General features: G+C 39.6%; 3 protein-coding genes, 1 long non-coding RNA gene and 1 other non-coding gene across 15 annotated transcripts; 3 read left to right on the forward strand and 2 right to left on the reverse strand.

Moving 5' to 3' along the window:
* Positions 1-212,566: 212,566 nt before the first annotated feature.
* On the forward strand, positions 212,567-214,018 carry LOC103562041 (putative MAGE domain-containing protein MAGEA13P). The gene is given in 1 exon segment (XM_008536946.2): positions 212,567-214,018. A coding segment is annotated over 1 exon segment (1,452 nt).
* Positions 214,019-263,926: 49,908 nt separating this feature from the next.
* On the reverse strand, positions 263,927-264,051 carry LOC139081255 (U6atac minor spliceosomal RNA). The gene has a single exon (XR_011536376.1). It is a non-coding gene; the product is annotated as a U6atac minor spliceosomal RNA (small nuclear RNA).
* A 16,319-nt stretch (positions 264,052-280,370) lies between these two features.
* Positions 280,371-280,685, forward strand: LOC103562039 (histone H2A-like 3). The gene has a single exon (XM_008536944.1). It carries the CDS (start codon positions 280,371-280,373, stop codon positions 280,683-280,685), a length of 315 nt encoding a protein of 104 aa, XP_008535166.1.
* A 51,657-nt stretch (positions 280,686-332,342) lies between these two features.
* FGF13 (fibroblast growth factor 13) lies at positions 332,343-820,952 on the reverse strand. 11 transcript variants are annotated; one of them, XM_070606354.1, is made up of 8 exons: positions 820,637-820,937; positions 797,460-797,672; positions 701,166-701,295; positions 517,422-517,589; positions 397,412-397,522; positions 391,452-391,555; positions 335,042-335,240; positions 332,343-333,741 (listed from the first exon to the last, which is right to left on the reverse strand). In XM_070606354.1, exons 3-8 carry the CDS (start codon positions 701,275-701,277, stop codon positions 333,605-333,607), a joined length of 831 nt encoding a protein of 276 aa, XP_070462455.1. In that variant the 5' UTR covers positions 701,278-701,295; positions 797,460-797,672; positions 820,637-820,937; the 3' UTR covers positions 332,343-333,604. The 11 variants fall into 11 exon arrangements, with proteins under 11 accessions (XP_070462455.1, XP_070462456.1, XP_070462457.1 ...); XM_070606355.1 differs by lacking the exon at positions 820,637-820,937 and adding an exon at positions 798,322-798,459; XM_070606356.1 differs by lacking the exon at positions 701,166-701,295 and having other exon boundaries at positions 820,637-820,952.
* Positions 400,094-409,011, forward strand: LOC139081175 (uncharacterized). The gene is made up of 3 exons (XR_011536269.1): positions 400,094-400,230; positions 402,289-402,514; positions 404,281-409,011. It is a non-coding gene; the product is annotated as an uncharacterized lncRNA (long non-coding RNA).
* Positions 820,953-1,082,006: the final 261,054 nt, after the last annotated feature.

Genomic DNA, 1,082,006 nt, shown 5'->3' on the forward strand with positions numbered 1-1,082,006 from the left:
GGGACAAGATGGCTTTATCATGCAGTAGCAGGGAGGACTGGCTGAGAGGAAAGCCAAAGCCTCCCTTGGAGCTGCCTAGCTCCACGCTACAAATCTCAGCCAGAGCATGGAAATCCAAGTCTTATTTGGTTCTAAATAGCATTCCACTTCGGTGTGGGGAGAGTGGAAACACTCCACATGTTGAATAATGATGACATATTAATTACTCTCTTTTGAAAAAATGACTGAAGGTACAGAGGGACTGCAGAAGAGCTTCTTGGACTACTTTAAATATACTCCTACAGTGATAAAACGTATATGACATTGAAACAGGGTGCATTTTACGTTTCTGTGATTCTTGTTTGCCTACATCCATCAAATGCTGATAGGCAAAGATTATTCAGTTTAGAAATGCATCCAAAGCCATGTTCAAAGACCAGTGCAGTCAGCTCACATATGCAGGGCTCTGCCATTTTGGAAGTCATGTGACATTAATGCCTTGATTAATGGTTTTGCTACTATGCAGAAGTGGTACAGAATGGCTTTTGTGACTTTATAAGCAGCAGCTCTGTTAAGTTGCTTCCTGTCTAGGCGCTTTAGCTTCCTGGGCGACCATCACTGTCATTTAGACTCTGTGAATTTTGCAATCTGTGGATTTAGGATGACTTACAGCTAACAGAACTGTGATTCTTTGTACTTGAAAAACACCCAGGCTCCTTCTTTACTTATTTATGTGATGCTTGGAGGGCAACCTTCTTTATTCTGCTCTTAGAATTCAATCAGATAGCACCTCAGAGGCATTGGGGACCAGGAACCTTTTTTATTCTATCACAGTTTCAGCAGAGGAAGGCAGAATAACTGTGGTGTACTGAAAGGCACACTGCAGTGGGAGTTGAGAAAGCTGCTTTAGCAGTAGTACTAACTTGCTCTCTGACCGAGGGTTATCACTTCACTCTCTAGGATGTGGTTTTTCAGTTTACAAGGTGACAGGCCCAGGGGCATGGGAAGAGAAGGAGATTCCCTTTTATTCAGTTTTCCATGTATTAGACACTATGCAAATGCTTTAATATATTATCTCACATGGTCTTCACAACTACCCTGGGAGGTAGACGTTAGCGTTCTTGCTATTTTACAAAGGAGGGAGCTGAGGCTCAGAGAAATTGAAAGTTTCAAATATTATTCAACAGAACCCTAAGAGTCCATGACGGTGCCTCTGGAACTCTCAAGATAATAAGAAGGTAGATGCCTTGACCCCTGGTTTCAATCTAATCTACTTTGCTTTTATATGTTGTGTATATTGAGCTTCCATGTAAATCTTTCTTTGTATTCTAGATTTTGCCACTAGAAAGACACTTGAAAGTGTTTAGTAATCTTAAAGGTCCCATTGGTCTCAAACATTCCACACAAAATCCAGTACTACAAGGTAATACTAAAAGATAGGCATCTACTGGGCCCTCACATTAGAAAGAATCAATTTCTCACATGAGTTTGAAATAGTCCATGTTGTTCTTGTTCTTACTATAGAAAGAGACATTCCTGGGCTTCCCATGACTTATGATGTTTTGACTTCTACACAGATAGCCAGGTTAATCTGAACAGGGCCAGGGTGAAATGCACATGTGGAGTGGCTGGGTAAGTTTATGTGTTAGACTCAGTTATCCCGGGCAAAGCAAAGCAAAAGTTCAGGGTGAAATCAAGACTGTCCTCAATTCTCAATTCTCTAAGTCACTTGAGGCAGAGGTGAACTATTAGGCTTGTCCCACTTAGATGAGGCCTGGACAATCTCCAATTCCCCAGCTAATTAGGCATCCCCTACTGCCCTGTGGAAGTTTCCAATACCGCATTCTGTCATAAATATAAGTAAAGCGCCCCATCTTGGCTGTGAAATCACCTGAAATTACAGTTTGTTTTCATTTTAGCACTCTTTACCATTCAACTCTAAGTTTATTCCTAAACACGGTGTAAAAAGAAAATCTCATAAACGAATGAGATTTAAAGCCACCCCATCAGTTCTAAAATGCATTCCTGATCAATAAGGCATTTTTGAAAAGAATTAGGCAAACAAAACAACCCAACATTATAAGTCAGAATTTGTACTAAGCTGGGAACATGACCTGGACCCCCATCAGTGTATTATTTCCTTCAAACAGGCAAGGCACTCTGCCATCAGGAGCACCATTATCTTTGTGACCCAAAAACCCATCATGGCCCAGGGTTCCTTTGCCTTTTCTCTCTCCCACGGCCCTGCACTGTAGACATAGGGGTGAGAAATACAAGTCTCCTCATTGGGCTTTAGCAATAATCCCTTGGTATTGGTGTTCTGTTGTCTCCAGAGCAATATGACAGCCATACTTTTTCTCTAACAAATATTTATTGATGAGGAAACTTTTGGGAATGATGGATATGTTCACTATATCTTGATCGTGGTGATGGCTTCATGAGTGCCTACATATCAAAACTTATCAGATTATATAATTAAGACACAGGCAATTTATTATGTCACTTACACTGAAATAAATCTGATAAAACATTTATTGGATGCTTCCCCCGTGCCAGACACTACACTCGATGCTGGGAGTACAGAGATAAATAAGACCTCACAAGTTTGCATTCTGCTTGGTTGAACCATAAGAATTTGCTGTTTGAAAACATGAAAAATGAAGAAATATTGCCAACTGTTCAACCTAACACAACTTAATAATTATATGTGCGTATATAGTCACCATGAGACAGGCAGTGTGAGTATTAATACCATTCTATAGATGGTAAGATGGTATATTGGTATAAGAAAATTTGGGTTCATACAGGTCAGGTGACTTGCCAGAGGATGCTTCCTTTGGAATTCCCAAACCTTAGCCACCCCTTATCTGGGTTGTCTGGCTGAGTGTACTGAGAAAGCCAGCTCATCCAGGGTTGGACATATGGATTTCTGATCACAGATATAGAAGAATAAACTCTGGGTATCAGATTATTGTGATTTATATGTTCCAAATGGCTTTCAGAGGTGCTACTCTTAAGGTAACTCTAAGGAGCCACTGGGCACCAAGGACTTGGTCTTGTTCTCCATGTTGACATAGAGCTCTTTGCTGAGCTTGTCTCATGTGCTTGATGTTTGTCTGTAGGTTTCAGGTACTTGCCTCCATTTGTTGTGACCTCACCTATCTCTTGGTGCTTTGGTTTATACTCATCACCTGCTTTTTTTCTCTACTTCCAAATGAACTTCCTTGGCCTCTGACTTTCATCTTTCAATGACTTGGCTGTAGTTTTCCTGCCCAATAGTGAATCTCACCCTCTAATTATAAACAGTGCCTTTAGAGGGCCCTCAGGACATCACAGTATACTAATTTTTGTTAAATATTTTTTTGAGCTCATGAAATGATTTTTTCCTTCGGTGGATGTTTATTTATTATGATTATTGATGAGTTACTTTCTGTCAAATGGTGACAATGATAGCCCCTAAATCATGGATCTTTTATAAGCATCAAACAAGATACTCCATGCAGACAACTTAGAACAGTGCCTGGTACATAGTTAGCAGTCAATAATGTTAGCTATTATTATGATACCACAGCATTATATTTAATGGTCAGTACATGGGTAGGGGTTGGGATGGGATAGTATTAGGAACAAAATGGAGATGGATAACACAAAGCTAATACCTATAAGGAGCTTGAAATCAATCATCTAATTTTAGCATAAGGGATAATATCATTATTAGAACTAAAAAAGGCAAAATATACTAGAGAAAAGGTGAAATTCCAAGTTTGGAATGGGAGATTTGGAAAAACTTCATGGAGAAGGTGGCATTTAAATTGGTCCCTGAAGGACGAGTCAGATTTTGACATGAGAGATTGGCAGCAATGGAGTGGGTATTAAGGGCAAAGGGAACCACATGGGCAAAGGCAGAGGTGAGAATGTTCCCAGACATTTGGGGTGAAAGACAAGTTGTGGGGTGTACCTTGGGGGCTATAGGTATCATAGAAGGTGAAGCTATAAAGGCAGGCTAAGACCATACTTCCTGCAGATTTTAGCGTAGAGGCACCACAAGTACCAGTCATGATCACTTTGTGCATACTGAGCCCAGTGTTAAGTGCAACTGAATGTTTGTCACAACTGGTGATGAAACTTATTCAGAAGCTAACTGGGGCGGGTAGCCCTGGAACTGGCTTGTTCTTGAACCACCTGATAGGATGCAGTGATTAGAACATAGCGTCGCTTGTGTGGTATTACTACCAAAGATGCACAACCTGAATCAAATAATGAGGAAACATCAGACAAACTCAAATGGAAGGACATTCTATAAAGTAACTAGCCTGAAATATTCAAAAGTGTCAAGATCTTGAAAGTCAAGGAGAGGCTGAGAGACTCTATAGGAAGGAGACTAGAAAGACATAACAACTAACTATAACACATCGTTCTGAACTGGATCCTTTTACTATAAAGGACATTATTGGGACGATTTGTGAAGCTTGGGTGGGATATAAGGATTAGATTATAGCTATGTATTAGATTATAATATTAATGAGCTGATTTTGATGGTCACATTAGTTATATGGTAGGATGCCCTTGGTTGTCGGAAATATTCATTAAAGTGTTTGAGGGAAATGGCATCAGGATGGCAGCTTGCTCTCAAATGATTCAGGGGAGAAAAAAGCTCTTTATATTGTATTTACTATATTTGAAACTTTTCTGTAAGCTTTAGATTGTTGCAAAAGGATGTATCAAATCACTAAAATAAGTTTCTTAGGGTAAAAAAAGGATTAAAATAAAGTTAGCAAGTTATCTTTTAAAAAAATGTTGTGGACTGGCTCCCATGGTTTCCTGGAGAGGCCCTTTAGATTGCCAGTCATTTGTGTGCAGGATGTGGTCCAGGAAGCCAGCGTATCAGAGGCTGTCATGCCTTTTGTGGGACAACGCAGAGATAAGCAGTATCTGGGAATGGTCTTCTGCTTTGGACCCTTTAGTCATATATTGTGAGCTTTGGTTCCCTCATCTTGCTGTAAGAAGCAGAGGGCAGAGAGAAATAAAAGTGTGGCCAAATAACAATATGCTAATTAACACACAAGCTGCTCCTTTGTAAGAGACATTAGCAGCTGCATTTATGCCCTATATGATATATTTTTGATAAGCCCTATTGGAACTTAGAAAATAATTCATCACGCCTCTCCTCTTTAACCCAGTGTAATCAGAAATGAACTCTGGATCAGTAGCTGAAATGTGCAAGGACCACCTACTTAAAAGTGAGGTTTCAGCAGGCTAATTCCTCCTTCAGCATGGTTAGGGACCGTCCGTGTTTTCAAAACCTTTCACAAAGGAAATAAACTTTAGAACATAGTCAATCCCCACCCCACATCCCAATCACTGCCACAGTTTTTGCCACCACCACCACTACCACAACTGCAACTAGCCATCCAAACTGGGACAATATCTTTCTACAAAGCCCAAGAGGTGCTCTACCTTGCCCAGTTGGCTGAACCACCTCCAGATATCCAGTCTATGTAGTTTAAAGGGCCAATGATTAAATCCCTCAGCCGGTTTCCTAGTAAGTACTTTGAGTAATTGGTGCTAACATTTATTTCTGCTTATTGTATGCCACACACCATGCTATATGCTTTGCATGCATTAGTTCATTTGATTGTCATAAAACCCTATTAGGTGGGTACCACTTTTATTCGTAATTTTATAGATGAGGATGCTGAGATGGGGGAAGGAAAGTTACTTGCTGAAGGTCACACATCTCTTAAATTGCAGAGCTGGGATTTGATCCCAGATCGATTTGACTCCACAGTCAATCTCTTGGCCAATTTGCTGTACGGTCTCTCAGGCCATTTGGCTTTATCAACTAAATTATATACAAATCCCAACACCTTATTCTAGCTCAGACTTTAGAGTCAAACTGTCATCTGCTAGTGAGAACTTGGGCAAGTTCTTTCAAGTCTCTGGGCCTCGATGTCCTCACCTGTAAAATGGGGATAACATTACCCACCTCATAGATGGTGGCAAGGATTAAATGAGTTTATGGATATAAAGCCTGCCACATGGTAAATGCTGAGTACATAATAACTAGTACTATTATAGAAATCAGAATGTACCATAGGGAATACTGTGCCCCCTGAAACAGTATCCAGATAATGCTGGCCTATCAGACTATGGTTATCCCAGTAGGCAGAGATTACTTTTTGCTCTCAACATCAGCATAATAAATTCAGGAGTTCTGCTCTAGTCACTCTTTGTTTAGTATAAAAATAGAGAAACTTTGTTTTTCTCTGTAAATCATTTAATCCACAAGCATTATGGAGAAACTACTACCTGTTTCAGCACTGTACTGAGTGAGACCATTACAAAAGAAGTATTAAATAGGAGCCCTGCCTGCAAGGAGCCAACAGTCCAGTGGAAGAGACCAGCATGGGAGAAATAACAATGAGGGATGCTAAGCAGTACATAGTTAAGTTCTCAGTGGCGTGGTGTTTATTTGAAGAGACACAAGAGTTCAGCAGACAGAAAAAAGGTGAATTGGAATCAATATTCACATCTAAGCCAATTAATGAGACTATTCACTCCTAATGCATGCAGCAGAGCTGTCTGTTTTGGTGTTCACCAAAGCCCAAGTCAGCCTAGCCCAGTGGGCACTGGGGCAAATGTCACCTAGTCAGTCCCTTGTGCTTCTCAACAATACCCTATTCCCTCTCAGGACTGTTTTCTAGCCAGCCACTTTCACTGTTGATTCCCTTACCCCATGTTCTTTTTCTTCATAGCATTTATCACTATCTGACTTGATCATATATATTTACTCATTTTGTATCTGCTCTATCTCTCCCACTGGATTGTCAGCTCCTTGACTGTAGGAACTTTGTTGTCTTCACTGCTGAATCCCCAGGCCCCACAAGAGTGCCTACCTCAAAAAATATTCTTTTGGACAAAGGAATGAACCCTTGCCAGACCTGCTCTCTTCAGCTTTCTCCTTTGTTCTACTGCCAAGGCTGTCCTCAGTGGTGAAACCATAGTTAGCTGCTGCTGATGATTATAATAGTTACCGTTTATTGAGCCTTTCTATGGGCCAGGCTGTGTAATGTGGTCCACACAACCATCCCGTGAAATCAAGACATCCCAGCTTACCAATGCAGCAACTGAGGCCTAAAGACATTATATAACTTGTCCAGGTTCACATACCTAAGACGTGACTGACTTCCAATAAGGGTTGACTACATACCTTATGCTTTCTGGCTTTAGTCTTACGACAACCTCCAGTGGTATTGGGACATACCCAGAATTTGAGGGCGAGAAGTAGAACCCTGAAGAGGTAGGAGTGTAGGAAGGGTGGATGAGAGAGTTGGTGAGTATGTGTTATGGGTTGAATTGTGCTCCACCCCATCCCCCAAATTCATATGTTGAAGTCCAAACACCAGTATTTCAGAATACGGCCTTATGTGTAAATAGGGTCATTGTAAATGTAATCACTTATGATGAGGTCATACTGGAGTAAAGTGGAACCTAAATGCAATAGGACTGGTGTCCTTACAAAAAGAGGAAATTTGGACACAGACACACACACACACACACACACACACACACACACACAGGGAGAATGCCATGTGAAGATATTGGAGTGATTGCCAGTATACCTCCATAAACTAGGAGAGAGGTGTGGAATAGATTTCTCCCTCGCAGCCCTCAGAAGGTACCAACCCTGCTGATACCTTGATCTGAGTCATCTAGCCTCCAGAACTGCGAAGCAATGAGCTTCTGTTGTTTAAGCCACCCACTTTGTGGTATTTTGTTATGGCAGCCCTAGCAAGTTAATACAAAAGGAGTAGGCAAGGAGAGGGCTGCGGGAGAGAAAAACCTAACAGCTCCTTGTGGACATTCTTACTGGTATTCCATTGTAGCCTCTTCTACCTTCTCCCAAAGCCTTATCTGGCATTTTGAAGATACAGCTTCTTTCTGCCAGGACCCTGTCAATCCTTTCTGAAGGAACAGGTGATTTCCTAGGAGAGGAAAGTGAGCTTCCTGGTTCTTCTTGTTAAGTCTGATATCCAGGCCCAGGAAATGGATCATAGTGCTCAGAAGAGCCACTTAGTGACCACTGTCCCTTACAAAGAAATATACAGAGACTGCAGACTCTGTGGTCTCTCCAAGGCCAATGTTGCCCTGAACTGTCCCAGATCTTTGTATGTGAATAAACTTCAAAAAGTCGCATGAAGCTAGATCCCTCACATATCCTGTGTTGGTGGCCCTGCTTGATGGAGCAAGTTAGAAACAGGATGCTTAAGGGGAAGACACATCCCTGATCTCTACAGTGTCTGCTGCAAAATATTGATTCCATTATCCTTTAACCCTCTGGCACTGGGTTGATATTATATTACCGGTAATGAAGAGAGAATCCTGCCAGGAATTGTTAAATGGTCGGAAGTCACTGTAATAGATCTTTTCACAGTAAAAATAATGAGGGCTCAAGACTGATTTCATAAAGAATGGCAAGAAAAAATGTTTATGCCTATCCCAAGCCCAATACCTATCCCCACAAACCCACCCAAGAATTTTCAGCAGTGTGTAGTCTCCTTCCAAGCTGCAGCAATTTCTGTTCTGAACAGAACTTTCCTGTCATGACAAAAGGAGCCTTTCCTCGTGAGTGGAGTTAGTGTTCAATTTCTCTAACACAGGGGTCAGTAATTGTTTTCTGCAAGGGGCCAAATGGTAAATAATTTAGGCTTTGAGGGCCATCTCTGTTGCAACTACTCAGTTGTGCTGTTGTTTTGTGAAAGTGGCCATAGATCATGCATGAATGAATGGCTGTGGCTGTGTGCCAGTGAAACGTTATTTAAAAAATAGGCAGTGGCCACATTTGGCCTATAGGCCACAGTTTGCCAAACCCTGGTGTGTAGCATAAAACGACTAGAACTTTGTTGCCTACAGAAACAATGTTCCTGTTTCCAAAGCATTGGTGTCCAGATCTTTCCTGGGAAGTGTCATCTCAGGGCCCACATTACTTTGTGTCACCAACGGAAGAGAGAAATGAATAAATCTATCTCATTATTCCTTTTAGGGCTCCATATTGCTAACACTGAACTAAAGCAATGCCAACCTGTGACCCTTTAATTTCTTCCTCTAGAATATATCGGCTCATAAATTTTGTGATAAAGAACGAAGAAGAAATTGCCTTACAGAATGTCTCCTTCAGTGGTGAAATGGCATTGATAGAAAAGGACTAGACTCTGTGTCTGGAGCTTCGGATTTTGTCCCTGTCTCTGACTCTGACAAGCCCAGTGACCCCACACAAGTCATTTCATCTTTCTGGTGTGACAACTCTTTCTCTACCTACTTTATGGGATTGTCATGAGAATAAACCAAAAAGACCACGATAAGAGACATGAAAGCATTTTGTAAAAAAAAATTGTCACAAATCTATTTCTCCAAGGAAGCCAGGAAGATGAGAGGGATGCTTTTCTGCATAGATGAAAATGTTACAACTAAAATAGAACACTGAACTCTCATGATGTAGAGGGAGCAGCACAGGAGAGGGCAGAGGGCCACACATGAAGCTGGGGCAGTTTCAAGCCTCCCCATTAGACTGGCCGGTTGTTGTGTCATAAATATCTAAATTGATTCCTTTCACTTTTTGTTGTTTCTCACAAGTTTATTAGAAAGAGCAGGTGCTCATTATTGAATTTCCTTGTTTATTTTTCCCTAAATCTATTAAATCAATACTAAACAGTCAGAATTCTCTGACTAGAGCAAGTGATTTATTTATCTATAGTTGTCTAGTGCATCTGGCTTTGATAGGCTTCATTTTAATGTGTTAAAAACACAAAGCCCAGGGCTGGCCCAGTGGCATAGTGGTTAAGTTTGCACGCTCCACTTTGGCAGCCCGGGGTTTGCATGTTCAGATCCTGGGTGCAGACCTGCCTACCACTTATCAAACCATGCTATGGAGGCATCCCACAAGAAAACAGAGGAAGATTGGCAACAGGTGTTAGCTCAGGGCCAACCTTCCTCACCAAAAAAAAAAAAAAAATAGTACACACATAAAGCCCTTTAAAATTCTTTTATTGCAAAAGGAAAAAGTTAGCTGTATAGGGAAATGCGGATGAGAGTGAAGGGGAGAAACTCTCTGACTCACAAGTGTAAATGTCAGTGCTTTTTAAAAAGATATCAAATCGTATAGAATATGAATATGGACTAAGAGGCCAGACTTTCCTAAAGCTTCATAGGAAATTCTTGTTTGGGGTTAAGCCTGGGGTGGGAGATTTGGTGCAAGGGAAAGAGCAGTGGGATCAGGAAGGCTGATTTGAGTCCAGGCTCTGCCATTAACTTGCTGTGTGATTTTAGCTAAGTTACTCAGTCACTCTTGACCTGTGTCTTCTCATTTGTAAAATGAAGAGATTTAATTTGATGCACTTTAAGACTCCTTTTCCCACCCACTTTCTATGAATTAAGAATTTAGTCACCATGAGGCATAAACTAATAGTGTCTACTGTGGATCTCATCATTCACTTGTTCAGGAAACACTTATCGAGATGCTACTATGAGCTAGACTCTGGGAGTACAACAATAGACAGACACAGACTCATATCCTTCACCTTTTGTATACAACGAAGTAGAGTTGATCTCTCTCTTCCCTCCCTAGAATGAGAGAAGTAGAAGGTCTTTGAAACTATCATTGTTCAATTGCTATTTTAGCTCATTCTTTTGACTAGTACTAATTTTACTCAAATCTTAAGACAATATTGACCTGACCTAGAAACAGCTTTTGTTGTGGTAGTGAACATATAGTTTGAGTGTGCATGTGGAGGATGGTTTTTGACTTAGAGATTATTGGAGGCTGGAGGTTCCAGTTTGGGGCAAGAGTTGCCAAGCTTTTAGACTTTGTCTGTTCAAGGACTGTGGTTAAGCCTGTAACCTCACCAGAGGATTTGAACCCAATTGGCTCTACCTGTAGGCTGGGTCGCCAGGGGCAGAATGGGTAACAATTTGCCTGGAGAGAGGAGAGAGCAGCTTGAAGTGGGCTCTCCAGAGAAAGGGACAGAGCCCAGAGCTCCGGAAAGCATAGGATGTGAAAGAAATGTATAGGATAGTGCGTAAGTGTCCAAAAGAGCTGGAATAACTGGGAGGAATATGTAAGGGATGGGAAAAAAGAAAGGTTGAACACAGTTTTCTGGGTTCATAATAGAAGAGCAGAGCCATACTGGGGCTACCACAGTTGTGAAAGTTGAATATTCCTCCCTTGACATATACTTGCTGAGTGCCTAATATGTACCAGGTATTTTGCCAGATTCTGGAGATACAGAAGTAAATTAGACTTGGTCCATGCTTTCAACAAGCTTATGGTCATTGAAAGAGGCAAATGAATAAATTGCCAATTAGGATACACATCTGAACTTGGTGAGGACAGTGTTCTAGTCTGCTTCATTCACTGCTGTTTCCCCTGTTTAGTACATGACCTGGTACAAGATGTTGTTATAGACCAGATGGTGTCTCAGAGAAAGAGGGGAGTGGAAGAATCAAAGAGCTATTAAAGAGAGAGCCTAGATCACATTGATGATGGATTGGAGGGAAGTGCAGAGGGAAGAATCAATGACTTTCAGCCCTGTGACTTGGGGAACTGAGTGGACGGTGATGCCATTCACTGGGAGGAGGAACCCAGGAGTCTGAGCCAAGTACAGAGACTGCTAAATAAGGAGTGGGAGCCTGGTAAGGCATGACTTACTGTGAAGATCCAGGGACAGCCAAAGGAGATGCCTGATCTTTCTGTTTCTAGCTTTGTTTCTGTCCCAGGATGCCTGGTTGTGTGTCACACCCTGAGAAAAAAAGAAATTGGGTCTTTTTGAAGAGTGACTAGAAACTTACAATGTTCTGCAGTCTAACATGGTGAGAGTTAAACTAGGTATGTGTGCAGTAAGTAGTGTCTAGTCCCTCTGTCTTCAGGAATTTCAATGCTTGAGTAATGTCCTGAGGTTTCTAAAGGGATAAAAGAGAAAATCTACTTGGGGGTATTTCACCTAATGTCAGTCCTGTATCTCAGCTCACAGATGTGGGCATAGAATTTGCCTTTTATCTACAGAGTCCTACTTCATCTGTGACTCCTTGAAATTTTGAGATTGTCATTCTTAAAGACTCTTTCTTAGCACCATTATGGCAATTAAGTTCAGGCAGAATGGAGCCACATCCCCAAACATTATATCAGGCAGCAAGATGGAAAACTGAGCACATTACCGAAGAAAAGTGCTTCTGTCTGGAATTTCTTCTTGATGGTTCTCTTAGGGACATAAGTTTGGGATTTAGTTAGTTGAAACTGGTCATAACACAATACTTGGTATGTGTTTGTGTGTATGTGAGGCAGGGCAGATTTGTTGGCATGCTTTGGTCTAGAAGTTTTAGTAACAGAATTTAAATTTTGTACAAAGGCACTCTTCATGAGGGAGTCGAGTTTGGAAGGAGCAATGCACTGGGAGTCAGAAAACCTCTATTCTATCTCTGTTGTTAACTAGCTATGCAACCCTAAGCAAGTCCCCTTTCCCTTCAATAGATCTCAGTTTCTCCAGCTATAAAATGAGAAAGTTGGACTTAAGGGGCTCTGTCCCTCTCAGGTCTGCCGTTCTAAGAAAATGAACAGAAAATAAAACCACTATGACATAACTACTATGAAATGACTGAGAGTAAATAACTACTCTGGTCAACAGCTATGCTGCAGAGCTCTTTGAAAAGACAGTAACTGGTAGATGAAAAGATAATTAAAACAGCTTATTATTTTCATTAATCATGTTCTTATCCTAGAGATTAATCTGAATCCTTTCTCCCGAAGGAGCTGGCCTAAGGAGCCAAATTACAGTTCTGAGAAGTGAAGAGCTCTATGTTCTTTTAAAAGAACACCTATTGGCCTTAGTTTAGCCCAAGGGTGCTGGCTTGGGGTCCTCTGCTAATACAGAAAGTGGCTTTAGACTGGGATAAAGGTAATCAAAGGTACCAATACTGAGAGTTAGGTGAGGGCTGTGGGACCCCCTGATACACACACTATCCCTGAGTGTTCTTTCCCCTCCCCCTAAATAAAATGGAGTGCCCCCATAATGCACTGGGGAACAGGGGCTGCCACTCAAACAGCAAGCACATCCTTTCCAATTTCATAAAGAAGCTGAGGTAGCTAACATGGCTGCAGTTTGGCTAGGGATTGTAGTAACAAATCACCTCCACTAGAATTGTGATGGGAGTCCACACTCTGAACACTGAGTCTCTCTGTCACTGTCAACCCAGAGCTTACAGGATGAACACAATCAAGTCATGTTCTCTTAAAAGCAAAGGGTAGGAGGTGTGAAGCCGATTATGTGTGGTGGGAGACTTTAAAGTACTTGATGAGTGGCTCCAGATGTTGGGTTTAAGCCCCTGAAGTGCCCCCTTGGTGGTCTCCTTTGGAAATGGACCCATTTCATAACAGTATCATTCACTGCCTGTGCTGACTGCAGCAGTGCAAGAGAAAGAACATGAGTATTTACACCCTGTCTGTGTACTCCACCAGTGCCTCCTGAACTACAAGACAATTCCTTTTCTCAGATTTAGAAAGGCAGCTGAGATCGTCCCAAGAGATCTTTCTGACCCTCCCCTGCAATGGTGTAGTTGAAGAAACAGAGGTGCAGAGCCTTAGCCGTTTGGCCAGGAACATGCCTCAGGTCACAGTAAATTAACGGAAAAATTAAAACTCAAAATCAGACTTCTTTGATGAATAATCAAGTATAGCTCCTTTCTCTACCAGTAATTCTTAACTGGAGGCAGCACTGTCTCCCCACCACCACCAAGGGACATTTGGAAATGTGTGCAGGCACTTTGGGTTATCAGAATGATTCAGGGTAGGGGTGCTACTGGCATTAACATTCAGGGGCCTGCAGTGCATTAGACAATCTCACATTACAAAACGCCAACATTTCCCGTTGAGAACCACTGCAGGCCTTCACCAGGCTGTATCCGCTGAGAACAATACAAAAGAATACAGAGTCATGGCTTCGCCTTATCTCCTCCTTCTCCTCAGAAGAAAGCAAGAGCGGGGTAAGACTGGAAACCTTGGTTCTAGTTCTAGCTCTGACATTACATCATTGTGTGACCTCAAAGAAGCCTTCCTCTCTGGACTTCAGTTATCTTGTCTGTAAAATTGTGGTTTTGCCAAGATAGTCATCAAGAACTCTTCCAATTCAACATTCTGGGCCTTCTTTCAGAGTATGGGCAGCACCTTGTTAAGAACCTAGATTCCTGGACCCCACCACAGACTTGCTAAATCAGAATTTATGAAGGTGGAACACTGGAATCTATATTCACTCCCCCGCCCAATGATTCTGAAGTTCAATAAGTTTGAGGACCAAGGTTCTCATGTTCTAAATGGTGGAGCTGTATTTGGTCAACTAGCATTCACAGATTATAAAGAGATCATCCCCACCTCCAGTTAGGAGCTAAAGCAGTATTTGTATGATCGCAGGCCTGTCCCGACTGAAGCCCCAACACTGAGCTCAAGGCCCTTTGTGGGGTCTCTGTAAGCTTGCTGAGGTATATGAGCAGGGGGAGAGAGTCAGCTCAGAGTTTGCCACTGGTTGAGTCAAAGGGTTTCAGAGGGAGCAGTCTGACTTTTTAAGACTGTAGGGTTCGCTTATCTGACAACTGAGAGGAGACAGCCTGTGCCTGTTACAGCTGCCTACCTAGCACCTGCCTTATCAAGTAGCTGCCCTGACAGGGCTGCAAATTCAGGCTCCATGTCCTGATTGCTGCCAACCATGGAACTTCGTTACTTGGTCTAAGCACTGCGTCTGCAGCCTGTCTCCTCCCACAACTCCAGCAGCTGTCTCCTCAACTCCAGCACAGTAGATGTAGCTTGCAGCAAACATATTCTGTACAACACACCCAGAGTGAATCGATGGCTTCTCCCTGTTAGTTCATAGAGTGCTTTGCTTTCCCATCCAACAACCCAAAGTTGAAGGCTTCCATCAGCTTTCAAAGTCAAAAGGCTAAGACATAGAGTTCACCTTTGGCTAGTTTGGTGGAGGAAAGGTTGGCTCATTGAGTTTGGAAATGAAGTGTCAAACAGACTGCTTTTATTCATCATGTGAAACATGTAAGAGTTGTGTCCCAGGGAAGCTTTGAAGACTTATTACCTGGCATTCCAGATGACCTTCAGGCTGACAGACCATCGGTAATAACCTTACTAAATAATGCAAAACATGTTGGCCGCAGTTTCCTCAGGGAGTCTCAGGGATTTTGAGTCTTTCTCAAGAGAATGGAGGAAGAGAAGAAGTTAATTGCCAAACAAGCTAGTATCCCAATTTAGGACTCACCCCTTCTAATATCAAGAGCAATCTTTCTGAGTTTATTTTGCCCAAAGTCATGACATATAAGATGAAGGGTTACAAATAAAATTTAAAATATCAAATTTCTAACATACCCTCCTATGATATTTCTTAGAAATTAACAGTGTGTTTCCCCATCTACTGCCCTCTCTCTGAGAGGAAAAATCGGCATTAAAGTAGTATTTACAGTTCCTGAGCAGAAGGCACCAGTTTCTGCTCAGAGAAAATGCCAAAGAATGCACATGTCCATCTCTCAACGGCTGGATGTGAAGATCTAATTACAAATAATTAATTTATTGAGAGTAAAAAAATAAGTCGAAACAAAGGCCAAAAGACAATGCATTGTCAGTGAGGTAGGGCCCATTTTACACCTGTTAGAAAGCTTGCTGGTTATTAATCTGCCCTGACAGGAAGAAAGCATTTCTGTACCTGACAGAGTTGATAAATGTGGCAAACACTGGCCCTACATTTTAAAATCAATGTGGAATGTTTTTCAGAGCAAACCCGGATCAAGCCAGCATACCAAACATAAACGGCTAACACTGGCATGGAGACTAATTGTTTAAATGAGTTCCAGGGGACAAATACAAATTACAAGAGGGAAAGACAGAAGAAGACAAAGCTGATAAAAGGGAAATGGGCTCGGCTTGGTTCAGGGAAACTACTCTCTAACAAAAAGGATCTTTGGAATGTGAAAAGGACTTGTTTTGGTAGAGATCAGTGAAATGCAGGCAAGAAATGAGCAGGCATTCAGTGAGAGCTCTTCATAGCTGGTATGCAATTTGGGACTAAAACTATGAACTACGAGTCAGAATCATACACAGCTATAGTGCAGAAGCCCTAACACAGCTACAGAATCTTCTAGGTTGGAAACATCCCACTGCAGCTTATAATTTGCCTAGATCCTTTCATTTATTCAACAAGCATTTATAAAGGATTCTGGAGAGTCATTGGTGAATAGACCAGTGTCTCTGCCCTCAAGGGGTTCACAGTAGAGTGAAATAGAGATATGGATGGAAAATTACAGTACCATGCAACAAGTGCTGTGGTTGAAGGAAGTGCAGGGGTGTTGTGGGAGCACAGAGAAGGGGAACAAAGTCTAACCTGGCAGGAGGAGAATCTGGGCAAATTTTCCTAGAGGAAGACTATGGAGTCAGACAGGCCTGAGTTCATATCCAGGTTATACCTCTTACTAGTTATGTGTGACTCTGAGCAAGTCACTAATTTCTATGAGCCCCATCTGTAAAAATGTAAAACAAAATCTCACCTGTAAAATGGGTACAATTTTACAACCTACCTCATAGGGATGTGGTGATTAAATGAACAATCCATGGAAAGTGCTCAGCACATTTCTGTCATCCAAAAAGTGCTTAGAAAAGAAAAGAGTATATATTCATTTCCTTCTTTTTAAAGCAGTGGGTACTATTGACAGTAAGGAGGTATTCTTCCATTACAAAAGTTCTAGGGTTTCTGCCATCCTATTTCCATAAGGAGATTAAAAAAAGAATGGTGTTTCTGGAAGTCTTCACTGAATTTGCTCTACGAGCTCTGAAGAACCAACCCCACAACTGCTATTGACATCTGCTGCTCTTTGTTTTACTGAAGCAGGTTACTACACCTGAACCTTAGAGAAAGCTGGTAATTAAACACACATGCATGTACACACACGCATATCCACACACTATACACACACACACACACACATCTATCATGTACCAGGTTTTACGTCATGTTCTTTCACAAGTTTTCTCTCATTACATCATCACATCGACTCTGAGAGAAAATTGTTACAGATGAAGATTAAGAGGCTCAGAGAGTTCCACTAACTTGTTGTGATGGTTAATTTTATGTATCAGCTTGACTGGGCCATGGAGGTGGCCAGATATTTGGTCAAACTTTTTTCTAAATGTGTCTGTGACAGTGTTTCTGAATGAGATTAACATTTGAATCAGTAGACAGAGTAAAGCAGATTGCCCTCCATAATGTGGGTGGGCCTCATGCAATCCACTGAAGGCCTGACTAGAACACAAAGGCTGAATAAGAGGGAACGCTTCCTGTTTGGCTGCCTTCCAGCTGAGATACAGTTTTTTTCCTGCCTTCAGATTTGAACTGAAACATTGGCTCTTCTTGATTCTCAAGCCTGTTGGCTTTCAAACTGGAATAACACCATTAGCTCTCCTGCGTCCCAGGCTTTCACACTCAGACTGGAACTACACCAAGGGCTCTTCAGGGTCTCCAGCTTGCTGACTGCAGATCTTGAGGCTTATCAGCCTCTATAATCATATAATATAATATATCATATATATGTATATATATATGTATACGCACACAATCTTAATGGCTCTGTTTCTCTGGAGAACTCTGACTGATACATTTGTTCAAGTTTACACTGCTGGAAAATGACAGAACTGAAATTTCGAATTTGGTCAAATATTATTTTGGGTGTTTTTGAGGATGATTCCAGATAAAATTTACATTTAAATTGGTGGGCTCTGAGCAAAGCAGAGTGTCCTCCGTAATATGGGTGGGCCTCATCCAATTAGTTGAAGACCTGAATAGAACAAAATGACTGACCCTCTACTGAGTATGAGAGAATTCTCTAGCTGTCAGCCTTTGGACTTCATCTACACCATCGACATTCCTGGGTCTCCAGCCAGCGAGCCCACACTGAAGATTTGCCCATTCCTTATAACAAATCTCTGTCTATATATGTGTATACACATCCTATTGGTTCTTTTTCTCTGGAGAACCCTACTAATACAGTCATATATTGTATTTGATTTAGTTCTTTAAAAATTTCTGTGAGATTTAAATATTATTGTACACATTTAACAGACAAAACAGTGAGGCACAGAAAGACAAGCAACATGCCTGAGACTAAAGAGTTAACCCATGCATTTGCTTTCTCCAGACTGATTCAAGATCTGTTTAAACTCCCCATCTGCACAAAGCAAAATGTTACCAGTGGCTTAGAAATGTTACCAGTGACACCAGTGTTACTAGTGGTTCTAGGTTGTAGCTGCACCCAGTCCAAGCCCTAACACCCTTTGAAGGACATGCGCAGCACACACACACATACAGATCAGGCTATTGAATGCAAATAGAGCCATCCAGATAGGAGTGTACTCCAGTGTTCACAAAAGTTACTTCCTTATCCAGTATGCATTTCTCCAATCTGAAAGGCTGCTCTGCATAGCAAAGACAGACCTCCAGCAAATTAGATTTTTCTCTAATAATGAAAAACTCTGAGTTTAGAAAATTCTTTCTCATTTTTTGTCAAGGTGCTAGATGTCATGGGTTAAGTTTGGTCCCTTATGAAACTACTAAAGGAAAAGGGCATCACAGAACACTGGACAGCAAAGTGGAGTCTGGAAGAACAGGGAGAGAGGATTAAGTGGTAGACAGGGATAGATTTAGTTGAAGAGTGGGCTGGCCTTGGATTTTCTGACAAAAGTTTTTTCATCCAGCATTTATTAAGAACCTATGCTGTGCTAGGCATGGGAAATCCAAAGACAAATACGACATTGGCTCTGTCTTCAAGGAGCTCATAATCTAATATATCTCATAATATGACAGGGAATTCTTTCATCTGTGGAACAAATACTTATCAACTGCCAACTGTGTACCAGGCCCATGTGTTAAGTGCTGGGCATAGAGTAGTATATAAATCCATGTATTATAGACTCCCAGCCCTAATGCAGCTCACAGTCTAAAGGGCCATTACACCTGCCCTCAAAATCACCAGAGTGGGGAGAGAACCCTGTAGACCCCCCAGATCTCCTTGAGTTGGTCTCTTTTCCAATAATGTAATGTTTCTCTCTTTGTACATTCTGAATTCATTCCCTTTCTCAGGAACATAACCCTGTGACTGGGGAGAGATTACTGTATTTTCAATTATACAAAGCCTAATGCTTAGGGGAAAAAACAAGACAGACAGACTCTATATTCAGACATGCAATCTCCTCAGCCAGGAAGCAAGGCAGCCAGAAGGAGCAGTGACAACCATCCGTCTTCCCTAACCCAGCCCAAGAACAAACAATCTTCTCTGAATTTTAAAGGCCCGGGAACAATTTAGAGAGAAAGTCTGCACTTGCTTTCTCTCCCCTACCATATTCAATGAAATGCAATTCTGACGTTCAGAGAGACTCCGACTAAGTAGATAATACAGCCACATTTTTCAAAGGGCCTGCCATGGCTTTTTATCCTCCATAGCATCTAATACCTGTCAAACATTTTAGATTAAAATGAATATGAAAAAAACAGCCTCATTCAGCACTTCCTTTCCGCTGCAGACCAGGGACTGGGATGAAAATCAACCTTGGGGTTTAAAGTCCATACTGGGATGTCAGCCCCTTCACCTTTTATTAAGCATCTACTATGTCCAGAAGTAGTATAGTAGAAATAGCGTTGGCTTTGGAGTTGAGCATACCACTGACCTGCTATTAACCTTGGAAAGTCACTTCAGCTCTATGAATTTCAATTTCCTCATTTTGAGACTGGGAAGAATAATCTTTATTCCCCGCCCCATAGGATTATGAGGAGAATCAAATAAGATCACATATATAAGGGATCTGATACATGTTAGACGCTCAACTGATAGTTGTCCATCTTCTTCATGTCCCTCATCTTGCTCTAAGGAGAGCCTGAGAGCAGTTTCCTTCTTGGCTTATACCTCTGTTTTTGCCTGGGCTTTCTTTTTGTATTTTTATTCCATTCATGTAACCAGGAAATTCCAGAATTCCTCTTGACCTTCCTTCAGGTTTTTACTGCTTCATTCTGGTCTCCATTTTGCTGCCAATTAGGAGGTAAGGCCTCAATGCAGTATTTGTACAGCCTAATTGATTGAGCACGTTCTATCATCATTGAAAACCTGTATAATTTAGATGATGCAAATCCTCTGATAATGAGAAGGTTTCATGTTCCATATGAAAACAAATCTCCAGTAATTAGCACCCTCTTGTCATCAGTGTGTTCCAGCAGGTTGGCTGAATGGCCTGGGCCAGAGATTGGCAGCACTTCAAAGCCTCAGTCAGTCAGGAGTTCAGGTCCCTCAGTAGGCTGAAAGGAAATAACTTAGGAAAGAGGGAGAACTCTCAGCACTTCTCATTTTATAACATGGGAGTAGCCTGACACTCGGCACCCTCTATGTAGAAAGCCCAAAAATATTTTCCTATCATTATCTCTCCCCCATTCAACCTTCTTTGGTTCATTTATTAAGCTGGTGTGTCTATCGTGAAGTCAATGTATGACTTGGGAAAGTCACCTCCCTTCTCTTTGTCTCAATCTTCTCTGTTAATTGAGTAATCTAGAGGAGGACCAGTAGTAAGTCTGGAATCCACTAGATTTGTGCTGTTGATTGTCTTCACCCTAAACCCCTACCACTACTACCACCAACAAAAAACTCTCTAGGCAACTGAAAGGGGTTCTACACCCAATCCCAATGTGGGGAGAGGTGATTCCCCACACCAACAAGCAATTCTCAGACACCATCTGGATGTCCGACAATTCAACTCAATTCTGACACTACCTACCCAGAGATAGCATCATATTCCACAGGTTGAGTTCAATCCTACAAGACTGCCTCTCCTTCAGACATCAGTCACAGGCCCAAGTTGTTATCTGTGCTTCTGACCCATGAACTATAGATTGGAGGTTCCAATGACTCCATCCTTGGGTTTGATTCATTTGCTAGAGCAGCTCAAAGAACTCAGAGAAACATTTTGCTTACTAGATCACCGGTTTGTCATAAAAGAATATAACTCAGGAATAGCCCAGTGGAAAAGATGAATAGGGCAAGGTATGGTGGAGGGGTGCAGAGCTTCCATGCCCTCTCCAGGCATACCACTCTCCTAGAACCTCCACATGTTCACCAACCTGGAAGCTCTCCCAATCCAGTTCTTTTAGGTTTTTATGGAGGCACGATTGATTAAATCATTGGCCGTTGGTGACTGATTCAATTTCCAGCCCCTCTCTTCTACCTGGAATTCAGAGGGTGGGACTGAAATTTCCAACCCTTTGTTCATGATTGGTTCCCCTGGCAACTAACCCCCATCTTTAGGAGCTTTCCGAAAGTCATCTCATTAACATAAATCCAGTTGTGGTGAAAAGGGGCTTGTTATGAATAGCAAGACACCAATTTCACCTTTATGCATTGAAGCAATTTCAGGAACTGAGGACAGGAAACCAAATATTATGACAAAAGATGCTCCTGCAGCTGGGTACCTAAGGGTTACTGTAGGTATTCAATAGGAACATGATTGCCTTTCAACCTTGTTCCCAACACAGACATGGATGGATCTTTTCAATTTGCAATTTCTTCTTTAACTTGAGGGGTAACTCAGGAGTCTTGAGGACTTGTGAGCTTGTTTTGCAAAAGAAAGAGAACACCTTTGGGGAGGTTGCAATCACTGGATGGCCAGCCCCCAGCTGCTGTTGAGGCCCAGAAGTCAGATTGCCCAGGGGCTTATCAGGAGTGACCCCTTTGTTTCTCTGAAAAAAACAGCCAAGCCCCTTAGCTCTATAAACCCCCCTGCGTTATGCTCTTGTTAAGGCAGATGTGAGCAAACCCATGCTCCCACCTTCTCATTTTGGCCAATTCGAACTGATGTCTCAGTGTTTGGCTTACTGTGCAATGGGCACATGAACTTGACATTAAGAGGTTAAGTATCACTCCAATTGCTCTTATTGCTCAGGAAATTCCAAGGGTTTTGAGATCTGTGACCCAGGAACTGTGGATGAAGATCAAATATATATGAGAAATATATTTTGGTCATCTGAATAACCAAATATATACTTCTTATAAATCACAATATTCCAGTAACTTAACAACAGTCTTTATTGGCAGGATATTGGGAAGCTTATAGATGCAATGGGAACCTGGAGACAACGCTAGGAAAAGAGAGGACCCAAGGCAGAAGCAATTGAGCTTAGAGTGTTGCTGCTTGCATGGATGAAACCCAATCATGTCTATTTTGTCCTTGCATCACTCTGCTTAAGATTGAAAGTGCTGGGATTTAGAGCCCAGTTGTCTCCATTTAGGTCACTTGCTGGCCTCTTGGGTTTGGAACAAAGGTAGGGCAGAAGAAACCTCCAGGAACCCTTTTGACGTCCATAGCGGGAAGGCAGGCTTCCCTGATCACCTTTACAACTTCAAATAGCATGACTATTCTATTTATTGACCCATTAACAGCAAACAAACCTCTTGTCTTCCTACTTTGTAGCCTGAGAAGATTAAGTTACACTTTTCCCTTTACATCTCCTTACCACCTTCCTCCAGCTTTTATCAGTTTTTTCCTTTACTTTTTCTATTGTCAAGGTTGATAAGGTGAATGCTTTGTTCTGTAACCATGCTTAAGTTTTCCATGTTTTTTCCATAGATTGATCTTTCAATTTCATTTTTAATTTTTAACATAAAGTTTAACATTTATTACTTATTTTTATTTATTAACTATTTTGTTTACAAACAATCTAGTTGATGTCTCTCTAGTTATTTTGGTTGTCGAAAGCTCATTCTCTAGTAGATCCCTCGGAAAGAGCTCATGGGAATAATATCCTCTGATCTCTCACATGCCGATAACAATTTGTGGCCCTTTATACTTGAAAGTCAGTTTTGCTGGATAGAGTCTCCTCGGCTCCCACTTTTCTTTCTTAGATGTCTTAAATATATTATTCCATTTCCTTCTGGCATAAAGTCTGATGATAATGTAATTTTCTTTCCTTTATAAAATACTTTTTTCCATAGATGTCCAAAGGATTTTTCTTTTTCTTTAAAGTCCATTAGTTTTACTAGAATGTGCCTTGGTGTTGTTGGTTTGGGATCAATATATTAAGATGTGTGGTGTGCACTTTCAAAAAAATTTTTTATTCAAAGAAGTTTTTTCAATTGTAATTTCTAGTATTCTGTTCCTTTGAACTTCTTCAGGAACTCTTATTATCTATACCTTCAGTATACTTTGCCTATAATCAATATTTCTCATGTTTTCTTTCAAGCCCATTTTATCTCCATTTCTTTCTAAGCTATTAAAAATGTTTTTTTCTTATATTTTAAAAGGCATTATTGTGTTTCTTTACTCCTTTATTGCTTCTAGTTGGTCTTTGTTCTTTAAATGTTTCTTTCTTATTTATAATTCTTTCCTGACTTCTGCCACCTCCTTTCTGAGTGTTTTAAATTCTGATATGTGTTGTTCTTTCACATACTGTATCATTTCCTTAATATCTTGTAGCTTGTTTGAAATAATAAGTTTGATTTTTATCTGTTTTGTGGGTAGGTTTTTCCAGGCCTTTCATCATCTATGGAATGTTATGACTCATTTTCCTTTTTCTTATAATAACTGTGTATGAGATTCGGCCTTGATAAACTTTGGTTGTCCATTTTTAAGGGAAATTAATTTTATGTTGTTTGGCGTAGTGTTCACAAATATGGTGGCCGGCTTTCTGAGGTTCCCTGGCTTTCTCCTCTCCCCTACTTTATTCTGGAGCTTCTCTTTGCTTTGTCTCTGTTTTCTCTCTCCTGAATCAATTTTGATTGTATTACCATTAGCTTCTCTTCATTGTGGAGTTCAAAGGAAGCCATGACCATAAGTTTTTAGTTTTGAGGGTTCATAGAGGCTAGACTTCTTCAGTCCCTTTAGCTGTCCTTTTAACTTTTCAGTCATATGAGTTCATCTGTGGAGACTATTTTTCTTTTTAGTCTCTAGAAAATACTCCATCCTTCTACTCTAACTCAAACTGGCCACCTTTCAGGCCTACAGTGATAGCCTAGGAATTTTTTCAATACTTTTCTAGGATAGATCCAACATCTGCTTCCTTTATGATTTCCTCTCTTATTTTGCTGGATTGCATCTGTAGGGAATGCTTTAAGAAAGGGAGTTAGGAAGATGAACTTCTTGAGTCCTTACATGTTTGAAAAACTCTTCATTCTACTATGAGGTTTGACTAATACTGTCAGTGAGATAAAATTCTAGTTTTCCTTATAACTTTGCATATATTTCTTCATTGTAATCTAGTTTTCAATGTTGTTCATGGGAAGTCTGATGGCAGTTTGATTCCTATTCCTTTATTGTTGACCTAATTTTGTATCTCTGGAAGTCTTTAGGATTTTCTCTTTATCTGGGCTATTCTGAAATTTCTTGGTAATGTATGTGTGTATTACAGAGAAAGTGAGTCATTTTTAATTATTTTTTTGAGCACTAAATAGACCCTTTCATCTGAAGACTTATGTCCTTCCACTTTGGGAAATTGTCATATACCGTATCCAGGAATAATTTCCTTCCTTCCATTTTCTTTGTTTTCTTATTCTGGAGTTCTTATTTGTGAGCCTCTGGATCTCCTGGTGTGAGTTTTTAAAAATCAACTTTATTGAACTATTGTTCAGTTACAATGATATGCGCTTATTTTAAGTGTGCATATACCCACGTAACCACCACCACAATCATGCTATAGCATAGTTTCTTCATCACAAGAATTTTTTTCACACTTCTTTGCAGTTATTCCCCCACCTCCGGCTGCAGTCAACAATTGCTCTGTTTCCTGTCACTATAGATTACTTTGGCCTGTTCTAGAACATCATATAAATAGAATAATACAATGTGTATCTGACTTTTTTGTACCTAGCTTCTTTTGCTCAGTCTAGTATTTTTTGAAATTCATCCATTTTGTTGCACTGATCAATAGTTCCTTGTTATTTCTGAGTAAATATTCTACTGTATGGATATACCAAAAGTTATTTATTTGGGTTGATTTTTTATATCAGTGTTTACAGTTCAGAGTATATGCTCTGCAGCCCATGACATTTGCTCTCTGGTGTCATCCTTGTGGTTATCTTATGTTACTTGGCAAAAGGGTCTTTGAAGTATTACGAATCAGCTGACCTTAAGATAAGATGAATATTCTGTATTATGCAGTGGGCCCAACGTAATCTCATGAGCCCTCAAAAGCATAAAAGGGATCAGAATGATGTGGCAGAGGGGGACACCAGAGAAATTTGAAGCATAAGACTGACTTGTGCCTTTACTGGCTTTGAAGGTAGAGGAGATCATGGGCCAAGGAATGTGAGCAGCTTCTAGAAGTTGAAAATGATCCTAGGCTGACAGCTTGCAAGATAATGGGGACTTCAGTCCTACAACTTCAAGGAACTGGATTCTGTCAATAATCTGAATGATCCTGGAAACAGATTATTCCTAGAGCTTCCCAATAATAACCCAGCTGCCGAACAACTTGATTTCAGTCTTGTGAGACCCTAAGCAGTGGACTCAGTTGAGCCTGCCTGGACTTCTGACCTACACAACTGTGAGATAATACATAAGTGTTGTTTAAAGCCACTAAGTTTGTGGTAATTTATTATGGCATCGATATAAGACTAGTATGGAGCAGTCTGCCTAGATTCAAATCCTGGCCTTACAACCTTGTAGCTATGTGACCCGAGGCCTTTCCATGACTCCCTTTTCTCAGCTATAAAATTGGGTACTAGTAGTATGTACCTCTTACAATCGTTATGAGGACCATGTTAGTTGATCTATGTAAAACACTTTCTCACTCTGTGGCCAGAAGTACTTGCTACAGAGCAAACACTATATTAAATGTTGTTATTATCATCTTTGTTCTTTTGCATTCAGCTTTCTGGAAAATTATATAATTTTGCCTTCTAATCTTTCTATTAAATACAATCATTTTATTTTGTAGAGTGCTTTTTGTCTGACCATTTCTTTTCAATAGCACCCTGTAAGTTTTTTGTTTCCTGAATTATTGTTTGCTGGTCTTTTTGTCTTTTTAATCTACTTATCTTGGTTTTTCTTATTCATATTGCATGCTTTTCTCAAAAGCCAGTGATCTTTGGTTTTCCATTTATATTAAAGAATTAAGCAACTGGAAAGCTGACTAGAAACTCTAGGCACGTGGGATGTGGGGTTTATCACCTGGCTAGCTTTGCTTTTGGTAAGTGAGAAGAGAGTTGTCATTAGACAAGGGTCCCTTGGCATCTCCCAGTCCAGAGACTTTCTATGGTCCTGGCAGGCAGATCAGTTCCCTCCTAAGCTGCAGCTGCCTCTGCACAAATTCTAAGCTGTATTTTCCTCTGTCCTACGCCAACAGCCACCACTTTTCTATCTGCTGTCAATCCTCCAGAAATTTGTTGCTATTTCTCATCCAGTGATGGTCCCTCTGCTAGTCTCCTTGTTGTTGGACATTCATACCTGTTGAATTATTGATAATTTTGCTATCATTTTCATGAGATTTCCAGATTCCCAGCCTACCATACTGAGCCAGAAGCCCCCTGCCTGCCTCAATCGTTCTTAACATGTGACCTTGCTTTTTCCCTCCCTGAGAAAATCAAAGCTTTCTGACTTGATATTCTCAACTTCTTGCCCTTACTCTTATAAATTTGTAGCCACACCTCTACTCAGCTCCTCTTCTCAGAAGGACAGATGTCTCTTATTTGTCCAAGGGTCATCCTCTACCTTGTTATTTTGCTTATGAGAAAGTTCGTATTTGATGACTTTTTCCTTTGGCATATCTTAGAAAACAGACAAAAATAAGCTGTGGGGGCCGGCCCGGTGGCGCAGCGGTCAAGTGCGCACGTTTTGCTTCTTGGCGGCCTGGTGTTTGCCAGTTTGGATCCCGGGTGCAGACATGGCACCGCTTGGCACGCCATGCTGTGGTAGGCGTCCCACATATAAAGTAGAGGAAGATGGGCACAGATGTTAGCTCAGCGCCAGGCTTCCTCAGCAAAGAGAGGAGGACCGGCAGTAGTTAGCTCAGGGCTAATCTTCCTCAAAAAAAAAAAAAAAAAGCTGTGGAAGAGAATGGTGCACTCACTAAATGACACAAACTTCTTAACAGATCAAGAGGTTCTGAGGGAACCTGCTCTCACCTGAGAGATTATTCATGTCTCTTGCCAGTGATTTCAAGTATTTCCGCCTGCCAGGTTGACAAAATAGAAGAAAGGGTAGGGAGTTGCTTATGATTTATTAGGGGTAAAACACAGAAGGGAGTTAATTGTATTCATGAATGATGTGTCTATATATTGCTAGGTTTAGTCAAGCACAAAGCTCACTGCCGCATTTTCCAAGGCTACTATTAAAATTATATTAAAAATAAGGATCTTTCTTCTATCCCAGTTTTGATCTTCTATCTTAGATTTGCAATTTCCTCACATGGTTATATCTCCTCATTATCACCTCTCTTCCTCACTCTATATTTGAGATTTTTTGAAGTAGTCTTAGGAAGAATGGAAGGAATCAAGATAAAAGGGAAGAGGGTGTTCAAAGAAAGAGTAAGGGATCAACAACACCAAAATAGTCAGAGGCTGAAGAGGATGGAACTGAGAAAAATAGTATCGAATTTGGTGATGTGAGATCATTGTGGGATCTCAGTGATTTTGTTTCTAGAAGTTGCTTAGATCAGAAATCCATAATGCAGGAGACTGAGGAGTAAATGACATATGGAGAGGCTGAGGAGAGGTACATAGGTGAAAGAGGAAGGAAATGGGAGGAGGGATAAAGAAGAAGGTTACCTCAAAAATGGGGATGAGCATGTTTGTTAGCAGAAGAGAAAAAGTCAGTAGAGAGAGGGATAGGGTGTGTGTGGAAGAATAATTGAAAAACTGAGCAGGAGAAAAACAGTCTCCCACATTTCTGTCTTCAGCCTTCTTTTTTGTACCTACACACTCTATCTCAATTATTTCAGTTATTCTCACAGTTTTAATCCCCATGTCTCTATTAACAAACTTCACATCTCCAGCTCCAGCTCGTACCTCATTCATGAGCTTTAGTTCAACACTTTGGATTCCTTGTTGAGTATGGATTTCTTGCCAGCCCTCAAACTCAGTCTCAAAATACATTCCCCTGTGCCTCCAATCAGTCTTTTCCCTTGACTTCCCTCTTTCTTTTTGTGAAATATTTATTTTCCTGGTCTCACTGAGAGAAATTCTGGCATCATTTTTGCCTCATCTCTTTCCTTCATTTCCCATATCCCATAATACACCAGACCCTGCTAAGTCTCCTCTCACAGTGATTCTTAAAAATATCCCATTCTTTTATCTTTATCCCCTCTGCCCCTGCCGTATAACAACCTCTCATAACCTCTCACATGGATAATTGGTGCCTCTGCCTATAATCTCATCCTCCTTAATTCTACCCTCCATACAGCCACGAGTGCCTTCTTGTCTAAATACCACTCTCATCATGCAACTGCTTTATTTAAAACCATCCAACTAACCAACTAATCAACCACCTTCTATGGTTTCCAAAACATTCAGTACAAGTAAAAGTCAATTATTTATCCTTCCAATCGAAGTCCTCCACAATATACTCTCTGCCTTCCTTTAAAACTTCATATTGTGTTTTTCTGCAAAAAAAACCTCTTCATTACAACCAAGTGATTAATTTACCACTCCTCTACGCATGCGTCTGAACTGAAATGCAATTTTTTCACTCATTCTTACCATTTACTAATATTCTTTCTATCTGTTAAGGCCCAACTTGACTTCCACTTGCTCCATCCACGTTTCTTCCCGGAAATGATGCTGAGAATTCTATGCTGAAATCAATAAGCCTTTTCATTCATCTCCATCAAAAATGGTCTATCTCATCTTGTAGAATCCCATAATGCTGACACTGAAAAATCCCTCAAATATTCTCTAGCTCAACTTTCTCACTGTTTAGAAAAGTGAGCCTCAGTGAGGAGAAGTGGCCTGCAATGGTGACACAGCAAGTTGATGACTCAGAGGTGTGGCTAGAATCCAGATCTCTGGTATCTCAAGCCAAGGCATTGACAGCTGCCCCCGCTGATTGCCTTATCATTTATCCTATGATTCTCGTACACTGCTGTCTTAGAATACAGGTATGCAGTTGGTTTCCACATCCATGATTAGTCTTGAGTTCCAAGAGGGCAGGTGATATTTTTCCTACTTCCCTGAATTCCCCGCAGCACATAATCCATTGCTTTGGACAGAACAGACATTAAGCAAATATGTATTGATTGAACAAGAGATGATACATCACAACCTGACATAAACCATCAATTTTCATTGTCTTATTAGCATATTCTATCAATTACAATTAGTAGTGCACTTGGGTCCCTGAGCAGCTGCAATGACAAAGCATGATATTCCAATATAGTCAGGCAAACTCAAAGCCCTGATGTATATTTCGTAAAGTCTCTGAAGGGCAGAGCTGGAATTGCCTTTGAAGGTGAAATCACATCATGGTCCTCTCTCTTCCCCCCATTTTATTTATGGAAAAATTGAGATTCACAGAAAAACAAACAGGACTTGCTAAATGTACATATTAAATGAATGGCATAGTCAGGACTAGAAACTAAATCTCCAAATTCATGAGCCAAAGTTTTCCATAACCCAAGAGACCAAGTGACATATTCCTATGGTTAAGCAGTTAAGCATGTAGGGTTTGGAATCTGACTGATTTGACTTCGTCACTTTAGCAAGTCAATTAACCCCAGCGGGCCTCAGTTTCTTCATTTGCAGTAGTAAGCCTGGTTGGGGAATTCTGAGGCCAGCCAAGGAGTCAGTACTCTCCATAGGTTGTGATACCTCCTGCATTGGATGGAAAAGATTCAACCGCCAGCTTAGATCCAAGGCCACACAGGCCTCTGAAGACACTAAAGGGAGGCCATGGCCCAGCACACCCACAGACGTGCCATAGATTTTGCCCATAGGCCTGAGATCAAGCAGAGTGCTCCAGTGCCTGCCTGGCATAGGGGAGACTTGGAAGACTAATTACATGCTTTAAGACATCAGGGAGTAGGCACTGAAGTAATAGGACAATGCCCTCAGGAGCTGTCACTCCTCCATGACAGGCCCGTTATGAAACTGTCAACAATGACAGCTGAAAGTCACCGAGTAGAAGAGGACATCTTGTCCCCAAGGCACTCAGTTGGAGCTGCTTAGTTCTAGGACAGCGAGAAAGACTCTGAGGTCTCACCAAAGGTTGCCAACCAAAATAAGAACCAGGAAATGTAGAGAAGAGTCTTCCAAGGATAAGTAGCTCCAGCCCCTTGAGTAGCCGTGGCTACAGGGACAGAGATGCTGGGGGAATGCTATGACTTCCAGGTAGACTTCAGACACGGCAAGTTGGGTGTATGGACACCAGGGACACTTAAGAAAAGTCATAGGAGATCAGGTCTGATGAGAAGCATGGGAGGCAAGAGAAGAAACTCATGACATAGAATCCAGAACTAGTAAGTATCAAGTGCTCAGATATCCAAATAAGTGGTAGAAGAAAACTATCATTTATTGGGGACCTGTGATGCATAACAAATTACCACAAACTTAGGGGCTTAAAAACAACACCCATTTATTATCCCACAATTTTATGAATTGAGTCTAGGAATAGCTTAACTGGGTGCTTTGCTCAGAGTCTCACAGGCTGCAGTCAGGGTGTCACCAGGGCTACACTCTTATCTGAGGCTTGGAGTCCTCTTCCAAGCTTATATGTAGTTACTGGCAGAATTCATTTCCTTGCGTCTTGCTTCTTCAAGGCCAGCAAGAGAGAGACTTCCATCTCTGACCTCTACACTCTTCTTTAAAAAGCTTCCCTGATTATACCAGACCCACCTAGAATAATCTTCCTTTTGATAAACTCAAAATTGAACTGATTAGGGACCTTTATTACATCTTCAAAGTCCCTTCATATTTACCATACAGCATAACCTAATCACAGATGTGACGTCCATCATATTCACAGATTCTACCCACTTTCAAGGGAAGGGATTATACACCAGGGGGTGGGAATATTGGAGGCCATTTAGAATTTTGCCTACCAAAGACTGTTCTCTGGCCTCCAATGACTCATATCCCTTCTAAGTGCAAAATGCATTCAAAATGTTCCCAAGAGTCTCATCCCATTATAGCATCAGCTCAAAGTCCAAAGTCACACCATCTAAGTCGAAATCTGACCATCTCATCAGCTCAAAATCCAAACTCTCATTTCAATCTCATCAACTAAAAGATCCAAATCTCATCATCTAAATTATCTATGTCAGGTAGAGATGAGGCTTCCTCTCCATCTGTTAAGCTCTTTTCCCCACTATTATATTTAATTCTGAGGACAATCCTGTGAATAAATTTTCTTCATCCCCATTTCATAGATGAGGAAACTGAGGCATTGAGAAGTTGACTAACTTGCCTAGGGTCATTTAGAGATTAAGTTTCACAGTTAAAACTTGAACCCAGGTATGTGGAAATTTGTTAACTACACTCATTGTCTCTAGAGGAGCATGTTCTGATGCCCTCTTGGCAAGTAGGGGGTCATAATCATCCACATCCCCAGTAGCCAAGCTTTGGAGGCTATTAAGATTCTCAGATTGGAGAGCTAAATGTCAAATAGCATCACGAACATCTTAGTATGGATGCAATTTCCTATGTATGTTCCCACGGTGGAGGTTGGAATTGGGTTGAGAGAGGAATATAAATTAATGACAGGAATGAAACGCGAGGCCGGCCTGGTGGCACAGTGGTTAAGTTTGCGCATTCTCCTTCAGTGGCCCAGGGTTCTCCGGTTCAGATCATCGGTGTGGACCTATGCACCATTTGTCAAGCCATGCTGTGGCAGGTGTCCCACATATAAAGTAGAGGAATATGGGCACAGATGTTAGCTCAGGGCCAGTCTTCCTCAGCAAAAAGAGGAGGATTGGCAGCGGATGTTAGCTAAGGGCTAATCTTCCTCAAAAAAAAGAAAAATAAAAAATTTTTTTAAAAAAAGAAGAAGAAAACAAATGTTAGTAATTCCAATTACATGATACAAGAACCAAAAAAAGGAGGGAGGATATATGGGTGCTAACCCCCCTTATGCCTTAACTTGATAGTTCATGACTTTGGGCAAATAGCTTGTTACTTTGTTGAGCCTCAGTATCTTTCTTTGTAAAATGAAGAATATATGATTGAATGCTGGATGATTTCTAGGCCAGCTTCAAAAGCTTGTAATTTGAACAAGAAGAACAACAAACAATGCAGACAAATGTCACGATTTGGCATTTGGTGGAGAAAAGAGACTTGGTTATTTGAATTCTATGATATGGTTTGTTCTTAAACAGAAAATGTTTAAGCATATGTATGTAGCCTTGACCTCAGAACATGTGATGGAACCTTACAAAATGTTGTCAGGGATAAGCCTGGGACCTTTGAGAAACAAAGGTGATGTTTAAGTCATTGATGACCTTTATTCGGGCCACTATATTTCTAAAATGCAGGGTCCTAAGGAGTGTCAAAGTGAATGAAGCCCCATGAAAATTGGATATATCCTGGAATGCCTGGTTGGGGAGCAGCAGAGGCCCTGATTGCCTGGGAAGAGGAGATGGAGTTGTGTGCACATGGAGGTAAGATTAAACAGGAGGAAAAACCTCCCCCTCATCACTCTACCTATCCAAAGTAACCACTCACATCCTGCAATTCCTTTCCCTCCACTCACAAGGCCCTGCAACTTGTTTTCATTCATTCTACAAATACCGATTACATAACTACTATGTGCTAGACACTATGGGGGATATAACGATGATATAACGATATAGTCTAGAGCCTTCCCCCTCACTCTTTATTCATAATGTCTATCCCTTGATCTTCTGCAAAAAGTCAGAGACAATTATTCATCTTTCAAGGCTCAGGTCCACAACTGCATCTACTGTGAAATTTTCCCCGATGAGTGATGCCCACTGCCCTTACTCTTCTCTTCTTTTCCCTTCCCTTCCCTTTTCTTCTATCTTCACTACCTCCCTTGGTAGTCTGTGAGAAACTTGAGAACAGAATATGCTTTGTTATCATAGAATAGTTGTTCAGTGCTGCAAAGTCTTCCTGAGCCTTCCTTTAGTGGCATGATTCAGAATAATTGCTGTTATTACTGTTCTAGTTACTGTACTGAACACTTTACACTCATTATCTAATTTATCCTCACAATAATTCTACAAAGGAAATTAGCTATTAAAATAGTACAGTTCCAAACCTTCAGTTATAAGATAAATAAGTGCTAGGGATGTAATGTATAACACGATGACTGTAGTTAACACTGCCTTATGATATATCGGAAAGTTGTTGAGAGTTTTTATTTTCTTTTCTTTTTACTTTTTCTATAAGAGATGATGGATCTTAACTAAACCTATAGTGGTAATCATTTCACAATCTATGTAAGTCAAACGTCATGCTGTACATCTTAAACTTATACAGTAATGTATGTCAATTATTTCTCAGTAAAACTGGGAAAAAATAATATAATTCCTATGAGAACCCAGGTCTGCTTGATTCTTAAACTTGTTAAAGTACCATGATAATCCACCTCCCAGAGTAGCCAGTAATGCACTGCCGTATTTCTATGGCTCCTATAAACGTAGTTTTAGTTAGAAACTAGCTTTTTACAGCTTTGTTTAGTTCAGGTCAATACTGAAGTGAATTTGCATTTGCTAGGCCCACACCAACTGCTGGTTTGGGTATGGAAGAAGGGAAATAGAGGAAAACAGGAGGAAGGCAACCCTGGAGCTACCAAGCCAGGGGAGCTGATCCTTCAGGATCCCCCATGTCATTGGAATATGATGAAAAAGAATCTTGAGGTAAGGGAAAGAAAGAAAATAGCCAGAGACAAAATGATTACTTGGCCTAGCCACAGGTTTAGGCTTGCCAGGTGCTTACTTGGAAATTGTTTTCAGGGAAGAACAGAAGAGGGAAAAACCCTTAACTGATATATTCAGTTTCCTTGACTACAAAGGGAGTGTCAGAGGTGTCCCATTCCTTGAACCGCCCCCCCCCAACATCCCCATTACTTGCAGTAGGAGCCAGCCAAGGCCAGTATTGGCTTCTCTAGTGTCACCTCAATGCCCTTTGCAGTGACAGACTTCATTTGACACTTGAAGGCTTTTATCAAGGCCCATGATACATAGAGGAATTTTTGTCTGAAAATGTAGAAAATAAACCCACCATTATTTGTTAACAAAAAGCACAAAGCAGCTTTTTGAGCAAACATCATAGTGACCCTTCCATCTGAGCCCTTCTTTTTTTACACAAGAAGATGAATTATTTCTCTCTATATTTACAACCAGGTGCAGTAAATTCTGGGCTTTACAAAATTCATTTATAAATCACATTTTTAATGCTGCACTTCAGATATAAAATAGGTCCTCTTCCAGTTTTCTTAATAGTTTATATTCCAATCACTTTTCCTTACTCATGTTTTATATTAAAAAATTTTAATTTCTCTCTAGGGTGGTTTTTAATAAATCATTTTGTGGTGCTCAGCTTGCATACTCCAGCATTCTCTGTGTTCACATGCTCAACCAGTTCTGGAGCCACCAAAGATCATTGTTCACATCAGGCACTTGGAAGATTTCAAGGAGCATCCTTTTCAAATGCATTTTATCAGCTGCAAATAGAGAAGCCACCATATAATGCATTGTTAATAAGTAAAAATATATGTGCACAGATCTGTGCAAGAATATAGATAGATAGATAGAGATAGATACATAGATAGATAGATAGATAGATAGATAGATAGATAGATAGATAAACTGTGGGATGCAAAGTTTAAACCTTGGGTAAAGCACTGCTGCCATTTGTCAGAGATGCTGAAAGATTGCAGGTGCTGATGTAGTTTGAGCTTTACCAAGGGCTTCAGAAATTTACATTCTAAATATGAAGCGTGCGAATTAGAGAGCTAGTAAGAGAAAGGGGCATCATCCTTTCCAAATGGGTCTGCTGGCTTTCCAGTGGTAAGAGCAAATTGAACTTCCCAGAGGGGCAACAAGAGATGCTACTACAAAAAATGAAGATGTCCTGCTGATACACCCTCAAACTTAACTGTTCTAGAAGAAAGCAAACTTCCTGGAAACGTAGTCAGATTCACCCCCACTCCAAAGGACAGGTACCCAGAAACCAGATACAGCCCTTTCTTTGAAACTGGAGCAAAAAAAGCCTGAGCACATCAAATAGGCTTGGAATTCAGGGCAGTGGAAGCAGAGAAAAACTGCTCATGTGGAAGGACAGACAGGAGGCAGGAAGGTCAAGGTGTTTGTCAGAAGGTTCCAGGTCTTACCTGAAGGCTGGTTCTAGAAGGACAGACAGTTAAGTGATTAAAAGCACACAATGTTTGGAGTCATACAGAGCTAGATTTAAATCTTGACTTTGACACTTAGAGTGTGGCTTTGGGCAATTTACTTAACTCTCTGATTTTCAGTTATATCATCTGTTGAACAGGTATAATTATAGCAGTCACTGCCTAGGGTTGTGGTGAGGATTGAATTCATTAACATAACGTGCTTAGAACAGTGTTTAGTTAAACACCCAGAGCGAGTGTTTAATAAATCATGCCCATTATTAAAATTAGACTATGGAGGAAGGACAGGTGAAGATGGACCCAGAGCTGGAGAAACTAGGTAACCAGATATCAGGCAGACTAGTGTTTGATCACAGAGCTTTGGTTTAATCTGTATTGGGGGACAAAGCCACAGGAAAAAGAGAAGCTTAGTTTCTAGAATTTTGTCATTGCGTTAGAGAAGGATTTTACACTGACGTCCCTGAAATGTTTAACTAAGACTCCCCAAATCCCCTTTATTGGTTGGGAATGATTCTCTGGGCCTGTAAGGCTGGAGGGGGGCAGTTGGTCCAGCCATAGAGAGAGAAATGCTGAAGGGACAGAGCACTAGATACCTTACTATCTTTCCAACAGCAAGATGTTGACAGGGACACTCAGAGCCACTCATGCTCCTCCCATTCTCAAATCACTCTAATCCAAACCATCATCATCCTTTCCTGGATTATTGCAATAGCTTCCCAACTGGTGTTCCTGCTTCCACACTTGCTTCCTCTGCCCGAAATCTGTTCTCAAAATGCAGACATAGTAATCCTGCTAAGTAATGATTCTCAGCCCATAATGCACATTAAAATCACTTGAGTAACTTTTAAAGATAGCCTATTCCAAAAAATTAAATCGGATCCACTGGTGTAACATTTTATTCTACTGCCCAAACCCTTTAGTGTCTTCTCTCATCTGGAGTAAAGACAACTTATTCCCATAGTCTATATGATTAGGTGGCTGCCTGTTTTTCTGACTTGATCTCCTACCACTTTCCTTCTTGCTCACTATGTTCCAGACACATGGTCCTTTTTGCTCTTTTTTGAATGTGCCAGGCAAGCTTCTCCTTCAGATACTTTTCACTTCCTCTTCCCTCTGCCTGGAGCACTCTCCCCCAGACACATGCATGTTCAATCCATCACTTCTTTCAGGTCTCTGCTTAAATATCATTTCATCAGAAAGGCCTTCCATGCCTAGGCTATCTGGAGTGCCACTCCAGTCACACTCTGTCCCTGTTTATTTTTTTCCTGCACTATCACTACATTAGCGCACTACCTTATATTTTAGATCAATTTGTTTCTATTTCACCCACTCGAATCTAAGACTTATGAAGACAGAAATTTTTGTCTGTCTTGTTCGTGTCTATATCTCCAGCCCCTAGAGCTGTGTCTGGCACATTATTGATGCTCAATAAATATTTGCTGTTGGTTGATTGAATGAATGAATGAGTGAGTGAATCTTTGTTTCCGCCTTACGAGACTCTGAGTGTATGGGAAAAGCCAGTGGAAGTTCCCAGAGTGTGACAGTGCATACTCAGCATATGGCTGGGTAGAATTGGTGTGCAAAGTCTAAAGTCAAGACTACATTAATTAATTGAAAATCTATTAATAATCATTATGTCTAGATGGTTTTTGATTCAATGGCCATAGGACAGATTCCCAGCCATCCTAAAAGCCTGTTGGTGGTACATAACCTAATAGGTACTGCAATGCCTTATCTAGAGTCTTAGAGTGGAAAGATTTCTGAGCTTAGCTCTGAAAATGTAGCAGATGGCTATGCAAATGTGGTAACTGATAGTAATACCACATTTGCATAAGTACTGTATTTTCAAAGCAATTTATTGTTTTACAAAAAGCTGGACTAGAAATGGTACATTATGTGTTTCCCATTAGCCCTTGAATATGACTCCAGTTCAGATAAGGGCTGGGTGGCTCTGCATTGCTCAAGCTTGCCCAGTAAAGCCTTGTGGAGCCACCAAGTGGATCTTGAAGTAGCATAAAGCTTCCCCAAACTGGTCAGGCCCCACTTGTCATCACTGAGAAGTGACAGAATTGACCCTCTTTGCTGCCTTTTTGCCTTATTTCCACTCTACCCAGCATGGAACAGCTGTCACAGGAACAGTCCTGCCTTGAGCATTGCCATTTCTACAGCTGTGCTTCTGGAATCTTCCCTGACTAGAAAACTGTCTACTGTCTTCTCTGCCTGTTTGAATTCTAGCCCCCCTGCAGGGCCAGATCAAGTATTGCCTGCCCAGCAAGGTCTTCTCTGACCATTCCAGATCGAACTGATGGCCCCTCTGAACTCCAGTAGGAGCCGCTGCTCATGCCATCAACTGAGCCCTTCAGTCGCTTTATCTCTGGACATCATATGGTTAGGAGCACAGGCTCTTGTCAAGACATGCCTGGGCTTCACTCTTGGCTCTGCATGCCTTTAGGCAAGTGAATTTACTTCCAAAAAGATCACATCTTAGTTGCAGAACTAAAATAGCCCTAGAATTAAAAGTACTCTAGACCCCATTTAACAAAGTGTTTAAAAAGCCATAAAATGATCAAGCTGATCCACAAGTAAAATAACTGCTTGCCAAAACAAGTTCCTCAATAAAGGAAGACAATTAAATGTGGATAATCAACAGGTAACTTTTACAATATCCATTAACCAATCAAAAATTAATAGGCCTACAAAGAATCAGGAAAATGGTATATAAACAGGGAGAAAGTTAGTAAAAAAATTAGACTCAGAAATAACATAGATGGAATTAGCATACAAAGATTTAAAAATGGTTATTATAAATATGTTAAAGAACCTAAGGAAAAACATATACACAAGGAGAAGAGATCGAATCTCTAAAAAAGAACTAAGTGTTACTTCTGCAAGAGCTGAAAAATACAATAGCTGTAAAGAAATGTTCACTAGATAGTTTTAGGGGCATATTAAACACTGCAGAAGAAAATATCGTTTAAATTGAAGATGTAGCAATAGAAACTATATAAACTGAAGCACAGAGAAAAATGACTGAAAAGAACAGAACTTCAATGATCTGTGGAACAATATCAAGAGATAAAGCAAATATACACATTTCCGGAAGGGGGAAGAGAGTGCAGACAAATACTGAAGAAATAACAGCCAAATATTTTCCGGATTTGATGGAGTATAAACATACAGATATGAAAAGATCAGTGTAGCAGAGGCAAAAAAACCCAAAAACACACATACAAACTAAGCCACACCAAGGCACATCATAACCAAATTGCTGAAAACCAGCAATAAATAGAAAATATTAAAAGTAATTTAAAAATAAACATTACATACAAAGGAAGAAAGATAAAAGTAAACACTGATCCTCCATCAAAAACAATACTGAAAGAAAAAAACCCTGTCAATCTAGACTGTTTTTTTCAGATAAACACAAGTTGAAAAAATTTGTCACCAAAAGACCTGCACTACAAGAAATGTTCTTCAGGCTGAAAGAAAATAGCATCTGCGAAAACTAAGATCTACACAAAGGAATAAAGAATACTGGAAATTGTAGAACTTCTCATTATTTTTAAAAAATAAATGAGCATTTAAAGAATTAAAAATAACAATGTTTTGTGAGTTGGATAACATGTAGAAAAGTAAAGTGTATAAAAACAATGGCATAAAGTTGGGGGCATGTTGCGAGGTTCTTACATTATACATTAAGTGATATATTAATGTTCAAAGTAGACTAAGTTAAAAACACATATTGCAAATTCTAGAGTAACAGTTAAAGAGAGAAATGTGAAATAAAACTGATAAGCCTACATGGAAGCAAAAATCTATCCTAAAACAAAACAAAACAACAACAAAAACTTTCAATCCAAAAGAAAGCAGAAAAAGAAGGAAAAGGGGGAAAATGAACAGATGAGGTAAATAGAAAAAATAGTGATATGACAAAGCTGAACTCACTCATACAGATAATTACATCAAATGTTAGTAGTCTAAGCATACCAATTAAAAAGCAAACTTTGTCAAATTAATAAAAAAGTTAGACTCAACCATATGTTACCTATAAGAGACACACTTTAAATATGCCCACATAGATTAAAAGTAAAAGATTGGAAAAACGTATATCATGCAAACACTAATCATAAGAAAGCTTGAGTAGCTATATTAACATCACACAAAGTAGATTTCAGAACAAGGAATACTGCCAGTGATAAAGAGGGGCATTATGTAATGATGAAAGGATTGCTTTATCAGGAGGACATAACAATCATAAATGTTTATGTATCTGATTACACAGCAAACTTCACAGAACTGAAATGAGAATTAGACAAGAACACAATCTTAGTTGGATTTTTCAACATTGCTCTCTCATAACTGGTTAAACAAGTAGAAAGAAATCAGTGAGGATATAGAAAACTTGAACACCATCAAAAAACTTGACCTTGCTGAAATTTATAGACCACTACTCCCATTAGCAGCAGCATACACATTCCTTTCAAGAACACATGGAACATTCAGAAATAGACTATATTCTAGGTCATGAAGCAAGTCTAAATAGCTTTAAAAATATTGAAACAATACAGAGTATGCTTTCTGTCTACAGCAATGTTAAGTTAGAAATCAATAAAAAATTACTTGAAAAATCTTCAAATATTTGGAAACAAAATACTTCCAAACAACTGTGGGTCAAAGAAGAAATCACAAGGGAAATTAGAAAATATTTGAACTGAACATATCACTATTTGTGGGACGCAGCTAAAGCAGTGCCTAGAAAGAAATTTATAACATTGCATGTATACATTAGAAAACAGTAAAGTTTCAAAATCAATGATCTGAGATTCCATCTTAAGAAGCTAGAAAAGTAAAACATATTAAACTCAAAATAAGTAGAAGGAAGGAAATAATAAAGACAAGGGAGGAGGCAATGAAATAGAAAAGCTGACAAATGATGGAGAAAATTAATTAAACCAAAAGTTGTTTCTCTGAAAAGATTAGTAAAAGTGATAAACCTCTACTTAGACCAATAAAAAAAGGAGAGAGACCACATATTTCCAATACGGTCATGTGCCATATAACAACATTTTAGTCAATGACAGACTGCATATTTGACAGTGGTTCTATAATTATCTAGGTTATAGATATATAATCTATAATCTATATATAAATATAGATTATAATCTATAATTATAAAGTATAATGGAGCTGAAAAATTACTATTGCCAAGAGATGTCACAGATGTCAAAGTCATAGCGCAATGCATTACTCACGTGTTTGTGGTGATGCTGGTGTAAACAAACCTACTGCACTGCCGGTTGTATGAAAGTATATCACATACAATTAGTACAGTACATGATACTTGATAATGATAATAAACAACTATATTACTAGCTTATGTATTTACTGTGCTATACTTTTTATCCTTATTTTAGAATATATTCTTTCTACTTATAAAAAGAGTTTAAAACTGTTTAAACGGTTTGCTGTGTTACACTAGCAAAAGCCTCATATATCTTGTGTTTACCGTGTCTCCTGATTACATCATTTTCTCTTATGCTTGATTTAATCTTCTGTTGTTTTTTTCACCATGGCCCTTAAGCATACAAAATCTACTGCTAATGTTGCCAGTAAGAAGCAGTGTCCAGTGATTGAACTGGAAAGAACTTAAAAGTGATTAAGGACTATGAAGATAGAAAATCAGCAATAGTTATTGCTTACCAGTCAGGCATCTCTCATTCTACCATAGCTACGATCTTGAAGAATAAGAAGAAAGTGATGAAAGCTGTTAAAGAATATGCTTCATTGAAGACAATGAGCCAACAAAAATTTGAGAAGGGTCACAATCAGACATGGAGAAACTTCTAATGACCTGGATTGAAGACCAGACACAGACGCATCCCTCTCAGCACCATGAAGATCACGACCAAAGCAAAAAGTTTGTTTGCGATGTTGAAAGAAAAGGCTGGACCCGACTACAGTGTGGAATTTGCTGCTAGCTCTGGGTGGTTTAAATGATTCAAAAATTGTTATTTATTACATTGTGTGAAAGTGAGTGGTGAATCTGTAAGTGCTGATGTGAAGGCAGCTGAAGAATTTTTGGAAACTCCAGATAAGCTGAGGAAAATTGTGGAGGAAAATTACTTGCCAGAGCAAATATTCAGTATGGATGAAACCTCCCTATTCTAGAAACAGATGCCTGAAAGAACTTTTATCCATAAGGAGACCAAGTCAATGCCAGGTTTCAAGACTTTTAAGGACAGGATAACAGTCTTGCATAGGAGCAGTGGTGCAGGCTATAAAGTGAAACCCTTTGTGATCTGGCACAGTGAGAACCCCAGGGCCTTCAGTATATCAGTAAGCACACACTGCCAGTGTACTACAGGAGCAATAAGAAGACATGGATGACCCAGCTCTTCTTCCAGGATGCCCTTCTGAATTGCTATGCCAGTGCAATGAAGAAGCACTGTTTGGAAAATAACATACATTTCAAGATTTTGCTTATTGTTTATAGCATTCCTGGGCATCTTCCTGTTCTTGGTGATCTTCATCCCAGTATCAAAGCAGTGTTTCTCCCTCTAAATACTAGGTCTTTGATCCAACCAATAGATCACTGAGTTAAAGCAGTTTTTAGGGCCTACTACCTGAGGAAGACCTTTGCCGAGGCTATTGCTGCAACTGAGAAGACACTGCTGCAATTCTGGAAGGATTACAATATCTATGACTGCATCAAGAACCTTTCTTGGGTTTGGGGTGATGTCACCAGGTAGCGAATGAATGTTATCTGGAAGAAGACGCTCAAGAGGTTCATACACGACTTCAAAGGATTTGCCAAGGATGAGGAGGAGGTTGCAAAAATCAACAAGGCTGTTGATGAAATGGCAAACTTTAACCTGGGTGTAGATGAGGGTGACATTGAGGAGCTCCTAGAGGTGGTTCTGGAGGAATTGACTAATGAGGAGTTGCTGGAACTGGAAAAGGAAAGCATAGTGGAAGAACAGGCAAGAGAACTGCAAGGGAAGGAAAAGAAGAATCCCCAAGAAAATTTACAGTGAAGGATTGAGCAGAAGCTTTGCAGATTTCAACAGGCTCCTTAAAAATTTGACAACATGGACCCCAACACCAAAAGGTTTTCATTAATAGAAATGTTCACGGTGCATTATCTGCTTGTAAGCAAATCTATGATTTTTAAAAAACAAGCAAACCACCGTGGACATACTCCTGGAAAGAGTGACACCTCCTCAAGAAGAGCCTCATGGGGGCCAGCCCAGCAGCATAGTGGTTAAGTTCATGCACTCTGCTTCAGCAGACTGGGGTTTGCTGGTTCAGATCCTGGACATGGACCTACATACCACTCATCAAACCAAGCTGTGGCGGCATCCCACGTACAAAAATAGAGGGAGATTGGCTCAGATGTTAGCTCAGGGCCAATCTTCCTCACCAAAAAGAAGAGCCTCAGGCAGTTCCTTCAGGAGGTGTTGCAGAAGAAGGCATTGTTATCATAGGACATGACAACTCCATGCGTGTTATTGTCCCTGAAGACCTTTCAATGTGACAAGACATGGAAGTAGAAGACAGTGGTATTGATAATCCTGACCCTGTGTAGGCCTAGAGTAACGTGTGTGTTTGTGTGCTAGTTTTTAACAAAAAAGTTTAAAAAGTAAAAAAAAAAAAGTAAAAATTAAAAGTAAAGAAGCTTACAGTATAAGGATATAAAGGAAAAATATTTTTGTACAGTTGTACAATGTGTTTGTGGTTTACGTGTTATTCTAAAGGGTCAAAAAGTTAAAAATATTAAAAGCTTTATAAAGTAAAAAAGTTGCAGTCAGCTAAGGTTAATTTATTATTGAAGAAAGAAAAATATTTTTCATAAATTTAGAGTGACCTAAGTGTACAGTGTTTTTAAAGTCTACAGTAGTATACGGTGATGTCCTAGGCCTTGACATTTACTCAGTACTTGTTCACTGACTCACCTAGAACAACTTCCAGTCCTGCAAGCTCCATTCACGGTAAGTGCTGTAAACAAGTGTACCATTTTTTATCTTTTATACCATATTTTTGCTATGCCTTTTCTATGTTTAGGCACAAAAATACTTGCCATTGTGTTACAATTGCCTATAGCATTCAGTAAAGTACCGTGCTCTACAGGTTTCTAGCCTAGGAGCAAGAGGCTATAGGTGTGTAGTAGGCTATACCATCTAGGTTTGTGTAAGCACACTCTAGGATGTTTGCACAATGACAAAATCGCCTAATGACTCATTTCTCATAATGTATCCACATTGTTAAGCAACAGTTGACTGTATCAGAAATAAATGCAGAGACTCACTGGAGATCACATAGATATAAAAAGGAAAACAAAAGTATTCCAGGAACAAATATATACCAAAAATTTTAACTTAGGTGAGATGGACAAGCTCCCTAAAAGATACAAATTACCAAATCTGACCCAAGAAGAAATACAAAACCTGAATATCACTATATCCATAAAAGGAATTGAACTTGTAATATAAAACCTTCCAACAAAGAAGTTATAGCCTACTTGCTTCATTGATGAATGAAATCAAACTTTTAAGGAAGAAATAATACCAATGGCACAAATTCTTTCAGAAAATACAAAAGGAGAGAACACATCTCAACTCATTTTTTTTACTTTATTTTATTTTTACTTTTTATTAAGATTATGATAGTTTACAACCTTGTGAAATTTCTGTTGTACATTATTGTCAGTCATGTTGTAGGTGCACCACTTCACCCTTTGTGCCCACCCCCACCCCCCATTTCCCCTGGTAACCACCAATCAGTTCTCTTTGTCTACATGTTTAACTTCCACATATGAGTGGAGTTATACAGAGTTCGTCTTCCTCTATATGTCTTATTTCACTTAACATAATCCCCTCAAGGTCCATCCATGTTGTTGCCAATGGGATGATTTTATCCATTTTTATGGCTGAGTAGGATTCCATTGTATATATGTACCATATCTTCCTTATCCAATCATCAGTTGATGGGCATTTAGGTTGCTTCCACATCTTGGCTATTGTAAGTAATGCTGCAATGAACATAGGGGTGCATGGGACTTTTGGAACTGCTGATTTCAAGTTCTTTGTATAGATGCCCAGTAGTGGGATGGCTGGGTCATATGGTATTTCTATTTTTAATTTTTTGAGAAATCTCCATACTGTTTTCCATAGTGACTGCACCAGTTTGCATTCCCACCAACAGTGTGGGAGGGTTCCTTTTACTCCACAACCTCTCCAACATTTGTCACTTTTTGTTTTGGTTATTTTTGCCATTCTAACAGGTGTAAGGTGATATCTTAGTGTAGTTTTGATTTGCATTTCCCTGATGATTAGTGATGAAGATCATCTTTTCATGTGTGTATTGGCTATCCGTATATCTTCTTTGGAGAAATGTCTGTTCATGTCCCCCACACATTTTTGACTGGGTTGTTTGATTTTTTGTTGTTGAGCTGTGTGGGTTCTTTACATATTATGGAGAGTAACCCTTTGTCGGATATATAACTTGTAAATATTTTGTCCCAATTAGTGCGTTGTTTTTTTGTTTCAATACTGTTTTCCCTTTCCTTGAAGAAGCTCTTTAGTCTGATGAAGTCTCATTTGTTTATTCTTTCTATTGTTTCCCTTGTCTGAGAAGACATGGGGTCCGAAAAGATCCTTTTGATACTGATGTCAAAGAATGTACTGTCTATATTTTCTTCTAGAAGCCTTATGGTTTCAGGTCTAATCTTTAGGTCTTTGATGCATTTTGAGTTTATTTTTGTGAATGGTGAATAAGAATGGTCAATTTTCATTCTTTTACATGTGGCTTTCCAGTTTTCCCAGCACCGTATGTTGAAGAGACTTTCTTTTCTCCATTGTATGCCCTCAGCTCCTTTGTTGAAGATTAGCTGTCCATAGATGTGTGGTTTTATTTCTGGGCTTTCAATTCTGTTCCATTGATATATGCACCTGTTTTTGTACCAGTACCATGCTGTTTTGATTACTGTAGCTTTGTAGTACATTTTGAAGTCAGGGATTGTGATGCCTCCAGCTGTGTTCTTTTTTCTCAGGATTGCTTTAGCAATTCAGTGTCTTTTGTTGCCCCATATGAATTTTAGGATTCTTTGTTCTATTTCTGTAAAGAATGTCATTGGGATTCTGATTGGGATAGCATTGAATCTGTAGATTGCTTTAGGTAGTATGGACATTTAAACTATGTTTATTCTTCCAATCCATGTGCATGGAATGTCTTTCCATCTCTTTATGTTGTCATCAATTTCTTTCAGGAATTAGAAATTCTACTGATTTTTGTAGGTTGATTTTATACCCTTCAACTTTGCTGTAGTTGTTGATTATTTCTAATAGTTTTCCAAAGGATTCTTTGGGGTTTTCTATATATAAGATCATGTCGTCTGCAAACAGCGAGAGTTTCATTTCTTCATTGCCTACTTGGATTCCTTTTATTTCTTTTCCCTGCCGAATTGCTCTGGCCAAAATTTCCAGTACTATCTTGAATAAGAGTGGTGAGAGTGTATACACTTCTCTTGTTCCTATTCTCAGAGGGATGGCTTTCAGTTTTTGTCCATTGAGTATGATGTTGGCTGTGGGTTTGTCATATATGGCCTTTATTATGTTGAGGTACTTTCCTTCTATACCTATTTTATTGAGGGTTTTTATCATAAATGGATGTTGGATCTTGTCGAATGCTTTCTCTGCATCTATTGAGATGATCATGTGGTTTTTGTTTCTCATTTTGTTAATGTAGTGTATAACATTGATTGACTTGCGGATGTTGAACCATTCCTGTGTCCCTGGTATAAATCCCACTTGATCATGGTGTATATTCTTTTTGATGTATTGCTGAATTTGGGTTGCCAAAATTTTGTTGAGGATTTTTGCATCTATGTTCATCAGTGATATTGGCCTGTAGTTTTCCTTCTTTGTGATGTCTTTGTCTGGTTTGGGGATCAGGGTGATGCTTGCTTCATAGAATGTGTCAGGAAGTGCTCCAGATTCCTCAATTTTCTGGAATAGTTTGAGAAGGATAGGTATTAAATCTTCTTTGAATGTTTGGTAGAATTCTCCAGAGAAGCCGTCTGGTCCTGAACTTTTATTTTTGGGGAGGTTTTTGATTACTGTTTCAATTTCTTTACTTGTGATTGGTCAATTCAGATTCTCTATTTCTTCCTGCTTCAGTTTTGGGAGGTTGTAAGAGTCTAAGAATTTGTCCATTTCTTCTAGGTTGTCCAATTTGTTGGCATATACTTTTTCATAGTATTCTCTTATGATCTTTTGTATTTCTGTGGTATCCGTTGTGATTTCTCCTCTCTCATTTCTAATTTTATTTATTTGAGTCTTCTTTCTTTTTTTCTTAGTGGGCCTGGCTAAGGGTTCGTCAATTTTGTTTATTTTTTCAAAGAACCAACTCTTTGTTTCATTGATCCTTTCTAATGTCTTTTTTGTTTCAATTTCATTTATGTCTGCTCTAATTTTTATTATTTCCCTCCTTCTACTGACTTTGGGTTTTGTTTGTTCATATTTTTCTAATTCTGTTAGGTATCATTTGAGATTGCTTATCTGAGATTTTTCTTGTTTTTTGATGTGAGCCTGTATTGCAATGAATTTCCCTCTTAAGATCAATTTTGCTGGGTCCCAAATGAGTTGGTATAGTGTGTTTTCATTTTCATTTGTCTCCAGATAACACTTGATTTCTTCTTTAATTTCTTCAATGATCCAGTGTTTGTTCAGTAGCATGTTGTCTAGTCTCCACATTTTTGCCCCTTTCCCAGCTTTATTCTTGTAGTTGATTTCTAGTTTCATAACATTATGGTTGGAAAACATGCTTGGTATTATTTCAACCCTCTTGAATTTCTTGAGGCTTGCTTTGTTTCCTAAGATATGGTCTATCCTTGAGAATGTTCCATGTGCACTTCAGAAGAATGTGTAACCTGCTGTTTTGGGATGGAGTGTTCTATATATATCTATTAAGTCCATCTGGTCTAGTTTTCCATTTAATTCTATAATTTCCTTGTTGACTTTCTGTCTGGATGATCTATCCATTGGTGTTAGTGGGGTGTTGAGGTCCCCTACTATTATTGTATTGTTGTTGATATCTCCTTTTAGTTTTGTTACTAGTTGCTTTACATACTTTGGTGCTCCTGTGTTGGGTGCGTATATATTTATAAGTGTTATGTCTTCTTGGTGGAGTGTCCCTTTAACATTATAAACTGTCCCTCTTTGTCTCTCTTTATCTGTTTTGCTTTGAAGTCTACTTTGTCTGATGTAAGTATGGCGACACCTTCTTTCTTAGTTCATTATTAGCTTGGAGTATCGTCTTCCATCCCTTCACTCTGAGTCTGTGTTTGTCTTTGGGGCTGAGGTGTGTTTCCTGGAGGCAGCGTATTGTTGGATCTTGCTTTTTAATCCATCCTGCCACTCTATGTATTTTGATTGGAGAGTTCAATCCATTTACATTTAGAGTGATTATTGAAATGTGGGGGGCCTAATGCTTCCATTTTATTGCTTGTTTTCTGGTTCTCTTGCATTCCCTTTGTTTCCCGTCTCATGATTTTTGGACTACCCATTCAGGTAGTTAGTTTTCTATACTGGCTTTCTTCTTATTTGTAATTTGTGTATTTATTCTTGTTATTTGTTTAGTGGTTACCATGTGGTTTGTATAAAACATCTCATAGATGAGATAGTCCATTTCTGATAGTCTCTTATTTTCTTAGCTTAAGCCATTCCATCCCTTTCCTCTTCCCTTTCTAGGTTGTTATTGTCAGATTTTTTTCCCTTCCTTCTTGTGTTGTGAGTTTGTGGTTTAAATGACAAGATTATATTTATTCTTGGTGTTTCCCTTCCTTTTATCTTTAATATTATACTTAGACTTTGCTAACCTGTTCTGATGGAGAACTGCAACTTTCTGATTTTGTCTTTCTACTTATCTCCTTTGTTCTGGTTTTTGTAACCCCTTTCCTTTTTTTGATTTTTCAGGTATGAGAGTCTTCCTGAGCATTTCTTGTAGGGGAGGTCTTGTGGTGATGAACTCCCTTAACTTTTGTTTATATGGGAAAGTTTTTATTTCTCCATCATATTTGAAGTATATTTTCGCTGGATAGAGTATTCTTGGCTGCAAGTTTTTGTCCTTCAGAGTTTTGAATATATCATTCCACTCTCTTCTAGCCTGTAAGGTATTTGTTGAGAAATCTGCTGACAGCCTTATGGGGTTCCTTTGTAGGTTATTTTCTTCTGCCTTCTGCCCTTAGTATTTTCTCTTTGTCATTGTCTTTTGCAAGCTTCACTACTATATGCCTTGGGGTTTGTCTTTTTACATTGATAAAGTTTGGAGATCTATTAGCTTCTCGCACATGGAGTTCCATTTCTCTCCCCAGGTTTTGGAAGTTCTCAGCAATTATTTCTTTGGACAGACTTTCTGCCCCCTTCTCCTTCTCTTCTCCCTCTGGGATACCTATAATCCTTAATGTTACATTTCCTAATTGAGGCAGATATTTCTTGGAGTGTTTCTTCATTTCTTTTTAGTCTTAGTTGTCTCTCCTTCTCTATCTGCAGCATTTCTATATTCCTATCCTCCAAATTGCTAATTCTGTCTTCCATATTATCACCCCTACTGTTCGGAGAGTCCAGATTTTTATTAATCTCTTCCATTGTGTTCTTCACCTGCAACATTTCTGATTGGTTCTTCTTTATAGTGTCAAGCTCTTTTGTGACATAGCTCCTGAACTCATTGAGCTGTCTATCTGTATTCTCTTTTAACTCAATGAGTTTTTTTAATGATGGCTATTTTGAATTCATTGTCCTTTAGGTTATAGATTTCAGTGTCTTCAGGATTGTTTTCTGGGTACTTGTCATTTTCCTTCTGTTCTGGAGATTTAATATATTTTTTCATACTGCTTGATGGAGCATATTTGTGCCTCCACATAGAGATAGAGTTTAGTTACTGCTTCCACTTGCTTCTACTGGGTGTGTGTGTGTGGGGGGGGCAGCAGTTGTGTAATCTACACTGACCAGGATCCTTGTCAGCTGTTGCTGACCAGACCTGGGCCCCAACTCGTGATCACAGTGGCCCTATGGGGTGTCTCATCAGCTTTGAGGACAATTGCAAGGGAGCCTTGGGTTTCTGGTGCCTACTGTCACAGACCACCTAGACACACTCCCTCCTTAGGGTCCGCAGTGGTGTTATGGGCTTTCACAGTGGCCAGGAGCAGGTTCACCTAGACTTGCAGCTCTGCCACCATCAGTGCTCACAAGATCTAACTTGTCCACTATGGGTCACAGCAGAGCTAAGGGTATCTACTGCAGTCTGTGATTAGCTCACCCAGCTGTGCTACTTCTGCCCCAGGGCCTTACAGCCTTGTGAATGCCGGGCGAGGCTTCTCCGCTAATGCCAAGTAGAGGCTTGTGGCTCTGCTAATGCCAAGTAGAGGCAATGTGGCTGCTGTGGGACTGTGGATTTCCCCCTGGACCATGAAGCAGTCTCACTGGGCTCCAACTTGCCACCACCCACTCACACGGTCTGTCTGGATCTCCCTTGCCCCCTCAGAGCCACAGTAGAACTTTGTGTGTTAGAAATGGCTGGCAGGTTGCTGTGCCAGCCAGGCTCCTTTTGTCCTAGGGCCTCTCATGGTTCTGAATGCTGGGTGGGGCCTCTCCACTAATGCCGAGTAGAGGCTTTCCCTGCAGCTGCTGTGGGACCATGGATTTTCCCACTGGGCTAAGAAGCAATCACAGGAGGCTTAGGTAGGGTTGTAGTCACCTGTTTCCACCATTGTTCCACTGATGCATGAGCACGCTTGCCCTTGGTGCCGTGGCAATGCTATGAGCATGTCAGCCAGTAGAAAGATGCTTTCAGGTACTAGGCTGTCTGGGGGTCAGAGAGTTTTCACCTATCTCCACCTCCTCCTGGGCAGAAGTACATCCATCTTCCGATGTATATATTGCAGCACAGGTCTCTCAGGTGTCCTGAGATGCTGTGTGGATATCCTTTGTTGACCGATGAATGTCCAATTAGTTGTAGTTCGAAGGGGGAGAGACAAAGAAAACTGCTCACTCTGCCATGTTGCTGACGTCACTCTCGACTCATTTTATGAAACCAGAATTACTCGAATAACAAAGCCAGATAAAGACATGGTAAGAAGAGGAAGCTACAGACCAATATCTGCTCTATATAGATGGCACCGTGCCTTCGCTTAAGAAGCTTCGATACAGTAGTGGTTGAAAATGTGCCCAAGTGAGAATGTCATAAGGTAAGTATGATTAACATTGTAGAAGGCTCCCTGAACAAGGTCAAGTTGTTTGATGGTGTTCAAGTTTTCTATATCCTCACTTGTTTCAAACAAGCACATAGAGGAGGGGGCTAGGAGATCTTCCAATCCAAGGTCTGGAGAATTGGGAAATTATGTCCACATATGAGCTATCTCATTATAATCTAGTCTTCTCAAAAAGAAAGAAAATTTCTCATTCATCTCTGTCTACCTAGTGTCCATCATAAGGTTGACACATAGCAGGTACTATAATAAATACTTTAGAGGAGGAATCAGCAAATTTTTCCTGAAAAAGGCCAGGTAGTAATTATTTTAGGTTCCTGCTGATCACATGGTTTTTCTGGAAATAACTTAACTCTGCCACTGCAGAGCAAAAGCAGCCATAGAGGATATGTAAATGAATGAGCTTAGGTGTGTTCCAATGAAACTTTATTTACAAGAACAGCTGGAGGACCAAATTGGGTCCACACATCATAGTTTGCCAACCACTAATTTAAGGCATATTACAGAATATGCCCAAGACTGATCCTGTGTGGTGAAGCTAGTAGCACAAGTCAGAATAATATCTCCCAATTATTGCTGTAACTGGTGTTCATCCTATTATAGTAGCAAAATTTTGGAAATAGCCCATATGTCCAACAATAGAGTAATAATTGACTAAATTTTATTGTAGACTTACAATGGAATGTAGTGCACCCATTCAAAACAGTAAAAGATTTACAGTGTTTGACATGAAAAGATATTTTGTACACATTAAGTGGAAAAGCAGAATATAAAAGTGTTGCCTGTATTATTGCCATAGGCTAAAACTGGTCTCCTTACTGCAAATCATCATACATTACCCAGTAGCTAGAGTGATATTTTAAAAATGAAAATCAAAACATGTCACCCTCCTTTGTGAAACCCTTAAGTGGTTTTCCATCATATTTGCTCACAAAGCTTTATGTGATCTACCCTTCACTTATCTCTTTGATCTCATCTCTTACTACTCTTTCCACTCACTCCCTATACTCTAGGTAGTTCTGTCAACTTCATTTATGTTTCTTTATATCTTATTCCAGCTCAGGAGTTTTGTGTTTTCAATTTTCTCTGCCTAGAATATCCTCATTCTCATTCTTCAGATCTCAGTTGAAATGGCACATTCTTATAGGTAACTTCCCTATCCATTTTTTCTCAAGTTAGCCTCCTTCAATTACTTGCTTATTTCTTTTGGAGTTTTTCTAAAATTCTTTAATTATTCTGTTTATTCATTTGTTTTTTAATTTGAAGCATAATTGACATACAATATTATATTAATTTGGAGTGTACATTATAGTGATTCAATATCTATATACACTATGAAATGCTTACTACGATAAGTCTAGTTACTACCTGGCACCATACAAACTTACTACAATATTATTGACTATATTCCCTATGCTGTAATTATATCCCCATGACTTTTATAAGAGGAAGTCTGTACCTCTTAATTCCCTTCACCTACTTTGCCGACCCTGCAAACCTTCCCTCCTCTGGTGACCACCAGTTTGCTCTCTGTATCTATAAGTCTGTTTCTGTTTTGTTTTGTTTGTGCATTTGCTTTGTTTTTTATATTCCAAACATAAATGAAATCATTTGGTATTTGACTTTCTCTGTCTAAATTATTTCATTTAGCATAATACCCTCTAAGTCCATCCATATTGAACATGGAAGATTTCATTCTTTTTTATGGCTGAGTAATATTCCATTATAAATATGTTAGCTCTCACAAGCTGGTAAAAGCTTATTCCATGCATACAAACATAATAACTACCCAAACGACTTTTTGTAATTAGCCAGATATTTATATCATAAGTAGCTTTTAAAATACACCTGTAGGGGAGTGTGCATTTGTGTATGTGTATACTAATCTATGTGATTTCATTCAGTCTCATTATCACAATAATATGTTGATGAATATTAATCAAAGTTTTCACTATCAAATACTTAGAGGTTAAAATGTTCTAGCCAACTCTAGTAAGGATGTTCTAATATGATTCATTCACTCCGTAGTTTGAAATTGCAGTGAAATTGACTTCACCCCTAAACATATGATATCCTCCGCCCTTGTCTCCTCCACTAAGAATCTCTGTTTCTCTTTTCTAATGTGCAGACTTCTCCAACAACTAATTCCGATGTCCCTTCTGATTTCAGAGAAAGATCTTGTTTCAGAAACGTTCCCAACATTGCATGGAATACAGATACAGTGTCCATCAAGAATAAATGGGTCGATACTGAGATTATCCCAAGTTTTGAGAATGTTCATCCACCCTAATAACAAGTCAAAGGACTATTTGTCTAATTTTAAAGCTTTTGTGTTTGAAATGACTTAAAATAATTGACTAGATATCTGTCATTACCAGGAAAGAAGTGGTCTCCAAGAAGCCATGACCTTTTGTCATAAAACACACTAACTACTCAGTGAAAGAATAAAGTGATGAGATAGGGGGTTTTATCTGTAGTTAGGAAATCAGCTTAGAGATAGGAAATGAAGGGGACAATTAAATAGAGACTACTTTGTATGCAAAAAAGGGAGATTTTTCCTACTGTCTTTTTTCACATAGCCAGCTTTCATTTGCCCTTAAGGTCCCAGCTTAACCATCACTTTTTAGGGAAGTCTTCCCTGACATTCCTGGGTCCTCCAAGTATTAGGTCAAACCATATGAAATTGTGGTTTATAAAAATGGTAAAACATTGGCAATATAATATGTTCAACCTAATACTTTCCCCATCATACTGGATTACAAAGAAACTGTTGACTTGTCAGTGTCCTGTCTTTGACGGTTATCTCTGTGACTTGTCATTGTATATCTAGCTAGTAATCTTTACTAGGAATTTGTTGAATGAAGGAATGAACAAACAAATATTAGAGTCTCTTTAAGAGTAAATCCTAGCATCAGTATTTTTTATTAAAATATTAATTTGGAGATAAAGTACCTGGAAAAATTTCTAAGTTTGCACTGATACCAAACCATTTCAGGTAACAAAATTCTAAGCCAATGGGGAGCAAATGTAGGAATCTCACTTGAGGTGAATGGGCAGTATTGACTTCAACTGGGTAAGAGAGAGGCAAAAATTTGGATGGAAATCAGTCAAGCTTAGCAGAAGATGGCCTATAAGGTGTATTTACTCTCCAGAAAGGGGTTCTGGTATTCACAGCATAGTGTTCTCTATTAAGTACAGATGACCTAAAAATACTAGATGTTATCAGTATGATTGAGACACCTATGTAGACATTCCCTGGATTAAACCAGTGTAGCAATTCTTAATTTGTGTTTTCTTTTAATTGCCTTTAATTAAGTCTAGATAATGCTTCTCAAACTTTAGTGTGTATACCAATCACCTGTGAAAATGTTCAATGTTAAAATTCAGGATCTGATGTAGTATATGTGCTAAAATCGTGCATACTTAACAAGCTCCCAAATGATGTCCATGCTTCTGATCCCTGAACCACACTTTGAGTAGAAAAATAGTAGAGACTATACTTATGGAAGCAGAAGAAGATGACTCTTTTGGTCCTATTTCCTTAATGTCTAAGTTCTTCAGACTCAGGCTTAACAAAACTTTGTTGGGCACCTATAAGGATATACAGGCTTGGAATTATACTTAAAATTTTCATTTACATATTATGTGTAACAAGTACATGTCCGAAGTGCTTATGACTATTGCGTTTTCCATTTGAAAGTGCCATTACAGTCTGGCCTGGATATTGTTAATCTTTCCCCTCATTTGCTTGGCACATTTATATTAAGTTCTTAATATGTTAAATGAGGTACACCAAACAGTGATTTGAAATTAAATCCAGACCCATGGGCTTGTAATAGGTAAAGATTGAAACCATGGAGGTGATTTGCAAATATAGATAATGAGCTTGGGTTTTGTGATTCTTCAGAGTTCATCAAAATTGGGGTAGGTGGAAAATGGGTTAGGTGAAGTTGGTCAAAAGGCCCTGCTACATGAACAACAAATTCAGACTGAGCACAGAAGCACAGTGTTTTGTAAATCATTGGAACTTACATCAGAATTAATTGGTCATATGTGGTATGAATGCAAAATTGTTATTGTGCTAAGTCGTAATTAGGTTTCACTGATAAAGCCATTTGCCCTACTGACAGTAATGATCCTTTCTGGGTTCACTCTAGGTGATGAGTTGTCTGAGGGAAACATCTGGTACCCTGTGCCACAAACAGTGAGCTGTCTCCATGGCAATTATTTGGCAAGACCGTTAGCCTCAGAGAATTGCACAGCATGACAGAGAAGTAGATTAGAGAGACCTCCATCAGGCCAGTTGACCTTTGATATCCCGCATATTTGAGATCCAATCATTGATGTTGCTGAAATGGTTTGAATCAGTTTTGAAACTTCTGCAATCTCCTTTCTATACCTTCTAAAAATCCTCAGGATAGTCATCTTCTTCAACTATCCTCCCTGGTCAGGTTTTGGGCTGGACAGTCGAGCAGCCAATAGTTTGACTGGTTAATGAAGCTTTTTTTATTAGACCTGCAAAGGGTGCTAGTATGGTGTAATCCCCACAAAGTCCTCCCTTGTTCCCTTCCCAGGCCCTAACCAGCTCTTTATACTCTCTTGAAATGAATATTTCTAGGTTGTTTCTGAGCCAATCAGTGTAAAGATTGTTATGATGCTTTGTTTCCCATTATTACTAGAGGGTCATTTTAAGAAAAGAATGAGAAAAATTTATGGATTTGACAGGATAAAAATTAAGCTGTATAACAAATTAATTATAAAGAAAATTAAAGGTCAAATGATAAAATAGGAAAAACTTTTAGGGGCCAGCCCCATCGTGTATTGTTTAAGTTTGGCACACTCTGCTTCTATGGCTGGGGCTTTGCAGGTTTGTATCCTGGGCACAGACTTACATCACTCATCAGCCATGCTGTGGCAGCAACTCACATGAAAAATAGAGAAAGTTTGGCACAGATGTTAGCTCAGGGCTAATCTTCCTCAAGCAAAAAACAGAGGAAGATTGGCAACAGATGTTAGTATAGGGAAAATCCTCCTCAGCAAAAAAAAAAAAAGAAAGAAAAAAGGGGAAAACTTTGTTAACCACACATGATAGAAGATACAGCCTTCATATATAAAGACCACTTAAAAATCAATAAGAAAGAAAGTAACCATGCCAGGAAAGAAGAAGATAAATAATATAGCCCGGGAAGTAAAAGGTTATAAAGTACACATAGCAAAAACAATGTGAAAAATGTTCAATCTCAAAATAATCAATGAAAGGCAAATTAAAACGAGTTACTACTTTTTTACATAAAGTGGCAAAAAAATGACAGCATATAGTTTTGCCAATGTTACATGGAAACAAATGAGATAAATAACTACTATCACATATATTTAGCAGAACTGTAAGTAAATAAATCTTTCAAGAAGGAAATTCAGCATTTGTTAATAAACATCATAAAATTGTGATAATCCTTTGACTTGAAAATAATATTGGCTGAAATTTATTCTTAAGAAATAATCAGAAATGTGTATAAGTAATGGATGACATGGATGCCTATCTCAGTATTATTAGTAATGACAAAAATGTGGGAAAATCCTAGATGTCCTTACATAGGGGATTGAATAAATACATCATGGTACATCCATGTTAGAATTCTATTCAACCATTAAAAACCATACCAGGCAAAAATATTGACAGGGGAAATTTTTTAAAATCAAAAAAAAATTATAAATAGAAAGTTTCAGATAAAACTTTAAAATTTATAAATCTGAATAGAGAACATTTTTGGAAGGACATATACCAAAATATTAATAGTGGCTCACTCTGGAAAAAAGATTAATATTTTTCCTTCTTTTTGCTTTTCAGTATGCTCTTCAATTAACAATATGACTTTGAAATTAGAGGCAAAATGTGCATTAAAAGTGCAGAATATGTATACCAGTATTATCACTGATCCTACTTGGAAGAAAAGGGCTTTAGAAATTCATTATTTTGATCATAATTTGTGAAAATTATTAAAAGCATTCATGAACAATTCTGATGCAAAATTTTTTTAAATTGTGGTATAATTTACATAAATGCACAGATATTGAGTGTACAGTTTGATGAATTTTGACAAATGTATATATACAAGTAACTGCTAGCCAATCAAGATACAGAAAACTTCTATAAGCTGTGAAAATTCCCATGTACCCCTTCTAAATCAATTCCCACCACCCAGAGGCAACCATTCTTTTGATATCAATCACAGCAGATTAATTTTGTTTGTTATAGAATTTCATATACATGGAAATATCCAGTATTTACTCTCTTGTGTGTGTCTTCTTCCACTTTTCATAATGGTTTTGAGATTCATCCATGTTGTTGCATATATTAACAATTCACTCTTTTTTAATGCTAAGTAGCATTGTATTGGATGAATATACTACAAATTGCTTTCCATCCACTTGCTGGTGAATTTTTGAGTTGTCATTTTTTGATATTAAGAATAAGGCCTCTGTGAAGGCTATTGTCCAAGTCTTTATGTAGACACGTTTTTCATCTCTTGGATAAATACCTAAGAGTGGAATTGCTGGATCATAAGGAAGATATATGTCTACCTTTACAAGAAATTGTGTAAGAGTTTTTAAGAGTAGTTGTAAATTTTTACACCTCCACCATCAGTGTATTAGCATTCCAGTTGCTCCACATCCTTGTCAACATTTGTTGTCTTCCTCACATGTGAGATGGTATCTCATTATGATTTTGCCTCTTGATTATTGATGTTGAGCACTTTTTCAACTGCTTATTGGCTGTTCATGTATATTCTTTTGTCAGGTATCTTTTCAAGTCTTTTGTCTTTTTTTATTGGGTTATTTGATTTCTCATTTTTGAGTTGTAGGAGTTCTTTATACATTCTTGGTACAAGTCTTTTATCAGATATATATATTGCAAATATTTTTTTCCCATTTTGAGGCTTGCCATTTTCTTAATGGTATCTTTTGATGGGCAAAAATTTTAACTTTGATAAACTCCACATTATCAACTCATCTTAAAATGTCCACATTTTGCATTCAACACTAATATATAGTAGTATCCTTCCCCAATATAGGCAGCTCCTTCACTCAACTAGCAGCTCAGCTAGTTTACTCCTATGAAGGCATACTGACCTTTGCTGCTCAAAATAACATAAGAACATGTTAAAAATGCATAATTTGTGGACTGATGTCAGTATCATGGGACAATGTGTTGTCCCTTTGTCTCTCCTCTCCAAGTTAAACCAAACAGAAATCACTTGACCAACAGAGGATACCTTACAAAGCACAACAGGAGGCCCAAGAGTTCCATACAGCTAAACATCTGAAGATGGGTGGACTGGACCCCCAGGAAACAGTGGACCTAAGGGAGCAGCCTCTTTGCCTTTTTCCAGTGGCATTGGTCCAGGTTGTGGATCCTCACACAGCGGTCAGTGCAACTGTGAGTGGAGGCAAGGGCAGCCTGGCCCACATGAAAATGCCCATGGTTTGGTGGTGGCCCTGCCAGTGCATTGTTCATGGAGTGACAGCAGTGGTGGCAGCCCGACCCACATAACTATGAGAAGATAGCAGGAGCAGAAAAAACTGCCCCTGTCCCCCCAGCAGTGGCAGGTGGAAACTGCGAAGAGAAACATCAAGAACCACAACAGAACCAGTGACCCAGCCCCTAGCGAAGGCACCCCTAACACCAGTACAACCAGCTGTGGGGCTGCATACCAGTCTCCGGGTCCCCAGACTCCTGCCAGTGACAGCAACACTTGTAAACTCAGCATCCTTGGCATTGTTTCAACCAGCACTCCCAGACAACTTGGAAACAGTAGCACAGGTGGTGCATGGGACAGCAGAATCCAAGCCTGTGTAGAGCCAGTGGAGAAACACAAGGCCCAGCTGTTCTTGGAAGCAGCAGAAGTGCTCATCCCAGAGACTCCAGTGGTGTCACCAGAGACTGTGGCAACATCTAAGCAGTAGGACACCAACAAACCCAGAGGCACACGTGGAACCAGGAAGGTACTGACAATGCTTCTGGCAGAGGCAGCAGAGGGTGGAAGTTGCAGGCTCTCAAATACAGTCAAGAGCAGCTCAAAAGCAAAGAAATGAAAATTGGACCTAAATAAGAAAAGGTGATTACTACCACAAATGTGCTGGCAGAGGATCAATTCATGAAAGACCATGAAGAACTACAGCAGGACAGCAGAACAGAAGGAAAATGACAACTCTCCAGAAACCAAACCTTAAGTCACAGAGGATTACAAGCTAACTGACAGAGAATTCAAAATAGCTGTCATAAGGAAACTCAATGAGTTACAAGAAAACGCAGAAAGACAGTTCATTGAGTTCAAGAGTAAAACTAATGAACAGAAGGAATAATTCACCAAAGAGATTGAAGCTCGGGAAAAAAAACCAAACAGAAATTCTAGATATGAAGAATACAATTAATGAGATTAAAAAATAATGTAGAGGCCTGCCCCATGACCAAATGGTTAAGATTGTGTGCTCTGCTTTGGGGGCCCAGGGTTTCACTGGTTCAGATCCTGGGCATGGACATGGCATCACTTGTCAGGCCACACTGAAGTGGCATCCCACATGCCACAACTAGAAGGACGCACAACTAAAATATACAACTATGTACTGGGGGGATTTCGGGAGAAAAAGCAGGAAAAAAAAGAAGATTGGCAACTGTTGTTAGCTCAGGTGCCAATCTTTAAAAAAAATATATAGAAAGCATTAAAAATAAAGAAGACCTTATGGAGGAGAGAATTAGTGGGCTCGAAGGTAGAAACCTAGAAATGATTCAGGTGGAGAGATAAGTAAGATTTTTGAAAAATCAAGAAATTCTTCAAGAAATATCCAACTCAATCAGGAAGAGCAAAATAAGCATTATAGGTATGTCAGAGGGAGAAGAGAGGGGGAGAGGAGCAAAGAGCTTATTCAAAGAAATAATAGCTGAGAACTTCCTAAACCTTGGGAAGGAACTAGACATGCAAGTGCATGAAGCTAATAGTACTCCTAATTAAATTAATGCAAAAAGACCTTCTCCAAGACATATAATATTAAAAATGTCAAAAGTCAATGACAAAGAAAAAATATTAAGGGCAGCAAGAGAGAAGAAAACAAACTACAAAGGAACTCCCATCAGGCTTTCTGCAGATTTCTCTGCAGGAACCTTACAGGATAGGAGAGAAAGGAATGATATATTCAAAATGCTGAAAGACAAAAAGTATCAGCCAAGAATACTCTGTCCGGTGAAATTGTCCTTCAGTGGTGATAAAGAAATAAAAGATTTCCCAGATAAACAAACTTGAGGAGGTTCATCACAACCAGATTTGCTTTAGAAACTGAAGGGAGCACTCCTACCTGAAAGAAAAGGCAAAGCTTTACATAGCTTTGAGCAAGGAGATAAACAGACAGAGAAAATCAGAAAATTGCAGCTCTATATAAGAATAGGTTAGCAAACAATTATAACAAAGGATAAAGTGAAAGAAAGCATAAAAAATAACTATAAACACTTCAATTTGGTCACAAACTTAAAATACAAAAAGAATAATTTGTGATAACAAAAACATAGAAGGGGAAGAGGAAAGGTATGGAACATGCATAGGCTAGTGGAGAAAAGAGGCTGTCAGAAAATGAACTATGTCATCTACGACACCTTTTATACAAACCTCATGGTAACCACAAAATAAAAAAGGAGAGCAGAACCATAATTCACAGATAAAGAGAAAACTGAGAAAACCTTTACGTAGAACCACCAAACTCAAACGGCAGATAGAAAGAATAGAGAAAGAAACCATGGAAATATAGAACAACTGGGGAAAAAAAGATAAAATGTCAATGTTAAGCCCTCATACATCAATGATCACTCTAAATGTAAATAGATTGAGTTCACCAATCAAAAGACACAGAGTGGCTGGATGGATTAAAAAACAAGACCCAACAATATGCCACCTCCAGGAAGCACATCTCAGCTCTAAAGACAAACATAGGTTCAGAGGGAAGGGATGGAAGATGATACTCTAAGCAAATAGCAAGCAAAGGAAAGTGGGTGTAGCCATACTTATATCAGACAAAGCAGACTTCAAGATAAAAAAGATAGAGTGATGTCAGCAACATGGCAGAATGATTATTCCTTTTTTCTCTCCCCCATTGAACTAGAACTAAATGGACATTCATTAACCAATGGAGGATACCCACACAGCACAACAGGACACCTGAGAGACCCACACAGCTATACATCTGAAGGTGGATGGACTCACTCCCTGGGAAGTGATGGAGAGAGGTACCACTCCCCTGCCTTCCACAGCAGCTCTGTGCATGTGCCTGAACACTTTCCTGGCCAGCACAAATGCCCATAGAACTGCTGCAGCCCTAAAATGGGAACATGCCTTGATGCAACTGTTGGAAGGTGCAGCAGCAGCCTGGGCCAGGCACGAATGCTTTCCCAACTGGTGGGAGAGCCCACCCTGCTGCTGTGGTCCCAGTAAGTGTCCCAGGCTTTGACCCATGGAGGACCCCCACCCACCAAGCACAGTGGCTGGCACTAGCATGAGAAAAGGCAGTGGCAGATAATACACACATGCACACGTGCAAACACTGTCCTGGCCTGTGTGAGCACCCATAGTACCACTGCAGCCCCACAAGTGGCAATGTGCCTCAAAGCAGTGACAGCACTGAGCCTGCATGCAAACTTTTTGTCAGCCAGTGGGACCATCCACCATACCTGGATAACTTACAGCATACAGGATGGGATCAGAAACAACTGCTTCCCCCTAGAAGTTGCAGGTGTAATCTATGACCTGAGACTACCACAAATGCACCACCAAAAGATTAGTTCATGGAACATCATGAGAAACTACAGCAACAATTCACAGCAGAAGGAGAATGACAAATCTCCAGAAACAAAGCATGAACTCACAGAAATTTATAAATTAAATGACAGAGAATTCAAAGTAGCTGTCGTAAAGAAACTCAACAAGTTACAAGAAAACCCAGAAAGACGGTTCAAAGAGCTCAGGAATAAAATTAATGAGAAGAAGGAATACTTTGCCAAAGAGATTGAAACTATAAAGTATAAAAAAAACAAGCAGAATTAATGAGAAAAAAATAGTCTAAAATCTTTAAAAAATAGAGTGCACATTATGGAAGAAAGAATTAGTGAGTTAGAGGATAGAGATATAGAAATGCTTCAGGTGGAGGAGGAGAGAGAACTAAGATCTTTTAAAAATGAAGTTATTCTTTGAGAAATATCTGACTCAATTAGGAAAAGAAACATAAGGATTATAGGTATTCAAGAGGGAGAAAAGAGGGAGAAAGGAGAAGAGAGTTTGTTCAAAGAAATAACAGGTGAGAACTTCCCAAACCTGGAGAAGAAACCAGACTAACAAATACATGAAGCCAACAGAACTCCTAATTACATAAATTCTAAAAGACTTTCTCCAAGGCATATAATAGTAAAACAGGCAAAAGTCAATGACAAAGAAAAAATATTAAAGGCAGCAACACAGAAGAAAATAATCTACAAAGGTACCCCTACCAGACTTTCATTAGATTTCTTGTTAGAAACCTTATAAGATAGGAGAGAATGGAATGATATTTTCAAAATACTGAAAGATAAATACTTTCAGCAAAGAATACTCTATCCAACAAAACTATCCTTCAGGTACAATGGAGCAATAAAAGTTTTCCCAGATAAAATCTCAAAGGCATACAAAGCTTTGAGCAAGGAGATAAACAGATGGACAAAATCGTAAAACTGCAGCTCTCTTTCAGAATAGGGTAGCAAATACTTAATTATAACATAAACAATCAAGGGAAGTAAAGTATCAAAAGTAACCATAAATAATTCAAACTTAGTCACAACCTCACAACACAGAACAGAATAATTTGTGACAACAGTAAGTCAGAAGAGGAGAGGAAAAGGGTGGAACCTGCTTAGGGTAATGGAGATAAGAGTCTATCAGGAAATGGACTATCTCATCTATGAGATCTTTTATACAAACCTCTCAGTAATCATGAAGCAAAACTTAGAGCAGAGCCACAATTCATAAAAAAAGAAAAAACTGAGAAACCCTCTACAGAAAACCACCAACATGAAATGGCAGCCAGAAATACAAAGGAAGAGAAACAATGGAAATACAGAACAACTGGAAGCAAAGAGAAAATGGCAATATTAAGCCCTCATATACCAATAATCACTCTAAATGTAAATAGATTGAATTCTCCAATCAAAAGACACAGAGTAGCTGGATGGATTAGAAAACAAGACCCAATTATATGCTACCTCCAGGAAACACATCTTTGCTCTAAAGACAAACACAGACTCAGATGTAAGGGATGGAAGACGATATTCCAAGCAAATGGCAAACAAAAGAAAGCAAGTATTGCCATACTTATATTAAACAAAGCAGACTTCAACACAAAAAAGACAATGAGAAACAAAGAGAGGCAATATATAATGATGAAGGGACTTTCCACCAAGAGGACATAACACTTATATATGCATCTAACACAGGAGCACCCAAGTATATGAAGCAACTATTAACAGACCGAAAGGGAGAAATTAACAGCAACACAATAATAGTACAAGACCTCAACACCCCACTTACATCAATGGATAGATCATCCAGACAGAAAGTCAACAAGGGAATAGTGGATATAAATGAAACACTTGATCAGATGGACTTAAGAGATATATACATAGAACATTCCATCAAAAACAGCAGAATACACATTCTTCTAAATTGCACATGGAACATTCTCAAAAATGGGGAAAGGATCTGAACAGAGTTTTCTCCAAAGAAGATGTACAGATGGCCAAGAGACACATGAAAGGATGTTGAACATGACTAATTATTAGGGAAATGCAAATGAAACTACAATCAGATATCACCTTACACCTATCAGAATGTCTATAATTATGAAGACAAAAAATAACAAATGTTGGAGAGGATGTGGGGAAAAGGGAACCCTCATACACTGCTGGTGGGAATGCAAACTGGTGCAGCCACTATGGAAAACAGTGTAGAGATTTATCAAAAAATTAAAAATATAAATACCATGTGATCCAGCTATTCCACTGGAATCCACCTGTTCCACTAGTGGGTATTTATCCAAAGAATACAAAATCAGCAATTCAAAATGATTTATGCACTCCTATGTTTGTCTCAGCTTTACTCACAATAGTGAAGATGTGGAAGCAACCCAAGTGTCCTTCAACTGATGAATGGATAAAGAAGATGTTGTATGTATATATACACATATATATACAATGGAATACTACTCAGCCATATAAAAGACAAAATAGTGCCATTTGCAACAACATGGATGGACCTTGAGGTTATTATGCTAAGTGAAATAAGTCAGACAGAGAAAGACAAATACCATATGATTTCAATTATATGCGGAAGATAAACAAACACCTAGATAAGGAGAACAGATTAGTGGTTACCAGAGGAGAAGGGGGTGGGGAGAGGGCAAAAGGGGTAAAGGGGCACATATGTATGGTGATGGATAAAAACTAGACTACTGGGGGCTGGCCTGGTGGCGCAGTGGTTACTTTCTTGTGTTCTGCTTTGTCTGCCCAGGGTTCCCAGGTTCAGATTCCACGCATGGACCTAGCACTGCTCATCAGGCAACACTGTGGAGGCGTCCCACACAAAATAGAGGAAGATTGGCACAGATGTTAGCTCAGTGACAATCTGCCTCAAGCAAAAATAGGAAGATTGGCAACAGAAGTTAGCTCAGGGCCAATCTTCCTCACAACAACAAAAAAACTAGACTATTGGTGGTGAACATGATGCAATTTATAAAGAAACTGAAATATAATAATGTACATCTGAGATTTACACAATGTTATAAGCCAATATGACCTCATTTAAAAATATTTAATTTCAGGTTCCACTAACTGGGGTAGAATCTATATTTTAACAAGATCCCAGGTGATTGGTAAGCACATTAAAGTTGCAGGGGCACTAGTCTATGCAAAAGTTCAACATCTTAAATTAGCTTATAATCCCATCATGAGTTTCTTCCCCATCAATTTGTTGAATGTAGACATTCAACAAAATACGCAGTGTTCATATGACTTTTTAACCTCTAACATTTTTAACATTAGGGCAAAAGAATTTATGTCAGCATGTGGGTGGGTGGCTTTTCATGTTCATTTGTTCTTAGTCATCAGTATTTTGTTCAACGCCAGATACTCTACTGCAGCCAGGGAGCCTAAGTAGAACAGCTGGATTAGTTTATATATTTTAGAAAACCTGTTTCCTTGCCTCTCTTGAGAGACCATTGAGTCAAGCAATGCCTTTTTCTCAGCATCTGATTAGTTTCTGTGCTTAACTCATTTTTTTCCTGCTCTGAAAAAGCTTCATTCAAAACTCATCATCTGGTGGGGCAATTGCTTTCTTTCCCTCTGTGTTCTTGGCTGTCCTCAGAGGGACTTACTGAAAAATATATTTTTTTCCCATTAATTTGTGCAACTGTCTTTAAGACATGTCAGTGTAGGTGAACAACTAATTTATTCAACGCCATAGTCTGCACAGAAAAGAATTCTAATTGCGCCATATTAAACTACACAGACATCAGCAATAGAAGACATCCAAATAGATAGTTCTTCGTGAGGTAGCTATCCTACTAGAGCATTTGTTGATCACTGCACAGACCTGCACTTGCATTTATCTGTTCCATTGTGCTACCCAAATGAGGGTTGACAGAGCCTTGAGTAAGTCTCCAAATCCTAAACAGGGTTGCCATATTTACTGTAACCAGTGAAATTAGTTACTAAAGAATGTTCACAGTGGTTCAGGGAAACCTGGGTTGCAGGCCAACTTCTTTTGCTTACTAGCTGTGTGAACTTGGGCAAATTACTTAGATTCTCTGAGTGTCAATTTCCCTCATATATGAAATGGTGATAAATAAAATGTGAGGATCAAATTCAATAACGTTAGGAAAACATTTCGGCAGTTTGCCTGGCCCACAGGATGTCTTCAAAAAATGCATGCTCTAATCATTGTTTCATATAGAACAACTAGCCTGGTGTGATGCTTAGAATCCATACCTTCTCCCAGCCAGGAAGTGAAGGTTGTCTTTCATGTAGTAGGTATGCACGTGTGCGTGCTCGTACGTATGTATGAATTTGGAATTTGGGCTATCAAAGAGAGACTTCCAAAGCTGTAGATGACTGATGAGAATTAGAATAGGCAAACAGATGATTCTTAATCATTGCACATTCGGCTTTTGTTTTGCTTTAAGTATTTGAGCATGGACTGTGAGCAGAGATGCTCAGGGATGGGACAGTTGTTTCAAATGCCCCCGCTCCTTAGGCCAGCTGAGGGACTAAGGATGGACTCAGGACTTGCCATCTCTGCCTACTAAAAGAAAATGTCACATCGTTTTTTGAATGTGCTGTATCAGAAATCCTGGGAGATCTCTGGACATAAGGTTAGAAAGGTCATAATTAAGCATGTGAATTTTCTCCTTGCTAGGAAAAGATTTTTAAAACTGAGAGTGGTTGTTGGGTCCGATAATATTCTGCATGAAGAATTAATTGGTAGAAGCACAGAAGAGTTTTCATTTTCTGATATCAGCTTTCTGAGCTGGGCTTATTTGTAAGGTTCCTCAAGTTTGGTTGACTCCTGGTAGGAACCAAAAGGTCTGTGGCAGACTGCTTCATTTGGAATAATGAGCAAGCACATAAATGCAGAAACACAGAAAGGCAACAGGCATTTTGCTGCTGTTTATTATAACAGCGAAAAATGAGAGACTGAAGTTCTTTACGGTGTGTTTCCTGAGTTACAACACCCCAAACCCTCCCTACCTATATGCTCCTCCCTCTTCTCTTAGCAGCTAGTTTAGGTTGTGTTACGTGATGTAACTGCCCGTTGGAATTTTATGTGAGTGTGAATTAGTGAGCTTATATTGCAAAGGTAACAGCTTGATAGGCAATCAGCTTAATAGCTAAAGGTTACTCTTAAGTATTACATTGCACATTTATTTTTATGTCCACCTTGCAAAAGTGCTTACCAAGAAGGTGTGTGCCAGAAAGCACTATTGATTCAAGAGCCTTTTGCTGCATTGTGGTGCATTCTTTTATTAGGCCAGCATCTGAGATGTGAAGGACTCTCTTCCTGCAGCAGGAACTATGTGAAAATGGTCAGGAAAATACTGTGCTAATGACATCACATCCTTGCTCCTGCTTTTCCAGTATTGAGTGCAGACTCCCTTGGCCTTTGCCTGTGTTGTTCCTGGGAATTCTGAGGCCTCACTTGGCAAGTGAGGGGATGCTTATCAGCACGAGTTCTCTCAGCATTCTGTAGCTACCCTGCCTTCCTTATCCCCCCTCTCTCCTACTGTCCATGTTTGCCTCTTGCTCTCTCATGGGTGACTATGTGACTCTGGGTAGAGTCGTGCTTGCTTCAGTGCTTTTAGCGCCCTTTTTTTTCTGAGGAAGATTCACCCTGAGCCAACATCTGTTGCCAATCTTCCTCTTTTTGCTTGAGGAAGATTCACCTTGAGCTAACATCTGTGCCCGTCTTCCTCTATTTTGTATGTGAGTCGTTGCCACAGCATGGCCACCAAAGAGCGGTGTAGGTCCATGCCCAGAAACTGAACTTGGGCCTGCTGAAGCAGAGTGTGCTGAACTCAACCACTAGGTCATGAGGTCGGCCCCTAGCACCCTTTCTTAAAGGCAGCTGATACAGTGAAAAGAACTATAAAGTGAGACAGACTGGGTTCCACTGTGGATTCTGCCACTTACTAGCTGTGTACCCTTGAGCTAATGGCTTCCTGTCTCTCAGCCTCAGTTTTCTGATCTACAAAATCAAGATAATAAGAGCTCACTCATAGAGTGGACAGGAGAATTAAATGAAAGAACACATCTAACATTTGGCACAGTGCCTGGTAGCTACTTTGCCAATATTACCTTTCACCTGATACTTCTCTAAGCATGAAGCAGTCCCCATGCCCCTCCAGGATCCTTCAGAGGCTCCAGGTCCTGCTCCCTGGACCCACTCAAGGACCATAGTATGTACGTGTCATCTGTCTTCCTTCCCTGACTCTGCTCAGGGACTTCCTGCTAAGATCTGCCCTCTCAGTCATGACTACCTTACTCCTCCTCTATCAATATTCCAAGGGCTTACAGAAATTAAAAGTAGCCCCTGTTCTCACATTGTGAAGGACCATTGGCCTATAGCATCTAGAGCTTAATTTCTTCTACCTTGAGCCTTCTTTAATGGGACTGATGCCTTTGTATCGTGGCAACTGGTTTAAGCCCTGGCTTTTTCTTGAATCAGCAGATCCTTAATCCTAGTTGAACTGCTAAGGGAGAGAAGGGGGACACCGTAACTTACAGCTTCCACCAAATCTCTGACCAAATGGTACAAGGACTAGTCATGGCCAAGACCCAGCTTCAAGGCAGGCAGAGGCATTGGCTTTATTTCACTCACTCCACAGCTTTATGAGCTTGGACTTGGCTAATCCATAGCTAGGGTCAATGTTAGCCTCATGGGAGGAAGAACAGAGCTCCTAGTAGCAGTTGCCAGTTTTCTGATGCCTAAGCTCATGGGGGCCTTGTGCTTAAACTGCAGTTTGGGCCCCTTGTGCTTGACCAATCTAAAGGCCTCCAAGCTTCACAGAGCTAGGCAGGGGCAAAAACATTCATTTGACGCTATTACATTGCCTAACTGTGTCTACAGAAACCTAAAGCAACTGATAAAAAGAAAGGTCAATCCAGTCAAACTAGCTCTTTGGAAGTCAATCCAAATGGTTTAGGTAGGGACTAGAGAGACTTCCTCAGAGGTAGGTTTTCGAAGCAACAGGCTAAAATATCATTCACTCTTACGAAGCAGAGTGGCGCACTGGAAGACACACGCGTATGGAACTACCTACCAGATCACTCAAAGCAGTGACAGGTCGTCAAACTCCAAATGACTTTGTCCTCTTACTTAGTATACTTATAGAACTTTTCCTGTAATGACATCATTTCTTTTGCCTTTTTTACTACAATCTGTGTTATAACTTTCAGAAGATAAGGAAAAAAGCTGCTTTACCCTTCTTATCCCCAATGGCATACTATTAATATTCTCATTTCAGCAGAGAATGGGGCAAACAGGAAAGGGTACTAGCTCTGTGCCCTCCAGCAAGTCTCTCCACCTCTCAGGCTCAACTTCCTCATCAGAGGGGGTATGCAATGATATGTGTTGACTGAATGGATGAATAAATGAATGCAAAATAGGGATAATAATAACACAGCTTATAGCAGTTTTGCAGAGAGTAAATGAGAAGATACATGCATTTAGCACTGTTCTTGGCACATAGCAGCAAGAGTTTCAGCGAATGTTAGCTCCCTCCCTCTCTCCTACTCCTTCTCCCTGGCACACACACAGCCCCACCACCTTCCAGGCAGCCCTGTTCAGATTGCTGTAGCAAATATTTCATTTCAGGCTGTCTTCCCTCGGCACCTCTAGAGACTGCCTCCCACGCAGCTGGTGTGCGCATTCAGACAGCAAGTGACTCAGGGACAGTGTCAACAGGGTGATGGAAACCACGACAAGAGAAGAGGGTAGTCTGAAGGCAGAAATAACTACTGTGAGCCCAAGTGCTCATTGATCATTGCTCTTAGCAAGCTGAAAAGGTGCACTTGGGTGAATGGAGGTTTTGCTGAAACTGAATTTGTTAGAATAGTTCAAGATTCTTACTCATTTGGCTAAATTAGAGAAATACCAGCAGAAAGCAAACCTGATAATTTATACACAGTACCAGACGTGGTGAACTAGGTTTCAGAAATCCTTGAGTGCTGATGCATGCTCAGTGATGTAAGAAAATGGGCGATTTGGGAGTAGGTGCAACTGTCACTGAGGACACTCATGGCCCATCCCATGTCAATGAAATGTAGCCTTGGTTTTGGTCTGATCCTCCTGGCCTTAGTGGCTTCTTTATGACATAGTTCTTCCCCACATTTCTCTTGTTTTTTTGACTCTCTGTATCGTACCTGATATTTCTGTCCTCTTATTCCCTTTCCCTTTTGTGAACTCACTTCTTTCAGGGTTGTTGATTTTTCCCCATCTACCACCTTGTCCATTCTCCTGTACCTGACACGGCCTCTAATTTGATCTGCCAGATTACCCCAATTACATCCAATTTCAAGGATTTGCAGCTGGAAAGAACATAGATTGAGAAACTAAGACGGCCCGAGAAATAGAGTTGCATGAAAATGAATGGGCTTCCTAGATAGGTTGTGAGATCTCCTTCACAGAAGGTGTAAAAGAAGCAGCTCAACGGCCTGTTGATGTAGACGTTGGAGGGAAGATTTTAGTCTGAGTTTTGCCTTTGTGGAGCTGACATTCTTGTTCGGAAGATAGGATGTATGTGAGAAAATGACTTGAGAACAACTACAAGTAACATGGCAGCAAGTACACAATCATTTACTTTAAACTGAAACTGTGGGTAAGAGCTTAGGGTACATTAAGGTAAAATATTAGGGCTATTTGTCCATCAATTTTTTGTCACAATAATTGTTCTACCATCATCATCATCACATCAAACATTGATGTGTGCCTTCCTTGCTGGGTGGGAAAAAGAAGAGGCATCCATGTCAGGATGAAGGTCAAATTCATGCATCAGGCAGGAATTGCTCAGGACCAAGAAGGTTCAGGTATGCCGATATGCAGAGGAGGTGGTGAAAGTAGAGATCCCAAGGGTCTGAAAAGAAAGGGAGGGCTTTCCTTCAGAATTCTGGTCTCATGCTGCTCCTTGAAGAACAGCTAAGAAACAGACAAGTAGAAGGTATGCCAAGCAGGGGAAACAATAAAGAAAGGAGGTTTAGTTTACTATGAGGTTACATAAGGTAACATTGAAGAAAGAGGAGCTCAGCTGTGAAAGAAGATGGATGACAGATTAAACGAGGAGTTTGTGCTTTATCCTATAGCCACATGGGTACAACTAAGGACTTTTGAAAGGGAGAGGAGAGGGATAAATTTTACAAAAAGTTTTTTGTAAGTATTCGTTTTACTTCCATGTGTGGGTTGCTAGTGGTAGTGCTGGTGGAGGAATGATCACATAGACGTGCATGTGGAGTCAAATGTGCATATGGAGATTTGGATTTCAGGAAGAAGAAATGGGTAAAACTGGGGCCCTTGTTTTGGTGTGGGTATTTATGGAAAACAGTGCACTACATTTTAAAAGTAAAGATCAGAGGCTGTTGTTTACTTAAAATCAATAGGCAAGTCTTCGGTGATTTGGGGCATTTGACCTCTTCTTCCAATTTCATGTTTTAAAGGAAATACAAGAACAAGGTGAATATTGATTTCTTCTTTTAATTATGCATGAGTAAAAGTGTCTTATGTTCCTGTGAATATCTTTCCTTCTTTAAACATAAATATACCTAAAATACTATGTATTGCTAAATTAACAATTCTACAACATTAAAGTGAATTTTAAAAAACAAGCTCTTGTCCTTAACAGTACCACCCTTTTTATTTTCCATGTTCCCTTCCAGACTCAATCTCTCTATATAATTTATTTCACATGATTGTCATTACAGTTATTTATGTAACTGTCATTTAAACCTATGTAGTAAGTGAATGTGTTTTGATTGAAAATTCACAAAAATGTTTAAAATAGAGTTTAAAATAAAATTCTGCATTGATACAATTTAATTATGAGTCCCCATACGCTTTCTAAACTACATCTAAAGTCGTGCAAGCTGTAGGAAGGCCCACTCATATTTTATAAGCCTGAGATTTGACATCCCAAGTACATAAAGTGTTGATATTTTTAGGATCATTATACTGCTCATGAGGAAACAAAATAGGCTTTAAGATCTGGCCCTAATAGTAGCAACACTTATTTAATTCTTCCAATGATAACAGCAGTTGCATTTATTGTATGCCTACCAATTGCCAGACACCATGCTAAGTAATTTACATACATTAATGATCTCATTTATTCCTTACAACATCCTAATGGGATAGGAATTATCCTCATTTTACATGGAAGGAAATCCATGACTAGTGACTTAGCCAAGATCACAAAGTTCATTAGTAGAGAGGAGTTTCAAATTTAGGTTGGCCTTATTCCTGTGCCTGAACTCTTAACTGACTCGCAGGATACTATTTTCAATTTTAACTGGAAGGGAGCTATTTTTGTTCCTCCTATTTAGTGCCTCACTCCCAGGTCCCTTGTAATTTTTGTTTCAGCACAGCAACCCTCCAGAATCCTTGATCATAGCCATCAGTAGGGGATGGCCAACCCTGTGACTGACACTAAATGCGTGAATCCCAGAGGAAGTGGGCATAGTTGAGAAACTACCCTGGCTAAGCCTTTGGAGGAGTCCACCTAGTAGGAAATTGCTTCTTCCTCCAATGATATTGACACAAGTTTGTGAACTGCTGGGAATTACTCACTTGCATAATCCACATCTTCTCATATTCCCATATTAGAATACCTGCTGGGGTGAGGGGATAAGGATGGATATGTGATAAGCACAGCTTCCATCCCGTTAGTCCTTTGACAAAAACTCTTTTAGTACCTTGTATATGTCTAGCATCATATTTGCTCAACTCTTGTCACTCTCATTTGTGTTTGCACAGATGTCTTCTGTTTCTTTCATTGGAGCTTCAATTATTTTTTCATCTTACTTGTTGCTTACTTTTCTCTGCTGTATATTTTAGGAAACAGAAACTTCTTAGCAGTTTCTCTTAGGCACTCTCAGCCAGCCATGTCAGGCACTCTCTGGTCACTTTCCTGATAGAGTAGTGCCTGAGAAGAAGTCTTCTAAACTCTCACAACCAGTGCTCTGGGCAGGGCCAGAGCCAGCCTCCTGGGCATGCAACATGTGTAGTCATAAAAGACCTGTGCTTAGAAGGGCCCTGAATGCTCTGCTGTTACAGTCTTGAAATTTCTAATGATTTTTGATCAAGAAGCCCCGCATTTTCATTTTTCACTTGGCCTCACAAATTATGTAGCTGGTCCTGGATGGGGCCACATCCCACTGCAGCCAGTGGGGAACTATGCTCACAAAAGTGGTCCTTCCCATACTCACCTAGATCCCCTATATTGGATTGAAGGAGAATGGGAAGATACATAGTCAATTTACCTCACTCAGTGGAAGTCTGCTCTCCAATAACCAGTGGTAAACATCTTTGAGTTATCTTCTATTTTACAAATTGCTCTGCAGTCAGACATATTCCAGGTGTAGTTTGGTAGAGTCGAAAGACGTGGCTTACATTGAGCTCTACCACTTAGTCACAAGGTGATCTTAGTCCATCACTTAATGTCTTGGGGCCTCAGTTTTCTATCTGTAAAATGGAAATAACAGTGTCTGCTTTACATACCTGAAAGGGTGTTGGTGAGACTCAGATGAGCTAACGTATTTGAATACTGCTGAATGCTATTCAAGCTTTTGGTATCAGCATAACTGTTTATTCTTTCCAAGGTTTATGTACAACAGCTTAAAAGTTTCCCTATTTAACAGAATAAGCAGTAGTGACTTTTTTTAAAAAACTGTAAGAATTAGGAAATGCACAAAGAAATAGATCAAAAGAAACATAGAACCTTGCACAGAATGTATGACATTTCTTGTGTTGAAAGCTATCAAGATGATCAACCACAATCATCTTCTCAAGTTCCTGATGCAGTTCTCATTATTTGAAATAACAATTAAGATCTCAGGAGCATCATTTCTCAGCTACAAATCTATCGTTTTTCTGCACGTTAGCCTAATACTTCAAAAAGTAGAACTAGAAATATTTGGGAGGAATTTGTGCCTACTTGTCTAACTTCCAAATTCCTTGTACTCATCTTTCTTCTGTCCTTCTATTTATTGACAGCTGATATTAAATTCTTGTTGTTGTTGTTTTTAAAAAAGAAAGAAAAAATGTTTAAAATAGTACTTTTCCTGTATGTCAGAAGCCACTGTCAATCTCCCAAACTCCCCTCCATTTCAAGCCAGCTATGGGCAGTTACCCTCGTATAACTTTTAGTGGAAGTTTTTTTTTTTTAAACCAGAAGAGCCTGCACCCGCCAGAACTGCCAGTCTTCTGTCCTGTTAGCTGGTATGAGGTGAGGCTTAGCCATTTTTGAAGTCTGTATTCTTAAATAAGCTTCCTCTTCTCCTCCATGGCTGTTCTGACAGTTTTCTGGAAAGTTGGCTCACCCACTGATTTATATAGTGAGTTCATTTTTGGGCTCATTTGCCAGATTTCCAGGGTAAAATGTATAATGTGCATTCCTGATTTACAAGTTGGGCTTTTATCTATTTCTTCCAAGCCTAGAATTTGCTTCTTGGTTAAAAACATATTTCCAAGTTAGTAGACAACTCGATGGGCCATATGCTGCTCCAAAAATTTAGGGGGGGGGGGTAATCTCACAACCACTGCTAGGGCTGCTTCATCCCCAGGCAGCTCATTTTTGAGGTGGGCAGCCTTGCCTAATTCATGCATAAATGATTTCACCATCTGAACAGTCCATACAATTTGGCCATTAAGATGACCGAAAGCATTGATCAACCATTTGCAGTCCTGTTTTGCTTATCATATACACATGGCTACACAGCATAAAATTTAAAGTTAAAAAGCAATTTTATAGCTCCTCATACTTCATTTCATTTTGCCATATCACCAAGAGCCATTCATAAATGAATCTTCATATTCCTATGGCTTAGCCTCCAGTCTTATCACACATCCTGACTTAGCACTTTGGCTATTTTTTAAAAAAAATAGGCAATAACCCTCCTGGATTAGTGTCCTCTGAGGTGTTTCACTAGATTTGTCAAACTCACTTTCCCCCTAATACCGCAAGGCTGATAGATTGGAGTTCTTTGAAAGGTGCATATGTGCACAGCCTCGAGCAAAATAGACCCCCATTCACAACACTGATGATAAAAGGGAAACAAAATGGAATGATTCCATTTGCCTTCAAACCAGTAAAGGGACTCTGTTCCTGACCAACTGTGCTCAAGCCCCTGAAATAAAGGCTGCGAATGGCAGCAGATCCAGAATTGTATATGGTGCTCATGGAGTAGATGCCTCCCGCGAGGAGGCTGGCTGCAGAACATCAAGGAAAGAGCAGGATATGTGTAAACAACGTGCCTACCAATGACCACTTGGGCCCAAAGCAAGCTGCTTCTCTCTTGGCTTCCATTTCCTCATCTGTAAAAGGGGAGGGTTGGGGTCCTCAGAATAAATGGTCTTTGATAGGGTGCTGACAGATAAGAGACTGTGAAGAATAGCAGCAAAGAGCATGGGCTATGTGGCCGGGTTGCCTGGGTTCAAATCCTGACTCTGCCATTTACTAGTTGAGTGGCCTTGGGGAAGTTACTTAAATACATTGTGCTTCAGTTTCCTCATTCACAGAAACTGGTCATTAACAGTGCCTACTTCACAGCATTGCTATAAGAATAAAATGAACTCGTGCATGGAAAGAGTTAAGCACAGTACTCAGTACACGGTGAATGCTCAACAAATTGTAGCTATTATTATTATCGGTGGTCTGCAAGGAAGAAAGGTCCAGAATTTCTGATTAGGATGATTTCTGGTCCTAGAATCCCAGAAAGCCCGAAACCTCACACCCCACAGTGTCCCTCAGCCATCCCACTACTGAATACTAGGTCACGCTCCTCTTCACCTATCTGAACCATTGGTGAATAGAATGTTCTCCTTTCTGCCCACCTCATACACACCACACACACTTTATAGCTCCCATCCCTCCACAATGCTCTATCCAAACAAAAGACATCCACAGACACACAACACATGCAAGCCCACAACATCACACTTCCACACATGATTCAAAGCACACTCTCACACACACCTTCCACACCACACACGTATACACACAGTCTCTCTATTTCTCTTGTTTGTTCCAGGACTATTCCATGCAATGATGGTATTTACAACATGTAGGTTTAGAATAGTGGCCCAGGCCCACGTTGTGCCCCAAGATGCCACCTCCTCCACAGCGCTATGTGCCTCGTGTCTCTTAATGGAAGCAATGTGCTTTGGCTGGCCTTGCACAGCCCCTGTCCAGCTGGCTGACAAGTAAATGAGAATGCCTCGGATTAACTGACTGAGAGAGACCTTCATTACCTGAAGTTCAAAGCTCTTCTCTTTCCAACTCTGTATGGGTGCCAAATAACAGAAAGAGTGCCTTCATGCATCACAATCACTGCAATAATTGCTGCTTCAGTGGCCAATGCAAAATTACAGCATGAAACACGAGTGATCTGTATTCCCCTTCTAGAGCTTCTTGGTTGCTTTGTGGCCTGTGTAAACTGAGTCATTCTAATAAATATACCATGTTCTTCCATAGTTTGGGGTCCGGGTACTAATTATCGGGCCAGAAGAACATAGCATATTTGGAGCTCTAACTTATTTGGATGTCTCGAATTCTCTGCAACACTGGCTCAGGTCTCAGACCAGTCAATGAGAGCAGTAGGAAGCAGGAAAAGCTGCTATTTGATGGAAATTCAATTTAAGAAAATGAGTACCCCCTCTTCCACCTACCACCTTACACAATGACCATCCCTTCAGGGCTATTGAACCTCTATGGAGCACCCACTAGTCTCAAATTTTCTTTCACTCTTTAAAAATTCTTCCTCTCCACTGCCTGGTCAGTTGATGTGCTAGAGCAATCATACAGGCTACAATGTGCTACAGAGAAAGCACCGGCCTCCACTACACCACAATCCTGCTGTGAGACCTTGTGCAAGACACTTCACTTCTCCTCTCTGGGTGGCAGTTTCTCTACTGGCTATGTAAAGATTATAGGCCATGTGCTTTTTTTTGTTTAATCTTTGTTTTCTTCTTCTTCCCAAACCCCCCAGTATATAGTTGTATATTCTAGTTGTGAGTGCCTCTGGTTGTGCTAGGCCATGTTCTTGAACTTCCTCTTTGCTGAATTACTTAAAATTATCACTTGAGGTGTACACTTATTTCTAAAATCAGAAAAGGTTATGTCCTGGATCTGAAAAGTACCCCTGACCCAGGAGCTGTCCGTATACCTATAATCATTCCCTAAAACAAACAGGATTCAATGATCAGGGCATTGAGTAAGGAAGTGTGGCTTAAAAGCTTCTACTACTTATAATTGGAAAGCCACTCTGATGGAATCAGATCTCACCTTCTACAACTGGAGACACCTGAAGGCTTGAATCCAGGACTCAAGGGCCCAGAGACAGCACAATGGGGTGGGAGGGGACTGGCCTTGCAGTTGGTGGACCCAGCTTCTGGTCCTGCTATTGCCATGCACCTATTGGGTGACCCGTTCATGTCTCCTCTCAGGATCCTTGTTTTTCCATTTTTAAAAAGAGAGAGTTGGACTAGATGATCTCTAAGGTCTCTTCTAGTTTTGATATTTAGTTTTTCTCCTTAAGGCTTTTACAGAGAATATAACCCATTTTAGAGTCACACACTCTGTCCCCAGTCTTGGACCAGTGTTTGGTTGCCAGGGGAAACAGGTAAGGAGATGTATATGACAATCCTTAATGCCCTCACCAATCGTCAAATGAACATCCATCCTGCTGACGGTGTCAGCAGCGTCACCTTTGTGCCTGGATGACAGCATATTCATATTATTGCTTGACTTGAATAGGAGCACCATTGACTACATGACAGACAAAAAGGCAGTGGGTCCTTGCTGACTGCATTCTGTGCTCCCACTGTCAAGGAAACTGATTATCTGATCATGTGAGCTGATAGATGTGGAGGGGCTGTGTAAAATATAAAGTATGGTAGAAACTAGGGCTGTTATTAAAATAGTAAAACATTTATCCAGATGGTAGTACTCATGTAACACTATGGTTAGTTCGTGCCTTTTTTGATGAAATAGATAACTGATCTTAACATCCACCTAACCATAGGAAGATTACCCAGCATGTTGTCTTTATAAGCTCCTCCCTACCTGAGGCGAGAGAAAAAAATAATTAGCTATCTAGCCTTTTTTTCCTGGGGCACCTAATTCAGTTTCAAGGTTTTAGACCTTCCTTAATAAGAAAATGCCAGCTTTTCTAGCCTGTAATCTGGTTATCTAATACCTTGCTAAAGTGATTAAAATTGATTAAAATGAGGAGAGAATGCTCTTCTAAAAAAAGAAAGAAAAAAGTGATTGGATTTCTGTGCTTTAGGTTATACTTAAGCAAAGATTGAATTAACTTGATCTTGATCGAATAAAGGACACTCTAAACAATTCTAAACTTATTCAAAGTCTGAATATTGTTTTCTGGAATGCTTCAGCACAAAATGTCACTGTCTCTTTTGTTTCATAAGCACAGATATTTTTTAATGAATAGATAATGTACTTTATAGAGGCTCTTAAAGCATTTGCACACGCATAGATATTTATTTACAACTGTTTTTGCTAAACCAAAATAGAAAAGGTTTAGTTGACTTTTAAGCACTTGCATTTTCCAATTTGAATACAGAGAATTATGACTGCAGAGCGCCTCATTTACGTAACCAAGAGGTGGCAGTATTACATCCATTATGTATTGAACCATGTATCATTTAACAATAAAAAAGTGAAATGTGTAAATAAAAATAGGTAACAAGTATTTCTGTCCTTTCTAAATGGCTGCATCAGTGCTAGCCATTAAAAAGCATTCATTAAAGTGTGATGTTTCCTTGTAAACAAGAATCATCCCCCCAAAAAAAATCAAAGCTAGGAACCACAATTTATTACCACCAGTGAGTTTATTGCAGCTCTGGGAATCCATACACATCCCCTTCAGTAATCACTTGTTTTCTGGTAAAACAGTCACCTCCTTCCCAAATATAGATGAAAATCAATTTTAAAAAAAACAATCACGAGACTCTCCAAAGTAAGAACCTCTGTTTCTATATAGAAAGCAATTTAGAAAAAAATAAGTCAAAGAGTTGATTATAAACAGCATCTTACAAATTGATTATTACCACTAAATAATAACTATTTGAAATCAAATCCTTTTGATTACCTCCCAAGATTGTTTTGAGCATCTGCTAAGTTATGACTTGTGACTTGATTTATGGTCCGCTTACATTTTACCTAAGCTACCTCAATCTGTTTCATTTTATTTTTGGTTTTCGATTTCTAACCAGTCTAGGAGATCAGAAAACCATAACAGCAGAGGCAAAAACCATTTAAAAACTGGAACCTGTTGGGTCACCAGTTTCCTATAAAACTGCTTTTAGTAAGAATCAATACCATAAATACATGTGAGCAGTTAGCAATGGGTATTTGAAATAGAAGTTCTTAGAAAAATAGTTTAGATAGAAATTGAGTATTTTGCATCTGGTCTTATAGAAAGATAAGCAGATCAAACTTTTCGTCACTCTTCAGAAAATAAGTTATTTTAAACCATGAACTACATTATGCAAAATTTCTCAAGGCCCACCATGCCTAAAATTAAGCCATTTGAGTATTTAGAAATATGTTTATGTTATTTAAATACTTATCCTACTGATTAGAATCAACACACAGTCTGTCTAGAGCATTTGTTGTACAAGTTCTAAAAGTTATCTTAATATAATTAAAGGGCATTTAGAGCATTAATATTTGACACATATGAAAATATTACCAGGCTTCAATTTCTAAAAAAAAATATTCTATAGAAGAGTCGTGAGATTGACAGCTCTGATTGGTTGTGGGCATTTGACTATTTCAGATCTGTTCTTTCTATTTCTTTTTCTATATTTCATTTCAAATCAGAAATTATGATTGTGATGGAGAGTACTGAATATTTTTTTCATATATGGTACAAACAGCAAACACTTTTTCGATGTGTCTACACTGAATACCTAGCTTGGAAAAATTTGATCTATGGATTCAAAGAGTACTTGTAAAGATTATGTAGTAGAATGATAGAGAAGAGTGGCACTGTGCCACTGGCAACATGAGGAGATCAAATGCAAGGGTTTCAACTCCTGAAACGGGCTAGAGGGGTTAATTTAATTATTCTAATCCCCCCTAAGAAATCTTCCAGTTTCATCACTTTGTGGAATAATTTTTCCTGTCAATTTCATTCTTAATCAAATTCGATGCATTATGTTGTCATTTCCCATGTGAAAATAAAAATATGTTTTCATGTTTTAATTGGGTTTATAGTATCTTCCTATGTATGAATTATGTGGTTGTGTCGTGATAGTTGATGCTTCAACAATCCCTCACTTTCTTCTGTAAACAGACATTCCTGTCACACTCTCAGATTCTACCCCCATGCTCTATTTTCCCTCCTCATTAGGAGATTTCTTATTCCAGAGAAAGATATCTATTGGTCAAAAAGAGAAGAATGCAACAAGAATAGTATCAACAGTGTTTATTTACAACATGCCAGGTACTTTTCTAAGAGTTTTATACTGATGATCCCATGTAATCCTCACAACAGCTATTTCAGGTAGGTACTGTTATTATCCCTGTTTGTAAAATGAGGAGACTGGGACTCAGAGAGGTGACATGTCTTTCCTAAAGTCACACAGCTGGTAAGTGCCAAATATACAACACAATTCCACTTAAAGGAGGCAACAACAATAGCTCCCACTTACTGAATCGCATTATGCATCAGGCACCATGCCAAGCACTTTACAAACACCAGTTCATTTAATCCTCACAAACCCTATGAGACAGAGACTAATATTCCATTTCACAGGTAAGCAAATGGAGACACAAAAGTTAGGTAGCCTGCATAAGGGCAAAGAACCAGTAACCTGGGATTCAAACTCGGGTTTCTCCTGACTCCAAACTCTTAAATGTCCTGCTCTAAAATAGAAGACAGAACTGAAGATGGGCTCCAAGGATAATTCAGCTTGTGAAAGCAGTTTCAAATAATCCTGGAGCTGACCAAAGATGTGAAATTTGACTTTATGCTTCTGGTTGGTAGCTCCCCTTCAAAAAAAGGGCCTAGGGCTCTCTCCACACACAAGTTCACATTTCCCCATCACTCGGTATAGTGTTTGTCTCTGTCGTGTAAATAAGGGTCAATCCAGGATGAAACATGCTAATGTCAACCCTTTGACTTAGAAAAATTAACTAACAAGTTTCATCAAAAGAGTTGAAGATCTTGTCCATATAAATACCACTCACACATACAAGTGATTCCTGGCCAACGTTCATACCATCAAAGCACAATGAATAGAATAGATCCCTTTGCATTTTACAGACCCCTTAAAGAGTGGTGCTGATTGAGGAGGGAGGGGACTCTGGCCCTGGATATTTGCATTCAAAGGGACAAAATATTGAAGGCTAAGATCTAAGAGATCCAGATAAATGAATCAGCAACAGTAGAATTTCATACACATTGAGAGACAGAAACTATTTGCAAATACCTTTCATTTTATGGACTATAGTTCAGACCTAGGACTACAGAACATTCTTTTTCTCAGAATAAAAGCTTTTTGGCACTAATGCACCATGAGGCAGATCTATCTACAAAAGGCCACAATTAAAGAAAACTTTCTTTTACTTTGTACCAAAGAAATGATTTCTATCCTAGTCTCCAAAGATTAAAAAAGCTCATGTGCAAAGATAGAGACATCTATGCCTTGAATTATTAAAGTTGTCAGTCCCTATTTTTAAAAAGTCAAATTAATGTGCAGTCTTGGATGTCTGAGCCTCACTTTCATTTGCAGGAGGAAGCAGCAAGGATGCAGGCTTCATCTCTCCATTTCTTTGTTAAGTAATGAGCAATCTGAAAAGATGAGTTATTTGTAATCAACTCATCCGTTAAAAAAAGGACATGTCTAAGGAGAAATTCAATCATCATCAGTTGAAGTTTGGGTTCAGTGGCAGGCCTGTCTTTGGAAAGCTAAGTATTAAATCTCCTCTATTGGTTTGTGTGCATTAGAAATTTATTGCAGGCTAGTCTGCTTGGCTTTGGCTTGTGCAATGCACTATATTGCTGGTATTTATAAAGAAAGCTTGGTGATATGGTCTTACTTCGGAGGTTTTCTGTTCAAGCATTGTGTTAGTATGGGTCCTTTCAACCAGAGTAAATACCATGGAGATATGACTTCAAGTCAAAGCTCTGTCTCTGTGACCTTGGACAAGTTGCTTAACCTCTTGTGCCTTAATTTTCCCTCACGTAAAAGAGGATGCTTGATTCGCTCATCCCACAAGTGTTCATTGGGTACCTATTATATGCTTAGCACTAAGGGTTTCAGGGCGAACAAGATAAAGCCCTTGCCTTCATGTTGCTTATAGTCTAAGTGAAGAGACAGCCCATATATATGCAAGCAAATAATATCATGTATAATTTTAAAGAGTAGTACGTTGTATGAAAAAAATAAAGGAGAATAAGGCCATAGAGAGGGATGGATGGGCTATCTTTTCGATAGAATGTTCCACAAAGAATTCTTTGAGATGGGAACTTCTGAGCAGAGACCCAAATCAAATAAGGAGTCCAGCCATGCAAATATCTGGGGGAAGAGCACTCCAGGCAGAAGGAGACAGCACAAAGACTCCAAGGTGAGCGTGCTAAATATGTTGGCGGTACGGGCTGGAACAGAATAAGGAAAATTGAAGCAGTGGGAGACACGGCGAGATCATAGGGGGCCCTTAGACCATGGTAAGGGCTTTAGCTTTTATTCTAAGTGTGATGGGAAGCTTCTGGTACTTTAAGCAAGGAAGTGATTTGATGTGACCTACATTTTTTAAAGGATAACTCTGGCTGCTATGCAAGAATGGACTATAAGAGGGGCAAGGGTAGACACAGAGCAGTTAGGAAGCTATTACAATAACCCAGGCAAGAAATGATGTTGGCTTAGACCCTGATTGTTTTCATCAGAGGTAGTGAGAAACAGTCAGACTGGGAACATATTTTGGAGGCAGAGCCAATACAATTTCTTTTTTTCTTTTCTTCTGTAAATCATTTATTACCATCAGAGCACTTTTTAGACAATAGACTGCCCTTGGTTGGAAGTGGGACCCAGAAGCCAGAGTGGTCTTTCTGAAACTCAAACTGACTATGTCTTTCACATACTTAAAACCCTTCTGTAGCTCACAATTACATACAGAGGTATTGTTCAATATTTTGATTTCAAGTTAAACCTTACTCTGGAATTGAATATATATAAAATGAGTCACTCAGATTGAGGGTGACCAGACCCTAGTCCTACTCTCAGGCCCACAGAGGAGCCCTGGAGTTCCGGGAAACTATGATTGAGAACCACCGCAGGATGAAGCTTAGGGCCTTTAATATGGTGTAGAGGGCCCTCCGCCATCTGAAACCTACCTACTACTCCAGCTGATCACTTGCCACTCATAGCTTTGTACTTGACCCTCAGCTTCCACAATCTACTGAGTTTCCCGGCACATTACCCTGATTCTTGTCCCATGCCTTTGACCATGCTGTCCCCTCTACTCTGAACCTCCCTCCCCCAACTCTGACTTGTCCATCAAGGCTCAGTTTGGGCTTTACCTTCTCCAGTAATTCTTCTCTGATCCTATCATTGGATTTTAATAGTTCGTTTATGGCCAATACAACTTCTTGGTAGATTAGATATGGTGTCAGAGGGAAAGAGAGGTTTTAGGCCTGGTCAAGTGAAAAGTTTAAATTGACATCAACTGAGATAAGGAAGATGAATGATTTAGTTTGGGGGAAAGAATCCTAAGTTCTTGTGGTCATGTGAGATTTGACATTCTTATTAGATATGTAAATTGAAATATCAAGTCAGCAGTTGAATATATGTGTCTGGAACTTAGAGAGTGCTTAGGTATGGAGAGATTGATTTGGGAATTTTCAGTGTCTAGATGGTTTTTGAAGCCATGGAAATGGAAAAGCACCTCCTAAAGGAGAAAGTGTAGATGAAGGAAACAAGATGTCCAAGGATTAAACCTGAGTCACTCCTACATTAAAACATTAAGTAAATTAGGTGGAATCAACAAAGGAAACCCGCAAAGGAACAGCTAGTGAGGTAGGAGGAGAATTAAGAGAGAGTGGTGCTTCAGAAGGAAGTGTTTCAAGGAAGGAAGTATTAAACCATATCAAATTTTGCTGAGAGATTACGTAAAATGAAACTGAGAATTAGTCAATAGACCTAGCCACATGGAGGTTACTGAGAAATATAGTAAGAGTGGTTGCTGAAGAATGCTTGCTGAAAGCCTGTTGGAGTTGGTTGAGGAAACAATGGAAGGTGAAGAAGGAGAGACAATGAGTATAAACAACTATTTTTAGGAATATGTTATGAATAGGAGCAGAGAAATGGTACAATAGCAGTGCTGATCTTACTGATTATAATGAAGGTGCTTTGCAAACTGTTAAGTTTATATACAAATAATTAGGCTGTGAAAAAGATAATCACTTCCTAATATCCGTAGCTAGCAAGTTCACTTTACATGTTTTTATGCATTCGCACTTTACAAAGTTTTATTAATAGTTTCTTTGGCCACATTCATTTGTATTGTAAGCACATGACAGTCTTGATTGGGTAAGGAATCCCATGATATGAAGAACAAACTTTTTGTCACATGCTGATTGGATTCCTTTGTTCACTGATAGCCAGAATCTAAGATGTCTATAATTTTCCCATCACCCTATCTCCCTGACCCATACTACCCACAGGGATTACACTTTCTCTTCAGTCTTCAATAGAAGCATAATATCTGTGAGGAAAATAAAACAGGATAAGTCAAAGTTCTGGAGACCGGCTTGAGGTCAGTGTCATAGTAATACAAAGAGATCCATCAGATTAGAAAACAAAACATCTTGATTTCTTTTTTTTTTATGAGACAACCAAGGAAAGGAAAGGGGAAGAAAACTTGTTTTGGAATGAAACTTTCAAAAAGACCTTGAGGGTTAGACATGTGATTGTCAGATTTTTTTTTTTTCATTCCAGGGTATCTAAGGAGTTCTTATTCATTTAAAAAAGGAGATAGAGGGGGAGTTTATGCCAATAAGTGGCTGACAATTCTGGAGGTTCTGACCATTGCCAATAATCTCTGTAATCTCAAATGATACCTAGAGTAAAAGAGAAACAGAATTTGACCTAAGGCAAAGTAATTATGGATTGCCACTTCAAAGGTTTACCTGGCAGGCTTGGTAGCAGCAAAGAATCCCCAGTGTGCCAAGGAGAAAAAGGAATCCTGTCTCCAGGTACAGAGTCTATAATCGTCACTCACAGTCATTTAGGCCAGGAAAGGGAGCTTCTCAGCTTGGAAAACAACCTACATGGAGGATTTCCGCTCACACACACACACACACACAAAACATTTGTGCCACCTAATAGCTAAAAAACAACTCTGGATAATGTTCTTCATGGGGAGAGCAGTCAGCAGATGCATAAACTCTGTTGACGTATTTATTCCCAAAGCTGATTTTGTTAATTTCCAAAAACTCTTGCCTTGATAAGAGCGAGTGGGGAGGAAAAAGAAACAAACTCTGGCATTGTATAATTATATCCACATTTAAAATTTTCTTTTTCTTTCTCATCAAGATGCAAGGCTTACCATATATCACTGTGCACAGACAGCTCTAATAGAAGAAAAAATAAAGCAAACAATTAGCCTTGGGGAAAAGATATAAACTAATGAAGAATTCATGCATTTGCTACTCATTCATACCTGCTGTGATTCTAACAGAATTGATGAAATACAACAGTGAGTGATTTTGAACAATTTAGATTTAATCTTCTGAAAAAACACTTGGTGTTAGGATTATTTAAAATATGACTTCTTCTTATGGATTGTATGTAGAATAGGCTTTCTCTGACAGAGATTAAGTTTAATGATACAATTTGGTACAACCTTCCTAAGTAGGCCTGGGATGAGAATCAGGGCAGCTTCATTACTGCCAGAAAAGCACTCTTTGATGGGATATAGTTTCACAGACACAGGTTCCATCTGCAGTAGTCAGAAATTTGGGTAGATTCCAACTCCAGCCAGCTTATGCAAAAATAAGAATTTATTGGTTTAGGCTACCAAGTATAGAAGTAGGAGGGTTATAGCTGGTTGTCAACAATGCCTGGAACCAAGAAATTCATCACCCCCTAAATATGTTCTTTTTCTTCATTGCCAGTCAGTCTCTGTATCAGTTTTATTCTCTTGGATTAGCTTCTAAAATACTAGGGAAGAGATCCTATTGGTCCAGCCTGGGTATGGTTCCCACACTTATACCAATGAATGATTTTTTGAGTGCTACCTCTGGGAAATGTAAGACTATCCGCGCTCCCATGAAGCTTGCAGTAGCCCTAGAAAATTGGTTTCTTGGAGTATCAGTCACAGCATTACCTGGACTAAATCCAACAGAAGTAGTGACTGCCTGCATGAAGGTTGGAGCTACTCATATCTCAAACAAGATTAATGAAAGAAAAAATTAAAACCATGTTTCTCTCCCCAATAAATCAAATGGGTTTAATTTTGCTGAATTCCCTTCTAGGCACACAGGCACCTGTGTTGGAGTTGGGGGGAGCTCATTACTCAGCCTTTCTTCATTCTTTCTGAAAGCAGTCAAGAAATAGACATCAGAACCAGGTGAAAATTAATTATTTGTTTATAGTTGGTAAAGGTGGATTGGAAGAAGCTTCGGTCTAGTTGCCGGGTGGAGGTTTCATATTACCTCCTTTCAAGTTCATATCATGAAACTTACATATGGGGAGAGTTGGGTCTGTAGACCAGGCTTTTACCTAGTTAGCTACATGGAAAGTCATGACTTGACACATACCCTGGATGAGCAGGAGCCAGAGGAACAAAAACGATAGGGACTTCCAGTCCTATCTGTAGACACTAGATCCTGAGCCCTGATTTAGCTGTCCTTACCATATACGGAAGCAGAGGTAAAGAGAAGAACAAATTCGCCCAAAGAGAGCAAGTAAGAAACATATGTATGCACATATCCAGTGATCTTTTCCCTATCTTGTTAATCATATAAATCATTTTCCTCCCTAGGAGAGGAAAAAGTGAGAGATAAAGAGGAGGCCTTGAAATGTCTGTCTGATACTACTTCTTCCTGGGGAGTGGATCAGAAACTTTCTTATGAAAATACGAGAGCAGGGGAATAGGGTCCACACTGACAAAATATTTTTACATAACCATGATTATACTATACTAGTCACATGCTCACTTTATCTTTTTTTTCAATTTTTATGTCATAAACATTTTCTGTGTCATTTATAATCTTCCAAATCATAATTATAATGACTCCATAATGTCTCATCATCTAGATGATTACTGCTTCATCAGCTGATTTACCTTTATTAAATATTTAGATGGTTTCTTATTTTTCTGCCCTAAATAATACTTAAAGGGACATTTTTATGACTATAGTTTATTTTGTCCTTTTGGATTATTTCCTCAGGTTGAATTCTCAGAAGCAAGATTAGTATGCCAAAGGCTATACATATGCAAACCCCAAATGTTAATGACAACCTACACTGTCACTAGTGAAATAAGCATGTGCCAATTTTACCACAATGTTGAGAACATTGTTGATAATAACATTTTGGTTTTGACTAATTTAATAGCTATAAAAAGCACTTTCATTAATGTTCTCTGTTTATTTCTTTGATTGCTAGGTTTAAATATTTTCCCATATGCTTGTTCACTAATAGCACTTCTTTTTATAAATTATCTCCCTTGCTCACTTATCTGTTGAGTGTCTTAATATTTTTCTTCACAATTTGTTTGAGCTTCTTAGATTATATAGATATTTATCCTTTGTCATATTTACTGGTAACTTTTTTCCTTGCCTGTTGTTTGCCTTATTATTTTAACCACTTTTTTGTGTTCGTAGAGGTTTAGTTTTTATGGAGTCTACATCAGGCATTTCTCCCTTTAAATTCTTAAATAGCTTCAAAGCTAATGTTATCAATCTCTTATTGTGATATCTTTGGGGGGATAGAGTTATAAAAAAACAGACATGTCACACTTCCAAAAAAGTTTCATGAGGATCAAAGCAACCTTGAACTCAACCACAGTTTGTAAAAAAATTAGTTAAGCTTCAAGCTGATTTTTCCTTATTCATGCTGAAAAAGACTTTTTCTCTTTAAGCAATCAAATATGGATCACAGTGGGAAGTCCTAACTTCTAACACTGCTCAAAGAGCACAAACCTTCTGTTATTCCATTCAAATAAAATACCAGTTGACAGATGGTATTTGCCAGAAAACAGGGGAGAAAATCATTTGAACACAGACTTATAAGTTGAAAATTCTTTAAAGAAAAGTACCTATTTGGTTGGATATTTAAGAGATAATAAGTCTAGGGTTAGTGTAAGAAAATGGAAAGACAGGGAGGAAAGGAATTTTGATCCTAAGCTTGGTTCAATTTTTAACTAGCTATGTGACTTTCATCGCTATTTACCCTCTCTGGGCCTACGTTTTCTCATAGATTTAATAAAGAAACTGGATTGGCTAATTTATTAAATCCCTTTCAGTGCCAGCATCCTATCATTCTTCATTCATTCATTCATTTAATAAACAGATTTTGAGCTCATAATATATGGCAGGTACTCTACTAGCTGATGGGGATACAATGTTAAATAAGAAACAGTCCTTATCTTCATTGACCTTTAGTAGGAAAGACAGAAACATAAGTAGAACACTGCATTATATGTGGTCAGTTGTATAATGGTGGTGGAAAGGTAGAGTTATGCACTGGGGGCTAAGGAAACACAGCAGCAGAGTACCCTATCCTCATGCCTTGCTCAGCACAAGCAGGGTTGTCAAAGAAGAAGATTTCTAGACCTCAACACCCCACTCACATCAATTGACAGATCATCCAGACAGAAAATCAACAAGGAAATAGTGGAGCTAAATGAAAAACTAAAACAATTGGACTTAATAGACATATATAGATCACTTCACCCTGAAAGAGCTGAATACACATTCTTCTCAAGTGCACATGGAACATTCTCAAGGATAGACCATATGTTGGGAAACAAGGCAAGCCTCTACAAATTTTAAAAAATTGAAATAATAACAAGCATCTTCTCCAATCATAGTGCTATAAGGCTAGAAATTAATTACAAGAAAAAAGCTGAGAAAGGCACAAAGATGTGGAGACTAAACAACACACTACTGAACAAGCAATGGATCATTGAAGAAATTAAAGAAGAAATAAAAAAATACCTGGAAACAAATGAAAATGATAGCATGCCATACCAACTCATATGGGATACAGCAAAAGCTGTATTAAGAGGAAAATTCATCGCAATACAGGCACATCTTAACAAACAAGAAAAATCCCAAATAAGCAACCTTAAAGCACACCTAACTGAACTAGAGAAAAAAAGAACAAATGAAGCCCAAAGTCAGCAGAAGGAGAGAAATAATAAAAATCAGAGCAGAAATAAATACTATTGAAACGAAAAAGGCAGTAGAAAGGATCAATGAAACAAAGAGCTGGTTTTTTGAGAAGATAAATAAAATTGGCAAACCACTAGCCAGACTTACAAAGAAAAAAAGGGAGAAAGCTCAAATAATCAAAATCAGAAATGAACGAGGAGAAATAACAACAGACTCTGCAGAAATACAACAGATTATAAGAGAATACTACAAAAAACTATATGCCAGCAGAATGGATAACCTAGAGGAAATGGATAAATTCTTGGACTCCTACAATCTCCCAAAGCTCACTCAAGAAGAGGCAGACAATTTGAACAGACCGATCAAAAGGAAAGAGATTGAAACAGCAATCAAAAACATCCCAAAGAATAAAACCCCAGGACCAGATGGCTTTCCTGGGGAATTCTACCAAACTTTCAGAGAGGATTTAATACCTATCCTTTTCAAGCTATTCCAAAAAATTAGGGAAGATGGAACACTTCCTAACACATTCTATGAGGCCAACATCACGCTGATACCAAAACCTGACAAGGACACCACGAAAAAAGAGAACTACAGGCCAATATCACCGATGAACATAGATGCAAAAATTCTAAACAAAATTTTGGCAACCAGAATTCATCAAAAGGATCATACATCATGATCATATGGGATTCATACCAGGGACACAGGGATGGTTCAACATCCGCAAATCAATCAACGTGATACACCACAACAACAAATTGAGGAATAAAAACCACATGATCATCTCAATAGATGCAGAGAAGGCATTTGACAAGATCCAACAGCCATTTATGATAAAAACTCTAAACAAAATGGGCATAGAAGGAAACTACCTCAACATAATAAAGGCCATATATGACAAACCCATAGCCAACATCATACTCAATGGGCAAAAACTGAACACCATCCCCCTGAAAACAGGAATGAGACAAGGATGCCCTCTATCACCACTCTTATTTAACATAGTACTGGAGGTCCTGGCCAGAGCAATCAGGCAAGAAAAAGGAATAAAAGGAATCCAAATAGGGAGGGAAGAAGTGAAACTCTCACTGTTTGCAGACGACATGATCTTATATATAGAAAACCCCAAAGAATCCATTGGAAAACTGTTAGAAGTAATCAACAACTACAGCAAAGTTGCAGGGTATAAAATCAATTTGCATAAATTAGCAGCATTTCTATACTCCAGTAATGAACCAACAGAAAAAGAACTCAAGAACACAATACCATTCACAATCGCAACAAAAAGAATAAAATACCTTGGGGTAAATTTAACTAAGGAAGTGAAGGACCTATCTAATGAAAATTATAAGGCCTTTCTGAGAGAATTGGATGACGACATAAGGAGATGGAAAGACATCCCATGTACATGGATTGGAAGAATAAACATAGTTAAAATGTCCGTTCTACCTAAAGCAATCTACAGATTCAACACCATCCCAATCAGAATCCCAATGACATTCTTTACAGAATTAGAACAAAGAATCCTAAAATTCATATGGGGCAACAAAAGACCCCGAAATTCTAAAGCAATCCTGAGAAAAAAGAACAAAACGGGAGGCATCACAATCCCTGACTTCAAAACATACTACAAAGCTACAGTAATCAAAACAGCATGGTACTGGTACAAAAACAGGTGCACAGATCAATGGAACAGAATTGAAAGCCCAGAAATAAAACCACACATCTGTGGACAGCTTATCTTTGACAAAGGAGCTGAGGGCATACAATGGAGAAAAGAAAGTCTTTTCAACAAATGGTGCTGGGAAAACTGGAAAGCCACATGTAAAAGAATGAAAATTGACCATTCTTTTTCACCATTCACCAAAATAAACTCAAAATGGATCAAAGACCTAAAGGTGAGACCTGAAACCATAAGACTTCTGGAAGAAAATGTAGGCAGTACACTCTTTGACATCAGTATTAAAAGGATCTTTTCGGACACCATGCCTTCTCAGAGAAGGGAAACAATAGAAAGAATAGACAAATGGGACTTCATCAGACTAAAGAGCTTCTTCAAGGCAAATGAAAACAGGATTGAAACAAAAAAACAACCCACTAACTGGGAAAAATATTTGCAAGTCATATATCTGACAAAGGCTTAATATCCATAATATATAAAGAACTCTCGCAACTCAACAACAAAACATCAAACAACCCAATCAAAAAATGGGCTGGAGACATGAACAGACATTTCTCCAAAGAAGATATACTGATGGCCAATAGACACATGAAAAGATGTCCCTCATCACTGATCATCAGGGAAATGCAAATCAAAACTACACTAAGATATCACCTTACACCCGTTAGAATGACAAAAACATCTACAACTAATAGTAACAAATGTTGGAGAGGTTGTGGAGAAAAAGAAACCCTCATACACTGCTGGTGGGAATCCAAACTGGTGCAGCCACTATGGAAAACAGTATGGAGATTCCTCAAAAAATTAAAAATAGAACTACCATACAATCCAGCCATCCCACTACTGGGTATTTATCCAAAGAGCTTGAAGTCAGCAATCCCAAAAGTCCTATGCACCCCAATGTTTATTGCAGCATTATTTACAATAGCCAAGACATGGAAGCAACCTAAGTGCCCAGCAACAGACGAATGGATAAAGAAGATGTGGTACATATATACAATGGAATACTACTCAACTGTAAAACAGAACAAAATCATTCCATTTGCAATAACATGGATGGACCTTGAGGGAATTATGCTAAGTGAAATAAACCAGCGAGAGAAGGATAATCTGTGTATGACTCCACTCATATGAGGAATTTAAAATTATGGACTAGGAACAGTTTAGTGGATACCAGGGGAAAGGTGGGGTGGGGGGTGGGCACAAAGGGTGAAGTGGTGCACCTACAACACGAATGACAAACATTAATGTACAACTGAAATTTCACAAGATTGTAACCTATCATTAACTCAATAAAAAAAAAAAGAAGAAGATTTCTGGGGGAGGTGACACCAAACTGAACCTGAAAGTTGAAGAGATTTACTTAAAAGAAAACAGTGATGTGGGCCTAAGAAGCAGTCTATGTGGAGGAATCAGTAGGAGCAAAAGCTGAGAAGCGAAAAAACAGCAGGAAGCAGGTAGAAAGCTACAAGTTTTGATGTTACAGAAACTTTGAGTGTGAGGCACAGAGACAAGGCTAGAAGATAGAGCTCAGCTCATGGAGGATCCCTTGCATTAGGCTAAGGAATCGGGAATTCATTCTCTAAGAAATGGAGAGCCATCATAGGATTTCAGGCATGAGAATGCCATGGTGAGATTTGTATTTTGGCAGAAGCATGTAGGGTGAGTTAAAGGCAAGTACAAGTGGAGGTAGGATCAGGTAGTATACCGAAAAGGTATTGTCATAATCTATGTGTGATCCCATGAGCTTAAATGAGGACAGTAAGGGAGGCTGCATATGGTTGTTCAGGTCATTCACTGCACAAGAGTACCTGACTGAAGAAGCAAATGGGAACTGAAATCTAGTCTGTACTTCAATCCCCAAGTCTGTGCCTTGGTAAAAGACTTTACACTTCTAGAGAAAGAGACGTTGTGCTTTAATTCACACAAAAATTCATAAGCGCTACCCAAGGGTAGTAGTCATAGGCATGGAAATAGATTTGAGAAATATTTAGGAAAGATGAAGGTAGGACTTTTAAAACATTACTGTTAGTATTGAAGAATTTAACTATTTAGGTATTTTTTAAAATATCATATTAGGTGGCGTTGATCTTTCCCCTCATTTAATTTGCATGCATAAGTTTGCACTATATCAAAATGAAATTCATTTATTTAAAGAAAAACTACCAGAGCTAACAGAAATTGTTAGTCCCAGCATTACGCCCACCATGTGTGGCAGACAACTGCTGTCAGATGGGTTGGGCTACGAAAGATAGAGACCAGGATCTCCTATGGCCACAGTGCTTCATGGTGATTTGGTATATTCACTTTCTTTGTTGCTTTTGATTTTCACATAAACCTTCTAAGGAAGGCAGAACAAATGGCCTAGCCTTTTTGTATTTAAATTAACCTAGGATCAGAAAAGCTAAGGACCTTGACCATGGTCACACACATAGACTCAGGTACAAGTTGAGAACCCAGGTTCCCAGGCTCTGAGGCCAGTGATAACCATTCCCTCACACCAACTGTCCTCCGTGACTACCCTGCCTATTATAATCCCCCTACTAAACTAGTCTGAGAAACACCATAGCTGAACATCCCTATATTAATTTTTAGCAATCATCATGTAGAATTTATATTGATACTTCATTAGTTAAGACAGTTCATTCAACTAGAAAAAAATACTAAGTATCAGTCCCATTAAATTAACAAAGCTGACTGAATCTGAGGAGGCAACATTTATCTGGCTTTCATTCCAGCATCTGTGCTTTTGGCTCCTGTATTGTTTAGTGCTGCACAACAAATTACCCCAAATTTCAGTGACTTAAAACAACAAATAATCATTTATTATCTCTCATCGTTTCTGTGGGTCAAGAAATTTAGACAGGACACAGTGAGAATAACTTATCTTTGCTTCACAATGCCTGAGGCCTCAGCTGGAAGACTGGTGAGTGGAATTATCTGAAGCCTTGCTCACTCACCTACATGGCTGGTAGTTGATGCTGGTTGTAGGTTGACAGCCAAGCTGGGATACTCAACCAGAACACAGTCATGTAGCTTGGGCTTCCTCACAACATAGCATCTGAGTTCTTGAGGTGGGGGGGGTGGGGGGAAGAGACAGGGAGACAGAGAGAGAGGTAGAGAGAGACAGAGAGCCAGGGAGACAGATAAGCAGAGAGAAAAAGAGAGAGTCAAAAATTATATTATTTTTATAACCTAGCCAAGGAAGTCATGTATTATCACTTCCCCCATATTGTATTGGTCATGGCAGTCACAAACCCCCATCCAGATTCAAGAGAAAGAAACCTCTTAGTGGGAGGAGTGTTGGTCACATTGTAAGATTATGTAGAATGGGATAAATATATTGATGCTGGAAAATACAATCTGTCATCATCCTTTATGCCATTTCTCTTCCCACATTTTCCCTCTGTGTTCTAAGGACCGAGTAGTTAACCTACTAGAGCTAAAGTCTTTAGTGGTCTATCAGTTGGTATCCTGGGGCTGTGTCAAGGGGTGATTTGGGTCACTGATGTTCAAAAGATAAGCCTTGGTTTCCAGAATTTGCTGCAACAATGTCAATTCTACAAGTTAAGCAGGCTGTGCAATTCCCCATGCCGCCTTCAATTTCCCCCAAATCCCAAACAAAGACCATTCCAAAGCCTGCGCTAAACCAAAGCATTATATGCAAGTTTCACCTTGTTTTGTCCTGAAATAAGATGTGAGAATGTCCTCGAAGACTAAGCAGACTGTATTTGTAACTGAATCAGTTGACTTTGAACGGTTTCATGATGACAGATTGCTTAGCCCTGCCTGGATAGCTTAAGCATGGTGAATGACAAGAGGATCTAAGAGTGAATAACTAGCATGGGGCAACTCTTCCATACCCCTAGAGGAACAGCTCTTGGCTTATTGTATTAATGTTAGTATCTTCCTCCTCATAAAAGTAGGAACAATTTAACAAGTGCACACAGCTGGATGGCCAACAGGTTCCTACAATCTATATCACCTTCTAAATTGAGAGCTCCTTGACACAGGTTAAAACTCATCAGGATGATGATGATGATGTTAATAATAGTAAAAATGCCTTATATTTACACTAACTCATCTTAATATCCACAGGAACTGACATAAGCTAGCATTTAGTAGGTGTATTAGTTGGGGTTCTCCAGAGAAATAGAACCAACAAGAGACTCTCTCTCTCTCTCTATATATATACATATATATATATAGTTATAGTTATAGTTATAGTTATAGTTATTATAAGAAATTGGCTTATACAATTATGGAGGCTGACAAGTCCCAAGATATGCAGTTAACAAGCTGGAGACCCAGGAGAGCCAATGATGCAGTTTTAGTCCAAGTCTGAAAACCTGAGAACCAGGACTACCAATAGTGTAAGTTTCAGTCCAAAAACCAGTGGCTTAAGACTCAAGATGAATTAATGTTTAAGTTCAAGTCTGGAGACAGGAAAAGACTGACGTCCCAGCTCAGCAGTCAGGCAAGAGGAGTTCCCATTTACTCATGAAAGCGTCAGTTTTTTTGTTCTATTCAAGCTTTCAACTGATTAAATGAGGCCCACCCACATTATGGAGAACAATCTACTTTACTCAGTTTACTGATACAAATTTTAATCTCATCCACAAATACCCTTGCAGACACACTCAGAACGATGTTTGACCAAATATCTGTGTGCCCCGTTGCCCACTCAAGTTGACACATAAAAATTGACCATCACAGTAAGTAAACCACAAAAATTTATGAAATAGATGAATGGATTCAACAAATTGTCCTCAATATCTACCATGTGCCAAGCTCTATACTAAGTGTTGGGGACACAGTCCCTGCCCTCACGGGTCTCGCAATTTAGTGGGAAAAGCAAACAGGTCAGAATAATGGACTATGATGAGGGCTTTGGTGGGGGTAAGCCCAGGGTGCTTTGGAAGTACAAGGAATGTGAACTCCTATCTAAAACTCTGTAATGCCAGGAGAAAGAAGAAAGTTGTCAAAGAGGAGGTAACATATGATCAGAAACCTTAAATATAAGTTATTAAACCAATGGGAACAGGGACAAGGAGGAGGAAATAACATTGCTGGTAGCCAGGAAAGGAAGTGCAAAGTTCTAATAACAAAGTGTGTTTGGGTTACTGTATTCATGAGGGTTCCCCAGAGAAAGAGAATCAATAGTGTGTGTGTGTGTGTGTGTATTCACACATGTATACATATATAGAGAATGAGTGATTTCAAGGAATTGGCTCACACAATTGTGGAAGCTGGCAAGTCCAAATCTGCAGAGTAGGCCAGTGGGCTGCAGACCCAGGGAAGAGTTGGTGTTGCAGTTTAAGTCTGAAGGCAGTCTGCTGGCAGAATTCTTTCTTCTTTAAGGGAGGTCAGTTTTTTCTATTAAGGCCTTCAATTGATTGGATGAGGTCCACCCATGCTATGGAGGGTAATCTGCTTTACTCAAATCCTACTGATTTAAATGTTATAATCTCATAAAAAATATCTTCACAGAAACATCTAGAATAATGTTTGACCAAATATCTGTGTATGGTAGCCTAGCCAAGTTGACACAAAAAATTAACCATCACACTTGCTAAACGTGGTTGAGTGTGCCTAGAGAACAGAACACATGTGGAGAGAGAGGTTTTTCAAGAGTTGGAACTACAGAGGCAAATAGGATCCAAATCCCTAAGGATCCTATAAGTCAAGAAAGGAACTGAAGACTTTAACCTGAGGGCAATGAAGAGCTATGGAAGGACCAGATTTTCATTTTAGAATAATTCTTCTGACTGCAGAGTAGAAACTTAGTTGGGGAGGGTGGGATGTGGAGAACTAGCAACAGGAAGACCAGAGAGGAGAAAATTACTGTAGCTCAAGCAAGAGGTGATGATAACTTGGACTAGGGAGGTGGTGGTGGAGATGGAGATTAAGTGATTGTAATCCAGAGATAATTTGGAGATAGAAGTTCCAAGGATTGGTCATGGATTTGGTATGTTAGGGAAGGAGAAGGAACCTAGGATGACACCCAGTTTCCTGGTTGGGGCCCTGGGTAGAAAAGATTTAATTTATTAAGATGAAGAAATAAGAGGAGGAGGTTTGAGGGAAATGACGAGGAGTTCATTCTGTACATGTTGAGTTTGAGATACTGTGAGATCCTAGTTAGAGTGGTGACAGAATAGAGACAGGCATACAACCCTATCCTTCCTAAAGCTGTGAAAAGTGTTTTTCCCCTACCGTGATTCATCTGCCTTTTTCTGTTCATCAGAAAAGTACATTTCTTGTGAATTCCTTTTAATGTTTCTGTGATCTAATGATTGTCAGCCCTCTTCCCTGGATTCATTATGGATGCAATCTAGAATGATACAATGGACCTGCACACACTAGTAACAACACCAAAAATTTCCTGAATCTTCCTGAGATTTTTAGATTAAAATAATAGAACATGGATTTTTTTTTTTTTGGACTAGATTCCAGGCCATTCCCATTGTCTCCAGAATCCTGACAAATTATTTGACTTAGGCAATGTCAAGTGGACTCCCACATTACCCTCCTAAATTGTCTGCCTACATTTTTATCTCTACAGAAGCCAGTGGCTCCTTTTCAAATGCAAATAAGATCATTTTTCTCCTCTGCTCAAAACCCTCCCATGGCTTCCCATTTCATTCTGAGTAAAAGCCAAGCGCTAATAATGACCCAGAAAAATTACCCAGAAAGTCCTACAAGATCTGTCCCCTGCTCTTTTTCTGATCTCATGCCATTCTTCCCCTCACTCCTTCTACTCTAGCCACAGCGGTCTCCTTGCTGTGTCACAAATGCACTACGTTCACTTCTATCTTTGGGTCTTTGTACTTGCTGTCCTTCAGCCTGGGATGTTCTTCTGCCAAATATCAACATAAATACTTTCAGTCTGTACTCCAACATCACTTCTTCTAAGAGGCCCTCACTGATCACTCTAAATAAATCTTGCATAAGTGTGCCAAACTCAACACCTGCCTCTCTCCCCCACCTCACAATCATGCAGATTCAGTCATTTCTCTCTGAAAGGAGAGTTAGTTGGCTGAAACAATTGTTATTTTACAAAAGGTGTTGTGGGATAAGGCAGTGTGGTGTGATGGGAACAGGGATAAACAATGGAAGAAGGATGAAGTCAGCCTTTTTTGGGGCAGAGGTGGCCTGGTCCAGCCTAAGCCTTACATCCACTTCTAAAATAGCTTTTTCTTCTTTTTCTAACACCTCACTGTGCTTGCCTAACATAGTTCCCTTTGTTAAAGTGGCATGTCTCTAGTTCTGCCCCAAGCTCTGGGTTCTCTGTGCTGATTACATACCTTCAGAAGAAAGGAGGCCTGACCTAGTTATAAGAGTAGAAGGCAGCATCCTAGAGGTAGTCAGGGCCATGGGACTTCCAGTCCCTCCTCTCTCTCCCTGAAGCCTAGAGTCTTATCATCTCTCTCCTCTGCACTGCAATAATCAAGTTTTTGTCCATTTATAGCTCTTCCTCAAACAGAGTAGGACATAAGCACTCCTTCAAGAGAGGGGCCTAAAATCTCCCTGGAATGATGAATCGTTGTCTTGGCTCAGAAGCCATTTGAGGGCTGTCACGGCAGAGAGCACTATCTCTGATCTGGCTGTCACTCAGCATCTCAGGAGTCTATGTCTTATTTCCAATTTGGGCCTCTGAAAGTAAATGTTCTACTCTCACCTCCTAGAGAATATAGTTCTGTTCTTTACCTGATGCCTATGTTCCCTGCCAACAACTCATTAGACACACTAGGGGAAAGAAAAAGGAGTGGGGGTGGGATGCTGAGGGGCGTAGGCCAAAGGGACAGGATATCCTGGAACATTTCATTTGCTTTAAGCTCTATTCTCATCATGTCTGCTCCCCCACCGTATCCCCAATCCCATTATGATCCCTGCAACATCAGTCTAACAAATGCACCATTATGATTGAGGAGCTTTTTACTATTGTTTGAAGGCATTAGGAGTTGGCTTAACAGCTTGGCTATTATATTCAACAGAGACTATTCAAATTATAAATAATGCTTCATCATTAGCTCTTTCCATTTTAATTTCTCACACATGTACAGTATCTCTGCTTGCCAGAATGACAGCTCACTATCAGTGAGCAAACACAGGTAGAAGAAGAAAATACCTAAAAGAGAAAATGAAACTAGTTGAGAAGTTCAACATGCATCCCTCTATGCTGAGTCTGATCTTGGAAGAGAGGAGAACATTTTCAGTTAGAGTTGGAAATCTAGGACAACGTGTCTCTAAAGAATGGAAATTCCAAATCCTGCAGTTAGTTTGTTTCTCCAAACGGTTAGGTATTTTATACTCCTGCAGCTTTCCCAAGGGGCTCACTGTACCTAGGTTGTCCTCCCGGAGTGGCATCCCTTTCCTTGTCTACCGAGAAAATGTCTATTTTTTCTTTCAAGACTCAACTCAAGCCCCACCTTCTCTGGAAAAACCTCCAGTAATATTCAAAGACTGGGTTTATTTTCATGCACCTGTAACGTTTTTAGACTTTTTATTTTGAAATACTTTTATATTTACAGAAGAGTTGCAAAGATAGTACTGTTCCCATTAACCCTTCACTCAGCTTCTTCCAATGTTAACATCTTACAAAGTGATTGTACATTCATCAAAACTAAAAAAAAAAAAAAGAAAATATTGTTACAATACTACTAACTAAACTATAGAGCTTATTTAGGTTCACGAGTTTTTCCACCGATATCCTTTTTCTGTTCCAGGATCCAATCCAAGATCCCACACTGCATTTAGCAGTCACGTCTCCTTCGTTTTCTACAATCTACGACAGTTTCCCGATATTTCCTTGTTTTTCATAACCTTGACACTTCTGAAGAGTACTGGTCATATATTTTCCAAAATGTCATATTTCTCCACTGTAAAGTTAATATCTTTCCCTTTCCATGCTATATTCATGAGAAGTGAGTCACTAATTCCAGCTCACACTCAAGAAAAGAGGCATGAAGTTCCACTTCCTGGAAGAAGGCACAGCAAAGAATTTGTGGACGTTTGTTAAAACCACCACAGTAAATATAATATAAATACATGGGGGGATACTTTGCAGCTATAGAAACATCTCATTTCACCTTAAAATTTCACCTATTAATTTTAGTACTTATCACTATAGTGCTCTAATAGTGATTTTATATTTCTCTCATTCCTCCCACAGTTTTAATTGGAATTCTTCTGTAACAAAGATTTGTGCCTTCTCTCCATTTATTTATTTATATCTACATGGAGTTATGGGTATTTATTTTATGCTTTGTGTTATAATCCAATACTATTGCAGTTTACTTTGCTCAAATTTTCAAGTGTTAGACTTAGGAGCTATTTTAGTTTGGTTTTTGTGCCATTTTAACATCACCTGTAACATTTTATTACACTTGCCTGGGTATGTGTCCATCTTGTTCAATTAGATTGTAAGTCCTTGAAGACAAAAATGTTGTCTCATTTATCTTTGTGTTCCTAGAACTAAACACAGAGCCAGACACACAGCATGTCCTTGATAAAAGTCTGTTGAATGAATTAGAAGAGTAGAGAAAAGAGAGTGGAAGATTTTTTCTATTAATAAAAAGAATCCATCACTTCAGTCCCACACAAGCCCATATGAAGCCGCAGAAAACTTGGATCCAGAGTTGTTTATAAAGAGTTCATCGTTTTTATTTGGATATCTTCTAACACTGTTGTAGACCAATTTGTGAACAGAATTGCTGCAGCCAAAGAAGAAGGGGTGTTGTTGAATGACTGAGCAGAGCTAGGATGTCTGAAATAGTAAGAATGCTTCCGGAACCACGGCCTCCCGGGTTGGAAATGTGCTTTGTGAATAGCACTTGGAAGAAGCCTATACAACTTCCCTGAATGCGGGGCCCTCACAAACTCCTTCAGACTGGGAAGTTGTCACTGACACCTTAGACAGCCACACTCCATCCAGGATCAAGAAAGAGGGATAGATTTTAAAGTAAGATTATTCAGCCAGTCAGAACGTTTGGCCAGGCAATTTAACGCTTTAAGGTAATATCTCCTATATCTCAGTGTTTCTGACATTTATTTTCATTTTTGGCTTACATTATCCTGGGAGAAAAAGTAAGCAAGTGGCATAATTTTAGAAAATCTCTGATTCTCCTCCATTTTTGTCTTCTGTTGAGGACCATCGATCCACGTTTCTTGATAGAAAGTCTAAAGCTCCTGAAGGTAAAGCTGTATGAAACTGGGCCAGGATGTTCTTGGTCTCTGCCCAGGTATTAAAGAGCCAGAAGAAGCTTCACTGAGGCCAACCCGCAACTACTCTGGTCTTTCAGTGTCCAAAAGAGGAAGACAACCAATAATCTTTGGGGCAGTGTGGAAACCTTTCTAGAAGAGTAGCAGAGTAGGCTAAAGAGTCAGTCAGACTTGAGTTGGAATCTTCTCAACCTCTTTCTTGCTGTATGATCTTGGACAAATTACTTACCTCTCCAAGCCTCAGTTTCTTCATCTGCAAAATGGTGATAATAATAGTGCCAACCTGATAGGTGGCTATAATGAGATCACGGATGTAAAGCCCCTAATGGAGTGTTTGATTCATAGTAGAGCTCAAGAATGTCACCTATCACTAATGTGTCCCAGAGGCTCCAAACACACACTCCCCAAGCTCTTCCTCTTGTGATTTTGAGCTCCTGTCTGGCCTGCAGTAATACCTGGTGCTGCTCTACTCAATACCAAATGTGAAAACAATTAGCAAGCCTTTGTGCATACAGCCCCTGTGCCCCCTGGCCTGCAACCTTTCCTTCTAGTCTGGGAGCATGTTTATAGCGCTCCTCAAAATGACTCCAAAAATGTTTCAAATTGTTACCAACTGTAAAAGCCTCCAAAATCAACCTCCTGCTTGTATTTATTGTCCTCTTCAGCCCATCCTGTGGCTCTTTGGACAATACACCATGTTGCAACAGCTTGTTCTAGTAGAACGGGATGAAGTCTGTTGTGTTTATCACTAGGAAGCCATGTTGCTTCCTGATGAAGTGTTACAAGTGTTTTTCAGCAAAAGGAGAAATAAGGAAAAAAAGATCACTCCTCATCAGCCAGATTCCCAAGAAGAAAAGTCCCCACATGCGGAATTTATCATCACCTGGAAGCCCTGATTAGAATACAGTGATTAGTTCAGTTAGTTCAGATTGTTGCTTGACTTCTGAGTAGCATGCATGTAAAAAAACAGAGCTCTTGCATGCATTTCAGCTTCCTCTGTATCCACGCTCCTCCCCAGTCAGGCTGACAGAGACGAATCTTTGAGAGCAAGCCTTTAGGTCAGACTCTGGCTAGCACAGCACTGAACATCCTATAAACTGACAATAAATAATAAAAACATATCATAAGCACCTATAAAAATTATATGACCTGACCTCTGGCAGTGCAAGATCTAACTCCTGTAATCAGGACCTAATTGACCATGTTTAGGACACTAGTTCCCTGCCATCAATCTCCTGCCTCCGGGACTGTGATTTGATCTGTGTGGCTGAGAAGAAAGTTGGTAACTGGGTAGGATATTTTTCTCTACACATCTGAGGAGGAACCATAAAAAGAAGAGCTGAAAATTATTCGATGTGGTCAGTGGGGCAAGAAAGAGATTACAGAGCTTAAATTGTGTTTTTCCAAGCATCAGGCTAGCTGCATCATTAACGAAAACAGCATGTAACAAAAGGTGAAACAGAGGGCATTCTTGAGACTCATCATTAAAATAATCTCACTACCTTATATGTGTAGGCAAGTTAGTCAAGGATAGAAGACTACAAGTCTCCTTGTAAGATGAGTCTCCAGAATTGGGGGACAAGGTCAGGCAGTGTCACTCTGATTGGAATAATAAGAGTTGAAAACGAAATAGATGGGATTAGCCATCTGTGGAAATCTTTTCAGAAGTGACCAACCCTAAGAGATGACTTGAAAATGTGCTGCTAATGAAATGAAGGCAAGTCCCTAAAATTTCCTCAGGAAGATGCCATTTAGGATCCGCTGTGATCTCAGAATTGTTAATTAGATTGGGAGTCAGCAAGAGCTGGAATGGAACACGTACTGGCTGAGTGACCTTGGGGAAGGTCTTTGACCTCTCTGAGACTCAGTTTCTTCATCTGCAACAAGTGAAAGGCTAATGCCTACCTGATAGAATTGCTGTATTATATGAAAACATTCATTAGAAAGAGTTTTGTAAACGATAAGAGCCCTAAAATATTAGTTTCATGAGGAGGAAGAGGTGGAGGAAAGTGACAAAAATGCAAGTGGGCATGGGCTGTAGGAAAAAATGAATTGTGGTGTACATTCCTTTTAACTAATTGGAACTAGGCCTCCCTGCCTGGTTTAGCAATGTCTTAGGTGGCTACTGTCTCCTGCCTACCTCCTTTAAACCTCTTGGCCACAATTACCAGTGACTTGTTATCCGAAGTCCCCACTCATCTCAAAGTCATTCTTTCTACCTGGAGACAAGTATCTTCCCTTACTTTGTCAAACTTTTTCCTTTCCTATTTTCTTCCCCCCCCCCCTTCCTACTTTCAAACACCTTCCATTTCACCTTGAAACCAATTCTATGTAACGGAAGGGGGAAGGGTCATGGTTCACTCTCCCCCCAACATCTTTCTCATTTTCCTACCACTTGTCTTTTGTTTCTTACTCCCCAAAATACACATGTATGTAAAATAAGTCAAGTCAAAAGTATGTGCCTTTGATTAGGTCAATAGCCTTAGCCTTGATCTAGGTTCCCCTCATCCCCTAGTGGAGTAGGGACCATATTAGTTCATTTTTCTGTTTAGGGTCTAGCCCAGAACCCCTGTAGTATGAGCAGTCCTAAATGTTTGGGGCCTGATAGTGCTACAATCCTAAGAGATCACCAAGTCTCTATTGAATGTGATATTTTATCATGTGATTCTGCAACTGATTTCAAGTAGACGTGTGTCTTCTACTCAAGCTTCCACCCCCACCAGTTCTTTTGTAAGTCCCACTCTAGAACTCCTGAAGTGTCAAGATTGTGTTCTACATTGGCTATGCATTGTCAATACATATAATTCACTTTGATTGTTTTGGAAAACACTTGAGATAAGGTTCTGTACTGGAAAGAACATTACACCAAGGAATTTGGGGAACTGGGTTCAAGTTCTCAGGCTACCGTTAACTAGCTGTGTGACCTTGGGCAAATTACGTTATTTGTTGAATCTTAGTTTCCTCATCTGTAAAACTGAGATGATCATTGCATCTCCACTTGTCTCACAGAGCTGTTGCAAGGATTTCGTAGCATCCTACACTTATGCTTCTTATAGCATTTATTATATTGTGTTTTGTTTACTTATCTGTGTTCTTCACTACAGTTAGCAGTTTCCTGAGGGCAGGAGCCTCTGTATCCCCAGAATCTAGCAGAAAACCAGACACACAGTAGGTTGTCAATGATATTTGTTGAAAGAATCAGCACATGAGTGAATAATGTAATGGTTGTGAAAGTGCTCTGTAAATATGAAAACATTCAAAATTATTTCAAAATGTTCTAGTGGGGAAAGTATTATAGGTACTTGCATGCGCATTTTACAGATGGAGAAATATACTCAGAGGATAAAGTACATTATCAAAGGTGATACAATGAGTTGATCAAAGAGAAAGGAAGAGCTCTCTGTCTCTTGACACGTTGTCCAGCTAATTTTCCACTACAGTATACTGTCTTTAATTTTGCTATCAGTATCGTTATTCTTATTGGTCAGAGTTTTCAGGTATCTTACCTTGGACCATGTGGGATGAGGTTGTGTTAGTGCCCAATTTGGCCTGGGACTTTTGCAGACATTACAGAGTATAGAAACTGGTTGTTTGTACGTAAGTCCCATTCTATAGCTTTTTTCTTATCAGTTTGATTGTAAAGTAATCCAACAGGCCAATAAAATCAGTGCAAAAGGACACAACTTTTGAGCAGAGTCGAGCTCAATAAGAAACTGGTACCAAAGCCCTGAAGTTTAAAATATTTTCTGAGTAGTCTTCCATTGTGTATACATACCACATCTTCACTGTCCATTCCTCCCTTGATGGGCGCTAGGTTGCTTCCAAGTCTTGGCTATCGTGAATAATGCTGCAATGAACACAAGGGTGCATAGGGTGCACCTTTGTGTTTTCATGTTCTTTGGATAAATACTCAGCAGTAAAAAATGTTTGAATCTGGCCATGTATGACAACATGGATGGACCTTGAGGGTATTATGCTAAGCAAAATAAGTCAGAAGGAGAAAGTCAAATGCCATATGATATCACTTACAAATAGAAAATAAAAACAACAACAAACAATCACATAGACACAGAGATTGGAGTGTTGGTTATGGGGGGGAAGAGGGGAGGGAAGAGGATGAAAGGGGTGATTAGACACATGTGTATGGTGACAAATTGTAACTAGTCTTAGGGTGGTGAACATGATGTAATCTACACAGAAATCGAAATATAATGATGTACACCTGAAATTTATATAATGTTATAAACCAATGTCACTGCAATAAAAAATTTAAAAAATTATTTGCAACAGTGACAATTTGCAGATAATCAGACAATTGCCAGGAAGCCAGACTCTCCTAAAGCTCTTTAAACCATTTTTTTTTTTTCCTCAGGAAACCAAGTAACTTGCCTGTATTTTATTAAGAAACTGTTACCCTAGGATATTTTACACCTCGAATGGATGCTAAAGAAGCAGCAATCACCTTTATAAAACAAGTGTAGGACAGGTTTCAGGAGCCCTGCAATTGCAATGTGACGTCTCAATCAATTACGTTGAAATAGCAGCAGCTGCAGAGGCATTGTTACCATAGAAACACAAAAAGCATAGCTTATAGAAGTGGACAACAGGACCTAAGCACCCCACGCACTTCTATGTGAAATAGTTCAGAGCATAATTATGCCAACTCATGCCACACACAAATATCCATTTTTTTTTAAAGATTTTATTTTTTCCTTTTTCTCCCCAAAGCCCCCCGGTACATAGTTGTATATTCTTTGTTGTGGGTCCTTCTAGTTGTGGCATGTGGGACGCTGCCTCAGCGTGGTTTGATGAGCAGTGTCATGTCCGCGCCCAGGATTCGAACCAATGAAACACTGGGCCACCTGCAGCGGAGCGCGCAAACTTAACCGCTCGGCCATGGGGCCAGCCCCAGCACAAATATCCATTTTAATACACAGCGCACATCCTCGACATCTTCCTTAAAGTTCCCTTTGGGCACTGTATTATAGCAAATATACTGAATAACCAAACCTAGATGCGCTCCCAGAAAACCCTATATTGAATTCAGTTCCATACTAGAACAGGTCATCCTTTCTGTTCCACCGTCATCCTCCTGCCCTAAGCATCTTTTTTCATCTTTTCTCATCTGGGCTCTTGAAATAAGCCCTTAGGTGGTACCTCTGCCCTATTTTTGGAACTCCTACAACTTTTCCTTTACATTGTTCTCAGAGTGATCTTTCTAAAATTCAAATATTTGATCATGTTACTATCCTATGAAAAGCCTTTCCAGTGGTTCCCCATAACCTCAGCTGTGTTTCCAAAACTGTATTCTGGGGTTCCATTGTCAAATAAGTTTGAGAAGTGCTTCTTAAAATGTTCTCACTTCTGGGCATTCACCATGAATTCTGGTGTATTAAGAGCTCTGAGAAGAGTACTCTGGAAATATTATTTTTTTACAGCCCAGTGCTTCCATACTTATTTGCCCACAGAATCCCTTTTCATACTACCTTTATCAACATGGCCAGAGCGCTGATATACCAATTTATTAGTCTCTTTGGCATCAAAGCCAGGTACCACCTTCCAAAAAATGTTTGAGTAAGATGTCAAAAGCTGAAAGCTGATTCATTTCTTAGACCCATGTTCTTTTCTAGTTACAACTTACCTAGAAAACGTTGAGTTCTTTTTTTTAGCTCGTTGACTTGAATTTTGTGTTAATTAATAAACTTTATTTTATAGAGAAGTTTCAGATTCACAGACAAATTGAGCGGTAAGTACAGAGAGTTTCCACATACTCCTGCCCCCACACATGCACAACCTCTCCCACTATCGACATCCTGCACCAGAGTGGCACATTTGTTACAATCGATGAAACTACACTGACATATCATTACCACTCAAACTCCATGGTTTACGTTAGAGTTCTCTCTTGGGTATACCTTAAGTATTCACTATGAGTTAAAGTTGTTTGTCAATTCCTAATATCTACTGGGATTGCTCTTTTATTTAAAGTAGCAGCACCAAGCAATCTATTTTTAAGAATCAGGTTTTCAAGACTCAATAAAGGTCCTTTATAAAGAACTTTGCTATACCATAAACTTGTTTATACATCAACACCTTAGGGAATCAGTTGTTTTCATTAGCAGCGTTTCCCACAGAGCTGAAGGCTAAGCCCTACCTACCATCAAGGGCATGACATCAAGGAACAATACACAAACAGAAAAGATGTGAGCTGAATTTCAAAGAGGGGAATAGACGTTTGCCAGTTGAGAAGTGGAGGAATGGCAAATGCTATGGACTGACTTGTGTTTCCCCTAAATTCATATGTTGAAGCCCTAACCCCCATGTGACACATTGGAAATAGGATCTTTATGAAGTGATTAAGATTAAATAAGGTCATAAGAATGGAGCCCTGATCCAATATAATGGGTATCCTAATAAAAGAAGAGTCGCCAGCACACTATCTCCCACAGGGGAAAGATGACTGTCTTCAGGACAGGAAGAGATTCCTCACCAGAACCCAAGCCTGCTGCACCATGATCTCAAACTTCCAGGCTCCAGAGCTCTAAGACATAAATTTCTGTTGTTTAAGGCACCCAATCTACGATATTTTGTTATGGCAGCCCAAGCCGACTAATACAGCATCCCAGCAGAGAGATTAGCCTATGCAAAGGTAAAGCGTCAAAAGAAAAGAGTTTAGCAAGAGTAGTAGGTGATGAGGCCAGATGTAAAAGCCCTTTATTTCATGCTAAGGGTTTTCAAAAACACTAGGCCTATAGGATTAAGTCCAATGTGTGTTCTTTTCAGCAACTTTTAGGAAAAAAATTACAAGAAAAGAGAAACCAGTCAGGAAATATGGCTGGAGCCAGTGAAAGCTCCAGGAACTAATGAAAAGAACGCTGCAAGATTGATAAAGGATGGTTTAATTTTCAGAAGTGGAATCTTCAGCACCTACATCATCTCTGAACTGAGTTATCATAACAGCCTCTTAACTGTTCTCCCCACATCCGCCCTTGTCCCCTCCCACCCCTGACAACCCATTTTTTCTATTGCAGCTAGATTCGTAGATGAATGGTTCTCAAAATTGAGCATGCATCAGAATTGCCTGGAGGGCTTATTAAAACACAGATTGCTGGGCTCACTCCCAAGGACTCTTCATCAGTAGGTCTGGGGTCTGGGCCTGAAAATTTGCACTTATAACAGCTCCCAAGTGATGCTTTTGTTGCCAGACCTTGGACCATCCTTTGAAGACCACTAATATAAAGACAAATCTGATCAGTCTCCTGCTAAAAACTCAATAACTCCTGAGTGCCTCAGGATAAAGTCCTTAATTTCGCTAACAAGGTTCTAGATTATCTGGTCCTTGCTCTTTCCTTCTGCCTCATATCTCATCCCTTGTTGAACTGCTCGAAGATCTTTATTCTTGCTTTCCATTTAACGCTTCTATGAGTTTGCATATATTGTCCATCTGTCAGGAACTCCCAATAGAACCCTTTCTCCACCCAACAACTTCTTACTTATCTTTAAAAACTCAACATACCTATAACCTACACGAATTCTCCTCTCAACAACTAATCTGAGATGCCCTTTATCTGTACTGCTAAAGCATCCTGTACTAACACTTGTTGTTGTACTTAACATGTGGTATTGAATGCATCTATCTGCATGTTTGTTTTCTCCTTTAGAACATGAGCATGTTGAAGGAGGGGATCTTGTATTGTATTTCATTCATTTATCTATTTTCCCAAGCCTAGCACAGTGCCTCTACATAGGGTAAGTTCAATTATAGTAGGGTAAACAAGAATATGAATGAGGGCATAGGCTCTGGCTTTGGTAAAGACCAAAAGCCACTGATCCAATTCATCTCTTCAACAACTTATGAGGTAGGTACTATTAGAACACTCATTGTACAGATGAGGAAACTGAGTCTCAGAAGTTAAGTAGTTTGCCCACAGTTGCACAGCTAGCGAGTTATGAGCAATGACTGGAACCCACATACGTTTGACTCCAAAGCTTGCTCTTTTAACCACTATCCTATACTGTCCAAATGACTGCCTATATAGAAATGAAACATTCTGTGAGCTACATCCACTTTCACACACGTAGGCAGTAGAAAGTGACATTCCCGAAGCCATATATGAGATATCATTTTACTAATAGGCCTTGGCAGGCCTGAGAAATCTTCCTTTCCATCATCCCTTAATGTAGCGTTTGGGAAATATGTGTCCATCCATGAGACTCCACAGAAATCAAGAGGAAGAGACTCTTAGCTTAGCCTTGTAGGACATCAAAATCCAACGCACAAACACACACACACATGCACACACACACAATGGAAATGTCCCTCACACTTCCCTTGGGTCAGAATCGGAAGCTTGCGGATAATTGTAGGTAATCTGTTCTCAGACGTTTGATTATTGCATTCAGACAAACCCAGTTTGCAGATGCATTGCTGTTTATATTTGTAAACACCAAATCTATAAAAGTGGGCATAAATTTAATCAGTCAACAAGATTTTGGCTGGGAAATAAATCAGATCTCTGGCTTGTTAAATCAATTAAAATATTTCAACTGTAGCTTATAGCCCCTGGATATGTGTGTGCATTTTTAGCAATGCTGAAACGCAGCTATTTTAGAAAATAAATTTTATAGATAGTGTTAAGGACCGACAATGAAAACCTAATACCACATATCTGAGGAATCCACCAATTTCTGTTTTGGTATCATGAGCCATTCGTTGAGGACTAGGGGATCACCATGTCAATTTGTCTCTTGTTGCCCTCCCATTGCCACCCAACTAAGTTGTGCAGCCAAGTCAAAAATACAGGTGAGGGTCAGATCAGGAAGTCCAAATGTTTGGTCTGCCCATATTTTGTTTTTCAATATTGCCCCTAACCATAGCAACAGCAATTCCAGAATATGTTGAGTAGGAAACGGAAGCACTAAAACCCTAGTTATGGTAAGCACTATATCATAATGGTCCCAATTGTCACTCCCTTACCTGGCATCATTGGTCTGTGGGAAAGTATTCATCCGGGCAGTGGAAAAAGGTAAAATATGTATATGCACGCACATACACACACACACACACACACACACACACATACACTGTTAAGACAGCTCTCCAGAAGCATACTTCTGACAATATATTGTGAGGGATATTTAGGCTTAGCACTTTTACGAGGAAAGGGGAGAAAGTGAGATTATGCAGAGGGAAAAGTTGAACAGTGATGCAGGTCCAGCACAGCCTCAGCCAACCGTATGGAGAGCTCTGTAGTGAATACTGCCTGATAGGGGTTTCTCTGGTTGGGCTAGAATGTCCAGGCTCTTAAATGCTCACCTTTTTCAGTCATCAGATGTGTGCCACCAAAGAAATACATCATCATGGGTGAGGTGGCTCAGCTGAAGCAGGCCCAGAAGGAGCAGTCTGTTGGAGGCAGTCTGCCTACTGCACTCTCAACAGTTGGGCAGCAAGTCCCTCCTTGAAGGGGGATTTAAGCTGAGCATTTCTGTGTCCACCATAGTCCACCCCTTCTGCCACTGAGACCTACTTCATATGAGTGAGGAAGAGCTCTCTCAACTATTTGTTGTGGGTTTTTTTCTGAGGAGAAAATCAGAGAAAGGAAGTTAGTGTAGCCAACTATAGCACCTGCCACTGCAAATAGTCTCCGTGTTGCAACTGATATTCATTCTCTCTTCTCCAGTATCCAATCTAGTTTCCTGTCATCTTCAGCTGCCGCATATGCTGGTCTTGGTGGCTTCCTTGATGGTGTAACCTTGACCCTCATCCTTGAGTGATCTTGAACCTCTGGTTGCCATATCTTTCTCAGGCTGGAACTGCTACACTTATACATTGAGAGTCATAATGGGCAAGTGAGGGTATCAAGAGATGCCTGAGTTGATCACCTCTGTTCCGTAAGTATTCACCCTGTGGCCATTGCGTAGTAAGAGCCCTATCTCTTCCTGCTCATTAGGGTCAATGACTCCTGCCAAGATGGGGACTCCTTTTGTCTCTTGTGATCCAAGAAGACAAGGAGCCCCAAGTGCTTTATTGGTAGTTGTAGCTTGTAATTCAATATTACCTCTACTGTGCCCCCTGGTAAAAGTGTCCTTCTGCTTTTATAGCTATTGTTTCCTAGACTGTGTACTCATCTTATTGGGTCACAGAACCATATGTAAGTCTTTGATTTTGTTTATACACTGCATCTTAAAAAAGAGATCCCATCTTTTCAGAATATCGCCTTCAAGATGGCACTTTAGCTGTGCCATCAGCAGGCCTACTGACACTCTACCAGGCTGGCAATTTCTGGATGATGCAAAATGTGGAACAACTAGTAGAACTCATGGTTTTGGGCCTACTCCAATACTCCTTTTCCTGTAAATTGGGCTCCCTTTTCAGATGATATGTTATGCGGGATTCAATTTTGATGGGTCCCTTCATAAGTCTTCAGATAGTGGTGCTAGCTGAGGCCCTAGCAGCAAGAAAGCTAAACTCATGCTTGGGATATCTATGTATTTCTGCAAACAAACCACTGGGGGACTAATTTGCCATGCTCATGGCCAATTGTTCAAGGAATGGTTCCATATTGCAAGCTCAGTGTTGACCTCTATTGTTGGCCAGTTGGACTTTTGCCACTAGAAGTTAGATCAGCCTTCATTAATGGAAGCCCATGCTTTTGGGTCCATATGTAGCCTCAGTTTCGGTCTCTATGCATTAATCATGCTACTTTTGGAGTGGCTGATGTCAAACGCTAGCTAATATCAACCAATCAAGTCATTTTATCAATTTGGTTGTTCAGTGCCTCTCCCATAGTAGATGCTCTCTGGTGAATGTTAAAATGTGAAACAAAGACCTTCACACATTATACCCACACAAATATGTCTATCCACACGGCTCTACTCCAGAATTCCTCCTCCGAGACTTTTCGACCTTTTTTCTTTTTGGGCCCCTACCAGCGAGACAGTCATTTGCCACTGCTCATGAGTCTGTATACATATTCTAACCTCTGACTCCTTCTTCCACAAAAGGTGAACAACCAAGTGTACTACCTGAAACTCCACCCACTGGGAGAATTTTCCCTCACTATTGTCTTCCCCGGTCACCCCTGAATGAGATTTTAATGCAGCTGCCATCCATTTTGGGTTTACACTCATCTACCAAGCTGACTCATCTTTAAAATAAACTTGAGATTTTTAAAAACTCCAGCACCAGTTGAACATGGGACTCCCAGTATGGCCATAGGTATGGCTGAGGGAGAGGTGATGGTGCAAATATGATAGATGACATTGGGATCTGGCCTAATATTCTATGCAGCTTGCTGGTACCTTCTGGTCCTCGTTACATTTGATCTCAGATGTAGCATTTCCATCTTATGATGGGTTGTTTCTGGGCTCACCAGACCTTATGACAGATGGATCTGACAGAACCCACCTCAGGATAGAAAATTCCAGATGCTTGATGACTTGGTGTCCTAGGGTTAGATAATTTATCTTTACTAAGGTCCAGTACCATTACAAGAGGTGTTTTTCAAAAGGCTTTTAATTCTCAAATGCATATGACATGTCCTTACTCCAGAACTCCAGAGATGTGCCCACTAAACTTTCCACAAACTCCACATAGCATCTTTTCCCTCCACTGATATCTGCAAAACCATAGGATCTTCAGAGTCATGTGGCTCAAGCAGTAAGGCTGCTTACACCTTGACCTGCTGCAGAGATCTTTCCTACTCTGTGCCACACTCAAAGCTGGTAGCTTTACTTTTCACCTGGTATATGGGCTGCAGCAGTACTCCAAGATGTGAAATATGCTACCTGCCGAACCTGAAGAGGCCTTCCAGGCACAGTGCTTCCTTCTTTATGGTAGGTGGAACAAGTGCAAAAATTCATCTTTTTCTTTGATGAGAAGGTCCCAGCACATTCCTCACAGCTGGACCCCTAAAAAGTATAATGATACAGTAGACTTATGCATCTTTTTGTATTTATCTCCTACCTCTTGGAGTGGAGTGCCTGTGTCTTACTAAGGTCTCCAGCATGCTAACTAACCATCTCTTGCTGCTATGGCCCGATTAACTACAAGTCATTGATTTAAAGGATCGATGTGATATTCTGCATGATATACAGATTGTCGAGATCTCTTCAGGCTACTTTATGTCAAAGGATCAGAGATTTTACATAACCCAAGGGCAAAATTGTAAATGTATATTGATTTTCATCCTTGAGAAGGTGAACTATTTTTGATCCTTTTTGATTGGGATAGAAGAATCTGCCAAATCTGTGGCCACATGTCACATATCCTAGACCATATTAATCTCCTCTAACAGGCATATCTGGCACTGTGGCTGTAATTTAAGCTACCATTAGTTTAAGTCTATGGTAGTCTACGATCATCATCCAGGATCTATTCCTTTCCTGTAGGGACCAGACTAGTGAATTAAATGGAAATATGATGGAAACTACAACCTCTGCCTCTTTCAGATCCTTACTCGTAGTACTAATTTGTGCCACCCCCAGGATGCAATATTGGTTTGAACTTACTGTCTTCATCTGTGGCGGGGGTGGGAGCAGTTCCTACCCTGCATGCCAAGGTCCCAGTGTGTGCGTTATTCCAACTGCCAAGTATGCCAATCCAATTATACATTGGGGACCAGAGAAATGACCGTTGGGTGGGTTCATGGGCCCAGTAGACCCACAGTAAGCAAATCTTGGTCATGACCTTGCTTATTATCTGGCCTCTAATACTCCTTCACCCTAACAGAGGAGTCGTGATTTTTTTTAATTACATCTCGTTTTCCAGAACTGGGTCACATAGCCATTCACTCCTAGCTGCAAGAGAAGCTAGGAAGATGAGTATTTTTAGTATTCTTAATGGCTTGGAAAATTGTGAATCCAAAGAAAATCTGAGTTCTCTAAGTAAGGAAGAAGTGGAAATGGATATTGAGCAAGAAACTAACTAGCTGTGTCTGCAACAGCAATCCCTATTGGATCCAAGAAGTTTAACTTTTTTGACATGCCACATTCCTTATATACTTGAAGCTTATATAACCAGTCTAGAAGAATTACAATAATGTTCAGTATTATTCCATTTAAGGTAATGTTTATAAAATACTGGGGTCTCCTGGTGTCAGTGAGGCCATATCCTCAGTGCCCACATGACTCTGAACAATAGCTCTATCTCTAGCTTTCCAACTTTCCAGAATCACATATTCCCCAAATTAATAGAAATTGTTGAAAACATTTTGTATTTTGTGCTGTCTGTAAGGGAGATAGGGCCAGTTTTTCATTAGTCTGGGATTATATCCTTCCTGTTTTTTTGGTGATAAAATTACCTCTTTTATGAAGTAAAGATGATAGTAGTTGGTAATTAGATAAGAATTAATTTACTTAATATTCTTATTTGGAAAAATAAATTTGTCAAACATATGTAGTATCATAGTTTAACCCTTAAGAGTAAAAAATGGAGAGTGTTGCAAACCTTAACCAAATTGTCTTACTGTCAGATCATACACAAATTCCTGAGTCCAAAAGAATATAAAAGTGTTCTCTACTTTTGCTTTAACTATATGTTCAAATCATTTGAAGTCCACAGAATAAAGACTGTCTCCCCTATGACATTCAACTCATGTCATGTTTCCTAATGGACATGAGGTCTTTATTCTACTCTTTCAGCTTACCCAATTTGACCAACCCTTTTCCATTGGAGAGAAATCTCTTCCTTTTGAAACCACTCTGTCTCATTTCTCTTTTATGTGGCCACTTAGACTTACTGATTTTTCCTCTTGCCCTATGAAAAGGGTTATCAAGCATTCTGATCCTTGGGCACTTGACGGATTGCTTGGCGTATTAGAAAAAGGCACAATCTAGATTCTGAGGGATAAAAAGGGGAAGTGTGAAAGAAGCTTTTACCTTCGTCTTCCTTCAGGGAGGAGTATCTACAAAACAATCAGATATTTAACATGCCCAAGATCAAACTACTCTTAGCACTTTCACTCTGCATTATTCAGCTAAAAGAATTTCTAGTTTTTTCTTAGCATGGAGTTTCAGGATCAGAGAACAATTCTAGGTATACTGGCCTAGATATGCTTGTATACCAATAAGGAAAGCGTAAATAAAGAAAAGAAATTTGCATCTCATTGCACCTATATCACTCCCTACCTCAAACTGATTTCTGAAATTTGGCAGGTATGATAGTTATATCATAGCAGACTTGTACCACGTAGTTATAATAATCTCTTACATCTAAATACCACTTTAAAGTTACAAAATACCTGCTGTTATCCATTACCTCATTTGATTTTCCTTGGACCCCTATGATGGTGCCTGAATGTGGTAGTCATTAGCACTAAGCACAAATGTTTAAGCTCTCTCTCCTTTTTGGCACATGAAAGACTACACTACCATGACCTCTTGAAGTTAGATATAGTCATGTAACTTCTTTTGTGCAATAAAATTAGAGCAGACGTGTCACTTCCAGGTGGAAGTTTTTACAGCCTGTCCATGCTTTGACACACTCTGTTCCCTCTGTCAGAGCAACCAATCTCTATCTCTGTCTCTCTCTATCTCTATCTCACTCATTCTCTTGCTCTTACTCTCTCTCTTAGTCACACACATACACACATCATATATGTTTCTCCCTATGCCTCTGCTTCATTCTTTTCTCTTGCCTATCTATTTGCATATGGCTCAGCATGCCTGCCTACAGCAAATGGCAGCCTTGGGCACCAAGTCTACATGAGCAAATTTCCAGAAAAGAGAAGCTGACTGCCCAAGCTTAAGAAAGATTTTCGTCCATGGATCATTTAGCTGTGGCCACAGGCTCAGGGTCATATGGGAAGTAGGCTGCTCACTTTATGCTATAGGCAAGGCAGAGTCTCTAAGAAAAGGGAACAGGCACAGTGAAACGATGGGCATTTCTAGTATACCAATCAAAGCTAGTAGGCTTCAGAGCAAGAAATAGAACTTAGGTGTTCTGATTTATAGTTCAGGGTTTTTTCCACTACACTATCTGCTGCAGCTTCAAACTCTTTTTTTTTTTCTTTTAAAGATTGGCACATTAGCTAACATCTGTTGTCAATTTTCTTTTTCTTTTTTCTTCTTCTCCTCCTCAAAATCCCCCAGGACATAGTTGTATATTCTATTTGTAGGTCCTTCTGGTCATTCTATGTGGGACGCCGCCTCAGCATGGCCTGATGAGCAGTGCCATGTCCGTAATCAGAATCCGAACAAGCGAAACCCTGACAGCCGAAGCAGAGTGCATGAACTTAACTACTCACCCAGGGGGCCGGCCCCCAAACTCTTGTATTCAGAAGAAATGATTGGGCCTAAACTCTATCTAAATCCATGTAATGATAATACTTTTTATAATAGGACATACTGTACTTTCTAAAAATAAGCATATACAGCAACACAAAAATAAATTGATATCTGGCAGAAGACGTTCATTTTTCATTGGACAACAAATCACACCCTCCTTGGATTTAGAGCTGTAGAATATTTATTTTAAGTGCTCTTTTCTCTTGTCTTATCCCAATGTTTCTGTATTGAACGATCTGTTTTTGTCCTAAATCCATCTAAAAAAATCTTGTCTTTGATTCTCTTCTTCAACTTTCACAGTCATATCTATTTTCTATCCAGATAGTTTTGGCTCGATTTATATTTTCCCTAAATTAACAGTAACTCTTTAACTGTTAGTGTTCCTGAAAGAATTTGTAACAGCATTAAGGTGAACTTAGTAACTTGTATTTCCCCCGAATTAATAAATATGTTATTTTTATGACTGATATTACTATCACTACATGCATAGTGTACAAGTTCAACATGCAAAACTCAATTTCCTCTGAAGGATTTTTGTGTAATTTGGGTAAGCTACCATACACCAGATGAGCAGTGGCAACTTAGTCATGGTTCTGTGAATACAACTTCCCCTCCTAGGGTTAGTTCATCCAGATGAAAGATATGGTAATTCTTCTATCCTCTCCAAAGAAGGAAGAGATTTATCTTCTCCATTCACCCTTCCCCATCTTACCTATCAAACGTATTTCTGTACCTGACTGTGGTGTAAAATATTTTTATCACATGTTCTCCTTAGCAACCAATCATTGGGCTATGTTTCTTAAATCCAGAGCTTAAAGTTATTCAATCATCTGCTTGATCTAGACTTTCCCTTTGAGGCAGCATGATGTGGTAGAAAGAGCTCAATTCAGGATTGAGAAACTTGCATTCTAGTCCTAGTTTTGTTCCTTTATTAACAGTGGTCAATCTGTTAATCAAGCCATCCAACCTGTAACAAGCCATTCAAACTCTGAGCCTCCATTTCTTCAATTGGAAAATACACGTTATAATGCTCATTTAATGCTTCATTTCTCAGCCTCACTGAAGGCTAAAAGGAGATGCATGTAAAAATTGTTTTGGGAACTGAGACACAATATACAAATGTAATATACCATTAATATTCTTTTGCATAGGAGTCTTTCTCTTAAGAAACCCTTCAAAATCCACATTCAAAGAGAAAATTTAAGAATAATCTCAAACAAAGATAAGCAATCCCTGACTTAGCAGTATGTGGGTCATAAACGATTCACATATGCAGTTTGCCACAGTTATCCCAACTGTTGCTGTCAATGTAAAAACAATTGAGGGGGCCGGCTCCGTGGCTGAGTGGTTAAGTTCGCGTGCTCTGCTGCGGTGGCCCAGGATTCGTATCCTGGGCGCAAACATGGCACCGCTCGAAGGTCACGTTGAGGTGGCGTCCCACATCCCACAACTAGAAGGACCTGCAACTAAGATATACAACTATGTACAGCGGGGTTTGGGGAGATAAAGCAGAAAAAAAAAAAAAGATTGGCAACGGTTGTTAGATCAGGTGCCAATCTTAAAGGAAAAAAAAAAAACGATTGGAACTTTTAGATAAACTGTAGGTTCATAAATGGAAGGATGGAAGACTCTGTTTAATAAAGAAATCACTGAAAAAGAGACCCAATGGCAGATTCATAGTCACATCCTGTAGCTGATGCCTAAATCCTAAATTTCACATGCCCCCTCAAATTTTTCACTGCAAAAAATCCTACCAATTATAGACTCCATTGAGTTACTGTGCATCTTCTTTGAAAATGTGATAACTTCCTTTTAACCTCTGCTCTGTAAGGATGGAGATTTTGGTTAAGATGGGGAAGAAGGTAGTTTTTTGGTCTGTAATACTTTGTGGGAGTATCAACCTGGGTGATTTTTCCCCAGTGGAGGACTAGGGAAGCATGAAGGTATTGGTCTCCTAGCATAAAGAACAGGAGAAAAAAGGTAAGAATATCATAAAGACAAACTTCATTTTCTTGATCAAAGCACCTAATGATAGCTCTGTCACCTCAAATGGAAGAAACTCTCCCTCCACTTTACCCTTCCCCTCCTCTTCCTCCTTCCCCTTTTTTTGTTCTTTTTCTTCTTCCTCTTTCCCTTTCCCTTCTCCTTCTTTTCATTCTCCTTCTCCTTCTTCTTCTTCCAACACATGAGCCCTATGTTAGGGCCACAGAGAGTACACGGTTTCCAATATCTAGGAGTTTCAACACATCAACCCTACATTTCAGGAACATAGTTCTCAGAATCCAAAGATCAGACCAGTAGCATTAGATCTAGAGTTCCATTTCCAATCATTGTTTGCTCTATTTTCTGTCTTTTAGATCAATACCCTCAGATTGGTCAATCTGCTACCTCTTCTATCAATCTGCTTTTCTTATCACTCCCCAAGTATGTATATGACAAGGATGAAAGTGGGAGAAGGAAAGGATTGGGTTATGCCAATTGTTATGTGTATGTGAGGCAACTGAAGGAAATGAGTGCTTTTACATTTAGGATTTCATTTTTATTGAGGGCAAATCAGATTGCTTATCTTCAGCTATATGCAAAAGGTTAATCCCTCCAACATACATTTATTGAGTGCCTGCCATGTACCAAGCACTGTGGTAGATAATGTGGTATATTGAGAGATGAATAAGTCACTATCAACATCCTCAGGAAGCTTACTGTCTAATGAAAAAGCAAACATCAAATTGTAATACAATATGATGAATACTGTGTTGGGAAACACACAGAGTTCTATGAGAGATCAGGAAACACTTTCTAGAGGACAAGTTTTCAGATAAGTGAGGAGGAAGTTGGAAGAGTATTCCAGACAGAATGAATAGAATGTGCAAAGTTCAGCATTGAGATAAGGCATGACATATTTGAAGAAGTGCAAATAGTTCAGTGTGGCTAGAAGATAGAGTCAGGGGAGAAGGTGGGACTGTTAGCAAGAGACAAGGCTGTGGCAGGAAGCTTTATACGTTTTATTAACATATCACTTTGGTTTTCCAATTATGTGATGGGAATTCTGGGATATCTTGGAGCTGAATGAGGTCAATAAAGAATACCCTTCCATCACATCTGAGAGCAGAACCAACTGAGGGAGAAAACATGAGTCAGACAAGTGGGGATAAGAATATCATCTTTATGTTAAAGATCATGGCTTTACATATGTTAGCCAAGTAGACTTGTTGATACTGCACCCCTAATTTGAATTTATTCCCCCAACCCCAGGCACTACTGAAAAACAATAGGCTTCTTCTATAGCAGGTCATCCCCTACAAACCTTACAACATTGAGGAGCACAGAATGCATGCTTCCTGAAGGCAAACTGACTCCCAAAGAAAGAGCCCAGTAACTAAAGGACATGAGTTGTCAGATGCCTTGTAATGAATAACCACAACCACAACAACAACAATAAAACTCATCCAGACGTATGATAGTAAAATACAAGAAAGCCACCATAGAAGATCTTAGAACTTCCAAAAGGAAGAGCAAGGAAAAAAAGTTATACTACAAAGGAATCGAGATCAAATTGGCATCAGACTATTTACCAACAATTTGTGCCTGTCTGCATCTACTACTCAACAGTGAACATCCTGTCACTGAAGATAATGAACACTGAATGATGAATACATCATCACTGAATGTCCTGTCACTACCTTCTTGGGTTATCCACTGTTTCCTGGATACTTTGTATTCTTGCTTCTTAGGGTATTACCCCATTTTGCTGGATCAAGCAAATAAAATTCCTAAGGAAGGATGAGTGAGGGAATATTCGAGTCCTTGCATATTTGAAAAGATCTTTATTCTGTCCTCAAACATGACTGGTAATTTGTGAAAATAATTCTAGGATGAAAATTATTTTCCCTTAGAATTTTGAAGTCACATCATTGTGTCTTCTAGCATCCAATTTTTTTCTCTATAATCTTCCAATGTCTTTCTGAAACTCCCAATAGTCAAATAATGGATCTCTGGGGTTAATTCTCCATGTCTCTCATTACTCTCATGTATTTGTTTCTTTGTCTACTTGTTCTAAATTGTAAGAAATCTCCACAACTTTCTCGTCTATCATTTTCTAAGAGCTTTGTTTGGTTCTTTGATTGTTAGTGCTTTTCCTGAGCCTCCTTTTTTTATGTTGCTGACTGTCCTCAAATATCTAGTTATTGTTTGCCCTTCCTATTTTCAGATTTAGCAATATAAAAGGTACCCAGAAGCTTCGTACATACAAGAAGCTTATTCACTCACAGATTTTGCTTTAAAGAGAGAAGACTATTTCCCAAAGTGACTCGTAGAAGCCAAATCATTTCTGAGGTGATAATTGCTATACTAGCTGCCCTAGTACCTCGAAACACATCATTTGACTTCTTTAGGAAAGACTCTTACAATTTTGTTTGCTTGTTTGTTTCCTTGGGTGATAAATTTCTGGTGGTTGGTAGTACAGATTTAATAAGCTTCAGTTTTTTGAGGTCTCATTTCTCTTTACTGACTCAGTACTGAAAGAATCTCTCAATGATCCTGCAAACTCCTCCACACCTATGGACTACAGCTTCCTCTGTCTCATCCATCAGTCACTAGTCTCCCATCCACTCTAGAACATCCTCTAGAAATTTTTTGCAATCTCTTTTTGCTAGTGGACTCCTCTAGTTATCTTTATGATTCTGGATTAAATGGAGCCTCAGGAGAAAGAGGGGTTAAAAGTCTGTGTTCTTCATACAACTCAAAAGCAAAAAAACTCCCAAACAATCTGATTACAAAAATGGGCAGAGAACATGGATAGGCATTTTTCCAAAGAAGACATACAAATGGAGAACAAATACGTGAAAAAGTGCTCATTACTAATCATCAGGGAAATGCAAATCAAAATCACAATGAGATACCACCTCACAACTGTTAAAATAGCTATAATTAAAAAGACAAGAGATAACAAAGGTTTGTGAAGTTATGGAGAAAAGGGACCCCTCATACACTGTTGGTAGAAATGTAAACTGGTGCAGCTACTATGGAAAACAGTACGGAGGTTGTTCACAAAATTAAAGATAGAACTACTATATGATCCAGAAATTGACTTCTGTGTATATATTCTAAGGAAATGGAATCAGTTTCTCAAAGCCATATCTATACTTCTATGTTCATTGCAGCACAATAGCCAAGACATGGAAACATCCTAAATGTCCATTGATGGAAGAAACATGTTGAGTGAAACAGCAAGTTGCAGAAGAATGTATGTGTACTAGTCCATTTATATTAAAGTAAAGAACAGGAAAAACTATATAATATGTTGTTAAGAAATACATACTTGAGACCGGTCCTGTGACCTAGTGGTTAAGTTCGGCATGCTCTACTTTGGTGGCCTGGGTTTGGTTCCTGGGCACAGAGCTACACCACTCATTGGCAGCCATGCTGTGGCAGTGACCCACATACAAAATAGAGGGAGATTGTCACAGATGTTAGCTCAGGGACAATCTTCCTCAAGTAAAAAGAGGAAGATTGGCAACAGATGTTAGCTCAGGGCAAATCTTACTCAGCAAAAAAATAGAAAGAAAGAAATACATACCTATGTGATAAACTGTAAGAAACACAAGAAGAGAGTGATTTTTAAAAAAATCAGAAAAGCAAGTCTTCTGAGGAGATGAAGGTGGATGCCATGCAGTTGGAGCACACTGGAGACATCTGAGGGATTGGTAATTTTCTCAGTAGTCTTTAAGCTGCACCTAACATAATATAGGCTCTTTGTGTAGATGGTATAGTTCATAATTTTAAAATGTAATGCAGTAAATTTATTACTTTATTTAGAAAATGTCGGTAAATGCCTGCCATATGCTAGGTGCTGGGGATCTGGTAGTGAGAAAATAAACAAAAATCCCTGTTCTTATGATGCTTACATTCTAGTGGGGGAAGACAAACAGAGCATAAAATTAATTAGTAAAATCGTTTGTATTTTAGAGAGTGATAAGTACTATCGATGAAACATAAATCAGGAAAGGAGTTATGAAATATTGTGGAGAGCGAATGGCAGGGAAACCCTTACCAAAGAGTGAGGGGTCAAAGATGAGGTCTGAGAAGCAATGGGGATGTCAGATCACGTAAGGTCTTATAGCGAGGACTTTGATCTTCGCTCTAAGTGAGAAGGGAAGCCATTGGAGGATGTTGAGTAGCGGAGTGGATATGACCTGACTTATATTTTAACAGGATCACTGTTATTAATGCCACACAATTTGCATAAAAAATAAAATGAGTGTCAGAATTGCTCCCCTGCAGTGTTACCATGACGATTAGAAGTAAAGCATTAAATATAACAAGGTCAATGCCCTAAAACATGGTAACTATCGCTTTTGAAAGTTTTTGAGCATAGAGGTAATATAAGAGAAACAATAAAATATTTAAGAAAGACATACCGGAGTGGGGGCTAAAGTCAAGGATATCAGTTTGGCCGCTATTAAAACAGTCCACATGTGAGATGGTGCTGACCCTGTGATCAGTGTGACAGCCAGGCTTCAAGGCATTTGCTGTTTGAGCCTATCTTTATGTATGCTTCAGGTTCTGCAGCCACCCTTTCCTGTAAAGCTTTCCTTTCACCTCAAAATAATTCCAAAAAGAAATGACTGTCAAAATTCCAGGTAGGAGCTACATATTGTCGTGTACAGATCATAGTTTCTAAAGTGACATAATCTGACAAACCACATAACTCTTCATTACTCAGAGCCTGAGAATTCTTTCTATAGCTGAAACACTAAAAAAAGAACATACCTGAAAAGTATGAACCAAACAAAGATGTCCTTGCAGGGAAGTTTGAAAAATAAGTGCAAATATAATGGTACGGTTGTCTGCTCAGGTTTCAGTCATGGTGCCTTATCACTTTCACAGGCCCGTTGAGGTAGGGAGTCTGCAAGGAGATACTGAGATTTATATGCTTAAATATTTATTTACTTCCATTTTAGAAGACACAAATATGTGAAATTTTATAAGTGAGAAATTTTGGAAAAATAAAATATTAGAAGTGTGAGTTCTCAAAATAGAATAATTTGTATTAAGAGAATACACTTTGCTATGCATAATAGCTGTACCCTCGACCCTATTTATTTTCCTTTAGAAAGTTTTATAAACTTTATCATTAAATGTAGACAACACAGTAATTTAGCATTTTCAAAGTCAAGTCTGATTCAGATAAATGATAAGATGCCATGAAATGACACATGGGAAATATCAAATATGTCGAGGGAAATTTAAAGAGTCATTTTCATTGATTTGTTTTCCACATATCAAAAGTCAGGTACTGGATTCTGAAAGCATAGGGAAGATACTGATATTAATTCAACACTGAGATATTAGGGAAAATAAATATAAATGGGATATCTATTCATGCCACAAGAAATTGCTACCTACATAAAGGGACATTTTGTCTCTGGGCCATTGGTTAAAATCAGGCTGGTGCCGATCAGTGCTGTTACAATGCCTTCTGGGCCACTGGCCACATTTCTTTCTTGTACAAGAATTTGAGTGCACTTAATATTGCTTAGAATACATGAGACAGAATCTGGGCTTTGCAATCTTTGTTACAGAAGGGTTTATATTCAGTGTGTATGGGGGCGGGCGGGGGGTGATAAAAATAAAACCTGAGTATTCAGTTTTTTACTTGTTGTATGGATTAATTGGGTTGAACACGTTTCAATATAGACTGACTTTTTTCCAAAAAAGAATAATTCACTCAGAAGTGAGTCAATCAGAAGCACTTTATGAGAGACAATCCTTCAGCATACAAAAGTAGAAAAAGAGCCAGGAAAAGTGGATTACTATTGGGTCTATGCTAGGGCCAGTCCTCTTCCTTAAAGGAGCCCACCCCCTGACACCTCAAGCCATGATTCTCCCAATGATAGGAAAGTTTCAGGTAGGGAAAATTCAGCAAAAGGAGGCTCTTAGTAAATGAATGAGCAATGAAATAAAGTAACTCTGACACTGAACCCTGCTGAGACTTAGAGTGTTTAAATTGGCCAAGAATTAGCTGAGGGAGAAGGTCAAGGCCACCTTATGTCAAGAAAGTTAGAAAAGAAATTACTATTCATTTTTTGTATGTATTTTGGATTTTGAGTTGGCTACTTTATCATTTTAAACACATAGCACATTTTATTTGCTCATTCCACAAATATTTATTGAGCAACTATTACCTGGCAGGTACTTTGCTCAGTGCAGGTATAAAATGATGAACAAGATAGATATAGTCCCCATTCTCATCAATTTAACAATCTGGTAGGATAGACAAATATTAAGCAAGTTAATCTATAAATATATGAATGAATATATGCCTATAAATTGAGATAAGTGCTCTAAAGGAAAATAATTGTGTGCAGTAACAGAAAATAGGAGTACTTACAGTTGATTGTGTGTTAGGGCAGGCTTCTCGGAGAAAGTGACTCATTTGACTTAAAACTAGACATAACTGAAAATGAAAGGTGTTTATTATTATCCTTATTTTACAAACAAGAAAAGAGAAATTCATGGTGAGTAAGGAAATTGCCAGTAGGTACCTCAGCTAGTAATTAGAAGAAACAGAATCAAACCAGGTCTGCTCGACACTATCCCATGCTCTTAACTACTAGCCTACACTGAGCATCAGGTTGAGGAGCAGGTGTCTCTACCTTCTGACAGTAAGCAGGGGACATGGTGTGGTTCCAAATAACAAAGAGGTAACAAGACCTAACAATAAAGCGATGGTCATGGATTCACAGGAGGATGCATTGTAACAGCATTTGATTGGTGTGAAACAGTCACTCCATATTTTGAGTTAAGCTGGTTGTTTTCTACATATATCTGTTTTCAAATTGAAGTTCCACTCCAGTTGAATAGTTGTGGAACTCTCTCCACCTTTTCCAGAAAATTGGTTTAGTCTCAGGCTAGGCAACTCAGAGAACTGTTGTTGTTAATGCACCTAGCTGTATACAGATCAAGTATTTGATTCAAATACTAAAAAGAACGAAGAGTAAAATCAAATGACAGAAAAAAATAATAGAAGGACAAGAGCAAAAATGAATAAACTAAGACCAAAATCATAGAAAATATTAACAAAAGAAAAGCTGATTCTCTGGAGGGGAAAGAAAAGACAAATAGCAAGAGCTAGTGTCAGGTCCAGGAAACATTTCTTTATATTCTTCATTGTCAAATGTACCACCTTAGCCTAATTTCATTTCTTCCATCACAAGCAAAAGGTAGCAATGCTGTTATTCCACACAATGCCATGACTTTTCTGTTTATACTGAAACAATATATTTTCTTTCCTCTGCAGTTTCCTAATACAATTCATGTGGTGCTGGTTACGTCATCACTGTGGGCCCTGACCCTGTGGCTGGGGACTCATCTTGGCCAGGTGGAATGGTGGTACCACACATGAGCTGAGGTTCCATTGTCATATCTGAATTCACTTACAAAACATAATTTAAAGGATAAAATTAAGAATTTCAAGATCGCAACCACAGAACTTCAACCTCCAAGTGTGAGACCTTTCTGACCACAAGGCCTTGTATGACTGCACTGATAATATGTTCCTGAAGCTAGCCCTGGTGGCTGAAAGCTAAGTCCATTACACAGGGACTTTTGCCAATAAGCTCTTATAGCTTTAATAAGCAGACATACCAAGCTAATTCCACCAGATGATACATTCTTGAGGCTATAACAGTAGAATGACTCTTCCAACTAAAGGTTATTTGTTTCACTTTTAAAAATGGAGGCGTGGAACAATCAAATCAGTCAACAAATACTTGAGCTCCCACTGTGCTATGGGGGAAATCGAAGAAGGTAGAGACAAGCTTCCTGTCCTCCAAGAGCTCACAGTCTAGTTGGAGAGGCAGAAACACAGGATGATCAATAGATGTATATCTAACATTTTTAACAGCTGCATAATTCTCCATAACATGCCACTACTTTTTCAAGTATTCCCCTGTTGATGGGCAATCATATTATTGCCAGTTATATCAGCTGCCTTTTTTTTTTAATGTCAGTTAGCTTTTTTTTTTTTAAATATGAGTTAGCTTTTGCTGTTACTAACCACTCCCAAATTTAGCTGTTTAAACAGCAATCATTGAATAATTCCTATGATTCTATGGGTTGTCTGGGAAGTTTTTCTCGTCTGGGTCAACTCAGTTCATCTCTGCTGGGCTCACTCTTGTTTCTATGATGTACTGGCAAATTCATAGAAAGTTGGATGTCCAAGAAGGCCTCAATCATACTGCTGACAGTTGACTAGCTGTTAACCATAGGTACAAGACTGACAGGTACAGATGTCTCTTGTCATCCAGCATTCTGGCTAGGTTCATTCACATGGTGGCCTTAAGCTTCCAAGAAAGCAAATGATCAAGCTCCAATGCACAGGCACTTTTGGAGCCTCTGTTTGGATCATAGAGGCTAATGTCCTATTGGCCAAACAAGTTATATGGTCAACCCAGCTTAAAGGGATAGAGAAATAGAATCTATCTCTTAATGGAAAAATAATTTGATCACTTTTACAATATATCACACCAGTTTTTTTGACACCACATAATATGCTATAATAAATATATAAGTATGGTGGTTTTGTTCTATAAGATAGATTTCCTGAAATGGAATGATCAGGCTAAAGGGTATGTGAATTTTTAATTTTAATAGGTATTATAAAATTGTTTCCAGAAAGACTCGTAGTAATTTATATTTGAACAGCAATTTATCAGACTATTCTTTCTCCTGCATCCTCACCAGGAAAGGATGTTATCATTATTATATTCTTTTAACAATCAAATGGGTGAAAACAGTATCTCACTGTTGCTTTAATTTGTATTACCTTGAATACTACTGTGTAGTAAATTTCATAATACACTCATGATATATTTGTTGAAAGGTGATGTATGAAGATGATTGGGAACAAGTAAGGAGGAATGCTCAAGTGATTTAGAGATGGAACCTATTGATAATTTAGTTGTTGAGGTAAGATACGCATATAAGCCCAACATTTGGACTTGTGAAACACTATAACAGAAGTACAGATAGAGTATATGTAATAGAAATACCGAGGGAGTTTTGTCTGACTGGGGAGATCAGGAAGGGTTCCTGAATGAGGTGGGATATGAAGTGTTATTTCTTGAATCATGGGCATACTTTATCACATGTTTTGCATTTGAGTCTTACCTTTATAGCTCTATTTTGCATAGGTTATTGGAGCCAGGAATGAGAGGGTATAATATATGCCAGGGGGGTGGCTGGACAAAGCTACACATGATGAAAATTTCACCAGAAAAAAGTGCACATAGATGACAGAGATGATTAGGTGTTTCATTAGTATAAGAATTAGTCTTTTGGGATTGAGTCTGGAAAATCCAATTCTGTCATTTCTTATTTTTACGCTAAGTACCGAATGCTTTTTGGCGAAGATGGTGGCATGATCACTTGTTTATGAGTTTCCTCTCATTTGCAACATTGTGGTTGAGTTGTTGGTGCCAAATTTTGTTATAGTCACAGAACACCAAATTGTCCAACGACTAGCTTTGTTAAATTTGTAATCCTAGATAGTTTATGAAATATCAGAATAGACAAAAGCTAAAAATCAAAACTACATCAAAGACAGCTATGTCTGAGCCTAAGTACTTATGTTTTCAAAACTTATAATGAGCCGGTTGACGTTTGGAATTTCTTCCTGTATATCTTATTTGGGGTTAAATCCTTTGGCTAAAATTCCTTAATGATTCATTAATACATCAAAAAAAATCACTCAATACTTAGTTTACACTTTTACACATTTAAAAACTACAATAATGGGGTCAGCCTGATGGCTCAGTGGTTAAGTTTGCACACTCTGCTTCAGCGGCTGCGGGTTCGCTGGTTGGGATCCTACGCACCGCTTATCAAGCCATGCTGTGGTAGGCATCCCACGTACAAAGTAGAGGAAGATGGACACGGATGTTAGCTCAGGGCCAGTCTTCCTCAGGAAAAAGAGGAGGATTGGTGGCAGATGTTAGCTTAGGGCGAATCTTCCTCAAAAAAAAAAAAAAAAACTCAAAACTACAATAAGCCTCTTCACTGTAGAATCAACTAAAAATCACTCACTCTATACAGAGATAATTTTCACATGATAAAGGAAATGAAAATGGCAATAGCCTTATCTCCATTCCTCCAGGAAAGGAAATTGAATAGAACATTTTGACCTTAAAAAAAGACACATAGATTGAAAACTTATAACAAAGTCAATGATAGCTTTGGATAGTTGTGATCTGCTGCCCAAATCAACCAGTAGGACATTCAGCAGAATCCTGTCTTCCTCTATTTTCACTAATTGATTAAACTATAAAATCTTAAGATCACTAGAGTCTTCTGAGTTCCGAAAAACAAGCTGTCCAATGTCAGAAATGTTTGGCAAAAACAAATTGAGTAAAGATAAAATCCAATCCACAAACATATCCTGAGCACTTACATTATAGACAATGAAGTGAGTATCAAGAACAGGCACATAGCTGTTTTCCCTCATGTTATTCACAATCTAGTTTGAGAGACAAGATATGTATGTATACGGGGGATCATGATTAACAATATCATAGGGTAAATAAGTGGTGAATTTGTGAAATGGACAACATACAGTGAAGTGGAAAAAGCTAGAACCCTAGGTTCCAATCCTATGATTCCACAAATAACTATTTGACATTGAGCAAGTCACTTCAGCTCTCTGGTTGTCAACGTACTTATCCATAAAAGAGGAGTTGGATCCCAACTCTGGTTGCACATTGGAATCATCTGAGAGATATTTTTAAAATCTCAATGCCTCTGTCCCAAAGATTCTGTTTAGTTGTTCAGAGGTGGGTTCTGGGTATTGAATGTATTTTGAAATATCTCCCTGAGTTATTCTATGTGTGGCTGATGTTGAGCAACACTAGAACAGATGATCTTTGAGGTCCTTTCTGTTCAAACAGTACAATCATAGAACTTCTATGAATGTCCAGAAGATGAAGGGGTCACTTTCATCCAGGGGTAATGAGAAAGCCTAAATTTGTGTAACTTTGGGTAATTAGAATCTTAACAGCTAGAATTGAGAAGAAAGTGGGCATGAGAAGCCCTGCAGGCAGGAAAGCACAACATGGTTCAGGTAATATTGTATACATTATTTTTTTCTTGAATAGTGGAATATCATTTGTAAAAGTGAGTTAAAGTTCAATCTAAGGATTTTTGCACCATAGCCTATAGATAATGGGGAACTGTAGGACGTGCCTAGCCAGGGGAGAGGTATGATGTTTTTGTATTTCTTTTTCAAAGAGAAGTATGGCAGGGAGAGCCAGCTACATAATTTGTGGGGCCCTTTGTTCAAAATGAAAGAAAACGTGCCACTAAGGGTACATATAAAGATATTTTCCTTTTTTCTGCAGCCTCTTAGCTTGCCATTGTATTTTATACTTGTTATTCTGACATTTTAAGTAAAGAAAAATTAAAATTTTAAATTATTTACATGAATTTTACCATTCAGCTTTATATTGTGCAATGCCTGTTTTAAATGCAAATATCAGGGCATTTAACTTATATGCAAAATGGGTAACATTACACAATCAGTACTATGTGGCTTATCCCTGAAGGATTCCTAGAGCTGGCCAGAAGAGGAAAACACAAGTCAGGTTCAGGAAGGCTGGAAGGAGCAAGAGAGACTACTGCCAGGGCTGGAGCTGGCTGAAGGAGCACTCCTGGGTACTGGGATACTAGCGAGGTGAGTGCATACCCTCACAGGTGCCCAGAAGGCTTGCCCTACAACACAGGGCATGCTCATACACTCTCTCAGGCTTAACTGTTGCTGGATTGCCGCCCCCACCAGCCATTGGACCTATGCGCTGCACCCTGGATGGGGGAGTGGTTTGGGGAAGTTCACCTAGGCATCTTACCAACCCACAGCAGACAAGTGACTCTCAAAGATCTTTAAAACCTCTGCATTGGGCCATGCTTAGTACTTGGATTGGAGGTGCATGGGCAAGAGGCTTGCTCCTACCATGATGCAGACCCAGGCTGGCCACCCACTGGACATGCCATGGTGCTGCCAGCCCAGAGTGGGGATGGCTGCCACCATTCCCTGCCCTGAGATGCTGTGGGGCATGCATGGCCATCTCCAACTCTCCCCACACCTATGCCCAGGTTCCTGCTCAGGGCAGAGGGTAGCAGGGCCCAGGAAGAGAGGAGAGACCAGGCAGGGCCCAGGGTGCCAGAGGGTCGGCGAGTGGGTGGCCAAGAACCTGTCTTGGGGAGGTGGCAGGAGGTGAGATCACATGTGAGTCAGGACTCCAAGCCTCTGCTGCATACTCCATTGTCCCATCTGACTTAACCTAGAAAACACAATTTTAAAGATAAAATCATTTTTAAAATTTGACAGAAACTGCAGAGCATTTCTGAACATGGAGCCCTCTGCATCTGCACTGATCACATGGTTATGAAGCAGGTCCTGTGGCAGGAATGTGGAAGACAGATGCCAAGGATGGGTGAGGTTAAAGAACAGATACAGTTGTGAGGCTATTCTAATAGTTTGAGTTTACACCTGACCCTTCATATTCCTACTTTACACGTCTCACTTAACACCTGCCACTTCCCTCTTCACACTTCACAAATCGGATAATCTCACGATGATTTAATCCCATTCACTTGCCTCTTATCAGTTGTTCTCTTGGTGGCATATTTCTTAATTCTACATACGTTATAAACCTCTTTTTACGGTGTGATTACTTTTACTTTAATTAGTCAGCTGTCTTTTGATTACATATGAGAAAAAAATAAAACCAAGCATTTTATATCTACTTGCTTATTTGTAATTTCTGATATTCTTTTTTCTTTTTTTAGATGCTGTTTTCCATCTGGTGTCATTTTCCTTTAGTTTGATGAGAATCCTTTAGTGTTTCTTGTATTAAAAATCAGCTGATGACAAATTTTATCAGTTTTTATTTATCTGAAAATGTCCTATTTTACCCTCAATCTTGAAGAATATGCTTTTTGGATATAGATCAGTTGACAGGTTTTAATTTTTCCCTTTAAGTACTTTATTTTTTTTTTGCATTTTATTTTTTATTGAGGTACCACTGATTTATAACATTACTTTAGTTTCAGGTGTACATCATTATATTTCCATTTCTGCATAGACTACATCATGTTCACCACTCAAAGACTAATTACCATCCATCACCACACACATGTGCCTGTTACTCCTTTTGCCCTCCTCCCTCTCTCTTCCCCTCTAGTAATCACCAATCTAATCTCTACATCTATGTGTTTGTTTGTTTGTTTGTTGTTTTATCTTCCACATATGAGTGAAATCATATGGGGTTTGACTTTCTCCATCTGACTTGTATCACTTAGCATAATACCCTCAAGGTCCATCCATGTTGTCACAAATGGCAAAATTTCATCTTTTTTATGAATAGTATTCCATTGTATATATACACCACATCTTCTTTACCCATTCATCTGTTAATGGGCACTTAGGTTGTTTGCAAATCTTGGCTACTATGAATAATGCTTCAATGAATATAGAGATGCAAATATCTTTTTGAATTGTTTTTTGTGTTCTTTAGATAAATACCCAAAAGTGGGTTAGCTGGATCATGTGGTAGTTCTATTCTTAACTTTTTGAGGAACCTCCATACTGTTTTCCATAGTGGCTGCACCAGTTTACATTCCCACTAGCAATGTATTAGTGTTCCCTTTTCTCTATATCCTCTCCAAGACTTGGTATTTCTTTTATTTTTAATATCAGCCAATCTGATGGGTATGAGGTGATATCTCATTGTAATTTTGATTTCCATTTCTCTAATAATTATTGATATTGAACATCTTTTCATGTGCCTGTTGGCCATCTGTATATCTCCTTTCGAAAAATGTCTGCTCAGATCCTTTGCCCATTTTTTAATGCATTCCTTGTTTTTTCTGTTGTTGAGCTGTATAAGTTCTTTATATATTTTGGATATTAACTCTTTATCAGATATATGATTTGCAAACACAGTCTCCCAGTTGTTAGGTTGCCTTTTTGTTTTGTTGATGGTATCCTTTGCTGTGCAGAAGCTTTTTAGTTTGATGTAGTCCCATTGTTTATTTTTTCTTTTGTTTCCCTTGCCAGTGGAGACATGATATTCAAAAAGATACTGATAAGACTGATGAAGATCATACTACCTACGTTTTCTTCTAGGAGTTTTATGGTTTCAGTTACATTCAAGTCTTTAATCCATTTTGAGTTCATTTTTGTGTATGGTGTAAGACAATGGTCTACTTTCATTCTTTTGCATGTGACTATCCAGTTTTCCCAACACCATTTATTGAAGAGACTTTCCCTTCTCCATTGTGTGTTCTTGGTTCCTCTGTCGAAAATCAGCTCTCCATAGATGTGTGGGTTTATTTCTGAGCTCTTGATTCTGTTCCATTGATCTGTGTGTCTGTTTTTCTGCCAGTACAATCTTGTTCTGGTCACTATAGCTTTTTAGTATATTTTGAAATCAGGGAGTGTGATAACTCCAGCTTTGTTCTTTTTTCTCAGGATTTCCTTGGATATCCGGCGTCATTTGTCGTTCGGTATAAATTTTAGGATTCTTTGTTCTACTTCCTAAAGCAATCTACAGATTCAGAGCAATCCCTACCAAAGTCCCAATAAAATTTTTTCATGGAAATAGAACAAAGAATCCCCTTAAGTACCTTAAAAATGCTGTTTCACATTCTTCTGGTCTACACTGTTTTGATGGGAAGCCAGTAGCCATTCTTATCATTGTTCACTTTAGTAATGTGAACATTACATATTTGGATATTAAGTCTTTATTTATTTATATATATATTTATATACTAATACCATTTTATTGCTGCCTTCAAGATTTTCTTTATTTTTGATTCAGTATTTGACTATGCTGTGACAATTTTGATTTACTTTTAGTGGCTTTACTTGGGGTTTTTGGAGCTATTTGGATGCATAAGTCAATAATTTATATCTTATTTGGGAGATTTTTGACCATTAATTTTCAATTTATTTTGCCATATTACTACTCTCTTCCATTTGGGGATTCCAACTACAATTATGGTGTATTTTTCAATATTATTTCACAAGTCTGTGAGGCTCTTCTCATTTTGTCAGCCTTTTTTCTCCATCTTTCAGGTCAAATAATATCTATTGTTTTGTCTTTAAGATCACTGATTCACTATTCTGCCATCTTCAATCTGCAATCTGATATTAAGCTCATTTAGTGAATTATTCATTTCAGTTATTGTACTTTTCACACCTAGAAATGTCATTTTTATACTTTCACTTTATCTGCTTAGATTCCCTATCTCTTCACTTCTTAAAGTCATGCTTTCTTTTAGTTTTTTAAACACCTTTACTTCTTTGAACATTTTTTTTAAAGATTTTATTTATTTATTTTTTTCCTTTTTCTCCCCAAAGCCCCCCGGTACATAGTTGTATATTCTTAGTTGTGGGTCCTTCTAGTTGTGGCATGTGGGATGCTGCCTCAGCGTGCCATGTCCTCGCCCAGGATTCAAACTGAGGAAACGCTGGGCCGACTGCAGTGGAGCGCGCGAACTTAACCACTCGGCCTTGGGGCCAGCCTCTGAACATTTTTTAATAGCTGCTTTAAAGTCTTTATCTGTTGAACGTAAAGTCTGAACCACCAATGAGTCAGTTTCTATAGACCTTTTTTCCTTGACCATGAGTCATATTTTCCTATTTCTTTGCATGTCTACTAATTAATTTCTTTTTAATTCTGTTCTGGATATTGTTGATGACACATTTTAAATACTTTAGATTCTTCTATCTTCATCTGGAGAATGTTGATTTCTTTTTCATTACTAGCCCATCATCTTAAACTATGTCAGCTTAGGTGTATACTTTGATAAGTAAGATCTATGGAAATTCTTCAGTGTTTCCCAAGCTCCTCTTACTTGGTGGAACTCAACTTCCAAATTTTGTATCCCCTGAAAATCTTTCAGAGTTTGGTTTTAGTCTTTGTTAGGGTAGATCTAGAGTGAGCCGTGGTGTACTTCTTAATCCTAAGGCACAGCCTTTCTGGTGTCGCAGCTCAGGATGTGACCGAAGTGTTAATGAGGACTTTATACTCTGGCTATGTCAGACTTCCAATTTTTCCAAGCACCAATTGATCTCTAGTATCTCTGCTGCCTTTTCAACTCATGGCAGCTGCTCTCTAGTAAGCATCATGAACTCTCACCCAGACTTCCACAGGTCAGTCAAGAATTCACGGAATACTCATGACTCAGACTCCTGGACATCCTCCCTCTGTGCAACAGCTTTCTCTTCAGTGCTCTGCCCTGAAGATTCAAGCCATTTCAGCTTCCTTGAACTCTGATTTCTTCCTTCTCAGTTCAGTGGGAGCACTATGCTCAGTTGGATTCAAGTCCTCTGCACCATGTTTTGGAAATTGTCCTTGGGCAGAGAGCCATCTGTTGTCCAAAGTCTGAAAACTGTTGCCTTACACATTTTATCCAGTTTTATGATTGCTTATGGTGGTAAGGCTAATCTGGTACCAGTTACTCCATCATAGTTGGAAATCATATGATTTTTGATTCAACTCCTTTCCTACCGACAGTTGCTTGCAATCACCATGCTTCTGGCCAGAGACATGGAATGTAACTCTAAATCTTAAATGTTCTACTTTTAAGATACTTATTATCACTTTATAAAATTACATTTACAAGGCCAGAATTAGAGTTGATGCTAAAGAGACAGTGTTAGTTATGCTAAATATAGCACCATGAAAGGTCCATCATTTGTGTTGCTGTTTAATACTTCATTGCTCAGCAGTTATTTTTAAGATGGGTTAAATGTTATTCATTATGCCTCCCATTTCCCTTCACATTAATAAGTGTTCTAGTTTTTCATACAATTAATTTATTGAACCTTTACTATGTAACACACACACACACACACACACACACACACACACACTATGCTGTGTGCTGTGGATACAGAGATTAAACGCAGTCCTTCAAGAAAATTACTGTCTAGTGAAGGAGGCAGACAAGTAAATAGATTATTAACATAATGCCCAAGTTGTTGGAATATTTAGTATAATATCTTGAAGCTGACAAATAGGGAAGTGTCGATAACTTTCTCACTGATCTGATATAAATGATCCATTAATTTCATTATTCTTTGTCAGCTTATTTTTCTATCAGCCCATGCTCAAACTTGTGTGTTAGTCAAAATCTTCCTGGGTATTTATTATAATCCACAAAGTTAGTCCCCTTCATTCTTGCTACATTGACTAACACAATCTAACCTTTTTCAGATATAGCATTTTAGACACAAATATAAATTAACTAAGTTTTAAAAAGATGTTTTGATCAAACTTTATAAATATGCAATGACATTAGTAGAAAACATGAAATATAATTTTATTGACCCTTTCCCTATGTAGGAAAAATACTAAAGCCATTCATTAAATATACAGTACTTTTTATGATTAATCCATAATTGAAGATACTATAGTTGGCTTCTCCAAATGTATAGTGAGACAGAAGGAATTGAGAGGAAGCACATAAAACACTAGTCCCTCTTTACTGAAAGGCTAAAGGTTGGAATAGTTCTATTTGATGGCTTAAGTACTGACCTATAAAAATGGAGAAAGTAGGCCAGGGAAGAAGGGGTAAGCCTGGTGGAAAGAAGTTGAAGTGTGGTTGCTATAGAGTTATAAAACTCCTAGACCTGATCAAAGACAGCAAAGCCAAAGGGGTTCTTTCATGTGCTGGAATAGGAAGTTTCAGAACATTCTTATGAAAAATAAGCAATGATCTTGCTTAACTGCTAACCGAGCTTTCTGGAGACTTTTTCTGTCCTTTTATTCCAACATCAGCAGTTTAATCAGGTTTATGAAGAGAAAGAAGAGCTTGTTAAAACTCCTGCTTTGACTTTTCTTTTTTTCCCTCTTTCCTGCAAACTGTTCAAAATCAACCAATAAATGAAAAACCTACATGGTAATAATGTCTCAGCTCATTAATGTGAAGGGAAATGGGAGGCATATTGAATAACAAATAAGTAACCAATCTTAAAAATAACTGCTAATTGATGAAGTGCAAATGATGGACCGTTCATGCTGCTATATTTAGTAAAATTGTCATTCATCCATAAAAACTTCATTTTAGAGGAGATGGGAAAATTGAGCATTAGGAGAGCAAAAAGTGGTTTTTCAAAAATGAAGAGGAAATGGATGCAGAATATCCAAATGCCTTGGAAGATGGTAGGACTATAATCTCAGTGATAATCTATTTGTTTCTCTTATTTCTCTGAATTTTTATCTTAGAGCACCCAGGTTTTCAATACATTGAACACAAAAGTTGCATTAGATCAGTAGAAAATATTTAGTATCAGAGAAAGAAAAACAATGACTTACTGTTTCCTGCTTTGTGGCATTGGGTAACAGAAGAAGGAAGAAAATGAATATCTTCTCTATTTTGATTGCTAAATTTCAATAGAAACTACAAGACTAGTATATATCTTTGTGGACAGAAACGCAAACATTTTTAGAAATACAGTGAGTGACTGCTTAATCAAAAGATCAAAGTAGAATTTTCAGATATAGTTTTCTGCATGGTCTTCTGTTTTAAGATTGATTCTGTGTTAAAATTTGTGATCTGAGGATCCAAACTACTTGGGTTCACATCACATCTCTCCCATTTATTAATTTAATCTCTCTGTGCCTGAGTTTATTTATTTGTTTATTAAAGATTGGCACCTGAGCTAACATCTGTTGCCAATCTTCTTCTTCTTTCTTTCTTCTTCTTCTCCCAAAAGCCCCTCAGTACACAGTTGTATATTCTAGTTGTGGGTCTTTCTGGTTCTGCAATGAAGGAAACCACCTCAGCATGGCTTGATGAGTGGTGCTAGGTCCGTGCCCAGGATCTTAACTGGCAAAACCCTGGGCCCCCGAAGCAGAGCACATGAACTTAACCACTGTGCCATGGGGCCGGCCCTACTTGTTGTTTTTTTTAATGTTTAAGGAATAATATCTTCCTTTTAGGGTTGTAAGGATTTAATGAAATTATGTATGCAAAGTGCCTAAAATAAATTTTTCCATAAAAGTAGATGGCAAATAAATGCAAGTTATGTTATTCACCAAAACAGAAACTCCATGAGGGTATAAACTATGCATTAATCATAATTGTATTCCCAATACTTTCATAAGTGCTGGGCACATAATAAACACACAATGTGTGCTGAATGAATGGATGAACCCCAATCCCCCACTGCATAAAATCACACTGAAATTGGTTCTATCAAGGTTGGTGTTGGCTGTTATTCGCGTGTTCTCATTTAAAGCAAGCAGTGTAGTCAACAAGAGGGTCCCAAGGAGGAAAAGGTTACTATGGCTCTGCTTCTACATAATGCAGGTGCTTGAACTACAATACCTGACCACTAGAGGGCAGAGAGCTAGCAACTGGCTCTCTGACAACATACTAGCACAAATAAAGGGTTTATGGTTTTGCTTTTAACTCCTGGGTGTTTCTTTTTTAAGCTATTTCATCTTGTCAGTGATACAGAATAATGTCTCCAATAGTTAGAATGTCTCTGGAAACATTCTTCCTGGATACGATGATTTGGCCTATGTTGGTTTAAGACTATTGGATACAGAAGAAATATTCACTGAATTAATTTATTCTTTTTCTTTCATTAAAGTGTTCACATGTCCATTTGATTCTCATTGATTTGATTAAAAAGTAGCCATAAGTATATTGATACTGCTTCACTCCCTTGCACTTTTTAAAACCTTTCTTAGTTGAAACAAATCCTCTTGAAGAATACAAACATAAATGAAAATTCATAGTTTATCAGTAGACAAATAAACAAGAAAATGAAGGGAGAAAGAGCAAGTGTAAGCTGGTAGTGAATTCTAATTGAATAAAACTACAGCAAAGACCTCATTTGAACGGGAGCAGAGATAATCAGCAACCCTCCAACACGGACACATTGTGTGGGCAAGTGAACTCTGGTCTATGTAATAAGGAGAGTCAGCCGGCTCTGAGCTTTTGAAGATTACCATGGTGATAACATTTGGATTTTATCTGAAATTCATGGCATTCTTACCAGAGTTATGAAAGGGTTTACTTCTTCAGTATGCTTTAAGCCCAGTGACAAGATAAATGTTTTAGTATTTCCATTATACAGGCATATCTGTAACTTATTAATAAAAACGTGTGGTTAGCTTTCTGATTATGAAATTAACTTAATTGGGAGGCTATATATTGCAGTGGATAGAAAGACAGGTGTCAGAATCAGGAAGACCCAGAATCAGAATCCATATCTGTCATATATGAACTTCAGCAAATCCCTTTGTCTTTCTGTACCTCAGTTTCTTCATCCGTGAAATAAGAAGGAATAATACCAAGATAACACAAGTTTAAAGTGTTATCTTGATTGTTAAATCCCCTTTTTATTCATTTTAAACCAATTACATAAAGTAAGAGACAGAGAGGTGAAGATTAAAGATATTTTTGAGTTTTAGATACCTGAACTTTTAGATTCTTTGGTTGGTTGCTCGTTAGTATAATTAATTACATTCACTACATACAAGAGATTTTTCTAAAATAGCAGAAAAAGTACTGAACATTGTCACTGCATTTCAGGAGAAAAGCAATACACTTACTATACAAAATATTTGCCAAAATAATGAAATGTTCTTTTTGATTGCAATATAAGTAATATACTCAAGTAGCTCTCAGTGAGTAGAAAATCTGGCTGTGTCACTTGACTTAAAGAATTGTAGCTATCTTATTTTAGATTAAAAGTTTGGTGGCTAGGACTTTATCCTGTCTTTCAAAACTATACTGTCTATGCGTGAGGGAAATGGGAATGACTTAAGCTCATTTAGATAGGCACAGAGATGCTTGTCAATCAGTGGCCCCAGTCTTCCTTCAGAACCAGTGCAATTGGAGAAACTGACCTCTTTCATTTTAGGCTGCGCTAAGAATGAGAAGCAAATATGGAACTATTAAATGTACAAGTGAGTTTGGGCCAAATTCAGGGGGAAAAGGCAAAAAGTGAAAAGTTAAAAAAAAAGCCTGTCTAGAAAACTGCTATTCCCTTATAGAAGCAAGGCTAACACAAATAACTTAATTTATAACAGTTTTATTAAAGTATAATTCACATATCATAAAATTCACCAATATAAAGGAGAGAATTCAATGGGTTTTGGAATATTCAGTGTTGTGCTGTGCAATCATCATCATTATCCAATCTCAGAACTTTTTCATCCTCCCAAAGAGAAACCCTCTATTCATTAAGCTGTCAATCCTCCTCCTCCCTTCCCCCTCCCAGCCCCTGGAAACCACTAATCTACTTTCTGTCTCTATAAATTTGCCTATTCTGGACATTTCATAAAAGTGGGATCATACAATATGTGGCCTTTTATATCTGGTTTATTTCATTTAGCATAATACTTTTGTCACCCAAGAAAGTCCCTAAAACATTTTCCATGTCTAATGCTTTGTTTTTAAATTGTGCTTGCTTATAGGAACCAAAGCAGAACAATGCCAGGTGGCCAAATGGCAGAACCAGTCCAAAGCAGAAAGGTCCAAGATGGCGATGGAGTGCCATGCGCAAAAGGAAACGTGTGCAAAAGGTGCCATGTGCAAGAAGGGAATATCTGCACATGCCCCCAATGCCCCTGCCTCTAGTGATGATGCAGAAACCCCTCCCACTTTACATCCCATAAGAATCCTGCTCGCCTTCCTTGGGGGGAAGCAGGTAGATGTTTTAGAGCACAAGCTCTGCCTCCTCCATTCATTGATCACTGAATAACGTTTCTGCTATTCTATTCCAAACCTCGTCTCCTTCTATTGGCTCAGGCGGCTCCAGGCAAAAGGGCCCACTTGTGGGTCACCCGTCCCTTGGGGCTCGGTAACACTTTCAAGGTTATGTCAAAGCATACATCAATACACATTCCATTTTATTGTGTAATATTATTTATTTATATAGATATACCAAGTTTTATGTATCATTCATTATGTGATGGACATTTGGGTGGTTCCACTTTTAGACTTTTATGAATAATGCTGCCTGAACATTCATGTACAAGTTTTTGCGTGGCCATACATTTTCATTCCATTTTGATACATACCTAGGAGTAGAATTCCTGGGTCATATGATTCCCATATTAACCTTTTAAGGAACTGTCAGACCATTTTCCAAAGCAGCTGCATCATTTTACATTCCCATGAGCAGCACTTGAGGTTTCTAACTTCTCCACATCCTTGCCAACACTTACCATTATGTCTTTTTGATTCTAGCTATCCTAATGGGCGTGAAGTGATACCTCATTGTGGTTTTGATTTGCATTTCCCTGATGAATAATGATGTTGAGCATCTTTTCATGTACTTATTGGTCATCTGTGTATCTTCTTTGAAGAAATGTTTATTAAGACCCTTCACCAATTTTTATTTGGGTTGTTTGTCATTATATTGTTACCTTATGAATTCTTTATATGTTCTGGAAATAAGTCTCTTATCAGATGTATGATTTGCAAATACTTTATCCTATTCTGTGGGTTATTTTTCACTTTCTTGATAATATCCCTTGATATACAATTTAAAAATTTTGGTGAAGTCCAATTTATCTATTTTTTCTTTTGTTGTTTGTACTTTTGGAGTCATATCTAAGAAACTGTTGCCTGATCCAAGGTCATATGATTTATTTCTGTTTTCTTCTAAGGGTTGTATAGTTTTAGCTGTTACATTTAGTTCGTTGATCCATTTTGAGTTCATTTTTGTATATGGTGTAAGGTAGGTGTCCAACTAAATTCTTTTTTTTTTTTTGAGAAAGGTTAGTCCTGAGCTAACATCTGCCACCAATCCTCTTCTTTTTGCTGAGGAAGACTGGCTGTGACATAACATCCGTGCCCATCTTCCTCTACTGTATATGTGGGATGCCTGCCACAGCATGGCTTGACAAGTGGTGCATAGGTCTGCACCTGGGATCCAAACCAGCAAACTCTGGGCCCCCAAAGTGGGACGTGAGAACTTAACCTCTGCACCACTGGGCCGGACCCCAACTAAATTCGTTTGCATGTGAGTATCCAGTTGTCTCAGTGCCATTTGTTGAAATTATTTTCCCATTGAGTGATCTTGACACCACTGAAAAAATCAATTGCTCATAGATGTATGGGTTTATTTCTAGATTCTCAATTCTGTTCCACTGAGCTATATGTGTGCTTTCAGGCCACAACTACACTATCTTGATTACTGTAGCTTTGTAGTAAGTTTTTCCAGACTGTTTCACCTATCCCGGGTCCCTTGAATTTCCACATGAATTTTAAGATCAACTTGCTAATCTCTACAAAAATATCAGCTGGAATTTTAATAGAGATTACATTGAACCTGTAGATCAATTTGGGGATTATTTCCATTTTAACAATATGAAGTCTTCCAACCCATGAACGTGAGATGTCTTTCCATTTATTTAGCTCTTCTTTAATTTCTTTCAATTTAATAACCTTTAATAACTGAATTTTGTAGAAAGAAAGTTTTTATGGGATGGTCTTTGGCAGTCATCCATCTCATTCACACTATGACACCTCTTGCTGGTATCCATATTGTCCCAAGCTTTGTTTTCCTGGAAAATATAATAGATTTGATACTCTAATGGACCTGGGTTTAATACTATCTCTGTCACTTAAGAACTGTGGGATTGTGGGAAAATTAAATCATTTTTCTGCGCTCCAATATCCTCTTATTTAAAATGGAGATAATGCCCACTTCAGGATTATGTAAGGAATCAATAAGTATTAGAAAATGCTGCATGGCTTCTGGAATGTGGTGGTCGTTTAATAAATGCTACTCTCCTTTACCCTTTGTTCACATAAAGAATAAATCTTTCCTTGAGATGAGTGCCAATGCTTAATGGGAAAACCAATCACTGATACTGTGCTACCCTTGTAGGTAGTAGATATAACCTCCTTAAAATTATAGTCATCTCAAGAATTATTTGGGGGAGATTTTAGGACATGTGCCTTTTAAACTACACACTATAGGCTACTCCCCCACAAGTGTATTAAGTGTTTACTACACACAAAATTTTGTTAGGAATTACAGTCATGTGTAAGGTTTAAATAACTTTTTGTCTAAAGATACCGACATTTGAAGTAGGGAGACAAGAAATAGAAAGCAAATAATTTGTAGCTGTCATAAAGATAGTAACTGTCAGTATCTTCTCAAGGGAATTATACAAAATAAGTGGTATGAGGTTTCAGAGGAAGAAAAGATCAAATATGGACTGGATTGATCCACAAGGCTTCAAGCAAATAAGGTAAATTTAGCCTTGGATTTGGGTATCCTTACATAGGAAGAGAAATGGGGGAGAAAAGAAAGGCATGAGTACAAAACTGTGTGACTTTTCAGGCCCAACCATAGGCAGTTACAAAGGCTTTACCTGTCCTCATGGGAAAAAGCTGTCCTCCCCACATTAGGCTTGGTGCAGTCAGAGCACTGCAGTCTCTGAAGGGAGTTGCATCAAGGACTCCAATCCCTCTGGCCAGTCACCCACTTCACATATTTGCCTTCCTAGCCACTGTGCCTTCATTCCTAGGTCTCTTTATCTGAGGCCTTGGGCAGAGGTCCTCTTTGGAGGCCTCTGCTGAGGTCAACTTATCATGAGAGGAGGGGAAAACCTTAAAGACACTTCCCCAATCTGACTTAGTACCCAGTACTTTTCCACTCTGAGACCTTCTCCCTTGTGCCTCTCCCTCAGACCTTGGGGTCTGTAAAAATGCTGAAGCCTTTTGTTCCAGACTCTGTCAACAGTGAGATGGCCCTCACACTGCACTGATCACCCGACCCTCAACTGCTGCACAGTTCCATGGAGGGAAATGGAACAGAGGGAGTCAGCATTTGCTTCCGTTTTAGCCTCTTGCTTATACTATCACAGAGAGTATTTTACTTTTGGCTTGTGGCTTTAATTGGCTACTCCAACACCTGACAGCTTAGCGATTTCTCCAAGTTCAGCTGAGCTCTTGGTGGTAGGTAAGAACAACTTGCTCTGACTAAATATGCAAAAGAGAACATTTCTTAGAAGGATATGAGTGCTTAGAAAATTGAAGGAAAAGCCAAGGAACCAAACTTCAGAAAGGACAGAGGGAAGGGAATCCCAGGGAGTAAGATCTAATTAACAATATTTCAGGGACCACTTTCTGGATGAATCAGCCCAACCTTTGTGTTTCATATTTATATAACTCCATTCTGAGTAAAAATTCCAGACAGAGGGAGTGTGGCCCAACTGTAGCCCACAATAGAGGACACATTCCCACTTGGGGTACCTCGTTTGATGGTCCACTAAAATTGTATCCAGTATGGGTTGGGCTGTTCCCCACAGCAAAATTTATTACCAGAAGATGACTGGATGCTGGTAGGAATAAAAAAGGGGACATGCGTATTGTATGAAACCACTTGAAGAAACAGTAAGGATCCCAGTTTCCCGGGACCATGGGTTCATGCAAAGGAATAGTAGAGGCCAGACAAGGAATATCATGGGTATATGGTGGGGAAACTTCAAAGTCAGACTAAGGAGTTTGTTATTTATCCTAAAGCCATAGGGAGCCATTAAAAATATTTTCTCAGTGAAGCAACATGATAAAAGTGATCATTGCCCTGGTAACATGAGGATGAATTGGGAAGGAAAAATGAGCAAGCTAGGAGGTTACTTAAGAGTGTAGGCTTGAAGTATTAACTCCCTGAAGGAGGATGAATGGAAAGAAATTGCTAGCCATTACAAAGGTAGATTTTGGTAACTGACTGGTTGGATGAAAGTTGGGAGAGTCAAAGACGAAGCCTGACCAAAAGATATACTGGGAAGTGAGGAAGAAAACTTTGTTTTTGGAGAGAAGACAAGCTCAGTTTCTCCATCTGTAAAATAAAGAGGTTGGACTAGATAAATCTGTAAGGTGACATATAGCTCTCAATTTTTTTATTATATGAGTTTTGTTTCAGACACATGTGTCTGTATACCAGGCCTGTGCATTGTTTAAACATAGAGGCCTGTAGTCTGGGGATTAGGGCTGCAGCTATTATTAAGCCACTCACTTTAGTTTATGTCCCTAGATAATTATTGGTCAGGAAATGGTTGTGCTGTTCCCTACCATTCCACAGGAATAGAGACACAGTTCTTTATATTTGCACACTCCTCTGCAAATAGAGTACTGTTCACATCTGTAATCTACCATGCATTTCACTCTATGAAGTAAGCAGTACAGTAATATATCCATTTTATTGATGAAGAAATCGAGGCCTAATAAGATTAAGTGACTTGACCAGAGCCACACAGCTAAGAGGTGGAGTTAGGACTAGGATTGAGTTGTTCTGATTCTTACTCCAGGACTCTGATACTATACTAGCCCTGAAAAGTCATGGCCTTTGCAGAAATTGAGATTGCATATAAAGGACCTAGCTGAGAGCATGCTATAGCAGATGAACATGTTATAAGCATTTGGGTCCCTGAAGATGATATCTGCTAGCTTTCTTTCCAAAAGTCAGAATAGGAATTAAACAGAAGAAGGAGATGTATGTGTCGCAGACTGATTTCTGTGGGCTAGTTTCAATAATTTACCTCATATTCCACCTCTCCCTAACACAACCTCATAGTTCAGTGAAATTAAGCACCCTTCCAAATTGGGCATTTAAAAAGATGTTTATTTGTTGAAAGGATTGATAAAAATGGAAAGATAGAAATGAAACCAACCACTTAACATTTCCACCTCTCACTCCTTGTCCCTTGGCTGTGGCATGGAACACTTTTATGGTTTGTGCACGCTCTACCTTAGGGATGGATGTTGCTTGTGGTGGAAAATGTTAATGGCTCCTATTGGACCACTGCTCAGCTGCAATAGGACCCTGATAGCCTCCATCTCTCCTTTTTTTCCCATCCCAGGGAGTACCAGTGGATAGTGGAGCTGGCTTTCAGGGCATCATCCTGAGAGACATGGATTTTGCAATGCCTTTTGCAATTCTTGCCTATCAGAGCAGAACCAACTTCCCCCTGGAGATCCTCCCCCAAGCCTGGAACACTAGAAGTGGGGAGAGGCACTTATGACTCATTGATTTACTGCTTCCTTAATTACAGACAAAGGAGAGGGAGGTCTGGCAATATTGGCTCAGCTACATTATCTTCTTTAAGGAGAAAATTTTTAAAACTCAAAACATTCCTCTGACTGGGTCATGCTGACCAGTACAGAGTTATCTTTTGAACTTTGAGGTATTTTGAAAGGACAAACGAAAAAACACTAGTTTAAATGTGAACATCAGTTTGGTCTTTATTTGGCTTTATTTGTTACAAAAAAGAGGAAAACTCATATACGGAGTCTAAAATCTGCTTCACCATTCTTTAGTCCAACCCTTGAGATCAGATAATCACAAACAGACCTTTCAGCAATGTCCTCTACTGTCCATCAGTCCATCTATCTCATCGAGACAGAGACATAGCAATCTTCCTTTTGAGCCACTGCTTTTATTTTAAAACCTCACAAATTCTGGCTAAGAAAAAAAGGCCGACATAACAAACCAGGTTTCACAGAATACTGATTATACATGTAGTTGCCATTACGTTGTCGGTCTTTTTGTCTGTACGGGGGTTGAATTAAGTCAATACATATAATATTTTTTCAATTTTAATTATTTATTCCCATGAATATTTTTTTAAACCTCTGGCGCTTGCCACAATATGTCTACTAGTGAATATTCATAGATTAACCAAAATAAATTAGCAAATGGAAAGTAGATACTAACAGAAAAAAGCTAACAAAAATCTTATCCACCCTCTGTCAAATTAGTGTAGCTTTAAAGTATTTGGTAAAATGTTTCAAGTTCATTTTTCAGGCAAGTTTTCCCTCAACATACGCAGTTGTGATCACTCTCAGCTTGGAACCATCTTGAGGACTTTCATTTAAGTCAGTGATTTATCTTCTGCTGAAGCTCTACCCTCAAAGAAAATACTGAATGTCTTGTCCCAAATATTAGCAGTTTGAATCTTATGGACTAATTTGAGGAGTAGAAATGACACTTCAGTTAAACTAGGCTTCTGTATTTCTTTTTGGACTATATCTACACCTATCCCCAGAACTTGAATTCCAATTAACTGAGCCCACACGAAGTGCCAGGCACTTTGCTAGTTGATGGAGATAGAAACCCCTATAGGACATGGCCCTTACCCTCAAGACCCTCAGAATCTACTGAGAAATAAAGAAATAGAAGCAAATCATTCTGATACAGTGCAGAATAATACCAGTGATAACAGAGATATGTTCCAAGCACCAGATGTACCAAACAGAGGAGGTACAAATCTACTTAGGTGGCAGTAAAGAGGGACTTTCCTGAGGAGGGGATATTCACTTTGGGTGTTGAAATATGATTAGGAGCTCTTCAGACAAAGCAAAATGGGTAAGGGCAATGTGAAAGTGTAAAAACCGATATGAGGTTAAGATGACTGGTACAGCCAAATATATGGGGCCAAATAAAAAATTCAAAAAAGCCCACTGGCTTTTTCTATTGATTTACTGCTTAATCATATGAGCACAATGAATATTTAGAGACTGTATGATATAAAAAGAACAATCAGAATAAGCTATTATGTCTTCCTGAATCTCATTTAAAACCTAATTAGATCTGGCGGGAAGCTGGCAGAGTCCCGTCAGGGTGGAAAGAGATAGATGTGTCACTGCAAAAAAATTTTGAAAAGTCAGCTTATTTCTCTACAAGTTCAGCATTTATCTTTAAAATCCACTTAGCAATGCTAGAAGAGTGGATACTTGTGTTAGAAGAGACATTTCGGTTTATAAAGTGTTTTATTGATATGTTTTCTTCTGATCCATACAACCAACCTTTGAGACACGGACAAATGGAACATGTATTATTATCCATTTTACCCATATATAAACCAAGCTCAAAGAAGTAAAGCAACTTGTCCAAAGTTACACAGCATGTCAGTTCGCAGAGTCAAGACCCAAATCCAGATCTTCTGGTTCTAAATTCTTCGCTCTCTACTATGTTGCACACTTTATTTACCAAAATCTGCAACACATTTACAGAGCCAATTATACCATTAAATTGTAATTGCACTTAAATTGTTCTATGGTGATCTTCAATTATATTGATTTCTTCACAATAAACCTATTTATAATCATATCCAGTTTGAGAGACATGCAGGCGTATGGTAACTTTTTTCCAGAAATCCTTACAGTGGAAAACTCTGCCTTCTTCTGCACCTTGCTCATTTCCCTGGGAGCTTGACTTGTGTAGACTTACATCAACAAGCTCCCTTGCCTTCAACTTCCTGTTGGGTTTGGCCAGTGGGACATAATGGCAGGTGAGAGAAAAAGGTGAAAGTGAGATTAGGATATGCATTCCCTTGCCTCCCACCCTGTTGACCTACAGTGGGATGGCAGTGTCCTTCTGCTAAAGGCCACAACTCCTGTCATGTGGCCCCCTGTATATAACTATCCCCTCTGGGTTCCAATAATCATTCCCTCTTTTGTCCCTTCAAGCCTAGAGTTGGTAACAGCTCCTGTTGTTACCCTGGGGTACTTCACAATTCCTTGGTGCTCTTCCTAAACAGTATCTATGCTTTTGGAAATAGTCCCTGTGTTAATTTCTCCTCAAATTATCGAAGGTGAGTGTACCATCTATTTCCTGCTTGGAGCCTGACTGATAAGCCCCTAACTTTTCTTTTTTGTTTATTTGTATCCGTTCTTGATAATCTTCTCATACAAGCTCCTAGTTTTCTAAGAACCAGTGTATATTCACTGAGGCATTCTCACTCTCAGTTCCCCCAAATCCTCATTGTCCAGTGCCAGCTCTCAGTCATGAAATCATTCACATGAATTTATCTCTGTTAGACATGTTTAGTGGTTAAGGATGTAACCCTTTAGTCTCTAAAGAGCTATGGAATTGTTGGTGCTTAAATGTAACCACACTAGTTTCACGGCAAGGCTCATGACACATCTCACAAATATAGGAGATACATTATATGTATATATCTATATAAGCTGGGTTTAGGTTTGTTAAAAATTTTCAGCTGTAAGTGGTCGATAGTGCACTAGTAATCCAAGCTGTACTCTTAAATTATGATGATCATGAATCCTAGAAACTGTTTTTGTCATTTGGACACAGTACCTTTCTCTGCACTATTTATTTTGTTAAAGGGAAAGTAAGAAAACTGACAATGGATTCTTATGCAATGAATATTTACTAATGGGAAGAGAGCTGTTATTTTAAGTACTAACATTCCCATAGACTGTCAACATAAATTGGCTTCTCCGTGACTACAGTTTTGCCTACATTTAAAACGAGAACCCTTTGAAAATGGGTCACTGTGTTGCAGGTTAGCACCTGCAGCTCAGGCAAAAGAGTGTCTACGAAAATCAGAGAGCTCCTGGGAACAATTATCCATATGTCAGAGCAAAGCCTATGTAAATACCTATTGAATAGCTCAAATAAGCATGACCATTTGAAGAATGAGATTCTGCAGAGCTGTACACTCTGAGTAGTATTTAACACTGAGTAGTATTTCTGAAGTCCTACCTCACAATACTATAACACAGAGAAAGAAGAGCAAATACGTCAACAACAGACATGCTTGTTTGGTGTTAGAAAACCACATCAGTTCTTTTTGATGGATTTACTGATTGGCTCCATGAAACAAACTCACAGCTGATTCAAATAACTCATGTAGTTCTCTTGTTGTCCACTAAATTGACACATTTGAGCAAATTACTAGTTGCTGTGGTTTTCTGTAGCAGGGGGTAAGTTCTGACAAGCTCTAGTGGATGGATGAAAACAATGCAGTTAACTTCGTAATGAGCACCCACAAATGATCATCAGAAACAAAGCATCTAGTATGGGATGGCAAAGATTCCTAAATCAGCATCAGAACCTGATTTCTTTAAAAACAGCACAACAACGCAAACACTTTAGTGATAACTTCTAAACTTTTACCTGAACCAGGGCAACTTCCATGCACAGAAATGGAGAATTTTTTGCCAGGATGTTTCTAGTGTCTGTGGATTTTAAAAATAAGTCCCAGTTTTACTCTCGATCTGAAACATCTCATTATCATCATCAAAAGGAATATTTGGTTCTGATGTCTTACATATTTACTATCTTTAAAATATAGCCAGGGGATTGCAGTCCTTGACGTTTACATGTATCTAATTTATTGTCCACAGGCTTTGAATTGCTTATTTAATTTAAATTAATGGGCCATGTTCAAATCAAAGAAAGCTAAACTAATTAAGGCAGAATAGTCTAATCTGGTACTTTAAACTCTAAGATTTATTGCAGACATTCAAGACTTAAATTTGATTGCATTTACTGAATCAAGCCAGGAAGCTATTTGACTCTAACGGTTGGGCTAGGTCAATCTGGAACGAAGTCCAACCTAAGATGAGAGGTGGTAGTTCAATTTAGTTCAACATTTGAGCACTGTGTGCCATATAGGTGCTGGGTACTGGGGATAGAGAGATGGCGAGACCTCATACCCTACCTTCGAGGAGCCCACAGTCTATTGAGAGGAATCAAAGAGGAGAGGGAATGTCACAAGAGATGAATCTTCCTATCTTCTCTCAGTCTGAAGCTCACTCTTCTGAAGAGGATATGACTTCCAATGATATATTCAGTTCAAAAAACTTTTCCTGAGTACTTACTACTATGTGTCGAAAACTGGTACTAGAGCTAGTGACTGGGAATTCACAGAAGAAGTTGCTAGTGACTGGGGAATCATAGGTGAAGTCTTTGTTTCTGTTGTTGAGATGTACCTGGATAAGACAGAGAAGAGAAATAAACATTTACAATAGAGAGGACTAAAGAGATATATGAGCACCGTGAAGAGAAGCATAACTTGTTCTGAAAGAGTTAGGGATTATGACATGTTGCCAACTGATGCATTCAATAAACATTTAATAACAGCCCACTAAGTGCCAGGTCATGGGGATCAAAGATGAATAAGACATGGTTCCTTCCCTGGAGAAACTTAGGATTCAGTGGAGCTGTGCAAAGTTCTGAACATGTTGGCATCAAATGAGTCATTATAACAAAAAATGTTTTAAAAATTGGAATCTTCAACTTTCTGAAAGACATATTACAGGCTTAAGGTACAAAAGCAAATAGAAAATTCCGTGGAGAGAATAATGAACAACGCACATTTAAAGACTCAGAACTGTCCATTAGATGAAGATTAATAAACAATTTATTTGAGTTGAAGAGCTAAAGTTCAAAAATGATTCACAATGAAATTATGATTCCCATAAATTAAATTATGTTAATTTGCCTCAAATATTTTCCTTGGATTAAATTCCAATTTATGACATTAAATTGTTTACACAATATAAAAATCACTGGTTGAAAAGTGTAAGATTTAGCCAACTAGTTTTTATCTATTTTATGCTAAATGATTTAAATATAACAACAATAATTTTCTATAAATATAACAATGTTCAAACACTGAGTCACAAAATTGTTGCCTTAGTACATTTCTGTACAATGGGGATTTGTTGAATTGGTTAGGTGCAGAACTTCTTACAGTTACATAAAGCAATTTGTTTGCATTTACACAGGCCATATTCAAGTTCCAAAATTCACAAATATTAAGATTGCAAATAATTTCTCACCTAAACCTTCTGCTTTATGGCTAAGAATCTTTTTTGGGGGGAATTTTCTTACATGCATCAACAGCACTTGACTTATGGGGGCTATTTCTCCCCATGTAAGTTTGTATCACTCAGAATTATGTGAGGTTGAGTAGAGAACAACCATGCCACTTGCATAGGAAGTGCTCGTCTGTCCACTGGCTTTACTAAGTGGCCATCTAAGTGAATCCTGAGGGCTGCTGGCAGTGTGGGAGAGAGACAAATTTTTACATCATCAGCCTTCAGGGTCACTTGAAATTATTTAAGTGTTCTTTTTTTTTAAAGATTGGCATCTGAGCTAACATCTGTTGCCAATCTTCTTTTATTTTCTTCTCCTCCCCCAAACCCCCAGTACATAGTTGTATATTCTAGTTGTAGATCCTTCTGGCTCTGCTATGTGGGATGCCACCTCAGCATGGCTTGATGGGTGGTGCTAGGTCTGTGCCCAGGATCCAAACCAGCAAAACCCTGGGCCACCAAAGCAGAGCGCGTGAACTTAACCACTTGGCCACGGGGCCAGTCCCTATTTTAAGCCTTCAATAAGAAACCTAAGAATGCTGTACTGTAGTATATAGAAAATTATATCTTTATATTTTGACATAAATACCTGGCAATATCTGTCTTTCCAGGCAATAGAAGGATTTTAGAAATAATTCCAATCATCCCTCCTATTTTCCAGTATTCTAGTCCCACCTTCTTTTTGATCACACTACCTCAAAATTAGGCATTAACATGATTGTTTATACCAAAATTAGTCATTAATATGATTCATCATTAATATGAAGTTAGCAAACTTGTTCTGTAAGGATGAAATAGTAAATATTTTCAGCTTTGCAGGCCATACAGTCCCTGTCACAACTACTTAATTCTGCTGATGTAGCACAAAAGTGGCCACAGACAATAGGTAAATGTACAGGAATGGCTGTCTTCCAATAAAATTGTATGCACAAAAATAGGCAGTGGGCTGCATTTGGCCCACAGCCCATATTTTGCCACATCTTGGCTTATATAGTCAGATCTTTGTTCAGCTTTACTTTTTTAGTACTTTTTTCCTTTTTTTTTAACTTTTGCACCCCACTCCTTATATGTTTGATTTCCTTCTTTCTGAAATGCATCCTCTTGTAGATCTTTCAGAAAGGGTCTCTAAAGTGTAATCACTCTTGGACATCAAGTAATTCCTGAAGCCCTTCAGTCTAGAGCTCATAATTTCATTTGATTGGTAAGGATTTCAGGCTTTATGTAAAAAAAAATTCCAAGTTCTGATTATTTTCTTCTAAAGGTCCTGCTCTAATACAAAATTGTATCTACCCTATATTTAAAACTATTTAATCATGATATAAATATGGACGAGGACTGAAAAGGAATGTGATAAAATAAAAATAGTTGATTTCTTAGAATGGTAGGATTGTAGGTGATTTTTTTTCCCGATATGTTTGCTCAATAAATAAACTTTTTAAAGTTCTTGTTTCAACTGATTCAACTTTTTTTTCCCTTAGAGAAAAAAGATATTTCTGGCTTTCAAGCAAATTGGTATAATACCGATATGTAAATAGATGACATTGCCTCCCCTTTGTAAGTTCCCAGTTTCTCAAAGAATACCTTAGGGAAAGCTTTTGACAACTCTCTGTAGTTATCCTGTCTGGATGAAACAAATGCTGTGAACACTGATTCCCAGAAGTATACACTGGTTCCTTCCCAAGAGTCCTGTGTGCCCACTTTATGAGCTGACAATTGGCGTCCTTTGGCATAGGAGATGTATGCATAGTCACAGCCTAGCTTCCATCACTATCATCTGTTTTGCTGATTTAATCCCAAGCATATGTCGATCTTAAAGTCCTTGGCAATGGCTGTTCCAAAAAAGAACAACAAAAAACTGTTCCTACACTACAACTAGAATCACCTTAACCTTATACTCATGGCCTTTAACGATTACTGTCGTAACCTAATATTCTGTATCAGTTATCACTACATAATAAACTGCCTCAAAAATTAATGGTTTAAGTAAGCAACTGTTTCTTACCTCTCAAAACTCTGTGGGTCTCCTAGGATATTTTTCTGGTCTAGGCTGGTTTGATTTATCTCTGCTATGCTCACTAGTATGTCTGTGGTCAGCTAGTAGGTTGAGTGGAACCTGGGTGATCTAGGATGGCCTCACTCACGTGCCTGGCACTTGGCAGGCTATTGAATGGAACACCTGCTTCACCTCTGAAGTGACTGCTATGACACGCAACCCGGGTCCCTCTCTTCAGGGCCAAGACATGTTTCCCACAATGCCTAGAAGTGTTGCCTGCTGACAACTTATTGCTGAATGTCTACCCCAATAATTGTCAAAAGTAGCTGCCTAGCCCAAGATTGTACTTCCTCCTCGAGGGTAACCCTCATCAAATGACTGGTTGATGCAGTCATTAAAATGCTTTGCCCCTTTGCCTCAACTTGAAACAACTTTTAAGGGCCATCTCAGCTCCAGAACTTCTCAAGGGTTGAACTGAGACCTCTGTTTTAACTGTGTTGCAGCCTAACTTTCCCCTATGACCAATCCTACATTTATTACTGCCTCACAGTTGTTGTTGCTAACATTCCCCAATAAACTTCCTGCATAAAAATCTCCATCCAAGAATCTGTCTTCTGGGAAACATGACCTAAGACGTCCTCCATGTGGTCTCTCATCCTCCAAGTTTTCTTGGGTTCACTCACCTGAAGATGGTTTATAGTGTCCCAAAGAGCATAATAGTAAACTGCAGTCTTTTAAGGTCTGGGCTCCGAACTTGCACAATTTCTCTTCTGTCACATTATTTTGGTCAAACATATCAGTTATTAAAATAATTTTATTTATTTATTTATTTTAAGGAAGATTAGCCCTCAGCTAACTACTGCCAGTCCTCCTCTTTTTGCTGAGGAAGCCTGGCCCTGAGCTAACATCCGTGCCCATCTTCCTCTACTTTATATGTGGGACGCCTGCAACAGCATGGCGTGCCAAGCGGTGCCATATCTGCACCCGGGATCTGAACCAGCGAACCCCGGGCCTCGGAGAAGCAGAATGTGCGAACTTAACCGCTGCGCCACCAGGCCGGCCCCTAAAATAATTTTAAATGGGATAAATAATCTTAATAGCAGTTGATGAGGACGATGCCTTCTCAATGCTTAGTTCGTGCCAAGCACTTCTCTAAGCACTATATCTATATATATCTATATATATAGATATATAGATATATATAGATATACACACACAATATATATATACAATACATATACAATATATACAATACAATACAATATATACAATAACTTACTTAATACCATAAGCTTATGAGGTAGGTACTGTTGTTATATTTTTTTACAGCTGAAGAAATGGTGGAGTTTCATCAAATATTTCGCCAAACAAGCTAAATCTACCACATGAAATCTATGAAGTACCTCTGATCCTAAAGCGGAGATGGGTGACACAGCTCTTTGATGTAGAGAGCAGTCATTCCAATTGGGTGATTTCTCATTGGGGCTTTAAATCATTTAACAGTGCTGATGCTAGTGAGAAGTTTCACTAATTTGAGAATTTCATCAAATGATTGAGACTTAGGTAAAGCAGGAACAATGGGAGTCCTCACACATTCTGAAATATTTTGGACTCTGCAAAGGTTGTGGCCTTCCGTGAACTCGTGCTCATGGACCTTTACCATGTTTTATTCACTAAGGGATTCCTATGCTGAAAGAATTTCAGTTGAAGGATTAGTCTAATGCAGTCAAATTCCCAGTCGTGCATCAGAGTAGACATTTTAAGCATCAAGCCAGCTCATATTTGAATAGAGGTGGATTTAGTTACTGATCCCATGTATTATGCTGTCTGCCTTTTATTTTAATGATTGCTTTTCTCCAACCTCCCTTGATAATCAGAAACTTTATTTTTGGCTATCCAAATGCTACAGAGGCAGCATGGATTTAGCATCGAACTTTATACAGCTAAGAACTAACTAACCGTCCCCTCATTCCTCTAACTTAAACATTTCTAAGGGAAGGTGAGAGCAATGTTTTTGCACCATTTTCACCCCACTGCTTGGCAGGATGGACTTTTGGTCTGCTTGGCTGGGTGGGTATTCCCTTTCTCCTGCACATACTTGACAAAGAGGCTGACTTGGTCATGGGAATACAAGTTGCTATCCTCTCATGCTAGAATTTCCAACCAAGCTTCTAGAGAACAAAAAGGACAACTTAAATCCACTTCAACTACCAACATACGCATTTTTCACCATTTTGATACTGTAAGTGGCCTACAGTTGTCTTTTTGGATTGTATTTTTTTGGGGTTTCTTTTTTTTTTTTTTTTTTTGAGGAAGATTAGCCCTGAGCTGACATCTGCCGCCAATCCTCCCCTTTTTGCTGAGGAAGGCTGGCCCTGAGCTAACATCCACGCCCATCTTCCTCTACTTTATATGTGGGACGCCTGCCACAGCATGGCTTGCCAAACGTTGCCATGTCCGCACCCAGGATCCGAGCCGGTGAGCCCCGGGCCGCCGAAGCAGAACGTGCACACTTAACCACTGTGCCACCAGGCCAGCCCCACTTTTTGGATTCTTAACCTACAGCTCTCACACTTTGCTGTCACTTGTACTGTAGCCGGAACACTACAGATATGATTCATGATATAAACACATGTACCTTTCCCCTTTAATACAATAAAATAAAAAGTCATCTTACAAAGTGGGGTTCCGTTCAGTTGTATTCTTTAAAAACTGGTCTACAATGCATTATCAGAAAATTTTGGCTGAGAAGGAAGGATGTGACCTAACCACTTCCTCTAAAATATACTCATTGACTTAAAAAAATCATAGCCATGCCCTTGGGATAGTTACTAAAATCATTAATAAAGTTTGAAAGGTTCCCCAACGAACAGCATCTAGCCAAATCAGAATATTAACTTTAATTTTATTGTATTTATCACTGTTGAGCAAATTAAATTAACAGAGCTCAATGTTAGGCTTCTTGACCTCAGTATTATTATTGATATTACTCACAGAGTAAGATTTTCACCCAGGGAAATTATTTTGATTAATTTCTCAGTGGACTAAGGAAACATTCCATCTCATTTCTGACTCATAAACTTGCTATTTCATTCACTTCAGTCGGCACTGGAAAAGATAATTCTCTAAAATTGCCCAGGCCCCTCATGCCCTCTTTTATATTATATTATATTATATTTGAGTTTGTCTACTTCTGTAAGTAGGACAGGACCATAACCTTGGTGACAGAGCTCCTGGAGTCCCTGACTAGTCCTCTCCACAGGCTGCTGGGTATTGTGTGCACCTGACTCAGGGAAAATTCCGCCTCACTAAATAGGGCCAAACTTTTCAAACTGAGAGATTACCAGCATTTTCATTCATAGAGAAATGTGCTAAAAATGTCTTCAGCAAATGATTTGTTATAACTGAGTTAAAAATGTGTAGAACTTCCTGGTTTTTCAGCTAGATCTCTATTCGTTTTTACCTTATATGACTGAGATATCAAATAAAAGGCAGAAAGATGATTTTTTTAATTGCCCCAAATAAGGACAAATAAAGCCCTTAAGAAAGTTTATTTTCTCTTCTTAAGTCTTTCCAATTCCACAGATGACATCTTGTTCCAAGAGAATTAAAATCAAATCATCAGTTAATTGTATCTATATACACAGATATTTTTTTCAATGTTCAAATTCCTTTGAAATTGTCTTCCCTTTAGCTCTTAATTTCTTATTAAGTGTGTTTTTGGTACAAGCCTGAAATCATCATTAAATTGCCACAGATGGTTCTGCCTTGAGCATATTTTTCCTCAGTCAGTCTCTCATTTGATGTAGCTAGGAGCTATCTTTCTGCTTTGATTTGCCTGAGATTTTGAAAACCAGAAATGCAAATGTCATTTTACACCATAAACTGGACTAAATTTCTTTTCCTCCTTAGAATTCCTTGAAGGATCTTTGTTAATACTGGTTTAAGCTGTCTGGCTATTTCTAGCCACGTGGCATGTGGATTATTTCCCTGAAATTTGTTTGAACTGATTTAGTCTTCAACTAAAGGCATTTTTCAAAATCATTAAAATAAACCCGTTTTTCATTCATTCATCTATCTAGATGTTTTGGATAGACATGTTTTAGGACCAACATTTCAAGCCACTTTCCCTAGCTTTCCTCTTTTTTATGACACTGTAAATCTTAGCACCAGTAGTCCCTAATAATAGCCATATGCACAGAAAAAGAATTTGCAGATGCTAATGCTGATGTTTGTAATCAGTTTTTCCAAGTTCATGTGCAAAATTTTATTTCCTTTGTGTGCCTGATAGATAGTGGAATTCTGTCCCAAATATCTGTAGAGAAGAGCCACCTATTGATTCAAGTTGTGAGTTCTTTAAGGATGGAGACCTCCTTGATTATGGACTTTCAAGGGCCAGCCTAGTCCTGGGGGTTCTGAGCAAATTCTTGGTGAATTACAGACTGACTACCTAAAAATCACAGGCTGTGAAGAGACTGTAATTAGGAATTAAATTGTAGAATAGATTAAATATTTTTAACACATTCCATGAAAATAAATTTACTCTAAAAGATACGAACCCTTTAAAAATGATGAACACTATAGAAACTGTAATTGGAGGTAAACACAAATGCAAACAGTCCAGAAAAAAAGGGCAGCATTGTATTGTGACCAATAAAAGGCTTGGATCCCCCTGCCCCAACACACACACCTAACATGTGCCCCTACTTCTTTCTCCTTTCCCATTATCTGGAGAAGAGTAAAATTAAAGAAAGGAAATCATATGGGAGGTCATGTTGTGCTTCTCTTTCTTGTTTACTTAACATGCTTATTATTCTTGGTCATTTCTGGTTTACCTTGTTCCATATAAGTACCTGTATTTGTATATATGGGAAGTAAATAGTAGTAACAACATAGAACTCAGTTACAGCTTAAAACAACACAACTAATTCAGTTTCTGTCTATTACTGTGACCCCAAACAATTGCAGAATGTGGGTGGGTCTTGTTAACGTGTAAGTTGGATCTCCTCCTGAATATCCAAGTACTAATGATGTTAAAATAAAGGAAGTAGTTAACTTTAATTACCTCATCTCTTTAGCAACTCACGTGAAGCAAGAAGAAATGGTGTCCAATAACAGTGCAGTGTTTTTGTTCCCTCTTTCCCTACAGGTCACCTCCAGGTTAGGATTGGCAAAAACTGCCTTTAGTGGCTTCCTAGAGTCTGGTACCCCAAATGCATGTGCTTCTTTGTACCCCTCTACTAAAGCCCTGGTGAAATATTTAATTGATTTTGTCAAAATATTATAGATAGAATATTAGCACTAGATCTCTTCATTCTACAAATGAGGAAACCAAGGTTCAAGGAGGTAAAGTGACTTGCCTGATATTCTCCAGCTAGCTGATTACACTCAACGCAAATACAATTATGCCATAATCCAGGATCTGTAGAAACTGTTTTACATTACTTTCAAATGCAGTTATACTGTTATACAGTCGTATGTCACTTAATGACGGGGATATGTTCTGAGAGGTGCATTGTTAGACAATGTCGTCATTGTGTGAACATCATAGAGTGTACTTACACAAAGCTAGATGGTATAGTCTGTTACATAGCTAGGTTATATGGTACTAATCTTATGGGACCACTGGTGTATGTGAGGTCTGTCATTGGCCAAAACAGTGTTATGTGGGACATGACTGTATTACTATGCAGGAACCATTTGTAATGGGGGAACTGATGAAATGAGAATTTTGTTAAGATGAAGGATGGAAGAAATCCCTACATGGAATTGATAACTTTCTTCATTTTTTGTGCATGTCATGAAGACAAATGGTGCTTAGGTTATAATTTCAGCACTAGGAGACAATAATAATAATTATACTGCCAATAATAATAATTCCTCATTTATTTTTTGTCCTTTTTTTGTTATTGTGAAATTTACATACAGTGAATACACATATTTTAAGTGTACCATTGGATTAGTTTTGACAGTTACATATACCTGTGTAAATACTACCTAATCAAGAATATAGAATATTTCCATCACCTCAGAAAGTATCCTTGTGCCCCTTTCCAGTCAATTCCCACCCAACCTTAATGTAAACATGTTTGGATAGATTTATTCTGCCTATTTTTGTACTTCATATAAATGAAATCATAAAGCATTTACTTTTTTATTTTTCTGGCTTATTTAGGTCAACATACTGTGAGATTCATTCAAATTATTTCATTTTTAAAAATCTCTGTCTAGTATTCCATTGTATGACTATAATATAATTTGTTTATCCATTCTCTCTTTGATGGACATTTAGGTTGTTTCCAGTTTTAGACACTTATGAGTAAAGCTACTATAAATATCCATGTACACGTCTTAGTAAGAACATATGTTTTCATTTCTTTTGGGTAAATACCTAGGAATGGAATCTCTGAGTCATAGGGTAGGTGTATATTTGACTTTATAAGAAACTATTAGACTATATTCCAAAATAGTTGTATCATTTTACACCTCCAACTACAAAATATGAGAATTCCAGTTGCTCCATATCCTGACCAACATTTGGTGTTGTCAGATAAGATATTTCAATTTTAGCCATTTGAGGGGTATGTAGTGATATCTCGTGGTTTTAATTTGCATCCCCTTGCTGCCTAATGATGCCGAGCAAACCTTCCTGTGCTTATTGGTTACTTGCAGATCTTTGTTGATAAAATTTCTGTTCAAGTATTTTGCACATTTTTAGTAGGTTGTTTGTGTTTTTAGTTTTGATTTGAGGAGTTCTTTGTATATTCTGCTTTCAAGTCCTCTGTCAGTCTGTGCCTTTGCCCTTTGCTGCTTCTTTCTTTCTTTCTTTATATGTACTTAATTATTCTAGCACTATGTGTTGGAAACATCTTATCTTCCCATTCAATTCCTTGTTGTGTATGCTAAAGACTTCTTGTATATGTTTAAATTAATTTCTGTAATCTCTGCTGTTTTCCATTAATTTATATGTCTATGCTTACATCAATACCATACTGTCTTGCTTACCATAGTGTTATACTAAGTATTGAAATCAGACACTAAGAGTGTTCCATCTCTTTTTCTTTTTCAAAATTGTTTTGTCTGTTATAGATATTTTACATTTCCATAATAATTATATAATCACCTTGTTAATTCTACAAATAACTTTCCTAAAATGGGATTTTTATTGGAATTGTATTGAATCTCTAGATAAATTGGGGGAGAATTAATATCTTAACAATATTGGGCCTTCCAACTCATTTACTTAAGGCTTCTTTATTTCTCTCAGTAATATTTTTTTGATTTTCAGTGTAAAGGTCTTAGCTTTCTTTTGTTAAATTAAGTCCTAAGTATTTTTGATGCTGCTGTAAATGGTATAATTTCTAAATTTTATTTTCCAAATGTTTTCTGCTAGTATATAGGAATGTAATTGATTTTTATAGATTGAACCTTGTATTCTTTAATGTTACTAAGTTTACTTATAAGTTTCAGTGGTTTTTCTGTAGATTCCTTACACGTTTTACGTCAACAATCATATCATCTGTTAAACAAAGTAAGTTTACTTATTATTTTTCTAGCAATATCTTTCATTCATTTTTCTTGCCTTACTGCATGGGCTAGGTCCTCTAGATCACTATCAAATAGAACTGGTGAGAGTTGACGTTCTTGCCTTGTTCTTGATCTTAAGGGGTAAGCATTCTTTATTTCACTAGTAAGTGTGATGGTACCTACTACTGTTTAACCAACCAACACAAAACTTAGTGGCTAAAAACCACACTGGTTTATTATTTCTCACAAATCTGTGGATGTGCTAGGGGCTTCCTCTGCTATTCTTTCCTGGGCTAACTCTCGTGGATGCATTCAGCATGAGGTGGAGCTTGGCTCAACTGGGGTGCTACAGCAGCTAGGCCTTTCTCCATGAAATCTCGGGGCCTTTCTCTCCATATGGTCTTTCATCTTTTGATAGTTTGGTGGGGCTTCCTTACATGTCTGCAAAAGCATTTCAAACAAGCAAAAATGGAAGCTGTGAGGCCTCTTAAAGACTAGGCCAAGAAGTCACAAAGGGACAATTCTGGCACATTTATTGGTCAACAGAAGCCACAATGCCAGCCTAAATTCAAGGAGACAGAAAACAGGTCCCACTGCTTTCTGGAAGGAGTGATATGTATTTAAATGGATATGAGGAATTGTTGGTGACCATCTTTGCAGAAAATCTGCTACATTAGCTGTAGGGTTTTTTGTAGATGTCATTTATCTAATAGGAAAATTCCCTTAAATTTCTGGTTTGCTGAGAATTTTTTACCATGAGAGAGTGCTGAGTTTTATCAAATTTTACTACATCTATTGAAACGATCATATAGTTTCTCTCCTTTATCCTGTTAGTGTCTTGATTTATGTTGATTGATTTTCAAATACTAAAGCAACCTTAATAGCTGCCATTTATTAAGGACCTACTATGTATCAAGAACTTCATGTGCATTATTAACTCATTTTTCCTGAAAAGTGGGCATTATTTTCCCCATTCTATAAATAAAAAAATTGAGTTTCAGTGTTGAAGTTACTCACACAGGGTCATTCAGCTAGTAAGAGGCAAATCCAGTACTCAAATATAGGTCAGCTGACTCCAAAATCAGTCTTCCTTCTACATCCTGGTAGTGGAGTACTTAATAAGGAGATAGAAAACCTCCTGAGGCCAATTTTTCTAGTTTCGTAATTTTGATACCTAACTATAGGTAGGTCTAGCCTTTGAACTTCTTGAAAGTTCTTCATTATGTATGGACCTGGTGTCACCCACTATAGCATTTGACAGTTCACATTTTCTTTTATGAAATAATGAAACAAAATATTAAGAAAATTCGGAAATGATTGAAGCTGAAAGACTTCAGCTTCCCTTTCAGACTCAAGTCACATTACAGTGGCTAAGTTCAGAAATGTATAAACAAAAATTACATTACAGAGCATTCAACCCCAAATTCTGTTGCCACTGACTCCCTAATGTGATTAGACAGAAGAAGAACACGCAAAATAATGTATTATATTTCTATCAAACACAAGAAATGATCTTAGCTATGACAAAAATGTTGAATTATAGTGAACCTGTGACTCAAAAATTGCAGCTCTTCCTACACTACTAATATACTTAAAAATATATCCATGAAAATTGTCCTTTGTGATAGAGCACTAGAGGGAATAATATTCTGTTTTTAGTCATATTGAATTAATTTAGTCATATCGAGCCATACTGAGAAGTTATCTGTATTCAATCAGAATTTTCCCACTGCAAAAGATACAATATATTTTTGTAAGTCACAATACAGTAATCCTTTCTGGTGTAATAGTTATAAAGCTCTGTCTCTATCACCATGTTAGTCTGTGTCTATAAATAACAGATCCATGAATATAAGCCTCTACCATGAATCATACTTAAAAATAATGCTCAGATACCTAAAACTGAGGTTCACGTTCAATGGTCTCTCACTGTGCAATAGATATCTCTCAAAGTATTTTCATATATTGCACCTCTATAACACTCTGAATTTGTAGTTCCAAAGAAAGAAACTGGGCCAATATCAAGAAGCTGCCTTATTTAACACAGACATCACTGGTGGTATAATGTGAGGAACACTAGGTATGTTCCTCTGCCCACAATTATTTCTGCCACAAATCCCTCACTGCTTATAATTCACCATTTGGATTGGCAATCTCCTTTAAAATATAAACAACTGGGGCAGGCCAGGTGGTGTAGTGGTTAAGTTTGTGTGCTCAACTTTGGTGGCCCAGGGTTCCCGGGTTCGGATCCTGGGCACAGACCTACACACCACTTGTCAAGGCATACTGTGGCAGTGTCCAACATACAAAATAGAGGGATACTGGCACAGATGTTAGCTCAGGGACAATCTTCCTCAAGCAAAAAACAAAAATAAAAAAATAAACAACCTAAGAGTCAACACATTAATCCAATGATAAACCCAAGTAACAATCTCTAAGATGTGCACAGTGTTCTATATTTTGTAAAAAATAATTATAGTTTGGAAATTATAGTTGGGAAATTATTTCCACCTCCTTTAACTTATTTGATCTTCATCAATACCATATGATTTAGGTGGTTGTAGTAGTAGTAGTAGTAGTAGTAGTACTAGTAGTAGTAGTCGTCATAGTAGCAGCAGAAATACTAGTAGTGATAATAATGATAAAACCATTACATGGCACATATTATCTACCAGACACTGTCTTAAGTTCTTTATATATCTTAATTCATTTGATCATCATATCAACCTTACACACTAGCTTCTATTTATATTACCATTTTGAAAGATCATAAAGCTAAGTCAAGGAAAAGTTAAGCATCTTGCCCAAGGGCAGAGGACTAGTAATCAATGAGTCAGGATTCAAATCCTGGCAGTTTGGTTCTAAGGGTCAATGCTCCTGACCACTTGCCCAAGATCATTTACTTGTTCATTTATTCAAGAATTATTTACTGAATGTATACTGTATACCAGACACTCTTTAAGGCCTTGAAGATACAGCCATGAATAAACAGATTTGGTCTCTCCTCACAAGGAGCTTTCATTCTAGAAGGTAGAGATACAGTAAATAGAAAGGGAAATTTCACTTAGTAATAACTTATATAAGAAAAATCAAGAATGTTGTGTGAAAGACAGTGATAAGGATAACCTACTTTTGATTGGGATCTAGGAAGGCCATTTTGAGGAGAAGACATTGAGGCTGAGATATGAATAAGAGGAAAGAAGCAGCCATGTATAAGATTTTAGGATAGAATTTATCAGGAATTAAGAATAGCAATAGCTCTAAGGTGGAATGACTTTGAAAAGAGAGGAAGTGAGTGGGGCTAGAATGTAGAGAATTTGGGGGGAGTATCAGAACATGAGAATGGAGATGTCAAGGGGTTTGGTTAGGTAGAAGGATTTTAGATTTTGCTCTGAGTGAAATGGAAAGTCGTGGAAAGCTTTTAGCAGGGGAACATCATGATCTAATTTAAATTTTAAATGGCTATTTCTGGCTAATTTGTGGACAAAGAACTTTATAGGGTTAAAAATGGAAGCAGAAAAACCAATTAGGAGAATACTGCAGTAGTTCACATGAGAAATGATGAAGGCATGGTCTAGAGTGGTAGCGAGAGAGATGATGAGAAGTAAATGGCTTGGGGGCATGTCTTGGACTCACAGTAAGGAGAGAAACTGGAAAAACTCAGTTTGTTCTAACTCTAAATTTATGCACTTATTGTCCACTCCTAAAAAGCTGGTTTCAATTCTAGCAGCGATGAAGTGAATATTTTAATTGTAGGAGGAGAGAAGAGGAGAGAAATGTGAAGGGCAAAGGAGGCAGAGAGGAGAGAGAAATTTTGGAGTGTGGAGCTCTGAGGAGTATCCTCCAAGTGGATTGCCAGAGTTAGGATTTTAGGCAGTAGAAAGTCTCTAGATTTGAGGGGCATGTATTTAGTTTCACATAACAGTAGAGGTCAATTTAGCCTAGAAATTTGTTCATTATAGAACAAGGCCAGACAGACTTTACATGGCTTCTAGGGTGAGAGACAGAATATCAGTGTTTATATTCATGAACATGGCTTCCCCTTTCTCCTCTCAACTTACACACCCCCCTCAAATTCAGAAGCATTATGGAACTCAGTCAACTGAACTTCATTTTTCTTTTGCTTCTTTATAGAGAGTAATTTAGTAGAGTTCTGCCATTTTCCTTCATCTGGGGCTGTGTATAAGCAAAGCATATGTCTCCTGTGCATCCTAGCCAGTCTAGTGTGCTGCAAAAGTCTGATAAATGTTCAATCACTCTAATGACCTAAGACTTCTTCCTGGATGTCCTTAGGCTTTTCTCTGGGGTGTAAAGACTACATTATTCTGGGAAGCAGTAACGGTAATGGTTTGGTCAATTAGTATAAGTATTAGCTGTGACTAGGTCCAAATGATGAAACTGTAGTTTTAAGCATTTTGGATGTAAGGCACAATATATCTAAAACCTCTCCTGTAGATTAAATCAAGTTACAGCCAATATTTCATCAAACTCCATTTAACAGCACTTGGCAAGACTTGGAGGATCATCTCTCTCAACCTTGTTTCTCCTTTACTTCCCATCTCTTGTCAAAATTCATTCTAAGGAAAAGATTTGAAAGTCATTTGCAGGAGTATAAATGTCTAATAAGGCTTCCGGTATTTGCTCCCCTCCAGAGACATTCTCATTTTAACAGAAAAACAAGAAATCCAGATCCAAAAGAATGAAACCCCAGTTATGGAATTTGGCCATCAATAAAACGGGCAAAGCAAATACATTAAATGCCCACTGTATTAGTCAGGGTTCTCCAGGGAAACAGAACCAATAAGATGTGTGTCTGTATACATACACAGAAAGAGATTTATTTTAAGGAATTGGCTTTGTGATTATGGAGGCTGGCAAGTCTAAATCTGCAGTGTGGGCTGGCAGTGTAAAGACCCAGGAGAGCCGATGCTGCAGTTCCAGTCTAAAGGCAGTCTGCTGGAGAATTCCCTCTTGCTCAGGGAAGCTGGTCTTTTTGTCGTATTCAGACCTTCAAATAACTGGACGAGGCCCACTTACGTTAGGGAGGGCAATCTGCTTTATCCAAAGTTCACCGATTTAAACGTTAATCTCATCCAAAAACATCCTCCAAGTTGAAATAAAACTAACCATCACACTGCTCTTTTATAAGAACTGTTAAAAATATGATTCTTTTTTTTTTCTGCTTTATTTCCCAACCCCCCCCCCGCCCCGGTACCTAGTTGTATATCTTAATTGCAGGTCCTTCTAGTTGTGGAGTCTGGGACGCCACCTCAACGTGGCCTGACGAGCGGTGTCCACGCCCAGGATCCGAACCCTGGGCCACCACAGCAGAGCACGCAAACTTAACCACTAGGCCACGGAGCTGGCCCCTAAAAATATGATTCTATTTGTTTACTTCTTATATGGTTTATGTTCCCCATTTGAGCTTCTTTCGTTTGCAGTTCTGTACAAACTGAAGACAGTCGCGTACATATCCTCATACTTGAAATGTTATTTTATCTTCAATTTGTATATAGATATGCTAAAGAACCTAGGAATGATTGATCACGCTCAATTTGACAAATGTATATATCGAGCCCTTATTATATGGTAGGGATTGCAGAAGAAATCCAAAATAACTAAGACACAGTCTTTACTATCAAATGCAAGGCAGAATATTAGTACTCTTATAAAAGAAGTATAAGCACAATGAAGGGGGGTTCAGGGAAGGGAGACATCACATTTCATTGAGAGAATATATCCATTCCTTCCTTCTTTCCTTCAAAAAACATTTACAAAGTTTTACTATAGGTCAATCACTATTTTAGATTCTGGAGATACAGAAATAAAAAAATAAATAAACTCCCTGCCCTCATGGAATTTAGTTTCTAGTGGGGGAGACAGACGCCAAACATGAAAACAAGTAAGTAGGGTGGTTTCAGGTCCTGATAGAATTTCAGATAGTGATAAGTGAAATAAAAGAAATACAATGGGGTAATGGGAGAGAAGGTGACGAGGGTTGCTATTCAGGTTAGGGTAGTAAGGCCTTTCTTTCTACAGAGTGGCATTGGAGCTTACACCTGAATGAATGGAAGGAGTTATCTATGCCTATGTTTAAGTGAAGAGCATTCTAGTCATAGGGAATAACAAACATAAACCTTCTGAGGAAGAAATGAGTTTGGGGTGTTCAGGAAAATCTTCACGAGAGGTAGCATTTGTGAAGGAACTGAAAGAAGAGGTGAGATTTTTACAAGTAAAGATTGGGGAGAGATAAAGATGTGTTGATATAGAAACACAAAACTTTCTATGGAGAGTATTAGTTTTATATTAACATGGCTTTATAGTATTGAGTCAGATGAGTCCAAATATATTGCAATATTTTATACCCTAAGTGCTTTCATTTCTTTTCCATTTTGCACAAGTAGTGAACAATCAAATACATTATGAAGTACCTGTCTGAGTGTTAGCCTCATCTTTCTGGAACCATGAATAAAAGGAGTGAGGTGGTCAGGGGTGCTATCCAGAGTACATACAAAGTAATGGAAAGTTCTCTTTCCTCAAAGACCTGTGCTCTCTAATTTCACAATGGGATTAATACAAAGAAAATAGCTCTTTTTATGTGCCTCAGTAGAGGGTTAAATCTACCTGCCATTCACATGAAAGTGAGAACAATTTTGATGAGGTAACTGAATACTTTCTATGTATACTAGTACAATCTCAGGTAATCAGAAGGAGACTTAAAAATTGTCTCATTTAAGCACCTCCTGATGCTTTTGTCCCCACCAAGTGATTGTCCACCTTATAATTGAGCACAGCGAATCATCTTTCTGAGGCATCCCATTCCATCATTGGTCAGCTTGGATGAAATTATTAACCTTGCAGCACCTATCCATTGGTCTGAGATCTATACCTGTATCAGTAAGAGTTGTTAGTTACAGATAATAGAATCCACTCTAGCTAGCTTAAGCAGAAAGGAATTCTTTACAGGTTGCTCGATAACTTACAGACTATCTGGGAGTGTAAGGGACCCAACCTTGGATATTGCACAGCCAGTAATAACACAGCCAGCCAAACCACACCTTGAGGCTGCTCTAGCAGGAACTCCACTAACACCACTGCCTATCACTCAGCACCTATAATTTTGGACAACAAAGAGTAGAACCTCTGACATCGATTTCCTAGAAGATTCTCTCTCTTTATTCACAGCCCCCACCACCCTCTCGAATTTAACAGGCAAGTACATCTGATTGGTGAAACCCAGATCACTTGCAGAAGCTTAGATGCAAAGGAATCAGGGAAATGCAGTTCTGTGATCACAAGACTCTTAGTAGAGGATAGTATGGTAGAGGAGTACTGGAACGGGTATTGAGTGAGCCAGATTGCAACATTTTTCATATTTACTCTCTGAGCTTTCTTGAGATTAAACATTTCTAGTTCCTTTAAATGTTGAAGGATGCTGAGGATTTGAGTCTGTTCACCATCCTGGTACTTCTCCTCTGAGCCCATCCTAGTATAGGTCCTTCAAAAGGTCAAAACAAGAACACAGTAAATTTTTCAGATATCTTTTGACCTGTGCAAAATGGAGCAGGCCTATCACCTATTGTAGATACTGAACATCTGCTAATATAGCCTCATAACACTATTGACTCATGGAACCTACTGAGTCAGCAAGTCTTTTAAAATATCCCTTATTTTTTTAAAGCAAGTCACCCCTAAACTGTATTACAGTACTTACACAACTTATTTTACACATAAAATCAGGATATTGAAATGTGTCACTATTAAATTTCACCTCGTTAAAATCAGAATCCAAAACCCAATATCAAGAGGCTAAAGAGATGGGCAAAATCTAATTTCCAATATAAGTCATTATCCCCACTGGTTTTGTATCTACTAATGGTTGGATAAGCATGTCAACTATGTTCTCACTCAATTTGTTAATATAAATGATTAATATGACAAGGCATAAGATAGATACCCATTACAGATGGGTTAGTATTGATCTATTAATTAGTACAAAGATAATTTAACCCGATATGTATCAATACAATTGTCTGCTCCCAATTTATCCATCTTATGCACAGGATACTAGGAAAGGGTTTGTAACATGTCACATAGAAATCCAGTTACACCATTTTCACAGAATACCTTTTATCTGTCAGTCCGACAAAATTCAACATAATCCATCTCATCACCGTATCCCCATAACAAATCTGCCCCTTAATTTCCCTATTTCCACCAAAGAGGCCCTTTCTCCTTCAGGCAACCCAGGAGTGAAAGTTAAACTATCTCTGATATCTTCAACTCTCTCTCCCCAGGATGAATTAATCACTAAGCCAGTTGTTTGTTCTTCTTTATAATGCTCTGGGACTCCATGTCTCCATTTTCCACTTTCACCACCCTAATCCAGACCCTTATCTTCAGACATGGACCACTGCAAAAGCTTAACTGATTTCCCTCATTCTTTTAGGTAGTGACAGTGTTGAAGAATGGCTCCCTTGTTCCTGTCACTCCCATCTAAAATACTCTCACCCATTACCTCTGTACATATTTATTAGACATTTGGGAGACTTGTTTCTTGTCTCTTCCAACCTTTTTGTAAACAACTTGAAGGCAAAGATTATAGCATCAACCCCCTCCCAATAATTGTTCACAAAAATATTATACACATACTGTTTAATACCTATACAGTACACAGGTACAATAAATAGCTGTTAACTAGAGATTGAATCATTGAATCAATTCATTTATCAAAGGTAGATATGGGATATTTTTGTAGTACTATAGTTATGTGAAGATAATTATTTGCAGTTTTTTAGAACCAAGAATGCCACATTGAATTCATCTGAGTGGTCTTGTGGTAAAGTATTAGGAATTTGTCATTTGAGAATCTTCCAAAAGTATATGATGCTACTCCAAGCAGAAATCTATTGGCTAAGAAAATGCCTTGAGTTCAGTGCTTCACATGCAGTGTTAAGGTGAATCATATTTGGCAGCAAAATCCATCCAGAGACCTCCAGAGACTCATTAAAACCATATAATGCTGAAACATAGCAAAATGGTTTCCATTTGGACCATGGTGCCAACTTAATAAATGTATGAAAAATAAAATGATTAAGTAGTTTCTTGTAAGAACATTCATCTAACTAGGCAGTTCCTGAAAGCAGTCAATATGTGCACACTTATTAGGTCAATGTAGTCGACCTAACTTTGAACCATATGACCTAAACACAAGTGACAAGAGAGATGGCCCAATATCACACCATGTGTGTGCTAGAATAGTAAAAATAAATTAGATAACTTTAAAGTTGGAGTATTAGTACATAAATATGCCTCAATTGTACGACATTAAAAAACTAGAATAGTCATTTATGGGAAAACCACTTACTGATGGGCACATAGCTCAGTGGTTTCCAATCCTGCACATGATATACATTTATCTCAAGTCTCAAAGCAATTAAAAATGTTTTTCTAGTCACTAGAGTAATTCATTGCCATTGTAGAACATTTGGAAAATACATAAGCACAAAAGGAAAAGGAAATTCACCTGGATCCTACTTCTCAGATATTACTCCTGTTACCACTTGCTAAAACTGTATAATTTTAGCATATTTTTTTGTAAATAGGAATTTCACTGTGCATATCATCAAAAGAAATATTTTCTCTAATCAGAAAAAATTGTTCTTAATTTTCTTATGTCATTGATGCTTCCTAATTAACACTCATACATCTGTTCTTATCAATTTTAATCTTTTTGTTGATTTTTATTAGTGCTCTAAGAGGGAAAATCAAGAGTATATGCATTGTCAAGATAACTCTATGATGTTTGTTTTAGCAATTTTGCCAGTTATTGTGAAGCTCCCTTTTAAAAGACCTCACTGAAGGCATGGTAACTTCCAACAAAGTATGAATCACTTTGGTAGCTGTCAACAAGTGTCAAATAAGCTCCTTGCAGGGAAGACTGAGCATATGTCTTACTGTTTTGAGCCTCTATGATTAAAAACCACCAAAAATTGGGACTACTGCTTGTCTGGGAATTAGGAGATCTGCACTCGAATTTTGACTCTGCTACTAAATCGTTACTAACTTCATTTTCTTATCTAGGAATGGAATGAGGGAGATGTTAGGAGAGGGAGAATATTTGAAATGATCTGAAAACTCATCAAAAACATATTCTGATCTAGATGGAAGGTACAGGTGATCAAGGTATTATACACTGGATGTTGAATGAACAGCATATCCAGTTCAAAAAGGTCATGATACTAAGCAGTTATAGCTATAGCATTAAATTAACTGGAGATGCGGGAAAGGGTAAAGGAAAAAAATTGTGTCAGCCCTTCTAAAAATGCTTTTCAGTGAAAAACAGAATAAAAAGGTCTCCTTTACAACTATAGATATTTGTAAATAGTCATTAGATAATGCTAGGTCACTGATTTGCTGAGGTTAGAGTCTTGACCCCCTATTGTCCTCTTCCTATCATAACATTCTTTTTTCTTCAGTTATTTTTCATTCATTCTAGTCCCATAGTAGTGGGTTGATAGAGGCCCATGGTAAACACCAAGGGAAGTCTCAAGCTTGGTAGTTCATTATATTAAGATTTTGAATTATAATATCATATTCCCTATTCATATATTCATAGTCTTATTAAAGTAGTTATGCTTAATATTTCCTGAACTGTATCTGCAGTTAAATCCTTTTAAAAAGTAATAAAACAATTGTATATGTATATCAATAAGAGTTATTAACGAGACAGCCTGTTTTTGTTTTTTGAGGCTCAATTTTAGTGAGTCAAGTTTGGAGAATGTCATTAACTATGTGGCTCTTCAAGACCTCACAGCTGACAGAGTAGATTATGAATGATATAAAGGAGCAGAGCTCTGACAAGCTCCCACAGTGATAAAGCACTGGGACCAGAGACAGGAAAAACCTAGAAATCTCAGATTTCTGTCATCGGAATCTCTAAGTTTTTAACACTAATCACAGCCACACTTCCTGAATAAGAGTGAGAAGCCCCACTTTCCTAGCCATCTGCCCCTTTCCTCTGCACTGCTCCCATGTTTACCTGCCTTAGACCTGGTTTCTCTTCAATTCAAATTGTTTCTTGGTTTGCTTTGACCACCAAGAGCACAAAGCCAGCAAGAAGTCTTTGAGAGGTGGAGAGAGACAAGAAAACTGGAGGAATCAAAGATTTTGTCTGTGAAGTACACTACCCTACTATTCCCTGTTACTAGCCATAGGAAACCGGGAAAAAAGGATGCTTCCTGAAGGACAGGAAGTATCAAGTACCTTTCTTTTGTTCTCACAGATCTATGGGGGTGTCTCTCTGAAAGACATCAGGAAATATAAGGGGAAGTGACAAAGCACTGTCACAAGTAATTTGAAGTTTGGCAGCAGGAAAACAGACTGAATGATATATAAACCTTCCTTATTGATACTTGGATCCACATGCCACTAGTTCCCAGCAGCACAGCCATAAATACCAGTTGAGGACTTTACAGAAATGAACAGGGAACAAAGGATTTTGCATGGAATCAGCAGCCAGTTTACAGCATCTCAAGAGAATAAAGGAGTGATAAGGCAGAAAGGCATTCAGAGAAGCAGCCAAAAGCTCCATTTTCTTTTGTTAAGTTTTCTGCTCACATCCTTGAAAGTTCCTCCAAGACAGCTTTTGGCAGAGCCTTGGAGAAATGAAAATTCAAGTTTCTACCTAATAATGGAAAGCAAAGGGTTAACTAGATGACCACTAAAGCATGTCTCTAATCTTTCTTGGTCATACATCCCTATCAGTAAAATAAGAATAATTCCTAACATGGCTGACATTCAGCTAGTACATTACTCTACAAACCTACCTATTGTTTGCATCTGTTCTAATTGGCCAGTGCCCAATTAGGCTATAGTACTGTTTCAGGAGATTTTTGCAACATAGAGTTTCCAGTCATGATTTTACCTGAGATGCACTATTCATGGATTGGAAGGCCTCTTCTAGAGAGTCACTGGAGAGAGGTCAGGGGAGTTCTCATGAAGCAAACTTTCCTATTTTACATTTGACAGCCCAATGCTGCCAGCTATTTAAGGAATGACAAAATTAATAAGACAAAGAAGACTTGGGGAAGGGGTACACATAGCTAAAAGAACTAATAGATACCAGATGGTTTAGCAGTCCAAGGAGGAACCTATTCAACCTCCCCATATCACCTCTGCCTTCCTCTATTGCTGGTTGAAGGAAATTCTCATAGCTGCTCATCTCTACCAAAAACCAGGAGACCCCAGGAGTTCTAGCTACTTCAAAAGCCACACGGCCAAAAGAAGTCTAGGAAACTTCAAGAAGCAGCAGGGATACTCTTGGTAGGCTCCCCTGAACAGCACCTATAATAGGTGGAGCAGCTGAAGCAACAGTAGTATGAAGTGGTTATCAGTGGCATCACTAAGCTTTACAAACCACAGGGTAAGACCCACATCCTACCTGGGTCCTTGAGATGTGGAAGCATTTAGTGTCTCTGGTCACATGTCTATGCTAGTTTCCTGCTGCCTTTTCAGTCTACTTTGTGGTTATTGGGTGAGAAGGAGAAGTACCACAGAACAATACCAACACCAGTCATTTAACTGTTCAATCTGAGGGCTGAGTGTGAGAAAGGCTGTGAGTGTGAAAAAAGTAGCATTAAAATGCAAACATTATGATTCTAAAATAGAAGATTAAGTCCACTCCTATAAGCAAGCATAGGAGGATCTTGGAGGTTCACAATTCCTGCACATCATCTCATAGTGTAGATGCAGCCCTACCAAGAGGCAGAGAGATGAGTTGTAATAGCAAAACACCTCTTTTAGTTTGATATAATGCTGTAAGGGATATTGTCCAGCCATGAAGACCTAGTTCAAAATGTATAGGAAACTCAGAGAGACAGATGCCTTACATCAGGGTATGATGAAAATTGCTCAGATTTTGGAGCCCGATAAACCTGGATTCAGATCCCAGGCCTATCATTGAATGTGACTTCAATCAACATGGTCTCAGCTTTCTCATTTGTCCAATGAGACTAATAATAACACCTACTTACTAAAGTTTAATGAAGATTAACTGAAACACTATGTATAAAGCCCCTAGCACAAGGGGCACATAATAGGTACTCTATGAATGGTTGTTCACTTCCCCTATACTTTGACCTCATTTTTTCTTCACTTTTTGGAGTACATGGGATTAAATCACACACACAAAGATGGGCCTAGGAAGGCCAGAAAGTAAAAGGTGACTAAGCATGACCATTGTTGCCTTGTGGGCTCTGAAAGGCTCTTCCATAACAATCTGGGGTATATAGAAGAGAGATTAAAATAAACAATTCATTAAACCAGAACATTAAATATGCTAGTAAAAGAGGCAGGAGGAAAAATTTAATGACCTCTCAAGGTTCTTTGGTCTGCTCTGTGCATCTTTGCTCTGAAGACTTCAGCCAGATGGGCCTGATAGAGCATGGGCTTGTCAGGGAGACTGCAAGCCTCCAGCTTCACCCCAAATACCTGATAATCATCTGCACTCATGAAGATCTCATATTGACTGATCAAAGAAGTCTAGGAATTGGAGAGCTTAACTGAAAATCTTTATAGGTAGCCTTTTTTGAGAACAGAGAAGGGGAAGACCAACAAAGAAGGAGGCAAGTAGCAGTGTTGCCAAGTAGGCTTCCCTACTTGCCTTGCCTAGGATCAGCCACAAAGTTTTCTCTCAGACAAACCTAATGGAGTAGTGGCCTAAAACCCAGACGTTATAAAGAATTTACTTTGAGCAACTAGCAGAAAGTTACAAATGCCTATCAGAGGCAAGTTGTTTCCTTAGCTAGACTCTGCAGGTGCTTTAAGAAATGCTGGCAAAAAGCAAACATGTTACAAATGTGTCATATTTTATATGTAAAATTGAAATTTCCCGTGTTGAATTTGATTGAGGGTAAATTAGAAGCTATTTCTTTATAAAAAAGATTCACACCAGGATTTCTTTCAATAGTGCATTTTCGAATGGCTTTTCTCCATATGCAACTCCTCAAGAATGTACCTCTTGGGCAAAGGCAAAGTGCTGCACAAAGATGGAAAGAAGTGATGATTTATGAATAGCCAAGGAAAGCAAGCATGAACTGGACACAACTCTTTATGTTTGTTCAACTGCCTTCTCATTGGTCATCTAGTGCTAAAACCCAATCACTAGGAACAGCTGAAAAAGTTACTTAAGGAGCTGAAATTATAAGTGTGGCTCCTGATTGTCTGCTTGGAATCAAACATTGTCACAAAGTTGCTACATGCACTAGAATCTCTTATAATAAGTATTACGAACTGTAGCTATGCATTATTGTTAAATCTATTAAATATTGATTCTAGGCACCCAGGCAGTCCACATGTGTCAGCTATAGCCCTTTTGGTGATAGAGGAGAAATTATAATTTAGAAAGGCAAGAAGGAAATAAAATTAGTTTCTATTAAAATTAAAGAAAAGCATTAGCTGACTTCATTAAGACAAGTCAGAACCATTAGGAAATCAAATTACATGTCTAAAACCATGAAGCCCACAGATAGAGCAATAAGTATGGAATGGATCTATTTCTCTTCTAAATTTATCCAATATTACTTCAAAACTCTGCCAGAAACAGAATTTATTTTCTCATGTCCTTTTCCTAGTTAGAGTTATAGAACTTTATATTATAGGCTAAAATTATCCTATATTGTAAGACACCTACAAGGTTGTTATTCTCTGTTCACTCCTGGAGTTGTATCCTATACAAAAACAGTATATACAATCAAGAGTAATTTCAGAATAAGCCAAATCTTTACTTGTATTTTTTAAACATTGCTGTACAATCAGAGTCCGAGCAGGACATAGATGGCCATACTCAAATGGGTATAAATGAAGAAAGTTTAATATAGGAGCCATTTTTACAATGATGCAGGCAGGGTAAGAGAAACCAACAAAGATGATAAAGTGCCTGGGGACTAAGAACAGAGGGAAGCTGCTATCATACCTGGGATTGAAGGACCCAGGGGAGAGAAGTGGTGTTACTAGAACTCAATGAGAGCTGTAGCCATGGGAGAAGGCTCCTCAACAGGAATTCTGGCTCTTAGTAAAGGACTGCAGCCACTGTCAAAAGCATAGTCCTGTTAGGTGTGGGGTAAAGAATCAATATCCTACCCAACTTCTCTCTCTTCTTATCCTTTGATCTTATGCTAGTGTCTCCTATTGACTGAATCTTACCCTAGCCCTAGCTAGAGACCCAGGAGATGCAGTACCTAGAGCATCTGTGGGTACAAAGCAGAGCAGAGAAAGGTAGAGAACAACTCTGCAGAACAAATGGAGAATTATTGTGCATAGGGATTCATAAGCCACATCAACATTTCCTTAAAATGTCCCATTTCTCTTTCACCTACTTCCTTCATAAATCACAGCTCTTCTCCTCATAACCTATAAAAAGCCCCTCCAGCTCGCCACTCTATATGCCTCTTATTAATGTATTATCCTCCTGCTCTCCCTCTTACTCTTGATTCATTCTATGTCACAAACCTCCAAGACTGAAACTGAGAAGGCAGAACTCTCTTTCCAGGGTGCAGGAAAAGAAGAGATTGACACATACCAAGCTAGAATTCTCTTTAGCAAGCAGGAGGAGGGAAACACTAGAGGACTTCATTTAGTAATCATCTTTATCTCTTTACAATATGACTTTCTAAAATTCTAACCTCACCACTCATTCCTTACCATCAGCACCACCACTACTATTACCATCACTCAACTATTACTCTGCTAAGGCCATACCTGCTAATCCCCAAGGTTTTCAGTTTTGTGTATTGACTCCTCCAATAGCCAATACCACCATGGTTTCTGCAACCTCTTGCCTTATTTCTCAAGAAATTAGAGTATTCTGGAAAGACATATCATGATTTTTTTAATTTTTAAAAATTAGAGCAATATAGTAATGAGCCTGCAATTAGTGGAGCTTATCATCATCTGCATGTAGTCAGGAAAGAGACAGTCAAAGAGAGCCCTATTAAAACCACTGTTATCCATCCCTGGATGACTGTGTGCATGCCCAGTCTGTACCCTCCAAGGAGCAACATAGGGAGCTTCACACTACAGGGGAAAATAGACTTCACTGAAGTAATCCAGCCAATTACAAAAAAAAAAATGAGCAGGCAAACAATAATAACAAGCCCAAGAGGTGAGAGTGGGGCCAGTATCCAGAATTTCTACAATATATTACCTAAAATGTCTAGTTTCCAAAATAATGTATGTGAAGACAAAGGAAGATATGTGAAGAAACAGGAAAGACTGACAACATAAGGGGGGAAAATAAGACAACAGAAAACAACCTGTAAGATGGAACAGATGTCATATTTAACAAAGACTTCAAAGTAGTCATTAAAAGTGTGTTCAAAGAAGTAAAGGAAGTTATGATGACAATGTCTCATCAAATAGAGAATAACTATAAAGAGATAGAAGTTATTGAAAAGCACCAAATGGAAATTCTCGTGCAGAAAAGTACAATAACTAAAATGAAAATTTCACTAGAGGGGCTGAACAGTAGATTGAACATAGCAGAAGAAAGAATTAGTGAACTTGAAGATAGATAAATGGAGATTATGCAATCTGAAGAACAGAGAAGAGAAAGAAAAAAATGAAGAGAGCCTCATGCAAGTGTAGGATACCATTAAGGGCACCGACACACGTGTAATGGAACTGACAGAAGGAGAAAAGAGAGAGAAAGGGAAAGAAAAAGTATTTGAAGAAATAATGGCTCAAAATTTCCCAAATTTCTTGAAAAACATTAATCTACACATACAAAAATCTCAATGAACTCCAAATAGGATAAAAGCAGAAATCACAAAATAGGCACATCATAGTAAAAGTGCTGAAAGACAAAGAAAAGAGTAAATCTTGAAAGCAGTAAGAGAAAAATGATTCATCACTTATAAGGGAGACCCAATAAGATAAATATCTGACTTCTCATCAGAAGCATTGGAAGCCAGAAAGCAGTCTAACAACATATTCAAAATGTTAAAAGAAAAATTGTCAATCAAGAATCCTATATCCAGCAAAACTATATTTTGAAAATGAAGAGGAAATAAATTCATTCCCACATAAACAAAAACTGAGAGAATTCACTGCTAGCAGACCTGCCTTACAAAAAACATTCAAGGAAGTCTTTCAGGCTGAAAATAATTAATCCCAGAGAGTAATTTGAGTACACACACATGTTAAGGTAATTATGTATAATTATATAATTATAAAATTATAAAAGATAGTATATATTAAAGATATATAATTATATATATGCATAGAAATACATAATTATAAAAGATAGTGTGGATGAGTGATATCAGCAAAATGGTGGAGTAGGCAGCTCCAGGCTTCCATCCATCCCTGTCCCCAAAGAAACATCAAAAAGCAAGCAGAAACTGTCAGACCAACTTTGTCATAGGTTTGTAAACAGTCAAAAGTTGACAGCTATCAAGCAAACACTGAATCAAGGAAAAGGCAACTTAAAAATTGTACATAAGTTTTGAGGCGTTTTTACCTGCCTTTGTCCCATCTTCTCCCCTGTGTGTCGGTGGTTTTGGTCTCCAGCAGTCGGAACCTGTATTCCAATATGAGATTGTGGTCCATGGTTCTGGAGGGAGCAGAGCAGATGTTACTTGAAAACTATTGTATATGTCTGTTCTAACCTCTCTGGGGCTACCTGAAAGACTGACACAAGGACCTCATCTCTGTTTATCCAAACTCAGGTCTCAGGCTAGAAAAGTGGTAGACTTTGCTCGAAAACACTGCAAGCTGGACTAACAACCCTCAGACACTGAGGGTAAAAAGTTATAGTTGAAACATACAATAGACCACCTAAGGCATGGGAATAAGACCTGGGAAAAGCTTCATTGTGACTCTAGGATATTCGAAAGCAACCATGTGTCTGTGGTAATTTAGAAAGCCACATGCATGCCCCGGGCAAGACTTATGCTAAAAAGAGACCTAAGAATACCCTAAGCTGTCACCTTGGGGTGGTTTCTACATTCAGTGCAAGCTTAAATGTTGAAGGAGTGCCCTGGCATAGAGCTAATCTGCAATAACTGAGAGAGGTGTCATTTATTTGTTTGTTTGTTTTAGCTCCTGAAGCTCAAGGAAATCTCTTTCAGAACACTAGCTGAACACAAGCTAAAGAACAGAGATACCAGTGACCATACATGACAAGGAATACAGTTTTTGCAAAAAATAGTTTGGATTAGTCACTAAACAGACTAATATAGTTCTTAACAATCAAAAAACAGAAAATCCTGGGGAAGGGGGAGAATTTCAGGGAAAGTAATAGTTGAGGAGGACCTTAAGGAATGAGAAGATTTACCTTTAACTATGCAATGAAGAGTAAGGAGAGGAAAGCTTTTACCATGGAGAAAAACAGGGAGGCCACACTATGGAAAATAACAATATCAAGTCACAGACTTAGGACAAATCAGCCTCCAAGATAAAAAGTCCTGATTGTCCTTTGGGGAAGAAGAACAGGGAAAAATTATACCACTCAGTATTTCCTGATGAAGCTTCAGGAAAATAAGTTACTTTTCCAATTAGAAGATTATCATTTGCATTAGGTTGGCAAAGGTTGAAACTAGTTCAGCAGCTCTTGTTGAAGTGGATTAATAGAAATGTTGGGAGTTGAGAGATAGTTACCATCTCATGGTGGAAATAAGAACCTTGTCCAATACCTTAGTTTACAGATGGGGTATATAAGGCCAAGGGATAGAATGTGACTTTACCACCAAGATGTTAAGGATCTCGATTTTGAGCTAGGCCTTAAGGAATGGTTTGCATTCTAGCTTTTCTATTCTTTTTTTTTCATTATACATTAGTGTCTTTTGGCAACAAGAGAAACAAGCTATGTGATACTGAAAATACTTCATCAATATCTCCTTTTAGATACCTTTACATATTGAGGAAAGAAGATACAGATATCATTAGTTGATCTTCACTGTACATGGATCTATAAATATCTGTCAGTACCCCCTTGAGATATAGTATTTTTAATGAGGTAAATAAAGTCTGACTTTTATGCAGTACCTTAGAATTGACAAAGCATTGTTATATAATCAATCTAATTCACACAACAGCCTTACAAAGTAGGTATTAATATCCTCAATTTTGCAATAGGTGAAACAAAACCAAAGACCATTTAAACAAATCCCCAAGTGGCCAAAATCACACAACTAAAAATGGACTAAAATTCAAACCTAAATTTCCTGACTTCAAGTCAACTTTAGGAATTATCCTTGACTGCTTCTTCCTACTGATCGAATCCTGCATACATTCTGTTAATAAAATTTGCCTTCTAAACAGGCCTCAAATCTGTCCCCTCTACTCCATGCCTACTAGCACTGGCCTGTGTAATCCAGGCTCTTGTTGTGTCTCCCCTACACTGCTGCAATAGTATCTTAACTTTTCTCTTTCTCCATTCTTATCCCCATTAAATTTAAATTTATGCAACAATCTAGGTGTTACCTAAATGCAAACCTGAACACATGTTTATGATATAGCAAATGAAAATGGAAGAGCAAATCAAAAATCGGCAATATTTTAGTCCAAATTCATTAACACAATGTTATGGGGACTCCAACCATGTAGTGCCATGTAGTGCCATGTACTGTCTCTCTCTCTCTCTCTCTCTCTCTCTCTCTCTCTCTGTGTGTGTGTGTGTGTGTATGCCTTTAAAAGTTTTTAAAACCTTACTTGGGAGACAGGATTAACATTATCAACACAAATACACACCCAAAAATGGGAGTATACAATAAAGAGCTAAACTTCATATAATTAAAAGCTGGAATGTATGATAAAAATATCACAGAATTTATTCTCTTGGTTTGAAAAGCTGCTTTGAAAAAATTCCTTTTTTTTCAAATTAAATAATTAGTATAACTTTAAACTCTCTGTAGTCTTTTGTTTTTCTTTTCATCCTTAAAACACATGCATACAATCAAACACATAAAATGTTGAACAATTTCATTAAGGTTTCAAGCTCATTAATGAGAATGATACCTCTGATGGAAACTGTGATTGCTTTCCACTAACACTTTCACACTGAGTGGTACCATCTCTATCCTCAGACCAAATGGCTTTTCAAGTTGCTGAAGGGAGATTTTCCTCATCATCAAAGTGAACTGCCAGGCTTATAATAACCACTGCCTGGAGACAGGAGCTAACAATCTATTACACCAAACCCTGAGAATCAATTAAACTACTTTATTGAATCAATGAGTCAAACTTTCATCAAGCTTGCTCTCTAAGGCCCTAAAGCATAGCCATCCTTTCCTTGGATATCCATTCATCTTGGTGTTTTCCCTCCTTTTTAATTATCCTATGTATCTATTTCAGCAAAATATGCATAGTATATTTATTTGGTAGACAAGGGAAGTGGCTGTTAGCATAAGACCACTAAATAAAATTTTTAGTGAAGCAGAAAACCATCCGGTGAGGGTGGGAGGGGGAAGAAATAAAATACCTAAGAACTTTATTTTTCTAAGAATAAATTATTAAGAAATATTTAAAATATACCAAAACATCACAAAACTTTATTTAAGGAAAACAAAACTGCACAAGAATAAGTGAAGTCTCATGCCATGTTACTGAATATAAGACTCGATATTATACAAATGTTCATTTTTTCCAAATTACTCTGTACACTGAACACAGTTAAAAAAACAGTGAAATTTATTGTGGAACTTAAAATTAATCTTGTGCTCATCAGGAAGAATAAACATATGTGATCCACCAAAAAAATTGTATGAAAGAAAAAATTAGAAGATACTTGTATTACAAAATAATTTTAAAAGCATAATGTTACCATAGAAAGAGTCAGCTCAGTGAAACAGAATAGAAACTCTTCAGAGATATTGAAGACTATATCAGATATAAATATATGATTAAAATGTCATGTCAATTTAATAGAGAAAGGAAAGTTGTCATGCATGATGCAACAAAACCCAGCAAACCAACAAAACCTTATGTAAGGAAAAAATAGTATGAAGAAAATTGAAGTCAAATGACAAATCAGGAAAAAAAGCTGTCCTATGTAAGCCGCTATTACAAATCAAAAAGAACCGTAACATTTTCCCCAAATTGATAACTATATGAATTCAAAGAGGAAATACAGAAGGCAAACAAACATGAAGACAAGATAAAAAATGAAAAAGTTCAATCTCACAAATAATAACGTGATATAAATAAAGATACAATTTTTACCTATTAAAATGACAGAACTTTACAAAATTATAATTCTTGTTGGCAATGAAATGAGCAATGGGAATGTTGATAGGCTGAAATTGGGAGAGCAAGCTGGCGAGTTTCTGGAGGCATTTTGGCAGCATGTACCAAAAAACCTTAAAAACATACATCAACTGGGGCACAGCAATTCTGCTTCTAGGAAATAATCATGGAAATATACAGAGAGTTAGCTACTAGAATGCTCATTTTAGTGTTATATGTGATACGAAAAATTAGTTCTTTCTCTTCTTTTTATTCTCCTTTTTTCCCCCTAATTTTCTACGAGGAACAGTTACTTTTGTTATAGGAAAAAAATAATTGTTTATGAGCAGAGCTGAATAAATAAGAAGAAAGCCATAATTATTTAATGGAAAGCACACTGGGCTAGTCACCAGAGATTGTGGATCCCCAAAGCAGATGTGCATCAGAATCACCTGAGTACCTCTTTTTAAAAATCATCTTTCTTGGAGAATGTGTCAGTTCTGGCTTCTAGACTCTATTACTCAATTACTTAAAACCCTCATGGCTGTTAACAAGGCATGCTCTGTGATCGCCCCTTCTGCTATCATCCCTAGCCTGTAGAAGAGTGTACCATTTATCTTTTTTTTTTATTCTTCTCCCCGAAGCCCCCCAGTACATAGTTGTAGATTGTAGTTGTGAGTGCCGCTGGTTGTGCTATGTGGGACATTGCCTCAGCATGGCCTGACGAGCGGTGCTGCCATGTCTGCGCCCAGGATTGGAACCAGAGAAACCCTGGGCCGCCAAAGCAGAGTGCTCGAACTCTACCACTCGGCCACGGGGCATGGCCCCTTTGTTTTTCTTTTTTTTTTTCTTTATTTAACTTCTTCGTAACGCTAGTGCCCCTCTCGCTAGCACATTCCTGAGGACCTTGGTGAAGGGTGAGTCTTTTGGGTTCCCCTGTGGAACATAATTCTCTGGTGGGTTTTGTGGCCCCACAAAATCTATCCCTTACAGTATTTCCCCTTTCCTGAGCCTTTTTCTTCCTTCCTCTGCCATCCGCCAGGGCAACTATGAAATTTTCACTTCTCACAACGTGAGATCTAGCTTTCTCCAGGTTTCTAAGAAACACACTAAGTAAAGTTGTACCACCCAGAGGGGTCTTTGTCAGGGTGTTAAATCCTGTGCCCTGAGAAAATGCTCAGAGTCAATTAACTCTTGATAACCCAATCTTCTATTCTGGATCCCTTGTAGAAGCATCCTCAAAATCCAATCCCAAGGAGTACTATGGCTTCTACAGGACACGCTAGCAAATTCTTGCAGCTCCTTCACGGTGTGCTTTCTTTACTCCTTATCAGACCCATCACACCCTGAACTAGGTTACACAAGGATTTAACTGTAGTTATTGGCTTGGCAACCAGGAGAGGAGGTGAGGCATCTCTGAGGGCTGAGGGGTACCTATTGCCTTGTATTGGAGAAGACTGCAGTTTCCTCCCTCAAGGGAGAAGTGTCAGTTTTCATTCCAGAATGGTGGGCCATCTCTGCAAGCTCTGGGGGGGTTAGGGGGAATCTACAGAGCCCAAATCTCCAAGAGCATCTCAGACATCCCCATCTCATGTTTCAGGGACCCTCTCAACAACAGTCTTGACTTTGGCTGACAATTTAATCATCTCTGGAGCTCTAGGATCCTAACTAGCAGATCCTGAATTTGCTCCTCAGCTGTGCCTGTTCTCCCACTGGAGGAGAGACAGGCTTCTTTGTGAGCTCTCTCATGTGGCATTTAGCTGGTTGTTAACCATCCTTAGTTTCTTATACTCTCTCTGAAGGGCATTAGTTCAACTTAATAACAACCAGCAACCCCTGCTGGACTACATCAGAATTTAAACCTTTAGCTCTTAAAGAGGCATTGTTAAGAAAAGTGCACAAGTGACATTCACAAAGATAGAACATCTTCTGGGTCATAAAACAAAGCTTAACACATTTAAAATACTTCAAACTATACATACCATACTCTCTGATCCCCATAGGTCAAAGTGAAAATCACAAGGGAAATGGGAAGATATTCTGAGTTAAAGTATAACATAAACACAACATACCAGAATTTGTGGGACACAGCTAAAGCAGTGCTGAAAGGAAAATTTATAACACCTTAAGTTTATACCATAAAAGAAGAATGTTCTCATATCAGTGACCTAAGATTTCACCAAAGAAACTAGCTAAAGAGGAGCAAATTTAAGAAGAAGTAAAGAGAAGGAAAAATATAAAGATAAATGTAAGAGCAGTGAAAATAAGAAGTAAAAACAGTAGAGAGAATCAAGGAAACCAGAATCAGACTCTTGAAAAAGTCAATGAAATTGATAACCCAGCTGAACTGATCAAGAAAAAATAGACATCAATTACAAATATAAGAAATGAAAGAGGGGAAATTACTATAGACAATATGGATAGTAAGAGCATTATAAAGGATACTACAAACAACAGTATGGCAATAAATTTTACAACTTAGATGAAATGGGTGAATTCCTCAAAAGATATGAGCTTCCAAAGCTCACTGAAGGAAGCATAGATAACTTGAATAGTGCTATGTTATTCAAAGAAATTGAATTTGTACATTAAAAACTTCCAACAGGGGGCCAGCCCCATGGCTGAGTCGTTAAGTTCTCGCACTCCGCTTCGGCGGCCCAGGGTTTTGCTGGTTCAAATCCTGGGTGCCGACATGGCACTGCTCATCAGGCAATGCTGAGGTGACATCCCACATGCCACAACTAGAAGGACCCACAACTAAAAGTACAAAACTATGTACTGGGGGGCTTTGGGGAGAAAAAGGAAAAAGTAAAATCTTAAAAAAAAAAAAACTTACAACAACAACAACAAAAACCTGGTTCAGATAGCTTCTCTGGCAAATTTTATCACACGTTTGAGGAAAGAATAATAACAATTCCATACAAATTCTTCCAGAATATAAAATAGGAGGAAACCTTTTCTAACTCAGTTTATGAGACCAGCATTACACTGATAAGGAAACCAGACAAAGACATTGCAACAAAAGAAAATCACACAACAATATCCTTCATAAACATAAATGCAAAAATCCTCAACCAAACACAAAATAGACACAAAACAGAAAAATAGAATCCAACAGTATATAAAAAGAATAATGTATCATGACCAAGCGGATTTATCTCAAAAATATAAGGCTAGTTCAACATTCAAATATCAGAGGAATTCACCATATCAACTGACAAAAGAAGAAAACCAAGTGATCATTTGAATAGATGAAGAAAAAGTCTTTAACAAAATTTTACATCCATTCCTGATAAAAAAAAGAAAAAGACTCCCAGAAATCTAGTAGTAAAAAGGAACTTCTTCAATCTGAGAAAGGTTATCTGCAAAAAAAATTCACATTTCTCTACTGATGATCGACTCTCACTATTTATTCGGTCACAGATAAAGTTTATTTTTCAGTTTATACTGAACAGTGACTTTTATTCACAGCGTAAAAATGCACCATAAGCTTTTGACACATTGCATTAATGGGGAATATTCTAAGCTTACCAATGATTAGACATCACACTAGGCAGTCTAGAACCTCTATAGTATGTACTATTTCTCCAAAAAATCAACCTCATGTCTCTTAATCTTTTGGGATAGACATGTGGCTACATGCATTGGTATTGGGGACCAGGAAATCTAACATCATTTTATTTAGATTTTTAACCAGTCTTTATGCTTTCATATCCCCTCAAGTTCACCCATGCTTTCTGGGGTACTTGGGGCCTTCAATCAAAGCCTCGTTCAAGTTTGACAAAGAAAGTTGAGCTCATTTCCTGTTATTCCCATCAGTAGCTACTTAGGCTTCAGTTCTGCTACCACACCGTCCTTACCGATGTAGTCTTATAGGAACTTTTGAATTGGGAAGTCTGAGCCCTCCAATGTTGTTCTTTTTCACTATCATTTTGTTTATTCTGGGTCCCTTGCATTTCCACATGGATTTTAGGAATAGCTTGTAAATTTTTGCAAAAAGTCAGCCAAGAATTTGATTGTGATGAATCTATAGGTTAATTTGCTATCCTAATCATATTAAAATTTATAATCCATGAATATGAAATGTCTCTCATTTATTTAAATCTTCACTAATTTCTTTCAACAATGTTTTATAGTTTTTAGTGTACAAGACTTGACTTCTTTTGTCAAATTTGTTCCTAAGCATTTTTTTCTTTTTGATGATATTGTGAATGAAATTGTTTTCTTAATTTTATTTTCAGATTATTCGTTGCCTTACATAAAATCCTATATGATGGCCGTTCCCGGTCCCTTCATGTAAAATACTACCTGTATGTTAGTGTGTGAAAGTGAACATAAATATGGTTTCCAGGACCATTTGGAATAACTCCATGGACTCTCTCCCTCAGAAATCCAAGGCCCAATGTTTAAGAATTACTTTTATATAAATATAAACAACTGGGTACCTGGAAGTGTGATTTTTAAAAAAGAGTAAATATTTCTTTCTGAATTGAAATTTTCTTAGTTGGTTTAACTCCTGACAATCAACTTTCATTAGAGAATATAGTTAGGTTTTAGAATTATGATAAGTAGACAGGCTAAGAGAAGGAAATAAAATCATTTTGATAGGATACATCTGTGTAATATTCTATAAATCTGTTTGGTCTTCACCCATGATAAACAGAGTTCTTGTTATGACACAATATTATAAAACATTTTACATATGTGTACACAACTTATCAGTTAAGTATGGCCACAATAACACTATATGGCAAACAACCACGAAGTCTCAGTGGCATAATTGGCAAGCATGTTTTTAGCACACAACACTGTGAGTCAACTAATCTAGACTGGTCTCCACTGGGCAGATCTGCCAATCTCCATTTTGCTTGCTCATACATCTAGGAGTTGGTTTATCTAGGTTAGGGTCAGCTGGGCAGCTCTCCTTATCTCAGATGTGTGTGCTTGCTCACACATTTGGGGATTGGTTGATCTCGTCTGGGATAGACTAGGCAGCTCTACCAATCTCAGATATGCTTGCTGGCACACCTAGGGTTTGCCTGATCTAGGCTGGGCTCTGCTGTGGTAGCAATTCTGCTCCTCTTTTCTCTCATCCTCCCTTGAAGTCCAGTGAGCTATCCTAAGCTCACCATGTTCTTCTTCTGGCAACAACAGAGGTCCAAGGACAAATGAAACATGCAAGTCTATTGAGGCCTAGGTTTGGAATTGGCTCACTGTCACTTACATCTTATTCTACTGTCCAAGGCAAATCACACAGTCCTACTCAAATTTGTGTTTGGGAGGACACTACTGAACACAAACATATCGAAGGATGAGGAATTTGAAGCAAATAACGTAATCTACAATAAAACTTTAGTAACAATTGATTATTAAAATTCTGAAATCAATATGAATCAGTCATGATTATTCAAACCATATTTGAGAGTCTCACCCTTAGACCTTCTTGAAATGAACTTCAAGAATGCCAACTCAGTATCAGAGTCAGAGACTGCTGAAAATGTCTTAGTACCTGTACCTTTGTTCTACATTATGCGATTTAAATAAATATATACATTTCTAATACAGGGCTATATTGGTGTGCTGACCTGCACAGTATGCCCTGAGCTACAGATATTTATCTAACAATGCTTTGGAATATCACAACTAATATATTGAATTTGATAAGAAAAATAAATGGCTTTGTGCTTTTGAAACTGTGCTCTAGGCATTTGTTAGCCATTTGTACACTGCTCCCTGATTGTTATCCAGCTCTAATGGGTGTATGCTTTAACACTCCCTAAGCCTCTTGTGTTGAGGAGACTCTGAATGGGATGTTCAGCAGTTGCTATATGATTCCTAGTTGGAAAGGTTCCAAATAATCACTAAGTGTTAGAAAAATATCTTACTGTATCACAATAAATATTTGACATGTAATTAGATTGTACTTATTTAGTAAATTATATTGGGAACAGAGGGGAATTGCATTTTGAACAAATATATCAAGAAGCTAGTATTTTATTCTAATTTGTAGTTTGACTACGGGTTTCCATTCAACTGTGACTAGGAAATTATTTCACTCAGTGAACTCTAAACATAGAAAAAATGAAAAACAAGAACTAATTAATGTAAATTTGAAATTTTCTACAAATCTTTTGTTAGTCAAAATCCTAACAATATTTCATAATCTGAAACCCCATAAGAAGTCACATGACACCCAGATAACACCATGTCTACAGAATGCTACGAAATCTAAGAGAATCGTAAGTTTTGGTTATAGTTAGACATATGTTTGGATAAGAAGAAACAATTGGCTCAGTACAAGTTCTCATCTATTCACAAATGTGTTGATACACTAGAGAGCTATCCATAGCTCCTTTTGAATCAATCCATGTTAACAACTTTTTACTGGGTCCTCATTATTTACAACACCCAAGATAAGTGCTGTTTGCATCCAGACATGGTTTTGGAAAACCCAAGTCTAAAAAAGGAGAGAGACATCTATAAAAATACTAACAAAAGAGCTAACATTTACTGAGTATTTACTTTGTGCCAGGCACTGTGTTGTGTGTTATGGTAATTATGACATTTAACCTCCAGCACAACCCTATGACAAAAGTATTATCATTATTCCCACTTTACAGATGTGGGGACAGAAGCTTAAATGGTTAATTAACTGGTGCATGGTTTCTTCGCTAGTAAAAAAGGCAGAGCTTCAATTTGAACACAGTTCTGTTGGACTCAGTATTAATCACCATTGTCCAATAGATGATAAGTGTTCCTACTAGAAATAAAGCCCAATAGTTTCAAAAAGAAGTAATATATTACATATTAAGGAAGGGAGCCATAAAGAGGTGGGGTGCAGTGAGGAAGGGAATTCCAAGCAGAGGGATGCATGAGCAAAGCTAAAACTCTATAGAACATATTCAGGCAATGGCAAGGAATTCTGACATGGCTGGTGCATTCAGGGTATGAAGAAGAGGGAAAATGCAGGAAAGGAGCCTGCAATAATAGTTTGGGCTGAGTTTGTTCCAATTTTTGAATGCTTTTCATAGGAAGTTGGGCTGTATTTTTGAAGGCAGTGGGCTACCATAGAAGGTGTTTTAGAAGAGTGATGATGAGTTTAAAATTATGAGATCTCTACACTTACCTAAGTGGTGCTGCCATGTGCTATTATTCAGAAAGCTGCAAGTTTCCATTATTATGGCATGCTGGCCCCAGGGTGGATGGGTAAGAGAATGAGCTTGAAAAGCCCAGGGTTGGGCCAATTTCAGGACTGAACATGTAGTGAAGCTATCACATCTATTCTATATTAATCCCCATATGTAGATATTTATAAAAGCTGAGCCATTTGAAATTTATTTCTCAAATGGATAAAATTGATAGTGAACACTCAAGGATCAGAAGATTCTTCTGGGAAATGTATGAGTCACAGAGTGAAAGAAATATACCATTGATATAGAGGTGACTTCTGAAATGAATTGTTTAATGAGATGATGAGATATCACACTAGGACTAAAAATGAACTTTTTTATCCTATTGAATTTCTTGCTTGTTTTGTTACTTCCAGAATTCCCATCCTGACTCTCTTAGTCTTAGCTCAATGTTTTGCATGTACTGATCACTCTGTCTGGAATGCTTTTCCCCTCTTTGCTTGATTCACTCTTCATCGTCATGTAAGACTTGGTTTGGTCATCACCACCTTCTCCAGTAAGATAGCCTAGCACATTTTCCCTACTCTATTCTTAATTAGGTATACATTTTGTGGGCAACCAAAGCTCCTTGTTCTCACTGCCAGCTTTTCTCATAGTCACTCTTATACTGGATTGCAGTATTCTGTTTACTTTTCCATGTCCCAGTGACTGTGAGCTCCATGAATGCAAAAACAGTCTTATTCACCTTCGGGTCCCTAACTTTTGTATAATTTTTCCGCATAACTACATATGCAATAAAAAGTATGTTGAATGTGACTTCAAATTATATTAGAAAGTGAACACAATTGAGACAGTATGGTACTGGCATAAAACAGACACATACACATGGAAGAGAATAGAGAACTCAGAAATAAACTCATGAATTTACAGTCAATTGATATTCAAAAACAGTGCCAAAAACACACAATGGGTAAAAGATAGTCTTTTCAACAAATGTTGTTGGGAAAACTGGATATCTACATGCAAAAGAATGATAATGGACCACTCTCTCACACAATACACAAAAATAAACTCAAACTGGATTAAGGACTTGAACACAGAGCTTGAAATAGTAAAACTCCTAGAAGAAAACATAGGGAAAAACCTTCCTGACATTGATCCTGGCAATAATTTTTTGGATATAACACCAAAAGCAGAGGCAACAAAAGCAAAAATAGACAAGCGGGGTTACATCAAACTAAAAAGCTTTTGCACATCAAAGGAAACAGTCAACAATATGAAAAGCCAACCTATAGAATGAGAAAAGAATATTTGCAAACCACATATCTAATAAGAGATTAATATCCAAAATATACGAAGAACTCATAAAACTCAATACCAAAAATACAAATAACCCAACTAAAAAATAGGCAAAGAACCTAAGTTGACACTTCTCAAAAGAAGAAATTCAAATGGCCAACTGACATATGAAAATATGCTCAACATCTCTAATCATCAGGGAAATGCAAATGAAAACCACAATGAGATATCACCTCGAATCTGTTAGAATAGTTATTATCAGAGAGACAAAATGTAAGTGTTGGAGAGGATGTGGAGAAAAGGGAACCCTTGTATACTGTTGATGGAAATGTAAATTGGTGCAGCCACTATGGAAAACAGCATGGATTTTCCTCAAAAAATTAAAAATAGAACTACTGTATGATCCAGCATTCCTACTTCTGGGTATACATCCAAAGAAATTGACAACAGGATTGAGAAGAGGTATCTGCACTCCCACGTTCACTGCAGCATTATTCACAATAGCCAACGTAGAGGAAACAACCTAAATGTCCTTTGACGAATGAATGGATAAAGAAATTGTGGTATATATACACAATCGGATATTATACAGCCTTTAAAAAGAAGGAAATTCAGCCATTTGCAACAACATAAATGAACCTGGAGGACATTATGCTAAGTGAAATAAGCCAGATACAAAAAGAGAAATACTGCATGATCTCACTTGTATGTGGAGTCTAAAATAGTCAAACTCATAGAAACAGAGAGTAAGATGGTGTTTGCCAAGGCCTGAGGAGAAATGGAAATGGAGTGATGCTGGTCAAAGCATACTAACTTTCAGTTACATAAGATGACTAAATTCTCAAGATATAATTTACAGCATGGTGACTACAGTTAATAATACTGTATTGTATACTTGAAATTTGCTAAGAGGATATATCTTAAATTAAATCTTATCAACACAGACAGAGGTAGAGGTGACAGATATGTTAACTAGCTGGATTTGGGTGATGATTTAACAATGTATATGTATATCGAAACATCAAGTTGTATACCTTAAATATGTTCAATTTTTATATGTCAATGATATCTCAATAAAATTGTTTAAAAAGTTTGCCAAATGAATGAATGCATAAGTAATTGTACAGCTAATACCTCTGGAGAAGCAATTTGACTGCTTAAGAGCCATCATTTTAATCTTAAATGCTATAAAATGAGGTGAGATATCCTATCTTTCTTTCTTTTAAATGAATGTTTTCTTTTATTTAATGGCTATATATTTAAAAGAGAGAACAAATGTTGAAGCTAAAAATTGGGGGAAAATGAACCATTGGAACAGCCCTTACTCTGAGAAGGACTATAAAGATATTCAGAGGATACTATAGAAATGATTAACTCTAAGACCAATTTGAGGTAATTTTATTCCCTCATCACATTAAACCCAACGCAAAGTTGACTCAACTTCTGAGATTTTTGCATTTGTTCTTTAGTTCTTATTTCCTTTACTATTAAATTTTGGACATTTCCTGTGTTTGGACCAAGACATAGGATTCATTTTCTACTTTCAACTTATTGAAAGGAATCTTTTGATAGCTACTTGAGCTACTGGCTTGATATTCATAGCAAGAGTAAAGGAAAGCCGTCTTTTAAGTACGACAAGTTGACACCCAACTATTTATCTGGTTTGATCAGTTTGATTTGCTGAATTTGAGTATTATAAATTCAAAACAAATAATTGTTTTTCCTTCCATAGTGTTTATAATACAAAAGTAGCTTCCAGTCCTTTTCATGAACTCCGTAAACAAATACCCAGAAACTGACTGGTTTTCCCATTGGCATATGGGCCTCTTGAAAATGTAGAACTCTTGAAAATGGCACATATTTCTCTTCTACAAGGTGTCCTCCCTATTATATGAAATTTCAGAGGATTTTTTTCTTCGTCTTGGAGGAATTTAAGACCCAAGACTCCTCTCCTGGCAGGAGTGAAGCTCTTATCTACAGTCACCAGTTCAGGTCATGGTTGGAATATACAGGGCCTAGAGGGCTGTGATACACTGCTGGTCATGCCATGAGCACGCTAGGCAAGGAGCTGAGCCAAGACCAGCCTAATGCCTACCACCCTGAAGGGCGGAAGATTTGGGCCAGGTCCAGCGTGGTTCCTGCCTCTACAATCTGGTAATGACTGTACATACTAGGAGCTTAATATATATTTGTTAAACTAGAAAGTCCATCTGCTGGGCCACTTTTTAGGTTAATTTGGTTCTTGCATGCCCAGTGATATCAATTATTAAGTGATTAATTTGATTACTCCTGCTTAAATTGCATTTTATTTTCTGAATATATCATATCTTTGTAATTTCATTTCTTCACTTGGAAATTAGAATTTAGATGTCCATCTACATTTTAGCAAAATCATTGCCTCTTATCAAGTATGCTCTCAATTAACACAGTCCAGAAATTTCATTCATGTGCATAACTTTTTAAAAGTTTCTTGCGTTAGATTTCTCTTAAGGAAGACATTACCAACACAGTTTCACTTCATTTTGTATTAGTGTTCTCTTAAAATCCAAGGATTTCTTTTGAAGACATCCTCAAGGATAAACATAGTTTAATTATAAGGAGAGAAGCCAACAGAAATATTTCTGGCACAGAAAATTTGTACTCTGCCAGAGTATAATTTATTCCTGGATTCACACACATAAGAATATATTCTCCTTTCAGAGCATATTGTTTACTACATACCCGTAAAGATGATGGGAGAAAAGGTTAAATAACACATAAAGCCCATGATTTTCACATTCAGCAGCAGAAATAAGATGAGCATTCACTCATTCATTCTTTTAACTAATCTTTTGACTACCTACTAAATGCCACAATTGTGGGTTGGATTCCCTAGAAAGTCAGTTCTGAGATGGACTTCAATGTGCAGGATGTTTACTCAGGAGTACCCCTGAGATAAACACCTAGAGAAGGGAGAGGAAAGGAGCAGGAGTGGGCAGTGGGAGAAGTCAAGTTAAGATGCAGCCCAATGATAGCCTTGTCCAACCCAAAAGGGATCTCTGAAGCTTTAGTTGCCCTTCAGAGTTGCCCTCCTCATGGGTGGATATTTCCAGGCCTTTAGGCCTTTTATGGGAAGGGAGGTGATCTTGAGCAAGGCAGCTCTGTGTAGCTGAGGTGATCCCTGAAGGAGCTAACAACTGAAGGCTGTGTGCCAACGGTTCTCCCAACAGCTGGGGCAGCAAGTCCTTCACTGAGAGGGATCTGGGTGGCACATCATCTTATCCACCATAGCTACGCACTATGCTAGGGCCTGGAAACAAAAATAGGCACAATTCTCACCCTTGGAAAGGTCAAAGTCTAGTAAGGTAGATTTTCTTGGAAACACACAAACAAAAATAATATTCTTATTTGTTTTGTGCTTATGGTATTCAAAACAATGTTAGATTTTACATACATTATCTCTTTTAATCCCCACCAGGCCTCAATGCGGGTGGCACTATTTATATCCCCATTTAACAGAAGGGGAAAAAGAATCAGTGGTAAAATTATTTGCCCAAGGTCCAATGGTAAGTGCCTGATGGATCCAGGATGCAAATCCTTTCAGTCTGACTCAAGTGTGGTTAGTGATAAAAGAGTACATACTGTAGAAATACACAAAAAAGCACATGATCAACTTTGTTTGCAGAACGCTGTTTCAAAGAGCATGATCTTTTCTAAAACACAGTTCAGACCACGTCACTTCTTCGTTTTAAAGCTTTCAATGCTTACTCTTAGGACAAGGCCAAACTCACCAGCATGTGGTTTTCCAAAGCCCTTTATGAGCTAGTCATTCTAGCCCTTCCTCCTTATTTTTTATTAATTGCTTATGGCCTCTCTCATCTTTCACCTTCTCATTCACCCACACTGTCAGGTTGAACAACCGGAAGCTTCATTAACCAAATAAGGTTACGTTGTTTTAAACTTATAAGCCTTTGCACACACAGCTCCCTCTTCCGGGAATGATTTTACCAGGATGATCCATGATCATGCAATCAACTTCTATATGTTCTTCAAGACTCTGCTTCAAGACTCTTGTCTCCTCTCTAAAGCCTTCCTCAAATTTTCCAGGTAGAGTAAATCACTTGCTCCTCTTCATTTCCCACTGTAGCTCGTACATCATTTTACTGTAGTTCCATCATGCTGTCTTTTAATTATTGATATGCAGTTCTACTTCTTTTACGTGAAGACAGGAATTATGTTTTACTTATATTTGGATTTCTAGGCTATAGCAGTTTCGGTAAAAAGCAGGAGATCAATATATTTTTGGAATGAATGGATGAATGTCTTTCTAGGCTCATACCTCCACTACATCCCCCACACCCAATCAGTCACCAAGTCTTGTGGCATCTGCCTCTTTAAAAAGATTTGAATCTCTTATGTCCTCTTCATTCCTGCAAGCATTGAGTAGTTCAATACCTCATCATTTCATACCTAGACTATGTCAGCAGCCTCCTAAGTGGTTTTCTTGCCTTTAATCGTACTTCCTCCTCTCCCTGCTCAGGCTAGCTTCTGCATGGCTAGCAGAGCGATTTGCCTGAAATATAAATGGGATCACACCAATCTCTTAGCTAAATCCTTTCCGTGGATCCCAATGACACATAAGATAAATTTCACATTTTACCTTGCTTATATGGTCTGCTAGTTATTTGTCCCCTGCTGATCTCTGCAGCCTCATCTCTCATTACTCCTCACATTCAGACCAAGAATGATAAAAAGTAGTATAGTAATTCCAGGATGGCTAGTAATTTGGCACCCAATCAAGTCAATATTCTTTAAATATTTATTCTGCCATTTTTAATAGCAAGAGTGGCAAGAAATGAATTTCCTAATAATAAAATTTTGCGCTTCTTTATGTTTAAGGTAAAGGATTTATGACATTAATTTATTCCATACAGTTTCTAAATCCTAACAACTTCTTGGGATGCATAGTGAACAATTTAAAATGTAGCTACTAGATGAAATTTCTTACTCCAAATAAATAGTCTTACACTTTGCTGCTGAATTTAGGTGACTGTCCTCTAACTGGTCTTGGGTTTAGCTATGCCACCTGTAATTGGAACCTGCAACTTGCATATGTGTGTTGCAAAAACCATTCAACAATGAGAAGTCAGCATCATTAAGAATCTTTTTATTACTACTCAAAGTACTGAATATTTCAGTCAAAAGGAGTCTGACTTTTGTTTTGCCATTTATATAATAATTTGCAGATAGAAACATGAATTAACTGGTGTCGTTTACCATTTAACACTTTAAAGTTTTTGCTCCCATAATAGATTGACAGCCTGTGGAGTTGCCTGCCTGCCCTCCTCCTAAATCTGATTCTGCCCCTACCCACCTTGCTTAACCATACGATATATCTGCAAGTCTCCAACATGCCATAGTTTCCTAAATGCATGTATTTTGGGTACACTGTTCTCTCTTTCTTCAACACCCCTCATTTTATTTTTTATCCACTAGGTTTCTTTTCAGTGTCATCTCCTCTGTGAAGCTTTCCCTAATTCCCATTCTCTAGCCACCACATGCAGAATTAGGGTATTCCTTCTTCTTTGCTTCTATAGGGCTCTATGTGTGACTCCTAGGTTTATCTTCAGTCATTGGGTAAGAAGTGAATGCTACCAGAATAGATTATGAATATATTCGAGAGAAAAAGAACTCAATTTGAATACGTTTAATTTGAGGTTTCTTTTAGGACATCCAGGTAGAGATGTCCAGTATGCATTTGGATATGTATGAGTCTACAGTTCAGACGACAAGTGTTGGAAGACAGTTCTCTACGGTTTCTCACATTTCTGCATGTCTTGAGAGCAAAGCATTCTATGTAGAAGTTCTAGATTTAGGAGAATTTATTTACTATGGAATGAAGATTCCTAAAAGTATAGTGATATAGGCCAAGAAAGGAGTCAATAGTGGAAGGGCAATTTAATGCTGAGCACTAACAGGTGAGAGCAACAATACCCTTCACTTAAAACATAATCTGCACTTAAGGACCCTTGTCTGCCCAGAAAACTCCTAGGAATCTTTTTATTCTCAACCTAAGAGTCACCACCTCTATGAAGCCTTCCCAAATTCCCCAGAAGATTTAGGTTTTGCTTTTCTATTATATATTTATATAATTATCTACTTTAGTCTATCACTTATCACACAGTATTGTTACTGGTGGCTTATATGTTTGTCTTTTCCGCTAGGACAAATATGTCAATAAAATACAAAGAACACACTCATTTTCTTAAGGTATATTGTAAGTGGGTTTCATGAGAAAGGAGAAGAGGGATATTTGAAATTGGGCTGATATAGGAGAACTGTAAGTATCCATATCCAGAATAATCTTATACAGGGTAGAAGTATGATCGAGTTGTAGGATAGGGTTAAGAGGCTAAATTAATTCAATTATGGAATTCCTTTTTTCACAGACCAACCATTGCCATCTCTCATGACACTAGTATCAGATTAGTTTGACAAATGCTACACTCCACCACAATAGCAAATGTCACCTATGTAAAAATCTTATTGGTGTTTACACAGGAAATGTGATCACAACAAAACTTCTATGACTTTCACCCACTCACTGTCAGTCTTAAGTTATAAATAAGTGGACTATATGACTCAGAGTTCCTATGAACCAGTTCACATTGTTAGTTGCTAACCTATCATTCCACTGCAGAGGTACAAAAATGGACTTATTCCATACAAAGGCACTGGCATTCCACTTATGATCGACTCTAGGCAGGAAAATGCCTCTCCCTACCTTAAAAATACTACTCAAGTATAATCACATATGAACAAAAAGACATGCCAGTTATCTCACATCAATTTTGGAAACACCAGTGTCAGTCTTCTTAAACTAACCAGACTTTGTATGTAAAGTCGTGATTACAAACTCTTTAGGGAAAGACAGTATTCATGATTACACACAGCTAAACAGTCTACTTATTATTCTTTGATCATTGTTCTGCTTTAGGTGGCCATTTGGTATTTAATTGCTCACCTTATTTGAGAACCCAGTTCACATTGAGCGCATGTGACTATATAGACAAAGGAAGATGGAGATAATAACTAGCTAGTGGAGACTTCATATTTCCATTTAGGTATAATTTAAGATGGTTTGCATTTCTCTCACAATCTCAAAATAAATGTAATCTATACTAACTGCTATTTTATTATAGGCAAGCGACATTACGATTCCATCTGCTATTTAAAGTAAATACATGAAAATAAAATTTTAATTCAGTTTGGCATAGTAGTTAAAAGGATGGACTCTAGAACTACGCCATGTGGACTCCATCCCTCACTAACCATGTGACATGGAATAAGTAACATATTCTCCCTGTGCCTTTGATTCTTCAACAGCAGAATAAAGATAATACTAGTCCCTGCCTCACAGAATTTTAGGTGGATTTAATGAGCTAACGTAAACTGCATATAGCAGTTAGTATAGATTACATTTATTTTGAGATTGTGAGAGAAATGCAAACCATCTTAAATTATACCTAAATGGAAATATAAAAAGTAGTCTCCACTAGCTAGTTATTATCTCCATTTTCCTTTGGCTATATAGTCACATGTGCTCAATGTGAACTGGGTTCTCCAATAAGGTGAACTGTTGTACCTGAAACATACTAATGCTATATAACTGGTAGCAGGTTGATTAACTGCAGGGCTTCATCATACCTTTAATATGCATATGTTCATTGTGAAATCTCTAAGAGCCTAGCTGACAAGAAACGGACCAGCATCCTATCTATTCAACACTCTACTAGAGTTCCTAGCACTGTAAGACAAGAACAAGAAACAGAAGGTGTTAGGTTTGGAAAGGAAGAAAAGAGGACTGATAATAATCACAAAGTTTATCCACATAGAAAACCAAGAGGACATACAGAAAAAATTTGGGAAACTAACAAGAGGGTTCAGCTACATTGCTGAAAATGATATCAGTATACAAAAATCAATTTCAATTCTACACACTAGCAATGAAGAGTTAAAAATTGCAATTAAAATATTTAAATATCATTTATCCTAACAACAAAAATACTAGGTACCTAGAAATAAATCCAATGAAATATGTCAAAACTAATATATACAAAATTAAAAATTTTTAATTGAAAAGTATTTAAAAAATCTAAATAAATGGAGAGCAGTGGTCACGGAAGACTCAGTAAAGATATCAATTCTTGCCAAATTAATCTATAAAGTCAATGTAATTCCAATGAGGGGAGTAAGTGTGGATACAAACTCCCATGGCTCACATTCCAATGAAGCCACTTGCTATGACCTTGCGCAAGTTATTTCATCATTTTGTACTTCAGTTTTTTGGTGAGATAAATGAAGATAATGTACTATTTTCCCCTTTGAGTTCTTGTGTCACAATAAATAAAATAATAAATGTAAAGTGCTTAAAATATTCCTGGTACACAGTTAGGTACTCTAAAAATGTTACTCATCTTTGTTGTTATATTAAGAACTACAAATCCAGAAAGAAAAGAAACAAACAACCTAATAGAAAATAGGCAAGCAAATGAAAAGGAATTCGTGAAATAAGAAATAAAACTGTTCAATATGCATTTAAAACAATCTTTACTAATCACTGTAAAAGTCAAATTAAAACTCTAAGATATCATTCCTCCAGTGATATTGGCAAAGATTAAAATGTGTTGGCAAGAATGTAAGAGAAACAAGTATTTTTGAACACTGTGAAAGTATATATTGGCACAATTTTGTAGGAAAATATGACAGTAACTAACAAATTACAAAGTGTGCATACATTTTTGATCGACCAATTCCATTTATGGAAACTTATCCTACAAAAACTGTCATGTAAGTATACCAAGATGGAAAGATGTGTATTGCCACATTGCTTGTAATATCAGAAACTTGGAAAATCCTAAAGATCCATATTATTCAGTCAATGTAAATAAAGAGACAGATAGCCATACATTAACATGGAAAAATGTCCAAGATATAACGTTAAGTGAAAGAGCAAGACGCAGAATAGTAAGTTCAATAAAGTACTATAATTTAATTTTTTAATATAAATATTAGTATACACATAAAAATATTCTGGAAGAATATACAGAAATTATTCACAGTGGTAAACTCTGGGGGTTGAGTGGGAGGGGAATGCATGTAACTTTTTTATTGTCTATTATACGCATATCTCAATTGTCTAAAAACATTACAAAATGAGCACACTATTTTTATGGTAAAATAGATGTACTCATGCTCAGCTTTATTTAATTAACATGATTCCCACTGTTAAGCATATTTCTTAGCTTGATATATATGTTAAACTATTTATCTTAAATTATTTGAAGAAATACTAAAGACTTCCCCAATTCAATGGGATTGGATGTTTAGTTTTTAAACTTACCAAAACTTTGCAATGATGATTCATTAAGTGTTAGTTCTACCTTTTCAGATGCATGCTAAAACTCATTATATATTTCACCAGAGCCAAATGACAAAGGTTTCAGTTCTCTGAATGTTTGAACAATTTTTGTCATTTCCCTATATGTATTCTTCCCCAGGACAATAAAGAACCATACCCATAGGCTTTGTTTGGTCACCAAGGAATTTCCCCAGCAATGGTAACTCTGGGGTGGCTTGGATATTAAAAAGAACCACTCCTGATAAGTTGGGGGGGTGGTATTTTGGAGAAAGGGAGTAATTTATTAGCACTCTCTAAAAATTCTTCCCAAAATGACCTTCCATCTTTCCTCATCTCCCCATGTTCAATTCTGACAGCCCACAGGGCAGAGAGAGGGTGTTCCCTCCCATGTTTTCACCACCCTATTCAGTGGTTCATACTGTTCTCGCCCACCCTTCTCCATGCATGACCTTCTATTTTGGATGTCATATCCAAAATCCTTCCAAGGTAATGTGACTATATTTAATATTTAAGTCTTGGAGAACATGTGAATCATCTCGCTTCCTTCCTACAAATTTCCCTTATGTGCCTTGAAGATGATTTACTTCTTGGCTATTACCAGGTAACATTTCCATCCCTCCTCATTTTCTCAATTTCCATGTAGCTCTTCTCAGTTTTCTGTTTCCAGTCTGAAATCCCTGCCTTCTGAAATCCCTGCCTTCATTCTGTCAAGATTTTAGTGAATTAAACTTTCCCTACTGGGTATCCTAGTTTTGTTTTATTTTATTTATTTTATTTTTTATTTTTTCAATTGCAGTAACATTGGATTATAACATTATATAGCTTTCGGATATACATTGTAATATATTTCGAATTCTGTGTAGATTACATCATGTTCACTACCCAAAAACTAATTATAGTCCATCCCCTCACACGTGAGCCTAACCACCCCTTTTGCCCTACCCCCCTTCCCCTATGGTAACCACCAATCCAGTCTCCATTGCTATGTGATTGTTTGTCATTGTTTTTATCTTCTACTTATGAGTGAGATCATACAGTATTTGACTTTCTCCCTCTGACTAATTTCACTCAGCATAATACCCTCAAGGACCATCCATGTTGTCACAAATGGCCAGATTTCATCATTTCTTATGGCTGAGTAGTATTTCATCGTGTACAAATACCACATCTTCTTTATCCATTCGTCCCTTGATGGGCACCTAGGTCGCTTCCAAGTCTTGGCTATTATGTATAATGCTGAAATGAACATAGGGGTGCAAGTATCTTTATGTCTTTGTGTCTTCAAGTTCTTTGGATAGATACCCAGCAGTGGGACAGCTGGATCATATGGTAGATCTATTCTTAATTTTCTGAGGATACTCCATACTGCTTTCCATAGTGGCTGCACCAGTTTGCACTGCCATCAGCAGTGCACGAGGGTTCCCTTCTCTCCACATCCTCTCCAACATTTGGTCCTGTCTTGTTAATTATAGCCATTCTGACCGGAGTGAGGTGATACCTCATTGTAATTTTGATTTGCATTTCCCTGATAGCTAATGATGTTGAGCATCTTTTCATATGCCTGTTGGCCATCAGTATATCTTCTTTGGAGAAGTCTCTGTTCAGATCTTTTGCCCATTTTTTAATTGGGTTATTGGGTTTTTGGTTGTTGAGCTGTATGAGTTCTTTGCATATTTTTTATATTAACCCCTTATCTGATACATGGTTTGCAAATATCTTCTCCCAATTGTTAGGTTGTCTTTTTGTTTTGTTGATGGTTTCCTTTGCCGTGCAGAAGGTTTTTAGTTTGATGTAGTCCCCTTTGTTCATTTTTTCTTTTGTTTCCCTTTCCCAGTCAGACATGGTACTTGAAAATGCTGCTAAGACTGATGTCAAAGAGCATACTGCCTATGTTTTCTTCTAGAGGTTTCATGGTTTCGGGTCTTGCATTCAAGTCTTTAATTCATTTTGAGTTGATTTTTGTGATGGTGCAAGGTAATGGTCTCCTTTCATTCTTTTGCATGTGGCTGTCCAGTCCTCCCAACACCATTTATTGAAGAGACTCTCCTTTCTCCATCACATGCTCTTGGCTCCCTTGTCGAATATTAGCTGTCCATAAATGTGTGGGTCTATTTCTGGGCTCTCGATTCTGTTCCATTGACCTGTGTTTCTGATTTTGTGCCAGTACCATGCTGTTTTGGTTACTATGGCTTTGTAGTATATTTTGAAATCAGGGAGTGTGATACCTCCAGCTTTGTTCTTTTTTCTCAAGAATCCTTTGGCTATTTGGTGTCTTTTGTTGTTCCATATACACTTTAGGATTCTTTGTTCTATTTCTGTGAAAAATGTTGTTGGAACTTTGATAGGGATTGCATTGAATCTATAGATTGCTTTAGGAAGTATGGACATTTTAACGATGTTAATTCTCCCAATCCAAGATCACGGAATATCTTTCTATTTCTTTGTGTCTTCTTCGATTTCTTTCAACAATTTTTTATAGTTTTTGATGTACAAATCTTTCAGCTCTTTGGTTAAGTTTATTCCTAGGTATTTTATTCTTTATGTTGCAATTGTAAATGGGACTGTATTCTTAATTTCTCTTTCTGATACTTCATTGTTAGTGGATAAAAATGCAACTGATTTTTGTACGTTGATTTTGCATCCCATGACTTGACTGTATTCCTTTATTGTTTCTAAAAGTTTTTTAGTGGATTCTTTAGGGTTTTCTAGATATAAAATCATGTCACCTGAAAAAAGTGACAGTTTCACTTCTTCTTTTCCAATGTGGCAATATGGATCCCTTTTATTTCTTTTTCTTGCCTGATTGCTCTGGCTAGGACTTCCAATACTATGTTAAATAAGAGTGGGGACAGTGGACATCCTTGTCTGGTTTCTGTTCTTAGAAGGATACTTTCAGTTTTTCTCCATTGAGAATGATATTTGCTGTGGGTTTGTCATATATGCCCTTTATTATGTTGAAGTATTTTCCTTCTATACCCATTTTATTTAGAGTTTTTATCATAAATGGATGCTGTATCTTGTCAAATGCATTCTCTGCATCTATTGAGATGATCATGTGATTTTTATTCTTCATTTTGTTAATGTGGTGTGTCAGGTTGATAGATTTGCAGATCGTGAACTATCCCTGCATCCCTGGAATGAAACCCACTTGATCATGATGTATGTCTTTTTAATGTGTTGTTGTATTTGATTTACTAATATTTTGTTGAGGATTTTTGCATGGATGTTCATCAGTGATATTGGCCTGTAATTTTCTTTTTTTGTGTTGTCCTTGTCTTGTTTTGGTTTCAGGATGATGTCAGCTTCATAGAATGAGTTAGGAAGCCTCCCCTCCTCTTCAATTTTTTGGAAGAGTTGGAGAAGGATAAGTATTAAGTCTTCTTTGGATGTTTATGGTTTTGTTTTAAATCTGAGATTTATGTTCATCTCAGAAAGAGTATTACCCAGATTTAGATATTTTTGAGTGTAGATGGAGAGGAGGCAGATATTCACATGCTGAAAGTTGTTCCGGGTGTTTACATCCAGGAAACTACAATCTAAAACTGATGAGCTCACCTGGAGGTGGGAGGGGGTTGTTCAACTTTGCACTGAAGGTTCTATCCAGTGCAAGACGAGAAAAAAATAAAGCCTTCCAGATTGTAAAGTGAGACATAAAACTGCCTTTATTCAAATTGCAAGGTAGTGTATGTAAAATATCAATCTAAAAAAATGCTGTAAAAATTAATAGCTGAGTTTAGCAAGGTTGCAGTATTCAGGATTTATATACAAAAATTCAATTGTATTTTTACATACTAGCAATAAACAACTAGAAACTGAAATTAAAATCAGTTCATTTTAAAATACATACTGATGATTTTCTTAAAATCAGAAAATATGAAACACATTGCGATAAATCTGACAAAAGATGTAGAGAAACTGTACACCAGAAACTACAAATCACTGCAGATATAAACTAAAGAAGACCTAAATAAATGATGATGTGGGAGGGGGAACACCTCATCTATAGAAAAAGAGCTTTTAGTGGATTGAATTGTGGTCCCCCAAAAGATATGTATAAATTCTAACCCCCAGGAGCTGTGAATGTGACTTTACTTGGAAAAAAACCACATTTCTTTGCATTATGTAATTACATGAAGAATCTTGAGATGAGATTATCCTGAGTTATCTGGAAGGGCCCTAAATCCAATGACAAATGTCCTTATAAGAATAGAAAAGATACAGTATACACAAAGGAGAGACACAGGGGAGAAGGTCATGAGAAAATGGAGGCAGAGATTAGAATTATGCAGCTCCAAGTCAAGGAATGTCTGGGGCCACCAGAAGATGGAGAAAGCAAGTAAGGATTCTTCCCTAGAGCCTTGGGAGAGAGTGTGGTCCTGCCAACACCTTGATTTCAGACTTCAGGCCTCCAGAATTGTGAAAGAATAAATTTCTGTTTTAAGACAGCCAATTTATGGTAATTTGTTATGGCAGCCCTAGGAAACTAATACCCAGATATAAGAATTACAGTGGACTTCTCATCAGAAACTAGGCAGAAAAAAAAGGGTGAAGTGAAATATTTAAAGTATTGAAAGAAAAAAAAAATCCATCAACCTAGAATTCTATATCCAGCAAAATTGTTCTTCAGAACTGAAGAGAAAATAAAGACTTTCTCAGATAAATAAAACCTGAGTGAGGGACGGCCTGGTGGCACAGTGGTTAAGTTCGCACATTCAACTTCTCAGCAGCCCGGGGTTCGCCGGTTCGGATCCCAGGTGCAGACATGGCACCGCTTGGCATGCCATGCTGTCGTAGGCGTCCCACATATAAAGTAGAGGAAGATGAGCACAGATGTTAGCTCAGGGCCAGGCTTCCTCAGAAAAAAAAAAGGAGGACTGGCAGTAGTTAGCTCAGAGCTAATCTTCCTCAAAAAAAAAAAAAAGAGAAAAAAACTGAGGGAATCCATTGCCCATAGATGCACCTTGTAAGAAATGTTAAAAAGAAGTTCTTCATGCAGAAGGAAAATATATAGGTCAAAACTTTGGCTGTACATAAAAAAGGAAGAGCATCAGAGAAGGAATAAATGAAGAAGAAATAAAATGATTTATTTTTCTTATTCTTAATTGATCTAACTGGGGGTAGAAATGGGTGTAGGTAGTCAAAGGTTACAAACTTGCAGTTAGTTATAAGATGACTAAGTTCTGGAGATGTAATGCACAGCATGGTAACTCTAGTTAAGAATACTGTATTATATACTTGAAAGTTGCTAAGAGAGTAGATTTTAAAAGTTCTCACCACAAAAACAAATTGTAACTATATGAGATGATGGCTGTGTTAAACTTACCTTATTGTGGTAATCATTTTGCAATATATATATATATATCAAATTATTATATTGTATACCTTAAACTTACACAATGTTATACATCCATGATATTTCATTAAAGCTGGAAAAATAAGTATATTTGATAGACTATGAGATTGATAGATTAAGAGAGGAGATGAAATGGAATCACATTACTCAATCAAAATCAGAGAAGGCAAAAAAAGAGGAGAGAAAAAGAAATGTAGAATAAATGAAACAAATAGAAAACAGTTATAAATCTGGTAAATATTAATCCAACTATATCAACAATCACTTTAAATGTGAATGGTTCATGTACACACATTAAAAAACAGAGATACTCAAAGTGATAGAAAACAATATACAATCATATTTTATCTACAAGAAATTAATTTTAAATACAAGGATTAAGATATGCTAAAAGTAAAGGGATGGAAAAAATTGTACCATATTAACAATAATCAAAAGAAATCTGGGGGCCGGCCAGGTGGTGCAGCGGTTAAGTGCGCACGTCCTGCTTCAGCAGTCCAGGGGTTGCCAGTTCGGCTCCCGGGTGTGGACATGGCACGACTTGGCAAGCCATGCTGTGGTAGGCGTCCGACATATAAAGTAGGGGAAGATTGGCATGGATGTTAGCTCAGGGCCAGTCTTCCTCAGCAAAAAGAGGAGGATTGGCAGCAGTTAGCTCAGGGCTAATCTTCCTCAAAAAAAAAAAAACAACAAAGAAATCTGTTGTCGCTATATTAATTTCATAGAAGCAGACTTTAGAAAAGGGAAATCATCATGGATACAGAGGGACATTGCATAATTAAAAAGGAGTCAATTCTTCAAGAAGATATAGCAATATTATATGCAACTAAAAACAGTGTCAGAATGTGCAAAGCAAAATCTGATAGAGGTGGAAGGCGAAATAGACAAATAACACTTATATTTGGAGACTTCAATACCACTCTGTCAGTAATTGGTAGATCAAATAGGCAAAAAATCAGTAGGGATACAGGTGACCTAAACAGCATTATCAATCAATTTGATCTTCTTGACATTTATAAAATACTCCATCCAACAACAACAGAATACATATTATTCTAAAGTGACATAGAAAATGTATCAAAATAGAACAAATTCACAGCATTACACACATTAATAAATTTAAAAGAATAGAAATCATGCAAAGTATGTTTACAAACCACAATGGAATTAAACTGAAAATCAATAACAAGAAGGTAGAGTATCCCACAAATATTTGGAAATTAAACAACACACTTCTAAATAATTCATGGGTCAAAGAAAAAAGCCCAAAGAGAGATTAAAAATACAAATTTTGATCTAAGTGAAAATGAAACTACAACTTAACAAAATTTTACAGAAAGCAGAGAGAAAAATGATTAGAGTAAAAATCAATGAAGTTGAAAATAGGAAAATAATAGAGAAAATCAATGAAACCCAAAGCTGGTTCTTTGGAAAGATCCATAAAATTGATAAACTTCTTGAATTACTGATTTCATGTTCTTTGGATAAAAACCCAGTAGCAGAATAACTGGATCATACGGTGTTTCTATTTTTAATTTTTTGAGGAATCTCCATGTTGTTTTCCATAGCACTTGCACAAGTTTGCATTCCCATCAACCCAGGTGTCCATCAATAGATGAATGGATAAAGAAGATGTCGTGTGTGTGTATATATATATATATATACACACACACAATGGAATACTACTCAGCTATAAGAAAAGACGAAATTGTGCCATTTGTGACAACATAGATGCACTCTGAGGGTATTATGCTAAGTGAAATAAGTCAGACAGAGGAAGACAAATACCATATGATTTCACTCATATGTGAAAGATAAACAAATGAATATATAGATACAGAGAACAGACTGGTGGTTACCAGAGAGGAGGGGAGTAGGAGGAATGTGAAAGGCATAAAGGGGCACATATGTATGGTGATGGATAAAAACTAGACTATTGGTGGTGAACACAATGCAATCTATACAGAAACTGAAATATAATAATGTATAGCTGAAATTTACACAATTTTATAAACCAATGTGACCTCCATAAAATATTTTTTTAATAAAAGAATAAATATAACCAAAGAGGTGAAAGACTTGTACACTGAAAATTAAAAAACATCAGTGAAGGAAATTAAAGATCACACAGATAAATGGAAAGACTTCCATGTTCATGGTATGGAAGAATTAATGTTGCTAAAATGTCCTTACTACCCAAAGTGGTCTAAAGATTCAACACAATCCTTATCAAAATTCCAACGGCATTCTTTGTAGAAAGAGGAAAAAACAGTCCTAAATTTCATGCAGAACCACACAAGACCCTGAATAGGCAAAGCAAACTTGAGCAAGAAGAACAAACTGGAGGCATCACACTTCTTGATTTCAAAATAGAAAGCTACAGTAATCAAACAGTGTGGTACTGGCATAAAAACAGACATATAAACCAATGAAACAGAATAAAGAGCTCAGAAATAAGTCAACACATCTATAGTCAACTGATCTTGGACAAGAGTGCCAAGAACACACAATGAGGAAAGGACAGTCTTTTCAATAAGTGATTGGGAAAAGTGAATATCCACATACAGAAGGCTGAAACTGGACCTGTATCACACACAATACATAGAAATCAGCTCCAAATAGATTAAAAACTTAAATTTAAGACCTGAAATTTTAAAACTATTAGAAGAAAACAGAGACACTCATCTTAGCACTGATATTTTGGATATGACATCAAAAGCACAGACAACAAAAGCAAAAATAAACAAGTGGGACTGCATCAAACTAAAAAGCTTCTGCATAGCAAAGGAAACAATCAACAGAGTGAAAAAGCAACCTACAGAATGGGAGAAAATATTTGCAAATCATATATCTGATTAGAGGAGAATATCCAAAATGTATAAGGAACTCAAACAACTCAATAGCAAAAAGCAAATAACTTGAATTAAAAAATGTGCTAAGAACTAGAATAGACATTTCTCAAAAGAAGGTACTCAGCATCATTAATCATCAGGGAAATGCAAGTGAAAACCATAATGAGATTATCATCTCACACCTGTGAAGATGGCTATTATCAAGACAAGTTTTAGAGAGGATGTGGAGAAGAGGGAACCCTTGTGTACTCAGTTGGAATGTAAATTGGTACAACTGCTATGGAAGACAGTATGGAGGATTTTCAAAAAATTATAAAAGAACTACCATATGATCCAGCAATCTCACTTCTGGGTATACATCCAAAGGAAATGAAATCAGTATCTGAAAGAGATATCTGCACTCCCATATTCATCTCAGCATCATGCACAATAGCGAAGATATGGAAATAACCTAAGTGTCAGTTGACAGATGAATGGATAAAGAAAATGTGATATGTAAGTATATATATATATATATACACACACACATATATATATTTCCATTGTTTGTGTATATATATATATATATATATATAATATTTCTCAATGTGTGTGTGTGTATATATATATATACTTGAATACTATATTATTATTCAACTTTTAAAAAGAAAGAAATGCTGTTATTTGTGACAACATTGATGAGCCTGGAAGCTATTATTCTAAATGAAGTAAGTCAGACAGGAAAGGACAAATGCTGCATGATCTCACTTATATGTGGAATCTTAAAAAGTTGAATTCATAAAAGCAGAGTGAGATGGTGGTTGCCAGGGTCTGAGATGCGGCGGAAATGGGGAGATGGTGGTCAAGGGGTACAAAGGTTCAGTTATGAGGGATGGATAAGTTCTGGGGATCTGATACACAGCATGGTGACTATAGTTAATCATACACTATAGTATACTTGAAATTTGCTAAGAGGGTAGAACTTATGTGTTCTCATCACACGCAAAAAAAAAAGGTAAGTATGTGAGGTAATGAATATGCTAATTAGCTTGATTATCATAATCATTTCACAATGTATATGTATAGCTAAACATCACATTGTACACACAATTTTTATTTGTCAAATATAATTCAACAAAACTTGAAGTAAAATAAAATTAAATTTTATAAAGGGATATTGCCCTTTCTCTCCTTGACAATATAAACTTTTACTGATTTGTCTCTAGGAAAAAGTGTAGGATAATAAATGTGTTATGAAATTTTTTAAAATATCCCGTTCACAACAGCATGAAAATCCAAAACTTATCTAAGAAACAGCTTCACAAAAAACGTTCAAGATCTTTATGGAGGCAACTATAAAATATTCCTGATTGATTCAGAATATTGGAAATATGTCAATTGTCCTTAAATTATTTACAGATTTATTGCCTTACCTGTATACGCCAAGATGACAAGCTTGGGTTACTTGCTGTCTTACACTTTTGTTTTGAGGTGGATGGACTCAGCGCTACAAAAGGAGAAGGCCAACTCAGTGCCAGGTGTCAGTGTGATGATCCTGAGGGAGGACTAAGAAGAATTCCTACCACAGAAGAGACTGGTCCCCACGTCCATCCTACCCCAGCTGTTAGCCTTGAAAGACCTTCGGGTATGATGGCCACATGTGGCAGACCTTGACTTCCACCAGGAGACCGGGTACATTTTCAGGGAGGTGAGAGCTTTGATCCGAGGGGGCTGGACTCCAGTCAGAGGGAGGAATCCCAAGCCCTACCAGGCATCAAAGCAAGGACCCTTATGAAGGGCTGAATTAGCCACCCACCTAGCCCAGACAGAGGAGCCTCACAGAAGTGCACCCCTGCTTTCAGCCCTGGGAGGACCCAGGCGGGACTATCAAGAACAGGCGCCACTACCCACACCATCTTCATTTCTGTGGTGGGCATCTCAGAGATATGGACCTTGTGAAGGCAGGGGGTGCAGGCCCTGTTAGGAGAAAACACAATACCTTGGGGAGGACTGAGGGTAAACCCCAACCCAGAACACACAGAGAGCCACACAGAAACCCACTCTACCCTTGCTTTCACTTCTGGTAGACCTCACACAAGCCTGTCAGGCTGAGGCCTGGTCTCACTCCTATCTTGGTAGTCTTGGTAAGGTAAGGGCTTTGATCTGATGGGTGAAGCCTCAGGTTGACAGAGGGGGGAGCCCAGGCAGTGCCAGAAGTCAAGGTGAGGACTGAGGGGTTTTCTCATCCCAAGTAAAGTGGAATGCAACCCACTCTGCCCGTGCTGTCAGCCCTGGGAAAATGCCAGGCAGGATACTCCGACATGTTATATCCTGACTTCCACCTCAGGAATCCGAGGGAAGCGAGATCTTCCCTGAGGGGGCTGGACTTGGGTCAGCAGAGAGAGGAGTCTCAGGCCCTGCCCAGCTTCAAGGTGAGGATCCAGAGGGAGGAGTGAGGGGACCTCTCACCACAGGTAGAAGGGCCTTCAGTCACGCTCAGCCCCTGCAGTCATTCCTGAGGGAGGTCCCAGGCAGGGTTCCTGGGTGTGATGTATCCCGAACTTCCACATTGGGATTCTGAGGGACCGGAGGCTTCATCAATTGGAGGCGTCCCAGAACCTGCCGGGGATTAAGGTGAGGAGTCAAAGGACTGAGGAGCGCTCTCACCACAGAGTATGCCCCAGCCCCTTCTCCGCCGACCCTGCCCCCGCAGTCATTCCTGGGAGGCCCCTGGCAAGCCGGATGTATTGTATCTGCTCCTCCATCTTGGGAGTCTGAGAGAACTGAGGGCTTTTTCTGAGGGGCGGCGCGGCCTCGGGTCCTCAGAGATAGGAGTCCCAGGCTCTGCCAGGCTGTTAGGTGAGGACCCTTATGGAGGGCTGAGGGGAGCTCACCAGACAGAAGAGGGCCACAGACCCCCATCCCTGCTGTCAGCCTTGGGAGGCCCAGGGCGGGGCAGTTAGGCAGAGGCACTTCCGCCAGTCATCTGTACTTGTGTGTGGGCGGTTTCCGGGACTTGGGACCCTTGGCTTGAGGGCTGCGTTTTCAGGTCTGCTGAAGGGAGACCCTGCAGGCCCTGTCGGGAGTAAAAATGAATCATTTGGGAAGGACTAGGGCTATGCCCTTCCACAGAACCCAGAGAAATCTCCACAGAAATTCACCCTGATCCCTTCGGTCAGCCCTGAGGACTCTGGAGATAAAGCAGTGAACTTCCCCCTTTTACCCCCCATTTCCAAATCCGGGGTCTTAGGGTGGTGAGGGCCTTGGTCTGAAGGGTCCAACCTCTGGTGATCAGAGGGAGGAGTCCCAGGCCCTACCAGGCATAAAGGTGAGGACCTTTAGGTAGGGCTGAAAGGATAAAGAGGGCACCACAGAAACCTCTGAGAGGCCCCAGGCAGGGCTGTCAGGCACTGATGTCCCCTCCATCCTCCTCACTTCCTTGCCTGGTGTCTAGGGGAGATGGGGGACTTTGCCTGAGGGAAGCATCCTCAAGTTAGCAAAAAGAAGGGGTTTCAGACCCTATAGGGAATAGATATGAATTCCCTGAGGAGGACTGACGGTAACTGTCAAGCCAGAACACAGAGGGAGTTGTGCAGCCTCTGCCTCATCCTTGGTAGACCCTGGGCAGGCCTGTAGGCTGAGGCCCAGCCTCACTCCCTTCTTGGCAGTCTTAGTGAGATGACAGCCTGGGTCTGAGGGGTGGAACTTCAGCTTGCGGAGGGAGAAGCCCCAGCCCCACCAGGAGTCAGATCGAGGGGTCTCCAGACCTGTCCTGCTCCTTCTCTCAGCCCTGGGAGACCCCAATTGGGGCTGTTAGGCAGAGGCATCCTCCTCCCGTCCCCTGTGCTTCTCTCACTTCCTCATCTGGCATCTCTGGGAGACACTGCCCTGGCATGAGGGATGCATCCTCAGGACAGAAGAAGGGAAAGAATGCAGACCCTGTAGGAGTAAATATGAATAGCTTCTGAAGGGCTGAGGGTGACTCGCACTCCGTACAAAGAAGTTCCCACAGAAACCTGCCCAACCCCTGTTATCAGCCTTGGGAGTCCCTAGGCAGGTCAGTCTGAGTCTCATCTCATTTCCAGTTGGCATGAGGAGTCCCAGGGAGGTGAGGATCTTTGTCTGAGGAAGCCAGACTCCCGTCACCAGAGGGAGAAGTCCCAGCCCGTGCTGGGCACTGAGGTGAATACCCTGAGGGAATGACTAAGTGTACACACCACCCCAAAACATACTAGGTCCAGGCCCTGCTGGCCTGGGGAATCTGAGGCAGGGGTGGCTGGATGTGGCATCTCCTCACTTTTGTCTCATTGGTCTCAGGGAGGTGCAGGCCTTGTTTTGATAGGGCAACTTCACATCAGCAGAGGGAGTCACATTGGTCAGCCCAGGGAGCAGCCCCAGGCGCTGCCAGAAGTTAAAGTGAGGACCCTGGATAAGGATTGAGGGCCCCCCCAGCCCTTGGAGAGATAAGACCCATTCTCTGCCCTGCTTCTACCCTGGGAGGCCCTGGTGCATGGTGTCCAGATGTAGGACACCCTCACTCCCACCTGGTGGTCTCAAGGCGCTGGACTCAGTTCAGCAGAGGGATAAATCTAAGGATGGGGTGGACCCCCTACTCAAGAACAGATGGGGCCCAGCCCCTCCCTGCCCTGCTGTCAGCCGTGATAGGACCCAGGGCTTGGTGGTTGAATGCAGCACCCCCTCACTTCCTCCTCTGCTGTATCAGGAAAGTGAGGCCTTGGTTTAAGGAGGGTGACCTCAAGTCAAATAGAAGGAAGAATCCCAAGATGAAGATTGATGATGATCCCCTATTTTAGGAGAGAGGGATCCCCACAGAGATCATCCAGCCCTTGCTTTCACCCTAGGGAGGCCCTAGAGAGGTGTGGCCAGATGTCTCAGGATTGTGAGCTCTTGTTCTGAGACTTTTGTCTCAAGCCAGCAGAGGGGTGGAGTCCAGGTCCTGTCAAGAGAAAGATGAGGACCTGAGTGAGCAGTGAGGGGACCACCCACCCCAGGACAGTGGGGACATAACAAAGTCTGGCCCTCCCCCTCCTCTTAGCACTGGGAGAGCCAGGGTTGTAATTGCAGTCTGCAGCCTGAGGTGCCCCCTCAACTTCTCTTACAGGGGCTCAAGTAACCCTGGGAGGGAGGGCCTTGGTCTGAGGCATATGTCCTTGGGTGAGCGGAGCAGAGGAGGCCAGGCAGTGCCAGGAGTCAGTCAAGGTAAGGACCCTGAATATCTACCAAGGGCCCCTACCCACACCAGAACAGAAGGGACAGCACAGTGGCCAACCTCACACACCCTACTGTTTGACCTGGAATCTGCAGGCCGTGCCAGCTGGCTACACCCTGAGGAAATTTCTCAGGTCTTCCAACAGGTTCTTAGGGGACAGATGAATCAGGAAGACAGGAGACCCCTTGAGCACTATCTAAGGGAAGACCTGTTAAGATGGCCTTTGTCAGAACTGACAAGGTTGAGTTTCTCACACTCTTCCTCTCTCCCTCAGGCCAATTGGCACCCATCACCCACCTTCTGCCCACACTCCTGCCTGCTGCCCCCAACACAAGTCATCATACCTCACGGTCAGAAGAATCAGTGCTGCAAGCTTGAACTAGACCTTCAGGCCCAAAGAGAGGTTCAGGGCCTGATGGGTGCAGAGGTTCCTGTAGCTGAGGGGAAGGAGGTCGCCTCCTCCTCTGTCTCTCCTTTGATCCAGGGCACCCCAGAGGTGGTGCCTGCTGCTGGAACAACAAGTCTTCCCCAGAGTTCTCAGAAAACCTGCTCCTCCCCCACTGCCATCAAAGCCACTCCATTGAGCAAATCAAATGAGGGCTCCAGCAGCTGAGAAGAGGGTCCGAGCACTTCTCAGTCTCCAACAGATCCTAAGTACTTGCTCAGTGATGAGCTAAACAAGAAGGTGGCTGAAGCGGTGCAGTTCCTGAGTGTTAAGTATATAACAAAGGAGCCCGTCACAAAGGCAGAGATGCTGAAGAGTATCATCAGAGAGCACCAGGGCCACTTCCCTGCAATCTTCAGGAAAGTCTGTGAGTGCATGGAGGTTGTCTTTGGCATTGAAGTGAAGGAAGTGGATCCTACCAGCCACTCCTATGTGCTCATCAAAACACTAGACCTCACCTATGATGGGATGCTGACTGATGACCAGGGCATGCCCAAGACAGGCCTCCTGATACTTATCCTGGGTGTGATCTTCATCGAAGGCAACCGTGGCCCTGAGAAGAGGATCTGGGAGGTGCTGAATATGATTGAGGTGTATGCTGGGAGGAAGGATTTCATCTATGGGGAGCCCAGGAAGCTCATCACCAAAGATTTAGTGCAGGAAAAGTACCTGGAGTACTGGCAGATGCCCAACAGCAATACTCCATGCTACAAATTCCTGTGGGGTCCAAGGGCCCATGCTGAAACCAGCAAGAGGAAAGTCCTGGAGTTTTTCGCCAAGGTCAGTGGGGCTGACCCCACTTCCTTCCAATCCTGGTATGAGGAAGCTTTGAGAGATGAGAAAGAGAGAGCCCAGACGAAAGTTGCCACCACCGATGGTACTACTGCTATAGCCAGTGAAAGTTCCAGTGTCACATCTAGCGGCTTCTCCTGCCTTGAGTGAATTCTGAGGGAGATTCTCCACTCTGTGTTTGAAGAGGTCAATTAAGGTTCTAAGCAGTGGAGGGTTGAGTTGAAGATTTTATCTTTTTTTGCTTTTTGGTATTTTTCAAATGTTCTTCCTTGTAAAAGGATTATTAGTTTCAGAGTCTAGGTGTATTAATGACATTGGTTACATATTTATTGCTGCTTATCAGATTTAAGAATAAGAATTTTGCCATTCCGTAAAACAAATTCAGAAGCCTTCCATCTTATTTTGTGGCCTGATGCAGGATAGCATGGCATTGGAATAGGAATTTCCTTAAAAATGTGAAAGAGCCCAGCAGTAAAATAGATGGGATCAAGAAATAGGGAAAAATATGAAAGATGATTATCCCAGGATTCCCGTATCCCATTTAGTCTTTTGTTTTGTAAAATTAAAGCTATGTGCCTGGATTTGCTTGGCTAATTCAAGAATGTATGTGAAATTAAATCTTAATAAATGAGAGCCCTGGCTCACTGGCTCATTTATTCCTATAGGTGTGTCTTACAGATGAGAGCAAAACCTAGAATGGAAAACTTCTTTTAGCAGTTCCTTTGGGATGTGGGTAAACCAGAGAGAAATCTCCACCTGGAGCAGGTGTGGAAAGTGTCCTGCAGTCTTGTCCCCATGCCACTCAATGCAGTGTGTAAAGTGTTCTATACACATTGTCTGCAAGGATTTCCTGATGATAGGGTGATAATCCTTTGAAGTGGTGCCCAGAGGCTGGCACTTTTTCCATAGTCTGGCAGAGCCAGAGCCCACTCCCTTGAAAGGATGTTTTAATTAGGTTATCTTGAGTGTAATTTGGACAACTCTAAGCAATAGCATATTTTCAAAGAGGATGAAATGAATGAAAATAGTGGTTTGAACGGAAGGGCACTGGGAGGGAGGAAAGGAGTTAGTCCTTGATTCAGATTCAAGGAGCTTTGAGTTGCGTTCAGCTGGAGAAGACTTCCTCATATCCAAATTAAAAATACATCCACTAATGGGGAAAATTTACTGTTATCTACAAAGTAGCATTTTTGACTCACTTGATGTTTTGTGTCCCAGAATGCTGCATATTCTCTGAGATGTCATGGAATGCACACACACACATACACACACACACAGTCCCAGAGGAAAGAGAGATAAAGTTTTAGAAATTACTGCCATTCATTAATGATCCAACAAATGCCAGGAGGCACTGTGCCAGTTGCTTTACTTAATTACATTACATTCCAGCAGTCCTACAAGATCGGGCTTATCAAACCTACTTCACAGACGAAGAACCTAAGGCTTATAGCACTTGGCAGTTGGCCCAAGATCACTTGTATAATAAGTGACAGGACTAGCACTAGATCCCTGATCTGAACTCACCTAGGCCCAGGCTGTTCCCACTCCTCTCAGCCCAAGGCAGACCTTCTGTCTCTTAGTTTATCTCACCTCTCAGTACTCCATAACGTCTTTCAGGCAACAAAAAGAAGGGCCCTGTGGCCGAGGTACTAAAAGCAGGGCTAATGAAGGAAGGTGACAGTGAGAATCAAACACGATTTGGGGATTATCTGTGGGCTTTATTTACCTAGTGTCCTCTCAGAGCTCCAGGGTTCCTTGAGAGCTGACTTTACCCAGGTGCTAGCATTTTTGTCTGGTCTAAGCACTTTCCTACTTTATAGACCTCCCCCTGGTCTTCCCCTGTGTGTCTTCTGGAACCTGGCCTGCTGACTAACTCGTCACTTCCTCTTTGTCTGACACTGTGTGCTGCTCCCGGTGGAACAACCCAAAATCACCTGCCTCAGCCCTGACATAGAGCATTCCTACTCCCTGCAGAAGCCATCTGGCTGTTCCATTCTCCTTTCTAGAACCTCCGTAGCAACAGCCCCTTTGAAGTAAAAGCGCACTTTGGAGAATGTTTACGACACCTGGGTATCCCTCCTGGCATCTTCAACACACTCTCAAATTATTTTTCAAAGGAGCTAGTGAATAGAGCCTGATTTGCACATAATCTACTGGTTCTTGGGATATAACCCTGAAGTTAGGGGTTTTGAAATGTCACTGATATTTGCAGTAGGATTCTAATAAGATGTATAATTTGAAACAAGCCACTGGTCACATCGACAGATGGATGAGATTACATAAATGGTCAAAAACTAAAGCCTCCCTCATAAGCGGAAGGTGAGGAAACACCATGGAAATCTCTATATAAGCGAACATCTGCAGGGGCTGAATTCCTCAAACCCTGGAGTCCTCCTAGGAGGTGAACCATTGTTCCTTAGTGGACACGTTAGCTCTGATTAAATAAGAAAAAAATAATTAATCATCCTTCCACTGCCTCTTGTCTGTGTATCTGCCCCGCGGGAAACTCCTGGTTTGTGGTATGCCTAACAGCACCTGTACAGGTGCTTGAGAATGTTTGCTCATGTGGAGGGTAGCAAGACTCACAAGTTAAGACTTTATGCCCTTTAAGAACAGAGAAAATTCTCAGCCTACTGAGATTATAGAGGCTATTGCAAAGGGAAGTGCAGAGCTCCCTGCTAATATTTACAGGATCCTTTGAAAACTACATGTGATCCTGTATTTAAAAGCACCTATCCCATAGCAGGCTCATGAAAATGTTGGTGAATTTCCAGGCAAATTTGGTCTTCCCAGGAACTCCTTCAAGAAATGAAGAAGATTGTCGTCATAACAAATTATGGTAGTTACTTTTATTGAGCACCTATATGTGACAGTTTATGGGAGAGACTCCAAGTGCTCATCCACTTCTTGTCTTTCTCTCCTTCCTTGGCGGTCCACTTGGAGTTGGGCAGGAGCCAGTATGCCATTTCCATGTCGCCTCTGCCACTCAGCAGCAAACATGGAGACCTTGTGTTGAGATAGCGGAGCTACAAGATGGAAGCGGCCTGGGCCCCTTGGTCACCTGAGAGTGGAGAATCCCTGCCAACCCACATTGGAATTTATGTGCACAACAACAACAACAACTTGGTTGTATTAAGCCATTCAAATTTCAGGATTTGTTTGTTGCATAAGTTAGCAGTTGCTTTAACTGATTAATGCCCAGTGCTTATTTCTGTTGTTAGGCTTATGTAAATATTTTAATTACAAAGGTAATTGTGTATATATACCTATTTGCAAAACATTCTGAAAAGACAGATCAATCACAATTCTTTCCTTTACAAAGTACCCCCCAAATTCAGCCCTCTCCTCAGGGTTAACTGCAGTTAGTAATCTGATGTGTATTATGTTAAACCTGATTCCAGGCTTTTTTTTATAGATATACTATAAAAATATATTGTGTTTTGTCAACATGCATGGGTAATGAGCACATATTCCTCTGACATTTGCCTTCGCCGCTTAATAAAATGGATGCAGAATCTTCCCACGGCAGCACATATGGATCCACCTCGCTTTAGTAAATACTCTCTAGAATCCTGAAGTATGTATATGCCATAATTAATTAAACACTTCTTCTCCTGATCAATGCATAAGTTGTTTCCTATTTTTTGTATAATTAATAGAACTTAAATCTACATCTTTGAGCATGAATTCTTAGGCAAATGTGTGTGTTTTCTCATAAAAAGACATTTTAATGTGGAAAATTGGATTAAAGTGGAAAGGGTGTGAATATCTTAAGTTTTTATAAATATTGCTGAAACTTTATTCCAAAAATGCTGTAACAATTTGTTTTCTCATAAATTAATGTACTTTAATAACCTACATGCTCAGAACCATTTTATACTATCAATCTTTCAAATTAGGGGCAAAATTATGGGAGAAAAAATATTGTCTCACTATTGTTTTATTTGTGTCTTCCATTTCCTCACTAGATTAAGAAGCAAATTAACTTACTCCCTCACCCATAAAAAGCTGGGTTTCTGCAGCGATGGCCTGAGTAAAAATATTCCTCTGGGCACAATTTAAAATTCTAAAATGTCAGCAGGACAGTTCTCCTTTACTTGAGCAAGGATTTGGCCAGAATGACCAGGAGCCAGGGAAGTGGACCAGACAAGACGTCCTCAGTCAGGGAAAGGCATTAAGAGCATCCGGAGAACAGCAATTGCCAGAGTCCGTGAGAGAGACCACATGCAAAACCAAGTCCAGAGAGCCCCAGGCAGGCTGGCAGTCAGGGCTCTGAGTCCAGAGTTCAATTTAGGGATGAGAAGAGTCCAGAAGGAGAGATGATGGGGAAACTGGGTGGATGGTACTGGACAATTTACATGAATAGGCTTGGGAAAGCTCAGAATCATCATTACCAGCTGGAAGTCTCAGTGTGGTCTGAGTAGAAGGCGAACTGGAAGAGAGGCCCAGTGACATGCGAGACACTACCTCCTCCCTTAGAGTCTCCCCTGTGTCCTATCAGGAAGAGCATAGCTGCTCCCCTGCATTATTTGGGTGAGCAACACTCTTGAGTACTCTAGTGGTCCAGTGCAACCTTGCCAGTGTCCTAGGGCTGGGAGCTGTCTTGATGCCTGCTGGAGGTGGGATGCTCCCTCTGCGTACAGTGGACCCTCCATAGAGACTGGGGCTACGTGAGTGAGTGGGGTTGGGGACTGATGTCTGACAGTTGAGACAGGCCAGGGACACCAATGAGCAGTGGAAGGGAGTGTGCAGCTGCAGGGAGGGAGGAATTGGAGGGGCAATGCCCTGGGACTAATCACCTCAGTGACTGTGCAGGTAAAGGGCTGGGTGTGGACGTGCCTTGAAATAGTTCCAGCTAGTGTCCCTGGCTCAGGCTGCTTTCTGCGGATTCTGAGCTGTTGACACAGTAGAGGGCAGGTTCCCTGTGGCTATGACTGCTGGTCTACGCTGCCACCAGATACTGTCTGGGATAGAAGATTGGCCCACGGTGCAGACATTTGCAGGGCGGATGGAAACCTGTAGAGATGGTGCTCTTCATTGTTAAACTGAATGGAGGCGAGGGGATGCGGGAAGTCCGATGCAGAAAGCATCATGTACTATCCTGTTGAGAGCATCTAAGACGGTGTCTGCTCATAGGGAGGAGATGTCCAGAATGACACTCTCAGTGAGAGTTTCCCATGGGAATTCTGAAGTTACATGAGCAGCTGTAGCACTCTGCGTTTTTTCTCCACAGAGGCAGAAGGCCCAGGCATGTGGTAGGCTCCACATTTTGAACCAGCAAATGTGAACTTCTGGTACTTAGATTCATTCATTCAATCATTCATTCATTTATCCAGCAAACATTTCTTGAAAATATGCTCAAGAAAATGACAAAGCACTTAATTCAGGCTGGAGATTAGGTTAGGCTGCATCAATAGAGGTCATTTGAGGCCATAGGTTTAGGTAAAATTGAGGTTTGAATATATGGCAGTCATCTCCTCTCCTGCAAAAACAATTGGCAGCCAAAATCACACAAAATTTGATATATCCAAGGGAAAAAATTAAAGGGAGAAAGTACTCACTCAGAAAAATGCATCAATCTAAAGAAAATTTTCTGTTTCTATATACATATACTCATGTATATATGCATATATATATATATACACACACATACATGCAAACACAACACAGATATATGTGAGTATCTCAGGTCCCTTTTAAGAATCTACTCTTGGCATCCTTTGTCCAAGTCCAAGCTTATACCCACCAGTACCCAGGCACTTATTTCCTCTAAACTAGTGTGTCTGTTTTAGGCACCTGGCAGCCATGTAGTAACTAAAATTTCTCAGAACAAGAGGCTGGAAGTCCAAGGTAAGTAGAGGCTGAAATTCCATAACGCACCTATATCTAATTGGTGGACAGCAATTGTCAAAATTTTAAATGTGGGACCTTGCATTCCAACTGAAACCTTCAAAAGAAGTCCAACCCATGAACAAGAGGAAGGCAGAGCAGTCTGGTTGAAGTGAGGACCACAAGCCCAGAGTCCTGCCTACCCAGTACCTTTCTCCCTGGGGGGTAGTGGGCCCTGTCACCCAGCCACAGAACTCTAGCCTTCCCTCTGAGCACTGCTGGGAGAGCTCTGTGCTAGAAGACCCCTCCTCGGGCTGTGGACTTCGTCGTGTCCCTGCACGGGCATCTATCTGTGTGGACTCCATTCTGCCCAACACATTGAATCCCAATTTTGCTGCCTGGCTTTCCAGCACTGCCAAAAACTTGTGAGCCCCCAACCTCTGCATCCCCAGCTTGCTTTACCATCCCATTTCTCATTCCCCAACTCTTCACTGCCCCACCCCTGACGTAGACGCACACAGGAACACACTGTCCTCCTACCCACACATCTAGTCTCCGTTCTCAGCAGGTTTTTCCTTCCTGCTGACCCCAATCTCAGTCTCTACCTTCCTTCCTAGGCTTGCTTCGAACTCTCTTCTGCAGATAGGCCTCTGTTAGTGTCTTTACCTCACAGCTTCTCAGCATAAAATTATACAGAGGGCCTTCTCTGACTTTTTACCCATGTTTCACTATGAAGGCAAAACCCTTCCAAGTACTCTAACTAATGCCACATGAATTAGGAGGATTTTGACTCTGACTAATGGGAACAGGAACTATTTCTAGCCCCATATTAGTGCCAGAGTTCTCTGTCTGTGCAGCAATCTCCTCTCTAGTATTCTTTCATGAAAATTTTAGCCACCTTTGCCTTGCTAGACTCCCAGCTTCATCTCCTCAACTCAAGGAGACTGTCCGGTCTCTGCCTCTGTGCACTGTGGCCTGCATTATCTTCTCAAGAAATAAACTGTGCTACATAGGACTTATCTCGTTTGTTTTCCATTTTTAGACATCACTGTCCTTCATGGTCTGTAAATTGTCCAATAAGTTCAAAATTGTTGTTTCATATATTTCATCTGGATTGTTCGATATATCAGGTAGGAGTTTACTTCCTGGTACTCCATTGTGGCCAGAAGCAGAAATCCTATAATCCAAATTTAAAATCTAAGTTATCTAGGCATGACAAATGTCCCAAAATTTCAATCTTACTCAAATTAAAATCGGGATTGAAAGGCTGTGGGACACACTTATGTTAATATAGACATACTTACATATAATTGGGAGGATATGCAACAAAATACCAACAATGCTTTTCTCTGCTAGTAGAAATATAAATGATTTTTTCTTATTTTCTTATTTACATTCTTAAAATTTTCCAACATTTCTGAAACACACATGAATTACCTTTATAATTATAAAATATAAATACTTTAAAATGTGATTTTGACTACCAAAAATAAATACACATTCTCTAGATGGTTTGTTTGCGATATTGATCAACCTCTTGATGGATTCTACCGAACCTATAGCGTGCCTACTGCTTGTTTGACAAGAAGGAAAAAAAAATACAATCCAATTAGTAAGCGATGTGTAGTCATACAACTTCCCTCACACTTTCAAAGACGATGCTGCCCAGATAAGAATCCATCTTCTTTTTAAAGCCTCTCTCCAGAAAAAGTATTAACTTACATTTTAGAAGAAAAAATCATATTTACATCTAAATCATGTTCCCCATGATATAATTAGATCCAATATTTATATGAAGGACTGAATACAAGCAATTTTGGGAGAAGGAATTATAATTATCACATTCATTATTATGAATGTTGTTTATACATCTCTTGTCAAAGCTCATAATAAATAAATCATGTTATTTCAAAATATGTTCTTCAGTCATTACTGCATTAATTCCAGGTTGCGCCTGAAAACGCACTTTTATTTTCCTATGATTGATGCAACATTTTCATAAGAATGTTTATCACTTTCTTTCATAGACTATTATTAACACACAGCTTCTTAACACATGATTATTTTTCACAAAGTAAACATCACGTACAAAGTGCTGTGATTCATAATTTTGATAGTGCTTCTCTACTGTATGTATTATGTGCTTTGTTGTTAGCTACATCTCACATACTCATTTTCAGCCCTCAACAATTCCACCGTTTCAATGGCTACAGTCACACACTGCCCTAACAAAGCTTAAATGGTCATTGATAGGACTCCATATTAATTGTGTGCCTTAGGATTTTCTCATCACTGTATTGCTTGTTCCTTGTTCTTTTCTTTTCTTTTAGAAGACCACACAGCCTCTTTCCTCATGTGAGCATTTTCTCTTTATTTGTTAGACCATAGCCCTCTGTGTGAAACTAATCAATCCCTGAGTTTTACCAAATGAGGTTGATGCAAAGATGTTTCTATAGATTTTCAGTTATAAAATACATACACGTTATTTATTTCTTTGCAATGGAACAATCTTATAATGCTTTTATTTTTCCCTTTTTACAATATGTGTTCACATTCTCCAAAAAAAAGATGCAAATGAATTAATAAGGACCAGTATCTTTGCCAATACCATTTATTTAACCAACACCATTTAATAGTTAGATAGAATTTTCAAAATTAAAACTTAATTTGTAAAATGCAAAATTAAAAGTGCTCCTTAGTTTCCCACATTATCACCTTATTTCCTTTATATGCATTTTCTGTAAATCTAAATAATTTGATGACTATTCCACTTTTAAAGAATTCCAACCTACTACTATAAGATACTTATTCATTTAGATGATTACCATAAGTGTCCTTTCATTTTTACCCTTTCTGCAAACTCCTTTATCATATTTCCTTTTCTCTATACGCACAGTTTCACATACTTTAGGCTGTGTCTGCAATGGACTCAATCCTCAAATAACACTATTTCCCACAAATGCATATGTGTTTGCAGGTGGGACGTTTGGGAGCTAACTAGGTCATGAAAGTGGAGTCCTCATGAATGGGATTGGTACCCTTATAAAAAGAAGCCAGAGAGCTGGCTAGTTCTCCCCCTGCCATGTGAGGATACTGAGGAGTTGGCAGTGTGCAGTCTGGAAGAGGGTTCTCATGTGAACCCAACCATGCTAGCACCATGATCTCACACTTCTAGCCTTCAGAACTGTGAGAAATGAATTCTGTTGTTGATAAGCCACCCGGTTTATGGTATTTTGTTATAGGACCCTAAGCTGACTAAAACAGTGTGCAAAACCATTGCTTTATTATACTCTGTTTTTGGTGATGATGACTCGCCCTGAGCTAACATATGTCACCCATCTTCCTCTTTTTTTCTCTCTCGCTTGAGGGAGATTAGCCCTGAGCTAACATTCGTGCCAATCTTCCTCTACTTTGTATGTGGGATGCCTTCATAGCACAACCTGTGAGTTGAGCAGGTCCACGCCCAGGATCCAAAGCAGTGAACCTGGGGTGCCAAAGCAGAGTGGGCGGAAGTTCAACCACTCGGCCAGCGGGCGGCCCCCATAATGCTCTTTTAAAAAAATTCTTGAATATTTCAGCTTCTCTGATCTTTTCAAAGAACCAGATTTTGATCCACTCATATTATTTATTGTTTTTCTAATTTCAATTTCATTGATTTCTGCTCTTATTTATATTATTACTCTCCTTATGTTTGCCTTGGGTTTAATTTAGTTTTCCTTTTTATAGCTTCTTAAAGTGGAAGCTGATAGCTGATATTTATTGAACTCAGTCTTTTCTCCCTTTCTAATATAAGCATTTAATGATATAAATTTCCCACTAAGCACTACTCTAGCTAAGTCGCATAAATTCTGATATGTTGTATTTAGATTTTCTTTCAGTTCAAAATATTTTCTAATTTCTCTTAATAATTTCTCTTGAAATATGGGTTAATAAAAATGTATTGTTTAATTTCCAAACATCTAGGGACCTTGCTGACACAAAATAAATAAATCTGGGGGCCTTAAATGGCAGAGTGAGGAGTTTGTACCTAATGTGTCGAGCAATAGGGAGCTATTGATGATCTTTGAAAGTATACTGACGTGATCAGACCTATGTTTGAGAAAAGACAATCTATCTTGACGGATAGAATAAACTTGAGTCAGGAAGTAGGTAGGTAGCTAGGAGTCAGCTTTTCATTCTAGCCAAATATGCCATATCATGCACTTATATCCACTGAATTTTTCTCCGTTTCTTTTTTTATCTTTTTTTATTGATTTTCATTTTTTTTAAAGATTGGCACCTGAGCTAACAACTGTTGCCAATCTTCGTTTTTTTTTTCTTTCTGATTTTTTGTCCCCAAGTCCCCCCAGTACATAGTTGTATATTTTAGTTGTGGGTCCTTCTAGTTGTGGCATGTGGGACGCCGCCTCAGCATGGCCTGACCAGCAGTGCCATGTCCGCACCCAGAATCCGAACCAGCAAAACCCTGGGCTGCGGCAGCGGAGCAGGCAAACTTAACCACTCGGCCATGGGGCCAGTCCCCAATTTTCATTTTTTTATTGCAGTAACGTTGGTTTATGACATTATATAAATTTCAAGTGTACATCATTGTATTTTGATTTCTGTGTAGAATACATCATGTTCACCACCCAAAGACTAATTACAATCCATCACCATTGCATGTGCCTAATCACCCATTTTGCCTTCCTCTCTGGTAACCACCAATCCAATCTCTGTCTCTATGTGTTTGTTTGTTGTTTTTATCTTCTATGTATGATATTTGACTTCCTCCTTCTGACTTATTTTGCTTAGCATAATACCTTCAAGGTCCATCTGTGTTGTCACAAATGGTCAGATTTCATCCTTGTTGTGGCTGAGTAGTGTTCCATTGTGTATATATACCACATCTTCTTTATCCATTCATCCCTTAATGGGCACCTAGATTGCTTCCAAGTCTTGGCTATTATAATATTAATTAATAATATTATTTTAATTATTAATATTATTATAACATTATATTATATATTATATAATATATTATAATTAATATTAATATAACATTAAATAATAATGCTGCAATGAACATAGGAGTGCATATGTCTCTACACATTCATGTTTTCACATTCTTTGGAAAAATACTCAGCAGTGGAATGGCTGAATCGTATGGTATTTGTATTCTTAATTTTGTTAGGAATCTCCATACTGGTTTCCATAGTGGCTGCACCAGTTTGCACTCCCACCAGCAGTGTATGAGGGTTTCCTTTTCTCCACATCCTCTCCAACACTTGTTATTTCTTGTCTTGTTAATTATAGCTATTCTGACGGGCATGAGGTGATATCTCATTGTAGTTTTGATTTGCATTTCCCTGATAATTAGTGATTTTGAACATCTTTTCATGTGCCTGTTGGCCATCTGTCTATCTTCTTTGGAGAAATGTCTGTTCAGATCTTTTGCCCATTTTTTAATTGGGTCATTAGTTTTTTTTGTTTTTGAGCCGTGTGAGTTCTTTATATATTTTGGATATTAACCCCCTGTCAGATATATGGTTTGCAAGCATATTTTCCCAATTGTTATGCTGTCTTTTTGTTTTGTTGATGGTTTCCTTTGCTGTGCAGAAGTTTTTTAGTTTGGTGTAGTCCCATTTGTTTACTTTTTCTATTGTTTCCCTTGCCTGGTCAGGCATGGTATTTGAAAAAGTGCTGCTAAGACTGATGTCACAGAGCGTACTGCCTATATTTTCCTCTAGGTGCTTTATGGTCTCAGGTCTTGCCTTCAAGTCTTTGATCCATTTTGAGTTGATTTTTGTGTACGGCAAAAGATAATGGTCTATTTTCATTCTTTTGCATGTGGCTGTCCACTTTTCCAAACACCATTTATTGATGAGACTTTCCTTTCGCCATTCTATTTTCTTGGCTCTCTTGTCGAAAATTAGCTGTCCCTAGATGTGTGGGTTTATTTCTGGGCTCTCAATTCTGTTCCATTGATCTGTGTGTCTGTTTTTGTGCCAGTACCATGCTGTTTTGATTACTATAATTTTGTAGTATATTTTGAAATCCGGGAGTGTGATACCTCTGGCTTTATTCCTTTTCCTCAGGATTCCTTTGGCTATTTGGGGTCTTTTGTTGTTCCATATAAATTTTCATATTCTTTGTTCTATTTCTGTGAAAAATGTTGTTGGAACTTTGATAAGGATTGCATCGAAGCTGTAGATTGCTTTAGGAAATATGGATATTTTAAGTATGTTAATTATTCCAATCCAAGAGCACAGAATATCTTTCCATTTCTTTGTCTTCTTTAATTTCTTTCAACAATGTTTTATAGTTTTCAGTGTACAGATCCTTCACCTCTTGGGTTAAGTTTATTCCTAGATATTCTGTTTGTTGTTGTTGCATTTGTAATTGGGATTGTATTCTTTTTTGTTTTTGTGTGAGGAAGATTGGCCCTGAGCTAACATCTATTGTGCATCTTCCTCTTTTTGCTTGAGGAAGATTGTTGCTGAGCTAACATCTGTGCCAATCTTCCTCTATTTTATGTGGGATGCTGCCACAGCATGGCTTGACAAGTAGTGCTAGGTCCATGTCCAGGATCCAAACCTGAGAACCCCAGGCCACCAAAGTGGAGTGCACGAACTTAACCACCGTGCCACAGTGCCAGTCCTGGGGATTGTATTCTTCATTTCTCTTTCTGCTACTTCATTGTTAGTGTATAGAAATGCAACTTATTTTTGTATGTTGATTTTGTATCCTGCAACTTTACTGTATTCATTTATTTTTTCTAAAAGTTTTTTGGTGGATTCTTTAGAGTTTTCTATATATAAAATCATGTCAACCACAAATAGTGACAGTTTCACTTCTTCCTTTCCAATTTGGACCCCTTTATTTCTTTTCCTTTTTTTTTTTTTTTTTTTGCCTGATTTCTCTGGCTGAGTCTTCCAATACCATGTTAAATAAGAGTGATAAAAGTGGGCATCCTTGTCTGGTTCCTGTTCTTAAAAGAATATCTTCCAGTTTTTCTCCATTGATAATGAGATTAGCTGTGAGTTTGTCATATATGGCCTTTATTATGTTGAGGTACTTTCCTTCTATATCCATTTTATTGAGAGTTTTCTCATAAATGGATGTTGAATCTTGTCAAGTGCTTTCTTGCCTCTTGAGATGATTGTATGATTTTCATTCTTCATTTTGTTAATGTGGTGTATCACATTAATTGATTTGGGATATTGAACCATCCCTGCATCCCTGGAATAAATCTCACTTGATCATGGTGTATTATCTTTTCAATGTATTGTTGTATTTGATTTGCTAGTATTTGTTGAGGATTTTTGCATCGATGTTAATCAGTGATATTGGTCTGTAATTTTTTTTGTGATGTCCTTTCCTGGTTTTGGTGTCAGGGTAACATTGGTTTTGTAGAATGAGTTAGAAGCTTCCCCTCTTCAATATTTTGGAAGAGTTTGAGAATGATAGGTATTAAGTCTTCTTTGAATGTTTGGTAGAATTCACCAGGGAATCTGTCTGGTCCTGCACTTTTATTTTTGGGGAGGTTTTTGATTACTCTATTGATCTCCTTACCTTGTGATTGGTCTATTCAAATTCTCTATTTCTTCTTGATTCAGTTTTGGAACCTTGTATGATTCTAAAAATTTACCCATTTCTTCTAAATTATCCAATTTGTTGGTGTGTAGCTTTTTGTAGTACTCTCTTATAATTCTCTGTGTTTCTAAAAGAGCATTTCTCTAACTATTCAGGTCACTTGAATTTAAATTCCAATTTAAATGTACTAGCAAATTCACTAGTTAGTATCCTCTGCAAACCTAATTAGCACATACTTTATCTACATGAATGATTGATTTAACCATTATTATGGCCAAGCCAGTTAAGTTGCTCAAATTAGGCTAAAATTGTTGCTAGTGGAATAGATATTTACATTTAATATATGCACTTCAAACTATAAGTAATTGCTACTTAGCTCCTTAGAACCTAAAATGTAATTGTCATGGGACATAATTAGTGTGAAATCAAAAACGTAAATCTCTGCCTAATTATTCTGAATCATATACCTAGAAGTCTGATTGCTATATATTTCTACAAGGTTTCATGCTCTTTTAAATCAAAACATTTATTTTAACAAATCTCTTGGAACTTACAAATACTGTGGAACTAGAACAATTGTCACCCAACATGTGTGACCAAGTTAGCCTAGGTTCATAAAATAACTTTACATTTTATTCAGCAAAGATTCTGCAAATTTAAAGATTTTTATTTTTTCAATACATCTAAGTCCAACAATACCCATATTATATAGGCAGGAAGTTAGCATATTCTGTTGAATATATATGGAAATAGGAATAATTACTTTTCATGAATGGGAGAAAGGCAAAGCATATTAAGCCACAGCCTGCAGTTAAAAGAATCTGGTAGGGCTGTCACTTTCCCTTACTTGGCTCTTCATAGACAGTCAACATAAGAGAGACTCTTGAATCATGAATTGGATATACAACACTCATTCTGAAGTCACATAGTAGTTTTCAAAGAACACTCCAGAACTTTGCTAAGGACACACTTTTTGACAATCCCTTCAATGTTGCTTTCATTAAGACTGTGGCTCTTAATGTTTTTGAGTATGGATCCCTTTCAGAATCTGATGAAAGCAGGGGAAACAGGAACTTTTGCCAAGAAAATTTCCTTATATGTGCGTAAATCTCATAATTTTGTCTATAATTTCAGAGGGTTGATAAATTCCTCCCTCCCCAATAATTTAATTGTGTCTCTCAAAAAGATATGTTGGAGTCCTAACTCCAAATACCTCTGAAGGTAACCCTCTTTAGAAATAAAGTCTTTCCAGATGTAATCAAGACATTAGGATGGGCACTAACCAAATATGATTGGTGTTCCTACAAGAAGAGGGAAAATAATGTGAAGACACAGACATACAGGCAGAATGCCACGTGAAGACAGAGACAGAGATTAGAGTGATGTGCTTATAACTCATGGAACACCAAAGACTGCAAGTTGTCACCAGAAGCTAGAACAGAGGCATGGAAGACATTCTCCCCTAGAACACTCAGAAGGAACCAACAATGCTGGCTCCTTGATTTCAGGCTTCTGGCCTCCAGAATTGTAGAACAATATACTTCTGTTGATTGAAGCAACTCAGTTTGTAGTACTTTCTTTTGGCAGCCCTAGGAAACTAATACAGATTTTCGTACCAGGAAGTGGGTTTGCTGCTGTAGCAAATAGCTAAAATAGAGAAATGGCTTTGGAATTGGGTAATGGGTAGAGTTTGGAAGAATTCTGAGGTATTGATAGAAAAAGCCTAGATTGCCTTTTAAGAGAGGTTGGTATAAATATGAACATTAAAGGTGCTTCTGGAGACACCTTAGAAGGAAATGATGAATATGCTATTGAACACGGAAGGAAAAGCAATCCTTGTTATAAAGTGGCAGGAAACTTGTTTGAATTGTGTTCTTCTGTTGGGTAGAATGTAGAACTTGTAAGCTATAAACTTGGATATTTAACGGAGAAATTTTTGAAGCAAAGTGTGTAAAATGCAGCCTGATTTCTCATTTCTGCTTGTACTAAAATAGAAGAGTGAAGAAGATTAAGGAATAAGTTATGAAGTGAAAAGCAACAAGCACTTAATATTTTGGAAAATTCTCAGGCTACCCAGGTATCATGATCTGGAAACAAGGCCAAGAGTGCGGCTGAACAACTGTTTGCTAAATAGATTAAGTATGCACCTTATGGATCCAATCAATCATCTCAGCAAAAGCCAGGAATACAAATGTGGTTATCCAGGAAGGATCTGGGAGAACTCCCATGCCTAATGGTGTGGATTCCCTTGACATTCACAGAAGCCCAAAAAGGTTTCTGAGAAATATACCAACAAAGCATTGCCAGCCTGAATTGAAAGGGACAGAGGTAAGACAAAATGAAGGAAGAATGCAGTATGAAGATTTCTCAAAAAATTAAAGATAGAAATACCATATGATCCAACTATCCCATTATTGGGTATTTATCCAAAGAACATGAAATTAACAATTCAAAGAGATTTATGCATCTCTATGTTCATTGCAGCATTACTCACAATAGCCAACATGTGGAAGCAACCCAAGCGCCCATCAATGGATGAATGGATCAAGAAGATGTGGTATATATACACGATGGAATACTACTCAGCCATACAAAAGACAAAACTTTGTCATTTGCAACAACATGGATGGACCTTGAGGGTATTATTCTTAGCGAAATAAACCAGACAGAGAAAGACAAACAGCATATGATTTCACTTATATGTGGAAGATAAACAAACACATGGATAAGGAGAACAGATTGATGGTTACTAGAGGGGAAGGAGGCTTGGAGTAGGGTGAAAGGAGTAAAGGGGGATATATGGATAATGACAGATTAAAAACTAGACTATTGGTGGTGAACACGATGCCATCTATACAGAAACTGAAATATAATAATTTATACCTGAAATTTACACCATGTTATAAACCAATGTGACCACAATAAAATAATTTTTAAAAAATGAAGGAGGAATGACTCCAAGGGCAGAGCCATGGATGCAAAGGACAGAGAGAGCACAGGTACAAGGGGCGGAGTTGCTACCTCCTTGTTACCAGAGGGTGGGGCTGCTGCCCAGGGCTAAGAGGACAAAGCATCAAGTCACAGAATTAGTCTTAGCCCTTGAAATCTAATGGAATTTGTCCTGCTGTGTTGTGAACTTACTTTAGAGCAATGACCCCTTTTTTTCCTTCCAATTTCTCTCTTTGGAACTAGGATATCTATCTTATGTCTGTCCGATAATTGTATCTTAGAAGCAGATATTTCTTTTGTAGGTTTCATTGGTCTCCAGATGGAAAGGAATTTTGCCCCAGGACAGACCATACTCAAACTATCACCCATAATTTATTTAAACGATGAAGATGATAAGATTTGGAACTTTTTGAGTTGATTATATTTAGGTGATATTTCGGACTTAAAATTGATGCTGGAATGGGTTAAGATTTTTGGGGATGTTGGGATGGAGTTAATGTATTTTGTATCTGGAAAAGACAAGGATTTTTGGGGTGCACAGAGGGAAGATTGTTATGGGTTGAATTGTGTCCCCGCAGAAGATATGTTGAAGTTCTAATTCCCAGTACCTGTGAAAGTTACTTTATTTGGAAATGGGTTCTTTGCAGATGTAATCAAGCCATTATTGTGGGCTCTAATCCAATATGACCACTGTCCTTATAAAAAAAGGAAGATGGCATGAAGACACAAACACAGAAGAATGCCATGGAAAGATGCTGTCAGAGACTGGAGTGATGCATCTACAAGCTAAGGAACGCAAAGGATATTTGGCTGTCAGCGGAAGCTAGGAGAGAGGAGAGAAACAGATTTTCCTTCAGAGCCCTCAGAAGGAACCAACTCTGCTGACACCATGATTTCAGACTTCTAGTCTCTAGAACAGTGAGGCAATGAATTTCTATTGTTTCAAAACACTCAATTTGTGGTACTTTATTTTGGCATCCCTAGCAAACTAATACACTCACTTTCAAGTCTCATCCATAATTTTTTCTTTAGCAAACTGTAAAACCCAGGATCTTTCCATTTTCAGGTATTTGTTCAGCAGCTAGAACTATGACTAAGACTAGATAATATTATACCTTTTAAAAATCATAGCATAATTTAATGAACTCCTAAAGAGTGTGCTTTGAAAACAGGATACACTGGTAGCACAAATTTCATTCCAGTATTCAGATTCTCCATATGACTAACCTTTGCTTACTCATTGATGAATGTGTTTACCTGTCTCCTCCATGAGCATAGACTTGAATATCAAATTTGTAGCTGACTCATTTCTTAATGGATATTCAAACACAGTCTTTTTCAAATGCTAAGTAAAAACTTATCCTTAGTGAAATAAAATGTAGGCGATGGGCAAATAAACTTGTACCTGCTGAATTGTTAGTGTGAGTTCCTTCTCAGGTTATTAATGGGGATTTATATGAGTTTCCCATGCCCTTAGATCTGTGAAATATGGAAAATATAGGAGTTTAAAGTTGTATGGCAGCATATATCAAAAATCAAAATTATGATCCAGTGCGTCATGTTGTTTTGAGGTCAAAGAAGCTGCTGAAAATTCATGAAGTAGAATTGGTTTCACAATGTTAAAAAACAAAGAAAAATTGTTTCCATTAAATTTACTTTAATTTTTTAATCTCTAGGGAAAAATATATTGTCCTATCAAATTTGAATTTGGGGTTCCATTTTAGGAAGGGTTTTCTTTTTATTTTATTTTGTGTAGTGGTAAAAATATTCTTCCTGTTGGATATAAAGAGAAAATATAAACATTGGTATCAGTGGAATCATTTATTTGTTAAATATTTACTGTTTCCTATATATTCGGCACCATGCTGGACAATGGCAATACAGAGACAAATAAGATACGGCCCCTGCCCTTAAGGAATCTCACTGATAGGAGATGGCAGAAAAAATAACAATTATGGTATGTGATGATAAGAGAGTCATCTCATTCATTCAGGATTGGTGAGAGAGAGTGTGAAGGATGGGTGTCTTATGAGAGATAGTAAATGAGCTGAATCTCAAAACTGGCAAATGCATTCCAGGAAGATGTGATAGCATGAACTAAAAGCAAAGGCAAGAAACAACATGTTACATGGTACATACTTATACTAAAAAAATATTAATTGTTTATTTGAAAAGTCATTGTAGACTCTCTCTTTTATTGAAGAGTTTTATTGAAAAGACTCCCTTTTATTGAAAAGTTTTTAGCAGAAGAGTAATACAATCAGACTTCTCTTTTAGATGGGATATTCTGACACTACGTGGAGCATACATGGAAGTAAATAAGACTAGGGACAGGGAAATTATTATATAGACTAAGGTTGATCCACGAGAGATGATGGTAATTTAAACTAGCACAGTTGTTGGGAGAGATGGAGATAAGATGATGGAAGAAACTTTTAGGAGTAAAATCCAGAAGTTTGGGTAGTTGACTAAATGGAGCGATAAGGGAGAGAGGGAGTCTACAATGACTCCAAAGATCCTATCCTAGTGACTGGGTATATGACACAGGAAATGTAGAAGAGCAAGATTTTTAGGGAAGATAACAAGTTATATTTTAGGCATGTTGAGCTGGTAGTGCTAGTGGACTAGCCAAATGGAAAGGACCAACAGGTATCAGGGGAGCATTCTATGTTGACAATATAGACTTGGGAATCATCTGGATACGGTCAAAACTATAAAAGCCATAGAACCAATTAAGATCACTCATTCTTGAAGTTGGTATAACTAAAAATCTTCTTGAAGGAAAATTGCTACTCAATGTAGTTCTAATTTTTGCTCATCAATATACCATAAAAAGATTCAATACAATGAAAATATAATTATGGAAGGGCACTGTACTTACTGTAAACCATGTGGTGGAGTTCCTTTTTATCTTATTTGTAGAATTGTCTCATATTGAATATTCCTGAATATAATGTGAGAAATTGCAGCTAGGAATAGGTCAACTTGTAGAAAAAACTATCAATCAATATTCTTGTGGAATGCATATGTCATTCTCATAATAAGGTATGACCTAACATGAACAGCAAGATGACTTATCCGGGCCAATGTCAGCATTTATAAAAGGGAACTTCTGACCTTTAATTCAGTTTAAAACTTCTACTCGGTAACGTTGGTTATAGCTTCAGGTAGCAAAGGATCTTGTTCAATTAAATGCCAATATATAGAATAATGTAGGTGCAAATGTGAGGTTCATATGAAGAGCAGTTTAACTTGGAGAGAAAGAACATTTATATGTTAAATAAAAATGGGTCTTACATTGCCTATCAAAGCTCTAACATATGTACATAAATAATAAGCATATGGGTGGATCATGGAGAGCTTGGCATGCCGAGCATAGAACTAAACAATGCACATAGTATCTCATAATTTTCATAGAAGCTCTGTGAGTTAGGTATATGGTCATTACCATTTTATCATTGAGGAAATTGAAACTCAGAGATGTTGCTTAACATTTACAGAGAGATAGTTATTTCCAAACTCTACATTTAAAAATATTACGTATATAATTTCTATAGAGAGATAAGACATATACATACATACACATGCATATATATGTGTGCGTATATACATAAGATGCACATATCTTTATGAAAATGTATAGCTTAGTTACTTTTTATCACTGTTAAAGTAACCATTTCTAATTTCACTGCTTGGTTCACAGTTCACTTCTTCAAATGGAATAGTATAACATAGATTCCTCTCTCTCTAGACAGCTATGAAATTAAATAATCAACATATTGCTTTGTTATATGTCAGTTTACCTTCCTTGATTTCAGTCATAGAATCTCAAACTATTTTAAAGTTTGTCAAATCCAACCTCCCTTTCTGTAGAGGCATCTCTCTTTGGCATTCTGGACATATGGTTTTTTAGGCCCTGCTCAAATATCTACTGTGACTAGGAGGACAAAGGTACCAATTCCATTGTTGGACAGATGAGGTACGTCCTAAATCTGTCTTCTAAAGATTTAACGTTCCATGCATGTTGTCACAAATGGCAAGATTTCATTCTTTTTTATGGCTGAATACCATTCCATTGTGTGTGTGTATGTGTGTATACATATTCTTTATCCATTCAGCTATTGGTGGACGTTAGGTTGTTTCCATGTCTTGGCTATTGTGAATAGTGTTGCAATGAACATGAGGGTGCAGATATTTTTTCAAATTAATGTTTTCATTTTCTTCAGATACATACCCAGAAGTGGAATTGCTGTATCATATAATAGTTCTATTTTTAATTTTCTGAGGAACTTTCATACTGTTTTCCATAACAGCTGCACCAATTTACATTCCCACCAACAGTACACAAGGGTTCCCTTTTGTCCACATCTTCACCAACTCTTGTTACTTCTTGTGCTTTTGATAATAGCCATTCTAACAGGTGTGAGATGATATTTCATTGTGGTTTTGATTTGCATTTCTCTGATGATTAGCAATGTTGAGCATCTTTTCTTGTGCCTGTTGGCCATCTGTATGCCTTCTTTGGAAAAATGTCTGTTCAGATCATTTTTTATATATATATACTTTGTCTTCTGGCTCCTCCACAGTACTTCATAACTTTTGTTTGACCCCATTTTTTACTTCACTTTATTTTAGGAAACTAGGAGGTTTTTTTTAAGGTCTTACTATTTCAAAGAGAACCATAAGGGCGAAAAACCACTTTCTCCTATCATATTTGTTTGTTTTTATCTAATGCATCAGGAAAAGTGCGTTACTGTTAATGATAGGGGTGGAGGGGAAGGATACAGTATGATGATCTGTGCTTGTTTCAATTCTAACAAAATTTATCTTTTAAACTAATCTGAAAATGAGGCAAACCTAACTTTCACATTGGAAAATCATGAGAGGAGAAAATTCCTCAGAGATCTATAGGCAAAAGCAAATCAACTCATCTTTGTAGATAATATCTTTTATATGGCAAATCCTAAAGAATACACACAAAACATTAGTGATATTGAAGCCAGGTAGCTGATGGTTACTGTAAATATTCAATAAGAATATGGATACCCTCTGATCTTGTTCCCAACACAGACACACATGAAAAGAAGTTAACCCGCACATTATTATAAGCTTGTTAATTTGTGTTTTCTCATTTAACCTGAGGGAGGGCTCAAGGGTCACACGGATTTATGAGCTTGTTTTGCAGTAGAAAAAGAATGCTTTTAAGGAAGTTTTGGCCACCAGATAACCAGCCCCCAGCTGCCACTGATGCCAAGAATTCTGGTTGCCGAAGGTCTTATCTGGAGTGAAAAAAACACAGACTTCCCTTTTGTTTCTCTGAAACTCCACCTCCCCAGCCATTTAGCTCTATAAAGACCCCTTTCTTCCTTCTTTTGCTAAGGCAGATTTGTGATAACCTATCCTTCTGCCTTCTCATTTTGGTCAATTCAAATAAACCTTTCTCTACCCCCAAGCACTGGTGTCTCAGTGATTGGCTTACTGTGCATTGGGCACATGAACTTGAGATTAAGAGGTTCAGTATCACTATTAAAAGAAAATCAGCCAAATTGCAGGATATGAAATCAACACACAAAATTCAGTTGTAATTCTATACACCAGCAATGAGCAATTTGAAAAGTAAATTTTAAAAATTCCATTTATAATAGCATCCAAAAGAATGAAATACCTATGAATAAATTTAACCAAAGAGGTGAAAGTCTTATACACTGAAAACTATAAAATATTACTGAAAGAAATTAAAGCAGACTTAAATAAATGGAAATATATGCCATATTCATGGATTGGAAGATACAATATTGTTAAGATAATAGTTAAATACTACCAAAATCAATCTACAGATTCGATGTGATCCTACTAAAATTACAACATCCTTTTTTACAGAAATGGAAAAGCTGATCCTAAAATTTGTGTAAAATTGAAGGTCACCCTGAATAGCCAGTACAATCTTTGAAAAAAGAACAAAGTTGCAGGACTCCCACTTTCCAATTTCAAACTGACTACAAAGTTACAATGATCAAAACAGTGTGGTATTGGAATAAAGATAGACTTACAGACCAGTAGAATAAAATTGAGAGTCCAGAAGCAAACACAAACATCTATGGCCAATTGATTTTCAACAAGGGTGCCAAGCCCATTCAATGGGGAAAAGAACAGTCTCTCTAACGAATGGTGTTTAAACAACTGTATATCCACAAGCAAAAAGATAAATTTGGACCCCTACCTCACACCACACATAAAAATCAACATAAAATGGATCAGCAACCTAAATGAAAGAACTAAAAATATAAATCTCTTAGAAGAAAACATGAATGTAAATCTTCATGACCATAGATTTGGCAATTCAGTCTTAGATATCGTATCAAATCACAAGCAACAAAAGAAAAAAATAGGTAAATTGGACTTCATTGAAATTTTTTAAAAAACAAACTTTTGTGCATCAAAGGGCATTACCACAACAGGGAAAAACAGCCTACAGAATAGGAGAAACTATTTGAAAACTACATATCTGATAATGATCCAGCGTCCAGAATATGTAAAAACTCTTACAACTCAACAACAACAAAAAATCCAAACAAGCTAATTGAAAATGGGTTAAAGACTTCAATAGCCATTTATCCAAAGATATCCTAATGACAAACAAGCACATGAAAAGATGCTCAACATCATTAGTCATTAGGGAAATGCAAATCAAAACCACAATGAGATATCACTTGACACTTACTAGGATGTCCAAAATATTTTAAAAAAGCAAAATAAAAAGTGCTGGCATGGATCTTGAGAAATTGTTAGTCGGAATGCAAAATGGTACAGCTGCTATGGAAAGGAGTTTGGCAATTCCTCAAGTTAAACATAGAATTACCATATGACCTAGCAATTCCACTCCTGAGTATATGCTCAAGAGATCTGAAAACATTCAAACAAAAACTTGAACACAAATGTTCTTAGCAGCACTATTCACAATGACCAAAAAGTAGAAACAACTCGAATGTCCATCAATAGGTGAGTGAATAAACAACAGTGGTATGCCCATACAATAGGATATTACTAAGCCAGAAAAAGGAATGAAGTACTGAAACATGCCACAATGTGGATGAGTCTTGAAAACATTATGCTGAGTGAAAGAAGCCAGACATAAAAGGTCGTACGTCATAGGAGTCCATTTGTATGAAACACCCAGAATTGGTAAACCCTTAGAGACTAAAGGCAGATTGGTTTTGTCAGGGACTGGGAGAAGGGTTGAATGGAGAGTGACTGATAAATGGGTATGGGATTTCCTTTTGGGGTGATAAAAAAAATTTGGAAGTTGATAAAGGTGGTAGTTGCACAACATTGCAGGTGTCCTGAATGCTACTGAAATGCACACTCTAAAATGGTTAATTTTATGTTATGTGAATTTCATCTCAAAAATTAAAGCTATATAAATGCAATCATATAGCATGTAACCTTTTGAGATCAGCTGTTTTCATTCAGCATAATTCCCTTGAGACTCATCTAAGCCATCTGCCTTCCATGTCTTTAGAGAAACTGATAAAAGGGCCAAGGCAAAACACAAAGCCAGCTAGCATGTCAGTGGCATTTTCTACCCATATTAACATTGCTCCATTCATATTTGTGTACGTTTCCATCAGGTTTGATGCCACTTACCTATCCTATCATTTTGTCCATGTTTCTCCCTCTTGTTTCTAAGGCTATAGTGAAATTCTTTGCTGAATTTAATGAATATCTGTATTAGTTACTATTGCTTCTGTAACAAATTGCTACAAACTTAAAGGCTTAAAATAATATGAATTTATCATCTTATAATGCTGAAGGTCAGAAGTCTGAACTGGGGTTGACATGGTCAAAATCAAGGCATTGGCAGGGCTGCATTCCTTTTGGAGATGCCAAGAGAGAATATATCTCCTTACCTTTTCCACCTTTCAGAGAATATTTACATTCCTTGCCTTGTACTCCCTTCATCAATGTTGAAAGCATCATTCTAACTTCTGCTTCCATCATCACCGCTCCTCTCTCTCTGACCCTAATTCTACTGCCTTGCTTTTATAAGACTGATTACATTGGGTCCACCTGGATATTTCACGTTAGTCTCCCCATCTCAGGACCTTAATTTAGTCATATCTGTATTTTACTATGTAAATTATCATAGTCACAGATTCTAGGGTTTAGGATGTGAACATATTTGATGGGCTATTGTTTAGCTGTATTTTTTGCTGAATTCCAGACCTGTAGGTTCAATAGCATTCCCTTGATTTACTAGCCTAGTTAGTCTTTCAAGGCTCATCAACTGAATCCATTAATTTAACTGCAATGCATTGAATGAATTGAGTGGAAAGTACCATAGTAAACTGGACATGCCAATTATTCTGCACCAAAGTCTGCACACACACAAAATGGCTTCTCTAGAGGTATAACTTTTATTAAAGTACAAGCTTCCTTACTGCTATTCACACTCTGCCTGTCTGGGACCAATGCTACGGATATTTTGCAGACTTAGTAAGCACTGATCAATGATTCTTTTCACTTATTTTCACGAAGGTATTATTTTGATGGTATGTGTTATTACTTCACATTCTCCCACAGTAAAATCACAATGATAATTTGTATTGGTAAATAAAACAAACTGATGCTTAAATATTCATTTGAGCTATAATATGACCAGTACTTTCAGAGGCACAAGGTAATAGAGAAAAGGTAAATAATCTCACAATAGCTAAGGACTTCTTCTAAATATATGTAAAATACAAAAAAGCAATGTATATATATCTACACAATATATAATATTACATATAATATAAATATGAATATATATTTCCCACATCGAAATGTGAAGGCCTAGCCAGGCATATCCAAATAGCAGTATTTTTTCCTAATCCCTACCATACTGGGTCTTCAAAAGGAAGTTTCTCACTACCAAACTAAAGTTGATTCTAATATATAAAAGTAAATCACTTTTTTAGTAGTTCAGACTCAAAGTTCCATTAGTACCTATGACAATTGCTAGTTGTGCATGTAAAAAATATACAAAATCCCACCATACCTTCTGGGTCAATTGACAACGAGTGTGCTGGGACATTTGTTCCGTCAGTCTGAGATTCTGAATGAATGTTAAAGGTCTTCTGGCCTAAACTCTAGCTTCTAGATTTGTGGCATCTGTCCATTTAATAAACATACCTCTGTGTATTCATTGAATATATTGACGATAATAGGGCCAAAGAGAGGCTAAAGCAGGAAGGCCCCTTTAGGACATTCTTGGCAGGTAGGGCTTCAATCTTTGTTTGGACCCTTCGTAAGACTGCTGTGGTGTTTTCTAAGTTACCTCTACCCTCCCTCTTCTCTCCTTCCACTCCCACCCCATGCCAACTGCTTTGCTGATCATGGTCTTTCCTGTATTTACGTGTGTATCTGGTTGGACTGTTTTAATATGAGGAGTTACTGACGGTCTGTCTTTAAGTTTCAATTTTCTTCTGTGCCACTAAGTCAGTCTAGAGGACAGAAGTCTCTTTTTACAGACTGTGGTCTCTGTTAATGTTCCTATGACATCTTTACTGTGGTCTGTAGCACCTGGGGATTTGAATTACCTTACATTTTCCCTTTGTATCAAGACACATGATTTATTAACTTTTTAATGAAATGGTATGTATTGATATTCCATTGTTTCTGTGTTTTTCCTTGTTTCCATTTGTCTCTCTAAGCTGTGAGCTGAGAGGTTTGAGAGCCAGACTTTGAAATGAGTCAGCTGTTTAGAGCCCAGACACTGAAAGAGGTTTCCGTAGCAACGGGCGATGTGTGGGAAAGCCTTATGCACACTATAGCTTAAGAAGCAGGATTTGCTGGCTGAGGCGCAAAGCTTCTCCTCCATCCTGGAGTTATTTTCTCAGTACAAGGATACTTGGTTTATGTTAGTTTTAGCTAACATTCAAACGTGGTAAATTTCTTCTCAAGATAAACTTTGCATTTTGTGGAAATAAATTAAATACTGATATTAAACACATATCGTTTCAAAAATAACCATAAAATCAATAAAGCTAAACTTTAGTCACTGGTAGATAGCAAAAGTATCTCACTGATCTCATCACAAACACATTCACTGCTACAGTGAATACAATCTGGCAAATGTCTTGCTTCCATCCTTATCTATAAAGTGGTCTTTAAACATATAGAAAATATCTCACACCTAGCAGGTTTCCTAGAAGAGATTTCATCTTTCAGACAACCAATCGTTATTTGATCTATGGTCAGCTAACTTGATTGGTTAAAAATTGTACTAAGCAAGCTAAGGCTTCTGGTCTGAGTCAATAATCCACTCAACCCTAGGTAGTTGCATTGTGATGCAGCCATTGGGTAGAAGTGAAAAAATCAGTGTATTACCACACCCACTGTTGGAGCAGCAACTCCAAGGGCACTCCAGGAAACTCATCTTTCTGTAACAAAAAGGTCACATATTGCCTGGAGTTTTGAAAATCACAACAAAAGGAGTTGTGATCTAAGAAATATTGCAATTGGACCACGAGGGTAGCTTTAAACAAATTCTGCAACATGGAAAATTTTGCAAAATACTATATCTCAACCTAGAGCTAAACATGGTAATTTGCTAGGCTACGGTTCTCCTCCTGTAGTCTTTGGGGCTATGGTGAGAACCTGGTTTATGAAGAACCACTCCCTTCTCTTTATTTCTGTTGATGTCCTCTACATTCTTCGGTCCTCTGTACTCTTGTTACCATTCTCCTGAAAGTAAGCTTTATCTCCTCTACAGAATCATTTTGTTGATTTCTAAAATAACCTCATAATTTTTAGTTAAAAACTGCCTCCAATTTCTGGTCATGATAATTAAAATATTGAAAGGTCTTTTAAAAGTGGCTATCACTAAAAGCTATGTGGGAGTGCATTCAAACTAACACAATGTTTTGTAACTTCAAGATATTCCATGATTCTAGACTCATGTCACAGTAAGGATTGCTTTAGTGATCAAGCAAGTAGTCCAACCTCCTCATTTTATGGATGGTAAAACTAAGGCTTTTATTGACACGAGAGTGTTTCTCCTTCAATTAAATAAAGTGAAGTTTGGTGATGACTTAATTTGAAATATATTTGTTTTCAATTCTCTGATAATATATATTTTAGTAACCAATAATGTTTGGTTAACATGTCTGTTTTTCTTCAAAAAGATCTTATATGTCTGTAAGGTATTTAATGGAATTGGAAATAAAACAATCTTCTGTGTCTACATTCTATAACTTTTCTTAGACAATTAAAATGGTCTTCTCTCGGGGCTGGCCCAGTGGTGCAGCGGTTAAGTTCGCACATTCCGCACATTCTGCTTTGGAGGACCGGGGTTCACCGGTTTGGATCCCGGGTGCAGACATGGCACCACTTGGCAAGCCATGCTGTGGTAGGCATCCCACATGTAAACTAAAGGAAGATGGGCATAGATGTTAGCTCAGGGCCAGTCTTCCCCAGCAAAAAGAGGAGGATTGGCAGCTGATGTTAGCTCAGGGCTGATCTTCCTCAAAAAAAAAAAAAAAACACGGTCTTCTCTCTTTATTGACAATAAAGAGGAAAATGTTGAAAATGTCTAATATCATTCAGACTGCTATGTGATGTTCATAAATACTAAGAATGTAAGTGGCACACGATCTCTTATTTCTGTATTTATATAACAATATGAAAGTGATAGCTATAGACTCAGCAAGCTACTTCATTCAAGACAAATAGTGTTTTATGGCTCAAAGGAAGGAGTTTTTGTGTTGGTGGTCTTTTACTAGGCAGGCTCTAGACAGAAAGAATGCCTGTAAAACAACTTTTCAAATATTTGTATCAATTTTACTGTTGTTCCTGCTTTCCATTTTAGAAGTGCTGAGAGAGTAAAATTAACCCAAATCTCAATTATCAGTGTGTTGAGTACTTAATGTATTTTAACAAATACATGACGCATAGTTTACACTTAGTAAATGCTTGTTGAATGAATGAGTGAATGAATGAATAAATATTCCCAATTGGTTTTTACCAGTCTCTCTCATGGACTCCTTTTCCTCCATCTCATCTTCTCAAGTTGGGAGTACTAACCAATGCATCCTACTATGGCTTCACATATCATATACATTTCCAATCTGATCTTTTCATTTGAGTCCCAGTGCTAATAGCTCTGCCTGAATACTGGATACGTCTTCTTGAATTGTGAGCTCTTCCCCACAAACCCATTATATCCATAAGTGAACTCTCTTTTCCACTGCAACCTCCTCCAATCAAATTCAGTTTTATTCCAAATAATTTTGTCTCTGTCGATAACACTTTTATTCTCTTAAGCTATTCAGGCTTAAAACTTTGAATCATCTTTGGCAATTTCTACTCACGTAGCTCTCATTCCAATTAGTCACAGATCCTGTCCTTTTTCTTTCAAAATGACTGTCCTTTTCACCCATATTATTTTCCTTCTTTATGCACATTTCCAAATATTTATCCCTTCGCCCTCTGAATACTGCAACAGCCTCCTAGCCAAGCCCCCAGGTTCCAAGTTCTCCCTCACCCAAATTATCTCTATTGAGCTCCCTCTCTGCTATCTCCTATAGTACTTATAATTTGTGTCTCTCAATTTAGCACTGAATTACATAGTTTTACACTGGTCCTCATTGCTGTGTGTAAAGCTCATTTCCACAATGTATTGTAAACTCCTTAAAGGCATGCATAATATCTTAAACTTCTCTGTATTTCTTACAGCCCTGAGCACAGAGTAGCCACTCAAAAAATTAAGAAAGGCATATGAGTAAAAAATAAATAGAAGGCAGAGTAATAGGAAGCAGACAAGAAGAGAAAATAAAGAGAAAATGAAAGGGAGTTTTTCAATGGAAAAATACCCTTACAGGAGGGATATATCCCAATCCTGTCCCACCCTGCCCCTGTTCCACTGGCCCTAGTGGAGCAGTTACCAGGCCTCTATTCTTTACCTTAGTCGTCATTCTTCTCTTTGGTCCGAATAATCTGAAAGACAAGAGGCAATGGCAGATGGGAGCTCTTAGCCTTAGCATCAAAATAGGATCCACAGCAGAGCTGATACCATTGATGGAGTACTGAGTTTTGAGATGGTTTGGAAAGATGTTGGGAAATGAAGTATCTTTGCTAAAGAAACAATATGGCCTCTAAATTTTCTTTCTGGGACCACCCCCAAAAGCTTTTTAGAGCTCCATATCTCTAGTTTTCCACAGACTTGCACAGAAAACCTCAAATAACAATGCCTTATTGCTTATAACACTGTGTCAACCAGAGGAGTCGTAGATGTGTTTCAGTAACATGTAGCCCCAAAATCTCAGAGATTTAAGATACGAAAATTTATTTTTCACTCATGAAAAGTCAACTGGGGGCCATTTGGGAGGCGAGGTTTTTCTCCGTTTAGTGACTCAAAGATTGATGCTCCTTCTGTTTTACAATGTCGCTATCTTAACATATTGTTTCCATGGTTACTAAAGAAGAAGAATAGAGAGCTTTGGAGATGGCATATGAACTCTTAATGCTTTAACTTAGCAGTGACACATGTCGCAGTGTCACACCTACTTACAGCCCATTAGCCAGAGTACTTACACGGTCCCAACATAACCAAAAAGATTCTGTGCACTATAGAAGAACACATGAAAAATTGCGTGAGCACGAGTGTCTTCCACAAACTCCTTATGTTATTCAAGCAATTTTACATCTATTTCTCACTTGATTCCCACAACAATTCTGTGAGGTCTCTGGGGCAGATAGTAGTTCCTTTGTGAAGATGTAGCAAGCAAGGCCCAGAGGGCAAGAATGACTTTTCTAAGGTTACAAATTTACTGACGGAGGTAGAATTAAAAACTAAGAAGCCTCAGGCCTGGCCCCGTGGTGGAGTGGTTAAGTTCAAGCGCTCTGCTGCAGGTGGCCCAGTGTTTCGTTGGTTCGAATCCTGGGCGCGGACATGGCACTGCTCATCAAACCACGCTGAGGCAGCGTCCCACATGCCACAACTAGAAGGACCCACAACGAAGAATATACAATTATGTACCTGGGGGCTTTGGGGAGAAAAAGGAAAAAGATAAAATCTTAAAAAAAAAAAAAAACTAAGAAGCCTCTTTTCACTCCTGAGTTCTGTGTGCTTTAACATATTTCCTCCTAAAAGGAAAAAGTATCAAGGGCCAGGAGCAAGCCAACAAGATGAAGGTGATCAAGTCACTTCATACTCAGCCACTTTCAGCTTTAAAATAAAAATAGCTCTCTTCAGAATGTATTAATAATAATATATTTAAAAGCATTCATTCAGAATATATTTTAAAGAAATTATCAGATATTTAACCGTTTTTAACTAGACTCATGGATTTCCTTCACTGGCGGAAAAAAAAAAATCTCTCTACTGACCAAAAGCAGTTAGCACCACAAAGCAGTTTAAAAGAAATAGTAGAGAAAAAAAATCTTACTTAATAGGTAAAAGAGATTCTGAAAGAAAATCCAATCAGAGGACGTTTCATATTAAATATGTGGTCTTATGTCATGGTCATTTGACATTACACACACACCTCTGAATATACGATGCCAAACAGATAACTGGTCAACTAGACTTCGAAAAATGGATGTGTCTGTCCCATCTATTACGATGCCTCTCCTTACAGTGGTTTCTCCTACACTAGCATACCCCTGAAGTAATAGTTGTCACATTGTGTTACAATCATTTATGTGCTTGTCTCTCCCTTTCCCCAACTTTTGAAGACAAAGATCATGTGTTATTGGTTGTTACAGTCACAAAGCATATTGAAATGTTCTTACCTCTCTTGCTCCCCCTTTCAAGGTTCCGCAGCTTTGGTTGATCACTTCTGTGTTCCTCAATGCTCTGTCCTAGGTTCTATTCTCTTCTCAATCTATACTCCTTTTGGGAGATTTCATCTGCTTCCCTGGACTAAAGTACTGTCAATATTGTGATGATACCTAATCTCTGACTCTGACTGAGATTTAGACCCATCACTCACTGTCTACAGGATCTGTCCGCTCATCCGGGAACTTAACATATTTCCAGCTGACCCAATTATCTCCCTTACCACTCCCAAGCCAGATATTTGGGAGTCATTTATCCTCCTCCCTATCCATTATCCACAATCACCAATCTGTTACTAAATGCTATCTATTTCCTTAAACATATCTCAAGTCTATAAAATTTCTCTCTATCTCCACTTCCACTACATTAAGCAAGACAATATCACCTCCCAAACAGAATACTCCAGTCTTTCCTCTTTTATTCCATTTTTCATATGTCAAAGAGAGTGATCTTTTTAAAATACCAGTATGATCTTTTCACTGCCATACTTAAAAGTAACTAATTATCTGTTATTGCTAGGTGCTTTGAGTATACAAAGATAAAAATATACATCATTCTTATTTTTAAGGAGCTTCAAATCTAGATGAAGGTGGCATTATGTGCTGAATGTGTCCCCTCAAAACTCACGTGTTAAAATCCTAATCCTAATGTGATGGTATTAGGAGGTGGAGCCTTTGGGAGGCAATTAGGTAATGAACGTGGAACCCTCATGAATGAGATTAGTACCCTTATAAGAAGCCAGAGAGCTAGCTAGCTCTCTTTCCACCGTGTGAAGATACAACCAGAAATCAGTAGTCTACAACCTGAAAGAGTCCTCATCAGAAGCTGTCCATGCTGGCACCCTGATGTCAAACTTTCAATCACCAGAACTATGAGAAATAAATTCACATTGTGTTTATAAGCTACCCAATCTATGGTACTTTGTTATAGAAGCTTGAACTGACTAAGATAGGTGAAGATGGAAAGAATATACAGTCGTGTCACTTAATGAATAACAGGGATATCTTCTAAGAACTGCATTGTCTGGTGATTTTGTCACTGTGCAAACATCATAGAGTGAACTTACACAAACCTAGATGGCATAGCCTACTACACACTGAGGTTATGTGGCACTCATTTTACGGTACCACTGTCATATATGTAGTTGGTCATTGACTGAAACATTGTTATGCAGCACATGACTCTGTATTCTATAATCACTTGAAGCTTTTGGGTACAAATAACAGAAACTAACTCTGGCTAACTTAAGGAAAAAAGTGTATTGAAAGAATATTGGAGAGTTCACAGAACCAACAGGAAGTATGGCAAAGTTCTGAAACAGTCAAGAACCAAAGGTAACTAGGCAGTGAGAAATACAGCCAAAGTCACTCCACAGGAACAGCTGGTGTTGGCTAAACCACTGCCACTAGCCACTGACTCTACTCCCTCAGTGAATAATCTCTAACTTTCCCTGTTTTTTTTGCATCATTCCCTCAGAATTCAAAGTCCTAGGAAGGAGCATTCAATTGGTAAGGCCTAGGTTATGTATCTATGACCAGGCGCGAGGGAGGAAGAGGATGAAGTACCTGGCCACTTCAAAGTCCATGATGGAGATGAAGCCCTAATTCCCACCAATACTCACACAATGGCAGATTCTCTCAGAATAGGATAGCTGTTTAGATATTCAACAGCTAAAAAAAAATGACAACTGTATATAAATATAATCAAGTTTACAGTTCATATCCAAAAACCTTGGAAACAGATGTATTTAAGTATTCATAAATTTTCAGACTTAGAACAGTAATAAAACCCTCATACTGCATATTAAATACCACTGAGTTGGATTTTAGGCAGTAGCCCATTATCAAACACATATTTCTGACTTGAAATATATGACTATTAACATCGAACTGAGATAAATAAAGACTAGAGAGAGTCTCACATCACTTCAGGTTAGATTTTATTACCAAATAAGTTCAGGTCAGTTCTTAATGAATTTTGAAACATTTTCTATTTTCACAGCTTTGGAGATTTGAGAATGGCAATAAATAGATGGTTGGCCTGTGTTAGTGCTATAAAAACTCATCACTTTCTGGGAAAGAAGAATGTGATTATTCTGAAAGGATCAAGGATAATTCACTGAAGAAGGGAACATTTGAACCCAGTTTAAAATAAAGGATGCATAGGATTTGAATGGATCTCAATGTAAGGGAGAACATACACCTTGGGAGGCATGCCATGAGAAAAAAACCCTGGATGGAAAAACAAGAAAACATGTTTAGAATAGCATATTAGGTAAAGTTTTATGGTCTGTGAAGGGGAAGAGAAGGATATAACCATGAAAGGTAGGATAAATCATAGAGAGCCATATTAAGGGATTAATTTTATTCACCAGCCAGTGGGGAGCCATTGAAGGTTTTTGAGTGTGGAATTGTAAGATCAGAGCTATGCTTTTGGAAGTTTCATCTGGCATATTGTGTCAGTTTCAAATAATCTATATAGATAAGTTTTATCTGACGTCACAGGAGGTGTTTAATTTATACTATTGAAACCCATTTTCTCTTGTCCTTGTCTCAGTAAAGATAAACAGCTGCTCAACACCGCCAGGTCAATATTCCTATACTTGCAGAACATTCCTACTCAATTGCCTACTAAAAAGTATTGAAGAATTGTCAGAAGACTTGTGAGGAACCAGGTTATTGGTGTAAGATAAACCACAAACACACAATGTAATGCAGAACACTGGGCTTAAATGTTAATATTTAACCACTTCTTCAGTTATTACTTGTTTTGTTCAATAACCTGATATCAGTATGCCAGATGCTGATCAGAATGAGTTAGTTATAATTATTCCACGTGAGAGAAATAGGTAAAAAGAAGATCAACCCCAGAAAACATTTATTAAGTATTCAGTGGGAGCCAGACATTATCCTAGACAATTTCTGTACATGATACTCATATCAGGAGGGAACTATTACTTGGCCATGCACCAGGAACCAATCTCTCTCTCTTCCCTCCTCCCCCCAAATTCTGCCCTCCTTTCTTGGATACAAAACAAAACTTCCATTTTGGGCACAGCTTTGTCCTTAGGAAAAGGAACTGGTAGTTTTCTTTATTTCAAAGTATCTCTAGTCTTAGCTACCACAGAGATCAGAGTGGCTATACATCAAAGACCCTTGGCTGACTTAGCTGATTAGCAGCCAAAAGCACAAAAGAAATGCATTCTCAGCAATTTTTATATTAGCCCATTACTTCCCACTAAGTGTGAGATATAAAAGCATCTTCACTGCCTCCATCCCCACTACTGCATTTGGCTCAGTAGTGCTGTCCTCACTACAAGCTGTTACCTGCAGACTGTGCCATGACACATATTGGCCAATTACAGTTGAGATTAAACTGCAGAATATTTTTGCTCTGTGGGCTAGAACATTTCCAGGAATTAAGGGATTTAAGAATAAGTTATAAAACAGTTTGTTTTTCACGCACTTCACCAATATCATTAAAATGCTATATAGTTCATCCCTTTAAATCCCGTAATCCCTCTCACCATCAACTCCTTTGCCAAAGTTACTCTCTTTAACTTGGAAAAACATTTTTGTCTCAATAGTCTTGAAATTTCCTGGCTGTAGTTAAAAAGGGATTAAAAAAAAAAGACCTCATATTCATCTCACTATTGTTACTGGAAAGATAATGTGATAAATGTGACTCAATGCGGCAGTTCTCAACTTTATTCTCCCATGGCACATGGAATGGAAGCATGAATACGCTTACGCCACTCCTTTGAGAAAGTCTCAGTGCACCAGTCATAACTCATCCCTTTTACTCTCATTCAAGAAAGCAAATCAGAATGTAAAGGACTGAGAGCGACCACACATATTCTTGGTTTTCTTTCCATTCCACTCAGTGTCATTTGTTGGCCCTTCCTCCACAACCTGACTTCCATATAATAGATGCTTTGGTATTCAGTCATGGGGACAACTCTTCTCATTCTATACTTTATTTTAAGGGACTTCCCTTAATATCCAAAGATCCATTTAATATCTATATGCTGATGACTCCAAAAATTTATATTTCCAAGGCAAATCTCTCCTCCGACCTCCAGAAACGCTTCTGTTGCTCAGTTTACCCAATATTCCGTTTTTCAAAGGCATTTCAAACTCGTTTTCCTTATAATCTTCCCCCACCAACTGGGTCTTCTTTCATATGCCATGCCTCAGTGAACAGCTCTACATTCTGTTCAGTTTGGTAAGTCAGAACCAAGGAAGTCAGCTATAATGTCTTCTTTTCCCTCAACATCTGTCTCTAATCTATCCCCAAGTCCTGTCTACATCCCCAGCTAAATGTTTCTCAAATCTGTCCGTATTTCTCCCTTTCTACAGCTTTTCCCCTAGTCTAAGCCATCATCCTATTTCACCTAGACTACTATAATTTACTTTCTAAACAGCAGACATAGAATATAATGTTAATGGTGCCCTAAGGAGTTGCTCAACTCAGCAGTTCCCAAGCCACTGGAAAGGAGTAAAACCAGGGCATCATGGACAGAAGTCAGTTACCGGAACTGTAGAAGAAGAGACGCTCATCTTTAAGAAAACTATTGTGAAAGGCAAACATCTTTCTGTGGAACAGTCTAAGGTCGCAGGTGATGGGAACATATTAAGAGAGACTATAGGAGGTAAGATTCAAGAACTGAGAAGCATGGATTCATTTTCTGGGGAGAAGTTAGCTTGTACCTATGACTCTTATGACAATCCTGAACCTGCCTTTGTGGCTGCAACTCGGCCATCTTAAAAGTTCAGTACTCAGAACTGGCATTTGTTTTCCACAAAGATCTGCTCTAGCTTCTGGACTTATTCAGCTATGTCTGCTAAATTCAGTTCTCTAGGAGAAGAAGAAAAGAGAAGAACAGAGAGATGTAGATGAAGACAGGGATAAAGGGAACAGCGATTGAGTACTGGGAAAGAAAGGAATACATAAGATAACATAAAACAATGAGAAAATGTTTCACCCATAGCCACCCCTGTGCTCTTACAGAAGCACAAAATCAGTCTCATCATACATTTCTAATTAGACATGAGCCTATGGTAATGGTAGAGTTCCTAATCTCTTACCATTCTCCACTCCCTTATTCCCTTCCAGCAACATTGTCTCTTTGCTATTCCTGGAATATACTAGGCTTGTCCCAGCCTTAGCAATTTATACTTGCTGTTGCCTTATCCTGGACCCATCTTCCCCCAGATATGCTCATCACCTTCTCCCTCACTTCCTTCAAGTGTCTGCTCAGACAATATTTTATCAGGCAAAATTTCCCTAACTTCTCCCACCTGCTCTTGCTATCCCCCTTTCTGTCTATAGACCCCCAGTCAGAGGGTTAACTTGAGAAGAGTAAAGTCTTCTCTCTCTGTCTCTTCTTGCTTCCCTGTGGAATCTATAGCATTATTTTTAAATTGAGGTATAATTGACATATAACATTATATTAGTTCCAGGTGTACAAATGATGATTTAATATTTGCATATATTGCGAAATCATCACCACAATGAGTCTAGGTAACATCCATCACCATACATAGTTATAGAATTTTTTTTCTTGTGATGAGAGCTTTTAGGGTCTACTCTCTTAGCAACTTTCAAATATGCAAAACCGTATTATTAACTATAGTCACCATGGTGTACATTACATTTCCAGGATTCGTTTATTTTATAGATGGAAGTTTGTACCTTTTGACTCCCTTCACCCATTTCTCCCACCCCTCCACCGCCGGCCTCTGGCCATTACCAATCTGTTCTCTGTATCAATGAGTTTTGTTTTTCTTTTTGTAGAGTCCACATGTAAGTGAGATCATACGTTGTCTCTCTCACTACAGCATTTTAGAACAATGCCGGACTTATAGTAGGTACTCAATAAATATTTGTTATGTAAAGAAATGAATAAATAATCTAATGCAACTTAGCAATGAAATACTCTAGTGAAAATTCTTCCTATTAATTACTAACAAATGCTAGCAAAGAAAGTCTTACATACTTAAGCAGCATCAATCTGGCTGGATAGAATCCAAGAACTATGACAATCTCTGCCAACACCCGCTCAGAATTCCCTTTGCCCCATCCATCTGCTAAATGTTTCTATTCATGTATTTGCCTTGTGGCTTTGTTTTCAGTCCCATCTAAACTTCTCTTGTCCAGATGAAAAGGCATAATCTCAATGTCTGGTACATATTTAGCCTTTTCCTGTTCAAGACTTGGTGGCATTTCTTTTGCCAGGCATTCTGAACCACAGCCTCATCTCCTCAGTTGTTACTCTAAAGCCAGGCCACTTGCCTGCTCCCCTCATTGCTGATCAGAAGCAGGTTCAGACCTTGTACAGGTTAAGCACCTGCCTCATACTGGGAATGTACGGTAAACTGAGTTGTGTGTGGACAGTACAACTGTGGGAACTAATTTTCAAGCTGCTTTTATGAGCTGTTTGAGTAGTTATGTTTATGACAGTAAGCAACATAAGATTGTATTCATGCTCACTAAACTCTAGAAAAAAATTACTAAGAACTGAGTTCTTCAGGATTTAAAAATAGAAATGTATGCATATTTATACAGAACCAAAATAAAACACTAATTATTCTACTGAGGTTATATTGGGTCTTTTTCCTGTGAAGGTTTTGCATGGAGCACTTTATAAACATGGCTAAGTTAGTCTCGCAGAGAGACTAACAGGAAACGCAACTCTCATGCAATGGTTAAATGGCTATAGAATGTCCATGAAATTTGTACTAGAGTTGTAATCAGAACCTCCACCTCTTAGTTTCTTCAGGGTAATTTTTCCAACAGATGATATTAATTTAGGACACAAGAAATAAAAGTATCTCCTAGTTTATTTTACATTTTAATTATAGTTGGAATATTTTCATGTCCAATCTCAGATAAAGTATGGTACAGTTAAAAGATAAGTGAAATGAGAACCAGGGTTTAGTCACAGTTCTGTTAAAAAAGAATAGTGTTCAGGGGCCAGCCAGGTGGTGCAGGGGTTAAGTTTGCACATTCCGCTTCGGCGGCCCGGGATTTGCTGGTTCGGATCCTGGGTGCAGACATGGCGCCGCTTGGCAGTCCATGTTGTGGCAGGCGTCCCACATATAGAAAAGTAGAGGAAGATGGGCATGGATGTTAGCTCAGGGCCAGTCTTCCTCAGCAGAAAGTGGAGGATTGGCAGCAGATGTTAGCTCAGGGCTAATCTTCCTCAACAAAACAAAAAATGGTGTTCAACTTTAACCAAGTTACCTATCCTCTCTGAATCTCAGTTTCTCCATCTGGACAATAAGCTGATTTAGTAACAACGGTTCCTAACTGAGGGCTGTACAATGCCCCCAGTTGGGACTTTGGAAATGTATGGTGGCATTTTTGACATTTAGCAGGCAGGTACCAGTGATATTAAAAATCCTTCAGTGTGCATGACAATCCTGCACAATCAACAATTGTCTCCCTCAAAATGCCAATAGCGTCCCTCTGGGGAAACACCAGTCTGGATGATATTTAAGATACCTTTCAGTTCTGACATTCTATGATCCTGTGATACTGCCTCGTTTAAATTCACTATGTTAATATGTAAACTACTAACACTTGGAACCAATAAAATCGCTCTTCAGAGATTTTCAAATGATTTTTCTTTTGGAAACGATATGAAATTTCAACATTTGTTACAGCCAATAAATTGTCTTGAGTAGAAATATACACCAGAGATGACAAAAATAGCATAAAGGATGAGAAAAGGAGAAAATGGACCTATACACTTCAAAGTTTCTATATATTCTGTGAAGCAACAAAATATTAACTCTAAGTAGACTGTTAAAAGTTAAGGAAGTATACTGTAATATCTAGAGTAAAAACTAAAATAAAAATAGGAAAGAGGTATAGCTACAAAGCCAAAACATAAAATAGAATGGATTTCTAGAAATATATATTCAATTAATCCAAAAGGAGGATTAGTAGAATAAAGAACAAAGGAGACTTCAGAAAACAAATGGTAAAATGGTAGACCTAAATCTATCAAATTCTAAAATAAATGTTGATGGTAAACAAACGCTCCAATTAAAATGCAAAAGTTATCAGAAGGGATACAAACTTAGACTCCAGTATGCACTATCAACAAGAGATACACTTTAAATATACAGATACAAATTGATTGACAGAATATGTATGGAAAAAAAGATATATGATATAAAAGTATGCATAGGAAGGCAGGGGTCTCTATATTAATGTCAGATAAGATAGTCTTCAATAAAAGAGTATTACCAAGGATAAAAAGGGGCACTTCATAATGAACGAGGAGGGTCAATTCATCAGGAAGATATAACAATAATAAATGTTTATGTGTCATAACAGAGCTTCAAAATAATGAACAAATTTGACAAAGTGAAAGGAAAATTTCACACTTCCACAATCGTGGCTGGAGATTTTAACATCCCTCTTTCAGTCATTGAAGAATCAGACAAAAATCAATATGGATATGGAAGATTTGAACAACTTTTATCAACCACTTTAAGTTAGTGGGTATTTATAGAACACTGCACCTTACAGTTGGAGAGTACATATTCCTTTCGAGTGTAGATGAACCAATGTCTGGGCCAAAAGAAAAAGTCCAATGCATTTAATAAGACCAAAATCATACAGAGTATGTTCTCTGATTACGAGGGAGTTAAATTATAAATCAACAACAATAACATATCTAGAAAAAAGAAATAAATGTTTGGGAATTGAACAACTTACAACTAAATGACCAGGAGAGGAAAGAAAAAATCACAAGGGAAATTAGAAAATATTTTGAACTTTTGAATATTATCAACGGAAGTGATAAATGCCTAGTTAGATTGATCAAGGGAAAAAGAAGGAGAACACAAATTACCAATATAAGTAATGAAAGAGATGTTATCACTAGAAATCTTACAGGTGTTAAATTATAATAAAGGAATATTATGAACAATTTTATAACAGCAAAGTAGATAACTTAGATGAAGTCAGCTAATTCACTGAAGAATACAACTTACCAAAAATGACAAAAAATAAAACAGAAAATCTAAATTACACAATAAATATTAAGGAAATTGATTTTGTTATTTTAAAAAACTGTCTGAAAAGAAAACTTCAGGCTTTTATAGTTTCACTGGTTAATTTTTATCAAACATTTAAGGAGGAAATAACATGAATCTTAAACTCTTTTAGAAAATAGAGAAAGAGAGGTCAATTCACAACTTATTTTATAAGGCAAAGCACAAACCTAATTTTAAAACCCGAAGAAGTCATTACAAAAAGAAACTAAGAGATCAGTATCCCTCATGAATACAGGGACAAAACTCTTAACACAATTTGAGCAAATAAAATTCTGAAACATAGAAAGATATATCATAACTGTGCAACAATTAGCCCAGGAATATAGGATTGGTTTAATTTGAGAAAAAATCTGTGTAATTTGCCATATTTATTAAATAAAGGAAAAACCACATATGACAAAATTCAACACCCACTCATCATAAGAACCTTCAGCAAACGAGGTATAGAAGGGAACTTCTTTGTTCAGATAAAAGCCATTTGCAAAAAACCTAGAGTCAACATCACACTTGATGAAATATTGAATGCTTTTTCCCTTAGAACAAAGGAAAAACAGACTCTTCCACCATATCTATTCAGCACTTTACTAGAGGTATTAGCCATTGCAATAAGGTGAGAAAAAAATGAAAGGCATAAAGATCATCAAGGAAAAAACAAAAATCTTTTTATGTTTAGATCTCATGAAGATATATGTAGAATATCACAAGGAATCTACAAGCAAAATTACTAGAACTAATTTATGTCATTTTATCAAGGTTGTGGGATACAAGTTTAACGTATAAAATCAATTATATTTTCATATAAAACAGCTCCAATTGGAAATTAAAATTAAAGCTATGGAAGTTACAACAGTAACAAAAAACATGATATTCCTAGGAGCAAATCTAACAACAGATATGCAAGACATCTACACTAAAAACTATAAACCATTGCTGAGAAAAATTAACACCTAAATAAACGGAGACATTTGCTATGTTCATGAATTGGAAGACTTAATATTTTTAAGATGTCAGTTATCCCCAAATTGAACTATAGATTCAATGCAATCTCAAATATAATCCCATCATGTTTTTTGTAGAAACTGACAACCTGATTCCCTAAGTGTACATGGCATTAAAAGATCCAGAACAGTGAAAGAAAGCAGTTAGAAAAAGAACAATAAGTTTAGAGAAAAATACTACCTTATTTCAAGGATTACTGTAAAGTTACACTATTCAAAGCAGTATACTAGCTTAAAGATTAATGGAGTCCAGAAAAAAACCCACACTTATAACAGTTACTTAATTTTTGAAAAAGTCACTAAAGCAATCCAATGTTCAAAGGAATATCTTTTCAACAAATGGCAGTGGTAAACTGGTTATCCATATAGAAAAATAACAAAACTCAACCCTTGGCTCACATCATAAACAAAAATTAATTTGAGATGGATCATTGACATAAATGTAAAATAATGTATATTGCATATTTATACAATGGAATACAAGTTACTGATAAAAAGGAACAAACACATTACAATATGAATGAATCCCAAAAATATTATGCTGAGTGAAAGAAGGCTTACACAAGAGAGTACATACTGTATGATTCCACTTACATGGAGTTCTAGAACAGGCAAAACTTATCTACTGTGGAAAAAAATCAGAACATTGCCTCTGGTGAGGAACCTATAGTTTCTTGTATTCTATGCATAAAATATTTTAGAATGATAGACAAGAGTTTGTTAATGGTGGTTGTATTGTGGCTGCCTCAGTGGGAAGGTACTGGGTTTAAAGGAAGACACATTTCATTATCTGCCATTCTATATTGGATGAAATTTTCTCATGATAATGCATTACTTTCTCAAAAAAGAGCTACGTATTTAAAGCTTAAGTTATTTAAATTCTCTGAGCCTTTATTGCTCATCTGTAAAACAGAAATAATAATATAAAACTGCAAATTTTAGTTAAATGACACGTCCAAATACATGGGTGGAGCAAGGCCCACTCAAATCTCTTAGGCCCCAAGATAATACGCCCCAAAATAGAGGGATAAAAGAAATTGATTGAAGATCATTTGAATTGCTGGATTTCAATGAAACAAGGTACATTTCTTCAATAGAGCCACCATAGGAGCCGAAATACTCAGGATGCCATTGATAAACTGCCAAAATAAATGTATTAGCTTGAGGGACTGCTGTATCCTACACATGCTCATAACCGGGCTTTAGTTCATCCTTAAGGAATCCCTGATGTCTGAATGCCTGGGAATCTTTGCTCAGGTGAACCCAAGTCATAAGCCAAGTTCCCTGCCCTTAATACCTTTATTAAGGCCAAGAAGTACTCTTTTCGTGTTCTGAGAATCAATTTCCAAAGTGTGGTGTGGGGAGTTCCTCCCACACCAATAAACAATTCTTACACAGTAGGGTGTCCAAGAATTCACCTCAATTCTGACGCTGTCTACCCGATAGCATCCGATCCCCCAGATTAAGGGCTCAGTCCTACAAGATTCCCCCTGCCCACTCCCCCTACTACAGATGCCAGTCTCAAGTCCAGGGTGTTACTTGTACTTCTGACCAACTGGCTATAAATCAGAGGTTCCGAAGACCGCTTCCTCGTGTTCTATTAATTTTCTAGAGTGTCTCACAGAACCCAAAGAAACGTTTTACTTACTAGATCACTGGTATATTATAAAAGGATTTAACTCACAAACAGCCAGATGGAAGAGATGCATAGAGCAAGGTATGGGGAAAGGGCACGAAGCTTCCATGTCCTCTCTGAGTATGCCACTCTCCTCAAATCTCCATGTATTCACCAGCTGGAAGCTCTCCAAACCCCATCCTTTTGGGTTTTTGTGGAGGCTTCATTACATAGGCATGATTAATTAAATCGTTGGCATTGGTGATTGAACTCACCCTCCAGCCCCTCTCCCCTCCCCGAGGTCTGGGGGCAGGACTGAAAGTTCCAAGCCTCTAATCACATACTTGGCTCCACTGCAACCAGCCCCCATTCTTAGGTGCTTTCCAACAGTCACTTATTAACATAGCAAAAGACACCTTCAATCTCTAATCACTTAGGAAATTTCCAGGGTTTTGGGAGCATTGAGCCAGGATCTTGGAGAAAGACCAAATACATATGAGAAATATATTTTGGTCATCTGAATGACCAAATATATTATTTCTTATAAATCATAATATCTCAAGTACATAAAAAATTATAGAAAGAATTCCATTAAGGTATTAATAGTTTTCTAGCACTTAAGGGTTAATCTTCATCTGTGTAGAAAAATTATTTATCCAAACAACTACTTCTCCAAAAATTTCAGTTTTATAAGGGTTATTCAACTGCTGGAAGGTTGTAGGCCTACAACACACCCATAGTGGCATATTCAAAATGCACGTACGTATCTGGTTCAGATTTAATTTTACATATTTCCACATTTGGCTTTATACAAAGGAGAAAGGAAGGTCATTCCTAAGGTAGGAGAAGGCAAGTCGCTTCTCTATGTTCTCACTGACCTAATACACAGTGATGTTCCGGGGAATCTGGATGTTGCCATTAGATCAGTGTTTGATTAATTCAGCAAGTATTTATTGAGAACCTACCTATTATTTGCCAGGCAATACCACAGGCACAGTGAAGAAAGTTCTATGAAAGAAAGACCAGACTTGCTTTTGTGGAGTTTGCATTCTCATTGGGAAAGATCGACAATACACAAGTAAAAATATATCCAATAAGAGCATTTTAGATAGTGTTAACTACTGTAAAGAAAATAAAAGAGGAGGATGTGACAATGACTTAAAGTGGGGGCAGTGCATTTTTCTCTAGAGAGGCTTGGGAAAGCCTCTATGAGGGGGTGACATATGAGCTGAGATCTGAATGATAAGGAAAAATCACCTACATGTGGATTTGGGGGATGACACTTCTAACAACAAGCAACAAGGACTGGTTTTTATTTATGTATATTAAAATCTGCCAGAGTACTGACTTAAATGATGATTTCTGGGCTCCAACTCCATTATTTTGGTTCAGTAAATCTGAACTGAGCCCCTATATGCATTTTAGCAAGTCTCATGCTCACCCTGAGGCATTTCTGATTCTGGTAGTCTATGAACCACATTTTGAGAAACGTGGATCTAGGGCCTGCTTCTTGGTGTGTGGGGTGTATTTTCATACTGAAACCCATGATGGATTGGGGAATCCAGAGCTTTGGGCCTAAAGAAAGGATCCATGGACTCTTGTAACCCTAGAGGTATGGGTGGCAGTGGAACAGGCAGGCCAGGAAGAACCATGTAGGTTTGTAAATCAAGGCAGGAGAAGGAATGGAGGTAGGGAGATCAGCTAAGGGTAGGGTAGTGTAGGCCACAGGTCTTGTCAGACAATGTTCCAGTTAGCAGAAATCAGTAAATGGCTGAGATCTGTAAGCGTTGAAGCCTATTCCTAAGGCAGGCTGCTCTCTGCCTTGCTTCACATTTCTTGCTGCATGGAGGTGGTCCTGAGCTCACAGGTGTTGACTGAAGACAGGAGGACTTCAGAAGCCCGCGGATGCACTCTGTCTCTAAGGGAGAAAAGGGTAGAGATGCTACATTTTACCTCTCTCGTTGCTTTATCTCACTAGTAGAATACCTAAATATTGTTGGCTGAGAGAAACTTGAGTAGGGAGGAGATGCAATCCACTTTTTCTTTCCAACCCGGATGATGATAATAAGCTTCACCACATTCTAATTACTGATTTCTGCCTGGAGGAACATCTTGGCTTTTCCAATTAACAATAATTTAATATGTTATTGCTTATCCTTTGTTCTTTTTCTTTGAGCTCATCCAATTACTGCATACTGCTTTTGTTTTCTTAGCCCTAAACACTAGTTTCATTATTTTTTCTTATGAGATTTTTCTTAGATCTTGTCCTAATTATAAATTATGTCCAGTTGTATTTAAAATCATGGTTAAATGCTTTATATTTTTGGCATGTATTGAGAGAATGAATAAAGTATCATCTCTTTGTTCCTTGGGGAATAATGCAAGTTACAAAATATTGTTTTGAAATTTTTTGAACAAACCATTTTTATCTGTTTATTCTCAGTTCAAGGTATATGCAATTTTAAACTAAATTGCATCTTTGCAAATCAATGCCTTTGGAAGCAACCTCCTTGGTTGATTGAATCATCAGTCCAGGAGCCATTCGTCACTTTCCTGCCTTTCACATAGTATGGAACTCCAACCATCCAAGAAACACAGTTGTTTCACCATATTCCTAAAATATTTTAGAAAGAAATCAACCACTGGCACAAAATTTCCCAAGATGCCACTCCACCTATTTTTATTGAGTAATCACTATCTGCTACGCATTGTAATTAGTGTCTTCCAAACAGTGCTTGCAGTCGATACTTCATAATTTACTGTCTCAATGTTTTATAGTTTCCGAATGTAACTCTAAACTTCCTGAAAGCAGAAAAATTATATCATGCCTTTGTTTGCCTCTATAATAGCAAGCAAAAACTGAGAGTCAGAGTGGGTTTCCAAAGGTAAATTGATATGTTTCAGTGCCATTTCTCCTTCAATGTACTGACTCCATTTGTACTATGTGGCTCGCTCTGAGTATAAAATCCAACAAAATTAATCTTTTTAACCCAGTTGGTCATCTACAACTGCACTGAGATCATGCTTTGTCCCCTCTGTGGGCTCTTAGATATGCTCACTGATCTGCTGATGGTAGAAAAAAAGAAATGTTGATGACACGTTTCTATCAGTTTTTCCAGGCTGCATTAAAAAATTCTATAGCCTAGAGGCCAAAGGACAATTGTCATGATGACTCTATTAACAGAACTCATCAGCTTTATTTCATTGATTTGATTTATAGAATTTCTGGTCTAATAGAAAAAAAAAATATAAGTCCTGAACCATTTGTTACTAGAGGACTACACTTTTAATCAGGTTGTTTACTTTGAGAAAGGTTATACTTATTGGAATATCCCAATTACTTACCAACCCACCCTTCCCAAGAGATTGGGCAGTTCACCCCACTGCAATAAATCAATGCCTTGTAGAAATAAATTATTAACAATTTGTCTGTTAGCCCTCTCATTCTATTCAAATATGCTAAAGAGCTCTTCAGTTGATTTGTGCTTATGTAAGAGAATGTGTTCTAAATGTTGATCTAACCTCAGCTGTGAAAGTGTGGAATAGGCAGAGCGTAGTAGAATAAATTTTGAACTTGTAATTGGAAGAAATGGTTCTAGGCCTGACCCCATCACTTCTTAGTCATGCAACCTTGGGCAAGTCATTGTACCTCAATAAGACTTTGACTTGTCCCCTGTAAATGGAGAAAATGCTGCCTGCCCTTCCAGCTCTCAGGGCTGTGAGGGTTCACAAGCTTTGTAAGCAGCAGAGCATGATATACATATAAAGAATGAAAGCCATACTGTAACCAAACAAATTTCCCATACCTTCAGCTGTTCTTTATTGATCGAGTTAAATTTTCCTGGGTGAAATTCTAGCTTCTAAATGAGTAAAACTTAAAACCCTGTTGGCTAGGCCTTGTTTCTATTTTTCTTTCCTTCTTTCTTTCTTTCTTTCTTTTTTTTGCTGAGGAAGATTCTCCCTGAGCTAACATCTGTTGCCAGTCTTCCTCCTCTTTTATTTGGCTTGAGGAAGATTAGCCCTGAGTTAACATCTGTGCCAATCCTCCTCCACTTTATACGTGGGTTGCCGCTGCCACAGCATGGCTGAAGAGTGATGTAGGTCATGCCCAGGATCCAAACCCAAACCCATGAACCTGGGCCACCAAAGCAGGGCATGCTGAACTTAACCACTGCGTGCCACATGTCTGGCCCCTAAGCCTTCTTTCTTGAATGGAAACATCGTCCAGCTCTCTCTAGAAATATGCCTTTGCCCCCTCTCTCTGACTAAGCTACCTTATTTCTAACTACTGCTCTCCCCATTCTTTAAGGACTGTTTCAAGTCTAGTTTCTAAATGATGTATCCGTACCACACTGATTTCTTCCTACACCGAACTCCCAGAGATTTTATGATGGCTTAACCCATTTGGTTAATGCTCGCTTCTCTAGCAATCCTTCACTGACCTCCTCCACTAGGTCTAGGTTATGAGCCCTTCCTCTGTGTTCCCAGAGGCCCCTGGGAATACCTCTTTTCTAGCACATGTCACACTTCAGGTTTGAAAGAGCATTATGAAATATATCCAACATAAAATGGAATAAAATAATATTTTGATCACTTATTTACTCACCACCAGGTTAGGAAATAGTGACATCATCAATCTATTGAAGCCTAGTAGGCACCCCCCACCCCTTAGCCTTCAGAGGTAGCTGCTATTCTGAACTGATGTCCATTATTCCACGTAATTCTATATCACATAACTACACATAGATATCGTACTACACATCATGTAGTATGATTTGGTATGTTTTAAAAAACCTCATATGGAATTATACTGGAAGTATCCTTCTGTTATGTACACTTTTACTCAATATTGTTTGTAAGATTCCGCCATGTTGTATCCTTGAGTACACCACAATCCCCAGCCTTGAGATACTACAATGGAGTCATCAGTTCTTCTAATTCATGGATTATTTTTTCAAGAAATATTTTAAGGTAATTATGCTATGAACTTTTTTATACTTGTCTTTTGCTGCAAGTGTATATATTTTTCTGTAAAGCATAGACATAGAAGTGAAATTGTTGAGTCATATATTATGTATGAGCTAAACTTTAATAAATATTGCCAAATTGCTCTTTAAGTAGTTCTAGGAAACTACACTCCCATCATAATTGTGTGGGATCTGCCCTTGGTCTACACACTCTCCAACACTTAGCATGTTTAAAAGTATTTTAATCTTTTAAAATCTAATGGGTCTTGTACCGCTCCAGATCCACACTTCATTCTTTCCTAGCCTACTATGTGCTCCAGGAGGTTGAACTACATGCCGGACAGCAAAGGGTTCCCTTGTCTGTGACTTCTATTTGGTTTCACACGGGGAGCATCAGAAAGAAATTGAATGGAGGGCAGAATTTTCGTTTCTTCAGCCCCCTCTCTGTGGGGTCACCACATTATGAGCTAGAATCATATTTTTATCATTTCTATTGGAGTGACCTTTTCCTTATTGATTTGTAGGAGTCGTTTGCATATTCTGGGTACTAATCCTTTTTTCGGCTAAGTGCTTGCAAATATTTTCTCCCAATGTGTGGTGTGTCTTTTTATGTAAAAATTATTCTTGTATTAAATTTTTTTTAAAGTACAGTGGTTCTACTTATCAAGTTGTTCTTTTTACAGTGTATGTTTTCTTTGTCTTATTAAAGAACTGTTTCTCTACTGTGAAGTTATAAAGATATTTTCCTGAATTTTCTTCTAGAAAATTAATAAAATTTTACTTTTCACATTAGACTTTTAAGCCACCTAGAACTGATTTTTGCATGTAATGTGAAATAGAAGTCTATGCTTGCTTAATTTTCATATGGTAGCCAATTTTCTAGAACAAATTATTGAACTGTTAGCCTTTCCCTACTATGAAACACTTCATGTTTCTGTTGAATGCTCCTCTTCTCTTTATCATTTCAGGTCTAGCATATGTGCTGACAAGGTGAGCACTCACACTTCACTCTACTATCTGGATACGTGGGTGTCTCCTTGTAATCATTTCCTGTTGCTTCTATAAGAAATTACCCCAAACTGGAAGGCTTAAAACAACACAGATGTATTCTCTGAACTGTAAGTTCTGGAGGCCAGAAGTCTAAAATCAGTTTCCCTGGACTGAAACCAAGATGTCAGCAGGGCCAAGCTCCCTCTGGAGGCTCTAGGGGAAAACTCATTTCCTTTCCTTTTCCAGCTTCTAGAGGGCTTTTGAATTCCTTGTATTCGTTGGCTCCTGACCCCTTCCTTCATGTTCAAAGCCTAGCAACTTCAAATCTCTCTCTTTGCTGAAGTTGTCACATCGTCTTCTCTCTTCTTTAGTAGAATCTGCATCTGCCTCCCTCTCATAAGGGCACTTGCAATTATGTTTAGGGCCCATCTGAATAATCCAGGATAATCTCCCCATCTCAAACTCCTTAACTTAATCACATCTGCAAAGCTCCTGTTACTATATAAAGTAGCATTCACAGGTTCCAGGGACTAGAACCTGGATATCTTTGGGAGCCATTGTTCAGCCTATCACACTCCCCATTAGTCCTGTGAACTTCTTAAGGGCCTACGGTGTTATTAGCCTTTACATTTCTACTGCATCAAAAGTAGCAAACGTTCAGCCAACATTCCTTGAATAAACAGTTTTGTTTCATCTCTGTGCTATGATTGTAAACTCCTCCAAGGAAGACTTTGTATCTTTAGCTTCTTTCATACCTTCCAATGAGTCTGCAACAGCATGGATCCCTAGTAAATGCAATACTCTTGAGGCAACATGGTAGAGGAGAAAGAGATCTAGAATCCAGTCTTGGTTGTATCACTCATTAACAAGGAATTTTAGGGCAAATTCATTTTTACTTCTCTGGAATTCTCATTCTTCATTGACAAAATGGAGAGGAGGAGAGAATAAGCCTAGCTGGTAAGATCCCAAGTCCCCCACTTCAGAATCATCCAGAGAATTTCTACTTTTTATCTGTTCTATATAACTATATAACTACATATATATATATATATATGTAGTTATATATATGTATATGTAGTTATATATATATATATATCTCTGAGATTTTTTTAGATAAAAATTTGTTTGAAAAAATAAAAGGGTCTGCTCCTTTAAAAACTTTTGAAAATTACTGTTTTCGTCACAATCCACCATGGGGATACTGAAACTCAGAGAGATGTAATGCTTTGCCTCCTGAATTTACTTTGTGAAACCATTGCCTTCAAACTACTTTGTCGAAACGACTGCCTTGAAATCATTGTGTTGAAAAGGCCACTAGGACCACTTGCATCCTTATCCGGGGGGTTGCTAACATTCTCTCTTGTCTTACCACACAAAGGACAACTATGGAAGCTCTAACATACAATAAAAATACGTGATTAGTGGCATATTTCCCACAGGCAGACCAAGATCCAAACCTGATGCACAGTCCCACCAAATTGCAAACCACACCAATCTTTTGGGAAGATGTGACAGAGGAACAGCAAGTGATTCAGTAAGCCAGGAAACTTACTATGTTCAGGTGGTGGGGTGTACAAAATGCTCCTTGAAAGTAAGAACAGTGTCTTATTCATATTCATATGCACATATTTATATTGAATAGATGACACAGTATCTGCCTCAAAGGGACTTATATCTTAGTATATTATACTGCATGTACAACTTTAATCTATCTCCATCAGTATGATAGCCAAGCCGATCAGACTGATTGTAGGCCAATATCTGCGGTTGCTCAGATATGACTTGCCTTGTCTCTCTCCAAATTTCGTCACAGAGCTCCTAGCTCTCACTGTCATCTATCCCAGAGATGGTCAGTAAAATTACTGATAAGGAAGATTTTAGCTTTCTTTTTCACGTATTTCCATAACTTTTCTGAAAAATAAAATAAACTCCCACCCTCATTTTGTTATATAAGAAAGAATCATGATTACGTATTCTGATCACTTACTGTCTGTGTGAACTTAAGTGGTCCCTTTCTACCCCTGTGCATCATTTTTCCCATCTGTAAAATGAGAAGATTCAGACTAAATGATCTCTGAATTCTTCCTCGGATTCAAGCGTCTATTCAAGATTCAAAGATCTATTATTATGAGTAAATGTATCACTTTAACCCACTGAATTGGTTTTCTTAGCTGTCTGCACCATTCGATAACTGTTTATTTAATGCTTACTAGCTGCAAGAATTTCACTCAGAAAGAAAAAAGCAGCAAGAGGAAAGTGTTGATTCTGTTCATGATAGATAATATTATTCGTTGGCACAAATTGTGTTTTCTGGATTTTTTTTCTAGTCAACCAAGAGTAACCATGGCAACATAGGTTAAGTTGACTATTGCCCCATAGTAAAGTGTCAAATTCTTAACAAATTCCTCCTCTGCATCAGTGATAGGGGAGTAAGAAACATGCTACTCATTTCTGAAGCTCCGTTAGTTAAAATTAATGCCGTAAGCTGGGTAATTTCAACAGACTCTTCAGAAATTCTGTGACAGATCTTTTAAGGGTAGAAGAGCAATCTACTACCAAAAAATGAGATTACCATTTTTTAATGTCCTTTTCCATCCATACAACTTAAAATCAATAAACTGGGTTCTTGAGGAATGTGGTAATCAAGAGGAGATTAATATTATAAAGATTTTGTTATAAATGTGAAGTCTAGGGGCCGACCCCAGGCCCAGTGGTTGAGTTCGAGTGCTCTTCGGTGGCTCAGGGTTTCCCCAGTTTGGATCCTGGGCACAGACGTGGCACGGCTCGTTGGGCCATGCTAGAGCAGCATCTCACATAGCACAACCAGAGGCACTCACAATTAGAATATACAACTATGTACTCGGGGGCTTTGGGAAGAAAAAGAAATGTGAAGTCTGGTCAATTTTTTAAATGATTAAAATCAGGAAAGAATTTATTTGTTTTTTTAAAGATTGGCACCTGAGCTAACATCTGTTGCCAATCTTCTTTTTGGTTTTTTTTCTTCTTCTTCTTCTCCCCAAAGCCCCCCAGTACATAGTTGTATATTCTAGTGGCAGGTCCTTCTGGTTGTGCTATGTGGGATGCCACTTCAGCATGGCCTCACAGGCGGTGCCATGTCCATGTCCCTGCCAGGGATGTGAACTGGCAAAATCCTGGGCCACCAAAGCAGAGCACATGAACTTAACCACTCAGCCCTGGGGCAGGCACCAGAATTTATTTTTTTAATTGTCTCCTAAGTAGCGTAAGAAAAGATCGATGGAAAAATCACATCATGTATGGGAAAAAATGAGAAATAAAACAGGCATCATGAAAAAAATGTTTTTAAGGTAGAAAACTTGAGAAATACCACTCAAAGAAATCACTTGAGATGTAGATGAAATTAATTACATTTGAACTGATGTTTATTTCATCTTAATTTCATCATTGTGTTACAGTGACTTTAACTATAGTGCCTAAGTTAACAAACAGGCAGTGTTCGTTAAGTTGAACTATCTCCGAGATACAGATATTTGAACATTTCTTATCATTTCCTTAGTATGACATGTTGGAAGTCATGCCTCTCTGCCTGCCTTTCATGTAAAGATTCTTCTGAACACTTTCCACATATGCCAAGTTTTTAATCCTTCCTTACCTCCTCTTACTCTCACCTCAAATTTTACAGGAAGACCCAAAAAGATCAAAGCCATCTTCTGTGAGTTCCCTCAAGTTCCTTTCCTTCCACTTCCGAAGTCCTCTCTATTCACTCATTTCCTCATTTTCTTTTTGTATTTTAGTGAAAGAAATGTCTCCTCACAATTTTAAGCCAAATTCATCCCTACCACCACTTTGATTCCATTACTCTCCTTTGCCTCTTCCCCTCAAGCATACTCATCTCTCCTTTTCTGTATTCACTTCCTGTACTTCCATCTCTAGCACATGTCCTTCATCTAGGCTCCAGATCAAACCTCACCAACTGTTGGGTGGATATTTTCAGGTAAATGTTTCCTAGACTCCTTAAACTCAATGTTTTTTTTTTTTTTAAATAAAACTCACCATTGCCTTGTAAATTCCTATCCAACACGTTGACTCTCCTCATTTCCTCATTTTGTTTAACGGTCCTATGCAGTTACTCTGTGTCATCTTGAATCATATCTTGAACCATCCCTGCCCCTCACCATCCCCTACATCCAAGTAGTCACCAAATCCTATTGATTGTAACACTGTAATATTGATGACATCTGACTTCTGCTTTGTGGTCAAGTTAACCCAAGTCAAGCCCTCATTCTTTCCCAATCTTGCTACAAAAGCCTCCTGAGTCATCTTTCTGTCTCTATTGTCATTTCCGTCCTTCCATCCTTCATACTATCACCAGGGTGATTTCTTAATATACAGCTCTAATCATGTTTAATCATGTACCTGCTCAAACGCCGTTGCTGGAATCACAGAATAAAACCTACAAAATAAAACCTAAACTAATTATCATGTTATTCCATATCCTCAGCAACATGGCCTGAATCATCCTATGAACCTTGCTTTTTAGACTTATTCAACAGCTCTCTCTGTTCTAGAGATAATCACAGTACATGCCTGTCTTTGTAGACCTTGCCCAATTTATCTGCAGCCCTGTTCTCATGTCTCTTTATCAAAACCCAAGGCCAGTCCAACTCTCAACTCTTCCATGAGGACTTTTTTTTATCCCTCTATTTGAAATCACTTTTCCCACTTTGTGTTCCCTTCATTCTCCACTTGTTTGTACGAGGTTTTCCTTATATTTGCTATGTTCCTACAAATTCTGGCACAATATAGACACTTGTAGTTGTGATGTGAATTGAATCAATGCATAACTGATGCAATACACTGAAGTATCGTTGTGGTGATATTGTGTTGTACCATGCGAAATCACAGTTTCTCTTGGTAAACAATGGTTGAATACCAAATGGTTATTTCATATGATTTACTTATAACCTAATACTTAGCTCTATAGTTGAATTTTCTACTATTACTTTTTTTCTGGAAGTGAATTTTCATGGTCTAGCTGGGTCATGATTTAGTTAGAGTGCCATGGTTTTCATAGTTAGAACAGAGAATGTCAAACATTCTTATTTGTATTCCTACCTTTTCAGCAGTCTCATTTTATTCCCTGGATAATGTCATCTAAATCACAACACTAAGGTCACGTATGCTTGAGGCTAACACCGAAACACAGTGCATCACTGAAAAAACGTTAGCACATGCACTTAACGGAAACCAGTAATTTTGGCCAAAAACAGTATGGCCAAACATCCTGATTCAGTGGAAAACTTTAATTTTGGTTCAGCTGATCTGGTTCCACTGAAAGGATACTACCACATTCTTGCTGCACTTTAGAAATGATCCGAATTCTAATTTCCTTCTTTAAATTCACATAGCCTGTTCACAGGAATTACTAAGGAGTTTTCACACATGCAAATTGAATACACTTGTAACCTCTCTATAATGCACTCCACTCCACTGAGCACACAGAGGTAAACGATTTCCTGGATATGGTGGATTACCCGGACGCCAGTCAGTGTATTTGAGTCACACCTTGCATTTCTTCAAATACCAAATAAGTTCTTTGGAAGTCGAAAATCACCAGTTTTAAAATATGATTTTATTGTCCTAAATTTAAAATGTCCTTTTTGATTATCCTGGTCAATTAATCTTCTTAATGGTCATAATCCATTATCAACTGTGTCTCAGATGTTATATTATTCTGGTAATTTTACATAAAAGCATATTATGGGAAGGATAAAACGATTCTTTAAACTTGACTGGCTAATGTACAATTAATTATACACAAACTTTCAATAAATAATAATTTGGAAATACGTCAAGTTTTTTTTAATCATATGTTCTTAAACAAAATCAAGCATCTATTCATTCCTCCTTTGGATTCTGAAAGGAAAGAAATAGGTGCCTTACCAGCTCACATTCTGAAATAATTTCCAGGCTCAACCTATGTATCTGAGCCAGTGTGACACCCTTAAAAACTCTTTTTCACTGATTGCCAAAGCTGCAGGTGTACTAAAAAGAGGCTCAGTAAATTCCTCTAAGTTCCATCTTCAACTCTCCATCATCCATTTTGCTCTGGCCCTATATTTCAGATCTCTATCCTACTTTATCATTCACAGATTCTGCCCATCTGCCTTACTGTCTTGTTTGGAATCCTTGGTTGGATTGTATGTTTATCTGGCTTCAATTTTTGTTTTCGCCCTGGATCCTCTCACTTAACACTCTGTAGACCAAGGGCCAGATCCCTCAACCCTTGGGATTACAACCAGGCACAATACCCCAGGCTTCAGCTTGTCCAAGAACAGAGTCAGATACTCTACCTGATCTAATAGTCACCATTCTGTAATCACAAAACCAAACCCACATACCAAATACTTTTGAAAGTTTTCAAAACACAGGAATCAGGGCAAATTCATTTTGACAACTAGATTAAAAATGTTAAAAAATAACGAGGGGGAGAGCGGCAGTTCTACAAAGTGATTTGGAGTCAGAGGATGTAAGTTTGAGTCCCTGCTCAACCACATACTAGCTGACGACGCTGGACAAGTTCTTGATTTCTAGGAGCTTCTATTCCTCATGTTTAAAATAGGATAAGACCTTTTCTGCCAATTTCTTAGGGCTATTATGGAACTAAACAAGATAACAAAGACAAAACACCTTTTTTTTCCCTGAGGAAGATTAGCCCTGAGTTAACATCTGTTGCCAATCTTATTTTTTTTGCTTGAGGAAGATTAGCCCTGAGCTAACATCTGTCCCAATCTTCCTCCACTTTATATTTAGGCTGCTGCTGCAGCATGGCTAACAAGTAGTGCAGGTTCACGCCCAGGATCCGAACCCACGAACTCAGGCCACCAAAGCAGAGTGCACCGAACCTAATCACTGTGCCACGGGACTGGCCGCACAAAAACACCTTTTAAGCAAAGGAAAGTTATTCTTATTGAAACAATAAGGACAAATAAGATAAATAGCATTTTGAAAGGAATGAAGCCTTTGACACTTTACACGGTGGCTAAGGAAATAACTGGTTAGAACATAAAGATACCCCAGCATATCCTAGTTTCCTGTGGCTCCCGGAGCCTTCTAGCAAAGTTAATTATTCATGCTAACTGGCTGTTGCCATTTTTTACTTACAATTTCTCCCATTACACCATCACTCTGATTTTTTACATGCAGAAATGACTGCCTTTATATTTCATGTCTTCTTTCCAATATCGAGACTAATACAGCATAGTGACATGAGTAATAGCCAATCTGCCACAGCATACGCTACACCTCATAACATGATTCATCGAGGTAGTTTTGGTAGTGCAATGTTCCTAGATTTGAAGTTCTGGAGGTCTATAGTTTCCCTCTATATTAACTTTGAACATTTTTTGTCAGTATTCTAAAGCACAGTGGCTTTGGCCTGAAGAGATGCTGTATTTTGAGGGACAAAGACTCTAACGTTTAGTATCGAGCCATGTTTTGAGATTAATTCAATCCTTTTCTTAGTTTTCATGCCCTTGTTTACATAAGAAATAACTGTCATGCCACAGTTTACATAATTATTGGTTTCACGAGGTATTCCATTGCTTTGCCTTGATATTCTTTTTGTAAAGAGCAAGGCTGAGTTAGTACAGCTACCACCAAAAGCTTTCTAATTGAATGAGCAGTCTATAAAGTAATCAGTGCTCCTGCTGAGGGCAATCCCATTGATGGTTTGTCTGCTTACTTGTAGCTTTAAAAAACATCCCGCAGCACTTTCTGGGAGATTCTTTCTTCAAGTCTGTGAGATATACTCTTTGTTCTAGGACATCAACCATTTTCACGTCCCTCTACCTCTAAAGTCATGTATCTATAGAAGAGTCAGTTCTCTATTTTTAACTGTGCTAATGGCCAATTTTCACACAACAGAGGAACCTGACCAAACAGTGACCTGAAACAGCATGTTAAGACAGATGACATGTAGGCTTGCGGTTATAATCCAAATTACTGCCTGTTAAAAGCTATATGTGGTAACAGTTAAATCTGGAGCTGTTTAAAGATGGCATGCACAGCATAACTTTGGGGGAATTATTTTCAACTCAGTTTCAGATAGACGCTGAATTCGTGCTCTAGGACAATGGAGCGAGCCTTTTTATGGGCTAAGGTTGACATTTCAACTGATTGATAATATTTCTTGAGCCCTTGCCATGTGTCCAAGGCTGTCAAAGTGACCGAATTGTTTGAGTTAGAAAGCAAAAGCTGAGTTTTAAAGCTCAGATCAAATTTATGAAGTAAAAAACTAAAATGAAAATGCCTAGGTGAAAGAGGCTGAGATACTTTAAATATTCCCCCAAATAGTGTGTCCGAAGAGCAGGCTGGAGGACAGTCACAGCAAGGGGTAGCAAGAGCCATGGTGTATATGGCCTCAGAAAGGGATGAGGACATAAGAATGGATGATCAGTCATCCCGTCCATTTCCTCCCATAGCCACTATCTCCCTTAGGAGGGAACGCTGGATGCCTCTATTCTCTTTGACATGCAGGCAAATTAATCAGTGGTAAATATGAACTCCCTACTGTGTAAACTCTTTAGGTACTGTAAGAGGAGGATACAAAGAAATATGTAATATGGGCTCCAGACTCTAGTTTCTTCTAATCTAGTTAGGGAGTGAAGATATATATGCATAACAATCCTACACTAAAAGTTTGCGCCATGAGCCAAATGAGAGGCAGAGGTTATAAAGTTTATGGGAGTTCATAAATCCCCATCTGTTTGGACCAATTCCCACCTTCATTCCCTCACTTCACAAGCTGGGTTAAGTTCTTTCAGCATAGGCTCTCGTAGAATCTCCACTTTCTTTCCTAGTCCTTTTACAGAGTCTGTAACTCTCTGTGATTATTTTATTTCTAGCCACTTCCCCTGGATAACACTACATGAAGAGACCAAAAGCATGTCTCTTGTCATCACTGTATCTCCAGCACCGAACACAGTGCTTAGTTTCTCTCTCATGTATTCAATTGAGTATATTTTCTAATATTTATTTTTAGTTAACTTTAATTAAATATGATTTACATACAAAAAACTGAATTCATTGAAAATGTTCAAGTTTTGGTAGATGCATACAGCCATGGAACCACCACCACAACCAAGATACAGACCACTTCCATTACCCCAAAAAGTTCTCTTGAGCCCCCTTGCAATCCATCCCTGTCTCTGATCCTGGCCCCAGCAACCACTAATGTTTCTGTCTGCATTTTCTAAAATTTCTACAAAATTTCATTTTCTAGAGTTTTATATACATGGAATTATACAGTATATACCTCTGTCTTTAGCTTCTTTCATTCAGCATAATGATTTTTAGAATGCTTCATGTTATTGGGTTGCTACAACAACTTTTCTGCATTCTCCAACAGTGTTTTCTGACAAAGGGTGCATTTCTGTTTTGTTATCATATTTTCCCATATATTATTTCAGTCATTTTATCATGACAAATGAACAAATGTGTTCCAACTAGCATGTTCAATTTCGTATTTTGTTAATAATTGGGAATCCTTAGCAGAAGCTTCAAAACTTTCATCATTGTTAAATGAACTTGGGTAGAGTATTGGAATGAGTATCACATCATTTTATACGTTTAAAACTCTGGAGTTTGGGGCCAGACTGGTGGCATAGTGGTGAAGTTCACTCGCTCTGCTTTGGAGGCCTAAGGTTGGTGGGTTGAGATCCTTGGCATGGACCTATGCACTGCTTGTCAAGCCACACTGTGGCAGTATCCCACATACAAAATAGAGGAAGATTGGCATGGGTGTCAGCTCAACGACAATCTTCCTCAAGCAAAAAGAGGAAGATTGGCAACAGATGTTAGCTCAGGGCCAATCTTCCTTAAGCAAAAAGAGGAAGATTGGCAACAGATGTTAGCTCAGGGCCAGTCTTCCTCACCAAAAAATAATAAATAAATAAATAAATAAATAAATAAAACTCTAGAGTTATCTTCTCTTTTTTTCCCCTTTTGGCTAACTCTTTGTCAGATCTATTAGATAGTCACTGTTTTTACCTTGTCATACAGCTGACTAAGAGCTTGTGCCAGGAGTAGGGAATGTGTCAGATCTGCCATTTACTCGTCATTAATTTGTATTTATGTTATTTGTATTAGCCTCAAAGCTGAGTTTCTTTGGAGGAATATTTTTAAGTTACTTGCCAATTTTGTAAAGGTTTCTTTATTCCAAGCTAGATTTTTGAAAACCCACAAGTCAACTTACCTTTCTGGGCTTACAGAAAATGTAATCAGTTATAATGAAGGGAAAGTAAGAGGATGAGTGAGGGCACCACCATAAGTCTGTCTGTGTGGTGGAGCTCCCACCCTTTCCTTAGGATGCCCTGCCTCCCTTATACAATAGGTGGTCACGTAAATACTGAGTGAGGGTGCCAGTGTATATCCATCTATTCAATATTAATAGAGTTTTTTTCTTCTTACTATTTGAGCTAAAATATATACATAGAACATACCTCACTTTGAAGACCATTGCCAGGCAGTAGAGAGTTATTGAGACTTGGTGAGCAGAGAATTAACAAAATAAAAAAGAGTATTATAGTTAGATTGCTGTGGAGATACTATACAGCATATGTTACAAGGAGTAGTGACTGGAAGGAGGGGGCATAATTAGAGGTTGTGTTTGTTTTTACTTCCATTTATCTTTCAATTAGTATATTTAAGTAATATACACTCAATGCAAAATATTTAAAGGAATAAATGGCATAAAGTCCTCTTCCTCTCCTCAACTTTCAGCCCAACATCATAGCTAACTACTGTTAACAGTTTCTTGTGCATCTTTCTGGATAGTTTCTACGTGCGTACAACATACACATGTATGCCTATACTTGTCTATCTGCATAAATGTGGTTAACTGTTCACCCTGTCCTGGACATGGCTTTTTAACTTAACAATAAACCTAAGACATCTTTCCACATATGTAAATAGAGAATCACCTGATTCCTTTTCAGTGCTACTGAGTATTCCATTACATGGATATACTATAATTTTTTTAACCAGTCCTTTTTTTTTCTAGTTTGATCCATATTAGAAACACTGTAGTGGCCAAATGTGTTTATATGTCTTGCACAGGGTTATTTTGAGAAGCAAAATTTGCTGGATAAGAGCACATATTGGTTTCTGTTGTTGCATAGCAAACTGCCCTGTAAAACAACAGCCATTTATTTGTTCATGCTTTTGCGGGTTGGCAATTTGGGGAGGATTCATCTCTGCTCCACATGATACCAGTTGGACCCACTTGTGCATTTTCAGTCTGTTGATGGGTTAGCTGGTTCTAGATGTCCTTCCTCTCCCTATCAGGGGCTCCAACTCTAAGGGCTGCTACAGCTGGCATGGATGAGCCTCTCTTTCTCACCACATGATCTCTTTCTTCTTCTGTGTAGTGTTTATACTCAAGGAGGTTAACCCAGGCCTGTTCACAAGGTTATAGTGATACGAGTAAGAACAGAAGCTGAAAAGTTTCTTAAGGCCTAGACTTGTAAGTCACACTATGTTAATTCTGCCATATTCTATTAGTCAAAGAAAACCTATAGCATCCCAGGTTAAAGGAATGGGAAGATAAGCCACCTCTTGATGGCATTTGTGACAAAGTTACATTGCAAAGACGTGTGTATAGAGATGGAAAAAATGTTGTGGCAATATTTGTAAACAATCCTCCACAAAGAATGTTCACATTTTTATTTCGATAGATCTTTCTAATTAAGAGATTATTGTAATACTCAAGTCACTGTAGAATAATAATACAAGAATGAAGCAAGATGCATTGTAAAGGAAGAGCCAAGAGAAACTGTTAGCTGATTAGATATGAGGTGATAGGCAAGAATAGATAATTATTTTAATGTTCAAAACCAGGTCTCTTATGCCATTGCCAAAGTTTAGAATATTAGAAGTGGAAGAGGTCAGAGAACTAATCAGCCTCAACCCCATCTAATACTCAGAATCCCTCTACAAACCCATTCCTAAGGTGCTCGAGCACATCCAGTAATAAGAGACATCTCTGTCTCCTGTGATAGTCTGCCACATTTCTGGAGAGTTCTGCTGTGTGGGTCTCTTCTGAATTGAGCCAAACTTTGCCTCCCTGAAGCTTCAACTCCTCAGTCCTACTTTTGATCTGTAGATTCCAGAGAATGATTGCATTCCTTTTTTGCCATAAGGCCTTCAACAACTGATGTTGACTACCATATCTTTCCTTAGTCTTTTCTTCTCTGGATTAAACATCTCCAGGTCCTTCATCTGCTCTCCATATCACATCTCTTCTAGAAGATTCATCCTTTCTATGGATAGCAATATTTGGATATATTTCTGTTTGTCAATCTCTCTCAAAATATGTTGTCCAGAACAGAACAAAATACACAAGGATGGCCTGACTAGTATATAGCAAAGCAAAACTATTACCTCTTTTCTTTAGACATTCCATTTTGGTTGATAAAATCAAAGCTACACTAGCTTTTTTGGAAGCTACATTTTATACTTTACTCATTTCTACTTTTAGTAAATGAAAAACCTATGTGTTTTTTTTTCAAGTATGCTTCTTTTAGTACTGTGCAAGGAGACATTTGAAAAATCCTGGCCTTCCAAGCCAGGAGCTTTTTGCCATTTTTCATGTGACAATCCATTATCTATTTTAAAAAATAGGCTTAATAAACTCTTTCGTATTCCTAGAGAGCAGTGTTACTCTACTTGACCATTCTATTCCCTAATGATAATTTATGCATTTCATGCTTTACAAGGGAAGGGAATAAAACATGAGATGCTCTGCAAAAATGTTATAACTTGCTTTCTGTCCTGAAACAATATGTATGTTGGTTACTTTGTAATTTTTTAAGTACAGAAGTCCGCTTCTCCAAGTCTCAAATGAGAAAGGAACATTTGTAATTAGACATTAAGACTATCAATCTTCTTGCTTATAAAAGTCAGGTGTACTCTCCCCGAAACGTAATAAACAGACGATGCTCAAAGAGCTTGGTTTTCTTGAGAAGGGGAAGAGGGGCAGAGTTTACACTTTTCAGACTTTTTTTTTTTAAAAAAAGAAAGAAACACTATCAGCATAGGCTTGAAAAACCATTAGAAATAAAGTCTAACTGTTCTTTAATATTATCTTTATTACCTTTTGTTGCAAAGCTCTTCTAACTTTCTTTTGGAGCTCAAAATCTTTCACTTGCTACCCTTATGAAAATAATACATTAGTCAGTTTAGGGCCTGAAAAGGAAAAGTGTCCCCTGGTCTTTGACTAAGAATCCCCCTAGGGGCCGGCCCAGTGGCACAGCGGTTAAGTTTGCATGTTACGCTTTGGCGGCCCGGGAGTTCGCCGGTTCGGATCCCGGGTGTGGACATGGCACCGCATGGCAAGCCATGCTGTGGTAGGCGTCCCACATATAAAGTACAGGAAGATGGGCATGGATGTTAGCTCAGAGCCAGTCTTCCTCAGGAAAAAGAGGAGGATTGGCAGCAGTTAGCCCAGGGCTAATCTTCCTCAAAAAAAAAAAAAAAAAAAAAAAGGATTCCCCTAAAATAAGAAGTGACATTTTTCAACAGAAATGAAAAACTTTATATTTGTTTATATCAATCAAGTTTCATCTTTTAGATTCAGATGAGGAGTCTGAGTTGGAGAGCTCTTTAAGGTTCCTGATTATGTCATAACAATACATTCACTGTCCCTACCAAATTCTTGTGAGAAGCAGATTTTATATATATGTTGTGAATGTCCTCCTCCAAGTCATTAAAAATTTGTTGAGCGTGGGGGATGGCAAAAGAGGTAAAGGAGCACATGTGTACAGTGACAGATGGAAACTAGACTTTTGGTAGTGAGCACGATGTAGTCTGTACAGAAGCCGAAATATAATGATGTACACTTGAAATTTACATAATGTTATAAACCAATGTGATCTCAGTGAAATTAAAAAAAAATTGTGGAACAAGACAAGCCCAAATTTCCAGCTCTGCAGTATAATACTAGAAAGTTCTTTCCAGGATTGCAGTAAGCCATAATCAGCACCTTCTGGCTACAGTAAATCGACCAGGGCTGAATCCACCAAGCTCTACTGGGCATCCAGCCCATGCTTCTCCAGCTGATCCAAAAGGACATCATGAAATACACTAATATCTTCTTTCACGTTGCCCTCTTTTTCTTCCTCCCTGAATTCCTAGTTTTAAACCCAGCAAATTTAAAGTTGTCCACAGACTAGTGTTTACTGTATTTAACCTTCATAAGAAAAGACATTTCTAATGCAGAGGTATTTTTAAATGTCCTTAAAGTACTTTAATTAAAAAATGCCAAATTCATCTATACACCAAATAAAGTGAAATAACCCAATGCACACCATTCTTAGCTCAATCTGCCAGAGCATATTTGCATAATATCGCAATGTACTGAGTTCAGCTGTTTGTAATATCAGGACCAGAAGGAACAAGGCCAGGAAACAGAGTGGAAGTGGCGAAAGATGCTACAGTACTGCTTTTCATTAATGAGAAGCTTAAAGAATGGCCTCTAAAAAATAACACTTGTCAGAGCCTTAAATGGGTACTGTCTAAGGAGTATTGATTGATCTCGACAAGCCAGGAAATGGAAAGGGAAGAGTCATAGTGGAATAATTCATCTTTGTCAATAAAAGGAATCTCCGTTTCTATTGGAAACTCTCTCTCTCCTGGTTCATAGGATGTAGTCTTCAAGAACCGTATATTCTATAGCAATTTTCCTGTGTTATCTTGGAAAGTCCTGCCTTTGCAATAATTGTGTGTGCTTATACTTGTCACCTTAAACCACTTTTAGTCACATTCAGCTACCAACTCGTAGTGCCATAGAAGTGAAATGTTGACTCAATGCACCTGGGAGTTGCTTAGTATTGTAACATTTAAAATGAAGGAAAGTTGTCACTTATGTCAATGAAAATTAAAAATTATATTCTGTTATGTTGTCTAGATGGTAATTTTGTCATTAGAATGTAAGTCCCATGGGAGCAAGGATGTTACTTTGTTCAATGCCATGTCCACAGCACCTAGAAGAGTACCTGGCACATAGCAGACGCTTAATAATATTCATGCGATGAAGAAATGAATTAATGGATAACTACTTCAATATGTATCTCCTGAATTTCTACTATGGGCAAGGCACCAGACAACATGCTATTGGAAACAGCCATTCTTTCATTCAGCAAATATTGAGTGCCTACTATGTCTCAGGCACTGAAGTAGGTTCTTAGGGTGTAACTATAAAGAAGAGAGTATGCTCTCTTAGAGCTTACGGCCCAACGACAAGAAGCTAGAAGCAAAAGATAGATTCTCTGCTCTTGAGACCTAGCTATTTTAAAATCAAGTTGGGGAGGCAAGACATAACCACAAGAAATTAAATAATGAGACTTTCACATATGTAATACAAAAGTTATCATATGTTTTTCGTGTATAGCTCTAAGGCTTACAGATTCCACCTGCAATTAAGCTCATGTCCAATTTTTCGTTCTGTTTTATGAGGGCTTAGATGCCCTTACCACAAACGCTTACTCCTGTCCTTTCCTTTCTCCTTCACGCTATTTTATTTTCACGTATCATTTTTTCTTTCCTGTATACTATAAACCCCCAACCAAATAGGAAACAAAATAAAGTGTAATACATCTTGTTTACTTTAAAACATCCCAACCATTCTGCCTACACCACTAAAAGCAATCATACTTCAAAGTCTGTTGGCTGTATCATCTCAGCACTTTTAATTTAGATGTAGTTACATTTGCATAACAGTTTAGCTGTGAATTTGGCAGGAAATTTCCGAAGAGTTATTTTGGTTCTACAGAGAGCGTGCCCAATGTCTAATAAGCAGATCTCCTGTGCAGTATTGCATTTTTATCTTTACAAAAAAAGTACCCTGGAGGATCATACCTTGGCAAAAGCTTTTTTGCTAACAAATAATACGATTAGCAGCGTTGCCTTTCCTGAGAATGATAATGTGGAAAAGCCTGTTGAATTTTTGAAACCATAACAACAATACAGGAGAGACTCAATGAAAATGATATTTAAAATTTTTGTATAGAGTGCTTTTTATATTATAAAAGAAATGCATATTCAAAATTATATATTTGGAAGATGGAGAAAAATATAGAAAGGGTAAAAATCACTCATAATCCTACCATGTGAAGCTAAGCACTTTAATATATTGGAGTAAGTCGTTTTAGTCATTTTTTTCTGTGTGTGTGCCTGTTTAACAAATTCAGGAGTATATGCTACAGGCTAAGGTTGGAAAATAGATGTTATCACACGAATGGACCGAAGAGGATTCTTAGACAAGGATACTGTGATGGATTAATAATGGCTGCCTTCTTTCTTTCATTCTTTTGTCCTTTGTTTCTTTCTTTTTTCCCACCTTTTATTACAGAAGTTTTCAAGCATAAAAAATGAGCAAAATAATATAATGAAACCCCATGTACCCATCGCAAAGTTTCAACAACTATCAACATTCTACCATTCTTTTTTTTTTTTTTTTGAGGAAGATTAGCCCTGAGCTAACTACTGCCAGTCCTCCTCTTTTCTGCTGAGGAAGCCTGGCCCTGAGCTAACATCCGTGCCCATCTTCCTCTACTTTATATGTGGGACGCCTGCAACAGCATGGCGTGCCAAGCGGTGCCATGTCCGCACCTGGGATCCGGGCCAGCGAACCCCAGGCCACCAGGAAGCGGAAGGTGCAAACTTAACCAGTGCACCACTGGACCGGGCCATTCTACCATTCTTGTTTCATCTATATCTCCCTCCTACTTCCAAAGCTATTTGCTTATTACATTTGTACATTTCTTTTATAGGTAAAAATGGCATATGTTAAAAAGTACGCATTTCAACTGCACAGTTTCGATAAATGGATACATCCATGTAATCCACACCCATATCCAGAAAGTTCCCTTCACAATCAATCCTGCCCCTCCTCCACCTTGGAGGGAACCAGAATTCTGACTCTCCTAGAACTTACACACACATGCACATACACATAAATATACATACATAGTATGTACTGTTTTAGGTCTGGCTGCTTCACTCAGCATAGTACCTGTGCGATGCATCCATATTGTTGTGTGCATCAGTAGTTCATTTTCTTTATTGCTGAAGGAATATACCATAGTTTGATTATCCATTTTCCTGTTGATGAACTCCCGAGCTATTTCCAGTTTTGGCTATCATGAATAAAAGTGATATAAACATTATGGTGCACATTTTGTGTGTGTGTGTTTGTGTAAATATATTTGTATATTTCCTGAATAAATACCCAGAAGAAAAATGGCTGTGCCATAGAGTAGGTGTATGTTTAGTTTTATAGAAAAGTGTTAGACTTTTTCCAAAGTTGTTGTAAGCTTTTTCCACTCCACTAACCACATATGAGTTCTAGTTGCTATACATCCTCATTCACATTAGGTGTTATCAGCCATTCCAGCAGGTATATCGGTGTCACATTCTGGTCTAGTCATTAGGATAAACAAGTTCCTAACACACACATTTCTAGGCTGAGGCCTGATTAGGACCCAGTGGACACCAATGACATCCCAATATCTATGGTGTCACAAAGGCTGCCCCTGCTGACCAATGAGTGGCTGCTGTATGGGGATACAATGAGTGCAAATGTGTACTAGTATCTGGTGTCTTGAGAGGCTTAGGCCAGCTGGACAATCAAGCTAGGCCAATCAGACCAAAACACCATGTCTGGAAAAAGAAGCTGTCAGAACTATAAGCTTATGAAGCAGACATTCTCCTGCTCCGCAAAAACCAAGCTGCAGTTCCCTGTGAGCCATGTGGACCGCCTCCAGCAAGAAAACCACTCTGCCCAGCACCTGAGCTTGTCCACCCAGGTTTTCCTCCCTGCCATCCTCAAATATGTGACCAACAACATTCTGGAGTGGGTAGGCAACGAAGCCCACAACAGCTGCAGGATTCGGAAGGCAGTAGCTAACAACCAGCAGCTTAGCCACCTCTTTGAGGATGACACTGATTCTCAAGTTAATGAAATGTTCTAATCCAGAAAGAACTGCTGATGACTGGGTTCCAGAGCATGGAGGGAGTCTACACAGCTTCACCCGGCGCCAAAACCTCTCACAGCAGAAAGAGCCCTGTGCTGCTAACACCTGCGCATGCTATTAAAGATTTTAAATCTATGAGAGTTCTTCTGGCTCCTTCCTCTCAATTTTAGTCAAATTGAGCTGAAGGTGTCTGTGAGACATCCAAGAGAAGAATTTCCACAAAGAGTTGGAGGGAAAGAGGATGTGGTCAGTGTAGGGTGCTTGAATCAGTGATTTCAGAGGAGCAGTTTCTAATGGTAATAGTGTGGAGTGGCCCTGGTGGGTGTACCTGATTGAGGTGGCGGGAGAAAGAAGACTTTCTCATTGACTCTGAGGAAGTAAAGCCTTGTGAGGTCAGAAGTTTGGATGGGGTCTTCTTGGGTATGTTGAATTCCCAGAATGATGGTAGTAGTTGAGGTGGAGCTGAAGATGATGACTGAGGTACAGAAAGCTTCATTTGTGATGGGGAAAGCCTAAAGGTCAAAAGGTGACAACAATGGGGATGGAGTGGAGAGGGCTGCGTGGCGATTGGCATGAACTTAATAGGGCCAGGGGCTTTTATGTGAAGATTGAGGAGTAATGAAGGAAATATTAAAGTCTACAAAAGAGAAATCATGGTCATGTTGATTTCATTTATTATTTATTTATACCCTGCCTCATTCCAAAAAAAGACTTGAGGGAGGGATTGTTAGCTATCTAGTGCTGTGGTTCTTCCTGTGCGATATATTCTTCAGTCCTCTTTTGTTGACACACAAATAAGAATCCAGTCACGCGCTGCATAACAACATTTAGGTCAACGATGGACTGCATACACAACAATGGTCCCATAACATTAGTACCATATAGCCTAGGTGTGTAGTAGGCTACACGTGTAGGTATGTGTAAGTACACTCTATGTGACATTTGCACAACGACAGTTTCTTAGAACATATCCCCGTCATTAAGCAAAGCATGACTATTTTATATAAAAGCTACTCTCTGGCATAAGGCATGCAATTTAAGCAGTTCTTAATGGTTATTAAATATTAATAAATGGATTTATTTGTTAATGTATTCCATTGTAAATACAGTTATCAATCTCATTCTTAGATGAAACACCAATGAGTCTAATGATCATATATTTGCCAGAACCCCATAGAGTTGTAAGTGCTTGAATAAGTGTTTTAAAAGGTATAAGTATATTCTATGTAAATTCTGTTCCAAGTGATGAACTCAAAAGAAAATACAATTCTTGTAAACACTTTCATGCGTGATATTAACTTAAAATAGGTGTTATATTGCATGTTGTAGAAATCTGAAATTAATTTTTATGAGCAGTAACTATTCGTAGACGGCTGGAGACAGGCTGTCCAGATAGCCCAAGTAACAGAATTAGATGAACTGGAATCAAGATAGCAGTTCACCACTTACTGGCCAAGTGATCTTGGGCATTCATTTATTCCCTCTGAGCATCGGTTTCCTCATCTATAAAATGGGAATAATAAGAGTTCCTCTGTCTTTGGGTTTTCACAAGGATTAAGTTAATTTATACTTTTAAACTGCAGTTAAGTACAGTGCCTAGCACAGCGTACCCTTAATGAGTAACTGCAAATATCTGCTTCCATATATACCAGATATTTAGGCATGCTTCCCCAAGGTCCAGCTGGCCCTGGTTCTCACTTGATTGCCAGTTCTTGGGCCACTGCTCTGAAAACCATACCCTGCTAAACCTCATGGAGAGACAAAAGAGTGCTATGAAGATAAGAAGTCAGAGTTAGAACAGAGAACTAGACAGTCCATACACTGGTTTCCTCTTGCCTCCCCACTGCCTGGTGACCCACCCTTTCTCTGCTTTGCACCATTTGTCAAAGCAGAAGGACCTAGCTTGGCCTTTGCCTGCTACACAGGAATACTCTAAGAATGAAAATAATAGTATTGGGATTGGGTTTACAGCTCTTTGGAATACGTGCTTGTATAAATCCAAGAAACCTTTCTTGCCACATAATGCTCATTAAACATCATATTTACAGATCACTCATTGTCAGAATGTTCACCCCACAAATTTGTGGATTTGTCGTAAAGTGCCATGAAGCCCTCCTAGCACTAGCCAAGCCCAAATCTTACTCTTCCATTCATCGGAATTCACAAGCAAGCCCCTTCCGGATAACTGTCGGTAACGATAACACCAGCATGGCTACTGCCGCCCCACTCCAAAATGAAGTATGTTTGTCCATGGCTCTGGTTTCTCACATTACAGTGCCCTTCAGCCTACAGCAAATGCCTCTATGGTGGGTAATGCCAGGGAAATTATCATTATACTAAGATCATACTATGTTGCTTAAATAGCTAATGTTTTAAAACTGCTTTCTTTTTTTTACTTATAACTGTTGCTTGTAGCATAAAACCTAGTCTCCTGGATACTTCACTGAACAGCAGAACAAAGAAATTCATTAAAGGTATCAAGAAGCCATAGCAGGTGGGTGAACTACGTCGTGGTCAGCAATTCCTTCCGGCCACATCGTCAGACTGTACAGTCCACGCAGTAGCCAACAAGTAATGGTCAATCATGACTCCTGTACAGAGGCAGGCTTCTGAGGATCTTTCGGACACTCTTTTTGATTTCTGTGGTGAAATTTGGAGACTGAGCATTTAGGAGTTCATGTTGGCAAGCCTTTTGGGAGTCGCATAGGTGTGGAAGAATCAGGCAGAGCAATACTACCATGCCTTTAAAGAATTGAGCTTTGGCTATGCTTGTGGCTTTTACAGGAAACATGGGGACCATGACAAACAGCATCTGGCCTATAGCTTGCCTATTCATTTCCATAATGGTATCTTGTGAGGAGGAGAAATTTTTATGAAATATAATTTTTCAAAATTTAATCTTATTTTTTGTTAATACAGTAGACTACATGGAATATTTTTACCTTGTATTGCTAGGATAATTCTACTAAGTCATAATGTATTTTCTACTTTATATATTACTCTATACAAATTGCTAATATTTGATGCAATATTTTTGGATTTGTATTTCTCTTGTTGGAATGCTTTTGACAAGTTTTGTTATCAGAGTTATTCTGTTTTCTGAAAGAGCTTGTGTAAAATTGTTATTTCTTTTGGAAATGTTTGATAGAATTAACCAGTGAACTAATCTGAGCCTGGGTTTTATTTGGGTGTGTAGATGTTTCTAATAATAACTTCAATTACTTTGACAGATATAAGGCTATTTAGACTTTCTATTTCATCTTGTGTTAGTTTTGATTGTTTTGTTTCTCAAGTACATTTTCTCTCATTTGTCTAATGTATTGGCATACTGTATCTCTTTTGATAGCTGTAGAATCTATAGGGATATCTGCTCCTTCATTCTTATTATTGGTTATTTAGCTTTTCTCTCTTTTTTTTTCAGTCAGTCTTGCTAGGGTTTTATTAATTTTATTAAACTCTTCAAAACCCAACATTTTATTTAGTACCCTTTTTATGTTGTCTTTATGTTTTCGTTTCATTGATGTCTGCTCTGATCTTTATAATTCCCTTTCGTTCTACTTAGTTTGGATTCAATTTGGTATTATTTTTCTAGGATTGTAAGAGAGGAAATTAACAATTATTTTTACTCATACTTTTTCCGTAATATAAGCTTTTATAGCTATGAATTTCCTTTAAGCACGCTTTAGCTGCCAATCGCAAAGTTTGCTATGTTGTATTTTCATTTTCTTTCTATTTGAAATACTGTCCATCTTCCCTTTTGATTTCTTATTTGTACCATGAATTATATGGAAATATGCTGTTTTATTTCCAAGCAATTGGGGCCTTTCTAGCTTTATTATTGTAATTGATATCTAGTATAATTTCTTTGCAATCAGAAATGTGCTAAGATTTCAAATTTTTGAAATTTTTGAAACTTCTGCCCCTGTATATGGTCTATCTTGGTGTACATTCCTGATGTGTGTAAAAGGTATATATCTTCTGCAGCTGTTTGAATTCTATCAATTCCATTTAGGTTAAGGTGGTTGATAGTGTTCAGATCTTTTATATGTTTGCTTTTTTTGTCTACTTCTATCAGTTATTGAGACAAAATATTAAAAATCTGTGATTATGTCTGTGGGTTTATCTTCTTTTCTCTTTAATATAGTCAAATTTGTTTCATTGACTTTTTTGGCTGTGTTTTGTCACATGCAGAGTTAGAATTCTTATATCCTCTTTATGTATTGTTTACTATGATTGAGAAATGCCCCGCTTTCTCTCTAGTAAAACTCTATTTTTTTTTTCCGAAGATTGGCCCTGAGCTGATATCTGTTGCATATCTTCCTCTTTTTTTTTCTACTGAAAGCCCCAGTACATAGTTGTATACCCTAGTTGAGGGCCCTTCTAGTTCCTCTCTGTGGGTCATCGCCTCTGCACGGCTTGATGAGTGGTGTGTACGTCTGTGCCCAGGATCTGAACTGGTGAACCCTGGGCCCCTGAAGCAGAGTGCATGACCTTAACCACTACACCACCCAGCCGGCCCCCTAAAACTCTCTTTTAAATTGTGTTTTGTACAGTCACTCCAGACTTCTTACATGTTGTTTACATATTATTTTCCATCTTCTAGCTTTAAATTTATTTGTGAATGTTCATTTAAAGTTCATCCTTTGTAGAAAGCATATAGGTGCATCTTGTTTTAACTATGTTTTTTTACATTTTCCCCCAGCTTTATTGAGATATTATTGACATATAACATGCGTAAGTTTAAGATTTACAGTATGATAATTTGATACAAATATATATTACAAAAAGATTACCATAATAAGGGAACACTTCCATCCCCTCACATGATTACCATTTCATTTTTGTGTTGAGAACATTTAAGATCTACTCTCTTAGCAACATGCAAGTACACAATACAGTGTCATTAATTATAGTCCTCATGCTGTACAGTGGATCCCCAGAACTGATTCATATTTTAACTGAGAGTTTGTGCCCTTTGACCAACAGCTCCCCATGTCCCTCAGCCCTCAGCCCCTGCAGTCACCGTTCTACTCTCCATTTCTGAGTTCAGCTTTTTTAGATTCCATATAAGAGTGAGAACATACAGCATTTGTCTTTCTCTGTCTACTTATTTTATTTGACATAATGCACTCAAAGTCCCTCTATGTTGTCACAAAAGACAGGATTTCCTTCTTTTTCATAGCTGAATAATATTATATATATATTCATTTGCCCATGGACCCTTAGGTTGCTTCTATGTCTTGGCTATTGTGAATAATGCTGTGATGAACATGTGGGTATGGATATCTCTTTGAGAAAGTGTTTTCATTTCTTTCATATATATATATTCAGAAGTGACATTGCTGGACCATATGGTAGTTCCATTTTTAATTTTGTGAGGAACTTCCACACTGTTTTTCATAGTGGCTGCACCAATTTACATTCCCACCAACAGTGTACAAGAATTCCCTTTTCTCTGCAGCCTGACCAACATTTGTTGTCTCTTGTCGTTTTGATGATAGCCATTCTAACAGGTGTGAGGTGATATCTCATTTGTGGCTTTGATTTGTATCTGTCTCATGATTAGTGATGTTGAGTATCTTTTCATGTACCTGTTGGCCCTTTTTATATCTTCTTTGGAAAAAATGTCTATTCAAGTTCTTTGTCCATTTTCAAATTGGACTTGTTTTTGCTGTTGAGTGTTATGAGTTCCTTACATATTTTGACTATTAATCCTTTACCAGATAGATTGTTTGCAAATATCTTCTCCCATTCCATAGGTTGCCTTTTTATTTTGTTGCTTATTTCTCGTTGTACAGAAGCTTTCTAGTTTGATGTAATCCCATTTGTTTATTGTTGCATTTGTTGCTTGCCCTTTTGATGTTATATCCACAAAATCTTTGCCAAGACCAATGTTAAGGAGCCTTTAAGCCTTCTTAAGGTGTCCTTTACCCAAGATCTAATATATCTCCTTTACTAGGGTGCTATCCTTCTGACAGCTCTACCCTATGCTCTGTGTGTTATGAAGTTTTTCCATTCTGGCTAGTGGGAACACAAAATATTTTCAGCCCCATGGGACCTTTGGAAATTGTTCAGCCTAGTGCTGTTTACAGTGATTCTATTTCCTGTGTCTGGTCGTTTCCTCTCATGCATGCACAGGAGTAATAAGGCAAAGACTCAAGGGAACACCTCTGCACATCTCTGGAGTTTTCTCTCTGCAGATTTTTCTTCTCTAGTACTCTGCCCCATGATTACTAGCTGTGTTGACCTCCCTGAATTTTTATCTTTGACTCCTCAATTCAGCAATACCATCAGGCTGTGTTTGGGTGTCCCTCTGCATTTTAGCTTAGAAACATCTCCTGGCAGTAAGTTGGGACAACTGGAGTGTTCACCTTATTCATTTCTCTTCTCTTTGTGATAATAGTCCTATGCTGCCTGTTGTCCAGCCTGAAAACAATTAATTCATCTATTTTATCCAGTTTTTTGGTTGCTTAAGCAGGAGAGTAAATCTGATGCCTATTACTCTATCTTGGATGACTGCAGAAGTCTGTGACAATTTTCTTGGTTTCTCGCCCCCTGCTGATCTTTCAAAGCTTTTCTTTTATTTCTTTAAGCACAGTAAGCATAGCTATTTTATAGTTGATTACAGATCATTGCAATTTCTCAGGTCTTTGTTGATTATTATTTTTCTATTGTTGCATAACAAATTGCTACAAATTTAGTCACTTAAATCAAAACCCAATTATTAGCTCACAATTCTGTCTGTCAGAAATTCAGGCGGAATTCTTTGCTTGGGGTTTCACAGGGCTAAAATCAGGGCATTTGGCAAGCTGTATTCTCATCTGCAGCTGAGTTTTCTTCCAAGTTGACATTGTTGTGGCAAAATTAAATTTCTTCGAGTTGTGGGACTGAGTTCACTGTTTCCTTGTTGGCTGTCAGCTGGAGGGCACTCTCTGTTCCAAGATCCTGTCTGTATTCCTTGCCATATAGCTCTCTCCATCTTCAAAGCAAGCAACAGACATTCTCCCTTTGCCAAATCCCTCTCATGCTTCAAATCTCTTCATCAGAGAGAGCCCAGTAAATTATCCTCTGTGGGCCTGATTAAGTCAGGCCCACTGAGAATAATCTCCCTATCTTAAAGTCAACTGATTTGAAACCTTAATTACATCTGCAAAATCCCTCTACAGCAGCACCTAGATTAATGTTTGATTGAATAACTGAGGTGAGGATCTTGGGGATTACAAGGGGCTGCATCTTAGAATACTGCCTACCACAGTTGGTATCTTTCTGTTGCCTGTGGTTTCTGTTGATTCTTCCTCCTGCTGTCCTGTTTCCTTGTGTATTTAGTTACAGTTGCCTGTTTTCTTGGTATTTTATCAGAAATTTTATTAATAGGAATGACATGAGGCCTAGAATGATAGTTTCCTCCTCCAGAGGACTTTCTGTTTGCTTACAGCAGGTGCCTGTGGGCATTGCTCTTCTTGGAACACCTTAATACAAATTTAAGGTTTGTGTTTGTGGGGACCACCAGAGACCATTTACGGTCTGGTTCACTTCTGGTTCATCTTTACCCTGAGGATACAGCATTTTGTATGCCAGCTTAGAGTGACTGGTAATTTATTCAATCTTTCCACCCTAGCAAGACCCTAGAATTTGATCATTGTCCTCCTCATCCTAGATTGTTGCCAGAAGTGCAGGTCGTTTTTGCAGTTGTTCCTTTCAGAGTGGAAAATACCCTCAGAGCCAAAGTGGCTTGGAGTGTTGGGATTCCCTCTTTCATTCTCACCTCCCCCTAGATTTTGGCCATTTCTCTAGTTCTTTTGTGCTTTGCTCATGTATTATAGTCCATCCAACTTGTTTTAGCTGTGCTCTTCAGAAGATTATTCTAATTATCTAGCTTCCAGTTTTAGAAGTGGATGCCATCTCCATTGTTTTCTAAGTTTAATGCTATTTTTGAGGAACCTGATGCCATTTTAATTCCTGTTCCCTTGTATGCGACCAGTTATTTTTTTCTCTGTGGAATAGTTTAGGATCCAATCTTTAGCTCTGGTTTTGTATAATTTCATGATGATGTGCCTAGTATGGGTAGGTTTTTCCCATTTTTTTTGTTCTGGGTGCTATTTGGGCTCTTTTGATCTGGAAACTCAAATCCTTCGGTTCTAGGAAGTTGTCTCATACACTTTATAATTTCCTCATGTATGATTTTACTGTTCTCCCTTTCTAGAACTTTAATTAGTTAGATGTTTGGCTTCTTGTAATGATCTTCTAATTTTCTTGTCCTTATTCTCTTGTATTCCTTTTTGGCCTTTTTCCTCTATTTCCCAGAGATTTGCTCAAACTTATCTTTCAAACTTTCATGAAATTTTTTCATCAGCAATTGCATATTTAATTTCCAAGAGCTATACCTTGTTTTCAGAATATTCCTTTAAAATATCATCCTATTCATATTTAGTGATTTTTTTTTCTGACTATCAGGGGATACAAATTATGATGTCATTTAAGGTTTTCTTCCATTCCCTGCATTATCTCTATTTCCTCCAAGTCTTTACCTTTGTTCATTTTGAACTCTGTCTTTAATATTAGAAGCTTTGCTTAAATGTGCAGTGATTATTGGCTATCCATTCATGTTTTATTGTGAGTTACTAAAAAGCTCATTGGAATTTCTACATTTGGGAAGCAGGACTTTCTGTATGTGAAGAACACCATGAATCAGGAACCTGACTCTTTCAGTGGGAGACACCTAAATGTGTGTGTGTATGTGCACGCGTGTGTGTAGCATTTTGTTTGGGGCCAGTTTCCACAGAGATGATATATCTGATCGCTAATATTTTGGGCCCCTGTTTTGGGAGACAACAGAGAGAAGGGGACTGTTGATTCTCAATGCTCAATATGAAAACTTGCAACTAATTCCCTTATTTTCAGTATAGAACTTTACTTCATGCCTCATCTGGTATCCCAAGTCCAAAATCTGTCATTTCACTGTCTTTTTTCTCTTCTTTTCTCTATATATCTGCTTCATTTTTATAGCTACAAAGTGGCTTTTTCTGAAATCTCTTAGATTCCCCTCTTCCATATCATTGACTTGCGTAAAACTGTAGCATACCATGGAGGCAACTCTGGGCCAGCATTCTATTGTATTTCATTTTAAGTGCTTTCCTCAGTCATGTAAGTGACCCTGTGTCTCAATGTTTCAAATTCAACTTCTCAGGAAAAAGAACTAAATTAACCCAACTTGGGTCAAGGGTTCCAATTTCGTCGTATCAGCTGCAGGGGACAAAAGCAAGTCATGCACAGCTTACATAAACATTTTAAAACTTTTTCATATTTTAGAAAAAATCATAAACAAAATTAAAAGGTAAATTACAAACTGTGAAAAATTTTACAATCCATAAACAAAGGGTTAATATACACATGTATGAGGCAATCATACATACTGACAGGACTAAAATAAACACCTGATAGCAGAAAAATGGGCAAAGGGCTTGAAAACGCAATTCACAACAGTGACAAATAAATATACAGGAAGACGTTCAACACCAACTAGTAATGAAAGCAATACAATTTAAACAGAAAAGTTTTTACCCATGAGATAAAAAGGAATGATGGTATTCAGGATTAGTGGTAGCCAGTGTAAGCAGGCACTCTCAGACACTGCTGATAAATTTCTAAATTGGTATAATCTTTCTTGAAGCTCTTTAGTATTATGTTTCAAAGGAATTTTTAAAAAGCGTTCCTGGGTGAATAGAATGTTTAGTGTGCTGGGTGCTTAGGCAGCAGGTGGGGATTGGCCACAGGGAGCTGGGGGCGTGGGATGCGGGAGGTAGGCAGCTCTGAGGCACTGTGTGGGGTTCCAGGAACCTGATGGAGGCCCCAAGCCGACGGAGGCAGGGCAGCAGCACCAGGACTCTCGGTGGGCTTGGAACAACTTTTCACCTTGTCTGAGAGTGTCCCTGAGGAGTCTGAGGACCCCCACAACCAAGGCCTTGCCATTGGGGTGTGCAAAGCCAAAGGTCCCATTGATTGCGTTGGCCATCATGCTGGGCGCTGCACTGGGATTATAACATTTAACTCGCACAAGTCCAAACAGAGGGTGCTGCTAATACCCTGGTCCCTATAAAAGATGGTAATTTACTTTCAAAGATCAACAAGAGACAATAAATTTGCACGGACTAAGAATAGAATAACAAAGGTAAAGGAAGAAATATAAGTACAAAAAAAAACCTCCAAAATTTAGAAGATTCTTGCAATGACGTCATGCTGGCAGACGCCTGCTTAATGAAAATTTATCAAATTGGTGATGACACTCTCAAGAGGAAGCACAATAAATGTTAGAAGAAGGAAACAAAAATTTGCAAGAGGAAATTGACGCCTCAGAATTCATGATGGAGTTTATTCAGCAAGTGTTAGCCAATCTGAAAGTTCAATTATATGCAAAAATTAGGAGCAGCATAAACCTTGAAACTGATGAACACTAAATATTGTATAATACTTTTAGCATTTTGTTTGATACGTGTGAATATTGTTTGAAATTAAAAAATGAAAATGTTCCTTTTGACCCAGCAATTTTGCTTCTAAAAATTTTATCCTAAGAAAATAAACATGGATGTATATTAAAAACTATACATATATTCAACAGAAAATTATTGACAATAGGGAAAAATAGTAAACAACCCTAATGCCCAACAATATGAGGCCGGTTAAAGATATGTATCGTACATGCATGTAATGGAGTAATGGAATATAATAAATATATATATATAGAATAAGGAATATATATATTTACTATGTATATACATACTTATTAACATTCATGTTCTAAACATATTTGATGACATGAATTACGTCACTTTAAAAACATTACAAAATTATATATATATAACGCTCTTATTTTTGTAAAATATAGAATAATGAATATAAACAAATGGATATATATTTTCAAGTTAATAGTAGTCATCTATAGGTAGTGGGATTGGGAGTAACTATTCTTTTTCTTTGTATTTTTCTAAATTTTAAAAGTTTCTAAATTTTTGACAGGCAAGGACTGGGTTCTGGGAGCAGCAAAACTTGTCATTTCCAAAAGATTACCTCCGGAGGCAGAGGGCACTTTGGTTCTGGTTTTCCAAATCATGAGTCTGAGGACCTTCATGAAAAGAGAACATTAATTGGAGCCCAAATAGAAGGCCCTAGAATCAGTTCTGCCCTCTTGGTTTGCAGGAACTTCAGATACCTTGTAGCCGGTAATGTGCTTGGGGTGAAATCACCCTGAAAGTTTGATTACACCTACATAGAAATTAAGGTCAACGTAAGAAGATCTAATTGAACATAGATCCCACTTCTAATAGATTATGTATTAGTAAAACCACTGTAACTTTTTCTGCCAAAGTCCTATCTATTAAAATGTGTGAGCAGGTATGTCTAATTACATGTAGCTTTTTATATAGATGGGAAATGAAGCTGTCTTAGAAGGTCGTTGCAATTTTCTCCTAATATAATTTGCTTTGACATCTCAAAATAAAACTTTTTTTGAAGTGCATAGTTGCTTTTGATTCCGATGCCTTATACGTGTTTCCCCACACATTCGTCATTAAGGTGCACATGCTAAGTTACACAAGTTAAAAATGGAGTGAATTTAGAAATATGAAAATCATCATTCAAAAATAATGATGTGGCTCTAGAGAGGGATTGTGATTCAGTTTTCTATGTGTCTATGAATTATTCTCTCCCAAATTAACAAGCCTGAAAAATCCTGAAATCCAGTATCAGATTTTGTTTTTAGCTTGAAGAAAGCTTGGAGATCATCTAAACCTAATTCCTTATTTTATAGAAGAGAAAACGAAGATTAAGATTAAATATGTAACCTGGAATCAGAGTTTTAAAATCACTCTTTCCAGTGCTTTTATGTGATAATTAAATGTACCATACACAACCTGCAGAGGACACCACTGCAGTTGGCCTATAATAACAAAAGCTGTACTCATTTGTGGAGCAACTATTTTCTTTCTGTGAAGAGAGAGGAATGAGAGGATCGACTACTTCTGTTATCCCTTAACTGTAAATTTAGCCCAGATTTTTTTTTCAAAAGCCTCTCTGGTAATTGCATAAAATCACAACCATCACGGATGAGTCACTCTAGGCTCAAGCAAATTTTTATTGAGATCAGTTTATGCTAATCGAGGATAATGAGCTGACCATGAGCAATGATATCAGCTAATGTAAATACATGAACAAGTTATAAGAGTGGCGCTTTCACTAATAAGCCAGTTTGTAATGAAGCAGACCCCCTCAACCGCTGGGCTACCGCTATAGACCTGTCAATCCTTCAAACTCCCTAAGGCCTGTACTTCCTAAGCTTTGACGGTAGTTGGCAGAAACTAAAAACGATGTCGTAATTCTTTCACAAAAATCCCTCTGGCATTTAGTGTCTTGTGAGGCACCTAAGCAGCAGACAAATCTCGGCTTCACGAAATCTGACTGTTTGGCTCTGCCTCTAATGGAGACAAAACTAAAGAAAAAGACCATCGATTTCTGACACCATGACGATTTCCTGCAAAATTATGTGAATATATTATTATCATTCTAAGATGGACATCTCTAGCTGTTTCTTTTTTGGGCTTTTAGAGAATAGTTACTAATAGACATCTCTGGGCATACAATGGTTGTCTAATGATAACTCATTTTTCCGTATAATCTCTGCTTTTCAGAATGTGTTTATTGCCCCCAATTCTATCAGCACTGCCACCGCATCTCTTCCATAAGAAGTGGTCTCAACCTAAAAATCCAACAATGACCTCAAACCAATATACAATTCCATTTGATTTCATCTTGAATATATGTATGCATACTTGAAATAGTTGAGGCCAGTTTGGATTCATGAAAATTCGACATTTCTGAGTCGTGTAAATGAAGAGTAATAAAACATTTTGTATGTGAAGCACCTTTTGCTTCCAGAAGAATTTCAAATCTATCGATTCATTTGATCCTTAAAGCAGCACTGTGAAGTTCATAGCACAGGTGTCAGCACCCTCGTTTTACGTGTGAGGAAACTGAGGCTCAGAAGGGTGGAATGACTTTTCCCAGCTTGCTCATGAAGTAAGTCTCACAGTTGAGACTAGTACCTATACATCTTGACTCCTACTTAAATGACTTTTCTTCTACATGCAGCTGAAATGTTTCACTTTTTAGGCAAACTGTCATCATTGGTATTGGTATTAGGCAATTCGCACTAATGAATTTAACGATATTATTTAAATGAACTTTGCTATGACATAACTAAATAAACGTTTCTAGAGTGTTTGAAAGAGTTAATGAAAATCATTTTATTACAAAATTATTGTGGAGATATTTGGAATTCTGAATGAAAATGTCAAGAAGTCAGAGGACTCTAGGTAGTACATGAAATGGTAGAAAATGGTCCATCATTTTCTAATCAAAAGTTTATCTTTTAAAAATGACAGCATATGGTTAACAAAGTTACCATTTCCATTTAGCATACTCAAGCTGGTGTTTCTAGTGGTGAGTACAAATCCATGAAAGTTGAAGAATAAGGCATTTTCAGTCTTTTATAAGACACTCTGTACCCTCTTTGCTTCTACCTCACCTAATTGCAAGTCTCGTACCTAGTAAGTTGACTCTATTTGGAAGCTTTTCTTTTCTGACACTGAACTCCAGGGAAACACATCCTATCCACTACTGCTGGTACTGAGCTTGTAACCTTCTCTTTTTCTCTTATGTATTAGTCATATCTCTCACTCCTCACATTTATCATGCTACTTTCAATATGGGGGCAGTATAGTGTACTCATCAAAAACATGGATTTAGAGTCAGATCGAATGAGGTTTGATCTTATCACTTACTGCCCTCACCACTTTCTTGCCATGTGACCTTGGACTCCTTACTCAGGGTCACTGATTCCTCATCTCTAAAACAGTTTTCCTGTATTAATCTTCAGGTGGTTAGATGAAGATTGTATATAGCAGGTATACGGTTGAGACAATGCAGGGATTAACACTAAAAGTAGCTCAATTGATCATTAAATCAGATTGTTTAGATTGAGGAATATGGTGTCCCTTAATTTCATTGCTACAGCTACTGACTTATCGATAGATAGGTAGATAGATAGATAGATAGACAGACATAGATATTGATAGATAAAATGTATATTCCTCCATGGCTAAGTAATTATGCTACTACCCAACTACAAAAGTATCTCCTGTAGATATGTATTTATCACATAGTTTCTACAGTTCACTCAACCTAAAATCTTCTGGGACCCTATTTGTTAGGATATTTAGGTTGCAAATAACAAAATACCTGACTAAAAGATGACTTAAACAACAGGGATTTATTATCTCACTTGAGAAGAACTCCATAGTCAGCCTCCTGGGCTCTATAATGGCAGAACTCTGAGTCGATGTCTCTGCAATTATTTTGGCTTCCCACTCATGGTTGCAAGATACCTGTCACAGCTCAACATATCACATCATCAGAGGACTCATCAAAAAGTGGGAAGAGGGAACTTTCTCCTACTGCATCCTCTGCTATTCATCAGGGAGGAAACCTTTCACAGAAGCTCTCTTTCCCCTGGAAGATTTCGCCTTACATTTGTTTAAATGAAACTGGGTCACATGCCTGCCCCTGAACGGATCACTGGCAAGGGAGCAATGGGGTTACCATGCTTGGTTTATATTACAGGGGTACCCACCTTGCCTGAGCACATTGATGCCTATTCTGAACAAAATTAGGTTTCTGTTAGCAAAGTAGCAGTGGAACATGGCTGTTGGACAGGTAGTAACCAGCAGTGCCTGCCATGGGGACGCAGAGACTGGCATCTGGCATTAGGTTTCTATCTGATGTAACCTAATACAAAAATCAACCTTCCCTTTCACCTAATACTGAAAAGGAAAGCCCAAGAGACTTGCTAAAAAGTGATGTTAATTATGGAACACTCCTTTGTGTTTTTTCTTTCTTTTTTGATATAGAAGTGAAGTTTGATATACAAAAACCACGCATGCTGAAGCTGAAGTTGGGAAGGAGGGTAATATGGAATATTAACTATTCATAGAACTTTTCAAGGTTGGAAGGAAAATTAGAAAATATCTATATTTACATCTCAGAATCCTCTATACAGTGCTTAAGTTTTCAATAGAGCATCCGTGTCAAATAATTGCTCCTCTCGAATGCTTTCAACGATGCACACCTTACTATCTCATGATGACGTCCAGTGCTACTTTAAGCAGTTCTACTAGAAATTTCAACTTTATGCTGATCCAAAATCTATCTTCCTCAACCATTTATCCTAGTGCTAGAATCTAGGGCCACAGAGAGCTGAGACAATCTCTCTTCTAAGTTCTAGACGCACAGAAATTGTTCGGTCCTTTTTCTATGTAACAACTCTGCAAATATTTGAAGAAAGTTATTGGATACGTTTACGTCTCCACTTCTTGAAGTTATTTGTCCCCAGATTCCGCATTGATGTCCCATCACCATCCTGGTCCCTTGCTTGTAGCCCATCCTCATCTTAAACTTGGTACCCAGAGAAGAATGAAGTCCTTTGCAATGGTCTGACAAGTGCAGAGTAGAGGGGGACTCAACTCCCTCATTCAAGATATTAAATATCTATTAAGGCAGTCCACATGGGTGCTATTTTTATGATATTTAAACTGTGGACTTATAGTGAGATACATTTTTACTATACCTAAGTCTTTTTTGTTTCTTTTTCATGTGATAATGTTGAGCCCCGTCGCCCATATCCTGTGAAGGTACTGTGTTTATTATTGGTGGGATTTTTAGGGAAGGTGCGTAATTTGAGAGAAGGATTTTAAATTGATTCTCCTTAAATTCATCACATTAGATTGATTCCTTTTTTAAAAAAGATTTATGGTCTTTTTTGACGCATCCAAGTTGTGATAATTGCTGATGTTTATAAGAAAAAGGGCTTTCAGAATTTGTCTAGATTGGTGATCTCAACCCTGGCTACAAAGCAGTATCACCTGGAAAATTGAAAACAAAACAAATCAAAACAAATATCACAAACAAAGCCCCTGATGTTCAGACCCAACTCTAAATCAATTCAATCAGAGCCTCTGGAGATTGGCCAGGACATCACCATTTCTTTTTTAATTCCCCAGATAATTCTTCTGAACAGCCAGGACTGAAAATAACTCCTTTAAAGTGACACAGGCTGGAAGTTATGGATAACTTAGGAAATGGTCCTCTAACTTTAAAATTATAGCCTGCTATCATAGAAACAAGATAGTCCTCTCAGGTTCAGCTGTGTTTTCAAATCTGTATATGTTTTGGACAAAAGTTAGAAACCCCTTATGTTTATTCATGTAAATATATAATTCCTTTTCCACTCTAATATAACTACTAACATTTTTGTATCTTTTCTTACAGCTTCCCATGAATCTCTTTTTTATAGTTGTAATCATGTTAGTATAAAGCCAAAATATTTTCAGGTATTGCTCTCTATTCTTTACTCTTATCATTTTAGTGAATGTATAATATTCTAATGAAAAGAGGTAACATACTTTCTATACCCATTTCTCTGTTATTAGACATTTAGGATGGCTATTTTAGGTAATGCTGTCTTGAGCACTTTCATCCACATAACGTTTACTACATTTTGAATAATTTCCTAAGCATAAATCCCAGAAGTAAAATTACTTAGTCAAAAGGTATGAATATTTTATTGCATATTTTTAAATTGCTTTGCAAGAGATCTCTAAAATTTGCGATAAAATTTTCTACATATGAGGATACTGGTCCTGCCATGCTGCTGCCAACATTAGGACGTATTTAATTTTTTAAAACTTAATGGACAAAAATGAATTTATACTGCTTTTTTTTTTAAAAAAGCCTTTCTTTGATTATCAACAGGATTAAATGTAAAAAACAATGTAAGTATTCTCCCAATCTACTATTTACCTTTTTATATTAGAGTGAAGGAGTAGGAATGAGGGGAAGTAATAATAATAATATTTTTGCAAGTGGCCATAAAACGTCCAATAATAATGTGATATGATCTGAAGATTATTATCAATACAGTTCTGTGCACTTAAGGCTTTGTATTTATATACACAAAACAAAATAAATGGCAGCAACTGAATGCTTACCTGGGCCAAGGGAAACCACACTTGCAGGACAAAAAGCCCTGGCTATCCTGGAGTAGGGGTGAGAAGGGGAAGGGGAGGGGAGCAGGGAATTATCTTTCATTCTCTTCTTTGAAAATATGTGCAAAATAAAAAGAAATATGACATGACATATTTTGCGGTCAGATTATACATACTATACCACACAGAAAAAAAATACCTGGAAATAATATAAATTATAGGAACACACTATTGCCTATTTAAAGTGGATCTTTTCAATCTACCTCACAGAACTTTATGTATATAAGCATGCACAATAATATATAATTGTGCCATTACATTTACATGAATAATGTTGTTATACATCTTATTCTTTTCGTTTCATTTTCTTTTCACTCAACATTATGTTGTTGAGATCTACTCCAATCAATTTCGTTTGTTTTTACTCCTGTATAATATTCCACCGTTTGTCTATACCTCACTTTATCTATGCATTCCTCTACTTGCAAACATTTAGGTTGCTTCCAATGCTTTCCTATTACTAGCACTGCTGCAATGAGCATACTCCTATGTATGTGTGTGTGCCTGTGCAGTAATTTCTCTGGGCTCTATACTGAAGAGTGGAATTGCTTGGTTCTGGGAAATTCACGTTTTTGTTTTCTCTAAAAACTCTCAAATGACTTTTCATCATACTTGGTCAGTTTACACTTCTACCAAGCATACCTGATGAATCCTGATTATGCATATCCTTCTAGCACTGAATATTATGCATGTTTTAAATATTATTATGCTGTTTCATCTTTCATATTTCTAATTACTAATGAAGTTGGTCATTTCTTCATACGTTTACTATTCATTCAAACTGCCTTCTGTCAACTATCTTTTCTTAATCTTTATCCACTTTGCTATTCTGCAGAGTCTATTTATCTTGCCAATTTGCATGAGTTTCTTGTATATCCAGACCAACTGTTCTCAGGGGAGATAGCACTCCTCCCAAGAGGACATTTTGGAAGTTTGTGGGGCATGTTTAGTTGTATAGATGATTGGAGGGTATTATTGGGATTTAGCGAGTGAAGACAAGGAAAATTAGACATCCTACACACAGGCAAAATATGTTGTTATCCCTCCTAACTTTCAAATGTCTGGTCAGAAATTCACGTAAATGACAAATCTGTTTGTATATAAAACATATTAGGTTCTGAGTTCAGACACTTTTAAGCACAAAATGGTCTTTCATTTTGTTTAGGAATGCAACTCCCTGTTATTCAAAATATTGCCTAGGTTTGTTGATCATTTGGTCGCCAGTGGTAACAAGACTCCAGAATCTGTGACTTCAATAAACATGCCTACATTAGTTTACATGTGTAGCTGTCCCATTCCTAGTGATTTTATGCATAGATGCAATTCTCTCTCTACTTAGTCATGTCTTCTAGTGTATTTGACCCTAACATTTACATTTTGAAATACATGTATTATTATTATAAACTATTCTCCTTTTATTTGCTCTGATATAACGATTAGGACATTTTAATGATTATTTCTAATTATTTGTATTGGTAGGTAATATTATGTGTAAATTTTATTTCAGGGTAATGTGAGGTGGTTACAAAACAATAAAAAAGGGAAAACTAGATCTGATAGGATTGAGATCCACTGTTCCAGATATTACTGTGTTTGTGTTTTTGACATTGCAAATGATCTTCCCCCAATATGTCCCTCATCGTTCTTTGTCTATGGTATCTTCTAATGAACAGAGCCTTGATTTCTGGTGTGGTCAAAACTAACTTTTTCAATTCTATTTTGTGCTTGTTGCATCTTTCTTAAGAAATCCTTCTGAAACGCAACAATAAACGGATCTTTTCTTATATTTTCTTCTAATACAGTTACAGCTTTGCCTTTCATCAGTCTAATTTTTTGTACATAGTGACAGCTACAGATTTCATTTTCTCAACATAAGTCAGTTTTTCCAATACCATTAATTAAATAACTTGTCCTTGATTTCTGATACAGCTTTGTAATAAGTTTTAAAACTTGGTAGGGCAAGACCCTTCTTTGGTCTTCCTTTTTAGAATTGTCTTAGCCATTTATGGACATTTGCTTTTTCCTATAAATTTTAGAAACTGTATGCCCAATTATTCCCAAAATACTGCTTGATTTTTGCTATAATTGAATTAAGCCTATAGATTACTTTGAGTAGAAATGTTTACAAAAACATGTTATATATTTCTATTTATTCAGGTATTCTTTAAAGTCTTTTGTAAATATTTAAATATTCTTCATTAGGTTTTGTGCTTTTATGATTAGATTAACCACACTTTATAGTGTTGCCTACTATTATAAATTGTATCTTGTTTTCTATTATATTTCCTAATTTGTTATTATTGACCTAGAGAAATGCTATTGATTTTTTACGTTGACTTGTGTTAAGCAACCTTTTTGAACTCTTCAGTTAGTTCTAATGGTTTGGCAATTCTCTTCTGCTTGCTTTGCTAATTATCATACCACCTGCAAATAGCAATAGTCTTACCCCTTCTCTCGCAGTATTAATACCTCTTATTTCCTTTGCTTTTCTTGTTGCATTAAGCAGGATCTCTAGGACAGTCTATCATGTTATAACAGAGCAAATGAATTTCTTAAAAGTACCACACTATGCAAAATCATGCAATAAAACCCACAGGGCTTATGGGGAAAATAGGGTTAGGAGCACAACACTCAAAAACTTTATCAGTGACACACACAAAAAATAGGAACCTAATGAAAATGGTATTAAAGGTTTACTCATGTTAAATGGTTCAGAAATAAACACTTCAATAAATATGAAAAAGATCTTCAGTTTGTTTGTGGACATGGGCAGTGGAAGCATTGCAGCTTGTGAGTTCTTGTGAAGTGGTAGGAAAAAGTTGATCTGAAATCAGGCAGAAAGCTGTAACACCAGGTGTGGACAAGTGTGGCTCATAACATAGGTGGTGAACTGAGGGATGTTTCGGGTATGTGTGTGTGTGTGTGTGTGCACACACGTGTGCGAATGCATATTTTGGATACTCCTGTGTGACTCAGTTCAGCTTGGTGCGGTTTCCTGTGTTCACCTAGTGTTTCTCGTGGAAGAAATCAGGCATAAGGAAATGCGAAATTCATATGATGCCCAAATTTATCTCATATATTAATCATATTTGAACAAAATTGTGTTTTGAAAATTAACATCATGTCAGAATCAAGGTACTATATAGTAAGATGTAGTGATGACAGCATCCTTGTCTAATTTCCAATTTTATAGGAAATATGTATATGGTTTCTCCATTAAAAAAATGCTTGCTCTAGATTTTTGATTAGATAACTGTTGTGAAGTTAAGGAACTTTCATTTTGTTCTTAATTTTGTAAGCACTTTTACCATAAAGAGATCCTCCTGGGGCTGGCCCGTGGTCGAGTGGTTAAGTTCGCGCGCTCCGCTGCAGGCGGCCCAGTGTTTTGTTGGTTCGAATCCTGGGCACGGACATGGCACTGCTCATCAAACCACGCTGAGGCAGCGTCCCACATGCCACAACTAGAAGGACCCACAACAAAGAATATACAACTATGTACTGGGGGGCTTTGGGAAGAAAAAGGAAAAAAAATAAAATCTTTAAAAAAAAAAGTGATCCTCCTTTTGGTCTATTAAAATGGAAAATTACATTGACAGATTTTTCTGGCACTAGACTAATATTTTATAGAGTAGACCTGCAGTGGCCACTCTTTGGTCATGATGTACGGTTTCGTCTTGTATTAATTTCTCTTGAACTTGGGTTCAGCTAGCTAATGTTATGTTAAGAATTTTTATATCAATCGTTTTCTAATTTTTTAAACTTTTTTCTTGTAATATACTTAACTGTTTTTGGTATCAAGGATATGAGAGGCCTGTAATATGAGTTTCTCTGCAAAAATCTGTAGAAGATAGAGGTTACCTGCTCTTTGAAAGTTGGTATAACACAGGTATGAAACCATTTGGGCCTGGGGCTCATTTGAAGGGAAGCTTTGTGATTACCATTTAATTTCTTTTTTTTTAATTGAAGGAAAATTTAATTTTCAATCAAAGTTGGAGAAAATCCATATATATTGTTTTCCCCTTCTACCTGAATATAGTGATTTCCACGAGTTTTGCTCATATATCCCTATCAGAGAATGCTCATTTTCCATTTAAAAAATATATATCATAAATCATATGATTTTGAAATCATATGCATTTTGCATTTGTATTCTACACGTATACTACTGCATTTTGTATTCTAAACATGTACACGTAAAATGAGACAAAGATGAAGTTAATTAAGATAATTTGACTTTATTTGATTTATTCATAGTCTTATTACTATTAAAAATACTATATGAGACTTCTGGTCCAGAAAAGATTGCATAACCATGTTTCTCCCCACCCTTCTCCACCAAGAGCAGCTGTAAACCCTGGAAATAACGCAAAAGGCAATCATGCAAAAGAGAACTCGGAAAGGTGGACCATTTCATTTCTTTAATGTGATTAGCTTAAGCAAGTTTCCTAATTTTTGTGGCAATCCTGGCATTTTATTTTCCAGAAACTGATTCAACTTGTGTAGGTTTTAAAATGTTCTCTGTTGGTGAATGGTTCTCCTAATATGTATCCAATGGATAGTTCCAATTTCCTTCATACATTTTTTCCACTGGTAGTGTCAAGGTTTTACATTTTATTTTTATTCCTTTCCGATGTCTCCAGATTCACATAGATATAAGCAGCTGTTCAATACAGGGAAGTGTTTAAGAGCTGGATTTCCCAGTGCTGAAGGGATGGAAGGTTCATACACTCTGTGAATGTTGGAACTATGCAGCATCCTCACGCACCAGTTAGCAGTTCTCAGACTTTTTCACAGGGGTACTTGTGTGTCTGCAAGGGGCTGATCTCTAAGCATTGCAGCTTTCCAAGCAACAGTGGATATCCTGGTGGCCAAACTTATCTCAGAAGGAATGTAGGCTATGAGCAGAAGAACTAGCCGTCTTTGAATATATCATACGGCTTAGTTATTTTCTCAGCGACCACACTGGATTAAAAATCAAACAGCCTTCCCCAAGTTTCCTGGATTATATGAGTTGCAGCAATTTTCTGGTAACAAAGTGATGGTGTGTAAACTCAGAATAATGCCAGAGACTGAATTTCCCACTAATCTTGATGGCAAGGGCTAAGCTAGTTTTAATTTGATTTTTAAAAACATAAATAAATGCACTGTTACTTTCACCAAGTGCCATGGAGCAAACTCATATGATGTTATTGATATGTACATATAAAATAGATACATACATACATAGTAGATATAGATGACAGATAGATGATAGATAGATCTGTCCCTTTCTTCTATGGGCTCCCATTGCATTAACAGCCTGTATCAGTGTATTCATTATTTATGTGCTTATATTCTCCTCTTACTTGCCCAACTAGGTTGTAAGTACTTCAGTCACTAACATTTACTCCTTTTTCTGCCGTTGATTACAGCCTTAAGCCTTTCCTTCTTCGATCATAAGTCATTTATAATGATCATTCTCACGGTCATCTGTAAAATGAAGGAGGAGTGCAGAAGCTCCCTGTAGTATCTTCCAAATCTAATGTCCTGGAAATACGTGGCTACACTGATGAAGAACAGGTGTTCAAAAAATCATGTTGATTTCGTTATTGCTTAGTGGCAGGGTAAGCTGGATGTGAAAGATCATTAGTGTCCTCTTCATACAAATGTCGTGCTCTTCACAGTAAGCTGGGAATCATAGAAATATATAGGCTTTCACGCTGACAGTAATCCATGCCAATGAGCTGAGAGACTCCTCAGAGAATGAAACTGATCCTCAGATCTGAAAGTCCCTTCGTGATTAAATGTTATCTATGTGGTACTATGTTCAGTGCTATGAGTTGTACAAGATACTAGTCAGAACAGGCTTAGTTATGCTGCAGAAACAAACCCCCAAATCTGAGACGATTAAAACAACCAAAATGTGTTTTTCATTCATGCTACATGCCTATCACATGTTGGCCAGGGGAAATCTTCTGCATACCATCCTCATTCATAGGCCCATGCCAAAGGAAGTGCCACCTCTGTGCTTTCCTTATTTCTGAACCAGAAAAAGAGAATGTGGTGGATCATATCCTAGTTCTAAAGCTTTCACTTGGAAGTGACAAGCATACTTTCCACTCACATTTAATTGACCAACAAATAATGAGGCTGGACTTAACTTCAAGGGAACAGGCAAATGTCATCTACCTCCTACCATTTCTGGAAGGAAAGTCAGAAATATTTCATCAATGGCTATAATGACTAACATATTTGATGCTGAATATAAGATAATATATACCTTGAAGGAGCCCTAAGTTTATTACTCATATCCACAAATAACTGCTAGGCAAGGCAAAAAGTAACAAATGCCAAAAGAGAGATGACATAAAATATTGTGGGACTTTAGAAGAGGAAGAAATCTATTTACCCATGGTGGTCTAAGAGCACACCATTCCTTTCTATAAAGATACTCCTTTCACTTTCAGTTTATGGGACCAAAGTAATCTTTATGGGGATCATTACATATGGATTTCAGATATTTCAAGCTATATATAAGCACAAAGATTTCCAGGTGCATAGTACAGAAAAGGTAAAAATAAATGTGACATAAAGTTAGAAGATCCATCAGCCATTGGGCTTGAGCTATGATTTAGCTTAGGACAGAGAATAAATTTTGGATTCATGTGTGGAAGTCAGTTCAACTGCTCTTAATGTGATTATTCTGGAGTTTCCATCTATTTCAAACTTTCTTCCAAGTATGCACACTCACATGTGAAATGTTTCCTACCAACACTGGCAAAATGAAAGTGAGTCTCACACTAAACTTCTCAGGAATAGTAGTTAGACCTTGTGCATCAAAACTGATTACACTTTGAAGCTTTCTATTTGCAGTGCAAGTTCACTGAATTACTGCTCAATTCCTTTTAATCATGCTCTGAGAACTTCGCAGTGGATTTGAATTAAGGCGTGTTTTATTTATTCATTTATCAACAATGGGGCTATTAGAATGTCAATTCCAAGCTTCATTATATGTGTAGCTTGTGAGATGGTTTTGTATTTATGGATTTCTAATTCTTTCATTATTTTGTAACCCTTAATAATCCTTAGCTGAGCACCCAGCCAATTCCTGTTCTCCAGTTCTGATTGAGGCCAGTTTACTTAGTTAAAATTACCCTGAGCAGACATGAGTGGACCCAGTTCCAGTGTTCACCTCAATAGCGTGATCTCTAAATGCCAAAAGTCCTCTATGACACCCTCAAATGCATATTCTTCTCAGTACAATTTGCCTGTGTATATGGTCCTCACAGATAGATGCTACCAAGGAAACTTCCTGGGAATTTCTAAAGCCATTCTATTTGGCTGTGGAAAAGTTTATATTTATTAGATTTTTATGTAGTTTAGGAAGAGGGATAGGAGATATAAAAGCTTAAAAGAGCATTTTGACAACAGCTGAGAGAAATCATAGTTACGTTGGGCTGGCAACAGTTTTATTGTTCTCAAATTCTATGAACTGTCTTTATACTGTAGGTTTATTGTTATAAAAAATTCATTATCACTAATCTTGTTTCATTGTCTCTCCTCATTCTTAGGAGATGACCTTCCTTCTTTTACTGAGAAAATAGAAGCAATCAGAAGAGAATTTACCACATCCTCCCACCGTCAAATCTACTAACCCAACTACATTATGCACAAACACACTACCTCATCCTTTTTTTCAATCTAACAGCAACCCTTTCCTCTTAGGACAGGACCTCTATACAAAGATTACACCTAGCATCCCTCTCCAATGCATCATTGTATGCTGATAAGAATGATCTATGCCAAACAGAAAAAACAGACATGCTATAAAATCTCCCCATTAAAAAAAGAAACCCCTCCTAGACTGTACAATCACCTTCCCCAGTCCTCCACCCCTGTATTAGTTATCTATTGCAGTGCAACAAATTCCCCAAAACTTAGCCACTGAAAACAATATGGGTTATCTCCTAGTTCATGTGGATCAGGAAGTTGGGAGCAACTTAGTTGGTGGCTCTAGCTCAGGTTCCTTCGTGAGGCTGTAATAAAGCTATCAGCCAGTGCTGCACTCCCGACTCCACTGGAGCCAAAAGAGTCACCTCCATGCCCACTTACCAATTTGCTCGTAAGCCTTGGTTTCTCGTGGCTATTGGACTGAGGTCCTTAGCAGCTCACCACACCACTTGGTCCTCTCCATAGAGTTGGAATGGCAGCTTGCTTCTCCCAGCGCCAGTGTTCAAAGAGAGAGAGAAAGAAAAAGGAGCCAAGAAAGAAGCGACAGTCTTTACGTAAATTAATCTCCCAGAAGTGACACCCTATCACTTCTGCCGAATTCTATTCTTAGGAGTGAGTCACTAAATCCAGCCGGAACTCAAGGGGAGAGGATTACACAGGGGTGTGAATACCAGGAGGCCAACTACCATACTCTCCTAGATCCTGCCACAGGCCTCTGCTTCCCTTTCTAGCTAAACACCTCAAAATGTATGCTATATTTCCTATATTCATTTTCTCACCTCCTACACCTATAAGGTTTTTACCTCCTCTACTCCACTGAAACAACCTTCACCGTGTCAAATCTAATGATCCATTCTCAGTCCTTATATTAAGCATTTATCAACAATATTTGACACAGTTAATCATAGTCTCCTTCTTGAAACAGTTTCTTCACTTGGCTTTTAGGATTCCATAGTTCCTTGCTGCTCCTGATACCCCACTGGCTTTTCCTTATCAACATCCATTGTTGGTTTTCCCTCCTCTTTTATGCAATCTCTAAATGTTGGAGTCCACAAGGATTTACTCCATGGCTTTCTTATCTTATCTAGAGTAGAGCGTTCAGACTCACATCTAATAAGCATCTAAATCTTAAAATGTCCTAAATAAGACCCTTGTTTCTATCCACAAAACTGAGTTCCCCAGTGTTTCTCATCTCATTGAACAGCACCACTACAAACCAGATTGCTTAGGTAAAGATCCTAAGTGCCTTCATGGCTTAGCTCTTTGTCTTCATACTCAGATTCAGTGTTTCACTAAATTCAGTGTACTCCACCTTCAAATATATCCCAAACTCAACCGCTCCTCACCAATTGCACCACTAGTATTTTGGTGCAACATACCAAAACTTATGAGATGAACCTAAAGCATTGTCTGGAGGGAAATTTATAGCTGTGTATGCCTAATTCCTATCTCTTTATTGATATTCTCTGTTTGGTGATACACATTTCTCTTGGTTTCTTTTTGTTCTTCGTCCATACTTTTCTTTAGACCTTGAGCATATTTAAGATGGTTAAAGTCTACTAAAGTGCAACATCTGTGTTTCCTCAGGGACAGTTTCTATTGACTACTTTTCTTACCGTTTGGGGGCCATACTTTCTTGTTTCTTTGCATATTTCATAACTTTTTGTTGAAAACTGGGAATTTCATATAATATAATGCGTCAATGTTGGAAATAAGAGTCCTCCTCCTCCCTGGAGTTTATTTTTGCTATTTGTTGTTGTTTGCTTATTTAGTCGCTTTCCTGAACTAATTCTCAAAGGTCCGTGTTTATTATAAGTAAATTATTTGTTGTGTGTGGGCACTGAAGGCTCGGCTCAGTTAGATTATTGGTCAACTAATGATTAGACAGAGATTTTCTAAATGCTTGGAATTAAAAGTCTCCCAGTGTTAGGTGAGGGTCTCTGTTTTCATGTTCATGCACACCGTCCACACTCAAGCGCGTAGTTTACAAGTCTACTTTAGTCTTTACTTCCTGCTTGTGATGAGCCTTAAGCTCAGCTCAAGGTGAGGGCTTAAGATGCTCTCAAGTCTTTCCTGAGCCTTTATACCACCCTGGGAATGCACACAGCCCTACACATGTGCATAGCCTTCTAGATTTCCAGGAATATGTCAGAGCTTTTCAAAGCTCCCTATGGATGTCTCATTCCCAAGCTTTCCTTTTAAGCTTTTTGGTTAGCCTATTCTTTGCCCCAACTGTTATCCATTGCCTCAACCAGCTATGATTTTAAACAACTGACCCAATTGTTTCAACAAGTACCTTCAATAAAAGGTAGTTAGCACTGGGTGAGTTTTGAGTCAGGCGGAATAAAGACAAACCTTGGGAATGGTGTCTTCCAGGGAACCACCAGACTAAATGATGATGAGAAGGAGGCTTTCACAGAGCTCCAATGCCATTCTGTCCCCTCCCGTGGCTACCAGGCTTTTGAGGTTACTCTACCGTGGAGCAGGGAAGAAGGGCTTGGGAATGGGGCAAATTAAAATGCCACAAAGCTCCCTGTCCCTACCAAGCTTCAACTATTTGTCTTGAATAAATGTTCCCAGATTGTTCCATGCCTTTGGTCATCTTCTAGAGTTCTGAAAAAGTTGATTCTGATCATTTGTGCTAGTGTTTTCATTGCTTTTATGGAAGAGAAGCTATTCAAATTTCCTTATTCCACCATTTCCATTGATGTCACCTGATTGCTATTTTGACTAGAACATTTCTTCTCTGAATCTCTGCATAGTTGGCTACCTCACTTTAGTCAGGTCTTTGTGCACATTGTAGCTCTTCAGAGTGATCTTTCTCTCTCAGTCACTCTTTCTAAAATACCCTCCATTACCTTACCTTTCTATATTGTCTTCATAGCCCCTGGCATTGCACTACATATTTAATCATTGTCTTCCCCTGCAGAAAGTCATTCTATAAGAATGAGGACTTTGTAAATTTTGTTTACAGTTTTAACTTCCTTATATAGCATGCCTTTGGCACATAATATAAGCTCAATAATTATTTGTTGAATGAATAAACAAACTGAACTATTTAATTTATTCTTCCCCAAAATAAAATGTCTGGCTTAATGAAATCTGTTTTTGTTTTGTGTTTTTTTGAGGAAGATTAGCCCAGAGCTAACATCTGCTGCCAATCCTCCTCTTTTTGCTGAGGAAAGCTGGCCCTGAGCTAACATCCGTGCCCATCTTCCTCTACTTTGTATGTGGGATGCCTGCCACAGCATGACTTGCCAAGCGGTGCCATGTCCACACCCTGGATCCGAACTGGCAAACCCCGGACCACTGAATTGGAACGTGTGCACTTAACCACTGTGCCACCAGACCGGTCCCATGAAATCTGGTTTTAATAAATCAATATTCATTGTTTTGTATGAATTTTAATGTAGTATATACTAATTAAAATATGGAAAATGTAGAAACACACAGAAAGAAAATATTAGTTACCTATAGATACCCTTGTGAACATTTTGATATATACATATCAATTTTTTCTACAGAATTGGATTTGTTTTTTACCTGAACATATTTCTATAAATGGATGAACTATAATTGATTTAATCATTTCCTTATTGTAAGACAGCTGTCTTTAATTTTTTGTTAAACTGTGATGAACATCTTTGTAGAATTTTGTTTTCATTTTTATGGCTATTTCCTAGGATTAAAATGCTATAATTAAAATTTCTGGTCATGAAATATACAAAATGTTGAGTTATTTTTATACATATTACTAAATTTCCCTCAGTAAATGATTTTATGAACTTATACTCTCATCAACAGTGTGAGAGTTTTCCTATTCCCTCAAAGCTTTCCAACCTTGAATACTTTTATATTCATTTATCATTTCTTAGGCCAATAAAAAATGATGTCATACCTTTTTTTTTTTGATGAGGAAGATTAGCCCTGAGCTAATATCCATGCCTATCTTCCTCTAGTTTGTATGCGAGACTCTGCCACAGCATGGCTTGACGAGCAGTGGGTAGGTCTGCGCCTGGCATCCGGACCCACGAACTCCGGGCCACTGAAGTGGAACACATGAACTTAACCACTGTGCCACCAGGCTGGCCCCAAGGATGTCTTATCTTAATGTCCATTTCTTTAAAAACTAGTGAGGCTGTGCAGTTTCATATGTTTATTGAAAATATTTCAATTTTATGATTACTCACCTCGAATTTTTAAAATTTTTTTATTATTTAATTTTTCCATATTGGTAAAGGAGCACTCTATTAAGCAAATAATCCTTTGTTGAACATGTAAGCTCTTTCTTGATTTCTCCTATTTTTATGTAAATTTTGATGTTTTTATTTTTAATGGAGCCAAATATCATAATTTTATTTACATAAACACTTAACATTACTCGTGTTTGATTATTGATATTTTATACTTTCTTACCACTTTGAATAGGATTTTTGACCTTTATATTTTTTAAATAATTATATTCATATAGAAATAGGTATTTATATTTATTTAATTTTAATAAACCTACTTTTTAAATTCCAGATAGTATTATTTCAGATGTCTGTTTAAGGAAAGCTAAAAAAATATAAAAATAGTTATTCCTATGGAAAATTAAGCAGAGAACTTACCCCATTATTCATGGGTCTATTTCCCAGGCAAATTCTCAAAGCATAATACTCAGGGTCAAAATAAGCACGCGGTTAAATGCAGTATGGAGAGTATTTATCCAAGTGCCCATATGCTTTTCAGAAGATTTCAAGCTCTTCTTGCTCCAAAATTTAATAGAACTAACTGCAATGGCCCTGGATTGAAAAAACTCTCCCCTCAAAGCCTGTAGCTACCCCATCACTAGGCAAAAACATAAAGCTCACATTCTTATCTTGCAAAAATACAATCACTCTATGCTGTACTCTTGCTAATGATTTGCCCAATGTAGTTCCTTTGCTTTCTAATATTTTATTATTATCACTGTTCTATTTTTTCCGCCTCATTTGTCTCTGTTTTTTCATTAACTGTCACATTTCAAGTTCTTCCTCACTTTTCCTCTGTCACTCTTATAATAGATCCACTTTTATTTTTCTTAACTACTTATTGTCTTTTATTTCCTTGTTGATTATAATGTCACTTGAAAATGACTCACCTGTTCCTTCATTCAACACATATTTATTCAGTACCTACTTTATAACAGACATCGTTCCTTACACTGGGGATATGTCCTCAGCTACAGGACAAGACAGAAGATAACTCTACCCTCACAGCGGAAAAAAAGATAACAGTCAAACAAAACCTTCACAATATATCAGGTGGTGATAAGTGTTATGAAGAAAAGTCAAGCAGGGAAAGAGGATATTGAGTGATGATGGCAAAATGAAGTTCCAATTTTAAGTAGGGTGGTTCAGGAAGGACACTCTCATAAAGTGATATTTGAGAAGAGACTTGAAAGAATTCAGGGAGTAAGCTACGCAAAGATCTTGATCTGGGTAAACAATGTTCCAGATAGAACAGCACATGAAATGAGTCTGATATTTTCAAGGAAAAGTAGGGAAGCTAGTGTACCTGCTGTGGAGCGAGCAAGAGGGAAAGAATTAGGCGATGAGGTCAGAGAAGTAGTAATGGTGGTAGAATGTGTATAACCTTGTGGAATTTTGGCTTTTACGCTGAGTGAGGTGGGAAACCATTGAATAATTTTAATAAAAAAGGGGACATGATCCAACTTAAATTTTATAATGATTACTCTGGCTACCAGGTGAAGGACAGATTGATGAGGAAAGATGGAAGCCTGGAAACTAGTATAGAAAAGGTTGCAGTCTAGCCAAGAGATGATGTTGGCTATGACTAGGATGATAGTGGCAGAGGTGCTGTGAAGTGTTCAGGTTAGGGGTATATTTTGAGGGTAGAATTGATAATAGTTACTCATGGGCTGGATGTAAATTATGAGAGAAAGAGGATCCAGCATGGAGTGAAGTATAATTTATCTGTTTTGGGCCTGAACAACTGGGTTAATGGCCTAGCCATCAAGTAGATGGACAAGTCCAAGGAAGGATCAGGTTTGGAGTGGGGAAGAAATCAAGAGTTCTACCCTGTACACATTAAGTTTGAGTTTCCAAGTAAATATCCAAGTGGAGATGCCATGTAGGCAGTTCGAAATACAAATAATGAGTTCGGGGGCAAGTCTGGGCTAATTATGTAAGTTTGGGATTCATCTATTTGTAAATGTAATTTAAAGCCATTGAGTTGGATGAGATCATCATACAATTTTGCATATGAGGGCAAGACCTCAAAGTCTGAGCCCTGGGGCACTCCAACGTGTATATGTCATGAAAACGAGGAAGACACAGCAATGAAGACTGAAAGGAGTGGCCCATGAGGTAGAGAGACAATCAAGAGCAAGCGATGTCTCAGCAGACAACACAAGAGAGAATTTTAAGTAGGAGGAGTTGGCTCTTATTTTCTAAAATTTATATCTCGTATTTATTTACCATTGCATTGTCTAGAAATTCCAATAGTGATAATATTGAGTTAAAATCCACTAAGTACTTAGTATGTATTAGGCATGTGTTAAGCACTTTACATGCATTATATAATTTAATTCTCATATTAATCTTAGGAGTAAGTAAAAATTAACATCCCTATTTTTCAGATGCAAATATGCGGGCCAGATAAATTATATTATTTGCTTAAGATTTCACAGCTTGGGGGACTGCCCGGTGGCTCAGCAGTTAAGTGCTCACGTTCCTCTTAGGCGGCCCAGGGTTCGCTGGTTCTGATCCCAGGTGCGGACAAGGCACTGCTTGCAAAGCCATGCTGTGGTAGGCGTCCCACATATAAAGTAGAGGAAGATGGGCATGGATGTTAGCTCAGGGCCACTCTTCCTCAGCAAAAAGAGGAGGATTGGCAGCAGTTAGCTCAGGGCTAATCTTCCTCAAAAAAAAAAAAAGGATTTCACAGCTTGTTAGTCTTGGATCTGGATTTGAACCCAGGAAGTCAGAAGTCAAAACATGTGTTCTTAAACACTATGCCATTTTGCCAAAGTAGTGTTAATTATTAGTGATGTTTGTAGCAGTCATTATTGGCTTTGAAATACCTCTTACATTTATGCATTGAGTATGATATTGGCTGTTGGCACATGAATAGAAATAGATTAGATGATAGATAAAGAGAGAGATGGATAGTTAGACAGACACAATCATACTACGGAAATGTAAGAAAATGACCTACTTCTAATTTAGTAATAATTTTTATTAGGAATAAAGGCTGAAATTGTTTTAAAAATCAATTTAGGGCTTTTTACAGTAAATATTGACAAGATTATTTTAAAATGTATGTGGAAATTCAAAGGATCTAAAATAGCTAAAACAGTTTTCAATAAGAACAAAATTAGAGAATTTACCTTGTCAAACTTCAAAACAATATGAAGTTACAGTAATCAAGACAGTGTGCCATTGACATGTGGATATAGACATATAGCTCAATGGAACAAAACAGAGTCCAGAAATAGATCTATACATATATGATCAACTGATTTTTGACAAAAGTGCAAAGACAATTCAGAGGAGAAGGATAGTCTTTTAAACAAATTATACTGAAACATTTGGATGCAAAAACAATTCACCTGATGCTTTTCTTATACTATATGTAAAAATTAACTTGAACTGCATCATAGACCTAAATCTAAGATCTAAAACTATAAAACTTCCATATAAAGACAGAGGAGAAAATCATTATGACCTTGGGTTAGGCAAAACTTCTTAAATAAGGACAGAAAGTACATGAATCACAAAAGAAAATTGGAAAAATTCGACCTCATCAAAATTTTAAAATATTGTTCTTCAAAATACGTGGTTAAGAACATGAAAAGGCAAGCCTTAGATTTTGAGAAAAAGTACAGTACAACATACTGATAAAATTCTTGTATATATAATATGTAAAGAACTCTTACAACTCTACAATAAAAGAAACAACTAAGTAAAAATGGGCAAAATATTTGACCAGACACTTCACAAAAGAAAGTATATGAATGGCCAGTAAGTGGATGAAAAGATGCTCAGCATCATTTGTCATCAAGAAAATCCCAATTAAAATCACAAGGAGATATTACCACACACCATTAGAGTGGGTAAAATTTAGAAAAAGATGGTAAATGACAACTGGAACAGTCACACAGCGATGGTGAGAGTATAGAATAGCATAACCACCTGGGAAACAACTTAGAAATTTCTTATTAAGTTAAACATACACTTACCATGACTCAGCAATCCCACACTTACATTTTGATTCAAGAGAAATAAAACCATACATCTGCACATAGACATGTATATGAAGGTTCATAGCAGCTTTGTTAGTAATAGCCAAAAACACTATAAACAATCCAAATATTCGTCAACACATCAATGCAATGGAATACTATTCAGCAGTAAAAAGGAATGAACTACTGATACGTGATACATCACAGATGAACTTCAAAAATATTAGGCTGAGCAAAAGAAGCCAGACACTGTATTATGCCATTTATGTGAAACTACATAAAAGACAACGTAATCTATGGTGACAGAAAATAGATCAGAAGTTGCCCGGAGCTGGTGCTGGGTGTATTTGGGGAGAATTGACAGTTATGGGAGCATAATGGGACTTTAATGGCACAGGGACACTTTTGGGGATAATAGAAAAGTTCTATATCTTAATTGTTTTGGTGGTTATATGAGTGTATAAATTCATAAGAACACAACATATTGTACACTTAAAATTGTATTTTATTGTAGATAAATAATCCTTCAATAAAGTTTACTTTTTAGAAAGACAAGCGATTTTATCTTTTGGAATCCTTGGAGGTAATCATATAATTTTTCCTGTGCATTATTAATGTGAGGAATATATTAATACATTTTCTAATTTTAACTTCCTTGCATTTCTAAAGTAAAGGACACTTTGTTATGATCTTTTATTCATTTACTATCTTGCAGGATTTCAGTTTTTAGGGTTTTATTCAAAATTTTTGTGTCTATTTTCATAAAATTGGTCAGTGATTTTATTTTCCTATTTTCTGTTATATATTAATATTATGGCTATGATAGCATCGTAAATAAATGTGAAAGTGTTTTTAGAACAGCGTAATATCAGGGATATGCATTTATTGGTTTACATAACTGTGAAGTCCAATGACCCTAGTTGTAAGCAATACCGCAGTCAGAGATACAAATGATGTCATCAACATTCTGTTGCTCTCTCTTAGTTCTAGTTTCCTTTTTGTTGGCTTTATCTTGGGCTGATTCCTTTCATGTGGTGACTACCATGGCCCCCAGAACTTCTAGATTGACGTCATCCTCATAGTTATTGATCTCAGAGAATAAGGCCAGCTATTTCCATACAACATCAGGAAAAGTCCCAAGGAAGATTGCGACTGGCTCAGCTGGGGACGTATGTCCATCTCTTAAACAATTATATTGGGCCAGAAAATAGTGTTCTGGGGCCAGACCTGGGCCATGTGCTCCCTAATGTAGTGGCCAGAGGAAAGCTCAATCCCATTAGAAGCACATCAAATGGGTTTCTAAAAGGAACAAGTGGTTCTGTTTTCAGAAAAAGAGAGGATGGGAAACGTGCTAGGAACTCAAATACTGTGTGAATTATGCACTACTACAACTACACTTGCACTTCTTATTTCTCTCTCCCTTTTATTCTTTGGTGTTTTTTCACAGTCTGGCATTTAAAATCAAGTTGATTACTGTTGAGTTAGATTTTTTTCTTATGCATCTTTTCTGAGGATTATTTATGACATTTAAATTATGTTTTATAACTTTATGTAACCTGTTTATTGAATAACCTGGGCTCAGCAGGGACTAGAGAAAGTTCTTTGACCATTTCTTACCGCTTCCTATTAAACTTGCTCTACCAGCTTCCTCTTCCCATCTCCTTAGAGAAAATATTGGGCATGTTCTATATCTCTTCTGGTCATTCTCAGGTGACAAAAAAGTCACACAGTGACTTTCAGGTAATGAAGAGTCCTGTTCAGTGTAATATCAACTTCCCAAACCTCATGCAACTTAACAAATCTTCACTCCCCCAGTTTCAGGTTATCACAGCCTGGGAAATCTACTGTGGGGAATGGGAAGTTGAGGCTTTCTAGAGTTTCTTTCTCCACTTCTGTCCCAGCTCACTAACTATTGTCATATGCCCCTTCCATGATCAATCACAAAGGTGAGAGAAGAGAGGTTAAAAAAAGGTAGAAAAGATTTTACTTGACCAGCATACATCTGGCATAGGAGTTCTCTACATGAGGCAGATCCCAAGTGCCGATTTTTTTCACTCATGGGGTAATTTTAGTGAGTTCTGAGAAGTTACATTGGAGATATCTCACCTGTAATTCCTACCACATGGGTGAGGTCACCTCGAACTGATCACTTACGACTTCCCCCATAGCCCCTTGTTTGAGTAGTTCACCGATCTTAGGGTCACCTTGCCCCTCCAGATGGCCCTCTTGGGTCCCACTCTTGGCTGCTCCATCCAGTTCCCTTCCAGAGACTGCATCTAGCCAATGGTAAATTCATTTCTCTTTTGCCCTACTGAGCTTTAAAAGTGCAGCCACATTAAATATTCACAATTTCACATCAAAACTCTAAATTTATCACATTCTTCAACCTCTCAAAGAATTCTTAGCCTCTGCTTATATTATTTAGAGATGGATGATGGATACATGGTGGTAGATCCAGTTTGGGGACATACCCTTTGCAAGTCCGAATAAATAGCTTAGCTTGTCACTTTAGAATGCAGAGGTTTCATGGCATCTATTTATCTCAGCCTTTGGAGTTTTTGCAAACACCCTGATACAGCAGGAAATATCTCATTAAACAATCAGCTACATGCAATTCAAGTTACTTAAAGTGAAATCTGTATTTAACTGATTTCAGAAGTCACACTTGCCATTTTTAAGTTATTAATTTTGATGTATGTGACTTTTGGCTGATGAATGTCATTGTATATATATGTGTGTGTGTGTATACATATGAGTATGTGATATATATATACCTCATCATATATATTTATATATATATATATATATGTAAAACAGAAAAATATCTTGGTCCTTTTCTCAGAAAATATATCTAATATTAATAATTTACCTGAGTAGATATTTGGCTTAAAACATTTCCCTCAAAACTATGTTCAAGAACATTTCCCTAAACACATTCTGGGCTGTAGAATACCAATCATTACCACATAAAAAAGGTGTTTTATGGTCAAATAAATTTGGGAAGGTATAGATTTAAAAATTACATTTGTGTGCTTTCTTTACCACACAAACTCTCAGAATTTTAAAATTTATATCGTGTCTATTGAATCACCAAAAAAGGGACATAACTGCAGCATTTAATAAACTTATTTGATCAAACAAACCAAAGGGAAAAACATTTTTGTGATGGAGAATTTCTTGGAACCTGCTGAAGCAAAAAACACTTTGGAAAGTTTTCTTGCAACCACGCTCCATCATCTTATATAAGCCTCAGAAATCTGAGGCAATCTGATTTTTTCTTACTCGTCGAATTCACTTTCTTTTCCTGCATGCTTGCTGTCTTGAGCGTCATAATAAAAAGTTTCCCCCTGATTTTTTTCCCCATATCTTCCTTCATCATTATTAGGAATAGAAAGGTCTTTCAGTATGCATATCCAGATGTTTTCTTCTTCAGAAATATTTTCCTTATTGGATCTTACTTATTTTGGTTTCTCAATTTGCTCTGGCTCCTTGTACAAGAGCATGAATTGCCTGCATTTGCCCAGTCGCTCACACCTAGCATTCCTTACCTTATTATAATCATCTTTTTAACTTCTTCCTTCACATCCTGAGAGAACCTCAATATCATTGTAGTGTTGATTCTGATCTTTGTCGCTTCTTCTAAAGATTCTAGTTCTTTTGATGAATTATGATTTCCTCATGTTTTCATTATTTCATCCAACTCCTTTTGAGTTTTCCATTGTCTTAGCTAAAGTCTTTCCCTACATTTCTTTTCTTGTACTCTCATCTTTATTCTCTTATTACTATTCATTTTTATTTATACCCACTAAAATCATGTTATCTAAAATTTATTTTTCATTATTTCTGTAAATCATTTTTAAAAGTATGTCCTTTCTCTTGAAAGAGGAGAGATCGTCCACGATGTTTTATCCCCAATTGCAATGAGTGGTAGACACAGTGGATCTGACATCCCAAAGACATTCATAATACCCTTGATCTTGTTTTCCTTCGTTGCAAAAAGCAGGATATCTAAGATACCTTCCCAGACTTCCTTGCAGCTGAGTGTGGTCGTGTGACACAGTCTATAGCCAATGAAATACAAGAAAATGTTGCAGGGTAGGACTTACGGAAACTTTTTCTATGAAGCATACTAAGTTGGCATGTCCCATTCACACCTTCCTGCCTGAAATTCAGATGTGAAGCCTGGAGATAATATAGCCACCTAGCAACCATGAGGGGAAAAGCCATACACTAAGCCTAGCAGAGCAAGAAAATAGAAAAAGCTTAGATTTTTTATAACATCCGTGAGTAGTTACTGTGCCAGTCCCAGCCTGCCTACCTCTGACCTTTCCACCACTGAAATAAATAGACTCATCTTTTTAGACACTGTTAGTCAGTTTTTATCATACACACGGACAAATGTGAGTGGATTTTCCTTTCATACATTACTATTTACCAGTTTGTTTTTCAAGAGAACGGGCTGATATATATTCAAAATAACAGCTAGTGATGGAGCAGAGTATGGAGAAGGGGTTGGTGCTTTGGGAAGTACCAGAAAGAAATTTTCATCTCTCTGTGATATCTTCTTTCTGTTTGGTAAAGCCATTGAGTGATGGGACAGCTTTCTGTATCAGATGGCTTTTAGCTTAGCCTCTATTCCAGTTTTTTGATGGCTCTGTCTGGCCTTCTTCCTGGGGCTGTTGTCAGAAATGCAGCCATCTGTATAGCTGGCTATCTGCTCCTGGTAGCTCTGTGCATCCTGGGGCCTTCCAGGGTAGCTGCTTGCTGATATTATTGCTCTTTATTGGCAAAGCAGGCTCAAGGTGGCTTGTTTCACACCTGCTCTAAGGTTCATTCTTGCCTGCAGCCCTTGCCCTTTTAAACGAGGTGGTAATTGTTACCTTTTTCCATGATGGCCACTACATATGGCAATAATTCTGTGATGCCTTTTCAGAGAAAACGTGAGACTGGGATTTGAGACTTTCTTCAATATGCTGACATGTTTATAATATTTAGAAGAAATTCCTTGAAATTTCTAGTATGTGAATAGCATCCTTATCTGGTTCCCAGAGATTAAACAGGTCCTTTGCCATCCTTTTAATTTTTTTGCTTATTCCCCAAGTGTATATTTGAGAAGAGGTAGACACTTTTATTCAAGTCCTGTCTTATGCAGACTTCCTGAAGTTCACTTCAAACTTATGAAAAAACATAAACGTTCAGAAGGAAAATTAAATATCTCAGTTCAAAACGCAAATGCCCTGCTAAATGACACTTGACATTGAATCTAACGCACCTTGGTCCAATCAGTGAGCTACAGTTCGAAGTGCACGGTCTAGGACCTAGAGGTGCACTTAGGATGTTTGTGATCAAGGGCAAAGGATTTAAATTTTCAATTTTGCTACTTCCTCATCTGCAAAAAGAAAAAAAGTTTCTATTGGACTATAGTTCTCAACCAAAACCATACAAAAGAATAGTAAATTATCCTATATCTGTACTGTGAACCTCAGGAATAAGCAAATAGGAGAGAGAGAGAAGAGTGTGTGCTTTCAAGGCATGAAATGGCAGACAGTAGATTAAGATTCCTTCTAGCTCTGATATTCTAGTACATCATCTGTTTCAGTGTGTGACATTTCTTGTTTTCTTTCTCTTTTTTTTTTCTCCCCAAAGCCCTGGTACATGGTTGTATGTCCTAGTTGTAAGTCCTTCTAGTTTTTCTATGTGGGACGCCGCCACAGCATGGCTTCTTGAGCAGTGTGTAGGTCCATGCCCAGGATCCGAACCAGCAACCCCCAGGCCGCTGAAGGGGAGCGGGTGAACTTAACCACTATGCCACCAGGCTGGCCCTGAGACATTTCTTGAAATTCTCATAGAAAATGGGCTTCCACATTCCCAAGGGGGAATATATATATATATTTGTATTTATATTTATATGTAGTGGTTATTTTTAATTTTGTGATTTTTATATTTTTTAAAAGTTTATGTCTTTCTACGTTTTTCCAAATTCCTGCAGAGCCACATATTACATATTTAATAAAAAAGGCAAATGATCTTTCTTTCCCCGTAATGACATACTCATTTGGGTAGAGAGTTGTCTAACAAAGGCTGGTGGGCTCCATAATATGTCCCTGCCAGTTTCCAAAAGGGATGATACGACAGCAGCAGCAATAACAATGATATCAAACATTAAGCTCTTATCCAAGCCCTATTTTTCTTTTATACCTGTATTTTTGTGCTGTCTAACCTAGTGAACATTTCTTATTCATCATGTGCCAGGCCCTGTTCTGAGCTCTTTAATTTACTTTCCATAAGAAACCTATAAGAAAGGTACTATTATTATCCCTATCTATTATATGAGGAAGCCTAGGGATATGGGGTTCTATATCATCAGAATGACACACTAGCACATGAACTAGCAGGGAGGGACCATATCAACCGAAAGAACTCTGCAAAGGTATGTCTGTTTCTCTGGCAGCAGAGCGTGTAGGAAGTGCTTTCCCTCTTTGTTCCCTGGAGCAGTGGATCTCAATGGTGTTGACTTGACATATAAGTTTTGAGAGACGTGAGACATATTTTATTACTAATACTAGCACAAAGACCAAAGTTGACTGGGGCAAGCCTGGTGGCACAGCAGTTGAGTTCGCACGTTCTGCTTCAGGGGCCCAGGGTTCGCAGGTTCGGATCCCGGGTGTGGACATGGCACCACTTGGCAAGCCATGCTGTGGTAGGCGTCCCACATATAAAGTAGAGGAAGATGGGCACGGATGTTAGCTCAGGGCCAGTCTTCCTCGGCAAAAAGAGGAGGATTGGCAAAAGATGTTAGCTCAGGGCTAATCTAAAGAAAGAAAAAAAGACAAAAGTTGACTAACTGCACTTTTTAAAGATTTTTTAAAATTTTAAAGTGTACAATTTAGTGGTTTTTATTATATTCACAAATTTGTACAAACAATACCGCTATCTAATTCCAGAATATTTCATCACCCCAAAAGGAACCCCCATGCCTGTTAAAAGTTACTCCTCAGTCTCCCCTTCCCCCAGCCCATGGCAACTATTAATCTACTTTCTCTTTCTATCAATTTGCTTATTCTGGACATTTCATATAAATGTGGCCTTGTTTGTCTGGCTTCTTTCACTTAGCATAATGTTTTCAAGGTTCATGCACTTTGTGGATGTGTCAGTACTTTACTCCTTTTTATGGTTGAATAATATTACATTGTATAGATATACCACATTTTGTTTATCAGTTCAGCAGTTGGTGGACATTTGAATTGTTTCTACTTTTTGGTTGTTGTGAATATGCTGCTGTGAACATTTATGTGCAAGTGTTTGTGAGACATATGTTTTCATTTCTCTTCAGTATATATCTAGGGATGGAACTGCTGTATCATATGGTAACTCTATATTTAAATTTTTGAGGCATGCCCAGACTTTTTCCAAAGTGGCTGCATCAATGTATGAGAGTTCCAATTTCTTCATATTCTCACAAATACATGTTATTGTATTTTTACAAACTTTAGCCATTTTAGTGGGTGGGTTTATGGCAATTTCAGTGTTGTTATAATTTGCATTATCCAAATGACTAACAATGTTGAGCATCTTCTCATGTACTTATTGGCCATTTTTATGTACTCTTTGGAGAAATGTCTATTCAAATCATGTGACCATTTTTAAGTGAGTTATTGTAATTTTATTGGTAAGTTGAAAGAGATATTTATGCATTCTGGTTAATTTTCAGAGTTCTCAAAAAGTTGATTTAGGATTTTTGCCAGTGTCCTCATTGCTTTTATGGAGGGTGATATTTTTACAGGTCCTTACTCTACCATTCGCAAAGGTCTCCCTTAATTGTATACTTTTAATAATCAATCACCAGAAGAAAATTTGCAAACGGTATATCTGCCAAAGGATTTGTACCTAGACTATATTACAAACTTTTAAAATTTTAAAAAATCCAATAGAACATAGGCAAACGTCATGAACAGACCGTTCACAAAATAGGATATATTAATGTAAAATTAAAACATGAAAAAATGTTCAATATCATTAGCTACTAGGGGAATGCAATTAAAACCACAATGACATGTCACATGCACCTATAAGGATGGCTAAAATACAATAAAATAGTGACAAGATCAAATGCTGGTGAAGATGCAGAGAAACTGGATTACTATACGTTGATGGTGAAACCAAAAATAATACAGCCACATGGAAAGCAGTTTTTCAGTCTCTTACAAAACTGAACATGTGGTTATTATATGACCCGACAATTACATTATACTGCATTAATCCCAGGGAAATGAAAGCTAATGTCCACACAAAATCTTCTATGTGAATGTTCATAGCAACTTTATTTTTAATAGCCAGAAACTGGAAGGGACACAAATGCTGTTCAATAGGTGGATGATTAACAAACTGTGACACATCCATTCCAGGATGCAGCAATAAAAGGGAATGTACTATTGGTGCATGTAAAAACTTGGATGGATCTCAAGGGAATTTGACTAAGTGAGAAAAGCCAATCACCAAGTGTTACATAGTGTATGATGGCATTTATATAACATTCTTGAAATAACAAAATTATAGAGATGGAGAGCATACTAGTGGCTGCCAGCTTTTATGAATGAGGAGGATGAGAGGGGAAATGGATGTGACTACAAAGAAACAGTTAAAGAGATCTTAGTGGTGATGAAACAGTGCCATATCGCGATCGTTGCGGTAGTTATATAAATCTATACATGTGATAAAATTGTAAGAAACCACACACACACGAGCGCTTGTTAAAATTCCTGAAATCTGAATAAGGTCTGTGGATTGTACCAATGTCAATTTCCTTGTTCTGATATTGTATAATAGTTATGTAAGTTGTTACCATTGGGGGACCTAGGTAAAGAGCACACTGACTTCTTTGTACTCGTTGCATTTTCCGTGAATCTATAATTATTTCAAGATAAAAATATAAAGAAATCAATCGGAGTAGACTCATGCTTATTCCCACAGTTGTAACATTGCACTCAACTACCTTCTGATAGCTTTCTTTCTGTGGAGAGGTGAGGAGGAGTCAGAGCTAGTAATCAGGAAATGGAAGGAATCACAGTAGATCCATTTGAATAAATATCATGGCAGAAAGAAAGGTTCAGAAACACTATCTTCTGGTGACAGAGAAGAAAGAACAAGGATAAGAATGCAATCATGTGGGAGCATAGGTTTACTTATTTCTGTGTGTTCATTGTTAGAATTTTACCCTCTAAACGTTTAATAGTGGATTTCAAAATCATAGTCTCTCAACCTCACTAAGAGTAATTTCAGATCTAGGGCATTTTCCCACTACATTTCTATTTTATTCTGTGGGAACAATTCTGGTTCTGAGAAAATGTAAAATCTTTGATGTGTTCTCACGCTAGTGATGCCAGAGAAGAAGGGGCAGATGAGTTTTCCTTAAAAAAACTTACAGCTCAAGAGACTGAACTGACTCAAGTTCCATAATTGGTGGCAGAAATCCTACTATTTGCTATGGTGTTGCTAACATCAGAATGTGGTCCTGTAACATTTTGTAAATATTATATTACATTCCTGTTAATAGGGTGATTTATTGTAGACATCTTGTCTTCCTCATTAGACTATATTCTTTTCAAGGACAAGGAACATATTTATTTCATCCCTATATTCTGAGTGCCAACATAAGACCCGGACCTTAGTAAGAACCCAACAAATGTTTGATAAATGAATGACTGAATGTGCCAGATGAAGTCATAATTCTTGGAAGAGGTTTATTTTTTGGTCTCCAGTCTTGATAACAAAGGTAGCATATTTCATCGTCTTTACTTTTTCTATGAGAAGTTTTACTTTCAGGGTTTGAGGTCCAAATATGGTCCACTGGTGGAATAGTTCTAGATCCAGGGCTGTCTTAACATATAAATAGATTGAGAATTGCCTAGGTACTATGTTTTGAGGGAAGGACTTCACTCAAATAATTTTCTCCCATCAGATACCTAAAAGTCCCTTGTCTTAGTCTATTCTGGCTACTGCAACAAAATACCACAGATGGGGTGGCTTATAAACAACAGAAATTTCTCACAGTTTTGGAGGTTGGAAGTCTGAGATCATGGTACCAGCACTGTCAGGTGAGGGCCCTCTTCCACAGCACAGACTTCTTCTTTGTGTCTTCACATGGAGGAAGAAATAATGGATCTCTGTGGGGTCTCTTTTATAAAACACTAACGCTCTTCATGAGGGCTCCACTCTCACGACCTAAGCCCCTCCCAAAGGCCCCATCTCCTAACACCATAGCATTGGGTGTTAGGATTTCAACATGAATTTTGGGGAACACAGACAATCAGACCATAGCAGCCCCCAATATCATCCTAGACTAGGATAACTGGGATATCCTTAAACGTTGTCAATTCCCCCTCATTTTACAAATGAAAAAACTGAGAGAAAAGAAGTGATTTATCCTAGGTCATCAAACAAATGAGTGAGATGGCTAGAATTGGAGTGCATATCTCCCAAATTCTAATAAAATTAAAATTATGCTACACTTCTTTCTACAATGATATGAATTTCTTCAAGAAACAATGAGCTGGAATGATCTGGAGCCTGAACCGAAGGGCTGTAACGGAAGATTAGTCATGTATAAAATACAAAAAGGAGATTTGTCAGTATTTATTAATGCAGTTTTTGAAAATAACTTTCTTGTTGAAATCAAAACAACAGAACAAAAGAATGCCTAAAGTTTGCTGCCTACATAAGTGTCTAGGAATAAAATCAAGAGAAAATTCCTGATCAGCATCACTGGTCAGGTCATGGAGGAGCTAACCTAATGAACTACTACTTGACTGATGCTGAATAGCAAGAAATAGAATAATGAAGGGAACAAAAGTGGCTCTGGGAGCTTTATCAATCAACAGACCCAAGAACACTTTGAAAAGATAGGACTTATTGGTTAAATAATCTAAATGGAGCTGAAATGGTTATTCAATGGTGAGAAATTTTAATGTAGTGTGGCTATTAAATAATAGGAATTATTTTCTCTTCTGATCTGAGGAAAATCTCTATAGTTATACCTTGTAATATCTGGAAAGGCTGAATTTTCAACATTTAGAATGACATTCTGGAAAGGCTCAAATAGCTACCAGATAGCACATTTATTTATAAAGACTACTAGGAGAGGAGGTGAGAGAGTTGGAGGAAGACCATATGTGGAAGAGACTCCAAGGCCAAATCCAGAGGTTTAGGATTGATCATACATTATCAGACAAGGGAGTAATATGGCGTAAGGGATTTTTAAGAGGACCATCTAGCCAAGATCTGGAGGGGAGATAGTGGAAGACGTAGCATTAATCCAGGTAGAATATTCCAGAGAAGGTGGCAGTAAGAATGGTAAAGAAAAAAAGAAATACCAAGAAAAGCAAATAAATACTTGGTAATCCTCAATGACAGGCTGACTATGGAAGATGAAGAGGCAATGCAAAGACCTTGTTTTTCTGAGCTTGAAGCAGGTAAGCATGCTCTTACTCCTGATTTGGGACAGCTTGGGAGAAAGCCTAATGAGTTTCTTTATTGATGTGGAGAAATGTTTAAGCTTTAGGGGAATGTATACATGGGCCTGCAGCATGATTGGATCTAGCTAGAGATTAAGTCTTGGCGATTCATTAGTCAGCAATGATTAGTGAAAACATGAGATCAGGTGAGCACTTTGAGGAGATGGAAAAGTAGAAGGGCAGAAGACTAAAGAGTGAGCCTTGAGGGACACCAGCAGCTACCAGCAAAGGACCTAGAATTTTCAAAAGCAATCTTGGAAAGAACAAAGCTGAAGAAATTATTACCTGACTTCAAGATCTCCTACAAAGCTACAGTAATGTAGATAGGGTAGCACTGGCATAAGCATCAATAAATATACCAATAGGACAGACTAGAGTCTAGACAGAGACTCACACGTACATGGTTATTCAATTTCTGACAAAGACACCAAAGCAACCTAAAGTGGAAAGAAAAGTCTTTTCAACCACTGGGGCTGGAAAAACTGGATACCCACATGTAAAATGAATAACCTCAACTAGTACCTTAGAGTATACACCAAAATTAATTTCAGCTGGATCATAGATGTAAACTTAAAAGCTAAGGCTAGGGTACAAAAATCAATAATAATAAAAGAAAATAATTAATAAATTAGACTCAATCAAAATTAAAGTCTGTGCTCACTAAAAGACACCATTAAGAAAATCGATACAAAGGCCATAAACTGGGAGAAAATATTAACACATCATATATCTGACAAAGGACTGGCATCTAGATTATATAAAGAATTCCTTAAAATCAATAATAAAAGGATGATGCAATATAAATGGGAAAATCAGGGGAGCAGACGCTTCACAAAGGAAGATACACGAATGGCCAATAAGCACCAAAAAACGTGCTTGACATCACTAACCACCAGGGAATTGCAGATTAAAGCTAAACATGGTACCACTACACACATCCCAGAATAGCTAAAATTAAAAAGACTGTATACATTAAATGTTCACAAGGATTTGGAGCAGCTGGAACTTTACACACTTCTGGTAGGAGTGTAAAAATAGTACTACTTTGGAAAAAGTTCTGGCAGTCTCTTATAAATGAACCATACACCTACTCAAGGACACAGGAAGTCCACTCCTCGGTACTTACCTAAGAGATATGAGAGTATATTTCCACAAAAACCTTGCATAAGACTGTTTATAGCAGCTCTCTTCAGAACAGTACACATTTGGAAACAGCCCAGGCATTGTCAACTGGAAAATGGATAAACAAACTGTGATCTATTCATATTATGCAATACTACTCAGCAATAAAAAGGGATGGAATACTGATCCACATGACAACCTAGATGGTTCTCAAAAATATTTTCCTGATTGAAAGAAGCCCTGCACAAGGAGCACACACGGGTGTGATAATATTTGTAATAAGTTCTAAAACAGAAACAATCTAAGGGGACAAAAATCAGACCACTAGTGGCCTGTGAGTGGGTGAGTATTGTCTGTGAAGGGGCATAAGGAAACTTTCTTTGGTAATGGAAATATTCTATATTTTGATAGAGGTTTGAGTTCCATTGTGTATGCATTTGTCAAAACAAACTGATAACACTTAAGAGGTTTGTATGTTACATTATATGAAAATTTAACTCCCCCTCCCAAAGAAGTACACAAATATTATGTGTGTGTGTATGTGTGTGTGCATGTGCGTGAGAGAGCTGGAGGGATGAAGGGAGAAAGAGAGGCTATTTTAAACAATTTTGGAAACCTAAAAATTCCAAGTAAATTTTATTCAAAGGAAAAAAATCATTAAAACGTACAATTTGGAGGGAAAGAATTTGAAGATATTTTTCTCTGCATCATCTTGCCACTTTCTTTTCTTTTTCTATATGATTGTACTGGTCAAACAACCTACATTGCTAGACAAATTCTTTTTAGAACAGGCAAAGAACAGATTGCTCAACAGAAGAGGAGGAGTTAGTATCGCCAAGCCACTCTGGTCTAATAAGGCAGGCTATGCACCATACTTTGCTCAGAGACCATTTCCTTTGGTTTTTGTCTACTGAAGAGAATAATTTAGTCATTGGATTTCTACGAAACATATAGAGCGACTGGGTTTCAGAGACATTCCAATAATGCAGACCTAAGTGGCTCACAGTCTCTTTCAGGCGATGAGACACAGTGAAATAAAGTATTGTGGGGCGATTATTCTTTTCCCAAGCATCACTTGTATACCAGGGGCTCTGCCTCCTGTTGTCCAGCTACACCAGGCAAATTAATGTTTTCTGGACCCTCAATGGTATTTCATGACTCTGTGCCTCTGCTTATATTGTTTTTTGGTCTAGAGTCATCTACACTGCCTTTCTAGCTGGTGAATTCCTACTCGTCTTTTAAGATTCAACTCAAAAATTACCTCCTCTTTAAAACTTTTTCAATTTCCCTAATCAATCTTCTTCCTCCATTGTGTTCTCCTGGCACCTTGATTGTGTTATAGTGTTTATCATAATCTGACTAAATTTGATAGTTGCATGTCTGTCTACTACTCTAGACAGAGAGTTTCTAGAAAGTAGAACCTGTGTATTTGGTTTCTAGCACAGGTTGGTCACATGATATTATACTTGATGCATGTGACTTCAAGGAAATGTAAAAATTTGAATATCTCTTTACTGAATCCTCCCTGAAAGTAGGTAGCAGGACTCTTTATTTATCACCTGACCCACACACACACACACACACACACACACACACACACAGAGCAGTGTTTGTGTGTACTTGGCATTCAATATGTTGGTGAATGTGAAGATGATGTACTTTGAAATGTCCCTAAGACCCATGAAACTCAAACATTGTTCAAGCTGTTTTATTCAGCTGTTTTACATTAAAGGGAAAACTGTAGTACAGCCAGCCTTTGAGGGCTAATTCTTTCTAGTTTTGCAATTTTTAAAGAAGAAAAGAACCCTTGGGTTGCAATCATCCAGTTTGTACAAGGGTATTAGCGACGGAGAGGTTTACATATGTGAAGAATGTAAAACTGAATCGTTATTGCCAATTGGAGTTCCACTTTATTAATCCCAGTAAGGAAAGAAAATTTCCCTGTTGCTAAACCCCAGAATATTTCTTTTTCTGCAAGACTGACTCAGCCTCAATCAATTTGTCCTTGCGTGAATGCTTTATCCAGGCCTCAGTTACACGCGGTGCAGCATTGACAGCTTATAAGGTAATAAACATCCACTGAGCCAACTAGCTGAGCAATTGACTCAAAGGAGCCAAGCTTTTACTCAATCATCACCCTTGTACATTTCTCTTACTTTAATTGTTAACTTTACAGAATTTAAAACAAATTGTTTTAAGAATGCGCACTATTATTTAGAGTACAAAATGTGCAGACATGCTAACATGTTGTGGGGACAAACCTGGGCAGTACTCCGTAGTGTACAGAAGTGTCATAGCTTGGAGACAGCCTCAGAAGCCAGGGATCCCTGGCTTTTATAACTTGGTTGTCCCAGTCTCCCTATTGAATAGATGTATGTTCATCCTCCCAGAGAACAGAGCATTTCTGAGACCTTTAGGAAACACATCTATGTGTGTGTCGGCGTGTGCATGTGTGAGCTGACTGATGAGAGCGAGATAGTCAGAATGTTTGAAACAAAAATTAATAGAAAAGGAGAAATTAGATTGATATGTGGTGAATTAGTTTAGAATTCTAATATTGAAAACCATCCACGTTGTATCTTCTAGAAAGACTTTCTGCATGATTACAGAATTGCAGTTGTTACAAACCTCTTCAAGAATACCCACATAGAAATTAGAACATCCCCAAAATGATGCCATGTACTTTTCTGCATTTTTTATTAGAGTAAACGTGATGAAGAAAATACCAGACACTTGTACTCATGTGATATTAGCAAAAGGGTTGACCGATTTGGCATAGATTATTTTTCTCTGTGCAACAAATTCAAACTAACCTCTAAAAATCAGCACAATGTTTAGAGATTAGAAAGGTCCAGAATGTGATGGTCTGTGAAAGAGTAACACCCAAATGCTGTTTCTCTAAGTTTGGATTTTTCTCTTTTTTTCTCATTTAGAACTAACAAGCAGCCCAGAATTTGAGACATGTCCTGTTGAGGGCACTATAGCTTGCAGCATCCTCAATCATCAGGAGGAAAGGACACACCCAAGGTGACAGAATAAGCTAGCATGGCAATCAGGTGTTTTCATTTCAGGATAGCTGAACGCATCAAGTGAAACCACGGGACCACATCTTGGCAGACAGAGCAATGAAAAGTATGAAAACTTATCACTGTAAATAAGGTTCATAATTTTAGGATTACAGTGGCCTGCCCTTACTACAGTTCTCCACTTGTTTTTGTGATGGGAAATGGTCATCCATTACGCCACTGCCATATCCCTGCAGATTTTGGCACTGGCAAGTGAGGTACTGCTATAATCAATACCTAAAATGTAGAAATGGCTTTGAATAGAGGTTGGAAGAATTTTGAGCAGCATGACAGGAAAAGCCTAGATTGCCTTGAAAACACTGTTGGTAGAAATGCAGATGTGCCAGTGAGGGCACATTTCAATTTAACCCATGTATGACACACTTCAGCTAAATGAGTCTTCTAAGGCACATTTGGATGATATTTATTCAAAATGGTTGTTCTGATTCTGCCACCCCTTATCCACAGAATGGTTATAGTCAGCTGGTGCAGATGGAGAGATGATCCTATTAGATATTCATTTTTCCCATGTGTTCACTTGGATAATGGGTGCTTAGAAGATTTGGAAACATGTTGCTGGGGTCTTTGAAAAATTCTTCAGTTAACTTGATTGGCTTACAACTGGGGCAATGTGCTGGTGAGGGAGGTGAAGAAAAGCGCTGCAGATCACTTCCCCTCTCAATCTTTTAAGGATGCCACGGCAATGAGTATGTTTTCTCTCCAGGTACAAGCACAACTCCTGGAGGAATAAACTAGTGGATGTTTTTCTTTTAAATAATTGCAAGTAGCTTGAAGAAAGTGGTTGTTTCTTCTCTGTATTGTTCCCTAGGCTCAATACAATGCAAATATTGGATATACGTTCACAGATAGTGGTGACAACATGAGATCAAGTGCTAGACTATAGAGCAGTGATTCTCAAACTGTGGTTGGCATCAGATTCAGCAGATTCCCAGGTCTAGTCTAAAACCATGGAAGCAGACTAAACACCACAAATTATTCAGGTACCCTCAAAAGGCTGGAGGACCACCACGCCACTGCAGCATTAATATGTGCTTTGTGAAACTGTGGCTTTGTGGCCAAATAAGCTTGTTTATCCCAGCATTTCTCAAAGTTAAGAATGCTTCCTTAAGACTTTTTATAATATCATACTGTACATCATACTTAAACTTCTAAGAGCTTTATTAAATGCATTTCTCATTAATCCTCTCATATATATAACCATAAGTGATGGAAATTGGCATTAGAACTCTTTACACGCTACTGCACCAAGGCTAGATTTTGCTTAGATTCAGTCCACTCTCTACTGAGTCCTTGAAAGCAGCATTTTTCACGTTTGGCTTAAAGCATGGAAGCCTAGTAATCAGAAGAAAAGTTTAGGGCCAGTGTGGTGTGTGCATATGAAGGTCTTTTACACCATCTTTCTGTGCTTTTCATTTTGAATTCTAAAGAAGAGAATAGCATATGCCAGTGGCTCTCAATGTGTGGTTTCCCAGGACCAGCAGCCTCAGTGTCACTGGGAACTTAGAATTCCAAAGCCTTGAGCCTACCCTAGACATATTCAATCAGGAACTCTGGAGGTGGGGTTGAGCAATGTGAGTCTTACAAGCCCTCCAGGTGTTTCTGATATGCACAAAGGACTGAGAGCCAACAGTCTTTGCAACGTTTTCCAAAACTATTCTCTCAATACGCATATGGCAGGGCTAATGTTTTCTATCATGAGAAATATTACTGAAGTGTATGTGTGTGTGTAATGAAGATGTCTGAAGGTATCACCACTTGTAGGAAGGTTTTTGAGGACTATTTAATTGTTGATTTATTTAAACACCACTTTTTGTTAAAAACAACTTGAGGAAGATCAAAGAGAATTTTGGGAGTAAAGGATTCTTCTTGGCTATTTTGACCACTTCTTATTTATGTCAGGCTTCCCTGAGACACCAATGTATTGATTTCTTTATTACCAGCAGACCTACACTATTTCTGAACAACGAAAAAGGAAAAGCAGCAACCAAAATAGTCAATGACCAAACCTTAACGTCCTTGGAGCAAGAGGGAGACAATGCACTACTTTTCTCTACTGACTGAATAATAGGAGGCGGGGGTTGAGTGAGTCTACTCATGGCACATGGTACAAAGGCTCCTGAGTCCAAGTGCAGCAGGCAGCTTCACTTCATGCAGTTAGACATCAGAGCTCAGGCAGGGTGAGACAGAATGAGGGCTTAAGATGGAATTATAAGGTGGCTGGGCTGAGCTGGGTTGGGCTAGCAGTTCCTGCCGAATCTGGTCCAAACACCTTAGGAATGGGTAGCCTCCCCTCCATGCAAAAGCATGTTGCTTGGGGCTCCCGTAACTTTATCTGATGGATGCCCTGAGAAGCACCAGTCCATTGTGTTTTACCTGTTCCTCCACTCTTACCTTCATACATCGACTATTCTTGAAGCATGCATTGCCAGGCAATGGCAGCTTTCGGGAGCTAGTGAAAAGTCACTGACGTTAAAAATGTTTACATTTTCATTCAGCTCTTGGAGGTAGAAAGGACTTTAGATATTTAGCCCTGTCTCTTTCCTCTACCGAAAGAAATGAGCAACAGACAGGGGAAATGACAGTGTGAATGGCAGAGAGAATACTAGAAATAGGGCTCGTTTCTGCAATTCCATCACTGAATGGGGATGAGAATTTTTCTGCCCCAATATGAAGTCCAAGTACAATAATTAGTACAATAACCACACTTCAAAGAGTGTTCATGTTAATATGAATGTCTAGACTGTAGATGACCTGAGTGTAGTGACCTGATGCACGTAATTCAATGTTTAACTCCCGTTTCTATGACAGTTAATGGCACATAAAAGACACTGAATAAATACTTTGAAGGATTTTTCGTTGAATGAATATAAAGAGTTTATTCGGTGCGTATTTGGGTATACAACAACAAATATTAAACAACTTTTTTTTTAACTTTTTTGTGCACAGGACAGAAAACTGCCTGTACATGCTATGTCCACTTTTGGAACACAGATTTTAACAATTATTAATGCACAAAATCTTACACATCATGCAACTCTATGCCAAGATTCCAACTTTCTTCCATGCAACAGATATAAAGATCTAAATGGAAACCTAGCTAAGTCTTAAACACTTTTCCAGAAGCAAGTATAAGTATATGTTGTTTAGGGGTAACCGGTCTGAACATTTCCTTGTACACAATATTCACGTGCCAAATACAACAACAGGAGGACTCATACATATACAGATAAGACATTTCTTATTTAACAACACAAAAGACAACATCACAGTTCCACAGTTCCTGTCTTTACACAAGAAGCCACAACAATAGTTTAACATGATAACACAAATGGAATTAAGAGAAATCTACACTTGAGGATAATCTTTTTTTTAAAGTAAATATTTACTGACGGGTTGACAAAACAACTCAATTTCTACGCACAAAGTACAGCACAAGAACTTGACCAGAATACTACAAATCTAAAAAAAACTGGTAAAATCACAAGAACACTGTTACCTTGAGCCTGAGATGCCAATTCAGATTCAACCCTGAATTTGGTTGATTTGGATTAAGTGACGCAGAGTCAATAGAACCATTGAATTTCATAAATCATAAAGTTGCACTATACCAAAGTAAATAATACATTTGAATCAAGCGTAGATAGAAAACATTAAGCCAAGAAAACAACACAGTTCACATAATTTTGTTTGCCCCTACAAAACATTTAAGCAGTTAATTTTATTTTGTTATGTTTTTCGTTTTTGAATAGCAATTGTGGTCTTTTAAATTTTCTTGGTTGGAGAACAAATTTTTATCAGCATTAGTGCTGTGAAATATTTTTGGTTTGTCATCCCCAAAGTATAGGTGAGATCATGAGAAAATTGGGCAGTCCTTCTCCCAGATTTAGTTCACTGATAATGCCTGGCATTCTTTTGCACAAGCTCTATCTAAGTTATGGGGCTTGAGTACGGATGATAAGAAGGTTTAACGGCAGACAGAATAGTGAATTCTGCCTGTTTGTTGGTAAACGTCATTGACAAATTTGAACTTTTGGGTGAAGGACTGCTAGAAGAATTCAACAGCACCTGGAGGTAAGGTTCTGTTACAGAGCCCTTGTTTTGCCCTCACTGGCTACGTTGATTCATTGTGGCTCATGGATTTGCCTCCATTCAGCACACCGGAGACACTTCTGCTCTTGGTTGGGGTCCCGCTTCCAGATCGGGAGAACTCCGTGAGATCGTGCAGCGACGGCTCCTTGTACATGGCCACTGAAAAGCACAGACAGATGGTGTAAAAGGCCTTCATATGCACACACCACACTGGCCCTAAACTTTTCTTCTGATTACTAGGCTTCCATGCTTTAAGCCAAACATGAAAAATGCTGCTTTCAAGGACTCAGTAGAGAGTGGACTGAATCTAAGCAAAATCTAGCCTTGGTGCAGTAGCGTGTAAAGAGTTCTAATGCCAATTTCCATCACTTATGGTTATATATATGAGAGCATTAATGAGAAATGCATTTAATAAAGCTCTTAGAAGTTTAAATATGATGTACAGTATGCTGTGCAAGCCAAATATTAAAATTTAAACATTTGAAAATACTGATTTCTATCATACTTTAAAATGAAACTCTCCAAGAGTCTGAGTATTAGCACAATTCTTAATGCAATAAATGCAAATTTCGTTACTGTTGTGCTGTAAATAACAGTACTAGCTTACACTCATGGAACATTTATACTGTGCTATATACTCTTCTAAGTGCTTCACACGCATTATTTCAATTAATCCACATACGCGTCCTCTGACGGAGGAACTCATACCCATATTTCACAGGTGAGCATCTTGAGGCACACACAGATCAATAACCTGCCCAAGACCATCCGGTTAGTAAAGGGTGAAGTTGGGATTTGAATCCAAGGAGTCTGGCTCCAGAAAATATGCTATTAAGCAGTGCACTGTTGATTTGATAGGGCAGTCTGCCCCTACTCTAAACCCTTCTTCTAGCCCCCGGTCGGTAACCTCTTAAAGGTCTTGCTCGGCTTTGCCCGTATTTTCTATCCCTTCTCCACCATGTCTTACTACTTCTAACATCCCTATCTTCTGCAGCCCATTCCTATCCCTCATCCTTTCTAATTTGCTACTGATCGGCTAATAATGACTGGAAAACAAAACAGTGAATGAAAACTGTTGGGAAAATATTGTTGGGCCTTAGAGAGGGCCTAAAGAGCTTTCTAGTAAGTGTTAAATGTGGACACGTTTTAGCAACTGTGTTTCCGCCCAGGGACCATTTCAGCATAATGTGGGGTTTTTGGCTGTCCTGAGTTAGCAATTAAGCTACTTTCACATAAGTAAGGTGTTGCTCTATCACGATGTACTATGGAAAAATTAAAATCGGGAGATTAGATACTATTGTCAATGCTTTAATGTTTTTAAGTGTGGTAAAATGTTACTAAATTTTTGTATAAATGCTTTAATGTGGTAGAATGATGCTCCACTTTCAAAAGTGTGATAAAGGATTAATTGAAAGACTGATACTCATTTAATCCACAGCTCCTATAAGATCACGTTTACCTTTCAGTGGTTTGGGCAGAAAGTGGGCTGCAGGCTTGTTCTTCTTCACATGATTTCCTTTCATGATCTCTCCTTCTTTGTTCAGACCCAGATACCACCCTCGGCCTGACTGCTGCTGACGGTATATCATCGATGAATATGTCACGTAATAATTTTCAAACACTGATTCTTTGAATTTGCACTCAGGTGTGAAATGTTCCTACAAGAAAAGTAAATAAACCAAAGTTCAATATTTCTAACTATGAATTTCATTGAGAACCATGTGGTATCGCCCTTCAGGCATTTAGGACATACTTCGTTAAAGCGTGTATCACCGGTGTTCTATTTTAATAGCATAAACTGCTATCATTGGAAACCAATACTATATATAACATTTCACATGATACTTTAGAAAAAGCCCTAAGTACAAGTGCTACTGATCAATAATGAGCTCTCTTTGTAATAAGGTAATGGAGAAATTAGAACCAGCCACATAAGTGTAGTGTATTGGACAAATACAGGAACCAAAGATCGAAAAGACAAGCATAAAGCAATCACATGAAGCTTTGTGCTCTTTCAGATTAAATATGAGAAAATAAACATTTGGTCCTTGCACTTAATTTTCATAGATTCTGCCATTACTATATACTATAATCTTCAATTGCCCAAGGCTGAAATCTTCGTTACAATGTTATAATGCTGGCTGCCTATATTTCTAAAGGGATGCCACAAAGAAAGGCTACCTTTTACTTTTAGGTAAACCAAATTGATTTTTTTTAGATATTGGACCTTGACTTAAAAAAGAAAAAAATTCCCTCCTCACCCCCATCCTTGCCTTACAGTAACAGTTACAGCAAATCAATATAGAAGCAAAGGATTTACAGTAATTCTACAAGCAGACACGAGAGAGAGTAGCTGGGGAGACTTTGAACCCTGCAATGTGATTTCCTGCCACATATTTGGCTATGTTTTCTTTGGACTTGCCCATATAAACGAAGGGTTCCTGACCCAACAGACTGTCTCAGAAGAAAACAAAAAGAAAGCCTTCTTTCAAGTTTTCTATATGCGTGTGTATGCAATAAATAGCTATTAAAAATGGTCATTTGTAAGTAAAATGAAATGAATAGCAGATTTTAATCTCTGAGTAATCCATAGAGTAGCAGAGGATTCACTTGGAGTCGAAGATAATGAGAAAAATGTGAACTGAGCTACATGTGACAGTGGCACCAAGGAAGCCATTAGTGTTTTGCTAATTTGCTGAGACATTATCAGGAATAACCTTTGATAAAACCCTAAACAATACTTTGTAAAATTATTGCACACTTTCTGGACACCGGGCTTCTCTGAACAGTGCCTCCATGGTCCTATCTTCCTTCATTTTCATATTAGGTATCATTCTGAGTAATGTACTACACCATCTGACCAACAGGATCTGAAATGCGCTGAGAGAGTCACTTCAGCAAAGAGGGACAGAATCCTCAAAAGAGGCAGCCTTTCTCTGAAAGTTACACAATTGAACAATTTTCTTCTCTTTTTTCTTGGCATCCACGAAATTCTGTTTCACTCAGTGATCTCACTGATTCCCCTCATCTGGCCTCCAGCGCGCACAGACTGTAGTCATCTTTGGGGGTCATCTCAGCCTAGGGGCACACTTCACAGATCCTCAGAAGATTCACACCAATTCAATCTACTCAAGAAGAAATGTACTTCTAAGGCAACTATCACATGGTAGGAACCAAAGCGTTCTACTTATGGGCTGTGAAAACTCCTCTTTGTAGGATTCTTTACATAGGGAAAGCCAAGGTATGCCTATAAAGAAATTTGACTAAAGGTCTCCACATTTCCTCTAGTGATGAGGACAATTGCGTAGAATGGTGCTGAAATTCTTTGGGAATTAAATCACCATTTGGAAAAAAGAACCTCATTCTTGGAGAGTGGATTTTATTTTCATGAAGAGTCAGAAACCATCTGAAAATAAATATGGTGAATAACATATATGATCAAGGCGAGCGATACTGTTTAGCCACATAAACATACCGTATGACTGACTACAAAACCAAGAGATGGGATCACTCTGTGCTCTAAGGCAGGTCCCCCAAAAGGGCTGCATTTCACTTCTTGTGTGACAGCAGCATTCATTCATTCATTCTTTTATACACATTTTCTGACAGTCCAGTATACGCCCCGGTGGTAGTAAAAATTCATAGGTAAATAAGATGTGGCTTTGGAAAGCTTACCATGTATTTGCAGAAGTCAGACATGTTCCTAAATGACCTGGACATATGTGTGCTGCCATTAAGTACAGAGAGGGAGGCATAAAGGAGGTGTTGTATGAGAACAGAGGAAGCCTGACTTAATTCGGATTGGGGGACTGGGGAGGGGTGGGCTTCACAGGGAGGGTGTTATTTGAGCTGAGCCTTAAAAGATGGGTAGGAATTCAAAACAGAAAAGGGGGAAGAAAAATATTCAAAGCATAGAGCCCCAGTTCCTCTCACCTTCACTTCTGTGTCCCGTCTTAGGAATTAGAGTCCACCATCCTGTCAACTGCTCACACTTAAAACAGGGGGCCTTGAAGCTCATCCACATGCTCTCCAGTCCATGACCTTTCCCTTCCATTCCCATTGCCACTGCTCTCGTTTGCACCCTTCTTACCTCTCCACTGGCCTGCTGTAATAACCTCTTGACTGCTCTCTCCTCTTCTGCTAGCAGATTTCCCTCCTAAAACAAACTTCTCTTCCTCAGGAACTTTTGATGGTTTTGCCTTTTGCTTACAGTCAAAACAACAACTTGATGTGGCATTTAAAATTCTCCACAATTTAGTCACTGCCGGGCCTTCTGTCTCATCTTCTAGCACAGAATCATGTGTGCCTCTGCACCTTTACAGATGCCATTAATGTCCTTTGTTTAGGATATCATTCTTATCTCTCTCTACCTACTGGCTGTGCTCTCATCCCTCAAGGTCTAGCTCCCATATGACTGCCTCTGGAATCATATATGATCTCTCCCAGTCAGAAGTGATTACATCCGTATTTGTGCTCCTGGAAACTTCATCTACATCTCTAGCTTGGCCCTGTGACTCAAGAGTGTGCTTGATTGGCTCCAGATGGCAGGAGACTTGTCTTATTTCTGAATTCACTTTTCACCCTCATAAATAACTTGTCATATTGCCTAGCACACAGTAGACCACTCGATTATTGTTCATAGGATTTGGATTTCAGAGGTTCAGATTTAAGTATTGGAAATTCCAGGATTCATAAGTATCAACTAATAAAGTCTTCAGGGAATTTCCTTAATACGATATAAGGAAATCAGTTGTATGTAGAAGGAAGCTGTCACCGCATGGGCAGATCCTGCATGCGTGATTTAGCATCTGTTAAGAATAACAGATACTACACAGATACTGGCACCTACGACATTAGGAGGAAAAACTTGGTAATTGTTACAACTATTGGAAAATGGCAAGGAAGGACTCAATGAACTGCATGCTCTGTCACATCCTGGCAATTTCTTAGTCATCACCACTAAATTTGGACTCAAAAACCCAGTAGAGAGGAAGGAAAACGAGGCCAAAAAAAGAATATTGAAGCAACTAAAGGAGTGTTCTGTTCTCTGTGTGTGACACTGTCATTTTATCCAGTGTTGGAATGAGTAGGCAGAAGAGGCTTGATTTTTATCAAATGTGGAAAAATGCGAACATCCCACCCAACATGGGAAGGGCCACCAAAGGGAAGAGGGGTGCAGTTGCATCTCTCTCTGTCTCAGCAGTGATTCATACAAATAATAGAAATTGATCTGACCTTAACCAGGGAAGCCCTATTCAGAGGATAGCAGGTTGACATATGGTGAGGAATCAATCTCCTTTCATTGACCTGGAGACAATTATTAGCGCTCTTGAAAAACGTACCATAGTGGCCTTGACACACAGTAGGTGCTAAATAGAAGCAGGAGTCACTGTGCTTTGTATTTAATATGCATTAGATAAATACCTGCTAACATAATAAATGAATGAATGAATTAAAAAGATGTGAAGCATTCCCTGCACAGTCACTAAGGAATTACTTGGCATGACTACAAAAGAAAAGGTCCTTTATATCTTCTAACCTTTTGTGCATTGATTTCTCTTCAAAGTTGTTTACCTCTCTTGCATATCTACATTTTTTTTCAGAGGAATAACGTCTTTCTAGTTCATGAAATAATCAACCTGTCTCTAAAATCTCTCTTCTATATCATTATCTCTATTCCCCTTAAAGTTCAAGGTTAGTTTTTTCGCAGTGAATATTGAACCTTTTTATCTAAGGAATCCATACCAGTTAGTTATAATGATCATATTTTGGGTAAGGAATGAAGAATACACATTTGCAGAACAAGCAGATCCAGGAGCAAAATCTAATACCCCTTTTTACCAATTTACTCACTATTAGGAGGGAAATGGTTCTTTGGAGGTTGAAATATCACTGACAAGAAGAAAACATTTGAAACCCTCAATATCAGGTCAATAGAACATATTGGAGAATGCTTACAGTCACAAATGGTAATGGTCTGCTACCCTTATCAAGGCATATTAGACCTCCACGCAGACTTTGAGAGGCAAGTGAAGAAGGCATTAATGCAATCAGTAATGTTGATTATATGCAACTAACTCCCAGATCCAATGGTGTGCCAGAAAACATTTTTGTTACAGAACAAAAGGCTTTGGACTCGTGTAATCTGCTATTCTCTATTAGGGTCAAAAGAAGCAACAGTGCCCTGGGTTGCCCCTGGCACCGAGGGCAAAGTATGGAGAGGGTGCAATACCTCTCTGGCCCCCTGGAGCTGGAGCCAGGTCAGAAAGGGCATGGGCTGTGATGGTGGCTTCCCTGAAGGGAACCGAGTGAGGGCAACGTCCCTCAGCAGGTGAGGTGCAGCTACATCCTCAGTAGCCATAACCAAAAAGGTGAGAGCTAAAAAATGTCTGTACATTATTTGTCATCTCAGTGCTCTAAACACATCTATGATACCAAAATACACACATCATGACTAAATGCCTTCCTGATTAAAAGAAGTAACTTGGCAAACATAGGCTTTAAGAGCAGATTTTTATACTGCTATTTTATACATTCTCTTTTCCCCCTGCTTTTGTATTTTCAGCTATGGTACCACTGATAGGGTGGCAGTGTTTCATTTGCATCTGTATCTCAGGAAGATGGGAAGTTTTGAGGATTGCCACGTATATTGTAAATGCTTCCTTTTAACACATTTCTCTCAAAAGAAGTATTTTTTAAATGGACTGCACTGATTCCCTTGGATCTTGAGAGAGCATCAGAGTCTATTGAGGTTGTCCATACATAAAATGGCAACACTAAGCCCGTTGACTGTTGACCAAAGCCTGTGACAACAGTATGGCACATTAAATATAACCTTTCCCATCTGTATATGCTATGCCAAGTGCACACATCCGTTGACATTTCTCAATGCATTTCATTGTATTCCCCCATAAAGTCTTGTAAAGTAGGCATCAGAGAACACAGAAACAAAAACAGTTTATAGATATATGAGTGGGCATTTAAAGAAACTCTAAACATTGAACCTAGTAAAACATGACTTCCTCTTTTCAGTAGGTTCTATAAACATATCATAACTAATCTCTCTCTCTCTTTAACCCTCTCACTTTCTTTTCTTATACCTCCTCTCTTCTGGCCACATTTTCAGTAGCTAGATGATCCAATTAATTTAACAATTACTACCAATAGCAAGGGCTCGCTCTTCTAATTTTGAGCCATGTTCTGATGACAATTCATTTTCTAGACTTAAAGTTAGCAGGTGATTTAAGCTGGTCTGACTTGTGTGCATCAATTATTCCTCAGCCTAATGGAAAAATACACAGATTAAAATTAGATTTTCAACTTTGTTGAAAAACAAAAAAATAGAATTTTAAAGTATAAGTCATACCCATGGGGTGACAACGTAACTACCTATACTTTCTATATAGGCTTCCCCTCTATCAGTGATTTCAAAATTCAGGATTAATAATTATATTCAGGACTTTGATGTTCTCTCCCAGGGTATATCTGACGTGAATGAACTTCATTATTACTAAGATCAAAGCACAAGAAGGGAGAGGTTGGAGGAGAGGGAATCAATACTCATCCAGCGCACTGTAGCTAAGCAAAATGATTAATTCATGATAAACAGACTATTGTTTGTTCACTCAAATATCCTCTAGACTGTGAGATACCTGAGGGCAGCTCCTAGCATAGGCTGGCTTAAAGTCAATGATCAACACACATTTGATGAAATAAATGAAAGATGGAATACCATATGCAGAGAACTTGGAAGTTCCTTTGTACAGATCCAAAAAAGGGTTCAATGTGGCACTAAATGAAGAGAGGGCTGGAGTAGAGACTGACAAGTCAGAACTTGCCTGTGAGAGCAGAGAGAGTAGGTGATAGAAAGAGGAAAGCAGCCTACAGAGAAATTCAATTTAAAAAACTGGAGAGGGAGGGAGAGAGGAAAGGGAGAGGGAGGGGGAGAGGGAGGAAGAGAAGAGAGAACAATAAAGAAAAACAATGCTTAAGCTGCAAGAATAAAGAGATTTCCTGTTAATCAAGATATAGGCATTAAACGTCCACTCTTGGTCTTTGGGTCTGCAAATAGCTAAGCATTTCCATTAAATTCTATTAGCTTGATTTTTGTAAAATGGGAGGAAAAAACCCTACCAGTCCTGCTGACCTTACTGGATTGTTGTACAAGGATCCAATGAGATGATGTATGTGAAAGAAGTTCTGAAAATTGTGAAGCTCCATAAATATGAAATGTGGGATTAATTCCGATAATACAAGCCCAGGAAACCAGGGAAAAATAAATAAATTTTGTTTTCTTTTCAAGGTTCTTTTTCACTGTGGAATCAATTTACAAAGAAAGAGTCTGCCTATATGTGTTTTATTAACATGGAAGATATAAATTCTGGCCAAAATTAGGGCTGCACATGAATGACACTTTGTATTTTGTGGTCTCCTCCACGCTTGGTTCCCAGAAAACTGTTTTGCTCCCTTTCATTTCTCATTTCTGTCTGCAGTTGGCTGAAAAGGCTGCAGTGCCGCAAGCCACAGCATCGAAGAAATGCAGTACTTACGTACGGGCTTCACAAAATCCCCCACAACAAAATGACTCAAAAGAACACATGATAATTAGCAACCATTGGTAAAGGAACACAAATTATAATTAAGAATATGCACATGGACTAATTTCCCTCCCATGGTTACAATGAAATTTCTTCATAGCATTTTTATATTCCAAGATATTTAATAGATATTTTAATTTACCTTATGTTGACCCCATAAAATATGCTAGAACAGTATTGCTTTTTCTCCTCAATTATTCACAAACAAAAATGAAAAAATACATTAAGGACTCTGTCAACCAATGGCCTGTTTAAAGCAGAACTGGGATGCAGATATGACCATATTCCAGCCCCAGAGTTTGTTTAGTCTTTTGTATTGGCTTGTTCTGGATTTTCATATATTTCTGTAAAGTGGTCTCATGCAATGGATTACTCAAGCTGTCAAATTTTACAAAGCAATTTGTTTTATAAAACACATTGAAATAAGCTAGAAAAAAAGCAGGAGACAAAACAAAAAATAATGCATCCCTTACAGTGCCTAAGAGGAGTTATTTTTGTCATGATATTAAAATTACACGATCTAAAGGCCTCTCTCAGCTCCAAACCTGGTCAGCAAAGACATTTCGAAATGGAAGTAACTTGCTGAGATTTGTGACACAGGAGAGGGATGGGCCACAGGTCTCCAAGGCTAACTGGCCCAAGACGGTGTTAGCCTGACCCAAAGCTTGCAGAAGGAGATAAACTGTTGAGGCAATCCAATTAAGCAGTAGTAGACACACTTCATTTACATAAGATACGTTGCAGAGAGACTGTGACCATTACATTATTCATTAAATCTTACTACATTAAATCTCATTTTTTAACAAAAATCTGTGGAAAATTACTTCTTTTTGAAGTGAGGAACACTTCTCTGAAGTGAATAACTCCCTAAAACTTTTTTGTCTATTATGTATCTTAGCTCTGGATGTTGGCTTTCTTATAGCCAGGCTGACCTATGTGTCTTGAAATGGGAATCAAATAGCAGATATGATTTCTAAAAATAAACTTTCCTGGCTTTTTACTGGTTACTGGAATTAATTTGTGCCCACTGGATAAATATTCTCTGTTACTACTAGGATGTTTTCTAATTTGTGGCAGTATTCTTCTCTGTAATAACTTCAGAGTGGGATCTAAATCCATCTGCAAGAGAATGGCTTTGGAAGTATTTGTAGGCAGCGAGAGAATAAGCGTAGTAGGTTCTATCTTTTTAAATAGCTGTTGCAAGCTCCTGTCTGAAAATTCAAAGGCTGGGAACTCTGAAAACTTTTCAAAGAGATCCGACAAACTGTCACACAAAGGAGAAAGGTTCTTTCCTCGAAGATCAACTGAAAAAACTGGCAAGGCAGGGGGCCTATTAAAAATAAAATCATACCAAGGTGGGTTGCATAGCATGTTCTAGTACTTCGGGCAGTTTGAGGATCATAATTTTGTGTTGGATAGCGGTTGTGTTAAATTTGATAGGGCCTGTCTCTGTAAAAGAGAGTCACTTACAATAACCATGAGTCCACTCCTTCAAAGACTTTCCAAGGAAACTTCTTATCTTTTCTCTTGAACAGGTAGGAAAGCAACGCTAGACAACAGCGACTGCTCAAATGGAAGTCGCTAATGTGTGCTTTCCACTGCAAACCATAAAACCTGGAATCACAGGGCAAGGTGCAAAGGCCTCATCTATAAACCAAGAATGAGAAAGGTGTTGCAGAGGGGTATTGGACTGCCGCATCACATTACACCTGCAAATTACTTCTGAGGATAGGAAGTTGTAAAGAGAGTAATCTTTCCACAAAAAGAGTGCATTTCTACCCTCATTTGCCCCTTTAACGTAGCTAATGAGACAATGTTAGCAACAGTCACTTACCACAAGTCTAAATGGGGGAAGTCGATTCATTAAGACTCAAATGGAAGAATTCATTTTAAACTATTACTTAGTGAGAGCCTACTGCATGCCAAGCACTGTGGGAGGCCCCTTGGCATATACAATGATCTGATTCAATTTTGACAGCAGCTCTCAGTAGTAAGTTCAGAGTGGATCTACATCCCTCTGGCCTGAGAGAGGAGTCCTCCCACCTTACAAGTGAGAAAACCACAGGAAAGAAACCTTTAACAAGTCATTTCTTTATAAACTCAATTGCAAGTGTGCCTTTTCATCCAAATGGTAGTCACTGTGGGTCAACAGCTGTGATGTCAACTCTCTTCTAAATGTCCAGTTCCAACATTTGCTGAAGGTTTGGCCCCTCCTCCTATTTGAGTGCCCTGCCTCTTGGAATACTGAAGGGCTCTGTTCAAATCTGCCTCTTCCACCTTCCAGATTTCTGACTTTGGGCAACGTACCTGTGTTCTTGCATCTGTAAGAGGAGAACAGCACCATGTGCCTCCTAGGGAAGATTGCAGAGGGCATGGAACGCAGCTAGCACAGGTGTAAGTGCTCATTGACTATGGCATCCCTTCCCTCGCCTTAACTCCCAGTTTGTGAGATCTATAAGAAAGTGCAGCATCTCCCACCCCACTCCCAACTTGAAACTTGTATCAAAACTAGTGGTTGTTGATGGAAACAAATGGAGAAGAGAAGCATCTTTCCATTTCTGAGAGGGGTTCCTGTTACATATGAAATGTATGTGTGAGAATTGCTTTCAGCAGTGATTCCTTTTCAAGGGTAACAATACATGAGCTTTTAATTTGGGGCTTAAAATACCCTAAGATTCTAAAATCTGAATTACTATAATGTGTATTAGTGAACCCACAAGATATTAAAGAGATTTGCAAAATAATCCAGTATTAATGGGCCAAATGATATTTACATGTCTCAGTTTAATTACTATGCCACAAAAAGTACAACACTATTATCTCACTTCTTTTGTTCTAAATGACTGTTTTGCTAGTTCGACTTTCATAATGTAGGTTACTAATAACAACAATAATGAAACATCTAATAGAACCTTTCGTTTAAGCAGTGCCTACTTTTAAAGTTTTCTACAATTGCTTAAACAGTTATAGCATTCAAGTGACAGATAAGGGACAGTTTAATAATGATGATGATCACAAAGGTAATGATTATAATGATTTTGGTAGACCTGTTTTTTCCTCTTTAGAGAGCTTTTTTTTTCACAGTTGAAGAAATGGAGCAAAAGATGCTAATACACTGGACCTGGCTTTTACACTTTCTGCTGGAGAATGAATTCAGAACAGGGAAGCAGCTCCTTCTAGAGGAAGCTGGAATCAGTTTAAGGTAGCTGGTGCTGACATGTGAGAGGCCCCTATTTTAAGGCAACCTGATCTCTAAGACACTTCCTAACTGGTCCTGGGTTGCAGAAGGAAGGAAGGGCTTCAACATTGAGTACAAGCCAAGCTCACCAGCTCCCGGCCTGCTGCTTTCTCTACCATGCCAGGCAGCCCTCCGTTTATCTCACATAAACATGTTACTTTAACCTTCTCCTACATCATGCCATGAAAAGTTCATTCTTCTACTGCAAAATGTTCACGGCTGAATTTTAGCACATTTGGGTTTTTTTTCCTTTCTAGTGAAATTCTCTCTACTCTAGAAGTTTTTAAAGGGTGATCCAGAGCACATTTACTGAAACTAGGCTTCTGCCTTTTTAGGTACAGATGTGGGTAGCAGGTAAGGAGAAATATAAATCAACCCAAACAGACTCGCGTGTGTATGTGTGCCTGTCTGCTCAAGACAGAGAGAGACAGAGGGACAGAGGGATGGCAGGAGGGGGGTACAAAGAGATAAAGGAAGACAAGAGGAAGTGAAAACAGAGAAAGTAAATGTGATGATTTGTTTTTCCCAATTTCATAATCCTGGGGCCTTTGAGGAACGCCTACCATCCCACTGTCCCCGTGGCCAAGGGTTTAATGGGGAAGGTAAAAAACTAAGTCTGCCTCTCTCATCTGTTGGAGAAAATTTCTATTTCCTGTCCAAACTCCCAGTTGTGCTCAGAGCTCAGGGTAAAATCTGAGAGGCCGCCCAGCGCAGGTAACGTTTTTCTGTACATTAGTATTTATGGAGGAGCCTGACAGACAGAGGAGTAAACCTTCCTGGAGATTTTCCTTAGCGTAATGCACATCTATCTCTGAAGGAAAAAAAAAGAAATCCAGGTCTCATGAGAAACTCAGGATCAGTGCAAAGAAGTCCTGTGAAAGTTCATTAAAATAAGACACTTTGAAATACGAAGGTTGCTATCGTAAAGTGAATTATATTTTCATAAGAGAAATGTAATGCTTAGATGTCGCAGTAAACAAGACAATGGTTCTCTATTTAGACCAAACTGCCCCCACCTGTGATGTCGTTTATTATCATCATCACCTTATATTATGGTTATGTAGAAACCACCGCAGTGAAGCCTGAATTCTAAAAATGCAGTGCTTTATAGGTGTGTTGAGATCAAGTATCCAGCTACAATTCCTAAATGAGCTTTCAATAGCTTAGTTTAAATTAAATTTGGTTTGTTCTGTATTTCCCAAAATACTGCAACAATTTTAAATTAATTTTTTAAAAAGGGTTTTGATGACATTAAATTTTGAAATAGGCAAATTACAGTTATCAAAATACGCAATTTAAATTTTCACATATTTGTTACCTAAGTATTACCATAGTTGAAAACACAATGCAAGAATATAATATAAACTGGGACTATATGAAAATGATTAATACTTCAGAAGCTTTGCACAACCATGACCTATTTGGAATAATTTCCAGCTTTCATTTTCAACAGTGTAGACTGTTATGGCATTTGCATGAGAATGCAAAATGCATAAATTATCCCTGCAGGGAACACTTAAAACTTAAGGTAATTATACAGCATCGAAGTGGTTCCAAAGAACTCAAACAAAATAACAAATAATTCAAGAGTAACCCTTTAAAATGATTATTATTCTGCGTTACCAATGACCTTGATCACCAAAACTGCCTCTCGTTACAATCATATTCACATTATCAATTCTTACTTTGTTCTTTTACCATCAAGCTCTTACACAGCTGGCCCTGAAAATTTGCATGCCGTAAAAGCTGCAGTAGACAGCTAGTCAAGACGAATTCTCCAGTTATATTCATGCTGTGAACAGAACCATAACACTCCCTTAATATATCTTATCATTGCACTTTTATACTAAACATGCATCCAAATCAAGTCCTATTTTTTACATTCCTCCTGTTCAAAATCTTTTAATGGCTCCCTGCTGCCTACAGGAGAAAATCCAAACTCGCTGGTCTGGTGTTCAAGGCCTTCCCCAATCCTGCACATGTTCTCCTACAACTCTAGCATAGAATTCTTCAACTCAAGCCAGACTGGAGAAATAAGGCCAGGACCAAAACTAGCAGAGATTTTTCTTATGAATGGAAAAATATTTCCTCCAAACCAATTACTGAGCTTCAGAGGCTGGAATTTTCACTGTGATTAGAGAGAGTTACTGGGTCACAGAGAATAATAACTAATCTTTCCCAAGTTGCTTTCTTAAGCTCTGCATTATTATTATTTCTTTTAATTCGAAAGAATGACTTCTTGAACATCCAAGCTGCTGCATGTCATGGGTCCCCACACTGTGATTTAGCAGTGTGCGTGTGCAAGAGGCTGCCACCAGGTATGCAATTCTTTGGGGGCCACTTCCTAATAATTGGCAGCTCTTCTTTTCACAGCATACAGAGGAAAAAGAGTCAAACGTCAGGATGTCAGAAACCTCCAGGCTCAGCTTCAGCCGGAATGCAAAAGCACTTTAGAATTGATTATTTTTGAAGACTGTTCGCAGCATCAAGGAAGAGAGTAATGAAATTGTATCTGAACAGAAGGAAGCTAAATTATTTATCTCATACTAATTTTTACCAGATGGCTGGTGATAAAAAATCTACACATAAATATGCTGTATATATTACTTTAAAGATAATCAAGGGGGCTAAAACTTTAAATGTTCATAATATATTCGTATCTAGTTTCATGGCTCATATTGATCCCGTACAAAGGTTATTCTAAGAACCTGTGATTGGTAGATGATAAATTGTATCACCAACTCATCATAAGTTACATCATCTATTCATGACTCGCATCAGCAGTTGGATTACTTCTCTTTTTTTAACCTCTCAGATAGAATAAATTTGGGATATTGCCACATGATGGTGCCTACTACGTCCCTCAGCATCAGGAGGGTACAAACAACACTCCTTCCCCAAGAGAAAGAGAAGGATGTGGCCCTTCAGGGGAATCACAGTCCTCAGAATTAAACTCCCTCACTTAGCTTCAGGCAGAACCTGCTAAATGCTGACTTCCGACTTAAAGTCAGTTGATGGAAAGGGGATGATGGTAAGGGAGACAGGGTGTACCAGATGTACATCCTTTTCCTTTGCTGTCCAAGTTTTGTCTCCAGGGAGAGGGTTGTGTGGGTTCAACACCCAGTTCTTCCCTCCCCCGCCCTGTCATGGATCCATCTTCTCTTTGCTCTGAAGCCCACCCTTGGAAAAAGGAGACATGGACTTGTTCTTTGGTTGACTCTCAAACGCCAATTATTCAGGCAAGGAGAGAAGACATTTAATTACATGTGCTGGTTCATATCAAACAAAACATTTTCAGATGAGTCTAGCTATTCGATACTGTTCTCTAGGTAAAGCAGGTAAAAATTCTGGCTCCAGAAAGGAATTGGTTTGTGGACAGAATCACAATGTGTCATTTGCCTAGCGAGTCCCAGCTTCTACGAACAACATCTTTACATAATGTTTATTATTTTGCAGAATGTGCAGTATCATCTCTGGTTGACTTAGAAGACAGATCATTTTCTATACCATTTTGGGGGGCTTACACTCATTCAAGTCAACAGAAATTTCTTGAGTGCCTATCACATGCACTATTTTTCCTAAAGTACATGTTGACACTCATGCTGGTCAGCACGTTGGGAACAGCAGATGCGTTCCTCAGACAATTGTCTAAAGAGCACTTCCTGAGCTGCAGCCAGGACTCATGCAGCGCCCCAAAGTGTGTTCTTACGGTGAGGGACAACAGATCAAAACTGAGTTCCACAGTCTACAGTGGCCAAGCAAGAGACAGACCTACTGTGGATGCATATCTCTGTACTATGATAACCTGATGGAGCCTTTATTCCATTCAAAAGAATTCATTTGGTAATTTCATCTGTTATAGTTAAGTGTTCTCCTGTCATCATCAGCAGCAGCTAAGCACTTACCGATCTCTGAAAAAAAGTGTAACTATCCTAGGTCAAGGTACAGAGTAGAATGGAAACAGCTTATGTTGAAACCTAAAAACAGATCCTTCAGAATCACACCAGAATGACCAAAGTTGCCACTGTGATAATAGCTAGAAGAACATAAAAGCAGTACATTCTATGACTAGCCAAACACAAGTCAATTTAATTATACTGAACTAGAAGTGATACTGTACACTAGGTGCCAATACAAGATAATAAAGCTCCATTTTTAAATCACCTTTCTGCATGGTGAGATCACTAGTACTCCAATCCCCAGAACCAATATGCTATAAACACACTTTGGTGTCACTGAAGTTATACTTTCTGCAGTTCCAATCTATTGAGCGAATGTTTACAGAAGTCAGACATTTGGTGAAAATCATAGGAAAAAGGAATGAACAGGGGGCTGTAAGCTAAGTGACCCGAATAAACAACAGTATAAATACTTTGAGTAAACATTAACAGTGTTTCAAACCTCATAGCTTTGGGGGCAGCTCCATAGGCCATGCCCAATTGTCAGGGACTTTGCTAATTTTCTAGCATTAGAAAGAAACAAGAGGAAACAAATTAAACAGGTGTGAAGCCATCAGAACTGTGGTGTTTGTGTGCAAGCACATCGAATTACCTGTGCAACTCCAATGAGAAAGCAAACAGATGGGTGTGCAAACAGCAACCAGTCAGTGGAGGACAGACATACACACAAAGCCAGTGTGAGAACTGCTGCAGATAACATATTTGTCTTCTTAGCAACATTAACTCTCTGTTCTTCTAAATAGTTTTAATGTTTATCCACAGTTACTTACTGTATTTTGAGTAAGAAATAATGGGTTCGATTTCCCCTGAGCCTGAGTCGCACCTGGTAGTAAATTAGGTGCTTAGGAAGGTGCATTACTTCCTTAAGGCCACTGAGCCATCACTTAAGGCATAATATGCTTGCTTTGGTTTATGATGATGCTACTGACTCACTTCAGTGGGAGTTGTTTTTCCTGCACTGCTGATGGCTGAGTTAAATGAACATACTCGGTTTTTTTCTCCTTGCAGTACGGATGGGATGGCCTGAGCTAATTACACATTCTTGCTAATTCCATTGTGACCCACAGAGCAAATGCCTACGATGTTTGGTTAAAGTCTGAGGTTCATTCTGTAGCTGTGGAACAAAGCAAAATCAATGAGGGATGCGGCAGATTGTGGACTCTTTGATAGCATTCGCTAATTGACTGTGTTAGCTGGCCACTAGTGCCATAAAAGCCATACTTGTAGTAAAACATTAATTTACAACATAAGACAAATCACGTTACTCCTCTATTCAACACTCTCCAACAGCTTCCCATCTTAGTGAGCGTCAAAACCAAAGTCCTTGCCTTGGAAGATAAGGGCCTATGTGACATGATCCTGGCTACTTCTCTGCTGTCATCTATCACTTGCCCTCTTTTTTCACTTTATGTCACTCACACTGACTTCCTAGCTTGGTCCCCCTTGCCAATCATATTCTCACCTCAGGGCCTTTGAATTTGCTGCTACCTCTGTCTGGAATATTTTTCCTCCAGATATCCACTTGGGACCTTCCCTCTTGTCCATCAAATACCACCTTTACAGAGAGGCTTTCCCTGACCACCCTATATGTAAGTTGCCCCTATCTCGCAACACACCCTGTCCCCCTAACCCTGCTGGTCTATTCTCCAAAGCAAATTATATGTTAATCTGTTTATTTGTCTACTGTCTGTCTACTCCCTCTAGAACACAAGCTCTGTGAGGACAGGGATTATGTTTTGTTCAATGTTGTGTTCCAGCATTCAGAACAGTGCCTCAAGCTCTGTATTCATCTCATACAAATTTGCTGAATGAATGGATTGATGGCCTGACAGATTGAAGGGACAAAACATTCTAGGTTATTAAGGACTTTGCAGAAGTATTAAAGAATGAGATTTGTCATAAAATGATATTTAGGCTCCTACTGATATATAGTTATCAGGGCTTTCATTTTCACTGTGGTTACAAACTGCATTATAATTAGAAACCAGCATCTCTGCCCAAAGAAACAAAACTAACCTTTACTAATATTCTCCTGAATTATACATGAAAGGCTATTCATAAAAAACGGTAGGTCAAGATGAAAGGAAATAGGTAAGGAGAATACCTTTTAAAAGTGTGCCCACAATTCATCATTGAAAGCAGCAAATCCTGATGGCCAGTAAATTTCAAGGGCTTATCTCAGTAATATTTGAAAGTGAAATCTTCTCCTCAACATATTAGAAATGTCAGTTCATTGTACTGAACAAAAGAATAAATGAAGAATACATCTTTCCAAAGGAGATGCTATTATTTTGATGATTTAATTAAAATACATTAAATAAAGATTAAAACACTAAAATATCAAGAAGAGTTTAGCCAGGAACCTAGTGCTGAACTCTGATGTGTTTTTCATGGGGGCTTAAAACTTGCTATGACTTGTGCTTAAATTGTCCCGTGTAGAACACAGGTATCTCAGGCTGAATATCATAGTGTAGAAGGGTTCCTATTTCATTTCTTTGCTATGGATCACATTTTGTTTTCAATTTGCCAAAACAAAGATAAGGATTTTTAAGAAAAAGGGATGTTAAAAAAGAAATAAATGCTACAATGTGCTATAAAATACAATAGTATAGAAAAATCACTTTAGTGCCAAACTTCAGATGTTGTTTGGAAAGGAATTATTTGAAAGGAAGCATAGTGAAGGAGAGAGATAAAAGAATGATTTAAATTGTGAATTACACTTCACCTAGCTAAACTTAGTTAACTTGGTCAACAGCAGTAAGTGTCAACTGTACCAGTATTCCAAACTCACTGGACGACCATGACTATGTGAGGCAAGTGGGCACAAGAGGACTCCCTGGCAACATGCCTTGCTAGTAAGTGGACTTGGAGCAACCGTATCTAACCAAATGCCTGGGATGGTTTAGCCAGTAGCAGAAGTTTAGGGCCCTGATCTAGGTGTAAAGAAGAGGTTGGTGGTATTCACTGCAAGATAGTCCCTTTTGGATATAAACTAATGGACTAGGTGCTGGATCTTTATAAAATAGAATGGTGCGGCCCCATGGCCGAGTGGTTAAGTTCTTGTGCTCCGCTTTGGCGGCCCAGGGTTTCGCTGGTTCGGATCCTGGGTGTGACATGGCAACGTTCATAAGGCCAGGCTGAGAAGGTCCCACAACTAAAATATACAACTATGTACTGGGGGGCTTTGGAGAGAAGAAGAAGAAAAAAAAAAGACTGGCAACAGATGTTAGCTCAGGTGCCAATCTTTAAAAAGAAAAAAGAAAACCAGCAAGAGAAAACTAAAAAAAAAAAAAAAAAAAAACAGAAAAAAAAGTAGAATCAGGCAACAAGCATATTAGGCCTCAAGTTGTTCTTTTCATGAAACCTGGTTTTTAAGATATGCTCACCTCGATCAAACATCTTGGCTTCTTCATTTCAACACACTGGGAAAAGGAAAAGTGGATAAACAATCCTAACTAAAGGCTAACGGCAAATAGCTGCCCAGAACTGTTGTACTGTACACTATTTCCTTCTTTGTTTTATGTTCTATACTAAGGCAACTTTGCATAGTGGTTGAGAGAACAGGTTTTAAAGTCAGAAAGTGGAAGAGCAATAATTAGAACACAGGTCTGTCTAACTGGGTAACTTTGGGCAAGTACTGTAACCCCAGGCCTTAGTTTCCTCATCTTTAAAATGGGGGAAATAGTAGTACTTTCTTCATAGGGTTGTTGGGAGGATTAAATAGGTTAAGATTTGTAAAGGGCTGCTTAGTCTGTAATAAGGAATAGAATTTTCTAAAGCAGATGTTTTAAATTCAGGAACAAATGGCAGTATTCTGGGACATTTGCATTCATATAAAGTACAATTACTTTGTGCCTGAATAAAATATCAGTGCAGTGATGGCTGCTAACAAAGTCGTATCACTCCCATGTATAAACTAGAGCAGGACTGACAATCACTTCGTGCCTGCAGTCAGCATCAAATCTGCTTCGGGGTGGATGATGTGGGCGTTTGGTTCTTAAAATGGGCTGGTGGCAGGTACTGCAATTCTGCGAACTCATTTTTTGGGTAAAGTCTGTTTTTCTTTCTGTCCTTAATCTGTCGTCCTTAGAACACAGGTTAGGATCTTCCATCTTCAAGAATTTAAACACTAGTTTGTAAACATCTGGCTAAGAAATCCACAGGGGATTTCTCTGGAAATGCTCTTCCACTCCTCTGCTCTTTCTCAGCTTTTGAGGAGTGAAGCCGCTTCTCCCGTTGCCAGGCAATGAATTGCAAGAGCTTAAATTTGGATAGTGACTACTAAAAAAGCGTCTCATTCTAGTGCTCCTCCTTCTCGTCTACCTCCTAGTCCCCAGGCCTTTCTTGTTGTTTTGTGAATGCCCATATCTAAAAATACTGCTAGAACGCTGCTCTGCAACAGTGATCTGTTCATGGTAGTCCTCATCTGGTAGTGGTCAGATATTAGTAAAAAGGGGACCTTGAGTAGGCACTTGATTGTACTTAGCAGTTCGATCTGTTTCTCCCATTTGACTATAAGCTCAAAGAAAGCAGGGACTGTATTTGTCAAGTATCAGCAATCAGTAGATTATTGCTTGGATGGATGGCAACATATATACCATAGGAAGCTATTATGAAAGGAATAGGAGTAACGATAAAAAAGGAGCAAGAAACATTTATTCAGGATCTTACTAACCAGTTAAAGGAAAATAAGAGAAGCTGAGATTAGGTGTATAATTTGGTGAGTCTATCAATAGCAGGTGGAAAAACTGAAAAGGGAAAGAGGGTTAAGATGTGCTAAGAAGGGGCTACCTACCACAGTTGATGGGTGTGTGTGACAGTTACTTGAGAGGGAAAGTGCCTTTTAGGGGCTGCTACCCTAAGCATATTTTACCCAATAAGTAATGATATTGCACAATGATGATGAAAGGATAGCTATTTACTATCCAGTCAAAGGATTTGTAATTAATATCTAAGTGCGATAATTATGTTGCATCCAAGCTGAGGTTAATATTTGGAGCATAATTGCTAATATTAATGCTTTGCATGTATGCATAGCACATATGTTGATTATGCTAACTCTACATTTTGGGAATGTAACTGGAGAACACACACCTTCTTTGGGGACCACTCTCAGTCTGTGGGAGTCATTCAGTACCTTTGATACTAGGACATTTCATTCATTCATTCAGCAAACATTTACTGAACACCTACTACACGCAGGAAACGTTCAGACACTATGCTAATCACTAGATAGAGCAGTGGACAAGACATAGCTATTTTCTTCTTCAGAGTTTACAATCTGGTTAAAGAAGCAGGAGAGATAAATGTGCAAGTGTTGTTGGCAAGATGAGTACTGAAGTAGGAGTAATCATAGTGCCCTATGGGATCTTTGAGAACACATAGCAATCTAGTCAGAGAATGAGCTGCTGCTTGGTAAGAGCATCCCAGACCCAAGTTTCACAGCTATTTTATCCTGTGGGCCACTACAGAGGCTCAGCCATAATAATGGATATTCGATAATAGAAATGGCTGACATTTATTAAACACTTGCAGTACATCAGTAATGTGCACAGGGCTTGAGATAACTTATCCTATGGAACAGGATGAAATATCATATATAAATCCCATAGGTGTTGGAATGGAAAATAGCAGACATGCTTTGGGAAGTTTTCTAAGAAGGCTTTCTCTGGGCTGTAATGGTTTCTGAGAACTGATGGGAACAGAGAACAAGAACCATCCTGTGGCACTCTCTCTTGGTCGGCAAGGAGTTCAGCTGAGCTTATTGGAAGAGTAGAGCACAGTACCTTGGGGTTCTTATGACAGCCTGTGAATGACACGACTTGGAACAGCTATTCCACACTGTTAATGACCAGAAGCATATGGGTCTAACACTAGCAAATCTTCTGGGCAGATGCTAGCAGGTCACTAGTTTAATGCTGAAGGGTAAAAATGATTACAAGAAAGAAAGGCAGGGGGAAACACAGCCTCCTTTTCAATCCTCTCTGTAGGTACTACTAAAGTATAAAACGAATGATAGGCAGAGACGCTTCTAAACCTTGGAAAATAGGCACAATGTCCAGGAAAACACAGATGGCTGGGAAATCCTAATATGGAAACACTGTGAGGTATCTTCACCATGGAAATGCCATATACAGAAAGGAATAAAGTGCCAGCTACAGGATTGTTAAGGCCTGACTTCTTCAACCTGACTGATAGTGTTCAATGGAATAATCTCTTGTATTTGATGACCCCATTGAAGCTTTTCAGAAAGGACAGCATCTCACAGATCACCACTGTACACGCTGAGCTCAATTATAGGTAAAATGACGACTTTATATTGTTCCCTTCGCATGAAGCCTCGTTCTTTAGGAATCATAGGAAATCAATCGTAGCAAAAACAAAGCTAATTAATTGGCATATGTTAATTGATTGCCTATGGGCAGGGTACTGCACTAGATTCTTGGAAACGAATGAAAAGATTTAGTTGGATCTTTAGTTTTAATTTTGATCTCCTTGGGTCTCATTTATGATGAATAAACACAACCCATTACAGCCACTAACGTACAGATTAGGTGTCTATGTGACTGCAACTACTATTAAAATAACATTAATCGCTCTGTCTTCTTCAATGATCCTATTAGAACCAAACACAGATATATCTCCAGCAATCACTGACTTCATACCAGCATAAGCATTCAAAGTTGGGCATTTGCCCTTACTCCCAAAATCCAATATTAGGAGCTTTTGCCTCAAATCACCTGGGTATGCATAATTTATTTGAAAATACTATTTAGAAATTTTGACCCAATGTTATACAGTGATATTACATGTGATGCTCGCACTACATTGCCTACTTTTTACTATCTCAATTTTTCACTTCATGGCTGTGACCATATGCTTAAAGAAACGAAATCCTTTACTGATGACTGGCCTTTATGAAGGCTTACTCTGGTAAACCACAACAGAATTCCAGTTTATTTCCCAATATTTTGCCTGCTGGAAGAAACAACCAACCCCCAATATGAGTAATGCACTGATGCCACAAATCACACCCTGAAATATTTCATTAATATGGGTTTTTACTGATGCTGTTTCTTCTTCAATTACTATATAAGACAGCAGAAGATTCTAATGAAGAGTTTGCCTTACTGATTTGTTTCAGAGTTTTAAAGTGATCACGTCCAAGTTGACAGTGAAATATTTATTATGCCTTACTGGTTGTTTTCTTTTCTTGAGGATCAGTCGTGAAAGTGGAGACTTAAAATAAGCTCCCACCTGTCATTACAAAACCTCACTGAGACAAAACTCACTAGTGAAGTTGAGCAGTTAGATTTCACCAGGACTACAATATTTGTGTTCAAGAGGGAGGGATGCTTTTTCTAAGAGAGAAGGAAAAATAAATTTCTGCACTCAAGTAATTTTCCCAAGTAATTTTCAGAACAAGCAAAAAAATGTGAGCCTGTCAAAACAGACAAGTTCCTTTAAAGGAAGTTGTGTGAGCAAATACAACTAGTAATTACTAATAGAAATTGCCATCACTACAACAGCTATCAGCTAGGCTGTGCAGCACATGTGAGAAACTAATCCTTGAAACTACGTTTCCTTTTGTATGCATGCTTAAATTGAAAGCAACTAGCTAATCCAATTATTCTAATTGTACTTTTTCTTTTTTTTTTTTTTTGCTGAGGAAGATTCTCCCTGAGCTAACATCTGTGCCAGCTTCCTCTATTTTGTATGTGGGTTGCCACCACAGCATGGCTACGGATGAGTGGTGTAGGTCCGTGCCTGGGAACCGAACTTGGGCCACCAAAGCAACGTGTGCCAAACTTAACCACTTGGCCACAGGGCTGACCCCTCTAACTGTACTTTTTGAATTAAATTTTTTGATTTATTTTGACTAGGTAGATAATTCAAAACTTAGAATTATGACAAATTTGAATTCAGTTTACTGGTATAGGAGAATAATCATTCTTATAAAGTATCACAGGAAATAACTTTCCAGTTTGTCTGAAAGATGAGCATTCAAGTGTCTGGAGCAGCTTATATAAGTCCAGTTATGTTCTTTTAGATCAAGGAGCTCTAGTCAGGCGAGACCTTTGGCTCTGTCCCAGATTTAACTAAGACCCTTATTAAAGTTTATCAAATGCTTTGAACTTTGGGTTTCATAATTTATATAATAGAAAGAATGATACTGACCTTTCTCATTTACAAGTTAACGGATGATTAATGCTATTTCTACAAGGCCACATAATCACAGCTTGATTTTTTTCTCAAAATTGTCTTCAAAGCCCAATTTATTTTTTAAAGTATGAGTAAACCCTCATCTCCTGCATATTCTGACAAATACCTTAAACTGAAAGAAATTGGCCCACATCACACCTCAATGATATAAGTCAAAATATAGGATCTTAGCTCAAGCCGATGGTGAAATGCCAACTTGCTTTTTCTATCAACCTTATATAATCTTGAAAGTCGGTCTTCTTATTTCTCTAATCCTTCTGAAATGTGAAGGACATGAGTAGTGGCTTAAGAAAAATAAATGACAGATCTTCACCATCACATTAACACCTTCTAAATCAATGGGCCAAAAATGTTCCATAAAGTAACTTTTTAAAAATGAAATGTAAAATGGACATTATAAACTTAACCATTCTTCTTGTTTTCACAAGCAATGTACTTTAACTAATTTGATGCATGCTTGGAGTATTCATGTTTAAACAAAGGTATCACATAGCTTATTAACTAAACATTGGTCAGGGGAAACAAAATTTACCTGGATTTCCAATTTAATTTGTAAAAGGCAACCATTGTTAGAACCCACTCCTTTAAAAGTGAAATGCTACAGCCTTCCCTGAAAATCTTGTGGGTTGTGAATAAGTGATGGCAGTCTTATAATCTTTTTTAAATCTACATGTATATTTTGTTTAAACAATCTACACTAGCCAACAATTTGGAGTGTCCTTCCTAGAAGTATGCTATGGCATACATTTTATCTGAATGTTGCTCTTTCTATGTAACATATTTTTCACTTTTAGAATAAAGTGATTTGAAATTTACTATATTTGAGGGAGTTACATAGGGAATACACACTCACTTTAGTATCCACCTAAGAAAAATATAACTAGGAAGAATAATTTCTTCCCCAAACGCCATCTTGTACAGTCCAAAGGTCCAATGGAAACACGTTTGAGGAGTTCTGCTCCTTTAGATAACATACATACGTACACTGTGTTGTCTTTCCAAAAGTCAACTATTACTACTACTACTCACTTATTGGAGGAGTTGGGTTAGTAAATGAATAGCAAGTGATCCAAACTACATGGTTACTTGGCTAGTATATGTCCACGTCAATTTCCCTCTTTGCCACAATCCTTATCACAGGTGTCTTCCTCAACCTTCTCTTTTTGTTGCACACTGAAAATAAAAGCTTGGGGAAGTTTATTAGAAGCAGTATGACCCTCAGTCTCACCCTCAGATGCTTGATGCTCCTCCACAATTGGCATTTGTGGACACAGAATAATGATTTGCTTTGTGCCTCTTACATAAATCTAAATTATGATTCTTTCTTTACAGAGAGACCTATAACTAAGGAAGGCTCTAGTTTTCTAAGTTCTGATGCTGAGCCCACTTGGTGCTTTGGAGCACCAGTGGGATGAATGAAAATATTTCACTGTGAACTCTCATGACGTTCTGCTGCTGCATTACTTAATTCTATTAGATGCTTTCCATAGTAGGAAGTCCAGGAGGCACTGCAATTCCCTTTGGAGGTTTTCCTTGTTTCTCATATGGTCTTCTGTTTTCACCAACATTATTAGACAGTGACTTAATTTATCTGCCTTAGATTAATTTGGGGAAAAAAAGAGAGGGGAGGAATTGCTAGATTAGTTGAAAAATAAGGTATAGGAATAGTTGAAGATCAACACTTCTTTGTTCATTTTCACAGGTAGTTTGCCATTTTCTTGTGTTTCATTCTATAGGAATGGTTTCATTTTATTTGACTCAATAATTGGGGTATAATGAAAAATAGAATCAAGCTGTGAAAAAGTTCATGACAAAATCTCACTCATTGAGCACTATTTCTTTAAATGTGACACAAATTTCATCAGGTGGTTCTAAGCTTCTTTACCACGTTAGTCTTTGAGAAAAATAAAACACAATCCTCAATAAAAATTCTAACTTGCATATTAACCAAATTTTGCTTCTCTTTGGAGGAAGTAGAATAAAAATGCAAACAAACAAAGCTTCAATATAAGAAATGAGGGAATTTGAATTTACATGAAGCTTCATCCAAGTCTATGTGAGAAATATAAAAAATTCCACATTATTAAAGTTGAAATTCATGAGGTCCTAATGACATTACTCGGATTTCTATAGGCCAGGCATTGAATAATTCACTTGCTAAGCAGTGATAAAATCAGATCCATTGTTCCTTTAATTTTATTATTTTTTTCCTATAAAAAGCTCCTTTTTACACAAGACTACAGTGATAGGCAATGACAAGGACAGTAAGATCAAAAATGTTCCCAGTTAACAATGAATGATTAAACTGTCTCAGCAGCAGTTAATAGGGTTCCATATGCAATGTGACTGGAACCATGTATGACTTAAAAGATATCTTTGGAATATGCTTCAACCATCATTTTAATATATACATTGTTCAGCATGAGAAATTAGCTTACTAAATAATGCTTTCTAAAAAGGATCTGAAAATAAATGCAGCAATCAGCAATAGATAAACTGAATCCATGTCCAGAAAATTTCCATTTTTAGATGGAATAAAGCATGTATCCATGACAGAGAAATAAAATGTAATTCAGGTAAAATGGCACATTTGACTCTGAAAAAGAGTATTTTGATTCTGTTCAAAAGTTATTTCTAAACACCAAAAGCAGCAAGGGCCTCCTCAGTTTTCCATTTGCTAATTGTTTTTAATCTATTCTGCAATAAAAAAACATGGTGTACTAATGGATAATCATTAAGAAGGAGGGAATGGCTTTCAGCTAGCTCCCATCCTCTTGAGGTCCAGAAAATTCATCAGCTGTGTTGCAGAGGCTCTGATGCCTACTGAGTAGTTGCTGGGAGCTGTCACCAGCCAGCTGACATACATGATAGTAGGAGTGTCCCTGTGCTCCAGAAGGCTCCCAGCTTTCCTATTTCCGTATTTATCTTCTGGTCCAAAGCCTCATGCAGGGTTTCTAAGCTACCTGTGCTTTCTAAGGAGCTCCAGCTTGGACAAGACTTGGCTTTTCCTCACTCCCAAAAGCTAGATTCTGGACTAAGGAAACGAAAAAAAAAAATCAGCATAAACGATCCAAGAGAACAGATTACCTCAAATCTGTTTCTCTCGAAGTTCTGTATTGGGCAACATGGTATTCAGGGCAGAAGTTTATCTTCCTAATTATATTTTGCTTAGGTGAATACTAAAATGATTATGTATTTTTAAGCCTACTCATATAGGGAGGAAGCATTAGGAAGTGCGTTAAGGCTGAGATGGTCTGGAATTGAGAATTTTCTACATATAGGAATCACAATTTTCCATGTCCTAATTGCTTATAATCAATTCTGAGCCAAAGTGCTCAACAAAATCCATAAAGTAGTTAACATTACCTTGATTATTTATACACAGATAGTTGAAAGTTGACTAATGAGTCTTAAGGAACAAAATCTAAAAAGCAACTGACGTCCTTCATGAAAGAGTGCACATTAAATCCACACCAGAAACCAGAAGAGCATTTCTAAACTCATGCTTTGTGTACAGACATCCATTAAAATCTTGAGGATGGCAATATTTGAGTTATATCTGCATTCTGTATCTAGTCCCAAATGAGTCATCCTCAACTACTCTCTCACTCTCCAACATATAAGCATATAGTAAATGAATGGACATATGGTCATAGACAACCTTAGTCACAGACATTCAAATACGCACGTTTCATTTATTAAAAAGCAAACTGGCCAACTATCTAAAATCCAAATTTATATTGGAAATAAGATAGGGTTGGTGCATGTGTGTGTGTGTGTGTGTGCATGTGCGCATAAGAGCGAGAAAGAAAGATGGGTGGGGGCACGCACACTCTTGTCTACATTTTTAACGCTTTATACTTAACACTCAAATCATTGCAGCTGAAACTTTAGTTCTGTCAGAGTCACGGTGGGGAAGCCCTTCAGAAAATCCCACAGCATCTTCGTCTGTGATTCACCTGTTTCTTTGGTGTTCTTTGTCATCTGATCATCTACTAATCTCATTTAGGTCTCTTTTAGCACACCCCCAAGGCTGCTCTTACAAACAGGCAGCTGCTGCAAGAGCATCTTCTTAAATGGCTCCATAAATGAATAAGTAAAGAGTATGGCTGTTCCAGTGGCCTGTTTTGGCTCAATGGTAAAAACTCCCAGCTGGCGAATTCCCCAGGAAGTTACCACTACAAGAACAATCTGTTTGATTGATGCAGTGAAGTCTGAAAATTGTTATGGCATGAAGCTCCCTATCCAGATTGGGAGGAAACTTGGGTTAACACAATCTCTTGAGGACAACAATGTGAAATCTCACTTTCCTTTTTTTTTTTTTGGCCAGGGCCTTCATGAAGATCAAAGTTATTCCACATTATTAGTCAGTTCTAAAATGTTATATTCAATACCTGTAAGGCTCCAAAATGACACACTATTCCTTTGTTTCAGTGAAATTACCTCATTTAAGATATTTTAGGAGAAAATATTCAGAAAAGTAAGGGATAAAGTTCAGCTGAAAAAAGGAAGTTGTCATAAGAGAGATCAGTTGCTCATTAACCCTTAAACACTAGTCTGAGGTTGTGTGTGTGCGTGTGTGTGTGGGGGGGGGGGGCAGAGAGAGAGAGAAAAAGAAAAGAAAAATAAATTAATAAAAAATTAATTTAAGAAAAAAAATCCTTTCACAGATGGCTGGTTATAGAACACTTGGCAGTTAGAAAATACCAAGAGGGTTTCCTACATAGGGCCAAGAAAAATTATTTACCTCTTTTTAAAAGAAACAGTGGCAGAAGGACTAAGAAAATGGGAAAGAAAGAGGTGAAAAAACTCAATCTCTCTCTCTACAAATAGCCAACAGTGGTCAGGCTCTAAGAAGTCAGGCAACAACTAGTAACTAGTTTGGCTCTGAGAAGTCCAAAGACACAAAAGTATATGAAAGAAGTTTCCTTCTCTTCCTTTACCCTCCTCAACACTGGCCCACTCAGTTTTATTCCTATGCTGGTTTTAAATTCAGCTGCACATGGACCTCAACACTCAAGGACACGCTGGGTCCAGTGAGCTCCCTGGAAGTGAGGAAACACAGCCAAGATCTCTGTTTTTATGAAAAGGGTTCTTAGTGCTCTGGAGTTTGCTCCTTTAGTCTCGTTAGAGAACCTCTAGCCCTGGAGAGTATTCTCAAGTTCAGTTTCCAGAGATCACCCCAAAGAAAGATCTAGGCCTTACCTAAACTTAAAATTGCTTCATTCATAGCTAATTTGAAGGGACAAAGCTAGGCTGTCTGCCTCTCCTTGGTCTTGTGAGGTCTGAGAACCTTTGTCAATTCACCTTCAAATATCACGTTGATTCTTGGCTTTGGTTCAAGCCAAGGCTCTTATGATTTCAGTGATTCTTGGTCTAACTATGTAATCCAGGGAGTTTCACCCCCGTGTACTGTATAGCCACCGTACTGACTGCAGTTGCTCCTATTGGGTCTGAGGGGATAGTGAATGAGCCACCACCTGTGCCTTTTAAGAAGACACAGGGAAAATAATTTTGGAAGATGTCATAAATGCTTAGAATCTGTGTACCTACAATGTGCCCTTCTGGCTGGGCCTTTTGAAATGTATCTTAAGCACCTAGCACACTGTAGTTAATGCCCAAACATTAATCTGAGCAAAGGGATAATATTAAAAGCATTTCATTTCTATTTATGAAGAATATGCAGATGATTTTTCCATAGCTTGTTTCAGTATTCTAGAAGCGCTCATTAAATGCAGGCAGTTTAGCTGAGATGAAATGGCACTTAATTCTTGAAAGAAAAGCAGTCTTCACCCTCATATAAAACAGGTGGTAAAAGTGGGTGCCTGACCACTTTTGTAACAGGCACCAGCATAAAACAGAGCATCAAAAGGTACTATTTTTAAGTAAAAAAGAACAGCAATCTGCTGTGAAGAAAAAAAAAAAAGGCAAGGAGCAATAATGCCATCAACTAAATTAGAGCTGATACAGGGCTGGGAGGCAAATGGTCATCAGTTTCTCAGGTAAGCAGGTGAGGAGGAACCCCATTCTGAGTATAGGCACATTTAGTCTCTCTCATCTCTCTCTCATTCTCTTTGTATCCCTGTCTCTGTCTCTCTCACACACATGCATTTCTCACTCCTGCTCCTCAACGGCCCGGGAATCTAACTGAGAAGACCACTAGATGACATACAACAACTTAAAGGCTGGCTATAGGGTGGGCTATTCTCATTGGCACTCTTTAGTCAGAGTCTTTTTATTTTAACATGTGACCTATCTCTAAGAACTTTTGATAGGAAGTTTTTCTCCTATAATTTAACTCCCCAGCATTTACATTGTGTGTCTTCACCTGATCATCCACATTTTGTAATCAAGATAGTCAAACTCTGAATGACTGCAGTCTAGCCTCCCTAAACTGTAAAAGAGAAAAAGATTAGATTTTCCTTTTCCTGAGAAAAGCCTGAGTTGCTATATAAGTTACCTCATAAACATCATCGATAGGAATCCAGCTTCTAAGAGTTTTTTCCAGGTTATTAATACACAGCATATTTGCATTTCTGAAAGGCAAACTGTGTTCCTATTGACAGAATCTGGCATATTCAGTTTTCTGCTAATGAGGAAAGTGGCGAGCAAGCTACAGTCTCCTAAGTTATGACCAAAAAACATATAAGGATATTATTTGAATAAGAAATGTTAGTAAGAAGCACTTACATAAAGTGAAGAAGCTGGGACATGGCAAAATATACTGGAAAGAGGATTGATTCGGAATCAGAAGATCTGAGTTCAAATTCCAATTCTGCCACTATTTATTAACTACACGTCCTTTGGCAAAACACATTGTCTCTCTGAACACCAGTTTCCTCATCTACAAAGACATAATAATAACCCTTGCCTTGTCTACCTCACAAGGGGCTGCAGGGATTAAACGAAGAAATGAATGTGAAAACACGACACATTTTACAGAGTTAGATAGAAGTCGATTACTATTATTATATATGAGCAGGTCAAAGAATACACAATCTGTAAGCAAAAGATCGTTATTAACCATTCTGTTTCCTCATACTTTTTCAAGGCCTCAACTTCCCTGACCTAGACATGTAGGTTGCACATATTTTGGTGTTTCACAGAAACAAAACCAAAGGAACAGAAAACAGCCTAAACAGACTTACTATTCAGCCATTAAAATGAAAATATGGAAGAATATTTTAATACATGAAGGAATATTCATGATAATGAGAAAAGGTTTCAAACATGGTATGCATAGAGTGATTACAGATGTGTATATATATATATATATATATATATATATATATATATATTATCTACATATAGAGAGAGAGAGAGAGAGAAAGAGAAACCGACAGTCACTATAAGGAACTATGATAGAATGTTAACAATGGTTTTCTCTGGATAGGTGGATTTCTTTTGTGGATACTTTTTTGTATTTTCCAATTTTCTACAAAGAACATACATTATATTGATAAACAGAAAATAAACATGCATAAGACCAGTGTTCCTTCAGACATAGAGAAGAGAGAAGAGGGAGGGAGAAGGAAAAGGAGGGAGAGGACTTCAATTAGAAAGTTAAAATTCTTGTTCAACCTGAGACTATAAGTTACAAGGACATTTCAATGACTCCTGAAGAAACTTATCAGGGTTGAGCTTCTTCTTATGAGCAGAGCACTTGAATTTTCATGAAGCACTGGACTGGTGGGGTAGATTCCAGGGGAAGTGGCTTGGGAATCAAGTTCCGATCAACCTTTGCAATGCGGTGGTAGCCTGTGCCCTCTGTATGGGAAACCCTGCCCTGCGCTCCCTTCAGTAAGCATACAGATAGAGTGCAGACCAGGGTCTCCCAACAGCAGCCGATTCAACATTGCACTTCAGATTTTCTCTCTTCAGTTGTGATTCTATGCGGGAAATGGATAGCTCCTTGAGTTATGTTTTCCTTTTGAATTGTCCTGCTGCAGCGATGGGCACTGGCTGATGAGGGTAGGCTGTGTCCTTGCGGATCAGTTTGTCCCTGGAAATAACTGTATTTTTGGACTTTATATAACTCTTATTAATTCAGTCTTAGAAAAAAAGAAAAATATGACAATTTAATACATGATAAGATCCTCGTAGTTTTCCAAGAATTATAAACTGCTACATATTGGCCTGAAGTCAGCATGTCACTACATGGGCTGTAACAGCAAATAATAAGATCGAACACTTATTAACTCTCTGTGCTTAACACTTTAAAACGCTGTGCATGTGTCATCTCATTTAATTCTCTTGAGGACCCTATGAAATCTATACTACTATTATTCCATTTTATAGATGGGGAAACTAGAGGACAGAAGGCTTAATTCCTTTATGCAAAATTACAAACCCTATAAGCAGTTAAGCTGAGTTTCGAATCCACATAGTCTGGCAGAGCCCTCCCTCTTAACCACTGCAAGCATCTAGAAAGCAAATATTAAGTATCATTTATTCATGATGCTGGAGTCTGCTTAAACTTGGGACACCAAAAGGCTGTTACTACAGGGTGAGAAGCAGGGTATTCTGTTCTATTTGGGAGATAGAGACAATGATCCATTGATGGTATTTTCAGTTTGAAGGGTCATTAGTGATAGTGAAATGGAGATGTGCAGTAGCCAGTTGGATATACAATTCTGGTTCTAAAGAGGTAAATTGTTTACATATGGATGGTAACTGAAGCCATGAGAATAGATTTAATAATGTAGAGAATACAAGCAGAATAGAAGACAGCCACTGAGGCTGGAACCTGGTGGTAGGTAAGACATCAACACCGAAGAAGAGGTGAAGGAAAGGGAGGAATCAAAAGAAAAATAGTAGTGTTGTGGAACAGATGGAAAGCCGTGTCAGGGAAGCCAAAGAGAAGAGTTAGCTTCAATGAGGAGGAGATGATCAACATGGTCCAGTGCTGCAGAGAGGAGAAATAAGGTAAGGACTGAAAGGAATGATGGATTTTATTGGGTGGTCACTGGTGACCTTAGCGACAGGAGGTTAAGGATGGTAATGAGAGTAGGAGATAGAATGAGGTTGAGGAATTAAGAAGTAGATGAGAAAATTTTAAAAAAGTAAACACAGATTAAGTTGGCTCTTGGCTATCAAGGGAAAGAGCCAGGTAAACAGTTTGAGGGGAGAACAGAGTCCCAGGAGGGGCTTTTTAGGATGGGTAGTTTTGAAATGATCTGTATGCCAATGGGGAAAAGCCAGTAGTCAAGCAGATAGTGAACGTACGGGAAAAAGGATAATTGATGCATCTAGGTCCACATGGCTTTGAGAAAGGATGCAATCAAGAGAAAGACAGAGGGCTTAGCACTGGAAAGGAAGAGGAGGCCTTCTTTTGGGAGAGGGAGATTGAACCAAATGATCTGTAAGGCCCTTCACAATATTGATATTCTTTGATAAAGGACGAAAAAATCTTATGGCTATTGTAGTGAGGTTTGAATAACTAGGAAGGAAATGTACTCCTATGGACTTAGGCTGGTTCTATATGGCACAGAACAGGCTAATGTTACAAAAGTTCAGTCTACTTCAGACAACTACCAATAACCCCTTCATCTGATGGTAAACCCACACTTTTTTCAACGAAGAGTCCTCTCTCTTTTCCTGTCTTACGTGCCTTCTTCTAAAAGCTGTGAACAAAATGTGATATCTTTGCATGAAAGTGACATGCAATCCACATACAAGTTGACAAAAATATATTGGAAATATGTCACTTTAGTAATGTGGATTGGGGCTCCTTCCCTCACTCCAGGCCCTATGCTGTCCTTAATATCTGTAGATTCCCCCTCCTGCTTCTCCCTAAAATACCTTTAGGATTTCTCCTGTGTGCAAAACAGATAACAGCATGATGTACATTTCAGCACTTCTTCAAAGAGGTTTTCAGGTGCTCGATACAAGCAGAAGGAGATCTTGTGTTTTTTTTTCCCTTTAGATCTAAATAGTCTGAATCTCAGTATTGCTCATGGGAACTGTTTCAAATGCTGAAGTGTCAGAATCAGAAAGGAAAGAAATGTGTGGGTGGGAAGTTGCTACATGCAAACCTGTCATATTCTTCTTTCATTTTCAGACCTGAATATGCATGGATGCACAAATTATAGCTTATTCCAAAGTTTTTATTGTCAGCATCAACTATAACAAAAAATGTTAAGAAGATAAGATTGGTATATTTAAGGGAAAATGTTCAACAGATTTGATCTTTAACTCAAATAGCTCTATCTGTTAATGAGCCCTTTCATTCCCCTTGAACATACTTTAAGAGGGGGCTCTGGGGCAAAGTACAGAGTAAAATCTCATTTATTTAAATTTCACTACTTTGAAATTTACAACAATTTAAAAACAGAATAGGATAGAATCTTATTTTTGTTTAGCGATCCATTTATATAGAGAGTACAAAATAACGACACCGAAGAAGAAACTTTAAAAATACTTGCAAATCAAATGAAAAAACTACATATATAAGGATGTTCGCCACAGCATTGTTTTATAACAATAAAAAAGGAAACAATCTAAACATTCATCAACAGAGTATTGGATAAACAAATTGTGGTACATACATACAATAGAATATTATTCACTTCTTAAAAATGATGATATGCATGTACATTTATTGACATAGAAATATGTGCACAAGATGTAAGTGAAAAAAAACAAATGCCGGAAACCACACATAGAGAACTATCACGTTTACGTACAATCAAGTACACACATGTGTATATACACATAGAGAGGCACATGGGTGACAGGCACCAAAAACCCTGGGTGGTGAGTTTGTGATGATGTTTAACTTCTTTTCATTTTCATATAAAATAAAAACTAGAAGTAAAAAAGTACTTGTGAACAAACTTTTCTGAAGTCCTCAAATAACTTAAATTCACATGTAAACAACTGAGACATTAATTATACATCATTTCACTAAATCATGTCATTTCTGGACCCTTACTAAAAAAGGAATTAGCACAGTTTGAGTTAAGCTAGGAAATAAGTGTAATTGCATCTTTTTAAAAATACTTTATAAGACTGACCCACTTTGTAATTCTTTTTTAGTAGTGAGTGGGTTGTGTGTGTGTGTGTGTGTGTGTGTGTGTGTGAGAATTGAACAGAAAGTCTCAAAGTTGTTCTTTAGCTGTGGCACACACACATCATCACCACCATCGTCACCATCACCATCATCTCCTTTATTAATCTACATCATAAAGGATATTAAAAACATATTAAACATGGTTACATAACTCAGTGGAAACAAATGTTATACTTAAAACACTCATAGTGTTTCCTAGCAACAAATCTAAACAACTGAGAAAGAAATCAATGGTTGGACTATAAGAATTGAATATAAATTAGGCCGAATGACGTCTTTGCTTCATACAGTGGAGTTCTCTTAGCAAGAAAAACCTGTGGGTTTTCATATTTCTATTTACCAGTTGTTTAATAAATCAGCATTCTTATATCAAGGAGTAGGATAAATATGAATCTCAAAAAAACAGTCAATGTTTATCAATGTTTTCCTCATACAGCACTTGGATATTTATTCATCACATTTATTTGAGTTTGAGTATTACTCTTGGAAGTCATTTCAAGCTTAACAAATTAATAAATTAATTAAATATTTCAACATACATGTATTGAGCACTCACTATATGCCAGGTACTGTTCCAGGCACTGGGGATAGATCACTGAACAAAATAAAGACCCTGCCCTCAAGGAGCTGACATTCTATAGAGGGAGACAATAAATAAATATTTACATATTCATTGATTTAATAGAAACAGTGAACAAAATTCCTGCCTGCAAGTAATTTATATTCTAGTATATGGATACAAACAATATGAAAATAAACATTTTATTCAACAAATATACATCCAATATATTTACCATGACTTGACCTATTTATATGTGCTATATAAATAACTGACAATGGAAGATGGAGAATGAGGGTTCAAAGTGCTATTTTAAATTAGTCAGGGAAGCCTCTTTGATAAGGTGATATTTGAACAGAGACATGAAGGTACTGAGACAGTGAACAATGGGGATATCTGGGGAAGACAAGTCCAGGCAGAAGACACAGAAGAAACACATCATATAATATGCTGAAGGAACAGCATGAAAGACAATGTGACTTGAGCATAGTGAGTGGTGAGTGAGAAGCTAGCAAGTATTAGGAGGGTGCAGTCAGACAGATAGCTGAGGGATCATGCTATAGACAGTCTTAGTTCATACTATGGACTTTGGAACTTACTCTGAGGAAGCCATTGGAGGAATCTGAACAGAGGAGTTGTTACATGATCTGACTTACATTTGAAAAAAATGCCTGTATGGAGAACAGAGTGGGGAGGCATAGGATGTAAAAAGGTAGGCTAATTAGGAGCTGTTGCTATGATCCAGTTAGGAGAGGGTGGACCTAATAAGTAGAAATAGAGGGGATGAGAACTGGTTTGGTTCTCAAGTATATATATTTTGAAAGAAAAGCCAAGATTTGCTGATGCATTGGGTATGTAACGTTAGAGAAAGAAAAGAGGCAAGGCAACTCTAAGAATGTTGACCTAAGCAATGGAAGGATGAGGTTGCCATTTATTGAGATGGAGAAGACTGTGGGTAGAGCAAATTCAAGGAAGGCATATGAAGATTTCTATTTGGACAAGTTAACTGAAATGCTAACTAGGCATCCAAATGGAGAGGTCAAGGAAGCAACTGGAAATATGATTCTGGATTTTAGGTAAGAGGTCCAGGTTGGAGAATTTGGGGAGTCACCCATCTATAGATAGTATCTGAAGTCATGAGAATGGTATATCAAGAGAGTGAACATAGATAGAGAAAAGAACAGGTTCAAGAACTGAGTCCTGGATCCCACCAGAGACTAAAGTTGAGGAAGATAAGAACCAACAAAGCAAACTTAGAAGGATTGGTCAATGAGGGAAGAGGAAAATCAAGAGAGTGTGGTGTCCTGGAAGCTAAGTGAAGAAAGGGTTTTCAGGAGGAAGGAGTGGTGACCTGCATCAACTACCACTATTCGGTCAAATAAGAGGAAGTTTGAGGACTGGAGTTGAGTAAATTATGATGAAGTGAAAGCGAGTATACAATTCTTTGAGAGGTTTTGCTGTAACAAGAAACTAATAAATGGATTGGTAGCTGGTGAGTGATGTATAATAAAGGGAGATTTTTCTTATTTAAATGGGAAAAATAAGAGCATGTTTGTATGCAGAGATTACATGTTAGAGAAATTTGGTGACATGGGAGAGAGGAGGGAACAATTTCTGGAGTAGTAACCTTGAGTAAGATATATGGAGTTGAATCTAGTGCAAAATTGTAAGGGTTGGCCTTGTGATCCATAATAACAGGGGCCAATGTAAGTGGGCACAGATAAAAGTGGGTAAGTAGATACAATGGCAGAAGCACAAGGAAATTTTGTTCTGACTTTCTATTTTCTCTGTGTAACAAGAATCTTAGCATGAGGAGGGGGAGGAGACATTCAGTATTTCAGGAGAAAGAAGGCATGAAATAATCAAGTAGGTTGGTATAAAAGTAATTCGACTAGGGAAATTCTAATAATACTAATACTAATAAGGAGAAGGGAATGGAGGAAGAGGAGGAGGGTGGAGGAGGAGGAAGAGAAATTAAGCACTTAAAGTACCAGGCACCGTTTTTTGGGCTTTATATATGCTAACATATTTAAATCTCTCAACCCTACGACATAGTTTTCTATTATTATCCCCATATTATAGATGAGAAAACAAAGTAAAATCAGCAACACATCTGTAGAGTAGGCTTACTGGGCAGCACTGATGGTCCAGCAATGGTCATGAAATTAAAGAGAAACCAGTCAGCAGATTATGTTTTCCTCCAGCAGCACTAGCACAGATGTTGAATTGGCATAGATGTGAATTTAACAAGGGTTGGGGTGTTGCCAGTCAATTAAAATGGGAGGAGAAAAGGAAAACTGAATTAAATCTGTGGTGTATGAAAGAATGATTATCATGATGGATTGTGTCACATAAGCTGGGGAAGGAGATAAGTGAGGAAATGGAAGGGGAGGTTGAGGAACTGTGGAAAGGTTTTAGAGTAACATACACTTCTCCTGGTGGGATCCAGAAATTGTTAGAATCTGGGGAGTAGAAGGAATGAACTGTAAAGGTCAAAGAGTGGGATGCTTGAAATTGAGATGGGGAAGAGGGTAAAGGTTACTTTTAATGGCAGTCTAAAGTTTTCCATAAGAGTGGATGAATGAGATGGGATGGACAAGATCACCAGAGAAAAGTTCAAGGAACTGACCACTTGAGAATCATCTACATGGCTACTGAAATCATCAAGATTTATAGCAAGCGTAATGTTGGTGGGCGTAACAATGATCTAGAAGATAAAAATTGTCAAGGGGCAATAGATAGTGGTATTGGAGAGAATGATAATCAAACATGAGAAAGGTTCCTCTTATCTCCCCTTCAGAGGAGGTGCAATCAAGGGAGAACTAAATAGTGCTATACAATACAAGGTAAACTAACAGTGGAGGACAAACATTTAGAAGTTCCCATGGTTATGGTTCTGAAGAGCACCCCTAACTGTTGCCACTTTCCCAAGTAATCATTTCATTGTTCCTATTAATTTGCTACTTGGTAACTTCTGCGGCTATGAGCTTGTTAATACTATGGATACTTTCTTATGTCCTTTCTTTCCCCAATGAAGCAAGCTGCACTTTGTAGGATGCAAAAGCAGGGCTAAAGTGCTGTGAATAGCTCCAAACACAAACGTTTGTTAGATATACACATTTTTTTAAAAGTCCTGGTCACCTAGCCCAAGAAACAGGATTTACTCAACTCCAAGGCAAAGGATAAATGAAATCTAAATCTTTCTTAAATTTGAACTATTCATGATTTTGTTACAAAAATCTTGAGAAATCATAACAGTCTGCTATATTTTTAACTCTGCATTGTATACCACACGCAACAATAATTCTGTGAAAGGAAAATTCTTGTGATTTTTATATTTATTTTATTATTATTTATTTTACTCCCTTTTTTCACACTGAGGCAATTGTGATCATCTAATATCCATCTTAGTGACAATGTCACATATTAAGTCAACATCTCTACGCACAAAGGGGAGTGAAAAATTGAGGTAATTTAGATACTGTCTAAAGGGCACATTGCTTTGCTTTTTAATATTGTTTAAGGTAATACCACAAAATTAACTTTAGAAACTTTAATAAAGGCATAAAAATAAGCAGCACATATGATTCTACCAGGCAGTAAGAACCATTTTGAATATTTTGGGGTTTGTGCCTCTTTTTATAGGGAACAAGAGCTAAGAGTTGGGGCCTAAATCCTCCAAGAGTTTTTCTTGTTGTTGTTGTTGTACCCTCTCAATCTTTGCATTTTATAGGAATTCAGGTTCCTGTTAAATTATGGAGAAAATACATGCTAGTTGCTAAGGCATCATTACTATTAATCAAAGGTTTTGCTCTAGATGAGAAATACTTATTTTGAATGAACAGAAACATCTTCAACCTGTAGTAGTATGGCTTAGTATAGAAGTACTGGGGGAGTGACCAAAGAATAGAGAGAACAGAAAAAGACATAAAGAAGAAAAGGCTAAAAAACCCATTTTTCAGTCAACCCACAGATACCTAGTCCCTACTATATCTAGGTACAGGCTAGGTTTATGAGGCCACTCTGGGTTCAAAGGCATGTTAAAACATGGATGGGATTAACGCACTTGGAAAACCCAATTAAATGTCTAGTAATGATTTATGTCCATGAATACATGTTTTTTCCCCACTGTGTATCATTGTATTCAGAAAGCCTTACTTGCACCCTCAGTCTCCCAATCTATAAGAAAAGGCTATAAGAGAGAAATGATATATTATCTGAATTCGAGTGAATCATCTTTGTGGAGACTGTTGTGATTTCCTTATAAGGAATTCACAAAATTATGAGCTCCAACTCATAAATCAGCCAATCAGAATTTTAAAAGGTTAGGAATATGATTAACATGCAAAAACAGATCTTCCTTCAAATTTAGTTGATTCTTTCTGAGAGAGCTTTTCATATTTCACTATATTATGTCCTGCCTGTTATAGTCATGCACTGATAGAACATGTCTACAAGCAGAACAGCAGCGATGGTGATGAACTATGGGATATCTTAGGAAATAAAGTAGCATTCCAAATAAATTATCCCTTGAAATGGATAACTAAGCTGTTAGATTCAGTCATGTCAATTTTTCTTTTAGTAGCTTTCACGCACTCTTTGCTCCCTTCTGATACATGGCATACAGCATTCACAGCCTATCTTGGGTCCACAACAAAGCTAGAAATACAAAAGCTACGACTGTGAGACTATCATGATGCCCTGTCTGTACATGTTCGTGACTGACCATATGTTTTTAATGACAGACAGGTGAGCTATGGAATTTCTTAGCTCTGAAATGATCTCAGAGTTATGTAACATGAACTTGTACGAGTGTAGTATTTTTTGTTTTTTTCCACTGATATTCTTCAGTTCATTTAACTTAGAAGAGCTTTCAGCCTATAATGAACAAAGAAGTACACTCAACCAAGTAAAACAGAATAACAAAGCACCCACAGAGATATTTTTCTTTATAAAAGTGTTTCATAAGAAACTAAAAAACTGATTGCTTTTCCATAAGCCACACTTCTAAGCTAAAATTAAATTTTAGACTCTACAATTGCATGAGCCTCAAAAAATATTTCCAAAACTTTTGTTACATAGAAGGCTGCCTTAGTCCAACATTCATTCAACCACAGTGATGTGCATGCAAACATTTATTGAGCACCTATATGTGCCAGACAATTCACATAAGTGATCTTACTGAACCCCTGGTATAGGTAATATCCCATTTTTCACATGAGGAATCTGAAGATCAGAAATGCAAATAAGTTGCCCAAGGCCACACAGCTGGCAAGTGATAGTGGAGAATACACATGCTTATGATGTCTATACTGGGGCTCAGAGGTGAGTTCCTCTATTCCCCTATTTTCTGTGACCCCATGAACATGCAAAAAAAGGCTGTTTGTGGCTACCACTGTAATTCCTTTCCTCACATGTCTACAAATATGTTATGAGATAGAAAATTTCATGCATTGCCGTGTCTAAGAAATATTCACAGTGCCTCTAAAGGTTGTACCACTGAGGTGGGCTGTCTCCGTCAGTCAGGAAAAAATTGTCAACGGTGGAAAGCTACATCATGAACTCCTCGGCACTGTCCTACAAGTTAAATGTACTCAGAATCCTCACAGTTCCTGATAGAATTATACACATTGTCACCTTCAAATACGTTTTCTAAGGAGAAACGTGGGAACACATTGATCTTACTGCGTTTCTCCAGAATGAATTAATTTGTGCATAAATAGGAATTTTATGACAGATTTGATGTCCTCGAAGTTTATCTTTAATTTCACTGCCATTTAGAGATCGATGAAAGGAGACTATAAACTAAGAAACAGCTTTTCCTGGCTCATGTATGAGGGAATAGGACAGAACTCCTCAGGTTTAATTTTCAGAAATCTCAAATGCCAGCATTTTCAATTCTCGATGAAATTAAATGTAAAGGAATAGATAAGCAAAACTAAGTCAAACTCGGTTCATTAGCCCTTCCTCTTCCTTCAGACCACCAAAGCTTGGATGTTGTATTTCCTAACAATTCCTCCAAAGAAATCTCAAGCATGCTTTCTTGCCATCAAAAGTAGATGTATAAACTCTAAGGAATTATGACTCGAAAAATTCATAGAAGAGAAAATTCCCATGAATATATCAGAAGCTTGCTGATATTTTACAGTAACACTAATAAAACCCGTTAACACAGTATATAACTAGGGGAACTTTGAGAGTAAATTTGTCTTAATTTGACCTAAGATTATACATTTGTTAAGTCTTGCATATTCAGTTGTACCCAGAGATCCCTTCTGATAAATATCAGCTTTTCTAATACTGTTTTACTGGGTTTGGAATGAAACTATAGAATGGATAATTACCATCTGAGAGAGTAAAGCCTCTAACTACTACAATTATCCACATTAATTTAAATTGCATGAAAAGAGAAGTAACAAATGTTTAGAAGACTGCACTATGGGGGAAACTAAACAAACCAGCACAAAGAAAAACCTGATATTAACAGAGGAAGAAAATCATATATTTTTCTCTTGTTGTACGGGGTAATGAGATTTGAGCTTTAAGTCCACTTGATTTATTTCCTGGGTCATTACCAGTGGGGCAAGAACAGAGACTAGGCAAATGAGTCCTTCATTAGATGATATAATAACTATGTGAACCATAAAAGCATATTTCTAAGCCCAAATGAGAATTTTTTTAGTTTAGAAATACCTAGTTATATACCTTTCCATTTTCAAAAGCTGTCTATTTCCCTTTACATACAGTAAATTGCTCTATTTTGATACTGTTCACACATTCATTTATTATATAAGTCGCAGACCATGGAAATGTGACATTTTCCATAGTACAGCAGGATGAAGAGTAGGACAATTAGCGGAGGCAATTAGAAGACACACACAGTTATCCTTTATTGGTCAAGCCAAATTATGCCCCTAGTAGAATCCTAATGTTACTTTTATATAAATAAATCAGACAATCAAAGCAGAGAAAAATAAAATAGTGTTATAATGAAAGATTTATTAGAATCCCATGTCCAGTGTTTTGATCATGAGTAGAAAATAATTGTTTCTCTCCCCAGGTATAACCCATCTATTTCAAAGGTGATCCCCTGGTCAACCAGTACTGAGGAGTACTCATCAGATCTGCACTCTCCTCAACCCCACTGCTGTGGATTTTATTAAAAATTTAATGATGAATGCAAAGTTGAGGGACTTATTGCTTGCAAAAGAGATTCTAGGGGCCATAGGAATCAAACTTAATACTCTCATATAATATTTGAGGTAATTGAGATCCTAACAAAAGGAGGAAGCTGCCCAGTTCCTACATTCATTTGAATAGGGCTTAGTAGCTACATTCTTAGATTTCTAGTTCAGTGTGCCCACGTTGTGACTCCCAGGACAATTATGACATTACTACTTCTTCAACCAGTGTTTCTCATGTATATATAAAAAAAGACATGATTAATCAAATAGCATTTTATTCAGCATTATTTTGGAATGGTGGCAAAGACTTGGTATACATATAAACCTCCGTGAAGAAAACGGAGAGAGATGTGCACATGCACACACATGGAAACATACATGTAATTTGGATCTAAATGGCTCTTTACTAAACTGCATCATTCCTGATTCAGTCATCTCTTATTGTGTAAAAGAGAGAAATCATTTATTTTCTCTCAATCGTTGGTCTCTTACATAGTAAAATTATTTTCTATCATCTATTTACTAAATATTAGGAGAGTGTCTACAAGGTATTCAATAATGAATTTAGTATGGTGGGAAACATAAAAGAAGCAGAGGGCACCATTCTTATTCACAAATAGCTTAAAATACGATCTGGGGAAACCAGATTTACACATCAGAAACAACTGGGGAATAAAAGAGGTACATGAAAATATTACACACATTATGCTCTGAGAACACAAACTGAGGCTCTGTGGTGCGTATGCAGGCTTTTATAAGGTTGTAACATTACAAGGAAATAGTCTGATATTATCAGATACTTCTTTAATCTGTATATTTACAATTGACTTAATGAAGCCAAACAGAATATGGCCCTAAAGACATGTAATTCAGCTTCTATCAAGGGACTTTTGTTAAATAAAAATGTGAAGGCAGTGAGCCCTTCCATGGACATTTCAGGAGAAAAGGGAATGATTGTCGACAAAACAAATAAGAAAGCAAAAACAGAGACATCCTATCTCATTTGAATTCAGAAAGTCATACCTGAAGAGAAAATAAACTACTAGGTATTCTTATAAAATAAAATTTCAATCAAAAGCAGGAAATAAAATTGACTTGGTAAGGAAGCTTCTTTTAGCAACCACAAAGAGATACAATAAAACTGTCTAGAGGAGCAATTTTCTTTTCAACTGGGATGACCGCTAAAGGAACACAGTTGCCTTGGGGGCTCCTGTCGATACCATAACAGCAAGAAAAACTTTCTAAGACCTTTGGAAACTGTGTTAATCTGTCACAAGATCATATCAGAGACAGTGATGCTGGAATTCTGCCGAAGATTGAGACTCATGAAACAACTAGCTCATGAAAAGTTCACATATCTTTCAAGAAAGTCACTTAATGTTTCTTGGCCAGTACTGCCTCACATATAAAGATTACGCACACACCTACAACTTCTGGAATGACAAAGAACTCATTCAGTGTGATTCCAGGCCATAATGATAAAAAAATTAAATAGACAAAATGATGAATTTCAAGCTACGATTTATTTGTTGTTAAAAATACACCTATTTTGACTTTGCATTTAATTCAGCAGTACAAAATAGCAATTCAAATACAGTAGTTTTTCTTGACCACTTGTCAAGTACACATACTGTGATATAAGGTGATGTCGGCAACAGGGCTATGAGAGAATAAATCACCATACTTAATATTATGTATTTTGATATTATTGTTACACTGGATTGTCTTTATAATTCTACCTATGGAGTCTTAGAGATGGGCAAACTTAGAATGGAAGCTCTGTTTAGCAAAGTTTCTTTGGCATGACACAAACTAAACTCTCTGAAATGGGATCCTCCCATATAAAGAAAGTGCATTTATATCAAGGGTCCCCCATGAACTTTTGACCCATCATGGATTCTAATATAGTAGCTCTGCATGTGGTTTCCTGATAGATTAATTTCCTCAATATAAGGCATGAAACACTAGTTCATGACGAAATGGTAATAGGTTGGGTGGCAACAATAACAGCAAATGAAGGTTTAATAAAATCTCATAAAAAAGACAAATTTTCTCCATTACTGCTGTACTAGATAAACTCCCCATGAAAAATATTGTTTTTTAACATCTTGCTGCTAATTTTTAAGAACAAGTTTAATCTTAAATTCTAAGAGAAAATATATTATTTATGCAAAAGTGATGCTGGTTGTATTGATTTTTCCCTAATGTTCCAACAAATGTTTGAAAATGCAGTGTAGCCACTCGGTTGGGTGAACACATATGTTAATTTATAACCTATGAAATAGTCATTGATTCATTAAGAAATTAAATGTTGGCAACATTCAGAAAAAGAGAGTGTTATTGTGCTTATAAAAGTGAAATGGGAACACGATGAACAATTTGTGAAGTAATTAACTAATGTGCCAGAAATAAGCAACTTGCTGATGATACTTTCCAGGTTTTTTCACAGTGGGCCCTATTTTCATTTCCCCTGACTTGAAAACACCATATGAAGTTTGAGATCCCTCAGGTTGAGGAGTGTTGAGCCATATAAAAAGCAGGATTTAACTACTAATAGAGGCTATTTGTTTGGTAAATCAGCGGGTTTGATATCTCATACTGGCATGACACATTTCATATAGAGAGATCATAATATGCTTTTACCTCTATACAAATGACATTGATGTCTTGGGAGAATTTCTTAGTTTACTGAACTTTGTATTTGATGAAATCTTTATAATGCCAGCCAGGAAAATGATATCATATTAAAGGAATGACTCAAATAAATTGTGTAAATGACACCTATAATTGAGGATTAGTTATATATAGAAAAAGGCTAGAATGTATATTTGTAAAGCCTCTCAAAGGCTGACTTACGTCACCATGCAATGATATGTAACAATACTTCAGGAAATAATAAAAAACACTCACTTAAGCATGGGTGGTTAAAGCAAAGTAACAATCCAAACCAACTAATTGTCCATCTTCTTTCAGCAAGCTTTCTTTATATCAGCATTTTGCCAGTACAATAACCTACCAGAGCGCCAATCAAATCTCATTATGGTTCCAATTTTTACACTAAGGCAGTTCACAATTATCCTGACAAAAATGGCAAGTACTTTCCATTCTCAAATGGAAGACTGACCACATAAAAAGACTATTGTATAAATGCTCCTATATTTACGATAAAAAAACATTTTGTCAAATATTCTGGCAGAAAATGCTAAATGAAGCAATAGGAAAACCTGATTGTTAGGTATATAATCAAACCATTTAAAATCCGTTTGCATAACTACTTGTATGAATATTAGCACAAATGTGGAAAAAAAGCAATGATGGTAAACTTATTTGAAAATATCTGCCATCATATAATCTCCTCTACTGACTCGTTGAATTTCTGCCATTTTACGGCATATCTTCACCAGTAAGGTGGAGACGGGGGTTATGAGGTGCCTGGGCCAAGTGTTCCCACACTGTTAAACCCTGAGGGTAGACCCTAGCACTTAGAGGCTAGTCAGAATTTCAGAGAGTACTAACAACCTTGTGGAAGAAACTGCCTTTCATTTTTACTTTGGCTCACTGAAACTGCTATGACTGAGGTCTCTTGACTGTCAAAAGGAAAGGTAACCGGGTCTGAAAGAAATCTAGTCTAGAATTGTTCCTAAAACACGTGGAATTCTCATATTTCTTTACTATTCTTTTTCCTTGCCTGTTTGCTCACATCTTTTGCATGTTTTGATGGTACACAATTACAAAAACAAAACTAGCATCCAGGCAGCTTGTTGCAAAACAAATGCTTCCACGTGTCCACATCCAGGTGCGAGCCCTGGCAGGCAGAGCGCTTACCTCTCGGACAGCAAGAACCGTGAGTGGTTCGCGCAAATAGATGAACATCACCAGAATGCGGGATAGACACTGAAAAACAACGAAACCAAACCAAACACCTCCCTTGATGCCGAAACTCCACTAGTCTTGCCAAGGCGTCAGAGGTTCAAGACAGCTGCTGGTAATGAAGGGTGGTGAATCAAAGGATGAATTATGGAGAGGAAAAAAAGCATCATCTCAAAATCTGGAGAGAAGGCATACTAAAAGAGCTTCCAAACCATGCAAAATAAAATGCTGCTCTGTGTGCCCTCCACGTGGAGAGAAACCAGAGCAAAATCAAGAGGAAAGAAAAGCACGAAGCAAAACCACCCATCGCGGTGCTGTGGACCTCTATTCCCAAGATTAATTATTGGTCTGACTAAAGTTTTGTGCCTGGATCAGAGACACTAGCACTTAGTGTTTCCTGAGCCTATTATCTTATGTGAAATTTAAGAATTGTTAGATTCAAATATGCTTTGGAAATAGAAATACTTTGTTTTATTGATAGCCCTACTGGAGGCAGAACTTCTTTGTTTGAGCAAATAATTCTACTTGGGAACAGAGGAGTACAAAGAAATATAATGAATTGGCTAGGTGGCTTCCCTTGCTGGTAAGGATATTAGGAATGTAAATGTAACAAACAGTTTTAATAAACGTGCTTTTTATCCACTTATTGTCTCTAGTGTTAACCACCCATCTAATCAGAGAGAAGTGGCACGTGAGTAAAAGGGATCTCAGAGCAAGAGGAGATGGCAGGGTCAAAACCTTGCTCCGTTTTCTCCTCAGTCACGAAAGTCATTGGTAGGAAATGATAATTCCATTCCGGAGAAATGAACACTTTGTATTCCTCAAAATGTCAGGTGTTAATATATCTTGCATATTATAGCTCCCAGAAGTTGTGTCTCTGCCTGTGGGTCAGCACTGTTTCTCTTTGGTATGCCTGTTACTGCGACATGAAATTATAGAGAAATGTAAGGTAAGATTTCTTTGTGTCCTTGACCAAAAACATGAGGTGAACTCTGATATACCTTGAAGTTTTGCATGGTTGAATCCACTGTAATCCACCTGTGTTATACAAGTGGAGGTGCACATTTATAGAACTTTTAAAGTACTTCAACTCACAACATTTCTCAATAGAATTGAAAACCATTTTTCCACCGTACTCAGTTTTACCTTACCATGACACATAAACGTGGTCTTAAGGTGATCTGCTGAAGACTGTGGTGCCAAACACCCAACATATATTGTTTAACACAACTGGTAAATTTCCATAATGATGCACCCTCACCCACTCCCATCTCTAAGGGCATTCAAATTGTTTCCCTATATGGAATTTTCTTACAGGGAGTTCTGGACTAAAAATAGCATTGCTAGTCTGCGGAAGTTGGGGAGAAATAGTTTATGCTGATCTTTCCTATAGTAGATCAACTATTAACAACTAGGGCTCTGAATTTAGGACAAATCTCATTATATATACTGTAAACTCCAGCTGTTGACCAACGTGGTCACTGTTTGGGATGCCTAGTACCTTGTGGATGTTCAACAGATATAGTAATTGATTGGTTGACAACTTTCCTGGACCATGCCTCAGGTTCTCTGGGAGTTGAGATGTACGACTAGGCGTTCAAGACCAGAGGAATGAAGGAAGTTTACAGGAAATCTTTACTTTAAGGGTTATGATACAGTATACAAGCTCTCAGCTTCAGGTCTCCTCTAGGCTCTACCTCTATCTTCTTCAGTGCAAATAGCCTGCAAAGAGGCTCTTTTGTTAACACTTGTATTACAGTGAATCATTGTTATGATGAGGGCAGGAAGCAGGGAATACCGTATACAATATTTTTGAGAATTCTTTAATCAGACCAACAACTAAACACTTTTGTTGTCATAGTCTTGCTGATTTTGTGGCCAGATTATAGCAATGTATTTGTCATGCACAGGCTTTTTTGTTTTAGTATTTGCCATATACAGTGGAGTTTTACCTGTTGGAATCTCATTTCAGAAAGCTATCACTGTCATTTTCTGGTATCTCATTGTCAATTATGAAAGTATTATGGGATGATTCATACTCTCCCTCCGTTCAGCGTTTTTCATCTTCTGTATTATTGAAGTCTAAGTTATAACATCTTGGGGTTGTTATTTACATTTGAATTTTCCAAATGTCTATAATAATTTTTTTCTTGGGTAAAATGGACATCATCTCTAATTCTGGGTACTCCTGTATTATGCTGAGCCAGAATTCCTACACACATCTGAGGCCCTTATGGGGGGTGTTATATATTATGGCTACTGGCTATATACGAAATCTAGCTAGGAAATCAACTGAGGCATTCCCAGCAGTTCCACTTCCAGGACTGTCAAAAGCAGTTAGCATCAGAGTACCTGATGAATAACTTAATCAGAATTTTAGCATAGACGTGTTATCTATTCACACATTCAGCTTGGGCAAAACATATTAAATGCATTAGTCAGGGGCTTGCCAGTTATTAACCTTGGTTACAGCTATTATAATGATCAGAGAAATGCTTTCATTTAAAGTTTCCCTGTTCAGAAGTCACAATTCCCTTTAAGCAGTGTAACCACTGAAACCAGTGCTATTGCCTTCAATTTTTTTCCTGTCACAGTAACTCACTTTCTTATGTAATCTTGAAATGTTTACACTTGAGAGGATGCATGAAAGATTACAATTGGGCACTTTAACTTATTTTAAATATTCGAAAGGCCTGAAAAAGATATGTTGTCCTTATTTTTTATTATACACATATCAATTATTTTAATAAATATTTATTTAAAAGGTAATTTTTTGCTGGGCATTGCTCCATGACTGAGGGGGAGTGAAGAAAAATGCAATCAGTCACTACTTAATGAGTATAGGATTTAGTACATAAACTATTTTAAAAGACAACTTTCATGAAAAGAAAGGCAATAAGCAAAATGGTCTTGATGGTCTCTATTTTTCCTATCACCTTGTGCATTAAGATTATACAACCGCCACAACTAGAAGGACCCACAACTAAAATATACAGCTATGTACTGGGGGGATTTGGGGAGAAAAAACAGGAAAAAAATTATACAAACAAGAAGGCAGGGACTAGAAACAATGTCTGCACCAAGTCATGAGAGTCACTGGATAATTTCATAAAATATAGCTAAAAAGTCTTTTTGCTCTGTTTTATAAAGCCATTAAGCATTGCCAAATATGTCACTAGAGCAACTTCTAAGTCATTACATGGTCAGCATAAGGTATGTATAGAAAACAGAATTATTTTAGGAAATATACTCCAAAGGAACTCATCCCATAATATCAACAGGGCAATGAATGCAAGATCGGTTTCTTTTATTTGTCTTTCATGTATGTGTGTTGTGTGTGTGCATGTGTGTGTGCATTACCTCCTTACATCTGGCTTTACTTGCTAAAATTCTTCTTCATTGTTTTTGCCAATTATTTTATTCTTTAGCTCCAAGAGACTGGCTTTTTTCCTACAAATATGAATTTAGCTTCTGAGTTAAAGCCATCAGGCACTCTTTCAAATATGTGCCCCATGACCTTTCATTTGGATTATTTTTCAACTTGGCCTCAAATACAGAGCCAATCTTACTCTATTTAGCTACAACTACTATTTTCTCCTTAATTTCTGAGAAAGTACCATTCTCAGTAATTCTTGCACCTAAGAAACTAGACTTTCACCACAAATAACTTACCAGTTTTGGTTATCTTTTTACAGAGACCATAAAGAGAAGGAACTTGACTTTGAAGGTACAACCAACCTGATTTATTTAATTTTATATTCAAATAATGCCAAGCTAGATTTTCTTTCACATTTGAATGAGATTTCCATTAACTGCAAAGAGAACTAAACATGTGAAATAATCTGTGACTTGGGAGATATATTTTAGGTTTGAAAATTATGCTGATTCACTGATATTCTAAAGGAATATCCAAGATGAATAAAGCTACTTCAGTATATTTTCCAATACAATAATTGTAACAACTTCTAACTCAGCATCAATATAATAATTGAAAGCCTGCTTAAAACATAAAATTTAGCTCCTTGAGCTAGCAGAGCCACTCATTAGGCAAATACAATGTGCTTGTCTTCTCTGCTTTTCTTCCTGTAAAATAATTTCATTTTCTACTTTTTCCATTTTTAATAATACCACTCAGAAATATGTGTGTACGTGTATAATTACCCTTACAACTCAGTCTAAACCGAAGATGCCCATCAAAAATGGTTAATCCCATAGTCTCTGAAAACAAAAAAGATTCTTAGATGTAGACACCAAAATTTGGACCCTAAGTTTTCATAGTCAACACTTTTCTAATTTTATATTAAATAAATCAAATTCAACAATTTGTGAATTAACTGAAGTACACAAATAAGCAAAAGTTGTAATTATAAGTTAGAATTTATTTGTGTCTACTCACTTTGTAGGGGGTGTTATGTATGATGGCTACTGGCTATATGCAAAATCCACCTAAGGAATCAATTTTGATTTGATAATGATCATTTTCTTCCAAATTGGATATGATAGTGCTAGTGTTTAATTTAAATCTATTTCCTTTTATAATTGAGTCAATTCCACTTCCCTAAATAGCTATAATATTTAAACCAGTGCCCTCCATTTAATTCTATTAAATTTATAAGCCTCTATGATAATAACCCTAGAAGCTAAATTATATGAATTTGCTGATATACAGATTTGGCATAACTCAAACACTTTACTTGCTACAAATGTTTGCTAGGAGTATATTCATCACTCTGAATTGATCGATGAGTTCATCTAAACTCTAACATCCTTTCTATATTAGAATATGGGCTAGAGCTGTGAAGTCATATCACTGAAAATTAGGTCTTAAATTGTCACACACTGAAATCAGACGAACTAAACAAATCTGCAAGACTAAGCTCACAGTTGACAGCTAAATGTACTGAACATCTGAGGCATCTTATAAACCAACCCCCAACCCACAGTATGAAACTAAAACGTATATTATAACCAATTTTAATTCACCTGGATGATATAAACTAACTTTCCATTAAATAACGGTATTCAAGCTCAGTGACTAGAATGCTGAACCCTGAAAATCCTTTGCTGCTGGATCCTGTTTTTTATGACACTTGCTCACCTTAGGAAAAATGTGCTAATTTTTCTCTATCTCGATTTAGCTCTTAGTAAACTGAGATGGCATATCTAAGAATGAATGGTCATTCTCAATTTATTGACTAGTTATCTTACTTTTCTTAAGAAGTTTGGGACTCCTGAAAATATAATGTTAAACATTGGGCTCTCGGCAGTGGGTTATTTACTCAAAGTGCCTCCCAATGGATTGTTCACTAGTTGCAAAAGAAAAAAAAAGAAGCTAGAACTATCTAGCGGAAAATCAGACAACATCTTTATTGAATCATCAAAATTAACGTCTATGATGGGAGAAGAAACTTGGTAAGTTTAAGGCATGTGAAAATAATCCAGTAGAGAAGGAAAATATGCCCCCATAGTTCAGATTCCAAGTCTGACTGGGCCCCTGGGATCAGTAAGGCATGCTAACAGCATGCATGAGAATCCTGCCTCATTCTCATGGCATCAAGCTGACTTTCAGAGAGACCGGTTTTTTGGTCTTGCGTCTAATTTGCTGTGGTAGTCCCAGGACCATAAAACACGGCAGTAAAATCACTCCTATAAGTCCTCTCTAGGAATATCTGAATAGAAAAGCTTTGGTTGCCAAACGATTTCTACTTGTCTACATATTAGCTACGCCAAACCCAACAACAACCCCACACTGTGTACTCTGGAAACAGAAAACTAGTGTTGATGAAAGGTAAGTAATTAGGCAGGTTAAAATTCTGCTACGGAGTTCTGGAACACTCCAAAATCAAACGAAAATGCTTTTGGTGTAGCTTTGAGTTTTTATTATCCTGTTTCTAATATCTGTCATTACTTCTCTATTAAAATAGATACTAGGGCATTAATATTTTCACACTTAAGACTCTTGATTTTCTATAGTTAATGTTTATTTCAAGTAATTTTGAAATATGTATTACAAATCATTTTATACTACTAAATATTTATGCTATTAAGTTTTGAGGAACTCTCAAAAGCTTGTGTACAACTCTTTATTATTGATAAAGAAAAAGCAAAGGTATGAACAAAGTTCTCTATGCACAATGAAGAATAATTTCCTTACAGTTCTAGAAAGACTTAGTTATATCATGAACAAAAGTAAATATGTTATGAAATAATGGCTAATTATGATTCTCTGTGCCACAGATGGTTTCTCACTGCCACTTGAGCCTACATCACGTCTGTCCCCCATGGCAACAAGAAAAAAAAGGAGGGGGGAGGGTGCAGTGCAAGAACCCTGAGATTAATCACGGAAAGGAAATTGCTATCTCTGCAGCAAAAACAACGTGGTGGAGGTACTGTTTCCTTATTTACTGGACAAAAGGGGAAAAGAAATGGTAAAAATGTAAAATTGAATTTAAAAGAAACTGAGGGATGTAGAAGTCGACTTGCAAAAGAAGACAGAAAAGAGAAAAGGAAATAAAATAAGACAGCTCTTCCAAGGATCAGCATTTTCCTTCATCTCAAGAAACAGTCCTTCAGAAATGTAAAGGCAATTTGTTTGCAATAGCAGAAAAAGATCAGCTTCAGAAATTTCAGATAAAGGACAAGGTGCAAATAAATTCTTGGTTTCTGACCTCATTGGGGGGCTTCTCATTGCTATTCAGCAATCATTTTTCTTAGCCCTTTCTCAGTGGTTTTCAACCCTGGCTACACGTTAGCATCAGCTGAGGAGCTTTAGAAAATATTCACACACACACACCCCACCCTTAGACATTTTGATAGAATTGGTTTGTGTGTAGCAGAGAATGGAATTGTTTTGAAGGTCCATAGGTCTAATAGGTAGCTAAGGTTGAGAAACATTATCTGACTAGGGGTTAGCAAACACTTTCCGGTAAAGGGCAAGATAGTAAATAACTTACGTTTTGTGGGCCATAAGGGTTCTGTTGCAACTATTCAACTCTGCTGTTAGAGCACAAAAGCAGCCATAGACAATAAGTAAATGAGTGGGCATGACTATGTTCCAATAAAACTTTATTTACAAGTCAGGTGGTAGGCTGGATTTGGCTCATAGGCCTCAGTTTACCCACCCCTGGTCATGAGGCTGTGTCCTCTCCCCATTCCCAAAACTGCTGTTCCAAACATTCACCCATGCCATCCCTGTGTCTCTAATTTTCAGCAGATGACCTCTCATTCTACTTTACTGGGAAAATACAAATCATCTGGCTGGAAATCCTTCAACTTCCTCATTTATCACCTGCAGACTTACTACACCTACGTCTGCATCTGTCCTCATCACTTTGCCTCCTACTGTAGAAGCAGGGACGCTTCTTTTCAAGGTTAATCTAACCCTTTTACTTATATTCACTTCCATCACTCCCCCAGACTCCTTCGGGGCCCCAAGCCATAAAGGATCCCATTTCCTACATCTTTAATTCCTCCCTGTCTACCGGCTCTTTCCCTTCTACTAACCAATATATTCAAGTATCTTATCCAAAGAATCCTCACAGCCTTCCTTAATCATGTGTCCTCCTCTAAATATTCACCCATGTCTCCCCTTCTCTTAGAAATTCTACACCTATAGCCTCTACTTTCTCTCTTCCCACTCACTCAAGTCACTACAGTTTGACTTCTGCCGTCACTATGCCACGGAAAGTGCTCTTGCCAAGATCACTGAAGACCTTCATACGGTATAGTTCTAGTTCTTTTTATTTTTTAAGACTTTTAAAAAAATTTTTTTTCCTTTTTCTCCCCAAAGCACCCCCCCCCAGTACATAGTTGTATATTCTTCATTGTGGGTCCTTCTAGTTGTGGCATGTGGGATGCTGCCTCAGCGTGGCTTGATGAGCAGTGCCATGTCCGCGCCCAGGATTCGAACCAACGAAACACTGGGCCGCCTGCAGCAGAGCGCACGAACTTAACCACTCGGCCACAGGGCCAGCCCCAGTTCTAGTTCGTATTTTACTTGTTTTCTCTGAAGCATTTGACATTGCTCACTCTTCTGAAAACTCTCTCCCCACTTAGCTTTTGCAATAAATACCATGATACCTACCAAAATTAGTTCTTTTTCTACTGCTGGCCACTTACATCCTGGCATTCCCTAATATTTGACACACCCTCTTGTCTTCTTATGCTACATATTCTCTCAACTGTTCTCATGGCATCAGTCACCACCTACATGTGATAACTCCCACATTTGATCTCTAGCTCACATCCCTTTCTCAAGCTCTAGGTTCATATTTTCCAATTATCTATTGCAAGCTGTACTCAGGTACCTTCTTTCCCAAATCTGCTCTTTTTCCTATATTCTCCATCTCGGTTAATAGCTTCACCATCAACCCAATTGCAAAGGTAAAATTTTCCCTCTCCATTGGGGTACCTAATAACCCAATATTGAGCATTTTTTTAAAAAAAAGTCTCTGCCTGAAGATATTTTATTTCCTTCTGTGCAGTGAATGGCAACGATATATGTTCAACCATACGTGGTGGTCCTGCTTTCCCTCCAAATCCAAATGATTCTACTTCTAAAATATCTTGTGAATCTATCTCCTCTTAGCCAGTGCCACTGCGAACGGCAGACCTTAGTCATCTCTCACCAAGATTACTTTCAATAACTTCCTAAGATGTTTTTTACTTACCCAAATCAGTAGCCCCTACTTCCTCTTCTTACTTTGACTTCCTCCTTAGGTCATTGTCCAATCCAATTTTCTCTTTGCTAAGTGGCAGTTAAAACTGCATACAGTATTTCAGTAGCAGAATTGCCATGGTTTTATGTAAGGGAAGAGTGAGCCTTTCTCTTTAATTACTCTCTGTTTTTGAAGAGGCATGATATTCCATTTAGCTTTTTGGTTCCAGCAACACAAGCTGCTAAAGTCATTAAGACAAACTCTATCCTAATAGAGTCTTGGCACCACACTTTCAATAAGATGATAACAAAATGGGGCACACACTGAGGATACTGATCAACATGGTGAAGGGACTCCAAACCAGAATCAATAAGGAGTAATTGGAAGAACTGGAAAATTTATCCTGGAGAACATTCAGATTCTTTCCTGGAGCAGACTAATTTGGATATTTTTTCCCTATATGAACTCTAGGATTATCAACCAGACATCTTTCCTCCTTAACAAAAACATGGTTTCTTTTCCTTAAGAGAAAATACTTACTTAAGATTCCTTTTCCTTAACAGGAAATGTATACAAAATGTCCCATGTTTTGCTGTCTATTGGCTTCCCCCCTCATGTAAAGGAAGTCCATCAATCTACAGTGCTGATTCCCCTGAGAAGCCTCCCTTAGAAATGAGCTTGCATTGATATTTACCTGTTTGCTAGAATAATGGTTAACTTAAATGGTAGGCTAAGAATTTTTGACATCAGTTCCCTAAGCATAACACTGAATGCCCTAATTTTCTTGAGTGGGGGTGCCTGACATCATACTTACATGACTTTTTCTCACTGTAATTCATCCTATTATTCCCCAATTTTTTTTTAACTTTACTGTTGCAAGGTTTTTTTTAAATCAACCCGTCTCATCAGGGCACCACGATGATGACCATAACTCAGTGAAATACTGGATGCCCTACCAGCAATTATTTCCTATGCCATCTGGTATTTACATTCTCAAAAGTACGCTCACTATATTCCATTTCCTTCCCATGCTTGCATAGTAGTTTCAGAAAGCAGTCATTTATTTCATTAAAAACCTACCTTTGCATCTAGACCTGTTGAGGTAGTCTGTTGATGTAAATGAGGTTAATTAAAATCCTCCATTATTAAAATATCTTACCTTAATGCACAAATCTGAAAAACAAATCCCCTTTCCTATCATTTATAATAATAGCAATGTATTAACAAAGTGACAGAATTCACAAAGTTTGCAATAAACCCAAATCTTTCAATTTTAAAAAGAAAAAAACCCTTGCATTTATTAAATCACAAGACAGCTGAAATGGCCTGATAGGAATGCTAATAGTGACCAGCGTTTGATGATTATGCTGATAATTAATCTTTTATCATAAAAATGAAATGGACTATCCAGTTTACCAAATGATGAGCCCTGTGTGGTCTTACTCCTGTCCAACCTCTCTATCCTATCCTGACTTCCGAAAAACAGGGTTATGACATGGTTTCTACCATGGCTGCCAAGAATCTTTCTACACACCTGGCTCTGAAGCGAATTGAGGGAAGAGGTGAGAACAAGAGTGGCTCCAGGGAACCACTTTTGCAGTTTGAGGAATGGATTTCTATAGTCATGGCAATAGCCTCCTTTAAGGCTATTGAGTAGGAAGTGTGGCAAGCAATATTCTCCATTTTTAACATCCTATCCTTTTCCTAAAATACATGAAATTCAAAACAAAGATTAAAAAATATTCATATAAAAAGTGGTCTCCTGTAATCTCTAACTCGATCTACTGACAAGAATGAAATCCTAACTCTGGTACCATACCATTTCTGCCTATATTTAAATGTCAAGATTTTTTTAAAAGCTTCATTTGGCCCCATGTTCCTAATTGAATTGTCAATTATTGTCCACACTGTTTATAAATTTCTCGAAAAAAGTTCCATTTTTTACTTAGTTACCTCTTGTAAGAAAAAAAGCAAGCAGGAATTTGTATGTAAGGGAAATTTGAACTGTGCTTGAAGAAAAAAATAGTATTTAAAGTAGAGGCAGACAGCAATTGTGACCTAATTGAACTGAGGATAAGAAACAGAAACACTTCTAGAACCGCTCTTTACGTCCTAGAGTTGATCAGAGAAAGAGGTCTCATTAATTTCTTTGGGAGTAAACATGGGTAAATATATGTTAAACTGAGTTACAGAAATAGCTGTGCTTCCCACAGCTGCAAAGCAAGACAGATCATTACATGCTATATAAAATAATAATCCAAATGCCGCTGAACGCAAAAATGTTTTGTGGATCTTTGATTTTATAACAAAAATGTTAGCTTCAAATGATTAATTAGTAATAGATAAATTGTCACTGCAATTTAATTTGTCCTTTCAAATGAGATATTTCCATCAAGAACACTCTTCCTCACATCACAAGAATTCCTCACTGATGACACGTATGCAGCATATTTTATTTCGCATCAAATGAAAACTAGAATAGTCAAATCATGACCACAGTGAAAGGCTTACCGAGGTGTACAGGTATCCCTCACTGTTCATTGCCAAATACAGCTTGGTTTGAACTCCTTGAATAGCCACCACTCGAAGACCCACAGGGATGAGGTTAAACAGAGCTGAAATCAAAAAGAATGGGAAAACCATGTTATAATTCTGTATTCCATAGCTTTTCAATGTTTCCAGCAGGACTGTCTGGTCTTCCAAAAGTAATGTGTGTTTGGTAAGAACAGACAGATATAGATTTATACACACTCAGATAGATGGGGCCGCTTCTACTTTTTCGTATACTTGATTTGTGGTTGCAGTCACATAACTGGGGCTATAACTACATATTCTCAAACACCCTGGAGAAAACGGAAGATAATTCCATGGTTTGTATAGTGTTGGAGGTTGGAAATCTTGATGTTTCTGGAAGAGCCAGCTCCACGAATTGGTCTATATTTTAAATAGCTTTAGCCTTAACAAACTAAGGTTTAAATTGCTCCCCTGGATAACTGCTGAAAGTTACAGGCAGTTACCATCTACCAGTTGGGGAGAGATTCCTAGAATCTTAGAAAAGACACTAGTCCAACTCCATCGTTCAAATGATCTGCATTATTTCCAATGCAACAACCCCAAAATAAATCCAGGCCTTAAAAAATAGTCATTTTGTACTCTCATGTTCCCAGAGTAGTATTTCTTTTTTTTCTGCTTTATCTCCCCAAACCTCCCCACCCCGTACATAGTTGTATATCTTAGTTGTGGGTCCTTCTAGTTGTGGCACGTGGGACACCGCCTCAACGTGACCTGACGAGCAGTGCCATGTCCGCACCCAGGATCCGAACCCTGGGCCGCGGCAGCGGCGAACTTAACCACTTGGCCATGGGGCCGGCCCCCAGAGTAGTATTTCTTAAAGAGCCAACATCTTCCGAGATAGGGTTGAAAGGGGTCTTAGCTTTCAATCTCCAGGAGCAAAGGTTATAGGAATAAAAATGATGAACTTAAGAGGTTTATTTACTTATTTATTTATTTATTTATTTAATGGGGAGAGGACAGTTGTAAGTGGGCAGCCGGGTGGTGCCAAAGGGGCCTTCATTTTTCCATTTGAAGGTTTGACTGCGTGAAACTTACACCCAGGCTCTCCTCACAATCACACACCACTCACTGGAGAAAACCAGTGGGCGTCCTCCCCCTACCAGCTGTCTACTCCCTCCTACACCATGGATAAAAATAAAACGGTACATTTTTAAAACGTAGTGCTTGCCACACACATCTTTTGAAAATAGCCTGTGTACCTTTCTCTCAAGAGTCATAGACCAATGTTGATGATTTCTGCCTCGGTTTGTAAGTCTATTGAGGATGATAAATCAGTCTGCTATCATTTCTGTGAACAAGAATGTAAAGGAGTCACCTCATGGGTAAGAATAGTTTTTCTGAGATCTCTTATTTTGGCGCATATACATTCTGCTGTAGTAGATGTGGTAATATGGATGAGAAATATTAATGAAGAACTAAATATTTCTTGGTGAGCCTACAATGTATCTTTCCCTTAAAATCAGGGTGTTATCAAAGAGGAGCTAGGACATATTGTACAGTTCAAAATACAAGTGTTCCTACCACATGCCACTGATGGCACTTCATTCAATACTCATCATATTAAAAGCTGTGCCCTTCTGTTACGTGAGGTAAAGGAAAGTAATTGCACAGATTGCAAGCCAGAATCTCACGCTATATTTGATAATGCAATGCACAGGAAAGATGTCTGATATCTCTTAGCATGTCATGTATATGATATATCTCAGTGTTGATGATACCTTGCTCACAGCAGGTGCTCAACACACATTTGTGGATTGACAGCAATCTGTGTGGTGAAAACATGATAATGTTATATTTTGGGATGTAATAGATCACAATCCTATTATAGAAAACCTCATAGTTTTAAAATTCTGAGCTCTATAAAACCAAATGAAACCAAACAAAAACCTTCATATGGGTTTGGTTTAAAACTATACCACTACATACCACTAGACAAATAGAACACCAACACATCTGAATCTTAGTTTAGTCATAGTAACAGACGACCAAGAATGATAAATGAAATTCAGAATTGTTTCTGGAACTTCATTTTTTAAAATATTCTGAAGCTCCTTAGTTCTCTTAATGCAGCTTGAAACAAGCAAAAGAAAAAGAGTGAAATTTGATTTTCACCATGTGCCCCAACCACTCTCTGATGTGGATTTTAATGAGCAATAAAATGCTCAAATTCCAAACATCAGATAGCAGTAGGAGGAAGAGAAGCAAAGAACATCAGTAATCCATGCCTTGGATTATCTATTCCTGAGTAATGGTATTAACTATTTAGTAGAACATGAATTTTTCACTACGTACCGTAAATTTCTATGAAGCCCGACTCAAAAACAAAAGACACCACTCCAAAACAAAAGCATGAAGAGATGTGCAAAAGTGGAGAATGGTTGGTCATAGTATCCAATCTTTGCTTTTCTTTAGACATTCAAGATACGTCATAAGTTGGGTTGGTTTAAGTCTGTCTAAAGTCACAGTCTTTCCAGATACAAATGCAAAGAAATTATATCAGGGGTGAGCTTGGACAGAATCAATATTTTCCCATATGACTTTGTTTCTCTAAATCTGGAGTACGTCTTCATGGACTTAAGATATTATTTTCATTAGAATGAAAATATTCTAAACGTGAAAAGAAAACAATTTATTTCATTTGTGTATCTAAAACAAATTCATTAAATGCCTAAAATCTCTTCTTCCATTTCTGTCAAAGTCTTGAAGAAGCTTTTTTTTTTTTTTTTAAAGATTTTATTATTTTTTTCCTTTTTCTCCCCAATGCCCCCTGGTACACAGATGCATATTCTTAGTTGTGGGTCCTTCCAGTTGTGGCATGTGGGATGCCGCCTCAGCGTGGTTTGATGAGCAGTGCCATGTCCGTGCCCAGGATTCGAACTGACGAAACACTGGGCCGCCTGCAGCGGAGCGTGCAAACTTAACCACTCAGCCATGGGGTCAGTCCCCAAAGAAGCTTTTTAATAAATAAAAGGGCCTTTGTTTCTTGTTTGTTCTCTGTTGTGTCTACATAAAAACAAACTCCTTCTACTTTGAAGGGACCATTTTCTCAGAGATGTGCACATAGTTGATACTCAACTTTTGCTGAATATGACCCTGAGTCCAACCTTCTTCATCAGTTTGGCTAAGGTCAATTTCTCAAAGGGAGTAATTAATAAAAGCATATCTTAATGGAGAGTGGAAAGACTTGAGACGTTGCACTGGTAACACTACTGTGGGTTTGAAGGGAAAGTTGTCTATTCTTTTAAAACAGCCCTCACTGCACCCAAAGCAGATACAATAAAACTGCTGTTATGAAATGTCTACCATCTTTTCGTTTTCAGGGGGAAATACTTAATTTACAATGGCTGACTTGCTCACAGTGAGATTTTATGGGACTGACATTTACCATTGTAATAAATCTACCTAAGGTCAGCTTAAATGCACACTATCAAACATATGTTTTTAGAAATAGATGTATCTCGGTAAATGTGGACTGATTTGTTTTATCATGATCTTGCTTACCATGTCAGAATTAAAATATCGTAAAATCAATCAAATTGAACTAAATGAGAAAAATACAATGAAAAGCACTAAAAATTAATAAAAATAAAAAATATGAACAACAAGAGTACATATTAAGGAAATACTACATAAATGAAAGCATGATAGATGAAAAAAAACTTGTATTCGTGTTCCACTCATTTCAAATAATTAATTAATTAATGCCAAGGAAATTGCTTGTCTGTAGAAAACAGAAAAAGAATACATTTGGATGGCTAGACTTCCATTTTAATGATCATGTTCATCACTAAACATTCTTATTTCCTGATGACTTATGCCCTACCATATCCTCGACTGGGAAGATAAGCTTGCTCCCTCGCCTCTGGACACACCTGACATTAGGAGTTGAGTCACGACCCACAGACCTGCTATTTCTTTTCAGATACTTTTCATTTTTATGCTTCGTGCTATGGTAATACTTACAGTTGGTTGACTTACCTCTCATCACTTCATTCTGCCTAAACACAGATTCTGGCTATGCTCTTTAAAGGTCTTACAATATCATTAGTACATAGAAATGCCATGCATATCAGTCAGAATTATAAGAAAACCAAAGGCAGAAGCTACACATATGTAGGAAATGAAGAGTAAAAGCTGACATGATTTTAAAGCTCCATAGTCAGAAATGGAGCCTTGATTTGCATACGTATAGGTGTGTGTACATGTGTGTGGCTGTATCTTTATATGTATGTGTATCTATGTGTAGATCCTAAAATGACTACATACAGTGTGATCTTGATGCATTTTGCATATCGCTGTTTATAAAGCACAGCAAATGAATTGTCTAATTTTTAAAAAATTTTTCCTTTTCAGGAAACACATGTGAACGCTGGACTCAATTTTTTCTCTGATTTCGATCTGGAGAAGATGTTAAAAATAGATGGGAGAAAAGTTGACTGGGTGCGGATCATTAGCAGCTAATCATGACCCTCCTTCCAATACCCAAAGGATCCATTCTGCTGAGGTACTTTGGAAAACAGAGCAGATTATACCCCCTAATTCCTTCTCAAACACCGATTTGTACATACAACTTATGGGAATGTTTTATTATTGATCATCATGTACTAATGTCTGTTACATAATTACAGCAAAACCCTCTACTTACATTTGACTGTTTTCAAATAGAAGAACACGCATAAAAGAACATCTAGGACACTCATTGTAGAAACTTAATATCACAACAGTAACATAGCATGTTACAAAACAGTGAAGAACCATTTAGTATGAATGTTTTTCATCCTAGGTGCCAACAGAGTTTTCTTCAAGGGTAATTAAAGGTGACTTCCTCTTGAAGTCATAGCCTGGCCATCAGTCCAGGAAGCATTCTTAAAAGGTGTGAAACTCTTTAGCACTTAACATTGGGACCCTTGTCTCCAACTTCGCTGTCTATAGCCAAGCATCTCTATAAATGCTGCAGAGGACTTGTTAGTATCCACACCGGCTTTCCTTCACTGCTGTCTTAGCTGACAATGGTAATATTTCTGGAAAATCATCAAAATCTGAGAGAAAATGCAATATAAATTAGCGAAAATAGAGAATGAATTGTGAGAACTAGGTGTTTTAGCCTCCTGGAACATTTCATAGGTCTGCAGAAATCCGTAACTTGCAAGAAAACACCAATTATTATCACTGAAGAGAGGGTTTCACTCTTTGTGAGTTTATGTTTTTATTACTCCAAATACATAAAGCATGTGTAATAAAAGGTTGTGGAACATCTTGGAATCACCTTACTTCAATAACTAGAAATAAAACTGACTTTATTTTGACATATTTCCATTTTAGGTTCACCATTATGGTCTCCAATTTGGTCTTTACTTAAACCATGGCTAAAAATAAAGCACTAAAAGAAATCGCTTTACCCACCTGTCGAGGTATCTCAATGTTAAAATCCCAATTAGTCTCAGAGTTATCAGTATGTGTGGAGGGGGGAGCAGAAGTGAAAGCTTGTAATGATGATTTCTCATGACCTGAAACCACTCCTCTCTCTTGGGATGAGACGGGTTCTTAAGAGTAGAGATAACGTGCTATTTCAGGATCAGTGTGTGGGTGAGTAAATTTTCTGTGGGAAAAAAGTAATAAAATCCAAAGGACAGCCATAAATCTATCCAGATTACCATGGAGATGACATTTGGATTGTTCTTCAGATGGTGTCAACAGTATTTGCTATAGTTCACTATTTTAGCTATTTCCATGTTCCACTTCATTTAGGTTAACGTGCATAAACAGGATGATATAGTACAACTCTATTTTGCATTCACTGCAGGATTCAGCAAGAGTGGTTTATTTTAAAATATAGAGAAAGAAAACACAATGTCAACAACACGCTGGGATATACTATTTATTTTGCAGTCACTTACTGTAAGTGCTGTCCTCGTCTTTTGTGCCATCAATGGTTCCATCTGCCTGCAGCTGCAAGTGGTAGCCTTGTCGACTGTATAGTTTGGTAACTATACCCTTAAGCTGAGGCTCTGCAAAGAGAACAACGGTTTCGATCAATTGATAAGTTGTGCATAAGTAGTTGAAAAGACTCAAAAATCAAAATTCTAATTTTCTTTACAAATTTTAGTGGAAAAAAGTCAAACTATACTTTTAAAGAATCCTCTGAAAGAAACTCCAAGTTGTAGAATAAATCTCCAAACTGAAAAAACATTTGATTTCTACCTGGTAACACTGGTAAAGTCCTAAAGCTCTGACATCAGCTACAGTTTCTGAGAGCGTGTCCTTTGGCTTACAGAGTGGCAGTCTATCTCATTGAGCATTCGGAATGGGTTGGCAAATGGCATATTCTGCCTTCTAACAATGTGCCACTTTTCATGTGGAAGGAAAAGGAGAAATGCAAAGATAATTTAGAGTGGTTTGCCAACCAGGGACCAAAAACACACTAGTAAAGATTTCCCTAAGAATCACTGAAATTTGAAATAAATAGTCCCCTCCATTCTAAGAAGGTTGAAAGGGCATAAGTAACCTGGAATCCCATCAAAAGACACATATTTAGAAAATTGAGCAGTGATAGAGAGAAGGGGGGAGGAGAGAATAAAACAACCATTACCACACCCTATCATATTAATTATCAATAGGGAAATGGGTGCAAAAAGAGCAGGGTTTTGTTGGTGAAGATGAAAGAAAATTAGTTCATACGTATTTTCTAATTTAATATCAGAAATATAATTATCCAAAATATGGTCTTAATTAAAATGTTTTTCAATTATGAATCACCATAGATTAATAAAGTACCTAATTTACCAGTAACAGCTGTGTTATCCAAAATTCGCTTTTATTTAACACAGACACCTGCATTGAAATAATATTTATGTGATTATTTGGACCACATACTCACACTTTGCAAATGCTTAAGCCTTTTTAAAACAGGTCTAATTTACAGCTAATGCCTTAAAAACTTTGAGCAAACAGAAAATGTATGTTTGCATTTTCATTCCAGGGTGCGTAGAACACATAAACAGAGAAATAACAGATGATGAATAAGTCTGAAATTCTATAATACTTATCCAGTTAAAAGTAAGAAAACAGCGTGAAGGATTCACTTGGTCAAGAATGGCCAAATAAGCCGCATGTTCGCATGAAGGTCTACCTTGACGCAACCTGACACCTAGAGCTGTGCGAATTTCCTCTTGCACTGGAATATCTCGCTACTCTTACCACCAAATAGGTTCAAAAGGACCCTGGCTATGAGTTTAAGTTCTCTCTTCAATCTTGCATTTTAGTAGCAAGTAACCACAGTTTTACTAGTCGGACCACATCACGAAGCTCTTTGCCATAAGGTTCTAGGAATCCACTCCCCCCTCTCCAACAAATATTTCAAAGCTGCACCACAAGTCAAGCCTGTCCCAATAAGCTTAAAAGTGATCAAAGAAACAGAATGCCTGGATAGCGCAAGTCCACGTCCCTAGGGGTGGAAGCTGGAAGGGAAGGGTCAGACTTGCAGACATAAAGGCAAGGAAGGGATTCCCCAGGTTCTCCGGGGGGGGGGGGGGCATGGTGTCTGCCCAGCGCCACGCCTGCAATTTCCACGCCACACACACACGACAGCCATGTCTGGGTCACGCCTGCCAGGGGCCTAGGGGCATGCACACATGTGGCATGTCTGAAGCTGAGGGCGCGCCTCCTGGGCAGGGTACGGCCCCAGGCTCTGCGCCTGTCCCACAGCAGTTGCAATGCAGCAAGCCTGTTACTGTTACGAAGGAGGCGAGAAAGCGATCTCTGCCCACGCACGCACACCAGCTAGGTGGCCACATTCGCGCAAGATGGGCCACCGACAAACTCACCTACGCTTACATATACACGCCCTCCAGCCCCTCCGCGCTCGTAAAGTATGAAAAAAAAACAAAAAACAAAAAAGACAGCCAAGAGCCCCTTCCGACCTGGTCTCCTTCTGCGCCTCTTCTTGGAGCCAAAGAGTTTGACCCGGGAAAAGACGTTTAACTTGTTTTTGTCGCAGCTGGTCTTGCCTTTGCTGGGGCTGCTGACACACTTGCAGGCGTTGGATTTCTCGCGCTCGCGGGCTTGTCTCTTCTGACGGATGAGCGAGCTGGCGATAGCCGCCGCCATGGCCACGACGCCCACCACCACCACTTCTTTTGCTGCCCCTCTCTGGCTTCGCCTCCTCCTCCCGCTCCTCCGGGCTCGCCCGCTTGGTCTCGCGCCTTCGCCGCCTTCGTCTCCTTAGCCTGCGCTCGCCCGGGCTTCTCCGCACTCGGGCTTCAGCCGAGGAGGGGGCTCAGCATGCCGTCTGAGCTCCTCCGGCGGTGGTCCGGCTCCCGCGCGGGCTGCTGGCTGCCAGGGTCCGAGCCGACGCCACAGCCGCGGGCCGGATTGCGGGCGAGACTGGCAGGCGGAGGCAGAGCTGCGCGACTGCGTGCGCTCGGCCCCTGCGCCCCGAGGACACTGTGCGAGTCCAAGCGGCTCGGGTCGGAGTTTCGCGGCACCCCCCGCCCTGTGCCGCGCGGAGGGGGCCGAGGAGGGAGGCGGGCGGAGGGAGAGAGCGCGGGCGGAGGCAGGCCGCGAGCGCGGGCGGCAGGAGGGAGGAGGGAAGGAGGAAGCGCGCGGGGAGCGCGCCCTCGCCCTGGCCCCTCCGAGCCTCCGACTAGTCCTTGCAACTTCTTGGCCTGACAATCGGGAAAAGTTGGCCCATGCCAGCTTTCCGACAGGGATCAAACAGGTAATGGCCTCGCATCTTCGCTGTTGTTGTTGGTGCTGCTGCTGCTGCTGCTGCTGCTGCTGCTGCTGCTGCTGCTACTGCTACTGCTGCTGCTGCTGCCCTGGGCGCGGCACAGTCTCAGCACAGGAATTCAGTCGCCGCAGGCACCCTCCGGAAGAGCGCGACGGCCTCCGCTAGGCCCCCTCCCCCGGCGGCCCCTCCCTCCCGGAGCCCAGCCCACTGGCTCCCGGCCGCCTGCCGCCCCCACCCGCCCCACCCCCCAAGTCCCCGGCGGACCGCTTGGGCTAACACCTGTAGGGAATTAGGCACTGCCACATCGCCCAAATCCTTCTCCCCTCCTCTTCCCTAAAGGAGCTTCGGGAGGAAACAGCGATGGAGGAGGTACCGGGATGAGGTGGTTGGGTTGGAGGAGCCGGGGGGTTGCTTGGAGATGGGGAATGGCGGGGTAGGGTGTTTCGTTAGTGTTTGAATCTTAGCTGGCCAGATTACACCCGGCCTGGAGCCCTTGGGAAGTTCGCCAGCCCCCTGCCCCAGGCTGGGACTCACAACATCCCCACACACCGAGGCCCCAGCTGAGGTATTTCGCATGGCGACACTTGTAGCCATTCAGGAGAGAGGCCAGGGCTCCCAGACGGGTTCAGCCCTCGCGGCAGCGGCAGCAGCAGTAGCAGCAGGCACTGCAGAGCTGCGCCCGCACACCACGCTGCCACCCAGTGGTTTTTGCTGACTTTTCATTTCATGCCAATTTGTGCGTTCAGTACCCCGTTTTTCCTCTGCGGCCCCTCATCGTTCCGTTCGGGTTTGGGATCCAAGCAGAGAGCTGGGGTCGTGTACCATAAGCAGTATTTGGGAAATGCAGAGCCAAGCCTCTTTTTTTAAGCTCTGGCCCATCTCCAATCTACTTTTTTTTTTTTCTGCTCAAGCTCAAGCAGCCTCCCTTCCCTCCAATTCAGGAATCAAGTCTGTCTTTTTGCTCGCTTCGCTGTAGTCACAATTTCTGTCCTTTCCCTATGTTTTAATCTGGAGAAGAAGAAAGGAGGAGTTCTGAGGTCAAGAATGCAACAAAAGAGAATGGCCCATCCACATCTCCACCTTCAAAGAGACACGATTGTTTTACTATTTTACTGCATTTCTGATGCCCAAAAGGAAGCCCCCCACAGTAGGGCTGCTCTATCTTGGAGCTGCCACCACACTCTCTTTACTGGACCTCTGCCCCCTTCCAGATATTTTCAGAATTGATGTAGATGCAAAACCAAATGCCCAGGCTCCAGCCCTTCTTTTCTTGCCTGAGCTCCCAACTAGGAAACTCTTTCAGGCGTCTTAGCCCATCAGAGCTGACAGCTGACCTGACCCTTCTGTAGATTTCACTGCTCCACAGGGGAGGCTGCTGCCACCCTCCCTTCCACTTCTCCCCAATCTTGAAATGTCTCCTGCCCTATCAGAAGCACTAGCATGCGTCTGCAAAGGCAGCCTGGGCTGAAGGTTGCAGGGGCTGAGATGGATAGTTACAGGAGAATGATGCCAACTGGTCTGAAATTCCCTGCAGGTTAGTCTACTTGTTTGTGCTTTTGGTTTTCCCAAAGGAAAAGGGAGGACAAGGTAGAAGAGAGTTTTAGCACCTCAAGGCAATGCAAGTATCCACATTCAGACTTCAATTCATGGAGGGAGAACCCTGCTCTGCTCCCACTGGACTTTGAACGCCTTGAAAATCGGGACTGGGTCTTGGTCACCACTAAATTCCCATCTCCCGGCACAGTTTCTGTCACATAGTTGATGCCCCATAAATGTTTGTTGAAAATAAATGACAAATGATTTATATTGATTCTGAAGGGTAGGAGGATGTTTCCTGGGTCAGAATGTATGCAACTCAAATTCCAAGTACCATGAAGGGAAATAATCCAACCAAAAGAGGGGTCAGAAGAAGCTCTGACCAGGGCCATATATCTGGGGTGTGGGAGGGACAGTTAAGAGGTTTCTACTTGCTCTCTGCCTCTTTTTACCTTCTGCTGAGCACCAACCCCAAGGGCCTTTTTTTCTTTCTTCTTGCTTCTCTCTTAGGACCCTGAACCAAAGCAGACGTGAAAAAGCTAAAGAAGGACGGAGTTCTGACTCAAGCAAGGGAGAGAACTTGGGAAGTATGAGGAGATGGTACTGAGAAAATGAGGAGGGCTTTCCCACACTCTTTCCTCCACTTCTCCATCGGGAAGCACTCACTGCTTGTGCAAACACCATTCCTAAAGTATTTTCAGGATGCCTGGACAGTTACGTGTATGGCCACTCTGAGGTGGGTATTGGAGGTAAATAGATGCAGAGAAGACTTCTGGAATATATAATGAGGAGGGGCACATCATTACAAAGTTGAAACACAAACATGTAAATACATCAGCTCTGTTACTCACCCCTATCCACCACCCTCAGCTTTTTTTTTTTTTAATAAATTAGAGAATTAAACTCTATGCCCTGACCTCAAGGAACCCCTGGGCCAAGGTGATAACTGGATGATTCTATGGGTGTTTATAGACACCTTTCTTGCTCTAACCTCTCTCTTCAAATTAATAATTGTTTAATCTTGAAAGATGAGGGGTATAGGGAAACCCGACTCTCTCCCTGCCACATGTTCCTGTCAGTCCATAAAATGTACTTCTGCCTTTTTATATCACCCCCTGTCTTCTTTCATCTCCATGGACAAGAAAAGAAATGACACATGATTGGTGAGGCTAGAGATAGGGGCCTCTAAATCTCTGTGATCTGTCTGCCTACAGACCACATGCATTCTCTTCTCTCCTCCAGTAAGAGAACTCACAGAGGCCTGTGACTAGAGGGGGAGCAACTAGGGGGAAAGTGAAGGAAAGCCATTTTGACTTTGGGTCCAAATCAAATTGTGCAATCATCTTAGCCATTAATTAAACAAATATTTTGATCTATTCCTAACTCTCTTATGTATTTCTCCAGTGCTTCCGAACTCAGAGAAGAGTGTGAATATAACTCTCAAATCCTCAAAGGAGAATTGTGCCAAAACCCCATTCATCTTAGGAAGGCGCAGTAAAGGAAAGAATTGCAGCCTACCCTAGAAAAGCATATTTTGCCTTTTCTTTCTGCCTTACTGCCCCTCCAGACCAGTAGTATGGCATTTTAATGGGAGGAAGAATAAAGAACTTTCCTTTGACGCTTATTTCCAAAGTGCCTTTTTCTCTTGTCTTGCTCAGTTCCCACCAGTTCACACTGTACCTTTGCTATGTAACTTCCTGGGATCTCCTCTAGATTCACAGTTTCAATTCTCCCTGCTTAACCCCAGGGCTCCCAACTCCTCTATGCTGGGTGGTCCACTTGCCTTTTCTTCTCCCAGACTTCGTCCCTCCACTGCACCGTCCACCAAGTTCTGTCCTGGACCATGTTAAGGAAAGAAGCATCCTTAGCTCCTTTCTCCAACTCAACTCACAAAGAGTTCTAGCCTGACAGGAGGCATACATTTTAATCCACTTTAGTCTCTGCCACTAACTGGCTGTGTAAGCTTGGGCATGTCATTTCTCCTGCTGGAGTTTCAGTTTTCCGATCTTTAAAGTCTTTAGCCATCTTTAGACTCAGTGACTTTCAAATTGTATTCTGCGGAGCCCTGAGAGTACATGGAGGTGATATAAGTTCCCTCACCATGTTTCAACTGCAGCACCTCCACTCTTTTATATGCTGGGGCTCATTGTATGATTTCTTATGAAAAAAATAAAAAGAGTCCGCTGCTAAAAACAAAACATTTGAAAACCTCTGAATGAGACGTTCCTTAAAGTCTTTTTGGCTCTGGGAGTCTATGATTCTTTTGTATATGTTCCTCCTACCTTTTTATCTTCCCCTCCTCATACTTCTCTCCCCTTTCCCTTCCCACCCTACCAGAACATAAAGTCTAAATTGGATTCCAAAGAGAAATACAGAAGTCTCTTTGGCCCCATTCCTCATGGCTTCACTTGAGAACCAGGTTTTAGCATTCTTTTAAGGGAGAGTTATGTGAGTTATCAGAGCATAGAATGCTGATCGTTCCCTGCCAATCTCTTTTGGCAGGCCTCAGATGAGCTGTAAAGAAGCTGAAGGGACCTGCTCTCAAGAGGCATCTCCAGGAGAGAGAGAGAAACCCAAACAGATGTGACTGTGATGAGTAAAAATGAGAGAATTCAGACAGCCTAATCAGGAGCAGCCTCAGTACTTTTTGAGCAGAAAGGAATTGGCTGTCTTTCCGAAACTCTGAAAACGAGAGATTTCAAACACCCTCCCTTTGTGAAGATAAACATAATTGGAGCCACTTGCCAGTTTGCTCTCCATCTTCACTAACAGTCCATCAAAACATCTGAGTGACTGGTTACCAGGTCCCGGGCTGATGATGAGCTCAAAGGGAGGAAGGAGGGGCTGGTTCACGTGCACAAGGTCAAGCAACACTAGATCTCACCATTAACTGAGTAGGGCAGCAGAGGGGGTATTTAAGAGACTGGGCAGCAAGTACCACCTTTTGTGGTCTCATTATGTCCAAAAGCCCAGGGAAATAACTGGATAGAAATACAAATGAGGAGATTAGAGAAAGGCCATTAGCAAAGGCTCTGCCACTTAACTCCAAGCAAGAAGAAAATGCATTTAAGGAAATCTTGTCAATGTCACACTGGAATTTCAGGGACAGAAAGTGTGACTACTGTATTCTGTAACATAACCTGACACGTTTATTAGCTGGCAAAGAGTCTCTCCTAGTCAGATCATTTGGGGGAATTATGCTTCAGAAACAAAGGTCTCCAGGACCATTCTTTTAGAAATTGTTTGGCTCTCCTGATTTGCATTCAGAATGACAAGCCAGAGAACCCTGGGCTTGCATTGCACTAGGATGGTGGCTTGGTCTGCATTATGTCCTCTCTCTGAGGTCATTCTCTAAATACTTAAGCTATAGAATTTACTGAAGTCACCTCTAGTTTATACCTAAAATCAATTGGGAACACACTGGTTAATTCTAATCCCGAAGAAGAAAAATCCTATAACCCACATAAAAATTTCATTGTTCAGTCATAATTTATGAACATTAAAACCATAAAGCACCCTGACAGTATTAATCATATCTATGAATTCAGCTCTTTGCCACTTAATTAGCCATAGCAGCTGCAACATCAAGAGTTCAAGGCCTCTGATTACCTGCTTGGTCATTTAATCAAGAAAACCTGGAGAAAATATAGGATTGCTGGGGTGGAGGTTTCTCTCATGATCATTAGGAGAGAACACAAGGAAATGAGGTTAAGCTCCAACATACGGGGATTTAAAGTTTTGTACAAGGGAAACATTCGTCTCAGTAAGGGTTGTTAAATACCATAATTAATTGCTGATTCTCCTATAGAAGCTTTTATGAATACAACAGAAATTTTATCTATCTCAGTGGGTATGTGGGATGATGTCTCCAAGGTTCTCATTCTATCATAAAAACTACACTACTATTTGTATACCCATGACCTGCAACCAAGAAGTGGTCATGGGGAAAGGGACAGCAAGATCATTATTGAGAAAGTTTAAGATCCTGTCTGATGGGGCATGGAGATAGCTAGTGCCCTTGCCTTTGGAAGATCATTTTGGGTGAACTTTGAGCATGTCGGTCAAGGCAGTCACATCCATTTTTGAAAGTTTCTCTCATCCAACATGTGGGAAAAACTTTGTACATCCAATAAATTCATTCTTAACCAAATGGGTTGCCTCAGTGGTGACAGAGCATTCAGAGCCAACAAAAGCACCAGCTTCTTTGAGTTCGATTCAGTTTTATTCACTAATATTTGAATATCTTGAAGGAATATTTGCTATTTTATGAACTGACTGGTGGCTAGCAAATATAAATGAAGTGTTTCTATGATGAAACATTTATGGCAGACTAAAAATGTGCAAGACTCAGAGGCAAAATATCTATAACACTGGGTTCATTTCTTGCCTGGTGAACTAAGTAATCTAAATGAAAAGCTAGGAAAAACATGATGGAGGATTTGAGGCAAAAGCAGACAATCAGTAATTTTTCTGGATCTAAGCTGTTTCAAGAAATAGGATTTCTTGAGGAAGATGACCTAAACTCAAGATTGAGGAAGGGAACGCAGTATTTGCAAATGATCTAATGTTCATTATTACTTAGGATAAGGGGGCAGGATTCGCAACCAGCACAGGGAACTCTGGATTGCCAACGGCACTGCTTCCACCAATTGTCTATCAACAGTTGTCATTTTTTAAAGGAGCAGAGAGATAACGGGAAACTACTTCAGTGCTCTCTCGGGATTAAGAGTCTTAACACTTCTCTTTTTGGACACCAACCAGGATTTGGGCAGGAGAACATGCTGAATTTGGAGGAAATGGTTTCCTCCAGATTCTAGGGAGGGGACGAAGGACAAGTCCATGATCTACCTAAGAACTGTGCAGATGCCCTAGATGGTTTTTAAACTCGCCACTCTGCTTAAGATTTTTTTTTTTTTTTGCCAAAACTGGGTTTCAAATAGTGATAACGCTCAATCAATGCTGTGGCTATAATTGGACAAGCAAATTAAGTGCTGTAACACTATTTTTTAACCCTTACAACAACCTGTAAGGTAGGTATTATCATTATTGCCACTTTACAGATGAGAAAAGTGAAGTCTAGAGAGACTAAGTGATATATCTATGGTTTCCTGGCCTGTACCCAGGTGGCAGTGCCAGTATTTAAACTAAAGAATCTCAGGCAATCATGTGTACAAAGCAAGCCCTTTAAATACGATTGTTTCCTCCTTGGCACTGGGTCTGAAATTTAGGTCACTGAACAGTGGTGCCTGGATATGGCTGTCTCTTAGCTTGGGTAACAGAAAAAGACGGAATATGGCATGACTTTCAATTCAGTTATGTTTTTTGTTTCTTTTTTTAAACAAAATTGAATTATGAAACAAAACAAACAAGACTAGATATGACCTATTAGCGTATGACCTAATGGATATGACCTGTTATAGTTATGAATATAGTTCACACACTTTTAACAATAACTTCTTGGAACAATATTTAAAGAAAGCATCACTACCTTTCTCACTAAAATTAAATAATTATAAATCACTGCTTAATGTCATTCTTAGTGCCTCAGCACAGAGAGCACTTTGACACAGGACCTGGTCTGACTCAGGTAATCTGGGGCTTTGGAATGCTATGAGACCCAAAGGACACTTACTGGCCTTTATCTGCATCACTACTTAGCAGAGATAAGAAGTTAAGGCACTCCCAATTCTCTCAGCTCTTTCCATACAGAGAAAACTGGCTTTCCACACTGTAAGCTTTTTGTCTGCCATCTGCTTTCAGCTACAGGAAGCTTGAGTTCAGCCAAAAGAGAGAAAAATATTACACACAGTGTATTTACTTCCACGGTCTGAAGCCCATGACTATCCTTTTGCAATCAGGGGGTTCTCCAGTATCCATTCGAACTAACTTGCTCTAACGTTTCCCTTCTGACAAACAGCTAAAAGTAGAAAGAGACTGAAATTATTTAGTAACTTCTCTGCAACCACTGAAGACCTCAAGCAATTTTAGAACCTGATTTCCTAACAGGGGCCTTGATGCTCAATTAACAGTCTCATTTTAGAGAAGAGATCTGAGGCAAGAGATGTTAAATGAATTTGTCCTGGGCCAAATTGTTCATTCATTCATTCATTTGTGCATTCGTTTGGAATTGACTGCAAACAATTTGCCATTTTCTGAGCTACCCCCTGAAGGATGCAAAGGTACTAATAGCTATAATTTATTTATTGAGCACTACCTATATCCCAGGCACTATTCTAAGTACTGTATCCTTATTCACTCATTTAATACAACACCCTCATGAGCTTATCCTCATTCTACAGATGAAGAAGCTGAGGCTAAGAGAGGTTAATGAGTCCATTCAGGTAGGAGGTGGTGGAGCCAAATGGATTCAAAGCCAGGCATTGGGACTTCATATCCCATGTTCTTAAAAGTGCTCTATTGACTCTCTAGTGATTGTCCCTGGCCTCGAGTGGAGGAGAAAGAGAAGTAAAGAAAATAACTAAAACACAAATGTGATTAAACACTGTAAGAGTAGTACCAAATGTCCAAAGTGTTGTGGGCACACAAAAGCAGACACAGCTAACTCTGGGGACAGGAGGGCAGGAATTGGAGTCAGCTTCAGAAAAAGGAAAAAACCCACAAAACTGGGGGCCAGCCCGTGGCCGAGTGGGTAAGTTCGCGTGCTCCGCTTCGGCTGCCTGGGGTTTCACCGGTTCGGATCCTGGGCGCAGACATGACACCGCTTGTCAGGCCATGCTGAGGCAGCATCCCACATGCCACAACTAGAAGGACCCACAACTAAAATATACAACTATGTACTGGGGGGATTTGGGGAGAAAAAGCAAAAAAATAAAATAAAAAGTTTGGCAACAGTTGTTATCTCAGGTGCCAATCTTTAAAATAAAACCACACACACACAAAACCATCTCACTGAAGATGAATTTTGGAGAATGAGGAAGAGCTAGGAAGTCGGGGAATGAAATTGGATAAAGCCAGACTTCAAATCTGGGTTAAACTGACTCCTGGTGCTGAACACTTCTTACCAGGCCATATTACTTCCCCTCAGCTGAGAGGATTTACGAAACCTTGGATTTTTTATGCCCTAACACTTCAAATCACTTGGCAACGAGTTGATCTTCCAGTGTAACCACTCTCCAAGAGTGTACTTTTCTGTGAAATATTGATTACTGGCAGGTCATGAAGCATTCTGGGTATCAGGAGAAATAAAATGTGCTATGTGGATATTCTGATGGACATGTGTGAGTTGTTTATTTCTTGCTTGTAAACCAATTGTCTTCCCTTTCCCACTGATCTTGTTCGGGACATATTGTCAATGGTGATGTTCAAGTATATAATAGTTTATCGAATTACAACTGCCATCAGCAGAGGGTTTAGTAGAAGTAATCCCTTTGGAAAGATGCCAATCAAAATAAAAATTAAATTGGCACGTACGCCACAGTGAGTCAGGCATTCTCCTCCTGCAATAACTGGGGTGAGCTTGGAGACCAGAGATTTGCATGTGGGCAGTTATTAAATAATTTTATTATGATGATCATAAAACTTCAAGCTAACAAATGAATTAAAGATTATGGAATGATGACTGTCCAGGCTAGATAATCCTAGTAATTCCTCTATGTAGATTTCAGTATTCCTATTGGAAAAGGACAACTGGGATTTGGTTGGTATTTGAATATATTGAAAACATATTAAAAAATCTTCCTACTTACTGCATTCTTCTTCCTGCCCCTAAAATACCAGTGCCTACTTTCTCTATCAGAATCTTGGTATCCTTTGGTCTGAAAAAATATATACTTAGAGTTGTTAAGGAAAACAATAGTGCCCTATCTCACTATAAGAAGAACGAAAACAACATAGTGTGTGTACATTTGTGTGTGTGTGTACATGTGTGTACACTCCAGGCAGGCCTCCGGCAATGCTGTAAAGCCAGCACCTCAGCCCAGATGCCTACTGTCCTTATGAGGCCCCAAAGGAACCTGCTTGTCCGGACAAGACTTTAGGATCCAGGCTGTCCTAGTTCTTCTCCTTCATTAAAATTGTCCTTCCTGCATCCCATCCCTGGGCCAATGCTTTCCAATAAGATAGCTAGTTAATCAGATACTTTCATCAGTGCTGGGTTAATGAGCACTAATATGTCCTCATGAACCCCCCCCCCACTTGCCGCAGGAAATGGCTCATTCTAATAGGGATCTTATGGAGGCAATATTATACATTCTAAAATAGAGCGCCTCTAACGGTGACATTTTAAATGACTGAACGGGCTGCTGGAGTGGCTTCAAGTGAAGGAACAGCTTTGGAAAATCCCTCAATCTAAAGTCGGCTGCCATTTTATACTACTGGCTCTATGAATGTGTGTGCATGCAAATGTACACATAAGGTTGCTGAGCTGAATTTGCTATTCATATAGCATAAATTAATATGTCAGACAAGCTCATTCAGCTCCTCTTCAATCTTTCTTACCCTTCATAGCCAAAATTCTTGAAAAGAACTTGTCTTTACCAACAATCCCCACTTCCTTACTTCACATTCACCATGCACTCTGATTTTATTAAATATTATATTATGTGTGTGTGTGTGTGTGTGTGTCTACACATATATTCCTAGTAATTTCTCTATATAAATTTCAATGTCCCTTTTAGAGAGGGACAACTCATATTTGGTTGATATTTGAATATATTTAAAACATTAAAAATATTCCTACTCACTGCATTCCTCTTCAATTGTGCTCCTTCAATTGTTCAACTGTTTTTCTTCAATTCTGGAAATTTAGCCATCAACCCCCCATCCACTGGCTCTCCTTAAATCTCTCTCTATTCTTCTTCTGAAACTTCCATTAGGTGTACGTGAGACTTCATTCTCTCCTTCATGACTCCTTACTTCTCTTTCCTAGTTCCATCTCTTTATCTTTCTGTGTAGAATCTGAGTGCTTCACTAATCACCCCTCTAGTTGGGTTTAGTCTATTGTTTGGTTCTGTTTTTATTTCATTGATATACATACATATATTATATATTTTACAATAATATATATTAAAAATTATATATGAATATATACATACATACACACATATATAATTTTCACAATTTCTGTTTCATCTTTTCTAATGTGTCTGCTAGTTTTTCACAATGTGCTGCTCATACCTTATGGATCCTAGTCCTGCCTTGATCCTATTGAAAATTTTGAAGATATTTATGTTAAAGTCTCTTTCATATTGCCTTATACAACTTTTCTTTTTTTTTTCTTGAGGAAGATTAGCCCTGAGCTAACTACTGCCAGTCCTCCTCTTTGTTGCTGAGGAAGCCTGGCCCTGAGCTAACATCAGGCCCATCTTCCTCTACTTTATATGTGGGACGCCTACCACAGCATGGCATGCCAAGCAGTGCCATGTCCACACCCAGGATCCGAACCGGCAAACCCCGGGCCGCCGAGAAGCGGAACATGCGAACTTAACCGCTGCGCCACCGGGCCGGCCCCAACTTTTCAGAAATAGGGATTACCCTGTTTATTGTCGCTGCTGACTCTCCCTGAAATGGTTTATTTCTCTTCTTGGTCTATAAATTTGACTGTGGGCTCAACATCAGCAGGAGACTTGTTTTCTGTAGAAGTCCCACTTGAACCCTGGATAGTAGGTGTCTATCTCTATAGTTTTGTGTTCTTTTTCTGCCAGCACTCTGTGGATTTCACTGGATCCAGGTCAGTTTTGCTTTTACCTTTAATTTCCCAGATTTTTAGTACAAATTCAGAAGTGGGGTTTCAATTTCTTATGGTCTAATCCCAGAATGGACACTGTGCCTACATTCTGCATCCCTAGGCCTGGAGTCCTGATTTATCTTGAACTGGGCAGGACTTCCTGGCTCCTGGTTTTCTGCAGGAAGCTCACGGCTCTGTGTCAGGACTGTGGCTTCACATTAAGCCCCAGGGTACAGCTCGAGTTCTGACACTCCTGATGGCCATTTAGCTTCAACTGTTGCACTTTGCTTTGGCTTTGAATTGCTGCTTTGTTTCGGTCACCTGGAGATTGTCCTTTTTCACTTTTGAATTTTCTTGTGTATTGTCAAAGACTTAAGGTAATATTTATCCACTATTTCTACATTTTTATGGAAAGATGGGGCTTCTGCAATACCTTAGTTCAACATATGGACTAGAAGTCTCTATTTAGTCTTTACTTCTACCATAACACAAAAATTGCTTTTACTCAGATCATCACTAATGTTCTTATTGTTATATCCAACGACTGCTTCTCAGTCATTACACAACCTTCCAGCAGTATCTGATGCTATTGACCATTCTCTTCTTGACACTCTTCCATAGGCTTCTCCGAGACTATGTTCTCCTGGTTTTCTTCCTAACTATATTTGACTGCTCGTTCTCAATCTCATTTTCCTCTTACTGACCATTTGAGTTCTTCAGAATTCTGACCTATGCCCTCTAATTTTCTTCCTCATTCTCCTCTTTCTAGGTATTTACTCTTCATTCATCTGTTCAACAAATGTTCCTTGAGCATTTATTATGTGCCAGACTGAGCTGTAGGTATTCAGCAGTGAACAAGGCAGATGTGATCCTGCTTGCAGGGAAATTACAGTCTAATGAAGAGTCAGAGAGTAAACAATTAACATAAATATGTAGTTATAAATTGCGATCACTGCTATAAAACAAAAGGACAGAATCCTATTCAAGAGTAATACAGAAGCTAATTGAGATTGGAAGGTCAGGAAAGGCCTCTAAAAGGAGATGACACTTTGGGGCTGGCCCAGTGACGCAGTGGTTAAGTTCGAACATTCTGCTTCAGCGGCCCAGGGTTTGCCTGTTTGGATCCCGGGTGCGGACCTACGTACTGCTTGTCAAGCCACGCTGTGTTAGGTGTCCTACATATAAATTAGAGGAAGATGGGCATGGATGTTAACTCAGGGCCAGTCTTCTTCAGCAAAAAGAGGAAGATTGGCGGCAGATGTTAGCGCAGTGCTAATCTTCCTCAAAAAATAAATAAATAAAATAAAAATAAAAGGAGATGATATTTTGCCGACTCTCGAAATACAATACAGACTTAGCCTCATAAATAGTGCAGGAAATAACGACCTTTTCTACTGTACCAACTCCAAAAATCTCCATGGTCTTTGATGGGGTTCAGGACACGCTACCCCAAATATGACACTTTGGCATATTGAATATTTTAAGCTGAAGGAGTTTGAGAAACGACAAGTGCAGGAAGTCACTCTGACCTTCCCTCCTCCCTTCTCCCCTGAAACAGGTCATAAGAGCCTCATGTGAGAAGTGTCCTCTTCACCCTCCTCGCACCCAGGGGAAAGGAGCATCGTTATCTTTGAAGACAAAGGGACACCAGGAGGAATCCTAACAGAAAGGCCTTGCTAAGTTTGCTTCAGTTTACTACACTCACCTCATACTCTTTGACCTTTTGTATTTCTACAAGACTGTCTATTCTTCATCAAACCTAGCATAAAAATACTCAGGTCTAATTCTTGGTTCTAATTGCTTCTTCATTTCCTCATGAAGGTTCTCGTGTCACATAAAACTTATATTAAATTTATATGTTTTCCTCTTATTAATTTGTCTTCGTTTAATTTTCAGACCTGGCCAGGGACCCTAAGAGGGTCAAGGAAAACTTTTTCCTCCCTTTCACCTTCAGCAGCTCAGACAGCCCCTCCGAGATCTATATATGGATAGTTCTACCCAAATGCCACCCAGGACCTCGAACTAAACAAATCCAAAACTGAACTCACCTCCCCAAACCAGCTCCTTTCCTTTATTCCTTGAGGCTATTAAGGTTGTGTCTTGTATCCTATTCCTTTCCTGACTCATCTCCCATCTCAACCAAGCCAGCAACTTGGTCATTATCCTGAATTCTTCCCTTGCCTGTCTCACAACCAAGAAGTAACAAAGTACTGCAGGTTCTACCTTCTTAATATCTTCCTAAATTCCTATTAAGACTTTCACCTATTCCTATTTCATTTCTTGCCTGAACTCCACCATAGCCTTCTCTCTGGCCTGTGATCAAACCACTCTGCTCACTGCTACAATTCTAATCAACAAATCTGATCATGCCATGCCCTGTTAACAAGTCTCAGGGGCTCCCCACTTACAAGCCATCCATTTACTGGCCCCAGACTTCCTTGTCTCCCTTACCTCCTGCCTCAGACACAATGTATTTCAGACATACCAAAGTGCTTACCCTCCCCAAACACCCCCTCCAGCCCTTTAGCCACTCCAACGGCCACATCTTAGAAAATTCTACTCCTTCCCACTCAGCAAGCTCTTCAAGATTTATCTCAGGCATAATCTCCTCCGGGAAACCTTTCCCAACAATCCCCATGTAAAGACACAGGTTCCTCTTCTCTGCTCGATAGCACCCTACACACACACCTATTATGGCATTTATAATACTCATTTCTGTCTACCTGTCTGTCGTGCCCGCCAAACAGTGAGCTCCCTGAGGCAAGGACTGGGACTTCATCTCTGGAACCCCATATCGAGACAGAGTAGGGACTCAAAAAATGATAGTTTCATGGCTAAATGAATTAGCTGACTCTCCCTTTCTCTGTTTAGAAAGCAGACAGTAGGCATCCAAAGCAATGAAATGCAGGACAGGTCCATTTTGATAAGAGCAGGTTCCTGTAAATGCCTGTTAGAGTGAGGCCATGTTTTAATTAAAAACAGAACTATAGTTCAGGCATTGAACTATAAGCAGGGGACTACTGGATCCTTGTGAAAGGGAAAGTTAAATCAGGTTAGTAATTAGATTGGTCCATATTTTAGTCATATTTGATATTAAAATAATTCTTTAGAAGTACAATGGGCCCTCCACATCTGCAAATTCAACCATCTGCTGATCGAAAGGCCTATGACAGTTGTGCCTGTACTGAACATACACAGATTTTTTTCTTGTCATTATTCCCGAAACAATACAGTAAAACTACTATTGACATAGCATTTACATTGTATTAGGTATTATAAGTAATCTAGAGATCCACACAGGAGGATGTGCATAGGTTATATGCAAATACTACACCATTTTATATAAGGGACTTGAGCATCTGTGGATTTTGGTATCCATGGAGGTCCTGGAACCAATCCCCCGCAGATACTAAGGGATGATTGTATACGCCACTTCAAGGTTTGACAGAGCCCTTTTACAATCATCATCTTATTTGATCATCATGTGAAAGGGTCAGGTAGCCAGAGAAGGTTTCAATTGGCTCCATTTTATATACCAGAAAACTCTCTCACCAAGAGGTCATGGTTTGCCTACCATCACACAACTATTTTATTTACTAATCAGTTTAGGCCCTACCTCATTTCAAAGAGGAATTGTAGTTGCTTACAAAAAGGTGTAAGATTGAAAAATTAAAAAAAGGACACTGGAGTGAAGGAAGAAGAATCAGATACTAGAGGAGGCCAGCAGGGTTTCAAACCCAAGGTTTCTGACTCCTAGTCTTATTCCCTTTCAGCCCCATTAGGCTGCCTCCAAAAGCTTTTGAACCACTGGGTGGTGATCGGCAGCAGTTTTGCTTGCATTTTAAAAAAAAAAAGCAGCAACAATTTTGATTTCACAAAGCGAGTAGCCCAGTATCTATTAGAATAATCTTTCATCAAATGTAAGCCTGAAAATTAAATTCAAACTTGAATTACTGCAATTATCCTGCTTGGACTAGAAACCTAATCAACCAACAGACAGAGGCAAGGCGAATGAGCTGAGACCACAAAGAAAATTGGTCCATGAGGGGGCAGGGGCCTGAGTTTGTTTTTCAGATATATATATATATATATATATATATATATATATATATACACATACACACACAGTAATTAGATCAAGAGGTGATTCAGTTTCTGAGGTCAACTAATTCAATTTTGATCACATCGTATTTTACAGGCATCCGCCTGCTTCTAGATTTTGAATAGTTTAAACAATAATGTGGCTTTACTTGGATCCTATGCCTCAACCAGAATCACAGTTACCATTTTCCTAAGTGTTTTACTAAAATTGAAAATGATAATACCTATAAAACCTCTCCAGTGCTGACATTTCCAAGTCTCTTTTCCAGCACAAACAAAATTAGAAAATGGAAAATATAACCTTTCTCGCCGTGTATTTTCTTCACAGGGTACAAAACTGAAAAGTAGTCGATATTCCAGAATCATGAGCAACTAGCAGGATAATAATAATGACGAGAGAGTGATAACAATAATAGCAGCTAACGTTTTTTTGAGCATTTACTCTGGACCAGGCACTGTTATAAACACTTTACATATGTTGACATTTAAATCTTACAACAATTCTATGAGGTAGGAACTATTATTAATCCCATGTTATAGATGAGGAGAACGAGGTACCATGAGGTTAAACACTAGCCTAAAGTCACACAGCTAATAAGTGGTGGGACACTAACCCAGACAATCCTGCTACACACAGATATGCAAATAATCCTAATTTATAGTTATTTGGTCAAACAGATGGATTATATATTTTGTGGATCATTTCTGACCTTTTCCTACTCCCTATTGCTTTTTTTCTGTTTATATCATTGCCAATTAACATTCCGGTAGTAGAGGCTCAGGAACAGTAAAGATACCACTAAACTCATAGAAAGTTGCATGAATTTCTTCAAGAAGTGGGACGACTACTCAGTTGTTTTTCCTTGATGCTTATTGCGGTGATTTCTCTCATACTTTGCAGCTTTGAAATTACTTCTTCACATGTATATAGCTAACCCTGGTGTTGCCATGGAGATTTAGATCAATGCCGTGAGCAGGGCCAAATTTGCATATTTTGTTGATTAGCAGGGGTAGTTGCTAATCCCTGCCAAATTGTCCCATCCACTACAGCGTGACTAATCACATGTTGGTGATATATGGGATTCGTGAATGTTAGGAGTTGATCCTCTCAGGTTATTTAACACTTTGGTTCTGTTCAGTAACAGCTTAATTAAGCCTCGAGGAAAAAAGGGACAACAGAAAAATAAAATTAAATCTTTCAGGAAATTAGTTAATAAGAAGGGAATGTTAGAATTCATCGCTGTCGGGAAGAGCCGAGAAAATAGTAATATAATACAACATAAATGGTACATTTCATTCTGGGTATTCAGGAGTTGATCATCCTGACAAACTATCATTAAGAGTCTTCTCTGCGCCTGGCAATGTGTTAGGTGCTTTCATATGTGTTATTTTATTTCATTTTCACAATAAGCCTGGCCTGGAGAGGAGACGTTGAGTCACATGCTGAATTCAGACACCTATCAAGTGACACAATTTGAACAAAGCTGGACCACCCAAGTGTGTCTGACACCTTCCACACCACTGGAGTGAGACTGTAGATGGAGCTTACTTCCCTTCCAATATCTTGATTTTCTAGAGGACAGAAAGAGGGCCAATGAAGAGAAGCTGCAAGGAAACAGATTAGGGCTCACTTTGATGAAGCCATTTCTAACAATAGGGGCTGTCCAAAAATGGATAGAATGGATTATCTTGAGAGGCAATCAGTGCCCTGTCATTGGCAGTGTTCATACAGGAGATATGGGGTTCATACAGACCTGGTAAACACTTACCAGATGTTGTAGAAGGGATTCTTGCATTTAGTCAATGATTGAATTAGATCATTATCGACCCCTTTGTTGAAACCCCATCACAAAGACCACCAGAGAAACTTGTTGGTCATAAAAAGCTGGATATGTGAAACATGCTGAGCAAGAGACAGTACCCCCTTGACAGTCTCGATGGTGGCTCAAAAGGGGAGAGTTAGCAAAGAGTACCCACAGGGTTTATGGGCTGGGGTTGGTCATAAGGTGGTTTTAAGGTAGAATTTTGCATGTATGGTCCTTACAAATTCAGATCAGAATTTGTAAACGAGGTGAATTGCTGGAATAGTCAGTGGTCTTATCTTTGGGACACATGAGTCAAGTGGAGATACTGTTCAAACAGTCCAAGCTAAAAAACAATAAGACACAAAGACACTGCCACAGACCAAAGCCCAAGTCATGACAGTTAAATGCAATATGGTATCCTGGATGGGACCTTGGAATAAAACAAGGGCATTAGTGGAAAAACTGGTGAAATCCAAATAAAATCTGGGGCTTAGTTGATAGTAATGTACCAGTGTTGGTTTCTTAGTTTTGACAAATGTACCATAGTGATTTAAGATGCTAACATTAGGGAAAATTAGATGAAGGGTATATGGGAACTCTGTGTACTATCTTTGAAACTTTTCTGTGAACCTAAAATTATGGAAATTGTTTTAAAGTTTATTAAAACCCAGTTTGAGTTTCATTTGTCTTGCATATCATGGCTTGCTTCAATTCATTTATTTTTGTGAATAATAGGTCAATACTTGTTGCAAGTTGTGGTTTGTTTTATTTTTCATCTTGATTTGGAAAACATTTCAGAGGCCTTGTAGTCCGAATAGAATTTCTATTTAACCTGAACTATGGGGAAATAAATAATAGCATTCAATGGGGTTGGAAAAGTTATGTCTAAAATAAAACCTATTTTTCACTCATTCTTTCTTTTCCAATTTTACAATTTCCTGAGTTAATGGGACCATCTTGAGTACACAAATGATACTGTACCAACAGGGCAGCAAGAAGACAGCTGCTGAGTCTGTAGAGAGAGGCATGCACATCCTCTGTCACTGCTAATAGAAAAGCAACAAGTGAAGGCTAGTGAAGCCCATGATATGGTTATTTACCAGGGGATACAGCTCCCTGAATCTAACAATCAGAGCACAAGAAGTTGACACAGGTCAAGAATATCTCCCTTATGCCTCATTGAATCAGAAACTGCACCCTTGTTCTTCCTAAGCTGTACTGTGAGATTTCTTAGCATTAAGACTGCCAGCATCAGACATTACAAATTTCAAGTCTTTACTTCTTCAGAGGAGCTGGCTACACATGGTGTTTGTGATTGCAGCAAAGGAAATGCCATTTAGGGCAAAGACTATTGATAACATAATGGCTTCTTTCCTAACCAAGGATATTTGGCACGCATTCCCAGTGATATTTACTTTTACGTGCCCAGGAAGCTTGAAGCTCCTTTTCTCCTCCCTGCAAAAATATTGATATTACTGGTAATGGACAAAGAATGACTTTGCATTTGCAAAATTAAGGACTAGGCATTGTAATAAGGCAACTTTTGTTATGAGTTTGCAAGTGATAATTAGAAACGGTATTTAGTTGTGTTCAGGTAAACTGTCATTTCCACTTTTCAAACTACAGACGTGATGGAATGATGGAAACAAGAATCCTGGGTTTGAGTCTCAGTTCTCCTACTAATTAGTCTTGGAACTTTAGGAAAACTCTGTCTACACTCTGGGCTTCTATTTCTTCATCTATAAAATAAGAGCCCTATGTATACAAAACCTCTTTGAATTTAGTTAACCCACCATTAATTAGAAAAACAATGGTCATGGGAGTTAATCACAGCCATAGAATTCTTTGTTCATCATATGCAGTTACTCCATCAAATTGAAGAAGTCATGAGGCACAGGAAGCCTGAAGACCCGGGACAGGCTCTGCACTTAATGCAACTGGAAAACTTAAGTGTAAATCTTGATTCTGTAGCATGTTAGCTGTGTGACCTTAAAAATCCCAATTAACCTCTCTGTTCCTCAGTTTCCTCAACTGTAAGATGAAAATAACTATGGTACCTACCTCCTAGGGTAACTGTGAGAACTAAATGGGTTAATATTTGTAAAGAGCTTAGCATGTACTTGGCATACAGTACACACACAATAAATTATAGTTGCTGTTTCTGTTATTCTTCTTGTTGATATATATTATTAAAGCCAGCTTTATCTGCACACATATCTTGACAAAAAGTCAGAGCCTCCCATCTACTACAGACCAATGGAAGTGACTGATATTCTGTTGAGACCTCCAGTGGTCTCCCATCTCCTGATCCTGCCCTGGTCTGGGCTGTCTGGAATGGAAAAGAATAATAGCAAACTTACATTGCACTTACTGTATGTGCCAAACACTGGTCCTTTGCATATATTAATTAATGTAGTCCTACTGATGAGATAGGTAATATTATTATCCCTAATTTTTGGATGATAAAACTGAGGTATAGGGAGGTTAAGCAACTTAGCTAAGTGGTAGCTAGTATATATCAGAGGCATGATTTGGATCCAAATAGTGTGGCTGCAGAGTCCCTGCTTTTAACACAATGCTTTGCTGCCATAATAATGGCTGGTATTTGTTAAGTGTCACACTCATTACAAACCCTATCTCTAATCCATAGATAACCCAGCAAGGTAGGTATTATGCTTATCTCAAGTTTTACAGATATGGAAAGTGAGGCTTAGAAGGACTAAGCAACTTGCCCAAATCACAGAGTTGGGGAATGCTAGAGTCTGTCTCCACAACCTGTGGTCTGTACACTCCAAGCTTTGTCTCTTAGCAAGAATAAAATTCATGTTTTTTCTTTTTTTTAACTCAGTGGCTTTCTAGTGAGAGATGAAGGCAAATTTTACTCAGTGTCAAATTTCTGGAAGGATTGGATAACTGCAAGGCCAATGTTCTCTTTGGGAAATACGCATGGCCTTCCCACTAATGAGGTGCAGGAAGCAGTAGCCTTCAGTGAGGGACCCCTGCTGCTAGTCCAAGCCCCACAGGCACAGGGAGATCTGCAGATCTCTCCAACAAGAAGCTTTTCTCTGATAGAAAGGGAAGGAGTTACTGAAACACATACAGAAAGCTTTCATATGAAATTCAAATTTGTTCAGCCTTCCTGAGAATGAATCTTAAGTGAACAAAATAACATTCTGACTAAAGCCCATAATCACATCACTTTTTACATGATGAAATACAATGAGATGCACGGAAGAAATAACTGGAACAAATTCACCCTATTTAATTCTATGGGTGAACAGTTCTTCTAGTTTTATCCTAGAAATACATAGGATACGAGTGAGGCCAATACATTTTCTGTGATCTACTAAGAAAATGTACCCAGTAAAATGTGAAACGAAGCTAATGATTAATATTTCCTTGTCTTTAGATACTTGGAAGTATGGCCCACAAGGAATGCTCCAAAAAGCATTACAGTGAACAACAAAGGGTTGGAAAAATATATAAGTTCTGTGATTTTTATGTTTTTCCCATTGGATATTACTTTCATATAACTCCTTATTTCAATTTGGAAAAAAAACAAACAAGGCTCCCAAGTTCAACAAGGCCATAACACTAAATATGAAAAAAAAGACAGACAGGAGAACTATATTTTAAATGTAACAGACACTTTTACTCACCCAGTATTTTAATATTATATTATCCTTTCCAAAGCGACAGTTAGCAAAAACTGAAGAAAAACATATGAATTCATACTCTGTTGAGGAACCTTATATGCAGTAAAATATGGACACATTTGTACTAAATAAAAGCCTTTTATGAATCATAATCCATCATGCAATGGCTTATTTGGTTATACTCCACTGTAAGCTGATACAATTATTGCAGCTTTCCTGTTTTGGCTTTGTGAGTTATAACTCCAGGTTCTCCAAAGTTTAAGAGGGGAGTCAATTTCTCACCTAGCATTTAAATATGTATAGACACAGAGAATGTTTTCCTTTCTCCCATACCCAAATACTTTATCCCTTGAGCCATAGCCCCTTGACTCTTCAAAGACCTTTCATTGAAAATTTACTATGAACAAACTCTGACCTCCAAATTGGAAAGACTGGGTTTAACTAGGCGTTATGTACAATTATTGCTTAGTCAAGCATGCATAGAATTTTGGAATATTATGTGGTTAGTAGTTATTTTACTAACATTGTATTGAGTACTATTATTTCTGCAATAATGGTACTCAAGCACAAGTCTAAGATATGATGGTAAATAAAACCCAGAAAATATGAGTTAAAACTCCTCCCATACTGTAAGCTTTACAATGAGTAGGAGACAGTGGTCACCTGCCATTGGAGGAAGAGCAGGAAAGCTGAGAGAGACACTCTGTCCCCTAAATCCCGGGTGCATAGTACAGATCGGGCAAGGAGAATAACTGAGAGAAACCCCACAGGCACTGAGTACCTTGAGTACAGTGAGTACCACCCAGTAGCCCTCTACTGCTGTGGAGAGCAAGAGATAAAAGAGAGAACATCCCCTCCTGCCAGGGAGGAGCCTGTCCACAGAGCCAGTCTACAGAGCATGCTGGAGTAAGTGGTTAAGGAAGGAGAAGAGAAACAAACTATCCAAGTATTCAGATTGAAAGCCCTGCTAAAGAGAAGGTTGTGATCCTGCTCTTAAATAAGGTGAAACCTGTGGTGAATTGAATATAACTAAAGGAACAACGAAACTTGATCCAGATCAATCTAACAGTAGCTGGATCCCAAACCAAAAACTACTGGCCTAATAGAAGAAAAGGTATTCTCATTTTTGGACACTGATATAATTTACCTTAGTTTCTGTTCTTTTACCCATAGTGACTTTTATTCAAACAGAAATTAGATAAACAAACAAAACAAAAGACTTACAAAATAGGAAGAAAATAGGAAACATTCTCAAGAGGTAAAGAGTCAATACAACCAATCCCAGAGATGGCCTAGATGAAGGAATTATCCAACAGGTACTTTAAAATAACTATGATAAAATTTTTAAAAGATCGAGTGGAAAACTGGAATAACATGCATGAATGGATATAGAATTTCAGCACTGAGATGGAAGTATAAATAGAGAAAAATGGAAAAGTTAGAAATGAAACGTGGATGTATCAGAGACAATGAATTCGTTTTTTAAGGGACTATCAGTTGACTGGATACAGCAGAGAATAGAATCCATGACTTGGAAACATGTGAATAGAAAGTATCCAGAAAGAAATAAAACAGTAAAAAACCTGGAACAGAGTGCCTGATATCTGTGGGACAACAGCAAATTATCTGACATATGAGTAATTGGAGTCCCTGGAGGAGAAGAAAGAGAGAAATGAGCAGAAGAAATATGTGAGAAGATAATGGCCAACAATTTTTCAAAATTTATGAAAGACAACATCTTAAATATCCAAGAAGGTCAGAGAATACCAAGCATGATTAATAAAACAAACTAGGCACATCAGAGTCAAACTATGAAAAACCAAAGATAAAGAGATAATCTTGAAAACATCCAGAGAAAACAGACACACTACATACAGTGGAATGATGATAAGAAGAATATATAGCTTCTCATCAGAAACAATGAGAGACAAAAGACAATGGGATACTATTTCACCTGGTGAAAGAAAAATAAAATCTGTCAAACCTGAATTACATATGCAGTAAAAATTATTCTTCAAAGATGAAGGTGGGGGCCTGCCCCGTGGCCGAGTGGTTAAGTTAGTGCGCTATGCCATGGCGGCCCAGGGTTCCTATCCTGGGCGCGGACATGGCACCACTTGTCAGGCCACGTTGAGGCGGCGTCCCCTATGCCAAAACTAGAAGGACCTGCAACTAGGATATACAGCTGTGTACCAGGGGGGATTTGGGGAGATAAAGCAGAAAAAAAAAAAGATTGGCCACAGTTGTTAGCTCAGGTGCCAATCTTAAAAAAAAAAAAAAAAAAAAGATGAAGGTGATATAAAGAAATTTTCAGGAAAAAAAGAAACTGAAAGAATTTTTCTGCAGCAGTTAAGCACTACCAGAAATGCTCAAAAAAGCTCTTTATAATGAAGTAAAATTATACCACAAAGAAATCTAATTATGCAGGAAGAAATGAAAAACACCAGGAGTAAATGTTTTGGTAAATATATAGGATCATTATTTAAAAAAATAGTATGTGTGAGTTTATGTGTGTGTATGTAGAAATCACATCAGAGACCACTGACTGTTTATAGTAAAAAATGATAATAATGTAACAAGGGAGTATACAGCATACCTAGAATAAAACATATGAGAAAACAATCATAAAAGTTGTGAGTGGGGTAATTTAAAGAACAACGCTGCAAATTTCTTACCTTGTTTTGGAAGTAATAGAATATATATTGAAAGTAGCAGAGATAAAGATGCACACTGTAATCTTGTGAAACTGCTAAAAGTAATACAAAGAATATAATATGAAAAGAATACTTGATTCACTGCAAAAATGCTGGGAAAGAGAAACAAGGGACACAGAGAAGATTGGACAAATAGAAACAAAGCACCAAAATGGAAGATTTAAATCCAAACATATGAATAATTATGATATGAACATAAATGGTCTAAAAACCTTAAATAAAAGGCAGAATTTGGGGACTGGAAGGCAAGACTCAATTATACATTATTTATAAGAAACACACTTTAAACATAAAGACACAGAGGATGAACACCAAACAATGGCAAATATACATATTGCAAACACTAAGCCTAACAAAGATAATGCGGCTGTACCAGTATCAGATAAGGCTGACTTCGTGGTGATGGATACTATCAGAGATAAAGAAGGAAATTTCATAATCATAAAATGGTCAATTTATCAAGAATATAAATTCTATGTGTGTTTGCACCTACTAACAAAGGTACTATATACTTAAAGCAAAAATTGATAGCAATAAAAGAAAATATAGATAAATCTACAATCACGGTTGGAGGTTTCAATACTCATCTTTAAGGCATCAATAGAATATGTAGACAAAAAAATCTGAATATAGAATTGAACAACACTATCAATCAATTTGACCTGATCAAAACTTATAGAACACTACTCTAACCAATTGCAGGAAACACATTCTTCTCAAGGGCACACGGAATATTCACCAAGTAGACTATATGCTCAACTATAACACAAGTTTAAATAAATTTCTAAGGGTCAAAATCAAATAGAAGATGTTATCTGACTACAAAAATATCAAGTTTGAAATCAATATCAAGAATATAAAAAGACCACCCCCCCAAATTTGGAAATCAAATATCTCATTAATAAATAAGCACTTTTTATTAATAAAGTAACAAATTAAATAAATTAATTAATATATAAGTCATGGGTAAAAGAAAATTTCAAAAAAGAAGTTACAAAATACTTTGACTTGAATAATTAATGTATAATATATCAAAAAATGAAGTGACTCTAAAGTAGTCCTTATAGGGAAATGTGAAGCTTTAAATGCCTTTACTCAAAAAGAAGAAAGTTGTAAAATAAATGATTTATATCTCCACTTTCAGAAACCAGAAAAAGAAGAACTAACTAAATCCCAAATAAGTAGAAGGAGGGACATCATAAAAACAAGAAAGGAAATCAACGACATAGTAAACAGATAATCGCAAAAGCCAAAAGTTGATTCCTTGAACAGATTAATACAATTTTACACCACTAGCACTATAGATCAAGAAAAAGAGAGACAAAATACAAAGCATTAGTATAATAAACAGAAATGAGGACATCACTAGAGATGCTACAGACATTAAAAGAATAATGAGAGGTTGTTGTGAACAACTCAATAATAAGACAAAAACCTAGTGAAAAATAGGCAAAACACTTGAACAGATACTTCAATAAAGAAGATATACAAATAGCCACTAAACACATGAAAAAGTATTCAACATCATTAGTCATCAGGCAGATGCAAATTAAAACCAAAATGTAATACCACTATATACTCACAAGAATAGGTAGAATGAAAATAATTGACAACCCCAAATGTTGGTAATTATGCGGAACAATCAGACTCTTATTGGTGGGAGTGTAAAATGATAGGAATTGATTTAACAGTAGCTTAAAAGGTATACTTATATCAATCTTATGACCAAATAATTTCACTGTTAGGTGTTTGTCCAAAAGAAATTAAAATTTATGTCCACAAAAAGGTTTGATTGTTTATAGAAGCTTTACTCATTGTAGCCAAACATAGAAACAGTCCAGACAATCCTCAATGAGAGAATAGGTAAAGAAACTGGCATACATATGCATGCAATAGAATACTACTCAGCAATAAAATGTAATGACTTACTGATACACACAGACACATGGGTGAATTTCAAAAACATTATTCTAGGTGAAAGAAGCCAGACACAAAAAAGCACATACTATAATGTTTCCATTTACATGAAGTTCTAAAATAAGTAAAACTAACCTACAATGACAGAAATAAGTTCAGTGACTGCTTCTAGCAGCAGACGGGTGCTGACTAGGAAAGGGCATAAGGGAATTTTCTGGGGTGATGTAAATGTTCCATATCTTGAATATAGAATACATGAATGTATGCATTTTTCAAAACTGATCAAACTGTCTACTTAAGATCTGAGCCCTTTACTGTATGTAAATTATACCTAAACAGCAAAAAATTTTAAAAAGTAATATGCACTCAACTTCCTGTATGTGGATGTGGGAGGCTGGTGAGGGAAGGACAAAAATGAAGACTGGGAAGAGAATTAGTGAAGACGAATATGGACAGGAGGATTTCTCTAAGTGAGATATATGTGGTTTTCCTGTTCCAGAATCATATGGAGTACTTGGTAAAATGTAGATTCTCGAGTTCCCACCAAATCTGCGGGGAATCTCAAATTTTAACCACTTTCACAGAGGATACTGAAGGTACACACTAAAGTTTGGGAACAGCTGGATTACAGAATTTTCAGTCCAGAATATAAAAGTTTACTATATAGAAACAATGTAGTTAGAAAACACTGAAGCTAATGCTTGAAATGTGACTTTGGATATTTTCACGAGTTATGAGTGTTATGAGTCAGCTTTAATATGTCTATAAGGTCAGATTATTTTATTATATTGAAATGAGTTGAAATTGTAATTTTGAGTTGGATGCTTGGAAGTTTGAGCATCTGAGAGAAACCATAACTTTAACTGAGATTCTAAGTTTTCTATGTCATTTAGATGAATTGTGAATATGTGCTCATGTAAAAAATGTTTAAGGAGAGTGAGTTATATTGTATCAAAACAGTAATTTTGCTTCTATTAAGCATAAAGCATTCATAGAATTGCTATTGGAACATAAAGACACCTGCTTGGGAATGATAGTAACCAAAGACTACCAACTTCTCACATTAGAATTGTAAATATATAAAGATCTTGCAATCAGAACAGTAACAATCAGCCAATCGACAAACCAAATTTGCTCAAAATCTATTATATCTGGGATAGTATGGCATTACATGGACCTGTTTTAAAGACTGGCTCCAAGGTTCACTAACTGGGGAACTCTCTCTCATTACTTAACCTCTTTGAGCCTCAGTTCCCTTTGTAGTAAAATGAGGAAAATACCCACCTACTTTGCAGGGTTGCGGTTAAGAATTAAGAGTCATGCCTGGAAACTATTTAAGCTGGGGACTGGGTCACAGTTGATGCTTAACAAATGGTAGCTGTTTTTTTTTTTTTCTTTTTTTGGTCACACAGTCTAACCATTAGGCTGATTAAGCCTCTTTTTCTTAATTAGCAGAAACAAAGAAATTATTGACCAAGAATAAGGATCAAGTGGATCACAAAAATAGAGAATGAAATATTATGGAGAGGAAAAATATAAGAATCTGACTTCTTGTCTTTGGGTTCACCTTTCCTTGTTTTTCGAGTGTTAAGATCTACAGGACAGGGTTATGATGTAATTTAGGAGAAAGGGACCAAAAAGGCTGCTTGAGTTGCTTCTAGACTATATATATCCCATGTTCTGTTTAGTACTGTACATCTAGAAGCTAGCACAGTGCCTGTAACATAGGAGGTTCTCAGTGCCTGTTTGCTGAGTAAATGAAAAGGGGCAAAAGGAATCTTCATGGCTCATATACAGGCCAGTCTAGCTCAGCAATCACGAACTTGACTAGTTTCGTTCTCTATCTTGGCATACTACCGTGTAGCAGTGGTTAACAAAGAAGTCAAGGAATTCTCAAGACCCAATCAGAAGGGTTTTTTCCCCCACATAAATGACATTTTAAGTTACTATTGTTATGAGTCCTGTGCTATTAATTAGAGAGATAATAAGAAGAGTTGAATAGGAGCCTTGCCTCCTAGGAATTTATAATCCAGTAAGGAGAATGAGCACAAAGTTCAATACAATATGAGGGAGTTTAGAATGAGCGTCATGACTGGTTTAGCCAGCAAGTACTATGAGAGTTCTAGGGGTGAGGAAGTCTTATTTGGCTGGGGGAAGGGATAGGAAAGGCATCTCAGAGGACATGAATCAAAGTCTCATGCACATTTAAGTCCCTGGTTAAATTACACCTCCTCAATGAGCCCATCCCAAATCCAGCAAGCAGAAGGCATCTATCCATCTATCCCAGTCCTGATCCCCTGTGGCTTTTTGTACTTCCATTACAGCACTCATCACAGTGTGTCTGGTATTAGCTAGCTGGGCAACCAGACTGTGCCTTCCTGGAAGGCAGAGACTATGGCTCTTCTATCTTGGCACCGTCCTCAGTGCGTAGGACATCACAGAGAGGGCACTGTGTAGAGTACATATTAATGAATTAGACAAATTCCTCTAGGTGTAATGGAAGCGATTAGATTGACTGAAGCAGTTCTTCTACGGAAGGAAGGAGATAGGACTGGAAAGGTGTGGAACCAGACTGTTGTGGGCTTTGCTTAAAGAATAAAGTCAACCACTCCCTCCCCCCAGCTGGTTGGCATTCAGAGTGAAGCCAGTAAAGGTTTTTACATGGGGAAGGAACGTGATGAATGTGGCATTTGGAGACCTTATAGTATCACATTATATTAGCTGGTATTAGAGCTGAAAAAATATATTCCTCTTACTCAACTATGCAGTTAGGCCTGAGTGGAACAACGAATATTACAAAGAATGCCAGAGTATTTGGTATTTACACAGAGATGCATGCACACAACCAACCAAAGAAGGGGTCCTAGTAAACATCTCCAACTCTGACTTTTCTGGATCCCTAGAATATGCCTCAATAACACCCATCTTGTCATGCAAGGAAAGGCTCCCAAATCATAATTCTTCGTCCTCTAAGAACAGAGTAAAGGATGGAGTATGTTGGGAAAGAGTCAATATTTGGACATTGCAGCCACACGTTGAATGAGACATAGGGAGTTGTCACGGGTCCAGGAGACATGTGTACGTATTTAAATGTATTTAAATATGTAAAGGACATACCTGTTAGTCACAACTTCCTTTCAGTAAGGTTTAAAAAAAATTCTATTTTAGAAGGTAACAGTATCATGTCATACCAGATAACAGCTGCTAAATTATAGGAAACACTAATAAGTTATTCAGAAACTTGCAAAACAAATTAAGAAGATTTAAATGCAACCATTTTTAACATTCTCAGAAATGAGGCATTATTATATTAAAATATATGTTAGCAAGCTCTGGTCAAAGAATTCCTTCCGAACAGAATGTAGATATGTTTTCATTCTGGTATGAAAAATTCAGATTTTCAAATGGATAGATTAAAGAGTAATCTGTTAAATATATCTATTCTAAAATTAAACCTTCACTTTATGAAAACATTCACAAAAAGGCTCCTTTCCTTATTACATACCTCATGCGGACTTTGGAACTTGATTTACATGTAATTTCCTGGAAACAGTCTAATTGTATAAAGCAAGCATATTTGTTCTGTCGATAGAGATATGTTTATACTTTTAGGCCATGCCCAATGGCACTGCTGGAATTAAAAGAAACGTTACGGCATATTCATCTTTCTCTCCCGGGGCTGGCATCCCAAGGTGAACTTACAGAACCTTTTCTACCTGAGAGGCACTTGCTTCCTGTGGATCCTCTCCTTCCTTCACAAGAGCTTAGCTGCTGGGATGAATTGTCTTACCACCCAAGACCTCTTCACTTCCAATAGTATTGAAAGCCTCCAGTCGAAAGCCTCCAGTTTCTAAAGCAAATGGCAAAAGGCAAATATAGACTTCCACTATACATTCTAAAGACACAAATTGAAGACAGCCTTTCCGGTTAGTTTTATAAAATCAGTTTAGATTACTTAATCATTTGTCCAAAGCAAATATATTGAAATATTTTTAAGTGTTCTGTGCAGCCACTGTGGACATATTGATTCACTCAACAAACACTGAGTATCTATTTACCAAGCACCAGGCCCAGGGTGAGGCAGTCAGAACTGCGTATTATGAGAAGGCACTTTGAGGCACTGCCCTGGTGATAATGGCTTCACTGTTTGGAACGAGCGATGTATGAAACAGCTGAAATTACACACCTGAATCCCCCGAAGAAGGGACTAAGCGATTATTGATTAAAAAAAAATAACTAATAAATAGATCATTTCCTGAGTGCCTTTCGATAAGAAAATGATTGTATAGTTCCTGAAGAGAGGGAAATCTGTCTTCCTGTGTTCCTAATTTTGGAAACTCTAAGTCAATAGGATACATGAACCATTAGGCAGGTGTAGGTATGGTCACTGAATAGAAGGCCCATAACCAGCCAGAAAGAGAAAAGAGCATGAAGAGACCTTGATGAGCTGAGGAAGCAGTCACAGACAAGCAGAAGGCAGCACAGCAAAGACATAAACAGAGAAGTCAATGGGTGAGCTAAAACAGGGTTGTTAGAAACAAGACTAAAAGGGTAGGCTAAAGAAACTTACATTCCCTAACTTAAGCATGATCATGAAGGCTTCCAGGCTGTGAGGGGTTACACAGAGCACAGCTACCGTCTGTTCTTTAGCTTCCCTGGCGACCAAATGAGAGGCACCAGACTTAGACAGAAGATGGGGGATTTAGGGTGAATGTTCTTGCCTTGAGAGCTGTTGAAATGAATTCTTTAGAGAGCTTGTGGGGGCTGTGGCTGGGATAGTCTCATCTGTATATGAGGAGTGAAGTGTTTTCCTGTCTAAAGGCAGAGAGATAAACTACCTGACCTTTCTTGGGACTTCTCATTCTTTGGGTGCATAATCCTTTCTTCTGGTTTCATCTGCACTATGCTACCATGGACTCAGAGCTTACCCTATGTCACATCAGGTACTTTTAACATTTCTTTCAAAGAGAAACTGCAGCATCCCCAGTCACTGTCAATCTGTCCCATAGCTTTCATTCATTTCTGCAAAGGGGCTCTGTTTGCCATGAACATACATCTATCTAAAACAGACACGTCTATTTACAACATTTCATCAATCAATCTAGAAGTCTTTTGTAAGCACAAAGTTGGTTTGTGCTTGAATCTAACCAAACAGCTTAGATGGCAATCCGATCGTTTCCAATTAACACACGCACACGTCAATTCAATCATTTCATGAGAATTACCAGTGTCACAGACCTTACTCAGCAAAGAATTAATATATGCATTCCACTCAAATACTTTATCAGCAGAGTGTTGAGTTTAAATGTTTCTGCCACATGTACCATATCCTGAGACAAGAGGCATAGAGGTCTATAGTAGTCCCTTCCTTTAGGGATGATTATAAGCTGTCTCCCATATGACAGGTGGAAATTTTGGTGGGTTTATTAGAGGCATGAATTGTGTAATCAAAAAATGAAATGCTGAACCGACCTCACAAATTCTATAATTATTTTCATCACAAGGGCAATCCCTTGATGCCCTAACCATTCAAATGAGCTTTTTTCTCCTTTTCATGGGGAGATCGATTGAAAACAACCAAATAAACAACGCCCATGCAACATGACAGATCAATCCGAACCTTCATTTGGGCATGCTCCGGGACCACTCCGAGTAGTTCAGGAGATCCTGCAAAGTACTCAGAAAGGAGAGCCTATTCATCCCAGTTAATGCCGTGCATAAACACACGCTACTCAGCAGTTTCAGGACGGGGGAAGGATTTTGAAGAAACAAAATTGCAAAGAGTAATCCTTCATCTAGACGAAACGTTCTTGCAAAATAAAGCATTTAGAGGGGTTAGCATTCTCCGGGATCCTTTCGCGTTCAATGATAAAATGCAAAGCGTTCCAGGGGAAGCGTTTGCTTGCGGAGGCTACTTCGTTCAGATAATATGAAGACTGGAAAAAAGTTTCCCAAGAAAAGGTGTCATTTTCCATTTATTTACGCGTTAAAATTCCTCATCAAAAAGTAGCCAGTGGAGTGATTTCGACCCTCCAAAAGAATCCCTGTCCTGCTATTTTCAGAGGCTTGAAACAACCGCTCCAGCAATCTTCTCTCATCTTGTTTTTCTCCGTGAGCCGGAGGCTCTTGGGCGTTGGTTCCCTTAGCTATCTGCCGCATCTCCCTCGCCGCCATGGAGGAACAGATCCTCTCCTAGTTTTGCTTAGACATTATGGAGTGCCTATCTTCTATGATTGCCCTGCAGATACACCTAATAAGATTCTCAGAATTAATGTGTGATTGTGTCCACCTTTCCTTAGCTTTATGTTGCCTTCTCTGTCTTTCCTAAGCTAATAGCAAAATACGTTTAAAGCTGATTATAATTATTTATTCTCTTTTCTTCCTTTAGAAATTCAAATTAATGTTTTGTGTTGTCTGCATAGAGTAAATGCAAATCTGGAGGTAGGAAATCTCTCTTGAATCAGCTAGTGTCACAGCTTTCTAAATACAAATAAAGCTTTAAATAGACAGATATACACATTCACTGTTCTATAACAATTAATATCTAAAATTCCTCTTAGGAAATAAAAAACAAAGGAATCATTTTTCAAAGAGTCTATGCTCAACAGCCAAATATCATGGAGCACAAGGAAACTCAAGAGCCCCTGTCCCATCCGGAAAGAAAAGATCTCAACAGAAAGGCCCGCGGCATAATTTTCTTAATTTCCACAAAGGTGTTAATGCCCAGGATAAGCTTTCAAGTCTATGTCCTTCAAAAACATTGCTTAAATAAATCTTACCTGAATACGACTTCCTTAACAAAGCCATGCTTCTTTATAAGCTGGTCCTACCCAGACAATTGCTGTCTACATTGGGAGCAGACAAAGAGAGAGGAGATCAGAGAAAGTTTAAGGCATATCTAAAGTATTCTCCAAGGTACTGGCCAGAAACATCAAGCCCATACTCGCGGTATAGAGAGATCATTAATGGGCATTAGTGACAGACCATTATGACTCTCACAGATCATTAATGATTCATCATGTAGCAGTATTCTTCTGGCAATAATCAGACCATTGCTTGGACTCAGATATAAGCTTTGCCCATACTATTTGCTTAAACTTATTATTTCCAAGCATAAAATTTTATTTTGCCTTCTAGAATTACGAAAAGTGGTCTGTAACAGGATCCCTCAGCACATTAGAGAAGCTTTTGGAGCTAGCTGCCTTCCTTGGTAGACGCTTCTCCCACTGTCAGGAACCTGGTAGTCTGAAAGGCTCCCCAATAGCTTTTGAAATGTAGAAAATGTGTCTTTTATTCTGAAATTGAATTATTGATGAGCAGAAAATGCTCAAGCAAATTAGACATTTATGAGAATTACAGTTGCTCAATCCTCTGTAGCAATTACTTGTAAAATGTTGAGATTCTACCTGAATTTTGAGTTTCTTGCCAAAAAAGACATTTTCACATGGAAGTCCTTTGTTAAAAATTCAGAGAACCTACTAGCAGCCTATGACAAGGCTTTCAGCTAATTATAACAAAAAACAAGAAACACAGACTATTTTAGCATTATACCATAGATGTTACTGAAGCACTCAACAGTGTTAATATAAGAATTAAAATTTTAAGGAAAAGTGAAACAACAAACCAAATTGCCATTCTTTTTATTTTTGCCTTATGGAAGATCCACTATTTTGGTTAAAAATTCAAATAGAAATGGAAATTTAGTTATTCCGGGAGCAAATGAGTCTTTCCTATTGAACAGATTGGATTCTCCTTCTGTGTGGCTCTGGGAAAACTTCCCTTGAGTCAGAGAGAAAGGAAATCTGTCTCAGGGTCTGAATATCGTCACTATCAATGAATATTGAAGAAATACTGACACCCACAAGGAGCTATATTTATTGAGCCCCATCACCCATACTCAGTGCTGTATGGAAAGGAAGATTATGTATATCCAAAAGCATTCCATAAACTTACATAATTTTTTTCCCCTTAAGCGTCTCTGCATAATCAAAATTGCCTCGTGCTCTCTCCCTCCACTCTTCCATCCACCACTAAGAGTGTAACAGACAACAGCTGCAAATGTGAGCCCCTCCCAAAGGGATCCAGCCTCAAGCGAAATTGGTTTAGCTGTAAGGATGAGATTTCAGCAGAAGGCAGAGGATGGAGAAAATTTGTTCTGCCCTGAAATCGAACATCCTCCCCCATCCCCCACCAGCTGCCTGCCGTCCAGGGTCCTGAACATTAGGAGCCCTCAGAACCCAAATGGGCCGAAGAGTTGTTCCTCAGCAGAGCCGCCTCCCTGGAGATGTGTCCCGTGAGCTTGCAAAGGACCCTGTTCTGAGAAGGACCCTGCACTTGGTTTCACTTTTTGCTGTCACTATTTTTAATTCTTAACAATTTTTGAACAAAGCGCAAAGTTTTTGAACACTTTTATTTTGTGCTGAGCTCTGCAAATGATGTAGCCAGTCCCCTCCCTTAAAAAACCATTTGTTAAGTAGTCAGTCATGCTTAGAGGTGCAGCTGATCAGCTTCAGAGTGTGGCCATGAGGTCTTCCACATTGCCCTTTGACTGGGAAGCTGAACTGGTGCTCAGGCCACCAGGCACACAGTTGCATATGCTCAGATCCCTGTTTACAAACCAAAATGGCTAATGGAAGAATTTTGCCTTCAGTGAACTCCTTACACAGGAGAGATGCCAACTTCCTTCAAACAAAAATAGAAAACCCTAATATGGAGGCAGTGTCTCTTGGCCAATGTAAGAGCTCTTTAAAAAAGGCATTTCCCAAGGGGCAAAATTAAGTCATCTCAATATGAGTGGTCTTATCAGGTCTAATCAAGAGACTCAGTCTTTTGTTTAGCTATGCCAAGCTTCTTATGGCCTTGCAGGGGCTGCACTGCTCAGTGCAGTGGGGAAGGGGGACCCCTGGGATGGGAGCAACCGAATCTTTTGATGTCTAGACTGCAAAGAAATAAACAAAGTGAGGATTGACCTGGAGCCAAACTGTAAGACAGGTGAAGTTTATTTCTGCTATCCTTTCTCTCCTTTCCCTCAACTAATTCTCAGCCACTCAGGGCTGCTCTCTAGCAGCTGTAACTCCACTGTAGGAGTAACCCCCTGTTAGCCTTGGCAGCCCCCTCTCTACCCCATGCTTCTACCTCCTCTTGCATTCCACGTCTCCCTATTTTCCAAGTCCTCAATGTGGCTGATCTTGGTCAGGTGCTATAAAGGAAAGCAATCTGATTAAATGAATTTACACAAATTTGTCAATGACAAATGACAGCTCTCACAAAGGTGTTTTCATTTTGAAAGAAAGCGTCGTTCTCCAATTGGCATACTCGGGTAGTGAGAAACGGAAGGATTATAAGCAATAGAAAGAAACAGGGGCTGGTAGTGCTCGCCTGTTCTACTTAGCCTTAGGTGGTGATATATTTCAATGTCTTCATCACTTCTTTGTTGATTTCCATTTCTAAACCTTAGGGATAAGATGCTCCCATCCTTTAAGGAGTATCAAGGAGGTATAGGTTTGTGCTGATCCAGTCCATTGGCTCAGGGTACCACTCTCAGCCCCACACAACAGACTAAATGAGTTCTCTGAATGTAGCAGGCTCTTTCACACCTCCACAGGTCTGTGCAAGATCTTCCCCCAGCTTGGGGCGCCCCTCTCCCTTTGTCTGCCTACTAATCTTTCAAGTAGAACATCTACTAGGAAGACTTTTCTTCCAGCCTCTCCACACCTCTCAAGTTGACCGTGGCCAACTTAGTCCCTTCACTGTACCCAACACAAACGTCTATCATTGGACAATTAAACTTGATCGCATTCAGTTTTTTACATGATCTCTCATTTACTGGATTGTAAGTAGGTAGAGGGCAAGGGCCACATATGATCTGACAAGCACCTGTGAATAAATGAAATCAACAGAGAATGGTGTATCCTAAATGGTGCATTAGAAATATGAGCCTGTGTGGCTGCCATAATTCTGACACATACATATTTGCAGGTGGTAGGCTGCCGTTTTGCATTAGTTGACTTAGGGAGGGGTTGCACGGGCAGCCTTCACTTCCTTTACAGTGATTTTAATCCAGATAGAATCAATACTGGGGTCAGTGCTCAGTGCTGTGTCACTCATCCTTTTCTAATAGATGCCATTAGCAACTAACTCTCTCTCTCTGTCCATCAACCAATAGTACCCCTCTGAAGTCGCCATCTGTCATCTGCCCCTACAGGCAGAGTCCAACTAAACAGAAGCTGACAAATCTAGTTAACTCTCTAGTGAGGGCCTTTAATTTCAGCCCAAGAAGTTACAGATCTCCAAGCTTTCATTGCCTTGTGGTCAAGCAGCCCGAGTAAACTTCCTGCCTTCCTGGAGGCCCTAATCAATACTCTGCCCTCCTCTTAGAGCCCAAACACATCAAAAGCAATAATGCCTGATGTTTAATCATTTCCCATTAAAATGCAAGGCTCTGTCTCCAGGCCCCCTTGACAGTTTGTTTCAAAATGTCTGCAGAAGCCGATGTAAACAGATTTGTAGTACATTGTTTACTTGCTGTGCCATCACGGCCTATTGGCTAATTAGTAAGAGCATTTTGCTGCAAATTGGGCATCTTGGCTGCACCAATCCCTCATTTTGGGAAGAGGTTATGGGAGAGAGGAATTTATGGGAGCAAGGACAGATAGGTTTTTCGTTAAAAAGTACCAAAGTATTGAAATTTTATGTCCACACAAAAACCTGCATCCAGAGGTTTATAGCAGCTTTATTCATACTCGCCAAAACTTGGAAGCAACCAGGATGTCCTTCAGTAGGTGAATGGACAAATAAACTGTGCTACTTCCAGACAATGGGTTATTATTCAGTGCTAAAAAGAAATGAGCTATCAAGCCATGACAAGATATGGAGGAGCCTTCAATGCATATTACTAAGTGAGAGAAGCCACTTAGCAATCTGAAAAGGCTGCACACTGTATGATTCCAACTTTATGACATTCTGGAAAAGGCAAAATATGGAGACAGTACAGGGATTGCCAGGGTTTGAAAGGAGGAGGGATGAAAAAGGGGACCACAGAGGATTTTTAGGGCAGTGAAAATACTCTGTATGGTACCATAATGATGGATACAGGTCATTATACATTTGTCCAAACCCATAGAATGTACAACACCAAGAGTGAACAGTAATGTAAACTACGGACTTTGGGTGATTACTATGTGCCAACGTACATTCATCAGTTGTAACAAATGTACCACTCTGGTGGGGGGTGTTGATAATGGGGAAGACTGTGTGTATGGGGGCAGGAGTATATGAAACATCTCTGTACCTTCCCCTCAATTTTACCGTGAATCTAAAAATAAAAAGTACTGGGTATCTAACATGTTCCTGGAGTACATGTTTTCTCCTTGAATTCTCATGACAACCCTGTATGGTTTTCTTTGTTTTGTTTTTTGTTTTTGTAGATGAGGAAACTTAGGCTAAGAGGGGTGAAGTTCCTTGGCCAAGGTCACTCAGCTGGCAACCGGCTGAAATACTAGCAAGAGTTTTAAAAGCTTGCCTGCTGGTTAAGCTGGATACCCTTTATGGTTTCTCCCAGAGTTTTCATGATCCTGTGTCTCTTTTGCATAAAGCGTTCTCCAATGAATCCAGTTGCTCAAAGCCCATCAGCACTGCCCATGTCTCTCATTTCTGACAATACTAAAGAGTCCCAGGGAGGAAAGGAAATGCTGCACAGGCAGCCCCCACCTCAGTCAGAAGACAGGAACCATTTCACTGCTGTCAACTACCAAGGGCAGCACCTCCTTCTCATTTTATCACAGGGTCGCAGGAGCAGAGAGGCAGCCAGGGAGATCCACATCTCCTCCCACTCCCATGAACACGGCAATAAGCTTCAATAACAGCCCATTGGCTATTTTGCCCACAGCTCAAATCCCAGGAATGCCAACTAATTGAGTATTTTAATGAAACGGCCCCAATTGCGCAAAAAGATAGGTGGTGGGATCGGAGTGATAAGCATGTCTTCATTGAGTTATTATAAGAATTAAATGAGAAACTCATATAGAGTGCTTGGGGCAGTGCTTGGCACACTGCAAGCAGTCAATGAACATTAGTCTCCTTCTCTTCCCCTTAGTCCCTTCTTGCTCATTCACTTGTATCCCCTATAATCTCATCATTATCCTTCCTGACAGCATTTTGGGCAGCATTTTTATGAAACTGATCAATAAGCAAGCAATCCATGAACACTAAGTCTTTACAATGTACCTTTGTCATATGCAGGAGATGCAAATGGGAAACATATGCACACAGCTCAGAATCTAAAGGGAAGATAAACATGAATACAGTTCAAAAATGTCACTCAGAATCCAAGGCCAAAAAGGATATGCTGAAGGCAGAAACCGGAGCTATGATGTTGTAAAACAAGATTTGATTTGCCTAAGTCACTGTTTATACAAACTACAACTTCCCAAAGATTGATCGTGTTGTATGTGTTCCTCCATTATGGTCTCATAAGAATGAAAACTGAACTAGCGCACACAAGCTGGTACTGCTGTAACAAGAGCTGACTGACACCTCATCTCTGAGACTTGGACAGGTCTTCTTCCATAGTAGTCTATTCTATGTCGAGTTAAAAGCAACAGAGCACATGCTTTATTCTGCTCGATTCTGCTTCTGACACTGTAGTAAATAACGCCTACATTTGTCAGTGAACAAATTTCAGATACCACAAATCATACATCTTTAAATTTGCTGCTTGGATCTTTTAAAGGTGCTAGCGGGGGGTGTGTGTGTGTGTGTGTCTGTGTGTGTGTGTATGCACACAGATGTGCACACACACATATGCATCTTATTAGCAGGAAGACTTGCTCCAGGCATACATGATTTTCAAGCATGATGGGAAAGTTATTCATTTCTTGCAAAACTGTACGCAATGCAGGGAAAATAGGAAAGTTATTTGGTTTCTGCAGTTTCTCTCCGAGGAAGAACAAATTAATGGAGAATGGCTTCTCTTTGTGTTCATAGCACCCCCTAGTGGAGAGCTAGCATATTTCAGTTGCATGCTAATCCTCTCACCCTCAACAATTTTTATTTTCCTATCAAAGCTTTATGGACGGAGAAATTAAACATTTAGATTTTTCTAGATTCATATCGCATGACCACAGGAACAAAAAATTCGATTATAGTCCTCTTCACTTAATCTGAAGATTCTGTTAGCCGGTTTTACAATTAATGTCAAATACTTGCCTATTTTAGACATTCTTTTATTCAGCAAACATTTCTGGATGTCTATTATGTGCTAGACCTGTTCTGGATGTTTGAGACACAGGAACAAATAAGCCCAGGTCTCTCCTAGGGAGGAGCTTGTCCAATGCTGAGAAGTACCTGTGGACGGCCATCTTCAAAAGTGCAAGGCTGGGAGGCTGAACCAGGCCTGGTAAGATTCAAAGACAGTGTGAGGGAACAACAAAGGCTTCATAAAGTGGGTGATATTTGACCTGAGCATTGAAAGTTGAACAGTTGTTCCCAAGGCAGATGGGGTTGGTGAAGGAGCTAAGGTATTCTAGGTAGAAAAAGTAGAGAAAGCGAAGACTTAGGTGTCTGAAACCAGATGGGACACACCTGAAATGGGAAGTTGCTTGGCATGGCCACAGGCTAACAGATGAGAGCAGGCACAGAGGAGAGGATTTTGGAGGCATAAACTGAAGAATTAGGCAGGGGATAATTTAGAAAGCTGGTTTAAGGAGTTGGGATTTCGTCCCAAGGGCGATTGGGTTTTACACTAGAACAGATTAAAACTGCTTTCAGAAAGGTAACTTGGGCTGCAGCATGAGGAATGTGAGGGCGAGGGGGTAAGGCTGGAGACAGGGGGCTCTGTTAAGCGATACAGGTGAGAGAGGATGAGGCTCTAAATTAGTGCTTTAATGTGAGGGCGGAACTGGAAGTATCAGTTCCCTCTGAAGACCCACCAAAGCCTGGATCGTTGTCTATAAAAAAAAACTAGTTCTAGTGACTGCAAGACAGTTGACTCTTAAGTTGGGGGAGGAGGCAAGCAGTGGTTACTTCAAATAGTCATCTAAGATACTCTTTGATTTGACCTGCACAATGCAGATGGGCTCCATCCCATCCGAAGATTCACAAGGAAGCAACAGAGCAAAGTGGTGAGAAGCATGGACTCCAGCGCCATAGAGACATAGACTTGAATCCTGGCTCTGCTACTCATTGTAAGCTATGCTTCCTTGGGCCTGTCTTCTCATCTCTCTGAGCCTCAGTTTCCTCCTGTATAAAATGACCACAGGAACAAAATTGTATTTATCTCATAGGGTGGTTGTAAGAACTCAATGAGGTAATATATGTAAATTGCTTACTACAAAGCCTGGCACATAGTAAGCAGCTGATAAAAGTTAATTTATTTCATCTTCCTCTTCCTTGTTCCGTGTACCCAGGCAAATTAGTCTTTAGAAAGGTGGCTGGCACATAACTCCCTCAGCACCTCTGTAGGGTGGGCTACCTTAGGCTAAGGAAAGCCTGATGGAAAGGTATCTCATGATTTCAGCAGTTTGTTTCCCTCCAAACCAGGGCAGAGTCTAAGCTCCACAGATAGATCTGAGAACTAGCCAGGTTCTCAAGGTCCGTAGCGCCTGGTCCGCAAACCTGCCAATTCTCACTGGAAAGCGTGGTGCCTAGAAAGAAGGCTGGCAGCAGAATCCCATGGAATTTCTAAGTCAGCCAAGAAAGAGACAAGTGAACAGGAGAAGGCCCAGCCAAGATGGGAGGCCAAGTGGATTTGGCATTACTGGGAGCCAATGGCTAGACGGTGCTGAGAGGGAGACAGTAGGGCTAGGCCTGGAGTATTCCTTTGAGTTAAGGTGCACCTCACGCAATGGCTTTTTACATGATTCTCCCAGAGTTAGCATTCCTAAAAGTGAGTCCTTGGAACACTAATCAGACCAAGATTCTCTGACCGATAAGATCCTGTAATCAGTAAATTTGGGAAAGGCTGTTTACCACACCCTACTCTTGGAGATTCATATTACAGATTTGGCTGGCTGAAGGTTTTAATAGAGGCTACAGTAAAGAAACCTATTAACTGTGAGAAAATCTGGATTGAACATACTAATTTGCCCCCAGAATCCTTTATTTCCCACAATAAGTACTAATGTTCCTTAATACTAGTATTTAGTGGAAAAGACTGTGAGGACTTGCCAAGCTAATGTCTCCTGGGCCCGGGCCTCTTTAGCAGGTATGATACACGGAATCATTGAAAGAGGCCCCATTAGTGGCCTCCCAAATGTCCTAATCCCAGGTTGGCACTGTATTCTCCACCTATGTATCAGATGGCCATGGAGGGATGGGTCAGAAAGTTGCCCTGGATGGGGCCAAGTCCATTGCTCCTGGTATTTCTGGTTTCCAGGCTCGGGCTCCCTTCAGGAGGTTTTGAATCCCTGGTACCCAGAAAGTGGTACAACTGTAGTCCTTGAAGAAGGCAGTCCACTTGACCTTGAGAGAATGGAGCTTCTGGGCCTGTCACAGTGAGTCTAGGCTTCTGAGATAATGAAGGGATGGAAAGGGAAAGAACTCAAATATCATTTCTCCAGCCCAAGGGTTCCCTGGGGCTTCCACTTGTCCCTTCACTGCTCCAGCAGCATAAGCTCCCTCCTTTGACACATGAGCTAACAGAAACTCAGGAAGTTTGATCATATCTTGGCATTACAACCAATCCTGCTGCTTTTGCTCCAAGACAATTTTTAAATAGCGTTTCATTGAATGGCACAGAATTTTGATAACCTTGGGATGTGTACCTGTTATGGACTGAATTGTATGTACCCCCAAATTTATATGTTGAAATACCAGCCCCCAATTTTCAGATAGGGTCTTTAGGGAGGTAATTAAATGAGGTCATGTGGGTGGGGCCCTAACTTGATAGGAGTGGTTGTCCTTATGAGAAGAGGAAGACAGACTACAGCTCTCTGGATCGCTCCCTCTCTTTGTCCCTCCCGCCCTCCATGTGTGCACAGAGGCAAGACTATGTGAGGACACAGAGAGAAAATAGCAATCTACAAGCCAGGAAGAGATGCCTTAAAAGAAACCAAACCTTACAGCACCTTGATCTTGCACTCCTAGCCTCTAGAATTGAGAAAATCAGTTTCTGTTGTTCAAGTCACCCAGTTTCTGGTATTTGGATATGGCAGCCCTAGCAGATTAATACAGTACCTATTTCTTCTAAAGCATATATAACTTTGCCATTTCTTTTCCAAACACCTCCACCTAGAGGATAAAATAGCAGTCTAAACTTGTAAAACTATATAATGCTTGGAAATGTTGATGCAACCAGGAGCGGTTTAAAAATGATAATGCAATTTTAATGAAATAGAAATGAGGCAAAATTGCAATCTCCAAATAAAAAAATGAAAGCAGCAAACATTTAACAAGTGCCTAATCTATACCTGGCTCTGTGTTTGCCATACAAGGCTGGGGTGAGCAACACCTCAATGTTGAATAAAATCTAGGCCCTTCCTTCAAGGAATTCACCTTTAGCGGAGGAGACAGACAAGTAAATGCATTTAAAAAGCAAAGGAGAAATTATGAGTTACAGAGGAGGGGTATCCAATACATTGGTCAGGGTTTGGGAGGTTGGAGTCAGGGAAGGCATCTCAGAAGAGGCGATATTAAGCTGAAACTTGAAGGAAGAGCAGGAGGCAACCAGGTGAAGAGAGTAACTACTCTAGAAACGGGCAGAACCCAGAGGAAACAGACAAAGCCTCTGCCCTAAATGAGCTCTTAGCTCCCAGGAGAGAGACCAACACTCATAATTACCTTATAAGGTGGTAAAATGACAGAGATGTGGCACAGGCAATATGAAAACACAGAGAGGGGCATCTACCAAACTTAGCCTCGGTGGCCAGGGAAGCCTTACTCAGAGCAGGTGGTGGGAGCTGAGTTTTGAAGGCCAGTGGTCATTAATCAAGTCAGTTGGGAAGGGGCAAGAAAATGTGTGGGGCTAAGAGAATTCCAGGCAGACAGACCAAGTACAAAGACATGCAGGCTTGAGATGGTCTGACAAAGTTGAGACATGCAGGCGGTTTGGAATGCTCGGAGCACAGATTTCCACAGATAGGATGAGATGGAGCTATGAAAGTTGCTAGGGGCCAGATCATGTGGTGCCTCATGGACCACAGAGAGGGATTTGACACAATCTTGTATGCCGTGGGGAAACACACAAGGGTTTTAAGCAAGGGAGTGACCTGATCCAATTGGCATTTTAGAAAGATCTAAGTGGTTGCAGTGTGAAGACTAGTACAGTGGCTGCAAATGTGAGACTAGAGGCAGGGAAAACCTTTTAAGAGGATGTCAATTGTCCAGAGAGCAATGTTGATAGCCTAAATTAAGTCAATGACACTGTCAATAGAGAAAAAGGCAACAGACTTCAGAGCCACTGTGGATGCTGAATTGACAGAACTTGGTTATGGACTGGAGATGCAAGGTAAGGAAGAGGCAGGTGTCAAGGAGTACTGTAGGGTTTCTGACTTGGGCAACTGGATGGTTGGGGTGTAGCCATTCATCAAGATAGGGAACACTGGAGTTCATTTTCCCAATTTTTCATTTTTACAGGTGAGGAAACTAAAAAAGGTGAATGACAGCTGGCACTATAAGGCAGTATTTTCTGATTCTTTGCCAACTAATTTTTTGTGTGTGTGCACATGCATGTGAACACACACATGCACGTGAACACACACATGCACGAATTCAGTTTTGGATATGCCTGTGAGACATGACAGTGGAGACAATCTAGAATTAGTAGGTGGGGAATATGGAAGAGGGACCCGGACTCATGATAAAGATTCTGGAGTGAAGAGCAAAGAGATGGTAATTGCAGTCATGGGAGGTGGGTAGATGAGATGCCCTAGGAAGGATGCACAGTGTAAACTGATAGGAGGCTGCGGATGAAACCATGAGAAACACTATCATTTATAACAGAGGAAGGAGAGGCAGTGAAGGAGACTTTGGAGGAATAGACCCAATGTAGAAGACAAACTAGGAAATAGTGGTATCTCAGAAATCAAGGGAGAGGAGAGTTTCAGGAAGGCAAAAGGGCTTCCTGAGAGTTCAGGATACTCTTGACAGGCCAACTTAGCTCAGGGCTGTATGTGTTCACTGACTTTTGTAATCACAAGGCCTGTAACAACCTTGGAGAAAGTGGTAGGTGTAGTGGGTTGAGGAAAGAAAGGAGGTGAGGAAGTTACTGCTTTTATTCTCTTCTGTTCTCTGCACCCTCCATTGTCCCCTTACCAACCACAGTGTAACCATGCACTATTCAACAGACCAGAAGAATCTGGGCTCCAGGGGGCAGAAGAGAAATGTGAGTTCCCACAGAATTTTTCCTGGCTTCCTCCCTGCTTTAGTTCTAAGTGGTTCACGCTCAGAGGCACAGACAGGGGTGGGGAGGTGCATGGGAGGGTCACTCTATGTCTCAGAGTTCAGTTGGGGGAGTTAGTACACAAAGATGCCACCCTTTAACTCTCTAAGTATCTTGTAGTCTTGCTTTTATACCATTTCCACTAGGACCCTTTTCTCAATTTTATTAACCCATATTGTTGAAAGGTACCACTTTTGGAGATGTACTTAAAGACAGGAACCACCTCTTCCTTTTTTGCTTTTCTCCACATCCATTAGCAGGAAATTGTGTTCACAAGCTGGAACAGAATTTCCAGTAGGAACAGATCCTACATCAATTCCTTATGTACAAAATGTATCATATCAAGTGGAATATATGAGGGGTATCCATGGTCAAAACTAATGGTCTCATGAGGGTGGAGCCTAATATCATTTCATCTGAGAAGTAGGGAATTAACCATGTTTGCCATTGTTATCATCATTATCATCATCAACATAGCAATTATTATTAACATTTACTAGATTGTTAATTTACTCTTCACAACAACCCCAAAATACAGTCGTTATTAATTTATCCCGTTTTATGCATGATGATACAAAGGTCCAGAATATGGAGAGTAGAACCTGCTCAGGTTCACTCAGTCAGTAGCAGGAACTTGGACTTGGACACATTCAATAATTCAACAAATCTTATGATCACTTGAGCACCTATGATGAACCACAGTCTAGAAAGTTGTTCTCCCAAGTGGGATGCATGAGTCTCAGGAATGGGCAAGACAGTCAGATGTGGGAAGAACACACTGGAACTTCAATTGTATTTATTTTTGTCATCCTTTTTTATTTGTATGCTTGTATATATTTTAGGATATAATTACATTATAAAATATATTAGTAGATATATACATGTACATAATTTGTACATACATAAATATGCACACTCAGGCAGAGGTGTGTGATCTAAAAGTTTGTAAATGACTGGTGTAGAGATAATGATAAACAAGACCTCACTAGCCCCGACCTCCTAGAATTCACACATAGGACTATCTGTTCCCTGAGCCCATGCTCCTGAGCCTCTCTGTTTTACACCACTCTGAAGAGCACAAATCCTTTGCATTGTTTGGACCAAAGCACAGACCATGGATTTAATTTAAAATATAGTTTTGTGAACAATTTATTTTCCAGACATTTATCCTCTGAGGCCATTTCTCATTGTCAGAAAAACTTAGAGGGATCTATGTTTGAATCAGCACCTCCCATTACTCATTTTTATTGATGATGATTCTTTTATAGTTGAAACATGAAAAGAATTTTAAAATTTGAAATATGTACCCAGATAACTGACTATATTACAGGTTAGCTTCAATTTTCACACACTCCGTAAGCACTATTTTGCTTTTATATGTTTAATCCATCCATTCATCCACTCATCCATTCATCAGATATTTACTGAGAGCATACTGGGTTCCAGGCACTGTTCTAGGCACTAAGGAATTCAAGCAGTCATTCAATGTGCATGTCAGCATATCTCAAATTTTTGTCTTTTCCAAGAATTAAATACTAGGGACAATATTACTTACTTGGAGTGTTGTTTCTTTCCTTGCTCCGAGTTTCTTGGCCACTTACAGCAAAAAGAGAGGCACTGTCAGTTACTCAGTTTTAATTATCAGATAAGAATATACCCAATATGTAAGAATTTATTTTATTGGTGGAAATGAAGCCACAGTTCCAGAAGTGCTATCCCTTTTCATTACTATGAGCTATACTTTAAAGTTTTAGAGTGCTCAGATCAGGATGTGTGTGAATTATCAAGTATCTACCCTATCAGTATGCTAGAATTTCCAGAGAGCCTAATTCGGCTGAAAATAACGACCACCAAACTATAAGATTCCTGTAACCTTTGAGGTGAGTATATGAATCCTATAGCCACCCTCATCTTTCTGGTCATATGACCAAATCAGGCAATATTTGAGTCTAAGACTGAACTCTGTGAAAGTAAACTTTTCTTTCATGAAATGTCTCAAGTTAAAATGAGAGCCACTATCAGTGACATAATACGGAGACAGGATTGAGATGCGTCCTGGCTGACTACAGCAGACAGTTAACGAGAAGAGTTCAGTCTGTTAAGTAGTGGTATTCTTGTTGACTTAATCAAAATTGATCAGCTACCAGGCTTCTGACAGCGTTCTTTTGTTTGCATAAAGTTGATTAATCTGTTTTCTGGACCGGTTGTGTCTTACTGCTCTCTGAATAGCTAACAGATCATTCCTCATTCTTGTTATCACCACCACCACCAACAACAACAACAACAAAGTCATGCTGCCAACATATAAATGGATCCAGATTATGAGGCCCACAGCTGAAATAAGGCCAAAGGCTCTGATCGTAGCAGCAAGAAATGGCTCCCACTTAAAACCTACTTTATCAGCATTTAAGATGTACGTGTGGTAGCTTATTAACACACAGGCCTAGCAGGAATTTTGGATAAAAGGTACATTCTTGTGTTTCCTCTAATTGGGGAGCATCCCAAATACATTTAAATGTTGAGGTTCTGCTTAAAACTGGAGAGAGAACTTCCAGTAAAATGGATGTGGTATAAATTCAATAATGGCAAATAACATGCACTAAAATGTAGGCTCCATGAGGACAGGAACGTTTGTTTGGTTCCCTCTTGTATCCTCAGCGCTGCAAATAAGACCTGACACATGATAAGCACTCAGTAAACATTTTTTTGAATGAATGAATGAATACAAGTATGACGAATACTGTCCGCTTGATTAACCTGACTTCCTCCCCTCTCCCCTCAGGCAGACTGAATTTCTTTCAGTTTCATGAATAAGCCATGTTCCCTCTCCTCTGGGATTTTGCACCTTTCCTTGCTGCTATCTGAGATGCTCACTTCTGGAAAATTAACCCCTTGACTCCCTCCGACATTACTTCACCAAGTTAACTGCCCTGACACTGCTGTCCTTAGAAAGACCTGCTTGCACAGTTGGCCCTTAGCTGGTGTGTGGGAACTCGGCTGGCAAACAGCTCCCTACACTGATATTAAACTTTTACTGAGTGATACAAGTGGCTTACTGCATTTAAACAATTTTGTACAAACAATGTGATTTACGCTGAATACCTCTTTTCCTTCTGGGCATCTGGAATTTTGGTATGTACCAGGCAGATGGTGCCTACGTGACCAGCCCTCGATAAAAACTCTGGGCACTGGGTCCCTAATGAGCTTCCTGGGTAGACAACATTTCACATGTGTTGTCATCCTTGTTGCTGGGGGAAATAAGCATTTTCTGTGTGACTCCATCAGGAAAGAACTCTTAGACGCTTGCACCTGGTTTCTTCCATATTTCTCCCCATGCACCTTGTCCCTTTGCTAACTTTACTCTGTATCCTTTTGCTAAATCTTAGCCATGAGAACAACTATACGCTGAATCCTGGAGTCCTTCTAGTGAATTACCAAACCCAGGGGTGGACATATCTTCTACTATATACTCATCACATTTCATCAAACAAACAAAATAGCCTCAGATCCACCCTAGACTGTAACCTCTATGAGGGCAATAATAACCTTCCTGATTTTATTCACCATAGTATCCTCAGCACCCAGCACAGTGCCCGGCACACTGCGCATATTTAAAATATTTATGGAATGCACATATCAATGAAAGAATAAATAGATAAACTAGAGAACTATGTATGGGGAATTAAAGCCTGAAGACTACACTTACAAACTCACTCTTAAAGGTAGAAGAATGGTTAAACTCAATATTGGTTCTGACTTTTACACCTCAGGGTCCAACAATTTCTTGTGGCATACATGTCTAAAGTTATAATTAGAGCTAAATAGAAAATATTATCTAATACATTCAGCTTTTTTCTCTCGCATTTAGTATAGCACATGGCATATATATGGCACTAAAATATGGTTACTTAATAAACAAATTAATGAAGATATATATCAAGTTCAAATTCTATAATGAAATTGCTGTATTAGTTTGCTCTCAGAATATGTAATCAGTCTGGACTGCGAAAATCCATTCCTTAGCAAATCATCACAAATTTGCATTTCTTTTCTGAAAAACTTACCTGTAATTCGTAGAATCACTTATTTTTGGACAAGATTTCTAAACTTCTAGCTCTAAACCGTTTATTCTAATGACTACGAAATAAAGGTCCAGAAAGGGAACGAGCTTACCCAAAGTCTCAAGGAATCAGGGTGCCCTCATCACCCTACAAGGGGTGTTGTAGACTGAATTGTGTCTCCCAAATTCATATGTTGAAGTCCTAACCTTCAATACCTCAGAATGTGAGTGTATTTGGAGATAGGGCCTTTGAAGAGGTGAATAAGTGAAAATGAAGCCATTCTGGTGGGCCGTGATCCAAACAGAAAGGTGTCCACATAAGAGGACCAGAGACGTGTGCACTCACAAAGGAACGTCCACAGCTAGTAGGTGGCCATCTACAAGCCAAGGAGAGAGGCCTTTGAAGAAACCAAACCTGCTGGCACCTTGATCTTGGACTTCCAGGCCCCAAACTGTGAGAAAATAAATTTCTGTTGTTTAAGCCGCCCAGTCTGTGGTATTTCATTATGGCAGACAGCAAACTAATACAAGGGGTTTCACATCCTTCAGGTGCCAACCTTTGCATATCCCTGTCAGACCAGACAAAAGAGAAGGCAGCTGGCAGTCAAAGATTCTAGGAGCCCTGGGCAGCTTATCCCTCCCTCCAGCTGCCCAGCAATATTTGAGGCTGGAGAAGCCAAGCCAGCCAGTGGGGGCTGGAGTGGGGGTTGGAGAGGAGCCTGCCTGGGCAGACAGCTTGAAACAGGCCTGCTGTGCGCTGGTTACTAGCGGGCAGGTTCCTGGAGATGGCAGCATTAGCTAATGATTACTCCTTCAGGCAGTACAGCTGCCTTTTCGTTTTTTCCCTAACAATTTGTAGCAAGGGGAGGGTAAGCAACAGGCCCAAATAAAGCAAAGACCTTGCCAGGGCCATATGTTACTCACTGGGGTGGGGAGCCTCAGCAAAGCTTAGAGAAAGAATCTCTTTCTGTTGGCTAATTTCAACATTGCCCACCCCAGCCCTTTAGCAGATCACAGCCTCCGTGAACGCCAGGCTGCCTGGGGGACAATTATACCATTGCATCACTCAGTATGGGTTGCAAATTCCCCATTTCAGTCATCCTGGTGAGCTCACAGTCTTGCTCATCCCTCTCTCCCATCCCCCCCACCCCTCCTTGCCTTCCACTCTGCGGCAAAGGACCATGCATATTTCTGGCTCCAAGCTTGGGTTCCCACTGTATAGGCCATCTGGAATGCCCTCCTTCCCTTTGTCTAATTCCAATCCTTCACCTACTTCTAGGCTGAACTAAGCCCCTGTCATCCACGAAGGCTTCCTTGGGCACCACAACCTGTAGTAAGGTCTCTTTCTCCAAATCACAATGGTGCAGCGTGATGCGAGTCCTCTAATGGAGCTGTGTACAAGAGGCTGTGGAAGCAAAGATGGAGCAGGGGGTAGATGGGGGCAGGGGATGAAAGAGAGGAGAAACAACCCTGTCTGCGCCCTGAGTGTGGCACTTACTGGCTTGGCACCTCATCACATGCTGCCCTAGGAAGATGTTTGACATCATGGTTCGAGTCTTAGGTCACGTTACATTTTATGTATGTGGATCACTGCTACCTCAGGGTCCCCCTCCCTGCCAACATTACCCCTCTACTCACCCCCGCCCCCATCTTTTGTGCTTTACCCATGGTGTGTGCCACGGGATATTTTCCCAAGCTGCTTGCAATTCTCTGAACTTAGTAGGGTTGAATATGCACGTAGAGGTGAATTTCAATCCAGCATGGCACCTCAGCGAATTTCTGAGAAAACCTAAAAATAACTATCTTGAAACTGTTTTCTATCATCATTAAAATTTCAGCCATGTGCCTGAAGGAAGAGCTAGCTGCTCTCAGTGAACTCTTTTGTGCCTAGAAATGTGTGTGAGCCAATAATGAGTTGGTGATATACCAGACACTGCAAAGGAGCAGGGGCTGGAGGACCCCCAAAAATGCTTCCCACAGGATCCCTGACCTTGAAATGCTCTCGTTAATGAGAAAGACACGTACTGAGTGCTGCAATGGGGGGTGGGCGAGGAAACATGGAAGCAGCCAGAAGACAAAAAGGGGGTGAGGAGCGAGGAAAGTTTATTGAGAACCCACTCTATACGAGGTTCTGCGACTGCCGCTTTACACGGATGATCTAATTCAATTCCTTTTGCAACCCTGTGAAGTTGGTACTGTTACCACACCCATTTATGACATGACAAAAAGCAAGGTTAATTGACTTGCCAGAACTGTACACCTAAAAGTAGTAGGGGCAGGTCACTTAGACTCAAGAGGCTGCACTGTTCAGTACTGTGCTGAACTGGCACATGCAGTATCAAACACCCATGTTGCATAATGCTGCAGCTCTGAGTTTGCGGTGACTGGACTTTTTCTTGGTAGCAATGAGGAAGCTGAGTCTGCTCCTCCAAGTCAAGGTGGAACGGGAGGAGCAAATGCAGGAGAAGCCTAAGCAATCCCTAAATGTCACCATCACAGTGCTTTCTCCTCCCATCAGAGCTTAGAGGGCATTTGTGAGCTAGTCCTCCTCCCGCAATGTAGAAATTGTGGGCGTGCACCCCCTGCAGGGGAAAGGGGCCTGCCCTGGGTTCATAGAGCCGTCTCCAAACAAGGGCCAGACCTTTCAATGCACAGTCTTTCCTAGACACAGTCAAGAGGAACCAACAGCCCAGACCTCTGCTACTGGGCCACTGAACTGACCAGGGAAACAGAGAAAGCTCCTGGATCCTAGTGCCCGGCATCCAAGCTCTCAACGCCTCTCTGCTCTCGCTCTCAGACTCTCTTCTCAGTTACCACTATCTAATGGTTGAAATGAATTGGTCTTTTCTCCTTCCACACAGAAAATGCAAGTCCCTTGGCACACCAAGTGCCCGCTCCTCAAACTGCTCAGCTCCGGCAGCCTGTCCTGAAGCATTCTGGTCCTGCAGCTCTTTCCGCGTGGCAGCAAGTTCTGATTACAGAAACTCTCAGAAGCAAAAATCATTTATCCTTGTTAAAGGATGCAGCCAAAATCAATATATGCATTCTATCTTATATGACAGTCATTTCATTTATGCTAATTAAATAATAGATCCACAATCAATTATTTGGGTATTTACTAACGGAAAATAATGAAAGTGGCTCATGTGAATAAATTCACGTCTCCCTTCCCTTTTTAATCACCTTGGGATGGTCTGCACAAACTTTAATACAAATGCGTTCACATTTCAGGTTCCCTGGCTGCACATTAACTCTTTAAGGTAACTCAACAGGTAGCAAAGAGCAAATTGAAGCCCTTTTATAATGAGTGGGAGTTAAGAGGGTAAAAATGTTTACTGTACACAGCCCACACTCAGTTTCCTTTGCAGGTTGGTCTAAGTCATTGTTGGCTTTTGGTTCATAAGTAAAGAAGCAAATTTCTGGTTAATTGTAGACCTCCAGACCAAAGGCTTGGGATGACATCACGAGCTGATGAAACCACTTTTGCTTCAAGATCTCAACACTCCTAACTTTCTTCAGTAGATTGGAAACACTGCATATACCAAGTGAATATTGGTGTCCTGACATCTCCTTAGGGCTTATTTCAAACTGGTCACCTTCCCTGTAAAATGCCATTTATGGCAACTGGCTGAGAGGGAGCTATTTATAGTAAGCAAAGCAGGGCACTGCATCCGCAGACACCTCAAGAGCGCTTTTCGCATCACTTGTTTCTCCCAACAAGGGAACAATGAAGTTCTAATACAGGCTGAGGAGAAAGAAGATGTGTGGAGCAGCTACAAAGGCCCAGCTCACTGATCCCAGGTCCTGGGTCACAAGGGAAATGGGATGACCTTTAACCCTGCTCAGTGCAGTCCTTCCTGCCTCCCTCTGTGGCCTAATCCTGGGCTCCTCATTGTCTCCTTTGTCCTACTTCCTGAATGCAGTATGTAAAATTGGAAAGGGTACAGCCCCTGGAGTCATAGAGACCTGGATTGACTCTGCCACTTAGGAGTTGTGTGACTTTGGGCAATTATGTCACCTCTCTGAACCTCAGTTCCTCATCTGTAAATTGGGGCTATGCAGGGCTGTCATGAGGCTAAGAGGAGATGATTCACGTAAAGCAGGTGACACACAATAGGCCTTCAATAAATGGCAATTGTTACTGTTAACACTGAAGGTCAGGATCCTGTATTTCACCTCGAATCTATTCCCAACAATGATTAGTGCAGTTATTTCATGAATAAAAGTGGCCTTTGATGAGTCCTAGCTATGTGCCAGGAACTGTGCTAGATGCTATGTATGCCTTGCTGGGGCATATGAGGGTGGGATGGGGTAAGTGAGGAGATGATGGCTATAATTAAAGGAATAATCTCATTCCTGAACTTCTGCCAACCTCAACATCCATTATTTATCTTGGAAACGCTCATGTCAGAGTCCCTAAACAATGCACAGTTAATCCAGATCAAAGTTATTTACATTGTAGTTCGCTCAACACATTTGCCCTCCTTCAACAAGTCCTTGTGTGCATCCTAAGCTGAATAGGTGGGAAGGCACTCTGTGGTTTGAATGAATGTGTGCGTGTGCATGTGTGTGCACAGTGGTGCTGAAGAGAAAGACAAGGAGTAGAAAGCCCTTCGCAAATGTTTGAAAAGTGGTTTCTTTACATGAATCATCCCCCGTTCCTTTGAGTTCCAGTGTTGATTCTTGGGAAGAGGACCGGGCAGCTGCCTCAAACCCACCTTGGTGTTAGCCTCACTTTGCAAGGTTGGAGCCCCCTTAGAAAACTGAGATTCTAGGACCCCCTCAACGTGGGTCGGGTAGGGTGTTGCGGGGTGTGGCCGAAACAAAAGAGGAAATTAACAGACAATTGGAGATTAGAAAACTGAGAGCTACAAGGCTTGCTTTTGTCCACACCACCCCACCTCTTCCTGGAATCCACTTCAACTCACTGTCAAGGCCTCCAGTTTTCCTCCTGTCCCTAATATACATAGGGACTTTATCAACAGGTCACTGAGTCAACAGCAGAGCTGGATTAGAACCCACATCTAAACTGTGTTAACCCAGGCTCTCTAATACTTCACCATAAGTGGTGCCTACAAAGGTATAAGTAAAAGAAAACCTGGAACAATCCGAAAAGGATAGGTCAAAATGAAAGCTAAACTTCCCTCCAGTTTCTAGGAACACGTGTCTGGACATACATTGCATTATCACAGGCACCGGATCGAAATCCTGAACATGCAGATTTCCGTTCTTCTCTGACTCTGATCTCAGCAGAATTACCATGTTAATTGTGCCTAAAAAAACCCCGGGGGTTAATTTAAGTCAATTAAAAGGGCCCTTGCCAATGCTTTTTATGGTCCTTGAGGTTGAATATTCTCTATAATGCTGCCTGGTCCTCCCTCACTTGCCATTCAGTTCTTACCAACAATTATTTATGAATTTGACAAAGGTCACAGACACGACGTTTTACTCTCATTACCAAACTCAGTCATTACTTTTGAAATGAACAGTACTGCTCTCCCAGAGTTCTGAGCACTTCACCATTCCTAGAACTGCTTTGGAAATGTTCAAGGCCAAAGGCTTTGAAAGGGCCACTGAGGCAGCAGGCTTGTCAGGAGGCATGCTCCTGGCCCAACTGTTAAAGCCAATGGCTAGTCAGACCCTCAAAGAGTAAATGGATAGTGCACTTGTGTGTGATGTCTGCCCCATTGGACTTGGGAGCAGGGACTGGGACTGGGGCCCTCTACTGTCCAGCACAGTGTCTGTCATAAAGCAGCCCCATCATCAATGCCCACCAACGGGGCACCAAGTGTCCTATTTATCAAATCCAGAGGATAGTTTCCAATTGTTAACTTCAAAAGATCTGTTGTCAGTATTTGACTTTGAGAATCACACTTTGCTCTTTGATATTCCCCTACTCTTGGCTTTCCTGACCCCATATTATCCTGGTTATCTTTCCAGATTCTCCATCTCCTCCATTGTCTCCTTTACTGCCCCATTTTCTACTTCCTGACTCCCATTTGTGGTGGTACCCAGAGTTTTGTCAACATCTCTCTTCAGTTCTTCTTCCTTCCTTTCTCTCTAGATCAGTGCTGTCCAATAGAACTTCCTGCAATGTTCTATACCTTTGCTGTCCAATATAATAGTCACAAGTTACATGCTGCCATTGAGCAATTAAGTGTGGCTAGTGTGATTGAAGAATGGAATTTTTAATATCATTTAATTACAATTCATATAAACTTAACTAGCCACATGTGGCTAGTGCCTATTTTGGATAGCGCAGCTCTAGACATTTGTATGTGGCAGTCTCATCCTTTCCCATGGCTTCAGGTAGCACCTCCATGTTTATGACTCCTCAATGTCCTTTGACTTGATAATCAACTGTATGTGGAAGAATTTCATAGATACTACCTCCAACAAAATCTCTCCTTAAAGACCTAGCACATATAATAAATACTTGTTAAATGAGAAGATGAATAAAGGACAGTGGGTTCATTTTAATTGCATAGGTATTTTGTATAATATATATACATATACGTAAACATATACATAAACCTATTTTTGCCAAGCTTGCTGTGAGCTAAGCAGAGGGCTCCACTCTCTCTAGTTAAAGTCTGTCTATCTATCTAGATATATAATATAAATATATAAAATACTATACATATATATGATATATATCTCATATATACATACATATATGGAGAGGTTTCCCCTATTTAAGTGGATCCTTAATACATACAACTCTAGCTGGGAAACCAGTGTGTCCTTGCTGGTTTGGAGACTCACTCCACAAGTATCTGCAGTCCTTCCATGTCACATCCACTACGTTTGCCTGAGCACAAAAGCGTGGCTGTTGTAGCTGTAAAGACACTGTGTCTCTTGTACAGCAAGCAAGATAATTGGATGCTAAGACCTTAAAGTCAACATTTGTTTTTGGATTGAATGTTCTGGTAACAGCTAATTGGCATCCTCATTCACAGTATTATCCTCTGTCCTAAATTATGAACCTTAACATGAGTGGGTGCTTCGGCAGCGGGTACTAAAGAGTTGGCATTTTTCCCTTTGTGCACCATCCCTCCCTGCCTTAATTCACCAGCTGTAAAACAAGGCCTTCCATTCTTTTTCCACGTGGCAAGTTGCAGTTCTGTGCTACATCCAGCGCTAAGAATACATCCTCATCAACGAGACAGCACTGTCACTCTTGCATTTATTTATTGGGTAGAGAGAAAACAGAGCTAGGGAAGTGGCTGAATCAGGGCAGCATAAGTACAATAAGTGCTCACGCTGTCAGCTGGTTGCTCTTTAGAAAGAAGCAAGTGGTTATCAGCCAGATACCTGGCTTTCCATCCCGTGCTAAGGCACAGTAGGATGGAAGACACTGTCAATCCTATGGATCCTGTCGTTCCAAATCAGCCTCTTTCCCCTCTGCATGAGTAGCGTTTGCTAACTGTTTCTAGCTTGTACCCTGAGCTGAGAAGCACCTTCATTTGCCCAGGGATCCACGGCCCCATGAGAACAGTCCAGCAGCACAGGACCAAACTATGATTAGGTGGCATGTCAAGCCTGAACCTGGGCCAACGGACTCTTGACAGCTTTACCAGATTAAAGCAAGTAAAATTAACCTTCTGATACTCTAGCTAGATAAAATCAAATTCTATTGTTCGGCCTGAAATAAAATTTGGGTGTAGGGCAAACCTCTAACCCCCGCTGTTGTAAACACCCAACTTTTTACGAATAGTACCACAGCTACCAGGTGTGCGCCCTTAGGTCCGCTGCTTCGCCAACTAGTGTGGGGGTTGGCCAACTATGGCCCAAAGGTCAAATCCAGCACAGTGCCATCTGTTTTTGCACAGCCACAAGTTAAAAATGGTTTTTATATTTTTAAATTGTTGAAAAAAATTAAAAGAATAACATTTCATGACACATAAAAATTATATGAAATACAAATTTCAGAGTCCATAAGCAACATTTTATGGGAACACAGCCAGGCCCATTCGTTTCTGTGCTGTCTGTGGTTGCGTCCTAACTACAGTGGCAAAGTCGAGTAGTTGGAGCAGAGATTGTGAAACCTGAAGTATCTACTGTCTAGCCATTTATAGAAAAAGTTTGCCAAGCCCTTTCTTAGGGCTCCGATAGGCTCTTTTACAAAATGCTGTTGTTAAATGCTGTAGCTTTATCTTAAGACTTTTGTAGGGATCAAGTTAGATGATGTATATAAATGTGCCTGTGTGAGTATTATTTGAAAGGCAACACAGAGGTAGGAAAGAAACTCCAGGTCCTCTGAGAGACGGCTGTTACTTCCTCTTTTCAATCAGTTCCTTCACAATAATGGCAAGGATCTATTCAACACAATAAATATATATACTAAGCCTCTGAAGGGCAAAACAATCGATTAAGGACTCGGGAGTTGGAGAACTCTTGCTTTGCATATCAGCTTTACCACTTGCTTCACATGTAACCTGGAAAAGTCTTGCAAGCTTGCTGGGCCTCTTTCCTTATCTATAAAATGGGGTAATACTATATCATCCCATTTAGTGTTCACAGCGGTCCAGTGAGAGAAGTAATTAGCTATGTCAAAGTGCTTTTTAAATGCAAAAATAAAAATGCCTGGCACGTCAGTGTGATTTTTATTACATGGGCTGTCTCTCTCTTATTTACTTGCTTAGTCACTCCTTCAAAAATGCTAGATCTATTAAGCATGGCTTCCCCTTAATTACACATGTTGCCTTTCTTCAGGTAGGATTCTAGGATTCTGCCATCCTGTCCTCTCTTACATACTTCACCAGCTTATTTGACGTGGAAAGCTGGACTCCATCTTTTTGGTACCATGCCGGGCATCCTGCCCCAATGCCCATTTGTCACACAGCTGAAGGCACCCAAGACATATTTCAAAACAAATCAAGGTATACAATTTGAATTAGAGGGAGCCTGGAGGAGTCACATAAAACACAGCCATGTAAAAATGGACAAGTGTTATGTTGTTATGGTTAAGAAAGCTGGCTCAGGAGTCAGTTGGGCTTGGGTTTGAATCCCCACTCTGTCCCTTCCAGCGCTGAGGCCTAGAAAAAGTGATACTCAATCTCTTTGAGCCCACTAAAAATGCTTTGAGGTCTCCCCCTTGTCCTGGAGATAGCACTACCGTCCCTTACTCGACTGTCAAGGCCCTGCATGATCTGACGTGTAGGCAACTCTTCCTCTCTCTCTACTCTCAGGCCTTACTGGACTTGTTTCAGATCCTTGAATGTTCCATTCTCCTCTACACCAAAGGAGCTCTGCTTGTGCTATTTGCTCCACTGGGAAGGACACTCCCACTCCCACTCTACTCCTGCCCACTTCACCGAGTTAGCACCCACTCACCTTTCAGACCCCAGTTTGAATGCCACTTCTCCATGCAAGTACTTCCTCAGCTCACCCCTCTGTCCACACAACTGGTTTGGTTCCTCCTCGTGGACCTCTGTCTGCACCCTACGCCTGTGCACACTAGCATTAGACACCAATACTTACATTTTTAAAAGTGTAAACTGGATATTATTTGTTAACTGTCTGTCTCACTCATGAGAGCAAGGGCTGGATCTGTTCACCATTTCATCTCTAGCACCTAGATTTCTGCCTGCTACATAATAGGTGATTAATAAATACTTATTGGACAAGTGACTGAATGACTGTGATGTGGTCTTTATTAGAGGACATCAACTTCATCATCTCATAGAGCTGAAAGTTCCAGAAGGATAACATGCACAGTGGTCAGTTCACTGATGATAAAATGACTCAGAGAGTAGGAAAAACCCTTTCAGAATAGCAGTTCCAACCTCCCTGCTGACATAATTTCAGTGCAAATCTACTTCTCTTTGCTGTTCCTAGTCAGAATGCTATTATAAGCCAAATAATGCAGCCCATATTTAGGGAGGTTAACTATCTTTTTCACGTTCACATGATTTATAATGTCTATAATGGCATAGCTGAGATGGCTGATGTTTTCTTACATTGCAGCAAATTAAGGTGTCTATTTTCCCCAGCATGTGTGTGAATACTGTAAATCCAATTAATGCTAATGACAGCGTGTTTCTGCAGAGAGCAAAGTGAATGAGGGAGGTTGTTCCTATTATAATCTTCTCACAACCATCCATTGCCTCAGCAAGGAGCAAGTCCCCTCTTTTTCTTCTTCTTGAAATGAGGAGATCAATAATCTCGCTCATATTTCCCATGTCTTTTACCCAAGATAGATACAAACTCCACATATGCCCAGCCTGAGCAGAGTACACTGACCTTTGTTCTCTGGCCTTCAACTATGCTGCTCAAACTTCAGTGTGTGTATGAGTACCCTAGGGATCTTGTTAAAATGCAAGTTCTCACTCAGGAGGTCTGGGGTGAGGCCTGAGATCCTACATTTCATGCTGCTGGTCCACGGACCACACTTGGAGAAGCGAGGCCCTATGGGATACTTCAGCCTTTCTCTCGCGTCATCAGGAGTAACTGATGTGATCAATGATCATTCTGAGGCCCTGCAAATTCCTTCTGAACCATCCCCAAAAGAGTAGAAATTCAAGACGTCACTTTGAAATTCTGGGGGCCATAGTCAAGAATTCTCCAATAAAGCAACTCTCGGGGAAGTTAAGAGGTGTTTGAATTTTGGGGCATGATGGCTATAAGCAGAGGCTCTCATCAACCAGACATGGGCATCCTGGTCCAGCCATTTACTAGCTGTGTGAAGTTGGCCAGGGCGTTTAACCTTTCTGAGCATCAGTTTTCTCATCTATGAAAAGGGATCACAATTGCAGAGGGCAGTTTGGCAAATTAGAGACTAGTGAGATAGTGCAGAGCCTGGCAGTGATTATATCAGCACAGCTAAAGGTCATCTTGGCCCTGTAAAACCTGGCTGCTTTTAAAACCCACACTAGCTGGCCAACTAAGCCTCCTCATTGGCTTTTCCCTCCCTGGGAACACCTGCTCAGAGAAGGGGACTCGAGAGGGACTGCAAAGCTACAGAGGTTTAGGACTTGGCCCTTAGCGCTTTGGCACTACTGCCATCAGCCCCACCAGGGACAGCAGCAAGGAAGCCTGGCGTCATCTCAGACTCCCCTCTCCACCGCCATGGCCACTCTTTGAGGCCTGGCTATTTAGGCACTATCATTTTCTCTTTAGACATCATCAAATGCTCTTTTAAAAAACTAGAAACCTTCTTCTCTCAACGGAATTTGGAAAGCTTTACAGTTTTAGGCATGCATTATCCGAGGGATAAGCTCTGGAGGCGGACGGTCCAAATTTCCTGTCTGACATTTTGTACACAGGCCGTTGTTGCGCTTTGAGCTTCCAGGCTGCTCAAAGTCAGGACAGCGGTTACCCTTAGGGGTCAGTAAGCAGAGTGGCTCTTCTCAGGGTGCTGGTAACCTTCTGCTTCTTCCTCCGGGTACTCAGCATCCAGGTGTGTTTAGTTTGGCAACATTAACCATTAGTTATGTGTGTACTCTTCTGAATGTCTGTTATACTTTACTACAAATTTTAAAACATGCTGGGGCCAGCCCGGTGGTGCAGCGGTTAACTGCACACGTTCTGCTTCTTGGCGGCCTGGGGTTCTCTGGTTGGGATCCCGGGTGCGGACATGGCACCGCTTGGCACGCCATGCTATGGTAGGCATCCCACATATAAAGTAGAGGAAGATGGACACGGATGTTAGCTCAGGGCCAGTTTTCCTCAGCAAAAAAGAGGAGGATTGGCAGTAGTTAGCTCAAGGCTCATCTTCCTCAAGACAAAACAAAACAAAACAAAACAAAACAAAAAAGTCTACACAAGGATGTGAATAAATGCTTTTTTATTCAAAAAGCAAAAGTAGTATAGTAAACATAAAGTTTCTCACAAGTGGCCAGTCTCTGTGCCAACAGCCTAGAAGGCGCCACCTCATTAATCCTCACAATCAGCCTACTGCCTTTCATTTCGCTCTATGTGTGAGAAGATGCATGAAGCTGACTCATGAAACCCTAGAACTCTGTGGGAAGAGGAGGAAAGACTGAGCAGTTTGGGGTCCAGCACAGCATGGTCCTGACTGGTTTGGTTTGGTTCTGTCCCAGATGGGCTCTGACTGTGCTGTGCTGCCACGGTAAACATTGTGTGTCAGCTGCCAGTTATGAATCAGCAGGGAACATACTCAGCTGACTGTTCTAATCTAACAACACTGTCAACAACCTTGATCTATCACATACATAGCATGATCCATACTCCATCCATGATTATTTGGCAAGTAGTTGTAAATGGATCCTATTTCATGGTAGTTACGGGTTAGGATCGTTTTCTCCAAGATACATTTGTGGATATAGAGAGGAGTTGCATTCAACTTCTACTTGGTTATACATCATGAGGGATTTATAGTAGGTCCAATAGCAGGATGGTAGGGCAGTTAAGCATGTGGGCTTTAGTGTTAGACAGATCCAGGTCCAAGTCTTTGCTCTGCCACTTACTAGCTGTGTGACCTTGCACAAGTTACTTAACCTCTCTGTGCTTCCATTTTGTTATAAAGGGATTGGGTTGGTATGAGGATTCAAAGAGATAATTTTTGTAAAGTTTACTTAGCCCAGTGTCTGAACAGAGCAAACGCTCAATAAGTAATTATTATTATAGCATTATCATGCCCATGACTGTCATGGAAAATCAATGAGGTAAAATGTAGAAAACGCCTGATGTAAAGTTAGCGCTTGATAAATGCTGTTATTATCTCGAGACCACTGTTTCAGAGATTAGCAGTGGTGTGGGAACATTTGACCCATAGGGAAGCTAGGTATTTTCCTCATTAGCTGGGGCACAATTTGGACTTGTAAATGAAGGAAAGGAAAAAGTGAGTATCAATTACTGTCCCTGAAAAGGTCTTGCAAAGCCCCCTGGGACTGGAGCTGGCTCCCCCTGTGTCTGGCCTCCTCTGCTGCCATCAATCAGCCAGTGCCAGGGTGAATCTACAGAGGAAGTCAAGCATTTCACCTCAGTGTAATCCCTGAGACGTTCACCTGGATTTCTCTAACTTTATATACACTCATGTAGCTATTCATTTGCACGTCTCCTTTAGAACATGATTTCCCCAAATGTGTTCCAATAAACAATACTCTTTGAAAATATATTATTCAGTGAAAACAATGTTATGTGGTGAAATAAGGTGGAAATGCTGTATACTAGACCCCTCTCTTGAAATCTATAACATACTTGGGCCTATCAAAGGCTCTGACAAGTCCTGTCATTTGTTCAATCACTTGTTCATTCATTCATTTAATAAAATATGTATTGAGTGTTTACTATTTGCCAGTCACTATTATAGGCACTGGGGGGGCGGGGGTGCGTTTAGCAGAGAATAAAACTACCCCGCAGGGCACTGTTTGATCCAGTGTTTCCCAAATGCATTGTCTCTGTAGAGACCCTACCTGATTTGGCATCCCTGATCCCCCACTCTCACTACAGCTGAAATGAGCATCTAGAGGATTCCAGAGCATGGCATTCAGTTTCATGCCGCTGTGAATCTGCTTGTGCCACTTTGCCCTCCACCTGGAATGCCTTTTCTCCCCTCAACCCCCTCCTGCTTCATTAACCTCATTCTTCCATCTGGATTCCGCTCAAGCTCCAGCTTCTCTGAGAACGCCTCTTAGTTCATGCCACTGGGCTGAAACAGCTTCCCCTCCTCTGTGCTCCCATCATGCCCTGTGCTCACCCTGTAACGTGGCACATTTTTGTTTTTTTTAGGAAGATTAGCCCTGAGCTACCTACTGCCAATCCTCCTCTTTTTGCTAAGGAAGACTGGCCCTGAGCTAACATCTGTGCCCATTTTCCTCTACTTTATATGTGGGATGCCTACCACAGCATGGCTTTTGCCAAGCGGTGCCAAGTCCGCACCCGGGATCCGAACCGGCAGACCCCGGGCGGCTGAGAAGCAGAATGTGCGCACTTAACCACTGCGCTGCCGTGCTGGCCCAGGCACATTTTATAATGATCTTTTTACTTGTTTGTCTCCCACCAGACTGCATTCCTAGAAGGAAGGGACCATGCCCCATCCCATTTCTGTATTCCCAGAACTGAAGATTGTGCTTGGCTCTCGGTAGTGACTTTGCAAATGAGTGTTAAATGTCTGCGTGAATCAGGGCCAACAGTCTGGTATCTTTATGCAAATTATTAAAAAACAGGCGCCTGCTCTTAGCAGGCTCGGCCTGGGAGTGCATGCTCTGGCAAGTGCAAGGCACATGTGTGCATGTGTGGGGGGTGCCCTTTCCTCTAGGTGCAAGGATTGAGAGGCAGAATATGGGTTAGACTTCAGCCCCAACCGACCCCTTTGGCCTGGCACCTTTTTGCTGGCAACCCTGGAATAGAAAAATGGGGTTCCGGGCCAGGGTAGGGGATTTGGAAGGAACATGACACTTATTGACCTCCACTGCCCTTACAGACCTGAAACACTATAAGTCTAAAATAAGTCAACTAAAGAGACATTTACTTGCATGGCCTGCATATAATCAGTATGTTTCTTTTCTCTAGATTAAATTATTATAAAAGTTGATTGTACTCAGCTGATGGCCCATTATGCAAATTGAACATTTGCTCATTTGTCTCAAAAGGAAGTGGAGCTCATTCTGTAGGATTCCCACTGTAATTGAAACAAGTTTAAACTGGCCTTACTGCTCTATTTCATTTATGTACTTTGGAAAATACAAATAGCATTTAGGATTGCCAGATAAAATACAGGATGCCCAGTTAAATATGAATTTCAGATAACAATGAAATTTTTTTAGTATAATTATCTCCCATGCAATATTTGGGACACATTTATACCAAAAAAAAAGAATTTGTTGTTGTTTATCTGAAATTCAAATTTAACTAGGCATCCTCTATTTTTTGCTTGCTAAATCTGGCAAGACTACATGTGATGCCTTTGTGTGTTAACAGCTAAAATAGGACATCCAGATCTTCCTGGTAATGCACCTCCAGAAAGGGACAGGGCATTTGGGGCAGTAATTAGCGGATACACAGGAAAACACTCTCTCGTCCTTCCCTGACAAACAGGATGGAGTTTACAAGGAGAAAGGATACTGTCACGATTCTGGAAGAGAAAGCAGCTTTTCTCTCAGAAAGGAAGCGAGCAAACTCACTTTGGAAGGATTTTGAATGTCAAGGTCAGGTTGCTAAATTCTGTGGAGGTTGGGATAACAGATACATTTAAAGCGAAAAGTAGAAAGGCCTTCACTTTTGCTGTTGATTTGTTAGGTTTTGATTTCTTTGCTTTCAGAGAAAATATAGAATTTTTCTTTAAAATAAAGTTTTTAGAATATTACAATGAAGAGAATAAAAATACCTATGTACCTATGTGTCAGGGCTTTAGCAAGAACCAAATGTAATAACACATCTTAGGCACCTAAACAGAGTAAACATTCCAAAAATTGGAGCTGCTAATATTATCATCATCACCTCTGTCGTTGGTATTATTTCTAAGTCTGGAGAAATCTACGATAAGCTCCCCTTCCTCCAGTACATACCAGGAGGAACTACAACACAGGAATAAGAGTTAGGGGAAGCGGGGGTGGTGGTGGGGGGTGCTTCCCGACCTCACAATTCACCCTCAAGGCTGTACCTGTGCTCTCAAGTTATGGCACCCACCACAACAGCAAATGTTTTACCCAGACAGAATTTTGATGCTGTCTATGTTCAATGATTATTTATTCTATGAGTCTGTCTTTTAACTCCATGCTCTTTTCAACCATCGTTAACATTGGCATTGGGAAAGCTTCGCTAGTTTTGTTCGTGAGTTGCAAAGACGGAAAGATGGGCAGAGGTTGTACCTCGTTTTCTATTCAAAAGCATGCTCTGATAGCCAGATTGTAAATTAGAAACTCAAACCCTACCCCAAATTGATCTACTATGGTTTTGGACAAGCTACTTTTCCTTTTATCTCTGTGACCTATTTAATAGGTCATTAGCTTTGAAAACTTTTAAAATCCATGAAGTACTCTAACTACAAATAGATCCTGGAGTAAGCTGATGTTACTGCTCATATTATTAGTTACTAATAGGAATCTGGACAAAGTATCATTCATTGAGTCTTGCTGGCAGAGCTAGTTATGAATATATATATTAGATGTATTATATATATGAATATATATGAATAACTATATGAAAAGTTACATGTTATATATTTATAGTATATAAATATATAAAACAATAGTATAAAATATAGAAATATTATAGATGGTCAAAGGTGGACTCAACAATGAGAGAAGCTGATGGGTTTCCCAAATTTCAGTGGCCAATTTGGAGGAGGGGTGTGCAAACATGTCACTGTCCCCACTTGGACATTTTATGAAATACTAAACACCAAAAACAACTGCTCACTAGCCTAAGAACTTTGAAGCACAGAACAATCAAATGATGAGCATTATTCGCTTTTCATAAAGCCATGCTACAATCTACTGTTAGGTGGCTAAGGCATTACAACCAAAGTAAGATCTGGACTGTCCATATTTCATAGAAGTTAACTTTTATAATCTTCCTTATTAGCTGTCAATACTTTTGCAATGGCACAAAAATTAATTCAGGATTAAGCAATTTAATAGAAAATATATTTCATGGAGGTGTGATTTCACAGCTCGATAACACAGAGCAGTCAGCATTCCTCAAGTGTCTACAAAGCACACTTGAGATAGTATATGCCAGCAAGGGGACACACCCTTGCCTTTATTTTGTTTAGCTTCTCTCCAGCTATTTCAGTTGCTTTTGTTAAAGCCAATTCGCAATGGGTTTTACCTTCCCAAGTGTGCACCTGAGTACATTCCAAAAATCTAGGCTTTGGCTTACTCTGCCACAGTCTTGACACAAGCCCGCATGCACCATACATTCCGGTGACAACAGTACTACTGTCCTCTGCCCTTTCATTTTCCCATTCCTTTGCTCTAGCTCCTGCCTCAGGCCCAGACTTTAAGGAGATGATGATCTAGTCGAAAGTAGTAGGTAATGGTGTTCCCACCCCTTCCTCACAGGAACTCGGAAAAGTAGGACCTCAATAAGAAAATTCCTGTTAAACAAAAAAAGTGAAAGAATGAATAGTGAAATTTAATGCACCCTCAAAGCACAACTCAAATGCTGCAGTAATAGAGATGAATGATATCAATAGCTAAAATTTACACAGCACTTGCTATGTGATAGGAGCTATTCTAAGCGCTTTGTACATATTAGCTCATTTAATCCATACTTCAGTCATATGCAGTAGGCACTATATTATGCCAATTTATAGATCAGGAAACAGGTATAGAGAAGTTCAGTACCTTGTCCAAAGTCACCTAGCTGGTAAGTAGCAAAATTAAGATTCAAACTCAGGCAGTTTGGTGCTAGAGTCATGCCTTCTAGAGCTCTTGTAGCACCTCTATAGATTTGGGCTTAACCCAACACTGTTGGCATTTAACAGAAACGACTAGAATACAAGGCATGCTATATATGTGTCCACCTCCCCCACAGAATTGTGAGATTCTTGAAGGCAAGGCCCACGTTTTACTTGTCTCCATATCCTCCAGGGCCTAGCAGAATATCGAGACCTAACATATGTTCAGAATAAATTTTTTAAGGGAACTGATTTGAAATATTAGGCTGATATGTAAGAAACTGACACTGTTATAGGTCAAAATCATTGACTGTCAATTTTATTTAGTTCAACCTACTAGAATACAGACAAGACCTACTAGCTCTGAAACCAACCATATTCTTCATGCTCTTTAAATCCTTTATTAACTTGTAGCACGTTGATACTTCTAGGAAGAGAATAGTACCATCAGATAGTCTACTCACCTACCACTGACAAGGCCAGAACATGGAAAAGTTGGCAGTCCTTTATTTCTTCATACAAATATTTTATTCTTCATTTTCCTCTATGGCAGGTACATAATAACGCCTTGGGGTATCTACAACACCATTTTTAAAGGTCTCCAAATCAAGTGGACAGTGCATCAGACATTTTATCAAGGTGACATCCAGATTAACCTTCCAAAGCAAGTCTCCACTCCAGCCCTATCCCCTTCTCTTATTCAATCATTTATTCAGCAAATAACTCTCAAGCATTTCTTCCACACTAGGCCTTGGGGGATATAAAGAAAACATACTCAGCTCCCATTGGTGGCATTTTGTGACTCCTAGGTGGTAATGATAGATCACTCCACAAGATGGCACTCCTAATTCTTTGTATTCCTTTTCTATCATGATGAAAGACCCTGCGATTTTTCCACAATCACAGAACAAATAGAACCATGACTTGTTTCGTGATTGATGTAGCTGACTGCTCATATGAACACATTTCAGACACTTGAAAATGATGGTTTTCTCAGGGACTTTCAAATGTTTCTTTGGGAGAGGGTGTATGTTTTAATATGGAAGGCATGTTGCAATGTGAAGAGGTTGGAGGCTTCTCTTATTGATGGTCCCTACACTGGAGGAACACCCAGGCTTAAGGAAAAGAAGGGCAGAAAAGCTGTACATAACACTGTATATAACAGTGTATATAACACTGTAGGCAAGCAGTGCTCCAGCAGAATGTGCACTGAGGTCGGGGGAGCTGAGTGGCCCCATGCACTCACCATAGCTTTCCAGGGAAGTAGATGTTCCAATGGCATCTTGGAATTGAGTTGCCCCACCCCCACTATTCTTGCCCAGACTGGTTCCACATGCCTATGCCTGCCCTCACATGGTGCCTCTCCATGAAAAGCACAGGACTGAGCTGAGTTTGGCAAATTTTGACCAATGATTTTACTTCAAGGAAATGACCTAAGGCTGAAAAGAATAAGTATGAAAATGATAGTAACATTTATTGAATGCTGTATACAATAAGAGCCCTATGGGATATTTTTCGTAGAAAACAAACACTTATGTAACACCTGATTCTAAGCACTTCACAAATATTAATTCATTTCAATTAATCATCACAACATTCCTATGAGGATATATGCTATTATTATTTCCCTTTTATGGGAAATAAGGCACAGAGGGATTAAGTGTCTTGCCAAAGGTCTTGCAGCTGGGTAAGAAGTGCAACTGGGGTTCACAGTCAAGAATGTGAAACTCCAGGGTCTGGGCTCTTATGTTGCCTCTGTTTCACAGAAAAAATAATTAGGCCCATCCAATAAGAACTCCTCAAATTCGTGCTACCAAACCTATAAACTCACCTGAATCTGCACCTTCCCTCCTCCCCATCTCGTACTAACGCTGATATTCTCATCTGTGTTCTGATCCTTTTCTTTTAGCCTTTTGTGAGACTTCACTCTACTGACTGTCCTCTCTCTACTTCCTCTTATTGGCATTTAAAACACAATCAGACTTCTGGTCCAGACAAGATGATGTAGATGCATCTCTCTGCTTCTCTGTACAAAGTACAGCTATAAGTTTTGGGAATAATTCAGGAGGCAAACAAAGAATAGCTCTGAAAGGTGACAAAAGGAAGGCTAACTGGACTAGGATCCCAAGACTGGAGGAACAGCATAGTGCAGGGTGTCTTATGACCACCCTTACCCAACAGAAGGTGACCCAGACCTAGCATTTTCTGATGCCCAGATAAACAACAGAATGCAGTCCAGGTAGGCTTGTTTACCCCCCAGACCAAACAGTAACCCTCCTGAGAACATGAGGTATGCCTGGTGACACCAGCAAGGGAAGTAAGTGCTCTCCCTCCCTGTTGGCTCAAGACTGAGAAACACCAGGTAGCCAGGCAGCACTGGCAAGGGGCATCCTACCATAATAAGCAGGCCTAGTCCAGAAAGCTTCTTTGTCCCTGCAGACCTGACAATCTCTCCCACTTTGAGAGATATCAGGTTACCAGGCAACACCATCTAGGGGGATCTTACCTCAAGAAGCATCCTGCACTGTAGGTATTTTTGTCTGCATAAAGGGACACAGGGACCTGAGATCCCTCCCCCTGCCAAGGGATGTTGGGGCAAGTGGGTGGAATTGGCAGGAGGGACCATGCCACTACAAGCAGCCTTCCAGGAAGCTTCTTAATCCCTGTGGGCCTAGGAAAACATCTGCCCCCTTAGGGAGCACCAGCAGGAACCAGTGGGAGCCCCCCTGGAACAGATAAACCAAGTCAACCAAAATAACACTCCACAGGCTCTAAAAAATTAAACTGCCATTGGAACCACAACCCACAAAGCAGGCCAGGGCTTGCATGGCAAACCTAAACAGAATGACTGCCTACTAAAAGAAATGATTTAAATAGGACCCAGAGTCTCCGAACATATTAGCCAAAATGTCCAGGACACAATAAAAACATCACCTGTCATACCAAGAACCAGGAAAATCATAACTTGAATGAAAAAAATATATATTCAACTAATGTCAATACTGAGATGACTTAGATGTGGGAATTATCTGACAAGGATTTTAAAGTAGCCACCAAAAAACTGCTTAAACAGCAATTATAAATTCTCTAGGAACAAGTGAAAAAATACAGAAAATCTTGGAAAAAGAAATTATAAAAAAGAACCAAATGGAAATTATAGAAATGAGAAATATAATATAAAGAAAAATCTGATTGGATGGAATCAATAGAGAGTGGAGATGACAGAGGATGGAATCAGTGAACTTGAGAATGGATAAACAGAATTCACACAACGTGAACAACAGAGATTAAATAGGCTGGAAAAAATATGAACAGAACCTCAGAGACCTGTGGAACAACAACAAAAGATCCAACATTTATATCATGGGAATCCCAGAAGGAGAGAGGAAATAAAATGGAGCTGAAAAAATATGTAAAGAAATAAGAGCTTAAAACTTCCCAAGTTTGGTGAAAGACACAGATCTACAGATTGAAGAAGCTGAGCAAACTACAAACAGAACAAACCCAGGAAATACATGCCAAAACACATCATAATTAAATTTCTGACAGAGAAGAAATCTTAAAAGCATCCAAAGAGAAACAACACATTATCCATAGAGGAACACCAATTCAAATGACAGCAGATTTCGCATCTGAAACCATGGAGAACAGGAGGAAGCAGCACAATACTTTTCAAGTACTGAAAGAAAATTTTTTTCTCTGTGAAAGGCTATGTGAAGAGAATGAGAAGACAAGTTACAGTCTGGGAGAATATATTTGCAAACCACACATCTGACAAAAACTATCTAGAGTATCTAGAATATATTAGAGAACTGTCAAAACTCAACAGTAAAAATCAAACAATTCAATTAAAAAATGGACAAGAGCTATGAAGAGACATTTCACCAAAGAGGATATACAGATGGCAAATAAACACATGAAAATATATTTAAAATCATCAGCTACCAGGGAAGTACAAATTAAGACCACAAGATACCACTATACACTTATCAGAATGACTAAAATAAAAGATAATAGCAACACAAAATTCTGGTGATGATGCCAAGAAACTGGATCACTTAAACATTGCTGGTAGCAATGTAAAATGGTGCAGCCACTCTGGAAAGTGGTTTGGAAGTTTCTTAAAAAATTAAACATGCAGTTAACTACCATAAGACCCAGTAATTGCACTCCTGGGCATTTATCTCATAGAAATCAAAGCCACCTTCACACAAAAAACTGTCCACGAACATCTATAGCAGCTTTATTTGTAAGAGCTAAAAACTCCTAACAGCTTAGATGTCCTTTAATGGGTGAATGGTTAAGCAAACTGTGCTATATCCATATCATAGAACTAGCAATAAAAAGGAATAAACTATTGATACACACACTACCTGGATGAATCTCCAGGGAATTATGGTGAATGAGTAAAGACAATTCCAAAAGGTTACATGCACTTGATTCCATTCACATAGCATTAATGAAATGAGAAAATTATAGAAATAGAAAACATAGCTGTGGTTGCAAGTGGTCAGGGACTGACGGGGTTGGTGAGAGGGATGCAGCAGGGTGCTGGGTGCAGTTACAAAAGGGCAACATGGGAGATCCCTGTGGTGTTGGAACTGCGCAGAGTCTTGACAGTTGGTGATGCATACACAACTTACACAAATGATAAAATTGTATAGAATTTAATATATAAACACACAGGTGAGTGCAGGTAGTGCCGAGAAAATCTGGGTAGGATTGGTGTTTTTATACCAGTGTCAATGTCCTGGCTGGGATATTGTACTGTGTTATTGGAGGATGTCACCATTGGGGAAAGCTGGGCAGGTTGTCCAAAAACTCTCTCTGTATTATTTCTTGCAACTGCATGTGAATCTACAATTATCTCAAAAATAATTTCAATTAAAAAACACAATCAAGTGATGCTCAATTTTAAAAAGCTCTTTGCTTAAGGCTCCATATTCCTCTCTAGCTACCACCTATTTTTTTAGTTTCCCTTCACAGCCAAACTTCTTGAAAAGGTCTTCTGACTTCTCTGTCTCAACTTCCTCACTGCCCAATCAATTTTCAATCCACCACAACTCGTCCTATCATTCCACTGAAATGGTTCTTGTCAAGGTTAACAATGAACTTCTTGTCCTTCTGTCTGATGCTCACCTTTCTATCCTTTTTTCACTTGATGTCTCAACCTGTTGACTGCTCCTTCCTTCTGGAAACACTCTTTCCCCCACCTCCCTCACTGGCCACTCCTTAATCTCAGCTTTTGGCTCCTCTTTCTCTATCTGCCTATTTCCTTTCCTTCCAGTTCATCGATCATAGTAAATCTTATTCTAGTAATTAACGTCATCAAGACCTGCAAGGTACTGACCTTACCACCTTCTCACAGTTCATCACCTACCTCATGTCTTCATTTCACTCTATCCAGACGTGAGAGTCAGCAATCTATCATCATATTCACTCTCTTGCAAACAAGCTTAACTCCCTAATTTCTCTCTCCCTCTATCACATCTGCCTTGCAAAGTCCTAACTTTAGTCAACTCTACTCTCTGTCTACTTCATCTGTGTATTTTAGCAGCTGAATGTTGCCTGAAAAAACACGCAGCTGTGTTGACAGGTTTTATTTTAAAACCATGGTCATACATTTCAAATGAGTCCTCTGTGTTGCCTGAACATCCTACCACACTTGCCTTAATGTTCACATTCCCACTCTCCAAAACAACTATTTCACAGCTTTCTCTCCTCTCTCAAACCTACAAACACATCCGACATCCAGTCTTTCCCTCACAGATGATCTTCTTGCCTCACTTCATTAACAAAGCAGGAGCACTGTCGAAAAATGTCCCTGCTTCTCTGTGTGGCCAACTCCTCTACTTGTGCTTGGTACCCATCCCATCTCTTCTAGCCTTCTCAGGCGTTCCCTCTGAATATTCCCTTTCTTTCTTGCATCTTAAATTTCTCCCTCTCTATCTAATCATCCTCATCAGCAAACAGGCATGCCCTAGTTATCACTTATTTTTACAAAAAGTTCCTTCTACCCTATATCTCCATTCCAGCTGCCACCTCGTTTCTCCGTTACCCTTCACAACAAAATCTCTTATACGTAGTCTCCAGTCACCATTTCCACTCTTAACCTCTCTTTTTTTTCCTCAACTCACTCCAATCCAGTTTCTGTCTCCACCACTCTATAGACACAGCTTTTGCCAAAGTTACCAACGACCTTCATGTAATCAAAGTCAGTGGTCTCTTCTCTGCTTTTAATTTACTTGACTCCCAGCAGGACTTGACACTGCCAACTATTCCATCCATTTTCAAACCTGTTCTTCCCCTTGGCTTCCGGGACACTGTACTCTCCTGGTTCTATTTCTATCTCACTGGCCTCTCCTCAATCTGTTTTGCAGCCTCTTTTTTTTCCTCACCCTAAGTCACCTCATTCTGTCCTATAGCTTTAAATACTATCTATATGCTGATGATTCCCAAGCTTACATTTCCAGTCATATGTCCAACTGCCTACTTGACATCTCCACTTGGATGTCTAATCAGCACCTCAAAACTAACACGGTCAGATCCAAACTCATGGTTCTTACCCGCAAAAATCTCCCCCAGCCATTCCCAGTTGCTCACGTAAAATATCTAGGATGGATTCCATTCTTTTTCTCACCTCATGTTCAATTCTTCCACAAATCCTTCTTATTTTACCTCCAAAAATGTATCCCGATTCTGTCAACTTCTATCCATCACTGATAGTACCATCCTCATCTGATCCACCATACTCATTTGGCCTAAAGCAATTGCTTCTGATGTTTTTTCTTAGCTTCTGTAACTCCCTACCACCCATTCTCCACTCAACACCAGAGTAATCTTTTTTACAAAATAAATCAAATCATTCATTTCTGTTCTTAAAATCTTCCAGGGACTACACAATGGACTTAGAATATAATCCAAACTCCTTTTCCTACCTATTTTTCCTACTAGCCCTGTGGGAAAAGCCTGGGAGGGATTTCAGTCTCCATTTTCCAGAAAAAACACTGGGTGAGAGGACAAGGAAACTAACATATAAACACCCACTCTATCTGCACCTGAGTTGAAGGAGACTGTTTTATTTGAGGGAAATTAAAAGCCCTTGGCAGTTCTTTCCCAACCATGGGTCAATCCGTCTGCCAATCTGGGCCTTCCTTGACTGCTTTCCAGAGAACTTTCTGCCTCCAAGGTTTTTTAGAATCCGCCACCCGCTCCAGCCATCCCCGGACCCCCACTCCCAGGTATAGCTCTTTACCTCACCTCCTACTGTCTTTCTCACCAGCTAGCCAGATGAAAACATCATTCACTACCAAGGCCAGAGGGCAGCACTGACCAAAGGAAAGGCAATGAAAACCCTCCTTCTGTCTTCTGGTCCAGCTAGATCTGCCACTAACTAGCTGTGTGACCTGGGAAAAACACAAAACCTCTTTGAACTTTAATCTTGTTGAAATGGTCCCTGTTAACACCAAGATTCCATAATCAACTGCTTGTTCCCACGTCACAACAAATGACCAGTTCTTCTAGCACCAGGTCAAAGAGATGAAGTGTAATAGGTAGTTCTGAAAAAGAAAAAAATCCCCAAACATTGGGCGTTTCTTCTCTTCTTTTGTGAGATAGAGAAATCTCAAGCTCCTGAACCAAATTGCCAATATCTGCCCACTTACAAGCTTACAACTTGCAACAGTTTTACTAATTTCTTTAAAGTGGTGGATCTTGCTTGACTTTTCGAAGGAGAAGATTTTTCTTCATTACCTGCACTGTGAAAATGTTTTAAAAGAAATTAAATGAGGAACGATTAATTGATATTTGAATTAGCCCTTAATCAGCCAGAGGGGACTTCGGGCGCTTTAGGGAAGCACTGGCTCTCGCGGCCCAGAGTTTGGTGCACAGAGCAAGTGCGCTGGGGCAAGCCCGAACTGCCTACCCAGCGCCCGGGCCTAAAGCCTCCCAGCCTTCCTGACTCCACTCCCTCTTCCTTTCCCTATATCTTATCCATCACCTGGTCCTGGTGAATCTGCCTCAGGAACATTTCCCAAATAGGTCCAGACCCAAAGAGCCAACTCTTTCTCCCTTCACCTTCACCCATCTCATGCTTTTTTTGTATTTTCATACTCTGTGCCTCTGTCCTCTGTCTCCAGTAAAATCTCTGCCTCTAACAGCCTTACTTAGTTCCCATCCATCCTCTCAAATGCAGCTCAAGTGGCCCCTCCTCTGGGAAGCCTCCCCTGACTCCGCAGGCCGAGACATGCTTTGTTCCCGTGCACTCTCCCAGCAGATTGCCCATACCCTTCCAAAAATGCACAGCAGTGATTCACAATAACTGTTTGAGTTTATCCGTTAAGGATGAGTCTTCTTTATCTCTGTATTGCCAGCACCTGGCATGAGGCTGGTGCATTTTCAAAGTACTTAGTCACTGTCTATTGAATAAACGAGCACAAGAATGGAACCTCATAACCTGGATTTGTCCATTCAAGAAACAAAAGTTGTACTTCCTTGACCCGATGATGGCAAGGCCTGCCTTTTGTATGTCACACTGTTAACTGGCTGCCTTATTTAGGGAAGTCCTTTTCCTCTACCATTGGTTGTGCTATTGCATTTGACCTGGTGTTGGAAGACTTTGCAGCTGTTTTGTATTTAACTGCAATTAAAGGAGGGAGTAACAAGGCTAATGTGGACTCCTAGATTATTGCCCTGCAAGGCTCCCTTGGTGGTCTGAATTGTAATATCTTGATGTCTGCAGAAACACTTTAATTTCTGTACAAAGCAAGATATTTACGAACAGTCAAGCTGGTTTTGTCACTCTAATGACCCTAATTGGAATTTGCCAGTAAAACAAGAAGAAAAATTGCATGAGCATTCAGCTAGAAAAGTGAAATGCAATTAAAAGGGGTTCATTTGTTAGTCATCTACATTCCTCAATTTATCCCCAGGACATATATAAAATCTATGAATTTTGACAGGAAAGACATTAACTTTGATCTGTGATCTTGATATCAAAATGTTCACCATAGTTAAAATGTTTGCTCGTTAAAACTTAATTCACCCCCAGCTTCTTCATTCCTTTCTAAATTCTTCAAATGTATGCAATTTCACCCAAGAGTGAAAATGACTTAACTATATCCCAAGGAATTAATTACCAGGGGCATGAGTTGAGTGGTGTTTCTAGTTTCTCACAATAATACCATCTTTCCCCTTCTAAGTTTAACCTTCTCTGCAGGAGAACCAAGACGCATCTCTGCACTGCTCCATAGTGCACGGTAGGATGTCTGGCACAGATCCCGCACTCTGTAAGCTGTAGCTAATGACACCACCAACAACAATAATAAGTTTAATAAACATGCATTGACACCAACTTTATTTCCTGTACATTTTATTATTAAATCCTAACACCTCTGTAAGTTAAGACATGTTATCCCTATTCCGTGGATGAGGAAACGAAGTTTAGAGAGTTTCAGTGTCTTACCCCAAATTGCATGGTTAGTGGGTTTCAGAGCCAGGAAACAAACCCATGTCTCTCTGTCTCCAAAGCCAAGGTATTTTTTTCTCTTACAGGAGCCTCTGACCAAAATGGATTTCATCTCATTCCTGTTTTGCAGGTGAGTAAACTGAGCCCTAGAGAGATTAAAGTAACTTGTCCAAGGACACATTGCCAGAAAGTGTTGGAGTAACTTGTAACCCAGATTCCTGTCAGATTCCTAAGTTCATGCTCTCTCTCTTAAACTATTCTGTTTCCATGAACGGATGGACCTAGGTTGACCTGAGCCTGATCCCATAGGGTTGCAGGAAAGCGTGAGCACTGTAGGGCATGATGAGTACAGGGCAAGATTTAGAAAAGTGGGAAGGGAGCGCAGCCACAATCCTATCTTCATATTCCCAGTGACTCAGTTTGGCCCTGGGCAGCCTGATTCCCCAGAGTTCAGGGTACTGTTGGGGGATGATGAGTCCTCTATAGTGAGTGGAATGGTAACCCTGCAAACCACATGTCCACATCCTAATCCTTGAAACTGTGAATGTTACCATATTTGGATAAAGGGTCTTTGCATATGTAATCAAATTAAGGATCTTGAGATGAGACCATCCTGAATTATCTGGGTGGGTCCTAAATCCAATTAAAAATGTGCTTATAAAAGAAAGGCAGGGGGGATATTTGAGAGAGAGAAAAGAGGAGAGGACACAGAAGAAGAGGAGCTGATATCAAGACAGAGACAAAGACTGAAGTGAGGCAGTTGCAAGCCAAGAAACACCGAAGAACGCCTGGAGCCCTGAACAGCTAGAAGAGGCGAGAACAGATTCTCCCCTAGAGCCTCTGGCGCGAGTCCAGGCCTGCCAAGAACTTGATTTTGGATTCCTGGCCTCCAGAAACACAAGAGAATCAATTCTGTTGTTTTAAGAGACCAAGCTTTTGGTAATTTTTTATGGCTGCCAGAGGAAACTAATAAAAGCCTTGAGTATAGTTTGAGGTGCCTCCATCTGCAAACACACAAAAGGAGAGCTCTGTCTACCTCTAGGGCTGCACAGTTTGATTGTGCCAAATTCCCAGCCAGGGGATCCAGAATGCTTAGAATGCAGGCTGCAGGCCAAACTTCCTGGACTGTAAGGCACAGGGAGTAAGTGGGTGGCATCAGGGCCTAGCAAAGCCCCTGTGATTGGAAACACCTTTCGCACATGTGACAGGAAACTCTTGACAGATCTGAAAGTAAGGATTCTAACAAACCAGGAATCAATACCATACAGGATGTATTAACCTATAAACGTGAGGTCTTCAACTAGGCTTCAATTAGGACAATTTGCCTTGCCTTTACACTTCATCTGAAACTGCATGATGTGGAGAAATGAGCATGGGCTTTGGTCTAAAAACCTTGTGTGTGAATTCTGGCCCGGCTCAAAGTCACAGAGCCACTGAGTTGAGATGACTAGAAAGTTTCTCTATTTCCTTATCTGCAAAATTGGGACAATGATAGATACTATCTCGTTGATATGTTGTCAGGATTAAATTAAACGTTGCATGTTTACAGGTAATATCACTGACAAAAAATAAATACTCACTAAATGGTAGTTGTTGTCCTATTCAGTCCTGAGACCTCAGACTGTAGTTCTATCATTGTCGTCTTTTCCTTGAGCTGGTTCAGCAGTAAAGGGTGAGCTCTATTTTCATGCTCAATGCTGTAACCTAAGTGGAAGATGGCTCAGAGCAACAGCCTCCTCTCCATCCTGGACCAATTCTCAAAGTGGGGACATGGTGAAATCCAATGCGTTTCGTAGCTCAATGTACTTCATTGGCTTCTAACTTTATCTGCAAATGGTTTCTCGGATCTTATAGCAAAATTGCTTGGGTGAGTGATGTGACTGTTCCCAACCATTATTTATTTGTAACTTCGGATAAAATTTAGTCACATTTATTAAATGAATCATTCCTAGGGATCATATTTTTTTAAAATGAAGTCAACAAAATAATACAAGCTGCCATCACAGCTAATGGGCTAGATTCTGTCATGATATTCAGTGATGCATCCACTTGAGTGGCTGGGAAGACTGGATGACGCAAGGGACATGGCATTTAGAACGAGTACTTTCTACGAAGTCACACTTCATTTGCATTGTGACATCAAACGACTCAATTCATTTTCATCTGTTACGCTCAGTTCACAGGGCTTACCTGCAGTCGAATCTGTCAGATCCTTTTAGAAGTGTTACAAGTAAGATCTGTCAGCACGACAACTGGTCTTTTTTATTCCTACTGTTCAGTGTTCCTGTGTTCTGGGATTCTGACAACTGAGAAAACTCCTGTAAATTCTTATTTAATCATGGGGAACCTCAGAGGTGAAGAAACTGACCTGTTGTCACAAAGGCAATAATTTTGTTTTTAAAATATTCTCCAGGGAGAGGCGAGGTCAGAATGGAGTGAGCAAAATTCGGTGTACTTCTAACAGTCTCTATTACTGTCACCAAGTAACAGGTTACCTCCCACTTTAGAATGTCAGTCATTTGAAAGAGAAAAAAACAGATTCATAAATAATTGCAGCCAGGAATAATATAATGCATGTGTTTGTCCTTAACTGAAGAGGTATTTTGACATTTTGTGCTGTGCCTGACATCTTAGAGTTTCTCCATAGACGTACACAAGAAGTCAAACTCAGACAATCCAAGAGAGGTTTTAGTCATTCTGCTGGGAGCTCTCTTTACAACTATAAACACAGAGTATAAGAAGGGTCAAGTTATTCCCTCAAGAAGCTAAACTTTAGGTGGAATCTAGCCAAATTAATTAACTCCTACATAGGCTTAAGTTATTTATAAACCTGAGAAATAAGCACAGCCTGGATTTCCAAGTGCCTCTGGCTGACACACTTAACTCCTTATGGACCAGCTAAAAGCATCCTGGTCCACACTTCTACACTGGAGAAATTTTGGTTTAGCCAAGTCAGTTCTGCCTCCTCACTTGTTCTTCATGCTGTACGATTTGGCAAAGATGCCTACAGTCCTAAAATAAACACAATGAATCTAGGCTAGTCTGTACCACGAGTTATTCCTGTGCGTAAGTGAGGGATCTACTCTGAATCATCAAGATGAATTCAAATTGAATGGCTGTCATGGATTCTTGGCAGATAACACAGGAGTAAGCAGGTCCGGGGCAAGTGAGCCTCAGGCATATACACAGCCTATGTTGTAAGATATGTTATCCATGTTGTAAGACGTATGTTTGGGAACACACAACCCATGTCATAAAGACAATGATGTCAGAAATTACTCCATTCATAGGCAACATGGCACACATGGGGTTCCATTCCAGTGGAGTTCAGAAAGCCCTTGCACAGGCAAAAAGAATTGTAGGGCTAGCCTAGGCCAGATGAGTCTAGAGAAGTGGACCACAAGTTATAAATATAATTTACTGTCCAAATCAGGACATTTTTGAGAATGAAATGAGGAGCTATTAATAATTACATCAGGGGCTGGCCCCATGGCCGAGTGGTTAAGTTCATGCGCTCCACTTCCGTGGCCCAGGGTTTCGCCAGTTCAGTTCCTGGGCGCGGACATGGTGCTGCTCATCAGGCCATGCTGAGGCAGTGTCCCATATAGCACAGCCAGAAGGACCTACAACTAGAATATACAACTACTCAGTGGTGGGGGGAGGTTTGGGGAGAATAATTAAAAAAAAAAGAAGATTGGCAACACGTTAGCTCAGGTGCCAATCTTTAGAAGAAAATAAATAAAAATAATTACATCAAGACCTAGCTATAAGGCAGGGGGTAGGGCACTGCTAATATTGTTAACTCATATTGGCAACACAGAGCTAACATCTTGCAAAATGCCTAGCACGTAGTATTTAATAGTTCAATAAAGGTTTGTTGAGTGAATAAATCTAAGTAAAATTCTAGCACTTTACTTCTCCAAAGCCTTTCAGTCACTGATCACTGGAGTTGGTATATCATTATTAAGGACTTGTTGGTGACGATGGTCTTGATTCATTTGTGTTATAATAAAGGGAGAGAATGGAGTTCTAACCACCAAATCCAATGGCTTTGTCTCAGCTTACACCCTCCTTGATCTCTGAAGTATCAACTATTATTGGCCAACTCTTCTCTTACCTTGGTCCATGACTTTGTGCTGCCCTGATTCTCTTCCTACTTTTCTTACCACTGCTCCCTGTCTCCTTTTACTGGTTTATCATTGCCTTTTCTTCCTCTGCTGTAAAACCAGATATTCACAGGGGATTCATCCTTGACTCCTCGTCCTCTCTTTCTACCTGTGTTCCCTTAGTGTGCTCACCTACTCCATTCTACTCACGTACTATTCACACAATTCTCAAATTTTGACCCTCCTCCAAAGCATCAATTCTGCAATGCAATGTTCCGTCTGCACCTCAGACTCATAATATTTGAAACAGAACTCAACATCTTAAACCAACTCTCACTTTTGATGCCTTTCTGTGAAGGGTACCTCCATTTGTCAAGGGACCAAGGCTTGAAACATCAGGCTCAACATTTTTTCCCCGCTCTGTCTGAGCCACACATCCAGAACACCACTAAGTTCTCCTGAACCATTTTACCCAATTAGCCCTACATTTGTCCAACTCTAATGGAAATTGCCTGCGTTCAGGCCCACCATGTCTTTCTTGCTATAGTGTATCTACCTTCTAATTAGCCTTTCTGCCTTCATTTCTAGCTTCCCAATTCAAATCACTAGGATTTGAAGTTTCCTCTATTTGGATGTCAAGGCATGACCTATCTTAGCTGCATAATTGCCACTGCTGAAAGCAAGGAGGTGATTCAGAGGTGATCCACGCACTAGATAAAGAATTTGAGTAGAAATCTCTACGATCCCTTCAAATAGCTAGCATGGCAGGTAGAAGATAGGGGCCTGGAAATTGAGTCAGGACGGGCGTCCAGACTGCTGGGGGTTGGGAGTTGCTTTACATTTATTGGGGCCCACTTTGAGTCATTCCTCTCTACTTGAGCTAGTCTAACTCTGCTGCCCAGAAGCAAAGTTGGTCTTTTAACTTGATGCCAGATGTAGCAGTAGCACCGAGTCTGATTTGGGACTAAGAAGCAAATGAAAACAAAAATCCATACTCTGAAAAGTAACGCCCACTTTGGTGTTGTCAGTGCCATCATTTCTGCCTGAGTTCCAGAAAGGAGTCAGTTCTCTAGGTGATCCCTCTGAAGAGAGGCATATGTTACCACATTTAGACTTAATGCACCTTATAAAACCTGACACACTTTGCTCCCACAGAATTTAAATTTTCCTCTTCATTCACTTAAAATATCTTTAGCTCACTAACAAGGAAAAAGTGTTGAAGCTAAACTGCAAGCACTCTGCTTCTAATTTACCCTCTCAAATCCCTTTATTTAGCTTATTGGCACCACTCACTTTACTCTCATGGACAGCTACATGCTTTAAATGTGGCATTACATTTTCTCATAAAATGCTCTTTGTCTTGTTGTCATAGCTCCTCCTACCACCATCATTACCTGTCATATGTCACCTGTGCTTGACTGGTGCAATGCACTGTGGGCCTGAAAGCATCACTCAGAAACAGATTTTTATTTTCAATATGCAGCTATATGCACCCAGGGTAGGTAGACATAATCATTAGTTGGAGCAAGTAATGCTTGACCAGTGACGCTTTTCACCATAATTCTTCATCACTAATTAGTATGATATTATATACGGGTCTGTAGGATGTGTATGCACACACACACACACACTTGAAACCACATACATTTTCAAGTACTTCCTGGTTCATAAAAGGAGAATCATTAACAGAATATATCACTCTCTCTATATAATCCATGTGCTTTTCTGTTTTGCTAAGCTGACTTAGGTTCTTCTTGTATACGCACGTCCTATTTTTAAAAGGCTTCTTTGCAATTCAAATCTACATTGTATAAGTATATCAGAAGAAACGGTTCAATTCAGTCTTGCTTTCTGCTATATTGTGGTAAGTTCTGAAAAAGATGAATATTCAATTTTTGAGATGGTCTTTCCCACTGACCCACATTCAAATAATTTTAACCCTCAAAACAGATTATCTATAGTCTTATAACCTCATTTCAGACTGTGGCATCTAAAAGACCCCCACATTACTTTTGAAGAAATAATGAAATATGAACTTAATAGTAGGGAAAAAGTTAACAATATTATTTCATACTACCTAATGTTATCATGATCCACTTGAGATTTTTTAAAAAAGATTCATAACAATTACTTGATACCAACCAAATGGAAAGGCAGACGTTTCAAGTAGTTGCAAAATTAATCTCAGACGTCAAGTTGACATGGGTTTATCTATGCTATCAAATACAAATTAGTATATGTATAACATCTTATACATTCAACTTTAAATAAATACACTTGGATATGGATAACAAAAATCATCTATATATGGTGACTTTGGGGAAATAAACATACAAGGTAATATCAGATGCCAAGTTATTTTCAGATACTAGTGTCTAAAGAAAGCTCTTTGTTTCCTGTCCTTAAAAATCTTTCAAAAATCCTTTGCTATACTTTCAGACACTTGAAACATTATACCTGAAATAAAGTGATTTGAGATAATGGCATAAAATGTGTGACAAACATTAGCACAAACATACATTGAGAAGGAATCTAAGTATAAAAGTGGCTGATGCTCTTATTAAATTGACTGGATGGATTGTATTTTTTGTGTGTGTGTGTGTGAGGAAGATTGGCCCCGAGCTAACCTCTGTTGCCAATCTTCCTCTTTTTGCCTGAGGAAGATTATCGCTCAGCTAACATCTGTGCCAATCTTCCTCTATTTCATGTGGGATGCTGCCACAGCATGGCTTGATGAGCAGTGCTAGGTCTGCACCCGGGATCCAAACCTGCGAACCCTGGGCCTCTAAAGTGGAGCATGTGAATTTAACCACTACACCACCAGGCCAGCCCCTGGATTGTATGTTTTGAATGCAGTATTTGATTGGACCTGTGCTCCAACAATCTAAAGTAGGGGGTGGGGGTAGAGGAATCTGTTAGGCTTTACAATCTAATTAATCAATCCTCTGCTAAGTGGCTGGAATAAAAAGCAAATTATAATTTCATGATTCAAAAATGTATAGAGGCAGTGGAGTTCTGTAAATGTTAGGACCTAACCACTTTTAATCCTAGAGGGATGGGGGAAGGAGGGGGCACTGTTAAAAATCTGGGATGGCTGATTATCTGAATAAAAAAGTCTATAAGCTCTGTCCATCTTTGAGGCTCCAGGACGGAGCATGGTGCCTGACACATAGTGGGTATTCAATAAATGGCTGTTAATGAGTGGCTAGATTAATGAAAGAAAGATCCTTAAACAGCAACAGTTTTCCAAAATACTCTTTTAATTATTCAGTTCATTGGTGTATATTGGTTATATAACTCTCCATACCCATCTTACTCTAGTCATTTTTGTTGCTATTGTTGAAGGCTTATTCTCCCCTTAAAACTCCTATTTTTCTTGCTATATGACCTAACTAATCATTAAAATAAAGATATTCTTATGTTGACCAGCAGTAAGAAAACAATTGTGAAAAAATCTCCGAATTTAATGAAAGAATCTAGTTAAATTAGGAGTTTCAATTCATAATTTATACTTTTCAAAACAGTAAATTTCACACTTTATGTAACTGAAACCATACGTAGAACCTGAAATACAAAACAATTAAAAGCAGAGCTGGTATGCATGGGGAGGTGGGCTTTAGTCCCAACCTGATTACATCTGTCCCCTAACTTCATCATCTGTCTCCTAGCACTCCACAGCTCAGAATCCTTAGGGTTCCCAAAGGCTGAATTTGAAAACTACTACTGTAGGACATGCCTTCAGCAAGTATAGAGAAGAGAAGCCAAGTTATATCTCAGGGTGGGGATGTGAGGACACGAATTTGGAACTGGACAATATGGATTCACGTGAAAGAATGTATCACAAGGTAAAATGAGCAAGAGCTACAATCAGATTATGACGGCTTCCTAGAATAGCACAGCCTGTGCTCCTGTTGGTGGCAGCTGCCTTAGCAGAAACACACAACCTGCTGTCTATATTCAGAGCATTAGTGCAGAACCTGTCAACACTTCCAAGTGTGGGAAGTGCTTTTCTCCCCAAGTGCTCTCCCACCTGCCCATGTGTATTTCCTCCCATAGCTTCTCCACCTGACAAACTGAGTTGATATTACTCTGAGGAAACCACTCTGCATCCTGGTCCAAGCAGAGGGTTTAATCCTATGAGGAGGTGATTATCTCTGCTGCTAGAGATAGGCCACGCAGGGCACAAATATTTGAGATTCCTTGAAAGTCATGTGCCCTGCTGCACTCCAACGTCCACATCCCTTAACCACGAGCAAACACTATTCACTAACCATGAGCAAAATTGGGGCATTTCCACCCCAAAGCAAAGTGGAGCACAGCACCCAGGGTACTCTCAGGAAATGTCAAAGTCATCAAGTCAAGCCATATTGAGGCACACTTTCACAAAAAACTAAGGCCACACTATATTTTATCAGAGCTTTGAATGGTCATATCCTTCCTCTCTCCCTGGGCACAGCCTTCAAGGCCTGGAACAAATGCTACCTCTTGCAGGAAGCCTTCTTCTACTGCAGTCTTCAATGATCTCTTTCATCTCAGGCTTTTATTTGCACTTATCAAGTCTACAACATCTCTTTTTAATTGCTTACCTCTCGAATTGTTCTAAAATGGTTTTCTGCCTCCCAAACCAGACTGGAAGCTCCTTTAGAACAGACACTAGATAATACATAGTAATGAACCACTTACCTCTAGGTCAAACTTCTAAAAATCAACCATCTAGAGCTGTGAATCGTCAACAGCTTCAGTATTGACTTGTCTCTATTTTCACATTCATAAGGCCAACTACATACTGAATATGGTCACTTCGATGCTTAGTAGACATTTCAAAATTGACATGATCATAAAACAACTCTAGGTTTCCAATCCCACCACTACTCCATCCCGATTTCCCCCTAATATTCCCTGTCTCAGTAAATGGCACCCAGTTATTCAACTGCAAAACCTAAAAATGCATCCTTCATTTCAGTCTCTCTCTCATCTCCCACATCCAACCTATCCGTAAATCTCATCAACAATGATATTCCAAATCCAACCACTTTTCATCGTCTCCACTGTCACTCAGCAGTCTAGACCAAATCACCATCGTCTTCTGCCTACGGTGTGCCAACATCCTCATAATTGACCTCTCTGCTTCTGCTGTTGCTCCATCATCGTCCATTCTTGCATTCTCATTCTTTCTCTCTCTATCCTCTTTTCTCACCTCTTCCCCCTCCCCCACAAACTCTTTGGCCAACTGAAATTTCACTAGGAAATCCAAGTTGAACCAACAGCTGCCCCCGGTCACTTTCCTGTTGCTTCTTGTTCTGGTCTCTAGAGCAGTGCTGAGCTCCTGACACCCATTTATCAAAAGACAGGTAAGAGCTCCAAGTTTTGTCTTCTTTTTTTCCCAATATCCTCAGTTCTTTCAACTATTCCTCAGAGCAGATGCTCTCTGGAGCCCTTGACATTGATGGGTGCTCTCCTCCAGATTCTCTCCACTTTGTCCATGTCTCCTTAATTTATGATTCTTCTTCACAAATGAAGAGAGTGCTACCTACAGGTTAGTCCAACCAAAGCACTGCACTGCTTGCCTTGATCTGGTCATCACATGTGTTTTAATGCAGCTTGGATGAATATGTTCTTTTAACAGCCACTACATAGAAAGTATTGGCTCCGGTTTAGTTTATAGGTCAATCTAGATTCCTCCTCCAGATATCAAAATCACTGCAGCTGAAGCAGTTTTTCCCTGACTTCACCTATGCAATTCTACTTTTGAACCCTAGTGTAGATTTTCTCCACTTCTTGAGTTTGTGATCATTCTAGACTTTTTTCCTCTAAGGAGACCTTCATGAGTTTATCAGAAGAATTTTCAGGACTCCCATTGTCATAGTATCCATCTCACATTGCAATTTAAGATATTTTTGAATCTCGATTATTATCATAACTGTCATCCCTTACAGCTATTCTCTTTGGTTTTGATAAGCTGTTCTCTGGCTTTAGTCACTGGTGAGAATGAATGAATGAGGAAATGGTACACTAGGATATTTCCATTTTGGATTACAATTGAAATGGGCTTGGAACAAATTTGTTCTTCTCTCTTCTACTCGTTATATATATAAATGGCATGATCTTAAACATATTTCTCATGTTCTAAATAACTTCAATATTTCAAAGAAAAATCTAACTTTCTTAATTTAAAGTTTTTCCACTCATAAAAGACACAAAAGTAGACATAAAGAAATGGAAAGACATTCCTTATTCTTTGATAGGATGAATCAACAGTATAAAAAGTTCACCCAATTTATAAAGTTAATTTATAAATTTAATATAATCTCCCCCAAAATATCAACAAGATTTTTACAGAGTTAGACAAGTTATTACTGAACTTCACATGGAAAAATTAACAATAGCCATAGAAACACCAAAATCAAAAACTAGAGCAAGTACTAGCCCTACTAGACAATGAAACATACTATAAATTCTTTATAATTGAGTAGGTGTGGTACTAGCACATGAATAGAGACCAGCAAAAAAGGATAGAAAGTTCAGAAATAGACCCAAGGTAATATGCAACTTTAGTATATAATAAAGATGATATCTTGAATAACTGGAGCAAAGATAGTTTTTGATGGACGGCACTGGGACAAAGGTTAGCCATTTTGAAAAAGATAAATTAGATCCACACCTCACACCATACATAAGAATAAGTTCCAAATGGATCAGGAACCTAAATGCAGAGTGAAGCATACAAGAACTAGAAGAATATATGCGTGAATTTCTTTTTAAAATGGGTGTAACGAGGTTTTCTAACTAGAACTCCAAATCCAGATACAAAAGAAAAGATTGCTAAATATCACTACATAATATGAGTAAAGAAAACGAACGTATGTCAGTAAATACCACAAAAAGTGAAAAGATAACTGAGAAACCAGGAGAAATATCAGTAATATGTATGACAGATAAATGCCTAATATCTCTAACATATAAATAATTCTGAAAATCTGAAGGAAACAAACCACAAATTCCAGATAAAAAAATGGCCAAAAATATGAACAGATAACTCACCAAAAAAAGACAGAAAAATGGCCTTTAAGCTTATGAAAAATTTCACCCTCATTCATCATAAAGGATATGCAAATTAAAACTATATTAAGCATCCATTTCTCACCTATCAGACTGGCAAAAACTTAAAAGTATAACACATTCTGTAGGTGAGGCTGTGGAGAAACAGGCACTCTCATACATTGCTGGTGGGAATGCAAACTGGCACAACCCTTCTGAAGGGAATTTGGCAATACTTAACTAAACTAAATCTGTACTTACCTTTGATTCAGCAATCCCACTGACAAGGACTTACCCTGAACGTATATCTCCAAAAATATGAAAATACATAAGCACAGGGTTATTTATTGCAGTGCTCTAACTGCAAAAATACAGAAAACAGTGTTGTACTATAAACAATAGTGTACTATAGAGTACTGCTCCTGTGATTATTCTAGAAGTCTGAAATCATGTCAAAATTAAAAGTAAAGCAAAAAGGATGTTTTTTGCCTCTAAGAAGACCTTCATGAGTTTAACAGAAGAATTTCCAGGACTCTCACTGTCGTAGTATCCATCTCACACTGCATTTTAAAAATAATTAGGGAATCAAGGTTTTCAAAGTATGAGTGAACAGAATATTTAACAAATCATTAATCACAAAGTTGTAGTCCTCTCCAGACTAAACATAAATTCTAGAAGAATTCAGTCAATCAGTCAACATCATTTATCTTGAGAATACCTACTGTGCGTACCCCAGGAGGTCCTGTATGATATTAGAGTAAAAGTGATGGAAGTGGTTCTAGTTATTCTTTCATGTCTCCCTAAAACCAGTTACTGAGTACCTTTGAGTCCGTCCTGCCTCACAGGACTTCGTAGTACTGCCAGGGTGGTAAAAGTTTGGCCCCAGACACTGGGCTTTCATCCTCCTGTACAGGAAAGAGGAGAGGCCCCAAGCCCTTATTCCCTCAAGTTTCCTACAGATCCATCTCATCAGCATGGGCCAGATAAAGAGTCTGAACTTGCTGCACTTGAAATTCAAACAGTAACATGGAGAGTGGTCTTTCTTAATCCCTTTTAGAATGTAAAGGCCACCTGTGGATCTCTCATGCTTCTTCTGCATAAATTGGCAGGCCAAATTTTATAAAATTTTGACACTACTCTGCCGGGAGCATGTATACTTTCCTTCTTAAAGAAATGTCAGTCTATCAGGGATGTCAGGGATGCTGTAGAGGCAACATGTAAAGGAACGGATGGGAAATTAGGACAGTTACAACCACTAAGGTCTCTTCCCACTCAAAGACGGCATGATAATATGGTTTCATTTTTCTGAAAAATTTCTGATCCCTCTTCAAGAAGAAGTAATTATATGTGCTGTCTTGGTGCCTCCTCCAGTTTTGTACTTAGGCCACTAGAGTGAAGTTAAAGATGTACATGTTTGTCTATGACAAGGCTTGGCAATTTTTTACTATAAAGAATCAAATAGTAAATATTTTAGGCTTCGTGAGCCATATGGTCTCTGTTGCAACTGCTCAGTTCTGCTGTTATTGCACAAAAGCAGCCAAAGACAACATGCAAATGAACGGGTGTGGCTATGTTCCAAAAATTTTATCTGCAAAAAGAGATTCTGGGTGGGATTTGACCTATATGCCATAATTTGCTGACTCCTGGTCTATGACATTCGAGACAGAAGGCATGTCCTAAGTCTTGACATCCCAGTTCTAGCACGGTACCTGGACTCCTCAAAGGTACTCAATAGCCAGCTGTTGAATGAGTACGTAGTTGACCACAGGATCAGATGCTGTGGTTATTCCTGGAAACGTCAACATAATCTTCTCGCAGAGTGTAAAGCATAATCATAATTGTAATCTAATCGTTAATAGAATGTCTGAATAACTTCTACAGTATTCCCAGCAAGTCGCTGTCCATTTCTGCTTGACTATAGAAATTCCTCATCTCTTAAGGTATCTCAATTCATTTTAGGAAGGTCATGCCCATTGAAAGAATTTCTTATATTGAGACAAAATCTGTCTCCTTTAATTGGTCCTGGCACCCCCTAGTCACACTCTTAAAACCATAAACTGTTGGCCAGAAAGAAACTTAGATTACACCTAGCCCAGATTCCTCATTTTACAAATAAGAAATTAAGGCTCAGAGAGCTCTACAGAGTTGCTCACAGTAGCCCAGGCTATCAGCAGCAGAACTCTTAAACAGGCAGCTTGGTGTGTGCAGGCATCCACGGCTAGATTCCCCGAAAATACGGTAAAAATAAATCATCTTTGGTTTACTTTCGGAGTACTCTTGTCTTTTCTTCCCTCTTCTTTCAGCAGAAGTACTTTGCTTAAATTTAATCTTAAAATAAAATAAAATGCGTGTACACTTGCTTACATCCAACCAGAAATGTGAATTGGGATGTAGTGTAAGGAGCACTAGACTAGGAGTCGGGAGGCTAGTGCATTGCATTTATAACTTCGCTGAGCTAATGTGGGCAAGTTGTTCAATCTCTTAGGGTTAAATTAGGTGATTTCTCTGGCCCCTTCTAGCTATATGACTCAATCCTTCCAATGAAAAAGGTAAAATATTTCAAAGCACAGTAGGGGTACTTTTTTTTAAAAGCCTAATTCCTTTCATCTCAGAAAATATTACAGCCTCTAGAGTGTTTAAGACCATTGGCTCCTGAAACTTGGGTTCAAATCCCAGCTCTGACACTTACTTGTTATGACACCTGGGTGCAGGGCATTTAGTGTTTTAGAGGTTCAGTATCCTTATCCATAAATGGAAGATAATAGTATGTAACTCACAGAGTTATTGTGAAAACAAGAGATGAATTATATGAAGATATAAAAATGGCATATAGTGTTCCACAAGTGGAATCTGTCATTCACCTAAGAATTCTGAGAAAAGAGCAAGCTAAAAACTTAAAACTATAAGGCTGAGTGTGGGTACGGGTGTGGATAATGAATGCTTCTACCCACTATCAAAATAGAAAATCCTCCTAAAAATAGAAGTTCCCAGTAACAGCCTCTCCATCTTTTGCCCTCATGACATAAAGCCTCCAGACCTTTCTATAAGATCTCTAGCCTTTCATCCATCCTTCAAGTTCTTCATTCATAAAGGTATGGCTCAAGTGTAGAAGCAAATTGCAATGTGTGCTGTAAGAATTCTAGTTTTAAAATGCACCATTAGAGTGATGGCCAAGTGGTCATCTGGTGTTACTACTCAGTTATGATGGGATTATTGATGGCCAATAGTTTCTTCCCCCAAACGGGGAACTTTTAATGATGGAGGCCGACTCTCAGCACTGTTTGAAATTAGTGGATATACTGCTTATTTCTCCATTCTCTTTTGAGGAAACATAGCTTCTATTATTCTAGGAAAATCTATGTTATGTTAGTAATACTCATTACAAAACTGCATATTGTATTCACACAGCTTCAAGCAATAACTTGAAGGTGGGACATTGTAACTTGCACTAAAGAATCAGAAAATAACACTAACAAGTTAGGTCAAGCGTCTTATCTGAAGCAACCGATTAGGCCAAAGATCAAGCCTACACTTGAATTTACAGCTTCTGCCAATTCAGTGTGTTGGAGGCACTCAACTTCTCAGGATTTAATCAATTTCTTTCCTTGAGAAACAAGTAAAACAAAACAGAAATTAAAGTACAAAAGGCAGGTGGTACATAGTGTTAAAAAAACAAATGAAGGTGGTAAAACAAAATTATTTTATTTAAGCAGTTATAAAGTGGCAATAAGGTAGATATTACTAAGAATTCTAAAGAGGTAGCAAAAAAGGATTTTCTGTCCTCAAAAATCTAACCAATTACAGATAAAAACATCAACTTTCATTCAACTCATCAATCCAACTTCATTCAATTCATCTATTTCTCAATTCCACAAACGTTTCTGAGAACTTGCTATGTGCCTGGTGCCATGCTAGGCACTGAAGATGGATAAGACAGAATCCCCAACCTCTAGGGCAGAGGTAGGCAAACTTTTCCCGTAGAAGGCCAGATAATAAATATTTTAGCCCTGTGGGTCATTCATTCAGTCTCTATTGCAACTATTCAACTCTGCCACTGGAACATAAACACAGAAATAGATGACATGCAAATGAATGAGCATAGCTGCGTTCCAGTAAGACATTATTAAAAAACACACAATTTGGCCCATGGGCTATACTCTGCTGACCCCTGCTCTGAGCTTCCAGACTAGTTCATGAGCCAGATCAACTCACATCTGAAGATATTACAATGGGAAAAGTGTTTTATTTGAGATAAGAATGGGGACTTTAATGTTGCCTGGCAGAAGGGCCAGTGCAAGACTTCTTATAGGAAATGACATTTCATTTGGGCCCTGAATAAACAGTAAGATTTGGGAGAACTTAGTGCAAGTGAATTTGTGGAGAGTTGTTTGTGCATGATGTTCTTAGACAATGGGGACTAGTCTAGTGTGTTTGAAGAGCAGGAGGACAGGCAGAAGCAGAGGCTGGGGAGGTTGACAGGGACCAGGTCAGGGAGGGCCTAGCAGGCTAGACTAAGGAAGTTGGGCTTTATCCTGCAGTCAACAGTGGGCACTGAAGAATTCTTAAGCAGTGAAATGATGTGATCAGATAAACATTTCACCAAAATCCTTCAGGAATCAGTGAGGATGATAGGTTTGAGTGAGGTGGCATAAGATTAAAGACAAAGAGGTTGGATAGGAGAATGTGGTAATAGCCCAAACAACCAATGGGAAGGCTCTCATCTAAGGCTTTACCAGTGAAGTGAGAAGATGAGATGCATTCTGGAGATAATTTAGACATGCGTGGTCCAATATGATATCCACTAATACTTGAAGTGTGGTAATGCAACTAAGGAATGAATATTTACTTTACTTAAATTTTTGATTAATTTAAATTTAAATGTAAAAGCTACTATCCAATTCAGTTATTGCAAAATTTTCAAGTATGTTTGGAACAACTTGGGTAATACAGGTCTACTTTTTCAGCAGTAAATTTGATAAAATCAAAATACAGACTAAATATTCCCAATGAATATTTGGTATCTGCATTGATATGTGCTCTAAGTTTAAAATATACAAATTTTAAGAACTTAGTATTCAAAAAGTATAATATTGGGGCCGGCCCGGTGGCGCAGTGGTTAGGTGCGCATGTTCCGCTTTGACGGCCCGGGGTTCACTGGTTCGGATCCCGGGTGCGAACATGGCACCACTTGGCAAGCCATACTGTGGCAGGCGTCCCACATATAAAGTAGAGGAAGATGGGCATGCATGTTAGGTCAGGACCAGTCTTCCTCAGCAAAAAGAGGAGAATTGGCAGCAGATGTTAGCTCAAGGCTAATCTTCCTCAAAAAAAAAATATATACTATTCACTAAAAATGTTTATATTGACTAAATGTTGAATCAATATTTTGGACATATTGGAATAAATATATTATTAGAATTAAGTTCACCTGTTTTTTTCACTTTGTTAATGTGGCTGCGAAAAAATATAAAATTATACATGTGGCTCACTTTATTTTGCTATTGGACAGTGCTGCTTTGGAGGGATGAGTTCTATGATTTGTTGACTATATGGAACAGAGTTGGGGGATCAATGGTGATCAGATTGAATGATAGAAGGAAGAGTATAAAAGAAAGATTATTTCAAGACTTTCAAAAAGAAAAAAATCAAATGATTTTCCCATAGTCTATGTGCCCAGCTCAGTTTCTTCAATCTAGGAAGGAGGATCAAGGTTCATACACTCTGCACCCCTATACCCAGCACCTAGTACAGACCCTCATATATGGGAGGCATGCAGTATTGGGTGGCTATTGTTGATGATGAAGATCACATGATCATGAATACAAACTGAACCTCAAGGTCAGATCAAGTCAAGAAATGTGGTAGTTCCTCTGTCCAGGATATCTGCTTGGTTAGAACCACTCTAAAGCAAATGGAAAATCTCTTTAATCTCTTCCTGCAGAATTAGGACAGGTGTAACTATCATATTATTCCTATTAAAGGAATCAAAGCAATTCTTTACCTTCACTCTGTTACATGTAGTAATGTTAAGATTTGTCAACAACTTTGCCAGACCAGAGTTACAGATAGTGGGATGGGAACTTTATAAGACACCTGAGAGGAAATCAATACCCTGATGGAAACAGGTCACCAAAAGCTACCTGGGTTCCCCGAAAGAGAAGGTTCATCTTATATGGGCAGCTTTCTGGAAGGAAGCAGATGGCACATTCAAGCAAGTAACTGAAGAGTATAGAATTAAGGGACCATTTATAGAAAGACGGGCAACACTCAGAGAACCCTTATGAGATGGTGAAGATCCCAGGGACGAAGAAGAGTAGAAAGTTGTTATCCCACTTAAATCTGAAGGGGCCTGGCGAGAGAGTTATTTTTGAAAGCAAGGGAGAGCTGCACCCTTGGAAGAAGGGCCACCTGAAAGAAACTGTAGCCAAACGTAGAGGAATCCCAACCTTTCTCCCCTCTTGTCCTCCCACCTCTTGCCAGTGCTCCCCGCTGGCCTGCTCTAACTGAACCAGTTGAGGCCAGAGGCAAGGGCTTCTGTACGATTCACTCAGCCCACACTCTATGGCCAGAGCAGGTCCAAAAAAGGAGAATGGATCTAGAGGGGAAAATGGGGAATACTTGACTTCCAAATTCACTCTTAAGCCCAGGTGTGTAATCTGTGAATTTACAGCAGAAATTAAAACATAGGCATAACCTATGTCCAGATGATGAGGAACCAAATGAAAAGGGAAACCAATTAATAGGAACAAAAGTCAAAACACACAGTTAATTCCTTATACTAGATAAACCCTACAAAAATATCTGGAAATTGAGTGGGATTGACCCATATCATTCTTTGGAGAAAACCTGCCTTGCCCAACATTTTCTTCTTTTTTCTTTCTAAAACAGAGAATTCTTCCCATGTTCTGGCATTGAGGCTTCAAAAATATTTTAAATCAGTGGTTCTCAAATGGGAGAGTTTCTGCCCCTCCAAGGCACATTTGTCATTCTAGAGACATTTTTGGTTGTCACAACTCAGGGGCAGGGGTGGTGTGCTACTTGTATGTCAAGGATAAGAGACCAAGGATGCTGCTAAAACATCCTACAGTGCAAAGAACATTTCCCCCCAACAAAGTTATCTGGCTCAAAATGTTGACAATGTTGGAAAACCTTGTTTTGTTTTCAAAGCAAGTATTATAGTTGATTTAAGAAAGTGAGAACGGGAAAAAAGAGGATACAAAAATTAAGAGATTAGTACACCAAACCAAAAAACTTTTTAAAAATTGATATTTTAGCCTTCTAACAGAAAATATATTTTCTCTGAAATAACTTCTTTTCTGCAACACATCAAAGCAGCCCCTGAAACTAAAGTGACTTTCTCAAAATGTTCAGATCACTGTTTTGCAGCCAGGCCTTAATCTGTCAGATTGCTCACTGATTGGGTAATTTTACTCATACATAAGACTTTTCAGATAACTGATATCAATGTACAATATCTTTCACCATACTCGCTCCTGATTGAATCCTGGCATTCAAATTCTTAAAAGAAAGAGTGACCAACTGGAGGTAATGGTCACAAGATGAAGCTTCTTCATTGAAACTCTGGAGGACATTAATGAATGTTTGCACATATCTGAAGGCACTGAAGCTTGTCCTGCAGGGTCCTTCTGCAGGGGGTCAGGGTGGGAGGAAAAAGTAAAATCAATTCGTAATAATAAAAGTCAACTTTCCCTCTGTTCTCTCCCATTAAATATTCACAATGATCTCAACAGGTAGGTACTAATGTTATGATCATTTCACATATGTGGAAACTAAAGCTCAGAGAGGTTAAATACCACACCCAAGGTCAAATATCTGGTCGGTGGCCCAGCTGGAGATATTTACCACTATGCTCAAGATAGAGGTATAGACAGTATTGAAATGATTCAAGCAAGAATAAAAGGGAATATTTTGATAAATTGACCTTTTAGTTTACTTCTAAGCTTGAGGTTGCCAACAAGTAAAGATGTAAGTAGGACATCCACTCTTGGAAGAAAGGGTCTGATCTGCTTGTAGGAAAAGCAAAGTAAGGTCTTTAGGATATCTGTAGCCACTGACCAAGATGTGAATAAACTACTAGCTGTCATAAGGTTGCCAACTTCTAAAGTAAGCAACAATCGAGTCCCTTGGCTAAGGGACCCCAAAACGCCTCCTCCCTCCTCAATCAATTTCTTGCCTACCAGCATCATACCTCTGACCCTGCCAATGGGACTGAGCCTGAACCAATCGAATTATCTTGTCTGCAACTCTTTGCTAAATGCTGAAGCTGTGCTTTGCATCTTGGATGAAAGAGTAAGTTGATGATAATTACTGCCTCCCAGTTTGCTAAGTGGTCTTGTACACACTGAGCAAGGAAGATGGCAGAGCTGTCTTTCAAATTAATGTGGAATCACTAAAATCCTCACAAAGAAGTGAGAGAAGAGTGGCTGAGAAGGGATTCTGCTTATTGGAGCCAATTATTTTTAAGAGGCTAACTCCCCCTTATAATCAAGAAACTAAAAGGTTCTATTTCTCAGCATCAATTGGAACAAAAAAGAGGGAACCGAATATTGTATTAATTTCCCATCTTTAGAATGTCTAAGAAAGGAGTATTGATATTTCATGGCTTTAAAAGTAAAAAGAAAAAAAAGAATCTCCAATAATGTGATAAAAAATTTGGTTAAAGGGACCATGCAGTTTCTCAACTGGTGGGCGGTGTGACGAGGCCATAGTAGTTGTCCATTACCATAATCATTAGGCTTTTCCTGAGTACCCAGGCATTGGAGATACCAAGCTTGACTCACCCTAGTCCTCTAGGAGTTCCAGGTGTAGCAGATGGAAAAGCAAGTCAACAATGAACATAAATCTGGGACAATACATATAAAGGCTATGGGATCACCAACTCTGCCCAGAGTAATGTGGGGATGAAGAAAACATCACTGATCAAGGTGCACCTGTCTAGGTCTTGTGGAGAAGGTGGAAAGACATGGAAAGCAGAGGGAACAGCATAAACAGAATCATGAGGCATGAACGTCCACAGCATGGTTGGGGAATGGCAAGTGGTCTGGTATGCCTGGAACAAGGGTGGCTTTGAGAGGAAATGAAACTGGGAGAGAGTTTAGATACAGTTACAATGTATTAAACCCTGTGACAAAGGATTGGACAGGGGGTTATGGGATCCAGACTTGTGCTTGGATAAATAAAGGGCAACTTGAAGATATCTCAGTTCAATTCCCCCAGCCAATTAGTCCTACTACTACTGTAAGTACTATAAATAATATCATGACCACAACTGTCATTATTTTTGAGCACTTACTAGGTTCTAGTTTCTATATCTGGTGGTACACATTGTTCAGTGATATGAAGTGTTTAATTTGATCCTCAAAAGAACCATATCACGTCCATATCATTGTATGCATTTAAGAGATCAGAACATTTCACCAACGGATTATTTTTGTCCAGGGGATAGTTGAAGCATGGGAGTGAACCTGTAACTCATTTTCCCCTTATCCTCTACCCCTGCCAATTAGCACCAAAAGGCTCCAGAGCTCCTTTACCTGAGCATATTTATATTCCAAAAGACAGCATAGCCAGTGGGAAGGAAAGAGCTAGAAATGTAAGGGAGAGAGAACTGATTGAGATCAAGGTCATTGAAGGGGCAGGAAGAATGTGATCCACAGTACATGCAGAAAGGAGGAGTAACTTTGAACAGGAAGAGAGATATTTCCTATGAGATGGGGAATGGGACAGAGGGTGACTGCAAATGCCGGCAAGTTTGAAGGTGCAGAAGAGGGAAGCTGAGGGGGTTCACCTGGACTTTTTTCCACAACGTAGTGAGTTCATCTGTTGAGTAGGTGTGATGGTTAATTTTATGTATCAACTTGACTGGACTAAGGGATTCCCAAATTGCTGGTAAAACATTATTTCTGAGTTTGTCTGTGAGGGTGTTTCCAGAAAAGATTAGTATTTGAATCAACAGACTGAGTAAAGAAGATCACCCTTACCAATGTCAATGGGCATTGTCCAGTCCATCGAGGGCCTAAATAGAGTAAAAGGGCAGAAGAAGGGTGAATTTGCTCTCTGTGTGGGCTGGGACATCCACCTTCTCCTGCCCTCATCTACTGGCACTCCTGACTCCCCTGGTTCTTAGGCCTTCGGTCCTGGAACAAATTATAACATCGGCTCCCCTGCTTCTCCAGCTTGCAGATGGCAGATTGTGGGACTTACTGGCCTCCATAATCATAGGAGCCAATTCATATAGTCAATCTCTCTCTCTCTCTCTTTATATATATATATATCTCCTATTGGGTCTGTTTCTCTGGATAACCCAGAGTAACACAGTAGGCTTCAGATGGGGCAGAGGCTTGAGTCAAGTGGCAGAGGTTTGGGACATCTGTTGTGGGAGAAGAAAGAGACAGACGATAGTATCCATGACTGATCTGATGACTTCAGTGGCAAGGTTGTATATCCTGGATGCACTTTACCTACTCACTTTCCAGTGTAAAGGATTAATAGGCAAAATTTTTCTTTTATTATGTCCCAGGGTATAAATAACCGAAAAAATTAGAACATAGCTAACTATGATACATTTTGTAAAAACTGAACTTACGGAGGTCAAAAGTTAAAGGACAACTGAGGATGCATAATAATGACTTCTCATTCTTTGTGATAAAAAGTACATCTTAAAAGTGGAGGTGTGTCACTAACAATAATGTACAACTGAAATCTCACAAGGTTGCAATCTATCATAACATTAATAAAAAAAAAAATGGAGGTGTGTCAAAGATCTCGGCCACAATCCAGGACAAGTTTCACAGAATTCTGCCTATATTCTGTCTAAGCATATTCAAACAGCCCATAATATGATAACATTTGGCCTTTAAAGAGAAAAAATCAGAAGTGTTAGGATTTTCTATGTTAAAAAGCCTCCAACTCACATCCCTTCCTTCACTTATCCTGTAGCTTCACAACCCCTAAGGAAAAGGAATACTGTCTTTCTGCTTCAGTGAGCAGACTATTACATCTTGCTGCAAGGAAATTATATGCCCTACTCAATTTGTGCTTAAGAATGATATTCGTGCTCAAACATTTTCTCCTTTGGGCATTTCCTCCACCACACAGGTAGCTCCTAATCCATTTCTAATGCAGACAAGACCACTAGCCTCAGGAGTTAAGCAAAGTGTTCCCTTAAAGAGGATGATTCTTGGCCCACTGAAAAAGACCACAGGAAGGTAGGACTGCCACTTCATTCATCTTCCCTTCTCCTATCCATCACTGCAGCATCTCGGCTGTGAGTGATAAATGTGTCAGCCAAAATGACTGCTTTGATGGTCTTGGGAGGTGCTCACCAGGGCAACGTATACATAGTAGTTAGACCATGGTCTTTGGAGTCAGACAGACATGGGTTCAAATCTCAGGTCATAATTTACTAGCTAGTTGACCTTGGACAAGTAAGTTTAAATTCACGCACCAAGTCTCCATTTTCTCATCTCAAAATTGGGGGCAAATAATAAGCTGAAACTCACAATATTGTTGGGAGGATTACAAAAGATAATGCATGTAAAGCCTTAGCATGGTACCTGGCACATAGTGGTGCTCCATAATGAGCAGCTAAACAAAAATAATTCAGTGCTTCCTCTTGTCTTTGCTTCAAAGGGAAAGGTAACATGTCCTTTACCTTTTCAGGCCCCCATGATAAGCATGCAAACCCTTTCAAAATGGACTGCTACGGGAAAGAACTTGACCTCTGGGCTCTGATTGCCCACGTTTGAGTCCCAGTTCTGCTACTTACAAGCTGTGTGACTTCAGGCAGGTTACCTTTCTAAGCTCCAGTTTTCTCATCTGCAAAATGGGAATTAAATGAAATCATGTATGTAAAGCACAGTGATTGGCATATCGTATACACTAAGAATGTAGGTAATTGATATCATAATTGAGTAGGCACACGCTTAGCTCATGAAGACAAAATGACACTTTCCAGAGGCAGTCTGATAAAAATTGAATTCTAGGTTTCCCAACAATAGCGTCCAAAGCTCTGCACTATACTCGGTTCCACGGTGGCAGCCAAACTCACATCAGGATGGTTATTTGGTTCTTAAACAGGGAGTTTCTAACTCCCTGGGGAATGAAGAAATAGTTTGGCTACACTGCACTAACCTGTGAGGGCTTCTAGAAAATATGACCTCCAATGGTGCTCCTCGCAGCATAGGTGAGGGCATTTACCGAAATAGCATCTAACAAAAAGTTTTTCCTGATTGAAAAGCAATCCATCCTCTCAGTGCCCATCAGTTCAGCTTTCTTATTTATAAAGATCCTTTCTAGAAGATCATTATATCTGTCCTTTCTTAAATATTTGGCTGTGCCATTTCCCACAGGACCTTAGTACACATTATAACTCTTCAGTTTCAGGATGATTCACCCAATGCATTAGGTGCTCTCAGGAATGAGTTCGCTGTTTCTGAAAACCTCTTATCTCTTTTAGACTAAATGAATATCATTAGACAACATATGTCTACAATGTACTAATGGCACCCAGGTGGCCTAAAAGTTGGCACACCGTTTAAATGCGCAACTCAATTCTCTAAAAGTCATTTATAGTGTTTAAACAAAATCTATCCAAATCAAAACCAAAGAATGGTGCTTTTCCATGGAATACAAAACACAAAAACACAGGTCTAAAGTACAAATTTCTCTAATGGTAAAAAGAAAGACCTAAATGGTAATATTTCACAAAATATTCTAGTCATGAAAGCCTCTTCATGATCTGCCGATTATGCAGAAACAAAAAAATCAGATGCAAAGAATGTTGCTAAGGGAAGGAATTAAACCACATAGCCCATGGCAGCTATCCTTTCCTTTACCTAATCAAATGGTTTGATCTTGGAAAGTTGCGTATAAATCAATGCTTATTTAAATATACTCTGGAAAGGCCTTACAAAGCAATCTTGCACTGGATCCATTAGTAAAATGAAAAATTACTCCTATTTACCTCTTTTATAAATTGAAATGCTCAAAAAGTAATACTTAAAGTGGCATTTACTTATGACCCAAGAGACCCTAGCTCAATAGCTATAGGCAACTTTTATTTCAAGATGGGCCTTATGGCACCAAACTGGTACACTGGCATACTAATGCATAGTAAACTGAAAAACAAGCCATAAAGCTTGGGACACGCAGAATCGTAGCATGGGTGTATATATATGACATATAGCCTCCTCTATATGAGATTACACTCCCTGTTCCATTGGCTACACTTTAAAATTGAGCTGATATCGAAAGAAAAGTCTGCCAGCTACCAGAGCATGTTGTCATATTGAAAGAACTTGTAAACAAGCTAGAAAATGGCATTGAATACCAACCACCTGGAAACTTCTAGTGTACAAATTGGCATGTTCTATGGTCCTGGTGGCCTGATCGCAGCGACTACAACCTCATAGCCCCTGTCTATTGAAGGACTCCCCTGAAGTGGAAAGAGTGGAAGAATGATAAGGGTCATTCATATAGAAATGAAGACAGCAAGAACAGAAGAGCTTCTATTGGGGGGAGGTATACTGTAATTGCAAAAACAATTTCATATGCAGAAAATAAGAAAGATACAGGACTCCTCAGAGTCTTTAATATTCTAATGCACACTGCAAATCTCTAGGGCAGGGACATGGCAAGCAGCTGTTTCTCAAACCGTTTTTACTCTTGGGACCTTTCCTCGGAGAGCATTTTATTTGGGTAACGTTGGAAATGTTGCTGTAAAGACAATTTGAAGAACAATAAGAATAACTAGCATTCATTAAGCCCCAGGGACAGAATACGTGACTCAGGAATGAGTCTGTGCACAGTGCAAGAAGGGTCTCAGTAAGTAGTTTGAGACAGTGGCTAAAAACTGATAAGGACTTTGAAGGTCCACTTATACGTGGCAATGGCTGGATTGGATTAAGGATGGCCTGAGGAGTTAAAAGACTCACCCAGAGCTCAACCTTCATCATCGTTAACAATGATAAAGATAGTTCACTTTTATTGATCACACGCTATGTTTCAGGCACTATGGTCAATCAATCCTCAAGACGGCCCTATAATTTCAAACCTATTACTATTTCTATTTCTATTTTACCTTCATTTCCCCAGTCACCCACCAAGTGTCAGAGGTGGGGGAAATGCAGGTTTTCTCAACGAGTTCTATGTTCTTTCCATTCCACTACAGCTGTCTCTCATGAACGCCCTGGCCAAGACAAATTCTGAAGGACCTGCAGGATATCATGTACAGTGGTTTATGCTATAGTTAATTGCATCCAGCAGAAGGCAATAGAAGAAATGACATATATGAATAGATTCAAGCAGCTCAGAACTAAAAATACAGAAAAATACAATCAACAACACAAATGTTTTTAACCCAAAGTAACCGGCAAGCTAATTCTATGTGGAGGTCAACTGCCTTGACAAAGTAACAGATCTACTGTTCACCCTGCATTTAAAAATTTCCATTAAGGTAAAACAGTACTCAAGAGACAAACCTTATTGTGCAGCACATTCTGTGAAAGCCCCTTACTAGTAAGACAAACATTCCCTTAACAGCAATGTGTAACACACAGTATTTTCCAATTCTGAGATGTATTCTTCTGTGTAGTAACAAGTAACAGAGGATTCTATTTACTCGATATGGCACCCTGCCTCATTTCTAAAACGGCAGCACTGCAGTCTTCAGTGGAGAAGCTTGTATTGGGTATCTACTATCTGCCAGTAAGAAGACATGGGTCTTTCCCTCTATGGAAAGACAAAACCCTTTCATGTTAGGAAAGAGTGATAAGACCTAAAATGAAGGGGCTTAGCAAACTGCCGGGAAATCAACAGGGAAGAACTGATTCTAAGAGAGTGTCAGGGTGGGAGTGTTGGGAATAGATCTGGGAAGGCAAAAGCTGAAGCTGGACTTGAGAAAGGCTTTCAAGAGTTTTGAACTTGCCTAACTTCAAACTTACAGTGATGAGCTGTGTTTTCCATAGTAAGTTGAAAAAAACCAGTTCTTCTATTTATGGACAAACAGATTTGAATGCATATTTACGCAGTTCATATTTTTATAGCTAATGAGAGATTTACAAAAGCAGTGTTTTATGTGTCTAGTATAGCTATTACTCTAGAATAAATTATTTTGTAACTAGAGAATATAGATTTAAATTTAGCCACATCTTAATCAACAGTTCAAGCCACCAACCTAGGTGAATCCTCAGATGGAGTAGTCAATATATCAAAAGACCAATTTAGGTCACTTATAGTTCAAAATTCAAATCAAATTGTATTTTTAACAGCTACTGAGTTCTCTAGTTCTACCTAACCTAAACTCGCTGAGCTTTGGTTACCTGAGGTATGAAATTGGGATAAAATAATATCAACATTATAGGATTTATGTAGTTATCAGAGAAACTTGATGTGGTATTTGGCCTAGATTGGGCCTTCAAAGAAATGGTGGATATGGTTATTGCTGCTCCTTGTCCACTGCCAGATGCTGTGGACAAGGGTGAGGAAAGATGAGATAGAGATCCTGCCTTGAGGGAGTATTCCATAAGGTTCTCCAACTTCCATTCAAACTGGCACATCACTCTGTTTTTCTAAATATTCATTAAACTTTTCCATCACCTAAACCACCAGCATTCGGAATAGGTATAGGAATGTTAGAGCAGCTATGGTGCTCATGGAAGAGTGGTGCCAATTCTATGGATGATAGGTTACCACCCTCTAAACTTTTAGTTAGATGAATAAATGTCCCACCATTGTACCTAATGCAATAGTTTACACACTGGGAGGATATGGGTTGTTATTCAACTTCCAGCTGAAACAGGTAAACATGGAAATAGATGGATGATAAAATTCGATGTGCACAACAAGAACCCCTACCTTCATGTAGTTCTCTACATGGGGAAATTGTAATGAAACAGTGGGTTTCAAAACGAAAAGCAAAAGGTAAGTGAAAGTATACCTGGCTCCTTTCAGAATAGAGCCTCTCTCATACCTGCTTCTCACCATATGTCTGGAAGAGAAAGAAGGGGATGTAAGGAGGAGAGCATATATGCCAGGACAGCCCCAAGATGAGGGATGGTAAATCAAAGAGTGATGTGAAGTTTGATGCCTGTGATCCCGAATCAGGAAATAGAGGTGTGAAGACCAGTGACCAGGGTGCTGGTCTACCAACCAACTATTCTCTCTCATTCACAGCTTCTGACTTTCTGTCTGTGGTAAAGGGATCCTCCTTGCTCCAAAATACTTCTCCACAAAAGGGTAAAAAACAGGCCATTCTTCATATCAGGGTCATAACAGCATTAGGTCCTTGAAGTCAAGTTTAGAGGCACTAAAAGGAAGAGTTATAGGGTCACCAAAGGTAATGCATGCTTACCTCCTAATCCTCCTCAGGTGGGTCCCGAGAGCTTCCCTTTGAGAGAAAGCAGAGTGCAGCACGGGCAAGACAATTGGGTTTGAATGCCAATTCTCCCTTTTCCAATGGTGTGACATTGGGCAAGTTACTGAGCTAATTTGATCATATCAACGAATTTTTGGAATGAAGACAGTCAAGTACTCAGAAAATGTTACTTTTCTTCTCCCCACCCCCACCCTGGGCTTTATTCTTCTTAAAACTAGCCCAGAATCAAGATCACTAGTTTCTGAAAGAATCTGGACAAGGAGAAGCCCATGGCCACCACCATATGGCCACGAAGCACTCCAGCTTTTAAATGTTGAACTGCCCAGCTGAAAGCAGCAAAAACTTGAAAGTTTTATGAAGCCAGAGTTCAAGAGTATCTATTAGTCAATTTTCCATCCTGACTTGCATAAAGTTGTTAGGAAACCTAGCAACAAATTGAGTCTTATTTTGAACCATTCTGAGATAATATAAAACAAGAAGTCAATTCAGTACCCATTCAAACCATTTTTATATAGCCATGTGGTTCTTAACAGAGTGATTTCTCTCCTCACGGGACATTTGGCAATGTCTGGAGATATTTTTTGTTGTCACAATGGGGGGAGAGGGGCATTGCTACCATCACCTAGTGTGTAGAGTAGTCCAGGGAAGCTGCTCAATATCCCACAACGTACAGGATAGCCCCTGATAGCAAAGAATTGTCTGGTCCAAAAGATCAACAGTGCTAACGTTGAGAAACCCTGTTCTAGCCCAACACAGGGTCTGGAACTGACTAATGGAAGGAAAAAATAGATATGCCAACTAACTTTTACAGTAGGAAAGAAGCATTAACTAATATGCTCACTTGGTTTTAATTCTCACTTCTGTTTCCCATGTTAATTTGGTGTCATTTTTTAACCCAATGTTATTCATTATCAAGTATTTGAATGTGTTGGTTGATTTGATTAAGTGTTCTATGTAGGAAAAAATTAGGCACCAGTACATAAAGACGAGAAATACTACCACTTGGAGGACTCCAGGGACACAGGTCCCTTCCTGATTTTCCTAATGTCCACTCCTCTATCGCAAGCAGAAATAGAACTAAAGAGGAGAGAAGACAAAGTTCAGATTACATGTTAAATCTAACCTTCCCCCTACCTGCAGTTATTTCTCCTTCTTCTTCAAAGCCCTTTCTCAGGGCCAGCAGACAAGTGAGAAAAGGATGACAGGTATCAAAGGGTTTCACAAGCTATAGAAATATATAGTCTCCTTGGTTAGCTTCCATGTTCCACTATTGAAACCCCAAGCTACATTTTAAGATACAGGATACTGTCTCCACACAGATTTAATTGAGACACAGGTAGAAAGGAGAGTAGCATTAGAAAGGCTAAGGAAAAAAACTGAATGTTGCTAGGGGTAGGCGCATGAATGCAGTATTTTCCACGATGACATTTTCCTGTCTTGGTAAAAAGGGCACTGAGCTAAAAGGGTCTAGCGGCTGTAGTTTCTGGTCTTAGTTTAGAAATGGGTAGTAGCCTAAGGTAGTCTTAATAAAGAGGTGATCCAAGTACAAGTCTTCCCTCAAAAGGATCTTTTTTCCCCAAAACCCTCTGATCCCTTTTACACTATGAAAAGTTAATTTTTTGTTTTCTCATCCTGAAAAACCAAAGCTTCTTTCCTCTCTTGCAGCCACTAAGAAAGAGTTATTTGACCTTGGATAAGGGGATATCCTGTACAGAAAACTTTTATCCAATTTTGCACAGTAAGTTAATATTTCCTTGGGATCCAAATTTGTAAATCCTAGAATAGAAACTCAGCTCAATTATATAGGCTCTATATCATATTGTCAACTCACCAGTTCGTCACCACAACACTATGTATTTGTTCTTTTTAAACACTAGCTCTTTGATTCAGCAAGAAACCTTCACTGCTAGACAAGGAATCAATTTCTGTAGTCTAGCAAGAGCACACATGTTGGTAAAGTTGGCAGAAAGCTTGCTTGATTGGAAACTCACGTAATGGCATCCCTGATTGCAGCATATTAATACAACTCCAAAGTATGTCAGTTTTAAAATACTGAACTCAAGAGGCAATTTACTTTTAATTTGAATTCCCAGTGGTCCAGTATTTTTAGGCTATCAAAGAAATATTGAGCAAGCTTGGCTATATTAAAAAGGGCAAACAACAAAACAACAAATCAGTCTTGGCAAAGACTTAAACTTTAGATGCATTATGGAGAAGAAAAATCAATGATATCTCTACAAAGATCTGCTCTTTCTTTAGCAATTAGGCAGTCTCTGATTCCTCATCACTCCATCTTTCAAGGGTCGTGCTAACCCAACCCCTATCAATAATTTATGCCAGTTATTTACAAGGGTGTGAGAAGTGGAGAGACATCTGTTCTGCATTGAAACAAATTGGGCTACAAAGTCTAGATGTTAAAGGGATATATGAGAGGCTTGCATTCCATTAGTACCTCCTGACTGCACTCTGCTCTCCTGATCCATCCCTACTTCCTGAAGCTCAGTCTTCCCTTGGTTTCTTTAGCACCTCATACTCCTGGCTTTCTTTCCTTCTTTCACTTCTGAGGAGTCCCTTATCTTCTATAGCACCTTAAAACATTGGTGCACCCCAGGGCTCACTTCTCTACCTACTCTTCCTCCCTAGGTCGTCTCCTCTGCTCTCATGGTTTTCATATCATCCATAGGCTAATAAGTCTTAAATGTCTGCCACCAGCCTAGAACTCATTCCTGAGCAATTTGAGGGCAGGGCCATGCAGTGTCTGACACGCAGAAAAGTTGCTCAGTAAGTGTTGAGTGAACAACTGAATGAATGAAATATAAAAAATTGATTCATGGGACTTCACTGGGGGACACATGGAGAAGAGCTGAGTTGTCCTAGCCAAGCCCATCCTACAACACTGAGAACCACCCTGGTTCATCAGCTGACCACAAATGTATGAACGAGCTCCGGCAAGATCAGCAATGCTCAGCCTAGGTCGGTAGAGCTATAGACTACCTATAGCAGACCTAGCCAACCTATAGACTACGAGAGAGAGCACATTTGTTCCTGTTTTAAGCCACTATGTTTTAGGGTAACTTAAAATACAAGAGCCAACTGATAGACTAGTTCAAAGTCTGCCTTTCTAGCTAGCCTTTCCTCCTCAAGGGCAGAGATAGTGCCTCTTGTCAATGCCGTGCCTAATAACCAGCATAATGCCTGGTTTATACAAGACAATAAATATCTATTGACAAGTACATCAATTCTGTTTATGGTGATTGGAAGCACTGTCAGTCACTTGCTGCCTAGAATTAGGGCAAATGGCCAGTTGAACTCAGAATATCAAAATTTGTTATTTGAATAAGTTAATTGTAATGATAAATATTTATTCAGTACTTGTCACACACTATGCTATGTCTACGGTATCTGTTTAATAAAGCTCTATTCAGTAGGGACAAAATAAAGGATGTCTGTTTAAATGGAATCCTAATTGAGAAGGGAGATAGATCTCTTTTAAGACACCAGTAACTACTCCCCAAGAAAAAGCTGCACTAGAATAAAAGGCTTCCAAACTATTCTGATTTGCTTTGGGGACTTTTTCCCTCCCTCAGTAAATATTCTGGGTATATTTAACCAATTATCCACTAAGTGAACAGCTAACCATGCATGCCAATTAGAAATTTACTGAATCAGTTCATGAATCTTCTAACATGGATCCAAAATGCCATCTTTTCAGAGAAAAATCAAGTGTTTTCAGAGAAAAAAATGGCTGAAGAAGGAACAAAAGGGCAAAGATACTGGCTGGCAGCATCTATAACCCTACTTTTTGAAACCCCTTTGTGCTTCCTTATTGCATGAAAAGAAGTAGATTTTGCTCACAGCCTGAGGCAGCCTGCTAGACAAATGTCTTTGCTGTATGAATGGCCTGTTTGAGCCCTCATTATCCCAGAGAGGGCTGTGATTAGACCGGGCTTTGCTGGGCTGAGTGTATCTTAGTAGGTCTCCAGTAGAGGGACCATATGAGCTCTACTATTTTTCTGCTTTTAAGTATTTTTCCTCAATAAATTATTTTAACTAGTGGTGTGACTGTGTGTGTGTGTGTGTTCACACCCTCTTTCAATGCCAACTGGCAACCACAAGGGACACACTTTATGCATCCCGGTATTTTGTGAGTTTGGAAGGGGCAGAGACAACAGTGCCACCATGGGGGCAATGGCAGGTCTCTGGTAGAGTTGAACTCAGACAGCTCCTGCCCCTTTGAGGTCCTCTGTCAAGGGTCTGCACATAATCCAGGGGAGGTCACCTGTGCTCAAACCAAGAGAGAGGAAAAGAAGGAGCAAATAACCCCAATATGGACAGGTTTGTCCCTATAATCTCACTGAATTTCAGACAGTCTACCCAAAAAAGTGACCCACCCTTAGTGCACAAGATCACTCTACTCCAAGGTGAGCACAAAAATCCTGAGCAAGAATGGAAACTTTGAGCCCTCACTGGGAGTGCCCAAAGCTGAATGACCTAAAAACAGGCTTTTGCTATCTGTGTGGACCCCTCTCCAGAAACACAGCACTCCCAGAGCTCTGCATCACCCCTTCGCTTTCCTTGAGGAGGCAGCTCATGGCAGAACCAGTTACAGCTGTTTTAACGTCTAGTGCTTCCATGAGGAAAACCATGGGTTTGAAGCATTACTCCATTTGGAAAAACGACCTGGAGTTAGTAGATGTTCGTATGGTGAACAAAGGAGAAGAACATGTGACTAATCTCAGGACTGGTGCTTTTTTAACCCTTTGTCTACCACTTATACCAACGTTCCAACGAGGATGTGGGGAAACGCATGAGGGAAGACTCCCAACGGATGTACTGGGTGAGTGTACTCTGCTGAGAGGTTATAGTTCTGCAGCTTCCTTCTAAAGAGCAGCTCTCACCAGAAGTGGATATGATGGTATTGAGCTCTTTTCTCATGTCTTGCACCTGAAAGGGGGAGTCAGGGGTCAGGGTACAGGACGAGCTGAGGCAGCAGATCACTTCTACCAGAGCGTGGTAGAAGAGATCAGACACGAGAGCTAAAAAGACTTGGCTTCCATTTTCAGTTAAGACACTTATTAGCTGTGTGACTTTGAACAAGTTCTTTTACATCTCTACACTCCAGTTTGCCCATCATGTCCTTCAAGATTGATGACACTTACCTCCTGGGTTGGGAAGATTAGCAATAATAAACTCGAAGTGCCTGGCACATAAAAGATGCTAAAAAATTGATAGCTAAGCATCTAACCAAACCGTATAGAATGTCCTGCACAGAATACATCACACAAATTCCTAGGACCTCCTTCTCCATGCTTCTGGAGTGAAGTGGACCATTGCATGCAAGCCCACTCCTTGTGGAAGTCACATAGAACACCTTGACAGTGACCCAGCTCAGTATGGTGAGACTTTCTCTTCATGTGCCTTAGGTCAGTCCTCATTATGTAACGAAGGTTTTGTCATTCAGGGACTTGGGTCAGCAGATATTTTGTGAGACAAGGCTTTGAAGTAGAAGGTCACTTGGCCTGAGGTGATTAAGAACTGGCCCGCAGCTGAATAATTGTACACCAGCACAGTGAATAAATCCCAATTCTGACACTGCAGATAGTGAAGCATTTTGACCAAGTCAAATTTGAAGAGCATTTGCCCTGAAAACATTTTAAAGTTAAATCTGGCTGTTTCTCTTTTTCTCTGAAGAATAAGCCACCTTTTTAATCTATTGTTTTTCTGACAGTAGGCACAAGGTTTTCTACTTCTACTGACTTAGGTATACTCGGCAACGTGTCTCAATAAGATAATACTGGAGTAACAGGACAACAAAAATGGGAGCTCTTTCTAGGGCCAGCCTTGTTATGAAATATTCTCATAATTGAGAGACCACAAACTTTGGAGTGAGACAAGTTGCATTGGAGTATTGGTACTTGAGTATCTACCATCTCCCAGTCAGGTGACCTTGGACAAGTTATTTCACTTCTCTGAGTCTTACTTTCTTCATCCATAAAATGGGGAGAAAAAAAATACCTACTTACCTCCAAGATTTTTCTAAGAATTAAGATACTGTTAGGTAAAGTGCTTGGCACATAGTGAATTCTGGATAATTGTCAATTATTGTTTCCATTATTATTTACCTTAGGCAAAAGAGTAGGGTTCCAATAAGTGATCAAAGAGAATTCATCGTGAATATCTAAACCTCTAGGTAATACCTAATCCTATGGAAATGGCCAAAGGGCTCAGACAACTCTTCTTAACTTGCTATCAGTAGTGGCAATTTTATTGAGTTGAGAAAAAAATTAAGCAATAGGATCAGCTTTACAATAATTGGAAGTAATCTTTCCTCATTTCTGCTATTATAGGTGAAGAGCATCCCATAGCTCAAAGAAAGATAGGCAAGTGATCTGTTTATGATTTTTATCTAGGGACAGTTTTTTTTTTTTTTTTTAAGATTGGCACCTGAGCTAACATCTGTTGCCAATCTTTTTTTTTTCCTTCTTTTTTCTCCAAGGCCCCCCAGTACATAGTTGTAAATTTTAGTTGTAGGTCCTTCTAGCTCTGCTATGTTGGGACGCCACCTCACCATGGCTGCATGAGCAGTGCTAGGTCCGCTCCCAGGATCCGAACCGGCGAAACCCTGGGCCACCGGAGTGGAGCGCAGGAACTTAACTACTCGGCCCTGGGGCCGGCTATCAAGGGACAGTTCTATTGCATTTAAATTGAATTCAGCTATTCACTAATCATTCTACTCTTCCTTCGTGTGTCCTGGACAAAGACCCTCCTTGAGGGCAAGGGTCATTTCAATCATTTCTTTTGTGCGGCACTGCACCTAACTCCAAGCCCATAGAATTACAAAGTACCTCCCAAGTCCCTTCTGCTTATGACAACTCCTTATCATAGCAAAACTGAGAATGGAATGTAAAGAGTATTTTATTCCTTTAAACCTAACATGTCTTTTCTGCACTAAAATTACTTTTAGACAACAAATCCATGTATAGGGCAAGAGGGGGAAACTGAGCACATGGAGGAGGCATCGAGGGGAAAGGGCCTGGGCTTTGGAGGCCATAAAAGCCAGGTTCAGATCAAGTCCTGTCATTTATCAGGGAAGCAACTTCACCCTTCTGTATCTTAGTTTGCTCATCTATGAAATGTTGGTAGCGGCCACTACCTTGCAGGGCTTTTGTGACCATGTCTCTAAGGGGCCACGCACAGTGCTCTCACTGTATGTGGAAGTAGCCCAGTGGAACTGTGCTCTCCTTCCCTTCCTCCGTGTAGAGCTGGAATTCCAACCAATGTACACTTGTTGCTTCCAAAGCTGGACATGCTTGAAGGTTGACCTGGAGCTGTTCTGAGAATATATAACTTAAAATAGCTGGGGCTCATAAGTAGAAATAGGCTAGCACATGGGTGGAAGTGGACATGTGATTTTGATGTGCTGGAGTGAGTGTGGATATTGGCTGTGAAGCAAGACAAGGGTAAGTGTTGATAAAATGCAGGATGTAACATCTTTTGTTCCACACTTTCCCCACGGGCATTATTCAAGCTGCGTATTCGTAAGCATACTAAGAAATGCTGTAGAGTATAACAAATGAATACCTGAATCAGTGTAATTTAAAATACCAGGAATGATTTGTAAACATGGGTAGCAATTAAAGTCTCCCATTCAAGTCAAAGTCAGTTTTCACATACATGCTACTATAATAATTTTATGCTGCAGTAGCTGGTGACGTCTATATGATAAGAGGGCAATGCCTCAATGACGACAGCCTCTTGTGTAACTCAGGGACAGATACCCAGGTCATGAGCAGCTTGAGTCAACTTTTGCAATCTGGTCCTAGTGCAGTAGCAATCAAGTAAAGAAAGAGTAGTACTTTTCTGGCATAATGATACGCTCTTCTTCTCCATCTTCTCCTTTAAGTACACTCACACACGGTCCCGAGAAACTCTTCCGCCCACATTTGCAAGCTGAATCATACTTTCAGAGCAGAACAAGTGTTGCAACAATTGCTTGCAAAAAAGGATGTCGGTCACAAGGTGGCAGATTACCACACTCCTATGGAGAAGCCTGATTATTTTTCTGAAAGTGCAGAGTGGCAAAGAGGCAAGGGAAATTCAAAAAGGTATGTGTGTGTATCTGCGTGTTGGTGGGGGGGAGATGGATACCTTACATGGCCACAAGTTCTAAAGGTCATATAAGTGCTCCCTGTCCAGCAGTGCCCTCTAATCACAGGGCACCTCCTGAAGAGGCCCATGCAATCAGCATGATAAGAATTCTGAATTGACAGCTGACATCACACAACAGACCTTACGCCAAGGTGGTTTTTTTCTAAGGCAGTGATTCCAACCCTGTTAGCACAGTAGAATCACCTGGGGAGTTTTTTAAAAATATCCACGTCGAGCCTCTGCCACAAGAGATTTTGCAGGGTTTTTGTTTGGACAGTTATTGGTTAGTTGGTTGGTTTTGGTCTGATGTTGGGCTCAGGCATCAATAGTATTAAAAGGTCCTCAGGTGATCCCAATGAGTAGCCAAAGTTGAGAATCATCTAAGTAATCTAAAGCAGCACTACTCAAAGTCCGGTCCACAGGCTTAGTGCTGATCTGTGAACTTTGTCACCAGGCACATTTTTCATTTAGTTCAGCTGACAGTATTTTTCACAGCAAGATAGCAATACTTTCTTGATAAAGGAAGCAATGCACTGATTTACATTCTGGCACAAGCTCCTTATGTTGTCGTGGACTGGTAACACAATTTCAGATCCAGCACTGATCCATGGACCACACTTTAAGTAGCACTTCCCTGAAGATAGTAGATGGGGGTCAGAGAGAAAAGGAACAGAATTCATTTTCAAAAGTGTGTTACTTCTCAAAGCCTAGCTCTGATGAGAATACACTGCTCAGTGGAGCCAGCATGGCATTTCCCAAAGAGTGCTGTGAGATGTTAATAGGTCCTATGAATAAAAAGGGTCTGGCAGCTGGAAGATGTCGTTTACCACTGAATTGTCCAAAGTAAGATAGATTCTCAATTGTAAGACTCCTCAAAACCTTTAATATACTCTTACGCACTGTGACTCTCTAAGAGTGGAGTGGAATTTGGAAAACATGTATTTGATCACAGAATCTGTCTTTTCACAAAGCCATACAATCAGTGTTTCATGAATCAGTTTGGAAAGTATTGATCCGATAATTATTTAAGAACATGTGAAAGAGAGTATAGTTAATTCCTGCATTCTCTTCAACCAGGCAAGCAAGTTATCATTTGAAACAAAAGACAGAGTTAAAACTGAGGCTGAGGTAGCAGGACACTCATATACCTCCTTAATACAGGCCGACCTCCATATACTAGTGTTGGGCTTGATTTGGGGCAAAAGCTAAAAGTCATTCAGGCTATGCCTTTTTGGATGTGGAACAGAACCTATCCGGGTCATACCCTGCTGGGTCAGAAAGGCAGATTTTCTTAAGTGGTTTATCAACTGACTGTGAAGAGAAAAAACAAGAATTGCTGATATCAGACCCCCAGAAGCTTGTTGGCAACGCAATCCCTGATGTAACAGCTTCGAATAGGGCAGCACCCGCATAGACGGATCATTTCCAGATTTTTTCAAGTATCAGCACTTAGATTTTGACTTTTTTAAAAATCAAAATCACCACCATATACTGATTTTCATCCAGTAGACCTTTCAGAGCACTTGCCCAGAGCAGTGTTATCTTAAACATAAATACTTGAAACGGGTCATAGGTGTTGGCTTCATACAGGAGAAATACCTGCCTCCAATACTAACCGATGGAAACCTCAGTAAAGAGAGTTGTAAAGGAGAGACCACTCCTTCTCAGGAAAACACCACCACCACCTTGAGGAGAACACCTAGACTCAAGTGAGAATGGAAGCCTGTAGCTTTAAAAACTGAATCATTAAAGAATGAATGGTTGTTAACTTCTCCTGTAGAAGCCAGCCTGGGGACTGAGTTGAGATGCATGTGTCTAATAAGAATAATAAATGCCCATCCTGGCCTGAAATCAAATTAATGGATGTTAACTATACTTCCTTGATCAAATTATGAGTTTTCCAGAGAGTAAAAACTATCCCCCAAATACGACTTAATTTCATGTTTGCTGCCATAAGTTGGGGAAATAGGAGAGAAGACAGAATGTATTTCAGTGTCATTACCAGTTTCCTAATGTTACTAGGACATTAAGTTGTCTTCTAAGAAGTAGTTGACATGCAAAGAAGAAAAATACATTTGAACACCTTTTGGGGCGAGGATAGTGTTTCCTCATTGCTCATCACCAAGGCCTTCAGATTTGGGCTTTCATTTGATTTCAATATGGACCACTGTTTTAATCTTTCCTGTAACTCTACAAATAAGCTGCCATTTGCTTCAATGAGCAAAGAAAACTTTCTAGTGTTGTTTTGTCATCCTTCAGGTCATAAGTCAAAGGGAGGATAACCCTCAATTATAGTTATTTTGAAATGAAAAGATTAAGAATAAAGTCTTTTATCTCTTCAGAGTCACCCAAACATGTGGCCCCATGTTTTCCTAATAAAATAGGAATATCCCCTCAACTCTCATCCTCAAGGGGACAGATAGGAACCCAGTTACATCCTGCCCGAAAGTCAAGACACTTTCAGGTGTCAAGCATCAGAGATTGCTTAGTTTTATTGAACTATTAATTCAAATAGTATTAGACCCATTTTTCTCAAAAGGTAAATTAGTATTAAAACGAGGAAGAAACACAACAGGAGACAATAGAGTTGAAGAAAAGGTAAAAATGAAAATAAAAACATTTCCCTCAGCATGTTCCTTAATTCTTCTATCTTCTTCCTCTCCTACCATTTAGGTAAGACTGATATTCATGGTGACATATGCTCCTTCAGGGATAAAGAAACCAAGGCATTATCAGAGTAACAGTCATTGTGCTAGTCACAAATACGCCCCCTTAACATTTGGCACACAATTTTGCTTTCTTTTGGTTAGCGAACGCTGCTCAACTTCATCGCCAGTCTGGAACACAGTTTCTCTTCTCCTCCAACCAAATTCACTACAGTTGGATGCCTCGCTGGATAAAAAGGTTACGGATGTCCTGAAGGAGATGGAATGTATATGTATATATTTAAATCACATGAAAACAGGATTGAAGAAAAGAGACCAAATGCCTGATTAAAAGATGGTGACAAATCTCTAGCTCTGTAATATTTTCCTATATTGTGTTAACTCCTTCAAGTTTATTGTTGTAATCATGATTTTCAATCCTAAAAGTAAATGCTGGGAATCCATGATTTATTTTTCTCTGTAGATTTTCAACAGTATCTACCTGCAAGCATGTATATCTCGGTGTGATTTTTTTGAACCATCTTTAAACAACGGTAAATGCCCAATGACTGGCATTTAGGCAGCAGAAACTATGCTGATAATAGAACGGCTTTCAGAAGTTACTCTAAATCAGTGATTTCATTTTGACATACATGACAATGAAAGAAAAAAATGAACAAAAACTAAAGCTATGAAGATTATACTTTCTCTTGCTAAAGGCTCCTGGAAGAGTAAGAAAAAGATTTTGGTAATGATTTCCACTCTCCATGCAGCTTTCTTCTAACAAAGAGCGTTGCTGGTCCTGGGCCAAATTAGACTCTCAGATATTTGTATGTGCTTCTTCAGCCAAATTCCAGTACTCACATAAGATTACATCATAAGTGGTTTTTATGGAAATAATCACATCACTGAAAATCACAAGTATTTGGAACAGATTAAAGAACTTATTTTGGAATTGGCTACTCGGAAATAGAAACTTGTTTTTGGCAAAGTGTAATTTGGGATTAGTATATCCTGGAAAGCCAGTGAGATAGTTCAATCCTTCTATGTTTTATTTTACATGGATTATGAGGGCCCTAGATACGATACAAAAATGTCTTTAAAAAGATAGATGCCTGTGAACAATTGTAAATAAGTTATGTGTAGCAAATCTCAGGTGGTCATGAACTATGGAAATAATTTGGCCCATACCAAGACATCACCAATCAAAAGAAACACTAAGACTTTGCTGATAATAATACAAAAATAGTTGGTCGATTTTATCAATTCAGTAAAGAATAAAACAATTGCAGCTGTATCATAATACACATAAAGCTCCTTGACCTAACTTAATCATTTCTAAAATTTATCCAATTCAAACTTTTATTTTCCTCCAAAATTTAAATGAATTTTTCACTTGAAGATTGTATAAACACATCAGAAGAGGTCATACTGGTGTACCGGCATTGCACAGATCAAGCAATAAATGGCTTAACCACCCTGTCCATTGCCTTCACCTGCAGTGGAACTGGTGGGCATTCACAGCCAAGGTCAATTAAGGGCTCATGCTTTGGCACAGAAGCATGAGAACTCTCTTCCAAATGTTGTCTAGAACTAAGATTCTATCCATTTGGAAGAAAGAGGTCTTTTATTTCTACTAGTTATAATAAAATGTTACAGCAACTGTAAGAGAGAACTGAAGACTGTACCTTATAGTATTTAAAAATCAGTCTTGCAAAAATCTTCCAGGTTGCCAGAATGACCACTGAAACCTTCCAAACCCACAGTTACTTCACCTCCTGGAAATGACGAGCTTCGGTATCTTACATGAAGTAAGCATGTTAATTTCTTGGCATTGTTTATTTATCCACGGTCGCTTCCACAGCATGTTTCCTTTCACCCCCATCTAAGGTCTTCTGGATCCTGTCAATTCGTGCAAAGATCAAGTGTTTTCATTTCAAGGTCCGGATTCACCATTACATTGTGGGACCTTGTTTGAAGGGGGTACAGTAAAATTGTAAATAGTATTAAAATATCATCCCAGAAAACCTCTAATGAAACTAATACTATTTACAAATAACCCATAGGAATAAGGAGGGAAATATTAGCTTCACTATTCCAAAGGACCTGGCAGAAGAGCAAGACTAAGAGAAATCTTCAATCTGAAAGAAGATAAGGCCCATGTCAAAGTATACGAGTGAAAAGATGACAGCCACATTAAGCAAGATGGCAGCCACTTAACGTGTAGATGAAATGACAGATTAAAAACTATCCAAACCTTGCATAAGAGAGTTTAACTGCTATCCATTCTCTAAAGAATTCTTAATATCTGAAAACATTCATAACAGTATTCACAATACACTCCAGATGATATTTTGAAAATTAACACTTCCTGTCAAAATTATACATAGTAAGAAAAGAGACGGGATCTTAAATTTACTTATTCAACTGGTTTTTTAAATCTGAGTATTGCTAAAGCAACTTGAAGTGAGTAGAAACCAACTGCTTGACTGAATTTAACTAGCTGCTTCTTACATGGCTTATTTTTCTTACCCAAATCAAATTCTGTTTTTCAGACTGATGTGCAAGTAGAAAAACAGTATAGTATCTATAATACATATATATCTAATTATGCTATATATATTTAATATATATAATTATACAATAAACAGTATATATCTATAATACACATACTGTTTTTGTAGTTGCAAATATATATATACACACAGACACACATAATTTCAGAGAAAAGAAAGCAGAAAATATTGGAATGCATTACATATAGTAAAATAATTGTCACTGGTTGAAATTTTTTGTTTCATTGAAACATAAACTCAAGTTAGTATCTTCTCTACGAAAAGATTTATTTTACTCACTGTAAAGGATCACCATTTACATTTCCAGATGAATGAGTGTTGACATCAAAACTCATACCCAAAGTGAATAGCTTGGATAACAAAGTATGGGTAGAAAACAAATGCAAGTGCTCTATTCCACTGCTGAAATAGAATTAAACATAGAAGAATGCACACTTCTCATTTTCTGCCAATGAACATTTAAAACTCGATTTGGAAGTAAGGAGAAGAAGAGACTAAGATGTAAAAATTTGCTTCCAAAACTATGGACTAGAGTCAATTTGGGGTGATTTTCTTACACACCAAACTTTAAACAGAACCACATGGCAGTCTTTGCTAGGTCAGAAAGACAGTTGTAATGAAGATACCCATAATGTTGCAATAGGGCAACCTGAAATGAGAACAAGGTTGCTTTTAGAAATTGTACCAGAAACATTTATGCAAACTGTACACCAACTGCCAAAGCAGAGGTGAATTTTGCCACTTCCAATCTTATTCATTGGTAAACTGCATTGATACCATTTGATATGGGGGGAACACGGGCAGTTTTACACTAAGTATTTAATTAGCATACACAGTACACTTCTCAAATGTCATTTTAGAAGTTGAGATGCACACATGGCAAAAAGTTTACCACATTTTGCGATGTGAAAAACGTCCCTGTTGATACATGCAAAAATGTTGGAAAAAATGAACCAATATTCTTTCTGGATAGAGAAGGTACTTTAGAGAGAGATTTGCAGCATGGATTGCGATGAACACCTTATCAACCTCGGTTTAAGTAACAGCAAGTGGTTTTCCAATCCTGTACTTGAGCTGAAAAGAAAAATAAACTACTCATCGTTTCCTTGAGGCATGCATTTCACTATGGCAAAGTGCAACTGGGCGTGCATTACATACGAAGTCTGGGCCTGCTTCAGCGAACTAGGTAGATCATGAGCATTCTTCGAGCGCAATGCAGAAGCTTTATGGAGTGGAGGAGAGTTGGAAAATTTGGAACAATCTTCTCATTATTTCATTTTTGAAGTGCCATTCCTCAGCCGACCGCTGCTTCAGGAATGCAAGGTGATGGGAACAGACTTGGCCAGATGTTGGCTACAAGAGCAAGCAACTTTAGCAGCCAAAATGGGGCAATGTAATGACACCAGCTGAAAATGTTTCAGCTACGAGAAGCAGGAGATGCTGTGTGCTGTGCCGGAAATGACTGTATTATGCAGTGTCCCATCTGAGACTGCATAACACATTCACCAGGGAGCCAAGGGGTCTCCGAACTATGGTAGGCACCGAACAGCACACAGCACACCAGAAGGCAACGCACAGTCAAAAAGAAAGAGAAAGAAAGAAGAAGAAGAGAAAACAAGCAAAACACGCGTCCGTCGTGCACAAACCTTCGGGCTCTGTGTTTTCTTTGTGGTGTACTTGCTTCAGCGGGCAGCAGAAGATTTCGTGACACTTAGCACGAAAGGGGGACTCTTTTTTCTTTAATTCCGCAGATTGGATGGAATCTTGCCGTAACATAATGTATTCCTGTGTGCCAGGGGGGGCGTCATCCAGAACTGTGGTCACCACATAACAAAATGAACTCAAGTTAGAGCTTCATGAAGGCAGCGAACGTCTTATATCCCATCTACTCCCAGGGAAGACTAAAGAAAAAACATTCCCCAGAAAAGTTTCAAAGAAAAGCATTTAATAGCTGGGTGATTTTATTTTTAGGGGCTTAGTTGAAAATCCTATAGCCCTGGCAATAGCTGACTCAACTATATACACCTCTATTGCTACCACAAGGAAAATTTAAGCGTTACACTGTGCCAGAAGTGTGATAAAATATTTTCACACCAATAACCATACTGCATCTAAATAAACACCATATAGACTTTACATGTTTCAATCGGAGACATAATATGAATATTTACAGGTGAAACTGGCTACTGTCCACCAATTATCAATGTATTCATTTACGTTTCTTTCTTTGGTCTCCTCCTGGCCAGGGCCTGACTTCCATGCGGTATATCCTGAATCTAACAGAAGAATGAAGCGTGCTGCTCTTTATTCTTTGATTTCCAAAGAGAACTGGGGCTGTTGCAAATATTTTTTAGATATTCAAAACTCCTTAATGAAGATAAGAAATTCCAGTCGAGAGCCTAATAATCAACATTGGATCAGAGACCCATCTGGTTGAATTCTGGAAGAGCAGGGCCCAGCTCACTAATTTTGGCCTTAGATATACACCAAGCCACTATCAGCTCACATTTTCTTTCTAGGCCCTTTGTACATTTCCTAAGCAAGATTGTGAATTTCTAGCATTTCCTCTCTGCAAAAACAAGGTGTCTGCTTTTACAGGGTCCACTGCAACAGTTTTTAGCCTGATAACCACCCACCAAAGTGGGTGCAAATTTGATCTGCATTTGCAGAAACGGGGAACTGACCTTAGAATGGATTTTTTTCTCTTTCACACCCTTCCCAATGAGGCCATTCCATTTTGCCAGCCGTGAGTCAGTGCCTCTAAAGCTGTGATTAATGACTTGCTGACTCATTATACTCCCCCAAATGCATACACTTAACATGCATTTAGGATGACTGATACCACCAGCAAACTTCTTATGGGTAGAATAATGCTGTGGTGCTTGCAAAATATAAACAGCTGATGGCTGAAATTAGATGGGATCTGAAGCTTCTGCGTTTGGCCAAACATTCCCGGCTCATTGGCTGGGATCTTAATGGGCTTTAAAAACTTTCTTTCATGTTGGGGTAAAAATGGTATAAAAACCAACCTAACTTTTAAATTAGTATTGCGAGTTTAGAACAAGTTCTTGATAGATTGCCTGTGTGTGGAATTGTTGTCTTCCTTTATAAGTCATTAAATTATGCAAGAAGGTGATGAATATTTTAGTCAGTTCTCTTTCTATTTTTCTCTAGCGTTCAGCATCAGTAATCAAAAATATTATATAGACATACTACCACAGCTTTTCCTGGCAGAGAGTTCCCTTCATCTACTACGAATGTGACTATAACTTCTTAGAATCTTGTTGTTGAATGCACATCTTTGCTAGCAACAGCTGCTGTTCAAAACATTTGCAACCATTTCCTGCCATGAGCAGATAGTTATGATAATATAGACACTTATCAAATTCCACCATCACAGCTGGAGACAAATTCTGGCTTTACCATCCAAAATATTTAAAGAAAACCTCCCAAACTTGGAACTCTTAAAAAAAAAAAAAAGAAAGAACACCCATGATTATATAGAAGCTGAGAAATTCCATTTTCATACACTGTACATAAGAAATATTTTAAGATTAAAGGACAACTGGAGGATAAAAAAGAAATGAACGACTTTTTGATAACATCGGCAAATTCTTATTCAGAAGTACATGATAAACATCAGTAAATTGTCTTCCATTTTCATTTTTCAATACCAACAATGACGTCACAAATTGGCATTTCTGGAGATTAATGGCAGACTGAAGCTAATAGCCTTTGGCTGACTCTCCAGTCATCAGCTTTTCCCAGCTGGTCATTAATTCCCAGAAAATGCCCTGCACTGCCATCATTATTGTTTAATTAGCTACAACTGGTTATCTGTAACATACAACAAAATTCTAGTGAAAGCGATATGCTGACTGATACAAGAACCAGCCCAAAAATTCATCATAATGGGGAAAGGATGAAGGTCACAAAAGTGTAGGATAATTGCTTTCCACAAAATTCTCTCTCTCTCCTGTTCATTCTCCAAATTGAATTTAGCAAATGCAAAAGGTGCCAAGATGAGAGCATTTAAGGAGCCATCAGAATAATAACCACAGGCACAGAACATTTCCTTGGAAATAGTGAACATCTGGGAGTTAATGGCTCAGATTTGGGTCTCAGGCTGTCTCTACTCAATGCCCCAAACATCAGTCAATTCAGGCAAAACAGAAAAAATAATAGTCAATCCATCAATAGCTTGGTGTCATGCTGACACAAGAGCTAGAAACATTTTGGACTTTTAAACCATAAGTGGCATTGCATTGTATAGGGAACACTTCGCTTGGGTCTACAAGATCTCTGAACTTGAGCCTATTTTGGAGGAAAATTAAAACTATTATGTCAAATCCATTTATTCCCAGGGCTCCCTCAAGTAGGACAGTGGCTGCATGTGCAATTGACAGCAGCAGGACTAACAGGGAACTTCACACAGGACCCCAGCACTAAGGCAGGTGGGTACCTGAATTCTACTTCCCTAAAAAATTGATGAGGATGCAATGCTTCCAAAGGGCAGTAGCTCTAGAAAAGGGAGAGTAGGCTTGCAAAGAAGTCATCTCATCAAAACAGGAAAAAAGAATGAGATTCTTCTCTCCCTGAGTTAGTCCAATGTTTTTTGCCTTTTCCCCCCTCCTAGCGCATTCTCTTCTTGCACACAGCCCTGTCATCAGAAAACCACTCCTCCTGTTCATTTGAACCATTTGTCCATTCAATGACTCCTACTGCCCTTCCCAAAAACAGATTCATCCAATCTTGGAGGTGGACCAAAGACTCCAGTGATTACGTACACAGTGGGTTACACAAAGCTTTCTCTAGTTTCAGAGGTTCAACTTGATTCTTCAAGACAAATAAGATGGTAAGAGTGGCTCATGGTTGATTTCCAGACCACGGGGTCCCATGCTTTGATAAAGGCTGCTGAGCCCCATGACAACAGCTGCCAAGGAGCAGGCCTTTGCCCAGAAATTGTGCCCACATAGCCAGCGCCCTCGGCCTTGATCATACAGCCCCCCGACTCAGGATTCCAAAGTCCCACAAGAGTAGTAAAGAGTTGGAGGAGACAAGTGCACACATGCAAATCCACACATCCACAGACACGCAGACACTGACAGGTGGCATACTCAGACAAAGCAGTGACAAGAATTAAGTGACTTTCGTGGCGGGATGAGAGCTATGAGCACAATTTATGGAAGAGCTAGTTCCTGCTATAAAAGGTGTACTATTGACTAACCATTAGGTGGGCAAGCCTGCATCTAGAATTGGTTTCCTAGTAGCAGTGCTAGACTGGCACTAAATCATCCCCATTCTCCTCGAGGCTTCTTAGCATTCACCAAGATCAAGGACAGGGTGGGAGGGCAGTCATGGCAAGGGAAGAGTTTAAGTCTAAGCCTGATGACGTGGCCTGAGCTACTCATGTCCACAGAAATACAATATTCCCATTTCAAACTAGACATAACAAAAGCACTAATCTACATCAAAACTTAATCATTGATGAAATAAAAAATGCCAATGCAATGTACCTTTTAAATGCGTTTTTAATTAAAGAAGTTAATCATTTATCCCTCCTATGTTTGGAAAATGCAGTTCTTGTTTTACTCTATAACTTATCAATAAATATAACATTGGCTACATAAAACCGCTACCCAAGTATTTAGTTGTATCACAAACACTACAACGTAATTCTTGATGCCATTCCAAAAAGAAGTTTCTTTACAGATAATTTAATACAACCCCTTTGTCTTAAAACATAAGGAAAATAGAGCTCAGGAAGGGCAAGTGGCTTGACAAGTCACACAGATATTGGAAAAGCCCAGCCTAGAAGTTGGGATTCCAGTGTGTTTACCAGCAAGTCTAAAGCATAACTGCTTTGTACAAACATTGACATATTGAACAGGGGTCAGGTTCTTCAGTATTTCTTAGCTTCAAAGATTAGCCCTATCTCCAAAAATTTTTTCTTTCTTTATTCAAAGACAGAAAGGCAACCAGAGACAGCCTAGGGAACTATTTAGACAATGCTACAAAGGCACCTGCCCCCTCCCCAGGCCACTGTGATTTGCAAGGTTTCATGGCTTCAAGCTGGAAGCAGTAAACAAGCCCTCAATTATTTGATGATGCTGTTTTTTGCTTTTAAATGAACTCTTAACAAAGATGATTCAACATACTTAATTAATGATACATGATTTTAAATCAAAGCAAATCTGAGATCAGCAGGGCAACAGAAACAAATACAGCCACAGGACTGCCAATCAAAGTTACCAGAAGTGTATTAGTAACTCCAACAACTAAATAGTTAAAAAAATCTATGAAACAGAAAATATGGCAAAATATACAGATTATCAGATGTCCTTACATAATAAGAAAGAAAGCGAGAAGGAAAAGGAGCAGTTAGTGCGATTCCTCTTCCACGTCATTCAGCAACTGTCATGCTCAACAGTACATTCAACCGCAGGATGAGTTAGCTCAATATCTCCGTTTTGCCTCCCAGCTAACTATTACTTATTTGTATATGCTATTTAAGCTTTTCTGCCACAGTGGATACAATCCAGATGGCAAGTTTAAACATAAATGAGTAACTTAAGTAAATAATTCCCTGAACAGAACTGATCAATACTAATGATCCACTGAACGGAACTGATCATTTGATTTGGCCAAGATCAAAACAAGTTTAAAATATTTCTAGAAATTTCAGTTACCTTCTCCTTTGCAATCTCCTCCATCTCCATTCCCCTCCCCCCCCAAAGCACTGTTAGGTCTTCCTCCTAATTTTCTGTTTGTTCAGGCTGTTTTGCTCTTTTCATAGGAGAATGAAATGTGATCTCCCTACCATGGCGACCCCCCATCTCCTCAATTCCACCACATGCCTCTCTTCTTGCTCACACAAGCTGTCCATTATTCTCTAGAATATGCCAGGATTTTTCCTGCCTCAAGGCCTTGTGCTTACTGCTCACTACAGCTCCTCCTTCATGTCCCTCAGGGCTCTACTTATTTGCCACCTTCTCAGAGGTGTCTTTTCAGCCACTTTAGGTAGGTTTGCATGATCTGTAATTATTTTATTTATGTATGTATGTGTCTCTTCTCTGACACTACCCACAAGAACACAAGCTCTCTGAAGCAGGAACACTATTTCTCTCATTTGCCATTCTACATGTGGGGTTCAGCACAGTGCTTCACTCATAATATATACTCAAAGAATTCTCACTAACCAAATGAAGGACGCCCTCTGCTTCATGCAGCCTTCCCACAAAGCTCAAGGAAACAGTCACCTCACTCTAACTCTTAATTTCCACATAACTTTTTAGGAAATTTATCTTGTCACGTCTTGGGACAGCTTTTTGGTTATCATAGGCTTTCACTGAAAAGTTAGATTGATAATTATTTTCATATATATGTCTTTCCTCCACAACTTGAATGCAAGTTCCCAGAGGGCAAGATGTCTCCATCTCTTTTGGTATTACCTTAGCTTCCCTAAAGGCCTACAACGCTTTGCACATGGTAGCTTTGCATGCGTAGATGAATCACTTCTGGGGAGAGTCACGTCTACCTTGAAGGCATGTGCTAAGAAGAAGTGGTAATAAATGGAAAGAGTTCAGCACATTGCCCGGCATCTGGCAGACACAGAGTAGTAGCTGCCATGGAGGAAATACTGTCTGTGACAGAGATGGGACTGTTGAGCACTGCACTCTGATGGTTAGGAAACCAGGATCCCCACCCGCACTCACCATCAACATTTAGGGTGCCCTTTGGAATGCCACTTCACCTCTCTGAGCCTCAGTTTTCTCATTTCAAAAATAAGTGATTTATGGGGCTGGCCCGGTGTCATAGCGGTTAAATTCACGTGCTCTGCTTCGGTGGCCCAGGGTTCGAAAGTTCAGATCCTGGGTATGGACCTATACACTGCTCATCAAGCCACACTGTGGCAGCATCCCACATACAAAATAGAGGAAGATTGGCACAGATGTTAGCTCAGGAGCAATATTCCTCAAGGAAAAAGAGAAATATTGGCAATGGATGTTAGCTCAGGGCCAATCTTCCTCAGTAAAAAAAATAAGAAGAAGAAGTGATTTAGACTAGGCCAGAGTTTCTCAACATTGGCAGTTTTGACATTTGGGACTGGATAATTCCTTGTTTTGAGAGGCTGTTCTGTGCACTGTAGGATGTTTAATAACATCCCTGGCCTCTATCCACTAGATGCCAATAGCATCCCTCCCCAGCTTGTGACAACCAATATGTCTCCAGATACAGCCAAATATCCCTCCCAGCTGGATGAGGGCAAAATCGCCTTAGCTGAGAATCACTGGATGTGAGGACGGGTAAAGCCCCTCTGGTCTACAAACCTCTTTGGAAAGAAGTAGTACCAATCCTGGAAGTCCCTGTGTGACCCTTGAGATGCTCAGCATCCTGCAAGGACTCAGCTATTCCATTCAGGGGAGTTTGGCCCACACAGTCCACACCAAAAAGAGAGGGAAACACACTACTAAACATGACAATCATCCCGGTAACAGAAAGCCCCTGGCTGGCAAAATGTACAGCACAAGTGATACACTTCAGTGGGGCCCTTACTCAGCCTAGGGCAAAGGCTTTCTCTGGTGAGTGATGACATTGAGTAGCACTGATGGCGTTGCTTGACACTAGGTGAGTATCCTTGGGCACCTGCAGGTGGGGTCCGGCCAACCAAAGACCTGGCTCAAGTGGGGATAAGAAATAAGAAGAGGGGCTGGGAAACCCTCTCTGGCTTTATCTAAGGAGCTTTCTTGAAGGCCAGCCTTCCCACCGTCTAAAGACCCATGTCACCAGCGAGCCTGCATCCCCCTATTGAAGACAGAAATGAGTCCATTAAGGAGAAAAGTGGTAGCTTCTTCCTGCAGAGCAGAGTGCACTTTTAGAGGTCCTCTGCCCCAGCACGAATGACACATATTTTATCCCTTTTGCAATTCAAGCACAAAAGAAAGAAATGGCAAGACCAGAGAGAATTACATTCCACCCTAGAACACTGGGTACTGCTGTACATCTCAATGGCACAGTCAGGAGAGTTGACAGCAGCCTGTTACTTTCAGGTTTCCAGCCTTATGTCATTGCATTCCCCATTGTGCACCCTGTTCAAGTACAAGCCAAAATTAAGCATCCATCATACTCACATGGAAGGTTTGTTAAGACACAGACTGCTGGGCCCCCTCCCCGGAAGTTTCTGATTGAGGTGGTCTGTGGTGGGTGGGGAGTATTGGCATTTCTACAAGTTCCCAAGTGCGGCTGCTGCTGCTGGCCGGCCAGGGATCACACTTGGAGAATGACTGCCCCAGCTGCTCGTTTTCCCTCTTCCAGCTATCTCTGCCTGTCTGCATTCTCCTCCACACAGTACAAACACAATCTAAGCCAGTGGTTCTCAGTTGTGGTTGAGCATTAGAATCACCTGGAGATCTTTTAAAAACTAAAATACCCATGATGCCACACTAGACCAATTAAACCACAATCTCCAGGCTGAGGCCAGAGCACTGGTAAGTTTCCAAGGTCCTTTGGTGATTTCACTGCACAGCTAGAGTTAAGAATGACTGTTGTAGGGCCAGCCTGGTGGCGGAGCAGTTAAGTTCGTGTGCTCCACTTCTGTGGCCTGGGGTTTATGGTCCAGATCCTGGGCACAGACCTACACACCACTCATCAAGCCACGCTGTGGTGGCATCCCACAGACAAAATAGAGGAAGATTAGTACAGATGCTAGCTCAGCAACAATCTTCCTCAAGCAAAAAGAGGAGGATTGGCAATGGATATTAGCTCAGGGCCAATCTTCCTCGCCAAAAAAAAAAAAAGTGACTGTTTTAAGCCTTTCCTCACTTTCCCCAGTGAACAATCCCTCTCTCCCTGTTGGAGGGTGGGCTCTGGCACCTGATTATCTTACTATTTTCATTTCTTTCCACACTTCAGCTCAGGGTTGCCACACACCCTTGTGCAGTGGTGCTATTCACTGTGTAAAATTGTATAGCAGCACACATCTCTACACAGCAGCCCCATTCCAGCCTGAGCAACCACAGTGATTTGTCCATCGCTCTACCATAGCATGAATCCACCCCCACCCCGCTCTCATTGGTTTTGAATATGACTATCTCCTCACTAGCCAATTTTGCTGAACTGAGTCAAACCAAGCTCTATTCTTATTAACACCTCTTAAGATCAATGTCTTGGGCTGATGAGAACTCGTGTCTTTATCCCGAAGCCAGTCTATGATGTTGCATCTCTCCATCCTGGTCCCTCCTCATCAGCTCCCCACATAGGCTCCTCACCCTCGGAGTCCACACGGAGCCATTTCAAACTATATATATGCTGCAACCTCAACCACAGCGCAGTCCAAGCTCACAGTCACAAAACAAAATGGTACCAAGAATTCATTAGGACCATTCTTGGTGACTGGCCAGTCAAATATGCTGGCCTTTTATGACATCACAAAAGAGGAGTTTGGGCTACATTTTCCGGAAACTGCTTCCTTGAACCCTGCAATTCAGGGGTTCTCCACGCTAGCTGCAGAATCAGAATCACCTGGGCAGCATTCATAAAATGCCCATGCCTGGGCCCCACTCCAGGGATTCTGCTGTAACCGGTCTGAGTGGAGTATGGGCCTTGGTAGTAAAAAGCTTCTCAAGTGGTTCTAAGGTACAGCTAGGGTGGCAAACCAATGTGTCTAATTGAAGGAGCAAGAGAAAAATTAGAGTTACAAGCGTGAGCACAATTAGTTGCAGAGATGTTTTCCTGAGAAAAGAAGGAAGTGCTCTAGAAGAAACTAAGACTTTTAAGTCCTAGGCCCCTTAATTAAGCATGGAATACAAGTAGATCTCTCAAGGAGATAGTTTCAAAAGGCTTAGGGAATGCAGTAGGGTGTAGTGGTAAAGGCCTTATAATCAACCTGTCCTGGTTTCAAATCCCAACTCCAAGACCATAAGTGGTCTCAACAGTGTGACCTTGGGCAAGTCATGTATCCTCTTTGAGGCTTAGTTTCCTCACCCATCAAATGGGATGATAGCTATTTTTAAGTGAGGACCCTGAACCAGCAGCATAGGTATCCCCTGGGAGCTTGTTAGAAATGCAGGCTCTCAGCCCTGCCAAGTTCAGACCAACAGAATCAGAATCTGTATCTTCACAAGATTCTGAGGTGATTGCTATGCACATGAAAGTCTGAGATGCGCCTAGAACAGTGCCTGGCACAGAGTCACATAGTCAGTACTCAGTATGGGTTCATTCCCTTCTCCCCTGAGGCCAAGAACTATCTGGGTAGCAGTTAAATGTATATTCATGGCAACCCAGCCATGGGGAAGAGGAAAGAGCACTGGACTTAGAAGACGTCTGCCACCAACTGCATGACCTTGGGTATGTCAACTTCCTACCTTTTACAGATGACCAAACTGAATCACAGTGTTTAACTCCTAACAGGATTGTTTTAAGAATTAAAAGAGATGATGTGGGTGGAGGCGTCCAGCACAATGCCTAGCCCTTGTTAGGTACTCCATATGTATTAAGTACTCCCTATGTATTAACTGAGGTGGAATCCAAGTCAATGTGAAAGCGTCTTTACCAAGATAAAAATGTCAGTGACCTACACTCTTGCTAGTCCAGACAAGGCTTCACATGGCCTTCATTTTAGTTTTCTAACCAAAGCAGGGGGAATGACCCACGGGAGAAAAAAGATGCCTATACTGCTCACAGAATAATAAATTGACTGACAATGGTATTTCGTCCAGAATGCCATTTGGAATTTCTTGGAAATGTTTAATTGTGACTGGCTTCATTGAAAAATTTTATTTGGTCTCACTCATTTTGTTTTTAATGCAGAGTGCTTCTTGCCAGAGTCCTAGGGACTGAAACATCTAGGCAGCCTTTAAAGATTACTTTCAGGTTGATTCCAGGCATTGATTTGGACCAAATTTTGCCTCTTCCTCCATGCATAATCATGGGGGTCAGGAAGTGGTCTTTCTCTTTAGACACAGTAAGCTAAGCGGAGGGTTCCCAGATAACTCACTGCCCCATGCATATCGTTCCAGCCAGCTCTGCCTTCTACGTGTGTGTGTGTGTGTGTGTGTGTGAGGCTAGAGACGTGCCTTTGCTTTTAATAACTGTTAGTACAGGAGCTCCAGTTAGGCTCACAAAATGATGTCATAACTACTCACAGATACTTTCTTGCCTGACATCTTCTCAGCCTTTGATCTTAAGACCTTTCTTGGGCAACATCGCAGGCTAAATTGCTACAGAAAGCCTATTTTCTCCTATCAGTCTTTTCCATTTTAAGAGCATTAAATCTCAGAGGACTGAGGTTTCCTGGCCAATAGACAATAGAGTGCACTCTCAAGCATTACACCCATGTCTCCCTAGCAAATGTGCTCATCGACACCAAACTTCTCCACGTGGCATGCTAGAAGAGTCCTGCTCTACTCCTTAGCACTATGTCCTACATATTTTTTTTTTAAAGATTGGCACCTGAGCTAACAACTGTTGCCAATCTTCTTTTTCTGCTTTATCTCCCCAAATCCCCTCTATACATAGTTGTATATCTTAGCTGTGGGTCCTTCTAGTTGTGGCCCTTCATATTTTTATTTCATGTTTTGAAAGCTAATCCCTTATTCAAATCTCATGGTTGCTCCAAGTCTCCTGGGACATCTTGAGAGCTCAGGATACCTCACCTCATGGGCTCTGCTGACAGCCAGGGATTCCTTGGTCCTAGTGATAAGTGACTGGAAAATTATATTGTAATGTTGCTTAAAAATTATATGACTTGGGGCTGGCCCGGTGGTGCAGCAGTTAAGTTCGCACGTTCTGCTTCAGCGGCCCGGGCTTCACGGTTCGGATCTCAGGTGCGGATATGGCACCGTTTGGCAAGCCATGCTGTGGTAGGCGTCCCACATACAAAGTAGAGGAAGATGGGCACAGATGTTAGCTCAGGGCCAGTCTTCCTCAGCAAAAAGAGGAGGAATGGCAGCAGATGTTAGCTCAGGGCTAATCTTCCTCAAAAAAAAATTATATGACTGGCAGAGTGGTCAGTGCCATCAAACTCACCTCTATGTCTCTATACTCCCCCCGCCCACGAAAAGGTGTCTAAGTAGCAAACTCATTTTACTTTATTAGTCAGGAAACGCTACCCTTATTTTCAAGCAAGCAGAGTTCTCATATTTCCCCTTCCTGCCAGTGTTCTGTGATCATATGTGCTTCTGTCACTTACTGGTGCCTCCTTCCCCACACAGCGACATGGATGAAAGTCCACTCAAGTACATTAGCAGCCCATCTTGACCGACCCTTTGGCAGGAACCACAAAGCAAATTCCAATATATGGGCTGATCTATAAAAACCATTTCTCCAAAACTATAAAGTATGTGTGTGTCCTTGTGGCTTTATGCACCTGGCATTCCATGTAATGTGGCTGTGCCAGTGATTCCAAAAGTAGTAAAAGAAGAAAGAAGGCAGAGGAAAAGAAGTGGGAGAAGGCTTTCCCAACCGATCAAGACATCAAGACATAAGTCCTGGAATGTCCTGTTTCATTGAAAATATGCATTGGTTAAATCCTCCTCTCCCTAGTTAGTCACGAGCTGCACCAAGCTCCTCAAAAGGCAGTTACTTCAATTAGGCCACAGCAGCATATTCATCAACTTTCAAGCTCCAATTGTCCTCAAAACCTCCAGGAAATGCACTTCTCACCTACATGCCCTGGAAGAATTCTTCCCCCTTAGACAGTTAAAAGAGGCTTATTTTTAGCTAATGGAAAGCATTAAACAAAATTTCCCAATTAAAATAGCTGAAACACAGACAATAATTCTAAAAAAGAAACATTCCAATTAAATGAGTGCTTTCCTTTGCACTCACGCCCGCCGCAGTCTCCAACTCCCCATTCAGTAAATAGACCTGGTGTTTCTTCTCAGGAGGGCTGTCCCCGCCGGGATTTACTGATGGAAGAATATATTGGGCCAGGTTAGAACCCACTCCAAATTTGTTTGGGAAGAATCTCAAAGCAAATGGTATTTGAGTTTGTTTACGCTGGGCAGCATTTCTGTTTAAGAAAAAGGCATTACGATTATTTTAAAAGCCTCGAGCCATCAAACGTCCTTAAAACGGCATTTAATCATTTAGGTGTAAAGGAATCATAAACACTGAGATTAAACTTCCCCCTCATTCCCTACAAATCCAGCTGGTTAACTGAGGCTTCAGCAAAGGAGCACTTGGCCTCCTCTATCCTACTAAAGGCAAGGTCTTCTGAGGTGGGCTCTCAGCTGGGTTTGGTGCTCACATTTAGAACACTAGGAAGGCTCACGTTATATCTGAAAAAGGAGTAAATCTGAGTGCCTAGTGTGAACTATGCACTTTCACATATTATTTCCAGTATTCACAGTAACACGAGGAGGCAGGTATCATTATCGTCCTCATTCGACACACGGGAAACAATGTCAAAGAGGTTACGGAACATGTCCAGAGTAACCCAGCTACCAAGGAGCAGAACTGGGATTCAGACCCAGGTCTTCAGGCCTCCTGAGCCTAGACTCTTACTCACTACACCTTGTGTCATGTTAGTTTGTGTATCTGTGGTGGGCAGAATAACGGCCCCTCAAAAGATGCCCATGTGCTAATCCCTGGAACCTGTGACTATGTTACCCAAGGTGGCAGATGTAATTAAAGTTGCTAATCAGTTGACCTTTAAACGTAGGCGATTGGCCTGTATTATGCAGGTTGCTCCAAGGTAATCATATGAGCTCTTAAAACCAACAGGGGAAGGTAAAAGAGTAGGTCAGAGAGACGAAAAGGAAGAGGCAGGCCAATTAAAAGTGTGAGAGGACTCAACCTGCTACTGCTGGCTTTGAAGAAGGAGGAAGGCGGCCATGAGCCAAAGAATACACAGCCTTTGGAAGCTAGGAATAGCCTTCAGCTGACAGCTAGCAAGGAAATAGGGCTCTCCAACCTATCGAGAACTGAATTCTGCTAAATACCAAAATGAGCAAGGGAACAGATCCTTCTCTAGAGCTTCCAGAAAGGAATGCAGCCACGTCAAGACCTCAGTTAGGACAGGGAGATGCGTGTCTGACTTCTGACCTACAGAACTGTAAGAGAAGAATTTCGGTTGCTTAAGCCACTAAGTTTGTGGCAATTTGTTATGGCAGCAACACAAAGCTACTACAACATCCAAACCTTAATGCTGAAAACCTAAATAGGTTCTAAAGCTATGAGGCTTCTACAGATATTTTAATAACAATAATCAAACACTGTATGTGGAATTGACATATCTTCACCATCTTCAATCTGAGAAGAAAATATACACAAAGATGTTTCCTCTGGCATTTTTACTTTCCATTCCCTCTCATAATACTAACTTTCAATATTCATTCAACAAATACTCATTATTCTCTCAACAAATATAACCTACTACCAGGCACTATTCAATCTACACAGTGTACAGAAGATGGAAAAAAATGTAGACAAAAACACCTGTCCTCATGAAGTTTACACATTTGGGGCAGGGGAGGGTGGTAAACATAGTAAATCGGTCAGATGAGACTCCAAGGGGCTCTGAGTCACTGATGGGAAGGGAGCTGCTCTGAATTGCTGCTACACTCATATACAGAAGAAGTAAACTTGTACAAGTTAAGCTTCTGACATGTCAGTTAGCTTTCTGTTACTGCAGTATAAACTAGTCTCATCCAAATAATTCAGAAAGCCTCCCTGAGAAGGTGGCATTAGAGCAGAGGCCTGAAGGAAGCGCAGAAGAGAGTGAGCCATGGAGACATCAGGAGAAGAGTGCTCCCAGCAGAAGGAACAAAATGCAAAGATACCGAGGTAGGAGCATTTTTAGCAAACGAAGGAGGTCAATGTGGCTGGAACTGAGAGACTGAAGAGGTGAAGTCAGAATAGTGACAGGAAGCCTGCTCATGGAGGCCACTGTAATAACTCTGGTTTTAATTCTGACTGGTGGGGGGCCACTGGATGGTTTCAGGCAGAAGAGCGCTTTGATCTGGCTTATGGGTTCTAAAGCTCACTCTTGCTGCTATGTAGAGAACAGACTTCAGGGAGGAAGGATAGAAGTGTAGAGACTGGTTAGAGACAATATAATCCAGGCAAGAGATGATAGTAGTTGGTACTTAGTGGTACAGGTGCGAAGAAGTGGTTGGACTCTGGATACACACTCTAAGAATTTAGACTCTTACGAACAGAAGTTATGACTAACAGTATGCAGCATCTAACAACACTATTTAATATAGATACCTCTTGATAATGGTAATTCCATGGAATATACACTGCCCAGAGGGACAATATTTACTATAGATTAGCGAATTCTACTCTTTAGGCATAGGAGAAGAGACCTCTCCTCACACTTAGCTCTCCTCTGCAGTTTCTTACTGGATGAAATATGTCTACATAGAACACGATCATGTAGGTACCCAGCAAACATTAATGCTGCAGGAGAGTATTAGCAGCAGTGATGGAGATGATGATGGGCAGTTTGCATAACAACATTCTTGAGAAATTGATTCTCTTGAGCCTTTATGCCATTCTTGTTTCTCTTCTATAAATCTATTTTCCTTCTGTCATTATGTCAAAGATTCCAGCAAACAAACTTAACACTTCAGGTGCTAGTGGGGGAAAGGAATGGTGGGAAAACCTTAGAACCGAGGCGCCTAGACTCCTAGCCCAGCTTAGGAGCTCACCCCTCACTATCCAAGTCACATCCTCTGTGAGCTCGGATTTCCTCAAATGGAGTTGACCAGATGATCTCTCAAGTCTTTTCCATTACTTCAATTTGCGGGGAGGTTCTTCCCTCTCCTTGATATTTTCTTCAATATGAAGCTCACTAGAATAACACTGCAGGCATCTCTCTGCCCATCATTCACTCTTTTCTGGATGGGGTACTGGTGAGCTTTTAAAAGGAAAATTAGCATCCCTAGCCTAGCCCCTTCCTTTTTTCTGTTCTCCTTGGGAGCCAGCTCACAACAGAAAGCATAAATTCTGCTCTGCGCCTCTATGCATTAAGTTTTGCAGGTGGAGGTCCCGTGCCAGGTGAGGGATAGGAGACTAAGACAGGAGTCTGCTATGGCCCAGAGCTGCCTATGACTGAGTTGATATATGTGTCTAATTATGGGGTTGATCGTTAAAATGTCCACTTCTTCACAGATAAAAGCCTCGTCTCCTAGTATTAGCTTTATTAAAATAAAGGTGATATTTGGTTGTTCATACATCTTTCTCTTATGACTTGTTTCTTAATTGGTTCACAATTTGAACAGAGGAAGAAAAGTGTTGTTTCTCCCCCAAAAACCTCCCATCAATATTTGTGAATGCTCAGAATAATGGCTTCTAGAGTACCGGAGAAGTCCTAAATCCTCTACAGAATGTGAATCTCTTCTGGCCAATTTGGCTCATGGCGGTTACCATTGTTTTTCACGGCTAAGGTCAGTACCAGGAGGCCTGCACTCATAGGCCAAGAGAAATGGAAAGGAGAAATGAGGACAGGAAGACGTAGAAGGGAGAGGAGACATGAGTGTGTGCCAGCTTGCTCCTTCACAGATGGAAGGAGCAGGCAGCCGCATTAATTTAAAAACCTGGGGCTGGCTCCGTGGCTGAGTGGTTAAGTTTGTGTGCTCTGCTTTGGCGGCCAGGGGTTTGTCCGTTCAGATCCTGGGCGTCTGGGCGTGGACCTACACACAGCTCATCCAGCCATGCTGTGGGGGCATCCCACATAGAAGAACTAGAATGATCTAGGATATACAACTATGTGCTGGGACTTCGGGGATAAAAGAAAAAAAACCCTTCTGCTAGGGCCAGCCTGGTGGCATAGTGGTTAAGTTCACAGTCTCCACTTCGGCAGCCCAGGGTTCATGGGTTTGGATCTGGGGCTGGACCTACATACCGCTCCCCAAGCCATGTTGTGGTGGTGTCCCACACACAAAAAATAGAGGAAGATTGGCACAGATGTTAGCTCAGGGACAGTCTTCCTCACCAAAAACAACAATAATAAAAACAATAAAAATAAAAATAAAAATAAATAGGGGCCGGCCCCACGGCAAAGTGGTTAAATTCACATACTCCACTTCAGCAGCCCAGGGTTTTGCTGGTTCAGATCCTGGGCGCGGACATGGCACTGCTCATCAAGCCATGCTGAGGCAGCGTCCCACATGCCACAACTAGAAGGACCCATAACTAAAAATATGTAACTATGTATCAGGGGGCTTTGGTGAGAAACAGGAAAAATAAAATCTTTAAATAAATAAATAAATACCTTCTGCTGCCATGGAAATCACTAGCTATTGATGATTTTCTTATATCTCACAAGAACCCCAGTCAATAGTCCTATTTCAAAGCAGCAAGAAGGGAATGGAGAGGGATAATATAGGTCATACACGGGGATAGGGACATTAATGCAGATGAGAATTCATTCCTCTTAGATTGCACTGGAGCAAAGTGTCCATACTGGGAGGCAGCACAAGATTCCCAAATCTGACCTCCCTGTCTTTTCTGAGGGTCCCTGCCAGTTAGTCCCTTCTGACAAGCCTCTAATGTTTACATTAATTAGACTCATACCGAGAAACCTAGTCATTTGAGGAGTGCCTGTTGGCACCACCAGGAAATTGAGAGGCTGGCCCGGTGGCGCAGCAGTTAAGTGAACACATTCTGCTTCGGTGGCCCAGGGTTCATCATTTTGGATCCCGGATGCGGACATGGCACCGCTTGGCATGCCATGCTGTGGGAGGCGTCCCACATGTAAAGTAGAGGAAGATGAGCATGGATGTTAGCTCAGGGCCAGTGTTCCTCAGCAAAAAGAGTAGGTTTGGCAGCAGTTAGCTCAGGGCTAATCTTCCTCAAAAAAAAAAAAAAAAAAAGAAATTGAAACATACCACTCTTCACAAGCTTGAGGAGTGGGGGAGTGGAACTATGTCCCAGTTCTCATACTAAAGATGGCCCTCTGCTTTCTCCTTAATGGAGAATTCAGTGGAGTTCAAGATTGCATGCAAGAAAGCCAGGGCAGAATGTTCCACACAAATTCTCTCCCAGCCAATTAGGCATTTAGTTGCTGAGTGGTGGAGGAGGTACATTTAGAGTTCCTATGAAATGCAGAAGCATCACAATTGGTAATCTTTCAGAGTTGTCTAAAGAGCAGTTCTTTCCTCTTTCCCAATGTCTTTGCATAACACTTGTTTAACTGACAACTCCATAAAGACAAGCTTAATGCATGTGAGATATTCTCAGAGGCTTGAGATATCACCCTTGAGTCAGTCTCTAGGTGGCAAAGAGATCCTCAGGTCAAGCTATGGCAACCTTGACAAAATGTTTTGGGCTGACACCAGGGTGGCTCACCCTCAGATCCAGAAGTGGCAATAATCATAGACTGACCCACATGCTACTTTGGGTTGCCAACCTTTTTCTGCAAGCTATTTCTTTATACTTCCCTCTGTTCTGTAGGGAACTTCGGGACTCCCTTACCAGATTTCTGGTGAGCCAAAAAGGAACACAGTTTTCTTTTTGATATCCATATTTAGGGTGGTTGCAATGAACGGAGGAAGCGGCAAAGGCAAGCTGAAGAGGCAGTAGGCACGCCTAGCTGGGAACCTCCAGGAAGGGAAGGCCTCCTGCCTCTGCTCCCGGCTTCATCTTTGCCTCTTTGCCGGTGAGCAAGTGCAGCTTACTTCTCTTCTCGCAGAAGCTCCCTGGAGGCACACAGACTAAAACACGGTAACCCCATTGGTAATGCGCTCCAGCAATGGCTGTAGGAAACGGCCTGAGGAAAGCCCCTCAGCCCCAACTCAGGTTCATGGGAAAGGCAGGAACTAGATGAGTCCTGTTGCCATAATAATTGGATTAGCCCCACTTGTCAGGGAAAAGGGCATGGAATTATTGAAGAATACTATAATGGTTACTTTTATGTGTCAACCTGATTGGGTCACAGGGTGCCTAGATATTTAGTCAAACATTACTGTATTTCTCTGAGAGAGTTTTTAAATGAGATGAACATTTGAATCAGTAGACTGAGTAAAGCAGATTGTCCTCCCTAATGTGGGTGGGGTGGGCCTCATCCAATCAGATGAAGGCCTGAATAGAACAAAAAGGCTGATTTTCCCATAAGGGAACTCTTTCTGTCTGATGGCCTTTTAACCAGATCATCAGCTTTTTTCCTGCTTTCAAACTCAAACTGAAACATCAGCTCTTCCTGGGTCTCAAGCCTGCTGGCCTTTGGACTTGAGCTACACCACCAGTTCTCCTGGTTCTTGGGCCTTAGGACTCAGACTGGAACTAAACTATTAGCCTCCTGGGTGTTCAGCTTTCTGACACACTCTGTAGATCTTGGGACTTTCCAGCCTCCATAATCGTGTGAGCCAATTCCTTATAATTAATTAATAAAATAATAAATAAATATAATATATAATCCCCTCCCTTAAAATGTGAGCAGAACCTGTGATGTGCTTCTAGCCAATACAAGATGGCAAAGTTTAAAGAGATTTTTAAGATGTAATTCAGGTCCCAGATCAGTTGATTTTAAGTTAATCAAAAGGAAGATTGACCTGGGTGGGCCTGACTTAATCAGGTGGAAGTATTAAAAGAGAAATTTCCATGCTGACCTTGAAAAAATAAGCTGCCATGCGGGAAGGGCTGAGAGGGGGCCATGTGGCAAGGAACTCTGGGCAGTCTCTAGGAGCTGAGAATGGCCCCTAGCTGACAGTCAGCAAGAAAATGGGGAGGCTGGTCCTACAGGCACAAACAATTAAATTCTTCCAACAATCGCATGAGTTTAGAAGATCTTGACCTTCAGAAAGAAATACAGCCCAGCTAACAGCTTGATTATGGCCTTGTGAGATCCTGAATAGAGGAGCCAGCTATGCCACGCCCTCCAAACATTTATGGGATGTAGGGACTGTATCAGCCGTGCATGTGCTGTTGTTCTGAGGCTTTAATTGTTATGACCAAAGAAACAGGCGGTGGTGATGAACCAGAGTAATCAGGATGGATCTCTCTCCCTATGTGTTCTATAAAGATTATCATGATAAAGAAAAACAAGTATCTCAATATTTACCATTAGTCACCTCAGAAAGGTTACAACAAAAGAAAAAAAATTCTAAATAGAATTTCAGTAGACTAAAGTGCAAGTAATATTTCTTCCATTTGAAGTAAAGTCAGTCTAAATACGAAATATAAAAGACTCCTTTTTATGAGCAATTTTCTATTCTCAGAAGACACTCATTTGTGGTCATCTTTATTTTCTGTTTCAGAGAAAAAGATTATTTGAAAACACTGTCACTTTGAAATAATATAGCCACTTTTGAATAACTTCATTTTTAATTGGAAAAGATTTTTTCTTCATAATACTTTTTGTTGTGGTAAAACATGTATAACATAAAACTCGCCATTTTAACCATTTTTAAGTGTACAATTCAGTGGTATTAATTATATTTACCATATTATGAAACCATCACCACTATCTATTTCCAAAAATTTTTCATCATCATAAACAGAAACTCTGCAACTATTAAGGAATAACTCCCCATTCTCTTCTCCTCATCCCCTGGTAGCCTCTCATCTACTTTCTGTCTCTACGAATTTGTCTAAGTGGAATCATACAATGTTTGTCCTTGAGTGTACAGCTTATTTCATTTAGCATACTGTTTTCAAGGTTCATCTATGTGGTAGCATGTATCAGAACTTCCATTGTGTGTATGTGTATATATACATACACACATTGTTTATCCATTCATCTGTTAATGGACACTTGAGTTGTTTCCAACTTTTTGCCATTGTGAATAATGCTGCAATGAACACTAATATACAAGTATCTGTTTGGGTCCCTGTTTTCAATTCTTTTGGGTATATAACTAAGAGTGCTGGGTCACATGGTAAGTCTATGTTCAGCCTTTTGAAGAACTGCCAAACTGTCATCCACAGTGGCTGTGGCATTTTACATTTCCACCAGCATTGTACAGGTGTTCAAATTTCTCTACTTCCTCACCAACACTTATTTTCCTTTGAAAGAATTACAGCCATCCTAATGGGTATGAACTGGTATTTCATTATGGTTTTGACTTGCATTAATATTATGGCTAATGATGTTGAGCATCTTATCCTGTGCTTATTGGACATTATATATCTTCTTCAGAGTAATGCCTATTCAAGTCCTATGCTCATTTTTTTCTTTTTGTTGTTGAGTTTTAAGAGTTCTTTATATATTCTAGATATTAAACCCATATCAGATACATGATTTGCAAATATTTTCTCCCATTGCGTAGGTTGTCTTTTCACTTTCTTGATAATGTCCTTTACACAAAAATTTTTAATTTGATGAAGTCCAATTTATCTAATTTTTCTTCTGTTGCTCATGCTTTGGTCTCATATCTAAGAATCTGCTGCCAAGCCCAAGTACATGAAGAACTACCCCTGTGTTTCCTTCTAAGAGCTTTATGGTTTTAGTTCTTATATTTAGATGGATTTGTTAATCCATTTGAGTTACTTTTTGTATATGGTGTGAGGTAAGGGTCTAAATTGATTCTTTTGCATGTGGAAATCCAGTTGTCCCAGCACCATCTGTTGAAGATACAATTGTTTTTCCATTGAATGGACTGGTCACCTTTGTCAAAAAATCAACTGGCCATAGATGGATGGGTTTATTTCTGACCTCTCAATTCTATTCCATTGGTCTATATGCCTATCCTTATGCCAGTACCACACACTGTTTTTATTACTGTAGATTTGTAGTAAGTTTTGAAATAAGGAAGTGTGAGTCCTCCATTTTGTTCTTAATTTTCAAAACAGTTTTGTCTACATAGGGCCCCTTGCAATTCTATATGAATTTGAGGATTGGATTTTCTATTTCTGCCAAAAAAGAGCTGTTGGATTTTGGTATAAATTGCATTAAATCTATATTTCACTTTGGGTAGTATTGACATCTTAACAATATTAAGTCTTTCTATCCGTGAACACAGGATATGTTTCCATTTATTTAGGTCTTATTTAATTTCTCTTATTGATATTTAATAGTTTTCATTGCACAAGTCTTTCACCTCCTTGGTTAAATTTATTCCTAGATATTTTACTCTTTTAGATGTTATTATAAATGGAATTTCTGTCTTAATTTCCTTTTCAGACTGTTCATTGCTGGTGTATAGAAACACAACTGATGTTGCATGTTGATCTTGTACCCTGAAACTTTCCTCAATTAGTTCATTAGCTCTAGTAGCTTCCTTATAGATTCTTTGGGATTTCCTATATACCAAATCATGTCATCTGTGAAGAGATAGTTTTACTTCTTCCTTTCCAATTTGGATGCCCTTTATTTATTTTTCTTGCCTGATTGCTCCGGCCAGAACTTCCAATACAATGTTGAATAGCAGTAGTGAAAGTGAGCGTCTTTGTCTTGTCCCTGATCTTAGGCGGAAAGCTTTCAGTTTTTCACCATTGAGTATAATGCTAGCTGTGGGTTTTTCACAAATGCCCTCTATCATGTTGAGGACATTCCCGTCTATTCTTAGTTTTCTGAGAGTTTTTATCGTGAATGGGTGTTGGATTTTGTCAAATGCCTTTTCCGTAAAAATTAGAATGATCATGTGATTTTTTTGCTTCATTCTATTAATGTGAAATATTGCATTGAGCCACTTTCGCATTACTGGGATAAATCTCACTTTGTCATGGTGTGTAATCCTTTTAATATGCTATTGGATACGGTTTGCTAATATTTATTGAGGGTTTCTGCATCTGTATTCATAAGGGATATGGGTCTGTAATTTCTTGTGATATCTTCATCTGTCTTTGGTATCAGGGTAATGCTGGCCTCATATGAGTTAGGAAGTGTTTTCTCCTCTTTTATTTTATGGAAGAGTTTGTGAAGAATTGTTGTTAATTCACCCTCAAATGTTTGGTAGAATTCACCAGTAGAGCCATCTAGTCCTGGACTTTTCTTTGTTGAGAAATTTTTGTTGAGAAGTGATTCAATCTCCTTACTAGTTGTACATCTATTCAGATTTTCTATTTCTTCATTATTTAGTCTTGGTACGTTGTGTTTTTCTAGGAAATGGTCTGTTTCATCTAGGTTATCCAATTTCTTGGTATACAGTTGTCCATAGCCCTTTTTATTCTGTATGGTCCTCTTTTACTACTTTTTATTTCTGTAAGGTGAATATAATGTCCCCATTATCATTTTTGATTTTCATTATTATTATTATTTTTTTTAAAGATTGGCACATGGGCTAACAACTGTTGCCAATCTTTGCTTTTTTTTTTTCTCTGCTTTATCTCCCCAAACTGCTCCCCCATACACAGTTGTATATCTTAGTTGCATGTCATTTTAGTTGTGGGATGTGGGATGCTGCCTCAACGTGGCCTGACGAGTGGTGACATGTCCATGCCCAGGATCCAAACCCTGGGCCGCCACAGCGGAGTGCACGAACTTAATCACTAGGCCATGGAGCCGGCCCTGATTTTCATTATTTTTACAACGTCTCTCTTATTTTCTTTGTCAGTCAGCTAAAGTTTTGTCAATTTTGTTGATTTTTTCAAACAACCAATTTCTGGTTTCATTGATTCTATTATTTTTCAACTCTCTCTATTTTTCATCACCACTCTAATCTTTATTATTTCCTTACTTATCCCCACTTTGGGTTTAGTCTGTTCTTCTTTCTCTACTTCCTCAAAGTGTAAAGTTAGGTTACTGATTTGAGATCTTTCCTCTTTTTTAATGTAGGCATTTACATTTATAAATGTCCCTTTAAGCACCGCCCTTGCTACATTCCATAAGTTTTGGTATGTAGTGTTTTCATTTTCATTAGTCTCTAAGTGTTTTCTAATTTCTCATGTGAGTTCTTACCACTGGTTGTTAAGAATGCATTGCTTAATTTCACATTTTGTGAATTTTCCTATTTTCCTTCTATTACTGATTTCTAGTTTCATTCCATTGCGGTTGGAGAAGATACTTTGGGTTATTCTAATCTTTTCAAAATTGTGAAGACTTGTTTTGTAACCTAACATGTGGTCTATATAGAGAATGTTCCATGTGCAGTTGAGAAAAACAGGTATTCTGCTGATGGGCAAAGTGTTCTATATATGCCTCCTAGGTCTAGTTGGTGTACAGTGTTGTTCTATACACTAATCCTTTTAAGAGGAGAAGTTTGGAATCAAATGACTTTCTAAAAAACTAATTCTCCTTCTCTCTCACCTATGCCCAATGGAGCTCCAAATTCTTCACTGACAACCAGTAAAACCTTTAGCTCCCCACTAAGTAAGGTGCTATATCAAGGAAAGCATGGTATCATTTTATAGCTCAGAAAATTCAGGCCACACAAAGTCAACTGATGGTTAGCATCAGCTCTCATTTTGTAGGACACATGAATGGGGCTGGTTTCAGAACAGAGGACATCTGGCACCTACGTCTTAAATTGATACACCAGACCAGTGTTTTTCAAACTTCCTTCTATAGCAGAACACTTTTTTCAAACTCTTGCATGGAAACCCAATACATGAACTGGTTTTATGAGGGGGTATAGAGGGAGTGCTGCTGGCTTTCATCCTCTGCTTCCTCTCCCTCAAAATGCCCTCCTCACATGAGGAGATTTGAAAGCCACTTCCCTAGATCACGGGTTTTGAGCCTGGGAGAAAAGATGGAGAAGCCTACTTAATAAAAACATTTCTATTCTCTAGGACAGTGGCAGCCACCACTTGCAACTGGACTTCCAAGTCAGGCACAGAGCAGATGTGATATGGAGAAGAAACCTAGACACATGGCTCCATCAAGACATAGCCCAGGCAAATTGTGGTGTTGTACTCTTTAGCATCAGCTGTCCAAGGCTGGTGATTGGCTTCAACAAAGAAGTTTTCTACTGCAGTGTCAGCACTCATCTCACTGCCACTCTTCTGTGCACCAAGCAAATAAAATCAGCCTAGTGCAAATATTTTCTCTCTAACACAAAATTTCTAGGGACTGCAAAAGTAAGCCCTTCTGGTTTGGAAGTAAAGCCTAACTTCATCTCTGTCAGCCAGCATTTGTATCTAGGCATATCTTCAGCCAGCATATGGGAGTCAGGCATTAGGCAGTGGCAGGCAGAGGACCAGAGAGTAACACATGTGATCCTACCTCATAAAAGAAATCTTTCATTCATGCTCATAAGTTAAGCTCATCTCCAAATTGAGATACCAAGGCATGCACTTAGGAGAGCAAGCACAGCTAAGAGGGATGCTCAATCTCTTCAAAGGGATAGAAGGCATACCACCAGGGACTTGGAGTCACAAGTCATTATCACCAAAAGGCAGATTACACAGGAGACAATGAGCTCATTACTTCAGTTAGGGGAAATGGAAAATCAGAAACCATCCATTCATGCCACAATTTTTATTGAGCAGCTTCTATGAGCCGGGCACTATTCTAAAGTAGAAATGCCCATAGCAATCAAAGGAATATGCAGTTAGGAGAAACACAGGATTCAGAGGATCGTCTGATGGTGAGACTCATAAATCACCAGGCTACAAAATGCCCATATCTCCGACGGTGATGGAAGAGCCACAGGGGACAGCCAATGACAAGAAAGAAGTTGCATGATGCAGTGAGCTCCAAGTTCTGTCCTGCCTCTGCCCCTTTCTTGTTGTGGGACCTAGAGCAGGGTTGTTCCGCACTGGATCCATTTCCTTCTCTGTGAAATGAGATAGCTGGGAGAGATGAGGACTTTTCTCACAATCTATAGGAGTAGAGCATGAAAAGTAAACACTAAATCGGGTGGGTGTCCTAGAGTGTAGACTCTTTAAGTTTCAATCACTCTCATGTTGTGATGATGATGATAAATAATAATAAAACACCAATGACAATAACAGCTACTGTTTACTGAATGCTTACTGGGTCCTAGGCACTCTTCCTATGTGATCATGTTTTTTTTTTTTTTTTTTACTTTTTATTAAGATTATGACAGTTTACAACCTTGTGAAATTTCAGTTGTACATTATTGTCAGTCATGTTGTAGGTGCACCACTTCACCCTTTGTGCCCCCCCACCTCCCCTTTCCCCTGGTACCCACCAATCAGTTCTCTTTCTCGACGTGTTTAAATTCCACCTCCTATGTGATCATTTTTATGAATCTTCCTAAGTGTCTTGCCAGAATGCTAGATTTGAAAAAGCTTACAGATGCTTTAGCAACAGGAAAATCAAGAGGTGGACCCATTCAAAGCTTGCAAGATATGAGCTTCCCATTATCATCTCCCAGCCCCCCTACCTTACTTCCTCTTTTTCCAGATTTGAAACTGATCTAGCCCAATTATAAATCTAATAGCTGGGGGTTTCAGTGCTTTCCCCATCCCTCTCCATGAGTCCCAAGTGCCCTGGGCAGTACACTGGGTCTGAAGAGTTGGTATTTTTCCTCCAACTCCTTTAGTGTTGTAACAGAGTGAATTTTTATTTGATGGGAAGATATTTTGTATCCATGTGTCTATACACACTAGGAAAGGTTAAAATCAACATTTCAACATAATTCTGTGCTCTGCTTGCTCTGAAGTGATTATCCTAAATGAAATTTGTCAACAATCAGCATCATTTCTATTGGATGCTATCAAAATGTTTTGATGCAGTGAGTAAAAAACACTGAATGTTGTTATCATGATGATACAGAGGAGACCTAAACCCAACGACGTGTGCTACCAGTAGAATAATAACCAATTCAATGTGTTCTGCATTTCAGTTTCAAAAGTATTTCCCCATACAGTCCCTCATTTTGATTTAATTTGGTCTTCCTAACAACTCTGTGAAGTAAACAAGGCAAGTATTATGCTGACTGTTACAGTAAGAGAAGCTGAGGCTCCAGGAGTTATTTGCTTAAGGTCACCCAGAAAATACATGCCAGAATTAGGAACACAACCAGGTCTCTGATCCTAAATCTAGCATCTAACACAGACGAATTTCCTAGATTCGATAAGCTCATTAACATATCCATTTATTCAGAACCTACTATGTACCAGATCTATGCTAGACTCTCTCTGTCTGGGGCATACAGAGATGAGCAGACCAATGAATGTCTACAGGAGCTTAATCAATGAATAAATCGATCTTGGCTCCTTCTAGTCCTATCTTACACAGCTCTAGAGAGAGAAAAGGTGTATGTATGCAGGGTATGTTGATGTGATAACATAGACTTTTCTTTCCATGAGGCACCATGCTAGACACCATGCACAATGTGTACAGCCTGAAAACCTTTTGAGCTAGGCAAATTGGGGGCTAACGGCAAACTTAGAAGCCACCCTGGGAAGGAAAACACCATTAGACAGGGCTTATTCAATTAAGATCTGTCAGCATTACCTCTTGAGAGCAAATTACCCCAGACAACTCTTTTCATTTGCCTTTTTAAATTTAAATACAGCAACAACAAAGAGAGTTGAAGGGGGGTCCCAAAAAACAGGGTGAGGAACTGTACTTCCAGAGGGAAACAAAAAGTTTAATCAAGCACCTCCACAAACTTAGCTTCTGGAGGAGATAGCAGTGCTTTTCCTTATTGAATTCAAAAGCAACAAATCCCTATTTTTTTCCATGTTTTGACAAGAAAATGATAAGTATCTGTGCCCCCTGGGTTTGGCATGAATCTAAATACAGGCGGGTGTATGTAACCCCATTGTGTGAATACTGTCATTTAGAGGTAGATGCGTTACTCAGTGTTTGGGGAGGGAGGAACCCTCCTTAGTCAGATGCCCTACAGATGCCATCCAAGCCCAGGCAGTTGCTTTACAAAGGGTGTTTTGCCCAGGCCAATGTTACTGTCTCCTGCTGGATGGGGCACAGTGCCAACCTAGCAGGTGCCTGGCATCTACATAGAGGTGTAGTAGGCTTCTCTCACACACCCAGCTTCGCTGCACAGTCTGTGGTGACTCAGCTTGGCCACTTCATACACAGCTGGGATAAATTTAAGGTGAGAGTTTCAGGCCTGTGCCTTGTGCCCTGGTCTAGCATGTCACCAATGCATACACCTGGGCATAAGGAGAATAAAGTGAGAGAATGGAGATGACTCCACGTGAGCCAGGCCCACTACTGGAAACAGAGGCCATACAGTGTCAGTGAAAGCCTAGCAATTACCCAAGCTATCTCACAAATATCTCTTCTGGCTCCTTAAAACAATGGAAGGCAGTGGAGACTGGCATGAGCGATCTGCCTCACCATCCAGGGTGCCTAGCTCAATAAAACATAACCCAAAGTCGACCTTTGAGGATAAAAATACAGCATATTAACTTTCTAAAAGTGTGTTGCTGAAAGTTGGTTGTCTTCGGTTAAATTCCCTAGAAGCAGATGCTGGGACAGGGATTCTTTGGGGCAGAATGGGAGTGAGCAGGAGCAGGAAGGGGAAGGAGCCAACCAAGCAAGGCTGTGGTCTCGGCTGGAGTCTAGCTCTAACCTGATCCCAGGAGGAGCTCCGGAGCATGAATTGCAGCACTGGGTTGGTCCCATCTTGAGGCAAAGGGATTGAACCTGTCATTGGCTGAGGGCTGCCTCCAGGAATGAGGAAGCAAAACCTCTTGGACAAGAGGGCTCCTGCTACAGAGAAGGGGGCAACTATAAGCCTTAGCAACCAACATTCCCAGCAGTTAAGGCATAGGTAGACACGACTGCTAAAGGGGATGTGGGCAGAGCACCAACAGTGTCCATTACCCTAGTCAAACATCTACCAGTTGCCTTGTAACCAAAATTTCCTATCATGTGCTGGCCAGCTTCCTGGCCACCTCTCTAACCTCATCTCCTACTATTCTCTCCCTTGCTCACTCCACTCACCCTCATTGGTCTCCTTGCTGGTCTTTGAACATGCTCTCATCTTCAGGTCCCTGCACTTGCTGATCCCTCCGCCTAGAGCTCTCTGTGTGTAGATACCTGCATTACCTCCTCCCTTACCTCCCTCAAGTCATTATTCAGATGTCTTCTTCTCTAGCCTTCTCTAGCCCCCGTCTACACACACACACACTCTAGCATCTCCATCTCATCCCTGATTTAGTTTTCTCCACGGCACTTATCACCATCTGACATAAAATATGCTTTATTCATGTTTATTGTCTCTTCTTCCCCTCTTGAATGTCAGCTCCAATAGGGCAGGAATTTTTGTCTTTTTTTAAAATTCATTGCTGTATCTCCAGTGCCTAGAACAACACCTGGCTCATTAAATATTTATTGAATAAGTGGATGAATATCTGCTTAATTCTAATGCCCTTCCCCCTTAAGCTTGAGCTAACGGGAATATATTTCCAGTGTTCACATTTCCCCCCTCTACTTCATCTACACCATTTCCAGTGCATTAGATTCACTTTACAAAAAAAACATTTACAGTAATGGTTTTGTTTATTCCCACTTCATATTTTCAAATGTTCACCAAATCAACCACAGTCATCATATCCACATGGGTTATGAGTCATGTTTGTTTTGAAAGTGAAAATGTGTAAAGCGACCAATCCTGCCACTCATGAGGGACAAGACACTGCAAGAAAGAATCCACTGACACTTACCAAGTAGACAAATAAAATCCAAAAGGAGTGAAGGTGTGTTGTATGTCCCAAAAGAGACCAGAGTCCCCAACTTCACCCCAATAAGCTGTATCTGAAGAGAAATCCATGTAGCTTCCATCAACTAAAGCTATCCATATATGCCACTTATTTTAGGTAACCTAGAAAATAATACATGCTACTTTTTGTATTCCTTCTATATATGTCATATAGTGTTTAAGAACACAATCAATACTTACTGAATGAGTTGTTTGGATCTGGAATGAAAAAGAAATCTTAGCATATCATTGCACAACTGCATACATAGTACAAATTTTGAAAAGTCAAATGTTTTACTAACTAGTTCATTTCAATGGGGACGCAAAAACAGAACTGCAAAGTTGTGATGAGCTTCCCAAAGAATGGGTTTGCTTTCACTCATTTCCAACAGCAAAGTTGCCCCACGATGGCTCCAAAACCCTTACTAACTACATGACCGTAGACTCTCTCAACCTCACATTTCCTCAACTATAAAATGGGGGAACCTCATTGGGGTTGTTGTGAGGATCCCACGAGATTCTGAATATGAAAGGACTTCAAAATGCAAGATACACACATAAGGTCTGAGGTAAATCTGGCCTTTCAGCAGGCCTCTAAAATTCAGCTTGTATAAGGGTTCTGTTTTGTAGCTTTAATTACTGAGAAAAAAAAACGACATACTGGGAGGATAGAAAGGCCTTGTAAATTATGACCACAATGGACAAGATGGTAGGAATCCAGGATTCAATAGTCACTTGACATCTGAAATTAGCAGATGTGGTCAATCTGCTCTCCAATGACTAGGAGTCCTGCCAGAAAAAGCAATCTTTGGCCTTTTCCCAGCCTACCCCTTTGTCTCTGGCTAGTGTCATCTATTTCCTTCTAGTCTGGTAGATAGAGGCAGCGCAGCGTGCTGGTTAAGAGCACGGGCTATGGAATCAGACTGCATGGTTTGCATTCGATAGCCCCAAATTACTAACTGAGCAAGCTTAGCAATGCTGTGTGACCTCGCTGAGCCTCGGCATCCTGATTCGTCAAATGAGCAAATGGATATGAGTATGTACCTCACTCATAGAGTTGTTGTTAGGATTAGATACATGACGTCTGTAAAATGCCTAGCACACAGAAATAATTCAAAAAGGGGCAGCTATGGTTGTCACACAAATGAGCTGTCCCCAAATTCTGTTTTTGTGTCAACTGTACCTTTTACAGTCCCAGGTTCCCAATGTGCTCAATGAATGTTAAGGAAGCCCTCACCAGCTGCTAAAACAACAGCTAAGCTGCCTCATCTGGCCACGTCATCATGGTTGTGACTGACAAAGCCTCTTCCTGTTGAGCCACACAATGTGACAATGTGAAAAGAGCACTGGACTTGGAGTCAGAAGACTTCAAGCTTCAGCCCTACCTCTTACCAACAACTGTGACCTAGGCTAACTCACTCTACTTCCCCACTAGAAAGCAGGCTCTGGGAGGACAGGGACCACATCTAAACATGTCCATCCAGCCCCAGAACAGTGACTTAAACCTAGTAGGTGCTCAATAATGACTCATTAAATGGATTAAAGACAAGAATATGTCTGAGTCTCAATTTCCTTGTGCATCCAAAGGGATAATAATAGTTGCCCTGCCCACCTCTCAAGGTTGTCTGGAGACTAGACAGTGGCTCTTGCAGTACCCTCTCCTTCCCCTCTCCTAGCATTTACCCATTCAATTGTGACTGCCTTTTTATGTTAGTTCCCTCTGCCTAGTAGAGTGTCTGTTATCATTTCCTTTCTCCTTCTATTCCCTTCTAGGTAATGCTTATTTCTCCATCAATTCTCAGCTTAAAAGACCCTGTCTCTAATTCTCCATAGCTCCTCCCACTATTACAGCTCTTCCCATATGTCTTCCATGGAACTCAAATTATATTATATTTGCACGGTGATTTCATTTTCCTGTTAGACTGTAAATACCACCAGGGAAGTGCCCCATGTCTACTTTATTCACCACTATATGACTTGTCCCTTGGCCAATTATTAACCTACGCGAACAGTTTATTCGTTTGTTGGATGAGTGAATGAATGGGTGAGTAAATGAATGAATGAGAAGTAGATGAAATAATGGAAATGATCCTTCTTTCTGCCTCACCCTTTTACAGAACACTCCAGTTGTTAGTTTAAGATTATTGCCATTATATGGTATCATTCCATTCCAATGCTCTTAGGAATATCACTTTGCAAGCCCTACCATTCAACAGTAAAAACGTACAATAACAAACTCTCAGATATTCAAACTGAGAAAGCCAGCATTCAACCTCAGTCTTTGTGGGTACCCATCTACCTCATTATGATTACAAGGGAACTTTCCTGTCCTTGGACCCTCACCATCTCTTCTGCCTGTAGCATTTGAGCCCCCAGGCTCCCATTTCTCCAATTCCTGCAACCTGGCTTATTGCTCGACTACTCTGATCCTCTAAGACCTATGTCCAGCAGGTCCTCATCTGAGGTGGAGCTTCCCAGACTCCCTAAGGTTGATGGCTGGCAGTTAGTGCTCCTTTTAGTTTAGCAAGGATGGTGGGGAGGGAAAAGGGGTTACCTCTGCTTGCTTCTCAAATCACTTGCATTTTCTATTCTTCCTCCTCCTTCTGCCTGCTCACAGGACTCAGGGTGAGGGGAAAAGCAAAATTTCACATGTTACTATGAAAGTCATCAGCTAGCTCCCTTTAGAAGATCTTCCCACCAAATCTCTACAACCTTCCTGGAAATTCACTAGCATTATTGTTCCTATGTGCCAAATGAGGAAACTCTATGACTAACCATTCCCTGGCAGCAGTCCCATGAATGCCACCATTCTTCTGATATCTTTGTCTACAAGTCCTTTGTGTGATATAAATGTGATGCATGACACTGGATTGTTTTTGCTGTCCACCATGGTTAAAATCATTCATCTAACTTTTTTTTCTTTTTTTTTTTTTGAGGAAGATTAGCCCTGAGCTAACATCTGCCAATCCTCCTCGTTTTTGCTGAGGAAGATTGGCCCTGAGCTAACATCTGTGCCCATCTTCCTCGATTTTATATGTGGGACACCTGCCACAGCATGGCTTCATAAGCAGTGCATAGGTCCACACCTGGGATCCGAACCAGCAAACCCTGGGCCAGTGAATCCTGGGTTGCCAAAGCAGAACATGGGAATTTAACCACTACACCGCCAGGCTGGCCCCCCCCCAATTAATATGTTTTGAGCACCAACCATCAGCTCAGAACTGTTCTCAGCACTGGGAATATAGCAGTGGACAAGACAGACACAGAACTACAGGAATGAGAGTGGGGACAGCAAGACAGACAGTACAGTACAGCAAGTGCTATAACGGGAGAAATTAAGGATGTGTGAAGTACAGAACAGAGCTGGATAATCCAGGCTGGGGTACAGGTGGAGAGAAAAGCTTTTCTTTGCTGCAGTATTGAGGAAAATGGCCAAATCCAAATAGGCTAACATAAAATATTTTCAGTCTTCCACTTGCAAAATATTCATTTAATCAACAGATGTCTATCACACACCTACTCTATGCCAAGCGTAGTGCTATGCACTGGAGACGCAAAGGTAAAAAACGCAAACATGGTCCCTGCCCCTAGATGGGAATGTTGACCAGATGGTCTCAAAGGTCTCTCGCAGCAAGAATGTTTGATTGTTTTTCCTCCCAATAGTACAAAAGTCCTTTGATTTGGTGCCATCATGATAAACACCAAGGGTAACAACAGGCAGTCTGTCCAAGCTCAGATGGGCATCTCCTTAGAATCCTACAAAAAGAAAACCAATCAAAATTCCCCAGTGTCTTAGAGAAGACACTGCATGGGGCTTTCATGACACATCCCATAGGCCAGTTCTCTTCAACAGGCCCATAAAGGAAATGGCAAATAACTCAAAGCAGTAGGCATGGAGAGCTCCGAAAAAATCATTCTCATTCATATGCCAGAGAACAGAGTTATTACTGTGGCATCCTTGCTTATAACTGTATATCAAGGCAAAAAAAGAGAAAGATCTGTCATAAAAGAGGGACCCTGCCATGGTGCTGAGCAAGAAATTGGGTTTCAGGGTTCAGAATGGAGGGAAAGACTGGATGTTAGTGTATATTGGAAAGCCACTCATTTTAACATGAGGGAAAGATGTCATCCAACCTCTACCTTTTGAACTTTTTCTACATAGATATTTCAGCACTGTGAGGGTTTGAGATCATTCCATAACTTGTTCATTCTACAAATATTTTTGTAGTACCTGTTATGTGTCAAGCACTGTGCCAAGTTGCATATGAGACAGTGATAGGGCGTCTCTTTCTCTAAGACATAAGGATCACTAGCATCATTATCAAAACCATCCCTCTCCAACTCGTATCAAGTTGCACACACTAACAACAACAACAATACCAATAGTAGAGACCTATAGGGCTTTCTCTTTGCAAGGTACTAACTACTGACATGTTTTAATTCCTCACAATAATCTTATGAGGGAGGTACTAATATTATTCCCATTTTACAGATGAGTAAATTAAGGCACAGAGAAGGTAACTTGATCAAATTGTAGCACTTTTTTTGCTTAATTACACAATCTGGTGTTGAAATACATCAGCCTAGGAATGTTTTCAGTACACTTACCGTGTTCCAAACTAAGATATGCTGTGCTGGGCTTTAATGAGGTTCAGTAGCTTCTCGATTATTAAGCATTCAAGTAACATACAAATATTGAACACTAAAGAAGTTCCCAGCTCTGCTCCAATGCCCAACGAGGAGGGATTTAGCCTGCTAGGTCTGCTATAACAGTTTAAATAACGGAAATGTATTTCTCAAAGTTCTGGAAGCTGGAAGTCGGAGATAAGTGTAACTTTTTAAGGAACCTCCATACTGTTTTCCTTAATGGCTGTACCAATTTACATTCCCATCATAAGGGTTTCCTTTCCTCTACATCCTTGCAAACACTTGTTATCTCCTGACTTTTTGAAGATAGCCATCCTCCCAGGTGTGACATGATATCTCATTGTGGTTTTGACAGGTAATGTCGAGCATCTTTTCATGTACTTCTTAGCCATTTGTATGTCTTCTTGGAAAAATATCTATTCAGGTTCTTTGTCCATTTTGAATTGGGTTATTTGTGGGTTTTTTGCTATTGAATTGTAAGTTCCTTGTATATTTTGTGTATTAACCCCTTATTGGATATACAGCTTGCAAATATTTTCTCCCATTCCGTAGGTGGTGTTTTCATTTTATTGTTTCCTTTGCTGTGCAGAAATTATTTAATTTGATGTAGTACCACTTATTTATTTTTGCTTTTGTTGCCTTGGCTTCTGGTGTCAGATCGAAAAAAATTATTGCCAAGATCATAGTCAAGGAGTTTTTTCCCTATGTTTTCTTCTAAGAGTTTTATGGTTTCAGGTCTTATATTTATGTCTTTAATCCATTTTGAGTTGATTTTTGAGTATGGCGCAAGATAAGGACCCAATTTCATTCTTTTTCAGGTTGATATCCAGTTTTCCCAGCACCCTTTATTGAAAAGATTATCTTTTCCCCATTACATATTCTTGGCCACCCTTTGTGAAAAATTAGTTCACCTTATATGCATGGGTTTATTTCTGGTCTACTTTTCTGTTCCATTGAATTATGTGTCTGTTTTTAATGCCAATGCCATAGTGTTTTGATTACTATAGCTTTGTAATGTAGTTTGAAATTAGGAAGTGTGATGCCTCCAGCTTTGCTCTCCTTGCTCAAGATTACTTTAGCTATTAGAAGTCTTTTGTTGTTCCATATGAATTTTAGGATTGCTTTTCCTATTTATATGAAATATACCATTGGGTTTTACAAGGATTTCATTGAATCTGGAGATCATTTTGCGTAATATGGACATTTTAACAATACTAATTCTTGTAATCCATGAACAGAGGATATCTTTCCATTTATCTGTGTCTTCTTCAATTTCTTTCACTAGTGTTTTTGCAGTACAGATCTTTTACCCCCTTGGTTATATTTCTTCCTATTTTACTCTTTTTTATGTTATTGTAAATGGAATTGTTTTCTTAATTTCTTCTTCAGATAGTCTGTTGTCAGTGTATAGAAACACAATTGATTTTTGTATGTTGATTTTGTATCCTGAAAATTTACTGAATTCATTTATAATTTCTAATTATTTTTTGGTGGAATCATTAGGATTTCCTATATATAAGATCATGTCATCTGCAGAGATAATTTTACCTCTTCCTTTATGATTTGGATGCCTTTCATTTATTTTTCTTGTCTAATTGCTTTGGCTAGGACTTCCAGTACTAAGTTGAACAGAAGTGGTAAGATTGGGCATCCTTGTCTTGTTCCTGATCTTATAGGAAAAGGTTTCAGCTTTTCACCATTAAGTATGATGTTAGCTGTGAGTCTGTCATATATGGCCTTTATTATGTTGAGGTGAATTCCTTCTATATTTTTATCAGGAAAGGATGTTGAAGTCTGTCAAATGCTTTTTCTGCATCTCTTGAGATGATGTGATTTTTAACCTTCATTTTGTTAATGTGGTATATAACATTGATTTGCATAGGTTAAACCATCCTTGCATCCCAGGGATAAATCCCACTTGATCATGAGGTATGATCCTTTTAATGTGCTGTTATATTTGTTTTGCCAGTATTTTGTTGAGGATTTTTACATCTATGTTCACCAGAGATATTGGCCTATAGTTTTTGTTCTTATAGTATCCTGTCTGGCTTTAGTATTAGGGTAATGCTGGCCTCCTAAAATGAGTTTGGAAGTGTTCCCTCCAACTCAATTTTTTGGAAGAGTTTTAGAGGGATAAATATTAATTCTTCTTTAAATGTTTGTTAGAATTCACCAGTGAAGCCATCTGGTCCTGGAGTTTTCATTGTTAGGAGATTTTTGATTACTTATTTCATCTCCTTACTCAACACTAATCTGTTCAGATTTTCTATTTCTTAATGATTCAGTATTGGTAGGTTTTATGTTTCTTGGAATTTATCTGTTTCTTCCAGGTTATCCAATTTGTTAGTTCATATAATAGTCTCTTATTCATAGTAATCTCTTATGATGCTTTATATTTCTGTGGTATCAGTTATAATGTCTCCTCTTCCATTTCTGATTTTATTTATTTGAGTCTTCTTTCTTTTATTCTGAGTCTAGCTAAAGATTTCTCAATTTTTTAATCAAAAAACCAACTCTTAGTTTCATTCATCTCTATTTTCTTTTTCGACTTTATGTAATTTATTTCTTCTCTTATCTTTGTTATTTCCTTTCTTGTACTTATTTTGGGCTTAGTTTGTTGTTCTCTTTCTAGTTCCTTAAGGTATAAAATAAGGTTGTGTATTTGAAATCTTCCTATTTCCTTAATGTAGGCATTTATTGCTATAAAGTTCCCTCTTAGAACTGCTTTTGCTCCATCTCATAAGTTTTGGTATATTGCATTTCCACTATTGCTTGTCTCAATATATTTTTAATTTTTTATTTCTTCTTTGACCCATTGGTTCTTCAGGAGCATGTTGTTTAATCTCTACATATCTGTGACTTTTCCAGTTTTCCTCCTGTTACTGATTTCTCCTTTCATACTATTGATTAGAAATGATGCTTGATATGATTTCAATCTTAAATTTTTTAAGACTTCTTTTGTAGCCTAACATATGATCTACCATGGAGAATGTTCCAAGTGCACTTGAGAAGAATGTGCATTCTGCTGTTGTTGGATGGAATGTTCTGTATATGTCTCTTATGTCCATTAGGTCTATAGTGTAGTTTAAGTGTGTTTCTTATTGATTTTCTCTCTGGATGGACTGTGCATTGTTGAAATGGGGGTACTGAAATCTCCTTCTATTATTGTACTGCTGTCTATTTCTCCTTCAAATACGTTAATATTTGCTTTAATATTTAGGCACTCTGATGACAAGAGGATAAATATTTATAATTGTTGTATCCTCTTGATGAATTGACCCCTTTATCACTATATAATGACCTTCTTTGTCTCTTCTTACAGTTTTTGACAAAGTTTATTTTGTCTGATAGAAGTATAGCTACCCCTACTGTCTTTTGGTTTTCATTTGCATGGAATATCTTTTTCTTTGCCTTCGTTTTCAGTCAATATGTATCTTTAAAAGCTGAAGTGAGTCTCTTGCAGGTAGCATATAGTTGAGTCATATTTTTTTATCCATTCAGCTACTCTATGTCTTATTATTGGACAGTTTAGTCCATTTATATTTAAAGTGATTATTGATAGGCAAAGGCTTGCTATTGCCATTTTGTTAGTTGTTTTCTGGATGATATAGATACTTTGTTCCTTTCTTCCTCTCTTGCTGTCTTCCTTTGTGATTTGATGATTGTCTATAGTAGTATGCTTTGATTCCTTTTTCTTTATCTTTTGTCTATCTACCATATGTTTTTGTTTTGTAGTTACCATGAGGCTTACATAAAACATGTCATAGTTATGGCAGTCTATTGTAAGCTGATAACAACTTAACTTTAATCACATACAAACTCTACACTTTCATTCTCCTCCCACATTTTGTTTTTGATGTCACAATTTACATCTTTTTATAGTATGTATCCATTATCAGATTATTGTAGCTATAGTTATTTTTAATAATTTTGCCTTCTCTTCTTATAAGGGCACTAGTCCCATCATGGGAGTGCCATCACCATGACCTTATCTAAACATCATTTCCTCCCAAAGGTCTCGACTCCTAATACCATCACATTGGGACTTAGGGCTTTAACATACAAATTTTGGGGGGAACGAACATTCAGTCCATAACAAGGAAATACATGATGTCAAACTCTTATCCTCCCAGCTTGAGTGTGAGCTCTTTTAGGGCACAGATTAATACCAATAAGGTAGTAGTTAAAGAGTATATGGGCCAGCCCCAGTGGCTTAGTGGTTAAGTCCAGAGTGCTCTGCTTCAGCAGCCCAGGTTCAGTTCCCGGGTGGAGACCTACACCACTCATCTGTCAGTGGCCATGCTGTGGTGGCAGCTCACATACAAAAAGAGGAAGATTGGCAGCAAATGTTAGCTCAGGGCGAATCTTCCTCACCAAAAACAATAAATAAATAAAGAGTATAGGTTCTGAATTCATACGGGAACTGGGTTTAAATCCCAGTTTCACCACTGATGAACTATGTAGCCTTGGCAAGTTATTTAACCTCTCTGAACCTTATAAAATGGGAAAAATGACAATTCTGAGTGGTAGGAACTAAGCAACATGATCAATATAAAATAGTAAGTACAGTGCCTAGCCAAAAGCAAACAATGCATACCAGTGAAACATATATGTATATCACATGAAGCAGAGAACAATTAATAGGGAATCAGTGGTACTAAGGACAAGTGCTGCAGGAGGTCAGTAGAACAAGGATCAGTATAAACTGCAGGTGTCAGAGAAGCCTTCATGGAGGAGGTTGAGCTGAATGACACTTAAGAATAAGCAAAGTAGAGGAGAAAAGGCATTTCAGTACAGGGAACCACCTGAGCTAATATAGAGGTCTTGGCGTAGGAATGAGCAGAAGCCCACAAGAGTTGATCGGGGGGGTTAGGTGGTCAGGAATAGATTTTATTTCATAATATTTGTTATTGCCATTCTCATTCCAAAATAGTGCTGTATTCCAAAATGCACTGGGTCCCAAGGGGTTTGGAGCAAAGTCTGAGGAGCTGCACTACCTTCCACGTTTATCTTACACAATTCTTCTAAGGAGAAAATTTAAATTGGTGTGAATATTCCAGGAGTTTATAAGAAAAAAGGCTCTGTGAAAATCAAAGTGATTATCACATTATCACATAATTAGGAATTGCAGCTATGAATGAGATTGTATTATAACAGAGACAATCTAAGTGGTGCCAGTGACTGTCAAAACATTGCAAAATAAAAGACTATCAGTTCAATCTACCAAGAAGGCTGGTGAGCCACTGACTGTGTGATAACAATCCAGTCAGTTTAGCCTGAACTGTGTATTACACTTCCCCATGCAAGGGCTCCAGTGGCTATTGTATAGTCTCCACCAGAATCAGGGGATAGATGTATGTCTCAGGTTGGCTCCCTTGGGGTCTCCTTAGCCTCTAAATTCTATTTCCTATGGCATAGAAGCCTCTTAGTATTGTCACATATTTGATTTGGAAGAATCTTCTTCCAGGTCCATCTGACTAATTCCCACACTCAATATTTCATTACAAACAAAATAAGAAGAAAAACAGTGTCTAAGCTACTGCACCCTATTTATCAACCCCAGGTTCACAGTAGAGAGTCAGAGGTATCTGATTATGAAGATCATCTTATTGTTACTAAGGCTGTAGTGACAGTTTCACAAATAATTAGAATCTAACTCCCTTTATCAAAAGAAGTGAGTGAAGTGCATTGTTGTGACACTATCTACAGCCTGTTTACTTTGCTAACTCTCCAGTGTACCAATTCCTGTTATTTTCAGCAACTCATTTCAATTTTCCTGGGAATCTGTAAAGTCTTATTGCATACAAGTGCAATCAATGTCTTTTAAATGTAATGTATAATGATGATTCACGTTTTCAAGCTCAGTCTCTAAATGGAATTAGTATGGTCTTAGTGGTTTTGAATTTAATGAATACTTTTAGTTGCATCTCATTTATTGGAAAACCAAGTTCTTCCTGCCAAAATGACCCCATAAGTATATTATTGCATCTGTACTGTATTCATAAATAGAACTAGAGAGATTTAATTCTGCCATTCTATGAGGGCTAGAAATAATAAATAACTCAAGGGAATAGAATGCAAATGGCATATTCAGAAAAAAATTAAACAAAAGAGTGACATTCATTTACAAAGGTTTCTGATGCCTTATCGAAACTTGCTGGTCAATCCAATTTATTTGATATTCATGATATGTAAATTAAAATAAATAAAGCCCAACTTACCACTACTGCCCAAGTAGCTACTCCATTCCAACCACCTTGCCGTTGGGAATGATATGCATTAGATCAATACGAGACCAATAATAGAATGTACCCAAGAGGGGAAAGCAAGCACTACCAAATTTCCTTTTTAGGTAATGCTATACTGGTATGAGCTGGTGTGTACAGAACTGATCGTATTATGTTAAATGAAATCTATGATCACCATCCCACCAAATTACTGAAATGTAATTGGAAAGGACTCTGCATCCTTCCCTGCCTCTAGTCTGTGCCACAGACATATTTAAATTGACTTATTTCTGCTTATTAAAGTTGCTCATGCCTATTGTGGAAAATTTGCCCATTTTTGTTATAATAAGGCAGCAATGAAAATCTAAGTCACATTTGCTGACAAAGTGCATACAAATGACAGTGAAATCTCTTAGTTTTTGTTCTAGATGTAGAAATACAAGATCCAAGGATATATGCATTTTAAGGCTTTAGCTACATGTGGTCAACATGATTTCCAGAAAGATTGTTTAAATATATCTTTCCAATAGCAGTATACTTCAATACCTTTCTTAACTTAATATTCTTCAACAATGTGTATTATCAGTAAAATACAAACAAATACATGAAATCACCTTTTGCCAATATGTGAAATATAAAATAGATGTTTTATTAACTTGAATTTCCTTGATTACTAGAGAAGGAAGTTGAACATTTTCTCATAGGTTTTTTTTTTTTTTTTTTGAGGAAGATTAGCCCTGAGCTAACTGCTGCCGATCCTCCTCTTTTTGCTGAGGAAGACTGGCCCTGAGCTAACATCCATGCCCATTGTCCTCTACTTTATATGTGGGACGCCTACCACAGCATGGCGTGCCAAGCAGTGCCATGTCCACACGCAGGATCCGAACTGGCGAACCCTGAGCCGCCAAAGCAGAACGTGCGAACTTAACCACTGTGCCACCAGGCAAGCCCCTCTCATAGGTTTCCTGGCTAACTTTGTAGGTTGTATTTTGTAAATTGAATCTTTAAGCCCTTTGAGACTGGGACCATGTTTAAAATAATGAGATTCTAAATATTTTCAAAGGAGAAGAAATAAGGATTCCTTCTATCTCCCTCAATCTATCCTAAACACCTCATTTTCTTCTTTTTTCTGAGGAAGATTAGCCCTGAACTAACATCTGTGCCAATCTTCCTCTATTTTATATGTGGGTTGCTGCCACAGCATGGCTGACAAGTGGTATAGGTTCATGCCTGGGATCCAAACCCGCAAACCCGGGCTGCCAAAGTGGAGTGTGCTGAACTTAACCCCTAAGCAACCAGGCAAGCCCCTAAACACCTCTTTCTATTGTCCAAACCTACTCCCAATTGCGTTTTTCTCAATGGGGATAGCTGGTTTTCTCTTTGACTTTACATATAGGCTGAGGGCTAAACTAATTCATATATATAAGCCTCTTCGTCCTTAGAAAGAAAGATCCTTTAGACCAATGGTTCTCAAGCTTCAGTGCACATAAAAATCATTTGGAGTGCTTGCTAAAATGCAGACTCCTTGGTCCCTTTCCCAGAGACGCTGATGCAGCAGGTCTTGGGTGGGATCCAGAAAGTGTATTTGAACAAGCACTCCAGGCAATTGTGATATAGGTGATCTAGAGATCACATTTTGAGAAGCACCACCTCGTCATTCTTCATAGATCTTTGATAACACTAGAAATCCTGTAAGAAATCTCCTGTGCCCTCCTCACCAGTTTCCTCTTCAGTGTTTCCCTCTAAGGGCAGCACTACGGCATTGGGGCCCTGATAATTCCTTGTTGGGCAGGACATCCCCACTCAATGCAGAGCATTTCACAACACTGATACCTGCTCACAAAATGCCAATAGTTCCCTTTAGTCAGTCTGACAAACTAAAAACACTTTCACAACTTTGCCAAATGTCCTGTAGGAAGGCAGTACTGCCCCTGGGTCAGAGTCCTTTTGGCTCAAATTTTTAGGGTACATCTAACCAGTGCTGAGACTTCTGAGAGACACTCACTCGTGTGTGTGTGTGTGTGTGTGTGTGTGTGTGTGTGTGTTTATCCAATATTATGTTTGGGTTTTTTTAATCTTTTATTTTAATCCGTTGCCAGTCTTCCTCCTTTTTTTCCTTCCCAAAACCCCCCAGTACTTAGTTGTATATCCTAGTTGTAGGTTCTAGTTCTTCTATGTGAGACACCTCCTCAGCATGGCTTGATGAGCAGTGCTAGGTCCGTGTCCAGGATCCAAATGGTCAAAACCTGAGGCTGCCAAGGTGAAGCATGTGAACTTAACCACTCAGCCATGGGGCCGGCCACTGTTTATTTCTTTTTAATAACCCCAGATCTATATGTTACCGCTCAGAGAAGATGAATACACCTGGCCCACACACAAGATGATAGAAGTAGAGGAGAAAGGGATCTAGGGAACAAAGAGCCTATGACTGTCTCTCTTTTACCCTCTGTGGATCAGTATCCTTTTTAAGCACAATAGAAGAACAATAAAGAGTTGGAAAGCTAAACAAGGATTTACATTAAACAACAATTGCTCATATGCCTCAGATAATAAGGGCCTTGCTGTACTCTTTGCCAAAGCTGTTATCCTACATCCAGGCTGACTCTGACTTAGAAGCAACCAGGTGGCTGCTGGCACTGAAGGCCAAGGTACACATAGAGTGTGCTCCCTTGGAATGCCCACCACACAAGGGCAGAGTGAAAAAGTGGGTCCACATTGGCAGATCTTGACAGACAGAGGGTAGTTTGTGTGGAAGTGCGCTAATATTTTGGTCATTGCAAGTTTTAGTGACCCCTGGGTCTTCTTTCTCTTTCTTCCTGGCAGTGAAGCCACAGTGAGGAGGACTCACCATGAAAACTGCTGCATTAATAGTTGGTAAGCTGTTAGTAAACTGAAAGAATCTATTTCTGTCTCAGTCTATGGAATGGACTGGTCCAGCTAGCATGACTATCAGCTTCTTGGATCCACTTTATCTTTTATCCTAAGCAGGTTCGAAGAGCCATGCTGAAGAAGCGATTCTTCTTAGGGATACCTTCTAGTTAATAACATCATGAGGATCCAAGCCCAGGGACCACTCAAAATGCAAAGCAGAAAAAATGTGGTGAAGCTGAGCGTGAGTCTGCAGGGCCATACTATACAGACAGCCGGGTGAGGGCGGGCATCAGTGCTGCCCCTACTGCTTCAGCAACCACTGTGGGGATAGGCATTTCTGCCCTCTGACAGATGGCCAAAGTAAGCATCCAGGAAATGACCACAAGATCACTTTTGAGAGCTCCAAAAACAAGACCCTGGCACAATAGTGACTCAGTAATTCTCTGGGCAGCAATACCATCAGGACGTTCATACACGCCTAATGTAGCAAGGGCAATTAATGAGTCCCTCCCTCCAGGCCTTTTGCCAGTACACTTACTGGCCATATGACCTCTTGGTAGCATAAAACTCTAATAATCCCTTGTTCCTTCCTCCAACTCCCCCTCACTCAGCTCCCAAGGCTGTACTTTGTCTTGCCACTTAAGTGGCCCCAATATGTCCACACTTATACATTCAGATGGAGAATACAGAACACACCATTTGGCTCTCTACATATGCTCTATACTTCTCTTGGGCATCCCTTACTTGACAACCTATTTTGGAAGTGTGTTAAGTGACTCTTTCACAGCAATCTCCTTCAGAACAAATCTTTGGTATTCATATTCCTGCCTAGAACTGTTTTGGAAGGAGGACCTGAGGTCCCTGCTCCAACCCAGGCAATAAACCCGTTGGGCCTGTGCCCTACCCAGATGCTCATCCAGAGGTCTACTCTCCACGCTTTCCTCCGGCAGCTCTGGGTTGTCTGTCAACACTGATCTAGGGGCCTGACCTTGAGTAAGACGCATCATTTGTCAGCTCCTCTTCTTCCTCTAGTTGGCTGATTACAGTTATCAACCCAGGTGGAGGCTTTGCGCCTGTGGTCTTCACACTCTACATTCTTTGTCTTGAAAAGACTCTGAGTATCACCTGTTGCCCCCATGCTATTGGTTGCTAAATTTCTGCCCCCAGCTTGACTTCTCATCTGAGCCCCATTTCTCTATCATCAGAAGTCTACTGAGAATCTCATCTGTACTGGGCTGGCCTGCTGGTGCCTCAAAAAAGGTCTAAAACCAAAATCTTCAAAATCACTGATCAATAAGTCAAAAGGGACCTCAGAAAACATTTTCTCTCTTTTCTAACTTCCCAGCTTCAATCTTCAACCCCAAATTCTTCAAGTACCTAAACAGAGTGCTTCTAAGTACAGGCTTTGGAATTAATCAGATCTGGGTTCAAATGCTAGCTCAGCCTTTTCCTGGCATTGTGGCCAATCATTCTACCTCTTCTCTTTTTTTCCAGATTTACTGATATATAATTGACAAATAACATGGTGTAAGTTTAAGGTATACAACATGATGATTTGATACATGTACATATCGTGAAATGATTACCACAATAGGGTTAGTTAACACCTCCATCACCTCACATAGTTACCTTTGTGTGTTTGGTGAGAACATTTGACACCTACTCTCTTGGCACCTTACAAAAATACAATACAATATTGTTAACTATCATCACGACACTCCATTGTAACCCTTCTTAAAGGGAATTTCCTCAGCTTTAAATTAGGGATGATAACAGGACCCACTTTCCATGGTGGCTGTGAAGATAAATTGAGAAAATATAGTTAACGCACTTGCTTTAGCTCATAACAGCTGCTCATGAAATGGTAGCTGTTATCATCCTCACTCTACTGTTTTAAATTTTTATCTGTTTTACTTTAGCTGAACCATTTCAAATCTTCTTTTATTGTCCTTCATTCATATTCATTCACTCACCTGACACATATTTACTACGTGCCTGGAACAGTGCTGGGCACCGAGGATAAAGCAGTGAATAAGAGAGATACAGCCCCTATCCTGATCAGGATTACAGAATAGAGGGCGAAGACCAACTTTAAAAAATACAGCTGTGATCAATATTATGATAGAGGAAGTAAATATCAATGGCTCAGCACACAGTAATAAGACAAGGCTTCTACAGCGTCCTCCAACTGGTCTCTATTTCTAGCCTCTCACTTTGTTAATCTAGCCTGCACATGGCCACCAAATTAATCTTCCTTAAACATTGTTTTCTTTATGTAAATCTCCTCCCTAACGTTTCAGTGGCTCCCCACATCTTACAAGATACGGCCAAACTCCTCAGCCTGACCTTCATGAAGCAGCATATGTGCAGCATATGGCTTCAGAGTTAGATACATATGCTTTTAAATCTGGGCTCTGCTACTTACTAGGTATGTGAACTTTAGCAGGATGCCTAACTCCTCTATACCTCAGTGATCTTATTTGTTAAATGAGAAACCGATGTTCTTCCACATCTCCAACTTTTACATGATACTCCCCCTGCCTGGAATGCCTCCCCCAACTCTTCCTCTGCCATCTCTGTGTGAATGGCTCCTATGTATCCTTCAACCAGTACTTCAGCATCAGTAGCAGACTGGATAGAAGAGTAACAAGATAATGGAGATGATGGCAGACAATGGTGAGTGTCTAAATCCTCAATCCGATCGGAAGTTCTGAGGCAGGCTCAATTCAGCCTTGCTCGGCTAAGTGAACATGGATCCCTGGCTTGGAATGGTTCAGACTCCACAAATCACTAACTACTATGAACAATTATGTGAGTGGGTCCTAATACCACATGACGTCAGGCATGGTTGTTAGATATCTTGAAGGGAAACTCACCAGTGAAGCATCAGAGTAGTAGAGTGAGCCACAGTAGATGCTGTACTACTGCCCCACTTCTGTCTGCTGGGCCAGCACTATTTCCACCGTGCTGGTTCCAGAGACTTTTAGGAGGCCACTTGGGGCTGAGCACACTTGCTGATTAACCTGGTTACAGCAGAGGCCTGGGCACATGCCCAAATAGCTTGTGCCACCAAACCACTATGGGGCTGATGGCTCTAGCTGTCACACCACATCTAGGGCCTGCATGGTCAGTCATAGCAGTCTGTCATGTGAATGCATCTCAGGACCAGGACACTGGTCCAGATTCAGATCTGAACCATGAGTATTCCCGCTTTGATAAAGGAATCCAAAAGCCCATGCTTCTGCTTTTTCTTGATGAGGTCAAACATTCAAAGGACTCTTAGAGACATCTGCTGAATTGGGGAACATCCGCTCAGGCTTTTGGTAGCACTGCTGACAAATTGCTCCACGTGTACAAAGCTTAGCCACAACATCAGCTGCCTCTGAACTTAAATCCTACTTATCTAAATAAATGCCATGGGATCTTTCTCCAGCATCACGAGGCATATTTGCTCTTCTGTTTAAAAATGCTTCTTATGACATTAACAATAACAACACAAATTAAGATTTCCTAGTGGAGCTGGAGACAAGGCGAAAGGGAGGGAGTAAGAGCACTAGTTTATTCTATTGTATACCTTTTCTTTTCCTCTTTTTTTTAAATTGAGGTAACATTGGTTTATAATATTGTATAGGTTTCAGGTGTACAACATCATAACTCAACATCTATATGTACTACAGCATGCTCACCACCAAAAGTCTAGTTTCCATCCATCACCACATAATTGATCCCCTTCACCCTTTTCTTCTTCCCCCCACCTCCCTTCCCCTTTGGCAACTGCCAATCTGTTGTCTACCTCTATGAATTTGTTTCTGTCTTGTTTTGTTTGTTCTTTTGTTTTATTTTTTATATTCTACATATGAGTGAAATCATATGGTATTTGTATTTCTCCATCTGACGTATTTCACTTAGCATATCCTCAAGGTCCATCCATGTTGTTGCAAATGGCAAGATTTCCTCTTTTTATGGCTGAGGAGTATTCCATTTATATATATACCACATCTTCTTTATCCATTCATCCCTTGATGGGCACTTAGGTTCTTTCCATATCTTGGCTATTGCAAATAATGCTGCAATGAACGTAGGGATACATATATCTTTTTGAACTAGTGTTTTCTTGTTCTTTGGATAAATACCCAGACGTGGAATAGCTGGATTGTATGTAGTCCTAATCTTAATTTTTTGAGGAATCTTCATACTGTTTTTCATAATGGCTGCACCAATTTACATTCCCCCCAACAGCACACAAGGGTTCCCTTTTCTCTACCTCCTCTCTAACACTTGTTATTTCTGGTCTTTTTGATAATAGCCATTCTAACGGGCATGAGATGATGCCTCAATGTGGTTTTAATTTCCATTTCCCTAATAATTAGTGATGTTGAACATCTTTTCATGTGCCTGTTGGTCATCTGTATATCTTCTTTGGAAAAATGTCTATTCAGATCCTCTGCCCATTTCTTAATTGGGTTGTTTGTTTCTTTGTTGTTGGGTTGTATGAGTTCTTCATATATTTTGGATATTAACTCCTTATTGAATGTATGATTTGCAAGTATCTTCTCTTATTCAGTAGGTTGTCTTTTCATTTTGTTGATAGTTTCCTTTGCTGTGCAGAAGCGTTTTAGATTGTAGTCCCATTTGTTTATTTTTGCTTTTGTTTCCCTTGCCTGAGAAGATATATCCAAAAAGATATTGCTAAGACCAATGTCAAAGAGCATACTGTTCTCTTCTAGTTTTATGGTTTCAGGTCTTACACTCAAGTCTTTATTCCATTTTGAGTTAATTTTTGTGTGTTGTGTAAGATAGTGATCTAGTTTCATTCTTTTGTGTGCAGTTGTCCAGTTTTCTCAACACAATTTATTGAAGTCATTTCCCTTTCTCCATTGTATGTTCTTGGCTCTCTTGTGATAAACTAGTTGTCCATATATGTATGGATTTATTTCTGGGCTCTCTATTCTGTTTCATTGATCTATGTGTCTGTTTTTGTGCCAATACCCTACTGTTTTAATTACTATAGCTTTGTAGTACAGTTTGAAATCAGGGAGTGTGATACCTCCAGCTTTGTTCTTTACTCTCGAAATTGCATTGGTTACTCAGGATCTTTTGTTGTTCAATATAAATTTCAGGATTTTTTATTCTATTTCTGTGAAAAATTGGGATTTTGATAGTGATTACACTGAATCTGTAGATTGCGTTAGGTAATATGGACATTTTAACAATGTTAATTCTTTCAATCCATGAGGACAGAATATCTTTCCATTTCTCTGTATCTTCTTCAATTTTTTTCAGAAATGTCTCATAGTTTTCAGTGTATAGGTTCTTTTACGTCCTTGGTTAAATTTATTCTTAGGTATCTTATTCTTTTTGCTGTTATTGTAAATGAAATGGTTTTCTTTTTTTTTATTGAGTTAATGATAGGTTACAATCTTGTGAAATTTCAGTTGTACATTAATGTTTGTCAGTCATGTTGTAGGTGCACCACTTCACCCTTTGTGCCCACCCCCCACCCCACCTTTCCCCTGGTATCCACTAAACTGTTCTTAGTCCATAATTTTAAATTCCTCATATAAGTGGACTCATACACAGATTATCCTTCTCTCGCTGGCTTATTTCACTTAACATAATTCCCTCAAGGTCCATCCATGTTATTGCAAATGGAATGATTTTGTTCTGTTTTACAGCTGAGTAGTATTCCATTGTATATATGTACCACATCTTCTTTATCCATTCGTCTGTTGCTGGGCACTTAGGTTGCTTCCATGTCTTGGCTATTGTAAATAATGCTGCAATGAACATTGGGGTGCATAAGACTTTTGGGATTGCTGACTTCAAGCTCTTTGGATAAATACCCAGTAGTGGGATGGCTGGATTGTATGGTAGTTTTATTTTTAATTTTTTGAGGAATCTCCATACTGTTTTCCATAGTGGCTGCACCAGTTTGCATTCCCACCAGCAGTGTATGAGGGCTCCTTTTTCTCCGCAACCTCTCCAACATTTGTTGCTATTAGTTTTAGATATTTTTGTCATTCTAACGGGTGTAAGGTGATATCTTAGTGTAGTTTTGATTTGCATTTCCCTGATGATCAGCAATGATGAGCATCTTTTCATGTGCCTATTGGCCATCAGTATATCTTCTTTGGAGAAATGTTTGTTCATGTCTCCAGCCCATTTTTTCATTGGGTTGTTTGATGTTTTGTTGTTGAGTTGTGAGAGTTCTTTATATATTATGGATATTAAGCCTTTGTCAGATATATGACTTGCAAATATTTTTTCCCAGTTAGTGGGTTGTTTTTTTGTTTCAATCCTGCTTTCATTTGCCTTGAAGAAGCTCTTTAGTCTGATGAAGTCCCATTTGTTTATTCTTTCTATTGTTTCCCTTCTCTGAGAAGGCATGGTGTCCAAAAAGATCCTTTTAATACTGATGTCAAAGAGTGTACTGCCTATGTTTTCTTCCAGAAGCCTTATGGTTTCAGATGTCACCTTTAGGTCTTTGATCCATTTTGAGTTTATTTTGGTGAATGGTGAAAAAGAATGGTCAATTGTCATTCTTTTACATGTGGCTTTCCAGTTTTCCCAGCACCATTTGTTGAAAAGACTTTCTTTTCCCCATTGTATGCCCTCAGCTCCTTTGTCAAAGATAAGCTGTCCGTAGATGTGTGGTTTTATTTCTGGGCTTTCAATTCTGTTTCATTGATCTGTGCACCTGTTTTTGTACCAGTACCATGCTGTTTTGATTACTGTAGCTTTGTAGTATGTTTTGAAGTCAGGGATTGTGATGCCTCCCATTTTGTTCTTTTTTCTCAGGATTGCTTTAGAAATTCGGGGTCTTTTGTTGCCCCATATGAATTTTAGGATTCTTTGTTCTAATTCTGTAAAGAATGTCATTGGGATTCTGATTGGGATGGCGTTGAATCTGTAGATTGCTTTAGGTAAAACGGACATTTTGTCCATGTTTATTCTTCATGAAATGGTTTTCTTAATTTCTCTTTTTGATAGTTTGTTGTTAGCGTATAGAAACACAATAGATTTTTGTATATTGATTTTATACTCTGCAACTTTACTGTATTTGTTTATTTCTAATAATTTTTTTGTGGATTCCTTATGTTTTTCTATACATAAAATCATGTCATCCACAAATAGTGACAGCTTTACTTCATCCTTTCCAGTTTGGATTCCTTTTATTCCTTTCTCTTGCCTAATTGTTCTGGTTAGGACTTCCAGTACTATGTTGAACAGGAGTGGTGAGAGTGGGCACCCTTGTCTGGTTCCTGTTCTCAGTGGGATGGCTTTCAGTTTTTCCCTGTTCAGTATGATGTTGGCCGGGGGTTTGTCATATATGGCCTTTATTATGTTGAAATACTTTTCTTCTATGCCCATCTTATTGAGAGTTTTTATCATAAATGGATGCTGAATCTTATCAAATGTTTTTTCTGTATCTATTGAAATGATCATAAGACTTTTATTCTTTAATTGGTTGATGTAGTATATCATGTTGATTGATTTGCGAATGTTGAACCATCCTTGCACCCTTGGAATAAATCCCAACTCATCATGGTGTATTATCCTTTTAATGTATTGTTTTATTCAGTTTGCTAATATTTTGTTGAGAATATATGTTCATCATCAGATATACTGGCCTGTAATTTTCTTTCTTTGTGATGTCCTTGTCTGGTTTTGGTATCAGGGTAATGTTGGCGTTGTAGAATGGGTTGGGAAACTTCCCCTCCTCTTCAATTTTTTGGAAGAGTTTGAGAAGGATAGGTATTAAATCTTCTTTGACTGTTTGGTAGAATTCACCAGGGAAGCCATTTGGTCCTAGACTTTTGTTTTTTGGGAAGTTTTGATTACTGTTTCAATCTCCTTATTGGTGATCAATCTATTCAGATTTTCCATTTTCTTTGTGGTTCAGTCTTGGAAGGTGGTATGATTCTAAGAATTTATCAATTTCTTCTAGATTTTCTAATTTGTTGGAGTATCGCTATTTGTAGTAGTCTCTTACGATCCTTTGTAATTCTGTAATATCTGTTGTAACTCCTCCTCTTTTGTTTTTGATTTTATTTATTTGAGCCTTCTCTCTTTTTTTCTTAGTAAGTCTACCTAGTTTGCCAATTTTGTTTATTTTTTCAAAAAGTCAGCTCTTACTTTCATTGATCTTTTCTATGGTCTTTTTAGTTTCTATTTCATTTATTTCCACTCTGATTTTTATTATTTCCTTCCTTCTACTGACTTTGGGCTTCACTTGTTCTTCTTTTTCTAGTTCCTTTAGGTGTAAGGTTAGATTGTTTATTTGACATTTTTCTTGTTTTTTTTTTTGAGGTAGGCCTGTATTGCTATAAACTTCCCTCTTAACACTGTCTTTACTGCATCTCATAGATTTTGGTATGTCATATTTTCATTTGTCTACATGTATTTTTTTAATTTCTCCTTTGACTTCTTCATTGATCCAATAGTTATTTAGTAGCATGTTGTTTAATCTCCATATATTTGTGATTTTTCCAGTTTTCTTCTTGTAGTTGATTTCTAGTTTCATACTGTTGTGGTTGGAAAAGATGCTTGATATAATTTCAATCTTCTTAAATTTATTAAGACTTGTTTTGTGTCCCAACATATGGTCTATCCTTGAGAATGTTCCATGTGCACTTGAGAAGAATGTGTATTCTGCTGCTTTTGGATGGAATTTTCTGTATATATCTATTAAGTACATCTGGTCTAGTGTGTTCTTTATGCCTGATGTTTCCTTGTTGACTTTCTGTCTGGATCATCTATCCATCAATGTAAGTGGAATGTTAAACTCCCCTACTATTATTGTATTGCTGTCAATTTGCCCTTTGGTCTTCTAATATTTGCTTTATATATTTTGGTGCTCCTATGTTCAGTGCATATATATTAATAAATGTTATGTCTTCTTGATGGATTGTTCCCTTTATCATGATATAATGTCCATCTTTGTCTTTTGTTACCTTTTTTGGCTTGAAGTCTATTTTGTCTGACATAAGTATGGCTATACCCACTTCTTTTGGTTGCCATTTGCTCGGAGTATCACCTTCCATCCCTTCACTTCGAGCCTATGTTTGTCTTTAGAGCTGACATGGATCTCCTGGAGGCAGCATATAGCTGGGTCTTGTTTTTCAATCCATCTAGCCACTCTGCATTACATACCTTTTAATTACCTAAAATCTGTAAGTTGTTTGAGGACAAGTACTACCAATGTTATTCATCTCTGTGTCATTAGTGACTAGCACAAGGTCAAAGCTAAGAACAGTTGATCCAAAAATATTTCTTAAACATCCACTGGGGTCAGGCCAGGCACTTTTCTAGGTACTAAGTAGGTGCTCAGTATACTAGTGGTGAATTGAATTGATGGTTTTGTCACACTTCCTTCTACTCAGTCACTGAGGCAAACATTTTAGGTACAAGGACCCCGGAAGGCCCAGGACCCACTATATACCTCAGTTCTTTGAAGGAAAAGCACAGGGATTAGTTTGCCTTCAGTCAACATGTCCAGACTCCCTTCTTCCTCTGTGTCCTCTTACTGTTTTAAAGCATTCATAGCTCTTTTTAATAGAAGGTTCAAAGAATACTGAGAAATGATTAAATGCCCAAATTTTGTTGGGGAGGAGGAGATTCATGAGAGGGAGAAAATCAAAAAGAGAATTATTTCTTTTAACATCTTCATAAAATATCAGAGCAATTTTATAGATGGAAAGGAGAGAATTTGCATCGTATGCCTTCTGTAGTCAATTGGCAGTTTGGAAGAGAAATAATTGAGTGAAGCTGTTTGGTGATTTATTGTTGTTGCCCTTCTCTTCACTCCTATTCTCCTGTTTAGGCCCAGTGCAAGGGCTCATGAGGAGACTGTCACATTGAAATTGTTGGAACAATTCCTCTCACTGAGAAAAGATCTTTCCGGCATTTGCCTTCATGCTGGTGGATTCAGCCTCCCCTCCCTGCTCCATCACAATTCCAACAGTCAGGTCCACTGAGTTAGAACCCAGAATCAATGCTCTCTCATGTTCTCTCTCAGATTCTATGGCCTTTATTCAGTTCTTTATGCAGGGCTAAGTTGAATGTTGCTGTGGCTTGCATATTGGAAGGGCTTAGAGGAGGAAAAAAAGAAAAAGCGTGTGGGGGGGTGGGTTATCAGAACTTGAAGAAACTGAACACTTGCTGGCTGTAGGCTGAGGCTGATAAGTGTGAGTAGGAGAAACAGGGAAATGGAAGCCTACATTTAAATCCAATTTTCAATGTCATGATTGTTCAGCCGATTACAATCCCCTGCCATGTGCAGCAGAGCACACTGCCCAGGCTGTACACTGCACTCCCATCCCACACAGCAGCCTTCCAAGCTGGGGAATGCCATCTTTTCAACCTGTTCCTTAGTGCAAAAATCCAGTCACATTGGTACAATTCTCTCCATTTCTGGAGCAATGGTTGCCAAAGTTGCCATTCCAGGAAAGCTTGGTGAAATTTCAAGAGAAACTGAGGTTTTTGGCCCAAGTGACACATGCCCAGAGAAGCCTTATGGATCTCCAACCAGAAAGCAGCCAGAGTTAGAAGATTCATAACTATTTACGTGATAGGCCAAGACAAGAATGAGTCGGCTATCCTCCACCTTGAATTTCTCCAAATAAGTAACCTCCATGCAGTGTATTTATGACAAAAAGCTTATTTTTAGCCCTTCCTAAGGTAACTAATAAATGAGTAACTAACTCTCATATCCCCAGGAAATTGCCTGTAATTAAGAAGCATGAAGCAGAGAGCTAGGCCAGCTCCCTAAGTGAAGTCGCTCACTTTCAGTCAGAAAATTGGAAATAATACAATTATGTGTGTGTATGAATGTGTCAGTGTCTTCATGTGTGTGAGTATATGTGCATGTGCCCTGAGTTTATAATCATAGGAGGAGCTAAGTTTTGGAGAAAGACAATATTAGCAGAGAAAAAGAATAGGACTTTCAGTTGTATATGACCACAGGTCCTATCAGGCCTAGGAAGTCAGCAACGTTCTTTTTGCTCATATGAGTCAAAATCACCTTTACTATACGTTGTCAACATTTCGGGGCTCCCACTGAATAGCCAGCTGCATTGTAAATTACAGAAGCTGATCATGTTACTTACTAGTGTGCAAACCTCCACTAACTCAGGGTTACACAGAAAACCATGTCCTAACTCCTTTCCAACATGTCCTCATGCAATATCTCAATTCCTATCCTATCCCTTGGCATATTAACTGGAACTCCCTCACCTCTGCTCCTCCTGCCAATCCTCCCCATCTCAGTAAAAGGTACCACCTAATGAACCTAGGTTTCTCTGTGTCCCACATCCTCAATTCCAATCCATCAGCAGATCCTATGGGTTCTACCTCCAAATTAGGTCCCAATCTGATCACTCTCACTATCCTCACTCCACCATCCTAGTCCAAGCTACCATCATTCCTTTGCTGGACTCCTCCCCACTTGCTTTTTTTTTTAAGATTTTATTCTTTTCCTTTTTCTCCCCAAAGCCCCCCGGTACATAGTCGTATATTCTTCGTTGTGGATCCTTCTAGTTGTGGCATGTGGGACGCTACCTCAGCGTGGTTTGATGAGCAGTGTCATGTCCGCGCCCAGGATTCGAACCAACGAAACACTGGGCTGCCTGAAGCAGAGCGCACGAACTTAACCACTCGGCCACGGGGCCAGCGCCCCCCGCCCACTTTCATTTTTGCCCTTTTCTACTTAATTACTCACACAATCTCCAGAGCAAGCCTTTAAAAACCAAAATCTGATTGTGTTGCCTCTCTGCTTAAAACCATCCAATGGCTTCTCGTATTACTTAGAAGAAAATCCAAACTCCTTAGCATGGCCTACAAGGCCTTAGATGACATGGCCGCTGCCCACCTTCCTGGCTTCATCTCCTCTGACTCTCCCCCTGGTTCACTGCTCTTTTCTGTCATTTGGACATAATCCACTTGTTCCTGCCTTAGAGGCTTTCTGCTTCCTCTGCCCTCTGCCTGGAACACTCTTCTTCATCTTTCTTCTTGGCTAGACACTTCTCATCATTTAAGCTTCACTCTTAATACCACCTCAGACCCTCCTAGCTAAAGAAGTATTTCCCTAATTACTCTGCCTGTTCATCCTGCTGTATTTTCTTCAGAGCATTTATGACTTTATGACATTAGCTCTCCATTGGGTTGCATGTTTATTATATGTCTCTTCGCTTTGGCACATAATCTCTGCATGAATAAGGACATGGTCTGTCTTGTGCACTGCTGTATCTCCAGCACGTTGTCTGGCACATAATCAGTGAATGTATGCTGAAAGGCACACTTTTTTAAGTTGGTAATTCCTCTTTCCTCCCGAGTTTCAGTATTTAGCATCTGGACTGATACCGTTGATTTAATTATGACCCAGAGAGTGAGACTGTTTGCTGAAATCTTACCCAGGCCTGGTAACTCTGCCACAGACCTCATGTCTCAGTGGCCATCTTACACCTCTCTCTGTCATACATCACCAGGAAACCTGCACAGAAGACTGGGAAGCTCAGTGTGCTGGGGCCAGAGCTGCCTGTGGAAGGGGCCAGGGCAGAGGACTACAGGTTCCGCTTCTTTCTTTTACAGCTTTAACATGTTCCCTTTATGTCCATAGCATAGCCCCTGTCAGGGGCCATCGATATGCCGATCTCCACAAGTCCCAGGCTCTTGTAAATCTCTGAGCCTTTGAATACACAATGTTTCCTTTTTCTCTTTCATGCCTTATCCCCGTGGCAAACTCCTAATAATCCTTCAAAATCCAGTACAAGCACTGCTGCCTCTGCAAATATTCCCCTGATTCACAGTCCTTCCTCGGGCTCCCACTATATCTTATTAACAATTACAAACCAATGTAATGGCTTCCCTTCTAAAGTGTAAGCAACATGAGGTCCGGGAACTGGGTTTTTCGCATTTACATAGGATTATGGGTGCAATGATTCATTCATTAATTCAAACACTCATTGGACATTTCTTGAGCACTTCCTATGAGGGAAAATTCCAAGGCCAGTGCTCTTTGCACCACAACACACTCCACAATTACTGATGGGAACCTCATGTCTGCATTCCTTACCCTAGTTGGTAGACAATAATTTGGTACACAGTAAGTGAGAACTCAAAGTTAAAACATTCTAAGTTTCTTACAATTTTGGGGAGGAAAGTAGAGAAAATGAATAGTTTTAGACTTGTTAAGCCAATCATGCTTGTTAACATTTAGAGAAAGACCAGTAAAGGAACAGAAACAAACACTAAGGGAAGTTTGTTCTCGGTTCTGAGCATCCAACTGGTGACTTTGAAATCGCCTTTCCCTGATGTCTTAATACCATCCAAACGTCTTAGCCCACTGAGTTGAAGACTTAAGGATGTCCGATATTTCTGTTTGACTGCTAGAGCAGAGCAGTCAATAGTTGTCATTTTGATAGTTACACGCAGGGGTGAATGTGGCCCCTGTTTTGTATTATTCACATAAATGTTCTTAATATGGCCTCTCAGCTGAAAAACAAACTAAGGGAATGTTTCACTTATTCAAGTAATTCAATCTCATTTTCATCTGATCCGCTCCCTGTTCTCTGAAGGAAACCATCCCTCCTTTTCTAAAGGGATTCCATCACCTCTGCAACTTTCCTTCCTTTCCACAGATACTCTCATAATCTCATTTTAACTAATCATTTCAACGTTCTAGCCATCAACTTTTTACCTGTTTTTAGGGAAGGAAAAAAACATTTACCGTGGAGCTCGACTTCTCCCCACCTTTCTGTCAGTGGACAACAAGGAGGAAGAATAGAAAATCATAGTGATTAAAACCCTGCATAAGGAACACCTTGGTAGAAATACTTAACTACTATAAATACATTTATTCAGGCAATGGCTTTTTGAAATCTATGAAGGAATTCTGAGTATATTTGGTAATGGCCTCTGTATTTAAAGCAAGATACAAATTGTATGTAGCATAACCTAAAAGCTTAAATAAAACCATAAAATCATTTATAGGTGACTCTGAGAGACCCATCACCACATTTGACCAAATACTCCTAGTTTAAAGAAACACATTTAATTAAATGTGATCAAAAGAATCAACAAACAAAAAAAAATGTGATGAATCTTACATGGAAAAGAGCAACAGCTGATGATGAATGTTCGAATCTAGAAAACTGGATTAAAAATAGAGTCAATTTTTCATTATCTGTTATAGTAAGAAAAGATCAATTTCTTAGAAGCTGAGATCTGCTATTGTTTCTGGGAATGGTGAAAAGAAAAAGGAGAAAAAATGATCTAGTTCCCAGTCAAAGAGTTTCCAGTCCCTACCAGTTTAAAAGCAGCTTAATAAATGAAAACAGGGAAAAAAAAATACTAGTTACCAGGCATCGACGATTGTCCTTTGCATACAAACTTCTAGGACATCAACAAAAAGCAGCTCTCCAAATTCCCATTACTGAATATGCCAACAGTCAGATTTTAAGGTTGATATACTGCTGGGAAATGTTATTGCAGAACAGAAGACAAGGAAACTGACAAGTCTATAAAAAATTTAAATGGCAAAATGAGTAGGAACCAATAAAATTATACTCCCTCAGCTGAACAGCAATCAACCTAGTCCAGGGAAGCCATTCCCCCTGGTGCAGAGAAGTCGGCAGCTGTTTAACGAGGCATAACCCAGGCCCCTGGAGTGTGAGAGAAGTCTGGAGGCTCCCCATGTAGCTCACCCACATTGCGGGTGGGCCTGAGAATTTTTCTCAAGTAGTTAAAGCATCTATTTTCACACTGTATCTTTGTTTCATAAAATGGTAAGGCGTGGTCCAAGTGGTTATCAGGCTTCATCATGATTATTGCTCCTTCCAAACAAGAAGTCCCCAAGCCCCAAACTAGTAGATCAAACGGACACTGGCTTGTGTCAGAATACTTTGAGTCTGGTTACATAGAAGTAACAAATAAGGTTTCAAAGAAATAGCTTGCAATTTCTAGGAAGATATGGTTTAGTATTTATATGTGGGGGGAGTGTCAAAATGAAAGCTGGTCAGAACTGCATCAATATTTCTGGCAAGGATACAAGGTCATTGGTTCAAGTTGAATTATCTAGAATATCCATTAGCCTCTGCATACATGCATTGAGCGCCTGGCAGGTTTTAGGTCCTCTGCTTTACGCTGGGAAAACAGAGGCATTCAAATACAGGGCCTGCCCTTAAGACACTTCCATTCTAGAGCAGTTGTTCTTAATCAGCACTGGCTGCACAGCAGAACTCTTTGGGGGTAGGAGGGGAATGGATAGGGAAAATTCTGTAGTTCAGTGATTCTTGATCCTAGGTACAGACATTCTGGTTTACACGGCCTGCAGTAGAGCCTGGACATTGCTAATTTTTCGAAGTACTCCCAGGTGATTTTAACATAGAGCCAGGGTGAGAACTCCCAAGCTAGGTGGGAGAAGAGACATGAGGCACCCCAAGAGAACAAATCACATGGGCTACTTTTCTTTCTGGACGATGTATGACTCGAACGGATGGAATATACTGAAAAGTGAAACTTGGTAAAAAATAGATTTTTTTCTCTAATGTGACAGGAATCTAAGTGGCAGGAGTCTGTACTCCTTCTATCAGGGATTTACTCATTATCTACAAATCAATATGAAATATTGAAGAGTACTTTGAAATCTCAGTGAATTCATAATAGATGTAAGTATAATCATGACCCAACCAGAAGGAGAAAAAGAACGGCTCGAGAAATCTGTTAGTGGTTTGAACACCGAGAAGGTATCTCAGTCTAGACTGGGTTGGGTGGCACAGAATTTCCCTAAAATCTGGTATTCTTGGGACAGGGAGCTGACTGAGCACAGGATCCACAGAGTAGATGGGGTTGCAGCCTGCCTTAAATACAAAGCAGTGACCCCTTGCATCTTCCATGGAAAAACAGAGTCTCTCTCTTGCTCATGTGTAGGTCTCCTCTAAAAGGAATAATAGAACTCTTTATTTGGCTAATTATAATACAAACACATGATAGAGACTTTAATTTTCATAAGCACAAGACAATGATGTGACTACTCTGACAATGGATTGCACCAGGTGCTGCAGTGTGGATAAGCTACGCTCAGGATGAAAATGAGACTCAATGCAACCCCCCAGCCAGCAGGCTCACAGCGCCTGGGAGCCCCCACAAGGAAATGAGCCTCTGCAGGGACCTTGGGGACTTTCAGATGCACGTATAAATATACACTGCCCTTGGGGAGCTCAGTGGGCTGCTTTTACTCGGTGTGATGTTTGGGTCTGATATATTTCTGTTGCATCTTATTTTCGGAGAGGGAATGCATACAAATTGCAATTTCATGAATAAAAGTGACTAAAAAAGTGACTAAGAGGTCCTAACGTGTTCTGGCTTTGTAAAACACTTTGTCAGTACATAGGGTTGTCTAGGCCATGTCTCCAGCAAGAGAAAGTCAACATCAGAGCATGGCAGAATGATCATTCATCTTTATTCCCAAATCTTCAAGAAAAGGAACTACCATTATCTAGCCGGTATGGCTTCACCATTGAGCCACAACTGTGCCAAAGAATGTGGCTCTTTCCGCCACAGAGCAAAGAGGCAATATTCTGTTCTGCTAGTTTGGGTTTAGGATGACAAGTTCATGGGTGTCACAGGTTAGGTAGATACAAATGAAATGTATGTATCTCATGTGGTCAGTTTAGTAGAAGAGTTTTATAGAGTTGGGTAAGAATCATGGAAAGAAATTCCAAATAACCCAATTCAAAATATTATCAAGTGAATCCTCAGCGTGGTATGTCTGGAATGATTGCTCTTGGCCATGATCAAATCCTGGCTCTGCCATCGACTCACATTGTGACCCCAAGTTCACAGAGGCAAGCCACTTAACCCCCAAGTCTAATTTTTCCTAACTGCAAAATGGGGATAAAGACAGCATGTATAGAACAGAGTTGCTAAGAGGATTGAGTTACTGTGCAGCATTCAATAAATATCAACTGCTATTGTTATTGTCCTTGTGTTTGGTATACCCATTGTCTTGCTAATACTAAGTTCATTCATTCACCTGATCCACTGATTTATTTAACATATATTTCCGGAGCTTCTGCCGTGGAACAGGCCTTGTTCTAGGTCCTGGGGACACACACAGCAGTAAATAAAACCAAGTCCCTATTTTCTTGGGCCTCACATTCAAGTGGGTGAGATAGATAATAGAAAAAATAATAAACAGATAAAACAGCATTATGTCAGGTAATGATGTGTATAGGGAAGAACAATAATGCAGGATACAGGGCGAGTCAGTGACAGGGGCTACTTTAAACAGAGTGCCAAAGAAGACCTCACTGAGGGTGACATTTGAGCAGGGACCTGAGGTTTCAAAGTTCCTAGTCACTGGGCCACCTATTTTTTTCTAATTCAATCACTCAGACAATCGATCTAACAGGCTCCCTCAGCCATCAGTTCTGTGTCTCCTTTTCCCAGCATCCATGTTTGGTTGCCCAAGGATGTGCGATTACACTGACAGCATCACACTGAGGCAGGCAAAAAAGTCTCATTTGCAGCCCAGCTGAAAAAACTGGAATGTTAAAGTCTGGCAGATGGTTATTCCACCTGCCGATCCCTAAAGAGTAAGCTGCTACCTTTTTCTTCCTCTTCTAAAAATAGACGGCTGCTTCAGTAAGCTGCCGTGTAACAAAGAGGCTACATGGCTCTCCATCCCATTTATGTCCTACCATTCAAGTCTGCTAGGATAGGAGAGTTAGCTCCCGCCACCCCCAGGAATTGTGGCGGGACAGCGAGGCGCACAGGACATGGATGCCTGTTAGGAAAAGCCTTAGGGGAACTTCTTAGCTCAGCTTAGCGAAGGGAGCAGGAGCAAGGAGGGTGGTTTCTCCTACTCTCTCCCAGTGCATGGGATGGTACAGCATCACTTCCATTAAGGCAGAATTGGCTGGAAGGACATTCTGACCTGTCTCAGTCCCCCTCAGCCACATCTCCACTAGCTCCTCCTCCCCCTTCCCTAACAGACTGATAAGACGACTGCGTGCTGGGAAGAGAACAGGGAGTTAAAGTGCAGGCTGCAGCTGGAGTTCTAGTCATTCAGCCTTAGGAGAGAGAACAGAAGCTGAGTCAAAATGCCCTAGGGCCTAGGCACTGCATTCCTGACATTAACAGGATTGTAGGAAATATCCCATGTGGCCTTCTCATTTTTTGCTCAGTTTCCAGCTGGGATGATCACAGGCTTAGAGGCCCAGCTTCAGATGGAGGCCATGCCCCCAAGCACATTCCCTGAGGCCAGGGTTGGTGGGGCGCTTTTGGGGATTCCCCTGAGAGTCTAGTACCAACTTGGCTCTCTGCTCTGGACCATCCTGGTGATCTGATTTGTTCCTGATCTCATCATTACACCTATTTTCTTAATGAGCCGTACACATTTGGAGGTTCATTGGCAGCTTTACTTGGTTATGAGAACTTAAAGCCTAACTATGTTTATCAAATAAGGATCCTGGTTAGAAAGGCAGCCTGATATGCTAGAGAAAGCCTTGAGTGTGCCATCAGAAGCCATGGGTTTTAATACGTCTCTAGGTAGGTGGAAGAAAATGCATTGAGAGCAGATAGGAAGAAAATACACTCAAATGGTAACGGTGGATTTGTCTGTGGAGTGGGACTACAGATTTCTTTTCTTCTTTGTCATTTTCCATATACTTCAAATTTTATCTAATAAGCGTGTCAAATCAGAACACTGACATCACATAAAAGATCAGGGATAGAATCTCATTTTTATCCTTTTTTATTTGTATCACTTTCGAACCAGGTACAGTCCCTTCTTTGGGTCCTTAGCTTCCTCAGCTATGAAAGGAGAGGCAGGGGCTGGAGGAGGAGACTCCAGTTCCAACATTCTGTGTTGCTAACGCATTTTTTTGGTAACATTAGTAAATTTAGGCAATTTAAAGAGCTGGGACATTACCGGTACTTCAAGTCATCTTGACCAGAGGTGCCGTGTGCTGAGAGAGCTAATCCTTTCTGTAGGGTTCTGACACTCAGTCTAAGAGCTAGCAGGTGGTGCTATTATTCTGCATTTGCTTGTGACTCACAGTTGTCCTGATCTTGGATCTTGAAGTGCCACTCCTGCCGAAGTGTGGGATTAATAACAAACTATTCATAACATCTGCCTTCAGCTGAAGCAATTTCTTTATTTCAAATCCTGCCTTAGAGGGTTCATCAAAAACATATATAACAAAGTGCATCAATTATCTCATTTAATCCTTACGACAATACATACAATCCTTACACAATTAAACGGGAATAAGTAGTATTATCCCCTTCTTATGGATGATAAAACAGTCTCAGAGAAGCACACAGCTAGGCACCAGCATTTGAACCCATGTCTGCTAGCCACACTAAATGCCACTCAAGTGATGTGACTGAAAAAAACATGTGGGCAACTGGGTTCGCTGCAGTGGGGGGTGGGCGGGTGGTCAGCGAGCTTCCAGTTGTCTCTATCTGGTTTTCCTCTGTGCCTCAAGGAGATCAAATCCTCTAACAAGAAGGATTTTTGTTGTTATGCTGTTTCCCTATCCCTGGGGCATGAAGATAACAATCAGCACTGCAAAAGCCTCTACCAGCACTCCCAGCCCGAGCTAGAGACTTGGGAGGCATGCGAGTGGGTGTGGAGGATGCTGACAGAGTCCCCAAGTAGAGCAGGTGGTGATTAAGCTGTGGTCTGTGCTATTCCCATTTGAGAATTCTTCCAAGCCTAGGGAGAGGTAAAGATGACAGCAGCCCCATGGCAAGCTCCTGGGTGTGAGAATTAATGACATATCAGTAAAAGGCTTCCTGACTTTGTTTCATGGTCCCAGTTCAATTCAGTCCCAAAGTAGAGCCTATCCATGCCCCAAGATTCGGGGCATTATTATTGGCTTCTGATTGACATGGGTAGCCTATGGAAGGGTAATGTATCCCAATTTTGTGCTAACAGGACATTTCTGTCACAGGGGACAATGGCAGGGCATATGCACACAGAGACAATGAGTGTGGTAGAAGAGCAGCAGGATTTCCAATTGGTGTAAGCAACTCTGAAACTTGCTCACTAGGTGACGTTGGACAAGTCCTGTAATCTCTTTGAACTCCATTTTCTGCATCAATAAAATGGAGATAATAAATCCATCTTACAGCATGTTTATGAAGATTAAATTAGGACATTTTCCCAAAGTTTAGACTAATTATTTTCTAGGTATTTTAATAGATATTTGGTAGATGTGTATATGAATCAGGGTGCACATGACCATGATCTAAAAATTTTGATAAACACAGGGTTAAACGAAGTTAAGTTCTTATATTTGTAGCTCTTACACCACCAATTTCTCAGCCTATCATGGAGTCTAGAAGCTGCTCAGAAGCCCCATGGACAGTTCAAGGCAGGCCAAGAGTGTTAGGTTGGCCCAAGGGAGCCATTCTGGACCATCAGCTTATTCTGAGTGTGTAGAGACAAGATCAAGCTATGACTCACAGATTCTCCTGCCTTTGCCTAAGGAGCATCATTTGTCAAGAGTCACCAGGGCTGGGGCCAGCCCAGTGGTGTAGTGGTTAAGTTCACACACTCCACTTTAGCAGCCCAGGGTTCACTGGTTCAGATCCCAGGCACAGACATACACACTGCTCATCAAGCCATGCTGTGGCGGCATCCCACATACAAAATAGAGGAAAATTGCCACAGATGTTAGCTCAGAGACAATCTTCCTCACCAAAAAAAGAATCACCAGGGCTGAGGAGTACAGCTGAAGCACTCAGGCTGGCCCCAAGCTAGTGCTCAAGGCCCCCAGTCATGATCAGGTTGGTCACCTTTGACCACCAACAGTCAATCCATAAGATAGGCTAGCAACATGTGCCACATGCAAAGACCAAAGTACATTTAAGAAGACATCAAGGTAGCTTAGACTAGAGGTGACATTGGTACCTTGGTAGGGTTGGGGTCAGGTTCCCCTGCAGATAGGACAAGGCCAGCAAGATTAGAAAGTTCGAGTAGAGGCCAGAGTGTCAAAGCATAGCAAGGCAGGAGCATCAGCTGAAAGAATCCCAAAATGAGGAAGTCACTGCAAGTTCTAAAGAGATGGTGTTTCTTTCTGCCAGATCAGGATCATTTAACTGGGCATCCTGATCCTGGCTAAAGCCAAGCAAATAGCTGAGATGTGAAGGAAACACAATATTTTATAAAACAGTAAGAGAAATAGACTATGGCTCTATGGAAACCCAGGTGGGCATCTACCACCCCTCTTTGAAACTTGGCCTCTACACACATGACTCAGGCAGTTTATCTACTGAACATTTACAGTGCATCAGCTTCAATAGCTACACTCTAGACCTGTTATATGTAATACAACAGGATAACCAGGATAACACTGGTAAGTAAGTGGCAGGACCAGGATTGAAATCTAGGGCGATCTGATTCCAAAGCCTAGGCATTCGGATTTACCTGTGAGATACGTAAATTGCTTGGCTTTCCTAAACCTCTTGGTCTCTTTTCAGTAACACGTCCCAGTGCTAGAACCTTAGCAGTATTCAACAGCTGGCCCCCATGCCTGAAGGACTGTTGCTATTTGTTCGTTACCACAGCTCACAAGCCCTGGCATCCAGGGCCCCATTTTATACAAGAGAGGTGTTGAAATGCCCGGATGCCTAACAAATCCTTGGATGACTAAGTAGTAAGAAGAACCCCAACTTATACCAAGAAAGGAGAAATTACTCCTTTGCCAGAACACTCTGGAAATCTTCCAGTAAATTTTGAAGATGATTTCAAACATACCTTGCCCATGCCCACCGTCAAGCCATTGTTCTAGCTGTTTTCTGTAGCGGGAATGCCTTCATCTGGTCAAATCCTGCGTGTTTTCAAAGTCCATCTTAAATCTTCTTTCCCACCATGAAGTATACGCTCATTCTTCCAATATGCTGGGACCTCTTGCTGCTCTGAGCCTCCATGGCAAATAGTTTATCCTGTATCACAGGCAACTAATAATTCACCTCTACCCCAAACTTCCCAACTATTACTGTAAGGTTGTCAAAGCAGAGACTGCGTATTACTCACATCTATATGCTCTGAAACACTCAGAATAATAAACACCCAGAAAAAAACCCCAGTCTCCAGAAGGTACTCAGGAACAATTCCACGACTTGAGTGGATATATAAATACCTGACACAGATCCGGACAGAACAGCTGCTTTCCCTTCCTGGGAAAAGGAATAAGAGGGAGTGACCCTCCTAGGTCCCCGAGCAAATAGCTTCCCACCTTCTTGGAGATTGGTCTTTGTTCATATTCCAGAAGTCACATGGCACATTTTATAAAAATGCTTGGGGCTGACATAAAAAATAGTAGCCCAGGCAAATTTGGTCCAGAAATCTATTATTCCTTTTAAATCACTCTATTTAAGATGACAAGCAGAGACTGATTAATCCAAGGTTGATGAATGGATAGTTTTGTCCTCCCTATCTGTCTTCCCCTTCATCTGCTGAGTATACATGTTTTACTGACACTGGGTTTCCATGGCAGTTTACATTTTGAACTTTTCACAATCATTTTCCTTTTGCATTTAGCATGCTAAACAAGAGTGGTTAAGTCCATGTAGAAGACAGGGAAAGACTCAACTATAGTGATGTTAAAGGTCATCCTTCAAATCAAAGGCAGATCTGAGAACAGAACACTGACTTCAGAGACTAAGGCTCGGAAGGCATTATTAATCGACAAGCCAGCTGTCCACACAACAGCGTGTCCACAACTCTTCTATCAACGTATCATTATGTAATCCATTTAGAGTAAGGGACTGACACAAACTGATCAAAATTGGGCAAGCCAAGGAGCAGATTAAAGAACACAGGTGCCCAGACCCCATCCAACACCAACTGTATCAAAATCTTGGCAACGCTGCCCAGAAATCTGCATTTTAATAGGCTTCCAGGTGATTCTGTTGTGCAGCTGTGTTTAAGGCCATGGATTTATGCCACTGCAAATGTTTCAGATTTGAAGTCTCACACCCAGGCTCTCTGCTACCTTGCCTTGAAGTCCGCATTCAAAATGGCAGTGGGGTGGGGGAAGGGTGGGATAGCTCTCAGGCTGCATGCAGGGAAGATGAACTCCTTCAAGGCCTCCACACAAGTCTCTGGAAGAGAGCGTCCTGACCCTTCCTCTGGTTGCACCCAGTATTTGACACTGACATTTCCTCAGAAAGTGCTTTTCGCTCTTATATTATCCTGGCTTATTAAACCTTTAGCAAAGACAATTCATTCAAACCCAAGCTATAATTCCACAGCAATAAACTGCAAACACTGTTTCATTACATCTCAAAATCCATTTGTAATCAGACGGCATCGTTCCCCTTTTCAGGACAGGACCTTGTTATGATTTTCTTCTCTTGCACCTAGGCAGAAAAAGCCTCCACTATTTAGAAGCCCCAATTAGAGCTGGGTTACTGTAGGACTTGTGAAAATATGGTGAATTAAACTAGCCAGAATTAAAACAATAAACAGGGTGGGAAGGAAAAAAACAAAACAAAACCAACCAACAAACAAAAAACAAATACCACATCAAACAAGTAGCATTTTTAAAGCATCCTTAACAAAATAATACTGTTTGACTGGTTTTGCCAATCCTTAATGATTGGAAGACTTCAACTGCTTGTTTTGAGATTTTGGTGCAAATCTGAGACTCCAGGAAGAAATAATTTAATGGAAACAACATGCCTCCACCCCAGGATTAAATCCAGACCAACCCTGAGGGAAGGTTCTCACCGCTATGCTGTTAGTATTATTTGTACCGTGCTTGAACCAGGTGAGCTAATGCCTCATTAATGAGATCAAGGCTACCACTGAGATAATTCCTCCCCTTCTGGGTTCTAAAAATAAAGAAAATACAAAAAGCCATGGAAAATTTACATGTGCTTTTGACAAACTTCATTCACTAATTACAAATCAAACATCAGTTCTCTGAGATTCTACTCTTAGGGCTCCTCCCAAGACAGCTCCCCACCCTCATCTCCTATCACACCCCTGGACCACAAGCAGCTAATGGCCAAGAATGTATTGAGATCCAGGCAAAAGGTCGTTGGACCATATGGTTCTACCCACTCCTGCCCCCTAAGCAGCCACTGCCTTTCACACAAATACCTTCCAGTCCTTTCTGACCCCAACCCATTTCCTTGACTCCTCCTCCCACCATTATTTTGCAGCTACTCTATATTGTGATCTAAGCCAATTTCCTGGCCTCTGCCTGTTCCTTCTCCCATTCCCCAAGAATAAAGCCTAGCCCCTCATGCTGCATTCCTTCTCAGTTTCCCTAGATGGCAGGGCTGGGGCACCGAAGGCTCAGGATACATTTCTCTCTGCCCTTTTTCTTTAAAACCAATTTGCCTGACAGCACATTGACAGCTTCCAAACCCACTAATGGTTTCCAAAGCTTTTGTAAAGCCAAGACCTCGCTACTGTTTCTGAGCTGCTCTCCGACCTTTCTTGCCTTACAAACAGAAAAATAAAAGAAGTAAAAAGCAATCTTTCTTATTTGGACCAAAAAAATCCCCTCATACTTAGGTTGGGAGACTTGTGTTGACTCCTTGGGGAAGAAAGGAAGTGGTGGGAAAACTGCTCCATGCAAAGGCTTATCTTCTTAGAAAACCCACCTGGTCAGGTCCTATAGCAAATGCGGAACTGTCTATACCCCACCCATATCTCCTTGGCACACCTTGTTCCTGTACACATGGACAGCTTTCTACTGCAAGTATCTGCAATTTCTGCCTGCCAGAGTGCATTCTCTGGCCAAAGGAACTTGCTCAGCCTGGGCATGGGGTAGGCTAGAGAGTTAGTAATTGCCAGGGAGTTGATGTTTCCAGGAATAGCCTTAACAGATAGGAGCTGGTGAATAAATACTCCAGTTTTTTCAATTCTGAGGCATGGTCTGCACAACTGCCACAATCCAAGGATGATTGAACCCCAGCTTCCCCTAGTAAGAACCTGCTAAATAATGTACACTGTATTGGCTTACATTCCTTGCCTCCCTTTCTCACCTCCCTACTCCATTAATGGTGCTTCCTGGAATCACCTCCTAATTAAACTCAAATGCTGGCTCAGGGTCTACTTCAGGGAGAAGCTGACTTAAGACTCTTACCATTATCATCCCCAGTCTCATGACTGCCTCTCCCAAACCCCTGCTGCCATGGCTATATGACCATCTCTGCTGGAAAGCCAAGAGGTCTTGGAACAGTGCTGCGGACAGCAGTCTTCTTGCCCTTAGGTTAATTCTAGCTCTGTTTCCAAGGACTGTGTGTATGTGCAGTTTATATGCATGACTGCAGTCGTTATAAGGCTTGCTAGCCCTGTCTCAGCCCTGGGGGAGGGGCCTACGGCATTTCTGGGGCATCACTAGGATTTTACTGTCTATGATGAGGAGGGACACTTGGTGAGCTAGACAGAGGCATCACCTTAAAATTGCTACTCAGAGTCATTCATTAGGGTTTATATGCTAAGATTCCTTGCTTAGCCTACCCTACTGGGCATTCCAGAAGATTCTCAAACTAAGGACTATATTTCTTGGTTCTGGTCTGAATAACCAGGCTTCCCTGTGGCTGACTCAGGCCATTCAACTTTGCACTCTATATTCATTAGGGGAGATTTTTTCCACCATCTTCATAATTCCATGTGAAGGGACTGCCTTTAGTAACACTCTTGGCCTCTTTCCACTAGCTCCCTCGCAAGGAAGGAGTAACCAGTCTATTTTACAAGTTTGGAAGAAGGAACCTGGCAATATTTAGCTCATCTCTTTCCTTTCTCTTGGAATCTGCTTGCTTGAAGGAACACGCATTCTGGTCTGCTTGCCCACAGACCTAAGCCATGATCTCTAAACAGCTTTATCAGAAATCAAGGTGATATGTTCCTCTCCATCTACCTCACTACTATGTCTCATTTTGTTCAGAACTTGGAGGGAAAATGAAGGGGTGTTATTCATTGATCCACTGAAGCCTCAACAAGAGCTTGTGTCTTGTCATATTCCACTGTCAGAAGGGATCTACAGGTGAGGAATCCCAAATCCTCAAGGGTTCATGTTGATAAGTTCATGGCCTTCTCTTCATCACTGTCATCAATTTCCATACACACACTTCAGAGAGGTAAAAATATTCATAACTTGCCCTGTGAACTTTGGAAAACTACTTAAAACTTCTGCATCTCCATCATAGGATTGCCAGGAGGATTAGATATGAAGTAAAGTGCCTTTTAAAATGCCTGGCATATAGTATGCATAGAACAAATGGTAGATAGATTTATATGGCAAACTGTCTTGGTTTCACTAATTTTTTTCTGGTCCTAGTACTTTCACTGATCACATATGCTTCCTACCCATTTCATAGCAAATACTTCTATAAATACATCTTTGTCCCAGATCATAAGAAGCTGCAAAGTGTGAACAGCAAGTAATTGTGTGATGTTTGGGTAATTTTCTTCAATCGGTCCTGCTGGTGTTGTACAAAGGTGCCTCCAGAGCTTTGGGAGGCCTATTGATTGTACAGCAACATCTGCTCCATAATCCCCAGTGAGTCGATTGTAAGACAGCAGGAGATGACTTGAAAATCTCCTGCCAGGTCTGGGATGACAAATTCCTAACATATTGGCCACTCTGACAATTCTAAGTCCATAGTGGCTAAACAGGCCTCACAATGCTTCTGAGCACAGACTCCTGACATCTTTCACCAAGATGATTGGAGTTGGCAAGTGAAATGAACCCGTTTGCAATCTCCGATCTTGGTAAACTACACCGCAAAAGAAGCAGGCTTCATAATGTGAGGAAACCTGCAGGGATGTTTGGATTATGATGCAAAGAAAGGGTCCACATTCTGATAGACCACCATCAGAAGGGGGCAGCAATGAGTCAGAGAAGGGCTAGCTTTCAGTGTATTGCAGTGATTATAAATTGCCATTTCTGATGTTGACAAAGATATCATTAGTAGAAATATTAATATGAATCAAGCAGAGCACGTTAACTTCTTTCTGACAAATTGATGCTTTAAAAAAGCTGCTTCAGTTAGGAGAATGATCACATTACTGCTTGCCAGTCAGGCATCACATCAATATCTAATCAAGTAGTGATCACATTTCAATGAGACACATATGAGCAGAAGCAGAAGGAACTTTAGAGATCAAGTCGTCCAACCCTCTCTTTGGATAGACGGGAATATTGAATTCTACAAAGGAAAAGGAATTTGCCCAAGTTCACATAGTAAGTGAGCGGCAGAGGCATGACCACAGCCAACATGTTTTGGCTTCTAGACCAAATCTCTTTCTACTTGAACCAAATTGTCCCTAAATTACAAAAAAAGGGGGGGAGGTGGAGCAAAAGTGAAGGAGAGAGAAAGAGAGGAAGAGCAAGATAGCGCAAAATGAGAAATTTTTTTTGAAGCTGATCATGACTATAGTTATGTCGTAGCTTCAAAGAGCACTACTAATTATGCAAGAATAAAGAGAAATAAAGAAAAAAAGGAGTGGCATTATATTGAATAACTGAGCAGTCTAAGACTTAGGTAAATGCACATTTAGCTTTGAGCCTTCACTTTGTGAGCAGCAAGTCTCACCCAAGGGAATTTCCTTTCCTATAATTTACCACAAATTCTCAATGATAGCTAACTTCTGGACAACTGCTTCAAGTTCAGTAAAGATTATCAAACTGTTCACCGTGTCTCTCATGCTTTCTTGAAGTTTGTTCTTTATTTTCCTCTTTTTACTTTTAAGTTGCCTTGCTACAGGCATATTTTGCTCCAGGCAGCATCCAGGAGTGTATATTTCAGCTGCAACAGGTTGCCAGCACATAAGATTAGGCTTTCAGCGCTCTAATTAAAAAGAGCCTTCTTGCTTCATGATAGCAGTCAAAGTCCAGTAGCAGCAGGAGCTACCGGAAAAGAGGTCCTATTTTCTCCTTGCCTGCCAGCAGGACAATTCTCATGAGTTACGATGAGGAAAGTACATGATCACTTTCCTTCCTTCCAAAAGGTAAGTACATGATTACTTCATCTGAAATAAGGAGCTGCCGGGAATTTTATAAAGTCTGACCCATCTACCTTGGAAAGAACATGTTTCTGTGTCTCTGTGTCCATATCTAATAGCGGAGGGGAGCCATACCACCAGATAATTTAACCATCTTGGAGCAAAACCTTTTCAAAACAACTGATATACTTCTCTGTCTCCTTATCCAGAGGAGAAAAAACTCTGTAAGTCTCCCTATCTACTTGTGCTTCAATATTACTTTCATGTAGCTCTTGGCTCTTGACACTGAGACTTGTAGTTCATACATGATCTTTCGGGAACTGGACCTTGGCTTTCTGTCACTCTGTTTGGCTTAACCGACCACTTCCACTATCAAGGCTGTCCACAGCCTTGAGCATGAAACCCCCACACTGTATCCTGTGACCCTCAGACCCCATTCTCTACTTTAAGCATTTCAGCCCACAGAGCTCTGGCCAGCCTGCTTATCCCATGAGGAAGAGAGTCCTGGATCACAAGAGAGTCTGCTCCTGCACGAAGTACACCAAGCTACTATGCTTCATGAGGTCTAATGTCTGCTTATTGTAAAATGGATCTCCCTCATCCCCATATTCAATGAAGGTCACTGATCACTTACCATGGGGTCAACTACTACACTGAGGGATACAACTGTTAGGTACAACCTCTTCTCTCATGGAGCCAAAGGCCCATGCAGGACATAGGTGAGTAAACATGCAGTTATAATGCAGTGTGAGAAGTGCTAAAATGAGGATACCAGACAGTGATGTGAGAAGCTTGGAAGGAAGAGCTTGGAACAAGACTTGAGAAGTGTCAAGGAAGTCTTCCCAGAGGGGTAGATATTTAATTGAGTCCTGAAGAATGAATAGAAGTGAATAACTGACTTGCAGATAGCAGTACAATTAACTGAGACGGCCTAAAAATCCCCATCATTTGCTGTCATTAGGGTATCTATCTAATAGAATTTCCCTTACCCCTTCCAATGTATTCCTTCTAATATGTGAGGTGCTTCAAAATCAAATCAGCAGGAATGTTAATACTGTGTACAAATTTAGAGCAAAGAGACTGTTTGAGACCCTAAGGGACTTACCTATGAGTAAACTGCAAAAGGATTACTTATCGAAGACCACAAAAACCACAAACCATAAAGGAAAAGAACGATAAATACGACTACATTATAACTTAAAATGTGTACGTAAAAAAGATACCATGAGCAAATTAATTCAACAGGTCACAGACTGGAAAATACTTGTAATAAATTTAACCAAAAAAAGGACTACTATAAGCAATAAAGAAAGAATAGTAAGAAATTGGAAAGAAAAGGGCCAAAAAGGTCATTAGAAAAAAATGATATGATTAGGAGTTTCAAGGAAAAGAAAGCCCTAATGACCAAGAACATATAAAAAGAAGTTCCACTTCAAATATAATCTTGAAAATGTAAATTAACAAGAAGGAGAAGGTACAGCCACTACAGAAAATAGTTTGGCAGTGCCTTTCAAAACTAAACATGGACTAGACCATACGACCCAGCAATTGCACTCTCAGGCATGTACCCGAGAGAAATGAAGACTTATTTTCAAAAACTGTAAATTATCCAAACGTCCTTCATGGGATAACTAAACTGTGGCACATCCATACCACAGTGTGCTACATGAAACACCTTGGATGAACTTCAAGGAAATTATGCTGAGTGAAAAAAATTCAATCTCAAAATGTTACATACTGTATGATTCCTTTTATGTACCATTTGTGAAATTACTTAATTGTAGATATGGAGAACAGGTTAGTTGCCAGAGAGGAGGGAGAGGAAGAGGGGACAGGTGTGGCTATAAAGGACTAACAGGGAAGTCGTGTGTACAGTGGAGTGTATTAACTGTGGTGGTGGTTACACAAAGCTACATATATGAAGAAATTAACATAGAACTACACACGTGCACAAATGAATGCATGGATAACTGGTGAAATCTCAATAAGCTCTGGATTGTACCAGCGGTCTTGATATTGCACTATAGTTGGGTAAGATTTTAACACTGGAAGAAGCTGGGGAAGGGTGTACAGGACTTCCCTGTACATTTCTTTACAACCTCTTATGAATCTCTAGTTATTTAAAAATAAAACATTTTTAAAAAAATTGAAAGGGGGGTAGATCTGAGGCAAAGTAGGCAAAATATTAACTTCTGTTTTATCTTTTTGATAGGCATGTAAGAGTAGGTAATATTATTTTCCATAGCAATATTGTTTGAATTGTTTTTTGAACATAATAAACAATAATAGTACCAGAAAAAACACAGGTTAAAGGGAGAACAGGTTAGTTGCCAGAGATGAGGGAGAGGAAAGAGGGGACAGGTGTGGCTATAAAGGAGTAACACAGGGAAGTCTTGCGTACAGTGACTAAAACATACCTAGTTTCAAATCACAGATCTATCACTTACTAGCTGTGTGACCATGAGAAAGTTACTTAATCTCTCAGAATATCAGTGTCCTCTTTTATAAAGTCAGCATAATAATCCCTGCCTTAAAGAGATTTCTTTTTGTAAGATTAATTAAAATAATGGATGTAAGCATGCCTGGCATATAGTACAGATGTGATTAATGGCTGGTATGAAATGATGATAATGATGATGATAAGATTGTTCCCTTGTATATAACCTCAGCTGAAATTAATTTGACATGTCCTCACAAAATAAGCCAAAGATTACTCAGTTTAACCCATGGAGGCTTTCTTACATGGACAAGTCTATCTTTATGGTTTTCTTTGCTTTGCAACATCAAATCATTTAATCTTTAGATAATTCCATAAAATGTTATAACATAGAAGGTAAATGAGGATAAGCCATATGCTATCAACTCTGCCACAGAGTTGTATGACTATTGTTCAATGTTTTAATCACAGAGAAAGGTAGACGTCAAGGAGCATGGTGAGAATAACTGCTGGGAAAAATGCTCCAAGTTCTCTTAGTCTTCCCTACTCTCTATCTCATATCCATAGACAAATGGAGTTCTTGATAAGGCTCCATGAACTAGATGTAGCTCTACCCAACTAGGTATAAAAGAACTGGCACTAATTTTAAAGATCAAATGATAAAACCTCTTTCAAAGGGTTATTTTAAGGATTAAATGAAGTAATCTATATGAAACACTTGGTATGGTGCCAGGTACATAGCAAACATTCAAGAAGTAGCTAATATTAATCTACTCAACCATTAAGTATTACTTCTATCAAAAGCAAACTCTACTGACCATGACATTGTGTCTCAGAAGTTCTTGAAGGGAATTAAGAAGTCATAAAAAAATGAACTGGGTTAGAGCATTCACCCACTCATCATTCCTACCATGCAGAATTTGTGCAATGTGAACTCCTAAGTATGTAAAGGCCTCACTTTACTGTGAACTCAGATGGTGATGCTATGGACATTTATCAAATTCTTTGCAAATTTATTATTTAATTTTATGGTACTAATTCTAACTCCAAAGTGGCCCTGCCTTTTTAGTTACAATGTTGATGGGATACGTATTATAAGAAACGCTACTACCAAGTTCCTTAGGGTGAGTCTTATAATTATTCTTTCCCATCTCTAGTACTGTTAATTCCCTTGGTATTTCCAACTTCCGGCTATAAAGAGCCCTTAAAGCTATAGGTTTCTCCACATGACCTCTTTACCTCAGCCTAAGAAGCATAGCTTGTGATTTCTAAAAAGAAAGTCAATATTTATGAGACAGGTTGATTGCAATATTGCACATAGGCATGTGAGCAGACTTGATAGTATTTCAAGAAACTTTCTGTCTAGCCTCGTAATTCTACTTGTTGGGATGTAGTTTTTTCCATAAGAGATATTTGAATGTATGTTAAACTAGTCTTGTGCTGTGCTAGGAGCTATGGGGAGATCCAAAAATTATGAGGTAGAACTTATGTTTCAAAAGAACTGAAAATTCATTGGGGAGATAAAATTTACATATATAAAACAACCAGAGAAATGGACCAATCAGATTGTTCTCATGGAATTACAAAAGATACAAAACATCTGCATTATTGCTCTTCATCTTGGTCTATAGTCGAGAGTGTCAACAGTTGATTTTGCTGCTGGCGATGCCCCCAAATAAACTTCCCCAAGAAATCACTTCCCATTTCTGAAAATGCTTAAATGACAAATTAGGGATTTCTAACTGTATCCTGAGTGGAAGCAATGTTTATTCTCGATGTTTAAGGTCCATCATCCAACCATCAAACAGGCTTCCAGTGGCAGAATTTGAATGTTCCCATAAATTTTCTTCTTCCGCAGTATAAGGCTTGAATCACATATCAAGATGGACCCAATGGTTCAAATCACCTCATGGGGAAAGGCATGGTGGGTTACTCCAGAGTGGCCTGCATAGGACTTTGCAAGTCTCAATCTGTGGGACTTGTCTTCTATTTTCTTACTAGATAAGCTCATCCATTTCCATAGCTTTAGCAATCATCTTCAGGGGGTTAATCTCCAAAGCTGCATCTTCAGGACTTAACTTGATGTTCAGCTCTAGACCTGCCTTCCAGATGTCCACCAGGTGCCATCTTCCCAAACTAGATTTCCTCAAGGATTCCCAATTCTACTAAAGCACCATCATTTCCCCAGTCAGTTGACCCCAAGCTGCTGACTCCATAGACACACATTTGATTCTCATCTCTCCCTATTTTTCCCCATCTAATCTGTCACCAAGTCCTGATAGTTTAGCCCCTAAATATCTATACCTGCCCACTTATGAGCTCCACTGTCACTTTTGTAACTCATGCCAATATTTTCTCTTCTCCAGAGTACTAGAAATGTTTCTTAATAGGACTCCTTGCTTCATCCCTTGCCCCTCATCCAATCATTCTCCATAATGGGAACAGAATCTTCCTTCTAGACTGCAAATCCATATCAAACACTTCATATATGTTTGTTGAATTGAGATGGATTAAATTGCATTACAAAATCTTAAATGGCAGTTTCCTTATTCAGAACATGTGCACATTAATGATTTAGGGATGCTTTCAGTGCCAGAGAATAAACACGATTTCAAGGTATTTTGCAAGCATAATGTCCCAGGACTTAAAAAGAAAAAGACACTTCTATTATATTCACATTCTATTAAATCACCAGCATGTTTGAAGTATGATGAGCTTCATAATACCAATTTATTAATGTTCTGAGTTCATATTTTATGGTACTGCCCTTTGGAAACCAAGCAAAATTCTGAGAGTCAGGTGTTCACGCTAACCTAGGGTGTACTACTGGCCCATGCAGAGCCTTGAGGAGGCAATCACTAAATTAAGCCCTGGTGAATGTGAGAGATTACTTTATTTCTCAAACCTGAGCCATTTATTTCCAGCTCTCCTAACTTACTAAAAGATCAAACAGAATACATTTAATTATATGATCAAAACAGAAGGATGATTCACTGACTTTTCTAGGTTGGTAGTACAGCAATTGATTTGCTCCTACAACCTTGCAGACACCATCTTGTACAGCTACACTGAACGACACAGTGCCAGCCAGGCAAGCCACCCTGTGATGTTACTGAATGAATCCAGGCCTTCCTTACCACCTTTGTTGTTGCCAATTTTTACTCTGTGTCATGTCAGACAAGGGTAGATGCCCAGGCTGTCCATCACTTCCCAGGTCATGCCTTCTCCTAAAAGATGCAGGTGACTCTTGGCTACCGTTCCACTCCCATCCATCTCCTCTTTCATGACGCTCTGGCCACGAGGACCTTCTGTAGAGTTCTCCCATCAACAGCAAGCTCTTTCCCTCTCTGGACCTTTGTACTTGCTGTCTCCACTACCTGGAATGCTCTTCCTCTAGATAAGCATGTGTCTGGCTGCTTCTCATCATTCAGATGTCAGATCAAATGTCACTTCCTTTATCCAAAGTAGCAACCTCACCATCACCTCAGGTGCTCTTTAGCCCATTACCAAGGTATTCTGTCTCCAGTGGCATCATTATCTCTGCATATCCTGAATTGATCAAGGCAGAAAAAGATAACCACGGGGAAGCTTTAATACCAGAATTTATAACCTTTCGCTGATGAATACTTCCTTTTGATTTTCCTGAAGCTTTATGAAGTAGAGGAGAGAAGGTGTGACAGTCAGTTCTCTTTTGATTGCGAATGGCAGAAAACTCACTCAAATTAGCTTCAGTAACAATGGGAATTTATTGGCTCACAAATGGGATGTCCAAGGGCATGTGTTGGCTTCAGGCATGACAAGATCTGAGGATCTGAACAATGTCAGCAGTACTCTGTCTCTCTTTTCCATCTCTAGCTTTTCTTTCCCCTGCGTTGGCTTCATTTTCAGGCAGAATTTTCTTACATTTGGAAAAGAAGGTTACCAGAAGTACTAGGCTCTGTGCTGACGACATAACAATGAATAATAGGAAAGACAAGGTCCCTGCTCTCTTGCAGGCATAACTTAGGGAATGATGAGCTGTCTGGGCATCTATCCCTGTCTGACATGACACAGGAGTAAAACAGGCAACAATGCAGGTAGCAAGGACATACATACGTGCAAATAAAGAAATAGAGTCACTTCGTATAGTGACAGTAATAGTTAACACCCTCAGGATACCTTGCTCACAGATTCCCTTATATTTTAATTCTAGGCAGTCTTTAAAGAATGCCTACTCCATGCCAGCCTGTGTCAAAGGTTGGGGAGCAGAATATAACAACCAAGGTCCTGTCTTTGAAGGACAACGCAGTACTATACTAGTCCAAAATAACTCATATAACCACCCAGTAAGCAGAATAAGATGGAAACTATTAGGGACATCCTAACCAAGGGCTATGGACCACCCTAGTAGGTGAACTCCCAGGTAGTTGAGGTAGTGGGAACTTAAGAAAAACTACTGGTAAAATAGTCCATGTATGAAGTGCTGAGGGGCAGAACTACAGTATTGGTAATGGTGATGGAAAGGAAGAGATTAGCCATTAAGGATCTGAGAGAATGGTGTTCCCTGAGAGCTACAGGGAAGTCAAGGAGCAGCGATTCTCACTGGGCACAGTAGGGTAGGGAGTGGTGAGCTTGGTTTGGGACATGTTTATTTGAAGGATATATGAAAGGCAGTTATCAATATAATTTCAGTTCCCATTTGTTGAAGGCCCATAAGTGCCAGGAAGTCTGCTTCACATACATTATTCTACTTAATTACACATCTAGTGCCTCTCAGCAAGGTAGGTATTGTTAGCCTCACTTTTACTTATGAGACATGAAAATCAGGGAAGTTATGAAACTCATGCAAGGTCACACAGCAAGTTAGTGACACAGCTAGTGTCTGACCCTCTACCTCTATGTGACCCTTTCTACCTTACCACCCTGCCTTATCAAAACCTCTATCTTCAAAACTGGCAACCAAAATGATCTTACTGGCTCACCTTCCCATTAAAATCATTTCCAGTTGAAGAAAGAAGAAAGGAGGATGACTAAACCCTATGTTGATTTATTTGGAAGACTTTTCACAAGACTCTTTAAGGAGCTCTCTGACAGTGCTAATTTTAACCAAATCATTGTAAAGCAACCTTGGACTCCTCCATGCAAGGCAAAGTACAAATACGAGCGTATGACTCAGCACAAAGCAGCTGTAGTTCTCCCTGCATCCCATTACCCACACCACAAAAGAGATGAGTAACAGCCTTAAGGTTCACTGAAGAATTCAAAACTTGCTCAGAAATACCCCTATACTCCCCATCCCCTCAGTTGCCCATACTGAGGCTTTTGGAACACTTCCCAAAGAGTCAACCCCTAGTGAATCAACTCCTTATAATCCTCTCTTGTCCTGGTATTGAAGGCAGGGCTGAATTGGGCTATGGGCCATGCTCTGTAAATGATAAGTGCACCTGTTTGCTAAGACCACTGATCAGAGTGGGCAGGAAGGGCTCAACAGTAGCAACAGCAGCAGCAGCCACGGAAATCTGGTCTTCACGTTTGGATGAGGTGCTTCACTTAAAGTGCTCTGAGATGCTGGCATTACTGTTACCATGACAAAGCTGCCCAGGACACTCTAAACCCAAATTCTCCACAAAATTTTGTCCTATCTCTCCTGCTGATATCACCACAACCCCCAAGGGATGGAGTAGGTGTTTCTTCAGCCCTTGATCTGGAGTCCACAGTCCAGAGTCCAGCAGATGGAGGACTGTCTCCCTTGCTCTTCTGAACATCCTTTTCAATGCTCCCTGCTGATCACCTAAGCAGTTACTCATTCCACAAATATATAATGATCTCCTACTGTGTGCAAGACACTGCTTTGGTCTCCAGTAATACAGCATGACCAAAACAGACAAAGATCCTCACTTTCATGAAGAAGTGGAGAAAAAGAGGCAACAAGTAATCAGCATAATAAATAAATTATAAAGTATAATAAAAAGTATAGTATAATTTGAAGGAAAAAGGAAAATGTGAGCAGAACAAGGGAGAGCAGGAGTGCCAGAGTTCAGGGTTTTAAATAGGTTGTGCTATTAAACAAGGTGGTCAGTGTAGGTCTCACTCATGTAAAAGGTGAGCAAAGACTTGAACGAGATGAAGGATTTGCTCCAGTGGGTATCTGAGAAACAAACCATTCCACACGCAAGCCAGTGCAAAGGCCCTCAGGTGGGAGCATGCCTAGCACATTTGAAGAGCAACAAGGAGGCCTATGTGGCCAGAGAACAGTGAATGAGTCTTGGTCGTTCAGTCTCTTAGAAAGCCAACATGATTCCTTTAAGCCAGAGTACAAACCTTGTACCAGCTTCCTTACCTAATGCATTTGAACACACTACCAGAACGAGAGCTCCAATGCTATGCTCATACCTGCGTCCCCACTAAGAAAACAGTGCCAATTCAAAATATATTTATTAAATTGAAGAATGAATGAATAAAAATTGGACATTTATTATTACAACCCGATCTCCCTGTAGCCTATGCAGTTCTCACTTAGTCCTAGGCCCTGGGGATCCAGAGACCTATCTGACTGGGGTCCAGGGATCAATCTGCTGATTTTTACATTGCAACAATCCACAGTCTACTCCGTAGGCACTTGTGCTTTGCTGCACGGAGCAGACCACACTGTATCTTTAACAAGTTTCTCTGCCTGGGCCTATCTGCTTATATTAAATTCCAATGCATTTAGCAGCATCATTGCTCACTAGTCCTTTGCTTCTCCCTCCCATCTCTCCACTACTTCCTGCCACACACGTTTAAATTAATTTTCTCTTGACTTCCCCACAGACCTGGAACAAATCACATGTCATCCTAATAGGCCTTAGAACCTTCCCTTTTGACTATGGTCTATTCAGCTCACATGCATGTTGTGCCTGATATATGTTGAGCACCATTAAAGAAGTTAATGTCATGGTCCCTACCCTGGAGAAGCTTTCCAGCTATCCAGCTGATACAGATTACAAGCCATGTTATTATTTAGCACCAGAAACAATGGGGTGGCCTGTCACTCTCATGTGCTGCTGGTGCAAGTGTATCTTGGTACACTCGTTCTAGCAAACAATTTGGAACTATGTAACAAGACTTTAAAATTTCACATCCTTTCCCCTAGTAATTTCAAGTCTTGAAAGCTGGACTAAGGAAACAGGGATGTGGTCAAATGTTTACACACAAAGATAGTTACATTGTTATTTGGGAAGGGGGGATGCTGACACTTAAATTTTTCCAAATAAGTGAATATTTAAATATATTTATGTACAACTGGAATATATGCTGATATGGGCAAATGCTCATTATATACTGCTAAGGAAAAAAATGGATACAAAACTATATGTGCCACATTGTCATAATTTTATTTTAAATAATATGTGACATGTATAAAATATTGGAAAGAAATACAACAAAATGCCAACTTGATCTTCTTTGGGTGTTTGGTGTTACAGGCACTTTGTGTACTTTCCTGAATCTCCCATAGTGAGCAAATATTCTAATTTCTGTATTAAATTTTTATAAATGTATAATTTATAAATTTAATAAATAATTTAAATATTCTAAGATGAGAAATAGGCATTATAAAAAAAACTGACCCCACTCTGGAGGGAGGGTTTCTCCACGAAAAGAGGTACTGGTTAATCATTATATTTGCGTATTGCACTACATCTAGAGTGGGAGAGTCAGAGGAGACTTCTGAATCTCTTCCATTTCTGCCTTTGAAGGACATAGTCCTCTTGTGGGAAAGTGTTGGCACAGTGCTCTCAGGAGGTAGAAGGCCAGACCCAAGGGTGCCCTAACTTCCTAGAAGTCCCCTGATCCCCAGAGGGCAGTACACACCCCATGGGGAGAGAGAAATCACCAAAGTTCCTCTCAGAGAGAAATTTGTAGGAGCCTCAAGTCAAAGACCCATACACTTAGAAGCAATCTCAGAAAACGCTTATTTACTCCAGTCCCACAACTCCCCATTCCAGGGCAGGAATGTTCTCCATAGTTTCTCTGTGCGTTGGGTAGACAGAATGTGCCTCAATACCAACGAGACACAAAGACTTCCCCCTTTCACACTTAAAACAATCTTCTAAAACACAGGCCCACTCTACTTATCTTTCTAGTCTGCATTCTCACTACTTCCCACCACAGCAAGCCTGGTTTTCAGTGATACCAGTCGCACCACTGTTTATCAAACACAACATACTTGGGTCAGATATTAAGTCTCTGCTTGGGTTTTTGCTCTCTTTCCCAACAATGACCACCTGGACCTGAAATGACAATCATTCCTCTTGTTCTCTTCTCAAAATGATATGACTTGCCCCATAAGGCATAGCTGATTGGATCAGAATGGACAATTGATCAAAATGAGGCCATCTTGGCACTGAAACACAGGAATTCCATTCAATCTCTGTTCGATCCTTGAACTAGGAAGTGGATTTAAAGTTGAGGCTGACGTGGCCATAACTGTGTGAAAGCAGAAAAAAACAACCAAAAAAAATTTGTGTGTCTATGTGTGTGCTTGGTGTGGGGAAGAGGAGACAAGAGAGAAACTTGAAGCAGTTTTATAAGCAGTGATGAGTGTCTATATGACCCAAGGTGATGGAACGAGTATTCTTGGTTCTTGGCCTTCTAGTTCTTGCATCCTGCCACAGGATCCAGGGCAGACTGTACTCATAGACTATTCCAATCTGATCGCCCCTTTTATTGAAGCAGTTCAAATGGATCCTCAACTTATTTATAGCACTTTGCACATTCATAATAACTCAGCCAGTAAAATATAATTAAAATAATTGTCTTCACTAAAGGATAAGCTCCATGATGGCCCAGCCAATGCCTGGCTTATTATTCACTCTGCCTCTAGCATTTAGCAAGTAAGGGGTCCTCAACAACTACACCTTAGTTGGGCAACATCATGACTCCCTCTGCTCTGTGCCTACAATAGTCTACCAGCTCTCCTAAGTCCAGTTCAAGCTCCATGCTCCATTTTACCAGAGCCCCCTCCCTGGCTCCATGAGTCCACAGTGTTTACCTCCTTTCCCTAAACTACCCTACAGCAACTGGGGACCACATATTCACCCTGGTCCTCAGTCATACACTGTCATGAACTATTATTTCCCTACCTTAGCTTTGTGTGTGTGTGTGTGTGTGTGTGTGTGTGTGTGTTCAATCTTCCCAGCAGCTTGTAAGCTCTTTGAAGGTAGGAACTACCCTGTCTCCCACTACTCAGTACACTTCTAGTCCCTACCACTGTTTTTGGGCTAGAGCAGGCACTAAATAAATACTTGCCTAACAAACGCAGTGTGCATTCGAAACTTGCCTTCTTCTGTCCCTGATCCAGTCTTTGGCAAGAAACTGATAGTCTTCGAAGCCATGGACTCAAGCTAGCAGGGTACTGGGTGCCTAGCAGCAAGTGTCCTGAAAGAGTTAATGAGCTCCATCAAGTCTGAGAGAATATGGCTTGTTTACTTTGAGGCCAACATATTTGTCAACCTCCCAGTGAAACACGTGCTTTACGAGGGTGTCTGATTTTTTTCTGCTGTGTTTATGCCATAATAGAATAATGTTTCTATCTGAAAGCTGCTTGAATGCAACTAATAACTACTCTGTTCATTTATTTAGAAAGAGCAAATTTTAGGTTGTAGGCTTTTGTTTATTTTAATGTTCACAGAAACAAGGTAGATGGATAGTAACAAGCATATAGAATGGAAAATGTGATCTGTTCCTTTCTGGATGGGGCAAATTTCCTCCTCAAAATGATTTCCCAAAATCCAGAGAGAGGCAGAAATGAAGATATATGAACAAAATATTCTATTGCTACTTAGGAGGACAGATATGAAAGTCTTTTAATCTTTTTTTCTTTAAAGTGAAAAATAGTCATTTGCTAAGAATCATTTTTCTTCATGAACCTAAGAATCTACACAGTAAAACTCTACCGGCTTTCACTTGCTAAATCACCCTCCCCATGCAGTTATCTCAGCAGCTTAGTAGAGATGATAACAAATAAGCCTGAGCTGCTTCTGTACTGCAGCTGTTTACCAAAAGCCTGTCTCAGGGACCACACACAGCTTCAGCTACAACTTGACCAAATGGATTTATAATTGAAGTTGAAAAGTCAAGGGCTGTGGAGATGCCCCAAACCTCCCTCAGCTGCTCTGGGCTGAAGCACTCGATGTATCCCTAGCAACTTGGGTCACCGAGGTACACACATATCCTACATTTAATAATTGGTTGTCTGCAGAAAACAAAAAATGAAAAGAAAGGACACTAGAAACAAGAAATAAAACATCTCTAAAATCAATTCTCTTTTGAAGTAAATTTCTTACGAATTGTAAGCTGAAATGGATTTTCTACCATAATCAGAATTCCAGTCAAGTTTTTTCCCTCAAGGCCAATCTTTGGGGCTATTTACTCCCTAACTACCCACAATGCTTAGCGATAGTGAGTACATGCTGTAGGAGATACTAGAATACCTGAATGCTGGATATAGCCCATTTGCTACAGCAGAGACTTGGTTCTTTACTGATAGAAAAGGACCTTCATCTTTAATAGCTGTTGATTTGTCCCTAGCCAGCAGTGAGGGCTGCAGGCCCATCTACAGCTGGGGAGTAGAGATTGACAGGGACTCTTCTAGCTACAGATATAGAAACCTTCTTGTGAACACTAGTGAACACTGTCTAAGACAGTATGAATCCCTTTTGCTCTAGTGCAGATGTTTTTGTGAAACCCTAACCCACCAGGGAGCTGAGAGTCTAAGCAGAATCCTTTTGTCAAGAATCAAAATGATGAGCCAACACCTCTAAGCTGAAATAGGAACATACACTCATTAAAAATAGAACATGTCACATTATCTAGTTGAGGGGCTGAGTTTTCTTCCAAACCTAAAAACAATTCTCTGTGGCCAAATTGTTCCAGGCCTCCGACATACCTACCACAGCCATATGTGAATAGAGTCATCAGCTGCTGTAAATTGATACGCAAAAGCCTGCGTATTTCTAGTTTTACTCAAGGATATGGAGACGGGAATATTTACTGTTTCCAAAACCTCATGTGTACTCTACTCAGCTGTACCCTAAACACATATGAGAATAGTAAGAAGAGCCTAATAAAGGACAATTTGCAGCATTCAGAAGTAGGTTTATGTGCTCAAACAAAAACAAAGTATATAAATAGGAAAGAATGACCACAACTCAGTTTCTAAGAAATGGGCTCTGAATCTGTAGTTAAGATTTTCCCATGTGCATTGCCCAACAGCTTAGGCGGCCACACAGAATGAAAAGCCAGCAGCAAACTAAGCCCCCTCCATGATGAAGGTCACTCCTTTGTGGAGGGTAGGTCACCTCTCCTGAAGACAGGCGTTAGCCAATGACGCATCATCTCTTATGGAGCACATGGCCATTTACTGTTCCTGAGATTGGTTCCAGGGTGCACTTGTTCCTCCCAACAGAGACCTTTTGAACCTAAATATCGCCACGAAGATAAGAAGTACACGTGTAAAGGCACAAGAGCTTAGGACCTTTTGCAGCAAATCAGCCCACTAACCCCATCCTTCCACATCAGATCAGTTTACTGAGCCATTAAAACCCCCAAAACAAACTGAAAAGTAACCCCAGGAAAAAACAGAAGGGGGAAAAAAAGTCCGTCGGGGTGTGATGTGTTGGTTGGTTGGTTAAGTTTTGAGTTTGTTTACTCCTTGGTTGATTTTAAATCCCTGCACTGTGTCTGCAAGAATCAACAAGAATCCTTTTAGTCTGGCCTTTGTTCCTAGTCCCCCACTTTCAACGGCCTCAGCTTGCAGAGGCTTGGCCATTTCTTCTGGCCTGTAAGCAACTTACATTTAGTCTCTGTGCTGTGGTGGAAGTAGTCAGGAGCTAAGTTTGAGGCCCATCTCTGTGACTTACTCACTACATGAGACCTTGGGCAAGTATGACCTCTCCAGCTCCCCTTTCCTCATCTATAAAATGAGAGGTCTCCATGTCTTTTCTAGCTTGAAATGTCTTTGGTTCTATACCTTTCTGACCAGGAGTATCCTGATTTTTAAGAAAATCTAAATTTCATGGAGGGTAACAGTGGTAGACTTGGGAAAGATTCTCCAAGATATTTCTTAACATGGAACACCAATGGCTGCCTTGTGGGTTAAAGATATGTTCCCTAGGACTCAGGATCTGCAGTGCGGCCTGGGAGCTCCACTAGTCAGACAGACAGAAAGAGACAGCAATGCTTGCTGCCCTTACACTGAGGGGTCCTCTGAGTCCCTTGTTGCTCAGTAAATGTGAGGGGGCAAGGCTACCCTCCAAGTTTCACTCTTGGAAGTCCCTAGGGTGAGTAACTTGGGAAAGAGATTACTCTGGTTAAATGACATTGTCTTTTTTTAAGGCCAAATAGTAAAATATGTGGCCTCTTAGCAACAGCTTCCTAACCAGCCTCTATGATTTAGGCCTCACTTTCTTCACAGTATCCTGCATACTGCTGTCAGATAAATATTCCTTAAATACTTTCATTTTGTCAATGTCTTGCTCAAAACTTGTACTGGCTCCCTACTGCCTGCAGGACTAAGTTCATGTGTCTGTCTTCCCCACTAGTCTGTGAGGTTATTAGGAAAATGGACTATGCTATGGTCATCTTTAGATTCACAGCATCAACCATAGTCACTGTGCACATTAAGCCAGATTAAGTGATGAACTTGTACACCTAAATGGTGGATTACAGATGATTTTAATTTTCTCTGTTTTGCTGATCAATATTTAAAAATTTTCTGTAATCAACAGATTCAGTTTTGCTTTTCTAAGTAAAAAAAAAAAAAAGCAGGTTGCTTTCTTAGAATTCAGTGTAACTTCTTTTGCTTTTAACTTTCAACTCAAGAACTAAATCCTGGATACCAGCAATGCACAAGGAACTTTGCATAGTGCTCTGAGCAAGACCTGGCTGCCCTGGAGGGGCTTCTAGACTAACTAGGAATACAGAAAGTAGAGAAACAATGATGTGATAAGGCAAAATGTGGCAACAGCTGTAAGAGTGGCCCAAGCAAAATGTCAAAGGAGTTCAGAGGAGGGAGTGGGCCCGTAGCCAAGAAACAGGAAAGGATGCCTTCTCCTCCAACAGAATCAAAGAAGTTTAAGTGCCTTACCAAAAGTCCCACAGCCAGTAAGAGGAGGAGTTTGGAAACAATACTATGCATATTACCAAAGCTAGTCCAGCTAGAATATAATTTGTGACACATCGTTCCCTCTCTTCTCCTCCTGCCCTGGACTATATATAGCGCACCAAGACTTCGGGGGAAAAAACAATAAGAGGGAGAGGGGAAAAGGACAACTCCCCAATTTGGCAGATATGAGTGGTTCTTCTGCACAATAGCACCAGAACTGAAGGTTCCAGAGTCATTAGTCTTTGCATAAAACTTGGTTGGTGACCCCTCCACTGGGTCGGGGCCTATGCAAGTCAAGGTCTACCTGCTCTGTGCTGCAAGCACAAACAAGAACTGAAGTCATGTCAAACACTGATAGGAAGCTGGGAAGTGGGGCATTTGAGGATTGTGGGCTGCTGGTCAAAAACGCTCTTTCACCCAACTTCACGCTACTTCCGCAGAGCATGCGCTATCATCATGCATCATCCCATATGGCCCAAGCGGCATTTTTTAAATAAGGGCATTCAGTAGCTTAACAACAGAGATGGTACATGGGAGGATAAATTAGTTTCTCATGACTTGAAAAAGAATCAGGGGCCAAGTTCAAGCAATCTTCCCTTTTATTATCCTTCTTCCAAACCTGCCAAACCATCAAAGGCTTTGAGCATCCATGTATTTGTACAGGAACTAAGAGGCCAAAAATAAAATATGCGGGCTGTGCTTGGTTCTTAAATTTTGCTTTAAAAATTAACATACAGTAAAATTGACTTTTCTTGGTGTACAGCTCTCAGAGCTTAAACAAATGTATAAATTCCGGGAACCACCACCAGAATCTATTAGTCTAAAACACTCCCTCATGCTACTGCTTTTTAGTCACACCTGCCCCCTTCCCCTAACTCCTGGCAACTGCTTTGTTCGACATCAATATACTATTGTCTTTTTACGAATGTCATAAATGAGAAAAACAGAACCTATGTGGTATGTGTTTCATTTTGATATGCATGAGGCACACTTGTAAGCCCTACTGCTTCCAAATGCGAGTGGTTAGGTCTACAGCCTGGCTGGGCTGAGGGTTCAAGAAAGACTTGTGAAGACTGAACCTCTCTACCATTTCTCCTGGGTCCCTTATGCATCCTTAGAGCCACTGACAGGGACAAGGCACACTGGGTGATTCCAAGGTCCCAAAGTTGCATCTAAGCAAAGATGAATCATCTCAAAATCCTCACTAAGGCTCAATCGTCTTTTGGAGAGAAGGCCCCATAATCTACACAGGGCGTGCTACCACAGACCAACGAGCCTACCACATTCTACTGCTTCTCGCTAAAGCTCCATTCCCAGGCTGCCTCCTTCTGCAGGAAAAGAGCTCTCCCTCAGTGATCTTACTTGATGCACGCCACAACTCCCTCAAGGTTCAGTCCAGACCCAAAGGCGACACCAGCAGCACTTAAGAGTTTTGGAGCCCATCTGCTTGGTTTGAGTCGTGGCTTTGTCACTTTTTTAAAAAATTTAACCTCACTGTGACAGTTTCTTCATCTGAAGAGTGGGGACTAATAAAAGATCTCACACAGAGTTATTGTAAGGAAGAAATGTGATAATTCACATGAAGCATTACCTGGACATAGTAAGGGCTCAATAAGCATTAGCTGTTATTATAACAATTATAACACCAAGTGGCATTTACTTGTTAACATTTCGACCTCTTGCATTAGACCGAGAACTGAGCTCCTCGAGGGCAGGGACTTGGTGTCATTCATCTCTACATTCCTAGTGTCTAGCAAAATGGCTGGCAAGCATAGATTCTGGCTAACTCCACTTACACTATAATACATTCATTCATTCAACAAATAATTGAGCAACTCTTATATGCTCCTTTCTGTGGAAGCACACCTTCTCTGTGGGAAAACTGCCGTGAAAACCCACATATGCTGGTTTCCACGGGGAGCTCTTATGATTCGTCACTCCCTCACCCTTGGACACTGGAGCCCTCAAGGATCGATCATATAAATGCAAGGCCATGGGGCAGGGGAGCGGTCACAATGCTGTAGGGTAGTTTACACTTTGGTGAGGAAAAGGATTCAGGGTCTGCGTCTATGTGAGGGGGAGGTGAAAGTGAGGGTGACTTTGGCTTGCTTTCTCTCTGCTGAGGGAACACCTCCCTGCAAAGCCAAGCCCTCTCTCTCGCCTTGTCCTCTTACATGGCTGGTGTGACAGGAGCAGTCCCAGGGCCCCCTTCTGCTTGCCTAGAGGAGCCCTCCTTTCCCTCCAGCCTATCTCCATGTTCTCCTTTAGGGAGCTTAGCAGAAACCCAGAGACTGACTTTAGACAAAATGACCCCTCTGGTCTTCAAAGCTTAGCTCAGCTCACTGGGGCTAGGGTTACACAGTCACGCTGGGAACCAAAGCCCCAGAAAGCGTTCCTTTGTGTATATCACGGGGCAAGTTGGCAGGAACTTGAAAATACCAATATTTCTAACATATCTTAAAATAACACGCAGAAAACACACGTGGGCTAGATTTGAGACCCGCATCTATCCTCATTTCTGCACCCATATCTTCTCTGTGGGACACTTAACATTGCCTTATGATTGCCTTCTGACTCTCTAACTAAACCACAGGCTGCCTGTGAGCAGGAGCTGTACCCTGGTCCTCACAGTATCCCTAGTGTGTGGCATAGCACCTGGTATGTTGTAGGTTCCCAGTTAATATTTGCTGAATGAATATTTGTATGTAGCTATGTACATATTAATAACTACATGAATGAATTCACACTTCTCTGCCATCCCATGCAATCACAAATCTCAGAGCACTGTAATTTGCTATCCTCCAACCCCTCATCTCTACAGCAGCCAGCACTTTCTGACACAGTGTAGATACTCTGTTAATATTTGTTGAAAGAGTAACTCTAGGTGAATGATCGAGAAATGGGACATCAAAGGCCAAGGAGAAAAAGAAAACGCGACTAAACAATCAGTATTCTTCACAATTAGCCTACTTCAGTATTCTGCTTTAGAGAGACTATTTAGCACAACACATTTGGGAGAAAGGATTAGGACTGGAGAAAGAAATATGGAAGTCAACTGCATAAAACATTAAAGCACTAAGAGTAGATGAGATTACCGGGGCAGGGTAGAGATGGAGAAGAGAAGAAAACCCAGAAGCAAGCTCTAAGGAACCCTACCATTTAGAGAGAGGTCAGAGGGAGGCAAGCCTGTAAAGGAGACTGAAAAGGCATATCCAGTGAGGAAGGAGAACCAAAAGAACATGAAATCAAGTAAACCAAGAAAAGAGAGCAGTCAACTGGCGGATGCTACTAACAGATCAAATGAAATGGGGAAAGAGAAGACCATTTTTATTGGGCAACACAAGAGATCACTGGTGACCTTGACAAGAGTAGTCTCAATGGAGGGATGACTGGAATGGGATGAGGAGAGAAGAGGAGGAAGAGGATGTGTAGGGTGTCAGTATAGACACAAAAAGTAAGTCCTTCTTCCAACCTTCGGGGAAACTTAATCTGCTTGCCAAATACCTTTTTAGCAGTTCATTTCCTGCCCACTACTTAAAAAGACATTTCTCCTGGCCAAATAAGAGCAGTTCTAGGATGCAAATCACAGGCATCCAGAAAAGGGAGGCAGGGTGGCAAGCTCTTGGCCTGAGATTCACTGGAGTCTGCAGCCCCAAAGAGCCATGACTTATCTGCCTGTGCTGCCCTCTGTTTGTGGCTGAGCCCCTGGCACATTCTCGCCTTCCCCATTCCATCCATTATTAATGACATCATTGTACCAAAAAAAAGAGTTAGGGAGAATTTGGAATGCATCAAGTATGAGTTACAGCAAAATACTTTGCTATTCAATGATGAATTTTTAAATGAAACATCTAAATACAGATTTCTCCCCAAGAGATGTTCTGATTTGAGGCTGAGCTTGATGTACTTCCAAGAAACTGTCTAATTACAAATTAGGCCCTAAACCTAGATGCTTAGGTAAGTTTCTCATGCAGAACACAATGCAGTCTTTTCGACCCAGCTCCTCGTGTGGGCTGGAGTTCAGAGCAAGGTGTAGGCCAGAAAAGCTCTGATGAGAAGCTTGTCCATTAGGCTTTGAGAGGCATTTGCTGAGGTTTCCCTGCCGTGGGGTGGATGGCTTTAAGTGTAATTTTAATTTTACTTCGCTTTTAAAGGGCTTGGGGAAGAAAGGCTGGTATATAAAGCCATTTACTAAAACAAAAAAACATTTAGATTCATCCCAAGATTTTCATGTTTGGTTGAGATAGTGTGAGGAAATAATGAATCTGGACCTAGCCTGGTCTCCTGCTGACATTGCCAAAGCTGCTAGTGAAAATTTATTTATGGAAACCAAGCCATAGGTCAACTGGCCCAGGGCAGAACCTAAGTCAAATGACCCCTCCCCCCTTATTCATCTACTAAAGGCAAAAAACCACAGACCTTGTTTCCTATGTCACAAATTGCAATCCCCATTGTTGTACAGACAGCAAGTCCTTAAACCTCACATGATGGCATTCAAGTGGGAGGACCTTGCCCCTGACATTCGATGCCAGATTGGGTTGTATCCATGGCCTCTTATTTCTCTGAAAAAGTGGCACTTCTGCTGATCTACAGGTGTCTGAGGCCCCATCTTCACTACTGTGTGTATACTCAAACCATCTTTCACTGGGAGTCCCTTGAAACCAATGCCACAATGGAAAGGAGCACCAGATAGAGCTTAAATCTGCAGTCTGTAGACCTGTGTCAGAATTATTCCCGAGTAAGACTCACTGGACCAAAAGATGAAGTATTCTCATTAACACCATGTTCAAAGAAACAGTCTACAAGCCCAGACAGTCCTTATTCTGCAAAACATTGTCATTATCGTCTATTTTTAATTAAGCAATTACTTACTATATGCCTGGCATGGTGAGAAGAGTTTTGACATGGATTATCTCATTTGATCCACGAAACAACCCTTGGAAGTTGGTATTATTATTCTCTCCATTTCTCAGGCAAGCAAAGTGAGGCTGAGAGAGGGTGGGCCATTTGTCCCAGGCCATATGTGTAATACATTTCAGAGCTCAGACTCCAGAGGCCACGCTCCCAATCCTGTACACTCCCTCTTCTGGAGCAAAATGCCTGCCTGAGTCAATAAGCACCCAGTGCCATCTCCATTTGGAAGCAGGTCCCTCAATTAGCCAAGGCTGGAGTATACTTTTAAGACACGCACACATCTACACAACAATTTGGCAAAGAAGGGAACATCTTTGAGGTGGCTACAAGCCTTGACCCAAGGTCAGCTGTGAATCAGCCAGAGCTCTGGGTCCAATAAACCTGATCATCTGAGCAATGAGATAATATCCTTTTTGGTGCTTCTTTCCTCCTGCCCTGACTTCCTTAGAAAAGCCAGTAAGAAGAAATGGGTGCTTTTGTTTGCCTGCTACAGAGCTAATTCTTCCTGTCCATAAAAAGAACCTCTCAGAATTCTACCTCACACAACAAGTCTCTGGACAGTTAATTAAGAATCCGTCCTTAACTAGACTCAAAGGTATTTTCTGTCCCCTTAGTTCACAAGGAAAAAAAACCCCTCAATATTGCAATAAAAACGAAACTGGGGAAATTCTCATTATACTGGCTCATTGTACATAGTGCTCTTCAAGTATTTTGTTTGTTTGTTTTGCCATTCAACATATAACTTTTCATCTTTGAGATTGCTCTAGGCTATTTACAAGATTGAAAAATTTTACTTGAGCCTTACAAACAGTTTCTGCAAGCATTAGACCAGCCAACATTCTACTTTGCTCATGAAATTTAGGTATCAACTCTACCCAAAATTCCGAGGGAAAAAAAACTCACCTGTTCTCTCCTATTGGTTCTAAACCCTCCATAAGAATCAAACTATCTATTTCTTTTTTTTGCACCCTGGGGGCATGAGAGGGGGCTGCTGATCAAAGACCAGTTAACCTGTTCCTCTCCTGGGCGTCAAAGTGGGCTCTGGGACAGTTCGTGAGAATGTCACTGGCTCGCCCCAACAGCCCATGGCCAGCGATGAGGATGTGCTGAGGCCTCCAGCAAGCAACAACGTGGAATGTGTAGTAGGGCCTGACCGGATAATCTTAAGGAACGTGCGTTAACTCCTTGTTGACGTGAAGAGCACCCTACAGGAAGGACAGTATGTGGCAACCAAAGCCCTAAAATTAAGTCCGTGTCTCAACATTTCACTAAGCTGAGAGAGTATGAGCTTGCCAGGGCTCCCAAACCTGAATTCCTATGAAAACCACATAAAGTACTCACCACTGAAGCTTTATTATCTGACCTACTGGGAAGCAGGTATATCTGTCTGTCAAAAATGTCATTAACTAAGAGTGACCAGTGGATGTGTCCCACATTGTTAACTGCTGGGCATCTGAACAGTAACAGCCATCAGGCTATAAAAAGGAAAAACCAAAAAGCTAAGTGGATCTTCACTATGACTCCATCTAGAAGGACTGGGAATGAGCCATCCTGGGGTATTCTTATTCAAATTGTAACCATTTTAGCAAAGATCATCACTGTAAAGGGGATGAAGGCAAAAGAGGGGAATGAACTTCACCGCTGAGAATAACTCTGTGCCTTTGGGCAAGTATAACAGCATAATATGGACACTATCTGACTGCTTAAGTGAACCTTTTCAAGAGCAACAGCACCTCAGATATTTTATAGGGAGATGCCTGAAATAATTCACCGAGAGGAGGCTGGGTACTAATTTAGGACTGAGAGCTGGCTATTAATATTATTTTACAGGTTATTTAATGAATGCATGGTGGATTTTTATTTTTTTACATCTCCTATGTGTTAAACACATTACAGGAACTCCAAGTCCATCATCTCATTCAAACCACATACAACCCCATGAGGTAAGCATCACTATCTCTATTCCACCAATTCAGCAAACAAATATTGATAGAATGTCCACATGTGCCAGACACATAAGTCCGGGTAATAACGAACGACCCAGGGTCACACAGCCCCTAAGTGGCAGAGCCAGACATTGAACCCACATATTTTTCACTCCTATGCATGTGCCCTTTCCACAAAACTACCCTCTCATTTCAGCTTCCATGGTGCTTTCTGTTATCCAAAAGGTCTGTACTCCACACTGCCATCCTCAAAGCTCCCCAAATATAATTTTCCATTTTCTCCTTCCCATCTCCTCATTAAAAAGCCCTTGCCACCAAAGAGTATAAGATAACATTAAGCTCTTAGACTTAAGGCACATGAAAGTAGAGGATGTGGAAAAAAGAGGATCAAGACTCAGGAGACATGAGTTCTGGTCCTCCTCGTCACTAAGTGGCTGTGTGACGGTGGGCCAATCACTTTGGTTATTAAATCTTAGTCTCTTCGTCCATCCTTAAACGAGGAGATGAATGGCTCTCCACAAGGATTACAAGAAGGTCATGATGGGAGTCTATGGGCTATTTTTAACATTTCAATAAGCCTAAGGGAGATGGATTGTAAAGATCCCTGAGATCTAGAAGACCTCAGGCTAACTCAACCAGCCAGTGCCTCTGCTCTGGGAAAAAATTCTATCAGCATATTGTGGTCACATTGATTATTTCATGCTGACCAGATGCTCGAATGGGCAGTTATCAACGGCTCTGAGCAACAAACAATGGGAAAAGAAATTATGATGTGATTAATGTAATTTGTTTAGTAGGCCAGATATTTCAAAACATGAAATGCAGGGGGAAATTAATTAAAGGTGTCCTTAGTGATGAAAAGTTTTAGAACCACTAGACTGGATCATCTCTAAGGGCCCTTCCAGCTTGAAAATCCTCTAAAGCACTCCTGAGCAGCCGATAGATCATATGCTGCATTGTAGAGCCAAGCAGGCTAATTTCAGGATGAAAGATTAAAAAGCAGCTTCTGTGTTGCTGCTCCTCAAATATGCTTAGATATTAAATTTTTTAGTGGCTGAAAAGCAGTAGCAATTTTCTCAGTAGTATTTTTCCATTCAGGAAAGAGGTAATCTACAATTTTAAGAGTAAACATTTCTCACCACTCCACAGCCACCATGGGATTAATAAAGCCATTTTAATTTTGAAAACTGTCCATCCTTCCTTCTGGTCTTGTGTATTGAAGTGTCTACTATTTATCCAATACATAGTTTTCTTTTTCCCAGTTTAACCTCCCACAAAAGCTGTTGGTCAACATTATTCTAAGGAGTCTGTTCCTGTTGGTGATGGGTGGGCTGAGACGAGGTATTACGTGTACAGAGGCAGCCTACATAGGGGAGAAATCAGAGTGCACCTGCAAGGAACGGCTTAGGAAAAGGTAGCTGCTATAGTCATAAAAGCAGAGTCCCATGATGGATCTGTAGTGTAATGGTGAGCTTGGACTTTAATTTCCTACATCTTTATATCTAAAATGGCATTTTTCACTGCTGCACAAGGAGTCCATGGGACACTCACTGAGCCTCTTTTTAGGCAAAGTCCTAAGTCTTAAAAGCACATGGAGTCACTAAGATGATTTGTGTAAGGTCTGCTCCTTTGCTCCTTCACCACAGATGCTGTCCTCTGCCATCTTGCAGGATGAAGGTAAATCTAAGGTAGCAACAGAAGAAGGAGTCAGATGTTGACAGATCATTCAGGCAGTGGAGTCTGAAAGAAGTAGTTTAGCTAAGTACTCCTGCTCACTCCAGGAATAGAGGGGACTTCCTAAGAGGAAGGATCTACCTGCCCAGGGCTCTTTATTGTGATGCTTATTAACACCACTTGCCAACAGAAGTGATTAACTCTTCATCAAGAAAGCACCCAGGAACTAAGACTTTTATATTGGTAAGTGTGTTTTCAATTAAGTGATTATGCATGAACTAAAAATAACATGTATATGAAAAAAAATTCGGTGGGTTAGAGACATAGGAGGTCAGAAGTATTTTTGTATCAGGAATAAGCAAAGAAGTTACCCTCTTTGCAGTCATAGTGACTGTGGGTCACCCCCAGAGAAGCTTGGCTTCTACTGTAAGCTTTCTATCCAACCGTAGAAGACTATTACCTAATTACGTGATATAGATAAGTTGACAATTTAACTTTCTAGGTACATATTCTAATGCATTTTTCTAAGATTATTATTTATTTCCGTCAACCTGTTTCCTCAGGAATGGACTCCTTCGGGTTAAAGTGGTATAGTAATTAAAAGCAATGGTGGAGACAGACTGGATGATTTCAAGTTCTGGCCCTGAAACCTATTCTCTGTGTAACCTTGGGAAAGTTACTTAACAGCTCCCAAGCCTCCGTTTCCCCATTTGTAAGGTAGGTACGGTAAATTCTCTCTTGCAGAGTTCTTGTGAGAAATAATGCAAAGACAACACATGACACATGGCCAGTGTTCAATAAATAGTGGCTATTTGTTATGAGTTATTAGCAGCGAGAGGAAAGCATTGGATAGAAGGCTGAAGCATGAACCGAATTCACTAAATGTTCTGCTTCACATAGCCTACAGAGGAAAGAGCTCCCGTATCTTGATTGACATCCGCTGGGCATTTGAAACTAGTAAGCAATTATTTATGGTTCCAATTCTACTTATAAGGTTTTCCAGGAGGCCAAAATTCTCAACAGTTGAAAGTGAATGAACTCAGTGTGTTGGACTTATAAAGAGTAATTTAGCAAGGGAGTCAGGGGTAATCACAAGACTTGGGAGTTTGCCCTGACTCCATTTAACCTCTTTGAACCTCAATTTCCACATCTGGAAAGCTGATATAATAATCCCTCACTGATTGCTTCAATATGCTTTTGTGAAAATCAAATGAGATATAGAAGGCCCATGTAAACTATAAAGACTCCAACAGTAGGAAGCATGGCTATTATCATGGCCATCATCATTTTTAACTGGCCCTCCAACCCTTTGAAGTGTATTTTTACTGTCACTTGAACTGTCAACATCCCCTTCCTTTGCAAAGAATTCGTCCTTCGGAACTGAACCATTCACTGGGTAGAAATAGTATCACAAAATATGTCACAATCATAGAAAATGTCCAGAGAATTGAGATGCTCCTGACTTTTCCTGTATACTCTCTGACCACACTCAGAGTTTGCGAACAAAATTCCATAGGGAACAATGCACGTGAACAGACCATTTTCGGTACTTCAAGCCAATGTGTTGTGACAAAGCGAAATGGAGCTTGACGGCAGAGGCCACAGGACAGATCTAAATCACTTCATTACGCCAGCATGGCTGAAAGGGCGCTCTGAAGCATCACCCCCCAATATTTTTTTCAATTTATAATTAACCACTTTACTGTCATCATTTCCTAGTTCTTCAGTTGTGCAATTTGCATGACAAGCTTTAAAATAGAGGCAGCAAGTGAGGCAATACTGGAAAGAATGCATAGTCAAGCACGGGACTATGATAAATGGAAGTGTGAATAAATGATGACGGTGAACATCTAGAAACTCTTTCACAAAAGTATATTTTATTTTAATACAAAAGCTTGAAATGAGAAAAAACAAACTTGTTTTTCAATTCCAGATAAGGAATGCATGTGGAAAGGGCATGGGTTTACAATCAGACAGATTTATGGTCAAATCCCAACTCTAGTACTGACTTGTTTTGTGCCTTTGAGCAAATCACTTTAGCCTCTCTAAACCTTAATTTCCAGATCTGAAAAATGAGGATATAAATATCTATTATGCTGAGTGATTGTGAGGAGCGAATAATAAATCCCATTACAGGGCCTGCCACATGGTAGGTATTCAACAAGTGTTAACTCCTGGGGTTTGTGTGCCTCTCCTGATGAGCAAGACCTGTGAATCGTGCTAGCCTAATTTCCATGTATATACCATGAGCCTAAAATCTCAGCTCTTAGAAGATGTGGTATTTGGAGAACCAAGGCTAAACAATAAATTTATCAAAAAGCAATCTCAAAGCCTTTTGATCCTGATCATGAAAACAACTACAGGGCTGTTAAGGGCTGAACTGTGTCCACCCAAAGTCTGCATGTTGAAGTCCTAACCCCCAGTACCTCAGAATGCGACTATATTTGGAAATAAGGTCTTTAAAGAAGTAATTAAGGTAAAAGGAGGTCATTAGGGTGGGGCCCTAATCCAATGTGACTGAGGTCCTTGTACGAAGAGGAAATTTCACAGAGATATGTGCTTGCACAGGGGAAAGACCACGTGAAGACACAGGGAGAAGACGGCCATCTGCAAGCCAAGGAGACAGGCCCCAGGATGAAACCAACTCTGCTGACACCTTGATCTTGGACTTCTAGCCCCCAGAACTGTGAGAAAATAAATATCTGTTGTTCAAGCCACCCAGTCTGTGGTATTTTGTTATGACAGCCTAGCAAAGTAACACAAGAGCTTATCCAGACAGAGGGGGCACGCATGTTGTGCTTACTAACTCTGCCATGCCAACCAGAGTACAGGTCAATGCCTATAAACACCCCAGTGTGATTTCACAAAAAGGCTCTCAAATAATGTTGATGATATATATGAAAAAGGAGATGATGGACTGAATGTAGGGGGATGATGTTACTCTTGACCAATCTTAAAAAGATTGGTGACAGGGGAAGTGAGGGTTCAGACAACCAAAGAGAACTCAGGACAAGGAGCACATGCTGAGCCCCAACTTGTGGCCTGGCAGAGAAGGCTCTAGGAGTGAAAAAACAGAAATCCTTGAGGGGTGAGGCCTTTGGGAAGGTGTCCCGGAAGAAGAGAGACCAGAATGCCACATGAAAGAATTTTGGCTTTTTCATAACGTGCAGCCAAGCGTAAGGATGTCCCAGTGCCATATACAGAAGCTGTGCCATCAGTAGAGGGCTCTACCTTTTCCAAAATTCTTGCTCCACATTTAGCCATTGAGACAAAATCCACCCCAGATCTTACAACTCTAGAGTTCAAGGGCGTAAAGCAGACTTCCCCATTTCTCTTCTACAACTCAGTTTACAGCAGTCCCCCCTTATCCACGAGGGATGCATTCCAAGACCCCCAGTGGATGCCTGAAACCATGGATAGGACTGAACTCTATATATAGAAGGTTTTTTCCTATACATACATACCTACAATAAAGTTTAATTTATAAACTAGGCACAAGAAGAGATTAACAACAACTAATAATAAAATAGAACAATTAAAACAATATACTATAATAAAAGTTACCATAGATCTTAGAAACCTCAGCATATGATTTTTTTTCTTATTGAGTTGAGAACTTTTCACCTTTTCACTTAAAGGAAGCACCTTATGGCTTCTCTTTGGCATATCTGAATTGCCCGCATCACTACTCCTGCCCTTTGGGGTCGTTATTAAGTAAAGTAAGGGTGACTGGAACACAAGCACTGTGATACCACGACAGTCGATCTGATAACCGAGATGGCTACTAAGTGACTAAGGAGCAGGGAGCGTACACAGGGTGGATTTGCTGGACGAAGGGATGATTGACATCCTGGGCAGGACAGAGTAGGGACAGTGTGAGATTTCACCATACTACTCAGGACGCAACTTAAAACTTATGAATTGTTTATTTCTGGAATTGTCTATTTAATATGGTTGGACTACGGTTGACTGTAGGTAACTGAAACCACAGATGAGGGGTATCTACTATATGTACAAACTTATGGCTAGAAACTCCCAGTGCAGAAAACTGGACTCCTGATACTTCCAGTTTGGAAAGGTAGAGTCCTTGAACATTGTTTGTCTCTACCGTTGGTAGGTACTGCATTCTTTTTTTTTTTTTTTTTTTTTGGTGAGGAATATTGGCCCTGAGCTAACATCTGTGCCAATCATCCTCTATTTTTTTTGTATGTGGGATGCCACCACAGCACAGCTTGACAAGCAGTGTGAAGGTCCATGCCCAGGATCCGAACCTGCGAACCCCAGGCCGCCAAGGAGGAGCATATGCACTTAACCACTATGCCACCAGGCCAGCCCCAATTTTGTTGTATAGTATACTGTACTGTTAAATATAGTATCTTAAAGTTGACTGCATACCTATCCATGCTCCCTCCAGCACCTGAACTAGTAATAACAGAACTATGCTCTTATTACAAAATTATTGCAATATAAGGCAGAACAGGTGACTCAATTAAGAGAGGTAGAGAGAGTCATATTTATTGACACAACAACAGTATTATATAGGCATTATTATTCTCATTGTACAGATGAAGAAATCCAGTCATTAGCTGGGCCAGGATTAGAGCGAAGATTTCTCTGGCAACAATGTTTGTGATCTTTCTACTACAGCATCGCTTCGGAGGTCAAGAAAAGTATGAAACCGGGAAGATGTCACATTAAGCTTGACCTTAAAAAATGATGTTTAGTTTCCTAGGGCTGCCATAACAAATTACCACAAACTGGGTCACTTAAAACCACACAAACTTATTCTCTCATAATTCTGGAGGGTAGAAGTCCAAAATCAAGGTGCTGGCAGGGCCATTCTCCTTCCGAAGGCTCTAGGGAAGATCCTTCCTTGACTCTTCCAGCTTCCAGGGGTTGCCTTAAGAGTGTAGCTGCACCACTCCAATCTCTGCCTATGTCTTCACATGCCCTTATCCTCTGTGTGTCTGCCTCTGTTTTCAATGACTTATAAGGACACCAGTGATTGGGTTCGGGCCCTCCCTAATCCAGTATGGTCTAATCCTAACTAATTCCATCTGAAAAGAACCTATCTCCAAACAAAGTCATAGTTTGAGATTTGGGCTAGATGCGAATTTTGAGGGAACACTATTCAACTCAGTACAAATGGATACATTTTTAGCAGACAGATATGAGAAGAAAGGCTTCTCAAGTTGGAGGGCGGCTGGTGTGGAGAAACAGCATGAGCAAATATGCAGAAATAGTAAAACATGGGAATTATTTGGAGAACAGTGAATGATTTACTCTGGCAACAAAGGAGATAAGGCTATAAAGGTGGGTTGAGACCAGAGCATGAAGGGCTTAGAGTGATTCCCATGGGGAGAATATCAGCAGATGTAACTCCAAATTCTTGATTAAAGTCTTTGATGCCTTCAAAAGGCTGAAATAATGCTCAGCCAATAGCCTTCTGTGCTTCAGTCTGTGTAGTCACTCTGAAAGCAGCAGTGGCAGCAGTAGCAGAAAGCAATTTACATGCACAATCCTCTCTTTGCTCTCCCTGCCACAACAAGAAGGTGTGAAAAGGGAAGGCATTAAAGGGGGAAATGCACGGAGCAAATGCAACATTCTTCTCCATTACACAGAATCATTTGAGTGTGTGTTTCCATCATTCGCACATGATAAATAGCCAGGGATCCTCCTCGATGCCTCAGGAATGCGCTGAATAAATGAGTGACTGCAAACGGTCTCACATATTAAACAGATAAATTTTGTGAATATAATTCCCAAACACAGAGGAGAAAACCATCAAGAAATATTATTTTCCTCGTGAAATTTGATATCTTACCTTCCTTTGCTATTACCTATAGAAGTAATAACACAAGTCACTAAAAATATGAGGCTAACTAGTAAGTACCATTTTTGAGGGCCTACTGCGTGCCAGATTGTGGAGTCATTCTATGTAATACTCACAAAATATTTGCCAGTACTTACTTAAACTCTATTTTATAGCTGATAGAAGTAAAACTCATAACAATCAAGTAATATGTCCACGAATTCAAGTTCCATGTTTGTTTCATCTCCAAGTCCCTGCTTTTTTCACTGTACAACACTAACTTACAGCATCTACATTTGACCAAATTTGACCTGCACGTTGCAGTTCTGGAAAAGCACTACATGTGTTCTTTCATACCATTTCAGTTTTCAATAAAACGGTCCTCTATGCCAGGGAGTTGCATAATCATATCTGTCATATCTGTGCTTAGAGATTCTGTTATAAGCATTAACCAAAAGTATAAAGATGTGATTTTAGACTTATACACAAAGAATTCGGTCCATAACTATAGCCCGTTTCTTTCTGGTGGGTAATCTCTATGCTCAATGATTCTGTTTGAAGTCTTGTAAGGGGAAAAAAGGCAATTCTCCCTTTATTTGCCTCTAGCATTAAGAGCTTTTTGTGAGATTGGTAAAATACGAATGAAAATTATTATATATACAGCAGATACCATTTGTTGAGGGCTTACCATATGTTATACCTTGTGCTAAGAAGTGATCATACAGTTGTTCATTTAATACTCATAATTACCCCGTGAGATAAGCGGGTGGTGTTATTCCCTCTATAAAAATGAACAACTGACACAGAAAGATCAAGTCACTTGCCCAAGGTGACACTGCTGGTGAGTATTAGAGCCAGATCTGAATTCAGGTCTGTCGCACCTCAAAGCCTTGGTGTTGAATTCTGCCGTATAGTGCCTCCCATCAGCTCATTCTTATAAAAACCATCTGAGGAACTAATGTATCCACTACAAAAAATAAGGTCAAAGAGAGAGTACATGTTATAGTGGTTAAAATGGAAGCTGTGGAAGACACCACAGGAGAATATATTCATGGCCTTGGGGTTGGCAAATATTTCTTACACAGGACATAGAAAGTATGAACCATAAAAGAAAAAAATTGTTAAATTAGACTTCATCAAATTCAAAAGATCCTGTGCATCAAAAGAGCAGAAAAAGAATAAGCAAGCCACGGTCTGGGAAAAAATATTCACAAAACATATATCTGATAAAGAATTTATATCCAGAATATATAAAGAACTCCTCCAATTCCATAATGAGAATATAAACAATCCAATAAAAAATAGGCAAAAGACTTTAACAAACACTTCACAAAGGAAGAAATATGAACGGCTAAAAAGACACGAAACAGTGCTCACCCGGGACACATCGGGGAAACACACATTAAGACCGCAGTGCTACCACAGCACACTACTAGAACGGCGAAAATCAAAGACTGCAAATCCCAAAGTGCTGGCAAGGATGTGGAGCATCCGCCATGTTCATACATTGCTGGTGGCAGTCTATTTGGAAATCTGCTTGGTGGTCCCTTGAGATGTTAAACATACTCCTTCCATATCACCCAGGAAATCCATATCTAGGTAAATACTGAAGAGAAATTAAAACTTTTGTCTACAAAAAGACCTGAACACAAATGTTCATGGCAAGTTTATCTGTAATAGTCAAAAACTGAAAACAATTCAAATGTCCATGAACATGAGAATGATAAGCAAACTGTGGTATATTCATACATTGGAATGCTACTTAATAATAAAAAGGAACCACTGATACAGGTAACCACATGAACAGATCTTAAGACCATCATGCTGAGTGAAAAAAAGCCAGACACAAAGGACTTCATGATGTATGATTCCATTTACATTAAGTTCTAGAAAAGACAAAAGTAACACATGATGAAAACAAAAGAGAAGCCTCCACAGTGGGTGGGGAAGTTGACTAGGAAAGAACAAGAGGGAACTTTCTAGGGTATGGAAATATTCTCTATCTTGATAGGGGCGCAGGTTACACAGGTGTAAGCATTTGTCAAAGCTCGTAAAATTGGGGGCCAGCCCCGTGGCCGAGTGGTTAGGTTCATGCGCTCCACTTCAGCGGCCCAGGATTTCGCCAGTTTGGATCCTGGGCGCTGACATGGTGCTGCTCATCAGGCCACGCTGAGGCAGTGTCCCACATAGCACAACCAGAGGGACATGCAAGTAGAATATACAGCTGTGTGCTGGGGGGCTTTGGGGAGAAGAAGAAGAAAAAAAAGGAAGATTGGCCACAGATGTTAGCTCAGGTGCCAATATTTAAAAAATAAAATAAAATGTTTAAAAAAAAAGCCCATAAAATTGTTTACTAAATATTGGAGCATTTCATGGTATGTAAATTTAACCTAAGTCAAAGATCTGTGTGTGTGTGTTGGGGGGGAGGTTGGTGTGTATGTAAGTACTACTGAAAAGCGAGCTTTGAAATCAGACAGGCTTGGGTTGAATCCCAGCCCCATCATGTAACCTATTCCACAAGTATTTTTTTATTGAGCCTCAGTCATATGCCAGGCACTGTTCTCATTGCTGAGGATACAGCAGTGACCAAAACAGGCAAAAATCACTGCCCTCACAAAGTTGTTTGGATACTCTGCAAATGGTAAAGAACAAATCACTGAGGGATTTTAAGAGAGGGAGTAAGGGGATCTGATCTGCATTTTCAAAAGATCATATTCATCCCCATTCAGCAAATGAAGATCACTTATCAGCTGTGTGGCCTTCAGTAAGTCACTTTACCTCTCTGAGCTTTATCTCTGCTTTAAAATTGGGAAAAAATATTAAAGCCAATCTCAAGGATTCTCATAAGGATTATGGAAACACAGGTAGCAATTGACAGTTAGAAGGCGCTCAGTAGCTGTCATTGTGATCTACCCTGAGATAGTTCTACTCCATCGCATGAATGGTTAAACTTCATTACTTCAGCTGCAGTCATAAAATAGAGAAAACGTATTTTTAAAATGATCTGAGTGATCATCTGGGGAAGCCAAGTATTACATCCCCTGTAATCTGACATCAAGCCACTAAAGCCGGAACAAAAGGAATTCTCCATGAGAAAACAAAATCTCACTTTTGAGACCCTCTAGAGAAAGTGTAAATACTCGTTGATTTTCTGCGTGAAAATCACCATGCTTGAGTGGTCTAGGAAGTGGTGGGCCTGATTAACGGAGAGAGAGTTTTGTGAGAGTAAGAAGTTCTAAGACTGAAAAGGGAGGATCTTTAGGGCTCTCCTGAATCAGTGGTCCCCACACCTGACTACTCATCAGAATCATCTGGGAGAAGTAACATATACCACAGATCCTATGGCCACACTCTAGATAGCCTCAATCAGACTGACTGGAAGTGGCACCTGCGTCTCTGTACTTTACAAAAGAAGAAAAAGACTCTTAAGATGATTTTGATATACTCAAGTCGTGGGTCAACACAGAGAACAACTGTTCCCCTCCTTCTCTAATGGGGAAACTGAGGCCAAACAGAGGAGAGGGAACTAAACCAGGGTTCACACAATAGTTAGTGGCTAAACCAGTGCTCTTATGCTTGTGTCTTGCCACATTTCCTGCATTCGTTCCATGCAGTGAGGCCACAGATGATTGGTGGTAAGTACAACATTCAGAATACAAAGTCTGCTTTGGGCTTCTAATGAAGACAGCGAGAGGAGCGAAGATTTAGTGTTCGGTCTCTCTTTTACTACTCAAAACACTCTTCTAATGTGGATATTATTTTCTCCATTTTTGTAGATGAGGAAATGCAAGCCCAACAAAGTTAACTTAACTTGGCCAAGGCCACACAGATCACTAGTGTGGCAGAGCTGTGATTCAAACTCCTATCTGACTAGATCCAAAGTGTGTGTTCTTAACCACTATACCATGCCACCATCTTGGTTTGGAACGCTGGCCTGTCAGTCTTTCATTAGTTTTCAGTCCTCTGGATAAGCTAAAACTATGTGTAAGTGGATTTCTGGCCTTATAGATAAACAAACTATCTTTGCTTCTGATGTAGCACAGAAATTCCAGGCAAAGAAATGGAGATCTTCAACTCAAGAAGTTTAGAGATCAGCCTGGCCCTACCCCCAACAAAGGGGTCTGTGAACTGCCTTTTTGCTTTCTTGAGTTTGTTTCTCTCTCTCCACTCTGGTACCCAGAAGCAGCGGAACTCTTTTGGACCAACATACAACAAAGGGAGACCAGGACAGAATTGGCTTGGCTTGCCCACAGTCAGGTCCATAACAGGTCTAGAGACTGCAGCTGGGGCTCAGTTGAGTTTCTTGACAGTGCCAAAGTAGGTTGCAAGACTGGGGTGGAGACCAGCCCAGTGATAGCCTGGGTTGTCTAGCTAGTGGCCTAAAGCCAAGCAGGCACCATACCTGAGCCACGGCCGGCTGCCGCTTCTTGAAGAATTATGGCAGAGTGTTTGTGGAAAGCCAATCGGATGGCGCTTTGCTGAGGGCGAAGGTTATGCTTTTGACTGTGATGCATATTCTAATAAAGTACATGCTATAACACGGATGCAGGTCACAAAGACAAGAGAACCAGCAGAAATGAGACAGAATGAAGAAGGCCCTGATGGAACTGTAACACACAAGTCAGCTGTATTTCCATTTCCTGCTGCTCAAATAGCTGTGATTATATATAATTGTAGCTTTAAACCATTTGTGTACAGGTTCTTTGTGAATCTCATGTGGCATGGGTGGTAGGAGGTTTGCAATTAGAAGAGAAATGAGGGATGGCTGAGGCTCTTCCCTCAAGGCCAGGGGCACGCGTTCCAGTCTCAGCTCTGCCACTGACCGAATGCATGACTTTGTGTTAGTGATTTCTGCTCCCTTTGAATCAATGTTCTCATGTGAAGGAATGAAGGGATTGGACTAGATCACTGGGTTTCCTACTGTGTTCCTCAGAACCTCCTTATGAAGCACTTTCGGGGAGGGTCGGGGTTGGATACTACTCAGCCTCTCTCTCTGCTTCCCCCCCTTCAACCAGGGAGTTCTGTGGTTAAAATAACTTTGAAAACCAGCGAACTCAGTGATCTGTAGGGTTGGCCCAGCACTGAAATTCTGTCATCCTCATGTGCTGTGGGGAAACATCCATGGAAGGGCTAAATCCTTGAGCCCCCTGTAACTGGATATTGAATTATATGTATATATGCAAAAGTACACTTTTCTAGGGGAAAGGTTAATAGCTTTTATCAGCTTCTCAAAAAGGAGTCCATGATCCCTAGTAGGGGGATATGAAATGTTCAAAAGGCCCCATACAATATAAATCCATTACATTGTAAATCTAGATTGGGTATAAATTAGGATATTAGGATACATCTACAAAGAAAGAAGAAAAGAAATGAAAAAGAAAGAACAACAAGAGAGAGATCAGCTCCCATCTAATCTACCACATCAGAATTAGAGAAATCCTTACAAGCCACACAGAGTCTCTTCAAAGAGGAGACTGAGAGCATTGTCCAAGCCAATTAGAACGCATTGTGGTGAGGAGAAACAATTAATACTTCCATAATACAGTATCAAAATACACAAACGATTACATGGCATTCAGAAAGGCTCGGCACAGCTGCTGTGTACGATTTAGCGGAAAGGTGGATGAAGAATCACATTTACGTTCAAGACAAAGAAAACAGATGGGAGTTAAAAGTTCAGCCACCAGGGAGAAAATCCCCATTTGACTTTCTTGGCACATAGTAGGCACTCAATGAACACTTGCCGATGGATTAAGAAACCACCTTAAATCACTCACTGGTAAGAACACTAAACCCTTTCAGGCCCCAGGGTCCTTTTTCATGAGTCATGAAATCTCTACTAACTTTCTGGGCATCTGCTAGAACACCCATCCTGGCAAGGCCATCTGGCCACTCCCATTGCTGGAGAGCCCTCAGCAGTCCTGCAGTTACAGACTGGTATATGGCAGTTTGGAGAACAGAATACCTGGGAAAAAGTCATCAGTGCCCCTACGCATCTGACTTAGAGGGTATTGTTCCCTTTGCATTGGCTAGCCAATCCCCACATAAGCACCTCCCTGGAATGATGTAGTCTAGGTGACGCCCATTGCTTGGCTTAGTGCATGCCTCTGACCTGCATACTCCATGAGAAAAAAGAGAAAACAAACCAAAGAGAATCTTCATAGTTGGTGTTTTGCTTATAGAAAGTCCTATTTAACTTGTCCTATTTGTCTCATTTTTAAACATGTCCCTTGAATGTTTAAAAAAGCAGTGTAGTTAAGTGGGAAGCTATTTATGTTTTACCTAATAGCTCATTGAATTTGGTCAGGATCAACTAGCTATGCCTCAGTTTCATCATCTATAAAATGGGGATAGTAATATTCCACTTGCTCATACATATGTTCAACAAATACTTTTTGAGCAACTACTCCCAGCCAGGCAGTGGGCTAGGCGCTTGGGTTCAACTGTTAAACAAAAGACAGCTATGGTCTCTACTTCCATTGTCTCCAGTATATAAGGAGACTTAAATATTAAACAATAAAGTCCTCGAAGTATGATGTATGATTTGATGGAGAGGTCACAAGGATGTTACAGAGACATACAGCAGTAGAGAATTAAGTTCTAAACTAATCTGTAGGGCAAGAAGGCTTCGCTGAGGGTGAGAACAGACCTACACCAGAAAGGAAGTTGGGGGAGAATTTTCCAGGCAGAGGAAAAGCAAACACAAACAAAGAATGTGGGGGTCTCAAAAAGCTTAATTCTAGGTCAGAAATCAGCAAACGACAGCCCATGGACCAAATCTGGCCCACCACAGCCTGCAAGCTAAGACAGGTGTCTGGCTATTCAAGGGATCACATAAATTTTAGTAGAATGTGAGTCTATTTGAAATCTGGGACTTTCTAAATATCCAGAGGGGTGATCAAGGGCCTTAGAGATAAGGTATGCAGTGGATACTTCTACTTTCTTCTGCCACAGAACATTTCAGACATCAAATAATATGTAGTTCCACCTATCCAAGAGACAAGCACAACAGCATACAGCTTGGGATGAGTATAAACCTCCCAAGTAGAGGCCAGCCAGCTGTTCCATCCACACCTGACCCCTAACCTGATGAATTCCCACCACAGGTCAAGTCAAAAAACAGCAGGGAGCATGCTGTTTCCTTGACCTAAATGCCATTCCAAAGCAATACCTCTCACCTCTACCTCTTTTCTTCCTTCAGGTCATAGTCTGGATGCCAACTCCTTTACGAAGCCTCCCTTAACTCCTCTTTCAGGCTGCATTAGGGGCCTCTGCTCTGTGCTCCCGCTGCCCTCTGCACTCACCTCCACATTGTACTGCAGTCTATTCACTTCTATCAATGCCTTTACAGCAGTGACAGCATTCATCTTGCTCACCACTTTATCCCCAGTGCAGAGTACAGTGCTTGGCACAAAAGGGAGACTCAGAAAATGTTTGTTAAGTTAATGAAGGAACAAATGAATGAATACCAATGTATGGAACATGTAGGTGGCCCTCCATAGGCCCCTTTAAGTCCAATTTTACTAAGCAGGTGGTTTCCTATATTATTATCTCACCAAGCATCATACAAGTGAGCCTGATGTAAAAAGTATCACTGGGATCAGGGATGTTCTAGAATGATTCAAGAGACTCAGGAGTTAGTGAATAATTTGTGGGGTCCAGTGCAAAAGGAAAGAGTGGTGTGTTCCTAATTCAAAAATTATGAACTTCAACATGGTGACAGTAGGGGCTGCCCCATGGCCGAGTCGTTAGGTTCTCAGCAGCCCGAAGTTTCACCAGTTCGGATCCTGAGCGCAGACCTAGCACCGCTCATCAAGCCATGCTGAGGCAGCATCCGGAATAGCAGAGCTAGAAGGACCTATAACCAGAATATACAACTATGTCCTGGGGGCTTTGGTGAGAAGAAGAAGAAAAGAAAGTTCGGTAACAGATGTTAGCTCAGAGTCAATCTTAAAAAAAGAAAAAGAGAGATGGCGACAGCAGAGCATTAAACCAAGCACAGATCCCCTGCCCATAAGGCCAGCCCTGAAGAGACTCCTAAAGACCAGAAGTCTCTCTAATGCTCATAGCCCACATAAAGGTGCATTAAAAAAGAGCTGTTTTTGTTTATGGTATTTTGACGAATTGAAGGGTTTTTTAAATTTTTTGATGTGTCAAGCCTATCAATCATTTTCTTTGTGATTTCTGCTTTTCTACTTCTTGCAAGCTCTGACAATTACTACATAGCAAGAGGATATGAAGGCAAAGATTAATACACCTGTGTTTGAGGGAGATTTCATTCAATTTCTTAGTTTTAATGTCAAGTTGTTGAGACAACGACTTATAAACCAAATCACAGGGGGGAATATTTATTTTTCCATACTTTTTAGGAAATGTCAGTTGTAAAATTCAGTGGCATTTTCTTGACTATACAAGTCTACTGTGCCATAATTTGACACTAGTTCAAACTTCCAAGCCATGAAGAAATGGAAATAAATTGATTTCTTTCCTTCCCTCCATCCCTCCTCCTCCCTCCTTTCCTTCCTTCCTTCCTTCCTTCTTTCCTTTAATTCTTTCTTTGAGTCTTGATTAAGTGCTGACACAGTGCTGAGTGCTGTGAAGACAACGTGGAAAAAGATATTGTCCCATTAAATAGAGAACATCATGAGGGCTAGGTATGACATACAAGCAATGAGAAATAACAGCAAGCAGATGCTGTACTGAAAGCATGCAAAAGTACAGAGAAAAGAGGAAAGCAGGCTGAAATCTACCTTTGATGTAATGCCTAAAAGCTGATTCCTGAAAGGGGAGTAGGCAATACGGAGACAGACAGAGGGCAAGAAAGTTTCTTCAGGCAGAGAAAAGAATATACAGAAAGATAAAGAAGTTCTAGAAATAATGTATGTGTTTGTCATTTGTTTCCCCACTAGAGCGTAAATTCTATGAAGAAAGGACCTTTGTTCTGTTTTGTTCACTGCGGTACACCCAGTGTCTATACATAAATAACTGCTAAGTGAATGAATGCAATGATCATAAGGATCTATAAGAATCTTGGTATGACCAGGAAATAAATAGGGATGATGAGGGTTGAAACTGGATAGAGAGGGGACAAACTGGACAGAGTTTTATATATGATGCTAAGCAGTTCAGGCTTTATTCTATATAGGCAATAGGGAGCCATTGAAAGACTCTGAACAGGAAAGTGACATGGTCAGCTGTGTGTTAGAAAACGGATTCTGAAGTAAGGGTGGTGGAGGTAGGAAAGGTGGAGAACTGATTGGAGGTAAAGAGGCCTTTTAGATTCTTTACATCATTGATGACTGAGATAATGAGAGCATGAACTAAAGTAGCGGCAATGGGGATGGAGGGGAGACCTATTTAAGGAGTGAACTCAAAAGAACTTTGTGATGGAACAGATTTTGGGGAGGGCAGGTGACAGAATGAAACATCTAGGCAGACTTCCTGGTTTCTGCCTTATTCGGTGGTATCACTCACAAAGATTTGAAATACACAGCGCAGAGCAGTTTGTGGAGGAGGATGATCAATTAGGACATATAATCACAATACAGCAATATAACTTGTATAAGTCTGAAAATAAAATGAGTTTGTGGGGTGTCATATTTATGAAAGTTGTCATGAGATACCACAGTGCATTTTTCATTACGAGTATTCTTTTAAGAACACTGGCTTCTGGACCCAAAATGCAATATATTAGGGACGCCTTTTAATCAGCACATCACTACAACACATTAGAGAGCTAATAGCTTGCCATTGTTTCCCATGTATAACCAACAATGGGAAAATAAATTTGAAATTCTACCACCAATGGAAATCCCAAAAGCCACCTGACTCAATGACTATATCCATACATCCATCCTGCTTTGTTGGCAGGCAAGTCACTCAACCAAATTGATCAAGCCCGTCTTTTACTGGCTGACTCACCTGCCATAAGGACTGTGCATGTTAATGGCAACAATCTTGGACTAAAATAATTAACAGTCACAGAGATCTGAGTGCATGCGTGCGTGTGCATGTGCATTTGTGCGTGCCTGCGTAGAGTACACTAACGCTATAATGCCAAAATGCAGAGAAGGAAAGGATATTCACACTTCTGAGCACCAACTATATTTTGACCCCTATCCATCCACCACTCTCATTTAATCCTCACAGAAGGCTTATCTGACAGGAAGGCAGGTAGAATCCCTTAAATTTTAAGTTTCATGAGGGCAGGAAGAGTGTCTGTTTTATGTGCCATTATATCCATACGTCCTCACACAGTGCCTGACACATGGTTGGCACTCAATCGGTATATTTAAAAATAATGGAGAGAGGGAAGGAGGCAGGCATCAAGCCCCATTTTACAGTGACTCAGGCAGTTAGTAGGAGGCACAGCTGGGATTTATATGCTCTTTGCCCCCATGGCCTATGCTATGTCTACTGTGCCATATTGTTCCCCTCAAAGAGATAGGAGGGGGAGAAAAGGAAGAACAATGTGTCCCTCTGTCTAGGGACTGGTAGGCTACAGAAACAGTGCCAATTCAGATGCTCTTACAAACAGCCTTCCTTGAAAGCCTTTGACCCTTCCAGTTCAAGAGTGTTTCCACTTATACCAAATACACCTTTGGGAGAAACTTCTATTCACACAAAGCACCAAGTGAACTATGATATCTGCTAGTAACTAACAAACAAGTACACTTGGGGACTGACAGAAGATAACTTCTCAGCTGACCTTTACCTACTTGAGTTTTCATCCAACCTTTTAGATTCCTCTAAGTTCCCACCCATTATCCATACTTTTTGCAGCAATCAAATTCTATTTTCAAATATATCAAGGACTAAAATGCTTTTAGGTACTACAGTTGATATATTATAGATAAATATTATATTTAGATGCTTAAGTAATGACAATATAACAGTAGCACTAATTCCTATACTCTTTAAGCAAACTCACTGGCAGCCTGTTTAAGAGTAAAATTCAAAAACCTGCCCTCAGCTGTTAACATTCACTGGGTTCACGACACACTTATCCTCTTAGACCTCAGAAATTGAGTGTTTCTAAGTAATGAAACACAGTATTAGCAAGTTTGGGCAGAACTGACCACAACAGCCCACCATGCTAGTGTTCCCTGGTGAAAGGTAGGACAAAGTATTGCCAGGGATCCTAAAGTCAAACAGAGAGACATTTAATTCCTGGCTCCAGTGTTTATTAAGTGTGGGGTTTCTAGCAAGTTACCTATCCTCTCAAGACCTGAGCTTCTTCATCTGTAAAATGGGAATAACAGTATCTACCTCGTAGGGGTCTTGTTGGAATTAAATAAAATGTTATATATAAAGCACTTAACTCAGACCCTACTTGCATCGTAAATTCTCAATAAATCCTTGGTGTTTTTAATACTATCTTGAGCACATTAACAGAATCACATTAATCAGTTAGGTGGCTTGAAGAGGATCAAGAGGATCCTTCTTTCAAAGACCTTATTTTTTGGCTATACAGGTAAGAAAAATACATGAGACATAGAGGATTATACCACCTGAGTGGTAGATGTTCAGTAAAGTACGAAGTTGAAGAAACCACTGGAGTTAACGCATGGAGGTTATGGCCATGGAGCTCATTCAGGAAGCAATTCCTGGTCTCATGCTAGCACAGTGGGCCAGAGGCACCCTACCTCAGACCCTACTATAACCCATGAGATCTGAATCCCATCTGAAAGAGAAGAGGACAAGACAATCAGATCATTTACTGCCTCTAGGATAAAGACCCGAAATGGTCACTAGACGCAGTGGTTGCTAATTTCCTTACAGGAGCTGCCTTAGCTTCAGTGGGGGGCAAAAGGGCTTGTCATGTGGGCCAATGCTAGAGCTAGTGCTGGAGGAACCTGAACTGGACTGAGCCAGAGGAAATATTGAAGGCTGATCCTACAATTTTCTCCTGAGCATCAAAAGCACGGCAGTAGGTAAGTTCAGAGCTGTTAAGATGAATAGGGGTCAGACACCAGGAGTTGGGTGAATGTAGAATTGGAAAAGATGGGATGGAGAAAAGTTGGGAAGAATATAAGAAGGTGAAAAGACTATGGTGTTAACAGAACTGGGCTGCCCATAATTCTTTTTTGTTTCAATTATTTTACTGAAGTCATAATGGTTTACAATATTGTGTAATTTCAGGTGTACATTATTATTTATCAGTTTCTATATAGACTGCATCATGCTCACCACCAATAGTCTAACTTTTATCTGTCACCATGTATATATATGTGCCCCTTTACCCCTTTTGCCCAGCCCCAGCCCCCTTTCCCTCTGGTAACCATTAATCTGTTCTCTTTATCCATGTTTGCTTATCTTCTACATATGAGTGGAATCATCTGGTGTTTGTCTTTCTCTGGCTTATTTCACTTAACATAATACCCTCAAGGTCCGTCCATGTTGTTGAAAATGGGATGATTTTGTCTTTTTTATGGCCGAGTACTAATCCATTGTGTATATATATACCACATCTTCTTTATCCATTCTCATAATTCTTTACTATTAGTGGCTGGGCACATGGTGAGTTGGTTAACAAAGTATGAGTGGGATAGATAATGGATCTTTCTGGCTGGTGCTCAGAGGGCTCAGGCAAGACTGCCACCCTGCAGAAGCCCCATCTCTACAGTTCTGCCAAGTCACTACTCCTTCTCACCTCTCAACACCCTTTTCACTGAGTCATTATCTCCTGTCTCTTCTTCTAAGTTTTTAACTCTTGAATATTTAATGAATGTTAGAAGAACCCTTGACTCTGTAAGAAAACTTAGGCAAGAGAAATGTCTAACAGTATATCAAACTGGCACAATATGGGTTTTGGAATCCAACAGCTAGGATTTCAGTTACGTGTATCATATCAGAAATTTTTAGCATCCATCACAGCTCACTAAAGGAAGTTGGGAGAATGAGCACATTCTATGTACTGGCATCAGCATGTGCTAAGCATTGTGGAAGACACAGAGCTAAATCAGATGCAATCTCTGTCTTCATGGAACTCACTAGTGCCAGCAAGTGCTGTAACTACAGCCACCCTGACTTTCAAACCCCAAATCAGAACATGCAGTGCGACTGAAGACTTCCATGCCTCTCCTGGTGCCAGAGGCTCTTTGGAAAGTAGAGTTTGGAGGCTGAAATACTATAGTTTCTGGGACAGTTTGATGGTCATGCCCAGGGATCGGGTGACAAACTTCTTCCCTCTGCACCTTTCAGAATGATTGTTTCAAAGCAGCAATTAAAAAAATACTGATTTTTTAATTGAAGAATAATAAAAAGGATAAAACTCCTCGTGCTGATGGCATTTCATTGTATACTGAGAGCTTTCACATGTAGTATCTCCTTTGAGGTTCACAGCAAGCCTGTGACATGTGCGGGGAAGGCATTATTATCTCCATGTTCCAGATGAAGTCACGGGCTCAGAAAGTGAGGTTAAATGTCTTGTCCAAGATCATACACCTAGCAAATGGCAGAGGTGGAATTCAAACCAGGGTTTCTGATTCCAAGCTCTTCTACTATACCCTAGTATCAAAGCACCAGAGGAGTCTAGAGAAAAAGCCCTTTAGTATGTTTAGGGGCTCTAGGAAGGTTCCCTGGCAGAGGTAGGATTCAAACTGAAACTAAAAGAATAGATAGTTCTTTAGCCAACAGATCCAGAGGAGAAAAAGGACCCTGGAGGAAGAATGGTGTGAGCATGGAGGATGACAAGAGAACTGAAAGCAGCTCACTGGGGCGGTAGGAGAGCAGAACAGTGAGAAGAAAGGCTGGGAAGGAGGGTAAGAGCAAAATCCTGAAGGACCTTGACTTTTAGCCTGGAAAAGACAACATCTGCTAGACATTAAGTGGTACAGAGGTTTGAAAATAGCAGAGGGCAAGATCACTATGCTACGCTACGCTTTAGGGAGCTTAAGTTTGTAAAAGTGTGGAGTATACACTGGGAAGGTAGCAGTTTGGCCTATATAAGAAAATGGGATTTGAGGGAGTTGGCTGGGACCTGTCATATTAGATTTTGAGCCAATGTTCTTTGGGTACTTCTCACTCTCTCTCAATAGGAAAAAAAATTAAAGCCTGGACTTGCATTCATGGCCATTTACTGGTAACTGTTGTTTTCAGTCTGGCTTTCCAACACTGTATTACCTGTGTTAGACATAGGACTCAGAAAAGCTCCTGGGCCCTGCGGGCCACCCCAAAGCAAGACCCACTTTCCCCGTGACTTTCCAAGTGAATTACAGTTTTAATAAATATGTTTACTCTATGAACATGTGTGAGAACTTACAATGGCTACCTCTATCGTAAAGAAAATGAAAAATATTTGTGAGAATTTTCTGAAAAATAAGAGGCCATTGAAAATGGATTAGGGGGTTATTAGCAGACAGATGGAATGACATTTTGCATAAAGAAAACAGGCACAATAACCCATTAGGGATTTGATTGTTAAATTATGGTCCTTCTCCCCATGGTCAAATGGAATAAAAGGTCAGAGTCACCATTTTCTCCACAGAAAGCTGCTTAAGTTATAATTTTAATATGGATGGCTTCCACAAATAAAAAGAGGTTTTACAGTGCTCTACAAAATAGCTTCTTTTACAATAGCAAATGTTCAAGCCATTTAAGATATTAACTATGACTCAGTGCACAGTTAAAATATTCAAAATACTAACAATGAACTGTTTGAATCTGGATATTAGGAATGCAGAAAGGGGTGGTTTTAGAAGGTCTATAACTTTGTTCACATGGTGAACACCAGCCCCAAACACTGCCTGGATAACAATATGTGTGATTCTCGGTTCACGTGGTCCAGCTAATAACTCTTCACCTTCCAAATATAATAAGTGCAATTAATTTTACTGACTTATATTAAGTGTTTCTCTTTCCATTAAAGGACTAGCTAAGCTTTCAAAGTATAATGTGTTATAAGATGAGGAAGACATTGAGATATCATTTGTATCCAGCTCTGGTAAATAGTGGGAGCCTTTGCTGATAGTCCACAAAATCGTAAATGACTCGCCCATGATCTACTACTTAATAGATGAATGAAATCAATATTAAATTGATGGAGGGGAACTCTTTGTATGAAAATAGTGTGGGAAAAGGTCTCTTTTTGCCACAGCTTGCAACTTCCTCACAATCGGCTTCCATTCCCAAGGACTTGGCCATTGCACCATAATTGTCTTAATATACTTCCTCATGGCTATCTTATTGACCTTAATTGGTTGGGACTTAGTCTGCAAGGACTTACCTACATGTACACAGGTCTCAATATATATTTGGCTGAGGAGCCTGGCCATAGGGAAACAAGAAGGCATGATGGAGGGAATATATAAAAGGTGAGAAAGAGAGCAGAGCTGGAGAGAAAGATGAAGGTGGTAACAAAAGGAGGGACAGAGCTGGAAGAGGGCTATATGAGGTCCCACTTGGAACTAGCCCCTAATTCCAAGTCACTGCTATCAACCACATGACACTCACTATCCTTGAGGCAATTTTACCTCCACTGTTCCTGTGATCAATTTAAGCAGGCTTACTACTCAAAGATTTAACGCAACTGACAGAAACAAAGCTGAAGTCTTGAACCTGAGTTGGCCAAAATGGTAGCCACTGGCCACCTGTGGCTATTTAAATTTAACTGTAAATTAATATTAAATACAATAAAAATTCAATTTCTCATTAGAATTAGTCACATTTCAAGTGCTCAAGAGCCACATGTGACTAGTGGCTACCATATCAGACAGCATAGATATATAACATTTCTATCATCATAGAAAGTTCCATTGGACAGCATTATCCTGAACCATTATTTCATATGTGACTTGACGAACCTTCTCTAACACTGTCCAGCCCCTTCCTTTCTGCAGGCCTGCTCTCTCCCCCTCAGAGCTCACCCCTGGGTGAATTTTATGTACTTTTGACCTGTTCAGCCTCCATGGGATCGCTCCCCTGATGCTCTTAAGGTTAGACTACTTGATGGTTTCAGTCAACAATAATGATAACGACAGCTAAAACTTACTGAGTACTTCTTATAATTATACCAGGTATACTTCTAAGCACTTGACTTAAATCATATATTCAATCTTCACAACCCATTTCACAGAGGAGGAAACTGAGGTATTAAGAGGTTAATATTTTGTCCAAAGCCATACTGCTGGCAGGCAGCAAAACCAATATTTGAATCTACGCAGTTTGACTCCAGAGACATTTATTACTATATTACTAAGTATTTTAGAGAATTTTAAATAAAAAAAAGACAGAGTTTATGTACTTTGAGACTTTACATTTAATCCAGGAGACTAATAAAATGAGGTAAATAGCAAACTATTCAAAAAAGTTGATAACCACCAAGAGGTTTTGGCCCCATAGTCAAGTGCCTTTTCCAAGAATACGCAACAGCCTTGTTAAATTACAGGCTTCTGAACGAAGGCTTGTTAAGTGGTAACCCTACCTGCTTGACCTGCAAGTAATGTCAGAGCAGATATGAATAACTACCATCCTTGAGTTTTCTATGTACACATATGTCCCTGGGAAGAAATGTCAAGGTCAGACCTCTTATCTTCAATTAGAAAACCCCACTGTGACTGCCTAAAGAGACTAGAGTCACTTAAATGTAGGACAGATTAATGAGACATCATGGGGCAGGAAGTGCACTAGTTGGGAAATCAGAATACCTATATTTCAGTACTGGGTCTGCCACTGGTTTACAAGCATCGCCACCTTGGATGAGTCTATGCTTCTTTCTAGGTCTTATCTGGCCCATCAGTAAAATAAGAGAGGAGTAGACAAGATCAGAGATTTTCAAGTCTGTTTATCTGACTTTCCAGATGGTGAGTAAGCTAGGATATCTGCCCATCATTTACAGATTCTCCTTTCCCATCTCCATTTCTACGATGTCTCTTTTCCCATTTGATAAACGATAGACCTCTTGACCATCCTGAATTTTACTACAGAGCATTGCCTCAGAGAGTAAAATCCTCTGGAATACCAAACAACAAAGGAAGGATTCAAGAACACAGAGGTTCCTGAAGGAGAGTCCTTGTAGAGCAAAGCAAAGCGTGTTCGGGTAAGAAGTATTCATGAGGCAGTTCCGTTATTTCATCCAGGTGGCAAACTGTGGCAAGGCTCTGTGCCTTACCCACCTCTGTTCAAGTTAGAATTCAGCAGTGTGATACCTGTCACAGAAGAATATAATCAAATCGGACTCATTCAAATAGAAAGTGAATCTGAGTTGGCTGATTGGTTTGACAATGAGGACTGGTTTCACTATTGAGGTCATATGGTGGACATTTCCCACAAACCAAGCATTTCCAAGGTTGTGATGTAAATATACTTAAAGTGTATAATAAATATACAATATGCTGAAAATTATGTTCTTTGCAACAATTTAAACTCATGATTTACATCTGTATAAATAATAACGAACAGTTATGCAGTTTTTCAAAATAATTCTATCATTTTAGGGGGAATGCAAGAAAAAAGATTTGAGGATCACTGAACTAGATGTTAAAAGTTTTCCAGCTCTATTAGTCTGGGTTTCTCTCATGTTCCAAAAGCACTTCTTTTCCATTCCTTTTAATCTCCTAGCCAAACCTTACATCATTTTAAGTATCCAGCATTTGGATCACTAGATTCTGCAAATTTCCTTGAAACATGTAACATCTTATCTTCCAACCTCTTAACTAGGAATCAAAAAGAATCTACCACTTCATCTCTCTCCTGGCTCATGAATGCTGATCAGTAATAATTTCATGTTGTCTTTACCATGCGGACTTGATTAGGGAGAGAATGTGTTCTTTTAAAAACCAAACTTCACGTTGGTAGCCACTTTGTTCCTGCAATTAGCTACAAAATGCAAAACAATTACTAAAGCTCTACCCATGAAACAGCTGGTTGATAAATGCTAATAATCTCTAGAGAATAGTAATGATAGCACTATGGATGCTTCCAGAAGTATTTTTTGGCATTAATGGAGGGAAACCATAGAAAGAATTCATGTTTACAAGAGATACGGGTATCTTTTGTTTCCTAGATGATAAGAATGAATAGGGTTTGCTTCTCAATGCCCATTAATTTTGGTGACTTCATGATCTATATATTCAGTTTACAGACAAAAACAACAGGAAGAGGTGAACAAAGGGTCAAATGGAGCAGACAAGATAAGTCAGAAAGAGGTTTCCATTCACATATTCAGGAAACAAATATTGAAAGCCTAATATGTGCCAGGTCTTGGGTTAAGTACCAGGGATAAAAAGAGAAAAATAAGATGCAGCCTCTGCCCTCTCCAAGCTCACAGTTCAATATTGAATGAGATCAGAAACAAAACCAAGTTTTGTTTATTTCACTCTTATGACAATGACGCTGAAAGAGTGAAATGCTATGAGAACACAGAGAGGGAACATATGGGGAAGTTCCAGGATCAGCAAAAAAGGCTTTTTGGACAAAGCAATGCTTGTGCTAAGACTGGATGATTGATCAGGAATTAGAGGGAAAGGAAATTCTAGACAGAGAAATGGCAGGTGCAAAGGCAAGACAATGTAAAAGAATATAGCCAAGTCAAAGAACCACAGTTGGAATGGAGCTGTTCATGCACATGCATGTGTATGTGTTTGCAAGAACATCAGAGAAGGGGCTTATTGTGGTGAGAAATGAGGCAGACAAGAATCAAGAATTTGAGAATTATCCTGAATAAATGATTCTAAATTGAGCAAATACTATATGCCCGGTATGTGCCAGTATGCTAGGAGTGAAGGGAAAGACATGAGGATAGGTAGGACATATTCCTTTGAAGGGCCCACAGACCAATTCTTCACAGTATCATTCACCCACACAGGGATCCAGAGAATTTTCGATCGGTTCTTCCCTTCACGTTCAGGTGATATAGTCCAAAAGTCCACTTGGTCCACAGTCAACAGGGAGGTGGAAATTGGGAAGCAGCCCACATAATTTTATTCAACTGGTCCCCAATCTCCACCCAAAAGCACAGGGCATTAATTTTAGGCTCAGGAGCCACATTTTGAAGCTCCTCTCATAATCAGCACTCCCCACCCTTTTCCTCACCCCTTATTTCTCTCTCTCTCCCACACAATCTCTTGATTCATTAATTCCTTTGCTGCCACCCTCTGCCTTAGATCTGGCTTCTGGAATCAGTCCCCAGTCCAGGTAGTCAGGATCAAGGATCAGACTAGGCATTTGATCAGGGCTGAGCAGTTTGGTAAGGTTTGGAAGAAGAGTCAGGAAAGGTAGGTTCGGTACTATCGAGCTGTGACCACGTTGGGGAGCATGGGGGGGGGTGTAGTCAGCAGTGGGGGACTTGACAAATGGAGTAGAATGGTCTCAGTTGAAGTGGCTCTTTCAGGTTGAAAGATTTAATCAAAGTTGGGGGATGGTCCCTAAGGTCAGGAATGCAGGTGTGACCAGAGATAGGTATGGATGGGTCTGGGGGATATCATCTGAGTTGTTGGGTGTTGTCAGGATTCATGAATCTGATTTGAGTTAAGGGGAGAAGTTGTCCGAGGAATAATTACACTTCTTTTTCTTTTTTTTTTTTTTAAAGATTGGCACCTGAGCTAACATCTGTTGCCAATCTTCGTTTTTTCTTCTTCTTCTCCCCAAAGCCCCCAGTAAGTAGTTGTATATTCTAGTTGCAGGTCCTTCTGGTTCTGCTATGTGGGACGCCACCTCAACATATCCTGATGAGTGATGCCATGTCTGCACCCAGGATCCAAACCGGAGAAACCCCAGGGCCGCTGGAGTGGAGCACGTGAACTTAACCACTCAGCCATGGGGCCAGCCCCCTTTTTTTCTTATGTGAAGCCCACTTTCTCTGCTTTACCAACACCCTTAACCCTTCCCCTGTGGAATGGCACAATCTTTGTCCAGTCCATCTACATAGTCAGACACATCTATGCCAGAGAATACCAAAGAAGATAAAACCCAAACTTAGAATGTGTATTTTTCAATGAAGAACAAATTATTGATAATGGAGGAAAATAGATTCTGCATTTCAGTAACAGATATCTGCATGGAACTCAGGAAGGCATTGAAAAGAAGCCATAGAGGAAGCTGGACAAGAAAGGTTGAGGAAATCATCATTTCAGCCAAATACTATAATCAAATACATGCCTTCACAGACTGATAAAGGGAAAAGCTTAATATATATGATCCAGGGGCAGAGCAGAAACCAGCACAAGCTGGAGTGGGAAAAGCATGACCCAGGAATCAGAAGGCTAAGGTCCTTGTCTCGGCTCTGCCACCAGCTAGCTGAGAGCCTTTGAGCAAATTATATTCCTCTTGGGCCCTCAGCTTCTCTTTCTACAAAATGAGGAGCTTTGACTGGTGGATGTAAATGAATACCAGAGTCAGAAGGAACCTCAGCATTTTGTTTGTGTTTTTTTCTTTTTTAACCAGAAGCAAGGTAAAAATGTAATGTACTAAGCTTCCATGTCAGTTCACTATGTGGTTTTTTTAAAAAATTGTGTGTATTTTTCTTTAAGAGCAATGAAGCACTACTGTCATCAGTTCTCATTAAAGTGAAAGCATGACTGGAGATGTTCCCTAGCCACAAAAATTACCTACAGCTCTAATAGCATAAAGGCAATTTGGGGAAATATTAGTGGTATCACACCTAATCATACTAATGCTTTTTAGGTAGACAGTAGCTTCCTCCCAAACAACTCAAATGGTGTACCCCTACTTTTAGCACGTTTGTCCTCATGACATCACTGTGAAGTGAGGAAGGAAAATATTAGCATCCTCCATTAGGACTCTGTGGAAGAAAAAGTTGAGGCTGTGTCTAGATCACAGCAAAGACGTTGTGGCAAGGCACTAAATGTTTCACAGATTTACAGATAGGAACTGGTGCCCCAGTTTTGGGGGGATTTTTTGTTTGTTTGCTTTCCCAGTCAATCTGTGTTCATAGAATCACAGACTTTTTACAGAGACACCCAGAGGGGAGGGGACAGTGAATAATGGCAGAGATGAAACAGAACTCAGATTGACTGTCTCTCAGTCTAGGGCTTTCCCACCTAACATTCTGGTAAACAAGCTGGAGTTTCCTGGAACAACACCTCCCAGTCACTCTAGTCTATTACAGTAGTCCCCCCTCATTCTCAGTCTCGCTTTCTATGGTTTCAGTTATCCTTGGTCAATCGCGGTCCAAAAATATTAAATGGAAAATTCTAGAAATAAACAATTCACAAATTTTAAATTGCACGTCGTTCTGAGTAGCGTGATGAAATCTCAGCCCATCTCACCCCATTCAGTCCGGGAAGTGAATTGTCCCTTTGTCCAGTGTATCCACGCTGAATATAGGCTCCCTGTATGGTAGTCAATTAGTAGCCCTCTCAGATATCAGATCGACTGTTGTGGTATCTGGTATTTCAGTGCTTGTGTCAAGTCACTCTTATTTTACTTAATAATGGCCCCAAAGCACCATTAATCTTTTACTGTGCCTACTTTATAAATTAAACTTTATCATACGTATGTGTGTAAAGGAAAAAAACAGAGTATATATAAGGTTTGGTACTCTCTGTGGTTTCAGGCATCCACTGAGGGTTTTGGAACGTATCCCCCACAGACCAGGGGGGACTACTGTACATAGATTAAAAATAAAAGTGACCTTTAATCAAAATCCCCTACTGTCCTCTTTTCTAAGTATAATTTAGAAGATCAGAAATGCTGGTAGCTAAACAGGCTAAAAGAGCTTGAAAATACCTCAAGGCTTTGCCCCCGGTTACTCTGGACAAGGGGGGACTGAGCAGAACCTTCACTGAGCTTTGCACTGGCCCAATTGTTCTTCCTTCCAGCTGTGTGTCCACGAGAAGAAAAAAAGGGACCAGTCTCTGGCCAAAAGCAATCAAAAAGGACCTTGACTTCCCAAACCCTAGGAAAATGGTTATCTACAATCATGAGTGATTGCTGAACTGAAAGTGGCTGCTAATTTACCAAACACTGGTCTTAAATAAATGGGTTAATTATTACCCAAACTATTTTTGTTTGAAAATAAATAAGAGGTAAATTAGAAGACCATTTCCTTCATAAAATGATTAGCATTAGAATAATCTTATAAGCAGAGACTATTATCTTTCTGATAAATAAAAGCCTTCTGGTCATCAAATTAAACATGGCATTTTTTCTACAAGGTGTCCTGAGAGATAAAAAGACTGCTGCATTATGTGATCTATATAGATAACAATTGGCTTGATTACTTGAAAAAAATTTAGCACTTTGTTTATAATTGACTCTTGAATCTGCAGGCTTTACATACGTTAACTTATTTTATCCTTAAAACAACCAGATAACTAGGCACTATTATTATACCCATTTGACAGATGAGAAAACTAAGGCATAGAGAAGTTGAGGAACTCACCTAAGGTTACATAGCTTGTAAGTGACAGAGATAAGACCCAAACCCAAACTGGCTAGTTCCAGAGCCCATACCCTTAACCACTATGTGCTTCTGTCTATGTGCATGGAAACTTACCAATGGTGGGATAGTTTCTATTTTTCTGCTCTATAAGAGCAATAGAGCCCAGCTCCATGACTGAGCATGATAATTACAACCAAAGTAGCCCTTTGAGCTCATTTAGCATAATTTCTCTCATTTTACTGATGAGGAAACTGAGGCCCAATGCAAGTGCAAGATCAAACAATAAGTCAATGGCAGAGTCAAACCTGAAGCTATACGCCATGACCCCACATCACCCCAGCCTGAATTTCTTCCACTATACCATGCACCTGAAGCTGAATGTGCCCTCCACCATGGCAGCAAATCCACTTAACCACAGCAACATCAGGAGTATGTCTACTCCACATAGGAAGGGAGAAGGGCACATATTCCCACATAATGGAAATATTTTTAAAGAGAAGGCTGACATACCAACTAAATAGGCTCCAGAATTAATTTCTGTAAAGCAATCCAATTTTCCCATTGAATCCATTTAAAAAATAGGAATATGTTACATTCGATTTTCTTGTCACATGATATTATGAAAAGTATATCAAAATAAAGAGTCACAGGAAGGAAACATGGAAAATTAACAGAAATGGAATGAACATTTTTTTAAAAAATCACCCACTATCCTGCCATCTCTTCAAGCCAAATATTGAATACTGTTATAACATTGCTTGTGCAAGAAATATTTAAAATGAACAAAACTTCAAAAAGCTTCCAAAGAAAGAAAAGAAAGCAGCCAGCTTTTTAAATGTATGTGTCCCTCTAGAGGCCTGTGCTGAATTAAATGGCCCAGCTACACTCCAAGAGATTTGAGCCCCACACATGGAGAAACTGGAGATAGGGACAAGAGACCACAAAGGCCTGATAAGATTTCTCTGAGGTATGGCATGAATGTTGTGACACATCCACAAAGGCAGCAGCAGCTTTGGTAGGAGTGAGAGTAAGCATCCTCCGTTTTTCTAGGGAGGTAATTATTTTAAATATTCAGATCTCCCTGGGGTCACTGTATGTTCTGCCCCATGCTTCCTCTTTCTCTCGAGTGTTAGCTCCTAGACTCTGCTCCTAATCTACTAATAACCCCCTGGTTCTTCTGAATGCCCTGCCAGTACTGCTGGAACCAGCATCAGCAGCAAAATGGAAGATGCAAATCCTGCACATAGCTTCAGACGCGCAGCTCTGCAGATGGAACTCATGACTTAAATTCCGTTCAACAAATTTTGAAATTCAAAACTGGATAATTTTCAGCTAAAGCAAAGATTTGGCTGGTGTTCACTTAGTTGAATAATCTCAACAATGACCAAAATGATTTCTTATTAGCTTGGATAGTAGATAGACTGCTGGTCCAAATGATGTATAAAAAATGTTAACATTAGCAAATTAGCTGATGTTAATAGCAGTCAGATACATGGGGGAGGGGAATTAATTCTTGAACTCCTATTGGAAATTTCTCAGGGATGGTGGCTGAGGTTAATATTTGTTTTCTTAACAGCTATCATTCAGATTTAGGCTATAAAATACATGGCCAACATTTTGGTGATAAACTAAGTATATATAAAACATACACTATTCATTTGTGAGTTCACTTTCAGTGCTGCTAAGGGGACAAAAACATAATCTATATGATTTCATTATAACCAATAATACCTTTGAAGATAGGAAAGAATTTTCTCATTATAATAATGAAAATAGCCTAGTTTTATTGTTACAGATAAAAATAATAGATTGACTTATAAAAGCTCGATCACTACTCTCCATTTCTCTGGTTTTCCCTTGTTCCCTAGTTAGCAACAACAGCAGAACCATTTTCCACCTAACTCACTGTGTGTTCTTTCAGCAGGCTCTTTTTTACTTATTCACCTGTGCTTATATTTAGGCGTTCCAAAACCTCCTTCGTTAACCCCTTTCTCTTCTCCCTCTATACTCTCTCCTGCTGTGAATGTCATCTGCTCTCTGGCTTCAACTATCCGTATGCTAACGACCGTCCAATGGTCTTATTTTTTGCAGCAGACTAACTTGGCAGTGAAGTCAGCAAATCAGATTTCTAATTCTCATTACAGGTGACTAGGCACATACCAGGTGCTCCATAAATATTTGTTGAATGAACAAATGAATAATTGAAGAGATCCATACTATACAATGATGAGCTATTACCATGGGCTCCTCAGCTGGGATCTCCAAATCAGGTTGTATAAATGTGTAGGAAAGCACACAGATTGGAAATGTACCAAAATTTGTTACTATTTTTCTAAAAGGCTCCAGGTAAACAGTGTCATTCAAAAATAGCTCTGCTTTGTCAGTAGCATGCAGAAGGGATATGCTTGAAGGAGTATCAAGCATTAGCATATATGACTGCAACATGTACATCACACAGGGAGCCCAAGCTCCCTCTAGTCTGGAGCCAAGAACAAGATGAATAAGTTCTAGAGATCTGCTGTACAACACAGTGCCTGTAATTAACGAGACCATATTGTACACTTCAAAATCTGTTAAGAGAGTAGATTTCATGTTAAGCGTTCTTCCCACAATTAAAAAAAAAAAAAACAAGTGAATGGCACATCCATTCCACCTAGCTGCATCATTTAAAAGTATAATCACAGAAAGCAGGAGCTAGAACTAGCATAAACAGAGTTTTGAGGTTTAAGTAAGGGGTAAAAGAGGAAATTGTCCCCTGACGCCACATTCTAAGCATGCTTGCTGGCATCTTCCCTGTGGTACCCTGTCTCTCAAGAAATTTCTGTATTTCATTTTTTGGCCACTAGGAAGTATATACAAATATCCCAGAAATTTCTGGGGAGAACAGAAATTGATAATAACTAGGCAAGAGGTTAAGAAGCAAGGTGAGGACTAGGGTTTTTACACTCTTCCCTTCAACTTGTATCCTTGGCTGTCTGCTGCCACTTAGAGATGACTCAGAGCTATGCTGTCCTACCATAGCAAGTGGGGAAATAAGTTTCTTTCTTCATGCTGATGACACATTTTTATATGTCCAACCAGGAACGATGCCAAGAGGAACTAAGATAGAAATGGTACTTGTACTTAACGATCAGGAAAGACTCATTATTTCTCGTATCAAGACGAAAACTATGCTCCCTGGAAATCAGTTTGTCAATATGGAAAAAATTCACTAAGCAAGTCAACCTATTTGGTGTTGTGGGATTTTATTTTACTGCAAAGTAAATAAATGTCCTGGCCAGAACATCAAGAGGCTATGTTGATTACAGTCACACTTCTCACAAGATCTTCACTGGGTTTTTCTCTAGCTGGGGTGGACAGCTGGGAATATCTACCTTGAAAATTTCCTAACCCCAAGTATTTCCTCAGAAAGGACCTGGCAGATGGTAATATTCAATAACTAGTAACTATTATTGTTGATTTTTCATATTTAGAAATTTCTGAGCTAAATAAACCTCTTGGTATTGTCATAGATATCTGGAGTGGGAAGATGCCATCTAAAAATAACACTCAATATTAGGGGGTCTCGCAGAGACAGAGCTATAAGGGAAATCATCACAGATACGGGAAACAGCACAGACATCTAACCATAATAGGAGACTGATTAAATTTGATAGTTGAGTCACACAATGAATATTATGCAGACATAAAGATAATGATGTAAAAGAATAATGACATGGGGAAATATTCATGATTTACTGTTAAGTGGAAAAAAAGCAGGTTACACATCTCAGTGGGGTTGAATGTCCTGCCTAGAATTATATAACCACCCTGGGGAGACCAGGGAGAGAACCAAGACTCATCCAATCCCAGACCATGTTCACACCCCTAAATCACGTTAAAACCTCCAAACTCAAGGTTGGAACCCCCACATAAGCTACAACATCCACTAGCCTTGAATTCAAATAAAGCCCTAGCATAGATTTCTAAGCAGAGCTTGTAAAAGACTGTAAAAATAAATTAATGCTGAGATTAAGTTTTTGGCTCTTAAAAGAATCTATCTGGACAGTACGTGTCCAGGCCTGGAGACTTCTTAATTTGAGAAATTACAGATTTCCTTTTTTTCCCACAGAAATGTACTGTATGATGCCTTTAGAATAAGACACGCTGATGATACAAAGAGCCCTGGATTGAGTACCAGTCGCAGATTCTAGGCTTGGATCTGTACTGTGTGGTCACGTGTAGGTCTCTTAACTATTGGGAGCCTAAACTCTTGTCTCTCTAAGGGGTAAGGTTCGGATTAGGTATTCTCTCAACTCTTTCAGGTTTCTGACTGAAGACACAAACACACAGGCTTTAGTCTCAGACAGACTTGGTTTTAAATCCTCAGCAGGGCCTCCACTAGCCTACATGGGACCTCTGTGAATCAGAAAAGCTCAAGGCGGAAACAAGCCTGTAGGCATATGTACACTGAGCCTATGGGAGAACAGCGACGCTTCCTTGAGGAGGCAGTTCCAAGCCAGGGCTCAAGATTTAGTTAGTAGAACATAGGCTGGATTCTAGGCCCCATGAGCTCCTCCCTAGACATCTTTGTGCACTGAGCAAACTGCAAGCCTCCTCTGAAATGGAGACTCCAGGCCCAGTGAAGATACACAGATCCTAAAGCTCAGAGTCAAACCATCAGTAGGAAAGCATAATGAGACTGGTCCAGAATTTCGTACTTGATGCACACTCACCTGCTGGTGCCTTTCTATGATGTTATGGCTGTAAATGCTAAAGGACTGCTGCTACCTAAGGATCCTGGGAGGATTACTGATGATCACAAAAATAGAGTAAACCCTTTCCCTCAACTTTGGTACTTACAAGTTCCTCTCATGGAATGAAATTGAGAATCCCTGCATGCTTTGAAAGAATAAGTTATTATTGCTCTCACAGATTGCATGCCTACTGTGTGTCTGGTAATTTACGTGCACCTTGCAAGAGATGTGGAGCTTTCTGGTCAGGACCCTTTTGGACTAGGCTTGGCTTACTGTGTGACCCTGGGCAAGCCACTGACCCTCTCTGGGCCTCATTTCCGCCTCTAAATCATTCAGGGATGGCTACATCATCTCTAAAGTTCCTAGCAGCTCTGACCTGTATGACTCCCTAGCTCCATTTCCCTTTTAGAGAGAAGTCAGATCCCAGAGTCGGGTGGAGAGTGGGAGAGGGAGCGGAAGTAGCAAAGTCAACAACAATGGAGATGGTTTCCCAGTCATGACTGTGTTTCTTTAATGATAAAAATGGAGGTTGGGGAGTACTTTGGAAAGTATTTCAAGGACCCATAAATGCCTGTCGGACAATCTTCTGTAAAACAACTTACATTACCAAGAATCTTCAGGAACACTGTGTAAACCAGCTTTCTCCCAAATGTCATTAGAAAAGAAACATATTTCTGCTTTCAACTTCTGTACTAGGTAGTTTTAAAAGCCTCTTTTTGTACCAGTTTGCATTCCAGCGAGCACTGTATGAGAGTACCTGTTTCCCCACAGCGTCACCAACAGAATATGTTGTCAGACTTCTAAATTTTCACCAGTCTCATGTTACTTTAACTTGCATTTCTCTAGTTATGAGTGACCTGGAACATTCTTCCTATGTTTAAAGGCCATCTAGATTTTTTTTTGTTTTTTTGGTGAATTGTCTGTTCACATCTTTTTCCCATTTTTCTGTAAGGTTTTTAAGTCATTTAGCCTTCAATTTAATAGTTCCTTTTCTTGGAGGGGGGGGAAAGATTAGCCCTGAGCTAACATCTGCTGCCAATTCTCCTCTTTTTTCTGAGGAAGACTGGCCCTGAGCTAACATCCATGCCCATCTTCCTCTACTTTATACGTGGGTAGTTCTTTATATATTAAGCCTTTTGTAATATGGTGCAAATATTTTCCTTCTAGTTTGTCAGTTGTCTTTTGAATTTATTCATGGTGTTTTATAGTGCAATTTTTTTTTTGCTTCATGTCGTCATATTTGTCAATCTTTTACGTATTTAATTATTTCTGCATCTGGAATTTGAATGGTAGTCAGAAAGCCTTTCCCAACAACAAAGTTAAAGAGGTATTCACTCACGTGTTTTCTAGCATTTATATGGTTTTATTTTTTATATTTATTTACCTGTTCCATTTGGAGTTTATTCTCTTATATGAGATACACACTTAATTAAACGATTATAGTAATGAAGTACAATGCGTACAATAAAATAAATATCCCTGAGTACATTCTGAATTCAAATTAATAAATACAGAAGGAATGATATAAATAGAACATGAGCATTGGGCAAACATCACAAAAATAATTGTTGCAGTCAACAAATATTGATGGGTAGAAAAATTAGTGAGCAGACATATAATGAAAAACCACATATTTACATGAGCTCAAAGTATTTTCTAACAAGATTCTAATTAATACAAAGAGAAAACTAGTATCCTGGTGATATTACATCAACCAAATGATCAAAGTTAACAGCCCAGTTCAGAGACATAGTGAAATCATGTACCTCTCGATATGATGCACTGGAAAGGACATGATATTGTTTTATTATTCCTACCAAACATTCATAGTCTGAATTTAATCATAAGGAAACTTCAGATAAACTCATATTGAGGAACATTCTGCAAAATACCTGACCAGCACTCCTCGAAAGTGTCAAAGCCATGAAGGACAAGAAAAGACTGAGAATTGTCACAGCCCAGAAGGGACTAAGGAGACATGTCAACTAAATGCAATGTGAAATCCTGGATGGTATCCTCAACCAGCCAAAGGACATTAGTGGAATAACTGGTGAAATCTGAAGAAAATCTGTGGTTTAGCTCATAGTATTATATCAATGTCTGTCTTCTAGGTTTTTTTTTTTTTAAAGATTGGCACCTGAGCTAACAACTGTTGCCAATCTTCTTCTTTTTTTTCTTCTCCCCAAAACCCCCCAGTATACAGTTGCGTATTAGAGTTTTGAGTGCCTCTGGTTGTGCTATGAGGGACGCCACCTCAGCATGGCCTGATGAGCAGTGCCACGTCCGCACCGGGATATGAACCGGCGAAAACCTGGGCCACCAAAGCAGAGTGCGCAAACCTAACCACTCGACCACAGGGCCAGCCCCTGTCTTCTAGTTTTAATTAATTATACTATGGTAATAAAGAAGTTAAAATTAGGGGAAACTGAGTGAAAGGTATACAGGACTCTGTACTAATTTTGCCACTTTTTGGTAAGCCAAAAACTATTTCAAAATAAAAAGTTAAAAAAACATCCCTCCTTGCCATCTAATCTATTTCATCCAAAGTGGACAACTTGAGTAAAGCAGCTTCCCTCATCTATGCTTAATGAACATGTGTTCCTAAGACAATAAAACACTCAGGTTTAAAACTCCATAACTGGTTAACCATCATAGCTGAGTACTACACCTTCTAGAAACCCTTTCCTGATTCACCCCCTTGGCACAGCAATGAATAAACAGAGGCATGGAAACCAGACAGACCAAATTCTCACTCTTTTACATGTCATAGCTATATGACCTTGAGTAAGTGTCTTTCTCTCTCAGATCCTTACTCTCTTCTTCTGTCAAATTAAGATAACCTGCACCTTGCCATAAGGTGTAATAAAGATTAAACGACAAACTGTGTTGTCACAAGGATTAAATGAGGTAAGGTGTAAAAGTGCCCCTCACAGTGTCAAGCACCTAGTAGATGCTTAATTAATAAGTACCGTATTCGTTATTTTTATTATCATGCCAGTTGACCCAAGCTTTCCTGTCAGTATCAGCATATTTAAAATCATTGAAACTATTTCTAGTGACTATAGATATGGTGATTTTCCTCCTTTATCAGACTAGGGGCTACTGGATCCCTGAAGTAGGAAGCAGCCCCTCCAGTTTTGTTGTGGCTTGCCTTAGTCAGCTCGGGCTGCTCTAACAAAGGACCATAGACTAGGTGGCGTAAACAACAGACATTCCCTGTCCTAGAGGCTGGAAACTCCAAGATCCGGGTCCTAGCATGGTCAGCTTCTGGTGAGGGCTCTCTTCCTAACTTGCTGAGGGCTGCCTTGTCACTATGTCCTCACCTGGCAGAGAGAGAGAAAGAACTCTGGCCTCTTCCTCTTCTTACAAAGTACTAATCCCATCATGGGGGCCCCACCTTCAGGACCTCATGGAAACCTCATTACCTCCCAAAGCATCCACCTCCAAATACCATCCCTCCAGGGATTGGGGCTTCAACACAGGAATTTGGGGGGAACAGAAACATTCAGTCTGTGGCATTGACGTTATTGTCACTTTTTATTTCAAACACCATTTTCCTTGGTAGATTTAGTTTCAAATTGAGAAAATAAAAACATTTTAAACACATAATTGCCTTACTAGAAAAGCTGACATTATTTCAAGATATTTTCTCTTGCATTTTCCTATATATATAATGTGTATATAGAGATATAATGAATTATACTGAATATATAGTGTGTTTTTTCACTTAGCATTTGTATCTATACATTTATAAACTTATTTAGGTAAAAGGAAATTTAGGAGTTTTAATCATGCTTAATATTTCATCGGAGCATGTCTTATAGTACTAACTACCCCTTTATTGTTGGACACTCTATGATTTGCTTCTCCATCCTTCTTACAAACAATGTTACAATGTGCTGAAGATGCATAAGCAAAGATCTCCACCTTTGAGAACATTTCCCTATAACAAGAAATATTCTTTCACAGCATGCTTTTGAACAATTGCATTATATTTCATCATGTGTTCCATTGTCTTAACTAACTTCCTGTTATCAGATGAGAGGCTGTAACTAACATTTTGTTATGAGAAATGATCCTGCAATCAAATTCCTTGAAAAAATGGTTTTATGATAGTTTATTTCAAATGAATTCCTAGAAGTGGAATTGCTGGATCAAAGGCTTCACAACTTTTTAAGATTTTGATACATCCTGCCAAGTTGTCCTCAGAAAGGGCACATTACATATGTCAACCCTCAGTGGAAGGCTATGCAAGTGTCCACTTCCCTGTACCTTTACCAACGTGTGCCATCCTTTTTAAAAAAAAAAACCTCTGCTGTTCTAACATGTACAAAACATTTCACTTGTGTTAACGTTTTTCTTCTTTTAGTTGAGCTAAACATTTTAGTCCTATTTTAAATGTGAAGTACTTGAATTTGTGAAGGGATTTAAGAAATATCATCTGGGGCCGGCCTGGTGGTGCCGGAGTTAAGTTCACACGTTCCGCTTCTCGGTGGCCCGGGGCTCGCCGGTTCAGATCCCCGGTGCGGACATGGCACCACCTAGCAAAAGCCATGCTGTGGTAGGCAATCTACGTATAAAGTAGAGGAAGATGGGCATGGATGTTAGCTCATGGCCACTCTTCCTCAGCAAAAAAAAAAGAGGAGGATTGACAGTAGTTAGCTCAGGGCTAATCTTCCTCAAAATAAAATATCATCTGTAAGCTTAGTGCTTTATATTTTGATAACAGGCAGTATGCGAAAACAGTAGGAAAGGTATTATTATCCCTATCCCTATTTTTGCAAATAAGGAAATTGACATTCAGGGAGTCAACACGATTTTCCCAAGGTCAGTGAAAGATCAGGACTTCTTGGACTCTTCCTAGTCCCTTGCCATCCTGAGGTTAAGTAAACATGCAGCTGGAAGACAATCCAAGCTTTTCCAAACACAAATACAAATGTTACATATATAATCCAGTGATGGAGTCGGCCCAGCCCTCTCCTCTCCTCTTGCCTTTCCCTTCTAGCATTATCTTGGCAAAAGAAAGCAAAGGGAGGAGGAAAGGAAGGCAGCTGGGCTTGGGAGGTCTCCCAAGCATAACTAGAACATATTTTATTTGCTTCAGCATTTGGCTCCACAACAGTACTTGAGATGACAGTCTGTGAGGCGCCTCGGGGCCAATCACATGGCCTCCCTACTGATGTCCTATCTAGGTTGCTCCAGCCTCTCTGGTCCCAGCGTGTCTCCAGTTTGCCTTTTGCATGGAGATCCAAAAAGAAATGGGCCACTTAAGGGACAGTTGCTTTCTGCCAGACCACACAAATATGCTCACTTCTTAATTTTAGTTTCTGTGCTTTTAAGAAAGTTACAAATACACTAATTCCTTTCAGTCAAAGTCACACTTTATTTTATGTCTTTCCAAAATAGTAATTTCCTTCCCTCACACCAAATACCCAAAATTGTCCTCTGTGGTAAATAGTTCAGCATCCTTTTAAATGACTAAACCTTAAATAACTATTCATTTTACTCTAGAATATAAATGTATATAAAAGAGACTATATATATTATGCACACATACACACATATATATGTGCTATATATACATACATACATATGTGTGTATACATGCATGCACACACACGCACCCACACACACAATAAATGCCCATTTGGTTGTATGAATGAAGGTACTAGATATGGGTCCAGAGGTGTGCGGGAAGGAACTAGCATTCATTAAGAGTCTACTATGGGCCAGGTGCTATAATTATTTCATTTAACCCTCCAAGTTACCCTTGAAATGGAACATGACACTGGGCTGATCTCTCAGACCTAGTGGACGTTTTTATACCTCCAGTTCCCCCCAATCATACGGAATGTTTTCAGTAAACCTGTATCAGGTGACTTCACTTTGGGCTGTGTTAATTCAGGCTGGTCCAAAGTAGAGACAAGTAGATCAAACTCCTTACAAAATCAAAGCCCAGGATGTCTAATTTCTTTTCAGCCTCCCTGATCATGTTTTGCTATGGAGACCAGTGGATGGAACCCCTTACAAACGGAGGCCCAAAGTGCGTCCCCAACTCTGAAATCTTCTAGATTGTATCAAAGTCCTTGTCAAAGCTGCATCAAAGTAAATCCACTTAGGCAGACCTTTCTCAGAGGAGATGAGTAAATCAAACTCCTTAGAAGTTGTGCCCTCCACTCTACAGAATGTCTTGAGTAATTCAGCAGTGGAATTAGCAGGAATACCAGGAAAGTTTGCAGTGAAGACAAGTAGATCAAATCCCTTGGAAAACTGAGGACTGAGGTGCATCTCAACGTTTTAGCTAGGGACCTCGGGAGGCCACTTGCTCCCAGCTGCCATGAAGCCCCAGGTGACAAATTATTTGTGCACTATGCTTATCTTAGGAAGCTGCCAAAAGCACCTCTCCAAATCCATAAAGGGCTAGCAATTTCCCAGCTGTGGTTTCTAAAGGGAGGCAATCCTTCCACGGTGCCACTAGGATGCAGCTTTGCAGACTCTGCCCAGGCCCAAGACCATGTACTAGTGTGGATTTTGTTGAACCGTAGACCCAGATGGCCAACCTTGTGTAGGTGAAAAGGTTGTCTGTCATCTCAGGAACTTCCTCCACACTTTACTCTTTTTTTTAACAGCTTTGTTAAGATATAATTTACATAACATATAACTCACCCTTTAAAATGAACAATTCAACAGTTTTCAGTATATTCAAAGAGTTGTCCAACCATCACTACAATCAATTTCAGAACATTTTTCACCACCCCAAAAAGAAACTTCATATCCTTTAGCAGTTAAACCCACTCCCCATTTCCCCCAACACACACACTCTCCCATCCCTGGGCAACCACTAATATATGTTCTGTCTCCACAGATTTGCCTATTTTGGAAATCTCACACAAATGAAATCATACAATGTTTTCTTTAAAAATGTAACTCTGAAAGGTAGTTATTTTAACTTCTTATAAAAAAGGAAATGGGGGCTCAGAGAAATTAAATAATTTCCTATGGTCACACAGGTGGAAAGTGGCGAAGCCAGGCAATAAGCCAGGGTGTGCCTGGATCTAAAGAAAATGCTATTTTCATCTTTCCATCTTTTACCTTCCAGAAGATCTGGATTCTAGCCGTGCCTTAGTCACTATTTTGCTTTGTGAAATGGAATGATTCAACACATAATTTGGATGTTTGATAGAGAAGACTGGGTGATGGTTTGTGTGTAGGTATTCAGAGACAGAGAGTTCCTGGCTTGAGCAATTGGGGGGATGAAGGTTCCATTTACTGAAACGGTTAGAAAGTGGAAGGAAACATGGATCAACACAGACACATTAAGCAGACAGCCAAACTAATACTACAGAAAATAAAGCCAAATATTTATATTCTGGAGATCACCAGACTGCAATAGTCAAAAACTTAAACACGGAAAAGAAGGGAGGAAGGATAATATGTGTGAAGGGCAGAGCTAACTTATGCTTCCTAGGCACTCCTAAGGAAAGAACCAGAATAACTGAAAGATAAACAATGGTTAAAATATAACTGAGGAGAACTTTCTTAAGCTGAAGGAAAAGGTGAGCATATTGATAAAATGAGCTCCTCAAATTCCAGGCAAAACCAGTGAAAAGAGATCCACACCTACCTAAACAGGTGTGTGTGTGTGTGTGTGTGTGTGTGTGTGTGTGTGTGAGGTGTGTAAAATCCTACAAGAATCCAGTCTAGAAAAAAATGTCAATTATAAAACAATTATCAGGCTGATCTTCTCTGGGGATGTTTGGGGTTTTTCCCTTCTGATATTTAGTACTGCAGAATTTTTCTAGGAAAAACTAACACCTTAAGGGCCCAAAAGTTGGAGAATAAAAGAACTAGCAACCATTGTTACCATCGTTAAACACTATCATGTTTAGCCTGGAGAAACAAAACAGAGTAATGTAAAAACCAGCAAACTAGGCGTCCTAAGATCTGGCTAGTACTGTGGTCATATGAAATCACCCAACCTCCTTAAACCTTGGTTCCTCCCTGTTAAAATCAGAATAATTAAAATACACTTTAAAGCTTTGTAAGGAGGATAAAATGCAATGATTTTTACTTTAGAATTACAAATTCACCAGTAGAATCTGCCTAATGGTTTTCACTTTCCTTTCTTAACGTGGTTCTGCTCCGTCGCTTGCCTTTTCAGCAGACTTGTAGTTGAGACAGCATGACCCATGGAGACACAAAAATGCCTTCCTTCTTCCTCTTCTAAGTGCGGCAACAACACAGCCACAAATATCTCTCTTTTGCACAGAGAGCAGAAACTCTCTTGACAGTTTAGGTCCTCCAGATTTTGTCCCATCCTGCTTAGTGAATCATATCACCCCCTCTCTGCAAAATGAAGCCAATGGGTCTTCCTTTACATTATTGATGCCTGATCTACCCTCTGCCACCCATTCCATATTAGGGGGCCTGGTTAATGCCCTTCCTAGTACCCTTATTAAACAGAGTTGACTTAGCATTGAGGAGGAGAGCAACGTTAAGCTAAATTCCACCTCTGCTATGAAGATTTCCCCAAGGATGGCAACCATCACTGAAATTCCATAATTCAAATTTTCCAAACTGTGGTACAAATAATGTGATGGAAGTTCAGGTCATATTCTTTAATTTCTGTACTTCACGTGTGGTTCTGTTCTACTGACTACTTTAGGTATATTTAATTGTACCCCAAAGTCCATTTTAATTCCCTTGGTGGTTAGGAGTGTGGAGGTATGATGTACAAAAGAGCTTGTAACAACAAGAGAAAATGTTTACGGTACAGTGAAGTTAAAACAAATTAAGATATAATCTTGCACTTTATACATGATCTCAATAAGAAAAAATGTAGAGAGAGAATGGAAGACTGTATGGTGAAATGTTGGCAGTGATCATGACTGGGTGACGGGATTGTGATTAAAATGTATGTATAGAAAAAAGAAATCAGTAATAATTCTAATTCCCACAATGACCAGGTATTACTTTTATAAGTTAAAAAAATTATACTTTAGGAGGTAAATATTAGGCCTCTTTCTCCTAAATATCATAATATTTCTAAAAGGTAAGTTCTTGTTTAAGATTTCATTTTATTAGAGATAAAGAGGCTTATTATATAATGATTATATGCAAAATATATCAGTAATGTAGAAATACAGCCTAAAAATAAGTGACACAAAAGTGGCATATTTACAAAGGAAAAAATTGATAAATCCATAATTATAGCAGAAGAGTTTTAACACACATCTCTCAGAAAGTGACAAAGCAATCAAGCAAAAAATTAATACAGTCATAGAAGATTTGAACTACATAATTAACAAGCTCTATCTAATTGAACCATATAGAAACCTGCACCCAATGATTAGAGAATGCACATTACTTTCAAGCACACATAGGACATTAAGGAAATCTGATCACATAGTGGCCATAAAAAAGTCTCAAAAAATTCCAGAGAAATGCTTTAAAAAAGAACACAAGCTCTTTCCCCAAATCCCAAGATCCAATAACAAGTGGCAACAAAGGAGGAAGGCAGACAGGGAAGGGGGGAGGGAGAAAGAACTACTAGCCTGTGGGTTTGGAAACTGAAATAGCAATCTAAATAATTCACAGTTCAAAGAAAATACTGTAACTGAATTTAGAATATTTTGAATAGAGTAAGCATGATATATACTTAAAAGGTGAATACTTAAAAAATAGCTGCCATAACAACTTTGTATTCCATCGATCTGGATGACTGAGAACTGACTGTGTTAGGAGACATCAGTAACTGGTCTCTTTCATCCGTGTTAGATCTCCCACCTTGTGTTCTTCCAAGTCCCAAAGAGGACCCTGCAATAAACACCCTGTAGAAAATATCACTTGGAATGTTTGAAGATTTATGGATACAGAAGGGATAAGTGATGAAGAAGATGGGAGATTTACCCGTCAGGGATAAGAAAAGAGCAAGAGGAAGAAGGGGAAGCAGAAGCAGTGGATTAGTCTTGGTAGGAAAGAAGGGACTCTTCTCTCCTAAGATGAGAGAGCAGGGGAAAATGATGGATATGGAAAGAAGCACAGAAAGGACTTAACTTATATGAAAAGGGCGATAACCAACCTTTGGTTACATGGCAAACTTTGGCTTCTGAAGTAATTTCTAGTAATGTATTTAAAAGCCTATATTTTCTGTATATTTTTTCTGTATTCTTCTTTGGGCACACAATACACAGACATTTTAAAAATGATTGCCCTAAATCTAGTTAAACTTTTAAAAAAACTCATCACATTCCATTATTTTCCCTTCCGTCTGCTTTCCTCTATGCTGTCAAGTTCCTCTTCTCTATAGTCTTTATCCAACCCAGTTCTTATCATTTCCTTCACTGTCCTTGTTTTCTATACATTGTTGATTGTATGAGCATTTGCAATCCACGTGCTGCTGATGGTAACTTTGTAGCAGAAGTGAAACATATTCAACCGCATTCAACTGCCAGAAGCACCCAAAACATATCTACCAAGGCCCCAACCCAAAGATGCTACTTGATCATGGAGAATAATTCCCACCCCAGCCACATGAGGGAGCATCTGCAATAGTCTCAGAAGTCAGATACATGTCAAACATACATGAGGTTCACCAAAACAAGCAAGCTTGGTCTTCCCTCCTTTGAAATAAATAGCACACCCTCCCAGTGGAACACTTGGCAAGTAGCTGTACGCTCTCCAGCGACAGTGCTTATCAGTTGTAAGTCAGGCACTATTCCAAGCACTTCAAATGTATTTAATCATGCATTCTTCACAAAAACCATGTGAGATTGTCATTACTATTATCCTCTACAGATGAAGAAACAGGGGCAAGGATTTACAATATAGATAGAGTAGAGCTTAAAAGCAAATTATTCTGGAGTCAGAATAAAGGATTGGTGTATTAGCTATGACTTCCTAAACCCCTCTGGCCTAAATCAGGGATTATCAACCTTTTTCTATAAAGGGCCAGATAGTAAATATTTTAGGCATTGCAGACTGTATAGTCTCTGTTCCAACTACTGAACTCAGCCACAGGAGCATGAAAGGAGCCATAGGTATTACACAAACAAATAGGCATGGCTGTATGCCACCCTTTATTAATGGACAATGAAACTTCAATTTCCTATAATTTTCACTTATCAAAGAATATCATTCTTCTTTAGATGTTTTTCAATCATTTAAAAACATTAAAAACATTCTTAGCTTATGGGCCATACAAAAACAGGAGGTGGGCTGGATTTGGTCCATGGGCTAGAATTCGTTAACCCCCTGTGTTAATCGGTAACATCTAATAACAAATCCACTGCACCATAATCACAAGGATAAATTTGATTTCAAGTGTAAATTATAACAAAAAACGAAAAAGTCAGAAAGAAAGGCCAACAGGAAGGCAGGAAGAAAAAGAAAAAAAGAGAGAAGGAGTGGGGAGGGAAGCAGTGAAGGTGGGAGGAGGGAAGAGAGAAAACACTTTGATCCAGCTATTAAATTTCTAAGAATCCATGTTAAATAATCATGAATGCACGCAAGATTAATTTCTTTTCAAAGATGTTCATACCAGCATGATTTATAATTCCAAAAAGATGAAAAATACCCAGATAAATAGCATGAGGAGATTGGGTAAATACAGTTGATCAATGGAATACTATATTGAGTATCATTTTGTGAGAGAGTATTAATGACATTTGATCACGTTCATGAGACAAGCAGGAAAAAATAAAAATATGTTGCTATGCTCTCATTTTTGCTAAAAAGCAAGTAGACATAAAAAATGATTGAATAATATGCATCAAAATGTTAACAATGGATATCTCTAACTGGTGAGATTAAAAGTGATTTTTCATTTTTCTTTGTTTTTATACATTATTTGTTTTTAATATTTTTTACAATGAATATATCTTACTTTCATAATCAGGAAAAAAAAAACTTCTACCTGCCTCCACACCAGGCAAGTAGTGTTATAAAACTTCTGAAGAGTTTCCAAATGTTTCTCCTGCTTTTAAATATTTTTGGCTTAGGTCCATGAAAAAAAATATTTTTTCCTTGATGGGTTGATTCTTCTGTTCATGGTGACATCAGCGAACCCACAGAAGACCGTCAGGTACATACAGCCAATGCCACTAAGCAGTAAAAAAGCAGTATCAATTAAATCCACACATTATTGCCCCAAATATCATTTTGACTAGAAGTTTCCCTGGAAGCCATTTTTAAAAGACTGTTACAAAGTAAGTAATTTGAATATTATATTCACTTTATAATCCTATAGGGATATTTTCAGATCACAGAATATCCAAAAACTGGGTGGGAAAAAAAGCCAGATCAACCCCCTCAAAAGCTTTCCCAAATTAATTAATCATACATTCGCAGTCAACTGCATTGAGGCTTCATACCAGGAATCTCACAATACTGAATACCTGCCATAAATCCTCCTTGAAATAAGGCAGGGGCATAAATGAATAAAAGAGATCAAAGCAACCAGAAAATTGAGTAAGTACTTAGCAATTCATAATGTCCTCACGATATCAATGGTCAAAGATGAAGCTGTACCCAAGCAACCTGTCAGCCTGGTAAGAAATACTGACAAAGTACTAAGGCCTGAAGTCGGTGTCATTATCTAAACTCAAGCTTTGGACTCCAAGAGCTCTCACCCAGGACTTACTTCTCTACAACTCACAGGGCTGCAAAGAAGCACCATATACCTTCCCATTGGCCTCATGCACCAACCTGAGGCAGCAAATTTCAATGACTCCTCTGTCCCATACCTATCATTCTTGGTCACACCCAAAATATAAGTAGCTTCCTCATCTGAAGTCTCATTCTCACTGTGCTGTGCTGTTTCTCTCTGCCTCAAGCTTCCACTGCTGCCCTTGTCCATAAACCTTTTCATTGCATGTTCTGGATCCTTAAGACTATGGTAGATGAATCCCTCTATTTCCTGAACCTTGACAGAATGCTCTCCCAACCCATGCCTTTACTGAAACCTAGCTCTTCTTCTGAGGGCACTACTTTCCCTGCAGGCTCCCAAGTGAAGACTGGTTATTCTCTCACCTACACTTCATATCTCAATATTGGAATATTGGAGATCTGGCCCTATTGTTTACTAACCCAACATCATGATCATTATTCCTGAATCCTTATGGAAAAATCTCTGGTCTCTTGAAATGCTTGCTTCCCAGCTATATACCTCTCTGTGCCTCCTACTAACTCTTCCACATTTATGACCTATTCAGGTTGATTTTAGATCATGGTTTACCATCTCCTCCTCTACCCCACATCCTGACACCACGCTCCAAGAGCTGTTCAGTCCATTGATCTCTGTAGAGATCAAACTTCTGTGTGATCTTCCAGTCACAACCAGACTTCTACCAGACTTCTGTCTTCCCTTCTGTCCCTACCCTGCCTGGATCTGATGCCTACAAATCCAAGATATTTGCCCTCCAGCTTCTTTCTACCACTGTCCTTGTGCCACAACCCCAAATCCCAAAATCTACCCTTTCTGCTCTACCCAGCAAAAGAATGTCATGCAAACCAGGCAGATTAGCATCATTACAAATTAACAATCCCCAGCCTTTGCTGGAGTCTCAGCAACACCCCTTTATACTTTGCATCAGCCCATTCTCTATTCTCCCCAGTGACCTTGTTAAGCCTTTACTACCTTGCTCAACAGCCCCTTACTCAACCCCTACCCCATCCAATTTCAATATTTCGCTGGCACTGGTGCATTAATACAATTGAGGCTTTGGGCTATGATTTCCTTAACTTTCCACATCTTTAACATAAACATTTACAAATCACATCCTTCCTCATTTTCTTCCCTCAAGAATGAGGACTGGGAGGTCTTTCATCCAGTTCAAGATCAATCCTTCCCCCTGTGCCCTGGCCCACATCTTCTCTTCCTTCACCTCCTACTCATCCCTCATTCTACAATATCTGCTTCTTGCCCTTTCCACTTCATAGAAGGGGCTCTTGGTAAGGTCAGCATTGACATCCAAAATGCAGAATCCTGGGAGTTTTTCAGGCTTTACCATTCTGGGTCTCTCTTCTACATCACACAATGTTGAGTACCTGCTCTATCGTGAAACTTCCTCCTCCCTTGGCATCCAAGACAATGTATTCTCCTGGTTTTACTTGCACATACCTGATACATGGCCTCTGTCATATGCATTATATTCCGATTCCCATTGTCTCAACTTCCCTGCCCTCACACCACTTCACCAGTGATATGTCCTTGTTATAATTCTAAATGCCTAATTAAGATCGTTAGCAATGACATATATCTTTTAAAAGATGATGGCCTTATCATCTTTATGTCACAGATATCATTTTATTTATAAAAAATTAATACATTTCCCCCTAAAGTAAGGAGAGCCACGTCATTGGTTAGTAGAAAGGGCTTGGTTTAGTCATTTAAAAATGGGAATAGTAACATTACCCTCAAACTTTTATGATGATTAAAAGAGATAAAGGTGCCACAGTAACCAAAACAGTGCCTGGCACAAAGCAAGTCCCATGACAAATGTTTACTGAATCCAAATCTAAAGTCATTGAGTGTCCTTGGCCATTAAACAATTGGTCATTTGGAAAAACACAAAGTTTAGTCAAGGCAAGTAAAACATATTAGCCCAACAAATTGTCTGATGTACTCAGATCAAAGCCAGAGGTTAGTGTCCCCTGGCATATGTACCAAAGTATGCAAATGATGACATGGCAGTCCACTGTCTCTGGTGGGAAGCCCAGCAGTGACCTCCATTCTTCGCCCCACCACTCCTGCCAGGACATGGTGAGAATCTGCAGCAGCAAAGAGATGGGAGAGCTGGAGCCTGAGCTCCTGTGGCTGGCTGGCAGGTGCAGCAGGCATAGGAAACAACTGCTCCTGTTCCAATCAGTGTTAGTCAACATTCTCCTCCCCCAACTGTAACCCAGCACACCTTGGCAATCCTCTTTATAAAGTTGCCAAACACCAGCATAAAGAAAACCAGTGGCAGATGGACTGGATCTTGATTTTTGCAAGCAGTCATTTTGGCATTATGCAGCCAGTCTTTGAGTGCTTCTCCTCCCCAAGATTAATGAGGTCACCATGGGAGTTTGTAAATAGATGCAGGAGGTGAAACTGCCACATTTCTTTAGCTCCTCTTTTTTGGCTGTCAAGTGAAATTACCCAGTGTGGCTTTAGTAGTGCCCAAGGCAATCACGAATTTAGCACACATTACACATATCCATTGCATCTCTTCTACTGTGCCTGTTATTCAAAGTGGCATTTGATTGTATTGGGAAAATATTTGTTCTTATGTAAGCTTCCTCAGACCTTATAAAACGTACTGTCACTTACAATCTAACTGATAAAGAGATGTTTACATAGTGTGACACTGATCTTTTTGAATTCAAGAGTGTCATTAATATATAACACTTTTCCATAATAGGATACAGGGGTTCTTTTACACTTTGTTAAAAATAGACATGTTTAAAAACTTACCTACACAGTTAATACACTTTACGATGTGGGAAACTTTAGTCCAAAGCAATATAGCACATCACACATTATCTTTCATGAGTCCTAAAGACTCATTTGTAAGTCTTTAAATATCTCAAGCCATTGATCTGCCTAAACATAATCTCATTCATACTTTGCAGTTACTGCATGGGTTCAGTTTACATCCAAAAGAACATACTGATGCTGACATTTAAAACATACAATGCCAATTAACATCTGTGCTTCTTTTGTTCAAAACACAGACAGATTTGTTTCAAGTCAAGTTTTCACTCAATATTGACAGGCCATAAATAGAGATATATCTTTAAACATGCTAAATAAAAGGCCAAGGGCCTTTTGTACCCTTTCTTTAATGTCACTGTAAATAAAGAAGCATAAAAATGCAGGCAGACAAGGAATGAAAGGATAATGCGAGACTCGGAGAGGAAGAACTCAGGAACCAACATGCCTCTATTCTTCCAGGCCAGCTGTTTCTTCTCAAATATTTGAAACAACATCAGAAAGCATCACAATACAGTATATACACTTACGTTTGGCAAAGTGACTGCTTCTACATGCTTTCAAAAGAATGGACAATGTGCAAAGATCTAAAGCAGACAATAACAATCACACAGAACCCCTCCACCCCAAGTTGTCAATATTTAATTAAGCACAAGTCTCTCCAATTTTATTTGTCTAGGGATGAATGAGTTAATACACACATCTCTACCCACATACCCCATGCACAGCTAAGATTACACTGTATACAGAGCTCTTTTTTCAATCAGTATTACATTACAAATATTTTCTATCACTAAATATCTTTATAAACAATTTTTAATATTTATATATAAAACTCCATCATATGGATGTATCAAATTAAAAATAGGATTAAAAAAAGAACAATGGTATTCAGATTACTTGGATTTGGACAAGGAAATTTGAAGCTTGGGAGCAGTTAAAGAAGTCGCACAAACAAATATAATCTTTGACTTCTTTTTCAATTTTATGGAAGGCCTTGAAAATCACTGGCATTGACACAAAAGAACAATTAGACATCTGTGTTATGGAAAAAACAAAGACCAAATGATGATGGCCCAAGCCTCATGTCATTCCATCTTTTGTTACAGGTCCTGAGAAGGTGCACACTATGTTCAGGTTAAGGCTAAAGTGCATGTGTGCACGCGCGCGCACGCACACACTGCAAGGAGGAAGGGTGTGATCATGGAGCACTTTGATCAAAGAAGTTCTGCTTTAATCTGTTTTATATACACTGGGCTCACAGATAGCATTTTTTGAGTAAAAGAAAGTTCTGTTGACAAACACTTAAATACATATGTAAATACAAACATACACACATACATATATACAAACATTAAAAAACACAAAATTTTGAAAAGCTCTGGTATAGGAGAAAGAACCAGTACTTGGAGCTTGTGGACTTGGTTCATGGCCTCGTTCAATCATGTTAGCAGGTATATGACCTTAGTGAAATCACGCTTTCTCTTGAAATCTCAAATTTCCTCATCTATAAAGTGGAGACAAATTACTCACCTCACAGGATTACTGCATGCAGTGAAGAATAATACATAAGAAAACACATATCAAGCACCTAGAGCATTGTAGGTACTTACTATACGTTAACTGAGTTTGAATTTACCTGCTTAGTGATCCCCAGGAAAGGTGAAATCAGAAGAACATCATTATGAAATCAAGTTCTTAGGTTCAGTCTAAGTATAACACTGCACATAATCTAAAATATCATCAACCAGTTATCTCAATGGTCTAGGCCAGGGTTTGGCGAAGTTTTTCCATAAAGGTCAGGTAGTAAATATGTTTGGCTTTGTACACCACACCATCTGTTACAACTATTCAATGCTGCCATTGTAGTGTGAAACCAGCAACAGACCATATGTAAACACATGAGTAAGTTCCAATAAAACTTTACTTAGAAAAATAGGTGGTCTGCCTGCAGGCTGTGCTTTATCAACTCTGGTTTTAACAGTTGCATGAGGTCAACCTGGCAAGTAATCTGGGGACACTATAGCACAAAACCCTCTAGAGACCTTGTCATAAGAATAAGAAAAATGGCATGAACTTGGATACCAAGGAGACGAGTAGGAGAGATATAAGCTCTATTCTTGCCCCAGTGGTCTTAACCAAGTGATTTTCTTGATCTGAGGGTTAAGGCTTATCAACTTGAGTCAATGGCAACCAACATGGCCCCTCTTACTAGGAAGCCATAGGTCCTCCAATGATCCTACCAGGTACTCTGCTGGCAGCTGCATAAAATTCACCAGTGTTTGTGTCTGTGTGCCTGCACACCCCCATGTATGATTCAGGCATCCTTTTCAGTTATCTATTACTATTTAAAAAAAAAACCACTCAAACTAGTGGATCCAACAACAATTTACTATACCATCTCACAGTGCTGTGGATTAACCGGGCTAAGCTAAAATTTCTTACTTGGGTTCTCTCCTGCAGTTGCAGTCAGATGGCAGCTGGAGTCCTGTAAAGGCTCACCTGGGCTGGATGTCCAAGATAGGTTTTTTACTCACATGTCTGGCACCTCAGCTGGGATTGCTGGAGCAGCTGGGAGCTGGTCAGACATCTCTCTTTCCATGTTACTTTTCAATATTTGAGCATCCTCAAGCATGGTGGAACTAGGGTAGAGGGACTTATGACCTGGTACCTAGTTTCTCCCAGCAAAAGCATTCCAAGGGACTGCAAGACTCCTTATGATCTAGCCTAGAAAGACATGCAGTGTCACTTGAACCACATTCTACTGGTCAAAAGCCAGCCCAAGTTCAAAGGGAGGGCTTAATACAAGGAAGCATGGTTCATTTGGATGCTATCTTTGGAGACTAGCTACCACAGGCACGTCAAAAGGTATCCATTTTGAAGATCAAGTTTTTGGAACTACACTTGGCTGACTTATTTAAAAGCCTGAAGCCAAATCAGATCATAAACTCTAAGCTATCTTATCTACCTATCTTCTCTACAAACTCTACCTACTCATAAATTTGTGCTTCCCTAGACTATTTGGCTACAGAGTACAACATGGCAGAAGTTTTAGTCAAAGTCTCCTCACCTTCCTAAGGGACACGCAGAGTCACTTTACAATAAAGATGTAAAATCTCTTCAAAGAAGCTCAAGATATTTTTAAAGACATTTTTTAAAGCTGACCTTTGAGGTGAACAGCAATCACTGCCCAAGATTCTAGTCACGAAACCTGTTTGAGGGTAAATCCAAAGTAAGAAGAAAACAGTTCCAAGATTATTCAACAAAACAGAAGAAAGGATAAACCAACAGGGAATCTCAAAATTAGAGGGGACCTGAGAGAGCATCTAATTCAATTTCCCACACAAGGCAGGTGTCCTTTCCACAAAAAGTTTTAGGGAGCTGATATTTTGACCAACTACTGTATACCATGATAAATCACTTGCGTGAATTATACCATTAACTCTTCACAACAACCCAGTGAGGTCATTATAAAGCAGGCAATATTATATTCCCATTTAACAGATAAGGAAACTGAGGCTCAGATAAGTGATTTGTCCAAGGAAATAAATGTAGGAATTGTCAGCAATAGGATCTAAGGAGTGTTCTGGCTAATGCCAAGTCCAATGCCTTTGTCCATTATGCCACCCTGCCTCTCTGGCCAGGTAGCGTCTGTACATGTGAAGTAATCATGTATTCTTTCTCTCATGAACTAGCTCATTCCAATATTGGGCAGCTCTAACAATCAAGAAAAAAAAAAAAACGCTTCCTTACTGTATATTTACCCCAACAGTTTGTGTGGTCAATCAAGAGAAGCCTTTCCTGCAGGGAAACAATCTTGGAGTGTATGGCTGGGTTTCAGTGGCAACATAATACCTTGAAAGAATATGTAAATTGTACTGTTTACAAGTATTTCTCATGACAGTGGGTCTACAACTTTGATCAGATCATCAAAAAAAGACTCGAAAAAGATTAAGAACAACGGATATATGAAGAATGCAGAGCTATGCCCAATGGGATCTAACGAGCTGTCATTGTTATTCACAAAGACAGTCAGCAAATATGGACCATGATCTTCACAAGTTCACATTCCACTTGGAGAGGTAAAAAATGCTTCTATGCAAACAGAGCAGGTACAAAACAAGGTAATTCACAATTAACAGGTCCCTACCTTTCTATGGATATGCAACAGGGCTGAGCAAATGCTTTCCTCACTAATTGTTTTGGCCATAGAATTGTTTCTTTAAATGAAATCGCATGCTGCTATCAAATATGAGAGCCAAATAAAAATAGAATTTCTCTGGTCAAAGCAATGATAGGTTGCCTCACTGTCTTTTCCATTCAGCCTCTATTTGGTACCCATCTCCCAACCTCCCAACCTCCACTCTGTGAAACCCTTGATACTCCCCCATAATATACCTGTAGGGCTCTTTGAAGCACAGTTTGAAAATGACCAAGTATAGCTGTTAGGACAGTCTCTGAGAGCCCATTTACTTCTATACTTCCCTGTAGCTCCATGTCTCTATATTGTACCCAAGTACCAAATGAGCATATAATGTGTTCCTAGCTAGGTTAGCGACTTAGAGTGAATGAGTAAAAGACAGTCCAAAAAGGAAAGAGAAGAACCCTCAGAGCCACAAACCGAGGAGGACTTGGCTTAGACACTGGGAGACATAGGTAGGAAGGAAAGCATCCTCCAAGTTACTGAGTAGCCTAAGGAATTTTGACACAGCAGTAGCAGCAAGCGGGAGCTCATGTTTGCACTGTGCAAATCACTGCTTTCTGCTCTGCTGGGGTCTGCATGACAGAGCAGCCAAGACAACTGAGATGGATGGATATTTCTTTACTCATTTCTCTACCACCTTCCTGCTTCAAGTTAATAACCTTGGAGTCTCAGGAGGCAGATCACACACATTTCAAAAGAACAGAGGAGGACTTCAATGGACTTTCTGTTCTTCTTTGAATTTTGTGGTGCCAAGGAAGAATCGGGCTTATTTGTCAGCTCTCCTTTCCCAGCCTGGTAAAATAATTAGAAGACCAGAGTCAGAGTATCTGATTATACTCTAAAGAAATGCGGTTGATATTCAGGGGCTAATTTGGAGAGGTTTGTGGGCCTTCTTTATCCCCTCAGCTCTGTAGGGATAAAGAAACTCCCAGTCTGCATCTGGATTACACCAAAGCAGAGCAAAATTGGAATTTCCGGCACCTATTGCATTATTAAACAAATCATTTTTATGTGAAAGGTAAGCTACATGATGTCTTCTTCTTTATCTTTTTGGAAGAAGGGTACCGTGTAAATAAGTAATGTCAGTAACAACAACCAAAATGTTTAAATTCATCCATAAACTCTGAGAAAGAGAAAAGCCAGAACGTTTACACTTACTCATCCCAATGGGCTATATCATTTTTGACATTTGAATTTAACAAACCTTTATCAATCACCTCCTTAGATATGAGATAATTTTCACCAGATGGCCATGAGGCTTACATTATTGTCATTTTAGAGATGTGGAAATCAAGGCTCAGGGTGATCAACAGACGGGCGCAAAGTAACACTGTTAGGAAGTAGAAACATAAGAAATTTTGACTCCAAGTTCAAAGTTCTTTCCAATACACACAGCTGCTTTCTTACAGCTTAAAGGCAAAAAAAAAAGCCAAGTAAACGCATATGGCATTTCATGGCACCCACCCCCATCTGTGCTTCTACCCCCTCAACTGTCATATTTCGGGCACCCTCCACTTCATGCCCAAATGACCGCAGCATAAGGCAAAGCTACAGAAGCTCCTTTGAGTTGTCTGAATAGGCAATCATCTTGGAAGCACTCATGCTCCCAACTATTATGACCTTTTGTTGCATAGAACAAGTGTTAACTAAAAGAGAAAATTAGTTTGAGATGAGCTGATTTCTCTCCGTTGCTGTATGTCTTATGATCCTTAACATAATATCTAAAGAAGAGGGAAAAGTAATGTCCAGCTACAGAGTCCATATGCTGCTTGAGCTTCTGTCTTCTCTCACTGAATGATTACGGCTGTCTTGCTCCAAAAATGACTTCTATCAGCATTATCAACATTTACCAAGTGCCTTTCAAACACAGAAATACACTTTCCAATTACAATAGCAAATTCCATTTGAGTACTTATTCTGTGCTAGCCACTGTGGTTAGTGCTAGAAATTCAGTGACAAAGTCAGTGTCCTGGAGGCCTACAGTCTAGGAGGGGAGGTAGACATTAACTGGGTAATCACCACTCAGTGGGAGAAGCGGCCCAATAGGAAAAGTATTTACAGCAGGGAAACCAGAAGTCTGGAAACTCAAGGAAGAGTTCCAGCAGGAAGTGACATCTATGCTGAAACATGGAAAGAATGAGGGGGAGTTAGCCAGGGGAAAGGGGGAAGGAGGGAGAGAATATGATTCTGACAGAGGGAACAGCATGTGTGAAGGCCCAGAGGCAAGAGAGAGCATGTTCTAGAAACTGAAAGAAGTACATTATGACTAAAGGGAGGGGGTGGTAATGGTGAATGGTTTGAAAGCTGAAGAGGCAAAAAGGGGCCCATTCTTTTTTTTTTTTTAAGATTTTATTTTTTTCCTTTTTCTCCCCAAAGCCCCCCGGTACATAGTTGTATATTCTTCGTTGTGGGTCCTTCTAGTTGTAGCATGTGGGACGCTGCCTCAGCATGGCTTGATGAGCGGTGCCATGTCCGCGCCCAGGATTCGAACCAACGAAACACTGGGCCGCCTGCAGCGGAGCGCGTGAACTTAACCACTCGGTACATTATGACTAAAGGGAGGGGGGTGGTAGTGGTGAATGGTTTGAAAGCTGAAGAGGCAAAAAGGGGCCCGTTCTTAAAGGGCCTTGTAGGCCGTGGTATCTGGAGTGCAGTGGGACGCCACTATAGCAAATCACTTATTCTTCAGTCTCCACGATCCACAGAAGGCAAATGTGCATTTTGACTGTCTTCAAGTCTGCACTTATTTTTCTTAAATACATGCTTTGTTGATTTTTCTAATCTTATTTATTTCACTTAAAGAAAAGCCCTCTGAGGACAGATTGGTTTTTTGAAAAAATGAATGTATTTGTTATGTTGGGGGGGGTGGAATTAGGGAGTGTTTTTTTTAAATTTCCTTTTTCAATTTTTAAAAAGATGGCTAATATTCCTCTTTTCAATTAAAAAGTAAAAGAATTATGGGAAGGTATGTATGATAATATTACAAAGCACAATGTATTCTATGATTTCTGTAGCAGGATTGGCTGGTACACTGTCATTCGCAGTATCTAATGTGTGGAAATATCCCATGGAAACAAACAGACTCATCATAAGCACTGTATGGAAGTGGTCTTTCTATCATCTCTCCACCCACCAATCTATCTTTGGCCTCATTTCGAAGATCATTTGACACAGCCCCAATAAATACATAATAACAATGTGATAAAAAAATAGGTAGAGAAATTAAGAGGAAGGATAAATCGGAACATGTCACTAAGATCAAGTCCAGATTAGAATTGCACTCAGAACTGCACACCACGAAGCCCTATACAGCTGTTAGAAAATGCCCCAAACCTGATTTTGAGCTTTCCTGTGGCCAAAGCAAAGAGACCCAATCAGTTATAACAGTGATCTTCGACCTTGGCTGCTCATTAGAATCACTAGAAGGAGGGAGGAGGGCTTTTGAAACACTATCCTCACCCTAGAAAAATTGAATTTCTGAGAGTGGAGTCATGCATTAATATTTCTAATATGCAGTTATGGTTCTCTTATTCAGTGGGTCTGACCATTGAATAAGAAAATTCCAAATGCCCATAAGTTAGAAAACAGTTAGCAGAGCTTTTCCTGTTGGACTGAGGACTGAGAGAACTTCCTCCCTCCTACGGGTTCTTCTAAAGTATATAGAATGGGGTATGGTGGACAATGCTCCTAACGCCATCCCTACCATCAACACAGTGACAGGTGTCTGATGAATAGTTCATGTAGTGTGCTCCATTGGAAGTCCAGCACCTAGAGCTGAAGTACAATTGAGAGAAGGTGAGATCAGCAGGGCTCACGTGCATTTCAGAGACACGGCTCTCTGATGTGCTCACTTCACTCAAAAAGAGCAATTCTGGAGGAGCAGATAGAAAAATATAGTTTCTTTACCCACAACCCCCAAAAGAGAAGCCCTTTGAAACTCAAGCACACTTCTCAGCAGCCACTCAAAGCAACAGCTCAATGTGCAATAATTCCAGATGATATATTTATGGTATTAGAGACAAGAAATGTCCTTCATTTGCCAAGGGACCAGTAAGTAAACCTTAAAAGTCATTTTTATGTCGAGAAAATACTTAAGGGTCACAGAGAAACTCACTAGTGACCTATGGAATGGTAGCTCACCTGACCTACGAAATAGGGGAAGATTTGAGAATTCTATTGATTTTGACCTTTACCAATACAACAGAAACACCCTGGGATCACAAATGTGTCTAAACCTCATGCGTGATGGAGCTCCAATTGTTATAATCCACTTTAAAAATCAACTAACAGCCCAGATGCTGTCATATGCATGACATTCTGTTGCTTCTCACAGCCATCCTCTGCTTGGAAGCTGGAAGGCCAGGCCTCTTGGGGGTCTCCACAATGTCTGCAATTTACAGAATGTCCACCAAGATTTTCAAACATCGTTTTAGACCAGAATCCCTTTTTTTTTTAAAGTTATATCTGACCTAGAAATCAAATATTTAAAAAATAGATAAGCATACATCTTCTCTAGCTAAAGGAATCCATCATCCCATCATCTGCTCCCCCAAAAGCCCTAGGTCCCCGGGCTGCTGGGTCTTGCAGCAAGTACAGGTTTAGGTCAGAGCCGACGCCCTGAACCTCAAGGTAGACTCAGATCAATGGCAGAATCTCTTAGCTCCAAGAAAGACAGCTCTTCTACCATCTTTGGATAGGTTCTCCACTTTTCACCACCTATTTGTCCCATAACTCTTTGCAACCTGGCTTCCTTGGGCCACTTCTCTACAGTAGAAAGTGCGGTGTCATGTGAAAAGGACACCGAACTTGGAGTCCAGAGAGCTGGGTTCCATCTCCAGCTGCCTCCTTTACTAGCTCTGTGCAAGCTTCTTCAAATGTCAGACCCTCACTTTCCCTCTCTCTACATGGAAGAAAAAAAATTCCTTCCTCAAAGAGTTGCTGTGAATATTAAAGGAGGTAATGTTCATGAACCTGCTCGTAGAACTGAAAACACTGTAGAAATAGAAGGTTATTGTATTCATTTCCTATTGATGCTGTAAATAATGACTACAAACTTAGCGTCTAAAACAACACAAATTTATTCTCTCATAGTTCTGAAGGTCAAACTTCCAAAATAGGTCTCACTAGGCTAAAATCAAGGTGTCAGCAGGGGCATGTTCCTTCTGGCAGTTCTAAGGGAGAATCTATTTCCTTAACTTTTCCAGCTTCTAGAGGCTGCCTGCACTCCTTGGCTCACAGCCGCACATCACTCTGACCTCTACTTCAGCCTTCACATCTCGTTCTTGGACTCTCCTGCCTCCAACATTCTCTTATAAAAAAAAAACCCTTCTGATTACATTGGGCCCACTAGGATAATCCAAGAGAATCTCCCCATCTCAAAATCCTTAATTTAATCACAACTACAAAGTCCCTTTTACCATGTAATGTAACATACTCATATGTTCCAGGGTTAAATGGTAGGCATCTTTTGGGGGCCACTATTCACCCTACCACAGTTATATATTAGATACTGTGCTGGACAGCCTCTACTTGCCTCTCCAGATCTATGCTCCAACCCCTCTCCACCCTGCTCTGTGCTCCAGAAGGCTGATCTCTACAGACTACATCAACCCAGCTCCCTTCTCCTCTGGCTACCAGTTGAGTTTGGCCAACAGGAGACACTGGCAAGAGAGTTAATGTGAGTGGGGTATGTGTTCTCACCCCCAGATTCCTTGGTGTGGGCTACAGGTTGGTTCCTACCTGTGTTCCTCTAGCAAAGGCCACGGCCCCAGCAGCAGGCCTTCTCCACACAGCTGCTGCTCTCTCCAGGCTCTCGAACCGCCCCCTCCCTTAGCTTCACAAGGCCTGGGGGTGATAACAGCTCCCTGCTGTTGCTTGCCCTGCAATGCATCCCCCTTCCTTCCTGGTTTCCTTTAACCATTAACCCTAAACCCTGACCACAGCTTTGTAAATAGTCCCTTCATTAAATTATCCTCTAAAAACTCCTTTGGATGCACTACCTATTTCCTGCTGTGACCCTAATTGATAAAAATACTGAAATTACTTTTTGGAAATTTTGTCATGACCACCTTCTTAAAACTTTCTTGCCTGCCCTCACTCTCTTGGCCTCTCTAGAATATTTAATAATGTCAACAACTTTTCCTTACTTTTCTAATTCAAGGATAGATATATTCCTTCAAAATAATCAGGACATCAGGCTTCTTTTAGCTCTTTGAACAGGTCATGCTCTTCTCACATCAGGACCTTTGTACATGCTGTTCCCTCTGGCTGAAATGCTTTTCCCATTGCTAGTTCCTTCTCAGCATTTAGAGCTCAGTTCAGATGTCATCTCTTAAAAGAAGTCCTTCCTGAACCTTCCACTTAAAGTAAACAGTTACTATTCTCTATAATAGCACTGCTTGTTTCCTTCATAACATTGTTAATTCATTAATTTATTTGTCTCCAGGAGAGCAAGACATGCTCATCTTGTTCTCCACTGTAGCCCCAGGGCTGAGAACAAGGCCTTAAAAAATGTCTATTAGTAAACAGCAGACATAAGAGTGAAAGGACTATGTCCTGCACAGCATCATTAAAAATTTTATCTCACTTAATCCTTAGAACAATCATGTGGATAAGTAGATATTAAATTTCCTTTTACAGAAAAGGAAGCCAAACCTCAGCGAAAGTAAGTAATTTGCTGAATGTTAATCAGCTAGTAGGCTTAGAATAGAGATTTGAAACCAGGCATCCCTTACTCTGTGGCTCTTGCTAATAATAGCTCACGTTTTTTGAGTACTTCCTTTGTGCCAGGTGTGTACTAAGTGCTTTATACACATTCTCCTATTTTAGTGCTCACAACAACCCTACAAAGTGGTAATCATTATTCTTGATTAACAACAAGGAAACTAAGGTTCAGAGAGGTGAAATGACTTGCCGGAGGTCACACAGCTAGGAAGCAGTGGAGTTGAGATATGAGTCCAATTGGGTCTGACTCCAAAGCCCTTTCCTTTGCATCAAGAAGTGCTAGAGCCCTTACAACAGTGTCAGAAACACTGAAGCCTACAATAAGGTGAGGTTTACCTAGAAATGACTTATTTCATTATCTCCCAGACAGGATGAAAGAGGAAGGGCTTGGCTTGTTCCTGGGAAACCTAGCATGTTGGAACCAGAGGAGAAAGAAAACAGAAATTTTCAACTCCCATTTTGTTTCTATATTCTCCATCAAAGGTAATGAGCCAACAATTGGAAAAGGCAGAACTAAGGTAGTTTGTAAGAGAATAATGGTAGGGGCAGGGCAAAGCTAGGGGAGGAGACTGGAAAAGGATCCCTAATTGATTTCAACTTAACTGCGTGCGATAGAAGATTCATGAAGGCAGGAATGTTGTTGTGTTCACCCTGTAGTTTACGAATGAATCAATCAAGTCTCCTGGCTCATTTAGATGGCATCACAGGCAAAGAGAGCACCCGCAGATTAGATTTCTGAACGATCCTTTGTAATATGGGGAAAGGTGAAGCACAGGAGACATATCAGAAGACTAGGGATGGGCAAGCGATTTTCCAAAAGCCTGAATATTTACGGTTTCAAACAACTTACACGTGATCAATAGGATACTCTCCCAGAGCAGTTTGTTTAACAGGATGGCTTGGGAGAACTTTTCTATGCAGAACCCTAGGGTTCACCATCATCTTTGTTACATTAATTGAGCATTTACTGTGTGCAGGGACTGTACTAGGCATTTCAAGTGCTTTATCCTATTTAATCCTCATAATAGCCCTATAAGGTAGGTACTACCATTATTCTCTTTTCACCGGTGAGGAAAGTAGGGCACAGAGAAGTTGAGTACCTTGTCCTGGTCTTACGGCAAAGCTTGGCCACATAATAGTCCCATCTCATCACTGTAGTAACTAAACCTGCGGAGGAAGTTGGAGACACTCTCCAGTCATACGGGTCAACTAAGAGACTCACAAAATAAAGAATTCGGTTTCACTGAAACATTACTTGTGTAAGGGGAGGGGAGTTTAGAGATGGAGGGCAAGAGAGATGCTCAGCAGCTAGGAATAGAATGTAGATTAGATTTCCAATATCAAAGGACACTTAAGAACTAAAATTCTTGGAGGGGATGGAGACGATCAAGACTTGCCTGAGAAAACAGAAGCTCAGATAACCTTCAGTAGACAAATATAATATGTATGCTGATACAACGAACTTTTTTTTTTTAAAAAAAAGTCTTCTATTATGTGGAACAGAATGGGCAGACCTATTTTCTTTTTTGTTTGTTTGTTTTTTTTTTTGGAGGAAGATTAGCCCTCAGCTAACTACTGCCAGTCCTCCTCTTTTTGCTGAGGAAGCCTGGCTCTGAGCTAACATCCGTGCCCATCTTCCTCTAGTTTATACGTGGGACGCCTACCACAGCATGGCTGCCAAGCAGTGCCATGTCCGCACCCGGGATCCGAACCAGCGAACCCCGGGCCGCTGAGAAACGGAACGTGCGAACTTAACCGCTGCGCCACCGGGCCGGCCCCTGGGCAGACCTATTTTCTACCATAACACATGTAAAAGAATGGGATAGCACTCTTGAGAAGATTAGCTAGGGTTACAACGTGCCTACAAAAACACTGATGCTCATATATGGTGAGCTTGTTGGAACAAGAATTTCAATCTGAGTCTCTTCTTCGGGATGGACTTTTCCCACAGACACCTAAAATTTTATTCTGGATGACTTTTTTATTAATTACATATATTCATCCATTTAACTGGTATTTACTAAGCACTTAGTGTATTTTCAGCACTGTACCTGGCCATATCTTAGCTTTGCTCTTCCACATAAACCCAGGTACTTCAGTAGAATTCAGTTGCTTAGATACTTTGATTCTGTGTTCTAGTTGCAATCATGGTTCCTAACTTTTTTCAGGTAACCTTAGTGGGTACTTTTGAATTACATTAACCACACCAACTTGGATTTTAATTTAACGCAAAAGCAGGCATTTGAACAAAGCATCACACACTTAATGATTGTAGGTGGAAGAACAACACGGAAAATGCAGAATTTGTCCAAATCTTAGATACCAAAGTACAACAGCATTTACTCTCTAGAAAGAAAATGACGCCCATTCTTCTGTCAAAAACAATCAAAAAATTATTTATAGTGTTTAGTAGCCTGTCAAGGAGAGGAAATAGCCTGAACACTCAATCACATGAGTAAAATTGCTGACCTGTCAGAATATTCCATCATGGTAGTTGACAATACTGAGCATTTAGCCATTAACCAGAAGAATGAATATGTGTATATTACCTAAGAGTTTAAGTGAAATTTACACAGAGCAATAAAGAAGGCATTGTTACCTGTGTCTATTTCCATTTCAAAAGCCCAAGCTATGCTTTACCTATAGAACAGTGTTGCTATTCTTAGCAAGAGATGGGTATTCTATTTGGCCTACACTAATGTGATACCCAATCATGCAGAACATGGGTTTGGGGATATGTAGAGGCAGATTTATAAGTAATGAGTCATTTGGAGCAGAAGTCATTCCCAGAATGGAGTGCTGTGCTAGAGTGATATCCCAGACAGTGCCTGACAATGGTTCATACGTGAAGATATCATCAGCTCATTGGTAGTACCTGCACTTTGGAGTTTAGGGACAAATTCACGTTACAGGATGCTGGTAAATGCTCTCAGCTATGAATTGAAACTGACAAATATAAAGTAATTACTGCAGTCTATGTTGCCTACCTATTAACATCCATTTGTATAAAAGTATTTGATTTTAATAATAAAGTACAGCTAATGATTCCATTTGGTTTCTTAATTTAAATATTATTTTTAAAAGAGAGATGATCCACTATAATTTATTCAATTTGGTACAGTGCTTATCTCAACTGAATTATGTGTAATTTTTTGGACATGGCCCTTTAAATATTTTATGAACTGACATAATGCGAGAGTGAGTTCACTTATCATTGAAAGACATCACTGTATAATGTTAAATTTGTATTTCAGAGAATTGGAATTTTAAATATATCATGGATTCCGATTAGTGCAGCATTATTTCATTTTTTAAAATCTATGCTCAGCTTTTAGAATCTGAACCTCTAGAGGATAGCAAATGTTCCCTGTTTCTGTATCCACAATGCTTATCACGCTTCCTGCCACATTATAGGGCCTCCATAAGTTTGTGTTTAATATGTGCTTGTCAGTTATTCCTCCCAGCTATGTGTCATCTTTTGGGGGCAGTGGAAGGATGCTCCGTTTTCCTATCCTATGTGTACATGTCAAGGGACTTCAGCTGGAGTAATAGCCCTGGTTTTTTGGGTGTTTTTTTTTTTTTTTGGAGGAAGAGTAGCCCTGAGCTAACATCTGCTGCCAATCCTCCTCTTTTTGCTGAGGAAGGCCGGCCCTGAGCTAACATCCGTGCCCATCTTCCTCTACTTTATACGTGGGACACCTACCACAGCATGGCTTGCCAAGCGGTGCCATGCCCACACTCAGGATCCGAACTGGCGAACAACGGGCCACCAAAGCGGAACCTGCACACTTAACCGCTGCGCCACCGGGCCAGCCCCTAGTCCTGGCTTTTTACCCGCCTATGACTTACCCTACCACAAGGAGGAGGAGAAAGTTATCTAACTGGTGGGGCACCTCCATTGGGCTACACTTCTACATCAGGGAGAAGCAATCTAAATTAAAAGGGCACAAGTGTGGAAAACAGTCTGGTGGTTTCTCAACAAGTTAAACATAAAATTATCACATTACCAGAGATTTCACTCCTAGATATCTGCCCCAAAGAATCAAAAGAGGTATTCAAACAAACACCTGAACATGAGAGTTCATAGCAGCATTATTCACAATAGGCAAAAAGTGGAAACAACCCAAATGTCCATTAATGGATGCATGGATAAACAAAACGTGGTATATCCATGCAATGGAAATATCATTCAGCCACAGAAAGGAATAGGGTACTGACTCATCCTACCACATGGGTGAACCCTTTAAAACATTATGCTAAATAAAAGAAGCAAGACACAGAATGCCACATATTGTATGATTGTGTTCATATGAAATTTCCAGAATAGGCAACTTCATAGAAGGACAATAAATTAGTGCTTTCCAGGGGTGTGAAGGAGTGGGGAATTGGGGGAGACTGATCCATGGGTATGGGGTTTCCTTTGGGGTGACGAAAATGTTTTGAAACTAGATAGAGGTGATAGTTTCATAAGACTGTGTATGTTCTAAATGCCACCAAATTGTACACTTTAAAATGGTTAAAATGGTAAATTTTATGTTATGTGTATTTTACCACAATTGAAAACCAGTCCACAAGTACTGGAGATTCATTCTTTTCTGTCCCTTTCTGGCCAGGATCAGCAAGAGGCAGCATCCTGGGTAAATGTAGCTGTACCTGTGGGCTCAACCTTTCCCTCAGGTTTGCTGCCCCAGTGTCTAGACTTGAAGGCAGTTAGGGGATGGGGCGGAGTACGAATGTTAGCAAACACTTCTCACTACAATCTAAAGATAAATTCTCCCATCAGCTTTATTCATAATAATGTTGGCATTCTGTCTCCATTTGTCTGCCTTTGAATTTTAATTCTCAATTAATTTTTAACTTGGAAAATAGAGTACGGAATGTTATTTACTGGCATCTCCCACCCCCATCAATAAAATTGAAAAACCTGACAAGCGTGGCTCCTGTGGCTTCGTCCAATTCAATGATGTCAAGGTTGAACAGTAGAGGGGTAAAGACAGAGAAGGGCCTATAGTCTCCCCTCTGCTACAAACCCACCCTCCCAGGTCTACAAAGGAAGGTTGAGCATCTGCTTGGAGAATACAAAAATGAAGAATGCAAGTTGTCTGCCCTCAAGATACTGGAATAATGCAGACACAAAGCCCCCACTGAGCATTCTCCTAGTCATTCAAGCCACTTATGTACCTACCTCATGGGATCTGAGAGGAGTGCCCAAGGTTGCCCTGTTGAGTTAGTGGTCAAGATAGAATCAATAGACTGGACTCCCTGGCTATTCCAAGTTATCTTTGAACTATAATGCACATCATCGCTATGCCAACAATCTCTGAGTATATTCTTTAATGATCTAAGAATCCATCTAGGTCACCATCTAGCACATCTTCCCAGGTTCTGGATAGAGCAGGGTTTAACACTGATTTTAGAGCCCATCAGAACCGGATTCAAATACTGGCTCTGCGACTGATGGGATGCACGACCTTGGACAAGTCAGTCAAGGTCACTGAGCCTTAATTTCCTCACCTGTAAAATCGAGATACAGCATTACCTATCTCTAAGATTACTTGGAGGCTTGAATGAGAAGATGTAGTCAAAGATCTTTGCATAGTGCCTAGCACACGTGGGTGCTTCATACATGTTAGTTTACTCCCTCTGTAACGGGGTTGCTTTCCTTTGTCGTTGAATGGAAGTTATTTACATTTCAAGGGCTTTTTTTAGCTTTAACCAAAATAATACTAGTCTTCATCTTTTTGCCTCATTGTAACTTTTCTTACAATGCAGAAGTAACAAAGGAAAAATGATAGCATTCCCCTCCCTCATCCAACACCAGCCCCTGATGTAACTACCATCAACAGTTTTGTGCTCATCTTTCCACATAAACAAACAAAAAAATATATATGCCTGTATTTAGGTTTGCTTTTTAACAAAATGGGATCATACTATATATGCAATTGTAAAACTTTCTCATTTTATTTAATTACATATAGCAGACAGTCTTTCAAGTTTATAGATAGCTAAGTAGGTCTATAGCATCTTTTTTCTAGTTGCATATTACTCTGAAGCAGGGAATTACCACAATTTATTCAACTGTTTCCTTATGGATCGCCATTCAGGTTCCTTCCAGTTTTTTAATATTCCAAATAAATGTTTCAACGTATTTTCCTGTAAATGTATCTTTATGGAATTACATTTTGTCTATCTAATAAGGTCTCAGAAATGGGACTGCTGGGTGGAAGAGTATATGTATTTAAATGCTAATAAATACTGCCGCATTAATCTGCCAGGAGGCTATAGTTATTTGCACCCCCACCAGTAGCATAGGAGAGCACTCTTGCTCCACACCTTTGACAGATGTAAATGTTATTGATCTGTTTTATTTGGCCAGTGTGATGACATCTCATTTTAATGTGCTGTTACCTGATGATTAGTGGGACATTGAGAACTTATTCATCTTTGTATTTTCCCTGTGGGTGTTCATTCCTGTTCCTTCCAGTTTTTTAATATTCCAAATAAATGCTTCAACAAATTTGTACGTTCTCCTTTAAAATGCCTGTTCAAATCCTTTATTCATGTATCCAGTGAGCAGTTCTTTTTTCTTATGAATTTGGAGGAATGCTTTGTGAATTAGCAATATAACATTTTTTCTGTTGGATGTATACAAATATTTTACCTCAATTAATCACTTTATGTAATAAAATCTGTAAAGCTTTTTTCTTTCTTTGAAGAGTTTAGATCTGTGTCTTACTTAAGGAATATCACCCGAAAGTCATATACATATTCTCTTATACTGTTTTCTAACACTTTGATAGTTCTCTTTTCACATTTCACCTTTAATACTTCCAGAATTTATCTTTGTGAAGAAGAGCTTCTATTTTTATTTTCTTCTAAAACCATATATTGAAAAAGCCACTCTTTCTCTACTGATTTCAATAACTCATTTAGCACATAGCAGGTTCCCATATATACTAGGATCTATATTCTTCATTCTGTTCCATTCATTTGTTGGGCACATTTGGATCAATATCATACTGATTTGTTTATAGCCAATTTCATATCTGATAGGAGATCTTTTCCCTCACTCTTCTTTTTCTCCAAGATTTCCTTAGAAATTCTAGCATATTTATTCTTCCATATGAACTTCAGAATCATGATCTCAAGTCTAAAAAAAATATCATAAGTGTTTGACATAATAATTCATTCTATGCAGGGGAATGATATGTCTCTCACCTTGAACAGGTCTTGTCTTCTGCCATTATACAGAACGTTCTAGTTTTTCACATAGATTGTATCTTTCTAATTAATTGTATTTCTGGGTGATTTTTTTAGTTACACCTTGCCGTGAATGGGATCTTGTCCTATTTCTAACTGGTTAGTGCTGTTTTAAATAAAATCAATTGATTTTTTTATATTTATTATACATTAAGCCACCTTATTAAATTCTCATTCATTCTAAAGATTTTATAGTTGAATCTTCTTTTTTTTATAGATACATACTAATGCTATATTCAAATAATGATAATTTTGTCATTTTTCCTGTTTATAAAACAATTTCTTTTCCTTGACATATAACATTAATGATTACCTCTAAAACAATGTGGAAAAATAGTGATGATGGGAGAATCCCTGTCTTGTTCCTACTTTTAATGGAAATGCTGTTTGTATTTCCCCATTTATTATGATGTTTACTATTGGTTTATAGTAAGTATCCTTCATCATGTTTAAGAAGTAGCTTTCTGTTCCTATTTTACTTAAAATTGAGCATTCATTCCTGACTTTTAAAACTCTATAAAGTATTTTCTTTTTTCTCTATCTACTGATGATACAGCTGGTCTGCTTCAAATTTATCACATTGATAGACTTCCAATTGTTGAACCAGCTTTGCATTCCTGGAATAAACCCAACTTGATAAAGTGTTTCTGTCACTCATCTCCTCTAACTCTCCCTCTTCTCTGCCCAACCGCCAACCAGAGCTCATGAAAACGAAGGAGTTAGTGGGAACCTACTTGTTCAGGAGTGTCAAAAATCTGGCTTGTGTGCTGCCCTTGCCCTTTCCAGTCTCCACCCTGGATAGGATGCCTCTGCTCTGCAGTGCTTGGCTTTTTCAGGCTGAGTGTTTGCCATGAGTTAACAATGGCACCTGGGCTTCAGAGGGAAGGTGGTCTGAGTGTGTTGTCTGCCTATGCAGATGTTATTTCTATCTTGCTGACTGAAGAACCTCTTATAATTCAGCCATACATGGCACAGATTGCAATAAGTTTTGGAATTCCATGACATTCCTTCTGATTTCTGGGATCAGCACATTTGTGAGATAGGCATTCAGGAGAACAATTTGGGCTACCTTTGGGATAGAACTGGCATGAACATTTGGGAGGGATCTAAACCTTTACCTGTCACAATGCAAAGACCAATCAATTAAAAGGTTTTTCCTCCTTGATGTCAATGAAAGTGTCAAACAGCGCATAGCCACATATCTTCACCACGTTTTACTCTTCTAGAACACTCCCTCCCAAGTTATAGCTCAGACTCCTTTCTCTCATTCACTGAATATGATGTGCATAGCCACCTCTATAGGAAGTGTGATAGGCTCTAAGAATCCCATATGAGTCCAAAACCTGCTCTCGACATAGTCAGTCTAGTAAGCAAGAGACATGCGTTAACAAATCAATGTGATACAGTAAGACAAGATGTGATTAAAAAAAAAAAGGGCGTACAGGACCCAGGTCCTTCATGTCTTTCCTCTCAGCTTCCATCTTGGATATAGTAATTGATTTTCTTTCACTAGTCTTAAACAAGAGCCTCACCTAGAGTGACAATCCTCAAAACAGCACCTTCCAAAATGCAGTAACGTTCTAAGAAGAGCAGCTCATCATCTCCATATCCCCAGGAGCACCTAACACAGAACCTTCTCTGTATCAGCAGGTGCCCTGTGTTTTGGATTGCATGAACACATGAATGTAGTCAAATATCAAAAGCATTAGAGCCTACAGAGGAGGGGGGCAAAGCAAAAATGAAGGAATGAATAGGTAAACAGACTGAAAATAAATGGAGAAATGCACATAAAAACATCATTCGTGCCACAAAGTTCTCTCCCCCATGTCAAATGACATTAATAGCACTGCTGTCACTCAGAGGGAGGCCACTATGTTTTAAAACGGAATGTGCAATACGCCTCCAGTTTATTTTCTTGGAGATGCTGGGTGTATCCTGACAAAATCTAGATTTCTGCTTTCGTGCATTTATTTTTTAGTCACTTGGAAATGTAATAGCTCAGAAGAACCATTTTCAGTCATAGTTAATTTAGATTGCCTGAAATAACTCTATGCCTAAAATAAATCAGCCTTTACTATACGTCTATAAAAAAATTGACCAACACTCATATACATGCCTCTTCTCTGGCTCTTCCTCATGACAGCCTCTGTACAAGTGTGAGAAGCACTGCCCCAAATTCAGATTGTTCACTGTCCGATTTGATAAACTTTCTGCTGCCTGGCATAGCTGAGGAATGGCATATATGGATTAATCAAACGTTCTAGTTATTGAAGACCCACAAAATATACTTAGAGCCCCCTTAAATATACTACATGTAGATAGAAATGTGCAACAGTAAAATGACATTAAGTCAATCAACTTTTCTTTGATGATTCAGATGCTCTGTTGAATCCAATAATCCAGGTATAAGACGTACCTAGGTAGTATAGTAGGCCTATCTATTACCATCGTCATTCCAGCCCAAGGGCTGACTAACATATCAGTAATTTATAACATCACAGATATCCACATTGGTTTTTCAGATATAGCAGAACTTGAAAACCTGAAGAACCCTGGGGACCACTTAACCTAGTGGTTTTCAATTTTACTCAGGCCTTAGAACCCTTTATCCAAAATGAAACGCTTCATAGAGCTCCTATGTATAAACCAGTGGAAAATGGAACTACTCGGGTTAGTGTTGGGGGCTGAGGTCCCAGAGTGCCTCCTTCAGTCGTCTCTGTGGCACTTCTGTGGAACCCTACAAATCTTCAGAATATATTTTATAATTGAGAGTTTTTACCAGATCAGTAGTTTTCAGATGAGGAAACAGAAGCCTACAACATGTGACTTGCTTAGGGTCACACTATAAAGCAGTGACTGATCTGGATAAAAGCCAAGTCTCCTGCCTCCCAGTCAAAGGGCATTTAGCACCCTTAGCAGTCTGCCTTGAAATTCCTCTTGCTCGTATTTGCTCTAGAAAATAGGAGTTAGCACTGGTTTCTGAGAGTTCCATGTTGAGCATATGACTGATTTCAGCCACGTTCTGAAAGTCTTCCTGGAAAAAAACCCTACATTTTTCCTTTGTTTTAGGCCATTAATCCAACAATGAGGTACCCCAGGATCCAGGAGATAGTCCTTGAAACTTTATTTCTAACATTTACTTAGATAGGAGGCGTTACTTTAGCTCATCCATCTGCTCATATCTTTATATGATATGAGACATACTGGTTTTTCTATTGAAACATTCTTTCCAACATTGTTAGCCTTGTTTTAGTATGCCTGACCTTAGCACTGGCAATATGGTTATTTATAAAAATCGTAAGCTAAAAATAATGAAAAACAGAATGTGACATCTTGAAGGTAGAATGTGGAAACTTCGTTTTCACATTACGCCCCCCTTCCTACAGAACTAGGAAGCAATCTATTCTCAAATAAGTGAATGAATGAATGGACAAGTTTGGGATCTTTGGGGGATTTGGGGAATCAGTAAAGCCCTCTTTTCATAGTCCACAACCTTCTCCAGCACAGAATCTAACAGTAGCTACCATACAGGGAAGACCTACTAAGTACTAGATTCTTTAAATACATTGCTTCTCTGAAATGGGTGTCTGACCATCACATTTTACAGTCTAGGAACTCAGGCTCAGTGATTACTGAACTAAGGTTCTTCCACTTGAAGTAAAGTTGCAGTGAACTAAGGGGTCAAACTTTGAAGCCTGCACAGCCAGTCAGGGTGGGAGCGTCTCCATCTGAGGAGCAGCTGTAACAAGACTGACCCAGGGCAGTGGCTGCATGATGGGGATTAGGAAGTTCATGTTTATACCATTTCCCTTCATCTCCTTTGAAAAAATACAAACTCCATGAAATTACAGAGTATTGTTGTTGTTGCAAAGGATTTTGAAAACTGCTGAATGTACTTTCAACTCAAAAGATTGTGCTGGGAATCATTTTAATTCAGATTCTCATTTGGTATGAAAGCAATAAACATCTTTTTAAAAAATTTCTTTCTTTGCTTTAAGTGGTTATGAGTAACAATGTGGGTGTAAATCTTCTTAATTCCTCCTGAACTATTTGAAATTCTTAACCATGATCAGAGTATAAAACAGAACAAGGTATTATATGTGTATCGTTAAAAACTATATTTGCTGAAAAGTCACTTTACGTTTCCTTGCTCTGTCTTAAATGATAGTAGTTCTCAGGGCTGGAGCATGCAAACTTTCAATGATGGAAGAACTCCTTCTTTGACTTTCAATTTAGGCCCTGGAAATATACAGGTTTTTTTTCCCCGCCAAAGATTAATTTCAATCTCTGCAAATTAGCAGCAGAGGGAAAGCAAAAATGAGTGGAGGAATTTGTCTGGGTAGGTAGAAAGAACCCTGGAATAGGAGTCAGGAGACCTGCCCACTAGGCTCAGGTTGTCTGACTATGCCCATTCCCCTTTCCGAGTTTCAACTTTCTCATCAATAAATGATGGGACTGGGTTGATGACTTCCAAGGCCTTCCCAGAACTTGGTTGCAAAGATTTTTTGAGATAATGGGGCATAAAATAAGACTCTAACTAGTAAAATATGGTTACACAGCAAAGGTGCATTTGGGCACCTACTTTATGTCAGGAATGTGCTGAAAGACACATAAAGGGAACAAGCCATCAGAGGGAAGCCACCACATACAGACTAGGTAAAGAAGAGTAAGGGAAGGCATGCCAGGAGAAGTGGCATCTGAGCTAAATCTTGAAGTTCCTCTCCACATATTTTAGAAAAGGCAGGGAAATTCTGGTTGTTACAATTAAGGCCCTAGATAGGGAATGACTTAAGATTAGTTAATTTATAGAAGTTACCTTTCGAGTTATTTTCTGAGTATTACAACAAGACATAAAAACCTCTAGAGAAAAAAATAGAGATTTCCCACTAGAATGGCTAAAGTTAAAAACATTGACTATACCAAGTGTTGGCAAGGATGTGGAGCAACTAGAATTCTTATAAGCTACTGATAGGGACATAAAATGGTGAGGCCTACTTTGGAGAAGTTTGGCAGTTGATGAAAAAGTTAAACCTAGAGTTACCATATGGCCTAGCAATTCCACTACTAGATATATACCCAAGAGAACTGAAAACATATGTCCACTCAAAAACTTGTACATAAAAGTTCATAGCAACATTATTCACGATAGACAAAAAGTAGAAACAACTCAAATCTCCATTAGTATATCCACACAATGGAATATATTAGGCAATAATAGTGAATGAATACTGATACATGCTACAGCATGGATGAATCTTGAAAACAGTATGCTAAATGAAAGAAACCAGACACAAAAGCTACATATTATCTCATTTATATGAAATGTCCAGAATAGGAAAATCCAATCTACGGTGTTTGAAATTATAGTGGTTACCCTTGTGGTAAGGAGTAAGTTTTGGACAAGGGCAGAAGGGCTTCTGGGATGCTGGTAATGATACCTTTTTTTTTTCTTCCAGTGAGGAAGATTGGCCCTGAGTGAACATCTGTCGCGAATCTTCCTCTTTTTGCTTGAGGAAGATTGTCCATGAGCTAACATCTGTGGCAATCTTCCTCTCTTTTGTATGTGGGATGCTGCCACAGCATGGCTTGATGAGCAGTGTGTAGGTCCATGCCTAGACTCCAAACCTGCAAACAAACCCCAGGTAGCTGAATGAGAGCATGGAAAATTAACCACAACACCATGGGGCCAGCCCCGATGTTACCTTTCTTGATCTGTGTGCTAGTTACAATGGTTTGTTCAATTTGTAAGCATTTAATGTGTGTACACTTAGGATTTGTGCACTTTTCCGTATGAATGCCATTCTCCTAAAGCAGTTTACTAAAAAGTCTAAAAAGGCTATGTATAATTCTGCTGTTTCTATCTTCTGGGGGAATATTAACTCTATACAATCAAATACTTGCATCATCTTGAATGCTATGTTTGAACTCGAAACCAGAAAAGGAGCAATGTAGCTTTGATGTGATTTTCTTCCCTTACTCCCTGGAATGGGCTTCAAACATTTTTAAGATCATAAATAGCAAGTATCCTGTAGTTGGCTCCCTGGGTATCCAAAGTAAGAGGGCAGACATTCTAAATATAAAAGGCAATGTTCCTGCAAACTGAATATCTTCTTCATGGAAGCCCTCTTCAAAGGAGATTTCTCCCACCCTCTCTCCTTCCTCCCTTCCTTTCTTCCTTCCTTCCATCTGTCCATCTACCCATTCATTTAATGAATACTGAGGTCCTACCATGTGCATGCACTGCGCTAGGCCCTACCACAGTGAACCAGACAGACAAGGCCCATGCCCTCATAGGGTTTCCCGAAGAACATCACCAAGCTGACTGAAAATTCTAAAATTGCATCTAAGATCAAAAACTTTTTTGAGGCTTATAGAGACTTTTAAATCTCCAGAGCCATAGATCTAGTCATATGAATGACTAAAATGTCTTTCCTTAGACAGGGGACTGGGTCCAATTTCTTATATTACTTGCTGATTTGATCATTGATTCGGTGATATTAAAAGTGTCCATACACACTGATTCCCCACATAATGTTGTAAAAAGTGTACCAAAATGAGGTGGAAAAAAGTCCATAAATCAATAATGATACCACAAAGGTTTCTATAATTAGCACATCAACAAATGAATATAATAATTGCAGGCTCCCAGAATGAACAGAAAAAGTCTCAAATGAATACATCATTCAGTCATGCTCTTTCATATAAGCAAAGAAGATTTCAAATCAAACACCAGGACCCAGGAACTCTACCACCTAAAACATGGTGACAGAAGCCTGGGTAGCCACATGAGATAAGGGCCTGATTTGATCTGTGCTGGCCTCTCCTTCTCTCCTTGATAGTTACACTGAGTTCAGGGAATTGGTCAACCAAAAAGTTACTCTTCAGAACTGCCTTCATCTTTCATGTTCTGAGATTGAAAAAAAGAGAGGAGGGGCGTAATTGGAAGAGGGGAAAAAACTTCCAGCATCACTTTCATTATCAATATGCCAAAAACCTGAAAATTCTGAATTTTTGAGAAATGACTGCCTAACCTTTAACAAAAATCGACCAAAAGTTAGGTGATTAAAAAAGTAATCCCTTGGCGCTTTTCTCTCAAAAAGTTTTCAGTGATGCATAAAGAGAGAGAAAAACAATATAACTTAAGTTTCTTTGTTTCAGTTTGCAAATTTGGCCTTTTAATCTAAAATTGTGAGTCATTTGACCCCTGAACTCTCCCCAGCAGAGAGCCACCACACACTGTACCTTAGTCACTGCCACAATAATAGATGGTGTTACACCAGGCTTTTCTTTAAGGGTAAAAAGAAGAATATTTTCTAAGTAAAAATGTCCAGGAGGGCCTTTCTTGCTTCGCTGCTTCAGGTTTGCCCAGCACCAGAAGACAGGACTAAACTTTTCCAGCTGTCTCCTCAGGGGAACCTTATGGGGTACGTGTGGCCCACTATACAAAAGCCCCAGGAGACCTTCTTGGCATGGCCAACTCTTTATTTTGCTATTCCTTTGCACAAATGTACTGTACATATTCTTTTCCAAATTGTTTTGTTCATCCAACACCATTTTCCAGATTCTTCTTTATTGATGCGTACGGATATAGTTCATTCATTTAAACTGCCATATAGCCCTCCATTCTTTAAATATGTTGCTCTTTATAATATTAATCCATTCCCATATTGTTGGACATTAATTTTTTATATGGTAATAAACATTCTTGTTTACGTCTTCTTGTATGTACAAGGATTTCTCCATGATAACTATCTAGAAGAGGGACTTTGAGATCATAAGGTACGCACACCTTTGACTTTGCTAGCTATCGCCCCAGTGCTCTCCAAAGTGCGTATGTACATTTATACTCCCACCAGAACTCCTAGTTCCCCACAGCTTCCCTTAGTATGACATTATCATGCTTTTCAATGTTTGCCAATTTGATGGGTGTGAAGGGTTGTCTTTTTTTGAATTTAATTTACATTTCCCTCATTACTAGTGAGGTTGACTACCTTTGTTCATATGTTTATAGGTGAATCAGGTTTTCCTTTCTGTAAATTGCCAGATCATAGCCTTTGCACATTTTTCTAATGAACTGTTTGTATTTTTCATAATGATTTTTAGAGTACTTTATAGCTTCTGGATATTAATCTTTCCTTATTCATAAGAGCTAAAAATATCTTCTACCAGCCTGTGGCTTCCTATTTTAAATTTCCTTCATAATATATTTCATTAATTAGAGTTTTTATTTTTAATGAAGTCAAATTTATCAGTCTTTTCTTTTATGGTTTCCATTTTGTGGTTTTAAGAAATCCTTCCCTACCTTGAGAACATTAAGATATTCTTCAAAATTTTCAGAAGCAAATAATTTTTGCTTTTAACATATTTAGGTCTTTAATCCATCTTGAATTTACATTTCTGTATGATATGGGGTAGAGAATTCAAATTTTTTTCAATCTAAACAGCCAGTTGTCCCAGGACTATTCATTGAGTGAATCATCCTTTTTCTATTGATTTGTAATCTCCCAAGTTCTCATGTAGGTATGAGTTTGTTTCTAGAATTTCAATTTTATTCTACCGATACATTTGTCTATCCCTATATCAATATCATGCTTTTTATTAATATGGCTTGATAACCATTCTTAATATCTTATAGAGCTAGTCTCATCATCTTATTCTTTTTTTTTTATTGAGGAAGATTAGCCCTGAGCTAACCTCTGCTGCCAATCCTCCTCTTTTTGCTAAGGAAGACCAGCCCTGGGCTAACATCCGTTCTCATCCTCCTCTACTTTATACGTCTGGACGCCTCCCACAGCATGGCCTGCCAAGCGGTGCCATGTCCACACGAGGGATCCGAACCAGTGAAACCCGGGCTGCCGAAGCGGAACGTGAGCACTTAACCACTGCGCCACGGGGCCAGCCCCTCATCATCTTATTCTTCTTCTCCAAGAGAATCTTGGCTAATCTTTATCCTTTCTCTTTCCATACAAATTTTAGGATGAGTTTGTCAAGTTCGGTGAAAAACAATCTGTGGGGTTTGACTGGAATTACACTGAACTAACTTGTGGAGAATTGACTTCTTTATGATAGTGAGTCTTCCAAATCATTAAAATACTATATATTTTCTATTATTTAGATTTAGGTCATTGTTCATATTCTTCAATAAAATTTCATATTTCCTTAAAAGAAATATTTTTTTTAGGTATATCTCTAGGTTTATTATGGGTTTTGCTACTATGTGAATGGGATTTTTTTCCTTTCCAATTTAGCCATTTATCTTGCAAATAAACTCTAATTCTAGCACATATTCATAAATTACATAAACAGCTAAGGAAATAGATCTTATTTGCTTGAAAGTAGCTGACATTCTGAGCTCACCAAATTAGAATCAATTTTGTCATTTCATTAAACAAAGGACAATTCCTATGATGTTCAGAGGTTGCTTTTTAGTTGGTGTGACATTGTTTCTTTATTTCAGAAGTGACATTTTTTTCCCTATGAAAGCTTGTAGTTTTTCCTACATGGCACTCACTCCATTGTGGTAGTTTTAAATGCAAAGTTTATTCTTCTTATTCTTTAGAATATGTGTGGGTCCTTTATTTTCACTTAATGTAGTATATACTTGTTTAAAGTCATGTTTTTTCTCCTTAGAAGGTTCTGGGTTTAGAGGATAAATGTACACACACTTGCAAACACATGAAAACACACTTTATCTGTTTTTCTAAAATATATAAAGTGTTTCTTCTTGGTACTGTTTTCCTTGTTCTGCATTTGTTCTTTTCTGACTCTTCTCTATTTCTAGTCATTCTGTCCTTATTTTAACCATTATTTTTTTTATTTTTGAAGATCTCTATACTCAAAGCATCTTCTTTGCCATTTTCCTCTTGTTTTAGATATAGGTTTATATTCTTTAGTAATTCAGTACTTATTATAATTATTATTATGAAAGAGCTATCTTCTACCAATTTGATATTACCTTCATTTGCATACGATTGGTACCATGTTTCCTTGTAATGGACTCTCCAATAGATGAAATGGATCCATAGCCCTCTAAATATTCATATCTGGGGCCGGCTCCATGGCCAAGTGGTTAAGTTTGCATGCTCTGCTGCGGGGGCCCAGGGTTCGGATCCTGGGCGCGGACATGGCGCTGCTCTTCAGGCCACGTTGAGGCGGCGTCCCACATCCCACAACTAGAAGGACCTGCAACTAAGATATACAACTGTGTACGGGGGAGTTTGGGAAGATAAAGCAGAAAAAAAAAAAGATTGGCAACAGTTGTTAGCCCAGGTGCCAATCCTTAAAAAAAAAAAAGGAAGATTGGCAACAGTTGTTAGCCCAGGTGCCAATCTTTAAGAAAAAAAGAATAAATAAATAAATATTCATATCTATAATCATCAAGATCTTTTACTAAATCTTCAACAACATTCATAAATTTCAAGGATTCCTTGAGGTGATATCATACTTCAGTTTTTCAACACAGTTTAAAAATTCCCTTGCAATGATTTGCTCAAAGCTTAAAACTTTTTTCTAGAGGAATGTTTTCCCTCCCCTCTATAAATCTAATTACAGAATCTCAGGGCTCTTGTCTTTAAATAGTTTCTTATTTATTTGTGAAAGTCTTAAAGTATTTATATTTCCTTTTGGTCTTCCCCTTACTTTTTTTGTATACTTCTTCTCCTTGAACTTTTCCAAAATAGCTTTTAAAAGTCAATGGGATTGGTTTGAAAGGAAAGTAACTTGATGAACTTCTTGCTTGAATACACTCAAGTGAGGGAACATATTCCCTAATGGGGTGTTGACACCTTTACTTAGATGAGACAGTAGTGAATTGAATTTCGAATAAGCTGGTACCAGAAGAATCAGTGTTATCACTTTGGTTTTCAATTTCCATAGCAGTAGCTAAATCAAAGTCACTATGGATTCGGAAGGGGAAGCAGTGCAAAGGGATATTCTCTAAGTTCTCTCCAATAGTCCTGTCTCCTCTTCATTTGTTCTTTGTTTTAAATTGGTTCATTTCTCTTTAGAGGGCCTGGAAGAAAGGAAGAACAAACCTCATGGCCCAAGCACATCAGGGAGAGGGAGGCAAATGTTGAAAAAACAACTTTAGACCTGAAAGAAAGTGAGAGGTGGGAGAAGAGATACAAATGTACAATTTTGGATGCCATGTTGGTTGTCAGCATTTGTCTTTTATAACATTTCCTCCTTGATTCTTATTGTTGAGGAGCACTATTGATCCTATGTCCAGAAAACTTGCTGAACTCTGTATTAGTTCTATTAGTTTGTCTACACGTTCTCTTACATTCTCTGTGTAGACAATCATGTCATCTGTAAAAATAACCATATATTTTCAAACCGTATATATTTCATTTTCCCAATGAGCTGGTTAGGACATCATTTATAATGCTGAATAAAAACAGTGATTACAAGTTTCCTTCTCAGTCTTGTTCCTGACTTGAAAGAGACATATGGACATCCAGTATTTTACCATTAAGCAGAATGTTTGCCATAGGGTTTTGGTAGACAGGCTTCATCAGGTGAAGGATCAATTTCTACTTTGTTAGGTGAGTTTTTTTGTTATTAATCATACACGTTTGTTGACGTTTACTGAGTGATATCGGTTATTGAGATGACAATAGGTTTTTTTTCCCTCCTTTAATGTATTTTATGGTTGTGGCTATCACACAGTATTGCATTTTTGTCAAATAACCTTGTCTATATGATACTGGCTTTTCGCTATTAGAGAATTCTTTTCAGGCTTAATACAAGGTCAATTTCTGTACCTGTGCCCTATTTGTTAGAAAGTATCTTTTATTCTCTAATGATTGGGTACAGGGTTCTATTCTGTATGTGTCCTTTGGATCAGGCTTTACCATTTTGTTATTCAAATATTCTCTATTCTAAACAATATTTGTTTGCTTGCTAGATCCCTATCATTGTCTTCCCTGAAGATGTCTAGCACGAGGCATAGCCCAGAGAACCTGCATCATAACAAGTATCAAATGGAACTGAACCATACGAAAGGCATCTAGTTTCAGTGTTTTCCTACCCTCACCAAGAATGTTGCTTGGATACCTAGAATCCAAATCTGCACTCACCGAGCCATTTGTTTCCTATTGGACATTGTGTGAAATTATTACAGTCTAGCGTGATGTGCTGGCAAGAAATGTTTGCCAAGTTTCAAAGGTTTGGGGGAAGAAACTATAACCCTGAAAGGCACTTTCTTTTTAATTTCATTTAGAAGTGTTTGTAACTCTAATAACAAAAGGTAGTCTTGGACCATCTCTTCTCAGATAGCTGGCACTAAATTTCTCTTTACAATTATCAGTTTCCTAAATAAGTGTAGTTGTATTTAATTACTGCTGAATGTGGGGGGAGACTTCTGCTGGATCTTTTATTTAGTACCTTAGGATGAGACGAATAACAGGTGTGGTGTTATGTCAATGTTCCTTTATTCATTTCAAAGCCAATTTTTATCACAAAAAAATGTACAACTCATCCAGACCACCAGCCTCAAGAATTACAATAAATGCAATTCTAAAGACTTCCAAGCTAACTCTGTCTTTCCTTCATATATCAAGTGTGGACAGAATGTTTTTGTTGAATAGTTCACATCTAAAGGGAGGTTATAGACAGCAGATGATCTAAACAGTAAAGCCTGCTCTTAAATCACTCAATATGATAGACTAAACCTGAAAGAAAATAAGCCTAATTAGGCTCACGGAGGTGAAGAAACTTGCCGAAGGGCACAAAGTCTGTCTTTCTCTTCCAATGCTTCCATCCCAGTCTAAGCCACCACAACGTGCCTTGTCCAATCTACTCCAACAGTCTCCTAAATAGTCCCCCTGCCTACAGTGTGCTTCCTGCTTTAACCCATTCTCTACCTCCTTACAGCCAGTCATCTAATTAAAATATTATTTTACATAAAACCTGTAAATGGATTCCCATTGTTATTACGAAACTGTTCAAACACTTTACGATGGACAGGTAGGCCTGGAAGGCTCTGCCCCCTTCCTATCTCTTCAGCCTCAGCTTTTACCACTTTCTCATTTGCTGTGCTCTCAACATGCTGGCCTTCATGCAATGCATTAGAACATACTGTATTCTCTTCTTAGTCCTGTTCTTCCCTCTTTCAGGAATGTTCCCTCCACACACCCGTGCCTAAACAACTCTTCATTCTTCATATCTCACCTCAAGTTTCACTTCTTCAGGTCATAAAGTTCCATCACTAAAGTTCAGTGATGTCCCAAATGAGGTCAGGTCTCTCATAACATGTACTTTTTCTTCATACCACCTACCATGTTTATAACATAGTAAGTTCAATACCTACTTGGTGAATGCATGAATCATTTAATTAATGTCACTCTTCTTGACTAGATGGTAAGTTCCAAGAGGGTCACTAGCACCACTTGTTAAAAGGATCAATAAGTAGCAGATCCAGGATTTGAATCAGAGGTTCAACCTCTCCCTTCTTCCTCCTGTTCCCTAGACTCTACAGTCCCACTCTACCTTTCTCTACTCCTCTATTCCTCTGTCTCCCACCTGTCATCCCAGTGGCCTCCTCACAACAGGCACTGCCTAATTCCACTTGTGGCTCAGTGGGGGCTATTCCCAGTTCCACCTAGATACTCACTGGCAACTGCTCCTTGTCTAAGGACAGTCTTCATCCCAGGTAGAAGAAGCAGTTAGATGCTAAAACCTAAAATGCCACCATCAGGATATTGTTCCTTCTCATTAAGGATGGCTGTCTCCATGTAGCCTTCTTTCAAAATGCCCAGAAGCCTATTGGGGGGAAGGTAACACTTGCCTTATCCATCCCTCAGAGTCAACATGTTTGAGACCATTCTCCTCACTTGGCTCAGAGTTGACTGAGGTGCTCAAATAATTAAATAGAAGAAAGAACTGAAATCAGAAGGAATGGAGGGGAAAGAAAAGGCTCTCAATTTGACCATAGGCTAAATCTGTCTTTCTATTCCAGCCTATTTTCCCATTAGTTTGGAATGGATAATTCAATGTTAAACCTGTATATACCTGTACACTAAATTACTCATTCCAAAGCAACAGCAAATGGCGTGTGTGTGTGTGTGTGTGTGTATTTCTCCAATTACCTTCATTACATAGCTTGAATCCATAACAAAGAGAGAACATTACCCATTAGAAAAAGTGCTCTCCGATGATTAAACTGGTGTCCTTCTGTGACCATTTAGAGCCTCTGTGTGTGGAGATAGCCTTCCCTACATTTAAACCTCGCCAATAGCAAGATCATCATACAAATGGCTTCTCTGGTCACCCAACACCGAAGCACTCTGTAGGCCATTAGTGCATTCTAGATCAGAAAACCCAAAAGGTGTAAAATGGAAATTTGTGATCTGAATGTGGCCTAATTAGCCCACGGTCAAACACGATCAGTGCAATCACTGGAATAAATGCACTGGTGTGGAAGCATAATTGGCACTCATTTGGATACCCTAACTATTTACTTGAAGCACTATCTGTTTTACATGTTCATCAGAACCCAAAAGGAAAAATTAAAGGGAAAGGAAGAGCCACAGCATCTTCTGCACGTCCAGAGATTAATTTGCTTTAAAGCAATCAACATTAGTGGGTAGTATCTTTTTTTATTTTAATGACCTGGCGTGTTTCTCTCCTGTCATCTCTTTGACCAATGAACTAAGAACATGAAGCAGAAATTTGAACAAAATGCAAGCTGATGCTATCATAATATTTCTAATCAGTTTTGATCACACACAAGTCTGAATACTGCAAAGGTGAAAAAGAATCACATACCTGAGGCTGGAATCTGATCCTCCCCTGGGACTTGGGAAGGAGAAAATGTCCCCTCTTTCCTCAGTGCCCTCCCCTGTTCTTTTGGCAACTCTATCTGAGAACTCAATGCTTGGAAGGTGGCAATGCCACTGCACATGTAACAAACTGTGCCTCTGAGGCTTGCCCAGAAGTATCATAGGAGGTATTTCAGCCTACCTCTCGCTACAGCCCATGGAGAAAGCAGTACCTAGCACAGTGTGTTTATTTGATGGCACAGAAGAGAAATGTTCTCTCTGAAATGTTCAGATTTGAAGAGGTGGGTTTTGTGCAACAGCAGGACTTTTTTCCTGTATCACTGCACCTGAACTGCTCTTGAGATCAATTCATTATGCTGCAAAAAGACAGGATAGTGTGATGCTAACTAGCACTGAGGACACGGCTTCAGTTCAATGCACTGATTCAACACTGATGGCACTATTTTCTAGAAGGCTGCAGTTGCCCACTCACCAGACCCCTTGATGGGCCTTATTTAAACAGCAGGAGGCATGTCTGAAACTTCAATACACACCTTAATGGAACAAATCAGGACCAAAATGTAAAAAACATTGTTTTGTTATCAGTATTCGATTCAGCCGCATGTAACTCTGTGAACAATCTCACACACACACTGCAGTTCAAGCAGAGGTCACGGGGATGACTTACTTGAGCAGAAAGACATGTAAACTAATGGCATTAAGGACCACACAATTGATAACCACAAATTGTTAATTCAATTCATCATTCCAACAATCAAGCTCAATTGTGAAAAAATTTGATCCACTCAGTGGAAAAAGAACTTGAGAAAGCACAGCCCATTCTTGACATTAAAAGTGATCTCTAACCCCAACACAGCTAATATTTCCTGAGCACTTACATGCGCTTATCACATTCATCTATTTAGCCTTCTTTAGAAATATCAGCTAAGTTAGCCCTTCAACTTTGCTCAGTAATTATCTCCCATCTTTAACTCCTATGTTACGTGGAGGAAGGGTGTACAGAAAATGTGAACTGGAGACAGACAGGTCTGGATTCAAATCCTGACTTTGCTGTTTACTAGCTATATGACCCTAAGCAAGTTACTAAACTTTTCAGAGGCTTTAGGTCCTCATAAATTGTCATGAGGACAGCTTCACAGATTGTCAGGAGAATGGAAAGGGACAGCATCTGTAAAAATTCCTGGCATATGGTAGTACTCAACAAATGCCAATTGAGCCTTAATAAAATGTATCTCATTTAAAAAGCCACTGGAAGATCATTAAAATAAAGATTACCACTGGAACATTTGTTACTGATTAGTTTATAAAACAATTGTATTTGCAGAAGCTTAGATTTATTAGAAATAAAACCAACCTTTGAATGTCACAGGGAACTTTTGTTATATTGTATTTGGAAATACTGGGCCACTTCATCGCAGAGCAGAATGCAATACTAGGCAACTCAGTTCTTAGGGACGGGGCCATGTTTCATGGTCCCTGTGTTCCCAGTACCTAGCACAGTGCCAGGTACAGCATGAACACCCACACATACACATACATACATACTTTCATGAAGTGGCATCATAGCATGGAATCTGAACCAGCCTTGAGAAGAAATTTGAGGCAGATGCTTCTGTTTTCATATTAAAAGTCATCTTTTAAGAACCTTTTAGGAGTAAAGATTCTCAGTGGGGATAGAAATCCAGATAACCTATAAACTTCTTAAATGCAGAAGCCTGATCGCCACCTAGGAGCTAATAACAGAAAGCACTCAAATATTAAGTATATTTTTTACCTACATACTGTCCACTGTACATTATCTCATTCACCCCTCTCGACCACCTTATGAAAGCAGTGCTAACATTTTACCCATCTGATAAATGAAGAAAGTGAGGAGACTTGGAGAAGGTAAATGGTTTGCTCAAGGGCACATGACCAGCAAATGACAGAATCAGGACTGAGACCAAAGTCCATGTGACCTCCTCTTTTCCTATTACCTTCCATCTACTTGAGCTACTTGAACATCTCTAGGGCTCAAGCTTGACTATTTCTTTTTTTGTGTTTTTTTTTAAGTTCCCACAGTGGTTCTGATTCCTATGCCTAGTTAAGAGTCAGTAGGTTTTGGAATGATTAAAAACAGGCAAGAGAGATAGATAGAAAGAAAGAAAGCAAGCAAGCAACAGCTCAGGTCATTAGCACAGTTCTCCAAATCTGAAGAAAACCATGTGAAATAACCCATCCCTGTGAATCAAGCAGAAGAAATTGGACATTTACACGGGTGCAAATCATCTTTGCAAGTATTCTAACACTTGTGCTGCTACTTCCCCTAAACAATCTGTCACCATGTAGCGAGGCTGGCCCAGCCGTTTCCAAAGATGGTACCATTGGACAGTGCTCACCAGTCCTGATAGATGGGATTGTAAAGACAATGACAGAAGCTATGAGGTAGCCTAACTTAATACTAAAGAGTAGATATTATTAGCAGTTAATATTGCCAATTCTTTTCCCCGCTGAATTTTTAAAGACTTTCGAAAATAGTCTAAACCTCAATGTTATTGCAGAATCAAGAAGCAACTATTACCCTAGTTCCATAACGAATGCAGATCAAATACATTTGAATTGGAAAAGTAAATTTAATTTGCAGGTTTCTGTCTACATGTTCTGATTCTATTTTCTTTGATAAGATTAGTGAACTAAGTTCAGAAGACTTTTTTAGTTCAAACGTTTTCCCATAATGGCAAATCAATCTGCTCAGGCAAACAGAACATCAAAAAGCTTACAATAAGGAGCTATCATTGGAAGTTGATCCGATTTACACATAAATATACCCACTAAAATTTAAATGAAACTTTATAGAGCAACAAAATTGGCTAAAAGATTTTTTGAGTCTTTTAAAGCAGCTACTACAATAATAACTGCAGAGGTATGCACAAATTGTGCCAACTCTAATCAATCTTGTGTGTTTCTTCTGCACTGTTGGAAAAAATATTTCATAGAAGGGTAGAGCAAGCTCACAGCAGGCAAAATGTGATAGCTGAAGTCAAGCATAGCTAATTTTCTGTTTAAGACAGATGCAATCTACAGAATTCACCGATCCATCCTGATCAGCTCTGATATGGAGGACCGATTCCCAGCATGCGTTGCTTCTATGGGTTTTATGTTGATGATACAGGCTTCTCGGATCTAAATGGATATAGGAGATATGAGCAGAAAGCACATTCTATTTTACATGCCAGTATTCAGCATGATAGGAAGGTAATTTGTCATGCTAAGCCTGGTAGGTGGGAGCCAGGAGCAGGTCTCAGACTCTCCTACAAGAGTTAAGACCTCAGAGAAAGGGGCAGGGGCAGGGGCAAGGGGCAGAATGATAGCGTGGAGAGGAAGATGGAAGCCTAATACCCACAGAACCAGCAAAACCAGAAGATATATGAAGGTCTCAGAGATGAAGGAGGTAGAGGCACAGTCCCACAGAACAAGTCCAGGAGAGAAGTTTCTAGAACGGCTTCCCTGGACAAAGGCCACTCCCCTTCTAGCTCCTTTTAGAATCCCTAAATGAGCACAAAAAGGACGAAGGATTGGTGGTTGAACTCCACCCACACACTCTCCCCACCCAGCAACTAAGAGCAAAGACTTAGCACAGAGTGGGCATTGGGAGAGTTCTATTGAATGGACAGAGAGATGGATGAGTATACTGACAAAGTCATGGGTGCCAAAGGGCAGTGCAGGAGTAGTTAAGAGTGTGGTCTATGTAATCACAAAGTTCTGGTTTCAAAACCTAGCTCTGAAGCTTGTTAGCTGTGTCATATTGGACAAATTACCTAACCTCATCTAAAACTGGAGGTAATAGCACTTAACTCCTGTGACTATTGTGAGGATTAAATGAGTTAATGCATCTAAAGCACTTAGTGACGTGCCTTCACCATGGTAAGTACTCAAAAAATAGTAGTAGTTGCTATTATTATTATTAACAAAAGACCAGAAGGCTTTTACATTGACCAAAATGGAGATACTGCTTCCTCAAAAGATCATAAAAAGCAGACTTATAGCATGTTTTATTCCCAAAATACCTGTTATGAAGTTTCTCAAAATTAAATATTCTACAAGTTTAGTGTCAATCTCTCTTGCTTACATACATGTGCTTTTTCCGGAGCTTTGCCATTCTCTCACTCTCTCCCCCATATCTATTTGTAGCTAGCGAGGACATATTTCATGCCTGTGTAGAAGTGTTACCTGCCAAGTTATAAAACAAGACAAAAAGGTAACAAGGAAACACTAAGGAGGCTGAGGGAGACAAATCCAAAAGAAGGTTGGTACACAGCCTCAATTCCCCTTCCCTCCCTCTCTTCCCCACTCCTCTCTCCCTCTGTCAGGCACCCTTGACAAAACCCTAACTCAGGTTAAATCCAACCCTTTAATGACTTCACACCTTCTCCCAACTCACATCCATGTTGCCTGTTCTCCTTTAAACTGATGACCTCCAAACCTCAAGCGTGGGCCTTCAGTGCTATCTACCATCCTACTCGATTACCATAGTCCATTCATTTGTCTTTTCTCCTTGAGACTATTTCATATTGTCCCCTCTATGCTCACTCTTCTAACTCTCCTTCCTTTCTCCTCACTCTCAGCCTATGACCTAGCTTCTGATTGCAATGAGAAAAAAATTAGAAGAAATTCCATGTTCTCCCCATACCACGTCTACTCACCTACCAGCATTTATACCCATAGACTCTGCCTGCTCTCTGTTAACTGTGGATGAAGTGTCCCTGCTCCTAAGGACAACCTTCCCACAATACTAGGAAACAAACACACTTGTTTTATTTTTCTTCATATTATTATGACATTATAGCAATTACCTGATAATATAATATAGATCTATTTATTTGTTTACTATCTGCCTCCCCCCGATATTATAAACTCCTGGAGGATAATGCTGTATCCTGTAGCCAAAAGTAGTGCCAGGCACTTGTTAGGTACTCAGTGAACATCTGTGGAATGAATGAAAAAATGAATGAAGGGAAGAAAAACATGAATTCTCACTGCGTGTGAAATTCCCTTTTGTATGCTTATAGTTCTCTCCCCATTTCTCTCCCCCATGCCCCTCCTTTCTTCCCTCCCACCCCCCTCCCTCCAACTCCCTCATCTTTTGGATAGAAATCTAATGTCCGAGGAGGCCAGAGTGATGCTTTTCAGGGAGGCATCCATGTGAGTGATGATGCCTGCAGTGAACCTGGTCTTGACTAAAGAGTGCCAGTGATTGAGGCCCTACCCACAGAGCAGGGCCAGCCAGGGAATATGGGAAGCATGCTTGCCAAGCAAAGGTCTAATTAGGATCCGGATCCAATGACAGGAAAGCTTCTTAACTTCCTTCCTTCCTTGCCACTGAGCCTGAGGCTGTGCCAGGGAAAGTCCAACGCTCAAACATCTACAGAAAGTATGTCAGGGAGGAAGTCCATGGCCTGTATATACCATCTGTGCAGTGCTCAGGAAGCCAGCCAGCCTGAACGGGGAGGGGGTCTTTGGCTTGCACTTTCTGTCTGTGTGTAAGATGTTCAGTTTCTGAGCACCATAGCCAGGATGGATGAAGGAGCAAATGCGACAGTGGATCTAAGAATGGTTTGTTAATTAGATAGCATGCATGATACAGACCAGAGAAGTTGTTAAGAATGTGAGAATGGAGAAGATGAAAATGAAAGAGGAGGAGGAAGATAAAGGGACAATGCGGGAGGAAGGAGGAGCAGAGAAGATAGAAAAGGTGGAGGAGGGAGAAAAGGAGAAGGAAAAGAAAGCATTTAGTTCTACATATCAACGTCAGTGGCGAATATAACTTATACTGAAGATTGCAAATGTGACTACTAAACTGCGACACTGGCAGTCACCGGTTTGGGCACCTTGGATAAGTCCTCTTCCTTGTCTGGGCCTTGGTTTCCTCACCAGTCAATGCAGGCAGTTGGCATCTTAGATGATCTCCAAGGACCCTCGCAGCTCTGACTGCTGTAAATCCATAGTCTTCGCAGTCTCCAGCTTGGCTCTGTGATCCGGGTCAGTGGAGCCACCAAGAGCCAAGGCCAGGCAGGACACAGTATGGAGCTTCAGCAGATGTCCTTGGAAGAAGGCAGACAGTCCCAGTGCCAAAATTATTTAGCTCCCTGGATGGAGCCTTAGCTGCCTTCCCATAGCCCCCAGCTTTCTTCCCAGGAAGATAGTCTCCCTGGGGGCCTACAGATGTGTACATCTCATTTTACAGCTTCTTTTTTCTAAGAAATAAATAGCACAAACTATCATTTGTTCTTCAGCACAGAATGAAAGAGTCCAATGAAGCTCAGCCAATTTGTCCTTTAATATCTTTTATTGGCTCTTTAACGATGAATTCACTTGAGCACTTGGCCCCAGAACCTAATTCACAGCGACTCTTAATGTAAATGAGACCTCTCCTAATCCCTGCTCCCGCCCCCTTTTCGAACTTTCATAAATCACACCTGGCCGACTCAGACATGGCTACTCTAGTCTTACTTCAGGAAAGGATCCAGCATGGCAGGCGCCCCACTTACAGTTCTTATGGACCACATGGTGAAATCAAGCACAGGCAGGCATCCCCAGAGGAAGCCAGTCTGGGCTGGGAAGGGAGGGGACACAGTCTATGAATACCATGTTGTTTCCTTATTCTTAAATCTTTCCAAGTTAACTGGTGTGGAATCTAAATCACTTCCCATATATAGCCTTGGAATATCTTGTAATTCACAGCGGCCTTGTGGTATACTGGAAAGAACACTGGAACTAGAATCCAAAAGACCAAAGTAAAATTTTGGCTCTACTACTTATAACACTTTGGGCAATTTGCATAATCTCTCTGAGCCTCCTCTCTCCATCTCTAAAATGGAGATAATAATAGAACATAAGAAATAAAATTAAATAAGATGCCTTTGTATAAAGCACACAGCACAGTGTCTACTGTATATGTCTGCAAGAAATATTAGCTAACAGCCACTGGTAGTATTAAATGAAATAACGAATATGGGCATGCTGTGTAAAATAAAAAGAGCCACCCAGTGTGTTTGCAAAATAGCCGACCCCAAAGTGAGCAACTAAATATTTGCCTTAGTTTCATTACCTTGCATCCTCATCATCATTACGAGCAAAAAGCACGTATTCACACTTGTCCAAAGGAACTAACAGAAGATGTGGGAACGAATTTAGGCACAGGCTGCAGCACCATCATGATAGCTGACAACTGGAAACTGCCTGAATGTCCAAAAAAGGAGCCTAGTTGAGGAAATTGTAATATATACATATCATAGACTACTAGGCAGCAATGAAAATGATGCTCTGAAAGTATATTTATCGACAGAAAATTTTGTTCAAAATATACTGTGGAATGGAAAAAAGGAAAGTTAGAAAACAGGTGTTCTATTTTACACTTTGTAAACCTACCTTGCATGAATTTTAACAAACATATTTTACCTTAGAAGTAAAATAACAAAAAGTACCATATGATCTCACTTTTGCAAATATATAGTAGTGCTAGAATGCACAGAAAAATTCTGAAAGACTTTACACAAAAGGTGATTCTTTCTGCATAATAGGAACTTAGGTGATTTTTACTTTTTCTTTGGACTTAGCTGAACTTTCTGGGGGTTTTTTAGCTATTTTTTAAAAAACAATGAACTTGTATTTGTTCAACACCATGACAGATAGGGTCCCTAACTATAAGTCTCTGAGTCAAAGTAGCCAAAACTCCATTTCAGAGGCTGATAATGCTGGTTTCAGGGAGGCCTGGGCCTCCCAGGATGCCAGATAGGCACTTACCTGCTGTCCCCTCATTCACTCTGACCAAGAGATAAAGGCAGGGATTTGTTACTTTCTCTGCTGCAGCTGCCCAGACACCCAATCCACTCTTGAAATCACTTTGAAGGTCCATTTAAAAAATTCTGCCATCCTAGGGGAGAGGGGAATGGAGAGTGACTGCTCAATGAGTCTGGGGTTCCCTTTTGGCGTGATTAAAATGTTTTGGAACTAGATAGAATTAATGGGTGCACAACACTGTGAATGTACTAAATGCCACTGAATTGTACATTTTAAAATGGCTAATTGTTATGTGAATTTCACTTCAATAACATGAAAATAAAAATTAAGCCATGAACACTGAGTGCAGGTAACTTCATTCCGGATGCGAAAAATTTGCCTCTTTACTCTCTGTGTGTCCAACATGTAAATACTCTGCACACCGAGATCAAAATGTAAAAGAAGTCTTTTCACTTTGTTTCAGGGAGGTGTATATTATTGACCAATATGCAGTTGTCATCATGTCATTACCATAGGGATAGGATGTCAGAACTGCAAGACAGTTCAGTCATTTCATTTTACAGAATGAATGACTGAGCCAGAGAAGACTTGGACACACATATGCAAAATCAGATTTAGAATTCAAGTGTCCTTGTCCAGTGTTCATTCCATAAAAATCCACTACTAGTCTTTTCTTCATTTAATTTTCTGGGCCCCTTTATAATTATTTTTAAATAAATATTTACTGTTTGATCAAATTCTCTGCCTCATGCCATTTTCCAGAATTGCTTTGTGCACCCAAAATCCTTTGAAATACTGTATATTGTCTGTATGTTTTCATAGTTGTATTATTTCGGTTGTGAGAGCAGGTGATGGGTTTTTTATTAGTTCAGTAATGCTCCACACCTTCTAGGCCCTATTATTTTATCCCCAGGAAAGCTGAAGATCTGGGTCTCAAAAACACTGTCATTAACACAGCCGTTTCTACGTCTGCACCTCTCACACTGTCCTGACTCCATAACCCAGCTAGATCACTTATTTGAGAGACAAAAAAATATTTCCATCCACAGGCAAGAAAATTATACTTTACTTGTACTTTGTATGGATTAACTTCTGAGAAGGCCTATGATCAAATGGTTCTCGAGTGTGTATCTCCATAGTTGGACTGCCAGGTTGTCAGTGATCTGCTATCTGGAATCAAGGAAGCATTGACATGATGGAGGCAGCAAAGATCTTCTGGGCACTTTAAGTTACATGTCATTGACTTGCAGTTTCGTGACACCTCCATTTAGCTATTTGGAATCTGAGCTGAGGTGTGCCCATTCTTGTAAAATACCAGGTTTTTCAAATATTCTGGGCACCTCTGGCATTCTGAGGAGTTTGGATACATTTGGAGGCAATGATCTGAATTTAATCTGGATCCAGCCCACTGCACACACCACCAGAGAAGTCTTATATGTTGATTCAGGGTCACTCCCTAGACTTCCGAACAAAGGCTCTCAACTTGTTTCCTGCCTATCAAAGAGCCAATGATGACATGTTAAGTGATAACTTGAGCAGGAAGGAGAGCAAAGGAAATCCTATTTGGTTAACATATCCCTATCTGTGCACATAATCAATTGAGAATTAGGGCCAATTTTACAGTGGGGATTTTGACGTAAAGGAACAACCTACAGTTTCCCGAAGCAGATTCAACAAAGCCAGCCACAGTGTGATTCACTCAGCATCACTTTAAAGAAAACCCCCCAAAATGAATAACCTCCAACATTAAATCTGACCACTATACATAGGTAGATATAGACCAAACTTCAAGAGGAATGTCAATGATACGTCTCCTCACATAGTCTCCAATCCAGGGATAAAATGAGAAGGTTGTGATTTTCACAACCATTTTTCCACAGTGACACACATACAAAGAACACATTCCAGTGGGGGGTACTCAGGTTATGATAAAACCCCAATAATAAGTTCCATTGTGTGTGTGTGGTGTGTGTGCGTTTTAGTGGAAGCAAAGCAGTGGAGCAGCTGAGGACAGTGGCTGAAGCACCCCGGAGGAGTCTTGGCATACAGGGCAGCAGGTAGCTCATAGACTCTGACAACACACTCTAATTTATTTCAAAAGGTAAATCAAAGTTGAAAGCTCCTGGACTACATAAATACTAAGGTCCTTCGAGCTCTGTAAAATAATTGAATTGAATCAAAAATAGTATCATCATTATAAGATTTTTAAATATCTGAACTTCCTTGCGGCTACCTCTATACGGTACCTAATTAGACTCTTATGAAGGGGTGAAAGCAATGCTTCAGATGTCCTGTTCATGTCCGTGTAGACCTCCACATAGTTATTTCCATTCACTGGCTATGGTGTGGTAGAAATAAGAGATTTTTGGAGACAAAAGACTCAAATTTGGGTTCTGTCACTAACTAGCTTTATATGCCACAGTTTCTTCACCTGAACTCAAACCCTGGGGTGACATTCTGCAAATTCCTCAACTTCTCTATGGTTTGCTCTCCTCATCTATAAAATGAGGATAATAATAGTATTTATCTCCTAGGCTTGTTGCTAAGGATATGATGAAATGATACATGTAGAGCTCTTCAATCTGCCCACAGCAGAGAAAGTGCTCAATAAATATTAGTGACAGGTAAGAGTAACATCATCTTTGTCACCATTATTATAAAGGCGCTTTTCATAGCTCCTTGAATATAGTAGGCACTTAAAATTGGCTTTTGGATGAATTTAGTAAGCTGCTATACTATAACGCACATCATCATCATCATCACCATAACAAGAACTACATTTTTGAGCTATAATATGTCAAGTGCCATGACCATGTAAGGCAGATTAACATGAAATAACTTACTTAAGACTAACAATGCATCTGCAGGGTCAGTCCCCAGTAGAGGTTCCTATACATGAAGAAAGTGACATTAATAGTCACAACACTAGCAAGTGACAGTAGCAGGGTTTGAACTCAGGTCTGTCTTATTGGAAAGTGATTACTACTAATGATAATGAAAACAGCATAGCTTCATTGCATTCTTACTACGTAGCAGGCATTGTACCCAATGTTAAACCTGCATTACAACTGTGTTAGGCAGATTCTGCATGACTACATAACACTGCCTTGGTTTCCAGGGTCACACATCAGAAAGGCACTAGAAATATTGGGAGAACTGAGGTCCCAGAAGGCAAAAAAGCAGAGGCTATCCCTTGGTCTCTGTCCCTATCCAATGATAGCAAAAGGTAGCATGAGCCCAGGCTGCAGAGGGAAACATTTGAGCCCTAAGTAGAAAACTCAGTTATACAAATCCTTCTTGGAAAGTTGGGTCATAGAATACTAGTGCTAGCCAGGACCTTGAAAAGCAAAATTTACAACCTGTTTGATTGGCAGACCAAAAACCTGAAGTCCTGAGAAGGGGAGCAATGCGTTTTCATCACCTCCCACAGAATCTCAGATTTTTGCAAGCTTTTCAGAGTGGCAGGCGGTGCCACTCCAACACTTTTATCAAGGGTTCTGTTAGGGTCTCAAGGCAGAAGGTGACAATGAATCAGGCATGGGCCCTGGCCCTCAAAGAGCTCATTGTTCACTAAGGGACACAGACAAGTCACAAGGAAGATGAATTCAAGCCAAGAGGGAAGTTCAATCACCAGGCTATGTAAGTTCGAAGGAAGAAAAATCCTTTCCAACTGGGGCAGGATGTCAAGGAAAGTTTAGTAAAGTAGATGATATTGACAAACGACAGGTAAAACTATGAGAAGGAGAAATAGATGTAAGCAAACAGCTGTGGCAGAGGCAGAAAACTTGAGAGTGTGTTGAGGAAGCATTGAAGGGCCCAGTTTGGCTGGAAATGAGTACAGGTAAAGGAGAACAGAGGAACATGAGGCTGTTTGGTTGGTTGGGAAACCCATAGACAGGGAGCCGAGGAGGATAGACTATTTCTTAGCTGCTGCAGTCTGAGTACAAGACGAAGGTGATTAAAACTGGGCCTTAGAAGGACATACCTAGCACTGCTTTATGGTAAATGTTGGAGGAGGAAGAGGCCAGAGAGGAGAGATGCAGGAAGTTGGAGAACAATTAGGAGGCTGTTTATTGCAATAGTACAGACAAGAGGTAACGAGAGCCCACCTGAATTGGGGCAGTGCCCTGAGAAGTGTAGAGAGGTGCTTGCTTGATAGACTTTCCCTTCTCTTCCACTAGGTCTGTGCTTAATTGCTTAGTGGTCCTTAAGTGATCTGAAGCAGTAAGTAGTCCCAGCTCACACACACCATACTCCTTAGAGGCTCTTGCTCCCTAAAGGGACATGACTAACTAAATAGCTTCTGAATACTCAGTCCCTCTATTCTGGGCTGTGTTTAGCCAAACTGTGGCATAATTGAGTGCCTTTTTCCATCCTAAAATCCCAAGCTTTATGACCTCATCAACACATCTCTACTAAGTGCCTTTTCAGAGAGGGGTTTGCGGGCAGGATGTACTGGCAGAAGCCAGCCAGCTCCAGACAACAGCCCTTACTGTGACCACATCACCAACTGCATCCCATTGTCTATGACCACTGCTTTTCTGGGTCTTGGCTCCTAGCTGGGACTTTTCACTGTACCAATCCTCAAACAACAAAGGCACCTGCCCCCCAGGATAAGAGCTAATAGAAAAAGCTACTTGGTGATTAGATATGTCCATTCAGAAGTCAAGATTTAAGAACTGCAACTCTGCCAAAGTAGCTGGGAGGCATAGAGCAGTTATCTAGACATCCCAAGAACCCAAAAAGCCCCACCAGAGAAACTAATCCCCAGCCCTGCAGGTTTATGTTTTACCTACTGAAAAGAATTTGCACAATCTTCCCACCATTCAGTGAAGATCTCTGCTGAAAATTAACTAGGTGGATTTGGTTTTCTCCCCTAAGATGAGTTACTGATCTTAGGATAAAGCAGTAATACTCAATAAAGCCTTGTCTATACCAGTAGAACATATCTCAAGTCTTCCTTTAACAAAATCTATTTCACAACTCTCACCAAGGCTAAAAATGGAACAAGTGCAAGCAAACAAGAGAGCTTGGAGCAACCAGCAGGGACAAGAATAATCAAGTCTTCCAGGGATGAGCAGTGGGGCATGCTGCAGACACCTGTGGAGTACTACTCACCAGAACCAACTGGTAAAATAGGCAAAGCCATCCCTATGAAAAGAGATGTAAAATTAATGGGCCAGCCAGCCTTTTGCAACACATCAGGTGGAAGATACGGCTCTGGCGGACTGGGGCGAGTTGTCACAATCACACCCCAGCTTACACATCCACATGATTTCTTCCCTTCAAAGTCGTCCCTTGCTAATTCCAACTTACTGCCCTGCATGTGCTCATAACTTTCAGGCAGCTCCTCCTTGGCAGCTGCCTTCAGAGATGCTCATGTATACTTTTAACCATCTGCTATTGCTGGGAGAGCCAGGGGACAGTGGAGAAGCAAGTGGCAGCTGGAATTGTCTCAAGAAAAAGATAAGCCCCCACCTCTGCCAGGGAGCGGGGGCTCTCAAAGACATTGAAGAGGGCTCGAGATTTACTGCAGGACTTGGTCAGCTGTTATTTTGGATATTAAAGGAAGGTGTGATTCCAGAATCCACACTGGGGGTTTAGAGTTATCTTTATAAACTGCTCTTCTGGGGCAGGACAACTAATTTCCTCAGACTGCTGGAGATGCCAGTGGCTCCAGTCTGCTGGGTTTCCATGGAACCAAGATGCACATGCTGGGTAGCAACTCAGGACACTGGGCTTAGGGGATGTGCGCAAGAGCACAGCAGTGTCTCTATTCTTACAACATCCCCATCCCCAACAAGCAAATTTTATTATTTTCTGAGCCCTCCAATAATGAACCATCGTACCGCTACTGCCCAGAGAACTGCATGCACCATGTCCAAGTGCTTTGGCAGGTGTTACTTCTTTGCATCCTCCCAATGTTTTTCTCTCTATCAATGGATGAAGAGACTGAGGTTGGAAAGATGAAGTGACTTGAAGGTCACTCTGCTTGGTAGAGGATGCCAAGAGTAGCACCTCAGCATGATATAGGAATGCAAATGAAGAAAAAAGTAGCAACCTGACATATCACTCAGAAATATGGTTATCTTTCATACCGGTCCTCTATAGTGCCCCTTTGTTTGTAATTAGATTAATATCCCAAGGGAGGCTTCCTTTCTTAAAGTGGCAGGGCCCAGAAAACCAAGATTCATAACCAAATTATTCTGCATCTTATGGACATGATAGACATAATTATATACCTTTCTTACTGGTGCTGCATGAAGAATTACCATATATCTCTAAAGTAAGTGAAAAGACACTCTACAAACTGTTATGAATGCAACGTGAGGCCATTTTAACAAACCTGCGTTAATTAGAAACAACATGTTACGGGCCTCAAGAAACTGGAGCTAATGGAGGGGCTGGATGTGGAAGTCCTGAGGTTCAGTGCACTGAGGGGCCATCTCTGGGTGAGAGGAGTTGCCCATGGTGAGAGGCTGCACCTTGCCAAGGGCGATGTCATACGGAGAGAGTAGAAGTCCTCCTGAGTTAGGGTCAGAAGACAAGAAGGCTGACCCAGTCAAGCCACCAATCCCCCACCAAGGGCCAACTATGTGCAAGTCATGCTAGAGAGTCCCAAATCAACTACAAAATGTGTTCTCTGTCTTCAAGGCACTTAAAGCCTAAGTGAATATGAAGAGCATGTTCCCTTGCAAAGCTAACTGATAAGAAAGGGTAGTCTGCACTGAGGGCCAACAAAGTTTCCCAATCTGGAACATTCCATCAAAAGCCCTGAGACTTAATGCAGCCTTGACTCCCACTTTATGTGACTCTGGATGAGACACTGCCCCTTCTCTGGGCCTCCAGTTCCTCATCTACACAATGTTGAGTTTAGACCAGACGACCTGTAAGACTATTGATCTGGCAGACCTAAATTTTGGCTCAATGGTTTGGTGGTGTGAGGGGAGAGAAAACTGCTCTCCCAGCCAGCAGAGAACTGCCTGGAAACAGTAAACTACAAACTGCCCCTAAATATACACAGTCTCCAAACATTCATGGTCTCTGGTTGGCCCTCTGAGCTATTTCCCATCTTCCTTGGAAACAACTGTCTCCCTTCCCTTTAATCAAGGAAGCTGTTGTTTCCAAAAGCTAATGTTGTCCGTTAAGGTTTCAGGAACAGCCCATAGATGAGGTGGGAATGACATGACAAAGCAGAGACTTTTATTTCTAAAGATGTTCCAGACCCTTCTGAAACCCAGAAGCCCCCACTGAGGGAGTAGAGAGAGATCCTATAGGGACAGGAAGCAGCCCAAGCAGTTGCAGACATTCTTACTTCATTCCAGCAGCTTCCAAGATCAAACAGCAAGCAGGAGGTCACTTTTGACCACTAAAATAGCTGAAAAACTGACCATGAGGGAGTGGAAAGGCAGGCAAAGGCTACTCACATAATGGGGGCTCAATAAATAGCTGTGGTTTTGAGATGAGGTCACAAAGAAGAGATGGATTGGGTAGAAGAAGAGAGTCCACCAGACCTCGCTTTGAATAGCAGATCTGCCATTTACTAGCTGAGTAGCCTTGGCTAAGTTACTTAACCTCCCTGAACCTCAGTTTCTTCATTTGTATAAATGAAAGCGATAACAGTACCTACCTCTTTGAGTTGGTGTGAAGATAACATATGACTTAGCACAGTACTTGGAATATAGTACATACTAAATAAAGCCTAACAACTACGAGCATATCGAGCCATCCTTTTCTGCATGCTTGTTCCCCATAAGAGATGCTCCTTGTTCATGTCTCATCAATATATCTGCTCTTAGGAAAGGATCTAGCAAATCCACTCAGCTGTTAGGGAGCAGGGAAAATTGTGAGGGTTGTGGTGTCAATGCCTGATAAGGCCTCCTCTGCTCCTCAGATCAGGTAGCATTTTTAGCAAGAAGGAAACATTAATATAAATAAATGAAGCTCAAATGGTGGACTTTCAGACTTTAGCTACTTGATGAAGAAGAAGCTTTTAGAGGTAAGGATATCGTCACATTACCCTAGATGGCACCACGTGGCCTACAATTCACTTTTTCAATTTTGCATTTTGCCAAGGGATAAATGCCTGTTCAATTCCTCAGTTCAACTGAATTTAACAGATTCCAAGATGTCCCCTGCTAGGTGCTTAGAATGCAGGCAAGAAAAAAACAAGGTCTTGCCTTCAAGAGGCTCACAACCTACAGGACTTTGCAGACATGTAAGCAACTCATTCAATATAAAACAGAACATGATACTTACTATAGACAAGTCTGGGGAAATATGTGATGGGAACACAGGAGAAGGAGATACCTATTCCGTTCTGGGAAAAATAGGGGAGAGTTTCATGAAAGAGGTAGAATTTGAGATGAGCCTTGAGAAACAACGAGTATTTCAAAGGATGAAAACGTAGGAAACAGTGGTAAAAATGGTGGGAAGGAACTTACTAATGGAAGTTAAGAATACATCAAGAGAAACACAGTAGTCCAGTGGGGCTGGAACTCAAAGTAATGAGTAAGAAAACTGGTTTTTAAAAGATGGAAAGCTAGGCTGGGACTAGATCATAAAGGGCCTTGAAAGTCCTCCTATGATTTGTAAGTATGGAAGATAACTATACGACTAGTACCACATTTTAATATCGCTGTCTTGATGATTACGTGGATTTTGAAATAAAAGGGAGGAATATTGGAAGCAAAGGCACAAATAGACAATATTAAGAATTAAAAGGGGCATAACTATAGATGCAGCAGACAATAAAAACGATCAGATAATGTTATGAGCAATTTTATACCAATAAATTTGGAAATTTCAATGAAATATCTAAATTAGTAGAAAAATACAAATTTTAAAATTGACTCAAAAATGGTGATATAACCATTAAAATATTTTTTAAATATCCCATTAAACAAATGCCAGACCCAAGTGGGGGGTTTACAGGCTATTGTACTAAATATTCAAGATACAGATCAGTCCAATCTTATACAAACACTTCTAGAGAAAAGAAGAAAGGAATATTTCCAACTCATTTTAGGAAGCTATGTTCATCTTGGCAGCAAAAATAGAAAAGAATAATAGAGAAGGGAAACATATATACTAGTCTAATTTGTGGACATAAATGTAAAAATGCTAAACAAAATATTAGCAAATGATACCTAGTAATGTGTAAAAAAGAAAATAAATCATGACTAAGGTAGGTTAATTCCAAGAATCTGTTTGTTTTAGCATTAAAAATTCTATGAGTGTAAAGCACTGCATTGCTTTAAAGGATTAAAGGGGAAAGAAAAAAAACTATGCTATATGATCATCTCAAAAGATACAGAAAATACATTTGATAAAAATCGACATCCACTCACAATAAAACCTATTAGATAATTGTAGGTGGTAATATCTCCAACCAGATAAAAGCTATCCATACAAAATATTTTGGATGCAAAGCATCATAACTCAGGGGTGAAATATTGTAAGTCCTCCATTTAAAATCAGGAAGAAAAGAAGAATGGACACTGGTACACTTTGATTCAACATTGCCCTGCAGGTCTTAGTGCAGTAAGGCAAAACAGTGGAAAAGACCACGCAAGGACTAGGCAGGAAGAAAGAAAACCGTCATCATTTGCAGATAATACGATTGACTACGTAGAATAAAAGAATCTTATAAATTAGAATTTTATTAAAAGAATTTAGCAAAGTTGTCAGATACAGGCTTCTAAAGTACAGGTGGTATGATTCTATTTCCAAGGCTATATGATGGACACGGGGATTCATTTTATTTTTTGTTATAATTATTCTTAATCTTCATGCATACATTATATGCACTCTTCTTACATACATTTTATCATAAACTTTAAAAAACAAACAAACAAACAAAAAGTCTGGAGGCAGAAAGATCAGTGCTGCGCTCTCCTGATAGCCCAGGTGAGAGAGGAAAGGGCTTGGAATGGGATGGGGATAGTGAGGACAGCCAGCTGAGGCCTGTTCCAGAAGCCCACTACACAGTCCCAGAGCTCAGAGGGGGATGGTGAGAGTGAGTCTGAAGAGAGCACAGAGCCACCCCTCACCTCCCTGTCAACGAGGCCTCCCCTCTGTGAGCAACCTTTGCCCCAGAGCCCCCTTCCAGACAGCCCAACTCTGTACCCCTAGTAGTAGACAGTAGAGCTGCTGTCTTTGTACCCCCCATGGCTACAGTTGGTGGAGCTCCCTGCTTGCTTCCTCTGGCAATTCCATGCCTGCTGGCACAGCCCATCTTAGCACTTACCTTCCAACCACGTAGCCAAATGGATCAAGTAAATACGCGTTTACTGGGTCTGACTGACCTAGCCTCTCTTCTTAGAATACAAGTTGGAAATAATAACCTCATAATGAAATAAGAACAAATCTTACTCACTTAACCAATCTCCATCAAAGGCATGGTAACCTGTCAAACTGCTGTCTGCAGCTGGTTCTGTCTGGGGCTTTTGGCTGCAGGGAATAGTAGTGGAGATGATCTTTTCTGTCTCAGAAAGAACAGTGATGCTACATCCTATGCCCCAAGACTGGCCAGACAGCTGTCAGAATACTGATACAAATGTAGAATCGCGGTTTGCCTTTTGGGTTCATTCAGGACCAATGATTGGGCTCCTAGTCACACAGTGCTTTAGCTTTCCATCCTTGAGCCTTTCTGTTCCATGTCCTCTCCCCTGCCCTATCTCTAGATCTCACCTATGAATTGAAAGAGAAGAGGACCAGCCAAGGGTTTATCAAACTCTGCTCCAGACAACCACAGCACTCTTCCACGGAATCCCTCAGTGGGCCCCTGAGGTGGGGGAGGCGGAAGGCTAGCACTGAATTTCCTACAGACATTTCGAGCACAGTAGTTCCAATCTGACCTGTCAGAAACACTGGACTTTGCGTAAGATTTCAGAGAGGATTTTAAAAAATCCTCTTAAAGGAATACAAAACAAAAATCCAAAAATGTGTGAAAACTGCTATATTAGAAGAACTCCGGTCATGAAAATGACAACTTACTCCTAGATCAGTAAGTCCAAGAAGCCCAGAACCATAACCCAAAGTACTGGCAGCAATTCAGAGGCAGATGTGAATTGAGGATGGCCCATTCACACTCCCAGAACACACACACACACATACACATGCAGCAACAACCAGGGAGGCAAAAACAACTTCTTTGGGGCTGGAACCCATCATACTGTGGCATACAAAGACTGGGTATGAGCAGGGTTTGCAGAGCAGATGGCACGAGCTTGGAACACAGCTTTACCATGTTCAACAGACCACATACTAAGCACACACAAGTAGAGGATTAAGAAGGTAGAAAAAGCTACGAAATAGCTATATATATAAAATGGAATACTACTCAGCCATAAGAAAGACAAAATCATCCCATTCGCAACAACATGGATGGACCTTGAGGACATTATGTTAAGCAAAATAAGCCAGAGAAAGACAAACACCAGATGATTTCACTCATATGTGGAATATAAACAAACTTATGGACAAAGAGAACAAATTAGCGGTTACCAGGGGAATGGGGGTGGAGAACGGGGACAAGGGGTAAAGGGGCACACTTATATGGTGTATGACAAATAATAATATATAACTGAAATTTTACAATGTTATAAGCTATTACGACCACAATTTTAAAAAAAAAAGGAAAATTTAAAAAAAGCTACCAAATAGGTACCTCAGTAAGGACATGCTAGCACCTAAAAGTAAGAGGAATGGAGAGATGAAACAAGGGAGTGAGAGGGAGCCACAGAAGAAAGGAGGGAGAGGGGAAGGCAAGGAAAGAGGAAAGGGGAGAGAAGAGAGAATAGTAGGCAGATAAGAATAAGAGTGGGAGGCCCTGAGCAGCACTGTTGATCAGAAGACCAAACTCCAAAAGATGGCCAACTCAGGGAAGACAGACAACCACCTAGAAACTTGCCACTTAAAGAGCCAAGCTGAAGATCCTTCAGGCAAGCTGTAATACAAAGAAGATGGAGGGAAGATTTTTCCCCTTTTGAAAAGTATGAACACCTGTGAACTATAGGATTCATTCACTAGCCCAGAAAGGTGAAAAGCTTCCTAATTCCCACTTTCTTGAAAAGCAAAAGCTCAGAGGCCAAGCCTTGGTGCAGGAATGTGATCTCTGAGCATCTCAATTTACAAGAGATTACTCCTTTTGCTCGATCTTTTGTTTGCGTCTTCCCGAGATGCTAAGCCATAGCAATTACCTTTCTTGGCTCATGACATTGAGGGAAAAGAGCAGAGGATGGATGGTGGAATATGCATTTCTTCCACTTGGGCCAAGGAAGGTGGCTTACATATAAAGTTAGCGATGCCTTTTTCCATTCTCTGCAAACAAAAGATCGAGCAAAAGGAGTTGGTCCACTCCCCAAACATGACTCATGCCCTTTCAAACTGAACAAGTCCATCAAGATTGGGGAAACTTTGCTGCTAAATCGTAAATGCACTGGACTCAGAGAGCCAACTCTGACCTCTGCTGAGAAGCTGGCATTGGAACCAAAGGCAATATTCTCCTCAAAGCCACTGTGACAAGAAGCCAATAGTCCACTATGCCTCCAGAGATTACTAATATTGCAGATTGGTTAGAAATCAATAAATGTACTTTTTAATCATCCTTGAAGCCAAAAGCTATTGAATAGTCTGCTGCAAATACCTAAAAACTGGGGCAATTTATTTTATAGCTATTCCAAATAAAGCATTTGTTTTGAAAAAGTTCCATTATTTGTGCTTTTTAATCAGGCAGGGTATTATATTTTTAAGTAAGATACAAGTTGACGATTTTGAAAAGGAATATTCAGTGGATGGGAGATTCAAGAGAACGGAAAGAGCTATTATACTTAAGGAACAAAAAAGTAGAATTTGAGGAAGCATAAAATCGTCAAAATAAATATAAAATAATTTTGCAATAAAAAAGAAATGCAGGGGCTGCCCTGTGGCTGAGTTGTTAAAGTTCTGCATGCTCCGCTTCAGCAGCCCAGGGTTTGCAGGTTCGGATCCCAGGTGCGGACTTATTCCACTCATCAGGCATGCTGTGGAGCCATCCCACATACAAAGTAGAGAAAGATTAGCACAGATGTTAGCTCAGGGACAATCTTCCTCAAGCAAAAGAAGAGGAGGATCGGCAATGGATGTTAGCTCAGGGCAAATCTTCCTCACAAGAAAAAAAAAGAAAGAAAGAAATGCATTAAGGCCTCAATCTGTTCCCTTTAAAACTGTAGTAAATGAAATTAAATGCAGATTTTTAAAAATTGGTTTAGTATCTAAGCAGACCACCACTTGTGCCTCCTGAAACAACTCTGTTACACTGTGCTACAGAATGGTTTCAGAAAACAAGGAGAAAACAGTACTCTGGAAATACAAGTTAAGTACATAGAAAAGGATAAATTTGTGCAAATTTCAAGTAGCGTTTACAACTGGATTGTTCTGAGGACAAAGGCTTTTGAGAGAAATGCAAAGCAGAGCCCAAAGCAATGGTAGGCTTCCATCTAACGACCTGCCTTCCTTCCTTGTGGACTCCTGGGGGACTTCCTAGGGGAACTCAGGGAAGGCATTCCACAGGACTATGCTTTCTTATCACACTAGGCTATTCTGAACTCGGATCAATTCAATAGTTCAGGCTTGTGCTGTCTGCTTCCGTATTTCACAACACAGAACCAAAACAAGAGAAGAGACGAACCTAAGCAGGCCATGGCCTTTGCTTGGGGCTGATGCCCTAGTGGGAGGGGCTTCCCTGTTACAGCATGAGCACGCTGTAACTACATCTATGCATGGTTCATACTTTGATGCATAGACGGTTGCTTTTATGAACTCTCCCACAAATGATAGTCATTGAAAATGGTGCTGATATATTCACCAAAACAAATTTATTTAAAACAGAACTTCAAGTCATTCTCAGAGACATTATCCAAATGTATCATGTCTCTGCCTGTCCCTTTGAGAAACATAAGCATATTACAAAGCCACATGCCCATTTCCATATTATGCAACTATTTCTTTCTTAACAGCTGTCCCAACGGGGATAAGAGCAATGCCCAGACTGTTAGAGAATTCAGGTCAATGTGGAGGATTGGACTGGGAGAAGCACACCACAGGAAGATTTTAATCTCTTCCTCTCTCCCCCTCTTTTAGTCTCTCTTCTCTGCTTCAGTAAACTCACCCCTCCTTCAAGGTCCAGCGTCAGTATTCCCTCATCTACGAAGCTGTCATAACTTTTCTCTTCCCCAATTCCTATGGCATTTATAATCCTCACCACAATATAGCATCTTATAGTTCCTCGAGTTTTTTATGTGTGTGCATCTTCTCCCAACTGTTTTATAACATGATAATTATCATCATCAAACAGCTCGCTGAGGCCCTAACGTACGCTAATGCCATAGTGCAGTTGGGGAAAATAAAAACATGCTTAGAGACAGAAGTTCTAATTTTAAAGTCCCTGCTTCAACATTTAGTAAGAATGTGACCCCAGAGAAGACACCCAACTTGTCTGAGCCTTGATTTCCTCATCTGCAAAATGGGAGTGATGATATGTGATGACGGAGGAGGAGGAGGATGAAGCCAAGGGGCAGGAAGAGAAAAAGAAGTCCTTTTCAGCATGGCATTGTGGAATTACGAGCTTTGGAATCAGATGGACCTGAGCTCTATCATTGACCTATTGAGTCACCAAATACAAGCTACTCACACTCTTGGAGTCTGTTTGCTCATCTATGAAATTAGAGTAACAGTATCTACCCTGAGGACTTGTCTTGTTAGTTAAATGAAAGGACCTAGTAGAGGGCCTGACGCATGACAACGCCTCAGACAAATGATAGGTATTATTATTTTACTCATGATCATGTTTATGAGTCATACTTGATTCCTGACCTCAAGGGGTTCCCAGTCCAGCAAAGGAAATGAGATACATGACTTTCAATCAGAGGGGTGACATGATGAGAGCTGGACTTTAGGAAAATTAATCTGAGAGTGCTGTGCAGAATACATTTAAGAGGCCCATTAGTTCATAGTATCCAAAAGGTGGAAACAAGCTAAATGTCTATCAATGGGTGAAGGGAGAAACAAATGTAATATATCCATACAGTGGAATATTACTTGCCCATAAAAAAGAATGACATATATATGCTACAACAAGGATAAACCTTGGAAACATTATGCTAAGAGAAACAAGCCAGTTACAAAGGTCTACGTACTGTATGATTCCATTTATAGGAAAGTCCAGAATACGGGAATCTAGAGACAGAAAGTAGATTAGCAGTTGCTTAGGGCTGGAGGGAGGGCGGACAGAGGGATTGTGGTATAATAGCTAAAGGGTTTGGGGCTTCTTTTTGAGGTGATAAAAATGTTCTAAAATTGACTAGATAATTTATCTCCATAGAGCTGTTTTAAAAGGAGGCCAGTCAGGAGCCACTGCAGGGGGCCGAGTGTGAAGTATTGCAAGCCTGAGACGAAGACTCCAGGACAGATAGGAGCAACATGGGAGAGAAAGAAGTGAGGAAACATTCCCAGACCCAGGTTCAGAGGAAGATGGATATCATGAATACTTTGAAAAGTAGGTTCCCTGTCCCCTTGAGAACCTGGGACAGACACAGCAATGTGGTGGAGTGGTAAAGTGTAGAGACTTTATCATCACTCAGCCTGGGCTTCAGAGCTGCCTCGGCCACTTTCTTGCCGTTTGATCTTATCAAGGTACTGAACCTTGTTGAGCCTCAGTTTTCTCATGTGCAAAATGGGAGAAATGATAGTATCTGCCTCACAGAGTTGTTAGAACTCAATGATGAAATGCCTTCATGTCAGGTAAATTGCCTGACACATAGAAGGTCCTTGATAAATATTAACCACCATGATCATCATTATCATTATTCAGAAATACTTTTGACTAAACAGGGAGAACAATGAGGGGACGGGGAGTGAGGCCTAAGCTCAGAGGAGCAGTTTTGTAGAGCACGGTATTTGGTGAGGCCAAGCCTAGGGCTTCTTGTCATTACCACAAAGATACGTATTAGCTGATCTGACTTCACTGCTCAAAATACCTCTTAAGCTGGGTTTCCAAAAGGAACAGTGAAACTTAATAGCCAGTCTATCAGTAAGGAATACCATCCGAGAAATGTGGCCTTTGGCATACCCAAGGGCAACCAGGGACATTGAGCAACACTGCACTGCTCTACCCTAACTTGGACCTGGCCTGTTCCTGCCTGCCTGACAAAAGAACATACACCCAAAGCACTAATAAGCACACCGACTCACACTCCTTGCTATAGGACCAGGATTGTTTTAGACAGAGGTTGGCAAACTACAGCTCATAAACCAAATCCAGTCTGCCACCTGTTTTGTAAATAAAGTTTTCCCATAACACAGACATGGCCATGTGTTTCTCTACGGTCTACAGTTTTTTTTTGTACTACAATGGCAGACTTAAGTAGTTGCAACAGAGACCATATGGCCCACAAAGCCTCAAAGACATATTATCTGGCCCTTTACAGAAAAGGTTTGCCCAATCCTGGTTTAAATTATATTGAGCCTGCTACTGCATCTTGTACGATTTTCTACTTCTTTAAACTTTTTTCTGTTTTCAACTCTATTCTTCTTTACTGTATTTTACCAAGACCATTATTAATATCAATACTGTTTTTCAGTAGGATTCCCTGTCTGGTCAACTCACCAGACTAAACATCTCTCAGTATAAAAGGCAGTGGACTCGGAGCTGCTGGACACTTTAAAAAATAAAACGTGTTGATGATGCCTTCATTCCTTCACCTGCAGTTGCCATGATCTGGCGTCCGTAGATCACGAGGCGCTGTGAGCAGCAGAGACAGCACAGTGTGGGTACCAGGCACTTGGCCGGGACGTGGGAAGCCCGCATTCTAATCCAAGCCTTTCCACTAACTTGCTGAGTGACTCAAGGGAAATTGCTTTACCTTTCTGGAACACAGGGTCCTCCTCTGAACCTGAGACCCTCTATGTTCCCTCCCGGCTGCATGACTCAGGCTCTAAACTTTACACAATATAAACTACTACAGTCCACCTTCATGATATCTGTCAAATAGTGAGGATCCAATAAGATACAGCATATGAAGCAGTTCGCACAGTGTGGGGCACATAGTAAGCACTCAAAAAACAGGAGCAATTACTATCACTATTACTAAATATTTGCTTTTAATTTATTAAATATTTAAATTATATCATATTTTTAGAATGTGTAAGAGCATATTATTTTGCATTATAATACTTTAGAATACATTACAGGCTGGCATGACCAAGAAAGTTATATAAAGGCACCTAAATTTATAGAAGAGAGAGATTAGAGGATGATTATTTCCATTACAAAAGGACATTTTCCTTTACTAAGTAATTCATCAAATTTCCCACAAAAAGTAAACTTTCCTCAAGTAAATATGAGTTGATGTATGACTATGTGATTTTCATTCAATTCTTCAAGATCATTCCTATTGTGTAAAAGAGTAGAGCATGCTTGATACACGTGGAGGGGAAGCACTCTGTTGACTTCTGTTGGCAATAGCAGGATTCCAGAAGTAATTTGAGTGACACAGCATGGGAATGCTAATCCTGTATGTTTGTAAACTGGAGCTAAAGCAAATCTGTGCCTCTAATGCAAGATCTCTGACTGAGTAACCATCTTAAGATGAATCCCTCCAATGTGCGTGGCAGCACTTTCCAGCTCATTCCATACACAGAGTTGCGCTTAAGCTGGCCTGGTAACTTCACAGAGGCACTCAAGATTGACTACCCACATTTGTCAGATGACTTGACAGAACCACTGAGAAGTTTAGTGACTTACACAGGGCCATCCAGTTTGTCAGCCACAGAGCTACACCTTCAACATGAATTTGTTCAATTCCAATGCCATAAAATTCTAAAGGAAAAATTGGGCTTCACTTATACGGGCCATGAGTTTTGTAATTTCCCGCTGACTATGGATGGTGTTGCGGCCCTTGCACTCACAAACGCTTAGAGCCGGAGGCAGAGCCAGCCTTCAGACAGAATGGGAGCACAGGATAATCCATTTGGACCTCCGAGATGTTTATCCTCATGATTATTTCTGGTAGCTGACTGAAATATTTTAATGAATCATTTTATTGGGCTTGGAGAATATGTGAGAAAAGAGGCAACTTCTAAGATCTAGTTAGGACTCCAAATTTACTAATCAAAGTACGTGAAAGAATTGAAAAAACAGGGCTTTGACATTCTTTCTAAACAGATTTTAAACTCTTCATTGCCAAATGCAAAGGAACCTGGATCTGCTGATGTAAGCACTACCCTGAAGGCCAGGGAGGAGACCAAGAAGACTAAGAAGAAGCTAGGGGCGGGCGTGGGGTATAACAAGAGTACCTGAGCAGTAGCTCTGTAAAATCACTATTGCACCCACCCAAGAGATGAGGAACTCAAGCCTCAGCATATTTCCAGAAGACTTCAGAAGCTTGTAAATTATCCTTTGTTCAGGGACCATGTTACTTTTTTATTGTTCTTCTACTTGTAATAAGTATCAGACCCTGGGGATATAAAAGTGATTAAGAAGCAGTCCTACCTTAAGGAGTACACAGCAGAGTGAGGAGGAGGGGTGTGGACAAGTAAATTGACAAATACAACAAAGTACGATAAATAGAGGCACCTGCTAAGCTCTATCCATAAGGGGCACCTGGCCCGTTATAGTAATGCTTATAGATGCTATAACATCTATAATTATGGTTGTAGGGGGAAAAGCATGTTGTAACTTGCTTCTCTAAGGTGGCTCTCCTCGAAATAAAAGCAACTGGTTATTTGTCATGAATACATTCATACGAGAAAGATCTTAAAATGCCAGGGCAACAAAATAAACTACGCCCTGCAGATGGAAAGTCATCAGAAAGCCTTAGGTCATCGAGAAAATATGCTGATCGTGAAATATTTATCCTTCAGTGCTGAAAAGAGAAGGATCAAGTTATGAAAGCTGGCCTCTCAGGCCATCTGCCAGGGCTCAAGTCTGAATCTCCAGTGAATCTTGGGAAGGAGAGTTTAAAATAAATAGAGAGAGAATTAACCAAAGATTGAGAGAAAGACGGAGGGAGGAAGGAAAGAGAGGGAAGGAGATGCAAGGGGGATAATTTTGTGCCTTTGAGGTCACCCCTCCTCTTCTGGGGGTGCTAGGACATGGGAATTATGAAGGTCCATTCATGAACAGAGATTCAGTCTCTGAAAATATAAAATATAAACTGCCATGAAGATACTGAAATGAAGGAGGAGGAGGGAGAGGAGGAGGAGGAGAAGGCGCAGCAGCAGCGATCATTTTATTCAATACCTAGTAGTATCTCATTTAATTAATAAAAACACTTTGATGACGTGGTAAGAGGCAAGGAATGCGGATTCGTCTTGGCTCTGCCACTTCTTAGCTGACTACTCCACACCTCAGTTTTGTCATCTGTAAAATTAAATGACAATCCCTGTCCTACCCATCTAGAAGACTGCGAAGACCAAATGAGATGATGGAAGTGAACAGGCCATGCAAACTCTAAAGACCTGTACAAACATTAGTTATCATTTTTAATACTTTTATCTCTTCTTACAGAACACTGTTTGACATAAAATTATGTACCTTCTCAAGTGCCTTGCGAGTTACAGATCTGTGTAAGGCACAGATTTGTTGTTGTTTGCACATCAAATACAGCACATAAAACTATGTACAAAATATATTCTGGAGGTCAGAAGTCTCAAACCTAGAGAGCCCTGGTCCCTGGGAGTCCAAAGCTATGAATAGTCTGGTTAAGGCTCTAGCTCTAGTCAGGGTTCTCATGAGACTCCAATGCCTCATAACCCCTGCTCCGCCTGGGCAACCAGCATAGAGGAGTGTTGTATCTGACTGACAGAGAGACAGGGGCAGAAGGAAGACGTGGTGGACTCAGCTTTAAGAACGTGCCAGTTTAGACTATGGTCAACATTTTGCTTTGTCATTCTTCTGTTCTTACAAAAGTCACACAAACTCGTGATAGAAAAAATCAGAATATACATGCAAGAAAACAGAATCAACTAAAAAGTCATAACTGTATGACCTACGTATAACCATGGTTAATACCTTTTAGTATGTATTTTCAGATCTCATTCTATGCATATAAACATGGATTTTTAAGACCACAATGATACACAGTATTTTTATATATATAGATCTTTATAGACTCTTTTTTTAAAAGGGTATTTTACTACAAAATAAATGTGTTTTATAAAAAAAGAATATTAGATAACAAATGTAAGGAAGAAATAAGACAATGTGGTGTGGGAACCACAACAATATTTTCTAGTTTTTATTCTCTTGACAGCTACTAGAACCAGGTCCTGTGGTACCTATCCCTGCTCTGGGAGACGGGACCAGCTCATTAGTGTTTATTAACCACCAACCTGGGAACGAAAAAGGCTCCCAGCTGTTAACACAGGTCACATGTGTTCAATATCAAGAAAAGTATTCACCTCAATACCAAGAAAAGGGGTGAGAATCATAAGATACAGGCCAGGGCACTTGCAGTGTTTTTGGATGATGAAGATGAAGATAAAGAGGAAAAAACAGAACATATGGGAGGGGGAGGAGGAGGAGGAGAAGAGAAAACTATGCCTCAGATGTCATTCTCTTTGAGAAAACTAAGACTTTCTCAGTGATTAAGAGCACAGGCTTTGGAGTCAGGTAGACATGATTTGGCATGTGCGCTCAGCCACTCACTAGTGGTGTGACCATGGACCAGTCACCTCTCCTTTCTGAGCACGCATTTCCTCAAATGTAAAATAGGAATGGATGATGACCATAACTTCCTCACAGGGTTGTTGAGAGGCTCAGATGAAACAAGGCATGTTGAGTGCCTAGAAGAGAGCCCAGCACACAGTGAGAGAACTACAATGGTAGCTCTTCTTGCAGCTGCCCTTGCAACTCAACCCCAGGAGCCCTCAGGTATATGAGCTAGAAGGAACTTAGCGATCATCGCGTCCAAGCCCTTCATTTCTCAAAGGAGAACGCTGAGGCCCAAAGAGAGGAAGAGAGTTTACCAATGACATACATCTGTTTTCAATTAATTCAGTAAACATTTATTGAGCATTTGGTTAAAACAGTATTCTAGGAGTGAGGGGGCAGGGGAGTGCGGAGGAGGTACTAAAATGTGTCTTATAGGTGAAGATGCTTACAATCTGTGCAAGTTAATTTCTTCGTGCGTCAGTTTCCTCATCTAAAAGATGAGGGCAATAATTGTACCTACCTCATAGGGTTAACTGTTGTTAAGAGATTAGAACATTGCCTGGAACATAATAAGCTATATATATTTTTATATAAATATATGAAATATATTTCTATTTTAACATATTTATATATTTTATATTTATATTTGGAATATATGTGTACAGGTATTTGTGTGTGTATATATACATATATATATATTTATTTTTATATACTCATATATTTGGAAGACTAGAGTGAAGCAAAGGCTATCTTCCTACGTCTTCAGCTGTTTTCTCTTTTACTCCTGGCGAGCAAAGTTGTGGAGATATGGAGGACTCCACAGCATTGCTCCAGTGTCCAGTCATTCACTGTGTGCACGTGGAGAGACAACTACAGTGGCTGCAGTGGTGGCCTCCTCTCCCTGGACTGCAGCATTAACTATGTGTCCTGAAGTCCAGTGCTCCAGCAGTAGCCACCTGATTCCCCACCTCCCTGGATGTGAAAAAAGTAGTGGTTCCCTTTGGCGGGCCATGTCAGCGGTGGTGGTCTGGGCGTCAGTCCTGGAGACCCAGACTAGAGGCCCCACCACCACCCATCCCAGAGATTTTGTAAGTACCTAATTAACAGCACTTAAATACTCATCAGCTTAAAACAGCAAAAGTAGCTTTTGTTGCCTTCAGACAAATAGCTGACTGCTACAGATGGGTAAAATCTCTAAAGGAAGAGATGGAGTGCAGCGAGAAAGTAAACACATCTAGCTAGTGGGAACAGCCTGAGCAAAGGTGCAGAGCAAGGCTGCGCAAGATGCAGGCAGGTGAGCACGAGGAGAAAGTGCCTCCTGCCAGAGCTGACAGTCACGGGTAGTCTGACAAAGGTTTGCTCTGGGGATTCATGCAACAAAATGAACCCAGTGATCATGTTCTCAGACATCAGAGAGGACTGGGAATAACCGTACACCACCCCAGTGAGGCAAGGCCGGGAGAGTCTCGGTGCCGTTACAACTCTGGAGCCCTCTTTTTTAAAAAAGGCGATCTCATAGAAACACAGAAGAGAATGGCGGTTTGCCAGGAGCTGGGGGTAGGGGAAAAAGAGGTGGGTAGGTCAAAGAGCACAAATTTCCAGGTATAAGAAGAATAAGTTCTGAGGATCTAATGTACAGCAAGGTGACTATAATTAACGATACTGTATGGTATGCTTAAAAGCTGCTGAGTAGATCTTGAGCCTTTTCCCCACACAGAAAAAGCTACCTATGCTAACTAACTATGTGAGGGGATCGAAGTGTTAATTATCTTGATCTTGGTAGTCTACAATGGATACGTACATCAAATTACTACACTGTACACTGTAAATATATTATAAACAATTATATTTCTCAATTATTCCTCAATAAAGTGAAAAAAAGAATTCTCCTTTAGTACTAAGCAAAGAAAACTTGGAGATACATAGTTATGGCATCATATTCCAAAGATGAAAGATGTTTTTAGCAGGAAGGGTAAGGATAGAACCGAGGCTGCCTAAGAATGAACAACTTTATTGCTTCTAAACAGAAATTTTTGATTAAAATATATCAATATTAACTCTATTTTATAGGATTCCAATATTTCTGCCAAGACAGTTCTGTCACAGCGCCACCGAAAATTTCCCCAATGAAACTGTTTTAGTTTATGAATGCTATCTATTTCTAGAAAAAAACACACACTGCTATGTGTCATAAATGGGGAAAGTTTACATAAGAGAAACAAAACAGAACACCCCAAATGAACAGTACATTTAAAATAAAATGTTTCAGTACTGCCAAAAACGAGCACCACAAATAGCTAATACATTTTCCCCACTCTAAATTCCTTAGATATGAAGCATTTTTTTCAATCTCTAGTTTACACCTGACATGCTAAAATTTAATCATAAAATTGCTGGATGAACAACCTCCCCCACCCCACTAGCTTCTTCTACATGGACAAATAACACGTGTGAGTAGTGAGGTGGCAGAAACATTGCGAAATTTTATTCCATGACCATTTTGTAGTAGAAATGATTATAAATTCTAAGGCCAATAAAAACCGGAGCCATATTTCTTTGATACCAAAAATAAAAACAATATCTATCTTGTTTTAGGGAGACAGAAAAAGCACAAGCTTTAGAGTCAAATAGACATGGGGTTGAGTCCTGGCTTCAATGCTTATTGGGTGTGTGATCTCAGGCAAGTGTCTTGGTCTCTTTGAACCTTGATTTCCTCACCTGTAAAACGGGGATGATGGTACATCTACTTCACAGGGCTGTTATGACATTAAATAAAATAATATTTGTAAAACTCTTAGCATAGCGCACAATATATGGTAAGCTCTCAATTAGCATTAACCATCAAGTTACCCTGCCTTTTTATAATAGCTATGAGATATACATACCATACAATTCACCCATTTAAAGTGTGCAATTCAATTATTTTTGTATTAACTCACAGAGCTGGGCAACTATCACCACAGTCTAATTTTAAAATGTTCTTGTCACCCCAAAAATAAACCAGAAACCTTTTACCCATTAGTAATCATTATATTGCCTTTTTAATGCCCATAAAAGATTGCTAAGAATTTGGGCCCCGGAGCTAGTCATAACTGAGTTCAAGTCCAAGCTCTACTACTTGCCAGCTGTGTGATCCTCAGCAAACTACTCAACCTTACTGGGCCTCGCAGTAAAAGGGAGGTGAAGATACTACCTAGCCAATGGGCCAGCTGTGAGGATCTGGTGAGAAAATGCATATATGGCACCTGCCAACAACTGGCCCATAGTGAGCACTAGATAAATGGCAGCCATCGTCATGACAATCCTCCTCCTTCTCATTTATTCTGCTTCTTTTCCTCTTCCCCTGTCTTTCATGATCATCCCATTAAAATGCATCCCCAGGGCCCAGAATAGTGCCTTGCACATAGTAAGCACAATATGTATTTCATGAACTAATTATTTAATCATATAACAATTGTGTGTGTGTGTGTGCGTGCGCACATATTTCTTTTCATTTAGACTAAGGTCCTAGTCCACAAAAAAAATTAAAGTGGCTTCTTGAATTATAGTAAAACATTATGGAGAAAAAGGAAATATTCACATCGAACGCCAACTAGAGGCAAGTTTATACAAGGGCTATGTCTACCAACACTGCTCCAAATCATCACAATCACTGTTTAAATTCAGCCACAGAGACCTAGGGCAATTCGGTGACATTCTAGAGCTCCAGACCAGGCCATCACCTCCCTCCCCAGCAGCCCTTCTCACATCCTTCAAGTGTACGAACCTACACCTACCTACACCTGCCAGATTCTCCAGCAGCTCCGTGAAGGTGCTTACCAAAGGATCACAAAGCTAGTAGGTTGTGAAGCCATGATTCAAAGCCAGCCCACCTGCCTCCAAAGCCTCCCCTCTCCTGGGTACATCACAGTGCTGTCTTATTAGAATCATTAATGTTTGTTCAGGAATCCAAAAAGCAAAGTAGACTTGTCTCTTCATGCCTTCTGTAACGTGGCAGGTAACATGGAAGGAGAAAAACACTACCAAAATATATAACCACTCAATAGCAGATGCTGCTATTTCAAACCAGGTTGGGGGTTGACTACACTTAGCTTATTATTTGAAATACTTGGTTAAATTTTAACGAACCACCTCTTTACTCCTGAGTAAGGGTCAATTCACCGTTCCTTATACTTAGTGAGAATCGCTTTTACGTGTAGCATGATAGAGTAGAAAGAGCAGTGGAATTGGAGCCAGATCATGGGGCCACTAACTGCTGGCCTTGGCCAAGTGCCTTTGCTGCTCTGATTTTCCATTTCCTCTTCCTGGGAAATGAGGAGGACTGAACCAGGGATGACTAAGGGCCCTTCCAGCTCTAATATTCTCGGATTCTCTGATGTCTCTAGGCAAAGCAAAACTGACTTTGGATTCTCTTAACACCCACTTAATTTAAATAATTAATGTCTTCACAGCCTTGGATGGTAAGTCATCAAGTGACTTAATCATGAACTCCTCAGAGAAGAGCAGAGAGCTCAGGTCTCCATCCAAGGCCTCAGGGCCCAGATAACTGGAAGCTGGCTTACTAAAGGGAATGAGAGAAAATTCACGGGCACAGAAGGAATGCTCTCTGTGTAGAATGATTTGCCTTGGAAAGTCTGAATTGTTTTACCTTGAAGTAAACAAACTCCATTAAGCAAAAGAGAAAACCGAGTCTGCTTTAGAAAACACAATTATCTGAAATCTGGATGTACAGTGGTATTTTATTAACACTCCAGGGCAATGTGGAAAAAAATAAATAAGTAAATAAAATCTAGATGTACAAAATAGATGTATTAGGGGCAAGTGTTTACACTACAAAAGAACATAGGCTTGTAGTCCAACAGGCCTGGATGGATTAAATCTTGGCTGACAATTAAATGCTAGGTATGTAAGCTCGAGCCAGTTCTGCCCAACAACTGGACATTTATTGGGTACTGACTAAATGCCAGTTCCTGGGTCAGGGGAGAGGGCTATCAAACTCAGTACAATCAGTCCCTGCTGGAGAGGATGTCACTGTCTCATGGATGAGACAGACATTTAAACAGGAAGCTTTCCTGGAGAAGGTGACACCTGAGCAAGGATTTGAACTTGCTTACACAAACTCTCTGAGCCTCTGTTTCCTCATATGTTCAGTGGCAAAAATGAAGTCTACCTCTCACGACTGATGTGAGAGTTCAGTGAGGCAACCTGTGGACAAACCACACACGACAAAAATCCATAATGATAGTGTCCATGATGTTTTCTCGATCTTATGTAAAGCGTAACCTATATAATCTACTATTTTATGTTATTTCTTATCTGTCTCACCCACTAGAATGCCCTGCACAAAGACCGGCATCTTTGTACTGTTCTTCACATATATCACCAGTACGCGGAACAGTGCTTTACTTACAGTAAGTGCTCATTAAATAGTTAAGAAAGGAAGGAAAGAAAGAAGGAAGGAAGGAGGGAAGGAAGGAAACATGGAAGGAAGGAGGGAAGGAAGGAAGAATCTTTAGAAAAATTTGCTATTTTTAGCAAATTCCATAAAACACAATTTAAGTTAAAAGTGAATTATACAAATACATCTTCAAGTTCAATCTCTGAGCTCCCCCTTCCAACCGTAAGCCCTTCTTTTATGAATTCCTGGGGGTTGCCACAAGAAATAAAGTAGTTGCATACATCAGCCTGGAGCTCAGTGGAATGGCAACCTGAAAACCCCACTGGAAACCTCACGGCCATCTCAACTCAATGTGTCCCAAACTGAACTCTTGCCTTGCTCCCAAACCTGTTCTTCCCAGCCTTCCCCATCTCAGTAAATGTTACCATCTACTCCTACTCTTCACACAGCTACCTTCTTCTCATCCTTCCAATTTGTTACAAATTCTGCTAGTTGACTATTTAAACATCCATTCTCTCAGATATGAATATGGCCAATAGACACATGAAAAGATGTTCATCATCGCTAATCATCAGGGAAATGCAAATCAAAACTACACTAAGATATCACCTTACACCCGTTAGATTGGCAAAAACATCCAAAACCAAGAGTGACAAATGTTGGAGAGGATGTGGAGAAAAAGGAACCCTCTTACACTGTTGGTGGGAATGCAAACTGGTACAGCCACTATGGAAAACAGTATGGAGATTTCTCAAAAAGTTAAAAATAGAAATACCCTATGACCCAGCCATCCCATTACTGGGTATCTATCCTAAGAACCTGATCTCAGAAATCTCAAGAGTCCGTTGCACCCCTATGTTCATCGCAGCATTATTTACAATAGCCAAGACGTGGAACCAGCCTACATGCCCAGAAACTGATGGTTGGATAAAGAAGATGTGGTATATATACACAATGGAATACTACTCAGCCATAAAAAAAGACAAAATTGGCCCACTCACAACAACATGGATGGACCTCGAGGGTATTATGTTAAGCGAAATAAGCCAGTCAGAGAAAGACGAACTCTATAAGACTCCACTCATAGGTGGAGGTTAGTATATTGATAAGGAGATCTGATCGGTGGTTACCAGGGAAAAGGGGGGGTGGGGGGAGGGCACAGAGGGAGAGGTGGTGTACCCACAACATGACTAACAAAAATGTACAACTGAAATCTCACAAGGTTGTAATCTATCATAACATTAATAAAAAAATTTAAAAAAAATTAAAAAAAATAAACATCCATTCTCTCTTTCTTTCTTACTAACAAAACACTTATTTTATTCAGCGTGGCCACGTGTCCAGCTAACAGACAGCATGTCCCAGCCTCCTTTGTAACTGGCATGGAAATGAGAGGTGTTGGTTGGGGCTTCCAAACATTACTTTTCAAAGGGACTGACTTGGCTGGGAAGCAGGCCCTTTTGCCTCCTCTACCTCCTTCCTCCTCCTTCCTGACTGGATGGCCAGCAGGCATCTTGGACCAAGAAGTGACCTTAAGGATGGAAGCCCTAACTCTAAAGCCAGAGGACCTGGAGAAGCAGAAAGCTAGAAGACACCTGTGTCCTGATGGTACTGTGGAACCACTCTACCCTGGAATGCTCACCTCCAGATTTCTTCTATGTGAGAGAAACATATTTAAGCTAGTGTTTTGAGAAGTTTCTGCTATCTGGAGTTGAATGACTTTTCTGATATAAGATCTCAGGTCAAATATTTGTTTCCTTCATAGCATTTCTTAACATTTTTTATTGTTTTTTTTTTCTGGTTTTGTTGTTGTTATCTGTCTTCCCAACTAGAATGTCAACTCTATGACTACAGAAACTGTATCTGTTTGATTTACCATCTCCTAGCATGTGCCTGGCACATAACAGGAGCTTAATAAATATTTTTCAAATAAATTTTTCAAGTAGCTTGAATATGATATGATATATAGTGTGTGCACCAAGTCACTCCCATGCCCTTTAATTCAATGAGTAAATGCACAGATCTCTGGGATCACCTCTGTCAATACAATTCAACAAAAGTTTATTGGGCACCTACTAGGTGCCAGGCCCTATGCTGGGGACTAAAGAGAAGTGTTCCCAAATCTTCATTTCATAGAACCTCATACAAAAACTCTCAATTTCAATAGCAAATTAGCAACAGCAGCCAGACTCTGATCGTGGGCTACTTTGAAATCTTAACAAGGAATATATGATGAGTGATCATTGCTAATTTTCATTAAAAATGTACAAGTTCCAAAATAGTGGGATGCTCATATGATAGCATTAAGATTAATATCCTTAATTTATTTTGCTGACTTATACTTTTTTTCAATTGGTATTTTTCCTCCTAGATCACGAAAATATAAAAATAAATATTTCTCATTTATCCCAAAAGATCAACTTGTTTTGGGTAATTAACATATGACAGACCATAATAATTCTATCATAAATTTGGCTACTCTAGCAGTTGAATTCTTCCCATGAATATTGTTTTGGCATCTTCTTGAATCTTAAAAAAAGAATGTGAATATTAATATAAAATAGCAAATGCTCCTTCTCACTGCAAACCTAAAAGCTGATTTTTTTAAATTGTGATAATATTGGTTTATAACATTATATAAATTTCAGGTGTACATCATTATCTATTTTGATTTCTCTGTAGATTATATCACGTTCACCACCCAAAGACTAATTACAATCCATCACCACACACATGTGCCTAATCACCCCTTTTGCCCTCCTACCTCCCCCACTTCCCCTCTGGTAACCACCAATCCAGTCTCTGTTTCTATATGTTTGTTTGTCGTTGTTTTTATTTTCTACTTATGAGTGAGATCATACAGTATTTGACTTTCTCCCTCTGACTTATTTCACTTAGCAGAACACCCTCAAGGTCCACCCATGTTGTCACAAATCAATGGGTTTCATCATTTCTTATGGCGGAGTAGTATTCCACTGTATACACATACCACATCTTCTTTATCCATTTGTCCCTTCATGGGCACCTAGGTTGCTTGCAAGTCTTCGGTATTGTGAATAATTCTGCAGTGAACATAGGAGTGCATGTATCTTTAAGCATTCGTGTTTTCATGTTCTTTGGATAAATACTCAGCAGTGGAATAGCTGGATCAGATGGTAGATCTATTCTTAAGTTTTTGAGGAATCTCCATACTGTTTTCCATAGTGGCTACACCAGTTTGCACTCCCACCAGCAGTGTATGAGGGTTCTCTTCTCTCCACATCCTCTCTAACAATTATTTTTTCCCATCTTGTTAGTTATAGCCATTCTGACAGGAATGAGGTGATACCTCATTGTAGTTTTGATTTGCATTTCCCTGATAGTTAATGATGTTGAACATCTTTTCATGTGCCTGTTGGCCATCTGTATATCTTCTTTGGAGAAATGTCTGTTCAGATCTTTTGCCCATTTTTTAATTGGGTTCTTAGGGTTTTTTGTTGTTGTTGACATGTATGAGTTATTTGTATATTTTGGATATTAACCCCTTATCTGATATATGGTTTGCAAATATCTTCTCCCAATTGTTAGGTTGTCTTTCCGTCTTGTTGCTGGTTTCCTTTGCTGTGCAGAAGCTTTTTAGTTTGATGTAGTCCAATTTGTTTAATTCCTCTATTGTTTCTGGTCAGACATGGTACTTGAAAATATGCTGCTAAGACCGATATCAAAGAGAGTACTGCCTATGTTTTCTTCTAGAAGTTTAATGGTTCCAGGTCTTACATTCAAGTCTTTAATCCATTTTGAGTTAATTTTTGTGCATAGTGTAAGACAATGATCTACTTTCATTCTTTTGCATGTGGCTGTCCAGTTTTTCCAACACCATTTATCAAAGAGACTTTCCTTTCTCCATTGTATGTTCTTGGCTCCTTTGTCGAAAATCAGCTGTCCATAGATGTGTGGGTTTATTTCTGGGCTCTCGATTCTGTTCCATTGATTCAGGCATGTTTTTTGTGCCAGTACCATGCTGTTTTGGTTACTATATCTTTGTTGCATATTTGGAAATCAGGAAGTGTGACACCTCCAGCTTTGTTCTCTTTTCTCAGGATTCCTTTGGCTATTTGGGGTCTTTTCTTGTTCCGTGTAAATTTTAGGATTCTATGTTCTATTTCGGTGCTCTTGGATGGGAAGAATTGACATAGTCAAAACGTCCATACTTTCTAAAGCAATCTAGAGATTCAATGCAATCCCTATCAAAGTTCCAACAACACTTTTCACAGAAACTAAAAGCTGATTTTAATGATCTTTCAGTGGAAGCAACCTAAAGTAATACTGTAAGTTGTTCTGGAAGTTGGATCCTGTTGCTTCTAGTTGGTAAAGAGAGGAAAAACGGGAGTGAAAGAAAGTTCCATTTTGCACTGTTAAGCAGGAGACAGAAAGGAACAGCAGGGGGAATGTAAGTGAGGACAAGAAAGGCCAAATTGAAGAATATACAGCAGGAGGGAGAGTGGTACGGAGTGACGTGACCATGTTCCCATCTCCACCATGGCAACCACCTGATTACTGATGGCTGGACTTCCCTGGGGACTGCTCTTGAGAAAGCAAAGCAGACCATTTTGCTTCCCAAGATGAGATATGCTACCAAATTGAACATTAAAAATATCAGCCACAGTATTGGATGAGGACTAGCCAAGCTGTAAGGACTATGAAAGGGCAGCATAAAACAACAATATCAGCTACCCTTAAGAACTTAAGATGTGCCTGACACTGTGCTAAGAACCTCGTAGGGATAACCACTCAGAATGTAAAAAGAAAAAGGCTCCAGAGATCATTTAGCCCAGTGGTTCTCAAATGAGGACGCTTTTGGCCCCCTGGGCACACTTGGCAGTGTCTGAAGACATTTTGGTTGTTACAACTGGGGTTGGGGGGATGCTACTGGAACCTAGTGGGTAGAGGCCAGGGATGCTGCTGAACATCCACAATGCACAGAACAGTCCCCCACAGCAAAGAACTATCCAGTCCAAAATGTGAATGGTTGAGAAATCCAGATTAAGTTCTCCCTCTTATGGTACAGAGGAGATCAAGGTGCAGAAGGAGTGTCTTGTCCAAGGTCATTCTTATCTATCATCTATATATCTAGCTTTCTTTCCATCTATGTATTGACCATAGGTTAACATTTCATTTGAATAAAGGGTCCTGCTACTTTAAGAAGTGTGAAAAATCCTGCTCCAATCCCCAGTTAGTTTCAGAGAAACTGAAGCAGGTGCCTCTTCCCTTTTCCAAAAAGCCATTACTATCCAGAAAAACATACAACCCTCTAAGCCCTCTTATTATCATTTTTTAGATGAGAAACACAGCCATAGGCAGAGGGGAGACAGCCTCCTCACTCCATACCCGCACGCACATAGTGCATCCCACGGACGCCTGAGGTGATGCTTCCCTGCTGCTCAGGACCCAGATAATGAGCTTCCTGCCCTCCCTCAATTACTGCCTACTCATTTTGCTCAATGAAGCATCCCCTCTCCTGCTTCCTCATGCATCCAATCCTCTTCATATCATCTCCTTGGTACAAGGCACTAGGCTGGGGCTGGGAGTAGGGGATCAAGCAAATCTAGAGAAAAACAAGGCACAGTCCAGGTCCTCTAGGGAATCCCGACCTGGTAGTGGATGGGGAGGGCAATGAAGAATTTTCCACCAGGTAAACTGGGACAAGAGTCTCTGGAGGCTACACAGTGCTGTAGGGAGGCCACAGGAGGAAAGGAGTACATACGGCAGCTGGGAGAATCAGAGAAGGCTTCCCGGAGGAGGTAGCAGGCAGCCTGTAGGGCCTGAGGCAAGCAGCACATCGCCCCTTCACAGAAGTGTATATGCTGCGAAAAAGGGAGAATCCACAAAGGAGGAGACAGACAGAAAAGGAGCCTCAGACCCACTCTAGTTTTACAGCTTTTAACATTCAGACAAAGCAGCAGAATCTTCCTGAAAACCCCTAATCAATGATTTACAGTATTGACAGCAAAACAAAAACCAAACTCCTTACCTTGGCATCCAATGTCCTTCACTCCCTCGCTTAAATCACATCTCCCACTACAGGGAGCTGCCAAGGGGTACAAATCGTCCTGCTCATCACCACCAGAAATCCCGGGGAGCTTCTCACCTCCCGGCCTTTGCCAGCATCTAATCCTCTTCCTCTCTGAGCACCCAAGTCCTTGCCCACCTCTCACACAGGCAGCTGGCACTCCGCCCCACAATCCTGAGTTAGTCCTTGTATTCACTGCGATTGTGAGCATGACTAGTAATTAGTAATCCACATCTTCACTGACTGAGTACGAACCATGTGCCACGCATTACTTTACTCAATCCTCCCAGGGATTCACTGTTATCAGCCCATTTTGCAGTCAGAGAAACAGGCACAGAGAGGTGATGTAAACTGCCCAAGGTGACTCAGCTAACAAGTGGCTGAACAGGGATTCAAACCTAGTTCTGGTAGGCCCCACAGCCAAGCTGCTCCTTACCAACATACGCAGTGTCCCCCAGGCCTACCTGCTCTGCGAGGGCTTCCTTGAGCCCCCAGCTCTCTGAGAAACTTGTCCCTCAACTCCGAAGCACACGGGTCTGCAACTCTTGTAACCACGTTGCCTTTGGCGACTGATAGAGATGAGCAATAGTTATAATAGACATTTTAACAGTCCTTCCGTACGGCAGCAAGCTTTTTTATTGCTTCTCAGATGTTAGCTCATTTAATGCTGGCAATAATCCTATTATCGTCATCATTCCCATTTTATAGACGAGGCAAGTGAGTCACAAAGAGATTAAGACATTTGCCAAAGGCCCCACAACTAGTAAGTGCTGGATCTAGGATTTGAACTTAGGCAGTCCGGCTCCCATGTCGTCTTCCTAATGGCGGTATTATACCACCTCTTGTATACTAACTCATTTAATCTGCACATCAGCTCTATGAGGCAGTGCCATTATCCCTATTTTTATAGATGAGAAACTGAGGTTCAGAGGTGTTAAGTAACTTGCCCGAGGTCACACAGCCAATAAGAAGAGAAGCTGGGATTGGAATCCAAGCAGTCTGGTTCCAGAGTCCACACTGTAGCCCCTACGAAACAACGAGCTCTCTTAGGTCTCCCCAGCTATATCCTTTATTAAACCACCAACGAAAAATGGTAGGTTCTAGCCAAAGAAAAAACATTTCTGGTTTTCAAGCTACATTGCTACAAATCCCCAGAAGTTTTCCCCCAGGAGGTCTACCTGGGCCCTATGGGCTGTGGGCCAACGAGAGGACCTAAGCCCCTGCCTCCCTGGTCCCAGACTGAAGTCAGGCCCAAACTGACAACCAGGTTCACCAGTGAAATACAGATGACTAATGAAGGCAGAGGAGGCAGAGAAAAATGACAAGTGTATTACTCACTTTTAAACCACAAATGTACAATTATAACCTTACTCACTAATAATTTCAGGTGGCACTCTCCTGACAAGTAAGGATGACTCTCTGCATGCAATAGTACCATTTTATAGTAGCGAGTGGTATGGGAAGAAGCATATAATCATTTATTGTTGTTTGTATTTCCCCTAAGGGCTTCCAATGTTACAATTCTGACATCACTATAATTTATTACATTTCCTTCTATTCCTCATCCATAAAGCCTGTCACAGAATGAGTTACCAATTTTCATCCTCCACGAAAAGACCATGCAGGATTTTAAATGTTCAGGGTGTTTTCTTGAGACCAACATCTCTGCACCATTTGTAAAATAAGCAACTATATGAGTTAAAATAAAGAGCATATGTCTATATTTTGGGAGATCTGGATTCCAGAAGTGGCTCCATCACTACCTGTGTGATCATAAGCAAGGAAGTTACCACTCTAGCCCTGCTTTAATGGCTCCCAGGATTTGTTTTAATCAAGTGTATGTGGTAAGACATGCAGACACAGAAGTGACTGCCAAGAAGGAAGACGTTTTATTATACTCCTCACAGCCCCATAGAAGCAGGAGGCACATCACGCCATGCAGGGCCCCACATTGGGATGCGCTGGGGCCAGTGAGGAGGCAGAGAGAATGAAGGAAAATGTGAGCAAGAACCTTTATTGCGGTTTCCATGGGAAGGAAGAGGTGATGCAAGGGAAGCGGGTTTAGGATCAGCTCGTTTTAATCCTTTCAGCAGGTTCTGAAGCAGGAAGGCTACCTCTAGTCACCTGGTACCTGGCCCTGGGGTAATGAGGGCAGGTGGGTAGTGGCTCAAAGTGTGAGAACCCCATAAAAGAGGGGGTTGGGGGTGTGGGCTCTGGACTGATTGCTTTGCATAAGAAAGGTGCACTACCTGGCAATTTGTTATTATCTCTAGGAAGTGCCTAACTCTGGGAGGGGCAGTCCCTCCAGGGTTAGCAAGGCCCCAAGATGTCAAAGCATCAGAATACAGACAATAAAAGCCTCGAATGGCCTCGAAAGTTCCCCTCCCTGCTCTGCTCCTCCAGGTAAGGTCCCCTGACCAAACAATGCTCCTTACCAAGAGGACCAGGCCAAGTTCTTATTTATACATGAGTAGTGAGTTTCAGTTCCCTGCCAGCCCGTGGTATTATTCAAACAAGCCAATCGCATCTCCCAGAGAACCAGGGCACCCCACTCTCATGATACTACAAAGCCTGTGTCTCATAGCCCCTGGCTCTTCACTTGTTCACAAGTGTAACCCCCTGTGTGGCCCTTTGTGGAGTGTGGTGTCCTGCTGCCCTGGGCTGTGAGTCTATGTGACTAATAAACTGCTGTCCATCTCATCCGTCCAGTGGCAGATGTTGTCTGTTCAGCCATCCCCACGACCCTAGGGCATGAATCTCTCCCTCACCAACAGCGTGAATAGAAAGTGATTAACAATGGATGAAGAAACTTAGAAATCTTTTCACAATAAAAGCCCATCAGATGGGAATTTAGCTATTACTTTCCTCTGAGTCTTTTCTTTCCCAGGATAAATATCACTCAGTCCCTTCAGTGCCCTCACAGGCCTTGACTCCCGGACTCTTCATCCTCATACACCACTCTGGCTGTCCAGATCAGATATGCCTTGCAGTGCAAGGCCTACAGCTAAGCATAGGCGCTTCCTTCCACCAGTGGGCTGACCACTGCAAAGAAAACATCACAAGCTCGGGAATTAGACAAAATTCTGGAGTCCAATCAGAGCTCTGCAACTGCTGCTCTGAGTCACCCTGACCGGTTCCCCTCACCTCTTGGAATTTCAGTTTCCTCATCTGGAAAATGGGAATAACATCAAGACCCTCACAAGGTTTTCATGAGGCTCCACTGGAGCATGTGTGCACGGATCCCAGTCCAGAGTTGGCGCTCATGAAGCACTTGGTATTATTACCACGATCTAGTCAGAAAAGGCAAGTGGCACACAGGAGTGAACCCGGGCTGGAGGTGGAGGATGGGCTGAGAGTGGGCTGGCAAGGAGCACAGCCAGCCTGGATAACAAATGGAACTCGCTTATATGTTTCCTCTGGGGAGAGGGTGTGACTGCTAAGTGCCACCCCAGCTGCATGAACAGTGAACACACCCTCATGCTCCCAAAGAAGAGTGCAATGACCAAAACCAGGTAATACATGTTTTACGCTTCTGTCCATGAGACAGAAAAAAACTCAGTCAATCATTTTTTTTTAATTATGAAGCCAAAATGGTCATGGCAGAGAACAAGGATCCAACTAACTGAAATCCATTATGGAAGCGATGGGGGGAAGGCACAGAAATAGAAATTGCTACACATCTGACGTCAGGGGTATTTTTAAGTCTCCTTAGAAACAGTCTCCCTATGGGAATATTCATATTTAGGAATGATTATTTCATAAATGTCTTCAATCTAATACAGAAAAAAAACTGTTGTCACTAACACCAGTAACTTTATTTTTGGCAAGAAAAAGATGTTTAGTTCTTTTTTCAGCTTGCAAAATTATGGATTTTGTAGTGTTCCACCTGCCATTCATTTTAAAAATAATTAGTTAAGAATGAAAACTATTTTTTCCCTTTGGGGAAGCTCCAGTATAATCTGGAAGAGTTCCTATGTTTATGATGTGGTTCCACAGAGTTGAATGTCTTAGTTTTTATGAGCAATGAGTTGCATCAATTAAAATAAATGGAAAGCGCAAAAGAATTTGATTCAGTTGCATTACAAATGGTGCTTTAAACGACCCAGATCCCTTCACTGAGTCTTAGGTAAATCAATGAAGCAAACATGGGCTGGGTACTTGCTGGGGGCCAGGTCCTGTTTAGGGGAGAGGGTTGGAATGAAAAGGTGTGGCTGACAGGCCCACAGCTGCTGCAGAGCCACGGCCTTGCAAAACGGCAGGCCAGTAGGTGGAAAGGACAAGGGTAGAGAGTAACAATAGGTCCGAGTGCCAGGACCTGCCCTGGCTCCTATGGCCCAGGACACACCCACCTCCCCTAGCCAACCCACATGTCATCCCCCACGTGCACCTCTGGCCCTGCTACTAGTATCTGGATCCCCTTGTGCCTGGGCTCCCTCCTGCTCACATGAGGTGCTTAACACACAGGCAACTGGTTGGCCTTGAGCAGGTCACTTCACCCCACGAGCCTCCATTTCCTCACACAACAAATGGGGACAATAAGTGTACCTATACTTTATACGGCATTGCGCACTTCAGCAGTCAGCCACAGCTGGAACACGGCCAAGTGTTATTTGTTTACATAGTGTCTATGGCAGCTTTTGCACTACAGGCAGAGTTGAGCAGTTGGGACAGAGGCTGCATGGCCCAGAAAGCCTAAAATATTTACTATCTGGCCCTTTACAGAAAAAGTTTGCAGACCCCTGCCTTAGAATGACCTTTTGTTTCTCTCCTACTTGGATAAATCTCCCTCATCTTTTAAAATTCAGCTCAAGAGTCCTCCCCTCCAGGAAACCTTCCCAGACCTGTTTACCCTGCGCGTACTCCAAGAGAATTTGAACTTTCCCCTTCTATGCACCTCATCCCCACTTTGCACTCAATTCCTGCCCCTATGATTACACACTGGGTTGGGATTATCTATCTGAGACCTAAGACCATGACCTCTCTGGGGTCAGGGACTCGTTCATCTACAGAGCACCCAGCACACAGGGCTTGGCCCAGAAATAGTACTAAACACATCCTGCTGGAATAAACGGGCTTGTTGCCCCGTATTTGTAACATCACACAAAGCAACGCCACCCACCACTCAACAACTGGGCAGGGCGACACTTGTTGAAGTCACAGTCACGGCCCTTCACCAAGAATAATGACCACTGGAGGAAGCTGTTGTCCAGCAGACAGGTATGGCTGAAGGGACATCAGCAGGAGAGTCCAACATGCCCCTACTGTTGGCAAGGAAGGTTCACCCACCAGGCCTCAACTCCTAAAAGCTACTTTCAGCTCTGAGCACAGCTGACCCAGGGGTCTGTTGGCTGAGCCACATCCAAGCCATTGGGTCTCTTGCCTCTCCAAAGGGCTTACCTCCTTCATCCCAGCTCACCACACCCAGCTTTGGCCAACCCCCCACCTCTTGCACCACACCCACCATGTCTTGAGTACTCTCCCATACAAGTATGCCAGCATGTCCATGGGCCTGATTTTTGACCTTGCCATTTTCTTCTTAGGTACTAATCTTAGTATCAGAGATGAGGCACAGTGCCACAGAAAAAAGCACTGGACTTGGAGTCAGAAGACCCAGATATTACTACTGGCTCCCCTACTTTCTAACCGTGAGAATCTTGGGCAGCTCAGACCTCAGCTTCCTTATCGATCATTTGGAAATGATAATGCCACGAGATCAGAGGACACGAGGAGATCATAGATCATAGGAGTGAAGTGCTCTTCTCTCTGGGAAGTAGTGACTCTCAAGGGATAGGAAGATGGCCTCCTCCCCCAGGAAGACATTTCAGAGTCATCTGGGGTACTTTCTCAAACCACACCCAGCTCTGGGAAGATCTGGAAGATGGCCTTCCCCTCTTGAGAATCACAGCTGTGGTGAGGCACCTTTACCCATTGGAGGGGTATTGTCTGTCAAGGGTCCAGGGCAAGAAAAAGGTTGAATACCACCACTCTGTTGCTGTACGGATGAAGTGGACATGATTGTGCAAAGCTGAGGAAAAGACCAAAAGGAATGGGGTTCCAGTGATGTTTCCCAACCTTTTTCATGTTATGGCACTTACACAGAATGCCAGTCATACATGGCATGCCAGAGGGAACAGCTGAGGCTGCTAGCCACAACTGGCAACCCAAGCCAGCACTCCCGGAAGTCATAAGGGCTGAGGGGAACAACACGTCACATGTCTGAACTCATGTTTTCAGCACATCCTTAAGAATCTGTGCTCGGGCAGGAGTTGGTAACTTAGATATATATGACCAATTTTTATGAACAAGTAAGCCAGCTGTAGCCACCTCCCCCAGTATAAGAGTTAGGAGTATGCCTGTGATCATTTCCCCACGGATCCTCAGCACATCAGGAGTCAAAATTGAGTCCCACCACTTTAAAAAGGTTGCCAAGTGCCATCCCTTTTCACTTTGGCCTAGGGCTTGATGTCACCTTAGCACCTCACCCTACTTTGAAGGCACTTCTTGGCTCTCTGGCCCAAGTCTACCGCTCTCTCCACCTCTGAAGGTCCTCAGCCCAGAGTCATAGGCATTGGCCTACCCTAACCTGTTTCCGGACTGTTCTCAGTCAGAGAACACAACTTGCCCTGGGCAGGAGCTTAAGCAGCTAAGCATGAGCACCAGGATCACCCTCAGGACCACGGAGGCTGGTGCTGCTCTGGGCCTGGGCTCCAGTTCTCATGGCCGGAATTATGCCTCCTTCCTTAGAGTGAGACCCTGCCTTGTCCACCAAACCCAGTCACTTGCTTCTTGTCTTGTTCCTCTGTATCCAAGGCTAACTGTGTTTCCCACGTCCTCCAGGTATGGGCTCCTGCCTTATTCCTTCCCCACCTCTGAGGGCCCGCCCTGACTAGAACCCCAATCACCATGTACTGCCACAACTTCCAGTTACCAACCCCCTGTGCCCACTTGACTCTCTGGATACCATACTCTAAATTTTCTCCAAGGCCTTGCTGCTAACTGTTCTCCCCAGCACTTCTACTATCCTGCCTGAGGTGTCTGCTGCCTGCACCACGTCCTTCCTGACCTGACCCCTGCCTAGTCCATGGGGTAGAAAGGCGCTCTCTGCTGTATGGCATAACTGTTCCGGGCTTGGGCTTTGGAATGACAGAGACATGAACTCTCATTAACTGAGACTCTCACTAACTGAGACATGAACTGCTCACTGACTATATGACCCTGAAGACGTCAACTTACCTCAACTTCCTCATTCATGAAATGATAAGAAGAGTACTCATCCTAGAGAGCCATTGCAAGAATAAAAAATATTGCTTTCATTCATCAAAAAGTTGACTGTGTGCTATGTGTAAGGCACTGTGCCAGTCAGTCACTAGGGGACACGGTGGTGCCCCCTGGTGCTAACATTCTAGTGGAAGTTAGCAAATGCTCTATAATTGTTAGTGATAATTATGAAAATGCTGGTTCAAGACCATCCCATTTTAAGTGTTTGCTAGACCCTCTGCAGTATATTCCAGCACCTGCCTCACCCAGTGGGCATAGCAACCTATACAATCACTCTGAACATTGTACCTAATTTAATCCCTTTATTCAATAAACGTGTGTGGGGGCCTCCTCTGTGGAGACACTCTGTCCAGTGGAACCAGTATTCCCAAACCTGGTTCTTCTCAGCAAAATAATCTGGGAAAATTAGATGTATACAATATGTATAAGATAATGTCTAATATAATGTAACATATAATATAATGTAATACAGTCATCATATATCATACCCCCTAGATGTACTGAATCTGAATCACCAAGGTCAGGGATATTTGTCTCTTTAAAGGTTCCTCAAGTGATTCTGATAATCAGCCCAGTTTGGGAACTGATGTGGAGAAAAGAGGCCTAAATCCCACCCTCAAGGAATTTGGTGGGGGAGGCACGCCTGCACAAGAGTTAACATGTCTGCTTTAGGCCCTTCATGGAACAAGCCAACTATTGCAGACGTGTAGAGCAGGGAGAGGCATTTTTGTCAGGGGCATTTGAGAAAGATTTCACACCAGAGACAGCCCTCAAAAAATGAAGGAAGATATCTTGCATCTGAAAAATGGAGGGACCAGACACAAAGCGGCAGCAGAAAGCAATGAGATGCAGACTGGCGCTCACCTTCAAACTTCTCACAATTCTTTATGAAGATGGTAATTAATGAGTGAGATCTCCCAAGTGTCATCGTGGCATTGTCTGAGCACTCCACATGCTGAGAAAAAGCCCAGGCAGAGAGCTAGGAGGCAGATCCCTCTTCTGCTAGAAAAATGTCAGCAGGCAGTCTACGAAATTCTGGAACATTCTCCTCTTTTCTGACTATGACCACTCCTGCCTTGCCTGCTTAAAGATGAGGCCAAGTCCCTAATGTTCCATCTCATCAGCTCTCCGACACCTTGGAGAAAGCCACTAGTCAGTTCCCCAATAAGCCCTACAATAAGGATCCCTCCTTTTCTTCTTTTAACTAACATTTATAGAGAAGCTTTTACGAGTGAGGCACAGTGCTAGGAACTGGATGCATACAGAAAAAGAGACCACCTTAAGATTGAGCAAATATATGACAAAAAGTGTAACTTCAATGATCAATTTAAAAACTCTTTAGTATTTCTGCCTGCTTCTTTCTCTAGACAAATTTCGCTAGCAACTTGTCACATCTCATAAACTATCCCAACAGGTCTTCAACCGGCATGCCCTGACACTCTATATTAACTCAGGGAATGCTGGAATCCTTCCCATATGTTGTCTTTTCAACTGGAGAAAGGTCTCTCTAGCTTCATTTATTTAATGCCTTTTATTCTTCCCTTTAGGATTGTATAATTTTATTTAACTAAATTTCATGTCCCAAATTAATGCACTAGTATTTAATGTATTTTGTCCCCATTGCAAGTGAATTCTTTTCCTCATTATATTCTTCAGTTGTTTGCAACTAGAAACATGACTATTTGTGTTCATTTGCCTTGAATTTCAAGAAGTCGTTAACTTCATTTATACCAACTAGTATATGATGATCTTGTATGTTCTAGATATGCGCAGTCTTTCTAGGGTATATCCCCAGTACCTATCACAACGCCTAGCACACAGTAAGTGCTAGGCCTGTTGAAGAAAGGTAGGGCCTTCTTTGCTGATGATATTCATCTAATTTCTTTTTCCTTACTAATGACTATCGCTCACATTTCTAATACAATGTTAAAAAATGGTAGAACCTTAGTTCTAACTTTGTCATCTGTAATTTTTTCTATTTTCATGGGAACTCTCTTCTCTATGAAAGATAATATTAGATTTTATATTTAAATATATAAAAATCATACTCTTTTTCTGGTTGCCAAATACATTTTCCATGAATAGTTATTCCATTTATCACGTGTCTTTTCAGCATCTATTGAGATAAACATTATTTTAACTATGTTTTCATATTAATATGATGAATTGTCACAATAATTTTCATTTTATCTTCTTACACTGTGCTCCTGGATTGAATCTCGCTTGGTCAGAGATAAATTTTTAAGTGGAATTATTTTCTGTTTACAATTACTAAATAAATAATGAATATCCATAAGTAAAGTTGGCCTATAGTTTTCTTCCTTTGTACTTTTTCCCAGTATGGGGATTGAAACTATATTTCCTCAAAAAGTAAATTGGGAATTGAGTAGAGCAGCATCAACTCAACATTTAAAAACAATCTAGTTTTTAATAGTAAGAGATAGTAATTATTAATACTTGTAGAAAGTATAGTATAGGGAAAGCTTATAAACTTTGTAGCCAGATAGATCTGAGTTCAAATCCTAGCTCTGCCACTTATTTGCTGTGTGACTCAGGTAAGTCATCTAACTTTTCAGAGCCTACTATATGAGCTGTAAACTAATACTAATTAGTCTTACTAATACGTCCCATATATAATCTTCATAGAGACTAGAAGTTATAGATGTGTATATGCGTATGTGTGTATGTGTGTGTGTGTGTGTATAAATGATCTAGTCCATGGTAGGCAGTCAAAGATATCATGGCTTTCAAAGTTTGGGATATTTCTATTCATGTATTGGTTCAAATACCCATGGTTTGTGTGGGTTTCATGGTAAGACTTTAATGACTTCTTGTTTTTTCCCCTGTAACTGGTCTAGTCGTATCTTCTATTCAATCTTGCACAATGTTTTATATTTTGTAATTTTGTGAGAAGTCAATCATTTCCACTCTGGTTTATCTGATTTATTAACATACAGTGGAGGGTACTGTTTCTCTTCAAATTTCTAAATCTTTTACATTTGTTGTCAGATCTGTCTCATTTCTCATTTAATGAATTTGTGTTCTCTCTTTTTTAGTTGAGAAAACCATTGTTTATTTTTTTAAAAATCAGCTATAGAGTTTATCAGGTTTTTCTCCAGTTTATTTATTTCTGCTTTTAAGTTTATTATTTCCTTCTTCCCACTCTTTCTGGCTTCTGACATTGCTCCTATTTGAAAATATCTAGGTGCAAGCTGAATTCATTATGTTTTGCCTTTCCTTTCTTAGAAACAAACACCTAGAATAATGCATCTTCCTCTAAGCACCAGTTTGGCAACATCCCACATTATTTTAATATGTTCATATTTATGTTTGTTTTGCTTATTAAAAAGTCTGGGTTATTACGTTCTGCATTTCTCTCAGAATCAAGGTGTTATTTAAGAGAGTATGTTGTGAGTTTCCCTTACTTATTTCTCATTTCATTATGACTACTTCATAAAGTGTTTTTTTAGTACTTTTGTCTTTTTATATTTACAAAGTAGGTATCTAAGTCCAGGCATATCATTAACTTTTATGAATGATCCATATGCATTTGTAAGGAAATTGCATCACTACTGTGAGAGTAAATAATGTGATTAGTTTGAAATTTATGCTGTCATTTTTAATTAAAATAAGAGCAAGAGGACTCTGAAAATGTGCATTTTCTTTTTTTAGATTGTAATCTTAGTTATGGGAATTCTTCCAAAGGAAAACAAAATGCTGTTAATTTCCTAATGTTGCAACTTAACATAAGAATGACAGTCTAAACAAAATATTTTAATATGTTAATTCTAACCAAATGTAGTAATTCATAGTATTTAAACTTGGGAACACAGTGAAATCTCATATTAGTAGAATCAAAATACACCAGTGTTGCAATATGCACCTATTTTAGATAAACGGCCATGGTCGGGCGGCGGGGGGGGGGGGGTCAGAATTCACATACTTCTTTTCTGACAATTGACCAGCAATTTGCAATATATATCCATCGGCTATTGATGGGGATTAAATGGGAAAAAGGAAAAGGATTCAGTGGTCAAACACATTGGGAAATGCTAGCTTACACAAAGGTTTCCTTACTTCAAAATTTCTTAGGGTCTTAATATACTAATGTAGATTATGAATCTCTAAAAATGGATATAGGCTCCCCAATATTTGACCACGGAACTTGTCATTGCTAAACATGTTGATGCACTAGTATTTTCATGGAATACACTTTGGGAAACACTATTGGTAAATAACAAAAGCAGCCCTCCAATGACAGGGTTGCCTGGTCTTTGGAAGCAGATTCTCCAGACAAGCACAAATATGCCCCAGCAGGAGGCTCAGTGAAGTCAAGGCAAGGATAGTTCTTGTGGGACCATGAGAAAAATTTTCTCACCAGGAAGCTGGGGCAAACAAATGTAGAGGATATGGAGGCCAGGTAGTGAGAAGAATGCACTGGTAACTGTTCTACAGATTTCAAAGGCTGTCCATCCCTTAGGACCAAAGCAGAGACTGTCCCAGGTCAAACTGAGATTTAGGTGGCAGAGGAAGAAGAGCAACTTCATATTATAAGAAACATGTCCCTTCTCCTTTGAGGTTCACAAAGATGCAATTATAGTGCCCTCTCCTTCTCCTCATCACTGTCACCTCAGGCCTCATGAGACCTTTCTCACATTGACTGGGGGCTTTGGCATGTGGCTCACAGTTTTCCATTCCACCGCAAGTCCCACCTTCACTCTATATGACTTTAGTGTCCATGTGGATAACATATCCAACCTCTGGGCTCTCAGTTCTTTGCTCTCCTCATCTCCAAAGATCACCTCCACATACCCATGCTGACCCCTAGAATTTGTAGTCGCTTGGAACAATTTAACTCTGATATCTTAAGTTCAAACAACCTATTTTCTGGTCACTAGTTTTCTCGGTCTGTTACTCTCACTCTTTCAGCACTTAGTAGAGGAGTCAAAAGACTATGAAGGCTCCATGAAGTCTATTAGACCACTCTTGCCTTCCATCTTAAATACCATTATTAGTCCCTCACTTCAATAATTCTTTTGCCAACATCCTTAAGTTCTGCGCCTCCTTTTCCTTCCATTTCTCCTACCTGGCAAACTCCAAACCCCAGATCAACATGGCAGAACATATGTTATGGAATCCTATGGACTGGTGCCACTACATACTTATGCTATCCAGTCTTACTTGGGTCTTCATCCTGACCAACTGTTCTACGTGTCCTACTCTAATTTCTCTCCCATTCCTCAATACAGCTCAGTTAATCTTTTCACCTGTTTCCTCAAGCTCGACCTTACTACTCATCAAAATATAGCTCCTGCCTACCTCCCCTTCATCTGCCACTTTCCAGATACACTGAACTACTTGTTTTCAGAGGACATCATGATTTCTCTTGCCATGGGACTTTGCACATGCTGTTTCCTCTTCCTGGAATGCTTTTCTCCTGTCCCAGTTGAAACTTTCCTGTCCTTCCACCTAGACACTGCTTCTCAGGGAACACTTTGCCTGACTCCTCGCCCTCAGGCTAGCTTAAGTGCTCTCATTATCATGCACATCACTTTGCATCCTGATTTCCTCAAAACCCAACCATCTCAACCTATAAACTGCCAGACCATCCTTGAAAGCAGGGACCATTCCTGTTCTCTCTGGGGCTCCAATATAAGCACAGAGCAGTTAGGACAGTCAGTCCTCAAGTACATTTGATGAATGACTGAGCACAGAGCCATTAAACACTTTTAAAGAAAGGAGTGATTCAAATCTAAAATGATTTAGAAGGGCATGTTAGACTTTAAAGGCTTCCATTATCTTATTTTTCCTGCTTCACACAGCTAATTTCTAAATAACCTTCAATTCCAAAAACTCTGCCAGCCCCCAGGGGCTAGGGTCAACACCCCACCTCAGGGTTACCCCAGCCTCCTGCACTAACTTCACTCACCGTATTGTAATAAAAAACTTACATGTCAGACTATCTAAAGCGTAAGCTTTCTGAGGGCAAAGACTGTGTCTTACCTTTATAGCTATATCCATGTGTTGGAAGTCCCCAGGGCCACCTCCAGGTGCAACGATTTCCTAGGAGGACTCACAGGACTCAACAAATTGTTGCACTCATAGTTATGATTTATTACACCGAAAGGATACAGAAGAAACTCAGCAAAGGGAAAAAGCACATGGGCCCAAGTCCAGGGGAAACCAGGTGCCGCTTCCAAGAGTACTCTCCCAATGAAGTCACATAAAACATGCTTAATTCCCACAGCAACAAGATCTGACAACACGTGTGAAGTGTCCTCCACCAGGGAAGCTCATTAGACTAAGTGCCCAGGGATTTTCTTTGGGGCTGATCACATAGGCACTCTCTGCCAAGCACATATCAAAATTCCAGACTCCCCAAAGAAAAGCAGGAGCTCAGCATAAAGCACATTGTTTGTACAAACAGTTTAGGCACAGTGAGCCATCTTATCATTTAGGGAATGGTGGGAACTCTCTTGAAATCCAAATTCCCAGACGCCAGCCAAGGACCAACCTTGCAAGCAGACATTTCAAAGAATAGCAGTCAGGCCTGCTATGTTAACTCTTTTCTGCACAATCCATATCACCTAGTGCCAAGCCTGCACAGAGTAGGCACTCAGTAAATACAGCAAGAATGAATGAATGAATGCCAGACATTTAAATAGGCAATTTACCTATGTGACGCCATGACTTTTCACAAGCACCCTGTAACGTAAGTGTTATTATTCTAATTGTCAACAGAGAAACTGGCTCAGAGAGATTAAACAACGTTCCCAGAGTCAGGGTCAGTAAAATGGCAAGGTTAGGATTTGATCTTATGGCTGCCTGAGCTAAATCTTACGTCTTTTGCACTTTACCACAACTGCCTACTCAGTGGGGATTATACAAGCAGCAAACAAGTAAAATAGGATAGCAGAAACTGCATGGCTAGACAAACAAACACAAATAAGCTACTAAACCTACAGGAAACATACCAAACAAGTTTCCAAAAGGTCTCAAGAGGCATTCATGCAGCGCCTGATGCGGAGGTTGCTGGATCCTCTTCTGGTTTCCATCAACTCTCTAGAGGCAGCTACTTAGGAGGGCGATTGCTAAGTCACAGACTGCACCACCATTTAGAACTCAGGCACATGCCAGATGCACAGCTATGCTCATTAGGGCTGAGCAGACAGAAGCCCACCAAAGGATTCTACTTGGGACCTGGCCAGGGCATGGGGAGTTGGAAATAGCCAAAGCACCCGAGTTCTCAGGCCCTACTTGAGGAACATTCAGCTTTGCCAATCTTTCCTCACAAAAACATTCTGATTGTGCCAATCCGAGTACCCGCTGATAGAGCTAACTGTGAGACTGCAACAGCGGGCCAAATCCCACTCACCAACTCATCAAATGAGCTGGGTGTTACGTGTGTGTTTAGGAAAAACCTTTCAACCCACTGTGAAGCAACCTTTACGTATCCAATTCCAGTTCAAGTTCTTTGCCTTATATTCACAGTGCCTGCACTGGCCAGTGCACTAACCTGGGCCCTGAGAATGCAGAGATAACCAAGGTCCAATCACTGTTTTGAAGACTGTCACAGAGTAAGGGTTCAAAAGTGAAAGTTCCCTTGCTCCTCTCTCTCAAGATTGACTAGGGACTGTGCTCTATCACTGACAAGTTGAAAAGATCCACTGGAATCAATATCAACAATAACAACAGCAGCCAACATTTATTAAGTACTTACTGGGTGCAACAGGAACTGTGCTAAGCATACTACATCAGTACATTTACTCCTCATAATAGCCCTGTCAGGTAGATAATCTTATCAGTCCCACATCATAGATGGGCAAACTGAGGTTTAGAGGGGTTAAATAACCTTCTCAACCCCAAACACCCAATAAGTGGTAAAGCTGAGTTCAAAGCCACTTCTACTCGACTACAAAACCCAAGTTCTTAACCACAGCACCACTGCCTTAGAGAAGCTGGTGTGGAAGTAGGGAAGACCAGCTAAAGAAGTAAGGTAGCAAGGTGGCAGGATTTAGCCACTCTGTCCCTCCCTCCAAACCCAGGGGCTCTTTCTGCACTAAGGACAAAATAATCTGGTCACAGAAGGCCACACTGGGCTAAAAGAGACGGTCTGTGACCCAAAGCCCATCAGTCGTCGTCACAAAAACAGCTCCCTCCATAGAGACCCAAGTACACAGGGGCTTGAGACAACTACCAAAACTCACTTAATACACTCACATCTTAGAGACATTCATTGCAGGGGGAACAAGAGCACAGACTGGGTGAGGATCATGCCTCCCCAGGCCTCAGAATGCTCCAGATGTGATTTCAATAACAAGCACTTTTTCCATAGGGGAACAATTTCCAGTTTACAAAGCACTTTCACATGCAAGACCTCATCTGATCCTCCCAGCAATCTTTTGAAAGAGGTGTGATTCTCTTGCTACTGATTAGAGGAAACTGAAGTTCAAGGATGCCAAGTGACTTGGCAATATGACAGTTTGTAGGAGACAGAGTGTGGACTCCAATCCAGGTCTTCTGATTCCAAACCCTCAGCGTATCCATACCAAATCACATTTGTTAATTAATATAAACCTGCCACCATACTACGAAGCGAGTTAAACAAAGATTTACTGAGCACTTTACTGTCTATAAAGAACTATACTATACAAAACACCAAGGAGTCCACAAAAATAGGCCTAAGTTATGTGCCTTCGTTTGCATACAGAAACACTTGAGAGGGAGGCTTTTCCCCCTTCCCATCACATACTAACCCCTCCAAATCCTTCTCATCCCAACTGAAAAGTCATTTTCTTAGGGAAGCCTTCTCAGAATTCCTAGACTAGGGCAAGTCTTTCAATGTTATCCATCTCCTTTGCAGCCTTTTCCCACTTCCATTATTAACTTATTTTTATTTAGCTCTTCAGTGTTCTGTTTCCTCTAACAAACCATGAAGATCAAGACCATATCTATCTTAATCAGTGCTCTGGTGCCTAATGGGCAAATAGTAGGTACTCAGTAAATATTTGTTAACTGCCTGCTAAAAGCAAGTGCTCGATAATGCAACTCCAATCACATTAACTTCTGTAAACGTAAGGTCATGGGCTTGGTGTACCCTAGGACCGACACACTGATTAGTCTGAGGGCCAGAAAAAGAGTTCCCTGGAGCTGGGCCGAATTAAGACTTTGCAATGCTCAAGCACTCAAGGTACAGGCTCTGCCTGAGGAGTCCACAGGCTAAGCGAGACCACCTCATTCCTTCTGCAAGATCTAAATTGCTACTGTAAACACCAGTTCTTTATAAGCGCATCTGTCACCTGACTATGAAGACAGATCGTTTCCAAAACTGAGTTATGAGAAATCCATCTCACTACATTTTTTTTCCTAAGCTGCAAGCAATGACTGAGATGTTTATTGTCAATATTTTAGTTGTCAAGTGAGAAAATAGCAGATAACCAGCTATAGGTTCTGTAGATAAAAACGATAGCTAACAGAAAGAGAAAGACACAAATACCACCACACAAAAACATCAGAAATGGCATCGCAGACAATAAAAATAGATAAGGTGTAAACTTCCAGAGAACAACAAAGTACTCTCTCCAAGAAGACTTTAATTAAGTACATGGTTCTTCAAAATCTGCCGTTAAACACTACATCTCTCTAATTCTTAACAGTTTGGGGGGAGAAGTGGTTTTTGGCTTTTAGGTATAGTGTAATGGTTAAGAAAAAGGACTTGGGCACCAGTCTACCTGGGTTCAACTCCGGGCTTGGTCACTTTCAAGCCATGTGACCTCGGGCAAGTGGTGTTACCACACTCTGAGCCTTGGTTTCCTCCTCATTTGTACAATGGAATAAAAATAATACTTCCCTTGCAGGTTTTATTTGTGGATGAAATGCACTAATGTATGAAAAGAAGAGAATAAGCACTCATCAAATGTTAGTTATTTTCATTGTGGTGACGGTTGTTATCATCATTCACATATAACATTGAGCTAAAGGCTAAAGAGATATTGGCAAGTAGAGGTCATGATACACTTCCTTAAATGAAAAGAAGAACATCTGGGCATTTGGAGAATCATGCAAGGCCATTCAAAATAAGGATGTTGTAACAACACACTGCTAAACATAGGGCTTAGTAATACAAACACAACATTCCCTTTAAGTTTGATAAGCCGGATAAATAAAATGGGAACCCAGGAGGTTAAAAGGCCAATAGGAAACTTCTTGCTTCTGCAAACCACGCTGGGAAGATTTTGAAAAGCGAATCAGAGGTCTCTAAGCACACCTACATTTGGATATTTATTTGGTAACCTGGCTTACTGATTGCACACTACTCATGCTCAAGTTTACAGGCCTAGTAGTTTGGAGGAGCAGCCACAGTCCAGCCAGAAACCCTGGAGACCAGAAGTTGCTTCCCTCTTAACCACTGCCTGAGACCCTACCCTTCCTTGGGGACCAGTTCACTTCCGCATCCTATGAGAACAAAACCCGGGGATTGTACCTCCGGTCCCGATCATCCGATCATCCGTCAAGGCAGATCACTTCTCCTAGTCCCCCATGGCCACGCCCCTCAGCAGGCACTCCTTCTCCCAGGCCTGGATTCCCGCAATCTCCCCCATCCTTCTGCTGCCAGAGGCCTCCTTCTAAACCCAAGTCATATCCTGTCACCTCCTGCTGGAAAGATCTTCAGCAGGGCCCCACCACCTGGAGAAAGAAATTCCACCAAGTTCAGCATAGCGTTCAAAGCCCTCTATAGCAACAATCCTCAAACTTCTTGACCTCAGGATCTTAAAAATAATTGAGAAGTGGCAGAACAAAAACAAGGCAATTTCTTGAAAAAAATAATAATAATTGAGGAGCCCAAAGAGCTTTTATTTATATGGGTTATACCTGTCAATATTTATCATATAAGAGATTAAAACTGAAAAAACTTTTTAAATATTCATGTATTAATGCATCTAAAATTAGCAATAATAAACCTGTTACATGTTAATATAAATAATATAATTACATGGTAACATAAATACCATATTTTTATGAAAAATAACCACATTTTATGGAAAACAACCATATTTTCCAAAACAACCAAAAATGTAGGTATGCAGCATTGTTTTGTATTTTTGCAAATCTCTCTAATGTCTGGCTTAATAGAGAACAGATGGAATTTCATGTTGGCTTCTGCTTTCGCTTTGTTGTGATAGGTTGTTTTAGCTGAGGTACATGAAGAAACCCTGGTCTTACAGAGATATGTAATTAGAAAAGGCAGGACTTCACAAACCCCCTCAAAGGCACTTGGGGATGCCCAGGGGTCCTTGGATCACACTTTAAGAAATACTGCTCCATCAATGGCTTCCTAGGGATGGATATATGGACATCAGAGTCAGGGAGGGATGGGAGAGACGGATTACAAAAAAGCACAAGAAAACTTTTGGGAGTGATGGATATGTTCATTATTTTGATAGTGGTGATGGTTACACGGTGCATACATACATCAAAACTTATCAAATTGTACATTTGAAATATACGCTGTTTGAAATATATGTATATGTCAATTATATGTCAATAAAGTTGTTAAAACCAGGAAAAAAGGGGAAAAAGAGAAAATACTGCCCATGATGGCCTCAGCTTCCCTTTCTTCCTCCTCTCCCTCTACTCCCGCTAGAGCCACACAACCTGCACCCCAGCTGTGCGTTACTAACAGTGGTAACCCAGGCCCACTCAGCTCCAGCACCCCTCTGCATCCTTCCTCTCACTCCTTCCTTGGCCTGAAATGCCTTCACCAACAATGCCTGCACTCTCTGCTTCCCTCCCTTCTCCCACTGAAGAAATTCCTGAGACATCCACATCAAATGTCACCATTCCAAGAAGCCTTTCTAGACCCCAACACCCTCTCCTGGGAAAATTAAGCTATTGTCTGAACTTATCTGGGTCAGGAACGAATCAGATGAGAGCAGTTGGAGGCCTATCTCCATCTGGATTTCCTCAGATTGCCTTATCTTCTGTTAATCTTCTTTGAATCAAGAAGAGTCACCCAAAAAAGCTATCAAAGAAGCCTGTGAGCAGGTGAAGGCAGCCTAGGACAAGCAGCCTAGTGTTACAGGGCCTATGAGGAAAATCCATCTCCATTTCCAGGGGGCCCACAGATGACACAGAGGAAGTAGTCAGGACTCCATATATATATACATACAGGGAACTTCCTGGGCAAGGGCCACACTTAGCCACCTATACTCCTCCAAGTGCCATGCCCAGTCGCAGGTGCTTGCAAAATATCTGTGCTGTGAGTGAGGTAGGACCTTCTCAATAAGACTCAGCTTCTCAGTCTACAAAAGGCATCCAAGAGTATCCACCTGTCTGGGCTGTCCTTATTTACAGAGAGTCTTAGTTTCCTAGGGCTGCCATAACAAAATACCACAAATTGAGTGGCTTAAAACAACAAAAATTTATTCTCTCACAGTTCTGGAGGCTAGAAGTCCAAAATCAAGGTGTCAGCAGAGTCATGCTTCTTCTGAAGGCTCTTCTAGCTCCTCCTAGCTTCTGGTGGTTGCCAGCAATCCTTGGCGTTCCTTGGCTTACGGCTGCAAAACTCCAATCTCTGCCTCCATCTTCACATGGCCCTGTGGCCCTGTACGTCTCCAGGTGTCTCCAAATCTCTTTCTCCTAAGGACACCCGTCACTGAATTTAGGGCCCACCCTAATTCTGTAGGAGCTCATCTTAACTTGATTATATCTGCAAAGATTCTATTTCCAAATAAGGTCACATCCTGGGGGTCTGAGCAGGCATGAATTTTAGGAGGGATACTACTCAACCCAGTACACAGAGCATATGTGAAAGTGCCTGGTACATAGTAGGTACCCAGCTCATGTGAACGTCCTTCCTTCCTTCTGCAAATGCAGAAGAGCAGCAGAGTGCGCCCTTCATGGGGGATGCCCCGGGCTTGCAGAAGCCTTTCTCCTTACACACTTACTTCCTTTTCAAGTGTGAGGGACTAGCAAGGAAATGAAAGACATCAGCGGATGATAAGTGTTTCCCTTCTCAGCTCCTGCCTTCCTCCCACAACTGCCCTGCCCCATGTTTCCTTGTTCCGTCACCCCACACCCACACGGTCAGTCCCACACAGAACACACACCTGCCTATTTAGAGTAGAACTTCAAATGCTATCTAGGAATCGCCTCCTTACACTTAGGGACTATAATTTAATGCTAAAATTTCTCAGTGAGGGGGATAGAAATTCCCAGTGAGAGAATATGTTTGGTGTATGCAGCCTACACAATAAATCCTAAAGGCCAGCTTTTTTTTCGAATGAATAAAAGAGGAAGAATGACTCTGAATATAATTACCCTAAAAATGCCTTCCCAAATCAGCTCTGATCCAGAAGGCTGCCACGTAATTGGGCTGTCTAATGTCAGTGGCCACTGGTTAAAAGAAATTATGGAATATTATGGTAAAGCATCACAAAGCCTTTGTTGAAAAACAGAAATAAATAAATATGGTACATCCATCTTTAACACTGAAAGGACAGGAATGCTCAACAAAACTCACATTTGAGGCCCTGCTCTTGAGCTGGTGGCTGTAATGAGTGTGCTCCTAATGTCAGTTTTGCCGTCAATGTACAACAGGCCTTGCTAGCCCCCAGAGGCTTGGATGCCTGGGAGGTATTTCGACATTCGTGAGGGCAGGTCCAGCAGAGTCCTGACCCCCTTGCCCAGAACACAGGGATTTGTCAGACGATGAAGTGGCAGGCCTTGAGTCCTGCTGAGACTCCCTTTTATCCTCAACACCAAATCTTAACAACAATTTTGAGTTACTCAAAACATTAGTATTTCTCAAAGGCAACCTGGACTTAGTTTCCTGCAATGTTAAAATGGCCTTGACCTTTTCTGCTATCAGTCTTAGTGATTTGACGATGTATTTACAAAACTCTATTATTTCCCTTGAGGATTCCTTTTCTCTCTCTGCTTTTCTTCTATTCTTTACTCTTCCTCTATTCTTTCAGGATATTCACACCGCCTTCTTCAAACTGTGATATTTAACACATCATTAATTTGCACCATTTCAAAGGTTTTCCATTTCTAGACCTATCTACATAATATATACTATCGTAATACATAAGATTAAAGATTTAAAAATTAAATTAGAAACACGGAATTGACTTCAAAAGGGAGACCACATGCTGTGTTACATTGAAAATACTTTGTTAAATGGACACAAGGTCAACATACAGGGACTCAATCTTTATAAACGCTGAAAATTGAAAGTGCTCACACTTATAAGAGCTACTAATGTTATATCTGATTAGTATGTTTGGTGAAAGAAAAGTGAGTTTAAGTTTAAAATGTCCTAAGAATAGCAGCTAAGTATCTGGGTCAAAATTCCCATTCAAGTAATTACATTTTCCCAACCAAATGTTAATTAGCACTTCTTAAAACCACGGTTGGATAGTGCTACTTAATAAGATTACCTGAACAGGTAACACGTCGCAATGTACAAAACAATCCAGATCTCCTATGTTACTTTTTCTATAAACTGGAAATCTGTAGCCCCTGATTCAAGGGTGCGCCCCTACAAAAGGAATTTGGGACAGTCCATTGAGACGATAAACTTTCCATAAACTCTTCTGAGAAGACATTACATCAATCACTTGCTTATCCAGCATAAAACTTATTTGTACATTTCACACATCCAGAACTCAGGTAACAACAGGAAGAGGCCGAAATGGGTCCCTTAGAGGTAAACAAGTGCACTCACACACACTCACACATCCACAAAGTTCTAGAAATTTCATTCACAGGACAGCTCCTCAACTTCTCACTGAGAACTTCCTTTCTCCTACTTTACACAAACTTTTTACAAGGTTGACTACCGATCTCCATCTGAACATCCAAGAACCATCAAATGAGAGGGAGGAGAGCAAGTACTACCAGTAGGCCACTAACAACAATTTAAAATGACAGTTGCTGGTCTGCCAGGGAAGGAGACCAAAAAAAAGAAAAAAACAACTCAGAAACATCAGCCCAAAACCTCAAAGACTGGTCTCAGACCACTTGGAGCAGTATAAAGGCTCCTCATGTCCCAAGAATTGATTCCTTTCAGGAGGATTTTGAGTCTCCAATAAAAGATGAATTATATTCAGCAGTATTTGCTTCAAAAAAGCAAAGCACTGACTAGTACATTTTAGAAAGATACCTACTCAAACTTTTCACATTAAAACTACTTAGGTATCTAAATGGCAAACAGTCTAACTCAGCTATCTACAATGACTTCCCCTGTTGGGCTCAGGTAGATGGCATGGTGTTGAAGAGAAGGCTTTATTTGCAGGTGGTGGCTTGGGATTGCTATCAAATAGTGCATCTTCTTTTTTCCTGTTGGATCCAGCCCTCATCTAGCCTGTGAAGTCAGCCAGGTCCATCTGCAGTGCCTTCTCTTTAATCCATAAACAAATATTTACTGAGCACTTTCTGTGTGCCAGGCACTGTGCTAGATATTGGCAACGCAACAAGACAGAATGGCCAATGTCTACACAGAGCTAGCAGATTAGACGGTACACAAAACATCAGTTAGTCACCGTGTGATAAGTACAGTGATGCAGCAAGTCTGAGAGACACAATAACTCCAAGGAGGGGTCCCTAACCTTGCTTTGACCCGACTGTTGTAGTATCCTCACTCCAGTGGTGAGGATCCCTTGTTTCAGTGCCCCACCTGGGCTGCTCCCCCATGGCAATGGTCTTTGCCCTGAATCTTTTCTGATCCTCTGCCCTATATCCTTTTAATATTCACCTTTCCTGGCCCCTGTATGTCAGGAAGATAGACTAACTCTTAAGAGGACACAATCAGATAAACCATGAATTCTCCATGCGTTCTCTTGGAGGACATGTAGCCTCCAAGGCGATGAAAATTAGTTCTTGAGGAGGGAGGCAAAAAAATTCTTACAGGTAACAATGGTTTGTGGTCCTCCAAAGCTCAATCCTACCCAACAAAATCCTATCGCTTATTATTTAATTTCCCCTATTGAGTTTTCTTGGGTATCACACAGGCAGCACTGACAATGAATTCATGGACAATACATAAAACGTATGCAAGATCAGTGCCACACAGTACACTCTTTGACATCAGTATTAAAAGGATCTTTTCGGACACCATGCCTTCTCAGAGAAGGGAAACAATAGAAAGAATAAACACATGGGACTTCATCAGACTAAAGAGCTTCTTCAAGGCAAATGAAAACAGGATTGAAACAAAAAAACAACCCACTAACTGGGAAAAAATATTTGCAAGTCATATATCTGACAAAGGCTTAATATCCTTAATATATAAAGAACTCTCACAACTCAATCACAAAACATCAAACAACCCAATCAAAAAATGGGCTGGAGACATGAACAGACATTTCTCCAAAGAAGATATACTGATGGCCAATAGGCACATGAAAAGATGCTCATCATCGCTGATCATCAGGGAAATGCAAATCAAAACTACACTAAGATATCACCTTACACCCGTTAGAATGACAAAAATATCTAAAACTAATAGCAACAAATGTTGGAGAGGTTGCGGAGAAAAAGGAACCCTCATACACTGCTGGTGGGAATGCAAACTGGTGCAGCCACTACGGAAAACAGTATGGAGATTCCTCAAAAAACTAAAAATAGAACTACCATACGATCCAGCCATCCCACTACTGGGTATTTATCCAAAGAGCCTGAAGTCAGCAATCCCAAAAGTCCTGTGCACCCCAATGTTTATTGCAGCACTGTTTACAATAGCCAAGAAGTGGAAGCAACCTAAGAGCCCATCAACAGACGAATGGATAAAGAAGATGTGGTACATATATACAATGGAATACTACTCAGCTGCAAAACAGAACAAAATCATTCCATTTGCAATAACATGGATGGACCTTGAGAGAATTATGTTAAGTGAAATAAGCCAGCAAGAGAAAGATAATCTGTGTATGACTCTACTCATATGAGGAATTTAAAACTATGGACCAAGAACAGTTTAGTGGATACCAGGGGAAAGGTGGGGTGGGGGGTGGGCACAAAGGGTGAAGTGGTGCACCTACAACATGACTGACAAACATTAATGTACAATTGAAATTTCACAAGATTATAACCTATCAATAACTCAATAAAAAAAATCAAAAAAAAAAAAAGATCAGTGCCACAAAACTATGGTGAATAGATGGTCGTGACTGAAAGGCTTTCTCTAGTTTATTGCTCATTCTAGAAGTTATATAGCAAGAGGAGGCTTGTGTGTGCCTATTAGCTACCACTGTTGCCCTGTGAATGTTGTTTATATTTGATCCTCTGTTTATATTTTATTATTTAATTCTAAAAACATCATTCAACCCATCATTAATTATGTCAAACACAAAGAAAACCGTTGGCAAGATCTGAATGAATATCTAGCACCTAGTTAAATTAGAATTCATTTTCCCATATCAAGGAATAGTTAAAAGTTAATTCACTAAAAATATCAAGTGAATTTTTTCAATTCTTTTACTTTTGCTGGGAAAATAACAGTTTTGAGTGAGTTTTCAAAAAACTTGATCACATTGCTATTATTATTACATTTCAATAAATTGGATATTTTCTATACATTGGATTTTTCTATAAAACGTATATTTTGCGTTGCTATAAACTGGAAATTTGCATATGTAATTTGACACATGACAATTTTTAAGTAAATAAATTTAAAAATATTCAGCAAAGACACATAAAGTTATTGTTGATAGCTTTTTAATTTTTAATTTATCTTTCACCTTTAAAATGTTAGTCATTCTTAATCTTGCATGTTATAAAAAGAGTAAGCCACCAAATTTGTGGTAATTTGTTACAGCAGTCCTAGAAAACTAACACAGGTACCATCTTGAGAAAAGAACAAACACAGAAAAGGTCTTCTCATTTTACCTAAGATCTAACATCCCTTGACTATCTCTGGTTGGCATGCCCTTGGGTCCTGGCAGTAAGAAGACTTCCTAGGACAACTACTAGCGAAAAGGGGGTTCTGGCTATACAAATGGCAAGTACACGTGCAGGAATGGACAAGGGGGCGGAAAACAGCCCTACTTAGAGTCACCGTGAGGTTTCTCTATTCAGAACATTTTGTGCTGCTCACAAAGCATGCAATAACTCAACCATTTAAGACCATCAGTGAAGTGATGTCTTTACCAACCCCAAATCAACAGAGAGGTATCCAGGACAACACAACCATCGTCTCAGGAAAAGCCTGGATGAATATATAACATGACTATAGAAGCAAACCATTATGACTAAGGGCTGTTCTGGACATGTTAACTGAGAAGAGAGTGCCCAGGCAATCACTGCTTGCTAATTAGAGAGGTCCCAAATATCAAAATGTGGCTACTGAATGACAATAAACCCGGAACAAGAAGAACAACAAAAAAGTTCAATTTATTTTCATTAAGCAAAGGCTTTGAGAGACAAAATGTAGGGTCTGCAATAGCATCACTGATGTGGCAACTGTAGTCAGGAGCCTGGGGCTCCATCCCCAGCTCTGCACTCATTTAAGGAGCATGATGGCAGCTTTTCTTTCACTGCCTTTTGATGGAGGAAACACTAAACCAGAAACAGCTACAAGGCATTGATCAGTTCTTTTCATTTGTATGTTAGCAATAATAACGGTTAACACATACAGCACTTACTTTGTACCAGACACTGTTCTAAGCACTTTTTTGGAATATCTAACTTAAGCCTGACAACCTTCTGAGATACATACTACTACTATGTCCATTTTCCAGATAACAAAACTGAGGCTCAGAGAAGTTAAGTAATTTGTCCAGTACCATCATACATCACATAGCTTGTGTGTTCTAGATGCAGAATCTCAAACCAAGCACTCAGATTCCAGATCCCATGTTCCTAACCTGCCATCACAACAGTAAGCACATACAGGTGCAAACCAGAAGCACATATACAGACCATGATAATAATTTAGTCTATAGCTAATACTAGCTCTGCATATTTAGTACCTGAAGCATTAGTGTCACCCCACATCCTCAGGGTCCAAGACTTCAGGTTGGAACCTAGTGCTAGAGATACTTTAAAGCCTAGTCCAGCTCTGTGTTGCTATGGAGGTCCCTGCCATGTGAGTACTGACCAAGTATCTACTAGAAGGAAAGTCCCTCAACTCCTCACCTTAGGCAAAGAAAGCCCCCAGCACTCAGATGGCGGGAGGTAGAGGGACACATCTTATTTGACTTGTTAGGCTGTCCTCCATGAGTTATCTTCAGGAAACTGCAGCTAACTGTGGACTCCCTGACTCACCATTCTGGGGTAAGAACTTGTAAGGTCCTAGATACAGAGAGAAAGACAGAAAAGTTCAAAGGCTCTTACTGGCCACAACACAGGAGCCTGGACCCAGCAGTCTTCAGAGGCACGTTTGCCCTGGGGATGCAGATGCCCAGTGGCTAACAGATGGGGGGAGAAGAGCATGGCAAATGTCTGCCTGAGAGTTCTATTTTCTCCTTTGCTTAGCATGAGCTCCCAAAAAATGCTGGACCAGCTACAAATGCGGTCTTCTGGAGCTCATCCTCTCCACTCTTTAGAAATTGCTTGGGAAAATAATTTATGGATTTCCCCTGCTAATGACCACCTCCTGCTAACAGCTGCTAAGCCAAGGTTATGCAAGCCACAGCTAGGGACTGTGTGTCATGGTGAGCTCTGGGCAGCAGAGACTTCTCCAGCAAGCAAAGAAATCACCTGAAACCGGGGTCCAGGGAGCTGCTTTGCTTGGTGGTAATGGAGAGCTTTACGTTACTGCAGTAGGTTACCCGTGCACTGGGCACTGACTGACCTTTCTGCTGAGCTCCAGACCCAAGAAACTCACTGCCTACCTTACATCTCCCACTGGCAGGGGTAGGTGTGTTTTCTGAGGCTTACAGTTTATACAACCCAAGAGACTCTTTTTAGAATTAGGATATAAAATTATGAATATAAAATTAGGGATACGGCCTTGTAAGGGGACACGCAAGAACAGGGCCCGCCCTGAAGCTGAAACTTCTTTAGATTCGTGACAAATCCACCTCTGCCCACAAGTACCTTGAAGGTCACATGTAGAAAACTGAACTCACCATCTCCCCACTCCTCTCATGTTCTGTGGGGAGCAGACTCTAAGGTGGCCCCCAGGAGCCCAGCCTCCTGGTGTCCATGCCCTTGTACAATCCCCAGTCCTTGAGTATGGGTGAAACCTGTGATTGTTTCTAACCAATGGGACATTGCAAAGGTGATGGGATGTACGTGATTATGCGCAGATGATTACATTGCACTGGAATGTAACATCCATCTTGCTAAGAGATTCTTTCCCTTGCTGGCTTTGAGGAAGCAAGCAGCCAAGTTGGGAAGGCCCATGTGGCAAGGAACTGAGGCTGGCTTCTGGCGAACAGCCAGCAAGAAATTGAAGCCCTCAACCTGACAGCCCACAGGCCTAAGTAAGTGGTTCTCAAACTTTAGTATGCACAAGAATAGTCAGAGATGCTTATCAGAAATCAGGGCTCACCCCCAGAGATTCTTATTCAGCAACACTAGCAGAGGGGGGCCCAAGACTCTGAACCATTTTTTACAAAATGGTGATTCTGATGGTACACTTTGCCAAACAATGAATCCTAATTCCTGTTCATCTTCCTGCCTAGAGTCCTCCTCATTTGTCACCTCTTCTCCATTCTCATTGCCATCTGCTTAGGTTATCTCTCATCTTCTCTTACCTGCACTAATGGAATCTTCTCCTGTCTACCATTTCTCCCTGCTTCAAAACTCTCATCTCTTTAATCTGTTTTTCAGAGTACCCTCACAATGATCCTCCTAAAACTGAAATGTGATCATGGCACTCCCCTTCCTCAAAAGATGTCATTGACAATACAAAGATTAACAAGGTCATTCATCAAAGCCCTCATATACAGAATTAAACTTCTCAAACAGCCAACAAGAGAAGAATGAGTAGATAAAATATAATACACCCGTATGATTGAACAGTATGCAGTTATGACAAATGATGTTTTAAGGATGTTCTAATCACATCAAAAATGTTCACAATATGATAAGTGAAAAGACATAAGAAGTATCACTGCAAACATGTATGATCCCCACTGAATAAATTAAACACTGAAAAGAAATTCACCAAAAACTTGAGTGCTTTTCCCCTTGGGTGAATTATGCCGTCTTCTTAGTATGTTTCTATATTTTCCAGATTGCTACAATGAGCATGTAGTGAAAGAATAACACAATAAAATAATCTGTAAATAATGTCTAGGAACCCCTCAGCATCAGGTATATGCTGCCAAACCTGGCAGTCAAGGCAAGTCAGCCCATCCTTTACTCAGCCTTTCTCCAAATACATCTACCCTCCAGCCACAACAAACAACGTGCTCTTCATCAGCTGCACACCATGGCTTTGTTCACATGGTTGTTTCGCCCTGGAATGAAGCCCCTTCCTTTGCCATCTCCATCTTTAGATCTCTTACTCACTTCCAAAGTTCCGGTCAAAAGCCACCCCCCACCTCCTCCAGGAAGCGCTTCTCTGATCCCTTCCTGACAAATGCCCCCTCCTTTACTTTCCTACAGCAAGTCATTTGCTAGTTTATTTGCTCATTCATCACTCAATCAATTCCACTTGCAATCACATAGCAGTTTACATGCCTCTCTACCCTATAGAAAGCAAGTACTGGGAAAGCACAGGCCAGGTCTGAATCAACTCTCGACTCCTCACTTGGCCCAAAGGCTTAGATATCACAGACACTCAATAAAAGGAGTGTCGAAATGAAATGAAACATACAGGATTTTTAGAGCAAATAAATCATTGTATCTTTTGGAAAATGATTGAGTATGGTTGGGATCCAATGGGACATCAACTCCTAATTAAATTCAGCATTTTACAGGATAAATAGAGCCATCAAACAAATTTCCTGGCTGCAGATATTACTATACATCATCATGAGGAAAGTACTTAAAATCTAAGGCAACACAAGGTATGCTGCAGTCTACAAGCCAATGCACTTGAGCTTTACGGGTCACAATAAATGAAGGTGAGAAAAAAGTAACAGGTCCTTAAGCTGCTATTTATGTCAAATTGAAGTGATGAGTCAAAAGCTAAGTGAACTAAAGTAAACACTAAAAAGCCACCTGAGGAAAATAAGACCCAGACAGACACTGTTGGGAAAATCTCAGAGCAAAATAGACTATTCCAGACATCATTTGAAGGGCAAGAGTGCAAATATGAGAAGAGACGAGGAAGGGAAGTAGCGTTTCCTGGGCAGCTACCACATCCCAGGCAGGTGATATAGGTGGCGCATGCCTGATATTAGTTAGTCCTCACAATAGCCCTGCAAAGTAGGAATTGTCATCCCCATTTCACTGACGAGCAACTGAAGCTCAGAGAAATTTTACTATTTGCCCGAGGACACACAGCTAGTAAGTGGTAGAGCAAGGGCTCAAACTCTGGTCTTTCTGATTGAGTCCCAGGCTCTTTGCATTAGACCAGATCACAATGAGGCCCCATCTTCACCACCGGCTCAGCTATAGTTCCTCCAAGCTGCCACCAGAGAGCCCTTCCTAAAACCCAATCCGAGCATTTCACTTCCCCATACAAAACTCTCCACCAATTCTCCATTACCTAAGAGATAACGTGCAAGTTCCTGATCATGACACGAGATCTTTTGCGACCTGGCCCATGCCTATATTTCCAGCCTCTCTCTTAGCCCCAACATGCTTCCCAAACTCATCATCCTCTTTCCTGATTCTCCGCCTTAGCAAGTGACATTGCCTCTGCATTTCAATTTGGCAAATTTCTATTCATCCACCAAGACATGTCAAATATCACCTCCTCTGAGAAGCCTCCTTGGAGCAATTATACTTTACAAATGAACACTTCCTTCCTCTTGTGTTCCTCTAACACACTGCACAGAACTCAACTAAAAACCCTGCCAAAGTATACTCTCTATCTCCTTTACTGGATTGTCAGCTCTTCAAGGGTAAAATAATCTACATACACCCTGTACTTGGCATAGTAGCCGGCATGTAGTAAAATCTTTATGGGAAAATGTTAGGTTTAATTTAAACATCAAGACAAAATATATTCTAATTACAGAGATGAAAACAAGCAAAAGTCAAGTCAGCAATTATATTCATGCATGCACACACATACGTACATGCACACACACACGCACACATCAAACCAATATGTCAACATCGCATTAATTACAGCAAAGTAGATGCTCGGTCAATGTCAATTATCTCAGTTCACTCTGGGCAACTTTCTATTACCAGTATCTGAGATATCAATGTGGCAACACCTGAAGAATCAGGATATCTCACTCAGGGATGTGGTAATAACAGTGTCACAGATGAGTTACATCCAATAATGGCTGTACACCAAATACATGGTCAGGTGTCAAAACCTCAAGTGGCCCTAATCTCCCATGAGTGACACATAATGGTAACATTCTGATCAGAAATGTCTCTGGAGTCCCATAAGGCAATCTCAGAGCCTAAAAGTGGTATCCGTATTGATTAGCCACATGTTTGATCCAGGAGCTAAATATGGCATCATTCATCAGCCCACAAAGACAGACAAACTCCACTTAGCAAAAATGGGAGGCAATTTCATAATACATATGCCATAAACTGCTTTTAAAAAAATGCATAGGTGAGGCCGGCCCACTGGCATAGTCGTTAAGTTTGCGTGCTCTGGCAGCCCAACGTTCGTGGGTTCAGATCCGGGGCACAGACCTACACACTGCTTGCCAAGCCATGCTGTGGCAGGGTCCCACATACAAAGTGGTGGAAGATTGGCACAGATTTTGGCTCCGGAACAATCTTCCTCAAGCAAAAAGAGGAAGACTGGCAGCAGATGTTAGCTCAGGGCCAATCTTCCTCACCAAATAAATAAATAAATAGATAAATAAATAAATAAATAAATGCATAGGTGTCCTCTCAAACCTTAAAGTGTAAATGCTGTGGAATAATAATTTGCAAACTTACAACAGCGCAACTTTACCAAAATATAAACTACTAATATGTATTCTTTCAAAAAGCATATAATAATACTTAAAGAGACATCATACTTCACAAATATAAGACGATAAGAGTTCAAAATGAAAACTAGGACACTCTTTCATGCTCAAATGACTAAACGTGAGAGCACAGTTTATAGATGCATGGTGTTTCATTTAAGACCATTTGTGAACTGAACTATTATTCACAAAAGTTTCTTACTTAATAGTCAAAATGCCAAGCCTCTAAATCCAGGTGAGTTTTGTGTAAACAAAATTCTGGAAGTTTCATCAATAAAGCCACCCAGTTAAGGTTCAGTAAGGTGCAGGTTTGGCACTCTATACTTATGACTGGCCTGTATGTATATTAGATAAAATTCCAAAAACAGAGTCTCTTGCTTCCTTGAGCCTGCAGAAAGTCCATTCCAAATACCCCTACTATTTAAAAAAACATTAACTCTTTTTATTTTACAATAAAAAGGCAACAATCTTCTCCATAATAAATAACAAAACGTGTGCTTCCCTACCTCATGTACTACAACAAGTATATATTAATATCTATGTTAGCGAAATGTTGAGGGGAAAAAAGTGAGCTGCAGAATAAATACAGTAAGAGGCCTTCTATATAAAGTAAAAATAATGAAAATCAAATGACATATTCTTTCCAGATAGTTCCAAATGTAATAGCAATATGAAAAATACCCATGGAAGTATTCACGCTAAATCTAGAATCCTGCTGACCTCTAGGCAGGAGGTGGAGGGAATGTGATCGAAGGGTTCTACAAAGAGCTTCAAGTGTATCAGTAATATTTTGTTATGTTGAGCAGTGGATCTGTTAGCACTCACTAGAATATTCTTCATACCATTTTTGTATCTGAAGTATTTCCAGGTAATTTTCAAAAACCCAGTCTGATATTAATTCCTTGAATTCCCCTTATAGGACATAACTAAAAATAAATGATGCTCATGTTGTTTAAACAAGAGGCATTCTTTCTTAGTAAAGAGAAATTTATCAAGATATGAAGGCCGAAGCCAGGGCTGAAAATGAGTAGACAGTCTCCCGATTACAAACAACAATATTAATAGCCAAAATGTATCCAACACTTAATATGTGGCAGGCCCTGTGCTAAGCACTTTACACAAATTATCTTCTTTCATCTTCATAAAATCCCTCTGAAGGAGATACTGGTATTATTTATGTTTGATTGATAATTAAGTTGATGCTCCAAGAGGTTAGGAGAGTTGTGCACGTTCTTATACCTAGGAAGGGTGGGGCAGGGACTCGCATCCAACTCCAACTCCTAAATTGTCCCCTGCTTTTCACTACCTCTTCATAGTGTCTTCCCAAATACCCAGCACTAGAGCATAAGGGGTCATTGTGTGCCTCTGGCCTAGGCACCACTTTTACCCCCTGCTTTCTTCCCAGAACCCTGAAACCCCTTGCATAAATTCAGCCTGATTGGAGTACAAACAATTGTTCAGAATGCCTTGGGATCTGCGATGACCCTAGGTATCAAAGAATACCCCTGATACCGCACCCGAGAATCACCAGGAGCAGTGAGAGCCTCTAAAAAAGAGCAAGCTGATTGTCCCCAGGTGAGCCTGCCTTCTCAGTGCCCAACCATCCCGCAGCAGGCCAGTTTGCCTTTCCCTGCAGCGTGCAGGAGTCTGTGTAAGATTCCCTTTAAACAAAGAGTCTTATTTTACTAAAACTATGGTATTAATTAAAACTATAAAAAAAAGTTCCCCTAAATATTTTCAGTCCACTTCCCATGTCTATCCTGGACTCTAAGCCCCAAACACTACTTACACAATTTGGTCCCACTGCCTCCCCTCTCCCAGAAAGCCAAGCTTTTCTCATTTGTACTAACACACCCTGCTTACCACTGCAAGAGAGATGTTTCTAAAGCACACATCTGATCAGGCCTCTTTCTTTAAGTCCAGGCTGCTTAGCCAGGCCTACCAGGTCTGCTAGGATCCAGTCCCTGCCTTCTTCCTGGTCTTATCTCTTGCTACCCACTTCCAATATACCTATATTCTCTACAGCAAAGTAATCACCATTCCCCAGCATGACATGTTCTCACAGACCTCTGGGACTTTGCAGGTGCCATTCCTCCTGCTTGGAATGCCATTCCCAAACTCATCCCCTGGAGAGCTCATATCTATCCTTCAAGACTCAAATAAATGCTATCTCTTATATGAAGCCTTTCTTGACTGTGCCCAGCTTCCACACCTTGGCAGCTTAGTGGCTATCTCCTCTGTGCTTCCAACCATTTTGCGCTCATTTCTATCATGTTTCTTGCCACCGTATGCTATAAATATCTGTTCGTGAGGCTCCCAGGCTAATCCTCTGGCTATGTCTTAGCCTATAAATAAAGTCCAAAAGACGCTAGCCTGACATTCAAGGCTGTCCTTACCAATCTAGTTTCAACTTACATTACTAACCTGACTTCCCATCATTTCCCTTCCTAAGCCCTATACTCCAAGAAAAATCTACCTCTCACTGTTGGCCACCATGCCACATGCTTTCTCAACCCTGACTGCTCCCTCTGCCTTCCCCCACCTCTGCATATCCAGATCTGGTATATCTGTCAAGAACCAGCTCCAACTGCCCTCTTCCATGAGTCGCCCAGCAGGAATCAAAGTCCTCCTCCCCTGAATTCTCATAGGCCCTTGATGATGTCTTTATGTGTCTTATCCCATGGGGTCTACTAGATTGTGAGCTCCTGGCAAGCAGGGTGTGTCCCATTCATCTTTGTGTCCCCAGAGCTGACAGTGGGTACCCAACGCAAGCTTGATGAAACAATAAGGATCCATTCTCAGGGCTACTTTTAAAAAAAGAATCCTTACTAGAAACAGGTGAAATGCAAATTCTAGATTGTACTCCTTTCTCTCCCTTAAGAAAACTATTATTAGATGCCTAATTTCTTTTAGGTTGTACAACAGAATACCCAAAGAACATTGCAAAAGCTTGTGAAAGAAATAAGTGCAAGGGAGTGGGGGAAGAAGGCCTATGAATTGCTTCTGATCTGAGGTTCTAATCCAATCCAGCTCCCTACTATCCATTCTTAGACTATCAACCCCCTTCAGCAGAAATAGGGGTGTGAACAGACCCTGGGCCCCAATCTGAGCTCTGCCTTGTGGCCTTGTTTGTCTACCTGCTTGTCTCTTTATCTCCTCTCATAATGACTTTTATATTGTAAATAGAAAAAAATGCAATTTCATATCTAAATCTGATGCTTTTTCTAAAATATATAGGCATTAATAACAAATCAGCATGCCCATTACTCAACAGCTTCCTGAGTAGGCCTGAGGACTTATCACAGTCATGTGAAAGAGCGTGCTAATTGTTTTCTTTTCAATGTGTGATTTCTGAATGAATGAGCAAGTTAGAATGCTAATGACTTTATACAAGAAAACAATGGATTATCTTCTCTACATTGTGATTATGATATTGCTTTGACATGCAGCTGATTCATAAACTTTTCAAGAGTAAAGAATATGCATTGTTCTATTATTTCCCTTTATAAACATTCAACTCACTTCAATGAGACTGGTTCTCTTTCCTGCAAAATAACAGAAAAGCACACCTAGAATGTGTTTTGCCCTCAATGGGTCCTCAATAAATACAGTTGTTTAAAACTACCTTCATCAAGATATGATTCCAACATAAAAATTGAGATACGACTCTGTATTTCTATTTTATTGGTGTTAAATTCCCTACTGGTCCATAAAAAATCCCATATACTTTCACAAACATTTGAAATGGCTTTGAAATGGTTATTTTTTTACTCCTTAATATCAGGCCCCAAATCCAATTTGAGTAGAAAGTTCTATGTGATTAATGTGATGGTTCTTGGGCTAGTTCTGTAGCAGGCTGGAGGGCCAGCCTTAGCGAAGGGACACATTAACTCTTTCTGGCCAGCAGGTCACGTGGGGAGATGACAATCAGCCAGGCCCACAGGAGCCTTAAACATCAGGCTTATGCCAGACTCCTGCTCACATTGCTTACACTTTCCATTTCTTCCTTCCTCTTGCCCTCTCTCTATTTTCCACCCTTGTCTAATCCAGCTTCTGCTTTCTTGGCTCTTAGCACAAACTAGGTATTTGATCCATCCTTGGTTTTCAAGGTCTTGGTTTTAGGAGCAGAACATCGCTCAGTGAACCTCTGCACACAGCTCTAAAGACAGAAATCTTTAAAAGAGAAACAAGATCAACTTGTTCACTATTGGCAGATACCTGAAAGCTCTGGGGATAATTTAGACGGTATTACACAAACCCTATGCCAGAACTTTGCAACCAAAAATTAATCTGTATTTTAATGTTCCAACAGTCAGAAGCTGCTGGCAGACACAGATTTTCTCAAATCAAGATACAAATTTTACACAACACCTGATTAGGCTAGGAGACTTGCAAATTTTATTACCAATGATTTTTTTTATCCTGAGCCACGAACCAAAAGACACTTTAATTTCCAGATTTATATTAGACATATGCCAACCCCCAGTTGAATTCCACTATAAGTCAATCAACAAATATTCATCAAGCATATATTATATGCTACGTACTAAGGGGGATTCAAAAACTATATAAAACCTGCCTGTCCCCAGTCCTCAGAGACGTTATAACATAGTTAGTGCTATGGTATGAATGTCTGTGTCCCCCTAAAACTCATATGTTGACAACTTAATGCCAAAGGTGATGATTTGAGGAGGTGGGGCCTTTGGGAGGTGACTAGCTCATCAGGGCAGAGACCTCATGAATGGTATTAATGCCTTTATAAAAGAGGCCACAGAGAGCTCCCTAGCTCCCTCTGCCACGTGAGGACAAAGCCAGACATATGCAGCCCAGAAGAGAGCCCTCACCCAGCCATGCTGGCACCCTCATCTTGATCTTCCAGCATCCAAAACTGTGAGATATAAATGTCTGTTGTTTATAAGCTACCCAATCTGTGGCATTTTGTTATAGCAGCTGGAATGGACTAACTAAGAGAAACAAAATATCTACCAATTTAAAAAGCTAATTACTGGGGCCAGCCCGCAGTGGTTAAGTTTGCAGGTTCCGCTTCTCTGTGGCCCAGGGTTTGCTGGTTCGGATCCCGTGTGCAGACATGGCACCACTTGGCAAGCCATGCTGTGGTAGGCGTCCCACATATAAAGTAGAGGAAGATGCAGACGGACGTTAGCTCAGGGCCAGTCTTCCTCAGCAAAAAAAGGAGGACTGGCAATAGTTAGCTCAGGGCTAATCTTCCTCAAAAAAAAGAAAAGCTAATTACCACCCTAAGACAATTTTCAGGCACCAAAGAATAACAGTATGAAAAATGATGCAAGACTGGGGCTGGCCCCGTGGCTCAGTGGTTAAGTTCAAGTGCTGTGCTTCAGTGGCCCAGGGTTTGCTGGTTTGGATCCTACACACTACTCATCAAACCATGCTGTGGCAGCTTCCCACACAGCAAAACTAGAAGGACCTACAACTAGGATACACAACTAATGTACGGGGGCTTTGGAGAGAAAAAAAAAAAGGAAGATTGGCAACAGATGTTAGCTCAGGGCCAATCTTCCTCACCAAAAAGAAGAAAAGTATAAGTTAAAAAAAATGATGTAAGAGGTACTTTGACAAACTCAACACAACAGAAATGTCTGTTCTGAAAGAAAAGGATTCAGAGGCATGAGGGTGTGTACCAGAAATCAGAAGATCTGGGTCTTAATCCAAGGCATGCCACTGACTATCTCTTGGGTTCTAAGGAATTTAACCTCAACTGTCTCTCAACTCTCTCATCTATACAATGGAGCAAAACAACTTGTCCCACCTACCTCATCAAATTGTTTTAAAGAACACGCAATCTGATCAATGGAAAGCACTTCTAGAAGCTATATTTTGCTATACCAAAAAGCCGTGGGTAAGTCCTTTACCCTCTCCAGGCCTCAGTTCCTTCAACTTTAGAACGTTGCGTTGATCTCTGAGGTTGCTGAGTTTAGGATGCTGACACAGAAAATGGAAAGAAAGGGCGTGATAGACATCACTAACACCATACTGCCAGAGAAGACTTCCAAACCAATCAATGTTTCAATCCATTCAGGTCTTATAGCCCCAGGGAGAATGCCGCCAAGTACATAGGTATTTTCATGCTAACACCCCAACAAGCCCATCACAGAGCCATAAGCCCACACTCCACACCACCATGTCACATAAGGAATTTTTGCACTATTGCAAAGTTTGAAACTCTCCATGAAAACCTCAAGGGGCAGGCCTAGAGTGTAATTACCAGAGACAGAATTTTTCAACAGTCAGCTCAATATTTAAGGGCTTTAAAGAAAGACCAAGCGAACTATGCCTAAAAAAACATTATACCATATGTTTCATGTGGTCTCAATCTGCATAATTTGGGTCTCAGGTCTATAATCATAATTTTGGTGTGAGGTCTGTAATCACAGTCAATTTCTTTCTTTCATTCTTTGCCACAAGCCCACTTCGTTATCTCCCTACTTTATTCTCTGATTGCAGGAAAGAATAGGGATTAAACTGCACATGAGCATTCTAGATCCTTTTTATATATCTTTCTTTATCTTAAAATTATTGACTCAGCAGAAGAAAGAAAGAAAGAGAGAGAGGGAGGGAGGAAGGAAGGAGGAAAGGAGGGAAGAAAGGAGAGAGGGAGGGAGGAGGGGGGAAGAGAGGACAAGAGGGAAGGAGAGAGGGTGAGAGAGAGAGAAATCTACCACCCAAACTACCTAACAGAGTCTTTCTTTTTAAAAACATATTTATAAATTACAAGCCAGCAAGATCAAGAACTGACACATGCAGGTGATAAGATACCACAAGTGACTTTTTCACAATAGTTCTACTTTATAAAACATTTAACTCTATGGTGAATATTCCATGACGCCAACTGGCCCTTCTGTCAGCAGCCTAACACTGGTTATTCATGAAAGAAAGAGATCACAATAATCCCAAGAGTGGTGTGAAGGGCAAGAGTTTAACATGGAAGGTTCCTGCCCAGTAAGTTCTCATTTTTAATCAAAGTCCTCACCAAAAATTAAGACTGCCTTAATGTCTTAATGTCTTAATGTCACAGGTCATGGCAAATCCAAGTTGAGTATCTCACAGTGGACTACTGAAGTAACACACCCAGACGTGGGCCTTTCTTATTTTTAGTATTTATTTACCCTCCCATTACATGTCTGCAAATTTTTCATAACTTTCCCTGAGTTGATGGCAATTTTCCCATTCAAAGAAATCACTCTCACTTCTTTAGGAAAAGAGGCATCTCTTTGCACAGACAATCCATTTTCAAACTTTATTTCTGCTCATACAGTTCTGAGTTGGGCAGTCTTGTGATTCCAGGACATAAAGAAAAACATACAGAAGAACTGGGTTCATGTCCCAGCTCAGCTGCTTCTTAGCAGTGTGATCAAAGGCATATGCTTAACTGCTCTGTCTTAGTTTTCCAATCTGTGAGATGGGGATGATAATGGAAACAGTCTCACAGGATTGCTGTCAGGATTAAACCTGCCTCATATGTGAAAAAGCACTTTGCAAATGGAAAATGGCTGATCGTATATTTTAATATATGCCTCCACCTAGAATACAGAAGTGTCTTGGACAGGCCTAATTCATTCCTGTATCCCCAGCATTCAGCATTGAGACCCAAATGAGACACTTATTAGATGTTTAATGAAGGCATGAATGACTGATGAGTAAAGGAATGAACTCCCTGTGTGTCCCCATAGTACCAAGGGAGGGACCATATCCTATGTATCTCTGTGTCCCTAGTATCCAGCACAGGGCCTGGCTCAAGTAATTGATAAATTTCACCTGATGAATGAATGAACGATCCTGTCATACTGGGCCCATCACCAACACCCCATGATCATTTTTCCTTCCATTCTTGTCTCCCCACTGCCCCCACTGGACTATACTTTCCACTCCCCTTACTGCTGTCACCCAACACCGCCCTCCTTTCATAGAGCCTTCCCCGATTTACCCCTCCCTTAGCATGCTCCCTCTGAACACTCCCACATGCACAAAATAGACAGTTTACCATTAGAGATTACATCCTTCCAAGCTGCTCACTGCCATTTCAGATATGACCATCTGAGATCAATGAGAATGCAAACTCTCTGGGGACAAAGACTAGGCCTTACCAATCTGTGGAATGCCTTACAATGACTGACACCATGCTGGGTACTCAGCTAAATGATGATCTTCTAGAACGATGATCTTCTAGATCAATCGACTATCTAATTTCCCTAAGGGTATTCCACGCACAAATTGCTCTAAGCTTTTGTGGTCATTGCAAAAATTCTATCATCCAGAATCCTTAAAATTGAGTTTTCTGAAATAACAGGGGGTTAATTTTGTTCTTAGTTCTGTTTCTCTCTGGATGAAAGAACTCATTCTAACAGATACCATGTGCTTCCTTAATTTCTCAAGTAGAGGATCTCAAACATGATTTGGCCACTTTATGTGCATCAGTATTACAATGGGCTGTATATACAACTTAAGATGCAGTTGAAGACGGTGTGCAAGGGGCTGCCTGATTTAGCTGGTGACTGTGTGACTGTGTGCGGTTACTACCCCTACCACTTCTAAACGACACAGGTTGGCACACTGCCTCCCTCCCCCAGGGACTACTGCGCTGTAGGTTGCCGATCTATATTCCTGACACCAAATACACCCAGAAAGTGGAAGTACTCTATATCCGTGCTGCTTTCAGGTATCATTCAACTCAACAGCCAATCACCGAACCCCTCCTATGTGCCAGGTGCCAAGTGAGAGACTGGTTCCACGGTTTGCTAAAGGTCGGAACAAGCAGAAAAGATGTCTGATAAACAAGTAATAAGATATGCTTTTCAATGGCATTTGGACAGATTGCTAAAGTAGTATCAGAAAGATAAATGAGTCCCTTATTCGTTTACTCATGTAACAACCACTTACCCCAGGCTGCTCTACAGACCCAAAAAACAGAATCCCTGCCCCCTTGTGGCTCACAGTCTGGTGAGGAGCAGACAGGCAAAAAAACCATGATTTCTGTATTATTAAGGTTTACTCATTAGGCAATAAAATCAGTTCTTTAACTGAGATGTTCACCTTGCAGTGAACATACAGGAGGAGCAAGCTAGGTCTGCCTGGGGGCCCCCTGGGAAGGCCTCAGAAGAGGCAACACAGGGCATAGAGATACCAGCCCTGCCCTGGAGCTGCTCAGTCTAGCTGGAGTGAAGTATAGAGAGCAGTGACCAGGACGGTAGAGATGTACCCTCATTCTAGTTGCTTCTTGTCTTCCTTTCTGCCCCAGCAACTACCATGGTCCACCTTTTTTGTGATGACCACCTCATTCAGCTATCCAGCTGCCCACTGTAGAGCCAGGCAGTGAACTGAGGCCACTTGAGGCTAGCTCTACTCTAGTCTTGTGGCGAAGGCAGAGACCACAAGGAAGGACAGGCCTGAAAGAGAAACCACCTGCCCAGCTATAGTCAGCCACTCCAGAAGCAAAATTGAACATACACTGTGTACCAAGGCACTGTGCTTGAATTACACCAGTCCCTGTCCCCAAGGAGCCCACAGTCTAGTAAGAGAGATAGACCCATAAAGAGATAATATAATGTAGTATGATAAGTGGTATAATCCAGGAAATTATTTGATAAAGTGCTCAGATTACAGTGGGAATTATCCACTACCTGTAGAGAGAAGGGTGGGGAAGGTAGGAAGGGTGGATGTTTGAACTGAGTGTTAAAGGGACCTGAATGGCTCTTCCAGGTGGATGAGGTCGGAAAGAGCATTTGTGGCAGATATTGTTAGGTATTTACTGAACAGAATTCTTTCACTACTCCCTTTTCCCTCTCTAGCAGAACCCAGACTTTATTCAGACTTTTGCTTTAGACAGAGGCACGGTAGGCCAATAACTGCAGTAATGAGGACTTAAGTAATAATAATAGTAGCAAACACTTATATAATGCTTACTATGTGTCTGTCACTATTCTAAGTGCTATATACGTTAACTGGTTTAATCTGCACAACAACCCAGTGAGGCAGGCACTATTGTTATTCCCATTTTACAGATGGGAAAATTAAGGCACAAACTCTCTATCCTTAACCACTATATCATATTGCCTCTTTATTATGAGACGCTGAAGGCCCACACAGCAAAAGTGACTTTAGTCAGCAGTCTCAGAGATGTCTTAGCTCAAATATGAAAGGGTAAAGCTCAGGGAAAGGGGATACTGGAAGGCATATCCTAAATATTTTAAATTGTCCTTACTGAAAAACTTCCAATCTTTGAATTTCAATAGGGCCATCAGTCTTTTATGTTAAATAAATTGAAGTGTCATGAGGTTGCTTCTTTGGGAATTGTGTATTGTTCTAGTATATATAGTATTAAACATTTTATAATATTTCCATCACTGAATGACAGCAAGGTCACAGAAATGCAAGCACTCCTGCTGATTCAGGCCCGTCACTTTCACAGTACATTATCTTTTATTTGTCAATAGTAAATTGTCCACATGTTCCCTTGGGGTGGGGTGAGGAAGGCATCAAAATGAAATTTTCTGGGTGATGAAATCTTAGGAACCCAACATGTAATTTCAAATGTGAATAATGTTAATTTGGGAGAATGCCCTAACAAAAGGCTGTGTGTCCTTTGTATGACTGAACAATCTTCCTCCAATAAAGGCCTTCTAGGGCAAAGCAAGTCTATTCATTCATAAAAGTGCACTTACATGTACAGTGCTATGCCAAGTGCTTTCACATATCATGTCTTGTTTTTTTCTCCAACAAGCCTGGTAGGTGCTTAATATTATCACTCTCATTGCACAGGTTCCCAAAACTGAGACCCAGCGAGACTAGGAAGCTCGCCCACGGGCACCCAGTCCCTGTCCTCTTTCCATAAATACACACAGTTCCCTCCTTCCTCACTACCCCATTCAAATGTTTATATAACAAATGAGCACTTAACTGAAGACGAGGGGGGAGGTCAACCTGCAGCCCTTTCCCAACTACATCAGCTACTCGTCCTAGCACAGATCCACTCCAAAGAGGCTCCATCTATTTGCACACAATCAGCAGGCAGGATATGCCAAAGATAGAGTAATCAAATGCCCAGATTTTGTCCAAGGGAGGCTAGAGCACTGTTTTCACTCTGAGGTTGTGGCCCTCCCATTGTAGGATCAGCTCTGCTCTTCCAGACCTAGTGGGTCCTCCCACCTCATCTATCTGGAAGTGGCAAGGGCTAAGGCTAAGCTAAGCACAGCACCACGGAGAGAGAGAGAGAAAGAGCCTATGCATCTACTGTCCTAACACTAACCCACAACAGATACTGAACAAGAACCTCTCCTCCCCCTGACTTTGACTCACTCACTACTTCATACAAGTGGTTCAACACTGCTCTCACCCGCCCCTTTCAGGTCCTCAGGAGAGGCTGCTCTACCTCACTGATACTCCCTCCTAGTTTCAGGAGTGAAATGGTCCAAAGCAGCTCACGCTGAACCTCCATACCAGGGAGATGCTCATTCTTCCAAGATTTCAGAATGGTTCATGCTTTCTTTTGTGTAAATGAAAATTTGGCATGCTTGCATTCACAAGTCAGCAAGTAGTTTTCAACACGAAAGCAGGTATATATGTGGGTACAGACCAATTTAGTACGTGCAAATGTTATGTGTATGCATATACACAAATTTCAGAGAATGCAATAAAAAAAGCTGTTCGTGCACTTTCAAGATTCAAATAACTGCAGACTGCATTTGAAATTCTGCCTTGCAGAATTCATACAGGAATGCAAAAAGAAGGACTTCACTCCTGTTCAGTAAAAAACAATTCTGACTGCCTGTCTTCTGGGTAATATTTTTTTATTCTTGGATACTCTGCTTCTTCCCCCAGGCAACACGGAAAAGTTGGCAATCCTCTCCCCGCAGATATCTGCATGGCTGTCTGTCAGGTTTTTCCTCAAATGTCATCTTAGTGAGCCCATCCCTGACCGCCACATGCAAAACTGCAGCCATTTCCCACCACCACACACATCCTCGGATTTTTCTCCATAGCACTTGATGACATATAATCTACATTTTTACCTATATTTTGTTCATTGTATGCCCCTCCTACACACTCACACACAAATGTCAGCCCAGGAGGGCAGAGATTTTAGTTTTATTCACTGCTGCATCACCTATGTCTAGAAGAGTAGCTGGCACAGTGGGTATTCAATAAATATTTGTTGAATGAAATGTCATATGAAAAATCCTTCCTTTCAAAATTGAAAAAAAATTTCCCATTTAAACTTTAAATCTTATTTCAGAATGAACAACCTTTTTCATTTGTTTATGTTTGCTAATACACTTTTGACTTAACATGATCATCTTCAGAGAAAGCACTCAAATGCATATTCCAGGACACTTTCTTGGGACAACTGTCACTATTATAGCTTTGAATGTAAACCATTTAGTTCTAGTTCATGCACAGTTGAAACTGGCCCTGGGCAGTACCTGTATTAACTTTGTTTTGCACTGGAGCAAAACTCATTAAATCAGACTCAATGATACAGATTTCATAAATCCCATAGGAGCCAACGTTGCACTATGGGGAAAGGGTACGCTGAGTACATTGTGACAATTGCCCAACCACTCCAGTAGTAACTACTTTCTAAAAAAATGAGAACATTTAAAATTTGTGGTAACTATTCATTATGGCAAAATCATGAAATCTGTAAAATTTTGCCAGCTAGAATTTCCTATGACTTTGTACACTTGTGCATAATAAAGTATCTCTTTCAACCCACTATAGAATACCAGTTTTCCTATTACTCAGAAAACACCAATCCCCTGATGCAATGATTCCAAAGCAGTCTGACTTACAGTGTTGACCTTAAAATCTAGCCTTCGTCACGAGCAACAGCAACAGCAATATACCTACATTCCCCTTAACTAGGATCGGGTCTTACCAGTTGTAGTTTTGGCTGTTATGTTTGGTGTTTCTGAAACAAGAGAAGACCATGTTGCACAAGACTGCGTAGAGTGAGGTCTCTTCCCCTGGAGCGAGCAGAGGAATTCCCCAGACAGCAGCACCCCAGTGAGCATGTCCAGCCTACTCCCCCACTGCACAATGTATGCTGTAGAGTCAGGACACAGATTCTCTGAGAAAGCTCTTCAGGGGCTTCTATTCTCTGCATCAGCCCACCCCCAATGCTAACCACCCTTAAGTTCTTAGGGGAGTGATGTAGTATAAACACCAGATGCTTAAAAGCCATTATTTTGTTAATAATAGCACCTCTAACACTTAAGTCAGGATCTGGCATTATCATCTACATTTTACAGACATAAATATTGATATAAAGTACTTAAGTGATTTTCTGTTGCATTAAATAAAGAAAGGCAAGATAACAGCATAATAGAAAATAAAACCTGAGTTCTCAAGTCCCAGTCCAATACGGGGACCACTACACCACACTTACTCTAAGGTTTGATTTCCACTTTTGACTGGTTCAGTCCTCATTTGAAAATAATATTCCAAGCAGTAAGCTCCAGATAACAGAGACTGAGTATGCTAATATGCACCTAACCGTGAAATGTACCTACATAAGGAATGAGAGGGGACTGACTAATGTCAGTTCATTTATTTGACCAATATTTATTGGCAGTCTCCTATATACCTTAGACGTAAATGATACTAGGGTCGTTATGAATCACCAGTGAAAATGGGTCTACAATCATATTAGGGAAAATTAAGAGAGGAAGAAAAAGAGATGCAGACAGGAGAAGTGATATTGCCCAATCACACAGTTAAAAGTGCTAGAGATGGAACTGGATTCCAGAAACCTGAGAGTCACCATTCTTGACTCTTCTCTCCCCCTTAATGAAATGCGATATCAATGTGCCACTCATGTTATTATTGGCATTAAACCCAATCTCCTCCAACCATTGAAGGGTGCTCTCAAACCTTTAGACATCATCCATCTGCATTCCTACCCTCCTGAGTCTAAGCTTGCAGCACTGCATCAACTTTCTCACTGCTTTCCGAGCCAACCAGAGCTTTTAAAATGTACATATAACAGGGCTCCCCACCATGCAACCCTCCAAAGGCTTCCCAATGCATTTAAAATGAAATTCAAATTCCTCACCCTGATAGACAAAGCCCTTTAGGCCTTTGTGTGCTGGCCCTTGCCTACTGCACCAGGTGGACCTCATGCCTCTCTAGCCATAAGGAGTGTTGCTCAGTTATTCACATCTACACTTCTATTTGCAATCTCTCTCCCTCTCCCTTCCTTCCCCCTCCATTAATCCCATTTTGTTGTCTTCAGATGTGCTGTTCCTTCTACTTGAAATTCTCTTCCCTCTCTTCTTTACCCAGCCAGCTCCTCACTTTTCTGATCCCAGTTAAACACGTCTTTCCTCAGGAAGCCATCCCTGACCCTTCAAGGCTGGGTTAGTTGCCCTCCTCTGGGCTTGCGCAGCTCCCTGGGCTTCTCCTATTAGAGCAGCACTCACACTGTGTTTATCCCAATCGACTATTTCCTCGTCTGTCTTCCTCAGCAGACTGTGAGCCCCATGAAGGCAGAGACCATCTAGAGCTTGTTAGCTTTACTGTATCACCAGCATCTAGAATCAAGCCTGATACAGAGCTAGCACCCAAGACATGTTCAATGAATGAATAAGTGATATGAATGGAACTATCCTGAAATTTCTATGTGGCAGCATTTGGGCAATATTTGTGAAAGCAAATTTACCTTCATGAGACTGCTGAAGTCAAGGCTGAGATTCAACACGAGTGATATAACTTGGAGTCAGAAATGAGTTGAGTCATGCCTGACTATACCCCAAGCTCTCAAGAATGATATTATCTGTTAAATATCAACGGTCTTTTTGACTGAATAAAAATTCATGACCTATTAATACTAGCCATATGACTATGTACTTTTGTATGAATAAAGTTGATTAAGCTGCTTCCTGGACTGGCAGTGTCTGACTGCTAAACGATCCATATTCTGAATAGCTAAGAGGTTATCTCTTACTCCTGTTATCAATAAAAAAAAAATCACACTACACACACATATATGGATTTCTGATCATGGAGCCCACAACTGACAAAACTCCAAAGCCTCTTAGGCAGCAAAAGATAAACAACATCTAAAACAACAACAACAGGCTTCTACTTAAAATTTAATGTTTTATTCATTTAAAAGGATAGCATCCCATGGTTTTGTTCACAGTAGGCATTTAAATATGTACATTAAATTATCATTGAGCCTAAATTCTGAGTAGTTTGTCTCTTCATATATTTCTTCCAGTCAGAGAACCTGCTTGTTAATGCAGGGAGAAATGGTATTTTTGACATCCCTGCTTAAAATTTGGAATCAATGAGAATGTCCACTGAAATGAAGTGGCGTAATTTGGCATATGCAAGGACTGTCCATGTAACTAAGGTGACTCACTCTTCTAGGATACTGAACTTCCTTCCGTCATCTAAGTAAGCCATGTTCTCGCTCATCTCCCAGCCTTTGCATATACTGTTCCCACTTTCTGGGACACTATTCTTCCCTCTCAATTGACAAACCCTTACTCATCCTTCCGGTGTCAGGTTAATGTTCCCACTGCTACTACCACACAACTCGGTCAGTTCCCTTTCCTGTGAGCTTCCCTAGCTCTCTATCCTCCCCAGTCAGGTACTGCTTCCTTGTCTATTTCTCCCACTGTCAGCTCCCTGGGAGCAAGAACAGGGACTCTCTTCCTCATCAGTGTTTCCCCAGTGCCTGGCACTGAGCCTGCCATATGGCTGGTGCTCTTTGAAGGAATGGTGTCCAGATTCTCAGGCATGTGTTTCTAAAGTGTCGTCTATCACCTGAAAATAAATGTATCTGCACGCTCTCTGCTCATCACTGGGAAACAGAATATATTAAACATTGCTAGGGGCCTTGCTAGAAACTGGAGTCCACTTTGGGAGATTTCTATTTCTGGAAACACATAAAGATGTTAGGGAGGGTTCAGAAGACAGCAGGGGGCATGAAAAACAAGGCTTAGAAGCCAATACATGGAGTGAGAAATCAGTGTCCTGATCCAAATACAGCACTCACAGCACTGGCTGCACAACCCAAAGCCACAGACAACACCTATGCACACCGTCTTTGGAGGTGGCTGGGAGGGGAGAGAGTCCACAGTGAAGATGCTCAGAGGGGCCTACATAAATCAAAACTGAAGTCCAGGCTTAGCTATTTCCCCTATTTGATGCCGAGTGTTCAGCAAATGTTTCTCCCACCCCCCATAAAGGATTGAGAAAAAAACGTAATCACCACATATTTAAACCTAATTTGTGCTCCTGAACATAAGCTATGTCTCACACATAAAAGCAGCAGAGAAAAACAAATAAAAATGTCAGATTGTTCCAAGACTAACTAGGAAGTTAAAATTTTCCAAATGACAGAATGAGTCAAATTTCTATTCAAACAAGCATTTATTGCATTGCTTTATGGGCCAGGCTCTGTCCTAGGTACTGGGAAACCAGAGATGAATGACAGGGTCCTTGAGCTGAAGAAGTTTACAGTATAGTGGGAGAGACATACAAAGCAAAAGGGAAATGGAAATAAATTGCAAAGGGCACCGGAAGGCACGATCCACTCCAAACGCAGGGATGAAGGGTCAGGGAAGCTATCTTAAAGGAACTACATTATTTCTACAAAAAAATAAGTGTACAAAAAAACACTATAAACAATATATAGACCTAAGAGAACTAAGAAAAGCTCTATTCTCTCTGCTTGTGATTCTGAAACTTGCAAGTCACTGAATTAACACCTCGGTACTTTAGGTCTCTGATGGTTGGGGCTCCTCCTTCACTTTATTCCCCATTCTATTTTGATGACCTACAACTAAAGATTCAGGAAACAAACCAAGTATGTTAAAACATCTTCTCCCATTATTTTTTTTTAAAGGATCAATACCCATGTTCATAGCAGCATTATTCACAATAGCCAAGAGGTGGAAGCAACCCATGTGTCCATCAACAGATGAATGGATAAAGACAATGTGGTATATACATATGTGATGGTTAATTTTATGTGTCGATTTGATTGGGCTAAAGGGTGCCAAGATATCTGGTAAAACATTATTTTCTCTGTGTCTATGAGGGTGTTTCTGGAAGAGATTAACATCTGAGTCAGTAGACTGAGTAAGTGAGATCACCCTCACCAATGTCGTCATTGAAAGCCAAAGTAGAACAAAAAGGTGGGGTAAGGACAAATTCTCTCTCTCTCTTCTTGAGCTAGGATGTCCATCCCCTCCTGCCCTCAGACATGGGAGCTCTTGGTTCTTGGGCCTTTGGACTCTGGGTGTTACACCAGCCCTGACACCTCAGGACTTATCTTATGACTGAGAGTTATACCATCAGCTCCCCTGGTTGTCAGGCCTCCACACTCAGACTGAATTATATATCATCAGCTTTCCTGGTGCTCCAGCTTGCAGAGGGAAGATCATGGGACTTCCCAGCCTCCATAACCACATGAGCCAATTCCTATAATAAATCTCTTCTTATATCTATATCTATACCTATATCTCTCTCTACATCTATATCTATCTATCTATCCATCTATCTATCTATCTAGGTTCTGTTTCTCTGGAGAACTTGACTAAAACAACATACAATAGAATATTATTCAGCCTTCAAAAGGAAGCAATTTCTGATGAATGCTGCAACATGGATGAACCTTGAAGACGTTATGTTAAGTCAAACAATCCATTCACAAAGAGATAAATACTGTCCAATTCCACTTATATGAGGTACCTAAAGTAGTCAAACTCATAGAAACACAATGTCAAATGGTGCTTGCCAGGGGCTGAAGGGAGGGGTAAGTGGGGAGTTGTTTTTTTAATAAGTATAGAGTTTCAGTTTTGCAAGATGAAAAAGTTCTGGAGACTGGTTGCACAACAATGTAAATATACTTAACACTACTGAACTACACACTTAAAAATGGTTAAGATGGGGGCCAGCCCAGTGGCATAGTGTTTAAGTTCACATGCTTTGCTTCAGCAGCCCAGGGTTCCTGGATTCGGATCCCCAGCATGGACCAACACACCACTCAACAAGCCATGCTGTGGCAGTGTCCCACATACAAAATAGAAGAAGACTGGCACAGATGTTAGCTCAGGGACAATCTTCCTCAAGCAAAAAGAGGAAGATTTGCAACAGATGTTAGCTCAGGGCCAATCTTCCACACACAAAAAAATGATTAAGACAGTAAATTTTATGTTATGTGCATTTTATGACAACTAGAAATAAAATGTAAAAAAATTTAAAAGATCATGATATAATGCTACATGGTACATTGTCATGAACTTCTACTCCAAAATAAAGTGGTTATGGTACACAAAGGCCCCAAATGTTCGACTTATGTAGACATACTTTATCTAATGAAAATTTTCTCATCTAATGCATAAATAAGAAAAAATGCAATGCTTCAGTTCTTTTAGTCGTGTGTAAATACAACGGTATTAGAGGAGATGAACACTTTTTAAAACTGTTCTTGCCTTTGTGGGGGAAACACAATACAAGCAATCTTATTTAGGTCACAGCAGATACTGTAAACATCCCAAGGAAAGCTTATTAATAACAGCCACCCACAAAGGACCTGGTTTCAACCATGGCATGTCATGGAGTCAGTGGAAGGAAGGCTGGAGAAGAATTTGCCTGGATTTTAGAAATTACAATGTTAGCATCTTTGTGTAGTTCGATTTGGATTTAGAAACAGCAAATAGAGCCAATATTTTAAATTAGGAAATTGGACTAGATGGTGTCTGAAGGACCTTCTGGCTCTAAATCATGAGTGGTTGCTTACTTGATTAAAAAAAATCAGAGGAGCATCCTAAATATTTATGGCACTCCTTGATTCGTGCTACCAGTAAAGAAGGCTATCTGCCTGAATCTATCAGTGTGGTCACCTAGAGATGCACTCGGCTATGCCTCTGCCACTAACTTGCTCTACGACCCTGGGCAGGTCAGTGCCTCTCTGGGAGCCTGATTCCCTCTTCTCTGTAACTGGAAGGTTGGATCAAATGGTTATTATGGTCCCTTCCAGTCATTATAATTTGTGATTAAGAACCTAGGATGCATGGTGGTAATGGCTGCAGAACAATATGAGTGAACATAATGCCACAGAGCTGTACACTTACAAATCATTAAAATGTAAATTTTATGCTGTATTGTGGTAAAAACCACAACAAAAAAACACAATTTTGAAAAACAACCTGAGAGGGGAAAACAACCACTCTGAGCAACAGCTTATAATTAGTATTGCAGGAAACCCAAATGCTTCAACAAAAGGCCCCTAGGCTTGGCTTTTATTTCTTTTTTTTAAATCAAGTAATCCTTGATCCCTAAAGAAATATTCAGATACACCAGAGAGATGCTATTAAAAGAAAAACTTTTCATAAGGCAACAACTCCTTTAATATTGCAACTACCTCCCCATTCACCACTTGAGTCCGATCTGTGTATATAAGGCCTTCTTAAATGGAGTCTCACCTACATACAATATGGTCGAGACAGAGGCACCCTGGCCAAAATCTCACTCTCAAATAGAGCAACCACTCTCATTTCCTCCAGCCATGTAAACTAAGCAACTCAACTTCCGGCTCAAAGGCAGGGGAACAAGTTTATTATCTTCTACTAGGTTTTTCAGACCCTAGAGAGATACTTCTGCACTAAAAATCAATACAAGATTTTTCAAGGTATCCAGTTTTGTCACTTGTCTGGAGACAATGGCCTCAGAAAAGAGGATGAACTGTCTTACTTCCCTTTCCTCCCTTTCTGTGCACGCTGCCCTTTAAAGACATGCACTTTGTTCCATAAATTCAAAGGTTGCTTTTATGTCCAGTGGGGTGGAGGGAGAAAGCTGTGTGTTTTTTAAATGGTGAAATCTGTCAAAGTCCCAAAGGCTCTTGTGATACAAATCAGGTCATTCTATACAGCCTGAACTCCCCCCCTCCCCCCCACTCCACAGAGGAAATAAAAACCATTTATAACTCAAAGTAACTAGCAGTAACAGGTCAATGCACTTGATTGGTCAGAAACCAATTACAGGGACAGTGCTTGGTGCCTGAAGAATGAGAAGAGGTAGGGGTGCACGCCGGCCTGGCCCAACCCCTCAAACTCCAACCCCCGCCCCTGCCAGATACAGGCAGGAAAGTGGTGTCCAAGAAGGAGAACTCCCTTGCCCACTGCTCTGGACTGGCAAAGGGACATCACAAAAGAAGTCCCACTCCCACCCCCTTATCCTACCCACAGTAAGATCCATTAAGCTTCAAGCCACCAGAAGGGTCAAAATATCTGAGCACTGATCTCTGCCATTCTAACAGCTGTGCTGGGATTGCCAGCTGTAGATGGTTCCCCAAAGCTCCCTCTCAGCCCTGCCCTCTCTGGAAGCGCCCAGGCTTTGAAATTCTCTTCCTTCCCCATTTTCTCCTAAAGAGAAGGCAGCAACAGGAAGGATGGAGGTGAGATTGTCAATAAGAGAGAAAAGAGGAGTAAAAAGAGAGAAAGGAGGCTTCCAAACAGAACATTTGCATGTGGAAAATGAGTAGAGCTGGGGGACTTCAGAGGTTAATTAGTTCAACCCATGAGACAACTGAGGACGGAAAGCACACAGTTCATTGACAATGCTGGGCACAGACCTCAGAGCTCCACCTCACTTAACATTTTGGGAATCTGTTGAAAGCAATGAACCCCATGCACCAGAAAAATGCAGATTTACACATAATTTCCAGGTGTCATTTGATGTCTCTAGGACAATGTTTCCCCAACTTGCCTGATGATAAGAATCACCCAGACACTTGTTTATAATTCAAATTACCAAACTCTCTTCCTAAAATTCTAAATTCAGCTGGTCAGAAGCAGGCAGCCTATTTTTTTAAGAAATCCTACAGGTGATTCTTAACTGCAGGAAAGCATGAGAAACACTGCTCAGGGGCATTAAGTCCCTAAACTGGTTGTGCATTAGAATCACTTAAGGAGATTTATTTAAAAATTGGGGTTCCTAAGGCTCGCACCCAGATCTACTGAATCAGATTCTCATGGTGGGAATGTAGGTGGTGGGAGGTGATGCTGATGCCCAAGCAGATTCAGCAACCTCAGCTCTAGGGGTCCCTGGACTGAAGATGAATAACCCACGTTCGATTCTACCCAGGCCGCCTCCTTGGTAGTTTGGCCTGGCCAGGGCCCTGATGGCCATGATAGGCAACAGGTCACTCACTGCTTGACAAGCCCCCAACATGAAGCAGAGTGCTTCGTGCACTGAAAGTCTGGTTCCTCGAAGAAAACTTGCAAAATACCAGCTCCATGAAGGCAGAGATGTTTATCTGTTCTGCTCACTGCTGTATCCTCAGTGTCTACAGCAGTAGCTCTCACATAGAAGGTTCAATAAATATTTACTGAGTAAATTAATGGGTGAGTTAATCAATACATGAATTAGCATAACTAAAATCCACTAAATTGGGGGCTGGCCCCGGGGCCAAGTGGTTAAGTTCGTGCGCTCCGTTGCAGGCAGCCCAGTGCTTCATTGGTTCGAATCCTGGGCGTGGACATGGCACCACTCATCAAACCACGCTGAAGCAGCATCCCACATGCCACAACTAGAAGGACCCACAACAAAGAACATACAACTATGTACCGGGGGGGTTTGGGGAGAAAAAGGAAAAAAATAAAATCTTTAAAATCCACTAAATTGGAGTATGACTGGAAGATGTGTGAATCTATAGATTCATTTCTATGGCCAACAGGCCTGCTAACAAGAAGCCTCTAACTTGAATAATCAATATGAAAATCGCTACTATTTTAATAATATTTTCAATATCACCATTGGCCAAATTCTATGTAGCTGGCACTGTCTTTGATGGTTTTTTCCCATACACTATCTTATTTCACCTTTAAGATAAGCATGTGAGATAAACGTAACTATCTCCATTTTGGAGACGCTTAGAAAGGTTATTTGCCCAAGATCACATCGCAAATAACTAGAGGAACTGAGATGTGAACTCAAGTCTCTAAAAGCCATGCTTTTAACCATGTAGCCACTTTTATATGGAAGATGGCCCACTGTTAAGTAGAAATTATACCCCAAATTAAATTAGCAATATTAAATCCTGACAGAATGTTGTTGTCATTCTAAGGGCTTGTGGTATGGTTTGGAGTTTCAAAGGTACAGGAGCATTTAAAGAAACCCAGGAAGGATGCTGAGCATTGTGGTTCATTAACACATTTTTTGAGCATCTGTTTTGTGAAAATGGCCCTTGAGGAGGTTACAGTCTAATTGGGGAGGTAAAACATAAGCAGGTAAAAAGTTATTCATGAGATTTATCCAAAGTAGCCCATGGATATCGCCAGATGCGTAACCCAGAAGCCTAACGCAGGGAGCAAGCGGCTCCTATGGGAAGGGTGGGAGAGAGGCTTCTTGGAAGATGTGGGTTAAGCTTGGACATGAAGGATCATAAAATGTAGAAATAATAGGTAGAGCATTCCAGATCAAGGAATGGTGGGAGCTGGAGCAGAAATGTTTGAAGATAATCCGTGAGCACTATTTATGTTACTTTTTACTATATCATTAATATTATATATGTCTACTATAGACAAAATAGAAGATACAAATAAAAGACAAACTACAAATATTCTATAAGCCAACCACCCAGAGATTCCTTTTGGTGTATGTTTTTTCAGGATTTATTCTGAGCATACTTACATGTGTATTTATTTAGACATAGGCACATTTGTCTATATGCATTTAACTTTATATTTACAACTTATACATGCATATATGTATCTTTATATATGCACATATTCATATATGTACATTTATAAAATATTAATAATGTTTGTGGAACCCAATGAGAAGGATCTCAAGGCAGTACAGAAAAACCTTTCACACCCACAGGCACAAAATCACCAGCTCTCTCTTTTGTTACCCCCAAGTCCACACCCAGTGCACACACTAAAAATGATGGTGCAGAAGATTATTTAATGAGATAGAAAAACATTCTAACATGTTGAGAAAAAAGAGGTTATAGCATATACTGTACGATCCTACACTTAAAGATAATTACTCATGTATATGTGTGTATTATAAAATTCAGAAAAAAAAGACTGGAAGGAAAATCTCAGAAAGTTGACCTGGGAGTGGAACCCTTGGATGGTATTTTCTTCTCTAGGCTTTTATGATTTTCCAAATTGCCCCCGGTAAACATGCATTCTTTTGTAACCTGAAAAAAAACTGATGCAATGAAACATATAAGTAATATAAAAGCACACAAATTCAAAACGGCCCTCAGCGTTCTGCTTAAGATGCATCCCAGGTTTTCGAACAGCTAAAACCGAATTATCATTGACCAGAAGACAGAGAAAGCAAACATTGGCCAAGCCCTGACTTCAACGCTTTGATTGGAATCGGCATTCTGTGCTTGCCTTTGAGGCGCCCAGTGGGTGGGTCAGGTGTATGCTGAACCACTACGCCTCGATGGCTGGGGGGGGAGGGGGGCTGCTCCTTCGCCCCGCCAGGCCGCCACCATCTTAACGCTGCATCCCACCAGCTGCAAAGCGCCCGCGGTCTAGACCGCGAGGCCGCGGGCTGCACCAGAGCAGAGCGCTCGAACCCTACCCCGCCCGCAGCCACCGCGCCCGCGCCCTGCCCAGGCCGCAGCTCACTTTGCGGCGTCCCCATGCAAGCGGGCTGGGTCGTGGGCGTCCAGGGCAAGCCGGCACAGCCCTCCGCTGGCCGCCGTCGCCTGGAAGGAGCTTTGTCATGCCCAGCACCGAGCAGCTCTTCGCCAAGTTTCACCTTCGGTGACACAACTTTTCCGTGTTTCTTTTTTAGGCAGCCGCCACATCACGAGGCTACTGAGCACACTGAGGTTTGTAATAAACCCGCCTGCCAGATCCACGGCGACCGAGGGACGCTGGTTAACCAGACCGTTCAGCGCTACCGTCTGGGTCCCAGCTAGTCGGAAACAAATGCTCCCTGGACTGAGAGCATCGAGGAGCGCCCGGCCCTGTTTCCAGGAGAATAGTTCACCTTGTTCCCAGAGCTCTGAAAACCACGCGCAAATCCAAGAGCTCTTGGAAGTCCTAATGTTCAATAAACCCCTCAAGGGGAGAGGCGTGCATACACATAGAGAATCAAAGACAAAGTAAGCAGGTCAATTCACAATACTTTCGAAGTCATGGTTGAAAGAAGACTGAAAATATCTACAGGCATATTTAAGAACTGCACTCAGCCCGCCTTCTTTAGGTTGTTTATTTCTACTTTTAACAGCAAGATAAATATTTTAAGAACTCAATCTGTTTACCAAGCCCAGCTCAAGAGAAGTAGAAACGCTATCTACAGAATTTGGAGGGATTTCTGAGATCTGGGTTTCAAGTTTGTTATTAAACTTACCTATAACCATGCAATAGACCCATCACTGTTAATTACAGCTGTTAAACATAGGTTCTGCAGCCCAGAGAAACACTACATGATTCCTAAGTTTGAGAACTATAATTAATATGTTCCTTCAAGGCGTGTGTCTCTGTTAAGATATATTTTTGGAAATATTATCTAACTGAAGGCAGCATAAATAGTATAAAAAATAAAGCTCGCACTTTTTTATTTTTCCATTTAAAATGAGTTATATAATGAGTAGTGAAAAGCGTAAGCTTCTTCCATGGGGCTACACGTTAAGACGGGGGTGGGGGTGGGGACGACGACACAACACTTCTTTCGCTGAAGTTAATATAGCTATCAAGGGAGAAAAATCCAGAAATAAGAATCCTCCAGTGAGCCCAGCACACCCTAAGGAACCCCATTTGGTTAATGGAAACCACTGGCATCTGTTGGCAAGAAAAGGAGGGGGGAGAAAAGAAGAGGGGTAGGGAGGGAGAACAGAATGGAGTTGAGAGAGAAAGACAGAAAAGGGAAATGAGACATATGATTCTGATGAGAGACAGACTGAAAGCATATGCCATGTAATGGGGGGAAAAAATAAACAATTGGGAGTTTTACCCAGCAGTGAATTAAGAGGAAGTGTAATCTTCAGAACACGGGTGAAATAAGCTCCCAGACACATTCTGGAAAAAAGTACCATTATTTTCAAAGTGACAGATGCTGAAATCTTGAAAGTCATAGTCACGGCCAAGTGAGGGGAGATGCATGTTGGAAAGTAAGATGTCAGAATGTCCAGGCCAAAGAGGAAGGAAAGGGCTCCCCTAAGCCAGTACTGGGTTTCTTTCATCTCTGTACGCTCAGGCCCAGCACAGTGCCCGGTATGGAAAAGTCACTCAAGAAAAGTTCACTCAAGAAAAGATCTGTTAGGCTGCACAAATACCATAGCCCTGGAGCTATCATGCATGTATAGGTGCACTCTTCCTAGTCATGCCCACATTGGCAAAGGGGAAGTAATGTGTCTTTGTGCAAACCTAGATTAGAAGAGAATCAACTGTGTTGCCTAGGGAGGCAGTATAACATAGTGGTTAAAAGGTGGATTTGAAGTTGGTCAAACCTGGCTCAAAGCCTCACTCCACCATCTTGCTAGCTGAGTGACCTCCAGAGGGCCTCAATCTCTGAGACTCAGTTTTTCCATCTGTCAAATAGGAATAATAGTACATAGTATGTATATCTATCCTCCATAGATTGTTATGAAGATTTCATGAGATATTTCATGTCAAATCCCTGGCAAATAGTCTGTGCTCAGAAAAACTATTATTTTTAGGAGCCCAACGAAAATTACTTCCCCAACCTATCCAGGTGTCAGAAAGCCAACCAGTGACATTAATTCCTTTGGGTTAAACCTCTGGCAACACTTAGTTAAAAGGTAAATATCCCTAGGCATCTATCAGATTAAGCCACAATGAGTCACTAACAGCCTTTCTCTAACACACAGCTTTCTGACATGACAACAAACTGGAAATTAATATAGCACAGGACCAACAAGTTGATAAGTGCATGGCACATGCATTCACCAATCATTTATTGATTACCACAATGCCAAGCCTTGTGATTTGGAACCGACTAGCTATGTGACCTCATACAAGCTACATAATCTCTCCAAGCTTTAATTTTCTCATCTCTAAAGTCCGTAAATATTAATTGCTACTTCATTTGCCTGTCGTGAGGATTAAATGAGATATATGTGAAAATAATGTATGCCTAGTAAATAGTAAGTGTTCAATAGTTTAGAAGCTACTATAATAACAAAATAACTATGATTATTGTTATTGTTATTAAATGATGAATAAAACATACCCCTGCTTAAAGGAATTCCCTACCTTGCCTAGATCATTCAACAAATGGGCCTGCCAAGTACAAGACCCTGTTGAGTGCCCTAGTGTGGGGCAGAGTGGGGGTCTTCCAAGAAACCAGAGGACAAGACAAGGAGAAGGGGTGTCAACTGGGAAAGGAAGTGTGCTGAAAGGAAGGTGGCTAGGTGTCAGAAACAAAGAGTGCATTCTGCATGAGTCCATCCATATTAAATTCAATAACAGACAAACTAAAATATGATGACAGAAATCAAAATAGTGGTTGCCTTTGAAGGAGGAATGACAAGAAAGGAACATTAGACAATTTTCTGGGGTGATGAAAATATTCTATATCTTGATTTTGGTGCTGATTACACGGGTGTAAACATGTCTCAAAATTCATTGAGACGCAGGCCGGCCCCGTGGCTGAATGGTTAAGTTCGTGTACTCTGCTTCAGCGGCCCAGGGTTTCACTGGTTCGGATCCTGGGCGCGGACATGGCACCACTCATCAGGCTATGTTGGGGCGGCGTCCCACATGCCACAACTAGAAGGACCCACAACTAAAAATATACAACTATGTACCGGGGGTCTTTGGGGAGAATAAGGAAAAATAAAATCTTTAAAAAAAATTCATTGAGATGCATACTTAAGATTTGTGCATGTTACTGTGTATAATCTTCAATTACAAAAAAAGAAATTGGGTTCATATTATTTTTCTAAAAATTAACTCTTCTAATGTGGCCTCTGGCCAGGTCTGCCTTTCACCAATTTTCATCTGTCATCCCAGACCCTACTGACAGGGTCCAGAAAGAAGAACAGACACGTACAACTGAATTCCTTTGGACTAAATAGTGATTGCCCAAACTAAATCTGAGGTCTCTGCAGAAGGCTTCACAGCAGTTAGGCCAAGCAAGTGGCCCAATTCAGCCCAACCCTACCGCATCCCCTAGATTGTCAGCCCAAACCTTACACCAACAGAAGCCAAGGGTGCTGCCAGAGTTCAAATGAATCAGCAAGGACACCTACTACCCTCTGGCCTTTGCCTGTGGGGAAGGTCATTAGCCAGTGACACTAATGCCATTTCCATTTGGAAATCAATGCTAAAAGTAATTTCAAGGGGGCAGAGGCATAAGTAGGGCATGAGGACTGTTTTACAGTAATCTCAACATACAGTAATTGTCATTTAGGCTTAATGTGTATTACAAACCTAGATCCTTAATAAAACAGTCCTTCATATTGCCATGATGCCCCAAGAATCAAGAACTTATCTCTACTCTAATATAAAACCCCCATTTTCAGGGTTAATACCCTGGAAAACACTGCTTTAGAGAAGAATAAATGGCCGTCCAATTCAAGGAGAAATTAGACCTGCAGGCTAGAGTAGTGGCCATAATGATTACTATATACTATTTCACTTTCTTTAGGAAATTAATGCATTTACCCTGAAATCCACACCCCTAAGAAATGTTTTATCAAAATAATAGCCTTTACCAAAGTGATCCAATGCCACGTTTAAAAATGTCAGAAATCTGATTCAAGTGAGTTTGTAGAAATGGTGTATCACAAATAGATAAGCTACATTTTGAGTTGGTGAGAAGTGGTGAAGACTAAGATGAACCATATAACAAAGAACAACGAGCCTGAAATCCTCTCCTCGGCCTGTGCTGAGAAACCCTTGTGCTAACGTGCCTTCTGGATAGGGAAACGTAAATCAGTGACTGTAGACAACAATTTATGCAGGCGTTTGTCTTCTCTACTAATTGCTAAAACCATACTATGTGGCTAATCTTCACAGATTTCAAAGATCATGTTAAGCTTAACAAGGTAACAGACATGTAGGATTCTCCTCCACCTGCGGTACTTCAATTCATTTTTTTCTCCTTGAATTGTTTAATCTTGGCAATTATTTTCTATTTCTTTCAAATTTCTCAACTCCAAAAATATAAGCCATAATGAGGCAGACACTAGAAAGCCTTTTTATTGGATATATTTGAAGGCTGTTCAACACATTCCCATTCCGGTTGTTCTGTGTTGATTGTAATTCCAGAATGAGGAGTTGATTTGAACATAAAACAGCACAGCTGCAAGGAGACCTGGAATGTTAACAGTTTCATCTCCTTACTCACTGCCTCACATATCAGCCCTCCAGCTTACCACCCAAACCCTGATTCCAGTTCTCTCCCCAGTTCCAAGCCTGTTCTCAAGGCCATCATACATTTCCCTGCCCTAGGCAAGCATCTCAACCCCTTCCTTCACCCCAAAGCTCACTTTCTCCTTCTCACCCAGGCCCCAACCCACATGCATTCCCACTCCAACCTTACCCACATCTCCAGCCCAAGGAAGCATCCTAACCCCTTTTAACAATTTGAACTGTACTGGAAAGAGACTTAGAGGAAACAATACTAAGGGAGAAGATAAAGTACCCCTAGCCCATGTCCCAACTTGCTCCCGCCTCTAGCTTCAGCCTCTGCCAATAAAGAAGCTGCGCACCACTAGAAATAATAATGAAGAAGATTTGGGGGCATTGTGCACTCATTTTCTGCAGCTATCTGCCAGAACAGACTAACATTTCTGATTAGAGCTCTCCCTGGCCACACCTCCTCACCCAGGCTGTGATCACCATCTTCAGGAGAGAAGAAAATATGGGGTTTATGACCCTCCATAAAACCACTGGTCCATGATGATTTATTCACAAGGTGAAAAAACAAGTCCCTACATGAGTAATAGGTAGATTATGGTTGTTAGTTTTTAATAAGAGGTCACCAACGTCATGATTTCTTGTGGGTAAAATACCTCCAAACACCTGCTTCGCCTGGCCCAAGCCTGAGAAAGACACTTGACAGAAGCTATTACAGTAATCCACCAAGACCAAGATGATCTTTTGGAATAGCATTCAAGGTTCAAGACTCAATATGCTGGCTGACCACAATGCCCTGTCCTTGTTAGGTATGGTTAGAGAGGCTATTGGAAAAGGCCAGGAAGTGAGCACAAAATGAGCTGTGGCCATAAATGCATGTGGGCACCGCAATCCATTATAGCAACAGCTGTGCAAGTGGCTGCCTTCTTGGACTATACATGGAACTGTCGTCCATCACCAGCAGCCAGCATAAGCCCAGCCTGACACTAGCGCCAGCCATCTCAGCAAGAGAACCCACAGCCCACAAGGCCTTGAAATTTGCCTGCATGTGATGGCTCTCTGACAAGGAAAGCACAAGGAAAAAGGGTGGTTGAAAAAACACACCCATCTCCAAACAGGTAGCTACAAACCAAATGAGTTTTGAAATCAAAAAGTGGCTAGCACTTTTACTCAATCCAGAAATGATTTGGTTTTATCTGTAGCAGGCTACAGGTTTTCCAAATGCCACAGGAACATAGTTGCAGTAAACCAGACAAAGCCCTTGACTGAGTGCTTTTCCAACAGAGAACTGCTGAAAAGATCTTATGTGACAAGGTAGAGAAGAGTGAGTCAAAGCTAAGCAAGTATCTGCTTCAACAAACAAATGTTCTGCTTTTTTCTTCCCTGAAATGGAAATAAGTCCTCCTGTTCAGGAGCTGAGTGCCCCATCCTATATACACATTTACGAAGTTAAAAGTTTATGCAAAAAAAAAGTTTATGCCAAGCCTAAATAAATACACAAAAAGTGATCTGCTGCACATGAGGCCATTTTAATAGCTTTAAACAGAATCAATATCCCCTCCCTCTCAAAGGGGACAGACAATCTTGCCTGGCTACATTATTGAAAAGGTTATTGAAAAGATCACTGTCCTTCAGTGGTCTTAACCTCAAGGAATTGAAGAAAACATCATTTTAAAAGACAATCAGCAATTTATATGCTCTGCAAGCCGTATTTCATTAAGCAGCACAATTTAGCTTACCGATTACCTACTTTCTACGCTTTAAAAACTCTAGAAACACTGTATTCTATGATAATCTTCTATATAGTTATGATAGGCTGTGGGCATGAACCCCAAATGATGGGGTGGGAGGCTGAATTTCAACGAGCAGTAGGCTCTGAAAACAGATTATGAAATTCATTCAAACTGTTACTAAATTATTTGACTTGATTCAATCATTTGTCACACCACTGTTCAAAATTAAATGTGTGTATATTCAAAGTATCTATTAAATGTTCAATGCTATATCTTGCTATGCTGCAAGGAGTGTGCTCATGAGTCTGTTAGCTTAAAAAAATTTCAAAAATGACCTATATGTGGGAAATTTATAAATAACCAAACTTCATGAATATGTTCAATAAACTTTATTGGTTAAAAATATAAATATAGCTGGTATCTTTCATCTCTAACATAACAAGTTTTTAAAATTTAACCACATAAGATTTTTAACATACTTGAAAGGAGAAGATAGTAAGGACTATTAGGCATTCACTATTTTGAAAATGCTCTAAATTCAACAACCAACAGAAACGCAGAAATGGGACTCCTGCTCTTAGCAGCCATAAGATTCCCATCTCCTCAGGAAAGTAAACTCCCATCTTACAAGTTGCCTTATAAAATTTCTTTAATTTATTCTAATTACAACCATAATTCCAAATGCTAATTACACAATTCCTACAGAGAAGTATTTGGTTTCAAACGTGGTAAGTTAATCAACATAAGAAAATGTTATGACATACGCCTAGTAAAAATTTTCATTAATGAGTTACAGTAACCTGTCCTAATGTTTCCAAACTTGTTACTCCATTCTGGACAATTGCAAATTATATTCCTAAAACACAAACTCCTTTTCTGCGAATGAATTTGGTTTCAGAGTCCTCCCAAAGGTAGCCTGAAATAGACCTTAAGTAACCACCTGATGGAAATCAGGAACCAAACTTCCAGAAACAAACTTGAAATACTCCCAGATGCAGAAGGTGAATCACTTGCCTAGATCAATTTGGTGCTACAATCTTCAATTGCATTACCTTTCTGGGCCCTCAATGGAAAACAAAACCTTTTAACGACCCTGAAGTCATTTTCTCTCATCATGTAAATGCCTGTTTAAGAGGCTCTACAATTAGGAAAGCTCTGGAAATGTGTAGCAAGAGTTCTACTTTCCAAGTGACTGTTTCAATTAATCTGTGCACCTCCAACAGCCAGCGGGTGTGAGTGGTCCGAAGAGGCTGAACTCTAGCCTTGAGCCAGGCTGGTGGCAACACTGACCGTTAGGACAACAGATCTAAACCCCCCAGAAACGTCCTGAGCCTTTCGTCAACGCTTCGCCTAGTTGGAAGAGAAACAGCTCCATTTAGAAACAAGGATAAAGGCCCTGAGCTGAAGACTTTGACAACTTTCCGCGGGGGAGGGCTGGCGCTGCCCTAGAATCTCCCGGGAAAGAAAGCTCTGAGAGATGGGGAGAGGCGAGAAGGAGGAGATGAGAAAAAGGAATAGGGAGATGAGTGGGAGGGAAGGGGGCCCCAGGGCTCAGGGAGGAATTGGGGCCCCGTGAACGAAAGCTAGGGCTCCCCCCAGCGCAGCACCACTTCTGCAGCATGGACTCGGCGTGGGTCGCTGCGGTTCAGCGTGCTTGGGGCCCTCAAGGCTGGTCCAGCCCCATCCAGCGTCTGCACTGTGGCCATTCCGGACACCTGCTCCTAAGGCACCTGCCATTTCCCCACTGCTCTACCACACCCCCTCTCTGTGCCTCCCTCTGCACCCGGGTCTCCAAGAATGCTGTCTCTAGTTTACATTCCGGATCTAAGCCGGGTCTTAGCAAGGCAATGGCTAGGACTGGCGGGGGCCAGCGGGGACGCCCCTTCCTTCTTCTGAGTTCTCCCCAGCCTGAGCTCAGCTCGGCTGCGCCGCGCCAACCCGCCGGTGGGAGGCCCCAGGCCGAGAGGCGCAGTCCGGGGGACGGGCAGCGGGTGCCCCGGGCCAGGTGGCTGAACCCCAGAGAGCGGAGGGAAGGGACTGTCCCCTCCCTGGGAGGCCCGCTCCCGCTGGGCACTAGTGGCAAGGGGACAACAGCCTTTGTTCTCCGGGGGCTTGGCGAGGCTGCGCTGCTAAGGCGCAGCGCGGGCGGCGCCGGGACACCGGGATTGCTCACTTTTGCACGCGGCGTGTCGAAGGTTGCAAGCTCCTGCCTTCTCGGGGGGCAGGGGTAGAGAGTTGGGGAGTAGAGGGTGTGAGGGGGAAAAGAGCGTGGGGGGAGGGGTTTTGCTTCTCGGCCAGGCTCTTTGTTTGCATTGGGGGCGGGGAGAGAGGGTTGAAGGTGGATTCCAGCTTGGGTTCTGAGAGTGGGGCAGATTCCTGAGTATGTCACCATGTTGCACCCGCGCAGCACACATATGCACACTCGCGCACACGCACACACATGCACTCGTACAGACAGGCGGCCGGCCGGTGGCAGGCAGCGCTGTTCCCGGCGCTCCCAGCTGCAGCAGCTTCGGCTGCCCGCAGCGCCACCACGGTGCGTCCAGAGAGGGAGTGGAAGAGGCTGGAGGCACTCGCGGGGTGACAATTCCACGAGGAAGGAGGGAAAGTGGTCCAAACTCAGACCTCCCCCCAGTGGCCCCGGCACCCCCCGCCCCCTTTCTCGCCCAGAGTCGCAGAGGTCACGGGCAGCTTAGGCTCCGGGAGGGAAAAAGGGAGCCACCGGAGGGCGGCGCGCACGCGAGGGGCCAGGGAAACAAGGGAGGGGAAGCAGGCGGACTCGGCGGGCGGGCTTACCCTTAGAAGCATCTTTCTCCTCTTTGGGCTTGGTCACCTTTCCACTCATAGATCCCAGCTTGCTTGACAGGGTTCGCCCAGGAGACGGAAGTCCTCGCGGAGCGGGCCGGACTTGGGAGAGTGCTTAGGGCGGCAAGTCGCGACCGCGAGCTCCCCTTGGTGTGGCTTCGGGCGGAATCCGCTTTTCCCCACCGCTACCGCCGCCGCCGCTGCCTACGAGAGAGTGGGGAGGAAAGGAGAGGGCTGAAGGAGGAGCCGCCGCCGCCGCCGCGAGCCCGAGCGGCCGGCCGCGGGAGGAGCCGCTCGCCTAGCTCGAGAAGTGAAGAGACAAAGCGGCGCGGCGCGGCGCTCCCGCCGCGCCTGCCCACCCGCCCGCCCGCCCGCAAAGAGCCGCGCTCGCAACCCCCGGGGCCGCCGAGAGGTACGGCCCGACTCCCCGGCCCCGCCGCCGGCCTCCCGGGGCTCCGCGCGGGCCACTCGCCGGGCCGGCGCGGGCCGCGCGGGGAGTTGCCTGGGTGGGCTGCCCGCTCGCCGGCGGGCTGCTTTCCCCCGCCTCTCCCAATCCGCTGCGGGCCGCCAACTCAATCAAAATAAAACCCCGAGGAAGGTCTAAAAAAAAATCAAAACAAAGACGAAAATATTCACTTAAAAATAACGAGCCTCTCCAAAAGGGAAATGTTTGAACATGTGATGAGCAACGTGTGAGCCTGTTACACCGCAGAGCCGCGCAGCTTCTCGCCCGCGGAGAATCGAGAGGGGAGGGTCGCCTCTTTCCGTTTAATCAATTTTCAGGTTCCTATTATTTTGTCAAAGGGACGGCGAGCCGCTCGCAGGCGGAGGAGCGGGAACCGATGGCCCTTACCTGCTCTCTCTCTCCCTACACCCACACCCCCTCGGAGCTCGCCCGCTCCCTCGCTCGCGCTCTCCTTCCAAAGAACTCTCGGGTCCCAGAGAGCCGCGAACGCACCCCGCGGCGCCTTCTATATAAACGGCAAGGTGTGGGCACGCGGGGGGCGGGGGCCGGCGAGGGCGGGGCCGCACAAAGCCGCCTGCCGGCTGTAGTAAAAGGAGAGCTCGGCAGGGGCGCGCCGACGTCAGCCGCCGGTTGGCAAAACCCTGGCGAGCCCAGCGGAGAGTGGGCAAGCGTGTCGGCCGGGCGTCCCTCGGCCCCTCTGGGGCAGGCAGGGCCCGCGGGCGCCGCCAGAGCGGGCCCGCGCTGTTGGCCGCCAAGATCAAAGCCTGGCGCCCCCCGCCCCGCCCCTGTTATCCCCTCTGATCCCAGCGCCTGCCTTTCCCGCAGCGCTGCCCGGGCCCGCGCTGGTGGCCACCTACACTTTGGGGACTCCGCTGTGGGCAACTACCTGCACTGAGCGGTGGAACCTCAGTCCCGGAGTCGGCGAGTCCTCGCCTCCGGCCCGCCGCCCAAGTTGAGATAGCCAGGCTCTCCGTAAGAAGGGCGCGCTGGGATCTGGGTGTCACTAGGGCAGAGTGAAACTGACCGTGGCGGCTGCCACCTCCCACCCCCACACGCAGGCCCCTCCTCCTAGGGCTGGTCGCTCTGGTTGGCAAACTGGGCGCAAAGAGTGCCCACCGCTCAAGACGGCCAACCCCAGGCAAACGGAATGAGGCGGGACTGAGGGCGAGTGCTGGAGAGGGATAAGTGGGATGGACACGTCGCCTGGGGCACGCTAGTCACAAAACATAGGGAAGGTCCCTGAAGATTTGAAGTAGAAGGAAAACTGCTCAGAAACTGTACAAGAGGGAGTGGATGCGGAAGGAGAAGGAGCCAAGAAAAGGGAAGGGGGGACAGGGTGCCCTGGGGCGTCCTGCAAAACCCTTTCCTTCCGTGATGGCCCTTTCTGGGCGCACGATACCCGGAAGCTCGGCGCTCATTTTGAGGGACTGAGGCGGCCGCTAGCAGGACTTGGTCCTCAGAGCCGTCCATTAATCAGACCACAGGCTCCAGCCTGGCGGTGGAGACGCAGCAGTGACTCCCATGCAGAGAATCCGTTTCCCTTCGTCCCACCCAGCCTCGCCTGCTCCTTAATTCGGTTTCGTTAATGGCATTAAACCAGGCGAAGAAATTATATAGATGGATTAGTCTTACTGAATTCCAGGCAGTAACTCAATTACAAGAGCCTGCTGTGGCTTTCAAGACCAGAAGAGTGGGCTGCCCCTGCCGCCAGTCAGGGTCTAAAGGTCGGCAACCCTCTAAACTCAATTTGCCGCCTCCGTCCTCTGTCTGGGAGGAACTCCAGACCTGTTTTTCTTGTAAATAATATCTAATAATATGGAGCTTGATGACACAATGTGATTATCCAACCCAAGGTTAGACCATTAATTAATATCAGTACCCTGAGAAAGAAGGAATTTCTCTTCAAATGACCGGAATTCAAAGAGGGTGGAGACTTGGGTGGGATTAGAGGAAAGGTGGAGGGGAAGAGGGTAAAGAGTCCTCGTATAGTTTACATCCAATAATAGACATTACCGTGGAATTAGCCCCTACCCTGTGCCAAGCAGTGTGCTAAATGCTTTACATCATTAGCTTATTTCATCTTCACAACAGGCCCAGGAAATGTTGGTGCTGTTGTTATTTCCATTTTACAAATGAGAACATTGAGGCTCAGAGAGGTTAAGTAACTTGCAAGGAGATCACACAGCTTGTAAGTGGTGGAGCCTGGATTAAAAACCAGGAGAACCAGGACAGGAAACCAGGTGGGTCTGTCTTTTTAGACAATGCTATTCTATTGTATCACATGATCTCTCAGCACTCCTCTCAGCCTCCTAAAAGGAGGGGGGAAGCACGTTTTCACTGGACACTGGACGTATCTGCCAATCCTAAATTCCTAAGTCTTTTCAAAATCCCTTAACTCAGCACATTCAAACACACACACACACACACACACACACACACACACACACTCGTCTCTTGTGTATACATAACATTTGCTTTGTCCACATGTCCCCAGTAAGTAACAAAACCCTCTTTTGGGAAAAGGGTCAGTCTCTGTCGTGAGCTGTTAAGCATGGTACTTATGTCCCTCCTGACTGTCTCAGCTTTCCTGCCACATTACAATTGCCAGGAAAGTTCTCTGCAGAGATAAGACCTCCCCCCTCCCATCCCAAGCTTTATCACCGATGGCACCTCCAGCAAGAGTAACTTCCAGCTGGAAGCCAGGTATGACCCTGTTCCTTGAAAGCCACTAATAGTTAACATATGACTAAACCTAGGTTAGTTGACATGGTTGAGGTGGGTTGAAGAGACATCTGCTTGGGAGTATTAGTGGAGTCTGTCTGTCAGTGAACACAAGTCAGTAAAATAACATGTGTTTCTTCACCATAAACCACCCCACAAAAGAAACAAGCAGAAGATAAAGAAAATGGATACCACATGCAAGAACAACATAGTGGTGTGTGTCCCTGTGGGGGCAAATCAATGACATGGTAAAGGCATTCATGCCAGAGACGAAGGATTATGAATATTCAAGTGCCAGGACAAGCAATCTCATCTAAACAAAGCTTGTGAAGACCCTGCTAGGGAGGTCATGGGCAGCCTCTTTTGTGAAAGGCACAGGGGCTTTCCCCTCTCCGGAGCCCTGTGAGATGTTTAATGTGAACAGAATGTTGTTGGTCCTGGTTCAGAGGAAGGCACGCTTCGGTGTCCAGGCCCCAGGCGACTGGGTAATTTGGGACGATCAGCTGGAAGATCTGACATCTGTGTGAGGGCGATCAGGGGGTGGTCTTTACTCCGCCACCAAATGCACTCAGTCTTGAAGCATGTCAGTGAAGCCCTGGCTTAGTCTGTAGCACTTCCTTTTCTCCACCCAGATCCTTCTGCCTGGTCCCACTGGGGTGGAAGTACCTTCACTTTTGAGTCTAGCAGTTTGACTACCTGATCACTTCGCCTCTGCCCTGTCGCTCTGTTAAAATGGCCTGTCCGTCCTGTCTCCGTCCTTCTTATGAGGTAGAACTCCACACGCCTGATCAATGCTGAGGCACAGGGGTTATCCTGTGTAGCCTAGTAACTTAGTCCTGGAATTAAAGCAATATTCTAAAACCAAATGCGGCATGGCCATGCCTCTAAAGAGGGCCGGGTTGTTTTCTGGAGCAAGGGGCAGAGGCTTGAGTCTTTAGGAGGAAAGTGGGAAGGTCCTGAGAGTCTTATCCTCTTGGCCCTGTCCTCCCTGGTGTCTGTTTCATGCCAGTCCCTAAATGCCTCAAGACACCAGCCTCTGGATTCCAGGTTTGCTCCTCCTCCAGCAGCTCGGAGTAATGTTTCTGGGCACGATGCCATGCTGTTCCATTGTCTGTGCTAGAGGGTAAGGTTGGGGTGAGTAGAGGCATGGAGGACAGATACACTTAGGGCTTTTTCCTGGCAGGTTTGGACTGGCTGAGTGTAGAGCCATTGTCATCAGGCACCACCAAATTAGATGTTTTAGTGACAAGATTGCTTCTCACTGGGCCAAATGTGTTTTTCATTTGTGAAAACACTTCACAGCAGAAAGCTGGTTCAAAAGGAAGCAGCCTGGCAAAAGCTACACTTCCAGCCAGGATACTTGAGGTAAAGAAAGGCCCACTGGGCCAAGATCTGGCAGTTGGAAGTCACTTTAATTTTTAAGCTCACATCTCAGCAATTTGAACTGTGAGATCCAAATGCTAGAGCTCTGAAAGGATTCATTTCTTTTTTTCTTTATTTTGGTGAGGAAGAGTGTCCCTGAGCTAACATCTGTGCCAAACTTCCTCTATTTTGTATATGGGATGCCGCCACAGGATGGCTTGATGAGCAGTGTGTAGGTCCATGACTGGGATCGAACCTGTGAACCTCAGGCTGCCAAAGTGGAGTGTGCGAACTTGACTACTACACCATTGGGCCGGCCACTGAAAGGATTCGTTTCCAATTCAAATCCTACGGTGTTTATCTACATCACAATTTAAGATTGCTTTCTCTCGGAATCTCAGGTGAGTTGGTGTATTTCTGTGACATAAGAGGTAGGTAAAATAATCTCCAAAGATGGTGACTGTGGCAGTTTTAAAACGTGGCCGTTGAGAGGTGGGCACTATGACCTCTCCCCTTGATTCTGGGTGGCCTTGTAACTGCTTCAATCTATAGAGTATGGTGGAAGGGATGCTCTATTCGTTTTAGGCTAGGTTAGAAGAGGCCATGCAGCGTCTGCCTGGCCCTCTTGGGACGTTTGCTCTGGGGAAAGCCAGCCACCATACCTGAAGTCTGCCTGCCCTGAGACCACCATAGTGGAGAGTCCACGTCTAGGCTCTCCAGCTGACAGTGCTAGCTGAGCTCCAAGACACCAGTCAGCATTGATTAGCAGCCAAGCAAGAGCCCCATCTTGGATGTCCAGCCCAGCAAACTCAAAATGACTGCAGCCCCAGCTGACATCTGAGAGGAACCTTGTGAGAGATCCCCCAGTGGAGAACTATTCAGAGGAGCCCTTCTCAAATTCCTGACCCATAAAATTATGAACAAAATTAGATGCATGTTTTTAGCTGCTGCATTTTAAGGTAATAAGCTATGCAGAAATAGTAACTGGAATAGTGACCAATAATTTCTTCTACTCCCGTACGCATATGCCACTCCACCCTCTAGAGGTAATGTCCCCCTGAATCCAGGCTGGCCTCGTGACTTGTTTTTACCAATAGAATGTGCCCAAAGTGATGCTATGCCAGTTCCAGGCCTAGCCTTTAAAAGACTTGGCAACTCCACTTTCTCTCTGGGGAAAGCCGGTCACTATATTAGATGGCAGACACCTAAGACCTGTCTTATGAGGAAGCCCAAGCTGGCTATATGGAGAGGCTATGTGAAGGAGAACTGAGGAACCCAGCTGAGGGCAGGAACCAAGGCTCCAGACATATGAGCCCAGTAAAGCCATCCTAGCCAGCTCCCAGCCATTCAGGCTGCGAGGCTCCAGGCTTCACGGAGCAGAGAACAGCCACTCGTGCTGCGCCCTGTCCAAATTCCTGATCCACAGAATTGTGAGCAAAATTGTTCTTTTAAACCAATTGGTTTTGGGGTGATTTGTTACACACAGAAATAGATAACTGAAATGAGAATCCTAGAATCATTTTTGGACCAAGTCATCTCTGTTCCTTGGACTTCTATAGACCAGAATGGATCTTTAAAGTGGGGGAAAGTTATAAGAGAGAGAGAGATGTCAATGATTTATCCAAAACAGCTTAACACTACAACCTTTCCTATCTACCCCAAACATATATGTGATTTTCTGCCTCCCTTGAAATTGAACATTTGGACCATGTAATGCGATGTTGCGATGCCTGTCAGGAATGAATATCTTTACATGTTTTCTCACTTTCTTCTCCAGCGAAGGAGGAAACAATGAGCTAGAGCTTGTTCACGGGTTCGCTCTCACTCCCAAATAAGGAACATCCCTGGGCAGCATCGGCTCCCACTCACAATTCCTATCAGCCCACAGCATTCAGAATCTCCTGTGTCAAGAGGAACGGGGAATCAAAGGCGGCCTTTTCCTCACAGCATGCTCCCAATTTTCCCTACATCTGAAAAAGAGGACCTGGCCATTGTCTCCCCCAATAAATAACACACAAAAGACTTTGGCCGAGGTGAGTCTCTAGAAGATTTTCAAATCCTGCTCTTGCCTCCATTCTAGCAGTTATACTGCCAATGTGAACAGAAAACACTTCAGGCAGAAAAACTGTGTTGCTTGAAAAATTCTTGGATATAGTAGTAAGTTGTCAGCACACTTTCATTTGCCCATATCTTGACTCCTCAACGAGATTATAAGCTCCTGGATGACAAGGACTGGGTTAAACTCTTCTAAGACTAACTCCTCCCACACCCACCCATGCTTTACCTAGTGCCCAGTGCATCAAAGGCACAGTAAATAGCCTCATCATTGTAATACCATTTATTTAATTTACTGCGTTTCCTGCTTTGTGCTAAGTATTTCTCCAGATGATGCCATTTTATACTCAAACAACCTTCTGAGTTAGTGACTATTATCATCTCCGTTTTACAGATGAGGAAACAATTTCAGACAGGAAACACTTACCCAAGATCGCAGTAACAAAGTACACCCAGGACTAAGACTCAAGGAGGACCTTCTGCTTCTAAAGTTCCTGCTCTTTCTACTATGTGACACTGCATATTTTGAAAATGTTATGGAATAGTTAGTGCCTCTAAAATTTCTCTGAAGACAAAGCCAAGCATTAGAGCAAGAGCAGAGGTCTCAGGGCTTATTGGGCTTTCACTTGTTTTCTATCAGTACTTGACCCCCCATGTGGTAGACGTGGATGTGTGCTATCCAGATTCCCCTTCCAGGAAGGGCTTGCTGCCCAGCTGTGGGGAGTGTGGGCAGCCTTTAGCTGTCAGCTTTTTCGGGGTCTGCCTCAGCTGCAGAACCCTGACCTCACCTGAGGTCATATCCTCCCTGGAGCAGCCCACATCCAGCGAATGAGCAAGGCCTGGCCACTCTGGGTCAATGCAGGCTTTCTGACAGATAATACCTCACTCCAGAGCTCCCCATGGGGTGACCAAGGCCTTGCTCGGCCTGCTTAAAAGTTCAACATTATCCTCTACTCAATCCTGCCTCTTCCCCCTTCCTTTCACGGTTATTGTCCCCTAATGAACTCCTACCACAAACTCCATCTGCTTTCAGAGGTCCCAGCTTGTGACTCCTCTCTCTTTTTCTCTCCAGCCCTGTCTTACTGCCCAGGGTTTTGGTAAAGAGAGATCCTGAGACTCTTCCTCTGCCTCTAGCAGTTTAAGTGATCACTGTGTTACTAGTACCTTTTGCCTCCAACCTCCCTGTCTTCTTAGGAAGTAGCTTGGAGCCTTCTTTGGAGTGCCAGGATTTGGGGCTTGGATTTCTACCTCCCTCAGAGCCCTGAGACTCAGCTGGTACTGTACATAACTGTTGCATTTTAGGAAAAGAAGAGTAACTTGCAGGTGGTCAAGAAATACCAAACTGGGTTTCTAAAGATGAGACACTTGTACCTACACTTTCCCTCACTTCAAACTGTAACCCAGGTGGTGTGACTCGCCTGGTACAGAATGGATATGCACCTGGCACATGGTTGGAATGACTGTACCCATCACACTGCTGGTGTCACTGAACCTGCCATACTGCACTAATTGTTGCTTTTTCTAAGAGACACACCCTACTCAGTTTCCCACGTCTGGAATTCTTTATTCTTCTCCATTCCACTTCTGCCAGTGCAGCCTCCAATGCTGTTTCCTTCTTCATGTTCTCATACCCTCTCCCTCTACCAGGGTCTAGCAGGACTGTTCCCTCTTACTTTTTTCTTTATATTTATTCCACTCTGTTACATAAAGCCTCCCCCCTCCCTGGATCACCCAGCCTGCGAGGTCAGGATTTACTGTTGTCTGCTTCTGGCGAGAGCATTTCAGATCAGTGATAGGAGATTTGCCTCGACGATGCTAGGTTAGCAAAAGGGGAACCCCTTTAAGGGTCCCCACTTGCTATGGAAGGAAAGAAGCACCATTTTTCTTCTCAGTAGGCATGCACTAGAAGCACTGTCAAGGCAGCAAGATTAATGACCAAAAACAGAGGAGGCAATTAATATATGGTGCTTTATATAAACTATCATTTCATTCTTGTAACTATCCTAAAAGTTAGATATTGTCACCCTTCATTTACAAATAATAAAAAGAGCTTTAGAAAGGGCAATTTACCTGCTTAGATTCCCACAGTTAGTAAATAGCGCTAGCAGGGTTTGAACCCAGGTCTTTCTGTTTCAAAAGCCTATACACATTACACTACCAGATGCTGACATAGCCAAGAAGGCTCAGGTACCAGTCTTGGCACTGGTTGACATGGGCCAGAGGATTCTGGGAGAATCCATGACTAGTGAGTGAGTGATACTCTAGCTTTGGTGTTAGTGGAGAGGACATCTCTGAGAGCCGCATCAAGGCATGCCATTCAGGAGAACTATAGCACTGGGACCAAGGGCAGAGGAGTCCTCTCCAGGGCCCTCTTTGGCCACATCCACAATCCTATACTGCTACTCATTGGTCTTCCTGCTGGGATACTCTGCTAGATTGTTGTTAGCTCAGCTACCACTGCCACTCCTAACCAAGGCCAGGAACTAGGTTACTCAGAAGCCCCTTCCCTATGTGGTTCCAGATCAGAGTTTTCCACTGAGAGAAACTTGCCACTGAGAGAAATACTGAGAGAAGACTTGGAAAGTGGGAGTAAAGCAGAAGTCATTGTTCTCAGAAGACTGGGACAGTCAGACAGTGTGGCTTCACAGATCACTCTATGGGCTCCCACTTCCTGGTCACCTTTTGCTGCTAGACCTGGTGACTTCTCAGAATTCCAGTGAGTTCTAGCTTCCTACCTCCTCTAATACTTCAAGCTTAAGTTATTAGAGACATTTGTCTGATCCTCTGGCATAAACCTTCTGGACTTTCACTCTCCTAGCTCCTCCCACTTTGTGTATGTGTGTGTGTGTGTGTGTGTGTGTGTGAATCCCCTTATTATTGCAATATTTTAGTAGCTCTATTTTCATGACTGCACCCAGACAGATACAGTTTCCACCCTGAACCTCACCACCACCCCTGTGTTATTACAAAACAACTCCCTAGGAAGTAGTATAACTAAGGTCCAGTCATACAAAGACCTTTTTTCTTTTTCTTTAGAAACTACAGAACATTCTGGGAAGATGGCAAACTAAGCATGGGGTATTTCCCGTTCCCAACTCCAGGCTGCCTGCCTCTCTTCAGCCAAATATCTATTGAGGCCTATAGAGAAGAGCTGGATATGAGTGAGGTCCTAGACATCATGGGAGTCCCAGCAAAAAGAAGTCTTGTTGGGCTTTCTTCCCTGAGTGCTGAGCAAGGCCTGGAGCCAACACCAGAAAGGCCCCGCACAAGAAGACCAGAAGATTGGGAAAACAATGTGTTCCTGGTCTCCTAGGGCTCCGAGGGGCCAAGAAAGAATGAAGTAAAGGAACAAAATGTGTGAGGAGATCTGGAAGAGGGTGGCTTCCTTGGGATAGCTAGTTTCCCACCACTTGAGGGCCACCTAGCACTTGGGGAGTTCTCAGAGATCCCTTCTACCATGAGCTGACCCCGATGGGCTGACGACAAAATACTTTATAACCATCTCTGTGGGTCCAGCAGTCAGCACCCAGAGAAAGGTTAGTTAAGCAACGCACGACTAAAGAAATAAACTGTTGGGAGGAGATACAAATGGCAACTTGAACAACAACCACCATGATAACAAAATCCGAGCATATACAGAGATGTAAGTGCAACCTAAAAAGAGAATTTCTGGAGCTACAAAATGTGATTCCCCAGATGAGCAATTCGGTCGATGAATTGAAGGAGAGGATAAGCACTGCTGAGACCCAAATAGTGACGCGGAAGACCCAAATTGTAAGAATTCCAGGGCACAAAGTCTAAAATAGCTAGAGAATATAAGAGACCTGTAGATTCTGAAGTCTAATAAATCTTCTAGAAGGAGAAGAGGGAGGAGACAAAGGAAAGGCAGTAATTTTTTTAAAAGATAAGACAAGAGCTTTTCTGAGCATAGCAGCTATAAAATTTAGAAAAATAATTTAAAAGATGCAAAAACTAACTGGTTGGAAATAAAGAAATAGCCTCCTAGAAAACCACTGGATCAAAAGTGAAATTACAAACTATCTAGAAAGCAATTAAAAGTAACACTTTATCCCAAAATCTACCTAGCACAGTGAATGCTGTACTCAGAAAAACAAATTATGTTCTTAAATGTCTTCAATATTAACAAGCAAAGATGAAAACGTAAAGGAACTTAGTTCTCATCTCCGGATATTTGGGAAAGAACCACAAATTAAACTAAAAAGGACTAAGAAAAGGCTTTAACAACAAAAAATGTGGAATTAATGAAATAACCAAAACCTGTTCTTTGAGAAGACCAATAAAACAGATAACCCTCTTGCAAGTCTGATTAAAGAAAAAGAAAGAATAAATATTGACAAGACTAGAAAAGGAAAAGTATGAGTAAGAGATTTAAATAATTATAAAGTGATACTACATTAAACTCTACAGCAACAAATGTGAAAACCTAGAGAAAAGGATGATTTTTTAGAAACCAAGATTAACCCCATAAGAAGTGTTGAATAGGTCAATTATTAAAAAAGAAATTGAAAAAGTGAGTAAATATCTACCCCTGGAAAAGTTCATCGTAACAGAGCAGTTCGTCTGTTTCAATTCAACTTTTTTAAAAAAACAAGTAATTTCAATATCATTTAATGTTTTCCAGACTATAAAAAAGAAGGAAAGCCTCTTAATTCTTTTCCCCCCAAGCTTTATTGAGATATAATTGACACATAACACTGTGTAAGTTTAAGGTGTACAATGTGATGATTTGATACACATATATATTGCAAAATGTTTACCAAAATAAACTTAGTTAACACATCCTTCACCTCAAATAATTTCCGTTTTATTGTTGTTGTTGTTATAGTGAGGACAGTAAAGCCTACTGTCATAGCAACTTTAAAATATACGATACAGTATTGTGAACTACAGTCGCCACACTGTACATTAGATTCCTGGAACCTGTTCACCTTACAACTGAAAGTTTGTACTCTTTGACCAACATCTAACCATTTCTACCACTGCTCGGCCTCTGGCAAACATCATTCTTCTCACTGTTTCTATGAATTTGATGTTTTTAGATTCCACATACAAGTGAGATCATACAGTATTTGTCTTTTTGTGTTTGACTTATCTCAACTTAGCATAATGCCATCAAGGTCTATCCATGTTGTCACACATGGCAGGATTTCCTCCTTTTATAGCTGAGTGATATTCCATTGTAAACATATATTTCACATCTTCTTTATCCATTCATCCATCAGTGGACACGTAGGTTGTTTCCAAGTCTTGCCTATTGTGAATAATGCTGCAATGAACATGGGAGTGGAGATATCTCTTCAAGATAGTGAATTCATCTCCTTCAAGTATATACCCAGAAATGGGATTACTGGATCATACAGTAGCTCTATTTTTAATTTTTTGAGGAACCTCCATACCGTTTTCCATAAAGGCTACACCAATTTACATTCCCACCAACAGCACACAAGGGTTCCCTTTTATCCACATCCTCACCAACATTTGTTATCTCTTGTCTTTTTGATGATAGCCACTCTAACAGATGTGAGGTGATATCTCCTTGTGGTTTGAATTTGCATTTCCCAGATGATTAGTGATGCTGAGCACGTTTTCATGTACCTGTTGGCCATTTGCATATCTTCTTTGGAAAAATGTCCATTCATTTCCATACCCATTTTTTAATTGAATTGTTTATTATGCTATTGAGTTTTATGAGTTCCTTATATGTTTTGCATATTAACCCCTTATCAGATATATGGTTTGGAAGTACTTTCTCCCATTTTGTAGGTTGCCTTTTCATTTTGCCAATTGTTTCTTTTGCTGTACAGAAGCTTTCTAGTTTAATGTGGTCCCACATGTTAGTTTTTGCTTTTGGTGTCATCTGAAAAATCATTGTCAAGACCAAGAGCTAGGAGCTTTTTTGAGTTTTACAGTTTCAGTTCTTACGATTTAACTGCTTAATCCATTTTGAGTTAATTTTTGTGAGTGATGTAAGATAGGGGTCCAATTTAATTCTTTTGTGTGAGGATATCCAGTTTTCCGAACACTATTTATTGAAGAGACTATCCTTTCTCCATTGGGTATTCTAGCCTCTCTTGAGGCCTCTTGATTCTGTTCCATTCGTCTATGTGTCTATTTTTGTGCCAATACCATATTATTTTGATTACTATAGCTTTGTAATATAGCTTGAAATCAGGAAGTGTGAGACCTCCAGTCTTCTTCTTTCCCAAGATTGCTTTGGCTATTCGGGGTCTTTTGTGGTTCCATACGAATTTTAGGATTTTTTTTCTGTTTCTGTGAAAAACACCATTGGAATTTTGATAGAGATAGCATTGAATCTATAGATGGCTTTGGGTAATATGGACATTTTAATAATATTAACTCCTCTGATCCATGAACATAGGATATCTATTTATTTGTGTCTTTTTCAGTTTCTTTCATCAATGTCTTACAGTTTTTTGGTGTATAGATTTTTCACTCTCTCGGTTAAATTTAACCATAAATATGTTATTGGTTTTGATGCTTTTGTAATGGGATTGTTTTCTTTATTCCTTTTTCAGATAGTTCATTGTTAGTATCTAGAAGTGCAACTGATTTTTATATGTTGATTTTGTATCCTGAAAATTTACTGAATTCGCTTATTAGTTCTAATAGAGTTTTGTGAAGTCTTTAGGATTTTCTATATACAAGATTATCTCATCAGCAAACAGAAACAGTTTTACTTCTTCCTTTCTGGTTTGGATGCCTTTTATTTCTTATGCCTAATATTTTTCTTGCCTAATTACTCTGGCTAAGACTTCCAGTACTATGTTGAATGGAAGTAGTGAGAGTGGGCACTCTTGTGTTGTTCATGATCTTAGAGAAAAAGCTTTCAACCTTTCACCTTTGAATATCATGTTAGCTGTAGGTTTGTCATATGTGGACTTTACTATGTTGACGTATATTCCTTCTATACACAATTTGTTGAGAGTTTTTATCGTGGAAGGATGATGAATCTTGCTAAATGCTTTTTCTGCATCTATTGAGATGATCATATGATTTTTGTCTTTCATTCTGTTAATGTGGTGTGTCACATGTGTTGATTTGTGTATATTGACCCATCCTTATATCCCAGGGATTAATCCCACTTGATCATCTATATGATCCTTTCAAGGTGCTGTGGAATTTAGTTTGCTAGTATTTTGTTGAGAATTTTTGCATCTATGTTCATCAGAGATATTGGCCTGTAGTTTTCTTTTCTGGTGGTATCCTTATCTGGGTTTGATATCAGGATAATGCTAGCGTCATAAAATGACTTTGGGAATGCTCCCTCCTCTTCTATTTTTTGGAAGAGTTGGAGAAGAATTGGCATTAATTCTCCTTTAAATGTTTGATAGAATTCACCTGTGAAGCCATCTGGTGCAGAGCTTTTCTGTGTTGAGAGGTTTTTGGTTACTGTTTCAATCTCCTTACTTGTTATTGGTCTGTTCAGATTTTCGATTTCTTCATGATTCAGACTTAGTAGGTTGTATGTTTCTAGGAATTTATCCATTTGTTCTATGTTGTCCAATTTTTTGGCATATAATTGTTCATGGTAGTTTCCATGGTATCAGTTGTAATGTCTCTTCTTTTATCTATAACTTTATTTATTTGAATCATCTCTCTAGTTTTCTTGGTAAGTCTAGCTAAAGGTTTGTCAATTTTGTTTACCTTTTCAAAAATCAATGCTTAGTTTCATTGTTCTTTTTTATTATTTTTCTATTCTCTATTCACTTATTTCTGTTGTGATCTTTGTTATTTCCTCCCTTCTGCTAACTTTAGGCTTAATTTCTTCTTGTTTTTCTAATTCGTTGAGGTGGAAAGTTAGGTTGTTTATTTGAGATCTTTCTTTTTTCTTAATGTAGGTGTTTATCGCTACTAAATTCCTTCTTAGCACTGCTTTTGCTGCATCTCATGGTTTGGTATAATGTGTTTCCATTTTCATTTGTTTCAAGATATTTCTTGAATTCTCTTTTGATTTCACTTGGGCCTATTGGTTGTTCACGAGTTTGTTATTTAATTGCCATTTATTTGTGAATTTTCCAGTTTTCCTCCTGTCACTGATTTCTAATTTCATACTATCATGGTTAGAAAGATATTTGGTATGATTTCAATCTTTTTAAGTTGGTGAGACTTGTTTTGTGATGTAACATATGATCTATCCTGGATAATGTTCCTTGTGCACTTCAGAAAAATATGCATTTTGCTGCTGTTAGGTGGAATGTTCTCTATATGTCTTTTAGGTCCATTTGGTCTAAAGCATAGTTCAAGTCCAATGTTTCATTGTTAGTTTTCTGCCTGTATGCTTTATCCATTGTTGAAAGTGAGGTATTGAAGGTCTCTACTATTACTGTATTATTGTCTATTACACTCTTCTGATCTGTTAGAATTTGCTTAATACATTTAGGTACTCTGATGTTGGGTGCATATATATTTATAATTTTTTATATCCTCTCAATGAATTGACCCCTTTATAATTATATAATGACCTTCTTTTTCTCCCATTACAGTTATTGACTTAAAGTGTACTTGGATGTAAGTATAGCTACTCCTGCTTCTCTTTTGGAATATCCTTTTCCATCCCTTCACTTTGAGCCTATGTGTGTCCTTGAAACTGAAGTGAGTCTCTTATAGACAGCATACACTTGGGTCTTGTTTTTTTGTCCATTCAGCCACTCTGTGCCTTTTGATTGGAGAATTTAATCCATTTCCATTTAAAGTAATTATTGATAGGTAAGAACTTACTATTGCAATGTTATTCATTGTTTTCTGTCACTTGTGTAGTTCCTTTGTTCCTTTCTTCCTCTCTTGCTGTCTTCCTTTGTGAACTGATGATTTTCTATAGTGGTATATATTGATTACCTTCTTTTGTGTATGTCTACTATAGGTTTTTGGTTTTGGTTAACCTGAGATTTACTAGAAACTTCTTATTGATATAATAGCTTATTTTAAGCTGATAATAACTTATCTTTGATCACATACAAAACCTCTTTCTGTTTAATTCCTTTTTATGCTCTCTATCTCTTTATTGAACTTCTCATTTTGTTCTTGTATTGTTTTCTTGATTTCATTAAATTGCTTATCTGTGTTCTCTTGTATCTCTCTCAGTATCTTTAGAAAAATTATTTTGAATTGTTTGTCAGGCAATTCCATTTCTTTAGGGTCAGTTACTGGAAGTTTACTGTGTACCTTTTGGTGCGCTTATGTTTTCCTGATTCTTCATGATTCCTGTAGCCTTGCATAGGTGTCTGCACATTTAAAGAAGTACTCACCTCTTCCAGACTTCATGGACTAACTTCAGCAAGGAAAGACCTTCACCTGTAGGTAGGGACATACGGGAGTGTTCCGTGACCCCAGGTCTAGTGGTACAGGGTGCTAAGTGCAGGGGCCTGTGGTGTCTCCAGGTCTGTGGGAGCATGGTAACTCATCAGCTCAGGCCATTGGGGTCTACAGCGTCAACAACTGTGTGGTTCTTATAGAGCACTTTGGGGGTCCACAGTGGCAGCAAGCGCTTTTGGGGTCCTCAGTGGCACCTCCCGGTTCAGCGGCTAGGGACCAAGGCAGATAGTGGTGGTGACTGGAGCCAGTGGTGTGCACACACTTGGCTGTGGGGGCCAGCTGCAGGTGCCTGTGTGGTAACAGGGGCTGTTTGCAAACATGTATTTTTGGGGGTCAGTGCAAGCAGCAAGGGCTGTGACCAACTGCAGGTGCATTTGCAGCTATCAGGTCCATGGCTGTCAGTATACACAACTGTGGCTGCCGGGTCTCACCACAGGTGCATGATTGTGGAGGCCGGTGTTGGGAGTCAGGCTGGGGGTGTGCAAGTGCACAGCTGGAGGGGCTAGCTGCAGGTGAGCCCAGTAGTGTAGGCCAGTGACATAAGGCAGGGCCATATCTGGGCTCACAATCAGCTGTGGGGACCCTGGCTGTCGGAATGCCCTCCCATGGCCGCATGGTCTCCCCACAGGCACGCACACAGCAGTGGAGGCTGGTATTGGGAGTCAGGCTGGGGGCGTGCCTGCTGCACGCTGGAGGAGCTAGCTGCAGGTGAGCCAAGTGGTGCAGGCCAGTGACAGAAGACAGGGCCAGATCCAGGCTCACAAGCAGCTATGGGGGCCTAAGCTATCAGCATTCACTTCCATGGCTGTACAATCTTGCCACAGGTGCACAAATGGCAATGAAGGCTGGTGATGGGTGTCAGGCCAGTGGCATGTAAGTGCACAGCTGGAAGGTCAAACCCTGAGAGCACACACAGTGATGTTGGTCAGCTGCAGGGGCTCTAGATTTGAGCCTTGCACTCATGCAGCCGCAGAGCACTGGGCTGGCTGCCTGTGCCGGCTGCCTGTGCCCGTCCCAGGCTTGAGCGGGAGCAGGGAGGATGGAGCAGGGAAGGACTCAGGTGGCTGGCATCAGCGAATGCATGTGGGGAAAAAAAACAGTAAAATCTGTTTTTAGGGGGTCTGTGGTGGCTGTACTGGCCTTTGGTTTCTTCAGCGGCAAAAGCTGCTGGGGTTATCTGCAGGGCAGGTCACTCCTTAATTATTTTTATGAAGCCAACCTAAATTTAATATCCAAACCTACAAAATAGGCTACAAAAATCTATAAACACTCCTTTTTAAAATATAGATGCTGAAATTTTGAATAAAACATTAGCAAATGCAATCCAGCAGTCTTTCAATGAAGTAGAATTAGAGCCATGTAGGGCATGGTGGATTACAGTATTGGCCACAATTCTTTGCCCCTCCCTGTGCCCATGATTTTGTTCATGTGATTTTGGAGTTCCTGCCATCAATGTGGTATACATTTCCCTGCTCCTTTACTTTGGAATCAGCCAAATGAGCCAAATGGGCAAATAAAATGAGGCAGAAGTGTGCCACTTCCCAGCCTAGGCCTTAAGAGACCTTATGCATTTGAACCTTCCATCTTGTGCTTCTGCAGTCACTTTGAGACTAGCCTGGCTAGCTTGCTTGCACCATCAGGAGGATAAGAGTTGCCTGGGGCACAGCCGCTCCAGCCAGCACAACCTGAAGCAAAGCAGCCCCAAAAGATGTATCGTGGCAAGCAGAGCCACTCAGCCTAGCCCGGACTAGATGAGCCAGACCCCAGCTTACCTGAAGAAAACATGAGCAACAACAAAGTGTTGTTTTTGAAGCCACTGAGATTTGCCTGGTTTGTTTCACAGAAATTACTAACTGACATATAGAATTACATTTGGAAATGCAAAGGAGGCTCAGTATCAGCAAATCTATCAAGGTAATTCATTATATCAATAAATTAAAGAGGAAAACCATACACATAATGATGTCAAGAAAGGCTTAAAAGTCAATTGATAAAATTCAACTGACTCCCAATACATTTCTAAGTTAAATAGGATTAGACGGAAATTTCTTAAATAATACAGACTGGTTACCAGAAACAGATGCCAAATATTATCCCAAATGGCAAAACACTGACCTATCCAAATAAAATTCAGAAGTAGACAAGAATGCCTCTTACCCCTATTATTATCCAACATTGCCTTGGAGATTCCAGTTTATGAAAAAAGATCAAAAAAAGAGAAAGAACTAATATAAACATCAGAAAAGACTTCTATTTCTTTGTCTGCTAATGGCATATTTGTACAGCTAGCAAAACAAAACACTCTAGTAAAATCCGTGAGACTTATTTAGGGAATTTGGTATAGTAAAGGAATACAAGGTTACTATACAAGACAAATAGTGTTTCTCTGTTCAAGCAATCAGCAGCAAGAAATGAAAATGGGAAAAATTACATTTACAATAATGAAAAAAACCTAAATAATACACAGGGCTAAATTTAACAAGAAAAGCACCAGACCACTATGAGGAAAAGTGCAGTAGCCCACTGAGGAACAAAAGCCAAAGTCTGAAAAAAAAGAATGAATGAAAGAATCATCAGACTTTATCTCATAACATTTCGATTCTCCCCAAATCAGTATTATTTTTTTAATTCCAGTTTAAATGCCCAAGATAATTTTTCAAGAGAAAAAGAGGGGATCTATTTATATACATAATCTTAATACTTTTATGAAAGAATAAAAACCTTAGAATAGCTATGAAAAACAAGAATAAAAAGAGAGAGAGATATTTTAACCAGATATCAGACCTAAAGTCACCATAAGCAAGTCAAAACATGGTAATGGCATAGGAATAATAGGCAATTAGATCAGAGGAATAAAATCGAGAATGCAGAATGCAATCCCATATATAAGCATCTAATACACGGCAAAGGTTGTATTTCATTTCAGTGGGACAAAAGATGGATGTTAATGAACAATATGAAGGTAACTACCAATTTGAAAGAATATAAAATTAGACCTCCGTTTGATTCCAAAAATCAATACAGTTTCCAGATAAAGACATATTTAAATATAAAAACAGTAAAAGTCTTGCGAGGAAGTCTAGGAAACTGCGTGTACAACCTAGGACTGCGAAGACTCTCTTAACTAATCCTCGAAACGCAGAAGTTATTAAAAAAATTGACAATACACAATTTTTCAAACTTTTGGGACAAGGCACAATAATTCAAATCAATAAACAAGAAATTAGCAGCGTAACTGCACACAGAGACTACATGAGAGGCTTAAAGCTATAATATACAAGGAGCTCTTACAAATTGACAAGGAAAAACAATCCATTCAAAAAATGGACAATGGGTATGAAGAACCACTTCACAGAGAAGCAAATCCAAATGGCAAACAATGTTTTAAAGGCTGCTCAGACTCATGAGTAGCCAGAGAAACTCATAAAAGTAACAACGAGATGACACTTTCCACCCACAGGACTGTTAAATCTAAAAAGAGCAGTAAGATCAACCTTTGGTGGGATTGCAAGAAAAGGTACGCACCCATACAGCACTGGTGAAATCATGCGTTTGTTACATGCTTGTTACAAAGCTATATGGTAGCATTTAATGAAGTTAAAAACAATATATATACATTCTTCAACCTAGCTATTCCATTCCTGGGAGTCTGTCCCAGAGTCAGAAAAATAAGTGCATGTAAGGGTATATATACAGAGGTTTTTATTGCAATGTTGCTTTTTAGTGACCAAAAACAGAACAAATGGAGGCAAAGTTAATGTCCACTAAAAGGCAAAAGGTTGGATAAGTTGTTCTTCATCTACATCACAAAATTCTGTGCAACCATTAAGAAGAATGAAACTGAGAGACGCAGTTGACTCGTAAGTTTTGTTGAATGAGAATAGTAGTAACAATGATAATAGAAAACATTCATATATAGCACTACTTTAAGTGCTTTATGTATTTTAACTAATGGATCCTCAAAATAACCTTATGAAATAGGTATTGATATCATCTTTCATTTCCTAGATGAGGAAACTGAGGCCCAGAGAACCTAAGGTCACACAACTAGTAATGGCAAGAAGAGTAAGATAGAGAAAAGTGTGAGTAACATGACACAATTTCTGTAAAATAATCTACAATAAAAAAGATATATTCATTTGTGTATGTGTACATATGCATGTTTTATATAATTATATGAGAAGAGAAATGTGGTAGGATACATACTAGGCTAGTAATATGGATTATTGTATATATGCTATATTATATGCATATAACTAAATTACAAGTAATTAAAGAGCCACAGCATTTCAATAGCAGACAATTCCAGAGGAGCTGCAGTGTTGTACCAGGTGACGCAAAGAAGGGAAGTCCATGCCAAGGGAAGTCCATGCCAAGGAAAGTCCATGCCAAGTGAAGCCCCTGCAGATTTCCATCACCCAATGTCTCCTGCCCCTCCTCTGTACCCCTTGGCGCTGTGCTCATCCCTCCCTTATGGCAGAACTACTGTATTTAGAAATGCCAGGTGCTTTCCCATCCTGCCTCAGCCAAGAGACTCCGTGGAATGCAGTCATCAATGTGCTCTGAGATTGCCCAACCACAGAAGGCTTCTCAGATCCCACACTTGTGCATAAATCTCAGATTTGGGGCATGGAGACAGAAAAGATCTGTCTCACACTCACATCTTTTAGGGAAAATAAAGCTTCATCTTGGCACAGGTTCAATCCTCGCATCATCTATTGCAGGGTGATTTAAACTTTACGATGCCCACTGACAGACTCCACACTTGCACCCAAACTGTTTAAAGAGATAGATGGACAGAGATCCCTTCTCCCAAGGAGCTTGGGTTCTTGGAGGAAAGATGCACCTCTTATATTATGTACTCAGTGAATGTTGAGTGAGGAAAATGATGATGTACAGGAATAATTCAAATAAAAGGTAGAGAGAAAAGTGTTAAATTACAAGCTATAAACAAAATGCTATGGGAATTGGAATAGGGAAGCACAAGCACTTTGAGAAATGGTTTCATAAAGAGATGACCTTTGAGCTAGATGCAGTGTTTCTGAAAGCATGGTTATCATCAGATCCTCTGAGGTGCTTAAGAACTCCAGACGTGCTGAATCAGAATACCCAGGAGTAAGTCCCAGGAGTTGATCTTTTAAAGAAGCCCCCCAAGTCCTTCTTATGCACACTAAAGTATAGACCATGACAAATGGGGCAGATTTGGGTGTGCAGAAACGTGAGGAAGGACACAGCAGTCAAAGGCAACAGCATTAGTAAAGTACCCAGGCATGAAAGCAAACTGGAAAACTGGCCAATTCAATTTGACTAGGGGGGGAGGGGGTGAAGAGGAATAACAATAAATAAGATGGAAAGGTAGGTTAGGGCTAGATCACAGAGGGCCTAGGGAATGCCAGGTGAAGAAGTTTGAACTTTATTCTGAAGGCAAAAGAGAATCATTGAGAGATTTGAGACAAACAACAAAACAAAAACAGGAGGACCTTAACTTTAACAGTGCTTCCCAAATCTGGCCGTGCATCAGAATTATCAGGATTGCTAGATCAAAGTCCAGGTTCTGGGGCTCCACTTCCAGACCTTTTGAATCTGAATTTCTAGGGCTGAAGCCTAGAAATTATGGTTTTAAACAATCTTTCCAGGTGATTCCTGGGCAGCCAGCCTGGCATTGGTTCATGAAATGGAGTTTGGGAATCATCGCTTTACTGACAAATGCATTCCTGAAAAGTTGTTTGTTCGTGGAGGTTTTATTAGTAGAGTCATTTGTTCAAAATACCAAGCAAGAGTGTTATCCAGAGGCAACCTCCAGCAAATCACTTTCTCTAGAGTGTTTCAATAGAATGCATACCCAGTTTAAATGCAAAACCCCTAACCAACTTTCAATAAAAATGTGACAACACGTTAAGACTAGCACCTGGTATTAATGATGCCATATGGTTGCACAAATGCAACATGGGCAAAATAATTCAAAATGTTTTAGTTTCATCTAGCTTTGCAGCAACATGAATGACCTTAAAGTAATATCAGAGAGGAGAAAGTGCTAGTAGGATGTGATGCCAATAAATCCATGGCTTTAAAATGGAAATATCCACCATGAATTCATTTTGAGGTCACAGGAGAAGTTGAGGCAACAATCTAGGGATACACCAAATGATCACTCATCTCTACTCAAGCTCCAATAACGAGTAGGCCATATGAATTCCAAGATGTTTTTTCTAGGTTTAAGATTTTAAGTTTATGTTATTTGAACACTCATCTACCTTGAAGATGGATAAAAGGGAAAAAAGTGGGAAGGGGATATAACGTTCAAGTATCAATCAGTAATCCATTCTTCTAAAAAATGACCAGACATACATGATTCTGAGTCAAAATTTGTTTCCTCCAGCCATGTAATACTTTAAGATTGCCATTTTCATTTAAAGTCACCATACTTGTTACTAAAGTATCTCTTTATTTTCATGACAAACACCTTGGTTTGGCAAGCTGGAATGTTGGCATAGTAGTTTGCTTAGTGCAATTCACAAAAGTTAACTTTAAGCAAGAAATCATAGGGTATAACCTGCCAACAGCCAAGGCAGCTTCTTTTTCTCTCAGAGGGCTCCTAGCCTCACCCCCAGAACTTTCTATCTCCCCTTCAATTCCTTCCCCAAGGCCCATTGCTATAAACAGGCTAGAAATCAGAGATGAGTCCTGACAGCAGTATTTCAGGAAGGAAATGGAATCCAAGCAAGTCTTTTGTGTACTCGAATTGGATTCTCTTTCACAAGGACTGCCTGAACTACAGGAATCCCCGCTCTAGGGAGCTCTGTATTACTCTCTGTTGCTGTATAGCAGAAAAGGCAAATACAGATACCCAGTGCCCTGGGCCAAATTTAAATGCTCAGAGTTAGTAGCGGGACAGGAAGGACAAGGCGGGTAGAATAAAGCAGCTTTGGGTAGAGAAGTTGAGAAGGGGTTAAATTTAACATTTGAGGTGCTTTCCTGCTGGCTAATACCTTGGCTTTGGAATAGGAGGACGCAAGGAAAAGACATAATTCCCACAGGTTACTATGGCTTGATCAGTGTGTTGGCAGCAGGGACATACACTTTTATTTGTAAGCTATGTCCTGCCCTGACATTTGCCTCCTTGCCCCAGGCCAAGAAGACCAGGGCCGGGGTTACCCAAGAAGATCACAATTCCAGTGGCATTTCCCCAAATGAGTTTCGTTTCACCTACCTTAGAAGTGGAGACGCAATGGGCCTGGTGGTGAGGAACAAGCAAGTTTCCACCATGGACCAAAATCTTAAAGGGACCTGTTGTTATTAGTGCCAATGGTCACGTGCTCCCAGGGGAAGGAAGCTTCTTGGTCATACCATCACCATTCGTTTCTGAGATTTGTAAGAGTCTGCATCTGAGCGAAAGCACTCCCAACTCCCAAAGCCCCTCCTGGTTTCAAGGGCTCCAGGCAGGAAAAGCAAATAGTCCAAAGTGATTGCAGGGTTCAGTGGACCCTGTGCGGTTCATATCAGACTGTTGTGAGGAGTGGTAAGTCACAGGGTCTATATTGCAGCTATTTTTAGTGAAACCAAATTCCTTCCCCAAGTTCTCTTGCTTCCAACTTGTTCTAAGTGTAGGAGACCAGCTGTGGTCAGATCATCTTACTGAACCAAGGCTGTGTCAAGGCGAAGGGACCGAACCAGGGAGGTGAAGCAAAGAACTGGCGACTGTTGGTGTTTTGGCTCTTTCTCACTGTCTCAGACATCTCCAGAGAAGGCGGATCCTTTGGAAAGGAAAGTGTTACTACCCAGGGGAGTGGGCATTCCCCTCCAACCTGGCAGAAACTTGATAGGGAGATGAGATTAGAGGGAAAAATTGAGAAGCTGGCAGTCCTTTCCCTCTCTTCCCCAATTCCTACAAACTGCACCCCCCCCCCACACACACACACACACATACACACAAACACATACCCACACACTTGCCTGTATGTGCCAGGTTCTGCAGACTAAACCCAGATCTTGGCCTGACTTGCTGGAAGGGTCCAGAAAAGAATGTCATCATCCAGGAGCCAGGCCAGGGGTGAAGGTATGAAGAGGACTGGTGTCTAGTCACGTTGCAGCTGTCATTCATTGTTCTAAGAGGTAGTTTTAATGGGGAAGAAAATTCAGGGAGCATTTATTTTGGCTCTAAACCTTGGCCAGGGGTGTTAATTCTGAAGAAGAGAGCTCCCTGGGATCCTGAACGTGCTAATTGCCTTCCCTAGATTCATCTAGGTAAATGTTTTAGAAATTGTGGGCCATGACCCATTAGACAGTAGAGAAATCTATTTAGTGGGCTGTGATCAGCATTTAAAAATGAAAAGAAATAGGGGGCTGGCCCCGTGGCCGAGTGGTTAAGTTCACACGCTCCACTGCAGTGGCCCAGGGTTTCGCTGGTTCGAATCCTGGGCACGGACGTGGCACTGCTCATCAAACCACGCTGAGGCAGCGTCCCATATGCCACAACTAGAAGTACCCACAACGAAGAATATACAACTGTGTACCGCGGAGCTTTGGGGAGAAAAAGGAAAAAGTAAAATCTTTTTTTAAAAAAAGAAAAGAAATAAAATAGAGTGGAATAGAACAGAATTGAATTGAATTTAATAAAGAATAGAATAGCATGCATTGTGCACAGTAAAGGTAAGTATTGTTCTCTCAAACTTGTTTTTTCCATGTATGTGTGTACCCATCACCACGTAAAATGTATTTCTTACTATTAGCCACCATAAAATTTCACTTTTTTGAAAAACACTGATCTAGATGATTTGGTAGAAAAGAGCATGAAGAGAAGCCCTTGGGTCACCCCCCCCCCGTTTCATAAATACTACAACTATTATAACCACTATTTGGAGGGTTTCATTATGTGTCAAGCACTATTCTAAATGTTTCATGTGTACCATCTTATTTAACACTTATCACAACCTTCTAAGGTAAATTTCTCCCAGTTCTACGGAAGAAGTAGTAAGGCTCAGTATCAAGTTCAAGCAGCTGGTAAGGGGAGGAGCTGTTTGTGTTCTTAACAGCTCTAGATCACTTCCCTCTGTAATTGGTCAATTACGCAGCTAAACTCAATGGTTAAACGCATAAAAATCCTGGCTGTGCTAGTAGCTTTATATAAAATAAGATGTGACTGTTTAGAAAAATAATGTCAGATTCCCAGAAACTTCTAGTAACCTCTTAATAAAAAAAGTGTTTTGTTTTGAGTGAGTTACCTATTGGGCTCAGAACCCCATGCCCCAAACGCACCCTCTAATGGGCATCTGAGGAATCTGCTGGAAGAACATGATTTCATGGGAATAGATTTACGTGGTCTCACCCCTCTAGTCGCTTCCACTCTATTCCACACAGAAATCTTGTACCAGGGCACATTTGGTTTTTGTCTTTTTATAGTTTGAGCTAAATCAGTTCAACCACTTTTGAGTTGATGAGGGAAAAAAAAAAATCATGCTTCTTCCACTTCCAAAATAAGCTTCTCTTTTGGGCACACAGAAAGCTCAGAAAAGGCTGAAACTTTAAAACTTCCCACTTCACATATGGGTACTTTTAGGTCCTCATTACTTTCAAATTTACTTTTAAAATTCCTAGTGATTTGCTCATTTTGCAAACTCCTATGTTCTGTTGTCATTTTTGTAATTCCCGTAGCACACACCCTGCGCGCATGCCCAGTATGTTATAGACCATACGTATTGGCCTCAACAAGTGCTACCTCGTGGTAAGTGTGTGTGTGGGGGGGGGGGGGCATTCAGGGGCTGAGTAGGGGGGAAAATACCAAACACACCCTCCTGCAGAGCCCCCACTGGAGTGCAGGTTAGGTCAAAAATGCCCCAAAGGGAAGGCCTCCTTTTGTTTCCTGGCTGCGGGCTTCAGAGTGGAATTCTTTCCAAACCAGGGAAGGCTGAAACTTGACCTAACTGGCTATTAACTTCTCTGTAGCAGTGTTTGGCCACTCATCAGATCTCTTTGTTTGGAATGAAAACTAATCGACTCATAAACACGTGCAGAATTTCCAGGCAAGAAGTTCTCCATTGTCATCAGTAACCTGACCAGACACTGAGGCCACAGGTGCTGTCAAGAGTCCAGCCCAAATCTCAGCTCTCTCCCGTGGGGGCCCAGCAACTTCCTGGCTGGCCTTTGCTCTTAGGGGTAGACGCTCACCCCCACCTGTAGCTACATCCTTCCTGACGCTTTTCAAAACAGGAACAGTTGTCTCAGTTCTCTGCATTCTCTTGGCTATTCTATTTTTGCCAGGATGGAATAGGATATTACAGGCCTGCCCCAGCCAGAGCAGGGTTGACTTATCTAAAGGGAGCCCTGGGGCTTCCCGCTGCAGGGCTCGCCACCCCAGGCCATGCTCCTAGCCCTGCCTGTTCTAGTCGCCACACTCACAGAAGCACAAAGGACAAAGAGAAAGGGTTCTACTTCTCAACCTTACCACTCTGCCTGAAGCTTCTATGAACAAAGGACATTTAATAATAGAATTCCTCGTCTGGTATTTATAGCACCAATTGCTCAAAGCTGTTTTAGGCTTTATTTTTAAAATCTCAGCCTTTGTCGCAACCTCCCCAGGAACTGGAGCAGAAGGCAGGTATTAGCAGCTCCGCTTGCAGACCAGGAGACTGAGGGGTCAACGAAGAGAGACTATTCCAAGGATGGACAACAAGCAAAGGCAGCTGAGAAGTGGAAAGCCCATCCAAGCACTGCACCAGGCTGATGACGCTATGGTCCCTCACTCACCCATTTGTTCATTCACTCAACATTGACTTAGTTCTGATTCTTTTCTAGGTGCCACACAAGGCACCAGGGATACAGAGAGGAACAAGTTATGGTCTCTTGTTTCTTCAACAAATAAATTTCTAGGAAACAAAAAAAGGGGGAACTTAATGATTGAAAGAGATTTGAGAGACATAACCAAATGCAATGTATGGGCCTTGAATCAAACACGCCAAATGTAAGAACACATTTGTGAAACAACAGAGGGAATTATAATATGGACTAGATATTTGATCGTTAAGGAATTATTGCTAATTTTTTTTGATGTGATAGAATTATGTCATAAAATTACCTTAACATTTAGAGACACATATTGAAGCATTTATAGATGAAATGTACGATGTTTGAGAATGGTTCGGGGCCTGCAGTGGAGAGACTAAGTCTGAGAGGCTGGAAGGGGATTTCCAAAGCTACACAGCAAACAAGTGGCAAAATCAGTAGTCTAAAATCTGGGGCCCCTAACTCCCGTAGCAAGACCATATTCTTTAAACATTTATAGGATGCCTCCTATGTTCCAAGAACCATGCTGGGTACTATCATACTGTCATCCCACCCGCAGATCCAAACAGGCAGAGAAATATGTATTTCTGTCATTCTACTGCCCTTACTCCAGTGTCCCCTACACAGTAAGCGATGGACTGGAACTGGATTTAATCAAGGTTGGGGTCCTGAAGAACAATTTTTCTTTGTCTTGATTTGGTGTAAGTTATGGATTGTATTATTATGTCCCCTATAAAATTCATGTGTTGAAATCCTCACCCCACGTACCTCAGAATGTGACCATATTTGGAGATAGGGTCGTTGCAGATGTAGTTAGTTAAAAGACAAGGTTAGGATGGTGGCCTTAAACCAATATGACTGATGTCCTTATAAAAAGGGGAAATTTGGACCCAAAGGCAGACATGCATAGAGGGAAGACAATGTAAAAAGACGTAAGGAGAAGGCTGCTATCTATCAGCCAAGGGGAGAGGCCTGGAACAGATCCTGCCCTCAGCCATCAGAAGGAATCAATTCTGCCAACGCCTTGATTTTGGACTTCTAGCCTCTGGAACTGTGAGACAATACATGTCTGCTTTTTCAGCCGCCCAGTTGCGGTACTTTGTTACGGCAGCCCCAGGAAACTAATACAACATCTGTGAGCAGGCAGGTGAGTAGGGGAGGAAGCAGCCGAAGGAGGATTAGTGAAGAAGGAATTCATTCCACAAATGCGTTGTGGCCCTTTGACATGACAGGCATTGTGCAAGGCATCATGGGGGATATAAAGATGAGCTTTTTCTCCCAGTGCCCAGATAAGAGGTAGCCAGAGAGGTGAAATGTTCACTCACAACTATAATACAGGGCAGAAAGTAATCAGAATCATGAAGGAAGTACTGATAAAGTGCCAGTGGAGTTCAGAACAGGAGGATAATCTCTTTCAGCTAAGGGAAGGAGAGAACAAGAGAAGACTAAATTCAAAGGGTGTCAATTAGGTGTGTCTTAAAGAATGGGTACAATTTGGACAGGCTGAAATGTCAGGAAAGAGCATTCCCAGTGGAAAAAACAGAATAAGTATAGGTATGGCAATGACATAAAAAAGGGGACTCTACTGGGAACAGTGAGTAGTTCTTTAGATAGGAGTCTAAGGTGAGCAAAAGAGAGTGTGAGGAGAAAAAGCTCAAAGGTATCCGGGAAACTAGTTAGAAGGCAATTGTAGAAATGTGGATGAGATAGATGACAGTGGCCTGCAGTAGGACAGAGACAGAGCAGAAGGATTTGAGGCAGAGAATGGAGCTCAAAATGGACTTCTTAATCGAGTTGTCCCTCAGGTTCAGGGTTACAGCAAGCAGAAAGGTTAGAAGTCACTGGTTTAGAAAACTAACAGGACCTCGATGAGTCAGAATGCTCCTGCTCTGTGCCAAGCCTGTACCAGGCCCTAGCTAGGGCCTGCAGACCCAGTGGTGAGCAAAACGATGGTCACCACCCTCATGGAGCTTGAGATGGGAAGATGGGGGCAGCATATAACAGCTAATTGCACACTCATTGCATTCCACTTGGAGACCTGCTAAGAAGGAAATACATGCAATGCTGAGGAGGTATGAGAGAGAGACGGACCCAACCTTAGCACTCAGAGAAAGAAGGCGTCTAAGAGGAAGTGATATATAAACTGAGACCAGAAAGTAAAAAAAGTTGGTAGTGGAAGGGCAGGACTGAGGAGAAGCTTCTCAAGTAAAAGAAAGGCTCTGAAATGGGAAAACCTTTAAAGAAGGTCCCTGAAATTGGAGCATATAGAGCTAGGGAGAGTGTAGCATGAGATGAAGTTACAGAGGCAGAGAAGGAACCGATTACACATGGCCTTATAGGTCATGGAAGGAATGGGACTTTTTCCTGAAAGCAAAGGGAAGCCAATAAAATGTTCTAAGCAAGGGACTGACATGCTCTGATTTGCATTTTAAAAATATCCTACTAACAATATTGTGGGAAATTTATTGGTGGAGATAGGAGTAGAAGCAGGGGACCAACTGGCTGACTACTACAGAGGACCAGGTGAGAGACAGTGGTGGCCTATTCTGGACTAGGGGGATTGGAGAGAAGTGGACAGATTTGAAAAGAATTTAGGAAATAGAATCAACAGAATAAGGTGTCTGAAAGTGGGAGTGAAGGAGTGGGAGGAGTCAGGGATGACTCCTACATTTTTTGCAGAGCAGCTAGCTGGCAGTGGGGGGGGGAGCATGAGGATGGGCAAGCATGTTTAGGCGAAAGTGAAGATCATGAGATGAGTTTTGGTAAGGGAGAAAGGCAGAGAGGAGTTTCCCTGAATGCATTAGTTAGGACTTTTCATTGCAAGTGATAGAAACCCAACTTAAACAGGCTTGCCCTGTCAGGCTAGTCCCTCTCTGATAACCTCAAAGATACAACACTAGTGAAAAGAGACCTCTATTCCAATCATACCAACCAAGATTCCAGAATTGAGTCTCATTGAACTGGATTGGCACTGTGACCAAGAGGTTGGAATTCATCAGTAGGCCAGGCTCAGGTCACCTGCCTGATCCTGATGTGTGAATGGAGGTCAATCCCACTCAAACCACATGGATTGAGAATAGGGGCCAACTGTCTTCTCAATGAAAAACTAGTGTCATCAGAAGATGGAGAAATGAATGCTGGGTAAGCAGAAGCAACAGACATCCAGTGTACTGGAGACGACTGTGGAAAAAAATGCACACAAAACCATTGAGAATAATAAGCCCAGGCAGGAGATGAGGAAACAGCATTGGATAAGAATAGGGGAGAGACGTCGGTGGAGAAAAGGGGCCTTGAAACCATCGGGGTGGACTTCAGAGATTTTTGCGTTGTGCTTGGGGCAACGACAGAATTCTTCACAGGACTGATGAAAAATGCTCTTCTGCTAGGCTAATCAAAAACGGAGGGCCTTGACCAGGTTATGTGTTGGGGAGCAGCAAAACACGTGTACTTGGGGCCAAAAACACATGTACTTTGTTGTTTGTTTCCTTAGTTCTCCTGTCATATCACTCTGGTCCAATCTCCTTCACAAATCTCAGGTATCATAAAGGATAACATGATTAATACTGTACAACAGAGGTGCCAGAGCCAGTCATACCAGGAAAGAGTTCCCGTACCATCAGCCATAGTCTGGCTCCTCCAATTATGATCTGAGTAGGAGACAGAGTGGGAACGAGAAACTGAAAAGCTGTCTATCAGCATGTTGGAGTCATTCCATCTCTTTGAGCTTTAGTTTTCTTATCTGTAAAATGCAGATAATAATGTATCTGGAAATACCTAGCATCCTACCTGGTTCATGGTAGACCCTCAAAAATGATCATTTCTTCTGTTCTACTGCCCTATACTCTAAGGTGACATAGAAAGCCAAAATATTTTCCTAAAAGCACCTGTTAACTCATCAGCTGATCCATAGACTGAAATCCTGGAAAACAGAGCTAAACCATCTTATCCCTCTGGCCCTCCTCACTCCTTGGAGTCACTGGGAATTGCCTGTTGGCCTGTTCCCTCTTATTTTGTGAGGGAGTGGAAATAATCGTAGCATGCCCTGCCCAGGAATCTGGGGATGTTGCTAATCTGCTCACTGTAAACATCCTACTCTACCAGTGGACTGAGAGATTCATAGTATTTCCAAAACTAAAGTGAGACTTAGAGGTCATCTGGTCTAATTCTCTCACCCATTGTACGGATAAGAAGACTGAGGCCCAGAGAGGGGAAGGAGTCGGCTCAAGGCCACATAATATCTTAGGGACAGAGTCAGGAGTGGACATTAGGGCTGCTCTTTCTATTGCTGCACAGCTGCTTATAAACCTTTTTAATTTTCACAAAATGTAATGTACTTTATTAGCTAAACCATCTTCTTTCAACATTCATCTACATAAGAGCTTTCAGAGATGAGGCAAAGGGATTAAATGAGTACTACTCCTCAAAGAAAAGAGTCATCCTACTATTCATCCAACCAGGGCTGATTATGCAGAGTGGGGGAGTTGAGGATATGAGGGAAGGAAGTCCCTGGGCCCAAGCCATGTATTCACAGATGGCCTAAAATTTAAATTTTTGACATCATCTTTAAATGATAATAACAATAATAACAACAACAAGAACACAGTGAACACATAGTACTTGGTATGTACCAGGCCCTGTTCCAAGCTGTTTATAGATAATAACTCATTTAATCCAAATAAAGTGGTACCACAGTGATATTTTAAGTACATGTTAAAATTGTTAACATATTAATAATATTTTAAACATAGCACAAGTCTTGTAACCATATTTTGGTATTACTTCTTTTCTTAATTTATCACAAACTTCAAACAATGAAAGAGGCCTGGGTATTGACCATGACATGGTCCTGCCACCATCCACTCATCCATCTCATTCATCCATCCATCTATCCATCGATTCATCCATCCACCCATCCACCCATCTACCCATCCACCCACCCTTCCATCCATACATCCAACATTTGCTGAGTTTCTCCCATACATCAAGCCCTGCGTTTGGTGCTAATAATGCAGTGATGAAGAGAACACACTACCTGTGCTTGAGTTGCTCACAGTGTGGTAGAGGAGAAGTAAGTATGAAGCTATATATGAAAGTCACTGTGGAACTGTGGCATAAAGGCATGGAGGAGGGGCATCTTGCTAAGTCTGTTTGCTTAATTATTTTTAGAGGGACGTGTCGAGGAAGACTTGCCCAACAAGGTGAAATCTCAGAGGAGACCAGGAAAATAACAGTAGGAGACCCCAGCAAGAGTTCTTCAGCTTCCAGGGTCATAATACCCTTGGAAATCTGATGAAAATTGTATTTCTCTAGATAAGGGCATACATATAATTGTATACACTTTTCACAGGTTTAAAATGCAGCTCCATCACTCACTAGCTGTGAGATTTTGGGGCTCAGTTATCTAATTGGTAAAATGAGAGTAACAACAGTACTTGTGTTCCTCTTGCTGCAGTTGTGATGATCAAACGCAAAATTCTGTGTAAAGCACTTGCAGAGACTTGGCAATCAATAAGTCGTAGTTCCCTTTCCTTTCCCTAAATGGAACTTAATTTTCAAAAGCAATGAGATGACAATGTAGCCAAGAGGGTAAATTGATCTTTTCTTGTTTCAAATGAAGTCTTTTTTTTTTTTTTTTTTTTGCCTCTTCTATCATGTGGGTTAGTCAGTCTGGCCTCATTTTCCCAAGCGGCTTTTTATGGCCAATTGCTTAGATTATTTGGAGCCCCTTATGGTACCCATAGAGATGTGATCCTTGCTTAGCGCAGGAGGCCATTCTTTCCTTTGGGGAATCTTCTTCTTTTATACCTGAAAGGACTTCAACGCATCTTCATCCAGGGCTCCTGGGGATGAGGGGCTGGAAGTCCCCAGCCACATAGAGATCCCTAGTTCTAACAGGGTAATAACATGGGCTGGAGGTTCTATGACAGGCCTGCTGGAAAATACCTCCACCACTCCAACTAATCTCTTAGCTTAACTTTTAGGGTCTGTATTAATTTCCTAGGGCTGCTGTAACGAAGTACCACAAACTGGGTGGCATAAAACAAGAGAAATGTATTCCCTTGCAGTTCTGGAGGCCAGAAATCTGCAATCAAAGTGTGGGCAAAGATGGTTCCTTCTGGAGTCTGGGAGGGAGAATCCATGCACTGCCCCTCTCCTAGGCTCTAGGGGTTGCTGGCAACTCTTGGCATTCATTGGCTCTTATGGGCATCACTCCAATCTCTACTGCCATATTCACATTCCATTCTCTGTGTGAAATCCACCTCTCCTTTCTCTTAGGGGGACACTTATCATTGGATTTAGGGCTCATCCAGATAATTCAGGATGATCTAATCTCGAGATCCTTAACTAATTTTATCTGCAAAGACTCCTTTTCCAAATAAGATCACATTCCCAGGTTCTGGGAATTAGGACGTAAACATTCATTTGGGGGTCCGCCATTCAATCCAATTCAGGTCTTATTTCTTTGGCCAAATTCCAGCTTTTATAAGCCTGGAGATTTGGCTTTTTCATGATGTCACTATGTTTGAGTAAAGGGGAAAAATCTATCAGTTACAAATTGGTGCCAGACAGTGCTGGGGGTTGTACATACATTACCTGACTTAAACTTCCCAAACTTTGTAGGAGGCAGAAGCTATAATCATCTTTATTTTGCAGATGAGGCTGAGAGTACTTCAGTAATTAGCCCCAGGTCATACAGCTAGTATGTAGTGAAGTTGCATTCAAACTCGTTTCTGCCTGATTCTGAAACCTCATTTATTGAGTGCTGACCCAGGGCAAGGCATTCTCCTTGGTGCTTTACAAATCAAAACACATCTAACATTCATAATGACCCTACGAGTTAAATACATTATTAATAGGCCCTCCTCTCCCTATAGATGAGGAACCTGAGGCGCAGAGAGATTTAGAAACTTGTTCAAGGTAATATAGCTAAAAGACCATGATCCAAGATGTCCTTCATGTATAAGATTAGGAATGAAGATTTACTGAATGTCCACTGCATCCACATGGAGTCTTCCCTGGAAACTTGTAAAACAGATATTATTCTTATTCTGTTTTACAGGAGGGAAATTGAGGCTTAAAGGGGTGAAATGACTTGCCCATGCATGATAGAAGTGGGATACAAACCCAGGTCTTTGCAATTGGCCAGGGATGTTCTTTCCATTAGTCCTCACTGCCTCCCAGAGTGGCTATGAGGATCTAGGGAAATGATGTGTGTGACCAGGACTCACTTTGAAAAGAAGATAATCTTATGGGAAATTAAGTAATTATCTATATCCTTCTAGTACTCCTCCTCTTCATCATCATTGTAATTGCTGCTGTTGTCATCATCATCAAAATACTATTGCAGTTGCCCAACCTGAAAAGTCCAAGGCTAGGGTCAGCAATGCCCAGGAGGTGCTACTGGCTTGCACAGCTCTGATCTGATCCTGACACTTTTGAGAAAAACATTGCATAACCTGAGGGAAGAAGGATGAGTTGGCATGAAGCACATAGTTCAGTCACATTGTAGTCACGCTTGGAGTGTCTAATTAAGCATCAAGTGTGAGGCTCCTGGCAATGGCTGAAAAGAGGGTCAGGACGGAGCCGTTCACCCCCTACTCACACAAGGAACTGAATAAGTAGAATATGGAGGCTCAACAGAGCCACATGTCACCAAGGGCTTCTCAAGGCAGGCCCCGCTATTAACAAGGCTGGGGCATGGCCAGGGATTGAGGGAAGGCTGGAGTTGATGTCACCACGAATACAGTCTACTTATACATGCTGGAGGTTAAGGGCAGCAGGGAGCCAACCACACAGGGCACGTTCCCCAACACACCAGCTCTATCTCCTGCTTTCCCAACGTTTAATTTTGAATGAGATGATCAGGCCTGAACCTTCAGCCTGCCTTTGCTCCCTCACCCTCAACTCCTGTGGGCGCCTGCATTGTGGTAGTTACCCAGGTCCCAGAAGTCTCCACAGGTGTGATGCCTGTGGTACCCATCTTCCTTTTAAGAAACTGTTCCTCTTGCATGATAACTCTGTGACTCTAGGAAGCATCCTTCCTCCCATCCCCACTGCGGCCATGGAGGTAGATCCAAATAGTGCTCATAAAATACAAACCCGGCCAATCAACATACTTTTCTGAGATTTTTCCAATTGGAGCTGGAGATTAGGACCCTCTTTGTTCTTGGGTCAGTGGCCTGCAAGGACATGGGCTTACGGTTGCCCTGTGATCAGGTTTCTCGCCACATGGAGAATACCAGCCTCCAGCGGGAAAGAATGAAACTGACACATAGAGAGACAGGAGGAGGAACGAATGCCTAAAAGCATTCTTCTTCCTGATTTCCAGCTGTCGCCAAGGCCAGCTCCATTCTTGTCCTTCCCCTAGCTTGATCACAGGAGCCAATATATTCCTATCTTTTTTGGTTTAAGCTCAATTGAATTGTTTCCGTCACTTTCAATGAAACAGTTCTGATACCCTCTACATGCCAATAAGAGTCATAATTATTCTATGTAGTCCATGTCATTGAGTGTCTCATAACATTTCTCTGAGGCCGCTAGCCCCAATTTACAGATGAGGAATCTGAGCCGCAGAGAACTTAAGTGAATTGTCCTAAGTCCCACAGCTGATCAGTGGGAAAGCCTGGAATCTGGGTTCTTTCCCCTATCCCTTTCTACTAAAAACTATTAACTTAATCCCTGCAACATGCATCATAGCCCTCCTTTCCTTTCCATCCCTCTTGCCATCTGCCTCAGTTAGGGCATCTTCACCTCTTTCCTAGTATATTGCAGTAGCACCCTAACTAGTTCCCTGTCTCTCCCCATCTCCAATCCATTATTTCCCAGTCAGTATTCTTAAAACATACTTACTGGTTATGTAATTTACACAGTTAAAACAATCTTTGAGGGCTTCCCATTGCCCACTTAACTAACTTCTTAGTCTGGCATTCAAGGCTGTTCACAACTTGGGCCTAATCAACCTTTATATATTTTTCTTCCTTTCCCATCCTACTTGCTGTTGAGGTTCCAGCTATACTAGACATGCCTACTTCCACTCCTTTGCTCAAGTAGCTTCTCTGTCTGAACTGTCCCTGTACCCACTGTGGAAATCCAACTGGTTTATTAAGGCCCATCTCAGAGACTGTCACTTTCATAGTGCATTCCCAAGGCCACTAATCCTATGTCACATTCCCCTCTTGGAACCCTCATGAACCCTTTATTGTCCTCTTTTAGGGCACTTTTCGCACTCCTCTAGATATTATAGCTATCCTGAGATTTTTCTCAAAATCTTTACTGAGCCAAGAGTGCCAGGAAGACAGGGTCTGTGCCTACTTTCCTGATTTCATTCAACATACATTATTCAACACCTTCTGTGTGATAAGTCCTCTGCTTTGTGCTAGAGATAGTAAATTATACTAGACAACATGCCAGTCACTATTCTAAGAATTTTATGCACAATAGGTCATATAAGTCTTACAATAATTCTACAAAGTAGGTACTGTCATACCCGTTTTATAGATGAAGAAACAGAGACCCACAGAAGTTAAGTAACTTGCCTAAGGTTATTCAGGTAGTGAAGGGCAAAGCGGGGATACAAACCCAGGCAGTCTTGCCCCAGAGGCTGTGCTCTTAAGCGCTACATCAGACTGCCTTTGTAACCTCTCCTGTCTCTCATGATGCTCTTCTTAGCTGATCCTACCTACTCCTGCATCTTATTTCTTGATTCTTTCATCCACTCATATCACACAGTTTTACTGAGTGCCTACCATGAGCCAGGCACTGATGGTGATTCAGCAGTGTAGAGGGCAGAATGATTGCCCCAAAGATATCTATGTCCTAATCCCTGTATCTGTGAATATCACCTTACATAGCAAAAGATATTGTTAAATTAAGGATCTTGAGACAAGGAGCTTATCCTGAATTATCCAGGTGAGCCCATTATGGTCACAAGGGTCCTTATAAGAGGAAGGCAAGGGGACCACAGTCAGAGAAAGAGATGTGATGACAGAAGCAGAGATTGTAGTGATGCAGCCACAAGCCAAGGAATTCTGGAGCCACCAGAAGCTGAAAGAAGTCACGAACAGATTCTCTCTTACAGCCTCTAGAGGGAGTGTGGCCCTGCCAACACCTTGATTTTGGCCCAGTGATACTGATGTCAGACTTCTGGCCTTTAGAACTTTGAGAGAATATATTTCTGTTGTTTTAAGCCACCCAATCTGTGATAATTGGTTACGGCAGCCCTAGGAAATTAATACAAACAGTGAGCAAGATAAATGTGATTTCTGCTCTTATGGAATGGGAAAGATAGAAAGGTCACTGAATGTTACAAATGGGAAGTTCAGGGTACAATGAGAGTTTCTATATCAGCAAGCCCACAGCTACAGCTCCCCTGCCCCATAATACATGTGAGGGGGACAAAGGGATGAGACTGATGGCCAAGGGCTGGGAGAGAGACTTAGTATACTGAACAAGCATGGCAGGAGTGAATTTTGAACCCTGCCACTGAAAATGTGAATTTATCATGGTGTTACTTTATGAGAGTAAAAATTAAAGGATCTAATCCTCATCCTTGCTGTTGTCTGCATTTTCATAAAAGTGACACAGAGGCTTTTGTAGCCCCTGCCCAGAAGAATGCATCACTCCTTTGTTAAGATATACACATAGGTTACTATGGAAGCGGTCCTGTAGCCACTTATGCTGGGATGACAAGTAGGTCACCTCCATGAAATTGGTAGTGATAGACTAGAATGCTGTTTTGAGAGGGCCTCTAAGGCAATGTCCAGGTTCAGTCGGAAAGAGTGTCAGGATTGATGAGCAGTATCTGCCGCGAGCTGCGTATAGCGGAACAGGAACACATACATCATGCATTTCTGACCATCCTCTAGAGCATTGTTCTCAAACTTTAGCTCATATCAGAATCACCTGGGGGATTTTTTAAAACACAGATTGCTGGGCCCCACCCAAAAAATTTCTGATACATTAGATTTGGGGTGAAGCCTGAGAATTTACGCTACTCACAAGTTCTCAGGCGATGCTGATGCTACTGGTCCTGGGACCACACCGTGCAAACCACTGCTCAAACTTTAACGTGAGTATGAATCATCTGGAGTCCTTGTTAAAGGGCAGATTCTGATTCAGCAGGTCTGGGGTGAAGCCCAATATTCTGTATTTCTTGTAAGTTCTCAGGCAATGCCCATGTTGCACAATGGACCACACACACCTCAAGTGAAAAGGAGCTAGAAAAACAGCTCTCAGTTGTGGTGCCACAGCACACAATTGTGCCAAGGACAATTGTGAGGCATCACAAGTAATTTAAAACTAATTACTTTCTCTAAAAGAAATTAGGGAAGGCTCACTGTTTTCTCTATTTAAGAGGTATGTTTTTTACTTGCATACTTGTACAGTATGAGAGAAAGAGGTAATTCCCATGAATCTACCAAGAATTGTGTATAGATTCAGAGACCATCCCATCTCTCTTTTTTTCCCATTAAAATCCCATTTGTTTATACAGATATACAGGGAGTTATGGGGGACCCAGAGGATCCCACTCTACCCTCCATACCCCAGGGAAGGCCATCTTTCCCCATGGGTGACCCCGTGGGGGGCTGGAAGGGCTGTCCTTGGAGGACTGTCAGGGAAGGTAGGAATGGGCGCCTCCCCTGAGGATATCACCTGCTCCCCAGGGGCTACTGGTCCTGAAGGCATTGGGTAGTGCCTGGAAAGCTGTGTTGAGAAAACTGGAGAGGAAGGTGGCAGAGTGGGCATGCTTCTGGGGTGGGCCAGGCCCAGTACTCCCATTGAGGACAGCCTGGGGTCCAGCTGGCTCCATGGCTCACCCAGAACAGGGGTGTGTGGGGTTCCTCCCAGCACAGCTCCCACCTAGGTCTGAGAGGATGGAGAGGAGGGGTCGAGGGTTCAAAGAGAGATCCTGGTACCTTCTGGTGTCTCGGAAAATGTGATCCCTAAGGACACCCAGCCCTAAGGCACCATACCCAGTTGTGCTGCCCCTGAGCACAGTATAGTTGTCCATAGAGCATGCCATGCCTCTGAAGGTCATTGATCATGTGTAGCAGCAGAGAAAGGCTAAGATCACTGGACTAGGGTGTTAGGATGCAGTCTTTTGGAAAGGACATCCCACTTTGCTCCCTTAAGCTGAATTACAGGGACAACATGAAGAGTGAGGAAACAGATAGTACACTTTGTAAATAGAAGGGTGAGAGAGAACATAATAGATAGATAATTGTCCTAGTAGATCAATTTGCCTAGGCTGAGGGGTTGCTCAGGATGGAGGAATTTCAGTGCAAAAATATGGACAGTCCCAGGCAAACAGGGATGGCTGGTCACTCTAGCATCTAACCTCCTTCTTCTGCCCTCCTCACATTTTTTTTTTTTCACTAGGAAGGATTCGCCCTGAGCTAACATCTGTTGCCAATCTTCTTCTCTCTTTTTTTTCACTTCCTCCCCAAAGCCTCAGAACATAGTTGTATATATTCTAGTTGTAAGTCTTTCGAGTTCTTCTATGTGAGCCACCACCACAGTATGGCTACTGACAGATGAATGATGTGGTTCTATGCCCAGGAACCACACCTCGGCAGCCCAAGCAGAGCGTGCCAAACTTTAACCACTAGGCCATTAGAGCTGGCTCTGCCCTCCTCACATTTAATGTTCAGAGGGGCATTACATAATTCTCTGCCCCTTGCCAAACATGCTGCATTCTCTGGAAAGTTCATGGTGCAGTTCTGGAACATCATCATTGCTTACAGAATATTAGCCATTATTATTGCAACTGTGGACACTTTTAGAGACACAGTATAACCTCCAGTTCCCCCACGTTTCTACTTCTCCCAAAAGGAAGCAGAAAAGATGGAAGAGGAGAGGAGAGGGGTGGGGAGAGAAAGAGGAGCTCTGATGTGAACAGAGGATGCTCAAGTGAGTAAGAAGTTGTATTTTCAGAGGGGGAGAGAAGATACCACACATTTCCTTTTCCTCCCTGTGGGTTCCCTTCTGGCTAGTTTTGTAGACTTTTTCTCTGTTCCCTACCCTGCTTGGTATAATGGGCCTATAATGTGAGCCTGAGGCTGCCTTCCTCTAGGCTCTGGTTCATCATATAAATAAGCTGTGATCCTTGTAGATAAGGAAGGTTGGACAGACAAGGGAAAATCACTTACCCAATAACCTGCTGACCTGGGGTAATCCAAGGGAGTGCTAAGCCCACACATTCTCTAAAGATATTTGACAAACCCTGATCACACAGGAATCTCAGGCTTGGGTTTTCTCACACAAATTCATCAACAAAGGAAAATAGCAGAATAGAATCCCCCTTCTTTGGAACTTTTATCTTCTTTTGGGACTGCGGGGGAGAAGATATAAGACTAAATTCAAACCAAACACTCATGTTTAGAATCCTGATGCTTTACAAACCCAAGGTAATATCATGGTCTGCAACTAGGCCAGAAACAGTAGAAAACCCTTTGGTCAGCAGTTAGATGGATTACTGTATGTGTTGAGAGAGAAGAAAACTCTCAGTCACATTTTGTAGATATGAATTTCAGAAACAATTACATGTGTGTAAATATTAAACTTCGTTTTTCTAAAGCTTAACTTAGCTCTTAGGCCTCCTATTTCTACTGAAGACAGAAAACTTAACCTTACCAATTCGGAGCAAACTCAGTCATTTCTGGGTATTTTTTTCAGCCTCTTTTAAGTAGATACTTAGACAATCCAGGTCATTTTCTCTCCCCTTTCTTATTTCCTTCTTCATGCTAGGCAGGCAGGGGGAGGTTTCATAGGGTCCTGATATCTGTGTTCTGCTTCTTGTTTTGGATCAGTTTCAGTCCTAAGTGGGAATCTACTGTCCACATAACTCATCCTGTCTGTTCTTTGCAATCCTTTGGCAAAGGACATCCCACTTCTTCCCCTTAAGCTGAATCACAAGGACAACATGAAGGGTGAGGAAAGAAGGGCAAGAAGGAGCACAGTAGGGCAACCAATCATCCTAGTTTTCCCAGGCTGAGTGGATGTTGCTGCACCCACTGGTGAAGTGCCCAAGTCCCCCTCTAATCTTTATTCCCCTGGATGCTGCAGATTGTTCTATATCATCCTCTATCTGACTGTGCAGTCTCCTCAAGCGCACTAGGCTGCTTTTAAGCACCATCCCAAAGCAACAGGAACTAAGAGAGCATGTCAGGCAGTGTCATTCTAATCATTCCATACGACCCTTGGTGTCAGCATGGTGTGGTGGGGTGAAGGTACATTTCTCTACTGGCCTCAAAATATCTCCTGATCAGAGGATGACTCTGTCCTCAGATGGCAAAGAAAGAACCAGAGTGGCTCCAAGAGAAAAGAAAAACAGGAGCAGGTTGCTTAGCCGGCCTCTGGTCTGGGTCATCCAGACCAGCTCACCAGAGGAGGACTGATAATATGGGGATCTGGGGCCAGAGCCTCAGCTACTAATGTGTTTTTGGAGATGATTTCAACTTCAAGAATCTACAGCAGTAAGAAGACATGGCTTGAAAGTTAGTATATTTGGGGATCTGGCCAAACTGTAACATCCAGGGACCAACTGAGCTTTCTTCTTCCCCCACCATCAGTTAGTTATTTCTGTGATTTCCCCCTGTCTTTCCAGTAATGTTTTTTGGCATTTGCTCATCTCAGTTATGTTGGCGTTTAAAGGAAACATTTTTTCCCATAAGGCAGAAGTTGATCTAAGGTGATCTTTACATACTCCCTCAAGAGGTTTGATTATTAAAGGCCCCAAAGAATCTCATTATCAAATATTTTAATGATGACAATCCTAGCATGTGGTCCTTCCCATTAGTTTAGAACTATATACCTATTTTTTTAAAGATACTTTCTCTTAGTTCAACAGACAAAGCTTTTTAATCAAATACATATACACCTTAGTAGATGGAAAGCTTTTTTAGATATGGAAATTATTATGCTGGACTACTATAGCAGTAGCTGAAGGAAGCACATGTTTAAAATTCTCCCAACAACAATTTAGCCATATGTACAAAGAAGTCTTACAAAATGTATTTATGCATATCCCTTTTTCAACTGCACTTCTAGGAATTTTTAGTAAGAAATAATTAAAGATATATGCATGGAGACTATACTTCCACTCAGGATGTAGAAAGTGCAAGGGGATGTCATTTCCACCCTAATGATGAGAAAAAACTGGGTAATTTATAAAAACATAACTTTTTTTGAGCCCCACAGAAATCTGAAGTCACAGAGAATGCAAGTAAAATGAGTTCCAGGGTGACCAAACTCTCTGAGAAGAGATGAGACACATGATCTAGTTCATCTTTGGTAGAGCAGAGGGAAAAATGAGGCTGCTGCACAACTGGTATCAGCCAATATTTTAATGAATTCTTAACAGCTAAATATGGGTTGGCATATCAGTTTGAAATAGCTAAGAACCCCAGACATAAGGTGACCTCCCACTCACTTCCACAGATCGCCATTGGGGTGTTCACTTGAAAGACTGAAAGGAAGGCAGGAGACGTGAAAAAACTCCCCTTGGTGACATAGGTGAGCAGGAGGTGATTGGCTGCTGCTAGGGGACCAGTACAAAGTCCTACCTGCTTCCCTGAACCTTCTATTTTATGAAAAAAATCTTTAAGTCTCTGGGGGTAATGGCAGTAAATCATTTTGCTCCCAGGCTCCAAGCATAAATCTATGGCTTCAGGAGGAGATATAGAAGCAAAAACATTCTCTTCCTGAGGGAGAGGCAGGAATCCACGTTTGGCTCAGGATCCTGCAAGGATGCCAAGCAAAGATCCACATCATCTAGGATAGGGGAAGGGAACTCCCATACTAGATCAACCATAAAAACAAGGCAGAGTTTGGCTGCCACAGGGAAGAAGGGCAAGAACATTGAGAAAATCCTACCATTGAAGCCTGAGAAGGTACACAGGGCCTGCCTGAGAAAGAGGCTGGACCAGGACAACAGAAAACCCTTCCATCCCCTACCGTGAGCCTAGCACTGAGTAACAAACAATAGCAGTTTAGCAAGAATGTAGAGAGAGTCAACCTCTGTAGGGCAGGTGTATAAGAATTAGCAATTTCCCTAAGCAGGGGAGGGTAATAGAAATCCTGGGAAAAACCCATCTGTACCCCAGTCCCATTCTAAGAACAAGGTAACAGCAGCAAATATCTGAAGGAATTTGAAGGCTGTGGCACACTTAAGGTAAAGACAGCAACAGCAAAACCCAAACCCCACTAAACTCTAGACTGGATTGACTCAATCCCCAACACTAATGGCCTAACAGAAGAAGAGGTGTACTCATTGCCAGGCTAAATACCATTTACCTCTGTGTCTAATGTTCTTATACCCATCATGCCCAGAATTCAAAATTACAAGAAACAGGAAAAAGCAAATTGAAAAAGAACATTGTCAAGAGATGACATAATCAACAGAACCAGACTCAGAGATAACCCATTTTTTTGGAATTTTTTAACAGGGACTTTGAGATAAATATCATTACTATGTTAAAGGCAGAAGGAGTACAATACTAAATGGAAATTTGGATATATGCAAATAAAGAGTGGAAGAAATGATCAAATTAAGGTAAACATAAAATATATTATTTTCATATTTTAACTGCTTTAAAAGATAATTGAAAAGTTCAAATTGTGTGTAACTTGGAGAAAGCATACTCTATGTTCTTTCCCACTGAAAGCAGTTATGAAATCTTGATAGAATGTATGACCTTCTACTTGAAGACTCTGAAAAGTAAATAGTATCAGGTAGATTAAAGCAGTAGATCATAATTCAGAAATAGCACCAATCCCACAGTAACTCTACCATTTTCTACACCCTATGCTATTTTCCAGCCTAGATCTAATGCAGCTTTAAACCTGGATGTGGGAATTGGCATGGACAGAGAGAGCTTCAAGACACACTAGTTATTGATCAATGAGTAGGAGGGTAATTTTTTTTTTTTAAAGATTGGCACCTGAGCTAACAACTATTGCCAATCTTCTTCTTCTTCTTTTTTTTTTTTTTTTTGCTTTTTCTCTCCAAACCCCCCAGTACATAGTTGTATATTTTAGTTGTGGGTCCTTCTAGTTGTGGCATGTGTAATGCCGCCTCAACGTGGCCTAATGAGCAGTGCCATGTCCGCGCTCAGGATCCAAACCGTCAAAACCCTAGGCTGCCAAAGCGGAGCATGCAAACTTAACCGCTTGGTCATAGGGCCAGCCCCAGGAGGGTAATTTCTTAATGCTCAGAGAAACTGGGGAAAAGTCCATATTTAAAATTTTTTCTCCACTTTCTCACAGTCCAGCCTTCAAGCAAACCTGTATCAGAGGAAGTAGTAGTGACCAAAGCAGAGACAGGGGCTGGTAAAAGCAAAAACTCTGAGGGAGAGGAACCATCATCTCCAATCAGAGAAGCTGAGATCCAAAATAGGTAGACTGAATCTGCATTGCATATTTTCCTCTGTTCTCCCACAAATTGTGCCAGATGCGTGCATAGCCATAGGAAGCACACAGCAGCACAGGGCAAATACAGTCTCAGCTATTAAGCCAGAGGACCAAAACAGGGAGGCCCAGGAAACCAAAAGTACCCATGAGATTACAGAGAGAGAGAGTAAATTGGGATCAAACCCACAAAGTTATTTATGAAATTATGTGCATGTGTGAACCTGACCCTAAATGGCATAACATAGACTTTGAGAACTGAGAGAAAGGCTAGCAAACCACTCAGGTCCCAGACTAGCCACTGGGTGGTGCAGATACCAAAAGCATTGTAAAGGCTTTGAAAATGGAATAAACACTGAAACCACAACCCACACAAGGCTAGTTGGAACTTGTGCCCTGAACAAGCCAGGGTTGATTGCCTGCAAAAGCTAAAATATCAACATTCTCAGCTGGATTTAAATAAGACCCAGAATCTCATAATAAGATATTTAAAACTCCCAAGATACAATCCAAACTTACTAAATGTAAAAGAACTGGGAAAATGTATATTTGTGTGGGAAAAATAATCAACATACATCAATGCCAAGGTGACACAGATGCTAGAATTATTTGAAAAAGCAGCTATTAAAAATTATGTGTTTAAAGAAGCACTTATAAAAATGCCACAACAAGTAAGGGTGAATAAATAGAAAGATAGGAAGTCTCAGCAAAAAATAAACATATACACAAGAACCAAATGTAAATTTTAGAACTGAGAAATACAATAAGCAAAATCAAAAAAATATACTGGATGGGCTCAGTAGCAGAATGGGGAGAACAAAGGAAAAAATCAATGGAACTGAAGATAAATCAATAGAAATGATCCAATCTGAAAAACAAAGATCAAAAATAAATTCAAAAACAGAGCCTCAGGCACACAGAAACAAATTAAAGGTCTAACAGTCATGTTATTGAAATCTCAGGAGAAGAGTAGAGCACAGTGCCCCAAAAAACATTTAAAGAAATTATGACTAAAAACTTCCCAAATTTGCTGAAATACATAAACTTCTAGATTCAAGAAGCTTGGTGAACCCCAAACAAGATAAGCCCAAAGAAACCCAGGCCCATCATGATCAAATTGCTGAAAAGTGAAAACAAAGAAAAAACCTTGAAAGCAGCCAGAAAGAAACAGCACATCACCTATAGGGAATAATGACATGAATGACTGTGGATTTCTCATAATCATGGAGATCAAAAGGAAGGGGTACAGCATTTTAAAGGGCTAAAGGAAAAGAACTGTGAACCCAGTATTTTACATCCAGCAAAAATATTCTTCAAGAATAAAGGTGAAATAAGACATTCTCAGATGAAGGAAAACTGAGAGAATTTGTGTCTTCAGACCTTCTCTAAAATAACTGTTAAAGAAAATTCTTCAAAGAGAAGGGAAATAATACCTGAAGGAAACTTGGTAATATAGGAATTAAGAAAAAGCAACAGATATGGTAAGTATGTGGGTAACTTTAATAGACTATTCTTTTCTTCTTGAGTTCTTTAAAAATATTTTTGATGGTTGAAACAAGAAATTATGTTTTATGATGGGGTTTTCTGTATAGCTAGATGTAAAGCATAAACTACACCAGAGTGAGGGTGCTAACAGTACATATATGGTGGTGAGGTTTCTATATTCCACTTGAAGTAGTAAAATGGTTATCCTGTTTAGACTGTGGGAAGTTGAGTATATATTTTGCAATCTCTAGAATAACCACTAAAAATATTATACAGAGAGATACACGGGATAAAATTTTAAATATCTTTAAGATAAAATCTTAAAAATCTTAAAATAACTCAAAGGAAGACAGGAGAGGAGAAACATAAGAACAATGAAATAAACAAAAGCAGAGGGAACTAACAGAAAACAAACAATGAAATGGTATATCCAAATCCAAACATATTAATAATGATATTAAATATGAATGGTCTAAATACCTCAGTTAAAGGCACTGCCAGAATGTCTTTGATTGCTTTCATCAGCATTATGTAGTTTTCAGCATACAGAACCTATACATGTTTTATTAAATTGACATTTAAGTATTTCATTTTTTGGAGTGACTATAAATGACATTGTTTTAAATTTCTGTTTCTGCAGGTTCATTGTTAGCATATAGAAATGCAATTGGCTTTGTTTGAGTTGCTCTTGTCTACTGTGAACTTTATGAATTCATTTATTAGCTTTAGGAGGATTTTTTTGTTGTTGTTTTTTAGAATCTTTGAGATTTTCTATGTAGACAATCATGTCTTCTGCAAATAGGGGTAGTTTTTTTCTTTCTTTACAAACAGCACATTCTTTTTTTTCTTCACTTATTGCAGTGGCTAGAATTTGTAGTACTATGTTGAATAAGATTGGTGAGTGTGGTCATCCTTGGCTCATTCCCAGTCTTAGGGGGAAATTATTCAGTCTTTCACCATTAAGTATAGTGTTAGCTGTGGGATTTTTGTAGATGCTCTTTATCAAGTTAAGGAAATTCCCTCTATTCCTATTTTTCTGGGAGTTCTTTTTATCATGAATGGGAGTTGAATTTTATCAGATACTTTTCTTCATTGATTTATATTATTATGTGATTTTGCTGTTCATACTTGTTGATATAGTGGATTATATTGATTGATTTTAAAATAAACTAGCCTATTTAAATTATTTATTTCACATTAGATGAATTCTAGTAGTTTATGCTTTTTGAGGAATTGGTCCATTTTATATAAGTTGTCAAATTTGTGTGTGTAGAGTTCTTCACAGTATTCCTTTATTATCCATTTGCTATCTTTAGTCTCTGCAGTGATATTCCGTTTCATTCCTGATATTCATAATTTGTGTCTTCTGGCTTTTTTTTCTTTCACAGTTTTGCTAAAGATTTTTCAATGTTATTGATCTTCGCAAAGAACCAATCTTTATATCAGTGTTTTCTCTATTGATTTTCTGTTTTCAATTTCACCTCTTTAATATTTTCTACCTTCTACTTGATTTGGGTTTATTTTGCCATTTTCTCCCTAGGTTTGTGAGGTAGGAACTTAAATTATTAATTTGAGACTTTTCCTCTTTCCTAATGTATGCACTTAGTCCAATAATGTTCATTCAGCTTTAATTTAGTTGTCTCACAATTTTTTGATATGTTGTATCTTTATTTTAATTCAATCAGTGTACTTTTAAAAATTTCCTTGAGATGTCCTTTTTGACCAATGGGTTATTTAGAAGTGTGTTGTTTAGCTTTCAAGTGTTGGGAGATTTTTCTGTTATTTATTTCAAATTTGATTCCATTGTGGTTGGAGAACATGCTCTGCATGATTTCACTTCTTTTGAATTTGTTGAGTTTTGTTTCAAGGCCCAAGATATGGTCTATCTTGGTAAATGTTCTGTGGGCACTTGAGAATAATAAGTATTATGCTGTTGTTGGGTAGAGTGTTCTATGAATGTCAATTAAATCCTGTTGGTTGATGACATTCTTGATTTCTTCTATACTCTGGCTCATTTTCTGTTTAGTTGTTCCATCAATTTTTGAGAGAGGGATGTTGAAGTTTCCAAATATAATTGTAGATTTGTCTATTTCTCTCATTTTATTTGCTCCATATATTTTTCAGCTCTTTTTTTTTATGCATACACACCTTTAGTCTTATGTCTTCTTGGTGGATTGGCCTTTTTCTCATTATATAATGTCTCTCTATTCCTCTGGTAATTTTCTTTGCTTTGAAGTCTATCTGCTATTAACATAGCTACTCCTGACTTCTTTTTGTCCTCCTGTTATTTTCAACTTACCTATATCATTATGTTTAAAGTAAGTTTCTTTTGAACATTATATGTTAAAACACAATGCAAATCTGTTTTTACTTGGTGTATTTAGACCTTTACGTTGAATGTAATTACTGCTATGTTAGAGCCTAAGTCTGCCATTTTACTTTTTGTTTTCTGTTTATTTTCTGTATTTTTCTTTTCTCTGTTTGCTTTTTCTTTCATTCTTGTGGGCTACCTGAACAGTTTTTTAGAAATCCAATTTGATTTATCTATAGTATTTTTGAATGTATATCTTTGCTTAGATTTTTGTAGTAGTTTCTCTGGACATATTATTATATATACTTTACTTATTACAATACACTGGTGTCATTGTTGAACTTGTTTGAGTGAACTGTAGAAACCTTGACTCCATTTACATCCTTTTATTCTCCCCATTTATGATAGAGTTGTCTTAACTAGTTCTTCTACATACTATTAGAAACACATCAGACAGTTAAAATTTTTGCTTCAACTATCAAACATAATTTAGAAAATTCAAGGGGCCAGCCCAGTGGTGCAGTGGTTAAGTGTGCACGATCTGCTTTGGCAGCCTGGGGTTCACTGGTTCGGATCCCAGGTGCAGACACGGCAGCGCTTGTCAAGCCCTGCTGTGGCAGGCATCCCACATATAAAGTAGAGGAAGATGGGAACAGATGTTAGCTCAGGGCCAGTCTTCCTCAGCAAAAAGAGGAGGATTGGCAGCAGATGTTAGCTCAGGGCTAATCTTCCTCAAAAGAAAATCATTTTCTTTTTGTTTAAAGAACTTCCTTTAGAGATTTCTTCAAGATGGCGGTGTAAGCAGACTCTGAACTCATCTCCTCCCATGAACACAATCAGGTTACAACTATTTTTGGAAAAATTACCCTGGATAGAAAACTGAAAACTGGATAAAAAGAACCCTCACAATAAGGGACAGTTCTGACTAAGGCGGAAGAGGCAGACATTCCTGCTGGAGAGGAGAAAAGCCACCTTTGGGAGCAGCGGAGCTTCTCAGCCAGCCAGGCAGGAGCCACCATAAGGTATGCAGCCCTCCCTGGAAAACTAAGGTCCAGAGCAGGGCCGATACTGCTATAAGCATACTTCAGACTCAGCCCAACTGAGACAGGGGTCTTACTGTCTGGCTTTGCTGGCTATTAACTGCAGTGACGATACCCCCAGAAAAGCTATTGGCCGAAAGCTGAAAAGACCCTGGTCTTAAAGGCTCCAGACACAAACTCACTCATTGCAGCAACCTAAAATCACCAGAGTGAAGGCTGACAGTCCTTTGGTGAAACGAGACTCACCTGGTGGGCTCTGAGGGCATCTTGGTGAAAGGAGGGACCTTTCCAGAGACAGAGACATTGGTGGGGGCCATTGTTCTGACCTGGTCCAGGCGTGCTGACACAGAACCCAGTGGGTGCCATTGAGCTTCTTCCCTTGGCCTGTTAGCGCAGGGGTCTGCCACACCCACTAGAGCACAGATTTAATCCTGTTCAGCCAGGGCAGGGCAAGCAGCCCACCCTAGGGAGCGGCCCCACCTAACAGCAAGCCCTCAGGCTAATTTTCAGCCTGCATTGACTGGGTGCTTTGATCCACCATAGGCAGGTGAGTGTGTCCGCCTCTGTGGGGCAGGGCCTGTTTGAGGACCAGGTGAACTGCAGGGGGCATTGGTGGAGAGGTGGGGGCCTCTGCAGTGTGGCATCGGGGTACGCTCCAGGGGGTTGAGAAATGTGCATGGACCAGGATGGTGTTGACCATGTGTGTGGTCCTGTGGGGGGTTGAGGCTTATCAGTGGCAGAAGACTTGTGCTTCACAAATAGCCATGAAAAGGATCAGCCCCCCTTCCAAAGCCTGAAACAATTGAATGCTCCCATGCCTAGGGCCAACCTCACTCAGCTGCACTCCTAAGAAAACTGACAACAGCCTTGTAGGCCAGAGGCCTATCTCAACTCTAAGCCCCTGAGCCTAGCAACGAGCCACACTGGGTACCAACCCAATTAAGAGGAAAACTGCAATAAGAGTGTGCTGATAGACTTTGTAGCCAATGGTGCTGAGGCTCCCCAAACCAGATTTACAAAGAGCTGGCCAGGGAAGGAAAGGCTAGACTCTCTGTGTACCTGCAGTAAGAGCAACCCTGCCACAGCAGAAAGACACAAGCAGCCCACAAAGGGGTCACTCCTGGATCATTTGGACTGGTGACAAGAGAGAAGTACACTGCTGGGCCTCATAAGGCACCTCATACATAAGGCCACTTCTCCAAGATCAGGAGATATAGTCAACTCACCTAATACATAGAAATAAGCACAGAGAAAGAGGCATAATGAGGAGACAAAGGAATACTTTCCAAGCAAGGGAACAGGACTAAACCCCAGACAAAGGACCAAATGAAACAGAAACAAGTGACCTACCTGACAAAGAGTTCAAACAAAATAACATAAGGATGCTCACAGATATTGGGAGAAGACTGGATGAACATAGTGAGCTCATCAGCAAAGAACTGGAAGATATAAAAAAGAACGAATCAGAAATGAAGAATACAATACCGGAAATGAAAAATTCACTAGAGAGACTCAATAGCAGAGTAGAGGATGCAGAAGAACAGATCAGTGAGCTAGACGAAAGACTAGAGGAAATCACCTGAGCTGAACGAAAAAGAAAAAAGAATTAGACAGAATGAGAGCAGTCTAAGGGAACTATGGGACAATATCAAGCATGCTAACATTTGGATTATAGGGGTCCCAGAAGGAGAAGAGAGAGACAAAGGGGCAGAAAATTTATCTGAAGAAGTAATAGATGAAAATTTTCCTAACCTAAGGAAGGAAACAGACATCCAAGTACAGGAAGCACAGACAGCTCCAAACAAGATAAGCCCAGAGGCCCACACCAAGACATATTATAATTAAAATGTCCAAAATTAGAGATAAAGAGAGAATCCTAAAAGCAGCAAGAGAAAGGCAACAAGTGACATACAAAGGAAAACCCATAAGGCTATCAGCAGACTTCTCACCTGAAACCCTACAGGGCAGAAGAGAATGCCATGACATATTTAAAGTGCTAAAAGGAAAAACCTGCAGCCAAGAATACTCTATCCATCAAGGTTGTCACTCAGAGTGGAAGGAGAGATAAAGAGCTTCCCAGACAGGCAAAAATTAAAGGAGTTTATCACCAAGAAATCAGTTCTACAAGAAATGCTGAAGGGACTTATTTAAGTGGGAAAGTGATGACCACAAATAGGGATAAAAAAGTTATCAACCGCCCCCCAAAAAAACCAATTGTAAAGGTAAAAATATAGTAAAGGTAGCAGATCAATCACCTGTGAAAATAATATTAAGGTTAAAAGACCAAAGTACTAAAACTACCTATTTCAATGATAAGAAGGTAATGGATAGACACACACAAAACAAGAGATTAGATATGATTTCAAAAACATAATATGTGGGAGGAGGGGAGTTAAAAAAGTAGAGCTTTTAGAAAGAGGTCAAACTAAAGAGTCTATCAACTCAATATAGACTGTTATATACATAGAATATTATATAGGATCTTCATGGTAATCACAAATCAGAAACCTATACTAAGTAAGCAAATAAGTGAGACAAAAGAAATCAAACATATTACTAAAGAAAGCCATCAAACCACAAGAGAAGAGAGCAAGAGAAAAAGAAAGGAACAGAGAAGAACTACTAAAACACCCAGAAAAAAAAGTAACAAAATGGGAATAAATATATATTCATCAATAGCTACTTTAAACATCAATGGACTAAATGCTTCAATCAAATGCCATAGGGTGGCCAACTGGATAAAAAGACAAGACCAATGTATATGCTGCATATAAGAGACACACTTCAGACCTAAAGACACTCAGAAACTGAAAGTGAAAGGATGGAAAAAGATATTCCATGCACATGGCAAAGAAAAGAAAGTGGGGGTAGCAATACTTATATCAGACAAAATAAACTTTAAAACAAAACCTGTAACAAGAGACAAAGATGGGCACTACATAATGATAAAGGGAACAATCCAACAAGAAAATATAACACTTGTAAATATCTATGCACCCAACATAGGAGCACCTAAATATATAAAGGAATTATTAACAGACATGAAAGGAGAAATAGACAGTAATACAATGATAGTAGGGGACTTTAACACTCCACTTACACCAGTGGATAGATCATCCAAACAGAAGATCAACAAGGAAACACTGGCCTTAAATGACACATTAGACTGGATGGACTTAGTAGATATATATAGAACATTCCATCTAAAAACCACAGAATACATATTCTTTTCAAATGCCCATGGAACATTATCCAGTATTGATCACATATTAGGCCACAAAACAAGTCTCAATAAATTTAAGAAGATCAAAATAATACCATGCATCTTTTCTGACCACAAAGGTATGTAACTAGAAACCAACTACAGGAAGAAAACAAGAAAAGCCACAAAAATGTGGAGATTAAACAAAATGCTACTGAACAATGATTGGGTCAATGAAGAAATCAAAGGAGAAATCAAAAAATTCCTGGAGACAAATGAAAATTAAAATACAACATGCCTAAATCTGTGGGATACAGCAAAAGTGGTTCTAAGAGGGAAGTTTACAGCAATTCAGGCCTACCTCAACAAAGAATAAAAACCCCAAACAGACAATCTAAAAGCGCATCTAAAGGCCCTGGATAAAGAAGAACAAACAAAGCCCAAAATAAGCAGAAGGAAGGAAATAATAAAAATCTGAGCAGAAATAAACGAAATAGAGACTCAAAAAACAATAGAAAAAATTAACGACACCAAGAGCTGGTTCTTTGAAAAGATAAACAAAATTGACAACCTTTAGCTAGAGTCATCAAGAAGAAAGGAGAGAAGGCTCAAATAAATAAAATCAGAAACGAAAGAGAAGAGATTACAATGGATACCTCAGAAATACAAAAGATAATAAGCGAATAATATGATAAGCTATACACCAACAAATTGGATAATCTAGAAGAAATGGATAAACTCTTAGAAACATACAACCTTCCCAAACTGGAACAAGAACAAGTAGAGAATTTGAATAGACCATTCACCAATAATGAGATCGAAACAGCAATCAAAAACCTCCCAAAAAATAAAAGTCCAGGACCAGATGGCTTCCCTGGTGAATTCTATGAAACATTCAAAGGAGACTTAATACCTATCTTTCTCAAACTCTTCCAAAAAATTGAAGAGAGGGGGAGGCTTCCTAACTCATTCTACGAAGCCAACATTATCCCGATACCAAAACCAGACAACACCAGAAACGAAAATTACAGGCCAATATCACTGATGAACATCGATCCCAAAATCCTCAACAAAATACTAGCAAATCGAATACAACAATACATTAAAAAGATCATACATCATGATTAAGTGGGTTTCATTCCAGGGATGCAGGGATGGTTCAACAGCCACAAATCTATCAATGTGATACACCACATTAACAAAATGAAGAATAAAAATCACATGATCATCTCAATAGATGCAGAGAAAGCATTTGACAAGATACAACATCCATTTATGATAAAAGCTCTAAATAAAATGGGTATAGAAGGAAAATACCTCAACATAATAAAGGCCATATATGACAAACCCACAGCAAATATCATTCTCAATGGAGAAAAACTGAAAGCTATCCTTCTAAGAACAGGAATCAGGCTAGGATGTCCACTGTCACCACTCTTATTTAACATAGCATTGGAAGTCCTAGCCAGAGCAATCAGGCAAGAAAAAGAAATAAAAGGGCTCCACATTGGAAAAAAAAGAAGTGAAACTGTCACTTTTTGCAGACGACATGATTTTATATCTAGAAAAACCCTAAAGAATCCACTAAAAAACTTTAGAAACAATAAACGAATACAGTCAAGTCAAGGGATACAAAATCAACATACAAAAATCGGTTGCATTTCTATACACTAACAATGAAGTAGCAGGAAGAAAAATTAAGAATACAATCCCATTTACAATTGCAACAAAAAGAATAAAATACCTAGGAATAAACTTAACCAAAGAGGTGAAAAGATCTGCACACCAAAAACTATAAAGCATTGTTGAAAGAAATTGAAGACAAAAAGAAATGGAAAGATATTCCATGCTCTTGGATTGGAAGAATTAACATCCTTATAATGTCCATACTTCCTAAAGCAATCTATAGATTCAACACAATCCCTATCAAAGTTCCAACAACATATTTCACAGAAATAGAACCAAGAATCCATATGGAACAACAAAAGACCCCGAATAGCCAAAGGATTCCTGAGAAAAAAGAACAAAGCTGGAGGTATCACACTCCCTGATTTCAAATTATACTACAAAGCCATAGTAACCAAAATAGCATGGTACTGGCACAAAAACAGATACACAGATCAATGGAACAGAATTGACAGCCCAGAAAAAAACCCACCCATTTATGGACAGCTAATATTCGACAAGGGAGCCAAGAGCATACGATGGAGAAAGGAAAGTCTCTTCAATAAATGGTGTTGGGAAAACTGGACAGCCACATGCAAAAGAATGAAAGTAGACCATTCCCTTACACCATACACAAAAATCAACTCAAAATGGATTAAAGACTTGATTGTAAGTCCTGGAACCATGAAACTTCTAGAAGAAAACATAGGCAGTATGCTCTTTGACATCGGTCTTAGCAGCATATTCTCAAGAACCATGTCTGACCAGGAAAGGGAAACAAAAGAAAAAATCAACAAATGGGCCTACATCAAACTAAAAAGCTTCTGCACAGCAAAGGAAACCATCAACAAAACGAAAAGACGACCTAACAATTGGGAGAAGATATTTGCAAACCATATATCAGATAAGGGGTTAACATCCAAAATATACAAAGAACTCATACAGCTCAACAACAAAAGAACCAAAAACCCAATTAAAAAATGGGCAAGAGATCTGAACAGAGATTTCTCCAAAGAAGATATACAGATGACCAACAGGCATATGAAAAGATGCTCAACATCATTAGCTATCAGGGAAATGCCAATCAAAACTACAATGAGGTATCACCTCACTCTGGTCAGAATGGCTATAATTAACAAGACAGGAAACAACAAATGTTGGAGAGGATGTGGAGAGAAGGGAACCTTGTACACTGCTAGTGGGAGTGCAAACTGGTGCAGCCACTATGGAAAGCAGTATGGAGTATCCTCAGAAAATTAAGAATAGATCTACCATATGATCCAGGTATGCCACTGCTGGGTATTTATCCAAAGAACTTGAGAACGCAAAGGCATAAATATACCTGCACCCCTATGTTTATTGCAGCATTATACACAATAGCGAAGACTTGAAAGCAACCTAGGTGCCAATCAAGGGACGAATGAATAAAGAAGATGTGGTATTTATACACGATGGAATACTACTCAGCCATAAGAAATTATGAAATCTGGCCATATGTGACAACATGTATGGTCCTTGAAGGTATTATGCAGAGTGAAATTAGTAAGAGGGAGAAAGTCAAATACCGTATGATCTCACTCATAAGTAGAAGATAAAAACAACGACAAACAAACACATAGCAATGGAGACTGGATTGGTGGTTACCTAGGGGAAGAGGGGGAGGGCAAAGGGGGTGATTAGGCTCACACGTGAGGGGATGGACTGTAACTAGTTTTTGGGTGGTGAACATGATGTGATCTACACAGAATTCAAAATATATTATGATTTACATCTGAAAGCTATATAATGTTATAATCCAATGTTACTGCAATTAAAAAAATAAAAAATTTAATAAAAAAGAACTTGCTTTAGCCTTTCTTTTAGGGTAGGTATGCTAGTGACAAATTCTTAGTTTTCCTTCATCTGAGAATGTTTTGATTTCTCTTTTATTCCTGAAGGATATTTTCATGGGTGGTGGATTCTGAGTTGATGGTTCTTTTGTTTCAGCACTTGAGAAACATTGTGCCAGTTTCTTCTAGCCTCCATGGATTCTGATGAGAAATCCCTTAGTCCAATTTTTTTCTCCCTATAAGCGAAGTGTCATTTTTCTCTTACTGATTGAAGATTTTTTTAACTGCATTTATTTTGCAGAAGTTTAATTGTAATGTGTCTTGGCATGGATTTCTTTGGGTTTATCCTTTTGTGGTTTATTCAGCTTCTTGATTCTATTTATGTCTTTGCCAAATTTGAGGAGTTTTCAGCCATTATTCTTTAAGTAATTTTTAAGCTCTGTTCTCTTTTGTATCTCCCCAAGGACTCTCATTACATTAATGTTACATGTTTTCTTATAGTTCGCCAGGTTCCAGAGGCTCTGTTCATTGTTTTAGTATATTTTTGTTGTTGTTGTTCAGATTGGGTAATTTCTATTATTCTATCTTCCAGTTCACTGATTCTTTCCTCTGTCCTCTCTATTTTGTTTTTGAACCCATCCATTGAGGTTTTTATTTCAGTTATTGTGTTTTCAGTTGTAAAATTTACATTTTGTTCTTCTTGAAATCTTTCATGCCTTTGTAGAGACTTTCTCTTTCTTTGCTGAGGCTTTTTATTTTTTATTCTTTTCAAGTTTATTTGTCATTGTTCCTTTAAATAATTTTTATGATGGCTGTCTTTAAATCTTGGTCAGATAATGCTCACACCTTTGTCATCTTGGTGATGGTATCTCTTGAAAATTTTTTTAAATGTAGTTTGAGATCTTCCTGATTTTTTGTATAAGGAAATTTCTATTGAAACTTGGGGGAATTCTCTATTATGTTATGAAACTCTGAATCTAATTTATTTAAACCTTAGCTGGCTTTCTCTGATACCACTCTGGCAAGAGGAGAGTGACACAGCCTCATTGCTACAAGTGGGGTTAGAAATCCAAGTTTCCCACTTGGCCTCTGTTGACAATATTAGCATATTTAATCTAACAATCAATCAGAGAAATAATACATCATGCCCAAGTAGAGTTTAACCCAAGAGTGTAAGGTTGGTTCAAAATTCAAAGACCAACAATACAATTCATTATAACAACAGATGAATTTTTAAAAATTTTTTTATTATCTCACTCCATGCCACAAAAACATTTGAAAAGATTCAACATTCATTCATGTTAAAAACTCTAAGGAAACAAGAATAGAGGAGAAATTTCTAAAACTGACAAAGAGCATCTACAAAATCTACAGACAGAAGGTCTTTTCTAAAAGATTGCTCTATCATACTCAAATGGTGAAAGAGTTAATGTTTTCCCTCTAGGATCAGGAATAAGACAGGGATTTCCATTCTCAACTCTCTTATTCCACATTGTACTGAAGGTCCTAACTACAAACATAATAGAAGAGGGTAACTAACTTTTCCTCTCAAATCAAGAGATTTGAAAGGAAAAAATAGAACTACCTTCATTCACACAAGACATGATTCTTTCCCTGAAAAACTTCAAGTAATCTACTACAAAGCTTGTAGTTCTAAGTTCTGAGTAAGTTCTAAGTGAGTTTATCAAAGTCATAGGACATAGGGTATATATACAAAAATTAATTGTATTTCTGTATTTTGGCAATGAACAATTGGAATTGAAATTTAAAAAGAAGCATTACCTTTTACAATATCATTGAAGACATAAAATACATATAAATCTAACAAAATACATGCAAGATCCATATCCTGAAAATATATCTTCATTGTAGTATTGTTTTCAATAGATATAAACTGCAAACCAGATAAATGCCAGTAATAAAGGACTGGATGAAGAATGTATGGTTCTTTCAAATAAAGGAGTGCTATTCAATCACCAAAAAAGACATTGTAGATTATTATTTATCAAAATGTGTTTTAAATAGCTTAAGTTTTAAAACAATATATTCAGTAAAATTTTGTTTAAAACTATCTATACACGTGTGCATGACAATGAGCTGCAATAGATAAACATCAAGATTTAAATGACAATTACCTCTGAGTGATAGGATTATGAATGTCTGAAACTTTTTTCTAATTGATTGTCTGCTTTGCCTCATTTTTATACATGAACATCTATAGCTAACATCATAAGAAATATTTTTATACATTATAGTTGGCCACTATCAGCTCTCTTGTATGGTTGAGAAGGAATGTTACAGAGTGATATACATGTACCATCTTTCTAAGTTTCTCTTCATCCTTCCCATCTTCATCTGATTGGCTCTTTAAATTTGGCCCCAATCTTATCATGTAACTATATTGATATTTGGGTAGTTCAATTTGACCTTCATATTTTCAACATTCTGGTATCTCAATTACATTTCTATTTCCCCAAAATCCTTTGAGATACACTGATATTTTGTCATTCATATGCAATTTTGCCTTTTTGAATTTCCTTTATTTTACCCCTATTGCATTTGGTGTGGTAATATGATACATTACTAATTCCAAGATTAGTTCTAATCAAAAAATAGTTTAAATGATCACATTTCTATTTGCATTTAAAAATGTCATTTAAGTATTCACATCATGTATATATTTAATTCAGATACTGCTGAGGAACATAATTTCTGTTTTACTTGTACTGTCTGCATTGGAAGAAATCACTAATTTACATCTTGAAATTATTATTATGTTAAAATGTTCCTGAGCAGAAATCAGATTCTGAATTGTCAACAAAGTCTTTTGCCTGATATTTTTTCTAAAAGTCACCTATTCTACCCTCTCTATTAAAGGATTATGGTAATAATATTCGTTGGTCGGTCACTGGATTTGAAAGAGAAAACTGGCCCAGGGCTCTAGCATATAATTATGGAATTGAGTGAAAAACACTGATAAGTGAGTTAATCATAACACATCTGCAGCATGTAGCCTGGCTTTTAGGAGAATAGGCTCTGGAGTGAGACTACTTGGGTTCCAAATCCTGGCTTACTGGCCAGTGATCTTGGGCAAGTTACTTGGCCTCCATTTTCTCCTTTGTAAAATAGGAATAATACCAGTACATTCCTCAGAGGGATGATATGATTACTTCAGTACGTGTAAAGCACTTAGAATAGTACCTGGCTTGTTATAAGGACTCAATAAATATTATCTATTATTATTTGATAAACTGATAGTTTGGGGTGTGGTGGCTTCAGGATAGAAATGGAATAAGCATTGGACTAAGAGCCCCCGATTAATCTAACAACAGTTACATGACTGGCGAAATATACCAACATCTACTTACTGAGTGCTGAATTCCATATATCTGTACTAATTGCTATCTCATAGCATTATCTCGTTTAATGTAATCTCCCAATAACCCTATAGGATAAGTATTAGTATCTCCGTTTGATAAGCAGCATAACATAATGGTAAGAGTTCAGACCGAGAATCAGATTTCTAGAGTTTTAACCATGGCTCTACTACTCATTACCTATGAGATCTGGGGTAGATCGCTTAAACATTCAAAGCTTCAGTTTCCCTATCTTTAAAGTTGGGAACGCTTTAAGCAATAGGCCTATATCATAGAGTTACTGTGAAGATTAAATGAGCTACTGCAGATTGAGGTTTTAGCACAGTGCCTGGCACATAAGTTATTAAGAATGCTTAGCTCTTATTATTGCTATTAGAACAGATGATCATAAATATCTTGTCCCAGGTCACAAAACTGCCTAATTCTCCATTTCATGTTCTTTGCATGGTTCTGTGTTGCTTGTGCTGGCAATTCAATTCTCCTTTCTTGGTTTCAGTGAAGAAACTCATCTTTAAAATAAGTGTTGTCATCTCTTGCTGTACTATAAAGCTCTCTTGCTGCTCTAAAAAGCAATGATTCCTGGATAGATTTAGATGGTCTAAGTCAAAAGTTGAACAAAGAGCAGGAATGGGGGCCCGGTCCAGTGGCACAGCAGTTAAGTTCACACGTTCCGCTTCTCAGTGGCCCGGGGTTCACCAGTTCAGATCCCGGGTGTGGACATGGAACCTCTTGGCAAAAGCCATGCTGTGGTAGGCGTCCCACGTATAATGTAGAGGAAGATGGTCATGGATGTTAGCTCAGGGCCAGTATTCCTCAGCAAAAAGAGGAGGATTGGCAGTAATTAGCTCAGGGCTAATCCTCCTCAAAAAAAAGAAAGAGCAGGAATGTATTCTTTCTTGGATAGCACATACCATGTCGGCACAGATATAAGGCTGAAAGAGAAAGACCAGTAAAGATGGCACTGTGACTTAAAGCACAGGTATTTGCATGATTTGTGAATTATTTTGTTGCATTTTTCTGGTGGTGATAAGAGTATACAGCATATATGGTCCAACAATCGGGCAAACCTTACTGAGAAGCACAGTACATTGGGAATGTCCTTCTTTTCAAGTAAAAGATAAGATAAATTTGGTTCTTGTCCTTCTTCTGTAGAAGGAGGGGAAAGGCGTTGTATAAAGGGAAAAAGGCAAGCATCAAAATACACATTCATGAGGAAATCTTTCTATGGAGATGACCAAGGAGCTTGTCTGTGTCCATTAGGTCTGCTATAACAAAAATACCAAAGACTGAGTGGCTTAATAACAAACATATATTTCTCACAGTTCCAGAGTCTGGGAAGTCCAAGATCAGTGTCTGGTAAGGACTCATTGCCCGGTTCATAAAAGGCTGTCATCTCCATATGTCCTCACATGGTGGAAGGGGAGAACTCAGGTCTCTTCATCTCCTTATAAGGGCATTAATTCCATTTATGAGGGCTTCACCCTCATGACTTAATCATCTTCTAAAGGCCCTACCTCCAAATACCAACACAGTGGAGATTTGGTTTCAACATATGAATTTTGAGGGGATACAAACATTCTGTCTTTAGCAGACCTCCAGGCAATGATCTCCTCTGGACAGCCTCAAATACCCTTGTAAATTCCAGCCTCTGAGTTTGATAGTCAAAACATTCTTGTTTCCTTTGTTGACAAAAAAGTTTATTTGAATCCTCAAATTGCAGCTTAATCATTAAGTTGGTACCAAACCAACTTGATTTTTGTTATATTTGAACAACATGGTTAAAACATCTTTTTGAAAACTTTGAAGATCAAAATTCAGAAGTCAAAAAGATCATGAGAGACATCTTAGCAGGAATACTGAATTTGGTGAAACAGGAAAACAATGAAAGAAGGTGGCTAAGCATAATGCCTCTTTACTTCACTTTTTTCCAGTTTTACTGAGAAATAATTGACATACATCACTGTATGTTTAACATGTACGCATGATAGTTTGATTTACATATATTGTGAGATGATTACCACAGTAGACTTAGTTAACATCCACCATCTCATATAGATGTAATAAAAGAGAAAAAATTCTCCTTCTGATGAAAACTCTGAGGATCTACCCTCTTAACAACTTCCTGTATATCATATAGCAGTGTTAACTATAGTCATCATGTTATACGTTACATCCCTAGTACTTATTTATAATTGAAAGTTTGTACCTCTTGACCACCTTCCTCCAATTCTCCCTCCCCTTACCCTTTCCTCTAGTAACCACAAATCTGATCTCCTTTTCTATGATTTTGGTGGTTTTGGTCTTTTCAATTAGATTCCACATATAAGTGAAATCATATAGTACTTGTCTTTCTCTATCTGACTTATTTTTCTTAGCATAATGCCATCAAGGTCCATCCATGCTGTCACATGGAGGATTTCCTCATTTCCTATGACTGAATAATATTCCACTGTGTGTGTGTATACTATATATATATATATATATATATATATATATATATATATATATATATATCACAACTTCTTTATCCATTCATCCACTGATGTATGCTTAGGTTGTCTCCACGTCTTGGCTATTGTAAATAATGCTGCTATGAACATGCAGGTGCAGATATCTTTTTGAGTTAGTGTTTTCATTTCCTTTGGGTATATTCCCAGAGGTGGAATTACTGGATCATATGATAGTTCTACTTTTAATTTTTTGAGGAACCTCCATACTGTTTTCATAGTGGCTGTATCAATTTACAATCTCACCAACAGTACAAAAGAGTTCCCTTTTCTCCACATCCACACCAGTATTTATCTCTTGTCTTTTTGGTGACGCCAGTCTAACAGGCATGAGTTGATATCTCATTGTGGTTTTAATTTGCATTTCCCTAATGACTGGTGATATTCGGATTTTTTTCATATACCTGTTGGCCATTCAGATATCAAAGAAATCCTGAGAAAAAAGAACAAAGCAGGGGGCATCACACTTCCTGATTTGAAGCCATACTATAAAGCTATAGTAGTTAAAACAGTATGGTACTAGCATAAAAACAGACAAATAGACCGGTGGAACAGAACCAAGAGCCCAGAAATTGACCCAAGCATATACAGTCAACTATTTGACAAAGGAGCCAAAAATACTCAATGGAGAAAAGAGAATCTTTTCAATATATGGTGCTGGGAAAACTGGATATTCACATGTAAAAGAACAAAATGTGACCTCTATCTTACACCACTCTCACAAATCAAGTCAGAATTAATTTTTGAGTTAATGGATGGCCCCATAGCCAAGTGGTTGGGTTTGAGTGCTCTGCTTCGGCAGCCCGGGGTTTGCCAGTTTGGATCTTGGGCGAGGACCTAGCACTGCTCATCAAGCCATGCTGAGGGGGTGTCCTACATAGAGGACCTAGAAGAACCTGCAACTAGGATATACAACCATGTACTGGGGGGCTTTGGGGAGAAAAAAAAGAGGAAGATTGGCAACAGATGTTAGCTCAGGGCCAATCTTCCTCACACACACACACACAAAATTAACTCAAAATGGATTAAAGACTTAAATGTAAGACATGTAACTCCTACAAGAAAACATAGGAGAAAAGCTCCTTGACATGGGTCTTGGTAATGTTTTTTGGAAATCACCTAAAGCACAAACAACAAAATAAAAAATAAACAAGTGGGGCTATATCAAACTAAAAAGCTTCTGAACAGCAAAAGAAACCATCAACAAAGTGAAAAGACAATCTACATAACGTGAAAAAAATATTTGCAAACCATATATCTGATAAGGTGTTAACATCCAAAATATATAAAGAACTCATACAACTCAATAGTAAAAAGACAAATAATCTTTACTTCACTTTGGACCTTGCACCATTTCTATTGCATTTGAATTATCCTCTGAGGAAGCTATATGAAATGTTGAAGTCTAAATAAGAATGCAATTAATTAGTCCATACTTATGTTTAGGGAAAGCTTTTTGAAGCAAATTATACATCAAGAGTATAGCTTCAAATAGGTAATACTAAGTACTGTAAAGCAAAAATCATGTTAACAAAAGGACTTTTACCATTGCAGCCTTGATCTGAGATCAACTGTGTCATTAAGCCTCCTTACCAACTTGTTGGTACCTATAAATATCAAGCCAAAGGGACTACTTGTCAAGATGGTGTACTGAGATAACAGTAAAAACAAAACAAAACAAACCTTCTCCTCCAAATACAAATAGACGCTAGATAAGATATGACAAAATCATTTAAAAATACATAGTCAAGATTAAAAACAGAAAAAGGAAACCCTCCTGTGCCAAAAACCAAGAAGGAACTCAAACTCAGAATGGTGAGCAGCTGTTGACATAGAGCAGCTCTTGGAGAAATCAGGAGCAGGTCTTGGAGTTTAGATTTTAACATCTATTCAGGAATTGCAAATAAGGACTCGGGCCCATGTAGGAAGCTAGAATTGAGCTCTTGGCATAAAGCTACATGCCTCAAAAAAAACAAGTCCTTTATGTGAAATGCATGATAGCAAACTCTGCCTACCAGCCAAGGGAAGCAGAGAAGTAGTTCACCACATTCTCGTCACTGTGGGTAAAAAAAAAGAGTCAGCTGCAAGAATGGGTCCCAAAATCTGCACCATCCATGGATGTAAGATTCAAATTCACAATGCCTGCATGTTTCAAGAAACGGAAACCAAGAAATAAACAAAAGTAAGTTTGAGACAAGCAAATTCTATAGGCACCCCGGGGAAAGAGCCAAATTGACCTATACAACTGCATCTGCAACCAAAGGGTCTGGGAGAGTTTACTGAAAATAACTTCCTCTGCAGATTAGTTCACATTCAAAAATTACAAGAAAACAAAACACCATGAATTAGAATTTGGAAGAGAATTAGAAATAATTCAGCATTTAAAATAAATTGAGTTTAAAATCTCTTTGAAATTGCTTTTTAAAACAATAAAGGAAGAAAAGGAAACAATATAGTAAGAACAGGAGGATTTGGAGAAGATCCAAATAAAAACTTTCAAAGTTGAAAATTTGATCATTGAAATTTTAAAAACCTGTATTAGTTAAAGAATATATTAGAGATCATTGAAAATAGTTAAATGAACTAGAAGATAAGCCTGAGGACATCACTGAAAATGCAGCACAAAGAGATAAAAAGATAGAAAATATGAAAGAGAAGTCAAGAGACGAAAGGTAGAGTGAGAATACCTAACACATGGTCATCGGGAGTTTTAGAAACTCACAATGGAGAACCTATCTTCAAGGTAATAATTCCCCCCAAAGTTTTGAAAATGGAAAAAAGCTAGTGTCCCTAGATTTAAGTAGCAGCATATTGACTCCCTAGCAGGATAAGTTACAGCAAATCACAACGGGACACACTGTGGTGAAATTATAGAACAATTAGCAGCCAGAGAGAGAGGACAGATTAACTACAAAGAAAAGAATGACACAGTGGCTGTAGATATTGCATCACCAATAAGAGATGTCAGGAAGAATGATGTATTTATAGTGCTGAGGGAAAATAACAATCTAATAAGCTACACAAGCTAAGCTCTCATCCTAGAGGGAGCATAAAATAAAGATTTTATAGACATAAATCCATCACTAACATAACTACTAAATGACACTATCGCAAGAAGAAAATAGAAACTAGAAGGAAAGTTTTAGATGCAAAAAGATATGTAAACAAATAAAGTACTAAACAATTTGATAAATCTAAATAATATTACATCCACTACTACTATAGAATTTTATATGGCACTATGAGCCAGATACTGTATTAAGCGTTTTACAACAATCTTTTGAGACAGGTACTGATATAATCCTATTTTATAAGTGAGAAGACTGAGACTCAGGTTATGTAACTTGCTCACTGTCACAGCTAGTAATTGGCAGTGTCTGGCTACAGAGTCTGTGTCCATAACCACTTTGCTGTATTGTCTCTCCAATAAATGTCAACTATAATAAATGACTGATAAAAAGTAAATATAAGGTGAAACTAAAAATCTAAACAACAGTAACATAGAAAATGGAAACTGTGAGCTCAGAATTAAAGCATCCTAAAGTCATTTTATTTTTAGGAGAAGAGAAATATTGATTAAATTTACTCTGTGTTAAGTATAAAGAGTAAAAATTTAAAGATAACCACCAAAAGAATAGAAATAAAATGTATATTAAACCAAGAGAGGGAAGAAAAGGAATAAAGAATCCTTGATGACTCCAATGAGTAGGTAATAAGAAAAAAAGAGGTAAAGAAAAAACATAGTAAAAAGAAAACACAAACTAAAAGAGAAATACATAAAAATACTTAAATGATAAATGTAAATAGGTTGAACTCATCTATTAAAAGACAGAGATTCGCATAATGGATCAAAAAATAGGCAGCCATATGCTGTTTATAAGATATACATCAAAAACATAATACAGAGAGTAAGTGAATTGAAAAAGATATACTAGTCAAATACTAACCAAAAGAAAGCAGATTTCATGATATTAATAGACAAAATAGAATGCAAGGTGAAAAACATTAGTAGAAATAGACATATTAACCAGTGATAAACAGAAAAATTCCCCAGGAATAATCACAAGGACGTACTTCTATATACCTGAGAACATAGTCTCAATACATAAAAAGCAAAACATTAACTGAATGACAAAATGATAAATCCTCAATTATACTGGGGGACTTTTATTTTTGGTGAGGAAGACGGACCCTAAGCTAACAGCTATGCCAGTCATCCTCTATTTTAAGTGGGATGCCACCACAGCATGGCTTGATGAGCAGTGATAGGTCCACGCCTGGGATCCGAACCTGTGAACCCTGGGCCACTGAAGTAGAACATGTGAGCTTAACCACTATGCTAACAGGCCGGCCCCTATAGTGGGGAATTTTTAACATACCTAAGAAACTGATATCTCAAGCAAAGATTAGCAAATCTGTAGAAGATTTAAACACACCTAACAAGTGCTCTCTAATAGACTTCGGTAGAACTCTGAACTCAACTAGGAGAGAATTTACATTCTTTTTAAACGTGCATGTAATACACCACAAAGGACAATAAGTTCCAAGAAATCATTGCAGTATAGAGTTCTTTCTTTAACCACATTTATTACAATTATAAAGCAATAATAAAAGCATAGCAAAAATGTGGAATTTAAAGAACACACTTATAAATGAAGTATGGATTAAAGAAGAGATCATAATGGATATAATATCTGCAATAAACAACATTGAAAGGACTACATATTGAAATTTGTAGGATGCAGTTAAAGGAGACTATTTAGAGGAAATTTTGTAGTTTTAAGTACATATTCAGAGAACAGAAAAAAGTTGAAATTAATGAGATAAAAGTTCATATCAAGAGGTAAGAAAAATAACAATAAAGTAAACACAATTGAAGCAGAAAGTAGGGAATGGTAACAACAAAACTCAAAATGAAATATTAACAGAAACAATAGAAATGATCAGCAACATCAGAGGTTGGTTCTCTGAAAAGCAATAAATATTGGAAATGAAATAGAGGACATTACTATAGATATTATAGAAATTTAAAGATAATAGTGTGAATAGTATATGCCAATAAATTTGAAATGTACACAAAATGAATAATTTACCTTAAAAGTTTGCTTAAACTGATCAAGAAGAACATAGAGACTAAAAGTATTAGACAAACTCAATTAGTAGTAAAAAAAAAAAATCCAACCTCAAAATAAGCACTAGGCTGGGGCCTGCCCAGTGGGGTAGTGGTTAAGTTCATGCACTTCACTTCAGCAGCCCGGGGTTCACAGGTTCAGATCCCAGGCGCAGACCCATGCACTGCTCATCAAGCCATGCTGCGTTGGCATCCCACATACAAAATAGAGGAGGAATGCCACAGATTTTAGCTCAGTGACAATCTTTCTCAAGCGAAAAGAGGAAGATTGGCAACAAATGTTAGCTCAGGGCCAATCTTCCTCACCAAAAAAATAAAATAAATAAAAAATTAAAAAATAAGCACTAGGCTAAGGAATTTCCAATTTTGCAGAGCAAACCTTTCAGGAAAAGATTTTTAAAATATTTATTTATTTATTTATTTATTTATTTTTAAACAGCTTTTTTGAGACAGAGTTTAAATTTAAAAAACTGCACATGTTTAATGTATACAATTTGATGAGTTTGGACATAAGCGTACACCTGTGAATCATCACCACAATTGAGGTAACTAGCATACACCACCTCCAAAAGTTTCCTCTTACGCCCCTTCTATTTGTTTGTTCTCCTTTCTGCTTTTAGAGCAGATAGATTCTACTGTCTGCTTTTATGAGTTTGCCAATTTTAGATACCTTACATAAGTGGAATCATTCAGTATTTGTCCATCTGTGTCAGGTTTACTTCACTTACATAATGTCCTCAAAGTTCATCCATGTTGTCCCATATGATAAGATTTCCCTTTTCCGTTTTTTTTTTTTTAAAAGGCTGGATAATATTATTGTATGCATATATTACATTTTCTTTATCTATTCATCTGTCAATGGACACTGGACACTTAGGTTGTTTCCATATATTGGCTATTGTGAATAATGATGCAATGAACACTGGAGTGCAGATATCTCTTTGAGATCCAAATTGCATTTCCTATGGATATATATCCAGAAGTGGGATTGCTAGATCATATAGTAGCTGTATTTTTAATTTTTGAGGAAACTCCATACTGTTTTCCATAATGGCTACACCAATTTTCATTCCCACCAATAGTGCACAAAGGTTCCCTTTTCTCCACAACCTCACCAACACTTACTTTTTATCTTTTTTTTTAACATGTGTCTTCACTTTCCACCAAAACACTCACTGTAAACTCCACAAAGTCTTTTGTCTTTTTGATAATAGCCATTCTAACAGGGGTGAAGTGATATCTCATTGTTGTTTTGATTTGCCTCTCCCTGAAGATTAGTGACTATGAGCATCTTTTCATATACCTGTTGGCCATTAGTATGCCTTTTTTGGGAAAATGTCCATTCAGGTACTTTGTCCATTTTTTAATGAGATTATTTGATTTGTTTGATGTAGTCTCACTTGTCTATTTTTGCATTTTTGTTTGTGCTTTTGGTCTCATATCCAAGAAATCATTCCCAAGACCAACGTCAAGAAGCTTTTCTTCAATCTTTTCTTCTAGGAGCTCCACAGTTTCAGGTCTTACATTTAAGTCTTTAATCCATTTTTAGTTGATTCTTGTGTATGGTGTAAGAAAAGGGTCCAATTTCATTCTTTTGCGTGAAATGTGGAAATCCAGTTTTCCCAACTTTTCTGTTTGCTGAAAAAACTATCCTTTCCCCATTCTGTATTCTTGGCACCCTTGTCGAAGATCAGTTGACCATGTCCTCATGGGGTCATTTCAGGGCTCCCTATTCTGTTCCATTGGTCTATATGTCTGTCTTTATGACAGTAGCATATTGTTTTAGTTACTGTAGCTTTGTAATATATTTTGAAACCAGGAAGTGTAATGCCTTCAGCTTTATTCTTCTTTCTCAAGATTGCTTTGGCTATTTGGGGTCTTATGTGGTTCCATATGAATTTTAGGATAGTTTTTCTATTTCTGCAAAAAATGCCATTTTTGGCACTTTTTGGGATTTTGATGGAGATAGACTTTAATTTGTAGGTCGCTTTTGGGACTAGGGACATTTTAAAAATATTGTCTTCCAATTCATAAACACAGAATGTCTTTCAATTTAGTTTTGTCTTCTTTAATTTCATCAATGTTTTGTACTTTTCAGTGTACAAGGCTTTCAACTCCTTGGTTAAGTCTATTCCTAGGTATTTTATTCTTTTTGGTGCTATCATAAATAAGACTGTTAATTTCCTTTTCAGATAGGTTGTTGTTAGTGTATAGACATGCAACTGATTTGTTTATGTTGAAGCTGTATTTTGCAAATTTACTGAATTGGTTTATTAGTTCTAAAAGCTTCTTTGTGAATCTTTAGGGTTTTCTACATATAAAATCATGCCATCTGAAAATAGAGACTTTAACTTCTTTCCTGATTTTGATGACTTTCATATCTTTTTGTTGCCTAATTGTTCTGTCTAGGACTTCAGTACTATGTTGAATATAAATGGTAAGAGTGGGCATCCTTGTCTCATTCCTGATCTCAGAGGAAAAGCTTTCAGTTTTTCACTGTTGATTACGGCATTAGCTGTGGGCTTTTCATATGTGCCCTTTACTATATTGAGTTAAATTCCTCTTTTCTTTTATATAAACTGTTTGAGATAATAGAAAAAGAAGCAATGTCCTCGACTCCTTTCTGATCCTATTTCAACCTAAATCTTGACAAAACAAACCAACAAAAAAGTCAAGGACAAACAGAGAAAGTTAAATTATAGGCTAATTCAACTTATGAGCATAAATGCAAAAGTCCTAAAAAAAAAGTTTGCAAGCTGAATCCAGAGAGAGAGTTTTTCGGAAACAATTGCATCATGACCAAGTTTTTGTTCTAGGAATTAAAAAAAAGCAAAGAAACAAACAGATCATCTCATTGGACATAGAGAAATTATTCAATTAAATTCTCCACAACATTGTGATCTAAAAATTCTTGGCAAAATGCGTGCAGAAGAGAATTTCTTAACCTGATAACAGACATCTACAGAAAACTACAGTAATTCTCATACTATGTAGTAAAATGTTAGAAACATTGATGTTAAAGTCAGGAACAAAGAAAAGAAGCTGATTATCTCAATGTATATTATTGACTAGAGAGCAAGGCTGATGAAGTAAGACAAGAAAAAATTAAAAGGAGAAGGATGAGAAAGGAAAAAAATTTTCATTATTTGCAGGTGATATGGTTATCTTAGAAAATCCAAGAGAATCTAACGATGAACTACTAAAGATAATATTAGCACTCAGCAAGATGCAAGAATCAAGATAAACACACAAAAATAAGTAAGTATATCTATAAACCGGAAAAATAAGACAAAATACAAGATACCAAGGCACATCAAAAGAGGTGCATCACTTATATGAAAGCTACTATAAAATTTTATAAGAGGACTGAAAGGAAGACCTAAACAGAGAAGTATGCTCATGGACGGGAAGACACAAAATTATTAAGATGCCAGTTTCTCCCAAAGTAATCTGTGAATACATCGCAATCCCAATCAAAACTCCAATAGAAGTTTCCATGGAATTTGACCAACTGATCTTAAAATCCATTTAGCATTTGTAATTTTTCAAGCAAAAGTGTTTTCCTGTTATTGTTTCTAATTTTTCTAATTGTAGTTCATTTTGATCAGAGAATGTTGAATGTACCACTTGTTCCAGCTTTGATTGAATTCTACTGCCACATGTAGCCTCACATGGTATCTTTCATACCCGTGTACATACCTGCATACATTACATTTTGCAGCCCTTCTTCACACATTTTGGTTCTAGGTTACAGACTGAATATCAATTTATCTTCCTACCAGTTGATTTGAGATGATTTCTGAGAGGAGACAGTGAAGTCTTTACTTCAGTGGTCTTCAAGTATTTTTCTTCTCATTCTCCAAAAGAATTTTTAAGAACAACTTGCCTCTTTGCACATTTTAAAGTTGACTTTTTTTGTCATACGTGTAAGTAGGTACAAGGAACACAATTTTCCACATATTGTGGATAAAAACTATTAAATTATTATTTACTAGTCACCATTATCTACTTTAAATATACACAGTTCCTGTTTTTCCTTGACCTCATATATCCATTCCATTCCCCCCAAGATTTTTATATTTTCATACTTGAATATTTATAATTAAATCACATCAAAATATATACATAAATTTAAACTAATTTTTAAAAACTTTCTGTGAATGTAAGGCTCTGTATGCTATTTTTTTCTTCTGGACTGAATTAAAATCATAATTATTATCATTACACATTACACCATTACACAAAAAAATTAAATATTTTGATAAAAAATATTAAACCTAAAAAAAAATTTTATTGTAAATTCACCCCTTAATGCATTGGATGAGGATAGGTTCTCAATTAATTTATGCATCTCTGAATTAATACTACTTTTTGGTAGAATGAGACAGAGTTCAGCATCAATTCTGTCCCTCTTTTGCATTCTGCATATGTGAGGGCTAAGAAACTTTGTTCACATAAACGTGTACTAGAAGGAGTTTGGTATAGCAAAGTCATTGAGTTCCCTGAACTCTTTCTGAATTGTATGTCCAAATCACTTAGTCATATTTCATCAAAAATTATATTTAATGATCTCTCAGTGGGCAAGTCTATTAAATCTTCCTGACATCTTTCTCAGGCAGATCAATTCTGGGAGAGAATACTTTAGGCAAGGAAATAGAAATGGATACAGAGTGCCTATTTGCTCCCAGGGGTATATTTACCCCAACTAGAAAATCACTGTTTTATTCTACCATCTTAAAACCGGAAGCATCTGTAACATAATTTTTTATTAATAAATGGAAAAACCTGAAGCAAAATGTTCACATCTATTAACTTTGGATGTGGGCAAATAGGTGTATCTCTTCTAGTACTCTCTATACTTTCCTCTCAATTTAAAATATCTCATTTAACATAACTCATTCCAACATGACAATAGTTAAAAGGACCTAATGAGAACATTTTGCTCAAGTCTGAGTACAAGCCCCACCAACTGTCCAGCATATCCGTTTCCATTGTGGCATTTAGTTGCTTTGATTTCTCAGATTTCACTGTAAAGTTCAAGATGTACTTTTTAAATAACCATTTAAAATCCTCTAAAGAGCATGTAGAGAACGTGGGGGCTTGCCAAATTTGAAAGCCCTAGATACGGCTGATGTGCATGTATGTTTAACCAGCCTCGTCCATCACCCCATCACCACCCACCATGCCCACATTCACGCAAACTAAAAATGCACTGTGTAGAGGGATCCTTGAGAACAGGATTATAGCCAAAGTTTGATAATCATGGTATTTGGCCAAGGAACTGATGGGGTTGGATCAGGGTATAGTATGACTCTGAAACTACCTAGCCTGAAGGACTTGGCATAAACATTTAAATAGTAGGCTTGACCACACAGCTTAGATGGCCAAAGTCAAGAAGCGTCCATTGAGCAGTACAACACCAAGGCTCTGTGAAGATCATTGCAAAAGCAGCCTGTCAGGTGAGAAAAAGTACAGACTGAGGAGTCAGGTGACCTGGGTTCAAATCCTAGTTCTCCTACCATGTGCTAGCTTAGTGATCTTGAATACATTGCTTAATCTATGCAAGACTTAGTTTCATTGCATGTAAACTGGAGATTATAACACCTGTCTGAAAAGATTACTGTTAGGATTAAATTACATGAGATGATTTTATGTAATAGGTGCTGGTCAAGCCTATCACAGAGTAAGCACTCACTCACAATAAATTCCTTTCATTTTGTCATTTTCTGTACCATTTTAGGTATTGGGAGTAGAGAAGAATAAACAGATAAAAACATGAATAATACCTGGATTTCACCATTGCGGAGTTTATGATTCTGGGTGGACACCCATATGCAAGCTTGGGAAAGTGCACTAGCTAAAGAGCTCTGCTGTCCGACTGTCTGGGTACAATTCCTGGCTCTGCCACTTTCTAGATACATAAACAAATTACTTCACCTCCCTGTGCTCAGTCCCTCAGTGTAATAGTGCTGCTATAGACTGAATATTTGCGTCTCCCTAAAATGTATATGTTGAAACCTAATCCCCATTGTCATAGTATCAGGATGTGGGATTTTGGGGTGGTGCTTAGGTCATAAGGGTGGAACGTTCTTGATTGAGATCAGTGCCCTTTTAAAAGAGGCCCCAGAGAGCTCCTAAGCCCCTTCCGCCATGTGAGGACACAGCCAGAAAGCTGGCTGTCTATAAACCAGGAAGTGCGCCCTCACTAGACACTGAATCTGCTGACACATTGATCTTGGACTTCCCAGACTCTAGAACTGTGAGGAATAAATTTCTCTTGTTTGTAAGCCACCCAGTCTAAAAGACAAGTGCCTTCCTCACAGGATTGTTATAAGAATAAAGAAGGGATAATCAATGTAAGGCTTTGTTTAGCATTGTGCCTGGCACATAGTAAATGCTCACTGTTAATTATTTTACGCGCAAACACACCCAATTTTATTCAAGGCCCTATTCCCGAAAAACCATGCCCACATAGCTTTCTATTACAATTGTTTCTTCAAAAACCTACTGAATGAGTGGTTCAATGGACGGCCATGGTGGATAATCACTCCTTTAGAGTCTTGCTTCTCAAAGTATGTTCTGCAGAGACCAGCAACATCAGTGTTACCTGGGAGCTTGTTAAAAATGCAGACTCTCAAGCCCCACCCCACACCTACTGCATCAGAATCTGCATTTTAACAAGATGCCCAGGTGTTTCCTATGCACAGCATAGATTGAGAAGTGCTGATTTACACCTCCACCTACACTTTTGCCCCCACTCTGAAATGCCTCACCGTGTGGTGTCAGAAAGAACTCCCTCTTGTGCTTTCAAGAATGCCTCCACTGTGACTTTGATCCCTTTTAGAAGTTCTCAGTGTCTTCTTTGGCCTGACCAGCCCTTCCAGGACAGGGACAGTCAAATCTACTTCTGCTTCCCCTCCAGTAGGGAGCACAGCACTTGTTAGCTTGGTCTCTCCAACCAGATTGTAAACTCCTTGAAGGCAAAGACCGTCCTTTATGTTTCTTCTGTATCCTACCCTTTCCCTCAGCTGCTCAGTGTAAAGTAAGTACAGTAGTCAACCTCGGTGTCTTGATTATGATCATTTCAGCAGACCTTCTTGGAGGGAGAGATTCTCTAACTGCCATGTCTAGGGTAGCAGTTCAAAGGGGCAATAAGAAAGAGGGGCCAAATCCTGTCCTTGGTACTCCTGATTCCATTCCAGAAGGCTGCCTTACAAAGTGAGCAGTGACCCTGACAGTGCTGTGTATCCTAGGATGGCTTGCGTGTTAGTCATATTGTCAGCCTGCCCATGGAGCCATCTGCCCTTAAGATGCAGAGACCCTCAGAATTATAACCCTAGAGGCAGCCACGGCACCAGCAAAGGAGTAAGAAGAAAGACTGGATAATTTGTAGAAAAACATTCTCCTTTCTCTTTTTCTTTTCAGGCACTGATAAAGCCAGTAAGAGAAGGGGAGGATAAGGTTGAGCTTGGTTGAGCACCATGCTAAGCACTTTACACAGATTCTTATTTATTTTATGTAATTTAAGTTGTTTCTTTTTATTTTGATATGATTTCTAACCTACAAAAGATTTGCAAGAACAGTACAAGGAACTTCCATATACCCTTATCTGACTTCACCTGTTGTTTATATTTGTCCTATTTGTTTTACCATTTTATCATTCATTCTCATTTCTCTCTCTCCATATGTATAATTTGTGTATATTTATGTACAGACATGCACGCACATAATTTCTTTTTCTGGACCATTGTGAGTTAAGATGGAGACATTGTGCCACTCAATCCTTAAATACTTCCATGTGAATTTCTTAAAAACAACAGCATTCTCTTTTTTTATTATGGTAAAATATACATAAGATAAAGTTGACCATTTTAACTATTTTTAAGTGTACAACTCAGTAGAATTAAGTACATCACATTGTTGTGCAACCATCACCACTATCCATCTCCAGAAAGTATTCATCATTTCAAAACTGAAACTCTGTACTCAGTTAACACTTCTCCCACTCTCCCCAACCTCCGATAAGCACTGCTTAGTCTCTGTCTTCTGTGAATTTGCCTACTCTAGGTACCTTATGTAAGTGGAATCATACAGTATTTGTCATTTTGGAACTGGCTTACTTCACTTAGCATAATGTCTTCAAGGTTCATCCATGTTGTACATGTGTCAGAATTTCCTTCCTTTTTAAGGCTGAATAACATTCCACTGTATGGATATATCACATTTGTTTACCCCTTCATTAGTTGATAAACACTTGGATTAAGTCTGTCTTTTGGCCTTTGTGAATAATACTGCCATGAACATGGGTGTGCAAATATCAGTTCAAGCTCCTGCTTTCAATTTTCTGAGAAACTGCCCTACTTTTTTCCATAGGAGCTGCATCCTTTTACATTCCCACCAGAAGCACATAAGGGTGTCAGTTTCTCCACATCCTTGCCAACACTCGTTATTTTCTGTTATTTTGATGATATCTAACATATTGGGTATGAAGTGGTATCTAATTGTGGTTTTGATTTGCATTTTCCTAATAACAGTGACGTGGGCATATTTTATATGCTTGCCCATTTATATACCTTCTTTGGAGAAAGGTCTATTCAAGTGCTTTGTTAATTTTTAATTGAGTTGTTTTGTTGTTGAGTTGTAGGAGTTTTTATATATTTAGCTATTAACCCCTGTTAAATATGATTTGCAAGTATTTTCTCCCATTTTGTAGGTTATGTTTTTCCTCTGCTCATACTGTTTCTTTGATGCACAAAACTTTTTAATTTTGATGAAGTCCAATTGATCTATTTCTTCTTTTGTTGCCTGTGCTTTTGGTGTCATATACAAGAAATTATTGCCAAATCCAAGTTTATGAAGAATTTCCCCAATGTTTTATTCTAAGAGTCTTATGATCTTAGTGCTTATATTTAGGTCTTTGATCTCCCTTGATATAATTTTTGTATATGATGTAAGGTAAGAGCCCAACTTCATTCTTTTACATGTGGCTATCCAGTTTTCCCAAGACCACTTGTTAAAAGATTGTCTTTTACCTCATTGAATGATCTTGGCATCCTTGTCAAAAGTCAGTTGGCCTTAGATATATGGGTTTATTTCTGGACTCTCAATTCTATTCCATTGATCTATGTGTCTATCTTTATGCCTTTAGCACACTTTTTTGATTACTGTAGCTTTTTAGTAAGTTTTGAAATTGGGAAGTTTGACTGTTTGCTATGAACTGAATGTCTGTGTCCCTCCAAAATTCATATCTTGAAATCCTAACCCTCAATGTGATGGTATTTGGGTGTGAGGGCATAGGAATGTGATTAGGTCATGAGAGGGGGAGCCCTCTTGAATGGGAATAGTGCCCATATAAAAGAAACCCCAAAGATCTCCCTTCTCCCTTCTGCCACATGAGGACACAGTGAGAAGTTGGTGATCTATGAACTGGAAGCCAGGTCCTCACCAGATACTGAATCTGTCGGTGCCTTGATCTTGGACTTCCTAGCCTTCAAAACTGTGGGAAATAAATTTCTGTTGTTTATAAGCCACCTTGTCTATGGTATTTTGTTATAGCAGCCTGGATGGATGAAGATGCTCCTCCAAATTTGTTCTTCTCTTTCAAGATCGTTTTGGCTATTCAGGGTCACTTGAAATGCCATATAAATTTTAGGATTGACTTTTCCATTAATGCAAAAAAAAAGGCTATTAGGATATTGATAGGAATTTCACTGAATCTTTAGATCAATTTAGGGAATATTACCATTGTAACAACATTAAATCTTCCAGTTTATGAACATGGGATATCTTTCCATTTATTTAAACTTTCTTTAATTTCTTTCAGCAATATTTGTAGTTTTCAGCATATAAGTCTTGCACTGCCTTGGCTTAATTTCTTGCTATGTATTTTATTTTTTAATGCTACTGTGAATGAAATTCACTTAAATTCCTTTACCGATTGTTCATTGCTAGTATACGGAAATACAATTGATCTTTGTATGTTGATTTTATATCCTGAAAATTTTCTAAATGTTTTTATTAGCACTAATAGATTTTGTGGATGCATTAGGAATTTTTGTATATAAACTCATGTCATTTGAGAATAGAGATAGTTTTACTTTTCAATTTGAATAAGTTTTATTTCTTTTTCTTGACTAATTGCTCTGGCTAGAACTCCCTGTACAGCATTGAATAGAAGTGGTGAAAGCAAGTATCCTTGTCTTGTTCCTGATCTTAGTGGGAGAGCTTTCTGTCTTTCACCATTGAGTGTGATGTTCACTGTGGGTTTTTCATAAGTGCTCTTTATCATGTTGAGGAATTTTCCTTCTATTTTTAGTTTGTTGACTGTTTTTATCATGAAAAAGGGTGTTGGATTTTATCAAGTGCTCTTTCTGCCTCAGTTGAGATCATCATGTGGGGGTTGTTTTACCTTCATTGTGTTAATATGTTATATTCCATTGTGTTATGGATGGAACTGTGTTCCCTCAAAAGCCATATATTGAAGCCTTAACTGCTAATGTGATTGTACTTGGGCCTTTAAGGAGGTAATTAGGTTAAATGAAGTCAAATGAAGTCCAATACAACTGGTGTGCTTAAAAGAGAAAGAGACACTCGGAGTGCATGAGTACAGAGGAAAGGCCACATGAAGACACAGTGAGAAGGTGGCCATCTACAAGCCAAGGGAGAGGCCTCACCAGAAACCAACTCTGCCAGCACCTTGATCTTGGACTTTCAGCTCCAGAACTGTGAGAAAATAAATTTGTTGTTTAGGTCACCCAGTATTCTGTTATGGTAGCCCTAGAAACTAATACACATTGATTGCTGCTATTAAATCAGGAATCCCTTTTATTCCTTAGACAAATCTCAACTGTTCATGGTTTACAGTCCTTTTAATATACTACTGGATTTGGTTTGCTAGTATTTTGTTGAGAATTTTTGCATCTATGTTCATAATGGATATTGATCTGTAGTTTTCTTTGCTTGTGATATCTTTGTCTGACTTTGATAGGGTACTAACTCAAAGAATGAGTTAGGAAGTATTCCTTCTTCGTATTTTTTGGAAGAATTTGAGAAGGATTGGTGTTAATTCTTTTTTACATGTTTGGTAAAATTCACTGGTGAAGCCATCCAGTCCTGGGCTTTTTGTTGTTGGGAGATTTTTGATTACCAAGTCAAGCTCTATTTGTTATGAGTCTACTTAGATTTTCTATGTCTTCTTGAGTCAGGTTTAGTAGTTTGAGTATTTCTAGGAATTTATTCATTTCATCTAGGATATCAAATTTGCTGGCATGCAATTGTTCATAGTATTGTCTTACAGTGCTTTTTATTTCTGTAGGTCAGTAGTAACATCCTCAACTTCATTTCTGATTTTAGTAATTTGAGTCTTCTCTCTACTTTCCTGGGTCAGTCTAGCTAGAGGGTTGCCAATTTTGTTGATCTTTTTGAAGAACCAACTTTTGGTTTTGTTGATTCTCTCTATAGTTTTTCTATTCCCTATATTTTGTGTGTGTGTGTGTGTGAGGAAGATTGGCCCTGAGCTAACACCTGTTGCCAATCTTCCACTTTTTTGCTTGAGGAAGTTTGTCACTGAGCTAACATCTGTGCCAGTCTTCCTCTATTTCAAGCAGTGTTAGGTCTGCACCTGGGATCCAGACCTGCAAACTCATGGGCGCTGAAGAAGAGTATGTGAACTTAACCACTCCGGCACCAGGCCAGCCCCTCTATTTGCTATTTTTAAAAATTTCCACTCCAAACTTTATTATTTCCTTCCTTCTGCTACTGTAGGGCTTAGTGTGCTCTTGCTTTTCTAGTTATTTAAGGTGTAAAAATAGGTTCTTGATTTGAGATCTTTCTTCTTTTTTAAGCTAGGCATTTACAGCCATAAATTTCCCTCTGAGCATCGCTTTCCCTGCATCCATTAAGTTTTGGTACAATATCTTTTCATTTTCACTCACCTCAAAGTATTTTCTAATTTTCCTTGTGGTTTCTACTTGATCCATTGGTTGTTTAAGAGTGTGTTGTTGTTTAATTTCCACATTTTTGTGAATTTTTCAGATTTACTATTTTATTGATTTCTCGTTTCATTTCTTTTAAGTTGGAGAAAGTACTTTATACGGTGTCAATATTTTTAAATTTATTGAGACTTGTTTTTTCACCTAATCTATGGCCTATCTCTCCTAGATAATATTCCATGTGCACTTCAGAAAAATGTATACTCTGTTATTGTTGGGTACAGTGTCAGTTAGGCCTAGTCAGTGTATAGTGTTGTTCAAATCCACTATTTCTTTATTGGTCTTCTCTCTACTTCTATCCATTTTTGAAAGTGAGGTATTGAAACCTCCAACTATTGTGTAGAACCATCTATTCAATTATCTCAATTTTGCTTCATATATTTTGGGGCTATATTATTAGCTATGTATATATTTGTAATTATTGTATCTTTTGATGGATTGCCCTTTTTATCAATAAATAGTGTCACTCTTTGTATCTTGTAACAATTTTTTAATTAAAGTGTTTCACCTGTAGACAGAATATATTTGGATCTTTTTTTAATTCAGACTTTTTAAAGAATTTTTTACTGTTCAGAAAAATCAAGGAGAAGGTACAGAGATTTCTCATATACCCCCTATACCACACATGCATAACCTTCCTCATTATGAACATCCCCAACCAGAGTGGTACATTTGTTATAATTAATGAACCTCCTTGACAGATCATAATCACCCAACATCCATAGCTTACACTACAGTTCACTCTTGGTGTTATACATTCTATGGGTCTGGACAAATGCATTATGATTTGTATCCATCATTTTGGTATCTTGCAAAGTATTTTCTTTCTTTTTTTTTTTTTGAGGAAGATTAGCCCTGAGCTAACTTCTGTCACTAATTCTCCTCTTTTTGCTGAGGAAGATGGGCCCTGAGCTAACATCCATGCCCGTCTTCCTCTACTTTATATGTGAGACACCTACCACAGCATGGTTTGCCAAGCGGTGCCATGTCCACACCAGGAATCCGAGCTGATGAACCCCGGGCTGCTGAGAAGCGGAACGTGCGAACTTAACTCCTGCGCCACTGGGCCGGCCCCATGCAAAGTATTTTCACTGCCCTAAAAATCCTCTGTGCTCTTCCTATTCATCCACCCACACACAACTCCTGACGACCACTGATTTTTACTCTCTCCATAGTTTTGCCTTTTTCAGAATGTCATATAGTTGGAATCATACTGTATGTAGCCTTTTCAGATCAGCTTCTTTCACTTAGTAATATGCATTTAAGTTTCCTCCATGTCTTTTCATGGTTTAATAGCTCATTTCTTTTTACTGCTGAATAATATTCCATTGAATGAATATAGCATAGTTTATCTATTCACCTACTGAAGGACATTTTAGTTTCTTCCCAGTTTGGGCAATTATGAATAAAGCTGCTACAAACATCAATGGAAAAGTTTTTGTGTGGACATAAGTTTTCATCTTTTTTGGGTAAATATCCAAGGAGTGTTATTGCTAGATCAAATGTGAAAAGAATGTTTAATTTTATAAGAAACCGCCAAACTGTCTTCCAAAGTGGCTGCACTATTTTGCCTTCCTACCCACAATACACCCTGGCCAGCATTTTGTGTTGTCCGTGTTCCAGATTTTGACCATTCTAATAAGCGTGCAGTGGTATTTCATTGTTTTAATTTGCATTTCCCTGATGGCATATGATGTGAAGACTCTTTTCACATGCTTATTTTTAATCTGTATATTTTCTTTGGTGAGGTGTCTGTTAAGGTCTTTGGCTCATTTTTTAATCCAGTTGTTTCTTTTATAATTGTTGAGTTTTAAGAGTTCTTTGTATGTTTTGGATAATAGTCCTTCATCAGACATGTCTTTTGCAAATATTTTCTTCTAGTCTGTGGCTTGCCTTCTCATTCTCTTGACATTGTCTTTTGCAGGACAGAAGTTTTCAATTTTCATGAAGTCCAGCTTATCTATTAATTCATTCAAGGATTGTGACTTTGGTGTTTTATCTTAAAAGTCATGACCATACCCAAGTTCATATAGATTTTCTCTTATTTTATCCTCTAGGGGTTTTATAGTTTTGTGTTTCACATTTAGGTCTGTGATGCATTTGGAGTTGATTTTTGTGAAGAGTATAAGGTCTGTGTCTAGATTGATTTTTTGCATGTGGATGTCTTGTTGTTCCAGCACAATTAGAGAGACTATCTTTCTCCATTGTATTGCCTTTGCTCCTTTGTCAAAGATCAACTGACCATATTTGTGTAGGTTTGTTTATGGGCTCTCTATTCTGTTCCATTAATCTACTTGTCTATTCCTTCACCAATACCCCACTATCTTGATTACTGTACCTTTACATTAAGTCTTGAACTCAGGTAGTGTCAGTGCTCCAAATCCATTATTTCCCCTCAATGATGTGTTGGCTATCTGGGTCTTTTGCTTCTCCATATAAAGCTTAGAATCAGTTTGTCAGTATCCATAAAACAACTTGCTGGGATTTTGACTGAGGTTGCATTGAATGTATTGGTCAAGAAGGAATGAACTGACATCTTGACAGTATTGAGTAGTCCTATCCAGGAACATAAAATACCTCTCCATTTATTTAGTTCTTCTTTGATTTAATTAATCGGAGTTTTGTAGTTTTCCTTATATAGATCTTGTACATATTTTGTTAGATTTATACCTTGGTATTTCAGTTTTTTGGGTGCTAATGTAAATGGTATTATGTTTTTAATTTCAAATTCCACTTATTCACTGCTGGTATATAGGAAAGCCATTGACTTTTGTATATTAAATTTGTATCCTGCAACCTTGCATTTATAATCGTTCATTAGTTCTAGCAGTTTTGTTGTTGATTCTTTCAGATTTTTTTCATCAACAATCATGTCATCTGTGAACAAAGACAGTTTTGTTTCTTCCTTCTCAGTCTGTATACCCTTTATTTCCTTTTCTTGCCCTATTGCATTAGCTAGAGCTAGCAGGATGATGTTGAGAAGGAATGGTGAGAGGGGACATTCGTGCCCTGTTTCTGAACTTAATGGAAAAGCTTTGAGTTTCTCACTATTAAGTATGATGTTAGCTATAGGATTTTTGTAGATATTCTTTATCAAGTCGAGGAAGTTCCGCTCTATTCCCAGTTTACTGAGAGTTCTTATCATATATCAGTGTTGGATTTTGTCAAGTGTTTTTTCTTCATCTATTGATATGATCATGTGATTTTTTCTTTTTTACCCAGTTGATATGATGGATTACATTAATTGATTTTCAAATATCAAATTATCCTTGCATACCTGGGATAAATCCCACCTGGTCATGGTGTATAATTCTTTCTATACATTGTAAGATTCAATTTGCTAGTATTGTTGAGGAGTTTTGCATCTATGTTCATGAGAGATACTGCTCTGTAGCTTTCTCTTATTGGAATGTCTTTGTCTCATTTTTGTATTAGGGTAATGCTGTCTTCACAGAATGAGTTAGGAAGTATTCCCTCTGCTTCGATCTTCAGAGACTGTAGAGAATTAGTATAATTTCTTTCTTAAATGTTTGGTAGAATTTACCAGTGAACCCATCTGGGCCTGGTGCTTTCTGATTTGGAAGGTTATTAATTGTTGATTCAATTTCTTTAGTAGGTATAGGCCTATTCAGATTGTCTATGTCTTCTTGCGTGAGTTTTGGCAAATTGTGTCTTTCAAAGAATTGGTCCATTTCGTCTAGGTTATCAAACTTGTGGGCATAGAGTTGTTCATAGTGTTCCTTATCATTTTAACGTCCATAGGCTCTGCAGTGATGTCTCTTCTCTCATTTCTGATATCACCAATTTGTGTCCTCTCTTTTTCTCAGTTAGCCTGGCTAGAGACTTATTGATTTTATTGATCTTTTCAAAGAATCAGCTTTTGATTTCATTGACTTCCTGTATTAATTTTCAGTGATTTCTGCTCTAATTCTTATTATTTCTTTTGTTCTGAGTACTTTCAATTTAATTTGCCCTTTTTCTCTAGTTTTCTAAAGTGGAAACTTGGGTTATTGATTTTAGATCTTTCTTCTTTTCTAATATATGCATTCAATGCTATCAATTTCCCTCTAAGCACTAATTTTGCTGCATCTCACAAATTTTGATTAGTTGTGTTTTCATTTTAATTTAGTTCAGAATATTTTTAAATTTCTCTTGAGATTTCTTCTTTGATCCATGTGTCATTTAGAAGGGTGTTATTTAATCTCCGGGTATTTGGGGATTTTCCAGTTATCTTTCTGTTATTGATGTCTGGTTTAATTCTATTGTTGTCTGAGAGCAGACATTGTATGATTTATATTCTTTTAAATTTGTTAAAGTGTGTTTTCTGGCCCAGAATGCGGTCTATCTTGGTGAATGTTCCATGTAAATTTGAGAAGAACGTGTATTCTGTGTTGTTGGATGAAGTAGTCTATAGATATCCATTATGTCCAGTTGATTGATGGTGGTATTGAGTTCAACTCTGTCCTTACTAATTTTCTGCCTGTTGGATCTATCCTTTTCTGACAGAGGGCTGTTGAAGTCTTCAAATGTATTAGATTCAGCTATTTCTCGTTGCAATTCCATTAGTTTTTGCCTCACATAGTTTGATGCTCTGTTGTTCTCCTTCCAATAGCTACTAGGCTACTGGTTTTCAAGGCTGCCATTGGCTTGAGGAGAGGAGGATGTGAACAGGGAAAGTTAAAACACCATAAAGTCCTCTGTTCAAGGTTCAGCTGTTTTTCTTGAATAAAACGCTCTGTGGATTTTTGTAAGCCTTTAGTTAATTTCCAGAGCTGTGAAAAAGTCGATTTTGAGAATTTTGTCCGTGTTTTCCTTGTTTTCATGAAGGAGTGTATTTTGCAGGTCCTTACTCCTCCATTCAGCAAGTACTTCTCCTTTTCTATTGTTTTCTGGGTATAGTCCCATACTGTCTCTGTGATCTTGAGCTACTCACATTACCTTTCTGGGCTTTCTTCCTTTATACAACATACAGCATAAACTGGTCTGTGGGTGTGAAGCCTAGATAATCTAAGATCAATTTTTTACTTAGTCAATGTACTTTAACTTTTCATGATGAAATATATTAATACTCTGTTTCATTGATTCTAAGGTGTACTTTTTTCAATTTTTTTTATGAAGATTGGCACTTGAGCTAATGTCTGTTGCCAATCTTCTTTTATTCTTTTTATTTTTTCTTCTTCTCCCCAAAGCCCCCCATCACATAGTTGTATATTCTAGTTCTAGGTCCTTCTGGTTGTGCTATATGGGACGCCACCTCAGCATGGCTTGATGAGCAGTGCTAGGTCTGCGCTCAGGATCTGAAGTGGTGAAACCCTGGGCTGCTGAAACGTAGTGCACAAACTCAACCACTCAGCCACGGGGCCAGTCCCAGTACTTTTTTCAATTTTAACATCGCTGATACTGGAATGTATATTATAATTGGTGCATAAGACAGCACTGTTTCATAGTTTAATTTTCAGCATTAAAAAAAAATTCTTTAGGAGCTGGCCCAGTGGTCTAGTGGTTAGGTTCACGTGCTCTGCTTCAGTAGCCTGGGGTTTGCAGGTTTGGATCCTGGGTGTGGACCTACACACCAGGCATCAAGCCATGCTGTGGTGGGCATCTCACATATAAAGTAGAGGAAGATGGGCATGGATGTTAGCTCAGGGTCAATCTTCCTCGCCAAAAAGAAAGACAAATAAAGATGTAAAGAGAAAATAAAGGTTAAACAGGCACTGAGTCCTAGCTTGGCAAAAGGGCTTCTCAAGGTCACACAGAGAGAATGGCCGAGTGATAGTTAGAACCATGGTCTATTATTTTTCTCTACTAGAAGAGGGTGCCTCTCTTTTATCCCTTCCCTCTCAGCTTCACATCTATCTGTATATTACTTTCTAAATCATTCTAAAGGTGTTCTCCCCACCTTAATGGGCAGTTAGAATGGAGACAGCTACACATTTTTAAAATCATTAAATCATGTTTATATTTTAAGTAATGTGATTTCCATTTGTACACAAGTAAAAATGCCAAGATAAGCCAGAGCTCTGCTGCAGACCAGGTTCTCCTTCTTCCTGGCACCAGCCAGATCATTGTTGGTGAGATGGGGTGGGCTCGCAGCAGCCTTTGTTCACCCTTAGTGGCAACCCAAATGTTTATAAGTCAATTGTGTCAGGAAATGCAGGTTTTAGCCTCAACCCTGACAATAGCTAGCTGGCTGTGTGACCTGAGGTCCTGGTTGGTGGTGCAATACTTGATCTGAGGTCTTTGCAGACAAAAATGCAGCAATCCAGGAGGCAATATTTTTTGAGAAGCTGGGTCAAATGCCAAACAGAGATTAAAAAGCTTGAAAAGGTATATACCCCTTGATGTGGAAATTCAGTTTCTAGGAATTTATTCATTGGAAATAGTAAGGTAGGCATACAAATATGTATATACAATGATGAGTACAGAAATGCTATTCATTACACTGAAAAATTGGAAAAATTTTATGTTAACAACATGTGATTAAGTACATGATAGTTCCTGTCTACAGTGAAATGTTACACAGCCACTAAAAATAAAAAGGAAGCATGTATCTGTGGTCATGGAAAATTTTTCACAATTGATCAAAAGGCACGTTATAAAATAGTGTAGGAAATATAATTCCATGTGTATAAATTAAAAATATATGTATCTCTATATGCATAGGAAGAAAAGACTGGAAGTATGTTCACTAAATGTCAACAGTGGTTTCCCATGGCTGGTGGAATTAATGTACTTTTTTTCCATTTGCTTGTCTATATTTTCCATATCTTCTACAAAGAATGCATATTTTTGAATAATTAAAAAGTTTAATGCTTAATAAAAAGCAAGACAGACCATTTAAAGCAGAAGAGGCTAACTAGCAGGAAAGACTGTGGAAATGAATCCACGAAGCTGAAAAGATGGATTCTGGCCAAAACAGTGTTGCCCAGGGAAAGGCAGAACTTTGCTCTGTGGTCAAAGCTGCTTTGGCTTTCTGGAAGGCTCTGTGGAGGAATACAGGTAGTGGGCCCTAAGAGTTTAAGGGCTTGTGTTCCACAGCAAGGCATTGCCCTTGACCCGCATATCCACATGCAAGGAACTCCGAGCACCGTCATCCTCCAAGCAACACCGAGCACCGTCATCCTCCAAGCAACACCTAGCACAATTCCCCAACAAGTGCTCTGTAAATGTTTAATGACTGAATAATGACAAACAGATATGCAGCTATTAGTCATTCATTAAGATAAATTTTTTACATAACACAGCAGAGGCAAAAACTGCATGATTTCAGGCAAGTCTCCAAACTAATATTTCAGAAAGAAATGCTTTATTTACAACATTCTGATATTTTCAAATAAATATACACACAAAGAGATTACTCACTCAGCTCTATTTCCACAGCTCCCCCTGAGTTTGGAGGAAGATGTGCTTCCAAGCCCAGCACACCGTAAAAGATTACATTCATTACTTCTCATCTTCATGAAATGATTAAACCCAAGTTTACTTTGAAAGGATCTGGAGCAGTCAGTCTTCATCTAGTTCTCACTCTGGCATTGACCAGCTATGGGGTGTTGAACAGGTCATGTCCACTCCACACCCTGAGAACTCCATGTCTCCATCTATCTGTATAATCTATACAAAACCTCCTCCAAATCCAAGAGTAATCACTCCACAGGTGGATGAAAGCTACAAGAAGCCTCTGTGTCATCTGTTAAAAATATAGAAAATTCTTTGCATTCCTACTCAAAGCCCTGTCTCCATTAGGGTTTCTGGTATTGAACGTGCATAACTCCCTTTCCCCAATGGGATGACTCTGCTTGTGTTGACCCTTGTGGGTCAGAGTTACTAAGAAAGGACTGGGAGAACAGGTTGATCTCCAGATAGACCCATGAGGACTGGTGGTAGGGAATGAAGAGCCCCCCCTTTGGTCAGTGATGACTTCCACACATTAGACTCCTTCTCAAAAATTTCTCCCCCATATTCCACCAATTGGAGAGACATTGGGGTTGATAAATGGGTTTGCATATACGTAGAAGTCATTCACTCATTGGTGCCTACTGCTTTTAATCAGCTGTACCTGGAGAGGAAATAATCTCATTCAAAGTTCTGTTTATTCCTTTGCAGGAGGGAGAAGAGTGGAATAAAAAGAAGGCTGTATGAAAATGGAGAAAGGAGGTTATTCACTCACCATATATCAGATTCTTCATGAGTGATTCTGCTTTTCTTGGCTTGTTATACCTCCTTCCTTTCCATCTATATTAGTGACACCCAGAAACTATTGTTTTCCTTCATATAGGTTAGGGTAAGTAAAGCTAGCCTCTGTAACCCAAACTTTAGTGGCTTAACAGAAAAAGAGTTGTCACTCATGTCACAATCCAATACAGGTATTCCTGGTTGGGCAGTTTCTTCATTGTCATCCTGGTCCTAGACTCCTCTAATCCTCAGCATTCTCTCCATCAACCTGATATGTAGGAAAGGGAGGGAGGATCACATCAAGTTGGTATGGGCTAAATCTGGTCAAAGTTCACATCATTTACTCTCGTATTTTATGTGGCATGGTCACATGGCCACATCTTACTGCAGCGGAGCCTGGGAAATATAGTTGAGCTGTGTGCCCAAGAAGAGTCGAACACAAATATTGGTGAGTGCTAGGGGTCTCTGCCACATCCTCAAGATCAAGTCCTCCATTCTTTGATGTCAATCAGGAATGCAAATCAGTAAGTTATTGCAATAAATCTGAAGATAAGTCAAGACAAAAGGAGCACAAGTAGGAATCCTGAAACTGACCACAGCATGACTAATACCTCCTCCAAATAACCCGAAGGGAATATTCAGCCCACAAATTAGAGGTTACTTGAATGAAGACAGAACCTCTACTGACAGAAAGGATTTGCTTTCTGACAATAAAGTACTCAACATCTGAATCACATAATTAGAAGTGAATGGCAGTTTTCATAAGCCATCTGCACTGGCTCTCAGCCTATAAATCATGCTGCTCTTAGGGGAAGTTTACAAAAGGTGACCAATGAGAGATGTGCAGTGGGAGAGGTTACAGAATTCCTTATATGTCTACAGACATGTTTCCAGACTTCATTAGGCAGTGGGTTTAATGGAAATAGAGCAGGCTCTGGAGGTAGACAGTTTGGTTTTTAAGCCCTGGCCCTGCCATTTACCGGGTTTGTGGTCTTGGGAAAAGAACTTGGCCTCTCTAAGCCTTGGTTTTCTCATCACTTAAGATGGTGTAATAATGATGCTTTTCTCACAGAGCTACTGGGAAGAGTAACTAGTTCATGTAAAAGTGATTGGCATGAAACTTGGCATAGAGAAGATGCCCAACAGAGAGTCTCTTTTTAAAAATATTCGTATGCTAATTCCTAAACATGGGTCCTGCTGCTCTAGGCTGTCCTCGCCTCTCAGGTGTCCCACAAGGCAAAGGGGGAAAGAGGAGGTGATGAAATCAGAGAGCTCTCAGGGACTTCTAGGCCATTACAAAGGCTTTGGCTGTTATTCTGAGTGAAGTAGAGGAAATTTTGGGGATAATATTTGTATCTACCTCACAGGGATGTTTTGAGGGTTAAATGAGACAATGTATGTCAATGCTTTACCCAGTGCCTGGCACATAAGTTTCAGCTTTTCGTAAATAGTGTTTATATTATTTATCATTCTTCTTCTGAATAAGAGGAAATAGTACTGGCTAGGTGAGGGGAAAAAAATTGTGGTGTCCCTTTGGCTGACCTCAGTCTTCTCAGTAGTGTAGAGGGTGGGATGGGGTGCAATGGAGGTCTTGCGGTCAGTCACGAAGGCCTGGAAATGCTGCCATGACCAATGCTGTCTTCCTCAATCCAGCCTCATAGGGGAACGTCTGAAGACAGGATGAGATCATGCCTGGAAAGACCTTTGTGCTCCAGAGGAGAAAGATGTCCTGCAAATTTAAGTTGCTATTATTTTGAAAGCCAAATGTCAGGCTTTGAAATGCATCCAGCCTCTCTTCAATATCTAGTTATGTTTCCACAGCACAGGAATAAAAAAAGCCAACTGTTTATATGCAGTAGTATTTCTGGTAACCGAACTTATTAGTTTAAAAGGCAATATTTACAGAGCTCACAAAATAGCATGCTTTCTGTCCACAGAGACCTGTTTTAATTAAAGTTCTACCTTTAAAATTCATTAAAGTAATCAGTTGTAAGAGATTAGGAGCCCGCATATTAGATTTGCACACGTGAGTGCCGCATAGTCCCTTCTGCAGGTGCAGGAGGCAATGATTTAAACAATTGTGAAGATCTCTTCTTCCATTTGATTTCAGTTTTATTTAAAGGCACTGGCTGGCTAGCCTCAGGAATTTCACTTTTATTCATTTTATTAGGCATGAGCAGCTCCGTTGCCTATTATGCAGATCACTTCATTATTACCATCACCTGAGCAAAGCCATGACTCAGAAGCTGGCGCTCCCAGGAAAGAGGTGATAGAAAATGGGCAGTTGATTATTGAGAGACAAAACATCACCACGTTCCCCTGCCACAAAGAAGTTTGCTCTTATACCCTGGATCCCTGGCTGTGCGGGGAAGTGGGGTGGCTGGAAGGGCTCAGTGGGGGCAGCTGAGAGTGGTAATGATATAATAACAATAACAAGCAAACACAAGCACAACCACAAGCACTATTATTACTACAATGTATGGAGCCCTTACTATGTGCTACATATACACATTATGTGTTTTGAACCTCACAGTAGCCCTGTGAGAGGGGCACTATTATCATCTTCATTTTTCAGTTGAGGAAACTGAGGTTCAGAGAGGTTAGGTCACTTACCAAAACCCACATAGAGAGTAAGTGACAGGAGAGCAGTGTAGGAGGAAAATGATCAGCCTTAGAATTCCATTATGGCCACTGTCTCGATGTGAGCTCTTCCACATAATTTCCCTGAGCTTCAGTTGGCTGATATGTAAAATGGGCATGATTACGCCTACCTCACAGTGTTGTAACAAGGCTCACATGCGGTAACAGAGTACAACATTTAGCACAGAGCCTGGCACAGAGGACACACCCAATGTAGGGTGGTAATTCATATCACCAGACTATGAACTGTGAAGCTGGGCATCCAACTGTCAGAGAGAGTGCTCCCCTGTGCCTCAACTACCTCCCTTGAAACCCCGATTGGGAGACCAGAGAACATGGAAGGAAAGGTGCCCTACAAAGGGAAGATAGGATTTAAATCAGCTTGTGCTGGGATATAGAAGAGCTCTGAGCATGAGGGGCTGTGGCAGCAGATAAGTCAGTGCCTCTCCTCACAGCAGGAGTGGAGCAGAGGTTTCACAGAAGGCACTGAGGCGGGTATCCTAGGTACAGGCTGACATCACAGAACAATGAAACCAGGGAGGTGACAGCTGGGCTCTGAAAGGGGCCTCAGCCACTTCTCCCAGGAAAACAAGCTGTCACTGACAGTTGGAAACACTAAGAAAGGTCCCTGAGGGCAATCTTGTCCAACCTCCTCAAATTCCACATAGGGATACCAAGGGCCCATGAGTATAAGTCTATTTTATTTTATTTTATGTCCAGAGGGCAAGTCTCTACATTGGAATTCAAGATGATTCCTCCACATTACCAGCTTTATGACTCTGACAACATTACCTAATCTCTTTATGCCTCAATTTCCTTATCTATAAAGAAGCACCTACTTCATAGTTTTTCAAGGATTAAATGAGAGAATGCCTGTAAAAGCTTAGCACAGTGCTTGGCATCTGCTAAGCATTCAATACATAGAAGCTTTCTCAAATTCTCTGGAACTTTACCCCCTGTCATAGTCATCTTCTCTGCTGTTCCTCACCTCTGCTGCCCCAAGCCATCCTTCAAAGCTTACCTAGTTGTCTATTGCTCACACCAGTTACCAGTGACAGTTAGCCCCTCACTACTAATGCTCACACTGGTGAGGTGTCTGGTTCTGTGGTGCTCTGGAAAATGGAAGTGTTCCTGTTCTGAAAGCCCCTTTGGGACAGCTGAGTCTCAGAAGGATTAGCTTTAGGAGTCCCTTCCGGGCAGGTCTTCCTACCAGCTATGGCTCCTCCTGCTGAGACTTCTGAGTGTGCCTCCCACTTGGGAGGCTTAGTATTCAGTAGCAGGCTCCTACAGGTGCCTTTCTCAGTGTCCCTGAGGTAAGGCCAGTGCCTACCCTTTAACCAGACTCACTCCTTTGCCAGGCACTGAGCTGGGCACTGACACTACAGTGGTAAGCAAGTACACAGTCTTTGCCCTCAGTGATCAGAAACAATACTCAACTGGGCAAGAAATAACAATAAAAGGTGATCAGAGCTGTTTGCTTGTTCAACCACCATGGATTGAGCACATATTTTTTGCTAAGTCCTATGCTTAGTGTTAGAAATATGTTGGTGATTCAAAAGTAGACACAGTCCCTGGCCATATGGTGTTTACAGACTCGTGAAGGGGCTACATAATTGTAATGATATACTTCTTGTTGTCATTGCTTTCTTAATGTCTAGATGATGGAAAGAAAAGGAATGGGTTGCTAGGAAAGCAGATAATGGGGGCTTGACCCAGCTTGGAGGATCACAGAGCTTTTCCCAAGGAAACAAACATTTGATCTGAGCTCTGAAGGATGCAGAGGAAACATAAAGGAAGCCTCCAAGAAAGGAAAGCACGTGGCAAGTTTAAGAAGTTGAAACATTGCCAACTCTAAGGTGGATCTGGGGGTAATCAGCAAAAGGAAGAATGGTAAAAATAAGGTGACGAGGTTAGTGATCCCAGATCATTCAAGGCTTTTTGTTCATGATAAGGACTTCCGACTGTCTTTTAGGGGCATTGGGGAGCTGTTGATGGATTTTAAACCAGAGAGTGGCATGATCTGACATGTGTCTGAAAGCTCTGGATGCTGTGTAGAGAATGCATTGTGGGAAGGCAGACCAGAGGGGGAGTGCAGAGACCAGTTTGGATGTTATTGTCCAGTGAAAGATGATGGTAGCTTGGAGTAGGAGGGTGGTAAGAGGGAGTGAGAGAAGTGGGTTGATTCAAAAGAGATGTCAGAGTCATAACTGGAAAGATTTGATGATAAGTTGGATGTGGAGTGTGAGGGAGAGGGAGGTGTCAGGGATGACTCCTTGTTTTCAGGCTTGCATGCTGGGTGGATGGTGGGAGCTGTTCACTGAGATGGGAAACGCAAGAGGAAGAGCAGGTTTGGAGTGGGGTGAAAGGATAGTGAGTTCATTTTGACATGAATTGAACTGAGGTGTCTTGGAGGCATGGCAGTGGGCAGTTGCATATATGGACCTGAAGCTCAGAGGAAAGGAGATAGAAATCTAAATTCTGTCAGCTCAGTATAGAGGCTGTCATTGAAGCCAAGGAGTGAATGAGCTCACCTAGGGGGGGTGGAAAGTGAGCACAAAGGAGAACTGAATACAGAACTCTGATAAACTCCAGCAGTTAAAGGTCAGGTAGAGGACAAACTGAGGAGACTGAGAAGAGCCAGCCAGAATGGTAGCTAGAAAAGTGAGTCTTTCAAGGAGGGAGTGATTAACGGTAGCTGTTGGGACAGATGTCAAGTAAGACGTTATTTGCTGTTAGTGCCATTGAGTCAATTCCAACTCCTAGCGACCCTGTGCACAGCATAGCAGAGCCCTGCCCAGTCTTTTGGCACCATCCTCTCACCTTCCAGTACTGGAAGACAATGCTGTGCTGCTATTCATAGATTTCAGAAGTGGGTGGCCAGGTCCTTCTTCCTAGTCTGTCTTAGACTGAAAGATCCACTAAAACCTGTCCACCATGGGTGATCCTGCTGGAATTTGAAATACTGGTGGCAGATCTTTCAGCACACAGCAACACACAGCCACCACAGTATGACAATCTACAGACGGGTAGTTTGGTTCCCTGACCGGGAAGTGAACCCTGGTCACAGCAGTGAGAGCACTGGACTACCAGGGCTGGCTCAAGTGAGATGAGGACTGAGAAATATCCATTAGATTTAGCAACATAGAGCTAATTGGGGAGGGCGAAGAATCAACCCTGCTCCTCCACTCTCCCCTTTAGCTGAGACGTATTCTTTAGGTGACTGTTGTTCAGTTGCAGAATCCAACCTCAAGTTCTTCACACGTCCCTTTGCCCCTTTCTCAGGCCCACCCACGTGTTGAGGAAAACTCCAGCGGCTGAGCAGGACCTCCCTCAGTACAGTTCATCCAGTCCTTCAGGTCTCTGGGTTACTCCCAACTGATTGGTGTTCCAGGCATCGTTTTTATAACTACCACTTATCACAGATTTGGTCCTCATACTGGCTTCACGTCATTTGCCTTTCATTGAGGGCTAATAGTTATGCATTAGCTACAATTTGTTCCTTCAATCACTTTAGAAGGGCTTAGCAATCATAGTTTTCAATCCTATACTATAAAATGTGTTTTTGAGGCTATTAAAATCACACAATTCTATAAATAAGTGAATGAGCAAATTATCCTAAGCAAAATGCTGTTAAGACTCCAGGAAGCCCATTTTACTCTTAGTACTCTAGGTACATTCCTTTCCAGGTAGCTTCCTACTGCCTTCCTCACCCTTGTATAGACACACAAAAATGAAAGCACGAGGTTGAATTACTATAGTGGCAGACAAAAAGTTTCAGGTCCATCCTGGGTGGGAAATTTGATGATGCAGATGTCATTGAGAAATGGACAATTATTTAAAACCACAGAAATTCACAAATAAACCAAATGCAGGATCACAATACAATTTGTTTCAAAATTAGTTGTTTTCTTATATAGGGAAGAAGACTATAATTGAGGGTGGATTTACTTCATATTATACAAATTGATCTATTAACATCTCCTTTGAGGATTCTCATCTAGTTTCAAAGATATCATTAGTGACTACTTAACATTTGGACAAAATAGTTCCCTCTTACTCTCTACTTATGTTTGAATTTATTAGGAATGTATTTGAATATTATCTATCCATTGTAGTATCTCAAAAATACTATGTAATTACAAGTAAGGAAGATAAGACCAAATGTGATGTGTTCATATCCAGTATTGTTCATCTGGGGCATGGAGTCTGGAGGCTCCTTCAGGGAACTTTTCCCATTGTTCTGGGCTCCAGACCCCACTCTGAAACTTGGGGGGGTATACTCTCTTAGTCAGCTGGGCACTTCCTACTAACAACTCTTTAGCTCAATTCACAAACAACTTTAAAAACCAATTACTATTTGACATTGTGCCCTCACAACAATCTACCCTGCCTCCAGTCCCTTTCCTGCGGCCCAGTCTCTGAACTCAGGTAAGGATGTGCTGCTAGAAGTCTTGCTTCTGACTGGCTGGTCTCCTTGGTTCTCCAGAGGTTTGCTAGTTTGTTTCCTTATTACTTCTAGTTATCTTCTGGAAAGCCCTCTCCTTTACGAAAGAAGCCACCGGCATTGTGACCACTAGCCCACTTGTAATGTCTCCTCAGAAAAAGACACATCTCTTCCTTTACAAAGTTCCTCTTACTCTGCTATTGCTGGTGATCGATGAAACAGAGCTCTATTCAGTTAGTGACCAATGCTGTGGCCCAAACTTATTGTCCTTCCAATCCCACTTAAAAATTGGCACTTTCTTTTTCAGAGGACTACATCCTAAATCTCAGCAGGCTTCTCCAACCTCTTATTTCTATCTCAGCTATCCAGAGGGAACCACAGGAACACAACATGCAAATCGGCCAACTAAGAAACCAAGAGGCCCCAACGCCCATCAGAGGTTTGAAGTTTTCCTTAAAAAAAAGGCAAAACTTTCTGATTTCAACTGTTTTCTTTTTAAAAAATATTACAGTGCCCTAGCTCCAGTTTAAGCATTGAAAAAGAGAAAAGTCTTTCTGCCATTATTTGGAATGCACAGGGCCACCTACTTTATTTTGCAAAGGAAAAACAAAAACATAAGCGAAAACAAAGATCTTAGTGTTTTTATCCTATTTGATACCTGGCTTCTCTTTTATTTCCAGATTCGCTTGATTTTTGTCCTTGTTAGTTTTGAAAATCTCCTGCAGTTTCCAAAGCTTGATGTTACAAGATGAAGTGGCTCTAAAATAAAGTCAATATTTTGCAAGACTCATTACCAATAAAAAGAAACAACGGGATATGAGTTTCTAAGTGGGCTGTGTTCTAAAATGAGTAGCTTATAAATAAACAATATATTTGTGATTTGGGCATTACTAATATATCCTCTTTAAGAATATCCTACACATAAAACTCAGAAACAATACAGTTAGATTAGAGGGAGCTTATTTGCATTACAAAAGTTCTCTTCAGTTTACAAAAGGATTCACCACGAGGCTCCTTTAATGAGAGAGCATTTGTACAAGATTTCTGTTTACAGAAATAAAAACATCAACTTGTACCAGAATTACAGGAAGTCTCCAATGGATAATATGAGATCCACCCTCCATTAGATGATTTATCTTGGGTCAGCTGGGACGGAAGGCCACATTCGAGAATGTGCTGGCTGACTCCACCAGGACCCTGGAATCCACTGTGTAATTCTAAGCTCATATTTCCCAGATGCCCCACTCTCCTTATCTGTTTTCTGAGTGTGCATGTGTGGGAGTGTCCTAAGAAAACAATCTTTTGGGACATTTCAACTCAGAGATCGAGGAATCATAAGACTCCTACTCTCCCATTCCGCTGCCTTCTGATCTGCAAAGTTGGGAAGGGCAAGTTTGGTGGTCAGGACTTCCAGACCCACGGGGTGTGACCTCAAGGCCTATCTGTGGAAACAGAGCTCTATATTCCTGCTGATTTGAGGCTTGCAGGAAACTGCTTTAAGTCTCCATCTTAGAACTTTGTTGATGACCAGAGTAAAACATCTACAAAAGTTCTGTTGTGGTACAAGCCTCAGTGTGTGACTGGAAGTTCTGCCAAACAAGGCCATTTGTTAGCAGCGGTTATTGAAGGAAGCTCTAAAACGTATTTTAATGATGTTACATTTCTTTACACTTGGTAGTTTCCAGAGAAAGAAGCAGATAACATAAAAAGAGGACTGTTCTGTTCTTCCCCAAAGAGGAAATCAGTGAGCAGCCTCTACCATTAAGGGGTGCATCCTACCATGAAGGGGCAGCTTCTCTTTTTGTTTCAACTGGGAGGAAGAAACAAAGCAAACATCACATAAAGGAGAACTGGTTCCTCTGATCGGGAGATGAGCTAGAAAGACAGCTGGAAGCTGTTGAGCATATTATTAGAAAGAGCCTGCGGAGCTTGGCAGCTCAGCAGACCTGGGGGTGAATCCTAGCTCCACCAATTATTCTCTGTGGAACTTGGGCAAGTGATTTCATCTCTTTAATGAGATGATTCTTCATCTGGGAAATTAGGAGAACACTATCAAACTTGCAGGGTTTTTGGAAGTGTTAAATAAGATAGTGTGTGTAAAGGGCTTAAAGAGCACGGAGCCTGGCACAGAGTAGGCTCTCAATGCATGCTGAACTAATGGCCACCTATAAATAGCAAAATTAAGGCTGTCCCATTTAATTCTTTCTAAAGCTTAAGCAGGGTCAAGAGAATTTACTGTTGCTTGTGACAAAGAAAACTAGACAGGTCATTAGACTTTTGATGCAAACCCTAAACTCAGGAAGGATTTGATTCTCAGATATTATTTAGAGTAAGTTAACAAAGATGGTCTGATTAAAGTCTGTGGGCAAAAAGAGAGATTAGATGCGGGTGATTACCATTAACGGATGGTAAGTTTGTCAACTCTGCTTTACCACAGTCAAGCCCAGAATTTTGGGTCACATACCAGGGCACACGGTGATAGTATGACTTCTTTGAATACAGCTAACCTGAAAGGAGAAGTACTGCCAGTGCCTTATTACCTCAAAAGCGTGGTACCCGTGATGACAACCCTTTCTAGTCACTGTCAATTACTGAACTCAGTACTTTAGGGAAGTGGAAAAGATTCAAATAAATGTTTTCCCTTTCAAGCCTATGGAACCAAGTAGCCCCCTTCTGAGGATCTCCTGCTAGCTTTAGGCCCCTTGGCGCTTCTTTCTGTTGTCCTGGATTAGTTCAATGAGAAACATATGGCTAGAAATAGAGTGACATTAACAGGTGTTCTACAAAGCAAAGCAAAACAAAACAAAGCAAGTAACTTTCTTTGGCTTTGGCTTAATGAATCTTGTTTTCTTCATCCAGTTTGGTATTGGAGAAAATGTTAGCTAATCCCTCTTATTCAAGCTGCATCGGTAACCCTTCACCCTGACCCCAAGTTGAAGTCAACTTCTGTCAGAGTGAAGGAGGTTTTCCAAAAACTCCCTTTCTAGAAGTCAAAGGAGTCTTTATCTCCCTTTATTTGCATATGAGAGGATCCGAAGTCTGGTGCTATAGAAACTTACCATGGGCTCCACAGTGCTCTTTATACAAGGACCCCATTCTGGCTATCCAGTGCTTTTAGGGCAAACATGAAGGTCAGTCTTTGGGCTACACTAATTACCACAGGTGATGTTTCTGAACTTTTGCATTCAAGTTCACTTTCCACATTCCACAGGTACTATTCATGTATGCCTTCCTAAAGTATTGATTGAGCACAAGTGAGGAATACTTATTTGATTGGTAAATTGGTGTAGATCACTGGACAAGCTCAACTCAGTTCAGTCCTCTTTTCTCTTGGGAGCAATCATACTCATGGGAGCAGGTGCTCTATTCTGCTCCTCCAGGTAGGCAGGCTGCCCTGGTCTTGTGCTGCTTATATTTAAGTAGATAAGTCTGCCTAATTTTTACAATTCATTTACCAGACACATTCCTCTTGCTTGTTAAACTAGGTCTTCTAGCCTGGCCTCCATCAGTAATGAAGTGATATTTTAAAGTCCATATTTACTATCTTGCATATTTCTCAATTTGTTCAGAATCTGGATAATGAAATGGAGTGCTATTTATTGGGCCTTTGGGAGCCCCCATAAGCACTGTGTGCCAGGCTCATAGTCTAAGTCGTGGGGATATAATAGTGTGTGTCATAAACAGAGTTCTCGTCTTCATGGAGCTTATATGTCAAAGTCTCCCAGCAGACATTTCTGGTGTGAAGTGCATTTCTCACACCATCACCTGCACAGCATGCTATCTCCATGGAGTGGGGGCAGTCCAGGTACGACATCAGTAGCAGAGCCATCAGTAGCAGAGCCAGGTAGATGTTTTATCCTGCTTTCTTGCTGAGGCCTTTTCTGAAGATGTCTTTGCTTAGAGTTGTGTTCCTAAGGGATAGAACTGTTGCTGAAATAGAGAAGGAATTCTGCCTATTATATCTAATGTCGAAACTTGGCACTTTTTTCCTTTTCAAATACTGTTCTTTTCTCTTGTTTATATATCACATCAATGCCCTGTGGCAGAGTCAAAGCTTTTGAAGTTTCACTGTTTAGGATTCAGCATTACTTCAAAGCTTAGGAAACTTTAAACCTTGACCAAATATCAGACATAATTTTCCAAATAAAACCAGAGAGTTTCCAAAAATATTCTATGTGGTGCACCATGCTTTAAGTTACAGGTTTTTTCAATGTTTTTAGCTGTGCAAGCCCAGAACTGCAACTTGGAATGAATTATATATCTAGTGGGTAGATTGGCACTACCTCCAATAAGTCATTTCAATCAATATTCTTTGGGTGCCAAGAAAATGTCCAGAAGTGTGGTAACTGTCAACCCCTGCTTGCCCCAGCTCTGATCAGCTTTAGGTATGAAATGCCTATAAATTATATGCTAAGTAGGATACCAGAAACCAATTTCCACCAGGAGTAGGGTTAGTCTCAGTCATGCTACTTGGAACTGGCTCTCTGGTGTATCTAAGGGGAGACTTTGGGCACTCATATGCCAACTGAAATACCGCCACCACTCCAAATCTTATTGTACGCACCCAACAACAGTTTCTAATTATCATTTCAGTTCCCCACTGGTACTGGAGCTCTGCTCTGCCCCCACTATTGACATTTATCTCATGCTCAAGAGTTCACAAGATAACTAGCTTTTTCGTATGCTTTTTCATATGCTATAAGATTATACTGCCAAAGTCATAGTCACAGGTGACCCAAGACTAATCTCAATTTCAATCAGACCTAAAGATTCCAAAGGTGTCGGTGGGAAGAGATCAAGGTGAGAAGTTAGTGATGATTGGTTTGGAGGAAGAGAAGGAGATATGGTCTGCTTTATCATCTCTCCCTTCTCATGCACTGACTGAAATATGGGTTAACCATGGGCATTATTTTCTGAACCATTGGTCTTCAAGACATATGGTCTATCAAACAAATGTTTATACCGCTTACAGTGTGAAAGACAATTAGAGTTTGTAACCCCATTGACAATTCTTGTACATTTTGATTGTTTCTGTCAGGGGTTAAAAACTCATATGTCTCCAAGGTTCAAATATATAACAAAAGTGAGTAAAATGGGCTAAATGTAAGACAATAGGGAGTGTTGGGGACATGGGCGAGTTTAGAGTGTACCCACTCTCTTTAAAAACATACCAATTCAATTAAAAAGAAAACTATGGGACAAATTAAGCAGCTCCCTGGGTTGGATTTGTCTTGGGAGCCACTAATTTGCCAAACGTAGGTTTACAGAAATAAAAGATAACTGTACCATCCTTAAAACTTCAGATTTTATGATCTCTGTAGGTAAACTTCTTCTTGATAGAACTGTTCAGCTGTGCACCACCGTGGAACAATGGAAGGAACACTGTGTTCAGGAACAGAAGACCCATGCTCTAGTTTAGATCTTACAAATGTGCTCTGTGATATTGGATAAGTCCCCTCTCTTCTTTAGGCCTTAGTTTCCTCATCTCTGAAGATGCGTGCCCTAGATGGCCTTTAAGGCACCAAAGCATCTTCATCTCTAACAGTCTTTTTCTTATTTCTAATCTTGCCCTCAGGAATGAGGTTCTGGAAAACAGGAAGAGAAAGATATTAGAATACTACTGTTTGCTTCCATGATGTGCAAATAAGATGTCTGTGATAAAGATTTGAAAGAATACATTCTGTTAAGTCTCATGATGAGCAGTTAAATTCAGTGTGCGTACATGTATATAAATGATTTGGGACCAGATATAGTGAGGGAGAGAAAGGTGGCACAGTTCCATTTTGATCTTTGTCCAATAATACTGAGGTATAGGTCTCACTGATGAATAATTGTGAGTAGGGAAGCAGGAAACAGATGCTACTTAAGCATTTTTCATTCACTGTTAATTGATTATTCACTCAAGTCATTCAACAAACACTGAGCACCTTAGATTCTGGTGACACAGGGCTAAATGAGCAAGGTCTCTTGTCCCGTGGAGCTCATTGACAAGGATTAAGAGGCATCTGGTTTCACTGAAAAATATAATGAACAGCGAGTATGTGGAGGCTGAGGTGTTTCAAATGTTGTTCTTCCTTCAGGTACACATCAGTTGTATTCAGACTGGTCCTGGGGCCACAAGGTTCCACTTGGGTGCTTCTGGAACTGTCAAGGTTGGGAAGTAACAGAGGCTGAATAAGACTATTAACTATAGCAGCTCTGCTTTGATGTAATTTATATATTGGGGTTCCTCACATGATTTCAGATGAAAAAATAGTTTTGCTCATTGTGGTAGGCTAAATATTTCCCCCCAAGATGTCCACATCTCAATCCCTGGAACCTGTGAATGTTACCTTGTATGGCAAATGGGACTGGCAAGTGTATTTTAAATTAAGGATCTTGAGCTGGGAAAATTATCTGGGATTATCCTGATAGGACCAAAGCAATCACAAGGGTCCTGCTAACAAGGAGGCAGGAAGGTCAGAGTCAGGAAGAGAGAGGGCAATGTGACAACAGAAGCAGAAGTTTAAGTGAAACTATCACGGGACAAGGAATGTGGGCAGCCTCTAGATGCCAAATAGGGAAGGAATGAACTCTCTCCTGGAGCTTCCAGAAGGAACACAGCCCTGCTAACACCTGGATTCTAGCCCAGTGAGACTCATTTTGGACTTCTGACATCCAGAACTGTAAGATAATAAATTTATGTTGTTTCTAATCACTGAGTTGTGGTGATTTGTTACAGAAACTATAGGAAACAAATATACTAGTATAAAACATTATGATGTTTGGAGGCCTTTCTAAATCAAAGCCAGGCCTCCTTTATCCTAGATGTGGTGAGATGTCTCCCCAGAGCAGTGTCTTCCATGACTCTTTCTAGTGTCCCTCTATCCTGGCACTGCAGTTAGAATTCTAGGTGTGAGCTACCCAAGTGCCCCAATTTTGAACTGGTTCCACCTTCATCATCTTCCCCAGGTCAGAAGCTGACTGTCTCTTGCTTTAGGTAGAGCTCAGAAACCTCCAGTTTCCCCTTCTGTAACAGCACTGACCCACATCTGCAAGCCGTTGCTAGTTAATGATCTGAAAAGGTATGTGAATGCTTATTCTTCTCCATCCTATTTTCTAACCTGGCCGGATTAACAGCTAATCAGAAATTAATGCTCTGAGTAGGCACTTCTCCTGACTCAACAGTGAGCAAGTCAGCAAAACTTCGTGACCATTTTATTGCCCACCTCCATTCCGACAGGGTTAACGATTATGAGGCAGGGAAATTAGTTGTCGTCATTTCCCATTGGGATGTTGGCTGTTCTTTTAGCTCTTGAAATTAAAACAAAACAGGAAATAAACAGTGCATGGTAAAAACTTGTTACACAGTGAGGTCAAGGGAGATTTTCTTCAGTGCCTCTTTCCATTTGAAGCAGCAGGGCCCGGGAGAGGAAGGCTCAGTAGCCTGGAAATTAGGCGATGTGGTTCTAGTTTTGGTTCTGCCACCATCTTGCTGTGTGAATTTAAGTCCCTCAGTTGACTTATCTGTAAAATTGGGATGAGGAGCTTAATGTTAAAGAATCCTTTCATCTTTGGCAATCAGAATCAATGGTGCCCGGGTTTTCATGTTTCATGTATCAATAACATTTCCCACAAACATTTTGAGGGCATGTGTAGGATTTACAAGGTTTGATTGCTAAGTGAAGGCATTTTTAAAGCCTACCATGATAATTTCAAAAATGAAAAGACATTTTATCACCAAAGAATTGGAAAGACATGATCTCAAAATAGAGCACAGATCATTATGTTCCATTCTTTTAGCTTTATGAAAAACTCACTACCTTCTCTTTATTTTTTCTCAGTTAGATATAGATACAGATATGGGAAATATTGATAGACTGGCAAAGTCCCTCAGACCCACTTTTGATTCAATGTTCTACAGCACCAAAACTTCTTTCTCCCTTTAAGTCACCTTGAGTGTGTGATCCCTTCTATCAGGTCCGCTCACTGCTGTTCCAGTCAGAACCTCATCAGGAAAGGTCAGGAACCCATCAGGCCTTTTTCTCTCCAAGAGACAAAGAACAGCCATATCTAAAAGCCTCAGCAGAGAACAAGAAGGAGAATAAAGTGGCAAAGGAAGCTGGGTTTGATGAGTTGGGAAAGAAAAAATCAAACAAACAAATCAAGAGAACATACGTATGTGTGTGCACGTGCACAGACATTCCAAAAGTAGAATCTAGGAAATTTGAAGTTTGGCCTTAGGCATCTGAAGCTGGATCTCACTCATGTGACTCTGGTTCACAGAGAAAAATGACATATCCCAGATCTCTCCACCCATCAGGGCAGGCCTCGCTAAGCATTTCAGCAAATGCTTCTGAAATAATTCCAGCTCAGAAGTGTTGAGGCTGCTTATTGATTCAGAGGATGGACTACCGGCTAGTATTGCCACACTATGCTGGCTTTTTCTCTCATAGGCTCAGAGAAGTTGGGTGACTTACCCAAAGTCACCCATTGTTCAGTAGGAAAGCTGAGATCCCATCAAGGACTGTTGAAATACAATGCTTACATTCTTAACCACGGTTATAGAGTGCCTTCACATAGTCCAGTTTTTCCATAGCACAGGCTATATGATAGCTTGGTTTCTCATTCATCATGAAGTTTTTTTGATCCAACTGATAGAATAAGAATAATTGTGGTAAAATTGAGGTGAAGGCAGGGGTTGGCCTGGTGCCATAGTGGTTAAGTTTCTGCACTCCACTTTGGTGGTCCAGGGTTCGCTAGTTCAGGTCCTGGTTGCAGACCTACACACTGTTCATCAAGCCATGCTGTGGCAGCATCCCACATAGAGGAACTAGAAGGACTTACAACCAGAATATACAAGTATGTATTGGGGCTTTGGGGAGGGAAAAAAAGAGGAAGATTGGCAACACATGTTAGTTCAGGGCCAATCTTCCTCACCATAAAGCATACCTAAAAAAAAATTGAGGTGAAGGGTAAGTGGAAATTCTTTGTAACTATTTCTGTAAATGTAAAATTATTTCAAAATGAAACATTAGCCAAAAAAGACAAGCAAAAAATCAAAATTTGGGAGATTTGTTGAAAATGATCACAAAGGCCAGAGTATTTTGAGTACTTATTTTGTACTGGGTACTGTGCAAAACACTTTACATGCATCACTTCACATAATTCTCACAAAGATAATTTAAGTACTACAATTAACCCCAATTTACAAATAAAGAAACTGAGGTACTAAGAAATTAAGTCATCTGGCAGTGATCACACAGCTAGCAAACGGTAGAGCCTGGACTTCAAATGTAATCTGGACTGATGCTTTTCCATTATAGCACACAGCTTGGATATGGAGTATGGGTAGTTCAAGCATATATATGTGAATAGGTGATATTAACAAATGCCCATTTACCCAGATTCTGTGCTATCAAATCTTAATTTTAGCCCATATCTGTTTCAGACATTTTTTTTAAATAAATGAAAACAATTTCATGATACCAAAACCAGACAAGGACACCATAAGAAGAGAAAATTACAGGCCAATATCCCTGATGAAAACATGCAAAAATCCTCCAAAAATATTACCAAACTGAATTCAACACTACATTAAAAGTATCATACACCATGATCAAGTAGGATTTATTCCAGGGATGCAAGGATGCTACATTTGCAAATCAGTGTGTTATGCAACATTAACAAAATGAAGGATAAAAATCATATGCTCATCTCAATAGATGCAGAAAAAGCATTTGACAAAATTCAACATCCATTTATGATAAAGACTATCAAGAAAGTGGGTATAGAGGGAATGTCCATCAACATAATAAAGGCCATATATGACAAGCCTATAGCTAACATCATACTCAACAGTGAAAAGCTGAAAGCATTTCCTATAAGCAGGAACAAGACAAGGAAGCCTACTTGCCACATTTATTCAACATAGTTTTGGAAGTCCTAGCCAGAGCAATTAGGCAAGAAAAAGAAATAAATTTCATTGAAATTGGAAAGGAAAAGTAAAACTGTCACTATTTGCAGATGATATATTACATATAGAAAACCCTAAAGACTCCACAAGAAAACTGTTAGACTAATAAATGAATTCAGTAAAGTTGCAGGATAAAAAAAATCAATATAGGGCCAGCCCAGTGGCACAGCAGTTAAGTTCTCACGTTTCACTTTGGCAGCCTGGGGTTTGCCAGTTCGGATCCTGGGTGTGGACGTGGCACCGCTTGGCAAGCCACGCTGTGGTAGGCATCCTACATATAAAGTGGAGGAAGATGGGCATGGATGTTAGCTCAGGGCCAGTCTTCCTCAGCAAAAAGAGGAGGATTGGTGGCGGATGTTAGCTCAGAGCTAATCCTCCTCAAAAAAAATCAATATACAAAAATTTGTTGAGTTTCTATACACTAACAACAAACTATCAGAAAGAGAAATTAAAAAAACAATCTCATTTACGATATCGTAAAAAAGAATAAAACACTTAGGAATTAATTTAACCAAGGAGGTAAAAGACCAGTACACTGAAAAGTACAAGACACTGATGAAAGAAATTGAAGACACAAATAAATAGAAAAATATTCTAAGCTCATGAATTGGAAGAATTAATATTATTAAACTGTCCACACAACCCAAAGCTATCTACAGATTCAATGCAATCCCTATCAAAATTCAAATGGCATTTTTTCATTGAAATAAAACAAACAATTCTAAAATTTGTATGGAACCATAAAAGATCCCAAATAGTCAAAGCAATCATGAGAAAGAAGAACAAAGTTAGAGGCATCACACTCCCTGATTTCAAACTATATTACAAAGCTACAGTAATCAAAACCATGTGGTACTGGCATAAAAACAGACACATAGATCAATAGAACAGAATAGAGATCCCAGAAATAAACCCATACATATATGGTCAAGTAATTTATGACAAAGGAGCCAGGAATATACAATGGGGAAAGGACAGTCTCTTCAATAAATGGTGCCAGGAGAACAGGACTGCCACATGCAAAAGAATTAGACTCAACCATTATCTTACACCATACACAAAAACTAACTCAAAATGGATTAAAGACTTGACTATAAGGCCTGAAACCTAAAACTCCTAGAAGAAAACATAGGCAGTAAGCTCCTTGACATGGATCTTGACAATGATTTGTTGGATTTGACACCAAAAGCAAAATAAACAAGTGGGACTACATCAAATTAAAAATCTTCTGCACAGCAAAGGAAACCATCAACAAAATGAAAAGACTACCTACTAAATGGGAGAAAATATTTGCAAATCATGTATCTGATAAGGGGTTAATATTCAAAATATATAAAGAACTCATACAATTCAATAGCAAAAAAACAAACAATTTGATTAAAAAATGGGCAGAGGATCTGAATAGACATTTTTTTTAAAGATTTTATTTTTTTCCTTTTTCTCCCCAAAGCCCCCCAGTACATAGTTGTATATTCTTTGTTGTGGGTCCTTCTAGTTGTGGCATGTGGGACTCTGCCTCAACGTGGTTTGATGAGCGTGTCCGTGTCCAGGATTCGAATCAACGAAACACTGGGCTGCCTGCAGCAGAGCGCGCGAACTTAACCATTCGGCCACTGGGCCAGCCCCTGAATAGACATTTTTGCAAAGAAGATGGCCAACAGGTACATGACAAGGTGCTCAATATCACCAATCATCAGGGAGATGCAAATCAAAACCACAATGAAATGTCACCACAGACCTGTTAGAATGAGTATCATCAGAAAGACAAGAAATAACAAGTGTTGGCGAGGATGTGGAGAAAAGCCAACCCTTGTGTACTGTTGATGGGAATATAAATTGGTGCAGCCGCTATGGAAAACAGTATGGAGGTTCCTCAAAATCTTGAAAGTAGAACTACCATATGATCCAGAAATCCCACTTCTGGGTATTTATCCAAAGGAAATGAAAACACTAACTGAAAAAGATATCTGCACCCCCATGTTCATTGCAACATTATTTACAGTAGCCAAGATATGAAAACAACCTGAGTGTTCATGCATTGATGGATGAATGGGTAAAGAAAGTGTGGTGTGTATATATATATCACACTGGAATATCATTCAGCCATAAAAATAAAGGAAGTCTTGTCATTTGCAACAACATAGATGGTCTTTGAGGTGTTATGCTGAGTAAGATGTCAGAAAAAGATAAAATACTGTATGATCTTACTTATATGTGGAATCTGAAAAGAACACAACAAACTCATAGATACAGAGATTAGAGTGGTGATTGCCAGAGGCAAGGGGTAGAGAGGGGTGAAATGCATAAAGGGGGTCAAAAGGTACAAACTTTCAGTTGTAAAATAATTAATCATGGGATGTAGTGTCCGCATGGAGATTATAGTTAATAATACTGTATTGTGTATTTGAAAGTTGCTAAGAGGGTAAATCTTAAAAGTTCTCATCACAAGAAAAAATTTATGACTATCTATGCTGATGGATGTTAACTAGACTTATTGTGGTGATCATTTCTCAATGTATACAGATAAGGAATCACTATGTTGTACACCTGAAACTAATATAATGTTATATGTCAATCATATCTCAATAAAAAAATATTTCAGATAGAGTTGAGAACCCCATTGTACTCCTCCCAATTCCATTCCCCACTTTTCCCTTCTTGTTAGTTAGGAATTCAGTATTAAAGTTTCTACGCATATTTTTAAATAATTTTACATCATACATATACATCCATAAACAACGTAGACAATTAGTGTGTGTATTTCTCAACACTTAACCAATGAGGTCATACTGTATCGTGAAGCAACTTGGTTTTTTCACTTGACGCTATGTTTTCCAGATATTGAATAGCTTCTCTGCAGAATTTTTTAAATTACAGAAGCAAATTTATCAGTCGTTCCCTTTATGATTTGTGTTTTGTTTTATTTTATTTTGTCTAGTTTTGTTTAAGAAAACTTTCCCTGTTCTATGATCATATTTTCTCCTGGGTTTAGTTTCGTATCATGTGTAATAGAGATTTAATTTCATTTTCCCCCATATTATCCCCAATTCTAATAGAACCATACAGTAAATGATACTTCCTTCCCCCTCACTGATCTGATATGCCACATCTGACATATAATCCAGGTTCCACCCACTTATGAGTATATTTCTGGGATCTCTGTTCTAGTCCATCAGTGTTTTTGGCCCTCCCTGCACCGAGACACAGGGTCTTAATTACTGTATCTTTATAGGAAGCTTGGACACCAGGTAAGAGGAGGATCCTCTGCTTAGTTCTTCCAAAATCTCTTAGATATTTCGCCTCTATTTTTTCTATTCTTTGAAACAGTTTGTAAAAGAGAAATTATCTGATTCTGGAAGATTTGATAAACTTTTTCTTTAAAACTGCCTGAGTCTAGTATCTTTTATGGTAGAAAATTTTTGAATATCAATTCAGTTTCATTGATGTTTACTGATTTATAGAGGTTTGTGTCTTCTTGAGTCACTTTTGATATATTTTCTAGGAAAATATTCATTTCTTTTTTCAAGATTATGGGCACCAAGTCGATTATAGATTTATCTTATGATCACTGAAATTTCTAATTCATCTGTACAATTGTTGTATTCCTTTCTTTGTTTCTAAGAATTGCTTTTTTTCCCTTACTATTGTTGATATTTTCTCATTATTCTTTTTCTCCCCAAAGAACCAATTTTTTATTTTGTTGACCCTCTCTGATTTCTACCGAACTCATTAATTTCTGCTTTTACAATTTCCTTCTTTCTATTTTGTTTTTATTTATTTTTTTAAGTTGAACATTTAATTCATTTATCTTCAATTTTCCTTAAATTTTTATTAAGTGTAGTTAAGATTGTAAAATTACCTTTAATTATCACTTTAGCAAGATAACACTAGTCTTGTAGTATATAATTTTATTCTCATATAGATTTATGTTTTATTTTTAAATAATTTAAGACTGACAGAACAGTTGCAAAAATAGTAAAAGAATTCTTCTGTACCACAACCCTAATTCCACAAATGTTAACATGATATATACACATACACATAAACACACATAACTGTATATATTACATATTTTTCTCAACTGCTTTGTTTGAAAGTTGCTGACATAAAGCCTCTTTATCCCTCATAATTTAGTGTGCATTTTCTAAAAACAACATCATTCTTTTATACAACTATTATATGATAATCATATATCAGAAAATTAGCAGAGGCTGGCCCGGTGGCCTAGCGGTTAAGTTCCTGCACTCTACTTCAGCGGCCTGGGATTCACCGGTTCAGATCCTGGGCATGGACCAACACACCGCTTGTCAAGACATGCTGTGGCAGGCACCCTACATATAAAGTAGAGGATGTGGGCACAGATGTTAGCTCAGGGCCAATCTTCCTCAGCAAAAAGAGGAGGATTGGCGGCAGATGTCAGCTCAGGGCTAATCTTCTTCTTCAAAAAAGAACATTAGCATTGATACAGTTTTATAATCTACAGATCTTATTTATATTTCACCAATTGTCTCGCTAATGTCCTGTATAGCAAAAGAATCCAATCCAGCATTGTGTATTGCATTGAGTTTTCATGTTTCTTTAGTGTCCTTTAATCTGGAATAATCCCTCAGCATTTCTTTGTCTTTCATGATCTTGACAATTTTGAAGAGCACAGGCCATTAATTTTGTAGAATGTCCATCAATTTGGGTTTGTTTGATTCTTCCTCATGATTAAATTCTGGTTATATAATTTTGGCAGGGATGTCACAGAGATAATGTTTCCTTCTTGGTGCATCTTATCAGAATACACATGATATCTAGGTGTCCCATTACTGGTGATACTAATTTTGATCACTCGGTTATGGTGGTGTCTTCCAGGTTTCTCCACTATAAAGTTACTATTTGCCCTTTTGTTATTAATAAGTATCTTGTGGAGGAGATCCTTTGAAAATGTGCAAAGATGCCATTGCTCATCAAAATGTAACCCGGTAGTTTTAGCATCTGTTGACGATTATTGCCAAATGGTGATTTTCTATTATTCCTTCTACATTTATTAACATTTTTGTAAGGAAGGACTCTAATTCTCCACTTATTTGTTATTTATTTATATTTGTATGGACTTGTAGATTCTTAGCAGGGCCTAGTGGGGAGGGATGGGAGCAGGGGCACAAAATTTATGGAGGCACTTATTCTCAGCGTTGTGTAAGTGCCTTCTTAAAAGTAACATGCCTAGGGCCTTTGCTTTCTGCTTCTGTTTCTATTTTTGTCCCTTTCCATCTAACAGTTTTATAGTTGGCTCCACCCAGCCCTAGAGATCTCTATTCCAGAACCAGGTTTTACGGAGTCAGTTTGGAGTTTCTGCCCAGTGGTAACATTGGGGACTTGGCAGATCCTTTCACTGAACAAATGGACAGCTTGGTTCATTCCTAGGTTATGAGGCCGTTTCTGTGCCCTCGTGTTTCCTAAGGCCTGTATCTTGCAGGGGATACAGTTTTAGGTAACATTTTGCAGCTTCTCTTCGTGAGACAAGGCGCAGTGTTCTGTCTGTCATTCCCAGTTCTTGATTTGAAGCACTGAGTTAGCCCTTATCCCCCTTCATATGTGGTGCATGTTAGCCGCCTTTCCCACAAGGACCTAAATTTTTGGCCGTCATTGCCTGTTACCCGAGCAGGAACCCAGCAACTCTCAGCCCTACTCACACCTGTGCTTTTCTTTTCTGTATCTGATCCATGGAGCTGCTTGTCTTCTATCCAAGACCAGCTGTGTCTTTTTATCTTTTCTATATTTTATTCATCCACACTATTGCCCCCTTTAGAGGAGTTATCAAGTATGCGCCAGCTCAAAGTATGTGTTATTTCTCTTATTTTTCATTCAGAGATATTTAATCTATGTATGTATAGAGACATTATAAATGATTGCTCTATTATGCTAATCATTACTTTAAAGCCTCCTAATGAAATTTATATGTTCTCTCTTTATCTTATCTAGATATTAAAAATCTAGCTAATAATATATCCCAGTGTTACACACAAGCTTTAGATTTCAAATAAGCAAAGCTGGAGAGTTAAATGCAAACAAGATAGGAGATAGGAGAGCTCCATAAGAAAACCTGACTACCATTGTAAGGCAAAGAAGAAAAAAGTGAAGTGAATTAGTCCTACTGGATATTACAAATTGAGCTTTTAGCTTCTGTAGCAAATACCTAAGCCAGAGGAAGGGGTTATTTTTGTTTTACGTATACACGTGAATTTTGTTTTTATTAGCAATTATGATAATAGATCTGCTCTCAGAGGAGAGGCTAACTGTCCATTTATCCAGGCTCTAGCCAACTTAGTATAAAATTAATTATGTGGCACATACAGTATGTTTAACGATCAGCTAATAAACTCATTTTAAGAAAGACGTGGAGGTTGGCATTCCAGGATATTTTATTGTGGGCTAATATTGAAATCAAAGGCATGTCCAACATTTTAAATTCCTAAGCTTGTTCTCTCCAGGACCTGATTTATGTATCAAATAGCTGACATGGATTTGTGGTAAAAACATTCAGCTCTAGCTACCTCAGACAAGCAACTAATTACCCTGGGCAGCAATTACATGAACAGACAACCTCCCTTTAATTAAATATCAGATTTAATATCTATAACATTAATGCCAGTTCAGAAAACATAATGGAAATGATGAAAATGCAAGTCTTTTGGAATCATAGAATAAAAGGCTGTAAATATGAAACTAAATCTTCCATTTTATGACTCATTTTCATATATTCTCAAATCCCTTGCTTTATCTCAAAACCTTTCATTTGAATAGTTACAAAATGGAAAGGCTTTGGGAGATATGAAATCAACATGCTGAATGCTTAAAGAATGATAGATATGGATATTACAAAGTTGGAGTCAATGTCTTGCAGTCTAACAAAAGCCCTAGGAATACTACACTGCACATGATAGATAATTTTCATTTTCAAATCTGTTTTGCATTTGACAGCAGAATATTCAGGCTAAAGTAAGTTTTTTTTTTCTCAACAACCTAGCCATGCAAGGAGGAGTCACTATCTTACCCTTAACATTATTATTTCCTCTTTCCCCATCCTCTCCTGTCGCCATCTCAGGCTGCGCCCTCACCACCTCGTGCATGGATCATAACAGCCTCCAACCTGGTCTCGCTGTTTTTCACGAAAAAACAAATAGGGGCTTCCACTTACTGTATGATTGCTATGGGTCAGGCACTGAGCAGAGCATTTCACATATTTTGTCTTGTTTACTCCCCACAGCATCCCCGTGAGGCAGGTACATTCTATTATCATCTTCATCTACAGCTGAGACAATTGAGGGTCAAGAGAGAGAGAATGCCTTCCCTAAAGCCACACAGCTAATCAACAGTAGAGCTTGGCTTCAGACAGAGGCCTCCCGGGCCCTGTGCCTATTGCCGAGTGCTTGGATTATAGAAATAGCGTCTGTACTCACTCTAGTTACTGCCATGCAATTCATCTTTGCATACAAATGCCTGAGAATCTTCCCAAAACACAGCTGTCATTATCTCTCACCTGCTGCCTCAGGAGATTGACTAACTCTCCATTGTCAATAGGATAGAGTTCCAGAACTCCTGTAATCTGGGCCTTTCTAATACTACTGTGAATTCTCTGGTTCCAATCAATCATATCTCTATTCATGATCCCTGGGCTGGGCCTTTCTTCATGCCATTTATCCACACCTGGCTACATCATCTTCCTTAGCTTCTGTTTCCTCATCTACCAACCGGGAGTAATAACATTATTCGTGTGAGACCCAGTCTTTAATAGATTTAAAGTACCTAGCATACAGCAGGCTCTAAATAAAAGGAGGCTCTGTCTATTCAGGTCTTATCCATCCCTCAAGAATGCTGTTAATGCCTCCTTTTCCACGGAGTCATTCGCGAACAGAAATGATATCTCCCTCTTCTACAGGGTTACTCCTCCTTCTCCTTCTCCTCCTCTTTCCCCTCTCCCCTCCTTCTCTTTCTTCTTCTTCATTACTCTCATGGAATTTATTACATTGGACTTTGTGTTACTTTGTAATTCATGTCCAGGGTTCATTCTTCACTTATTAGAATACAAATTCATAATGGGCAAGGGCCCTGTTTTATTCATCTTTGTAGTCTCCTTGTAGATTGGTGTTCTAGAATCATAAAAACTGGAGTTTGAGTCTCAGCTCTGTATCATACAAGTTAGATGACCTTGGGGAAGTTATCATGCGCCTCAGTTTCCCTATGTATGTGGTGAAGATGATAATAGTGCTTAACTTTGTGGACTGTTGTGAGGTTTTTTTTAAAGATTGGCACCTGAGCTAACAACTTGCCAATCTTTTTTTTTTTTGCTTTTTCTCCCCAAATCCCCCCAGTAGATAGTTGTATACTTTTAGCTGTGGGTCCTCCTAGTTGTGGCATGTGGGACGCCACCACAGCATGGCTTGATAAGCAATGCCATATCTGTGCCTAGGATCTGAACCTGTGAAACTCTGGGCCACCAAAGCAGAGCCGTGAACTTAACCACTCGGCCAAGGGGCCAGCCCCTGAGGTTATTTTTTTTTTTATGAAGTGCTCCACACAGAACGGGACACAACTCTTCCAATGAATACATTGTAAAATTTCTGTATCAATCTGGTGTCCACACCAATGCACCTGTTTTTTTGGTAACTGAACTTCGTGGTAATAACACAGGCTCTGGAATTAAACTACTTAGGTTCAAACTCAGTTTTGTCTCCTACTGTCTTTCCATGGAAAATTATTGAATTTCTCTGAGCCTCAGTTTCCTTATCACTAAAATGAGCATGATAATAATATCTATCCCACATAATTGTTTTGAAGTTTGGCAATACTGTTAGTAAAGCATCTACTACAATATTCCAGTACATTTTAGGTGCTCAATTCTTTCACATAATTGATGCTCAGTAAAAATCAAATCTTGCATTTATTATTTTCTTTTGTATTTTATTTTGTTTTGGTAGTGGGAATGGGCTTATAGTGTCTGCCATACTCTCTTGCCTGCTCTCATGATAATGGCTGGCCCTGGGCATGTCAATACACAGCACTCAGGGTTTTGGGGAGAGCTAATGACACAAACCTACTTTTTTCATTATGCCTTTTTGAGGGGCATGGTTTGCTCTGCTTTCCCATCTCCCAGCGAGAAGACTAAGGCACACAGCAGTGATGTGATCCCAAGTACAACTATAGCCAGAACTCCAACCCAGAGTTTTGTCTGATTCCGGCCTTACTAGAATATATGGTCTTTGATAGCAGAGGACTAGAGAGTCTCGGTATTTGCATTCACTCTTCATAGGAAGTTTCAAGCTAGATTCTACACACCATATATTTTGGTGGTAAAGGGAATGCCATACCAGGAAACTATTAATTTTTCCCAGCCAAAATGACCTCTCCCTTCAAATCTGGTGCCCAGTAATTCTCCTTGGAAAACTGTAGCTCTGTTACTCGAGTGCCTCTTCATCTGGAAGGAAAATTGCCCATTCATACACTTGAGCAAGGATGAATAAAACATGCTGGTGGTGAAATACACTAGGTATGAGGCCCCATTTAATTCCATTCCACTGTGTCAGCACATTCTGTAGAAATAAGTTTCCTAGACTGCCGCAGGATTTTGCTATTCAATACTTAAAATAGCAGGGATTGGGTAGCTTGTTGCTTCCTATCGTGTTGAAGCAGACTCGTGTCCACGTACAGTGTGTAAAAGTAAAGGTGCCCCTGCTTATCAAAGATACGTGTGAAGTCGAAGCATTGAAAACAATGCCTCTGCTTAGAAGTCTCTGTAGTTTGGGTACAGATCTGAAGGTCTCAGTGTTAGCCAGCTTCTCCTAGCTGATTAGCTGCTTCCTAAGAGGCATTCCTCATACACAGTAGAATCAATATTTGCAAATCTCTCAGGTAGTATTTGGTCTGGTAAGACAATGAAGGACTCCAATGGTCCTCATTTGAGGACACAAGGATTAATGAGGCAGAAGAACTAATTACGCTATCATAGTAACAAGATAATTGTCATCATCATCATTAATATTTGCTATTATTTACTGAATGCTTACTTTGTGACAGGCACTTTCAAATGTGCATAAAATGCTCTGAATAACTTTGGGAGATGAGTAGTATGATCTCTACTTTCATTACCAACTATGTGGCCATGCACAAGTTATTTTACCTCTCAGTTCCTCTACCTACTCATTGGTAAAATGATGCCTGGCAACCTTCAGGTCCCCACAGGTACAAACACACACAGGGACATACACAGATGTCAGGGAACAAAAATAGTGATTGGCCACTCTATATCTGTGAGAAAACTTGGTCTGTGCTTGAGAGACTCTTAATAGTGTTGGGTACTTCAAATGAAGGCTGACACTGCCAACTGCACCCAAATGGCTACAGTGGAGCCTTGGTGTAGAGGAAAGACCACTGAACACTGAGACCTGGACACGGGTTCCAGTTCAACGGCTTACTCTCTGGGGGGCTTTAAACAAGTCACTTAACCTCTCTGAGATTTCGCTGAAGACAAAGTGGGTTTGAATACCAGTTCTGCCAATTGTTAAATTTGTAACTTTAAATAAGTTATCTTAAATTATTGATAATTAATAATTATCTTAAATTATTGTATTAAATTATTAAGTTATCTTAAATTATCTTAAATTATTATTAAATTATATCTTAAAGTATAAGTTATCTTAAATTATTATATAAGATATAAGTTATCTTATATTATTATTAAATTAAATTATTATTAAATAAAGATATTATTTAATATCTTAACTTATCTTAATTATCTTAAATTATTATTATTTAAATAAGTTAAATTAAATTATCATTGTCCTTATCCATGAAGTGGGGTTCTTTCATAGGGTTCTTTTGAGCATTAAGAAGAGTAATACATACGAAGTATTAGCACAATGCTTGCCCCATAGTATGTGCTTGATAATTTTCCACTGTTACTGTTGTTTTCTGTTGTAAAGTGAGGATAATAGTACTTAATCTGTGTGCCTTACAGGGTTGTTGCAAGGGCATTACACGGGGAAAGTCATGACTTCACATGAACAGTATTTTAAATTCAGTCTCTAAGCTGGAAGAGACTGTGAATATTCAAAGCTATTTTTACCTCTCTTCCTTACTCAAGAATGGCAATCTCACAAAGAGAATATACCTGCAAGTGTTGCATCCATGTACAATTCTTATAGTCAGCAGCAGAATTCCTTCAGCCTCTGTCTTGCAGGTCCTCCCTTCTGCTAGCCATGTACTGCCGTAGATGCCATCCAGCTCCACTTCAGCGCTCCTGAGGTCATCAAGCCCTTTCTGAGTTGCTAGGTTGAAGCCCAATCCTTCCCTTACTCCCAAAACACAGATCTTTAGATGAGGAAGAAAAGATGCCTCTAGCATTGATTAGAATCAATTACAAAGTATATTAAAGTCAATTATGGCTCATTGATATAGATACTACCAAGAATCCGTTATATTTGACAATATGTATCAAGGGCCTTAAATATGTGCATATATTTAAAACAGTAATTCTACTAGGAATTCATAACAGGGAAATAATCAGTCAAAATATAGTCAAATGAATTCATGGTAGAATTATTTATAATTGGTTTTGTAATAGCAAAACTGAAGGCAGAAGAAGGTCCGGTAATAAAGGACTGCTTAAATGAATTACGGTACAGCTGAATGTCAAGCAACCATGAGAATGCTTTCAACAAGATTTAATGACTTGACTATAGTCCCACAATAAGAGGTTAAATGTTAAAATCAGAGTACAGTACCATGAATAAAACCTGTATATTTAAAAACTCTATCTATCCATCAGAGGTAAAGACTTTCAGAAAATGTACCAAATACAATCGATATTCTAGGTAAAGGTATTATGGATAATTTTTACCCTTGTTTTTTTCTTCACTATATTTTATCTTCTTCAAATTTGCTGGAATAGTCACGTATAGAGGCAGGATTTGGTGGCAGTAAAGTGTGCAGGCTCCAGTGTCAGAAGACCCAGGTTCTGATTCTGGCATTACCACATCCTAACTGTGTGAACCTAAACAAGATACCGAATTTCTTTGGACCTATTTCCTTCTATGTTAAGTGGAAATCATAATATTTACCCCAGAAAGTTGTTATGAAGATTAGTCAATGCATGCAAAACACTGAGGCCAGTACTGAGCTCTTAGTATGGACTCCAAAGCATAAGTCATGGTTATGCATTACGTTTATAATCGGAAAGAAATTGTTATTTTAAAAATAGCTCTGGACTTCAATACACGTGGTTAATCATAGGCCCCAGGCATTTTGTTTGCCTGGCAGTTTGTTGGATAGCAAAACATGAGCAGCACACAGAAATTGCTTAAATGAAGGCCCCATTTAAAACCCATCACAGAAAACTTGTCCTGGGTGAAAAGGGAGTTACACTCTGAAGCTTCTATGGTAAAGATAGAAAGAGTTTATTTCAACGTGAGTGCAGAGCTAAGAAAAATGGACCCCAGCTTCCTGGGATATTTATTGAGGGTTTGTGCTTTATGAACACACTGAACGTTTTCACCTTATCATGCATTTTGATATTTTATGAGATGGTGACAGTGTCAGTTGTCCATCAGGGATCCTTTCCAGATAAGCCATGTCTGGCTGTACCACATACATCTATCAACTTCCTTACACCGAACTGGGGTACCAAAGGACACCGGGCAGGTGACTGCATGAACTGAACTGGAAGTAGTTCATCAATCACTCTCCAGAAACCAGGGCAAGGAAAATGATTCCCTCCTCCAGGAAGTAACCAGCCCCTGGTGAGATGACACAGAGCCCTTGTGAGATGCCAACCTCACAACCCAGTGTCAGGTCAGAAAGCAGAAGATGGATTGCGTTCAGAGACGGAAGAAAATGTCAACAGTTCACCAAAGCATTGTACATAAAGAAAGCAGCACCCAATACAGACAAAAGTAAGTCAGACACTGAGTTAATGACTGAAGACACCAAGCCAGAGCAGGTGCGAGGTAAGGAATCAGAGTTTGGGGATTTAGCTTCAGATTGGAGATGGCTTGATGTACAAGAAGGCTGGACAAAGGGAACGAAATACCAAGAAATTTGCATGGGAATCCTGTGGTGGAGGGCAGGGAGGGCACTTCTCTGCTTGTTTTCTTATTCAGGTACAATCTGGGTACTCTCAACAACTTCAAGAAAACTCCGTGGGAGGAACACTCTCAAACCCAAGTAACCACCCTGGAAAATGATGCGAAAACACTAGCGCAACTCTAAGTGCTTACTAGATTCACTAGAGTCTTGGAGTGCTCACTGGTTCCCATGCTCTCTCCTTCCTGGGCACACAGCCAGCTTACATTTCCCAGTCACCCTTGCAGCTAGATATGGCCAGATGACTGAGTGCTGACCAATGGAATGTGAGTGGGAGCGACCATATCGCTTCTGGGCTGACCCCCTAATACCTACTATATGCAACAGCTTCCCACCTCCCTGCTGCAATCTCTATGGACCTGCATTATTTTGTAAGAAAGAAAGAAACTTCTATCATATCCAGCCACTGAGTCTTTGGGGTAGTTTATTGCAGCAGTTAGCCTACCCTGATTACACCACTTACCATGTTGTTCCTTTCCTCCCCATGTGAGCACCACAATTATACTCCAAAGTTGCATCCCTTAACTATGCTGTCAACTCTCCTTCCTTTTTAAAGTATCTTTTGCTTCTTGATATAATGGTGATATATGCATACTGCAAGAAATATGGGAAACACTGGACAACCACGAAAAAGAAAAGAAAGATCATTCAGAATCATCATCCACTATTCAGAGATAATCAAGGTTGACATTTTGGCTTGTGTCCTGCCAATGTATTTTCTAGAAGTCTTTATATAAGTCTATATTTCAAAACTGGAACAAGAGTGCTCATCGTGTATACTGTATACGTAAGCTTTCCTATCAGAACTTGCCTATATATAACAAATAAGCACTTAGAAAATTTAATCAAAGAAAATAACCCATTTAAGGTAACAACAGAAATGATTCTTACTAAAACAACTCTCTCGAGAATATTTATAAACTTCAACTATCCAAATAAAATACAAATATGATTCTATTTTGAATCAGCCATACTTATTCTAAAGTTCAAATGGAAACATGACTTGTAAGAAACTCAAGGAAAATTCTGAAAAAGAAGAGTAGTGAGAGGGCACTAGCAATAACACCTATTGAAATACCATAAAACTCGTGTAATTAACACAATTTGATACCAGTAAACCAGTAAATGAATAGGCAAATCAATGCAACAGAACAGAGAATCTATAAAGACATATACATATATAAATATATAACAATGTTAAATGTTTTCTTGAAAATGCTACCACTAAAGTAAAAAATTGAGAAAATAGCTTTATTATACTCTCAGAAATGTTTTGTAAATATGACACATACACCAAAACCCATTAAACAAGAGACAGAGACATTAAAATTTAAAACATCCCATGTATCAAAACACCACGAATGAAGTCAAAAGACAAGTGGCAGACAAAACACTTTCAACGTATCTGGTAAAGAATCTAAATCTTCAATATATAAAAAGGTTTTACACACAAGTAAAATGAATATAATAATCCATAAGAAAAACGGGCAAGGAACGTGTATATAGAAAAAGGAATGCAAATTACTTTTAAATGCGTGAAAAGATATCAATTCACTCATAGTGCAACAGATGCAGAATTAAACCAAAACAAATGATCATCTTCCAACTAGGATTAAAAAGGATAAAAAAGTCTACTGTGTTCAAGGATGTGAAGAAACACCCTCATTTACTGTTGGTAGTAATTAAATTGGGACCCTCTTTGAAGGACAATTTGGCAATATTTATCAACATTGTAAATGTTCATGAACTTTGATCCAGTGATTCCAGTAAATAGCCATTTATCTCACAACACTACGTGTACATGAGCAACGACGTGCGTATGAAGATAATGCCTTCGAAATTATTTGTAATAGCAAAAGACCATAAACAACTTTGGGGCCGTTTACATAAATTATAGGATATCCATATATTTGAATACCATGCAGCCATTAAAAATAATGAGGGAAATCTATTCATACTGAAATGGAAAGATTGCCAAGACACATTGTTAAATAATAAAAGTGAGGTTCAAAACTGTGTAGACTATGCTATTATGTTTGTGAATAAAAGCAGGGAGATATAAATATACAGATATGCTTGTATATGAGTAGAATATCTCCTGAAAGACACACAAAATAATTGCAGTGGTTACTTCTAAGAAGAGCGACTGGGGGGTTGAGGGTGGCGGGAAAGAGCAATTTATTCTTCAGTGTATAACCTTCCATAGCTTTTGCCTTTTTACCCATGTGCATGTATTATTTAAAATATAAACTAAGAAATGAAGGTCAAATTTTGGAATCCTCTGTGATGTACATTCTTTGGGAGGTTAGTATTTCCATGCAAATTCCAAGAAAACAAAATGCTTGCATTTTTCAGAGGGGAAAAAAATCAGGTAATAATTGCTCCAGCTTAATTTCCACAATTTCTACAAATTCTAATATGGAAAAATTATATAGTCCTAATGTGAAAAATAGTTGAGCTAATTTCAGCCATGACTACTGCAAAGGTGAAATGGAAACCTGCCACTGACCAAAGAAAGGGAAGATGCATAATTATAGGGAAGGAAATGGCAACAAGGAGATAGATGCTAGGCTAGAGAGTCTGCATGCACTTTCTCATTTAACCTTCCTTGCAAGTTTGTGAGGTAGGAGTTATCCCCACTGTACAGATGAAGAAACAAACTCCTAGAGCGGAATGGATTTGCCCAGGGTGACATGGCTGGTGACTCTGAGAAAGTGAAGGGATAACATTCCACTTTCTGTGTTATTTCTCAGAGGTCCACTAATTAAAAAGAACAGGAGGTTTTGTCTTTCTTACCAGCTCAGGAATTGTCTAAAGAAATCTAGTAGCGTACAGTCCTTGTGCTACCCAAAGGCATTCTTATGCTTACCGTTCTTCCCATCTTGAGGGACGTGAAGTTTACAACTAAGAGTTGGTGCCCGATCTCTATGAACACCAGATTCATCCATAAAATGAGAAGTACCCGTTTAACAGGGTTGTTACGAGGATTCAAAATAAATTCTGTGAAGTGTCTGGCACATCATGGATGCTGAATACGTAGTGGTCCCTAGCATTGTTTATGATAGTCAACTGAAACTGAAAGTTGCATGGGCAACAGTGGAATTCTGATTCCAGATTATGGAAATTTCTGGAAGCAGGAGAGTGAAGGATTTAAGAACGTAAGCTCTGTCAGACTTAGCTCAGCACAAGGTCCATCCATGTTGTTGTAAATAGCAGGATCTCATTCTTTCTCATGGCTGATTAATATTCAAAGATAGATGAGATGCAGGGTGTGTGTATGTGTATATATATATATTCATTCATTTGTTCATGGACACTTAGGTTGTTTCCATATCTAGGCTATCGTGAATAATTCTGCCATAAACTCGGGAGAGTTTTGCATAATATCACTTATATGCAGAATCTAAAAGAGCCAAACTCATAGAAAGAGACAATAGAACAGTGGGTACTAGGGGCTGGGGGGTGGAGGAATTGAGGAGATGTTGGTTGAAGGGTAGAAACTTGCAGTTAGAGGATGAATAAGTTCCGATATGTAATGCACAGCATTGTGATTATAGTCAACAATACTGTATTATATACTTCAAAGTTGATAAGAGACTAGATCTTAAATGTTCTCACCACACACAAAAAATAATTTTGTGACATGATAGAGGTGTTAGCTAATGCTACAGCGGTAATCACATTGCAATATATAAATGTATCAAATCAATGCATGGTACACCTTAAACTTACACAATGTTATATGTCAATTCTGTCTCAATTAAAAAAATAACAGTGTGAGCTCTGGACTCAGAGAGATCTCTGTCTGAATTTTGACTCCACCCTTTCCTAGCTGTGTGACCCTGAACAAGTCATTTAACCCCTCTTAATCTTCATTTCCTCTCTTGTAGAAAGGAGATGATAGTTTATAAGTGCTGTCTTATGATGATAGGTTTATAAGGATTCAATGAGATGATGCACATGATTTATTTAGTACAGTGCCTGGTGCATAATAAGTGATCAATAAATGTTATGTCCTATTTTTTACTCACGCATTTTTCTGTACTTAGATGTAGGTCCCTATGTTTTGTATCAGAACTCATTGATCCCGGCTTTGGACATCCAAGTCCAGAGATACTCATAACAAAAGAAAAGGAAAAACATATCAATAATCACCACCTCTGCTGTCAAAAAGTCTATTTTGTCCTCCTCAAATTCCACCCCAACCCTGATGCTCTTCTCTCATCCAACCCCAGGGAAATCTACTTGCCTCTTATTCAGGATTCCCAAAGTACTCTGGTCATACTTCTGTCCCAGCATATTTGAGAGCCTGTGTAGCTTAGTTAGGCTGATCATATAATTTATCGTTCAAATCAAAACACTTTTGAGAGTGAAAAGGGTGCTATTAATCATTTCTTTGGAACAACAAGAATAAACCAGGACTGTCCCAATGAAACCAAGACATGTATAACTCTATGCTTAATGGAATGAGAAGAAGCTTTCGTTCAAATGAAGTCCCTGCACATAGCAGGTATTTAGCAAATGATAACTATTATTTTTGTGTACTTGTATTCCCTAATAAATTGTGAGCCTCTGAGAGTGGAGAGACTAGGTTTTAATGACTTTTACACCTCCCCAGAATCTCACTTACATGATGCCTGAAAACATCAGGTGCTGTTGAACTGTCGAGCAAATGACACCTGTTACAACCTCCATGGAAAGTTCCACCGTGTGAAGGATAGCAAAGAGCATAACAACGCCTGCCATCAAGAACAGTCCCAGGATATCAACCAAAGTTTGAGGTCACCTAGAAAGATATGATTCACACAGGCACCAGATGGAACCATGCTTTACTCACATAGAGAAGAGACAGAGCAAGATCAGCTTTAATAGTAGGCACCAGTCCCTCACAGTCAGCGGGTCTTGGCCCATAGGGAGATGTTCTGCACCCACCTGTCTCCTGCTGCAAATGAAGGACCCCATTCTCTTCCCACCAGGAACAGGTAGAGCAGTGGAGCTGGCCAGGTACCATATGATGCACATGTTTAAGCAGAACAAAGGAGCACACATTAAGTCTGAAACAGGGAAAGAGTACCACACAAGGTGATAAGCCCAGCACAGGCTGTGAGGACTTTATCTGTTGGTAAGGAAGTGCTCCAGACCCAAGGCCCATTCTTATGCAGCCACATAGGGGTAAAAGACCACATGCACACATGAGACTGCTTTTCCCAACAGTGCTTAATGAATATTTCTTCGCTGAGTGACGTAGAGTACATATATTCTCTTGTCTGAAGCCTACATTCCTAACTAGGCCTTCCAGGGTTACTTGAGAGGGAGGAGCAGATGTCAGCAAGTAGGCACTGGGAATGGAAATGTCAGACAGCACTAAGGGGGCTCATGGTAATCGATTGATTGATATATTAATTTAAATATTCAAACATTTACCAAGTGCTAACTATGCACCAGGCACTAGATACGTGGTGACTAAGACTCAGTCCCTGTCCTTGCAGAGCTCATGTGTCTGCAGAGGATACAGCCAAGTAACAGGGGATTATGGCAGAGCATAGCAAGGTCTCTGACAGAAGTAGACCCAGAAGGTAGTACTCCTTCCAGACCTGGAGAGCAAGATTGAAATTCTACAGTGGTAGAATTGTAGAGTTAGGAAGGACCTCAGAGTAGAACAGTTTAATCTCTCACAACAATAATACAATTGGCCATCATTTGTTGAATGCTTACTATGTATCAGGCATTGGGTGAGGAGCTCTACATGCCCTTAACCTCACAATAGTCCTTGAAATAGATATAATTATCATCCTCATCTTACCAACGAGGAGACTGAGGCTCCAAGAAGTTAAGTAGCTTTCCCAAGGTCACACAGATAAATGGTGGCAGAACTGAGCTTTATCCAACCTATGCCTGCATGGCTCTCAAGCCCAGGCCCTTTTCACTATGAAGTATTGCCTCCCTTTGCATCAAAGCCTTCTACTGATAACACCTCTGGGTCTTTATCGGTACTCTAGGGACAGGCTTCAGTGAATCCTGAGCTCCAGAACTGTTTCCAGAGTCAGAATCCTGGTCCACATATTGAAACTGTAGTCAATCTCACCGATTTGTATGTGTCAGGCTATTGTCCCATTGAAGCTAGAGAGGCCCAGCCTTCAGCCAAATCCTTCAGTGGTGTGGCATCAGTAAGGATCCTCCAAAGCAGCTAGCCTCTGGTCTTAGTCAGGAATCTCCTAAGCCTGGGGCCAGAGGCCCCACAAACTCTCCAAGCCCACACCATCCAGTTCTTGTTCACGTATTGGGGAAGAGGATTGTATCCTATATCCCTCCACTGAATCTTCAGGACAAGCCTCAACTGAGCCCCTGATGATGGGGTCTGTCTTGACTGGGCTTCTTTCCTCCATCCAGAGAGCCCAAAGTCCTAGATAGCCCAGATGCCATGAAGTTCAGCAGAAGAAAGACAGAGCTCACTCAGAGAAGTACAGGCCAGACCATTCTTTCATCTCTGAAGGCTACTCTTCCAAAGGCTGGAAGCCAGAGGCTTGGAAGTATTTCTGCAGGTTGGAGTAGGTGCAGGGAGAACTTAGGGTTCACCCTGTATGGCTCCCTGAGAAGTTAGTAGGCTCTCCATGGCAATTCTCGTAGGGCCCATACCTTCAATAATAGTTCCAGAAATGTACTAGTCTGAGCTCTAAGCCTCAGAAGAGCTAGCCTGCATGACCCTTGCACTACTCTTGCTATCTTAGTCCCTAAGTATCTTCATCTCATTCTGCCACATCTTTTAGTTGATGTCATTATATCTGTGATGGGAAATTAAAAAACAAAGTAAACCTCTGAAGTGACACAGAGAGGAATTAGAATTCTGCTCTTCCTTCCACTGGTAGTATGGCATCATTTGACGCCCTCTGGACCTCAGCTTCTTCATCTGTTAAATAAGGGCTGAAGATGCTTACTTTGATGAGCACCTGTGGGCACTACATGACGAAATACATATAAAAATATTTTGTAAATGTAAAAATAGAGTAGGCAGCCTAGCGCCTGGCACATAGAAAGTATTCAAGAATTGTACAGTTGTGATGAAATGTGAGTTAGGGTGCTCTCCAGTGATGGGTACGGGAATAATGAACAGTCACACAAGAGCCCAGATGAATCCTCTCCTCACAGGCAGCCAGTGGCTTTCTCCTCACACCCTACAGAATGCTATTTTCCTTTCTAACTTTGCCTATTGAAACCATGGCTGAGGATGGCTAATCTATAACAACCGTCTCTAACAGTAATCTTCTGTTGTCTAATCCAATGTTTTATTATTAAGTATATATTAGACTGAAATAGAATTTCTCAAATTTATTCACAGTAAACACAGCTTTGCAAATTACCCACTTCGCCCCTTCCAGATGGTGGTTAGAAGTGCTGGCCAACTGCAAGCATTTATCGGGTGCTTTTATTTAGGTGCCAATTTGAGTTCAAAACCTTGCCCTCTTTACTTGTGTGCAAATAAATGGAAATTGATTTTGAGATTTAAAAGCAAAATTTTAACTCTGGCTGGTATATAAACAATTAATAACCAAACTGTTCTCGGTGTTCACTATCTTTGCAGGCACTTTAGGATGTAAGATGAGGTGATAGGTCTCATTTGTAATGAGCGCCAAGGTCAATGTTTCCTGCACCAAGATGATGTGCAACTCATTTAAGCACCTCCATCTGGAGCTTGAAATACTTTGACATCCTCGCCAATATGTGAAAACAACTTTGAACTCATGATAAGGTGTTAGGCTTTGCCATACTCCAAACGAAAAGATGTACCATGAAATTTAGGACCATTCCAAGTGAGTTGTTACCTAAGCATAGGAATAACTTGATGAACAATGCAAGTAAAAAGATTGGTTCAGTTTCCTGGTGACTAAGAAACATCAAATTTCAATTTCTGAGGCAGAGGCATGGAATAAAGACAGCTCAAGTTGTCAGCAATAGGAAACTCCAAAGCGGACCCAGCCTGAGCTGTGAAAGGTGCACAGTTAAAGCCTCCCACACACAGCCAAGTTAGCTCTTTGGATGATGCCAACCCTCAGTCAGTGAATAAATGTACAATCCCAGCTCCTCCTAGATCGATGGATAAATACTATTTATTCAACAAATACTTCATAGGCACCTACTGTGTACACTGAGCTAAAAATTGGTAGAAGACTGTGCTCTCATGGGGATTACATTTCTGGGTGAGACACTGAACAAGTAAATAAGCAAATGGATAATTAGGTATTAGGATAAACGGCAAAACAGAAAAAATGGGGAGCTATAATAAAGAATAATGGGGTTAGGAAGAAAATAGTCTTTTCCACCTTTTTATTATGCTTAATAAATTTTGTGAATATTTTCTTCAAGCATTTGCCTTGCCTATTCATCTTCTTAATAGTATCTTTTGATAAACAGAAGTTCTTTATTCTTATTAAGTTTAATTGACCTAGATATTTGCTCTTATATTTCTTTCTTTCTATGTCTTGTCCACAAAAAAACATTGCCTAATGTTTTTCACTTATTCACTTATATTTCCTTCTAGAAGCTTTGTAGTTTAAGCGTTATATTTATATCTACAATTCATGCTGAACTATATTTTGTGTATGGTGTGAGGTATGGGTTAAGATGCACTTTTTTGCATCAAACTAAAAATCTTCAGCATGGCAAAAGAAACATTCAATAGAATGAAGAGACAACCCACAGAATGGGGGAAAATATTTGAAACCCATATATCAAGCAAAAAAGGAGTTACTATCCAAGGTACACAAGTAACTCATACAACCCAGGAGCAAGAAAACAAATAACTTGATTGAAAAATGGGCAAGGGACCTGAATAGAAATTTTTCAAAAGAAGACATTAAATGGCCAACAGGGATATGAATAGTTGCTCGACATCACTAATCATCAGGGGAAGGCAAATCTAAACCACAATAAAAAATCACTTCACATTTTTTAGAACAGTTATTATCAAAAGACAAAAGATAACAAGTTGTTAGTAAGGACGTGGAGAAAAGAGAACCCCGGTACACTGTTTGTGAGAAAGTAAATTGGTACAGCCATTATGAAAACAGAATGGAGGTTCCCCAAAAAATTAAAAATAGAAGTACCATATGATCCAGCAACCCCACTTCTGGGTATATATCCTAAGGAATTAAAATCTATATCTCAAAAAGGTATCTGCATTCCATGTTCATTGCAGCATTATTCATAATATCCAAGATATGGAAACAACCTAAACATCCATTGAGGGATGAACAGATAAGGAAAATGTGATATGTATACACAACAGAATACCATTCAGCACCAAAAAGAAGAAAAACCTGCCATTGATGACAACATGGATGGACCTGGAGGACATTATGCTAAGTGAAATAAGCCAGATACATAAAAAATATTGCATGATCTCGCTAATATCTGGAATCTAAAATAGTCAAGTTGATAGAAGCAGAGAGTAGAATAGTGGTTGCCACGGGCTGGGGAGGACGGGGAAATGGGGAGATGTTGGTCAATGAATGCAAAGTTTCAGTTATGCAGATGAAGAAATTATGGAGATCTAATGTACAGCAATGTGAACACAGTCAACAATGCCGTATTGTATAGTACTTGAAATTTGCTAAAAGGGAAGATCTTAAGTGTTCTTACCACAAAAAAGAAAGAAAGAAAATGGTAACCATGTAAGCTAGTGGATATGTTATTAGCTTGATTTTGGCTATTATTTCACAGTGTACATGTATATCAAAACATCAAATCATATACTTTAAATATATATAATTTTTATTTGTCAATTATACCTCAATAAAGATGGGGGGCCAGCCCTGGTGGCCTAGTGGTTAAGTTCAGGGTGCTCCACTTCAGCTCAGGTTTGGTTCCTGGGCACAGACCTACACCACTAGTCTGTCAGTGGCCATGCTGTGGCAGCAGCTCACATACAAAAAGAGGAAGATTGGGGGCCAGCCCAGTGGTGCAGTGGTTAAGTTCGCACATTCCACTTCAGCAGCCCAGGGTTCTCCAGTTCGGAACCCGGGTGCGGACCTATGCACCACTTACCAAGCCATGCTGTGTCAGGCATCCCACATATAAAGTAGAGGAGAATGGGCATGGATATTAGCTCAGGGCCAATCCTCTTCAGCAAAAAGAGGAGGATTGGTAGCATGTTAGCTCAGGGCTAATCTTCCCCCCTCCCCCCAATAAATGAGGAAGATTAGCAGGAGATATTAGCTCAGGGTGAATCTTCCTCAGCAAAAAAAAAAAAAAAAAAAAAAATGATGGGGGAAAATTTGGCCATTTCCTGTCCTTTGAAGTTCCATATAAATTTTAGAAACAGCTTGTCAACTTTTACAAAAAAGCCTTCCAGGGTTTTTACTTGATTGCATCAATCTAGCAATTAGTTTGGAGCAAATAAACATCTTAATAATATTTAGTCTTTATCTAGCAATTTTTGTGCTTTTCAATGTAGAGATCATGAATGTCTGCTGTTATTTTTTTCCTAAATCATGTTATGTTTTTGATGCTATTATGAACAGAATTGTTTGCTTAAGTTTTTTTCAATTGTTTTGCACCACTATAAATATTTACTATTATTTTTTGTGTATTGAGTCATGTCACCTTGGTAGATTCACTTATTAGTTTGAACAATTATTTTGTAGATTCTTTAGATTTTCTATATAAACAATAAAGTTGCATGCAAATAGAGAAGCCCTTAAATTTTCCTTTCCAATATTTATGTCTTTGATTTATCTTACCTTATTGTACCTGCTAGGATCTCCAGAACGATGTTCAATAGAAGTGATGAAACTGGATGTCCTTGCCTAATTCTGAATTTCTGGGAAAGTGTTTATATTTCATCATTAAATATCATGAGCCCTATAGGTTCTCATATGAAGGAAGTCTCCTATTTCTAGTCAGCTGAGGTTTTGTTGTTGTTGTTTATCACAAACAGGTATTGAATTTTGTCAAAATCTTCTTACATCTATTGAAATGATCATACTTTTTCCCCTTTATTCTTTTTATATATGCTGGTTTCAACTTAATATTTTGTTAAGGACTTTTGCACCTATATACACGGAGCATATTGGTTTGTAGTTCTTTTCCTGTAACATTCTGCAAGATTTTGATATCAAGGTTTTGCTGCTTCAGAGAAAAATGTATGAAGCGTATCTCCTCTTTCATTTTCTAAACAAGTTTGTGTATGATTAGTGGCATTTCTTCTGTAAATATTTTATTCAATTTACTGGTGAAAATTCACCAGCATCATCGTCCAACTGGTTGCTCAAACTCAGAAGTCATCTGAGATCCTTCACTGTCTACTCCCTCTTACATATAATCAATCACTCGCACTTGCCAATTTAACACCTGAATCAGTGAGACTCTACTCAGGAAACAGAAGCCATTCCAGAAATTTCAAACATAGAGAATTTAAAGGAGGGAATTGGTTGAAAAGGTGATTAAGTTGCTGGTAAACCAAACAGCAATCACAAGGTAACTTAAAGATCTGCCGCTACCTGCCCACCAGGGATCGAAGAACAGGTGTAGTTAGTGTAATGACAGGCCAGGATTTGTGGCCGTCCAATGGGAGCTGGAACCATGGTGGGGACTGCCTGATAGGAGCTGAGATCATGCAGGCAGGGGCTATGAGAAAGCACAGAGGGAGCACAGCCACTGCTGTGAGCAAAAAGAGGAGAAATATCCTGAATTTTCCCCTTCAGTTTCTACCATTCATTCTCTACTCCGCTGTCAGATTTCTGTTTCTAACTTGTATATACGTTACCCAACTCAGAATCCTTCAATATTTCTCAATCACCTGCGGGCAAAATCTAAATTCTTTTGCGTGGAATATGAGCTAGTTTTCTATTGTCGAATAAGAGATTACCACACACCTAGCACTTTAAAACAATACAAATTTATGATCTCCCAGTTTCCAGGTACAGGTTAGCTGGGTCCTCTGCCCAGAGTCTCACCGGGCTGAAATCAAAGTGTGGGCCAGGGCTATAATTCCCATAGGAGGCTTACTGTCCTCTTCCAAGCTCACTCAGGTTGTTGGTAGTGTTCATTTTCCTGCATTTGTAGGAATGAAGGCCTCATTTTATTGCTAGCTGTTTGCCAGAGACCATTCTCAGCTGCTAGAGACCACCTGCAGTTCCTTATCACATGTTCCCCAAAGGCAGTTCACAAATTTCTTTTTCTTCCTGGCCGGTAGGGGTACATGTCTCTGACTTCTTAATCCTCACTTAATAGCTCACTTGATTGGGTCAGACCCATACAAGACATCTTCCTTTTTGATGATCTCAAAATCAACTGATTAGTAACCTAAACACTGGAGTGATATCCTATCATATTTGCAGGTCCTGCCTGCATTCAAGGGTAGGGGAATTTGCAGGGAAAAATCAAACCAGTTAACACTGGGCATCTTGGGGGCCATCTTAGATTTCTGCCTGCTGCAGAATTAAAGTCCCGAGCACCTGCTTGCCTGTCTAGCAACAACTCTGACAACTATTCTGTCATCCCCTTGTGTTTCACTCTAGAATTATAGAACTATGTATAGATTCTGGAGTACATAGTTCCCTACTTCTGTACATGCTGCATCTCTCTACCTGGAATGCTCCTCCCTCTGTCTGTCCACTGGAAACTTCTACTCATCCTTTATGTCTCAGCTCAAATGTTATCTTCTTGGTGATGCCTTCCTTGACTCCCAGGCAGACTTAAGTGCTCCTTCTCCTCTGCCTTCACTGTGTTTTGTGCATTCACCCCTAAAATTAACCTCCACTAGACTAAGTCTCTTGAGAGCAGGTACCCTATCTTTTTGGCTGTATCTCCACACCTAGTATAGTGCCAAGCATGAGTAAAAATTTTGTCAGTGGTGGTGGGTGAATGAAGAAATTAATGAATAGCTAAGAAATTATAAGACATCTGGTATGGGAGGGGGAGGTGGAAGATAGAGCTGGAAAGATTGTCGGAAGCTGCTTTGTGGAGGGTGTTGTGTGCCATACCAAGGGATTTGGACTTTATCCTAAAAGCAACAGGGGGCCATCAAAATGTCTTAAAGCAGGGAGTGAACCGATGAGATTTTGGTTTTAATAAGTTCCCTCTGAAGCTGCACACCAGTGCTTCTCAAAGTATACTCCTTGGATCACCTGCATCAGAATCAGTGGTGTTGGTAGAAATGCAGATTGGTAGTCAAAATCCAGACCTACTGCATCAGAGTATCAAATGGTGGAGTTTGGGAATCTAAATTTTAACGTACTCTCTCCTCCATGATTTTTATGTTCACTAAAGCATCAGAATCATTGCAATATAGGATGCACTGGAGCACTTACTGGGTTTGTCTAACCCTGGACCAGTTTCTTCACCGCTCTCTGCTTCAGTTTCTTCATCTGTAATATGGCAATGATAATCACACATCTTACAGGGTTGTTGTGAGAACTGAACAAGGTAAGGTATATAAAGCTCTTAGAAAATAACTAGTATAGAGTAAGAACTCTATAGGAGTTTATTATCATTATTTCTTGGAAGAGTGAGAATGTAAAAGAAGGATCTATTGCAGTCATCTGAGTAGCTAATGCTAGGGGCATGACTTAAGGCACTGGTAGTGGGAATAGAAGAGAAGGGCCAAGCTGAAGGACATTTGGAGGGACTATTAACAGGACTTACTCACTGATTGGACGAGGGTAGGGAGAACAAGTTCGAGCTGAAAGCAGAGGAGGTGAGGAAGAAAACTTAACTTTTGGAAGCAAAATCCTGAGTTCATTTTGGAATAAGGGGATTCTGAGAAGCCTACAGGTCTTCCGAGTCGTGTTGTCCTGATAGATTGGCTGACACACTGGAGAAGAAAGTAATATGTTGTGAAGACAGCATCAAACACTTGGTTGCCAAGACTTGCTCAGTCAAAACACATTTGCACTCCCAAGTCACTCACCAGTTCAGTCACCCAGACTCATTAGGAGTTCCTCTGCAAGCCAGATATCAGACTGGGGGTACAGGGCAGGCAACCCTACCTTAACCCTTGGGGCCTACCTAGAGACTAGCTTCAGTCAGAATCCAACCCATTAGACATGTTCTTCTTCTCAAGCCAAACATTGTGTGGTGGAATTGAACCAAGATCAGGTGTTTTCATCTACATTTGCAAAGGTCTCTGAAATATATCTGAAATAATGCTGGGCAGAGCATGGTAGCCACTGAGGATTAAACAAGCGTGATCACTTAACAAAACCAAGGCCGGAGCAGGGGTGTTGCAAAGTGACACCTTCCAGCCCTTTAGCTGTGTGGAAGAAGGAGCGAAAGGCCCAGAGTATTTGTTTTAAAAGCTATTTCAGCCGCTTTAAACAGCTGCTTGTCAACTCCTTCCTATACAGAGCAGGTGGTAAAAATAAAAATAAGGGGATAAACAGATAGGTTTTATGATGAAAATGTTGCTGTGGAGTAGTGATTTATCAGAGATCTTTCCTCAGTGTCAAAACACAAACATTTTCAAAATCACATTGGCCCAAGGTAACCTAAGTGTGACCCGCCACCTTTGCTGTTTACACAGACTCCTCTGTATGAGGCTGAGGCTTACATTTAGCTCAAAAGGTCTTAGACAATTTAAACATCAATTAATTGCGCTGCAGACCTGCTCCCTGGCTGTTCCTCATTTACTCAGGAGGGATCAACCTTTTCGGGAGTTCTGATGAGCCCAGAATTAGGCCCAGCTGATTTATATAATCTGTACGTCAGTTTCTCTCTTCCCTGCTGGTAGGCTGTAGGGAATATCAGATACCAGCTACTGTCAATATTGTTGATATTTACAACCCAGCATTAGGAGGCTATAAACTTTTAAATTATATATGCCTGTTTTCATGAACACACTTAAAAATGTGATCAGAGAGACAGTGTAAACGACAAAACACTAGCACAAAGAATTCTTTTCCACACAGTTCGACCTCAAAATACAGTGCCTTCAGGATCCTTTTTTTTTTAAACTACCATGAAGCTGGTATCACAGCTCACCCCACTCCCTTGTGATAGCTTTCTCTGCGATTTGCTCTGGTGTACAGTTTGGGGGTCCAGGAGTATCAGAGCAATGGGAATCATTCTCCAACGGAAGCTTCCTCCTCCAAAGAATCCAGTAAATTTGTTTGCCCCCTGTAAGATTTTTCTTACAGATTCTTTTACGTCTTGTAATAATTATGATAGCATTGAATATAAAATGCATATTTTAAAACACTGAAGTTTATATTTTATGTAAGATATTCTAATTTCTATGTATTTTTAGGATAAATTAACACAAGCAATATAGGCATATGGTTAAAAAAAATCAAGCATATTTTGAAAAGTGAGTCTCCTCTCATGTTAGACTTCCCAGAGGCCACTATTTCAACGATTTCCTATGTCTCCTCCCAGTAATTTTTGATGTTGATATACAAATATGTATATATGCATCCTTTGAAATCATAAGTAGGAACACACTGCACCAACTATCCTATACCTTGTTTCTTTTCATTGAATAATGCACTGACAACACCTCCACTGTCACCCAAGTCCAATATCCTCATCTATTCTCCGGACTTCTGCAGTGGCACGTTTAATTGAAGTTCTTCTTGAGATAATTGATGCCTCCCATGCAGTTGTGAGAAATACAGAAAGATTGCTTGTTCGCTTTGCCCAGTTTACCCAAATGGCAGCATTTTACAAAACTACAGTATACTATCACAACCGCGGGAGTGACATTGATATAATCCACCAATTTGATTCACATTTCCCCAGTTTTATTGGTATCCGCATGTGTGTGTGTGTGTGTGTGTGTGCGCGTGTTGTGTAACTAGTTCTATACACTTCTTTCTCCTGTGTAGGTTCATGTATCTATCAGAAAAGTCAAAATACTGAAGAGTTCCCACAACACAAAGATCCCTCCTGTTGCCCTTTTTATAACCACGCGGCCCTCCTCCTGCCACCCCTTCTCCTATCCCTCACTCCTGGCAACCATTGATCTGTCCTTCATTTCTCAAATTTTGTCGTTTCAAAAATGCTACATAAATAGAATCACGCTTTTTTACCTTATCGAGATTGGCTTTTTTCACTCAGCATAATTTCCTGGGGATTCATCCAAGTTGCTGCGTGTTTCAATAGTTCATTCCTTTTTATTGCTGAGTATCAGTGGTCCATGGTATGGATATGCCACAGTTCGTGTAACCATTCATTTGTTGAAGGACAGCTAGGCTGTTTCCAGTTTTTGCTTATTAAGAATAAAGATGCTATAAACATTTGTATACAGGTTTTCGTGTGAACATAAACTTCCATTTCTCTGGAATAAATGCCCAAGAGTGCCCTTGCTGGGTCCTATGATAATTGCAGGCTTAGTTTTGTAAGACTCTGCAAAGCTAGTTCCCAAGTGGCTGTACCATCTCTCATCCTATGGCAATGTAGGAGTGATCCGGTTTCTCTGAGTCCTCACTTTCATTTGGTATTGTCACTTTTTTATTTTAGCCATTCTGATAGATGCATAGTGATATTTCATTTTGGTTTAATTTGCATTTCCCTGATGGATAATGATGTTGAACATCGTTTCACGTGCTTATTTGCCATCTGTATATCCACTTTGGTGAAATGTCTTTTCATCATGTCTCTTGATCATTTTATAATTGGATTTTTTGTTTTCTTAGTGCTCAGTCTTGAGAGCGCTTTATATATCCTTGACACTAGTCCTTTGTCAGATATGATGTTTGCAAATATTTTCCCCCAGTCCATAGTTTATCTTTCATCCTCTTCACATGGACATTCACAGAACAAAAGTTTTGAAGTTTGATGAAGTTAAATTTTTCTATTTTTCCTTTTATGGATCATGCTTTTGGTGTCAAGTCTAAGAACTCTTTGCCTAGCCCTAATTCCCAAAGATTGTCTCCTACGTTTTTTTTTTTAAAAAGTTAAACAGTAGTATGTTTTACATTTAAGTCTGTGATCCTTTTTGTGTTGATTTTGTACAAAGTATGAGGTTTTGGTGAAAGATTTCTATTGTTGTTTTTGCCTATGGATGTCCAATTACTCCGGCACTATTTGTTGAGAAGGTTACCCCTCCATTGAACTATTCTTGTACATTTGGAAAACAATTCAGTGTATTTGTGAGGGTCTATTTCTGGATTCTTTATTCTATTCCATTGACCAATGTGTCTATTCCTCCACCAATTTTACACTGTCTTGAATACTGTAGTTATATAGTAAGCCTTGTTATCAGGTAAAGCGATTCCTCCCAATTTATTCTTCTTTGTTAATATTTTTTTAATCTATCCTAGGGCCTGTGCTTTTCCATATGCTTGAAAAAATTGTGCATTCTGTTGTTGTTGGGAGGAATCTTCTGTATATGTCAATTCACTCCTGGTGGTCAATGGCCTTGCTCAAATCTTCTATATGTTTGCTGATTTTCTATGTAGTATTGATTGATCATTTTATAATTATATAATGTCCAACTTCATAGTGATTTTTTATGTCTGTTTCATCAGCTATTAATATAGCCACACCTGACTTTTTAAATTAATATTTGTAATACACATCCTTTTCCATCCTTTTACTTCCAACTTCTTTATGCCATTGAATTTACTTATGACATTGAAAATTAGTGTTGGGAAGGAAATTTAAAGCACTAAATGTTTACATTAGACATGAGCACAGGTCTCAAATCAATAACCTAAGTTCCTACTTTAAGAAACTAGAAAAAGCACTGACGTTCTTGTAAGGAGTGCATAGTTGGGTCAGGGTTTTCTTTTACTTGTCTAGCCTTTGTCTTTTGATTGTTGTATTTACACCACTTATATCTCATATAATTATTGATACATTAGCACTTGAATTCATTTTATTATTTGTTTTCTTTTTTAATCTCTCTGCTTCCCACTCCTCAGTTTCTCTTTTCTTGCCTTCTTGCAGGTTGCTTAGACATTTTTTACCGTTCCATCTTGATTCATTTACAGTGTTTTTGAGTCTATCTCTTCACGTGGTTTTCATTGTGGTTGCTTGGTGTATTACAATATAAATATGTGCCTTTTAACAATTTACTGGCATCAACTTTTTACCCTTTCAAGTGTAAAACCTCACTTCAATTTAGGTCTCTTTACCTTCCCCACTTTTAAATAACACTGTTTTGAGCATTAGACGGTGTTATAATATTTACTTTAACCACCCATTATGATTTATAAAACTCATGAGAAAATGGATAGTCTATTATACGTATACATATTTCTGCTCTTTCCATTATTCCTTCTTCCTTCCTGATGCTTCAAATGCCATTCTTTTATCATTAGCTGTCTGAAGAATTTCCTTTAGCCAACATTTAATGGTAAGTCAGCTAGTGAAAAATTCTTTTAGATTTCCTTTGCCTGAAAATGTTTTTATTTTCTTTTCATTCCTGAAAGACAGTTACACCTGATACAGAATTTATTGTTGACAATTCTTTTCTTTCAGCACTTGAAAAATGTTGTGTCATTTTTGGCCTCTATGTTTTCAGATAAGAAATGCACTTTTGAATTGAGGTCCCCCTATAGGTAACATGTCATTTCTCTCAAGCTGCTTTTGAGATTTTTTTCTTTGTCTTTCTTTTTCAAAATTTTAATTATGATGCGTCTTAGCATCTTTCTTTGGTTTTCCTAGCTATGGTTCACTCAGCTTCTTGGGTCTGTAGGTTTGTGTCTTTTGCCAAATTAGAACTTTTCAGCCATTATTTCTTCAAAAACTCTTTCAGCCTCCCTAACTCCTATTATTTTGAGGCACTGATTATATGAACATTGGACTACTTTATTATCCCATAGGTCTCTTAGGCTCTGTTTCTTTTCAGTCTATTTCTCTCTGTTGTTCAAAGTGGGTGGCTTCTATTTTTCTGCACTCAAGTATATGTCCTCCGTCATCTGCACTCTACCATTAAGCCCATTCAGCAGGCTATTTATTTCAGTTGTTGTAATTTTCAGTTCTACACTTTCCATTTGGTTCTTTTTTATGACTTCTATTTTTTTGCTGAGATTTTCTATTTTTTCATTTGTTTCAAGAGAATTTGTAATTGATTGCAGAAGCATTTCTATGATAGCTGCTTTGAAATCTTTGTCACATAATTCCAACATCTGATTCATCTCAGTGTTGGCACCAGTTGCTTGACTTTCCTCATCCAAGTTGTGATTTTCTGGTTCTTGTTACAATGGGTGGTTTTCAAGTTTATCTTGGACATTTTGTTCAATGATGTTAAGACACTCTGAGAACTAGTTAATTCTTTTATTTCACCAGGCAGTCACACTGTTTCATTTTAGCCTGCAGGTCTTGATCTAATTTTGTGGGCTGTGGTTCCAATGGCAGTTTGTTTTCAGAGACTTCATGGTGGTGTTTTGATCTGCTTCATTTATCTGGGGCCTCTGGGGCTCCCTGTGTTTCCTGCTAGTGCTGACTGAGCAGGGTAACAGGAGCAGAAGGGGTATCACAAGGTCAGGCTGCAAGGTGTTCCAGCAGGGCAAGGGAAGGGTGTGTTGGATCCCCTTATTGATGCCCTGAACTGCTCGGGTGTCTCTGGGTGGCGGGGTAAAAAATTTTTTACCCATGAGAATAAAGAGGTTTCTAAGATCTGGCCACTTTCTGTTGACTGGGTTCCTTTTACCAGTTCCTCCTGCCTGCCCTGGTGACTCTAAGCAAGGGAAGAGAGTCTTGGGTTCTTTGGAACAAAGAGGCTTCCCAGACTGGATATCTGTCAGCCTTTAAAAAATGTTTGTTTTAGGGTTTGTTTTGTTTTGTTTGTTTTTTGGTGAGGAAAATTGTCCCTGAGCTAACATCTGTTGCCAGTCTTCATCGTTTTACTTGAGGAAATTGTTCCTGAGCTAACATCTGTGCCAACCTTCCTCTATATATTGTATATGGGATGCCGACACAGCACAGCTCAATGAGCAGCATGTAGGTCCACACCCGGGATCCAAACCCACGAACCCCAGGCTGCTGAAGTGGAGCACGGAAACTTAACCACTATACCACTGGGCCAGCCCAGCCCCTACAAAATGTTTATTTTAGTTTTAACACTTCTATCAAGTATAATTTACATAATACAAAATTCATCTATTGTGAGCATAGAAAAATGACTTTTTGTAAAGTTGTAGAGTTTTGCAACCAGAACCACAATCCAGTTTTAGAACATTTCTATGCCCTAAAGAGTTTGCTCATAGCCTTTTACAGTTAATCTGTGCCCCCCATCCCCAGACCTAGGCAACCACTGATTTGTTTAGGGTCTCTATAAATATACCTTTTAATGGCATGTCAATAAAGAGCATCATACAAAATGTAGGGGTTTTTGTGCCTGGTATCACAATGTTTTTCAGATTCCACTATGTTGTTGCGTGTACTGATAGTTCATTTCTTTTCATTACAAATACTATTCCATTGCATAGATATGCCACATTTTGTTTATGTATTACATCTGTATTGATGGTCATTTGGATTATTTTCGGTCTTTGGACATTATTAATAATATTGGTATGAACATTTGAATGTGTGTGTTTTTGTGGGCATGTATTTTCATTTATCTTGGTTATATTTCTAGGAGTGGGATTGCTGAGTCATGTGTTAAGAAACTGATGAGCCTATTCCAAAGCAATTGTACCATTTTTATATCCTCACTACTAATGTATGAGGCTTCCAGTTTCTCTGTTGAGGAGTTATTTTTATCATACCATGTTTTAATCATTTAAACATCATTTCTTTTAGTTCTTTCAACATATTTATAATAGTGGCTTTGAAGTCTTTTGTGCTAAACCCAACATCTGAGCCAACTCAGCGACAGCTTCTTTGACTGCTTTTTTCCTGAGTATAGCTCACACTTTGCTGTTTCTTTGAATGTCTAATAATTTTTTGTGGAAAACTGGATATTTTCAACAAAACTTTAGTAACTCTAGATTGATTTCCCCAGGGGATTGTTGTTGCTGTGTTTTGTTAGTTTATGGACTTTCTATACTCACTGTGTAAAGTCTGTTGCCCCTAAAACATGTGGCCACTAATGTCTTGGCTTAGGTCTTTAAAAATTCTTTGTTTTTCATTTTTAAGCTGTCTTCTTATGGGTCACCCCAGTGTCCGGATACCTTGGTGAGCAGCCAATGACTGGTCAGAGGTTGTGCTCAAACACCTTGAGTCAGTAAAGTCTTTTACCTTTTGCTGGTGGATCTGCTTGTGGATTGGAGGTTGCATTCAAAGTTCAGGCAGTTTATGGGTATGTCTCACCTTCTACTTTCTCGCAGGCCCTCTCTTGTCTCCTCTGTCACATGCCAGGCCTCACATTCGGCCAGAGCCCTATGGATAGCAAGGACTCTCTCTGGTCTCTCAGTATTTATGTAGCCTGAAGCATGTGCACAGCCTTCTAGACGGCCAGAGACGTGTGGGAGCTTATCAAGGCCCGCCATGGTTTCTCATTTCCAGGGTTTTCCTGTTATGTTTAAAATTAGTCTGTCAGGCTGTTGCTTGCCAACCAGGATCACATCAGGCAGGCTGTGATGTTGTCCTTCCTCCATTCGTTTGTCACCAAGATCACCTCCATTTCATACAATTCCCAGGAACATGGGGTTTTCTCTGCTGCGCTCCATACCAGTTCAGCCACTTCTGGAAGCAAAGTTGTTGGTTCATAGCTTGTCCTACCCTAGTGGAACTGCTGCACTGATAAATGTAGGGGAGATAGGGACAGCCCCAGGCTAAGAAACATTGAATTCCTCCTGTTCTGACCTGAAGTTCAGTAGTTTTTCTTAAATAAACAATTCTCAATTTATTATATGTCGTTGGTCAATTTCCACAGTCCAGAGATCAGAGATGGATATTTTGTCAATTTCGGCCAGGCCTATAATTGCTTGGGGGGAAGAATATTTGCCAATCTTCTCCTTTGGCCATAACCCATAATAGCCTTTAACTGTTCCCCTTGCCGCCCTTCTTGCTCTGCTACATTCGATCCTCAGGAAGCAGCCAGATCACATCCCTTCCCTATCTAAAACACACCACTGGTTTTCCATAACACTAAAATTAAAATCCAAACCCCTTAATGCGGCCTAACACACCCTATATGATGTGGCCCTTGCTGGCCTCTCAAACTGCATCGCCTACCACTACCCTCACTGCTGCTACCCAGTCAATCCACTACTCTTGGGCCACAGTACCCTTCTTTTTGTCCCTGAAACATACATGCTCTTCCCTTCTCTGTGCTCTTGCACTTGCTGTTTCCCCCGCCTGAAATGCAGAATGACCGTCTTCTCATCACCTAGGTCTCACCTCCTTAGAGAGGACTTCCCTGTCCACCCAAGCTAAAACACTCCCTCCAATCCCATAGCTCCATTTAATTTTGTTCATAGCACTTATTGCAAGCAGAAATGACAGCATTTGTGTTCGCTTACTATCTGTGCCAAACCCTCCTGATAAGAGCTACACCAGGGTAGGGTATTTGTATTCCCTAGCACCTAGAACTGTGGCTGGCATGCGGTAGGTGACTATTGGGCATTTTAAAGCATATAAATAAACAAAAATATATATTGGATATCTTCCATTTTTTAAATCATTTTCATAATGGCTGCATATTTTCCCATTGTAAAATGTGGTATCATTCATTCCCTTGAGCATCTTATTACTATAAAAGCTTAGTGTCACATGAGAGTTATGGGAATGGACTTTGGAATCAGATGGACTTGAGTTCAAACCCTGGATCAACTACTTACTACCTATGTGATTTCATACTGCTTCTTAATCTCTCTGTGTCTAAGCCATTTGCACACCTGTGATAACAGTATCTGCCTCTCAGGGTTATAGTGAGTATTAAATAATAGAAGGTAAGGGATTCAGGATTGTGCCATGCTCCTAGGAAATGGAAGTTAAATTGCTGTATTTTGCTTTTGCCTGAAGTGGCAAAGTCGCTCCCTAGTGCTTTCCATTCCCTGGAAATCCATAGTAAGAACACAACCCAGCCCAAATAGACTAACTGAGCCTCTCCCCTCTTTTTCATTTGATCTTCCTTTGCACAGGAACTGATGGAATTTGGGACCCCTGCACTCTATTTTTGAGCACTGACACATGCCACGTGAAGAGGATGAGGCTAAGGATGCCCCCAAGCACATCAACTGAATGGGTTGCAAAATGGAGACTGAAATACCGTCTGCTCCTCCTGCCAGAACTAGAGGATTTGGGAATTTGGGGATCCCAGGAAACTGTTAAATAAAAATGAGAAGAACTGGTTTGATTTAAAATTTCCCATGTGTAAAATCAACCACACTCCAGCCATCACTGTAGCTTGTGTCTCTGGTGTTTAGAATCTTGCTTTAATACCAGAAACATTTTGAAGCAACGGTGGACTAGCTCACTTATCAGGAAGCAAAGAAGAATGTTCTCTGGCCTCTGAAAGTTTATGTTCTAAATATATGTTTTGGTTCTAGACTGGGGTGAGGGATGGCAGGGATGGGGCAAAGGAATATTTATTTGACTTGTGTCTATCTTGTAGAAAACTGATGCTGTTGAAAAATGAAATTGTGTACCTCAGACTTTTCTTAATCAAAATCTTATAAAAAATAGAAAATAGCAGTCTATTTTATAGATAGTAATATTGTTGATAGAAGGCTAAATCCAGATAACAAAATCTGAATAAATTTGGCTCCCCGTCATATAGCCCAGATGTGGTAAGGTCTTCCCTTTTTGCCATAAAGGCATCCTTGCCAACATAGTGCAGCACCAGGGGATTCAATCTGATTGCCTCTTGCACCTGGGGGCTCCTGTGTGATGTCTTCTCTGAAGATAACCGGTGGAGTCTCCCCCTAGTAATCCAATTGTCAGAGGGGTGTCTTTCCAGGACCATCTTATTCTGAGCAATATCACCACAAACTATGCCATTTGCAAGCCTATGACCGTCCCTTCTCTCCAGCCTCACCACAGCACACACCAGATTACAATGGGGAAATGTAAAGTTCTTTACTGAAGAGTGAGAAAGGATAAGAGAAAGTGAGAGTAAATAGAATTCACAGCCTTTTTTAACCTAATCACAGAAGTGACCTCCAGACACTTTTGCCATATTCTGTTCATTAGGAGTGAGTCACTATGCCCAGCCCACGCTTAAGTGAAGGAGATTACACGAGGGTGTAAATAGTAACTAGCATGTGGGGATCATTGGGAGCCATTTTAGAGATTATCTACTACATCTGACATCCAGTGAAGGGGCCACTGAAATCCAGTGGGAGAATGATGGTCTTTTCCACATATGGTACTGGGTCAATTGCATATCTATATGGAAAACTAACCGTGACCTTCAAGCTGTGTACAAAAATTAACCTGAGATAGATCATAGACCTAAATCTAAAAGGTAAAGCAATAAAACTTCTAGAATAAAGTATCAGAAAATAGCTTCATGACCCTGGGTTAGTGCATAAAGAGCACTAACTATAGATGAAAAGATTGATAAAGTAGACTTCACTATAATTTTGAACTTATTAATGAGTTTTAATTAAAATATAAATAATTTATTAGCTTCATTCACACTAGCTGCTGAAACAAACAATGCACCCTTGGTTTATTTCTCACGTTATAGTGGAATACGGATTAATTCTCTTCTAAGCAATAACTCAAGGACTCAGAGTGCTTCCATCTGGTGGCTTCAAGATCACCTGGTATTATCCAGGAAACAAACAGGGGAAAGAGAGTTTACAAAAGGCAAACTGGATACTTACCCATCTAGGTGCAGAAGTGACACAAGTCACTTTCACTCAAATTCCACATACTGGAACCAGTCTCATGGCCGATCCAGCCATGAAGGGGTGCTGGCAAGTACAGAGTGGCTCAGGGCTATCCATGGGCATTGACAGACTCTGCCAAGATTAGAAAATGGAAAGCAAAGTATTTATGAAAGAATTTTGAAATGGACACATAACAAAAATAAATGTGAAGGAAAAAATAAACTTCATGTTTAGATACTCAGGGCATCTCCTCCTCCTCCTGATTTATGAAGATTCTTTTTCTGCCATCCTGACTACGAAGCATTTACATTGGACAGAGCAGAAAGGTACTGGCAAGAAAAAGATGAATAAATCCTGAAGATGAGAGAAAATAGCAAGAAAGACAAGAGTCAGCAACACAGGCTAGGTTTCAGGAAGACTTTGGAGAGATTGAGAGAGAAAAAGGAGAGAGGTTTGAGGTCTCTGTTCTGTGTTAAGCTATTGAGAGAGAATGACATGGAGAAAGAAGTTTTAGAAAGAACTTTATGAAGGTTTGACATACATTGAGATTGGAATCCCCTTTGGTGCATTCTGAGACAATATCAATAATGTTAATTACAATTGTTTTTCACATTTTTTTCTTGATGTTCAGAATAATGTTTATTTAAATGTGACCTTGTGCCAAGACTAGGTCTTGAGGTAGATTAGCTTTATAGAGGTCACATAAAATTTCTTAGAAAATGTTGACAAACACTTGCATTAAGTGCTCACTTTCAAGGAGTAATAGCAAAGTAGACGTTCTGTGTACAAGCTTCTCCTACAATGACTGCATTTGGTTCCTTGTGAATAGAAGGGCATTATGAACCATGAATGGAGCTCTTATTCTCAGGAACTTCAACTCCCACTGGATGGCATCCCACTGATGCCAGTAACTGACATGTTTCACATGGTCACCTTAATGTCAAAATTGGTTTCTCCCAGACACTTCCACCAGGAGGTTAACGAACAATGAGAAAGGCAGATAGAAGCAACTTGGTTTATGAGAAAGAGCAGAATCTTTGGAACCAGGCAAACCTGAATTTCTATCTGGGCTTATTAGTTTACTATATGCCATTGGACTGATTATTCAAGATTTTTGAGTGCCAATTTCACCCTCTGAACGATGGTGGAAAGGGTAGTACCTCATAGCGTTATGACGAGGGGTTAAAGATTGTAAATATAAAGGACTTAGCACTGTGCTTGGTGAATAGTAGGTGCTTAATATACATTAGAGCCCTTTTCTTCCCCCGCACTGCCCGGATGCCAAAGTTCAGAGAATGAGAAAATACATCTTTGTGTAGGAGATGGATGACGAGAAGGGAGAATGCTCCTGAGGACAAGAATAAAACAAGTAGAGAACTGAAGGTGGGAGGTGATCATGGCATTGGCTGAAAAGAGCAGAGAATTTGTGAGGGGAAGTGCAGAAGGTAAAGTCACACAGGTCTTACCATAGACTGCCAGATCTTCCACTGACTGGCCCCTATGACCCCTCCAGCTTCATCTTGTACCACAACATTCCTCATCTCTGAATTTCACCTACAGTGGTCCTCTCTCAGTTCCTTGAATATTCTGTGCTTCTTCCTACACCTCTCTCCTACAGGGCCTTTGCATATGCTGTTGCCTCTGTCTGAAATGCTTCCCTCATCTCTACACCCTTTACTGTTAATTCTTATTTATCCTTTATATGTTAACTCAAATTTCAGGCAAGCCTTCCTTGAATCCCTCAACCAAGTCAGATCTGCTATGCTCTGAAAACAATCTGTAATTTTCTTTTCTATCACTAACTATGGTTTGGAATTATATATCACTTTGTGTGATTGTTGGTTTGATGTCCATATCCCCCAGTTGGTCCTGTCTGTTTTGCTTATCACTGTATCCCTAAGACTTAGGGCACAGAAGGCCTGCAGTAAATACTTTTTGAATGGATGAATAAATGAGTACAAGTCTTCTGGAGGGATTAAACATCAATCTTGTCATTCAAAGGTCTCCTCACTAGGCCCTCTGGAGAAGCAATGACAGATTGGTCTGGACCACCCATTAATGTTCCAAATCTCCTGCCTGGAGACAGTGCCCCATTGCAGTGTTCTTTGCAGACTGAGAGTTGATAGATGCCTCCTTAGTGGTCCTTTTTGTGTCACCCAGCTGTGTACTATATGTGAAACTGGCCTCAAGAGCTCGAAGGGAATTTAGCCTCCCTTCCCAAATGCTATACCCCAAGTCCTTTATATACAGGAATCGAAACCTCTGCTTAAATGCTCGCATCTCTAAGCAAGGGCTCTCTCTGCTGACATAAGCCAATAAGAATAGCAATGTGGAGGTAAAGCCAGAAGTCCTTACTTCAACTCTGCTGCTGTTTTCCAACCTGCAAAGGATTGGCTTGAAGTCTTATTCTGTTAATCCCACAAGGAAGGCCTAGGACCAGTTTACAGAATGGCAGACAGTTGTAATTCACATAAGAAAGAATTTATCAGAGCTGCTCCAAGACTGAATGGGTGGTACTGGGAGGCGATGAGTTCTCTGTCACTGGAGGTATTCAAGAGGAGACTGGATAACCCCTTGACAAAATTATCGCACACCTCATGGGAAGGAAACAAAAGAAGAGCTCTGAGGTTCTTTCCAACACTCATATTGGGAGATTCTGAAATGTGTGTTCTTTGAGCAGTCTCCCTAGTCATGGAGGATGGGTTTACACTGCGTCATCTCCTCTCTTCCCTGGATTCCCTTGACCCCAAGAGTCTTCTGGCCAGGGTTGGGGTACAGTCTAGTATCATAGGGTCAGGGAACATAACTGAGTTAATACTCTTACAGAGACTGAACCTGTGACCTTGTCCTCATTAGCTGTGTCCTCTAACCACCCCCTCAAGTTCACAGGCACATTTCTGATATGCAGTAGTGAAATTAACTCTAGAGAGGGAGTTTCACACCATACAAAGTGATGTAATCCAACGACATCTATTTCAGCATGATAACATTCTGCTCCATTTAAAAATGAAATTTTCGGGGGTGATAAAAATTAAAATGAAGTTATTGAAGTATTTTGAGTGAGAAATTTTCTATCAAAGAGGAAGTGTTATGCAAAAGGATTTGCAGCTTCAACCATGCAGAGACATAAATATCACATATTAATAGATTTGACCTAGTTGCAATCATAGTCAGCTTCATTCTCATCTTGTCTCCCTCACATGTTTATTCTGTTTCTGAGTAGCTTACTCTGAAAGTCCATAGGATATCCGTGGATATGCAAAAAGAATTAGAAGTAGGTAGTTAGCATGATGATAAACAACACTGAAAATAAAGTGGGCTTCAAGAAATCTTTTAGCATTATTAACTTCACTTAAAATTATTGGGGTTTGGAAGTTATTGGTCCTTATTACTTTTTCTCTCCAGCTTAAAATCATACATTAGATTGTGTGATTACATAGACAGATTTTCAATTATGCTTGTCCATGGAAAATATGATACAGCCTTCGCTGGGCTACCTGTTGAATTTCCCATTATCCTCCCCTCAACTAAGGAAGAGCTGTAATAAATCTGCTTAGCAAATCTCTTTGAACTTTAGAGTTACATAGGAATTTAGAAAGTATCTAACTCAGAAATTCTTAATTTTCTGGGATTACATGAACTTCTGAGAGTCTGATGAAAGCCACAGCCTCTCTCCTTAGAACACTGCACATAAGTATTTATACATACACACAGAATTTTGCATACAGTTTCACGGGGGGCTTAGAGAGCCCCGTGAAGCCCACCCATGGAGCCCAGATTATGAATCTGCACTCTAATGCAGCCTTTTCCTTTTAAAGACGAGGAAGCTAAGGGTAAGGACCTACCTAAATTGATCTTCCCAAAGATGTTGCTCCAATTGCAATCTGATTGAAAAACAGAAAACTTAAAAAAGAAACTGAAGACATGAGGTTTAAGAGATGTCAACTAATAAAAAATCACTATGAATAAACTTTGAGAGTTGGAGTGATTATAAAATGTGGGACTTGCATATTTTCTAAATGGAATATTATTTTTAAGTGACATGTTCAGAGAAGAACGAAGGCCATTCCACCTGCTAAATTTATTATACCTTCTTTTATTTCACACTGTCATGTATATTTTAACAAATAAGTCCACACTTCCCTTCCTGTCAGTTTCTTTGGAAATTGCACATATTAGTTTAATTACATTTTCTTCCCTTTCTAAGGAAGGCCTACAAAGGTACTGCTTGTATGGTTGTTAGTTAGTTAGTTAGTTTGTTTGTTTGTTTGCTTGAGGAATTAAATTTAGTGTGGAGCCACTGGTACATGAAAAAGTTCTCTTGAGCCTTGCAGTTAAGCTTCTTCAAGTGCAAAATGAAGATTTACACATTGCTCAAACCCTAGTTGTCTCCGCATTCTCTGCATTGGAATGATTTCCCTGGAGTACCCTCTTATTAGGGTTAGCCTATGAATGTTACCTGCAGTGGCTGCTGTAGAACAGTGCAGCGAGAGACTGAGCACTTAGCATAAACATATCATCTGTAATTCTATCAAATCCCAGTTACCCACAGACTCGTGTGAAGGCTAGGACCAAACAGTAACGCCAGGCGTCAAATACAGCATCACCTACTGGCGTCCACAAATCCTCTCTTTCCTTGAGTATAATGGAACCCATTGAGCTATAAAATGTCCCATAAACCTTAAAGCAAATATTGCCATTGTAAAGGCTAAGCACAGATCCTGGTAAGAATATTGGTGCTAACAGATTGGATGCCATGGAAACTGAGAAAGACCTAATTTAAGCAGAAACCATTGCTATTTATTTATTTATTTATTTTATTTCGATCAGCCTTCTAAACTGAGAGTGAGTGAGAGTTTGGGGCCTTCTAAAAATAACACATTTATAATATTTAAAACCACTTGTCTTTTTCTCAATATAGGGTGACAAATATCAAATTTTCCTTGCCACTTGCTTCTTCTTTACTGTGACACCGTGTGCTCGGGACTATGAAATTCTTGAGGTTGGACTTGAAATTTTTTTTTTTTTTGCAATTGGCAGAAATTGCAAAAATGCTTAGGATTCCCAATCTTTACATGCAGAATCATATGTTTTTATAGATGAAAATTATCTTGGAACCAGTCCAATTTAGAGTATTTGACTACACTACGGTTAAACATGCATGCTCACTTTTCTCCCACGGAGAAGACATAACAAAGTGAGTATTGGTTTTATCTTCACTCATTTGAACAAAAAGCTGATTTGGTCCACAAAAGACCTAGCAAGAGGAGAGACAGTTGACTAGAAATAAAGGGCTCAATTTTCAGTTTTGCTAGAGAAAGAGGACAAAGCAGAATGTTTATTTCCCTGATGTTGACCGTTCTTGTTCTCGGTAGCCCTGACATAAGCAGCACAGGACAAGGATGGCAGACAAGCAAACAATCATACACACAGCATAAAGGTCAGTGCATCACACGCCAGTCTTTGTCAATGGTCTGGCAAGTACCACGGCCAAGTTAGAGTCAGAGCACACAGAGCCTGTCCTCAAAAGACGCGCAGGATCACACTTTGGCCGCCTCTTCTCTCCCTGAAGTAGGCTGGTGTGATGATCACACGCACGCACTCTACAGTCACACTGCCTGGGTTTCCAACGCTGGCTTCACCACTTCCTAGCTGTGTGATCTTGAGCAAGTTACATTACTTCTCTGTGCCTGTTTCTAAATCTGTAAAATGGTGATGATAACAATGAAAATATACCCATCTCTTAAGGTTGTTGTGAAGATTAAGTGAATTAATGTATATATAAAGCACTTACAACAGCACAAGACAAATAGTTGCTATATAAATATTAGCCATTATCACTGGACTTTGCGCAGTCCTCCAAGTGCCAGGACACACGGCTTCATTCCAGAACATATTCAGAGGAGACAAACTTACTTCTCATTTTCCTTCTTCACTATATGGTTAAAGGAATGGAGAGGGTGAGACTTAGATGGTACTGATAGAAACCGCAGCTTTTCCCAGATGAGGTTTTATTCCAGTGAGGAGAACTCCACTCTTCTCTCCCTCCCCTGCCCACAATCCAAGCATGCTACAGGTTTCACCATTCATGAGCCAGCCCTCTCCCTTTGGGATAAAATGAAAACTCAAACAAACGGTTTCTTTTTGAAATGCGATAATTACTCAGAAACCAAATCCATAAACTTTCCAGTACCTTAGAGTGAAGGAGTTTATGGTGCAGATCATTTGTAGAGCAACTTCAACAGGCCATCTGCCAGCAGGTCACAGGGGAAACGAGGAGTTACTAGGGAACAATGGGCTGTGAAAGCCAAACTCCTGCTTCTTCATGGGGTCCATGCTAAGGCCTGGTCACGAGCCAAGGCATGGTCCTTAGATGCTACTACTAATTATCCCAAAGAAAATGAGCCAAGAACTGTCAGAAGGAGCCAAACTAGGCACACTTCTGGGAGCATCTGAGAGTCTCACTGTGGCCAAGCACTCCTCACTTGGCTCAGTGTTTAACATGCGGGCTGTGAAGTTAGACGGAGCCAGATGTGAATCCTGGGTCTGCAACTACTTGCTACGTGACCCTTGGCAAGTTATTTAATATATCTGTGCCTCAGTTGACTCTTTTGTAAAATAAGATAATAAAACCAACCTTGGAAGATTACAGTGAAGCTCAAATGAAATAATATAGCTGTGATAGTTAAGCCTTAGTTGCCTCAAAAATCGAGCATGTAAGCACACAGGATGACATCTGATCTAGAGTAGGGGACTTGACGTTTGGCATCCATTACTATTTCTACTTTTTAGCACTGGATTGTAACCTTTTCTTACCAGGCCAGAATACTCACTAAACCATACGGCCCCTTGAACAGCAGTCTGGACTCGGCCAAGTACACTGCTTAGGATAAGCACGCCACTCTATCCAGGCAGATGAGGTTCATCAGGATAACAGCCCTGACTTAGGGACACAAGTCAAACCCTAGTAGCAGTTTTCCTCACTTCCGCTTCCCATAGGCCTTTGCGGTAGATCGCCCTCCCCCAGGCTTCAGTCTCCCCATTTATGACATGAAGGGGTTTGGGTAGAAGATCATCTCTAAGGGCTCTTCCAGCTCCGATGCTCTAAATTCTTATATTTTATATGTAGAAATATAAACATGTAGAAGCATCATGTTCTTGAGATTTTTTTAAGAATTGATAGAGGCAAAGACAAGGGTGAAGGAGTGCCTCAGTAATGGGGTTAGAGGAGGTAGTGAGAGTTCAACCCTTAGGAATAAAACCCGATAGAGAAAAGAGTTGTAAGACTCCCACAGGAACTTCTAAGTAGGAAGTAGGAAAGGAGTGTGTCAGAATTAATGACCCAACTTCAGTGTCAGTGAAGACAGGAGATGATTGCTGGTGGTGGGATATTTACCTCTCTCCACTCCTCTCACCCAAACACCTGGCAGACCCCTAACAACTCAGAGCCTTGGGCCACTTCCACTCTACTGAACACTCACTGACTAGGGTCACGGCTAGTGAGATCTGGGCAAGGCCAAGGGTTTCTTACAGAAGAAACAACGTTCCAGGCATCAAGGCCAATTTGAATACAAGTTTACCCACTGAAGTTCTTGGCATGAAGCAAGAAACAGATTTGTTTGAACAGAGCAGTATTTCTATTTGCAATCATACCACCGTGTACTGTGATCCTATTAATTCTCAGAGGCAAAGCAGCTCTGTGGGGCTGGCTGCCTTCCTCCACGTGCACACATGCAACCTCCAAGGAACACTCAAAATGGTATCATGGAGGCAGTAGGTGGCAGTCATCTACTTTCTAATTCAGGAAGAATTCAGGGATTGGAGGCTGTCTTCTGCTCAAAGCAAAACCATCGTCCCAAATACTTCTTGAAAAACCACTAGCTCTTTTAAGGTTCAGGGGAGGTCTCAGACCTGCCCTCCACTAAGAGTAGGGCAGAAAAAACAATTCCTCCATTAACGGGAGGCAATCTGGTGTGGTGGATAAAAGCCTGAGCTCTGGAGCCAGCTTGCCTGGGTTTTCCTCCCGCCTCTGTTGCTTATTAGCTGTGTGACTTCTGGCAAATTATTTAACCTCTCTGCGCCTGTTTCTTCATATGTAAATTGGAGGTAGTAATAGAGCCTAACTCACAGAATTGTTGAGAAGATTGAAAGAGTTAATATTTAACTTATCAAAGCAATTATAACAGTGCCTAGCAGAGTGTTTTTTAATTGTTTGTTAAACAAAATAAATAATCTTTATATGCTTGGCACCAACTAAAGTATCTGAAGGTCAATAGTAATTTAGCTGCCTTTCTCCTTTATTAAAAATCTTCAGCCTACTTGCAGAGCACAAGTACTAATGGCCAAGATCAGTAGAGAGGCTTTTAGATAGCCTCACGTTACTTTGAATCCATGACTGCCGTGGACTGAATGTTTGTGTCTCCTCAAAATTCACATGTTGAAATCCTAACCCTCAATGTTATGGTATTAGGAGCTGGGGCCTTCGGGAGGTGATTAAGTCTTGAGGGTGGAGCCCTCTTGAATGGGATTAGTGCCCTTACAAAAGAGACCCCAGAGAGCTCTCTCTCCTGTTCTGCCATGTGAGGACTCAGTGAGAAGAAAGCCTTCCATGAGCCAGGAAGCAGGTCCTCACCAGAACAAATCTGCCAGTGCCTTGAGTGCAGACTTCCCAGCCTCCAGAAATATGAGAAATAAATTTCTGTTTTTTATAAAGCACCTAGTCTATGGTATTTTCTTATAGCAGCCTGAACAGACTAAGAGAACAACCAAAGTCAGGGAAAGTTCTGATCTAAACTATAAATCCAGAAAGATACATCTCACGTAAGGTACTTGTATTAGAGAATAACTGCTAGAAAAAGACAGACTCAACTGTGTAATAGGCTCAAACACAATAGAACTTTACTTCTCACTCACATAAAAGCCCAAATGGGTGTTCCTGTTAGGCAGGCAGCTCTCTCCTAAGCAGTGACTCAGGGACCCAGACTCCTACCTTGTGGCTCCTTTATCTTCAACACATGGCTTCCCAGAACACATTCTCCTCTGCATCAGGCAAGCGAAAAGGAAAAATTGAGTGGAAAAACTGCACATGATTGGCCCGGGAGTGATACTCATCTCTTCACTCGTACACTATTAATGAGAACTAGTGACATGACTCCATCAAAAACTATAATGAAGACTAGGAAATACAGTCCCTGGCTGGACAGCCACTTTCCAGCAACCTCTCCATGTAATGGAAGGGCAGCGTGAATTTGGTGGACAGTTAGCCGTCTCTACTACAGGCTCCAGGGTAACAAGCTTCAAATTGGCAGAGTAGGGGTGGGGTAAGACTTATGCTTCTAGAAGTCAGAAGCTGCCTTCCATTCTTCTCTGTATCCTTAGAGCTCAGCACAGGGATGATTTCTTTGTAGGGGTCAAAGAAGTAAAGTGAGAAATATGCCAGTAGAGTCCGAAATTCTTCTTACTTGTGAACTATCTCTAATGGGTCTCTCTACCCGGTACTCTCCATCCTCAACCTTTCTAACCATATCCTTCACCCTTCGTATGTGGACTGAAGCCTAAAGTTTCCCACACCTTTTCCATCACCACATGAGAAGGATCCAGTATTTCCCCCTCCTTCCCCTCCTGAAGGCAGTGGGTTTCTCCTTCGCACATTTTTTTGAGAGGTTGAAAATACAGTTCATCTTCTCTAGTCACTCATTTTAAAACTCGTTTATGTTACAGAAATATTAAAAGCCTTCTCTCTAATTTGGGGTTTCTCTGTCCATTTTTGTGATAGGTTTCACTCATGCAAGTTCCCTTTCTCCTTGAATTCTCGTTAGGGATCAACTGTTCCAAAATTAGCCAGTTGAAACAATTCCCAGCAGCACTTAGTCTGTTTCATGGAGTCGGGCTTCGGTGATGTAACCCAAGTCCAAACACCTCCCAGAAGTTAAGGCTTTGAACATGAACTGTTGACGTCACCAGTCTTTTCTGAGTGGCAACTGTCCAAGCTTAGTAACTCCAGAAAGTGTCCTTCCTTTGCTGAAGAGGTAGCTACTGATGCTTTGTGTTTCTCCTTTTACAGATTCAAAGGCAGGACTGAAAATGAATTCCAGGCAGGGCTACTTTAAAAATCTTCACATTGGTAGGTAATATGAATAAATGGTTGAAAAGCAGTAATGAAATCTGCCGATAATGGTTATAAAATGCTCCTGGTGTGATCAAATGTTTTTCTCCATTGGCACAAAGTGTGCTAGGGTCTGAGGACTGATCTAGTTTGAACACGGATCAGAGACAAAGGCATACCTGAAATCTAGAACCTGGTTCTCATACCAACAGGATAGTGCTGTGTGTATGTGTGTGTGTGTGTTTGAGCATGTATATGTATTGTGTAGGTACATGTGTGTGTGCAAGGCTGTATATGTGGCATGTGTCTATATGTATGTGAATGTGTATGTGTACATGTGTGTGTGCATTAGCATTTGTGTGAACATGTATCTGTGTATGTATGTGGTGGTGTGTATATCTTATGTGTTTGTGTGTGTCTATTATATGTGTGTATGTTAGCGCATGTCTGTGCATCTGTGTATGTGTGTATGTTCATTTGTATTTTTGTATGTGAGTATGTGTGTATATGTATATATATACACTAATGTGTGTATTGTGTTGTGTGCATGAATTTATATGTATATATGTGTATGAGTATGTTTATATGTATCAGTATGCTTCATGTTCATATGTGTGTATATAAGTATGTTTATATATGTATGTGTGCATGTATGTGCATACCTGAACATGTATCTGTATGTTTGTGTATCTGTGATATGTGTGCAAGTGTTTATGTGTGTATGCATGTGAATATGTGTTTTATAGGTTTGCGTTTATTTATATAAGTATATATGTATATTTACATCTATAAGTATGTACATATTTCCATGTGTACCCGTGTGTATGTGTGTATCTGTGTTTATTTACATGTGTATACATGTATGTTTTACATGCATGCACGTAAAAACTGAAACAAGTTTCATGAAACAATATTTATAACATTCAATGCACTCATATTTTTTAATCAATGATATTTTATTAATGAAATATCCAGGTCATGACTACCTAAATGATTTTTCTCATCTATTAATGGGTTGAAACCAGAGTGTGAAAAATACAGGTAGGAGATAACAATAATAGCACGTTTTGTTAAGCACTAGCTAAGTGTCAAGCACTTTGCATACACTATTTTATTTAACACTCATAACAATCCCACGACATAGGCACTATTATTAGTTCCATTTTATGGATGAGAAAACAGAGTCAAGTAAGAGTTAATTAACACACCACATGCCAGTGCCAGAATTAATAAGTTAATTGCTATTACGAAACAGTCAGAATTTAAAGCCAGATAGTATGACTCCAATGCCCTAGATTATAACCCAGTCTATACTACCCTGCCATCTATTTGTCAAGAGGCCTCTCTAATCCCCTTGTCCATGGTTCTTGTTGAAAGTCAATTCCTCTCCCACACCTCCTTACTCCATTTTCCATGCTACAGTGCCTGCTGCAGGGGCCATAGCTGGCCGCCTCTCTAACTCTAGCTACAATTACTCAAGTGTCTCTTGACTGCTGACTGAGTCGATAGGCACAGATGTAGTAGAATAAGATGCAGCTGTAAGATGTAGTCATTATTCTCCAGCAAGTTTCATTATCATGATTTTGCCTGTAATAATGTTCCCATGTCTTTGAGTCCCAGTCAATCACAAGAATTAGGAGATGGACCCCAGCAAATAAAAGTGACTGCATCTTCCTGGCATGTCTGATTGCACTATGGGCATAAATCCATGGCCTTCATCATCTTTCTGCATCTTGTTTTGACATCCACTAAATGAAGACAATAACAACTGCAACCTTTATTAAGCCTTCCTTGCTGGTTTCCTTTAGTTTTCATACTTGGCAACTGGACTTTTCTCTGGGTGTTTTTGTACTTGTCTATTTTTTTTTTTTTTTGCAGTTGCTCTCTGCTTTCGATCTCCCTGTCTAGATCATAAGCAGCTCAAGGCTCAAACCATTCATTTCATTTGCTGGGTGCTCCCCAGCCAGCTGAAGGAAGTGCTTGATATGCAAATGCTCCAGCGCAGCTGTGCCTCAGTCGCTTGTGTACCAAGCTCCTATCCTGTGTCTGGTATGGTACTAGGAATTGCAGATACAGAGACCCAAAAAGACATAGCCCATGCCATTAAAGAGCTCGATGCAATTGCCATTCTAGGACATATCAACAGTTCAGTCTCATTTGGCTTGAATTTGAGGAGTCTTTTGCCCTCCATGAAGTGGGATGGAAAATGCCCCCAACTTGGCTTGATAACTACCCCCTAATACAAATCCTCTCTCTCCCAGAACCCTCATCCACTGCTGGTGGGAATGCAAACTGGTGCAGCCACTATGGAAAACAGTATGGAGATTCCTCAAAAAATTAAAAATAGAAATGCCATACCATCCAGCTATCCCACTACTGGGTATCTATCCAAAGAACATGAAATAAAAAATACAAAGAGATTTATGCACCCCTATGTTCATTGCAGCATTATTCACAACAGCCAAGACATGGAAGCAATCCAAGTGTCCATAAACTGATGGATGGATAAAGAAGATGTGGTATATATATACAATGGAATACTACTCAGCCATAAAAAAGACAAAGTCATCCCCTTTGCAACAACATGGAAGGACCTTGAGGGTATTATGTTAAGAGAAATAAGCCAGACAGAGAAAGACAAATACCATATGATTTCACTCATATATGGAAGATAAACAAACACATGGATAAAGAGAACAGATTAGTGGTTATCAGAGGGGAAGCAGGTTGGGGAGGAGGGCAAAAGGAGTAAAGGGGCACATATGTATGGTGCAGATAAAAACTGGACTATTGTTGGTGAGCACAATGCAGTCGATACAGAAACTCATATATAATAATGTACACCTGAAGTTATGCACTATTGTAAACCAACATGACCTCAATAAAATATTTTTTAAAAAAAGACATAGACATAAAATTCACCCTTGACACCAAAAAAAAATCCCTCTCTTCCAAGACTATCCTGCCTTCAAAAAGTCCCATTTTTCTGCTTGTTTAGGGTGGATGGGGTGGAACATGTGGTCTAAAGGGGCAGTTTAGCCACCTCTTACCAGGTATTGGAAAGGTGTGTTAGGTAGCTCCTTAGCTGATCCCTTGAGACTGTGAGGAACAGCTGAAAAGTGGCTGTGAAGGGCAAGGACTCCAGAATCAGACCACCTGGAACCAACTCTTGGCCGTAGCACTCACTGTGTGATTTCAGGCAAGTTACACATCATCTCAGTACTTTGGCTTCCTTTTCTCCGATATGAGAATGATAATAGTGCCTCCTTCATGAAGTTGTTTTTAAATGAGTCGATCCATGCGAGAGCACTTAGAAGCATGCCTGGCACACGCTGAGTGATGAATAATTGTGAGCTTTCATTATTATTAATTTACTTAACTTCCACTGCCCCCAGTTTTGAGCTTCAGTCAATTTTCCAGGACCACAGGAAAAGTCGCATGATGCATCCTATAACATTCACCTTATCCCATTTCCTTCAGAATGGATGAGGCAGAGGAAGGCAGGAAGAGAGTGAGAGGAAATGAGGCTTAAGAGGTCAGTAGGGCCCAGACCATGCAGGGCCTCATGGGACATGGCAAGAAATATGGCTTTTATTCTAAATGTAACTAGAAATGGTTAGACACTTGTGAGCAGGAGAGTGACGTGATCTGATTTACATTAATAAAGGATCATTCAGGTTGCTACTGGAGAAAGAATGGACGCTACAGGGCAAGAGTGATATCTTAGAATGACCAGAGAGACCAGTCAGGTGGCCGTGGCTGTGGTCTAGGCCAGAGATTATACACATATAAAATATTGTATACATACGATCACATTCTTGATATTTTTTGAAGGTGGAGGAAATTGATTTGTTGGTGAATGCTATACATATATTTCTTTTCTCTTTTGTGAAAGTCAAGATAGAAGAAAAGCAGCATACACTAGACTGAAAGAACATAATATCATTCAATTTTGAGTGAATGATGGCAGTTAACTGTCAGAGTGAATAATTCTGCAGTGGTTTAGGCAAGGGGTCCCACAGAAAACAGTCTTAGGGGAGAATATTCAGGCAGGGGTAGGATCATATTCTATAATGATGATGACTATGATGCTAGTGATGATAATGGTAATTGATACAGTGTGTAGATAGTGAGGTAATGATCTGACAGTGGCTAGCTGAAAAAAGCTAACACTATGTGAGAAAATGAAGAACACGGTGAATATCCCCACCCCTGCCCAAACTTTGGTTACTAGGAGAAACAGCAGAGCTGTTTTCATTATTTCTTAAGTATGGAGCCATGGAGCTAGAGTTTCTTTCAGTGTAGGAAAGCTAAAATTAGCAGAGAATGCTTGTTTTTAAAGCTCCTTACACTTTCCTAGCATGTGCGCTATCGTACTGCTGCCAGTGCAAGGATTTTAATACTTAGCCATTGCCTTTAGATATGAAAGGTTCATTCATCCATCAAGGTTTAATCTCAGCTGTGAGCCAACACTAAAACGAGTATTATATAACATGCTTTACACACTTTCAAAAGCACATGAGATCCTGGTCCCAAGATTAAAGATGAAGATCTAGGGTTGGCTGTGCGTTTGAGAGCTCTGGACAAGGCTAATTATGGCCCAGTTTCACCTGGCCAGAAAGAGAGATTTTGCTGGATTCAAGATTCTAAGGAAATAGGAGAGGAAGGAAAGCAAAGAGCTCCAAACTGGCTCTTCGAGTGTCCTGAAATCAGTGTTTTATCAGAAGTTATTCAGTGGACTCGAGCTTGGTGAATGGAGTGTGCTGGTGAGATTGGGGTAATTCCCTTTGGAGGGGCATGCTCACCTCCACCAGCACACTCCATTCACCAAGCTACCAGCAAGCATCAGTAGAAGGCTAAGAAAGAGTGGAAGAAAAACTGGTAGCGGTAGAAAGATGTGCTTTTTAAAGTGTGTAAAGCATGTTATATAACACTCATTTTAGTGTTGTCTCACTGCTAAGATTAAACCTTGACTGATGAATGAAACATCCTCCTTGGCCTTCTACTGATTCTTGCTCCATCGTCAAAAGTCTATATTCTGAGCGACTGCTCTTTGAGAAGATAGACAGAGTGGATTGATCCTTGAGGGTAAGGCATCTATTCTTAACAGAACCTAAAGAGCTATCGTATTTTCAGCAGTCTCAGCCTCTGAAAATGAGAAAGCCTTGCTCTGAAAAGGTTGACCATTCCTTTTCTTCTGGCAGGAGATCCACTACCTGGTCAATACTTCAGTGTGATGATACAGGTAGTTGAAAACTGTAAGTTGCATACGAGAAAAATCACAGGTTTTTGAAACACAGAGATCTGAGTTCTAATTCTGACTCACCAACTTACTGGCAACCTAATCTTACCCTTTCTGAGCCTCAGTTTCCTCATCTGTAAAATGGTGAAGATACAAATACCTGCCTCATAGGATTGTTACAAAGATTATACGAGTTAATGCAGGTAAAGTATTTAGTGCATAATCATAAAAGTTGGCATTTATTGTGCACCAAATTTATTGATTCATTCATGCACACATTCATTGAAATATTTGAGTGCTACCTCAGGTCCAGATACTGTTTTTGGTGTTGGTGATATATCAGTGAACAACTTTTCATAATTATCCTGTTTTAATTCTCAGAACAAGCCTGTGGTAGGTGCTTCTTACTCTTATTTTGCAGAGAATGAAAGAGGCTTAGAGAACTCAAATCACTTTAAATCACTTCAGAATGACTCTCACCAATGTTTATGGAAAACTGGATATGTGCTGGTCACATATCAAGTAAGTAACATGGCCAGGATTTCCATCAATCTCATCCTGACCCAACACACACCTTCTCTCTGCTGTACATTGCTTTAATAACCTCTATTTTATCTTCTCTTCTCCACAGCAGCTTTGCATATTTGGATAATGTGAGATGATTTTTAAAAATCTAAAAGAAAATGCCATCTTGAGGGTATGGACCAATCTATTGGATCTTGCTCAAATGAGGTGCTGGTCTCAGAGCACAGTGTGCTAGTCACAGAATCACTGTGGTAATACTGTGTTCTGCTCTTGATCTTGATTAATGAGATAGTTCACAAACTGTAAGCAGTACTGGCACAGGTGACCAGAAGGGTGGGGGAAGTGGCAGACATGGAGACACGCTGCCCAGATCCTGCTTCAAGGAAGGATGTGCTGCCCACCTGCAGGGAGTGGGGTCACACGCAGACACCAGCTGTCAGCTCCTTCAGGCTCTGCCTCAGATGCAGAGAGCTGCCTCACCTGAGGGATTGCCTGCAGAGGGCAAAGTGACCCAAAGGAATGCCTTTCCAGAGGCTGCCATCATCTTGTGATTGAGCAAAGTGGGTGAGAGGTGATGGGTAAAAAGGCCTGGCCATTTCAGCCTGCCACAGGGCGACTATGAAGGGCAACACTGGTTCCAGAGCTCCTCACTAGGTTCGCCAAGGCTTTGCCAGGCCTGCATTGCACCTGGACTTGCTCTACTCAAGCATGCTTCTTTTCACAGGTGTTGGTCCCTAAAAAATATCCTGTACTCTAAATTCCATCTTAGTGACTGCTTCCACAAAACCCGGCATGAGGAAGTTTGTGTGAGGACTGGTCCAAGAAAGCAGGCGATAAGACAGGCCTTGGAGCTGGATCACTCACTGCCAGGCTGGCAGGGAGAATCCCCTCGCTAGTAATAGGTGGAGCACAGTCAGCTCCTGGCCCGAAGTGGTGGTCCAACTGTTAAAACATTTACCAGAATCGGGAGAGTGGTCCCATGGAAAGGAAGGCACTAAGATGCATCAGGCTTCGGTGGAAGAAATAGCAGATACTTCTGAACCTTGTGATCCTACAGAAGTGGTCCATCTAGTAAGAGTTAGTTCTCCATCCCATTGCTAGAGGATAATTCAGAAGTCTCTACTCAAAAGGCAACAGGTACTCTTCTGAGAATCTCCTCCCTACTCAACCTCTCCTGACAACTAGGCCTATGACTAGGGTTAAGTTGCAACATAACTAAGCTGGGAAGGTGTTGTGCCTGGTAAGGGAGGAAAGGGACTATACCCCCATAGAAGATTCAAGAACTAGCTAGTAGCACGGGAGCTCAGGGAGTAACACATGGGACTAGATTCTGACAGCACTTGATAAAGGGGAGGCAAACCATAAAATCGGATTTGGAAGAGTCTGTTGACTTGTGAGTGTTCTCCAGAAATACAGGATTTAACACCCCAGCAAGAACCCCAGGACATGGTGTGAACTCCCTAATAGGATAGCTCCTGAAAGCATAAAAAAGTGATGGCTCATACTGAGTGCAGTTGAAATGTTAGAAGTGCCAAGGCAGATGGTGGAGGAAAGGATTAAAAGGTTCAGAGAAATAGTCATGGCACAACGGATCTGTAACCATAGGCCCACTAGGACCAGTTCGAACTGACCCCATCTTATCAACGGAGTGATTAAAGGTTGTTTTTCAGAGGCTGTCAGCAAAAAAATTTGCAAGTCATGCAGCCAGAGCATGTGCAGAGGAGAAAATATTGACCTGAAATGACACCAGAACCAAAGATTCTCCCCCCCTGCAAGGAACCAAAAGACAGGGACATGACTGGAACTTGAAAGTCAGACTCTTATTAAAAGTGAGGCGTCTGTTGTCCAGGAAGATCTGGTATTAAAGCCCCGTCTACACGTTACGATAAATGTTTAAATCCTTACCATAAATGTTTGAAGCCCTCCAGTGGAAACCTACCCTGCCAGCATTTTTGTGTACCAGCCCATTCTCCCTAACCTCTTAAATTTTGCCCCAATCCTTGAACTGGGGAGACAGATTTCAGAGCTTTGCCTCCTGTCTCTTTGCTGGTTGACCTCACAATAAAGTCTTTTCCTTTCTAAAAAGCCAATGGCATAATAATTGGCTTTTTTTATGCACATCAGTCAGAGAACCTCCTTTTTGTGCAGTAACAAATCTACTTTGTAAAGCTGAGAGAGACCTATCAGAAGAGTATGTTCCATGGGACCGACCTGGGGACACACCATGTACTGAGGCCATGAAGAATGCTCTGACAAGAGGGGCACCAGCATCACCATCACAATCATCAGTGGTGGATCTTCTCTGCAGACTGGGGCTGATAGTAGGAGAAGCAGTTGCAAAACTTAGCTTGCTGATAGTAATGTGTATGAGAAGACGCCAAAACTATAGAGGCCAAGTGGCGGAGCTTAAATGCCAGAAGCTACAAGGTCACGACTACCATAACAGCTGGCAAGGTCAGAGTGGCAGTCAAGGGGGTCTGATGTAAAAGTGTTATGGAGATAGTCAATAAAAGGATTCTAAGATCCTTAGGCAAAATAGACGGGTAAAGAACATGGATACTACTCAGTTTGTACCAGCAGAAGAAATGGATGACTGGGACACAAATGCAGTCACTCCAATAAAAATTAATGATTCTCAGCCCAATTTCTAAACCTGAGCCAGTTTTCTGACCTGGACCCATTGACTAAAGAGGTTCAGTCCACAGAAGGAAGGTCTCTGCCAAATCATGGCAAGTACACACAGCAATGATTCCCTCAGTCCTTTCCCAAAGAGACCTACAGCCATTTACCCAAGTGAAGGTACACTCAGACATTTCAAGGATCCTGGATCATGGGTCTAAACTGACATTGAAACCCAGAGATTTGAAGTGTTATTATTGTCCTCACTGTTGGAGTGAAGGCATAGAAGGGCTGGTTAAGGTCCAGTTTACAACATATCCCCTGGATCTGTGGACACATTTGATCATTTCCTTACCCCTTGTCCAAATGTATAATTAGGACTGACATACTTGGCAACTGAAGCAATGGCCACATTGGGTCCTTGAACTATGGAGCAAAAACTGTCACAGTGAGTAAAGGTAAATGGAAGCATCTGATAAAATGCTCCTCGACCAAAATAGTAAGTCAAAAACAATATCGCATCACAGGAGGGGAAGGCAAATGACAGAAATTAGAGCCACTCTTAAAAATCTAAAGGACATGATAGTCCCCATCATTTCTCCATTTAATTCACCAGTTTGGCCTTGAAGAAACTCAATAGTTCCTGAAGGAGGCCTGTAGACTACGTCAAGCTCAACCAGATAGTAGCCCCTGATTGTAACTAATTTGCCAAATGTGGATCTTTGCTAAAGAAGACTCATATGACCTTGATACATGGTTTATAGCCATTGATTTGACAAACGCCTTCTGTCCCAAGTAGAAAAAAGGATCAGAAAGGGCTGTATTCACATGGAAATGACAACAATATATATTTATAGTTTTGATGCAGGGCTAGTTAACTCTTCTGCCCTTTGACATAATACAGTACAAAGAAGTCTGGACCGTTTGGACATCCTGCAGAACATCACATTGATCCATTGTATCAATGACATGTTAATTGGTATGAATGAGGAAGAGGTGCCAAGGGAGTTAGAGGCCTTGGTAAGACATAAATCCTCCGGAAGGTAGGAGATAAACTCTATGAAGATGCAGGGCCTGCCACATCTATAAAAATGTTAAGGGCCCCATGGTCAAAAGTGTGCTATGACACCCCCTTCAAACCAAGAGACAAATTATTGTATCTTGCATCTCCTACAATGAAAAAGGAAACAAAACATCTGATGGTCCCCTTTAAGTTCTGGGGCCGCTTATTCCACACCTAGAAAAATAGCTCCAGCTCGTATACTAGGTGAAATGGAAGGTTTTCAGCTTTGATTGGGACTTAGAGTAGGAAAGGGCTTTGCATAAGGTCCAGGCTCTAGTGCAAGCAATCCTGCCTCTTAGACCATGTGGTCCAGCAGACCCTATGTTGTTGGAGGTATCAATGGTAAGAAACAATGCCACATGCAGGCTTTGGCAAGCACCAGTGAAAGAGCCACAAAACAAACTGCTGGGGTTCTAGAGCAAGACCACGACAACAGCAGTGAAGACCTAAAGAACTTACAACAAAACAAAAAACAACTTACAGTGTGCTACTGGGTCCTGGTAGAGACAGAATACCTGACCATTAGACTCAAGAGTCCATGAGTCCAGAATTTCCCCCATGGTCTGGGTTCTGTCCGATGTACCAAGTCACAAGATTAGGTAGGCCCATCAATAATTCTTCATGAGATGGAAGTAGTACATCTTGAATTAAGCATAAATAGGACCAAAGGGCACAGGAAAGGTGCATGAGCAGGTAGCCCAGATCCTCAAGGCATCCACCACTGTTGATCCAGAGCCTTCTATTAGCTGACATGGTCATATGAGGGATCCCATACCACCAGTTAATAAAGGAGTAAAAAGTCTGAGCTCAGTTTATGGATGCACAAGTATCCATATGTGGGTGTATGTAGGTGCTAGCGAAAAATGGACAGTACTTGCAGTACAGCCTCCCTCAATGAGGGCCTCAAAAGACAGTGGCAAAGAAAAATACTCCCAATGGGCAAAGTTTTAAACAGTGTACCTGGTCATTCACTTTCTACAGAAAAAGAAGTCATGAATGGTCTGGCCAGCTGGTTAGGGTCCTGGAAGGAGAAAGACAGGGAATATAGAGGGCAAGGAGGTCAGTGGTAGAGGTATGTGGATGAGTTTGTGGGAGTGAGGACAAACTGTGAAGACATTTATATCACATGTTAACATCCACCAGAAAACATCTACTGTGGAAGAGGCACTGAATAAACAAGTTGATGGAATGATTTGGCCAGTTGACCTTAGTCAGCCTTCATCATCGGACATCCCAAACCTAGCATGATAGGTGCATGAATGGAGAGGTTATGGTGGCAGAGATGAAGGCTACACATGGGCCCAACAGCGTGAACTCCCACTTAAGAAGCCCTGTCTAATTATTACTGCCTTTCAATATCCAACTTGTCAGCAACAGACACCAACACTGAGCCCCCACTATGGCACTATTCCTTAAAGAGTCCTACAGGCCAATTGGTGGCAATTTGACCATATTGAGCCTTCCCTGCTTGGAAAGACTAGTGATTTATTCTCACAGGGATACTACGAGTTCACCTTTCCTGTCTACAGAGCCACAGCCAGCAGTACTCTCTGAGGGATTATAGAGTATTTGATTCATCAGCATAGGGACCCACATAGCACTGCATCAGACCTGGGGAGTCACTTTACAGCACAAAATGTGTGAGAGTGGGACCATGACCATGGGATCCACTGGCCATATAATACCCAGAACCTGCTGATCCGACAGATCATTGGAATGGCCTGCTGAAGGCACAGTTAAAAGCACCTTCTCACATGCCATAATTGGTGAGGACAGGGAACCGTCCTACAAGGTACCATATATGTATCAAATGAGACACTTCCATTTGGTGGTGTGACCCAAATACAAAGGGTACATGAGTCTGGGAACCAAGGAGTGGAAGCAAAAGTGACCACACTTGTTATAGATTTAATTGTGCCCATCTCCAAAAATGTGTATGTTGAAATCCTAATGCCCAGTACCTCAGGATGTAACCATATTGGGAGATAGGGTCTTTATAGAAGTAACTAAGGTAAAATGAAGTCATTAGGATGGGCCCTAATCCAATATGACTGGTATCCTGATAAGAAGAGCAAATTTGGACGCAGATACATACAGAGGGAAGACAATATAAAGACACAAGGAGAAGATAGCCTTCTACAAGCCAAGGAGAGTGTCCTGGAATAGATCCTTCCCTCGTGGCCCTCAGAAGGAACCAACCCTGCAGACATCTTGATCTCAAGAGTTCTAGCCTCCAGAACAATGAAAAAATAATTTTTTGTTAAGCCACCCAGTCTGTGGTACTTTCTTACCGCATCCCTAGGCAACTAACACACCGCTTGCTTATCATCACTCACAAGACCCATTGGTGGAATTTGTGCTTCCCATCCATGAAATTCAGGGCTCTGTTGGGTTAGAGGCTGTGATTCCCAAAAGGGGAATACCTCCTCCAGGGGACACAGCAAGACTTGTACTGAATTATAAGATACTGTTGACACTTGGGCACTTTGGACTTCTTACCAGGGACACACAGGCAAGAGTGAGTTATTGTATTGACAGGGCCAATTGACTCTGGTCATCAGAAGGAGATAGGCACACTGTCACACAATAGTGTAGAACCCAGTACCAATTGTGGTCCTGAGACCAACTGTAGTGGTGGAGGCTGGAGTTCGTCCAATTAACCTCCCTTGCCTACCTCTTCTAAATTTCCCCTCAGGAAGAGAGGCTCACTGACTCCAGTGGTTCCTGGAAGACCTGTGCCTTGAATTTGTGTAGAGAAATGAATCCACATAGCACAATGGATACAATATGATAGACATGGGAATATGCTAATCCAGATCGCTCTCCAAGGAAGGACTTGTTGCCCAGTTGTGAGGAACATAGTTAGCAGACAGACTCAACTGCATCACCCAAGGTGACACTTCCCACAGTGGGGACTGAGGGAGGTGGCACACAATGCCTGGCCATTTCAGCCTGCCACTGGGCAACTCTGACAGGTAATACTCTCTCCAGAGCTCCCTGCCTGGATAGCTGAGATTTTGTTGGGCCTGAATTGTAGTTTAACTTCTTCCTGTCTCCAATCTGATTTTTCCCCAATCCTTTCATAAAGATTAACTCATAGTAAATACCTTGTACCCTAAAATCTGTTTTGATGTCTATTTCCACGGAACCCAATCTGTAACAGTATAGGGAAGCTATGTCCTCTGAAGAACAGCTGAAACATCTGGGGATTTTCTGAAGAGAACTAATTTCAAAATAACAGGAGAACTCTTTTTAAATATATCAAGGATTGTCATAAGGTATCAGATACAGCAGAATCTATTAAGTTTATTCTGGGTGGCTCCATGAGGCAAAGTAGGTAGGCCTAATGGGAGGGCATCACAGGCAGACAGATTTAGGTTTAATATAGAAAGATAACTTTCCAGCATTTCAAATTGTATGAAAAATAAAATCCTGCCCTAGAGACTGTACAGTGGAAACTGAGCGAGCCCTCACGGGGTGATGGTAGCAGAGTTTCTTGGACTTGTTGGGGGCACAGGCTGGATGACATCTGAACCCACTTGGAGACTCCCTGGGATCATGACATGGGGGTCAGCGTATTTTGTCTTTTTTTTGACACTTCCAAAACTTAAAAAGGTAAATTATGCCATCTAAAAATTTCAAACAATACAGAAGGGTATAAAGTAAAATGTGAAAGTCTTCCATTTCCTGCACCCTCCCAACCCCACAGCCCAGAGGTGACCACAGAGGGTATTTGATATTCGATCTTCCAGACAATTATCTGATCACCTATTATGATCCAGGCACCGTGCTAATACTTTACACATATTTGCTGATTTAACCCTCACTCTCAACAATCCTGTGAGTTAGGTACTAGCATCCTTGTTTTACAAATGAGGCAACTGAGGCTTAGAGAATTGTCACAAGGCTAGGACATGTGATAGTAATAGAGCCAGAAATCAAAATCAGCTCTGTCTCTAACCATGGGCTCTTAACCATGACATTATACCCCCAAAGATGAAACGGGGTGAGGGGGGCAGAAATAAGCAAATCTAACCATGACAACTATTTCTTAGTGAAGGACCAATGTTTCTGGAACCTTTCAGGATGTCAATGGCCATACATAATTCATTGCGAATCAACAGATCTATCACATTCCAGTGGCTCATCAGGTTTTAGGAAGTCACCTGGAATCTCCGCCACCCTGACCCTTAGGGATCCATTTCCAGCAACAGCAGCCTCTGGGGATCTATGCTGGTCACAAGTGCTTAAGATCAGCTTTTGAGAATTCAGGTCATTCTATAGCAGAGGATCTCTACCATGGCTACACATTAGAATCATCTGGGGAACTTTTACAAAATATCTAGCCAGGCCCCACTCCAAAAGTTCTGAATTAATTCGTCTAGGAAAGGGCTTGGACATTGGGATTTTGTTAATGTCTCCTCCAATTAGACTAATATACAGCCAGGGGTGAAAACCACTGCTCTAAATCAATACCAAGGCCCTCAAACATGGAGGCCACACCAAGGATAAATCAGTAACAGTCGCATCTGGACAACTTGGGAAAACAGGATTCATATAAAAAGTAGTGCAGTCACTGCCTTCCTCTAGTAGGGTTCCAGAACAGTCTGTGGTACTTCTTTCCTAAAGTTATATAAAGACTCTTGCTGTCTCTCCTGACAGCTGAATGCCTTATGACCCTGACCAGGAGGCTCAGAATCTTGGATTAAGCCTAATCTGAGGGAGGCAGAATTTTAGAAGATCAAGGTCAGCCCATTTGGTGACCCAGGGATAAATCAAATTCGCATATGAACTCACCCGGAGCCCTATCTTAGCCCTATCTTATCACTTCTTTGGTTACCGCTGTATCTCTAGCACCAAAACAATGCCAAGTACATAGCTGGTGGTTATTAAATACTTATTGAGTAAATGAATGCATAAATAAATGAATGGACTTCTATAACCAGCCCCCATTTCACAGCACAATTTTTCAAGTCTCAGCTACCCTGACTGCCTGTCCACCTTAGAGCCCGAAGCCCATAGTTTAGAGCAGCAGTTGTGAGATTTTGGTCCCAGGCCAACAGTATCAGCATCACTTGGGAACCTGCTAGAAACTCAACCCAGAAATTTTCAAGCCTCAACCCAGACTAGAAAGTCAGGGAATGGGGCCCACTAATGTGTATTTTATCAAGCCGTCCAGACAATTAATATGCACCCTAAAGTTTGAGAATCCCTGATAGAGAAGAGGTTCCAACTCTTGTGTTGGAAGACTTGGAAGAGAAAAGTGTCATCAACCTTGAGGTGACACGAGGCTCTTCACCCTCTGATTCTACTCCCCTTTCCAGCCTCATCTCCCTTGACTTTCCTCCAGGTGTTCAGGGCACCAGATATACTAAACGTCTCGTTTTCTCCAGAACACAGAATGTTCACCCTATCAAACATTTACCTCCTATTTAAGAACCCACACGTATCTCTTCTCTGGCATTTCCTTCCCTTTTTCTCCATTCTTCTCTTCATTCAATCACTAATTCAGTCAGCCAACAAGCATGCAGTAAGCCTATAGTTGCTGGGTGCAGGGGATCTAAAGATAAAGAAGCTTGCTGTTTAGTGAGAGAGACTGAAAAACAAACAAAAGGTTAAAACACTATGTAGTTACTGATATAGTAGAGTTAATCACAGGATCCAATGAAAGTTGAGTTGAATCATCCCAAACTCTGCCTGGATATAAGGAGAGTGGTGGTCTGGTAGTCTCACAAATGAGGTGACACCAACAGAGTCTTGAGGCACCATAATAAAGATTCCAGGATCCAATGTACAGCACGGTGACTATAGTTAACAATACTGTATTAGATGCTTGAAAGTTGCTAAGAGAGTAGATCTTAAAAGTTCTCACCCCCCTCCCAAAAATGGTAACTATGTGAGTAATGGATGTGTTAAGTGACCCTATTGTGGTAATCATTTCACAATATGTATGCATATCAAATCATCACATTGTCACCCAGGGAAGTCCCTAAAACATTTTCCACGTGTAATCCTTTGTTTTTAAATTGTGCTTGCTTATAGGAACCAAAGCAGAATAATGCGAGATGGCCAAACAGCAGAACCAGTCCAAACCAGAAAGGTCCAAGATGGCAATGGGGTGCCATGCGCAACAGGAGATGCATGCCAAAAGGTGTCATGTCAGTGGTTAAGTTAGCATGTTCCACTTCAGTGGCTGAGAGCTCGCGGGTTCAGACCCCAGGTGCAGACCTACGCACCGCTTGTCAAGCCATGCTGTGGTAGGCGTCCCACATATAAAGCAGAGGAAGATGGGCATGGATGTTAGCTCAGGGCCAGTCTTCCTCAAAAAAAAAAAAAGGTGCCATGTGCAAGGGAAGATCTGCGCATGCACCAAATGCCCCTGTCCCTGGCCGATGACACAGAGAGCCCTCCCCCCTCACATCCAAAAGAACCCTGCTCACCTTCTCTGGCAGGGGGAGGTGTTTCAGAGCACGAACTCTGCCTCCTCCATTCATTGATCAATGAATAACGTTTCCGTTCTGCTATTCTGAACCCAGTCTCCTTCTACTGGCATGAATGGCTCCAAGCAAAAGGATTCACTTGCAGGTCACCGGTCCTTTAGGGCTCAGTAACACTTCAGAACACCTGCATTGCTCTGGGGTTCAGCTCTGGTCTCTTGCTCTACCATCATCCTAATATGGCCCTTCCATGGCTTAGAGTTCTGAATACTCATGCCCCTGTTTGCCTACTGAAGAAAGCTCTTACAGACCCTCAGACAGGCTGGATACCAAGCTACAGTCTTATTTATGAGCACACTGCATGGAAACTTGGAAAGCAGTGGGAGAGCTGTAACCTGGAAACACACAAAAAATAACTTTCATGTTCTGTTTAAAGCTAAACGGCTCATTTGGGATTAAATCTATGACCCTGGCCTCATCAATGCTGGGCTCTAGCCAACTAAGAGCTGACTGGCCCAGTGTAGTTTTGCTACAAATAAGAGCCTGAAGACACTTCTATATTAGAGATAAGACAGTCCTTTGTGAAATGGATGGTGTCAAGAACTCATTGGTAGCCGGGTTGTGTATAATAAACAAGGAGTATGTGCATTCACTTCTCTAAAGCCACTTGAAATCTGCCAGAAGGAATCATTTTCGAAACTGCTCCATGGCCACTGTTCAAGAGCAATATGATCAAGTTGAGTAGAGGCACTGCATACCTCAGAACTCCAGACGGTCTATTTCCTGCTCACTTAATCTCAGGGTATTTAATAGAAAGAACGTCTTATAATCATCAGCGCAACGATTTGCAACTTGAGAACATCTTAGTTTTCCAATTTCGGGGAACTAAAGCTATTTCAGGAATGATTTCTGAATATTCCTAGACTTGAACCAACTAAAAATAACCAGTGAAAATAAACACAAAATCGAAAGTCGAAATGTGGTTTACCTTCTGCTGTTACACAACTAGATCCAGAATACAGCAGCTCACCTCCCTTCTGCCCTGCTGAAGTAGACATTAGTCCCTGGAAATTCATTCAGCAATCAAGTGGAATAGGAAATATCTGCTTTATGTGATGGTGGGAAGACCCATTTACCCCTTACCCTAAGTAACCCCCAATTACCATACCATTACCTCTTTCTAGCTTAATTTTCCTGAGTCCCACAAAGCTTTTCAGCCTCCTAGAGCCCTCCATGAAATTAACATGAGAAACGCTGGAAGCCATCAAAACGTAAACCCTTACAGTTATCATGTACCAGGGAGAGGGTAAATGAGGCCCACAAGAGAGTTTCTGGCACTGTATTCTGGGGAGGAGGTATTGAGAGGAAAGTCAGGTTACTGCCAAAGTTGTGGCCATAGGGCCGGCCTGAGTGTGGCTGAGCCAGAAATAAAAGACTTCATTGATCCTACTGGTGTTTGCCATTTCCAGAGGGGATCCATTTCCTTAAGCAGCATTCGAGTCCAAATTTGGAGGCCAGGTAATTACAACTCTAAGTATTAAACCAAGTGTTTTGACCCCATGGCTACTCTGCGGCTCCCCAGGTCAGATGGCCTTTTTCAGACCCTCTGCGTTTCTCAGACAATACCCTCTTCTGGGCTGGGTTTTAAGGCAACTTTGAGTCCACATGGATTCTGCCAAATTCTGCCCTGATTCCAAGAAGGAAATGCACATCCAGAAAGGGCTAAAAGAGAGCAGCAAGATTTTGCTCACAAAATCAGGATTCATTTCTTCATGCTTGAAATCCCAAGCTTTTCTCTTATTCGGCAAAAATAGTAACTGGGTCAAATATAGAAAACTCACCACCTCTCCCTTTTATTTACTTCTCCATCTGTGTACAGGCTTCATCAATGATGACAGCAGGAACTGGCTTAGCTTTAGAGCTCTGGTTTGTTAGCTATTTGATGCGAGGAAGCAGCTGGGAGAACATACACACATGCCATTCCTGGGCCCTGCTCCAGGACGGCCTGCCATTGGGCTTTTCCCCAATTTCCAAATAAGAGACTGCTCTGGGAGCTGGGTACAGGACCCTTAGAAGAGATGTCTTCTCTAACTTGCTTCTTTTTTAAAAAATCATACATGAGAAGTATTTTAATAATATTTGTTGCGTATGTTTCCTAAACAGAAAAGTAATAAATACCTACTCTACATCACCTGGGAAACACAGAAAAGCAAAGTAAAAAGAAGTCATCTATTATCCGACTACTACAAATTAACCATAGTTACTTTCATTTACGTCTTTCTGGTTTTTTCTGTGCATACCTATGATAATAAAGAAAATCACTGGTTATTTACAATCCCCCCACCCTTTCTAATATTTTCTAAGTGAGGTGGACACTGAGGAAAAGTCAACAAGTCACCCCTTTCATCTCCTGTACTCAATAAAGCAACGTTGAAGCTCCAGAGGAGCTCTAGCTTGTTCTGCCTAAGAAGGGACTAGAGCTTTGCTGTCTAATACGGTGGCCACTAGCCACACATGGGTAATTTAATTTAAATTCCCAATCATTAAATAAAATTAAAAATATATTTCCTCAGTTGTACTAGCCATATTTCAAATGCTTAATAGCCACATGTTGTTAATTTAACTTTAATTAATTAAAATTAAATAAAATTAAAAATATTTTCTCAATTGCACCAGTCACACTTCAAGTGCTTAAAAGCTAGTGTGGCAGTGACTGTCATAGTCGATAGAGAAGTTTATAGAACGTTTGAATCATTGCAGAAAATTCTGTGGAATAATGCTTGACTAGGGAATCACAGAAGGCTGCATGGCGGTGATGGTGGCGATGGTAGAAGAGGAAGAGGAGGAAATGGTGGCAATAGAAAGGAAGAAAGTCACTGAAGGGGTTTGAGAGGAAGGGAAGGGAGAAAAGCAGCTGCAGAAGGACATCAAACTTTGGCAAGAGAGAAATGTTTGAAGGGAAAGGGATTTAGAACGCTTTGCTGTTTGATATATGGAATAACTCTATCCCTACTCTATCTTCTCATGAAATCCTCAATAAAACCAACATCATTTGTCTATTTCTAGACTTGGATTTGTGGGCATGTATATTTTAATGTGATATATGTCACTGACCTCAAGGTGGACACCTGTGGAAACAAGACAAGCCTACATTTGGGTTATGTATGACATATGTGGGTATATAAAAACACAAAATGATATTTTAATGTAACACATTGTCTTGCTCCTTGATTTTTTCCCTTGCACTATAACAAATATTTCTTGTGTTCATCCTTTACACACACACACAAAATACATATGTAATTAAATGCACATAAACACACATATGTTCCTTTAGGATATATAGTTCTAGAAGTCAAATATGCTAGAATAGAAGATAGGCACATTTGTAAAGCTCCCAATACATAGTGTTAAATTTTTCATAATTGCCAGTGGGAATGCATGCCCATTCTCATTTCCTCACACTCTCCCCAAACTTACATATTTTTATTCTTTTTATTTTTTGATGTTTTCAGAAGCAAAAATATAGTATTTATTTTAAGTAGAAGTACTTTTGAAGTTTCTCCAAACAAGTGCAGAAAGAACAATGCCAATGCTGATACTTTAATACAACCTTTAGCTTCTCAAAGCACAGTGGATATCTTCTACATGAAACGCAGAAGAGGCACCTCAAACCAATAATTCAATTTGGACAAATCTCTTTTGACTTTAACCTTCAAATTACTTGATGCTTCTGTGAGAACACTTAGCAATCGTATTCACACACATCTCCCTTTGCCCCCTGGGATCAGGATTACATTTCGTTTCCCTATAAAACACCTCTGGGACTTGGCACAATGTTTCATATACAAAGAGAGTGAATGATGTATACGTTGAGTTGAATCAAGGAGCTTTTGCACTTCTTTGAAACCTTGAGCTCATGGGGGGTGGAAATACAGAAATATGGTGCTGGTGGTGCCAGAAGTGGGTTTGAGAATTGGCTCTGCTGTGTACAACCTCTCTTGGAGCTTCAGCTTCCCCATTTATAAAGTGAGGAAGTTGGGCCAGATGATGTTTCTGGTCCATTCCAGATCTGACACAATTCTATTCCAAGGCCCTGAGTGTGTGTAGGGGTTGAGGTGAAATGGGATGGGAGAGGTGTGTGTCTTCATGTGAGCATGTGCATGCAAGTGTGTGTGTAGGGAGAGGGAAGGAATGATTAATGGATGCTCTGTCCTCTCTGCTGGGAGCCCTTAGAGATAAAGAAAAAGGAGAAGTGGCAGCAACAGGTTTGAACACCAATTAGACAAGGCTTCAAGGTACACAAGCCCATTCTAATAAATTGTCTTGGGATGTCTGCTCTGAGACATTGGGGAAAAATTCCCATGATGCTTTGTGATGTTGAAGGTCATGTTAAAGTGTCAGTGTTTGCATTATTCTTTCCCTACTGAAGTAGCAACTAAAAAAAGTCTATGTCGCTTAGTTCTTGATTAAAAGCGGCAAGAGGATTTCCAACATGAGTTAGTAGCCCCCTGAGGCTCACATTGAATGGTTCTAACGTTAAGAGCCTCTATTCTAATTACCACTTAGAACAAGCTTTATGCCAAGGACAGAACACTTCAGCGGTGGAACGTCTTGATGCCATGGTCTCATGAATAAATGACTGCCTGGCTTATAGCTGAAGATTTTGTGTGGTAATAAGGGTTTGGAGGAGGGCATGTCTTTATTCTGATAAGGGGACAGTCATTTAATATGGTACCACAAACATCCAACAGTCTAGTCACAGAGAAGAAAGCTTTTTTAGGCACAAACATGAAGCCAGAATCGCTCTATGTACTGTCAGCTTGAGGAAATCTGCTCCTCTGCCTAGTAATGTCACATATGAGTTCATTTGAATCAGGGAGCCTTTCTGCAGGGCCGTTGTGAAGAACTACGCGTATTGATACAAGCTGAAGAACCTGAGAACACAAAGAACGTTGAAAGTCATTTTTCTGACAGGTTAACTGTGTCCCAAGAGTGAAAAGGATTTTCCCAAGGTCACAGAAGTGGTAAAGTGGCAGAACCAAGACAAGAAGCCAAGTATCCTACGCTCAGTTCAGTAGTAAATACTGAGCTCCTGTTTCATTCCTGTCACCAATATTGATTGAGTACCTACAGTGTACGAGGCACCGTGCAAGATTTTGGGGATACATCTCTGAGCAAGACAGATTTGTCTTCCTAGAAGCTTTCTATGATGGCTGCTTCCCAACTGCCTATAAACCACTTACCAGAGCTCCAAACCCACAGCTGAGGTCCATTTGCACGAGAACCAAAAATATCAATGTTCTCTTACTGTCAAGAGTCCAAAGGACCTCATTTCAGTGACTGAGCAAATTCCAGGTTTCCCTTTATTTGTCACATCCTCTCAACAATGTACAAAGGACTAGGGGCCATTTATATTTCTCTTTGTTGAGAAATTTCAAAGAATGCTTTCTCTTCTCTATCAATTGCATTATGGAGATACTAAAATAGAAGTAGCATTCTGTCAAGGGCATCAGTGCCAATCGTGGATTTTACCAAATTCACAGTGACTTTGAGGCCACATTTTCATTAGTTTAGAAATGTTTAATATTTGTTTCAGGAGGAAGGAGATAAACCAAAAACATTTCCCCTTAAGTCAGGCAGCTGTAAGTGATTTAGCCAGGACCAGCACCCCAGGCCTGTTTGACTCCACAAAGACCAGATGAGAAATAATTTTTATTACTTCTGGAACTTGGGCTGTGGGAAGAAGGCAAACAGACAATTCCAAGATAGAATCATTAGGACTAAGGGCCTACATTAACTCAATAGTCATGCATCCCACAGATATTGATTGAGTCCTTCCTATGTACTAAGCTTGTGCAAGGGGATTAATACGGAGTGATGAGCCAGATAGACACAGTCTGGACTCTTAGAGTTTAAAACCAGTAACAGCCAATCTTAGGAACTTGACAACGCTAACATTGTATATCTCTGCCTCCCTGCTGTCTATCGTCTAGTTCACTATTTGTCTTCAATGGGATTCGTGCAATTAGATTAACCAGGGTCCAGGGGAAATAAATCACTATTCTGTTCTGTCCTCTGAGCTGATTCTAAAAGTAGTTCATATTCCCTTGATTGTAGACTTTCTTATGCCTTCCTACATTATTGAATGTTCTCGGAAAGCTCAGGAGAAAAGGAAGACCAGAGCTTTCTGCCATCTTGAGAGTAAATCCCCACTCTGTGAATGACTCCCAAAACTTATTCCCAGCCCCAACCACTTTTCTGAGTTCCAGTTTTAAATTTCCAGCTGTCTGCTCGCCATCTTCACCTGTTTCTCGTTGTTGTACTCCTTGGTTTTGTGAATGATATCACCACCCTCCCAGCCATCCATGCCCAAAGACTTGGCATCTTTGATTTCTCCCTTCCACTTGCTCCCTATCTTTAATTGCAAAGTCTCCTCTGTTCTACCTTCAGAGTATCTCTGCCATCTGTTCCCTCTTCTCCATCTCCAACATCTGAAGGGACTGTGATGGCTAATTTCGAGTGGCAATTCACTGAGCTAAAGGAAGCCCAGATATCAGGTAAAACATTATTTATAGGTGTGTCTATGAAAGTGTTCCTGGAAGACATTAGCATTTGAGTCAGTAGAATGAGAAAGATGATTGCTCTCACCAGTGCAGATGGGCATCATCCAATCTGTTGAGGGCCTGAATAGAACAAAAAGACAGAGGAAGGGGGAATTTTCTCTCTCTGACTGGACTGGGACATCTATCTTCTCCTGCCCTTGGACATCTATGCTCCTCGTTCTTGGATCTTTGGACTTGGACTTACACCATCAGCTCCCCTGATTCTCAGGCCTTCAGACCAGGACTGAATTATACCACTGGCTTCTCTGGTTCTCCAGCTTGCAGACAGCAGATTGTGGGACTTCTTGGCCTCCATAATCACATGAGCCAATTCCTATAATAAATCTCCATACATATATATATTTTATATATATATATATGTATATATATATATGTGTGTGTTCTGTTTCTCTGGAGAACCCTGAATACAGGGACTGAGGTTCAGACAGGACAAGTGACCTGTCCAAGATCACACTATTCGTAACAACAGAGTTGGTGTTATAGCCCATATATGTCTGACATCAAAGTACATATTCATGCACTATGGCAGATAAGACCCTTATTAACTGTCATTTGTCCAACTCCAATGCCTTATTAGACCTTATTTACTGTCTCTCTTCAGCTTTTATTGCAAAATATTTTCAAGTTAATCTTGCTAATGCACATCCTTCACTAAAAGCTTTTATCATTGTTCTCTAAATCTTATCAGTTTCTCACTGCTTGGCATATTCCAAGAATGAAAACAAGGTCAATGTGGCTTAACCAGAGTAAGTTCAAGAACATGTTTTCACCATCTTGGTGTCTTTCTTCCCGTGCCTGGAATAGTGTTTAACTCATAAAGGGCACTCGAATAATATTTGCTTCTATAGCAACCCTTAATTCATGACTTATCTCTAGTTCCACAGATGTGCCGTATCTCCTCAACTAGAATGTAAATTCTTTCAGGTCACGTGCCATGGTTTATATGTCTTTGCATCTACCTCCCATAGTACATGTGGAGAAAAAGACATTTTAAAATACTGAAGAGAGAGGGGTTAGGTAAGCACAAAAGAGCTACTTTTTTCTTCCAGCTGTCCTGAAGGACGCTTGAATACAGAATACATCAATGCTGTCCAGAACTTTCCAGTGGGAAAATTTGCAAGTGTTTGTTTTCCCAAACTCAGCATTCCATTTGTTCCCACTCACCTCCAACACTCGCCCCATCCTTACCTTTCTCCACTGCCTTGTATATTGCTTATATTAAAATCAGCTTGATATCGTTAGTTCCTTGAAGGCAAGCACTATGTCTCCCTCATTTCACTGTTCACTGCCCCCGACAGCACCTACTGTGCCTGACTTTGCACATACTAGGTAAATAATACATATTTTTAAAATAAAGCATAACAACAGTGACAGGTTAATAGCAGATATACCACAGGCCATGGACCTTCAGTTTGTGCTGATTTGCCATTCTTCCAAATGGATCATATCCCAAATGGAATTCTTGATTTCCCAAAACCAGCCCCTCTGACATCTCCCTTATCTCTGTCTTTAGCATCAATGACACAAAGAATCTTCCAGTCTCCCAGGCTGGATATTTCAGAACTGTCTTTGATGAAAGTAAGATATATGTGGCAATACATCAAGGGTGAACTGTTCAACAGATGTTTGGCAGCTAAGGCTGAGGTAGAAGGGCTACTATTGGAGAGGAGGAAGGGTCCTGCTGTTCCTTTGAGACTTCAGAGAAGAATGATAAATACATATAGAGATAGAGATGAGTTGAGGTGGGGATGAGATGATATACAGGAACTCAGTCTCAGCAAAGCAGGAGGGGTCATTTGCTAAGGCTGGGGTTGGGTGGAGGCTTGAGGAGAGAAGAGGAGGTCTGGAATAACTTATCAGGAACCCCCTTGGGTACTGACAAGATTGAAATTCTGCATCAAGGATCTTGAATCAACATGACATCCTTAAATAAAAGTCCCATTGTTTGTAGCTTTTGAAAAATGACTGTAGAGGCTGACTAAATTAAAAATTCATCCCAGACAATTCATGGGTATAAGATGGATGTTCTTTGGGTAGAGTGGCCCACTTATACAGGTCCCATTTATAGCATAGTTAGGACACAGTTCCTCTTATAAAAACAATCATTCTAGATATAGTGTGACATGATTCTCCTTTGCAATTCCTCCATTGCAATATTAGGATGGGATAAAAAGTCAATTCCTAACTATTAGTCTCCTTTATCATTATTACTAATTTTACTTGAAGAAATACGCCCATAACCCATATTTTTGTTCTTCTAATCTCTTCCAACCTATAGCTTTATGTAGGTCATTTTTTTATCTTCTTATTTTAAAATAAAAATGCAGAAAATCACACAAATGTAGAGCTTAGTGAATTATTATATGAATAATACCCTTGTAACCACCATCCGGGCTAAAAAAAAAAAAATAGCCATCTCAGAAGTTCCTCCAAATGCCAAATCTCGAATATAATTCCCTCTCTCCCTCCAAATATAACCACTATCCTGAATTTTATGGTAATCATTTCCTTGGATTCTTACGGCTTCATCATCGAGGGTGAATCACTAGACACTGTAGAAGAATCTTGCCCAATTATTTAAAAACCTGATATGTCTTTTTAACCTGTTTTAATGTATAGGTTCTCCCTCCATTCATTTCTTTTTCTCATAACTTATATCCCAAAGAGCTGCTTTACCTGCTGTTTCACTTGCAGAGTTCCCCACAGTCTGAATGTCGCTGATTGCATACTCATGATGCAGTTCAACATGCCCCTCTGTATGTCCTGGTGGATTCAGGTCTTCATCAGTCTTGAGTTTTCACTTTTTTGTTGTTAGCAGCCACCGGTGCTCAATTTCAAAATGATCATACTCTATAATTTTATTTTATTGGCTGGAATGATGTTTCTTGAGATATAGTTCACATACCATAAAATTAACCATTTTAAAGTGTACAATTCAGTGATTTTTAGTATATTCAGAGTCTTGCAGTCATCACCAGAGTCTGCTTTGTTATTGCTCTTTGTCTAGTGAATTTTCTGAACGAATTCTGTAAAGTCTGAATTCTCTGTTGTGTGTGGTCACTGAAGTCTCTGCTAGGTTAGCTTTGTGATCAGTTAATGAGTAAACAGAGATTTCCTTAAATGCCTGGAGCCAATAAGTCTTTACCTAGAGGTTCTGCGTGCATGTAGAGGCATGCTTTCAATACTCAGCCAGGCAGTTTTCAACCATGCCATCACTTCCTCCCTGTGCCGAGAATGAACGTCAGTCTATAGTGAGAGTGTAGGGTCTTCTGATGTCTTTACTGAGCATATTCACAGTCCTATAAATCAGTATGTCCTTCTAGATTCCCAAGAATATGTTGGAGCTTTTCAAAGTTTCTACTGACATCTCATTCCCGAGTTTTTCCGTTCTGGCTTTTTGATTAGCCAATTGGTTGTCCCATTTAACTGCCTCTGGCAGAATAGAAGTTAAACAATTGTCCTCAAATATTTTCAACAAACACCCCTGGGGAAAAGGCTTTTTGCACTAGGTGAGCTCTGTGTCAGATTTTTTTTCACTCTCCAAGAATCATTTTTGCCCTCTCGGGGGCGATAGGAGCCCCATTCAGAATATATGGCAATTTACTTATATCTACAATTACTTATTTGCTTTTTCCATATAACCACACATAGTAATAGCTGGACAACAATACTATTACTGCCTCTACCAATATGGTTATTAAATAGTTTAAACATTTCACACATGCTAACCCCTTTCTTCTCCCATTCATTTTATATATATATGTATGTATATGTATAGTTGTACTATATCTACAATGCCTCATCATACAGCCATATCATACTCTCACCCTTTTAACTCTCATTTAGACTTAATTCTAGGAGTAACTATATATATATAATGCTCACCAGTAATCTTTATGTTAATATATCTCTAGAGATATATAGAGATCATTTGGTTATCTAAAGTTCATTCTCCATTATTTTCCTCAGGAAGGACTTATCTCAACATTCTTTTAGTTCCTATATATTGTTAACAATTTATTTATGCCCTCTATACTGGGAGGTCAGTTTTCCTAGATATAAAATTCTTGACTCACATTTTCTTTCTTTGAATATCTAAAAAATATTACTCAATTCCCTGATGGCATAAAGCATTGTTGTTAAAAAATCTAAGGATAATCTGATTTTATTTTTCCTCATAAACATTGCTCTCTTTAGCTAAGATGCCTAAAGAAGTTTTCTTTTTATTTAAAGCCCAGTAATTTTACTAGAATATGTCTAGAATATATCCCCAGTATTTCTCATTCTGGGTCAATATTCTCAGGTACACAGTGAGTGTGTTTTTTCCATGGGTAGTTTAATTGTATGTGTGTGTGTGTGTGTGTGTGTGTGTGTGTGTGTGTGTGTATTTGTTCTGTTCCCTTGCTTGCTTTGTTTTCTTCTTCAGGGACTCCTATTATCTCTATGCTGGATCTTCTTCGCTTCCCTTCCATTATGTTGCATTTCTGCTCAAGTTACTCCACCTCTTCACTTATTTTTATTTTTAAAATTTTCCTTAAAGATTTGCTAAAAGGGTAGATCTTATATTGAAGTGTTCTTGTCACAAAAAATAATAATAAATAAAGGATGTGGGAGGAAACTTTAGAGGTAAAAATGAAATAAAAATAAAATTTTCCTTTTAATTCTCTTTTCTCTTAAAGCATCATTTGTTCTCCTTATTCACTCTCATATTTCTTCCAATTTATTGTTCATTTCTAAAATGAATTTTCCTGTTATTTCTAATTATCTTTTGAGTTTAGTACCCTTATTTATGAGTTTTTATAATTCTGATATATATTATTGTTTCATATCTTGTATCACTTTAATATATTTTAGCCTTTTTTAAATAGCATGTGACAATTTTGATTTGTTTTTAAAGCATGTCTTTGTTATGTGTTTTTATGGTATGAAGGGCATTACTTTTGCTCCTTATTCTCTTTTCTTATACTAACTTTATATGAGATTTTACCTTGATACATTTCTGTTGCTCATTTTAATGTGGATTTAGTTTGATTCAACTTTTAGAAAGAGGCATGATTCCAATAGATTTTCTAACTTCACAGAGCCCCCTTTTCTGCTGTTTTTTTTTGTGTAGTGTAAAACAATATGGCCACTTGCTTTCTGAGACTTCTTATATGTGTTTCCCTCCCCAACTTTTATCTGGACCTTCTCTTTCCCTCCTCTCTATTGTTCCTAACATGTTCAAATTTTACTCAACTGCTAGGAGTTTCTCCTTAATATGATGCACCATCATGGAAGGGGAGTCCTAGTGGGTCAATTTTAATAGGTCGTACGGAATACACAGCTCTAGCCCCTAGAGATCTTTTGAACATGGGCTCTTATAATTTTTTTTTATTTAATTTTTAATTTAATATTTTGTATATACTTTTCTGCACATCTCAATAATATTCCTATTTATCATTTTTATTGGTTGCGAGCAATTCTACTAAGTTAAAATACTATAATTTTGTAACCATCTCTCTATTAATGGTTGTTTGGGATATATCCAGTTTTCCATGATAATAAATAACACATAATGATTTCCTTCTTCTTAATTATATCCTTAAAACAAATACCCTGGAGTAAGATTATTCAGTAAAAAGGTATGAACATTTTTATGACTCTTGTGAAAAACTGCTAGATCGTTCATCAAATTGACTGAGATAATTTACAGTGCAGCTAGAAATGTATAAACGTTTCAATTTCCATGATGGTTTCATCACTAGTTTTAATAATGTTCCTCTATTGTTCCTAATTTTAGAGATATAAAGTGACATTTCATCATTGTTTTAATTTACACTTCTTTTATTGTTGGCAAGACTGTACAGTTTCCTACGTTAATTTACTAATGGTGTTTCATCTTATGCAATGATTCTTCATATGCTTTGACCACTGTGCACAGCGAACTTAATGCAAATTTATAAAAACTCAATATATTTTAGAAATCTCATGTGTATGTATTAAATATAATTTTCTATTTTGTCACAACTTTTATCTTGGTTTTGTTGTGTTTTAGTAGTATTACCTTTTTGTGTAATCACACTCCCTATCTTTTCCTTTGTAATTTATTTTTCTCCTTTAATCAAACATTATCTCCCTCCATAGACTGAATAAGTGCTCTATTTTCGCCCTTTTTTCTCTGTAATGAAATTTTTCTAAATATTTGACATTTTAATTTTTATGAGTTGATTGTGATATATTGAGTGAGGTGTAGGTTTAAGTTAATTTTCCCCATGGTAATGCCAAGTTATCTCAATAGCATTTATGAAAATGAACCCCCTCTTCCCTGCTGCTTTTGTTACATTTAGCAGGACCTGTATTGAACTCTTATGTATGTTGATTAAAGTCTATACTCTTGTTTGCCAGAAGTCACCTAACTAGATTCAAACAGACTAGGTTAATGATGCTGCTTTTTGAGAAACAGAAGCAATTTTGCACTGTCATATCATTAGACCATATGGTGGCAAGTGCTCAAAAGAAGCTCTTTAGCCTTTCCTTCACTCCCTTCCCTTCCTTCTTTCTACAGAAAGAGCTCCAATCATCCCTTGTCTCTGTTCCCACCACAGACATCAGAGTTATCAGCTGAAGAAGTCTCTGGCCCTTCTATGCTTTAGGGATGGAAAATGGGTGGAGAATGGGGAGAAGCAATGTATGTACACAAAGGCCTTTTCTAGAAATCTCCTATCCTCAGGCCTTCCTTATTCTCCAGCATCTAACTCTTCTCTGACAGAAGTAAATAAATGGTGCTGACTGGAAGAGAGAATGCTTTGGAGAGCTTGGGGTGACAATCACACTTCCACACCTTCTTTACATTAGGTGGTAGATGTGTTTACAGAGTATAAACAGAGTCATTGTAAATTTAGCTGTGTTTTCCCAGTGAGTGGAGATATAATATATACCTTCCCCGTGGCCTCGTTAACAAGTAGTTTTGTGAACCAAAACTTTGGTAAAGCAAATACATTAGGCATGTTTCAGAATCACCTGTGATATTTTGAATTTTTAAGTTACTTATGCCTTTCCCTGAAGATCCATGTGCCTCACTGCTAGAATATTTAAAGAGGTAGTAAAAGGGGAGAGGAGGAATGTGGTAATGTATGTAGTATTACAAAGCATCACAGGATAAGCTTATACCTATCCCCTACACACACACACTGAAAATCCCTGAAGCAAGGTACACCAATTATGTTCTATGAGTTCAGATGTTTTTAATTTATGTTTTCTTAAAGTGGAGCCCATCTGTGGAGCATACAGCCAACCAGCTCCTCGGATATGCCAAAGAATGTAGACAGATATAAAGAGGGTCATCAATAATTTTTAAACTAAATTCAGTCTTCAAAAAAATGTATTTCCAAAAGAAAGGTTCTCTGCATTTGGCAGTCTTTGCTCTCTTGTTTAACAAAGCTGGCACACTTTTGAGTTTTGGTGGCAATAAAATGAATGATCGAAAAACTGCATCAGAGGCAACTTTTTGGCTTCGGATATTCAAGCTAGGACTCATGAGACATAATTTCCTACTAGGCACTGGGCCTGCAGTTAAGACAAACAGTTGCTGTGAACAAACTATCATCTCTTAAGGATCAAGTGATACTTTGGACAGGGGAATCTATATGACCTGAGGTCCTACTATGAGTCAGACACCCTAGATGTTTTAAAACATCCTCCCTAATTTTCAAAGAAACCTCAGGAAGTAGGGAACATGTTGATAGATTAGGAAACTGAGACTTGGAGCAGTTTAGAAACTGTCCAAGTTTATATAAATAGTAGGTGGTGAAGACCTGGGATCCAGGTCTTTGTGACTCAAGGCCCCTGCTTTTAACCACCAAGTTTCAATGTAGCAGAAGCAACTGAGCAACACTTTCAGCTAGATAGAGAGGATTAGCAGCAAATGGCAACTGGGGTTGGTTCTGGGGATGGTGATGTTCAGGCTTCTTACTGCCTTCTATTTACCAGTGGCAGTGAAATGGTGCTGTCAGTGGCAGGCCAAGAAGGAAGGCAACAAAGCAGAGAGCAATCACAACCCATGGTGTCGCTGTCCTCATGTCTACAATGACCTGAAGAAACAAGGAAGCCACTATCAACCTGTGTTGAGCTTGTGGAAAGCTATTTCTCTTGAGATAAAAGGGTAAGATAAAATTTGAGCAAATCAGCCTTCTCAGCATCATCTCTTATCATATGCCATTTGCCTTAAGAATTAAGCTCATCTTTTGCATTCTCTCATTCAGCACCAAGGAAAGCACTTTAGTTACTCTGTCTCCTTTTGACACTCAGCTCAGTCTGAGCTTTAATCTTTCTGATAGTCTTTTCTCAACTCGTCACCAACACTTCGTATACAACTTGGTTAGACACATTCGTCTTTTATGCAAGGTTTTCTTAAATCCAAGTTCATCAGAAGTTTATTTCATAGCCACATTTAAATATCTTTAAATATATAATTGTGGTAAGATACACATAACATAAAATTTACCATCTTAACCATTTTCAAGTGAACAGTTCAGTAGAGTTAAGTATATTCACATTGTTGTGCCACACATCTCCAGGACTTTTTCATCTTGCAAAACTTAAACTCTATTCCCATTAAACAACTCCAGTTTTACCCATTCTCCGAGCCCCTGGAAACCACCATTCTACTTTCTACTTATGCATTTGACTAACCTATAATACCTCATAAAAGTGGAACCATACAGTATTTGTCTTCTTGCGTCTGGCTTATTCTATTTATCACAATGTCTTCAAGGTTCATTCATGTTGTAGCAGGTGTCAGAATTTCCATCCTTTTATAGGCTGAATAATATTCCATTGTATGTATATACCACATTTTGTTTGTCCATTTATCTGTCAATGGACATCTGGGTTACTTCCATCTTTTGGCTATTGTGAATAATGCTGCTATGAACATGGATGAGCAAATATCTCTTTGAGATCTTGCTTTCAATTCTTTTGAGTGTAAACACAGAAGTGGAGTTGCTGGGTCATATGATAATTCTATTTTTAATTTTCTGAGGAACTGCCATACTGTTTTCCACAGCAGTTGCCCCATTTTACATTTCCACCAACAGTGCACAAGGATTCCAATTTCTCCACATCCTCACCAGCACTTGTAATATTCTGGTTTTTTAATAGTAGCCATCCTAATGGGTGTGAGGTGATATCTCATTGTGGTTTTGACTTACAGCTCCCTAATACTTAGTACTGTTAAAAATCTTTCCACATGCTTATTGACCATTGGTACATCTTCTTTGGAGAAACGTTTATTCAACACCTTTGCCAATTCTTTAATCAGGTTACTTGTTTTTTGTTGTTGAGTTATAGAAGTTTTATAAATATAGATAGAATATATACATATTCTAGGTATTAACCTCTTATTAGATATGTGATTTGCAAATATTTTCTGCCATTCCTTAAGTTGCCTTTTCACTCTGTTGATTGTATCCTTTGATGTACAGAAGTTTTTAACTTTGGTGTAGTCCAATTTATTTATGTTTACTTTTGTTTTCTGTTCTTTTTCTGTCATATCCAAGAAATCATTACCAAGCCCAATGTCATGAGGTTTCTCCCTTATCTTTTTTTTAAGAGTTTTACAGTTTCATGTCTTATATTTAGGCCTTTGATCCAATTTTTGTATACAGTGCAAGGTGAATGTTCAACTTCATTCTTTTGCCTATAAATATTCAGTTTTCCCAACACAATTTGTTGAACATAGCCATATTTTTTAATGCTTCTCCTTTACTTTGCTTATTGGAATCATTCAAGAAAGATCATTTTCCCATTTAAGAGCCTCCCATCTTTCTAGAGCTACCTTCCTTTCTGCAGTCTTGAGCCATGGATTCATACTTGACTTTTTATTGAACAGTTTGAAATCATAGTCTGATGGGCTTTTGCGTACAGCTTCCCCTTTCTTTGCCTTTATAAACGTTATGGTAGTCTCTGTATTTCACAGTTACCATTACTTCTTTTAATTTTAGTACAATGTATCCAATCTGAAGATCTTTGAATCTGTGAATTAGTCCTGTTGTGTGCTGTTACTGTCCTAAAGCACAGAACATCAAAGGTGAATGTCCACTGCTATACTTAGCTGGAACATTGGTCCCAAAAATGTGTGGGGGCCCTCTTATCTGCTTAGCAGATTAAGCTTTAAGAATTCCTTTTGCTCAGATATGGGAAAGGTCATGAAGCCTCCACCATAGTGCCTGTCCCTTAAACAACCCACCTTTCCACCCACCAAATCCTGGCCCTCTGACTTAATCTTCTAGAAGGGGCACAAAAAACCAGCCCTGCTATTTAGAGCACTTTTCCCTAGCCCCATCCCGGCCTGCTAGACCATTCTAATGTGGTTAGTGTGTGAGGATATTTGAGCATGCACGGGGAAGGAATCCTAATAAAGGGGCTCTTCTCTAAGAATGAGCATGACCCAACCCCATATTATCGATTGGAAAGCAAAAGGAAAAAGAGAATCCAAAGTGGGCACACCATCACAAAGAGAGGGCTCTACCCTCTGCAAAAAATGATGTTACTGGAACTCATGAGGTCAGTTCTAGAAATAAATTCATATTGCTGTTTTGTCCAATACTTGCCTATTTTAGAGGTACAAATTCCGTATCTTATGGCCATGCCTTTCTAATCCCAAAGCACATAAAGTCCTCTATTTGAGAACTGAAACTGCCTGCAAGGTCAGTCAAGAACCTTTTAGAAGCTATGCTATGGAAGGAGAACTCTAGTCGCTATAGGTATAGTTGAAATGTGCCATCACTGCTCTAAATTGCTTTTTTTCTATTTTTTGATTGATATTATCAAAGCATCATCCAAAACAGCCATCTATGTGCTCAAGAAGTTGATAGCATTCTCCCCAAAACATCATCACTCACTTGCTTTTCATCCTGCTTCTCCTTAGGTCTATGATTTAGATTGTGAGGTACAACATCTTGCAACTCTTAATGCCTATCAGATGAGTTTTTAGATAAAGTGCACATATCTTTCACAGTATTCTAATCATGAATTCCACTCTACATACCTCAGCAAAACCTAGGACATAATATGAACTCTATATATGAAATCTTTAAAGTCACTTTGGTATGACCCATTCTCTATACATTGGAAATTAACATCTGAAGCTATGAGAAATTGTCTTCATACTCTTACCTTGCAAATTACTGGGCACCTTCTTTCATTTTTCTTCTCCTACAGCAAGTTTTTAAAACTTTTAAAAGTCACATTCTTCTTTAATGAATTTTTAAGTAGAATCCCAAAAGACAAATGGATACAATCATGGTTGGTCTGGTTAAGTAGGTATAACAGGTCTGAATCCTCACCTATACAATTCCCTTCCCACTCCTTCTCCACCATCTGTGTTAATCCCACAGGTATTTCCTCAAACTCAAAAAGCTCCGTGTGGCACAATGTGACTTTATCTTTTTTCCTCCATAGTACCTAATTCATGGCATTTTTCTCTCTTGTCTTCAAACTTCAGTCCAAAGCCTTTTTGATCTAATCAGTGAGACTGAATGTCTCCTGCATCTTGGTGACTTAAATATCCATATGGTTTGGCAGGTTTAAATATCTCAACAATTATTAAAGGGTAATTTATCAGGTCAAAAAAGCTGGTTGAATATACACTTTAGGATTATCCAAATCCATTTGCCATGACTCCGTTTTACTGATGCATCCTTCTGCTCTTACAAAGTTTCCTAAGTAAAATAGAATCTCTCTTAAAGAATCTTCATTCAAATTACTTGAAAAATTAATCAAATACTTCATTCCATCTGTAAAATGTACTGCCCATCAGCCATGGAATGCTGAATCCTCAGGGATAATAAGCTATGCTCCAGCATACACAAGCACTCTGCTTTCACCACCAGGCTGTGTGCATACTAACTATAAGTTCCATTTATTCCAAAATCTGTTTATTCAAATTTTAATTGTTATCATAATTACCATATTTAACTAAAATATTAATTAAACCCAATAAACAGAAATTTAGAAAAGGTAAACTGCTATTTGTATAAAAGTTAAGCTGAATAGCTCTGTGAAAGACAATATCAGGAACATGAGAAGACAAGCCATAGATTGGGAGAAAATATTTGCAAAGGATACATCTGATACATGACTATTATCCGAAACATACAAAGGACTCTTAAAACTCAACAGTAAGAATACAAACAACTCAATTAAAAAATGAACCAAATACCTTAACAGATACCCCACCAGAGAAGATATACAGACGTTAAATAAGCATACGAAAAGACGCTCCACACTATATGTCATCAGGAAAGTGAAAATTAAGACAACAATGAGATATCACTACACATCTACTAGAATGACCAAAATCTGGAACACTGACAACACCAATTGCTGGTGAGGATGTGGAGCAACAGGAACTCTCATTCATTGCTGGTGGGAATGCAAAATGGGACAGCCACTTTGGAAGACAGTTTAACAGTTTATTACAAAACTAAACATACTCTTATATAATCTAGTAATCGCGAACTCCTTGGTATCTACCCAAAGGAGTTGAAAACTTATGTCCACACAAAGACTTGCACATGGATATTTAAAGCAGCTTTATTCATAATTCTCCACACTTGGAAGCAACTAAGAATTCCTTCAGTAGGCAAAGGGATAAATAAACTGTGGTACATTAAGACAGTGGAATATTATTCAGCACTAGAAACAAATTAGCTATCAAGCCATGAAAAGACATGAAAGAAACTTAAATGCATATTACTAAGTGAAAGAAGTCAACCTGAGAAGGCTACATACTGTATGATTCCAACTACATGACATTCTGGAAAAGTCAAGACTATGGAGCCTAAAAAAGGATCAGTGGTTGCCAGGGATGAACAGGTACAACACAGAAGATTTTTAGGGCAGTCAAAATACTCTGTATGATACTATAATGGTGGATACACATCATTATATATTTGTCCAAACTCATACAATGTACAAGACCAAGGGTGAACTGTAATGTAAACTATGGACTTTGGTTGAAAATGATGCGTCAATGGAAGTTCATCAATTGTAACAAATGAACCACTCTGGATGGGGGATGTTGATAATGGGGGAGGCTAAGCATGTGTGGGGGCAGGGAGTACATGGGAAATCTCTCTACCTACCACTCAATTTTGCTGTGAATCTAAAACTGCTTGAAAAATAGTCTTAATTTTAAAAAAAAGTTAAGTTGAATACTTCAGAAAGACTTTATAAACGTAAGTCACTGTAAAATTATATTGAGCAAGACATCTGTGAAATAATGGGGAGAATCCTAGAAGGACTCTGCATTCAGTTGCACTGCAGTGTCATCATCAAATTCATTACCTGGTTTAAAGAAACACGAACTGTAAATGTTAGAGGAGATATGATTAGTGCAAGGAAAAAAAAACTCATCCTGATGTTAAATATAGACGAATAATGTACATTTTTTGTTTAAAAATAAAATGTCAGAATTTGTATGTAAACATTTTATTTAATCACAACAACTGTCATTTAAAAATTAACTAGTGAAACCACATTTGAGTATATCATTGTCAAACCGATGAAAACCAAAGATGAAGAGAATCTGAAAAGCAAGAAGAGGAAAATACATAAAATACAGGAGAACAGTAATACAAATGTTACCTGGAATCTCAAAAGCAACAACGGAGGCCAGAAGACAAAGGAATAACATGTTTAAAGTGCTGAAAAAAATCACACGTTTCACTCAAGATTCTATATCCGGAAAAGTATCCTTCAAAAGTAAAGGTAAAAGGACACTAAGCTAAGTGAAATAAGTCAGAGAAGACAAATACTGTATGATCTCACTTACATGTGGAGTCTAAAAATAAAAACCAAGCTCATAGATACAGAGAACAGATTGGTGGCTGCCAGAAGCGAGGAGTAGAGGGGTGAGAAACGGGAGAAGGTGGTCAAAAGGTACAAACTTCCAGCTATAAAATGTGTAAGTCCTGAGGATGTAATGTATAACATGGTGACTCTAGTTAACAAGACTGTATTGTACATTTGGAAGTTGCCAAGAGAGTAGATCTTAGAAGTTCTCGTCACAAGAAAAAATTGTAACTGCATGGTGATGGATATTAATTAAACTTATTGTGATGATATTTTCACAATATATACATATATCAAAGCATTATATTGAACAACTAAAACTAATACAATGTCATATGTCCATTTTTATATGTTAATTTTATCTCAATAAAAAATAAAAACTTTTAAAAAGAAAAGAAGTGAAGGTAAAATAAAGACATTTTCATATTTAAAATAAAAAGATTGAGAATATACATCACCATTAGATCCATAAAACTTCTTCAGACTGAAGGGAAAGGACGCCAGATGGTAACTCACATCTACAGGATGTAATTAAGAGCATCTGAATTAGTAAATATGTGGAAAAATATAAAAACTATATATTTTCCTTCTCAAATTTGTAATTATTTTGTGGTGTTAACATACCTGGATGTAATATATATGTAAACTATAAGACAAAGACATGAAGTTAAATGGAACTGTACAGTTAAAGTTTCTTATATTTTATGTGAGATAATGCCGTATTATTCTATCTAGACCACCATAAGTTAAGGATGCATGCTGTAGTCTGTTGACTAAGCATTGGAAAATAATGAAAAGAGATAACATTTAAAGATCAATAGAAAAATTAAAATGAAATGCTGAAAATATTCAATTAATCTCCCAAAAGAAGGAAAGGAGCAGTATATGGGGGGAAAAGATATAAGACAAATAGAAAACAGCAAGGCAAAATGATAGCCCTAAATCCAAATGGAGAAATAATTACACCAAACCAATCATATTCATAAACATATTAAATGCAAATGGTCTAAATCTACCAAATAATAGTCAGAGGTGGACAGATTGTGTAAAAAAGCAAGATTCAACTATATGCTGTCCATAAGAAACTCACTTTGAATATAAAGACATAGTTGGGTTAAAAGTAAAATTATACAATAAGATATACCATGCAAACACTAATTAAATGAAAGAGGGAGTATCCATACTAACATCCAACAAAGCAGGCTTCAGAATAAGGAATATTATATAGTGTGTGGGCGGGTGTGGGTATGTCTTGCAGATAGATAGATAGACATAGAGAGATATAGATATAGAGAGAAATATAGGTAGACAACGATATCTATGTCTATCTCTCTCTCTCTGAGAAAGAGTGCAAGCACAAATGGGGCAAAATATAAACGGCTGATGGATCAGTGGAAAGGATACATTGTACGTGGTAGTTCTTTGCACTATTCTTGCTATTTGTCAAAATAAAAATTTAAAAGAAATAACTGACCAACTGCACGTCCCCAAGGCACTGGAGAAGCGTGCTTCTACTATAGCTTCCCTTCTGGGGAGGTAAATATGAACATGAGTCATCATTTGAGAGTCACATTTTCACTGTAAATTAATAGATTGATTTTATAACTCACAGTCTGAGCTTTGGTGCCATAAGCCAGCTTTCCTAGAGCTAAATCGTTAAAGAATGAGCTGCTCGAGGAGATTCTGTATCTCATTCTTTGCTCAAATATTTCCTGAGCACATCCTCTCTGCAATACCCTGTACTACTGTGGTTCTGAAGCCATGTGATTCGCCCAGGAAGCAGGGCCTATATTACTTGGTATAATACATCCTACCAGTCTCAACCAACTTTACTAGACAGAATCCACCTCCTCGCTCCACTTGTTTGGCAAAAGACAAAGTGATATCTTGTCATTTGGGTTTCTCACGTCTTCAACGTGAGAAATGAGCCAGTTGCAAAAACAGGCTCTCCCAACTGGCAGTTCTACAGTATCAATTGCCAAAATATTTTTTTGCCACATGCTCTATATTGCAATATGCTGCTGCAACTTTGTTTACTCATTGAGTGATTTCTCCTGTTACCGCTCAGAAGCCCCAGAATTCTTTTTGAGATCTCAACACCCTCAGAGGATTATCACACTATAAACCCCGAATTTCCTCCTTGTGCATTTAACCCTGAAACCAGTCCTTGTGTTTTGGGAGGCAGGCAGCAAATTACCAAATATACTAAACTTGTTTTGAGAAGAAAGGGGTATGTGTGTATACAAACATGTAATGACTTTTCCTAACCTGGCACTAAAACATGATCGTGCTGTGGGTGGCAATTTGTGAGAGACTCTGCTATTCTCTTGTCTTTGATCTTCCATATGCTTTACTCTTTCTTTCTTTAATTTCTCAACTGGTATTAAGTGGGCCCCTTGATTCCCAGATACTCTATCTAAAGTTATACGATGGCTTATCATCAATTTTTTTTCTATCTTCTTCACCTGCTTCATTTTTCTTCTTATCACTACCTGATGATATCTTAAACATTTGTTTGTTGTCTTTCTCTTACCCAGTGGAATAAAAGCTCTATTATGGAAAATATATTGTTTTCACTGTTGTATCTCAGGACCTAGAAGAGTGTCTAATATAGAGTGAGTACTCAATAAATATTTGTTAAATGAATGAATGGTTACATAGTGGTAAAGCAATGCCTTATGTTATCAATGCGTATTATAGGTCAAAAGCATACCTTATTTGATCCTTATGATAACCCTGCGAGGGAGACAGACAGGGAGATGTTATCCTTATTTTATGAATCAGGAAGCTGAATTCATATACTACATAATACCAGAAAGACTAAGTGATATGCCCGAGTTCATAGAGCAAGTCGCAGGCAGAGTTCAATACACATATACATAGATATACAGATATAGCATGGTTTCCCAAGCTTTGAGGCCAAGTTATTTCTACCCACCTACTGTGCCTTGCATAGACCTCGGTAGTCTCAGGGTAAACCTGGAGGATGGGTAGAGATGAAGCACACAAGAGCCCTTGGATAATTCTTCCTTCAAGTAACCAGGTTATAGCATCCTCTTCCACCTGGGACCAAATTTCCCCCTCACACCAAAGTATAATGATGAAGTGATGGATGAGAGGGTCACGGCTTTGCCTCAAATCTAAGCCATGGTGCTTTATCTGATTAGAGGGGACTAGGGTTCCTTGGGAGAGATCAGGACTTAGCTTTTTATTGAGTAGCAAGTTTGGGTACACCTACTGTCTCGTAGTAAATTAACATGCCAGCAGAAGTGATTCCTAGGAGAATGGGTGTATATACGATGACACACTCTTCTTTCATCATCAATATAAAAATTTAGAATATTTTATAACCATATATGGTAACATCTCAATTATCCAACGCTATCTAGAAATGACATATTTAAGAAAGTTAAGTTTTCTACATAAGCAAATATCACTCCTTTAAATCCCAACCTTAACATTTTAACCACAGTTTGACAGAAATCATTCAACGTCCACTGCATACATTCAGGCACTCTTAAATTAACATAATTAATGATTTATTAAAGAGCTACAGCCCTTATTATGTACAACATATTTTGATATTGCTGTAATTAGATTTGTATAATAATAACAACAAGAGTGGTGACAACAATATTTTTGTCGAATGTCATATGGTGTGCTAGGTGCTATTCTAAGCGCTTTACATGTATTAATTTATTTAGTTTTCACAGCAACCATATGTAGTAAGTGTCACTATTAGCACCCATTTTACAACCGAGGAAACTGAAAAACAGAAATGTTAAGCAACTTGCCCAACATTACAATGGGAGACCTCCTGATTTAAATACAGTTATAAGGACAAAAGGCAAATACATGTCCATAATGTATAATTTCATGACAAAGTCCAAAAATCTCTATTTAAAAAGGACACTGGCTATTCCCTTGTCAATAACACACACACACGCACACACATACACACACACACACAGAGTTCACCTGTCCTGTCACTGATGTCCTTTTCTTTTGGCATCGTGCTGTCTTCACAAGTCAGGTTCCCCACTAGCACTGAGCTACTCACTGTTCCACTCTCCCATGAGAATGTCTACTGTTCCTCTTCCATGTTACTGCTTTTCATCTCTGCTGTTGCCATGGGGCCCTCTAACTCCAAAACACAGAGCTTGCTGTCTACTATTCTACTCTCACTTTTTTTATGCACCTTTTTTTCTTATCTCTTTTGTAGGCTGTGTTTTGCCCACATTTCTTAGGTTTTTCACCAAATAGATTTGGGTTGATATTGCCAACCAACAGGACCACTACTAGAGTGCGTCAAGCAAGGCACTGAGGACACAAATCCTTTCATTGCTATTAGGAAAAGGCAATAATCTCTGATATTTATTTCATAATGAATCATCTACATTCCTTCTCCTTTGGGTTCTAGCCCCACAATTCCTGACTCAATCATGTTATGGTTCCCTTCAGAAAGCTATAATCTATGTAAAATTTACAAGAGGATGATTCAAATGTTTAATCTGATTGTTAGGTTCAGGGAACTCTTCTATTGTCTTGCACTAAAGGGCTGAAATAGAACAGATACTACCACTGGGTATGGTATAGAATTATACCTGGAATCACTGGGATGAGCCCTGAGCATCTCCATTTCTACTGAGCTGTAGTATTTTCTTCCCTTGCACAGTATATATCTAGTGCATCTTTGATGGTTCCTACTTAACCCTCCAGTTCCTCTGCTAGGACTAGAACCTTGTTTGAAGAGTCAGCCCACTTGATTGAGATCTGCCAAGTTCTTGCCAACCCCTCCTCCCTTGAGCCCCATATATCCAGCTCCTGACTCTCTGGGACTCTGTTAAAAATAGAGGGATCACCTAGAATTCTAACACTGAATGTAGCCTCATATTGACTATTCTACTTCTTGAGATACCAGATGTCATGGTCACTGCTATTCCATAGAAATCTGACCTCACGAAAGACCCTGGAACAGTGAACACTGCACGTCTGGCTACTACCTTCCTTTCTGCCCTTGCCCCAAGTTCCCTCAGTCCCAGCTTCCTATCACTAAGTTCACTAAATTCCCAAAATGCCTCCTAGCTAAGCTCATCCAAGTTAAAGTAGTCAGCATCCTAAGAACACATTTGAGCACAGTTTGGAGCCACAAAAGGGCAATGTTGTGAAACTAGAAAGTTTTGTTCAAGCACAAAATCGTTAACTGAAGTAGCAATTTAGTCTAAGTAGTCCAAGGTTTTCTTAGACTTGTTAGAAAGTTATTGCTTGTATTAGTCAGGGTCCTCCAGAGAAACAGAACTAATATATATTAGATAAAGAGATTTATATGAGTTATCAACTCACATGATTGTGGAAGCTGAGAAGTCCCATGACCTGTAGTCAGCAACCTAGAGACCCAGGAATGCCACTGGGATAGTTCCAGTCTGAGTCTGAAGGCCTGATATCCAGTAGACCCAGTGGTGTAAGTTCCAGTCCTAACTCAAGTCTGAAGGTGATTAATGACCAATGTCCTAGCTGGAAGCAGTCAGGCACAGATAGTGAATTCTTCCTTACTCTGCCTTTTAGTTCTATTCAAACCTTCAAAGATTTGAGAGGGCAATCTGCTTTCTTCAGTGAAACTGGGAGCCAACTTGCTTTAACTATACTTAGTTGTCTGTTTGCAAAAATCGTTTTGCTAATTAGATTAGCAAAAGTAGTAGTAGTTAGCATTACTAAAACCCACCCTACAGATAACATCTCTGATGCTTGGGTCACTATGGTAATTGGTGGGGTACTTAAGTTTTTCATGAAATGAGAGTTGACCCCTTATCCATTTCAGGCTGGTTAAGAGCACTGACTCATCAACTGGGCCTGCATGGGTGACCGATAGGTCACCCTTTGACATCAAGGAGCTGAAAACTCCACCCTCAGATCATGGTAACACTGCCATTTTGTCAACATGCATCCTCTGAAGAGCCATGAAGTTTGACTATGTTTGCACAGATTAGCAATTACCTCATTTCTCCTCTCCTCCAATCATTCATGCCCACACTTCAGACCACCCTACTCTTTTATCCCATAAACATCCCTAATCCCCATTTTTCGAGGATGCAGATTTGAGATTGGTTCTCCTGTCTCCTTGTTTTCCTGCCTTGTGATTAAACCCTTTCTCTTCGCAAACTCATCATCTCAATGATTGGCATAATTGTGCAGTGGGCAAAACGAACCTGGCTCAGTAACATCAGTGTACCAATTCAAATGTTAATCTCATCCAGAAACACCCTAACAGATGCACTCAGAATAATGTTTAACCAAATGTCTGGACAACCTGTGGCCTAGTCATGCTACTACATAAAATTAACCATCACAGGTCCACCCTTTGTCAACTTGTCACCCATATGCATCTCCTTAAACCACATATTTTCCAAAAAACCCAATAACAAGGTCCTAACTCCACCTAACATGATACGACTATTTGCATACAACTAAAAATGCACTAATCCTTTCCCCAGAAGAGGAGGTGAAGTCCTTGAGTGATGTTTGTTCTTATCCGTGATATTCCATAACTCAAATACTACAATGCAAAATTAACAAGAATAAATACTGTGATACAAAGTCAATATATTTTATGTTATATGATGAGGGAATAAGAGAAGGAAGAAAACAAAGATTATTTGCTTAGTGTATATATATGTACATACACACATATACACACATATATATGTACATATATGTAAATATATACACACACAAAAATATTCAGAACAAAATAGGAGAAAATGCTAATATAATTATAATTTATAGTCTTCATTTCTGTAACTGGTCATGTGGTCATAACTGGTAATTATAGCTACTTTCTTCCAATACCCAATAAGAGTCTACATTTTTGACAGTGTACCCAGGTCTTTCCTCAAGGGGAATTGACCTCCCCTTCATTGAAAAGATTCTGAGCCTGTAAACTGGCTCAAGTCTGGAAATTAACTGGGGGGCTGTGACTCTGTTTTCATGATTCATGTTAGATTTTTGTTCATTTGACCTAGAACTTTTCTGCTTATACAGATCAAGTGAGAATTTAGTAGGCTTCCACAAAATCTCAATGGCATACAACAAAAAGGCTTTATTTCTTACTTATAAGTGTTTTCAGTTAGCTAGGGTGATGCTTGTTTCAAGCTACAGGCAAATTACTGATATTCTGTATGTGTTTCATTAGGGAGCACAGATTAGAGGGGCAGCAACTACCTGGGTCATGCTCTTCTCATGGCAGAAGCTAAAAGCTATCAAAAGGGCAAGGAGAAACATGCAATGCCTCTAAGTCTAGACTTGGAGCTTCCGCACTGTCAAATTCATCAATATCCCACCAGCCAAAGCATCAAGATATTTGCCAAACATTAATCTAAACTGCTATGCACTGCATGGATTTCCACATCCATCCAAGATGGAGTAACAGGGATGGTATTTACACTCCTACTTGACACAACTAAGAAATGGACAGAACATATGAAAAAACTATCTCCAAAACGTTGGAAATTAGGCGGTAAAGAAAAGTGATCCCTGTAATATGGAAAACAAATGATGAGCCCTATCATTTCCCTGAGTTGAAGAGACAAATAAAATCTGGGAAGCCAAAAGAGCAAGTTCATAGGACAGAGTAACAAAGAGGAGAGGGCTGCATACAGAAAACTCTGAAGATCTGTCGAATCTCCAGCTGAGTACTGAGTAGCACATGCAAGTAAGGAAAATATCCAAGACCAGAGAAAGAACCACTCAAAACAACTAGAGGAAACAATCCTCAGTTCTCGTACAGAAATGACAACAGCTCCTGTTCGCACAAGCCAGAGTGGAAACTCATAATTCTTGGGCATTGGGTTGAGTACTTAGAAGGGGTTTTCCTCAGTAATAAGACAAACAAACCTTTGACTAAATGCTGCTCTGGTCCTGCCTACCAAAGCTTAAAAGCAAGATCAAAAGGATCAAACTGTTTTGGATTAATTTAACTGTGTTCCTGCATAAAACTCAAGAATATTTACAGGAATATAAAAATGTCCAGCACTGAACAAAGTAAAATTCAAAATGTCTGTCATCCCTTCGAAAATTACTAGGCATGCAAGAAAGCAGGAAATTAAGAAAATTAGAAGAAAAATCAATCAAAAACAAATGACACAGATGATAGAATTACTAGACAAGGACATTAAAGCAGGTGTTTTGTAGCTGTGTTTCATATATTCAAGAAGCTAGAGAAAATACTGAACATGATAGTAGATACATAGAAAATATTTAAAAAGGGCCAAATGAAACTTCTAGAAATGAAAACAACAATGTTCGAGATGAAAAATACACTGGAGTCAATTAACAGAAGGTTAGCCATCACAGAAGAAAAAATTAGAGAATATGGAGAAATAGCAATAAAAACTACCATAAATGAAACACAGAGAGCAAAAAGATTGAAAAAAAATTGAACAGAGTAACATTGAGGTCTGGGACAACGTCAGGTAGCCTAATATATGTGTAATTGTAGTCTTTGAAGTAGGGAAAAAAGACAGGAACAGGAGGAAGAAGAAATAGTTGAAGAAATAATGAGTACAAATTTTCGAAATTTGATGGAAACTATTAACCAACACATCCAAGAAGCTCAATAAATCCCAAACTCCAGAAAAATGACAAAAACCACACCAATGCACATCACAGTCAAATTCCTTAAACGCAGAAAAACTCTTAAAATCAGCCAGACAAGAAAAATACACATTACTTAGAGAGTAAAAATTATAAAGGTTACTGCAAATTTATTGTTGGATACAATGTAAGGTAAAAGACAGTGAAGTAACATCATTAAAGCACTGAAAGTAAAAACTTTTTACGCTAGATTTCTATAACCAGCAAAATGATCTTTCCCAAATGAAGGTGAAATGTAGACTTTGTAAGAAGTACACAAATATACAGTTTGTAAGATTAAAGAATGCATCATCAGCAGGTCCATCCTATAAGAAGGACTTTCTTTAGTCCTTCAGACAGAAGGGAAATGATACCAGATGAAAATGTGAACTTACACAAGTAAATGAAGAACACTAGTAATGGCAACTACCTAGATAAAAAGGAAATTATTTTTCTTATTATCTAAATTTTTTTTAATTTAAAGAAAAATAATATATATTTTAGGGTTTATAACATATGCAGAAGTAAAAAGTATGGCAACATACTGGCACCAAAGGCCAGGAGGTGAAAAGGTGAAATATACTGTTGTCAGGTTTTTATATTATGTCCAAAGTAATATAATATGACTTGAAGGTAGACTGTGACAAATTAAAGATATATACTACAAACTATAACTCAATCACTTAAATAACAAAACAAAAAATCATATCTAATAAGTTGACAAAGGAGATAAAATGGAATCATAGAAAATACTCGTTTATCCAAAAGAATGTAGGCAAAAAGAATAAAAGCGATTGTGGGAAGATGGCAGCATAGGAGGACTCTGAACTCACCTCCTTCCACAGACACAACAAATTTACAACTACCAATGGAACAATTACCTCTGAGAGAGAACTGGAAACTGGATAAAAAGAACCCCCGCAACAAGGGACAACACAGACAGAGGTAGAAGAGGCAGAAATACCTTTCTGCTGAGGAAAACAACACATTCTAGCCACAGCACTTCAAGGCCAGGAGCAATCTTAAGGTAGGAAGCTTCTCCTGGAGGAGTGGGACATCTTAGCAGGAAAGCTATGCCACAATAAGCAGCCTTTGAATTCAGCATAACCAAGACAAGTAACATAACGCCTGGTTTTGCTGGCTATTAAAACAAACAGGGGCACCCGGCCCGGTGGTGCAGCAGTTAAGTTCCCATGTCCTGCTTTGGCGGCCAGAGGTTCACCGGTTCAGATGCCAGGTGCAGACCTATGCAGCGCTTATCAAGCCATGCTGTGGCAGGCATCCCACATATAAAGTAGAGGAAGATGGGCACAGATGTTAGTTCAGGGTCAGTCTTCCTCAGCAAAAAGAGGAGGATTGGCGGCAGATGTTAGCTCAGGGCTAATCTTCCTTTAAAAAAAAAATAAAAAACAGGGAATACCCCCCCAGAAAAGCTGTTGAACATAGGAGAAAGAAAAGCCTGCTCTTAAAGGGCACATGCACAGATTCACCCAGTCTGGAAACCAACACAAGATCACCAGAAAGTAACGTGCATAGTCCTTTGGTAAAAGGGATTTGCATGACAAGCTCTAAGAGCATCTCAGAGAGGCAGGAGGTGGCTGGGCCCACCTCCCCAGGGACTGAGAAACTTGTGGCAGCCATTATTGTGACCTAGTATAGGCATGCTGACAGATGCTGGCAAATGCCATTGGATTTCATCCTCTGGCCTGTTAGCACAGGGGTTTACCCTTCCCACTAGAGCATCAATTTAATCCGGCTCAGCCAGGGCAGGCCGCCCACACTAGGGACTGGTCTCACCCACCAGCAAGCCCGCAGGGAACTTTTGGGCCCACATAGGTGGGGTGTGTGTGACCTCTGCAGTGGGGCAAGTGGGTCTACCTCAGTGGGGTATGGTGTGCATAAGGGGCAGGTTTGCATTGGCAGGGTGTGTGGTACCTCTGCAATGGGGTGAGTGGGTCTACTTCGGTGGGGCAGGACTGTGGTGGCAGGATATGTGGGCCCATAGGTGGTGGGGCTTGTCTGCAGCCTACTCATGCCATTCGTCTTCTCAAACAGCCACATGGTGGATCAGCTCCACCTTCCAACACCTGAAATTATTGTGTGCTGCCATTCCTGGGGCTGGCATCACCTAGCTGCCCTCCTGAGAGAGCTGACAACAGCCTCACAGGCTGGAGGCTTACTGCAATTGTGAGCCCCTGAACCTAGCAACCAGTCACCCTGTGGGCCTGACTCACTTAACAGCAAAACAGCAGTATGTGTGTGCTATTAGACTTTGCAGCCAGCTGTGCTGGGGCTCGCCCCGCCCAATAAAGTAACTAAAGTGACTGTAGCAGCTGAGCCTTACAACCAGCTGGCCTGGAGGACAGTCTAAACTACACATGCACCCACAGAAAAAGCAACCCCACCACAACAGAAGGACACACGTAGCCCACACAGGGGACACTCCAGCAACTTTTGGAAGTGGTGATGAGAGGGAAGCACAATGCTAGGCCCCACAAGGCATCTCTTACATAAGACCACATGTCCAGGATCAGGAGAGGTAGCTCATCTAACTAATACATAGATATAAGCACAGAGAAAGAGGCAAAATGAAGAGACAAAGGAATATCTTGCAAATAAGGGAACACAATAAATCCTCAGAAAAAAACTAAATGAAACAGAGATAAAGAGTACCTGATAAAGAATACAAACTAATAGTCATAAGGCTGCTCACCAATCTTGGGAGAAGAATAGATGAACAAAGTGAGAACGTCAACAAAGAATTGGAAAATATAAAAAAGAACCAAGCAGAAATGAAGAATACAATAATGGAAATGAAAAATTCACTATAGGGAATCAACAGCAGAGTAGATGACACAGAAGAACAAATCAGTGAGCTGGATGAAAGAGTAGAGGAAATCACTCAAGTTGAACAGATAAAAGAATTAAAATTACAAGGAGAGTATAAGGGACCTCTGGGATAACATCAAGTGTGCTAATATCAATATCATAGGTGTCCCAGAAGGAGAAGAGAGAGACAAAGGGGTAGAGAATCTATTTGAAGCAATAATAGCTGAAAATTTTCCTAACCGAATAAAGGAAACAGACATCTGGGTACAGGAAGCACAGAAAGCACAAAACAAGAAGAACCCAAAGAGGCCCATGCAAAGGCACGTTATAATTAAAATGTCAAGAATTAAAGATAAAGAGAGAATCCTAAAAGCTGCAAGAAAAAAGCAACAAGTTACAAAGGAAATACCATAAAGCTATCAGCTGACTTCTCAGCAGAAACTTTACAGGGTAGAAAGGAGTGGCACAATATATTCAGTGCTGAAAGGAAAAAACCTACAGCTATGAATACTCTACCCAGAAAAGTTATCATTCAGAACGGAAGGAGAGATAGTTTCCCAGACAAGCAAAAACTAAAGGAGTTTATCACCAAGGAACTGGCCTTACAAGAAATGTTAAGGGGACTTATTTAACTGGAAAATAGAAGACCACAAATAGCACTAAGAAAATTACCAAAGGAAAAAACATCACTGGTAAAGGCAAATATACAGTAAAGGTAGCAGATCAACCACCTATAAAGCTAATATGAAAGTCAAAAGACAAAAGTACTAAAATTATCTATTTCCATGATAAGAAGTTAAGGGATACACACACAGACACACATAAAAGAGATGAAATATGATATCAGAAACATAAAATGTAGGGGGAGGGGAGTAAAAGTGTAGGGTTTTTAGTAAGAAGTCAAAGTTAAGAGACCATCAACTTAATATAGATTGCTATGTACATGGGTAATTAAATATGAACCTCATGGAAATCACAAACCAGAAACATAACAAATACACAAAAAATTAAGAGAAAGGAACCCCAACATAATACTAAAGAAAGCCAACACATCACAAGGGAAGAGAGCAAGAGAAGAAGAAAGGAACAGAAAAGAACGACTAAAACACTCATAAAAAAAAAGTAAGTAAATGGCAATAATTACATACTTGTCAATAGCTACTTTCAATGTCAATGGACTAAGTGCTCCAATCAAAAGGCAGAGGGTGGCAGATTGGATTTGAAAAATAATACTCAAAAATATGCTGCATACAAGAGACACATTTCAAACCTAAAAACATTCACAAACTGAAAGCGAAGGGATGGGAAAAGATACTCCACGCAAATGGAAATGAAAAGAAAGTTGGTGTAACAATATTTATATCAGACAAAATAGATTTTAAAACAAACACTGTAAAAAAAGACAAAGAAGGGCAGTACATAATGATAAAGGGGACAATTCAACAAGACAATATAAGACTTGTAAATATCTATGCAGCCAACATGGGAGCACATAAATACATAAAGCAATTATTAACAGATATAAAAGGAAAATTAGATAGCTATAAAATAATAGTAGGGGACTTTAACACTCCACTTACATCAATGGATAGATCATCCAAACAGAAGATCAATTAGGAAACATTGGCCTTTAATGACATTAGACCAGAGGGACTTAGCAGATATATACAGAACATTCCATCCAAAAACCTCAGAATACACATTCTTTTTGAATGAACATGGAACATTCTCCAGGATAGATCACATACTAGGCCATAAAACAAGTCTCAATAAAATTAAGAAGATTGAAATAATACAAAACATCTTTTCTGACCACAATGGTACGAAACTAGAAATCAACTACAAGAAGAAAACTGGAAAAGCCACAAACATATGGAGACTAAACAAAATGCTATGGAACAACTATTGGGTCAATGAGGAAATCAAAGGAGAAATCAAAAACTACCTAGAGACAAATGAAAATGAAAATACAACATGCCAAAACTTGCGAGATGCCACAAAAGTGGTACTAAGAGGGAAGTTTATAGCAATACAAGCCAATCTCAATGAACAAGAAAAATTTCAAATAAACAATCTAACAGTGTACCTAAAGGAACCAGAAAAAGAAAAACAAACAAAATCCAAAATCAATAGAAGAAAGGAAACAATAAAAATCACAGTAGAAATAAATGAAACAGAGACTAAAAAACAAAAGAAAATATCAATGAAACGAAGAGCTAGTTCTTTGAAAAGATAAACAAAATTGATAAACCTTTAGCTAGACTCAGCAAGAAAAAAAGAGAGAAGGCTCAAATAAATAAAATCAGAACTGAAAAAGGAGGAATTACAATGGACACCTCAGAAATACAAAGGATTATAAGAGAATACTATGAAAAGCATATGCCAACAAATTGGATAATGTAAAAGAAATGGATAAATTCTTAGTATCATACAGCCTTCCAAAACTGAATTAAGAAGAAATAGAGAATTTGAATAGACCAATCACCAGAAAGGAGATCAAAACAGTCATCAAAAAATCCCAAAAAACAAAATTCCAGGAATAGATGGCATCCACAGTGAATTCTACCAAACATTCAAAGAAGACTTAATACATATCCTTCTCAAACTCTTCCAAAAAATTGAAGAGGAGGGGAGGCTTCCTAACTCATTCTATGAAGCCAACATTGCCCTGATACCAAAACCAGACAAGGACAACACAAAAAAAGAAAATTACAGGCCAATATCACTGATGAACATTGATGCAAAAATCCTCAAAAAAATACTAGCAAATCTAGTACAACAATACCTTAAAAGGATCATACACCATGATCAGGTAGGATTTACTCCAGGGATGGTTCAACATCCACAAATCAATCAATGTGATATACCACATTAACAAAATTAAGAATAAAAATCACATGATCATCTCAATAGATTCAGAGAAAGAATTCAACAAGATATAGCATCCATTTACGATAAAAACTCTGAATAAAATGGGTATAGAAGGAAAGTACCTCAACATAATAAAGGTCATATATGACAAACCCACAGCTAATATCATACTCAATGGTGAAAAACTGAAAGCTATCCCTTTAAGAACAGGAACCAGAGAAGGATACCCACTGTCTCCAGTCTTATGTAACATAGTATTGGAAGTCCTAGCCAGAGCAATCAGGCAAGAAAAACAATAAAAGGAAAATAAAAAGAAAAGAAAAGAAATTGGAAAGGAAGAGGTAAAACTGTCACTATTTGCAGATGATATGATTTTATATATAGAAAACCCTAGAGAATCTACCAAAAAACTATCAGAAATAATAAGTTAATACAGACAGTAAAGTTGCAGGATACAAAATCAACATATAAAAAATTAGTTGCATTTCTATACACTACCAACGAAATAGCAGAAAGAAATTCTACAATCCAATTTACAATCACAATGAAAAGAATAAAATGCCCAAGAATAAATTTAACCAATGAGATGAAAGTTCTGTATATTGAAAACTATAAAACATTGTTGAAAGAAATCAAAGAAGACACAAAGAAATAGAACAATAATCTGTGCTCATGGATTGGAAGAATTAACATAGTTAAAATGTCCATAATTCCCAAATCAATCTACAGATTCAGTGCAATCCCTATCAAATTCCCAATGACATTTTTCACAGAAATAAAACAAGGAATCTTAAAACTTATACGGAACAAAAGAAGACCCCAAATAGCCAGAGGAATCCTGAGAAAAAAAAGAACAAAGCTGGAAGTATTGCACTCTCTGATTTCAAAGTATACTACAAAGCTATAGTAATCAAAGCAGCATGGTAGTGGCACAAAAACAGACACACAGATCAATGGAACAGAACTGAGAGCCCAGAAATAAACCCACACATCTATAGACAGCTAATTGTCAACAAGAGAGCCAAGAACATACAGGAGAAATGAAAGTGTCTTCAATAAATGGTATTAGGAAAACTGGACAGTCACATGCAAAAGAATGAAAGTATATCATTATCTTACACCATGCACAAAAATCAACTCTAAATGGATTAAAGACTTGAATGTAAGACCTGAAACCATAAAACTTCTAGAAGAAAACATAGGCAGCACATTCCTTGATGTCTTTTTGAATACCATGTCTCACCAGGCAAGGGAAACAGAAGACAAAATAAACAAATGGGACTACATCAAACTAAAAAGCTTCTGCACAGGAAAAGAAACCATCAACAAAAGAAAAAGATAACCTAACAATTGAGAGAAGATATTTGCAAACCATATATCTGATAAGGGGTTAATATCCAAAATATATAAAGAAACAACAAAGAAATAAACAACCCAATTAAAAAATGGGCAAAAGATCTGAACAAGACATTTTTCCAAAGAAGATATACAGATGGCCAACAGGCACAGGAAAAGATGTTCAACATCACTAATTATTAGGGAAATACAAATCAAAACTACAATGAGGTAACACCTCACACCCATCGGAATGGCTATAATTAACAAGACAAGAAACAACAAGTGTTGGAGAACAAGTGTTGGAGAAGATGTGGAGAAAACGGAACCCTCATACACTGCTAGTGGGAATGGAAACTGTTGCAGCCACTATGGAAAACAGTTTGGAGATTCCTCAAAAAATTAAGAATAGAACTACCATATGATCCAGTTATTCAACTTCTGGGTATTTATCCAAAGAACATGAAAACAAGAATGCGTAAAGATATACGCACCACTATGTTCATTGCAACATTATTCATAATAGCCAAGACTTCAAATCAACCTAAGTGCCATCAATGGATGAATGAATAAAGAAATGTGGTATATATACACAATGGAATACTACTCAGCCATAAAAAAAGATCAGAAGGAGAAAGTCAAATACCATATGATTTCACTCATAAGTGAAGATAACAACAACAGCAACAAACACGTAAGATACAGAGTTTAGACTGGTGGTTACCAGAGGAAAAGGGGGGAGGGAGAAGGGCACAAGGGGTGATAGGGCATGATAGGGCACATGTGTATAGTGATGGATAGTAATTTGTCTTTGGGTAGTAAACTTGAGGTAGTCTACACAGAAATCGAAATATAATGATGTACACCCAAAATTTATACAATGATATAAGCCAACATTATCAAAATAAAAAAAAAATTTTAAGAGAAGAAAAAGGACAAATAGGGACAAAGGGAAATAGGGACAAAGAACAGATAAGACAAAGAGAAATCAAATAGCAAGATTGTAGATTTAAACTCTACCATATCACTAATCCCATTAAATGCAAATGGTCTAAACCCCTCCCCATCCCCAATAAGGAAATAGAGTTTGTCAGATTGGATAATAAAGCAAGACCCAATTATATGTTACCTAAAATAAGTCATTTTAAATATGAAGATAAAGATAGATTAAAAGTAAAATAATGGAAAATAATACAGTCACGCATCACTTGACGAAGATACATTCTGAGAAATGCGTCATTAGGTGATTTCGTTGTTATGCGAGCATCACAGAACATACTTACACAAACCTAGATGGTACAGCCTAGTACACACCTAGGCTATATGGTGCCAATCTTATGGGACCACTGTCGTATATGCAGTCCGTCATTGACTAAAACATCGCTATGTGGCGCATGACTGTTTGTCATGCTAACAATCATCAAGCAACATATGGAATGACTCTATTATTATCCAAGAAATTAGAATTCAGAGCAAAGAATGTTAACAAAGGCAAAAAAGATCATTTCATAATGGAAATGGGATCATTCATTGAGGACATAACCACCCTATTTGTTTATGCAAATAATAGAGTTTCAAAATACATGAAGCAAAATTGATAGATCTGCCAGGAGAAATAGACAAATCTCCAATTTTAATCAGAGATTTTGATAGACTTCTGCCCATAATTTACAGAACAAGAAGAGAGAAAATTAGTAAGGATATGGAAGACTTCAACAACACTATTAACCAGCTTGACCAAATCAACATTTATAGAACTTCACTAAACAACTGCAGACAACGCATGCTTTTCAAGTGTGCATGGAACATTTGTCACCCACTGCCTTAGTCCAGACCTTCATCTTCTCACACTTGGGCCTTCATAATAGCCTTCTACCTGGTCTTCCTAATCCCAGGCTTTCATTCCCTTCCATTTTCCGTATTACTAACAAAATGATGTTTCTAAAGCACTCAGCTATTGCATGTTTTATGCTACTTATCTGCATTGAAATATTTTATGGCTCCCTAGTGCTTACAGGATTCAGTACAAACATTTTTAAAGAAATAGCGTAACATAGTGGAATGAGGATGGGCTTTGAAATCAGACCTTGTTTTAACTCTCAGTTCACTATCTGTGAACTATCTGTGTAAACTTGGATAAGAAGTCTAATCTCGCCAATGACAATTTCTTCATCTGTAAAATGGGTACAATAATGCCTGACTTATATGGCTGATGTAAAGCTTATCGACAATGTATTGAAAATACTTAGCAGAGTGTATAGCATATAATAGGAGCCCCATAAATAGCAAATTTTCTTATCATTATCATTTTTATTAATATTACTAACATAGCTAAAAGAGTGTTCGTAATCTTGCCCTGAGTTTGTATCAATCATCTTTCCCACATACATATCTACACTCCAGCCATGCCAAGTTACTATCCCCTAAACATATCATGCAATTTTACAGTTTTATGCCTTTCCCTGAATTCTTAACCCCTATGCTTGTACTACAGCCCCGTCTTCTTGCGAGGAGATACCACCTCTTCTGTGAAGGCCTCCCATAACACTTCTAAAAATGTTGTGATCCCCTGGTGAGACTGCTATAGCGCGTTGTACTTGGATCTATGATAAGCCTTCTTAACCTGGGGTGCATGGATGAGCACATATACGTGCTTTATTGTATGTGTATAGTTATTTAAATGAGAGCCATAGCTTTCCTTCGATTCTCAAAGAGAGATTTACCACCCTATAAAGACAGGAACCAATGATTACTAGACAGAGCACCTGCCGCAGCAGATTTTAATTATTGGAATGTTTGTGTGTGAGCTCCTCAGTGCTAAGAACCATTCCTTACCCAAATTTATGGCCCTCAATACCTAGTATGCTGCCTGGTACATTATCAGAGCTTAATAATTGTTGGCCAAACATGAGTAAGAACATTCTTAAGCAGGTATAAGAGGTAACTTAAAATATGAAGAATCTTTGATTACTTCCTTTCCCATGTTCCTTCTTCCCATTCCCAAATCTAAGAAGTCACCTCTCCAAATCTGCCCTAATCATAGTAGTTACATCAATCAACTCCTTGTTTTCTAAATATCTTAGCCAGATCTTCAAGGTATCAGGTAAATTTTCTACTTGGTTCCCCTTAGTCATACCTCTGAAAATACCGCTTTGCAAAAAGCATTCTCATGCTCCACAGTTTTCCACAAGTAAGGTCAAAAGACCTAAGTCAGAGATTCAAGATCTTCCACAATCTAGCCTCCATTTGCTCCCCTTCAGGAACTTTCCTTTCAATCAAACGGATCTAGTTGTGGTCTCCTAAACATGCTTAATACATTCGCATGTCCAGGGTTTTGTTCACTATATTCCTTCCCTCTGGAAGGAGGTGTATCCTCCCATAATCTCCCCTTAAATAAGCTCTATCTATCTCCCATGGTTCAGCTCAAGCGCCTTCTCTTCCATGAAGTTATTGCTAACTCTACAAGCCATTGCAAGCCTCTGTCTCCCATCAGCTCCTGGAATACTTATTGAAAGTTCATTCATTTGAATCTTAACGTGCCACACTGTAATTCATTAGTTACTTCACATCTATATGTTCTACACTTCCAACTAGATTGTTAGCTCTTGAGAGCCAAGATACCATGGCTTATACTCCTTTGTATTCCCAAGACATTAGCTATTGCCATTTACACAGTAGATCCTATATAAGTAGTTGCTGATGACGATGATGAAAATGACCATGACAATGATGAGGATGATGTTTAGGATCCTTTTTTCCTTGTGCCTGCTAACCTTGAAAACAAAGCAGTAGAATTTTTACTTGTATGCAATTTAGGAAAACCATTCACATAATTTCTCCTGCAAAGAAGACGTGGTACTGAACAGAAAGAGGAACATTAATGCCAAAGAGATCAGCTATGTTCCATAGAGTAAAGGGAGAGTGTGGATGAATATGCTACAGACAGGCTTAGAGGGACCTAGGAACATGGCTTATTTCTTCTTCTTTAATCTTGTTTAGACAGGGAGTTAAAGAGGAGTCCCTGATGTCTGTCTATGTTGTAGAGACACCTCATAAGATTGGTGCAACTTCTCTGCTGACTCCCCTATAGCTGGCAAACCTGCAGAGCAAGAGATATCTAGGGCTGACTAAACTGATTTTCCTGTGCCCGTGAGTAAAGGTTATATTCTTCATGATAGGAAATCCTGGACTTTGGTATCTCCAAGTTTAATTGTGTTGCCTTTGCGCTAATGCAGTGATTTCAAAGAGTAGATTGCATTTCATTGTCTCATTCATACAGATACTGTCATCATTGCTATGGTGCTAATTTGATTAGGAGACTTAAGGACTAAGAACAAGATGCCCAACATCATAAGAAGAAATTGCTATGAGAAACTAGGTCCTCTCATTGAACATGAAATTCAGTGAGGTCCCTTTCATATCTGCTCAAAAATTTTTTGCTTGTTGTCTAAGCAAGCGGGGGAAGCATCAAAACAGAGACAGTTGCCTTCTACTTCTGGAACACATGCAGAGTTCCATAATTAGAGATTTATCAGGCAGTACACCTTGTTGCTTGTCAAATTATGCCTCCATGTGGGCAGTTCTAATGCGTCTTAGAGAGTTATGCCCTGACTGTTTTTCAGTAACTATATCCAATTCCTAGGGCTTCTGTAACCAAGTACCACAAATTGGGTAGTTTAAAATAACAGAAATTTATTCTCCCCCAGTTCTGGAGGTCAGAAGTCCAAAATCAAGATGTTGGCAAGGCCATGCTCTCTCTGAACCTTCTAATGGAGGACCCTTCCTTGACTCTTCCAGTTTTTGGTAGCTCCAGGCATTCCTTAGTTTATGGCAGCATAACTCCAATCTCTGCCTCTGTCTTTGCATGGCCATCTTCTCTTTTTATAGGGAAGTGGCCCTTCTCTTCTTATAAGTAAACCAGTCATATTGGATAAGGGCCCACCATACTCCAGTATGACTTCATCTTAACACAATTACATCTGAAAATACCCTATTTCCAAACAAGTTCACATTCACAGGTACTGGGAGTTAGGACTGGAACTGAGAAATATATGCCCACCACTCTTTGCTGAGAAAAGTAAATCACAGTTCTATAACTTGATTCCTATTTAATGTGACCATGGCACTTTCCTTGAAACCTCTGAAAGGAATATTTTGTGTATGGGAAACAGTTTGGAGTCTTTAAAAGTGTTTTACAACTGCAATGAAGTGCCACATGCCCATATGTAGAAATAGGGTCCCAGGACCTTTTCAGCTTACTAAGAAAGCACTTCTGAGATAGAAGTCAGGATATAGCAAGAGAGAAAAAATTAAGGCAGAAAATAAGACCATTTCATCAGTTCTTCAGTTTTAAAGTCCCAGTGCTTGTTGCCAAATAAACTTTTTAATAATATATGATCTTTCTTCAGAATAAATGAATTTTTCTCTAGCTGAACACTTTTTACAGGTTAGCCAAATAAGATTTTTTAAAAAGGCAAAAAAGTGATGATTGCTTCAATAAAAGTGTTTTCAGGATGATTTTTTTTATACAAGTTGTAATGTCCACAACAATATCTGATTCCCAAGTAGTACCAATAGCTGTTTGACATGAAGTTACTTCCTCTTAGACCTGATGAATACAAGCAATGCCCTTAAAAATCCATTTTTATAAACTCAATGGACAAGAAATTCCAACAAATTTACCATCCTCATTCTTTATCACGTCTCTCCACTTATACCCACAATATATACCTGGAAGGGATTCTAAGAGTGGAGATACATTGCAATCATGCCAACTGCTGTTCCAAATATTCCTTACCAATGAATACAATTTCTCCATCACATTAATGCCATTTTAGGCTTAAAACTAAATATCCACTGCATTTCATTGCAATGTTAAAAGGTAACCAACAGTTAGAGACGTCTATAGTCTTTGAAAGTTAGATGTGGCGTCAGAAAATTACAGAGAATTGTAACAGAGTAACCCTGTAGGCACATACATGTTAAATGAGGAAAAGTCAATTGAGAAAAAGGCTAAGAATGAGTTTTGTTAGTTGAAAGCAATGTTGTTAACCGTAAACACCCAAGTATGTCTCGCCAGGAATTAAGTCAGGATTTGACTGTGAGTAGTTGTTAAATGAAACATAGTACAAATGCATGTGTGCCAGACCAAAGGCAATGGCTTTACCCAGCAGGATGACAGGAACTGCAATCTGAACAATGTTTTTATAAACTAAAGCAATGTTTTTTGTTGAGTGAGTAATGTCCTAAATGGCTGATTATGAGCTCCTGAAATAATATTCAGACAGAAAACTGACTGCGTGTGCCCTCTGAGCAGTCATTTCTTGCTCTGCTAACTGGAAAGCAAGAAGATACTCATATTTCCCAGATGCCCAAGAATGCTCATGTCAGCAAAAGAAAACCCTTGGTTGTGCAGAACAGGCTGAGAGGATCAGTTCTCACAAATGAAGAAAGGAGCTGTGATCTGAATCTAAAGGAGCTAGTTTCTTACCTCCTCCCCTGGCTGAACACATGAAAAAGAGTCAAGGGAAAGAATGAAGCCAAAATTCAATGAAGAATAAAGAGATTATTTGGATCCATTGGGTGCTCTAATAACTTATACATTCAGAAAATCTATTGCTTAATTCGCGAATGCAGAGAATTCAAGTCAACACATGTGAGTGCCTGCTACTGCCAGATATTGCTAACATCTGTCAGGATAGTCCAAGTAGAGGGCAACTGCAAGCACAGAAGCCACGGGTAAGAGTGTGTCTGGCATGTTTGAGAAACAGCGAGGAGGCTAAGGGGGCTGGCATAGAGTAATCAAGGGAAAGAACAGTAAACGATGATGTAAGAGAGGCGACAAGGGACCAGATTGTGTAGGGCCTTGTGGGCCATTATAAGGAGGTGCCATTGTAGAGAGTCAGTAAAGGAGTGTACTAGTAAAACAATCACTCTGAGAATAGACTGTAGGAGGCAGGGTGGAAGAAGGAAGAAAGGTAAGGAACCTAATTCAATAATATAGGTAAAAGATGATGGTGGCTTGGATGAGGATGATGGCAATAGGAGGAGAAAAAGTTGTCAGATTCTAGAAAAAAGAAAAAGAGAAAAAGGTAAGAGGGAGGGAAGAAAGAATCAATCAATTAGGGTAAAGTCAATAGAATTTTCTGATGGACTGGATATGTGGATAAGAAGACATGAGGCAGAGAAGACTAAAGGTGAACTCCAAGGTTTTCGGCCTTCTCTAATAAAAAGGAAGGATGAAGTTGGTATTAAATGATATATGGAAGACTGTTAGTGGAAAGGTATGAGGAGTGAGTGAAGATCAGGAGTCTTGTTTTCAACGTGCTAGTTTTGAGATGGTTATTAGATATCCAAGTAGGAAGTTGGATATATAAGTATGGAGTTTAATGGGGAGATTCAGGCAAGAGATATACAGGTGGTAGTTGAAAGCACATATAATATATTTAAATCCATGAGACTGGATAAGATTACCAAGGGAGTGAGTACAAATAAAGTAAAAAGCTCCAAGGACTAAGGTTGAGCCACGCCAAAGTCAAGAAGTCAGAAGATCATATGGAACAAGCAAAGGAGACAGAAAAAGTGGCCAGTAAAGTAGGAGGAAAACTGAGAAAGTAGACTGTGTTGATCTAGAAGTAGACTGTGTTGATCTGGAAGCTAAATGAAGAAAATGTTTACAGGAGGAGGAGGTGCTCAATTATAGTAAATGTTGCTAACAGATCGAGTAAAATGAGGACTGAGAACTGATCGCCAAATTTGAAACAAGGTAATCATAATGACCTTGAGAATGGCAGTTTAGTGGAGTGATGAGGGCGAAAGCCTGCCTGGAGTGAGTTCAAGAGAGAATGAGAAGAGGGGCTGGCCCCGTGGCCGAGTGGTTAAGTTCGTGCGCTCTGCTGCAGGCGGCCCAGTGTTTCGTTGGTTCGAATCCTGGGCGCGGACGTGGCACTGCTCGTCAGACCATGCTGAGGCAGCGTCCCACATGCCACAACTGGAAGGACCCACAACGAAGAATATACAACTATGTACTGGGGGGCTTTGGGGAGAAAAAGGAAAAAAATAAAATCTTTAAAAAAAAAAAAAAAGAGAGAGAATGAGAAGAGATGAATTGGAGCCAGCTAGTGTAGACAACTCTATGAATTCTTATGTAAATGGGAGATGGGAAATGGGATGGTAAGTGGGGTCAACAGAAGACTATTTTATACTAGAGGACCAATAGCATGTCTTTACGCTGATGAAACTGATCCAGTAGAAGAGGAAAAGTACATGAGCGACAGGGTAGAACTGCTGGAGTTATGTTCTTGAGTAGGTAAGAGTGGGGATAGAATCTAATGCAGAGTTGGAAGCGTTGGTTTTTGAGGCAATTTGAGCTCATCTTTAGTAATCAGATAGAAGACAAAGAATATGAGTGCACATGAATGTATGTGGGTAGATGTTTTGGTAGGAGTCTGCAGAAATTTTCTTCTGATGGCTTCAATTTTCTCAGTGGAATAGGAAACAGGAACACTATCTGGGAGAAAAGTTGAGGGAGGAGGTGTTAGGTGTTTGAGGAGAGAGGAGAATGTGTGAAACAGTCGTCTGGGAGAGTAGGTGCACAAATAGACTAGGGAAAAGTAGTGAGGATGTTAGGTGGCACTAAGGGCCCTCTTGAGCTTCATGAAACCAGTCAGCAAGGCTGTGTGTTTTCTCAGCCATGTCTGGTCACACAGGTGAATGCATAGAGAAGGCAGGGTTGGGTTTAGCCAGGATTGTGGTTTTGCCACATGAGAGATGGAGGCAAGAAGATCTTCCAGCACTTAGACCATAGAAACCAATATCCAGAGCTCATACTGTACCTCACCATGGAACTGGGTTTAAAAGATGGATCTAGATAAAGTAGGAATGGTATCAAAAATCATCATCACTTACTAATGCAGAGCAAATAGAAAGTTTAGACAATGCTGCCAATATCAGCAGGAGATGTAAAATTACAAAGCAAATATGCAAACATACTATTGTAGAAAAGGAGGAAGGGAGGGGAAAGAAGGGGAGTAGAATGGAGGGAAGACTCAGCAAGTCCGGAGGAAAACAAAACTTAAGAAACCAAAGCAGTTTTTTTTTTTCTTTTTTGGGGGAAGTAAGGACTTCATGCCAAAAAAACAAAAAGGAAATTAAACAGAAGTTAAAATATAAGACAAAATCGGAAGACAGAGAGACAGGAGTTAAAAAAATATAAAATGAAAACTAAAGTGCTCCTAAGGAAGATTATAATAAGTAAATTGGAAATAGCAAGAAAATAGAATCAACTGGATGGAGGAAAGATTTGAGATAATGAAGGTGGAGAAAAGTATCCAGATCCCAATTCCAATTCATGGTGGGGAGGGTTTTTCTCACCACCGCCAAGTAATTCTTGGGACACCAACTGGGCGTCCTATGATTCAGCTCAATTCTGACACTATCTGGAGATAGCATCAGATCCCACAGGTTAATGGCTCAGTCCCACCAGACTGCCCCTGCCCCCTCCACTTCAGACACCAATTGAAAGTCCAGGTTCTTACCTGTGCTTCTGACTGACTGGCTACTCATCGGCGGTTCCTACAACCTCCTCCTTTGGTTTGATTAATTTGCTAGAGTGGCTCACAGAACTCAGAGAAACCCTTTACTTACTAGATTATTGGTTTATTATAAAAGAATATAACTCAGAAACAGCCAGATGGAAGAGATGCATAGGGCAAGGTATGGGGAAAGGGCTCAGAGCTTCCATGCCCTCTCAGAGTGCCGTTCTCCCCAAATCTCCATATGTTCACCAACCCGGAAGCTCTCCAAACCCCATCCTTTTGGGTTTTTATGGAGGTTTCATTACATGGCATGAGTGATTAAATCATTGACCATTGGCAATTGATTCAACCTCCAGCATCACCACCCTGCCTTGCCCCACTGGAGGTCAGTCAGATTGGACTGAAAGTTCCAACCCTCTAATCACACGGTTGGTTCCCCTGGTGACCAGTCCCCATCCTTAGGTGATGTGGGGCATACCAAAAGTTACCACTAACATAACAAAAGACACCTTTGTCACTCTCTTCACCTAAGAAATTCCAAGGATTTTAGGAGCTCTGTCACAGAAATGAGATGAAGACCAAATATATATTTCTTATTATAAATCACAATATTATAGTATATGTACAGGAAAAAGACATTAAACAACTAAAGAAAAGATAATAGATATGAAGGACAGATAAAGATGACCCAACAATCGAGTCTCTGAAATAAGGAATATTTCCAAGGAGGAAGAACTGGATCTTCCAGTCCAAAGTGCACACTATATACCAATAAACATTGATGCAATGCAACCATCATCAAAACATATTCTGCTTAAGTTATTAAACCTGAAGGATAAAGAAGAAGTATTTAGGTCTCCAGGCAGAAAAAGCAAGTTGTCTGCAAGGCGGAGGGGGAAGGAGAGATTCTTGCTGGCCTGGAAACTTGCAGTGCTAGAAGATAGAGCAAAATCCTAGAAGAAAGTGCATGTGACTCCAAAATACTTTACCCAGACAAGTTGTTCAAGTATAAAAACAACAGGCGGGTATTCTCAAACATGAATAAATTAAACGCTCAGGAAATGTAGTCCTAATGAGTTCCTCTTAAAATAAATACTACTTGATAATGAAATTCAGCCAACCAAGAGGGGAGTCTAATGAAGAACTTAGGACAAGATAAGATAAGGTAATGGGACAGTAAGCATTGAATCCAATTAAACAGAGAACTTAACGGAGAGAATTGTGATTGCAGAATAGCATGTAAATATTATAAGCCCTGATGACATAAAAACCAGACAAACAACAAAAACTGAGGTGGAGGTTCAGAAAGAAGGGATGGAAATGATAAGAGAAATAAGTAGCTGATCTTTTAAGGTCATTCGTATTGTGAAAAATTGAAATATGGAGTCCTACAACAAATAATTAGCCAGCCTTGGTGGCCTAGTGGTTAAGATTCTGTGATCTCACTTCCGAGGCCCAGTTGTTTCCTGGTAAGAGAACCACACCACCTGTCTGTCTGCTGTCATACTGTGGCAGCTGCATGTTGCTGTGATGCTGAAAGCTATGCCATCGGTATTTCAACACCAGCAGGGTCAGCTGTGGTGGACAGGTTTCAGAGGAGCTTCCAGACTAAGACAGATTAGGAAGAAGGACATGGCCATCCACTTCCAAAAAAAATTGGCCATGACAATCCTATGAACAGCAGCAGAGCATTGTCTAATACAGTGCCGGAAGAGGAGAGGATGGCACAGAAAGGCCGGGCAGGGCTCCCCTGTGCTGTATACAGGGGCACTAGGAGTCGGCGTTGACTCAATGGCACTAACAAATAGCAAATAATTACTTCAGTCTCTTAATGCTCTTTAGAATCTGTTTTCTCAATCTTAAAGGGATCTTTTAGGAACCAATATCTCTTATGGCAAAAAAGTTTTATCTAACGTTCAGTGATTTCTTCAGCTCTATTTTCTTTTTCTTTTGTTAAATTCAAGAAAAAGAAAATCTAATACTTTTTATTATTAAAGTAACATGCTTCTATATGATCCAATTCTTTTATATTTGTTTCTATCTGCACACCTACACATCCATTCATCCGTCTATCTTTATTGAGAGGGCTATCTATAATAATGGCCACAATTGTGATAATATCACTCATTTCTGAGATTGAGATTTTGCATTTTTAAAACATATATTCTTTGTACTTTTTTGCATTGCTTGAATTTAGAGATAGCTTATGTCATCTTTATAAAAATACTCATTCCTATTAAAATGAATTAGAGGGTCACTCTATGATAAAGAAGAAAGGATGAAAGAGAGTTAGCCAAATATCCATTTTTGATGCTAACATGAGGCTTTAACTGTAAAGTCTCTCATGTCAGAACTACTCTTTGGGGTCATCTCTTAGGGCAATTTCAAATTGATTTAAGTTATTGAGCACGTGCTGCCTGTATTCTTCAAACATGTAATTTTTCTCCCTCTGCTTGTGGTGAAACAAACCCCGGCCAAGAGAACACTAACAGAAGACAAACTATCCTCGGAGTAAAAGGGGCAAACAAGGTTTTTATTGTCTGCAGCAGTGGTTTAGGAGCTGTTCAGAGACAGAAAACAAGAGGACCCTGGTGGCAATAGCTCTGTGATACTCTATTCCACACTGCTGAAGACCATGGTAACTGTGCAGACCTTCTGCCATTCAACATAGGAGACCACACCACATGTCATTATACATAGCCCAGAGCACAGCCTGAGAGAAACAACTCCTATTTAGAAGCATGTAGAAACAGCATAATTCTGAGGTTCTAGGTCAAGTGATACAGGATCGTTTTCATTTATATTTATAAATCTGTAGATTAACTACTAGCCCACTGAAGATATAACTAATAAAAGTATGTGTCCTATGGAAGTATTCATTAGACTGAGAATCAATTTCTCCCCTTGAAAACCAGGTAAGTCTTGCCCTCAAGGATGGGTCCAGAGATCTTCAGAAAGGAACTTTCCCAGAAGAAAAGTTGCAAAAATAATAGCGAGTACGTGTCTACCCTTTATCTAGCTTCCCCTAGTAATAACATCTTACATAATCATAGCATAATCATCAAAACCAGGAAATTAACATCAATGAAATACTATTAACTACACGCCTTATTCAACTTTCACCAGTTTTTCCACTAATGTTCTTTTTCTTTTCCAAGATCCAATCCTTGCATTCAGTTGTTATTTCTCTTTAGTCTTCTAAAATCTGCAACAACTGTTCAGTCTTCATTTGTCTTTAATGACCTGGACACTTTTAAAGATTTTATTTTGTTCCTTTTTCTCCCCAAAGCCCCCTGGTACATAGCTGTATATTCTTTGTTGTGGGTCGTTCTAGTTGTGGGATTTGGGATGCCACCTCAGCATGGCTTGACGAGCAGTGCCATGTCCGTGGACACTTTTAAAGAGTACTGAGCAGTTATTTTTGCAGAATGGGCTTCAATTTGGGTTTGTCTGATGTTTCCTCATGGCTAGATTGAGGTTATGCAGTGTGGCATGAATGCCACAGAAGTCATGTCTTGCCCTTCTTAGTACATCACATCAGGAGGTACATCGTGCCCATATGTCTTACTGCCATTGATGTTAATCCTGATTATTACTTGGTTTAGGTGGTAGTTGATTGGTTTCTCCACTGTAAAGTTAATATTTTTCCCTTTGCAATTGGTAAACATCTTTCAGATATTTTGAGACTATGCCAATATCTTGTTTCTCCCCAAACTTTCACCTACTGATTGATTTTTATCCATCAGTGGATCTTATTGTAAATAATTATCACTATGGTGTTTGCCTAATGGTAATTTTGTATTTTTCTCGTTCCTTCTACACATATAAATTGGAATTCTTCTGTAAGGAAGAGTTGCCCATTCTCTTCTGTTATGGACTGAATGTCTGTGTCCCTCTAAAATTTTTATGTTAAAAACCTACCCTCCAATATCATGGTATTAGGAGGTGGGGACTTTGGGAGGTAATTAGGATTAGATGAGGTCATAAGGGATTAGTGCCCTTATAAGAGTCAAGAGAGAGTTTGCTGCTCTCTTTCTGCCATGTGAAGATACAAAAAGTCAGCAGTCTATAACCTGGGAGAGGGTCTTCACTAGAACTTGACCATGCCGGCACCCTGACCTTGGACCTCAGCCTCCAGAACTGTGAGAAATAAATTTCTGTTGTTTATAAGCCACTCAGTTTATGGTATTTTGTTATAGCAACCCAAACTAAGATATCTTTCATTTATTTATTCATGCAATCATTTATTTATATCAGTATGGGCAAATGCGTATTTATTTTATTCTATAGGTTATAACACAATACAGGTATTTATTTTATTAAATAGGTTATAATACAATACTACCATTATTTTATTGCTCAACTTGTCCCAGATTTGGCCATTGGGAGCCCTGTCAGATTAGATTTTTGACACGCTTTTTCTTCTTTTTTTTTTTTTGAGGAAGATTAGCCCTGAGCTAACTACTGCCAATCCTCTATTTTTTGCTGAGGAAGCCTGGCCCTGAGCTAACATCGGAGCCCTTCTTCCTCTACTTTATATGTGGGACACCTACCACAGCATGGCCAAGCAGTGCCATGTCCACACCCAGGATCCAAACCGGCGAACCCCGGGCCGCCAAGTAGCGGAACGTGTGAACTTAACCACTGCGCCACTGGGCCAGCCCCTGACATGCTTTTTCTGTGTGAACATTTTCTTATTTTTTGGTACCACAGGATGTTCCAGGTTCATCTTATATCTTCTATGCCCCAACTCTGGAATCGGTCACCTCTACAAGGAGCCTTGGTTCCTTTTATTGGAAAATTGTGTTTAGAAATCAAGTTCTTGGAACTAAGAGTGCTTATTGCTAGCGGGTTGTCATGAGTCCTAGGTCCTCTCAGAGGGTAAAGCTGGAAATATGGGTGTGTGTAGTAACCATGTATAAGGAACGTCAATATCTATTTCTATATCTCTCTCTGTATCTATACTAAAAGCCATGAGTTTATACTGATACCTGTGAGTCCAATCCAACACCTCAATCATTCTAGTCTTCCCTCTTCCTTTATTTGTAACTTCTTTCTCCACCACCGAGAAAACTGGCTTTCATTATCTACAATAGATTCATTTTATTTGTTCCATCTTGATCACATAAAGTTGTTACATAATTTCTAAACCATACCCCTGTGAATAACAGAGTTGCCAAAAGGCGTACAATATTTGTGTACAGTTTCTTATTTTTAACCTTATAATATCCAGTCACAATGCCATTTTCCAAAGCTACTATATTAGTTACCTATTGCTATGTAACAAATTTCCCCCAAAATTTAGTAGCTGAAAACCACAAACACTTTTCTCACAATTTCTGTGGGTCAGAAATCTGGGCATGGCTTAGGTAGATGCTTTTGGCTCATGGTTCTCACAAGTCTGCAATCAAGGTGTCAGTCAGGACTGCATTCATCTCAAGGCTCAACTAGGGGAGGACTCATTCTCAAACACACCAATGTGACTGTTAGCAGGCCTCAGTTGCTTGATGGCTGTCAATTGGAAACATCAATTCCTTGCCCCATGGACCTCTCTGTAGGGCAGCTCACAACATGGCAGCCAGCTTCTGTCAGAATGAGCAAGCAAGGAAGAAAGGGTGCCCAAGACAGAAGCCCCATCTTTTTGTACTCTAATTTCAAAAGTGACATCCCATCACCACTGACCCATTCTTTTCACTAGAAGTAATCACTAACTTCAACCCAACTCAAGAAAGGATTACACAAGGACATGAACGCCAGGGGGTGGGGATCATCGGGGGCCATCTTAGAGACTTCCTACCATAGTTACTTAGGTGAGTCCTTTTCTCATCATCCCCTTCAATGTGGTTATGTTATTCATCTGAAATACAGTTAGGTTCATTTGTTACGAATATTTGTATTCCATTTGGGTTCTCCTTCCCCTCATCTTGGTTGATTTTAATTATCAATTCATTTTCAGTAGGGCGTGAGGAACTTTACCACAGTTCCAAGTTCTATACAAAAAGATAAATTCTGAAAAGTGTCACGGCCTCCTCATCCCTACTACCTCATTTCCATTCTTCCCTTCATTCTATTCCTTTCTCATTTAGACCCTATAGGTAATCAGTCTCTTCAGTTTCTGGCTTATGCTTCTGGTATCTATCATACAAATGAACAGTTATTTGTATATTTTCTTTTATCCCTTTATTCCTCACCTGAAGGGTAGCATAGTATAGACAGTCTTTTGCACTTTGTTTTTTCACTTGAATATATCCTTGAAATTATTCCAAATCAATTCAGCAGAAATCTCTCTCGGGGCTGGCTCCGTGGCTGAGTGCTTAAGTTTGTACGCTCCACTTTGGTGGTCCAGGGTTTTGCCGGTTCGCATCCTGGGCGCAGACATGGCACCGCTCATCAGGCCATGCTGAGGTGGTGTCCCACATGCCACAACTAGAAGGACCCAGAACTAAAATATACAACTATCTACTGGGGGGATTTGAGGAGAAAAAGCAGAAAAAAACAAAAGAAGAAGAAGAAGATTGGCAACAGTTGTTAGCTCAGGTGCCAATCTTTAAAAAAAAGAAATATCTCTCATTCATTTTTTTTACAGCTGCATAGTACTCCATTGGGTGGATGTGCCACAGTTCATTCAACCAGATGGGGAGAGGAATTTTTGACTATCCCTTTTTGACCAAGAAAAACTTCTCAAATATTTAAGGATAATTTTCAAGTAATAACAGGGGAAGAAGATTTGCTTCCTCTTGGCTTCTCTGCAGATTAGAAAAGCAATGTTTTAATTCTCATTTTGTGATAAGACTCAAGTGGAACTAGAATCTCTACATGCTGGTGGCCTTGTGAATAGAAACATCATTTCAAAAGCAGCATAGCAATATGTAAGAGCCACCTCCTTTGACTCACTATTTTAACTCAAGAGAATTTACGCTAAGAAAATTATTTAACAGAGGGATAAATCTTGAAGCAGAAAGATGTTCATAGAAAGAAAATGTATAATCCTCAAAACCATAAAAATAACCTAAATGTCCTTATAATAAGGGATGGCCCAATAAATTATGATTCATCAGTACAATAGAATATTATATTATGACTAAAAATAATTATGCAAACTATGCAGATAGGAAAGTTTTTAATATATTAAGTGAAAAAGCAGGATACAAAATGATTAAGATTGCAATGATGCCAAATTGAAAACAGTAGCTGTGTGTAGCTGCACCAAAATGGCTTGATGCTAGGAAGTGGCTGCCCCGTCAGTTGGTACATTTCCCAGGTCCTCTTGCATCCTTCTAGAGCCATGTGGTTGGGTTCTGGCCTATAGAATTTATGTGAACAATCTCCCCGCCTGGTTTATACACCTCTCCCATGTGGTTTCTTTTTCCTTGTCTGCCAGCTGGATGTCAATACCAAAAAATCATGGGTTGAAGATGGCAGAATCTCTGTTAGTCTAAGTCCCTGAGTGTGTGACAGAGCCTCACGCCTACCATTGCCAACTGGGCTTTAATAAGCAAGGAACAAATATCTACCATAAGCCATTAAGATATCAGGGTGTATCTGATTCAAAATTTTCTTTAGTGCTAATATTTTACCATCTGTTGATAATAAAAAAATAATATAACACTCCAACCTGTAGGACAAAATTAGAAATGAGCAAGTGAGTTATTCATATTCCTTCCTATGCTACTTCATCAGGAAGATGGCCAGCAGAAGCCAAAGTCTATTGTATAGCTGATTGTTCCAAGTAGAGTCTCAGAACACTCTTGGGTAGTGGCTGGAAAGTGTATTTTTGTTCCTTTGACTCTCAAAATGCTATACTCACAGGGCTGCCAGAGCCAACGGGAATACAATCATCTAGGAAGCCAAGAGTGTCAGAGATTTGGGGCTATAAAAGATGACTGGCAATATATCAAAACATCACCTTAATCCAATTGTTCAAGCAAAGATGTATTAGACAGAACAGCTGCCTTGGGCCTGTCGGAGATCGGCTGACCCAGCCCCTCAGACTCTGACAAAAGGAGGCCATGGAGCTGTATATCATCAACCTTAATATTTGCAACCACATCTAAGAACAGCATTGCTTCTCTTCTTAAAATTCCTGCTACCAGTTTGCCTCCTGTGCCCTTGTGCTGACAGTGCTGGAGGCTTACTGCACATTCAGAAGTGAAAACGTGGACAAACCAAATGAACAGCTAAAGAAGTATATTATAAATATTTTTAATTTTCTATATATTATGATGCTTTGACATCCTAAAAACACCTTTCTGGCTGGAAAAAGTCTGCCCCTGCAGGGGCTAGCCTATTCTTAGAGATAACAAAGGGCCAGCCAGGAGCATGCCTTTGATGTGCAAACCAACTCATTCAAGAGCCTTATCTCCGGTGTCTGGCCCCTACATCCCAGAAGACGATATTCCTCTGCCTTAATCATCCCAGGGCCAGGTGCCAGGCAACTAGGGACCACCTCCATTGCCCAAAGTCCACAGAAATTATACAAACTAGCCAATCTGAAACTGTTCACTCTGCCCTACCTTGCCTTTCCCTCAGAAACCCCAGTAAGGGCTGCCACCTAAACCTTCCCCTCACTCTTGTCTTCTGCCCTCTGACCACCCTAGTGTCTTTCCCATGCGGTCCTGTGTGGAGTGCTGTGACTTCTGTCTCTAACACCAGTGATATAATAAACTTGGTTTCCCTGAGCTTCTCTTCTGTCTCCTCTTGTGGCTCCACCTGAACGACCATCTCATAAGAGAATACAAACAAGGAGCCTACATCCTTTGAATGTCCACTCCCTCCAGAATGCCACCCCTCCACCTCTTTCCCACAACTACAGCAAGGAAAAAGAAGCCCTGACTCAGATGAGCTCTTAGAATTTACTCAGTGTGTATTATGCTTATCATAGTGACTTAAGTAGCCACCTCATCTCCCTCCCTGCAAGTTTCTTCAGAGCGGGGATCATGTATTTTTTATTCACCACCCACTCCCTCCACCTTCTCATTTCAGCCTAGAAAAGGGCCCACAAGTCCTCTATACTCATTTATTGAATTTGAAACAGATTTGCAAACACCCAAATAGTCAACACATTTCAGCTAGGGAATGCTTTCACTTTAGTAAGCCACTAATCTAAAGATGCTGCTGTATTAGTAAACCCAATAAATTATTCATTTGTTTTAATTTAGGGAAATTTTCCAGACAAGTGTTACTCCTGATTAAACTTACTATCTTGGTTAATTTAGCCTTTCTAACAAATCAAGTACTTTTTTTGGTATTTAGTATCAAATAACTGATTTTACTGGTTTTCCATTAAGGTAACCAATCGTGCAAATAATCAGTTGTTCGGCATTACCCTCTGCCTTGTAGGAATATAATAAGAACTCTCTTTTACTGAATCTAGTATAGCTTAGGTAACTTGTTTAGTGTTGCTAAACTTTCAATTCGTGTAGTCTTCATAAAACTCTGAGATATAGATATTACGTCCGTTTTGCAGATACAAAAACTCAGGCTCAGAGAAGTTAATTGATTTTTCCTATGCCATGTGGTAAGTAAATGACAGTACCAGGTTATGAACTCAATTCTGTCTGATTCCAAAATCCACTAGGCCAAAACTTGACCAGGGAGAGAAAAAACAAACCTGTGTGTGGGTGGTTTCTCTGTCTGCATGGAGCAAGTCTTCTCCTTTAACTGTAGCAGCTGAAATATCAGGGAATACAGTCAAGCAGGCTGAAATTAACATGCAGCATTAAGTCTGATGGTATAGTGGTTGATTAGATGAGGAAAGACCTGATCAGTCCCTAGGAGGCGCCAAAAATGGTATATCTTAGGAGACTTCCAGCTGTGGCAAACTGAACCACATATGGTTATATCCATTTCCTTCCCAAAAACTATAAAGCAAGGGCAAAGGAATAAAAACAGGACAAGTATAAAAGAACTCAATGCTATAAAGAAAAGGAACACTCAGATAACAAGATACACTCTTGTGGATTAAGAATTTATGGCAGAATTTGTTTTAAAGACCACAGAAGGGTTGGAAGCTTACATCGGGACAATCTGATCTCCTTAACTGCAGATTGGCTGACTAGGCAGGTTGAGGAGGAAGCTTGAAATGGTCCGCCTTTAAAATAGCTGAAGCAGTGAAGTCAAAACAAACGACTACTGTCATGGGGCTCTCCTGGCTGCTAGCACAAGAGATTCTAGAGAGAAATACTATACTAACTCTATGTCTACAAGGTCTAACCTGGTTCTGTCAACTCTCCAGGCACAAACACAGATGCTCAAAAGGATGATATCTCTTCTCCCAGCTCCAATACCTGGTTTGACCTTGACCAGGTAAGTCTAACCACTGTCTAAGTGCCACGATCTTAGTGAAGAACTTCTCAAGGCACAAACCAGCAATGTTTGGCATTACTGTCTAACCCAGGAAATACCTTCTCCTACAAGAAACGTATCCCTCTAAAATGGACAGATAAAATCCTGATATAATGCTAGTCTTGAAGGAGAATATTGATATCAGTTTCAATATAGAGTTGTTATATCTTGGATGCACGCTTTGGCCAGCAATATAACTGAACTATGTCACAGCAAGGCTGGGTGTCATTGGTCTTAGTCTGCTCAGGTTGACTGTGTGGCTTAAACAATAGGCATTATTTCCCAGTGTTCTGGAGGCTGGGAAGTCCAATATCAAGGTGCCGGCAGATTTGATTCTTGGTGAGGGCTCCCCTCCTGGCTTGCAGACAGCCACCTTCTCACTGTGCCCTCACATGGCAGAGAGAGGAAGCTCTAGTGTATATCTTCCTCTTCTTATAAGGGCACTGATCCTATAACAAAAGCTCTACTCTCATGACCTCATCTAATCCTAATCACCTTCCCAAAACCCCACCTTCCAATACCATTCACATTGGGGGGCAGGGCTTCAACATATGAATTTTGAGAAGACACAAACCTTCAGTCCATAAGAGAGTTCTACTTCATTGAGTCTTTGCAGAGGCAAATAAATCTCATCCTTTACTGTCCTTCTAAGATTGAGAACAGAAGACAAATTTATAGTCAAGATATTTTAATTCTAAGGGCTTCGGTTAGGCTAAAATTATTTTTGGAGAATATGCCATGCTATATCTCACACAGATCATCTAATTCAAGGAAGATTTATCTCTCTCCCTTCTTGATTCAGTTATAACCAAGCTCTCAAATTAAAATGCGCAAGAATATGGATGACAGTCCAAGAACTGAATGCTTTAGTTAGATTGTCTTCATTGATCTTGCTTTGCAATGTAATAATGGGGCCAGACCATGTACGTAAGTGACCACACAGAAAGTTCATGTCGAGTCATGATTCGTCAGTTTCTGGCTTCTCTCCTAAAGTCCCAACCAGAGAACAGGTAGTTTAGAAGGTTGTGGAAGTTACTTTTTGCTTATTTGTTTTTAGAGGTTTTTGTTTTTGTTTGTTTGTTTTTGATGACGTGCATTTTACATCTCTTAGAAAATGAAATTGGAAAGGAAAAATTCCCCCGTTAGTGTCTTCTCTGTAAAGATGCTTCCCAGGGACCACAGCAGCTGCACTCGCCAATGCTGTCCTGAACACAGAGCCATTTGAAGGAGAGACTCACAAAGTGAAAAGAGGAATAATAACAATGTTTATCATCTACTTACATTTACTGGAAATGTCCCACTTTTCAAGGCTTCAGGGTTCTAACACAGTTGGTCATTATGGTATTTTTTTCTTCTGTAATATAGGAAATAAATGGCTCCCTTTAGCCTTTATTTGGACTAGAATCAGATGTAAGGTTCAAAATATTTAATAATCAGTACCCCACAGGGACTGAACAATCAGAAATGATGCAGACCTGAGGGCTCCAGCTAGTTATTGGATGTCCCCTGCTTCACTAGAACTTAACTTCTTAGTTGCTAGATTGGCTGGGGCAGTGGAGGGTGGGGAGTGTAGGTTGAGAAGGCTCGTCCTGCCCTTACAAAGCAGCTAAATATAGCCCTGACTAGAACTGGAAGTTAGGCTACTGCAATCAAACTAACCTGGCCGAATTCAGCACAGCTAGACAGTACAGAGTTACCATTCCCACTGATAGAGGGGAAGGCCGTGGTCATAGCGGTGGTAGTCATAATAATTGTAGCAGTAGCAAAAGCAGCAGCAGCAGCAATTAAGCTGCTTAAGCAATTGAGCAATTAAGCAAGTAAGCTAGGTTTACATTTATTATCTCTAATAATCAAAATAAACTTGCCAGACAGGTATTATCTACAGTCTATAGATATGGATACAACGTTTCAGAAACTTTAAGTAACTGGCTCCAATTTACACAGCTAGTAGATAACAGGGCCAAGATTGGAGTCCAGGACTCCCAATCCTATGCTCTGTCTCTTATGCAACACTGGCTCCTCCTATGTAAAAAGGAAATCAAAGACTAACGCTATCCACCCAACGTTCACATTTCACGACTTAATTCTGACACGTCTTTATACAACCTACTCTAAAGCAAGCTGCTGCAATGAAAAAGAAAACCTGCATTTCACATGGAAAGGTTTATCTGCAATGACTGGTAAGATTCACCAGGAAAATTGTTAGAATGGGCAAAAGTGATGTGAACATTGTTTGGGATGTTAGGTCCCTCTACGTTTTGTTCATTTAAAGATGGAGGATTGAACCGCTTTAAGACAGCCAAAGTCCCCCTTTCCGCTAGCCTCTTACTACGCTGGACTTGAGTGACAGGTATAGAGACTCTTCTCATAAGTCATTCATGCTCATTTTTAACCTTTGGAAAACACAGAAAAACATAGACTCGGAAAGTCACCCACAATCCTACTGCCCAAGGATAACCAGTTAAAATTTTGATATGTTTTCTTCTAATCTTTTTGCTATGCATATATATACACACACAAATTGGGATCGCTTATATATATATATATATATATATATATATATATATATATTTAAAAAGTAAATATTATGCACATTTTGTAATGGTTATTAAAAATTCTGAGAAACAAAATTTAAAGCTTTCTTAATACTCCAACATATAGATGAAGTATAATTTATTTAACCATTGCCCTATCTTTGGAAAACAGCAGGCCTTGGGCAGGAAATAAATGGTTATTTAAATAACAGGATCTGAATTAAGTGCAGAAGATTAAGAACCCCAGTTTATTCCTTGGTCTCTGCAAGTTAATAGAATCCAGGGAGGCAGGACAATCAAATACAATATTTTTAGCCTTTAGAAGGATCTATCCATATACATATACATTTAGCCATGTTTGCTGCTGTGTCCTGCTGAAAGGTGACCCCAGAGAAAAGCGTTGAAGACAAGGGCTCCTTACCAACGGTGAGAGTCACTCTCCTACCTGCGTGGGTCAGAAACCAGTACCAGAGAACACAACTCAACTGGGCCAGTCAAAACCCAGCTTCTGTCTAAGAAAAGTAAATCAAGGCTTTTATTCTCTAAATTCATGATATTTAACAAATATGAAAACTTGAGGTAAAATTACTGTCAAGTATTGCATTTGGGTTTTTTACCCTCTAAGCAATGGTCCAAATTTAATGGAGGGATTTCTGGTTCCAGAAAGCACACACAGTAAGATGTTGCAACTGTGCACACAAAGAGGTGCCCATTCTTCTCCAGATACATTATTAGATTTTTTTTTAAAAGATTGCATTTCTTCCTGGTGACTTTGACTTTAGGATTTTGTGATCACACATAGCTCAGCTGGAACAGGAAACAGGGCAGGTAGCTTAGGCGTCAGGAGAGAGCTGAGGCACTCTCATGGAATAATGTTTTTAAAGGATGGTAGGAGAGAAACAGCCAGCAGTACACCAAAGTGTACTATTGCCGTTGGAGAGTGACTGCCCAGCCAGAAACTACATTTCCCAGTCCTTCTTGCATCTATGTGGGGTCATGTTCTGGCCAGTGGAATGAAAGCAGAAGTGGAGCATGTATACTTCTGGACCAAGTGTCAAGTATTCCATCCTTGTACTTTCTTTCCCTTTTGCGGTGACTGTGGAGGCTCATGTTGAAGATGACAGCGTCACGAGATAGAAGGAGGCTGAAACCTTGAGTCCCCATTTAGAGAAGAGCTACCTAGGACAATTGACTAGCCAGGAACATCAACACTGGATGTTGTGGGACCAAGAAATCAACAGTTGTCCTGTTAAGCCCTTGACATTTGAGGATTGTTTGTCAAATTAGCCTATCTTGATAGGGACTCTCTAAACAGGCCTCTGCTATCTGACAACCTGATTTGGGAGAGACAGAGCATGGGGAGACAAGATAAGTGTGGAGCACTTCTTCAGGATGGAGAACATTATTTCTCAATAAAACTGAAAGAAAAAAAGATGGAGAACAACACAGACGGGGGAAAGACAGGGCAGGGAGAGAATAAAGCACCAAGGTTTATAGTCTCAGGGAATCAAAGTTGAAGTTCCAGATAATCAAGGTGGCTGAGGGAAGTCTAAAACCAGATTTATTTTTGATGTGACTTGGGCACTTGATGTGCCCCATGGCCTACATGACCAATGAAACAACAGTTACAGACGTATATTTCTGTCAACAAGCAGTGTTTCTTTGGTATTCAAATCATTTCTGTTCCCCAAATAATTTCCCTTTTTGATTGATGACTCTTCTCGCTTGATTTTGGGTTACATTCTAATTCATTTAGTTCTCTTGAGATTTTGGTTACTGGTTGAAGCAACAATAAAGGCAAGAAAAATAGTTCAAGATTTCATTACACAGATTAAAGACGTTAATGAAAGCTTTTTGATCCTAAGCAAGATCACTCAGGGTTTTTCAGTCAGCTATAGATTTTTCAGAGCTCTGAAAACATTCACTGTGACATGTAGCTGCACCAATCTGTTTACTGATATCTTGAGTGTTAAATGCTCCTTGTATTACTCTCCAAGGATAAAAGAGTGTTGAATTATTATAAAGTGTTAGCCTTTGCCTTCTGCAGCCCCACTCTGCTGGAATTCCTGAGCTTCATTTCCATCCATCTATGTATCTATCTGTGTATCTATCCATCTATAAATTTTAAGCTAGCTATAAATTTTCATCTATCTATCTATCTATCTATCTATCTATCTATCTATCTATCTATCTCTCTATCTCTCTATCTTAAGCTAGCTAGCTAGCTATAAATTTTAAGTCCTAATAATGAGCTACGCAGGGAATATACTAAATGCTAAAACCAATCCTGCCTAGGGCAGAGAGTCTTACGGGAGCCCCAGCTACAGCAAAATATGGGACCTAGACTGTCTTACTGCCCTAGTATGATCCTGGGTCGGTCTGGTGCGTACTATATCCAGTGACCTCTCAGGAACTTACAGTCTGTGGGCATTATATCCTCAATGAATCTGGCACATAGTAAATACTTGAAAAATGTACATTGAGTAGAATTAATGTCTAGAATTGTCAGAGTCATGATTTGCTTGGAATTCTTTCTGAATTGGTAAAGTCTATTTGCATGGGCTTCTGCCTCAGTTTCTTACTGGGGCAGAATATCAGCCTTGCAAACCAGATATGCCATACCTCAACACTGATCAGGCCCCTTCTACAAGATTTGTGACTCTGTACTCAGTGGATCCGTCTATTGCTTGAGGACCTTCTCCAAAAGAACCAAGAGACATTCTCCACTTGATTTAAGAGCATCACCCGCTCTTGCCACATACCCCCATCCCACCCATGTACACACATACAAAATGGAATTTTGAAAATTGCCATATAAGTTTTGGTCAAGGAAGAGTTCACCTCACTTCATTGGATACTGTGTTTTCCATTATTGGATAGCCATGCCTTAAGAACATAGCCTATTACTTTGCCTTGTCTCTTAACTTGTCTCACTATTTCCATTGCTTCTCACTCAACATCTGCTCACCGCAGAGGCTCTAGTAAGTCCTTCAGTAGGGTCCTCTCAGTTGCCTAACCCCAAGGTATGGTCTAAATCTAGTTGGAGGGACCTTTCAAGTGGTTTCTGCCACTTATCAGAGCTGAGGTTTGCCGCACATAATTAACGACACACACAATTAGAAACCCATAGAATATGGTTGTTTTCTACCAATAACTCATTGATCCAGGATTGATTGAAGGTGGAAGAACTCTATGTACTTACAAAAGGAATTGAGGTAACATATACCTGTGAATAATTATAGATAAAATGAATGGGGGAGAGAGGGGGGCATGGTTATAAAATAGTAACATGAGGAATCCTTGTGGGGATATAACTGTTCTGTGTGTTGACTACATCAATGTCAACATCTTGGATGTCATGTTGTATTGTAGTTTCTGTAAGTGTCACCTTTAGGGAAAGTGGCTACCGTCTATATTATTTGTTGTATTCACTGCATGTGAATCTACAATTATGTCAAAATAAAAAGCTTGATTAAAACAAATGGGAGTAAAAGAAGTTAGGCACTTTTGGAATTTGCTCTTAAAAGTCTTGCGTACACATGCAGAAAGACAAATATTTAGCTGAAAATGCCGGAATTGATTTGCTGTTAAGGAAAATTCAGATAAGGCACAGATCAGTCAGGCAAATCTCAATGAGGAAAATGAAGACCAAATAGAATAAATATAGTATCAGAACCTTCTAGAACTCACCAGGATATGAACGATTCAAATTTCTGACAATAATACAAAGAAAATTCCCCAGATCAAAACATTTAATTTCAGTTCCAATACTGTGCATGCCATAGTGAGAGCTACAGGTGCAAAAGAATAGTTTTTCCTTTCCATCACACTCCCTTTAGATGTCTAGCATATGAAATAACAAAATGAATCTTTCATTTCTGTTATTAGTCATATGAGAGAAACCATGATTAAAAATTGAGACGGCTGGTGACTGGAGAAAGACATATTAAGCTGCAACTCAGAAGTCAATTAAATAAATCCATGGCATTAACTTGGAACTCTTTTTGACAATTACAACATAAACCAAGTTATTAATGACATGGTTGCTGATATGCTGCAGTCCTGTGGGTAGTGAGGCTAAGTTATACTCCTCACATGTACATTCACTAGGAAATAATCATAATTACTTTTAGTACAGCCCTGAGCTATAATTAGTGATAAATAATGACAATGATTGCATTCAATGTTATTGACCACAAGAATGATAATAGTATTAACTGTCTCCTATGAATTTTGATGGTGTAAGGTGGATAACCAAAGAGGTGATAAGTCTCCAATTCAAGAGACACTCAAGCCCCTGTTCTGAGGGAGAATGCATATCCTTCTACTTTCCACTTGCATAATCAGCCAAGGCTTCCAGCTTCCTGGAGAGAGATTCCGAGAGCTGGCACTGGAGGCCCCCAATAAACTGGGAAAGATCCAGGTCTTCAAGTCAATGTTACTAGAGTAGAGATCTTGCCAGAAATGCCAAGTCACAGGGTAAGTCAGAACAGGAAGAGTTTGTACTCACTCAACTGAAATCAGCCATCACAGCCAGGGAGGGGCCAGATTGAGAATGCATACTCAAGCTCACAGGATACAACCAAGGACCAGCATGTGCCCATTTTCCTTTCTCGATCTCCACCCCCAAAGTCTTCACTTATTTTTTATCCTGTACTGTCTGTTTCATTACAAGTCAACTCAAATCCTTTTTTGGATAAAATACAAATGAAAGGACACAAATAATGGTCAATAATACACTGGCCTTACTTGCTGGTCTTTTCTTGCTGTTCTTAAAGGCCCATATCAGCCTTCCTTCATGGTGGCACCTCGGCAATCTAAAAGCAGTTTAAGTTGTGAGGTTATGAGTCACCATTAATCAGTTGTTGATTTGAACATGGGCATTTCTGGAAAACTGTCCTGATCAAAACATAAGCCATCTGGTCCCAGCTAGCAGTGGTCTCTGAAGAGAGAGATGTCTTGTTTAGAGAACTACTCCTGTGCTCCTGGTTCCCAAAGAGAGTCTCAGATTGTAAGAGCTGACCTGGACCAAGCAGCACCCCATCATTAAAAGCCTACTGGGCACTTTTCTTTCATCTTTTCAGTAATTTGAACAAGAATCATTAAATATTCAAACTCTACCTATTTCCAAAAGGTAGCTGTTCAACACCTGTGACTAATTGTGGATAAAATTGGATGGAAAAAGAAAAAAGGGTTAGTCGTTTTTGGAATTTTCTCTTAAAGCCCTGTCAACATATGCAGAAAGGTAAAGAAACTTCAGCTGAAAATTACTGAATTGATAGAATGAGAAGGAAAAATATCCAAAGCATAGGCTACTCAGTCAATTTTCAGTGGGGCAAAGGGGCTGGAGAGCAATGAGAAGAAACCCTAAGAGCAGGGAGAAAGAATAGCTCATGTCCACCTCCTCGGTGTCTTTGTATGTGGCATTTTTCCCACCTGGAAAACTCTTCTTTCAATGGTCACATCCACCATGGTTATGTCTCTATTGCTCATTAACTCTTTCTTATTTTTACTCCTCACTCTCTTAGTGGTGATCCACTCCTTTTGTGATTAAAAGGAAATCAAGGCAAAGAAGATGAAGTGCTGGGAATAAGGGAATGGAGGTCAAGTACAGCTGAGCCTTGACATGGTTTTCTCTGGCTGGTGATGGGACACGTTGAGATGTGTAAAACGGTCTGCAATCCAGTTTGATCCCTACAGTGAAGGAGCAGAAGGAGAGATGGCAGAGGTGAATGAGGTAGAATCCTCTTGCCTGGCTCCAGAAACATCTCATGTGACCAAGGGACCCAAGCATGATGTCATCCTGGGAGAGGAGAGCCAGGGAATAAGGAGTAAACCAAAAGAGACTTAACTCTGTGGGAGGAAAGAGACAGGTATGGCACCCAGGGGTTAACTCTTCCTATTATACCTCTAGAAATAGGGTTGCCAGATTTAGCAAATAAAAACACATGCCCTCCAAATAAATTTGAATTTCAGATAATGAGTAATTTTTAACATAAGCATGTCCCAATTATGGAATAGCACATACTTATACAAAAAAAATTGCTGTTTATCTGAAATTCAAATTTAACTGGATAACCCTACTTAGGAGTGTTTAAGAACTCAAGCACTAGAGTCAGATAGACAGAACTGGGTTTGAATACAGCTCCGCTGGGCAAGCCACTTAATTGTGTGTGTGTCTGCCTCAGTTTCCTAAACAGTAAAATGGGAATAATAGTAGTGCCTACTGCACAGGCCTATTGTGAGGACAAATGGGATAATTCATGTAAATCACTTTGAATAATGCCTGGGACATAGTAATTGCTCGGAGAATGTTAGTTTATTATTATCTGGAAGCATATCAAGGGCCACAATAACTGGATCAGACAGGTGGCAGTAAACAACTCGCTCAGCTTCAATTGTGACCTTTTCCCCCCTTCTTCTCCCCAAAGACTCCAGTACATAGTTGTATATTCTAGTTGTAGGACCTTCTGGTTGTGCTATATGGGACACCGCCTCAGCATGGTTTGATGAGTGGTGGCATGTCCGTGCCCAGGATCCAAACCAGCAAAACCCTGGGCTGCTGAAGTGGAGTGCACGAACTTAACCACTCAGCCATGGGGCTGGCCCTTCAATTGTGAACTTTTATACAAGTGAGCCCAAAAAGCATTATCTATAACAAACTCTTCCTCCACTGGCTGCTGATAGACCAACTTCTGCAGCATCTCAAACTAAAACAAATACAGTATCTTGTTCAGAACCTACAACTCCTCAAGAAAACCTTGTGCCTGTTCATAGCTCCACCTTTCTCCCAGGCTCAAAATCTAGGAGTCATCTCTGCCACCCTCTCTCTCCCAATCCCACACCTAATATCTTTGGTTGAGTTAACTATTTGCAGGTTCCACGTTAATTTCTTTTCCATACCTTAAGACTAAAATTTTGACTTGGCATTATAACCATGCTCTTCTTGGTGCACACACATGCTGCTTATCTGATCAACATTCCCTTCAGTAGCAGGAGGCATTTTTTATTGATTTTGGTATAAATCTCATAGTCAGGGCTTCCTTCATAAAAGAAAACAATAATGTAAACTTTGGCTGTTGGAAAGGTCACAGACCTTGGATCTGAGCCAAAGGTCTGAGTTTTATTTGGTTGTTCCTCTTTAAGAAAAGCCAATACATATAACACAGACTTAAAGACTCTTCCACACTCTTAACCACATCGTGATGTTTCTACACAGTTTGAATTTAACTTCTTTTGTAACTGTATCCTATGCCAACATAGACTATCCACCAGTCCATAGACATCCCCTTCATTTTCTATCTCCATGCTTCTTTGATTTTTGTTACTTATTCAGATTCACATTTTTTGAACACTGCATCAGATAATGTAACATACCATGTACCATCTCATCTAATCCTCATAACAAATTAGTCAAGTGATGGTATCATCGTCCTCATTTTATACATGAGGAAACTGACGCTTTGAGAATTTTAGTGACTTGCCCAAGAATACCTGCTAGTGAGTGGCAGAGCTTGGATTTGAACTCACATCTGGCTTGAAGTCCCATATTCTTCCCACTACACCACACAGCTTTCCTTGGATACAAAGTGCCTTCACTTGTACTGCATTCCAAATTTTCACCTGTGAAAATGTCTTTTTTAAAAGTCTGTTTCAAACTCTGTCTCTTCCACAAAGCCTTCACTGATCACCCAAGCCAAAAATGAGTTCTCCTTACTCTTGCTACTGTAGGAGTTCAGAACAAGTCTCCACAAGATGTGCCACTCCAGCATGCAGATTATTTTGAGCTGAAAATAATCAAAGCCCAGAAGGCTTAGGAAGAAACTTTGACCTTCCCCTCTACAGCCTAAAATAACTTAAATATAGGGGACCTGTTCCGGGAAGAACTAACCCCATAGATAAAGTAAAATATGAACTAGGTGTGATACACAAGAGGAACCTAGCAAGGCACATTTGATCAATGTCCCCTCTGTGTCCCATTGTCTCGGCATGGTCGAGCAAACATTTGTTTACTAAATATTAACTCTTTTCATCTTCCTGTGGATTGTCTTCTCTGCTTTTGAAATCCTAGACCTGAACCTTCTTCTCCTTATTTTAGGATGATATATATATCTGTCTTTGGAGTTTTTCATGCTTATGTGAATTCCCTGTGCACACTATTAAATTTGATTTTCTTCTCTTAACCTGCCTTATGTTATTTTAATTACTTAACCAGCCATAAGCACCAAGAGGAGAAGGGGGGAAATTTTTCCCTCCCCCACAATTCCTTTAGCATGTTATCTGTCCATTCAGTCATTCAATAAACAACTGAGCACCTACTGTGTGCTAGTGTTTATGGTAAGTGCTAAAGAAATAGCAGTGAATGACATAGGAAGGACACTGATCTTATGGATCATCTATTTTTACAGTATATGTCATAAAATCATAGAATAATAGTTTAAATTTCAAGTCATCTAAAGCCCTCATTTTACAGATAAGCAAACTCATACACATGAGGTTCAGTGTCATGCTTTCATAAGCAGAGCCCAGACTAGCCCAGACCCTCCATCCACGATTTTCATCAACACTGTTTGTGTCCATGGCTTCTTTTCCCTAACAGGCTGTCAGTAACTTGAGGGCAGGAACTATGTCTTAATCATCTCTGTACATCCTTCAGCATTAGCAGAGGCACTCCAAAAATGGGTGGAATTTGTGATAATGGTGGTAAACAGTGGAGATGAATTATCTACACCTTTAGATCCCAAATGGGAAAAAGAGTGAGATATTTAACATTTATAAAGTATGTTACAATTCAAAGCATTCCCCCACATCATTCCTCAGCATAGGAGCTTTCATAAATTATTAATGTACACTGCAGAGCAAAGCTTGTGGAAAAGTTCACATATTTCAGAAAATGTTGTTTTCTATGATAACCTATAGTTTTTCATTGTTTCTCCCCTTAATCCAATCCCCTGAATTACAAATAGCATATTAAGACCTAATTTATCTGAAGGTTACATACCTATCAACTTCAACCATGAAGAAGTCACCTAAAATAAAAAAGGAAGCAGAAAATTCCCTGAGCAGCCAAAATATATTTTACAAAGTATAGGCACTAAAAAAATACACTGCATTGATTCTTTAATGTTTGTTCATTCCACAGTTACTGAGTGCTCATGCTCTCTGTGAAAGGAACTCACTGTGAGATTCTTAGCTCTTAGTTTGGGCACATTTCTAGCAGGCACAGACATTTAAGTTTCATATCCCATAGTCAATGAGAAGCATCAAATAGAAGGTGGAAAAGGTTGGCCAGAAGCAGGCTATCCCACCCCATTCTCATAGTTCGTTGTAATTCCAACAGACATAGGCACATGTCATAAATGCCAAAGAATGGACAGAATAGAGTGTCAGTCTATGGATTATTATACTTCATAACATTTGTGAAATATTTTATATATAAATACAGTGTGCAAGAGACTTGGTTTCCTTGTTAGCAGCAGCCATGTAATGGTTAGACTGCAATGGTTAATGGAAGAAATATTCATTTATCTTTCTGTATTTAAAAGACAGAATCATTAACTTTGTGTAGGTGAAGGCATTTTGTTACCATGAGACTCAGATTCTCTCCCCTTAAATTTTTCAGGTTCTGAACAGAATCTATGTGGATTATTTTTCACCAGCAGGGGGAGGTTAAAACAAGGGAGTCCTAAAAATGTCCAAGTCTTCACCAGCGAGGCTGAGTCTCTGCAGTGTGACTGACTGGCCCCCTTTAGCAGCATGGTCTAATTTAGAAAGGTCAGGAAATAGTGCCTAACATTTACTGAGGCAACAAATTTAGGAAAAACAAAAGTGGCCAAAGGGAAACACTCTCAACAGGACTGGCCCTTGCATAATGCCTTCAAAGAGAAGAGCCAAGGGAGAAACTTAGCAACGTCTGCATCATTGCACACTGACATCTTTTGTGCTGCAAAATCACACTTGGCATATTTTTACAGTGAGAAGACATCTACACTTCACTCAAAGAGAGTTGAGTGCTTCCTCTTCATTGCCATGAAACTGATGACGTGAAGGTATTTGTTGTTGTTTTTATGGGGAAATCATCATGGGTAAATCCGACTCCTTGGCAGGATCACAGGGATGGGCAGAGGGCAGCCTACTCCCTACTGCAGCTGCCACTGAGGTCCAGCAAAGATGGGCATGGGGGCTGGGAGAGAACATAGCACTTAGGATTGTCCTGGGAGGCTGAATAGTGACTAACTGTGAGGCTTACCTTCACCCTAGCACAATACAGAAGAACCACCAGACAAAAATCACAACCAAGGGGAGAAGGGGTCACGCTTTGAAACATGAAATTCTACCAAATATTTGCATCTCCTGAGAGACAAGGACAGGCATAGCAAATTCAGGGAAAGTCCAAGCTCTAACATGAACTTGCTGTGTGACCTTGAACAAGTCACAGCCACTCTCTATTTTATTCCCTCTATCTGCAAATGGAGGAAGGAGTATGGACTAGAGACTCTGGAAAACAATCTGGCTCAGTCCTAATACCGTGTGCTCAGATCGAAAATATGAGAGTGGCGTTATCTTCCAAACTAAAGTTATCACATTTATTTGTTTATCCATCATAAGAAATGTGGGCCAATTATTGTAATTATAATAGGTCAACTCTCCCTCAGGAACTCTGCACAATTTCTGGCTACATAACTATATTGAAGAACACGAATAGTTGCTACTTTGAGCTAGCTGCAGAATTCCTCTCTGGGAGAGAATTGTTTTCATTGAGGACAAAGACCATGTTTGGTTATGAAGATGAGCCTCCTGGGCAGAGACAATGATCTTGGCTGAGAGGAGCCTGACAGTTAAACTGCTCTCCACAAGAAATGAAAAAGATTTGGGCGGTTAGAAGGAAATGAGCTGAAGAAGGAAAGAGAAGAGATGGAAGGCAGGAGCAGGAGGCCATGCAGCACAATGGGCAGCTGTTACAAATATAAGGGACATCTGGAGGATATCTCCCAGTTAGGGTTAGGGATGCAGATTAAATTTCACTGGACAACTTGTATTTTAATTTCAGATGAACAAGGAACAATTTTTATTATAAGTATGTCCCCAATATTGCCTGGAAGATACTTGTACTAAAAAACATCATTCATTGTTTATCTGAAATTCAAATTTAACTGGGTGTCCTGTATTTTTATTTGCTAAATCTGGCAGTCCTACCAGGGACAGAAATGATAAATATTTTAAGAATTTCAATCTGAGGTTGTTTAGCTATACTAGGGTATAATCCCCCTCAGGGCTGTCATTAACCCACAAAGCACGTTTGGGTTAATTAGAAAAAGGTGTCCCTTCCTCCCAGGACCCAGCTAGGGCACCAGGCTTGGTGAGGAGCTTACGGGCTAAATTTCAGCTTCTGTTATCCCCTCAATCCTGCCTCCCCTCTGCGGAGGATCAGAATTTGCCACCCCAAAATGTCTCTCTTTGGCTTAATTATTGTTTTTTTTTTTTTAAGGAAGATTAGCCCTGAGGTAATATCTGCCACCAACCCTCCTCTTTTTGCTGAGGAAGACAGGCCTTGAGCTAACATCTGTGCCCATCTTCTTCTATTTTATGTGGGGTGCTTACCACAGCATGGGTTGACAAGTGGTGCATAGGTCCGCACCCGGGATTCAAACCGGTGAACCCTGGACCACCCACCAAAGCAGAACGTGCAAACCTAACTGCTGTGCCACTGGGCTGGCCCCCTGGCTTGATTATTTTTAAGAACAAAAGACTCTGAAAAACTTTGACTTTCCCCCTAACTGCCTAAAAGAATTGAAGATAGAAGGCCCGCCCCAGGAAGGAGCTATCACCAGAGATAACTCCGGGCCCATTTTCATCAAAGTTCTCTCTCTCTCTCTCTCTCTCTCTCTCTCTTTCTCTGTCTTTGGCTGGAGATGGTATTGAAGGTGATAGCTTGGGCCATTTGGGAGCGTTACTTAGTTTTCCCGGGCGTCTCTCATGTGTACAAGAAGTATACATATTATTACACTAGTTTATTTTTCTTCTGTTAATCTGTCTTTTATTATGGGGTCAGGGAGGGGGGGAGCTCAGCCAAGAACCAAGAGGAGCAGAGGGAAAATTATTTTTCCTCCCCTACAAGTTCTTTGTAAGCAAGGACTGATTTATTTACTTATTAATTTTTTAAAAAATTGTTATTGAGATTATGATAGTTTACAACCTTGTGAAATTTCAGTTGTACATTATTGCTTGTCAGTCATGTTGTAGGTGCACCCCTTCACCCTTTGTGCCCACCCCCTAGTCCCCCTTTCCCCTGGTAGCCACTAATCTGCTCTCTTCGTCTACATGTTTAACTTCCACGTATGAGTGGAGACATACAGAGATTGTCTTTCTCTATCTGGCTTATTTCACTTAACATAATACCCTCAAGGTCCATCCATGTTGTTGTGAATGAGAGGATTTTATTCTTTTTTATGGCTGAGTACTACTCCATTGAATATATATATATATATATATATATATATATATATATATATATACCATATCTTCTTTATCCAGTCATCAGTTGATGGGCACTTAGGTTGCTCTCACATCTTGGCTGCTGTAAATAATGCTGCAATGAACAAAGGGGTACATGAGTCTCTTTGAATTGCTGATTTCAAGTTCTTTGGATAGATACCCAGTAGTGGGATGGGTGGGTCATATGGTATTTCTATTTTTAATTTTTCAAGAAATCTCCATACTGTTTTCCATAGTGGCTGCACCAGTTTGCCTTCCCACCAGCAGTGTATGAAGGTTCCTTTTTCTCCACAACCTCTCCAACATTTATTTTGGTTATTTTTGCCATTCTAACAGGTGGAAGGTGATATCTTAGTGTAGTTTTGATTTGCATTTCCCTGATGATCAGTGATGATGAACATCTTTTCATGTGCCTATTGGCCATCTGTATATCTTCTTTGGAGAAATGTCTGTTCATGTCTCCTGCCCATTATTTGATCGGGTTGTTTGATTTTTTGTTGTTGAGTTGTGTGAGTTCTTTATTTATTATAGAGATTAACCCTTTGTCGGATGTACTTATTAATTTTATAACCCCAGTGACTGGCACATATTAGCCACTTGATAACATTTGTGGGAAAGAGAAAAGATATTTTGAGTTTGAAATTAAGACTATGGGACAATATAAGAATGGTCTTCACATATACAAGGTTTTGTACAATTGTTCTCCACATCCACAGAGGGTAAAACAAGAGGATGGACATCTCAAATGCAAGATGCGGGAACTAGGCTAGCCGTAAGGAAGAACAGAAATGACTGGGTAATCAGCCTCTCATGTGGGCTTTTAAAAATAGAAAAAAGATATTTTTAATTTACTTTAGCCAGTTTCATATGGTCCTACCTCAAGGTCCTTGCAGATCTAGAATCCCGTTTCTCATGACTTTGAAATGTAAGTGCAGTGGGAGCAGTAGCATTACCATTTCTCTGACCCGGTAGGGTAATTCACTATTCAAATTGTAATGCTCTGCCAATGGCCAGGAGAGCTGACACTTTGGGAACCTGGACAAGAAAACGCAGCCCAGAAAGGAAAACATCAAACTGCCAATCCTTAGGGGACCCTGAAGTATCTGTTTTGATTCAACTCTGAACTTTACCTTTAAGATGGGAGAGATGTAATTGACTCTTGAATGCCCTGCTAATTCAGTCCTGTTGACTAATCGTCTTGGGTTAATTTTGGAAGTGCTGGAACTGTCTGAACTCTCATATGAAAGAATTGTAAATAGAATTCTGGAAAGGGGAAAGGAAGGACAGGTCAAGTCTCAGAATAATATTGCTAATAGTGATGATGAGAATTTTATGCCCTACAAAATCTCACAGAGGCTTCACTCTCCCTCTTTGGTTCACATTTGACTCTAAGGAAGAAATGCACCCCTCCTTTCCAAGGAGAAGCCCACCCTAATGGGTGCTTTTGTGCCCATCCCTCCTCCAGGATTTTATCCTATTAATTCTCACCCTCCTCCTTTCCCCTTTCATATTCCTCTTCCTCTGGCACCTTTCTCTTGGCCTACACATATGCTCAGTTCACTCCCACGCTAAAAACACTTTTCTGTTTCTCTGCTCCCCAAGCAAACCTGATTTGTCCTCACCACTATCCAATTCTCCTCTCCTCCCAGGCACACCATGTCTGCATTTCCCACTCCCTTGCAGTTAAGTAGGCTCCTGTGACTAGTTCTGGCCAATGAACTGTGAGTGGAGGTAACATGTCATTTTGGGACAGAAGCTTAGAAGAGCAGGGGTGAAATATCCAGGCATTTTTTCCTTGAAGAAGCAACTAAGGAGATCTCATGTTCCAGAAGGTAGAGAAGGAAGATAATTGAAGCCCCTGGCAGCCTGGGTCAGAGACCTCTCCCCTGGTTTAGGATGATCATACAATATGAGTGAGAAATCAGCATTTCTCACTGAGAAATGGGTTAAAAACACCGAGATTTCGGGGTTTGTTACTACAATAATACCTAGCCAATCCTGATTAATACAGGCCTCTTTCTCTTGATACCAAACCTCTTAATGTCAAGTTCATGTGCCCAATGCACAGTAAACCAATCACTGAGCCATGGTGCTTGGAGATGATGGAGAAAGATTTTATTCAAATTGACCAAAATGAGAAGGTGGGAGGATGGGTTCTCTCAAATTCACCTTAACAAGAGAAGAAAGCAGGAAGTTTTTATAGAGCTGTAGGGGCTTGGCAGGAGGAGATTTAGAGAAACAAAAGGGTAATCTTTCACTCCAGAAAAGCCCTGGGCAATCTACTCCTGGGCATCAACAGTAGCTGGGGGCTGATCATTCTGTGATTGCAACCTCCCCGAAGGCATTCTCTTTCTTCTGCAAAACAAGCTCACAAATCCTCCCCACCCCTGAATCACCCGGCAGGTTAACCAGGAAAGCTTATTAAATATCTACAGTAACCCTCAGGTACCCAGCTTCACTCTGTGCGTACTTTACTACCAATGTTTTTCAAATAATAGTCTAGTAGGTGGCTCTCAAATCTACCTGTGCATAAGAAACCCCTAGAGTGTTTTTTAAGAAATCATATTTCAAGGGCCGGCCCAGTGGCGCAGCGGTTAAGTTCGCAGATTCCACTTCTCGGCGGCCCAGGGTTCACCGGTTCAGATCCCGGGTGCGGACATGGCACTGCTTGGCACACCATGCTGTGGTAGGCGTCCCACATATAAAGAAGAGGAAAATGGGCACAATGTTAGCTCATGACCAGGCTTCCTCGGCAAAAAGAGGAGGACTGGCAGTAGTTTGCTCAGGGCTAATCTTCCTCAAAAAAAAAAATCATATTTCGATGCCCCACCCTAGACCTGATGAATTCAAATATAATTCTGGGGCTGAGGCCTGGAAATCCATCTTTCTGTAGTCTCCTCAGTTGACCTTGAGGCAGCCAACCTGTAGCTTTCTTCACACATGTTTGAGAATGAATGGACACCCATAGTCTCCACTTCCTCACCTCCTATTTACTCATCAACATTCCAGAACCTGGCTTCTCCATCCTCTACCCTTTACCACTACTGAAAGTGCTTTCTCAGACCACATAAGAGTTTCAGGACCTCCTAATTGCAAAACCACTCCGTCTCTTCTCTGTTCTATTCAGATTTCCTATAGCATTTGGCACTGTTATCTGCTACTCCCTTTTAAAAAATTGTTTCCACTCTTAGTTTTCATGACATGACACTACTGTTAATCTCCTTCTACCTCTATGACCAATACATTTTTGCTTTTTCTCATTTCCTCTCTTCATTCATCCTCAGCAGAAGTGATCCTATGCTTCAACTTTAGTCCTCTGTTCTTTTCTCTGTTATATACTCTCTCCCCTTATTAGTGTGCTAGAGCCACCATAACAAATTACCACAGACTAGGTGGCTTAAACAACAGAAATTTGTTACACAGATCTGGAGGCTGGAAGTCCAAGGTCAAGGTGTCAGCTGGGTTGGTTCATTCTGCATCTGTGAGGGAAGGATCTGTTCCAGGCCTCTCTTCTCAGCTTGTAGGTGGCTGTCTTTTCCCTACATCTCTTCATATCATCTTCCTTCTATGTGAAGAGGAACAGAACATGTCACTCCAAAATGTGCCTTTTTGGCAGAAGGATTATCTTGAGCTGGTTATTTTTAAGAAATAGCAGACACTGGAAAAGCTCTGAAAACTGAGTAGAAGTTACCCATTTGTAAGAGACAGTTACATTTATAAGGAAAATCTCCATTTGTAAGGGTGTCTCCCTCTCTGTACCAGGGCAAGGAGGATGACTCTAAATCTCTAGAAACTCTTATCCCTGGAGAAGGCAATGACCTAAATCTGCATAACAGCCTTACCCTTGTTTATTGTGCTTTGCCTGATGACCTCCTGGAATTGGCTCCTCCCCACCTCCATCCCTACCTCTTCTTTTGTCTTTAGCTGGAGATGGTATTTAAGGTGGTGGCTTGGGCCATTTCAGAGAGTTCCTCTGTTTTCCTGGTATCTTCCATGTATACAGGATGCATACATGTTATTAAACTTCTGTTTGTTTTTCTCCTGTTAATTTGTCTTTTTATTACAGGAGGCTGTCTCAGTCAAGGACCCAGAAGGATAGAGGGGAAATTATTTTTCATCCTCTACATATGCATGTCTGTATCTATGTCCAAATTTTCCCTTTTTATAAGGACTCCAGTCCTATTGGATTAGGGCCAACCCTAATAACCTCGTTTTAACTTGATTACCTCTGTAAAGACCCCATCTCCAAAAAGGTCACATTCCAAGATATTGGAAGTTAGGGTTTCAACATATGAATTTTGAGAGGACACAATTCAACCCATAACACGGCCTCAGCGATTTCATCAACTCAATGGCTTGAATGATCACTTCTGTGAATGTGACCCATCAGTCTTGGCCTGACCTCTCTTCCAATCATTGGTTCATTGATTAAAAAAAAAATACTATTGTGAACCTATGATTTCTCAGTTACACGCTGAACAAGCAAAGTCGTTCTCCATATAGAGCTAACAGAAACTCATTTCACAAATAGCTGCAAGGGCAGGAGGTGTGTGTAGAGATAGTGAGACTATAGGAATCTATGGAAACCTATGGTAGTGGGATCTACTCTAGTTTTGTTCCACATATCCGACAGCCTTTTGGGTATCTTCACTTGGATATTCAACCAGCACTGCAAACACAACATATTCAAAACCAAGCAAATCTCCTCTTTCAAATCAATGACTCCAACTGATTTTTCTATTTCTGAGTGACTCTATTCATCTAGTCACCCAGGCTTGCAAACTTGCTGTTATCTTTGTTTCTTTTCCACCTTATTCCCAACAGTCAATCAGTCACCAAGTCAAAGCCAATTTAGCTCTCCAACGTGTCTTCCAGTCCTGCTTCCTCTATTCTCTTCCCACTGCCACCAGAGTAAGTCAGCCCCACATCATCTCTATTTAGACCACCTCAGTAGCTTAACTGCCTTCTACACTTCCAAGATATTCTACACGGTACTATCCAACTGGCATTCTAAGTATCAGCTGTGCTGGCCAGCAATGGAGTTTATGTCAATGTACCTTAGCAGCCTCATTCCCTATCACCCCCTTACTTTACCTGGCACTGTACCTGACCATGACCTATATCTTCCCATATCTCTCCATGCCTTTATTATCTAAGAAGAGACGCTCTATATTTACTGAGAGCATGAAATGTAATACTCATCTCTATACACTCCTTACTCTAATGAGAGTGTTTTACACTCAATAAATACAGCTCAGTAAATATTTGCTGAATTGAAGCATGTGGTGTTCTGTTTCACAAAGCATATCATATCATTAATCCTCAAATTAACTCTTCAACATAGGTACTACATTTGGCCAGGGTCTACTAATCCCACTCCCACCTTAAAATACACAATTCTTCATGGATATCAGCCCTGGGCTAACCTGACTGGGCCAGGAATTGGGAGAGACAGCTGTTCTAGAGCTTTAAGAGCATGCCCCTTGCCCAGTAAAGCATACCAGGTCATGCAGAGGAAGGCTGTGTTCATGAATTTACTTTTGGCGCCAGTTTCAACCCCTTGCATCTTTCTCTCCTCTCTGCTTGCTCCTTTATGGTTATCTGGCTTCCAGCTAGTACTGCCCTTCAAGTGTGGTGACCTGTTTGATCAATCTTGTGGCTCTTGACTCTCCTGCTTTCCTTCCAAGCTGTAAATTGCTTTCTTCTTCCAGACTCAGAACTTTATGAGACTTAGTTCCAAGATACCATTTGACTTGCCCCCAAGACCTTATGACTAGGAAGAGCATAGCTTTACCCCATTCCAGGAGGGATCATACAACTATGGAGATGCTTTCAAATTTTGTTCTTAAGTCTGATAGCTGTAACTGAAAACCAGCTCCTATCTTGTTTTAACATGAGCAGTATAGCTTGCAAATGCCTGGGTGTACCACCTTCCATCAGTTATTCTTGAAATCCTGGGTCCTGTTGTAGAGGGATGTCAGGACTAAAGTTGATTAGTCTCTTAGCAAAATCCCTGTGTCACTACCAGATTTACTGACCACAGAGGGACTGTGCATTGATTTCCCCTATTGTGTGTGGTGTCCTTATCACCTCCCAACATAAAGCTCCTTGTTGGTACTTTTTCTAGACTGAAAAGAGAAACCATTATCTGTTTTTCCCCATTCTCACCTGCTGAAAATCCTTTCATGCTTTTACACTTCTGAGATGGGCGATAGGAAGGTCTTGTCTAAAAGGCTTTGGGACACTAACCTAGACAAATGGCAGATCTGGTATCAACGTGTTTGCTCTGCTTCTCTCTTCATAGTTCTTGAACAAAAAGCACAGGGCCACGAAGAACATATTTACTCATTCATTCCACAAATATCCAAGGAGCACCAACTCTCTGCTAAATGCAGCGAATCCAGCAGTCACCTCCCTCAAGTAGCTCACAGTACAGTAGGGAAGAGCCAAATAGATCGTTTCCTTTTTTATTATGATCATTCAAAGCAAGCATTTTCTCACATTTTGGAGGCCCCTGTTCAACCTTTTCTCGTCAGTTTCTGCCTTTATTTTTCCTTACAAAAGAAAATGAGAGTTTCGCTTAGGGAATTATGCATATAGATAGATAGAAGATAAAAGATTTTCATGGCAGTGGTTTATTATAGCCTTTTCTTTGCAGAGATTATTCAGCCATAGACAATATCCCATTCACAGGAGAGTTTGCTTCATTTTCTCTTTCCATTGTCTTGTGGAAACCCTATCATCAGGAAACATGAACTTGAAAATGTCTCACCTCCACAAAGAGATCACTTTCACACACTATGAGTAAAGCAGAGGTAGAGGTGAGGCCATGCAGCTAAAGAAATACAAGAGGCCAAGCCTGGCATCTGGCCCAGGCTGGGAAGTGGGGCATAGGAAAGTGATTAGAGGTGATGCTTGAGCCAAATATAAAGGACTGGGAGAATGGGAGAGGAGTCAGTCAGGCTAAGAGGACCACGGTAGAGGAAGGTTTCATTCCAGGCAGAGCAGAGAGTGAGTGCAATAGCATAGGGTGAGGAACACAGCACCTAGAGATTACTGGACCATCAGCAAGAGATGGGAGATGAAGCTGGCATGGTAGATTGAGCCAAGTCACCAATGGGCTATCTTCACTTCTTTGGCAAATAGGAACAACAAAATATCTGCAAGTTATCTACCTCTGGTGTTTAGGAAATCTCTTCAGTGACTTTGGGAATAATTTCTCCCCATGTTGCTATTTGAATTCCCTTTCTCTTCTAACCGGATAATAGTATATGCCAAGTATCCTGGGTGCCCACGACATTTAGGAGCCTTTTTAAGTCACTGCAGATATTTTAAAGGGTGGTGAAAGTCACTGGGGCTCCTTTGAAAGTACAGAGGCCCTAGGCAGCCATTAAGACCCTTTTGTGAATGTGTAGGAACAAATGTCCAACAGCCAGAGAAAACTGGAGGACGTGCTCTCAGCCTGGATCAAACAATGGGTGCAGTCTGTAGTGATCAAATGGAAGGTCTCTCACATGAAAGCGAAGAGAAGATAGACAGGAAAGGAGAAGCACGTCAATTTGAAATGGACGGTGAACTGACAACAGAGCTCAGAATGGCTCTTTGAAGATGGTGACCACAGAGATCTAGGGCTGAGGAGCACCAGAGAAGATCCCAGTCAGACATCCATGTAGAAAGAAGAGCCAATGGGCTGCATGGCCCATTCTAGTATATGTTAGTTTCCGTGGCTGCTGTAACAAATTATCACAAACTTAAAATAACAGAAATTTATTTCCTCACAGTTCTAGAGGCCAGAAGTTCAAAATCAAGGTGTTGGCAGGGCCGTGGTCCCTCAGGAGGCTCTAGCGGTGAATCCTTCCTTGCCTCTTCTGGCTTTTGGTGGCTGTCAGTAGTCCTTAGTTAATGGCCACATCATTCCAAACTCTGCCTCCATCTTTACGTGGTTTTGTCCTCTGTAGCTGTGCCTTCTCCTCTTCTGACTTTTATAAAGATATCTGTTAGTAGATTAAACACGCACACGGACAATCCAGAATAATCTCATCTCAAGATGCTTAACTTAATTATATCCGCAAAGACTCTTTTTCCAAATAGGGTCACATTCGTCTGTTCCAGGGATTAGGGCATGGACACACCTTTCAGAGGGCCATCATTCAATCCTCCACAACAGTGTTTACAAGGGGGAAAATCATCCTCTCTTTTTCTTTTCCTGATTGTAAAGTTAACACATATTCATTATCAAAAGAATAGAGAATATTTTTAAAAAGCACAAAAATAAAACTCATCCTTAATTCCACAACCCAGAGACAGCCACTGTTAACAGTTTGAAAAATTATATTCCAGACTTCTATGAATATATGTACATATTTTATTAGGTTCGTGCTGTACTTATTATTGTATAATTTGTTTTCTAATTATTGATATATTATGAACATCATCCCATGCCATTAAATCTCTTCTTACAAAATTGTTATCAGCTGCATAGCATGCCATCACATAGCTGTATCATAGTTTAACCAGTTCTGTACTGTTTGATGTTTGAGCTATTCGCAATTTTTCAGCGTTACAAGCAACACTGAGATGAAAACATGCACACCAGGGTATTCATAAGAAGACTTGGGTTGTATTATACCAAAGAATATTGATTGTGTATAGCCTATGTGCCCTGAGTTTTATAGTAAAGTATGCACTGGGCTGAACTCAGTCAGGCCAGAGTTAGGCCAAGGCTTTGGCCCGGAACTGAGAATCACTTTACTACTCCTTCTGTCTCTCAGAAAAATGCCTCATTATTCAGCTTCATCTCCTACCACTCCCTGCTTTATACTTTTTACTTTCAAGGGTAGGGGTAACAGAACCATTGCCTCTTTTTAAATCTTATTAATATTTTATTCATGCTTACCATCTTATCTAGTCAAGCGAACATTCTTACTCAGTGAAGTATTAATGTAGCCTTTTATTTTAAGCTCCACGATAAAGCCTGAAATGAATAGTGCTAGAAAGATCTACCATGATTTTTTTTTCTTTCTACACCTGCGCTGAGAAATATTTGTATCTAGACTAGAATAAATGGAGGGTAGGAGAGGGGCCATAGGTAAACTGAGTAAATACAGAGTTCTTTGAAAAACTGTTCAGAGTCCTGAATAACTACGAAAGAGAGCCTTCAGATTGATGTGAAGGGAAGCTTATGTTGAATTATAACAAAGTGAATGCAAACCCATCTCAGAGTCTCATACAATCAGGAATACAAAGAACCTCCAGACTGTTCATTAAAGAAAACTACTATCTGCTGAGGAAGCCCGTTCTTGCGCACAGCCAGCTTACCTTTTTTTTTTTTTTTGAAATGACGTAGGAACTAACAAGTTCTGATCAACTTGTATTCGTGATTTTTAGGATGACTGCCATAGAATTTTGGCCCATAAAGTGAACGGTATTTCTGACTTGGCATTCTGCATTCTTAAGGTGAGAAACTGCTTCTTTTAAAAAAAAGAAAAAAGGTCAATCGATGTTCTCTCTGTATCTGAGTAGCACAAGTGCACAATTCTGATGATGAAACCACAGAGGTGACAGCAATACACAACACTAGTATATATAGCTTCAAAAAGTACGTTGAGGGGCCCGCCCCACGGCCAAGTGGTTAAGTTCACGCGTTCCGCTTCAGCGGCCCAGGGTTTTGTGGTTCAGACCCTCGGTGCGGGCATGGCACTGCTCATCAGGCCATGCTGAGGCGGCGTCCCACATGCCACAACCAGAGGCACTCACAACTAGAATATACAACTATGTACTGGGGGGCTTTGGGGAGAAAAAGAAGAAAAAAGAAAAGATTGGCAACAGATGTTAGCTCAGGTGCTAATCTTAAAAAAAAAATTGAAAGTGCATTTTCTTCACTCAGGTTGACCCCAGTAATGATTTAACAAAAATAATTTTTTTTTATCCAGTCCTGGCAAAGGAGCTTGCTGAGAACTTCAGAAAAATACTTTTTAGTCCAAACAATCAACCCATTAATAACAGCTTCTGTCATCTTGCAGACTCATGTCGCTCACTGCTTTCCAGACGGAGCCTTGCTACAACAGCATGAACACTTAGTCCTTGGATTGCCAAGAAGGCTCTTTTAGATTTGTCCCATTCAGTTATTTCTTCATTCATCAAATATTTATTATGTCCACTACCAGTGGCTTCCAAATCTAATAGGAGAGGAAATGCACACATGAAAGCATACAGCGTGCTAAGTACAGTGAGAAAGCTAAGAGCACGGAGGAGGAGCAAACCCCTGTTGTGGCTAGAGCACCAGCAGGATGGCAGGATTCTCGCTTCCAGGATCCTACCATCTGACTTCGTATCTCAGCTGACCGCTCATTGTCTAGGTTCTTCCCAGCTTGACTACAGAGCTCACATTTAGTTTTTATTTGTATTGTACTTACTATATGACACATATTTCACATGCATTATCTCATGTAATCTTACAACTACCATATGAGGCAGATACAAATTTTATTTCATGGGTGTAGAGAAGATTAATTAAATTACCCAAGAATTTGAGCCCAGCTTGGCCTAACTCCAGGGCTCTGATTTCTTCTGCTTCACCACGCTAACTCTCAAATTTTAAAAAGGAAGGTGGCTAATAGGGTTAAAAAGTGCAGAGGGGTTGAGTAGAGTGAGTAAGAAGGGGCCTTTGGATTTAATCATTAGGATATCATATTTGTGCCCACTGTACTAGTATGCTAGGGCTGCCATAACAAAGTACCACAACTGAGTGGCTTAAACAACATAAGTATATTGTCTCACAGTTCTCGGGGCTAGAAGTCTGAGATCAAGGTGTCAGCAAGGTTGGTTCCTTCTGAGGGCTGTGAGGGAGAATCTGCTCCAGGCCTCTCCCCAGCTTCTAGTAGCCTCCGCTGTTTCTTGGCTTGTAGATGGTGTTCCCACTGTATGTTCACATGGTCTTCCCTCTGTACCTGTCTGTCTCTGTGTCCAAATTTCCCCTTTTGATGTGCCTACCAGTCGTATTGGATTAGGACCCACCTTAACAATGTCGTTATAAATTGATTACCTCTATAAAGACTATTTCTAAACAAGGTCACAGGCAGAGGTACCGGGGGTTAGGATTTCAACATACCTGTTGGGAGGGGGGCACAATTCAGCCCACACTGCCCAGTGAATGAGCACTGTCAGCTCCCTAGTAACTTCAGAAGGCAGGCTGAAATAGGATAATGGCTGCCACATGATAAGGTCATGGGCATTGGCTGAGGGCTAGAGGAAGGTTGAGAAGGTTTTTCAGGTGAGAGAAAGGCCCCAGGAGAAAGGGAGAACTTCACGAACTATGGGGAGAGGATGACTGAAGGAGCAGAGCCCCGACAGGAATGGGAGGGGGTGGGAATCATCAGAAAGAAAGTAGGAAGCCACTTCTTTTGAGACAAAGGAGAAGGGGAGAGAAGATTTAAACAACTGATATTTATGTGCATTTCTGGAGACATCTTCATCACCTCTGCCCAAATCTCAACCCAGATTCTCCAGAAACCAGCCTCATATTTCTTCAGTAACTTGCAGTTATAGCTTTATCACTTTATCACAGTTTTATTCACAGCTTTATAATTCTCAGGTACTGTTTACCACTTCATAGAAAGTATCACAGGACCCTTCCCGTAGTTATTTTTAGAAAAATGTTTGAATGATTGGGTGAATAAACGAACACATAAATATAAAAAGGAGATGATGTCACACAAACTAATCAGGTCTTGACTCTCCTTAAACCTGAACTTAGTACACGGGTCTGCATGATTGAGACTAAGCATTGGGGAAAAGGCCTGTGAGCACAGACAGGGAGAAAGCACTGAGCAAGGGCGTCAACAAGGCATGGGCCTGTGCCAAGACACGTGACGGAGAGGAGCCTGCATTCACGGCCGTTCCTACTCAATAACAGGACACTCAGAGAAAACAACAACAAAACCCCTCCTCCTCATTTCCTGTTGGGGGACAGCAGTTGAGTGCAGACCTGAAAATCTTATCAGAGGATGAGAAATTTGAATAATAAGGATGTCTTATTGCCTAGAACTTCAGTATTTCAACCCAGTTGTCAAGATCTGAAGCTACTAGATCAGAGGCAAGTCCTACAAATTGGTGCAAGATGGGCCTTTTTGAAAATGGGTATTTTGGACATGGGGACTGACCAGCCCCCAGAGCTGCAGTGACGCCAGCAGTGCTTTGTGGAGTTGGCCCTGGTGCTGCTGACCTGGGACTTGAGAGAGCGTGGCTTGTGCCATCTCGTCATATTCATCTCAACAAATTAAGAAAGCCCCTTAGAGAAAGTTGAAATGCTTTCCCCAGGATCTTTAAGCAAGTCAGAGCAAGGGTACAGAGTGGGACTCGAAAGGACCCTGGGTGTCCAGTTTGTCTCCTAACCTTAAACAACAGTGGCCTTCGGAATATAGTAGAACACAGAAGACAAGTATGGCAGCATTATCAGTATTTCTCTCTCCCTTCACAATGTCTCTTGGACTCATATATAGTGTATATTTATGGAAAGAGTTTATATATAGCTTACCTGCCTAGGAGCATGATTCATTCCATATAAATTGTGACATCTTATAATTGAGCACATACTCTACACTCTTTACTCTTTCACCAATTTGACAGTTTTCTTTTGAAATGAAACACTTTCATAAACTAGCACCCTTTGTTTGTGTGCGTGTGTGTGTGTATAATAACCAAGAGAATATTTTAGTATTTAAAGCAACAGAGGCCTAAATTTGATAAGGCTATCCCAAAAAGAAAATGAAGGTTTCAGGAAACCTGACAGGTTCACACACTAAGCCCTCTCCCTTCAAGGTATGATTCACAGAAACTGATGTTTTAAATTTTATAAATGGGCTGGAGACATGAACAGACATTTCTCCAAAGAAGATATACTGATGGCCAATAGGCACATGAAAAGATGCTCATCATCGCTGATCATCAGGGAAATGCAAATCAAAACTACACTAAGATATCACCTTACACCCGTTAGAATGACAAAAATATCTAAAACTAATAGCAACAAATGTTGGAGAGGTTGCGGAGAAAAAGGAACCCTCATACACTGCTGGTGGGAATGCAAACTGGTGCAGCCACTATGGAAAACAGTATGGAGATTCCTCAAAAAACTAAAAATAGAACTACCATACGATCCAGCCATCCCACTACTGGGTATTTATCCAAAGAGCCTGAAGTCAGCAATCCCAAAAGTCCTGTGCACCCCAATGTTTATTGCAGCACTGTTTACAATAGCCAAGACGTGGAAGCAACCTAAGTGCCCATCAACAGACGAATGGATAAAGAAGATGTGGTACATATATGCAATGGAATACTACTCAGCTGCAAAACAGAACAAAATCATTCCATTTGCAATAACATGGATGGACCTTGAGAGAATTATGTTAAGTGAAATAAGCCAGCAAGAGAAAGATAATCTGTGTATGACTCCACTCATATGAGGAATTTAAAACTATGGACCAAGAACAGTTTAGTGGATACCAGGGGAAAGGTGGGGTGGGGGGTGGGCACAAAGGGTGAAGTGGTGCACCTACAACATGACTGACAAACATTAATGTACAACTGAAATTTCACAAGATTGTAACCTATCAATAACTCAATAAAAAAAAATAAGTAAAAAAAAGAATTGTAACACTAAATTTTATATCAAATTATAAAAATTATTATGTAGTTCAAATGCTACACTACCTGCTTATAATTCAAATATGTTATCTTCAAAGGAGGGTCACATGAAGAAACAAACCACAGAAACAATGCCCATGGACTAATTCAGTCAGACCATTTACTGCTTTGCTTTCTTCTTTCCCTCCTCTCTTCTCCTTTTGGGAGCTAAGAGGCAATTAGTGCTGTCTCTGTGTGCTCTGGTTAACCATGGAAGAACTCAATTCAGAAAGTCCAACTGTTGCTCGCTCACACCAATTAAAGGGCTCTGTGCTTAAACCCGCTCCAGGTCATCCTTTAGAAATGAGTCTTTCTGACCAAAATTCTCAGATGGGGAAAGGCACTGAAAATTAATTAGTACCATTCCTCGGTACCAGCAAGGATGCTGCAGAGCCGCTGTGCTTTAGGAAAGCTCACCTGGGACTTGGAGGTATGCTCAGAATTTGCACCTGCTCACTGATTTTCTAAATTGATTCTTACAAATGACAGATACCGGCAGGCAAGTTCAGGGGAGGGAAAATTCAAAATGCAAAGAACCAAAAGTTGGGCTGAGCATTCAATCCACAATACACATGGCCTTGACCCTCCCCTTCAGAAAAGATTTGTATATCAAGGATGGCTCTTCAAACAAACAAGGACATGGAATCAGCCTCCAAGCTGTCACTGGTGGCATGTCATTTAATGGTGACAGAGGGGAAAAACAGCTCTTGGGTCTTCTTGTGTGACCTGTTTCTGACCGTCAGAATAAACGATGTCAAGTGTTCAAATGGTGAGTCTCTCTTGCCTCATGCTGACCTTTACATCTCTGTCCTACCACACCTTACCCCCCAAAATTAAAAAGAGAGGGAGAAATGGGCAAAGTACTAAATTGACCTGTCATGATGATGGAATGCAACAATGTCTTAATTATAGCACATTACATTTGTTAGAATAAAAAGTGGCTCCGTTACAATGTTTGCTTTGCACATCTGTCACTGCCCAAGATCTTTGCCATCTTGTAACAAAATTATGAGGGAATTATCTCCCACCAAACTTTTAAAATAAATGAGGAGTCCCTTTATATACAGTCGACTCTGAAGTCCCTCCAACCAAGGGAGAGTGCAAAGCCTAATAGAGTAATGGGATTCCTGGAAACAAATTTCGTTCTGCATTTACTCTGTCAGGCACACGCTTAGGGCCTCTCAGATCGCCTCACTGGCATCTCTATTTTAGTCACCTTTGCTAGGTCTTACCCATCTCCCTGACCAGGAAATGTTAGAGGACCCAGGGCCTGGTCTTTGGACATCTCCCCTTCTCTACGCTTACTCCCTTGGTGATCTCATCTGTCCCATGTCTTTAAAGTCCACCTATATGCAGACAACTCTGAAACGTACTATATATATATATATACCTTCTGAAGCCCAGATGTGTGTATCCCGCTGCCTCCTCAATAGCTCCATTTGAATTCCTAACACGCATCTCAAATGTAACATGTCCAAAACCAAAACCCAAACTTTTCCCTCAAACCTGCTCCTCCTCAATTTTCCCCATCTAAGTTAGTAGCAATCCCATTCTTCCTGTTGTTCAGGCCAAATACTTAGAGACACCCTGACTCCTCCCATTCTCTCACACCCACACCCCAACTGTAAGAAAATCTTATTGGCAATACCTTCAGAATATATCTAGAACCCCATCATTTCTCACCCTCTCCACTGTTCCCACCCTGATCCAGCCACCATCATCTCTGCCCTGGATTGCTGCAACCGCCTCCTCACGGGTCTGCTTCTGCCCATGCTTCCTTAAGTCTGTTTTCAACACAGCAGGCAGAGTGATCCAGTTAACACATGTAAGATAATATCACTTCTCTGTGCAAACCCTTCTACTGGCTCCCAACTTCTTCCAGAATCTAAGTTCAAATCCTTGCGCTAGACAACAAGACACTCCATGATCTGAACCTCCACGGGATCTATGGCTTCGTCTCCTCCCATGCCCCGCCTCCCTCACTCAGCTCCAGTCACCTGACATTTCACAGACCTGGCTATTCATAGGCCCATCTCAGGAGCTTTGCACTTGCTGTTCTCCTTCTTTCTGGAATGTTCTTTCCCCCAGATGTCTGCATGCAGCATTCGCTTAACTCCTTTAAGTCTTTACTCAATTGGTGAGTAGTTGGCCTCTCTCACCTTAGTGAGGCCTTCTCTTGTCACTCAATTCCAAATGGCACCCTCTCCCATATACCACAGGTACACTCCTTGTCCTTCTATGTTCCTTTCTTTTACTCCATAGTGCGTATCACTGACATACTGTACGTTTTATTTATTGTTTAATTCTGTCTCCCCTGACACTTGAACGTATATTCTATGAAGTCAGAGATTTATTCCTGTCTTGTTCCCTGCTTTATCCCTAGAACCTAGAATAGTACCTAACACATAGTGGGTGCTCAATAAATATTATTTGAATAAATGAATTAAAATACCAAGGCAACTAGTCAATTCAGAGTAAAAATAAGGCAAATCTATTAAAGTAGCTATACTTCAACCAATTATTTGGGGACTATAGAGAGAGAGAGAGAGAAAGAGAGAGAGAGAGAGAAAGGGAAAGAGACAAAGTGAGACAGAGAAAACCTATGCTAGGTAGCAATGAAGCAATAGAGACAGGAATGGGGGTAGGGTAGCTGAGCAGAGGTGCTCCCAGCCCCTGGGGCACCACCAAGGCCAATGCCAACTTTGTAGGCCTAATGCTTTATAAAAATAACTTGCAAAGCTATGATAAAGTACTATTGACAATTCAACTAGCCATACGAAAAAGGCAGATTCATCCAACCCCTGGCTGAAAACTTTTTATTCTGCTACAAAAAATGGCTGTAATCAGTTATAGATGTAAACAGAATTACCAAGTCGAATTATTTTTTTATCTGATAGTTCATCATCCATAAAAAAACACAGACTAGACTTAATAGAAGGAACATGATAGATGCTACAGGAGGAAAGTGTGGTTTACTAATGAATTAATAATCATGTTTGTCCTTTCCGCTGTAAAGCCTTGCCTTTCTCACCACTCATTTCTGTCATTTGAGTAGGAAAGCTATCTTTGCAAGAATTTTTTTTAAGTCAGGCAATTCATCCCAACCTGCATTTTTTTTCACCTTTTGATATTTTTCTGCCCAGACATATTTTACTGTGACAGGATTTCTCAGATGAAAGCAGAGTTCAAGGTAGGTTACTATACACAAGTCTAATTAAACATTTGAGAAAATAGGTCTTTTGATCCAGCAAGAATTCAAAGATTTATTTATTCTTTTCCTTTCTCGTATACTAAAAATTGAAAGTGGGGGTTTAAGATGGCTGAACAAATAATAACTAAGCTAGTCTGAACAAAAACTCAGCTTCTGGGATAGCAGAGTGGGATAACGGCAAGAACCCTGGCCAGGACTAGATGTCTTGGTTTCCATACCTGTAAGACAGTAACTCTTCCCTGTCTATCTCAAAGGAATACTGTGAGACTCAGATGTGAAGATGAATGGGAGGGGGCTCTGCCAATTTTAAAATGCTGTCCATGTTAAGCCAAACTACTGGGAGAACTAGGAGAAACTTGCTTCTATTTGATTCCCAAGATGGGAAAGCAAACAGAATCGTTAAAATGTAGAAATTTTTGGCTTCCAAAGAAAATGAAATGCTTTAAAAAGCAAAAGAACATTGTTGTGTTGAATCATTCAAAAATTCCTTTTATGTTTCATCTGCTATGATGTATTATCTTTGGAGGCAATATGATGCTTCTCTTCTAAAAATGTCACAGCTTTGAGGATAATAATTTAAGAATTTCAGACAAGCCAATGAATTTCTCTTAGAACATCCTTTTTGAAAAATGACCAAGTATAAATCCTTTACCCTCAATTTGTGTCATAACAATGAATAACCAGAGTGACTGGCTGACTTATAATTGGATATACCCTACCAATATGGCTCTTGATTCTAGAATGTAGGGAGGCAGTAACTACTTTTACAAGAATCTGACACGTATTCAGAGCCAGCTACTTATATAGCACGATTTTCTTATATGTCAAAAACCTTATTATTTAACTTAGAATGGTGTTCTCTCTGCTCCCTTTTATCCACATAGTTACATCATGCTGTACAATTGCACCTCATCTTCCCTGGGCTCCTTTGCTCATCTGTAGATTCTTACACAGAGAGCAGGCTAAGTGATTATCATTGCATCCTCCAGCTTGAATTCATAAATAGTTTAAGTACAACTTAACATATTTCTGAAGCTGAAATATGAGAGTGGTTATTTCACAAATCATCCACTAGTGCAACCCAAATTTCAAAACCATAAAATGAAAAAAGTCAAATCCTCATGCTCTTAGTTACAAGACTGGGCTCCAGTAAACCTGTAGAAGTAGTTCAACCAGTTGTACCTCAACATCTCAGCTCTGTAGCCTTCCCTGAAGCTTTCGCTTGCTCCCTCTATTCAAAGGCAGGCGAAAATGACTGATAATAGGTGCAAATTTTAGCCCCCACCCTGGTATGATATATGGCTGACAGGAATCAAAGAGTTAGGAAAGAAAAGTACCATTTTTTTTATTGAGTATCTATGATGTGACCAGTAGTTTATAGACATTATCTCACTTACCCATTCATTTATTTATTCCCAAATAACCCATGAATGTCAGGCAACCCAAAATAAGCACTGCAGACAATATTCTTACTTTCACATAACTTTCAGCCGAGTTTAAGAAACAGAGATTTAAAAATAATCATACAACTTCTGCTTCCGGATAGAATGTGATAAATCACAGCAAATAAATACTCCTCTGTAATAACTAACTAAATGTGCATACATTACTAAAATCATATTTTAAATGCCTGAGCGAGCTTCAGCAACAATTAGGGCTAGATGAACTAAAATTCCAGAGTGTATAGAACCATCCCAAGCCCTGCAGTAAAACAATAAGGGGAGTCCTTGAGACAGAAGAAAAAGATCCCAGAGAGAAATGTAGCAATGCAGGAAGGAATAAAGAACACAAGAATGGATTAATATGTGGGTAAATATAAAAAAAAAAATTGACTTTACAAAGTAATAATACTACCTTGTAGAATTCACATTAAATGACAACAATAACAAAGAGAGAGGTAAGTGGAGTTCTACTGGTTATGAGGATATGGCAAAATAATAATTAGTGGGGCCAGCCCAGTGGCGTAGTGGTTAACTTTGTGCACTCTGCTTCAGTGGCCGAGGGTTCATGGGTTCGGATCCTGAGCACAGAGCTAGTTCCACTCTTCAAGCCACACTGTGGCAGTATCCCACATAAAATAGAGGAAGATTGACATAGATGTTAGCTCAGTGACAATCTTCCTCAGGCAAAAAGAGGGAGATTGGCAACAGATGTTAGTTCAGGTCCAATCTTCCTCACAAAAAAAACAAAAACAAAAACAAAATAATAATTTGTATTACAATGAAATAATTCATGAACGCATGTTGTAATTTCTAGAGTAACCATTAAAGTATTGGAAAAGAATGTATAACTAACAAATTATCAGAAGACAAAAACAGCACAATATATTTTATATTAACCCAAAAGAAAGTAAGAAAGGCTGATAAAAGAGACATAAAGTAGATGAGCCGAGAAGGAAATAAATGATAACATGATATGTATAAACTCAATCATATCAGTAATTACAATAAATGTCAAAGGACTAACTACTCCAAGTAAAAGACCAAGATTATAAAACTAGACAAAAGAAAACAAAAACAAAACACAACTATATACACTATTACCAAAACCAGACAAAGACATCACAAGAAAATAAAGCCACAGACCAATATGTCTTATGAACATAGATGCCAAAATTCTCAATGAAATACTGGTAAATTAAATTCAGCAACATATAAAAAGGACTATACACCATGACCATAGGAGATTTATCTCAGGAATTCTAAGTGATTTAACATATGAAGATCAATTAATGTAATACACCATATTAATATAATAAAGGACAAAAATCACATGATCATGTCAATAGATGCAAAAAAAAAACCCACATCTTACAAACTCCAACACTCTTTCTGATAAAAACACTTAACATACTAGGAATAGAAGAGAACTTTATTAATGTGAAAGAGGACATCTATGAAAAACCTACAGCTAACATCATATTCACTAGTGAAAAAATGAATGTATTCCCCCTAACATCAGGAACAAAGCAAGGATGTACACTCTCATTGCTTCTATTTAACATTTTACTGTAGATTCTAGCCACGGCAATTAGATAAGAAAATGAAATCAAAGGTATCAAGTTGGAAAGGAAGAAATAAAACTCTCTCTACTCACAGATGACACAACCTTATATATATATATATAGGAAATTCTAATGAATCACACCCCCCCAAAAAAAAACTATTAGAATTAATAAGAGAGTTCAAGCAAAGTTTAAGGTTAAAGATCAATATGCAAAAGTCAATTTTAGTCCTATATACTATCAACGTAAATTCTGAAATTAAGGAAACAATTCCATTTTCAATAGTATCAAAAAGAATAAGATGCTCAGGAACAAATTTTTCAAAAGGAGTGCAAGACTTGTATGCTGAAAACTAGAAAACATTGTTGAAAGAAATTAAAGAAGACCTAAATAAATGGAAAGACATCCCATGTTCATGGATTGAAAATATTGTTAAGATGGCAATACTCCCCAAATTTACCTATAGATTCAATGCAATTGCTATCAAAATTTCAGCTGTCTTTTGTGCAGAAGCTGACAAGCTGATCAACAGAAATGCTAGGGACCTAGAATAACCACAACAATCACAAAAAAAGAAGAACAAAGTTGGAGGATTAATTCTTCTTGATTTCAAATTATACTACAAAGTCATAGTTATTAAGACATTGTGATATAAGAATAGACGTATAGATCAATGTCATAGAATTGGGAGCCCAACGGTTTGACAGTCCTTCAAAATATTAAACATAGAATTACCATAGAACCCATCAATCTTACTGCTAAGTCTATACCCCAAAGAACTGAAAACGTATGTCCACACAAAACCTTTACATGAATGTTCACAGCAGCATTATGCATGATAGCCAAAAAGTGGAAATACCCCAAATGTCCATCAACTAATAAATAGATAAACAAAATGTGGCATATACATACAATGGGATATTTTTTAGCCATAATAAGGAATGAAGAATTGATAAATGCTACAACATGGATGAACCTTATAAATATCATGCTAAGTGAAAGAAGCCAAACACAAAAGACATTTTATATGATTCTATTTATATGAAATGTTCTCATTAGGCAAATCCATAGAGACAGAAAGAGGATTAATGTTTTCTTGGGGTGAGGAGAGAATTGGAAGAAACTAACAGATGCAGTTTCTTTTTGGGGTGATGAAAATGTTCTAAAATTAGTGGTGGTGGTTTCACAACTCTGTGGATACACTAAAAAACCATCGAAGTGTACGCTTATAAGCATGAATATTATAATATGTAAATTATATCTCAGTAAAGCTGTTATAATTTTTTAAAGCTAACTACATATGCTCACAAAAATCACTCTAAAAAATATAAGGACACAGAAAGATCTAAAATAAAAAGATAGAAAAAACACGTCATTCAAACATTAATCAAAAGAAGGCTAACATAATTACATGAATATAAGGCAAAAGGCAAAGTAAATTTTAAGGCAATAGGCATTATTAAAGAGGAACACTTTGTAGTAATAAATAAGTCAATATCTCTTCAATATCTTTATAATGATAAAGAGGTCAATATCATCAATAAGAAGATATCACTATCCTAAAACTGTATACACATAATAATATAGCTTATAAGTGTATTATATAAAGCAAAAAAACTGAGAAAACAAGAGAAATAGACAACCTCACAATCATAAAGGAATACTAACCATCCATCTTAACAGCCGATAGAACAGGCAGACAAAAGAAACCCAGTACACATATAAAAGTCCTGAAAAGCACAATTAACAAACTTGATGTAATATTCATTTATAAAGCTCTGTACCCAAAAAAGCCAGAATTCACAGCTTTTCCAAGGCTCATGTAACAGTTATTAAAATCCACTATATGCTGAGCCATGAAGAAAGTCTAAACACATTTTAAAACATTGAAACCATTCAGAATATGTTTTCAAACCAAAATAGAATTAAAATAGAAATTTATTAATAAGAGAAAGACAACTTTAAAAACCCTCGACTGAATGGAAGTTATACAATACGAACAAAATAACCATGACCCATGGGTGATGGAGGTTTAAATATCAGATGAAATGTTTAAGCCTTTGCTCTGCTCCTGAGTCTGTTCTGTAACTACGTGGTTCAAGGGTCAGCCTGCCACTTTCATGGTGCTCATACCCAGAATTAGGAGATCCCTTTCTCTAGCTCTCTCCCCTCTGGGAATTATCCCTCTTTCTAGTCGTGGTTGCCTGGATCTCTTTCCAGCACCCTTCCTGAGTTGAAGCTGCCTTTACTGCCCTGTCTCACTGAACAACTGATGCCCGCCCTTGGGGCAAAGCCACAAAAACAAAAACAAATAGCGTAAAACTCATGTCCGTGCCTGTTGCTTCAAGTTTCAGCTCTCCTCCACAGTTTGTCCGCCTACGGTTTATCATCAGGATCCTCGGTAGTTATTTTTGTACTTCATTAAGTGAGAAGGAGCCTGGTCTATTGAGGGGTTACATCACCATATCAGAAACTACAGGTCCCACATTGTAATTTTAATTCACATTTACCTGATGACAGTGAAGTGGGATGACCATAAATTTCTCATCAGAGAATATGAAGAATATAAAATAGTGGAATAGCATATTTAAAGTGATGAAAGAAAAAAGTTACAATAGAATGGTAAACCTAAATCCAACCATATCAATAATTACATGAAAGGGTAATGGTATAAGCATTTCAACTAAAAGGAACAGATTGTCAGAGTGGATAAAAAAGTAAAATTGAACTATATGCTACCAACAGGAGACAAACTAAGTATGAAAACACTGAGGGGCTGGCCCCTTGGCCAAGTGGTTAAGTTCGCGAGTTCTGCTGCAGGCGGCCCAGTGTTTCATCGGTTCGAATCCTGGGCACAGATGTGGCACTGCTCATCAAACCATGCTGAGGCAGTGTCCCACATGCCACAACTAGAAGGACCCACAACTAAGAATATACAGCTATGTACTGGGGGGCTTTGGGGAGAAAAAGGAAAAAAATAAAATCTTAAAAAAAATGATTAAAAAAAAAGAAAACACTGAAAGGTCAAAAGTAAATGCTTGGAAAAAGATACACCATGTAAACAGTAGGTATAAGATAGCTGGCTAGGAGGTATAGTGACCGTATATATCCTGTCCTCTTGGGACAGTCCTAGCTTAGGCCTGTTTTCCCAGCTTAATAATTAAAATCACCTCCTGTCACTCTAAGAGTCTTGATTTAGAGAATAAATTATGTGGTCACCATAGGCAGAATAATGACACAAATTCTAAGATTCAAACGGTCCAGTGGGTTCCAAGCACGATAAAGGACAAGAAATCTGTGCCTATATACATCATAATGAAAGTGCACGGAGAGATAGAAATGGGGGGACAAAAAAGGGAGGAGAGGAGAGAGGGGAGAGGAGAGGACTCTGTGTGTGTGTGTGTATGTGTGTGTGTGTGCGTATGTGTGTGTGTGTGTGTGTGAGAGAGAGAGAGAGAGAGAGAGAATGAATCTTCAAAATGGCCAGGAAAAAAAGATGGATTAATGTCAGAGGAATAACCAATGGATAGCTGACCTCTCAATACCAACAGAAGCCAGAAGACAGTAGTCTATCTCAACGTGCTGAACAAAAGTAACTGTTAACCTATAGTTCTATACCCTATGAAAATACTTTTCAAGAATCAATGCAAAATAGAGACAATTACAGGAAATGATAATAATAACAGGCATTATTTGTCTATACTTTTACTGAAAAAATTACGAAGGATTTATTTAAAGCCAAAAGAAAATATACCAGATGGAATATCTGAAGTGCAAAAAGAAATAAAGAACAGAGAATGTAGTAAAAATGTGGGCAAACATAAATATTGACTGCAAAAGCAATAACAATGTCTAGTGACATTAATAATAATAACAATGTCTAATGACAAAAAGAGAAATGAAACATGATAGATTTTAAATACAGGCAATACAAAATATAAGCTTGAAGTGGGGAGAGGAGAGAGGAGGACAAAATATAATGTGTTCCAAAATTCCTGTAGGTTCTGGGAATAGGATAAAGGCTTTGACGTATTTTGGTTTTGATAAGTTATTTATGAATGTTATAACTTACAGGCTAACAGCTAACTGAATAGAAAGAGTATATAACTTTCTAACTAGTGAAGGGTAAATATTAGAATGATTAAAAATAATTAACTGCTTGGGACAGGAAAGCAAAGGCAAGGAAGAAAAGGAAACAGAGAACAACACACAATAAAATGATTAATTCAATCCCAAATGTATCTTTAAATACATTAAATATAAGTTGGCTAAATGTTCCAGTTAACAGACAAAGACTACCAGATTGGATTTTTTAAAAATCAATAGTGTGTGGGGCCGGCCCTGTGGCTGAGGGGTTAAGTTCGCGTGCTCCACTTCAGTGGCCCAGGGTTTCGCCGGTTCCGATCCTGGGAGCAGACATGGCACCACTCATTAGGCCATGCTGAGGTGGCGTCCCACATGCCACAACTAGAAGGACCCACAACTAAAGTATACAACTATGTACTGGGGGGATTTGGGGGAAAAAAACAGAAAAAAAATCAATAGTGTGGGGTAGTGTTATTCTGATGAAACTGAGATTCGAGAAGATTGATTAATTTCCCCAGGTGCGTCTAGCCATTAAGCGGCTAAGATGAGATTTGAACCCAGGTTGTCTAACTCTAAAGCCCATGCTCTTTTCATGACTACATGCTACCTCCTCAAACTATGGCTGTAACCAAATCCATAATCTTTGATTTTTTATACACTAAGTCACGGAACCACACCTTAAGATATGAAACTCCACTATTTGTCTTATAAGTATCAGTCAGTTGGCGGTCAGACTTTTTGGTCACTAGATGTCCTGAGACCCTGATGTATTTCTTCACATGTGAGGAACAGGATATAAAATTCTATTTAAAAAATATCATAACTCACAAGGTTCTCCTCCACAGAATAAAGAGCAATTCACAAAACAATTTCATATCCATTCTTTCATTCAATCTTCTCACCACTATCAAGAGATATATAGCCCTTATCACCACCATCTTTGTAGATGAGGAAACCAGGATCCAGTAAGGTGATACAGCTTACCCAAGATCCCACACAATTAATAATAGAGCTGCAACTTGAACCCATGTCTTCTGTCCCAACAGTCTGCCGTGAGTTCACCAATACACCCAAAGTTGTAAGACCTGTCACTAAATGGCATGTGAGAAGTTGTTCCAACTCACACAAAAAGTCTTTGAAGAAAAGACAGTTGCTAACTATAATTAGAAAAAACACTCTTTTTCTGGTCTTTCCATGATACTACAATGCTGCCAGCACATTACCGAGATGGTCAAGAACCCAACTATGCACAATGATCCGTAAGCAGTGCAAGTTCAGACAGCAGTCATTCAGGAGGACTACATACAGTGAGCTAGTAGAGTGGAAAAGAAAGCTGTGAACAGACAGAGTACTGGTCTCTGAACAGAGTGGTCAGCAGTCCACTATACATAACCCAAAGGCTCATTGGAAACTACGACTCTCAAGAGGGGCCAGCTTCCATAGGCCAAGGGCAGGTGGCAGCACACATCAGCACCTCAGAATTAGGAACCATGAGCTGCTGAGATTGTAAGAGCCAGCTCCAGGCCCCAGGGAAGAGTGAGTAAAGGAGACTATAGACTGGTAGATGAGGGTTTAGACGAAAGTGGAGAATTGGTAGGCCAGGTGGAAGAAAATGAGGCAACAACCCAGTCATATGGCCTGGTTGGGGGAGTTCACCTCAGGCATAGTGGATAATAGCCTGATAATAAAAGTAGGTCCAGGCCTCACCTGGTAGGGATGGGACTTCTTAATATTCTTTCTGCCTCAGGGTTGGTTAGGGCTAAGTCCATAGACTGGAGGCTGGAGAAGGCAGAAGCTGACAATCAGAGCTGTCTCTGGGCGGAAAAAATGCCCAGCAGTTTATCGAATAGAGGAAGATAATATGGTTTCCCTGCAGTGTTTTATATATTGGAATAGAACAATTTTATGACCTACTGTTTTGCTCCTGAGCATAAACTCATCTCTAAAAATCAGTGCAATGATTTCTAAGACATCCCTCCGTTGTTTCTTGTGGCTGCTTCTCTTGGAGCAATGCAGGAGAGTGTTTTAGGGAATACCAACAGAGAGAGAATACTGGAGGCTTTCTCTCCCTGACCTAGACAAGACCCACAGAGAAGTGAAAAGGATGTGATGAAATTCTGCCAGCAAAGCCCCTAGAGATCATTCTTGGCAGGAGATTCTCTCTTGCCCAGCGGTGCACAGGCTGGCTCTTTGGGCTTTCGACCTCTGAGTAGACTGGCTTGTCTTGCTCATCAGGAGGCCATTTGGCAGCAATAATTATTTCCCAGGTATACTGCAGCATGAGGGTTATTTATTTTTTGGATGGCTAAGTAAATCTTGGAGGATAAGTCTAATACCATTTCTTCCTAATAACTCAGTTGTTCCAATACCATTTTCAACTTCTAAAATACAGTTGTTTTTAAATCTCCAAAATACAGAGTGCTTCTTCATTTATTTTAGTACTCTTTGTACATTTAATCATCACTCTTGTTCCATAGGCTTTGGTGAATAAAAGTAACTACAGTTACCAACTGTTTTAATTTAAAAACTCTTCTTTATGAGTCAATTATAACTGCTTCCCTTTCACAGGCTTCACTATTCACGACTCTGAGTTATCTTGCCTATGAAAGGGTAATGTGGGAATTTCTCAGGACCACACTTTGACGAACCCCTTTGAACCCTGAGCATGCTCTGAGAGTTGCGTCTGCATTAAATTCTGAACCATCTTCTTCTGATCCCATTTTGCAGCCACAGAGATTAGAATTGATGGTTGACAAAGACTTAATCAGAGCATTGAGTACTCCTGGATTTCTGCCAGTTGATTATGTCACTTTATAGAAAAACTGAACAAATCAGTTTTAGTAAAAGTTATTACAGTCCTTGAAAATTTGCGGCCACAAGCAAAACTCTCTTTAGCGGTAACTTTGGATGAATTCATGTAAATTATGACCTAGCACAGGAGGGTCTTATTTCTACAGTACAACATGCGGGTGAGATACAGAAATAACCTCAGTAATTTGGTCTTACAATTACAGGGAGGCTGGAGGGCGGTGTGCAAAAAGCATAGGTTTGGGACTCAGACAAACCTGGATCCAAATTCTGATTCTGCCATTTCATGACTTTAAGCAAGTTATCTCATCTGTCTGAGGCTCAGTCTGCTCATCTATAAAGTGGGGAGAGCAAAAATACCAACTTTATAATGTTGTCAGGATGAAAAGAGAATAAGAAAAGAACTTCAGAAAAGCCTCTGGCATATGGTTTATAGTCAATAAATGAGCATCACTGATATGGTTAAAAACATCTTAATTATTCACAGACTCTGCAGTGAGTTGTTCACACATCCTGTATTCCAGCCAATCATGACTACTTGGAAAGCAGAATAGTGGTGGTGGTGGTGGGGAACATGTTATAGCCCCTCCCCTTTATTGAGCTATTCATGGATAGACTCTGCTAGGTACCTTACATGCATTGTCTTATTGAATCCTGAAAACAGTTCTAAGAGGTAGGTGTCAACATAGTAGCTAATCACAAGGGTTTTGAAATCAGAAAGTTCTGGATTTGAATTGTGACTTCCTCACTTAATACCTGTGTGATCTTGGCCAAGCTATAGAACCTAACTACTGAGTGTCAATTTCCCCATCTGTAACAAACATATTATTCCTACTTCATGGGGCTGTTGCTAGGATTTAAGGGGATAGTGTATATAAACTTCCTGGTACATAACAGGTATTTAATGTTAGACTTTCTTCTTGCTTTATAATTTAGTAAGAAAAGGGCAAATGAGTGAGTTTATACATTATCTTGTTGCTCCTCAAATCTAAAAATTAAACTGAGATTTGTAGGAAGCAATATAGTGGGGGGAAAGCAGAATGAAAAATGAAGCCCTCTTGGAAGATGGGGGGAGAATGGCAACAAAGCTGAAAGGAGATTTGTCTTAGCTTTTTCCAATACTAGTCTTGAAAATAGTGCTATTTTTATTTGAATGTGGCGTTATTTCTCAATTTCATTCACTTGACAACTGCTTCAATAGTTCTCACTGGGGTCGTGGTTACTGAAAGAAAGCACTTTGTGACATTTAAATAAACCAATTTTAGAGGATCCATTTTGGTCAAATAGAGACAATGTAGATGTCAGCCAAGCAGAGTCAGAAATCAACCCAGTGGCTAACTCTGTCTTAACGGTAACAAGCCACGACTGTCATTTCCCAGAAAGTTTCTAACTGGCCTTTTCCCAGTAGGATACAGGGTGTAGCCCTATAGAGAACTTTAACAAGTTGCTCCTGCCACAATCTGCCACAGGCCCAGCGTGCACAAACTTGTTTCCTCAACTGTCCACCCTCACTTACTCCATACCTTTTTCCTCACTCTGACTTCCTTCATCCACCGGCCCCTGACCATTCCAACTTGAAATCACTCCCTCAACTGGATAGATAATCTAATCCATCCAAACTTTCAGCCTGGGCTTCCCTCCTGGCTGAATGTTTTTATCATCAACCTTTCTGGCCCACGCTGATAACTCACAGGGTAGTGCCCTTTTTGAATCAATCTGGCTCCATAGAAAACTTCTGCCCATACACTGCCCCTGTGTGCAGCTTCCCAAACCTGTTCTATCATAGCCTGCACACAGCCCTGTACTAACAGGGATGATTAAGAGAGGGGGATCAGCAACCCAAGAATCATCCTGCAAAAAGCCTGAACTTGAGGGCAAATCGGATTCTTACGGAATAAAATTTCCTCGTAGGGATCCTCCGTCTCTCTGTTTTCACCCTCCTCCTTGCATTGTACCAGTTCTAGTTTCTTTTAAGAGCAATCCCCACTACCACCCAAACTTAATGTCTCCTCTCTGACTCTTCTTTTCAGCACCTAGCTATTTGGATTGGTATTCCCGTTAGCCAAGGCAAGTGACTGCTACAAAAGAGCTCTCTGTCTGAGTCACTACTGGACACACCAGTGACTTCAGTAGGTTCAAATGGTTTAGCACAATATCTACCCTCCCATTTAGGAAAAAAGCTTTTTTTTTTGTTCCTATGGGCCCAGCTACAATGTTCACTTTAAAACGTCTGTAGCATTCAAACAGGTTATTTATATTCCTCCTTGTTACCAACAGGATTTAAGATAACATACAATATGATATACTTTTATTTTTTTTTATTTCATGACTAAATAAAAATTGTAAGTAAGAAGACAAAAAGTCAGGAATTCAGGGCAAGGTAAAAAAACAAGGTAGAAAGGTAAAAACAAGGCTAAGAGTAAGGTTAGCACACAAAATGTCTACTGAAAGTCTGGAACACTTGCTAACAGTGAACACAAAACTGGCCAGTGCGAAGGAAGAAGAGCGGTTACAGGATTGACAGTGCCTCCAGGAAAGAAGCCAAACAAGAGATGCACAAGTATTCCTGGTGCTGAGAGCAGACGTTACATTACACAGTCTATCGCAACACGCTTCATACGGCTGTTTCCCATAGGATCACTCGATGTAGGCTGATGACTTCAGGCCAAAGCACGATCCCACCGAAGCACTTACACAGGGAGCCAGAGTGATGGGACCCAGGTAAGCAGCTCTACAAAGGTCTGGCTTAGAGAGAGGTTTTGTAATTTCTGTAGGAATGGGCAGATGACATAACTTGTAGGCAATTTTCCATAAATATGATTCCTCCAACTGAGTTTTGGTTTTTAGCGTCAACAAGTCCTAGGAGATATTCCCTGACAAGTCGCTGAAATGAAGTTTCTTTAGACTACCAATTAAGCACAGAGTCATGCGCTTCAGCAGTGAGTCTGGCTGTAATAAATCAAATACTCATGTCAGTTATTTAAAAACATAAAATAATCCTGAAATGTCTAACCTAGGACAGCATACATTTCTGGTGTAGACTTTAAAATAAATCACAAGTGTGGCTGATAAATAAGTCATAAGGTTCCTCATGATGCCCTCCGCCTAGTATCCACCTTCTTGGATAAGACCTCCACTCCGAGTGTGGGCAGGACCTGTTTCTAAACAATACAAATGGCCAAAGGGATGGGATGTTACTCCTGTAATTAGGTTGTTTTGTATAAGACTTCATTTTGTTAGCAAGTCTGGCTTTAGAGAATCCTTGCGGGCTCGATGAAGTAGGCAGCCATATTGGGGAAACCCACATAGCAAGGAACTGTGGGCAGCCTCTAGGAACTGCAGGCTGCTAACAGCCAACATAAAGCCTGGGGGCCCTCTGTCCTCACAACCCCAAAGAAATGAATTCTGACAACTACCTGAGTGAGCTTGGAAGCAGCTTCTTCCCCATTTAAGTCTCCAAATGACTACACAGCCTGGTTGGGACCTTGACTGTAGCCTTGTAGGGCACTAAGCAGAGTACGCAGCTAAGGTATGCCCAGGTTGCTGACCCAGAAAAACTGTGAGAATACAAACGTGTGTTGTTTTAAACCATTAAGTGTGTGGTAATAGTTGTGCAGAAATAGGTACCCAATATAACAAGGTAGATTTGTTCTAAAATGTGTGCCAGTTCATTTGTTAATTATAAAACAGTTAAATGGTGGGGACCACCTGCCAAAAGTAAAACCTTTAGTTTTAGAATAAAATACAGAAAGTCTTTCTGGCTACAGATAGATAGCAGGGCTAGTTGATAATGAAAGTCTCTCCCTGTTTCTGCCAATACGACCATTTCATCTGCATCAGCTTTATGCAAGGTACCATTACTGGCTCTGGGAGAGCAAGAACAGGAATAAAAGCCAAGGTCTCATGCTCTCGAAAAACTCACAAGCCGCTGGGGGACACCAAACATATACAAATGAAACAACTTACAAACAAAGCCAAACAACATATCACTTGTACTAATGCAAACTAACAAAGATGTGGGGAATTCAGGCAGAAAAATAGGCATTTTTCAACGAATTTCCGTTCAGCTTTGGATGTTTTGGCTGCTTACATTTGATTGTGGATATGCCTGCTGTTCTGGGAGTTCACCTCAAAACAAACAGGAACACCTCTCTGTGCCCGTCATCCCCCCCATGCCTCCACCGCACTCCAGGAAAGGAGCAGTCTCCGTTCTTCCTATCGACAACGCAAGGTTTCCTTCCCTCATATTTTCCCTGGAACAGAGGAGACATGCAGGGGAAAGCTGAGGTTTAAGGGACTTTTCTACTTCCTCAGGGTCATTGTATCTGAGTACATAAGCTTTAGTAGTCTTGTTCTTAAGAAAATACATGCTCAACACAAAATTAAGAAATTATAAACAAGGGAAAAAAAGGAAAATAAAACCCTGTAACCTAGCCCCAGAAAAAAACACTTTGAAAATTGTAGGGTAATTTACTATGACTATAAGTGTGCATGTGTGTGTTAAAATCATTTACATGCACATGAACACACATGAATATAATCACACTAACTGCTGCTGTTTTTAACTCGCTTAGCAATTGTGAGCATCTTTCTACTTCCCCATCATTTTTTAAATCCAAGCCTTTAAAGATTTTATTTTTCCTTTTTCTCCCCAAAGCCCCCCGGCACATAGTTGTGTATTTTTAGTTGTGGGTCCTTCTAGTTGTGGCATGTGGGACGCCGCCTCAACACGGCCTGATGAGCAGTACCATGTCCCCGCCCAGGATCCCAACTGGCAAAACCCTGGGCCGCAGAAGCGGAACGCGCGAACCTAAACACTCGGCCATGGGGACAGTCCCTCAAGCCTTTATTTTAAGCTTTTGTGAAAATAAAACAAATTCCAGTTGAGAATCATTGTAAACCATATTATTTTTTAGATCTAGTTCATTTGATTTTAAAAGTTGATTGAGATATAATTCACATACCATACTACCCACCAAATTAAAATGTACAATTTAATGGTTTTTAGTATATTCCCAGAGTTGTGGAACCATCACTACAATCTATTTTAAGACACTTTGATCACTCCAAAAAGAAACTCTGCACCCATTAGCAGTAACTCCTCATTTCCCTCAGCCCTTCTCCAAAGCACTCAGCAACTGCTAATTTACTTTCCGTCTGCATGGATTTACCTACTCTGGACATTTCATATAAATGGAATCATATAATATGTGGTCTTTTGTAACTGGCTTCTGTCGGTCACCATGTTTTCAAGGTTCGGCCGTGTTGTAGCATGTATCAGTCCCTTATTCCTGTTTGTAACTGAATAATATTCCATTGTGTGACTATACACATTTTGCTTATCCATTCATCTGCTGATGGACACTTGAGTTGTTTCTACATTTGGCTATCATGAATAACACTGCTATTAACATTCATGTACAAGTTTTTGCATAGACATAAGTTTCATTTCTCTTGAGTATATATCTAGGAGTAGAATTCCTGGGTCACATGGTAACTCTGTGTTTAACTTTTTTTTTTTACTGAGTTCATAATAGTTTACCTAATTGTGAAATTTCAGTTGTACATTATTTCTTGTCCATCACCACATAAGTGCTCCCCTTCACCCCGTGTGACCACCGTCCACCAACAACCCCCCTTCCCCTGGTAACCACTGAACTGTTTTCTTTGTCCATGTGTTTGTTCATACTCCACATATGAGTGAATTCATCTGGTGTTTGTCTTTCTCACTCTGGCTTATTTCGGTAAGCATAACACCCTCCAGGTCTATCCATGTTGTTGAAAATGGGATGATTTTGTCTTTTCTTCTGGCTGAGTAGTATTTCATTGTGTATATATATACCACATCTTCTTTATCCAATCATCAGTTGATGGACGCTTGGATTGTTTCGATGTCTTGGCTATTGTGAATAGGGCTGCAATGAACATAGGAGGTCATATGTTACTTTGGATTGTTGTTTTAAAGTTGTTTGAGTAGATACCCAGTAGTGGGATAGCTGGGCCACATGGTAGTTCTATTTTTAGTTTTTTGAGGAATCTCCATACTGGTTTCCATAGTGGCTGTGCCAGTTTGCATTCCCACTACCAGTCTCTGAGGGTCCCCTTTCTCCACATCCTCTCCAACATTTGTTATTTTTAATCTTCATGATTATAGCCATTTTAACACGTGTAAGGTGGTATATTAGTGTAGTTTTGATTTGTATTTCCCTGATGATTAGTGATGTTGAACATCTTTTCATGTGTTTATTGACCATCTGTATATCTTCCTTGGGAAAATGTCTTTTCACGTCTTTTGCCCATTTTTTGATTGGGCTGTTTGTTTTTTATTGTTCAGTTGTGTGAGTTCCTTATATATTATGGAGATTAACCCCTTGTCAGATATATGATTTGCAAATATTTTCTCCCACTTGATGGGTTGTCTCTTTGTTTTGATGCTAGTTTCTTTTGCCTTACAGGAGCTCTTTAGTCTGATGAAGTCCCACTGGTTTACTTTTTCTTTTGTTTCCCTTGCCTGAGAAGACATGGTATTTGAAAAGATCCTTTTAAGTTTGATGTCAAAGAGTGTACTACCTATATCATCTTCCAGAAGTTTTATGGTTTCAAGACTTATCTTCAAGTCTTTGATCCATTTTGAGTTTATTTTTGTGTATGGCATGAGATAATGGTCTACTTTCATTGTTTCGCAAGTGCTTGTCCAGATTTCCCAACACCATTAATTGAAGAGACTATCTTTTCTCCATTGTATGTTCTTGCCACCTTTGTCGAAGATTAGCTGTCTGTAGATGTGCAGTTTTATTTCTGGGCTTTCAGTTCTGTTCCATTGATCTGTGTGCCTGTTTTTGCACCAATACCATGCTGTTTTGATCACTATGGCTTTGTAGTACATTTTGAAGTCAGGGATTGTGATGCCTCCAGCTTTGTTCTTTTTTCTCAGGATTGCTTAGCAATTCAGTGTCTTTGGTTGCCCCGTAAGAATTTTAGGATTTTTTGTTGTATTTCTGTGAAAAACGCCATAGGGATTCTGATTGGGATTGCATTGCATCTGTAGATTGGTTTGGGTGGTATGGACATTTTAACTATGTATATTCTTCCAATCCATGTGCATGGAATCTCTTTCCATTTCTTTATGTCATCGTCCATTTATTTCAATAATGTCTTATATTTTCATTGTATAAGTCCTTCACCTCCTTGGTTAAGTTTAGTCCTAGGTACTTTATTCTTTATGTTGTGATTGTAAATGGAATTATATTCTAGAGTTCTCTTTCTGTAAGATTGTTATTAGAGTATGGAAAAGCAAATGATTTTTGTAAGTTAAATTTATACCCTGCAACTTTACCATAGTTGTTAATGATTTCCAATAGTTTTCCGATGGATTCTTTAGGGTTTTCTATATATAAAATCACATCGTCTGCAAACAGTGCGAGTTTCAGTTCTTCACTCCCTCTTTGGATTCTTTCATTCCTTTCTCTTGCCTAATTGCTCTGATCAAAACCTCCAGTACTATGTTGAATAAGAGAGGTGATAGTGGGCATCCTTGTCTTGTTCCTGTTCTCAGAGGGATGGTGTACAGTTTTTCTCCATTGAGTATGATGTTGGCTGTGGGTTTGTCATATATGGCCTTTATTATGTTGAGGTAATTTCCTTCTATCCCCATTTTATTAAGAGTTTTTATCATAAATGGCTGTTGCATCTTGTCAGATGCTTTCTCTGCATCTATTGAGATGATTATGTGGTCTTTATTCCTCATTTTGTTAATGTGGTGTATCACATTGATTGATTTGTGAATGTTGAACCATCCCTGTGTCCCTGATATAAACCCCACTTGATCATGGTGTATGATCTTTTTGATGTATTGTTGTATTTGGGTTACCAATATTTTGTTGAGGATTTTTGCATCTATGTCCATCAGTGATATTGGCCTGTAGTTTTCCTTTTTTGTGTTGTCTTTGTCAGGCTTTGGTATCATGGTGACATTGGCCTCGTAGAATGTGTGAGGAAGCATTCCATCTTCCCTGACATTTTGGAATAGCTTGAGAAGGAAAAGTATTATATCCTCTCTGAAAGTTTGGTAGAATTCTCCAGGGAAGCAGTCTGGTCCTGGGCTTTTATTCTTTGGGATGCTATTGATTACTGTTTCAATCTCTTTACTTGCGATTGGTCCATTCAGATTATCTATTTCTTCTTGATTCAGTTTTGGGAGGTTGTAAGAGTCTAAAAATTTATCCATTTCTTACAGATTGTACATTTTGTTGGCATATAGCTTTTTGTAGTATTCTCTTATAATCCTTTGTATTTCTTTGGTATCCGTTATTTCTCCTCTTTCATTTCTAATTTTATTTATCTGAGCTTTCTCTCTTTGTTTCTTTGTAAGTGTGGCTAGGGGTTTGTCAATTTTCTTTACCTTCTCAAAGAACCAGCTCTTTGTTTCATTGATCATTTCTACTGCCTTTTTTGTTTCAATTGCATTTAATTCTGCTCTGATTTTTATTATTTCTCTCCTGCTGACTTTGGGCTTTGTTTTTCTTTTTCTAATTCAGTTAGGTGTAGGCTGAGATTGCTTATTTGGGATTTTTTTTTCTTGTCTGTTAAGGTGAGCCTGTATTGCGATAAATTTCCCTCTTAGTACTGCTTTTGCTGCATCCCATATGAGTTGGTATGGTATGTTTTCATTTTCATTTGTCTCCAGATATTTTTTGATGTCTCCTTTAATTTCCCCAATGATCCATTGCTTGTTCAATAGCATGTTGTTTAGTCTCCACATCTTTGTCCCTTTCTCAGCTTTTTTTCTTGTAATTAATTTCTAGCTTCATAGCATTTTGATCAAAAAGATGCTTTTTGTTATTTCAATCTTCTTAACTTTATTGAGGCTTGCCTTGTTTCCCAACATATGGTCTATCCTTGAGAATGTTCCATGCACACTTGAGAAGAATGTATATTCTGCTGTTTTTTGATGGAGTGTTCTATATATGTCTATTAAGTCCAACTGGTCTATCTTTTCATTTAATTCCACTATTTCCTTGTTGATTTTCTGTCTGGATGATCTATCCATTGATGTGAGTGGAGTATTGAGGTCCCCCACTTTTATTGTGTTATTATTAATATCTTCTTTTAGGTTTGTTAATAGTTGCTTTATGTACTTTGGTGCTTTGGGTGCATAGATTATAAGTGGTATGTCTTCTTGGTGGAGTCTCCCTTTGATCATTATATACTTCCCCTCTTTGCCACTCTTTACCTGTCTTATCTTGAAGTCTACTTTGTCTGATATAAGTATTGCAACACCTGCTTTCTTTTGTTTGCCATTGGCTTGTAGTATCATATTCCATCACTTCACTCTGAGCCTGTGTTTCTCATTGGAGCTGAGGTATGTTTCCTGGAGGCAGCATATTGTTGGGTTTTGTTCTTTAATCCATCTCGCCATTCTGTGTCTTTTTATTGGAGAATTCAATCCATTTACGTTTAGGGTGATTATCGATATATGAGGGCTTAATGCTGCCATTTTATCAGTCGTTTCCCAGTTCTCCAGCAATTCCTTTGTTTCATGTCCCATGTGTTTCTGTCTACCAATTAAGTTACACAGTTTTTTATGTTGTGTTTCTTTGTTTTCTCTTTACTTATTATTTGTCACTCTGTTCTGCTTTTTTGTTTAGTGCTCCAGAGGTTGTATTCAAAATCTCATAGATAAGGTTGTCCATCTTCTGACAGCCTCTTATTTCCTTAGACTAAACTGATTCCGTACCTTTCCTCTTTCCCTCCTAAGTTGTTTTTCTCACATCTTATTCCATCTTGTGTTGTGAGTTTGTGGTTAAAATGACAAGATTATCTTTGTTTTTGGTGTTTTCCTTCCCTTTATCTTTAATGCTATACTGGAGTATTTGCTAACCTGTTCTGATGTGGAGCTAAAATTTTCTGATTTTGTCTACTTATTTATCTCCCTACTCCTTGCTTTGTAATACCTTTCTCCCTTTCTTTTCCCTGAGTCTGAGGGCCTTCTTGAGGATTTCTTGTAGGAGTGGTCATGTGGCTATGAACTCCCTTAGCTTTTATTTATCTGGGAAAGTTTTTATTTCTCCATCATATCTGAAGGATATTTTTGCTGGAGAGAGTATTCTTGGTTGAAAGTTTTTGTCCTTCAATGATTTGAATATGTCATTCCAGTCTCTCCTAGCCTGTAAGGTTTCTGCAGAGAAATCCACTGAAAGCCTGATAGGGGTTCCTTCATAGGCGGTTTTCTTCTGCCCTGCTGCCCTTAGTATTTTTTGTCATTTGCTTTTGCCAGTTTCACTACTATATGCCTTGCAGTAGGTCTTTTTACATTGACATCTATAGGAGATCTAGTAGTGTCTCCCACATGGATTTCCATCTCCTTCCCCAGGTTTGGAAAGTTCTCTGCTATTATTTCTTTGAACAAGCTTTCTGCTCCATTCTCCTTCTCTTCTCCCTCTGGAATATCTATAATTCTTATGTTGCACCTCCTAATTGAGTCAGATATTTCTTGGAGACTTTCTTCACTTCTTTTTAATCTTAGTTCTCTCTCCTCCTCTATCTGGAGCATTTCAATATGTCTGTCTTGAATTATGGTGATTTGCTCCTCTATGATGTCTGCTCAAGCATTCAGGGAATGCATATTTTGTTTTATCTCATCGATTGTGTCTTTCATCTCCAATATTTCTGATTGATTATTCTTTATAGTTTCAATCTCTTCCATGAAGTAGCTCCTGAACTTGTTGAATTGTTTCTCTCCACTCTCTTTTAATTCATTGAGTTTTTTGATGATAGCTATTTTGAATTTTCTGTCATTTAGATTACATATTTCTGTATTTTCAGGACTCATTTCTGGGTACTTGTCATTTTCTCTCTAGTCTGGAGATTTAATATAATTGTTAATACCACTAAAGGGTGTGGCTTTGTTCTTTTGCATCCTGGTATTATTTGGTCACTGTTACCACCTATTGCCACTGGGTGGGGGGCAGGGTCAACAGCCTTGTATTATGAGCCCTCTGTGTTCCATCAGGATCCCAGGCATTGGAGCTGGCACTAGGCAGGTTGGGGGAGGCATTTTCTTCTGCATGCTCTTGCAGGCTTACTCACTCTGCTCTGGCTATCTGATCTCCTGGGGTGTTGGCTTGATGAGGTCATCCCTGCAATAGCTTTCACCCCAGTAGGGAGCCTCCCCCTAGGCTGCAAGGGACCTCAGGGATCTTTGATGCTCCTGTGAACAGGTGTCCCCTCCCTCCTTCTTTCCCTCTCAGAGGCAGTGCGCAGTCCTGGATCGCAGTCTTTTGGGGAGTGAGTGAAATTTTCTCTTATCCTGTTCCACCACCTCCAAGGGGGGCTCCAGCCTCTCCATCCTCTCACGTGTGGCTGGGTGGGTCTCTCAAACATCTTTTGTGTTGTGTGGATGTCCTCTGTTGGAGTATGAATATCTTTTTCGTTGTATTGTCGAGGGGAGAGATTACTGGGAGAGCTCACTCTGCCATGATGCTGACATCACTTTCTTTAACTTTTTGAGGAACTAACAAATTGTTTTCCACAGCAGCTACACCATATTACATTGCCAAGAGCAATGTATGAGGGTTCCAATTTCTCCAGATCCTCATGAAACTTATTTATTGTTTTGTTTATTACAGCCATCTTAGAGGGTTTGAAGTAGTCTCTAATTGTGGTTTTAGTTTGCATTTCCCTAATAACTAATGAAGTTGAGCATCTTTTGATGTGCTAATTGATCATTTGTATATCTTCTATGAAGAAATATCTACTCAGATCTTCTGCCAATTTTAAATCTGGTAGTGTTTTTATTGTTGAGTTGTAAGAATTCTTTATATATTAGTTAAAAAGTCCCTTATCTGATATAAAATTTGCAAATTTTTTCTACTATTCTATGGGTTGTACTTTCACTCTCTTAAAAGTATCTTTTGATGCACAAAATTTTTGAATTTTGATGAGATTCAGTTCATCAATTTTTGTTCTTTCGTTGTTTGTGCTTTAGGTGTCATACCTAAGAAAGCATTGCCTAATCCAAGATCATGAAAATTTACATCTATGTTTCCTTCTAAGAGTTTTATAGATTTAGTTCTATGATCCATTTTTAATCAATTTTTATATATGGTGTGGGGTAGGGATTCAATTTCATTCTTTTGCATTTGGATTTCCAATTGTCCCAGCACCATTTGTTCAAAAGACTGCTCTTTGCTCCATCAAATTGTCTTGATACCCTTGTCAAAATCAATAACCATAAATTTTGGGATTTATCTATGGACTCTCAAGTCTAATCCATTCATGTGTATGATAGACTGAATATTGGGCCCCTCAATATGCCTACATCCCAATCCCCAGAAACTATGAATACGTTATCTTACATGGCAAAAGGGACTTTGCACATATGATCAAGTTAAGGATCATGAGATGGGGAGATTTTCCAGGATTATCCAATGGGCCAAAAGTAATTACAAGGATCCTTACAAAAGACAGGCAGTAGGATCCTAGTCAGTAGGAGATATGACAATGGAAGCAAGAGGTTGGAGTAAAGTGAAGAAGTGGCTACAAGCTGGAAATGTAGGCAGCCTCAAGAAGCTGAAAAAGGGAAGTGGATTATCCTCTCTGAGTTTCCAGGAATAACCAGCCCTGACAATACCTTGACTTTTGCCCAGTGAGACTGATTTTGAATTTCTGCCCTCCTATGCTAAATAAATTTATAAAACAAATGCTTTATTTTAAGCCACTAAGTCTGTGGTAATTTGTTTCAGCAGTAGGAAACTATATAATCTGTCTATCCTTATGCCAGTACTACATTTTCTTGATTACTGTAGCTTTGTAGTGTGTTTGAAAACCAGGACACATGAGTCCTCCAACTTTGTTCTTTTTATTTTTTTATTTTTAATTATAGGCATAATATTGTAAAGCAAATCTCTAGAACTTATTCATCTTGCATAACTGAAACTTTATACTTCATATACTTTATACATCAACAGAAACTCCCCATTGTTTTGGTATTCTGGCAAACTATATCATATTAATAATTCAATAGTCCATTGTTTAATTGTTACCGTAATTATTATTTTTGGATATTTGGGTTATTTTCAATATTTCACCATCATAATAACTGAGAAAAACATTCTTTGAGGCAAATACGTTTTATACACTTAAAATTATCTTCTTAATTTCTATGTCAAAAAGAATGCATTTTGAGTCTTTTGATATGGCCTAAATGACCTCCAGAATCTATAATCCCACCAGCAGCATATGCAAGTACTCTTTCCCCACACTCTCATCAACTCTACTATCAAATTTTAGACTTAGATTACAGATTAGATTACACATTTAGATGTGAAAGATAAAGCTATAAAGTTAGTATAAAAAATGTAAGAGAATATCTTTATGACCTAGCGGCAGGGAAGTATTTCTTGAAACTTTAAAAATGCAGATTATAAAAGCAAAAACTGATGAATTTAGTAAAATCAAGTTGAGGACTTCTATTCAAAAATGTATAAGAAAATCACAGACAAAGTTAACTGACACACAACAGAATGGGAAACATTATTTGCAATGTCTAAAACTGATAATGGATTAATACCTAGAATATTCAAAGAAGGTCTTCAAATGAACAACCCCAGCAGAAAAATGGGCCATGGTTATAAGCAGACAATTTACAAAAGAAGAAACCCAAAAGTCTAAAAAGCTTACAGAGACACATTCTAACTCATAGTAATAACGCAAACATTGATTAAAACAAGGCTGGCCCCACGGCTGGGTGGTTAAGTTTGCATGCTCCACTTCGGCCACCCAGGGTTTCATTTGTTCAGATCCTGGGCGCAGACACGGCACTGCTCATCAGCCACACTGAGGCAGCGTCCCACATGCCACAACCAGAAGGACCCACAACTAAATAATATGCAACTATGTACTGGGGGGATTTGGGGAGAAAAAGCAGAAAAAAAAACAAGAAGATAGCACTTTATCTCTTTTAGACTATCAAACATTATAAAGAAAAATAATATTAACAATTGGAATGAATATGCAGTATAGAAATCTATATGAGCTGCTGGTGGGAGTGTAGATTGGTGCAGCCAGTCTCTAGAACAATCTGGCAGTGCTTCGACAAATCAGGAATATGACTACCCTAAGACCCAGGCATTCTGCTCCTGAATATACATCCAAAGTCAATTATTACATCACTCCATAAAGGTACTCATGAGAAGGTGTCCATTATGGCAGTATCTGCAGAAGCAGGGTGTTTTAGGCAATCTAGATGTCAATCACATGGAGAGAAGTTAGGAAAAAATGTGGTATACGCACAACAGGCAGCTGTTAGAAGCATTAGACTAGATATGTACATAGCAATAAAAGTGGATCTTAAAATGATGGCACTAAATTTAAAAATTTAAGAAACACAATGAGATACATAATACACTCTCATTCATATAAATTTAAAAATATGCAAACTGAACAGAATAGAGAGGTAAATAATAAACTCACATGCATACAGCCAATTTACTTTTGACAAAGTAGCAAGGATAGTCTTATCAATCAGTAGTGCTGGAAACAATCCATATTCGTGTAGAACAAAAAATTAACCTTAAATATTAACCTCACTTCATACACAAAATTTATTCATGATGTATCATAGACTAAAACATAAAAGCTAGAACTATACAGCTTTTATAAACTCAAATCAATCTTCTCAAGATAGTATGTGTTTACCCTCCCAGAGGTACCAACAATGCAAAACGAACTTTAAGGAGAAAGCAATGCTTAGCACCAATGAAATTAACAATGGAGTGTTGGTGTTCTTTTGCCACATAACAAATTGCCACAAACTAAGTGGCTTAAAACAATACCCCTTTATTATATCACAGTTCTGTAAACAGAAGTGCAAGAAAATCTCAAGTGAGATCTTAGCTTAGGGTCTTACAATGCCAAAGTCAAGGTATCAGCCAACTAGGCTCCTATTTAGATCCACTTTTAGACTAATTAAGTTGTTGACAATTAAATTCCATTTGGCTATAGGACTGCAATTCCTGATTTCTTGCTGGCTGTCAGCCAGGGATGGCTCTCAGTTCCTAGAGACCATTCTTCAGTCCTTTCACATGTCCTCCCACCCCCACTTCTTCAAAGCCACCAATGCTTCATCAAATCTGTCATGTACTTTGAACCTCTCTGATGTCTACTTTTATCAACTGGAGAAAACTCTCTGCTTTTTTTTTTCTCCCTGAAGCCCCAGTACATGGTTCTATATCCTACTTGTAAGTCATTTTAATTCTTCTATGTGGGATACCACCGTGGCATGGCCAGATGAGTGGTATGCAGGTTCACACCCACGATCCAAACCAGTGAACCCTGGGCCACCAAAGCAGAGCATATGAACTCAACCACTCAGCCACGGAACCAGCCCTGAAAACTCTCTGCTTTTAAAGGACATACCTGATTGAGTCAGGCCCACCCAGATAATCTCTATATCATAACATCAGCTGACTTACAACTTTAATTACCTAAATAACATCACAAAGGGTCAGAAAATTACATTGGAATTGGAATCACAGCACAGAAAAATAGGCCAAGATCTATGTGCTAAGCCTAACAGGATGACTGCCTGCTAAACAGGACATGGATTCTACTCATAACAGACAAAATGTCCACAACACAACTGAAAGCCACTTATCATAATAAGAACCAGGAAAATCACAACATGAATGATAAAAGACAACCAAGTGATGCCAACACCAAAATTAATCAGATGTTGGAATTATCTTACAAGGATATTAAAGCAGTCATCATAAAAATGTTTCAACAATTACAAAATATCTCAAAAAAATGAAAAAGTAGAAAATCTCAGCAAAAATGTAGAAGTTATAAAAAAAAGAAGAAAATGGAAATTATAAAGCTAAAAAAACAACGAATATACTTTTTAAAAATTCTCTAGATGGGCTCACTAGCAAAGTGGAGATGAAGAGGACAGAATCCATGAACTTAGATTCCAAAAGACCTCACCAAACAACAGTGAATTCACAGAATTTACTTGATATAAAGTAAAAGAGACTCAGAGACCCGTGGGACAATAAAATAGATACAACATTTGTGTCATCAGAATCCTAGATGGGGAGGAGAAAGAAAGTGGGACCAAAGACATAGTAGCTGAAATTTTCCCAATTTTGGCAAAAGATACAAACTTACTGGGCCTACACTGGTGGTCTAGTGGTTAAGGTCAGTGTGCTCCACTTTGGTGGCCCAGGTTTGGTTCCCAGGTGTGGACCTACATCACTCTGTTAGTGGCCATGCTGTCCTCACAGCCCAAATACTAAAAAATAAAGGAAGATTGGCACAGATGTTAGCTCAGGGTGAATCTTCCTAAGCGGAAAAAAAAAAAAGACACAAACTTACAGGTTCAAGAAGCTGAGTGAACTCCAAACAGTATAAAGCCAAAGGAATCCATGCCAAAACACATCATAATTAAACTTCTGAAAACTAAACACAAAGAAAAAATCTTGATAGCTGCCAGGGAAATGTGACACATTACCTGTAGAGGACCAATTTGAATGACAGGAGATTTCTCATCTGAAACTTTGGAGGCCGGAAGGAAGTGGCACAACATTTTTCAAGTTCTGAAGAAAAATAGAACTGTCAACCACAAATTCTATATCCAGTGAAACTATCTTTCCGGAATGAAGGGGAAATAAAAGCATTTCAAACAAAGGAAAATGGAAAGAATTTGTTGCCAAGAGACCTATACTTAAAGAATGGCTAAAGGAAGTTCTTCAAAGAGAAGCAAATGATAAAAGAATTGAACAGGAAGTATTGTATAGGAAGAGGAAGCAATGAAAAGAACCAAGATATGGGCTATCCCTCTCCTCATGAGTTTTATAAATCACATTTGATAATTAAAACAAAAAAAAATCACTATCTGGTTATCAAGACAATGACATTTAAAAATGAAGAAGGTTAAGGGACCAAAATCAGAGGCTTCATACTTCAAGCATTAAAATACTGATATTAGTATACTGTGATAAGTCACATATGTTTATTGTAAAAGCCAGAGCAACAGCTACAAAAATTATACAATAAGATACACTCAAAAAAATTATAAATAAATCAAGATGGAATTCTAAAAATTTTTCAAGTAACCCACAAAAAGGCATGTAAGGAGAATAGCGGAATGAGAGCCAGAGGGGAGGAAAGGAAGGAAACAAATAATAAAATGGCAGACATAAGCACTAACATATCAATAATTATCTTCAATATAAATGCTCTAAATACACCAATCAAAAGACAGAAATTGGCAAAGTGGTTACAAAAGCATGACCCAACTAGATGCTGTTTACAAGAAATTCACTTCAAATGCACCAACATAGGTAAGATGAAAGTAAAAGGATAGAAAGATATACCTCATGCAATCATTAATAATAAAGCTAGCAGGAGTGGCTATATTAATATCAGATAAAGTAAACATCAGAAGAAGGACATACAATGCTAAAAGAATCAATCCGCCAGGGAATCATGAAGATCCTATGTGTCACACTAAAGAGCAGAGCCTTAAAACACGTGAAGCTAAAATTGATAGAGCTGAAAGGAGAAATAAGCAAATCCAAAATTACAGTTGGGGACTTCAACATCCCCCTCTGAGGAACTGATAGAACCACTAGACAGAAAGATCTAAACAACACAATCAACCAACAGTATCTAATTGACATATATAGAACTGGCCACCCAACAACAGCAGAATATACATTTTTTTCCAAGAGCCATGGAACAGTCACAAATATAGACTGTATCCTGGGCCACAAAGCAAACCTCAACAAATTTAAAAGAACTGAAATCATGGGCTGGCCCCGTGGCCGAGTGGTTAAGTCCGTGCACTCCGCTGCCAGTGGCCCAGTGTTTCGTTGGTTCGAATCCTGGGCGCAGACATGGCACTGCTCATCAAACCACGCTGAGGCAGCATCCCACATGCCACAACTAGAAGGACCCACAACAAAGAATATACAACTATGTACCGGGGGGCTTTGGGGAGAAAAAGGAAAAAAATAAAATCTTTAAAAAAAAAATAAAGAACTGAAATCATATAGAGTATGTTCTCTGACAATAATGGAATCAAACTAGAAATAACTAACAGAAAGACAAGAGGAAAATATCTAAACAGGAAAATTAAACAACTACCTTTTAAATAAGCCATGTGTCAAAGAGCATGTCTCAAGGGAAATCAAACAATACACCTAACTGAATAAAAATTAAAATATAACATTAATTTTGTGGGATGCAGCTAAAGCAGTGCCAAGAAAGAAATTTATAGCAGTGATGATTATGTTAGAATGAGGAAAGATTTCAAATCGATGATCTATGTTCCTACCTCAAAAAAGTATAACAAGAAGAGAAAAATAAAGCCAATGCAAGCACAAGGAAGGAAATAATAAATATCAGAGCTGAAACTAACAAAATTAATAGCAAAACAATAAATAAAATTAATGAAACAAAAAGGTGGCTCTTTGAAAAAAATCAATAAAATTGATAAAACTCTAGCAACACTGAAAGTAAAAAAAAAAGAGAAGAAACAAATCACCAATATCAGGAACGAAATAGAGGCTATTACTCAGATCCTGCAACCATCAAATATAATAAGGAAATACTGCAAACGACTTTATGCTCATAAATTCGACAACTTAGAAGAAATAGACAAATCCTTGAAAATAACCAACCAGCAAAACTCAAATAAGAAAAGGTAGATAATCTGAATAGCTCTACAAACATGAAAGAAATTGAATATGTCATTAAAATTCCTGAAAAAGAAATCTCCAGGCCCAAATCATTTCACTGGAGAATTCTACCAAGCATATAAAGAATTAACATCAAGGGGCCAGCTCTGTGGTGTAGTGGTTAAGTCCGGCATGCTCTGCTTTGGCTGCCCAGGTCCACAGGTTTGGATCCCGGGCACAGACCTACACTACTCATCAAGCCATGCTATGGCAGTGAGCAACATACACAGTAGAGGAAGACTGGCATAGACGTTAGATCAGGGCTAATCTTCCTCAAGCAAAAAAAGAGAACTGGCAATAAATTTT

Source organism: Equus przewalskii, chromosome X, assembly GCF_037783145.1.
Source record: "Equus przewalskii isolate Varuska chromosome X, EquPr2, whole genome shotgun sequence".
NCBI classification, from domain to species: domain Eukaryota; kingdom Metazoa; phylum Chordata; class Mammalia; order Perissodactyla; family Equidae; genus Equus; species Equus przewalskii.

What these genes read in the sequence shown, in the direction of transcription:
- LOC103562039 (XM_008536944.1), top strand. Translation starts at nt 280,371, where the DNA reads ATGTCTGGAAAAAGAAGCTGTCAGAACTATAAGCTTATGAAGCAGACA.
- FGF13 (XM_070606354.1), bottom strand. Translation starts at nt 701,277, where the DNA reads ATGGACCTTCAAAGTGATTTCAAGAGTGGATTGGGTGTCTGGGCAGCT. An exon ending in AGAAAACACAGAGCCCGAAG is followed by an intron (nt 397,523 to 517,421) that starts GTTTGTGCACGA and finishes TTCTCTTTGCAG; the next exon opens with AGCCTCAGCTTAAGGGTATA. An exon ending in TCTGCCCAAACCACTGAAAG is followed by an intron (nt 333,742 to 335,041) that starts GTAAACGTGATC and finishes TGTGCTTTTCAG; the next exon opens with TGGCCATGTACAAGGAGCCG.